The 1,153,433-nt window shown below is 37.1% G+C and overlaps 8 protein-coding genes across 15 annotated transcripts; 2 read left to right on the plus strand and 6 right to left on the minus strand.

The window, feature by feature from the left end:
* Positions 1-93,086: 93,086 nt before the first annotated feature.
* Positions 93,087-499,772, minus strand: cdkal1 (CDKAL1 threonylcarbamoyladenosine tRNA methylthiotransferase). Its single transcript, XM_088929462.1, has 15 exons — positions 499,591-499,772; positions 497,402-497,563; positions 496,393-496,505; positions 433,514-433,598; positions 384,362-384,458; positions 373,878-373,926; positions 364,214-364,334; positions 338,638-338,741; positions 279,998-280,164; positions 264,269-264,414; positions 202,667-202,847; positions 188,883-188,945; positions 120,730-120,813; positions 116,510-116,674; positions 93,087-93,816 (listed from the first exon to the last, which is right to left on the minus strand). Exons 2-15 carry the CDS (start codon positions 497,557-497,559, stop codon positions 93,649-93,651), a joined length of 1,701 nt encoding a protein of 566 aa, XP_088785588.1. The 5' UTR covers positions 497,560-497,563; positions 499,591-499,772; the 3' UTR covers positions 93,087-93,648.
* A 6,458-nt stretch (positions 499,773-506,230) lies between these two features.
* On the minus strand, positions 506,231-522,932 carry e2f3 (E2F transcription factor 3). Its single transcript, XM_088928515.1, has 7 exons — positions 522,558-522,932; positions 513,514-513,625; positions 512,531-512,750; positions 509,796-509,954; positions 508,598-508,712; positions 508,208-508,346; positions 506,231-506,734 (listed from the first exon to the last, which is right to left on the minus strand). The coding sequence occupies exons 1-7, from the start codon at positions 522,831-522,833 to the stop codon at positions 506,478-506,480; spliced, it is 1,278 nt and encodes a 425-aa protein (XP_088784641.1). The 5' UTR covers positions 522,834-522,932; the 3' UTR covers positions 506,231-506,477.
* An 8,671-nt stretch (positions 522,933-531,603) lies between these two features.
* mboat1 (membrane bound O-acyltransferase domain containing 1) lies at positions 531,604-600,847 on the plus strand. Of its 2 annotated transcripts, XM_088928965.1 has the most exons (56): positions 531,604-531,771; positions 536,452-536,597; positions 537,284-537,361; positions 539,720-539,815; positions 541,646-541,701; positions 542,115-542,169; positions 542,795-542,999; positions 543,844-544,036; positions 544,347-544,450; positions 544,957-545,021; positions 552,417-552,496; positions 553,395-553,450; positions 554,089-554,174; positions 555,172-555,271; positions 555,769-555,884; positions 556,709-556,749; positions 557,259-557,337; positions 557,725-557,782; positions 558,593-558,724; positions 559,425-559,487; positions 559,576-559,660; positions 560,315-560,468; positions 560,832-561,006; positions 562,681-562,867; positions 564,011-564,345; positions 565,534-565,642; positions 566,179-566,374; positions 568,846-568,966; positions 569,535-569,635; positions 570,214-570,301; positions 572,259-572,375; positions 574,364-574,516; positions 574,819-574,993; positions 575,378-575,502; positions 577,641-577,775; positions 577,916-578,089; positions 578,887-578,988; positions 579,468-579,629; positions 580,023-580,179; positions 581,586-581,645; positions 582,153-582,247; positions 583,258-583,359; positions 585,611-585,659; positions 585,980-586,065; positions 587,928-588,056; positions 588,428-588,541; positions 589,603-589,730; positions 590,895-591,065; positions 591,890-592,050; positions 592,716-592,861; positions 593,628-593,713; positions 594,314-594,412; positions 595,013-595,254; positions 598,740-599,014; positions 599,691-599,791; positions 599,927-600,847. In XM_088928965.1, the coding sequence occupies exons 1-56, from the start codon at positions 531,682-531,684 to the stop codon at positions 600,105-600,107; spliced, it is 6,975 nt and encodes a 2,324-aa protein (XP_088785091.1). In that variant the 5' UTR covers positions 531,604-531,681; the 3' UTR covers positions 600,108-600,847. The 2 variants fall into 2 exon arrangements, with proteins under 2 accessions (XP_088785091.1, XP_088785090.1); XM_088928964.1 differs by lacking the exons at positions 552,417-552,496; positions 553,395-553,450; positions 554,089-554,174; ... (41 more) ...; positions 599,691-599,791; positions 599,927-600,847 and adding exons at positions 546,123-546,255; positions 547,635-547,786; positions 548,486-550,313.
* A 2,604-nt stretch (positions 600,848-603,451) lies between these two features.
* On the minus strand, positions 603,452-638,136 carry tmem65 (transmembrane protein 65). 2 transcript variants are annotated; one of them, XM_088928967.1, is made up of 9 exons: positions 637,430-638,090; positions 636,862-637,174; positions 621,641-621,733; positions 617,627-617,671; positions 614,531-614,598; positions 612,773-612,827; positions 611,063-611,105; positions 609,493-609,598; positions 603,452-607,656 (listed from the first exon to the last, which is right to left on the minus strand). In XM_088928967.1, exons 1-9 carry the CDS (start codon positions 637,541-637,543, stop codon positions 607,561-607,563), a joined length of 933 nt encoding a protein of 310 aa, XP_088785093.1. In that variant the 5' UTR covers positions 637,544-638,090; the 3' UTR covers positions 603,452-607,560. The 2 variants fall into 2 exon arrangements, with proteins under 2 accessions (XP_088785093.1, XP_088785094.1); XM_088928968.1 differs by lacking the exon at positions 621,641-621,733 and having other exon boundaries at positions 637,430-638,136.
* A 5,872-nt stretch (positions 638,137-644,008) lies between these two features.
* rnf139 (ring finger protein 139) lies at positions 644,009-648,010 on the minus strand. Its single transcript, XM_088929820.1, has 2 exons — positions 647,707-648,010; positions 644,009-646,400 (listed from the first exon to the last, which is right to left on the minus strand). Exons 1-2 carry the CDS (start codon positions 647,867-647,869, stop codon positions 644,545-644,547), a joined length of 2,019 nt encoding a protein of 672 aa, XP_088785946.1. The 5' UTR covers positions 647,870-648,010; the 3' UTR covers positions 644,009-644,544.
* A 1,625-nt stretch (positions 648,011-649,635) lies between these two features.
* tatdn1 (TatD DNase domain containing 1) lies at positions 649,636-658,262 on the minus strand. Its single transcript, XM_088928657.1, has 12 exons — positions 658,128-658,262; positions 657,814-657,879; positions 657,159-657,208; positions 656,996-657,059; positions 656,625-656,768; positions 654,799-654,841; positions 653,538-653,623; positions 653,415-653,455; positions 652,459-652,535; positions 651,860-651,930; positions 651,281-651,407; positions 649,636-650,377 (listed from the first exon to the last, which is right to left on the minus strand). The coding sequence occupies exons 1-12, from the start codon at positions 658,204-658,206 to the stop codon at positions 650,275-650,277; spliced, it is 951 nt and encodes a 316-aa protein (XP_088784783.1). The 5' UTR covers positions 658,207-658,262; the 3' UTR covers positions 649,636-650,274.
* Positions 658,263-658,451: 189 nt separating this feature from the next.
* Positions 658,452-662,405, plus strand: ndufb9 (NADH:ubiquinone oxidoreductase subunit B9). The gene is made up of 4 exons (XM_088928658.1): positions 658,452-658,609; positions 660,021-660,213; positions 660,864-660,977; positions 662,150-662,405. The coding sequence occupies exons 1-4, from the start codon at positions 658,521-658,523 to the stop codon at positions 662,279-662,281; spliced, it is 528 nt and encodes a 175-aa protein (XP_088784784.1). The 5' UTR covers positions 658,452-658,520; the 3' UTR covers positions 662,282-662,405.
* A 309-nt stretch (positions 662,406-662,714) lies between these two features.
* Positions 662,715-737,698, minus strand: LOC148822953 (protein MTSS 1-like). Of its 6 annotated transcripts, none has more exons than XM_088928664.1 (16): positions 737,151-737,698; positions 730,701-730,762; positions 727,636-727,709; positions 687,620-687,704; positions 684,295-684,386; positions 683,569-683,643; positions 678,719-678,876; positions 678,049-678,156; positions 676,934-677,031; positions 672,968-673,178; positions 670,386-670,508; positions 669,485-669,688; positions 667,938-668,105; positions 667,323-667,482; positions 666,153-666,490; positions 662,715-666,008 (listed from the first exon to the last, which is right to left on the minus strand). In XM_088928664.1, exons 1-16 carry the CDS (start codon positions 737,220-737,222, stop codon positions 665,817-665,819), a joined length of 2,220 nt encoding a protein of 739 aa, XP_088784790.1. In that variant the 5' UTR covers positions 737,223-737,698; the 3' UTR covers positions 662,715-665,816. The 6 variants fall into 6 exon arrangements, with proteins under 6 accessions (XP_088784790.1, XP_088784788.1, XP_088784787.1 ...); XM_088928662.1 differs by having other exon boundaries at positions 666,126-666,490; XM_088928661.1 differs by having other exon boundaries at positions 662,715-666,490; positions 672,968-673,094.
* Positions 737,699-1,153,433: the final 415,735 nt, after the last annotated feature.

The raw sequence follows: 1,153,433 nt of genomic DNA on the forward strand, positions 1-1,153,433 counted from the left end.
CGTTTCGGCCGTGGAGCCTTCTTCAGGTGTAAGAAGAAGGCACACCTGAAGAAGGCTCCACGGCCGAAACGTTGTGTTTTCTTTCTTCTTTTTTTCAGCATGGAATAAACCTATTACTTGTTCCTTTGCAGCCTACGCATGCTGACGCAGCTACCCATCTCAACTGCTACATACTACAATTAAGTTAATTATACAACCTTACAATAAATACAACTGTGTATTTAACTAACTTGTGTAACACATTTATTTTATTTTTAATATCCCAACAAAAACATGCTACTACTACTTCAGATGCTACAAAAGCAAATGTATTATTTAACAGGAGGTGGTCAAATTCTTGTGGTTCACTTCCAATCCCTTAAGTATAAATGCTGCCCAGGTGCGCACAGTGCTGTGCATACCTTTTCCATCTCCCTGATCAGTGAGATACATACTTCAAGCTCCCTTAAAATTGAACTGTAAGGTAATGCAGACCAAAAAAAAGAGCTGAGTTCATTTAATTAATGAATTTGTTTTTCAATATCCTGCTAAAGCACTGAAAAAGCACTTGGGTTTTAAAGTTGATAGTCCATAGGCAAGAAAGATCTATGCTGAAGGACTCATTTGCAAGGGTACTAAAAGGGTACTAAATGATGTTTCTGAAAAGTAATATGAAGGCCCAAAGTCATTATCAAGGTCTAGCAGAGTTTAGCAAGGAAAACAATTTTGAAGGACCTGAATTATACAATGCATAATGCAACATGTGTATGAGGATGCTAGTCCCAAAGTTAATTACTCACAACCACTTTATCCTGAAACAACTACTGTACGTGTAACATTTTTTAGGGGACAGTCCCAGCCCATCCTACCATCTCATATGGGCTGGTTAACCCAGATATTCTGACACAAAAAAAGATTTTAGAATGCATTTGTATCAGAAAAAAAACTTAATTGGAATAGAAATTATTTGATCTGCACAGGTTAAGTAACTTGAGTTAGTTATATCTCAAAATGAATCACTAGTGACAAGTAAATAAGAGGACACTTTTATGTGGCATGGTGCTTATTAATACTTTATATATATCAAGAACATCCCACAATTACAAAGAAATGCCTTTAAATGATGCAAAAGTTAAATATGCCACTAACTAAAAGTATGCAGGATTACAAAGCCCTAATCCTCATTATGCGCTAGGTCACAAAAAGTCTGTGATTCTGAATCTGTGAATGTTTGAGAGTGTTGTATTTATGCAAGCTAGTCTGTGTAGATTTGTTGTCTAAAAACAGTACACAGGAACAGAAAGTGTACTGGGCAAAAATGAAACAAAAAGATCAAGGATGTTCTTCTTTTTCTGAGGTTGTTGTAGAGGTTTGATGTCTTAACTCTCTCTCTCTTCTAAAACTAAATGTGAAGGTAAAAGATTAGAATCCTAACTTTAAGTAATAACAACAATAAAGAAAGAAAAACAGCCAAGCAATATCATTTGAGGAATTTGTAAAAATGAAATAAACAAAATGAAAAAAAAAATCAAGTAAAACAGTTTGATTAAAATTGATCTTTCATTTCAGCACACCATTTTTGTATTTTATTTCCTGAAAAGCTATTATATAGCTATGAAATTGTCTTTAAAGTACCATTAATGGAATACTGTCACCAGGCCAAAAATGTGAGATAGAGATTTTATCTGATTGCTCTTAAATGCAGTGTTTTGGTTGGCTGCAAAGGATTTCATATATAACACTGAAAATGAAATTCAAAAGGTCAGCACCGCAAACATTGTCATCAAGCCTGACTTGGAAACTACCAGTGGCCTGTGTTATTTAACACACTGCACACTGTAAAAGGCATTTAACTACTACTAAGCCTGCTCCTTGTAGATTTTACGCATCACTGCATGTTTTTTTGCTCATACCTATTGCTTTTAAGTGAATTCTGTGTATTTTACTTTGTAAGCAATTGAGCTGGTGCAGTAGATGGAGAAGCACATCTCAAGGATTTTCAACCTTGGACCACTGCTACTTCATTTTCTTTTGAAAAAAGTAATCATTGTGATGTCTTTAAACAGGCATTGTAGGTCTTACATGCAGTATGTTACCTACAGATGTACAAAATAATTAAAAATGTATATTAAGAGATGATGTAATGCCAGTAGTTTCATGGAATAATTATAATCCATAAATTCTTATTCAGACTTCAGTAATATATATATAGAGCATATAAATAATCATGTTCTAGTCCCCATTTTCTTGTGTTCAGTCCAGATGGAAAGAGAAAGATGTAAAAACTGAACATATAAATTATTACTCTCCTGACGGAAAAGGACACATCTTTTTATATAAAGTGTAATGCCATCCAGGGTGTGGGTTTGCTCAGGGGCGGAGGTTCTTGAGAGTGACGTCGTCTTGCTATGCAACATAGCTGAAGGCAGTCTGTTCTGTGCCACAACTGTGGGAAGTTCTTTAAGAGCAAGTTGGATATTTTGCTGCTAGGAGAACATGGTGGGATGTCAGTCGGGAGAGGTAGCATGCCTCAGAGAGTCTCCCATTTACTATGCACAACATTGAGCAGTAGACTTGGTACAGCAGAACAAGCTAGCAGAGGCAGACAATGTGTGGTGCTGGTGTCCAAATGCAGCTGTCTGGCTACTTATGCAGGGAATGAGGTTACAAGATCCTTCCCCCAGAAGGAGGGGAGGTGAGAACAACAAAACAAAAGAAAGTGCCAGAGCAGAGAGTTACAGCAGATAGGCCGCTCCAGGTGGAGAAAGAACATGACTGTTTGAATGAAGTAGTGTCCCCCGAGAACGTGGGTGCTTAAGTATGTGAGAGTTATGAATTGAGTTAAATTGAGTAAGTGTGTGAAATAAAGAGTAGGAGCCCTCACTCCGGTAATGCAGGAAGCATTGAGTGAAGGAATGGGCTTATGTAGTTGACAACCTTTGGTGGTAGAAGAGAAGTGTAGAGCACCACTTATGCACTGTTTGATGTGATGTCTATCAGGAAACAGTTCTTTCCAGGCCCTATGCGGACGACACGATCCGAAAGGTGAAGAAACAATAGGGAAAAATGTCATGCAGGAGTCGGTCAGGAGACAGGGGGGCGTGTCCATGCAGTGCTGGTGTCCGGGGGGAGTGAATCCAGGGCAAACAATCCAAGGGTAAATCCAGAGGGGGAATCCAAGACGGGAGGTTTAGTCCAAGACCAGGGGATCCATCCGAAGTTAAAACCAGAACCGGGTCGGGACCGGCGGGGCAGGGAATCAGGAACAGGAAACTAAAACCATAACGGAGCCAGACGCGGCAGGACCCCGGGCTCTCACGATGCGGAAATCAATGAGAAGCCTCGGGCAAACGCCTGCATCTGGCTTTAAGGTGGAACTAAAGAGGGGCTGGAATAAGGAACAGGTGTGGGAATGGGACAGAACGAGGAAGGGCTGGAGCGCCCTTAAGAGGAGGAGTAACGATCGTGACAATGTCTCACTGATTTGAGTGAGAGAGTGAAGACCAAATGAAAAATACATGCTGGAACCTGTGTGAGGTATAAGTTGTGTGAGACTGGGACAAGAGAGATGTGCAAAGTGATTTATGAGTAAAGGAAGTGATGGCTGGGCAAAAGAAAGGATGAGGCATTGGGGTAGAAGTTGTTAGTTCTAATGTGAGTGTGGTGAGTCTAGAGTGTGAGGTTAAAGTGCTAAAGAGTCTGAGTAAGTGAAAGGTTTAAGATTGTGAGACCTAGTTGGTGGCACGATATAGAGACATGAAGTCCAAGTACTGATGGTGAAGAGTGAGAAAGCCAGCAGTAATTGTGTAGAGACATCAGGGAGCAGAAGGTTCCAGAAAAGAGAGTCCATAATAGAGCATGTGGACTCAGGTGTGAGTGTTGGGAACAGAAGGCTCAGTACGCATGTGTGATTGAGGAGCAAGAGTCTCCGAGACAGTGAGAGAGATTTAGGAGCAGGAGAGGTTCCAGCAGAAGAAGGAACAGGAAGCTCCATGAGATACAGTCTAACTGAGAACTGGACTGGACTCTTAAGTAAGGAGGCTAGGAGTAGGAAAGACTCCTAGGCAGAAAATGAAACATTGAGGTGCAGGAAAGACTAGCGATGAGTAACATCCTCGGTCATTGCTGTGTCAGTCCTCCAGTAAAGTAAAGAAGTCAGCTGAGTGGATCTTGCCAAACAGGACTGATAGTCAAGGGTCTTCCACGGTTACACCCTGAAAGAAAGACATCAATGAGAATGAGACTGAGGTGAAAATCAGAGACTGAGGTGTGTGGCTCACTGAATCTGAGAGTCCACAAACCAAGGACTATGCGATATTAGTGAATGTTGGGTAATCATAGATACCACAGAGCATGAATGAGAGGAAATATTTGTGAGAACCAGTGCAAGAGATGATCCAATGAGACAGAGGCCAGAATTATGAGGCTCTGAGCTTGAGATTCCAAGAGTCGAGGGCTCAGAGAGAAGTACCTAACCATGAAACAGAGTGAACATAATACCCACGTACGTTTATGCTTTGTGTCCTAGTTGCTAGGACGAGTGGGCCGAGTGATAGCACCACTCTTGGAGAAGAGTTCTTGTAAGTTGGGGAAATTGCAAGAAAGTTTAGAGTAAAAAGTTCCTTTACAGATTGTGAACACATTTCAGCCACTGTGGACATGCCTGTTCCTTATCCAAAGTGGTGTCCACGACCCCAGGGGCATCACAAAAGATTTAAAGATATCAAGATTCCTAGTCATATATACAAGTACCTAAGTTACTGTTATGCATTCCGCATGCACCTCAGACCGGTCTCACATTCCCACACGCACTGTACTTAACAAACGCTCACACCGCTACTAATTTACGTATCACCATTCACTCCTGTCACTATTTTAGTTCCCCTTGTTCTCACTTCCCCGCTCACTGTTGTGGATTCTCCTTGTGCTGCCTAGTGCGCGTTATATCCTCTTGCTGTCTAATCGTCATCCGGCCTTCTTGCTTGTCCCCTTATTTCCGATTTAGTCTTGTGATTCGGATTGTTACTCTCCTGCTGTCTTGTCACTATCGGACCTTGCTTGTTTCCTGGATTACGTTTTAGCCTTGTAATTTGGATTGGAACTCTCAGTATTCTCTCTCTCTCCTGAGTCCTGCACAGGATCCATACTCCCTTTTCAGCCTCCATTTTACAGTTACCACATTAAGCCATGCAATCAGAAATATTATGAATAGAGGTCATATTAGATTCTAACGATTATGCTGTTTTGATATACTGTGTATATATACAATTCATAATAAATATTGTTTTTTTAAAATATCTTTTTCCTGCTCAGATATTGTGATGGATTGTGAAACAAAGACCTTTTGAAGATTAAAAATATATTGTTGCACTGCACAGTATTCCAATTTGATATAATGTAGCTGTGTTATTTCTCTACTCCATGCGAAAATGTGCTGTGGCCAATGTGCATAATAGTCTTCAGCTTGACATACTTTCACTAAGCACATGTTATAGTCCAACAAGCCTTTCTCTTTGATGTATACAACTGTATTTTTCTTCACTGAGGATCCGTTTTGTTTATTGTCTTTTGTTATTTGTAATATCATTGTACTTTTTTGAGAAAGCATTTCAAAGGGTTGCTGTGTTTTAACTGTTCTGAAAGAAAATCTTCCAATGTAACCTTTTCAACTGTACTTTTCACAACCCTACGTCCACTAATTTCTATAATGTTTTGGAAAAAAAAATACAATTATGGCTATTTAATAGACTGCAGGATTTTAATCCAAACCACATAGGCCAGTGAGAGAACGGTCATATTAGAATTGGATTGTGGTTCCTTGTATCCTCTAGAGTTTTTCCATTTTAATTGGACAACTGTATTATGTTCCCATATTAACATACTTCTCTCTAATGTGCTTTTCCTAAAATTCAACTTTACAGCTGACTTCTCAAGGTGACAGACGCCTCTTGAAACATGTTATGCCATTGTCTTATGAGGCTCAAGCTCTAATTTTCCAGGAGAATCTAATGTAAATGCATTTCATGTTGGAATGAAGGGACCTTATGATAATGAACACTATTATTTGAAAAATATTCATATTAACATAAGGCTTTATATAGAGAATTTCTTAATTATTCAACCATTAATCCATCCATACATTTTCTAACTGCTTTATCCAGTTCATTGTCACAGGGGAGTCAAACTCTATTCCGGCTAACAACAGGTGCAGTCCATCAAAGGACATATACAGACACAAATGTGCACACACTCACACTAGGGCCAATTTTCCCAGATGCCAATTAACCTACCAGTATGTCTTTAGACTATGGGAGGAAACTGAGGCACCTGGAGTAAACCCATGCAAACATGGGGAGACATACAAACTCCTTAATCATTAATATGTTGAATAATAATAAAAATATTAAAACATTTCTGTTATCAAACACTTCATCTGCTCATTCGACTTTATGTAATGGATTTTGAAGTATGATTTATTATTCTCTAATATAGTGAAATACACTAAAATAAATTTTGACCATATTTATTGTGTAGACTTTCTTCGCTAGAACACAAGGTGCTCTATGATTCCAGCTTCTACATAACAGACCACTGAAGATTCACAGCTCCAAACCATGACTTATTTGTAATAATGTATATATATATAATATACGTTATTTGAAGAACAAATTCTTGGGTTTCTTGCTGTTAAGATTTTCACAGTTAGCACTGATTTTAATGCAGGTGATGTCTGTTTTTGTTATGAAATGTTTCTGTGTGAAATATGAGAGCTGTTATTTTCATCTCATTGGACTGTTCATTTTATTGCAATTTCAATCTAATATTTCTTTGGGCTATTTACCCCTTATTTACTTCATAAAATCAAAGACCCCTTCAAGTGAAAAAATGTCAAATGGTATGCTGTGTATGACATCCCCATTTGCTTGTTTTATCCTCCCAGCATAGGTAGTTGGCGAACAGATTTTGACAGCTCTTTTCATTGTTACTTTGATTTGATTTCTTTTTGATCACATACTGTATACAGACTTCCCAGCCAAGGTGGTGTGGCTCAGACTCTGGACACCTATAAGAAATGGCTCCTTGTAATGATAGATTTACTTACTGTAGCTACTAGATTACCAACTAAGCAAGAAAGGCCAAATTGACCCTCTTGTTTGGAGATCTTTCTTATATTCTTGTATTTGAATAGTCCATTGCAGTGTTTCTGTTTAAAATGTTTCTTTGAAAAACAAACGGCTTTTTCTTACTTTTGTCAAATTTGCTGTAACCTACTGTACTCTTGATTAGTTATAGACATTCATGAGGATAAAGGGAGTATGTGACCTGTCTGTGAAAGAAAATATAATGTATGGGATTACCCATACGTACTTAACCAGTAAAGAGGGCCATTGTATAGTAAACCAAATATAAATTAAATGCACTTTATACTAGCATTTTGTAATCTTAAACTCCCAGATGAATATGTTTTTTTCCTTTCAAGAAAATAAATTAGCCCTGATATCAGATAGTAAAAATGTTTCCCAGAAACTAATCATCTAAATAATTTTAATTATGTATATCTCACTTGTGCTGTATCTTTTGCATAACAAAGCAGGCTCCATGTGTTTCCTTAGTCAGGAATTTCGACTCATTCGTGTTCTGCTGTGTTCAGCCCTTGTCGGTTCTGTTCTGTTGTGCTTTATGAAAGCAGATCAGATTGTTTGTGAAAATTAATTCTCTCTTCACTAAAAACACATGTGTAAAAGAAGATCAGTTATATTCATTATCTTCCAAGAAATTATTCTTTTGCTCCAGGATGTATTTTTTATCATCAAATAGAAAATGACAAAATAATATTTAGGCATGACATTCCAGAGTAACATTTTACAACAATTTTTTGTTTCCAGAGATGCTTATATTTTTATGTTCTCATTCCGGTTAAGTAACCTGAAACAAAGTAGTTTGCTTTCTGTCTCATCAGCGAATAACACTACAGTGTTCTGATTTATTTCAATACATTTTAGGTTATGTAAATGACAGTTTCATTACTTAATTTCAGGGACATTCAACAATATAATAAAAATAGCTTAAAAAGCCATGATGAAATTCTAAGGATTCTACCAAACATACACCCTGCTAAATATAAAGGTTCCCCATTCTACATTACAATATCATTACTTACATCTCAGCTTCAATGTTTACTTACATGAACTGCTAACATATATTCCATGTTCTTGAGCACAGTTCTGAATTATCTATAAGTATGTAAATGGTGTTTTTCCAGTCATCTGTTCCACACTCACACAACATCAGTGTGGATATAGTTAGAAGGTGAAAGTGTTTTGGGGGACATAATGGATTATCTTTTGCAAGCAAGGTAGCAATATAAAATCAAAATCTGGTGCTGTGTAAAGATGAATACAAAACATGGCATCGTCCTCTGAAATGTTATGGAACAGTTTAGAATAGCTCTAAATTATTTGCAACTGTAGCTGCTCCATTAGTAAAATCTGATTCCTCTCAATTGATTTCCCCTTTAGTGTCTAATTCATTATACATGATTAAGCATTGTGTTTTTATCTTGCAAATTACATTACATAAATGCAAATTATTTTGTTCTACGTAAAGTAAATATAACAATACAATTTCTGTTCACAGTTATAGTTTAGATCTTGAACTATTTTAAAAATTGCATCCTGTACCTATAAAAAATGAAGGCACTCCACCCATTCTTTACTTCCAAAACCAACCAACAACGAAATTAAACAAATAACAAAGTGGTTTCGCACTGTGCACATAATGTCACTTAATGTCAAACTCTAAGCCAAACTCTTTCTTGCCTTCTGATAGAAATACAAACTGTGAATACTGTCATTTTCTGTATTTCTTTTAATTGATTATAAGTATGGACAGTCATTATGCAGTAACCCACAAAAATGTCACCACAGGAAGAAAGAGTATAATATGGTCTTAAGTGTTTCATTTCACTTTTGCTTATTTATGCTCAAAAGATGTGCTGGCAGAATTCACACTGTGGTAAAGCCAAACAAAATTAAAATTCTTATTTCATAATTTGGAGACCCAAGAATTTCCATTTAATTCCATGTGAAACACTTATTGATTATGGAAAACATATCTGTGGACAAGTAAACGTTCTGGAACGGAGAATCAGAATCCATAATTCTTTCGGCAGTAACTGAAAGGGACTTGCAGGATGTTTTATTTTTATGGCTTTTTATTATTTTATATATATATTATTATTTTTATATTTATTTTAAGGAATGAACAATGGGTTCCGGTGGGGCTCAGGCGGTGATGACCTCTGCTTGGAGTAAACACTGAACTCAGGTGCCGAGAAGCTCATCTCTAGGCCTCCAGGGCTCCACTGCTCCCTGAATTATTTATTTTCTGTTTTCTCAAGTGAAGCACGTTTAACATTTTTCCTAGATCTTAGGCTACCAAATGACTTAGAAAACATCTATAAATTATCTGTATTATGGCCCTCGAGGAGCAAGGTTGAGTGTCAGTGTCATTTGCAGGTCTGCTTGAATGCAAAAAGAATACTGTCGTTTTGCACATTCGCTAGGGATTAGACCACCAATATATCTCTATGAACAATAATAGTGATCAAAACAGAAACTGTTTTATAAATGGATTCATATTAGAACACAATAAATACTTCACATGATCTAATTTTCTGGATCTCCCTCAGCTTAATTTAGGCAATGTACATTTATAATATGTCCTTGAGCAAAACTATCCACTAGCACCCCAAAAGCAGTGTTAAATGATTCAGCAATGTCATGGAGAACACTAAAGAAGGATGATTTACAGGTGAAGGGCTTGTTTTTCAAAATGATATGAATGACCTGAAACTCGCAACTAGAGCAAACACAAATTACTTCTGTTATATAGAAGAACAGAAGGCCCTGAGATGGTTATGCTGGTCTCCCAAGTTTCCTGATCTTAACACTATTAAAATGGAATGGCATGAACTTGACAGGAAAACAAAAAAGAGCAGACAGCAAGCAGAAGTGTGCTATAGAAGATTATTAGGAATAAATGAGTAACAGTATAGATTGGTGCATTGCCAAAATTATGAGAAAGATTGTCCAGAACATATGCATCTGTGAACAAGAGGTTTTTTGGATGAAAATACACAGACATATGCCTGCAAAACATTCTGTTGTATTTCCATTTCAGGTTAATACATTTTCCTATTAAAAATAGTTTGTGCTGAGTCCTTCTCTTTAAGTAATACTACAATAATATTGTCCAAGTTCCCCATAATGTTGACCACCATCTGTAAGTTATTAATTTAATGCAGCTTAATTAATTCTCTAAAGATCTGCTTTCTCCTCAGTGTTCTGTAGTGTACTTACTTATTTTTCAATTTGTTTTAATGTTTTGGAAAATAGGAATTAAATACTAGCTGGCTATGTGCATTTACACTTTGTGACATTCTGAAAAGCAAGTGAAGCAATACAAACCAAAAACTAATATTGAACTGATGGCCTAGGACTGGCTGTACTTGCATCCATCCATTTAAAGCAAACTTTCAAGTTAAGGATGAGAGTTGTTAAAATGTTACATAAATTTAATACAAAGGGACAGTGATGTGTAACTGTAATATGAAAAAGGCTACAACAACTGTAAATATACAAAAAATCTTTCAGTCAGGGGGATTTGTATATCTGCCCAGAGGACACAGCAGACTAAAATACCAGAAGCACTTTTGACTTTCTGGAATACTGATAGAAACCTTTGTGCACTATAAGAAATACTCTTCTTGCTATCCTTCTCCTGTAATAAAAGTAGCTGGCATAATATTTGATTAGTTGATTCTGCATGTGTTCACTCTCATGTTATAATGTCTAATTTTATTCAGTTCAATTATAAACTTAATTTCAGAAATTAAACCTCATTGGATTTGGTTAGGACAATGTCACATATTTTATTTTTTGTTTGTCCTTGTGGTGAGATAACATTGCTTGCTAATTCTTCACTTTTTAATTGTATTAACCTCTAGGTGCAATATAAAATTAGTTCACAACATTTTTGTATTTGACAGGGTGCAACTTAATAACTTGTGAGAAGAGGTTATATGGCAGCATGAGAACACTTACACTATGTGAATGGTGATGTTATCGTGAACATGCTGAGTTAAAGGGAATGGTGGCATCATTTTGTTTTTTTAGGATTGTTTCCCCTTTGTGCATTCATGCTTCTGAAATATGGTAAATTGTCTCACATTTCTGATACCCTTGCCAGTATATTCTTATAAAAAAGAGTAAAGAGAAAACATAAACCATCATGTACCTCTGAATACACCATCCATATACAATAAATGTACTAACCTAAGAACTTAAGACACAGGAGAGCAAACTTCTAATGTTGCTTAGTAACAGCATTTAATAAATTCTTGAAATCAAAGGTTTTTCTTTTAAAGGTATTCCTTTATGAGATCCTTTTCTATCTTCAAATGAGCACAGCTTTCTTTTTATTCAGTTTAATGGCTCTTTTCATTTTATTCTTCTGGGTAATCTTTTCTTGCTTTAGATCTATCCCTCATTTAAAGCAATAAAACAAGAAATAAGAACTAATAAAAATTGGACGTCTTCAAACATTTTCTCTTTCAGAATACCACAGTCTGGCAGATGCTTCTGAAAGCAGGAAAATTAATACTATAGACTCCCAAGGATTCATTTCTGGAGCAAGGACATCAATCTTGTTGAAAGGACCTAATACCTAGACACCAACCTGTTTAGACATATATTTCCTTCAGGGATATTAGGAAGCATACCTGACATACACAGTTCTTTTCTCTGTCTCATACAATCTAACTTTTCTTCTCTATCTTCTCTTTTAGTTTCCAGTTTAAGACAGTATCTGAAACAGGATCCTGAAAGGTGAGGTGTAGTACTAAAGTCTTGGTGCTGGTTACTAAGCAACATACAAAAAGGGGTTTTAAAGATAATAACAACTTATGCACCCAAGGTGCAGCATTATTAAAAACAAGCTTGTGGCTAATATATCCTTGTTTATTCTTTTTATAGTATTTATGAATGTACCTTCATATTTTACACAGTATTTGGGTCACTGGGTGACACCTCTTTACATATTAATCAGATGGGTTCTACCGCTGTCACCTTATGTTCTCAGCATTCTCAGTCTAGGTTTTTTTTTACATTACTAGCTGAAGTTGCAACACAAGAAAAGCAAGAAGAGCTATATTTACTACTGTTGTACTGCAAACATTCCTTATCAAAATATCAGCAACCACAGCTGAAAATATACAAGAATTGTTGTCACTCAATTTCAATAGTGTATCACCAGCTTTTTATAAGATTCAGTCTTTCAGTCTTAATCATTTTTCAGAGCATGTTGGTGGCATTCTTTTTCAGTCTCATCCTATTCCAATGCGATTATGATCAGGTAGATGGGAAGGAGAGCACATACTGTATATTTCAAAACCCATGGCTCCTTTTTCTGATTTAAGTAATTCAGCTCTACTGCATTACTATCAAATGGTGAAATCCTTCCACAGCTTGCCCTTCTGAGGGTATTGTATGATGGTGGAGAAATCATAGATAGCACTTCCATACTTTCTCTGTATTTGCACACAATACTTTGATAATATCTAGCTGTTATTAATCTTACCTATTGCATCATTTTGGGCTGAAAGGTTCCTAAAGTCTACCATGTGCCCATAAAGTCAAAGTATTTATGTCTTCAAGTACGTTCTAATTATGTCTTTTGGTTTCCTTCTCTCAGCAAAGATTTGTTGCAAGGAGTTGCAAATATATGTGTTCATTTTTTAAAGGAATTACTTTATTGTTTCATATTGCAATATATGGTGATAGTAAAGATGTACTACAAGTGAAATTAGCATTAAGCTTTCAAAACAATCTCTTTCAGTTTTTCTTTTTCTGCCACAGTAAACGAAAGTTTGTAACTGAAGTTCAGGACGGATAACAGCGACAAGTCAATCTCACAGCGCTGTTCCTAATCACCAACATTATGAAAAATTAACTATATAATGTCTCCCTTTACATTGGTCTCAAGCATCCCTCCTCTATCCCATCTCCACCTTGGTTCTCTGTTCTCTGAATGGGGTTTGAACATTCACAAAACATTCAGTTCTTGGATGTTGTTGTCCCTAGTGAACATCTATTTGTGCAATAACCAGCTTTCTGTTTCTCTTGATATTGGCTTGTACTCCACTGTGTGAAATATTGACTGTTCCTTGACAGAATATCCTTATGACATCATTATGGTTGAATGATTATTTTCTTAATTAAAACCATGATAATGCACCTTACATTCCTTATTTGCTTTCACTAATCCATCACAGTTAAAATAAATGCTAGTCTGCCATTCTCCTGATAAACACTAATCACATTGATTACATTCAGCTTTTAATTGTCATTAGCAGTGTATCTTCAGATCTTAATGTATGGGATTTAAAACATCTTCTATTTTCTGGACACTTTTTATTTATGATTGAAAACAAGTTGAATAGCTACTAAACAAACATGCTCTATTAAGTTGAGTTGTTTAATATGGTAAATACATTATGATCAAAACATACAATTTTCAATTTTACTTTTCCAGAAAGTTGTATGTCCTTTTGAAGAGTCCAGAGAACTCCAGGTTCAGAATGAATTTGTCTAAGCAGCTGTATCTTTTTTTAAAACAACATTATCATTGGTTGAATTGTTTTTTAATTGGTAATAACCTTTACAACAAGTTGAACAACACAGTTGTTGAAAAAATATAGGATTTGAGCAGCTGGGTCAATAAATCAATGGCAGAGCTGTTTACAGCTCCCTTAGGAAGTGCAGCAGTAGACAGTACTGATAGAAGGCCAGCCTTTGGACACAATGTGTTTCCATCTGGGAGGAACAGTTTCTGTACTTTCTTAATGATCGATATTGCCTTCAGCTGAAAGTTCACAGCTACTGTCATGGTGATTTGTATTCTTCTGTTGTAGAGGCTGTTTATTTATATTAGAAAATGGGCTATATTCAATAGAAGGCTGGAATGTGCATGACCACGATACTTATCACTGGAAGTCGATTTCTTTTTGTTGCAACTCTGTACTCTGCCTCACATATTGATGATAAAGAAAAACATAGAAATTAATTAATTAGAAGAAATTTTAATGATTCCTAGAGGTGTATTCTGTGACATGCTTCTTTTCTCCTTCACTAGCGGATTTTGCTTGTAATTGTATTGCACAACAGTCGCACATCAACACTTTATTAACAAGCTTCATTATCACCCAGGGAGAAAAGTTTCATAATATGTACTACTGAGGCCAAATTTCTGAAATAAAATAACACAAATTTTATTTATAATTATTCAAATTTTCTGAACATGGGTATGTGGTCCCAAAAAGCACCTTTTTAAATCATTTTTATTAACATGTATGGTTAAAATATGTGAACAAATAATGTTCTCTAAATGTATCTTAAGTAAGCAAACCTTATACAAAAGTGTGATCCAATTACATATAAAAAAGGATATTAGATATTCCTCTTAAGCAGACAGAGCTTGTTTGGGGGTACTGTACATTAAAGGTGTTAATAAAAAAAAAGTGATGGTTGTAACACTGAAATTGTTGCCCCCAGGTTTTTAACCCAAGGTTCCAGTGTAAAAAACTGTTTTTGAAAACATTCAGATTCATACTTTTATTTCTGGAAATATAAATCTAGGTTTAGTAAAAAGCTTAGCTCTAAAAGAAAACAGTAACAATCCTGTTCTAACCCATTGACAGTGTTTTGTTGTTAGGCTTGAAATAATAATATTATTGTTCGTTTTTCTTATGAGGGCCAAAGTGGACAGTTGGAAACACCTCAGCTGTTCTATTTCAATGATATCATGCTTAAAACCGAAGAATATTACTCAGTCTGCAAATTAGATTTCTGTCTTAGTCATGCAGTCTTATCTTTCTTATCCTGTAATGCCTGCATTACAAATAGCTTCAGTGTGCACAGAACTATACTGTGAAGACTATTATTTTTCCATCATGTGTCAGCTGAATAACAAGCATGCCCCATTAATATCTATGGATGGTACTGTATGTAGGTCTGAGGCAGAAACATGACTTCATCTATAAGCAAAAGCTCAACCAATAAGCTCTTTTTGCAAGTGTCAGTGTCTAGCTTCTAAGCTGAGCACTGCAGTGTCCCAGGAGTAACCAGTATTTGAAGGACTGCTCTGAGGGACACTGCTTATAGGTATCTGATCATTTCAAGGATGAAAAAGGCATGCAATTAAAACCGGTCAATGTAAATTGAAGGTCTCAACAGTGAACTTTTAAAATTTAGTTTATGGGAAACCAATTAACACATTTACGCCATTATTAACCTAACACAATAAATATGTAAAGTAGACAATTTTAGAATAGGTTTTTAGAAATATGCTAAAAGGTAAAAATTGAAGAATGGAGTATTCGCTACAAGTATAAAATTAAAATGCAATTTTCACATCTGAAGTGTATCACATTAAAAAAAAAATAGTATTTAGTATCTTTTTTCTTTAAGGTAATCTTTATTGTCCATCTCAAATCCATCTCAGCACAATTTAAAATGAGAAAACGTAGAACGTAATACACAAGCAACTTAAATTATGATAATCTGTAACAAAATGTGATAAAATTATCATGCACAAAACTTCCAACATTATATTACTTATGCAGTAATATTTAGTTTTCTGCCAGACAATATTTTTTCTTGTTTTCCACTTGGTGAAAAGAAATTTTCTTTACTATTCTAAAATAAATTCCTGAAAGGGAACATTTAAAACATATTGATAACACTTACTGTACAAAGAAGTAACAAGTGTGAATAAAATCTTTCCCTTTTACAACATGCTTTGTTAATGAACAGGACAATTAGTTCATTGAAACACAGGAAAAGAATGTGAAATATACATTCCCAATTATAGAACAAGAGAAGAAACTCTTTCTCCAGCATTCAAAGTGTTACATCCATGGTTGTAGGGTAATTTTATTATGAAATTTCAGTTCTTTATTTGACTTTTTCCTGTTAAGTAGAGTTAGTTAAGATAAAAATCTGTATATTAGAAAGCAGATAAATGACAGAAATAAAAAATGAAATGTATAAAGCCAGCTCTAGAGGCCAGAAAAAGCCTGCTGACTGACCCTTAATGGAGCCAATGCAGAAATAAAATATTGCAGCAGTTTTTCATTTCAAAAGAAGTAAAAACTAAGGAACCAACATGGGACTCCAGATTCACAGACGAACTTTCTGTACGATGTGTTAAAAAGCCACTTTTTACAAAGCTTCTTACACATTCAATAATGTCCTTTTTTTAATCAGTTCATACAGACGCTAATATGTTGACCCCAAATTACTGCTTGGTTCTACATCAGAATTTGCTAACCTTCAAGAGATTTCAACAATAATCCTTCAGAAAAGTAGTAGATTAAAGAGTGCTGTATAATTAAAGTTTTATTTCGATCATGAAATTATTCATTTCGAAACACAGTGTCTGCTAAAAGGTGCTACATAATATTTAACAAAGTGGGTTGTGTATTACTTTTTGTACAGACTTAGGTATTATCAGAAATTGTATTTCCCCTTCATTAAGCTTGATTTCATGGAATCCTTGTCCCCTTACAAAAAACTATGTTTAGTGCTATCTATCTGTTATCTGCTATCATACAATCCATAGTTTTTTTAGAGAGACACAAATCATCCTGCGGAAGAGGAAAAAAAGCAATTGCTGAAAAAAAACATCAGCCAAACAGTAGGAATGTGATTTTCTGTTAGCTCAATTGCACAATGGATACGATTAAGAAGGCTGAATATTCGGGCAATGTAGAGAAAAATCTTTTTCTTCATTTTTTTGCAATATGTGCAATCATGTGTGCCACTGGTTGAAAACAGATACAGTGACCCCTGCAATACAGAAAACATCCCATCAGCAGCATTAGCTAAGACAGAGACACAAACCCACCCCCTAAGGCTCCAGGGTAAGACAGTTAGCAGACGTGATGGATGATACAGCAATCCTGGCACATACTGAGGAAGAATGAATGCTCCCACACTGGCTAAATGCTCCAGTGCTCATATGTTATTGAATACAAATCTATGTTTCACTGCCATAGTAAGGTCTTCTGTTTTCTTTGCTTGCTTTCCAGTGACTGTCTTGGGTTATCAAAAAAAAAAAGTTTGGACCACAGTTCAGAAAATGAATAAATTTTCTTATCAACATAGAGACTAAGCCACTAAGTATTCTTATGGCAATACTTACTGAGTTAACAGACTTCATATGTTTGAATTGCTCTTATCTTTGAGATTGTTTTAAAAAGTGATGCTTTCACATGAATTGGAACAAGATCAATTTGTTTTTTCACCTAAACTAATACCCTTTGGTCTTTTTTAAAATTGCACAATGGTAGTTAGACTTCCATTAAATTTTAACTTATATCGTTAGATGTTTATAAACAACCCAAATAAATGTAAATATACTGTGTATGCAATAGAAAAAAAAGGTTGAACTTTTTTTGGCATTTGTCATTATGTGAGATACTCCCATAGCCTCTTCTAAAAACCAGATTCTCGTGTCAGCAAATCAAGATCAAATTGTTCCTTTTTATATACAAAGCACAGAAGCTTGCTCCATGAAAAATAAGGACCAATTGCTCTGCCTTTAATTTTCCATATCTTAAAATTATTTTGCACCACATTTGGTTTTGCTAATAAAATATTCCAACAAAAACCTACTATGAAACATTTCTCAATATGAGTTAAAAGAAAGTGATGTGGAATTAAAACATTTTTATTATCTCACTTCAGTTTACCTAGACCATCACCATCAACCACAGTTGGAATTTTAAATAAAGCAATTATGTTTATTTTAATGAGAAAGATGCAATCACTCCACAATCACCATTGCATATAAACATAGGGAATCATTAATTAGTTTGTATATAGACTGGAATGGTATCACAGGAGATGGTGCACATGAAAGACATCTTCTAACATGATTTTAATGGTTGTGTTAGAAGAAATGGAGCAAATTGACTATATATACTATATATGATGTAACAGTGTAAAACAATTGAGGATAACACAAATCTCAGTGCAATGGCAAATCTTATAAACTAAATTCGAATGTATCATCCTATAACCTTCATATATAATAATGGCATACACCTGAAATTTATCATGGGTATAAATTTCACTTATTACAATAGTTTTCACTGAATTGTATTTTCTATATAGAGAATCTGTTATTTCTGGTAAGAAACTTATGAAAAATCATGAATATTGACTTGTCAATAAACAATATTGGGAAGCTGTAAAAAGAACAATGAATGTCTGAGCCTAAAGTATGTGTATTAAGATATTGTGCACATTGTTGGAGAATGCAATACAAAACCACAATTGCTTCTCGAAAAAAGTTTAAAGGACTATAGTAAGTCTAGCACTAAGTTCAGTCATGTAAGAATAATGTTTAACCAAGAAATTCTATTTAAATTAGGTACCAAAATGCATGATAACATGATACAAACATATCCTATATGGAAGTAATATTGATGTAGTGGTATACCTTCCATGCTTCTGTATTTTTTCTGTTTGCTGAGACATACAAAATGGAAGAAAAAGTATTTTCTTCTAGGAGACCTAACTAAAAAATCTGAAGACCAACGGGTGGTTACATTTTCCAGTATATACAGTACAAAACATGTTGTTGTCAAATGGCCTTCTTATGCTGTACACTACCAAAAAAAAACAAAAAAAAATTATGTTTGAGGTTCATAAGGTGCAACTACTTTTTTGGGAATAATCAGACTCTGTTCATAACATACTTATTGCCATCTGTACTTTTATGACTATCATTTCTTTGGAACTTTACAAGAACATTTTACCCAGAAAGTTATGACTGAAGTAAAAAAGAGGGATATTATATGCTTCTCTGCAAAGTAGGGCTACATTAAACACATATGAGTTTTGAGAATGTCGCATTCAATTTCAAATGACAATTGAGATTTTCTGCAAGGCATTACTATTAAACACAAGCATTATTTACGCATAGAAGATTGCTTTGCATGATTTCACTCACAAAATGTTAATATATTCATAAGGAAATTGCACTCTTTTAATCTCTGAAGAAACACTTACCACAAGAACCACTTGATTCCATTCCTATACTTGGGTTATTAGCTTACAAAATGATATTTCAGATGCTTATGCTAATTTATATTGTGTTGTGACCTACTTAATAACCTAACACTGTTTGTCTATGATGTGTGAGAAACCTTTCTGGCATAGTTTGTTAGACTGCATCGTAAACAATTCCCATCAGGAAACAGGATTTTATTGGTATCTTCAAATATTTAACAGGTTCAAAGGTGGCAAATTATATTTCCTAAATGAATAACAAAGGTAAATGTTGAAGTTCAGGTATCCATTAAAATAGCGTTTATATAAATACGTTCTTGGCTGACTTTGTTTTATTTTTATTCATAGATTAGATTTGTAGGGTCTTATGTTACCTTTGCACTTACGTAATATTTTAAGTCCTTTTTTATCACTCTAATCCAAATTTTCTAATATGAAATCTAGAAGATTTTTCATAAGAAAGGGATGGCTTTGTAAATTAGACTAGACTAGACATGTGGATTAACAGACACGATAAACACAAATAGTTACACATTAGACAACGCAGAAACAAAGGTCTTATTGTTATGTGTTCTACATTTCTTTATTTTTAATCAAATACAAATCTGTTCCTTTAACTTTTGGACCCTTGATAGCTGAAATTGACCTTGTTACACTTCCCATACAACCATTCTTTCAACATCAACAGATCTGTCAGTGCAGATATTACCTTAGTCCATTTATAGAAACCCCTCTATATTTTACTTAGTTATTTCAGCAAGTGCCTCAAATGCTGTTTCCTCTTCACACTGAGCTGCCTTCTTCCGTTCCCCTAGTTAAACTGATAAGCATCTCTTCCTGCAGGTCAGCTACCTCCTTCACTAAGAGCTCCACATTGCTCACACCACTTCACCACATCTCCAGCCTTGACAGGAACGTGGAATGCTTAAATATCTGTTTTGTTGTCAGCACTGTAGGGTTGCTATTCAAATTTAGCAGGACACCAGACACATTCTTTAAGTCCAGGTCACATGGAAAAAGATACTGCAGTTGTTCAAGGGAAGGTATTTTTACTGATTGCATTGATTGCATCTGTGGCCTGCATCTTGCAAATGTCTAAGTCTAGAGACTGGACAGCATTCTTCTACTCAAAAGATTCAGTTACAGTTGATGCCAAAAAGTGCTATGTATCACTGTTTAACTCCAGAGTAAGTAATGTTTGTTAAACCACTTGAGGACTGTAATGGACAAACTTTCCCAGCGTCTTAACCACATACTATAAATTTATACTATAGTAGAGTAGCCATGGAATTGCTCGTATTCAGAATTATTCTACTCTGAATCAACATTACAACGTTTTCTGAAATGGTTCTTTTTACAACAAAAACAGTGACAATAACAGCAACAATAAACATAATTTTGGATCCTGATAATGCTATTTAATTTCATATTAGATTAATTTCATGAAGTGTCGGGGGTATTACTCTTTAAAGCTCCAGTGGCTTTTTTCTGAAGAGATATCACTGTTCCTTTAGTGTTTTCCTTTAGTCTATTATCTCTTGGTAATAATATTTTTGGAAAAAAAAGAAAATTATGAAGTTTAATGTTTTATTTATTAGAAAATTGCTTCAGAATACAGATTACATTACAGTACATTAGGAGTATATTGGACTATATTTTCAAATGATATATACGTACTGACTGGTTTCTTATCTATTTTCAAAAACTTAGGCCTTTTATCTTTAGTGACAATATTTCTTTAATCAATTCTAAACTAATTTATAAAATCAAGCATTCAAATCACAAGACATGCTTCAACAAACCAATGGTGAGTGTCACAGGTTTGTGAATATTTTCTCCCACGTTTCAATAACAAAATATTGAAAATTGAAAAGTTCAAAATGTTGGTTCAAAAAAAGTTTAAAGTCAAATACAATTCCTTAATCTTTTACAAATTCTTTATTAATAATCTCTTAAGATTTATTCAAAAAATGAACATATATAGCTTATATTATCTGGTTTCATTTCTTAGTAATATACATATTTTTTAGTTTTTAGTTTTAGTTTCATTTCTAGTTTCAGTTTTAAAACTAAGAAAAATGTGTTACAGAAGAGTATCTTGTGATATACAGATTCAAAATTTTAGTATCACTGTTTAACTCTTAAAACCTAAGAGAGTAAGAGTAAGTTTAGTTTCTTGTATCTTGTATCAATAATTCACATTTCAAATTCAAACACTTGCTAAATGTAAATCTTTTATTTTATATTTTAAATTGTAAATTAATATGAATAATGATATTTTTCAGCTGTATGTGCTTAAAAATTCATTACAATGATAAAATGAATGATGTTCTTCATGCCATTTGTGATGGTATTTGCAATAGTAAACTGAACTTTATTTTACATGGAAATTAACCTGTTTAATCTTGATTTACATTTTGCATTCTAATTAATCTCCATCACATTCATAACAAACCCTACTGTAGTAAAGACACCGTGCAATTTAAAAGACATGAATACCCTCAGGTACGAATTAAAAATGTGAATACTGACTTTGGAATTTAAAACATTTTTAGACTAGCCTTAGTAAGGCTAAAGTGTTCAACAGGAGTGTGGAGTTGTGGTTAGGATCCTGGACTTCTAATTAGAAGGTTGTGGATTCAAATCCCAAGTATGATACTACTATTGTAACATTATGCAGTCTTCACTGGAATTTTTCCACTCAAATATCAAGCTGTATAAGTGAAAGCACATGTAAGTCATGTGGATAAAAGTATCAGCCAGATAAAATTAGTTATTAATAGTGACAAAATCAATACTCAATAAATGCAACTAGTGTACATTTGCTGTATTGTACATCCAAAGCTGCAGAAGATCATGCTTTGAATTAAATTATTTTAAATTGGATTTAGGATTCACCTTGGTTTTTTTCCATCATACTATAAAGGGACTGCATAACTATTGTTAACATCATATAATACTGCAAAAAACTTAGGGAAACAAACAGTACAATAAGATACCAACCAGTAATCAAATCAAATTATTTATAATTAGATAATGTTAATAGTGTGAAAAATATTGAGTTTGGATAAGATAAAGCTTTATAATTTAAGATTTAAGATAGATGTCAATAAAGGCAGAAAATTCTATTGTCTCTAAGTAGACTAGCTTAGATCTTTGATGGTAAGCAGTGCATTACTATGATGTACTTAGTGTACTGTATTGAGTGTATTGGAATCCAAAATGGCTTGATGAAGCAAATTGAAAAAGCAGTTTTATAAAGATAGCTTAATAATATGAAAATTGTTTTTTTTCCTTTGGAAATTAGTACAAAAATCTAAGCAATCCCACAGCTTTAAATTTGCACAAAATGCTTTCACATAGTCTATTACTCCAGTGACTTGTTATCTCAAAATCTGCATGCTTGCTTCCACCATAAAAGAGCTGAAATCCATTTTATTTATCCAGCAATAAAACATCCTTCTTCTCGGGATCCTGTTTTAATTTCTTTCTCCTGTAATTGTCCACTAGCAGAATGGGTTAAAATCATTACTCCAGAAGTCAATCAGTATCAGTAAAATCTATATGCACCTTGTATCTATTTCTAGTTTAGAAACAGATCAAAAACATGGAAAAAAAAAGATGGAAATGTGTCTATTGCAGGAAATCCCATCTTTTTTGATTCAATGAAAAATACCTTTAAATATTGCTGAATAAGCAAAAATGAAATGTTGCAAATACAAAAAAACTGAACTCAAGCCATTTTGGTATCATCACAAGACCCACTTAAGGCCACTTTCATTACACTGTAGAGACAAGGATTCTAAGGTACATCAAGCTTTGTCAGTGTTTGAGGATTTAAAATACTTGATTCAAGTACCCTTTCTTCTGTGCTCAAGATTAAAAAGATTCATGCTCTAAATTACAACTTTGTTTTGTTGTACAATTTTAACACCTAATCAATTAATTTAAATTCTACACCTTTTTAACTTTCATAAGCAGCTTCTTCAAGGTCAGTGTTCCTCATTTTATATTTATAGTTTATATTACCTGCATGCAGCTCCTACACTGTCTACATTAAATCACCTAACAGATGTTTGCCCTATTCTAAATTCCTTAGCAACTTCTACACTTGTTAATCCTCCTACTTATGAATCATCTGGACTCTTGACTATGTTACAAACTGTACCAGATTCTAAGACATAAATTAGGAAGAGAAGTGGTCCTAATAGAGATCCCTGAGGTACTTTGCTAATTACCTGTCCATTAACCAATTCTGAATGCACATACCTCAATTACCTTGAGTGTCTACTACCATCAAATTGAGACATAATCTTTCAGTAGGAACATTATTAAAATAAAGTCTTCTGAAAATCTTAATATACCAGATCATTTATTGGTTTTGTATCCATTAATGCTGTTGTTTGCTCAAGAAAGTCTAGCAAATTAAGCAAGATCCACCTTTTTTAAATGCATGTTGACTGTCGCTTTTACTCCTATTGCCATACAGATGATGCTTTAGTTTAGTTATCATAAATGTTGATTCCGCTACCTTGCATGTAATAGAAGTAAGTGTAACTGTTTTTGCTAAATGCAATTAATAACTGCAATAAAATTATAACAAAAACTAGTTTAATACAGGGTAAAAAGAAGCAAAGAAAGCCATAGAATTTGTGTGTCATCCTTACACAGGGGCAACCTTGATACTGGTGATAAACCACGATACTATCTATATCATTCCAATTCCAAGCATGGAAGACTGGTGAATGGCTTAACAGCATGCATTACAACGAGTGTACATTGTTTTCATCCTTCCCATGATAATATAAGACTTGTAGTGATGAGCCACACTGACTGACAATAGGAAATTCCAGATTAAAAATCATCAGATGTCAGAAGCTGCTTAAGTCATAATTTGGTTGTACAACTTTACTTAGCTTTCCCTTAGCGGCAAAGGAGTATCAGAAGAATTCCAGAGAAAGAGAGGATGGGCTGGCAGAAGAGAACAGGGAGGGGTCATTTTTACAGAAGGTTTCAAGGCAGACTAGTACCTTGACATTCCCAAGACACCTTTGCAGAGCTGACAATGGCTGCTCACTGAACTGTCTTGTAGAGGGCGGATCATATGCTATATTAATCCAGAGAGCAAGAAGGATACAGATTAATTGATGTCAGCACTAGGGGCTGGCCTTCAGACTCTAATATCTCCAGAGGATTCCTGTATCCTAATGAACCTCTCTCCTGGAAAGAATAAAAAAACATAGGCTTCATGCTCAACCTCCTTATTGCTTGTAGCCCACAAAAACATCCATATTGTAGCCAGTTTGGCTGCAGCCTGATTTTCCATTTGAGAGCAACACTTTTATATTTTTATGGCATGAGTAACATTGTAATACTTTACGGTGTGATGACCCACAGCTAATTTTAAAATATTTGTCCTTTCTGATATTTTTCCTTCTTGTCTTTTTCCCATTTAACTTTTTTCTTCCAATAAAGCTTGGTTGAGGCCAGGGTTAGATCTGAGGTTGAGGTTATGGCTATAAAATTGTGACTTAACTTATTTAATTATCTAGAGTTCATCAGTGACCATGCAAAGGTCTGTGGGGGAAACATTCCAAATGTACTATTTCAATATTCTTAATTACCAAATCATCTTGTCATCAAGCAAATGAGAAACTATTTAGAAAGTCCACTGACAGTGAGAGACATTCCATATTAGTGGTAGAAAATATGAGTGAATCTCAAATAGGTCAATAGAATAATAACTGTATCTTTCAAAACATACAATTTTAACTCATTGTGTTAAATAACCCAAATTAAAAGTGGGCTCATACTTATATTTAGGGAGGCCCACTTGTGGGGTCCTGGGGAGGCTGCATTGGCTACACTGCCTATCTTATAGCTCCCCAATGGGAAGAACAAAGAGAGAGAGATTCTTAGTAAGGATGCTGTGTTAGTATTTACGACACGTGGTACATGTGTATTGTTTCTAAGCTATATGGATGAGTTGAATTGCTGTGATTATTAAGTTTAATAGGAATAAATATTGTATCAAAATCTAATCTAAATCTATGTATTAAATACGTCTTCTCTAATTTATGACTGTCATTTTTAAATGTTTGATGCTGTAATAGCTGTCTTTGTTGAGTTGATTTTGTGGTCCATCTTTGTTGTTTTTAAATATGCAACTTGAAAAATGTAGATTGTGAAATGTTGCTGACACCAAAAGATTAGTTTAAATCAACAAGTTCTATTGTTGCATGATTTCAGCATTGATTCCTCCTGTGTTTCTTCAACATATAGGTAAGAGATTCTAATCATTTCTTTCATTCTCTATATTTATCATTTCCTCATCATGCAAAAGGAAAATGTGGTTCTGTGGTATAACTGAATATTACAGAATGAAACTTTAAGTTAATTTATAAAACAGTTACGAGAACATAATCTTATGCCCTATTTTGTGATTTCTAGTTTGTGTGGGTGTTATAACTTTACTTGTCTAGATGTGGTTCTCATTGCATCCTTCTGGACTGTTATAGTTTCCTGCTTTGTCTTATTTTTAGCTCTTTTTATGATTTCTGAGAGAACACAGGAAGTACACGGATAATGATGAAGAACATGCATAGTTTTGCAGAGCTGCTCTGTTCATATATACAGTAAGCAACAAAGATTAACACTGTCTCACACTTTCTTTCTCCTGTTGAAAATTAATTCCTTCAATTTATTTAAAATATTACTGTACAAAACATTAAAAATTAAAGAAGAAATGGGAAAGTGTCAAATGGCTTAAGATGTACTAAGGTAAAGAATATAATTAAAATTAAATTTCAAATTATTATTGCTTGATTTAATGGTAAGTACTATGTAGTTTGTGTTTCTGTGTTCATGTTTGTGTCAGTTTAATAAAAAACAACAAGCCTCATGTAAATTTGAGACTTATATACTTAATAAAAAAATCACAATTTAAATTAAAATTATGTAAATAAAAAAGAAAAGGTAAAGGCTTACAAATTCTATAAATACATTAAATACAAAATTCTATTATATAAAAGAGATCCTACAAGAAAAAGTGTTCAGATTTCTGAGTAAGTTTTAATTGAAACATCTAAATAGCCTCAGTATAGACATCAAAAGACACTCTTATCTTAAAAGTTTCTTAAGTTCCTGAATTTTGAGTGATTAATGAAGAAAAATATACCAAGATGCATCAAAATTAACTTTTTTTTTAGAAAAAGTGGGTATATGGAGTTTGGATATTGATTATATGTTTTTTTTTCATTATTTGATTATTTAATCATTCATGACTGACCATAATGGGTGACTTAATCAAATGTCATAAATTACAGCACAGCTGGAAACCAGAAGACAAAGTAAAAACCATGGTGTGCTCACCTGCACACATCAGCAAGTGGTTCCTATTCCACTTCCATGTCACTTACTTCCTGCTAAACCGTGTGCCGCTCTATACTTCCGCAATGCACTTCTTGGCTATTCAGAGCCTGCAGCTGACCGTGTCTCCCAGCAGTTCCCCACACTCACCAAGCAAGATGGCCCTGTGGCTATTGTTGTTTTTGTTGACTTGCATTCTGGCACACCCAAATATGCACTTATTTTGGGTAAAAAACTTTTTGGGGAAGTTGACATTTCCTTTGTCCAGGCAAGCTATGCCAAATATAACTCTGTACATGTCATCTCTCTCGAATTTATTAGGAACTAAGCAAACTACTGAAATGGAATTGCAACAAACTTATAATAGAAATAGAAATGTGGGAGGAATGTTAGATTCCTATTCTCGTACACTTTTACTTGCTTGTCTCTATAAGTCTCACACCTAAGACTTCCCATAGTGCATCTCTCTCATACCCCTCTCTCCACCAGATCTGCCCCTACAGCAACTCCATGGCTCAATCTTATGGTGATGTTGCCAATTCCCTCAGTCAGGCGGGTTGCACCAAATCTGCACATCGTGTACATCTCTCACATTTATTAAGAACTAAACAAACTACTGAAATGGTCTTTATCCATTCACAATAAAAGTTCCAGCCACTGATGTCTTCTGTTACAGAATAATTGGACTTTGTTCAGTGATTTTATTTACTTTAACATAAGCCTTTTGTGTCTTATAAGTGATTCCTAAAATTCTTCTAGGACATTACAGTGCAATGCATCTAGTTCCTGCATATCTTTCGTGGTAAGATACGGTGTTTCACTGCTCTATGTAGCAATGGTGTATAGCAAGGGTGAACACTTTGTATATTACATTTTGTCTCAAGAGAGATATTTTAAAGCTTTCCAAGAGCAGCATTTGCTTTTCCAATTCTTATTCTCACCTCAGTGGAATTAGATCCATCTTGGCTGATGGCACTGCCAAGATGTGTGAATTTGTTAACCTTCTCCAGCTTCTGATCATAAGTCTCTATTTCTACCTCTACATTTCCTATTTTCTTAGAAAAACTTCACTTTCTAAAAATATCTAAAGAGCTAGAAAAATAATTTAATGGTGGCAATAGATGTCATTTTTCTGTCTTTAACATGCTGCGCCTTTAAGGTAAAGCAAACACGGATAGTTTTTTTTTTCTCAAGGGATTTTTATCCACTTAAAACAGACTTATACAAAAAGAGGAAAGATATATCACAAATCCTTCCCCTGAAATCTGTTATAATTTAGCATAACTGAAGTACTTTTATAACCAAATACTTTGAGCAAATAGAAATATCAATATTTTTGTGACAACAACCTAAAGTAACCATTTTGTGTTGTTTCCTATTGCAAATGGCATACTTGGCCATCTGAGAGCCAGCTGAGCTCCAGGAGTCACAGGTTTGAGCCTAGGTGATACACCAGTTTACTGTTACCAGGATTACCCAAATGGTGAGGCCTAATTGACTGAGGTGAGTATAACATAAACAGCTGTGCTCAGGCTGATTTTTGTTCTGCTATTCTGGTATTGTAGATGTCAGTTCCAGTAAGGAAATTGCCTCATAATAAGTATACAGTACTGAGAAAAGGTTTGTGAACCCCCTTGGGTGGTATGTACAGTATTCTTGCATATTTTATACCCAAAACATAATTAGAGCTTCATGAATGTTGTAATAAAAAAAACTAAACCTGATGAAACATATAACACAAAGTCCTAGGATGTATGTTTTGGTTATTAACAAAAATGATCCAACAGTAAATATTCTCATGTGAATAAATATGCGTACTATTAAATTCAGTAACATGTAACTGAATACTGCTCCTTTAGCACCAAGTGCTTCAATTAGACATTTCCTGTAACTGTTTATCAGTCTTTATCAGTTTTATTCTTCCTTACAGAACTGCTTCAAGTTTGTGACATTTGAGAGCTTCCTTGCAGGAGCAGCTCACTTCTGGCTCTGCCATAACATTTTAATGGGATTTACATCTTGAATTTGACATGGCCAATCTGAAATGCTAAATTTCTTCTTTTTAAGCCGTTCTGTTATAGATCTGCTTGAAACTTTAGAATGATTGTCTTACTGCATGACTGCTTCAACTAACAAATGGATGGCCTGCCATTCTCCTCCAGAATTTGCTGATACAACACGAAATGTACAGTATGTATCTGTAAATGATGGCATGCCATTTGGGTCCTGATGCAGCAAAACAGCCCAAACCATGATACTCTCCCACCACCACAATTGACATTCGTATGAGGTTCTGCTGTTGGAAGGCAGTTTTTGTTTTTTGCATCACAAAATATTTCTCATTGTGGTCAGAAAATTCAACTCTTGACTTGTCTTTTCAGAGAATATTCCTGATTATTTAGGATCATACAGATGCTCTTATATGTGGTTTTGTGTTTTGTCAGGACAAGGAACAGCCAGTCCTTGGATCAGTAAAACTACTGACAAATTTGGGAAAGCTAGCATGTTTTAATCTTGAACAAAGACGACTATGAGTGGTCTTGATCTTCAAAATTCTCTAGGGCGCTTATTAATTAGATTAAGAACCATTAGTGAATCACTAACCAGAGAACACAAGTGGGGATAATAAGAAATCTGTGCATTTATATAGTGATTTTCATTCCAAAGGATGTCAAAATTCTTTGGATATAGGAAGGAACCCACTTCATCCACCACTGATGTGAGAAATCACTTCACCAATTGAATTAAGCAGAAATTTAAGTATAGGTAGATTACAAACAAAGAATGGATCAGGTTACCAGGTTTAACACTTTTCTACCGTCAAGAAATACTACAGGCTCATTAATGACCAGGATCTTGCAGAATCTCATCAGTGTTGAGAGAATATTAAGATTCTGTGCCTCAAAAATCCTCATCTATTGACTCTTCTCTACCAAAAAGTACTTTCTGTGAAATATTTAAGATGCAAGAGTTTCAGTTTCCCACAAAATTAATGTTTGTTTAATATTTAATAATCAGTTGTGGAATATGAGCATAATGTTCTTTATATGATATCTGTGGCTCATCAGAATGCACAATTACATGACGTTATTAACTTGTCTTGCTTCTTTAAATATTAAATACAGGCACTGCATTCTTACCAGCTAGGGATATTTTTCATTAAGTGCCCTACTCAAGATATTAAATAAAATGCATCTGTAATCACAGAAGTTATTAGCAAAAGGCTGTTTTATTAATTGGAGTAATTTTTGTGTGTGGATTACTGGTTATTATTAATAAAGTACACTTAAGTAATTTACTTAATAAAGGAGGAAATGTATTTTTTAAATGAAAGGATGCTTGTGTCATTATTTAGTACCTTTGTGCTAAGTGGATACTTTGATATATTTGACTTAGAAATGTGCATTTATTCATTAATTTGCTTTTATGCAGGCAGTTCTACACCACAAATACATTGCATGCACTTTTAAACAGAAGCATATAGTGTTTGTTGAAGAGTCAATATGCTGTGTTCTAAACATATAACATTTAGATGTTATAATTTTATCTACCCTACTCTACTTCTATTACTCTACTTTAATAGCAATCAGACAAACCTGTATAGTAACAAAAGAATTATCTAGTAAACAACATATTTCTAGTCTACCTGAAAATGTTGTGTTAACTAAAAAATCAATTTTGAAGAAAAAGGTTGGGAGAAAGCAACCAGCCACACTTCAAGAGTAAGAAATAAAGTCTAATAGTATTTCCTGTCTCACACTCTTTTACTGTACTGCAGACTTACTATAAGAATCTATAAATAGCAACAATATGCTGTAATTCAGGGAGAAAACCTAAATATAAAATAAAAAAAATATTTTAAATAAACCAAAAATTTACATAGGGGTTTTGGGAAAAATACCAGCTTTTCCTTTATTCCTATTTTTAGATAACACGGGGCTGTTTGCATAGACATTAAGGCTGAAACTATATTAACAACAAATGGGGGAAGTGCTGGCTAATGTGAAGAAAGATTTGTGGGTTGGAGGTGTAAACACTTAATAGGGCTTGTCAACTCTGTCTTGACAGAGGCAACAATTCATTTGTGTTTTAACTATCTCTATGTTTATTAACAAATTACACATTAAAACAATTTACAGTCCTTCTATTCAAGCCATCATTGTTAAATCATTTAAAGGGTGGTCTTGAAAAAGACATACTGTACAGTACTGCTAGTGATGGAGTAACTCGTGCCGTAGGCTTGCTTGCAAAATACAAGGTCTTCATTTTCAATCCATATCTCAGACTAGTGTTAAATATTGGCTTTTACATCTACTGTAGTAAGCTGTTTTTACCAGGATACTCTAAAATACTCTAAAATTTTTGCAATATTGATTAAAAACCAGCCGCTATTGACAAGACAGAGTAATATCAATAAAAAATAATACAAAATAAAACTGAATTAAGCAAGTCTGAATAAATGCAGTATTTTTTCTGTTAAGGTGGTTTTGGTAAGACTTGTGGGTAACACCATCACTATTTCCATAATGGAAAGGCTATTAAGAAGAAAAGAACAGGAACTGACATTTTTTTAAACTTTTACCACAGCAGCAGAAAATCAAGATTTTAATGCAAATATACTCCTGAAAAAGAGTTTAACAGTGCTAGACTAACAGGCATCTTTAAAAACATTCGCAAAATGTGTAAACAGATTTTGAGTTATGTAAAAATAGTGACTTCAATATGTTTAATTCTAAATATATTAAAAATGTAGGATCAATTCTTTCATTTAATTATGTCCTACTATCGGACCACCTTTAATTCTGTAGGTGAAAGAATTTAACCAATCTCATCTTTACCCAATGCACTTCTGTATATTGTAAATTTTATAAAGGTTTTTTTTTAATAACACTTAAAAAAGTATGTAAATTTTATATTACAAAGCTGCAAGAAATTGGCATATAGTTAAGAAAATGATTTGGCATCTCATACTAAATAGTCAGCCTGACAGAAAGAGGATGTTTTTCCATTCCTGCTTTTAGTGATAGGCCATAGTGATATTTCCAAAGCACTTAGGATGCTTACAGACATTGTGGACATTGTTGACTTCAGTAAAAGGCAATAGGTAATAAGTCATAAGGTCAACATACAAATTTGCTGTTTTGGCCAGAATCTCATGCAAGTTCTATTAACTTTTAATTCAGTGTGGCACCCATTTACATGAAAATGGAGATGGCTATATAACAAATGTTTCCATACTTCTCGTGGGGAAAAATACAGTAACTTTATTCTTCTGTCTGTAGCAGAGTAGGTTTGGTTTTCTATTCTAAGGCACAGGCCTTTGCTATTGTACCTGAAAGCACACTATACTTTTGAATGTCTTTTCATAAATTTTAATTTCCAAATAAAATATTGCATATGGCTTCTGGAAGCTTCGGAATGTTATCAAAATAAACAAAATAAAGATGACAAGCAAACTTAATACAACAAAAATAAATTACACTCTTTATACATTGAAATAGAATAATATTTTCCGTTCACCTGGATCCTGATAAGAAAATTCATTGGAAACAAATAAAGCAATTTAATATTTCTAAATCACACTGGTATCATCTGTTTGCCCTGATTAAGCTCTGCCCACTCAAAAGATCAAATAATTGTACTGGATCTGAAACCATAATTAAAGACTGGCTAATGTTAATTAGGCCTTTTATAGTGTCAGAATAAAATGCCACTGCAATGTGCTAACCTTTGCTACCATCTTTAAAGCAACCAAACTATTTAAAGAAATAATATGTGGTTGGCATTACACAAGTGTCCACACATAATAACATTATATTTGTGCATTGTGTGAATAAAAGCCAAAATGTCACAAAATATGTGCATGTAAACCAGACTACTGTTATTCAAAGGTCAGATGTTTTTGTAATTTCCTTTCTCTTAAATGCATTACCTCTCGGGACTTCTTCTTAGTCACAGTAATCCAAGAATGGCACATTTAATCACATTTTCATATTGGAACCACACTTTTAATTAAAGTACATGTTTTAATTCATTTCACTCTGCATATTTATCTATCAGTGAGATGCCAAAGCAGCAACATCTCAGTGCATGAATTGTGTCCAAAGCATGCTTCACTGCAAATGGATATGACGTAATGTATTAGACTACATTAAAGTGCAGACCATAAAAAATCTTCTGGATGAGTATCATACCACATTTATGACACCATTAACTTGAGTCAGACAAATCCTGTAGACTTAAAAATTGTAATATGTGTCAGTTTTGATTTGGTGTTTAGTTTCTTTAAAAAATGGATTTCCTTTCATTTTATTTCCTTTTGTATGTTCTATTTCAAGTGTTTCACAAATGTTTTCTATATCTTAACAATGTGTTACTAAACTAACCTAATAAATGTTCCATATAAAGGTAATAAAATGTGTAGTGACCTGAAATAACAAAACTATACCTATAATGTAAGGGATTTTGACTGTGGCTGGATGATATAGCACTACTTAAAACTGAATTGGGGCTTTATGATAGCACAGTGGTTAACATTTCTGCCTTGCAGTGCTTGGGAGCTGGATTCTATTCCAGACCTGGGATGTTACATGCATAGAGATTGTATGTTCTCCTCATGTTTGCATGGGTTTTCTCTGGGTGTTTCCAGTTTCCTCCCACAGTCCAAAATCATACTGTTAGGTTAATTGGCTTCTGGGGAAATTGGCCCTGGTGTGAGTGTGTGTGTATCAATGTCTGTGTGTGTGGTCTGCAATGGACTACCATCACTTCCAAGGTGTATCCTGCCTTGTGCCTGTTGCTTGCCAGGATAAGCTCTGGCTCCCCCATGATATGTTGGATAGAACGGTTAGAAAATGAATGGATGGATAAAACTGAAGTGCGTGTCCTATGTTTTTCTGTGGTGCATGCTAAGGAATACTTAATTAACCATCTGCCATGAGAGAGCCATTTCATTGCAACCTGGTATTTCCATCAGTTAGCCACCTGGGGCAGATAACATAGGGACATACCATTTGACTTTGGAAAGAGGTCCGCCCAAATCACAAATCCTGAATGTGGCTCTAAATGACTGGGGCTGAAAAGGACAACCAAAGCGTTTAAGGGCTGAGACTTACAGTCTGAGAAATAGTTGTGCCAAAGTCATGAGTAGTTTTCAGCTACTGTAAAAAAGACTTTTTTAACAAGCACTTAAAAAGAATCTAAAATGCTTCAGAATGTAAAAAAAGACATGAAATATGTGTACATTTATATTTTAAAGAAATGAACAAAATTCAACTAAACATTTCTGAGACATATATAAATAGATCTACTAAGTGTTAAATCGTAAATGACCTGAAAGATCTTACAAAAATCAGTCATAAGATAAAATGAAGGAATAAAGTTCAGTGAATATATGTGTAAAGATCTCCTCACTGCTGCAAAAGATCAAACCTTACTCTTTAATGTTTATTAGATTGCTTTAGTTTAATGAGACCACCTGGACTGATTGCCTTCTTAATTGCAGTGTGGGAGTGTTGCTGTGTCTACCGGTTTTCATTCCTAAATGTATTTTTTCAATAGAAATCTTTGGTTCAAAGTAATTCAGGTTCAAAAGGTCAGCATAGAATTTTCGGTTTAAACAGACCTTCTGCTGCCATCCCAACATTTAAATAGCATAGCAAAAGATTACTTTGGCAGTTCCCTTTCACTGTAAGATCCTATAACAATGTTTCCCTGCTCGTCTTCTTTAATGTACTTTTCTAGCAAGAATTTCCACAATTAAATTCCATTAAAACTATAAAAGCATTTTTTTCAGGGCTCTTTGTTCTTCTGGTTTCAGACAGTATTGCTTTAGATAAGACTTTCTAAGAAGCTGCTTGAGGAAAAACAACCTTCTTATTATGCTTCATGTGTCCCAAGACAGCAAACCACAGAGAACCTAGATGGGTACTATAGACTCTTTTAACTGAAAGGACAGTTTCTTTACAGCATGCATTTCTTCTTCACGAAATATCTTTTTACCACATCTTCACTTGTAAATGGCATGGTCTGCTTAATGTCATTAGAGATGCTCCAGCATTCTTGTTTCATATTTTTAATATTAATATAAATTAGCATTAGACAGCGTGTACACAGGTCAGCAATATAGAAAACTGTTTTCAAATTCAGCTAACGAAGTATTGAAAGGAATTGTATTGAAAAAGAAAAATAACACAAACTGCAGTAGAGACTTTGATGTTTAAGTGCATCAGTGTATAGTTTTTAGGTTGCATGGTGGTCATTCAATTCACATGTATTTTAAATTACCATTGTTTAACATGACTGTCACAGTCTCATCCTTCAAAAGTTTAGCGGCGTAAATAGAATGCAGCAATAATGATGGCACAGCCACAATTGCAAATAAGTACAGTGGTGTTTATTGTGAGGAACTGTGTTCCCAAAGTCCAGATCCAAACAAAACAAAGTGAAAAATAGAAACAAACCATGGGGGAAAAAAACAACACTAGAGTACAATAATATATAAATTGATTGATTGATTGATTGATTTAAAAAATAGATTGTTGTAGGCAACTCCTATTCTACACTATGAGCAACTTCCTCCTATCTTCTCCCACCTTCTTTTCTACGTTAAACTCCTCCCCCTAGAATATTCCACTATAAAGCAAAAAAGAATTCTACAAATAAAATAATCGAATTTTTATATACACCTTTCTCCAGTGAGTACGCAATTAAAGAATGAACATATTATTGACAAAAATAAAATATCATACTCCTTTATATATACATAAATATTTTTAAAGAAAATACTACCCCCTCTTAATGGTATCTTCTTACAAATCAATCAACACATGCGCAAACCTGAAACAGGCACTACTAAGCCAGCCCCTCTTGCCATGCTAGGGTTTGGGTCCTACAAGTTGCGGGAGAAACCATTTTGCCGTGAGACATCAAAACAAGGTAATTATGTGAAACACGTGAGTTCAACACCAATTTGGTTCATTTACCTTACAAAACAAGGAAAACGGTTGTTTGGTTTGAGTTAATGTTTAATTTTGACCACAGGGGAACAACCTTACGTTATTTTCTGTGTGCACCCACACAGCAAGCAAAGCTGTCCCCGGAATTCCAGACTAAACGTAAACGTTGTTTACGTTTGAAACCAGATTTATCGCCTTTGTTTGGATAGTGAAATGTTTACGTATGTGGATGTGTGTGTACACGTGGATACCTCACGAGTGCCAGGTGATCTGTAAACGAAGTCTCCCCTCACAATGACGAAAACAAACGTACCTCAGTCACAGTTGCCATTGTATATGTAGTTAATGTGTCAACAATGTTTATAGTAAACAGTAAAACTGATTACAAGAGCATACATTGAATGATCTATTAATTCAGTAAAAAAATAATAAAGTAGTTATGACTTATACAATCATATATGCTTACATGTACAACAAAACTAATAGAATTTGACATGTATGCTTGTATGTAAGCTCCTTGCAACCACTGAAACTGAGTAAGCTGAGCTTGTGACGGTCTACTCACCTTCCCATTCCTAATTTAAGGAGGTAATCCTTCTGCTGCGTAGACCCTACCAAGTGGGATTCTCTTCCTCAAATCATCTCTTCTAAAATTCAACCTGAAAGTATATCTATTTCTTCTCATTTACTTTATCTCACTCTGAAGATCAGGTGTTCTTGACCTTTTTTTGGCTGGGACAGATTAAGTTTGCAGCTTTGTGACCTAGTATCAGCTTTGTGACCTATGTTTCAGTTTTGAATCAATTTCCTATTACTATCCAATTCCTGTCCTATTAACCTTATCTACTAATTATGTATATAATTGTTAGTGAAATAGAACTACTGCTTAGGAAATTAGGTACTTATACCTATTTAAAATGATATGATTAATAATGACTATTTTAGTTGGTAGAGAATTACCATTTTATTTAAAAGGCTGCATTGTTTTCTTTTTTCACTTTGTCCAGAAAGCATTAGTGATTTTGTTTGGTTTTTGAATATTGTAAGTGTTTTATCATTTTGAATTTTGATATGCTGCTCTGGAAGGATAGCAATGCTTGAAATGTCATCAGCAAAATTTTCTACATCAATGTCAAATGGGCTGCCTACCCAGCTGTGTTTAATCATTAATATATCTTAATGTTTCTCTTGTTTAACTCAGGAATATACAATTACTGGGAATTATACTTTGGTTTTTAAAGTATATGCATTATTTCCTTTTTACTAATTACTTTCCTTAAAAGGGAGTATGACATCATTATTTTATTCTTTTAATGAACATGGTAGTTTCATGAAGATGGTATTTTGGTATTCTACAGTGCTCCCATAAAAATGTTTGTATAGGAGAAATTTTGAATTTACTAAAGAGGATTGTGGGGGCCCATCATAAATGGGCCCATAGGATGAGACCCCCTGCTGTAGACCGCATTTAATTTCAAGCTTTCCCACTTGAGATTTTATGAAGTATTGGTATAACGTGGTCTTATATACATTATCACCCTTCTTTATAGATAAGGACAATAACATGCACTATGTCTGCTGATAAATAAAATGTTAAAATGTGCCTTTCTCAGCCTTAAAAATATTAAGCAAGTTTAAAAAGTAACATTATATGATAAGTAAAACATTACATCAATAGAATTAAACCAGCAAGATGAATTTACTTTTCACTAGCTTCACACGGAGGATAGCTATTTTAAATTTCTGTCAGACAGGTTTCACATAAAGTACACATGCAGATGAAAGTGCAAAGTTGAATAGACAAGTTCACACAGTTTTGTCTATTTTGAAGAACTGAGCCGTTGTTTATTTTTTGTACTAATCTCACCAAAAATGAACCTCACTGAGCTCACCCACTTCATCAAAACAGAAGAAAAACATCCATTAAAAGGAAAAATTGAAATCCAGGAATCTGTTGACACAACACTTCAGCTAACCATGAAAATGTTGCTGCTCTAGAGAATTTGCATATTAAAATGTTGAACACAGACTTTTTTTGTCACCTTTGTGTTTTAACAATTTTCAGATTGTCAACTCAAGTGCACAGGCAGCTGCATTTGAGACTCAATGTAGCAACTGTTGGCTCTTCATTAATAGAAATAGGTGTCTTTCACTCAAGGGAAATTGTTATTTTTCTGTGAAATGAGGGTGGGGGTGAGGGGTGGTGGAAATGCAGATAAATCCTTAAATTATCTGCTTCATAAACACGCACTATCTAATCTAAGCATAATCGACAGAAATTACCTTGGAGTATATTAGTAAATGTTTTATATTGCACTTTATTGATCAACAATGTTTTATTTTGAAACAATAGCAAACAATTAGAACCTCAATTTGCTGGAATTGCTAAAAGCCAGACTAAAGGGCTCCATAATCTTATTTAAATTGTCAAACTAATAAACACTGCTAATGAAGGTGGTCTAAGAGTTTTTTATTCTTAAAACTTTCCCTAACAACATTCAAGGACAATTTTATGTTCAGTACTGATGTGTTTGTAACCTACAAATGACTTTTACACTGTGAAATGTATAATTCTTTACTATTTCAAGCAATGTATTTATTGCACTTTATCCCTTTTGTTTAGTTCCCGAAAAAATAAGCACTGTGACTATATAAACTATCTTAGTGCTGTAATTCAAAGTGCTGAAGGGTCTGGCTCAGGTCATTGAATAACATACCCTCACAAGGAACATTCCCTCACAGTCACCCACAGGGCCAAGGTAAAGATGTTCTGGTTGAGTGTAAATACTTCAGCACTTAACAGCTCTTCCAGTTTTATTCTTTGAATAAAAAAGGATGCTGCAAAGCATCAGGATCAGTGGAGGCTAATCTACCTTTTTTTTCTTAAATCAGGTGCCTCTTGTGCCTAAGTGGTTTGGAAATGATCGGGAACATTGAAGAAAACTGTAACAGAGACTTCAGGTCGATGATGTCACGTAACAGTTCTTTCCGGGCCCTATGCAGACGACATGATCTGGTTGGCGAAGACACAGTAGGAATAAAATCATGCAGGAGAAGGGATGGAGACAAGGGGGCGTGTCCAAGGAGTGCGGGTGTCCAGGGGAAGTGAGTCCGGGGCAAACAATCCATATAGGAAATCCAAACGGGTAATCAGAAACAAAGGCAGAAGTCCATGGCCAGGTGATCCATCCGGGGAGAACAGGAACCGGGTCGGAACCGGCGAAGGGAATCAGGAACAGAAAGTTAAAACCAGAACGGAGCCAGACGCAGCAGGACCCCGGGCTCTCATGAAACGGAATTCAATGAGGAACCAGGAGTAAAGTCTGCGTCTGGCTTTTAAGGGGGAACGGAAAAAGGGAACAGGTGCAGGTAATGGGAGAAAACACGGAAGGGCTGGAGCGCCCTTAAGAGGAGGGGTTTGCGATCGTGACAGATGACTTATCTTTGCATGGATTAATTTACAATTTAATGCCAAGTAAAAACAGAATGGAACAGAATGGATGGCTCTATTTTCAACTTGGAATGGCAGTGAGTAGATTAAAGATCTCAGTACCACCCCTTGCTATCCAAAAAAATCAATTTTGGAACAGGTTGCCAGCTTGGCACTATCATATGTCAGTACTTGGTAGTGTATCTAATTGTAAAGGTTTACTTCAGTTTAGTTCTTGGACAAATTATATTGATGTACAATGAAAATGTAAAAGTAAGTTTTAAATCAGTAGCTCATTGAAAACATACAATGGTATCTACTGTATATTAAAAATATTGAACAGATTAGTTTGTTGCTTCTTTTAATAGCACTATTCTCTGGGATAGTTCACATCTTGGTATTATCAACAAACAGGTGCTCAATGTTTGATATTTGAGTTAAAACTCTAAAATATGTTGACCAAGAACCTGCATAAAAAGCCATGCAAAAAACATGGTTTTTGATTAATTACAGAACACTGAAAGGCATGACCATTTCCTGCTTGAGTAAAGACTGAAGAATCTCCAGTTGTCATTAAAATGATTGAAGGTGGTCCATGTAAGAGAAGTTTTGTTTCAACAATCAGCAGACTAGTGCAGAGAAACAAAAAAAAGACTATGCTAAGGTAAAGGCCTATCCAGAAAAGCCTGCACTTATCACACTGGTGTGATGATATGGGGAGGACTCTCCAGTAACTTCTCCAGTGCTTAAAAATGCTTTAGAGGATTGTCACAGACAACAAGTTTCCTTATCCTGCCAGCCAATCTGGAAGTGTCAGTTTTCTTGTAGGACATTTGTAGACCAGGTATAATATAGTAAGACATTAAAAAATCAATATAATGATCTGGCCATGGGTGTCTTTTTCTCCTGGCTTCAGCCTAAAAAACCTGAACAACCAAGTAACATCAACATCAACAGGAGACAAATGCAACAGGCATCCGTCTGTAGCTGCACTAGTAGAATGATGAAACATCAGTCTGTCCAGTTGTGCATTTGTGCTAAAGCTAACAGGATTGTCTTAATGCTCAGGCAGTCACACCTGATACTATCTTTGAAATGCTCTCATTTGAATGGTGTGTCACATTTCACACTGAAGACATTTTGCTTTTGGGATGTATTTTTTTACATTTTCTTTGATTTTGTTTTATTTGATATCAGTGTTTTAAAATATCTGATTTAATCCATTAGACCTGAGTGTTGCATAGTATTCAAGTGCTTGCTTCCTAAGGGAGTGGAGCTGGCTGAAAGTCATTCCAATAGATTTTCAAACATCAAGGAATATTCTAATACAATAGATTGAAATACCTTATATGGAATTGATTCTCCTCTAATATAAAGAGATGGAATTAAAACACTCTGGAAAGATGTCTACCATTTTCTAGAATTTAAAGTCGTGTAAAACCTTTAAAAGGTTTACAAGTTGAATACATGGCACATAATAATTTTCAGATTTGAAGCACAACCTCCAAAGTCAGGGAGCAGAACCATTACACAAATATTGAATAAAACCCCACAGAACTAATGAAATACTGTATATTTCAGGCATTCATATCAGTATTTTTTTAACTATTTCTAGTAGTTATTTAATTAAAATGCTATGTTCTATAACACTGTATCAGCATTTTTGTTTTGTAGAGATTGTCAGAAAAATTTAATTCCAACATAATTTTCAAAATATTAACATTGCTATCATAAAAATGAAATTACAGGATAACAAAAAGTTAATTTACAGAACTGGGAACTCCACCTTTGGAGTACACTGGTTAAATGTGATTTAGATTACTAATGAAAGCAGTTGCTTTAGCCTGGCAATCAATGAAAGTTACTGTATACAAATTGCAGAAACACCATGTTGTGTTCCAGTCCCCTGGCTAACTAGAAAACCATACATTTATATTGTAGTATGAGATTATTTAAAGACTGATGTGTACTTTCATTATGTATTAAGCTCAAAAATATTAATTCCTGTGTTTGGGGATGTCACATTTATCATTACTGTGATTCATAATCACATTATCTTAATGTCCTTGATAAACTGGTGAAGTCTTAGTGACAACTGCACTTTATATTTTGCAGTATTTCTATTTACTCTGAAACCATTTCTTCATGAAAGGCTTTCAGTGAGGCGTTTACTGGTTTATAATGACTACCAACATTGATAAGGTTCTGCATCTATGGAGCATTATCATGTTCTGGAACAAGTAATAGGTTTATTCCATGCTGAAAAAAAAGAAGAAAGAAATCACGTTTTGGTCGTTCTTAAGGTGTTATCATGTCATTAACTTATCGTGTTCTGCTAACTAATACATAATGAAAAGGCAATAGTGCCTGAATTTAATCTTAGTACTTCTGAACATTCAATATTACAGAGAATACTTTCCAAAAATCTACATGTCATTCAGAATATAAGTGGTATATGCCATAATGATTGCAAGATGTGGTGCACATTAGGTCAAGCACAGTAGGTTCTGGATAGGCTTGATTTGATCAGGACATGAATGGCATATCACTCAGTAGTGACCCATGTGATTTGTTGAGTTTCTGTGATCTTGTAATGTTGTCATCTAATCCTCCAAGTGAATGCCACTCAACTGTAGACACTACATTGTTCATAGTATGAATAACATTTAGTTGTCTTTGATCGTACATAATCCAGAATAAGGAATATGCCATTTTCTTTTCTTTCATTTGTACCTCTGCACCATCCTGTTTTGAAACTTCACATTGGACATTTCATTGTGATGATTAACATTTGTCATCAACAGTGTTCAACAACATTTGAGTCTACACTAAATATCACCAGCTAGTAGCGTTATGTGACCATTATTGGAAGCAAGATCAGTTGTTTATCTGCCATGCATGTTTTACAACCAGTTGCAGATGCCGTTTCAGTCCCATTCCTCTTGTATATCCTGGACAAGCATCTGCTTTTTCACTTGTCTCTGAGCTCCATTTACCACAGGTTTGACTTTTACCATGTTTGATCTTCCATCTGCTTTATATAATTCAGGGTCGCAGATGAGCTAGAACCTGTCCTGGTAAGCAACGATTGCAAGGCTGCATACATCCTAGATTCGGGCATCAGTCCATTACAGGACACACACAGACACAGACGTGCACACACTCACACCAGGGCCACTTTTCCCAGAAGCCAAAAACCCACCAGTATCTCTTTGGACTGTGAGGAAACCCATGCAAACATGGGGAGAAGACGCAAACCAAAAAAGTTCAGAATTTAACCCAGGGCATCAGCACCACAAGGCAGCATTGCTAATCACTGCACCACCATGCTGTCTTGGCTTGATATTGAACAGGTTAAATCAGTACTCTCTTACTAACAAGATGATTTAGAGCTTATACAACAATCACTCAAATGATGTATCATGGTAATTGAATTGGTGGAAGTAACTGATGGTCTCTACCAACTTTGCCCACTGACTTAGTGCATATTTTGCACTGTTATTCTTGGCAGATTTGCTCAAGATCTCTAAAGTTACTTGGAATTGATTGTGAACAGCAGTTTTTAAATATTTACATAGATTCTCAATAGGTTTCAAGTCAGGACTTTGAAAAATAACATTTGCTTTCTTATTCCTTAAGCCACTCCAGTGTAACTTTGGCTTTGTGCTTTGACAGGTGCATTGCTGTTGCAGTTTTAGATCTCTAGAGCAGGTGTTGCTCAAAAATTTGCCAGAACTTTGCCCCATCTACAGTTTATTCTAATCAGTCTTGAAAAAGTTTCACGGTCTATGCTGTTTAGAAGCATAACATATCATAATGTTGCCACTACCATGCTTGAGAATAGAGTTGGTGTTGATTGACAGATAAACTATATTTGGTTTGCATTCAGAACACAAAGTTCCAGTTTTGTCTTACCATGAAACCTTTTGGCACTTTTTTGCAGTATCACTTAGGTGTTTTGTTGCAACCCCATGTGGGATGTCATATGTTTTTTTTTAGTTCAATACAAGACCTCTTTGTGGAGTGATCAGCGGCATCCCTAACCAGTTTGTTCCTTGCCTAGCTGCTTATTTTGTAGCAATAGCCTGATCTAAGCAGTGTCTATGTGCCTTCTGCAACTTAATGACACCATGTTTAAAGGGATATTAAGGGTCTTTGAAATATTAGTTTACTCTTCTCCTTATCTGTGCCTTTATACAACTTGATTCATGAGTCGTTTTTTAAGCTTCACGGTCTCCATGATCATGATTGAATTTTTGCTTGAAATTCACCACCTCACTGAGGGACCTTACACAGGTAGATGTATTTATTCTGTAATCATGTAAACCACTATTGCTACACAAAGACAGAGACCAATTAGCTAACTGTGGCTTAGTAAGGCAATTTTGTGCACTTAAGGTTTACCATAACAAAAGGTTGAAATGCTTATGCAATGATAGCTTCTCTGTTTTTGTTTCATACTATTTACTTTTTTCTTTGTTTTTTGCTTTGAATTTGTGGCGTAATTTGTGTATACAACAAATATTAATTGCTAATTCAAAGTGTAAAGGCTGCAAGCATTAAAGCAACAAAATGTGAATAATGTGCAAGGGTCTGAATATTTTTTTGTAAAGATCTATCCATCCGTCTTCTATCATTTTGTCCAAAACAGGGTCACGGAGCCTATTGCAGCATTCAAAAAGCACAAGGAACGATGCACCCTGGATGGGATGCCTGTCCATCGCAGGACACACACAGACAAACCCACACTCGCACCAGAGCACCTTTCGACTGTGTGAGGAAACTTGAGTACCCAGAGGAAACACGTGTGAAAATGGGGAGAACATACAAAATCCCTAGAGATAGTACTCGGGAACTGAACCCAGGGCCCCAATGCTGCAAGGCAACAATGCTTACCGCTGTGCCGCTTATTGCAAATGCATGTACTGTATTATTAAACTCTATAAATAATGTTATTCACATGACAGGCTTAAGTCCAAAGCCTCGTTCAGTAATTAGAACCATCAAATACTTGCCCCAGAACTGTCTAGCTGTTTCTCTAACGGAATACAGCATCCCCTTCGCACTCCAGACTTCACACATTACAGGTGACAATCACACAGCTGGCTGACTCCCAAAGGTGTAAAAGGGATGAAAAGCAGTTCATTATGTTTATTATGCAAATTAGTCTCCTTCAAAGATGCAAAAGAGGGAAGATTTTCATAATGCTTGTAAAGGAGTAACTATAAATTTATGTCTTAGTGTTATAATAATTAACTGGGAATTGGAAACATTTGCACAGCAAGGCTAAGTTCAAGAAAAGTGAAATTGCAATGGAATGATCTCTGAATTTTGCATTTTAATTTTTATTGCACCATTAATGTGATGAATTATAGATCACTAGAAAGTTAGCTGTATGTAAGATATTGTTTTGTAACTCTTGAACAATTTATATTTGTAGATGTTCTATTTTTGTTACTTTAGATAGGTTTATAATTATACATTGCCAGGGGATAAAGACAAGAAAATATAGCAGAATTTTTTGTTACCTGTTTAAATGTAATATCAGCGGTAGCTGTATTAGAAAAAAAATCTGAATAAAAGGCAGCAGCATCTGGAAAATATTCCAACATAAAGAGTTTATGCTACAGCTCTGCAATACTGTGATCTACCAGCACATAATGTACTGTGTTCAACTAGGTCACTATATTACTTAAGAAGAAACGCAGACAAGAAATGATGTAAAAAAATTCAAACAGAAAACACCAGATTGAAGCATGCACTCATAAGTTTACTATTAAGAATTATAGAAAACAAATATTATACAGCAGTTACTTTGAAGTATTTACAATCCTAGTCACTATTTCTGTATAAAGAAAACTGGTACAAGAAAACCCATGTGAAAACTTCACACAACCTAATTTAGAATGCAGAAAAATCTTTCTGGCTGGTATACAGAATAACTTGCAAGTGGATTGGAATACAGTGATATATGCAAGAAAGCATCTCAAAGTTATTCACATTTTATTAGTTTAAACTAATATAATAACAATATTAAGATGTTAAATAGGATGGTTTCCAGCTGCTTGTTTAATCTTTCATGTTCTTTTCTTATTGTTTAACACAGTCCATCTAAATGTACTATTAGGCCACCATTATTATTAAACAGCAAACAGAAAATGTATTATTACTTATTTTTAATCTCATGGTTACGTTTTAGGATGCCACCATTTACTAAGGAAAGTTTAAATTAGTTTTCCAAGTCCTTAAATTGCAAAAAAAAGGCATGGCAATCTCAACTAAATGTGTATTTATTATAAGGTAGACATTTCGAGAAATGCTTTGAATTTTGTTGGGTATTTTTTGAATTGGTTGATGCAATAGTAAGTTGTGAAAACATCACTCTTTTTAATGGTTTGGGATAATTGACATAAAACCGCTTTAAGAGCATTCCTTCTCCGGAACTGCCAATGAAATATTTCATTATTGAAACTAATTGTAATTGGTATTTTCAATGGATATCAACATTTCCATAAGAAATGTAACAAATGTCATAGCAAAATATCTGCTTTTTATACTTTTTTTTTAATAGAAAAGGACCTAGTTTTGTTATAAGATCCCTGGAGTTAGATGAAAAAGTAGTTATGCGTACCTTCTGGTCTATCCAGCCCCTTAAAACCTTTTTATGTTCTGTGATCTCAGCTTGTATAGCCTATTGAAAACTGTCACCCCTAATTAGTGGTACATACCCTTTGCCTTGAAGAAAAGTTTTTGTTAAAAGACTTTAAAATTGTTTTTTTTTATTAGAATAGGCAGAGAATGTGCTTTGGAAAGGCATGGTCACAATCTTGATCGAAACTGCCTCAATGTTCCATTGTAAATTTAATCTTTCAATAACTCTTAAATAGAATGCAAGAGAGAAAAAATATCAGGAAATGAATATAAATTGTGAGTGATTTTTATGTGGTCATTATCTGGTCCAATTTAGGGTATTTGGTTCACGTCTAGCCACTGCCATTATTACGTTGGTGCCTGTGACTCGGAAGCTCAAATTGGCCTTGCAAAGGATTATAATAAATTAGATATATTTGAATTTATTAGTTGCAGAACTTTCCAAGGCTGTAAGATCCTAAGCAGTTGACAAGTAGCATAAGGTTACACTCCTGTTGTGTTCAGTATAGTTACCTTTCAATTCACACTGTACTAGCCCTGCTGTAGAATGGGATATTTTATTTAATCAAAAAGTTGGCTCTATAAGAATTGTATTGCTTGTTTAGAGCTACGTTTAAAAAATAGATTCAAGAAAACAAAGTCACATTTAAACATTTGCATTCATTTAGACTCACTGAACACCAAATAGCACAATACGTTAATGCTGGACAATATATGAGGTGTACTGTTGGAGGTGTCTACTGTATGTACTCTATTAAAAGGAAACACATATAAAACAAACATATTTAGATATACATTCCCATCTACAAAATCACAGTTGAAGAGTTAAGATACAAGCATTATATTATATGCTTGTTTTATTGAAGTGAAGCAAGGCTGCAATTAGCATAATTTGCTAGCATATGGTGAGCTCTCCTTTGGGTCAGAGTATGGTATTTTTTAAGATAATTGATTTACAATATATGTAAAAGAATGTATCTCTATTTCATACTACCATCTGTTATCAAGGGTGTTATGGCTAATATCAGAGTAATGCTATTGGTAAGACAATAAGAACTGATGAAAATCATAATTACTTGTACAAAATATTGGTTTATCAGCTTGAATTCAATAATTCAGCACTCAGTTTTTTCATTAAAGCAACAGGAGAGCAGATGCATTGATATGTGCTATCACAAAAAGACCACACTGAAGCAGCACATTAGGCGTGGAAGGCCTTTTTACAACAGGTCAGCTCTATATTGTCAGGAACAGGAATTGCCCAGCTGGATTTATCCCATCGCATTTTAGTTTCTTTATCTGAGCATGGGCCCCACAGGAATAGATTGTGACTCTATTAAAGTGTTTCAATAAATGAAATAACAAGAGGTCCTGTTACAATGCATTAAATGCAACATAGTTACAGGTAACACCAATAATAAGGCCAGGATACACATCGCTTTTCCATTGTTTCCTAAATCTGTGATCCACTGTGATAAAAAGTCTGCTGGAAAATAAATCCCTTTCAAGCTCCTGGAACTGAAACTTCATTGCCTGATACAGTAGGTTTCAAAACATCTGCAGGACAAGCGCCTCTTCGGGGGACTGAAGAGATGGAAAGAGATCACTGGGTGCCCTCTCAGTGCTTTGAGAGAAGTAGTCAAGCACCTCAGGGACACAGTGCTGCCCTCACTTACAGGTGCAGCTGGCCATTGTGTAGACTGGCATTGTGCTGCAAGATGGTACTCTCACAGATGCACTTACCTCGGCCAGTTTTAACAAATATTTTCCCTCAAATATTTTCCCTATTGTGTGTAACAATAGCATTCGGTGTTTGACTTTATGCTTGGCTTTATGCAGAACAGGTGAAACAGTCCCATAACCTCATGACAAAGCACACAAACTCTTCAAACGTGCTGTGGTAACTGTTGTTGGACTATGGGAGGCTTTGTTGCTTTATTTATTGAAATGTCATGTAACATTAAGAAAGTAAAATGTAGATCTTGAATTGGCAATCCACAAGGATTTTTCCTGGTCACATTTTGCTGAGAGTGTATATTTGGAACGTCTCAGCTGAGGCAAATGTGGAAAACATTCATAGCAACAGGAACACAGTTAATGGCTGTTGACTGGAATTAGCATCTGTTCCACGGGTGAGGAAAATCTCCTAGCTGATGACTGCCAAGGGTACCAATGAGATTTGAAAGGTCTTGCACATAAATGGGATTAATATGATATCCCACTGGCAATCATTAGTTATTCTGTTTAAAGTGCACCAAACTTAAAATTAGTATTTCTCTTCAGTTTTTAAATAATTAAAAATAGAAAAAAACTCTAGGGGGTTGGTTGTGAAGGGGTAGAAGCAGATAAATAAAATGCAAGGAAAGCATATGGCTTTCTTTCACAAAAATCGAAAGGTAATAAAAAAAATCAACTCCATTACCAAGGACTGGTTTCCTTTACCTCTGAACTATAACAAAACTACAGTAGGTCCTTTTTTAACCTGAACACTAGACAGTAATTTGTTATACACGACAAAAACAATTAAAACTAAACTTTCACACAAAAAGGTATTATATTTCTCATTTTAAATGTAATATAAGGACTAAGAAGTAGAATGCATTTATTTAGACTGTGAAGTGTAAGTGTATTATGACTTCAAATTTCAGACCATATGAAGATACATGTACTGTATGTAGCTTAAATATTCTAACATCTTTCTGAAACTGAATAAAAACTCCATTTGAATTGAGCCAGAATGAGAAAATACTGATTAAAACCAATTTATGAAACATTTATTTATGCATGTTATTGCATGTTATGCATGTTATTGTATATATAAAAATTATAAAATGACACACAAATATTAAATGGGAAATTCTTTGAATAGGGCAGAATGGTAACCCAAATGTTAAAAGTGCTTCCTCCTTTAAGCTAATATTATATATATATATATGTGCTGTATTTTGCTAAATACCAAGAAGTATCTATGTTTAATGCATCAGAAACTAATTTCTGTAACTTTATATAATTATTGGAAAGCTGCAACTGTTTTTCCAAGAGTTTTATACAATTACAGACAAGCTTGTATTCTGAAACTAGTACTAGAGGAGAATGGTAGTCCTCTTAAAATAAGCATTCCATGGCACAGAGCCTGTTACAGATGGTGACATCACTCTCTTTGAACCTAGATAGCATTGTACTCTCCTTGCCTTTTGACACAGCAGACTTCTTCACAGTTTAAAGGAGTTGCGTTGTGTGGCTGTGAAACCAGAGTTGCTTGTGAGTGGTGATGATAGGATCGTGGTTGTAGCCGATCTGAGCTTCTAGAATTTCAGCTATATAAGTGTACTATTTAGACGTTATATCTCGCATTATTAAGTTATTAATAAATGTATATCAACCACCCCATTTCAACCAGCAGTTGCGCAATTTGTGTTAAGCAATTCAAATTAACACTGCTTTAAAATATGATTTAAAATGTTGAGATTTGCTTCACTGAACCTATCTTGAGTACATCTTATTCTGGGAAATAACATGGATACTGGAAAGCACAGCCTTTGGTAACAACATTTTGTAATTTAATTTGGAAATAAAATATTTGACCACATTTTCAAAATGGAACTCTTTTTTTTATCTTGAGCTCCTGTGGCTAATGGTTAACATTGCAACACTCCAATGAAGATGGCCTATGCATAGGAGTATTAGAAAAAACACTCCTTAATCAGGTTAGCTTCTCTGAGACTCATATTGAATTAGTATTCCCTTCTAACCTTATCAAAGTTCACAGAATCCATGGCAAAGTTGATTGATTCACAAAAGCAGTTCCACTGAAATAGATTCTTTCCCTCAGTACCCTCTATCTTAGTGTAATAATACTGCCTTTTCTCAGACCAACCATTACAAAGAAATCATATAACAGTTTTTTATGATAATACAAATAAGTTTTGAAAGTTGCCTTGTTTCTTTTATACAGTCAGCGTAGTCACTGTTCCAACATTGATCTAGTGAAAGTACAGCTGTGCCACATTGTCTTTATTTATCAACAGCAGTTACAAATTTAGAATATATAGACATCTGGTACAAAGATATACCTTATGCACAAGTTGCAATATTTCAGATTAAGTCATTTTTATTGAGGCTTAGTTCCAAGATCAACACCTCCAGTTTGAAAGTTTAGTAAATCAAGTAGATGTAACTTGATAAAACCATAATTATTTTTCTGGCAATAGCATTTGAGTTTCTGAAACAATCTATAAAAATAGCACAGGTGATCGATGGACTGTATTGTAGTTTTAGCTTCATCCACACAAACCTATCCTACTCTACGTATTATCGGTGGCAGATAAATGATACTGTAAGCAAGTACATAAATGGATGCAAAAGCATACCACCAAAGTATTTTACATCATTTTCAAGGTAGTATACATAATATACCCTTAGCTGAGGCCATTTCTTCAGAGCTGCAGGACAATGAACAGTTTGAACATGTTACTGATTTGGAAAAGATACCATCTGACTAGGGAGAATATGCAATCCTTGTGTCAAGGTATGGGAGTGTACAAAATACTAATAATGTTTCTCATCACATTATAATGAATTTGTTGAGTTCCTGTATATGATTTTTTAACAGAATCAGTGTGTCTGCCTATCACTACACAGATAAGCTTAAAATGTGATCTTGCTTTGACAAGGAATTAACAGGATGAATTATAAATAGATGAAATATAGCTCCAAAATCATCACTTTGGCATCATGTCAAAAGCCCCAGCTCAAATGAGCTAAAGGAATTATTTTCTAGCCAGATTGCTATGACTGATGCTGTAACACAGCAAATTTATTAAGATGCACTGCAAGCCAGAAAACTGATGAATTCTTGATTAGTATCATTTATGACTCATAGTGTATTATTCTCAATAACTACTAAAGCAGTTTCCAAGTATTTTACTATTTTAGCACCAAGGAATTAAAAACCAGTTTTAGTTCAACTTGTTTAAAGTTTAATTTTAAGCCATAGGAAGAGTCAGTAAATAAAAAAACAACTTTTTGATAGCGTTTAAATATTTACTCTGTACATTTACATTTTCTAAGATTGTGGTCATGCAGGCTAAGGCATCATGCCAATAAGAAAACTTTCTTGGAAAGTTCAATAGAAATAGAATTGGATACATGTTCTTAAAATAATAAAAACACACAGTCATGCAATTTTGGCCAAGGACAATTTTCTTTTAGAAAAGTATTATCCTAAGTGTAATAAATGAAAAACAGAAACACTTATGAATTTATCAATTCTAATTTTTAAATTAAATAGACAAAATAAAGTGATAACAACCAAGAAGAACAACATAATCCCAACACAAATGTCTCTCTGTATTTACAGCACATCAGCTATTAAGAGTTACAAATCATGAATTACAAATATAATTTTCAAGATGAATGCGTGATGGACATACATGACATACTGTATAAGGGAAGAAAGACAGAAAGCAAACCAAAAGGGAAAAAAACAAAAAATTAAGTGCTTATATACCTAAATACTAGGAGTATTAGAGACAAATTACATGAGACAGAAGTTACCACATTAGGAGGCAATTATGATGTTACTGGAATCACAGAAATATGGCTAACCAAAAATAATGATAAATGTAACTTAAGAGGATACACTGTTCTCGGAGGACAGGAAAGACAGAAGTGAGGGAAGAATACTGCTAGATTTAAAAAAAGAGTATGCATTCTTAAGAAATAAGGCTTCTGGAATCAAGAGTCTGAATCTGTAGGGAACACACTCTTGAAAATATATGTTCATATGGTATGTGATAGATCACCAAATGCAGATTATTAGTCAACACTTTATAATAAAATTAAGAATTTTTGTGCGAGAGAAGCATGGGAGACTTCTCCTTTCCCCACACAGACTGGGTTGACTAAGAATGTCAGCAGCAGAAACCAAAGTGACATGGTTAAAGACAACTTTCTTACACAGTACTGTACGAAGGAGCACCTATGAGTTTGTATTGATTTTATGCTTTTAAACAAGATAAAGAGAGGCAAGCAGAGGTGAAAGAAACATTTTCTGAAGTGTGTTTTTTATATTACTTTTTACTTTCCTTATTTCTAACTGTACAGGTCACATCCAATTTCAGGAATGGGGATTTAGTACAAATGAGACAGAGTTTAAGAGAGCTAAAATAGGATAAGATAGATATAGAATCAGCAGAGGATGGATGGCAACAATTTTAAGAAAAGCACAAAACAAATTTAACACAACAGTCAATAAATAAAACTAAAAAAAACAGTATCACAGACTATTCAAGGAATGAGACATTTAATTTAGATAATATAATACTTTATAAAACAACAAGATCCATTTAACAAGATGAGTACAATGAATTGCAAGTATAGGTAAAAAAGATATTAGAAAGGCCAAGTGAGAGATGGAAAGGAATATTGCAATAGAGGATAAAATTAATAATTTGTATTTGTAACAGTTAATATTAGCATAGAAGAAATAGACATGTTTTGAGAACTAGAAGAACTCAGGTTTAATAAATTCCCAGTGCCAATGGTTCCTAATAATTGAACTCAAAGAAAGGAGAGATATTACTATTGAGTCGATAACGCAACTCTTTCAACAATTGTTCAAAAACATGGGTAGTACCCTTGAACTTGGAAACATAAAAAAACTGAACTAGTTAACTACAGACCAATACAACTGATGTATATCACATATAAGTTTATTGAATACATTTTTAGAAATAAATTAGAGGTCATTTATAAGGAAATAAGATCCTAAGGAGTAGTCAGTATGCATTTAAAAAAGGTAGGTATTTCTTCACCAATCTGTTACAGTTATTTAAGCAAGCAATGACACTAATGAATTTGACAGTTTTTCATGAAAGATTAGTTCTCAAATTACAAGCTTCAGGCTTTCAGGTATCCATGTGTTAAGATTAAGAATTGGTTAGTTAATAGAAAACAGAGAGTGCAGTTTAGGGGTGAATGTTCAAATTTGGGTGATGTAGTATAATGGGGTGCCACAGGATTAGTTACTAGAACCACTGTTTTTCCTAATTTATATAAATGATCAAGATTCTTGTTTAGCTTGTAGACTACTCAAATTTGCAGATGATGCCAAAACAGTAGAGTTAGCAAACATCATAAAAGCAGCAAGCAGTTTTGACAAAATATGTGTTTGGGCAAATGTCTTTGTTTAATGTCATCAGTCAGATAAGTGCAGTACTTTCCATAGAGGGTGCAAAATTATCTGTAAATACAAAATGGGAAACATTGAGCTACTAGAGGCTACTTATGAAAAAGTCTTAGGTGTTTGCAGTATGTTGACACATCATTTGCATCTTCTAGACAAAAATGTGGAGTAATTAAAAAGACAAACAAAATGTTAAAATTTATACTTGAAAGCTTAGACGTGAAGGGTAGAATTTATGCAAAAATGATATAATGTACTAGCATATATAATGTATAGATATAATGTATAGCATCAGTGAACTTTTAAATTACGGGTTTGATCATTGGTCTCTTCATTTTTGATTGTACATATAAATTCATATATATGTAAGAGGAAAATTGCATGGAATAAACCTGTTACAGTACCTGTTCCTTTGCGGTATTAAACTAAGCTGTATAAAATAGATCGAATGAGGTAGCACAGCATGAATAAAATTTACCTTAAAAATATACAGCAGTTCAGCACATTCTAAGTAAAACAGAAATAAAGCAAAAGTTCAGATTTGTCATACTACAGTACAATAACCAGAGCATATTCTAAATTTCAGTTTCTTTCCTCAAGGACATTGCCTTACTGATGTTGAAGAACACCTCTAATATACTAGTCAGGAAACTGAAAACTAAAAGGGATTTATTAAGCCAAACAGATCATGTGCATCAGTGATCCATCATACACTCTCCCTGCCGACATAAGGAGCACAGTCTCCAAACTCACAATTTAATAAAGAAAGTGAGAATTGCAGTTAATTTAATAATCATCTGCATACATATGGGTATGCTAATCGCCTTAAAATAATCAACTTAATTTAAATATGTAAATTTGTTTTATGGGTCCTAGGATTCATTAGTGTGGTATCTAGATGTTGTGCTTTAATGTGCAAATAGGGAATATAATGCCAAGAAGAAGAAAAACTATATCTGACAGGTTCAACACTTATGTATTCTGCAAGCCTCAGAAACATTCATTTTTCAGCTAATTCATTTGACTCACCCTTACAGCAGTTTTGCAACATGATAGTGATTTCAATTGAACAGTACTGTAAAGCAATTAATAGCAAAGATGAGTGAGGTCCTCAATCTCTAGTAATTAAATACAGTTATATCATTATGCCATGACTTTCTGCAGAGCCAGTTCTTGTTAGAGCCACTCTTACAATTATTCTGATTGCTGGGTGCTCCCCGTGGGGCCAGTTTTCGAGGAACTGTGGGGTATGGCAATTAAACTTCCCTACCTGCCATAAACATGATGAATGCTGCTATGGTTATGAGCCCCAATAACTGTTAAATATTTGAATGTTTTTACATAATGAGAACGATTGAATAATTCCTGCAATCATTCTACACATGCAATCAATTAATTATGCTTGTTACAGGGACAAAGCTATTCACCCCACAGACAGACAAAAAAGTGAAACTTTCATTAAAAGTTTTTTTTAGGATTATTAAAGTTAAAACTTAGGTAACTGACATTTTTCTGCAATCTAATTTCATAATTTCTTTTGCACCGTTGTTTTTTTTTTTTGCAATTCCACCCTGAGTAACATCTAGAACCTTATCAGTTCAATAGTAACAATGACACCCAAGAATGAAATATATTTAGAATGTTTATTGAGTGTTTAGTCGTAGTACATTTTGGTTTAACTCACCTGGCTGAGGATCCCTATGTGATCTGAGGAGTGACTAATGAGTATCTGCAAAGGTGAAGACGGTGTGGAAGAGGGATGCATAAGATGAATGGAAGGGACAGAAAGGGTTTACAAATATTATTTACAATTTCTAACATGAGGAAATGACATCAAGAATGATTATGATTTAGGGTAGCTAAGGCTTGGTTGATGTCACCCCCCCCCCCTCCTGCCGAACTTTGTAGTAAGCCCTTTTAATTATGCAGGATGTGTGGCAGAGAAGCAGGTTAGGATATGACATGAACGAAGGTGAGAAGTAGTATGAGAAACAATGATATTCTTCACTTCTTGATTTTTTTCACATACAGTTTGTGAATCAAAAATGCTTAGGTAACAAGGGAAATGATCTAAGCAGGAAAATGTAGTGAGAAGAAAAGGACATTAAAAAAAGATGACGAAAAAAATAATTGTCTGGACACAAAACATTATACGTTTTATAAAGATTTCTTTGGATTTAGCATTTTGGGAAACAAGGAAATGTATGGTTTCTGCAACGGCAGTTTATACTCAAAAACCTTTATTCAAATCTCCAGTTTACATAAATAGTGATAAACAAAAAATCTTTAAAAAAACTGTTAACATAAATATTACCCCACTATGTTCAATTTTACTCCATAAATGTTAAAAATAAACTGTGGTGTAGTTTTGAATTAAATACCAGTATTAACTCAATTTTTGAGTGTTACAATAACAGAAGTAAAAGTAAGAAAAAAACATTTTCAGAACAAAATAATTGTACCATCAATGTGTTTGAGTACAATTCATAAATAGAATAAATTAATCTGGGGCAGATCTTTGGGGTCTGAGTCATTTACCTCTTGATATGTTTGGATTAAGCTCATTTCAAGAAATGTCACATGCAAAGCTGTAACTACCCAGAAATCCCAAACTGGACGGAAAAAGGTCAGTCCTATGGTCAGTTGTCAGTGTCATTGAAAATGTCATAGAGATGAGGAGGACAGTCTCTTTTCGGTGACAGAAAACAAATGTAGTGGGTTTGTATGCCCTTAAAGTCAGGTTTAATTGGAGTATTCCCAAAGTAAATAAAAAGGTGACATTTTCTCTTCATCCCAGGTCTAGAATGCTAAACTGGTGGCTAGGCTCAAATGTCAAGGTGGAATAATTTGCAGTGTAATTCCCTGTGTATATTTCCCTTTGCCCTTGGAAATTCAAAAAGGTCATTGGCACATCTAACTTGCCTTATGTCAAGATTTCACCAAGAATCAATGGTGAAATCCGTGATCAAAGATAAGTAGTAAGATTAGTATCACTTTTCTCACTGCCTCAGTATAGCAGTTTAGTTTTTCTGTACAGTTCCACTGTCTTATATTTAGCCAGTAACAACAAATTAAAAACAATTTTCTTTTTTTTTAAAGTATTAACTCACCAAGGTTTATTATTAGGCAAACATATCATAATTCTAATCACTATGTGAGTCTCTGGCTGTACATATTGTCAGATTATTATTTGTATATTTTAAAATGTTGCTTTTACTCTGATATGTGCATGATAAACCACAATTGCAGGAAATTCATATTGAGCAAATCCCATTATTTGCATCATTACATTAACAGAAAAAGGCTTCTTTATCATGCTGTGAACTCATTGCAATTAGACCTAACTTCAGTTTTTAAAATGCTGATTTTTTTATTTTATTTTAATTTTAAGCTTAAAGACTTTTCCTACTAAAAAAAAATACACAACCCTAAAGTATCCAAAGTGCATTGATGTAGCATACAACAGGATTATAAACAACAATGTTTAACAACTGGGGACTTTTGCAAGTGTATTATTATAAAGTGACATATAGCAACTGCACAAAATGTTGCACCACTTTACATTATGTGTGGTCTGAATAACTGGGGTGGCAGATTTGAATACCAACTAATATAGCTATTTAAAAATAGTTTCCGTTCAAAAATGTCTTGATATACGAAAATACAAAAAAGCAAGCTGCCACACACAAAAAATCATCCACAGTTAGCCTTATCTTAAATTAAATGTTTTCTTTGTCACTCGAATAAACAATAATTTACACAAGACCTTTAATTTCTTGTAATTTTATGTGTTTTAGGTGATTGATGTCAACTTTTGTGTCTAAGGTTAAACTGACAAATACAGTGCCCTGAGACACGATTAATTTTTAAATAAAAATATTCATTGCATACTGTAAGTGCATAGTATAGTTATGGCAAACCTAAATTATTTCAGGTGCCCAAAATTACTATTACACAATTACAGCTGTGTCCTAACTGTGCAGTAATACAGAATGTATACACCTGTCTGTGAAGTCCCTCGCTTAGTGAATTTCGAGTGAGAATTTAACTATGAAGACTAAGGAGCTTTCAAAACAACCCTGGGGCAGTTATAGAAAGGCACAGATTAGGAGAACAGTCTAAAAAAAGTTCAAAGACACCGAATATCCCTTTGAGCATGGAAGATTTGATCAAAAAGTGAAAGGTGTATCCTACCCCTAAGATAGTGTGTAAATCTGTCAGTCCCTCCAAACTCAAAAACCAGGTGTGTTTAATGGCTGGGAGAGGAAAAATGTCTGTGAGTCAACAATATCCTGATAACTTCAGAAAGCTGAAGTGAATATAATGAAAATAAATCTCAGATCCTGCATAACGTTTGCAACAAAGCATTTATTCTCAAGCTTGTGGCAAAGGTTTTTGAGTTTAAAAGAGACAGAACTGGAACTTCTTGATATTAGTATAAATTAAGTCTGGCACAAATCAAAACATAGGGAAACCTGCTTTTGTGTGTTAAAGACCAAAAACTGGGATGAAAATTCACCTTGCAGTAGGACAATAACCCACACCTACATATGAGCTCAAGCAAGGTTGTAAATAGACTCATACTGTAGGCCTATATGCTGCAAAAGATGTTCCCGCCAATTAACTGACTCAATGGAATATGCAATATGCAATTGATATTTTAGTTTGAAATTTGACTTTGCCATTTTTGCTGATATTTGACTTTTTACTCTTAAAGATGTCAAGTTTGAGGATTCAGGTTTCAATCAAATGCATTTTTTTCCTTTGAAATATGAAAAAAGCCAAAGATGTCTAATTAAGTGAATAATCAGACATGTAGTGATATGAGGGTTTGAATTTACTAGACTTTATTGATCCCATGAGGGAAATTGCAGTGCAACAGTAGCTTAGCACGTTACACACAGCACAGTGTAACGAAATGATACAATAATACAATACAGTGAGTACGGTCAGTGAGAAGTGCAGTAAAAAGTAAAAAATGGATTATACAGTGTTCCTCACAGTACAAAATATACAAAAATAGACCTGAAAGTACAGTACACAAAAAGTTGTATTGCACATTATAAATATATTGCACAAATCCCTAGTATATATTACACGAAAAAACAGTTAAAACAAAAACAGATGTAAGCAGAGAGTTTTATGTTTAGTCCAAAAACAGGTCACTGTTGCCCCTGCCCAGACACACAGTGGATGAGTTGTACAGGTTATAGCAGAAGGCAGGAATGACCTTCTGTAGCGCTCCCTTTCGTACTGTGGTTGGATCAGTCTATTGCTGAACGTGCTCTTCATTCTCACAAGCATGTCATAGAGGGGATGGGAGACGTCCATTAATTTGGACGCCATTCTCCTTTCAGCCACTACCTCCAAGGGGTCCAGGTCAGAACCAATGACAGAACTTGGCACTCGCTACAACCGACTGATAGAACATATGGAGCATCTTACTACACACATTGAAGGACCTGAGCCTCCTCAAGAAGTAAGATCGGCTCTGACCCTTCATGTAGATGGCCTCATTCTGGAATGGAATGGTGTTCTTAGACCATTCCAGTCTATCATTGATGTGCACTCCCAGGTACTTGTATGAGTTCACCATCTCCACACCACTCCCATGGATGCAGACCGGAGTAGGTTGGACCCTCTTCCTCCTAAAATCTATCACCAGCTCCTTCAGCTCCTTTGTGACATTCAATTGCCTGTGGTTCTCCCCACACCACTTCACAAAACTGTTGACCAGTCCTCTGTACTCTTCCTCCTGCCCACCCTTGATACATCCCACAATTGCAGAGTCGTCTAAGAACGTCTGCAGGTGGTACGACTCAGAGTTGTATTTAAAGTCATAAGTATAGAGGGTGAAGAGGAACGGAGAAAGAAATGTCCCCTGAGGAACCCCGTGTTACTCACTACCTGTTCACAGTTCTGCAGTCTCACAAACTGTGGTCTGCCTGTCAGATAGTCAGTGATCCATGAGATCATGGAGGCACCCACTTGCATCTTCTCCAGCTTCCTTCCTAGCAATAAGGGCTGAATTAATTTTGAAGGCACTGGAGAAGTTGAAAAACATAATCCTCACAGTGTTGCCAGCCTTGTCCAGGTGTGAGTAGGCCCTTTGTAGCATGTAGGTGATTGCATCATCCGCACCAACATTGGGCTGATAGGCGAACTGTAGGGTGTCCAGTGATGAACTGACTAGGGGTCTAAGGTGGGACAAGACCAGGCTCTCCAGTGTCTTCATGACATGAGAAGTCAGCGCTACTGGTCTATAGTCATTGAGGACGGAGGGGCGCCCTTTCTTTGGTACTGGGACCAGCAGTACAGAGCACAGGGACCCTCTTCAAGCGCAGGCTCAGGTTGAACAGGCACTGGAGCATTCTGATCAGCTGATCAGCACAACCCCTTAAAACTCTGGGACAGACGTCTTCTGGTCCTGTGGCCTTACCCTAGTGAAGCCTCTTCAATTCTCTTTTCACCTGGTTGGCTGTGATGGTCAGCCTGGCCTGGGGGATGGTGCTCATAGCCCTGTCAGTGCTGTAGGTGTTAATAGGGGAGGAGTTGGAGAGGGGCAGCTGTGGGGGATGGGGGAGTGTGTAGCTGTTTGGGGTTGTAGCTGTAGGCAGCCGTGGTTGTGGGGGGATGGAGGAGGTGTATGGCAGTCGCAGCTGGGCAGGGCGATCAGCTGGTCACGCGTGTAAACAATGCCTCTGTAGCTATCGGCATAGCAACCCGAAGAAAACAGTGGTCTGAATAACAGAAACAACAAGAAGTATCTCGGCTCCCTAGTATCCATTGTGTTGTGATTGGAAATCTAGTTGACGGCAAAGATAAGAAGAAAAACACTAACTCGCTAACACTAACTGAACAGAAACGAAAGACAACAAAAAGACACAGAGCTGCTGTAACAGGCTGCCATTAGCACGGCGCCATCTGAATTATCAAGATACAATATACACTTTATTGACAACACTAAAACATGCACAACAAACAACATAATAGAATATATTTACAAAATGATCTGCTGTTATAGGAAAGGGTCATCTTTTACTTGGGGCCTACAAGGGGAAGAGTTAATATCTTCAGAGTTAAAATACATAGTTGTGTTAAGTTCCACCTTGTAGGTTTTGACAGTCTTATATAATAATATTGCATTCATATAAGTAAATATGCGTTTACTACCATGAACTTGGAATAACTTCTCAACTCTCAGGAAATATAATGTGAATAAAAAAGTTTTATACTCAAAGATCTGTTGGACAAACATTCTTGATTACTTCAAAATCCCCGGTGAGAAGATTTGCTGGGTTGGTCCGTGGTCTGACTTAGCAGCAGTTTGCTCTGTGCAGGGAATGTCTGAGTGCAGAGAGAATAGGGTAGAGCTTTACCGAAGCTTTGCTGGGGGCAGATTTCAAGGAAGTAGTGTTGCAATGACTTCTGTATTTAAATTTAGTCTGTGCACAGTTGTCTTTTTGGGTCAGGCTATAAGATAGACAGCTGGAAAAGCTTGGATCGTCCTGACTATAGCTTGATACTGAATATGCTCAGATATTAAGGATGTTGACAAAAAAAGCCCAACTGTCTTATTTCGTTGATCAGACAAAAATAACAGTTGGTTCACAAACACAGAAGTTTCTCTGTTTCAGAGAGAATATCTTGGGCCAAAATATGTACTTTACTGACTCACTTTATTGGCCTGGTATCTTGGAGGGAAGCTTAAGTCCTTACTTGTGCTGCTTGCAGTCACTTGGCTGAAAATGTCAGTTGATTGTCAGTTCAGTTGGAGAGGCATGAGGAACCAGTGAGTAAACCAATGAAAGATGAGTTGGGTGCTAGCTTGTGAGGTCTCATCACAAGTTGGTAATTGGTTGGAATTTTAACAGGTATAGTTCAGGTACCCACCTTGTAGGTGCCTCATTGGTGGATCTTCCTTTGGGTGATGAACAATGACCTTGTACCAATGGTCCTGGGACACAACAGACTATAGACTTGATAGAGCCCATCTGAGCTATAGATCATTAGATGGTTCAGCGTTGGATGCAGCTTTACAATTTCTTTTGTCAGAGGGGCCTCTCAACAGCATTCCTCAGCATTTATACTGAGGCCCAAGCTGCGTGGTCAAAGCAACACAAAAATTATTTGAAATCTTTAATAACATTGAATTTTAACTGTAATAATATGCTTTGCTGCTACAGACCTTTAAGGTCGCAGCAAGTTCAGATGGTAATAAAGCGAAGCTAAACAAGGGGTTTTGAGGTCTTCAAGGACTGCCTTAGAGGAATGTTACAGTAAAATAGCACTGTTAAATAAAACTACATAACTTGGTAATGTCTATGTTCAGATCTTTATGACCGAGTTCTTTCAGCTTGCATTGTCAATAACATACTAAGCATTATTTTTAATTCATATCAAAAGAAAATAGGATGCAGCAGAGAAAGAGGAAAAAGGAGATGCAGCATTGTGGGTTAAGGTTCATAATATGAATCCACAATCCTGATACAGGCTAGAGCAAGAGAGCTATGCTTTCAAACTTGCCCCTAATTGAAAAAAATAATTACATTTTAATTAGCGTGGTAGAAGGTTTTAAATGCTGAAGTAAACTTGCTTAATTTGTTGTATTCCTCATTACTGTCTACTGCATGAAAAGCACATTTCAGAATTACATCTGTTTGACATTACTTCTTTATTCAAATAGATTTTAATTTGCTGTTTTAGTAAGAATGCCTGATGATGAGTAACATCGCCTGTTTTACTAGTTTGTGTATCTCCTCAACACAGACTGGTCTCCTAATTATGTAATTAAATCTGCAATGAAAATGCGTTCATAACCTAATTATTATAAGTTCTATTTAGGTTTCAGGGAAGAAGCCTCAAAGGGTTATCACGTTAAAAGGATGCTTTTCGTGGGTACAGAAATTAAACTCAACCACAAAAGAAGCCAACTCCAATCTTTGATAGCCAAAAAATCTCCATGGTCAGGATGGTCAAGAAAAACATCAACACATCTGCTATTCACAATTTAAAACATTGGAATTTGAAGGCCTGTTCCATTGCTCTAATAAAGTATGGTTCATGATTTTTGGAAATAAAGTATCCGTTAAGTACTGGGTTTATAACTTGTGATTGGCAGGCAGAGCAATTTACAGGGATGTTAATGCATTCTTTAAAAATGTACTGGAACACATTTTCACCAGTGCATTCAAAAATAAATAATACAATGGATGTCAACTATTTTATGATAAAAGAAACTGGGATCACAGTATTTTTTTAAATTTATTTCAAATGCAGATCTGTTTATGATAAAATTTTCTTTCATTCCATTTCATTCATTTCCATTTTTTTCTTACATGTCTGGGAAGCCAAATGTTATATAACCCTGTCTGGGTTAAAATATATGTTTGCATTATTCTTTTAGTAGAAAAATAGAATCAACGAATGACATGTCTGGCAATAGAAATCTACGTCTGGTTAGAAAAGTATCAGAGCTTTTGTTTCCTTTCCGCTAAAGCAATTTAAAGAAATTCTTAATGCATGACATGGATTTTATCAACTTAGACCAGTTATATTGTTCTTTAATTATAGTGCATTTTCCTGTATATCCTATATATTCATACTTACAAACAATCCCACCAATTCTGCTTGATTTAGCCTTTGCTTTGATTACAACAATGAAATAGATTCTTATTTGATTTGTAAAGCTAAACATATGAAATTAACCTGGAACAAGGACAAAAAAATCAAGTATTTTTCTTTGCTGTAAAATGTACCAGGTTAAATAGAAACTGTATTCAGTCAGTACCTTAAGATCTATTCATGAATCACATAGTAAAATTCTCATATTTACTAATTAAGGTGCAGTTAAGCAGTGACTGTGAGATGTAAAACGAACCCATGAGCTGTACAAAAGAGCGAGTCAATACAAAGACTGCAGGCAAGTGTGGTGCAGGCAAACATAGTCTGGGATCATGGTCAGACGTAAGCGCAGTTCAACATTGGAATCAGTGAAAGGGAATTCCAGAATTATAATCCAAACGAGCAGGCAGGCAAAGTAGCACAGGAAACACACAGGTCCAAAGCACAAAGGGTCAAATCCAAAGAAATGATCAGGGCGAAACTTAAGGTCGAGCACAAATGAAACACAAGGGAACAGAGCTAGGAAACGAAGTTGAGTTCAGAGTTTAACTCTGTATCAAACTCTATACCAGACCCCCAAGTATTGATCGACCAGCCTTAAATATTCTGCACCTTCTGCACCATCTGATGCAGAAGTGGTGATACAGGTTTCCTGTCAGAATATGTCTCCATGGTAACCAGCACTGAGTGACAGGTGAGTGGAGGTGTGGCTGGCTACTATGGGAAACACTAGCCCACTTTGCAGTGTTTCAGCGGGCATAAGCCTGATAAAAAGTAGCACGTAAACAAAAAATAAATAAAATAGTGATGACATAAGCCCTAATAAGATGCATGATATATCAGAGGATGTATAATAGAGAATATATTTATTAATGCAACTACATTTACCCATCAGTTGTAGCCACATCTCTGTATTTCTTCAAATTCTGTGTAATGTACCAAAACCTTTTTTTTCCTTTTACAGTATAAAGTGAATACACTGTATACACTTTATACACATTATAATAATATTTTTGTACATAGAGAAAAGATACCTAAGCTGATATTTAGTTACTTTATTATGAACTACGGGGGTTTATTTGAGGGATGTAGTTTATATAATACGGTGATCACATTTGTTCTAAACACTCAGAGAACTCCCTAGACACTGAATTTAATATCATCATATTTAATACAGTAGGCCTAATTTAATTTTCTTTTCTTTAAAGTATGATTTGGAATGGCAGTTCTTTGTTTCTCTCTTATTTCTGTGCACTGGGCTTTCGTATCACTGTCTATTTTGCCAAAGGAAACAAAATCAGTGAATTTCGTCCAACTAAAATCCCAAGGGCATAATGCCCATTCAGGATCTCAATGGTACTGCTATCCTGCAGAGTCTGCTTACAAGAAGCAAATCAACTCTTTGGAATACAAAAATCATGTAGCAATTCCCCACTGTCCTCACAAGAGAGAGTACTGGATGTGACTGAGACTTGAAACAGGATACTGAAAGCTCCAGGAAACACGAAGCCATTAATGTGCTTATAACGTGGAGGAGGAAAATATAAAAGGTACTTAAACAGCTCATTTCACATCCATCTATACACAATGCTCTGGATTCATGAGCCAGCACCTAAGATGTGAGGGAAGATCTGTAAAATATTTCCAGTACCTATTTTATTTATCCATATTCTGATCAAACATGTGGTTGAGTTTCATAAGCATAATGCTGTTGTATGAAAAAAGAGGGAGGTTTTTGGAAGTAAGAGGTTGAATAGAGGTTAAAGAGTTTACATATCAGAATTTTCAAAAAAAGGTTGGCTAAATCTAACACCTGCTTCAGTAGAATTCAAGCAATTCTTAAGTAAATAATCACACACTAGTCAGGGAATAATGAACATTATCCCATGGCTTCTTTAATCTTCTGAGAATAATTTAGTGATGGAGAAATATACAGCCATTAGTTTACAAAAGACAATGATTTATACACACACAATACAGACCACATGAAACCTAATTACAGATTCATTTTTAGAATAGTAGGGAATTCCAGTCCAGCTCCTTAATGCCCCACTTCCTCCAATAGATCCTTATCATTGATTACAATAATGCACTCAGAAATTGACATAAATCTATTTAGGTGAGACTAATCTTTCACTGATGAACGTGATCTAAACACAAATTCATGCAAATAAACATGTAACAAATTCAGCCAATCACATTTAAAAAAAACTTCAATAGTTCCACCATTATGAAAATGCATCTTACTATCTTTAGGCTAGGTCCCTTCAGTGCCCAGTATCTGATAGGTTTCAGTTCATTAAGAAAGAAATCCAGTGGTGAAGATGGATTATAGGTTGTTAAATATTATCCCTCCTGTCTTGTTGCTTCTCCCCTCCTGTTGTATGCTGCACATACTACTTTACTGTTCCTTACATGAGATGCTGGTCATCTACTGGAATTTTCCGGCATTTTAAGTGATTCAGTCATCTAGTCCCTTTTGAAATTGGGGTTACATCTTGCTTAATTTCTCTGAAGCTGTGGAAACACCCCAATACAGCTTTTATCAATTCATTTTAGCCATACATACTTATATTGGGGTAGAGGAAAACCATTTCTAATACAAGGCGCATTTATTTATATAGACGTTTTAAGATCCCTGGCATACAGTAGCACTGAGTTTTGAATTCCATCCATCAGAAAATGTTGTATCCACTGAAGACTGGGAATAATTGCAGCATAGCATTGAATACCTTGGTAATGTCAGGGATGGAATTAAGAGTCCTCAGTTATGAACATGTTACTTTTTTATGTCAAAACTGCATATTGCATTAATGTGAAATTCACATCCATTTTTTTATCTATAGAAATAGTCCCCCTATTCCCTGTTATTGGCTATTCTAATCTGTCTACACAGGAAAACATTTGGTTTGATACTGGATTGATGATGATGCTGGCCAAATGTCAGCATTTGTATTCATCACTTTAATTATAGTAATAGTGACAGTCAACTGGTAGATTACAGATGAAGAAAAATGAAGACAAACAATAGTCAAACCCAAGACTATTGTAAAAGCTAGAATCATATATCAATCAATCTAAAATGAAGTGAAAAGTACTCCCTTTAAAATTAAAAAAATGCATTTTTCCCTATATAAGAGAAGCCTATACCTCTTTAAGAGAAGTCATTGAAAAATGTCTGATTTTATGCTGCTTTTGCAGGTGGTGGAGGTTAACTTTCTATGCAGTGCAGGTAGTCACTAGCTTACTACTGAATATCACCAGCAACTTCACAATTCTTAGGAAAACAACATGCTACTCTGATTTTCTGTTTGGTCATATAATATGGAGTACACATCACTTCTTTTTTTTTGGTGCAGATTTTACACTTATCTTAAGGTTATCTGTTGTCTTCAGGTATTTAAAAATAACATCCAGAAAAAAACAACATCTTTTGAAGACAAACAGATAAATCATAGTGTCCAATTAAATATATATTGTGCACTCAAGTAAAAATTTCACATTCAATTTTCAGGTAGTTAACCAATTATGTTTTCATCAAAATGATAAATATGTGCCTTTGTCACTGCATTAGGCATGCAGCACAGTGTTTATGGAGACGGGTGCTTTTTTTATGTAACGGTAGGTTTTGCATGGAATGTTCAATTTTTCTGGAATCATATCTTAATCGGTACAGTATATGTTCTGTATAAGACACATCAGTAGATTTTTATGTGCATTAAGTAAACTTAAACCTTGAAATGAGTCTTCTTACCACACTAAACAAAAAATGTTACCAGATATCTTCTGTAACTGAAGTAGTATTAGCTGCCTCCGCTGTCATTATGACATCTTAATGAGAACAGAAAATCATTATTATGTGATTAACCATAATATTTCTTACCAACAGCCAAATGACATTCAGTTGAAAAACCTTCTAAAGAATATATGTTCATGATTTTTACATTCCTCATTTTTGCTGGAAAAGTGTAGGCAAACCCCAAGGATTCACAAACTCTGAGAGAACATTAAAGTATATTGAGACTAATGAGATGCTTCTGAAGTGTATGTATTAACAAAACATTTTCTATGGACTTGGCTTTGCACCTGTTTTACACGGAAGGAGAGAGGAAGGGAAAAATAATTAAACTGCTGATGTAGAAGTTCTATCCTCTGGGGTTCTTCTGTTTTTCTGTTGAAGCTGAAACCCTAATTCACTTAATTGAACAGATTACTTTCTGTATTGAATTCATTTGTAAATCTTGTAGATTTGAAAAGCTTGTGGAGTCACAACTATGAAGATAGTCAATGCAACTTTTAAATAAAGTTTATTTTTTGTTGAACATCCATTCATATTGTAACAAATATACTACAGCTATGTTATAATAATCGTTTTGTCAATGGTTCTAATTAGACCATGATTTTAGTATGTTCAACCAATAAAAAGCTTATTTCAAATTAACTTGTAAAGTAATGATTACTATAGTCTTATAAGCAGCTCATTAATGACCTGTTAAACTACACTCTCAGCAAAGAAATTAAAGGGCATTGTTTCCAATTAGGACACTCATTAGTTATTAAAGAGTTCAAGCTGAGGAGGGATTAATATTGTTTGCTTGTATAAATACAGCAAGATTAATCCAATCCATTAGTCATCTGAGCACTACAGTGTAGAAATATATAGCAATAGATACATTTAGTACATACGCACATGACACCAGGGTGCATCAGTAGTGGCTGAAGGCAATAACAGTCATCCTGCTAATCTGAGTGTAGACAATATTTCCTGTAATTCAGTAGTTTTCAGTTCTGATCTTGGGGTTACCCCCATGTGTCTGCGTTTTTGGCCAATGCAAATGTATTTTAATTTTTTATTTGAGGTCTTTTTAAATTTGCTTTTATGAGATTTGCAATTTGTGTGAACTCTGTGCTAATTAATGAGTTTCAGGACTACTCTCATTCAGGTGTTGTAGCTAAAATATTTAAAAAATAAACTCAAGCAGAAGGGGAAACTGATTCACTGCGGGTGTTTGATTCAGTGTCATTCCTATCTGTATGTGTTCATTATCAATTGGTCACCAAATAAGAGCTTTTTAGTCAGGAAAAGGGAGAAAATTCTTAATTAGCACAAGGCTGCATAATCTGTGTGTGAAGTTAAAATAATGCATTTTAGGCTACAGAAAAAAGTTTAAAAAAAGTAGCTCTTGTTTAGTGTCTACAAGTTTTCTAGGTCACCAGGAACTTAAAGGCAGAGAAATGGTGCTCTACATGAGAAGGTTCTATTGTCTGGATCCAGGTCTTAGGCACAGTAAGGTGGCCTGAATTAGCACATCTCAGATTAAGAGCTGTACAACACTTTTGAAAGTCCTTAAGATAACCCGGACCTAGACAATACAGTGTCTTTTATATGACCAGGAGAACCATTAAATCCACTACAAATATCACAACTTACCTTAGCATTATTATATAAGGCTTATTAGAGTTCTGCACACCCACACTAATCAGAGCGACTGACCCTTGTATGAGTCTTGTTCATTGCTTTGTTAGTACAGTATTGGACTATGTAGAAACTCAATATAAAACAAAGCACAGTAGTAATATATCGTAATTAAAATCACACAAAAATAATTGAAAACACTCAAACAGTAAATAATATGAATGGTTTTGTGATAGCCATAGTTCAGGAATCATAGACAGATATGTCATATTATAAGGGATATTTATTATTTATAAATAAAAAATGCACTCATACCCCAGTATCCAAACCGAATTCGTTCCTGAAAAATCTGTTTGGAAGGTGAAGGATTGTAAATTGAAAATAAACATTCCGTTATGTCTTATGGGGAAAATTCCACCCTGTTCTGAACCGAAGACAAGTTCACTCTAAACCACTCTAAACAGATAATACCATACAGAGCATTAAAGCAAGCTTAGTGAACAACACAGTTCTATCCAAATAAGCCAACTATAGCAGTAAAATAATCAGTGATATCATTTACATTTTTCATTCTTTCGTAATAGATCATTATCCAAGCGATTGGCTAGAACGATGTGCATACTGTTGTCGAGTATTACGCTAAAGAATCTTTTTAGCTTTCTTAAGGGCCATATAGACAAATGTCTGGTGGCACAGAATTTAAATGTTTGCAGAAGGTTCTAGGCCAAAATAGCTCACTTTTGAACTTCTAAGTTCGCATTAGCGAAAATTTGTATACTGAATGTTCTTATACCAGGGTATGAGTGTACATTATTTCTTGGGTGAGACAACAGCTTTATAAATAAAACAAAACTAACATGACTCCCAACTAAAAAAAGTACACTAAAATTGTTAATCACTAAAATGTGGCTGGTGATTAGTCAGAACCCAGGTGCAAGAGACTGGAGAGACGTGAAACACACGAAGACACTGAACTGGTTGGGACACAAGTGCTCTGGGACGAAGGAAAAGTGCAGTGAAAGGGAGTGATAGAATAATAGAATACTGGCCGGCAGTGCTTAACCAGCCCAGGCCAGTCAGGAATGAAAATAAGAGGAAAAAATTACATAAAGAACTAGCTGGTGGAGCAGAGATTACCTCAGGTGGGGTCCTGGACAATGAAGACTGCCACCTGAAGCTGATCGGAACTGCCAGGGAAGAGGAGGCCTGTGGGGAATAAATCCATGGTTCTAGGGCCACCTGTGCAGATTGGAGTCTGGTTTGCACTAGAACCAGAGCGGAGTGCAAACTTAGAACTGAAGCTGCCATGCAGGGCGAAGTGAAGATTGGAACCAAAGTTGAAGCACAGGTGAGGTAACAGAGCAGCTGTTTCAGCGGAGAAGAACAAGTGTAGCTTGTAAAGTGCCCAGAAGAAAAGGACCCTGGATGCTCAGGATTGCCCTGGATGACCAGGATTGGGAAGCCTCGACTCTGTAAAGGGGGATGCATATGTCTAGCATTCCAGGAAGTGGAAGCAGTAGTGCAACCAGGATAAAGAAAAGGGTGAAAAGGAATAATGATAAAGTGGTGCCACTGCATAAATAGAGAAGACAGCAATTGAATAGTTGAAAACATAGTTGCTTATTAGGACAGATTATCAGAAGAGGATCCACTTAGAACAGCAAGCCCTGGAAAACTTTGAGTCCTCGTGAGAATGTGATGGTTTCCCAGGGCAAGTGCAGGCTGGGGGACACCACAGGACAGTGGTCATAACAAAAATAAATACATCAACAAACTAACATAAAACCCCATGATGAGACAAAGTCATTCATTTACAGTCTTCACCAATCTTTTTGGTTGTGCTGACTTGCATTTTTTTAGAGTTCTCTTCAGTCAGACTGGTACTGTTTCTGTTCTCACCAACTCCAACTCACCAACCAAAGTCACAACACAGTTTCCTAATGCATGACTAAAAACCTTGCAAAAAGTGCAAGAATACATTCTCTTGACAGCTCTTGATACCAAAAGGATTGGTGATGTAGGGTATCATACATAAAACACAACTAAGACTTCTAATAATCTTTATGCTGAATGGATCCCTGGTTTTGGGCCACCTTCATAACGTAAGAGCAGAGTTTCCTTCGATGTAAAACTAACCTACATATTGTATATTCCAATTTTATATTATTTTGCTTCTTGATCTCCCTTTGTAGATGCCCTAGTATATTCCCATTAATGACAATAGAAAATTAGAATATTTTAGAAATAGAATTTTCTTTTGCCCCTTGTCTACCATTCACTCTGTGATGTTAACTTTAGGCTTTCAACTCTTTATACTGTATGAAGGTTTAAATATTAAATACACCCATGACACCCAAACCTTTCTATGAATGTTCTTTTTATTGAATTTCGATACTGTGAAGCAAGTGAATTGTTTCCCACATTTCAAATAACAAAATCTAACTTCAAAACTACAAAGAAGTGATATGAAGAAAAACTTCAAAACCTACTCTAAATGTAGAGAGTAAAGAGTAAGGCATCCCACTAACTAGTACGGGTGAGAGGTCCAAAACAGATTGTAATTTTTCTCATTAGAAATAATGGAAATAACCTTGTCTTTTAATGAATTTTCACTAAACAAAATGGTATCTGGGAATCAATTATGTTCGTAAAAAGAAGTACGGGTGTATGCATTGGATATGAAAATAATACCACTTGTTAATGTAAGATCAATTGAACACATGCTTGGCTGAAGTGTGGTTGCGCTGTTCTGTACAGTATTTGTCATTCACCTGAACAAATTCAATCTTATGTTTTATGTCTAGGTAATTCCTTCTTCTGTAAAAGTATATTACATATTTTTCGAATGCTTTTTTGTGTTTCCACCATCTTTCTTTGAAAAATGTCGGTTAGCCAGTTAGAACAGAAATTCACAGCCCTTGACCTTGGGGACCAGTTTCAGCAGGTTTTAGAACCAGATGAGCCAGGTAAGTTCTGGAGCTACTGTAAATGCCGACCTTAATTGATCTGCTTGCTTGTTTAGACTGATGGTTGATTTGTTGCTGAAATAACTCTAGAGTTAAAGAAACTACAAACCTTTAGATTAAAGTTCCCAACAGAATATAGAACTTTGAGTAGCCTGATCTTATCTTGCTTATATTTATGATTCAACTGCTCTTAATAGTTCATCGATTTCTGGTGAACAGACTCAAGAGATGTTTGAGATGAATTGATTGCATTTCTGACTACACACCTCAATGATGGCAGTTTTGACACTCTTGTGTTTTGAAATGTATGCATTTGACATCAATTACAAATCCTTCTCAATGTTTTGACAGCTGAAAGCAAATTTGAAAATATGCCCTAGACAAAAAAACTGAAATCAGCTTGTGATTAAGTACTTGCTTGAAGAAAAAAACAGAAGTGGTCTTCCTTGACCAGCTTTAGGAACCACTGGTTAAGAATCTCACAGCTTAAGCAAACATCGGTGTATTGTAATTTACCAATAATATTTTTGTTGTTCATTGTGTATGGCATGATTTTTTTAAAAGATGATTACACTTTTGCACAGCATAACAGAATAGTTTCAAAATACAAAACGCTGTATACTGTATTCATACTTAAAAGAACTGAGCACTGTCCACAGATTACCAAGAATTCATACAGGTGGTTGTAGTACTCTTCATACTTTAAGCTTATTTATTCAAGTGTCATATTTAACTTGCAGTTTTCAAGTACTTAATCAAGACAGCAAAATATTTTCTTAATAAAGTATGTCCCATGTTTCACACTTTGACTCTCATTTCCTGACTCATGAAGCATTTCATTCAGTTCCCAGATGCAGATGTTTAAACAAGACTCATGACTATGTTTTCTATCTATTTTAAAAATAACATTATCTTTGTATATTCTGACTGTGAATTATCCTCATAAAATATGTAAAGCAACATGTTTGGGATTATAGCTTAGTTCCACAAAAAAATTAATGTATTCATTCATATTTCATATTCAAAATGTCAGTTTCCTCTTACCTACCGTCCAGGTATGGTACACATCTTTGGTGGCGCAGAATTTAAATTCTTGCAGAATTTTCAGCCAAAGTTGAGCAGCACAGGGAATTTAAAATGCTTTTTTAACTAGCTTTTCAGTTCTTCTATTAACATAGCTCTTTACAAAACCAAAAAAGAAAATATAACTTTAAGAAAATATAAATTAAGGGATACAAAGTCATACCGTAAACAGATCATATATATCAGAAAGTCAAGGCATAAACACAAATTTACGCTGAGTGGCCACTTTTTTGGGTACATCTACCTAATGGCCTGTTGGTCCTCCATTTGCTCTCGGAACAGCCTGAATTCATTGGAATCAAAAAGGTGTCGATGCTGGCCCATGTCAACTCATTCCATTTCGTCCCACAAATGCTCAATTGTATCGAGATCTGGTGACAAGGGAGGCCACTACATTAAGTTGAATTTACATTTGTGTTCCTGTAACCATTCCAGGTCTTTCCTAGCCTTGTGGCATGGAGCATTATCCTGATATAAAAGCCCTTTACAGTTGGGTACACTTCTACCATGAAGGGATGCATCTGATCCGCAGCAATGTTCAGATTTCCTGTGGCATTCAAACGTTGCTCTTCCCGTTTCAGAGGACCCAATGTGTGTCACGAAAACACATCCCACATCATTACACTGCAACCACCAGTCTGGATAGCAGGATAGATCCACGGACAGGAGTGACAGGAGTGGAACCTGGTTGGGTCAGTGGCTGCCGTACCCCATCTGTGGCACAGTATGAAGTGGTTGTGCATTCTGATACACCTCTTTCAGCAACGCTGTTGTACTCGCATTAGTTGACTGACTATATCCCTGTCTATTACTCTACACCAGTCATGTCAGTCTCCGTTTTCCCCTTTCATCAGCATCTGTTTCCGACTACAGATAGAAAATAGTTCATATTTTTTTCCCAAATTCCAAAGCAAATCATTTCTAATCTGGCACTGAACATCCTGGTGATTTCAATGGAAAATCAATCTCAGAGCATCAGAGAAATGAAGTAAAGACACATCTTTACGGAGTTGAAAAAAGAAGATAAAATATAAAAATCTTTATTCAGATATACCGTCCATGTCCAGATCTGAGAAATGACCAAAACAAGGAAAAATAATATTTGATTTTTATCTCTAAAGGGATAACTGGCTAGTGCATAAGGAATTTAGTAAAAAATAAATCAAACATTTGTATAGGAATTATATTGTTTCATTCTATAAATTCAAGCTTGATACTCAACATGGTAATTTGCACAGCTAGACTGAATGTAATTGCTCATGTAAGAAAAAAGAAGAGGTTATGAAATTAATGCGCTCCCTCCTACTAACCAGATAATAACCTCATTTAAAAAATAACATTGATACACAGCTTATGTATAAGAATGCCATATGTAAAGCAAAATTTCACCAAAAGGTATATATAAATAAAATAAAATAATTCAAGCTTAATGCTGTTAGCAAATTCTCTATGCTAAAGAACATTTTCAAGATGATTCAAAAGTTTCTTTTGGTTCTGCATTGTAAAGTGTCAAAATATTATTAATAGCATGATATTTGTTTTTCCATATTCTGAACTATGTACCTGCAATAAAAAGAAGAATACATCACATTTTTAAAATGTGTGGGTAAATATAAAGGCTTAATTTGAGATGTATATTTCTAATGTAACTATGCTATTAAAACCTATAAGAAAAGGGATGAGAAAATGAAAAGCAGTTCATACCATTAACTTGACAATAATTTTTGTTTCTAGGAAGAATGCTAGGAATGCTTCCATCCCTCTAGTGGGATGCTTAACTGGCACATCGACTGTATGTCCACACATAGCACTAAAAGGGTGTTAAGTGTTAATTCCTTCCTGGCATGAGAGTACAGACTACAGAATGAGAATTACAGTGGAGCTATGGGAAGCATGGCAGTATGGTGCCATTTTTCACTCTATAGGAAACTGTTTTCTTACAAATCAATTATTTTGTTTAGTCTTGGTTGCACTTAATGTAATCTATTCCCTCAAGAACTTATCTAGTGAGACTCAACAGATCACCAGAGGCAAACCTCTTTTGTTCTGAGTTTTTGTTTTAAATTTTAGACTGTATCTCTAGGAAAAATACTGTCAGATATTCAGATGTATTATATATTGATCAAGAAAAAAAAAGATATTTCATGAGCTAGAACCAGGAGCAGTATAACAATTAGTAATACATTTCCTTTGCATATATGTATATATTTTTACATTTGCAAACATACATGTTTTGGCGCTTGCATTCATATTATATGTATGAATCCTAAAGTATATTTCAAGAGACAGGAAATCTGTATGCAAATTGTAGAATTTAAAGCAACTTTAAATGAGCAAGTTCCTATTAAGTAAAATCATAAACACAAGGAACACAAAATCTCTGGTGTTTTAAAAGAGATGCTACACCTGTAAAGAAAATAACATAAATAACCTGTAAACCAAAATAACAAAAATATGAAGTATGTTCAATATTTTTCAATTACTTTAGCTTTACAGAAGCCTGTTATTTAACAGAGAACAGTGTTTTTAAAGCACAGATTTAGATTATGATCTTTTAAGGTTATTTTATTAAGCAATTACTGTATGCTTTTTTTTCTTGTGTGTCACAGCTTTATTTTTAGAACCTCTTATCTGTTTGCTCTTTCACAAAAGAGAACAGGAGAGAGGAGAGTAAAATTGGCTGTTTTTTCCTCTCTGAATGTGCCACTCTCCATTAATTGGGATTATTTACAGGATCTGGCTATTCAGAAAATAAGGCAAAACGGGGAAAAATACAAGACATGCTAATAACTTTGACAAGGAGTGAATAGAGGGGACTGTTAACATGGTAATGCAGCGACAGTGCTGAGCAGGAACAAGTCTTTATAATGTCAAAGAGAAAAGCATTTACATCCTCCCTGACAGCGTGCAAAACCCATTAGTCTGTCTGAGCCTGACATCTCACAATCTTGTTATTGTGAACTGATGCAATAAGAATGCAATTCCTTTCCATAGCGCGGAGGGACAGTAGGAAGCAGACAGCTTCACTGTGGTTAATCACCAATGGGGGGCCACAGCAGGGCGAGTCAGGCGGAATCCCTGCTCAAACTGATTCCTCGCCTTCCACAGGGCTTTTTTAATTAAAGAGCTTGATGTATCTTAGTTTTATCTGCAGTCATTGTTTTGTCTCCTGTTATATCACTGTTGTTGCAAGGCAGTAATCTGAGACAGTATTGTAAGCAGGGTGATAACATTCCTCAGTTTGAGAGATAAATCATCGGAGAAGGAAAAAATATAAGAAAAGGAAAGAAAATCAATCAAACTTGAAGGATGAAATATTTTCTTTCGGACTGGGTGTCTCCTGTATGATCTTGCATGTAATTTTGTTGTGTACTGTTTTATATTAAACCTTTCTTAGATATTTGTTCCTTTGCTTTTTAGCTGCAATCAGAGTACTCCTTGTGTGCACAAAATCACTGATACAAATATATGTACCCTTGCAGAAAGTATCACTCAACAGTCTTTAGAATAATTATTTTACATCCTGACAACTCACATTTTTAACATTCTTCTTTAATTGCCTCGTCTCATCAAACATTTCAGCCATTCCATAATCCTTAAATTGTGCCAATTTATATTAGTTCTGTGCATCCGTTAACTGATATAGGTAAATCCATGCATCTGTTTTCTAGCCACTTTATCCAATACAGGGTCACAGGGGAGCCAGAGTCTATCAATGGCAGGGATATTGTCATTTAAATTATTAGGGTTATGTCTTAAAGACGCAGCTGATAAAACACACATTTCATGAATCTTTGCAATGGTTATGTGAATTAGAGGTTACTGGGTATTCAAATGTTGTAGAGTTAATATTCTTGTTCAAGAATACTCAGGGAGTGTTAATTGGCTTCTGAGTTATGGGGGAAAATAAAATCATATGATCGTTACTTCATTTCCCAAGGAAGGCAAGAAAATAGACAAGCTTTTCTCTACCAGTTTGTAAAATTTGGGATGTTATCTGTTATCTTTCATTAACATTATCTGTTCATTCAATTGTCATTGGGATTTTTTAAAGCAGACATAAAAAGACATGTCCATGATGATACAATGTGAACCTGACTTGGCAATTACTCTGTAGTGTAAAACAACAAATTTTATGTCTGGCAGTTATTTAACTTACTGTTCAAATGGTGCTCCTGAACCAGTAGCTAAAGAAAAATCCTTTTATAAATTCTGGACTTACAATGGACCAATGAGGTGACTTCAGCCCTCTAAAATCCTTGCAGTACCAGTTAAGAAATGTATAACTGAACTATTAGATTTAGCACTGGCTAGAAAGTCTAATTAAATGTAATTGATTTAACTAGATAAAAAAGTGCAGTGGACTGTGTCACTAAATCACAACAAAAGGAACCAGATGTTTTTGAAAAAAAGGAAGAGAGCATCTTATTTATATTTATTTATAATTATATTAAAGTACAATTAAATAAAAATTCTACATCTATATATACATCTACAGTATACTACCATTATGCATATATATATGGTCAAAATTATTGGATCATCGAGATATCATGATGGCATGGATAAATGTTTAACTCTGTGCTTGATCAGTGTCATCTGTGTTTTTATCAAAGGACTCTGATAATACGCAATGTCATTAATTTTCAGTTTTAACCAATTACATGAATTACTGGACATGTCAGCAATACATTATTGTATACTAATTTTGGAACATCCAACATTTTTAAAGGGAATGTATCTGGCTGCACTTCTCTGGAGTGATTTCAGAGCGGCAATATAATTTCTATAGCCAAAATTGTTCCCAATATTCCAAATGAGAACTTACTAGTGTCTTGTACAATTTTAAAATGATATCCTTTGATTTAAATTATATGCTTTTAACTATATATGGTAACAGTTTGCTTTTTTACTGCCTCTCCACATTGTCTAGAAGATGTAAATGATGTGTCTCCATAAACCCCTACTGCGTTTCATAAGTAGCCTCTTCATGCTCAACATTTCCTAATTTGTATTTAGTTTTTCTACCTGCCAGTAATAGCCTGCATTTATCTGCATTGGACATCACCAAGTAGCTGTTTGCCAAGTCTGAATTTGATCTAAATCTTATTTTGATAAGAATCTTATTAAAATTGCTGATTTATAAGAACATTTATATTTTCTCAAAATATAATGCAACAGAGAATGTGTTTTCTGCTTGGCAGTTATGAGAATGTCACTTAACAGTCAGGGCTTTATAGATCCCATTGCATGATATTGCTATGCTTTGTAATGTGACCTTGACTTGTCTGTGGCTTTGTACCCACAAATGATGAAACGTAACCTTAAAAATTACTTTGGTTTAACTCTCCTAAGTATAATTGGAACTGTGTCTATGCAATAAAAATAATATAAGTGGAGTACCTGCTGATTAATCTTGTGACAATTATGAATTCTTTGTATTAGACCTGCATGCAGTGTCCCCCTACTCTGGCACCTAGCCTTGTCTTGTGTACCACAGCAGGGTAATACTTCATGCAGATAAAGGCAGACGCCAAACCCTTCAGTTGCTAGAGAGTTCTGATAAAGAGGGATTTAAGTCATAGCTAAATCAACATAGGTCTCTTCATGTACTGCCATGTCCATCAAGTGTCTTTGAGAACTCACTGGCAAGAAATCAAACAAAAATCCAGAATCAGCATCCCCATGACTAAACTGATTAAAAATGTCAGTGACTGAAGAAGTTTGAGTAGAGAAAGTAGCAATATGGCTGAAGAAGATTAACCAAATATTACAGTATAGTGTTCAAGAGAGAGAAGGAAGGTGTGAATTAATATTCTTTTCTGAATAGAAACTAGAATCTTTTTGAGTGCTGTTTTGCATGTTGACAGTCATCCTCACAGACCAGTAGTGTTTCGGGTATAAAAATTAGTGTGGAGGAAAGATCTGCATGCTAAAATTCTTTGACATAATTTTTTATGAATCACAGATAAAATCACTAGACATTTCAAAACTACAAAGAAAATTGATGAGCAAAATACGATTGCTCTGTATTAAAATTTCAATTGTGAACTACAGAGAGCATTTTTAAGACTAGAATCCAACCTTATTTTGGTAATGGTAGCAGTTGTAATTGAAACCAACAACCCTATAATGTGGGAAACAGTAAAACTAAATGAGCATAATGTGGCATAAAATTAAATTTTTATCACCAGAGATGCAAACTCAAATAACACTTTTAAAAGGGAGATAATAATAATTGCATGCTGGAGAGATTTTCTTTATTGTTCTCATTGAAGGCTTTTTTAGTACAACATCCTGATAGACTTTCATATTTCTAAGTGACACTGAAAGGAAAATGCTATTCTTTCATTAGAAAAATACTGTGAAAATATACTAACAATTGGTATTTGTGATTAGCAGTAATGGAGTAAACAGGTACATTAGCATTACAACCTTGCAACCAGATCTAATCTATCTCATCCTTCTAACCAGATGTCAAGAGATAAGCAATGTTGGACCTGGTTAGTAATGGGGTGGAACATTTACTAGAAAAACCAAATTGTTTTTGGAAGCGGAGTTGATGGTTGAGTAGGTGGTGCTCTCCCATCTTGACCAGAATTTCCTAAACTATGACCCAACACAGTGATGGGGGATAATATGCTTTCAGAGGTCCAAACCTTCAGATAAAATATTAAATATTAAATCCTGTCTATTTGATCATTAAAAATCCTATTTCACTTTTTGGAAAGAGGAGGCGTGTTAACCTGATATCCAGGCCAAAATACTACAGTATGGCCCTCCTGAAAATTCCCCCTCAATTTAATTCCCAAAGGAATTTCCCACTTATGTATACTGTACAATATTTGATCTACTGTACAATGGGGAGTTGGCACATAATGGCTGCTATGTGTCATGCAGATGGGTGCTGCAGTTCAACAGGGAATGAAGCTGGTCTCCCCTTATCTGAAAAGCTCTTTGAGATCCTGTGGGATAAACATAAATGCAAGGAATTATTATTAATTATAACATTCAATTCACTACTCTTGCACCATGTCTTCCTTTAGTCTTTTCTTCACTCTCTAACACACAAACCTGAATATTTCCTCTCATGTAGTATTCAATTAGACAGTAGAAAGAATAACAGAAGGTGTACTGATTTCAGATGTTAACACATTTTGTTGTTATGATGTTTTTGGCATTTTCACTCAAGAGCAGATGCATATTTAAGAATTTAATAATTTAAGAATAATAACCCTGTTATTTTACTTAAAAAGCCACTGAAAAAACTACTGTCTTTGAAGTCTATATTAACTTCAAATTTTATAATCTGTGTTCTGATTTCCGAATACTTTGACGTAAATATAACTGGATGCCAAACATGGAACTAACTAGGGGCTCCTCAGTGAATCATCAAGTCGATTAACTCCTTTGGAGAGCAAGATAAGAGCCCATAAGATCCATCTATCCATCCTTCATCAAAACCTAGACGTTATTAGATCATCCATCATTAAGAAGTGACTTTTTCCTTTTTCCTCTAGCTCCGATCTGGAATCTAAGCATAGGAAACATAAGGTGCAAGGCAGAACTACACCCCAAACAGGGCAACAGTCTGTCACACATATAGACATGCATACACAGGGAAAATTTAACGATACCAATTAACTTAGTTAGCACATCTTGGAAAGATGGAAAAAGCTTGAGAAAATCCACACAAAAATAAAACATCATACAGAAGTCCAGAATCAATCTCAGGGCTGCGAAGCAGCAGCACTAACGGTCATACCGTTATGCCAGTAGTTTAATAAGGGTTATAGCATTGAACATGATCCAACAGGGCTTGCAGGGCACTTGTTGGATTCCACTTCTGTCAATAGAAAATGCACCAATTCTCCCCCACCACCAAACTGGTGTAAAAGAGACGGGAGGCTAAAAAGTGCAAATTGTCTACATCCTACCATTACTTCTACTTGATTTGTAGTAGTGAGCCAATTTGACTGTCAATGTGAGATGCAAATTTTAGGGCATGAAAAAATAATTGTTAATCACAATTTTTAATTTTAAGTAAAACAGAACAAGTCAGTTTTTTAAAAAAAATAATGAGTAAGTTTGAAAATGGTCAACAAGACATTCTTACGTTCCCTGTTCTCTTTGAATTACATATTCAACGAAGGAAAACATGCTCCACAGAAGCACATTCAATTTAGAAAAAAACAAATAACACTTTCCTTTTTCATTAGATTCCATTATGTTTTCTTTAACAGAATTTACTTCAACATAAAAGGATATGATATATGCTAATCATGGCATGTCACTTCACATCTTTATTGAGGGATTAAAAATATATAGCACTTCATAGATTTAGGTGTTTTTCAGTTCAAGAATAGAACCATAATTAATCAGAAGCAGTGCCGTATGCAGGGAGTTTGCTCAGTACATATTTAAATAATTGAGTTTCAACATAATTATTTCTGCAGTAATTCAGTGATTAGATTACTACAGATATGTGTTATAATAAAAAAGAAAACTGCAAATGCAGAGTCAAAGAATGTATTCCCAAAGAACAGGAATCCATAACATTTGCTTTTTATTTCTGTTTGGACTGGGATGGGGTGTTCAGAAACTTTATAAAGGCAGGTAACAAACATTTAATTAAACAGAGTTTTATCAAAGTATCAGTTATGCCATATTTCAGTAGAATTCCTAAATAATGAGCTATACATTTTCTCCCTGAACTCCATTCAAATGTTAAGCCTTACACAGTATCTACAGTTTGCACAGGTAATAGCCTTTGAATCTCTAACATGAGAAAATGGTACAATGCTAATTCAATATATACTGTACATAGCCAAAGGTATAAAGAAAATAATGGAAAATCCTCTTCTTTTCGGTCATCCACAAAACGTATTGAGAGGAATGGGTATTCTATTGAAATTAATTCTCTTCTGTCACAAAGCTCAAAATGTAAGAAAATGTCTTTCTCCAAAAAGAAATATTAAGCTAGTATTGAGGTTTGTTTGAATAAAAATGAAGCTACAGTACCGCAAATATTTAGCACAAAGCTGTCAGTTTAATGTACAATTTAGAAAACGCACTGGCAGTGCCCCAAAACTGATGATTTCCAATTGGCAGTCCAGTCTACCCCTGTTGTGAGCTTTTCATGAAATCTGCACTCTAAAGCATTTTCAGTAGTCAAGATTTTTTTTCAATAAAATGAAGGAACTGCTTCCAAAAGCTTACAAAAAGACAGACAAGTCTATTCAACATCAGAAGACGCTTTCTGTAGTATGGACTTGAATTCAGATGTCTTTTAGAATGCTGAAATATGTTTGAAACAATAAATCTTTCTGGTAAATAAAACCAAAACTGCCATGCTAAACTTGATTTTGTATTACCTAGCACATCCTTTATCTTTAATGCCAAATTAAAAGAAAAACAAAACAAGCAGCTTTTTCATCGTGTAAGGCACACATACAAAAGTGTCAACCACATACTTAGAGGAAATCAAATAAATACTTTAATGTCGTTGTACAAAGTAATATTTTAGATCTTTATAACCACAAATTCACACATTGTATAATCTAAATTAGTTAGATATTAGATTTAAATATACTATATACTGTATGTTAGGTACATATAAAATATACCCAATATAGGGTAACATGAATATTTAAATACTCATAGAATTATTTTTGATCTTAAAAGTGCTATATCCTAAAGACATTACATAATAAGATACAGTGTATACAGTATGAACATTATATCCATCCATTTTCTGTCTTGTTTTGGTGAGGGCCATACAGTATATATTATTTGGACATAAATCATGAGAGGGACACATATAGTTTAGAGTAGTTCATGTCCTTAAAAAGGGGGATTATCTGTTTATTACAATGCATAAAGCATGTTTATAAGAAATGCAAAGATTATTGTCAAAGCAATGTAAAAGGTAACAAAACGAAAGGAGGTCATTGTCAAAACACGTCTTTTGCATCATCACAACTCCTTTGAAGGTTTTTCTCCTTTTTTGTCAGAATTAATATTCAATGGATTTGTAAAAAAATGATTTACATTTTCTGTAAGAATCTGTTTTCATTCTTAACACAGTGGGAGATAAACAGCTTGAAATCACTTTGACAGTCTGTGTTACTCTATCACATACCACAGGGGATTTTAATTTCAACCTGTGAAATTGTAATTGCTTCTCTAGGAAAAGCTAAAGGATTGTGGGTAATTGTCATGGTAAAACTCATGGTTGTGTCAGGGCTGCCATATCAGTTTTTTTTTCCTTTAGCTGCTTCTGTTCAAGGATCAGTATAGTTCTCTGTGTGAGACACAGTATAGAGAACTGACATTAAATTAACTAGCACTGTCAAGAGATGGTTAGCAGAGCTCTGGCAAACTAAATGACAAAATAAGATGAAACCACTTTGGGGCATCTCCTAAGTTGTTGTTATTTTCAGTGTTTTTTTTTTGTTTACTGTGAGATGGTTTCATAAATAACTTTAATTGCTTTTTCATGTTTAGCCTCCTGCTTGGAGAACCAACACTGCACTCCTGTATGTGCTGCTGAAGTGATTCCAAAAGCAAAATTTGAACTGTCACTAATTAACCACAATGATATGAAATTATAACTCATTCCAGACCTCTTCCACTCATCTCTGAAACTCCTAAGAGGCCTGATGCTGGAGTGCACTTGCAATGAAACACTGTCATAGAAATTGTTATTACTTCAAGTCTACATCAATTCCTCAGAGAGAGAGACTGACAGCTCTACGCAGGGACCATGAGGTTTTTGGCAACATTTGATAACAAAATGTCAACCTGTGTAGCAGCAAGACATACTACTACACTTAGAATTAAGTGTTATTAAAGATTTCTAATAATCTGTCTGTTGCCTTGTCAAAGCAATTTGGGCCTCTGTGTAAAAGCAGAGGAATGCAGCTGAAAAGGGGCCTATCTGATAAGAAACATCTTTCAGGTCGGGAAGCTGTGTACCTCCTGAAACAGCTTCGTGAAGTTACCCCCCCCCCAACAAACAGCACAATGATGAAACCTCTGCATTCATTAGTGCTGAGTTTGTGCTGTTGAAAGTAGCATTTGGGCTACTTTTGTTTCTGAGATATAGCTCCTTATTCTTTGGGGGGCGTGACATCACTGTCCATCTACAACGGCTAAGGAGAAGTGAACTGGTCTGATTCGTTAGTGCTACATTTGTGCGAGTTTGTACCATTGAAAGTAGCTTCCCAGCTGCTTTCGTTCCCGAGATATATCGCCTTATATTTCGGGGAATTACCAGACCATGTACAGTGACCCTGACCGCTAGTAATACTGCCTGGAAACCACTCAATTTCAAGGTCTGCAATTGCGTTTCTCTGTTCACCCGGGGGGTGGGGGCGGGTGGTGTTTGATTTTGCATTTAATATAATTATTTTCTGTGTGTACGTGTGGTCAGGAAAATAGAATGTTTCTAATATCATACCGTAATCACAAGAGTTGCAGGTTTTGCCTAAAAAAGCAAACAATTGCATTTTTCTTGAAAAAGGCTTTAAATAGCACGTCTTGTAGCTATGCCAATAATTTTTTTTACATCTGAAGAGGAAGTAATCAGTTAGTCATTATGTTCTTTTTAAATAAATAGGCAAATTGAAGGAAGGACGTTTAAAGATTGAACCCATCTTTTGAGCCTCATACTTAAAAAGGTTAGAATTAGTAACTTCCTGTATTAAAAAAACATTGCTGTACGATCTATTTCATGCAAAGAAAATATGTAAACATGGAAAAAAAAGTACCAGGAAATTGATTTTTTAAGGGGGACTATAAACTAATATGTGCTAGATCACAACAGATCTGCAAAATAACATTGGAAGGTCTACTGCCTCACACATATGGACCCCAGAAATATTTGAAAATATACCTTGATGTCCAAAGACACAGATAAAACTGCCTTTGTTAAGTCTTCATATTTCTGCCAGCTGAAATTGTGTGTTTTGCAGTGTGCAATGTACTGACCAAGGACTTGTTTGCTGCCAGGCGGGCAGAACACAGTGACACCTCTTAATTTGAAGGTCTCCTCATTTAATTCCAGGTTGTGTAGAAAATCTGAAAGTCGACCTTGAAAGATATTTTGTGTCAAGATAGTGCTAACTTCATGACTCAGTCAATCTCCCATGTCACAATCAATGTAAAGATCCAGTTGTCAAGCTGTGCTCTACAGTCCCATTACACTGGATGCGTTTTAATAGAGATGGGTCATGCAATTACACTTCTACTGGAATGAGCTCCGTGAAGTTACCCCCTGTACAAAAAGCACAAACGATTAAACACACTGTATTCGTTAATGCTCCATTTTTGCTGGCTTTTGCCTTTGAAATTAGTGTTTTTGCTGTTTTCATTTTCGAGATATAGTGCCTTGGTTTTTTTCAGGTAATAATGTGACTGTTTACAAGGAAGTTAACATGTAAAAACACAAATGACAAATGGCTCTTTGAGTATAAAACTTTTTTGTTCACATTATAAGTCTTGAGAGTTGAGATATTATTCCAAACACATTTTATGGTTTAGTTGATGGTAGTAAATGCATATTTATTTGATATGAGAATATAAATGTGATTTAGCTGTATGAGACTAATAAAAACTAGTAGGTAAAATATAACGTTACAGTCAACATTTTAAGTTTGATGTCATTACCTTTCATCTTGGTAGTCCTTGAGTGACCAATCAACCTGTTGTATCACAGCTGATCGATTAACAGATATATTCTATGTTTCTTGGTTTGTTATACAGTACATGTTTTGGTGTCATATCAATAAATTGTATGTTATATATTTAGTGTCATTTTGTGAGACATAAAGCACTCTTGCAATTTAATGTTCCAATTTATAATTGTTACAGTAATTAAAAACCCTTTTATCACTGCATAGGGAAGGTAATTTTAAAACAAGCTATCATGGTATTAACTTTATGTGAGATTCTATAGCTTGAGCTACAGTATGGATCTAAATATTAATTTATGTCAATCAACAATGCTACACAAGAGTTACATCTTCAATTATTGGTTATGTGACCAAAGAGGAGGCAACTAACCTTAAAACATTCTAGTTAACAGGTAGATCCCCTGTCGTATGTGGTAATTGGTGGGGACAGATGACTGACACAGTATGTTTTGGGAGACAGGGAGTTGTTAAAAACGGATGTTGCCTAAGATTCCCCTGCCGTACCAGTTGATGAGAAGCCTTTATGGACATCTCTTATTCAGTGCCATTAACACAGAGAAAAAGTGTCAGATCTGAAACACTTTGACAGCCCATCAATGTAAATGCTGACAAGCTACATCACAGATGCCTTTCATCACACTACTTCTAAACCTACAGTTTAGTATACACAACAAAAATAAAATATTAGAAACAAGATGTAGATAAATGCATCTTTTTCTTAGCAGATTTGCTTAAATTGTACTAGAGGTATACAGTATATATGGATAGGGTGAACCTATATTTGCTATTTATGATGATGGGATGAAGAGTACAATGTCAGAAGAGAGTGATACTGAGGATTAAGTTTAGGTTTACAAAAAAAATTAAATTCTCTTATTCTGCCTTACAGAAATGCATGAGTGTAATCATGATCATTACACCTCACCTTTGGTTTATTGTGCCATTATTTTTGTTAAAAAATATTTATAGAAGTATTAGTAATGTCCATAAACTCTAATGAAGGCATTTATTTTTACCACATTGACAATGTGATTAATTCAAAATAAGCAAAGATTAAAATCCAAACTACAACACTTCCCGCATAATTGAACATTTGCATATACATTATAATACAGTCTCACAGTCAAAGTCAAGAGGTGGTGACAAACATGTAGGGTTTTAATTTTGCTGTTATTTACAATTTTTACAAACAAGTCAAAAGTCATACAAACCTGGTGTTCTAGCACAAATTGGTAAGTCAGCTGTAATATCTGGTGCAGTAGTATTTTCAGCAGTTAGAGTCTCTGCATTTCACGGGGTTTTATTCACACATTTAATTGATAAATGAGGTCGCACTCTATGGCTAAAAAAGGGAGTTGTACAGTATGTGCTACTAATCCTTGAAAGCTCCCGGTTCACTTCTGAGAGTAGCCATTACCGATCAAGCCTAGCTGTGCCGTTAATTTTTTAATAGGGCTTAAGGTAATTACTAGCTGACAGTGGCCAGTAGTTCCCTTGGGAATAACTATAATTGGCATTAGTCAATAGGGAATCCTCAATGACACCTATCCTGACCAGGCTGCACAAATTTGGTGTCCATCCTCTATAAATGGTACCAGTGCTTTTCAAGGTGAGCTTCAAGCTCTTCAAGAAGATATTTGTGATGACATGCCATGCTTGTTTACAAAGTCAAAGGATATGGACCAAAAATAAGGTGCTAATCTAATCTTGAGGGTATAAGAGGACAAAATAATCAGGGACCCAATTTTAAAGGGAAAAAACAGTTAATTTCAGTCATGAATTATACTTTTTAAACATTTAATGAACCTCTGATGTTGTATATCTTCAAATACTCATCTGCCATCTTTTTTCCGTCCAAATGGCTAATGCAAAGAGTTCTCTAAGCTTTGTAAAATAATTTGATGTGGGAAAATGAGTCTCCTTAGATGCACTGAACTACGAAGACCTCTGAAGCCTGTGTTTGATAAACCCCTACTCATTTTGCCAAAGATCATTTAATCTGAAAATTTAATTTAATGTTACTGGAAACATTCATGACACTCCCACAGTCTGTAGTCTTGGATCAGAAGAATGACTAAAGCAGTTCCACAATGAATCAAAAAAATGTTCTAAGATAGCTCTTGTGATTGAATGACACAGCTATCACTGTTCTTTACAGGTCAGTAGTTATAAAATGATTATCTAACAAATTAGGTAGGTTTGAATTGAAATTCAATGCTTCAGAAAGCATTTGGTTGTGTAGAGCCTAATTTTTCTGTCATTGACAGGTCCTCAGAAAGACATACGACTTAAAATTAATCCTTTCTTGAAGGTAAAAAATGTAACCTTCCTATGTCAGAATATCTGTGAATCCATCATTTACTATAATATGTTATAATATTATAAAAACCAGATGGATATTGGATTAGAATCTTTCTGAAATATTATTTTAATGTACATTGTTTATCTGTTACACAGTACTTAAGCTGAAGGATATTACCATGTGTTGAATTAAGTTTTTTGTGTTAAAGCTAAATAATACCACCAATAAGTATTTTTCCGAAAAATCCAGTATATACTGTAGCAAGATTTTATAAAATCTGTATTTGCCAATAATCAATTTATATACTTTCAATTACAAATCATCAATTTAAATTCTCTTAGCTCATGCCTCTGACCCTATCACCACAGTTAGTTAACTGTTTGCAGTGTTTGCAGACCCTTACTGTTAACATTAAAAGCTCACAGGCACTTGCATAGACACAGGGGTTGCTATTACATGGCAAGCAGAAGATTCAGCTAATTTTGAGACATATTTTGCTTCAGGTAACAGCCCAGTTTAAACCAGCAATGCCTGGAATACAGTATTCAACTTGTACTCTGTACTCCACCTGCACTCTGAATTAGTAACTTTACTAATTCATTAATTTACTGTTCACTCAGTGTAAATGAAAGCTTTTTAACCAAGGTGATGGCTAAAATGCAGGGTCATTCTTGTGTGGAATTTGAGGGCAGAGCCCTGTATACTTACAGTGTTTATGATTTCCATTGTACTCTTATGTTTCTTGGTAAGAAGGGCCACTCAGCATGGAAAATGTACTGTAGGTACATATAATTTTCCCTTGTTGCCTCATTCCTAATTTTACAGGCAGAATTGGATGGGTGCTTTAGCATCTTATCTTGAACGCTTGGAATTTCTGCTGAATTGTACTTAAATTATTCAAAAGGTAAAAATTATTTTATATACAGTAGTGTGTGTCCTTATCATCTAAATACAGAGCAAACCCATAGATGTGAGTCTATGTAAATATAAGTACTTTCAACTGCAATTCTAAAAACATGACTTATTCGTTGAGAAGCAGACTCAAACTCTTATTTTCTTCCTTTACCAGCTAACATATATGCTGGTAATTGCTGGCATCAAATCAATGCATCCAATACAGGCAATCTGTCCAACTCTGGCTTTTTAGATTCTGGGCTGCTGAACGACAACAGATGAGTGCGTGCAAGTTAGATAATGCTGCAGCTATGATAAATCGAGACATATGGGCTACTCGACTGAGTGAGAAAGCACTCGCATGAAAAAGCTATGCATATATTGCACTGAATGCTAACTAATACCCCCTGGGTCATTTACTGCATTATAAAAAAACGAATGCTCATATTAAAGCATTTTATAAGGATAGAAACTTCAAGTACTTATTTACGGTTTTTGACATTTGGATCATTTCTGAAATAGTTTTTTGCAGAGTTCTAGTAAATGATTATCTTATGGGTGTACTCTTTTCTAAGCCTTTAATGTACTAATTACAAGTGATTATTAATACTTGGAATAATGTAAATTATAATTAATTAAAACTTTTGCCTCATAATTTTTTCATATGCACAGGAAATTGCAAAGTGGTTTAAACCAAACATCATGTTTAAATCTTTTATTTTTTAATTCCTTTTTAATAAGTGAACCCCCTTAAATAAATACAGATAAAAAACTCAAAGATCGTCTTAAATTTAAGCTTTTGAAAAATGATATCTTCGGATGTTTTTAAGATACTTCCACTTAAAAATAGAGGATCAAAATGCAGGTCTAAGATGCTGTAGCCTGATGCCCTTGATTAATTTGTAGTTCTCATGAAAGCACACAAAACAAAATCTTTAACACGTAAGACATACAGATGACAAAAACAAAGTATGATTTTCTAAAATTAGAATATTGTTTCAATTTAATCCATTCTTTAAGCAGATATGTCAACAGAGAACAAATTTTCATTTTGCACAACCTGGAAAATAAAAGATTATGCTGCAAGGTCTTTTCAACAGCAAATCTAAGAACAATACCTTGTTCAGGGATACAACAGTAGTTTTCTCACCAATGATGTTCTCTGAAGACTAAAGTCCTTAACATTACTCCACACTAGTGCCCAGATGTACATAAAATGCAAAAAAGGCTTTAATGTTTGTTAAAGGGACATCTGGATAAATCTGGGCCTATATTTTCAATCAGAAATAAACAAAGCATTTGATAAAGTAATTAAAAGCTAAGATTATTTTTCAACATTCGGTAAATACAGGTATGGGTTTTTGCTTAAGTATTATTATACTTTAGAAATAATCATGCTTAAGACTGAATGGCTCACAATGTGTGTTTAAAGCACTAGTTCATTGCCAACTGCAAGGTTGAAAAAAGAAAACTATAAATTAAACCGAAGAAAATATTCAAGTGAAATAGCATTGAGTAGAACATGTATAATGCTACAGATTAAAAAAAACAATTTGAGTAGTTTCAATCATCAAAAAGCTGTGAAATGAAAACAGTACACAACAGGCAACTGTTAGATGAATAAAAAGCTTAAATCATTGCTTCCTTAATTTTCATTTTATTCAAAGAAGACATGTACATGTATCTTAATTTACAAGGACAGATTCTTCCTCTTTGTATTATTTGTATTTTTGTAATTTTACAGTAACATCAAAAATGTAAACTATTCAAGGTTAATTATATAGTTAAAAGGAAGTTATTGAAAGAAACTTCACTATAGTTTTATCCAAGGCGATAAAATTTCACCTCGTAATAGGTTGTATAGAACTGGCAGTATTTGTACAATGATGGTAGGTTGCCTAAATTTCTCTACTTCTGGAAGCAATAAAAATACCAAGTGAATAATATGCAAATTCATATAACACACTTCACACAAATAATAAACTTACTAGTAATCCTCCTTTTTGTCCCATTTCTATTTAACAATTCCCCTTTGACTGTGTTTCCAGAGAAAAAAAACATACATTTATCTTAACATGGGTCTGATATTTATTAAACTGCCAATCAGACACCTTCTCCTCACTGCTCATGATGGTATATAAAATCTCTACGCCTGTCACTCAAAGATATTTTCAGAACTACAAAATGTAGGAAGGATACAGATTAATTTCTTGTACTGTCCCACAAGACAAGCAGTATTATGGAGAAGAGTTTAGAGAGCTGGGCTCTTGACAAGAGGACCCGGTGGTTCTGGGTCTGGGTGGGATGCTGCTGTGTCACCCTGGAGCAAGACACTTAACAGATTTTGCTCCAATTCATTCTCCAGGTCATTATGTAAATAAGAATTTGTGCTCAATTGGCTTTTAGTGTCCTCCAGTTGCATTCATACTCCCAGAAAAATAGGTATGAAAAACATCACATAACAGAATGAGTTACAGATGGTATAACGTATCTAACAATTCTAAAAATATATTGCAATCACAATAGCATTGCATTTTAAATATGTCATTTCAAGAAAACACAAGGGTCAAGTTGATTTACAACTCAGTGTTTCTTTATGTAAAATCAAACAAAAAATAGACCTATAGTAATAAATTACCCTTTTGTTTGCAATAAAAGCTTCTGAAACTATATTGAAGCATCCAAGACCTTCCTACTTCCCTTGGGGTATAAAAGCAGGTAACACATGGAAGGCATTCAAATGTGGCATGAATCATCATGGTAAAAGTCAGAGAGCTCTCTGAAGACAGCGGGAAAATGGTTATCTACTGTCACAAGTTAAAACAATACACAAAAAGATTAATCTACCACTTTCTACTGTAGTGTCCATTATTAAAAAATGAGGGCTACTGGTTGGCATCCTTGGTGCCACAGAAATGGAAACTGAGCTATTTGATTTACCGCATTATTGTTATGTTTGGCGTAAAAAACTATTAATCTTATAATGTGAAAATACTCATGACCACTGTGAAATATAGCTGTAGGTTTGTTTTGCAGTTGTTTTGCATCCAAGGTTCAAAGAACCCTTTTTTAAGACAAGTGAATAATGTCCTTCAACATATACCAGTACATTCTGTCCAAACACCTGCTTCCATCTGCTAACTTTCAGCACAAATAACAGCATAAGAAATGCTTGATCAACAAATAAAAAATAATAATTCCCCAAAAATAATTGACCATCTCCAGACCTCCATCTAATTGAATACCTGTATTAACATTAACTCAAGAAGGCATTGTTAATAACAGAAACCAAAGGATCTGAAGGATCTAGAGAAATACATATCTGGAGAACTGGCCAAAATGTTCCCCATCAGAAATGTCAAAACCTCTCATACTACAAATTACAGAAGGCATCTTTTCATTGTAAAGTCTGCCAGAGGAGGATTTACTGTACACAATTCTAACTACAGGGGTGTGAATAAATGTGACATCTGTATTTTCTGTATGTAAATTAATCATTTATGACAAGTTTTCTCTGTGCAATTCCAATAAACTTACAGAATTACTTTTTTTTATTATTTTCAAGCATAAGACCTTATTCTATCTATACATTTTATGGAATATTAATATTAATTTAAAACACTTTTAAACAATGTTTTTTTTGTAAAGGAAATACGTTTTCAAATTATTTTATTCCATTTACTTTTTTCCCTGAATGTCTCATATTACCAAATCCTCTTCAGTGCAAGTTTAAAAAACCTAAATAAAAAACATTTTTACAATGAATGCATGTGTCCAATGTACAATGAATGAGTGATTTTTTTACTGATTATTGAAGCTTTTCATAAACAAAGGCTTCACTAATATTACTATTACTGTGAATATTACTGTGAAATGGTTAAAAACTGACCATTTCTGTTCTTTAAATAGGCAAAGCTTCCCCAGGAGAGCATTTACAGACAAAACGTCTTCTGAAGACCTTCCATAAACTTTGACATTAAATCTATTGGGACTTACTTTTGGTTAGTACTACTAAAACACATGTAAAGAAAACAATTTATAGTGTAGACATTCAGGGAGTGACACCAGGTAAAATGCCCATAGTTAGTCATGTTAATGTGTCTTGCTTGTCTTTGGTTAAATTTATTCAGAATTGTGACCTTGATATATTGGTTGGTTGTTCAGTGCTGTCAATGGTGACAGTCTATGATTCATCACGCTACAATTCTTGTAGGTTCTCATGATTCGTAACACTGTACACATTAATCTCATTCTCAAGTTATACTCTAGGGTGAAGGTAACTTGTGGAATACTTTGGACAAAAGGTTAGAGTGATCACAACAACAAATGTAGTTGTTGACTGCGATTACCAGTCTGAGCTTGTGATCCATTAGTAGCTTTTCTTTGTGCATTGATAAATTTTATCCAGTATAATACAAAGATCTTTAGCCTTGACAAACATTGTTTATCTGCTTTAAAAGTGTTTTTTTATAGAATACAGCATTAATCAAATGCTTAGTAATAATAATATAAAAGAGGTCATAGCATTAGAATGGATGAAATATTTGACTTGACTCTGGGAAAAAGCTGTGTTAGGTAAAAGAGGAATGCTGAAGACATTTACAAGCTACAGGAACGGTTGAATCCTAGACACAAATTATACACATCAGTCACTCAATAGCTATACATAATGTAGAAAGAAGCAATGATACATGACAGACATAAAATATAGTGGAATACCCAAGAAATATACTGTGGATACTTAATGAAGCAGATGTGTATGTAAAACATGAATATATAATGAAATCAGAATGCTATCTATGAATCTGATTTTGTAATATTACAATCAAGTTATAATGATGTTCTCATTTGAAAGATTATATACACAATACAGAAATACACAGTTAAATTCTAGAATGCAGTTACAACTCTGCTTTTCTATCTTTCTATAAGTTCAGAAAGAAAATTCTTGCACAAAAAATAGTTTCTTCATTAAACCAAATATATATAATTTTCTGACAATTGCCTAAAATATATACTGTCCATAACAGATCTTTTGAATTCATTCAGAAACAAGAAATAGAACTTGTCAGTTTTGCAGGGTTTCTGGGATGGAAGAAAACATGTCATCAGAAATGTGTGTCCCACCAACCTAGGTATTGTATTTCCACCAAATTGCAACTGCTTGCGCACAGGCACAGAGACACACATAAACACATCCAAGCTGACAGAAAGACATATACATGCACAATGTAACATACACAAATTGTCACAAATATTATACATCCAGTAGACATGTTCCCATATCGGAGACATAACTACAAACAGACTGAAATAAAAAGAAAATAACCACCCCCCTTCTTGCATCAGTACTGCAAGCAGAACATTCTATAAAGATTACTCCTGAGATCAAAAAAGATTGAGAAGAATATATTTTATTAAGGTTTCTTATGCAGTGAACAACAAGGAAAAAATAACACAGGAGAAACAAAACAGGTGTTGTAGAATCTTGGAAATAAAATCCCTGACTTTTAAAATGAAATTCTATACAGATAAAAGCATACATGTTTCAATGCTAGATTGATGTTATAACAGATTTTTTTTTAAATAAATCAATGGCATGATTAAAAAAAAACAAGAGGTAGCAAACACTGCTTAATAAACTGTTTGCAACACTTACAGAACAGTAATATAATTTTATCTCAAAGTCCTTGTAACCCTACATTTATTACATTAAAAAGGTAAACATAAGTTTTTGGGCTTTGAAAAATTCTGAACAAAAGCATTATTCACCTGCCTTGATCTCCATTTATGAAATTATCCAGACTTGACAAACCAAAAATAACTGACCATCGCTTATCCAATTACTCATCTGTATTGATCTCAATTTGTTTAGAAGCACACTTGAAGATGTCATCCTTTTTACCATCCTAGCAATGCTGGAAGAATATTTCTCTGTGGGCATGTTCTCAGCTTTTTATTTTAATAGAGTTTTTCCATTGCATAGGCTACAATCACTGCAAACACAGCCAGTCCCACAGACACCAGCTTTAGGCCAAATCCACTCAGTGTCCACGTCTGACAGAGAAGCTCTGGAGAACACAGATCTGGCTTACTATTGCTGCTATTTTGACGGAGAGTTGTGAACTCCTGTTTAAGAAACAAAATAACATTGATTAGGAGATATTTACATGGGCTCGTACAAAATATAGCACTGAGGGTTCAAGAATTTCCAAGAACAGGAGTAGCAATTTCAGGTCAGGAACTAAGACATGATAATTATAGTAAAATCATGTAACTCCTGGAATTAGACTGAAACACTGAATGTCACTCATATGTTAAATATCAAGATATGGCATGGAGTTGATGGGGGGAGAAAAACAGAAAACATTTTTTGAAAAAAAAAAATTTATTAAATTTTATAGCATATATAATTACTCTTTATAAAAGTCTACATATTTTTCGACATTTATAATTCTAGCTTTGCCACCTTCAAGGGTGACCGTATCAGATACCCAGAAGCAAAACAACAAGGCTGGATTTGGACAGTGAAGTCAAACCTCCAAGAGCAACCAGGGTGCTGCACTTTAGTGATGGAAAAATGGGTCCCACCTAAATATAAAGCTCTGTGCAATCATTTTAATGAAAATCACTAAACAAATGGAAGTATTACTAATAAATGTTAAGACAAATTTATTCAAATTCTGTACAGAGATTTCGAACTCTTTTTCTCCTGTGAATCAATTATGTCATGTACTGTAGATTTGAAAGGCTTAAAACTGAAAGGAACTAGTAAATGACAATAAGGAATTGTACAATTGTTAACTACATTTATTTCTTTGGTAAATAAGTCTCCTACATTTTCCCCAACAGGTTGTAAATTACCAGAATATTTATTATGCAATGAGAAGACGCCTCACTTAAAATAAAACTGCCATTTCAGGAACTAATACAATTTTCTAACGGGTTTAAGGTATTATTGGTTAAGTAGCACTAGAGGGGTGCTCCTTTCATGGGCAAAGCAGAGATTGTGAACCCAGTGATATATCCACTATACAGCATTAGTGCTCCTAATATCAGCCAAATACCAAACTGAATGGGTATTTTATGCCTCAAAACAAAATCAGAAGAACTGGAGGTCCCTGCTCTACAGGCAATAGTAATTATGTAAAAGACTGACATTTTTTACCTTTAAGTTTTTCTACCTTTATTTGCATTATCATCTACTTTAAAAATTTAAATAAGTGTCATTACTGTCATAACAGCTTCAAATTTAATCATAAAAGTAAAAACTAGAAGATATTAAAAATCAGTTTAACCAACCCTTAGACACCTTGATAGATCTCTTCCGATAGCCATGGGGAAATTTCTATTTTAAACTGTGTGTGTGTTGCAGGAAGGCCTGCTTTTTATGATTGTCTTTCATTTATGATAGATTTTGAAGACTTTGTGACCATGCTCACTCATCTTACTTTCTTTTTGACTTTTTCTTTCTCCTTACCAGCATTCATTCTTTCATGCCTAAAGTCTTTTTTTTCTTCTGTGCTTTTTCTTCCCTCTTTTTCTTTCTTGAAATTCAGTCCCTTCCGTGGCTGGTATAATTGATATAGCTCAAATGGCCCTGTTTGTACTTGGTAACCCCCTTCCTCCTTTACATGTTAAAGAACCCTCTCTCCCTACCCACAACACTTGTCTTGATCACTCATATCAAAGAGCTCACTATTGAACCTGTCTCAATGCGCTATGAAGGCAAGACAAACGAAGTCTACAGTCTGATCGTTCAAGTCGAAGATGAGATGAGCAGAGGGAAGAAGAGAAGATGGGGGAGGGGGCTCTGCAACATTTAAGCTTTAGCATTAAATAATGACTAAATACTTCAAAATATAGGTGTAGCTTAAAGTGACAGTGCAAATATTGTATCCATTAATACATTTAAACTTTAAGAAAAAGTGTAACGTTTAGAAGTGAGTTGTTTTCACTATGTCTTGTGCATTTTTGCTGTCACTAGATCACTATTTTAACACTTTCTATCCCTCATAGGTCAAGAATTTGGAGAAAAAGCATTACAGTTTCCCATTAAACTAGGTATATTTCATGCCTAGGAGTAAAAACAAAAACATTGGCATGATTTAAGTAGGATGGAACTATGGGATTACTTTAAGAGTCACATGAGGTTCAATTGGAGCTAGTTGAAAGATGAGAAAATAAAATAAAAAATAATTTAATTGAAACTAAAGCTTTGAAATTTAAGGCTTAGCAGACTAAATTCTTAAATCTGACATTTCAAAACTTATGTGTAGGTGCCTGATGCAATACTTCTTGTTATTTAAAGAACAGTTGAAATACCACATTAACCGTACGTAAGACAGAGTGAACTTCGAGTAAATTGTAGCAGACTTCTCAGTGACAACCTGGCAGAGCACTATCTTCTATAACTTTCCAAACAAAGCTTTAAAAGTTTATCAGTATCCCCCATGATCCCAGATCCTATACCCTTTCACACAGTTTGTCAGTTTCTGTCTTTATATTTCAGCTGCATTCTTTAAGGTCAGACAATATGCAAGTAGGAAAAATGGAACAAACTAGCTTTATTTGTGAGCACTGCCCAGCAAGACAAGTTTAAACCTAAAATAATCACTTAGTCCAAATCAAAATAATAGGAATATATAGTAATGCAAACCAGCATAAAAAATACACAGAATAATATAAACATCTACAGTAGATACACGTAAGCTAATCTTAGCTTCTGAAAACTGCTCAAGAATTATGGGAATCACGGAGAAGCTTATTTATGTTACTGAAACTGGCATATTCAGATGCCTTAATGGAGATTATTCAATTGTACAATCTGTCAAGAACTAATACATAACTAACATTTAAAAATACTATCTCCAGTTACTTGTCCAAATTCTGAGAGGCCACCCAGCAGCACTCTGTTAGCTAACATAAAGACTTCTGACAGGAGGTTGCATATTCCCTGTTGCAGATACCACCTCTGATCTGACCCATTTCCAGTCCCATGCTGCCACAAACAAGCGATAAGCCACAGCAGGGCTGGCAAGTGCACGACTGGGTTGCACTCTTAATCAGAAGGTTGCATTCCTCTGTGCTGTTTTTTTTTTCAAGAGACTGGTGCTGGTGCAGAAGCAAGCTGCATGGTCAACTACCAAGATGCAATGAATTATGTAGGTGTTTACTGCATGATCAAATGAATTTTAAAATCATTCTCTGAATAATCTTGCCTTGAAGAAAACTCAAAGTAATCTGTGTTGCATGCCCTTGTGCAGACGCTTCATTGATCACTGTCTGTCTTGTATTGCCATCTCAGAAGTCAGCTCAACTCTGAGCAAGACACAGACAAATCATATAATATATTGTCAATAAACCTAGTGAAGAACCACAAGAGCTTATTTGTAGGCTAGGTGGGAAAGGTTTCCAGACTGTTGATAGGAACCTATTGGTTCAAGAATGCTGGTCCTTTTCTTTAGAGGTAAGACTGACTATCACGTTCCAACATAGATATCACATGAAGGAAGAAATGTATCTTACTAGTGTGTGTAAGAATATAATCAGAGCAGTATTCTGTCAATTGAAAATTAAATTTGTTTTCATGATACACAATGTTGAAGGTCTGTTTTTCCTAGACACAAATTTATAATTTCTTAAAGGAACTCATCTGAAAAGCTTTGACCTGCTTTGTATAATACTTACATCATTTCCAATCTCATAGAGAAATGCAATGAATGTTACATTCCTTTTTATGGTTTCAGAATGCTTACAGGTTCCCAAAAGAATTTCAGCCTGATTGATGCAAAATGCTGGGAAGGTCACTATGACTCTTGTGCTCAGTGGCTTTCACCTTTAACAGCACAAGGTGCGGTAAAAATAATTAAATCAATCTTTGATGGCTATTTAATCAATTATTGATGCCTCTTTTGTTCAAGAAGTCAATTTTCTTTCCTTTCAAGGCTTATCAGTGAATTGCAAGATACAAAATTCAATTCAGGATTGATAGGGGTTTGTTAGTCTCAGTCTAGTGTACACATGTCAAAACTATTAAAGAACTCGGAACAGACTCTTGTCTGAAGGGATGAAATACACCGGCATAGCACAATGGTATAGCTTGTAATTCTCTCAACTTTGTTTAGCCCTTAAATTGAAATACTCATTTTTGAAGCTACTAAAGCTAATATCTAGAGGTTAACAAAGGTTTTTTTATTACTTATCCTTAACTGAATCACATTAGAGTCCAGAAAAGCAATTGTTGAAATATGACTATTAGAAGTTAGTAACATCTAATTCAGTGAGCAATAACACAGCCCTTTCTAAATCCAATAATAATGGTGATTGTGTGATCAAATCTTACATTTAAATTACAAAAATTAAGGCAAACCTTTACTGTTTTACAGCAAGAAAAGCATAAGGAGAGACAGCAAAAACTATTGGAATACCCAGAGAACAAATACATGAACAGTACAGTTGAGGGATTTCAAAACTTTTATAAACCTTAGGGTAAGAAAGAAATATATACAATCTGATATATTCTGACCAGATTAAATAACAAAACTAACATTTTCTGTTTGTTGAAAATTGTTATATTTCAAATGCTTACATGTTTTAAGAGTAATAAATTCAGCCTGCATAAAATTGGAATTGTTATGTCTCACCTCAAATGTCTTTTTGACTACATGCTCCATAGAGCACAGTGAAAACTGAAGAATATAAGCCATTATTAGTGACTTCATATATTTAATTTCTTTTTGCTTATCATATTACATTTAAAGTTTTCCTAAGTAGAATGCCCATGTTTGTTAGCTTGGGATCCATTTAAAAACCCTGTGCCCCAAGGTTCACATAAGCTAGGCACAGTAAACATATTTGGAATGCTCAAAGTCAATTTTACATTTATCACTATGCGTTAAAGAATAATTGGAGATGCAAAAGGTTAGATGTGGACTAATGGTAACATTTTAAAACAATAGTTACAGTCATTCCTATGAAATAGAAGTTTGTTCCATGCAAACAAAGAAATAATGCATAGAAAACAATCAAGAACATCATATGAACAGATCTCTTCATTCCTCCTTCCACCATTCTCATACATATCCAGCCTCACGAACTAAAGAAATGAACTGAACCTAAAGCAGCCACAAGCATACTGTGTATAAAAGAAGGCTAAAGGATAGTGCAATTCCTTACCATTCCAAAGTACATGTGCAAGTGACACTTGGCTGAAAAACAGTACAAACCATCCCCAGTTTGATAGAATTCTATTCTTACGCATATGACCATGAAAGTTTTTAAAGAAACCTTTAAAAGGACACTGTTCAAAGCCATACAACATGTCCATTGTTGTGATACAGCTAATTATACAGATATACCCCGTAAAAATACTCTTGAGAAAATGCTAAAAAGGATGTGAACTCCTGCCTATATTGCAAAATTGTACAATGTTAAGGCAACATGACATGCTTATGAAGCACAGAGATTTAACAGAAGTACTGTATTTTTAACAGTATTCAACAGTAAGAAGAATGTTTTATGTTCATCTTACAAAGCATGAAATTAAATTCAACTAATAAAAAGCAACTTAGGTTATCAGTTTATAGATCTTTTCTTTTTAGGAGACATATCCTTGGTAAATTCTGAACTCCATAATAAATTGCATTTAAAACAACCTTAAAATATAGTGGCTATCAGCATAAAAACCAGCTTTCTCGTATCTCACAACTGCTAAGTGCCTGCACTAATACATCAAAATGCAAGCCAAATGCACGAAACTGGAATTAATGTACTGAACCAGTACTAACAAACATGCAGGGACAAGGCAACTATTTAGGTAGGGGTTAAGAAAGCCATAGCCAGAAAGTTGCTGATGTGACAGACCGATGATCTGACGAATCAGATTTTCTTGTCTGCCATGCTTGTTGTTAATTATTATGCACTGTAATTTCTCATTCTAATTTCTCCTCTTCACAGCAAAATCCTGCTGATTTCTTTGGGGATATGCATTGACAAAAGTGAATATATAACAGGTTTAAGAAGGATTTTAAAGATTTATTTTTATGAGTCAGGATCTCTGGAGATGCAGAGCCACAAGGGATTTTAAAAGGTCCTGTCTGACATGCAATATAAATCTCGGTATCCAGTCTTTAGTAGTTCTTGTACAATTGGCTGCAGACGTCTCTTGATAGTTTGCCTTTTAAAGTATTTTAAATTACCTGACTTTTCTGATTTATGTTATTCTGGATTAATACAGATGTGAATCCGAAAGCAGAACCCTCCTGTTTTAGTACATTTGTATAATGATTTCTGAACATGAAAAAAATAATTTTGCATCTTACTCAACACAGAACACATACATATTGACACCACTTTCATTTCAGTTTCACCCACTGATTAAACTGAGAAACTGAGTCAGACACAAAATGATAATCATTTAGAACTTGGTTTTAAATGTAAAAATTATATTTAAATTAAAAAAGGATCCCATGAAGATACAAGCACTGTATGATGTCTTTCGTAAAATATTAGAAATAAAAAACCATCAGCCTTTCTAGATGAATTTGATATATCTTACTCAATCTAACAGAATCTAATAAGGTTAGATAAATATATTAATCTACAAGAATATTCAACTGTCAAACTTTTTTTTTCTAAAAACGAATTTATACTTGCAAAAAGAACTATTAGGGCAGCAAAGAATTCTGAAAGTGAACGCTATAGGCTTACTGTGATCTCCAGCAAAGTAATCTCTATAAATCCTGTGTGCCCTTTCCACTCTCCAGTCCTTCTGTGCCAGGAAAATCCGGAAACGACAATCGGATTGCTTTTGTCAAAAATCGAACTGGATTGTTGTGTTCACTTCCTCCACTTTGGTAGGCCCATAGTACAGACAGTATTAGACTAGAGACTTACATTTCAGCTAGGTAAGCCACACATTCCACAGTCTTCAACTGTGCCCTATGAGTATTCTATTTTCTTCTTGTTCCCTTTGTCTCGATCTCCTGAGACCAAGTCCAGTTGCAAGATATTTCTTTCTATTTCTCACTATTTTCATTTACAGTATGTGTAACTCCTAGATGGCTTGAGCTCTATACACGTAGCTTTGACAGACACTGTGGAACACTCATGAATCTGATTAACATTAGAGCACTGAACTATTATGTTCAACATGATGCATTTATCTCCAGTGCTTAATTTGTAAATCACAAGGTGCCGGAGCCCAATGCGAATGAGAGAGGGGATGTGTGAGGGGCAATGGAAGAAGCGGAGCGATTAACCATAACGTGGAAAACATCAATGTTACAGACTTTTAACACGATTTTGCAGTAAGTCACCAACATTGATATCTTGCTAACAGGGTAACTTAAAAAAACATTTTTGATTCAGTCATTTCAAATAACACAATCATGTGCCATTAGGCATACTCTAGTTTTGAAATATTTCCACTCTGGTGGATTTATAGTAAGTAGGGTTTCAGAATCGGACTGGGCACATTACAGAACTGACCTCAACCTGAAACCAAGACAATGAAGAATTCTGTTGTGGTAGAGGACCGAGTCTTTTGGCGCAGCTGAGTTCACTGCTGTTTAGGGAGTAGAGCTGTGTGGCTCTGAACCTGTCAGCAGCCGTGTTCGAACCCTGGCAGGGGCAGAGCAGAGCTACACTCATTACATACATAACCCAAGGGTAGCCATTCTGAAAAATATATCAATTTATTTAAAGCTTAAAATTCTCAGTAGAAGGCTTACACAATTAAGACACTTTCTTTGTTCACATTGTAGCCTCATAAAGCATTAGACGTATGTTAGGAACACACTGCACAATCTTCTCAAACAATTTTCTTCTCATTTCTGAGGAAATGCTGTTGAATTTTTGAGCATGCATCACTGTAATGCAAAATCAGTCCCATATGAATGCCATTCAGTTAGTGAGGATTCATTTTGTGTTCAAAACCATAAGACAGTTTATGACGTTGAGCCTCTTTGCAAACTGTGCGTAAAACTCTGGCTGTGGTGGATGTTCCTGTTTCAGAATCAGTTACATCGCTCTCATGCCTGATGTTTTCTCTGGACCCTACCATGGATAACACTGTGCAGCCAAGCTTAAATGGCTCCATAACTAGCCAGAGGTGTTTAAATTTGATGAAATTCAAATCTACTAAAGAAGTTAAAAATATTCTTTTAAATTCTTTATATGTGTCTGATGACAGTGTTTGCTGTGTGTTAGCAGTGCAAGAAATCTCAAGGGTCTCCATACTGTTCCATTTTCTTACGCTTCAAGTCTTTCTACAATGTTTAAGGTTTTTTTTAAATGTAAACTCGCGTTAAGTTTTTCATGTCACAGGGTGATGCCGATGCTTTGGTGAGAGGTCCCAAAATGCAGAACATTTACAATTGAAAGGTGAGCTGAACTGGAGCTGAACTCTGCCACAAATAATTCACAAGTTACCTCTTTGAACTGCTTGTCAGGAAAGTTTGGTATTGCTAGAAAATTGAGTTTGTAAGATTTTGGATAATCACACCCATACAAATATACACAAAAGTCTAAAAAACAAAATACTGCTACTGTAAGTTATTCTCTGTTTTCAAATACAGTTATTAATGTCTATTAATGTCTTACTTTGAAAAAGTTCAAAAATCTATTTACACCTGTTGTGCTTTACCAGTAAATGAAAGACATTAATCCCAGTTATTTACTGTCTTATGTTCTGCTAGCTTTATAATCTAAATAATCAGCTCTTCAGAATTATGTATGACTATAATTCCTGAAACAATCAGTAAAGTTCTACTGCAATTAACTGCTAAACTGCTTACTCAACATACAGCCCATACATTTAAACATATTAGTTTACAGTATGTTTACTTTTGCTGTTTTCTATTTCTCTTTTGTTTGACAACACTAAGATGTAAACTGAAAATGTATAATAAATGTATTATAAATATAAAAAATAAGATGAAGAAATAAAAAGCAGAAGAAGTAGCTCTGCTATACTTCTTTAGACTTTTGTGACATACAACCCAAAGACATTTTCCAAAGTCTTAGCATTATTCCCCTTGAACCAGAGTTGGAAGCTATGTCTCTGTGACATTTCTACTTGATATCTTCTTTCACCTGCAATCAATTAGCAGTGAAAGAATACGTTCCTTCACTTGATCTCCTAGGTACACCTTTCAACACACCTGCCCTTTTCTTGAAGTGATAAACGGCATGATGTGACACAATCTAACCTCTCCAAGGCATAGCAATAGAGGCTGCACAATGAGACAAGTCTTGGTCTTGAAATGAAACAAAATATATCTAATACCAGTTTTAACATTTTTTTTATTGGCTACCAATGATAAATGATCTTGAATATTGCAGATCATTAATATAAAATTAGAGGGGAAGGAAGGCTTAACTGACTATATCTTCAGTCATTTGGAAATCTGGATTGAAATTTTCTCAAGTCACAAGTGCCTTTATAATTAAGAGAAAAAGAAAAAGCTTTCACTTCTGAAGTTTTCATTTCTACTTGATCACTTTCCTTAGGATCATTATAATCTTTTAACCAAAACTGTCACATTATTTTTTTTATATACTGTACATAAACTGTCTTATAGCATAATTGAAGCACTATTGCAAATGACACCTTGCACATGATTATAAAATTACACTGTTGTATAGTAAGAGAATATTGTCATTCTAATCCTTGTTTCTACCTTGAATAATATACCCAGGCCAGTATGTGCTGTATATGAATATATATATATATTTCAGTTACATGCTATTATTACTAAGATTAAACAGACAATGGTTTGCAAATTTTGGTTAACAAAAGTAAATCAAAAGCTAAAAAATGGTATCCAAAATGGTTCAACAAATCAAATGGGAAAATATATGGTAAAAGAATGTGCTGTATAAAATGATTAAAAACCAACATAATCCAGTTAAAGAAAATGAGTACAATGTAAAAACATTGTAAAAACTACATTAGAAAGACTGAAAGTGAAATTGTAAGAAATACTGCAATGAGGGTTCTAACGATGATAAAAGTAGTTTTTTCAGTATTACAATGACAAAAGAACTGTTATGGATAAAGTAAAATATCTCTTGGACAGTAATGGGAAACTCCTAGACACTGTGAGAGAAATGGCTAATGTACTAAATGAATACTTCACTCAGGTGTTAACTAAGGAAGATGTCAACCCGGCAGACGTCAGAATGAACAGTGAAACATGAACCAAAGGACACAAGCATAAACTATGCGGAAGTTCATTTAAAACTGAGAAGAGGAGGCACTACTTTACTCAAGGGGTTGTGAGAGTACGGAACAAGCTACTGAGCCATGTAATTGAAGCCGATACCCAAACCTCTTATAAAAATGGCTTCCTTATTAAAATTAGATCCTTAGATCAATTAACTACCAACTACCAAATGAGCTAGAACGCCAAATGGACTACTCTTGTTCGTAACTGTATTATCCAATGCAGGGTTTGGTAACCTACGGCATGCATGCCATTATTGGCATGCAAAGTGATTTTTAATGGCACGAGCACTGAAAGCAGCATGTGGAATAAAAATCTAAATAAACAATTTAAAACGAGACCCAAAGAAAATAAGTAAAAAAAACTATGCTTGCCTGGTTGTTCTCTACAACATACTATCCAATGAAAGCTCTTTTGCTGTAGGAAAAAATGATCTGCTCGGTTTATTTACTGCAATATTTTTCGCAGGCTCAGCCTATTGTTGTCACAGGAAAGCTTGCAATCCGTGCCGCTGATAACATTTTTCACACTTAAGTGTAAAGTCAAACAGTGTAAAGCTGTGGGAAGGTCATGGCGCTCTTTGTGGACTGTCTTGATGCAATCAAGATCTTTTTGTCTTTTTGACTGGCATGGTGAAAAAAGGGTTGCAAAACGAATGTTTCTAGCCAACAACATCACGCATATGAATGAACTAAACTTTCAATAGCGTCTGAACAAAACCACCTAAAGATCTGGTTCCTGTATTTTCTTAAAGGCAATTTGAGTTTTGTTTTCAATAAAATTTCACTTCATTTAATCACTGTTTTATTTTGGAGACACAATGTTTCAAATGTCAATAACTTTGACAATGCACAGTGTTTTAAACTCTGTTTAAAAGATGGCAATTTGGGATTTTTTTCAGCATTTGGATCAACATACCTCTGGGAACAGGTATTTTCACACATTAAATCAGTTTTTTGTACCTCCTGTAGCTGGTTAACAACTAAATTAAGCAAGCAAAAGATAGTGCAAGGATCACACTAAATGATAAAACACATTTTTTAACTTTAGATGTTATTATTGATAATATTATTGTAATTTTTATTAAACCAAAACATAAGTAGCGCTATTATTGACATTAAAAATCAATAAGTAATAGGTTTATTCCATGCTGAAAAAAAGAAGAAAGAGAACACAACGTTTCGGCCGTGGAGCCTTCTTCAGGTGTGAAGGTGTCACACCTGAAGAAGGCTCCACGGCCGAAACGTTGTGTTCTCTTTCTTCTTTTTTTCAGCATGGAATAAACCTATTACTTGTTCCTTTGCAGCCTACGCATGCTGACGCAGCTACCCACCTGAATTAAAAATCAATGGCACACAAATCTGTAGAAACAGGTGCATAAGCTAACTCTTCATAACTAATTCTAATATTTCAAGTTTTCATATGTACATTTGTTTACTCAAAGGTATTCAAATTAAAAAGACCTATTCAAAGTTATGCTGACACAGTAAACAGTTTGTCATCAAGCAAATGAGAAATGAAGTTAAGTGAATAATTTAATGAAATGGGAGTCAAAGAGTGCACTTCACATCAAGATATGTTAACTATGGTATTAATACTACTCTGTAGATTCCAAGGTACAGATTCTACATGGTACATATCAAGATGTGCCAAAGTAATTGCACCATTTCACTGTTTTGGGTGAAGTAATTTACCAAGCTGAAGCTGATACCTTGGCCTCCTTTAAGAAATGACTGGTCAGGTTCCTTGCATTAATTAGCTAGCAAACAAGCTTGATGGATCCATTGACCTCTTTCTGTTTACGATCTTCTGTTTTCTTCTTATGTGTTTAACTATGGTGGGGTGAGTAATTGAACCATTTCTGTAAGCATTTTTTAAAAAATAAAATAAAAGAATAGAAAAATAATAAAAAAGCACTAGCAACCAAGTGCAAATATTATATCTGAAATGTGGCACTGAGCCTTTATTTTCTTTCTAGAACGAAAAGTAGTTTAAAAATGGCCCTGAAGTCAGGCAAGCCAATCTTTGAAGGTTGTAGCTTTTATTTGGGCTAAGCTGCTCTGGGCAGTTACCATCTGACTATCCTAGAGGAATTGTTAGTCTGTAGGCAGAATGATGCAAAATGCCAGCAATACTCCACTAGTGTAGTTAGTAAATATACAAAATTGTGCAGTTAGCAATTAACTGCTTCAAAATCTTTTCCCTCTTCCAGGTGTTTAGAGATACTGCCTGTGAATTATTAAAGCATCATCGCCGGCATGAATAAATTCAGCGAGATATCCAGTAGGTGCACCACAAGACACTTTTTAATGGCTATTCGATATTTTATCACTGTTGTTGACATACATAATGTAAATGTATTATTGTATTTCAGCAGCCTCCAAGGCTTAGTTTATATAGCAAGGTGGCATCTCGCAGCAGTATTTCAGTGAAAAAGGCCTTGAAATAAATAAACATAAAGATTGATAAAGAGAAAGCTGGGGAATATGTGTGAGACTAGACAATTTAATGTAGCAGAATCTAGAGTTCTATCTTTTGTCACTGCAAGATGAAGTATCTTTCTTTTTTCTTAAATCTAGCTTCAAATACGACTGTATGAAAAGACCTCATTATTCAAGTGTACTTTTGCTGTAGTGGAGTCCAGGGTGCTTACATTTGTAAGTGTATGTGAAACATCCTTTTTCCTTTTCAGAGAATCTGTGCTGAACCACAGACACCAGCATAATGAGTTCTTTGGTTTGACACAATAGGTAAAGGCACATTCTATCAAGGTGACTGGAATAGCTGTGGTGCACTGTTGGAAAGGGAAAAAGAGAAAAAATGGAGGATCTTTATTACTGGAGAACAGCTCTTCTCTTGTCAATGTCTTTGTTCTTTTCATAAAACACTCCAGAATTTAATCCACAGTTTCATTTCAGGATGTATAAGAAGAAAATTGAAATGCTGAAAAAGAATTATCTTATAGAAACATAAATACTAAATGTTATCTACAATATTTCTGAAAATAAATTACACTTTTTAAGATCTACAGTAGCCTACTCTTTAATAATTACATTTTCTATACTGGTCAATACATTTCATTTCTTTTATTGAGCCTTATCTATTATCCTTGATCCATATGCTTTTTGGCTTGTTAATCTGTAGTAGTGTAATCAGCACTGTACTCCTTCCTTATACACTAAGTTGATACTTGTTTTTTAATTTTCAAATTTCAGTCTAACTGCAGAGTTCCACACTTTTACAAAGAAAAGCCTGTATCTAGTGTTCACAAATTCACTATATTTGTCCATTTGAAGAGATACCCCAGAAGAATGGGGTCTTTCCATCTATTAAAAACCGCACTTACAAATATTGTTAAAATTTACATTTTTCCACTATAATGTGATTGGTACATATAATGTGTCTTTGTGACAAACACCTGCATCAGGGCTTGTATTGTGAGCCAGGCTGAACTATGCGATACTGATGTTTTTGACTGTTTTGTGGATGGTGCTACAACATGAGTTCTAGAGCAAAACTGGATATAAAATGGTAAGGTCATGACTCCAATTACCCACATAATGTAATTTGACTGAAACTTTCCAGAAAAACACTATGAAACAGAAACACAAATCTTTCTGAAATTCAACATTCAATGGAATGGATGGAGGATGGGTGAAACTCAAGCAGAGGTTTCAAGCAGACTGACTGCAAAGAGGGCTCTGTGTTAAGCAGCACTGAGTTAAAAACTGTGATCAGTACTGAAAGCAAAGGATTTAAAAAGTTGTTAAAAGATGTACAGGGTTTTAAACCAAGCATCTGGTCCCTGTGGAGCTTTCAAAACATGCATCCTATTAAGTGGGCTTCTATATAAAGGAAAATAATACTAGCAAATCATGAATTGTTTCTTGAACTTAAAGTAGTCCATAGTCCATGTTCATAACTAAAGTTTAAAATGCTTTTAGTGTAGTATAAAATGTGAATATACAGATGGGTATGTTATATCACCCTAGGGATGTTTCTATGAATTACACTTTTAATAGGTTTACTGCTTTTTAATGTCTATTTTTTTGTTGTGCAAAAATTCTGTATTAAAATACAGCCTCTTAATCTGGGGTTTCTTCGAATTTGTTAATTCAAATATGCATATCTAAAATATGTGAGTACATTACTCAGCCACTTTGATACTATTGATCATTGATTTAATTACATTTGAATTAAATGTTCTTCTCCATTTAAAACTAATGCAATGCATTAAGACTCCCAGATTGTCTAAAAAGACAAGCATTCAAGCACTCCTGCCTTTTCTTTCCAAAGATGCCTCTCCACCACTGTGACTTAATATGCAGAAAAATAAACAGTTATCATTTTTAAAAGAACAAGCATCCCAGCCTCTAGTCAGCCTGATAGGACAATTACCATGTGTAAGATGTGTGTAATCTTGTCACATTAAACAATAGTTAAATTTAAAGCCTAAGTTTTAAAATAAATTGTGTGCAGAAAAAATGTCAGAAAGGAGCAAGAAAGAGAACAAAAAATTAAAAAAGTAAAAGTTCAACTTTTGATTTTATCTTTAAATCACAGAATGAAAATGCATTGATACTAAGATATCACACACAGTACATATAACAACTTAATTCTGCAGTTTTGTCTGAAAGTAAAGATAATTTTAAATTTGCTATTCAAGTACAAAACATTATGAGTACAAATGTCATTTTGCTCTGTGTTATTAATTATTTACAGCATTAATATAAATCTAATTTAAATGAAAGTAGTATAGCTTCAGGCAAGTGGAGCTATACGGTAGGTTCTATTTTAGTTGTTAGTGTATGATTTTGGCTTGTGGTCAATGTAAATTAATTTAAAAGCACTGAAATACTTGTTATAATGCAACACATAATGTAGAACACAACAACATAAATACAAAATGGCACCCAAGTGCAACAAAGTACCACTTAATTATTTGTAATGGCTGCTCATTTTAATATGGCAGGATCTTGTAGCTCCTATCTTTAATTTCACACTCAGTCAAGTTTAACTGCAGTTACTAGTTGACTTACACCACACTATGTGAAGGTGATAAACATTGCTCTCCTGTCTGACCCAGAGGGCAACAGCTTAAAGGTCAAAACTGCCAATAAACAATTGGAAAATAAAAATTAAATTAATACAGATATAATACTGCTGGCGCTTAAAGTGGTGATCTTGATTTTGAAAGCTTAGATAGATTAACCTATACTCAACAAAGCAGATAGGAGGTAAAAAGAGAAGGCTCCTCCACACTTGCAATATTGATTGTTTCAATGACTGCATTGTAGCAAATCCCTGTGATCCAGCAATAACATTGAAGCTGTCTTGTCAATGTCTTGAGGGATAAAAACAACCAGTTTACAATTTTAAAGTCAAGAATCAATCTGTTTTCAAACTTTGGAATGAGAATCCTAATTTTATTTCCATATTTATAGGACAGTGGGATATGCCTTCTTCATAAAAACACTAGATGCCTGGACAAATAGCCAAGACAGAATTTGATATTTTTCTTGAAATTGGGGACTAAGTTCACACTGCCTGTTTAGCATTAAAATAGATAAAAAGTGTTAAATATCTATCAAGCCTCTGTAGGTTACTCAAGACTTATGCCTTTATAAACATCCTAACAGATGTGTTTCCCTGGACACCCGATACCATTTTTGTTTGGTGATCATTTTGCAATGCAAGTGGTAAATAAAATGTGTCTTAAAACAAAAACTGAAGGAAATCAGCAGTCAACTCAAACTGATATTTTTCTTATAAACCTGGTTTTGGAAAGGAAAGCATGATAATATACTCGAAGAGGGTAAGAGATTTGTTTATTACATTTTCTATATATTCCATATAAAATAATAGTATAGGATATATACTGTTCAATTTCTTTCAGGATGAGAATCAAGACTGCTAGCACAATTCATGCCTACCTACGCAGTAAAAGTTGTGTAAGTGTTCATAACGATATAGGGAGCTCAGCCTGAGTTTTTTCACTCTTTAAAATTCAAATAATGAAAAATTACATGGTTCCAAAGATGCTGTATTATAAATCGGTTGCTATAAAAATATATGATCCAAATGACTAATTCATTATTTTCTGAACATACATCTAACACTCTTAAAAACAATAAGTTGTTTATTAGCTTGTTCTATTACAGTACTATAAATGTCAAGAAGTCATGCAACCCTAATAGATGTAGCTGTTTTTTAATGTTTTAGAAACATGCAGGATTGCTCTTATCTAACAGTCCTCAGCTCACACATTTTAGCTGGATTTCTAAATTCTAGACTATTTTCTGTAAACTTCATTAGCTGAATATTTATACTGTACATCACTGAAATGATTTACTGTTATTTACTGAAAGAGGGACTTATGGAAAACCTTGTGAAAGGGAAAAACTAAAAAGCATTTTTTTACATTTTAAACTGATGCATATCACTCAGACTTTAAAATTCAGGATTCTATTCTAGAGCAAGAAGCATTAAAATCAAAATACACACCCATGCTATACATGATGGTAGTGCAATTAATTCAGAGAATTTTGAAACCACAGTATGAATGCAAATTTTGTAGATTCACCTAGTCTTGAATTTCACTCACACAGATCCGCTTAGTCTAGAGTTTCACTTAGTTTTAAATAGCAAATCTTGATCCAAGATAACCACATAAAAATGATCAAAAATAAAAATTGGTAATGTTTCTCAAATATTAGTAACATGTTATGGTGTTTAAAGCTTCTCTTTCTCCCTCCGACAATAATGAGCTAGAAAGAAAAAAAGATTAAAAACTAAAAAAAACATAACTACACATGCACTTTTGTACCCAAACCGACAAATATTCTAAAATCATATTCTAATTGTCTGTTTTCAGCATATAAAAATAAGTTTTGATTTACTCACTTATTTTTAAATAAGTCTTGCTCTATCCTTAAACCAATAACTTATTTTTCTGCTTCAAATACTTGGGAATCCTGTTGATAGTTCTGAGGCATCTGCATCGTCTTGGCTACATTGCTGCAGTTTGTAGTTTTTATCGATTACAGTAAAATTTAAAAGATGTGGCATGGCCAGGGAAAATGGGATGAAGGAGGATGACAAATCAAATAATTTCTTGCAGAGCAGAAACATCAGTTGCAAACTGACTACACCTTAATCACAATCAGGTATTTATCCTACATTTTTGTTTCAAAGGTCATTTTTATTTTAAAAATCACTGGTCACGTTGTAACTCTTAGGAATATTTCTCAATACAAAACCATTTTCAGTATTTAATTCCACATCAACTACAGACAAGAAAGTATTCAAAAGTCAGCTGGCTGACATGTAATCTCAAGTCTATAATTTAGTTTCTGCAGACCATCAAGTACTTAGTAGAGTTAACTGCCTACATCTTTGGTACATTATTTCAGACTTAAAAAATGTTTTTTTTCTGATAGTGACCTACTTTATAGCTCAGTACAACTCAAAAGTATCTTGAAATTTTTGAAACACTGTTTCATTAATCACCTAAGTTAAAATGCAGTATACAGTAGTTTAAATTGTGATCTAAACCAATGTTAAATATAAACTGAATTGATTAGGTACACTACTTCGGCATCCATGCTGTTGTGCAACTGACAGGGAGGAAAGCAGGGTAAACTGACAACTGATAAAAACATTTTCAAGATGTCAAGTGCATGTGGATTGTTACATCAGAGATCCTTACAGTAATACTGTATATAATAATACAATTGTGCACTGCAATTAATGACATATTATAATAATAAAAACCTTTAAAAATTTCTTACAACTCAATGCATGATCCTTCGCTACTTGTCAATCACCACATTGTGTCAATCTAAAGGATTAATTCTCAAAATCATGGGTTTATAAGATTTCTGTGGTACACTGTAAATAGATATGAAAATTTAAAATCATTTGAATAATACCCTGCTAAATATTTCAACAACAGACCAGTACACTCTTCTCAAAGCTGAACATACTGAACCCAAAGAAAATTTAGGGGAAAAACACTAAAAACAGAACTGATGAATTGGCATTTTTCTCCTGACATTAGTGAATTTAATACAGAAATCTGAGACAAGACTGTTCTCCTATAGAAAGTAATAAGTAAGCCTTAGCATTCACTAAATTTACTGCCTGATGATTAATCTCTGGATAAAGTTCAGTGTAAAAGGATTAAGTTACAGTATACCTTTTGACTCACATTGCAGTGCCCTCATGTTTCCAAAATCTCAGAGAAGAAACTTGGAAGACTGAGCCTTACTATTGAAACACTTTCCAAATGGAAGTGGCCCAATTTTCTAAGAGTGACTTTACAGCCGTTTATTTTCCAATTTCTCATGCAACTCTATGATTACACCTTACTATGAGGTAACAACTTAAAAAGGTTGGCAGCTACAAAAATTTGTGCACAGACTAACAATGGTAAATGTGACACTTAAACTGTACTGTTATTACACAGAATGCAAATGGAATTGGGTATGTTCATATAGTCCTATCTGCAGGATATGTCTAAATACCAATTTAAATTAAGACCAATATGAAATTTAAAGAGTGTGATTTTGGATTCCCCAAAGAATTATCATCGCTGTTCACTGCACACTCACATCCCTGTATACTTCTGGCCCTGCCCTTTCATGTAAAGAAAGAACTCACTCACTGCTTAAGTAAATACCATTAATAGCCTTTCCAACTTTTTTAGATAAAGAAAAGTAACTGATCTCTAAGAGCAATTTGGAAATTATATGCCTGGATAGACTGTCACTATTTTTCTTCCATATGTTAATCTACAGCTACATGTTATTTTTCAAAGATGCACCTCTGTACATTTGTACTGCAGGAAAGGACATCAAATGATGCTCAGAAATGTGATACACATTTTAATTTCACACTCCATCAGCTTTTACAGCCCTGGTTCAGCAGAACATAAAAAAGACTCTGGCAGACAGCCACATTTGCCAAGGCACAAAATAGAGGTCTCATGACATAATGTTTTTAATTTCAAAGTGCTTTTTGCTTTTTTCTAGTAAAAGGCTACAATTTACAGCACATTTGTCTGTTTTTTTTATCATCACTGCTCTTACTGTCTTTCAAGAGAAATGTTTTCTTCTTTTCAAATCATTTTCTGTCATATCATTATAGTTCACACTTAAATCTATCCAAGTTATTGTTTTGACCTTTAATGTCCCCTAATAATTATATTTCTTCAGTCAGGAGTTGGTGGCAGAAAAATGGTTGCATAGGTCTATAGTTTGATGGAGAAATGGCTTAATGGTGTGTAAATTAAAGCTTAAAATACAACAGCACAGTCTATCCACCACACTATGTGTTTCTGCATGCAGGGAATCACTGCATTAAGTCACTTTTTCTTAATTCATGCATTCATTTTATATTTCTTTCCATAAATAAGAATAACCACTGCTGTTCTTGTAAATTTGAAGGGAATATATCAAAATAATTCTAATCAACTGTTTTTCTTCTTACTTAGACTAAAACAACAGATATTCTGGAAATACCACATTTACATTATAACATACAAAAAACTCAAAATCTAAATATAATTAATAAATGACATTATTAACCTCTCCCACACACACATAGATGCATGCCCAAAAAGGTTATGCCGTCCAACTAAAACCTGATGTAGTACAAATCTCATTTGTAATACAGAAATCATGAAAATACTTCATATATGCTCTTGGAAGCTTGCTGAAGTGACCAGTTAGTTTATAAAGGAATTATTCAGGAACTTGCATTAGTTTTACCACCTAGATCTGGAAAATGAAATATTTTGAAATATTGCATGTGCCCTATTCTTATCCAAATGAATGGAGGAATTTTATGTGTATCATATCAAAATAAGACTGTCATGGTACAACATGTTTGTATTGTTCTAGACAAAATAAGCCTTAAAAATCCTGCTGTGCAGTATGCTTCTTGTTCACAGTGCTGAGAAATAAAACATTCATTCGATTCACACAAGCTACACAGAATTACTTGTGGGGGGCTTAAAATTTTCATGAAAGTTAGAGCAACAGGGTACATGATAAGCAAGAGAAGATGGAGCAAATATACTGATCAGTTATATCAAGGGAAAAAATGTGTATTTTTGTATTGATGAGTTCGAACAAAAATCACACCACAAACATCATTAAGTGTATTCTGATCTTCCTTATAGGAAAGGTAAAAATCATTTTGCTTTGCTATTCCTAGAACAGAATTATCAGATGCAAAACCCATGACAAATATGATAATTTTGAATGACTGTGGCTTTTTAAAAACCCACTGGATTGCATAATTATGAGTCATTATTTTCTCGGTAGGTGTGAGAGGCTGATGAGGTGCTCTATTCCATTTTAAATGACCTGTTGCATGAAGTAGACTCTGTAAAACAATTTGTATTATTTGTATTTGGTTATATTAATCAAACTGTTTCTTGTTACAATTATGCTACTACTAGGGTGGATGTTGAAATAAAAAAACAACACATGAACAATTTATTATTCACAACTGTGCAATAGTTACCTACTCTGTGCAAAATGCTTGGGAGTGTGCAATATCTATACTGTGTATTACATCTTCCTTGCATTCTGTACATTCATACTTTTTTTCTGTTTGTGCTTTTCCTGTTTTGTTTGTAACTCTTTATTCCATTTTTAAAAATGTATTTATTGTATTGTATTACTACATTTGTACAGTACTGTGTTGATTGTGCCTTGCTGCTGTAGCTCTTGAATATCCCGCATGGGATTAATAAAGTACCTACCTACCAAAATATTATGATTATAGATTTCTTTTTCTTCAGTCTTGTCTAGAATCTAAATGTTTGGTGGCAGCAAGATACCTCGTTTTTACTTTTCAGCACAAATTCTAACTTTTCATTCACCTTTTTTATGTAGACACCAATGGCTACATAATTTCAGAGACAGACTAAAATTAAGTAAATGTGAAAAGATAGGATCTGTCAGATGTACTGCTTGTTTAAGATGTTTACACTGAGATGTACTGTTCATTTAACATGCTTATATGAAAACATGAAACCAAAAAGTACCGCAAGCAAAAACATAAAAAATAAACATTTTGAATAAATATAGTATAAAGAAGAACAAAAATCAAAGCATGAAAATAAGATCAGTGGCAATTGTAAAAACAAGAAGATCATGTTTGTAGGACAACACTAAAAGCAAAGCCCAATTTGTTGTTCATGGTGAGAAAGTGTATAATCAATCAGTTGAAGGAAACATTTCTCATGTCACTACGATTCAATTCTGTTGTCAACCTGTTCTATTCAATAAGGTTCTCTCTCCAAGCAAACTAGATTATCTTGCACAGACAATACCCTTACATTGCGCAGAAATAGCCAAAACATTACAGCAGCATTTTTTACAAGTTGCCTCAAGTTTTTACAAGTTTACAAGTTTTACAAGTTTTTATTTTGGGCTTGTTCCTTAGCAGATGAACAATGCACTTTTTCAAACTATTAAGGAATTAAATGATTTCAGTTATCTTTATATTAGTACGTGCCTTTATAGTACCAAAAGTAGTTAATGGAATAATTATAATGAATAACAATATTATGCATTTTTTAAGGAAGACAGGATGAATTCCTGATATTATATATATTAGGGACCTAGAGAAACTTTTTTTGGAAATGGTCCAAAGTACCAGAACCTCAGAACACACTACAGAACTATCAGTGCAATCAATACCAGGGGAAGATCTATTAAACACTAACTATAGGTTGCAACTAAATGTAACCCTGGTGTTTTCTGGACCTTAATTAATTATGACAAATAAAACTTTATACATTCTATTAAGTTAATAGTATAACTTTTTTTTCAGCAGGACAAATGATCCTATTCAGAAATCTTTTGTCATATGACATTTTAGGGTCTTATTTCATCTGAGTACATCTGGGGAGCAGTGCATACATTTTCTCTTATAACTCACAAAAAAGTTTACATTTTGAGGCAAACCAACTCTAAATAGCAGTATGCTGCACTTAAAAACATAAAAATAATAAGCCAAAGTTTAAAAGGTTATCTATGGTAGTTGGGAGCCCAGGGTAGCAGACATTCCTTTTGATTAACTTACCAATCACCTATTAGAATTTTCATGAATCTGTAAATTACATAGAGATATTACTTTGAAAACAGGGATAGGAAAATATTAATTTCCAGAATTGATGACCAGGTGTTAAATTAATTTTTGTAGGGGAAAAAGACCTTTGTGTGCAAATCAGATATTCATGATAGTTAGTTTAGTATTGATAATTTTAGTATTGTTAATCTTAAAATTAAGGTGGACCAGCTAATGGTAAACTCCAGTTCCTTTTAGAAATATAAGGGTTATTGCCAAAAATTGCTTGATAACCTAAAAGCTTTCAGGTGAACCTGTATTTTCTGGGCCTGGCAAACAAATCCAGTTCACTTTCAGTGTCAAGACAAAACATGTTTTTGTTCTGCAATGATATAAAATTACCAAGACACAGCACCAATATAACACTTGCTACTGAGATGTACAGGCTATAAAAAATATTTATCCACGAAGGAACCAAAATGTACATTTATCAGCTTTCTTATACTTACAGTGGTCAATCCAGAGACCTCTCCCTTCTCTAGAGGCTTGGCAATTGAAGGGGTAAAGACCTTGGCATTGCCAAATGGCTGTCCCTTCATGAAATGCTTTCCTGTTTCATAAATCTCCACTTCTATCATCTTGCCTTTGAACTCAGGAATTTTTGGCACCAAAACCTTTAAAAGGAACAAAAACATAAGATGAATCATAAAAGACGTAAAAGACTAAAAGCTGCATTTTCAAAACAGAAGAAAATAAATCAGAAAACCAATAAAGCATTTCAAACATAAAGTGTGACGTCTGTGGCCATAAGCTGAATTATGGCCTACTGTGTATTCTCGATCAAGGGTGCTGTTACTGAAAAAAAGTCCATCAAGCATCCTTTCTTTCCAGGGTACTGAAAGCTAGACTTGAAAGATATGAGATTTTAGAATTCCTTAGAATGTTTCAGACTTTCTCTTATAATGTTCAATATACAAAGCTTCAGATCATCTAGAGATCCTTTATACTCTGCACTAGTCTGTAGTCTTCTGAAAACCATATTGATTTCCAGTTGGCCCATGTGATATGAAAGAGCACTTAAATCAATTGAGATCAATGGTGCTGAGCTGGCATTTTCTTGTACAATTAGCAATGCTGGCTGGGTTAATTTATCCAATCCAGTCTAGACTCACCTGTCAAGCTCAGCAGCAATTCCCACTGCCAATATACAATATCACACATGTACTTCAAAACCAACTCAGACCAGTCTCCACTTTGAAATACCCAAGAACATCATTTAAAAATGATCATTATTAGGATCTTCTATGGAATGTGAAATCTTCCATAGAAGAGTGGAGTAAAACAATCAGAAATGAGAGATGAATAACAAAATGCACTTCATATTAGAATGTTTAAAGTGCCATCCATTTGTGAGTCATAGCTTTCACAAGATATTTGCTATAAGCTACAAATTATATTGCACAGCTAGCTCCCAGTGGACATACATTAATTTTTCTACATTCTTCACCCATTTTAGAGAAATCCCCAAGACACCTATAAGTCTACACATAAAGAATACTTTAAATATATACTGTATGCATTGGAATTTACGTGGTTTAATCTAAAACTCTTTGTTACTACTACTTTTAAGGTCTTTTTTCCAGACCCTAAAGTACTCCTCTCAGCTTCTGATCACGGCGTTTCGATAAAAAATTTACTCTGTAAGCAAAGAGAATGTGGGTGTGGTGTTTATCATAACAGATTAGAAAGTAACATAAATGCTTTGTTTTGCTAAATACTTCTAAGTATATTCTACTACTTTTCATCACAAAATGTGTTTCTGAAACTGAAGGCCAGGTGTAATCCTTTCTTAAATTCTTTACTAATACTAAATATATATATATATTGTATACGACATATCACCTATTGCAATATATCGCTTACTTTTAAAAGAAGTTAATGACCAGACAGTGTGAATAAAATTATTTTTTCTCCACAGAACAGGTATTGAACAAGCATCTAACCAGGCAGAAAGCTTCCTCTCTCAACCCCACACCTTCACCTCAAACCTGCCATAAAAGGGCCACTCTGTTAGGTAATTTTAGTTCCCATCAATTGTAAGTATATTTTTCAGAATGATTGCTAGAAAATACCCAATTGCCATGAATGCTGTAGTGGTTTTGTAATATATACAAATGTCCAACAAACTCATTTCCGTGGAGATAGATTTGAACCCAGGCCTCCAAAGGTGAAGAGTTTGTATGGATAATGGTTTACCATACCACCTACCCAGTCACTCTCATTCCATAATACTTGGGAAAATTGCACCAGGAAAATGCACAAAGCAAGGATTTTTTATTTCAAGTCAAATATCATTATCAAAACTGGTTTTCGAAAGGAATCACTGAACGGATTCATTTCTTTTGTATTTCAAAGACTTGAGCAGAATCTTTTGCACATATTTCTCCAATCAAAATTCAAACTAGACTAAAAACACTTGTAAATGTCAATGGCTTTTTAATCACGGCTGGTAGCTAATTTAGTCAACTTACCTGCTGTTTTACACTTATCTAGCACAAGTATTTTATTGTGTACTGCGAAATGGTCCCAATGGCTACAGCAAAGGTTTCTGTACAACCGAGAAGGCTGTCAGAATCCCTGTGACAGGTGATTAAAAAATGAAAGAGCCCTGCTGAGATAGACGAGAAGGTTCAACGCACTTATGAAGTGCCAAGCACAGGGAAACTGATTAAACACTTTAACATTACAATAAATTCCTGGATTTAGACTTTCATTTAAAAAATCCTACTGAAGTCCAACTTAAACTGGAAGCATTCTGGAATCTATTCTGAATCCATTTATTCTGAGATCCAAATAAAAGAAAGGAAGAAAAGAAGGAAACCCTCCTTACACCTTGAATTAATATGACACTGCTGATCCCTTCACACATTATTCTACCACAATCAATTATAACAAGGGCAAGTTTTGTTGTGTCCTAAGAATAGAGTAATCAATGGCAGGTCAGTTTCTATAAACCGAGTGACCCCTGGAGGAATATATTCAGATCTCATATACAGTATCTTGCTGTACAGACTATGTATTTTAAAATATCAACTTTTGCAATAAAACCTGATGGTTTATACAGCCTATACTTCATACTGAATATACAGTATACTGTATAAAGTATCTACAAATAATCAGTAAATGTGCACTATAATTTACACATACAGTATGTAGGTTATATGACTATAAATATGAGGGCATTGTGTTTAAAATACCAGATATAGCTTGCCATGGTTAGGCCATCAAACTCATTTCTGCCATGATGCAGGTATTAAAGACTTGAGAAACAGATTGCTAAGAAAAATTAATTAACATCTGTCTCATGAGAAGACCATTGAACGACACTTGTAGGCAGGAGTTTCCCTCGGGTCATACTTCGAAGAGTTTTATGTTATGAGCTTCTCATGAGTCAGAGTTTTTGAAGTTTGTTCACACACCTATCAGTAAACTGATTCATAATTATGCCAGCAGCCATATCAACCTGCAACTCACAACTGGCAACCCACTGAAGCTAAGCAGGTGTGAGCCTGGTCAGTACCTGGATGGGAGACCTCCTGGGAGAAACTAAGCTGCTGCTGGAAAAGGTGTTAGTGGGGCCAGCAGGGGGCGCTCACCCTGCGGTCCATGTGGGTCCTAATGCCCCAGTATAGTGACGGGGACTCTATACTGTAAACAGGCGCTGTCCTTCGGATGAGACATAAAACCGAGGTCCTGACTCTCTGTGGTCATTAAAAATCCCAGGGTGTCTCTCGAAAAGAGTAGAGGTGTAACCCCGGCATCCTGGCCAAATTTCCCATTCGCCCTTACTAATCATGGCCTCCTAATAATCCCCATCTATGAATTGGCTTCATTACTCTGCTCTCCTCCCCACTGATAGGTGATGTGTGGTGAGCGTTCTGGCGCACTATGGCTGCCGTCGCATCATCGAGGTGGGGCTGCACATTGGTGGTGGTGGAGGGGAGTCCCCATTACCTGTAAAGCTCTTTGAGTGGAGTGTCCAGAAAAGCGCTATATAAGTGTAAGCAATTATTATTTATATAATTACAATTATTATAATAAGCAATATTTGCAAACCATTCTTTAAAACAACTATCCTGAATGCTGACAAGTTCTGATCTTATATTTAATGTTTAAATAACATAAAGGATTCAGTTGTATTAAGTAGTTCAGGTGGGTAGCTGCGTCAGCATGCGTAGTCTGCAAAGGAACAAGTTGTATTCAGTTGTATTAAGCCTATTTCCCAAGTTATTGGATATTGTGGTGGAGTCTATGCATTAGTTCTACTCATTTTAGAATTGAAAAATTGCCTGAAAATAGGAAACGTACAGCTAGGCCAATTTGTTCTTGAAATCCTTTATGCCTGAACATGTTGGTTTTTTTTTCAGTTAAATTTTATTTTAATAATACTTTTTGTGGAAACAGAACATACAATGACCTTGCCAACTCTATAAGGAAGATTATTCTAAACTAATTCAGAAAATCTTTGCTTAATTTATTGTTTGCCTAACCACTCACACAACATTTCTGTTAAATGCATGAGTATTGGACAGTAAATGTCTTTATTATAACATCAAAGAAATGCAAACAAACTTTAATATAAGGCTAGACCTTTTTAAAGTAAACAGGCACTTTTCACTTTAATAGAATTTTCTTAATAATAAGAGGTTGTCAGAATGCTGTTACTTACCTGCTCATAAAATTTATTGTGAGCAACATAATACTGGCCATCAAAGGACTCTTCCGTGACCAAAACGTGTTGTCTCTGCCCAATCTGGAGAGGCAGAAAGAGAGAGAAAGTGGCAAATTGAGGTTTTTATACTAACTCTGTTGGTTTCGACAAGTTCCTAAAATTTCTTTTTGATAGATAAACGAGAACAATCAGCAATCAGAAAACCTGGGTAAGCACTGAGATGCCCATATGGAAAGCTGGAATAAACCCAGCGTCTGTACTATTTGCAGTCAATAACTCTTAGATAGCTTTATCACTTAGACCTTTTTTATGCATACCTTCCGGGCATGGCTATATAAAAGCACTTTTTATTATCTTGTAAAAATGGGTGACATATAGACTCAACCTCGCCATAACTGATTCCAATTATATTGCTACTAATAATCTTTTTATATTGTGCCAAGTGCTTACAGTCGGCTGTGCAATGTTCACATTGAAGTGCTTGTAAGAGGCAGAAAAAACAGGGAAATGGAAAAGAATATCAACGATCAGTCAGTCTGGCAGGTATCTTAGAGATATGCATTGAGTTTGAGCTTTTATGTTATTCACATAAAACAAAAATCACTTTATTTCTTCAGGTTTCTATTTCAATTATATAATAATAATAATAATAATAAGCAATTCTTTTTAGTTTCTTGTATTTTGGTTAGAGATTGTTTATCTCTTATTTGTTTATTTATCTAGAGATTGTTGATCTATTTAGAGATTTTGCTCTTATGCAAAAGGCTTTCACAATTTTCTGACTAGTGTCTAGTATTTAGTCTAGAGTCTAGTTTCTTTGAGTTTGCCTAGTTTCTAGTTTATTTGTATATTGCATGACTTTTTAAAATAACATATTTATAAAATACAAAAATCACATAAACATGTCCAGTGTTTTTTTCAGATTACATTTTTACATGAATGATAGCATTTAAATGTTAAACATTTAAAAACGTAAGTTCATTTATTTTAATTAACCTTTACTCTAAGAGAACCTACAGTAGACCTACATGCTATGTATTATTTGCGTCAATAATTGTTTTAGAACTGTAGTTAAAGAGTGAAGAGGAAAAATAATTATCCTCAAGAAATCTCCAAGAAAGTTATGTAATGCAATCACACATTTACATACATAATCTTGCATGTTATTCTTCAGTAATTAAAAAAAATCTTTGCAACCTTAACCCCTTTAAAGATTTTCACTTATCTAACTGCTCTGCACAAATACTTTACTTCATTGGCATGTTACCTGTTGCCCTTAACATGCATACACATTTGATATCCTGTAACATAAGTTCTAAACGATTGCCTGTTGTGAATTATCTTTTTTTTATTATTTTATAGTAACATAACAAATCCAACACAGAGTACAAACTAAAACCCCCAAATGAAAAATGCCTAAATGGTACCTGTTTAAGCTTACTGCCCAATAAGTCCAGAATTAAAAACACTCTGAACAGCCAGAAATACAGTAAAATCAATCCCTTATTTCTAGGATTATCTTTGACATTTTCTGGGGTTCTTTTAACAGATTATACTAAAATAGCATAAAAAGAACTGAAAAGATCAATTTAAAAACTGACGACTTGAAGGCAAAATTATGAAACAAACTTAATAAACTCCATGTAAAGAGTGTATTTGTGCAACACTCTCATCTCACTTGCTCACATTTTGTTCCAGACGAAAAGTTCAGTGGAACAGTTACACATCGTTAACTAAAGGTTCTGAATTGATTGGGAAATTACATAATTGGAACAACCTTCATTACTTAATTCAAGTAGGTAGCTGCGTCAGCCTGCGTAGACTACAAAGGAACAGGTAACGGGTTTATTCCATGCTGAAAAGAAAGGAAGCACAACGTTTGTACAGCCACGTGAAGAAGGCTCCACAGCTGAAACATTGTGTTTCCTTTCTTTTCTTTTCAGCATGGAATAAACCCGTTACCTGTTCATTAATAACTGTTTTGCAAATATAAAATTATTGAAATTGGCAAAATCTGCAGCAAAAATAACATCCATAAAATACACAATCTGAAAATTGATAACATTACAAAGTATATACAATCTTATTACTACTGGCTTAGAAACATCTTTGTCTGGGAAAGCTACAGAACTTTGATTCTTTCAATATACTTTGAGCCTTGATGTAAATCCTGCTGTTCTTCTTCAAAATCCCACTAAAGCCTCAGAGCTCTTTTTCTATTGCAAAGAACAACAATCAGAGACCACACTCCAGGTCTCACAGAGTAGAAAGAATCCCGATACAGACATTTAAAAGTTAACAGCATTTCCTTGGCAAGTTCACAATACCATAACATTTTTCATAAATTTTAAGTAAAGCAGGTCTGATATTCCCCTTGTTGTGCTTTAGCTACTGGAGCACTAAATCAATTGTATTTTTCTGTGGTTTCATTTCTTAATTATTAATACCCTACCATATAAGTTTTAGTTACAGAACAATTACAGATATATAACAATCTATCCATAAGCACAAGCAAACCACTGTTCAGATCACCCTGTTATTGCTGCCGATTTCCATGTTGTGATTCTGCTGCAGGTGAACCCATATTCCCCTATGAATTAAAATTAAAACAACACTGGAATGTAAACTGCAAGTACAATATAATGCACCTGCATGGGAGGCACAGTTGGTTGCAAGTTTCTTTTTTATACCCCCTGCAGTGAAGCATCACAGACTTCATCTGGACCACAATAGACATACTTCCAATTGTCCACACTTAACAAATGTCTTCTGAAGTCATTCTAGCAGCATAGACCTTTCAGACCAGAAAGCTCTCTACGCAAAAACAAGAATGCATAGGAGAATGCTTGATAAACTGAAACAGAATGAAAAAGCAAATCATATAGACATAACTGAAATTTGATCTGGATATCCCAATAAAAAAGTACATTTTCAACTCTTATTTTTTCATCCCCCAAAATCTTGAGCTAAAGAACAACATACTATGTAAAGCGATAAATTTTCTACGGTAAAAGTGTATGGTGCTAATGAAATCATCTAGTGATCACGAAATTCTATGAGCTGAGAAAAGATAAAGAAAGGTGTTGGACTGATAATTGAGTTTTTGAGTGACTGAATTTAAGATCAAGGTAATATAGCAATGACCTGTGCAGGACAAGGGACATGTTAAAGAAAAAAAAACAAATTTGTATATTTAATTTGCGGGTACTGAATGTGTAAAGACTGTACTGTACAACACATATTTACCAATACAATCTCAAACACTTTTCTTGGATGTATACTGTATATTTACAAATACAACTAAAAAAACAGCAAAAAAGCCAAAAATCACTCCTTTGTTTGTGGCGGTGATATGAGGCTTCTTCATACCATCAGTTTAGCTTTGAAAATTAATACAAACAAGATATTCAATACTGTCTGAAAAGAATAAAATGTTAATTTTGAGGTCTAAGAGTGGGCATCTAAAACAAAAGTCAATGAACATTAAGAATTTACTCTGAACTGGCAGAGATTACAGCCATTCAAATGATTTCTCATCCGGGCAACTCAGGTTCAAATCTATCATCATGATTAAATGAAATAAAACTACTGCTGAGGCTAAATGACTACAGAAATATATTGACCTGTGAAACAAGGTTAAAGAAGCTCTTTAAAAACAAAGGTGAGAGATGTAAGAATATGTCCTTCATTACTGGAGAGCTTATACTCAAAGGCAGGGAGTGTCCTGTATCTCACTCAAAGAGAATTGATTTTACAACCTGGACTTGGATGAGTACATAGATGAAATTAGTTCCAACTAGAATGACTTAATACACTAAGTTGACATCCCTGTATTTATTACTAAGGGGAGACAATAATGCATTTTACAAGTTATATACAACAGATAACTGTGTAATGTACAAATATATCACAGCTTGCAATTTAACAGTTCATTGAATGTTTTCAAGATTTAAACATCCTTAAATTAATTAAAATACAGAACTGTTATTAAGTTTGCAAAAACAATTAGGGCAAAAAAAGACAAAATATGAAATTTAAGGAAGTGAAGTGTCTTTTTTTATTATATATCTTAAGGTGTGGAAGGTATGAATGCACTTAGATGGTTTACAAATTAGCATATAATTGTGCTTTAGTTTTTAAATTGCAGAAATTACATTTGTTGTTGTGATAGCAGAACAAAGATGGCAACACAATGAAGTTGTTTAGGAATTTAAGAAAAGTCATATTTTTTACATTTTCTATGTTTGCTTCCTTTGAACTGATATCTTTAATTAACATGGATTTCATGAGTTTACACTGTATGTTAGTTACCCCACTCATATATAAACAATATTGGTCCACCATTAAAAAAATAATGAATAGTTTGAGATTTCTTATGAAACTATTTTGATGTATTTTCACTTTTAATATCAGATTTATCTGAGATTATGTAGGGAAGGACAAACAAAAAGGTCATTTTTGTTTAAAATAAAACAGAAAAAGAATAATAAAGGCATATAAAAGTTAAGTGAAGCGCTCAAGTACTACATGTGTTTCTTCTTGTACAGTACAAGTCCCACATTAGTGCCTATTCAGGTTTAGGCTATGCAATTAGTTATGACCACCGTTGTAGGTGAAAGGTATTTGTTAAGAATTTCTATAGTTTTCTTTTTGATAAAGAGGAACACTTAAAAAATAAGGGGATGTATCTCAAGATTAAACAGATCTTTAAATTTAGATTTCTTTCACCTTATTTGAATTGAAGTAACATATGGCCTTTTAAAATCACTACTAATGTAATATGCATTGCTAAATCACTTGCAAAGTAAAAGCTTTTTTTATTTTGTTTAGTTCCTCCTCATCAGGATGTTTTTAACTGAGAGACGAAAAAGGCAACTTGAAGAAAAAGATCCCCATCTCATTTGTACAACACAGCAGTGGAAGAAATCCCTTTGTAACTTTCCTAGTGGCCTTGCTTATTAAATAAAGCTCATTCCTCCTGTGTCTCCTTACTAAAGAAGAAATAGGTGCAACACAGGAAACAGAAAGAACAGTACTTCAAGCCACTGGCACCACCACTGTTTTTCTCCTTTTAACTCTGCCAGGTAATCTGTCACTGCAGGATATGTATGCAAACAGACTATAGAAAGCTGATACAATTTCAACTAATGGTATTATTAATTTCAAATTAAACCTTGTATTCACTTGTTATTATGAAGATTTGTCTTGCAACTATAAAATAACATTTTTAAATTGACAACATGTATCAGACATCTCTACAGGGGCAAAAGAAAATTACACAAACACTTATTTTCTAAATATATATTTGTTCCTTCAATATAATCTTTAAGTTATTTTACAGAACTTTGTAATTCAAAGTGAAATATACTGGAAGCTGTATTACATTAATTCGACGTTTGAGGCATACTGTATACCAGTTTCCCTGGGAATTCCATATTTAAAATCAGTATGTGGTGTGTCTTATGAAATATTACTAAAGGATATGGCACTACTTAAGAGACCTTAGTCTAAAGGCTAGGAATACGAGATAAATTCATGCCATTCAGTATGTGCAAACAGAATGTTCTAAGATAAATGTGAAGGTCCTAACATGACATGTGACAATTTTTCCAAATGGAAAAGGTGAACGATAGGATATGTATACACAAATTTCATACAATACATACGAGTATAGGAGTATTTCATTCAGTATTGCAAAACATAATGTTAAGGCTTGTGGAACATTACAAATAATGCTAAATTCCAAATCTCCATTAAAGGAATATGTAACACCATTTGTAATTGCAAATCTTTATAAAGGTTTTAGCTGAATTCTCAACTACATCTCATGTACAGTAACTAAAGTGGATGAAAAATATGGAATTCTTAACTTCATGATAAGATTTGTTTTATGACAAAACCATGCTCAGCTGTGATGAGGAATTATTTCAGTCATACATTAGATGTACTGTATCCAGGAATACTACCGCATCTAAGCTTTATGATTCCCTTTTACAAGAAGACATAGTCTATCTCTCTCTAAAGCCAAAGCATCCAACAAATCCTTTTTTGTAGGAAAAAAATCAAACAAAAAGACAAAGCAATTACACCTTTGCAAGGTAATGGAAACCACTGCAACCAAATCAGTTTAAAGAAAAAACAAGAAGAAAAGCATGCCCAAAAGGATGCAGCAGTGGCTAACATGGTAATAACTCTTGGTAGCAAAGGATGGCCCTAGAGCCTGGAGGTTACTGGTACAAATCACTGCTACCAGCTGATAATGGCTAGTTGCACTCTGAATGATCAAAGATGAATGATGCACATCTGGGCATCACAGAGGAGGGGTGGAATTGCCTTGGGTACTCTCAGTTTACTGCACTCCAGGTACTCCTCCCTTGCCTTTTACTGTACACCCAGTGGGTGCCTGCTAGTCTGCTAGACTCTGCTAGACTGGAGGGTTCCGCCAGTCCTCCAGCCAACAAGAAGTACACTTGACTATGCAAGGGTTAAAGATTTTGAGTAGCGCGTAAAGCCAAATTCATGTATAGTCAAATTTACCCTATTACCCTTATAAAAAACCCTACTAAACCTCTCATGGTAATACAAGATATTAAATATAAGCATAAAAACAGTAAATAAAGGTAATTAAGATGACTGTATCAGCTCACTAACTAGATCTTGTAGGTGTCCTTGATGAATTTTTCAAAGAATAAAGCATTTTATAAAGATATTTTATTTGCCGGAGCCGACAGCATAAGCTGAGAGTGCATAAGTTGCGAGTCAACTGTATTTTTATTTTCATTCTAGGACCATGATATGAAAAAAAGGTGATGACTTCAAAACAAAGTAATGAGAGTCTGAGTGAGCATTGTCTTCCTTTCTCCTGGGCTGGTGCCAATGGTTGTCTTGTGAAAAGTATGTGATATGTAAACCTGATTTTTAGGGACAGTAGACACAATGGGAAATTTATCAAAGATCTTCATCAGCATCAATATTTCTCCTGTATGCAGAGGGAGGGAAAGCCCATTAAGGCAATACTGTTACTAAGGTAACTGCTGGACATGGAAGGGAAGAGTTAAATAATGTTATAACTCAAGGAAAATTTATTTGAAACCTTAAGGCAACTTGCTCTTCTGTGAGCGTACAGTTAGGGAACTGCTCAAGGCTTTCTTATCTTTTGACTGAATTATTAAAAGCTGTGTTGACTTGAGAAATAATCACAATGGAATTTGTGCAAAGAATTGTATTTCTAAGTGTTTCTGTACACATACTATGCATAACATTGGGGATATATAAGGGATACCATTCAGGGTTATGGTGTATTTTAAAAGCAAGCAATTGCTATGAATTTGGGGGATTTGAATATTATTTAATGTCTAGATTTTAACAACACTAGAAAGTGAAAATATCCTGGAAGGTGATACTTGCAGGATGCATACTGTATATGCTCCTATTTCACTGGACATAGTTATACTGCACAGATGAACCCTAATTAAGGTATCTTTCCATACTCAGGGCACAATGATATAGATATAACATGTGGTTGAGGACAAATGGTACTGCTCATCTCCAAGACTGATATGGACTATTTTATTAAGTGTATTAATTAATAATGGTTGATCAACATACTTCACAGCCATATCTCTTCTAAGATAACTGAACACTCATAATTTCTAAAGTACGCAATGATTTGAAAGAAAGGGTGTAAATAGTTATTTCTGCTGCTCTGCAGAAGTCAGTGCAATTTTATATTTTTTATTATAATTTATATGGCTTTATCACCATTTAAAAAAAACCCAACAAAATTGTTGTTCAAAACATTTAATTTCTGACTTCCTCTTTCCCCAGCACTCCTTTTATAGGCAGGAATGGCTTTGGATGAACAAAACAGATTAGTTTACAAAAAATACAGAGTTTCTAAACATAGCTACAGTACTTCTCTACTATATTAATAGTGTTCAAATGAACATATCCATTTTTTCTGCTGCTGAGAATCATTCAGCTAGCTAAAAATAAAAGTAGAACAAAAAAATCAAAACGCATATGACCCTCTAATGTGTAACAGCACAGTAAATGTGGTAATGGCTTCTAGGACAAAATCTTAAAAGCAAAGTGTATAGAATGTAAATATTTGGCTGGAAGGACATCCATCCATTTTCTATCTGGTTTATCCTATACACTGTTGTGGAGGAGCCAGAGCCTCACAGCAAGCAAGGGGAGCTAGGCAGGATATGCCCTGGATGGGTCACCAGTGCTGTAGAGACAGTACAACTAAAAAGACAAAACATTCAAAAAAACACCCTCACTGCTACACTGCCCAGCACAGGGGGAACAAGGGCTCCTCTAAGAAACACCTGCTGTCATACTGCCTGCTATCTGACATACTGCAATCTATACAGTGCCTTAAAGGAAGGAAAGGATCAACTGGAGGAGTGAAATGGCTTTCACTAACAATACTGATGTCACTGACATCTGGCAATTTCCAGCAGTCAGTGACACACTTGCAAGCTGAGGATACCACACCCAGCTCAAGTACATCCAAACCAGCCAGAACTCTACCACTTTCGAACCACCAGGCTTGTAGTAGTACATATAGACTATAGAGCTCAGCCTGGGCTTCAGGTACTGTACGTACCTTCATTGATTGAGCCACTTGTTAAGCCCTAGTTACTTTATTCTGAATGAATATGCCAGACTTGCAACAATAAAATCTAATGTATTAAGATTTGTTCTCAGCCTTTTCATTATGATTTGTATATCGCTGCCATTAGAAAAATCAAAATACCAAATACTGTAGCTGTGCATTTGGTGTATTGTTGTCCTACTTTACCACGAAGGCATAGTAGCTCTGCTTTAGCTCAAAAACTAATGCTGAGGAGCTTAGCCAGTCAAAACCGTGAGAAACCCTGCAAAAGCATTGCTGAACCAGTCGCTTTAAGAACAACAAATTAAATGTAATTAATTTGTTTCAGTTAGACCAATGACATTTGTGGCTTGCAGTGTAAGATTATGGTCAAAGCACGGTCTTAAATGATTAAAAGCATGGTAATTATGTCAACAGGTTTGTTGATCTAAACAAAAACAGCCACAGTGACTGCTGACATGTATAAGATGATTACGATGCCTTATGGTACAAATTAAACAATACTAGGATCATACCACAAGGAAGAATGGAACATGCACAGCTGTGTCTTAAGTAAAATACTATTTCGTCAAATTACGTTTATTTGCTGTACCACATTTCATGGCAAAGATGTGAAAAAAGCCTTTTCCTTTGACATATGGCAGCTCATCACAGGTTTGAGGAGAAATGACACTGAATGAAATAACAGTGTTTTAATAAGGTAAAATGTGCTGACTAAAAATAATTACTATTGAAAATGCCACTTTATGCAGACGGATCTGCGTTGTATCATTATACTGTTAACAATTGTGATAAAATTGGTCAGATTTCATGTACACAAATGCAAACAAATATCTGGCTTCAAACTATTATATTATACACTGCATTCTTGAGCTGGTATATATTGCTTACCCCAAGCAACAATTAGACGGCTACAGTAGTATCACTGTGCAACAAGAAATTGACTGGATCATCTGCAGCGCTCCAAGCCTCTATTGTTCCCCTGACACCATTGATCCAAGTGGTAGAAAGGTCCATAAGAATAATACCAAGACCAGAAAAAAAAATCAAATATACCAGGGAAGGGATTTACTCACACTTTAGATATTGCTGCAATGATAAAACTATGAAAAGAGTGTCTGAAACAGAGAAGAAAACCATGTGATAACCCAATTATTTGGCACATGCTATTGTTTATAAGAATATTATTTATATGCATGACACTACAGTCTTAGTTGTTAGGAATGGATTCTGAATAGGAAACTTCTTCATAATATTATATGTCCTTTGTTTGCAAATGCAAACCCTGGTTAATGTACTGTGGCTGGACAGTGAAGGGGCCTACAATGACCTCCCTGTAAGGCACTTTACTTTACTTTCAGTGATTTTATTTACTTCACTGCCATCCAGCTTGAACAAGGAATGTGAGATTACATCAAAAATCACTGCAATAAAAACAAGGATCTTAAAATGTATCTCTCATCAGTTGACAGAAGTAAAGAAACTGTGTAAACCGTACTTAAGTAAAGTAATAAACTCATCTGAAAGTCTGTTATTAGTTTAGCATAAATCTTTTTACATAGTTTCTAATGCATATTTTTGTATTTTGTTATGTATATTAATGTACATTTTCTTTTTTTGTTTGTTCTTAAGTTTTGCTAAAATGACATTATGACTGTATTCAGAGGTCCTTACTGAAAAGAAAACCCCACATACAATTAACTGCTACTATAGGTCTTCCTTTATCATTTTAAGTAATAACTATAAAATGCACAACAGAATGCCATAAGCACAAAAGATTTAAAACTGTGAATGGGTGTAGACTGCTTCATTTTGTAATTATTATATATTAGGCTATGGACTATATTAAGTTTTTTTTAACAAAAGACTCAAAGCTTTAATGCAAAAGGCTGGTCAAGCAATCATTCTTCAAAATATGAACTGCAAAAACAGAAAAATCAAAGTTGAGAATAAAACTTCCAAGAGAGCTAAGGAAAAACAGGTGTTTAAGCCCTTCTGGGAAAAAGACTTCTGGGTGACTCAAACATTTTATTAATACTGGATAAATGGACTGTAGAATTACCTTCACAGAATGCATTTCACTCTGTGAACTAACTACCAGGGAAAGACTGAGCAAAACAAATAAGGCAAGATTTTGCAGACTTTTGATAGCTTGTGTTAGGGTGTCATTGGAAAGAGTAACAGAATTCTCAAATAAAACAGGCTGAGCTACATTAAGTGAAGTTTTTTGTGATCTCCACCAAACTAGTTGCATTCTCTACAGTTCTATGAAAGGTCGTTGCTTGTTTACTCTTAGTGGGAGGTGGAGGGGCTGCCAGGTCTAGTAAGACAGCCTTGTTATCAGAGATCCCCAGTTCAAATGTTTGGAGACTGGAAGTGCCAAGGCCAGAAGAACTAATTAAATCTAATATATCGTTATGCTTACATGTTGGGAATTTGACATATTGAGTAAAGCCAAAACAATCCTGATCAGCTAGGAAATTAAATGTAGTTGAATAATATGCACTGTATATTGAAATCAATAAGATTTCAGTTTGGGGGTTTAGTTTCATTGGACAGTAAACCAAAACCAAAAGAAAAGGAAGAGGAAAAATCAAGCTTTAGTGTTAAAAGCCAAGCATTCAAAGGATGTAATATTCTGTGCAGGTAGTATGGTTACACAAATGATAGAATTAATCCAACATAAATTCTAGCAAACACAAATCAATAATGTCCCCTGTTTTGCTGATGAGATTGGAATATTCAAATGAGATACAGATGATCATAAATGTTTTAATCCCAGATATTTCTTCTGCTATTTTAACTGGAAAAGACCCACTCCAACCCTGTGACTAATTACTACAGTGCTGAGCAGCAAATGACCCTCTGCAATTACAGTGGGATCGTGCATTCTGATCTGGTTTCAAGCTAATGTAATCATAACCTTTTTTAGATACATTCAGCCTACAAAATGAAATACTATTGCTTTTCTCAGGAGGGACTTTCCTTTTTAATTTATTCTGGCATTAGGAATCAGCACAATGGGGGCGGTTGTGTAATTATAAACTGAGAAATGTTACTCACACTTATTTTCCTAGCAGTTATGAAGGTGAGACAAGAAAAAAAAAGCCAATTTGTACTGAAATTATCATTCTTTGATAACAAAGACTCCATCTTATATGTTCTAAAGTAAAATCCAAACTAACCTGTTATAAATAATTTTTAAAGGCTCTTGGTCAGTTCTGGTGAATCAGAACAAGATAAAAAATATAACAAATAAGTTGTTCCATGTGTTTCTTATACATAGACAAGAATTTGACGGAACACACATACCTGTAAGAGCCATGTACGCAAGAGTAAAGAGAGATCTGGCTTACATTCAAAAAGGGCTCAGCATTATGGAAATTTGTCACTGGACACAGGTAAGTGACCAGATAAAATAATCAAAGCATTAAATCTGCATCTTGCAATCTGCAAGGAGATCACACTTACACCACACAAATCCAGCTGATTAATTCTAATAAGCTCTCATCTACTTCTAGCACAAAGCAACTACCCAGCAGTGCTGGGAGACCTTTTATAGTAGGAATTGGTCTTAAATATAAGAAGTGTTCCTACATGCATGCAGACTATCAGAATGATCTCTGTATATGTAAATGTAAGATATTCATCCCCCTGAGAGAAGATTCTGTGCTTTGTGATTTGGGTAGCCAATGTGCTCCATACTAGCTTGAAACAACATTTGTGAAATTCACTTGGGCATGAAGAGAAACCTGATTAAAATGACTTCTCAGTGTAATGCCCTAAGATGGAGACAAACTAGTGACTCCAGAGGTCACAGGCTTCATGTTCTAGTGCCTTTAAAAAATCCTATAGACCTTTCCCATTAGAAACAAATTCAATCTGCATGGATCAATAAGGACAGGCACCATGAGGAGCAATGAGAGTAATAGTCACGTTCAATTTCACATACAATAAAAGGTTTTTGAGTATGATTGCTACATACTGTATAACTGCTATAAGTGTCTCAACACCAGGTTTGTCAGAATTTAAGACAACTGAATGGCTTTGCATTTCCTATGAGTGGTTTTTCAGGCCTCTGATCATGTGATGGGACTTCACCATAATTAGCAAATGACTACTGTGCTGTAGAACCAAAAGACAAGATGTGGGTAATTTTAATATAAACTATACTTGTGACACACATCATGCTACCTTATCTGGGTACAAGCAGTATGTAGTTCCAAAACATATTTTGCATAACTTCATAAATTAAAGTTTATTGGATTTGTAAGCATTATTGTTCAAAGACAGTCATATTCCTGCTTGAACTAAGTACCACCTCTGATCAAACCAAAGCATCCAAGTACCACCTACAAGTCATCTTCTCATAGAAACCCCAGAAATTCTCAATGACCAACATGAGCGCCCGTGCGCGCACACACTCACATACACATATAATAAATATTATAATAATAAACTTTATTTGATATAGCACCTTTAAAGGTGGCTTCTCAAATCGCTTTACAGAAAAAAACAGGAACAACAACAATTAAAAATAAACAATAAAAAATCACCATTTCAGTGAGAGGGGTGAGCCTGTTTAGTCGAGCAAAGCAGATGTGAATTCATTTTTTGAGCCTTGATACAATTCACAACAGAGTCTAACAGATTTTAAATCATCAGGCATTTTCTTGACGGCAAAGGTCTTGCGTAGGATGTTGCAATGCGTCCATTCAGTTCTGGAGCAACTTATCTAATTTGTGCAACTACACCGCTGTGTCGGCTTGTTATTGCTCTAACACCGTCTGTACAAACTCCGACGCATTTTATCCAGTTGATGCCATTCTCTTCGATACATTCATTCAGAAGCTGAAATATGTGCTCTCCTGTAGTTCCTGTTGGTAGCGGCTGACAGAACAGAAAGACCTCATGGGCCATACCCTCAAACTTGTATCTAATGCAAACGAGCAAATTGGCCAAATCGACGACATCTTACAGACTGATCTAATTGCAGTGAAAAGCATCTGCTCATCTTAACGCGCTCTATCAGCATACTTTTGATATCATCTGCCATATCAATAATTCTATGAGTGGCTGTGTCTTTCAGAGGGGGCAGCAGGTTGAGCTGTTTGGCAGCTTTTTCTCCACACATAATACATGTCAGCTCTTTTGCCAACGGTAAATAAGGTTCTTCAAAAATAGTATGGGGTTTACCTGCTTTAGCAATCAGCAAGCTTGCCCCGTTTCTGTTTCAGGAGTCCGTCTCAAAAGTTAAAAGAAGTTTTTATTTCATGCGCATGTGAGCGAAACACAGAGACGCTCAGTGTATTTTTCTCCAATTAACCTAGAACAGTTCTTAAATATTTTCTGTTATCTATCACGTTTTCCTGTGCCCACAAGATTGCCAGCGTTTGTAGCACACATTTCTATGCATTCCTGTGCTTACAACATTGGCATTGCTCCAAAATCATGCACATTCTCTTACCTCCCTATTTGCTGGAGATAACTTTTTTAAAATACAACTGGTCACTTGCCTTCGTAGCATGCATTCATATACAATGGTATAGAACTACATAGTAGCTCTTGTGTCCACTCAAGTATTAGCGCGCGCTGTATCGCAGTACGTAGGCTGCATATTCGACACGTATTAAAATAGAAAATATGAAAACCCGTCCCAATTTTTCAGTGCACACAACAAAGTTCCAGGGTCATATGGCGTACCACCTCGCAGCGCTCCATAGTTTGAGAAACACTGTCTTAGAGTTTCACCCAGTTTATCCAGAAGTACCTAACTGGTACAACATCTGTACTTGAATGAGTAGATGACAACCTTACGATCACTTTCTAATTCATTATCCTGCCAATAAAGACCATAGTGAAAGAAATGTTATAGAACTAGAAAAGGTAAACTAAAATTGAGGCCATGATTTAACACTTCTAAATGATGGCAGGTTTGCCGTAAACCAGTTCAGCAGGTTAAGGAAAGCAAACTGATTTTTTTAAAGCTTCTATCATACAGTGAAAATCCTATGTTTTCCTGTCAATTACACTCTGCAATCGTTGCTCATTTCTTGCTAGAAGTTACCAGTGTAATACAATCTGCAACAAACATAACAGTGATAAGTAAATGGGACTGGTTCAAGCATGAGTAAAACAAATATATACAAGTGAACAATATTTTAAATTCTTTGTTTTAAGAATGAATGATATGGCCTGCAAAGAATCAATTCAAAAGGGATTTTAATCCTTAAAAACAAGTGTTCAAAATCATACATGTAATGCATTATATATGAAGATTGCATGCCTTAATGAGAACAGCTGGGAGTGAAGAAATAGTCTCCTGTTGAAACCTTCTCAGCTTCTTCATATGGACCCTCTAAATAAAAATATATTGCTTGAGGGCCATATATGTGGTGGTCCGTTTCTGGTAATATTGTATAATCTAAAGCTTATATGACCAAGTAAAAAGAGTTTTTTTTTACTATTTTTGAATGATTATCAGAACTTGAACTCTTATTCTGACAGACCATTAACACAATATTCCTAGAAACCTCGTTGCTTCCAGAAACAATAGAAATATTCAGGAAAATGCAAAAGCGTAAAATTAGTTTTAACCATCATTCTCACACTGAGAAAACACAAAATCTCTCTTGTTTACACATACCTTTAATATGTTAATGTCTTTATTGTTTGAAGGCTACTATACAATTTATTTTGTGTAAGACCAATACATGCTATTTAGTCTGATTGTTTCAATTGGATTTGGCCTCAGTCCTACTTGACAGAATCACTTGTAGTTGTATAAGTCTTGGCACTGGAATTTCACACTGCAAAAATAGACAGGTCATCAGCTGCTGTGGCCCATGTGCTTGTCTCTGATGACTAGCCAAACCAGTGATGTTGACAGCTTGGAGTCTGCAGCCAGAGCGATTGAACTGTAGTGTTGCTTCCATCATTGTTCACTTCAGTTCACGTCAATGCTTTAGCTCATCTCTCTTGATGTGTTTTCCTTTTTTTCCTGCTGCTGTTCAAGAATAACAGCTGACAAACAAATTGTGCACCTTCATTTATGTTTGTCTCTCTCTGCATCCTTTCTTCAGATTATAAGGCTGGAGGATGGAGACCACAATGTTAGCTATTTGCTGTCCTTGTCCACATTGTGTTGTTGGCTACCCTGTAGAGCACTCGCCAAAAGCTACTTGGGCATGTGGTTATCCGTCAATACATGCCATATATCTAAGCTGGCAAACTCTACACTGGGTCACGTTGGTAGATACTTGCTGTTGGTTGGCAATAGATATGCATATATTCCCACAATGATATCAGGAAAACATGGAGACATTTCAACACAAATCTCTGGAAGCGCTAGGTATGTTCTACTCAAATCCTGGAGGAAAGGTTTGGTAAAATCACCATGCTCAGGGTGCGTAGCATGGTCTTTATCTTGATCCTACTTTGATATCACATACCAAAGTGCTGGGCAGAATACTCTGGATTATTTTCTAATTCAAGCACTTAGTTCTGCATCCAAACTACATACAAGATGCACAATACATGCACAATACTCACACTTGTTGTATAGCTTTCATTACAGTCACCTAATATTCATTGTAATGGATCACATAAAAGCCTTATGTCATTATTGGGAGTGTTTTGAGTTTTTTGTTGACATGTACCTGACATAGATCATACGGAGGTAAGCATACGCATCTTTCACAGTCAGAAAACAGATGTGTGGGGGGAGGGAACTTAGAAAACATTTCAAAGCATGTTCTAATAAAAGCAATCTATTTTTAAGTTCTTTAAAAGTAATGAGTAAATTGAGCAAACAAACTATGGTAGTAATTATATGCAAACTATGTGTAACTAAAGCGTTCTTTCCGGACCCTTTGCAGATGACACAATCCGAGGATGAGTGGGGAAAACACGGGGAAAAAAAGCATGCGCGAGTCGGGAATTAAAACAGGGGGCGTGTCCATGGTGCACTGGTGTTCAGGGAAGGTGTGGCTGAGGCAAACAATCCAGAACAGAGTCCAAAAGGGGAATCCAAGACGGGGCAAAAGTCCAAAGCCAGGCAATCCATCCAAGACAGACAAGATTAAAAACAAGAACCGGGCCAGGACAGGAACAGAAACTAAAACCTTGAAGGGACCAGACGCTTCCAGGTCCCGGCCTCGCCCGGTACGGGAACCAATGCAGAGCCCAGAACAGAGTGAGCGTCTGCCTTGGGGAACTGAAAAGGGGGCTGGAACAGGGAGCAGGTGTGGGAGATGAGTAAAAAACAAGGAAGGGCTGGAGCGTCCTTAAGAGGAGGGGTTTACGAACGTGACACTATGCAATGGATAAAGCATTACTATTTTGCATCCTACTGAGATTATTTGTGTATTTTTCATCTTCTTCACCTTCAAGGAGGTGATTTCTGCATTATATTTAATGGACTCGTTACTCTGCTTTTATTGTTATCCAATATTAGGTTCAGTAAATGGTCAAGAATATAACAGAAAACATTTGTTAACATTTGCACATTAATATTTAGTTTGGACCAAACTAGATTTAGACTATCTTGTATCGTATTCTTGATGGATAGTAGTCACTTTTAGGCAAAACTGAGGTACAATAGTAAGGAGACATGAGCAAGGTCACCAAGTATTCTGCTGTGCTGTACCTATTTTATTGACGGGCATAGAAAGGATTTCTTTGTCATTATTAAATTTTGTGAAGGAATAAGATTCAAAACAATAATGGTAGAATGCTATCAGTGGAACATTGTAAACTTGCAATTATTTATTAGTATTCTTAAAAGTTCCATTTTAGTTAAGTTCTTTGCTGAAGCTTCAGTGCACCAAATCATGCCAAATCTGTAACCAGTCTTGCCTATTCCACTTCATAAACAAGCTATCAGAAAAAAAACAGCATGTTTTATTCCATTAATACGATCTATATCTGTTTTCATTTTATTTTAGTATGAATTGCTGTTACCTTGACAACCATAAAAACCACTTCATGGAGATTTAACAATAGTATGCTACATTATGAAATGTAAAAGTGACAAACATAAGAAATTGAACGGATTAATGAAAGAAATGTAAAATCCTCAGTTATCCAATGAACTGTGTACTGCAGCAACCCGACCACAGATGTATAACTCAAGAGCAGCCAATTCAATTTACTCCTTGAGAGAAGAAGTACTAAAAAAATAAGTGTATAGTCAATGACAAAAAATATATGCCCTTGGAAATATATTTTGGAATGGAAAATTTCCATTTCCACAGCACTTTTTTCTACATTTAAAAACTGACTAAAGCACTTTAAATGTGCTATACCAAAGTTTAATTTTAATTCAAAGGAAAGTAAACACAAGTAAACTATTTTTTATTTGAATGGAAATTAATCAAAAACAGTTTAAAAAGAAGAACACACTCAAATACATAAGAATGTAAACACTATCAGCATTTAAAAATAAATTAGATGAGAACATTCATCCATCCATTTTCTTAATGCTCTTTCCAATTTAGGGTCGGGGTGGAGCCGGAGTCTATCTCAGCAAGCAACGGGCACAAGGCAAGGTATACCTTGGATGGGACACCAAGCTAAAAATATCATGTGATGTTATGTGATATAAAACCTGTGCAGAGACAAACATGCATGTCCTAAATAATGTTGACATTGGTGAGTGTTTTTAATTGTTTTTGATTGACAGTGCCCCATTATCTTTGGATGTATGAAATGCTTTCCAGTTATTTCCCACAGTAATGACAACTCAAATCTGACGAGCTCATGAAGGGTATTATAGTGTCCGTGGTACATACATGAAAGTATAGTGTTTCTTACATCAGAGATGAAGGCTTAAAATTATTTCTCTATTTTGTGTTTAAAAAAGGCATAGTTTGGATTAATGTTGGATGAGGATCAAATCTTATTTCTGGGTCTGCATTTTGCTGTAATGATTCAAGATAAGATAAATTTACTTTACAGTATGTCACGTAGAATGGCTGTCACTAGGCAGAGATGGCAGTTGCTCTTGTTCTCAAACTACCCAATATTGAAATAGTGGCTATCATAGTGCACAGATAAAGGTATTAAAATTTTTAAGTCTGAAAAAGAAACAATATCATAAGGGAACACAATAAATAAAATACTTATTTGATTACTTTGGACAAAGGCAATTTTAAAACCCCTTCCACTGGGACCTCATACTGTTCTGTTATCTGATTTTTCTTTTTTTGGAATTGCCCTTAAAGGGCTGATGGACCCAATAACGTTTTTGTTGAAAAACACACATCTTCTTTCAGGTCACCACACGCTCCAGCTGGATAGCGGTACCATATGAAAAAAAAACACACACACAAAAGGAAAAACCAAACAAAATCACCATGAAAACAAAACAAACAAAACTGCAGAAGGCCTCATGCTGTTACAGTGAAACCGTCAGCAATGGTTTAAAACATAAGTTGTTGGAGCAGGGCAGCCTTTAAGGTTCCTGCACAATATCTCCTCCATTTCCCTTCAACCCAGCTCGTGGGGTAGGATGCAAGCGGGAGAGATTAGATGGAACATAAATAAAGCCAGGCTCTAATGGTGCCTAATTAGCATAACAAAAGAGAGAGAGCGCTTCAGTCTTTCACCACTGGGCAGCGCATCTCATTAAGGACAGCTGAATAACAATTATCGCATCCCCCCATGAATAAGGCTTGGCAGAGCTGTGCATTCAGTTTGAGACCCTGCCAGCTCACTAATGCTTTCTTGGCTGCTTCCCCCCTCCTCTGCTTTCGTTCAGGCTGTGGAGCGAAAGGCATTTACATGTGCTATCATGCACCTGCATCTGACTTGTTTCATTTCACTCCCATCTTCTGCCCTCGGCTCTGGAAATACAACTGTTTTAATTATTTACAATTATTTGCCTGCTAGTCAGATTGAGCCCCCTAGTATGGGGATGCAAATGATGTAACGGGGAATGAGAAGTCAAATTATATTTATTAATGATGATTACAAGAAAAAGAAATGTATCACATGCAGCTGTTTCAATTTTGATTTTTTTATCAATTAAATCACTAAAGCACTATGTGCGAACTTCTCCATAAATTTACTATATATATACAAGTCACTCTTAATAAGACAAATATAGTGACAGTATGGGATTAAATCGTGATTTGTTTTAAATCACCTCAGGAGCCAAATGAAATGACTTTGAGCTCTTTGCCAGCAATGTGCTGTGCTTTCTTTCTGTTAGGCTATGTCAACACAATTATGCAGGTTACAGCGGTAAACTGCTAACAAACTGCAAGGATACAACAATAAATGCCAGGGGGAGCAGGCAAAATAATTAGCTAAAGAAAAGTTACATTTTTAATTACAGTAAAGCTTTTATTGCAAGTGAAATCTTTCAGATCTACAATGCACTTTCACACACCTCTTTCCGATGACTTTATGTATAGAAGGATAGCATTAATGACGCTGCTCTTCAGGCAAATTCATAGGCATAAGAAAATAATTTTAAAATTTAACTGAGGATAATATTGATGATGGTTTTGTTCCACTTTTTAAATTGTTGGATGCATAATTCTCTGTTTATTACTGAGCAGAGGTTATGTAGTAACTGTACATACTGTATATACTGTAGTACTGTACATTACTTATTTTTTGCTAGCTGAAACTTCTTTAGATCTAAATAGTAATGGTGATTTTGTCACTGTCATGTTTTGATGACAATGAGATCTTGTACAATCTCTTTGTAAAAGAGATTAAATGTTGGGTAATGATAAGATGCAGCTACATAAAGTTCAGTAAATATCTGTTAAAGAATCAAAATCATTTCAACCTTGTAGTTGAATAAGAGATTTAGAGAATTAGCTTAATAATATCCTAAGTAACTTAAGAAAACTGTTGTTTTATAGAATCAGCCCAATTAACTTTTCTTAATACTTGAATATTTCATTCCAAACAGACAAACATAAGGCACACATTTGTAACATAGTTCGGTGTGAAGAAGGCTCGAAGAAGACTCCACAGCCGAAACATTGTGTTTCCTTTCTTCTCTTTTCAGAATGGAATAAACCTTTTACTTGTTCATTTGTAACATAGCTACTTTAAAGGAACTAGCACAGGCTAAAAAAACACCTATATTTTATACTTACTGTATAGTGAGAAAAGAAAATCTAGATCATAAACTAACATTGTCCATATTTTATAAGACACAGAAAAATGGATATTGTTAAGAATTGACTGCTTTGACAAAATTCACATTAATCAGAGAAAATTCAGACTGGCTGGCTTTGTGTGAGGGTGTGAGGCAGCATGACAAGGAAGGTCAGATGATTTTCTATTTAGAAAGAAAACACTACTAAACCAAGATCACCTGCGAGTCAGCACACAGGCTATTGTGTTGCCATCTTGCGTTATTGTCCACAATGCCTGCCAAGGACATCTCCTTTGAAATTAGAAGAAACTCGCAGCTTATTGATTGAATCAAAGTACTTGAGCTAGAAGTACTCAACCTTGAGATGCATCAACAGTCAATTTTTTTTACATTTCCTTCCCTTAACATAGAAAATCTTATTCATAATACAGAGTTCCAAATAATAATACAGATCACTAAATGTTGAGTTGTTGGCATCTTTTAGTAGTCGTTTGAAATTAAAAGGGAGAAAGGACCTTTAGGCACCAAGCCATTTGTCTTAAGAAAATGTTTCCAAATCATGAAAGACAGTAATAACCAGATCTTTGAAATCTAAATCTAAAACATTTGTTTCAGCTGGTTCATAGTGAGCTGAATCACAAGACCAACCAGTTTCAGTATTTATACTGCAAATTGCAGTGGGATACTTGTTAAGAAGAGTAAAATGTACCTTATGTAGAAGTGTATGCTGTTATCCTGCAAATTAATTTAATATTTTATTAAAAAAAACATTGATATAAATGCAAAGAACTAGGAATTTTGATTTATTACATTTTCAAAAATGCTTACTATGACAAAAGTGATTCTGAGTGACAGAAAAAGGAACTTTACTAATTTAAACTGTGTCAATTTCTTTAAAATACACTACATTTAATAAATTCTTATTATCATCATCACACCATTTATCCCCAAGGTCAAAGACTCATCTGGGTGTTCTCTTTCCTGTTTATTGTGGGAACTGCAAAAGGTGGAAAATTCTATTGTTCAGTATGATGCCAAAAATAATGGCTGAAATAGACAATACATATGACTCTAAGGGTTTTTAAAAAAAGTGTGACAACCTTGTTTTTTGCTTAAACTTTAAAGCATGACTCGTTGAGTACTGGCACGAGACAAACACTAAACTCCACACATCACGCCTTTTGTTTCCTGACTCGTGGCGTCAAAACCTGACAAAACCCAACATTTCGCAATAGGCAGCTAGCCTCCCTACACTCTGTCAGCTGAAACACATCACCTCGTTATGGGAACCAGTCTATGACTCCAATGTCTGACTGGTTCTTCTCACCAAACTGTTAAGACCCCTCCTACATCCATTTCCTTCCTTTTTCAAGTTGATAGAGGAAGCTTGATGGCCCCTCAGTGACTCATGAAGCAAACGGTGCATATGTACCAAATGATTAGAAACTGCCGTTGGCCACTTACAATTGTTAAAAGCATGAGTAAGCTAAACATCACAGAAAAGTTTTACCTAAGGAATATTGTCGCTCTATTGAGAGGAAACAACCGACAGTACACTCAGCTGCTATAATGATTAATCCAGTTTGTCATATTAAAGTACAGTAATTTTGTATTATACAGTATAATAAATCAGCTTCCATATTACATCTGAATTATGTAATATTTCTATGTATGTTTCAGAACAGTACTTTGTCTTGTTAAACATTCTTTGTCTAGGAGATGTCTGTATCTAAAGAAGTTCTCCTGGAGATCACAGGAAGGCACCTCCTCAATTTAAATAGATATAACATTCTAATATAATAATATAAATTAAGTAAAATATTTTTTCTACCATTATTAAATTGTTTGTAAACCATGGATTCCACAGTAATATTGATTGTAGACATTCTATACTAACAATAGTTCTGATGTATGAGCTGACCTCAGCTATTTGCTATTGCTGACTTTCAAATCCAGCCACTATCTCTATTGTGATTCAATATTCTGTTTGCTTGTTACGCATTCCTGCATTAAAGTTTATCTATGAAGATGCAAGTTTCAGAAATGTTCAAGACTAAGAGTCTACTGAAGACAAGGATGCTACTAAGAACCGAACAGAGAATAGTATTAATGGACAGCAATGAGTATATTGTGTGCCGTGAGTACAATAGAAATACTTCTGTTTGAGTCTTCCACAGGCTGATCTTAATGTGCTGTAGCTAAGTATATTAATTCAGTTATCCAAGTTGCTGGAACACAAACAACATTAATGAAAAATGTTCTATTAAATTAATAAAAGTAAGGAGCATTTTGCAAATGTGCTGTGCATCCCTAAAAACAGCATTATTTATATTTTACTCTGCATTCTAATAAAATACATTAATTAATGGTCCTTTAATGTAAAATATAATTATTAGCTAATAGGGTAGCTCTAGGATGCATCAAAAATTCTAAAGCTCTGCAATATATCGTTTGTAACAGGTAGCCCTACAGTAATTTTGTACATGAAGAAAATTGCACAACCCAAAACCCCTAATTTTATTGCCTACGATTTAGGCAGTGAGAAACACGTTGCACACTGTGTATTTAAACATATTCTCTAGGCCGTTTAGGAAAGAACGGTGCGAAGCCAGATAATCATATCTGTAGAAAGAATTTACCTGTACTGACACTTCAATGCAGTTCTGTCTAATGTTTACTACAGTGCTACCTAATTATAACAAGGGAGCTAGGGTTATTATGTGATAACAAATAGCGTTAGCTGTATTTTGAATGATAATGAGGATTGGAATTATGGTTACTGAAATTATTTACATAGGACACAAGCAAAATTAATAAAGTATATGCAATAGAAACTACAACTATAACACATTTTACAAATGATTCTGAAACATCATAATGTGCAGATTTCCTTTTCCCATATATACTGTAGTATTCAAGCTAATACTTCTTCTTACAGTGTCACAGCTACCCCATGGTTGCCTTAAAATTGGGTTGATCTCCTCAGTGTGTTTTAAATTTCCATGCTTATACTCATAATATTAGACCACTACACCAAATTATTGATGTTCCTAAAGAAATCAGACAAATAAAAATGTCCAATTCACTATCTTTAGCAACACATTTTTTTCTTAACCAGACCATTCTGCAGTCAATCTTTCCATGAAAACATCTTAATCTTTAAACTATCTACACAATCTAGAAATGCAATGTGTATGTTCTGAAAATACATTTTTCCCATCATTCTAGTTTCGATTTAACTGATAAGGAATTTCATTTTCTGTTGTCTGTTGAGATGCAAACAGCTTACTGGAACATTCAAGACAAAAGCATCATGTGAGAAATGGGAACCAGAAACTTACTGTATCATAGACAATCCTATACTATAATAAATCACTGTACTATTGATCTGTACCCTGTATTTCTTAACAAACCCTACATTAACTTAATATTTATGCTCTTGGTAACAATCATTATGGTTTCCTTCAAAGTTTTAATTGTTTTGTGATGGAGCCTACGCCCTTGACTAGAAGGGCTGCTCTTGGTGGGCCTGGAAGACTTTGATTGGCTCAAACACAGGCCATGATTAGGCACTGAGCTGGAGTGGTTGCTGAGGGCCACACAATTGGGACCAGGTATGTGCTGCAATGCAAATTGCAATGTTGTTTTATCAGTGCAGTGAAAAGATTGCAGTGAGACAGAAACAGACAGGAAAAAGTATGCCCTTCCACTGCTTGAGAAATTGTAATATAAAGAAAAAGAAAATTGTTTCTTTGAGCAATTAAGAGATGTTTTGTTTGTTGAGAAAAGATTATTTAGGATTAGATCTTACGATTGACAAGCTAACTACCCCAGGTGACCAAAACCTAGAAAGTATTTTTTTGTTCCTTTTTTACTGTTTTGTGCAGTCAGTTGTGCTTCCACTAGTTATAAAAGTATCTTGAACACACCACCATAGGCAAAGAGCCTTTCTCAGTTTGAAAAAAGACTGTTTTGGCACTGACAATAAGAGGGCTATCCAACATCTGTCTTCTCCAAATATTCTGTAGCTTTAGATCCCCTGGGAAGCCTTTTACAAGACTAAAACTAAATTTTCAGGTGTCAGTGGGAAAAAAAGAACTCTCCTTAAAGCTCATACAATCAACAAACTGGTCTCACAAAATTAATAAAGCTTAAAGTGTACAAAGTTTAGTATTAAAAAATACAAAAATACCCAAACACAGGTTCAATTGGATAACAAAATAGTTCAAGTACATTCTGATAAGCATTTTAAAAAAGGTATTTTAAGAACATGGTGCTCTGATTCAATCTATGGAGTTCATCATCAGTAACACTAGTTTATTGATTATTAGTAAATTGTAAAAATATAGTCAGAGGACTGTTACTCATTATCATGGTAAGCTTGTTATTATTTTTAAGTAATACAGACATGCAAATGTTGTCCTAAATGGGTTTACATCAACTGAATATTCATTTGCTTTTTTTCTGGGATTTGTAAAACTGACTTTGCATAAATTAATTCCATATCTCTTGTATAAACACAGAAATCTCTGTAGCCAGGAATGGCATGGAAATGAGGAAGCAGCTCTCGTTGCTTTGAACACGGGTGGATATAAGATCATACGTAGCATTCAGAATCTTTAATAAGGTGTGCAAGATAGGGACTCAGAGCAGATGCACACTTGATGGTGGCATATGGCTGAATGACAGAAATATCATCAAGGCCATGCACTGGGACAAAGTGCAGGAATCATTAAAAGTGAAAAATGTGATGCGACTTCATAATGGTACTTTGTAAACTCATAGGTAACAGCGACAGACCAGCTTCCATGCATCTTGACTAGCCTTTGTTTTCTAACAAGCTGGCAGCTCTTAATAGGATGTTAAGCATTATTTGCAAATGAGGGCTGTCATTAACGAGTACACACATTAATTTTAAATGTTTTCCTTTCACAACAAAAAACTGAGCACAGCAGAAATAACAGAGGCTAAAGTTCAAGGTAGCAATGAAGGACAAGCAGAACTAACCTAACCTAGAAATCTGGCAGCTGTTTCTGAAGAGCCTGTCAAGATTTAAGACATCTTTTCCCTAGTTTGTACATAAAATGAGCTTCAGTCCAGTGTGACCTTGTGGTATTTTAAGTCGTGTTGTTGTTTTTGGCTCCGATTGTCAAGCCCCGCAATAATTTGCTGACACTAGATGGCTACAGCAAACCTTTAGTTGGATGAGAAATTCTTTCTGCCTTCAAGAAAGTGTTTTTAAATTTCAGAGCCTTGAGATTAATTATCTGAAATACAGTTTATATGTTTTGCTTGAAGCACAGCTTTGTTTCTTTACTAGGGACAATTTTATACACAGTTACTTAACAGCCTTTATAATGGAATAGTTTTTTGAGACCCAAAACTCACTGTTCTTGGTATAAAAAAAGAGACAAAGGACAAAAGCTTAACAAAATGAACCCTTGTCAATGCAGCAGTAAAGAATGTCATTAAAATGACAATATAAAATTAAAAGAATACTAGTTGAAATGAAATAATAAAGATCCCATAGTAAGGCCTCATAAACAAAGATCTGCTAACAAAACTAGACTGAATATGTAAGACTTAAAAAGTCTCTGATCTCAGGTAAACATGTATTTCATACATATACAGTACTAATGTCACATTTTTCCTATCAATTCCACATAAAATTGTTCCAAACAAAAAAGACAGGCAGTATATTAAGTAATTTTTTAATGAAATTAGATTTTTACACATCACTTCACCATTTTGTTATCCAAGTATCAGCATCCTGCTTGAAAGTATACAGCAGGTTGATGGTACAGCAAGAAGTTGGTCAATCACAGTTGTCTCCTGTTGACAGGTGAATTGGTTCAACAAATATTCTAGTGGACCCAGGTCAGGAGAAAAACAGTCTTCAGAAAAGACCTTGAAGTGTTTTCTTTTGGTGTCATTGTAAACCTAGCACAGTTTTAAACTGCAATGTCTCATTTGAAAATCAACACTTCCAGAGCAGGAGTTGCCCATAACCTCCACCAAAGGCACATTTCTCCTCAAATTGTCATAAGTCCACCACCCCACTGACTGGCATGAACCATGTTGCAGTCAGCATAGCCCTCATCACAATGTCTCTAAACATGTTGTCTTCTGTTGGTTTTGTTATGGGCAAAATGGCACTAATTGCTGAAGAAATCACTACTCTCTCTGTTTTTATTTCAGCTGTTGTCTAGTCCATAGAAGACAACAGTTTCATCTCAGGTATCATCTTGAAAGGCCTCTGAATACATAGTTTGCTATTGTGCAAAAAGTGAAATACAGTCACTGTTAAGGCTATTTCGTTCTGGACATTGTTGTGCTGTAGCCACTTCTACACACTATGGAACAAACCAGTATAACAGTCCTGAGCCGCTGGTGAACCTCAGCCTTCCAGGATGTGGCTCTGTCCCTAGCAAGGCTGGTTTCCTTAGTTTCTCAATTTATTAGTCAGCTGATTTTTGAACCACCAAATCTAATTTTATAGGCTACCTCTCTCATAGAGAAGCCACCTTCAATCATAATGAAGGTAACCGGGAACCAGACAATCATCATTATTCAAACATGGCATGGTTGTATCTTTTGATGAGCTTGTGTTAATTAAAATAATGTTTTTTGAATTATTTGCAATTTTAACAGCTGAAATGATGAGCACCTGGTGTTTACCTGAAAACACATGATTTGATCTTGAAGATGGGCTCATTACAAGAAACAGATTTTTAAAAGAGAAATCTCACTCTTAATTTGTGACCATGATAATTTAAGTACTAGTGATTATGTAGCCTCAGCCAACTGAAACCCTGAAAAATAAATAGTTCCTACAGAATATGAGGTTGGTTTCTTGTAAGTCCAAATAATGTAAGATAATAATTTAAGTGAATATGCATAAAGAAGAACAAGTGGCATTTAAGCACTGATACCCATTAAGCAATTATACACAAGTGTAAAACATAATAAAGCAGCAATTTACACAGTGTCTTATTTGTGCTCACTGACCTCCTCAACAGTCTCTGTTGACTCAAGATGAGGCCAAAAGTTTATATGTTCTCGGTTAGAACCCAAAGGATGAATTTAACTTTAGTTTATTTTCTGGGAAAGCACAACCCGTGGGAAAAATGCAGTCCCTGCATAAGTACCATAAGTTTGTCTTAAGAGTGTAATTGGTATTGACATAGAAAGAACATTACATCAGCCAGGAATCTTGCAATATAGTATTTTCTTCTGTGTAGCAGCAAACGTAAATTTCACAATTTTGAATCAGACAGCCAATCATATTACTATACAATAATAAAAGAAAAAAATAAGCAATTAAGATATCTTGTGAAAATAGAACATGTTCTGTAAATTTGACATTTGCTCAAAAACTCATTAATCCTGTACGTGAACTATATGGATTATGAAAAAATTCCAGTAGGCCTTAGGTGCACTGAGAATTTGAGGTTGTCCTCAGATAATGCCCTCTTCTTGTTCCCTTAATTACACCAAGTAAATGTTTAGCATCATACAGATGCTGCACAGCTACTGAACCAAAAACATAAAGCTTAGCCTGACAGATATCTGTCAGGTCTGCAGAGGCTGCTGTAATTACTTTGATATCAATTGGTCCAAGACAGTCCCTCCTCCCCATGATGTTCTCCTTGTGAAAGTTCATTTATCATCAGCTTTTCTTAACTGCTTCTATGCGTCATCTTCAACTACAACATAGGAACTGTCAACGAGATGCAAGTATACACATTAAACAGATTTATCACCAGGTCAACATTTAGCCAAATCAGAACTAACCAGTAATCAGTTCCTTACCTTCGATACAAAAGTGACCACTATACATGAGCTATATTTATTGAGTTACATTTATTGTAAACCTTTGATCATTTAGCTGCACACTGCAGCTAGTAACACTTCTGTTCTTACTGCATTGACAGCAGAAGATAAGTTCATATCTGAAATGACAGTTCATATAGGGGCCATATATTTTAAATATGCCTCACTACAAATAACGCATTGTAGTGTCCCGCAATTGATACTAATGCTAATAGTAACAGTTTTCTTATGAAATTGGTAAACAAAAACTAATATAAAACAACAAAAACAAGAATTGTAAAATGGCACGACAATTCTAAAGCATGAGTATAATCACCAAAAACAGCAATTATCATGATGATGACTGCTGACATTCAATTTTTTTAATCCTAGAACAATAATAGTTATAATCTAATGAAATATTTTCAGATAAATGCCTAGTCTCTAAGGAATTTGCACAGATTACATAGCAGTAGTCAAGACAAAATTGGAAACAATAATGCCACCTTCATAATGGCTCATCTTATCAAATGTATGTATTTCAATATGGAAAACATATTTTCCTATCTGGTCCAAGATGTATAATATTTGCTATGAGAGTCTAATTAAAGGGGTGTAATCCCACAATCAGAACTGACCACAAGGGTCCCAAAATTACTATAGTGGAAAAGCTGCCTAGTGTGGTTAAAAGCAGCTGTCTAATGCAAAACCTTGGAAAGTAGCCAGCATACGTCTGCAATGCACAACTGAGAGTTTGTGACAGCTCTGTCTCACATATTAGCTGACCCCATCATTCCTTATATCCTTCAGGCTACCACTGATCAAACTATATGTTAGACAAATCAAGGCAAAGAGGATGAAAAAAACATCTCTGTAGATAGAGAAGAGATGCAAGCATTACAGTGGAAGCTATACTGATAAAAGGATTTACTGCTTCATAGCCTTCTTTGAAAAAAAAGAAAAAAGAAAAGCTTGCAATTCTTGCAAAAACCAGTAGATATTTTGCTTGTCATTCTGCCTTGTTCCTGTTAGCCCAAAACCTCTGGCTCTATATTTCATACATTATGCTATCAGTGGTCCATGGGGGGACTTCTCCTGGTCTGTAAGAATTAGATGATGCCATTCTGAGTGTGGAATAATCACTTTTTTCTCCTCCTAATTCCTAAGTCAGCTGCTGTGACTGAAGTAAGAAGATTACAGTGGCAACAGCAAGACGGGCGTCTAAACTCGTTAATTTAATCCCGTAATCCTCCAATAATTGGTGAATCTGAAACTGACATTTTGCTGCCCGATGCACATTCTATATTAAAAACACCGCAGGGCCGGAATAATTCTGTTAAAACAGCTGAAGTCTTATCAAGTCTTCCAAGAACCATCCTAACGGTACCATGGGCCGTGTGTTTAATAGGCTCAAGTGGGCACCGACCTATCTCTTCAAATGTTTGCTAAATACCAAGCCCACTAATCTGCAGAGCACAGGATAAGTTTGTGAGAGTTCTGAAGCCTCCTGGGCAAACACAGCTTTGGGCCTCCTGGGGGAGTGGAAGATGTCTGTAAACTTTACCTCAGTCTCATCCACAGATGCTCTCAGCATTTTTGCCATGAAAAAAAAAAGAAAAAAAAGCTAAGCCATGAAACTGAGGGGGTCAAGTAACCTCCCTTGGTGAGCAAAGCTTTTCATTTTTTGATTAGATACTGATGGGTAAGAGAGAATAGGCCCAAGGACATATTTTTCAAAGGTAATAATTCACTTTAAGAACTTTCTTTTGTCTTCGTTTCCTTTTACAGGATTAATTTACAACTTCTCTCCCAGGTTTACACAATCCAGCTCTTATATTTCTGCTAATAGTAAGGCAGTCATGATTATTTAAATCCTTTTCTGCATACACGCTGTATTCATCACAACATAGCTCTACAGAATGTTTATAAACACAAGCTTTTCAGTTACAGGTCATGTTTACAACAGAATCTTATCTGTAAAAAAAAAGGAATTTGCTGAATTTATTTCTGTTGAAATACCCTCAAAGGTGTTATTCATGGGCTGAAGCGCATGCTCACAATTAATCCCCATACTAGAATCTACTGAATGTAGAGAAGTCTGTTATTAACGACAATTATGTTATATAAAGTATAAAACTGTTTAAGCCTGCACTTATTCAAGATAATTTGTTAGTTATTTTAAGAATTAAAACCTTAATTTAAGGATCAAAAACAAAATGGATAAATCCATGTATTAAGGTAGTGAAGCGATCACTGGTCTCAAATAAGAAGTATGCACAGATTGCAGTTTCTTTATTCATTGCACTTATTAATAGGTTTGTTTAAATCAAAGACAATTTTGCCTTGTATCAACGTGTCCACAAAAGAGAGAATAATAAAAGCAGAAGCAAATTTTTCCACTTTACAAAGCGTCAAAACCAACCTGATACATATGTAGTTAGCTTTTTTGCTATATTCTTTCTAAATATTTCACTCAAAATATGGATACCAAAACATGGTAATTTGCTTTCTCTTAGTTTGGAGAATAGATTTTAATGTGATCATGGAGTAGAGTGCAGTACTGAATATGAACTATTTCAAGATACGATGGTCAGGTTTAACACTATGGTTCTCCTTGTATCGTTTCACAGCAGTCACTAATGCTTGTAACCAGCAAGCTAAACACATGTTAAAACACTGGAATGTGTCAACAGCTGCTGCTGTTGCTATTTTACAGCTTGGTACATTGGTGCTAAGACCGCTTGTGAACATCACATTCAAAACCTGGAATCTTCTACGATTAATTAAAATAGAAGTAAAAAAGAAACCTGTTTTTTAAATGCTTTTCTTGGGTTACTTTATGGATTTTTTTTTCTAAATAGAACTGTCACACAAAAGTCTTACTATAAAATGTTTTTGAGGCCACAAAAACATATTTCAGGAGACAATACAATAGTCAGATAGCAATAAAAAGAACATACTCTTATAAAATGTGAGTGCATACTCTGAACATTCAGTGTCAGAGAACAGAAAGGCTTACGTTTAAAAAAAGAATCTTGGAAGGAAGAGAGAGATGGGGGGTTATGAAGGCTGCAACAGAAAGGAAACAGGTACCTATTTGCACTTCACTCAGAAGCAAAACAGGCAGTGTGGGTATACCCACCTACAGGGTAGAAAAAAGACCAGCTGCAGGGCTAACTAAGGTTTTAATAGTATTAGATGTAACAATCTAAAATAGGTACAATGGTAGCAATGTACAATAAAACAGAATAAGACGATGAAGTCAAGAAAAATATGAAAAAGCTGAAGGCACAAATAAATCATTAGTAGTGGGTACAAAAATGTTAAGTAAACAGTACTGTATCGCTTTCTAATCTAAATCTTTCATATATGGCTCACAATTCTACTTGTGAGTCAACCAGTACCATGAATTTATAAAGAATAAACTTTAAACAACAAACTCAGTGGAACATGCATTCTTAATTGCCATAGCTCCAGTTCACTTTGCTATTGTATGTGCTCCCCTTTATCCTCTCATGTATAAGTTGTAAATTGAATGAAAATACCCCATAAAACAAGGAAAGAAACAAGCATGCACATAACCTATTTTCAGTCCAACTTTACATATATTTGATATTAATTTGCCTGTTCCAAAACCTGTTCCAGTACATGAAGTTTTTTTTTGCTATTTTAGGCTAAGTATAACAGTTTTAGTTCTCGCAATAACAGAAATGCAATTTTCAGTGCACTGGTGTATAAAGGACATCAATACAGAGTCGCAGTACTTTCCCAGCAGGAGTTATTTTGTACGTATCAATCAAATGAGCAAAGGAATGAAGGGAATCTGATCCTCAGCTCAAAGTTGGGGTTGTGCAGAGAACTGTCTTTGCAGATTTTGATGCTAAATTTCAACTGGATTTCATCAACGTAATAAGTCTTTTGGCTTATGAATTGATTTCAAATCCTAGCAAAACTAAATTTACTTCACGTTTATCAATACAATTAACACTAATAATGCAGAGATCCATCTTAGATTACCATTCAAGTTTAGAAAATGGGTTACTTCTAATTGGGTACTGATGACTGATTCTGGCAGATTGTTAGAATTAACATCTCAGATGGTACTGTTATTTTCACGTGCAAGAAATTACAGTAAAAGTCACTGATACCACTGCTGGCAAAACTGAAAAATAAAATCAAAGCCATTATTAGTGACATAACAGTTTCCCCAGACCATTTCATAAAGTACAGTCACAAAACAGCATCATATAGCATATGATTGAACATCCAGTAGTTAATGGCCATTCACATTATAACAGTTATTATTTTTAGCAACAAAAATTGAACCTATGGAATTAAATAACTTTTTCAACACAGGAGTAAATAATACATAAAATGGCGACAGTGATTTGTCGCCATTAAATCTGCCTTTATCATCTCCCTGTCCTGTTTTGAGATCACATGACTAAGCAGTTGCCTGGACTCAAGCTGTTCTATGATTATGTTTCTGAAAAGAGAAGTAAGAACAGAAAACAGAGCATTATTATAGACATATATAAACTATAAAAAGTTCGTGAACTTTACTTTTCATGTTTATTTATACAGACTGTGGAAAAAAATATTCAAAATCCTCAAATGTATTTGCAAAATCAATCTAATGGACTTTTTCATGGTCTTCAGAAACAAAACAAAATAAACCATGGGTCTGAAGAGGAACTGCTTTTAAAACTAAAAATAAGAAGATTTTTTTTACACAAAGAATCAGCATCTGAAAGTCTGGAACGAGATCCTCACCACAGGCTCATGAAGCTCATGAAGATAATTTAAGGGGATTTCTGATAATTTTCCCCTTTTCACGCATCTTAACATAACAGATAACAATTAAAATAGCACAGGAACTATAGAATCATGCTAAACACAAGGTTTGATTCCTAAGTTGTTTTCAATGAGAAATTTAACTCCTCACAATGAAGGCTGTCACTGTTTGTTTCCGCTAAACTTGATTAATAAATGTGATAATTAGTACAGGTGTGATATGGCCGTAGGAATTCAAGTTTGATTTAAATATAGAGACACATAGTTCATTCCACCACTAGAGCAGTTGAATAATATATCAACATGAACAGTGAGCAGACAAATGAACCTATAAAAACTATAAAACTGAGGTGTCTATTAGATGACAGTTTGAATAAGGGTTGTCTCATCTATCGGGTGGTACTGAAACAAAGTGTTGATTGAAAATCAAGCGAGAAGGTGGGGACATAACCTTGCAATGAATACAATAGTTCCTGCATTGTTTTCAGTTTCCTTTCATGAGTCTCCACTGTTCTCAGCCACACTGTCAAAGTTAACACGCTGGTTTCTTTCATATGAATGAGATCTTTGCTACACACAACCAAACAAGCTAGATGGACTGAAATTCAATTATCTCGTGTGCAACCTATTTTATTTTCTTAAACACAAACGTTCTTGGGCCTTAGCCCAAAGAAATGTACATTTATATCCCATGGAGCAATATGGACACTGTTCATTGACCTGTAGATTAGTTTTCAAAAGAACTGATTGTGTTGTAAGGATACAAGCAAAATTATCAACAAAATTATAGCACTATACAATTTTTTTTTTACTGTATACCCTCACCTAATAACATGGTAAATTCAGGAAACATTGAATCATTTAAAGTACTATGCTACACTACCAAATTAAGATGAAGTCATCTCAGCAAAACACATGGTTTTACAAATACACGACAGTCATTACAGATTCCTTTATAGTTTTCATACACTATTTATAGCAACACCAAATAGCTTACAAATGCGAAGAATCATGTTGTTTCACCATCAAAAGAAAATTGCTTTTGACCTTCTAAAAATCGTTTACCTTTAAACTTCAAAACCTCTGTTCTATTAGAAATTGTTTTTCAAGTATGAGTGCATCTGAAGAAAACACAATAGGCTCTGATCTTTATTGATATTCACCAGGCCAAGGATGACTAATGCTTCTTCAAATTAAAACTACACTACTGACAGTGGTAATAATAATAAAAAAAACAATGAATGAGGTACTTTAGCAAATGTAACCTTCTGAAGGAAAGAGTTATTAATCTTGGAAAGAACATGGTGAAAAAATCTTAATTAGACAACATGCCAATCAACAGCCTCAGTTTATCTCTTACAGTATGTCAGAATTAGTTTTCTTCATGTTACTCTTTTCCTCTGTGTGAAATATCTGTTTCACACTGGAACATCTCATCCCTGAACCCAACACAAGGATGCACTAAATGTTCAGTGAATGCCCTCCTTTTCTGGGCTGTCTAGCCAGATCCTCTTTTCTCATCCTCTATAGGATTACTCATCCATTGGCTGTCAGACAGATAAGAGGCTACACTTGCTTACAGGACTTGTAAAGAATTGCTACCTTTAAAGTATTTAGGGATATTCAAGTAATGTGGAAGCTGTAAGATTTCCTATACAAGGGAACTAAGAGCGTATATGGGCTGAAGAGGCATTTGTATTTCAAGGATAAAGCTGGATGCTATTTGAGTGTTAACAAAATAAAAACAAAGGGCATTATATCTGAAGTTAAAGCCCAGTTAACAAAAACATAATGGATAGAAGTTAAGGAGATATCATTGAACATTCATAAAACATTTTGCTGATATGTTATTTGTACCTTTCCCTTTTCACCAAATTAAATATAACAAACAGTTCAAAAGGAAACTGTATGAATAACCTTCTAATTTCTGTTTAATATGACTAAATATTCCAGTTTTATGGGTATACTAATTTTCAAATGTAACAAAAAATGGGTACAGGGGATGTTTTCTTTAGTAACTACAAAAAAGAAACAGATAAATTAAACAACATCACTATTCTCTTTAGAGAACAAAATGTCTGGGAAATTCAATCAATAATTTAGTATAGTATTTCTTCTGCACCACATACAAATAATAAATTGACATGAGGCACTTTACACAGCCTAAAAAGGCAAACAGAATATAAATTTGTATTATTTTTCTAATTCTGCAATAAGTTTTCTTTTTTGTAACCACCTAATTTGAAATATGTACATTATCTTGACTGCTCCAGATCCTTTAACTCAAACCAAAAATACATATTTTTAAATTCTAAAAACTGGATATTGAATCAACTATTGAATTTAACATTGTATAACTTTTTTACCATAATTCATTCTTGATATAACAATAACAAACTAGCTAAAGCCATCGTTTCAACTTTAAAAAGTCTGGCAGAATCGACTATGCGCACCAAAGCTAAACTTATTAAAAAATAACACATATAACGATTGCCTCAATGTAACGAGGTCACAATATTATAACAAAAAGATTTTAAAATATCCTATGAAATATAAAGTTGGATGCCATCACTAGCATACACAGGATAACTGTCATGTCTCTTCTGTATTACTTCCCAAAGTGACATGTCAAAAAAAAATATAGGGTCCATATTAGTGCCTTGAGGTACTGTTTAACATGGTTATAGGTGAACACAATTCATATATACAGACAATTCCATATAAAAAGTTTTTAATATGTACTTAAGTCCTTGGATTTTAAATTACGTTAGTGATGCAATTCCTTTAGCTTTCTTTTTAACACGAGTTGCATATAATGAACATTACATACACACACTCCTTACTGCTGTCATATATTAACTTTCTTCAGATGCAAAGTTATTGTGTTATTTCGCTACTATGCATAAAAAAAACAAATGCTAAGTTTTTTATGTAGGGACAATAGCTGATTTGTCTTTCAGAATTTAATCTAGGTTTCAACTTTTGTCACATTTTTAAAGGTTTTATTACTTATCTTCTTCACTTCACTAGATAGCTTGATATGACTTATTTTCGTTTAAAACTACATTGTGACCAAAAGAATAAGTTCATAGTAATATGAGACCATGAAACCATGCCTCAAATATATGAGATAGATATATATATATATTGGTCTTTTGTTAAGAAAAAAAGCAGACTATTTGTATTCTTTTTGAATTCTTTATCAAAAATCTGTAGCATAACATAGAAATGTAATGTGTATTTTTTGATACAATAAAAATACAGAGAAAAAATCTTAAATGAATTAGCAACTTTACCAGTAACATAACATAAGGCAGAATGTTTGTAGCTTAAAAATGTACAAACTGTAGCTTCTGCTTTTATATTTTTATTTATTAATTTCCAAAACATGTGTTGAACATGACAATACAAGATGTTCTTAAACAAATATGTATTCAAACATTCCTTTTTGGTGATTTATGTGCATCTAACAGCGTTGTTAATGAAAATCAAAATGCCACAGTTCAACAGAAGCCCCATTATCAGCCCTAGACTTTCCACTTGACTCAATTTAATCTGCCGGTAGTAATTTTTCATCTCAGACATCACAGATGTAAAGCAAAATACCCTTAGGCCATATGCATTTCTTTCTTTTCCCAAGCATTAAACTTGAAGGTTTAGTTTACTGTTAATCCTATTGGAACACGAATAGCTAAAGCATGCAAGCAGAGGCAAAAGAAATCTGCAGATGGGATTTTTTTTTCCATACCAAACCCTATAAATCAGCTATTGATCTTTTTACATCATAAAAGATACACTATGTATTTATGAACACACTGAGAGCTTCAGATGTTCAGATACAGGACAGGGGGCATTGCAGAGGAATACTGATATGATGGGAAGAACAAAAACTGAAGTCATTTTTACATTAACTCTTTCATATAGGAATAAATGAGTACAGTATGCATATTTTTTCTCTGTTGTTAAAAATCCTTTTTTATACATTTTTAAACATACATCTTACTTTGGAGTACATTTTTCATAGTTTCAAAATATAATGCATGTGGAATACAGGGATAAAGCTCAGGAAAATACAACTGCATATATTAGTTTATGAAATGCACAGTGGATGATTCAAATGAGTGTAATATTCTAGGCTTTTGCTTCAGAAAGAAGTTTAGGTCAAAGGTCAAGTGAAATTAGTTTGATAGACACTTAACCCCTTGTGGAATGCTGGGTAATGTGACAGTTTGGTTTGCACATAGGTATGGATTTAAGGATGCCAATAGTTAATGCTCCCTGGGGAAGCTGTAATATTACCATATGAGCACCAAATAAAAGGTTAATGGGTTCCATTTGTGTTATTTAAAAAAAATGCCTTTTTTTCTTAGAAGCACTGCCAAAACTGAGTAGACTACAAAGATTTTTATACCAGATTATTTATATCAAATCTTGTTTTAGCAGAAGTCAAGAAAAAATATAAATCTGAATGAGAAGCAAACATCATTTATTGTTCTAGGTAGGTAATAATTTGTGTGGTGAAGTGAAGGATGTGCATTCTTTCCTACTTAAATTCATATTTACATTACAAGAATTGGTAGAACACAGATATATTACCAACATGCCAATTGCCTGTAAGCTAAGTAAATGTTTAGACAAGGGAAGTACGACCTGGAAATTAGCATAATTAAATATTTATTTAAACCCATATTTTGTTTCTCATTTTGTTCTGCAAATCACTTTTTGTCCTGCTGTTGGAAACCCCTGGAAAGTGATAGCGAAATGTCTTTTTTTGGTTGTACACGAAGGAACCTAATTATTGTAACTATAATTTATACTTCTGCTGAGTCATTTCACCACATAATTTAGAGACAGAGCTATCTCCAACAGTTCATTCAACTAAAGGAATTCTTGTCCGAGGATATGAACAAAGCAGCAGTGTGACAGCAATTAAAAGTTTCTGCTAAACCTTTGAAAATGTTTCATAGCCTGATTCATCATTACCTTCTATTGCTGATATATAATAAGCATTTTTTAACATTTAAACTGTTTCAAAAGTCAATTTATTGAACAAATAAATTAAAAAATTCCTTATACTTTGGATATGTGAGGTTTAAGGCAGCAGTCCTACCACCTTCTAGACCAGTTATCAGATTTAAGAAGCTTAGCAGCCTTAGGCCTGGTTAATGATGGGATGGGAATCTCCAAGGAAAAACAAGTTTTTGTTTTTAGTCGTTAGTTTGATGTCCACCTTTACAGCTACCTCTTGGTAAATGTCTTCACTCTATGGCCAAATGGGTGGCCAAACAGGTTAAGACAGAACTCTTTATGCCTAACTTTAAGCCTAACTTTTCAGTAAACATTCGGGATGCTTTTGGTGTAATTGGGTGCTATTGGATGTTATGACTGAGTGTTAAAAGCAAGGAAAATAAGGAAGGCATTTTACATGGCTGTAAAACTTGAAATGGTACAAAGTATTGAAAAGCCTATGTAAGGGATGTTGAAGTCTCCCTCATAAACAATATATTTCCTTTGTACATATACTGTGTATTCTTAATAGCCTTATACTGTTTAAATTAGTAATATCTGCATTTGGTGGTTTGTAGCACACTCCTAACACTATGTCCTCTGAATGTTTTATATAAAACTTACCCATGAAGATTATGATTCCTCTAGACTACATTCCTAGGTCTGCATAACTTTTGATGTTTGGTGCTACACCTCCTCTTCTGCCATCTTTCCTGTCTCTCCTGAACACTGTGTATGCACTAATGTTGTATTCATCACCACTGTTTTCCACATGAGCCATTTTTCTGTGATTCCAATTACATCAGTGGGTGTCTACTCAGTAGGAGTCACATTTGGTGACTAGCAGTAAATCAATGGGTTGATTTATTCTCTAGAGAATGTCCTATGATAGAGACACATGCAATCGGCCCTTTGGGTTGTTACCAAGTTTTAAAACATGAAAGTAGTCAACCAAAAGATAAAACCTCCAAACATCTTGAAGGATATACTTGTATACTGACATGAAACCCTCAGACCTCTAAGAATAATACAAGATTAAAAAATCAAAAAACATACATTTGTTTTTATTTCATTACTAGTAATAATATTCAGTATTTTACAAAAGGGACAGTACCTTTGATTCATATTGTCTAGACTTCTTTTCATCTAACCTAGAAGGATTTACTGTCCCTTCAGGCTGTCAGTGAGAATGGCTGTAGAGTTCTCCTTTAAAATCGTTTATAGTTTGCACAGGCCAAGGATCAAAGAAAAAGATCACTATTCAGCAATGCAGTAAGAATGATTACTACCTATTTGGTCCAGTTTTCCTCCAGAGTTTGTCTGCAGTCTTATCTTAGCAGTCTGTACTCTGTTCAAGTACACTGCTTCAGGCTCAGATTTGTTCTGGGTTCTTCTTAGTGCACATGTGGCTAATGGTCTAAAAACTTTCATGAAAGCTAGAATTACAAGACACCTTATTGCACTACAGATGCCTGATATTGGACGCTTAAAAAAATTCTGCAGTATATAGCACGTACAGTAAAGAGGCCTGATTTTTTCAGTTTCCATTAACTTCAGTAAAGAGTGAATTTGTTTTGTATTTTTTTGTTAAATGTCAAAACTTAAGGTCTTTTTAAGTGGATTCATTTTCTTTTAGCATGTAATCTAAATATTTTTTCTATCAAAGAACTGGCAGTGTGGGCCTTTCCCAATAAGACATCATGCTGTCCTTCACAATTCAAAGAGGTGCCTAGTACCTAGTTTGATTACGGAGCTATAAGGCAAAAGCTTGATTGTCAAGACCTTAAGTAGCCTATTTAATTACAGTTATTTATTATCTGCAGAGCATGCAATTAAGCACTCTTCAAGAAAACATCCTAATAAACTAATCTATACAAACCACATTTGCAAGGTCCATGGATAAAATAAAAAAGGAAATAACAAAGAGGAAGATGGACACTTGTGTCAAAGCATTCAGTTCATTAAATAGGCTGTGTGCTAGATTTTCCCCTTTTCAATTTTTTCAGCTTGTAGGACACTGCCATTCTCTCATGCCATCGGATCGGTCCTTTCAGAGCCAATGAAAGAAGGGGGGAGGGATTCCTATCATGGCTCGTGTGGCTCCTGCATTATAGAAAGTGCACAATATAAAATGTCCTTGAAAGGAGGCGCATTGTCATCTTTCCCCAACCCCCTAAATACGGCAATCATAATAAAGTAATTATTTCTACAAGCATTCTAATTCCAAGGACAGCATGCTAGCAATCTACAGACTATCCAGTGCTATTACATCTAACGAGTTCAGCACAACTGAGATGTTTTCCACCTCTTTCAATTTCACTGAAAAGAATCCCCATTGTCACTCGTGCACTATGTTCCTCCAGGAACCTGTCTGTGTGGATTCTACAGACCATTAGACAACCCCCACCCCACAGAGTGTCAAACAGCTTGCAAAAAATTGAAACCGGCAAGAAGAGAGCTTAAAAAACCAAAGTGTTTAGTAATCACATTAGCATACCTACAGTGTCAAAACACTCAATGTTGTAGCAGTCCAAAAAAGTCCATTATTGTTTTAAGTACTGTAGGTAACTGGATACACACAGCATAATTACTGCAAAAAGGGCCACATATACCAAACAAGGGATTGAGGAATTTATCCTTATAAGGTTGGGTTAGCATCACCGGTGATTTAATTTGTGTAGTTCCATTTTGGTCTCTGCTAGATACTATAATGTGACACATAAGCAGCACACAACTAGCTACTGAACAACCTTCAGAAAAAGCTTTAGAAGATGTTTATAGAAGCTTCCTTGATAGATGCAAAAATCTGCTTCATGCTTTGGTTCAAAGTCAGAAAAAAGTAACTTTTTGATTGTTAACAATGGTATGCTGTGAAATCGTTAAGTTCAACATTATTAGTGACATCAGCTAATCTTTATTTAGAAAAATATAGTTTTAGACATATCAGACAGACTTTTGGAATCACTAAATATACTGTATCTGTTTGTAGACAAGCACTATGCTAATGAAGAAGCCACTGGTGGCACATGAAAGCCCAATATTCTGGCACAAAAAACAAAACAAAACAAAGAGGTCAACAAACTAAACTGTGAGGGATTAAGGAATTACAATTTATCAGTAATGCTATCCAATGATGAGTATAATTTGAAAGAAGTATTGAGACAAGACATTATTACATTTTTTCAAAGGCAAGAATGTAAATAAGTGTGATTGTAGGAGACCTGTTAAACAATTACTCATCTATGCCACCCAGGAAAAGTTTGTTTTAACACTGCACAGAGAAACCTGGTTGGATTTGTTCTCACGACAGGCGAGAATATATTAAACCTAAAGTATACTTGTATTCACTTTCTTTCAGTTTCTTAAGAAGTTTCTGTCTGATTATACATTCAGATTTGTTATAACTTTAGTTTTGAAAGCAATAACTATGAAACATTACTGAACTACCATCGAATGCAGCAGGTCTTGGAAGAATAAAGACAACTCAAATTACAAACATGGGTAATAATGCTAGAGTTTCAGAATCACTTTGAAATTGATTTTTACCATTTGGTCATAAAGACCAAAGTTCAGAAAGGTCAAAAGATTAAAAGAAAACTGTTTTAAATCAAACCTAATAATTAAAACACACCCTTTACCTTCAGTTTAAGTAAACATGGGATAAATTACTTAATCTTATTCTGCTTTTATACACTAAATATCAACCCCATGCAAAAGAATGACTGAATGAATAACATGCCACATTTTAGTCAAAATAAAGCATTGAACTGTTTTCTTAACTTGATTTAATACATTTTAAACCAGACTTTTTCTATTTCATTTGAGTGTGAACAACACACTAAAAATCACAAATATGAGAAAGTATCACTCAGATTTTCATGAAGCAGTGTTTTTATAATTAATCATGATACATTTTTTATAAAACCAAAAAAGTTTCATGTGCTATATTTTTTTAGTGATTAAAATTTAAAATATTGAATTTTTTTTGCAACTTTCAAAACAATAACTAAAGAAATTTACTTTTAAAATTAAAAAAAGTGCCAGAATATACAGTATGAATGTCGGAAGTCTATTTACCATTTCATAGTATATGACATGACCTATGAGGTGCTCAGGAGACAATAGATACATTAAACAAAATAAGAGGAGCAGAGGTTTAAATTAAATTCCAATGTAGCAGAAAAAAAAAACTCCTACAATATCAGATACATTGTTGAATGAAAAATCACAACCTGATATCAGACCTTGAGTTCTATAAACAATGTAGATGTACAACAAAGATGAAAGAAATTCTCCTTTCATTAAAACATATCCCATTGTGTTATCTAAAGCCAAGCAATATTAATATCAATAATAAACTTAATCAAGGAAAAATTCCTTAAATGCTATAACTCATGAAAGCATGTGGTGCAAGCTAAATAATTTAATAAATAAGGTCAACTCTGAGAGGCAGTATTAAAACATTTCTCCTCTACTAGGCCTCTTATTAGTAGTGACAGTCTGAGGCACCCAAAAGATTGATTAGTCAAGCAATTGGGAAATGAGTTCTTTAAAATTCTCGGGCTAATCAATCAGCTTATTACAGTCCCATCATAGAGTCAACAATTAACCATTTTATTGTATTGTGCCAGAATGATTTCCCCAATTGCTCCAATAATACTTACTCAGTAAACAAACTGTCAGATATTTTATCAGGTAGTGCAACCTGAACTAATTAATTGAGTTAACCCTTTGTCATGGTGACCTTTTTTTTTCATTTTCAAAATGTATTTCCTTTCTGTGTTTTAGCTGTTTTAGGCTTTTAAATACAAAAAATGATGTTCTCCTTATACTTTTCCAAAACAGAAAACCAAAATCACACATTAGAAAGCTGAATGTTTTATAAACTAGGAGTAAGAGTTTTGGTCTGTATTCTTAACCACTCCCTCTGTCTGTCCAACATGTTCCAGAGGCTCTATCTGATGCCTACAGATGCTCTGAGCATGCTCTGAATCTGTCACAGGGGATGACAGGATGGAATAACCTACAACAAACAGTCACACAGGACAGAGCAATGACGCTCTAAGCGGTTAAGCAGAAGCAGATGCTGGACTTGGTGTGGGGTGGAGAGATAAGGTATAGGATGCTGGCAATTCAGACCTTAAAAGAGGATGCACCTTGTGATGCAGATGAGGTTAAGACATCAATAATCTTCCCTCACTAATTCCTTCTTTAGGAATAGGATTGTAGTAGAGGATTTAATTTTAAGTTTGCCCTCTAAGGCAAATTAAATCAATACACAATTGTAGAGTCGCCAGTTTTTTTGCCATTGGAAAGTATCTGGGATTGGCTTTACGCTTGTGCTTATGAGGTCTCAAGTGAATGAAATCTTGGGAAAAAAGCTGCTAATGAATACAGGATCTTTAGTGAAGCAGCAGGTGCTGGAATTACAATGGCAGATCAGCATGTCAGTAAAGCTCCTTGCATCATGCAACACAAATGGAAAGAAACTTATCAAAAGGACAATCGTTTATGATCAGGACTTTGATATGAATACATCGCACATATAATATAATAGATGTTTTATTTTTAGATAATTTAATGTAGATGTTTGGACATATTAAAATTAAAACATACATTGTGTTTAATCCAGTGGTTTCTTGGATCCATTCACAAGTACTGGGACACATTCATTTTAAGTACATTTTAGTGTGTTAAAGGCAGTATGCAGTTGCATATCCCTTTGAGACAATTACATCAAGTCTACATTCTATTGAGCTCACTAAACTCTTTCTACAGTGATTTGAGAAGCTTTTCTGTAGCCACTTTGAGTTCTTACCTCCCCCTACAGTTATATGTCATACTGTTAACATAAACAAATGCCATGTACAGATCTAATGTTTGTTTCATTCAGCGAATAATAGTCCTCATCTAATGACTACAATTTTGTCATACCTAGCGCATCAAAATACAAAAGTATGAATGACTGGGAGGTTCTAAGAAAGATGGAGCTGTGATTGTATATTGCATCAAGGAATATATATGAAGTCATTTACATTTGTATTCATTGCACAAATTTCCAAGAGCATCAAATTCCACAAACTCTAATTTCATTTAAAAAGTGCTGATCCCAAAGTGGTGCTGATGAAAGTTTTCTATTTTTAAGTTGTTTTAATTGAAACTTTGACTTCGATTTATGAGAGGGCCTCACATTCATCTAAGGAAAAAGATTTTTAAATTAGGTCTCAAGTGTTATTATCTGGTAGTCCTACATTGGAGGTTTGAAAGATGAAAATGCTTTCAGTTGTCAGTCTCACAGAACATTAATAAAGCCTGACGGTGGTAGCCAATTGTTAACTTGCTCCTGCTTGCTATTGTGGCATTTTTCACCTTCTCCTAGAAAAAGGAAGCAATCAGCAATCCATTATCACAGACGCTGTGTGAAAAGGTGGCTTTAATATGTCCAATTGCTATCATGAGCACACAAGACTTTATTGCAAAGCGCCAGTGATTTCACTAGAAAATTATTGTAGAAGTAAAGGCACTTGCCTTTCACAAAGCAATCCACCACCTAATCATGAAGACAATTTACACATTCATAGTTGCAGTAAAACTATAACAAAATACAGATAATCCTTTTACAATACTGAGGCTTATGAAAATGAAAACCGCAACTAAGAACAATACAAAACCTTATAAAATGTTTCGGTCATATTTAAGCACTTGTTGAGTAATAGTGGTAAAAGAAGAAAAAGTAATGAATTACTCTTTTCAGTTTGCATTTTTGCTCATTTTAGATTGGAAATAGTGATGATACATTTTTCTAAGTTTTCTTGCCATTCAGCTGGTCTTGACTGAATGTTAGGTAACTCTAGAGCAATAATGCAATTGCATTATTATAGAAATTTCATAATAATGCAATTGCATTATTACATTAAATTTTTATAAAAGCAATAATGTCACTATATAACAGTAGGTTATTAAGAAATAATAAACCATTAAGTTGTTACAACCTAATAAGACAACAATTCAACTACACCCACCCACAAAATGAGCATTTATTTATGCTTTGGCTCAGGCCTTCTTCGGAGTTTATCCTTGTGTTACTTTTATCTTACTCTTTGGTTTGTTCCTTCTGCTTCACTAACATGTGGAGTGAAGTCCTCACTCTGAATTGAAAATCTGTATAATTTTCCCTTGAGCAGCTCACGAACTGACATTGGTCACGCTTCACAACCTTGTTTGCAAAAGATCAATAACCAAGATGCACATGGACATTTTTATTCAATACCCTTGTTCTACAACAGTGCCCATTTTTGCAATTGGCAATACTTCTAAAACCAGGTGAATCAGTGATGTCTAAACAAACTGAAATATTGAAAAGTAAACAATTTGAAAGTGGTTTATTAAACACTTTTTTCTTTTCTCAGAACTCTTGATTGAAACCCTATTGAACATGCGTGCTGTAAATTTTGACTAGATTTCAACTTATAGGGAGGAAAAAAAGTAAATAAAAAACATGTTTCTTTTTAAGCTCAAAAGGAAACAGATCAAAGTGTACTGCCTGACTCAGGTCCAATGGTTCCAATTGAAAAAGACTTCGGTTGTGTTGTTACAAATTGAAATTTTAGCTGGAACCATTTCAGTCAGTCAGACAGTACTAGGGTAGGGCTTACTAAGTCTCTAGTACTAAGATCGGTAAGAAATTAAGTAGACACTTCAGGCAATGCCAAACATAAAGAACAAACTTGAATAGCAGGCCAATTGGCCTCATATAGTAACTATTTGGGCCTCAACTATAAAGAAAACACATTTCATTTCTCTCAATGATGCATGTGGCATTGTCCAAGTACCCACTATCCAGCATCCACATTCAAAAAAGGTATTGTTGTTATATTGTAACGAATACTCCCGGTTCTGTGTCAGTGGCATGGAGAATGACAGGCTGGAGAAGAGTTAGTATCCTCACTGACAGTTTTAATGCCTTTTTTATTGCAGTGGGATGTGCTAATGACAGAGCTGGGAAGACAGAGAGAGAAAGTGCAGGCATCCAGTGGACAAAGATGAGGTATTCATGTCGTTTTAAAGAGTTTTAAAACATTTTAAATATTAAAAACTTCTGGTAAAAATAACAAGTAATTATAGAGTAGCTAAAGGTGATTCCATTTTTTTCCAATCATGCACAGCTGTCATGAACTTGGATGCCACAAAACACCTTATAATGATGTTTTATCGATTCCCCTTCAACAAGCTGGCTCAATGTGAATTCTGCTTTTCTTCGAAAGCAGCAACCATAATATAGATACTCTAGCGAAAGAAAATTAAATTTGCTGTGTTTTCACATTTGTTTGATTTAAAATTCACCAATGTGTATTACACAGCTAATAAACTGACCTCATTAAAATGTTTTTGTATAGTTCTCAAAGACCAAAATCCAGCAGTGCAGCTGCTGTGCATTAGAGTCACAATTATAAGCATCTTAATGCCTATCTCATTTCATCCACAAGGATTTTATCTTCAGTGCTAGTTACATTACCTTCTTCTTTAATTTTTTTCTCATTCGTTTGTTTGAATTGGATGCTTTTTATGTCTCCAGTATACAGAAGGATTTTGACATTGAATTTCTGAATTGTTGTCTGATACCTTAGTTAAAGCATCAGATGTATGATAGTGGTTTAACTAAGTTATCAAACATTGATGTTAAAATTATGAGGGCAAATGTATACAAACATAAATGTATACAAAAGGGGATTATACAGTGCATCTGCTCTAGGCAAAACATTTGTAGAAGAAAAATCTTATTATGACAACCTAAGGCCAATTTCTCTTCATATATAAGGCATCAACGTAACTGAAACTTGCATACTGCAGTATGGCAAAATGATTTAACATCTCTACGTATCTAAAAATATGACAATTAATATTATGCCACAAGGTCTTGTCTCAATAAACAAAGTTTAAAAGCTTATTAGCAATTATGTTCACCATACAATTGTTCTCTGTAACAGACCAAGAGGAGAACAGAATGATCTCCATACAGTACCTCATGCATTAAAGTCTTGTTGTAAATCTTTTTTAAATTCCTGGAAATATAACCTGTTCAGGTGCATACAAACACCCTCTCTCTTGTAATTTTTTTTAGTACTTGATTATCAAAGTTGCACAGTGTAAGGTTTAGTGGTCATTCACAGTTTAATGTAAGGTTTCATACTTTCATGCAAAGAAACTCTTATTCAACAGCAGATATTTATCTGTCACACACTTCATTGAGGGCAGTCTAATGACTGCATCAGTTTCTTTTGAAAAAAAAGGGAATTGCTTTACTTGAGGTTTACTGTTGTATGAATTATGCATACTTTTTAAGGGTGACAAGGGAACATTCTGTTAAAGAGTATTTTCTTTGCAAAAAAAATCAAGAAAAACAAAAGAGGTTTTTGCAACTAAAGTTTCCATGTTTTATGGATTATATACATCAGAAAACTTTTTTTTTTCCGACTGAGAGTCTTTTGAAAAGCTTTTTGATACAAAAAATATAGTTTTGAAGCTAAGCTTATTCCATACAACCTCTGGGTCATTTAAAATGTATGAACCATTCATTGATCCATCCATCCATTCATTTTCTAATTGCTTTATCTGAAACAAGGTCGTAAGCCTATCCTGGCAAGCAATGGGCTCAAGGCAGGATACACCCTGGATGGGACACCAGTCCACTGCAGGATAAACACAAACACAAACACGTGCACACACTCACACCAGAGCCAGTTATCTCAGTAGTCAAGTAACCTACCAGTATTTCTTTGGACAGAGTAGGGAGCGAGGGAGCTGGAGAAGAGGATCCTTGCGGACCTCCGTGGGAGGATGAAGCATGACATTGCCAAATGGGGCTTCTCCATGGCAGGGGAGTGCTGGAAAGGATGTTGGACCTGTACAGGGACTAAAGTGGAAATCCTTGTTCCTTTAGCTCCTGGCCCGCAGTGTCAGAGCCGGGACAGGGAAATGACATGGAGAAAAGCAAGTGGTAGGGCTTGGAGGGATTCTTTCATTGCGCAAATCCAGCCCCATCATCCATTTGCACTGATTAATAATGGACAATCACCTCATTCAGAAAGTTTTTATTTGACAGTAGTTTGATAATTTGTTAGAACGTATACTGATCGTGAGATGTTTTGTTGTTTGAAATAAAGTTTATTTTAATAGAAAAAAAAATTCTTTGGACTGTGGGAAGACACCAGAGCACCTAGAGGAAACCCACATGAACACTAGGAGAACAAACTCCACACAGGTAGTAACTCAAGCAATTCGACCCTGGGCCCCAAAAGCTACAAGGCAGCACCACTGTGCCACTGTGCTGCCCAATCACAGTGAAAATTAAACTACTCACAGTGCGTTTTGTAGTGTTGCAACAAGAAAAACAAAAAGGTGAAGGAGAATTGAGCCTACATGTATGTGAATACTTGCAGTTAATCACTGTTTGCTTATAAACCATAGATAGCACTCTATTGTTAAGAGATGCTGTCACAAATCCAGGTTTAAATCTTGTTTTCTCCAAGAAAAGTGTTACCTTTCAAAACTCAGCAAATATGAATTTTGGCACATTTCAAATGTGTTTTGAAGTGAGTTGTAGCAAGTGCTATTTTTTTCTTACAAATCATTGTTGTCAGTTATATCTCTTAAAATTTGGAAAGATGCACATACAGATATGTAAACATATAAATTATACATTATTCACTGTCACATTGTGCCGAGCTTCATGAAAAAGGCACAGATTTCTATGAGATCAGTCATTTTAGTATCACGGGGTTCACCGAATTGATCAAAACAGTAGCAGATCAGGGTACGCATCCATTAAATATAAAAATAAAGACACTGAGTTTAACAATGTACACCTTTCAAACACATTTAATAATTTCCTAATTTACTTATCTATGATTTCATTGTGACATTTAGTTCACATTAATTAAAGGAATGGTATGAAAAGATCTTTTAAAGAATAAAAATGGAAAAAAGTTCACCTTTTGAAAGAAGAGTAGGTTCATTTTATGCTCCTGTTATTTTAGAAAATCTAAAGAAATTGTTTTAAACTGCAAGAATAATCATTTTAAAAATAAGGTATTTATTATGTAGAAAAAACTATTGCAGGCTACATTTCACCACTTCTGTTTTCTTTGCACAGACTATAAAACAGGCAAATAACTGTATAAATCTAGGCAATAAAAACATTAAACATGTCATCTCACTGTAAGGGCACATTTTTCCCCACTCTCAACAACAGAGACAGAATTCTAGTGTTTTCTTAAGACAGCCCCCGATCACTGATATGTGTTTTTAAATAAAACAAAATGAGATGTCACACTGTTCAGACAGCAAGGCATTATCATTTTACTTTCTTCTTGACATACAATCCAGATTAGTAAAAATAAGTAACTGAGGACAATTTATTGCAGACATCAAAGAGATGTTAAAAATATAAACATAAATAAGGATTATGGACAGCCTTCACATAGATCGAGAAATAAAACTGACCTGTTGTTCGCAAGCATTCTGGAAGAACATGACATTTGGAATCAAATGTCAGACTGCCTTTTGTCCACAAAAATATAGTGGCAGCCCATGATATCAGATGTGAATAAATATAAGTGTCTGCATTACAGACACTCTGAGCTATCATCTCTGCCCTGGGGATAAGATGCAAAAGATGTCTATGCTCTTTCTTTAGTAACTTGCAAATTTATACTCGACACTGTTAAATACATCTCAAAGCACTGAAAACAATTATGTTTTTGAATGGAATGGTTCCTAATTACGGTAGGAGCCATTCAATTATTAAAATAAGATCTTCGGAACTTTAATCACCCAATAAAGCCACTGCACCATTATCATTGAATGTATCTTGTGTGCCTAAGATGCCAGAAAAGAGGAAAATGGTTTTGATCAATTGTTTGTCATTACAGTGCCCATATCCAGCAGTCCACAATGCAGGCAGTATAGGAACTGCAGCATTTCTGAACCAAAATAAAACATTTAGCTGAATTCCTCAGTATTGTCAGTATTCCCTTTGTTGGTTACAACTAAGAAAAAATAATTAAGTTCAAAGCACCTATTTTAATATCATTTGCATTAATATTTTTAACACCAATACATTTGCAGAAATATTCTCCTGTCTAAAATGAGGGTGATAAAACATTGTAAGTTAAAACAAATATGGTTTTAAGGATCAGGCTAAAGGATCTAAGTATTCTCCAAATCCACTCTTAGCTTCATTTGGGATGTTTTTACTCTTGATTACCTAATATCTCGATAACTCTGAATAAATAACTGTCCACCCGTCCACTCTCCAATTACACTCAAGATGCTTTTATGAGCAGCCAAGTAGAGATGTGTAGTGATACCTTAAAATATATTGATTTACCAAGAATGATAAATAAATAACTTTTGTTAGGGGCTTTTATTGCTATTGAACCACAATCAGGCTCCTTGTTTATTATAGTAGTACAGCTTTGTATCACTGAAGTGTTAATCACTCTTTAATAATGCTTTAATAACAAAGAATCTCAAGACCTACACTGGAATCAAAACATCTTAGCTATTTCATATCACTTTTCTATATTCCAACTACCTTCCAATTTTTACTTTTTATGCCTGTTCTGCAGAATTATTTTTTTCTAGTATACAGATTAACATATATAATCTTTAATTTAATGCTGCATATGTTATTCCACATGAATTTATCTACATGTATTTATGACATACTACTACAACCAATCATAATGATGTGTGTATTTCAAGGATTACAACAATCCTGTTCCAGCTCTCATATTTTGTTTGCAAAGACTCCCATAAAAAACTTCCATAAAATGAGAACACTTATTGTACTATACAGGTGTAAACGGTGGCACCAGCAGGTGTCTGAGATTCACTGTTTTAGAGTTAACCACATAGTTCATCTTATATTGATAAAAAATATACCCCTGTAGAATGTGTTTTCATTGATGTTTCCATGTTATAGAATAACTATGGATACATATCATGTTAATGCAAGTCACCCACACTTTTTTAAAATAAATAGCCAGTGAAAAATAAAAAAAGGCATGTGGTTTCAGAGATTGGGCCTGTATTGATCTCTACACAATCACACATGCTTACACTGTCCCAAAACTGATCTGTAAGCAGTTAAGGGAATGAGAAGGATTCTTCATGCCATTTCCTTATAAATTACAGGCAGTATCAGGATTCCATTTGATTGTATTTCTACAAAACCTGATTAAAGGCACCAGATCTAGGCTAACCTTTGCCCATCTCGAATATAGCAGAGCAGACATCCCCCAGAGGAATACATTCAATGTCTAATTGGTTTGCTTTCTCTATCCACCTCCTCATTTTCATTTACATCCAAAGTGATAATGTATTCATAAAAATCACACCATGGCCTAACCAGTATCTGACATGGTAATGAGCAAGAGTCTGCTTAACCAGTTAGAGTATTGTACTGTACATGCTGTGATTTCTATTCCTCTACATCCCTCGCCCTGCATTGCCTATACAGATTTAGGGTCAATTCAAATACTGAAACACAGGCTTTTTCTTAATAATGTAGTAGGGGTGTGACTCACAGCTGAAGACACCTCTTGATCTAGGTGGTAAATTTGGCTTGAAGAAGAAAAAGTCATGCACATTCCAAGACAAACAAAGACTTCATTCATCCTTAACTATGAGTTCAAGGGAGTAGGAATAACACTACCTAAAAACACAGGGTATCTTAAAGGCATGGAGAACCATGACATCACTACTTTCGTATGCCGACTTCTATCCCAGAGGATTTCTCTCAGTGTTTTTTGGCAAGTGCCAGAGCAACATATTAATAGAAAATTCCTAGCTCCAAAAACATGCCAAGTAAACCTTGGATGACCCCTTTTGTGTTCCTTACTTGTCTCCAAGCAGTGCAACCTGCTGAATAAACTGCATTTTCTATCTGCAGCACAATGAAATATTAAAACCTTTTTAGAGTTTATACACATAGAATCAATAAGTGACATTTTTTTAGATTTTGTTTTCTTATAAAAAAAACTAAAATGGTCAATAATGGGGAAAAAAAGCACTGTAGTCAGATCGAGAGATTTATGCCCACTCGATGTCTTGCTTTAAAATGAGCAATTCTGGCAAACTTAATCTCCCTAGGTGTTTGGACCTACAGTAGCAATGTCACCTTTCAACAGGAGCAGAAACCTCCAATAATGCTGAAATTATAAGATAATTAAGACCTATAAGTTTTCTAATTCTTCTTATTACCACACTGTCTGCTAAATGCTTCTGATTCAGAAATAGTTGTGAAACATGAACTAGAGAACACAAATGAAAACGCCAGACAAGAACATTTAAAACTGAGAACCGGAGGCACTGCATTACTCAAAGAGTTGTAGGAGAATGCATACAGAAACAGAAGCAGAAACACTGGCTGCCTTCAAGAAATGGTGAGATGAGATCTATTCATCTGGTACCTACTGAAAAGGAAACCCAATGAGCTAGATGGACCAAATAGGCTCCTTCTGTTTGCCACTATTCTAGAATCCTAATGATTTTCTACAAGTACCTTTGGATAACAGGACTGACATAATAATAATGTAGACATTTTTGAAAAAGACAGATCAGGTATATAGACAGGGATATGAAAATAATAAACAGGCTTTTATTTTCCATTGCTAAGTCACCAAATATATTAGCAGTAGTAATATCCACGTTTGACTGATTTTGGCAAGAATGGTTGTGTCTGCTAATCACAGTTGGCACATCACTCTAAATTGTGATAGAAAAAATGCTTCAGCATACATTTTAAAATTGGGTCAGTTAAAATCTGTTATTTAACAGCCTGTTACAAAGCTAATATCAAGTTAAATGCATTTTGGGGACCAACAGAGCAGCTTCACTTTAGTGCCTTTCAAAGCACTGTGAAAGCACGTCAATTATTTTTGCTTCACAGTCAAGCAGTTTATATTTCTGATCATAAAATTGCAAAGTAAAAGTACCAAGTACATTTTATTTTTGGGCATATCCATGCATATATTTGATCATATTAGGTAAAAAACATACATTGTGTTCTATGTAGTGAGTTCAAGTAACAGTATTTATTGGAGCGCAGTAAAGTGTAAAAGTCAGTATTTGGCGATATATTTATTTCAGGCAATAACTGCACAAAGTCTGCAACTCTATAAGCTCACCAAACTCTTCGTGTAATCATTCAAGATACTCTGCCACTGTCAAGTTACATTCTTTCCTGTTCTGGGGTGTTCCAACTTTAATTTCTCAGAACTTTAACCTTTCCAACAGTTTGTAAAGTTTTAACTTTGTCCATAAAACTTGTTCTGGCCCATATTTGTAATTCCAAGTATATTCTAAAGCATGATAATATCTTAGCAGGGGTATGACCTTCTCTCAAACTGACTCATTAAGCATGTCATAGAAGTGATGCCAACTGTTGAAACTCTGGCAGTGTAGAATTCTCCTGCGGCCCATCTTTTAAGCATAGTGGAGTTCATCACTGTTTAAGAAGTTGTGCTGTGTATACTTTGAGTTAACAAGCAACTGTGATAGAATCCCAGAATGTGTACAGTAGAGCTGCACCCATCAAAGACCCAGAACTAAATTACAATATAAGAAGTGGGTGTTTGCTACAGTGAGCTTACAACTCCATTATATTACATACTGTAGATACAGGCAATGATGATGTTGCAAGCCATACAACAGAAATGATCAAGATTAAATTAGATTCGACTTGAACAATAACCAAGAGTTGCATCAAAAAAGTGTATATTGTGTTGACTATTTGAATTCAAGCATAACCATTTTTAAAACAAAATCAAATAAACTAATATGTAATTTGTTAATACAGCAAGAGCCAACTGATCAGAAACTGTTTTAACTGACATCTCTCATTTTTAGTAGTTGCAAGGGATAAAAACTGATCCGTTTAAAAATAATTTTGGGGATCTCAAAATGGATCAGCTGTCTTTGAGAACTGAACTGAAGTCAATTAAGGAGTCTATACTTTTGGGTAAATCTGCATAATGGAATGACTGGCAAGCTTCAATGGCAGTGTTCAATTAGCTCAGTTTTCTGCAGCTGCACACACAATGTTCTATTAGTACCTGCCCACAGTGGTTTTCAAGTTAACAGGCCACCTACAATCCCAAGCTATTGAGACAGAGAGCCAAAAGCAAGAAGCAAGGCAGGTTAGAACAATATGCAACCCAAATGTACACAAAACAGTCTCAGATCATGGAGTGATGTCTAATCAGCACGCCTTTAATCAGTGGAGTGGGAGCTTTCTGAAAAGGGGTAATTTAAGTAAATTTACTCTCTGTTTAACTTCCTCTTTTTTATCCTTGAGAGGGATATGTAAATCTGGGCCTTTCAAGTTTTCTAAGAAACAAAATATATACAGCAAATATGAATGAAAAGATTAAAGCAGTAGAGATAAAGTAAAGCAATTTGGACCCCATTTTTCTGCTCATCTCTGTTGTCCCATGTACTATGGTAAACGAAAGAGTGATATCGCTCGGTGACTGATATGTACAGATCTTAAATTCACTCATCGTAACAAAATATAGACCCCTCTGTGAATACACAATCTAAATGTTTCAGCTGGAGCATGAATTTATAATCCTCAAAAAAATAAACAAAAAGGAGATCCTAGCTTTTAGGAACAATTCAGCAATGAAGGTTTTAAATAATTTTATGCTGCACAGAACAGGGCATAAATTACAATAATAAATCTGAAAGTAAATACTTAAAAATGAGTTAGGTGAGAATAAAATGTAAATCTTCTAATCCCGTTTAATTTTAAATGCAATTAATCTACAATTACAGTAATTAGTATAAACACAGAAAGAAGCTAATTACTAAAAGACTGGATTTGCTAGATGTTTATTTCCTATATCTAAGGGAAGGAACATATGATTTGAAAAAAGTCTTATTTTGAAGGTTAAATATACTGTGTAGTAAAAACATTAACAACTTAAAATGAGACTGGCAAAATAGGTTTAAAGAAAAAATATGTTTTTAAAATGTTTTAAAACATTAAACTCAACTACATCATCTGCTAAACAATACTGTATATAGACAGCTGTCTGAACACATGTTTTTGGGAGAAATAATTTTAACAAATTATTATTGAAAACACAACTGAGAATGAAGCAACTTGTTTTAAAAATTAAAACAATACATTTCAGGCTTCATAATAAGAAATACAGTATAATACAGTAACAAGATCTGTTCAAATAGAAACATCCTATGAAGTTAGAGGTCGTTTTTATTTATATTATTTTTTTTTTTTAGACTCAGTGTTTTCTGATTGAGTGTTTGAGATTATGGAAGAGTTCTTCTGTAATGAACATCTGTGAACCCGTCACGGTAATATCTGTCCCTCTGTTGAGTCACTGAATTCCAGGGATATTGTAATAAATGAGCAACTTCAAATGATTACTAAGGCTTGTTAGACGTCTGTTCAGAGACCAAATGTAGAAAGAATCTGGCATCAGCCATCCAGAAAGGCTTTGTCACAAGCATTTGGCCCCCTTCTCCAAGCAAAATTCTGAAAACCTGCCACAAAGCCTTTACTTCAATGTGCATTTCTGGGCGCTCCCTGCCATGTATTTCATAATAACTGGTTTCCAGCCAGTTACATTTAAAATAGTCCTAAGCTACTGGGGCACACTGACAGTGAGGATTCCGGACTGAGAATTTCAGAATTTTTAGAACAAACTAGTTAAAATCATCACAAGTTACAGATCATGTCGTTCCTACTTGCACTACATTTTAGAATAAAACACTTCAGACACTTGACAAGATCAGAATAAGATCACTTACAGGTTGCGCATCATCAATAATGTGAGTCTAGAAAGAAAATGATCTTTTAGATCAGTTTATGCTATTTTGTGAATACATGTGTTACATAGTTCCAAGTGAGTTTCAAAGATGACAGTTTAATTATGTGCATGTAAATTTACTCCAAGGGTTTTCCAAAAATCCTAGACAGAGTACTGTATGTTACAGTCCATTATTTCTAAGTGATTTTCCTTATCACTGAACAAAAGACTGAGAAAGTCATTACTCAAAAAACCTAAACACAAAGGTGCACAATCCATGAGATTTCCCTGATGCACTCTGAGTCACATATCCCCTACCTCGGCCAATCCCGTAGAATCTGATGTTTCTGTGCTGCCTTCTGGGAGCTCCTGACTTCAGCAAGGTTGTGGCTTAGCCTGGATTTAAACCAGTAGTATGCAGGCTGTTTAACAGATCCTGGTGAACCTCTCTGGAGTTCAAGATGCCCAGTTTTTATTTTCCACTGAACAAAACAATTATCACAACACTCTTAGTATATATAAGTATGTGTAACTTCAGTATAATGTCTCAATCCACAGAAATACAACAGCATCTTGTAGCGCAGAAATGGCCTATCTAAGGGGGCTTCTTCTGTGGTCTTTGGCATGCTTGAATATATGAACCAAACCCTGGTCCTAAAAAACATCATTGTGGAGACTGTTCAGTGTTCTTTTCATTTTGATTGATGGGTCTTGTTCTACACCATCTGGCTACAGAGAGATCACATTAATCATATCCTGAACTAAGAAAAAAGGTGTAGGCTGAGTTGTTTAATATGCATCTGTATACAATATTGCCTATTGGCACCTCATCCCTTCATTCCCTCCAAACCCAATAAGAGACTGCCACAGTCAAGACAGCAGAGTATACGTATCTGATCTGTAGAAATGCAAATGATGCTGCACATCAGAAATAGTTGTCTTGCACAAAAGTGGGTAAATTTGAGGCAATTATGTTTTTCAGTTGCTCTTCCAACCATAGTACTGTTCAATAAGGTTTAAATGGTGAAACTGTTTTGCTGAATAATAAATTGAGCCTTCTAGCCTGGCAGAATATTTAAGTTAGACAATACATGCACAGACTACTGATTGCAGAAATTTAGAAAAAAGCTGAGAAAAAAAACATTAAAATTTAAATTCCATAATGGAGGAAGGATTCTTCTTACCAGAATGTTTGTAATTATTCTTCACTGTGTGTAGTAGGAGAGTGTAATTACTTCATTCAGTGTGCAGGATATTAGCATAGCTGAGAGAGCAATTTATTTGTAACTGCGGCTGACATGTCTGTGTATTATTGCAAAGATGAGTTATTTCTGCTACATCTGGCATCTACACTCCATCTAGGTTTGCCCAAGGCCTGAGCATTTCTATAATATGCTAATTCATTTTTTAATGTTTTTTTTCTGTTCCTTTCATTTGTGCACACAAGGTGCTAAAAACGTCTTTCCTGTAAACAAAAGTAATTGTTCCAAAGGCATGTAATTCTATGTTACATAAAGAAGAAATCAATCATTTATAAAATAACTCCTTTTATCAAGGATTTTAAATATTCAGAGCAAACTTTAGGCAATTTAGGCATATTTTTATAGGGTTTTGAAATTTAGTAATTCAGGTGATTTGTAAGTTTTAGGTTATGCAAAATTGACATGAAAATAAATAGTGTGCTGTATCTCAAGTCAAGGCCTTCATCTGAAAAGTAGTAAGAGGACATCACACATAATAAACATACTAAGCAATAAATTCATAAAGTGTGAATTATGCAAGCCTAGCATACTAACTTAACTGTACCTAATATTAGTGGGAAAGGGTACACATTCCACTTGCAAGCTGTTCTAAATGTAAAGATTTAATTGAATGGCATATGCAGACAGAGGCATTGAAGTCTTTCAGCCAGATCTGAACAGATTACAGAAGCTAAGTAAGACTAGGCCTGGTCAATACTTGAGTGAGAGACCTCCAAGAAAAACTAGCTTGCTAATGCAATCAGTGTCAGGGGACCTGTTAAATTCCACCTTTCCCTCTGGACCAGAAGTTCCACATTCCCCACTATGGTGAATGAGGACACTGTACTAAAAGAAATGTCAAATCTTAGGATGAGACAATAAACTCAGCTCCTGACTACTTGGTCATTAAAGATCCCATTGCAGGAAGAGCAGTGCTATTAACCCCAGTGTCCTGCGTAAATTAAACAGTGGACTAGCATTACAAGGGCTACCTAAAGTTCCCTCCTAATTTAATTGGTGAAGCAATTTCTCAGTTCATAATCTGATTTCCTGTGAAGTGGCACCACTGGCGAATAATGGCTGTTACACAGGTGGGTGTACCACAGCAATGGTGGATGATATACTGTAGGCTTATCTCCTGTATGCAAAGCCCTTTGTGATCCTCTGGGATGAAAAGTACAATATAATGCAAGCAATTCATTATTGTATATTATTATACAAGGTGAGGGGCAAGATATAAACCAATAAAATTGGTTTTACTGCAAAGCACAAATAAAAAAAAAATCAAATTGACAGTTTCTAAAGGGCAAGCAGAAACTTAGTGCTCTTAAAAATGCCTTACAAAACCGAAAATCCCTGTTGATAAAACCAAGGTGTTTGTAGTCTGCTGCAGAGTTTACAAAATATGTTTCTGGCAACAGTAAAGCACTGATGTGTTAACAAGGAATTGTGCCAGCATGTTTCAGATCCTGTATTCTGATCCTGATCCCATATTTTAATCCTGTGTTTTATACCAAAAGAGAGAGCTCTTCTTCTGGTAGAGGGAAAGAAATAATCAGATTTATAGCACAGAGGGGAAGAAAGTGACAAGAAAGTAAAGTTGTGTGTTACTAAAATGTACATACAAGAAACAAAAACAAGAAAAAGAAAACCTTTTTTAAAAAGACAAAAATTAATATAGTCACAGATCTACCAAAAAAGGTAGAATTTCAAAGGTATGGGCAGTCATAGAGATGGTTTAATATTATATATTATATATATTTTTTCTTGCTTTTTTGTTTCCCAGGAAAGAGCCGTAAATGTTTAAACAAGCCCTCTTAGGTTTGAACGTTTGTTAAAGCTCCGGCTTTCAGATCTCTGTGGACTTTATTATATGGTTCTATAGCCTGAGATAATCTGTGCAGTAAAAAGATGTGTCACTTGCTATGAATTACAAATTACACAGCAAGGTCTCTCGATTGCTATGGTTTTATTCTGCCTAATGTATCACAAAAGCGGTGCATGGAAATCTCTGATTGATGTTTCTCCTTTTTTACTAAGTACCCTTATTGCATGCCAGGTTTTCTTTGTATGTCCGAGTGTGGTTTTGCATTGGCCATCTGCATTGAAGCATTTAGTGCCCACTCGGCATGGGTAACTGGAATAGACCGAGGCATAAGCAGTGGCATAAGGACATCTAGATGTTGTATGGGGAGCCAAGCTGAAGAACTTGTCTCTCTCATTAAAGAGGACAGCAGCTGATGAGGCAAGGACAAATAAAGCCAAGTCCCCTCCTAGTTTACAGAAAACTCAAGGACATCTTCATCAACAGGAGATCTGGAGCTCTAGTCATATGGGGGAAATGTACAAATATACTGTACATATGCAAAGCATCAAGAAGTTCTTTCAGTGTTTAAAACTTAAGGGAGGTTTTCTCATTTAAAAAAGGTAATGTGAACACTATTCACAACATGTCACTATTAAGCAATGTAACTGTGGCAGATAAGTTGATACTGTAGATACTCTTCTGCAATATTTTAAGAGTTAAGCAATTCTAAAATCCAATTTCTTAGTTGCTTCAAAGCATCAAAATTAAATATCCAGCTCTTTACAATTTTCGGTAGTCATATCTATCATCAGAAAGCCACATATTCTTTGTCAGGGTAGCAGAAACCTGAAGTCTACCCCCAAAACATGAGGTGCTACGTACATGTAGGACTACAGCAACCTAAAAAGGATGCCAGTTAATCTCAGGATACACACAAACACAGAGTTACCAAATCACCTTGTCTTTGGAAGGTTTGATGAAACTGGAGCACCTCGTGAAAACCCATGAAAATAAGAGGAGAATATGAAATCTTTATACAGAAGTTACCCCAAACTGGGATTGAACCCAAAACCCAAAAGCTGTGAGGTAGCAGTGCTAGCTACCACTCCACTGTGACATCTTCTTGCACAGTTCTCCTCCGTTCAAACTGTACTATAATATTGAAAAGTTTCTGATATGAAAGAATAATGATTGATGGGTTAAGATCACTAGAACAGGGTATAAATATTATAAAATTATAATTTATAATATATAAAAGCTTGCTGAAAATAAAACTTTAAAAATAATTTCTGGTGCCTTAGAACTATGATAGTTGATTGTATACAGAATGAGAACAATTTTAAATTATTTGGAAGTGCATTTCAGTGTCCTTTAGTTAACTTGAAAAAATGCTTGATTATTTATGTACAATTCTGTTTTTGTGTACTGTTTTTCAGCAACTAAAAGCTGGTAACAAGAAACATTAAAAAGTCTAAGCATTTGTTTCCAACTGTTGTCTGTTTTTTATGTACTACAAAATGTATGTTTGTTGTGATAGATTTGTATTTGTTATTGCAAGGAACTGAAAACACATAAAAAACATAAAACATTGAAAATAATCCACAACTTGGTCTCCTTATATCAGTAGTATTCTTATTATAAACATATAGTAAAGAAGGGGACAAACACTGTGACAATGCAAAGCAATAGAAGATACACATCTACAATTTTTAACATTAAATTGCAAATGTATTGGAAATCATTTGCACACTCAGTTATTTTATGTTAACTTCTATTAAAAGGAGAACAAGGAAAGAAACCTGCATTTTATAGGAACAGTTTTATAGAAATGAATATGCTTGTTAAATGCAGTTCAATTATTAATCTTTTCTGAAGTAATCTACACAATGATGATTTTATGTCCATATAAAACAGCATATGCAATCATAATTGAGTACATGGAAAGTATACACACCCAATCAAGCTTTATACAGGAAACAATAATACAAAGACCTAGAATTATGTTGCTATGTTGTTAATTTGTCAATTAACAAAATGTGTACCAATCAACAAAAGCATTTAATTTTCTCAATCATTTAATGTGATTAAAAGAAAATAGAAAAAAATCTCCATTTGGGAACACTTTTTATAGAAGAAAGGCCTACTGTTATGATTTTAGTGTCTGCCAACAGATGCAATTTGATATCCAGGAACATTTATCACTGCAAATTCACTAGGTCTGATCTTTCAAGCCTCTGTCTAAATTAAACCAAATTATAAAGTGAAAGCAACATATTCATAGCATGATTTGGTTTGATTTGTACAGCAGGAAGCAGATTTACTCTATTCCAACCAGAAATGAGAGACATGATACATAACTAAGGCTTCAATTTGCAATGATTGAAAAAGCCTTTGTTTCAATAAAATACCAATTTGAAGTCCCCAACTATCAAACAACATAGTGCATGATTATGACACACATGCCAGAATGAGAGAGAAGAAAAGTTTGTACCTTTCCCTTTGAAATACAGTATATACTGTCAAGAAATCTACCATTGGTCCATATGTAAGTCCCATACGTATATTACAAAACATAGTGTAATCAAATGGAGGACTGGTGGAACTGTCACAACAACTTCACAGGCAACCCAGAAGAGTTGATTAGGTTCACTGCCCAAAGTGAAACCCCTGCAGTGGTCAGCTAATTGTGTTACTACTTTGTCAAAGCTGAGTTATGACATAGTCCACACTCAGTTCAGTGAAGTCTACACTACAGCATTTAGTCTGCACTCAGAATAAGTTCTTATTTCTAAAATAGAAGAACTGGTGAACACGATTAAACTGAAATCAAAGAGTTATCACAACTAACACTGAAAAGGCACTTTATAAACAATAATTAACCATAGACTAAGAAGAGAAAATGGTTTTATTGAGTCACCTCTTTACACCTCCAGTACTGCTTTTGAAAAGCAAACATGTTAACTGGAACAGGAACTGTCCTTGGAAAACTGTTAATCAAGTGCTATCAAAATCTAAATCCCCAGCAGTGCATGCAAACACAATGATGGAACTGAATCTTCTCTGTCTCTTGCATTTGTCTCTTGAAAAGGTTATAACAAGCACTTGGATGAGAATAACCTATTATTGAATGAAAAAAATCCATCACCTCTGAAATATCAAATGCAGCATTGAAATGCACTGGTAATCAGACTCATGCTTGGGTGTTTGAATTTCTGCCAGCAGGTAATCAATTGGAGACCTAGAGACTCAGGTGAGACTTATTAATGGTTGAATAGCTCCTGTTAGTAGCCTGATTAGTTCAGAGCAGATTTAGTGGAGACCTGATTGCTTACATGAGATCGTTGGCACAGCTAAACAATGTGCTGCTGCCTCCAAAATGGTATCCCCCCAAGCAACATCAACAAAATAGGATTTACAATGATTCATGCATATTTGTATACCAGGTATAATAAGACATATTGGAGCTGCTTCTCAGTGATAAGCTTACCTAGAGATATGTCCTGAAAAAAACAGTTACATATAATTATTTAAATGCAATTTAACACAGTAGTTCTCAAAAGTTATTTTTGACCTAGTGTACAATTTGCCCTTGATTCCCTGAATGTAAGAACAAAACTTTAAAGGTTTTGTTTTAGGAAGAGACAAATGCTAAAATATAGCTAGAGGAATTCAAAATCATGCTCTTTCAGCTAGATAAATACTAGATTAAAATACTTAATTTAATTTTGGATTTAGCACATGTTGGCATTATGAACAAGCAATCTCACAGGCCAGTTTTTTTCTGATGATTATTTTGAGGAACATTTATACTGTATGATTTAATATATTACTGCTGTGTCTTTGAAAGCATATAAAGCTCAGTTTTACATCATATTAGAAATAAGAGATTAAATGTGTTTTTTATTTCATGATTCCAATGTCTGAATACAACTAACACCTTCCTGCAAGTACAATTCCTTCCCTAAAAGACATGACCGATGTTTTTTTTTAGCTATATCCAAAAAGAAAGATATAAGTAAAGGAAATCAAGTCACCGGTGAACATCATAATAATAATCGCAGTTCCCAGTCCCATTTATATGGTACTTGTCATCACAAAGACTCTCAAAGCACTTTACACACAGAAAGTGAGAAACTGCTGCATCATTTAAATTAAGGGGGCAGTTTGGGGAGGCCAGACTCCCCAGGGTGTATTTTAGCCAGGATATTCGGGTTTAAACCCTTAGGCTTTTGCAAAAATGTACTGGGATCTTTAACGATCAGTCAGTCAGGAGTTCAGTTTAATGCCTCATTTAAAGGAAGGCACCGCCAAAATCACAGTGTCCCCTCTCTGCATATAAGGACATTGATTTTGAAATTCTGGCACAGAGGGAAGAGTGCCACCTACTGTATTGATTCTCCATGGCTGTCCTATTTTTTTTGGCTGTCTCCTGTCTGGGTCCAGTTCAGGCCCATGAAACCTTCAGGACATTCCCAAGGACTGAATCTGTTATCTTGATGCAACTCTTTAACTCCATAAATTATTTCTCCATTTGGATCTGAACGTGTGTGGGAGGAATTTGTGCCAAGAACAGTTTACGCCTGTATTCAGTGAATTTCTATTAATTAGAAAAAATGAAGTAGATTGGAAAAAAGACACGTTTCCAAGGAATAAAAGAGCTGAAAGGAAGTGGGGGTTGAAACAAAGAAAAACAAATAAATGAAAACATATTCAATGTATATTAGAACATTCAGAATGCAGGAGAAAAAGTGACTATGTTTTGCAGACAGTTTTCTCCTTCTGTCCTCCTCCTGTCGATTATTTGAGACATTCTTTGCTTGCACCTGGTGCTCTTGTTAAATGATGACGCTAATCTTGGCCTTTCACAGCAACAGGAATGGATCAAGTTGTCTGACCTCACTATGGCTCAAAGAATGTTGGCTCGTAATTGTGAATCTCTGCATTCGTTTCCCTGGCATCACTAGATCCTGGCTTTTCCTGACATTATTTATATATGTAGATTTTTACCCCCACATCCGTGATGCGGGTGGGAGGATGGGTGGAGGCAGAGTGCTGCTGCTGATCAGGCTTTTACTGCTACTTGTCGTCTACTTTTTGATTTCAAGATTTCAATTCTGGGATCCTCTGATGAGAAACCTGGAGAGGCGTAACGATAATGGGGATGGGAGGTTTTTTGTGTGCTGAGGAAAATGTTTTCATACTGTATTTGTCATGTTCACTTTCTTTCATGAAGCATGTAAAATTACAAATCCCCTTTCACAGAAAAGAAAGCAAGAGAAACTACTGAGTTTCGGCTTATCTGTGTAATTTAATATTTCACTGTGTCATTGTGCTGTTATCAACACAATTTAACAAGTAGCATCCTTAGTTCACCAGTATTGATCAGAATTTCTCCTGACATTTACAATATTAGGGCAAGTAAAAACTGACATGGTACAGTATGTGTGTGCATAAGACTATCCAATGTATTAGTCTTATGAGATGAGATAATGGAAGTTATCTAAGAACAAACCTGGTATCTTCATAGAAAGTATGCTCATAGAGTAAAATGTTTCACTATCTTCTTACCTAAAAGACTACTAATACATTTACTTTTTGCTTTTCTAGAGTCTATATTTTAAAGTTCTAACATATTAGATTCAATTAAATTATAGCATTGAACAATAATAGTAATCACACTAAGAACAGCTTAAATTACTGTTATGAAATTTATGCTTAATGTGCATCCAATGCATACCAACAAGAGCAGGAAACAAAGAGAAGAAAAAAAGACCCTAAATCATATCAATATATTCAATATTCACTCCTAAATAATTATTAAAAGTAGAAGGTATTCAACCTAACAAATGAATAAAGACAGATTATTTAATGAGTGCTTATTTATTATTCCTCATGCCACATTTTAGGCAGTGTTCATCAAGTCTTGTGATAATTAAAGGCTCCCCAGTTTTCTACTTAGAAGAACAGACCTCCCTTAACTCAGTTAGCTCTATTGATATCATCGAGCTGCGTGCTGAAAGGACGCCCGGGTGTCATTAGAGCACTCAGGAGACGTTCTAGAATAAGCCTAGTCTGATTAGAAGCCATGAAACCATGGAATTCACTGCTTTGATTCTGATCCTGTATTTATTCTCACAGTTGGACATCATTTTTAAGCAGTGTTGTTTAATTTAATGCTGTTTTTCTTTAATGCTGTCTATTTAAATATACTGAGAGTTCTGATTATCTAAGCATATCTTTTAGTTGCAGAGAACTTCTTTAGAGCTAAGGAGTACTGACAGAAATATTTGTTCTAAGTGGCTTAGATTCATTTTTTGTTCTTTGAGAACATTACAATTTCAATATTTCTGTGTGCAAAAATATATTATTAATGACTACCACACAAAAGTTAATAAAACAATAGACCCTTAGATTATGGGATTCGACTCTTCCTGCTCTTATGTTAGCTTGCTGATTAGTAAATAAAAAACTCTGCTGATTATTTAACAAAAAATAATTTATCCCAAGATTTAAAGCACTATTATAACATCTGCTATCGGACATCTTATATTACCAATGAAAATTAACCAGAAAATTCCCATAAATGAAGATGATTCAAACCATAGCTCATCTTGAAAAAGGGCAGAATTTGTAAAGAGCATTTTTTTCCTTGTTGTGAACTTTTACAAACAGACAACCCAAGCACATGAAGAAGAGCTAAATCAATACTAATGCTTAAATTTGCTTCAAAGTAAAAAAAAAAAGTCTTAACACTTCTGAAAAAGTTACAATCCACGGCATAAGCTAAGTTAATCACCAGAGGCGTTTCTAACTCTGTTATTACCATACACTTCACCACACATAGGTGGCATGGGTAGAGAAAGGACAGTAAAGATCTGCTGGATTTTTAAGTGCCCCTTTAAGTTTACATTTCAATATTGAAACAGCACGGGTAAAATACTATTTTAGAACTGCACATCTCATATTAACAACTATAGCAAAAAATATTGCCATCCTTGCTCAATTGTTGCATAATCTCTGACAAGCAGAAGAATTGATTAAAGTCAGCCTTGTAACGACCAAGTAAGACTTCATAGATTTAAATCACCCTGAGTTAACTCAGCGAAGTACTTTTTAAGGCAATCTATGAATGAACTCTTTCTGTTGTGTGGGCATAATAATATTTTTCTGGTTATAATACCTTTTTAAAGAGCTTCATTCCATTTTTGGGCAATTCAACTTGCACTGATTACACCACAAAACAGTAATTAGTTCAAAAGATGTAGGAATACTATGAAATTGTTGAACAGACTGAATTGGGGAACAACTCACTAGAATGACAATAGATTTTTATAGGATGAAAATGTATCCAATAGTGTTCACCAGTGCTGAAATTTAATAATGTAATTAAAATGAGCTAAGGTGATCATCATAAAATAAAACCAAAAATAATTTTGGATAATTTATATTCTGTTTAAACCCTGGCATGATAACACAAAAAATAAAGTAATGACTTAATTTTGGTCACCTATATTAATAAATGTATATAGCAAAAGTTCTTAGAAAGGGGGATTTATTTCCATCATATAATTAGCTTGACATATGGTAAGTTTGCAACATATAGTTCAGACACATACTGTATACAGTATGTAATGTACCTATAACCCATAAAAACTAAAAATTAGAAATAGATGGCGTCACCTTCTCCTTTCAAATTGGGCTCATCGAAACCAACAAAGGCAATCGCTGTTTTAGAGAGGAGTGTTTTCCTACATACTGTTCATGCATTTAAAGCAAGTTATCAAACCTTGAGCTGCTGCTTGGATCAGTGAGGAAGTGCGTGGCGGTAAAAACTCAACTTTAATGTTGATGCATAATTTTTAATGTTAGATTTTGCTCTTTAAAGAGTCCAAATGTCAAGCTTCACAATTTATTAATTATGTAAGTGAAGAGCAATGTATATAGAGGTGACTTACTGTATAATAGGACTGTCTGAATTGCTTTTAAATGGCTATTTAAACAGATTCTTAATCATCCTGGCAATTTTAATTCAGATCAAACACAAAGATCCTGGTAATATAATGAAATATCAAGATTCTATTTTTGTTATCCCAATGAACAATCCAACTGAAATAATCAACAAACTTACTGTATCAGCTCATTATTGAAAATGTAAAGATAAAGATAAACATACACAAATGCTCAATAAGCAACTGATACAGAACTTGCAGAGACTATAAGTTTGTGCAATGCATTAAATCTTCATTGTACACCAGGTTTTAAGGCCAGAGAATTCTTTGGAGTTTCAACTAAATGCTATTTTCCACCATCAATGACACTGTCATTTTGTTTTGCTCAATAACTGACACAGCTATGCAGACCTTTTCTTCTGCCATATCCTTCACTTTGTATTAGTGTTATTTTAATAGAAGACTAAAAACAAAAAAGCCTTTTGTGGAAAACATGTTTTTGTTGAAGCTTCTCTTGTTAAGAGGAGGCAGTTTACCACTTTGTACTGAGCTGTACAAAACACAGCAACAAAGCCAAGCAGCATTAAAAACAGGAATTCAGTACTACTGTTTAACCAGGATATTTGAATTAATTCTATACATTTATTTCTTTCCTCTTGCACACATAATAAAAGGGATTCAATATACTGTACATAAAATAAGGAACAAATTCAAACAGAACAATTTAAAAGTAATTTCACAACAAAGCAATAATTCCTGAACAATTTTCTCTGACTACGCATATAAACAAAAACATTTTTTTTATTCTGCTATACCACTATGAAGATCCTTGAAAAGCCCTCACTCAGAATGATTAGCAGTGCTTAACTGTAAGGACTCCCAAGCTTTAGTAACCAAGCTTTAGTAATTAAATTTCAGTTGAAAGAATATACATACAAGCATAAGCAATTGTAATGTCTTACCTTATGATCATAAGGGTTATATGAATGGAACAGTTGAGAGAGTTCTTTTGTCCTTTGCTTTTTCTGTAAAAAACAACAGAATGTTAACACATTTCTAAATATGGGTTTGAAACAGTTAGTGAAAAGTCTTTACATATTTTCCTCCTTCAACATTTACCCTGATATAGACCGCATATTTTCAGATGATAAAACCAATGTTGCACATATACTTAAGCAGTGCAAGCCATACAAACATACACTATTCTGATAGTTCAGACACTTTATAAATAAAATAAACATGTACGTATATGAGTCTTAGCAAATTAGGTTCATCTTAAATTATCCAGTGTGGATATCAGTCACCATCACAAAAAATGGTATAGATTGTGAAAAAGAAATGCCATGGCTGTTAAGTATAACCTGTTATATATAACCTGCTGATTGAATTAATTATTTTTGAATATATTGTTTCAATTAATAAAAATAAATGAGATAGATGGACCAGAAACTCCAGTTCTGTGAAACAAGTACATGGCACATATGTTAGGATTTTAAAACTACAAGATATGCTGCTACCAGAAGTGGATATACAGTACATTGTAGGAACAATACTGTTGACCCATTATCTGTCTGGGAAGTTAAAGCACAAGTCCACAAAATCTAGGACCACAGTGGATCTCGCAGTAGGTGACTGAATCAATTATCAATTAATCTAACAATTAAATAGCTGAAAGGGAACAGATTATATTGTGTAGTGCTTGATTGGTCTGGGTTGTATATATCAGCTAGCTGAATTCTGGATGCTGCTTATTTATATTTTATTCTTGGATCCCATGCTGATTAAAAAAGTAACTGACAAAAAAATGCATTTTATTTAAGACAAATGAGATTTGATATTCTTCAAAGCCACAAAACAAAACTCCAGTCCTACTAATGATTTCCATCAACCCCCTGTGACTGTAATCTTCTCATCATTACTAAACCATTGTTCAGCTACGGCACTTATCCATCACATTTACTGATCATAGCTCCTGATGTGCAGAAATGAATGAAGCACCTGTAGTTACCAACTCTGAAGGCAAAGATCCTTGGTGGACACCTCTGCCTCACTGTACTCAGATACAGTGATAGATACAGTATACTCAGATACTCAGAAGTTTCACTACACATATTGAACTGGTGCTGGAAAATGGGTATGTTACAGTGCATGCATTTTAAAGACCCAGTTTTATCAACCAGCCCACCAGTCATTTTATCTCAAAGAAGAGAAAGTGAGTTGAAAAGGAGGTTATAGGGGCAGTGCTAAAAAGAAAACCTTAAGAGAATGCATTTATTATTCTTCAAATCATATACTGTCATTGTGAAAAAACAGTTCTAGAAATTTGATGAGAAAGATGAACCTCTGTGTGACCTTTCGAGACTCAATATGTCACCCTATTAGACCTGAAACTAGGGAGATTGCCCCAGCTTGAGAAAATCCAACAAAAAATATTGATAACCCAAATAACTACTTCGTATTAGGAAATGCAGCCTCAGTCCCCATATTTTTTCAAGGGCACTGCAGACAATGAAGCCCTTGTAAGCCTCCTGGACATGGAAAACCCTGGCAGGTTCTATCTGCCAAATAAATAAAAAAATGTTTTCATTGTGTTTAGAGTTTGTTTCGATCAAAGAAATAAATGGAGCAATATTTATTTTCAGTCTCCTGGACTGCTGTGATCCTACAACCCTCTTACTCTTTTTGCCAGTGAATGATATAGTCTTTGCCATTACTGCACCTTCTATATTGTGAACATTGATTTTGCTGTTCAAAGGCCTCAGGCTAGCAACATCACATGCATTTGGTAAATGCACTGCAGTCAGTGGGGGAATTGGCAACAAATATACAAAAAAGTTTTATTAAGAAGTGGTCATAGGTTCAAAATGGTAATACATGATTTCTAAGGGTTAAGGTACTCCTCAAAACAACTTTTAAGACATGCTCCTGATTTTAGTGGGATGATGTTTATGCACAACATTACATTTTAATCTCAGAAATCTTTCTTCTCAAACCCAGATCAAAGATTTTCAATTTAATACAGACGTTTTGATTTCAGAGTATACCACACTGATCATAACTTTTTATTTGTTTGTAATCATATCCGGTTGTGACTAAAATGAGTAACTACACATTGGTAATAATGTGAAAATGGGGGGCAGCACACTGCCGCAGTGGTTAGCACTGTTGCCTTGCAGTGTTGGGGCACTGGGATTAGTTCTGGACTTTGGGTGCTATCTGTGTGGGGTTTGTACGCTCTCCCTGTGTTTGTGTGGTTTTCCTCTAGGTGCTTCATTTTTCACTCACAGTAAAAAATTGTGCTGGTAGGTTAGTTGGCTTCCGGGAAAACTGGCCCTAGCCTGAATGTGTGCGTGTGTGTCTGTGTTTCTGCGTATCTCTCTGTCTGTCCTACAACGGACTGGAATCCCCTCCAGGACATATTCTGTCTTGTACCCACGATTTGCCAGAATAGGTTCCAGTTCCCCGGCAACCCTGAATTGGAAGATTCAGTTAGAAAATGGATGGATGTGACAATGTGTAATTCTGGTCTCATGGTGTATACAATCTCTGCACCCTTATACAATGTACATCTGTCAAAGTACCTATGATGAATGAGCACACCTTTCATCTTCCCATTTGCCACATTGTGAGGAGGAGTCAAGTAAGATGAATCAATAGAAATCTGGCTTTAGGCTATTAGAAGCATAAACATTATTTACTATGTAATAGATACTTTTAGTTTAACTGAGAGGACAAATGTTAATTTATCCTAGGTTAAAAAAAAAAAACCTTTCACAATTTAAAGTAAATCCATCTTAAAGTCCCCAAGTGAAAATGCCATGTACAGTAAAACAGCACAGTACTGTAATAATAATGTTTACGTTTTCTTTTGCTCTGTTACTGACTGGCAGTGGCCATCTGTTATACAGCGGAACCCTGGGTAGCACCCAGGAACCCACTGCAGACCCACACGACAAACCACAAAGTGCTCAAACCAATCTGCAACAAGCATGTGAGTTGTCCATTACTGTTATACTCCCAAAGCGCTAAATGAGTGCCATTGGGACACAGAAATGGTATACTGAACTCCCTGCAGGAAGTCCTTGAGTAATAAGAGTAATAACCAGGCTGGCAGATTTGCTGATGCATTATTTAGTGCAGTAAACAACAGTGTCTTAAGGTTCATTTATAATTTCTCCAGCACTCTTCCACACAGTCTTACGTTGAAGCCTGCATCAAAATGAGGAGAGGGCTGCAGAGTGATATTATAGATTTTATGCCATTGACAGTATAGGCAGCCTGAAGGCAGCTAATTCATCTGCAGTTTATACAGTTATGCAAGTTGTAACATTTTCTAAAGCAACAATCATAAAACTACTCAAAATTCAGAAGAGAAGACCATTTTACATAATTACCTTGAGTATAAAAATAGGGATAAGGATGCATTGTAGTTTAGAATGAAAGAATCTATTTTTCTAAAATACTGAACCACCTAGGAGGAACCTCCCTTTTACTCATTTCTTAATTCCTAGCTTTTTAAATGCCACAGTTCATATTCTGTTACTCCACAGCAGGGAGGACTGGTAACAATCAACCTCTGATCCCTCTGCCACACTTGAATTTGGTTGAAACGAATTCCCTTGTAGATACACAGTCAATACTGTCAATTAAACATACAGAAAGCAAGCAGCGTATCAGTCAACTGGACAAACCACCATATTGTGAAGTTTAAATTGCCAGGGCCCATGTACCATGCAGAAGAGTAAACTGAAGATTTAAAACTGAAGACTGCATCTTTATCCCCAATTGGTAAGAGGTGTGTGCTTTTAATATGAAGAGATCAACAATGTATACACAATCGTTAAATAAAGGTTTTCAGTCAAGACCTGACCTCAAGAAAAATTAACAAAACAACGATGATGGAAATCTCTTAAAGCTTTTTGTACATTATACAGAATGTTTATTTCTACAACTAGCTATTCCAAACCTAATGTTTTTAACAATGTAGTGTTCAATTAAAATTTCAAATTTCTCTCTCTCCATGCTGAGTACTGCTATTTAATGGTTTGCCTCTTCATTTAAACAAACTAAAACATAAGACTTCGTTCAACTTGTGACTTTCAGGGGAAACAGGGAGATGTAGAGAGCATTTCTACTGTATTATCACAAGAAAAATATTGTCTGGGAATTTTTCAGAAAGCTCTCAGATAGTTAAATGTATTAAGCCTTAACAAGGGGATTTAAACCAGGAGTGTTAAACATATGGCCCGTGGGTCGGATAATGCCCCCAGTCTCATGTTTGGCCCGTGTGGCAGGTTTGGTCAGAGCCTTGGTTGGAATTCAACTGATGCATTGTCTAAGCTTGCATAACGCACATACCAAGTAGGTGTGCTCGGTGATGTTACAGTAACAAAGACATATACACTCCATGTGGTTCTTCACCTCTATCCAATCAGAGCACCCTGGATATTGTGACAGACCTATTTTGAAAGTGAACAAAAAAATTTTTGCACAAAAATGGTGAAGAAATGTACACTGTGAGATCTATACAATCTTTTTTCTCTAAACTCTTAATTTATATTTTCTTCATGATGTATCATCATGATTACTGATTCTTCGTCTTGTCAGTCCCTCAGTATTGTACCATTCTGCCCACAGAGCAGGACCACCGGCATTATGACACTAATCCGCTTTTCACCTCCCCACAAATTTTGCTGAATTGGAATTTGCTGAATTCGAAGTTAAAGAGTAATGACTGCTAATTGCATTAGAAAGAGTTAAGATGTTGTAAAATCTAACACCAAAAACACAAAACTATAATTAGTGGGGAAATATATCATTTTTGTTGAAGTGAATGGAAAGCTGACCTCTTAAATTTACACTCCAAGTAGCTGTTGCCAAAGAGCAATAGCCATAGTTGTACTGTAGAAGTGAATATATTGTTATTTTTATATTGATGATAAGTAGTTCTTATATTCCTTTACCTTGGTCTTTTAGTATTCCAAAAACATTTTTCTTAATCAATTAAGAGTTTGCAAATTGCTGTTATAAAATAAAATGAAATCATTTATGAAGTAAGTTTTCAAAGCTTACTTCATATGGGAAACAATACATCTGAAATAAATTATTTAAATATGCAAACAGAAATAAACTAACATTTTCATTTTATGAGTTAATGTTTTCCTCCCTTCTCATTGTGTTTAAGTGTCTCTGAATTATACCAACATGTTTCCTATGGACTTATTGTTGTGACTACACAGCAATACACAAACTATACACAAAGATACACAAAGGTGAAATGGGGTTACAAAAGTTGCAAGATTGATTAACATGTTTTGTTAATTACAGCACTTGTGCAAGATTCACTCCCAATAAACAGTTCAGATTTATTCAGTTCAGACAATTAAGACTTTTAATTTTTCCAAAAGAATCAGTACTTATACTTGTGGAAAAGCAGCTCGGTGCTACATTAGATTAAAAATATAATAGCTAAGACTTGACCATTCAATTTCATCCAGTAGAAAAACAACTAAGAAAAAAAAAATTAAACACCATGCAAGTCTATGTTTAAGGAGCAGCTTGACACTTATGAAGACACACCCAGTGGTTTTAGAGAAGACAATCAACAAAAAAGGTTCAAACACCTTACTTATGGAGAACACTTACTTGCCTTTTAAAAGTATGGCAGAGCAAGAAATTGAAGAACACTCAAGTTAACTGATGACACATTTATAGGAACATGAAGAGGCGCCTACATTATATACACAAAAAATAACTCTTTTCATGTGGTCTTTATATTCTTTATGCTCAGGTATGCCAGGATTAAAACTTAAAACTGCAGATGTTCATTAGAAAGAAGAACACAGATATAACTAGTTATGCTAGAGGTCCAGTTCTACATGAAAAGATAATAAAAGAAAGTTCAAACAAGCAATGTACATGTGCATAAAAAGCATAGCTCTTTTGTAAATTTGTAAAGATTCTTTCCACAAATAAATCCCAAATCCAAACAGCTTAAAGTGTAGCTTAAAGTTTAAAGTTCTATTAAATACACCACACTAAATGCTTTTTTGAGATGTATAAAAATACTGAATATTAAAAAAATTGTGCTTATTGGTTGTTCTACACAGATGAGGCATTTCCATAATGAGTTGAGCTTTCTCAATTAACTGAAGCCTTGAAAACCTGAAGAAATATCCACTTCAAACTGATGTATAGATGTTGGACAACTGGTTAATATAACAGGTTTCAGTAAGCCCATCACTACATTACCACAAATAATACTATTCTTTTCTATAAATACAGTTAATTACTGAAACTTTTAAGGATTTTGCAAAGGTCAGAATTATGAGCGGAACACTGTTGAAAAAAGTGCAATGCCTGTCAAAATGCTATGAAGAGCTGCACTTTGCATTACCACCTTAATATATCAACGCTAAAACTCTGTCAAATGGGAATAATTATCCAAACTGCAGTCATTGATTTATATAGTCTTAATGCAGATGCTGTCTGTTCTGTCCCCCCCCCACACACACACACACACACTTCCTATATGGCATGGTTCAGTGGAAGCAATTTATTATTGCTGTCCAATTTATCAAGATGCAAACTCATTGTCACTGTGTCAGTGATAAGATGTCATTAACTTACCAAAAAACCAACTTTCATCTCCAATTAGCACCTTGTGTTCTTTTGGCAAACTGAACCTACTACTCTGTTCTAATATACTGAACATCTGCGAATGTAGTTAATGTATAACCTTTATACAAGCTTGAATTTTTCCATATTTTTGATTGTGACTGTTGAATAATGCTCCAGTCTGAGGCTTGAGAGGTACACGAGCTGCACAAATTATGACCAGCCCATATTGCAAACACATTCTCCCCAGTTTCAAGCAATGACAGGTCTCTATTCATTCATTTGGCTATACGAGCATGTTCCTTCACTTAAAGCCTACATTCCAAAAGCAATACAGTTGTAAAAGGAAGCAATGTTTTATTTGTGCTGAATTTAGTGAGAAGGGTTAAGTACTTTGAACAAGCTCAAGAAATTAAGTGTTTAAGAAAGCAAACAAAAATTATTAATAAAACACAGGTTAAGAAAAGAGAGGAATTGGCAAAGCATTAGGCTAGATTGACTGTTACAGAACCAAGAATCACATCTTTTCCAAAAGGTCTTTTTTAATCTTTCTGAAAGGTCAACTGTATTCTACAACATGTTCCAGCCATAGTCTATATAAAGTCTTCTTTTCTTCCTAAATTTCTCCCTTCTACATCCATCAACATTTGAATGTTTCATGATGAGCTATTTTAAATGTTGAATCTGCTGGAAAGTGCAAATCGACTTTTGCCATGCAAAACTTTTAAACGATTTAACTGTGTATATATGTGTATTTTTAAGGATAAAAGTAGAATAAAAGTGACTACAGTGTATGTTCTCCATAGAATTTAGGTGCATTTGTCCTCACTTTAAAATATTGTTATTTGCCCAAATGTGGGTTGAGATCTACGATCCAAGTACTGCTGGTTTGATCCAAGGTCATGTAACCAGCAGACTGTGACTGTGACTTGAAGTTTTTCAAAAATGCTGGTGCCAAGATGGCTGGTTGATTCTAATTGTAAAGTGGGATAGCTGGCCAGAGTTGTCGTGACTCCTGGCAATGCACTGGCCACCGAGGTGTCCCGGGTGCTTCAAGACTTGTTATGCTCTTTGTCAAAGCTGTGCCTTTCTTTAAGTGGGCTCTGAACAATGTCAAGGAACAGTTCTTTCCGGACCCTATGCGGACGACACAATCCGGGTTAAAGTGAGAAAACACAAGGGAAAAAGTCATGCAGGAGACGGGAAACGAGACGGGGGCGTGCCCTTGGTGGGCTGGTGTACAGGGAAGGTGTGGCCGATGCAAACAATCCGAAGAATAAATCCATAGGCGAATCCGAGAAACGGGCAAAAGTCCATGGCCAGGTGATCCATCCAAAACGCAGGAATAAAAACAGGAGCAGAAAGTTAAAAGCATAACGGAGCCAGGCGCAACCAGGTCCCGGGCTCGCACGATGCGGAAATCAGATGCAGAGCCACGAGTGAAGTGAGCACCTGGTTTTTAAAGGTGAACTGAAACAGGGTAGGAACAAGGAACAGGTGTGGGGAATGAGGCAAACGAGGAAGGGCTGGAGCGCCCTTAAGAGGAGGGGTTTGCAATTGTGACAAACAGGACTTAAATACATAATATAATTGGTTATTCTAAATAAAAAAAACATGCTTAACCAAGTATTAACAGGATAAGACATGATACAATATTCTCATCAACTTAATATTAAATGTATTCATTTGGGAATATGTTCCTAAATACATAGGCTATGGTTTTTTGTATAATTTATATGATTGAGAGGCTGAAACAAGAGGCAATCAATTAGCCTAACCTGACTAAATTCCCATCTGAATGACCACATCAATTGACAGACTGTACAACATGAAAAATTATCTTCTTTGAAATAAAAATTAAAATAACTGTCATCATTTCTGAAAATGTCATATATATATGCAAATCATATACTGACTTAATAATGTACAGTGATATACAGCTTGCTTAGAGTAATCCCTATTTCAGGAGAACAAAGAAAAATGTGTAGATAAAATATTTTATTGTACTTCATCAGTTGTTTTAAGGATATAGATGTTAAGAAAACCCAAATGCAACAATCTATAGATATTGACCTACTTCACAACATCTTGAAACCCCACTTATGCATTATATTTTTCTAAATATATGTCAGTGAAGTCAGCTCTGGCTACCCGTGTCTTTTATCCTCTCCTGAGCCGTGAGAGCTAACTTTAGTACGGTCCCCAGATTGTTTTCCACTGGCTGTTTTGTCAAGCCACGTAAGAAACAACTCCAGCCTCACAAACACCTTAGTAATGTGGAAGTAAGGGGATGGTGGAGGAGGGTTAACAATGTTTGCCATCTCATTCCTTCAGTAACAGCTTAAGAAAGAAATATTCAGTCCAGATATGTTGAAAATAGGAAGCTTATTGTTATCTCAAGATAAGGTGGACATTTCTATCTCACATGAAAATGTATGTGTCTGATTTAATTTAGTATACATAATAATAGGAATATGCTGAAATCCAGGGGTGCATGGTGAAAAACAAAGCGAGTCCAAGAATAACTCTCTTGTAAGTCTTAAACTGAAGCTCTGTCTGAGAAGCTGCTCTCTCCTGTGACACACAGACACTGCATTTGGCATCAGTTTGGGTATTCTGGAGGATAAAATAACGAGCTGCACTGGGCAGACTCAACTAAGCTCAGGTTCAGTATCAGTGTAGCTCAGGGACACCAGTGGAAAAGAGGTAAATTAGTGAAGACTTTGGGTCAGGCAGCGTACAAAGATAAATTGAGGGACCACAAAGTGATAAATCTCTCATATAAGCAATAAAACCATTTTCCACAGCAATACCTATCAAACATTCTTCCTTCACTTCATCTCTATCACAAAATCATTCCATACAGATCTTAGCTTTAGATGGCATTTTCACTCATCATCAAGATGCATATAAAATTGAGGTGACATACCAATCACAACTACTGAATTGTTATTACCAAAATTGTAAATTGTGCCATTTAAAAAGCTTTGCAAAAGATGGCTACATCTGTGACTATATAAGAGCTGACATTAAATACTGTATATACAGTTTGTATAAGTGTTTATGTATGCAAATTAAAGTACTGTGAGGCAATAAAAACAAAATGAAATCCTCAGGTAATGGAGGATCCTCAGAAGTGGAATGATACCATAAATCCTCAGGTAATTTTTGTCACCAATATTAATGATAAACACTTAGGGCATGTTTTGGAAAGAGAGTATTTGGAAAAAAAATATTTTTTAAATATTTTTTTTAAAGAGACTAGTGAGCAGGAGGGGTCGCATCACATTGAAATTCGTGGGATGCTGAATGCGAATTTGAGACAACACTGCATCTTAGAGTACTTTTACAAAGTTCACGATTTTGTGCTTAATTCAAAATTTGTTATTCTTTCTATAATGTCAATGAATGTATTTTGTTGCCAAGATTTAATAACTGTTCTGAGAAATTGGGACTGCAGTTCCCCTTTAAATGAATCTAATGTGTTTTCGGAATAATATCACATACCGTATATCAGGGTAAACATCTTTCGCAGGATGAAATACGAACTTCTACAATAAACATTTGCAATATATTATTTACATGGCCATTTGAACTGAAATGATCTTCATTTTAATGTTTCGTAATTCAGAAGAAGGGATTGCAAATAACATACAGTATATTAGAAATATAGATATTAATTGCCATAAAACTTGAGCAGTAGCAACAATATCTTTAAAGATACTAATTTTCAGTAATAGCTAACTTTTAGAAAGCAACAGTGACACTCTTGACATAATAGCAGCTCATTTATTGATGTGCAAAATTTTCACCTCACTTCTGTACAAATAGGTAAAGACTACTTTGTAAGACAAAAAATGTATCTATTAATCTGATAATAAAAATTGCTGTTTTATATTTAGACTAAAAAACACATTTTGGTTAAAAACAGAAATGTGACATAAAAAGTGAGGTTCATACAGTATACTTATAGTTGCTGGTGTCAGGAGTTTTTCATGAGGAAGGTTTAAAAGTCAAAACCATTTTTTTTCAAAAACTATGTAAAGGACAAAACAAACTTGATAAAATGTTATGAGGATGTTATGAAAAAAATCTGCTACAGAAGCATGAAAGAAAAGAAAACATGTCTTTTGAAACTATTGCAGATTAAACCTTTACTACTGTAGTTGTATGCATTATATTAGCATACAACTGTGCAGCCTTTTAAGTCATATGGAATTGATATCTTACATATAATAGCATACATAACGGCAAGCAAGAACAGAAATGCACAAGGATTTCATTTATTTTACTGTAAATTGTAGTGAAATATCTTTGTTGCTGATTTCAATTAAAACAGATAAGTATTTCAACGGTACTGGTGCACTAGTGTACCCTCAGATACATGAATATACCGCATGTTTTATTAGATAATGGCAAACTACTTCGTAAGAATTGGTTTACAAATCATGTGTTAGGAGGCAAATAATGCAGTAAAGTCAGGTACTCCTACTGTTCATAAGTGATCATAATTCATGTGCCCATGATTAGTCAAAGCGTAATCATAGAGCAAAGCGGGATAAAAGCAATAGACGGGTAGAAGCACTGCACATGGAAGAAAGGAATGATCCTCCGATCAATTTGTAAGGAGATATTATTTTTATGGTGATTGATGTATGCATCTAACAATATTGTCCCACAGGTGCTTTATTAAGCTAAAATCCACAGATACTGTGATTTAGTGAATGGTATCGATCCCAGTGATGTCCTGTGATTACACTACAACAGTTCATTACCAAGAATTCTGCCAGGTTGACTTTATCAATGCCTTTGAGGTTTCTGAAAACTTGGATCAAGTCTCCTCACAATCTTCTCTACATATGAGTAAAAAGTTCCTTCAGTCTGTCAGTATAGGACATTTCTTTAAGCCCCTGAATGTACCTGGTTGGTTTAATTCCAACTGCTATAACTACAGTGTATTGTTCCTTTACTTCCAGCTGAGTGGATCTTCCAGTTTTTCATATAAGCCACATATTTGGGATTAACCAGAAAACTACCGTCTTTTGTTGATATCATGCCTGTAGATACAGATACCTAATGCACAGTGTCTTTAAGTTGCTTCCTGGGGCTCCTGCATCAAGTTCCAACAGTTTTGTATGGTGTGCTTCATAAATTTAGGTTTACTGGCCTTCTACAAAATTCAACTTTACACCATGAGCAGTATTTTTATATGAATGACTACTGTAACTTGTAAGAAGGGATATTTTGTTATTGTATCTCCAACATTAAAGTTGAAAAAGGACAAAGATTTTGAGTTTTATAAAAATGTAGTTAAATACAAATGAATTCTCCAACTAATACTGACAAAGGTATTACTCACCCACCCACCCCACCCCCCTTTGAGCTACTACGTTTTAAAACAATTCAAAAACAGCAGAAGATATCAAGTATGGCAACAAAATGCTAACACTGCTGGAGACAGATGTCAAAGCTGGCTGGCAGAGGATTTTAGTATATTTTAGTGTATTTCAAACTCAATTTTGCATTCTCTTTTCTCTTGCCTTCTTTCTGCACATGCAGTTTCTTTGCTAGTAAGTCTTATCTTTCTTCTCATCCTTTAGTATTCCACAAGTCCCAAGTACAAATCCTCAGAAAGGTCTTGCTAAAATAACCTTTTTTAGGTTCTGATCCATATCTGAATTTATATTATATAAGCTTTGCATATCTTTTGCAATAAAACTGAATTTACTCGGTGTGGTTTGCGTGCCTGAGGGTAAAAGAAAAGCATCCCTACACAAATGACACTACTGATTTACTAAATAATCACTGAATGAGGTTTGGAACATTTGTAAGTCAATATGAACCTCCTTGCTCTGCATCATATAACATCACTTAACACTGCTGAAAAAACAAAGATGATACACTTATGTTTAGAAAGAGATGTTTCACAGATACAGCAGAGAGAAGTAGTTACTGTATGTTTCTGTTTCCTGAATGCTTTTGCCAAAAAGCACTTAAGTTGAAATGTTCCTGTTACAACTAATTCTCTTCTCTTTTTGTCAAAAAGTTCAAATTGTGCAATTTATTTACATCTGCACTGCAGATGGCAAGACTATTAAGCAGATGCAATACACATGACTAAAACCAGCAAAGTCCTTTTAGCCTACTTATTATGCAACTTTATCCAGTATATGCAGATTGTGCAGACTTGGTTTGTACCACACAGAGGTGGCAAGAAGCACCCCATTCTCTCATGACAGCTAAAACGAAATCACATGTGGTATAGCTGTAGATTTTCCATACAGAAATACAATCATTCCAGCTTAACACAGACTTGACATTTTCTATTATGAAGTACCAACATACTAAATAAACTCTCAAAACACATGCAACTGGAGTATTCATTTTCTCACATAGAAATAATATTTAAATTGAAACAAGCAACATACAAAAGAAAAAAAACACTAATTGGAATTATATTAAATAAATAAGATGTGATTGGGACTGAATCAAGAAAGGAACAGAAATTCCACAATGGCATTTCCTAAAAAAAGGTATGTAGGCATATGTATATGTAGGCAAAAAAAGTTTTTTTTTATCTTTAATAATATTTAAATTCTTTTTTGGGTCCATAACTAACATTTTCAGTGACTCATTAATGGTACAGTATTTGCATACTGTTCCCCCTTATTTCATTTTAATTTCACCTTGTATTTAAATAATCAATTTTCTATCCTTGTATGATCTTATTGTCATATCATCAACACAAACTGGAAAATGTAATATGTATTACATTTTTAAAGAGATTTTATTTTACATTTAAACAGTGCTACACTTCATTAAAGTGAATTAACTGAAGAGGGGAAAAAGGAAATCTCGTCAACGCCCAAAAGAAAATATGCTAATTTCTTGTAATGTTCCTTTAAAGAGAACCTTTAAAAGCGACTAAAATGGTATGATCCATAGTCTTAGGTGGAGCTGCATTCTCTTCAAGCAAAAAAAAAAAACACAGTTATGTTAAGTCATCTGTAAGAACACAGGATATTATGAACAGTGTTACTGCCCTCAAAGAAAACAGACGATACAAAAAATCCCAAGAGAAGTTTAACAAAAAGAAATGAGATGAAGGGAGAAGATAAAGGTATCTCACCACTTGGGGTGGGACCTGCTGCATCTTAGCTGCTGGGGTTCCAGGTCTAACGTAGAACTGATTGATGAAGAGGCTGGGGAATTTATATTCGTTTACTAGCTCCATGGTCTCTTTAAAGTCTTCATCTGTCTCGCCCGGGAAACCGCAGATAATATCAGTAGCAATAGTTATTCCTGGGACCCTGTCAGACAAAAAAAAGTCATTACCATTTGCTGAGGTATTTCTAGGCTACTTCACAGAAAAAACATGAAACAGCTCTGGTTGCAAATTTCTTAGATGTATACTTTGTAACTTCTCAGTGTGCATCTTCCATGTTTTCTTTTAGCAGTTACATTGGTATATTGGACATTAGTACACAATTACAGTTTATACAAATGTCTTAAGAAGCTCCCTGAAGACATGTTTATTCTATATCTTTTTACCTTTCAGTACCTCTTTGGAAAATAACATGTATGCTTTACAACTTGTTCATACTATACAGTATATCATAATACCCAACACCCTTTTAATAATAAACATACTAAAATAACTACTGTATAATTCCCAGCCTTTTTTAGTGATTAAAAGCACAGTAAAAAACAATATAAAGGACACTGTAATAGGTATTTGAAAATAGGATATCAAAAGACTAATAAGATGCCACTCTTTCTGATTAGCTACTTTAAAGGCAATTGATTATCAGGCCAATGCTTGATTGAATTAAATTGTCTGCAGAAAAACAGATTTATTGAGTGTTTGCTTTTTGCTGTCCTGCATGGAAAAAAACAACAGCTTCTAGACAATGTTAAAGCAACTGGATGAGTCACACCAAGTTGACTCCTCTGCTTTCTGACATTTTAAAACATAACATATCTGAAAAAAAGGGATTATTGAATATCTCAGGTTATCTCCAGCCCATTTTAGGCACTGTTTTTGCAGGTTATGTCTATATTAAGACACATGTCTATGAATATATAATTACGTTATGCTCATTTGACAAAACAATTAAAGAAAGTCATAACAAAAGGGAGCCTGCTGTTTATAATTTCGTTCAAATCTTCTACTGTAGAAAGGAAAAGCAGCTCACTATGTTGATGACGCCAACAGGGAAATATTACTTTCAGAAGTGATACATTTGTGTAAATGTCTATGATGCCGACTACGATTAAAGAAGCACTTTTATTACTGAACCTTCACTTTAAAGCTGGATTTACACTGTTCCCGACACATGTGTACTCTACTTGTGTAGTGTTTGACACAGCTGGTAATCTAAATTGCTTTAGTTTTCTAAGTGCATTTTGTTATCATACAGCACAAATAATCCAAGCTCCTCAACTTTGTCACATTTTTTTTTATCAACAATCGAGCGCAAATACCAAAAAAAGTGTGTAACAATATAATATGGTATAATTAAATAATATTTTAATTACATGATATTACTGTAAATGAATTTTTAATTAACACAATTAAAGAGTTCAAATTAAAATATGTTAATATACTTTAATACACTATTAAGAATACTGTACTTCTCTTCACCTTAAACATAAAAGTATGACACAACTGACCCCAGTTACTTTGTTTTCATATTTGCTTTGCATTAAGTAGGAATATCTATCATTCTATAAAACTGAGACATTCATGGCAAGACTAAAATTTACAAATGCAATTGAATTATTCTAAAAAGAAATATAAAATTTGGCAATAAAAGAGCCATGGTTAACTAATGCTGGGAAAGTGAGCAATTTATGACTTTACTGCTAATCCAATATTTCTTCTCTTAAACATCTACTTCTGGTCTGTATAAGACCACACCTGACAACTAAATTTCGTAAGGGCTTAAGCAAAAAACAAACTTAGCTTAACAAGCTTAACAAGTTGAAAAACAAAAAAGCATAAAAATCAAGCTAAACAAGCTTAAAAAGCTTCATCACACCTTTATTTGATATGAGCTGATGTAAGCCCCCCAAAAATGCATTTTTATGGGATGAGCAGAGAAACTTAAGTATCGCAATCCACCTAACATTAAGAGTTGACAAGGGCAGTACAGTATACAGTGTACAGTATATACTTATTTACCTTTCATATGCAGACTTATGTCCTACTACGGAAATAGTTTTTTACAGTACATAAGTAACAACAATAACCTGAATACATGTATGACAACCTAACTCCATTACAATACGTCAATAATCAATAATAAATAATTAACATCTGTCCGAAGTCATCATAAAAGTTTTAAAAAGTAGAACAAAACATGGTCAAGGAATTTTTAATTCAGGCAAACAATGTGAAAATCTTCAAATAAGACAAAATTTTGACTCTCTCTCAGAAAAACCTCTTCGTTCAAAGCAACTTCAAATTTGTTTTATGCCATGTTCTGAAAGATTCAAGAAGAATTGCATCCGGTTTCTGTAGAAACATTGCACATACCAACACCAAGAAAAGCACGAGCTACTGTATCTGATCTGTAGACTACAAAAAATATATAGTGTATAAAGCTAAGATATAAGGTAGATGCAAAGTCCATCATAAGTGGTTATTACATTAAACCAAGCCTGGTTTCTTAAATTGAAACCAGTACTTTATTCTGCTTATAAACAAACCTTGACATAACTTACATTTGTAATCAGAATTGTTTTATTCTTATGTTTCCACCAGATAACCCCTGACCTATTGATATACTTTCTACATTGATGATCATTAATGTACAAGAAGGACCAGAGTCAGTGATGAGTCCTTGACCTTTTAAATCTTGTAAATAATAATACAATGCAACATCTAGCAACATAGGATCTCACTATCTGTGCCAATTACTTCATAAGCAGATGAAGAGGTTTACTGTACAAATACTTTTACACTTCCAACCTTTAGCATAGCAACCTACAGTATATTCTGAGGTCTTACATACAGCTTGTCAGAGTGGCTAATCCAGAGAAAAATAACTAGCTAAAGAGGCTAGGTGAGAGAATATTGTTCATTTTTCTTCATTGTAAGCCCCAGATTCAGAGCTATCTTTCCATACCTCAACTGACCTTAACAAACTGTCCTTATAATATACTAGTACTACTGACATTAATAAGGCGTTTGATGGCAGCCCAATGTGCTGTCCTTGTACAAAGAAAGCTATATATTTGTTGACTGTGTTGCTTGATTAATCAATTTAGGTAACCTGTACATTAAATGTTTCTTGTTTCTTTGAAAAGCTACCCCCTTCTTCTAATTGTTGCATAGGTTTATAAACATGTAAAGGTTTATTCCATGCTGAAAAGAGAAGAAAAGAAACGCAATGTTTCGACAGAAGAAGGGTAACCCAAAGAAGGCTCCACAGCTAAAACATTGTATTTATTTTCTTCTCTTTTCAGCATGGAATAAACCTTTACTTGTTCCCTTGCAGCCTACGCATCGTGACACAGCTACCTACTTGAACTAGGTTTAGAAACACTTTGTACACAGAGAACTGGGACAATATACAGTAGGTTCATCTGCAGCAGCATTACCACTTTGTAAACTGACCTTCTCAGTTCTCAACATCTAAGTAAGGTTAGTACTTGGACTGAAACTAGAAAAAACACCTGCGGGTGTCAGTCTTCTGTTTAGACAAGAATGTCCAATTCAATACATTCGTTGAATGATCAAGGGCACTATAATGTAGAAGGCATTGTCCTTTTATTGCTAACATGGTCACTACAGATTCCATGAGGCTGTTCATGTCATGAGTGGAGGTACTACCCCAGGGTTCTGGTTAAATTTCTCTGTGGGCTTGCACAGTATGACCTACCTAAATTTCCTTCTTAACTCATCCAGTTGGTGTAGCAGTTTCTTACTTCTACACCTGTTCTTCTAAATAAAAGGGCAGATGGTACATAATTGTGTCACCCAGGGGGTGCTGCACTTCAGTGGTGGATGAAATGGGCCCCTTCTTAAGTGTAAAATGCTTTGGGAGTTTTTGAGATCAAAAGTTCTATTCCTTATTATTATTTTCTGTTCCATATTGTTAGTATCTTTAGGCCTGAACAGTTAAGAACAGTTAAGTCTGAAAACTTCAGCTAAAAAATCTTGATGAAGACACTGACTGTTAAATGTGACAGCAAATTTGTCCCTTCCTAGAAAAGAGGAGGGTGTGAGGTGCCCAAAAATCATGCTAGGGAATTTGAACTACTGCTCAAATTCTGGGAAAAAGTGCACATCTAAACTAAATAATTATTTGAATAAAGTAACCTGTGCTCAGAGATAAAAGATATATTGAATATATAACAGCTTTTAGCTTATAAATCAAGAAACTTAAGCCATCTCCAAATGTACAATATTCCTAGCAAAAGGAGGACACACAGGGTTTCCATCACATTCAGATTTTGATGTAGTGTATTTATAAAGGCATGAGTGAATTAAAAAAATAAAGTGACTGCTTTGCTTCACTTCTATATAAAGGGTGTGACAATTTATTACTTTGTTTCAACTCTTGTCTGCTCTGCGTACTCCCACCTCATCACCTTATCTTTTGGCAATTTAAACCTGCCCTTGCTCTACCACTTTATTTGGACCGCCTCCGAGATCCTCAATCTCTTTTGTAATTTCCTTTCAGAGGAAAACTTCTTTTCACCTTTCATAGGTCTTCCCTGGTCTTTTTCACGAGGATTTGGCCATCGGCTCTCCCGGCATCCTGGCCAAATTTCACATTGGCCTTTATCAATCATGGCCTCCTAATAATCTTCATCTATGAATTGCTTTCATCACTTTGTTCTCCTCCCCGCTGTTAGCTGATACACGGTGAGCGCACTGTGCGTACTATGGCTGCCGTCGCATCATCCAGGTGGGGGCTGCTCATTGGTGATGGTGGAAGGGGAGTCCCCATTACCTGTAAAGCACTTTGAATGGATTTTCCAATAAAGCGCTATATAAGTGTAAGCATTTTTTTTAGAAAATACAATATTAATTAGACTCACTACTAAATCAAAAAGTGAGTCCAGCTCACTTCACTCACTTTCGACTTTAATTAGCCATTACAGTTTTCAACCTGAATTACTCTTTGGTGCCGAGCACAACCTCGTTCTCTTGCTCATCACTAGAAACTGACTTATTATGCAACACCCAGTTGTCTTTTACTTTACTAATTATCTTTTCTCACAAAGCTCAGACTTATTCTGTAGTGCCCAGCTTATATGACTACTTTCTGCTCTTCACCCTCACTCCTAAACTCTCCACAGTCTCATATTGTTTTGTCTACCTCCCACTCTTTACTATAATCTTCTCCTTACTAGCAAGGGGCAGTTACTGTATCTATAACAAACCCCACCTTTCCTGATACAGCAGCAGCTACTCTGCTATGTAGTTCTCTTTCACTCCCTCTGTCTGTCTACAGTTTTTAAGAAACTGTGTACTTGTGACTTAGCCTGGGCTGTCTAAAGTCTTACTTTCTAGTCTTTGTAGTGAAGATATGCTACTACCTTGACAGCTGATGTCCCACTCCTCCAGATGCTAACACTGCTAACAGCACTGGTCCAGAAAGCCAACCGTGTTCTTCAGTAGCGCAATTCTCCTTAACTTGGCTGGGCAAACGGATGATCCACACAAGCTGCCTGTCCTACCGTACTGCAAGCTTTCCCAGCTAATTGATCTCAGGCCTCAAAATCATTTTCTAGCGAGAACCCCTTTCTGTTAAGCCTTTATTCTCATTCTTTCCTCGCTGGACCCCAGATACAAACTGAATCCCTTTATTCCCAACTGGTTTTATAAGCTTCCTGATTACCCTCAGAGGAGTAGCTAATTCAATGGAGAGCCTGTCATGACAGCTCTTTGCACAACCTGTGGAATTCCCATCAAGTGCTAAAATACTCATTTGGCATGTTTTTCTCTCCTTCTGTAGCACCTTTCAATCACTGGGTGGCTGTCTTGGCTCACGGCCTCATGGGTGGCTTGGCTTAGGTTTTGCCAAGATGGTGGCTTTTTCAGAGAACCACTTCTCATTACATCACAAAAGGATTTCTGACATTTTTGAGCAGCACTTATTGTATTATCCATGGGTAACAGAGTGCTGAGGTAAAGCAATGTGCAGGCTTGATGTGAGAAAATGAAAAAAATATTCTCTAGATTCCTTATAGCCATTTTACAGATGCTTTTAAATTTCTTGGCCTAGCTTGTGTCTGCTGGTATGACTGTAAACACTAGCATTGTAATTCTGAGCAAACAATGTTAGACTGGCTTTTTAAATTGGTTCTCATTACTACACTTTTATTGTTTATTCAGTTTAACCCCCTATCATAACTTTGCATTACTTTACAGTGAGATTGACACTGTAAACAGATTAAAAAGATACAGACATTTTAATAGTTTTTAATGACTTCTGTTAGGCAGATCTGCTGCTGGAGATGAAGAGATTATGTCAAATTCAATTGCAAAATTGCATCTTGTTACATAAATCTCTCAAAACAACTGACTTCTTGTCAACACCCTTTTGACAAAGAACTTTCACACAAACAAAAGTATAGCATATGGGTTCTTGAAGAATCTGAGTATGCATTTTGTTTAAGTTTATCCAATACAATATATTTCTTAAATATATATATAAACACTATTCATGTGCTGTTAAGACTGAAGCCACAGCAGTAATATAAAACACACAGTGCAGTGAAGAAATGCAACCCAAAACTCTACCAAAAAGTGAAAAAGAGGAGAAAGAGCAGAAAAGGTCTCTAAAGTAACTGTAAATGATATAGACTGTCTGAGGCTCATATACAGTGTTAAAAAAGACAGTAGACATCTGTGTGTGGAATTTAAAAGCAATTTTTTTATGTATTTATTAGCTTGTCATTTGTAATTCCAAAACCCTTACAACTCATACAAGCTCTCCTCTAATAAGTCTGTTAAAAGAATAGCCATCACAAATTTTATTAATGGCAATTACTTAAAGCACTCAGCCATGAGTAAAAATCTTTTCAGATCCATCACACTCAGATTAGCATAAATTTCTTGGAAGAAATTCCAAAGAATTGGATGTCCTTAACTATAAGGTACACATTAATTATATTCTGAACAAAGCTATTATCAACAAGCTAAATTCTGCAATTCAGTTTAGAAAAATAAGTCTTTGTTTTTCATGTAGGTTGTACAAAGGATATACATATAGTTTTAATCCAGTATGTATTAAAATCTGTTCCCCAAAACCTTAGCATAATATTTAATACCTAATAATGCCAGATGACCAATATGTATATATACTGGAATTTTGTAAGTGTGTAGTGATGCAATCTTTAGATCTACCTGAACTGCATAAAAGTTCTAGTGATTGAAATTGAAATTGCCTGTTAAAGCAAAACATCATCACAAAATTATGGTAATAAAACATCACGTCATATTAATTTAACACAAGTAAAGGATTAAAGCACTCCATAAGTAATAATTCCCTTTAGTAAGTATTACTCACACAAGTCCATTAGAGGCTAAATCTATACTGAAAAGCAAAACGAAAGAAGACAAAACAAGATAGCTAAAGGGGTGTAATGGGGAATGAGAGACAGGAGGAACAGGGGGTAATTAGAAGAAACCTCCATAGCTCAAATTTATTTTTTATTTATTATTTTTACGATTCTGCATAGAATTAACCTTTACTGATTGTTTTAAAGGTTAAATTCAGATGCAGCTAGCCCAATAGCATATAAAGCGCTAAACATGTTTGGACCTGGAATGTGAAAATTAAAATGTGGTTAAGGACATTAAAAGATGTTTATACAAAATCCACATTCACAAAATCATTTCTTATTTTAGAAAGAGTAATGGGATATTCATAAGCCTGCAAACCCAAGTGAATGTTCTGGGGTCAGGTTTAAGCCTGTGTACAAGTGTAGTTTAGCTACATCTGTCTCCCAATCAATCTCCCCTCAATCTGCCCTTGTGGCCTTTGTGGATGACGAGCATCCAATTAAGACTCAGAATGAATGCAAAACCCAGAACTGCTGTGTTTGTCCTGCTATCATGAAAACACATTTTACTAAGATCTTGGGCAGAAGGTGGCCTTTCGACTGTTTTGCATTCACTTGGAATCCTGATGATTAGCATGACATGGGTTATTCTGGCATGGTGGTCTTACACACCGTGACCCTCAAATCCCTTTACAACGATTACATTTGTTTTGTTTAAAATAGTTCACTGGGAGAAACTAACTGAAATGCCCCTTCTTGTCCAAGGAGGCATTACAGGCAGTGACAGCAGGAGAGAACAAGCCTGTACTGTTTCACTCCTGCTAACACCAACTGACAACTTTAACACAGAGTGCACAGCTCTAAAAGCACTACAACTGAGGCCCGGATGGCCTGAGACCAGGGGACAGCTTAATCTCATCACGTAATAAATTCCAGCTGGAAGAAGGCCCTGTGGAAATTTGACAGAATGTTCCACTTTATTAGCAAAAATTAGGTCCATAACGTAGGGCGAATTGTGACCTTTAAACACCATTCTAAATGAAGTTTCTGGTCTTCTGTGTGGTTTTTAATAATTTCCATAATTACAGTTCAACAGGGTTTTTTTTTAAAAAAGCTACTAATTAGGTTTCTTTTATCACAAGATTTTATATCCCCTGCAACAGAAGAGATATTTGTTATATTTCTGAAAAATACATACTTTTGAAAAATCTAACTTGAACATGATTTTGTTCAACAGCTTTTAGTTATGTGAACCACAAATGCATTTTCACAACTTTGAAACTCAATCTCCTAAGCTCCTAAAAAAGAGTAACTCCTTTTACATCAGTTATCAATATCAAAAGATTCAAAGAGAACAGAAAGAGCTATGGTTCTTACACAAACATCAAAATAAAATCCAAGCTAACAACAGTATACCCTGGAGCCAACCAAAATACACATATGTTCAGACAGGGAACAGTCTGATGGATAAGCAGGTGGCAAACATATTATACTGTTACATGAAACCTGTGGCAACTGCATTTTCATATCCTTGCAACCATACAACGTCATTTATAAAACCTGTAGAGCAATTTCAAGCCTGTTATCCTATTAGTCTTTACATGACGCAGATACACTCATTTTAATTAAAATACATGGGATATCATAGAAATCTGAATAAAAATTGTAAGTGTTTAGATCAAGCCTCAATCAAAAAGATAGTGAAGATCATTTATTGTGAAATGATTTAATTTAAAATCTTTGTTTTCTGGAACGTCCATGGAAATGTAAATATTACTTTATAAGACATAAAGTGGTTACTAACTATGAGAATTATTCTAACAAATGTGTTAAAAACTAATTTAATTAACTTAGAAGAAAAGAACATTCTTAAAACACTGCATGATATGAGGGTGACCTCATTTACCTGTTTCTAGTGTGAGGTTTAATATTTCACATTTATGAGGGGTACTCCCATCATATTTATGATGGGTATGATGTCTCACCAAATATTAGATCTAGCTTAGTATTAGTAAAGTCAGATATCAAAAGGTACAGAAACCACAACAAAAAAGCAATTATCAAAAATAATTATACATACTGAACACACTCTCACCAAATCTTTTGACTGAGAGAATTTTGTGCAGTCTTAAAAAACAGATTTGGTGATTAGGGTAAAAAAGGTATGATGCACAGGGTGTGTGAGTCATCCATATGTACTCATTATTCAATAACACAAATAAGCCCGTCTTAGACATATGGGGATTAAAGAGATAAAACAAAGATCCAGCATTAAGTGTACTACTTTAAGTGACAAATATGAACTTTAAAAATTAAAGTTTTCTTTAAAATTTTGTACTATTTACTCACTGTGCATTAATTGTCAATAGTTTTGCATCAATTGATTCCAAAGAAGTTAAGCAAGGTTAATGAGAAAAGCAAAGGATTCCTAAAGGCAGATATGGCATGTTTTGTTGTAAATTTTGATATAGATAGTGCGATTCAGAAACATTAAAAATATTGCAACTTTTTGTTTTAGCAACAATAACTTTTTATACAGTATGTTGTTTTTTAAATCAAATTGGTGCTTGGATGACAATTTTGTACAGAATTGGTGATGAGCTCAAGTGAGGAACTCCCCAAGAGCATGTTGACTGAACCATTTAGGATGTGTCATTAACGATGAGAATACCAAAAAAGAAATCACAATTGCAAAGACAAAGGTTGAAGCAAAAATCTGATCATGACTCCATGAACATCATTGTCAGAGGAAAACAGCTAGTAACCATTATTGATTAGAATTACCTGGATTCAGACATAAGTAAAGAGAAGTGTGAGTGGGACTTCAGGGGTAAGGGTCTCATATGAAATTTTCTAAATATATAAGGAAAATTGTGGAAAAGCTTAAATATCAATACCAGGAAGTAAACAGACAAAGCACTGATGGTTGACACTTGCTGTGAAGAAAGCACTTGAATTAAAGTATTATTATTTGATGCTGAAGCATTTTTAAATAGCAAAGCTCATTCATAAATAGAGGTTCTGGTGACCACTAAAAATGAAGACACTTGCTAGGACAAGGCCTGCAAGGTGCATGTTTCAGCCACATGCTGAGAAGAGAATGGCTAATGGAGGAAATATGTGGACAGGCATTAGAAAAAAGGAAATCAAAGAGGAGAACCTGGTTAGAGGACATCAAGGAATTAAAATACACCTTTATGGAAGTATGCATTCTATGCTACGACGGTTAAGAACCATCCCAAATAGCTCTTGATGACGACTGTGGAATCGTGATCAACTTAAATTCTGCATATATAAACTGTTGCAATTTTTTATCCATGATATTCAAGTCTTTCCATTTATTTGATGACTTCCTGAGCTGGCCCTCAACAGGATTTCCATACCACATTTTATCATGGTGATAGAAGCATCCATGTTTTCTTCAATCACAAGTGTTCAGATGAAAAAACACAAAAATATTGGCAACTTCTACCATAATCACTGCCCATGTGTGCCATGATGCAAAACCAAAATTCTATAAAAAACGTCCAAATGAAAACACTGACTAGGAACATGCTGTTGAGATAATTGTAATTTACCTGCCATTGTCACAAGAATGTGCACACACATCTTGTACATCGAGCACACCACTGAGAAATTCTATCCTAGAAGGTAGTTCCAAAAAGTGTACTAAAGCCTTTTCTCCCAATTAGAAGATATTTGGGAAAAATAATCTAATAATATTTTACTAAAAATCCAGGATTTTATGTATGGCAAAAACACATTTTTCATAATGCACAGCCCATATTCATTTTTGAGTTTGTGTTAAAGGAGTAAAGGCTTTCTTGTACCAATTAAGAATATCTATGAAATTAAAAGTTCTAGATATGAAGAAAAATGCCATATTCTGCTCTCTCTAATTGATATACTGTAAGTGGCTTCCATATTTTCTTAAATTTTGTGTGCAAACATAGCCAACATAGCAAATGAGAAATATGTTTAATATTTCAAATAATCCACCTTTAGATAGATACTTTATTGATCCCATGAGGGAAATTGCAGAAACTTTATAGCTTTTATATTAGTTATTCTTATGTCCTTAAATGACACATTAAAAAGCCATAGAAACATTAACACTACAAATGAAATTTGTAAAATGTTTCAAATTGTTCATATCTAAAGTGTGCCCAGATGCCCTTTTCATTCTTCAAAGTAGATGAAAGATGATGTATCTGTATTATGGAAATGATTAATAAAAATTAATACAACATCCTGTCATTAAATAATGAACATGAACTTTTTTATTTAATTTAGGTCTTGAACTAATATCACATTTAGATTTAGTGGTTTTTTAGATAGTGTCGCGCCTCACTATGTGTGTTACTGAGATTTCTAGGTCCCTTGTTATTATACTCTTATCAAAGAGAACCTGTCACTATAGTAACAGATACATTTAGGTGTAATGATTTCAAACCTTAATAGGATGGAATTATTATAGCAGCTCTCAGACCTATTACACTGTGAAGCACTTCAAGACTTTCAAAGCAAATATCCAGGAAAAGACTGCTTTATGACACAAAGCCAAGTCAAGAATGATAATTAAAAATTCCTACAAATCACTTGAATGGCATTTCTTCCTTATAAGTTCCATAACAGTTTATATTAACTGATTACCTTTTGATATGAAGATCAATAAAATGGATCTGCAAATATGTATAAAGTTAATAGCTTTTGCAGGCAATTAGAATGCACATTATAAATATGGTACTGAACCAAAACTGGCAACTGAAGAACTTGGTGATTATATGAGCTTGCATTTCAGATGTAATATATTCTGATATTTCCTATTCCTAAAGTTCTAAATTTAATTTAAAAGTAATATGATTAAATGTTTTCAGTATAACATGTTATGTTGCTTCTTAAAGCTCAAGAATATTTGTTAAAAATAAAAAAGTAAATTGTTTTTGAATGTTTATTAAAATTACATCATGATTATACTCCATATTTTATGCCTAGAATTTGCCAGTGGTTTCAGCAATTGTTTCAGCTATCACATATACAGTAGTTAGTTGACAGGTTAAGTTAAAAAAAACAGCCTCACCCTAAACACACAGAGCTCCTGGGAATTAAAAAAAAACATTATATATAATAAGAAGTTGTGTGGTATGAATCTGGTCAATTCTGTAGTTAAAACGGTATTTCTGTTAGTTATTCCTGCCTTGGCATTCACATCTGTTAAATTGCTTGCTTGTACTAGTTCCTGTTATGCAAGAACAAAAATGTCTAAATACTAAACAAACACAGTACGGTTAACAACAGTTAAAGTATTACACAACCGAACACAGTTCACTTAGGTATGATGTCTGTATTGTGTCAGTTCATCACCTTTCCTTAAACAACTCAAGTCAAACACGATGTCACCTAACAGCTTGCAACTTCCTTATGAGGTCCTTCATGTAAAGTGTTTTTGTATGTGTAAATAAAGCAGGCTTTTGTGACTTTTTTGTACAAACAGCTCAACAAGTGTAAGTTAAATGTGGTTAATTAAAATATCAACCTCCTTCCTTTCATTTGCACGCTGGCTGTTCTCAAGTCTTTCCATGGAAATTCAGTTGAGTTCAGGATAAATATTTATTAGGCCAGACATAGATATCTGTGTTCAAAATAATACACATGCCAGCCAAATAAAGATTGCACATGTTTAGAAGCCTTAACACATAATCTTTGACTGCTGGGGTTCACAGTGCACACTGCCTTACAGAATCTATTTCTGCTAGATTAGTAAATCAGAATAGTTAAAATTACATAATGTATAATATTTTATAAGCAACAAGTTAAAAAATTAAAGGAAAAACACATTAAAAGTAATTATTTCAGAAAGCTTAATTATCTTGTTTTAATATACTGTACTTCAGTGATTGTGCTTCAGGTCAGTGTGAGTGAAAAGCTGATGCGATTTTATTGAAAAAAAATATGTAGGTTTTGTATTTTTTATGAATGCCATACTTGACTGTGTATTTCAGTACTTTCAGCACAGTGGCAGATAACCGATTATAGATATAGTATGTCTTTGGAAAAGTTGTAAACACTTAATAATCTAGTGCAAAACCAGGAAACACATAATTCTGTACATTTACACTTTGACGTGTTTCAACTCAATTGATTTTTTTTCTCTTTAAATCTTTCTGCTGCTTTAAATAGTATCTCACACATCTCCTATTAAATGTTTCTTACCCTTCTGGCTGACCTTGCAACTTCATGTGCAAAATGTCATTCACGTAATTTCAGATGCTGACTAATTTAGCTGTATTTCTGGCTGAATACAAATTGTTTCCCTTGTCACAAAGAGAGCCCTGTCTTTTGAAACATTTAAACATCTCTGAGCAGACAGCCTTCTAATACTGTTCCAAAGTGCTTAGCAAGAATTGTTTTCTCACAAACCTTATTCTAATAAGTTAGCTTTTGGATATTAAATAGTTCCTATCAACATATCTTCAACTAATTCTAACATTAAAGTAAAATATTTTAAACTCAGTAACATCCTAGAAATACTTGCTATCCTTTTAGATTGAAATATTTTCTGAATTTAAAAACTGATCATCATTAACTGATTATCAATTTCACAATGGTTAATATAAGCTTAATTTGAACAGTTATGGCAGCATTGTTTGACAAAGTGAGCCCAATGGAACTCAAAGCCTTTGAGTCAGTATATTTTCACATCAACAATAATATCTTAAATTATGTGCACTTAAATACACCATTTTGATATGTACAGACTCACACAAAAATATTTGTATGATTGGAAAATTCTCAGAAAAAATATAGAAATCTTTTCTAGACAGTCTATTTCTAGAAATTCTAGAAAATCAAGGCTCAGTTTTATAATAAAACACTTTGGGCAAAGTATTTTCCCAGGCAGGCAAAAGCTCACATCCTTTGGCATTTTATCATAAAGCTAAATTTATACTTTAGATCTTTACCTCTAGTGAAAATATTGCTTTTGTAAGTGTCCAAATATTCTGTCTGCAACAGCATATATAAACTTAAAGATTTTAAAATTGAAACAAAATGCAGCCAAATAGCCCGTTGCATTAAAATGTATTTAGCAAAACTGGCGTTAAAATGTGGAGGGGGGTTTCCTATATAGATTTGACAAAAATAGTTTAATTTTAATTATTTTAATATATGTTTTTCATGTCATTGCTCCATTCCTAGTCATGGATCATTTAACCCACTCCTCTCAAGTCTATTTCAGTGACACACGTTCATTAAAGGCTCATATCTCTGCACCACAAGCTGCTGGTGGAATGAAGGCTCATTTCTTCATATATCCAATCTAATGCTTTAGCCCATATAAAAATTTGAATATTTACACTAATGAATATAATTTTATTAATTAGTCCGATTACTATACAACACAGCATAATATAAAACAACCTCTAGTCAGAAGTTCTTAAGATAAATGAAAATGTCTGTAGTGCTCATTTTCTTTACTGCCCTGGGTTATTGGGATGAGAATCATTTGAAAAATAGATAACTGCAAACACCTTGAAATACTTAGTCATCTCTATGCATCACAGTGCTGAAATAAGAAAGTGGTGGGTCATGATGACACATTCTAAAGAATGTCTCGCTATGTCAGGGGACTGAGTTAAGTTTTAAAACTCTCAAGTGAGGCCTAAAGAACTACAACTCCAAGCATTAAGCAGTCGTGTAAATACACACCTGTTGGTACAACTTAAAAAACTGCCTAAAAATGATAAATCATGTTACCCCTTCTGTCTTTTGTATATTCATGGAGTATAGATTTCTTCGTCCAAATGTATAATGCATAAAGTACATTTGTCGTTTTTAAAGTTAGAACTGACAGTATTGCACTGTATAAAATAAAAAAAAAGATGGATTCAGCAGCTCAGATCAATCACTTCTTAAAAGGTGACCCAAAAACAGACAAATAACCATTAGCAACCAGAATATGTTTTGGCTAGATGAACAAATGTAGACTACAATCTCAGATGCAGAGTCATCAAATGTGCTATATCATTCTCAATCAACACAAAAGACAAATAATGAAATCCAACAAATTCTCAAGTTTTTGACTGTCCTGTTTCATGCTCAGATATAAGGCAAAGTGCAGTTATATAACTCCCCTAAAATAATACAACAACACAACTTCCAAATTAAAATTCTTAAAAATAGTTTTGGGCTATTTTATCAATAACCTTCAATTCCATTGGGAAAAAAAGGTTACTTAAAACAAAATCCTTAACATGGCCAAGCTTCATTTCCATTTACTCTCTTATAAATACCATCTGCTGTGTACTTTAGGGATATAATACCTGTCAAACACTCAGCCACATTATGAGAACCAGCATCGGGTTGATCTGAAATGCATATTTGAACAGATGTGTTTAAATTACGTCTCTTTCTGTCTGCGTGCGTTCGTTCTGTGCAGGCGTGTGTTGATTTTCAATGCACTGGAACAAGGGGGGCTGGGGGATGTGGGGTGCTTTAAAGCAGCATAAGAAAAGCAAAAGACACCTCAGAGGATCAAAGCTCACTTTCCTAAAGGTCGCCACTAAAAATAAAGTTTGAATTGATGAGACAAGCTGCAGAGGGAGATGTTGCTGAGATACTATCCAAACGGAGGTAGTTTTAAAAGAACCACAGTAATTTCTGTACCCCTCACCCTCAGGCTCTTTCTTGCACATAACTTAGTTAAACCTGCCTTTCCAATTCAAATGTGATGTGGCTTTTTAAATGCTGGATTACTTGCAAAAGCTGGAACTGACATGCTAGACTATTGAAGGCTGACACATAAATGAGGGCTCCAAAGAGAATGACGCAGAAGGAAACCAGGTCTGATGTGTAGTTTTAAAGACACTTGCTGGTAGTCCAGGCTTTTTAATTAGAAAAAAACATATTGAGCTGTCTTACTTTATTACTCCTGTGACTTTCACAATAGCTTCACTGGAGTCTTTGAAGCAGCTGCAGGTTGTCTTTTTCCTACAATACACAGTTTTGTTCTACAGAACATTTCCTCAGTTCCTTCTATGTAAGCAATGCAAGAAAATTATCAATAGTGTGATAAAAGTGTGACTTCTTTCCATATTGAAAAAAATGTTTTTTTTCTCTTTCATATGTGATTTCGCACTGTTGTCTTCACTTCTATGTTTGATAAAACTCCCCACTGTCTCTTTCTGTGTATACAGTGTTTATGTTTATCTTCCTCAATCAGTGACTCAATGAAATTCTCCAATGTCATCACAGGTTCCAAGGAACTGGAGAGGAGTAATCAATTTGCCTAAAAGCTCAATATTGAATCTTGTGAATCAGGTTAATCAGACTGTTGAAATCACTGTTATCAATAACATTTTAAATCTCTGCCATTCTTTCTGTTCCACATATTTCTCAGGCAATACACACTACAGGGACATACATATGCCATACGGCTATGAACACCCCAAGAATGCAATAAAGGAATCCAGTAGACACTGAGATTGTTATTTATATCACTGAAATAATTGACAGGCACATTACCTCTGCATAATAAAGTCAAAGTGTAACATTTGAGCAGCTAGCATCATTAAAGTACCCAAGACAAAGAAATTTTGTTCTTAATGAGTTTAAAAGTGCTCATATTTATAAACTCTACAAGGAATGACTACAATAAGAACATACTAATGGTTACAAATGAGAGAAATGAGAACTTGTTTCACAATATTAGCAGGCATTTCAACTGTCTGCATTACAAATGATATAGAGAGATTTAGAAAGACTAATTTCAATAAATGTTTCAATGTAGCAGTCTCACTAATAATTAGTGAACATGGATTCTGCTAGTACCTGAACTGACATCACATTTCTGGACCCTGTGGGATCATCTTTCAACTGGTGCAACCAAAACATAATGAAGAGAGAAGCCTAACCTCAAAAAAGAGCAATCTGTCTTTCATGTTGGTCTCAATCTGTAATCATCACAAGGTAGCTAATGATGCCAGTGCTAGGATCTGCACCAGGTACTTAATTATTGTAAACCTAAGGCTTTATATGCTCTCAAAAAAAAGTAATTGAAGCTTAAAAAATATCCTTAACCGCGGTATTCAGCATTTCATAGCATTATGTCAAGCATGAAAATGACGAATGCTTTACGTTAGCTAGAGGTGGAGGTCTTAGTGTGTGGCTCATTTCTCATTAAGTAAGAGGAAGATCCCTTGCACAGTCTAGCCAAGGCAAACGTAACTGTAACCGATGATTTTCTAGTTTAAAAGGTAACTTTTCCAAAATGTGACACAGGCATTACGGTTCTGTTAGCAAGTTAAATCAGTGGATGTTATACACATGATCATGTCTAAAACTAATCCAAAGCAATCAGTGTTTCAATCTTGTCACTTTGCTGGTAACAAGAACACAGAAATCAAAATCTGTGTGCACTGATACTAATTTGAAGCATCAAATAACAAAAAAAGAAGTATACAGCATAAATGCAATGTATATTCCTGAAATCTGATGGAATTGCCACTTATCATTTTTAAGTGTGTGAAGCAACATATGTATGAAATATGGATAGTCTGATAGGCAGCAATCATTAAAAAAATAATAGCGAAACCATCAATTATGTGCAGTTACTGGCAGATGCAAAAATGATACACTTAACAATGTACTTTACATTTCAGCAAGGGTCCTTCAGGTCCATTAAGTGTTTCTGTGATCCACAGGTGCTGAGTCTCTCAATAGACCTTTTGTTCTTCTTAATCCTGACGTTTTATTGCTCACTTTTTATTACAAGAAATGCCCCCATGTCATCAGGCAACAGCAAGGTTTTATTGTGATCACTGCAAAGTATATATCCTAACAATTCTTGTCAGACAAACCTAACACTAATTTATTGGTTGATGAGGTGCCATTTAAATCTTTTAAGCACAAAGGATGGAAGGGTGATGTGAAGCACTGCCATGCTCTAAGACAGAAGTACCATTCATTGCTTAATAACCTTTTGATATTAACAGCAAATTTATGCATGGGTGATAAGTACAATACCTCCATGCAAGGCTGTTATAGACAGAATACTCAATCACAGTGAGTGCAATCAGTGCAGCTTTAACCCATGTTGCACAGCTCCATTAATGGACTGTGATTGGTTTTAATATGTGCAACCTTTGCATGAAGTAAATAAAAAAAAAACATGAAAACAATGACAAGTTTACAAAATCTCTAAAGAAGCAAATATATGCCCACCATACATTTTGTCATCCTAATACTATAGTACAAAGGCCTGAATGAAGAGGTAGGAATATACTAAAACAAAGGCTGGTGGTGGTCTTTGTCATGACACTTTCATCAATCCTTCACTACTACAAAAAGCACAAAAAACAAGACAAGACTAAACAGAGACATACATAAACACAAGAGTGATGTCAAACTGATTGCTTTCAAACAGAAGTGTTTTTATAGAATAACTAAACATACAGTATGACTAAACATATGCAACCTATAATCACACATTCAAAAAACTTTCAGTGCAGCAGCCTTTTATATCTCTTATTCATGGTAAACACCTCTTTAAATGTATCATCAAAAAATCACCATGACTCATTATTTTAGAAAAAAAGCATTATTTCATAACCTTTATTAAACACTATACATATACTATTCAGAAGTATAGAAACCATAAGAAAGTCTCTAATTCATTACTTTAGAAACACTAACAATAACAACAATGGTACTTAACAAAGGCATAAAAAGTTTAATAAATAACATAAATGATTCTAAAGTATTTAGGAGGACAAATAAGTCATTCTTCACACAGCTGCACAGCTATAGATAGTAGTTTCTACCACTTCTTCTGCAAAGAAATGCAGGTTCTACCAAAAACGTACCCTTATGCACCTGTTTTTAGAAATAAAGGAAGAAGAAAATGTTTTTTAACTGATACATATTTGTGTACTTATTAATATAAATGTAGAAAATGTCTAAAAGCAAAAAATAATATATAAACAAGGAAGCTTGAAAAATAGCTCTGTATGTAATAGAATTTATAAATAAAATTGAGGTTTACTTCTGGGACTATTTATCATGGATTCAAGCCTACAAACTGGTTAGGCTTTCTATGGAAAAATATCTATAACCTCTACTTTCTTAGAAAGGAAACAGGGATTTGTTGTTTTCTGTAACTCAGTGCAGTCCTTGTAAGTGATAGGAACACTTAAGCAGTGCACAGTTCTCTTGATTTTGTAGTGCATCAGACATTGCATTCCTGATCATTTGCGTTCTCATATCACACAGCTGCTTGGCAGAGCTGAGCTCGTAACAGCCATAACTTGCTGGCTCAACCACAAAACTACATGCTATACCTAAGACCGCAAGGGGGAAAAAAACTTAAATCTTTTTTATACATATTCTATTTGTCAAAGTCCTTAAAGGAAACAATTAACTTACTTTAAAGTGTTCATGCTTTTATGGTAAAAACATGTGACCAAAGCATGATTACAAAAGCAGCCATCTACATCCTCATGCTGCAAGAAGAGAAATAAAATGTCATGAAGTAATAAAGAGTAAAAAACAAATGAATTGCTCATGAACAAGAACATTTCCAATAATGCTTGCAAAAGATGTGTATACCCACACATTCATAGGTTTATCCCAGCACCAGGTCAGTAAGGGTCACAAGACAGCAATTTTAACTAAATAATTAGATCTTGAAAGTAATCAAAAAAGTTTATCATTAAATCAAAACCCTGGAGCTTATCTTATATGAAATTCAATGTGAGCTTCATTAACAAAGCAGTGGGAGTATAATCGGCTTCTTACTATACTGCAATACCAAAAGAAGGAAAGGTAATATACAATTTCAATTATCACTACTCCCTGCCACAGAGATTCCAAAAGCAGCTCCCTTGGAGACCAGAATTATGCACCAAGTCTGCCTTAGTGCCTTCTTCATTTTATCACTTTTTAAATTGCTGTATGCCCTGAATAGTCACACTACCCTAACAATGTCTGAGAACTGAAGTGAAAAACATTAGATTTTTCGTTTTATCATTATTTTTTCCCAACTTACTTAAGAAAATGAATTTTTCTTTTAAATTAAGCAGAAAGAATACTGAACAATTACCACAGTTTATTTTAAGTTATCTTGAGTGTGGCAAAATCATTATATCAATCATTATATTTTATATATTACATTACACATTATATATGCTGTAAATCTTATGTTTCTGAAGTAAAACCCAAAAAATACATATTATGGAATACCATAGTTGCTATACAGATGTATGAAACTTTCGTCCATAGTAAGTCTTTATAAATACTTAACCAGATAAGGTAACAGAATAAATCCTCCAGAATTTACCTGCTAACAATTATGACCTGGAAGTGTGTTCATTTCTACATCTTGGTATTTACTGACTGAAGTACCTTGTTCAAGGTAACTGCATCAGTTCCCCACCTGGGATTTAAACACAAAACCTTCCAGTCTGAAGTGTAGAGTCCTAACTATTACTCCATGCATACTCCACACAGTTCATTTGTCCTCTCTACAAGCTGCCTCGGTCTGGTTCGCTTCTGAAAACAAACTTTGTCAATGCTGCTAAATGAACCAAACCACAATGAGTGTAGAAATAATTTTTTATAGTATACATATATTTGTAATATGATAAATCTCCAGAAAGGGACCACTTGTTTATGGTACCAAAAAATGCTACCCAGAAGAGAATGCACTGCTTCCAGTTCCCTTGGCCACAAATAAAATATTTGTGAACAATTGTCAGTTTGTTGCTTAAAATGCAAAGTTTGTGAGACAAGCATGTTTTGTTCCGATTCAAATTGATTTACTGGAAAAGCTGTATTATGTAGTTTAAAAACCATCCCAAGGGATGTGGAAACATTTCACAAGAGAGCTGGAAAACACTCTTAAATCTAGTAATTATAATGTGCAGTAGCCATGTATAAAGTCAAAAACATAAAACAATAGTAACATAAACATGATTTCAACAAACTACTTCGGATGTAGAGAAGTATTGGATGTTTTGAAGAGAACTTAACTGAGCAGATGACACGCGATGTTGTGTTTAATTGATATCTTGACAAGCAAAGATTTTCCTGTAAAGACAGAAATTTAATAAGCCAGAGCTCAGCTGAAACATGACATAAACTGCTTGTCTACATGACTCATATTGCTTCATAATAGTTTTGGGTTCTTCAACTCCTAAAATCTCCCCTGTGGGATAGGTGACTAAGACTCAGGATACATGAAACACAAAGGATGTTGCCAAGTTTTCTCCCAAATAAATTATAGAAAAAACAAGCCTTTTGAACGACTTGCTAGAAACCTTAGTGACACTTCAAGTTAAAATTATTTAAAAAATATTAAAACAAATTACTTGCAGTCATCATTTTACACATACTTTTTTGGGCAATGCCTAGGATACATAGAATATCAAATCCAAAGTTTGTTCACATTAAGTCTTAAGACAGAAATGCCAAAGGGATAAAAACAGTCTGAATCAAAAAAATATCCGTAAAGTTCTAAACTACAGGACAACCCACATCTTAAGATGAACAAACAGTACCGAATATAAACCAGAAATGTGTGAACATGGACAGAAGTGATTCCCAGAGGAGAGGGACAGATATGTTATGGAATTACAGCTGACTGGAATTTGATTCATATATTCCTCAACTAAGAATAAACCCAGTGCATCCAAGCTATCTTTCACAAGTGTTTTCTGACAAGATAAACTATTTTTATTGTGCATATAAAAGATTTCATAACATTACTATATCAAAGAAAGAACTACACATTCAATTAGAGGTCAAAACTATTTACAGCCAGCTCCTTAACATCACCATCAGACAGTAAGTACCACACAAAATCAGAGTCTTCTGTAATTGCTGCTTTAAAGGGTTGCACATTCTTTACACATATACAAGTTGTGCTAATGTTCATCTAATAGTGGTTTTCTTTTCTTCTTATAATCAAATGGGGATCCAAATAATAGATTCAGATACCTTTGATATCGAGGTCAGTTTTTACAATAGACGGAAAAATAACTTTTATCCAGTGAGAACAAACAGGAACTTAACAGAAGAATTGCTTTCACATGTAAAGCAACTGGACTTCTAATCACAATCCTAAAATAAACATAGTAGTAAAGTCTGAACAGATTAATTACCTCATCTTTGGCAAGATGTTTTCCAATGATAGTCTAAATCTTATAATGTGAGATGAACAAGAAGATTGCTAATGAGATGTGAACAATATATGCACAGTACAAACCACAGTATCATTCGTCTGCTTCTACCTGATAACGAAGCCTGAGTAGATCCTAAACCTTATATTAAGTGGGTGCGCAAAGAACAGTCACGGCTCAGCAGAAATATTTTTATATTCTAAACAGGCATACCCCTTTCATTTCATGAAGGACATGAAGAATGTGAGAGTCTCCTGCCCTCTGGCATTTGTGTAGCCCTATGTACTGTAACTGCTTATTTACTCTAAAGAGAAAAGGGAGATATCAAACATTCTGCCTTCCCTGTTCTAGGTTTCCATACAGTTTAGAATTGACTCAAATGTTTCTGTTTTAATGAAAAAAGGCCCTAAAGGACACAGTATCAAGTGGGTTAAATGTGTAACTAAACCTGATATTCTCTTAATAGAGTCCTTAGTCCTCAGGCAACAAGACTGCTTTGTATTAGCAAGGTACAACGAAAATAAAGGTGGTGACTCAACTGATTTAAAAACCTAAAAGCTATTGTTATAAGCTAGCTTCATTATCTGTGCTGGGCTGTTTTCAACTTTCTGCTTTCAGCTTTAATCAGTTTTACTGATGATTTGATATGTATGCTTTCTTTATGAACACTGGCTAACAATGTACTGTATATATGGTAAGGCACTGCTTTAATATAATAAGGAAAAACTCAATCTAGTCAAAAGATAAATTTTAGAATAAGTTAAAGGCACCCTGTCTTTCAGTGCTAAGAAGCCTAGAACTTTCACAGGACAGGCAAAGTTCATCTGAGTCCTCAGACCCCAAATGTCAAATTCATTCCCACTCCACAACACTGAGTATGAAGAAAGAGCCTCTCAGATTACATAAACACATCCTGGAGTATTGTAGATACACAATTTAGTCACTGTTTTCTGTGATTTCATGTTTTCAGGATGCAAACAGAAATATAAACATATGTCTAAACAATACAGGCTGTAATTAGAGAAATCAATTCTTCCAACGTATGCTTCACAAGAAATACATAGCACAACAAAAAGAAATACTACCTCTGAAACAAAGTATTAGATTCCCTAAAGCTGAGATTTTAACGTTTCATCTTGGGTTATTTTCTTGTCAATTTTTTTTAAGCCAGTAAACTCCATCCAGGAAGCTTTATGCTTCGGTTCAATGATGACAGAATACATTATTTAATAGTATTCTTAAATACACCTTTTCTACATCTTTTCTTTTTGTTATTATATACAGTAACTAGTTTATTTTTACAGAAATAGCTAGATGTGCATCCACTTAACAATGAACAGTATTTATTTGAGATGTCCTAACATATTTGGTATATATTAATAGTTTTAAAAGGGGAATGTTTTCAAGGGAATAAACATTTAATGTATTCTAATTCAGTTTTCTAACATCTGTTTTGTCTTGCCATTAATTCACACTTACAGTATCTTCTAGACTATATTGCTAACTTTATCATCTGAGAAGATATTCATTTAAATATGTTCTATATTATACACTGCAAATAAGAATAATGTGGTAGCCTTATTTAAAACAAATCTGCTATTAAATCAAGTTGGTTATTTATTATTTTTTACATGTTAATAAATACATTTGAATTCCCATTAGGTACTAGAATGTTTTTAGGCAGCCAAGCAAAAAAGGCAAAAATTATATGTAAAATTCTGTTTAAATTGAAATATACTGGACAAAATCTACAATAAAAATAATTAAATGCAATTCATAACAACCTGTCTCACAAAGGACATACTTAGCTGCAGTATTCGTAAACAATCTGTTTGGTGTTTGATGAAGAAGACAGATGAATCCACAGAGACTCTGCTAACTTTATCATCCCGATGGCACAGAAGAGTGCTCAGAAAAACAGTGACTGGACTGTAATTTCTGTGCCTCATAAATTAGTTTCCACTGATCTGCATACTGTCAAGCACAGCGAAAACCCCACCTGCCGACATCCTAAAGCTGTCTTCACACAGATGGAAAACATGAAAAAATAGCAAACTTCAGATTCTGCAAAACACATTTACATAATTGTTATATTCTTGAAAGGGAAAAGTGCTCTTATACTTTGAGGACTGCTTAAGTCATCAGAGACACAAAAGTGTCAGGCATGTCCTGAAAAAAATATCAATCTATCAATACAATATATGTAGAACAGACTATTTATTTCAGATGGATTTTAATCAAATCATTGTTATTATTAAATAATTTAACCTAAGCATGTAATTTCTGTTCTTCATTGACAAATAACACAAAGTATATGCATACTGTGCATACAAGCAAATGGGATGCTATCTTTCCCTGGAATTTATAACATTCATTTGTGCATTTTCTTCACATTGTTTTAAAGAATAATGGCTTAATAAGAAGCAGCAGTTCACATTCTAAGATATAGATACACATGTGTATGTAATGTCCTTTGTCAACTGCTATTTACTTATTTTCTGTTTAAGCACTGGAAGGACAAAGCTAACTTCAAACTCATATGATCTGTGTGATCTTGGTGTTGAATTTAATTGAATTAACCTTCATCGCCCCTAGAGGAATTTGTCTTGCACATCAAAAGCTCATAAACTTTTAACATATAAGACAATACAACAATTGTACAATGCCATAATACAAAACACCATTTAACAACATCTCTCAATCCGAACTCTTCTCATACCATAAGATTAAAAACCAAACAATTAGCTTGTAAGGAATTCTAAAACAATACTATTAATATCCCTAACTGCAAACATTTTTCATTATTTAAAAATGGAATGTTTTTATGTATAAAGGAAGTAGAAGCTCTCTTTATACAGGGAATCAGGTACCTCCTTCAAAAGGGCAGGTGAGTATATTCTAAAAAGAGTGAATGAGAGGGGTCAACTAAGATTTTATGTCCAAGATTAATGAAGTTTGTTGCTCTGTTAGACATGTTACTGAGTCCAGTGATGTGTTGGTCTTGCCACCAGTCCTGACCACTTTGTTCAACTAAGTTTCATTCTGCAAGTGCACTTCCCCAACTCTGAATACAGAAAGTTAGAACACACTGAATAAAAGTCTCATAAAAAAGTGTTAACATTATGTTTTTTACAATAAAACTTACCTTAAAAATATAACCTTTGTTGCCCCTGTCAAAAACTTGCCTCCGTATTGGCCGTCCAGGTCAATTTACAATCAATAATAATGCAGAGGTATTTATATTCTTTTACTGTTTCAGTATTAGGTCCATTAAAAATTACAAGGATTTTGTGTTTAAAACAGTGAATTATCCTTACGGTAATTATAAAACAAATTACCTCCTGCAATTGTTTTTATCAAAGCCCAATCAAGACAATATCATCTGCAAAGTTAATAATCGAACAGTTGTCATATTGGCTTACATAATCTTGTACAATGTGAAAAGCAATGGGGACAGCACACAGCCCTGGGGGACCAGAGAGACCTCCCTGAGCTCACTTGCACCTACTATCACTGATCAGTAAGAAAATGTCCCATGTTTTAGTGCATGATGTTGTGTGTATAAGCCATCCCTGAATATAAGCCGCACTCTGAAATTTAAACGGTTGAAATTGGAAGATGAACTTTACAAAGCACGTTACCTTTCTGAATAGAAAAGCTTGAAATGCAAAAATACTCTTGGTTTTAAATAAATAAAAGAAAATGGAGAGGAGTTTAAAAGACATAAATCAACACCCCGCAACTAATGGTGGTCTGTTACAGTACGAGCAAACAATTTAACGCAGTTCAGCACTGAGGAGCCCCCAGTATAGACTTTCTTAAAATGCTGGTTTTACACTTCTCTATAACCTTGATTCTCTGGTTTTTAATTTGCAGGACCAGACACTTCTAGGCACTCCTCTACATGCCTGCATGTACACACAAGAGTCTCACATACTGCTTCTTCAATCCACATGCTCCTAAGAGTATATTCATTCCCGTTAGTGACTCCAGTTGTCTTTGCAAACGGTGTTCATCTGAAGTGTTAAGACAGAGCACATGGTTCAACTTTATTGCCTTTGAAATTTGGCAGGATTCAGGGAGTCATTGCAACCAGGTCTTTAAAATCCTAAAGGGTTGCCAACACTGGCATGTGTATTCTGACATCAGAATGACAGAGATACTTATTGCACCTCTCAGCCCGTTAACAAATATTTAATGTTTAAATGCAGAGCTATCTGACAAAGATCTATTAGCATCTTGCCTTTAGCAAACAGAGTAAACGGTATTTCATTAAATTATCCCAGTGAAACACATCAGGAAGGACAACATATCCACCACAATAAAACAACTGATCTCTACTATAATTGTTCAGCTAAAAGCCCCATATTTATCTCAAAATGAGCAATCAAGAGCTATTCATTAAAACTAGTTTTTGCATAACTTCTTACAATCAGTAAACAAAGCGCAAAAAAGGGACATTGTCCATTTCAGAAATGAAGTTTCTGACACTAATCATGTGTGGCTATTACACAAATTGATATGCATTCTTCATTACTAGTCTTTTCTCAAACTAGAAAAACGCATAACATAGAAGTCATTATCAAACATTTTAAAGCTCATGACTATAACATTTACTTAAATTTGCAGTAATTTACTGCATCTACCTTTATTTCTCCTTAAAACACTTTGCTGTTGCTTTACTTTTACTTTTTGCTTTTCAAAATAAAGACAAACCCAAAAAAATAGACTGATACACAGGTATAAGGACAGACACATGTAGATGGGTAAACAGACAACACAGAACAAGAACCCACATTAATTTTAGAAGCTAAGATTAATGATTATTAGATACAATAGGGTAAACGTGCAGTAAAGTCTGGAACAGGGCTTGCAGAAAGAGTCCTTATTGATGGAAGAAGTACAGCTTTGAGAGAGCAGGAGGTAGGTAGGGACAGTGCTCTCCAGAGTATGGCACAGTTGGGCCAGCAGATGGTCAGTCAATATAGACATACGGAGTAGCAGGGTCCCACAAGTACAGCTCAGGCAGTGGGAAACGGATAAGACAGCTAAGAGAGAGGGAGAAATCCCCCCATTGTTCCCACAGGGAAAGGACGGCTTGTCACACAGTGACACATTGCCTTAATTTTATCAGTTCTCACATAGTCAGATGTCACGGGTGGGGGTGTGGGGCCTATTTTGGATAACTATAAACTCTGGATCACTATCATTCCGGTTAAACCAGGTGCTCCAAGATGCATGCAGAGGGATGGATCCAGAAGGCTGGAATCTTTGTTGAGCCACCTGGAGGAGACGAGGGGTTCTCAGTGAACCAGAGAAGATGGATGGTACCATCCAAACATCAGCTTTACACTCCTTTGTGGAACAAATAATGTATCTCAAACGGTAGTCTACTATATAAATCTGTATTGGGGAGAGCTGGGGGGTGGGGGTGGGGGGTGTCTTGCTGCAGATAATGGAAGGTCTGGCTTTGTGCTGTCAGCACTCTTGCAGATTTAAATTTTTATCCATATTTTTGCTTTGCTTCTCAAAAGAGATCAAAATGTGTTAAGTAAAACAACTTCTTATTCAACCTGTCACTACAGCATCCCTCAAAACGCTCACCCCAAGAGCCCCCAAATTGTTTTCCACATGTATTTTCAGGAAACAAATACAAGCGCTGTAGCCATCCCAGGATCATTTATGACACCATAACAGATGCTCACTCATACATACAGACAAGGAAAGATTTAGACTCCGAAAACAGAAATGAAAACCCACTACACATCTACTACAGGACATGACAACTTCAACTAAAATATATCATATAAGAAAAATTTGGAAACCTAATTGCAGAATATAATTGGTATTAAAAACCAGAAAGATTCTGATCTTGTCAAAAAGTAGTAAGCAAAACTGAATCAAATAAAATACACAATAAAGTATACAGATTTTGTAAACAGTGCTGAATGTATTTGGTGTCATTTTCTGCAATTGCTCATTCATGATTGACAATGATACACTTGAGTGACTTTGATGGTGACATAATCACTAAAGCACCTCATTAGTGAGACATTTGATTGGGCACAGGTAATGGGGTGATCTAACCTGTTGAATGTCAAGCCTGAGGAAAATCACGAAAAAACATGGAAGGGAAATCTTTTCAAGATGACAAGATGACACTGGTATGCAGGAGGCTGGACTAAGTCAGTTCACTGTCACCTGCCATGCTTGCCATCCAGAGAGCGATGTCTAACCTGGCAAGATGCTACAGTCAAGCACAGTCCATCACTGACAGGCCATTACCCATCACCAACACCTCACTCAGTTTGAAGTGGTCAAATCGGTCGATTCTGACTGCATGGCAGTATGCTGATTAAGACCTCGGTCCTCGCTTGCTGCCCTTCCTGCAGGCTTATCCTGACATAACAACATTCCAACAGGACAAGACAGAGCCTCATTCGCAATTGTAATGATGGCTTTCTCACAAAATCAGAATGTGACAATGTGCCGTGCAAGTGCTACTTGCAGACTTGAACGTGTGGAATGGGCTGGGAAGACATGTGGCCCGCAGGTCTCAGAAATCAGTGAAAAAGGCACAAACTTCTCCAGGTTCTGTGAAAGTAATAGGACAGAACCCCCACAAGACAGCGTCTGCAACCTTTCGTATTGCTTCCAGCAGTGGCCATGCACACTACTAAACTGTGAAGTTCATACTAGACCCCCTGTGGCTGACAAATGTTAATCAGCCTAAATTAATTTACCTATGTTATATCTTTTCAACTAAATGCAAGTGCATCTGTTACAAAGGATTGTTATTTATTTCATAATAACCTTGTGATTGTTTTGCAGTTATAAATTCTTTTGATATTCATTACGCAATTGACTGCTGTGTGTGAGCTGAGTTTGTGTTCCCATCAGGAAAAAGGACTCTGAGATGAAAGAATATTCAGTGCTAAAAGTATACTGCCTTAGAAAACTTATCAATAATTAAGCTTTACTTATATATATAAAACTGACAGAAGGACAGTTTGCTGAAATGAGAATTTACTACAGGGCAGTTCATCAATAGACACTTTCAAAAAATCAAATCAGTTAAAGTGTTCATGAGTATGATGTTCTGTTAAATACAGCTGCTGAACACTACTGGTATACTTTCATGTTATGCCATTTTTAAAGACATTTCATGTTAAATAATACATGAAAATAGGTTTCAATCCGAAGATGCATTACCAACAAATCTTCTAAAACAGCTTTTATTTATTAAGTTAAAACCACTTTACAAGCAGAGTTTTTTTTTAATACAATAGGATATATTGTTTTCTGCTTTTTAAATCACTATATCAGATTTAATTTAATGCTAAGATAAAATACATACACCAAAATCCATAAAGGCTTTTTACAAACTCCACTGGAAGGCACATGTTTGTCCTGACAGGGCATCTCTTCCCAAAGGACATAATTATGCTTCTGTGCTCTCTAGTAGTCCTTCTAGATTTCTGCTGCAGACAGGAGAAACACACAGTCTCAGAGATACCCTATACCTACTTTGTATGCTGAAAAGTGAGTGTCGAGGCTGTGCTTCAATGGAGACAGGCTACATTAAATGCATGAGACACATGTGTACGTGACGATGCATTTCCTTATACACTTTGGTAATCGTGATGGCTGGACAGCCACTCAGGGGGAATCTCCAGGTATTGACCTCTTAAGTGCAGCATGTAAATTCAAAGTCAATTTTGTTATCACTGAACTTTACATCACTCTGGCCTTAGGGTGCTCATTACAGTGGTGCTGTAATTACAATTACTTATGGATATTAAGGTCAGGATTTCAGATTAACGTAATAAAAACAAAACAAAACAAAAGCTCACTTTTCAAGTTTTATTAAGGCCTTAACTCAGAACGTATTAACATACTAACTAAAGACTCTGGCCTAAACCTTTTGTCCCCTATGAAACCCAATATTTAGTGTTTTTCATGCAGGAAGTGAGCCTTTTCAGAAACAACTATACTCCCTCACATAACGCAATAAAACAGAACCTTCTTTAACACAGTCCCCTCATCCTACATTGCCTATTCTCAGCAGCAAACCTGGGTGCACCTGCTTAAATTCCTGTCATTATTTCAAATGTTCAACATGCTTTGAATTCGTTATATGTTTTAACACATCCAAGAATGTGACAAAAACAGCATTTTTTCTTTATTTAAATATCTGCAAGCATCTGAATGACCTCAACAGAGAGACAATAGTTAATGTTGTATATCTGCAAAAATATGAAAGTATATATATAAATATTTCAGAAACAAAAATACTGTCACCTTGATTTCATTGAATGTGTCCAATTATGGCAATTCTTTTGCAGAATGTTAGAACATACATCTATTCTGGTTTGAGGATATTCTGGATCTCACACTTTGGGTCTTTTTAGAACTCTAACTTATTGTTTCACATGCACTGCAGAGACAGAAATAAAACCTCAGCACAGAGAAGACAGTTAGGGAACACTTGCTTCAGTGCAGGGTATATAGTGGTGTGCATACTGTACATAATAGGACAGGGCATTCTGTTTTGGTAGCAAGGTACAGTCCTTTGTTATTTTAATGCCATTTCCCCATTTCCCCATACAGAAGAACATAAAAGACAACTACAAAATAGTTTTAAATATATAAGAACACAAAAGTAAAAAACTGAAGAACATACTGTTTTGTTCACATGTGAGTCACTGTTAATTTGTGTGTACTATTCTTGCCCTTCTGTTACCATAATTTATCTATACAAGGTGTATGGTGTTTTGTAGGTGTTTTAATTAGGCTGGTCCACAAGAACGTAAAACTATTGAAGATCAAGGGAAAACCCAACAGTCTTTTTTAAGCAGAGCATTCATGAGGTACAATTTTAACATAATGAAGTCTGAAACAAATGTTTCTGCATCTATGCCAGGCTTCGTGCTTACTATGAGCAAAATAATATTTTTTTTTTACTTTGCTTAGTGAGTTTGTATTTACATATAAATGGATTTAAATAAAATAATAAAATAGTGGCGATGCTCTCTCAAATATAAGAGTATAAAATAGTTGATGATGAAAACTTTTACATCAGGCATTTACTCCCAGGTATAACTACCAAAACCCAAATTAATATATATATACAATATACAGCAGTCAACAAAGTATATCACAAAAAAATGCCTTGCCTGGAAACAGAGCTAAGACTTTCATATATACCCATCTCCTGTCTGTGTGAAGTCTCAGGGTGTGCAATCAGAGTAAAAAAGTTCTTGTTTACCCACCTGTGTGATAAAGGCTTTTATCTTATTGGGACTAAGGTTTCAAAGACGTTGGGACATGTTCCAGAGTTTTAAATATATAACACCTTGAGGGTCTATTCGAATACATCATCACTAAGCTGCTGCGTTTCTTCAAGTGAAAAGGCTGCATTTCTAAAACTCTAAAAAAGAGGGCCTTAGCTTAATAGTTTTATAACTCTGGAAAAAGTCCCTGAAGTTCCGTTACAAAGGAAGATTGACAAAAGAGAAATTCTGGTAAATATTGGTTTATCAGAATAAAAATTGTATGTTTTATCGGTAAGGGGTCATGGAGAAGCCCAATCATCAATTTCTAAAGACTTGAATCATTTTATCATGTTCGGTAAAGCAAGCGATTTATTAAGGCAAGTAATTTAAAGATTTTCTCTGAAATCAACTCCGAAAGACTGGGGTTCCCTGAAATGAACAGCTGACTTGCTAAATTGATATAATATCTTAAATGGTTCTCCTATTTTCAGAAATAGCGGATTTAAGGTGGTCTATAAAGTGTAGTGGATTGGTATTCTATAGGCCAGGATTTCAGAATAATGAATAATTATATCTAAAAACCATTCTGCTGCCTAACTAGAAGTTAACGTCTGAGAAAATATGTTTGCCAAACTAGTAATTATTGCTTCGTTCACAAAACACATTTGAGATGTAATGTTTCAAAACATTATAAACCTATAGTAATTAATAATTATTTTCTTCCTGTTTGATATTGAGCTACTAGATGTGAAAAAAAAGTGTTGGACTTAATATTTAACTTGTTGGAAAAAAATCACATCAGCACTATTGGCACTGTAATATATTTGTACCAGAGCATATTTCAGCTAAATTTCAAACGTTATTTTATTAAACATAACTTCACATATTCTAAATGTTAAGCAACAACTTCCTGTAGTAAGGACGCAGGAACTAAAGTTAAACTAAATTAACAAGTTTTGTACTGGGAAATTATGAGAAAAAACATTAATCCTGTCATATATTTTTATTTTTACCTAAATATCCTATCTTGACAACATTTATACAAACCTTATTTTCAAAAAAACAGATTATGGCTAATACCAGAAACTTTGCTGTATGACGATAATTACTCAATCATTAATTAGGCAATTACAACAATCTGTAATTTTACAGATCTTAAATATTATACACATTCAGAAAGGTACTATTTTGAAAATGCCCTACATATGCCCTGCAGTTTAAAAGCAATTTTACCATGTTTTAAGTTTTCAACTTTGAAGGGTGGAGCACTGTTTACGAATATGATGGCAGAGCTCTCTTAGGAAAATGAAGACATGATCTCTTTCTTGCAATGATGATATAGTCCATTTATTCTCAGTGCCAACAATCCACTAGCCTGAGTTATGTCCCAAGGCTTTCCTGTGATCTCCCTTTAAGCAAGCAGCTTTTACACAACATCAATAAGACACCAAAACCCTACACTTTGGATCTGTGCTTGACAATATTAAGGAAATGTTTGATCAAAAAGGAAAGAAAAACACCAACACATGTGACAGCTGTGATCTTTACTAAATGGCACAAAAGACCCTTTGCTGCTGTATATTAAAATAATATCTAAAACTTCAATCAAGGAAAGTGACGTGGCAAATTCTCTGTAAGAGTGCTTGTCTAAGGAAATAAGGGTGGATACCGGACTGGCGTATAGATTCATGAGAATGAAATGAGCTTAGGGTAAAATGTTTAAAATGCTAATTATCATTAAGGTTGATATCACTGTACTGATGGAATATTAGAGAGGTGATTGTCATTTAACCAACTGGGGGATTCAACTGCACTAAACATGGTATTAACTCTATTTGCTGTGTTTTTTTAATAAAGCAGATTAGTTCCTAGATTTCTCTGTCAGGTTTGGACGGAAGATAAACTTTTTGACATTCAATGCTATTTGAAAGCTATTAACCTATATGCAGCATTGATCATATAGTGAATAACAGCACTGGTATTTTATTTATTGTTCAACAACAGAAGAAGAAAAACCTGCATACATTTCAGACTGAAGTAAAAGAAAAAATACATTTGTATTAAATATCTATCAAATCTATGTTTGGAATTAAGTTATTTATATTCCTTTCCACAATTACTATTACAAAGAATAAAGATAGCTTTTTAAATGACACCTCAATCTTAGCTACTGCGGAGAAGTTGAATTACAAAAAAATAATATACTATCTGTTATTAGTATTAGGATTGTTAAGTACATTTGACATAAACATGTTTTTCAAAGGTAATAAGTCAGGCTTCACCATTACCATAGTTTTCTGTTCATGAAGATATGTTTAACTGTACGCGTGGATGTCTGTTTGTAGAAACAAATAACTATTATTCTTTGAATATAATACACCACTTTCCTGCCTAAACATGACCATCTGTCTTCTGAAACGCTGAAGAACTTTGCCAGGACTCTGAACTTTGATACCTGACCCTGTGAAAGCCATTAGTGAATGAACTGTAGTAATTCTACACTTAGTATTCCAGTGTGTGATTAGAATCCAAGACAGGATTAGTGGGTACAATACTTTGACCTCTTAACGAAATTAAGAAAAGTAGCTTAATGGCAGAATCAGTTTAACAGTCAGAAATTAAAAGCGTGACAACAACAAGGGAGGATAAAATGAGGGATATCAATTTTAACATGTTGAATAAGCAAAGTGTAACATACACTCACATACCCATCAAGCAAAAAAAGGTAGAATCTTTGTGCAATATATTTCAAATGGGCAATAAGAGACCAGACAGAGAGTTTAAAATCTCAAGAACTAGTAAGGAGGCAGAATCACTAAGCCACATGCTAATTGTGATTACAAAAATGATGGTCATTTACTTTGATGTGTAAGTCTTAGCTCAGCCTTTTTTCCAAATGTATCTGTCTTTGCATTTTAAGTGACACAGATTTGGTTATTTTATGGACTCTAAAGTTATACAAGTTGCCATTTTCTATATCAAAAGAAAAAAAAAAATTTTAGTTTCCTTGGTCATTTTTAGTTCCTTGTAATTGTGAAATTTACAGGAAAACAGATCCAAGACATCTGAATTGTGTTTTTCCCTTCCATAATTATGAATTCCATGATAAGAAATTAAGAGTAAAAGAAAATATTAATTTTGTTAATCATGTTAAATTTAACAAAAGGAAAGTTTTGTACTATCTTTCATGAATTCTTGTTTGCTTGTTAATTATCTAATCTGCATCACTTGTTATCTTAACTGCCTCCTTTCTGTCTTCTATGGTGGAAATTATACATATCTCTGAAGTTTATACATGAGGATCTGGGGGTACTTGGGCTGTGTCACTCCATACAGAAAAGCTTCTTCTGCTGCCAGGAGACTATCATGTCTCCAGTAATCATGCAGACACTTTTCCAGCTTGGCTAGGAGATTAAGAAGTTATACATTGACTCATCTTCCAAGAAGACTGTAGTAAGAATAACAGAGTAAACATAAGAATCAAACAAAACTCAGAAAAATCTCCTATCAGTTGTACTATCTGTTCAAACCTGTTTTACAATAATAACTAACATTTTTCATTATCTTTGCATATACTTCCTATATTACAGAGACATAGCACACACAGTACCTGAAAGGAACAAGTACTTTTCAATAACTTTTTGTTTTCAGGTTTTATTCACAGCTGTATTGCTTCTACTGTACATTGTACTGCTGTGATGAAGACAGAGAACTACTGGTGATTAATTCAAAGACAACCTAACCTACATGGAGCTAAACATGACCACAGGCCTCTATCACACTGTGCTACAATACTATAAAATCACCGCTGGCTTATATAGCGATACATTACTTCCGCAGAGCAGGAGATTTCAAGACATGTTTATCCAAAGCCTGCAGAGTTGAAAGAAAACAATTAACTAAGGCACAGTAAGTTCAGGTATAAACAAAGTGCGTATATGGGAGTGGGGGTGGGATTGTCTCCATATATGAACAAAATGCAGATTAAGTGTGCATTTCAACTGATGTATTTTTATATAACTGGAATACTTTTCTCCTTAAAAACCTGAGAAAACAGCTAATACAGTGCCTTGCGAAAGTATTCGGCCCCCTTGAACTTTTCAACCTTTTGCCACATTTCAGGCTTCAAACATAAAGATATAAATTTTTTATTTTATGTGAAGAATCACCAACAAGTGGGACACAATTGTGAAGTGGAACGAAATCTATAGGATTTTTGAAACTTTTTTAACTAATAAAAAAATGAAAAGTGGGGCGTGCAAAATTATTCGGCCCCTTTACTTTCAGTGCAGCAAACTCACTCCAGAAGTTCAGCGAGGATCTCTGAATGATCCAATGTTGTCCTAAATGACTGATGGTGATAAATAGAATCCACCTGTGTGTAATCAAGTCTCTGTATAAATGCACCTGCTCTGTGATAGTCTCAAGGTTCTGTTGAAAGCGCAGAGAGCATCATGAAGACCAAGGAACACACCAGGCAGGTCCGTAATACTGTTGTGGAGAAGTTTAAAGCCGGATTTGGATACAAAAAGATTTCCCAAGCTTCAAACATCCCAAGGAGCACTGTGCAAGCGATCATCTTGAAATGGAAGGAGTATCAGACCACTGCAAATCTACCAAGACCTGGCCGTCCCTCTAAACTTTCAGCTCAGACAAGGAGAAGACTGATCAGAGATGCAGCCAAGAGGCCCATGATCACTCTGGATGAACTGCAGAGAACTACAGCTGAGGTGGGAGAGTCTGTCCATAGGACAACAATCAGTCTTACACTGCACAAATCTGGCCTTTATGGAAGAGTGGCAAGAAGAAAGCCATTTCTCAAAGATATCCATAAAAAGTCTTGTCTAAAGTTTGCCACAAGCCACCTGGGAGACACCCCAAACATGTGGAAGAAGGTGCTCTGGTCAGATGAAACCAAAATCGAACTTTTTGGCCACAATGCAAAACGATATGTTTGGCGTAAAAGCAACACAGCTCATCACCCTCAACACACCATCCCCACTGTCAAACATGGTGGTGGCAGCATCATGGTTTGGGCCTGCTTTTCTTCAGCAGGGACAGGGAAGATGGTTACAATTGAGGGGAAGATGGATGCAGCCAAATACAGGACCATTCTGGATGAAAACCTGATGGAGTCTGCAAAAGACCTGAGACTGGGACGGAGATTTATCTTCCAACAAGACAATGATCCCAAACATACAGCAAAATCTACAAAGGAATGGTTCACAAATAAACGTATCCAGGTGTTTGAATGGCCAAGTCAAAGTCCAGACCTGAATCCAATCGAGAATCTGTGGAAAGAGCTGAAAACTGCTGTTCACAAACGCTCTCCATCCAACCTCACTGAGCTCGAGCTGTTTTGCAAGAAAGAATGGGCAAGAATTTCAGTCTCTCGATGTGCAAAACTGATAGAGACATACCCCAAGCGACTTGCAGCTGTAATCGCAGCAAAAGGTGGCTCTACAAAGTATTAACGCAAGGGGGCCGAATAATTTTGCACGCCACACTTTTCATTTTTTTATTAGTTAAAAAAGTTTCAAAAATCCAATAGATTTCGTTCCACTTCACAATTGTGTCCCACTTGTTGGTGATTCTTCACATAAAATAAAAAATTTATATCTTTATGTTTGAAGCCTGAAATGTGGCAAAAGGTTGAAAAGTTCAAGGGGGCCGAATACTTTCGCAAGGCACTGTACATCTAGTCTAAAATAAAGTCTAAGTCTGTAAGAGCCTTTAAATAGAGAACTCAAAAACTAATCATTGGACAGCAGGTGCCAATGACATTAGCTCTGTAATAAACCAAATAAATAATGACAATAATACAGAATCTACTGAGATTTTATCAAAATGTCTTGACATTCTATTACAGTTTTCCTAAATCTACCTGCCACATCTTTACAGTTCAATCCACGTCAGTATCCGAATTCACAAAAACTATCTAGAATACTGAAAAGTATCTCTCCCCAAACAACACACTCAAAGCAACAGACCACAGCTGTGGATTATGAAAATGGTTACTAGGACTTCAGTAAGCGTCAGACTCAAAATAAAAAAAACAAACAAAAGTCAAACCAAGCCAAAAACAGAGAGAAAGTCCCGAGAAACATTATATGTGTGAAAAATTGCAACTTTTACTATGATAAAAAATGTTTTGTTGTTAACAACTTTTACTATGACAAAAACACACATTTGTTAATAAGTATCTCATTTAAAAACATCACACCTTTTTATCAGAATAAACATGATATAGCTATAGCTATTTTTAAGTACCATACAGTAAAACATGAGTTGGCTACTTGAATATTTCTTTCCCTGTCCTTAGAGAAAACTTGATTCAATGGTTGATTCACAATAATAACTAGGTCAGGAAGAAATGTCTATGTACAATGAGCAGTATGTATAAGGCAGGTGTGAAATTTCCTTCACTTGAAGGAGTTAAGTTAAACCAGTCTCCTTCAGTACTGGCATTGCCCTGGGGGATAGACAAACATCCTGCTGTGAAGCAGAGCTTATAGAAGCAGATGCCCAGAACCGGTTTAACAAACAAGGCGCCCAGAGAAGCGGGAAAAAAAAGCTGTGACAAGTGTGGCAACAATGACCAAACAGGTCAACAAAAATGCAAAGAAAAACAGACTAATCTTTTGGAACAGCTAGTTCTAAGGGTCCAAAGTACAAGAAAGAGAGAGAAAAGGTAAGAACAAGGCAGATGAGAGAAGTTTTATTAAGGCTGGAGTGTACTGCAGCAGGTTGCTTCCTCCCTGCTGTTTTGATTAGGAGCATGAGTCAAGCTCTTCTGATAGGGTCAGTCAATAGTACGAGGGAGACAAGCAGTCCCGCCAGTGGGGCGGGTTACCGCGCCAAACCTTTTACCTTGTCTTTCTCTCTCTTTCATGCTGTGCCTCTAGGGCTGCCTTCAAGGCTGCCACTCCCCAAAGACTCCACTCCTGCACACGCGAAACATTAACCCTACGTGCAGGGCCAGCAGTGAACACTCACACTCACCTGACTTACTGAACTCGTTATACCTAACAGGCAATTGTCCAGCTTTCCCTGTAAGCTTACTAAACTACGTGATAAAATAAATAGACATTATCTGAATTGAAACAAATTTGCCTTTAATGCAATGACGACAAAATACTGTTCACTTGAGAAGCCTATTTCCTTTTTATTGTGAACCTGTCTAGAGAATGCATGTTGACGTATGCGTGTGGACAAATATAAAAATAAAGAATTTATAGCAAAAGAGCAATTACCGTACTGGAGATCAGGGGTGCCAATACTTGCACCTCCAGATTTATAATAGAGCTCTGTTCTAAAGTTAAATCGTGGCATAGTACACTTTATGTCTACAGCTCAGGTGCCTACGCTTCGTCAATATTAATTTACTGTGTATTAATTCAAATCGAACAATAATCCCTAGTCAGAAAGTATGGCCACAACTGTTGAATTTATATCTAAAGAGCTTATCTTCAAAATAAAGAACATAATAGTGCAATCATAACTAGAATATTAAGGAAGAGCAAACAGAACTACAGTAGGAATAGAGGAGAGCCACAGAATTTATTCCACATATGAAAAGGGCATATTGTATGAAACTCCAGTAGACAGTAAGAGTTTGTAAGTAGGTAAGTTATGCACTAAGAGAAAATAATTAAACGCTACCTGGCAGAAGATGTCTAAAGAAATAAAGTTTTTTTGGGGGGACTATGTTGTACAGGCCTCAGAGAGCATCAACGACATGAGCACATGATTGTAAAATGTCCTTTTGTAGTTCAGTTCTTATTCGAAGCTGTAACGGCTTACAACTATTTTTTATATGGAGGGAGCAATATAAAATAATGACAGTTCTGAATTAAAACTTTTTTTTTAGTTAACACTTCTTTAATCAGAAAGTCATGCTAACGTCAGGAATTAAGATTCAGCCATGATACCTTTAATCATCTTTTCTCTTGAAAAAGGAGCCATGGAACCACTGATCTCCATAATCAAGGCAATAACTCTGTTAAAAGCCTCATCCAGAAGAGGACGCCTGACTTGAAACTTCTTGTCCAGAGGGAAGAATTCCAACTCATAGTCTGTCAACAGCACTTTCATCAGCAGCCTAACTTCTCTTTAATGTTTCCTCTTCAAATATCAGCCACTCCTTGCCTTGCTTTGCTACTGAGATCTGACAAGATGAGGCTTTGAAGTGGTATTGCTTCCAGTGTTCTAACTACACTTTTTTTGCTTAGGAATTTTGAATTACAGTACTCTGTTTAGGATGGTTTTAAAGCAAAGGGACTGCTCAGTTACTCAGGAGTTAACAAGCAGCCAGCATGTTTAACGTGAGCGTGGGTACTCAGTATCATGCCACTGGTAAACTGGCCTCATTTAACCTGGGAGGGTGCGCTTGCCAGATCATTCCAGAAACATAATGACTAACTACAAATATATTATCACTGTGATACTGTTTGTCTAACACAGCAGCAGAGGAGCTTTGCTGAACAAATGGAATGTGATAGATATAATATTACAGCCATACCCTGAATCACCAGTTTGGCGTCACTCTATGGCAGCAAACAGAAAGTCACCTCTCAATGAACATTTTGATAATTAATAATAACGTCTCATAGATCTTGGTGAGATGACATTTTCATCTAGCCCTCATTTCAGTTTCATCACTTACCTGAGAATGATTTGATTAAAAAAAGAAAAATGTTTGTATTAAGGTCACTTTTGAGTTCTGACACCTCTTACTGTATCTCAAGACTTTCTTCACTACCACACCTTTATTAATTAATTTGAAAGGGGGCAAAGGCCTCTACTGTATTACATATGTACTGTATTTACATATTTGTTGCTATCAGTTTGCAAGTCTCTGCTATCATGTTCCTTCACAGCCCATTATAACTTAACTGATTTATGCATTTTGTAACCTGACAACTACAAAATATATTTTAACACTACAGGAGCAGTGTAAAAACGTTTCTTTCATTTCCTTGTTAAGTTTTTAAAATTGGTTACGTCAAATAAATGTTTGTTAACAACTGTAATACAGTAATGGACAACTGTAAAGCCAAATTTAACGACTGCAGTTGCTGAATCTCGCTGCCTTTTCTGTCCTAGAGGGTGTCAAATTATACGACTAGGAATTCCAGGGGGTGACTAATTACACGATTCCCTCACGGATTTTCATCACGGTTCTAAATCTCGCATTGCGACACAAAAGTACCACGAGATCGCCTCATTTTGGCAGTCAATCAACGTGGAGCACACCGGAATAAGAGGAGGAGCACCGCACGAAAGTAAACAAACAACAAACACAAAACACCAAACAGACATCTGTGCTGGCTCCAAAGTTCAACGAGCCTCTCCTCCATTTGCACAGTCCAAAACACTCACTTTACTTCTTTCCTTGCAGCCGCATTGTATGCATTGTACTTCCGATTGAGTGCTCATTGACTGTTGACTGTCGTAGACACAAGAGCCCACCCCTACGACTTGCGACTCGTTATGAGAAAATCAAACATGTTTGAGTCGTAGGGGCTATTAAGAGCACTATGACTGAGTTGCTGGGGGTGTCACACTACACAACTGACGGTAACAGGTGCGCACTGCGACTCTCTCCAACTTGCTGTGATTGTCATACAATTACAGTATGTAAATGAAGGCTATGACTGAAAATCCAAGGAAAAGTGTAGTTAAGTGTGACGCCGGCTTAATACAATTTTTAAAGAGATTACAATCTTTTTGATTTTTTAAGCAAGATTTTAAGCAATCAATCCTGTCTGAATTTCTGTTACTTTACATCTTTATCTTTATATATTCAGAAACATAGGTGTAAAAGCTTCTTCCACACTTCCAAAATTATTTGTGTAAAGAAGTGCCTTATATTTGCTGCTTTCAATGCATTTCCCTTTAGCTTCAAATTGTACCTTCTGGTTTGTGTTTCACTGTTGATCCTGAAGAAATCCTCGTATTGATCTTGTCAGCACAAAACCTGAGTTTTGTGAACAATTCACGGATTCAAGGAAGTCCCTTCACAGCCTTCAAAGGTTTAATTAAAGTCTTTTAAGCAGTTAAGACATTACAATGGTGTATTATAACTGGACGGTCCTTTTTGAACTACCATGGAAAAAATCCTTATTTATCTTGCTGATCAGCTGTGACTCATAGCCTTCCAGATCATGGTCTGACACTGGCAGAGTGTATTTGGCTATAAAGTTTTGCCAGGTTGGCCGCTTGTCATATTTGCACCTTTTGTGTTTTTCTTTCTTGATTTTCACCAGGTGTCATTCTAATTCAACTGGTTATACCATCTCATCACCTTTTCCCAATTAACTTTTAAATAAGGTGATTTACAATTTTTGCAATAATCAAAGTGACTCAGCTTCTTAATTTATGACACTACAAGTTGTCACCTTAAGGCACTTGGGCCTTCCCATCAGTAGGCATCTTGTGGGAGTGTTCAAGACAACATACACATACAGCATTTGATTTATGCAGCACTTCAACAGGAATGAATATGCCACGTAAATTGAGAAATGCCTACACTTTTCTACAAACAAATGTGCATATAATCACAAGGTTCTAGAATTCATATTCCATACGGCACAATGGAACTGAAGGAAGCATTTTAGCTGGAGAGGATTAAACAGAATGCTCTACTGCTTTGCTTCTTTCATTTAATGAAATGATATAAACCACTCACAGCAAGAATCACATCTGTTACATGGAGAGAATGTTTCAAAGTATATAAATAACCTGTGCTATTTTAATAATGCAATATGATAATTTCCCAAAGAACAATAATCATTAATTTACTTTTTTTTCTCATAATACACTTGATTCTATGGTAACGGGGCAACAGATGAAAGTTTCATTAATGAGTACCACCTACTACTTTATTTTGATCTAAAAAAGAAACAACAACAATGAAACATTCATACAATACTCCTTAGGTGGACCATAAAGAACACTCTCCACAGTTAACCAGCATTAACATCTTTATTAATGCACCCCAGGAATCATCTTCTAACCACACAGATTCATCATTTCCATTATACTTGTAACCTTTGCCATTGGAAAATTGGAGGCTACAAAATTAAGACTGCAAGGTACAGCTGGATATATGCCTGGAATAAACATCTTTGAGTTCCCCATATAAAGAGTTCTCCACACAGGGAGCTGAGCTGCAAAAGACTCAAGAGAGCCCTGAGATAAGAGGCAAGTCAGAGAGCCTTCAACAGATGAGCTGCAGTCAAACAGCACCACTGGGAACAAGGGAACCAGCCAATCAGTCAATCAAGCTACATTTATATATCCAAGCAGCAGCACTCCCACTGTTTTGTAGAATACTTTATAAAGACAAAACAGAACTGCACTCATACAAATTAAACACGGATTGCTGATGCTGAGCAAAACATCTGCATCAGACATATTCTAAACCCTAGACGCAGAACTGGTGAAAGCTCCAGGGCAGAAAGATTGTACTCAGCTCTAATAGCCCCTAGCACAGTCATAAGGTGAGGACAGTGGCATTTGAAACAAGTGGATGGTTTAATAACTTCACACACAACTTTTATTTATGGACAACTCATCTTCCTTTAGGACTGCATTAAAAAACTTAACATCTCAGCATCATAAATAAAGTAGATGACTGTTAGCAGAAAAATAAGTTCAAGTATACTGTACATGCTGAATTTGTGCAGAGCACATTATAAAATGGTTGTGCTGTAGCACCTGTTTCAGAAAACCAAAAAATTCTGTTTAACTGAAAGTTTAAGGGAAGTAGAAATAAACAATTCATGAGGGAAACAGGCATGGGTAACGTTTTAAAAACAAAAATGAGATCAATAATAAAACTGGTACACTGCCTTCGTAGAAAAAAAAATGAGTGCACAGACAATTGTTTCTGAGCTTACAAAAAGCTCAAAGCACCTCATCAGTTTCATACTTTGTCTGCTTGATTTTTTTTTATTTTGTATTTATTTTGTATTTATTATTTTACATAAAGCAGTTGTCTCATTTTTTAAATCTTATTTGGTTTTTTACATTTTGCATATAAATTATGGTCATTTTTAGTGACCACATTCTTTTCAACGTCACTGAAACAAATGACAATTCAAACACTGAACATAACATATATACCGTATATCAAATATATACAGTACATAAAATATATTGAGATGAATTAAAAATGCAATGAACTTGAATTTGAACTGATAGCAGTTTTTACATTTTAATGCTTTTCAGTATATTTGGCAAAAGTGGATATGAAAGCAAAAAGGAAAGCTACTGACACTGGTGTATATAACAGTGGAGAAGCAGTAAATGCAGATTGCAGGCAAAAGAGTGACATACCTCATTTCCCAAGTACTGAATTGATATTGTATAATTTCAACCTTTTAATTTATGAATATATGAATTATATTTCTTAAAGGCACTGCTCCTTAAGAAATATGATCTTTGGTTATTTAGCAATTTAAAAAAATACTTCACTGTTTTTGTTTAGGCCTTTAAAGTAACAATTCACTTTTCACTTAATAAAAATCAATCCAACAATATAATTTTAATCAATTCCCTAGACCTGTACTAATTAGATGATGTAATTAATTATAATGAAACAATACTTTGGTGAAAAATTAGAGATAAAAATAGAGGAAGTTAATATTGAAAGTTGAAGCATATTAGAAACGATCAACAAAGACAGCAATATTTTCAAACAATTTTCTAACCTAATATCTAAATCAAAATCACATTTCACAGGAAGGAATCAAAATACTACCATTTGATGAAAGCCCATTTAATACATATTGCCACTTAAGAGTGAATCACATTTTGATATATTTGATTTATTCTTAAGATACATTTATTTACAGATGACCTTTCTATAGTATAAATGGAAGTGATAAAAGATATACTGTACCATTGGTTGCTGGATTGGTTGGTTGAATTAATAATACTTTGCTGTTATAAAAGAGAAGCTTAAAAGAGTGATTAAATAGTCTTAAAAAATATTTATGACATTTAAAGTTGAATTTAATTTTCTCCACTTTTCATAAAATTTTCATGAAAATATTTTCAATATTAGGCCTATTTCAACTTTGCAGGACTGAAATTAAACACAGTTTACTTTCAACTTAATACAAAAGCTGGCTTTTGTGTTTCTTCACTAATAGTGCACGTCTCAAAATATTGGTGGCACACTTCTGTTTCAGTATTGCAATTCTCAATTGTGTTTTGCCTTGTTCATGCTGCAATTTTCACACAAAACTGTGTTATTACCCTCAAGTCCTTTGTGTCAGAGAGGTCACCTATCATAAATTAAACACAAGACAGCCAATCTCTTAAGAGTTACAATAAGGTTTATTAGCAAACTAGCACTTGAGACTACAGTATATGAGGAAAGCATGTTTAAGCTCACAATGCCTGGAAAAGTAAAGTTCACATGACAGTGGGTAAACCCATGACCTTATTTTTATTTTTTTACATTTCTTTTTTGTATTTGAGGTGTTTGATAGATGCTTCATTCTCCAATACTTTTTATGATTAGTGAAGAATGCATCAGAAATCTGAATTGTCATATAGACTCTTATACTTCCTCATAAAATCATACATTACATTCAATTACTTTTTAACAATTTAAGATAAAGAATACCGACTTCCAGAGATAAGCAAAATATTTTAAAGTGGATAAATTACATAAAGTACTTTAGATAAAAAGATACATCTGAAACCACTGATATCACTAATAACCATTTAAAAATATATGCAATACCTATCATATACCTGCTGTCTTACTGAATTCAGCTGTCTGACTTTGAAAAGGAACAAAATGACTAGAACAAGAAAGGACATGTCTTGTAGAAATAAGACTCTTAGATGAAGTGAAGATGGTATGATTTCATGTATTTTTTACTGAGTGGATCTCTTCCAATTGCTGTTTGATTTACACTGAGAACGTCTCAACAAAAGTATATAGTTTTAAATTTGTATAAGCATGACCACCACTGCATTTTATTTTACTTGCTTCTTGTTGAAGCTAAAATGGGCAAACAACAGGCTCTTTTACCCCTTCATATGAAATGATTTCAAAGATGTATAATATACAAAAATAAAAGTAAACAACTATTTCCACTAATTTAACACAAAAGAAGTCTTGTTCGCACCTTATTTCTTTAACTTTAATTTTTAACTCAAACATAAATATATTAATACAGGAGATGACAAATCAACGCAAGCAAATGTCACAAAGCCAAACCTTACAACTTTTTTCCGTCAGTTTCAGTCTCTTTGCAAAATAGTTCAGAACAAAAAAAGAGACCAAGTCTCAGGCTCACATTGCTGAGATAAGAAGTGAAAAAAGGAACTGGGTGATGAAGTGTGTATATCACCTGATAAGGCAACTGACATTTCACCTCAGTGACCCCCACACCACTCTAGGTCAAATTATTTACAAAGAAAAAGCCATTTATCTTTGGCAGGAATACAGACAGGGGGCCAACAGGAAAGACTGACAATGTGTGTCTCATGTCTCATTTAGGCCCCATTCCTAGCTGGCACCATATGGGTGACTCAGAGCTCAGATAACAGAGGGAGCTTTCCGTGCATTAGTCTTAGAGCAACAATCACTGATCTATATATCAATAGCACATAAGCCAACCGAAGCTGTCATCTTATTACTGCCTCCACTGCTGAGACGGGTACATGAATATAGCAAATTGTAGGGTATTATTTTTATATTCTATGTATAGTACATATTGCTATTATATTATTGTTAATCTAAATTATCAATACAATATAAACGCATTATGCATTAAATTTACAGATGGGACAATAGAGAAGTTGTTAATACTGCAGCCTCACAGCACCGGGATCTTGGACTGAATTCTTGTTCGAGGTCTCCTCTGGCACATGTGTGTTGTCACCGAGTGCTGGCCACATTAGACTAGCTATTCTGAACTGTACCTTTCTCTATGGCACTGTAATGGACTAGTATACATTCCAGGGGAAAACAATTGTGTGCCCTGAGTGTCACCTTACACAGTGTGCGTCTTAGATAGGTTCCTAAGACAACTCTGCCAACACCTCCACAATCATAAGCTACTAAACACTGGACTGACATGCATACCCTGAAGACTACATACTGTATATTCTGTCATTACAAATGATCACTTGAGTACTAATCGAGATTTATTAGTGTTCTGCATCAATGCATTTCAGAAGCAAAATGCAATGAATATAAACTTGAACAACAAAGTGATCACTATCAAGCAGTACACAGAGAACCTTCTTTACAGGTATTTGAATAAAAACATTCATATCTTCATTAGTACCGCACAATCATCAGTACTATGTGGACAGTGAGTGTCTCAAGACAATGTTCTTAAGATCTGATGAAAACAAGCTTGTGGAGGGAGAGGTAGGATAAGTGCTATTTGGCTTCACTGTATCTCACATCTCACTGGAGGGATTAGGAATCCAGTTACATAGATCAGGTTTTGCAGTTCATCTCAGCCTGGGGCTCAGATTGAACAGATTGTCAATGACTGACTTTCTCCAGCCATGGATATAAACATCCCAATATGAGAATCAAATACAACAAACTAAAGCCTTTCGATAGATTGAAGGAACTAAAATGAACACAACTGGGTAATTCTTTCAAAATAGAGTGCTGTTTTTCTTTCAATGGATACATTTGGTGCTTTATATTTAGATGAAAATAGACATTATTGTCAAAAGACTAAAACCTTAGCTCCAAATCTATGCTTATACAATATTAGGTACATTCATATTTAACTAGAAAAGCAGACAAATATTTTATTAACTTCACTTGATCACTTATGGGTATCAATGGTTGGAGCCCCTTAAAATGTTATCATTTTTACATCTGGCAAGGACGTATGGTCCAGAATACTAGCTCGTAGAATTAAAAAATTGACCCGGCTGTGAGAGATTGGAATATCCCACAATTTTGTGGGGATATTTTTATTGATTCTCAAACATGTAGATTGTTTTTTAAAAACTTTTAAGTGGGTGGAAAATCTTTCATGGCTTGATGAATAGCTGAATGGAAGAAAAAGTACTTGAGCAGCGAAAAGAAGTACTGCAGCAGCAACAAAAATTGCTGCCTTAAGTTAAAGAGCTCATGTCTTTAAGGTAAAACAACTGCTGAAAACACCCCCTTCACTAATCCTCACCTCACATGACTTCCAGCTAAAAACAGGTGTGAGATGTTGGGATATGAAAGAAAGCAGACTATTTTACTCAGTGCTTTTAAACGTCTGCCAGCTGAAAATGTTTCAATAGCAAAAAAAATACAAAGCCACTGACTGAGTCATTATTATAAGTTTGGAGCCTGTCATTCCATAGTACAGAGATGAGGTAGATCTGTAGGGCAATGCGTATCCCACCTAGTTTTCTTTTAAGTTAAATATATATATTAAATTATTCAATAGAAGTTTTCTTTTTCACAAGCACAGATTTTTTAAAGATCTGAACTGTCCATTGTATTTCAGCACCAAGCTATCTGCCAGATATAGTGTCAGACACAAAAACATTTGTTTGCTTTAAAGCCTGCAGTCATGACACTTTGAAGAAGCAATATTTGTTTTTAACACAACCTACTCCACACATTCAAAGAAGAAAAGCAAAAGAAATAAGTTACTTATTATGAAAGACAAATGGTTGCATAATTATTCAAACATTTGGCTGTGACAAACCCTAAATTGATTTAGATATACAAAATTACCTAACTGATTCACATAATTAATTGAGGTGCATCTGCTCATAGGAAATAATAGTGATTCTAATGATTTCAGAATAAACACACATCTCTGTGAGCTGCCTCAGTTAGGTAGAAAATTTCAAGCAAAGATTTAACCATGAGCATTGGTCAACCAAGGCCAAGAAGTTTCCAAAATAACTCAAGGATACAGTTGAATAAGGACACAGATTAGAAGAAGGGTATCAAAAATACCCTTTTATTTCAAAGAGGCTTAATATCTCTTTGAACATGGTGAAAGTGGTCATTGAGAAGCAGAATAGGAATATTGCCTAGATCAGAATATCCATACAAAAAAACTGAGCCAAAAGTGACCTTGAAGAGTTACAGAGTTCATTGCTGAAGCTGAAAGAAAATGTTCATGGATTAACAGTATCCTGGTACTTCCAAAAAGTTTGTATGAAACTGAAAAAACCATCTCAAACACCACATGGAGTTTGCAACAAAGCATTTCAGTGATACTGCATACATGTGTTGAAAGGTTTATGGGTAATATGGATTATAATGATGGCATATGGATTTTTTTTTCCGAAATGCACAGCATTATATCTGACACAAACGCAACATAGTATATGACTCAGTCAACATCATCCCTACTGTCATGCATGTTGGTGGCAGCATTGCATTATACCACTGCTTCTCATTAGCAGGTACTGGGCAGCAAGAATGATAGGAATATAGATGCAGTAAATGTCTCACAAATATCAATGGAAAACATGCTACTGACCTAAAACTGGGACAAAAATTCACCTTCCACGACAATCATCCAAAGTTACATTAGTGTGACTTAAAAATCAGAAGGTGAATGTCCTTGAGTAGCACAGTAAAAGTCCTAAACTGAATACTGTTGAGATCTGTGGAAAAAGGTGTTCACAAGTGATCCCCAAGTAACCTGTGATTTGTTGAGCAAATCTCCCAAGCCTGTGGTGCACGAAGCCTGTGGTTTACTAGTAAAAAAAAACCTGCTAGAAGTAATTGTTGCTAAAAGTCCTTTTACCAAATATTAAACTTTTAGTTTTTATTGATACTTTTTGTAAGTTGTTGACCACTGAGCACTCATGAATCTAATTTTCTTATTAACCTATATTTTACTGTACTTTATAGAGAGAAAACTGGCAAAACCCATCAGCTCTGGACAAGTCTTTGCAGAAATAACTGAACTACTCCCATCAAATGTACAAAGCCTTTGTCCTATGACACAGAGGGTCAGATCAGTTGTATCGTATTGCCTTTCCCTAATTCAACTATATGGATGGAAAGTAAGTTTTTTTCTTATTCTTCTAAATGTCAAAAGTTTGGAATTCTATGCAGGGCAGATTTTACAAGTATATCACTATCAATTTGAAAAACTAATTTGTCACTTTTGCAGGTAACTGACAGGTTAGTACATGGGATCATTACAGTAACTGTTAAAGCATAATAAGTACATTAACCATTTCTTTCACATAGTGGTTCAACAATATACAATATAATATAATGTATACATGTAAGAAAACAAATATTTAAAATACTAAATATAGTATAAATACTAAAAAAATAGTTTCAAATACTAGCAATGTATATGTACTGTAAAGATTAATAATGTTCTGCAGTACAGAACAGGATATCGGGATTCTTTAATCTCTTACTTCAACAGACACAAAACTAAAAAGTCGTAGAAGTGCAATAGCAACAGTAATCACAGTGATAGTAATAATAATAATAGTATAAACAACAGCAACCTTGTTTACTTGTTCATGCAGACAAAATAATCTCTGCTTTGAATTAAGGCAAACTTATTTTTTGGAATTCTTACAAAAAGCTATGCAGACCATACAATACAATTTTCTCAATCAGCATGTTATGCAAAAGTACATGAGAATCTTAGTAATCAGGGTTCTTTTCACACAAGTGTGCACTGTAGTCTATATGCTAGGGAAATAGTAGTTTTTAAAATAACAAGTAAAGGTTAAATAAAACATTAATGGATGCATCTCACCTTTTCAGAAGGTTAAGATTTTAAAGGTACTCTCACTCACAAAACAAAATATTATATGTAGAGATATGTACATGTAACTGCCAAATTAAAGGAAACACTAGAATATATATTGAAAGCAGATTCTTCCACAGAGGTGTTAATTGAGCAATTGATTAGGGTTATATATAAAAATGCTGGGCAGGGCCAGCTGCACATTATTTTGGCTACCATGACTACAAGAAGAGATCTCAGTGACTGTGAGAGAGGGGTGATTGCTGGGCCAGGTTTGGCAGGAGCTTCAATGATGAAGACTGCTCCTTGCTGTTGTTTCACAAGGAACACTGGTTAAAGTGATGTTGGCATGGAAATCTAATAGAAAAACGTAATCAACTAGGGACAACTGTGGATGAAAGCACAAACTCCTCAACCATGATGTCCATGCACTGGTTCAAGATAAAAGGCAAAACTCTGAATCAGTTGGCTGCAAATGTCAATCGAAGGCGTGAGCAGGCAGTTTCATTGAGAACAGCCTGTCGAGAACTTCACAGACATAAAGACCATGGTCAAGTTGCAGCGTACAAAACCACTTATTGCACCTAAAATTGCACGTCTGTGAGCACACGGAACACAATTATGGAAATTTGCTTTTGCAATTGGGCAGCACAACAGTCAATCAAGATAAAATTACACTTAGGAACTGGATAATAATTAGGTCAGTAGTAATAATAGTTCATCAGAATATTATAATTAACATTTTTTATTGATAATTGTTAGCATTAAAAAAACATCATCACTAGTCTCAAATGAAATCTGTGACCAAAAGTGGTTAAATTGAAGAGTGAAATTGCCACTGTAATTGTAATTGTTCTTGCCAGTATCAGTAGATCTGCACTGAACTTAGTCTTGAAAAAAGTGTCACCATGATCCATATTGAATGGGCACACTGAACATACTGTAGTAATATGTAGCTCAAACACATATTCATTACATTCAGGTGGCAATACAACCGCAAGGCCTTAGAATGTGAAGAAAGTCTAAACCTATAAGTGTTTTTACTATATCTGTATTTTTATTCCACACTTAAAGACTTGTGGAGACAATTTCCAGGATGCATAAGAAGATAAATATCTTGAATTAGATATATTCTACAAAATATAGGAAACTTTAGTCACATACATAAATGATTTTATTGTGGCAATTTACAAACAGCAATTAAAAAAATGATGATGACCCATTCCTAGGTGCTATCACTTTCCAAATACCTACTTGAGATTTACATGTTGTCAAACAAAGGGATTAGGAACAGTGAATTTAGGATCTGTCAAATAGTATCATTATTTCTTCATATAGTTTTTGTGATGATTTTGAATTTATATTAGTGTACTGTATATATATGAACACAGGACTACACTGGTATGCCATTTCTAGGTGTTGTTAATTTCAATTAACATCTGTATTTTGTTTTGTGTACATATGTTGCCAAATAAAGAGCTTAGCAACAGTATGATTAAGCTCTGCCAATTTTTCATTATCTTTTATTTTCTAAGTATATAAATTATTGTAGAAAAAGAAGATAATTTAGTGCCACATCAGTACCTTAATATTCTATTCCTTATCAACAAAACAGGATATCACATATTTTTGTGAATGCTCTATAAACTAAAGTTTTTTCGTGAATCTCATTAATTGTGAAACCACATGAAACAACATGAAATAACACCACCCACTGGTTTCACACTTTAGGGTCAGGCTATTAGATTTCTAGTCTCTCACTTTATACTGAATTAAAAAAATTCTACCTCAGTGTCTTCAGAATGTGTTAAAGAAAACAGTCTGGAAAACAATGATGGGGAGAAACTGTTATCTACGCTATGTAAGTAAATTCCCCAATTTATCATTTGTACACTGCATTAAGTAGGCTAGCAAAGCATCTTATCATCAGTATATAACTGTGCAAAATGTATATAAATATTTAAGGAACAAAATAAGAAAGAGCAGGCCAACAACCTCCTCTAATTTCTGTTACCATAAAGTACTAAATAAAAACATAGGTACAGGATGTTTTAAGAATTTGCCACTGATCATCAAATACAAGGAATCCCAGATCAACAATATCTGCAAAACTCTGGTCCAGAAATTACATATGAAAAGAAAACAATTATTCTAAATACAATTCCAAAAAATGTGCATTATTTTTAAATTTTCTTCATTGATGAAAGATCTGAAGTAAGATGCATTTGTAAAAGTACTTCTAAAGTGTATTGTTTTCAGTAAACACCTATGGTATTTTTACCTATGGAAAAATTATTTAGGCCATCAAAATATTCTAGTTAAACAATGTTATGAACTGCATAGCACATGCCTGGTTATCAGGATCCAGAAGATCCACTTTCTCCTGATAAATATATCAATACCAAACTGTTTTAGATACTTATTTTTTCAAAACTATTAGTTTTTACCTGAAAAGTAGAAATATAAATACTGGAATTGGATCCCAAGCATACAGGTATATTCTTATTGTACTACAATCCGCTGTTCATGTGCTGTCTATAAACACAGGTTAGGACAGCTAAAAATCTAATTCCTAGAAAGTTAGGTATTTGGACTGCCATTTGTTAACATTCATGAACCAAAAAAAAACTAAATCTAGCAATAAACAATATATTCTAAATTCCCCAAGCCTAAAAGTAAAGGAATATTTGTTTAAAATTTTTAAATGCTGAATGCTAAAAATCTACACTTTTTAGCTTTTTCATTTTCATTTGGAGAAAGGTATTAGTACAAAAACTACCAAACTACCAGAACATAAAACTACACTTCTAAATACCTGTGTAATGTTCTAATTGGATGTACTAATTAAGGACATTTAAGAAAATTGGACAGTCAAGTTTTGTCATTCTCAAGAAGATCAATGTATCAGTGAAATGGAAAGTAACACACACAATCAGCTTATGTCTTCAGCTGAAAATTAAATTCATTATTATAAACACGTATATTGTACACATTTAAATGGCATTTAAAATCCAATAAGCATTGTTGTAAAACTTAATGATGTTATGGCTTTTTAAGATACAGTATATGGAGCAAAGCACAGACAATTTTAGATGTTGTAGGATTTGCAGTTTTGGTCATTTGAAAATTTCATATTTTAATACAGGCTTTTTAAAAAAGACCAAATTTAGATTAATCAAATATAAAAAAATAAAAGTAGTAATATGTTTTTAGTTTCTTTTTATCTTAATTGAACTCCTTTTGAATTCATGCTTTGTGACAGACATCACGTCACATGGCAACATGACACTGATCCAACCTATCAACAAATGACATCTGTCTAACTTGTTTAGATTCTCTACAACATATTGCTTCTTTTCATACAAATTTAAAACATATTTCACTTAAAAGAAATACTGTAAACCTCCCTGAAGAAAGGCCTAATAGGAAATATCCAGAAATATCGCTCCTGAAAATATAATTGTTTCTTTATAGCTCTGCATACAGTACATAATTCACTGTACAAATGTTAATCAATCTTAATATTTTTATTGCAGTTCTCTCAGCAATTCAACAATTTAAGATGTAGTTCTGAAGGAACAGTTATCAGTTTTTTAATTGTTGTTTTCTTTTTTTATTTTGTCTTCCGTGTAACAGATGTAAACCTCTAGGCCAAAGAGTCATTGTAAACCAGAACCTGTTCTCAATTTAACTGGTTAAATAAAATGATGATGAAGATTATTGCTTGTTACATCTGCAGTCTAAATTTGAATTATTACCTTCAATACTGACAGGGTGGTGGTGGTGTTCAGTGACAGATGTGTAGCTTACCAGCAGCATATCTTGCCAATACTATCTAGTATAGTAGGTGTACTATTCTGGTTTATTTAATTTCAGGATTAATGTACAATCAACTCTTTAATTACTTAATTAAAATAGGAATTGGAAGTCTTCTCCAAGATGTAGAAACCGATCATGGGCCTGTAGCAGATTATTTTGATGAATGGTGTAACAACTCCTTTCTTGAACTTAATGGATCAAAAATTAAACACATGATTATTTCTTATACAGTAGAAAGCAACTGCCAACTGAAAAACCAACAGTCATTGAAGAGCAAGAAACTGAAATTGTCATCAGTTACAAATACCCTGCACCATTCCTGATTACAAACTAAACTTTGAAGAAAACATGGATGCCATATGTAACTGCGATTGTTCTTCCTAAGAAAACTCTACTCTTTTAATGTGTGTACTATAACATTGTCTTTATTCTACAGAACTGTCATTGGATCTGTCCTAATATTCGTTGAGCAGAACTGTGAAGGTAGCCAGCAAAAGTATTGGTGCAAAACAACTACAGCTTTCAAACATCTAAGTCAAACAAATACTGTAGGAGGCCAATATAATCACTGATTGTCATGACCACCCCCTGCACAGTGAGTCTGAGCTCCTTCCATCTGGACATCAATTTAGAATACCTAGATTCAAATGCAATAGAACTAAGGACTATGCAATAGTAATAGAACTATTCCTACGGCTATTAACCTGCTTAATTTGAAAAACCAATTGTATACTGTACATTTTTTTCATCATAAATGTATGTCTCTTATTTGTTAATAGGTTCAGGTTGTGTTAAATGTATTGTGTTATGTCTGTACCTGCCTGCAAAGCAAAGTTCCCATCTGGGACGCTAAAAGTAAGTCATATTCAAACAGTTGTTTGTGTCAAGAGACTTGCACTGGAAAGACCAGGAAGATTTGGTAGCTGAGTACCCCTGCTGCAGTTAAAAAACATGGGCATGCTTCATGAGCATATTATCCTATTACATGATGTGGTATTGTAGCAGGCAGGAAGCAAGTCCCTATTATCTGACATTAGAGGATCTTGTTTACATTTCCCAGGAACCTGTGGGGCCTACTGCACGCCACCTATCCATCCTGGGACTGGTGACTGGTCAGGTAAGGGTAGAAAGCCAGAGCAGGAAAGACAGCAGAGGAACTAGAGCGAGCAACCAGGAAAAAGATTAAGATTATGATTTAGATTTGGACCGTTTTGTACTGTGGACCTTAGATACCCAGTGTTTAGAGAGGGAACAGGAAGAAATTAGTCAAGAGTTATTTGAAAAGACTTTTGTTTTGATTCTTTTAGCTCTTGTGCTGCACTGTAAATAATGTCATCATTTTGTCCAATATTGCTGCTTTTGTGCATTTGTTCCCGTAGGCTCTCTTCACTTGAAAGAACCTTGACACCCTCCCAAAGCTTATCATTTAACGCATCACCTGATTTCAATTTTTTTTTCTGGGTCCTACTGCTTATAATGTTATTCTGAAATCGATTATTTCAAAGAACAATTTGGACAAAGATTGCTTGCTTTACTTACTGGTTCTGTCACAAACATTACAATGATACACTGGAATTACTTCTAAAGTAATATAAGTGTCCTGGCTAATTCCTACATTTTCAAAATACTAGATTAATACTTTGCTTATTAAAACTAATTACTAAACTACTAAAACTAGCTTTGGTCAAAGAGGTGTACTCTAACTCAGACTGTCTTATTTTATTTTTACTACAACTGGTATGATTTGTATTTCTCACTCTTATTAGCAAAAAATGAACATGGGATTGTGCTCTTATTGGATTTTGTTCAAGGACTCAATCTTACAATAAGGAGTAAAATAACATATTGAGTCACTTAAATTTATGTACTGTAGCATTGACAAAGTCTTTGCTTTCAACCTGTTACAAATGTAAATGCACGTAGCACACATAATTGACCAGGAAAATCACACTTCCCATAAGGTATACCAAAGCAGCTCAATGAAGCCCCTGTTCAAAATAAGCTTGGTTCTTAAACTCCTGGAGAGGCCGTCTGTACCTTTGAGGAGCAAAGCCCTGCTGTGCAAGTCAGAACACGCTGCCTGCTTTCTACACACTGACTTCAGGATAATGATTTAGCTTCTCTTCCAGATCCTGAACTTGCCCTCTGCCAGCTCTCCTGGGTTATCTCAAATCCAGCTGTTGTTTTCAAAGTGCCTGCCAACACCCCCATTTAAGGGCGAGAAGAAGAGGAAGGGGGGGGGGGAGAAAATAATAAAACAGGTTCAAGTTAGTTCAAAAATGAAACTGGCACAGCGCCCACTCCTGTGTATGGCTCCAGACACGCGCCAAGCCTGATTGTTAAAAAACATTACAGGAGCCTAAGTGCTCTCATTGCCATGTTTCAATATACTGTATCTCTGTGGATTCCTGCCCCAACAACTTACCATAAAAAAGACTAATTGTTAGCAGGACAGATATGAACTAGAATAAAAGGTCACCGTTTTCCACTGCTAGATTTCTCAAGTACCTACTGTATTATCATTTAACCCACTTTTTGTCCTTATCCTCATAAAGTACCTTAGGAATAATACAAGATAGACCTGGAGACATCAAGCTTGCTCATTTAATCTGCCTTTGAAATGGTCACACACAGTGTTTGCCAAAAATATCCTGCAAGATGAACAAGATTGTCCTGACTTCACACATAATGACACAAAAAAACATTTTTAGTCATGTATGCGACTGCATTATTCTACAATATGTTATATTTGCTGTATTGTCTGTACTAAATAACTGTTCAAAACTAAAACCATACTGCTCCTGTAAGGCCTGTAACAGCAAGTGAAATTAAGTAGCTGTCAAGGTAATGAATTGTTACAGAAACACCTGTAGGAAACTCACAACTTAAATTCCTTTCTCTTTCAATGTAAAATTACTGTTCATCTCAATGTACAGTATACACTATCCTTTGCTTAACACCTGTAATGTAATGTTCTTATATGCTTAAAACACAAAACAGAATTCACCATTGTCTTTTAGAAATAGCTAAATACATAAAAGCAGAGCAAAAATTGGATAGATTACTGATAATGTTATGCTCAGTAAAGACTACTACTTTTGTGTTTTAAGTTAAAAGGGTTCTTGTAACACTGGCATTTCTCAGGAAAATGAGAAAAATGTAATTGTTGTTTAAATATTATTTATAAAAATAAAATGGGGTTTGTATACATGTGTGTGGAGAGCACAAACTTTGTAATTGCAAAATGACCACTGAATCATGGTCTTGCATTGCTGAGTAACTCATTCGTCATACAATAAAACTTATTAGGCTCCAAAGTGTTGCAAAACTGTCTCATTTTACTTTATATATTTTATTACTTTAGTCACACACAACTTCATTTTATTGTTTTGTGTAAAAGGAATCAATTTCCAAATCCTTAAGAGCCCTAAAATTAAATGCTTTGCATTTCCTATCACAGGAGCATGAACTGCTTTTGTATCATGTCTCATTGTGAACATGGAGCTACCATATTCACTGTGCACATGTGCACCCTTTTGGTGAACATGGAACAAAACCTACAACAAATCCCCCCACAACAGGAAGCCAAAGACTTAATACCAAAACGCCTCCATAAAAAAAGCCCATTTCTTCACATCAACTCCTATTATTTTTGAGTTGTCTGTATTGTGTCAGATGCTGTATTTTGATTCCTCAGCTTGCAGCCAAGACAAGGTGGAACTCAGGTTAATGAACTTGACCACAGGAGTTGCTGAATGAGCAAGGAATTGAAGCCAGGAATACGTGGCTTCCACTTCCTCACACTGCAGTCTGTTGGATGGATTCTCAGCGAGACACAGCCACTGCTGACAGCTGTTCTGACAGCCGGAATCAGAACTGACTGAAGGCTGAATAATCTCTGCTAAACAGCTATGAATGTCTGCTTGGTAAACCAGGTAAGGAAGAGAATACAGCTGCCTCTAAAAGTAGTGTCCTTGAAAATGGAAGAAATATCTCATGGGATAAAATATAAAAACACATATTGTTTATGATCCAGTAGTTTTCTTTTTTTCTATTGAGTGAATTCATAAACAATAACTTAAACTAAAAAAGGGGAAAGGTTCAACAACATTGCAAGTAGAATTTGATAAAATGTAAAGAGGTAACAGTTATTTAAATACATTATATTCATTCACTTCTTTCTTTTCCTATAATGTATATATTGAGCTATTGTAGCTGTCTGTACCCAGATGGTAATCTGCAATCATGCATTTCTGAAAAAAATAACTAACATCAAATCTGATTGCTAGGATGTGCAAAAACTAGCTTTGGAAAATCCCACAAGGCAATACTTAATATAGTCAGATATGGTAGTATCGAAGGACTTCCTATTTAATCAGTTTCAGTTTATTCAGTTTTCCTATTTATTCACATTCATATTTTGTTGTAAAACATAAGATGTTTTGCATGTAATCTAAATAACAAGTGCAATAAAATAAAAAAAAAATAGAAAACGAGCAAATAACACAAAATGGAAGTCACACACAATGATCCCATGAAAACCATTATACCCCATTAATTATATACCCTGAATGAACACACTAAGTAGAGTCTGACTTTTCTGATTGGAAACCACTTTAAAAGAGTGTTGATTTGCTGCAAAACAAGCAGTTTCTCTAGTTGAATACAAGATGCAAAATATTAAACAGGTCATCAGATCTCTTTAATGTCAAATGAATAAATTGATAACTAAAAACTGATGGAATTATCAATTAATTATTGAGTAATAATAATAAACTTTATTTTATATAGCGCCTTTAAAGGTGGCTTCTCAAAGCGCTTTACAGAATGAGAACAACAATAAATAAAAAGAATACACAAGATAAAACACAATTACAATATAGAGAGGAGACCGCGGATGGTGATACTAGGAAAAGCAGAGGGGTGAAGAATGGAACCAGATAAGTAAACTGAGTTGTGGAAATCAGACTAATAAATGTGAATTGACACCTGCCTACAGTATGTATATTTCCTTGTCCCTCTCCCAAATTATAGAAGTCGGATTTTGCCAAGGAGTTGTAACCACGATACTTGAAACACAGACTGATAAGTGGTGTAAAGTAAAATCATGTAAAATGAATAATACAGACATTCCATATTATCAACTGTAATATTTAATTATAAATCTAGTGTCCTACAGTGCACTATTCCTGGCAAAATAGGAATAATAAACATCAAATAAAGATTTACAAACTGATAATATACAGTATCTTGCCTTAAAAAAACTAAAATATGTTATTCACTCATTTTGAATAGCACTGAGCTTAGCACAGCCACATAAATCATACATTTTGTATCCTCCTCTGGCAGGGATTACACTGACAAAATGCCTTTTGCTTTGAGTTTCTTGCACTTCAGAGGACAAATTTATGAACATTCCTTCATGTAGAATTACTCTTAGTTTTTCAGACCCTTTGTTTTCTGTAAGTGAATTGCCATCTTGAATCACAAATGTTCTATTGGACTGGGGTATGGAGATTGAGATGCCCAGAACATTTATTTTGTACGCAGTTAATCATTCCTTTGTAACAAAATGTATGATTTGCATTGTCATGCTAGAATATTAATTTTTGGCCAAGCGTAAGATTCTTGGCATATAGATCCGGGTGTCTGGTTAAAAGGTCCTGGTACATGTTGAGAGTTCACTTTGACAAGGGCTGCAGAATCTGTAGATATAAAACACCTCCAAAATATAATAAGCACTCCACAATATTTCACAGTGGGCATGAGTGTTTTCACATCACGAGTTTCAACTGTTGTATAACAAACTATAATGCTGACTAAAAAGGAAATGTCAAGAAAGCTAATTTTTAGTAAATCAAAAGACAAAAATGCCATTCAAAAAAACATTTGAGTAGTCTAAGACGTCTTTTTATGTAGTCCACCTTCAGAAGAGGCTTTTCCTTGCAATCCAGTTATGAAAACCACATTCATACAGGAGACATTGAATGGTAACTATGTCTATCCTTAATCCTGAAGATTCCAGTGTGTTTGACATCACCATCTGTTGCCTTTGGACTTACATTTGCCTTCCACACCACTAGTTTCTCAGTCCTAGTTGGCAGCCACTAGTTGCCAAAGTGGTGGCAAAATATACTTGCAACCTCCTCCTGCCTGGGTGGTTTTATAGCAGAATTAAATGTATTAATAATATATGCTACAGTGGAAAGTGTTAGATTCATTTTTTGCAGTGGTTCCTCCACAGTCCTCAGCTTGTGGAGGTCAATGACCTTTTGTCTGAAGTCTTCGAAGAGCTCTCTGACTTTGACCATGATGATGCATGCTACAACTAGATGTTTTCCGTGTTTACCTCCTTTTACACCCCAGGGAAACACAAAACCTTTGGAGCAAATAACTCCTCTGTGTAGGTCTGGAGATTTCCCTTGCACTTCCAAAGACCTGAATGCTACTGTAGATTTATTTTTGTTAAATTGTATTTAACTCAGAGTTGTGAATAAATGTGACCCTTTTTCTGTAATTCAATTATGACAGCTTTGACTTTCTTCTACTATGATTACAGTACAACATTAAGATTTTTTCTTAATTTTCTAGCAAGTGAAACATATTAGGCAATAAATGCTCATCTTAAATTGGTGCATGAATGAATCTGGAGAGCGCTGTAAGTAAAATCAATCTCTGTTGGTATCACACACATCAAAACAGGCCCGCTTAAGGTAAGGTTTCTGTACATCTTGTAAAAAAAACAACAATTACATTTTTTCCCTGTATAATCAAAAATCAAGCCCTCCTCTATGCTTTGGGCTTTTTGCCTCTGCACAAATCTGAGCCGTATTCATTTTCTAATTATGTGTGTGAAGCTGCTGTAAAAAAAATCCCAAAGAGCAACAATTTAAAAAAAAAAGACAACTAAGAAATAAGTCAGGCAGGGAGCGCAAAATAAGTGTTGTTTGAACTACAATGAAAGAACACAAAGAAGAAGGAATGCTGTAAGCAAGACAGCAACAAGGAGTGGCACAACCACATCAAGGTCTGTTATTATACTAGAAACCCAAGAAACCCTTGAAACCTTTTTTTTAATCCCCGTCCTCTAAAAAAAAATCCAAAATGGTAATAGGTAAAAGAGTCAAGCTTGTAATCTTTAAGCCCCTCTCTCTTTTGTGGAATACAGAGAGGTAGCTGCAGCTTTCAGTATTTCAGAGGGACTTACTTTTCTTTCAAGAAGTCGACTACCCGTTTGAAGTCTGCCACACAGTATTCTCTTTTCATGTCCATCAGAACGCTGTCAGAAGCAGACTGGACAGGTACGTGAAGAAAGGCGTACACCCTGGGATGATTGAGGATCTTTGCCATTTCCTGCAAAGATGAAACAGGCATCATACTCCTGACAAAAATCACTAGCATGTCACATTTTAAAAAAGATGATCTTTTATTGTAAGCGGCGAGTAGCATTAGACTCCCAATACCTCCAAAACCTTGCAAGGCATGTACTGTGTAGTTTACTTGGTATACAGATAGCACTGTTGTTTAAATAAATGTAGCAACTATCATATTCTCTCTTGCTACAATTCATTGTTTTAATATGAAGTCTCTATAGACTTACTTTAACCTAAGATTAAATAGAAACCAATTTCCCTTAATAAACACCTTTATGCTGAATGAATTCTTTATTTAAGTGACACTCATTCAAGACAAGCTGCTTAATATATCTGCAATGACATCAGCTTCCACTGTACTAATCTATTTTCTCTCTATATACTGTCCTCTTCAATAATTACTGAGTAAAGTATCTGATATTCTCTCTTCCCATGATTTATAAGTAGTATGGAATGTGTTTTTGTAACGGAATGTAGACCATTTTCAGAAGAAAAGGTATCACTGGCAGTTATGTCACATTAAAGATAATTCAGAATAATTCATACCTCATCTTTCAATCAAAAGCACATTCTGTACACATTTAAAAATAAATCGTCCGAGTGCTTCCATAAATACAAATCTTAGATTTAAGAATCTGGCTCAAACTGCCATTTTTAATTAGCGTTCCTGAAAACCACAAAGGGGAAATATGTTTTTTCTGTCTATCTCCTAGCTATAACGATCCCAGTATGAGCCTGTGAATTCTGAACAAGGACTCCGCTCTGATCTGTGAGAATGACCAGGTCTGTTCTGCTCTAACTTGCCAATGCTTCGCTTTAATTAGCTGAATTCCATGGTAAAAGTCTGTATGTCCCCCATAAGAAAACTGTGGTGTCTGCTCAGATGGTAGCATGGTGTTCTCAATGGAGAAAGTGTAATTTGACTGCACTTTCTCATAAAGGTCAATGAAATTTCTCAAAAAGCAAAGCATCTATTATAATGTCATAATGGATACCCTTTCTCCCTTTACTCTTGCTCTCTTTATTTCTGGGCTGATTGTGGAATAATATATATATATAAGGTATAACCAAGTACTAATTTCCAAAGGGATTAGTGTGCAGGAAGATTACAGAACTCTGCTTCTCAAACAGAAGATGTTACTTCTTACATTAAGGCTTCATCTGCTTCAAATTCAAAGCACTGTCAATAATTCCAGGTTTATGAAAGGGAAGATTTCTCTATGTCCACAAGGAGCTAAGTATTCCCTTTATTTACCCTTTGCTACGTTCAAACTAATATATTAATCTCTTTGCTTCTGCTGCTGAAAGATTGTACTGTTCTGCCAGAACTCAGAACATGTAAAGGACTTTTTTTTTTACTTTAACAGTTGTAGTCGACTTGGACCAACAAAAATCTATTTTGATTTATTCTGCTTTTCCTTATTTAGATCTTACACCTCTAGGATAGCAATATTGCAATTTATATTTCTACCATCTGTGTACTGATCTGAGATGTTATAAAATGAAGAAATGCTTTAGAATTTTATGTCACTATTGTAAAAAAAAAATCTACACACTCACAAAAGCAAATGATCACTTCTGAAAAGCCCAGACTACATCAAAGCTCTAACACAACAGTTTATCAAAAGATTAAAAAGTCAGCAGCTCCAACTGGCCTTTGTTTTCCAGAGTTGTTGGTTACAGGCAACCAAATACAACTCAATACTAAACTTATAATTTCAGAGAAATTTTGATTTGTATCTCATAATTCATGTTCACTAAGTGAAAATCAAGATCAATATTCAAGGCACATCTAAGAAAACCTTGCTAGACACCTGTAAATATAACTGTTGTATGATAGTATCTAGTCTGGTGATCTGACTTATAAAAAAGCTTTTAAAAAACAATAGTAATAAAAATGCAGACAGATGTTTAAGAGCACACAGCTGTTGAGAAACTAGTACATCTGTTTCCTGTTTTAACTTTCTCCTACTCCTTGCTTAATTTTATAATAATACATAAATCTGGCAGTAAAAAAATGTATTCTTTAATTCCCATCTGGAATCAATGAAAAGTAAAACCTGTCTTGAGAAACTATTAAGAGGATCTTAGAGTCAACACTGGAGTTTCATTCAGAGTACATTTTTTCCCAGTTCAAGTTACACAGTAAAACACAATATGTGTATGTTTCATACAAATTACAGTGCTCCCAAACAGTTACTCAAAAACAATAACACTAGTACACATGACATATCTGATAAAAATGTATAGATTGGCTGATTTATTGAAACATGCGACTGTTCTCTCAAGGCTGTGTTTTTGTTTATGCTGTCACATTAGTGATAATATTTTTTCTGTATCCAGACCAAATTAGTCAGCAATTTTAAAAAATAAGAATAATCAAAAGTGAACAGGTGAACAGCCAGAATAGGTCAACACAAGCTGTGCCATACATTCCTTATTGGTTAACGTAAAAAAGCAATAAATTCAAGTCTATCAATATACTGTATTTATATATAGATTTGTTGGTGAACAGAAGCATAATGTTACCAAAACTTTGTTATTTCTAAAATTGACTGTATCTATGAATTATACAGATTATTTTTCCAACTTTGTAGACAGAGGAAGGAATCTTCAAATAATGCCATGAATGTACTACCATAATTCTGAATAATGTCATGAATTATTATTACCATTGAAAAGAATGCCAGCTTGTGTCTCAGTGAAGATCCAGAGCAAAGCATCTTTTAATCTTACTCAATAATTAAAAAAAACAGCTAAATGAAAGAATTTCCTGAGGTTAAAAAGAACCTGCTGTCAGTGAAAGAAAAGAGAAAAATACAGCTTGCTGTAGTTATAAAGAAAGCAATGCAACTGGGGTCGTGCAGTCACAGTTTTCTCATTAACTGAATTCTAATCTGTATTAAAAATATTTTTTTTAGAAATTTTGTTGATTGCGGTTCATCTTTACAATTAAAACCCATTGTGCAAATCCCCCCTGCCGGGCTCGTCTGGCTCACTTGTACAGCACCACATGGGGTTACACATTAGAAGATAAAAATTAAAGGAATTAATTAGTTTTAAGAATACCAGCTGATTAGTAATGCAGATAAATCATGAATACTTGCACTGGGACATGTAAAGTATCCAAATGAATTAGCAATATGTCACACCCCGTAGAATAAGTGGCAGAGAGGAAGGATTATGGGCTGGTAGAGGCTCTGAATGACAAGAAGAAAGATGGGCACCTGCTTGTCTTGACTCTTTACACTTTTGCATTGAAGTTACATCTAACAAACAACCAATCTAGCTGCTTTTATCTCATGCTAATTTTAATCACAAAAGCACCCATTCTAAATGTTTGGCAAAGCGATTTTCATAACATCCCCACCTAAAGTATATTCCCCTTCCTTCCTGGAGATGTGCAGGACTGTGTGAAATGTCTTTGTTGGACAAGTCAGAAAAGAATCATATAGTTGCACACAAAAGTATTGGCAGGCTCCATCCAGTGATTTCACTTCAGAGGCTGCACAGGAGACTTATTTATGAGCAAATTCCTCTCACATTTGTTATTTAGATTGTTTTCTGGTAAATTTAAGTGTAAATAAGCATATATTGTAGGTGAGCTGGAGGTGCTGTCCTTTGGATAAAATGGTCGTGACTATTTGGTCAGTCTTGGCTAAATTCCATGGTGGGTTTACAGAATCTGAGCTACTTAAAGCTTTCCCTTAATCTGTGAAGCAATTTCTCACTTCTTTACCTGATCTGCATAATAAAGCTGCCACATGTTACCTGCTCTTCACTAATGGATGATGACGAATTGTGGTGTTACTTATTTCATGTACAACAGCCATTAATAACCAGCTTTCACAGCAGAGGAGTGAAGTGCATTTACAAATCCACATCTTTCAATTCCAGGGCTATTTCAAAATCCTATCCTGTCTCCAAGAATTCTGGTGAACACAAAATCATATAAGTCACCTAGGCTTGCATGAATACGACTATATTCCATAAATAATAAGCAATTCTTATAACTCTCTAGTGTGTCCACAAACATATTACTGATAATGTGCAGCACTAAAAGGCAGAAAACAATTAATTTCCATTTAGTATAGACTGGAAATGTATTTCTTGTGTTTTGGAGGTCCAATTATTAACAATTAAAACATTCTGAAAGTCAATCAGGTGTTCTGTAGGGCAGATGCTGCAATATGTATAAAAAATGATGTGGAAACAAAATTAATAGCTTAGTTTTCAACCAAACTACTGTATTTTCTTTACCATTATAAACAGCATAAATTTACCATAATTTTAAGGAGTCAGATTAGATTGTGCAGATCCTTTTGTGTGTTGTCTATGAAAATATCGAATGAATATTTTATATGATACTCATATAATGAGTATTTACGAGTATTTTAGATTGTGTGAGATAAAGGCCAAGCAAACAGTACTTTAATTCCGTAATAAAAAAAGATTGCTGGAAATATCTGATCTGATTGTTTGCAAAAGAAAAAAAAATGCAGACATGTTAATTAAGCAACCCATAATTATTCTTCATGTTAACGACTATCTGATTGCCCTGCATCTTGTCCCCAATAGCACACAGTTTAATATGCATCATATTTATTCTGCAAAGCCATAATTTACTTGGTTATGGTAATATGTACAGGAAACTCGTTAAAAAAAGACAATGAAGGCTCCTTCTGATTTCTATCCTCCAATGAAATTAAACTAGACTCAGGTGGATTGTGTGCCTTGGCCAGATGGCATCAGAAGTGAGTGACAGAAGACCTGAGATGGGCACAACAGATTAATTCCACAATTGTCAGCTGATTAAAGATGTTCTCATTTCACACCACTCCAAAAACATAACACAGCTAACAGTTTGTAAACGAAAGGCAATTTATCTTGTAGAGATGACAGCTTCAAAGACACTCTTCATGTCCAACACTAAGAACACCATATAAAGCCCAGCTGTAATCTTTAATGTGACTTCTACATCATTAATTATCTATACATAATTTGAAAGAATTTTAGGAAGGCTTTACACAAATGAAATGCTGAATCCATTTCCTCTTAAAAAAGATAATTAATATTAATGTTGCATACCTTTATGTTAGAATCTGGATAATTATAAAGATGATATCCACCATTTGCCATAACAGTATTTTTTCCAAAGTTTTTTTCCTTGGAACATTAGCCAATTTTAAAATTTGCTGTTATCTAAGTGATTTTTTTACTGAGCTTCACCCCTCCACACGCACAGATAAGGGAGGGTCACTTTAACTCGGCATGCCTTGAGAAGTAAGAATAACCACAGATACAGTGAGAACAGGTACAAAACCATTTTCCCTGGGTGTGGGATGAAAAGAATGCAGTATACTTAATACTCATTTGCTTGGGATTAGCAATAGAACACTTCCTTTGCCATAGAAGCAAAAAATAAACAAATATTTGATCAAAGAAGAGAATGTAAATCATATTAAGAAATTCCCGGCAATTCTCAGCAATATATAATATTTACTTTTTTTAGCAAGAATGTGGGGACTGATTAATAAAATAAATTGTGTCTAAGGTCTATTTTTATATAATATACACCAATACATTTAATAAAATCAGGTAATTTGAAAAAGCACTTTTAATTAATATAATTGCTGTAATAAATATACAAGTTACTTATATAGATTTTAAAAATGGTCAATAAAATTACATATTGGAGAGAAACATGCAATTTTTCACAACATTAAGACAGCTATGATTTAATCATTTCAACTGATAAGACCATAACTACTACATAATGATACAGTCCTTTAACAATAAAAGATTGTATTTTAAATCTGGTTAGTGTAACAAGGGTGAATGGAAGGTAACCTTTCATCTTGCACTGAAAATTTTTCTAAGTGCATTCTTGTAGAAATAAAGCACTGTCTAGCAAAAGCTATCAGAAGTGATGTTGAACAAATGAAAAAGATGTCAGGGAATCTAAGTAACACCAATTTTCCTGTGAACATGTAACATGTATATATTCAATTGAATCTCTGAAGCAGTTCTTAAAAGTAATTATTAAAATAGTGAAATAATTAAGAAAAGGACATCTGAAAAAAATAATTCTTCAGCAGATATGAAATATAATTTTTCTTTCCTTTCCCCCCCAAGACACCACTGAATCTGTGTTTCTTGGGTAATTGTTGCTTTCTTTGGATGTATTGCATATGTTTTGATTTTCCCCGCTCAAAACGCAACAACTGCCAAAAAATGACAGTCTCAAAGTGGTTTCATTGTGATTGCTGAATGGAAAATTGTTTTGGGGGCCAATGATTTTTGAACACTTCAAGAGAAGAGATGTGAAATTTAGCTGTTCAAAAAGTCTGTAACCCTTTAGATACTGGATACTTAGATTCCTTGCTGTGTTTATTCTTATTTTTAAATGGAATAATCAGTGTTGTCACATTTCTAAACCATAGGGCAGAACTTTTGTCTAAGAAAAATACAGATGTGAATTGATAATCTTCTCTTGAGGATGGAAAAAGATCTCTGCTTTATACAATATACTGTATATAACTACAGTCTGTGCTACAGATATCTATGGAGCTCCAAACAAGTATTGGAACCTTCTGTGTGAAGCCTTCATTGAAAATGATACATTTTATACCACACTCCATTACCGTACATTATGATAAAAACGTTATGGGCTTTTGGATCTACAGCTTTGGTGCTATATTTTGTGGGGGGGGGGGGGGGGGGGTTAAAAAGACAAATTAACAGATTATGGGAAATGCTAAACCTTTGCTCTCTTGTATTACTTCACTATTAAACATAACAATGGTACTGGCACTTTTCAAATAGCATACACTATTTACAATAAACAATAAAAACAACATACAACAATGATTTCTGGATGTTGCTGAAGATAATCATCACCATCAGGATAGACAAGACTGTATTACTTTCCATCAATGCACGTCCTCTGTCTTATGTTCTTTAAACTGCTTTTTCACTGAGACTATTTGAAAATATAAATGATTTTCAAAACAAAGCTTCATGTTTTCAGAAAGATTTTTTATATTGCTATTGCACTTCCAACCTGTCTCTTAATAAATATGCAACTTTAAACCTAAATATGACCAAATACTCTCACTTTGCATCTCAATAGTCATGAAAGACAAAAGTGACATAAAGTACTTGAAATTTAAGTAGTGTGTGGACAAGCAATTTATTGCAGTTCCTAAAGGCAATACACATTCAAATCTGTTTTCAATAAGAATATTCTGAGGTTATTAATGCCGATTAAACCCATTCGAACCAAAAAGATTTTGGTATTTCAATACCAAAAGAGCAGGCAGCACAGTGGCACACTGTACAATTGCTGCCTCGCAGCACTGGGTCCCTGGGTCCAATCCCTTGGGTACAATCTGCAACGAGTTTGCATGTTCTGCCCGGGTCTCCCTGTGCTTCCTATAGATTTCTATAGGTGCTCTGCTTTCCTCCCACAGTCCAAAGACATACTGGTGGGTTAAATGGATTCTATCAAAACTGTCCCTCATGAGAATGTGCATTTTTGTGTCCCTGTGATGGACTGGTGTCCTGTCCAGGGTTTATCCTGTCTAGCACTCAGTGCTTCCCGGAATACGCTTCTGGCCACTGTGACTCTGAACTGCATAAGCAGTTATTGAAAGTGATGTCATGATGACTTCATACCAAAAGATTTTGTATTAGAGGAAAAACACCTCATCCCAAAGATGGGAATCACACTTTTATTTACTGTATCTATCAATAATTAAAAAAAAAACATTCCCTGAAAATCCCTATTCCTTTTGACCAAATTAACTTTTTGCTAACCAAAAATATGTTTCAAAATATAAGGCATATTTTACTGAAATCTTAAATAGCTGCTTTCCTCCACAAAGTGAATTAAGAATTCATAACTAAAAGATTTTGGGTCAGATTTTTTAAATGCCCAACAGAGACCGAAATTGAAAGAATTTGATGTCAAACCTACATGCATTTTATTTATGTCCCGGTTAGTAAGGATTATATAATGCAATATTAACATCACAGTTTGTGTAATTAAGGACTTAAGCACTGAAGAAAAATCTGCAAGTTACGATGAATCAACTGTGAAAATTCAAACCAGAGGTGGACAAGTGAAACTATAGGGAAGGGCATTTAAAACTAAGAAAAGGAAGCAATTCTTTACACAATAGCTGCTGGGAGAATGGAACAAGCTACCGAAGTCTACACCTTGGCTTCTTCCAAGCCGAAAACCTTGGAACAATTAGCTGATCACTACTAAGCATTATAGAAGGGCTGAATGGACTTCTCCCATCTGTAAACAAAGTTAATTTATCTTGCAGACAAATCAAAGGCATTCTTTATATACAACACTAAGAATACTGTATAAATCCCAGATGTAATCTTTAGTGCGACTTTCTTCAGTTCTTATGATGGCACTTAAAAAGGATGCAGAAACAGTAAAAGCGTTAATTCACTGGGGATTTTCTTAAAAATATGGAACAGATCACAAGATTCAAAGAAAAACAACATACAACATACAACATAGGATAAAGGCATATAAACCACTATGATACATCCACATCACTATGCCTCAAACCTTGACAAATGTAACTCATGAAAGAAATGTTTGAAGTGGCCAAAGCAGCAGTGTCAGTGTGATGTCTGTGTGCAGCTGGGATAGTTCCTAAAGGCTGAGAGAGTTGTGATGAAGGCTCCCTGTGGATACACCAAACAGGGAACATGAGGTGTCAAGGGAAAGAGGCACCATAGTGATTGGCACGTTTGGCATTTCACACCTTAAAAAGATCAGAGGGCTACCCTCTATAAAAGAAGAAGTCCACAGATGGCATATAGGAGTGGGAATAAAAAGCCTTTGTGATAGGTGTCTAGAAAGGCTACAGTTCTGGACATGTTAAATCAAGCATTTTAGAAGCTGTGAGATGTGAACGAGGTTGTTAGCAGTGTTTGTAAAGTTCACTCAAGTAGAAAGAGGAGAGCTCAAAGGCACTGCAAGGAAAATACAAAGATTCAAGTTTAAAACTGCTTCATATTTATTACATTAATACTTCAATGAATAAGCAGTTAGCCATTAAGGAAGACATTAAATGCCTGATTCTTATGTTAGTACTCTGCAAACTACAAATCTGATATGGTAAAATGAAACAAAGCTGTAATGTATATGAGGTGAGGATATGACTTTGGCTATGCATTCACAGTTCGGTCTAGCTTCCTACCTGAGAACGATTTTTAAAAAGTCAGTCACATAAGATAATAAAACAGCAAACACTACAGTAAATATACTAGATAAGATGATAAACATTAAATGTATAAAACCCGGATAAAAGAACAAATTTGAGCAGTGAGCCATTCAAATGGATTTCAATAAAAATGTAAATATGTACCTCTACATCTTACAAATGCCATGCAGTTACAAATATATTGCATTCATATATACAGTACAAATAGATATTTACAAAGAACATCAGAATAAACAAATACATATGTATTTGATGACTTTCGCATTAGAATGTGAACACTTCTGAAGCACTTGCACTACTGAAGGGGTGCATTATCTTCTGATTTAATTTCCTTGATGCTATAAACTACCTTAACCTACTGATTTCTCAGCTACTTAACTGGCAAATCATCTGTTTAATTGAAACATGGTATTGGTTTCTTTCCTCTTCAGAACTGTGAGGTTTTATGTCATGAGTATGAGGCCATAACAGCGTAAGCAGGATTGTTGCTAAGTAGCTAAATGATCCAAGGATCTCATCCAGCTATTTCTTGAAAGAAGGCAGAATATCAGCTTCAACAACATGAGCTAATTAGCTTGTTAGAGACTTCCACAGCCCATTCTGTAAGAAAAAAAGCCTCATATTCTCAGTTTTCAATGCATGACCTGTATTTTCCACTTGTATTCTCTGGTTCATATTTACTTGTTCATAGTGAGGTAGCAGCCTGCAGTCCTTCAGGGCCATAGTTCATCTCCCTGAAGTACATTCAACAGATCACTCAAATGCATCTGAAGCCTATCAAATGCATTGCATCAGAGCAGATACTGTATACATATATCCCATCAAATTCTACTGCAAAACACTGACACTTGAACTTCCTTCTGTTTCAGAGCATTTGTCCTGGACAAAAAACAACCAATTGCAAGGGCTGTACATTTTTAGGTTTTAACTGTAATTGAGGTAAAATAACTTTTAAATTTCTACAACTTTTTTAATCTCACCAGAAAGTTAAGGCTACCTCACAAGCACCCGCACAAAAAAAAAATATTATCAGGAAATGTTTTTGCATTTCTTGCAGATGACAAATCTGCTCACCTTTACCTGTGACAGTATATCTAATTTGTGTCTACCTACCAACCAACAGACAAATTACTTTTTGGCAGAAATTTCAAAATGAAGTGCACCACCTTCAACCACTGCAAATATCTAAATAACATTTCATGACTTTGGGAAAGAAAAAGGACCTGCAAGTACCCCGCACCTCAGTATACTGTAACTCAAAACTGATCGAACAAATTTTCTGCATCTATTTTACCTAGTGTTCTTAAAAATGGTACATTAAGCCACTAATGGACAAAGTGTCTCAGGAGAATCATTAATATGAAAATCGTACATGTTTTGTGTGAAATTAGCAGTCAGCGCTCCAAATACAAATTGCATTCACCTCCCTGGGGCCTTGAGTATAATTGAGTGAACTGTAAGTGTTCTCGCATCTCTCACTTCTAGATTAAAGGCTAGAAAAGGGGAGGGGGTGGGGAGGGAGATAACCAAACTGAAATGGGATAAAAAAGAAATGTTCTATCATGGTGGATAGATTTGGAGTTCAACCTCCAACAAAGCTCAGAATGGCAATTGTTGGGGTATTTTTACTTTGTCTGACATAAAAGATTAGAAGAGTGAATGTATTTCTACACAGTAAGTATAGCAAAAGTTATATACAGTGCCTTGCAAATGTATTCAGACACTTTCTATGGTGTCTGATTTTGTGGAATTCCAATATGATGCACGTACTTTTTTAAATGTAATATTTTATTGAATTCCTGAATGCTCAAAGTGTAGAATTTAAAGTAAAACAAGTTATCTTATTTATGTTCCCATCAGTCTTGATAAGCATCCCAGTCCCTGATGAAGAGAAGCAGAAGTATAACATAGTGCTGCTACTTCCATGCTGTACATTAAGGATGGTGTTGACTGAGTGATGCACTAAGCTGGGTTTACATCGGTAGTAAATTCCAATTTTATTTTGTCTGATCACAGAAACTTTTGCCACATGTTTTGCAGTATTACTTAGGTATTTTCTTTCAAAGGCCATGCAGTGTTTCAGATGTTTTTCAGATGTAAGGTCCATAGAAGCCTCCTCTGTGAAGTGACCAGTATTGTTGATTCATGGATGTGTTCTCCAAGCTTAGCCTTTAAACTCTGTAACTCTTTCAAAGACACCACTGGCCTCACAATGTAACCTTTTTCACAATGTAATCAGTTTACTTCTCTTCCAGCAGCACAATTGGGAGAGACTGCCTGATCTAGTCAGTGTCTTGGTGCCTTTTTCTTAGTTCACCATGCTTAAAGAAATATTAAGAGTTTTTTAAATGTTTTATACAGTTTTCTTCTCCTAAATTGTGCATTTAAATGGCTTTATCTATAAGATTTTCTGAAAGCTTTTTTGTCTTATGGTTGAATTTCACTACCTGACTGAGGGACCTTATAGAAATAGGTGTATTTATTCTGAAATTATGTGAATCACTGCCCTTGCACAACTAATTGTGTGGCTCGTTAAAGTAATTTTGTGCACGTAGACTAATTTAGATTTTTCACAGCAAATGATTTGAATACTTGCAATCATGTTTTATCCATTTTTCTTTCATGTTAATTATCTATTTATTTCATTTTGCCTTTTGCTTTGAATGTGTGGAAAAGGTTGTGTATATAACAAGTATGAACTGCTATTTCAAAATGAGTGTAAGCTTTAAAGCAACAAAAAACTATGGAAGGGTCTGAATACTTTTATAAGGCACTATACATGAAATTGGGTGATCACAATTTTCCATGCACTTAAAAAAAGACTACCAAAAAGATTTTTTTTCTATGTAGTAAAATAAAAAGACAAAAGTAATAGATTATTGTATCAATCAAAACAGTGTATCAAACATGCATCTTTTTAAACTAAACTACTCATACAAAAAGTAAGCAATAATATGCTAATACCATATCAAATGAAAAAAAAAAGATCAAAACTTCCATCCTTGACAGTGAACGTTTTTATCCAAATCAATTATTTGCATATTTCCAAGTCATTACATTACCTAAAAAAACAACTGTGCACATGCTATGCCTCACATTCATCTGATGTTCCTTGTAATGTAGTGATCCCACCCAGTTTACAACAGACAATATTGTTTCATTTAAAACTTTTAAATAGGGCTAAAGGACAGATGTGGAGCTCCTAACTGACTAATCTTATAAATGACTTTGCTTAGACTGTTGTATAGATCCTTCAACTAGTTTAAATCAAGGCACTCCCTATGGCCATCAATTACCAGATGATTGACTATCTCAGTGTTGTCAGTGCTGGGTTGGGGGAAATCAGTTGGAGGATCCTCTCACTGTGCACACAAACACCAAGATTGGTCAGACACATGATGGGTGTGTTTCTGTCTCTGGCTCATAGTGTAAAAACAAGTAAATATCTTGACAATGAAAGTTTCAGAAGATCTCCTTCCATGTCCCCCATTTGCATTTTCCCTTTTCAGTCCAATGCAGTCAGAAAAGTTACTTGGTTATTTCCTTAAGTATAAAAATGTAAGATGACAAAAAGAATAAAACTATTGTACAAACCATGTATTTGCAAGAAATGGCAAAACACTACAAGGTTCACAGCACAACAAAACACAACAAGGTTCTGTTTCTTATTTCGATTAAACTGGATTAATTAAAGGGTATCACTTTGCCCTTGTTGACGGAAATCATCCACATAAGCTCATTATTTTACATTATTTGCACAGCCTCCAATGAAACTACCTCTAACAACCCCAAAGACTGCTTAATTGCTAAAGACGAATATGATAAAGAAAAAAAAATATGGACAATAATTACTAAATTTAACTTGGCTTTTAATTAGAAGACCAGTTTTATAGTACACTTTCATTTTAGTTTTCTAAAATCAAGTCTTATAGCCCGTTCCCTCTAGAACCTCCAAAATTCCTATCTTCTGTCTGACAGCTGCTTTGCAAGAGAAATGACAGAGTAAGAGTTATAATAACCTCTCTGTTCACTGACTACCAGCTAATACTTGCTAAATGGTTATTTTTATAAGAAAGTCGAATGACATGGCCTTTACTGTTGAAAGCAGTCTATAATTTAATGTCAGCTCTTTACAGACTCAAACAGAATTTCAGAGTAGTAAACCATTTATAAAATGATCAAAGTGAAAAATATTTTAAAAATAATAACAATAAAAAAAAGTTAGAAGGGGGTTTTGTTAACATCTTGCAATCATGTTAAACCGTGTCATTTAACAGGGAATGTAACAAAATGCCAAATTTAATGACAATGAGAGACAAATGTGTCCATGTGAAAAAAGAAAAACAGCAGTTTTCTGCATTTTAAATGCAGAAAATATCAGGTGGAAGGTACTACTGATATTTTCTGATTGTAGCTACATTCGTTCTACCAACATACACTATGTTACAGCAAAATGCAAAAATAACGCTTTTTTCTCATTATTTCCATGTATTTACAAATATTAGGTGAAATAATGCTTCACTGTGTCAATTTAGACTTTAGCTTATTCCGTACATCATTGTAAGAAGCACGTTATTACTAGTATGTCAGAAAGTTTGACTGGTTGCTAATTCTGTATGGCATTTTCTGTTATTAGTAAATCAATGACTGTTGACGACAAAGAAGCTATTTAGTATCACCAAATAAATAAATAATTTTCTGTGCAACTGAATGCAAAATATCATCAAACAATGATACTAATTGTTAAACATAAAATGCACAGAAAAAAGAGATTTAAATATGGTGAGTGCACATTGTTTAAATGAAATGAAAACCAACTATGTGAGATGGTCTAGCTGTCCACATTAACATACTGCTTACCCTGCATTTTAATTACCATTTAATTGTTTAACAACAATTCTGCAACATAAAGAAGCTTCATCAGTTTTTAATTTGAATGTAACGGAGCATAAACATAACCTATACTTATGGGGACAAAATTACAACCTCAATTAACCCAGAACAAATTAAAACTGCATCCCACAGCACTTCTTCCCTGTAACTTGAAGATTAGGGCTTTAACCTACACCTGGGGTTTTAGGGGAAAAAGAAGTTTCTTTCTATTTTATTCAAAGGAGAGCCGACTTTTAAGCAAACACTGCATCTTGAACACACAAAGAAATATACTCTTTGGAAAGAAATTCAGAAACGAATTCTCCCTCTGTACTTTTTTATTAAAAAAACGTTTTAATGGTGTATGGCTCTCCTTATTTAAGAACATGATCAGGGGGTTAATCATCTGTCAAATAATATTAAATGTGGATAACAAATGCTTGAAATGCACATACTATATAGGAAGGTCATTTCCATACAGTACATACCTTTCAACTCTTGTCAGCAGGTAAGGGGAATCAGCTGGTGATTCTCAAGGAGTGTTGGTGATTTTATAAAGCTACTACTTATTTTAGTAGATGCACTGATTTTAATCACTGTGTTCAGTCCGTGTAACTGAACATTCATAAAATGAAATCATAAGTCGGCATGTATGCACAAGCTTCCAGATATCATTATATTTTGAATCTGACTGCATTAGTAATTATTCTTGTTTATACAGCAACTTTCACACACGTACTGTATACAACTATGATTAAGAAAGAAAGTGCAATTGATAAAATGTGGTACTATGGCACAGTGGTTAGCTGCCTCGCCCCCTGATTTCAATTCCAGGTGTGTTACATGTGAGGAGTACGTATGTTCTCCCCATGTTCACGTTTATCTCCTCTGGGTAATCTACGGTTTCCTCCCACAGACCAAAGACATACTTATAGGTCAATTGGTTTTGATAAATTGGCCTGTGTGTTTGTTTCTGTGTGTCCCCTGTGATGGACTGGCTTGTCTTGCGCCTGTTGCTTGCCGAGACAGGTTGTAGCTCCCCCACGACAGATGAAGTGGATAGAAAATGGATGGAGGAAATAATTTTTAAAGTTCAATCTCAAACAAATCAAATTATCAATCTTCTGTTCTGTCTACACATCAATTCATATCCTCGTTTCAGTTATTGCCTTTACAGTGAAATAACATACCAGCACCTGGAGTATAGACCATAAAATTGTTATCATTTAGTTATGGCTGTGTATGGCAGAAATATGGAAAAAAATAACAAAATCAAACACTGATCAACACCAACTGCCCATTTTGTGTTCTTTTCACTTATATATAAAGAATTCCTTTGTGTAAAGAGGAACACCACCAGCTCAGGAGCCCTATAGGTCTAGGGTTAGCTGACTTAATTTGACAAGTGCGTGGGCCAGTACAATCTGTAGGTGGTCTTACTTCCAGGTGCTCCAATATGTAAGGAGGGTTTGTCATGCCCAGTCTCAACATGGCTCCCTCAGGTATCACTTCCACCAGCTGCCACAGCAGAGTCGGCAAATCTGTGCCAATGTCTCTTCCATAGGCTCCTGTGTCTTCACTGGTCAACCAGATCTCGCAGACACCCTCTGTGGAGATAAAGCGCACAGAACTCAACCACCTGCTCTGGAAAACACAGATTAAATAAATGTATTTTAAAGTCAGAGCAAAGTGTTGTAATTTTTAATTTGACCTCTGTGCAATCAGAGGTACTCATGGGCGCAGATTGTTCCATGGAAACACCTAGAATGGTGCACATTCTCATATTTTATTAAAGCAATATTTATAAAATGAATTTACAGTATACTGCATTTTAAATGAATACTTTTACATTAAAATCTGTCAATATAATACAAGGCAGAATAATACTAATATTCAAAATTCAGACTAAAAGTCAAATACATTTATTTAAATATAGCCACTAAGCTCTTTTTTCCTCTACTATGCCATAAATGTTTTATACTGTTATAAAAGTGTACTGACTTAACAGAAGTCATGATGACATACCCACAGTGACTCAAAAGTAATGAAAAACCTACAAGTTCACAGCGGTATGAATTCTGCAAACAAGGTTTACTGGAAATTTGGAAAATCTGTTTGCGGGAGTTAAGATATTGTCTTTATATGTAATGATGACACACTGAGTTTCTTTGCCAGTTTTAAAAATGAAAGCATATTTCCATCCTCATTGCCTTTAAGTAAACATGCATCACCACAAGACTGTTTCTAACTGTTTGCAGTTGTCTTTAGTTAAATATGCTCAATCTTTATGGATGACTTTCTAATTATGGCTCATTTTGCAATGACTGAAGCTGTCCTTTGTTTCATTTAATGACTCATTTGTGTTTCAAGGCTTTACATTACTGGTGTTTGTTTACCTGGGGATTCCCTTGTAATGAACCAGCTACACCTGAATAATGAATGAAGAAGTTCAGTAGGTTTATTTAACTGACTTTTAAAAAGTATACTCAGTCTGAGTCTGTAATGAGAAAGAGACTAAGCCTTAGACACTCTCCTGTGACCTATGTCCACATCAATATTTTCGAATAGGACTTTTTTTTTCTGTGTCGAGACATTTACCAAGTGTTCAGCATTGACTAATTAACAGTGAATACCTATACAAGTCAGTATACAATTCTATAATCTAAGGCAGTAAAATCTGTCAAAGCTTTACATAAATTAAAATGCCATTTGTTATTCTGATGACGTTTTAAAGCAAGCATTGAAAAATGTCTCTACACATTTAATTAGCTAGATTTGATAGAATCTCCAACTGATAGTGCCTAGACTATTTCAGACCTGTTTCAAAGATGAAGAAAACTGCTGCAGTGGATAACAGGCCTCTTTTGACAACTTTCCTGTGTAGCCAGTAGTAAAAAAAAAAAGGATAATTGCAGTGGCTGTAATCTGAACTACAGCTACATGAAAGCCTGAAAGCAACTGACTTACCATCAAAACAGGACATGAGTGGCAATGGTTTCCATTACCCGACAATCATTAAAATGATCAATGCATATTATGTTGACCTTACTTCATCTTTTTTTCCAAATTACTGTGGTATAGTTTAAATGGTTTTGCAGGGAGGGGCAGACATTTTTTTTTCCTAAAAAGTTTAGGTGTATGCAAGTGGAAGGGGAACCTGCTCAAGTTAATGGAAAAAAAAGTTATAATGTGGAAACAATATCAATCAGCTGGGCTGCCTAGGTGGAGACGGCTAAACCCCTGCAGAGAGATGGCAGCAAGTGTTTTGAGAAAAAAAGACAGAAATAAAGGAAGCAGCTGTGGCAGCAAGTTAGCTGCCAATGTAGAAGGCTTGTTTCAGCTTTCTGGAGAATACAATTTTAAAATCCAAACAAAAGACATACAACACAATGGTTAGATATTTAAAGGGGCTCAAGGCTGGCCAAATCCCACAACTTCCATAACACACAAGTACTTATAAACTGATGGCAGTGGAAACAAATAGAAAGCACACGATGGTCTATTTAGATTTTCAGAAAGCTTCTGATTAAGTTTCCCATAAAAGATGAATTCTTAAATCACAGGTGGCTGGTATTCAGGGAAATGCAGGTATTTGGGTTGAGAGTTGGTTAAAAGAAAACAGAGCACAGGCAAGGCATGAATGTTCAAATTGTGGTGATTAGAATAATTATGGGAGTATCACAAGGATCTGCACTAGGACCACTGCTGCTCTTAATTTATATCCATTATCTAACATCTGGTATAGTTAATGAACTAATCAGACTTGTGAAAACACAAGGATTATTGAACACAGCAGAAGGCATAGATGGAATTCAAAAAGATTTAGACAAAATTCAGGACTGGGCAAAAACCTGGCAAATGGCGTTTATCATGGGCAAAAAATTTTAGCATGAAGATAGCAAAAACTATAAACATTATATTGAAAACACTGAGCTAAAAGAAACTAATTACAAGAAAGAACTAGGTGTTACACATCATATAGATATTCTAGGCAATGTGGTGAAGCAATTAAAAAAGGCTCAGAAAATGTTAGGATATATACAGTAGTTAAAAATGCAAAACTTAAAGGGAACCCAAGGTAAATATACAATGTACATGCAAGGCCTCATTAAGAATATTGTGCACAATTCTGGTTACTGTGTTATAGGAAAGATGTTACTGCTCTGGAATAAGGTCAGAAAAGAACAATAGATATATTACTGGGTTTAATGGAATGTCTAACACTGACCAGCTGAAAGAACTTAACCTATTTAGTGATCAACATTGAAGATTGTGAAAATATTGTGTATATTTGATACAAATATTCAAATCCTTAATCCTGGTACTGACAAAGCTAACAGCAGACTTGGAACGTATTTACCAAAAGGGTTGTGGGATGGAACAAGCTACTTAGCCATGTAGTTGAAACCCAGAGCCTGGATTTTTTGAAGAAATGGCTAGATAACATCCTTGGATCAATTAACTTTTAACTACCAAATAGGCATGTGCCAAATGGTCTCCTTTCATGTGTAACTGTTCTCATGTTCCTGTGGTAGTGAGAACTACTGGAAGACCATATAATGGCACCTTAGGAATCTTCTACTCCCTAGAGCATTGTTTTGGCTTTCTATAGAACTTGCCATACATACTGTTAATTTACTACAATTTGCAGTATTATGTCACACTTGACTGGTGTAAAAAGTAAAAAAAAAGAAAAAAGTGTTTCTTAATATAAATGCAAAAATCCTGCTCCACAATCCACAATGGTTCTTATGGACTGAATGGCGTCCTCTCGCTTGTAACCTCTTTTATTACGTGTTTTTATCATGTCCCAATGTGCTGTGATATTCACTTAAGAATATCAGACATGTATATATACAGCAAGGCATCAAACTATTTATTTGCATGCATGAAATATGTAAGCAAATTAGACAGAACAAATTAAAGTTTGTCAGAACTTGCACATAGCCATTATTAATGGTGCTATATGAATAAAGAATAATTGTATACTTTTTAATTTGCCATTGTTGTTATCAATACATAAACCCTACTGATGAACTAAAAGGCAAGCTATAATAATGTCAAGAACAGGTTCATTATTTGCCTTGCTCAGCTCACTGTGGGAGTGAGGAAAGCAAACTGACCTCTGAGAAAGGAATGTGTTCTCTGCTTAGGAAAGCATCCTTAGTGCACACCTTAAAGGCATTAGGCTCCATTATAACTAGGCTACATAATTACAAACTGCCCTTTGGTCACAGCTCACAGATGACCTTGTGTTAAAGCTTGTAACCTAAATAGACAGATTTTAATATCAGCACAGATGTCTACAACCTTTTTTTTTCCTAAAAAAAGCTTATAAACATCCAAAAAGCAAGAAAATCACAAAATGCTGCTGCACACTAAAGTGCATACTATGTGACAGACACCGAGTTTGCATATTTTAAGCAGACTCCCAACCATTTTTACATAATCTTTCACAACACTATTTTCACAGTCTGTGTGATAAACATCCCATTACCAGAGGCAATGTATCACTGTTTCTACAGATATTTATTCAAGCCCAGATTATAGAGGCTTCATAAGACATTTCCCTTGCATGTAAAGCTAGACTGGGTCTTAAAATCCAAATACAGAATGTATAAGATTTTCATTTAACTTAAAAACAAACAACCCATTTACAAACTAGAATTCATGCGCTGCGATATTAATTTAGCTGAACAGCTGCTGCATGTATTCAGTCACAATGATGAGCTGAAGAATGTTAACAAGAAAGTCCATACCCCATGCTTTATAACCTCATGTTATTTGCTCCACAGCAAACACATCAAAAGCTCTTACATTGTTATGATATTCATGGTTTTCTGATGTTCTATATTGATGCTACCTGCTAACTCTCAATGATTATTATTAGCTTAGCAGATGCCCTTATCCAAAGAAACATACTGTGTTTACAAAGTCTTGCATGAAATAAAAATACTAAGGAAACGATAGATATGATTACAAAGCATGCAGAATTAACTGGCAGTCACAATGTTTGGATTCTTGGGATTTTTTAAAGTTTTCTAGTTCTCTGTCCCTACCAGTTTTTGACATAGAAAGGGATGATTCTGCTCCAATTATCATATTTCACTGAAACTTAACCTAAAAGCTGTGGTTCTTTTTCTTGCTCCTGGTGAAGGTTTCCACCAGTCCCTGGCAGTCACACTTCCAGCTGTAAATACAGAACAGGCCCTAGAAGGAGCCAGAAGACGAGAAGGCAGTTCACTCTGCTCCCGCCCTGCAGCTCTGTGTCAACCTTTCAGAAAGGATTAATGGCATCATATATCATTGTGAAAAATAGAGGATCTCTTCTGAATTGGTGGCCAGTTTTAGGAGAAAGATGGAAGAAAAACAATCTAGTGAGATGAGAGAGAAATATAACATGACACTGTTCAAATCATTAGAATTACAATGCATTCGATTTCAGAATGATGGGCTGTATTGATACAGCATTAATTTTCACTTTTGAACTTCTAGTGTAAAAAAGCTAGCTATCACCATCAAAAGATCAAGTAGATGTCATATGGGTGAATCTGCATTGTAAAGGAGCCTCAGATCCAGCTTCGTCTAACAAAAAATATAACAGTGAAATTTAATTTGCAGCTTCCCATCATAAATATCCCAGGCACTACTACCTATATATGGATCTTATAAAATCACATTGAAGTTGTGTTAAAGAAAAGAAACCCAATTTCTGTAAATACTGAACCTGACCAGATGATTACTGAATAAATAGTGTTTACAAATCATGAATCTATATTGAGGAGGTAACTGAATAAAAAGAAAAAAAAAGCACTTTATTACCAAACACTTTGTATCATTTTAATCCATTGATTTCTGTGCAAACATCAAATATGTGAGGTATTTTTAGAGTAGGCCAACAGAACCAAGGCTATCATTACTTGCAGGAAAGTAAACTTATGTAACCTAGTACTTCACCTATTTCATTTTAGAGCACTAAATGTGAAATGTGGTATGAAAAACACTGAGACAAATTGTTGATTTCGAATAACAGCTTTCCTAAAGAAAGCAGTCAAAGGCATTTGTGAGCTTGGAATACACTATCCAGCCATATTGTTGATGCTGATACCTTAGCTGAAACAGATGGATGAGATCCTTGGATAAATAAAGTACAGTACCATCAAATGGGCTAGATCAGTGGTTCTCAAACTGTGGTACGCGTACCGGCAGTGGTATGTGGAGTGCCGCCAGGTGGTACGCCAAATGACCCTGGAACTGTGTCCTCTGCGCTGAAAAATCGGGACGGGTTTTCATATTTTGTATTTTAATACGTGTCGAATACGCAGCCTACGTACTACGATACAGTGCGCGCTAATACTTCAGTGGACACAAGAGATACTCTGTAATTCTATACCACTCTATAGGAATGCGTGCTACGGATGCAAGTGACCAATTGTATTTTAAAAAGCTACTGTATCTCCAGCAAATAGGGAGAAAGGAGAATGTGCGTGATTTTGGAACAATGCCAACGTTGTAAACACAGGAATGCATAGAAATACGTGCTACGAACGCAGGTAATCTTGTGAGCACACAAAAGCATGATAACAGAAAAATATTTAAGAACTGTTCTAATTTGAGAAAAATATACCGAGCGTCTCTGTGTTTCGCTCCCATGCGCATGAAATAAAAACTTTAAATAAATACGGAAATAAAAACAGAAACGCGGAAAAATGCAAGCTTGCGGATTGCTAAAGCAGGTAAGCTACACTATTTTTGAAGAACCTTATTTACCGTTGGCAAAAGAGCTGACACGTATTATGTGTAGAGAAAAAGCTGCTAAACAGCTCGACCCCTCCCCCTGAAAGACACAGTCATTCATAGAAATATTGAAATGAAGGATTATATCAAAAGTACACTGATAGAGCGCGTTAAGATGAGCAGATGTTTTTCACTGCAATTAGATGAGTCTGTAGTCGATTTGGCCAATTTGCTCGTTTACGTTAGATACGAGTTTGAGGGTACGTCCCATGAAGACTTTCTGTTCTGTAAACCGCTACCAACAGGAACTACAGGAGAGCACATACTTCAGCTTCTGAATGAATTTATCGAAGAGAATGGCCCGACTGGATAAAATGCGTCTGAGTTTGTACAGACGGTGCTAGTGCAATGACAAGCCGACATAACGGTGTAGTTGCACGAATTAGAGAGGTTGCTCCAGAAATTAATGTACGCATTACAACATCCACCGTGAGACCTTTGCTGTCAAGAAAATGCCTGACTATTTAATATCTGTTAGACTCTGTTGTGAATTGTATCAAGGCTCGAAAAATTAATTCACATCTGCTTTGCTCAACTAAACAGACTCACCCCTCTTACTGAAATGGTGCTTTTTTATTAGTTGTTGTTAATGTTTTTTTTCTGTAAAACACTTTGAGAAGCCACCTTTAAAGGCGCTATATCAAATAAAGTTTATTATTATAATATTTATTATATGTATGTGTGAGTGTGTGTGCACGCGCGCTCATGTTGGTCATTGAGAATTTCTGGGGTTCCTATGAGATGATGATGACTTGTAGGTGGTACTTGGATGCTTTGGTTGGATTAGGGGTGGTACTTGGTCCAAAAAGTTTGAGAACCACTGGGCTAGATGGTCCAAATGGCTTCATCTTGTTTATAACCATCCTTAAGTTCAATAGCTAAAATGTAATGCAATAAAATCCTTTCTGATCAGTTCACGTTTCCTTAAAATGGCAAAAATCTAATAAGCAAAATGTGCAAAACACCAAGGATTAAAAACAGAGGTCAACCACTGAAGTGAAGAGATGAAATGTACATGTGGAATGGAATTTATTTATAAATACATTGTTCTTGGAATAATATCGCAATCTCTTTTGTTATCCCAGCTTCTTCCTTTATTCATTAATATGCTGTTTTGTGTTAGCTCAAAGATACTTAGCACATTCGTTCCCATAAGACCAATTTCAAGCTGAAATCAAGTTGCGCACTCCTCTACAACACATGTGCAGTTTAAGAAACAGATTGTCCAGTATGTTATTTCAAGCTTCAATGCACCTCTTACTTAGAATAATACAACATTTTACCCTGCTTCTGTTTTGTGAGTAGGGGTATGAATATGTTCAAATACCTGTATTTGTTTACATATTGCTGAAATAAAAAAAAACACATAATCCACTAGGATTATGATCCACTCATGATTTAGGTTTGTTAGATAAACTATTTTATTTACAATATTTAAACCAAGGTTATTATGGGGCTTTTTGATTACTAAGTTGGGAGACACTTTCCAAAGCAATTCATATAAACCATAGGCAAATCAGTACTTAATTCCAGGATTATATATACAGTAGGTAACAGGTAGAGACAAGACAGGGTGTATTTTTCTCAATCTGAAACTAGGTCTTTGATTGAAAATCTATTCTGAGAAGTAACAAAAAAACAATTTAAGAACAATTTGATCAAATTGGTTTTTTTTTGTCTTTAAAGCTTCACATTAGACAAACATCATATCTACCTGTAGCAGATGGTCAGACTCATGATTATTTTTTAAATAAAACCTCTTAAAGCATATGCTTCCATTGCAAATTGGTTGATCAGTACAACCAGTGCAGCATTCATAAGAAGTGAGTAGCGTTTCTTTCATTGGCAACATCCATATTTGAGTTTTTAGGAATTGAAATGTGAGGTGTACCAGTGTAGCATATCCCAACAATTTTTAAATTTGTTAAAGACTATGTGCAATAATCTGGTGGTCAAAGAACTCACTTTGATAAAGACTTGCTCTAGGCTGGCAGGAAAATAAAATCTAGATACCAAAAGAAGTTTTGGTCCTGATTTTAAAATATTAAATAATCTTCTGATCACTGATATCTATAAATAAAAAAAGAAACCTTTTATTTTAAAGTGGCATACCTTGCAAACATCTGTTCTGATACATTATTTCTCCAGTAACAAAAATGATTGACTGTGACGACTTTGCTATGTATCTATGTGTATGTGTTACAGCAGCTGTACGAATAAAAAAGATTTTTTTTTAATTTTCACCATGAGTAATAGTGAGATGACTATTGAAACAACAACTTCTCAACTCAAAAGGATATACACCACCAATTACAAATCCAGAAGCTACAAAAGAGGAAAACCTAACCATTATTTATGTAGAAGCTCAGCATTCACAATAAAAACAAAACAGCAAACCCTGAGGGTTACTATCCTGCAATATACAAAAAAGTAACTCATGACCACTTTAACTCCTAGCAACCGAAAAAAACAATAAAAATAAATAATGTAACAGAAGCCTTAAGCTGGAGTTGAACCCAGTAAGTGACTCCTATGCTGAGGAGTAAATACAGCAAGTTTTACTCTGTGCTTGCCTATCTAAATTAAAGTTTACATAAGCAAGAATCTACTTTCTTGCAGCTGGAATAACAACCCACTCAAGTCTGTCTGGTCAGCTGTGTGCTAGCCTATGCTTTAGTGATCTATAGAAAATTTACTAAAAAACTATTTAAAAGCACACACTCCAAAAATGTTCACCAATACATTCACCTGTACGACTGGTGTCTACATTATATTCCCAATCCCATTAAAAGAAAATTTAAAACGCATAATTTGGTTACTTACAGTGTAAAAGCTGGTAACATTAAACATTACTTTTAGCAGGATCTATACAAGTTATAGATTATAGTCAGCAATAGTAAGTTATAGTGAATACAGTGATATTATCATCAACTAAGATCCTTTTAAAAAACATGTTAATCTGTTCAGTAGAAAATAAAATCTGAAATGTCTGAAGTGGATTTCATTAAATGGTGTTTCCAGTCCATCTTTTCTTGATTTTATGAAGTGATTAAAACTAAAAGGTTCAGAAGCTGTATGACAAAACAATTTAGATACATGTCAATACCTCAGAATCAATGTCAACTAGTTTAAATCAAGCAATTTCACTTATTGACAAGGTTCTGTTAAAAAAAATAAAACTGGTGGTGATAAGCAGTATTACATATCAGCGTTAGCCCCACAGCCTGAACTATTGTTGTCTAAATATATGCACTTCCAAACACAACTGAACACTACTGCACCTGCAGTTTACACTATTAGCATTCTGCAAGAATGTATGATGCTCAATGTCAAGGTCTTTTCTGTGCTTAATGATGCAGGAAACATACCGGTTATATGTCAAGGCAGCTCATTTTAATATGGTGACCCTCTACACTTACAAGTACTGTCCTGTCTTTTTTAATACAGAAATCATATCAAATGGTGTTTTTTTTTTGGGGGGGGGGGCTTTCACCTCATAATTAGAAAAAAAAAGTATCATTCTTACCTCTTACAACTAAATGAACTATAGAAATTCTATGTTTAAGAATTAAGAATGAGTCGGCAAATTATACCCACCAGTTAGGCTTAAGAGTTTATCCTTGAAAGAGATCAAAAACTGGACACAAACATTTCACTTGGTAACTAGGCTTGCTCATCATTATAAATCTAAAGAAACAGAGGGCAAAAGAAGGAATTTTGGAATTCTTTCAAGATACATAATCCTCCATTATTCTTCATCCCATTTACTATACTGTATGCTACACAGGATACATAGGCCATTTTTGATGACAATAGGATCACTCGAGAAATATTAGTTTTTAAATTGAATTTAAAACATAAGATATATTTTTTTTTTAAAAAAAGGATGGTAACTGTTGGACAATCTTAGAGGAAAACACAAGGCCAAAAAAACTATAAAACAATATACCAGCATACTGAATATACAGTGTCACCGAACACTTAATTAAAAAAAAAACACCACAAAGGAAGTAACTGCATTTACAAGCTGCTTTATATCCAGTGATCTGTGCTCAAATGCAATACAGTCACAAAACAAAACAGTTTATAAAAGGGCAGAGTGCATGCAGTAGCTGTCACTGCTGCATTCTTATTTGAAGAAAATAAACACAATCAAAATAAGCACTGAGATTCTTCACCTTTAAGGGTTTAATCATTGGCTGATTGAAAAGTACCTGTGAAATCTCCAGAATTCCAGCTCTCGATGACTGGAGCTGTCAGTCTCTGATTTCAATACAGTATGAACAAGAGATCAGTCAGATCTAAATCCACTCAGTCTACCATATTAGGAACAAAATACATTACAACTCAATCCACACTACTAGAAACAACAGAAATTATTATTTCCAATTACATACATGTTCAAATTTGATGGAAGGTGCCAACATCTAGAAGAGTTGCTCTAAATCTATAAGGTGCAACACTCAGTTTGTAGAATCTTGTGAAGTTGTACAAGGAAATCTTTAAAGATGAATGGTTTCCAGTGGAATAGTATAACTGTCCTCTTAAATAACTCTCCCTAAGAGCCTCTATAATACCCCTGGAGAGGCGCTCAATTCAGAGAGACTTGCCTTTGATCCCCAAAATGTGTACTGATACCATATGTTTTATCCTTGTATTGCAATGTATTCACTGGATATACACACTTAAATCTGTCTGCTGCAAAATACTTTATTCGGCAGTCCAATCATAAAGCATGATAAGCCAGAATTAAAACTTTTGGTTTAATATGCTGACCTGACACTAATGACGTGCACTAAAGTAGAAAGATCAGATTTATTCTAAGAGTGACTAAATTTCAAAATTTCTAAAAATAGCCGTTTAGATGCCAAGTGTTCCGAAAGATCACTTATTTGACCAATGCAAATTGTTTTTTTCTTCCAACTTTAGAGGAAATTAAATTGGTTTTCCGTGACTGTAGCTGTGAAGTTAATTGACTCACTATGGTTTTCAGAAATGTGAAAGTACTCTTTGCCCCCTGTCAATAAGTGAATGTAGTTGTAATAATCTTTGACACAGAATGTACTGCATAGACCCAGTCAAACATTTTTTTCAGTTAATTGCTTTCATTTTTTACAATTCTCTAGCCAACAATAGGTGAAGTTGAAAAGTAATTTGATTCCTTTTCACTGATTTACAATGCCATGTCACTGCTGTCATCTTCACAATTATCACAGTAATTGTATCACATAATCACTATTTCAAAGGACATAAAGACATAAAAATATTCATGTCCAATAGACAAGCATAAGAATGTTGCCTTAGTTGAAATAATTAGTTACTAAGGTGATAATTAAGTGTATATTACAGTTCTGAACACTACTGTTTTGTTAACTGTATCTCTAAGTTCCTGTTACTAAACACATACCTGTAAAATTTTATATTAAATATATCACCGACATCCAAATAAAATGCAAGTACTGTATGTTTTCTCCTACTGGTAGAGAGGGTGCGGAATTGTATAAAAACCCTTTTAATATAATTTGAAAGTATTAATTTTCAAACAATTTTACCCACAAGCCTCATACGAACTATGATGTTTTATATAGCAGACATCTGTGCTGTCAAGATTTTATTGTTTGATGCTCTGTGGAGATTTCAGACCGTGAGAAGGGCATGTGTCAGTAGCTGCAATCCTGTGCTGTATCTCTGGTAACCAGTGACGGGAAGCTGCCAGATCCTGCTTGACCTCCAAACACCGAATGGCACGTATTAAAGCAGCACAGCTGAATGATCTGACTGACCACCAGCCAAGTGTTTACCCTACATGCTGTTTATATATCGGAACAAAAGAAAAGACACTTAGAGAAAGACCACCTATGAGGTTTTAATTAGATAAAGACCCCACTGACCACTGTCACAGATTCTACTTTTTGGTACAACCGACTGAATGAAAGTCATTAACTTTCAACTCTAAACCCATACTAAATGTTATTTTCCTTTACAAATTTATTGTTTAAGAATCTAAGAATTTACATCTCGAAGTAAAACTCATAAAATAATGCAGTTTCAGCCATGCAGCTTTAAAAACGCATATCTTTTAGGGTCTTTCTGAATGCTCCAATACACTACAGGGAAGAAAAACCAAAAAAAAGATCAATGACTGGCTTCTCTTTTAACATGTGCTCCTTAATTCAGAAATACCTTCACCTGATGTGTTGGAGCACTGCCCGAAATAAGGTATTATGTGCTGTGCCACCTGATGCAGCATTGCACGTTGCAATTGTAGTTCCTCAATACAGTCTGAGCTCCTCTCTGACAGGAGGTTGAAAGAGGATCATTACTCCTAGTACATTCTCCCCATGATCTTACAGCATTTCCTATTTGGGCACCTACCATTGAAAAGCAATTTTGTCTTTATTACACTGAAGGTGAGAATTAAGAGAGGTAATAGAAATGTAGTTTAGCACTTCCTATTTTAGCTGGCAGGAAAAAAAGAAAATTAATGACTGTCTAAGGTCTGCAGTGGTGACTTTTTTTTCTTTTTGCCTCTGCTTGTCCAAGCTGTTATTTGTGAACCATTACAGAAATACACAACAGCAGTTCACTCCTTATTCCCATGCCTGTACATTAAGTTCTTGAGAATGAGTACAGAACAGGAGAGAAAAAATACCCCCATTCTTGTCTATTCACTACCTGAAGCAAGATTTTTTTTCACACTAAGCAGCAAATAAGATGCAGCCACAAAGCAGCAGCTGCCTGCTTCTCACATGGACAATAGTGACTAATAACGGGCTTTTAAAGAAAAATGCTTTTTTTCTTCTTTCTTGACAGGATGAAAGGAGAGATGGATGGGTGGAAAGGGATGTATCCAGGCAAGAGGTCCAAACTTGTCCAATACTGCATATAATCAATGGCAAAGTTTTGAAGATGCAATTTAGATCAAAAGCAACACACATGCTTGCCATGAATTATGGAAGCCAGTACAAAGCACATCAAACAGAGTGAAGTGTAAAACCTTCTATACATAGGGGCACGTTAATGATTCTCAGAATAGCAACGAGGTCTGCAACTTATTTGTAATGAAAAGTATGACTGAACTGCACAATAATATGAGATAAATGGCTTCCGTATTTGCTTTGATATAGAAAACTGTATTTATAATTCAACAACACAAATGCTACAGAAGCAACTGTTTTTTTTTAATATAGTAATACAGTACTATTAATCTCAGGCCAAAAAAAACATATTACTTTAACATATAGTTGGAGATAATCCTGTGAACATCTACAGCCCATGCAATCACCATTAAGAAAAAATAAGATTCTAGCTACAGAGATTTATGTGCAATGAAACAAAACCAATTAATATGATTCTTACTTTCTAGCATACTATGGCTGCACCAATGAAGAGGTCAACTGGCACCAGCAAGAGTCTATCCCCAGCAAGACTGTCACTGGCAAAGTCAATTAAGTGTATAGTCGATTACCGCAGCATTACTCTGTTAATGTACCCGAGCTGATTATAAGTCAGACAAAAGCAATCCAGAAGCTATGTAAGCCATGTGTCATTAATCAAAATAAGATTTTTGTTTCTTTGATTTCTGCTTATTTTTCATATTAAACTTCATTTTTTCCACGGCTCAGTTATGAAACCCTGTGTCATTTTGTTTCACATGACACTTTGCTTGGTGCAAAGGCTAGGAAAAGTGGTGATTTCATCTGACCTTTTATAGTTTCTCCTCCACGACTCATAAGCCTTTCAAAGTTATTATCTGCCAATTGTCTTTCAATATTTGTTGTACAATTTTTGGAAGCAAAGGAAATCTAATCAACCTAATCGGCACTGGATCCCCTAGTACCAGCAATCTAGAGATGTAGAATGCACTTTTAAAAATGTGCGCTGATACCATTAGTTTAATTTACACATAGCAAGTTCACAACGCACACACTGTGAAGCTCTAGATGAAGAACTGACAGTTATCACTCAAAGCACTGCACGCTCAAGGCACCAAGCAAACCACAGGCATCAGCCTTGAGAAGCAGGCTAAGGAAAGTCTAGCTGACTTTACACCAACGCACCCTGAATGACACTCTGCCAGCTGTGTCATTTTTTGGGTATTCCCAGACAACAATACCACAGAGCAGACTTCAGCCAGTGAAGTGAGTGGCAGGGGACAAACTGTGAAACTCAATACTGATTGAGCTAGATTATGATTTGGAAAGTCTATGATTTGGAAAGTCCCTGATTCATAGTCTTCTATGTAAATGTGTTGATCTTATTTCTTAAAAACAACTGTGATCCCAGCAGAGATTACGTAAAACAAAAGACAGAATATAAACCTGGTTGGTGTTCTTTCATGTTTTGCAATGTTCCACCTACTGTATTTGCTTTTAACAAATGCAACATTGCAAAGCACTGAATATTTGTCATCAGGGACAAACATTTAAAACATGGTTTAATTGATAAATAAAAGAGTTTAAAAAATAAATGAAAGCTAAAGGTATATTAATCCCCAAACCAGATGTCACTACAAATGAAAAAAAAAATCTCTTTAAAAGTTAAAAGTAACTTGTAAGTTTTTGTTTCAAGGATTATAAGTTATTCACATGATACTATATATAGTATGAAAATATAACACCTAGGAAAAATGCAGAATTTCTTTAAATTCCACACTTTGCCTAATAATTTACTTTAATGCACCCTGACTAATATCTGACTGAAATGAAAAGTAGATTCTTTGAGCTTTAAGCAATTTCACAAATATTTTCAAAACACTTAAATACGTTAATTGTATCATTGTATGAACTCACTGTGACTAATGAAAAGTATGCTGTGATTAGAGCACACTAATTAGTCACTGTTTCACACAAATTTAATTACCTGTCAGTCTAATTTTCTTACACTGCTTTTATCTTATTGCATCAATAGATATTAATGCCTAACGCAAATGTAAGTGACAGCTTCACTGCATTTTGTGAAACTGCAATAACTTTATGATTTTAGTAAATCATTACAAAATATGTTTGAAGCTTCTATAATAAAAAAGGGACTGGGATAGGGTGAGTTTGCATTTTTAGTATGAAGTACTAACATATGATCCCAACACTATTCCAGACAACGTACTAAACAGGCAAATAGAATGATTGCAACAAGTAAATAAATCAATCTGAAAACATCAGTATAATATATTACTCTGTTTCTAGATCATTTTTTGTTTCTCTGGTATCAGTTCTTTGTGTCCCATTAGAATGTTAAAATGGGTTCTCACTTGATGAATTTTCCCATGCATGCAAAAACCAACTTATTCTTTTAGTCTTCTTTCTGAGCTATATGTTAGAATTAGAGGCAACCAAAGGGACTGGCTCTAAAACTACTTTTTATCACAATATTGTGTTTAACTTATTGTATTGGTGAACGGGTGTTCAACAAAAAAGTTCAGAAATGTAAGCATGTGAAAGCAACACAAAGAACTTAAAGCTAAAAGTACATTTTTAAGTACTCCAAAATACACCATAAGAGTGCACTTTAAGTACATCCTCAAAAAAGATGAAAAATAACATTTTTAACCAGAAGGTAATTGTTTTGCACAGGGCTGAAAACCCTAGCTTTTTGTTGATTTCTTGTTAAGGTTCCAGTTATCTTTTGGAAGAGAAAAGCAAATGCAGATCCTCCAGTTACAAACCTCCTACTGGCTATTGATCCGGGCTTGGGAATAAGAGAGCAGGTGCATTACAGGAAAGCCTTCATTAAAAAAAGATCTTGGGTTTGTGTTGTCCATTTGCACATTTGCATTGGAGACAATTAGCTTGTGCTGATTCTCACCAACCACCTGCTTCTCCATGTGACAGATTGTAATTCTGTTCTTAAACCAGGATGTATAATTGCAGGGACTTTTCCCCCTTCCATGGACAGCCCTTTTTTTTTTTAAAAAAGCTATTTTTAATGTTAGCATTTCAGGTATCGAAAGGATCGCTACAGCAATATTTCATAGATTACACCTGAAGAGCCATGTAACATGTTTCATTCTGTAAATAAACTACCACATACCTGTACTCCACATTCATAGATATAATTTTTAATACTAAAAAAGTAGAAAGAAGGAAAATGACAAAATGCATAGCACTTAATGGATTGATAAAAAGGACCATAAAGGTATTGAACATTAACTATTGAATTGCTTAACATTAATTAAAGTTTTTCTACAAAAAGAAGAATCAGAATTTAATATTTAGTGTTATGGTAAGGCTTTAAAATAAATTTTATTTATTACACAAACGGTTATACAATACTATGTTAATATAAAAAGTCACTAATTTAAATGTTTCAATGGCAGTGACATATTGCTAAAGTACCTTGCAAAGAGGATGTTTTTCAGTGAATGCCTGGTATTTCACATATATAGATTATTGCATACACTGCTATTGTATTTTCATGACAGGTTTTAGAATCTATTAATTATGAAGATGAAACAGTGTTTATAATGCTACCAACTCAGCAAATCATCCATAAAATACCAAATGTTTTACTGAGCTGCTGTACATAATCTCAACAATCAACTGAGTCTTTTCTAATTAGCGAAGCCACAGACAAAATCAAATCTATTGTATTGTATGTATTGTATTATTTCGTTACACTGTGCTGTGTTGACTGTGTTAAACTGCTGTTTCACTGCAATTTCCCTCACGGGATCAATAAAGTATCAATCTAAATACTATCCTGGGTAAATATAAATGTGAAATCGCGACAAAATGTAAAAAGCCAATGAACTGTTAGAAACGACAGCTTTACTGAGATTAAAATTCTTTGGGATTAAAATGTGCAGGCAAAACCACCTCCTGTAAACCCAAATTAAACATGTGGACAGCACCCACCTTTCATTTAACATTTTTCATTGTTCTTCCTTGATGTGGTTTTATCTGTATGGCTCTGCATGAAAACCAGTGCCTAAAAGTCTGCTAGCCTTCATCCAACTGCTTTGATTTTTTATACTGCTAGAAATAGGTAATAGTTACAGTTAGAATAGCTAATCTCCAAAGTCCTATGTAACCGCATTATTTCTCTACGTTATAAAATCACCCCTCACTTCCTGTCAGAAAGCTGTGGGAATCAGCCCTTTAGGCACATGCAGACATAAGAGGGCTTTGGAATTATTTATTTTTTAAGGAAGGGCAAATATTAAAGAGCAATTACATTTAAAACCTAATGTGCCCATGTTAAAAAATAACATTCATGTTTAATATCAGTTTTCATATTATTATCTTTGCATACATTCTCTTTCGACACCACTGATGCCAACTGAGAAACAATCACAGATGTGCATTTCATAGACACACCAGAGTCCCTAATTCTGGTATCTTAATTCTTTTGGGAAACTGAAAACAGTGATTATACACTTTCAGTTTCTGAATCAAAAATATCAAATGCCAGAAACCATTTTTGTATTTATGCAGGTATTTGTATTATGCATGTAATAACAGAACACTAAATAGAAAGTTTTATTATAGAAAAGAAAAAGAAGAAAAACAAATGAATTAACCATTGAATGAGCAAAATATTTTAAAAATACTAAACCGAGTTATGGTGAGAAAGTGCTGAAAGCATTTTGGAAAAAAAATGTTACCATGTTAATACACACGGCCTTCCACCTTGCAGGCTTCTTAGACACATTTTAGTGTCTAACAAATGTCCAGCTTGTCATTGCCTAGATATTTTTGAGATCAAAATGTGAAAGGATGGCCTAAATGTGAAAAATGTGTCACTGCTAAATTATTGATCAGTAATACTATCCAAAAATGTTTTCAGTTCACTCTGCTTGCAAATAATTCCTAATGGAAGGTGTTGAACCATGACGAAGGCACACAATCATTGCTCTGTGAAATCACATTGCAGAAAAATTGGCTTTAACTGGGGCCTCCCTGTTGCTATCACACAACACAAATACCCACTAAAAGCTCACAGTACATCTCCAAGGGTCCCTCAGCTTCAATCAGCCACACTATCCAGACAACCTTTGACTGTCAATAGGATGTATTCTACCGACAGCTTGCATTAATAATTAATAAAATAATGGTGCTGTTTAAACAAAATGAATTACCTGTGAAATTAAAGTTGGCAAATGGATTAGCCTTATATTATATGCTGCACATGACTTACAAAAAAAAAGGATGTGGTACTGTAGGTTTAAGCATTTGTGAAATCTGATATTCAGCTGCACAGAGATCAATTTAATACAATTGAGGTGATAGTTGTAAAGGTTTACTCAAAAAATGCACAACAGTAATGAAAGCATTTGAAGAAAGAAATGTTATATATTCTATAAATGTTGAACAGTTTCATTAATCTGTACAAAGTGTACATTTAGATATTTATGTTACATACAGTTAAAATGACAAATCTATTACTATAAAATAATATATTCACTGCTGTTCATTTAAGTTCTAGGGTAAGTGATAATGTTTATTTAACAGGTAACAATGACTTCAAAACTTTCCAGGTTTTACTGATGCCATAAGTGAAGTATTTAACAGTATTTAACAGAATAGGTTGATTTTTTAAAACTGTACTTGTAAACAATTACTGTGAAATGTTACACATGACAAACACATTCGACTCACATGGGTCACATTTCTTGGCATAATCTACAGGCAAACTGCAGCACTGTTTTTGCCAACAAAAATGTAGATGAGAGCATGGGCTGTGTCCTGTCTGTATATCTAAGATGTTTCTGACAGAAAAAGATTTACATTTCTTTTGTTCACCTCTGAGATATGTATTTCTCTGCAAAAGTCCTGGAACTTCTTTTATTACTGAATTAGAAATGTAGAGTCTTTTTACATAAATAAAAGAAGTAAAAACATCAATACAGAACTGAGTTTCTTTCTTCCTTGACTTGGATGTTAAGAATAAATTAATTCATCATTAACATCAGGGTTAATACAAACTGGACACAGATCTGTACACATAATGTAGCAGAACAAAAAACTCTAACAATAATAAAAAGTAACAAAATTAAATCCAAACATCAAATTCGTTTTACATATATATTTAAAATTGATATATATATACACAGTACTATGATACATACAAAAAGTATTGCAAATAACTTTTCACTAAAACATTTTGTTTCTTTTTGTAAGAAATATACTTGCAGTTGCCATGTTTTTATTTGCATTATGCATCATTTGGACGGTTATGCCAGAATGGGTTAAACTGTCACTGAAAAGACCTCAATGAATACCATGCTTACTTAAATATCACTCATTTAAACCAACACACATCCACTAAGGAGCACACCGCAACAACTATCCTCATAAAATCCGTTCAATGTAGCTGAATGTCTACCTTTTTGCCGCCTAGAATGCTGTACTAGTAATGACCATTTCCTTAGACAATGCAAAGACTAAGTCAAAGCAAAGGCCTTTAACATTGGTTGTCTTAGACCAAGGATGAAAGGGAAAGGAAGCACAACTATATATGCTATATTTATGAAAATCGAAGCCTGATAGTGACAATATAACCTTGGGCACATATCATGTGTCTCTATAGGTTTGCTTTCTTGTGTTCTAGCAAAGGGGTTTCTGCAAGTGAAATCATCACAGTTCAGAGATCGCTTAATTAAATCTGAAGAGTTGAAAATATAAAAAAGCCAACATTTCACTTTTATTTCTTGCAGTAGAGATAATTTAACTTCAAAATTACCCAGTGCTTGTGACTTTCCTTTCCTTGCACCATAATTTGTTGTTCTTAGTAATATTGTCTTTAAAAGTGACTATGGTTGCACTGCTGAACAAGGAATGATCTGTTGCAGACACTTCAGGACACTTTAGATCACCAGCAACACAGAACACCAATGTTCCACGTGGCCTACCTTCAAATCATGCCAGTCCTGTTACAATGACCTGACATACATGGCAAAAGGCTGCTCAGTCAGGTGCAAATCTTTCACCAAGCTGTAGTGACATTTAGTATTTCTGGGAGGAAAATGAAATGTCAAGCAGTTCCCCTTATTATCAGCTCTTACCTCTGCATGATAGAAACCAGTAGCTATTTAAGACTTAATTTGCAATTGTTCCAAGACAAGTAATTACACTTTTTTTCAAACTTTTAAAGTACATATATGCTCAGGAACACTTCTACTGGGAATTTTTGACACTGCTGGACATTTTCCAAAAAAAGTTTTCCAAAAACTTTTCCAGTTAGTAACATCATTGCAATTATGTTCCATGCAGAACAGATATTTGATGGCTAAAAATCAACCTATTGTAGAAGCAAGCGGAAATATTGAGTACAAATTAATGATCTTCTTTATCATCACTGCAAAATGCCCATTTCTAACTCATTGTCAAAAAGAAGAGTAGAAAGTCTTCATTTTGATTTATAACGCTAATTCCGATTAGTTACTCTTACCTTGTAGAAATCAGGAAAAAAATAGGGAAACATATAAATGTAATTAGTGACTTACAAATGTCTAATGAAAATTAACTTTTAATGAGCAAAATCACAAAAAAATAATGTTCTATGTTCTGTACAATTTCTTAGCAAGAATATAGCAATATGGTTTTTGCTTCACAAGAGGTCCAGACAGAAAACTGCTGATGTTGAATCTTGAAATCAAACAATATAACAGCAATCCTAGCAAGCATTTACTCCGTGAAACCAGTTGGGCACAGTTCTTCTGGACTGAAAAGCTCAGCAACTTCCACAAGTTTCCATCATCAGATGAGAAGTTGCCTGTAGTTTAAAATAGTCACTCTCAAGACTAAAGCATGGCATCACACAGTCATGCGGCTGGAATGCAGCTAACAAACCGAGAATCAGAACAGGTTATTCAATTAATGATTGATATGAAAATGTATCTTCCAAACCAAAATACACAAAAGAGCATCGATCTACAACTTTTACTCCTAAAAATAATTCTAAATTTGTTGTCGAAGCTGAATGTATTCTAGACAAGTTTGGTTGTCTGTTGCTATCTATTATTGTCCACTTACTCTTCATTAATGTTTACAGCTTGTGTGCTGATAACACTAATCTTTTTTTAAACGTTTGTCAAGCTCATCCAACAACATGTATGTGATTCACATCACACTACAGATGATTTCAAAACATTTTGTTCTTCTAATTGAAATAATTTAGATTTACCCTTTAACCACAAATGACTTAACAGAGGGCATATACTGCATGACATAGGAGGCTGGAGACAGGTTTAAAATAATTTGTATATACAGTACAGTACATAACATATACTGTATTTGTATAAAGAAAATTTTTTAATAGATAAAATATATTCAGCGCTTTATGAGCAGAATAAATAATATAGAATGTATAATAAAAGAAATTCTTGCAGTGGTTGTAAATAATTGAGAGTTCTCATCTGTACTGAATTCAGTTAATTCTTTTCCTATTGTAAGTATATTGATTTTCTTGTGAGATGCTTTTATTTGTAATGTTTTTGTGATGCTTCCTGCTATCCAGTTGCCTCAGAACAACTTCTTTAAAACATGAACTCACAAACATGAGATCACAAAAATAAAAATCTACATTTTTATATTTTTAAAGATGCCATTTTCTGTGAAAAACGTTAGATTTTTGCATACCTGATGTGATTTAAAAGGCATATTTATGCAAAATATTGCTATTGCAATCAAGATGGTAACATAAACTACCATGTCAGTAATATCTCAGTTATCACAAAATAAAGTGTCTCAGGCACTGAAAACTGCACTGCTGAACTCGTATCCAACAAAAGCTCAGCTGCACATACTATAGCTTGTTCCTTATCAATTTACTCAATATTCAGAACATAATGATCATATTAAACTGCGTTCTTTCAGTAACTCAGATCTGATCCAGTATTAGTACATGAAAAAGTTTTCTTCAGTAAAAAAGAGGGGTAAAAACACACATTTGAATTTGAATCCCTTTTACTAAAAGCCTGCTGTGGCAACTATTTTATAGTAACAAGGCTTTTATAACTGTCCTTAGAGCTTGCAGCTGCAGAGGTTGTATTACATGTTTAATATTTATTGTATAAAACAGTGAAACAACCAAATCACAATAGATGCAAAATCAATTGAAAAGAGTTTTCTATTTACATTTATGACCAATTTTTTTCATTATTCACTTTTTTTATTCATATCAATGAGTAGCAAGGAAAACCCTTTTGTAAATAGCATCCGTGCACTGATTGCAAACATGCTTTCTGCACAAGAAGAAAAAAGAATGAGTAATAGCGCTGACCGAAGCCAAGCATCTATCCTTTTCTTCCAAAGCAAGGTCCTAATTAATGCCTTTTCTATTCTTTTGGAAAGATCTGTGCTTCACTAAGTGTCCCTTAATGTCTCTTCAGCTGCAGATGGCTTTTTTCACAAGGTTACACAGATTTCTAAAACCCCTTTCTTGATTTAGGGGAGCTATCTTTTCATCTTTAAGCATCGACCTCAACATTGCCAAGGTGCTGCTTTAAAAAGGCACTAGATTGTTTGCGGTATGCTGCCTGGAAGGTTCAGAAGAAAAGCTGATGAACAGAAAGTGCTGCTAGAAATTAGATTTCCCGATTTCAGCATTATCCCTCAACATTCAGTGGGAGTACTTGCCAAGGTGATCCCAGAAATCCCTCCTAACCTTTTACTTATCACCTTCCGTACTGCTGCCATGGAAACTCTTTCTAGCCTCACATAAACAGGATACTATTGGTTTTGAAAGAGGCTTTCTGTCCCTAATGCTCTTAAGTATCAAGCCAAAGCAAACCTCCAACAAAGGTGAAGAGACAGCCAGCCACACACAAGTCTATGATTCACATTAACACTACAAAATGAGAATAGAGATGAGTTTTCCTGACAGAAACAAATGCTAAACAACACTACTTTTGATAAAGTGTTTCTTGGTGGCAATAACAATGTCCTATATCCTAATTACATTACCAATTAAGCATCTTAGATATATTCTTATATACAGTATTTCACTGATTATTTCATTCCTATGAAACCAAATTCACAATCTTCCTTATTCCAAAAATTAAGCAAAAGTGCAGCAATCATTGAATTTAGGAGGGACAATAATTCTTAAATAAATGCATGCTATATAGGAAGGGACACTCAAGCAGCAATGCAAGAGATATTGGTTTCCGGTTATCCTTTTAGAAAGACCTTTGCGGAATTTTTTAACTTACTACTTACCTTACCTTTAGTCTTTTAAAATGTCAAACTTTTTTTTTCCGAACAAGTTTACATAACTCTTTGGTCCAGAAGTACTCCAGGATTCTGCCTATCTTAGGAGTTGTAGTAGTGTAGTGCAATGTAGTAATACAATGATATTTATGAAGATTTACAAAACCATTTTTGAAGGCACCCTTAGATAATACTGAAAACACTAGTTGTTGATCTTGCAAATGAGGATTATTAAATATTTAAATAAGATATATTAAACCTGTCAGCAATGAGGACATTTGAAACTGCATCATTTTTAAATAAACCACATCATAAAGTGTTGCAATTAGCAATCATTTAGTGAGTAATGGAATAACAGTATCCTCCTCAGTATCCTCCTTTAATTGCAAAAGGAGACATATTTCTGAAGCAGTTACACAGTATCTACCATTGCTAAGTAGCAGCTTGCTATATACAGACAACTGAATGAAATTAAGCATCATTACAAAGGCATTTCCTTAACTAATAATCTCAGAGCTACAGGGAAAAAAACAAGCCACAATCTTTCTAGATTATTTTTATCTGCTCCTTTGCATAAAAATAATTATCATAAAAGTATATTAATTTGTATCCAAATCATATGACAAACAAAATAATAAAATTAACATCATGTTTTTTTGTGTCAAATAATGGACTATATTTATGCAGACAGCATTTATTACTAATACAGAAATACGATGATTGACCCAGAATGCACTGCCTTACCCATGTTCTATGCCATAATGTAACAATAAAATAAAAATACGAAAAAATAAGAAAACTAAAAAACATCAGTAAACCACTTAATTATGGACATGGCACCCTATGTTAAAGCCACGCTATATGCAGTGTACCGACAGTATAGACATTTCTCAGTATTGATTTCAAGCATAGAGCTCTGAGGTCAGTTTTCCGTATCTGATATGGTTAACTAATTTTGTATACCATTGGTCTTCATGAATATGCTGCTCCAGAAGGTTCATAGGGTAATTAAGCATCTTAGATATATTCTTATATACAGTATTTCACTGATTATTTCATTCCTGAGGTATCCCATGTATCAATAGCCTATTTTACCCTTAAAGATACTGGCAACAAACAGTGCAAATATACAACTAGTTTCATAGAGTACTCTTCCAGTAACCAACCTTTGTGTAGCCACTTGGGCCAAATGTTCTTGAGAAGCTATCCACAGAGAATTCTTGAATTGGTTTTCCAGTTGTGTTTTTTTACCCCTAATTAAAAAAGCATGCAAAACATGAGAATGGAAATATATCCATCCATACATTTGGATAATTTCTATTCTACAAAGGAGAATGCAAGATAAAATTACATCTTCATATTTGTAAGAAATATGTTCTTTTGATGTTTATCCAAAATGTGTTGTAATGTCTCAAATTTTCATCTCATGGAAGATACATTTAAGGGATAAACGTGAAAAGATGCTGCATATTTGGAAACCGCTATAATTTGTGCAGTTGTTTGCCCTACCATTTTCCCCTCAAGAACTCTGTGGAAAATAATGGCAATGTCATATTGTATCATTACACTGTAGACGGAGTTCCAGTAGACAAAAATAGTACTGTTTGTTACAGCATTTTTTGCTAGTAATTATTATATATACTGTATTTTTAGTTTTGTACTAAAAAAACAACAAAAAATGAGGACAGTAGCTTTATACATTTGAGGTACATTTAAGAAGTTGACCTGATTTTATTATGCAGAATATTTCAAAAACCTTTCTTCTCAAAATAATAAATAGTATATATGTATATGTATGAATGAGACTTTTATCTTTTACAGAGGTAAAGAAAATTAAAATATGTAGTTGCATGTTCCATATATAAGATAGATATATATATATATTCACAGTGTAGTCAAAATCTGCCTCTGGAATAAAATGACTATGCTTTTCATTCAAAGTATCTCATCTGGTTTAAGAACCTGAATCACCTTTTCACCAACTGAAATAACTTATAATATTCTGTAAGGATTTCCACCTAAAAAGTATACCCTTGTCTGCTTTTGTTCGCTGTAGTTTAGATTTAAAACATATTCTAAAGCTTCTCTAGGCTACATTAACATTACACCCAGTATAAAAATAATCTTAGAAAACCTGGCTGGGTTTATGAAGTCTGATTGAAATCACACCATGAAAGCTTGATAAGGAAGTAACCGCAAGACCTTTTGTGATTGTGTTCCTTGGACTCTGATTTATTTCGCAAAGAAAGGGACAAGAGTGTATTTGCCAGGATATTTACCATTTCAGTGGTATAGTAAGGAACACATGCTGCATTTTTTTATTTCTTGAAAGCACAGCAAGGCTGCCTTGTGCACTTTCAAGGCATTTTGCACTGATCTGTGCACATGCAGTGCATTGCATTAAAGCCACTCATTAATGGAAGTTCGTTCTGGAATCCAAAAGGCTGGTGCTTAAGAATTTTATTTTTTTTTAAATCAAGCATTGCTGATACATACAACTACAGAATTTTTTTTTTAAATCAAGCATTGCTGATACATACAACTACAGTATTTTGCAGACGTTCTCACTCCCTACCAAGAACGTCACATTTTCCTGAAATTACAAATAATTAATACACTATTTCTGAAAGGAAATTATAAACGCAACTGAAATGATCCAAATGAACACCAATCCAACTGTAATATGAGAAAATTGTGACATTTCCACAAAACCTGCAAAGAAAATAATTATATTTACTGATGTAATTAGTACTCAACCCCAATATTCATTTTGGATAGCTCTCTATCACAGAATTGCAAAATGCATTTTTTGGTGGGTCCCATTTGATTTATATATGCTTTGAGTGGGTAACATATACAATACTAGGCATGACCATTACATAGCATTATTTGTAGTGTTTTTAATTTTTTTGTGTTTATATTACCATAACATACCTGCCTCTAAAATGCAATAAGCATCTTCGCTTGATGCCAATTTAGAAAAACGTAACTCATTTTTCTGCAAGTATGGATGTTTCTTCATTCTCTGTGGCAAAATGTCTGCATTTCTGACACATTTTTGGGGATTATTGATTACTTGGGCCACTCAAAGATATTCCATCTCTTATTATAAATCAAACCTTCTCTTTATCTAACTAGTGAGACTTTGCGCATCAGGTGAATGGCCTGCTGAAATATGAATTTTCAACAAAAGGTTTAATGTCTTTTGCAACTCCACACCGATAATGTTAACATACATTTCAATCTTAGTTAACATCAGTACATACTTGGGATACTGTCATGGCCACCATGTTGTTTGTTTTTCTCTTTCCGTTTTTAAGCAATGTACAGTATTGACCTCTTCCAGGACCGAGCAATTAAAAAAAAAAAGCGACTTATTTTTTTGCTGTTTGCCAAAGAATAATAAAAACAGTAAAGTTCATTGTATATTTACAGAAAAAGGTGCACAGATTCCCATCTTCAGCCCTTTCCTTGAATAAAAGCCGAATGAAAGTTTATATAAACAATTTTACAAATATTCACTATTTATGTGGGATGTATTTATAATGTCCACACTTTACAGACATCATACAACTATAGCCTACATGTATAATTTTAACATTTATCATTTTAACACGAGAAACCTTTGATTTTTACAAGATTACTTTGAAAGGTTATGGCTTTAAGTACAATGCCAGTAATTTAAAGGAAATTTCCAAATACATTTTTAAACTGACTTCTTACAAATATGTAATAATTGAATGCCTTTAGTGTTTGTCAATGAGAATGAGGTTGACTATTCATCTACAAGTATCTGAATAACATCAGTATGCCTAAACGGATGTCTTTAGGTTGGCTAGATCCTCTTCCTAGTCCAGATTTATTGAGAAGGGTTACAGTAACCTAATAGTCCTAAAATGTTGCTTTCCCCCCTCTTCAAAACAGTCTAATACATACAATTCTTTCAACATTGTTCAACTATTCCTTACAGGATTACAGGATTACCTTCTAAGGTACTAAACAGGCTTATTACAAATACTTACAAGTACTCGATCAGCACATCACACATCCTCCTCAAATTCCAGTGGTTCCCTCTGACATTTTAAGTGGACTTCAAAGTTCTCCTGCTCATGTAAAAGGCACTCAGAAGTCTAGGTCCAAGCTATAGTAAGTAACTGAGTGAGTATACTGTAGCTTTTAATCTCAAATCTGCAGATTCTGGCCATCTTATTCATTACCCGTATTACATAAATATATAGTATGTTATCATACTTAACACTTAAAGATTTTAGTTTTCAATAACACTTTTAATGTATATTTAATTTTATCCGTGATGTTACTAAGTCAATTTGCAGTGTGTTTCTTTCTACTTCTGTTACTGTATGGTGTGTTATGGGCAGCACAGTGGTTAGCATTGGTTCCATGGGTTTTAAGCCAGGTGCTCCATATTCCACCCACAGCCCAAAGACATACTGGTACAGTAGGTTAACAGGTTTTGGGAAAACTGGTGTAAGTATGTGCATGTCTGTGTCTTTGTGTCTGCCCTGCGATGGACTGGCATTCTGTCCAAGGTGTATCCTGCCTTTCGCCAGTTGCTTGCCGGGATTCTCTATGACTTTGTATCGGATAAAGCAGTTAAAAATGGATGAATGAGTACATGTATGTTATGCTACTCCCTTAGAATAAACAGAATCCTGGCAGTTGTGACACACAGACAGAGGGCAGTGCAACATTCTACTACTTTTTCTGTACAGCTGCAGACAGATGGCAAAGGTTGGCAGAATGCAGTTGTCTCCTGTTGACAGCCTATGCAAGTTGGTCCCACAGGTGTGACTCCAGTCAGGAGAAAAAACTGGGTACAGAAAGACCTCTACTGTTTACCAGAATCTGAGACACTGTAATTCTTGAACTGGACAATTTTATACTGTCCTGATAGAAATATGACTATAAGATTGATTTGCAGGAATTTAAAATATCTGGTTCAAAGTCTTTGGCGACATACCTTTGTGTACAAAAGTACTGTAAATCTGCACCAAAGGTGTTCTTGTGTTAAAGGACATCCTTCCTCACCTCTTGCTTCTAATGTTCCCAGTGCTTAGTTTGAAAAATGCAACAGCCACTATGACACTCGCCACTATGTTTCCACATACATTGTCTTCCATCAGGTCTGTCAAGGGCAAAAATGGCATTCATCACTAAAAACAACATTCTACCATTCTCTTCACTGCCACCTGATATACTCTGGCCCACAGATGACAGCAATTTAGTCACTCAGCTGTCAGTGTTACCCCTTAACAGGCTCCAAGCATGCAGGTCATCTGCACGCAGATGGCAAGATACAATCATTGTGGTGACTCATGGGTTATTTCTTCCTCAAATTTCTTGTGCCGTAACTACTGCAGTCTGAAAACAATTACACAGATGGATGACTCTATTGGGTCAGTTTGTCGACCCTCTGCCTTCCCAGTCATGGCTTGTCCCTGAAAGAGCTTGCTTCCTGGTTTCTCTGGACTTGTCTTGATTACTGAAGCAGAAGATTTCATTCTCCAGGCAACTTCTTTCACTTCGCCCACTCTCAATCATGAAGATGGTAGCCAGGAACTCCATTTACTCAAGTAAGGCACACTCATAACTTTCACACTTCTTACATTTATAAAAATCAAGTTACTCTGAATGGCTAAAAACTGAGCTCCTAGCACTGCTATGAAATCATATGATTTTAGGTAAGAATATCCCAGAAATCAAAACTAATTAAACAACAGACAAAACTATCTGTTCTCTATTTAAAATGTTAATATGCAGATGTTTACAAGACACTACTGATATAAAACATTAACTATTGCAATTTAATTTATAATATGTATTATATGTGGGGTGCTGGGGTAGGGAAACAACACTGGAGCACACTTTAGCTCAGCCAGTAGGAAGGCTGTAGTCTCATCTGTCCAGTATGATAGGATTTACTGCTTGCACCATGGCTCATATTGCCAGGTTTGTCAATTAGAGCTCTTCAGACACATGGGTGCTGTACCAGGAATCACATGAGCTGACCTGATGTGTCTCATGTCTGAGTGCAGTACATCCATAACTAGCCATCTTCCTGTCACACAGTCTGACATACACCATTACCAAAACATACCACCACCTAAAAATCATTCATAAAACAGCTTTACAAAAAAAACATTATAAACTGAAATTCAAGTTCCATTTTCTTTATATCTGACAATCTCACTTGATCTCTGTCACAGGCTACTGAACTGCTTTTGTAAGAAGTTAAAACATATGTTTCTATATCACAGGAAACATGTTAAGAGATTCTAATCCAGTCTATCAGAGTTTCTGACACCAGTCTGGTGTTTTTTTTAAAGTATATCATCCACTTTCAGGTCGATGAAGATTTACAACAGAAGTATTTACACTATGATATAAGTACCTTTTGTGTCTGTGAAGTAGTTGGGTCTGTGGGTTAAAAGTCACTGCAATGCCAAGTACAAAGCAAAGTTGCGCTTGACTGCAATTGCATTAAACTAAACTGACAGGTAATTACTTTCATTTACAGTGGAAACTGTTATTTATGTAGCTGTGCTACTTTAACTACTATGGTAATTAGCAATCTTATATAGATTGGTAATTGTTCAGTGATTACATATCAGAGCTTCGGTACCCCTTGAGGAAAGAAACGACCAAAAGTTAAATATGTCCACGTTCCAGCAAAACAGAATGACAGGTTTTCAATTTCTGATATCTTTTAACTATCCATTTAAAACAAATTAACTCTTTTCCTTTTTCCATTGGAAAAGTTGAAAAGTGCAGTATGGAACAACAAAACACAATGATTTGTTTATCATTAGCACTTCAGTAAATGAACAAAAAAATGTGACGCACCAAACTGCAAAAGCAAGGGTGGTCTATCAGTTAAACAGGAATTATATCAATACTAAAACTACTTTTATCTTTATAGCTTCAGCACTGGGAAATATCTCCACCCTGCAAGGAAAACAAAGTGTATAGACACCTGAATCCTGGGCAGACCAGAAACAAAAAATAAGTCATTAAAAATATATGCAATTTAAGATACAGGAATAATAATCCAAATAAATGTGTTTTGAAAACCACAAAGGCTCAACAAGTGCAGTACATAAAATTAAAGGCCTTATTTGGAAAAGAGCATCTGTTTTTCAGCTCAGAGGGATAATGTTTTTGTAATAGTGGAAAACAACAAATAAAGACTGGTTTTCCAGAACTCATGAATACAGGAACTGCAAGCTGAAGCAAAGCCCTATTAACTGTTTGTCTAAAGGGAATTTCAAAGAATTTTAACAAACCATAAATAAATTATAGATAACATACAGAACAAACATTTTTAACAGACCACTTGTTAATATGTAATTTTTTTTCTTGAACCAGAAAACATTTTTTCTACTTTGGAACAACAAGTTGCTATTTAACCTGTCATGCTAATACATCTCTGCATCAGCCCTTGAGAATGCAAGGTACCAAACACGCGACCAGGCGTATCAGTAATTTTTGTGCTACAAGTCTGGAACAGAAGCATTAATATGTCAACAAATAGACATCATATGGAAAATACCCAGTAATGCAAGCTCCTAAGGCAATGACACAGCAAGCTAAACGGATCCCAGCTGTCTCACCCCACCCATAACTACAGAACCACTGGGAAACCTTGTCCATTGCCAGCAACAGGCACAGCTTGAAATTAAAGCAACAGTTACAGTATTTTTCTTGATAATAATTGGACTACTAACTCTTCGTGTCTGTAGTCTACACAACCAGCTTGCTTAGCACATTTCACAAACAAGATTACTTCAAAATTACCTACTGTATATTAAATTAATATACAGTATATAAATATGAAGTAATGAGCCATAATATAAAAGACCTGGTTAAAACAAGATACTGACAAATACCCAGTGAATAGGTGGCTACCAATTAGATTGAATTTAAACACTAAACCACAAACCAACTCATGACCTAACCTTAACCTTACACATAATCAAGGCCAAAACCAATTCCTTCCTTAACCCTAATCCTGTTTAGCAGTTACTTCACTGAAGCTCTAACCTGAAGTCTAACCTTAGTCTTAATCCTAATTCTATATTTAACATTAACCCTAGTCACACCTATAGACAGTGTCAATCTATGGAGAAATGCAGAAATAAATTCAACATTCATGTCAAATACATCTAAGATAAAAATATAGTACTTCAGGTGGGTAGCTGCGTCAGCATGCGTAGGCTGCAAGTGAACAAGTAATAGGTTTATTCCATGCTGAAAAAACCTGAAGAAGGCTCCACGGCCGAAATGTTGTGTTTTCTTTCTTTTTTTCAGCATGGAATAAACTTATTACTTGTTCCTTTGCAGATAAAAATATATACTACTGTATGTATAACAATTTTTTATTTTTCTATCAGTAAAACTTAAACATGAGAAATAAAAAGCACCACAGATTCTAGAGCCTACATCCCCCTTTTAACGATGTCAAATAAAACTCAAATTTACAAACATATTTAATTGTTTCATTAGTGAATGAATGGAAAATGCACCCTTTAATATTACAGAATCACCCTAAACTTTCACTGCTAGAATCTAATCCTCAGACCTTTTTTAGGTTTGTTCCACATATTGATTCAGCCATTTATTGAGGACATGGTAAAGGATGATTTATCTGGCTGAACACATTTCTCCATTGCTCAGTAGTCCATTCCCCATGCTCTTTGCACCAAGTGACTTACAAAAGATATGACTTGTGCACTGCAACATAACTATGGTATTCTTCTCTGTGGGGTGCTGGGTGAACTTTTTTAGTTTAAATTGGGCCCTTGCACCCCAAGTTGAACTTTTTGGCAAAAGTGTTCCAAAGTTTATTCTCTTTTGCCCATGGTCTCATCTGTTGATGTCTCCAGACAGCTTAAAAACACTTTAAAACAGTCTCTAATGGAATTACATTTTTGTGCTCATATTGAGGACTGATTTTAAAGACGGCAATATTTACTCTCTGGGCTATACTCTACACTCTGTTTGGCTACACAACTAAAGCACTGAATCCAAAAAGCATAATTGTCTGTATGCACATTTACATAGCTATAATATTTTGCTGACTTTTATATTTACATGTATACGTACTGTATACACAATGTGTACTGTATTTCCAAATCTGTTACGATTTAAAGTACAATTATAATAATTTGGTAATGAAACAAGTAGGAAAAAAAAGAACTAAAAAGATGTAAAATCTCCTTACTGTAACTGTCTAGCACAGTGTCAAGGTTAGGCTCCACTGATTTTATCATAAGTTGACATATTAAAGAAACCAGCTGTGAAGTCTAAGCTGTAGGGTTAAACAGTTACCAAAGACCTAGAAGCATCTGACTGGCTATTTCATTTCTTCCAGCATGGGATGACTGCACTCACACTTCCAAGCTTTGCACCTCCCCCTTTTCAATACCAAAATTATCAAATATTTAATTACATTTATTAGGAATAAAAGAATGTAATTTGTACATTAAGTGCTCATTCAACTTAAATTATTTAACAAACTCCAGTTCTGAAAGTAGATAGACCTCATAATTAGCTACAAACGTATCTGCATGTCTGCAATCTTTGTTTGAACTATTTAACCTTAAAAAAAAACAACAATCACTATCACTCCAACACTTTAAAACAAAAGTGACAATATTTATTTGTTTATGTCTGTAATTAATCAAAACTAATGTAAACTTAAGGTTAACCTTTAAATGGCTGATCTTGTTAAATCAGTCCTGCGCTTAACTGCCACATTTAGGGGGTTTAATGAGATGATTTGTCTTTTTTCTATAACTCAAGGGGTGTAACTGATATCTGATATTTGATTTATACATTACAGAAATACATCTAAACCATACTTACTCTAAAAATATCCCGGGCATTATGCTTTTTAAATCCTTTTATTTTTGGTTTTAATCAGCAGTTGTATATACAGTATACAGTAAATGTGACCAAATAATGTAACCCAGTTTGAACCTAATGCCACATAGTCATTTCAGACTACTATAATTTCACATTATTACAGTTTTATATATTAGACCATATATATATAAAACATCATATAAGTTTTATAGTGACCAAAGGTGTGTGCTTTTAGGTTCTGTTAATCTTTTTACAGTTCTTTGAACTAGAGCTGCACATGCATCATTACAAGCCACAGTGGGAATCTTTGCACAAAGGTCCTGATAGTTACATACTTACAGAGAGGTCTTACTTAAAAGACATTTTAAATGATACGCAATAAAGAACATAGCCTGAATAACCAAACAATTCCAAGAAATTTTGCAAAAAAGTTTTTGACTGCTTATGTTTGTGAGAATCAAAATAACACTGACATTCCATCATCTCACTGTTTACCCAATGCCACTCTCCTAAGTATAAACCACACTGGAACCACACTTCCCAAGAGATAAACAAAATGAATACTAAAGGGAAAATACTGAATAACACTGGGGAGAGCAAGAGACTAGAAAATGACATTTTCTGAAGATGGAAAAAACATACTGCTCCTCTTCCCAGAGGTACTTTCCGTTTTCTTGGCTATTTGAGCTTCATTTGCCCCACAGAACAAAAAACACTCCACAAATCATCTATAGCAGACTAAAAATAAATACTCTGGAAAGATTAAAGGAAGGTGGATTTGTGGTGGCCTAACATTGGCAAAAGAGGCCAAAGATGAAAGTAAGGCAAGACATACTAGTGACCCCCCCTTCCCTTTTCTTAGCTCTTAAGGTAAGCTGCTGCAGCTCTTTCTAAATGAGAGCCGCTGAGCTGTGACTTTGCAAAATGGAATTTCACTCACCACATTCATGCGACTACTTTAAAAACAAATTTTCCAGCACCCTGCTATTTCTCTTATCCTCAAAACAGCAGTAAATGGAGGCCTGTCACCATTTTAAAAGAACCCACATAACATAGAATAAAGACATGAAGGCAAGGTGTGGGGTGCTGGGTTTATCTCGCCACCCAGCCTGCAGTCGTCTTTCTTGAGAATCAAATCATGCAGGAACCGCTAGTTCAGCCCCCACCACCCCCTCAGTGGTACTGTAGAGCACAATCTAATGTACTGTAGGTTATTAGCTGCATTTGGACATGCACAAGTGTTGGCAATGAATCACATAAGAACTGAAGAAGAGATCTTAGGCACTAATTCACAGAACGCTAAAATGTTTAAAGGAGTGCATTCTGGTCATATAGCAGAACACTAAATAATGTTGCTAATATGACTTTATCAAATAGGTATACTTCAAACAATGGATATCAAGGAATCCATTTCATATGGAAAAATCCAAAAGGTTAATCACGGAAATAGTTCTAATACACCATAACCTATAAGTTATTTTGTAGTTTTATATAAATTACTAACAACTTCAGAAGAACAAAACTATCATCCATGTTGTTTGCGAGAGACTATGTCCTAATCTGTTACTTGTACTGTTATTACTGTTGCAATGCAAGAGAATGCTGTACTAAATACAACCAAATGATTTATTTAAAATCATACAGCCTTTCAAAATAAGAGCATATTAAAAATAATGCATGATATCCAATGTTTGGAGTTTATAAAAAAAAAATTCCCTCTTCCTCTTCCCCCAGAATATTTTGTCCAGCTCTGAGGTATAGAGAAAACAGGATTCATATAGAATTTTTACCCAGCACAATAATTGCAGCTCCAACTCTGACTAGCCTTTCAAATAAATACATCTGTCTACTGAAACTAAGATTTAAGATTAGGATCACTTTATTGGCCATATACAATTTCATGTATTAGGAATTTGTCTTTTCACATACCCCAACTTGCTCTCCATGAGACACACAGAAAGGGAGAGAAGCTTGGGTCAGAGCGCAGGGTCAGCCATTTATATGGCACTCCTGGAGTAGTTGGGGTTAAGGGCCTTGCTCAGGAGCCCAACGGAGTGGGATTCCTCTGCCAGCCACGGGATTCGAACAGGCAACCTTCCAGCCACAGGTGCAGATCCTTAGCCACAGAGCCACTGCTCCGCCCTCTTAAATCATTGCCATTTCCTTATTTTTCCTGCAGTAGATTAGATATTGATTGAATATATTACTTGAGCTCTGTGAGCATTCTAGATGGATTTCTAATATTTGCCAGGCATTTACAGACAGATAAAAACTAATGCAAACATAACAGCAGGTCTTTTCAAACTCATTACATTTTGAAAAGGCTTTTCATTTTCATTATAAACAAGAGAAGAAAAGCAAGAGTCAGAAAAAAAAAATGTACATAACATAGTTATACTTAACAGCTACCGAAACATGAAGGGAGATATGTAAGGATAGGCGCAGTTAAAAAAAGTGTGCCCACAAAATCCAAATTACCTTGCTGCGAGGCAATTATTTCGCACAGCACCCTATGTCAACTTAATAGCTATTCAAATTATTCAATGCCCACAGCTGAAGAGCCGCAAAATACGATAAGAATCACCATGAGCGTCCAGATATTTAGCAAATACTTTTAAATCAAAGAACTGACATAAGATTAGGGAACATAAAATAGAACAGTGAGAATAATAAAAAGAGCTAACAAGGATAAACAGAGGTTGGGCAGCAAAGTCATAGAAACACACAAAAAAACTAAATGCAAAGTTTGCTTCCTCAGAATCCCTAAAGCAGAGCTAACTGAGCATACAGTAACTGTGATGCAGGTAATGAAAAGGTGCAAAACTGGCAGTGCATGCATCAGGCACAGGAGGAGAGCCATCATTGGCATCAGAGCTGGACAGGGAAGTGAAAAGCACCATCCATCCACAAGATGTGAAAGGATGGTATGCTGAATTTTGGAGCTGCCATCACTTGCAAGGGCACACTCTGGGATACTTTTCCACAGAAACACAACTCAGGGCCTTGCAGCTCTGGCCATCACAGGAAGAGTTAAGAGAAATAATTTACCAGGGGCTCAACCCTGGTTTGTCCAATATATAATACAGGATATACATACAAGGTTCATACAAAAAATGCTTAAGTGACTAACCTCAGTTTCTTCAATGCCTATGCAAGTGAGTTCAGTTAAACGTGATTCAAGTATAACGAGCACATATAGATACACATGTAGATATATCATATCAAGCTAGTTCTTGTCAACTGTGTATAGTCTGTCAAAAAGGAACTGTGTGCAACTAGGTACATGTTTTCTGAGAGTCCAGAGTAGTTACAGTAGGTTTGAGAAAACAAATTCTTCTTGTTTGTCTGTTACTCTAAATAGGGACACTTCCTGTTTAAACACAGTACTCTTGCCAGATGATGACTCTCAATGTGAGCCTCTTGCAGCAGCAGAAACTGAACAGGTTGGATAGACTGACTACAGCTATAAAGTTAGTGGCTGTGTTTTGGAAGCCTCTCATCTCTCCAGGTTGATATTATTTACTTGGAACATTCAATGGCCAGTTTTCATGGTGAACTGGAGGGACACTGGGGAACTTGGAGTTCTACAACTGAAACAGTCAAAGTCTTGTCGTAGTTGTAGTTGTTTGATCGTTTTTTTGAAGAGTCCTTGTGTAAAACCTTCGAGAAAGCGCCACTAAAGAGGATGGGGAAAGTATGAAGCAGTTTTGTGTGGGGATGGGGAAATATTTTCTTATGTATTTTTGTTGTTCTTGCTGTATTTTACATGAAATCCATAAAAGATTGTGGAACAATAACATATGATCATATAGTAATGCACTGCTAGAAGATGAAACACGCTAAATACATTTTGAAAAAAATGCATAATAACTAATTATACTATTGAATGAATCACAGCATTCTAGGTCTAATTGTATGTAGTATTTGAATATAGCTGTTGAACACAGGATTTTGTAAGAGGTATAGCTATGTTAAAGGATCATAAATGGTCAAAGGCAACACCACAAATCCCCTGAAATACTGCCCTGTTAGAAAAAAGGGTGCTACATTATATTCTTGTCATATGCCTGCTCATTCTCCTTTGCACACACCGCCAGTTGAACACATCAAAGTCGATGTGGCACTCTGAACTGGTGCCCTGTCAACATCTCATTAACTATGGATCTCATTAAAATACATTTGCATATAAAGTATGGGTATTCATTTTTTTCTTTTAAAGGGAGAACCTAGGCTACCACTGTTACATCCATAATGTAGCACAGGGTTTTTCTTTTCTAATCAACTTTGGAACATGCAAGGTAAGTAACTGATCCTTGCAAACATGCTGTTAATGAGCTTATTCAGTAATAAGACTTTCAGAAGCTAATCATTTAACACTTTCATATAACACTTTTTTGGCAAGCAGATATTAAATCCATATAGCACACTAAAACATACAAAAAAGATCATTCATATTACAACACTGGGCCACAATCACCTAAATGTATTAATCTCATAAACACTGATCTTTAAATATAAAGTAACAGATTATGTCTAACTTCTAAACTGCCACTGCACTAAAAAACCCAATGAAAATGCATTAATTACATACAATGTAGATAGCCCTTCAAATAATAGACTAGTATTAGGTTGCAGGATTCAGTCTAACAGAAAGCCTGTTTTCTTTTCTTCTCTGCTCCCAATATAACAGAACTTTTTCTCTTGCCTATTCGCACCTTTTCAAATTAGTCTAGCATAAGGGAGGAGTTGAAGTCTGCTGTACAAGGCTCTAATCTAAAACAATGATGAGAAAACAACAAAAATACTTCTAAAAAAGTGGCACACTTGGGTTAGTTCCAGTCCCACACAGGAGGTAAGGCAATCCCGAGACAGCAGCTGTTTATACTTACCTGAGTTCAGGCAGGTGCAGGACAATAGATTTCAAAGCCTCTGCACCTGCTTCTTGGCCTACTGAGCAAGTAATGCACCAGAATGTGACCTTTGTTAGCCTGTCAACATGGCAGACGTTCTATGGAAGAGCTCCTAGGCCACACCCACTTTCTTTAGCTCAACCTCTGCCCCAGTCTGTCACTGGGCTTAAACAATTTAACAATCTGAGTCAAGCTAACTGGCTGATCTGGTGGGCCTGTCAAGTCATTCTGCAGACAAGTAGTGTAACATAACCATCTCCCATCTGATGTTGTACCCAGTTTGACAGTGAGCTCCTCAACACGTCATCTTTTTTCAGTTTAAAACTGAGGCTCACAGCATGAAAGGCAGTGTATGTCTTACATTTTCACTGTAAGCAGATTCCCAAAAATTAATCAGAATCAGAATCGAAATGGCATGAAGAATTATTATTAATTATCTGGGTTCAAAATAATCACACAAATCAACAGAAATCCCCAAATTTACAGTTTTACAAGTCAAAAAAGGTTGAAACAAACTCTAGATTACAGCTCACAGTTCATCTTTTACACACTCTGCTGAGGAATAAATCTAGTTTTTCAGCTACTCCTGGTTTAGTAACAAGAAACAAGATCCACATCTTAATATGAGATGAGAAACATTTAACAATGATCTGTCCTACACCATTTTTAAGCATTTCAATTATAAAAATATTTTAGAAGTCTGCTACAAAAAAATACCTCCATCTGATAGAGAGTTCTGTTCCTAATTGATGAGATTCTTGAATCAATTAGCTGCTAGTTTCCAAATGAGATATGTGGGCTAAAAGCCTTCCTCTCTTTTGTAACCTTTCTTATGTTCTAATTGCATGCAATACAGGATTTTTTCTACAAAATTCTCTTCGATCAGTGCTTCTGATTAACAAGGCAGATGGTGATGCAAAGCTATAAAACCTAAGTTCATAACCTGTGCTCTGTTCCAGATATACAGTATGTCTTTTCATATGAAAACCATTTAACTGAAATTCTGCTAGTGTTAAATAATACCATTATTGATTTAAGCAAAAATACGACTAAAAAATAAATTAATCATTAGGGAGTCTCTGTACATCAGTACTCATTCATTTCCAATTGGATCAGCCTATGCTAGGAAGACTGTTCAGCGGGAGCTGCCAAGCTCATTTCTCTGTTGCTGTTAATGAACTGTGGCTGCCTTTATCGAGCTGAGGTTCAGTTAAAGCAGCTCACACATGACTGAAAGGCTAACCGAGTGGAAAAAGTCAGCACTGTAATAATCATTACATTCACAGTCAAAACTTTTGGGGCTAGATCTCCATGTTGAGAGGCACCGGATAATCATTTTGGTGTCTACGCTACCTTAATGACAGCCATCACTCAAGAATACTGTATGTCTATGTTTCTTTTTTCCTAGTACCTGGTCAAAGTCAATCTAATTTTCTGTAAACATAAATTGGTGAAATCAAAAACATATACTGTATATTTCTGTGCAACTTTATAGTTTGAATGCAAAACCAACTTTTACTGGCAAAACTCATGCCAATTATTGGCAAATTTCAGATTCAGGTAAAATACTTCCCCAACATAAAAAAAATGTATGAACTGCATCATTTTAATAAATCACCTTTGCAATGAGTCTTTGAATTCTTTGTGCTGTGCATTTTTATTAGTTATCTATCTGACACATCACAGTTTCTTAAAATTTTCTAAGACGTCAAAATTCAATGAGATTATATTCCATAACCATAAAAATAAGGTTACAATCTTGCATTTGATAAAAAAGTGACTACTGCTGAACAATATAACTGTAAAGGTGTTCCCTGCTCTGTCTGCCTTAAGCACTTGAAGACAATTCACAGCAGTCTTTTTCTAACTTGTTGCAATCTTGTTTACAAGAAACAAAGTACTCTCAATAGAAAGGGAAATACTTATTGAATAGGGAAATCATTTGTAAACCATGCTTGTAGGTTTAAAATATTCTTTTGACATCACCCTGTATTTCCCTACTAGAGCTGTGCTCTGGTTCAGTGTCAGACAAAGCAGTTCAAAGGAACTTCCTTGTGAGTCATACAGAGATCATCTACAGAAGGAAGGGAAAAAAATCTGCTGTGTGCACAAAACAATGTTTTGTTTGTAAGCAGCTCTGTCCATGTGCAACGCAGAACCAGCTGCTTGGGATAATAGCCTGAGAAAGCACATGTGTGGGAGACATAATGAATGTGCCATCACAACAACACTTCTTTACTTTGAGTTTTGTTTTTTTCCAGGCACAGCTACCAGAACTGTGAAAAAAAAGTGTAACTCAGAAGTCTGCAGCACATTATTTTTTTACTGTATGGGTAATTGTGCCTTCCTCTTACTACAATTAACAGAATACAGAAATGCTGCTTTATACAGATTTAAAGTAGACTTACTTTTATAAAATATATAATTAGTAGTTCTTGGACCATTTCTAGAATCAAATTGTGTGTTAGAGAAAAATGTGTTTATATCAGGTATACAGTTAGAGGGTAGATCCAATTTCACAATTCAGTAACAATGAAATTCTGAATTCTGAAAGAAAATAAAAGACTGTTTGCTTCCCATTTACATAAATATGGTTTTCACAAAGGAAGACCATCAAACCATAACTACCTTAACCTATAAATTTTGTACTGCTTTCAGTAAAAACTGTCTTCTTTGGCAAATTCAGCTGAGTCTGTTACTGGGAACTGGGGGGAGGGGGGATTGAATTGCAATACAGAATGAAATTTAGAAAACAGTGCAAATTAATGTAATGTAATCTGCACTGAAAAAATGTGACAAAGTCAAAAGAAGACTGTAGGCAGTAACACGTTAAGTGTAGTGTTCACTTTGTGTTGAGCTGTTGATTAAAGGGTTAAAAAAGAGTTGGATCAATCTGCCAGACATCTGATATGTGAACCCAGACACTGGATGATCAGTCCTACAGCTGTTAATGTCAGAACACTGCTACCACCTACTGCCAACAAAGCGAAACAGTCTTACCATCCCCCACCCAGAAACGTGCATCTTACTAATCAGAACAAACTGCTACACAAACACTTATGCAATAAAAATAGTTCTGCTTTTTCCAGAAACACTTCTGCTGTTACTTTAATTAAAACTACACTGAGAAGAAACCAAGCTTCACGTAGTGATTTTAACAGAAAAACTTCATGTTTGATTAATCATACACAACAATAATGTCTTAGCTTGACTTTTTTCCTTCTCCACTTTGAAAGGTACTGAGAATTATATCAGTACAAATCAGTGTAATGGCTACTGTAATGGCTACATGTGTAAAATGGACACAGTTAAACAGACTAAGGGTGTGATCAAAAGTTTTATTCTGAAAAGAAATCAAAGGAGTCTCTTGTCCAATAGTTAATATCCGTGGTATTTTGGCATCACTACTAGACTGCTGTTCTAAATTGTATAGGATTTATTAGGTAGTGCAGTTTTATTAAATATAAGAAGAGTCTTGTAAAATGAAAAAATCAAGAAACTGGATTAGTTCTAGTTTGCCACCCAGATGTTTTTTTTTCATGGAATCTTCTTTAATTTTGTACTCAGAACTATAATAGTTGCTTTGGGTTGTTTTTTAAGCCAATAACATTTGACACAGGATTTTTTTCTTAAAAAATAACGATTGTTCTGCTTTCAATGTCCTCTTGTTGCTCAACATTAATAAATTAATAGGTTTACAGCTTTTAAGAATTTAGCCGCACAATCAAACAAATACCTCTGAAACTATTAAAACCATAAGCTGGGAAGGACGGTTAATGAAAAACAATCAGTCATCACACACACATCCGGCAGTCTTTAATACTATACAATGTCACTGTCAAGGCCTGACAAGATTTCCATTAGGATTCTTTTCTCCAAACAGCACCAGTTCTGCCCTTGAAGAGAATCTGCATTCACAATTCAATTTGAAAAAAAGAGAGAACCACTGCATGATGAAGGGTCTCTTTCTAACACATGCAGGTTTGCTTTTCACATATATGCCAGGTGTTCAGAAACAGGCCAGGGCTGTGCTCTAAAAATACACCTGCCTTGCTTGCCGCAGACGCCAAGTGCCTCAGCCATTAATTCAAAACAAAAACATGTTTATGTGACGGTTCATGCGCTGTATTGAGAGCGAAGCAAATCAGCCAGAGCTGGTTTCGGGTAGAGGTCTGCTGTAGCCCCGCCTCTGACTGATTAAGCTAGACTGCTGGCCTCCTGCTGACTAGCTGTGCTACCTGACCTTTCACCCTGTGCCTACCAATCATTCAGAATGAACACACTGCACCCGTTCAAAAGCCTTTCTAAAGCTGCTGCTGAAATTCACTGGAGAGCTCAAAAGACACCAAGCCAACTTAAAACTATGACAACTTGAAGCTGGACTACAGGCTGTCTGAGAAACACACTCAGGGTGTTTGCTTATCACATATCTTTAATAAAGTACTTAAGAACACATTAGCCTCTAAAATGCAATTACATATTTCTAAAGAAAATAGCAGCAGTAAACTGTAAAGAAAATCTTTACATGTGTTCATTTCTTAAAGTATCTGTATTCAGCTCGATTCACCCACACCTCCCTGAAAAGAACATGGGCAGGAAGAATGTAATTAGAAGATCTTACACATCAGTAAATGTAAAGAATAACATCACCTGTGCAAAATATTAAGGAGCTTAATGAAAAATAATGTTGAAACAGAAATTTAATAAAACTACAAGAGCTGAAATATACATTTATACAAGAAGGTAGTTTTTACTACAGTATTTTTTTTTTCACTCAGGCAAGCCAAGTTTCCATATTAAAATATGGGCTTACACTCTTACATTCCTCTATCCTCTTTATTAAAAGGTTTACATTCCAGATTACCAACAATCTTAATTTTAGTACTAAAATTTCAACAAACACTATGTCATCTTCAGATATATACATATCAGATAACATGATGACAGTTAAAATACATGGACATAAAAACTGCTGATTCCTCACATTGGTGTAGATATACCCGCTTCCACAGTTCCCAACTAGCCCTGTTCATTAACCATTAGAAGAACTGAAATAACTGATTTACAGTTTTTCCCAAAAAAAGAAAATATAAGTGGGTATGATAATTATAAATATGAATAACCAAGAGGAAAAATGCATAGGAAAAGTTGATTAAATACTGCTACATCACAGTGAAAATTATTTCAAACTGACACTAAGAAACCCAGATGTTCAGGTCAAATCTTTAATGAAACAAAAAGGAATAAAAAAGAACTAAAACGTCTTTCAGAGTTTACAAATAAAACCTTAAAGCAATGTAACTGTAGCATCTACACATTCACATTTCTTTCTGCTCAATTTGCCTCACCTGTGAATTGATGAAATGTAGAAAAAAGCAGCCTCTATAGGATGAATTTAAATACTAGCAGAAATAAGACAAATAATTATTTTTTATGGATAAATGGGTATATGAAGATTAAATCTAACTTCCCAGGAAAAAAAAGCGATTTGTTTTAGCATCTTTATTTTTGCATTAGAGTTGCTATTTAACAATGAATAAATCAGCCTTTTCATTCCCCACTCACTGAAAAGGAACAGATGAAGTGCTTTTCAAAGTGAGAGGAGAGTCCGAGCATTGGGGGACAGAGAAATTAATGAGCGAATGGGAAGGCAGCAGATGGTGCCTCAATGGTCTGCACTGCACAGCCGTCACCTCAAGCAGTTTCTGCATAAGCTGGGCCCCAGGGCGCCACCTGGTAGAGGTATAATTACCTAAATGTGCACTTATGTTTCATTACACCTTCGCTGTTACTATGCGCATTGATTGCATGTGCAGGGCCCTCTTGTCATTGCTGCGTACCACTGAAGAAACGGACAAGTGAAAACCTCAGAGTCTCCTTCACTTTTTTTTATACCCTACTGAGAGAAGCAGCAGCAGGCAAATTACTTGTCACACTGTGGGGCGCCAATTGGGCCTGATAGGCGGTGACATCATCCGGCCTTTTACCAATAACAATGGACGGTAATGAAGGGCCAGCCCCAGTCCTCTGTCGGCAGGTGCATCTCCTCTTTTCATTCTGCAATCTAGCACTTTCACTATTGTCGTTGCACGGCAGCACACAGTCTGCTCTGCTTTGTACTGATACCTTCATTATTTCTCAAGGCCAGCCTCACCAAAATGTGCTTGTTCAGCAGCACTGCTGCAGAGAAGCATCTGCAGTGAATAAATACAGCCTTTTTTTCCTTTTCTAAGATAATTCTAGGACATCCATAATATCAAAGCATTCAGTCATTCACTCCCCATAAATACAGAGAGATAAGATCTGAAATACAAACAGCTCCTCTAGCAATGTTTTTTTTTGTTTTGATCTTCGCTATTTTTTTACTAGTATTTATGACTTAATTTTCTTGACCTGAACAAAGCCACCGTGGTCTTACATATAATGTACTGTAATTTATATTGTGCATATTGCACAACTTAATTTTATTAAAGTATATTTTTATTAATGTATTTAAATATTAAAATTGTATGTTATTTACATGCATTTATATACATAATTGCAAATTATATGCACAGACAGAAGATATATCTATATAATGGCACATATTCATTACCAGTCTAAAGACAGTCAGCAAATTTCAATGCCAAATATAAAATGTCAGTGATAATACACTACTCAATCATGAATACATAAAAAGCTAATGACTAAGACCATTCAATAAATCAGTGCTCAGTATTCTAACTCTACATCAAGCTATGACTTTAAAGCTACTATAATTTCTGCCTTCACAACATGCCTTAGGTACCTAGTCCATGCTAACTCTGTGTAACATGTTCTCTAGATACTGTAGTAAATGCTGTCAGCTACTGTCTTTATTAACAGTAGCTTAACAACTAGATTAACAACAAATGTTTGCTCTGAAACTTTCCTAGACACATTGTGGAGAAAGAACCTCCTACCAAATGCATGTCTCACTTTGCTGAAGCTGTTGAATATTACTTGGTGTTGATCACTGGATACCAGACATACCAGACCAATGTCATTTGCAAAACTGCATCCTGCAAATGCTTCATAGAAATTAAAACTGGGCTAAGGCAAGTCCACTGTTCTAATTCTGTTCTGCTCATCATGTAAAGATTATCTTTTAAAAATACATAGATCAGTTTATATTTATCTGTTTAGAATTACTGGAATCTTAAAAAAGATGCTTAACTCCATTGTACCTGAAGTCATAATGACCGTTGCAGGCAGCTCACATTTGCAAATCTTACTTTTCTTAAGCTTGCAGCAGAGCAATACATGCAGTGCTGCTTTCTGCACTTTCATCCTATGGCTATGATGAGAGCAGAATATATCAGTGTGTTTGTGAGAATGGGAGAGACCTGAGGCTGATTATGACAAGCGCTGTGTCTGAATAGTCGCTCATCCTGGAAAAGGTCACTCTGTCTTTGTCTGGGGCAGGCCTGAATGGAGTTTTGCAGGGGAGTTAGAGCCCTGTGTTTGTCAATACTAGCTCTACTCTTTTGATAGACGGAGACATTCTATTTAAGCTTCTATCAATAACAGATACAGTATGGTAGACAGCATACAACATGCTTGCACATAAATAAGCCAAGCATTGTTGGTGGTGCTAATTGAGGAGAGAGGAGGAGAAGCTGCTGTTTTTATTCATGAGATGTTTTCATATACTAACGACTCTAAAAGCAGACATTTTCTTCATTAACTTTTGATCAAATACCTCTTTCAAAGTGCAGAGAAAGCAATCATACTGTATGACTTGCTGAATGAAGTTTTATTACTGCCAATTTTATCACCTATTTTAGACTATACGCAGATGTTTCATGTTTAACTTGCTGTACAACAGTGGAAAAGGAACCAATGTAAGAAGAAAGCATAAAAAGCAAATGAAGAAACAGAAAAACATATACAGTATTTTAACACACTGCAAAATTTATTTTTTTTCAAAGAGAAAGTTCTTTGCGCTTGCTTGACATTTCATCTAGCTAAAGCAGATTTTCAATGATTTCAGAATTTTATGTAGTCTTTCTTTCCCAACTTACAAATCAAGAATTTGCTCCCTTATTTCTGAATAAAAGGTTCTTTACAAGTAAACAATAAACAACTGCAAACACACAGGTGGGACTGACAATGTGTCAGGGAATGAAAGCATTCTTTTTTCTTCTGCTTACGATACATTCAACTGGTCATGTTTCACACACCTAAGGGCAGCTCTGAGGTTCATTAAATAATACAGAGTTGATACCATTTACAAATCCCATTCCTTCTAAAATCTGACAATTTTTAAATTAGGCCTCAAATATAGAATTTTAATTAGCCTGTGATTATGAACTTGGGGCAAAAACCAGAAGACACAGGGGTTCCCACAGGACAAAGGTAGAGACCCAGTGATTGAACATATAAAGTTAAATGAAACTAGCAATTTTTAGATTAAAAGTAGAAAAAAATCTTTCCATCTCCAATGCATTCTTTTCTAGCTACATTTCACAGCCAGGAATAAATTTGAGAGAAAAAAAACTGTACACGTGTAAAGCCTAAAGACAGTAAGGGAACTGCTTCCTGTAGATGCTTTATGAAGAAGCAACATGAAGCACTCTCGTTTTTACCACTGAAATGGTGCTTTAAAATACTAACTAAGCAGTCTAATTCTAATGACAAATTTGAACATTATTCCCAAATATATTGACCATAAAGACCAAACTCATGTAAGCATTTCACATTCCTGCTCCTAACAGCAGTGATGTGAAAAGATACGAAACTATCCAAATGTACACTGAACTGAACTGTACTTGAATTGCTCTATTTTCCATGTGCAAGCAGCTCCATTGACTTCCCTCCCTCTTCAAAGCCTTCAGACCAATCTATTCTTAATAGGCACCTTCTGCTAAGAAAACATTTTTATGCAAGGTCTTGTTTATTTATTCACCTGTTGGGGAGTAGAAGGTTAACAGCAATTTCAATACTCCAGATAAGGAGTTCAAGATACAGTACTATTGATGTTAACATATTGATTACAACTGACTGATTGACTTTTAAACCTGATCTATTATAGAAGCAACTAGGATTTTGCTGAGCAGTTACTTTAATAATTTTCAACACCAATATAAGGGGACAGATTCATTACAGTATTTGCACCAATTTAATGAGTTCATTTCCCTTTCTAAAATATTGCCTATATGCCAATGTTGCAATCTGAAAACACATGTGCTAGGGATAAGGTGGTATACTGGTACCTGTATGTTAAAAAAAAAGAACTAATATCAGAAATTGTCAAAGAAAATAAACTGATTTTTTAGAACAGGCTCTGCACACTAAATGATGGCTGCTTCAAAATACACAAATATGAACACTACAATGTGAATAGTATTTTCATATTCATAAATGCATGGTATGCTTGTCTGTAATGATCACCAAATATAAGGATGAATGATTACCTGAAACCTAAAAGCTGAGGGGAAAATGGAATATTCATCCATGAAGAACCATTCCAGAAAGATAACAAATCAAATATTTGTATCTTTATTGCTGCTTATCAAATGTTCCTAATGACTGATTTCCCTTAGCCTCCTAATCAAACCAAAGGTGAGACATCAGGGTTATACAATAGCTGTTCTGTATGATTTTTCTATGGTTGTAGTTTGTAATTGAATTCCAGATTGGGTCTTGTAATAAAGTTGCTGATTTCTTACAGCAGTTTCAGCATTATGAATGGTAGGGACACAGTAATACTTAAGCAAAGGTATCCATATGGTTCAACAACTGTCTTGGGAGTTTCTATTCACCTGAAGCTCCAGTGTCAACACAGCTTTGGCACGTTACCACCTGGCATAATAAAAACTCTTACTATTCTGTTAAGCACAAGCAAATAAATCGGTAGAATAAAAGATTAATGATATGTAGCTAGGCTTTAGACCTTGGCCTCCATTTATGCATTTAAAAAAGTAAAAAATGTGGGGTTCTATAATGTACTTGTATGGAACTAGATCTGTACTGGCTAATAACCTCCAGCAGAAACCATGCATCTTTCAAACAGATTAAATATGTCACTAGTGCATTAGAAATCTGGCCCATATATCAAGTTTATGTACATTAGGTCTCTGTACGACAGCTGCTCATGGATGCCAGACTTTTCCTTTTTTGCCTCTGTAAATATTTGAAATAGCCATTCATTAACACTTGGGCATTTATTCAGCGTTACTGCTCTGTTTGTGAACTTGAACCATTGATTGTTTAAACCTCCTTCTATTTCTGAGGAAGTGACAAAACTATTTCTTTTCCCCCTCCTGCAAAGTTCTCAATATATTCCTTCAGAGAGCTAATCAAGGTGCCCTGATTTGGTTTTGCAAATAATCAGGCAACACAGAGAAGGGTTAATTTCATTCTGTGGTAGTACAGGTGCATGAATGAAAAGCTTTCCATGTCTCGGTCAAATGCACAAGTCATGGGAAATGAAAAGCAGGTGGTGCCCAAGGCAGAGGAGCCATTGCAATTACATGACATTTGCAGTTTCATAGCACCTTTCTTTTAGTTTGCAGAGGGTAAGTTTATAGACCATGTTCAAAATTAATCTGTGTAGCTCAACACGTGCAATCGCAAGTAGAGAACAAGGAAACTAAAGGTTAAGGACAGTGTGTTAGAGCAGGGTGTTGACAGCTATACAACTTACAGGGCATGGGACTGATGTGACTGATGCAAATTGAAAATTAATTTCATTACTAAAACAATTATACAAGTTTATATATCCTCTTCTTAGGCATTGCAGCATGGCACTGTATGCTGATGAAATATCTTGCTAAACTGAATGATTTTAATACTTAACTATTTTAATAGGGAAGAACATGCTTATTACAGTTAATCATTAGTGTGATTGAGCAAACATATTCCGACATGCACACAAAAACTTAAGTTTTATTTATGAGACTTACAGAAATATTATGAATGCTTCTATTGGTTCTGGTTTATAGTTATAGTTTGATCTTCAGTATCCACACAGAGTTTGTTAGGGATATGCCTTAAAATAAGTACAGTGTGCTTATACTTGATCATTATTTTTACAATTTAAGAGTGTAGAATGTTAGGTAAAAAAATGAGCAAGATTTCTTCTTCTGTGCTTGTATTAGTTTCCTCAAAAAAGAGAAAATGCAAGTCACTATTTCTTAATAGATTTGCTATAATTTACCGTATTCTTTAAAAAAACAAGTTGTCTGACACTGGGGTTGACAAAAATTGAATGTAAGTAAATACATTGCATTGTATCTGACTTTTTGTTTTGTTAAGATAACACATGTTCACTGTTATTTGTCCAGATATTCAATGAAATTAATATGTAAATTATATATTGTATTATTTATATAAATAACTGGTCAATGAAATAAAGAAAAAAAACACTATTTCCTCAAAAGTTAAATAAAACTACAATTTTAAAAATAACACAGCAGCACAGTTTAAAAATTCCCATCTTCAGATTTCCCCCCTATTTCTTTTGGAAAGAGACCCAACATCTAGATACCCTTGCAAGTATAGTAAAAGACAATTCAGTACGACAAGGATTTGCACTGTTCTAAAATTCTCCTCCGGTAAGTTAGCTAGACGTTTCGTATCCATGTGCATCTAATTTAAATCTGCAGTTTAAGTGGCTCCACAATCCTGGAACGTATAACCATGGTATGTGCCACAAGCTGAATTGCCTCTGACAAGACATTTATACTGGCATAACCTTTGAAGGCTTACAAAGGGTTCAGGCAAGTTGATGACACTGGAAATGTGGTTATTGCCAAAATCGTCTAGTGAATATTTTGAAAATCTAGGCAATTTAATAGCAGTTAATCCATGCTTATCCTAGGAAAACTCATTTAAATTCAAAACTACATGGTGGAATTCAGGACTTTAAATACAAAAGGGATTCGATTAAAAACATAAAAAGTTGGGACTTCCCCCAGACTACTTTATGCCATATTATGCTCAACATTTTATATTTATATTTAACATACATACAACCATGCAAATTACCACAGAACAAAAGTTTTATACATAATAAGAGCTTGACAGTATTATTCTCGTTTTGTTCAACATTAGATTTTTTCATGTGCTGTACTGTCATGCTTTCATTTAGACAAATCACATGAATTCGAAATTTTTCAAATTTCTAAAGTTATGTATTTGTCTTGTTGAAAAAAGAGAATTCAAAAGTATTGTTTCACATTTTTAACTTAGGAAATCCACAGACAAGGTCAGTCTGTCTTTAAAAGTAATCTTAATGAACAGCCACTGAAGTTATATTAGTAGCTTTAAAGTGAAACAAGCTATCCAGCACCAAAGAAATGCCAGTATGCTTCAGCTGGAGATCAATAGCAGTCTTACATATGGATTTTCCATAATAAAGTATAGTAACAGACTCCCTACTGGCAAGTAATTAATGTGGATTTTCAATAACATTTCAGAGATAAACAGATGGTGAAAAAATTGAGAAAATAGCAAATTAAAATTCTATAAGAAATCAATGTAATTCTCTTTGTATTTTTTCCCAGGAAAGATTAATGGTTAGCCATTCGTTTGCATGAGGGATCATAGTAATTTTGGAGTCTTGCATGTTTCACTTAAGTTTAATGCTATAACGATGCTTTTATTTGCAGTACTAAACATTATTAAAAACAGTATTAAACATCATATGATTGAGTGAATTGTCTTATAGTGAACATTTAAAAAAGAAACATTTATAAACTCAATTAATACACTTAATGATAAAATGATTATAAATGACTTATGAATGCAGCATCCAGAAGTTATTACAAATTCATAATTATTCAAAAACAAAAAAACTTCAGACCCAATCCAAGCTTGATTGGAAAAATTCTGAAAAAACAGTGCAAGTTTCCCCACCATTTCATACACTTAAAAAGCAATCATTTTGTCAACTTAAAGATGTCTTGGCAACAGTATTAATGATATTACTGTAAGTTTAGTACAAAAGCACACACAACAGCTCCTGGAATTCACAATTTGCATGTCAATGAACTAAAACAAGACACCCCACAATTAATTCTTTACCCTATCCCTCAAACAAGCGAACACAAAACACTGTTGGAAAATCTTTGTGACATTCATCCGCTTTTTAAAGTATCAAAAAAGAGCAGTTGAGCTCTTTTAGATACATTAAAAACTGCATGAATGTCATTACTGAAAATGAAAACACATGAGTGGCCACATCTTCCTTCACAAAGTCACTACCTACTGTAGGAATATGTTTTTCTCCCTTGAATTCATAAGGCTTCTGGATCCTTAGTGAATCCATGCTTTTACAGAAAAAAAGCCCACACATGGCAGAATACCAAGTCGCACAGGGGCCATATTGTTTTTTAATGCCTTTTTCAGTAGTCATTAAAAACCTATTACATACAATCTTCTAAAACTGTTTCGGTCTTTGCAATATGGTTCAAATGGCTATCCTGTGGATTATGCTTTTATCTTTAACTAGTCTACCCTTTTGCCTAAACATCACAGCCAAAGAAAGAATTGAAGAACAATTTGGCTGAGATGGCTCAAACTAATCTACATCCAACACAACACCTTTCAAAAAAATAAAGTCACTTTCCACATAACTTTCTGCCAACATTTAAGTACAAGAAGATCAGAGGAGCCCCTGAGTGCATGTGGCTTTTCTTAACTGCTCTGAATGAAAGAGAAATTCCACTGACAACCACATCAAAATGGCAATAAACGAGAAACCACAAGGGTCATGATATGCACAAAAATAAATTACCTCATCTGTATCAATAAAGGACACACCCAGGTCATCGGAAGGAACAACATGCTATTGTCAAAAAAGACAATTAATCAAACTGCAAACATACTGTGCATTTCCATCATACATTCAACATCAAGTAAAGATTACACTCATAGACTTCACTTTGTTTTTATGGATAAAATAATGACTTTAGATATCCAGAATCCACCTCTTATATCATCTGTAGCTGTGAAGATTACTGATTACTAAACCATTATGATACATATTGATACAATTAAGAAAATCAGTGGTGAACGGACAGATCCTTGTAGAACTCCACTCATTACATCACATCATTATCATAGAAGAAACTCTGGGATATCCATTATTAATGTATGCAACCCAACCATTTACTGGCTCAGATTCAAGTTTTTCTATATGATTTTTTTTAAAGAAAAAAGAGGGAAAATCCAGCCATTAAAGAAGATCTTGACACATTATCACAAACAAAAATCACATAAATGTTGATTGTTGATTGAGAAAATAAGTCCCATATCAATGTCCTTAGGATGAAGGAAAAATACACACTAAATAATATGATTTTAAATCCCTTAAAAGACTACTAACCTTCTTCTAAAATACTCTTTACCCTGTTTTCTGTCTTAAAGTAAATGTTTTATAAAAACCACAATAATAATAACAACAGTTGTTTTATATATACAGTAATATAATACAGAATGAACCAATGCCTAGGGCAAAGCAGTGACATCTGAAGAGGAGAGTAACCCAATTATAAAATAGAAAAAAAAATACTAAACAAAACATTAGAACACGGCTTGAGTAAGAAGTCCCAGGTTTTTAAAAGACGAGCCATTTCCAATGCAAATTGCAAAAGAGTGTTATAAACCTCCTGAAATCCTCTGCCAAGCTTCAAAGCAGGGTTTGTGCTCATAATTTTAATTCACTATGTGACAGGGAGGAGCAATACCTTCTGTCAGATATTGCCTCCCATCGCCTTCTAATTTGCTAGATGGCATAAAAATACTGCCACCAGCACATTCAGAGCATTTATACGGACCTGCCTTGAAAGGTAAATCATCAAATTTATGCAAAAAGCCTTGCGAGATGGAATTATTCATTCTGTAATTTGAATAATTTAAATGACTAAAAAGGCAGTTTCTAGGACACAAGCAATTCGGATAGCTGTTTAAATGTTACTTAAGAAAATAAATCACTTTGGTGAATATTTAAGTAGTTCTTGTTTGCAGTCATAAACAACAATAAAACAACAACTACTACTAATAGAAATAATGCATTTACATTAGAATAAATGTATAATTTAATAATAATGAAGTACAAACTTCAAGTCTTCTTATTGTACTAAATATACAAATAAGTAGCCTATTTGAATAAACCAGCAATCTCAAATGCTGCATTACTTGACTCCAACTGCCTCTACAGTACCATGGCAAATATCAGTATGACTAGTTTTTGAGGAGATAAGATTAGTATTCGATTTCACCATCACAAAAGACAATAAGACATCACAACAAGTATAATCTATTCAGAACGGGAGCATGTTATCACTAAATCATATTGTGTTTGTTGCATACACTACACTTTTAAATCCCAAAAAATATCAGCCGTACACATTTCCAATCATGAAATTAATAGAATGTTTACAGTTGAGAATGGCATCAAAAACGGCATTCTCATTTTCTTTTAGTATAAGAACTGGAGATCCGTTTCTCACAGATACTGAGCAAGTCCCGCTGGTAACTGCTGCACTGCAAGCCTAAGGTTTCCCTGGCTGACTCTTGCTCACTTATACCAGGCGGTGCACATTTAATTGTATGCCATCACTTGAGGAATCTCTATCACAGTTAACACGTGACACAGGTCAGACTTCAACCTATGACTCTAGACTGCATGCATTAACCTGTGCATATCTTTAGCGACTGATCAACTTGGAAACCAAAGATGAGTTTTTCCCCTAAAATGGATGAAAACAGTGGATGAAAAAAAATTAGTTGTAGCAAACACTGTTACAACTGTACTGAAAGTAATAAAGATAAAATCAGTTGACAAAACCACACTGGTTTCATCACTGGTTTCATCACTGCTTCATCAATTTAGAGCTATAAAACCAGTTTGCCACTATTTACTGCGAGTGGAGATTTGTACTGACTACACAGTCCTACACAGGCCACCACAACTAGATCTCTTCATCGACTGATCTGTCATAAACAAGAGTTAACACATTATTCTGCATGTCTGCACCATACTTACTGATGTCGTTCAGGGTGTTCTACACACAAAGACATCACTAAAGAAGACTTGTACTGCTGGCCAGGCTATGTGAAGTGCTGTTCACACGATCTCACTTGGTTGTTTTGATACATAGCTGGTCCCCATGTGTGGTCATCTGGCCTGCAAACAATGATTGTTTAACTGACCCTTTACAGCTAACCTGCCAACCTGGCATTTCCAATTCAGTGGAACTAGCAGTGAAAATGAAGATGGAGCATCCATCTTGGAGACATGTCATGATGTGGAGTCTTCCAGACTATGCCCATCATTGACAGACTATTTGACTGTAACATCTTGACAGGTAAGAAACTGCTGAGTGTGACAACTCCAGATAGCAAGTTATATATATTATATAATCCAACTTTGTACTAAGTAAATGGAACAAAACTCACTATGACTAATATGATTGTAATGTACTGTATATTTAAAGAAACAGCAAACATTAATTGAATGATAAAAGAACAATATTGTGTATCTGGAGAGTGAGTTTTGCATTACAAAGTTTTGCATTCTTGCATTACAAGAATTATCATCCTAGACTGACAGACCAAAACTAAAACATGTGTCACTGACTTTGCCAAACTTTTTACAAAAGTGTTACAAAACAGTTTTTTGACTTATTATAACATAGAACAATCATTTTTCCCCCTGTTTCTGGCTAAACATGCAGAAAAAATAGATAAAATGTGTTTAATACATTTAAATCTTCAACTGCTAAAGCACCTCAGAGAATCCCACCTTAACAAACTTAAAACATAAGTGGCTTTCCAGGTCAATCTTCTTCCAACATAATAATGGTGAAGGTGTCTCACCTACTCCATATAAAATATGAAACTACAACTACTTATGCCAAACCAGAATTTTGTCTTAACAGTTAGTTATATTCTCTAACAACTGCAAAATATTGATTTTTTTTGTTATATTCCATTTTTTGTATCTACAGTGCTGATGTGATAATTGCTGTTCATTTCTCAGTTCCCAATAGAGCAGAACTTCTGCAATTTAAAGTACATTTGCTTCTCACACCATTCTTTGCTTTTCCATTATTCAAACACTGCTAGGTAATTCAAAAGCAATCTTCCACGTCAATCTATGGTGATATACCAGACATTTGATGACTGCAAATTTTGAATAGACTCCTGAATGCCAATTCAGGGACAACTCTTCTAAGCTTAAAGTAATTTGCTATATATTTAGAATAGTAAGTTGATGCCCTTCCAACAGGATCTACACAACGTATCATTTCAATTTATGGAATGTGTGCATTTAGCACTTCACATATTAAGATAAAAAGCTCTTTTCAAACAACTACTATTCTACAGCTTTGTAATATAAGGTGTAACTGAAATACACAGACCTTTACAAATTATGTGTGCTTGATTGGTTACTCTTGGTAAAGTAAATCCTTCTGAAACCTATTTTTCAGCCTACAGGTTTGGTACTATACACTTTAAACTGTTTTTTTTTTCATGTCAGACATTACATTAAAATGGATGAACAGAAAAAATCATAGAGACCTTTACAACAAGGCATAATCAGAATAACAGATGTTTTTTCTTTTCAGCAAACCAGCTTCCGTCCAAAAACAAATCTTATTCTAAAGGTTAAGAAAAACAAATTGACATACTCTAAGCAGTAAAAAAAAGGGTATGAATTACAATTTGACAAAATCTGCTTGCACTCATTTCCAGGAGTCACAACCACCGTAAAGGAAGTAAAGAAAAAACTGTACTGCACTGTAGACATCATACCATCATTTAACATCATCAATTAGCCAATGCTTTGCATGACTAAAGCAGCTGTTTCCATGCAGTACATAAACAATGCATTAAAATGTAGTTAAGAAGCTAGCATTAAAACCATGCAGTTACCAAGTCAGTGTTTGCCCAATTTCCCACTGACAGTTTTGAAGGTCATATGTTTCCTGTATATTTCTAGATTTAAATAATACAACAAGATAATGCTCTATATTGATGACATAACAGTAACCTTTGTTCTTCACAACAACCATTTTGCTGCAAGAAACATATCTGCTCACATTCCTGAAAAATCAAAACAACATTCATGCACTGAATGTGGGCTAGTGTAGGTAATGTAAGCTTGTCTAGCAAATCTATCTGAACAACTGAAAAGACAGCCACTTGGATGAAGTACTGAAAACTGGACTATTATTTATTTCTTATTTTATAGAGATGAATAATGCCTGACAGGAAATACAGCAGATAGAATAGAATCATGAATTGCTAATATGGAAATATAGAACTCACATTGCACTGTACTTGTTGCTTAGTCTATTGTTTTCTGTTGAAAATGCAGCACCATACAAATATGAAACTTGAGAGTAACTCCCAGGATTATTCATTTCATAAGGAAATAGAAATAAAAAAATATCATATAAAAGAATGAGTGAGAATTTGTAATATGTAATATGTCATGGCTTAAAGCTCCTAAAATGTTATACCATAATCTTAATAGTATTTCAAAGAAACAAGTTATATTAATCATGCATAATTGAATTCCAGAAAACACAGGGTCACATTTATGCACACCTCGAAGTATTTTGTTAAGTAAAATAATTAAAAAAATGAGGATTATGAATTAACTTGGCATTGTACACCACACACTGTATGCAGTTTTTATAAAACAATATTTGAAGTAATTAAAGCCATTATATTTAGGTATGCTGTTATGACCTGCTCTTAAAATGAAAATAAAATCATGAATATTATATAAAATATAAAAGATAAGAAAAACTTACCAAAGAAAAAAACCTGGGTACGTTATTCTTTATCATTCATTAAATTATTTATAGGCTTCTTTGCTATGATTGCTGATTATAATATAGACCATCATTTCTTTATCTTCTGTTTTCATGTTATTGAACATGCATCAAAAGTAAAAAATGTGTAGCTTGCATGCTTTTATGAAATGCCACTTGCCACTGCTTTCATTGTATGTTAGCCAGTGGAAAAATCATAAAACATTCTAAACTTTTCTGGTAAAATGTATCTATTATATTTTACAATTCAATTAAATTGCTTATAGGAAAAAAAGCTAAAAATCTGTTCACTGTGGAAGTTGAATGCAGTAACTGTAAAGAAGTAAAGTAATTGGTATAGGGAAATGTAAATGTCTAACAGTGATACCTATAATTGGTGTGGGAAGGGGATTCCATATTATTCAATAGGGAACAAGTCTGTCTTAAATCATGTTTTCTTTTATGTGTTAATATTCATTTTGAGTAATTTCACATAATGGAATGCATTAAAAACATGATAAATATTGACGTACAGTGATTGTGTCAACCTGATAATACAGTTAAGAATGTGCATGTGGGAAATACATTTCATACAGCAGGGCCATTCAAGTTTGTAATGACAATAAAAAGATTTACAGATTTATAATATGAAAATGCAGATGTTCTAGGACAACTCTAGGTCACCATTACATTTGATAAACATTTATTGTTTTGTTTCAAATTAAATGAAAACAGGTGTTGGACTCAATCTCTTTCCATGACTTAATGGGCAGAGAAGCCATGAAAAACATCTTATTATACAGTAAGAACGTTTTCTGGTCTCTCTCCTAACTGCAGTTCTACAGAAAAATAAGAAAAAACATTCATCTACATATATTTACTAGCAGGTATTAGCATAAACAAAGGTTGGGAGGAGAAAAAAAGGATTAACAAGTAGCCTATGGCTCATAAACAATTTAAAATAATCTTTTTATCAGCTTAGATGTTTATGCTCTAAACATGATAAACATGAATAGCTTACTTTATAAACTTAACCATTATGTCTAAACCATGATAATATGCAATACAAAAATAACACTTTGCATCAACACATGGCGTTAAAGATCAACAACTACTAATAAGAGCATAAACAGATCATAAGATAACATTTATTGACTGGGAGATATGATTCCCAATTGGTTGTAACCGATTACAAAAACAGATTTCCTCCTTTTTTGCCCAGATACTAGGTTGGTAGCAGTCTTCATAAGTAGTTTAGATATTGTGTTTTTTTTTTTATTGTCCAACACCGAGGATAATATATTTACCTAGATTTTGACTGGCAGGCCTTTACCAATCAAATTCAGTATTATTTAGACAATAACGACATTTCTCAAGCTAGACGATATAATAGTATTCATATATTCAATATACAGGCTGGTCCAATCCGAGGACTTTCTTACTTAACTAGTCAGAAAAATCAATGTAAAATAATTCATACCCATGGCTTTATACTGTATGTAACACCTAAGAAATTATCAAGAGCACAGTCTTTCTGTGTTACTTACCCAAAAAAGACTGTTGGGCTCTCTCTACCAGCTCCTCTATTGGATAGCTCGCCAAGTCCCCTCGTGCATGTTTAGTTTTGCAGTAGGTGCAGGCATTAAGACAACTGTTCGGAAAAGGGGGAGAAAAAACAGACTTCACTTTGTTTCTTCTACATGTACTGTACAACGCATGGTCAACTAGAAATTAAGATTTTCCATGTTTTGTTTTTTTTTACCTGGTGATCTTCTTGGTTTCTCTGACTGTATGGAATATATAAGAAGTATGGAAGTATTTTCCTCTGCATTCACAGACAAATGTTTCTGAAAACCTCAGAATTCATTCTGCTGCTGCTCTTGTTAGCAAGATCATCAATACAGACAAGTGAACCTTTTCCAGAGCCAGGCTTTGCTTGTCTAGGCCATGGCATTACCTCCACCATGCGTCAGAGTTTTTGTCATAAAGGGGAGTTGCAGAATAACGTTTTATGAACAGATGAGACCAAGGAAAACCTTTATCAAAGTGATGAAAAGGTTGGTTCAATGTGAAACAGCAACATCAGATGTTCCATAGGATACTGCATCATCACGGCCTGGACAAAGCAAATCATATAACTCTATAGTATATCAATGAGTCCCTGATATCTGGGTTTGAAACACCATATTTAAATGCTGCTGCTGTCACATTTATAATAAAAGCTAGTCATTAATGACTATTGTCATGTTATTACCCATCTCCAAGGTGTTCTTTTTAGGAAAATTTAGGAAATTTTTAGGAAATTTTTTTAGGAAAAAGTAATGTGTGATTGCGACCGTATTACAATGCCATCTTCCATCTAATAAGCCGCTTGAACTTTTCCAGTCAGGGTTTAGGTACAGTAATGAAATAGCTCTTGTTAAGGTTCTTAAAGTCTTGCTGACAGCTGCTGATTCTGAGTCACTTAATATGCTTCTTCACCTATACATAATATTTTATTAGACCATACTGTACATAAAATGATTTAGGTATTCTCATGGTTTGCTATATATTGCTATATAATATATGATTTAGTATTTATTTGCTCTGTTGTTCTACAAGACAGCAGAATGATCTCCAGGCCTAACCCACACCTTGCACGTTAGTTGGCATTTAATTAATTCTAAATTTTAATTAACTTACTGTTTAAATGTATTTCTATATACTTATTTATTTAATTATACCTTATCTTGAAATATAGTACCACAAAAGGTTCTTTATAAAATGTCATTATTATTACAGATTGCCACTTGACTATCACCGAATGGTTATCTCTATTAAAGGGTTCGATTAAAAAATGTAGATGACACCATAATTTATCTGACTATTATCAAGTGCTGTTTACCTGCACACTAAATCAAATAGTACTGCACAGGTGTTTAGCACAGGTTTCTGACCATTGGGTATTAAGACATGGATGTAACTGTGATAAGACTGAAGTTATGCTGATCAGTACTTAACACAAATAATGCATTAAGTTAACAAGTTCGGCATGAACCATAGCTCATGGTGTTGGAATTAAACTCTTAAAAGTTAGAAAATCATGATGGTGGTAGTGGTAATATCGTGAAGATGATATTTTTTACCCTGGACTGTCATTGTATAGTCAGAAGATTAGTGCTTACTAAGAAGTTACTACTTACTAAGAATTACTACTCTAATGTAGTAACTCTAATTACACGTTGGGATATCTACTAACATACAAATTAATTTCCAGCATGTCCAGAATTGTATTGTGTATCACACATGTATCACACAATACATAAAATGTTATTTTTGCTTAATTCTTTGCCACTCAGCTACAAATCGCACACTCATTCTCAACTCCTTACAAAATCTAAATAATTTGTACCCAAGATATTTACAAGTATTTCAACAAAGCAATTCTTTAATGAGAAAAACATGCTCCTTTCCTACATTAGGACATTAAATGTGTAACTCATTCTGAATTTTACCCTGTCCATAATTTTAACTAATATTTTTTAATGATCTGTAATAAACTACAGGGAAGTGTGGTAGATTAACAAGAAAGTGCTTTGAAGCACTTAAAATAAGCAGATCACCAGAACCTGAGAATCTTCTGCCAGTTGTCACAGACAACTGCTCAGATGAGGTTAAAAAGTAGATGTAATAAAACATTATGAAGTCTGAGAAGAGAGGAGTTATGGTGATTGACGGTCCTAGAATCAATCTACTCAGGTGAGGAACCTTGGGGTCCTATTTGATCTAAGCCTTGCTCATGTCCCCATCGTTGTAAATGTCCTTTTTTAGTAAACTGGTTAGAGACTATCACTCCCAGTTTTATGCATATTTTTTATTGTCCATGCTCTTTTTATTCTTCTCATACTTATCAATAATCCAGAATAAAACTTAATTTGAATGTTGATATTCAAATCTAAATGAACGTGTTAAGCAACTGGGAACTTTTCATCTTAAAAATTAATTTAAATATGCAGTTTTTGAATTGTGTATAATATTCATAGCCCTATAACTGGTTCAAACCATACACTGTTACTAACCATGTTAAAGTAGGTGGACTCAGGATGGGTATTTGTGGGATTTACTGGCTAGACTAAGAGATTGTTGCCTTTGTTTTATTCGTTTTCTTTTTGCACAGAAATTAAGCCGCCTCCAAAAACATTCAACATCCAGATTTTAGCTGATCTTATCTTTTGGAAATCTGTCCCACTAAAACCCCTATCTGAGATCACTTCCCCAGATTGAACAGAGCATTAAGGATTGTGTTTAGCCATAATATGACTGGCACCCAGAGAAAACAAACACAGATGGGAGCTTCTTATCTTGTTGTTCACAGAAATGTTGCCCCATACCTTAGGTTTGGAGTAGCACCATTCTTTGACATACTGTAAAGTGTGCCAGGATAATGCTGAAATTAAACTGTAAAGGGATGGTACATTTTTATGACACCTTCTCCAGATGTTCTTGATTTCTTTTGATCTTTTTATAAATAACAAAAAATCTACAAATATCAAGTCACAAATCCATCACATTAGTGATATTAGTGTAATAATAGTTTTCACTATAATTTAGGACACAATTAGGACTTCAAATTGTACAATTGTGAATATTATTCACCATGCCTTCTCAGTTCTTACTTTACACCCCTTAAAACAAATGATGGATGGTTAAAGGAAAAATTATTCCATTTTATAGGCAGGGATAAATTTGTTCAGTGTATTTGTAAGAGTATACTATATGTCTGAAGTGAAAATCTCTTCTTCAAAATTCATTTTCATGCATCTTTAAGCTTAAATGGCATTACAACTGCAAAATGTTTTTAACATTTTACTGAGCTTTTACATGTCACACAAAAAGTGGTGTATTGCCACTAGCTAGAAGATTGTTTTCATTTTCTGTAAAATGTGCTCACCACCTTAATCTGTAGCCAAAATTAAGAACCATTCTAAATCGTTCTGTCTAATGTAAATAAAATATCTTCAGAGTACTATGTGGATTTCCAGAATATCCTCTTTCAAATATATTGGAATATGTGAAGTCTTAAAACATGTAATCACTCAATAAAGAAACTAATGAAAACTACCAGATGCACAAGCCATTGCCTTTGATTCTGACACTGTTAACTGGAGCTAGCTCTATTAAATTGGGAAAGATTTGTCTTTTGTTTCAATTGGAGCATTTTGAACAGAATTGGTCAGGTCATACAATGGTACGAATATGTAATCTTTACTCCTTTGCAATAATTGTATTCTTTTTGAAATACTTAAGAAATCACAGAGGGAAATTCAAAATGCTCTCAAGTTTTTGTGTTTTTTTTTTTTGCCTGTAATACAGCTGTTACTCCTCTGATGAAGCCCAATCACAGAAACTTAAATCTTGGCTAAGAATAAAAAAAAACATTCAACTAAATATCCCAGTGCATAAGATTAAAATAAGTTAGAATGAATAATTACCATGTGTTTATTATATCTTAAGGATAATGTTGTAGAACAGCTACACTATCTTACAAGTTATTTATTTAAGTACAGTATATATACTGTACATACACACACATTTACCAGTAACACTGAATTAACAATACCAGTAATGACAACACGTTAACATTAAAATATTTAAATACTGTAACATCAGCACAAGCTGGAGCAGGTTGTCTCCTTTAAACTGTCTAAACGACTAGCCCAGCAAGACTTTTCTAAAACATAATTAGATGACGAAGGTAAATAATTGCTTAATTATTTAAAGTGAAGGTTGTTGCCGCACAGAGCTTTATCCCTGGTGTTAATTACATATTGAGGTACAGTACGGTGATATTTTAGTTTCTTAAACCAGAAAGAACCACCAGGTGAGAACTATCCTGAGTGCTCTTTTTGTTATCTGTCTGAACACTGTTGGAAATATCTAGACTTGGGGTCTTTACAGGCACAAATTATTGCCCACAGGCTGTACAAGGCCCACGAGAGGATTTCATAAGGCCTGATTCAGCACAATATAATTAAAGGATGATTTGTTAGCCTTTATTGTTTTTTGTGTTTATATCATCTTAGTGTAAACAAGAAAGTGTTAAAACATGTGACAAAAATGGATTTATTAAAGCAAAAGGAGTTGGCATGTTTCATGTAAATGCTTTTTTTATTTTCTTTTGTTGTGTACAAGCCGGTAAAAAACTACAGCAGGCTAACCACACCAAATAAACATGTAATTCCTTAGTGATTGGTGCTATTAAAACACAGGAAGATGCCTTCAGACAAAGCAGCTGCAGTCCATTCCAGATGCAACACTTTTGACTTGTTAGCAAATGCAGATGCACAAAAATGTCTCCAACAACCATTCAGAACGCTGACGTGATTTTGAACTGGACTGATGGACTGGATGGATAATGGATGCAACATTTGTAGAGTATTTTGAAAAGCAATGAAATCAAAAAGCAATGAAAGGCGTTCAGAGTGTGGAAGAAAAGGGAGGTAGATTTTAATGTTCCTTGTAAAAATTACTCCAAGGTTTTGGAACATAAAGGCTTAGGTTTATCAAGAAGCAAATACATATGGATACTCTCCAATAAGCAATCTAAGTTGAGTATCCACAAGTCAAAACAATTTCTGTGTTTCAGTGAGAAGGCAAACCTTAAAATAAAGCTTTGTAATGTATATTACTGAAAGAAATTACTGTTTTTCCAGTGTCGTGATTGCTTTTTTATGGCTGCCAACTGAAAGGTGTTTGTAATTTGAAATCTGCAGAATTCACTACTGCACATATTTCATGCACCAAAAGCTGATTTCTTCAGAATAGCAAACCTTCTCCCCAGTTCGACTGCAGCGAAAGAGGATAACATCTGTCTATAAAATGGTTTAAGGAGTTGGAATTTTGTTTAAAGAGGACCGTTATGTGATCAGGTAAAAACTTATTTAATAAAACAAGGTCTGAAAATGACAAAATGAGCAACAGTATGCTCACCACCTTGCTGTATCTATCTCTTACTGTGTTTTTTCTTTCCAAACCTTTGAAATGCCATTTACTCCAGAAAACAGACTCATATTCTGAAGCTAAGTAAATCTTACATAAAACATATTTACTGTAATATCATATACAAGTTGTAAGCATGGGATGCTTATCTGTGACATGTCTTACAGTTTTATTTTGTAGATGTAAGGGCAGGAACTTAACTGCATTTGGCACAGACTATTTTCTTTGTATGCATGCAATATACACTAATAATAAACATTTTAGCAATTTATTCAGGGGCTACTTAAATGTAACCTCAACACAGAGCATTCGCTCATTCTTGTATTTTGGCATACATCAAAGCAGCATTTCTGAAGAAATAGGTTCAAAGACATGAAAGCTTAGAAACATTGTCTTCTGAAACTCCCTATATAAAATGCTATGGAAAAATACTGGAAGTGCAATAGAATACAATAGCATCACAGGAAACCCATTTCTCTAGGTATCTGATATTTCTGCAAGTTTTAACATGGCAAAAATTGGTTTAGTTATTTATTTACACGTTTTCACTTTCATCCGATGTTTCACTGAGCCTCCAAGGAACAGTAAAAGTACATTTTTCCCTTCCACCATGAGCCAAGTTTTTATGATGGTGGTAATAAAAGCAAATGCTGTGCTTGTAGACCAAGGGATACAGAGATTCCCGCTGTTTTTATATATGATTCAATAACGGAAAAAAAGACACAGCAGCTGGTAAATCTGGCTGCACTGGAACTGACATCTCAATAGGTGACCCAAAATTATACATTTTTCTGTTACATGTAATACAGACAACAATTGATCAGTATTTTTTCATTTTACTTTTTTATGTTTCTCAACATGTCTTTGACTGCAAGACTACAATCAGTCTCTGGCATTTTTTTTACTCATTATATACCGTTTTAAACACTTCCATCCAATCAGATACTCCAATGAGGATACTTTTCAGAATATATTGGCGCCAGCTCTATTAATCTGATCCTCAGTGGGGAAAAAAAATTAGTTATCTAAAATGTCTTTCACCCTGTGAATTACATTAACTATAAAATCTGTTAGCGCTAATGTGGCACTCGAAGCAAAGCAAAGTTATACGACTTAACATCTGTAATGCATTCGTGTTTAAGTGTGATGATAAAAGGCACTTGGATGTGTAAGCTGTAAAGGTTACCCTGCTGATGGACAGTATTTTCAAACCAAAGAGAAGAAAAAGATGGGAAATCCAATTAAAAAACCTTGGACACACATTTACACATGAGGTTTATCAAAATCAAGAAACTGTTTCATGTTTACAATCACTCAGTTTCATAAATGAGCTATACAGTTTGTTTTTCAAACAGATGGGATACAATGAAAACTTCAGCCCACCTACTAATTTCAAATCCCAAGCCCAGTACCCAAATACAGCTTTGATTGAGGAGACACCAGAAGCCTCCACAAACAGAAATCTGCCATCATGCAACAAGTCTGAATTGTGTGAAGTGGGGGTGGATCAAAGTTTTAATTTAAAGCAGGGCTATGTAGCATTTTATACTTTTATACAAGTCCCAAACTTCATGTTTATTGTTACTGCATCTTGCACTTCAATGCCTCCCCATTTTCTTGCATGACTTGACAGTCTCCTTTAAAAGATAATCATCTAATTACAGTGTAATCTGCTACTGATCTGTACTGGCACAGCATGTAAAGAGACATGTCAGAAAGAAAAACCTGGGAGGTTGGCTTTTTAATTAAGAATATATCCTTTACTGCTTTTAACACTTGCGAAATATTTCCCTTTTCCACAAATGACGAGTCTGAATTAAAGCTCCCATCTCTTCAAAAAACAATTTTAAATAAACGGAATCCAAAGCATCCCAAACGATTTAACATCATTCTTAGAAATTTTTACTTTCTATATTTAATGTAATCACAATAAAGTCTATCCATAGACCCCATAAAAACACAGAAGCATAAAAGTTCAAACCTGGTGACTGATGGTACAAAATATATCTCAAATATCTTGCTGTTTTTGAGAAGCAAAAGCTAGGTTTTAGTATGGCTTATAATGTGAACTTAAGTGGGCTTTTGTAAAATTTTTCTAGACTCTTATTTACATACTCTTACATATCTTGACATCTACAAGTTATAGATTTTGCTCTTATTTCTAGATAAGCATGTTCCAGAAACAAGATATCAGAAATGCACTTGCAAAACTGATCAAATGAGCAGAAAATGTTTTCTAAATTCACACTTAAAGGCATTTTTTCATAAATGTCTTTTATGTTCAGTTTATCATACTTTGACTTTTAAATGTGCGCAGTCTTGTAACTATTTTCTGTGTACAGTTTGATTTGATCTATAAGCTATGTTGCTGTCATTAGCAAAAATTATTACTATTATTATCTCAAATGAAATACTAGCTCCTGCAATGGAAATTACTTTTTCTACAAAACCCATGGCAAAAAGTATCCCTGCGACTGTTTGATCTGTAGATAAAAAGCCAAGAACTGAAATATGAGAACAAGAGGTTGCCACAATATAAAAACACTTTGATTTATCAGGATCAGAAAAATTTAATTCTAAATCTTGTTTTGGAGACAAAAGCCATAGACCAAAAGGAATGAAGCAAAAGCACAATGAAACAGGAACAAAAAAAGCTACAAATTTGGAAAATACTTAAAAAATAAATGTTGCACCAACAACCCTTTTTTTTTCACTCTGGTCAGAAAATAAAGTGAAAAAAAATGACAAGAGCTTTACTCAAGCTTTTCAGTGAAAAGTACATAACAAAAAAGAAGGGTTTAGCACAAACTATTTTAAGCCTTATTTATTTCTAGAGGAGGAGACAGACAGAAATGCACTGAGAAAATTCAATTGGCTTGAAAAAATATTGCATGTCAGTCACATCTTGCTTTTTTAATGAGTCTGTTTTTCATTTTTATTCCAGTCAAACCATCTATCACATTTTGGAAAAGAAATGAGTGAGCGGGGGCTTGGAAATTAAATAATCTGTCCTAGCCAGTGAAGCTTAAAACCAGTACATACATTTGGTTGATAAACAGCACAGAGCGGTATTCTGACACAGTAAGGCAGAAGGAGGGATTCGTCCGCCCTGGGTATCTAAAAAAATGTAATGCTTTATTGCTTAGATTGCTCGGACTGCTGACTTCTGCTATGGGTTTTAAAGTGCTTACAAATAGAATCAGCAACTTCTTTCACAGAAATAAAACAAGGTTAGTGGCTTTATGGACCAGATCTGTTCATCTTTCCACCTCAAGAGCAAAGACTCACCCACACCCACAGTATTTCAGTGAGCCAGGCCAAGTTTCTCACTACAACAAAGTCAAAGAAAACACCAACATTTTACATTATTTTCAATAGTTTTTTTTCTAAATATACATTATATCTATCCTTACAGAGATTTATATATACAGTATATATATCCTTACTGTACACCTTTTCATTGTATACTCCTTCTTTAAGCATTTCCTTCTATTGACCTAGAAGCTACAATTTATAATTTAACATAAAAAGAGGAGAATTCAAGACTTCTTAGAAGAAGAATTCTCCTGCTTTTCAGATAATAGCAAAAGGTCTTCAACTGGAACAGCCACACTGAAGACCAAAAGGTCTTCAATTGGAACAGTCACACTGAAATTTAAATTATTTTTGACCTGTAGCTCAGGACACAAACATGTTTTGCTTAACTTTAGCATGCACATGGGACACTTCTTATTTTTTTCTATACTGAACTTGGCAGCATGTGAAAACATAACTTGACACACTCCCTATTTCAAGGGTCACAAATCCTAGTCCCAGAAAGCCACAGTTACTGTATGTCATTATGAATTACTTTTCACACATAGTCTCTGTTTCTCTCACAGCTTACAAAGGATTATTAAAGATGGCTTGGAGAAAGGGTTATTAGAGGGACGCTACAAGCTGCAAATTCCACATGTCTTAAGGTGAAATAGCTATCTAAAGGGGCTGATTTCAATTTTTAAAGTTGTTTAAGATCCTATCTCAGCTTCATGCCTTATGCAAACTGATAACATACACACCGAAAATCATTGGGGAATTCTGTGAATCATTTGAATAATTTTGTAGAGGTCACTGAGAAAGTCAAGGGAGACAAGATAATCACTGCCAGCTATGTTACTGTTTGAATGTGGGGTTCACATTATGCAAGCTCATCTCGCATATACCTAAACTGTTCCACCAAAATCTGCAGCAGTATCATCACCACAGCTGTATCTTCTGAAATACTGTAACAAACTACTTAAGCCAGGTTCAGAAGAATCTGATTCTCTGGCTGATTGGCAAGGAAAACAGAAGGAGTCCTCTTGTTTAGCCCAGCAAGCACCTAGTTATACCTGCCACATCCCCACCTGCGAGTGACTCTTTAGTTTGGCAGGCAAGCTTTCAGGCCTGAAATGGTCTGATCCTAGTGATAAAAACTGAAGAGGTTATTAAAAAGGGTCATGATTCCACAATAAGCGAAAAGTTCTCAGTTCTGATGTTTAGATACAGCCAGTGTGACTTTCTGGCAACAGAGCAGAACTGTTCTCAATCTGTAGCACAACTGGGAAAGTCTTCCCAGTCAGTGTGTAACTAGTATCTTCCTAACTGACAACAAACAGCACCTGAAAGTAATTAAAATGTAAAAATATTTTTGGTGTTTTCGGGGCAGAAGATTACACAATTTTTACATTACATTGTATACCATTTGGCAGTTCTGGCAATCTGCTGCGAGATTGTTTTTAGCTGTCAGGCTTTTGAGTCCAAACCTTGTTAACTTACTAGACAGAAATGACTTGCATTTGGCTTCAATCCCTGGATATACAGATTATAATGTGAAAGAAACAGGAGAATATTATGAGGCTGTTTTGGAAGTGCCTGCGAGATCAAAATTCTGGTTTTCAATGAGGGATCATTCTACTCACCTACAGCAAATGGAAGAATAATATCTTTCTACAGTTGCAGTGCACAGCTACTGTAGATATCTTTAGGGATTGTATCTTTTTGGTTAAAACATAGACGGAACAATGCACATCTTGTTGAGTGTGAATAAAACATACTGTACCACTCTAAGATGCATATACTTTCAAATTCATAAAATTAACCTAAGATAAGTTATAGCATATTCAGACAAATTGATTGAACCACTTTAAGATACAAAGGTCACTGGCTACTGTTTCGAATAGAATGTGAATGTTCTTTTTTTACAGGTGAGCCTTCAGCCACACAATAAAGTGTTCAGCAGGCTATGTTACACCATACAAGTTACATTAATTCTTTAATTAGCCTAAGCAGTTTACAGATGCTTATTTCAAACTGAATTTTTTTTCTGTTTCATTTTTCTTTCTGTTGTGTAAAAACCACATAAGTATCTCCCAAATGCGATTCATGTTACAGTTTCATCTCCTTTGATTTACAGAGAGTACAAAGAAATAAGCTGATATCGTTATCAGTACACTCTAAACATTCAATACGCTATGTAAATCCTATTTACACATCTCCCCGTGTATTAATCTATGGAAATCAATAATGCATACTACATAAATGAAAACAAAATCTCTGTGGAACAACATTTTTAAATGTTTACTTCAATAGCTACTATGGAAAAAAGGGGAAAACATAAAAAATTATGTTTATTAAAAATAACGTGCTGAATGTTGTCTCGGGAATTAGAACTGTTCTGTGTTTAGGATAAAGTATGGAGGTGCTAAGACTTAAAAACAAACAATAAAACATGTAAGTCAGGCAAACCACCAAACTGTCCCCCTTTTCTCACCAGATATCTGACCAAATTCACAAAGAAAACACAGGAATAACAGGGTCTTATACTGAGGTCACTAGTGCCCCTGATAAGGACCATTGTTTTTATATCCTGCTCTACCTTTGGGACACAACCTGTCAGAGGACAAAATCACACAGGAAACAGCAGGCTGTAGCCTTCTCTGCTCCACACATGAATGCTGGGGCACAAGGTGCAAAGGATAAAACTATTTTAGTCAACTGGAAGCAGTCTGGGAAACTTAAATAATTTAAGCAAAATTCCCACTGTACCGAATCAGACATTCTAAATGGCTTCTGATAGAAATCAGGTTTGTGTTCAATTTGCGAGGAAGAACTGTCTGTGGGAATGCTTAACTCAATTGTTTTTAGCAGGGAAAACAGAACCCAAACAATGCCCCCTCAATTGTTTAGCTTCCAAAAAATAATACATTACTATATATTTAGAACATAATCCCTCAAAACTGGATATTGTTGCTATTAAGGAATGAAACTAGCATATTGGCTCATTCTGCAACATACCCCTGGCAACAAGGCAACTGTGAGATAACATAATTAATTTCACAATACTGCACGTCCTTGAATAAATATTGCAATCATATAAACTGCTTATTCAGATTATGAACAGTATTAATTATTATTAAATTTCATGCAAGTCGTGCACAACAGTCTTCAGCAACAAATAACAATGCTTGTTGATGTGAATATCTTTTTATGGATACTAGATTGCTTTTAATAAACAAAATCCTAGCATTATCCAGTCATTGCAGATGGTTTTCAACACTTTTATCTAAGAAAGTATTATCCTAACTATCATTTTAAATGTTATATCAACATGTAAAACAATTTGAATAATTTAATTCTGCATGTGCTTAAGTATTTAAAAATATACATATATATTGTAAAATAGACAAGAATCAAGTCTTAGGAATGATTTGATTTACTAAAACTATGTAATGTTTTTTGTTTTTGTTTTATGAATGTATTATTGTACAGCCATTGGAGGGAAAAAACATTTTCATTTTCACATAGTTTCAAAAGTATTTTTAAGCCTGATTTGGAAGAAGTTTAGGGAGAAGGGAATAGTTATTCCACTATTCTCAAGACCAACTCCTGATGTTTTGGTCACTGGAACTTGGCCAACATTGATAAATTGCCTAACATCTTCTAATCACTATAATTTCCTTAATTTACATAAGAAAAACAACTACTAGTTCCCCTATTTTCTATTTATGTATGATAGCCAGATAAAACAGGAAAATTAATGTGTAATAAAGTATAACCAAAAGGTGTGTCTTAAATTATACTACACATAAGAAGGGTTGCAAATGAGAGAAAGACATTCTGTCCCTTTTGCTTGTTTAATAGTTTAGTAATAAAATAAAATGTCAAACATTAAAAGACTAAAACATCAAAAAGCTGTGTCCTGAATGAGCCTTTACAATCTAGCTGAGAAACCTGTTCCAGATATGAGTAACACTTTGTGTAAAGATGTGTTTCCTATTGTCCATCATAAATTAATTCTATTAATTAATTTAATTATTAAAGAGTTTCCAGTTGTGACGTCAAGTCTATGTTTCACTGCTAAATCTGTCTCCTGAAATACTCCTTTCCCTGCAAGCCTCAGGGATGATTGTGGAATACGACGGCCAGAAAGATGAGACACTGTTTTTATATCTTGTTTAAAAATAATCCTTTATAATGTTTTTTTTCTGATTAACTGTATCTTTTGGCTGTTTTAGCTGCTAAATATTAACAGTTCCAATAACGTCTAATTACTGTATGTACTATTTGTTTTGTCTGTCTTGTGTGTGACTCTGAACGTGCAAAAACCTTTTAAGTTTATATGCAAAATGTACTATGGAACATAAAGCCTATAAAAGAAAGGTTTGAAACACAAATAATCATATGCTAAAAAATAAACATCTGGTAAATTTGTAACAGCCCCAGTGGCTTGACTAGCAGTGTAGCTGAGAAGCTAGAAAAGGATATGGAAAAAAGCTTGCTGCTGATACCCTGATCAACTAGAAACTAACAATGTTAGTTTTTAATAATGGGCACTTTTCAGCCATTCCCAGGCCGACCGTACTGATCAAATGCTAAAACTTAGCATTCATTTGCCTGTAACATGGCCCTTTGGCATGACCTGATCTGCCCAGCACTTAGACATTACATGCACATGCAGTAGGCATCATTTCACACATTAAATGAAAGTGAATTAAAAACAAATCTATCTAAAGCATCAATGTACTGTATCTGTTCACCTGAAAATGTACACTATACTGAAACAAGTCCAAAATTAAGCATACTACAGTAGATACCAGACAATTATGTAAATGCTAAATGATTAAACATATGTATTTGTGACTTCGCATGTACAGGGCTAGTGTGTGCACAAAAAAACACTCAGGTTTTCCAATTCTAATTTAATTATGCCGCAGTGATGCCAGAAATCAGTAAAAGGTTAACCGAATGCACTCTGGGAATGTCACTAGCTGTTCTGCACCTCATTTAGCAATGACAGAGCATACAGCAGGTCATGAAAGCATTAAAGACTTGTTAAGGTTGGAAAAACGGGACAAAACTGCTTTTCTTGTGTTTATGTAACGGAATGAAAAGGCCATTAACACCAAGAGTCAACTTGGTGAACAGTGATATAACTGTACAAGATCATGCTGGCATTTTGAGACCTGTGCTCCAACTGTTGTTGCATAAACACCAACATCAACATAGTCCCTAAATTCTTTAACACAATAATTTGTGTTCCCACACATTGAGTACCAACCAAGGCTATCTGCTTCAATCTGAGAAGGCAATCAATTACAAAATCCAGGGTCTCACCACATCTTAATCCAAGAAAGAGTTGACCAATCTATTGATAATAACTAATACCAAGCATCATTGCTTAGACTGAATGAAGAACATCACTGAAGGAGGCATACAATTACTGCCAATCTGAGTCATGTAGTTTGCAGACTGGAGTGGCAGACTTCCAACATTAATCTATTAAAAGGGTAACAGCAAAGCTATTTTTTTATTTCTGGGATTGAAAGAATCGGAATTAATGAATGCATTTGAAACCACAATGAAAATCTACACGGTTATACGTAAAACCTCCAATTTACATCACAAAGCAGAAAAAAAATTTCCAGGAATGCGCAGCGTCATATTCTGTGATTCAGAATGAGGCAACCAAACCTCCAGTGAGGTGAAGAGGCTCTTATTACATTGTAAGCAAGCAAGCTTGTGAATACATCTCTTTTAATCCAATAGGAATATTGCTCTTGACTTCGAGACAGTTTTGCCAACAAATACAACTTACTTATTAACTCTGCATGCAGATCACATTGGAATATTTCTGCGGTGAAATGTCTACTGTACAACCTTGTACAGTATTCACTCATACATCTCATTACATTGGTTATTACATTGACTAGTGAGCAGGAAGGGCCACTTCCCTTCGTAATTTGCACAAACTCTCGCCCTTGCCCAAGGCGAGACCAGGGGTTTGAAACAAGAGGAAGACTATACAGTATTTTCACAAAGTTCACGATTTTGTGCTTAACTCAGAATTGTAAAATTTTGCGAGACCATTCAATTAATTTATTTTGTAACCAAGATTTAATATATGCAGTTGCCCTTTAGGGATGCAATGGATTCATGTTCACATTTGTAAAACTGACTTCACTCTATCACATATAATTTCAACTTGAAATTTCATCCTAAATTGTTTCATTATAAACATACAAGCATGCATTAAAAGCTGTTAATTAAGCAGGAATTAAGACTCTTAATACAGCTCCATTCTAAATGTACATTATTATTATGCAAACAATCAAATACAATTGAACTAGACAGACTATTGTTCTGATCCAAAGTCATTCAAGGCCTATCATTCTGATTTCCTACTGTAAATCCTTTCTTTCTTATGACCGGCCTGACATAATTCAAAAAACATAGCCAAGAGCAAAAGAAAACTCATCTTAAACTCGCAAACCTCAGACATATGGAAGCATTACTCAATAGTGATGTTCATTCTGAAAGTCTTAGCTTTGGGGACTCCAATAGGTCCCACCTACCATCTCTTTGAGAGAGCTGCACATCCCATTTGTAATGGCCTGCTCTCCAACTGCAAAGCAGATAGCAGTGCGCTCTCTTTCTTCTCTCACATTCACTATCTTTTTAAGCACCACCACAATACATTCTCATCCTCTGTTTATGAAGTCGAAGCTATCATAAGCTTAAGCTTTTGAAAATAAATCAGTTTAGACTGATATTAACTTTTATCACAAGTTGCTATATTTCCCTTGATATAATGAACATTAAGAGTTCACAGAACACTTAAGTACATCTGTACATGGTACTAAAATACTTCTGGTCAACATTTAATTAGGATCTATTGATTTGTTACAAAAGTAAAAAAACCTTGAATATACAGTACAAGAAAAAATAACGTACAGTAGCAAACTGGTGCACATAAAGAACCTACCCTAAACGTTTGATTCAGTGGGCTGTATTTTGTTTGTTGACATTACTGTTTTAGGGGTAAAAAAAGACTAAGGTAATTTCACACTGAAAAAAAAACAGCTCTCACTCAATGCTCTTTTAATAAATCACAGATTGAATTAGAACTAGGGTCATCTGGCACAAATGCTTGGCTGATCTCTTAGTTGGCTACTGCAAAAGTCAAATTATATTTTCACTGCATGCTTGAAAAACCGAATTCATTTCAAGGGAATTACTGAATACTGAATTCAGTGAGCAACCACCAAGCACTTGCTGTGGTCACTTCTCAGCATCCCCCATGTTAAAAATATTTTTATATAAATTCTTGTCAAGGTATCTTTCCCAAAAGAGAAGTAATAGTCTCTACATATTCTGGCTGAATACCAAAGAACAGGGGTTTCCCGTGTTTTAAACCAACGGCCCTTTTTCAGAGGTCATCAATGAGGTGTCAATCAAAGTCAATCTGAGAATACCCTAGGTTTTCCTCCTGAAGCACATGATGCCTTTGGTTAACCCAAGAAGTTTAAAAAAGATGTGAATGGTGTCAATACAGTCTGGAGAAGTTCAATCATCAGACTGACAAAGGCCCTGGAACATCAAAGCCTGTTGGCACTCATTCTAAACCTCTTTGAAGGACAGGTAATGGAAACAAATGAAATGAAAGGCATCAGAAACCAGTGGTTTTCTTTAGAATATTTCTTTATGAATCTGTGCTAAAGATTCACTATCAGTCTTTTACGGTTCAGCTCTTGTCACCTAAAGGTATTGAGAACCAACCATGCATTCAACTTTAAGCATTTAAATGCAGTTTCTGCACAATTATAAAAAAAAAACTGAAATAAAAGAAATCAAATATTTTACAGGGGCATTTCTAAGAAATTACTGTATACCGTAGGTCAATAAATGACTATGGGAATATTATATTATAAAAAGAGAACAAGAACAGTAGGCATGTTTTTTACACAGCACTGGCAGTGAAAAAACACAAATACGTTAAATAGATTTTTTTCAATCAAATTTGATTAATTTTTCACTCATAGAATATCTGTTTGTTATTGTCACTTTGTTTGAGGGATCTGCTAAGGCAAAGATTTAAAGGATTTACAGCAGGCTTTGGATTGAAGGATGGCCAATGGGAATTCACAAGACTGCCAGACCATAAGCTAATGCTTTTTAAATTTCAGATCAGCATGATTAAAGTGAAATATTAAACAGGGTACTAGCCAAAAACACATCAGCTTAGTCTTGTTTACATTAGTTTATAGAGGTTTTGTTATTTTCAGATGCTTAAAACAAATATTATCACATATGACAATTTAGAAAAATAAAAACAACAGAAAAACAAAAACCAAGCACAAAAATAGACTCAAAATGTGACAGTGGAAATTTGAGGGAAAAGTGCCAAATATATATATGTATTTCCATCCTAAACAAAGAGAGCCAAAAATTCTAACTTACAGCTTGCCTCTTCTTAGATGACTGAAAATTACCAGAGATATTTAATATCCCTCACTCAATGAGCCTGTTAAGTTTGACAGTTCCCTAGACAAAGTCTATCAGTGTGCCTGTGCCGTGCAAAAAAAGGCCACGTGGTTATCATATGCTTTTGTGGTTTTGGAAAGAAAAGTTCAGAAAGCATGTGCCCACTGGCAACATGTTAATCTGACCTTTGCTTAAAAACAGTAACAAGGTTCTCAGAAATGCTAAAGCCCCTTCTGGGTTCTGTAAACAAGCAGCATGCAATGTTTTCCCCTTCAATAATGATGTAAAAAAGAAGACATATGACCAGTGATCTGAGCAAAACAAATAACAAAAAAAGATTTTTTTAGCATGAAAAAGGAAATGTTTTCCACCCCCACATCCTTTACCAGACTGTACGTCCGGAATCCTAAGGGAGAAGTATTATTATTATTATTTCATTTTCCGCTGATGTAAGACAAAGTGCTAAAGCTGTTATGACCTAAAATGAAATGTACCAAAAAACTTAAATATGAAAGCTGCCTTAAGTCACTCCACATGCACTTTCATTCACTCATTCCTTTCAGGGCAAACATGGCTCCCAATGATTTGTTCTACTTCAATGTCAGGCCAGCAATAAAATTAAAATGCATTAGCTGTGCCTTCAAAGACACTGGTCATAAAAGCTATAGAGAACAGGACCTGTAGAGTAGAGAACTAACAGAAACTAGTATTAGACCACCTCAATTTAATCAAGACAAGAACTAGATTCAAGTCTTTAAGAAGTGAACAATCTACTGTAAGTATCCAAAACAAATAACAAACATAGAATCACACACTAAAATGTAATAATGTATGATACTAAGACCAACGGATCACACTGCCATATTGTCACTTCTGGGTTCACGTTAATTAAGGACACAGCACTGACACAATAAAAAAATGGTTGCAACTGAAAAGCTTTATACTACAGCATAGGTCTAGTATACCTAAACTTTTACTTAGCAAAGCTTTCAGTTTCCATAGAAAACCTCTTGTTTCCCCACTCCACCATCTGAGGGCTCAAGAAGATAGTATACCACAGTAAACCATTATTATGGTAACTGGGGTTAAAACTCCAAAGCTGTGGCTTCTTAACAACAGGGGCTGAAACAGAATAGCCCAAATTATCATTTAATGCAGACTATAAGGCAGCTAGAGTTTGTTTTAATGTGAAGACCCAAGCTGTAAAAGACCCATTCTGTGAATACTATTTCAAAATACATTTTTTGTAAATACTGACTTTAAATAACGCAAGCAGTCAGAATAAAAAAAAACTTTTAGAGCAAGCCTTCAATTATAAATCATGCTCTCTTAGTCCAAATAAACATCCTCAAAATGTAGAAATAAATAAAATAAAAAACTAAAATAAAGTCTAAAACAGAAACCAGTAGTTATACTTGTATTCTTCCACATCATAATCTTAAATTCTTATTTTAGTTTTTTTTTTATTTCCCCCCATAGTTGTAAATGATTTTATACACATTCAATAAAATCAATACTTAGTTTGGGGACAAAAAGAAAACCATCACATCTACATGTTAAAGGTGCCTCAGTATTTAGATACAGTACTACTACAGTATTGTTCATAATATGCCATTCTGGGTCACTAAATACCATTTTGTCACAGCCACCATTCCCCTGCTAAAGAGTTTCAAGATGTCAAAACAGCAATGGCTTACAAACTGGGAAGGTTATTACCACTACTAGGCAAAATAAAAAAGAAAATGCTAGCTTTGATACCAGTCCAAATGTGCTGATACTGTACACTGAACCATTGCTATTCCATTTTGAAGACTGTTTCAGAACTTTTTCAAACACAAAGGGCTCTCTGTGATGTTAACTTTGAAATGTCAGGCATGATGTCACTATTACCTCAAAAACAAATTAAAATTTTAAAAATGGTCTTTTCTGACGAATGTCTGCACATGAAACATAGAATCTAAGTGTCTGAACAAGGAAGACATTTTTAAGTATGTAATACAATTTAATACAATGGCTGTCTTCTGTTAGATAAATTGGTCCCAACCACCAAAGGTAAGCAATAAAAAACTTGTGCTTTTAAACAAATCAGAAACATTTTAAATTCCCTAATGTGAAACTAACATATAAAACCTACACATGTTCAAAAATATTTAATTAAATTGTACATTTAAAAAAAAAACTTTGTATTCCCAATGAAAAAAACAGACACAAGGTCTGCAAAGTTCTGCAAAGGTCTGCAAATTTGTTATGAAAAACAACTGTGCTAGTTCAACAGATTAATGGGTAAAGTGGGGTGTTTTTATCTGTCCACAAAGCTCCATCATGGAAGCACTATTAAACTGATCCTGTAAAGAGCAGCCTGCTTAGAGTAACTCTGCAGTTAATTGAAAAGCAAATGTGATGTCTATAAAACTAGACATGGCCATCTGGATTTATGATGTCTGCCTGGTTAACACATACAACACAAAAACATCACTGGCTTCAAATGGATTGGGCGGCCCTCTCATGTGACCCCAGTGGCTCACCAATAGCCACAGAGATAAAAGTTGCCGGGGAGAGAGCATTTTTCAAAGCTGCTAGGCAGACTTCTGTCAAAATGAAGTGCCTTACAATTTAAAGGTCATGAGAAGTCCTACACATGACAACTATTCTAATTCCACTAACTGAAAATTAGTTCGGAAACAACACAGAATTCAGATTTAAATTGTTTCAAATAATAAATTGGAAGTGTTTGACATAGGGTTGCTAACTAAATCATCATGATGTAACTTACATAAAATAAGTAAATAGATACTAATGGACAGATACAAAATTAGAAAAATATAAGGTCACATAGTGTACAGTTCCAGCAATGACACATAGGTACTGACACCACATGAAAACAAATGTCTGAACTAATTCCATCAGTAAGTAAAGCATTCCAGTGTTCACTAAATCCTCCTTAAACCCCAACAACAACACATGACAATGAAAAACGACGACAACAAAAGCTTACTCATCTAGTGCAAGGGCAAAGTCTGAAGAAAATTAGCGGTAATAAGCCCTGCGGGCTGCAATAATATGAAGTCCTGGGTAAATCCCTCCTACCATCTGTCAAAGTTATATGAATACAATATTAAATTCGCTAAATGTCTGAAGTAACAAAACAAGTTTCTTGTTTTTTTCAATTTTTTTTGCCAGTTTGTGCAACTTGTCTTTGCAATCTTCAACATTTAGAACATGAGCCATTTCTAGATTTCCTCTTATTTCTCTGGGACATTTTAGCGCTTATTACTACTTAGTGTAAAATATTAATTTAACATCCAGAGAGCACAGATTTAAAAAAAAACTCTTCTGATCAGTGTCTGCTAGACTGTTGGTTTCATTACACTGAAAACATAGATCTACAACACACACTATTTTTAAATAAGTGAAAAAGGTCATATTTCAAGGAAGGCAGTCAACCAATAATGAAAACCCCAACTATAGTAGCAGAACAATATTAATTACAATGTTATGCATATTTTCCATGTGGCTTATTGCATTTATTCTAAGTATTTTTGCTTCCTTTAGAACAATGCTCTCAATCAACTTGATGCATTTAACAAAAATAATATTTTTTTCACAGGCTAGAACAATAAGGAAAATGCCTATTGTTCAGACTGCATGAATACAAGGTACTTTATTATTTTATGATTCTTTTGATTTTCTACCATTATTAGTATTAAAAGTGGTGAGGAAAAAAATGTTCAGAGAGATCTTTAGCCAGAATGTTAGTGTATATTTACTAAACACAATATGGTCGACATAAAAGTAAGGAAGGAGGATGCCTAGATCATAGGGACTATGGAGGTATTCTCGTACCCATGCTTTAGAAGTTGCAAACGACAGTTTACATACCAAGAGGCGCCATAAGATATCTTGCAGCTCTACAATCATAACTCAGGGCATATATTCTTAATGGTTTCATATATTTTTAATGTAAATAAAGCTGTGATTAAGTATAGCTTATTAGCTCTGAACGTCAGCCTTCACGATGTGAGTTAGAAATGTTAACTAGAAATATTAGGTAAAAAAATAGCACCATCCCATAAAAAATGCTTTCTCTTGTGCTCTGGCAGACAGCCATCTTTTACATCTGTAAAAAGAAAACTTTCTTGTGTGTAGAACAATGAGAACGTTTTGGCACTGTGTCTTGTAGCTTGAGGAGTAACTGTGAAAAAGAAGAATAAAACACAGAAGCAAACAGTGCTTCAGAACAAAAAGGACACAACAAAGCTCAAACTGCAGACAGGTTAGACCTAAAGTTCAAAAGGTTACCATGTCATAATAGCAGCCTTCTTAATGAATATACAAATTTAGAAAATGCTGCTTAGTGCTAATGATGTAAGAAAGCATACTGATCACTGAAGGATATAGTTATGCACCTTAAATGCAAATAAGTCATCTTATAGTTTAAGATGATAATACATATTTAACACATTTAAAAAATAAGTTTTTTACCTTTCTTCCATCACCTTTCTTGACGGTCATCATCTATCAATTAATGAGCTCACTGTAAAGCTTGAAAAAAATACTATTTACTAGTCCTAACTGTTCAAAACTAAAAACACACAAATAAGCAAGGAAATACAATGCAATTAGCACAACGTTTAATTCACACTTTCCACATATGTAGAGACAATCTAATATTAAGGTGCAATGCATCCCAGTTTCATGTTACCATTTAACCATATAATATAAAATCATTTTGTGGCGGCAATAATTAGGGTTACCTTTCTAACATTTAACTTAAGTTATTAACGATGAGTGAATAGAACCATAGCACATGGTGGTAGAAATGTAGAGATAAACTCAACTTTAATTTGTTTTGTTCATCTAAGTCTGAGTCAAAAGGGATAATCTGTAGCCGAGCAAAGAGAAGGATCATTCCTTGCATAAACTTTACTCATGCCAAGACACAAATTTATGCACTGATACTCTTCAAGAACAGAGAGTACTTGTTTACATGTGTAAGGACTGTGCTCAGAAATACCAAGAAATGCGTAAGAAGACACTTCAGTCTGTCCCTGAAACATTTCATGATAATAAAACCTATCACAGCTGGCTTGCATTCTAATTCCCACACAAACTACAAAAATGGGACAGCCTTTCTTTTAACAACTGTTTGTCCAAACATTTATAAAGCATGGAGTGAACAAATCAAACATGCTTTAAATGTGTGGCATCAATGATCAAAAATATAGATAGTTCAAGTCAGATAATGCATTTTACACATTCTACTGCAGAAGAGAGGTACACTCTGAGGTAACCTCAAAAGGAGTAAGACAAATTCCACCCATGAATTAAAGTTTGACTGTATGAGAATCTCTTATTTTATTCTTAGTTATTATCTATTATTGAATTCTCTGATTAGCAACCAAAGCAAAAACTGTATGTGTGCATATAGTGAATCCTAAACATCTAATGTTTACTCATGTGTTCGTGGATCTGTTTTGATTTAATACTTAATTAGCAAAGCCATCACCTATGCAAAGCCCTGAATAAATGTACAATCTATCACTCAGCAAAAACAAGTCAATCCTAAAGCACTGAACAGTCTAAAACTGGATTATATCAAATTTATATTTTACAAGATTTAACAAATGCTCTGTAGATGCAGCTCTACAGTTAAAAGATAAGCCTAACATACTGGGAACTGTATATACCAATAACTGTATATAGCATATTCATGAAAATAAGTCTAAGTTAATAAACTATTTCCTGGAAGAAACAATTAAAGGATCTACAATGTACACAAAACTCTAAAATAGGAAAGACTGATCTCTTACAGTGTTCCTTCTGAAGAGGCTATTGCTTCTTATTTTTACAGTTCGCTCTGTAATTGAAAATGACAGTTCCATATAGGTACAAGAAGCCTGGATATATGAGTTCTGGTCAAAGTGGATACTAGTGAAGTTCAAAGGAATAACCTCAGCAGACTTCCAGACTGTTACACCTCCAAAAATATGAACACAATCAAAAGCCAACAGAGTGATAAATTGGGTTCCATACCTCAGTGATCATTTTATGCTTACATCCCCATATCTTCTCTGTTGCCTGCTGTGACCAGCCCTTATTATACCATACAGACGACACAAAAATGAAGGCAAAAGTTGGCAGCCATCACATCTGTGAGGATGGTATCAACATGTATGTAAATGTAGCACAAGGGAAACAGTAAAGGCAGCAGTACAGTTTTCTTTAAAAAACTGGTTTCGGATCAAACTGGAATTAGCAAATGTGAAATATCTGAAAGCGCACTGCTGCATAGTCCTGATGCCAGTAACTAGCCCCTTGCTTTCTGAAATGAAAGAAAGGCCAAATGGAAAAACAAAGTATACTACAGAAACATAAGTGCAATTTTTTGTATGAGTGTGATGCCTGTAATGCATTAGACAAGGCTTATTCTGGAAATCAGGAAACAAAACAAAGTCTAGCTACGTAGAAGGGGTCCCACAGTGAAGTGCAATAAAATGTGAATCTACTTCTGCCCTGAAACATGAAGAAGAACATGAGCAGGAATACTGATGACATTTGGTTAATTCTCCCCTCGCACTTCAAATCAAAGGTCCTCTGGCTTCACAGAAACAGGTTAACAATTCTGCAGGTGGTAGGCTTCCAGATTACAAGGGACCACTAATTTCAGCTTCAGCTGAAGTTCAAAGATCAGAGGTCACAGTCCTGTGCAGAGACGCAACAGTTGCAAAGGAACAGTCTGCCTTGTTGACACAACAGTATTTTTCAAAAAGTGGTTTCCTGACTTTCTCTAAGCTCTTGCAGCAAATACTGTGGTAGGTTCCTTTGCAAATATGTTTAAATAACTGATATAGCCATTTCTTTAAAAGTTTAAAATTAAGAGAAGCAGTACTGACTGAAAGTATATGACCATTGTCAGCAAAAATTATTTGATATACATTAAACTATAGGTGTGAGATGAAGACAAGAAAACCAAATACATTCAACGGACTTGATGTATGGAAAGATTCACTTAATGTTACAATACCTTCATCACTAGACATCATCAGTCACCAGTCATCCGTTTCAGATATAGCACAGGTATTCAGCTATATTAAACTGAGAGGGGTTCATAGCTCAGAATGTAAAGGATTGTAAACATTGTTCTGTTATCTCCTAACAGAGAAAAAGCTTGTGGGGTTTAGTATAACAATATATAAAGTTTAGTATAATATAAGAAAATTCTGTTCCGAACCATGGAGTGCTTCCCACATCTAAAGTTTAGAAAGGACTTTGAAATGGCAAATATAGGACCACAGAATCTTTTTTCTCATTTGTATGTCCAGCTGACATTAAGCAACTAAATGCAAAAATAACTCAAACCAGCATTCTTCCAGCCATGTGTGGTTCACCTTAAACATGACAGGGTGCACAACTGTCAAATTTACCAAGGTATAATTAGCTCTTTATTAGTTCTTATATATAACCTATGTTAGACCTAGACTGAGAACTCTTGGTAACACATTTTCCACTTTTGTACCACTCCTTTACACTTACGCATATCAAGGGCAAACTGCTAGCATATGCAGATCTGCACATTTCCAGCAGAATCCAACAGAATTTAAAAATTGTTAGAAATGTTTTTTTTACAAATTGTTTGAAAAATCATTATGAAAACGTCAAGCAATTATGGGGAAATAAAATTCTACCATTGGATACTGCTGTTCCAAAAACCCTTTTTGTTTTTGCAAATTTCAGCACTTTTAAGCTGTTGGCTGTCCCTAATCTGCCCTTTATGGCAGAAAGCATCCTTCCTGCTAAAAAACAGAATGCTTTGATATAATATTCCTTAATATAAAGCATACAATATATATTGTATGAATATAATATAATACATGTGATTCACACAAATGCTGCGAGCAAACTGCCATTTAGGACACTACCAATACTGAAATAGGAAACAAAGCAATATTTGATTCATAAACATAATGAAATGTTTGCACTTCAAAACCATGCAGTTACGTGAAGTAAATAAATGTTAACAATCCTCCTACTATGAGGCTTACATGGGATAGTAGCCTCACAAAACGTTTATGCAATTTTTGTTCAAATTCAATAAAATGAAATTAAAACTCAGACTCCTGAGAGCATAACTTATAACTTATAATGAAATCATCTACAAAACAAACACATTTAATCTGTAAAAAAGACCAAACAGCGCTTTCTGATATTGATACAACCGAAACCCCTGAGGTTTTCAGATCATTTCAGTCTCCAAGTTAGGAAGACAGTCACAGCAGCAATGCCACACCATGTCTGGCAAAGAAAAATAAATTGAATTCTCAGGTGATGCTGAATATTTTATGAGCAAGTTTGAAAGCAGCTTACCCGGTATTGATGGAAATGATTTCTATCAGTGGGTTTTTCCTAATCTTCGGCAAATCCAATCGAGCGCCCCCCAACCGTTTTCCATTATCCTTTTTCTGACCCAACAGGCGTATGGAGTGACCTTCAAATGAAACATACAAATACTAGTCATAACATTTCACGAAAATACATTGTGGCCAGCTAATTTAGGCCCCTGAATTCCTTGAACGTCTGTGGAAAGAAGCAAAAATTGATTGTTTAGTTTGTTGATGGGCAAAAGACCAAATTCTCACTTAAGTAGCCACCGATGCTTTTTTGAGGATTGAAACTGAAAATTGCAGAGATTGCTAGAAGACTTTCTTTTGTTCTGCCAACATCTATCATCCTAATGTTAGCTATGCTATACAGAAATATGTTAAAAATCAAGATAATCTAACATGTTATAGTGTTGGAGTGGCAGTAAAGGCATCTGATGAACTATGAGAGGATGAGAGGAGCTTCCTTTGTTGATTTGGAGTAGTGTAAGGCTGTAATTGAAAGTGCTGTGCATAAGCTTCCACAGGTGAAAGATGCACTCCTGTTCCTGTTTACATCATACATAAATAAACTTGAGGTCGTATAGCATCTTAGATTGTCATGAGTAAAAGATAGAAATAGTCTTGTATCAGCTGTGCTACACAGAATCATTTCTCAATACCCCCTGTACAAGTACCTGATATCACCTTTGCTATCTTTGCTTTACAATATTGGTAACAGTAATATTTTCTTTATAAAATAAGACTGCCAGGAACCTTAGAGATTTGCTATAATACTCAACTGTACAATACTCAACTTCAACTGTTCTGACAGTAAAGAGCTTAATTCTGTTCTCAATTCAATTTTGCATTCCAATTAATTTCTTTTAGCCAAAACATGTCAGACTAAAGAGACAATGTACCACTGTCTACTCTGAAATCTAATTATGGCATGACTTACAAAAAATAAAAAAATATCCAAGGCCAAATTTAACTTTTCTGTAGTAAATGTCTTTGGTAATAAATAGATTTTAAAAGGCATGTTTCAGGAACATTACAGCCACGTCTCAAAAAGTCTGTTTACTTGAGCTAGCCCTTTGCAGTAATTATTCTAAAATGGAATCTAGAAGGTGACTGATAACACTTGCAGGGTTCACCCCTTTTTTCCTTATAAATTTAACAAGACATAAAGCAATTTCAGGCATAATGGGCCATTATGTCATGGCTCCTTACTTTGATATGACAACAGTCAGTCGAAACAATAACAAATGGTATAGCAATCCACGGAGATCTTTTATAAGTGGTGAACTTTTTTTCCAGCAGCTTTTTAATAAAGAACTGTGCAAGATCAATCTGATAACAAGATGGCTAATGCCCTTCATTGTGTCAAAAGTTCACATCACAGCCCAATTTTCCTGTTCACATCAGAGAAGGCATTTAATTATATTCCCCTGCTTTATGATTCAGAAGTATGTGCCACGAACTAATAACTTTTGCTAAATAATTCATACAGCCTATCTACATGCAAATAATTGGGTAAAATCTCTGGCTGAAGGTATAACAAGTCATTTTCCGATTCATTGGTTCAGTGAAAAGTCATAGATCTAAAAGCATTGTCTTTTTTAATAGAAATCTGATTTTCACTGCAGCAGAGACTGATCACACAGAGGTCCAACTAAATTTCTATAAATGTTTCATACGGCATGTGTAAGCTGAATTCTGAGAACAATTCAGCACTGTACACTGCACACCAGAGGTAGTCAGTCTTCCGCTAAGAAGACCTGAAGACCACACAAGCGTTTATGAGCTCATTCTCATTTTAACAGCATGTACTATAAGAGAAGAATGACTAAAGATTACCTCTTTACATTTCTCTCAGCAGGATTTCTCTTCTTCTTGTAGAAGTTTGCTATTTGATTTTACAATTGCAATTTCTAAATGATTATTTACATTTTCTACTCTAACTGTGAAAATTATAGAAGAAAACACTACATATTGTTAAAGGCTCCTTAACATGGATAATCACATGCACGATTTTTAGAACGCTAAACTATTTCCCAAAGTCTGTTTGCAAATGACAGAGAAATTTGCAAATAAATATAAAGACAATTACAATATATATGCAAATTAAATATAAAGACATCCAAGACAGGTAAAAAATATTTTAGAGTCTTCAAAGAAGCACAGACAAAAGCTGCACGTTCAACAAGGTGATTTTTAGTAAAGGGCCCTCCGCAGAAGTGATCATTCTTTTCAAAGAAACTTATGGAACAAGAAAACGATTGGGAAATAATCATAGGTGATAAAAAAAGAAAGCTGCCATGCCCCAGTAGACAAGTTGTTCAATTTTTGTTCAATGATGTATTAAAGGCAAAATTACCTACTTAATGCACATTAACTTACAACTCAATTAATTTCTACCTAGCTTGCGTAAATTACACAGCATTGTTCATAGCCTTCCTCTTTTTTTAAAAGTGACTCTTTACAGCATAATTATTTTCTTTAAATGTTTCTATAAATTGTGCAATAAAGTTAAATAGACAAATACTCAATGTGTATCTGCTTGAAATTCATAAAATACACTAGACTGATTACTAATTAAAGGTATTATTAGGGGAAAAAATCAAAATGTTCTGTCTCTATAATAAAAAAAATACAATTTCAAGAACAATTAGATACAAGAAAATCTGTATTGCTTCCTTACAGGTTAAACACCACTTGGACATTTGATTGTTAATACAGTGCACTTATTGTACTGTAAATGCCTATTGTGTACCATGTTATAGTGCAAATAATTATGCCCCATTCTCAATGTGTAAACTTTGCAAATTCAAGAAAAAGGTAACTTTGTGTAAACTGATAATTTAAGAATTTGTGATTACCAAGAAGGAACAGTATTTTTACCCTTTTTTGTACAAGGCATTGCATTGTAGCACTCCTATGCATCCTCTACAAATGGGTTCTCTATTGATTCAGGTTCTCCAGAGACCAGTCTTATTGAGTCACCTACACCTCAGCATGAGCACCACAGGATAAATCTGGTGATTCAATACAATTACCATCTGCTGAACTTCAAGAATTTAATAGGACAAATTCAAGAGAGAGCTGGAATTGTATATGTCACCAGGTTTTTCAAAAACAAACTGCCTAAGCTCTAGCAAATTAACCTTTAGATTATACAGTACAGCTATCATTACTTGCTCTTTGACAGTTTACTTCACCTGATCCTTTACCGTTTTTGAATGACTATCAGTCTCTCAATTCTACATTATAAAGTCTCCTTCCTGAAGAGAGAGAGACTTTGTGTATGCACAGCTCGTCTTCTGAACAGAAAAGCTGATCATTATTTGTCCTAGGGATGTGACATGGTGTAGATATGGTAAAATTAAAACTATCCCAAATAACTGTCTTTGAATATGAGCAAGTAAAAAAATATTTTGGGAATAAAAATCTTATTACAAGTAAGGCATAATGTTCAAAGAAGTGTGAGTAGGCATGGAATACCTAAAGCCTACTTAAACACATCTTTGAAAAGAGTCAGGATTTTGTAATTTAGGTTTTGCAATACTGAAGTTATTTTATACTAAATTTCCTTTGTGTGACCTATTTCATTACTATTTTTTATGAAATTATGGAGAACTTAGATACTGAAGTGACATTCATTGATTTTAATTTTCATACATTAATTAATGCCCATCAAGAACCAAGCAGTAAGCATAACATTATTTCATTATGATAAGAACCAGATTCAGCAGAAATTACAATAACCAACCACCCAAGGGATGGCCATAATTTCAGTCATGTTCATAATCTTTATATACTACATACTTGTTATTCAGATAAAAAGTTAGAATGAATGAATGAGCTTGAATCTAGTGTAACCTTGCATTTTCTGTAATTTTGTTTTACCCATTATAAACATTACTGCTATTAACATTTGAACTAAAGGACATCATCTCAGCTTTCATTGCAGAGTAATTGTTCTCCTTTCTGTAAATTGTAGTGCAAAGTGCATTATTCCTAAATATTATCAAAAGAATGAAGCAAACCTTGTTTTTTCTAAGTACACTTATTTTCTGTTTTGAAAATGATATTTTTCCTTTCAGACATTTGTACCTGAAAATATTTATGGTGAGTGAAAAACACATCGAGGAGCCATCAAGCAACATTAATAATTATTTGTTTTTTTTAGATATTGAATGACTGAAGTTCTTTTGAATTTCTATATTTTTTTTACAAAGTGAAGTGCAAAGTGTATACACAATCTCAATTATTGTATAGAGACACTCAAACGCACTGTACTAGAAGAAAACTCTTCTAAAAAAGGATTATTCTGCCCTTCATTATGTGCTGAAAAATACCATTTGCTCTAGATTGGTTCTCTGACAAAATCTATCATAACCATTACTATATCAGTATTTGTGCTCCCCAAAAAACCTATCCTAAGTGAAGACAGCGTCCAAGTAATCACATTATATTTTTGTGACAAAGATCTAATGCACTGTATATTAAAGCATTACTTTAAGTTAACAGAAGTGTTTATAGTACACTTCTATTACTATTTTTTTCTGAAGTTATGTCCTTTGGCTCGATCATCAATACTTCAAAAACAGCTTTTCAGTATTGCCCCTACCTCCAGAACATTCCATAACAAGACAAATTATCTTGTATCTATCTGAAAGTGTCATCGGAAAAGTCTCTTTTATAGGTAATTCCTATAATATCATAATTGGTTGGTGGTATTGCTCATTATAAGGACTCGTGCTTGACCACTTGCTCATGCATAGCATCTCTTAAGCTTTCAAGATTATACTGCTCTTTTCCAAACCTGTGTGACCAATTTTTCTTTCACTCAATCTCAATCTTTGACTGAGTTCCTTGTTCCTGTGGTTCCTAGCTGAAGTCATTGAAAATTACCTAATACATAAGCTTTTCCAATACATTACATGCTTGTAGATCATCCTATTTGTACTGGTCTCATCTGTTCCAAACAAACTCAATGTCCTATAAACCCATACCCTTTTCGATAAATCTAAGATTTCAACTATATTTTAAACATCTTTGACACTGCTCTGTGAAATTATCTTAAAGAAACATACAATTGCTTATCTATGCAATTGGATCCCCCATTCCCATTTTTGGCCATGAGTTTGTCTACTAGTTCTGAAATTAGTCTAATAATATACAGTATTATATTAGATATTAGATAATATACAGTAGCTCTATTTATTAAGAAAAGTGTCATTTTTAAACACCATACTACAAAACTGACAAGAAACAATGCCAGCATAAACCACATAGGTCCCTACCGTTTGTAATGTTCTTAAACAGTGGCATGAAAGGAAATAAATTGTGAAATCTAACACATATGCAGCATTTATGTTAAGACTTAGCTTGCTATGTAATCCAAAACCTGGATATATGTCCAGCTTCTGCAATCCTGAACTGAAAGTCAAGGACTGTGCAAGAGACTATTAGACCTGATGCACAACCACAATTAGGTTACTCCACTGTGGCAAAGGCAAAAGAAAAGGTAGAGTCTCAACCAGCATAATATGGCATGTAAAATGTGGGACTTCAGATTATACTTCCAACACGACACAAAGACAAAGACCAAAGTCCAGTCATGTACACATACATACACAGCAGTGGAGTCCTTAGAATAAGGAAAAAGATGCTGGACAATCATTATATCATTATTACCTTGAAAAAGCATAATGCATCCAGATTTGCCCAGTTTAAACAGGCATTACCAAAACCCTGATAATATGAGGAATAAATATGACCCCAGTTTAAAATGTGGTTAGCTATTGTGGAAACTAGGTGTTAGGCATGTTATCCATCCTGTGGTTACCTACGCATCGGAGACATAGATGCTGACAAAGTGAAATGTGGAACTCCTTAATACGTGGGAGAGAAAGACCCTCCGAAAGATCTACAGGCCAGTTCAGGAAGGAGGAGAGTGGCGAACAAGAACCAACATCGAGCTCTACAAGCTGTATGAGGATCCCCCAATAACTGCGGAGGTAGAAACGGCACAACTGCGCTGGCTTGGACTTCTAGAACAGACAGACGATACCAGAGGGGTACGGAGAGTATTCCGTCAAAAGCCGGAAGAAAGGCGCCTTCAAGGCCGTCCCCGCAAAAGATGGATGGACGATGTTGAAGAAGACTTAAGAAAGTTGAGAGTGAGAGGATGGCGAAGACTGGCTCAGGACCGAGATGCGTGGAGGAGAGCAGGGCAGAGTAAAAAAAAGTTTTTCAATTGTAAATGGGCTTAAATAACTACTATTAATATGTACTAATATAAAGGGCTACACTTTCCAATATCCACTGAAACCTTTAACGTGCCACAAAACTCATGGTGCTACAACCTACAGTATACAGTAAACATCATTCTAAAATTGTTTAGATAAGACCTTCTGGAAAGGTAAGGCTATACAGAAGGATTACTGTTTTAACACCTAAGAGAATGATAAAATATTTTGATTCCTAGTAATGTTTAGCACTCACTTGTCTCTTATCTAGTGCACTTTTTTCTTGAGCATGGGAGCTTCAAATAGGAAAGCTGTTTGTGCTACAGTTTGTGTGTTGATTTTAATAGAACTGGGTTCTTTGCATAAAATAATACTAGACCAAGTTAAATGATCAGTTTGATATAGTGCTGGAGCATTTGTTCTACTGCGACAGCAACAAAACCATATGTGGTATGAGAATTAACAAGAGAGCGGACGTTAGTTGTTTTGCCTAAATAACATACAGTAAAAAGGAAAGATGCCCAGGTCAGTAAACATGACCTTTTTTTCCTCAAGTAATAACAATGCATTGCAAGGCAACACCAGTTGGGCTGACAGTAGTAACATAGGCTTCATGAACCATTACTCTAGTTTTCTTGTCTGTCAGTACTGTGCTCAAGGGCTTGAGCATGTTTTCACTGTGCCTGAAGAAAGGTATTCATACATCTTAGTCATTTTGCTTTTCTTTCTATATTCAATTTGACCATTCTAAAGCCAATGCATGTCCTTCCTTTTTATTTTTTTACTTTCATTGCCCTTCACTGTTGGGTGCATGTGCTTCTGTGTCTGCATTTTACTTCTCTCTTTCATGGTGTAACAGTTTGATAAACTTCATGGGGATTCCAATTGGTAACCCACAGGAACATACTGGTGCCTGCAAGTGTTTTATGAGAATAGAAACAGTGGGAGGCACAATGCCAGGTCACCTCAGAAATATGATTAGAAAAGAAGAAGAACTAGAAAAAAATTTGGCCTTCAAATGGAGAACAAGGTTGTTTGAAAGCAAACCCTATCATTTTCTACCTCTGCCAGCAAGAGTACTCTTCTTAAGCTGCAGTCTTGGGTAATTAACCACAACCCAAATAAAGAAGAATTCTTCCCTTGCAGTTGCTCTTTTGAAACACTACACATACTATGCAGACAAATAAGAGTACAGCACTGTAAAGCTACCATGAAAATACACTGACTAGATAATGCAACAAAACACTATAGTCACTTCAGGGCAAGTGTTCATTGATTTGTAATAAATTTATGGAGGACACAACCTAAGATCCTTTCTGCTTACCAAACAAATCAACTTTTCTAAACCTTGATCTCTAGGTACTAGTTTTAATATAAAAGAGTGGACAGATACCTTTTTATTGATGCAATAAAAAATAGTAATGGTGCATAAAAAATGCTTTCTGCAAATAAAAAAACAGATTATTCATTTTTAGCTCTTGAACAAAGTTTCCTCCATGTTCTACCCTGCTTCAATTTCCCCTAAAAAAGCCCCAAGGTCAAAACTGATATACACACTGACTAAAGCCTCAGGTGGTCATTAATCTTCTCCTCCCCTGACAAATTTTCTTAGATCAGTCAACGTCTGATATAGTTTTCATGGTCTTAGAAATTTTGCTTGTGTTTGTGCCAGATTTAACTCTTTCAGTGTTACAGATCATTTTGCTGTTTTTTTATTTGTCCTGTGGTTAAATGGTATGTGTGAGCCGGGGGGAGGGCTGTGGGAGGAGGAGCAGAAAAACTGCACAAAAAATACCTCAAATTAATTATAATGTTAACGTCAAATTATTGATGTAAAATGAAATACTGTATCTAAATAAAATAAAGGAAAGCAGGATTCTATTGTCATAAACTGAAACCATAAAAAGACCGATGTCTTTTTGGGCATAAAGATATTAGTTATAATCTGTGATGTCAAATTTGTCTTGTGTCTAGTGGAAACATTGTTTGCTGTTCAGACAACAATATTTGTTTATTGTAAATCATGTATCCATACCACTGTTCAAACCCAAAATCTTGTAATCTTGTATCTTGTAAGAACATTAGAACGGTTCCAAATGAAAGGAGGTCATTTAGTCCAGCTAGCCTGTTTCGCAATTAGGAGCTAATTGATCCAAGGATCTCATCCAGCCGTTTCTTGAAAGAAACCAGGTTTCGGCTTCAACAACATGGCTGGGTAGCTTGTTCCATACTCCCAAAACCTTTTGCGAAACAAATGGCTTCCTGTTCTCTGTTTTAAATGCACTTCTAAATAGTTTCCACTTGTGCCCTGGTTTGTGTTTCACTGTTCATGCTGAAGAAATCCGCTGGGCTGACTTGTTTAATTTAGCATAATTCAGATTAATAAAAGACAAGATCCTCTCGAGATTGTTCTGTTGTTGTGCTATCAAAATCAACAGTCATAGAGTCAATCTTTATGGTGTACTAAAAATTACTTGTATGGTCAATTACTTCCTTCATAATGAATGGATTTTGTGTTTTAGAATATGGATAAAGAGTGCTCATGAAAGTGACTGTTAAAAACTGAAAAATGGCAGAGTTTCTAACATGAAATAAAGTAATGGAATCAAAGGCCAAATGTGTCTTACAGAATGTTAACTCCAGGAGGCAAAAAAGGATTTACATCTGGAAAACCTTTACCAAAATAATTATCAGTGATGAAAAAATATTAACAATCAATGAAGTATTTATAATTCCCTATGCATGCTGGATTACATAACATTTAATTGAATTATCTTACAGATATATACTAACAAATCTACATAAATTGTAAATGCATAATTCTTTTCAATTGCAATCACTGAATCAAAAACATACACTTATCTTTTCTGTTTGTGTTGAAATTGAATTTTTAATGTTACTTACAATAGATTAAGACTCAGATTAGCTATCCACAATTACTTAGAATATAGTAGAAAACAATCATAGAATGAACAGGTAAAAACTATTATAAAGGGTATAAAATTAAATCTTGAAACCAGGGATTCTTCGATCACACAAGGTGTGATGAGATCACTTTGCTATATTTTGGAAACAACAGTTATATGTACAAAAATGTGCACATGTGAATGTGTTTGAACATAAAAGATAATTCAACTATATCAGTACACCACACACAAAACAAAGCAAGCAAAAAAATCCTGGTACTGTATGAAGTAGCTTGGCCATACAAATCATTAAGGGCCTCGTGCATTCATTCAGAATGTTGATATGTCTACTTTCAGAATTTAAGTAGTGAGAGAAAATTGGATTGCTATGTGTGAACTTTTTAATACCAGTAGTCAGGAGATAAGGAAGGAAACAGTAAAAATTTGAAATTATTTGCAGAAGGCAGCCATAGAACAAAAAACAATGGACAACACTATTCGAGCTCACCTTTAATAGTCTCGTCCACAACCTCCACCACACGATCGATCTGCTGCACCTGAAACAGACAACACTTATCAATAAAATCAAATTCCCAATCTATCTCTATGCACTTCTTAAAAAGACACTACGTGCTGATCAGAGCAACCCTGGATAGGCCACATCAAGATTTTCAATAATCAATCTCATGTCCACTGCAGACACATGTTTTTATCACACACCACCCCCACTACCATTCAGCAGTAAGCAAGGTCAGTTGTTTGACATAAAATTCCGCTGTGAGACAACAGACATTCTTTCGATACTTACACTTGCTTTCTTATACAAAACAAATGCAGGTATGTGGCCTTGTTGGTACAGAGCAGTAAACAGAAGCAAAAGAAAAAAAAAATCATTTCAGGGGATAAATCTGCAAAAGCTGCAGCTGCTACAGACTATGATAACTATGACTACTACAGCCATAATTATAATAATATAAACCTAAACTGATTTTTTCACTCTCTCACTGATTAGATTGGTATTCGACTAACATGTGATAATCACCTTGCGCAATTTAGAACTGAATAGTTTTGTCAATGTGTATATATGTTAGTTGGTATCTTAATTTCATTAATGAAAGATTCTAAATAATTAAGCAATGTTTGTTGTGTTTGAGCTACTGTGACACCAATATTAAGAATTCAAAGTTTCTTTTCATTTATCTTTTTCTTTCCTGCTTTCTTTCTTTTGTCATATTATTTGTCATAGTCATCAGAGATGCAGAAGGTATCTGCGTAACCAGGTCTTCAGGATATGTCAGGGTCACATAACAACAATCACCTCCAATGACTTGAGCTAACACTGAGTTTGACTGAAGAGAGGTAAGCTATTCCACCAGATGTCCTGCCAAGAATATGTCAATGCTAGAAGAGTGCAAGGAAGTTACTAAAGACAGTTACTAAATATATAGCTTGTGAGACTCTGGCTCCCTCGCAACCCTTAAATGGAAGAAACAGTTAGGAATAGTTATGGATGGATAATAGCGTCTGTTTAAAATTTGGAGAACTTGTACTTAAAATCAAATAGACAGGATTATATTACTAAATCATTGTAGAACATTATCAGCTCATTCAATCCACTCATAGTGCATTTTACAGTACAACATAAAAGTTTGCACTGTATTAATTAGGAACAAGTAATAGGTTTATTCCATGCTGAAAAAAAGAAGAAAGAGAACACAACGTTTCGGCCGTGGAGCCTTCTTCAGGTGTGAGAGAGACAGGGCAGTAGGCAAAGGTAAAGTAGCGGGAGAACAAAGGTTGGGAGGGAGGAGGAGTGAGAGGCGGGAGTAGGGGACAGAAAGAGAGGCCAATCAAGAGGTGTGAAGTCAGAATGGGTGCAAAGAGGTGTGAAATGAAACTTCCAATGAATGGAGAAAATTTAAAAGAACAGTAGTCTGTCGTTAAGGGAAGGGAGAATGTGTGATCCTAGCTGCAGAATAATTTTAGTTTCGGTGGTCTTTCTGATGTATGAGTTCGGAAAACCGTCTTTGAGAACACAGACGGAGAGATTAGAGTGGTCGTGGCCGTCAGAGGTGAAATGAGAAACAATGGGCTTGGAGAGATCTTTAATCTTCACAGCCCTGACGTGTTCTCTGAAGCGGTCTCCGAGTCTCCTTCCTGTTTCTCCAATGTAGATGGCTGGGCATTTACTGCAAGAGAAACAGTAAATAAGGTTGCTGGAGGTACAAGATGCTGTCTGGGTGATCCGGAATTGTCCTGAGGGGCCTTGAATGAGTGTGGTGGTGGCTGTGTACTTGCAGGTGATACAGCGAGTTCTGTTGCAAGGAAAAGTGCCAGGTGTGGATGGTTGTTAAGGGCGTTCAAGGGAGCTGTGAACAAGGAGGTTACGCAGATTAGGTGGTCGGCGACATGAGATGATAGGGCGATCAGAAAAGAGGGCCCCAATGGAGGGATCATCCTGTAGGATGGAAAAGTTGTGGTTAATGGTCCTGGGGATAGGAAGTGTGTTAGGGTGGTAAGGAAGCACCAAAGGAATGCGGTTGTTACGGCGGGAGTTCCTGATCGGGTTGATGGTCCGGGGGGTTGATCGGGTTGATTTCCCTCCATGATTTCCTGTTCTTTTAAATTTTCTCCATTCATTGGAAGTTTCATTTCACACCTCTTTGCACCCATTCTGACTTCACACCTCTTGATTGGCCTCTCTTTCTGTCCCCTACTCCCACCTCTCACTCCTCCTCCCTCCCAACCTTTGTTCTCCCGCTACTTTACCTTTGCCTACTGCCCTGTCTCTCTCACACCTGAAGAAGGCTCCACGGCCGAAACGTTGTGTTCTCTTTCTTCTTTTTTTCAGCATGGAATAAACCTATTACTTGTTCCTTTGCAGCCTACGCATGCTGACGCAGCTACCCACCTGAACTACTGTATTACTTATCCTTTTTCTGTTCAAATGAAGAATATTTAGCATATCAAAGTTAAGAAATTTTGCAAAAATGTGGTAATGTAGATTTCTGGCCCCATAGAAAAGAAGGGAAGTGCTTTGAACTAACCTGTTATATTGGTTAAGGAACAATAAAATAATGTAATCCAGTGTTATATAGTTTATTTTTGTTTATACATTTTACTTGCATTCCATCTTACTCCCAATAAACTAGTATCCTTTTTAACAGTCTACATTGCATTAGAAAGCTGCATGCTGCTTTAGGTATCTCAATAAACTAAGACAAAAGTGCCATGAAAATATCTGTATAAGGCCATGCTTGGCTCTTTTACAAAGAGAATTCAAAAGAGGACAATACACTGTACAGGATAGAGGTTTGTATGGTAAGTGAGTTACCACAATACCAAGAAAGCAGATAAAATAGCAATCATACTGTATATCAAAAATTCCTCCACACAAGAAAAGGCATAGCGCACAAATACATGCAAGACATATTAATGTCTTAGCTTATGCGGCATGAACATCAATACAGACACAGAAAACCTGTGAGTTTGGAAAAAAGGGAAAAGCATTGATGTGAAGATGATAAACAGCTGAAAACAAGACCCTGATTTTTCAAACAACCTTTTTAAATTACTTAATATTTAAATGTCACTAAATCTCAAGGATGTAGCATATTTTTCAGATTTTTTAAAACAAAATGTTATGTACAAGTAGTGGATCTCTCTTGCGTGTTCTTAAAAGTTACTCGGTCCCACTGTGTGTGCCAATTTATTCTGGATCATACAAAGTGCACTTCAGGTAAAAGTGTAGTAACTGTGTGACTGTATTAATGTACTACTTGTTTATATATTCAGTCTGTCAATAACGTAACTAATTACAATTTTGTTTTGGCTGGAAATGCACAGTACACTCTACTTTGGTAAGTTATACTATATTTAGAGAACACAATGGAGTTAAATTCCACAACTCTAGCATGTACTGTACCATGGGAAGCAGCAATGTGAAACTACTGCTGTTTTTTACTTGTTTTATCAGTCAACTAAAAACACTACTGAAAATAGTGAAAGCTTTTATTTTGTTGTACTTATTCTTACAACAGAGGAGCATACTCATAGGTCCTGACTGGTTTGAAGATTGTGTTTATACTAAAATTAAACACAAATGATGGTAAAACCATTACTGTATTTTGTTCAGAACTTTTGTCATACTGTGAGAATGGTCATGTCTGAAAGTTATGATTCCCTTGCAGTTTTCTTTCATTGGACCTCAACGCTTACAGTTCATTCATTAATGTATTTAAAAATATTTCAATGCTTCACATATTTTAAGCATGGCTCACTTCAATATAAACCATAAAAATCCCTTCCTCTTCATTCACATACACATGAACTGTATAAAAAATTGCATATAAGTATACGTGTTACATAAGAATTTATATTTAAGGACATTAATATTTTCCCTTTTTTCCATGTATTATACACAACCCATAATGTCTTCCTGGACCTTAATAATCTTTCTCAACTCATTTTTTGTTCTTTGCAAAAAATGTGCCTTTTTTACAATCTGGAACAAACACAATAAATATAATATATAACAGCAATATACACAAACAGGAAAACCTAATGTCAAAATAATATAACACTTATCAGGGGATCAGTGGTACTTTGTTGTCCCTCTCTTCTATGTGTGGTCCTCCTACGTCAGTGACATTATCCACATTCTACAATTAATGAACACCACATGGTTTCAGTTTTCCTTACCACACACTGTAGTTAAGTTAGCATCCTGTCCTGCATGCTGTTTGTGTGTTAGGAATCTGCCCTGGAATAGGATGATGATGTCACATACATTATTTTCAGCAGTTTGAGGCCTTTTGCAGTCCCTCTGAACTGCAGGTAAGATCAGTTTGTCACTCATAAGCATAACTCCTCTAATCATCCTGCAAATGTGTTTTTACATGGCAGCTGTCCAAATTCATTTAGATAAGATTGAGTTTACAATTTCAAATGAACACTTAAGAAAACATATATAGTATGGACAGTTAAAATTTCAAGTTTCAGCTCAAAAACAACAATTGCTAGTATTCTTAAGACAAGAAGTTAAAGAGCATAAAAACGGTTTTTGAAAGATTCGGCTTTGGCTGGCCTGCAATTTTAACAGAATCAGATTTAAGTGATCATGCTGAGGCTTTTTAACAAGTAATGCCTTGGGATGAAGTACAAAATACTCAGTACCAGTGTGTTTTAACAACCTACTGTTTATAGTGGACAGAAATTGCAGTCCCATTAGAGACAAAATTGATTTTATTTCAGAACACAGCCTGCATAGAATAATAGGCAGGAGAGCCTTCACCCAGCGCACACAGGTCTTTGGGGTCTAGCTGCAAGATGTCAACAGTGGAAGTATACTTTTGTGCTATAAAGAAGCTGTGGGCAGAAGGCTGATTCCTGCTGGTCCAGCTATTTAACTCTGGGGGGGCAGAACACAACTGACATATATTTCCTTCAATAGATCAGACTTAACAGTCTCTTTTGCTCAGTCCAGAGATCAAAGACCAACCAAAACGTATCCTAACTTGCATATGAGCCAAATCATACCTCATTTTCCTGATGTTTACTGCAAAATTTCTTCCCCCCCTCTGAGCAATCTCAGCTGCACAAATTCTAGGCACACATTAGCACTTTACTATATTTGTACTGCCCATATATTCTCCAAAGCTTGTATCTCTTATGCTCTGCTGTCAAATTTATCCTGCAACCCTTCAGCAGGGGCACGTTCAAGTGAAAAGAGAAGCCAACCATCATTTTCACAACCTTGCTATTCTGTCTTAAGTAACTTTCTCTTGGCTATATGTGAAGGATTGCTACTTCGTTTCGTTTCAGTTTATTATAATGGTGGGCACATCATTTAATACCGCCTGATTGTCCCTTCTACTCCTGTGAAGTGCAATTTAGAGGAATGTCTCTGAGTTTATTTTCTTAATGTTAGGGATGTGGGATGTAATTATTAGTTTCTTTCGCTAATAGAGCAAATTTGCATTGGGCTTGCATGATCTGTAATGACAATATATATTGTAGTTCATTTAAAATTGTACTTATTCCTATAAACATATTCCTTTTTTAAAGGAAAAATGTAGACTATTTGAGTTCATCTTACAGCAATAAATATTTCTGCACTACAACTGAAAAAATGTAGAAGAGCAAAAGGACATGCCATGATCGGTTACAATTTATTTAGAAAGATACATGTTCAATCATTCTTTTAAAAAAATACACTTTAAATATAAATGAGTAAGAATGCATGTCCTGTGTGGAAGAATTAACACTGAAATTGACAGTACTTTCAAGAGCCCATGTCTGTGTGCATGTATTAATGGTGTGTCAATCTGCTGCCAATCCATACTGCCACAAATGAGGCACTACTCTCAGAAGCCACAGACAGCAGGACAAAGTCAGCATGAAGCCACTGCCATTTGGAATTTTCAGTGTTCCTAAAGCTAACCTGCTGGGTAGAGAGATGAGCATCCAGTGCTCTGTACTTTCTATCATCCCTGTAATCCAACAGCTTTTGAATCAATAAGGTTTTCAGGGAAGTTATACTTAACTATCTACAGACCACCTTTTAGCTTAATTTAAAAGCAAGCAAAGGAGCCTGCTGGGCACCATTTCTTTCAGCCTGAACATTAGCTTACTCACCCTTAGCCTTAGCTAATATGAGACTTTTTGAGCATATAAGCACTGGTAAAAGTGAGAAGCACTAAGCTTTTTTTAGCTCTAGAATTACATCAGAAAAATCCAGGGAGCTCACTTACTTGAAATTGAACCAAAAAATTAGAGGCTTTGACTGTACTATGTTCTGAATAGCTCAATTGGTTGACATGCTTGCAAAAGGAAATGAAGGAACAGCATCCTTACCAAAGTTTTAATATTTCTAGACTATATTATTCTTTGATGCTGCACATTTTGAGCAAATTTGTAATTTCTGTGGAGTTAGTGTAGACTGTATTGGGAAACCAGAATTAATATCACAGAATTAATGTAACGGACACCCTAATGAGCCATCACAGGTTTCTGATACTTTGGACAAAACGTCATTATAAGAAAATAAATACGAACTTGTGAATTTACTATCACATACTGGATAGGTTAAATACATTTCTTCAAGATAACTTCATAGAAGCCTTGAGTTTGTAAATCATGTTATGGATAAGTCTGCTATGTATGGTACAAATAAAATAAAGTGAGTGCCAAATGAAATTGCATTAATGACATACCTTTTAAAGGTTTATAAATGCACTGTGGTAACAGAACTAATGGAGTTTTTTAAACAAATGTTGGGTGATAATTTACAAAGGGATACATCTATAATGCTATAATGTTAAATGTTTTAAGATTTTTTTTTTAGAATTAGTATGCAGCCAGACTCCCAAACCACATATTAACCAAAGTAATTTTTTGTGACTGACGAGTTACGGTTAGAAAAATACATTTATTTTTTTATATTTAAATCATGAAAAAAAATCTATTAAAATTGGATCTACTGTCATGCGATAGTTTATAGTCGATGTATACTATACATGTACATTATACTGATTTAACCAATTTACAACTGACCTCCCTCTCAGTCTAAAATGTTTTAAAATTATTGAAAATTATTTGCATTGTGAAAGGCCAAAGACTGCACCAGTAACAAAAGATCTCCAGAATGTGCTGCCAGTCAGCAACAGCACTCTTAAGGAGATATTCCAAGATAAAGAATACAGAAAATGCACAAAACAGACTGCACATGCTGTTTTGTCTTGCATGTAAGGACAATATTTTGGACAGTTACAGCCAGCACAGTCTTATTTAAACTAGGGATTGCCACCTGTCCCATTTTTGCAAGGACCTTGCTATTTTTGAAGTAGTTGCCCAGGGAATGTTCCATACATTTTTAAAATCCTGGGAAGTATATGGAATTTACTGTACTCTTTTTATTTTTTAATTCAAGGTTTTCAGCTAATAAAGTGTGTGAATGTATATTTGGGAAAATGTAATTTTTTGAAGGAAGCCAGTTACCTAGTGTAACTTTTTCAGTTAGTTTAATCTAAAGTGTAACATTTACAGTAATAGTGCATTATGCCACAAGTCAGATGTACAGCTTAACAAAAAATACCCCAAAATCAAAAACATGCTGACCATGCATCTAATGTTGTCTAACGCTACCGGCCTAACAATTATTATGTTTCCAAGTCTGAAACATTTACATATAGAGACTAATGTTGAAGAGCACTAATGACAAAAAAAACAAATCAGGCACCTCCCAAGGAGATATGTAACAAATGAGATGCACTAAATGATTCTAAATTTGCTGCTTCTCAGCTAAAACAAAAGAATAATGAAGCCACGTGGTTTTCATAATTTCACTTGTGGAAAGATCAGGTGTCTCTGTGTCTCAGACGGAGGGGAGCACAAAGAAATGCAAAAAAGCAAACCCTATGACACCTTTTTAGCTTTCAATTTTCATGTATTGCTGATATATATAACTATATACTTTACAATGCAAAATATATTGCATAAGTAAAACAATTGATACAGTATAATGTGATATATATACAGAAGCTATAAATTATGTTTTCCACATCATGAAACAACTGAAATGCTGCAAAGAAGAGCACACAAAAAAGGTTAATAAAATAAGATTTGGTCAAGGAAGATGTTAAAGCCTATTTTTATAAGAGATTAAACAAATAGGGGATATATTCATAGAGTTAAATATCAATTTCACATACAAATCATCCCAATGCTTACATAGCCTGTAATATGTTTATATAGTTCATGTATGTACAAATGAAGAAGAGATATGATATGCACTAGCTACACTAATGTAAATGAAGCTTAGAATATTCCATTTAAACAACCAATAAATGAATGAAAACCAAGTAAACACTGAGTTAATGTGAAAACTGTATGCACTCAAAAATGAACATTCTCATTTAAAGATGATGTTCTACAATGTTTTGAAATGCAAGTAGTCGTGATCTTTTTTTCTGAAAGAGCAAGTATTACTAAATGATAGTACAGAAATAAAGCCATCATAAATATTTATTAATTTTAACAATGAATTTCGCTGCTTTGTGCATCAGGAGGGGAATTTGTCTCGTAGAACAAGAAGATTGTCTGGTCCTCTCACTCCATCATGCTATCGTACATTAATAGGATGGTATTGCCTCCTATTACAAAACGCAATCTGCTCTCTATGCTACACGTAGTCCACAAACAGCATGATATTGTTCCATATATATAATATGCATCTTCCTGTCAATCTCTAATAACAATCTCTTTTGTTTTAAATGAGAAATTCCCTTTGTTTAGTTTGAGATCAGTGAAAATCAGCAGATTTGATTTCTCCTGCACTAAAACAATTTGTATAATTTTATGTAGAGAAAAAATTGTTAATCTGTTTTGATGGGTGAATTCAATACATTTGTATTTCAGGACAAAATGTTAGAATCTATCAATTACAGACGATGAACAGAACAGTAGTGAAACAAAGCCTGTCCACAGGAAACAAAGCACATGGAAATGTAAACAGATTAGCCAGAACTAGAAGAAAAAGAAAAAGTGGAAGACAGAAGAGGGTCACACAGTGGCACAGTGGTTGGCATTTCTACCTCAAAGCTCTGGGTCCCCAAGTTCAGTTCTAGTCCAGGGGTGTTGCATGGGGAATTTGCATGGAGTTTGCATGTTCTACCCCATATTCACCTATGTCCCTTTCAGTATGTCTTTCTCCCACAGTCCAAAGACATACTGATAGGTTAACTGATCTTTAGGAATGCTAGGCCCGGTATGAACATGTGCGTGTCTGGGGTACAGCCCGCCTTCTGCCGGTTATTTGCTGGGATAGGCTCTGGCCCCCCAACGTCCTTGACTTGAATTAAGTGGTTAGAAATTGGATAGATGGAAGAGAGAAGAGATAAATGATATATAACCGAACTATTGAACTGTAACAGTGGGCTCATGATGTTTGAACAATAAGTACAGGTCAGATCTAATGACCATGAACAAACAATAGACAAGAGCTGGGAGCATGGAAGGCTCCGTGACAGTCAAAACGACAATACAAAAATGATAAAATATCGGCTTCCAAGGTTGCAAACCAAGATGTAAAACACACCCACGAGTTAAAATAAAGTGCACAGGGTTCCATAGTAATGACAGTACACAATACAGAGTCACCCCAAGAAATAAATCATCCCCTCAGAAAGAAAAGATGAGCATACAACATATAGTGAAAAAACAATTTTAAAAGATCTAAGCATACACTGGACAACATTACAGTGCACAGTAAGAAAATAAATGTTGGCACAGCCAGAAAAATAGCTGAGGGGGGGATCCAACTCCAGTATCTAAGAATAAAGTATCTGGAGCAGTACATTAAGTATGCACTCCTTCTCTGCAGCTCCAAGACTAATCTCTCTACTGCTGTGTCAAACAACTTGGAAGAGCTAGTGGGAATAACTTTCATCTATGCCAGAGAAAGTAGATCTGCGCACATTTCTGAAATGCATCTATGGCAGATAACAAGGACCCCAAACCAGTCTAACCTCTGGTCTTCCGACATGTATGGGTATGTTCACAGTGCTAAAGAGTAATTCTGTAACCATTAGGAAAATGAAGGTTACAATATTGCCCATCTTCACAAGATAATTTGTCAATAACCAGTTAAATTTTTATCAAGTGTAAATAAAAGCATTGTATTTTAAAATCCTTTGAATTACATTAGAATTTCACTCAGACTCAGTACATTTCTTGTAGAACACTTTTCCCCCTGATCACTACTGCAAATTTAAAAACGGGCGTTGTGTCTACATTCTACTTCAAGATACTTTTGCTTGGACCAGTTATGATTCATTGAGTGAGACATATGAAAGTACTATAGCAGATCCGTTTCGGGCTTGTCCATGTAGATTTCACAGTCATCCAGATTTTCCAACTAAAGTGTAAAAAGTACACTAGTGGAAATAAGACTTACAAGATTAAGTAGTACCATGATGAGGAAAATGAACTTACCCCAATAACACTCAGGCCTTTGAGGTATTCCATCCTGGGCTGAGCCTGAGGAACGCATCCTGCAACCACCACCTTTTTATTTTGTTCTTTAGCTTTCCTAAGAACAAATTTGAAAAAAAAAATTATTGTATTAAAACTGTTTACATTCCAGTATCGATTTTCAGCATACACAATTACCAGAGTTCTTGAACTTCCCAGACGGTCTTGAGACTACAGGCCTCAAGTAAATTTTATGTTAAAAAAATCCATTCACACATTTTCTAAACCACTTTATGCCGTACAGGGTCACAGGAGAGCCAGAGCCTATCCTAGCAAGCCATGGGCGCAAAGCAGGATACACCCTAGACGGGATGCCAGACCATCACAGAGAAAAAAATACATTAAGTACACAGATCCTGCAAAGTAGTTTTTATCTGTTTTACCCACTGTTAAAAATGTAGAAGTTGCAATTATACCAATTTGAAACAAAAATAAAAAGATCTCAATGATGAAAAAACATCTACAAACAGTAAAAAGAGGGACTACAAGGATATATAATTTTTTAGGACTTTAAAATGTACTCTAGGATTTTATATTATCTTCCATTCCTCCCTGTTTTGATATTTACAGTAATCATTTATTTAATCATTGAAGTTACTTGAAAACAGATTCTCATTTACTATGATGACCTGACCAAGATGGTTATATCAGTGTTACCAATAAGACAAAGAAAAGATACATCAGTAAAAAATAACAGAGCAATCGGAGCACTTAGACGTAATACTGCTAATCTGCATGCATGTGTCAGGCAGAAAATATCTAATCATAGAACTGAAAACACCCTCAGGTACACAGGACGTTTTAAGCTGTAAATTGGCGGCAACAAATTGAAATGATATAGCATTTTAATTACGTAGTTGCTCTTGCGAAGAACAGTTCCATAAAGTTACAACTTTAACTATAGTATGATACACAAAGATACAATTGTTGTTAAGACAGGATGGGAAAATGTTCCCAAATAAAGATCTGTTAATTAATTTAAAACATTGAAACATTTGACTAGTATTGAAAGACAGTGAATTACTGTACAAAATAAAGGGCAGGATGACGAGTGAGATAGCAGATGTTATAGAGATAGAGATAACTCTTATGTCAGAACAGACAAGTTCCCGAAGAGCAGTTCAGAGGTCATGTGAACACAACAAATTGTACTTAAGTGTTCACAGAACCTAGAACATCATTCCAAAGAGGTGCTTAAAGAATGAGAGCAGACACCTAGGACAAAGTAAAAATCTATCTCACCAAAATTGCTTTTCTGCATCTATGGTTAAGGAATGGAAGTAAAATGGAAACTCAAGATGCTCTCTGGTGAAAACATTACATCAGGAAGGTTATGTGAGAAGGATTTTAAGTGTTTTCAAAAAACACTTTGCCTTATAGCAGCCTTTCAGACCACAGGCAGTTTCATCATATAGTAGGTAGATATTAGGCACTTTTTTTTTCAATTTTTCAAAACAAAATGTAAGAGAGTTAATAAATGTTACAGAAAAGGCAAGTATTCATAGCAGACATATGTAAGCCTTTTCTGGAATGTCTCTCTGGTAAAAAGTCTCCTACATGCCAGGAATGAATACAACGCACCACTTTCCAGAGAAGAATCCCACAGAATCTAGACTGGCTCTCCAAATTCCTACGAACGAGTGCAACAACTGTAAATGTGCACCCATTTCCCAGTCTTTAAGCAGTGTTAACTTCTATTAAACTTAATAGGATTGTAATACATTTTCTTCAGTGGATGAAATAGCTTTTCTGGCTCTGCAATCCATACATGCAATAAAAGGGAACGAGGGACCGAAAACATTTAGCCTTTCAGATTTTTTTTATGAAAAGGATGTTGAGAGACAAAACATTGAAAGGGAAGATGTAGTCCTATGATTTTTTATTTTAAAAAATGCATAATTCAATGTGAAATAACAAAAGGAGAAGAAAAGCTTTCATCCAAGGAAAATATGCACGCTTCTAACAAGTGTCACTTCTGGAATCTGTCTTTATTAAAATCATCTCCCCATTTTAAAGCTTTCTTCTTTTAATGAAATCAACCCTGCCTTGAACCTTCTTTTTCTGAATTGCAGCTCCGTACATTTTATAAAAAGAAATACTATTTTTTTCATTCCATAAATTAATTTTCCGGGCAGAAGACTGAATAGCAATTTAATTAGGCAGAAGGCATTGTGCATGCATTTTATTTCCTTTTTTAAAGAATGGTGTTTAGAATAAATAATGCCACACAAAATGAAGGGCTTTTAAATCACATCAACACAAATCCTCAGGATGATCAGCTATGCCACATTAGACCAAAGAAATATCAGCTGAGGAAATTAAGTAGAAAAAAGCTTTTCTTTTTCCTTAACTTAATGAGATTCTAGCTTTTCCATTTTTACCCAAGACTAGGAAGTCATGCAGCCTCACAGCAAGTGAATGCAGTTCGAAAGCGTCTCAAACCATATTTATTTTTTACAAATCGCTTGATCTGATTTCTTATTTGTTATTACTATTTCAGAGTATTGCGGATTAGCTATGCAAGTCTCATGTGACAAACATCAGAAAAATTGTTGGATAGCACTAAAATTATAAGCATCTTTCTTATTAAATAAAACATCATTGGTTTGGCCTTTTACTTGTTTCTTTTTACTTTGCAGTTTCTGTTGCATAGCTTTAAATCTGAAATGATTTAAACCAACTTAAAGTAAGTGTTTTCACTTAATTTCTATGTATTTTCTGAGCTTTGTATTTTTTTAATCAACCAACATATTACAGTATTATGCATGTGATTCCCTATATATATATCTGCGACAGATAGGCCACATATCTGGACAGTCAAACAAGCAGATGGAAACAAGCACTGAAAAAAATAACCAATACTATACAAGCACACTGCATACACATACACAGAAAAAACAGCGATTTCTGCATTTATTATTGATCTAAATGAATAAAAAAGTATTTTAAAACTGCGATATGAGAGAAGCTTCACGGGACTGTTTAGTTTTGCACCAGGATATTTCGTTCCACTGTATACTTGTATATGGCTGAAATGACAGATAAACATGAACTTGAACTTGAAAGTGCCTAACACACATTTCGTTACACAACATGAAAAGGCTTCCGTTGTAACAACCTGTCTGAGCTAATCCTAATAACTATGTAGTGTAGTACTATGTACTTCCAATTTAGTAAATCCATTTAGAAAAGCAATACAAGAACATGCAGTAATTTTGTGCATTTTTGTTATTTATTCTTTTAACAAAAACTTCCACATCCTGCCAAGTCAACGCCCAGGGCAACAGAATGGAGATAATAGTGAACACATGGCATTAAGACTTACATTATCTATCCCGGCAATCAGTGCTTCTGGACTGCATGCAAGTATCCCTTCTTTAATGTCTATAATATATACAGTATATAAATAATTTGCATATCAAACAAAAGACCATAGACCACAAACTACTACCAAACTGAATGATGCAAAAATAATGAATGCCAGTAAGTAGTGATCATTTTCATAGCAAACTCGCCCATTAAATTACAGATATCTAGCATAAACAAGATGAGCTGATGATGTCAACAGCTTTGGCAGTAGAAACACAAGAAAGAGGCATCATGTAAGTGACTTCATAATTTAACTTTAATGATTTAATTGTGAAATTAGACTAGTTACACCAGAAATATTTTATCAATAGTCTGTTCTTTTATTCAAACACTTTTCATTCACTGCAAATACCTGGGTATGTTACTGTATCTCGTACTGCAGAAGAAAAAACTTTTCACAACACCAGATGTTAGGTTTATCAAATCTCTTTTGATAAGCAGGATACTTTTCCTATTAGTCATCTGACTAAACCACATACTGGCATCTCATCCTGTCTCACATGTATCAGGTTATTGAGGGTGAGATCATACCCAGATATAACTGAATAATCATGACACTTTGAAATATAAAACATGAAATATAATTTTATCCTTAATTCAGCCTTGAGATCAACATATTTGTGAACTTTTAGTATTTACTACTCTCATCAGACATACTGTATAATGAACACTGCTGCATTAATAGTTTGGATTTTACATTTATCTACAGTCATTTAAAACATCAAGCATAATTAAGCCATTTAGATTCATTTTCTAAAGCAGTGATGTCTGTTAATGAAAGAAGGAGTAGATCTTTTCATAACAGTTTAAATACCTAAATGAAACCTTGAGCTTTCCTGTGTTAAAAAATCTGGGTATCACATGATTGTCTTTGTTAAAGTCATGCTAAGAATAGAATAATAATAATAATAATAATAATAATAGCAATTACACTTATACAGTGCTTTTCTGGACACTCCACTCAAAGCGCTTTACAGGTAATGGGGACTCCCTATCCACCATCACCAATGTGCAGCATCCACCTGGATCATGCAACAGCGGCCATAGTGTGCCAGTACACTCCCAAGACACCAGCTATCAGTGGGGAGGAGTACAGAGTGATGAAACCAATTCATAGTGAGGTAAAGGCCAATGGGAATTTGGCCAGGACGCCAGGGTTACACCCCTACTCTTTTCGAGAAATACCATGGGATTTTTAATGACCACAGAGAGTCAAGACCTCGGTGTTACATCTCATCCGAAGGACGGCGCCTTTTTACAATATAGTGTCCCCAGCACCCACATAGGACTGCTTAGCTTCAGTGGGTTGCAAGTTGTGAGCTTTAGGGCGATATGGCTGCTGGCGGTTTAGAAAGAATAAGAACATATAAGAAATATAAGAATAAAAATATAAGAAAATATTTCTCACACCTGAAGAAGGCTCCACGGCCGAAACATTGTGTATTCTTTCTTCTCTTTGGAGTGTAGAATAAACCTATTACTTGTTCCTTTGCAGCCTACGCATACTGACACAGCTACCCACCTAAATATAAGAACTATTAGTTATTCTTCTAAATAAATATACTAGCATGCCCTTTTTGTGCTAAAAGACCCACTCGGTGAGAAAAGTTAAAATAGCATAAACCTTTAACTATTCAAACTAAAATATTAAGTATTCCATTTAGGTTGATTGAGAACATGAAGAGAATATTTACACAGATAATAGTGAGTGTCTGGAATAAGTACCCTGCTGAAGCTGATTCCCTTAAATCACAAAGGATTAGTGAGATCCCAAGTTACACTTGTCGTAAGATACGCAACAACTTGTGAAAGTCAATCACAAGCACAATATAGAATAATTTATGTTCTTTAACTTTAGAAAATAAATTCCATCTTACTAATGACTTAAATCTAGACGCATAATCCAATTACAAATAGCTTATCAAAGCAACATCACTCACTTCTATCAAAGATCCCACTCAAATTCTATCTACACAGCTTTAAGCACTGAGTGGTGGTTTTGCAAGCTCTCTATAGGAACACCAAGCCAAAACAGTTGATAATACCTCTATCTTTTCTATGTATGAGAAAATGCTTTTTTACACTTTATAGAGAAATTTATCAGTGGAAGAACACCATGGTTCACGGCTCCACACACCAGGTCTGAGATTCAATCAGAAGGAATATTCTGTAGCCTCCCATCTCTGCATGCTTCCTTCTGAGAGCACACATATTTCATTCCTAAAGAATCTAGTTTTCTGTTGTCTCAGTGCTGCAGTTCAACTGAGATGCTCTACCTGACAAATAAGGGACGTTGAGAAAGCAATGAGGCACAAAAAGACATCTAGGATAACTACAAACTCAAGAACATAAGCTACAGTAGGTGCTTAAAAGAAGGCGCTTAAAAGAAGAAAAAGTGGCATAGCACATAGATTAAAAAATCAGAGATACTTAGCTATAGTGTATATAGTAAGAGATACCTATAGAGATACTACAAGAAACAGCTCTACTTTGCCCACATAACCTCTATAACAGACCATTTTATATCCGGTACTCAAAATCAAAGTTGTTGTCATTACATTCCAAGAAATGCTGATGCTCTGTTGAAGAAGGTAGCAAGCTTTCTTCTTACAATAATTTCATTACTTTTATCTTTGAGCTCATTTAGAAGGACATTAAAACCACTAAGAAGAAGCTATGAGGTTTGAAATCACAGTCCCTATTGCAATTACAGTACATACAGTTCTTAAACTTCTTTGAAAATTACAGAATATGATTAAATACAATACACAGCTAGGGATGTAAACATCACCTTTGAACTTATAAACTCACAGGAAGGAAAACATGTTTTTGTTGGACAGAAATAGAAAACAATAAAATCTGCATTCATATGTATTGGAAGGGAGGGATTACTTTCATTACTGTCAAGATCAGTTTTCAAGACTAGAGTGTCTTTAAGCAAGGTAATTATGAATTCCAGTGCCTGTGACACAGATCTTAAGACTTGTATTTGCAGAAAATGTTGTTTACACTACTAAATAGATTAAGCATTTCAAATTATTGGGGATTTATCCAAGTTAAGCTTTGCTGTTCCTTGGGGTATAAAGCTAGTAAAAACATAGCTACTCGGTACCATTGCTCTCACTTATTTTTTATACCCTGTACTTTTAATGGTGCTAAGTCATACAAAACAAACCACAATATAATTAGAAACTGGCACCTCTTAGCATTAAATTTCACTTAATGAGAGGTTCTTATCCTGTCATATAGCCTAAACCTCTCCAGAATAAGATTATACATTGATACCACCTTTAAAAAACAATCAAAATATAGTATTAGACATCTTTTCATTATTAAAGCCTATTTTGGCTAGGTATCATAAACTATATATTTTCTTCTGTGCACATATCATCTAGGACTAGGTCAAGTTAGGTAAGAAGAACAGAATCTGTGATTATGAGGAAGAAAACACGTTGTATAACTGACTAAGAAACAAATGACCCCACTCTCCCCTGCACATAAGCTGGCTTTGAACCACAGTTCATGCATAATACAGCATGTGTTGTTTCCTCTAGCCCTTCAATACCTAGAGTACTATATTTCTGCTGAAATCTGTTTTTTTTTTCAAGTCAAATGTTGTTTAAAAATTAGTAATTGTTGTGTTGGGGGAATTCATACTGAAATAGTTACACTCCAATCTTGGCAAACATTAATTTGAAAATTAACATAAAAGATAAATATTCTCAGTTGAATAGTTTTCCAAAACAATTATATCACTGTGAGAATGTCAAAAGTTTCTGTGACAATTATGTATTCCAGCAATAATAAAAAGAACTCTGTATTCCCAAAATGTATGCTGTAGTGTTTCTATATACTGTATAACGTCTCTGCAGTAGCTTCTATAAATTCATGCTACAGTACTCCATAAGTACATACAAAATCCTCATAAATACAGGGTATTTCACTCAGGGATTGCTATAGATCTACATTCATCAAGCAGATTAGCTCCCATCTTGGAAACCATCCCTTTCTGCTGTAATTATTATTTTTTTCTGTGTCTAGACCTTATTATTTACAGATTTCAATAGAAATAATAGAAGTGTCATAAGAAATGTTAAGTACTTGCTGGGGTAAGATCATGTACAGCTGACTTGCTATACAGCCTATTTATCACTAAACCACTATACTATACTGAAAACTACACTACAGGAAGTCGAAATCAGCAATGCAAAAAAAATGACCCTGAGCTCAGGTTCGGTTTTTGTAGCTGTTTTGTGTGTGAGAGCAACAATTATCACAGAAAACATAAAAATTCATGTCTCATCTTGAGAAAGTAATTCTGGAGATTCCCAAAGCTGCTCGTCCTTATTTTACTACTCTCAATAGACATAGAACTGTTGGGAATTTGTATTGCATACTAAAAATAATGTTGTTTTTTTGTTAAGATTGTATTTATATCATTTGCTGCAAAAAATATAAATGCAAAAAAATTGGTTCCTGGTCATTTATTTGCTTAGTTACCCCACTTGACGTTACTTCGTGGGACAAAGGATATTGAAAGTAGATGCTTCCAAACAGATGTGGCTCCTGACTTAATTAAGCAACACCCCATCATCCTTATGGTCATGTATAAAAATGTCCAGTTGCCCATTATTTTGGCTACCACAGATAGAAGAGGAGTTCTCAGTGACTGTTGGGGTGATTGTTGGGGCACATTTGGTAGGAGCCCAACATGCTTATGTTTCATGAGGAACAGTGGTTAAGGTGATACTGGTATGGAAATCTGAGAGAAAGACAATCGACTAGAGGCAACAGCAGATGAAAGTGCATACTCCTTAACCGTGATGTTCATGGTTCACGTCCACTCAAACCCTTAAGGCGCAATGTAAATGCTCAATAATATAAAGCCATTCTGAGTAATCACGTCCATCCTATGGTGAAGCATCTGTATCCAGATGGGAGATGAATCTTTCAGGATGACAATGTCCCTATCCACAGGGAATGTGTGGTCACCGAATGGTTTGATGTGCATGAAAATGATATAATCATATGCCATGGTCATCTCAGTCACCAGATTTCAACTCAATTTGACATTTATGGGAGATTCTGGAGTGATGCACGAGATACCAGTTTTTACTGCTATAAGTCAAACACCAAATGATGGAATTTCTCGTGGAAGAGTGGTGCTGCATTCCTCCAGTAGAGTTCTAGACATTTGTAGAATTCAGTGTGCACTGAAGCTGTTCTGGCTGTAGTAGTGGCACAACGTCCTATTAAGACACTTTATGTTGATGGTTTCTTTATTTTGCAGTTACATGTACCTGTATCTCTAAAACCTCTTAGGCCACCATAGTTGTAAAATAAATTGGAATAAATTCAAAATAAAGGTAGAAATGAAAGCAAATTAAAAGTAAATTACATTCAAAGTGTCTTCATAAACAGTTTTATACAAAACCTGTCATAAATTATTAAGGAATACACACATTTAAAAACAAGAGTCCTATTTAAAGGTGACTGCATTTTATAAATTAAGTAAGAGGTAAGCTACTAACTTTACATTGATACATTAGTTACTTAAAGGCTAAGAAAACATGTTGACACTTAAGAAAACTGAAAAAGATTTTTAAAATATAATGGAGGAAATCTTGAGATTTGAGATTTCCTCCAGTATATTTATATGATATGAGAGATTTTAAGTTACTTATTTCTGAATAAACCAGTGTAACTTATTAAAAGCTTGATTTGCAGATTTTTTTATGAGCCAAATATACACAAGTACTTAGAAAAAAGCACTTAAATTTAAAAAATACTTGTACTTCAAGTGGCTAAGGGTTGCATTAAGCAAAAGCTGATTATTAAAAAAGAGCAGAAGACAAAGATGCACTATTGCCAGTTCAGTAAATGTTGCCTTCAAAAACTCACAATGTAATCAGACTCATGTGGCTTTTGGTCAAGACAAAATGCTGTGTTTTGTTACACGCTACAGCTAGATCTATCACGGTATTCCACATAGTATGTACACTCAGCAACAATAGCTATTAAAACAATTAAAACAAATAAAAGGTATATATCAACTACATTGCAGGATTATGCCTATTGCAGGACCCCTTCAACGTAAGACCTGATTTCATAAGACATTCGTGTTTCAGACAACAGATGACAAATTATGGAAACGGCATGCATTACTTCATTTGAAACCTTTCGCAATTAAGTTCTTCTCTTCAGACAACAAAACAAGATTTCCAGGTAGAATGTCAGCAATAATGAGGAAAAAAAGCCGGCATTATTTAAAAACAATATAAATGCTGGAGAGGCAACAAAGACCTTCAGAACGGCACTGGAGATTTTTTGATGATTAAATAATTTAAAATCAAAATATATACACAAGATGCCTTCTTAATTCAACTGAGACCATGCTGAAATTTAAAGATCAAATAGACATATTCCTTCTAAACTTTCAAACATAATTAGCAGGTCCTTTTGAAATTTACACAATCAGTTTATTTGTTTAAACTCATTTTCAAAAGGAGTAATCAAAATAAATAATTTCATACATGTGAGAATTTATATTAACACGCAGACACCAATACATTTCTTGTTTACATTAGTCCAGTTTTTACAAACTTAACATGTGATAGATGGTAATGTACACCTATTTGGAGTCAAACATATGCCAAGGTCTGTGTAGGCTTAAGGGAAGTGTTCTACTTGATATCATGTTACTTTTTCAGAAGAAATTTCATCACTCAGGGCACCACCATTATGTGCACTAAGGTTCCACAAATCTGCAAGATAGATTTAATTCCAAACAGAGAATTAGGCATGACTGATTCCATAATTGTTGATAAATTACATATGAATGAGACCTATCTATTTTGTAAAAGGAAAGTTGATCATAGTGTTTCTAAGGAGTGTAGTTATATACTGTATATGTTTACACATAGAAATATGTACAGTTTTAAGAGGAAGCTGAATTTCACTGCATAAATTAATCAGGTCACACATGAGGTTTAAATGACTGAATGAGAAATGATTGTTTCAATCAGTTAAATCCTTTTAATTGTGTACAATATACAAAAACTATAAATTTCTATGCACACATACAGCTGGGATTGTTTAGCTTCATTACACCTCACTGACCCCTGCCAAGCAGCAGGGGCAGTCTGAGCTGCCGGGACACCTGGAAACATCCCGGTGGGCGGGAGGCCATGGCCACTTGACAGCTGTACTCCATGGTTTTTGTGGCCGCCAGCAATCATCGCCCACTTTATTCCTGCCCCCCCCCCGAAGTCCATCACAGCAGCCTCGGTAAATTGACAGCAACACTGTGCAATCAACATGTCCCTTTCCCTAGAGACCCCGCCTCCAGTGAAAGTGAGACCAATTCAGCAAAGGCTGGATTACACTTTTACTCCTGCAGGCATTCTATGTGCCATTTTCATACCCACCTCCATGCACAGAGAGACCGTTGAATAATCAAAAAACACGTGGAAAAAACAAGCGAGCAGGATGTCTTTTCTAACAACCATAGCTTAGAGCACTGCTGCTCCAAATTGCCTCCGGCCATATATTAACAGTTACGGAACACCTGTGACTAGTTAATTTAAAAACTTTGTTTTTGTTGTCCCTTTTAATTAAACAGCAAATGTGTGGAGCAAATTTGCACATTTAATGCAAATGTGCAGTTAAATCTCTCAGTTGTTTCCATGTTCAATCTTTGTATATTACCTGGTAATTAGAGTAATTAGAGTATGTATCACTTCTATGAATAATGAAAGCTAATTTTTCAACAATATGGAGATTTTAATGTGCTGTATTTTCTGCCTTTGTTTTACTAAATGTACAACTCAAAGGGATTGGCAGTTTCATTATTCAGTTTGCTAACTTGCACTACTCAGTACCATAAAAAAGTTTTCTATAGACTTCTAAAACATGCTACTAAATACACATAGTTTAATACAAAAAATAATAAAAGAAATAACCTTGTTCCATGTAAAGGTGACAACAATAGACTGCATATAAGAATTATTGCAATCTTATGTGGTGTAATTTAAATGTAAATTATCATACATCATTAGAAATAAAACTGATTAAGGCAAACTCATTATATAACATTATGAACAACTGCTTAGATTATAGATATTGTATAATACAAAGCCTATAAAAAAAGGAACAAGAACACATTTCTAGACTAAAGAAAGGGCATGCAATTGTTAAATGCACCATACTGTATCACTTTAAAAAAAATCAAAGGAAAGGAGCAATGCTCCCCAAACATCCTGTGTATGTTTTGGCTCCCTAGGCATACATTTGCAGCAGTGCTGTAAGTTTTACCCAGGACTGGTCTCAGAGACCCAGTTTCCCCTATGTCGAGCAGATGTCAGGTGTGATCACGTGGAGTTCTCCTGAACCTTGCTTCGCCCTCCAGGGCCAAACATTTTGGCAAGACCTGCTTAAAAAATTCTAAAATGCAAATAGCATATGATGAAGCTGTGGAACTTGAATAAGTTCAGATAATTCACCTTCACTAGGCCCTGCAGTGACCAGATGAAACTGCAGGAAGCCATTCAGCAAAACAGCCATAGAATAAACAGCCTACTGTAAAAAATGATAGAAACAAATACCCTGATTGACATTATAATTTACAGTACAAGTTTCAGTGTAAAATAATCTGCATCCATACTGTAAAGCAAACTGACATTTTTTTATTTAATTTTTCACATTGCCTTAAACTCAGCCATTCAAAATCTGTACAACTGTACTCTGTATCCCTTCTTCATATTACTCTTATCTCACTATGTCGGTTTCTCTGAATCCTATCATTCCTATCATTCACTTAGAGGAAGCTTAGTGATAACCTGATACCTCTCTTTCCTATACTTAGCACATCTCTTCTCTGACATGATGCTCCAAACAACTAGATGGAATCTACTTGTACTATCACTGGCAAACCCACATCTCCAAATACTCTAAAACTGCCTCTCCCAAGCAGTACTAGAATTGGCACAAGCCCATGTACATTCTATAATCAATTGTCTTATTTTGTTGTGCTTACTGTTTTATGCTCCGTTATGCTATATTTTTAATATTACTCTACACTGCGGTGTTCTATGGGGTGTTATTTTTGGCCAGTTGGGTAATCACATTAAAAGGAGGAAGGCATAAGCTAAACAAATCTTTTTTATAAAGAGATGCTACAACAAATAGCTCACTCCATGTTCTAGCAAAAGTCCTTGATTTTCTTATTAAATCCTTTTACATAAAACACTATTTTACTTAAAGTCACTTTATAAGAATTGAGTGGTCAGCCACACTGTTTCTGTAATAAGTACGTAGCAGTAGAATTCTGATTCAGCTCTTTACAAGACCTTTCCCATTAAAGTTTCTTCAAAAGTTTCTTTCCGAAAATTGTATGACTAATTAATTCAATTGTAAAAGTACATTTAAAATCACAAAATACTAAAACAGCATCAAAAGAGTAAGATGAATTAAAATATATACTTAAATATAATCCACTGAAATTATTTATTATGCTTAGCTAGTAAAACCTACAATGTTCAATTACGATGAATCAGGACAATGCCTATAAAGAAAAAACATTTCGGGAAGACTTGAACAGTCAATATTCAACACAGAATTCAAAACCATTCCAGGGATGTAGCATCCTCAAAACTTTGAAAACACATGAAAATACCATCCAATAATATGAATTACACATTGTCATGGTTTCAAAAATGTTTCAACAAGGGAAATTAGGCAAATCAGCTTCAGATTTTTTAAATTCTATATAATAGCAGTTTTTCCAAAACTGACCTCTAATTTGAACTTGTAAAGGTGGTCTAAAATAAATGAGTAGCTATTGTAAACCTAATTTAACTCCATTAGTTATTTTGGAACTATTGCTGTAGCATTAGACCCCTTTTCCGCTTGAAAAGCATGAGTGGATTTTACCCTGGAAATTCTGTCCATTAAGTAACTTATGAAAATAATTATAACAAATAATCTTAGGTTATATATGAAAGAAGATCACCCCTTAAAATAATAATCATAGAATACGATAATGAAAATGATCCCATTAGGCTATTTTATCAGCAATAATTTTAAAAGCACTATACTTTATGTCATTCATTTCACAAGGCATAAACATATGCGGTAATAAATGTTTTACCCTGAAGGTATCTCTAAGTCAGTATACTGCCATACATCACCCTTCGCAAACCTCAGTTTGTGACAGATCCTGAATGAGGTTAACCCTACCTGCAGGCCTAATTAATTCTAACAGTAGTCAGAGCACTGCTGTTCAAATTAGATGTTCCCAAGGTGATTTCACCAGGACTTAGCTTACTAGATATTGGATGTTACACATTTACAGCCTGAATTTGATTTCCTAAGAGGTGTCCATATATCCAACAATCTACTCCATTAGGTTTAACGGAAAAAATAGACAGTTCTAAGGCTTTATGCCATACATTTAGATACTCATCTCAATTTAAATGTTTATAAAGCACTTTAGATTGTGTTATTTGTGGATTCTGGTAATATTTGATCAAGTTTGCTATTTTTAAGCAAAATGTCCTATTTTCCAGGTAACTATTGTGTGCCCTTGGAAAGCTATCTGATTGCTCACTGCTAAAAATGAGATACAGATGTAGGATATATGGGAAATATCGGTTTATATTAGTGTTGGCACCCTGTACCATTAAAAAGTGAGGATTTAGTAAATAAAGGAGTAAATATAAAATAATTATGGAGTGGTTAACATTGTGTCAATATTAATGCCCACAGTTATATGTAATTTATACATATAACAACTCGTAAGTTAAAAAGGATGTATTTTAAATCTGAGATGGTCACTTGTGAGTTATAGCACACACAGGCAGCATACTGTCAGTCTAACTATCCATCCATTTTCTAACTGCTTTATCCAATACAGGGTCTCGGGGGAACTGGAGTCTATTCAGGCAAGCAACGGGCACAAGCCAGGATACACCCTGGACAGGGCACACAGAGACAGACACAGACATGCACATGTTCACTTCAGGGCCAGTATTCCCAGAATCCAATTAACCTCCCAGTATGTCTTTGGACTGAGGGGGGGAAACCGGAGCACCTGGAGGAAACCCACGATAACACAGGGACAACAAACATACCAGGTCCAGAACTGAACCCATGGTCACAGCATTGTGAGGCAGCAATTCTAACCACTGCGCCCCTGTGCTGCCCGTTCTGACCATCAAAATCCCCAATTCTGCTCTTGCATCATGTGAGAATTTAACAATAGTCTGCTTTTGCTCTTTCTAGTAAGCAAATGTCACCTTCAGGCAGCTGCACCAAGCAGGGCTTTACGCTCTACTGAGGCACATCTTTTAAGTAGTACCTTCTTCTAGACACCGGCATCTCAGGGTGCACACTTTCAGCCACCTTGCTCCACGACTCTGGAGCTCACTCCCTGCCAACCTGAGAACTGTAAACTCTCTAACAGTTTTTAAATCTAGACTCCAGCCATATCTGTCCAGTCAGTCTTTTAATTAGTGTCTGCCTTATCTTGCCTTTTCACGTTTTTTTTCTTTTTTATCTCTGTCCTTATTTATTTCTGTTTAATGTTATTGTTATTTTGATTTTATTTGTTTTTGTTTTCACCCTGTACAGAGTGCCCCAAACACAGTTGGTATACACAGATGTAAAAGAAGATATTCAAGTAGTGTTATGCCATTGTACGTTTAAACACACGAGGTGCTAGAGTAGCCTCCAAGGACACCACTTGTGGAGCAGCAGTATATTAGCCGAACACAGTAAGATGCCAGACTGCACCCTTAAGTGAAGTGATTCCTTCAGAAAAACAAAATAAATGACATTCCTATTCCAACCTGCAGGTACAGTTAAGCTAAATATCAGCTTTGGCTATTGCAATTTTACTTAGCTACTAAATCCGCTTTCTTTCACATTTCTTGTTAATTGAAAGCCCTTACTTCAAACATCTCTATATCGTCTAGCATCAGAAATCTTTCATTGCCAGCTGGGTTTGAGCTTCACTTTCTAAGGCTTTACAGAAAAGCAGTTAAACCTTTCGTGTTACAGAATTTGGTACCCAAATGTATACGTACTGACTCTGAAGTGAAATAAAAAGTCTGCTTCCTTTTCATTAAATGCTAGATAAACTTGACTTACAATATTTTTTTTCCATTGTTCACATCTAGGCAAAGTTAATAAATAATCAAACAAAATATCTTAAAATTCATAAATCTTCTGGGATCATTAACATACTGTAAGTAATTCAGCCCTGTCTAGAGACCTGAGCTATTACTACAATACTAAGCTACTACTTGGAATATCATTAAAAGCTGAAGAAACATATGGCAACTTTTGCAAGCAGGGCTGAGGATTCCAGTCTTCAATTTTTAATTAATGCATATATTATACAAAAGCTGATCAAATCTTGGCTTAGTAGAGAATTGTGCCACAAAATTCTGCAGAAAGATAGTACTTAACTTATTTTACAGGCAATAATTATGGATGGGGGCATTTTGCAGAAAAATGGCAAAAGTATAGATTTATTGCCAATTAAAACGAAAAGGGTCACAACAAACGTTGTTTGATTCTTCACACATCATGACTTCATAGCCAGAAGGGTGTTTTACCTACAGAAGGTTCAGGAAAAAGATTCAGTAACATTAAATTAATTATTAAAGGAGAAGAGAGCTGAAAGCCATCATTAAACAAAGATATTGAGAGCTATTGTTAGAATTGGTAGGTTCCATATACAGTCCCATGAAATTAAGGAATTTACAGCACAGTAGTAAAATTGTCTGTTAAAATTATCATCAATATATGTGGATGGCACATTTATCCAAAGTGACATTTATACAGTGGGTAATTGTACTGCAACAATTTGAGTGAAGTACCTCGCTCAAGGGTACAACAGCAGGACTCCTCCTGGGATTTGAACCCACAACCTTCCCGGTTATGAGTCTAGTACCCTAACCACTGCAAACATTCTGTGTACTTTATAGCTGCAAAAACACAGAGCTTTATTAAGGAAACAAAAGGTTTCCCTTAAACACACTGCTACTCTGGGGAGAATTGGTGACTGTAAATGTTTATTAAAAAGTTTATAAAAAATTAAATTTATTGAGATTTTAGACATATATTCTCTGTAAAAATAATGAGTTATAAATATGATATGGGCAAATGCTTAATTCAGATACTGTACTTTGCAAAATAACCTGCCAAATCTCAAACTGCCTGACTTCGGTAAGAAAATTCTTATATAAAACTTTAAATTCTGCATAGGTACATCCCAAAATGTCCACAACCATTTGGGAATAATAATATAAATAATAAATTAAGACACAGATAGCAACTGTTAAGCAGGACTAACTGTCAGCTGCCAGTGTAAGAGCTTATATACAGTATTTGAATAACTGCAGATGCAATTCCTCATTATGTGTTGCAATGATGTTATCAACATCTTCATTCACAACAGGCAAAAACTAAATTAGGTCACTGAAGCCATACTCAAAGTGGCAAGCACTGTGGCGTATCTTTTTTTAATTGCTTACTTTTTTACTGCTTAAGTTCAGTATAATGCAGTGTTATAGACAGTACAGTATTTGTTTCTTCATGATCTGCCCACTTGCATGTCTCAGACATCCTAGACAGACACTGAAAAGATAAAAATATCTGTGCTTACTTGACTTCTGCCTGCAGGCAACTTCGGTTTCTTCCAATAACATATAGTGTACATGTACAGTATATGCATATATACACCACATATATGTATGTAGAAATGAAAACCAGATAAGTGAAATTCAGACTCCACATGGAATGGAGTATTTTTGTTAGATACAGTACTGACAATGCATAATCTTTTGTTCATACAGATTTAACTTCAGTTCTGAAAACTGAAATGATACAGAAGCTACAATTCACATTAAGATGTATAAGAGAGGCCTCATGAAATATGGAACAATTAAAAATTTAAGTTTCAGAAGTGATATCAATGTAAGGAGACAAAGGGATGAACCATAGGAATGTATACACTGATCTTGAGGAGGCCTTCATCCAGCAATGATGAAGCAATCTGAGAAGGACTGATGACTTAATAACTTCCCATTTTGTTTTTCTGCAATTCCACACTAGATACTACAAAACACTGATCTTTAACATGGACTGCACTGATAAATGGCTCACTTGTCCATCACCACATGTTGCACTGACACGGTCAGGTTAAGTGACTTGGCCATTAAGATCCTTGATTAGAGGCTTAAGCAGCTTCTAGCAATAACATGGAAACCACAGGAAGGACTGCCATTATTGAAAACCACCCCCAAGTACACAGTTTAATGATTTACAAAATCAAATACTGCACAGCAATGTGATGCATTTCAGCTTTTAAAAGCTGCAGGCTACAACAGTCAACATCAGTTTATACACATACAGATGGGAAGTTAAATAGTATATACTGTTTAGCTTCATCAGATCAATTTTGCAAGGACCTGCATCTGAAATGAATTAATGTGCAACTCAATAAGAGTCTCATTTGTTTCTCTGATGGTCTGGGTCTGATTACCTTCCTGCACCCCAGAGAATCACCGAGTTCAAGGTGAACCTCAGAACACTTGGAATAGCCTGACAGCATGTGTAGGTGAATGCATTATCTGGTTAGACCACAACACAAATGCACTGATCATCTTTCTACTGTATATCATCCAGCTGTAACTGTAACAGTAACACATATAAAGGAAAAATAACCAAAGCACAAAATATGGCAACTTAATTAAATCAAGTAATACTGAAAAGCTTCTTTAAACAGTTTCCATTTTGCCATTAGGTTTAAATGACTATTATGAACCTTAATCAGACTATAGTAGTTCAGGTGGGTAGCTGCGTCAGCATGCGTAGGTTGCACAGGTTGCACACCTGAAGAAGGCTCCACGGCCAAAATGTTGTGTTTTCTTTCTTCTTTTTTTCAGCATGGAATAAACCTATTACTTGTTCCTAAATCACACTAATTACTTCAGGTGTTGTTATAATTTTTAAACAAATCAAAGTCATTGCAATTTAACCAAGAAAACAAAATCTAGAGAAAGGCAAATAAACTTTAACAGTTAAGCTAATCTCTTGGAACAGCCACTTAGGTTTTGTATTTTCAAATGCAGACTTTGATTGTATGCAGTCTGCAGGAACAACACAAAAAGCAACTGTTAGAAGGACAGTGATGGTACACAGGGAAACGCCAAAATACTTTCACACCTTTGTTACTAGTGGGGTGTTGAAAGACTACAAAGTCCACACACAGGTACAAAAAATGTAGACAAGATTGCACACCAACAATAGCACATAGGTGAAATGGTGTTTATTTGGATATTTTGGACAAAATGAAGATTTCCAAGAAACTAAATGTTCTCTCAATTCAGCCCTGTTGGAGAGATGAATATAGATTAATTGAAGATAAAGTGCTGTTTATGCTCTATGTTTTCAGAGAAACAGAAATCAAATTTCCAATAACATTTTAAAACAAAGCATCAGACTTCAAAGATGAAGCAGACAAGGTTGAACTTGAACCAATCAAATGGGCCAAAGTAAGATACAGAAAGCAACGCAGTGCATATACTAACTTCTGTATCAGTAAAAATCAAGCCACAGAAGGAATTTACAAAATTACACAATGTGATGCAAATCGTAGACAAACTTACTGACAGGGAATAAATAAAAGAGGCTTTTCTCAGACACATTCTTCCCCAAAATAAAAGACTTACCCCTGTCTGCCAGATCAATTGAGAGACTCAAATGAAATGGCACAAAACTTTAAACAACAATGACCTTAGAAGATGTAATGGTGTTTACCATCATGCTTTATCAGAATGGGGATATAAAGTACAGTCCGCAATTAAGAGATCCTGAGAGATTACGAAAGACAATGATCAAGAAGACACTGCCTAAAACCCATGCATAGCACAACAATGGGGATGATACAGCAGAGATTTTTGCTAATCATTTTGGAGAAAAAGGTAATGACATTAAAAAATAATAATCATTTCCGTGTCAATTGACAGTGCCCCTCTTATGGGCAGAAAAAAGAAAGAATATGTAAAGGTCACTGAGGATCACATTGGACAACTGTTGATAAAGTTTCATTGGATTATTCCTCGAGAAACACTTTGTGCCAACATTTCTAAGGGAGCAAGATCTCCCAGTATTTATTAAGGAAGATGTAAAAATGTAAATAGGATATATGGATGTTAAAAAGCAAATGGCACACAGATATGTAAATGGAGGTGAACTGTTCATTCTTGGCATACAGTATTGCTTCCGAAAAATTTCTCCCTGGTTTATGGCACCAATTAGTCCTTGGGAGATTAGCAACAGTGACAAGATGTACTAAATTAAAATTAAATCACGAAACTTGACAGTTTACCTCCTCAACAACAAACGTGTTATTTCAGATTGGCTGTTATATCCCTTCTGTTTTAGATTATGCAGAAGTTAACTTTATTCTTATGTTGATTGTTTCCTTCCCAGGTGTAGCGACACATGGCCGTTTTATACTTATTTGCATTTTACCTCGATTTATTGTTTCATAAATTCATAATGGATGCAAAAAGAAAATTGAAAAAAATTAAGATTAATTTTAGAGGCAAGATGAAAATTTCCCAAATCACACTTGTAGCTTACAAGTACACCACGAAAAATGTAATTAAAATGTTTTAGCATGTATGGTTTGAAAACGCAGAACCTACAGCTAATTCACTGAACTGAATAAAACTTCAAAAATCCACAGGAAAAAAAATACATTCACATTTTCTCAGACTTTCAGAATAGTGCCGTTAGTCCCCGGGCAACTAACACTAATGAGAATGTATCTCATGTGCCAGCCAATTCAATTGAAACAGGACGATCTACTGACATTTCTAGCCCTCACAGGGTGTCCTTTCCAGGATTTGAGAACCCATGTATTATACCAAGTGTACACGCGGAATGAAGGTAAAACATCTTCCTAAAGGTTTTAGAACATATATTACCATTGAAAAGTCTAAAAATCACACAATTTGTTCATTTGAAATTCATTATCGTTAAAATATTTATATATAATGTATAGAGATAAAAGGAGACTAAAATTGGATGTAGTGGTGTGCTCTTCAGTCTTGAAGAAGATAACATTTATAACCAAGCATATTTTTGTAGCTCATGACCTATAACCACAAAAGCAAGCAAACTTTAAAAATAACTGAAATAAAAACGAATGAGGGAAAATAATAGTTAAAAAATAACAATAATTTAGAAAAATATTTTCCAAACTACCTCATCTTATTTATTATTTTATTATTTCTGTTCAAGCTCTTAGATATTTAACAATTACATTCCCATCGTTCCAAAATAACATCTTATTTTTCTTTCATGTAGAATCCATGTCAAGATCATGGTGTTACTCATGAAACAGAAAAAAGATCAACCTAGAATTCAAGTGGCAAATAAAAGGAAATTGCATGCATTCTATTGACACCACTTTTTAGAAGTATCCAAAAGCAAAATAACCCTAGTTTACGCAACTGAGGTGAGATTAATGTAAGCAGTAATATCAAAAAAACATAAATACATTAAGAACAACTACAAGAAATTTTCAAACTAAGCTTTGATGCCAACGTTGTCTGAAAGCTCTCTCAATATTTTCCAATTAAATTAACAAACTATACACAATTTAAAGCCACAGGTGTTCAAAGCAATAGGTGAAATCATCAAGAATGAAAGTCACATTATTTTCAAAAATGTAAAAAATGTCCAAAACCATAAAGGCTTACACAGATAGCTTTTCTGTTCCTATATAGTCAATATAGCATCACAAAGTATCGATTTATCAATAATTTTGCTAATCTCAAATAATGCCTCTGGCTAGAAGAAAGATTCAAAACATAATGGCAAAGCAAACATAATGTCATCTATATGCTATTAAAAAAAACACTGTAGTAATGATTATTTATCAGTTATGAGGAAAATCAGTATAGAACTAACAGGCAGACCTAATGATCCTTGATAGGATTAGCAAAAGCCTGAAAAAGACCACTTTCTCCTTCAGAGCCTGATGCAGCTATCAGACATACAGTACACGATCAACGATAGTTTGTTTTTTTTAATGTTCCAAAAGTCTTTTATGAAAATATGACCTATTTCTTATTTCATTAAAACCAACGACTGTAGCAATCAATATTGCAAGTTCAGGCTTTTAGAAAAACTAAATAAGGAGACAACAAAGTACAATCAGGACTTCAGACCTACAGGTCACCTGTTTCTAAAGATTGGGAATACCTATAAATTATTGATTAATTAGTCAAGTAATCTGTTTAAAACCAGAGAGCTCTGGTCTTTGAGGGTTAAAGGAGCTTGGTCCCAAATGATCTTTAAAATTGCTTGTTTTAACAAATTACCTGCTGCATTGATCACAACAAAATTGTTGCACATCTTAAGAAATTGATGATTTAATGGTGACCAATAAAACCTGCTGGACTGAGGCTTTCCAGGAGCAGGGCTGAAGATCCCTGATCTACACAGAGTAATTGCCAAGACTGCAATCCCATTAAAGGCTTGCTTAAGGACGTGTATGAGAGGCTTTGATGTGGGCCAAATAAGGCTTTGAAAGCCTTTTTCAAGGGATGTAGGCTGCCACCTAAGCAATTAATTGAGTGATTAACCCATGAGAACAATTGCCTAAATCTCATGCCAGTCAATCTGACGATAAAGCAAACCCAGAGAGCAAGATTTACATTACCTTACCTTCTATTATTTACAACAATTTGTAATTTGGTGGCAGACTGGTGCAAAATAGAATGTTTTGTGATCGTATTTTGTGCAAAAAGGTGAAACACGTGAATTAGTCACAGTGACTATACTACTGACGGTGAAGATATTCCACTTGCATTTCTAGTAGAAAGTGTCTATGTGTTACCCTAACTATGTGTTAGGGTAGGCTGCAGCATCCTGAGACCAACCAGGCGCCTATGAGCCTGCAGTCCACAGGCTAACCTCCTCTAAGGCTCTACGCATCTCATAGAGGATAAAATGATCGATGGCTCTGAAAGGAGAGTGTATCAGAAAAGTATCTGTCCATTATAGCACAAGTGGTAAAATGAGCTGATTTACAATTTGGCTACTTCATATTTGGCGGGTATTAAAAATGACTGTCAAATTCATTTTTTTTTAATAAACAACCACTTTTAGCAGGATGTATTTCTGCATCTTCACTGAGTGGTTTATGTAGATGATTCATGTTTTAAAAGTGACTGCATATTCCAAAATGTTAAGTATAAAAGGGTGAAGATAAGACAGCTGTGTTTTTCAGTGCTTTTCCTAAGCTTCCAATAGAATGTGTGAGCGAAATTCTTTTGAGAAGCACAAAAGTAACATTCATGGACATTTTTTTTTACAGATTCACATTTGTAATATTAAAAATAGCCTTAGGATAAACAAACAAAATTGAATGAATATGTGGCTCAGTGATGATATGAGACAAGATATGAGTATGATGGCGTTTGTATGTTAATAAAAAGTCAAGAGGCTAGCAATTTCACAAATTATCATTTAGGAGGAGACACCAGCCTAAGGCCAAAACTGTTGGAAACTTGCATGAGCCTGACCTCAAACTGAAATGCACAAAGAACATAGGGATTATGTTATTGTATGGTCAATCCCATAAAAGAGATTTTATAACATATGCTTCACCATGAGCACACAATTGGTGTCAGCAGTTTACCTTCTTAAGCAATACATAGGGGTGTTGTCTAGTTTTAACTTTAGCCAAATTTAAATGATAAACAAGATTTATCTAAAAAATAAAAAGATTCCATGTCATCTAAAAAATGAAATTTTGCATCTTTTTAGAAACATGCATGTTATGAGTTTAAATTCCATCCTTATTCATAGTGTGGTTTGCATTAGTGCGTAACCTCCAGTCAGTTATATGTTTGACAAAAAGGAGTAAGCATGCATATGAATTTAAATTTAAAGGCATTTAATTAGTTTTACATACTATATATGAGATTAGGCCCATAGCTACCATTCTGACCATTTTATGGTAACTGAAGTGTAACTTTTTATTGCACTTCTAACATGTTAGTTGCACTAAAATAACTCAAAAGATAAAAAATTGAATCTTCCACATGCCTGTATTTCAATCTGTGCCCGAGGAACTCTGTTACAATGAAAGATCAAATGTTTAATGCAGTCTGATTGCATTACCTACTCTATACCACGAGTTCACTGCCAACAGTTCTTAGCCCAAGAGTAGTCTCTTTTATGCACAGATACACTGTAATACTCAGCAAATAGTTTTATACAGCAGAAATATTGCTGGGGGAAAACCGCCTTTATATTTGGCAAATTTAGTTTTTACTGATAATACTGTATAGCCTCAGTAAAGAATGAAAAGCAAAAGTCAAACAAAGGACCTTCAGCTGGTAAATACCAAAAGACAACCACAAGATTGATTCTTTACATAGGCATTCTCAGTGTGTACATGAGATAGCACAATGCCAAATGTGTGTTATCTTTACATTTCAAATATACAGAAATAATAATAACCCCTAAATTTTGAAATATACTTTGAATAATATTTTTACAATACCAGGTTTATTTCAACCAAACTTAAAAAGCTAATCAAATTCTACACTTTTTTCCCTCTCCTCAAGACTTCAAACAATATACTTTATGACTGTCGCACCAAATAAATCACACTGTAGAAATATGTGTAATTATGAACAAAATCTAACTTGTCAAAGGTCCTACAAAACATTTAACAGAGATGGTCTTAAAAGTTTAAAAATAAGAGCCAGTGTTTCTGCAGGATGAATAATACATTCCACTAATTTTGCTCTACTTGTATTTGCTGCTTCCTGCAGGTGAAAGTTTCTGTTAAACCTAACAATCACTTTCTAATTTCAAGTCAGCTCAGTGGAAGCAGTCAGATCCTGTTTAAATAACTGCATAACACAACCCTCTGCATTATTCGCGGTCTGAATAACACCGTACTCCCGTTGATGAATCACCTGCATCTATTCTTATAAGATCCCTTAAACTACAAAGGATTTGAGGGAGGATGAAAAGAAACTGCAAGTCAGTCACATAGAAAAAGAATAAGCAGGTGGTCTTGTAAAGAGTCCCCTGTGAAGCACATGGCCATTGTAAACCTGGAGCATATCATTGTGCAGTGTGGGCTCCCCTTTACAGTGCATTCCATTTAGAATCTAAAGCAATGAATAGCAGATTGTTCCCATCAACAGATGAATCACAGAGGTTAAGAAATTAATCAGATTAGTATTATTTTGAAGATGAATAGAAAAAACCTGATAGCTTTTTGCTCATATTCGTTACCTAAACTAGGTCTGAAACCATAGACTTTACTTAACACAACAGGTGGTGGGTACACTGTGGACACAGTTCAAAATGCTTCTAACTGACAAAATACAATTGCTTCCATTTCCCTTTTTAACTACAGAATATTCTCTGCTTTTATAACTCAATTCGTGCCATATGCAATTAGTATTCCGGTGTACATTACTTTATAGTTGGTATTTTTTTTCCTAGAATCAATTACCACATGCTTAAGAGACACACAGAGTTTCCATCTTAACATTTTGTTCCACAGCACTAAAGGATTAAGGAATCCATACAGCCATTTCTTAAAGAAAAAGTTTCTTTTTTTAAAACCTTGAAAAATATATCAACCTAAAACTAAAAAAATTGCATCTTAAACTAAGAACAAATGGGGGTGGGGGAAGAGAATTGCTCAGAATGGGAATTCATTGTTTCCTTAATGAATAAACAGTTACATTGTTATACTAAAGTTGACAGAGTGGCCTAAATGTCTGGGCATTTCAGAAAATAAGCCATATAACCACTAATTCTTGGCCAGACCCACACAACTGCCATCGCCAAAAGGAAATAAACTACAGAATGACCCTGCCATTCTCTTGCCTACCATAGTTCCCTTGTAGAAAGAATCATAATAAATAAAAAAATAAGAATCATAATAAAAAAATACTTTTAGTCTTTCCCATCTGTTTCTTCAGCGTACCTTAATAGCCACAACTGGGAATTCTAACACATGGCAGAGCTGGATATTCACTGCAATGTGGTTACCATTATAAGGGAACTGGCAATAAAGGCATACTATTTTTAAATTAAAAGATGCTTTTAAACACCCAGAGAACCTTGAACATTTTACTCACATGCTAAAGTAAGAATAACCCACAACAAAGCTGTTAATGGAACTGTTGTAACAGTTGTGACTGGAAGACAGCTGCACATAGTCATTGTATTGTATGTTAATGCCCCTCTGCTGCTCTGCAGAAAGAACATCGGTTACTCTCTCCACCATAGAGGTTGAAGACCTGTGCACTGTGCTGCACTGCTGAGTTGTCAGATTATAAGGTTAAACAAGAACATTTCTCAGAAGCATGCACCTGTGTTCCACAACCTGAAACAACCAACCCACAACTGTCGCACTAAATCAAACAAATGAGTAATAAACCAAACTATTAAAGATCCCATTCAGCAAACCCTTTTCTCAGTTATCAAATTACTCTCGGTAGAGACAGATTTTTACAGCAGGTCACTGTAATACTGAGTAAACAAAAAAGCATTTGGTGAGCTGTTCTCACACATCTGCAGGTAAACACAAGATATCTGTGATTACCTCCATGCACCATCTGTTGGGAAGGTAATTCCAAAAGTGTTCAATGAAAATGTTTATAAGAACAAAAATACAGACTCTGGGCAAATTTCAGTATTCAGCAACACATCTGCCCCTAAAAGGCCCTCTGTTGAAGAGGCTGTGAACACCTGTCTGGTCCACACGCACTCAGTGGCTTACTCATCGAAACAGCCTAAGGGAAAACGGGTGTTTTGTGCTTCCCATATGTTTCAGGAAGCAGTTAAATAAAAACCGTCTCACCATATCTTTTATTCCCTTTCTATTTACTTCAACGGCCCAAAGTGATTTTGCCGCAGTCAAGCCAACAGGTAAACACAGATATACAAAGGATAAAAACAACTCCCAAACTAAGCAGGAAAGCAAACATGTCATTTGTATATCCATAAAACACATTTCTGACTGTTTCTGATTCATGTTGCTTAAAAAGAAGGTGTGAGCAGATTTTGTTAAGTGCATTTAAGAGTTGAGAAAGAAGCTGACTCAGTCAATACACATACTAAGTTTTAAGGGAACAGCTCTCAATCTACATCTGGATTCTGGATCATGAGCAGAATGGTGAGTTTTAGCAAAGACGTCCCAAAAAGTATATTGTTGATAGGCACTTGGAAATGTAATCTGAATAGCAGGTGTTATGGATTAACACAAATACCCCTCCCTTTAAAATAGGACATAAAAACTGCACACCATATTGCTTTTGAGCAGTGTGCAATAAAAGCCTTTTGGACCATCACTGTAAAAGTAACTGGGCTGTAAGTTATATGGAATTAACTGACATTATGTGAATGGGCTTAAAATAATCAAAGGGTTGCAAAGCCTTCATCATTCCCAGCACGCAACTGGAAACTACAGCTTATTATACACAGATTTTTCTACTCACTGCTGCTTAGTGCCAGCATGTGTGACCTTACTCATTAGCATCAGTCTCCATTTGTAACTAAGCACTTGATGGAAGACAACAGCACCATTACGAAATGAGTCAGGGCTGAAATTACACATTCTATACAGCCAAAACAGATTTATCCCAATTTTATCAATGGTGGCAATGACAGTCCAGCATTCCATCAATGTCACTGGCTTTGCTCTATGAATCTATTGCAGTGTAACGTGAGCGAACCAAAAGGGGAACTTCAGCTGCAGTAATCTCATTATAAGAAGGACTAAGACTGCACCTTCTTAAAATATGACATTTTTAACAACAGCTTTAATTTGTCATTCTGTTGCCTAGTGTTGATTTCCTAGAGATCTTGTTTTTATCATAGGAAGAATGATACAAAAACATTTTTTTCAAAAAGCCTTAAAAAAATATAATTGGATTTTCATCTATGCAAGAAAGGAGTTCGGAACTATTATTTTTTGTGACTTCCTGTGAAAAGATTTAAAATTAAACTTTATGTTAATAAAACACAATGGAGTACACTGGAAATTAATGTGGTTTCTTTTTCTCTCAGAGGTTATTGGTAATGTAGTACACCTCTCCATTCTTGTTTCTAAATGTAGATATTCTTATCTTTCTTTACTTTACTTTCTTTACTTACAAGAATGAGAAAAAAGTATGCTGCTGTTGCTACTGTTTTAACTGCAGAATTGAAGAGTATCCACTCCTGCACTAGAATGTGAATTCCGCTGTATGCATCAGTAATAAAACTAGAATGCACATTTTGAAGATCCCCTGCTAAGTTTGTATTGAAACATTTCATGCTATGTATTGCATTGTGAAAGCCAGTGAGGACAAAGGCAAGAAGTGATTTTTGACATGTGCTATCTAGTCTACATTTAAAAAGTCCATGATCAAGTTAAGTAATATTCTGAGATACCAATTCATTCAATCCAGTTCCAACATAACATTTATGTTTCCAGGGATAATGTGCAAGACAAAACAGGAAAAGCAGGAATGACAGATGCTGGAATACCTGTGTGGATACTAAAAAAAGATCCCTTCACCCTTTTAGCACTATCACTGTGGAACTGATATTAATATACCACATGTTAACATGTCAGAGGCACATTTACTTGCACAATTTGAGTGAGTTACCTTGCTCAAGGGTATACAAGCAGTGTCCTTCCAAGGATTTAAGCCTGCAACCTACTGGAATCCTAGAATTCCAGGACCCTAAGCCCAATACACCTGTCCCCCTATATTTTACTTTTCTTTTTCATACTGTGACGTTCATTACTATATTTATACATATAAGCAATTTCTGTTGTTGACTCCCAACTAAAAAACCCTTTGTCTACTGCAAGTAGCCCTTTTTCCTTCAGTACTTCAATTTCAAAACCGCAACAACATACAGAAGACAAAGCAGTTAATACTGTACAGTAACATTAGAATACGGAAATAAGGTTTTCATTTTATTCAATTTTTTTGCTCAATTAGATGAGAAGGTTTTTGTATGTTTTTCTAGATCTCACTTATCCAAATAAGACTGCCCTGAAATCACTTATCCCTGCAAATGTTCTTATAAGTTTCTAAACTAAGCTCTCTACTGTATGTTTTCCTTCTGAACCTATTCCACTCCAAAACCTCAGTCAATACTTTCTTTACACAGGTCCAGAGAGTGACCTTGACTATTATTCTTTAGCCATGTAAGTCATCAAGTCATTGCTATTCTGAGGACATTCAAATATGTTTTTATTAAATATATGGCATACATACTGTACACTGTAGTTGTTAAATACAAATGAAGAAACTGCTCCCAAAAAGAAGCGACTCCCACTAATCAGGTCAATCTCTCATTCAAACCCTAACATTCAGTAAATTTCTACTTCTCATTCAAACCCTTACCCTAGCTCGGGGACTTCTAGTACACCAATCAAAAACCAAATAAAAAATGTGTTCAAAAAGTTAACCAAATGACTCCAAACTCGTCAGAAAAATCAAAATCTGGAAAAGCAGACCACTGTCTTTATAACCATGTATTTACATCAAGTTTGAAGTTCAAGTTCATTCTTGTCAAAAAAAGGCCCACATGAACACATGCCAGTGGTTCATTTTAAAACAGATAAGTTTTAATTTGACACGATTGTCTGTGGGAATACCTCTAGCACAGAGAAAATTATAGATGATGTCCTAACACTGCCGGAAAAAAAAAACCTGTTTACTTATCACCAGAAGCAGACTGTACGTGACTATGCAGTGATAAGAATTGGAGAAGAAGAACATTAGAAGTTATGAATTTCATTTATTTTCAAGCCATGCATACAGTTTCTGAAAAGCTTGATACATCACACTTTTACTGAATAAACTTACATTATACAATCAGTAAAATACAAAATAAGATCCAGAGGTTTGTGACTAAATAGCACAGTTTAAGCCCATTATGACATACTTCACAAACTCACAATACATAGTGAGGACTGCATTCAGTTCTGGAGCCTGATCCCCAGATCTAATAAAATGAAATTACTTATTGTTTTGCAGGAAGAAACACATGCACAAATGAACTAGGTCAGTTTTTCACACAAGAAACTCTTTCCAAACAAGTAAAAACTATGAAGGTCTATATACTGTATATAGACAGAGAACAATTAGTTATTTTAAAGCATGACCAGACAGTTTAAACAGTTTGCATAAAATGCAAATTGAAAAAAAAACTGTGAACTCAATGCTAATAAGTTTAAAATAAATACATTATGGCACAGTGTATTTTTATAGTATTTAGACAGATTCAAGGCCACTATAATGCAATTAATATGAAACGAGGAATACTGAATTGTATTTGCCATTATTCAGCTACAGATAAAAATAAAGAGGAATTACTTCTGTAAATCTGAATAAGATACAGCAGCAAAATTCAGAAACCTTTCCTTCTCCAACAGTTAATTCTTCCAAATGGCAGAGAAGATGCAGATAGCTGAAGAAGCTAAACAGGTACCTGTATGTCACAGCATTAGAGACATGTAGAAACACTCTGAACTTAAACAAAGTCTATGATGCTCCCTATGGAAGGGAAGAGAGAAAGATCGGTGCAATACAGAGGGAGAATTCAGTCTGTATATTGGGTTCCTAGAGAAGGGGATGTTTTACATGTATTCTGCATAAATGGAAAGGGATTAGGGGAATCTACACATGTAAATATGAAGAAAAGGATGGGAGGCTGAGTATTTGTTATTTGTCTGCTATAACAATTAAATGTTCTATAATTACAGCTTATTATGAGCCTGTAAATGTCACAGACTGAATGTTAGAGGTTGAAGGATAAGCAAACTTGAACCAATGCATTTCAAATTAATGAAATATGATAATCATGAATTCTAACACACCTGTTCTAAGAATTCCAATCAAATCAGTTACCAAGAAGTAAAAATCATACAATAACATGCTACATATTGAGTTATATATATATACACATCAATCCAGAATGATGATAAATTAACTTTTTAGAGAGTTTTATAAATCGTAACAGACTATGTAAGTATATGTATATCCTTCTGCAGGAATTAAGCTTACAAACATTTATAATAACATAATTAAATTGGGTTATGATTTGCAAACCATTCACTCCCTTGATTATTCAAATCAAGGAAATGCTGATAAGTTGAATACATTCCCATGTTCAATAGTTGCTACAGCTCTCCGGTTTGTTTTTAACTGGATGCATTCTATTTCCAGTAGACAAAGTAATGAATTAAATAGCACAAAACACAACAATCTTAACAGACATTTTATCAGTGAATGCCCAAATTAAATCACTATTCATATTGCATAGCTTTCTCGCATGGGCTGAGGTGGAATTTTAATGGCAGAACACGAGACAATTGCTTAATTAATACTACGCTCAAAAAACTGGAATAGTTCCAGGTTTCTGTAATTCACCTAGTAAGGCAGCACACTTTCTTATTAACTCACAATCATTCTTACAAACTAATTATGATTACAGATGAATTTAAATTTAATTACACTGCCCATTATTAGCTTTTTTTCATTACTATCATTCCCTTATGTGTGCTGATCTCTTTCTTTTACAATAGACAGAATTGAGGGGCACTACATTACATACTATTGTTCTAGAAGCCTTGAAGTATTTGTGCCACTCACACCTCACAGAGACATAATAAGGAGGTAAAACGACTATGCAGTAGATCATTTGTGTGTAGTCCAATGATAAATTATATTTATTGGAATTAACCCAATGAGTATAAATGAGTATAAATGTTAAAATAATTGAATCATGAACCAACAAAGGTGAGATACTGAAAGGAAACTAATAAGAGATGACATTAGGAGAAATATTTTTGTAAGGATGTAACATGACTAATGTGCACTCACACTTTCTAGCTAGAGAACCCATCTGAAGAATAATGCTGAACTATGAAAATTTAAAATAAACCCATACAGTACTAAAATGTGAAATATGTAGTTTCTATAGGAAAGAAAAATTACAAAGTGAACATAGCTCTTTTCTAATTTTAAAGATCTGCTTCAAATACAAAACAATTACTTTTTATCACAGATGCCCTAACATGAAGACAAGGATTTTATAACTTATCAGCAATTTGCTGTGCACTGCTTGATCAATTTAAGCACCAACATAAGGCTTCCAGCATGCAGCCTTTATTAGTGTAATCAAGCCAGATCTCACCCGCTGGCAGATAATCAAGAGATGAACAGGTTTCACTAAAGCTAACAACACCCCACTGGGCTAGAGACACTGGATTTTTAACAAGCTGTCAGAGGTTAAACGCCACAACTATGGTAGATGATTAATAATCTACCCCTTGGTCAATATTATAAAGCATACTAAGGGACATCCAATATTTTCAGAAATGATGCTTTTAAATCTTAACATACCAGCCAGTAATGATGCCCACTGTTTTCAATTCAGATCTGGGGACTAAGGACATCGTACGTAAATTAATGCATATCTGAACTGTATATTTTTTAATCCTTTGGTATTCGTTCTCTGCCTTTGCTTTTGTCCTGCATGGATTGCACAGAAAGCTACTGCCAACTTTATGGATAACTCCAAACTGACGTCCATTTAGCATCTATTGAACATGCAGATGGGCAGACTGAAAACACTACTACTAAAGTAATGCTTAAACCCCTGCTAAAGAACTAAAGAAAGACTAGTTTTGATATTTCTGATAGAGATAGAGGTCAGTACACCCTATGCATGTCAAACTTCATAATCTATTTCATGCAGACAGCCTCCAGTTCAGTTGTAATACAGACCTGCCTAAACATGAGACTAGGCACACAATCCCTGCACAAATAGGATTTAAAGCCAATATTCAAGCATTTAAAGGGTTGAATCCATAACTGCTCACCATACTACTTCAAGTCAGAAAAGCAAAAACTAGAGATTCTAAATACATTGTAGCACTTATTACTTAAAAATACTTTATCGGGGGCCTAACTGCATACCACATTATGACAAAAAGGGTTAAGATACCACTGTGCACAAGTTAAGTAAAGGTAAATAAGAAATTGTAGCCCACACACTCTATCAAACCCTAGGCAGATTTGGTTTTGTGTAATGACTTAATCAGTGAAGAAACAGGATGTGACCGTACAGGCAAACCCAACTCATTTTCTATTCCTGTAGCTGTTGAATCAGAAGGTTGAATCTGAAAACACAACACGCACAGGGGGCTGTGAGGGCGTACCAAGGCCAAGCCAGTTTCGGCACGCAGATCCTGTTCAGGCAAGTTTCCACCTGCTCATACTCTAATGCATCTAGCAGCTCCACCTCTTTCAGTTCCTGCATTATCAGCACAACGGGCAGCTGATACTGTGATACCGTTCAGAAACACTTCTATATACCAACTGTTTTCAGCACACTGTGAAGCATACCCACCAAAACAGCACATGATCAGGAAAAGAACACTCACAACATTTTACAAAACCAATATAAATATATAGAGAGACTCCTGTAACAGCTTGTGTGCAAATACATCACATAATGTAATGCCAATTTTAAACTTTGGAGTTTCAGTTTTATCCTTTATGTCAATGTTAGTGTTTAGTTAGTGTCAATGTTTCTCCTTTGTGAATAAATGTATTTTGAAGCCACAAGTACTTTCAAGTAACACCCTTAAATAGAATGCCTGATCAGGAGACAGGAATTTTAATTATTATTCTTCACATTAACTTCACATTACCTTTGAATTTGCGGCTACGCTAAAGTGAATGCAATTATTAACTTTGTGCTTTGAAAAGATTTCATTTTGGCATTGTATCAGATTTCAGCATTAAACAATGAATAGGTACCGCTCAGAAAGACATTTCTCAATACCACGGGACTGTAGTTTACAAACATGCCAAATGATAAAAATAAAAGCCACTTAATGTCTTCAAATGTCTTCGGCATTACCACCTGTGAAAATTAATCCATTCAATTGTTAGGAGACAAAGTCCTGCAAATCCCTGATCTGATGCTTTAATATATTACTAAATCTTCAAATGTTAATCAAGTCAGTGTTTAGCACAAGGCATCATATTACCACTAGACTCAGAAGTTTATTCTATATATTTCTTTCCTTAGATGTTCAACTACAAAACTGAGAGACCTGGTATACATGAGACAAAGTTAAGTGCCTCAGGCTAGCTTTAAAACTGTATGTATCCTACTATATCCTATATTCCACATTATAATGGCAATAGAGATGTCATTCCTTGGCAGTTCTTAATTTATTTACTGTTAGTGCATAATCTTCAAGAAAATTGTTTAATCAAGAAATCTTGCTGTTTAGAAATGAAAAAATAGTGACATCTTAATTGCAGTGAAGCAAACTGAAACCTACACTTCACTATATTACTTAAATCATGTACTCTTTAAGTTAGTATGATATTTCATAGATGCAATTAACTGGTATATTTGTTAAAAATAACCTTAACCTTGTTCTATATTAGGACAGATATTTATGAAACAGAGATGCAGTCATGAAGTGTGAGAAAAATCTCTTTGGAAATTTTTGCTTTCTATTTCAGATAATCTACAGTACTTCAATTCAAATGGATGACTCATTTTCCAGAGCACCTTACAATACAGGGAGTATTACAGCTGCTTGCCTAGGAACACTGTACTCCAATTATTTTCTATCAAAGGTATTTTGTAGCTTTTAGTTCTAAAATTCCATATGGAGGGCTTTTTTTAATAAAATGAATTTCTGTGCTAAGATGTACCTACTTTAACACTGTGAGCAAATTTATTTTGCAATCAGAATCATTTCTGTTGCCTCAGTATACAGCTTAATTAATGAAGTATTATTTCTTCAAATCATTCACTGCTGTAGCTTATCGTGATATCATTGTTCTAAACTGCCTAAATGTGTAAAGCTAATTAGTGCTAGTAACCAAAGAATATAAAATCATTTGCTCTAGAAACACAATTCGCTGGCAATTAACTTTCAAAGCCCAACACACCAAAATTGCCATTTCTATAGCCACCAAAAGCAAACAAGTACGAGCTAGCTGGAACTAAACTACAACAGTAGAGTTATTTTTACGATATAAATTAAAATGATGAATGCTATTATACAGAGAATGACAAAGTGGGAGAATCAATTATAATTACCTAATTAATCTACCCGCTATCATACACTTAAAAAACACTTGGTGGAGTTGCATATTTTCCTCAATTTCAGCTACACAGAAGTTCGGATGGAAGTTCAGATGTAGTAGATACATTAAGCACTTACAGTGCCTTCAGAAAGTATTCCCCACCCCATTGATTATTTCTCATTCTGCTGTGTTGCAAAGTCAAATTAATGTGTATTGTTTTCCACTACTGTAGAAGTAATTCTCTATAATGATAAAATGAAATTAAGCATTTAGATGTCTTCAGAATTATATTAATCTGAAAATTACTTAACTGATAAGCATTCACCCCCTTTTTTTTAACAACCTAAATTGGGTGAGGTATTCAATTATCTTGAGAGATCACACTAAATACGTTAACAGGGTACACCCTTGGCCACTTCTGAGAAAGGCCAACATTAAGTCATGCCTGGAGTTTGTTAGAAGCCATGTGACAAAACCTGAAACCTTTTGGAAGAAAATTTTGTGGTCTGATGAGACTAAAGTTGAGCTCTTTGGCCTGAAAGCAAAGCGCTATGTTTAGCGCAAAGCAAATACAGCCCAACACCCAGGTAACACCATCCCTACCGTCAAGCATGGTGGTGGCAGCATCATGCTCTGGGGTCGCTTTTAAGCAGGAGGAACTGGAAAGCTCGTTGCCATCAAGGGCAACATGGATGAAGTCAAATACAGGCAAATCCTTGAGGAGAACCTGTTTCAGTCAGCCACAGATCTGCGTTTAGGTTGAAGATTCATTTTCCAGCAGGACAATGACCCAAAGCACACGGCAAAAACTATCAAGGAATGGCTTGAAAAAAATGTTAGTATTCTGGAATGGCCGAGCCAGAGCTTAGAGTTGAATCCAATTGAAAATCTGTGGTATGACCTGAAAATTGCTGTCCACCGACGCTCTCCATCTAATTTGGCAGAGCTGGAGCAAATTTGCACTAAAGAATGGGCAAAAATTCCACAATCTAAATGTGCAAAGCTCATACAGACATACCCAAGAAGACGGCTGTAATTGCTGCTAAAGGACTATATAAAAAGTATTGACTCGGGGGGTGTAACAGGAATAAAATGCAAAAAAATTCAAGGGGGAGAATACTTTCTGAAGGCACTGTATGCATACATTAAGTACAACTATTGTTCTATCCTCCGTTGTGTTGTCTACTGATCTGCACTCTGATGATGTAAAGAATGGCAAATTCTACTGACTGTAGGCAATGCTATGTGAACTGTTAAATGTTTTTGGAAAAAAATAAAGGATTATATTTATAATGAGCTATTTTGTCATTTACTTTATGTGATTTCCATTTAAATTAGTAAATTTAGATTTATTTGATGTAATTTTTCCTCTAGACCCTTTTTTATGAGGAAGGTTTAATGTCAGAGAATACTGTACAAGAATTACGAGAAGGCAAATTAACAATAAAAACTACAATGCTATTCTTCAGTTATTTTATTTCTTTAAACCAATTACAATCCTTTAGAAGAAAAATACTTGTTCTTGGTAAGGCTCTGGAAACCTGAGACCCTATCCGGGAAACAGAGGGTACAAGATGGAAGCATACCCTGGATGGGAAACCAGCTCATTGCAGGACATAAGCAGAAACTAGCTTGTCTTTAAAAAGTGGGAGGAAACCAGAGAAAATCCACACAGACATGGGGTTAGCATGTTAACCATACCGAAAGCAACACAGTCCAGAATTTAACCCAGGACCAAAAGAGCTGTGAGGCAGTAACGCTAAAAATGCCTGGCCACTGTGCTGCCTCCATTTCCAAGTGACAATTCTGGATTAATATCTAAACCAATTTATTGTTTAACCTTTTAAAAATCCCTGAATTTCCTTTTCCTTGTTTAATTTTAAAATAAACAATGAGGAAACCAAACAAGGTAATTACATTCAAAATGTTATGTAGTTTTATATGCATAAAAGTGGCGTGAAAAAAACGGTGTTTAACAATTTAAACATGTTCCTGAAATTCTGTATATGTTTAAAAAATTAATAACATACCATTACAGTTATTTCCAACGGGAGTGCTGCATATGCATTTTTGTCTGCTTAATGAAATTCACTGAATTAAGTCTATTTTCTCTTAATGTTTTCCTAAGTGTCCTTTACTCTCAGGCTCTCGGTTTCTGTTTAGACAAGTAACCTAGCAACTGGACAAATTGTTTTCAGAATTTAAATGCTGAAACATTTCTTGAAGGATGTTTGTAGAAACATGCAATGCAAGTCTGGTCTCAAACAAAGGTATCAGAAAAACTCTGTAGGCATGAAGGTGCTCAACCAATCAGGAACATGCATCCAAAACGTAATAAAGAAAAATTGTGCAACCCTCCCTAAATATTAAGTGCAAAGTCATAATAAGGGATTATGTGACACCCTTGGCAAGATGGTCACTTGCCTGTTAATTTCATCTCATCTCAGCATCCTGCAGAATCCTGCTCACTTTAACTCCCCAGTTAACAATGACGACTGGGAAGGATGAAAAAACTTCCCCTTGTTGTCCCCTCCATGTTGCCTAAAGAAATCCATTGTGGAGGAAACATTCTGGAGGAGGTGGTACTGTTAGTGGAGATCTAGCGAACTCTCACTGCCCATAGAATCACTTTTAGCATTACAGAGCACAAATGCCTTGGATCAACCATAAAGGATAAGATAATAAAGTACAGTATGGAGAACAGCACTGTCCTTAATTTCTCTCTGGTTTCCATTTTGTGTGTAGGGAGAAAGGAGAATTGTATTTTTTTTAAACAAATTTCAGTTTATGAGTTTCAACTCATATTTGTGTTCTGATCAAACTGTTATCAGACCTCTCTAAAAAAAGTACATTTATTAACATAGCTCTGTAAGCCCTGTTGAACAAAGATTTTACATTTCCATTCAGACAAAAATGTTTTCTTTACAACTTCAATTTCATTTTTACATCAAAATCCTTTTTCTCTCAATTTCGCAATGTGGACATTTTACGAAGAGATCTTTGAGACCACAGCACAATGTACTCTAACCTAATATTTGCAAATATTCCAATAAAGCCACAAAATCTGAATTTAATACTACTCTGTTACACAACGAATCATTTAGCCTGACATCTCAATCTAAACTATTCTAACTTGTGCTAAGGGACTGTCATTTTATTGGATACAATAAAGGGCTTGATCAGAAGAAGGTCTACTACACCATTTGTTTCTAATCTCAATCCCTTTTGCACAAAGTTAAAGAACTGTAATCTGAACTAGCATTCTTTGAGTGCCCTCCTTTGATGCAGGGCAGACTTCTTTACAGACTGGACTAGATAGAATTACCAGCTTGTTGGTACCTGACCAACCTCTGCAGTAATGAAACCTTTGCAAATATCCCCTCTGCGTTGAGAACTTCTGACCCGCTTTTAATCAATCCCGAATTCCGCCACTTTCAAAATCATAAAGCTCTGCCATTCCACATGACAGTGACAAAAATAAATGTTTTGGCAAAGGCCTTCAGCTGCAGTCTCTCTGTGTGGTAGCTTTCTCAGAGTGAGAAGATGTACTGCAGACCATGAATAAAGATGAGTCCCTGGTGGTGGTTAACTTATAAGTTTTTTCATGCTTTTGGGGATCAGCTGGGGCCCTTACTACTTGAGATGATGGAGAGAGGTGGATCCTATTATTTCATTATTAATGAAAAAGGATAAGGACCCCTCTGCATGTGCTAGCTATCACCCTCTGCCTGCCCCTAATAAATCTGGACACTAAGGTATAGACCAAAGTAATTGCACAAAGACTCGAGACTTACATGTCTAAACTGAATTGTCATGATCAAACAGGATTTACAAGAATCCAGCTGATGACAGATAATAGCCACCTTCTCCTTCATATTATTCATATTACCACTGACAATAAATCTAAATCCATAATGCTTTCTTTAGATGCTGAAAAGACCTTTGGTTGCTTAGAATGGAAATCTGTGGATGATGTTAGAACATATGGGATTAGGGACTAATTTCACTGGATAGCAAAACCAAAATTAGAACTGGAACATGCTTGCGAGTCTCTTCAGTTACTTCATTTGTTCAAGATTCAAGATCCTACGTAGTTGAATCCAGTGCATCAATGTCAAAAGCAGACCGCTCATTGAAAGGAAATTCAGGAAATCAAGTGCCTGAGTACCTGTATATTTTTCATGCAGGATGGTCAAGGTTACCAAGTGTCAATGCATGTAGCTTAGGGAAAATATAGGATACATAAGAGAAAATTGGATTTTCTGTTGTGTTATATATTCTCTCACCCCAAAAAAAATCACAACAAAACTATGATATGACATATCTCACCTCCATCAAAGATTAAATCTTCTCTCCAGTCTTTGAATGCCAGCAACAGTTCAGTTGAGAGACATGAAAATGTAAACGCTAATTAACAGCCCATTCAAGCATTCAATCAAGTATAATTAAACCATAAAAAATTTACATTATGAAGTATTTTGTAGGGAAAATTAATTAATTTTTATTACAAAAAAGAATTCTATGTTCAATTGAATCATCTTAAATTGGATACAAATTAAGTCAGAAATAATATCTAGACTATTTGACTCATTTTAAATATAAAAAAGTAACTAAATAGCCAACAATTAAAACAAAGAAAATTTGATATTAAAACGATAAAATAGTTTCCAATGTTTCACTCTTTTAACAACGAACATGAACATCCCTTCCCCATATGTTTTACAATTTAAATTCAATTACAAGCCCATAATACACTTTTTTGTTTAACAAAAAGTTCTTGCTTTATTTTTTAGTTTCCTTAAATTAATTTCAAATGCAAATATCTATGTAAAGGACATTTGAACATTTAAGTGTTCTTCAGCATATTACTGAAGATGTTCAATTAAAGAGTTAGATGATGGGGATAATGCCGAGTCTGTGTCACACCACATTCCCATTCCTGACAGGCGACTGACATGAAACAAGACTGCCATCTGACTTCCAATAGTCAAAAAACTGTGCTGACTAACGGTCAGTTTTATTATTCTGTTCTTAGTCCTACCAGCTGAAATCTCTTAACGGGATGCTAGAGTTCCTCATGGAGTGTGAATAACCTTTCCTGAAAGACCTCCATCAAGAAAAGCAGTGGTTTAGACATGCTGCAATTACTGGTAAACACAGAGCAATAAACTCTTCCCAGGGAGAATGGAGGACAATGTGATTGTTCACTTCACATCCCCCATCATTAATAGTGTTCAGCTTCATTATTACCTTTCTTTCCAAGCAAATTAAATTATACCTCATTGAAAACCAACCTCATAAAACTATGGGATGCTTTTCTATGGTCCCTGCTTGCACCAAAAATTAGATCTCATTAAGGCAAAATTTCTTTTTTCTGTTGTACACCATTGGTGCACTGAAGTCCCCTTTCTCCAAAAGTAATAAATATTGTTTTCTTTCTAGCTTTTTAAATGAGTGATAAAAGACTATTTAAACCCCAGTACACTTGCTTAAGCCCCTCAACTCATTTATTTCTGCATGATTGTCAGGTTTGCTTGTATTATTGCAACTTTACAGCAGCAGCTGAAAGGAGACCCCAGTGAATGGGAAGTGGTATCACAGAGAAGCCAGTCTTATAAATATTTCAGATAAATATACCGTATAATGCTTTTCCAGAGACAAGCTGTCAGAACATCCTTTTCAAGGTACAATATATCTGCAGAATCTAACATGTCAGGCAACAGAAAGAGCTGCACACATTCAGTGACTGAAATATAAAGGATTATTTTATAACCCAAAATCCTAAATTCAGGGAAGATGCTAGTTATGTCCACATTTTTATAACACAAATGTGCAAAGAATGAAGTACCAGTAGCTTAAAATGAGCCCTCTACCAACCTTTTCAGCATGAACGGATGGAAACCTAACAGAAGGTTTTCCCAAAAGTTTCTTACATAAATGGAACTCTGAGTAAAGCCAAAAGCCTGTTTATGTTTTCAACAGCACCTACTGTACAAAAAAAAAGTGTACAAGGCTTCTCGTGAATTAGTGAATACGAATCTTGGATAATTGTTAATTCCTGTAACTGCAAGCAGTAAAGTCCAAAAATCTTTTGTTCCTGATTTTCTGATTCTCTAAGGATTTTGCCACAGCAAAAAGAAAATGATTGTCAATAGATGAATTAAAGTGATTTTGTAATACTTCTAAAATTCCTGATTTGAGAGATCAAAACTTCGGCATCCTTTATGTCTTACAAGTAACCTGCACTTGGCATTACGGAACACGTACACATATATAAGAACCAATTGTGATATCAATCTGACAATATATACACATTACTTTCTATTGATACATATACAGATACATACACTATGTGTATACATTTATGTGTCTGTGACAGAGAAAATGAAGTAGCTCAGTGGATAAGGAAAATCTAATGTTTGCGCATAACACCATGTAGTCTTCTAAGACTTAAACTAAATGTTAAGTCCATAGACTTGTACTTTTTCCCAAGTCTTTCTAGCCTGATAAAGCATGAGATCATTGGGACTAGACTGGTCTAAACTTTGTATCTCTTCATTCTTAGTCCAGTGATAGTAGATGTTAAAATGCATCTTAATATTCATCAGTAAGGCTTCTTATGTCAAACCGCTTTGTTCAAGGCTGGAACACACAGGATTCCAGGATAGGAAAGGGTGATGTTATAATTTGAAAGTTATTTATCATGGTTAAACATTCCGCATTATAGAGAGATTCAATACTGTTACCTACAGTAAGTGGATATGTCATCTTGGAAGGTCTTCTCTTTCAATAAACACATTTAAAACTTATTTACATGCCTTAAAATGTGTGCCACCCACCATAGATACTCTTGCAAATATGAGAAGACTGATAAAAATAAAATATTCTGCTGAAAGCCCCTGGCATCATGCCAAAACCTTCAAAGGCAGGTCACTCACTGAGGGTGGTTTCACACCTTTCAGTTAAAGGTACTTAATTTAAACTAGGAAACTGCTATCTTTTCTAAAACCAAGTGCACCCACATGAACTGTCTGGTAAAAACTGTCTCTAGCCAATTTACTGAGGTACTAAGAACGGCAAATATTTAAATGCATCAAAGCATTTAAGATGGAAAACCTTAGATTAACTTGTGTGAAATGCATAAGTTTTCCACAACATAACCTTGCTGTACTGGTCTTCTGGTACTGAGTATTAATAAGCCTCTAGGCTGAGACTCCCATGTGGCAAAACCCAGTCTAGACATCATGGGTTTGAGTCTCAGCTATGTCATTAACCGACTGTCACTCCCCAGGCAGCACAGTCACAGTTGGCTAAGCAGCACCAGGGCCTGGGAGGGCTTCAGTCAGCCAGGGTATTTTCACTTGCCTTGCAGCAGTGAATCCTTGGACTTGCTGGGCACCTGTGACCTTGAAAAGTATTTAGTGAGAAGTGTATCACACCAGTCGAAGTCTACATTCTGTGGGAAATAGCAAGACCGTGATTTACTCATTGTGATTCTAAGAGGTGGATCAAAATAATAATTGGTGTTACTCCACATTTGTTTTTAAGGAAACTGTAGGCTATTCAGGTTTCACCATAGTTGACTGACCATGAGTCAAATGTTAACAATTTTCAATGGGACAAAAATGAATTTTAAGAAAGTATTATCAGCACAGGTATGATCAGATCTCAATTAATCTTTCATAAATACATACATTGGTTAATGCTAAATAATAAAAAAAATTAGGCTATATAAAGTTTTCAAGTGTTGCTGAAAACTACAGATATAAAAAGGCCCTTTCAAGAATGCCTACCCATGGAGAGGTGTTACCTTCTTGTGGTCTGGCAGTATTTAACTATGAGCTAGAGCAGATCTATAGGACATTTCATATGACATTAAGGCTTCCCATGCTGATTTTTCTTAAGACATTGCTGTGAGAATAGTACCAATAACCCTTTATTTCCTTTCCTCTTAAAGATAGCATTCAGATTGTCCAGTAGCCCACCAGCAAGTGTATCGATAAGGAAAAATGCAGTCCCATTTCAGGATACAAGATACAAAACACCCGGCTTGAATTTAACTTTCCACTTCAGCCATTCTTCTCATGCTCTTCTAATAATTCATTTTTACTTTGTTAAACTTTTAAACAACATTTAAGGTGAGAGGCAGCCTGTTAAACTTGTACTGTTTCTAAGTACTGTATATCAGCAATTAATGTTAGATCTATAGCCACTGCCCTCTACTGGAATCACAAAGAATTTCCAACTGTGAATGCTCCCAAAAAGATGAAGACTGTTTCCACATGGTTAAAGTGCAACACATGAGGTTTTAAGACCTTAACATATTTCCCTGAGTGCTTTTAAACATTTTAACAGAATAAGCCAATGATCTGTTTCATACTCTTATGATCATTGATATCAAATGATGGTTTCAGCTTCTCAGGGAGACAGCAAGACAGTGTTAATTGTCAAAATCCTTTATCCTGCTCTTGTCATCAAAACTCTTTTTAATGTAGTCAGGACATTTGACCAGCATCAAACACTGTACACTAAATACTGAAATAGGTCTGGTAGCCAATAATGCTGATCACTCCATCATTAAAATTGATTAGCATTTCCTCGTGCAGTACTTGAATCTGAAGCACCTTATCTAATATGCAGCATAGCCCAGATATAAGATCAACAGGACTAGTTTTTAACAGGGCTCTTGTCCAGGCTCCTTTTAAAAATGCGTGGGTTTCATCTGGATCAGAGATGCAGTCTGGTACATAATGTTCTCTTTCATTATCTTGGTAATTGTGTGTAGGGCTCTCATGTTTACAGTCTTTCTGAGCTCTCTATTTTATTCTGATTCTGAACCTGAACAGCTGGGTGCAGTTCTAGCAGCATCAGCAGAGGCAGCATTGAACTTCAACAGTTCTAACATAACTGCACAATACAAAATATTCTATCCTGAAATCTCTTCTCAGGTTCTATGTACTCAGTTATATAAAGACATTTCCATTAACCAAGGACAGTGCCACTAAAAGGTGGAATTTTTAGAAAGTACTATAGATTCACATATACACCATAGATGAGAATGTCTGCAATCATGTCAGTGACTGTACCTTCCATTTTTGCACTACGGAGAACTTTGACAAGGATATTCAAGAGATACGAACTGATTGAAATATTGGAACACAAGAGTGATTCATGAATAAGAATGGAAACAATTCAGATCATGAGGTCACAAAATGACTACTAGTCACATACTAAATATGTTTAATACATAGCTGCCATATATGCATCAACAATTAGAAAAGGAATTGAAACATGTGAAAAGATCATCCGACATAATGCTATAGGACATTAATCAGGACTGCATTTTTTGCTGTGCATACTTTCATTCAATCATTAGGCCTTATTGTGTCTTCCACATACATGGTGAAGTGGCACATGATTCCTCTGGGGAAAAAAATGAAGAAAACTGCACACTACTGCAATCTAGATCTTGGTAATAATGTTCCAGACCTTTGCAGGTAAATTTTCTCCTTTCTTCAAAATACAGATCTTGAATCGTGGGGGATTAGCCTAAATTAAAACTAATGCTCTGTGCATTTGCAAGTTAACAAACAACTTTGAACTGTGCAAGAAACACTGGAAAAGACATACAATATAATATCAGATCAGAGAGAGTTTGTATCTTTTTGAGGGCATTGTGTTTCTTTTTAAATTTTATCTTTTACAAATCAAAACCCATCAGGTCATTACTTACCACTACACCAGAACATAAGGTGAAACTTTGAAAAAGCAGATGTAGATATAGAGAACTCTCTCAATCTTAATAACAAAGAATAATCAGTGGTCTTCTTTGTTGTAATATACTGTACCATAATGACATATCTTAATATACATACTTATAACACAAGCACGTATCTTAATACAAAGTGGAGGAATGAGTATCTCACTCTCACTGCAGAGTAATAGGCTATGACAGAAAACTGTACAAGGTTCCAAGTAATTTAGACAGTACTGTTTATCTTTAAATAAAGAAATGTCTTTAAAGAAATGTTTTGGCAAGTCAGCTAAGAAGCGGAATACAATATAGTATAACAAAACACTGCTAGTCAAATATCAATATAAACCTAGTAAAAGATATTTTGGTGACAGGATAAATTGAAAGAAGAAATATATGGCAAAGGGTGTGATGATACTTACAGTCTATAGGTTTAACACTGAATAACCTCTTGATTTTAAAAGTCAAATGTTCTTCTATGTAGAAATCAATGTCTGAAGTATATGTTTTGTTCAAGATGTGATTGATCAGTGTGCTAGAAAAAAACATTCATTGTCCTTATATCCCTTTTTTTTTTATCTTTCATGCATGCAAGAACTTTACCTAGTGGTGAGAATCCCTTAAGTGTTTTGTGATGGGACACAGAATGAAAACAATTTTCAACTGTTTAAAGGTCACAAATGAAAACATCTTCATCACAGGATAAATAGAAAGGCTGGTGAATATTTGGACATGAATGAGGAACCCTCTGTTTGGCAAAGTCAGGGAGGAGTCTGGAGCATATAAAAGAGCTTTCAGACAGACAACGGAAATGCTGATGAGAGACGGGTAGAGAGTGGAAGCTGTACTTCTGTGAATTGCCACTGCTGTCTGTTGTTTTTGTTCTTACTTTGTCGAAAACTTGTTTAATAAGGTTTGGGAAGTGCTGCCATTTGCCTCCTGGATAAAAGCAGAACCTGCACACAGCGCAGCACGCAGCAGTCAGTAGATTTCTGACACCAGATTTGAGGATGTTTATTTCATTCTGTTGAGACACGGCATATTTATTTAGTATGTAAAAGGAAGTAACTACTTATCAACTGCTGCACATCAGACTAATAGACAGCAATGACAATCACAGTTCAAATAAGTAAGCTGAAGCGTGTCTGGTGGAAGAAGTAAGACATACAGCTGAATACAGCATTAATTGCATTTGCATTAGAGCAGGATGTTTTGTGATCTGTTGTGGAGCTGCTCTTTATGGAAATTCTATTCAAAGTATTGAACTGAGCATTTCTGAAAAGGTCCTATTATTCCTAAGAATTCAATATTATTTGCATATTCATCAGGATTAAGAAGATTGCACAGCTTAGTTTTAAGTCAATTTGTATTACTCGCGAGATGCAAAAGAATGTACAAAAATATCAAAATCTATGATTAAAAAACTGAAAACCCTTGAAACTCCCATTTCATTAAAGCTACAAAATGTTTAACTTTAAACACAAATTCAGATAGTAATTTCCTGATGGCCTTTTCAGCAAAGGCTTAACTATCAAATCTAAATGTAATGTTTGTAGGTTTTATGTTGCAATATTCAGCTTCTTATTTTATTCTTCTACTTTCAAGAAATGTTTTGCTTGGCTGTCTGCAATCAAATTAAGGCACAAAATATTTTTGATTACTACAGTATATGATGGAAAATAAATCACTTCACGATAATTTTCTGCAATCAGTTAGAATCTCTTATTTGATAACATTTTCCATATAATGTTCATGAGGAAAGTTAACTGCAACTTTTATGACACTGTCCCATGCATGGAAGCAGTTTGACAATATTATTAAAGTGTATCACATTCATCAAGATTGCCTTCAGTGTACAAATTAAACATTTGTTTCAGAATAAGACAGTTAGCATCACTGTTTTGGATAACAAAAACATAATATTTTTAATTCAACAATAAACTAGACAAATGATCAGTAATCGCAAGAACAAAGGGGTCTCAAGGGTCAATTTAAAATATCTGCACACTAAATTGCTAATAATTAGTTTGATGTTAAATTCATAAATATCACAAAGGTCACAATAAAAAAATACTTCAGTTCTAAAGCAGGTGTATTTTGTCTTGTGACAGATTCTACAACAAATGCAAACCACAGGTAATAATTATAAAAACACAATTTAAATACCTCACATGGATCGAAGATGACAGATATTATTTATTACACAAAAGTATCTTTTCGTTTAAATAAAGTGTTTTAATTTCCAATTTGAATTAACATTGGGGAAGGGAGGGGCAGACTGAACCATTATATAACAGCATTATCATTCAGAGATGGATTTCACTTTTATTTGTTAATGTAACACCAACACCACAAACAAGAGGACAACATTTGGTCCATCTAGTTTATTTTGTGGCTAGAAAACGCAGGGTATTGGATTCAACAGGATGGCTAGGTGTCTTGTTACAGACTCCTACATCCTTTTATGTAAAGATGTGCTGTCTGTTCTGAGATTTAAATGCACTTCCACATGTTTTTCACAGTTCAAATGGCATATTTTGTTAATACCTTTTAAGATTTTGAATGCTGCACTTGAATCCTGTAGCCTTTTAGCCATCTCTGTTCAAGTTCAAAAAGATTCAACTGATTCCTTTAAGCATGGAAATTATCTAGTCACTCTTCTCTGGACTGATTCCAGCGAAGCAATATATTTTTCTGTAATCTGATGACCAAACTTTTAAACGAGAATTTAAACAATTTTAAACGAGAGTCCACTAGTGCATTGTACTGTTTCACGGTAACATCTTTTGATTTTAGTTTTACACTTTTAACTACATATCAATTTGCTTTTCTATTTTATTTTCACAATATCTAGAAGAACATTATGTTATCACAGAAAGCAAATTATTCTTCATCCCGCATGTATTGGTTTTATTTTTGATACCCACATGTATCAAAATACTGTGTTAAACTGCTGCGTCAAAGTGCTGTGTTAAAGATAAGATAGGGTACTTTCCAAAGATATGGAAGGGTTAAAACCCCTACACAGACCTTAAATTCTATAAATCATTGCTGTTTCAGGGGAGCAATACCATTTCGCTCCCACTGCTCAACTTTCCTCAGTGTCTCCTTGTGACCCCCCGCCTCTTGCATGAAAGGCATATTTCACCTTCGCGTGTGCCCAGATGAAAGAAAAATAATAAAAATGCAAAACAGTTTCTGGTTTAATCTGACAGTTTTTATGCAAATGAGGTAGTGTTCTCTGCTCTCAAAGGAATGCATGCTGCCATCCGAACATTTTAATAATTTACATAGGAAATAGTTGAAAATAAGCAGTGTACAAAAACATAATCAAATTACCCTAGTGTGAATAAGGAGTTCAAGGGGATTTAATACACATCGCAGCTGTTGTATGGTAGCCATGTGGAACAAGACAAATGAAAACCACGCCCTCTTGCCTTTGGTTGTCCTGCCATACAGGAGATCAAACACTTTGTGTTGGAGACCAAAAGGCAAGATGAAAACTCTGTCTGGAAAACGAAGCACTTCATTAACCTACTAGAACATTTCAATTCTACAGAAATGGAAACGGAGTCTGACTTTAAATTTAAAATGTCTGCTGCCTGATATGTTTGAATGAAAGACAAACAGTACAAGACTCATTAGGAGTCTCTCCCTTTTTTATTATGACATCAAGAAGGCAGTGAAAAAGGAGGCCATACAGTTTAACAAGCCAGGATTGTTAGTAGCCCAGGAACTTGCTTCCACACAATAGCAAACAGGTAATATTTTTTAGCTTTTTTGGCATTTTCAGAAGAATTGCCCAATTAAACAAAATATACTCAGTCTTCAAACATTCAAAATAACGCATTCTTCTCGGGATAGCCTTCTCCTGTGGGGTGGTATTTTATGTTTTGTGAAAACTGAATATGTGTGCGTTAAATCTATAATAAAAGAAAACATCCATCAAATTACATATATATCTACCAGCTGAGGAAGCAGTCTGTAACTTTTCCATCAGTACAGAAATAAAAGATGTAATAGTTTAGTCTGTTTTTTCATGTCTGTTTAACAACTTTTTTTTTCATATTTGCAGTCTCAAAAACATCTTTTATGGTGAATCGAGATTAAAAACCCTCCAAGTTGAGCTGCTCCTACTTTATTTTTTTGCTGTGATTATATCTACTACATGCAAATGTGAATACAGACTAAATTTGTCACCCAGCAAGAGCTTACTGAGAACTACAGGCTTTTAGGGGTGCCTCACACTGAAATGCAGTAAAAACAGTCATGTTTTGTGGAAAAAAGAGACCACTCATTTCCTCCCTCTCACCCAGCTCTATCAGCTTGCACCAGTCCCTTCTGTGTCTGCCTTGAAGGCAAAGTAATCCTGATGAAGATTAATGGAATCAGATTGGAAGTGACAGGTTTTAGACAAAAATCAGAATTGCCTCAGGCTGCATCCTCTCAGTTTAATTAGTCACTTAATGATCAGTAAAAATAAAAGCAAAATGACACCCTTATTAACAGTGTACCTGAATATTAATTCTCTCATCTATGCATGTTCTTCTGAATTTATGGAAGGCTTCTTATGAGAAACATAAATCATTACCAAATCCAGCTTACTGTGAATCAAAAACATTGTATACTTTAGTTGAGGGCCTTGCACTTCTAAAACCACACACTATCAAAGAGCAATGCATTCTGCATTGTTTTCCAAAGCTTGAGCCATCATAAACCACTGAGTAGCATTATCCTTTCTAATAACTAGTGACCGTCATCCTGACAAAAAAGAAACTATTCTCTTTAAAGGGCTGGAGGTCTTACTTGATTGAGTTTCTGAAATGGTCTTCTGCTGGGTTTTTCACGGTGCAGCTGTTCAGAAGCCACAAGTCAGCGTCAGATGGATTCTCTAGAGAAGGGGAGAAGACAGAAGTTATGCATTAGAAAAATCAGAGCTCACACCAGGAGCTGGCCCATTCCACACACCATAAATATTGTATTTCACTGCTTACTACAATTAATTGTGTCTCACACCCCCATACAAAATGACTCTGTTCAAGAAAGCCAAGATGCACTCCTAGGCTTCACAAACTCAAGGGGATTGGAAAGGACTCTGCTGAAATTATGCTGAAGAAGGGGTTGTCACACTGCGTAACAAATGTGTATATAAATACTAGGCCAAGATCCAGTTTACTGCTGTTTCCTATCCCTTCCTGCATGCTGAACTAAATATTTTAGTTACTATCCATTACCAAGCCTCACTGAAGCATTCAGGAACTACCCTACACTCCTTAAAACTAAACATAAAATGTCAGTCAACACTGTGCTTTAAGAGCAAGCTCCCTATTTCTAAGATAATAAAGAGTTTGCCAAAGTTCTGCTGACAAGTCCGGGCCGCCACAAGTACACCTCACACAAGAGCAGGCCCTAGTGCTATGTGGCAGTATCGGTTTTAGCTGAAAACAGAAGAGAGATAAAGGGAAAAAAGTGGTTGAAAATTCAGAACCCCCAAAGGAAAACATTTTGCAGAGATTTATTGGTGCAAAAAATAATATAATCCAACAATATTGGAAACATAAGCAGTTCTAATCAAGATTTTATTCACTAATGATTTGGAACTAAACTATCTGATAGCAGTTCAGGATATCAAGTAATTCCAAAAAACAGTTACTTTAAAAAAATATATAAATTGCCAATTGGAAGTCACCTTAATTGACTCTGAATCAGTCCAATACTTTTGCCATAATTTCTACTGCAGTAAAAACTCATGTCCTCTTACAATAATACAGAATAAAATTGAGTTGAAAGCAACAGGAAAGAAAAATAAATGAAGAAGGAGGCTTAGGTCTTTAAACCATTATCCAAGTGATTGAGCTACTGAAATACAAACACAGGGTTTCTCACTTTTGATACACAAATGTACAGTAAATAAGCAGAATTGAACTTGAACACTTTTCATTATAAAAAACAGATTTCTTCTAAAACTTCTAAAAGAGGGAAAAACAAATGACAAAAATGTTATATTGAACAACAAGCATTATTCTAGCTCAAAAGCTTTTTAAATGTATATTTGTGTCAAATGTTTAAGTGATAGATCTCATAATCACTGTTCACACCCCTTTGGACCAACTGACTTTATCTTTTGTTATGATGATTATTTCCTCCCCTTGATTACTTGAACCTCTGAAACATATCATTTAGCTGACCCAATTCAGTGGTCTCTGCTTGCAATATGAAAGCAGATGTTCTTTCATGGTTCCTCGGTAACTCAAAACAGCCAAAGGCAAATGCACTATGTTAAGTAAATACGAGATGTCATGATGAGACTCAATTGCAAAACCAAGCCCTTAAAATGTGGTCTTTCGTCATCGACTGGGCATTTCCCTTTGCACAGGATTGACAAGGCCTTCACCCATGCTAAAAACAGTCCTAAGAGCATCAGCCCCAGAATTTCTATACCTAGAACTGCATTCCACTGTGCTTCAGTCCTAACACTTTATTTCCAAAGTCATCCATCAAAACTTCTCCATTTTAAAGAATGACCTTTCAACTGGAACCTTTTGCCCAGACACACTAATCATCTCACACTGCCAAACACCTAATCCACAAAGCCTTCGTTTTTACAGTTCCCTTAAGCACATACAGCTGCCATCCATGCCAGGCAATTTTTGTTGCACCCAAGCTACTGTTCTTAGCTGCAAATACATAGCCAATAACACATACATGGCTCCTATGGCTATTTCAGGATCACCCAAAGGGCATCGCGTTTGCTCAGAAATCTCACTTATTGCATCTCTTAGAGAAAGCGTCCTGCAATTTAGATTGGCAAAACAGAAAGAAGACTGGCCAACTGTTATAGGGAACACATCACAGCAGTGAGGATCAAAGATCTCTTTAATCAGGTTAGTTTCCCATTTTATTTCTCCAGGCCATAATTACAGTGATCTTTCTGTCTTTATCATTTGACAGGAATTCAATGGGTCCCACACCAAAAATGGATCAGAAGACAAATTTCAGGAATCCCAGATCTCTGGCAGACTGCAGGTACATATCTTCAGGCCTCACAGCAAATTGTCCCAGTGGAAACAGTTTAGAAGCCTGGTGTAGATAGAGCCTCTGTTGTTTTTCAGTGTGCAGTTTATGTAGTGCTGTGTTTGAGACACAGAGAAACTGCTGTGAGTGTGGAACATGTAGAATAAGCTGAGCTGATTCTGACAGTGTGGCTGAGTCTTATAGAACTGGTTCCTTTGTATCTTTAATCTACTGTAGTGTGCTCTCCACAAGGGTGTAGCTCTTCTTAGCAATTATAGACACAGTGGCAGAGCAGCCTATGAAGGGGCTGGTATTACAGCGCAACTTCCAGCAGAAGCTACCAAAGCACCTCTTCTTGGTGTAAAGAGACACACAGGGTGATGAGCTTTTAAATATGTAGAATCTGCGTTAAAGTTGTTAGAGCACTTTGTTAATTTGGGATTTTGATTGGTATTTAAAGGGCTTGGCCAGTCATAGTGGTGTATGAAATTTATCTGAATGCTCAGTTCTTTGTTGAAACAACTACAAATTCTGTAGAAAAGCCTTCTGCACTAGCTTGAGCTGTCAACCTGGTTCCCATATTCCACCAGCACTTCACAACTGAAATATTACTGCCTTCCCCACTTGCCTTGGAATTTGTCAGATAACCATGTTTGTAGCCCCCTCTTCACGTCGCCTACTCATTTTCACACTAGCATTCTTTTGTCCTTCAGACCCCAACCCTCTCCCTCATTACAGTTTCAATTTCTCCCACAATCCCACACATGCTTAAGGAATCCTCCATGACTATAAGGCAGATTTGTCTTCACTTTCTTTTCAGTGTGGAATTAACTTCTACCTGCTTACAGAATTGAATGTTACCACACTAATATTAAGAGTGATTTTATACCATGAACCATTCAACTACTTGCAATAGTACCTATATACCAGTCCAATGCTCACCTACAGGTGAAAAAGACTCTCATAAATCCTTCATAAGGTATTAAAATACCCTATGAAACATTCACTCTTATAAGAGTGAATAAATCACTGAGTTCAAAATTTCAACTAAGGTCTGGAAACATAATACTACAAACCCTAATAGCAACAACTATTTAAAAACATCTACTGTTGGTACAATCTGAACAGCATTATTACTGTACAGCAGAGGTGGTGAAACATGGCCCTGCAGAGCCACAGGTCAAGGAGGTCTTATAGATTACGCCCCTTAAAGCATGAACTTGTAAAGATTGATAAGCCAATCAAGATTCAAGCTTCATTTGACTTAATTTAATCAGTTATGGCCAACTGTGGTTCTTAAGAGCTACAAGGTGAAGGTATTTCATTTCACATGGTCTCTAAACTGTTTAACTGAAAATATCATCTGCTTAAGTGGTCAAAGCAAAATAGTTCTAAGCATTTAGATGTTGATTATTTAAGGGTGATCCATAAAACTTGGTGGACTGTGATTCACCAGGACCAGGGATTCCCACAAGTGCAATATTACAACTAATAACTAACCAATTAATAATGAGCAACTATTAAAAGCAAATGCTTTTAGAAATAGCAATATCCCAATTTAAACAATTTTTCTACCTCTGACCTTCCTATACAACATAAGACGTGTAAACAGAAATGTGCTTTAAACATTGAAAAGCTAATTTGCCAGCATAAAAGGCTGAAGCACTGAAATTTAGAGATTGAAGAATAAAATATGATCCTATTTTTAAAAGAGAAAAGAAAAAATACTAAGAAATCCTCTTAGATAAAGCTAAGAGTGTAGGGCAGTGCTCTGAGCCAAGAAGTGTCAGCTCTGTCCCAAGGCAGTAAGGTAAAAGCTGCTCCTGTTTTTGTTTCTGCATGGGGCATTACAGAACACTTGGCACTGTCAGTACAGCTGTGTTCCCCAGCACACATTACCCCCTCATCTGGCAGCTGCACAATCTGAGTCAAAAAACAACAGTGCCTGTGGGAGGACAGCCATTCCAGCAACACCAGGGGTTTCCACAGCAAAATGTAGGTTAATGTACGCTGCCAAAGATTCAGTGTGCCCTGCCAAACCATGTCGCATGCAGACTGCCATCTCAGCTGTTCAAAGTCATCTTCTTCTCTGTGGAACAACCGATGTGAAAAAATATATCTATCTGCTGTACTTACAGCATAAAGCCAGTTTGGAATTCAGCACCACAAAATCAGTCTGAAATAAACTGCTTACATGAGCAAAATTTTAGGAATAGGTTATAGATTCAAAATTGCTGTGGCATGCTGTACATGTTGAAACAGATTAGACAACACAATGAAATCTGTGAAAGGAAAAATATCCAATTCTTAAAAATGACTAAATGGAAATAGTAATAGGAACAGGGTACTGTATATTGTATCTAAATAAACTGAATGCATTGTAAAATTAAATTGTATCTAAATGAAAATGGTGTAAAATTTTTAGAAATGTTTCTAAATTACACACTGATATATATTTTTTGATAATTATATGATAGTGATATGAGAGTTAAACACATTCTACCCATGTTAGCGAGGGTTTCTTCCAGGTGCTCAAGTTTCCTCCTATAGTCCAAAGACATATTGTTGGATAATTGGCTTCTGGAAGAATGCTGTCACTATGTGCATGTTTGTGTCCGTGTGTGCCCTGTGATGGACTGGCATCCCATCTCGGGTGTGTCCAATGCTTGTTGTATTGAACAGAGCAGTTAAAAATCAGATGAATGGACGGACATTGATAATTCAGGTAGATGTACAAATGTACAAATTCATTCAGGTTACCTAGACTGTAATCTTTGTAAATAAACACTTTCTTTAGTCCAGATGATAGGTTAGTTATGTTTCAATCACATACCTTTTATAAAAAACGTAACATCAACCAGTGTTGTTCAATTCATTAGTAGGTTATCAAAAACAAAATTCAGCTGATGTCAAGAGCAAATTTACTGCACAATAAAGCTTCACCCTGCAGTTCCCCATCCGATTATGAGCAGCTACAGAGAAGAGAGCCCACTGCTTTCTAAACAGAGCTGGTAAACACAGCATCAGGAAGGACTCTCACTCGGACAGAAAAGAAACTGAAATTCATATAACAACCAGCATTAGAATTTTAAGATTTAACAAAGATACTAAACCTTAACATATGCAAGTGTATCAAAACATAGTTTAATCAAAAAATAAAAAAAACATTTTTCTCCAAATTTCTTTATTTAATCCTCAAACGGACATGTTAAAGTGCCCAATGTAAAAGTCTGACTTTATCAGATGCACACATTGTACTTTAAGCTAAATACATATTTACCCTACAGGACCTGATTTTATGGTTTGCACCTTTGCAAGAAAGCTTTTGCATGTATGCATTTTGCTTTGCTTAGTATTTTATTCACTGTATACTGCTTCCTAAACAGTTCTCTTTTTACCTACTTTATAAAACAAAACATCCACAAAGACATTTAAAGGTTATTTTTAAAAAAAGAAGCCTAAAGGTTACACATATACAAAGCATTAAACTACTGAATGTCATTTTTCACATTCCAGAAAACAGCAGCTGTTCTACTGAAAAGGTTTTAAAAATGAAGTACACCACTGCTTTTGTGGATCCTGTACTGAACACATGTAAAAGCAATCTTTCAACACCCACGTCATACTCACCGAGAGAACAGCACATTCAGACAATGTTATCAACAGTTAAATTGAAAAAGTTCATTTCAAAATGTCAACAGTCAGTCTCCACTTATTTTAAGGTTTCTGTAATTTTGACTATGTTGTTTGTTTTAGGAAGGAAATAAAAGGCTGCAGAAGAGAAAAGATTGGTCTAGCCTGAGGGTACTGCACAAAACTGAGGATACACAGATGAAGCCAAGAATACAGGGAAGGCTGAGGAGCGAGCTGGGGTGAAGGGATTTGTGCTGTTGAGGGTAGACCACAAAAGGATATGAGCAGGAAGAAACTAACAAGAATCCAAAGTATCATGAAAAGCAAGTCAGAGAAAGCAGGCGTCTGCAAGAAGCTTTGTGGGCAGTCAGATTTCATAAACACTGAAATGCATTGCCAAGAGAATGACAACAGCAAGGCAAGCCATAAAACACTTTTTGAAAGATTAATAGTTTTTTTTATTATTGTGAGTACATATTCCTCTAAGTGTCACTGAAGTTTACTTTCAGCAAAACCCTTCCATAAATTAGCATATAATCCTGTTAAGGATTATTTCAATTCCTTTTTTCAAAAACGAGGACGACTTAAGTGGAAAGAAACGGATTCAGAGAACAGGCAGAGAAAAGCATAATTTGAATATCCCCACAAATCCCTGCCAGTGTGTTTGACTGTGTCATATCATTCACCAATTCTGTAGATTCATTTGTGGGCAGCACTCTTTAAAATAACTGTAAGATAGGTGTCTTGCACTGTGCTTAACCTTTCTTTTCCACACAGCACAAGTTTACATATGGAATACTGTAACTTATAGGAAACCCCCAAATATGCAGGTCTAATTCTAAGCTTCTCAACAAAATGTCTTCTATAACACAATGAGTTTGTATTGTTATGGGTCTTAAAATTAACCTTTGGCCTGCAGAAATGGTGAACACACCTGTCTCAGAGAAAAGGGAAATTCAGGTCCGATGTAGCAGTTGACTGAGTAGTTAAATCCTGCACAGGTCATGGACAAAGCAGGGATGTGGTAAACTATTCCTGAGGTAAGATAAGTGAATCAGCAATCCAAAAATTCTAGAAAAGGGTGGTCAGCACAGCCTCGTTTGTTTATTATGCAAACATACAGGGAGAAAACAAAAACAAACTGTGAATTTGCCTTTCAGAAGCAAGTGAACTAGAGACATGGGAGACATGCTAGAAACAGCATTCGGTTAAAAAGTTAACCATCAAGTGGTTATTACTCAGGGCTTTATCTGATTCACTTATACACTCCTGCACAACTGGTAATTGTCAAACTGCCCTTAATTGAACACAGACTGAGAACCATATACTCTCTAAAGGCAACAAAGGAGAAAAACATGCTGGGGCCCTATAGCCACTTATCAACTTCATCATCTGCATCAACATAGCTGTTAAGAGGGACCTTAAAATATATCGTGGGAAATGCCACTTTGCTTATTTCTCTAAAATAGGACAGATCCTTAGACTTTCACACCATCTGACAGACAAAGCCTTAAGGGCGTAAACTTAAATATGAAGTAACTACTGCTTCTTGTCGATATTACACAAAAACCCAAGTTTAAAGTAAACTGCTGTACTTACACATGAAAAAGCTGAAAATTAATGATATTATCATGTTTTACTAAGAATAAAACAACCAAAGAGGACAAAAAATGTACACTGCAATGTCAGTGGCCGATTATAAATTTTATTTGAGGCTGCATTTACAAATGACTGACTATATATGTCATTTAAATAAATGGCATATAGTGCATTAAGCTAAGTCTATGACTAACAAATGGTGAGAGGGTTTTTGAATAAATTATTCAACTACTTGGTTGTATTACACTTAATTTAACTTAAAATGGTATTCTTAAATTATAACATTTATAATGAAAAACAATTTTTTCCCCTTTCTTTATAATTACATTTGCTCAATACTACTCCTTTAAACTCTATATAAATAAAATATCACTTAAATATAGTACATTTTATAATAAACAATATCTAATATATAAAAGCCAGCAGCCATGTCACCCTGCAACTTACAACTGGCAACCCACTGAAGCTAAGCAGGTGTGAGCCTGGTCAGTACCTGGATGGGAGACCTCCTGGGAAAAACTAAGGTTGCTGCTGGAAGAGGTGTTAGTGAGGCCAGCAGGGGGCGCTCACCCTGCGGTCCATGTGGGTCCTAATGCCCCAGTATAGTGACAGGGACCCTATACTGTAAAACAAGCGCCGTCTTTCGGATGAGACGTAAAACCGAAGTCCTGACTCTCTGTGGTCATTAAAAATCCCAGGGTGTTTATCGAAAAGAGTAGGGGTGTAACCCCGGCGTCCTGGCCAAATTTCCTATGCCTCCTAATAATCCCCCTCTATGAATTGGCTACATTATTTTGTTCTCCTCCCCCCTCCCCCCTCCGACGGCAGGCGGAGCGACTCGCCGGTTGGAGTATTTCTCGGTCGCATTTAATGGCAACGTCAGCTCAAAGATTTGGTTCAAACCACAAAATGGAGACGGGCGTGCCAACAAGCGGACCCTGCTGATGCGGGATTAACGCTAGGATGAGAGAATATCTAATATCTAAACCTATTATCTGATACACATTTGGTGGCTTTAAAGTCACTCTTCACCAAAAAAATATTCAAGTATTCACAGACATGTTCTAGAAAGGTGTCTGTTCAAATCATTGAAAACACCCTAAATACCAACACTGAAGAGCTGACTCCCACACTTAAACTGCTTACAAACACAATCTGTGTTTTTTATCCCCAAGTTTGACCCAGCAAGAGTTTGATTTTAATGTAAAAATATACTCCACATTAGGAGACATTATAGAAAAGACATATTTCTTTCAGAAGAATAATTCAAGACTTTGGTTGTTTCAGGAAATCACCTAGTATAAAACTTGAAAATCCATTTTCCAATGCAGAAGAAAAAGGAATTGAACCAACAATGGGTGCTGAAACCCCAGTCACTGTGCTGTTTCTAGATCACCCATGGCTCTGCTGAGTTCAACATTACAGAGCACATTCGAGCAGGGAGCTGCATCAGCAAGGTCACCAGAAGAAGGCTCCACAGCCAAAACATTACGTTTCTTTTCTTTACCTTTCAGGGTGGAATGAACCTTTACCTGTTCCATTACAGAACACATCCTAGAGCTAATTAACCATATCTCAGTATTCATTCAATGTGAAATACATGGCCAGACTGCAATCAAGTATTGGTATGGCAAAACAAGTACGTTACACAAATCCATTTAATTATTACCACAAACCTTATCTTTTCTGCCATAACTCATTAGTGTGAAAGTAGGTGGGGTGCCATGTATAATTAGTCTGAAGAGGAACAATTTATGTTAGGGAAAAAAGAGGAACAGTTTTCTTCAGGTGAAACATTAAAAAAATCAAGATGTTGAAGAGCAAATAGATTAGAAAAATATTAGACAGGAAAGTCCCAAGCCAGTGTCACATTACTGGTCTTTAACCCTCATCCCTTTAGCAGTGGCCACAAGAAAGTCAGGTTTAGACAACAGCATGAAGTCAACAGTCTCTGGCAAAGGATCTGGTTTTCCAGGGGAATTTCACAAAGACACAACACATTGTCGTATTAACAATAATTAACCTTGAGAAATACTCTAGCCAAAAAACACATTATTAATAGAAGTACAAACAGAAAATATTTAGTCAGTTAAGGAAAGTGCAGTATTATTTAGGCCCCTGCAGATTGCCTGTAGATTGTAACACTGTTCAATGTTCTAAGTTAAATTGTCCACAAAAAATAAACATGCCATGTTATGATATTTTTGAGCATGGGTACAATTACCATTCATTGCTATGTTACTGCTTTCTCCTCTATCAAATAAAGCAATGACTTATGGGGTGCTTTTTGAACTTTGAATGAATATTGATGCTGCAGAACATTTCTTAAAATTAATCTTGAAAAATTCAATCAGTATTATCACTAATCCAAAAATATAAGCCTGCTTATACATAATAGGTGGTGGGAATACAATAATCTGAAACAGATAAGATCAAGCATGCCGAGAAGCAGGAAAAAAAATCAATAATAAATTCAGAAAAAAATAAAGTAAATATTTAAGTCAAATCTGAATGCAAATAAAATCCAAAGGGAATCCAAAAAGTGTAGTTTTCTTTGTGTAAGATAATCAAGAAATTCAGTTACCAGTGTGCACATAAAATATATTTTTTATGTCTTTAAAAAACATCTTCCCACCTGTCTCCAGATACCACAGCTCTCTATTCTGCAAGGGCAGCTTGCGCATGCCTAAGTATAAAGGCTTTCCAATCAATGGGAAAAACCACACATGGCTCTTCACAGCAGAGACAGCTGAATTAGTGCTAATTCAAAGCCCCTGCCTAAGGTACGGTATGCTTCCCCTTAACGTCTGGCTGCTGCGACCCCAAACATATCATATCATCTGTCAGAATAGATTTTTCCCCCTAGATATTGCTAGGGAAAAACAAGAAAATGAAAGCACCATGTTAAGGCATAAGCTACTTGCTGCCAAAAATGCAGTGGTTTTAAACTTCACTAGTTCATTTTAATTGGACCATTTCCTTTATCACATTGTGTGGGTTGATGTGTATATTTTGAAGTATTAATTATTTGATTTTTCTGACAGTGAAAGAAGCTGCAGTAATAGGATGATGCTAATAACATACTGTAATAATGTATCAGAATTCCCATAAAAAAATGAAACATTACTAAAAAAATCAGATCATTAATACACACATATCTGTACAATGTTATTGTATAATTACTCAAAATTATATATAACTGATTTGTGCTCTATTTCTTTCCTGGTAGAGTCACTAATCACTAAACAAATTTCAATTATTTAAAAACAAAACATCCACATAATGAAGAGGTGTTGAAACATACCACACAAATGTGTTTTTGATGGAACTATCTGGCATAAACGTACAGTTTAATTGACTGAAAAGCAAGGAACCAGACAAACAAAAACTGTTATTTAGAAAATTGGCTTGACACACTACACTGTCCTCAAATGTTCTGAAAAACTGCACACAGAGGGTCTGCCAACAATGCAAAATAAGCTAAGGCTAAAATGTTAAGCCATATGGAAATAAAACTACTTTCAATGCTAATACTATAATTTAAACTAATCAGAACTGAGATTCAGAAAGACTCCCCCATTTAACATACAGAAAATTTGAGTTTTTTGGTCATTTGTAATTGCATAGTTCTAAAGAAAATCATTTTTAACAATGAAGCACTCTGAATGTCAGCTTCAGAACTGAGTGTCATGTTCTTGAAAAACTTTTTCACAGCCAACCACTGAAAGACACTAATATGGCACAAGTTTTATGTTCTTACTACCCATAACAAAGATTTCTGGTAAGGCTCTGGGCCAAAGGAGGACTGCATCATAGTCCAGCACTGTAAACAACAGGAGCTGGTGTTAGTTGTGCCCATGAGTCACCCTTCAGTTTTGACTCATTCTTTTCTGTCTTTCTCTGGAGGATAACTGATGATATTGTAAAGCAAGGAGGCTAGTCCAAACCTCCTCGGGACTTTCAGATCACGAGAAACCAATAACAGATCCTCTTTATCTCAGAGGCTCACTAATCCACAAAGACTGACAGCATAGCAAGAAATCTCCTCCATTCGCTTATTTAGATGACTGCTACCACACATACAAAAAAGGAGAGATGAAGACAAAATACAAGTATTCCCTAATACATCCACTTTAAAAATATGAAACAAGAACCCAAGAAAATAAGATGAAACTTTGTAGAACTATATTTAAAACCAGGACCGTCAGGCACCCTCATTTCAGGTTATGTGCTTATATGTGCCTTTTCAGAGTATTCATTTTTTCATATTACAAGAACAACAGAGTAAATAGCAGCTCATTTTTAAACCTGCAATTTCTGAGTTCAATCTACACTCTTGAGCATTAATGTTATCTTTTCCAAGAACTGCATGTCTTCTAAATATCTGAGAAATTATTTAATTTTGGACAAAACAATGATTACACTAGGACTTTTTCTATGTATTATTATATATAGACTCAATGATTAAGTGTAGCAAGTTTACAAAATTACAATCAGGAAAATTACTTCTGCTATAAAAATGTCATAACATGTTATTTAGCCAACATGAAGATAAATTTGTCATGCCTCTTAAGAGGATTTGTTTCTGCTGTTGGCGAATCCATATGACATATTTCTCCAATATCACTTACAAAGGCATCTTCATTCTCAATAAGCAGAGTATAATGGTTTGTTTCTGTTGTTCTTTCCTGATTATCACTAGACTGGACGTTCAACAGGTTTCGTCAGCCGATCGCTTGTGCCCAAATCAACTCTCACTAAAGATGTGAGTTAAGGATGCATACTTATGCAACAACTGAAGTCCCTCAATGTATCATGACCCTGCACCTGTATCATTGTCAGTCATCGGAAAGTGAACTCAGAGCCTAGCACTGCGAGGCAGCACCACTGTGCCACCCAATAACAAACACTTTCATCTTCCTTTATTTATCCAGGTAAGTCAGTTGAGAACAAATTTTATTTTACAATAACCTTGCTCAGACATTTAGGTATTACTTTACCACAGGTCCCTGGCAATTACTCATCTGTCAGCCCCGATGATAGCAAAAAAATGCCTTTTTGCTAATTCATGTCCCACAAAGTGTTTTAGCCCTTCAGAAATGGGGCAAATATGTTATTTTCAATATGAATCCTGAAGCCGTTTTGTGAGATTATTAAATCAGACTGCCAAGTATGAGATGGTTACAGAGCTGCATATCAACAGTCAGTTCAATTATCATCACACCTAAGCAAATTGAAAGTGGTATCTCCTTAACTTAAGAAGCTACAAGCACTTAAAAGTCACTCATACATTTTCTAATTTTAAGGAACATTAGGGTTATGGCTATCTGGTACAGAAGTACTCATGAGGCTACTGACTTTATGAATATATTTCTTACATCCTCAAGTACAGAAGTTGCAGCATTACAGACTAAGGACATGGTCCCCAGAATCACTTCATAATGACATGAATTTCAAGTATAACATCCCCCATAAAAAGGAGGTGCATTTCAGCAAATCTGTCAAATTTAAATAGTTGACCTTGTTTCATACCAGACCTCTTTGTCAACTGTACAAAATATAAGCAAATCAAGGTTTTGAGGCAGAAAGCTATGTCTGAGTTCACACAGACTGACCTTTAATTTAAAAGATATCTCAGATGCATGGTTTATGTTTACAACAAAACAAGGAATATGAAAGGTGTGATATTGCTTTAAGACGGCATCTTTGGGTGGGAGGAGAAGATGGCATAATGGGGATATTAATATTTCAATATCTTGCAGATCCTATCTGTCAGCTTTATTTTTCCTTTCATGAAGCCCAATTCGAGGAGAGAATATTCAGGAAAAGTTAAGTCACCTGCCACCACTTTCATGACAAGCTGTCAGGTCAGACTATGCTGGGATACATCCACCAGTATCTCAAACATTCAGTTCTGTCATTACGTTTTACCTGTTACTGTACTTGTTATTGGCATATACACACACAGGAATTTAACACTCCACTAGGAACACTTCCATTACAATTTCCTTGGTCTCTTCAGGATTGGTATTTCATTCAAGCATAAAAGTCTGAGTCAAAAGACTAATTACAAATGTAGCCTAAGGAAAGGAATAAGTATGAAATGTCTGAAATGCAATCTGTATAAGTTATATTCAGTGGCACACACATATTGAACTCTCTTTGAATTCAAAGAAATTTCAAATATATTAAAGTTTAGTCTATTGTGATCAAACTATCATTACCTAATGTCATCACTAGGATAAAAGAATGTCTGTTTTAGGGGCAGACTGTTTAAAGTCTTAGATTTTGGAATAATTCAGGAAACAGTATTCATATAAAGTAGGCTGTCAATAAAGATGAAATTTTAGGAAGTGCAATGCCTTACAGTAAATGAGAATCTGTTCTCAACTGACTTATCTGGTTAAATAAAGGATTATTGCCATAGTGCCATAGAGCTGTGAACAAATAAAAATCTTTCCATCTACTTTGGAAAGAACAATAATTACAAAGACATTCAGGAATTGACAAGCAAATATATATATTTCTAATTTTAAGATCCCTATCTACAATTTATGATTCTTGTTTTGCACATCTTCAATAGATGACATATTTATACAAAAGCATGCAGAGAGATACTGACGTTCTAAATCTAAGTTTTACATCCTCAAAATCAAGGAGTGATTTTGCAGTATTATAGACTGAGGGCAGAATCCTATTCAATTATGTTCCATGAAGTGGTGAATTCTTCCTTCTTAAAAGGCTTTTTAGAATTTTGCTAAGCACACATTTCCAATACACTTATTTACAAGAATATATATATATATCATATATATTATTTTGTATGCATTATTTTATTTGCATATATGTCTGCCCTACAAGAAAAATCTAATTCTTATCAAACACTTGATTTTGAATTGAATTTGGGTTTGATAAAGATGGTGGCATTAGTGTAACTAAACAAAAAATTAGAACTTCCTGAGGTACACAAGAAACTATACCCCATGTATAAAAGTTTTATAAAACATTTATAACAGTACAGGTTACTTCTGATTTTGAAAAAAATGTTGCCTGTATAGATATAAACTGGCATTTCTCTTTAGACCTACCACCCAAATGTGGCTAAAACGAAGGAAAGAAGGAGGGAAGGAAAAGAATAACTCGCTTTCTAGGTCCAAACAAAATACTAAAAGGTACTAAACTATCTGTGGCAAAGGCTCAGCACATCTACCAGAAGAAAGACCCCAGCTTCTGGGGCCATGAGTTTCTGTCCTGCACCACTAACCAGGATAAATATATGAACCACTGTTTATAACAAGGGCACACTAGGCTCAGAAATGGGGTTAGTGTCCTCCCAGCAGTGGAGACAGAGAGGGAAGATATTAATACCAAGGAAGGACATCTACAAGAAAGGACATTTGTTTCAGTCAGAGGTCACAAAAAAGTAACTCTGCAGTAACACTAACTCCATTTTTTATGTCATCATATTAAGCAGAATATATTAGGGACAGAAATACATAGTACAACCAAACTATCTTCACAAAAAAAGTAAAAATCGTCCAATAACACATATTCTAAAATAAAAACAGTAGCTAAAATGGTATACTAACAGTTTACCGAACATTTGCCGCTCTTTCTATATTGCTGTAAATGTACACCATATTGCTAATTACCCAGTGTTGAAATGTTTGCCAATCAACTCCATTATACTTTTTCCCGTCCTTGTTATTATTATCAGGCTGAAGCAAATGTTAATGTATTTTACAGACACAAGAATAATAATAATTGCTTACACTTATATAGCGCATTTCTGGACACTCCACTCAAAGCTCTTTACAGGTAATGGGGACTCCCCTCCACCACCACCAATGTGCAGCATCCACCTGGACAATGAATGTCCATCATTAATTACAAGGCTAATGTGATATATAGCACATAACAGATGTGACTGTGTGACTACTTTCTGTACTATTCAGTTAATCATGGGGGGGCTCAATAGGTAACATTTATTTAAACAATATGTGCCTAAAATCACTATGCTGTAGTTAATTACATACAGCATCTATAATTTAACAACAAAAGCTAATATATATCATTTAACATATATTTATACATTTAAAAACTATTAAGATGTTAGAAGATGAAAAATTAAGATGTTATAATGTTAGCACAGAAAAGTATGTACCTTTATTGGAATTTTTTTTCCACGTCACCATTATAAAGAATGATGTGTGGGCATAGAATATTAGTGCTTTAGCCCACCATGCCTTAAACAGGACTCAAAATACATAATTGTTAAGAATTCACACAGGGATAAATAACCATCTTTTTCAAATTGTTCAGAACTGAAATGAATTTCTCATTAAAGCAGAGATACATTGAGAACAATGTCAAATGTCTGTAGTTCATTACTAAACAAGAAGCCCTGTTATATATGAGGATCCACTGTGGGTAAATGCTCTTCACCCACTTCAATTAAAAGGAGATGCAATTGGACACTCTTAGTTCACTTTCTAAAGACCGTGTTGTAAAAAACTTTCAATAAAGAACTGGTCATCAGAACAGGCAGGTATTTAAAGAACTGCATATGTTGTCATTTCCTTTTTTATAGAGCCTTAAAAAAAATGTGTTGGTTATTAAAATAAAATATTATGTCTCCTAGAAAACAATTGTATCTTACCACTTTGTTTACACATTGGTGATTTTACCACTACAGTAGGGTCTTGGCGTTTGTGAGGGATCAGTGCAGATATTCAACACAAATAGGCGATATAACCAAGTCCACCCATCCCTATACTGCTGCATAATTTACAACAGTATATAGCATGCATGATTGAAAGAAATATATAACCCTCCTTAGTATGATCATTTAAGTGCTAATGCATTGGTTTTCAGTTATTTTAAATAGCATTGATCAACTAAAACAAACAGCAATCACAGCTACAATAAACACAAATTCCTCAGTGTACAGTGGACACCTGCATTTTCTCTCTCTGCCCTTACAGCTAATATCTTGCTCCATGATTAGGACGCCACACTGTAATGAAAAGAGCAATAAAACTGTCATGGAGCCAGTAAAGTCGTCTCCAGTCTGTCATTTCCCAAACCACCAACACTGACCCAGGCGTGTATGTTACCATCTACAAACAAGACCATGTTGAGATGCAGATGCTGGGTAGTGGATACTTGGGCAGGAAAGAACTCACTAGCCAAATTGTAGTTTGCTGCATGGCTAATCTGGAAATTGAGCTTAATCTTCAGCTCGGTTTAATACCACCCTGCTCTTCTTTCATTCAAGACCCCATCAGCCAGACCAAATAGCAAATAAGAGAATTTGCTAATATAAAATCACAGATGTGAATTAAAATTACATTTTGGATAGAATAACCTCAGTGTATGGTTAGACGTACATATACAGTATATAGTACAAATAGCACAGTTTCTTACATTAATGAAACAAAAACCTTCAAATTGGAAAGCTTAGATGGTTAAATATGGTGTTTCTTGTTTCTTTTTTTTAAATCAGTCATACTAAACTAAACCCTAGCTCAATGAGTAAATCAAAAACACAAGAGATTGCATTGTATATGAAACTCCACCAAACATAAATAAATAAGTTAATTAATGAAAAACTGTTCACATATAGTGTACTGTTCATAACCATATCCACACATCTCTGAAGCACAGATAACCTACAGTATAAGGCATAAGAATAAAGTAAGTTAGTAACATAATCCATTTTTGTTTCTATTTACTGCATTATACTGTACTTGATCAGACTTGGTAAAAGTTTAGCTATAAGAATCACAGCAACTGGTGCCCCACTGAGGCAAGTTTAGGCCGGTCAGATCTAATGGAAGGATTCACACACACAAACACATTTCAAACTCAAACTACACTGAAACATGAGAAGAATTTACATACATACAAAATACTAATTTTCTGGTTCAAAAAGTTCTTATCAATGACCTTAGAACAGTAACTCTCCTTTCAGTCACATTAATTTGCTGGGCTCTGTCTAGTATATGTTTTCAGAAAAAATCTGAACAAATGCTTAGAATGGAATAGAATTTTAGGATTTAAGGAAAAGTAAAAGTTTATTGAAACTCAAATAAGTCAAAATTGGTGCAAATCAGTAAAGATTTTGCCATGTGTGTTTCCCCTTTTCTCTTAATATTACTTTCTTTCCACATGATCATTAAAAATTTATCACACACACTAATCCACTGGGACTATCTCTCACTTCAAACCCTTCAGAAGAAAATGGCCATGCGAGTCTCAGATTCAAGTATCCTGTGGACACACTGGCGAAATCTAAAATATCCCATTAAAGGGTACTATGATGACACGATAAGTGAAATTATTCCACAGAACTTAAATTCACTACCGTGGTTTTTTTTATTTAATAGCATGTATGGTATTATGTTTTATTTCATATGCAGTATAAAGGTGTTGCACTTTATTGTTGTAATGTTGTAGATTTAACTGACAAGAATTCCTAACCTTCAGTCCTGAAGAATATAGATTTGAGATCAGCTTTTATCATGTTGAATACGTCTTGTCAAAACATTCACATTACCATACTATATATATGCATGATACTTTATTAAATTCGCTTTATTATATCATTCTTATATCCTCCTGAAGAGGAAAAGCTAAAATCTGTCTAATTCTGTCACTACACAGAAAGACAAGATGTCCTGTCAATAGACGGATATAATGAACTACTCAGGACCCATTTTAAAACCACAACTTTATTCATGTTCATCATTATCTGTTGTGTATAGCCTTTTCTGTTTATTTTTACGTATTCTTCGGCAAAGACCAACTATTATTTTCACAATCTTAAGTGCCATGAAACATTTTTTTTAAACTCAAATATCAGTACTCTAGACCACAGAAGTGCCCACATTTTCATTAAGCCAATTGCAAATGCTTGAGAGAGTCAGATGAAAGGAGTCTCAAATTAATAGGGTTAAATGGAGAAGACTGATTTGATCTCTCTCTCCTGCTCTGCAAACAGGGCCTCGTTCAGATATTTTAAAATTTATTAAATCTTGATGCTGTGATAGAACAAATATTCATCATCTATAATTTACTTGAGTAATAAGACTGTATTAAAGTCCAACATCATTTTTCTTTCTTATTTTTACCCCCAATTCAATAGCACATCTACTACCACTGTTATTCTGTTAGTCCCCCTTGGAAAATGCTTAACTCTGACTCAATACAGCACAACATTAATTTGTTTACATGATATACTGCACTATATATTGTTAAAAAAAACTGTGTTGCATAAATCTTTTCTGTTGGCTGGAACCTTTATATCCCAGAAGATTGTAACAAACACAACACATAGAGATGTGTGCTTGATCTATTAAGATGGAGAGCTTGGGGAGTTCCAGTGGTCCAAACAAGAGAATGTTTGTCTTTAATCTGTACTGGGATATTGATTAAATGTGTACTCATTACATCTTTGTGAAGCACTTAAAGTGTTTTTTGCAATCAATCACAAAATACAGAAACAAAAAAAGGATATTGCTTCAAAGAAATTGAAACTTAACAAATATTCTATGTCATTCTGTCTCCTGTCATTCTAATGGTTCATATAGACTACACAGTATAGTTTTCTTTAACCTCCTCACACCCAAGGAAGGTTGAATATCCAAAACACAGTCTATCCTTCTACTTTCGAGCATGGAATTAACCTCTTCTTGCTCCTTTGCATCCTGTGTGCTGATGCAGCTCCCCACTCAAAACTCTTTATTAACATTACTATTTATCTTGAAAAATCTTTTTAATCATAGGTTCTTAGTGGTCAGCACTGCAAAAATGTGTCAATTCTTCTTGCACCAAGTAATGACATGTAGGACTTAATAGGAAATAATAGGACAATGACAGACATTTTCTCCTGTAAAACCACTGTTCCCCCCAAAAACACCCTGCAGTAAATACAGTATCTTGTGCAAGAAAACATTAATCCATAACAATAAAAGTTCTCATATACCGTACAGTAGGTAAAAAGGTTTTTCAAAAAAGGATAGTAATATAAAGGCTTAATATCACATATATGCATTAACTGTACTTTTATGGTTCACATTGATGGTCAATTGATACATTTTTCATTTTCTTTTTTACTTAACATTCAGTCTTCCCACTCCTGCTTTGTGATTCCATGAAGAACAGAGTACAGTATATGAATCAATAGTGTATGAAAGCCTTCCATCACCATTTTTCTGCCACACCATTTCCCCCTGTGACCCTAACAATGGGATCCTGACACGCTATTACAGTACAGAGGTCTTTTCAGCCTAAGCCTCATCACACACCGGCACATTATAGCACAAGGAAACAAACCTCACAAACTGCAAAGTGTTATGTACTAAGGCTACAAATGTAAAGAAGTAATTTGCCCAGTCTGACTGCTAGTAATTTGCAGTTTAGGTGAACTGCAATAAAACAAGTCTAAAAATATGGCTTAGTACCTTGTTCCACATTCCCATGACCACCTGTTTAAAGAAGTGCTTCCCATTCTCAATTTTAAATAGGCAACACATCCAATTATTACCAATACTGCATTTTCGTAGAAAAGACGGGTAACTTACCCAAAGGGAGGCCACTTACCAGGAATTTTCTAACAGCACTGACCATTTTTCCATAGAATGGTATCAAAAATGTTTGAACAATAATTCAATGATGACTACCATAGTGAGAAGGTTTGCTTCTAACATGTTAATTTACAGTAAGTAGTTTTCCATTTCTGAATACAAGATGAAACTTAATATAAATTACTGTGCAAAACTAGAAGCAAACAACTGAAGTGGAAAATATTTATTTTCAACTCTGAAAACATCTAGATTGTTATTCTTCAAGGGGAATAAATGGGTGAATCCACTGCATGATAAAATTGAGCACATTCACAGAGATTATGAGACAACATTGATTTTATTTGTGTTATGAACTGGGCCATTTACATTTACAGGACATGGCAGTAAAGCATTACTATCTAGGAGAAATAATCATTGTATTAAAGTTGGAGCTTGGGTTAAAAAAAATCTAAGCACAGTAAAAGACTTGTCTATCTCCACAAAAACATACATATATGGATATACTCACATCTTATTTTGTGTTTCAGAATTTTTACAATCTAAAACTAATTTCTTTTTATAGGAAGATTATGTGAATGTCAACATTTACTTAATGTTGCACTTTGGTATAAAAAGGCAATAATGTTGGGACAAAATAATACAGCACAAGGACAGTATGTATAGTAGGGAGAGAATGTATAATATAACATTCAAAAGAAGCAAATTTCTAAAAGATAGTCCTGACGTGCGAATCACAAGTTTTTTCTAGGGCTTCTGTATATGTATTGATAGTATTATTACTTTATCTGGACTTACACTTGTATGCAATTTATCTGAATCCATACTTTTCCAGTAACAAGTCCACGGCCCTACCCTACTGTCTCGCTTAAACTAACAATCTATAAGAAAGTGGGCACTAACATCTTCATATTTCTAAATCACTAAATAATGATGATAATGGCCGTTTTAAAAATCAGTCTTAACAGGTTGGAAAACACAGACCTCTGTGATAATATTTCAATCAGTGAGGCAGTTAAGGCGATTAATGGTTGAAATGATGTATTGTATCAATGAAAGCTGCGCTGAATGAAAATGTCCATCTGCAAAAGGTTAAGCAGAACTGAAAAGAGAAATTAAAAACAGGAAATAAACAGATGTTCAGAAAGTAGTGATGAAATAGCCACCATTTGGAATGAAAAACACTCTAAACACTACAAGATGGATACTGACAGCACACCAGATTGAGATATTGCTCTGCACTGTAACTGACAAAAACTCTCATTCAACAACAGCTGACTCCGGGCAAAATAGCGACACACAAGATTGATACATTATGTTATTAATATTATATAGCAACCAAAAGCATTTTGAATTCATTACCTTGAGTGGGAAAAGTAGAACACACAGCAAGTGAAATAAACGGAGCAATTTTAGATTAACAGGATGCAATGAATCTGAGTAGAACCTCTGTTTTAACTTAAGAAATCAAATTATGCATAATTTGAAAAACCCTTCCAAATTTTTATCTACTTCATACACTTTTCAAAAAAGCATATAGAACACATTTATTTAAAATGTGTTAATTTAAAATCACACTGTAATACACTGAGTGGCTAATTTATAAGGTACATCTACCTAATGGCAAGTTAGCCCCCTATTTGCAGAACAACTTGAATTCATCGAGGCACGGACTCAACAAGGTGTCGACGGTGCAGCACAGGGATGCTGGCCCATGTCGATTCCAATGTGTCCCATAGTTGTTGCAAATTAGTTGGCAGTGGCTCTCTACTCCATACAGCTCATTCTATCTGATCCCAGAGATGCTTGTTTGGGTTGAGATTTGACGATTGGGGAGGCCGCTGCATTAAGCTGAATTTATTGTTATGTTTCTGGAACCATCCCAGGTCTTTCCTAGCCTTGTGGCGTGGAGCAATATCCTGCTGAAAAAGCCCATTCGCAGGTGGATACACTACTGCCATGAAGGGATGCACCAGATCAGCAACCATGTTCAGATGTCCTGTGGCAAACGTTGCTATACCCATATCAAGGGATCCAATTGGGGCCATGAAAATACACCCCACACCATTAGACCGTCACCACCAGCCTAAATTGTTGACACCCAGCAAGATGGATCCATGAACTCATGTGGCTTTTACCATATCCTGGTCCTCCCATCAACATGAAACAGCAAGAACCTAGATTCATCAGACCAGGCAATGTTTTTCCAATCCTCTTTTCCAGTGTTTGTGTTCCTTAGCCCACTGCAACTGCGCATTCTTGTTTTTCACTGACAGGAGTGGAACTTGGATGGGTTGTCTCCTGCCACACCCCATTGGTGACAAGGTATGATACGTTGTGCATTCTGATATGACTCTTTCAGCACCACTGTTGTACTGACATGTTAGGTGACTGACTAAATCCCTGTCTGTTACTTTGCTCAAGTCATGTCAGCCTCCATCAGTCCCTTTCATTTGTTTCTGACCAGTCTGTTTCCGACCACAGAACTGCCATGGGTGGTAGCCCATTCTTGATACAAGCAGGACACTGTTGTGTGTGAAAACCCCAGCAACATTGCAGTTCCTGATACACTCATGCCAGCACATCTGGCACCCACTATCATAGCGTGTTCAAAGTCACTTAAACCTTTTGTCTTGCCCATTCCCCCTCTGAACTGCACACACACAATCCATAGATAACTGCCTACCTGTTTCAAATAGCATTGTCTGCATATATAATGATGTCACTGATTGAGCAGTCGATTACATGGGAAGGGCTAATAAATTCTCTGTCAAAACTCTTAGGATATTGATTCAAAAGTGTTTTTTTATTGGAGTGAAAATAAATTAAAAGGTAGGAAATCATATTTTACAGTTAACATTAATAAATTCTATTCTATTTTAGATTATACAACTTTTGTCATATCAGCAGCAAAAGAAACATTTATAAGTAAAGTGGTCTTGGATGGCATCAATTGTGAATCTTATAATAAGACTTTCATCAATTATTAATGCTTAATCAGAATTAAGAGTGAAGCACAAAAATGGGGAGATAAATGTTAACTACAGGAAAGGGCATTTAAAACTGAAGAAGGATGCACTCCTTTGCACAAAAGATTGTGAAAGTATAGAACAAGGTGTCCAGCCATATTGTTGAAGTTGATACCGTGTCTTTGCTCAAGAACCAGCTGGGTGATATCTTTAGATCAATTAGCTACTAAAAAACTAAGCAAGCCCAATGAGCTGAAGAGCCTCCTCTGGTTTGCATCAGTTCTTATGTTGTTAAAGTTAACTGTTGCTGCTTAACTTAATTATAATACATAAACAGCAGCTTACATACCACATTTGTGACCTCAAGACATTCAGGTTCCATTTGTTTTGTGTTAGTGAACTAAAAGAATTGTTTGGGCTCCATTCCCCGGTATACTGTTATTATATTTACCCCCCCCCACCATCTCTTCAGACAGTCATGGAGGATGGCACTTCAAAAGTAACCTCAAAACCGCATGACTAACAGGGTATCATTAATTTGTACAGCAGCAAAAAGTACCTTACCTTATAAATCCCATTTAATGACTTGATTATAGACCAGCCTATATCAAGCACCAATATCAATGGGTGGCTTCCATGTGCTGAGAACACAACAATTTATTCCAGTTCCTTCCTGTGATTACCCTGCTATTTGGGACATGCTCTGTGTTTATTCAAAACAATCTAAACAATTTCTTTTAATTCCCTCCAAAAATACTTACTGTACAGGACTACACAAATTAAACTGCTGCATCTTCAATACACAATCAACTTGGTAAGGAGTACCATTTTTCAAGGAAAAAAAAGTGATAACATTTAAAAAATGTAAATACAAAATCGTTTGATTCCAGAGAAAAACACCTATAAAAAAATAACAGTTGGTATTCTCTAACATTATTCTACTATATATACTGGAAGAATACTTAATGAAGGCAATCCATAACAAATGCTGTAAAACTCTAAATTTCAAACTGTAACCAGAAACCTGCAGGAAGTTTGTGGTACAGAACAAGTATGGAATAGAAAAAAATGGCAGTCTGAGACCACACTTGTAGAATAGATCTTTTTTGTCCAGATTATAACTGCATTGTCACCTCAGCAACAAGTATTGAGCTCCCTGGTGTTTTAAGAAGAGCAATTAGTGGAGCAGAATGCATTCTTCCAAGCAGTGGATGACCCACTGTGGGTATAAACAGGGTAACTGCACTGTATTTGAGGTGCAAGTCTTAATATGGATTTTAGTGAAACTAAATCCACCAAATTTAAATTCAAATGCTGAAGCACTTCCCAAGGTAATTTGAAGATTTAGCTGCAAGAGAAGCAGTTATACTTATGAGGTATATTTCACCAAGCATATGATGGTCATATGTTAGCGTAAAAGTACACATCTGAAGCGGGTTTCAGTATTGTGAAAGCTGCTAAGTTTCTAGTTCAATTCTCAAAACGCAGCAATCTGAAGTAACATGGTAGCCAGTTAACCATTAACCATTTTGCAGGAACCTCATTTCATCGTATGTTCATGGAACCATCAAAAAATTGATACCTTTCAACTTGGATTTAATTGGCCAAACAATCTTTGAAATAGAGTACGTTGCATAAGAGGATTATGTTTCTCAAGTAATTGATGACCTGTAGTAGGTGGGAAAATGATCTCTGCAAAGGTCCCAATTATGACTTACCCTGCTATGTCATCCCAGTTCATCCCACAAATGTTCAGTGTGTGTGTGTGGCACCAACAAAATTTATGTCTCATTCTAATCTCTCAAGAAACTCATTGGTTTCTGAATAGCATTAGAACATGTCCTACTAGAATGTTATCATGAATAGAAACCCAGAAGAAGGGCAACATTTTAAGTTTCAGGACTTGATCAATGGAGCACCTTCCAATCAGGTTGCCTTCATTGTAAATAGAGAACTACAGACATGTTCAGTCTCAACTTTCTCATTAACTGACTCTGTTCAGGATTTCAAAACTCTACAAATTTACTGTTTGAACACCCTCCAGAAAGTTATTTCATATTATACCCATGTAAATATAACTGGGGGGAGCCTGAACAGTGATTGAAGCTCTACTATTATCCTGGAAGTCATTACAATTAATTTTAGTTACATTCATTATTTCTGACCGTCACTGGTCTCCCATTAAAAAAAATGAAAGGAAATGGCCCTGAAAAGAACCAGCAAAGCTCTGTCCAAGGCTCACTACTCAAGTCACAGAGAACTCCAGGAAAGTGCGATCCAATTCCCCAGCCCCCCCATCTCATTTCTCATCCCACTGTGAACATCAACGAATGACCTTGGGAAATAGAGCACAGAGTGATAGAGAAGGAATTGATTGAGCGGAGTCTCAACCAAGTCAGTCAAAAGAAGGGCCAGGCTTATGTCTGATATTTATTACATGTTAAAGCTAATAACACTTTCACGTTCACCGTACCACCTGGGCCTCTTACCTCTTCCAGGGGTATCTGGAAGTGAACATGAAAAACCGCTGGGTCAGCCATTAAAAGAGTTATCTTGGACATTTGCTGCAATAAGGCTTAATTGATGCTTTGCAGAAATTCAATGGTGCCTGAAAGTAGGTCATTAAGTAGTCTTAAATCATTAAGCTAATAAATGTTGACTCCAACAATTTCATATCATGTCAGGCGCTCTCTTTTCTTTTTAATATGCCAAATTGTGCTTCAAAGTTAAGACAACCAACGATGATATCTTTTAACCTAACATTCCTTTAGATGTACAGTTCTACAAATGGATCAGTCATAAGACAAAGAATTATGCAGAGACAAATTTAAGAATAGCTGGCAAATAAAAAAATAGAATGGTTTGCTAAAATCAGCACAGGGCAGACCTTTCTGGTTTTGGAGAGTTTGATTATTTCCCATAAATGCAAAACTGTAGGTAGAATCACATCGCCTGGAATTGGTTATAAAGGTTTTTGTAAAAAAGAAGGTTAAGCCTAGTGAATGTTTAAGAGAGTGTAATATTTTGAATATTGAATAATTCAGATCTGAAACAAACATAGAAGTTTTTTAACTTGGGCCTCTTTTAAATCGGACTTCTCCTTGTTTTGTTTTTTTTATCTTTATACACCCACGACTCTGGACTACTCACACTATGCTGCAATGCTTTTTGAAACTCAAGTGCAAAGCTAAATCGTTGAACTGTTACACCTATCCCCAGATGTCCAGTTCCATTCTTTGCTTAATTTTAATTTTGTAACTGATAAGAATCTTATCACTTTCTCCAAGTGCTGCTTAACCAGGCAAACATCACTGGCATTTGATCACCAGCAGATTTAGGCCCTTTGGGCAAAATATTAAAACATTCATCTCAAACCTGCTAAAAAATGGGAAAGGGTAACAAGATTTTTAAAATTAGCAATGAGCATCTAAACCAGCCTTACTCATTAACATCTGCAATTTTATCAGATTTCTTTTATGAAGTAACTTACATTTTGCTATAAAGGGAAGTAAAATGACAGTATCCTAATGGATGCTGATTGCACTCTCACAATGTATCCACTAGAATACACATCTCTGAAACAGAAAACGTTATTAGACAGCCTTTTCAGTCTCCAAAACAGTTTCTCCAGCACTAAAATGATGCACACGTCCTTTAGTGGAAGTGACAGTAATGACAAGCTGCACTTCTAATGCATTTTCTGCCTGAGTAGAGTCTGTGCCGTTTTTCAGAGCACAGCTGCCTGCGTGCCTGCAACAGCTGTCAGTCACCGTCATCTCCTTTACCTTCAACTTCATACACATCTGCACCTTGTTAAGGATTCGCACCAGCTCCACATAAACCAAATCCAGTGCATCTAGGAAACTGACAAATAAACATTGTGCCTTTCAGACATATACGCTTGATGCTGCTTTTAACCCTAGAAAAGGCCTGATCAGATTTCTCCCTTAGAAAATGTATATGAATACAAGTTAAAGAGATCATCTGTGAAGTCATTAATTTGAAATCTGGTCTCTCACTCTAAATCAGTATGCATTCTGTTAATTATCTTATTCAAAATTGGATACAAATATTTTCCCCAGCAGTTGTGTGGTACTTGCTCATGACATTTGTCATTTACGAAGGTGGTTTCAAAGTGACATACACAAAATTGGTAGATTCATGACTAGTAGCAAGAGTTTCAGCAGGACTTGTTACGATTGCCACCACCTTTACTCTTTAGTGCTGTGTCACTCATTCTTCCCTCGAATGGAAAGAGTGGGGAAGAAACAGTACAGATGAAAAGAGCTTCTTTCTCTAAGTGCACAAGTTCTGAAAATCAGTATAGCCCAGAAAACTGAAGTAGTGCACTGGTAGCAGATATGGAAATAACAAAGCAATCCCAAATCGAAAAGGAACAATTTCAAATGCGTCTGATACAAATATATTGTCAATTTTCAGCTTTTCAGCAAACTTTTTTTTTCTTGGCATGCCTATAATGCACATTATTCTCATGAATAATGTGCATTATAGGCATGCCTCCACATCAATGTGATGCAAATTAATAAAACTATAAAAAAAATCAAGATTTTCTGATTAACAATCTGATGAGAAACAGACGATAGATCACTTCTACAGTCATCTTATAAAATGTAAAAATTGAAATTAACCAGTTCACTGAAAAATGGGTACTCAAAGTAATTCTTCTTAGCAAAGGTGATATAAGTTAAACATTTAAATTTAACCAACAAAGAAGCAGTTAACTAAATCAACATTTAACATCAATTCTAATGCAAAACCATAGTTGTACAGTTCCAATACACGTTTAAGTTTAAGGAGGATGAAAATAAAACCAGCTAAAATTCAGATCTGTTAAGCTGTATATTACTATTCATTATATCCCCAAAAGGTATTGAACAGAACTAACCATACAACAGATGAAATGTGTTTTTGCTTGCTTAAGAGTCTATAGTAAAAGAAATTTTAACTGAAAGGTGCAAACCTTGCCAAAATAAGTGTTAATCATAATAGTATTATTACATCTTACATCTTACATCTTGATATCACCGATTGTACAGTTGTATGGTTGGTTTTGAATTTGATATCACTGATATCAAATAGTGTTTTCCATTTTTGTGTTTATTTTTTGTGTTCTTTTAACCTTCCCTTTAGCTGATTCTGTTTCCCAAGTAAAAAAAGTAAAACACTGCTAATTATGACACAAGGTGAACAGCTTTTCACATATCACTGTAGGCACTGCTTGATTGTATGATCAGTCCCTAAAGCAAAGTTGATAGGCAATGCTGATTTTGATCCCAGACCATATATAACAAGGAATTTCAGTCCTGAAGTTTAACAATTGTTATACGTTTACATCCATCCTTAGTGTACAAAGTTAAATTTTTCATCAGAAACAGTTCATAATGTGACATTCTTTAAAAAAAATTAAATTCTCATTATTTCAAATCCGAATTCTGCTGAAATACCTTAAAAGAGCACTGAATTGTCAAAATAAGAAAACTTACTTATATTAATCCACTTAGTACCGTTTTTATGGTAAACAGTTGAACATCAGCACAGTGCAGCTAGGTTCATGGAAATTCAAATGTTGCTCAACCAAAAGCATTACTAAATTGCTTTCATCACTTCAGGTTTTACAGAGAAATTTTCTTTGCTTTTGTTAACATGTTTGTAACACATTAATCATGTTAAAAACAAGAAGGACAAAAACCACTAAGGTAGGTAAGACCACAAGAGATGTGACTACAAGGGGGGATGACATTTATTGTAGCGAAAATTGCTTCAAAAAACAAACAATAAAATACAAATTTCATAGTATGTGCTTCTTACATACTGTATGTACATTACATATGTAGGTGTATATGCAGAATGTGTTTAAGAGTGTACAATAATCAAAACTATGATTTTTAAAGAAGGTTAATAAATTGGTATTGAGTGAAGCTGCAAAGACCACTAACTGCATTTTAAAAGGAAGTATGTTGTTGTAAAATAAACACCAAAAATGCAAACCACTACAAATAAATTAGTAATTCACACTCTTAAGTTAATTGTAATAATCCAAATAATAGTAATATGTAAAGAAATAAATAATAGTATGAAAAGGTTATGCCTAGCAATTTGATAAGTTAGGCTATATATGTCCAGCCTGAAGTACATTTAAATTTAATCTAGACTGTCATAGCAAATGAGATTAACACCACCATTCTGTAGTGTAAATTGGCTAATCCACTCTGCTAGCAAGCTATTAAAATTTTCTGAAACACTGTGGGGTTTCTATCACTCTCTTCATCCATCAGTCTCCCGACTTGCCAAGATACTGGGTGTTACCACATCAGTGATGACCACACTGAAAAGAAGGGAAGAAAATTCCACAAGGCAACAGCTGAGGCAGGAAACATCATGAGTGATGCAATGACGAGCAATGCCAGGCGAATAGAGTAGTTAAAGGCAAGGTCTCCCTGCCAGAATAAGGACAAGCACTGTCTTCCTAATTCCAGAATCCCTAGCACTGGGAAATAAAAGGAATTTCTTGAATGCAGCCTTTTGAATTGTTTTTCATAGACTCAAAACTTACTGACAAAACAAATCACTTGTGCCGATTCAAATACACACAGCTCTCAACCCTCCTGTGCCCATGAGAGAGATTTTGAACATATACAGTATTTTAGAAAGACTCACAGAAATATTATTTTCATCATAAAATCTGACAAAGACAAAATATGATTTTTATCCTGTTTGCAAGCAACAGTAAAAAAAAATATCTGAAAGGTGAAGTTTATTTGATACTTTTCTTGAAAGATATCTGGTTGTAAATGATTTAGCAGAGGGTGAGTGATGCAACAGCAGTAAAAGAAGCCTGAAAACTCCTAAATGCCCCACTTTTAAAATAACTGGTGAATTTGTAGAGGTAATAAGGTGCAATTTTCTTTACATTACATAAATCGGATAATATTAGAACAAGGTGACTGCCATAAAATATAATACAGACTTAAAATATATCTGAAAATTAATTATTTGTTACTGCAACAAACACTAATTATCTAGGATACAATCAAAAGCCACTACTGTCTACTTTGTTAAACATTTTAGTACTAGACTTTAGTTGTTTTACCAGGATTGAAAAAACTTTAATGTAATGTAAATGTTAATGTAAAGGTTAATCTTGGCAAATCCCTGTGTACTACTTTTTTTAGAATAACATGGTTATGGGGAGTGAGTGCTGAAAAAAAGTGGTAATTTTGTATTTGATTAAAACCTTTAAATTTGCCAAAATACTGTATTTCACCCTTAACATATTCATATCACTAGGATTTCTTCCTTATGTGAAATGAGTGCCTTTTCATGTGATGCAGTATGCCTTCCTAAACATGATTAAATGAACCATTCCACAGGGAGGCACACTGTGCACAGACATTATATTTGGGGCTTGAGTCACGAAACCTGAGAAGTACCTGCTTTCACATTATACACATTTGAAAAGACTTATTACTGTCAACTTTGAAAAGTTTCTCCCAGTCAACAATCGCTTTCAAATGATACACAGCATATACTATAAATATAGTTTGAATACATGTATACTGTATGCTACACTGAAATAACGGCGTCAAAAGGTCTTTTCTGTTTATCTGAGGTGTGAGCTTTTTAGTCCCCTGGAGTACTCATTTTTCTAAGATTCAAATACACAGCTAGAAGCCCTTTCATGCTAGTTACAGCCTTTTAATAGGGATGATTAAAAATGGATTCACATATGGTTTCAGCACTGATAATAATAACCGCTGAATGGCAATAGAGGTTAATTGTAACTTCATGGGTCAAATGCACAGGACAACTCAGATCACCATTTTACAGAAAGAATAAAATATATTTTTGATATTATTAATGTGAAATGCACATTTGCAGTGCGTTTTTAGAATTTGATTTGCGATAAAAAGTATTCACTGACATAAAATAGCATATATCCACTGGCGAAGACTAAAATATCAATATACATAACTATTGTTTCCTAGACTTGGAAAAATAGTACTTAAAACTTAACAGTGAAACAAAAACATAATGCTGTCAGCATTTGTCTAATGAGATAAAATTTGGATTGTCACGGATTTGAAATAAGGGTTCAAAAGATTCGAATCTCTGAATTGGAAGCGACTATTGAAAAAATAGATGGAAACTACACAGGGAGTTAAAATACTAGATTCTTTTTTTCAAGTCTTTTGACAAATTTACTAGCGCTGACTTGTAAAGTGAAAGTTATGGCAACACTGATAATAAGCAAATATTTACATATCATTTCAATGCCATCACTTGTATGAGATTCTCTGTTTGCCGTCAACTGACAGTGTCTATTCAATACTGTAGCTGATTTGAATAAAATGTACACCTGTCAGTTTGCTCTGTAAACAGCAGATACAGTAAATAAAGAGCGCAGATGTTTTACAACACAACAGGCTGTGTTTTTGGATGGACTGCCTGACTCCATTACCATATGTCAAGACATATTTATTATTGTTTTGATTATTCGATCATTTGAATCACCCAATCAAAAGCATCCATGGAAAATCTGTGTTGGCAACAATTAAATAATATGAGACAGAAAGGGATGATTTTAGTCATGTCCTTAGCAAAACTCTTTAAAACCCAATTCCTTGATCAATTAAACTTATTTTAGCACAATTAGATATTAGAGCATGAACTTTTATGTTTTGCTGGGTGGATATGAATGCCAAAATATATGAAAAAGCATATATTCCAATCAATTCAACTCAAAACTCCTATTATCACATAATTACATAGAATACCAATCTTGTTAAAGACCACGTGTTTCAATATCCCACTGTTTGAAAAAGTGGTAAAATAGTGGTAATCCTTCAGTGAAATTAATTTCTAAAAGGAAGTTCAGACATTCAGCAGGGTTACAGTAATAGTAGTACAGATTCAGGTGTTTGCTTCAGGGTTATGGCCTATGCAGAATTAAATGCTTTCACCCTTGATCTGATACTACAGCTTTCACAGACTTGTACTGTATACATCTTATTATTTTACTCGACCAACAGTTTCAGCTCTGTTTCCTCTTCAGATTTATTTTTAGTGTAATTACAAGACAACACTAAAACACTCAAAAGTCATGGCCAAGAGTTAATTAGCACCAAATGTTACTCTTTAACAAACACATCACCACCACCAATCAATTCTTGAAGCCTGAAAGATAAAGAAATTAATTAAATGCAACATTTGGGAGCAATGCACAACATAAAATGAAGAGGAAGTTTCCTTCCAATGTGCTGCCCTCAAAATGAACTCAAAATATAGAGACTGTCATAGAAAAGAAATTTTATCATCAAAAGATGTTCGTGCCTTTTTTGCGCTTTCAGCTCTTTGTGTATTCATGAACGTTTGAACTGATGTTCACTAGCTTCTACTGAAAGTTCTCGTCTTATTAAAGAATTTTTAAGGTAGTATTTAACGATTTAAAACTTTTATAACTAAAGAAGTCACTGAAATAAATCTGTGTGCATATACATTATTTGAATATATTTTATTATAAATGTTTTTTTTCTTATAAGGCTCACACAAGTAATTGGCAACAGTTCCTGTGCATTGATTGTTTCTACTATACAAATAAACTTTTCTGAATGTTTTGTCGTTTGTAAAATCATGTAGCACACAGGAGGCCCAAAGTAATTTATGCAGAACAGCACACCCTTTCAGCAAACACTGTTCTCCTTGTTGCAAATCACTTGCTCCAGAAAAGCCCTAGTCTATACTTCAAGTTTCCCAGGTAAAGGCATTTTCAATGTTTGAGATTGGATATTTGGTCATCTTCAGTGAATAAATTACCATTTAGGGGATATGATATTACCACAAGTGCACACTGGTCTCACATTCCATAAAAGTGCAGTAGTTTGTATGCATTTTTCTGATGTCTTAAATACCAGACATAAATAAAACAGAAGACAAAGAATGGCATTTCCAAAGACAAGAAGTACAGTACTCATTATTTTCAGAAATATAAGCTAAATAATTTGCCCTTGAAATCAAATTAGGGATTTTACAATAACAATGCCTGACAAAAACATCTAAGTGGAGTAAAAGTCTCAGTATAATATAATATTGTACCAAAAAAGATCTTTTCCACAGGTGAGTTGGTACATTTAGTATGATGACAGGTAAAAGTATTTTAAAAAATGATGTTGATATTTGAAAAAATGACACCATGAGTCTCAAACAGCATTGTATACTGTAGAACGATTAAGAGAGGTGGGCAGTTTCATCCACGTTGTTCATTTCCTCTAACTACTTACCACCACTATTTGCCCTTAATTACACAGGACAATGGCTCCAATTTAAACACCCCTCATACTTGTTCAGGTTTAACCAATAAATCATCCACCTGTTGCCCTTTAAACCTGAAGCAAGAAGAGGTCTGCAACGCCAATAATAAAAAAGACTGATAATATTCACAATAGTTGTGCAGTTTGGGAACTTTATTTGAGCAAATCATTTCAGTGGATTAAACGGAACGATTCACCTTCCCCCAGCCAATTTGTTTATGTGATCGACTAAGTCAATTGGCTCAGAAAAGTGAATCAAGTGTCAGGTCAAGTGAGTCAACACAGTGAAATGATTCAGCTCTAATCGCTGAACTCAGAGAAAGAAGGAACTTGGAAACTAAAGTTGAGCGTGATTTAGTAAACATAGTAGTCAATCTCCATAAAACAAACATTACCCTTGGATTAATAATGTGTCTGGTATTATTTCTTTGAATACAGTATTGAGTGTCACAGTGTCGTTCAGTGAATCAATCCTACTTCATTTTTTGAGTCGGTCAATGGCTTGGACTCGATTCGGGAGTTCTTGGCCGTTCACTGACTCAGACTTGATTCGGTGATGCTGCTTCCTTCATGCGAAGTGAGTAAAATGAAATCAATTCACCACAATGAATCCATCAGCTCAGCTCTAATTCACTGTCACCGAGAAGAATATTAGAGGTGAGACAACCAAGCCTAACAATTCTAATTACAATATTTACAATACTTACAATTGTTTACACAGGAGTTCACGGTCATTTAAAGTGCATGCATTAGGTCAGTTCTGACTATCTGCTGCTCATCATGAAGCCACTCCTTCATCCACGTGCTACAGCTTGTCTGCTGCAGATGAACAATGCAATGACAATGTGGAATTCGGCTGACTATCTTGTGTGTCTTGTTTGTGACTCCGTTGTTGCAAAGACATTAGTAAAATCAGGCTGGATTGCATTTGCAATAATTATAACTACGAATGAATAAAGTAACTTATTTACTATGCAATTATTGTAAAGATATTTCTCAAAACTTGTATGTATTGCTCAGTTCTCCAAATTTAGAATTTTCCAAGTTTCTTAGAGCAGCCAGCCAAAACTTGCCAAACCAGTCAAAGCCAAAACCAGTGCTACTGGTTTGCATTAGCCATGAAATGGCCAAAGCTTTCTCAACTGCCCATATCACAGCTACCCCTGGCTAACAGTGGTCACATGGTCATCAGTGAGAGAAGCATTGCTCCGAAAACTGGGGTTAACTCTCCAAAGGCTGTTTGAGGTTCTTCTTCCCCCGTAGCTGACATAAGACTCATACCAGCATTGCAAGATCAGCAACATCTTATTTTTAAATTAGAGGAGAAAAAAAATAAAATACATTTCTGATTTTAAGGAGAAAAAAAGAAAAAATAGGAAATAAAAAACAATCATGTCCAAAAATGTAATGAATAATGCTAAATACAACTGGAATGGACATGGAAACTATAAGATATTTATTTACAATTTGTCTCCAAAAATTATGTCGTAAGAGCTTTTGTTTTCTTGATCATACTTTACCACTTATTACAGACTTTTATGAGATGCTGTGCAAACCTTTGTGTGGCAGCTTGAGACAAAAGCCCAGACAGAAATAAAAGGGAAACAGTTCCATGTATCATTTCCATGGAAATATCTAGGAAGATAAAATGGAACGGTTAGTAGGACATAAAAAGACAGGGATGAAGCTAGATGTATCTATGGAGCACTGCCAGACAACTCATCCCCAGCTAAAGAATGTCAGCTTACCAGCCACTCCATTCTAACTAGTTAGGAAAGATGGAATTGGCAGCTTGTCCAGACAGTGGGCCTGGGCTTGCTGACCTCCTGGTGTTAGAAAAAAGAGACAGCTTGCATCCCTTTTCTGCCAATAAAACTCCTAATCAGAAGAGAGCGAAGCTGCTTATAAACACAGCACTGCTTCTACAGGAGTGGTACAGAAAAATATTAATAGAAAGGTGCAGCATTTCACCAACAGTCAACACAAAAGGATTCTTACAAAGGATGTGACTGCTACTCATATTTCACTGTGGAATTCGTCTTCTTCAGTGGTAATCTTCATTCTAGCGCTATGATTAATCTATGACAAACTAACTCAGATTCTGTTTTGAAATACATATGTGGTAAAAATTACATGTTAATGCTCCTGAAATTAAAACACATAAGGTATGTTTACAGGTCCAAAATCAAAACCGCCAATCTTACACAAAATGCTACACACACCTGAATATTGATATGGAGAATTTAGCTGCTTATTTTTCAAGCAGACTAATCTGAATTATTTCAAATAGTAGCAGGTAAATGTATTAAAATTAAATAAAAACCATCACAAAGACATTCTGAAAAAACATGTTGTCCACTTGTCCTTATGACATAAAAAAATCTATTTTATTGTATTAATTTTTTAACTAATTATGAGGAGTTGTTTCCCTAGTTACCAGGAATAAAAGCAATTTAGGTCATCTAACCCCCAATCCCCAGTCAAGCAGCTTCAATGCAAATGAGATGTAAATTCTGTAAAACCGAAAACTAGTTAAGAACCTAGTAATAAATACAGACTTTAGCCTCTTGGCACTCCAAACAGCCTTTAGGGGCCATATGCAAATAGTATGCAAATATCTGAGCTGCATTTATTTCAAGATAAAGACCAAAACTCCTAAACTACTTGATTTTTTTGCATGTGGTACAATAAACGGTTCATGCAATACATTAACTTGATCAACTCAGTAAAGACCATGTTCTGAGGGTTTGCAGAATTGCTTTCAAAAGAAATGACTCAAAATGGCTTAAGCAAATGAAAAGGAAAATAGAAGAAAATGAAACAAAAAACATTTACCTATGAAAGTACTGTAGGTAATCAACAGTGACTGCTAAGGATTGAAACATGGCTGACAGAACGCTGATTAACACCTCCCAGCTATCGCAATGCATTAGTGCTGTAGGGTGCAGACTCCCCAACCCCCAACTAGTAGCAGTGTGTTTTCACCTCCAAGAACCCCAATCAGCTTGCAGACTAAACAGACCCAGAGACCAGACAACCAGGCCTCAGGGTCTCGGTCTTTTTTTTTTCATTTTCCCTTAGCAACCAAGCATGGCGTTGTTATCCAGTGGTGGGGGGAGGGAGAGGTTTGCTTGGGGGGAGTCTGAATAACACCAATGATCAGACAGCTAGCAAAAACAACTGGGGCTAAAACAGCTCAAAGAGAAAAAAGGCAGTAGCATTTGGGGCTGAATATATTTCTTCCATTTCATCATAACCAGCTTAGTTATACTTAGACTATCAAAACCGCAAATACTTTGGTAAAGGACTTTTGTAAAGGACATTTTTATTACTATCTTTAGAGGCAAAACAGAAATGACCCATTCGACTGAGGAAGTGTTATGTACAATGTCAAAGCACACTCACGTTAATGAGCTAAAATCTGACACTACTTCTTATTTGTAATTGCGCTGAGATCTAACCGAGCAAACACATTTTACTCATTCCAAGTAAAATTGTAAGCCAAAAAAAAAATCAGACAACATGTACAATTTGTCATCTTAAAAATATAATAAAGATACAAAAACAAACTTGTTCACTTGTGTGAAATGATTCTTCCTTCTTCCACGGCCACTGCCCTTTCTTCTGTTTAGCGGTAAATGATCGTGTTGATGAGAAAGGGCAATGATAATTTTAACATGCTGTATATAAGGTCAGAGCAATCTGAATCATATTTATGACTATAATTATGATTTATGATTATATATATTTATGATTATAATTGTTATAATCACATATAACGAAAAATACTTTAATGGCACCTATAGTAAATCTATATGTGACAGATTAATAAAATTTTACTTTTCAAGCTGGAGGTATGAGAGTTCAGATCCCCAAAAGGAGATGTACCAATGTTTGTTTTAGTTTAGTCAACCTGCCTCCTTGCTTTGAAACACAATGTTATCACCAGCTTTGACAAAGTCTTTTGGACAGTTATAGGACAGTGATGTTCAGCTCTACATAGCAGCACCAATCATTAGATATTCTCCTGCACAATGATAAAAGCACAGCTGCCACTTCTCAGAGTACCTTTTTTTTAGTCACTCAAGGGGTACTGTAAGTGTAAATCAGAGCCACTCATTCAGTTTATGTCTTGACAGGGTGGCTCGGATATACATATGGCCGACGTGAACAGGACCAAACCCAGATTACAATACAGATTTCACTTCACAGAAAAACAAGCTTGATGGCTGAGGCCCACAAAACAGTCTGTGATGTAGGTTTAAGCACTTGACGGCTACATCACTTTGAAGTGCAGATCCAGGTTTGAAATGTAAATGACTTGTAGCCCCGGAAGAGGCCGGAAAGCCTTGGCTGGGGTGAGCACTGGCTATCCTCTTCAGCTCAGCAGAGGGGATGAGAACGTTAGCAGTGCAACAGCTGTAGGGCTGGGTTCCCAGGGACCTCTCTGGCTTGGACCTGCCTGAAGAGGCATTAAAGTTTCATTCCAGGCGAAAGAAATAATTACCATCATAAAATGCAAGCATTCATAAACTAATCTGGAAGAAATCTCTACACAATGTTGTTATTCTTGTCAGAGACCAGCTCTACACCATGAAACCATAACAAAAGAAAATGAGTTACTTATTTGTTGTGCATCACACTGCATACCTGTTCTGCAGCAAAAGAAAAACAGAGGTACAGGCAAGTTATTTACAAAACATTTTACAATTAATTGCACAAAACCTTTGCCAGTGAGTGGGCTGTACAATTAAGTTAGAACACAGTTTAGTCTAATGGCCATAAAAACACTGGGTAGAACAAAAGTCCTAAAATATTTCAATTGTAGACGGGATGAATAACCAAAAGCACAAATACACAATTATTTGTTTCTAAAAATTGTATCCTTTCTGACAAGGTTGTTGGACTCCTGTGTAAAGTATCGAGAAAGGCAGCAGCATATTAAGAACAACTGATAAAGAGCACCCTAGCAGAAAAGCTATTACAGGCTTAGCGTGAGCTCATTCAAGTTCAGTATGCCTTATCAGAGATTAATTATACATGCTGGACAGCATCAACTAACAGGGCGTACAGCTAGCCCAGACACAAAATGACTTATATCAGTAAAGCTAGAATGTCATCTGTTAACTTATATTATTACACAGGTATTTTGTAATCAGATAAGCCAAATCAATGCAATAGCTTCACCAAATACAAAATACTCTTATTTAAACCAGAAACGCAAACAACAAAATGAAAATTTCACAGTAATGATGAACAGAATTAAAACACAAATATTAAGAAAATAAAATATTCCACAGTAATTTTGGGATGTTGCTTGTGTTTCTGTTTTCCCACACCTGACTACAGTGTACCCTTTAGCTTGATCTTATCAAGTGTCAGAAGCTGAGCACGGCTGGGCCTGCTCAGTGCCAAGATGGGAGACCTTCATTGTCTATTGAACCGCTTTTTTCAAATTAACCACCATACTTACAAGAAAAAGCAATTATATCTATGATTTTGCCTGAGTGACCAGACCCGCTTAGTACAAAAATACTAATTTCCCAAAGAGATGTAGGTTCATATATTTTTTTAAGATTACCTTATTCTTTCACCCCAGAATTAGGAAAGACACTTGAAAAAAAACTTGATTAATTTGAGCTTCAGGTGTCACTTTGTCAGTCTGCCACAACTTTGCAAACTAACAGCAAGTAACAGTCAGTTGTTTATACCTACAATGATGAAAACTGTAGCTTGTGTGTTCCACAGAACACCATGAATTTGATCCTACTATCTTCAGAAAGAGTATATCGGATTTTTTTTTAATATCTGAGAAACTCTGACAACAACCAACCTAATGGTAAAGAGCTTTATTGTTTAAATGATGATCAAAAAGTTTAATTTATGGCCTCTATAACAACAATCAAGCACTAAGTGGATTCCTAATCAAGTGGAATGAAGAATGAAATTACAGAGGGGAAGAACTTTTATACTTTTCTCTCAGATACCAGTAATGAGTTATCCAGAAGCATGTGATAAAACTACTAACGGCAAATCCAAACTCCAAGACACCAGGCCACATCATAATATCCCACTCTGTTAATCTCTTAAGACTTATATGAAAATTGAATATGTTCAGTACAGTTTTGATGTCTTCCAGTTAAGGTTTTTATCATAATTAAAACAATTGTAAAAATGTACTCATAAAAGCTGATGCTTGTTACACCACACTAATTCCTAAAGTTACATCTTGCTTTTGTCATAGTTTAAAAAAAGGTTTTGGCATATTCCTTTTTCAGTCTCTTTGGTCTACATTTTAAATGCTTACACACTTATTAAATACATCCATTAAATGTTCTGTGTGGCAAAGGTGAAAAAATCTGTAATGTATTCAGCAATGTAATGTAACTAATCAAGATGAAAAACTTATAAAAAAAGCAAATTAAAAAATTTCAAATACTTAAGATGATGTCTCGCATGGCTGAGAGATGTATCCAATTAATGTAAATTGCAATATTCTTGTACTGTGACATACTAAGACCTTGGTATTATATGCAATGTTATTTTTATTTCACAGACTACATAAAAAAAGATGTTACTCAATTACAAATTATGAGGCATGAGATAATGTAGTTAACCATTTTAGAATGGTCAGAAATCTGACTATATAACCCAAACAACCTGAACATGCAATATTGTGAAGTTATGAACTTCAACAAAACAGATTTTCTTGGTTTTCTGACTGTGCAATCCATAATTATTTCAAAGCTTTCCAAGTTTGCCCTCTTAGATTCTGGGGAAGTGGACTTAGTCTAGATGAATGTAGGAACTTCGATCGGTTGAACTCATCTATGCTCTTTATTGTCTTGCAATCCAAAGCAGAACACATACAGAAACAACAATTTAAGGAAAATAAAAAGTTTTTTACAAATAATTTCAATAGCTATGTGCATATGGAAAATGCGATTAATCTATGTATTTTGATATTTATCAGTACGTGTTAAGCAAAATAATATGCAATTTCTTTATTGCACAGAACACATACCAATAAGGACTTTTAGACAGCTAGACATGGAATGTCATAACAATCCAACAAATAAAACAAGGCTCATGCATGTCTCCGTTAAACTCTGAACCAGTCTTCCTAAAAATCCACAATCAAAACAGAGAACTCTAACACAAATCCTAAAACCTTTTCTTAAAATATACCACAATTTCTTGATGTTGAAACAGCAAAGCTGCACTTTCAAGATTGAATGGGATTTTTCTGAGGATTTCACAAATTAAACCACTTGCAAAACAGTCAGAAATCTAAATTGCCCCCCTGTGGCACTTACTTTTATCATCTACTGCTGTTTTTTTTTCCACCACTGAAAAATAATTTTTAAAAACAGAAGAGCATTTTTTGACGACATGTATCATTAAAAATGGATTCTCTGAATACCAAATGCTTTCAAGATAGCTTTGTTTTAAAAGAAATTACGCTATTTTCAAAAACTGATTTATAAGAAATTCATGAAAACCCTAATGCTTAATCCTGCATGTGGACTTGTTCAAAGTGCCTTTCTACAAAGCTGCCCGAGGCATTTAACAGGCAGGGGAAAAATAAGCAAATCCCAGAGTATAATCTAGTTTAACGCATAATTAATAAACAGAAAAAAACAATTTCAAGTGATTCTGATAATGAATAATGCATGGGGTTTCTCCTAAGTCCAGACAGCAAAGGCCTCCTTCTATATTTCTTTTTTTTTAACCTTAATCGAGAAACAGTCACTGAAGTGTCCTGGACTGTCAGTAAAATAAAGTATTGACCAACTACAACCATAAAATGTGTAGTTGTTTGTGCATCGTGAGCAAACAGAAGGGGATAAATTAATTCTACAGTATATTTCTGTATGTATTTTAGCTACAAAGGAACAAGTAATAGGTATATTCCATGCTGAAAAGAGAAGAAAGAAAACAACGTTTCAGCCGTGGAGCCTTTAGCTAGCTACACATTCCTTGTAAGAATAAAACAGAGGATCAAAAAGAGACTAAAAGTAAAAATAAATAAATAAGGATATATTCCCACTACATCATTTGTCAAAAAGTGGAAGGATAATTTAAAGGACTTATAAACTGATTAGAAACATATGCATTCTAAAAATTATAGCATTTTGTTAAATGTTATAAAGTGTCACTCCCTTTTATCAGTACAAAAATTACTTATTTCTTATTAACTTATTTCTACATATTATACTTGATAATTTTTTTAAAAAGGAAATAATTTGTTTCCTTTCTAGGCAAAGTAACAGTCTTCCATTATAAAAACCTGAACAGCCGGTATTTGGAAAAAGTGGGAAGAAACCAGACTAACTGAAAAAGTGTCATGCAAATGTGGGGAAAAGATACAAACACTACACAGAGAGAGCCAGATTCAAACCCAGGGCTGTGAAGTGACAGCATTACCCACTGTGCCACCATTCCACCCCAATACGTATATTATAAATATTTTTTACATTTCACTTGCTTTCTGAAACTGTTCTTGCGGGCCTTATATAATTATTATTTGAGGCCTGCAAGTTTTAAAGAAATCAAAGCAATACAGCATCAGATACATGTCAGAGTTTTATTGGCAGAATGAAGCTGTGTAAATCATCAGTCATACTCTGGGTATGTCACGAGGACACGAAATTGTGAGGTTGTCATGTTTTTAAATGCAAACTCCTGCTACTAGCAAAAAACTACTCAGAAGACTGAGGCTCTTTCTTCAGTAAGTTTCTGTGAACCCTTGACACAGTTCAGGCCATCTCTCCACTGCACTGTATTCTCTCCACTTACTGTATGCACATTTTTCTAGCTCAGACTGCAGTCAATATGCCACAGGAGTCCTGCCGTGCTTTGAGGATGTTAATGCAAGGAAAAGCAGCTTCACATGCACCAGCAGTCTGATTCTTCATACACTCTGAACATTGACTCAGACAGTCACAGCAGGTAGTAAAGATGTTGTCCCCCCATTTGCACAGGTTCCAATCAGAATGACTTCATGGAGTTACTCTGCTTTCTGCTAATGTGATGTTGGACAGTGATTTGGGGATTTTTTTTGCATAAAAACAGTGATGTGCTTTGACCACATTACCATATACTCACCTTAAGATAAAGAAAATGTCCAGCAGGGATTTATACATACAGCAGGGCTGCAAACTGACAAGAGAAAAACTTCATATAGATTTCAGACAGAGTTACTGAAAAAAGTGACAGCAGCCGCAAGAATATTTGGCAGATAAACAAAAAAGACAAAAAAATCACCCAGGCATGGTTTAAGAAAAGGCCAGACAGTACACCTGTACTTGAACACAGTACCACTGACCTTGACCCTTATATTAACTGTGGTTCAGTGAGAACACCTGAGCAGACACTGGAATCCCAAATTAGCAGGGCTGTACATTAGATCAAATCTGAGCAGCTGAGTTCGTCAAGTTTGGGAAAACAAAACTGACAAAAGAGTGTGTAGGATATTTGTCACTAGTTTCCTGCCATCTTGCCCCTTCAAATAAGCACTTCAACATCACCACTGTAGTATACTGGGTGTGCACTACCTCAGAAATTTAATGTTTTATTTCCCTCTGGACTAATCAATCTATATTAAGAAGCAGAAATGATGTGCAATATTAATATATAAACTATCTGAAAAATGGAAAGATGTATTTTTTACCCTTACCATGGTTTTTAGAGAAGGCAATGTCAATGTATTGCAAAAAAATGTTTAGCACACAGGACTTTATTTAAATAAATAATAATATCCACAAGTTCTTATATCACTTTATTGGCCATATACAATTTCTTGTATTAAGAATTTGTCTTTTCGCATACCCCAGCTTGCTCTCCATGAGACACACAGACAGGGAGAGAGAAGCTTGGGGTCAGAACACAGGGTCAGCCATTTATATGGTGGCCCTGAAGCAGTTAGGGTTAAGGGCCTTACTCAGGGGCCCAATGGAGGAGGATTCCTCTGCCAGCCACGGGATTCGAACTGGCAACCCCCCAGCCACAGGTGCAGAAACTTAGCCACAGAGCCACTGCACCGCCCCTTTATCCACCTTCTGTCCTTCAGGTTCCACGATTTCACTCCCATTTCCAAAATGCTTGCAAAGAGTCATAAAGGAATGCAAATGGGACCAACACCATCACACTAGCCTCACCTCACACGCACACTAAGAAAATTATTTTGCCTTCCTAAATTTTGTCCGACAAAAAAAAATGTACATATCAGGATGACACCTATGTCATAACACTTCTAGCATCTTCCAACCAGCAGCACCCTGCCTGTGCTCCAGCAGTTCTGAAAAATGCATTGCTGCTGGTGCACCTGTGGCTTTATTCTGTAGTAGGCTACTTGATGAAAAACCAACATTTGGATTAATTCCCTGAGCGCAGTAAATAGACAATAAGCAACTACAATCCACATAAATAGATACAGAGCCTGTACGCTTGCTGTGTAGCAGATGCCCATGTAAATGCTCAAGGTCATAAGTACAAAACAGTGCTCAGTTGTTGATTTATTAAACTTTGTGGGTGTCCGTTGCAGCGCTCCAAGTGCTTCCATTACCCTTCCATATTTACACACAGAACAATCTTTTCTCTCATCAATATAATACTGTACTTGCAGACAAAGGATTTATAGCTCTCTGGAATACCAAGCAATTCATTACTACCTGTGCATGCCTGCATCACTATACTAATATCATGGTTTCCAAGGGAAAAGGCTTAGGCCAGGTGGTAACCTACACCCCCATCCCTGCCCCCTATCTATCTATTAGCTAGTGAACTAACCAACTATCTTATTATTGTAACTAAACAATATTATCCCGAACATACGTTATTTGACCACAACAACTAGCTTGTTTATACAGGATTCTTCGAAGATGTAGGATACCCATGATGCTGCCTGAGGAAGAGCGTTGTGCATGAAATGCATTGCTAATTGCTATTTTCTGTCTGCTTCAAGCGATCATTGTGTTCTTTTGACTACTACAACAATTAGAAAATTTCAGGTTCATTCCTCATTTTTTAATCACCCTAGACTTGATGCAAATATTTGAATTTTTCAGACCAAGGCATGAGGCCGTGACATTTGGTCCCATGCGTGAGACTGGAGAACTGGGCGATTACATACCATAGTGGCTGCCGGCTGGTAAATGATCTTGCTGTGTATTACTATGAAACAGCATTCCAATATGGATTCCTGTGTATGTTTTGTCAGCATTCACACGTTTGTTTGGCAAAGCAGTGCACCTGGCCTCTATACAACTGCAGAAAACCCTGAATATCTCACCCATGCAGAGACACACTTAACACGTACCTTTATAGCATTAACAAAAATATGTGGGTTCATACTGAAAATGTTAATTAACAATTTTATTTTCAATACTGATTAAGAAGCTCTGAAAAGCTTGTAATTCCATTCCTAAAATGCTGGATGAAAATGTTGTTGCAGGCATGCTTGACTTTGGTTTAAATTCGTGTTCTAACTGCTGGTTGTGACTTAACGCTTTACAAAATGCAGTACATTTCCATTATTTCTTGACAAGGAACTATTAACCAAAATGTCTACACCCCTGTATTTAATCTTTCTTAGTCGTCATGCTCTAGCATTCTGATATCCTGTTAAAAAAATAACAAAGATGAGAAAAATCTGCCACGTTAGTAATTCTAGATTTTGGTAAATGAATATACTAACAGTTAATTTTGAAGGTATGTGTGTGTAATCTCTCAAATTACACACACATACACAATATGATGCAACTCATTCCGTAATTACAGAAACAATACAGGCCGCACCCTTTTCTTGTGTTCTGCTACCCTTCCATTCTGAAAGGACTGTGGTGGGTTGCATAGATGAGGGCTGTAAGAGTACTGAACAAGCTCAGTAGACTGGCTTTCTTCAAGAAACAACTGGATGAGATCTTTGGATCAATTAGCTACAGTACTAGCAATCAAATGGGCTAAAAGGGCCAAATGGCCTCTTGTCGTTTGTTACCTTATGTGGATCAGAGGAGCCTTCAGCATGTCAAGATAGATGCAATGATCAAGAACATCCACTAGAGGCCACCAGAAACCACAAAAAAGGAACAGTCAGAATTACTCATCTAATCAGCTTGCTTTAAACGCTAGCTAAGTATACACAAGGAAATTAACAAGCTAGGAAATCTAACTTAAGTAAAACCGTTCTGACCAAGAAGAAGTGTGGAGTCAGCTGTGGAAGAAGATCACTTGGAGTTTAAACAGAGTCATCTTCTTGATGGACAGACCTGTTGTGTAGACTAAACCGTGACAGTGGTAGCTTTTACTCTCATCATAAAAGAAACAAAGCACATGAAGTCTGATAAAACCTGGGTATTGCAGAGAGAAAGGTCTGTCTGTAGGTTTGTCTCAGGCAGTTGCCAGACACCCAGGGGAAGGTCGGAGAGTAGAGTTGACACAATCCAAAAAGCACTGAGACAATGCAAAAGTTATATGATACCATAATGCTTCTCTGACTTCTCAGAAATGTGTTCTTTCATTCAAGAAATTATATTTTACACACACGGAGACTTACTTAAAAATGTAAGTACAACAGTAAAAAAGTACAAATAAACACTATGTTATAAATAAAAACATCTAAAAGAAAGTCATTACGCACAACTCCTTACAGGAATCCACAGCTTACCAGAACCTTTTAACTCCCACCACAGTTACCCTAAGCCCATAGAACTGCACATTACCCCTTCATTTTTTCACATAACCACTAATTGCTCTAGCCCATAACCAATACTCTTTTATTGATTGTGTAGCTTGACTGAATGTGGATGAAGTAATTCCACATTTTAGTTAGGTCTGCATTGAGGGACTCTAAAACATCTGTTGGTATTCTTCATGCAGAACATGCGAGGGATCAGAGGAGATACTAACAGCTTATATCAACAAACTCTTAATGTAAGCAGTATGAAAGCTCTGTTCAGGTGGCTGCCCTACTAAGTTACTTCCCTTCATACAGGGATCTTTCAGAGACCTTAATGGGTTCGTGTTGATCTTGGAGTTGAACCTCTATAAGTAGTCTCCACTGTCAACTACCAATTTAAGATTATCAACAACTTCAGCAGTAGGCACTACCTGCTGTACAAGGTAAATGACCTTGTCTTTCATGATGTGCTCTTGCCACTGGCTCAGGATACTGAGATGTTACTGAAGTTAATTATATAGAATGTGATGAATGCTCTGTGAGACAGAAATGCTCAGAAAGCTTTAAAACAAACAAGACAAATATATTCTTCCTAAAAATATATAACTTAGCATAATTAAAATGACTGAAATGTGAAACAATGTGAAACTCCATATATAGTGTAATTTCTAAATATTATAAAACTAAAATGAATGTTCTTTTAATGCAGACCTTGATTTGTGAAGAATTCTACATGTGAAGAAGGCTCCACAACCAAAATGTTTTTTTTTCTTTCTACTTTTCAGTGTGGAATTAATCTCTCCTTATTCCAATTCACAAATATTTTGAGCAATTATTAATCATTCACATGACACATAAATGCCAGTGGTTTCCCATTTATTTAGTACTACACTTTCTCTTTGCTACACCAAACATGAAATGACTAATGCAAATCACTAGTGGCCCTTCAAACACCAGATGCAGTTTTAAAAAGCATTAATTTGGTTTTAGCCAGTGAACATCTACAAGGCTGGAGTCTAGACATGCAGAATTAATATCAAACAAGTGCTCTCTTCAGGTCACCAGCCATTCCAGCTCCATTTCAGCAGGTGGTAAAAGTAATGCAGTCATTAAAATTTATGTGTAAAGATTCAAAGTAGGTTATCTTTCCCAAGAAAAAAAAAAAGCTTTTAGAAACAGCCTTGAAAAACATTTGACTGTCCTCTTCAATCAGTTTTCTAAACATATCCTATTAAATTTCACATTCTCTGCACCCTTAACAGAAGCGGACGGCAAAGTTTAATTACTTGTCTTTGTGCAAGTGACTCGAGGGTTTTAGAAAACCAATTCACAAGTGTTAAACACCACAACTGATGCATGGACAGAACTGACTCATGCTTCAGTTAAACCTGCTTGAAAAAAAGTGTTTCAACCACCCAATTACAGATTGGTCAGTAGCTTAGTAACTTGTCAATTACACTGAAGTTTACTTTTTAATTTAAAAAGGAACCCTTTCTGATGAATGTTAATAGTTACTAATAAATTTATAGTACAGTGTACTAATTTTCCCCCCTGATGATATTTCTCAAGATTTATTCCCCAAAATCTAGTCACACGTCTGTGAGCCAGATGTTTGTGCTAACCACGTTAGTGCTACATAACAGAAATGATCTCAGTGTGGTTAAGTCATTCAATATGTACTTCTGATAGTAAGGTTAATTAAATGTAGTGTAGCCATGTTAATGACTACATAGAGACAGCTTTACCTCCCAGCTGTATTACAGAAAAATCTTACATTGCCATCTAGCAAAAGTTCGTTAACATGGCAATTTTATTCATTTAAATTAAGAATTTAGGGAAACCTGAAACATGAAACATCGGATGGGCTCCAACTATGGTTGATCAAGTGCAGCGTTTGAGGCTGGGAGGAGAAGAAAGGTGCTACTTCACTCCACAAATGAAATGCAATAAGATCATTCCATTGTAAGCTGACCTCCGCATGGAGCCCTGACAGTGTAAGTCAAGGCAATATTGTAGCTAAAGCAATTCAATCCCATCCCCCAACCCAAAGCTTGGAAATAAATTGAGCCCACAGCCCCATGCCTTCTTTCTGCAAGTGCTGTACTTTCAAGATTTCACGTTATTAAAGCAGAGGTTAAAGGGCTCCTCGTCTGGCAGTATCAGACAGGTAAACTTTATAAATGGCCAGGGGGTAAACATCCTGCCCAGACTGCAGTAACCAGATTCCATGTGTACTGGCTTTTTATGACAAAAATTGAATGTTTTTATTTCCCCAGACTGGAAAAAAAAGATGATGTTTTTGCAAGGTACAAAAAACAACTGGACTACTTTCTTTGGATATGAACATGCTTTACAGGACCAATTCATGTGACAAAATGAAAGTAAATTTCACAAGCAGAGCCCTGCTGAGAAACCAAAGATATGAGTATGGCAATCTGTCACAGACCCAGTCTTAAAATTTACAGAGAGTCCTGATGTTTATCCTGAGATGCAGGTCACTGCAGGCAACTGAAATCTCCAAGAAAGAGACACTGAAACTACATAAGCTCATCTTATCCAGCTGCTTAAGTAAGCTTTAAAAATGCCTACTGACATCACAGAACTACCACAATACTGAAAGATACTATAAGTCAAAAAAATTCAGAGACTTCAATTATAACTTCCCACAAGAGAAGATTTTGCAATAAGAAATTACAAAGTTAGATCAAGCTCATATCTGCTTTTTCTTGAAACAATACCAACCCTGAGGTGAAGGGGGAACAGCTGCCCCAGGAGAGGAGTTTAAGTACCTTGGGGTCTTGTTCATGAGTGAGGGTAGAGGGTAGTGTGTGAATGACCAGCAGGTGGGTGCAGCGGCTCCAGTAATGCTGTGGTGTGAAGCGGGAAATGAGGTTTTGGACAAAGCTCAGTTTTCCCCAGTCGATCTATGTCCCCATCCTCACCTACGGTCACGAGCTTTGGGTAGTGACCAAAAGAATGAGATGGCGTGTACAAGCAGCAGAAATGCTAGGCTTACTCTCCGGAATGGTGTGAGGAGCTCAGCAATCTAGGAGGACCCTGCCCTGAAGTGGGAAGCATCTGGGGAGGATGCCCCCTGGAGGTTTACTGGCACGGTCCAATGGGAAGAGAAGCCAGGACACACTGGAGGAATTATATCTCTCAGCTGAGATTCCCACAGGAGGAGGTGGAGAAAGGGAAACATGGTCTGCCCTCCTCAGTTTTTTACCTCAGTGACCCTCACCAGGAGAACGCAGCTAGAAATGAAATGCGATGATAATTCCAACCCTATATCTCATGGCTAAAGTGAAAGCAACCACCCAGATGAAAAGACAAACATAACACTGTATAGGATAACTAAATGGTAGAGCAAAGATTAGGTTCAACAGCGCTCAGTCAGTGCTAAAAAGAACATTAAATCCAAAGTGGATTTGCTTGACTATAAACACCATGAACTGAAAATTAATTAGCAAGCAGATTTATATAACCGTGTCCAGAAAGCAGCTCTATCTTAACCACCATAGCTCATCGAGCAAGGACATGGTAACTGGCACCCTGAAATAGGAGAAATACTGTAAACATGTGAAGATAAACGACAGGTGCTTTTTCACACCGTTGATTTTGTTCAGGCACTCAGCACTGAACTACATACACCCCTGAAGTGATGTCCTGCATTCCTCAACCTCAGCATAGCTGCAAATGAGCAACTGTAATATTTATGACAGATGTTTGCTTATAGAACTTCAACAGACTCAGTGTATGGTGTGTTGCCTTCACTCTCAAAGTGAGAAAAAGTTTAAAGTGAAATGAAAAAAGGATTTTCAAGTCATTCTTGAGGGACAAGGGGTCTACTTGAGTTAATAATGGCTACGGTTCACTTAAAGCACATTCAGTTTTACATAAATAGGTGTATTGCACCAGGTTTATTGTACCAGTACAGGGAAAAGCGGTAAAGGTCTGCTCAACTAGTCTAAAACACAAACACCACATTGGATTCTCAAGTACAGGGTACAAATATGAATATGTTAATACAAAACTCAGTTTTATAATCTTTTAAGTAGAAAAAAACACACTGCTTTGTTCCTTCATTACTATTTACAGCATGCCCCTCCATTTTTCAAAAAAGCAAGGCACAACCAGAGACAAGCATATGCTTAGGTACAGATCAGGTGTTGCAACTGCCTCATCCATTTCCAAATGCTTTTCACAAGTAGGAATCAAACAGAAAATGATGCATATGAAGGAAAACAGTGATAACTCCAACTGTTTATAATCCAATGGATCCATGATCGCAAAATCAGAAACACAGTATCAAGAAAAAGTCCCGGAGTTAAACACTATGAACGCATCCGTTCCATCCTGCAAAAATGCGTGCCTTATATAGGCAATAATGTGAGTGCCTGCAGCAGACATGCTTCTTTCCTTCCATCTCCATTAAATGCTCTCCGTATGCGCAACAAGGATGTACAGTATTGTACTTACAGCTTTCTGTTCGCCACTGAAAACTGCAAGCACATTCTGTACTGTACACGGAATAAGGAGGAGAGAGACAAAAAAAGCTGCAATATTTTCATTGGACACACACGGCTCCATGCAATATTGCGTAGCTAGCGTGCAGCCACTCAGCACAGTGTGTAAAAAATGTTTTTTATGAATGAGCTGCCACGTATGCAAGGTGCACAAACGCATTAAAAATACTATTTCTTTAATAGGCATGCCTCTCCCCCATATACTGCACAAATATTTTCTTTAAAAACTTTACTAAAAATATTAGCTCTGCCAAATACCTACACTTCTTCAATGGTGGCCTTTCAACGGCAGCTATGTAACCCAAGAAAAAACACACCAGAACTCAAAATAATAACCAAAAACTCAGAAGAGTCATTTTCTTGCAATATTCAATTACCAACTAACAAATGTGTTAAGAAAATATATTCTCAAAAACCTAACACATAGCAATGGTTCAAAATTCACATGGCACACAGCCTCATTCACAGCACAAGCATTCAAATAATACAAACCCAGGTGCTGAATTTAAAGAATTATAACTTATATAACATAGTAAAGAATATAACTTAAAACAAGATTTTTTTCATTTAACAATAAAACAGCATGTTTGATTGATAAATATTAAACTGAACTCTTTGCCTTATGCAAATAAGCTCCAGACTGTATATCTCGGAGAAACATTACTGTTTGTTGCCTGACAAGCAAAGTAGGAAACAGGTTCACAGCTCAGTTTCTTGTTAAACATTGCCATCTATTGGTAGAAAGGAGTTACACATTTAGTTTTGTAATTGAAGGTTACTGGCATTGGGAACCAAAGGCATATTCAGTTTCACACCTTCAAAAAACAAAATAAAATGACAGTAATAATGCAAATTTATGAATTATGCCTCAACTTTAATTTCCAATAATATAGCTATTCAAGCAAGCATATACTCAGAAAAGCTTATACAATTTCCTTGGTGTTCAGATATTTTTTGCAGAATATGTATGAAAAAAAATTTTTAACAGTAAAAGAGCTAAAATCTATAAAAAGATTTGTAAAATGTTAAAGCAGCCCAATAGCTAGCTCCATCTATATGTACATACTGCCACCTGCTGGCAATTGCACAACCCTCCCACTGTAAGGCAAAGCTGGAACTATATGCTGTATCGTCTTTCAATAACCACAAGGTCTGAAACCAAAAGAACATTTACAAAATGTAAGTTGTTAATCGAATGAGTATGCACTCATTCCATTTTCATTTAATTTCCAAAATCATAAATGCTAATATTGTATGATCTTTGACTACACCTAGCTAAAAGGTACCATCTAATGTAACCCTGCTAAATGTCTTGCAATAACCAAGTACAAAACTAAAAAGGGCACTCTAGAACATTTGCATTTATAATCATGTTGGTGAAAAGCTATCCAAAATTTTGAAATTGTTTTGCACATGCTAAAACATGAATTCCCTACAACACACAGGTTATCGTTGGCCTCTGGATTCAATTCTGGGTTCTACCTGTGTGGAGTTTTTATGTTCTCATTTTCACATGGGTTTCCTCCCACACTCTAATGACAAACTGGTAGATTACCTGGCATCTGACAAAATTGGCCCTGGTGTGAGTATGTTTGCATTTGTGTCTGTGTGAGCCCAGCAAGGGATTGGAGTCCCATCAAGGTGTATCCCACCTTGCTTGTCAGGATATGCCTTGCTATCCTGTTGCTCGCCAGGATAGGCTCCAGCTCCCTCTCGACCTTGTACTGCACAAAGTGATAAGAAAAACTAACTTATTCTTTAGGATCAATAGCCCAATGACAAGCCTTTTCAACACCACAGCTCCCATCAACATACTCGTGTTCCGTGAACATATAACTGAGGCTCCATTTCCAAAGTGGTGTTTAGATATCATTTCACAAACTCTCATGTCTTTTATGAGATACCTCATCATGAAAATGTGATCTTCTCATGCCCTTGAACACCGTAGCTGTAGCAGCTATAGGTATAGCCATATATATACTCAATTCAACTTTGTCATTTGGACTGCTCTATTATATGCTTAATGGTGCACATTTTTATATCAAGGCTGCTCTTTTTAAAATGGGAAGGCTATGCAAATAGGAAACGTGTAGTGTAGTGTGTTGTCATCCTAAATGTATAGTGCTGCCAGACAGACTTGACTAAGAAAGTCAAAAGCAGTACACAGTACAGTACACATCCCAGCACCATCTTACATGGAAGTCATGACAAATTAAACAAGAAAGTTCACCCCTCCTCTAGCCAAAAAAACTGATAATACTGTAAATTCCGTATAAATGAGGAAGGACAGGACAAACACCATATAACAAAACACACTAGAGTCCCGACATTTGCAAATTTGTTTCTTTCTGGCTGACACACGGTGGCACAGCAGACTAGGACGCAAGACAAATCTAGCTAGTGAGAGAGCCTCTCCCTGGCCCCTGCCCAAGTACCCACTACCCAGTATACACATCTTAACTTGATCTTGTTTTTATGTTGTAATGAACACTCCAGGTTTTGTGTCAGCAGTGTGGGCAATGACAGGCTAGAGACGACTTTACAGGCTCACTGACAGTTTTACTGCCCATTTCATTACAGTGGGGCGTCCTAATCAGGGAGGCTGAGAGAGAAAGTGCAGGCTGAACGCAGAGGAGGAATCCATGTTGTTTTATTGTAGCTGATTACTGTAGGTTTGTGATTACTGTTGCTTCTTTCAGTTGATGAATGTTATTTACTTAAACCCAACACATTAATACTATAATTATCATATAAGGGAAGGTTACTTATGTCTTTTACCCACACATACTATATACTATAGTTCATTATGAGATGATTTAGGGGTGGACTTGGTCGTATGCAAATGTGGCTATTTGCAATGGTTCTCTGCACTACCCCTTGCAAATGTCAAGACCCTACTGTAATGCAGAGCTATATTTATATTTAGTGGTTTACCTGGTGCATATCAAATAGATACACCTTGGCCAAAACAAAAAGCTTCCTTCTGTTCTTAACTACAGCATCAAGCAATTTTAACATATTTCTCATCTGGATCTGCTGGAGTGGTTTTTCCCATACCCTTGCCTGTACAAGCCATGGAAAATGAGACACTAAGGCAGATGTAAAAGCTGAACAGCTGTCAGCCACAAACCACTCACAAAGGAGCACTGACTCCACATTAAAATACTCATTCTCTCAGCAAGTCATACATAGGATAAAAAGGTACATTTTGCCCTCAATAATTATCTGAGAGCTAGACTACAAGGTAAGAATAAGATTACTAAAGAATGGAGGACATCCAGCCCACCATGCAGTGCAGATGTTAGCAGGATACTAATCCTAGAGATTCCCCACATAATTACTTGGATGATCCTAGTCCATAAACTCCCAAATGGTGAGGCATTTTGTTCTATAAACCTAGTCCCTTCATTCTTTCACATCGAATCCAACATCACTTGTAGCTGTGCTCTGTGTTCTTTCTCTGCACTCAAAATTAAGGAGTAAAATGTGTTAGTTCCTTTCTGCATTTTGCCTTCAACCAACCACATTTGAGATTAATTGTAGATTCAGTCTATGTATATGTTTCCACTTGAAAATTAAAATGAAATCATTAGCAAAGAAACAACACCAGCAAAGTCAACATAAGTCAACATATGCTGCTATTTACTTAATATTCAACTTACACCTCAGGTATTATACAAGGTTGGTAATTTAAATAAGTTTGTATAAATGCCAAAGTGCTATATATATACAGGCTATACACTGTATATTAAAACACAGATGGGTATTTTATATACAGTATCTATAGGATATATACCATATCTAAAAATACAGATGGGTATTTTAACAACTGTTCTTGATTCTTTATATGACACATTAAGCTAGGAATAAGGTTAAATGGTTTAATTACACAATTAGACACAGGTGATTTTAATACTACCATACAGCACAGATCAGAAACCAGGTGGTATAAGTTAACCTTCTCATAGGAAAATACTTTTGTATTAGACTAATTGCAGCCTTGACCACCTCTAACAACTTTGGAAATAAATACTTTAAAATGCTTTCCAACAAAAAAGCAGAACCAAAAAGACTATCTGAAAAGAAAAACAAAAAAATTGCAGGAAATTGAACTGGCTAAGAACTGGAGTGTTTTTCTCCCAAGAACACTAAATCTTTAAATTATGTTGTTTGCAACACAAGGTTTTAAGAATGCAGAACTGGCTTATTTTAATTACCTTTTTTGTCTTCTAGGGGGAAAGCAAAAACCTTCTGGTAATGTACAGTTTCTCTTTATCCAGTGCATCAAAAATGTATTACTATGTGTCTAGGATTTTAGAAGAGCATATTTGTTTTATAGATTAAGTGTTTTTGTGCTCATTCTGATTAACCAAAAATGTTGAATTTATCATGGTCATTCTAAAATAAGTACTAAGAATCACATTATTACCAAAAGCTGTTTGGACACTTGGCAATGTAATTTGTCGCAAGGTGATTCAACCGGCTCAAGCCTAATGAAAATCAAGAAAGAGAAACTAAAAAAAACCAATATGTTCCACTGAAATAGCCAGTGATGCCTCCATGCCAGTGCTATGTTGGAAACTGGACTATGTCACCTTTGGCGGACTCATCAACAACAGAACCAGGGCTTCTGTAGTAATAAAGATTTCAAGATCCAAGTGTGGTGTAAATTGTGCAGAAAAAATTTATCGCTGTCTAGAACATATCAATTGATGGGAAGGTTCAAATTGTGATATTCTGGGTGGGAATATCCAGTTGCTACAGAACTCCACTTGTAGTGATTTATGGCAACCTGACTGGATGATGTCATTACACTGAAAAAGTCCTGGGACCTCACTTGCTGCCCTACCTTCGGACTCAACCTGAGGTGACAACATTCCAGCAGGTCAACATGCCCTCTTGCTCCTTGTGGAGTTATGCCACAGGTGCAGTACTCTCTAGATCTGAGCCATATTGAACATTTAGTAGGATAAGACCAATGCTTGTCCAAACTCTATGACAGGAAGAAGACAAAACATCTGCAACCTGGTACAGCAGATGTACAGCTTGTATTGCTTCCAACGGCGGCCACAGGTTACTACCCTGCAACTTTAACAGTAGACCCCCATGTTGGTCCGCCCTGTTGATGACGAATGTTAATCAGCACAACTGGTTTACCTATGACATGTTTTCAACAACAGATCAGCGCATCGGCTTCAAAAAAGTATCATTTACCCGATAACTGTGACAAGGGAGGTTTCTTTCAAATAAATTCCAAGGAGTTTAACAATTACTTCATATATATAGAAAATTAATACATTTATAGTATAAATACATTTTAAAAAACCCTCAATAACAATAACACATGATCAGATAGAAGACTAAGAAAATGATTCATCAAATTATAGAGTTTTTGTGACAGTTATGAAATCTTGTTTGTCAGAAATAAAGACTGGCCTTCAATTCTTAAGAGTTGTTCTGTATTTGTTTTTCTTGACTTTTAATCTACTTGCAATATTTCATATCAGAAGCCTAGAATGCAAAGGAAGAAATTAAACTGTGATTCACTGACATACAGCAACAGTCTCAACAGCAGACCACACAAAACAAATCATTTCCACAAACCACAGTGATTAGTGAGCTATTATTACGGTGAGTATAACATCTATATAGCACTATTCATCACAAAGCTCTTCACATATAGGACAGGACTCATTTCATCCACCAACGAAGTGAAGTAGTTATTATACACCAGCAGCCCCACTACAAAGTAGGTCGGGTTGAGAAAAGAAAAATGACTTCACCATTTGAATTAGGGGAATTTCAGCAAGCCCAAAGTCTCCAATCCAGAAAATGCTCATTTGGAGCATAAATGTGTAAAAACCTAGAATGGTAAAATCTTTAGATTTACATGCTTAAGAAACAGCAAGAAAATCCCAAGAATAGGCAAGGACTGAAAGTGGCTGAAACTAAGCATCATTACAGAGTTTAGTTAGTGCTCAGTGGGTCTGAGATTCCATGCAGTTATTCCTCCAAAGGGATATAAGATAAGATCACTTTATTGGCCATATACAATTTCTTGTATTAGGAATTTGTCTTTTCGCATACCCCAACTTGCTCTCCATGAGACACACAGACACAGAGAGAAGCTTGGGGTCAGAGCGCAGGGTCAGCCATTTATATGGCGCCTCTGGAGCAGTTGGGGTTAAGGGCCTTGCTCAGTGGCCCAACGGAGTAGGATTCCTGTGCCGACCACGGGATACGATCCGGCAACCTTCCAGCCACAGGCCACAGAGCCACCGCACTGCAACCAAATACTGATATTTAAACTGCAAAATACACTTAAAGTGAATGTGTCCCAAACCTATGGTAATATAAAATCACTGGATTTAAAACAAGTTATGTTTTTGAACTAATACGGTGTAATATGTGCATACAATTACCCAAAAGGAAACATTCTGTAGTTAATCATATTAATTGCATGATTACAAATAAACTACTTTACCATCAAATATAACTAATAATAGTGAGCTTGCTGTCTCAATACTATTAGAGGAAACTGTATATACAAACAAAATGTTTGTGGATCATTTGAGAATTATTAAAAAATTATGATTTTTGGAAGCAGAATTTTTATTATCCTAATGTTCTTCACCTGCAACATTGAAGACCCTATTCCATAACTGAAATGCTAAGCACTGCCAAGGGTTTTATGAAGCTTGCGATAACAGAAATGGAGAAAGTCAATCCCTTTGTCAAACAGTGGTCATATAGATTATGCACTGGATATACAAGCAGTCTAGCCAGCTGGGAGACACCATAGGCAAATATTTAAAACTGAAGATATAAGTGCAACTTGAAAGAAGAGCAAAAAAGCTCATTTTTAAATTTCAGTTCCTGGAATGAGTAAAGACCATCCACAGCAAAAAATGTTTAGTAGAATGTGAATCCCTATGTTACTCCAATATGAAAAAGAAAAAGAAGAATTAGCTGTTAAGAGTTAATGATTACAGATTAATAAGGGAAATGTAAGTGTAATGATTTATGTGGTTTCATTAATATTTCTAATAAATTGAAAATCATAATTGTGTAATTACGGTCCAAAAAACAATCTACAATATCTAAGTGTTACCCCAGCATAAATTAAATCATTATGTCTATATGGACAGATCAGACCTACTTCAAGTGGACAGCAAGATTCAGATTAATATATTATTTAACTTGCAGTAAAAATTTCAAACTAATTTTTAATTCCATCATCAAGAGATTTCCATAGTTATTTGAGGTTTGACTATTTTTGGTACATAGGCACTGAACTACCAGCATATTGACATTTTCTAGCCAAAAAATCCAATTAAAATTCATGAATTAATTTATTCTGACTTGTAGTTATGATGTACAGGTTAGCTTATATGTTAAGGAACAAGGTGCTAATTTAACAGTTCTTCCATTTTCTTCACTGCTACAGCAAGGAATATCTTTATCACTTAAATCAATACTACAACTATTATTATTTTATTATAGGCAGAATTAAAATGTCTTTTGACATAGTCATAAATTCCTAACCATTGTATATCACTGCCGGTTAATACACAGGTAACCCTGACAAATAAATGTTTAAAAAGAAAACTGGACTGACCACTTTAAATATTCTGTTTTGAAATACCAAATGTTAATTTTTGGTGTAGTTAATTAGCAGAGAAGTATCCAATCAAGTTGGATCAAGAAATTGTGTGTCAGCTACAATTGGCACCTGCTCTTTTCTAATGGAAAATTACACATCACTAAGACCTGGGACAATTAGAACACATTTCATGGTATTGTCTCATAGGTTCCAAAAGGCAAAAAATTGCATATTTAGTGATTAATGTCTTCCACAGCTGCATTGATAACTACTATGAATGAGAGTACCTCAAGCAATTGTTCCGATTAACATTTTCCAATCTTCTTTCAAAAATGACCCAGTACCCAGTTTGAAGCTTTTTAATCATTTAAACAGTTGATAGTGAATGAGCACTAATTATTTACTGTTTAAGATTTAAAACCTACCCTTTCACTCCATCAAGTGAAACAGCTTAGGCATGATATCTTCTATATCCATATACAACCCCCAGAGTTTTACAAGCAAGAATAATAAGAACCAGAAAAAAACATAACTGTTCTCTGTAACTACATATGGCAAATAGATGTTTGAAAGCAGGAAATTTTCTGAGGACTGTAACCGTGTTTTAAATATTAGGTTGAGGGCCTTGGTTCTTCTTCACACAAGAAGTGCATAATACACAAATGCATTAGCAGTGGTAGAATGAGGTGGGGAAGGGATTACATATTATGTGCAGTTTTTTTTTTAAAGACCACAAAAGAGCAGAGCTGAAAGCACAGTTAAGGTTCAAAGCCAATACTTTTGTTCTACCGGTTAAAATTACTGTTTTTATGCAATTTTTTTTAGCTCTATTGTAATTTGGGCCAACTGTAGGCCTTTTAAAACCACTAAACCTTTAAATATTTTTAAGTAAGCGTTTAAAAGCAACCCCCTCGAGCATTTTTAAAGCAATTTTCACAAGTTTCTCTAAATCCATGGCCAATGTAACTGCAGCAGTGTTTTCATTAGCTGGTGTGAATGCACTGTCTGGCCGACGAAGCACAAGCCCACTTTTGGAGCGTGACCCTTAGCTGGCTGATTAGTTTTAACACAGAGTTTATTTTCAAGAAGCTATGCTGATAACAACCAGATGCCAGGTCAGAGGCTCAACATTGCATGCACAAGGGGCCTCTTGTGTTCTATAACAGGCTGAGACCAGCTGAAAACAGTTCATTAACTTCTGCGAACTTGATGATCTCCTCTCTACACATTCTGTAAGTTGTAATAGGACTTCTGAAAAAAAGGCATCACTTTAGGATGTAGATACCGTAAAAGCCAGCCAAAATTTTTTAAAAAGTACATTTTCTTTACATTTAATCCTTGATCCCCATTTCCAAAACATTCAGCCTGGCTAAAAACAAATCAGTTTATTTTTTTCTGCTGGTACTCATTTTATATATACTCAGAGTGCCATCTAGGGTATTTCTTGAGAATTGCAATTGCATTGCATTGTCATAAACAAAGCTGGTCTTAAAAATAGCACATCTTTGCCTTTATGCATTTGGTTATTTGGAACAAAATTAAAGAAGCAGTGTTTATTCAGTACATCTCACGAAAGGGCAACAGGTACAATCAGCAAAGGAGACAAGATGGATAAAAAAATTAAACGCCTGCAGATGAAACAGACATATCCTGAAACAGTGCATATCCTCAACTACAATAAGGTCAGGAGACTAATAAGAACCAACAACTTCCATTTTAAAAAACACTAGGATAGATGTTATTATTAAACAAAATGTAAATAGCAATTGATGTCACGGATCCATTATTAAAATAGTACAACACAAAGAACTATGAAAATGTGACTATTCTAAATTAAAACAGATGACTCTTTAACACCATTAACAGTTAACTCCTCAATTTTCAGTTTGGTACTACAAGCTAACATGTTGCAATCAAGATCAAGTTAGGAAAGACCATACTATAACTAGCATAATGAAGTTATTTTTAATAAAAAAACAGAAAATGTATTAATATAATAATTATTAATGAAAGAGGTTGTACGGGACATGAATACCACATAATCTTCTTGTGCAAATAGCATTACATAGCACATCTTTTCAGCAGCATAGAAAAAGTATTATAGTTTTCAAGATGGGCAATATGAGAAGACAAAATATCACAGGTACCAAACTGCCTTTTGAAAATCGGAGCTACAGTATGCCACAATTATGTGCTTCCAACACGAAACTAAGGGAAACCTTAGAAGGGCTTAGTGGTATGCAAGAAAGCCCTAAGAAAACAGCTAACCTCAAAAGAGTCCCAAAAATGTCAGACAACATCAGTTCTAAATTAGAAGCAGGATTATTCCTTAATTAGGAAAAATACTGTGGGTACACTTTATTAAGTAACGGCTAACTAACACTGTATTAAGCTTGATCATACTTCACAAAAAGTAAAGCATAAACAAATGAAACTGATGTTTGTGGCAGTAATGTGAATGTGCTGTAAATAATTAAAAAGCAATTTATCTCTACAGATTTCTAGGAGTAGCACTTCAAGGATCCAGAATAAACATGAAGATAACAAATGGCAATGTATAAGATGTATAAAAGCCAACAGAGAAAAAAATGAAGCTCTTATTGTTCATCCCTAGAACTTAATACATCTACATACAATACATACAGTGGTGCTAGAAAGTTTTTAGAACTGCAGAATTTTCTGAACAAATACATTTAATGTTGGATCACTTTGATCAATAAATGAATGAAAAAGCCTATCCTCTTATGTGTTATTTGTTTTATTGGGTTCTCTTTATCTATTTTTATGACTTGGAAGAAGATCTGATCACATTTTATGTCAAATGTATGCAGCAATTTTGACAATTCTAAAGGGTTTACACACTTTCTAGCACCACCGTATACATATAATACATCCAAGCTGCAATTTACTAACCTGCTATCAATACATTATAAAAACTAGTAATAATTCAAAAAGCTTCAGACAAACTGTAAATGATATCCTTTTTGGTGGAGTGAAACTGGAAAAGTAAACATTAACACATTAGGGATCTCTACTGCAGTCTAAATTATGGTTTCCCTTCCAGCAACTCCCAAATGCCACAGATTACCACTGTACTGGTACAGTGAACTACAATAGATATTTTAATAAAAACAGCATACATTAGCTGAATTTACTGTGTGAATACAAACTGATGTCTTAAATTGCTCTTGCTTTTTGCAATTTGGCATCATATATTTTAGGCCAAAACTGAGCTATAAATTATCAGCAACCTTTTCCAAGACAAGAAATAGATCAGTCCCTTAATAGAAAATACAAGACTCCATATTTTCAAAAAATAGAAATATTTTATGTATCACTTATTATGCAAATGTATTTTGAATTAATTTATTATTTAAAATCTTTTATAAAAAATTGTCTTTATGAATGCAATGCTTATAATAGATTGAAATCACTCTCACGACACTATAACCCTATACATAGAAAGAAGGATGAAAAGAAATCTCCAGAGAAACATGCTAAACTTAGCCCAAAAGCAGCTTTACACTCAAGGCATGTGATTCTGACAAACAAACTACCCAATTATGGACAACTGCTATACTCCCTAATTGGAAGCATGTTTCACAGCTGTCGTGCTTGTGGTTCTGGTGAAGGTGACCATTTATAAAGCAGTGAATAGGATTCTCAGTCTTGTAGCAGTCTTTTTTTTAGCCTGGAATAGTTCCCTATTTTCCAGAAGCACTTTCCTACTGGAAAAACTGATAATACAGTATGTGCACCCAATACAAATCCTCAATTAAATCGTCTTAACATTTTCCACTCTAAACACTAACATGAAGCAGAGAGATGCATCCTGAGTACCTTTGATCCGATGAGGCAACAATCATGTAACCTACACCAGAATGTGCACCAAACCCTAACAGTGATCAAAAGGACAAGAGCATTAGAACAAAGTGTGAAGCTTTCAGCATCAAAAGAAAAGAATGTAAAAAAATCAAATAAAAAACTACCTAAATGCTGAGTAGCACCAACAGCAGATACCATACCAAGAGGTTTGCAATGAAAACTGTAGCTGAGGGGAGGCTTTCTGATTATTCCACTCTTTAAATGTAACCATCAGAAATCACTTAACACAGGAAAAACGTGTTACTTGCTAGATGAGTTTCCCCCTGAATAATGAATAATTCCTTCATTTTGAATTTATTTTCCATTTCAATTGTTTTTAACACCTATCTATCTAAAACAGGTTATTTTTAATACAATTTAAATATTTCGTTATTGACTTCTTACATGTAAGAGATCATATTCAAACAGGTGAGCTGTAATATCCACAAGTGTATGCAACTAAAAATCAAGTCTTAAAGAAACAATGATTGTTTTTCCTGCACTTATTAAAACTGGCATTTTTCCCCCATCTCCTTATCTCCCTTAATATTAGCATTTAGCTTGATTTAGTTCATCCTATACTACAGTCCTGACAAGTAATTACCCAAGTTGAAATGTCTTGATTTCCAAACTTAGTTTTTGTTAGCATTAACAAGTAGTAGAAAAAAAGTATAATGTGAAAATTAAATAATTAAGAGGTGGGAAACTTCTGATTTCTTTCTCCCATAGTAGGTGAGATATAAGTGCTTAAAAAAGTTAAATATTAGAAAATCCCCCTAAAAACATTAGCCCTCCCTTACGAGCTGCCACTGATACCATTCCATTCTTCAAAGTCATGTAATGCCCTCGAGAAGACAATACAAGATAAACAGCAAGACAACAATACCTGTCATTTTGTATCCACTTGCAGCAAGTTGGCCAGCCATGTATTCTCCATCTGAGCTGTTGTGGGAGCAGCCCCATGTCTTCATCCAGACCTTCTGTGTCCCAGGAATAACACTGAAACAGAGCAAATGAACTGAGGAATCCACCAGGACAAAAGGCACTAACCTGCTGTGATTGCACAACTTTAAAGTGACCAAAAATTATTAACGAACCTTTGGATGCACAGAAACATTACTTGCTTACAAATGCTTCCACTTTACAACATAGAAAAAAAGAATATCTTCAACACCAATGTAAGAACTGTGTCAAGTCACCAAATATTTGTATAAGACAAATGCAAGTAAAAGACAGTAATGGCTTGACGAGTAATTATAGTATTTCAGTCAGATTATTCATTATTAGTATAAGATAGTGGATGGTGGATAATGAACTCTGTTATCAGGTATTTTGAAAAGTAGACTCAGTTTGGATACTTCAATGAAAACAATACCAACAGCTTTAAGTCTCTGCCTGTTTTTGTGGCTTCCCAATTGATTTAAGATGTTTGTTTTTTAAAACTCTAGATTCACAATTGCCTAACACATTATTTTTTTACCTATAATGCAATTCTTAAGTTTGTCTCTTTTTGTATCCTTCCCATACATAGCTTATTTTACAATAATGGAAGCTTCTTTCTAAACTGTGATTTAGTTTTTTTTCTCCAGCTTTCTAACAAGTTTGTTTTTGTTTATTGGCATCAGAAGGACCTACTTTTTTGCAGACCCAGCAAGCCTCTACCTCTAGCAGCAATAATCACAATTCTGTAAAACTATACAAACAATGAACTTAAGTGTTTTAGAATCCATATTAATAAGCCTGGCATATTTTCACATTTTAAGAGTTTATTTAGCATGTTGACATGATACAAACTTGGTACAGTTACAGATGCAGTACATGTATAGAGTGTCTTCTTACCCTCTCTGATAGGTTTCATTCATTCAGAAAACAAATTCCTTGTTCATCGACCTTACCTGTCAACAAGTAGATCTTCAGTATTTTGCTGCTGATTTCTCTTTCTGGATCTCGGCACAATGTTCTTCCTCGCAAACTGTCGATCGTGAGGTTTAGGATCATGTGCCGATACCATATCCTCAATGTCATCCACCAATGAATCACAAGCAGCCGGCATTGTCCTGAAAGAAAATTTAGCAGATCTCTTAGGAAGACTAATACGGAGTTCAATATCTAATTATTCCTAATTATCCTGGAAGGGGGTTTACAGGAGCTAGAGAAAGTGACTTCCATTCTCCTGCTATAAGCCTATACTATGGGTCAGCCACAAACCCCATGCATGCTATGAGTGGCATACTCATTAAAAGTAATTAATGCTAAAGAACTGAAAAACACTTTGATTGACTGCTCTGTCAATCTCTCACTTATGCTATCCAAAGAAAGATCTTTGACATAAAAAGAAAAACAGTTCAACAGCAGTCTTATTTACTACATTACTTTTTAGCGGGGCCTATCTTATTTCGCAGGAGAGCTTGCAATGCAAGTCACCGATCATGGCTTTCACACTTTAGTGGAAGGTCAAATATTCGGCACAAAATGGAGGTCTGTAAAGAGTAAGGTTAGAGGTTCACACTTGTTAGGCTTCTTGAAGGCATGAATATGGATTTTTTCAACATACTGGGCAAAGTTCTAAAATAAGAAGGGATCTGTAAAGATCACTAAGGATCAATCGGGTCACACAATGGTAAATTTTCATTGTTACCGACAGAAAGATCTCGCCGACAAATATTTCTTAATATTTCCATTTGAGCCCAACAATGTGATGAATACAGAGGTGAAGATTATTTCAGTATTTGCAGTATTCCAGTTTGCTCAATCTGCTTTGATGCACAGGGCGGTATTTTCACCTTCACAGCAATATTTGTTGGTTAAGCAAAGGAAAGGTTTGGCAACTTTTGTGCACTCAATGCAATCAAATTCCGTTTGTCAGAAAAAGGTCAAAACCATCTAGAACTAGCATTGTGACATATTTGTCATTATCAAAAGTTTCAAACATATTTTACATATACAGTATTTTTTTATTTAAAAATTAATGAATCATCATTTGCCATCGACCGGAACAACAGTACTGGCTTATAATTTAACACCAGGTTATGTAAATCCCATTCTAGATAAGAAATGAAGCAGAGAAAAAAAACGTTCCTGAATATATTCCAAGGAATCAAGTCAAAGATGCAACATTGCCTCTAAAGCAAAGATGTCTAAACCTGCATCTGGAGGGCTGATGCCTCTGCAGGTTTTCAATCCTTTAACGACTTCATTCAGAACTGTTGCCTGAAATGTAACCATATGGGAAAAAAAACACTAATTGTGGGGTTTGATACATTATAATTTCCACCTGTGTGTGTTCATGGATCAAATATTAAGAACTGTTTAGCCAGAAATAAGATCAACTAAGTTAGGGAAAGGCTGTCTTGAAGCTCTGTATGTTATAGATGCTGTTGAAACTATTTAACCAAAAATCTAAACAATCAAGATCAATTAAAGTCAGCAATTAGAACTAGAAATCTAAAACTCAAACTTAGTCTTTTCATATCTTGACAGTTGCCATTTGAATGTCAAGAAGTAAAGCCTACCATAAACTAGCCTTTACAGTTTTCCCTTGCAACATATTTCCATTAATAACTTATTTAAATATAATGTTACTGATGCATTCAAGAAGCATTAGTGCTCTTTAATCAATGCAAAACATTTAACTTTTAATTTTATTAGTTTTCCAAATTCAACCACGAATTGTGAGACAACATTACTTGAAGCCAATTAAAAACATTATAGGGCATTTTGTAAATGCAAAAAAACATTTTGAAAACTGTGCGACTCTATTATATGACTGACTTTAAATCGCTAAATAAAGATTATATGATGAAAACAACCTCGTTTACGGGATTACACATAAATTATTAGGATGGAAGACTGCTAGTAGTTGCCTGTGATTGTGATACACGTGTTCTGGCAAAAAATAAAGAGAAAAGAACAAACTAAACAACATGAAAAAGTTAAAACTGTCGAAGTCCTCTTTGAAAAGACAAAAAGTATAATTTCTGAAAAACATTGTGATTTCCAACATTTGAAAATACTCAAAGAGTTTGCTGCAAAATCAAACCAGTACACACGTGTTATTATTTATCTTTAAAAATATAATGCTTACCGTAAATATTATTGTTTCCAAATCTAGGAAAATATAAGTTTTTTCAACAATTCCGACGCAAACCAGTGCTTTATCTTCATAAATTGTCACACTTTGTTAATTTTCACTCATCTTATTCGCACTTGTTTTCAAAAGGACTCCGCCATGATGGATTTCCCCTTTGACCCTTATCTACGGAACCTGAGAAAAGACAAACATTCCAAACCGAAAATCAAAATTTCGAATTTCTTTCATTAATGTTATATTGACGCGAATAATCCATTTATCGACGTATCATATATCTTTAAAATAACACACACTTTCTTAAAATGTGGTATTAAAGAATATTCATATTGATGTAATCAAATTAAACTGTTCATCTCATAAAGATTTGGTAAAAAGTCCAGTGTAAAGTCTTTGTTTCAGATAAATGATCATGAATTACATGTAGCGTAGTCATAGATTGTGTTTTTGTATTATATTTACTCTTAAAATGTTACGTACTTGTAATCATTTTAGGTATCATCTTTACATTTCATCCATGGACATTTGCTACCAAAATTAGCGGTCCAGGGACTATCAATGCAGTCTGTCTCATTTATGTTAAAAATAACGAAAACGGACGTGCAGTACAGCAGATTAGATTTTAAATACATAACGAGACATTTCAATTTAAATCAAATCAGATTATTAAGAGACAGTTATAGCTTATTTGAGGAGGCTAAAAATGTGCATTTGTTAAATTTACATGCATGAAGAAACAAGAACTGGATAGATTACAGAACCATTTTCAAATAAGGAGACCGAGACAACGTCATTTGTCATGTTGTACCCTTCGTTCAATTTCACAGTAAATTAATTGTCCAGGATGACAATATACACGCTTCCTACACTTTCATCATCACTGACTGTAGAAAGTCTATATCTTTATTTGGACCCCTAAAACATTGAATCTCACTTCAAAAAAAAATCTTTGGTACAATTCCATCTTCATCAACTAGCACGAGAAATAAGGCACTGAGGTGGTAATTGGCGCTCCAACACTAATGACACCTGATCCTCTTTTTGAAGCTGAGAAGAGAGATTTCTTACTGTCCTGTCGCTAACCGTGCACAGAACAAATCAAATGTGAAAGAGTATTTTAGTCATGTAAAACGACTTTGAGATATATCATAAGCTGTTGATTGTAATCCACCCTCACAAAACTGAATTTATTCATGCACTTTATGGATTTAAAACATATTATTGTATAAAAACAGGAAAATGCGATCGCGAGTATGCTCTAAGTAAGCACAGGGTCGAATTCTTGCTAAAAAGCAGAACGGAAGAGTAAAACGTTAATTTCAGCATGGAATTTTGGGCACCTAAATTGATTTAGTTAAGCCACAGTAATGGATTTGAATACTTATATAATCGTAACTTTTCCTTTCAGAAGAATTACATTTTGTTTCCTTTTGTGTGGTGTACGTTGTGATTAACACAAATTAATTTCTTCGAAGCGTCATGACGACAACTTTAAAGCAGCAAGATAAAGTACCATGCATGGTACTGCAGGTCAGGAATATTGAAATACATGAAAATGAAAAACGTGAAGTCTGGATTATTGAAAACCAGGGGCAAAAGCTAACATCCAGGTCACTACATTTTCAAGCAATGCCTAAATGTCATTCTGTCTTTAAGGCATTTTAAATTCAGCCACAAACCGGATGACGTTCTATTACATTTCTAACCCTCACCTGGCTTATTCCTTACCGTAAACACAGTGCGCATTTAACACTAAGAGTGACAACTAAAAACAAATGAAACTTTTGGCAGGTCAGTTCATTTTTTTTTTTAGATGGGCAAGTTTTCTTGTGGTTCCATCTTGATCATTAAAAGCCTTTTCCATGATGATTAACATTCCTGACAGTGCTGTAAATTAATGAATATTTTAATGTGCAATTCATTAACATGGTTTTAATTAAAGGACAATTCTTTAAAAGTTTTAGATCTTTTATTGCTCTTTTTCAAGTTTTGGTGAATTTCAAATCTTCACATACAAAAAAAATCACAATGGCATCAACTGGAAAGAAGAAAATGAACTATTCAAAAGAAATTTGTTTACAGAAGCAATATCAAAGCTTTTCAATGAACATAAAATACAAAGCTAGATTCCTTTAAAACATTTTACATTTTTACATATTTTCACACTTCTCTGAAAAAAAAATCCAACCTCATTCATTGAGCACACAAGTACTTTCATGCACACATACAAAAAAAACTTCATGTTTTAAAAGCTTTAAATAATTCCTCATCTTATGTACAATTCCACTTACCTAGAAAAAAAAACTTCCAGCCTTGCCCAGTCACTCATTCTGGCAGTATTTTAAATTGTGGGGAACCATTCAGTAAAACAATGTACAGCACATTTATTGCAAACTTAATTGTAAAGAGGCACGTATTTTTAAATTATATAAAAGAAAACTGTTACACAGTTTAGCATGCAAGAATATCAACAGTAGCTTCACTATTCAGAACACTTCCAGAAATGCGTACCTGCTTAAGTTTTATACTAAAACCTCAATTGCGGAAAGTCAGCTAGGGCACAACCAGTGGTACCAAAAACTCTAGCAGCCCTTTGAACTGAAATGGAGTAGAAGTGTACCAAATATCAATAGGGTGAAACATACAAACCATTGCATTCAAGGGTGATGTGTTTATCACCTTCCCCACATAAAATCTTTGCTCATACTTATCAGCTGAAACCAAAAGCCAGAAAAGATTTCCACATTTACAAACCATGGAAGCCATGTATAAATATATAAATATGAATTTATGCTGAACAATCTCCAAAACAGCAAATGAACCATGGGTTATCATCCTCTACTCAATTATAGCACAGGGTTTCCTGCGTAGGTTTATGCTTCAGTTACCAGTTAATTATCTGTGGAAATGATCACTTAAGGTTTAAGAACTGGAGAATGACACTTGAGAATGAAAGGCTTAAGGGTTAGCAAATGTGTACATTCAACTCCAAAGATGACATCAAAACATCATATATAGATCTGCATACATCTGGGTTTTGTTTCAAAATTGAATAGAATAAAAGGATTTTAGTAACCGATTTCATGTTTAAACCCACATACAATGATTACAACGTGCATGGAAAACTGAACAGAAAGCAGCTAGCCCGGGTCATAGAACTTGGGATATTACAAGGTCAATATTGTCACACCTCTTACACACACAATACACAAGTACATTTTTAATAACATGTCAGATAGGTCATCTGTGCTGTGCATTCACGTGCCCCTGCCACAGAGGAGCAGCTCTATGTTCTCACAGTGAGTTAATTCAGATATAATTATAAGAATGTAAGGAACAAAAATATAAAGCTCTGCTTTTGGCAAAGGCACAAATGTGCGATTAAAGTAATGCCACTGCACATAGTGTGACCTAACAACGTCATTGGATGATGAATCTGAAATTCTAGAAAATTAAAAAAGCTCTTATTTGGCACCACTAGGGGGCTCTTGCCCAAAGCTGTTCTAAACCTGAAAGATGATACATTATCAGATTAGTTGTTTTTTCTTGCCATGCAGTTAAAGACCCCAATAGTGTGAAACAGGATTTACTCTCTACGGCAAAAACAGCCCTCTCCTCTGGGATTTGTATAGATCAGCACATTTGGAACAGATAGGAACACTATCAAATTCCAACCTGCATCTCACATTTTCACACTTTTGCAAAATACCATACTCTTCATAATGAAACTTTGACAAATTTCTTAGCCAAGGAAAAGAAAACCACCAGACTAGGTAGAAGGGTGGCATTTTCAAAATGTAGACATTTAAGATCACTTTCTTTCAGCAAGTTAAATGTAAATGCTTCCACTTTGGAAATTCATTTTTGGTAGTTTTAATGTTTAAATTTAGTATATGCAAAAGACTACACCCAACAAAATTAACTCAGTTTTGCAATCTTGAAAAACCAAAAAGAAAAAAAATAGTTTTAGTGGTTAAAAGCAATGTTTTCTGCGACATGCAACATAACTTAAAACAATTACTGTTTATGATGTCCCTTTAAAAAGAGCAGAAAGCAGGCTGAAGCATTTTTAATCTGCTGTCACAACACCCTAAATACAGAAATATGGACCTAAATGCTATGCTAAGGTGAATACTCAAATTGTAATAGAAATACAATTCACTACAAGACAAAGGTTCAGAGGTAGTCTACATAAATGCACAATTGTGCATAAATTAAGTTATACTACAGTTTTAAATCCTCCCAGAATGGCTTTAAAAGAATTTTAAAATCTACCCTGCAAAAAGGAAAGATGTCACACAAGGATTACAATATCAATGCTATACTAATTAAATAGTATAGTATTTATACCTTTAAGGCATTTTCTTTCCTAAAATAAACCTTATAACTATCCATTTTATTAAAACACTCAGTTGATAAATGCATGGCTTCTTGAAACTCCAGAAAAAGTATTCCTGATTCTCTTTACTCAAATTTTCCCAAATTGACTGGGTATTTTTAGAAACAAAAAATCGAAACAGCACAAAGGGTGCACAATTCATTTACAACATCCCCTTAGTAAATGCAATATGAAATCCCTTTATACAGGCAAATTAAGACATCCAGTGCTCTTTCAACATTTCAAGAAATTTGACAATCTGGTTCACCCTTTTCCGACACTCTAAAGTCTATACAGTGCTTTGTACTTTCCAGATTCATCTACTCTGCGACCCCTGAAATCCACTCCATAATGTGGTGATGATACAAAGAATCTCTACATTACATAAAATGTATTAGACAGAGTTTATATTGTTTCACTTCTGGAACTGACCACTCATGGTTCGGAAGTCTTTAAAATCTGTCTTTAAAAAGCTGGAAGTTACAGTCTGAAGAGTCTGACACTTTGTAAAACCAGTGGGGGAAAAAAAAAGTCTTCAAACTTTTAACCTACCTCTGAGAAAGGAAATATAAAGCTCAACTCACTAAATGTACCTTTACCATTAGGAATCACATCCTTCAAAGCTTTTACAGAATAAAAGGTTTTACTGCAGTATTACTGACTGAAGCAGATTTCCCACCATCATTATTTAACAGTTCAGGGCAGACCCACAGAGTTGAGACTGGGCACAAAAAATTCACAAGTTGAAATCCATTATTGAAATTAAAGGATTAATTTACATTCCTTATAAAGAGGTTCACTGGAACTTCTCCATCTGATTTTGCAGTTCAGGAAATGAGCAACCCACCCACGACTCGCTGAGAATATTACTGGTGTTATTCCCTCTGAAACCACCCCTAAGCAGAAAATGCTTCCATTTTGCATTTAGCAAAAACAGGTTAGTTTTATCATGATGCTGTGGAACAGGAACAGGGAAAAGAGTTCAAGCTTGGTTATTTCTAATTTGAAGCATGAAAAGGTGGAGGGGGAGAAAGAGCTCAAGCTGCTTTGGAGAAAGGTGAAACAGGGAACACCAAATAGACGTGGGACTGTCCAATAGTCAGATCTCCCTGCATCTGAAGATATTGTCAACAAGCAGGATACATTCTTCTATACCAACTATAAAGTAAATAAAGCTCTTGATGCAAATCATTAGAAAAATATCACTAAAAAAACTGAATGGAAAATCTGACATCTGACATGGCCCAGTAGTTAATCCTGTGACCTGAACTGCACTGTGATGCACCAACAACAATCTACTTGTGATGCACACCAAGACTAGATTCAAACTACTAAAGATATGCATCTCTCTACTAGAACTCAGAACAGCTTTTTACGCGTCTCCATTTTACAGGTCACAGTAAAGGACAGATGTAAAAAAATGTCACATTATACTCGTTATATACTATACTATTTCTGGGCATTAGTCAAAAATGACTTATGGCGTGTATTTTAAATTCAAAGGACACCTCAAGACTGTCCTACACTAGAGAATACAACTGATTTTTTTTTTGCTTTTTGAACAAATCTCATTCCCAAAGACAGATTTTCCAAAATGTATAAAAGCATTCTAACAAGTTAAAGCAACCGAGTTGTTCTTTTCTTTTTGAGAGAAAATGCAAAATGAAGGAGTTTTATTCAGTTGGTTCACTTCCCACAGAATTAACAGTGGGTTTATCTGATCACCACTCTGGAAGTTCTCAATCTGGAAGACCTGACCTGAGTGATGACGGTTTTTCCCCCTTTGGTGCACATTTGATCCCCAGGCCACAGAAGGCAGAGTGGGATGAGTCAGCCATGTTTCACAGCCAGGACATGAAAAACAATTATCTATTCCAAATCAGGTGGGCAATTCCAAATAAAAAAAAAACAGATGAATATTCACCCAACCACAGATCTGTTCAACATATTTATTACCTTCGAGTAGAAATGTTACCTACTGGGGAGACAAGTGTTCCTTAATCTGCTTGGGTCACTATCAGAGAGGGTCACGATCTGCTCGGGTGATCATCAGAGACCATTCAACTGATGGTTTAAAAAGTCACAGAAAAATAAAACACCGCAACACAGCGCACAGTTCCGATGTCAGTTTAAAAACGCCACGTTATGCAGAGCTGCGAAAAAACAAGGATTTAGCCTTTTTTTTAAAAAAATCCTTGCTTGAACAAATTTTATTCTGTACAGTCATTCTGTAACAGAACATGACATTAGCAGTTGTGTAAAATGAGACAGCCAGAATGTGTAACACTGAATATATTTTGAGGGTTTGTGCCCGACTTCATAAGGCAGATCTCGCATCAGGTTTAAAATCTGTGTACCCTTTGAAGGGTACAGATTAAGGCAAACCACTCTGCTGTTGCAGATCTGAGTTAGAGATAAAAGGAAGACAAAGAAGCACCTCTTTTAACAAACGAGGCCTCCTAGATCCACCTTCTAGGTTAGTCTATTCCTGGCAGACAACGCCCAGTTAGTTGCAAAGGAGGTCGTCCAGTGGGAGCTTATCTAAATCGTATGCATCAAAAAGGTCACTAATTCCCTCCTCATCGCCCAGGCTCAGTAAGTAGTCTTCATGGATCAAGGGAGGCGACAAGTTTACAAATGGTCCTTCCAGTCCGGAAGGGATTTGGTCCTCAGTCTGCTGTAAGAGGCTGGAAATTGGGGACGTCAGTGGGGAAACATTTGAAACAGTCACTGGACAATCAGGCCCCAAGGAGCTGCAAGATTCTAGAAAAAGACACCAGGAAAGAAAAGTTTAATGTAAACAAGACTGCACAAATAATGGTCAACATCTAAATCTAGGCTACTAGAAAAATATGTACAGATGCTGCCAACATACTGTATGACCAGAGCTCTGTGAAAACGTCTCAAAACCCAATTTAATCATAGAGGGAGTCTGCACTCTTTCCACAAATGCTACATACGATTTTAAATTTCTCCAATTGGGGGCCGCCCTTGTGGGTGAGATGGTAGATGCCAACAAGAGTGCGTCATATCACCAGCCAAATACAACTGGGATTCCCCTCAACTGGCGGAGCACCCCTAAGGTAAGGGAGAGACTGGGCCAGGGCTCAGCCTCCAGGAGCCTGCAATAAAGCAGTGTTGTTGGCGAGGGACGTGTCTTCCCTCCAATCAGAGCTGAACTGCAGTTCTGCAGAGGGGCTCTTTCTGCATGTGTCAGGCAGTCCCAAAGTGGACAAGTCGCAGCAGTCTGCCTACACCTTCTCATTCTCTCCTGAGTCAGTGCAGGATTTGTGGCTGTGAGTTGAGATTTGAAAATCTGGCTATTCCAGGTGGGGATATAAAACCTAACTGGCAATCCTCTCTTTTTTAAAAAAAACTGCTTTTGGCCAAATAGCACAACCACCTTGAATTTGGTCATTACTAAATATTGTTCAAGAGCAAATGACAAGCAGAATCTCAGCAAAAAAGGAGGGATTACTGTAATTTCTAATTTGAAAGCCATATTAATGAGCTCATCTTGACTAGGGCTTCAGCAGATTTGATTATTTTTTGGCCTTTAACTCCAAATGTTGCACAGTTTAAAATAATTTTCACAGTGTTCTAACAAATATTAAAAGGACAACACATTTCAAGCTCAAAACGTAACAAAAACAATTTGTTCAGAAATATCTTGCTTCGACATTCGGAATGCAGGAACTTGCTTCCTGAAGACAGTGGCTGAAAGTGGCTGATCACCCGGCCTCTGTCATCCCATCTCTGCACTGAAAATTAGATAAATGTGGAACTCTTCTCCACCCACTTTCAAGACTATCATTGCAAAACTGCAACTCTGTTTTTTAGCAATGTTAAAGTAAGAGGAAGGAACAATTACAAGTTAAAAAAATGCATGCAGATTTTGACTTCTGAATTCTTTCACCGAGAGCTGCAATTCTCCTTACCTACCTTGACATTTCAAGATAAATGTGACGAATTTCATAAAAAATTGTATAAATATAAATTTGGCCAAGGCTTTTATTGAAAACAACTAATAAAGCTGAGTTCAAACAACAGTGCACAGTCCAAGATCTGAATTCACAACCTTCCTGTTATGAGTTGAGTCCTAACCACTACAGTTTAAAATAAGAGCATTACTGTTAATAGATTATCATTTCACATCTGAGGTACAAAGGCTTTAGGAACTTCCAGGTACTATCTTGAAACTTCCTAGAGGCATTACTGGACATGAACAGCTCTTACCTTGTAAGACTTTCACTAAAGGGGAAGAATTTCCATTCAGGTCCAAAGTGTTTTTCAGTGGACTGTTGGGAACATTCTCATCTGGACATAGGAACACTTCTATAGGTCCTTGTGTGCTGGTTAGGTGGACTTGTAAATTCTAAAAAAAAAAATGTTCATGATTTCACATTACCATTGAGGAAATAAGTTTACAATGTGATTTTAAGCTGAGCCAAAAGCTAAAAAGATTGGGCATGATTGCTCAAGTCAAAAGCCATTTTGAAATTATGGATTTCTGCATCTCTAACTCCATTTCATAACTCAACAGACCCATTAAATTTTAAATGCCCACAGGAGTGCCAATCACTCAACAGGCACGAGTTTATTTAGTTGATCCAGCTATGTACTCACCTCCTGTGGGTCTGGCACCTCTAGCTTGGTCTCTGAGGGAGCTTTCACTGCAATCACAGTCTGATCTCTTAGGCTTTTTATCCTCCGGATGTCTTGGTAGGTAACATATGCAAATGTAAACATGGTCAAAGAAAAGGCCAGCTCAAACATTTCAAAACCCTCCCTTTGTCTGTCAATTTCAGACTTGATGTGAGCCTATATGAACCGGCAGTATTTAAAAGGAAACTTTATGAGCATCCAGGTAAAATGAAAGTGTATGCATTTCAAGCTTGGTCCTCGCTGGTGGCTTCCTTTCATAGCATTATGAGTCCATATACATCAGGACACATCCTGCCCTGCAGCCACAGGGAGTGTATGGAGTTTTTGTGGAATAAGGTCTATGAAAAGCTCTTAGCATTTGATTATCCTCAATCTGACAAAACCAAGGTAAAAGGCTATCCTGATATGTTCAGTAAATATAGTTCACGGTAAAACACATTAACCATGTCAAAAGCTCCTTTAAAGATCCAAAACTCTGAATCTATTATCAAAAAGAAACTGATAGACTGTTTTAGACAGTTGCTTTAATGTAATTTTAATACACCACTGAAATCTGTACTTCATAAAACATAATCGTAAGCTGCCCTTAGACTCACTAATGAAGTGCCTCTTGCCCCATTAAAGTCTTGATATTATAAAAGATGGGACTCCAAACAGATGAATGGGTAACTGTGCAGAAAGAATATTTCAAACGGTACTACATATCAAGTACAGTAAATATCAACGGGAGGTCAGCCCTAATTAATTCAGCACACAAAGGCAGGTTATTTAGTGTGCACATTCCAAGAACTTTGCTGACAAAATGTAAAAATATCACATCTCTAAAACAGTCTGAAAATGTAATGTTTGAGGGCAGCATCAGCTTCAATAATGTAAATAGTAGAAAACTTGGGATTGTTACTAGACGAGGACTGTATCTACATGGGGAAAAAAACAAAAATGAAAGTGTTCAATGTGTTAAAAATATATTGCACTTCTCAGTAGCTCCGTAATACGACAGCTACTCTGACATTTAAGAAAATCTTGAATCATGATAATGTAAAAAGGGAGAAGGCCTTGGTTCCGACGACAGTACCTAGTCTTAGGAGCACAAAGTTAACTCCCTGTTAACATCTTGATTTAATAAAAGAGGGTCTCCCAGCAAACAGTGAAAGGATATTTCTGGTTCAAAGACTCCTCTGTGAGCTGCCGTACGTCAAGGGTGCAGCTCTGGATGAGCTCATCGAGCCTTTTCTCCACCTGACTCAGCTCTGCCATCTCTCGGCTCAGTGCCTGACACCGGTTCAGAGTTCCCCCCTCCTCAGACAGATTGCAGCCCCTGTCCACAGAAAGGAAGCACAGGTCACACAGCAGCAGAAAACTGCCCCCCCCCCCTCGACCACTCTCCCTCACACGCAAGCACTGCTTGTCAAAACACACTGCAGAGAAGTTCTGTCACTAAACTGACAAACAACCGGGGGAGAATTAATGAAGGAATACAAGTGAGTCAAGAATGAAAGACTCCCTACGAAGTCAGAAATGAATTTTTCATGATACAAGGGACACTCACACAAATAAAACATTTCAGACAGAAGTATGGCGAAATAAAGTGAGGTCAAAACTGACCATTCCCATGCATAAAAAATAGCTATGTCTATGCTCATATCATGTCTTTATAAGCTTATTATATAATCACGTTTTTGAACCTTAGAAGTCAAACGGTAGACAGGAGGTCAAGCAAAATGCAAACAACTTTCCAAAGAGATCTAAAAAACGTCTGTCTCTGACTTTTTAAATAAAATATCTGTTTGGTACTAGGCGAACCACAAATTGGTTCAGCTGCTGGATGTAGTCTAATATTCTTAAAAGTGTTATAAAATTTGTTTCTGTAAATTTAATTCAGCTTCTATAGAGGATATAAAAAAACCTCAAGCAGCAATTTATGTTCAATTAACTGGTGTTCACATTTGTCAGGAAAACACAGAAATCAACCTTTTAAACACTACAGCATAGAAGGTGCTTGATTTTTCAATTTGATCCGAACTTCCTTATTGCAAATCACTCATTTTCAATAACCACTCTTATAATACGTACAAATTTACTGCAATCACACCTCAGGATGAATATTTAAAGCCTTCTCAAGTCAGTCAAATTGACAACACACAAGAAAACAGGAAAAATTAGATTTTTTTTGTGATTAAATGGATTTGCAGCTGTCTGAACAAACCTTTAACAAAGGTGTACAGAACATGGTATGGAAATATAATCATCAGTTGCAACATGACCACTTTCACTTGTACAACATTCTACATGTGAAAATGTTGATATTTCAGAAGGGCAGAGAAACAGGAAAACTTTATGGGCTTCTAAACCTACACTGAGGCTTCCACTGCACCTCCAAAGAGCAGAAGGTTATTATTAAAACCCGGCTTTTGTTGGATTTTATTTAAAGAAATACTAAGATGTGTGAATAAATGCAATGCTTGCAGTTTCTGGAATTCACTTCATGACAAATGACCTTGCGCTGTGTTATTCTAATATAGTAGAATATTGAAGTTTTTTTTAACAAGGATCGATTCCATAAATCATTTTTTTACATGTGAGTGCTCGAGCAAATACGTACCCTAGACAGTTATATTGCTGTGCTCTTTAAGAACCTATGTATCTTCACTTTAATTCTCTAAAGTGCATTACACTGCACTTTATCCTGTTCAGTTAACATGACCAGATCTCTTTGAGCTCTACACCTTCAAATGGCAACATGGGTTTGCTGCTTGCACTTGTTTACAGCACCCACGTGCATAACATCTTCGTACTATGACTAATCTTATACCCCAAACATAGCTCTACCTGAATACCTCAGATGACCTGGACAACTGCCACCAGAGAATCTTAACCCATGAGACAACTCCTCCGCAGGAGAGGAATAACATGACCAAACATTAATTCAAATCGACATGTCCCTCAACATCCCCGAAACATTTGACATCTCTAATAATCAGTCTGCCCCTGTCTTTTAAGAACTATGTAAATAGATCACCAAAATAAAGTCAAGGCAAGTTAAACTCAGGTCAAACTAGTATACAGTTAACCACTCTCAAAAACATGGAGCACACTCCCACAAAGCCAGAGAGAGAAGAACTTTGTGAAGTAGGTTTCTTAAAGAGATGAGCCTAAAAATACCATTTCTTTCAATTTCCCCAGACATGTTGAGGCCAATTCCTCAAGAGCCATCAAGAAGTTAAATGAGACCTTTGGACTAATAGACCACATCATAAATCTTGCTAATGTGGGTGTTAATAGCTTATCTTGCATTCCTATGCTCATATATATGAACTCCACAGCCCTGGAACCGCTTCCTGTCAATCGCAAAACTACGATACATTGCGGCCTAGAGACTATTATAACAGGTTATGAACCAAATGAGGAGAATTGGCACCTGACACTCCAGGGGCTACAGAGACAGATCGGGTCATTATAAATCAAGGAGTGTCTCTTAGGAATGCAGAACCCAGTAATGATCACTTGGCTGGATCTCCCAGGATGCCTGTGTAAATGTAAAACCTGGAAAGGTACTGCAGGGAAAAAATATCTGCCTCTGATTTCTTCTGCAGTTAAGGCTGTCGAGCTCCCTAATACTGTAATTTGCCAATGTAAAAAAAGGGGGGAAGGCGTTAAAAGGCATTATAAAATCAGAAAGTAAAATGTGAAAATGAGTCAAGCAGTCAAGTCAAGCCAAGCCAATGAAAACATGGACCCTCTGCAATGCAATGCATTTTTACCTGAAGGAAAAGTGCAAGAAATACTTCAGTCGCATAGGTACCTACAGGCATGTCATCATCATCATCATCATGCAACAGTTCTGCAAAGCTGCTACTGTATGTCCCCTCGCATCCCCCGACATGAGATACATACATCCACTGAATGTTGTTTTTGGATTTCTTCTTGATGAGGTGAATACCCTCCAGCACATTTGTAATGTCATAGAGGCGTCTCTTCTGCACCTTGAGGACCTCCGCGGCCCGATTCAGGTCTACCACACCGTCTGACGACTGACCAAGTAGCTGAACAAACTTCTTGGTCAAGAGTCCCAGAGACGTGTCATAGCGCGTCTTCTCCGATGGGGACTTGGGAGCTACAAAAACAGAGTACCAATAAGGCTTCCCATCCAAGCAGACCTGTTTCTCCCTTTAGATACTCCACGTCTAATCATTGACTTGTTTTCTGCAGAAAAAAATACATCTTCAGGGTTTAACGTAACTACATTGGAAACAGCTGACGGCCACTGACTTTTTTTTATAAATGGGATACTTGCCTAGAACAATTTTTGGAAAAAAGGATTTATAATGAAGAAATAAAATACACGTGCCTAGCTAGCGTGACAGCTTTACACTTCATGCAGTGAAAGCAAAATAGTTGGATATTTCTGATGAACACTAGCACAGTGTAAATGACATCCTTGTTTAATGCATGTAAAGATACAACCAATAAAAGCAAAAAAAACAGCTTCCACGCACAAGCTCCTAACATTTGTTTTCCAAACTATAAACCTTAAATGAATCACATTTATAATACATTGTCATGATACTGCATTATGAACTTGAGCCACAAGATAAACTATGTAGGTCTAAGTCAAAAAAACAACTGGGGACATAGGAAAAAAACAGCAGCTTAGTCCAATGCACAGAGGTACATTTTGAAGAGGATGCTCTCATTACTTTTTGGTTTTCATGCCAGGCTTTCAACACTGTCACCTTTATTAACTACTGAAACTGAACACACCCATGAGTTAACCTCTCAACATCAGAAAAGCTGGACCTATTTAGGAAAAAAGAGATGGATAAGACCAGTGGATGGATAAGGCTTTCCTTTTCGCCATCTCAACCCAAGGCACTTACTCTTAGGACTGCTGAGGTTTCGGGTCGTGGCCCTACCCTTCCCCTTGGGTGTCTTGGCTTCTTCACTGAGGTACTGATGGTCACTGTCATCCAGCTCCAGTCGCCTCTTTGCCTACAGGAAATGGAGAAGAAGCTCATTCTCTCTCCCAGGTAAAGACGTCTCCCAATTTGATGAGATAGCCCTGTCCAACAAGCTTGATCTACATACAAATTTGAGAGTTAGAATGAAAATCTACATATCGCTGTAGCACAGCTTGAAGACTAAAATTGACTGCATTGGTGTAGGCCTAGAGACAAGTTTATGAAGCTGTTCAACTGTACAGTTCATATCTGTATAAGATCACTTTATTAGCCATATACAATTTCTTGCACCAGGAATTCATCTTTTCGCATACCCCAGCTTGCTCTCCATGAGACACACAGGCACACGGACAGGGAGAGAAGCCTGGGGTCAGAGCGCAGGGTCAGCCATTGTACAGCACCTCTGGAGCAGCTGAGGTTAAGGACCTTGCTCAGGAGCCCAACAGAGTAGGATTCCTCTGCCGGCCACAGGATTTGAACCGGCAACCTACCAGCCACAGGCACAGATCCTTAGCCACAGAGTATAGATATAGATATAGAGTATAGATATAGAGTATAGATAGTATAGATAATATCTACAAAAACTACAGCACATATCTGTACAGATCAAAACACCTTCTTCTGGGATTTTTTTTACTTATTTATTGAAGATACACTTTACATGGAAAACAAAATGTTTAGTTTTTTCTTGCATTTATTAATGTAAAATTACATTTTTAGATGGGTGTTAAATCCAGAAACAATTACCTTCAAATCTACATTATTTTAATCACTATCAAAAAAATAAAACAAAGAAATAAAGGTCTATATAGAAATATTTCATTATTGTACTTAAAGTAAAAGCAGGTCTTAATGAGGAGATTTGTTCCAGAATAACCAGTATATGTTAAATCATTCCAACTGTAGATTAAGAGAAAATGCTATCACGATATAAATTCATGTAGGGGTGTAACCCCAGCGTCTCGGCCAAATTTCCCAGTGGCCCTTATCAATCATGGCCTCCTAATAATCCCCATCTATGAATTGGCTTCATTAGTCTGCTCTCCTCCCCACTGAGCATTCTGGCGCACTATGGCTGCCGTCGCATCGTCCAGGTGGGGCTGCACATTGGTTGTGGTGGAGAGGAGTCCCCATTACCTGTAAAGCGCTTTGAGTGGAGTGTCCAGAAAAGCGCTATATAAGTGTAAGCAATTATTATTCGATAACCTTAAATCTGATTCTTGGCTTCTTTCCATTCCAAATATACCTTGAGATCTTGTTTCACTCTGCTGGAAGAGACTGAAAACGATACAACAATCTTTGCAGCATGTTCATTTTAATGGCCTCTGCTGTAGATGCTATTGAAAGACAGAGCAAATTGCAACAAGCAATATTCTTTATTTTGTGAATTAAAGAACTGTAATTTAAATTAAGGTATTTTGGGAACTGTACTCCTAAACATTTAAGAGGCTAAATGTCAATTTAAGCTTCCCTTTCAAATGCATCTGTTGGATTGTAATTAGAAGTCTTTTCAATATTTGTTTTGTAACCAGATTTAACAAAATGTCTCCAAGAGGTCCAGAACCTCAGTAAGAGATTCAGTAGGTTGATTTAAATACAAGAGGATATCATCTGCATGTAGGGCAATCCTTTGTTCATGTCCATTCATTTCTAACCCCTTTTGAATTTTGTCTAATCCATTCTTCTAGAGGTTCTATGTATACAGAAAATAACAGAGCTGATAGAGAATATCCCTGTCTTGTATCTCTTTTAAATTAAAATCTTCGAGGTAACTACTGATTTTAATTTGTGCAGCAAGACTTAATTTTAACTTAAGATCAAATCTAAGTTTGATATATCTATGTAATATCTGTATGCAGGGTGTACTTGTATAGTCCCTTCCTGTAAGATACAGGTCTCTCCATTAGGTAGAGCTAATATACACAGATCTTTAATAGACCAATTTCTAACTTTAATCAGTGACTTTTCATACAAGTTGCAGGTGTCCAATGTGGGACTTAGATAAAGTTAAAAATCCCCCGTTGACTTTAGTAATCCTATTATGTGGATATCAAATATTTTTTTCAAAAAGTCACTTCTCGGTGGTGCATAAACATAAAACAAATAAGCAATGATTTTCCTTTTAATAAAAATAAATTTACCTTGTTTTTAATCTGATATTCTAAATTATCAGTAGTCAGAAACGGTATGGCTATGTTCATTTTACGACCTATTTTACGAGAGAACTAGAACACTATGAAAACCCACCCATTTTTAATTTGACATATTCAGTCAAAAAAATGAGTCTCTCACAGACATATGACCTGTGCCCTCTATCCTTTAATTTAATCAAAGTTCTGCTTCTTTTAATTAGGTTGTGTAGACCATTCACATTGAAAGAAATCACTTTAACATCTTGGGAAGCCAGTAACTGTTTCGTCCTGTAAATACTGAAGCTGTTTGCTCCCCATCTCTCAGGGCATTGTACTGCTGGCATTTTAAAGTAAACAATGAACAAATAAAGACAGAAATTACTATATAAAGGCTTCAAGAGGGGGGTTCAAAATATAACCCCACCCTTGTGCCCATGCAGAAGGTTTGGACAATTAGGGAATGAATAAAAAAACCTTCTTCTTTTAAAGAGGGCCCTATTCTATATAGGCCTATACCACGTGATCGCTATATATTTATTCTGCTTTAACACCAGGCTTTTTTCTATATCTAACACAATATGACGGAATCTTAAATATATAACACACATCACACGTTTCTTACAGCTAAAGTAAACAGATCTTCAAGCAAAAAAGGAAAAAAGGGAGTCCTAATGAGCCCAACATTGCCTTTTCATTTTAATCCAGAAGTATTAGTAAAGCCCAGCTCATCTGGTGAAGTACAATGGCAGAAAAGCTGCCGAGTCCCCCACTGTTCTTGTGAGTTTCTGTGCAGTCCGGTTCTCTCTCCTGTCCACAACGGCCAGGCGCCCTTTCTCATCTGCTCCTGCAGTTGGGCCTGCTCCGCTCACTCCGGCGCTCAGACACTGAGGCCTCTGCGAGTTGAGCCCTGTGCTGGGTCTCCAGCAGGAGACTACAGCTGTACCCCCAAGTCAAAGAACCCTCAATTTGGCTAGGACAGGTATTTTACATTTTATGCAGTTTTTAGTACTTTGTTTCTTTATACTCATAATCGAAATATATACTTTTTTATGTACTTAGTTTAACTTTCTCCCATGCCTTTGTCAGGATTTCTCCTATGGTCCTGTACAGAAAAACCGGATTAGAACAGATCTTGGTCTGTGCGGATCCGTGATTTTTGGGCCCAGGGCTCTATGTGCTCAGATTGTCAATCCTATCTGGGGGGAAAATCCCAGTGGTTCTTTAATAAGTTTCTCAAAAAGGCCGAGTATCGATCCTCCCTCACAACCCTCTGAATTACACAGATTTTCATTTTTTCTTCTTGATCTTTCCTCCAAGTCTGTTAGTCTCTTGTTGCCTCAGTCTCTGAGGCAAACACTGAATAATTCCATCCCTTCACCACCTTGACTTGCTCAATGCACTCTTCTGATCTGTCTGTCCTTTTATTAACTCGATGCAGTACTTCTGTGAAATCTGTTGTTTCGTTCATATCTCTTCTCAAGTCGCGCAGTTCAGGGCAGATTTTCGTGAGGCTCACCAGGACTCGTGTTTTTCATCTCATCGTGGCGTCTACCTTTTCATTACAGGAGGAGGTAGCTGCTTCAACTTTCCTCTTTTTCCTCAGATTCCTTTCTCGGTGTTTGTGTGTGTATTTTCATCCTTTGCCTTGTGACTTCATTATTGCCCAGTGCTTACTGTCCTTTTTAAATTCGGTTAGCTAGAGTTCTGGTATTTTTGAGAAAGAGAGGGGAAAAGAACTATTAAGCAGCCATTTTGGATGGCAGCGTTACCAGAAGCCTCCCAGATACGTTTTTAACACAGTATCGATGTGATGACGGAGAGCGCAACAGAAATAAATGAGTTAGAAAGCGTACATATTCATTGCAAATCACTCAGTCAAGCTTGATGCGTACTATATGCAATTAACCACTTAAGGCAGCTGAAACCACTTAGAAGTTTGAATCAAAGAGCCATGGCACTTCAATTAGAGCACTGGCTCTCAACTTGCTATTCGTGGACTAAATGGAGCCCACAGACTCAAAAGAAAGAGCCCATGTAACACCCCAGTCAATTTTTAAATTTGGGTTGTAGGGATTGCTTCAGGTAATCAAGCCAGTTTGCTTCAGTTGCACAAGCCAGATGACAGAGCAACAGAACAATCTCATTCTTCAAAACAAAAACATTAGTATGTAAAATTAATTTAAAAAAAGCTTCAGAAAGTAAAGTGAAAACTGCTTTTTGCTTATGTAAATAGAATTTGAGGTTAAATATCAAGAGCTCTTACATTTTTCTGATGTCTCTTTTGAAGCCTGAAAGAGAAAGCTTTGCATGACAAAGCAGGATAAATTTAATTGGCATATGACAACAGTCCTAAGATGCTTGCCAAATCCAGAAGCAAAACCTTAGCAATGGAAAGCTAGTAAAAACTTCAAATCCACAGAAACTCTTTAATTTGAAAAGCAGGGGGATGAAAAGTTACAGATAAACAACAGCAGAAAGGCTATTAGCTCAAGAACCTAAAAACAAGAGGATCCATCAGGCTAGGCTGCCTTGTTTTTGCATGTTCAGGTAGAGTGATTTTTACCAACTCGGATATTGGCAGAGAAGCAACGAGGGTCACACGCCACTTGGAAAGAACAGGACAGCCAAGAGCCACGAAATCTTCACAATCCCTTCCAAAGTACCCAGAAAACAGAAACATTCCCTGGACATCATGTGATCATGGATCAATGCAATTCAGTCCCAAACTTACTACTGGGTTATGTTGCAAAGCCCCCTTCATAAGATGGAACAGTTTTTCTCATAAAAAGGGGATGAGCAGTAGATCAGCTCACAAACAAAGCCTACCTCACATATTACAAAGTATTGAGGTTATATTGCAATAAACCACCCATGATTTGCATGGAAAAAATGGTAAATCTTCACATTAAATGTGGCTCATAGCTTTTTCTTGAATAAGAGTTTGGCTAAGAGGAATGCGACTTTGACACAGATTCCCCAACGACAAGACCAACATGTCTTACATTTCTTCTAATAACATCACAGTTTAAATTGACTGCATTAGCATGAAAGCTTTCATTTGACCATTTTCTAACTGCTTTACCCAATACATGGTCGCAGGGGCACCGGAGCTTATTTCAGCAAGCAACGGGTGCAAGGCAGGATACACCCTGGACAGGACACCAGTCCATTCAAGGGCACACACTGACACAAACAAACACGCACTGACACCAGGACCATTTTAAGCCAATTAACCTATCAGCATGTCTTTGGAGTGTGGGAGAAAATCAGGGGACCTGTAGTAAAACCCCCATGAACATGGGAAGAACATATCAATGCCGCATAAATAGTGCCCCAGGCCCAGAATTGAACCCACTGTGCCAGGGCAACAAAGTGGCAAGCTAAGCACTGCGGAATTCCTAAAAGCTCAACTTTTATGAAGTGATTTGTTAAGTGAAGGCAAAACTTCAAAATTATTTTGCGAGTTTAGAGTACTGCAACGGGATGTAATGTTCTCCTTTATTTGTGGGGATCCTCTGGTCAGTCCATGAGGACTTTTGGTCTAACCATATCTTTACTTCTTTTACTTTCCTGAGGGACAGCAAAAACAAAGGTAACCGCAAACGCAGAGCCAGGGTACCCGTCTCAACGCAATGCAACATTAACAATGAATACCTAGCTGATTGTGTCAGAACACAAGATTTTAACCATATTCACTTTATTTAGCATTACTATGAGAAGCAAAGCAAGATTAGGACTGTTTATTTCTAGAATGAAAGACCTCTGAGGAAAACCAGGTCAACACTGCCAGTTGGTATTGAATAACTGGCAAGCGCCAATTTCTCTCCAGACCTAAATTTCTAATGAAGAAGGCCCCAGTAGAGACCAGGGACACTATGCTGTAGGAGGAGCCACATTTTTCATGTTATTACATTGTGTTTCTGACATGACTACTTTGAGCAAAATCTGAACAACTGAGCTCCAGACATGATCCAGCTTTAGCTTGGATAAGCCAGTAATTACCCTCTTCTGTCGGATCAATTCAAGAAAAACATGCTCACACACACACACTAGATTGATGGCCCCCAGTTTGCATGACAGCTCTTGGGAGCAAAACATTAGTTCTTTAACTTATTGAAACCCACTGGCTGAACAAAAGATGGAAACGGAGATAAAAGTCAACAGCAATACTTAATTCCTGTATGCCACTTCCCATAAACCTGTTTGATTGTTTAAAAACGAGCAGCCTGACAGCAAATTTGTGTGACAGACAAGTACAGACGAGATTTGGCTGTACCATGCAAGTGCAGAGCTTAGCTACATTAGATTAAACAATTCTCTAAAGCCAAATTTAAATAAACTGGCACTATAAGAAACATAGAATTGGGTAGTGATGTGATTTACCTAAATCTTTTTTTTTTAAACCAACCAAACACTATGATGCATCTTACATAGTGATGTGACAAGAAATGTAAATCGGTTTCAATGATTTAAAAATAAAATACAGAAATTCCAAACCCCTTTCCACATCCCTCCAAAATCTTCCCTCAGAAAATGGAGTAGACGGAAAATTCAAAATAGCAAAATACTAATTGCACTAGTCTCCAGGAAGCAAAAAAAAAAGAGCAAGACCAGTCTCATCAGGTATCACCTGCACAGCCAATTAGCGGCAGATAAATATTTAGGGTGTAGAAGTGAGGCTAAAAGTTTTAAAATTGTTCAGAAATGGTTGCCAATATTTAAAAAAATGAATGGTGTTGACTAAGTATGTATCTAATTTTCATCAAATTAAACGGCATCATCTCTCTGATCCATTCCATGACTGTGGGTGAGGCAGCTTGCTACCAATTAAATAGGAAAAGGCGCCTGACAAGAAGAGCTAGAAAGACAGGCTGGCTTTTTTAAAATGTTTGATAGGAGTAAGCTATCAGGTGGTACAATAAAAATGCCAATAAGGAGCGGGTTCGATTTCAAGATGAGCAATATGAGAGAAAGTGTCAAAAATGGAGGACCAGAAATTAACCAGCCTAGGGCAAGATCAAACATGTATATGAGAGTGGCAGGAGTCTGCCCACATCTGTTATATGTTGGGTCCAAATTAGGAAAAATGTTAGCAGGCCAAGGTCTAAACATATGTATGCAGTGTATTTTACCTGTATGAGATGGTGCCTGTCACAGATAAGGGAAGTAAACCCAGGCTAAAATGAGTTCCACTGGCCCTTTTGAATAACTGTCTCCATGTCTTGTCTCCATTTACCTGAATTTTTAAAATCTTCCTTTTGTACATACCAGGCTACAGTAAGTTCAAATAATTATTTGTCCCTTTCAATTCACCTTTAACACAGAGCCATTTACCAAAAATGTTCCATATCTTACTGAATGTCTACATCCACAGTAGATTTGGCTGCCCAGTCAGTGTCAGCTTGCCTCTTACAGAACACCATGAACAAGGTTCAGGCACCTACAAATTGCACCACCCATAAAATACAATTATCTTAATGCAGAAAGGGCCTGCAATAATCCCAAAACGTGTCACAAAACATGCTGTTAAGAGTTAAAGCTTTCTTTCTTGTATTTGGTAAACACTGCAGCACAATGTGAAGTTAAACTGGCAAATTTGTATCTGGGTACAGAATTATACCCATATTAACTCACTATCCAGGCCTTTGTGTCTGTCATTATATTAAAAAGTTTGATTTTGGCCTAAAATGATTCTTCCAGAGAATCAAGGAAGTGCTGTGGGGAAGCAAATCAGGGTTGCACATCAGAAGAGTGCCTTCTTTAAGCTGCATTCAGAGCACTGTCTCCCTAATTTTAATTTTGCTTCATCATCTTTGGAAAGTCTTTCTAGAGCTAGAACGCTATACAGGCCATAGCTATGTGCAGCAATTGAAATAAAGTAAAATATTTACCTCTATGTGGCTAATATATTTGAAAATAACGTTCCATTTAAAGTACTGACATCTCTCCTTTTTGTCATTTTGCTTTTATATGTATCCTACAGGGTGCTGCAGAACATGCTGTAGTTTTCCAAACTCTTCAAAATTGAAGAAAGATATGCACACGTTCCTGGTGACAAACGCAAATGTGCCAAAGTGATTAGGAAACAGCTACGACTTCGCTTATCACAAACATCACCTGCTCCGAGCATGTTTTAGTTTTCGAAAAACTCCTGGGTGCTTTATATGTCAAAGATAATATTCGATTTGCACGTACAGTCATCTCTGCCATATAAACCATACTCCCTCGCTTAAACAAGCCGTGTTCCGGGTTTTTAGTCCCAGAAGTCAAAACACTGCCCAAGAATGGTGAGATGTGTGTGGATATCTCGAAGGTGGAGAGAGGCAGATCCCTTCCCCCCTTTCCAAAAAACACGAAAACAGGGCCTAGCGTTTTGGTTTTTCCCACAAGACAGCGCCACGACAATCCTATGCATAAATCCCATATAAAATAACACCGATTATTGCTTAGATTTGTCCTCCGTATTTTTCTTAAAGCAGCACCACGAATGTCATTTTTGTCACAGGAGCAGTTTATTAATACGTCTTGTAAATAGAGCGGAAGAGTTTCAGCAATTGACCTTTTACATTCGGGTGTGACCCCCTTTAGGCCAGTACAGGAAGGAAAAGTTTCGGTTTAAAACGAAAAGGCTATATTGCTATCGCGGCCGTGTTATAAATCTAAAAGATGAGTTCTAACAGTAAGATCGCTGCAGCAAATTTGTAGATAAGCAACCATTCCCCGAATTTGTGATCCTCTCGACCGCGAGTAAGCATTTTATAAACAGACGCAGAAACATTTTAGTTTTGCAATTATTTACTTTCTTTTAAGCTACATTAGCAGTTTAGTTACCGGTGGACGTCCGAATGCAGGTCGTTGTCCCGTTCCGTTTGTTGGTCCGTGAGGAGTGGAGTAAATCAAACTGCCAGCTGGCGACTCGGACACACAGACATTCGTAGTCTGTGGAATACAGGACGGCGGGGTGATAATCTGGATATATGTAGCGTTGGGAAAACTAGAAGTAAAACTTTCTGACAGTCCAGTTAATACAGTACTTTTTTCAACGGCTGGGACTCCAACCCCTGCTACTATTACTTTCTCTGGAGCTGGGGAGATCCCTTTTCTCATCTTTATTTGCTCCGGCTGCCCTTTGTCCCTCCTCTGGTTTGGAGCCGATTTTCTCGAAATCCAAATCAACAACGTTTGAAATACTAACAGTATATCTTAGAAGAGAGTCTAATGTACCGATATTACTAATTTTAAGTTAATATTAAGAACACAGACAGCCAGATGCAATGGATTTAAAACTGACAAGAGCCTCCGTCTTTGCAGCTGAAAAATGGCTCCAGGAAGCTGACAATGAATGAAGGGATACAGTTTACGCGCGAAAGACCCTCCCGCGAAACTCAGATTTCCCGGGAACTTTTCAAACGCGATTTGCATATTCAAAGCTATTGGTCATCTTGGAACCAGTCTCCGCCTCTATTTTCTGACGTAGAAACAATTGTACTCGAATCAGAATGCGAGTACGTCTGCTTTGGCACGCCATTGGATGCTTAAAAAAACCGTTGCCAGGGTAGCAGAGAAAACTATTTACATAGGAAACCGGTGATTGGATGAAACAATAGGGGATTCCCTTCTTCTCAGTGTTTGATGGTGGGTATTCCTTCTTATATTTTCGTGCATGTTCACCAAGTTGTGTACTTAATAGCTGTGATATTTATTATATGTTACGCTGGTTTACTGATTTAAAAGTTTAACGTGCATTGGTGTCTATATAAATATGATATAAGACAGGAAAACGTATACAGTTTATGATAAGATTTGAGACAGAGCGATCGTTTAATAACGAAAGTATGTATTTTAACACTAGCTTATACTCCAGTTTGTCATGCAAGTCAACGGACACCATAAACAATAACGACTTTTTGGCTAAGATAAGGTTCGTGTGGCTTGACCGCAGTTCTTGTCTTTCCTGAGGTGTGGAAGGCGATCGAAGACCCTAGGATTAGAAGTGGATGTCCTCACTGACTTGTACTGAGTTGGAACAGAGGGTGTAAATAAATGTAGGACCAGTGTTCAAGGTCTATACCACGAAGTGATGGAGATCAAGGTGAATGGTCGAGAAAGGATGAGCGATTGTCAAAAAGGGTACCAGAGCTCTTAGTCGTGACATGCTGTAATCACTGTAACTGAACTTTAAAGATACCATTTTTGACAACAAGGCAACTTAAAAATATTTTAATCAGTTATTCTAAATACCACAATCATATCCTACTAGCCATACTATTTTTTTAACATTTACACTCTGATGGATGTATTGTCAGTAGGGTTTCAGAATCTGCCTGTAAGATCTCCAACTATCCTATAATGTCTGTGTGACAGGACTCAGTTCACTGAACATGCTACAGAAGTGACATCAGCCCTCTGAAATCTGGTAAGATAAAGAGCACAGTCTTCCAACGTAATGGAGTTTGTTGCAGCTTAGGAAGTATTGCTGTGTGGTTCTCACCCCAACACTATGATAAATCCAAGCAGGTGCAGAGCACACTTGTGCAAACTACCAGTGTACTAACACTACAAACAGTTGAAAGGTTCACTGGTAAAAACCTAGGATATATATGTGTAAATGGAGTTAGGGTAAGAATTAGTTTTAATCAAGTCATTTCAAGCACAGAGATGGCTGTTAGTTTTCTAACTTTAACTTATACATAGTATAATACAGTAATACAGTATTACTAACCCTAGATGTATTACTCATTTAACAATCTTAAGACCCAATCAAAGATTTCATCAAGGTCAATAAAAATTCTTCCAAAACTCAACAAAGCGTAACTTCGCTCATTTTCCTACTTGTATCTCCATCCTTGAGTCAACCTGAGTATAAAATATTGGCTGCTGTAAATTGTCATATTTAAGCAACCACAATCTTATTTGGTGGGTATGTGTGCAGTATAATTTAGGATTATATTTCCCCTTAAACAAAGGGTTTGTCACAACTCTCTTTCTGTCAGGATTAAAAACGGAGGATGAGTGGTGTTTTGGATGTATTTTCCATTTTTGTACTCGCAATGATGTTGGAGACTTTGCATTAGGATGTGACACAAGCCAAGAGTCACATCACACAAAACGTTCATGCCAAGTCTCAATTTTGCCCTTTCCCTTTCTGAATTGGGACTATTCAAAAACAGCGATCACCTGGCTGCAGTTAAACTTGATTTTTTTTTAACCCTAATCCTAGTCCCGCAAAAATTCCCAACCCTTGATTTCGTGCTCAGTTATCACTCACTTAACCCCTAACTTTTGAAGCAATCCTAGTTTTCCAAGTTTTTTTTTTTCAAAAGATTTCTAACACCTACATTATACTTAAATTCACTGGTGCCCTGAGATTGTTGAAAACTACTTTGAATTAATAAGAGTTCCTAGTGGGGAAGTAAAGGAGTGATGAGCAGAAAGGTTCCACAGCCAAAGCATGCTCTAGAAACACAGCTAGAGGACTTTGCCCAGTTTAGGTTTTAAATCCAGCAAAAGTAGACATTCTGGTTCTAAGCAGGATATTTGTCACTGATCATTTTTGAGGTGTTACAAGATTTAGTGTTCATGTCTTCTTAGTCAAGAAGAGGAAGAGGTCCTCAGATTATTTTAAATTGATGAAGGTGAAAATCTTAAGAATAGAAGATGAAGATTAATATTTAGCTTTGATTACTTTTTTTTAATGAATTCAGGTTAAAGTAAGGGCTTGGTCAGAGTCAGATTACATGTTAGGCACATACTTACACTTACATTCCTGATCCATTTACTCATGTATATTAATAAAGATTAAGTGTTATTTTGGTCATATATTTTGGAGCTGGATTTGGGCGTGGAATAAGGATTAGATCTAACCAAAGCTAAAATTCCTCAGACAAGCACTTTTGCACTTCTCTACCCAGACCATGTTTATAGAACAAGCACTAAACAACTTAAAAAACAGCTTTAAATCAATTTAAAATTCAGGGCTAATTATATATCTTACCCTAGTCCCAGATTAATATTGACCATATTATGTGTGATTGAATTATACATTTAATTTGAGTCAGAAAATCTTTATATATGCTGACATTTATGTAAGCAGTAATGCACTCTTATATCTTATACCTTCACACTGACAACTGCTATTATCCTATGCACTACATTATTTTAATAATAAAACATTACATTGCTGTAATTAATTACAGTATACTATTCACTTTCCCCATGATGGAGTGCTGGGATTGTTCTCTAACCTTCCTCTTCTCTCCCTATAGAAAAGGTGGAATTCTTCCTGTCTTTTACTACATGAGATGTTAGCTAATGCTGTGCTCTTTCTCTCTCTCTCAACCCCTCTGAATGACTAGCAGGCGCCTGTTAATTATTAAGGACAAAAAAAACCTGTGAGCTCGTAATTCTGTTTCAACTTCTCCCTTCCACAACACACTAAGGAAAAAAAAAATTAGGAGTGCTACTGTACATTAACAGTAAAGCTGTAATTCAAGCATTCAATTCAAACACTGAACATCAAATTCCTTAATCCTTCATGTTAGCATGTTTTTCTGTGATGACTAAAAGGATAATGCTAGAAACGCAGTGGGAATTACTCCAAACAATGAACATGTAACAGAAAATAGGAGGCAATGTGGAACAAGACTGAGGCCACATGCAAGTATTTAGGTGAAGGTACATTTGACGTATTTTGGGGAGTTCCTGTCTTCCAATTCAGGAAGCTTATTTATTTACTTATTTTTCTCATTTCCAATGGGAATCTGCATGTGTAAAGGAATATATACCGTACACCCCTCTATAAAGTGCTGCATTTGCAGATGCATTGTGTATATACATTCACCCATTTCCTAAGTGCTTCTTCCAATTTGGGGTCGCATGGGAGCTGGAGCCTGTTCTAGCAGGAGAAGAGCGTAAGGCAGGGTACAGCCTGGAAGGGACACTAGTCCATCGCAGGGCAGACAGATACAGAAACATACACACACCCACAGCAGGTCCAGTTTTTCCAGAAGCCAATTAACCTACCAGTATGTTTTTGGAATGTGAGAGGAAACCCGTATGAACACGGGAATAATACAAATTTTGTCCCAGGATCAGAACTGAACCCAGGGCTCCAGCACTGTGCCACCATGCCTCCCACATTGTGTGTGAGATAATGTTAAATCGGATGTATATTTATAGTAAAGATATATATTCTTTAGTGTTACTTTTTCATTTACTTATGTTTCCTTACTGCAAACTCTCAGCGGTCTCTGATGTATTGATTGCAATTAGTACTGGGTAGGAGAGGGAGGGAGACTGTTTGTCATCATTGTGAATGGCATTGTCTTTTCCCTTCATTGTTATTTTTGTGAGAAAACCCTCGATAAACATGAAGATAAAAAAACACATCTTTTAGTAGCTTGAGACTGGTTTGCCTGTATACATGTGTTTGTCCTAATCATTGAATTATAAAGTCATTACCACTGTAGTTTCAATTTTATAAAATATATTTCACATTTATTCTTTAATGCATTTTCTGTTGCATGATTTCTGATCATTTCTTGGTTGTAGTTTCAGGTTTTCATTTGCAGTGCTTCCTGAATTTATATTACATATTTGACCCCATTTCTATGGCAAACGTAGATTAGATGAGCGACACAAAATTTTTTTTGCACTTGAAAGTGGAATGTTTTACTTTATGAAGTAAGTCATTATGTCATTTGATAATATTAGTATGAAACCTTGTGTAGACGTATCACTTAATACTGTATTTTGTTGGTGTCAGCATTATAATTTGATAACTGGCAGTTGGCAATAAGCTAAACTGTGGGATAAAAGTGTAAAATTAAGAAATTAAACATTTCCAATTTCTAACTTAGATAGAGTTGTACTGTTGAGTTTAAAGTGCAGAATGCTGACACCATACGTCATGTTAGAAAATTATTAGTCCTGAATGCAATATGTATTTTTAACTTGAGATATTGCATTTAATCTTAGCAGCCAGCAGATGGCACCCCGCATCAACGAACATTTTCGGCAGACCCAAGAATCAATTGAACAAACACGTAAGGCTTTAATTTTGTACAGATGATATGCTGCCTGGCTACTCACCCAGGCTGTGATTCTGCTCTGTGCCCTGTGGTTCCACAATAAGCTCTAACTGTTGCAATCATTACTACAAATAAGGTGCATTAATGCTTAATTAGTCAACCTCATAGGACTCTCCTTTATCCAGTCTTGATAGTGACAGGGCATAGTATTGTTGTAATTATATTTAATTATTTTATTACATTATAGTTAAAGGTGGTTCTTACTTGGTTTACTCTGGATGCTTGTTAAAATATATTACCTTTAGATCTCAGTTCTACCCAAACATAAGAGTGCTCACATTATTCTTGGAATGTTTTGACTTTAACCTTAAGGACCACTGTCTTTGCATTTGATGGAAATTCAATGAAATGTCTGTACTTTGTTCTTTTGTAGACGACTGGGAATACAACCTTCTAGTTAAATCTAAAGTAGTTTCACCTGTCACTTGTGGGATCTATAAATGGTAAAATGTAATGTAGACAGGCAGGAAGCTTTAATCATGTCAAGCTTTCCAAGTGTTTAAAGAAATCTCATTTGTCATTCCAACACTCAGTAAGCCCAGTCATGATGACAACAACAACAAAGGTTCCAAGATGCATCTGATAATTAATTGGCTTTTATACGGGGGAAAGGCTTGACTTCAAAAGTCTTAGCAATGACCATTTAAGTGTTATAAGAAACACTGTACTGTTATGTTCATATTGTTAGTCTGTATCAACTTAAACATCTCATGAAGACATTGTTCTCTTGTAAGAAAAATGCTGTTTACTGTTCACCATCCAATGTTGTTATTCAGCATAAATATATGTTTTAGTATCTCAATGCATACATTCTTTGTCACTGATAATCTGAGAAGGATGACAAAAAAGCAGAGAGCAAATCATGAGAAGCAAATACTGTGAGAATTGTTATAATTTCAGAAAGTGTAATATAAAAATCATCTTCATTGGCGTATTAAAATTTCCAAAAGCAGACAGCTCTTTCAATCCCCTGTCAGGGTAAGGATAATTGCAAGGATAACCACAGCAGTGTTTAAGACTATTGGGGGACAGTGTTAATACTGAAAATATGTTACCAATGTAACAATATACAAAAGCTTGGAAACAAGAAGGTGTCTTTTGGTTAAGCTTGCCGTAGTATTATAACAACATGGTTTGGTGATCCAAAATGCATGATGACTGTTTCTGTAAATCAATGTCTTCTATTTTCATTGTAAAGGACATCAAATTTAATTCCACTTGTGTTCTCCATCCCCGCCTTTCTTTTTATTCTTAAAGAACACTGTTAAAGTAGACCTTTGGAATGCTTTTCAGGATTTTGTAATCCTGTGTTCAGGTTCCACTATAAAGATGCATCTCACTTAACCTCTCAATGTATTTCATCCCTTTGACACAAGGAATCATTCTGCTGAATTTTCTTTTGACTCCAAGACATTAGTATCTTTTTTAAGAAAGGTGATAACTAATGATAGTCTAAAATGGAAAAGGAGTGTCTTTATCATTCAAAATGTGTACTCAGCACATTCTCTGGTTTTATCTCTTTGAAACGGGTGTTTTGCCAAATACACAAATTCAGCAGCGTTTTTTTCTGGAGCACTCTTCCAGTCACTTGAAAAACAATAATTATCATCATTCTTGTTCTTGTTCTTATTCTTGTCATCTACCAAACAACCCATTAAATGAATGCACTGGGTGGCTTCTTTCACTGGTCAAATTAAATAAAAAAACTTAAACCAGTTGTTAAATAATGTTTTGGTTTGGCAATTGATGTGCTGATGTGTGAGACTGGTATTATCAGAATAGAAAAATTGACTTATCTTATAAGTTTTACAACCTTTTTACTCATATACAGTACCCTCCATTAGTAATGGGAAAGTGAAATCAAATTTGCTATTTTTGCTGTATACTCAGGCAATTCAGTGCTGGGGCACTGGAGTCAATTCCTGACCCTGGGTACTATTGTGTGGAGTTTGTGTGTTCTCCCTGTGTTTGTGTGGGTTTTCTCCCACAGTCCAAAGACATACTGGTTAATTTGCTTCTGGGAAAATTGGCCCTAGTGTGAGTGTGTGCATGTCTGGTCTGTATGTGCCCAGCAATGGACTGGCATCCCATCCAAGGTGTACTCTGCCTTGTGCCCAATGTGTGCTGATAAACTTAAATGCAAAAAACCATATGACAACATACATAACAGCGAGCCACCTCTGCTAAGTTGTAAGTTCCTCTGCCTCTTGACACTGACTTTTAATAAAATAAAGGGGATTTTATTCATCAGCCTATACAATGAATATTGCAGACAATTTTATTTTTTGTGTGTTTTCTAAGAAAACAAATCTTTAAAAAATTCTTTTCAGCTAGCTGGAAGACATTCACTACGCAAATACAATAAATGAAAATAAAGTACAATAGCTGTATCATTACAGTGTCACAAATCTCTAATATCCCCTTTGTATGAGTGTGGAAGAGAATGGGTGTGTGTCCTGCCATGGACTGGGGTCAGGTCTAAGATGTACTTTCTGTGCCTGTTGGGCTTCAGCTCACAGCAACTTTCTAGGGTAAAAGTAGTTACTAAAAATGGATGGATCAAAAAATACTTCATTTTATTAGGCGATGTAAGTGAAAACAAAAAAAATACTTCTTAATACTATGACATACCCTATCATCATGAACCTGAAAAGCAAGTGCGGTGATCTTCTGTGTTATTATCATCAATGGCCTAGATAAAAACACGAGAACCTGTGATCAGGAGGGAGTGAACTGGAGTTTTGTACTTCTGCCCAATGGAATGAAGAGACTTATGCAATACTGTAGATGAGGATGAAAGGAATGTTGACAAACAGGATCACCTCGATCAATGAAGTAATAGCAGAGTGAAACCAGTTAAATTTGGAAACCAATGTTCTCCACGCCTATTGAGAAACAAATCTGCAAATCTGTGGTAATCTGTTCAGGAAATGGACTGTTATGAGGAGGTAAATTCTATTGGAGTAACGGTGGAGATTTGGTTTTCTTTGGTTTCCGAAGCTGGGCAGGGTGGAGCCTAGTCGATGCTTGCAATGGTGACTTGGCAAAACCAGGGCAGGATGTGATGTCGGAAGCTTATTTGAGGAAACATTTAACTAGTGTAACTTTTTTAAGAGGACTGAAAGCATAGTTGGCCCTTGTCATGGCAATATATTTTTTTTCTGTTTTGGTCCTGGTGTTTCAGAGACATGACCCAAAGCCTGCCTGTGGAAAATTGGTCTGAATGGAAAAAGCAGATGCTCGCACACAAATATTTCATGGAATGGAAAGTAAAAAAAAAACTGCATAAACTTTTCATTGCCTTTATTCTGTTTCATCACTATTTGTCAGAAATTCAAGATATCACATCCACATGTTTGTAAAGGAAATAACGGCAAAGTTGTTTTTGTTTTGAAAGATCGCATAAATTATAATCCATATAATTTTTTGCTTTCTGCCTGCGCATATGGGTGTGATTCTCAAAGGGAACGTAGTGACTAACTCAGGCAATACCAATGTGCCTCACCCAGCACCACGCCACTTCACTGACAAAGTAGCCAAGCAACCTCACCATACAAAGCCTTTACAATTCATGCGCTGTCTTTGCCCCGCCCGGCCTCTAATTAGTCACCTATCCCAGCTGCAACTACGGAGCTGCCGCTTCCGATTGACGGGGTGCTTGCCTGTTGCCATGGCCGCTGTTGTCTGTGTTAAGGTGGCTGCAACAGTCGTGTGGGATGTGTCAGTGGGAGCCGCTCTAACCCCAGTGCGCTCCCTTTGAGGAAGTCTAAGGCAACTTACGCAGCATTGCTTCACTCAGATCAGACTTGGTTTTCTCAAGTCCCTTTACTTGTGCTGCTAAGAAGCCCGGAGTCCTGAAATGTAGGATGGAGGATCCACAAAGTTTCCCCTATAGAACGACGGGTTCTTTATTTTTATATCCTGTCAGCGAATTTTTTGGAGTCCCTTTGGACCAGGTAGGAAAATCGTGTCAGGGACCACTGTAGCTGTAACTACCCGATGTGGACAACGAGCTAAATCGCTGAAGTTCAGAGGTTTACGAACAAGAGCAACCTCAATGTCTTTATGAGCTGAAGACCCGATTTACAGAATCTGCACAGCCGTGAACGATATTTTTTTTATCTATCGCTGTCGGATAAGTCATTGCAAAATACGTTTCGGGACATCGAGTATATTCTTTATTTAATCCCTGATCTGTTGTACTGTTTAAAAAATTCTCTCCTCTCCTCGAGGCATTTTATTATTTTTGCACCGAATTGGAAACTGAAAAAAAAGTTTGGTTCATCCTCTTGAATATTGCTAATCCCCCCCTCCATTGAGTACAGGAGAGACGACTGTTTGTATAACCCCATATTACATTTTTAATCAACAGAATAATTGCTGAATGATTCTAAATTATTTTAATATGATTTAGGCTTTCGGTGTCCCAATAAATTACATCGTTATGAATGGTATTTAAAAAAGTGGGCTTGCGAAATACAAATACGCCTACAGTATTTATCGAGGCATGAGGTTTCAGTATCTCATGGTGTTTTAGAAAAAGTTCAGATTCATTTTTTTCACTTGGGAGATTTTAACGAGCACGATATTTTTCTAATGCATGTGGTACCACAGTAAAACATATTTGAACTGATTTTAAGAAAATGTACCACTGTAAGTATAACGTATCCGGGGGTACATTCACGCAATAGAATGTGTGTGTAAAGTTAAATTTGTGGGCAGGAGAATTTGTGTACAGGCATAGGTATGAACGCACACTTTTTTCTTGTATTTTTTTATTTGTCCTGCGCTAATGCTTGTAAAATGGATACTACGACTATTTGTCATTGCAGATGTGTAATTTCGCAACAGTAAAAAAGATGAATGAATTTGAATTTATAGACTACCACTTTACAAATTAATCATTCAAGTTATGATTTATACCCGCCTATGAAGTCATTGTAATAACCCAGTTGTGCATGTTTTGTCCAAGTGTGTAATTTTTGTCTAATTTATTTTATCTTTATGCTACGCCGAGAATCGGTTGTAGTTTCAAGCATTAATAAACTGGCAATGCCCAATTCCTCTTTCTGCTAACTGAATCTGTAATTTCATTATTTAATTTAGTATTTTTTCTTTAAGCTAAATATTCAGATATTATCGTGGTCATCGTATGCGTACATTGAAGTACACCTGTTACTGTAATGTAGTCTTTCTGAAGTCTGCAGGTGTTTGTTTACACATACTACATTAAAATACGTCACCAAACCTCGTGTGTTTTCACCTAAACATACCTGTGTAAAGGTTAAATACAATAAAGTATTTATAAAGAAGCTGAAGTAGTCTAGCAGATTAATCAATTACTGATCTGTGTAGATTTATATATAAACAATTACATGATAATCACGATCAAACGCGAATATTATTTGGGGGGATTTCGGTTCAACACTGACGTAAGATTTATAAGAATTACAATAAACACTAAACAAAATACAATAACGATTGTTGATTAAGATCCATCAATCCCTATCCCTATCCCTTGCCAGAATAAAGATAAAAGCAAACTTCAGGATCTTAATTCACTATTGCAAATACGTCGCCGTTAGCCACCTCAAGTGTTTTTATCAACTGTGGTCATAATTCATGAAAGCAGCCTACAGCATTCTGTTTTTTTCTGGAGCAATGACAAAATGAGTAGGCAAAGGGTATTTTTAAACAAAAGCAGATTTATTTAAAAGAAAACGCCTTGATGTTTGAATATATGAAAGGAATTTGATCTTGATTAATACAAAATAGTCAGAACTCAATTTAAGCTTGACACCTGTAGGCTTAGTCTTAGTCTTAGGTCCTCCTGTGCTGCTGGGCACATCAGGCAGCAGTTTGACACCAGAGTGTTTGGTCGCATGCAACCATCTCAGCTTCGTCCCATAAAATGTTAACACGCTGTAGATGTGCTTAATTTCTCTGTCTGTTTCTGCAGTAATTTACAGTTTTCCAGGGCTGGGGTGCTAGCCCTGCGCCCAACCCTCCTCCTTTCTCAGCATGGGCTTGGGACCGTTCTTGGTGGAGTTACCTGTAGGCTAGCAATTAATTTTTAATTACAGTTGTTTAATGTTATAATGTAGGATAATTGTGCAATTGCTGGTTTTCTAATTCTGGTTTTATTGGTGGCAAGTGTCTAAGCATTATGTTACACAGTAAAAAAAAGTGGGTTTGCCTATTATCTTTTGGTCTTCAGTGTTTCAGCTGAGAATAGTGTCAAATGCTTTCAAACGCTGTATTCACTGTTGTACAAAATAAATATTCTTAGTTGTCTGACTTAGTAATACCATCAGAATTCTTTTGTGGTATGTAATGCATATATGATTTTCCTTTTAGCATTTGCCAGAATCCTGACCAGGTCTGATCACATTACTCCCATCCTGGAGTCCTTGCACTGGCTTCCTATCGGGTTTCATGTCAACTTCAAAGTCCTTCTGCTGACCTATAAGGCACTACTTGCACCTCAATACCTGCCTGACGTATTACCTCCCCTGCTCCCCACCTTATAGCCATTACTCATCTTATTCTGGTGTCCTCTCTGTCCTCAAAGCTCATTTTTATTATATGGGTGACAGGGCCCTCTCATGCTATGCCCCTAAGCTCTGAAGAGAATCGCTTTACATGAACACTTGTAAATCAAGACTCAAAACCTTCTTCTTTAGAAGGGCTTTCATTTAATTACTTTGCTTTCTTGCTGTATTTCAAACCCTCATTGAATTTTTTGAGCAGACACGTTTAAAGACACTATAAAAAATAGTTTATTATTTTTATTTGTAACTGACAAAGGTTGCTAATAACATTTGCCACGTACAAACAGCTTCTGTAGCCTTCAAGTTAATTCATCGATAAAAACAAATGAGTAGGGTGAGTAAACTCATGTGTAAATATTCTAACATAAATTGCAATGAAACAGAACTTTGGCTGATAGTTCTAAAGTTCCTGACTGGTTAAACTATTTGAATAGTTTATTCTAATGAATAGTGCTCACGCCCTATAAAATACTCACATCTTCAGCCACACAGCAGCTATGGCCCCCTGTGTTAGTGTTTTTTTAGAGTAGAGTTTCAAACCTATGGGGCCACCCAGAAAAAAACTGTAAGATTCAACACAAAATAGTGAAGCATAGGCCTCCTAATGCATTCTAACCAGTTATTGCCTCCTCTCCTGCTTTGACTGCACTGTTTATTTAGAGCCATGTGACACCCACGTGTCGCTTCTACTCTGCTTATTTTCTGGTTTGTTTTTTTCTAGATCTCTCTTAATTATTTCAATTTTTATTTTGCTATTCTCGTTTCCCTGTTTCAAATTAGATGCATTGTAGGTTGTGTCCATGCTGTAGTGTGTAGTTTACAATATATTCTAAAACTGTAGATTTTTTCTAACATCTGTGTATCATCTTTCTTGAATACTGCAGAGTAGATTTGTACTATATACTGTTTTGCTAAAAAATAACTAAAAACCTTCAATGTTTAAGTTTAGTTATTGAAGTCTCCATACCTTCAATAAATAAATATTTTATAGTGCTTAATGGTTTTAAAATTAAATTTCTTGATTATGACCAAAGACCTTTCAGCTGTTTGTTGCCTGTTGATAAACCTAATCTCTGAAGGAATAAAATGCAATACAACATATCTATGCTAATGACATGCTTTATTGTTTTAAGCCATTTTTGAGAGACTGATTCTAGCTAATGCATCCTGTCTAATACTACCGTATTATTCTTTGTTTATTATTTTGCTAGCATTCTCAGCTTAATAACATTGCTGATGTTGCATCTTTTCAACAGGCACTAGAAATTTTCTAAATTTGTATTTTAATGTCAGATAATTATTGCATGCAAAGAAATAATGTTTCAGCATGTTTAGAATGTTATTGAAAAATGCATATCTTCTTTTCAAAATCTGCACTTTCTCAGCAAAGGACATAATCTCTCAGAACACCCAGTATCAACAAGTATTTGTAAAAGCGTTCTCATAGGTGCTTAGAAACCAGAGATACAAGTTACAGATGCAAACTCTGTAGCTTCAGTTTGTGCTAGTGCTGTCCAGGTAATGAAAATAAGACCCTTACACACTTAATTAACCCTACATTTGATTTTAAAAAGGATCTATAAATACATCCATGCAGCAAATCTTTCAAGCAACAAGCTTTAAGGGATGAAAAGTCATTCATCCCAAAAAAAACAAATCAAAGGGCAATGCAGGAACATGCTCTGAAATGTTTAGCCTTTTTCCTTCTTTAGAACCTGTCTCTGTTGGTGTAAAATGTTCAGTATTTTTCCCACTTTTAAAAATGTACAGGTATTCAGATAAATTACACTTTGAGTCATATATCTCTACTATTCATGTAGAATTTTCTGCCCTAAGAACATGTATCCACTACATCTTGTCATACTGACAAGTCACAATGTGCTCAATATGCCTAATCCATGAAAGCAGTCATTTGCAAAAATAAATGCATTACTCTGTTTCTGTTCTTCTGCTTCAGCATGCCCGTATAGTTGCACAAACATCTTTATTTCTGTCATACCATTCCATTTTTATTTGTCCCTGTTTAACTGAATTGTTTACTGCCTAGCACTTGCTAATCAATACGGTTTTCTTTGTCTTCTACAGGTGAATTTCTTGGCATGCCAGCTGTTTGCACTTTTGGCAGCGTTTTGGTTCCGCTTGTACCTCCATCCAAAAAATGTCAGCACTACAGTCCGTCATGCTGTTGCCATTCTCCTTGGTGTCTTTTTTGTTATATTCTGTTTTGGTTGGTAAGAGAGTTGTTTTTCACTTTTCTGAAAGCCAATAAGATTAAAATGTTCTGTTAAGTTCAGCAAAAACAGCACTGCCCCTCAGTGCTGCCTTTATATATGTCTATGTAGGAACTGGGCGTGTTTAATATTATAACTGGGCATGTTATTAAATAAGCACTAGAAGAATTTCATCTTCAGTCATCTCAAAAACTGGTGTTTCTTTTAATAAACATTAATCATTTAAACAAAGAGCACTTTTGGTAGGCCTACATATAGGACCTGATTACAATGGTGGATCTAAGAGCAGGCCTTTGCTTCTTCAAATGTTAACTTCCTTGGTGGATGTAATATATGTTGTATTTATTGTAGTATATGCATTTTACTCTATAACAAACTTAATATTATAGATACAATATTAGGAATACATCATCAAAGAGAATTAACATTATTTTATTATTCAATGCATTATTTGAATGTACAAATGATATTTTACAAATTAATTAATCATTTTCACAAAATTAATGTATTTTTACTTTCAAATGAACCATGTAATGGAACATTAAACATTTTTGTATTGCTTTAGAACAAACAAACGTGATTTGGGTTTCTTCAAAATTAAATTTCTGACATAATAGTGTAAGTAAGATACATAAAATGGCTGTTGCTGACATTAAATATTTCCTATTTTTCCTCTTATTTTCCAGGTATTCAGCACACATTTTTATACTGGTGTTCAGCTGCTACTATATCATGGTTAAAGCAAATAATCACAATGTTCACAGGTAACTATTATGATTTTACATTGCTCATACATAATCTTTTGTAGCATTTTATTTTTTCAGTCCATACTGATATCCTTGCAGTGACCATTACTTCCTACTGCCTCCAAAATAATGACATTATCTACATTTTTTATTTGATTTAATTGATTTCTTGTTTCTTGTCAATGAATTACACTTAGTGCGTGTGCTTCTTCTGTTTGATTATTTTCTGTATTAATTAATTCATAGTATATATTAAGTAGTGCATCAACGTAATGTTGCTGTCAGGCTTGCCCGCAGTGCAAACAAGTCGATTGCATTAGCATTTGCCATGATAGTTGGCCTCTTAGTGCCAGTTACCATGGAAAGTGTTCCAACAGGAAATCTGCATCACCTGTGAATAATTTCCATCCATCTTGTCAGGTGGTGGAGAATACTTAAGGACTGCTCTCACATTGCTCAAAGCTCTGTTACATAGTTTCATCTCTGAGCTTCTTGAGTCCCTAGTTTTGACTTGCTTGGAATCCCAACCTGCTTAGTTTATCGTTCCTGGATCATGGCTTGGCTGGTTTTTACTCTGCATATTCCCAGCTTCAGACCCTGTGAGGTGGGTAATTTCCCTAGTCTGAAAGCTACTTGCTGTTTCCCTGATGGTCTCGGCTGTACTGCCCAGCACATAGTTTCGTTCTATGAAAAACAGACTGGTCCTTACGCCCCCACTAGCAGTGGGATATTACAGTTGCAACGTATCCTTTTACCATGAGTAAAACCTCAATATCACTGACAACAATTTCTAAACACTTACCTTTTCAGTTCACAAAGAATGTGATGAAAATACAGTATAACTTGTCACAAATAAGCATCTTTCCAAAATCTGTTACCAAATTATATGTAGAAACAGCCCATCTGATATAGCAGCAGAGCATATTATTTTTTGGATATTTAACAAAAAGACTCATTCAAGTACTACCTATTTAACTGTAATTGTAAACTGAGATGAAACAAACACTGAGAGGAAACATTACCCTTTTGTGGAATTTAATGTTTGAAAGTATGTGGAATATGTCTTTTTACTTAGCGATTCCAGACTATTTAGAAAAAGGACAGCATTGTTCGTTCAGTATGTGCAGCTGGACTGTTTCAGCAACACCAGTGTATTTAGAGTATTGCTTACAGACTCTGCAATACACAGTTGCTAGTATAATTTTTTGGCTTCTATTTTACATTTTGTCTGATCTAGACCTGACAGCCAGTGTGTAGTGACTTATAGAGGTTCTGGTTCCCTTTTACATTTGTTTTGTACATGCGTCTGGTGATACCAGTGTACTTTGTATGTTTTTGAATGCTTTGCGTCCTGGCTCAAGGGTATAGCAGTGTTCTTATCTGAAACTTGAGCCTGCAACCTTTCAGTCAGGTGTCCAGAGACTAACCATGACTACGCACTGTTGTATAAAGGACTTGTTGCACTTCTTACTACATTTATTCTGCATTAACCCTTTTTTCTGTTTATCATTAACAAAGCTAGCTTTAGATTTTGTGGACTAAAATATGATGATATTCCTCACTTACTGTAATGTAAACATGTAAACCCTGGTTTCTTACTGGTTGATCTGGTGATTGAACATGTTTGCCAAAAAATGTTTGGGTTCCCCTGTCACACAGATTTAAAAGAAAATTATTAGACTTGTTGAATATATTTTTATCTGAGATAAAGTCAGTGTGGCATTGGGGTTACGTACTTTTCTGTGCAATAGGAGGCAGTCAGTGTGGGAAGAGATCTTCTTTTCTGGGGCATTATCTGAAAATAAATATCAACATTTGCAGTACATGTAGAAAGGGCTGAGCTATGGAAAATAAGGTATACAGTATAAATACAGAAAAAAATGTGCTTTCCCTTAAAGAAGGATGTGACAAGGTTTGTTGATACATTTTTCTTTTTAGGAAAAAGCTTTTTAACTGTAATATTAACATTTTTATAATGAATAGATATGATGTAAATGGTAGTCATAACATCCTTTCTAGTAAGAATTTACTCATAGTGTTTAGATCTCGACTTGAGTTTGAAAGTTGTTTTCTTGGAAAAAAATAAGTACATTCTGTGTTTTTAGCTTTGGATTTCATCATTTGACTCATGAATCCTAGAAAGTAAGGCTTGATCGTGAAATGCATTCGCTAAAAATGTTAACAAGGAATTTTGCAATTTGAGCACATCCTATTCTGCTACCAAGCATTTCAAGTCTGCCCTTGTTTAATGACATCTACTTGAAATAAAATTAATTTTGAAACAATAATGGTCAGACAATTCTATTATTGTCACCACAAAAATGTAATGCACTGCAAGGTTTTGTTTTTTGGTAATCCTTACTGTCTTTTTTATAGGTATTCATTGATTGTGGCAATGGGCTACCTCACATTATGCCAGGTCAGCAGAGTTTATATTTTTAGCTATGGCATCCTGTCCACAGACTTTTCTGGGTGAGTTTTTCAAGATCAATACACAGGGCGAAAACATAAAAATGAACGCTTCAGACTGTACATTTTTTAATGCACTTGTTGATGTTTTAATGTATGAAATTGCCAGCTTTTTACTTTATTGCTATTTTTAACCCCCGACATACAGTATATATTACATTTTTAAACATCATAAAGCATATTTTTAGACTTTCTACAAGTTGTTACGTCTAATGTTCTTTTTTCTTTTTCTGTTTCCTGGTATACTGACCTTTGAGTCTTTTTTCTGCTTGTTTGGTTGACATTAATTCCTGAAATCAATGTTTGCTTTATGTCTAAGGTGTTCTTAGAGAGAGGTGGAGAAATACACCATTAAATAAATGCAAAACTGATAAAAATCCCATTGTAAGTGGCACTTTGCAATTAGTCCTCCTTGAACAAACTTTGTTGAATGCCTCAAACAAAACAGCTTTTCTGTGGTGAACAGTAGAGTGAGTCCTGTTGAATGTACCATATTTTAGACTGATAAAATCAGCTAAATCATGTTATGATGTTCTCAGTTTGCTACGCATTTTTAGTGTAAACTTGAGTGTAGTTTATTTTTGAACTGTCTTTTGTACTCTCTTCATCCTATTTTATAGTCATCGCATATTTTGTATACAGTATAACTAGATACTGCATGAAATAATCTACAATAGTTACAATCTATTGCACAGTAACATATGCTTCAGAGTGGGTGGAATTTTTTAATGTCCTTACAAATCATGGAGGTGTTACAGTGGTATCACCAAGCCAAAAGATGGGAACAATATGATAAATCGGTGCAAACATTACTGTGTAATGTTAAAACATGTGAAAGTATACATACACATGTATACACAACTGTCACAGAGCAGGTGCTTTCCTGAAGTTGTAAATTGCTCCAAATCTGATTAGGCTTCAACCTCATGTAGACATTGAACCATCTGTACTTTACAGGTGATAGGGGTAGGGCATCTTTTTACTTAAAAAATATTAGCAGTTGATGGAGGACGGACACCATCTCTGTGTTTTCCTATCCATTATTGATTATAGGTATAGCAGTCTCCCCAATTTCCATTTGTTTTTCAAACTCTATTTTTGTTAAAATCCAGTATAGAACAAGCCCCATTGATTGTTTGTATGATGGCTTTGACTTTCCTCATTTGAAACAGACTTTGCAGCTTTAGGGATAATATATGTCAGTGCTATGGTGAAGTTGCCTTTTTGTTAAACCTATTCAGCCTCTTTTTCCGATTTATGACAAAATAAAAAATACCATTTGAAATCAAGAATAATAAGGGAGAAACAATGTACAGTAATTCAAGCTAAGTTTGTCTTGTCTAATTTGTGTTGTAGTATCAATTGTAACTTGGATAAATTATATGGCATATTGATTTATTTTTTAACCTGTTGTGAAATGCTTTGCTCTGTCAAAACCTTTTGTATTCTCTGTTTTGACTGAGCAGTCCCAGCTAGTGCGAAATACAGCTCTATTCACATAGCTGCACAATGGAGTGTGCTCACTAAGTCATTGAATTGTAATGGGAACAGAACACTTTGTGTTCCATGCAAACTGTTACCCAGGCTGTAGCCTTTGTTGCTATTCAGAAAGAGGACAATCCCACCACCAGTTTAAATTGTGATACTGTTATGCTGGTCGTCTTCTAAGTGGCAAACCTTTTGCACTTGATTCTTTTTAAATTTCCCCACCTGGATTAACAGAACAGAAGTGGAAGGAAACAGTTTAGCCTGGAAAGTGTCGTTTTCCTTTTTCTGCTGATCACTCAAACTAGTATTTATAATGTATTCAAGGGTTCTCGTGTTTTTATTTAGGCCACTGATGATAATAACACAGAAGATCACTACACTTGCTTTTCAGCTACATGATGGTAAGGTATATTGTAACATTCAGAAATATTTTTTGTTTCCACTAACATTACCTAATAAAATGAAGTATTTTTCAATCCATCCATTTTTAGTAACTACTTTTACCCTAGAAAGTTGCTGTGAGCCGAAGCCTAACAGGCATAGAAAGAAAGTACATCTTAGACCTGACCCCAGTCCATGGCAGGACACACATCCATTCTCTTCCACAATCGTACAGAGGGGGAAATTAGAGATTTATGTTAATGGAATGATATAGCTAGTGTACTTTATTTTCATCCCATTGCATAGTGAATGTCTTGCAGCTAGCCACGGATAATGTTTTTAAGATCTTTTCCTTAGAGAAGACAAAAAATAAAAATGTCTACAATATTCATTGTATGAGCATATTAATAAAATTCCCTTTATTTTATTAAAGGTCTGTGCCAAAAGGCAGAGCAACTCACAACAGAGCAGAGGCGACTTGCTGTTAAGTACGTTGTCATACAATATGTTTCTTTGCAAGCAAGGCGGTTTCCAAAGCAAAGCTTTCTTGGCAAGCAAGCCAGGGGTACACTCTGGATGGGACACTGGTCCATCGCAGGACGCACACAGACACAGACATATACACACTCATACCAGGGCCAGATTTCCCATAAGTAAGTTAACCTACCAGTATGTCTTTAGACTGTGGGAGGAGCCGGAGCACCCGGTGGAAACCCCTGTGAATTGTATTAGGAATAGGAGTTTAAATGAAGTAAACAGGACAAAATCTTGGGTAGATTTAGATAAATGACAGAAGTATTTTGAAGAAAGTGCTAAATTTATTAAAGGAACTATGATTGTGAAAAATAATATCACAATTGGTCCTACGGTATGTGCTATTACATTGTCCAACATAAAAAAACAAACTCAGCAGTTCTATGACCTTGCTTATTTGCTGTGTATAGTATAATCTCCTTGTACTGTGCATTATGCTAAAAACATGCGTAGTTAACAAGAATGATAAAAATAAGCTTGTAAACAAGATCAGAGGTTCTTCAGAGATAACACATCTTTAAAACTGTTTGCAATAGGGAGACAAGGAATGTAATAATACATGTATTTTTGGTTCTGCAGATTAAAGCCCCCCCTGTTGGAGTACCTCAGCTATCAGCTAAATTTCCTGAGCATCCTGGTTGGACCTTGCAGCAACTACAAAGATTACATTGATTTCATTGAAGGAACACATATATATAAAAGGTTATCAATGGGAACCTCAATGGAAAACAACGTCAATGGGAAGCAAAATGTCTATGGCACAGTTCCAGAGCCTTCACCTGTAGTATGTATAAAAATATAGGACGAAATACAGTATATTAGCCTGTAATATATTTATCAATATGGTTGATCAGTATGGTGGTTGATAAGGGATAAGAGACGGCATTAATTTAATCTGTCTTTTTATATAAATACTTACACCCACATGTATTATTGGATAAACTAAGCACATATAAACAGTCATTTAAGATACAGCCTTCAGAGGTGTTTTGATTTCATTGTCCAGAAGATGCCATTCTGGCTATCTGTCATTGTTATTAAAAATAACAAATTGAAAAGATTGAAAAACAAACGTAAAGAGTCCTAACTTGCAGTTAACGCACTTGAGATATTCTGTCAGATATACGACAGTCTATAATTTGTTATACAGTTACATTTTTTAATGTTAGATTCTCTCTTACCACCTGCAGTTGTGCATTGTCATATGGGAAAGCCAGTGTAGCATCCTTGTTCACCAGAATTCAAGCTTAGTCAAATGGATACTTTGATTCTGTGGACATGTTGTAGCTTTTCCTCTGTGCCACGGGACACAGTTCTTTGCAGGGCATACAGAAACAAACACGCACATGCAGGGCTCCCCAAAAGCCAGGTAACCTAACAACATGTCTTTGGACTGTGGGATGAAACCCATGCAAAGACATGGAGAACATACAGTACAAATTTCACACCGATAGTGCTCCAGGAACTGAATACTACAGAGAAAGAAATGTGTAAAATAGTGTAAAATATATTTTTACACTAAGAATCTAAAAAAAATCTTAACAGGCAGGATATGACTAATACTCTGTGATTTTTCTTTCAGTGCTGCATCTCTCCATTAGACAATGTGTTTGTATTTCATTTTTTAGGGGGCTGTCATTAAGAAGCTGCTGCTGTCTATTGGTTGCTTAATTCTGTTCCTGAGTCTCACCAAAGCCTTACCAATATCTTATAATATTGATAGTCAGTTCATCAATGAGGCATCCTTTTTAGCAAGACTGACTTATGCTTTTTTTTCAATACAAGCAGCAAGACCAAAGTTTTACTTTGCGTGGACATTAGGTGAGTTGCTTTAATTTATTTTCAAATAGGAAGTGCATGAGTATTTCTTCTGTTTGATTCTATTGTTACAGCTGTAATCACAAAAAAAGTGTTTACTCTACAGCCAATAATCTTATGAATACTGAGAAAAAAATATTGGACGTTCCAAAAATCCAGTAAGGTATAGAACAAGTGGGTAATATGTCAACTTGCTGTCCTTTCCAAAGACATACAAACAGTGTGAAACTTTCTTTAAATAACGTAGAAAAAAATCAACTCTAGGGACTGTTGCAGTCAAGGACGTCACCAGCAACTTGTTTTACCTCATCAGCTGATGCTGTTAGCAATGCTGCTGGCTATGGGTTCAGTGGTGTTGATAAAAACGGCAACTTTTCATGGGATCTCATTTCCAACTTAAACATCTGGAAAATTGAGGTGAGTAGATGACAAGTACAGATTGCATAAAAGTCTGGAAACAGTAAAATAACAATACAAACCTTAATATAACAGTATAAATTGGGAGATGCATTGAACCACAAGATAGAAGTGGAAAGTATGCACATTTAAAACTGACTACAAGAGGTATGTTTTATGCAAAGGGTGGTGGGAGTATGGAAATAAGTACCCACCCATGTTTTAGAAGATGGCAACTTGACTTCTTTCAAGAAATGGCTGGAAAAGAGCCTCAGATCAGACAACAAATGTTCTAGATAAACAGAATGGCCTTCTCTAATTTTGTTCTTGTTCTTATTTGTAGGTTCCTATAGGCTTGCTACACATTAATATGATTTAATAGTATTTTTGGGCTACAGAAATATTAGATATTTCCAATATCTGGTAATAATGGACATTAGGTAACTAGAAGAATATTTTCAATTTAAGAAAACTAGATCACTGAAAACAAAATGCCTTTTGTTAACCATTAATGTCTTTCTGTCTAGACAGCAACAAGTTTCAAAATGTTCATTGATAACTGGAATATACAAACAGGTGCCTGGTTAAAGCGGTAAGTTCTGTTATGCTGTCCAGTATGTTTATACCCAGTTTATGAAACTATTATGTGCATAATCAGCAAGCCACAGTATATTCCATGTGATCAAGGTCATGCTGGAAACATGTTGGGCCACAGATGTTTTTAAATTGATGAGAGGAGCAGGTTTTCCTTTTCAGAATTGTAAATCTCAGAAAGTTACAAATGTTTCTATTAACAACAGTATCTTGAGCTGAAAATCCAGTATTGCAGATAAGGACTTTTTTTATTTTTCACGAATCTGCCTGCTTAAAGAGTCTCTTAATTAGATGCATATATGTCAGATGAAATCAACAGTCTTATACTCTAGCTTCAGTGATCCTTTCTGTATTTTAATTATGATGAAGATTGCACACTTAAAGAAGACTTATTCCACATTAATTGTCTAAGTGCACTCAGTAGTTCTTGAAACATCCTAAGTCTTGAAATACTTTCTTCATTCTAAGAAAAGGTAGACATTTTTTTCCCCAGATGCAAAATAGCTTATATGTTAGTGAGGCTGTTAAATGTCCTTGAAATCAGTTAAATAAATAATGGATAAATAAAACATGGGGTGCTAGTTACATGCCTGTATTACTCCTGCAAACCTGTCAGTATGAATGGTGGTTTTTCTTTTTTAACTCTGGATCTGGTGGATTTAGTTTGCCACCTGGTGGATGAGTGAACTAATTAGAACATGGTGTTTACAGAACACTGAAAATTGTCTTAATAAAGGGCTAATTACGAGGATTTGGATTGACTTTAATAATGTAACAATGTTTCTCGGATACCATTCTTTACAACATGAAAATTAGCTACCAGGGGGAAATGAAACAGGCCATTAATGTAATAATTGTAATGTGAGCTTCCTCTGCTCACATGGACTCAAATGGAAATGGCAATGTTGTTCTCTCTGCTGTACTTTCTTCTGGGGCTAAGTTGCTGGTGCTTCCTGCCTCAGAGTGAACTCCTACTGGTTTCTATGGGAGTATGTCAGAGCCGAGTCATGCAAAAGGCTGCATGGCCCTCATGAGCTGATGGATTAGGTATGTCCCTGAAAGAGAAATAGCTCTCAGACTGTGAATATTCTCTTTTCAGTGTGTGCTATGATCGGGCCCCATGTTATCCCACAGCTTTAACCTTTGTGTTGTCTGCCTTATGGCACGGTGTATACCCTGGATATTACTTCACCTTCATCACTGCCATTCCCATTACCATTGCCGCAAAAGCAGTAAGTTCATCCTGTGCTCTCTGTTCCTCTTCTTCTGTCGGGGAATGTTGCTTGCATGTTGCCTTTACATCCATGTTTTTGCTGGATATTTTAAAATGAGCATGGCTTGTGCACAAGGGCTGTAGGGTAGAACTTGTGGGGTTCCATGAGTCTAAGTGTAAATCCAGTTTATGTCTCCCAGTATGTTATGAATACTTAGTTTTCCCTAAAACCCCAGTCTCCTTCCAGAAACATATCTTTCTTGGAGACTCTGGTCTTCTGCTATCTGGCCTGAGTCACCCCAGTAGCTGTCTTAAGACCAAATGCTTAGGCTCTAAGCAGAAATACCGTACTTTAAGGCTTTGAATAGTATTAAATGTTAGCAAGTCTCGAGTCTAGCAATGAAAAATCATTACACATCATGGTGATAATAGAGTCATTTGTTTACCATTGATTCTATTAATTATAATTAATTAATTCACTAATCAAATATGAATTTAATTTCTCTAATATAACTTAAATAGGAATCAAATTACATTACAATAAAATAGAAAAAGGAATTGACATGGTACGTTAGATAACATTATTTTAGTTAGAATAACAAATGCACTATTACTAATGGCTGTCCACCTTGAAGGCATATATTCCAGTCAAACAGGAAAGATCTCTGCAATTATATTTTCTCTTTTATTACATATTTGTGTCCATTTTGTCTTGGAAATCACTTTCCCTTTATTTTATCATTAGGAATATAGTAACACAATTCCTTCCAGCCACTGTAACTATTTTTCTGTGTTTCATCAAAATTCAATCACCAGCATTCATTATTTGGTTTAAATTGAGAACTGTAGACTTTGTCTTTTTCCCAATTTGTGATCGATTGTGTGCAATTTGTAATTGCCCATTTTTCATTTGATTATTATATTGCATTGACATTATTATATCAGCCAGATGTACTGTATACTTATAGTGTTGCCTGAGGGTGAGAACACTAGCTCCTGTCTGAATCAGTCATGAGAGATTTGAGCTGTTCTGATATAATTTGCATATATATTTTTCTGTGACATTTGAGGTGAATAGAGATCTCATGAAGCTGACCTGCTGTATCTGCCAGTCTGAGTCCTAACAGTAATGTTACACTGGCTAAGGCTTTTAATGCTTTTTTCTAAAGGCTTATTGGCTTTGTGCAGCTCTCATTTGATTGCCTTATAAACTTTGATGAACAGTGACTCATACAGAGCACATATAACATGGTACTGCTAAAAAATAAAATGGATGCTTTAAACCACTGTTGTGAAAGAAGTTCCTGATGCTGGTTTTGTTAATATTTCATTCTGTCTTTTTGCATATCTTTTAATTTCATATCATTCATCAATTTTCTATTCTGTCTGTGCATTCAGGTGCGTAAAAACTTTAGGCATTACTTCCTTTCCTCATGGACTATCAAGATTATGTATGACATACTCACTTGGGCAGTAACCCAGCTGGCAGTCTGTTACACTGTAATGCCATTTCTACTGCTGGCAGTGGAGCCTACACTTACATTCTACAAGTAAGATAATATTTTAAATCACAGTTTTAAAGTAATTAGTGTCTTTTTATTGTTATATAAGTAGGTTGGTAAAAACATGCGTCCTTATGGTCTAATGTAGATTCTAATCTGTTCCATTTACCAACAGGTAAAACAGGTAATTTCTCAGAGATGTTATCGACAAAGTATGTGCATGTCTGTGTCTGTGTCTCTTTGTGCCCTGCAATGGGCTGGTGTCCTGTCCAGGGTGTGTCCTGCCTCACGCCTGTTGCTTGCTGGGATAGGCTCCGGCTCACCCTCGACCCTGAATTGGATGAAATAGTTAGAAAATGTATGGATGAGTGAATGTTATCAACCATAAGGCTTTCATTACTAAGTATTTAGAGATTTTCAGCAAATGTTTGTTTATGGTACTTTGTGTGCTATGCTAAATTTTAAGATACTGTAGTTGTACTTTTACACACTGCATAAGTGGGAAATTTAGCATCCAGTATACTGTTTATTGTAAATTCACCTGGCATTCATTTAAAGAAAAAATCGTTTTAAAAATTAGCAATGCATTTAAATGGACAGATTTGAAAATACTGCAAAAGGAAAAAGCCAACATCCATAACCCAGTTTTATTTTAATCTGAATCGGTTGAAGATTCTAAGTAACTTAAGAGTGTTTGCTTTTATGCTTTGTTTATACTTTTTTTAAAAAATCTCTTTTCTCTTGTAGGTCAATGTACTTTCACTTTCATATCATACCTAGCCTTATAGTGCTGATTTTGCCCGTCAAACACAGAAACATGGAGCAGAAGTCACATCCTTCTCACAATTCTAATAACAACATCAAATACAATTGATGCGTTCACCTAAAAATGGGCAGAAGGTATCCTTGCAAATGAAGGCCAGGGTAATTTTACGTAAAGTGGACATTTAGAGGACCTATATTGGTGGTATGGTAGTGATGTGCCTGGGATCTATCCACACTTCTGTTCTGTCTATTCAGCTAACAGACTGAGCTGGAAGTTGAGGATCTAAAATGAACAGGAGAAGAGAAATCAAGCCTCTATTTGTGGGTCAAAACCATTAAATACTGTGCTGTTAAAACAATTAATATTATTTTAAAATCAGTTCTATACCAAAAAGTACAATAAGACCTACGTGTCTGGCAGGGAAAAGTGTTTACAAACTAAATGTGTATTAGGAGGTATGTCAGCAGCAGCAAACATAAAAGGTCTTTATGTATGCATGTTGCATGGTGCTCTCCAGGGTTTGTTCTGTGCCAGTTGTGCATTTTAACTCGAGATCAGATGGATTGAAAACTCTAGCCACAGAATACATGAGGTATCTTTAACTAAGTGCTCTACAACAGAAGATACAATTTTTAGTTAATTTTAGTGGTGATTTCTTAAAAAGAGACGTTTCAATGCATTGAAATACACAAGTTTGTTCCCAATTTATTCCTTAAAATGCCTGGTGATTTTTGGAACTGTTATCAGCATTCCCAGTGTAAGCCAACTGTTGAACATTTGTATGAGTAAAAGGCATTTTACTACTTTAACTGATTCTGTTGCTTGTAAATGCTCGAAATGACACAAATTTTCCTAACTTTGCCTGCATAAATGTCTAAATAAAAAGTGAATTGAAGTTATAATAAACATCTATCTCTATGAATGTGTTCTAAAATCACTGATGTAACAACATTTTTACTGTATTGTGTTTGCAGTATTTTAATATAATCTGAATTTTAATAACTTAGTGTGTGGTTTTCATTCCCCAGTTTCGAATGTCATGGAAAGTTCATAGTTGCAGCTGTTTTTTGTATTTGAAATATAGTTTGTTTTCAGATCTTAGAGTTAAGCTTATACGGACAAAGTTGAATCCCCACTGTTCATCCAAAACTCATACTGAATCTGTCAGCTGAACAGTCTGTCAGATGGGAAGCTAAAGGGTTGAATAAGATGGTCTCCTCTGTGGCATGCTAAGTTACTGTGCTGTAAGTGTCAAATTGGAATGTTTTCAATATCAATTAAGTTTAATGGTTTAAGGTTTGCATTGGGCATTTGGAAATCCACATCATTTACATTAATATTGATGTTGTATTATATGTTTTTTATAAGAAATGTGTTTTCTGCACTGGTTATTTTTCACAAACTTACTGGTATTTTTTCTTGAGTCTGTATTAACCATTTCAGTAATAGTACACTATTGATAAAGTATATGATATGCATGCATATACAGTATGTTGCAAAAAAGTCTATGAACCCTCTTTCCTCTTTATGTGCACAAAATTCACGCTGATATTATTAACACTTAAATAAATTAATATTTACTGTATGTACTGCATTTGATAATTTTGTCAGCAGTTATAACCTTCAATTACAACTGCTGTGTAAACGTTGTGCATTTGAAAGTATTAAGTAATTTATGAATGTCAAATTGCTGATTGTTCAAAAACATTTCAACAGAATGTGCTTAACTTTGTCCTGCATAGATTTTTTCTTCAGAATCACAAACCTTTTTCATGAAACAATATCTCAATAAAGTTGAAAAATCAAAAATCTGTGTTTATTTTGCATGCTCTTATTCATAACCTCAAATTCTATAGTCAGTTCTATATATTCTGCTGTTTATAACTTGTGAATTTTATATAAGCTGTTTCAGCACCATTTTATGCTACTGGCAAGACACAGCACAGGATTTATTATGTTATTTAATAATTAAACTGGCATTTTTAACTGGCAATAATTGAACAGTTTTAACTGGCATTTATTATGCAGTTGTTACCCCCACATTTTATGTTGTTGATTGAAATACATGATGCTAAACTGAGTGAAAAGGAATGAGGTATTACCCATGTTAAGTAAATACAGTATAAGGTGAGAATATATAGTACTGGAGACAAATGAATTCAAAGGTCACACATGAAGCAGACCTGGAAAAGGAATCAATTTCAGATATTTAGTCAAATCATTTTGCACAACAACTCTACTGGACAAAGTGATTGTACATGCATTTTAAACAAGTCTATAGATATAAACTTTGAAACCAAAATATTTTAATATATTGAGGATTTTCAGAGATGAACAGTTGGAGGAGCTCTAGACTTCTGCTTTAAATATTTGTGCAATGTGTTTTTCTCTTCTTTCTTTCTGTACTTGATTTACTTTGTCTTCCTTACATTATGTTATGAATGCTTATTTGTCTGTTTTTGCCTCTGGGAATATTATTACTTTTAGAATATACTGTTTGGAAGAAATACTATTGAAACATACACCAGTCAAGACTTTGGGGAAAGAGCTTCTCTGCTGGTCACTGCAGTGCAGGTTCAGATTTTTACTTGTGTCATCTCAGGTTCTTTGAAGTCATTGTGTAGTCCTATTAAATATTTAAGTTCAGTACTTTCTAGTGCTTTGTTGGGGTCACTGCAAGGAAGCTGATGTGTCCATCAGTCATTCTTAACTGTAAGGATACAGACCTCTTCTGTTAAGGAGGTGGAATTTCCAGACTGGCCAGAGTAGCACTGTTTGCATATACAGTAAATTACCACTTTGAAAAACGAGTGCCTGAATTTCCATATTATTTGAATCATTTGCTGCAATAGAACAGTTGAAAACACAACCAAACACGGGTTGAGTGAATGTTGAAAGTAATTATTTCCTGTTGCAGTATTATGACAAATATTATGAAGTTATTAAGCACCATCATTTACAAAATATTTTAGCATGCTGTGTTGATACATGCAATCTTATGTTCAATTTTAGAATAAAACTGTTGTTCCCAACCCATCTACTTCATGAAATACAATTAAAGTAATAAAATTGTAATACCTTTAATAATTGACTTGATTCTAAATCTTTTTTAAAGATATTAGATCTGGTGGGAACATGAACAATCTGAATAAATTAATACTACTTTTTTTATGTCAGTAGTGGGTGTAATAGAATGGATTTTTTTGGTCCATCTATTAATGGTTTTAGCAGCAGACGTTTACTTTAAACTACATTCCTGGAATAGGGAATGTGTTGATAATTTGTAAAAATAAATTAAAAGAGGAAAATTATGTTTGTCACAACTGTATTCATCGGTTGTTAATAAGGTACCATACAGTATACAGTATAGTATCTATTACTTTATATATAGATACCCTGTATATAGTATATGAAGTAGTTCAAGTAGGTAGCTGCATCAGCATGCGTGGGCAGCAAAGGAACAGGTAACAGGCTTATTCCATGCTGAAAAGAAAAGAAAGGAAACACAACGTTTCGGCCGTGGAGCCTTCTTGTTATGTTTCCTTTCTTTTCTTTTCAGCATGGAATAAACCCGTTACCTGTTCCTTTATAGTATATGAATGCATTCCCACATACAATATGTTTCTTATTACATGTGTAAATACATACAGTATACTGTATATGTATTTATAAAATCCTTTAACATCCCATCTCTGCTTGTCCTCTTGGGTGTCTCTTTCATGCTAACTCTTCCTGGTGTGTCATGTGTTCATTCTTTTTTGGGAATTTGCATAAAATTTTCCATTTAGATGCAATCATTTTTGTCTGTTCAGGCATTTGACTCGACATTGCTTCAATGATTATTGTCTTTTATTAGCTCTGGATAATTTCTCTTTTTTATGTTTGTGTAAAATCTTAAATCATACAAAGAAGAATGTCACTCAGAGTTCACGTGCAGAAAGTGACAAATCTCTGTGGAAAAGGAAGAAGACTGGTTCAGATGAAATTCAGAGGTGGGGTTTCAACAATTTTCAACAAGCTGGTACATTTTCTTTAAAAATATGTTTAGTGGCAACAATGGACAGTTAGGTTTTACATATTTTGTATGTGTTTGCATCTACTGAATCTGTCTGCATCTACTTGCTGTCTGCTATTATAAAGCTTTTAAAATGTCACAAACTTTTAAAAGCTTAAAATGTGAGATACATTTTGTTAGTGAGGAAGTGATTGATCTTATATCTTCTTAAATACCTTTCAAATGTATAGATTTTCCAATTTACAAACCATGCCTTTTAAGTTAAAGAATTTCTAGAATACAGGTACGTGTGAATATGTATAAAACATCATTCACTGATTTAAACTCTTTTAAACAGTCACAATCCAAACTCTTTTTTGGTGATGTGTTTTGTACTAAATACATTGCTCTTTTGAATCAGAATTTCTTCACTTTTTTCTGATTCTGTATGATGCACTATAAATGTTTCATATAGTTATGGATTTAATATATTTTACTTAGGGCTTATTCTTTCACTAACAGCAACATTACTCCAACATTATCATTCACATATTGGTATGAGTTGTGTCTTCACAAAAATTACAACAAATGTTTTTTTTATATAGAAATGTAAATGAGTTAATAAGATGGTTAATTTTATGGTTTGTTCACTTATCACACTGTAGAGTAAATGTCAAATTTGAAGGTCTTCAGTATCAATAAATAATGCTTTTCCTAGTTGGTGTCTTTAACCATAGACACTAAAGAATACTGCTGACCTCTTAAAGCTCTATGAGGATTGCAAGAGACAAAACATTTATATTCTCTCATTTTTGTTATTGTTAGCAATACTCTTTTAACAGTCATCAGTAAGTTGTTAAAATAATGTGCAGTTATCTAACTTTTTAATTCTGAAGGTTTTTCTGCAAAGTCAGAGCCTCTGTATTGTGGAAGCGAAGCTAATTTTGATGAGGTAGGCCATTTTCATTTTGATGTTGTTTTTAATTGGTTGTAATAATAATCTTGAATTTTTTTGTTACCTTTTCGTTTTGTTTAAGATTTTACAGGTAGGCAAGCATTTATGTAATTCAATGAGTAGAATTTGCAACATACCAATGTATAGTACCAATACCAGAGTATAGCAACTGGATTATCTTTACCACAAATATTGCAGACCTATTATTGGTATATGATATGATATTGATATGAAATGCAGATTTACAGCAGATTCCAATATATCAGACAAGCTTTGTGTCTCTATACAACCTTCTTCAATACCTGCTGACAAGCTGATTTCCAGAAGTTTCCGAGGCTTTGTGAGAGAATCAAAAACATTAGAAGGTTACATTTACAGCATTAATTCATACAGTACATTATGCACAACATAGTTTGTACATGTTCAGAATAAGAGCTATAATATGTAATATCAATATCAGTATCAATACTGATTATACACTACATTAATTCATATTTAAATATTGAAAAAATCCAGTAAACTCCTGAATTTCTTTGTTAAATCAACATTTACATGTACAGTAGATTTAGAAAGAGTATAAATATATTTAGGAGCAGTTATTTTGATGCACTGTGTGTGGTCTGGAAATCTTTTAGATATTTTCCTGGCCAAACTGTGGCTCAATTGAGGAAGATGATTACCTGGCTGTGGAACTTTTTGAGTACAGTAAACTGAAGCGAAGGTAAGACTTTCTTAGGTAGTCCAAAGAGTTAAGGTGCTTCGACCTTAAGACAAGCTACAAAGAGTGAATGTTTTGTATACTGAAGAATATTGAAAAAAAATCTGATTTAATATATCAAGTGAAGCTGTTTCCGGGGAATGAGAATTGATGGACAGTTTGAATCATGGCAGGATTTTATAAACCCATTGGTCTTGCTAAGGAAAAGTGCCAGCAGATCATTTGCTAGATTCTTTTGGTGTGATTGCCTTTTTCTTCACGAACAAATGTTTATTTTCTTGAACACAATTAAATACAATACAAAATGGAAATAGACATTCCCTACCCTTGTCAAATAGCCCCCTCCATGTTTCAATTTTAGGACCTCTGAAATGTGGTTAAATACCTCCTAGAACTCCATACAGCAAGTATTAGATTGAACCAACAGTATCACTATACCAGCTGCTGTACCAGCACCACTATTGGACTCCTCCACCCCATCATGGCACCATGGATCCCTGCAGTTTAAAGTTCCATATAAATACTATCAAAATAAGAAAGGGTCATGCAAGTAGAAGGATTTTAGAGGCTTCCAGTTATGCACCAACAACTTTTCACCTGCAGTCCGAACAGACAGCCAGGTTTCTACCACTGCAAGAGGTCCATATTACAGTCCCTCTCCTACCTAGGATAGGTACTAAACCTAAACAAGAAATATCCCTGTTTAAAGCACTGGACCAGCAGGAAATAGCCCTGTTTTCAGAAGATGATTTCTGCACTTTCTCAAAATGTGCAAAAATGTGCTCACAACACCCTCCTGACAGGAAGTACAGAGAATATGCGAAGCTTAACCATAAGATATCATCCACAAAGAGTTAACTGCACTTTGTGAAGGTCAATTCAGAGGATCATTGGGAGGTTATGATTTTTTCTTCCTGTCCCTGTAAAAAAAGCCAAGAGGTAGGGTTTTGCGATTATTTTGCACAATGCTCTTCCATTTTGTTTTTCTCTTACATCTCAGGTGCATTGGATCAGTCAATGTTGTTTTGCAACAGGCAATTGCAAATGGTAACACCTGTGTTAAAGAGATGCTGGTAGACAAGAACCACCTGGCTCTTGGGGTATGTATTCATCCAGAATGTTTCTAAATCATCCTGCAGTACCTTCAGCGGAGAATGTAAATCTGGAGATTAAGTCATAATTCATTGAAACACTTTGATCAAACCTGTGTGGGGAGGATGTGTGGAAATATATGATGCTTTCAATCACTTGCACTAACAGAATAATTCACTGCAAGCTGATGTGATTTTTAATAAAGCTCACTGACAAAAGAAATCTCCTTAAAGCTTTCGAAAATAAGGTTATGTTCTTAATTGACTCTAACCTTGGTCTTCCTGACCTGATTTAACATTAGACAGTATTAGACTAGAGATGGTCAAAATATACCTGATAATGAATTATTTCAGATTAAAAATTTAATAGTAAAAAATACAAGGAGAGTTTCCATGGTAATGGTACGGTATGTTTCATACAAGACAAAATGATGATGGTGAATTCCATATCATTGAGCTGATGTGAGCTTTCACAATTTTTTCTTATATCTGTTTTCTGATACTAGATTACTATGTACCTTGAAATAATCTACATAGCTGAGAAGCCTATGAAAGTACAATGGAAAGATGAAGACTTTAAGTACAGTGAAGAGGAGAAGATGAATATTGCGCAATACAAAGGGTAAAAGTGTTTTACATAGTGGAAAATGCTATATATCCTAATTGGTCATAATTCAAAGTATCACTAATTATGTCTTCCCTTATATAGTAGAACATTATTGTGTTAAACAATTCAGCAATTACGTTTGTACTTTCTCTGCTGTAACAAGAGGTGGGGTATATATTCAAAATTTGAGCCTAAATAAAGATCCACAAGTACAATCTGAATACTAAAGCCTGTGGGTTATTCACAGGCGCTTCCTCTCATTTAGAAGCATGGCTGGAGTCAAGTAATGGTTAATGGATGAGTCTTGAATGCCCTAATAACTGCATGCTTTGCTGTTATTTGTTTGCTACAGATGAACAAAGAATGCAACAAGAGAGCAATGAATGAGTATATGCAGTGTAAAAATTAAATATTACAAAACTGCTTTCTCCAAGTCCTATAGTGCAGACAGTTCTTGTTTGGATGGGATTTAATTATTGCTATTATGTACTTCATGTTTTGCAATGTGCTGCTCTTAAATCTCACTCTAAACTTGGAAGGGTGTTCATTATAATGCATACATACATTCATGACAGCATGGAATAAACCTTTACTTTTTCCTTTACATTTATGCAAATTGTCCAACTAAACAATAACACACTGATGATACCAGCTGTCCATGGCTTATACATTTAAATTTATATTACCAAAAACTGGAATGAGAAATGTTAACAGAAATCTGTCTTAGGGAGTTAACTATTGTTCTTAATGCCCACCCTAACCTGGCAGAGAGTTCATTCTGTTATGCACTGCATAATATTCATACACTTACAGTATAGTGTATTATTATTATTTTGTAGAAATCATGGGAAAGAATTTGGAATATTTTCAGATAATAATGGTGAGTAATTTATTTTTCACTCAGGTTTTTCTTTAAGAATGCAGTGTTCTTTCAACATTCCTGCAAAATAATGATTTCTAAATTAGATGGCCATCTAGCTAACCCAAAAATGTTTTATCTTATGCACATTACGTTTAGCAGATGTCTCATTCAAAAGATAACATATAGCTCTGTCAATGTGCAATGGCTCTCCATGAATGTTTTTGCCTAGAGAAATTACATTTAGATTATACAGCTGTTTACTGCCAAAGAGTCCTCTGCACTCAAATCAGCTGGTAGCTGTTTTCTCTATGCTGCCTATCTTATATTCATTGGGATGCTGAACATATCCTGTGCTTTTTTATTCTATGATTCATTTTAAATAACTTTGAAATGGCACTCACTCTTAGAAGGCACTTTATAATACAAAAATTGATTCATTAAACTTATAAACATACCACATGAGAAGTGCTGCTAAGGTCAGTTCAGTTCCTTCTGCACTGATCAGATATCGTTTTGCTTCCTTTTAGAGGAGACTGAGAAGGATGTGCCTGAGATGCAGTCAGAAGTGTTTAACGTCTACAGGAGACTGAGGGAACAGAAAAGAGAGTATGTTCGCATGAAAACAACTGGTCTCTCTTTTTAATTGTTGTAAGATTACATTATAGTACCTGCAATAGTAATACAGTATATAAGCTTTATTGCAGGTTTGGTACTATTTTAAAACTCCATGCATTTGTAAAGCAGTTTTTTTCCATAAACATAATTTTTTAAGAGTCAACTTTTTGTTATCCTGTATATATTGATATGAAATTCTATTTTCATTTCCCCAAAACGCATCATTTTTAATTAAAAGATTTAAAGGCTTTAATGGAATAAAAAAATGTTGATAATAACAGACATTTTACTTTAAGAATCACAAACAGTTTATAAAAGAATAAATGGATTCCCAAGTCTAATAAATAAACTAGATTTTCTTTTGCTTTTTCCCTTTAGTCGTCTCAAGCTGATTGAGAGAAAAGATCAGACTCTTTTTAGGCCACAAAATTTCCAGGTCAGTTTCTTCAGAACACCATATTTACAGTATGGATTATTTTCCATAGTGTGCCATTAATTTGCACCCATGTTTGGTTTTGACCTCTTTTTGTTTCTTATTTACATTTAAGAGATGCTGTAGCACTTCTGATATCATCTGGCAAAATCATTCTGATTTTAACAGTAAGAGTAGCAAGGGTACAAAAGTCTTGCTGGTTTGTACTTATAAAGTGTTATTATGATTGCAAAAGGTGAACTATGGTAGTCTTTTTAGCCATGATATAGATTTGTGCTTATATATTCATATATTAATTAATTATGAACTCTTTTGAATTAGCTTATGTCTCATTGACATAAAAAAGGTAATAATTGTGGTCTAATGTCAGTGATGCAATGAAAATGAAATAGCCAAATATAAACTATTAAATTTATTAAAATGTATAGATTAAAGCAAAAAAATATATAAAAAAGAATAAACCAGGATGAAGAATACCCAAAGGTTGCGTCCTTGATCCTTAAGTACTGAAATAATACAAAGCAGTCTTGGAACCCTCACCTTAATCTCCTTAAAATTTCTTTATCCCTTTAAAGATAACCTAGCCTGGAGTACCTTTTCCAGTTTCAGTTATTTGAACAGTTACTTCACCAAACATTTTAGAATCAATGTCTCTCTGAGGCAGGCACTTCTTTGACTGATCAAGAAAAACACATTTCTTTAATTTTGTAGCCCTTCAGTTAATCAGACTCCAATCTACCAGTCAGCAATTTTACTTGAACACTCACAGGTTGTTATTGCAGCTAATATTTTTCCCTCCTGTGCCCTGTGAAGTTTAATATAACAGTGCATGAAGCCAGGCAGCTGAGTGGAATAGACATCGATCCTGTTGTATACATTGACATTGATGGGAAGAAAAGGCACACAAGCACTCAAAAGTCCACCAATTGCCCAGAATACAATGCGGTACTGTGTTATCTCTCCTGATATTTGTTTGGTTTTCATAGGCTTTGTGATATTTTGTTAAAGCAGTAATGCGCAAAATGGAGTCTCCCATATGCTGTCATTCACTATTGATCCATTGTAAATGTTGTAATCAAAGGCATTCCCAGAATTCTTGTCAGAATTATTTGTCTAAAATGACATATTATTACTGATCAACTTAAAAACAAAATAAAAGTAACCCAAAACAAAAATAATTTATAACAGGAGTCAGGCAGTAAAGATACTATCAATGTGATTTGAGAAGAATTAATAAACAGTCATGTGGAAATTGAGTATGTGCATTGAATTAGCAATATAAAGAGATTTGAAGGTAGATTATGATCAATAGATTTATTCCTTCTATGATTCAAGACACCATAGTGGTGATATGAGTTCATAAAAAAGAGGCTGGTGATGGGTTGAAAGCAGTCTGATCTATGAATGTACTGTAATTTCACATGCTAGGAGCATAAACAGAAACGTAATAGTGTTAATGTTAGCTAAGAAAGACTTGAGCTTTAAAGTATATCAGTTTATTAATAATCACTCCTTGTTTAGGAACATGTCAGCCAACATCAAAGTGTCTTAATTTGCCTTTGCTTTTATGATGCTTTTTAATTATTTTTGGTCTGGGCTATTGTAGTACGTTTTAGTATTGTAATGCCAACAAAATGTTTTACAGGACTTTTATTTCGAGTTTTTTGAACCTCCAGATCTACTTATGGATAAGATCATTCTGATATCGGTAAGTTCCCATAGTTCTCACCACTCAAATTGAAACTGCGGGATTTTGTCCTTGTTTTAATGAAACATAATGATCATTTTTTTTTCAGGTTTTTAGCGCTGACAAAATACCTTTCAAGAAAACTCTGATAGGAATGTTCAAAATTGATGTGTCATCAGTTTACGAGCAGCAAGGCAAGTAACATGGTAACAGTGTTTCTGTCATCTGTTACCGCTTCTCACCACCCCAGGGTCTCAGACACAGGGAGGAAGGATAAAAGAGTGAAACTGTAAAATGGGATCTCAGATGTTTTAGATGGTAGCAAATGTTACTCTGACAGTTTTTCTACTTATGTTATAAACATTACTGACATTCAATCATGATCAACAGTTAGATTAGCATATTACTCAATGCCAGAAGCATAAGGAGAAAATTGCAAGAGCTCAAGGCTACTGCATTAACAGGTAGCTATGACATTGATTATACAATAATAATAACTGAAACATGGCTAGGGGACAAAGAGGGGGAGAATTTATTTCTTATTTTTTCATTCTTAATGGTCAGACCCACCAAAATTGTCTTTTTAGTCTTTAAATCTTGAAGTGAATAATTTTTCCTATACACTTCCACCAGAGTGGGAGAAACAAATATAGTAAATGTATTTATTTTCATTTTCTTTTTACTTTTTCATTTTTTATTGATTGCACTCCAAGGCGATACTTTCCTCGAGGTGAACTATAAAAAGAAGCCTTCAGCTTCCCTTGTGTAAAGCACAACACAGACGAAATTGTCTTTATGTTAAAGGATTTTAAAATTGGATCATTTTAAAAGTTTATGCTTGTGTGCAGATCACATGTTCCGGAACAAGTGGGCCATCCTGACAAATCCAGAAGACATTACAGCAGCCATAAAGGGCTATGTCAGATGTGACATCATCATTACACAGAAAGGGGATTTGGTGCACACAGGCAGTACAACAGCTTACTCCAGTTACATTGAAAGGCATGTTAGAATTGTTCTGTTTGCAATGTTTCTTTTTTAATGAGTACAGAAAGTTAGAAATATATAAATACATGTAAATAGACAACTGCAAATGTAGAACTGTTGCAGATAAAATGATTATACAGGTCTTCAACTTTGTAGTACTTCTTGCAAAGTTTATTACTTTGATTGTACACCTCTGGTCACTCCATTCTGTGTTATATCTTGTCTCTCATTCAATACTACCTTTATAAAGAACAGACCTTAATTACTGTCCTTACTATATGGGCAGTAATACGTTAGAATACTGTATAATTATGTGCCTGAATACATTTACTCGTAAATTTCTTATAAATATGGAAAGGATTGTCTCTGTTTCTTCAGAAATCTGATGCTTCCAAAAGGAATGCCAGCAGAGAGGCCATGGTCTTACTTATGTGTGAAGATCTACAAGGCCGAGGGCCTGCCTAGAATGAGTTCACGCTTAGTTTCCAAGATCATGGGTGACAACAAGGTCTTTATTGACCCCAAAATACTTGTCTCATTTGTGGATCAACAGGTATAGCATCACAATTTGGCATTATTTTTTTCCTGTCACTTTTGTAAAGTTTTATTTTCTTCTTATCTGTCCATACATCTGTCAATACAACTTAGTTCTAAAACTCTCATCTTTGAATTTCCAAGCAAATTCTAATCTGTTTTTTCACTTATGCTGATGAGAGGTTTACATTTTGTGGGGTAGGATTTATAATTTAATTCTGCTGTCTCAGTCTTCTGTAAACTGTGGATTTTGGTTTCTTTACATCTACACTGTCCATTATTTTGGGGTTTTCCTTAACAGGAATTTGTTTAACTTTATTCCAGGATGTTTGATTTTGGTATGCCCCGTTTTTGTGTTATGGTTCTGATTGAATTTTGCTTTTCATTCAGCTTCAGAATTGCTTGTTTTTATTTAAAAGCACTGTTTATTTAGATTTTTTATTCCTAAACTCCAAACACTGAAATAAAAGTAAGACAGGTTCATAGGATATTCAGAAGATTTATTAATGCCTAATTATTTCCTCAATAACAAGCACCTGATCAATAAGGGGACTTTTTTTGACCAGTTTGTCAGCAAACTGTCTTAATATTTTAGCTCCTTCAGAATAAAACAGTTTAACACTGCCAATTTGTTTAATTGACCCACGAGAATAGATTTTATTTGACTGTAATATCAATAACATACTTTATAGAAATTGTAGTTAAAAGTCACGTTTTGTTCATGAGAAAATGTAGAGTTCATAGAGAAATTTGCAGTTCAGACTTTACTTTCCCAATACATTTGGAGGGCACTGTGTACACAGGGATAAGCAGAGGGCTGCTGTATACCATACAAACAATTTCCACAAGACAAGATGCAGAGCAGCTGCAGAAATTTCCGGGAGACTGAAGACAGTAATATTAAAAATCCTTCTCAACTATCATTTCCTCCTCTGTAATATTCCATTTACTACTGTTATTATTTACAGTGCAGTATGTTTTTCTAGTTTTTAATGTGTCTTGTGCAAATAGCCATCGTGTCCACAGTATAGCTCATACCTTGCCTTATTTATCCCAATTTAATTGAAAATTTCACTTCTAAGGCAACTTTCTATATCCATTTTGAAATGTTAAGGAACTGCTTTAATTGCTTGCCGACATTAGGATATTGTGAGATCAATAGGATGGTTTGTTTTTTCATTGCTCCATTTCCTTTAATCACCAGAATTAGTAACAGATGGATTAGATATTCTTGATAAATCGCCCCCTTATTTCTTCCCTTATTTGGAACTGTGGGCCTTTGCATTTCACTAAACCAATGCAATTCAACTAACAATTGTGGAAAGCTTTAAACACGTATTAATTCAGTGAATGCAATTTTTAAAACCCTTCAAAATATATTTTAATGCATCCATATAAGTCTGTCCCTTAAGTTATTTTTTTTAATTTCCTTTCTACTCATTTGTGTCATTTTACATATTTGCAATGCAAAAAAGCTTATGAAAAACGCAAGCAGCCACTTGAGATAAGCCAGATGTAGTTTCTTTTCTGTATTGTAATTTTTTGGTAAATTGTTCTAGTTTGCAGTCCTCAAAAATTAAACATATGATAGATATTTAAATGGTACAGTCTTAAAGGTAAACTTCTAAAAGCATCAGCACAATGTGTGACACAACGTTTTCTTTTAAGATGACAAGTTATTTTTGTTTGTTAGGGTGAAACATCTGTTGCTCCAAGATCCTCAAACCCAGTGTGGAATAAACAAGTGACTTTCATGCAGCTATTTCCAGTTCTGTGTAGAAGAATTAAAATTCAAGTTCAGGACAATTCAAACATCAGTGACACGATTTTAGCTACACATTTCATTAACCTGAAGCAGATTTCCGATGATGGGCCTGAAGGTGAAACACTTACTGTTCCTGTTCTTTTATTTAAAGATCTTATGATAACATCTGTTAAATGAAAGGAATGAGTACTCTAAATGTCTGTACTTTTATGTTTCCTACAGCTTCTAGGTCCTGTTGTAGAGTAAATTCCACTTGGGTTGTTTAATTCCCTGTTCAGCAAAAGTGTTTAAATAGCAATTTGCCTAATTCACTAATGTAATCCACCAGACTGAATGTGACTAGAGTAATGAATTATCCTTTAAGTATATCGTACCACCACAGGAATACGAAAGATAACGTCTCTTTACATCTTAATGCTGTCTTGATTAAGGATGTAAAGAATACTCTGAAGAGATTATTACTGGAGTATTTAAGAGAAACTGTGAGGTCTCTGTAAAATGCTTTACAGCTGGATCAGCAACATTGAAATATGGCAATCATGCTTCATCGATAAATTTGATGAAAACTAAGATTTTCGCATATCTGTGTCTATATTTTTGTTTATGAACAACCGTCAGTTAAAACAATCAATGATGTACAGTACTTATAAGCTAACTATGAAGAAAGAGAAGATGATTTTACATGTTTAAAGGTGAAAGCTAAACAAAAGGATTTGACCAATGTGTAAGTGAAGACAATGAATGGATTACAGTACATGCAGGAGTACGTGATATCTTGATATGAGTTAAGAGACCTCACTGGATACAAAAGAAGAAGAGCAGATCATTTTGGACAAAAGAAATGCCTAACCAGATCTGATAATACTAGTAACAACTGAAAAGCCTTCTGTAAGAAAAAAACATTTGGAAGAGTGTAGCCAAAGACAGAGGTTGGTGGAAGAGACTTGGGGAGGGCTTCATCAAACAGTAGGATTGTTACAGCTCATGAATGTTATGGTGGTAGTGGGGAAATGCAAATACTGTAGCTCTTCTGCCAAGTGGACATACCTGTACTAGACACCCATTTTATATTGTCACCATCTGGTATAAACCTTACGTAGTTTCATTGGTTCTTCTGTTTAAAGGTGTTTGGGAACTTTGCTGAAAGTAGAAGTCTTGATAATGTTTGATGCCAAGAACTGTAATGTTTGCATGTTTACCCATAACCTCAAAGCAATTTTTTAAGGTGGCAATGTCATGCTTCTTAAAAATCCTACAGGATTTCTGCCCACATTTGGCCCAACATGGGTGAACCTGTATGGCTCCTCTCAGAACTCCACAGTGAGTGATGACTTGCAGAGTCTGAATGAAGGCCTTGGGGAGGGAGCCTTCTACCGCGGGCGCCTCCTGCTGGCTGTCGCCATGGGGGTGTACGGAATGTCGCCTCCGCAGAAATCGTCAAAAAAAAGGAAGAAGGCGCCGAAAACACTGAAGAAAAAGGTCAAAGTGAAAAGCAAAGTGAAAAACCAGGAAGATGGCGAAAACGGCCTAGATGATCTACAGCAGCCCACATCTGTCCAGGTTCAAGTGGAAGACATTCATCCACTTCCAGAGGTGAGCTGGCTGCGCGGCTTAACAGATTTCACAGTTCACAACCTACCAAAATGAAAAACAAAACTGCTGTCAAAGTGAGTTTTGCTTTTTCATGCATAGATGTGTCCCCAACCTGGTTTTATCTGTTTGGTCAAACATTTCAAACCTGGTTCTGACCTGTTTCGCCATGGTTCTGAAAATACAGGTTTCTTAAAGTTTGTTGAACTATTCAGGCTGTCCTGAAAGCTGCAGACCACGGCACAGAGAAACACACACAATCGGAACATATTCCTACTGACAGTTACTGTGGACATCTTGGCACCTGTGTTATCATGAGTGCAAATGGTGTCACAATAATAAGATGTAACACCCTCTGGTATGTGCTCCCATGTCCTTGGAAATATTTTATCAGAATTCATTGATCCATGCCTCACAGATTTCATTAACAGTTCTGCAACAAAATAATATTTCAACTTACTTTATAAGCACTCATTTGAGCTGTTGCCTAGTGCATAACGGTTGACATGCATCTGCCTGGTTGGCACTACAGTTGGATAAAGTGGGTTGTAAGTATACAGCACTTCGGGATCCCTAATATTGAAAAGTGTTGTTTAGATGTAAAGGATTGTTAGTATTAGTATTACAAATTAGAAAGCATATGAATAAAGAATCTATAGTGATCCTAAACATTGTTTAAATTAACATTTGCTTATATAAGGAAAATCACAGATTCCCTGCTTCTATTGATGGAAGCAATATAAGATGTACAGTATGTCACACACTTTGAACCAGCTTGCAGATACCGTCTTTTGGGATTTGTTCATATTTATTTTAAACTGTCCGGACAAGTATGCGCCTGATCATTGGTCCCTGAGCCCTACATGTCACGCATTTTCAAAAGGGCTGAGAGGTTAAATTCTCAGCTAACTAGAAGACAGGTTTTGTCACATCATGGTGAGCGTGCAGAAAGGGAAGCAAGTGCAGTCACAGGGCTTGGTCACTATAGCACTATGCGGTCAAGCTGAAATAAATTGCTTTAAGTGGTGTTTTGTATTAGCTAGATGTAGTCTATCATAACAAATACAGTATGTCTTCCGAAATTGAGAGTAAAAACAGCGACCCATGACTTTTTCCTATTTTCTTTTGGTATATATAACAATCATAAACAAAACATATCTCCAAATACTGCACTCAAAATTTTTTTTTCAGGACATTTTTGGGAAGAAAAAAGATTTTCTCCTTCTAGCGACTTTCTTAGAGGCAACCATGATTGAAAAAAGTTTGGGTCCGAAACCCATATGTTTTGAGCTCTCAATAGGTAAGCATTTAAAAAGTAAGACTTCAGCTTTTTTATTGCACCACAAAAAAATAGATTCTTGGTATTTTTGTTTGCTTCATTCTATCAGCGTGAAACTGAGAAATTTATTTTATTATTCAGATAATATGTCCCAAGCCTCTCTAGATATGTTCAATAATATAAAAAGGTCACTAGTGAGCTACTTCTTCTTATACTTTCTTTAGGTCATGTGTTTTAATTTCTTTTGGAAGTATGGAGATGTTCACTTTTTAGCTGCATGCACGTTAAGCAGTTAACATCTTTATGTTTTAAATATAATGGGTTTGGCTTTCCCCAGCAAGCATTGGGAGCTTATAGGAAAAATATCCACTTACTGTATCATGTTAACATTAGTGATGCAAAGAATATATCTATTTAAATTTGGTGAGGTAGGAGAAGAAATTGAACTTTTGGTGGTGCTCACAAGCCCTTCCATTTGATCTTCTAACTAGACAGTAGAAGACGTTACTGTAGCAGACCAAGAATTGTCTCTGAAAAACATTTGTGTTTGGAGCCAGGGAATTATGGGAAACGTGAAGAGGGCACATCTCGAATACCTGTAACCGCAAAAAAAGCAGCGACTCAAGAGGAACCTGATGAGACCTCAGTCTTAATAGAACCGGACCCTGTTGAGGAAGTTGTGGAAGAAGAAGAAGTCACACAAAATGCCTGCATCACCCCTCCCTCTGTACCGGTGGAAACGGAATACGAGAGGTGCTTCTCCCTAACTGGCAGTTCACTGTGAATGTTGACCTAATTAAGTCACAGATTGTCTATTTTAAATTTGAATTCTTGGCCTGATAAAAAACAAAGCAAACAATTCTTGTTTTCCATTGAAAAATGGAAAATGCACAATATTTTTTGAAACCTTAACCAGGAAATATGAATATTTTATATAATGATTGGTGGAATTTGGCCCCTCATCTATACAGGATACATATATAGTGATGTCAGCAGTCGGGTGTCATCAAGCTAGGATTAACCCTACCCCTAGTTCCTTCTGAAGTGCTGGTGAAAAACAATATTAACGTCGGGCAGTATTCAAGGAATGGGCCACTCAGTAATTTTCAGAACGATACTGAGACTGGTTATTGGGTTATTAGAATGCTTTTCATGATTCACTGCATGTCCAGTGCAGAGTTTTCTTTCTCAAACTATACCCATAGGTCTCATTTGCTCATTTGTAAATTTAGAAACTCTTAAGGCTTAATTACAGTGCTCTTCTATGATTTATACCCCTTATGTAAATGAATAACAATGGAGGTTTGGGCAATTTGAAAAACAAGCCTTACTGGACATAGTAGCCTTAGACCTTAATGGAAATACAAATATTGGTTATTGCTGACAACCAAGGAAGACTGTGTTCCATGAATGTGAAGGTGATTGATAAGACCATTTTAGGATCCAGAATATGGCAAATTGAACTCGTGTTGTCTTACACCTAGTCATTTACTGCACTAACCAGTCAAGATGAACTCTCTTCAATGTTCCTGCTTTCTCATTCAGACACTAAAACTTTTCAACATATTTTCCTTCTAACCCTGGTCAAATATTAGAATCTTGCATGTGTTAATATCAATGTTAACATAAACCATGCTGCATTTCTCCATGTTTGCATTTACCATAACTTAAAATGCAGCTTCCTCTGCTCTGAGTACCTTGGCTATCCTGGAAGAAAGTAACCTTCTTTCGGAGCTTGGAGTCTGACATCAATTACATAGCACCTAGAAGTCTAGACAGGAGTCGAACGAGGCTATGTCATCCTTCCAGCTCTGTTTTCAACATTTTTGAGTGCCATGCTCCATTTCATTGCAAATAAGCTCCTCACTCCCCAGTGCAGCCACTTACGGAATGGACAGTAAATTATTTAATCTCTAATGACTTCGGTGTACAACTAAAACCACCCTGACTTCTGTCAATAAGCTCCAGTCTGCTGATGGTGCTGCAGAATGTTCCTCAACAAAAATGGATCCCTAGATAGTTGTCAACATATTTACAGGCACAAATAGGACAATAGGACTTACTACTCTTAAGATGAGGAAGACCAAATCCTTCAGCAAACTCTAAATGCATACTCCCCAGTGTTATCAACTCAGATTCACAATGAGTAGTTAAGAGTATATAGAATACTTCCTGCACCTTAAGAGTTATCTTCCGCAGATATTAATTGATAATAGTGATGTCAAATCCAATGTCTCCTAAAATAGGCAAGTGTAGCCTTTGTGAACCTATGGAAGTGTTTAGGATCAAATCATTAAAAACTGAAACTAGACTAATGGTCTATTATACAATCACCATTCCTATCCTAATACTGGTCTGAAGTATGCACAGGATATAGGAGCCAGGAATAAGGACTGGACCTGTATCACAATGCTGTTTGTGAAGGATTTTTTTGTCAAAAATCTCCTCTGTAAAGGAGAGGAAAGATGTAGCAACATCTGTGTTCTCTTCCAAACAAGGGTCACAATTATTGAAACTATGATTATTTATCATTATCCCATGGGTTGGTCAATGTTGTCTGGATATCGGTGATAAAATCAGAATTTCCCCAAGTGCAGTCCTTAGTCTAAACAGATGGCTATAACCATATCCTCCTTCCAATCCTCTTTGCTGAAGATATCATGCAGCTGTTCCATAGGGTAAATAAATATCAGCTAATGAAACCATACTAAAATATTATTTACAGCCTACTGTTCCTTGTTGAGCAGTACTAAATGAAGCTCAAGGATTGTTTAGTATGCATCTACAAGAAAAATGCATGCCTAGTTATATTTTAGCTTAATCTTGTGTTCCCGTCAGTGCCAAATGTTTTAATTTAAAATGCAGTCTAATTAAAAGAAGAAGATAAAACATAATTGCAGTGAAATACACCTGATTTATTTAAATTACCTTGTTTCACACAAATCTCAATGTGTGTTAAAGGCTGAAACAACTAATTTACTTTGTTGACTCATTACTGCTCTTTATGTGAATTAAAGTGAGTTTTTTCCCCGTGTATAAAATGAAACCAAAGAGATTAAGAGCAATTTGTTTAAAAATGCTTTCAAAGTGATATAGAACTTTTAACCCTTTGTTGGCCCTATCAAACATTTACATGAAATTAAATCTAGAAATCTTTATTTTGAAAAATTATTGTGAACAAATTAAAACTCTGTCTCCATCTTATCTTTGTAACTCCCTTGCAGCTCCTACTACTGCCTCCCTTTCAAGGAAAAAAAACCCTGTCTACACCTGTTGAGTAGATGGGAAGACCAAAGCTGGAGACTCTACAATGTAAATGCCCTTCAGCAGATATCGCAAGTCCTGGTGAGTTCACTCTTATGGACATTACAGTATATGCGATGTATTCCTAACATATATATTTGCTGCAGCTGAAGTCCTACACATCCCAAACAATCGTAATTGTACACATACTGCAAAAGTGGAGCACCTGCATCAGCTGTAGCTCCAATAAGTACTTACAATCACAAATAATATCCTATTTTATGACATTTATAGGAATTCCAACATTTCACTAAGCTCCAATGAGCTAGTGTTCCAAAAGGCATATCACCCTTTCTGTATGAGAGAAATAATTTGTCATTTTCTGACCTGAGTTGACTATCCTGTACATCTTTTTAATTGGTAGAGAGCATGACCAGGGCAATGTAAGTAGCCATACCTCTGTTTTCTTTTACCATTCAGAACAATATTGAAACATAAAGTAAAGACTTGTATAACCCCTAATCTTTTTTGTTAATATTGCTTTGAAATCAGTATCTTGGATGAATATAATGTTAACGTATGGTTTAAGGACTTTAACAAGCTGTATACTCGTACATAAAAATATGTTTTGTAATCACACATTTTGTCTTTTGTCTTGCTATCTTTTCAGGAGGAAGACCTCAATACAGTGGAGCAAATGCTAAAGAAAGAGAAAACGGGTACAGAGCAAAGGTTACAACATGCCTTTGAATCCCTGAAGATCACATGCAGGTGTTTTTCTCCGGCCTTTTCTCTGAAGATGTTTTTTTATGATGTTTTTAAAATTGAATAAGAAAGCAGTTAATTTTTTTCAATAGTTTCAGATTTTAAAGAAATTATAACTATTGTCTTTCTGTGAGACATGCTACACATATTGCCATTTTTTGTCATTAATATGCATTGTTTAATACTGATATTTTTGTTAATATTTCAAGATATATCAAATCTACAATAAACAATAGCATAAAACTGCATAAAATACATTTAGATACATTTAGATAACAATTAGATATTTACAAAACTTTCAGAAATTAATTTTTCCAACTTTCAGGCTCAGTAAATCTAGGTCTTGAAATTGTTCACTCATCTCTAAGCCGTTATTGTACTTTATCAAAGAGATGGATAAGTACATTCAACTTGTAAATCCTAATTCAAAAATATTTGACAGTATTGATTTTAATTTAGCTTGCAGATCTGTGGTACGCTTTTCCTGTAATTAACTTGAATTTTAAAGCTCTGATACAAACGTTTTTCATTCAACAAGAATACAAACAATTCTAATTTTTTCTTTGCATCTTTTTGAACGCAAGACGATACCTTAATTATCTGGACAAAGTTGTGATGACAAGACCAAATGCGTTAGATTGTGGAAGGCAAAAGTCAATGTCTCATTATATTGTAAGTATCTTAAACACGATATATTAAAAAGAACTACTGTATGACTAGTTTTATGCAACTTTCTCAGTACTGATGTGTTTTTAGTACTGAAAATAATTTTGCTGTCATATTCTCTAGCAAAGATTAACATTTGGATACTGTATAAACCTTTATTCTATGTTTTATGTGTGGGTTGGGGAGTTATATGATACTTAGGCAGTTTAATAACTAAGTAATTCAAAAAGTCTTTGTCTTTTCTATTAAATGTAAGAGTATGAAAATGATAATTAGAACTAAGCTAGAGGATCATCTGTATGGAAATGGGATTGTAGTTATCATGAAAAGAAGCTTTAGAAAAAGAAGGTCTTGCTTAACTAACTTGTTTACTGAGTTTTCTGAACAACTGACAGCAGTAACACATACTAACCAAGTACATAATATGGTATATTTAGATTTAATATTCTTAAACCTCAGCTGTTAGGCATTCAAGAAATCACTTGCTTGAATTAGAAACTGGCCAATGGATAGGATACTGAGACTACAGATAAGGTGTGAGTGCTTCAGCTGGAACGATATGATTAGCAGAGTACTATAGGAATCTGTCCTAGGACCACTGATTTTCTTAATATACCTACAATATACAGTACAGTAAGCGATCTAGATTCTGGTGCCATTTGTATAGTAATGAATTCTCTCATGAATACCAAAACATGAGGACTAGCAAACACTAGAAGCTGCAAAGGAAATTAAGTATTCAATAGTTTATATATTTTCTATAAAACAAAAGATGCAGGTATCTATTGTAATAGAACTGACTTAGCATATACATGACAGATTACATTTTATGTAATGATTTAAGTGCAGAGTGTTACATTTAAACATTAAATGACACTATGAAAATCTGGACATCATTTGATTTAGACAATGTAGGAAAGAAATAAAAAGGGAGACTGAATATTGGGATACATATTTAAAAGTGTTGAATTCAAGGGATGGTATTGTACTACTAAAGCCTCTTTTATAATTTTATGTTTAGTTTTGGTCACTATCATACGAAAAAGGTATTGATCCTCTGGAATTAGTCAGGAGAAAAGCATCCAGGTACTTTCCCAAACACAAAGGAATGTGCTGCTGTGACAGCCTATTAATTTCTTTAGACTTATCAGCAAAACATAAACCAGAGGACACAAATGAAAACCTATGAGCAGTGCATTTAAAACAGAGAACAGGTGACAAAGAAAGGGTTCTGAGAGTCTAGAGCAAACTATTCAAACATGTTTTTAAAGCAAGTACAGTATGCTACTTCTTTCAGAAGAAGATCCTAAGACTCTTGTATCACTTGGTTGCTAAAATCCAAATAAACTCTATGGGTTAAATGGCCACCTTTCATTTGCAAACATTCTTAATACTAAAGAAGACTTTTCTTAAAAAGTGCCAAAAGAGAATATAATACCATTTACATGATGATAATACTTTATTGATTTATAAAATATTACACATACCATATTTATACAAGAAGTGTATGATCCAAAATCCATTTAAAGGACTTTGCAATGTAGTTCAGTTTAATTGTTTTACAGTTTAGACACTACTGTGCAAATATCAGAATTCAGTTGCTGCTTTTTGTCTTCTTTTATGCTACAACTCTTGTTCCTGAATCCTTGAGAAAAATGGGGGAACACTGGTAGTTCTTCAGCTTAAAGTATTATTTATTAACTTAATTTTAATGGATGATTACAATATGTCATAAAGTATGAAAATCAAAGATGAATCATATTTAATTAAAAAAAATATTTGTGAAATGTTTTCCAAACACTTTATACAAATATGCAAAGTATCTATATTGGGACAGGACAGCTGAAAGATCTTTGACATTAGTAAAATATGTGAATTCATTACTTATGAACTCATATTATGTCCATCACAGACAACAGAAGGGTATCATTTATGGTTCACATTTTTTGTTGTTATTTTGAAGGAGAAACTGCTTGAGGAAGTAACCCAGCTCAAGAAGTGTTTGCACAGTGAAAATATTGGTGAGATTGTCCTCCAGATGAAAGAGATGTTAAAAGAGCTTAAGCAGAGGTCTGAAGAAGTAAGCATATGTGCAGCAGTCTGACATTTTGAGTACCTTTTGTGTGGTTGTGGTTGTTGAAGCTGTGATCAAGTCCTAAATGATTCATTAATTGAAATGAAAATGAGAAATGGATAGGCATGGGTTTTAGAAAAAGTGGAATTGTTTTGTAGCTCTGTTCTGTATGTTTGTCACAGTCCAGCTTATATACTAAATTTTACTATTGCTATTACAGTATATTAATGAACTTATAACACTGAATTTACAGTTATATTAAAAATACTTTTGAAGAAATCACCAAGAAATGACAAACGTATGCATTATGTGTTCCGATTCCATAAAAAGGCGAGTGAAATCCATATGTGAGAGCATACAGACAGTACAATGATAAAGAAAATTGGAATTACAATGCATTAAATTTGACTATATACTGTGAAAAATGTAAGAGGAACTAAATATAATTTTAAATAGAGGATCTGTAGGAGATATTTAAAAAGTTAAAGACCAAACTGGAACTGAGATCAAAATTAGATAAAGGGAATACTTAAATTTAATATTAAAATTGTTTAAGTAAAAAACATAAATATATAAACTGTATAAGAAGGTTGTCATGTGGGTTTTACATGTATTGTTAAACTACACACTACACATCAATATATCAAATTAAAATGTACTATTTAGCTTTTAGTTAGAATGTCTGTGAGTAACCAGGAGAGACCAACTTGAGAGATCACTAGACTGAGCTGGTGTGCCACATGGAGTTATGCACAATCTCCTGAATACACTGTTTACAGGAAATATTTTGCTTTTCCATTAAATAAGGTGTGAAACCATTCTGGAATTAATGCTTAGGAATGACATTGTGATGCCACAGTTAAAATAAGATGAGCAACACTCAATCCTAAAATGATTTTCAATTTCACACATTCCATGGGGTTTTAATGTGCACAGAGTAACAGAGTAACTGTTTATGATCTCAGAAGACGCTGTAAAGCAACTTGGATCTCTTGTGACATGCCACAAAGTTGACAATTAAAACTTTTAGCATCCACCCAACAACAAATTCAATTTTAATAAGAATAATTCATCTCTACAATTGTTTCCAAATTAATAAGCAAACTGCAGAAACAATTCATGGATATCTTAGGCTGGTGCCAGTTTTGAATTGATAGCAGGAGATGTCTATGTCTATGTCTAGCTCCCAGAAACATCCAGATTCATCTACAGGAGGCTAATGTGACTACTAGAATCAGATTCAATGTGCCTTTGTAAGTTTTTCTGATGGAAATGTAAATCCTGTCCTTTGGACATTGATTCACATGTTGATGTTCTTTGAAGGAAACCCCAGACTTTATAATAGAGCCTGAGTAGGAGCTCATCAGAGCATAGAAAGTCATTCTCCAAGGTGATATGTCATAAATTGGTGCAGAGCGGTGGCTCTGTGGCTAAGGATCTGCGCCTGTGGCTGGAAGGTTGCCGGTTTGTATCCTGCAGCTGGCAGGGGAATCCTACTCCGGTGGGCCCCTGACCAAGGCCCTTAACCCCAACTGCTTCAGGGGTGCTGTATAAATGGCTGACCTTGCGCTCTCTCCCTGTCTGTGTGTCTCATGGAGAGCAAGTTGGGGTTCGCAAAAAGACAAATACAGTATCTAATACAAGAAATTGTATATGGCCAATAAAGTGATCTCTCTCTTATTATAAATGAAGTGTTTACACATTGGCATTGTCGTGGAAAAGCCTAGTAATGAAAATGTGATTTAATCATTTAACCTCATCTGTACAAGACATGCCAAAAGAGCAAGCAAACCATTTCATTTTAAAGAAAGCCTGGTTTGTGTCAAATGAAAAGTGCCTCAGATTTGAATATTAATATTTTTTCTAATGCTGTCACCCATCTTGACGAATGAAATTCTAAGTAAAGATGTGTCTAATTTGCACTTCACTTAGAACATCACAGTTAACTACAGTAAATAAAATGTATTTGAATGTATTTTTGATTTGTGTTTCAGCCACAGAATCTAATTCCTGATGTGTTCATTTGGATGTTCTGCAACAACAAAAGAGTTGCCTATGTACGGATCCCTGCTCACACTATATTGTTTTCTGTTGCCAAGCAAGAAAAAGGAAAAGACTGTGGACAGATACAAACTGTGTTTCTCAAAGTAAGAGATGTATGAAAGTATGATACTTCAAGCCTGTAACTCTGTTTATGGAATGTCTAAAGATTAACTGTAGAATGTAAGAAAAGCTTCAGGTATAAGCTGAGAAGAATGCACTGAAGAATTATTACAGCTGTTATAACATATAACTTAAAAAAACTTGTTTCAAAATCCTTATTTTCAAAAAATGTCATGGGCAGGGGGTAAAATGAGAGAACAAGAGCAAGGGGAATAAGACGATTTTCAGGAAATTTAGCTTTGAAGCAGAGTTGTTGTTTTTATGCATTTTTTGTCCTTTTATTCAGACACCTGGACTCGAGAGCAGGGTTATGGCAAGATTGGAAATTAGCCTGTGGTTCGGACACTCTAAATATGCAAAGAACGCCATCGTCACCCTTCCAGCTGGATTTAATATCAATATTGAGGAAGAGGAATCAGTCATTTCAGGCATCACATTGCCAAGCAGTCTCATCACTGAGGGTAATTATTTCCAGTTTTATTCCCTGTGTTCTTCACAGTTACTTCATTATCTCAACTGATCACTGAATCTTACCAGCCATTAATTCTCTTAGTTTCTTACTTAATGAATGTTCGATAAGGCAGCAGCATAAATGTCATTATTTAATTTAAAACCCGGGGAATAAATTGAACCCATGGCCTGTAATTTACACGCTGATCTTGCTGACAGTTTATAAAACTTATATTAACCCAAATAACCATATACTGTATATTATGTCCTTAGTTGTGGTATGAAGGGAAAAATAAGGCCCACCTATTGAATGGACAGTGTAAATTCCAGACATTCTGATATCTCTTGACATGACAGAAACCACAATTAACAGCTGCTTTCCTGGTTTTTATCAGTTCAGAGTTTTTTCCAAATGAGAGCACATTTCTACCAGGCACGCGGTTTGCTGGCAGCAGATGAAAATGGACTTGCTGACCCTTTCGCAAAAGTAACATTTTCTGCCTTTTCCCAGTCTACCAAGGTAGGTGCAAAAAAAAGATATGTTTTGTTTATCAAAGTCACCATGGGCATAAACCATAAAGTGAATCCCTGAATCCCTTTCTTTGTGAATTTCCCTCCTTTTCTTAATTCTCCCTTGATTGTTCCATAAGACTTTATACATCATATGTCTTCTGATGTATTTGTCACAACAGTTCAGGAAGGCTACTTCCTATAGAGAAGAAATAAACAGCAGTCTCCTTAACCAGCTTTGAGTTGAAGAGTGTGCAAAGGGATGAGTTATTAGGCCACTTGCAAGTAGCTGTGTTGAGTCTCCTGAAAGTCTTGTAATGTTGATGCCACTGTATGATGGAGGCAGGGTGTCAGGTATTAGGTATTGGTACAGGCCTGTAGGAATAAAGAATAATTGGAATTATATGTTGCAGAGATTTTGTATTGTCCATCACAGCAGCACGCCAGAAAAAGAGGGACATGTAATCAGAATTTTAACTTTTTTCTGGTGTATTGAAGCTGCAGCTACTGTACTTAATCCCCACTTACACTACAGGCCAAAATATTACACAGGTTCAGGACCAAAATAATGCCTAGGAAGCAGTAAACAGATGGTTGCCAGGCTGCTTACACAATACCTTTTTGTGGTCTGGAGGTATGTTCTATGCATCTGTTTAAATATATTGGTGATCAATTGTTCATTCACACATTTGTGACCAATTGTTCATTCATAAATCACCAGGTTTACATAAACAGTCATTTTTCTAAGAAAATGTATAACAGTTGGATTAATGGATTAACGGGTGGATAAAACAGTTCGAAAAATGAATTTGATAATGTGTAGTAATACTATTTCAAAATTAGAGACAAAAATGAACCAAATAATTGCAATAATTGCAACTGATTAGTCTTGCCGGGGTTGCCTGAAAAATGAGCAAAATTAGAAAGGTAATCTCAATGTACATTAAAATGTAGGATATGTAATGATGCTGCACTGACCTGGAGAATGTTCCAACTGTGAGACAGGCTAAGGAATCCAATCACTGGTTCTGGGTGAAAGCAAGAAGACAGGCGAGGCAGTGGATGCACAAGGTAGACAGGCAGAGCAGAAGACACAGTCAGGCGGTACAGAGGAAAGGCTGCGCAGCCGGGCAGATCAGAGAGATTGCTGCATAAACTGTCTGCAGCCAAGCAGGCAACGGGAAGTAGCCAGGGATCCGGCTGGTGATAAGGTCCTGGCTCAGATGTGGGATCAGAAGACTCTGACAGCTTCAGGTGGATTGCAGGTTAACTTTCAGACTGGCTGGTTTGTGTGGGAAGCTCTTCAATACCCTAAGGGTGAAAGCCCAATGATGAGGTAATTGCCATTGAGAGGAGGCAGGTGGCACTAACAGCTAACCGGATCATGTTCTCACGCCACCTGGAGGTTTGACTCCTCATGTGAATGTAGCAGGTTGCCATGGAGACTGGGAGATGTGAGCCCGGGCTTGCTCTAGTGTAACAGGATATACTATATTTAACTTAAAAGAGATAGATATTGTTTACATGACACATTAGATTTCTTTGAATATGCAACTACAGTAATAGATAATTTTAAGGTGCAGGAATTTATACCTCAACAAAGCCCTTGATAACGTTCCATATAAAAGACAAATTGTCAAACTCAAATTAACAGTAATACAGAAATCCAAATAAGAACTGATCAATGAGTACTGATTTGACCAACTACTGATTATGTAGTTGATTATGTAGTAATCTAAATTTCTTTGTCATAACCCCACAAATGGTCTACAAATCATCCTCAAATTTCAATCCAGCATAAACCCATTTTTACTAAAACAGACTGTTGCTGTCAAAATTATCCTAGGTGTTTTATAACATTTTCCTTACTAGAGAGGCACAGAGAATTGACTTTTAGAAAGCTAATATTATTGTGTCCGTATATGCCATTCAACCTAGTAATGAGCTGATAAAAATCTGCACTTTTACAGATTCATTTTAGGATAGCAAAAAGAATGTAGAAACTTCCAATTGAATAGTCACAAAAAATAAAGATCAGAAAAACGGCAATTTGTTCCATTTGTTCATAGCTTCTCTTACTGTACATTTTTGTGTTGTAGCTGTAGGAGTTAGTTTATCTTGTGAAATTAATATGATTGTTTTCATCAGGTGATTGAAGAGACACTGTCTCCAACATGGGGTGAGACTTTGGTATTTGATCACATTCTGATTGAAGGAAGCAGGGAGGATTTTCAAAGTGATCCACCTTCTGTTTGTGTCGAGATATATGATCAAGATTATTTTGTAAGTAGATTTCATTGCCACCAATCATAGGTTATTTGACTAAATAAGTAGATTTCTATTTGTATTAGCATTTACAAATGCAAATGTATTGCAAAATACATTGAAATGACGTACTAAATATGAATGTGTGTCTATGGCAGGGCAGTCCAGAGTACCTGGGGCAGTGTTTCATAGTTCCTGTGGTCTTTCTGGAAGGCGATGAGTACGTGCAGCCAAGCCTGCGCATCTTTGACATCACTAGGGGAATGAGACATGCTGGAGAACTGCTGGCAGTGGTGGAGCTCATTGAGCTAGACTATTCCTCGTTTGGAGAGGTACAGTACTCTACCACCCTGACCTGCAGGCTGAAATGAAAATAAAAGTTTTAAATTGTTGTCAGTACAAACTGGCATACAGTTATATTTATTAGATGAATTAGCTTTTAATATGTATTTCATATATATAGACAATATATTTTAGATTTGCTCTTGTTTTGAACAGAAATCATTCTGTTGTTTATGCTGAGGCAAGAAAGTTCTTGGCAGCCACGTCTTAAATGAATAGTAATGTGAAACTCTTCACTTGTATTCAATTTTGTCTGTGACAATTCTGCGCCTTGACGCTCTGACCATCTTAATGGAGAGAAAACCTTCCCTTGCAAATGGGAAATTCAATTTTCTCTGGACATATTCCTCCCACATAGACTCACTGCTGAGTACTTGCCTCTATTTCGACTCCCCTGTGATCTCTATTAGTAAAACACAACCCTCCAAACCTCTGTAATTTGTTCTCTTAATGTGTGGTGTTCTCTTAATTTGAAGTAGAAAACATAATCTCTGTATATTTGTAAACAATTGGTGTCCTGTTTTTGAAATTTCCCCTTCAGACAAAATATCCCGCTTTGATAGAAAATTGCTACTAACATTGCGCTACAGTTTAAGATAATCATTAAAGATGGACATGATACGAAAGGCAAAAACTGATACAACTTGTTGAAAGTGGTTTGTCAAACCTGTTGATTGGACTTTGAGAGTCACGTAACTTTTCTTAAGAATTTAAAGATTTTCAATTCTGCAAATGTTAACAAATTTAATGTTTCCAATCTGATTATGATTTCCAATTTCTATTACAGCCTAAGATACCATCACATATTGTACCTCAGGAGCTGGAGTACCAAGATAAATATGTTATTCCAGAAGGCATTCAGCCTGTTCTGGAACCGTACAGAATAGAGGTACAGTATGAATAACAGCAAAGGGCAGAGTGAGATGAATTTTTAAGTATACAAGATTTTGAATGCTTTCTAATGACATGTAATGAATAATATGCTTATCACTGTCATTGGAAAACATTGCATTCCAAAAACATGTGTGCAATCCACTACAAAGTCGAGTTTTGTTAAAAAAGACATTTCTTTGTTAACTTGTTAAAGTCATCTTTTGAGCAAAATCAGGAATCTAAACTATAAGACTAAGCAATGTGGATCTTGGCACTAGGCAATATATGGACTGATACATAATTGATCAACTCAGAACCATTGGACAACAGTGTATTTGAAATAAAGTTCAGCAACTCCAACTCCACCTATTAATCAAGACACAGAAAAACATTGGTAGTAAAGACAAGTGAAGCCCAGTCTGATCGTGATTCTGTGTGAGAAGCCCAGTGACTCAAGAGAAAAGAGAGAAAGAAAGGATCCGTCTGTGTTTTCAGGTGTTGTTATGGGGCCTGCGGGACCTTAAGAACCTCAACATCTTGTCCATGAATCAGCCTATGGTGATTATGGAGTGTGCAGGAGAGAAGCTGGACTCGTGCATGATTGAGAACTACAAGACAAAGCCCAACTTCAAGAAAACAGTTGACTATTTTGTCGTTGTAAGTGGTTTAGATAACATAGGCCTTATATTATATTATATTTCAAAAGCTTATCTTTTTTTAATTTCAAGACCAGATTTTTCTGTACGCTTCTGAAGTCATTCTGCTGCTACAATCATTAGTTACATCATCAATAGAGATGAGTGAGCCAGTTCCCAAGCCCAAGCCAACCACATTGTATCGCAGATGAAGTGGTATGCTTTGGATTGTGTTCGGTTCATTCCTTTCTCCACACATTCTCCTATGTAGGGTTTAGATTTTTGTTTCAGGGTGAGTCATTTGGATTAAAATAATTTGCTGGATGTTCTGTGACTAGGAAGCGTAGTTTACATAAGGTAGATCAACCAGTGTTATTCAGTAGTGGTCTGACAGAAGAGGATTGTTTTTTTCCAGGAATTCCCCATTGACCCTGAACTGCATCCCCCTCTCACTATTGTGGTAATGGAACGAAGGCTGTTTGGTGGCGTTGGTCTCATTGGTACCAAAAGTTTGTCATCCCTGGAGCAGTTTGTCTTTGGTAGGAAGAAGAAGTCAAGAAAAAAAGTTAAAGGTAAGTGTCTTTGAAATACTTTTTGCTGTAATCACAATTTTATTTGGGTTGCATATTCTTCTGATCAAAAAAGGACAGTCACAAAAGAGTTAAAGAGTTCTACAGCCAATTACCTTGGACAAAGGTAGATAATTCATCCACATCATAATATCCATCTGCTGAGAATTTTTTTTTCCAATTCTGTTTATTAAATATCACAACAGAGACATCAATATTTAAACTTTTTAATTTTTTAAAGAGAATAACAATGAATGTAAGAAAAAGAAATGAAGAATGGAGTTAAGGAAAAAAAATAAGAGTGAAAGATGAAAGAAGAAAAAAGACAGAAAACAAAAACAAAATTAAAACAAAAACAGGTACAGTCGCAGCTATATCAGAGTTTACCATTTAAAGGCATAAAGGTTATAGCATAGTTATATATAATGGCTTAGGAATATATACTGAGCTCCTCTTTTAAACCTAATGCTCTCAAAGGCTTATCCCACAAATCTTTAAAATGGTCCAGCTCACCTTTTAGGATGAATCTTAACTTTTCCAAAGAGATCAAGTCTCTTATTAGTAATTCCCAGAGAGCTAGAGAGGGAGGCTCGTCACCCACCCACCTGGTCATGATTGCCTTTCTTGCCAGCATCAGGGCAGGCTGGACTACTTCTCTATGGTTCAGCAGCTGAACAGGCAAGACTCCCAAAATGCACGTGAGAGGATGAGGATCTAACTGTATTACACAGATCAACAATATTTTTTTTACACACCTCCCACCAGAACCTCTGGATATATGTACATTCCCATAGACAGTGAAACAGTGTTCCAACCTGGGTTTTACATTTAGGGCAGTAAGGTGATGTGCCTGTGCTAAATTTGCTATAGATCTGTGGAGATATATATGCTCTATGTAACAAACTGTACTGCATTTCTTTATACCAGTTACAGACGGAGATTGTTGAAGGCAATGAAAGAATAATTTGTTACATAGAGCATATATATCTCCACAATCTCCGTCTGTAACCGGTATAAAGAAATGCAGTACAGTTTGTTACATAGAGCATATATATCTCCACAGATCTATAGCAAATTTAGCACAGGCACATCTGTGCTAAATTTGCTATAGATCTGTGGAGATATATATGCTTTATGTAACAAACTGTACTGCATTTCTTTATACCGGTCCAAGTTTTACACTTTCTTGACTAGGCATGAGGTAGACTTCCAAAAATCTTTACAGACAATCTGGAGCCAGGAACAGAGGTGCTGTATAGCTGATGAGAATTTTAACTAAGTCAAATATTTAACTTTTCACTCACCAGCAAGAACTATGCATAGTCTGAGAAAAAAAATGTGAAACAAAATAAAAATATTTATTTGATTAGTTCTCATTTCTACACTGTTTTCTGTCATGCTATACCTAGGTTATCAACAGGTGCAGTCCTTTTCAACTGAACAACTCCCAGAAAGTAGAAATGAAGAAGGTAATTAAAAAATCATTTAATGCTAAACATAGAAGGCAAGTAAAATGGGATATACAACATTTTGTGGCCAGACCAAGTTTAAAGTTCTGCATTTGTATTGCAATATATACTGTATATGCAGTTTAATAGTAAAAAAAATGGTTTGGAAAATATAATTTTTTTTTGCTTTGGGGTCTTTTGCAAAACAATCAATGACGAAGTGTCTGCTACTGGTAGCTACATACTGCACACTCTAAAACATGAGCTGATTTAAGTGACATTTAAAAATCACAAACATTAGGTAAATGCTTCCCCTGGCCAAGGGATATATTAATTAAAACAAGAGTAATGATTTCTTTATGCTGAAATGTGTTCATTCTATTTTTCTGCGAGCAGTTGTACTGTAGCTCATTTTTCTTAATTTAAATGTGCTATACTTCTAGTACAAAATGTCAGAAAAGTAAAAGTTAAGGGGTCAGATTTAATTGCTTTTGGGAAACAAGCTTTTACAATTTTGCTTTCTCATAGGTGAGAGTGAGACAAGTGGCAAAGGTCATTATTTAGTGAGGAAGACAAAGGAAATGCTTCACTTCAGAAAAGAAAACAAAAAAGAAAATCTTTCTGTAAGTGTATTTTTTACTTCACGCTTTTTTTACTGCCACTTGACATATTTTGAAGTTAAACAATTGTTTTGGTCTGCTAAGATGACTTACAAAGATGTACTGTAACTTTCCAAAGCATAAAGCAGTCTAATTTTTTAAGTGCTGGATGACACAATAATGTAATGAACCTACTCCAGATAGCATTCTGTTTGATCTTAATTTTTCAGTCCATTATTTTTGTTATAGGTTGGGTTTCTGTAAATATTTTGTTTGGAAGACTTTAAAATTGGTTTTTACAGTAGCCAATGCCAATAACATGCCCTATATAAAATAATGATCTACAGCATTGGGTAATTTTATCAGAACTGACACTGAGGGTATACTGGGATGGTTACAAACCAATAAATCACCATGACAATATTTTCCCTGTCATACTTCCACAAAACTATTATAGCCTTAGAGTTCAAACATGATCAACAAGAATGAATGACACCTGGTCCCAGAGGACTGTTGTGTATTGAGAGGTTAAGGGTGCTACAGTAAATCGCATCAGTCTAAGACAACGATGATTGAGAGGAGTTTTGGTCCAAGTATAGAAAATTGTAATGTAATAGGTATGGGTAAATTCAAACCATGGGACTAATTCACATTCAGTAGTGTACAAATGATGCATTGTGACAACTGGAAACTAAAAGGTGTGTATATCAGGTACTAGCTCCCAGCCTGGTGGTTGAGATCCAAATTATAGGCTCTCTGAAAAAGTAGTTTGATGAAAATGTATGTTCACTTACCTCCTTCCTTCCAAACAAGATTGGCTGAATGACGTCCTATCCTTTACAACCTTTCTTATGAGATTTCAGCAGTCCTTTCTGCAGCTGTTACTTTGGTCTGAAAGCCTCTTTTTATTGTATAAAAAGACTTTTATTTTATAAACAGAGACATTATTCAATTTTCGTGTTTCATAGCTGCCACAATATTGATTTATTACCTTCACTCCTGTGTTAAATTTTGACAACCTTCGTCATTTTTAGGACAACCCTCCCAAACTGGTTATTAATCAGACCATAGCAAGCAATGAGGAAGAAGAAAGTGAGCTGGACTGGTGGTCTAAATTTTATGTTTCTAAAGAATGGGTGAGTTTATATTTCCCTTTACTTATTTCATTAAGGATGTTTATATGTTTTATACCAAATTTCTATCTATAAAATCAAAACATAGCTTAAAAAAAAGTAACTGATTGTGACCAATATTTCTCAGTAATCATGCATGTAATAACATTCCCAGACAAATTATCTATAAATTTGTGTGTTTTACATGACGTACCATTAAAACTGCAAGGCTATCTTTGTTTAAGAAAAGGAATTTTAAATATGGATATTAAAAAAAGCGTTAATAAAAAATGCAGCACAATAGATCACATTAACACTACTATATTATTTTGATTTATTGTGTTTTTGTGTAAGACATACATATTTTTGTTTCAGGAAGCACTGAATTAGTCTTTTATTTTTGTAGTCATTCCATTCTAGGTTCAGAAGGGGAAAAATCAATGTTAGCCTAACTATAATGCGTGCATGAAAATGTGATTTATATATAGATTTTTTTAGAAATGTATTCTATCCAGCATACTGGCAGCTACAAATTTATATTTCTTATACTGTATTTCACATACACCCTATTGCTTGGTTTGCTTTGTCAGTTTCACCCTTGAATTGTTGATATGTTTATACGTGGAAGGATGCCAATAACTCACAAGCCTCCAGGATCAATAAGATTTGAAACTGAGATTGACAATGTAAAGAGAGAAAACAGGGAAAGGTGAATTTCATGATATATTGGTTCCTGCATATGTATTGAATAAGGCCTGGAAGCAATGGATACTATATCTACTGTAGTTACCATAACGTTTTGGGTAGTCACAGGAGAAGCCAGCATACACCATTTTCTTTTAGCATTTACAGTGCCCTTCAAAAGAATTGGGACATCAAAGTGAAATCAATTAATATTTGTGATCATGGGATTAAGAAGACTAAAACCTTCAATATATGTCTTTTTTAATATGTCTATGCATACATCACATTAGAACAAAAACATACCTTGGACACTTTCACTTTAAATGTCAGTGTGAAAATGTTTTAGTTTTCTTATTTGGATTTCAGGATTTGGTTGAATATCTATTTGAGATAATAACTACATGAAGTCTATTACCCAGTGACCTCACCACACTGTGTCATTTGAGATGCTTTGTTGTAGCCACAATAGCCAGAATCTTGCCTAATATTGGAGTTTTCTGACTTTTTTTTCTTTGGCATAGAAAATGCTGCTGAATTGTACAGTACACCTGAAGACTAACTTGTCCGCAGTTTTTCACTTTTTTCACCTGATGTACTCCTTGGTTGCGTTGGCTATAGTATATGTTTAGGTCATTGTCATATTGCATGGTAAAGTGTACAGAGCTTGTTTGGACACGGTGACGTCATCGCCCTCCCTGCGTGTAGCTGGGACCCGGCGGGGTGGAACCGTGACGGTCACAAAAGCACCACTCAAAAGCTACTGTGTACAGTGTTCAAACATAAGCAAAAGGTCAAAGAAAATTGATTAAGTACTATATCAACAGATTGTTTCTTTAAACTTCAAGATTGATTTTGCTACCATCAATAGTTACATTATCAATAAGGACAAACGAGCAACAACACAAGGTGACTTATGCTGTTTGCTCTCTTTCGAGATGGATGTGGGAAGTCATCTGGGCTGGATTCTCTTCATTTCATGACAGTATGAAGACATTTTGAGACATACTGTAGGAACCTCTCTGTATTCTGAGTTCAACAACAACTTTAAAGTTAAATGAATTAGTTCATTCAAAAGGGATAATTTCTCACAATCTTACTTTGTTTAAGGTGCTTCAGAGTGACTCACCTAATCAGTGTGCTCTCCTGGAATGTAGGCTCATTCCTATAGTTCCAATGTTGCAGTTTTAAATTTGAGCTATATCTTTGGACAGCTCTAACCAGAATTCTTTAAAAGAGATTGAAAAATTAACTGTGCACCCCTGGGGTTTAATGGTGTTTAGGTGATACATGCTATAATTGACAGCTGAAAACACTATGAGTTGCCCAGTGCATGTGAGTTTGAGATGTACCTTGTTCCTCCCATTTATATTATCTCTCCTGTGGGTGCCATGGAACTTGGTGCATGAAAACTGGTGGACTGCTTTAGTAGTAAAGGCACTTTTCTGAAGAAAGCAAGCAGGATTCTAATCCTTCCTTACTGGTATGGAGGTGGAAACTGTAAAACTGATTTGAATTTTGAATTACAGATTTCATTTTTTAAGTGTTTCATGTGGTAATAACATTTTTTATTCCTGTTCCTTATCTTGTTTAGAATGGTGAATCTCCTCTTTTGGATGAGCAGAGACACAGCAGGGTAATAGGTAAAGTGTAACCTTAACCTTTCTGCTTTAATAATCCATTGCAAACTTCACTGTAGACTGGCACAGTGCAATAGTGAAATGTTTTTTTTTTATATCTGTACCTGTCACTGATATACATTGTAATACTGTTCAACGTGCATTCAAAATGAACCTTCCTGTGACCATTGTGAAAATTCTATTGCTGAGGTTTATATCCTCTTTGATAAGAAAAGATTGATTTTTCTATTCTGTCAATAGATTTTCAGATTAGACTATTTCCAGGACTATTATTCTTAAAATATTCTTGCCACAGTAATGTCTGTTTAATAATTGTTCAACAGATAAATCCTGGAATGAATATCAACTGGGCTTAAACGCAAACTCTACAACTGCAAAAATGACACCATTCTTGATTGTCCCATTAAAGGTACATGGTGTTTTTGCTACAATGTATTTATATATAAAGTCTGCATCCTCAGAAACTGCTTTGTTTTGATATCCAAAAGGGTTCAAGAAAGAGTATACTGCTCAATATGCAGTTGTTCTAATTAAAGTACAAAACAGGAGCATTGGGAATTGTGGTCTTATTTTCATGTTTTTGTTTTAATAATTTATGATTAAGTTTTTCAAGCTTGGGTTTATTTTTCCTTTGAAATATGCAGTATATGACATAACGCCACAGTCTGACATTTTAGAGGCTAGTTTAATTTGATAACAACACAGTGGTGTGGGAGTTAGAGCTGTTGCCTTGCACCCTCGACTCTGATTTCCGGTATCTGTGTGGGTTTTAGGTGTCCTCCTTATGGTCACACTGATTTTTTTCCAGAACTGTGGTTTCCTCCACCTTTCTTGGCCATATTTTATAGTTATTTCAAACTATCCACATCTTTGTGACCCTGTAATGAGCTGGTCCAGGGCAAGAGCAGTCATGTGCATGTAGGTACGGACTTGCATTCTGTGGTTGCTATGACTCTCATCACTTTTGACCTTTGACTTTTGTTTGGATTGTTTTTCAAGGTCACTCTACTCTTTTTAAAGCATATTCTGTATCAACAGCATTTTCTGAACTACTTTATTGAATTGATTTGTACAACTTTCTGTTGTATAATTTAAGAGATAAATTAATTGTGGACAGATTAAAGGGTTTATATTCTTTGCATAGCAATACACGAAAGGATGCAAATAATACAAGGTCATTCAGGACCATCCTATTAGCTCTGTTGGTAGATTAGTGAGCTAAGGAAGATTCAGCCATTTCTAGAAGGTCCCTTGTGTTAGAAAAATCTGACTGGGTATCCCTTTTCTGACGTTTACATACAGTATGCATTAATCTGAAAAATGAAAACGAATTTATTTAAGATCTAATGAGTACATACGGTAGGTTTTGAAAGAGGTGATCAATGTTGAAGAATGCATTTAATTAATGTTTAAAGCTGATTATCCAAAATCATTTGAGAATACTGACGTGTATCTTCAGAGTTTCCATTCCAGAACTCTAGGAAAACTAAAAACATATTTTAGTTGTTTTCAATGTAAGACAACTTAGTTTCTTTGCTTTTTAAAAATGATTCCTGATACATAATTTTAACTATTATCATTAATAATAATAATATTAGTAATAATAATAATAATAACTGAATTTATTTCATGGGCAGAATTCTAAAACATCTAGTCACCTCCACTAATAAGATCCTCTCAGATGGTCTATTTATTGCTTGTTTAAGGAAGACATTAAATAATTTTGAAGTAATTTGACCATGTTTCTTGGTTGCTTCCTTCAAATGGAAATGTGAAAATACAAATGTGAAGATGTGAAGATATTTGGTCATTAATTATGTTAACCACATCCCCTGTTTCTAAATATTATGTACTGTGCTTGTTAATGCATAAATTAAATCCTGTTGTTCTTGCTGAAAAATGTAATCACTTATTTCCCAAAATTCACAAATTTAAGGTTGGTCAGGAGACAACTACTGTAACTGGCAGAAATGTTAATTTTTTTCCTTGATACTTTAAACTGCAAGCAATTCCAATGTGAACATAAGAGGGATCCAAATCAAATGAGATTATGAACTGGTTAATAACCATGTGTTTGTCTAGTGAAATTATTTGTAATCTACAGTAATACCGCTACATAAATCCAAAGCTATATTACAGGCTTTGCTAGATAAGATACGGTCTCAATGCTCATTCAGTGTTTTTCAGCCCCCACATTAGTATGTCTGCAATTATTCTTTTGCCATATCTTCCAAAACACAAATAAAAAGTAAATTGTGTAATTATCCACAGATTTTTCATGGTGAGCTTGAGAAGGAGTTCAACAACTTTGAAGACTGGCTGTACACCTTTACACTCTACAAAGGCAAAAGCAGAGATGACTATGAGGATGCGGAAGACAGAACCACTGGAAAGCTCAAGGTAATTTCTAAGAAAACTACCACATAATCTAAAAAAACATAATCTATACTTTGTCCTGCTGATTAGCAAAATGCAGCAAGAAAATATGCAAATGTCTAAGTGCTTTACATGCAATATTTTAATACATTATAATTTGTTCACCCATTTTTTAAGCAAACAGTGCAGATCCATTAAGCATGGCTACAATTAATATCATACTGACTCCATTAAAAACTCCATTGTGCCGTTTTGGCTGAAAATTCAATGATTTACTATTGAAATACGACAATATTACTTCACATACTTGTTTGAGTGCATCTGTCAAGGTAGGAACTGTGTGCATCTAAATATCTAAATAGATCAAAATTTCAGATTTTCATGCTGTGTTTCAGGGGTCCTTTTGCGTCTACCCAGAGAAAGAGGCTCAGGAAAACACATTCCGTATCTCTGAGGGAATGCCTCCTAACACTCCCATTCAAGTAACTGTCAGAGTGTATGTAATACTGGTAAGACTGTTTCCCTTGATCACGAATTACAGTATATCCCCACTCAGAGTTTAAAGGAGTATTTCATACTGGATGTGAACAACATTGTTCACTTGAACCCTGCACTTCTAAGTGTTTAAATAGCTGTCTGTTATCCAAAGTAAGTATTCTGTAATAAAATCCCCCTGGGAAGAGTTTACTCTATGAATAAGAAAATAAAGAGTGGAGACTATTAATTTTCGTGCTTTTATAAACATCATCTTCTGGTAAGAAGATTCAGGTTCTTCAGAGCAATAGTTTGCTAAACACTTAATTGGCATGCAGAATTATAATCTTCATAATGGCATGCAGATTTATAATCTAAGCAGAAAGAATAACAAATTAAACAGACAATAAAGCCTTAACACACCATTTCAAAAACTTTAAATAATACAAATATATGTAAAATATAACATCTCCCTCAATTCATGTTGTGACTACACAAACTGCTTTTATTAATTTTAAAATAAAATAAACTGTTGAACAGCTGGTGATAATCTTCCTGTAAGGTATGTCACTCTAAAGCTAGGGTTTTCTCCTCTGAAATCTTTTTCTCCTCTGAAATCATTATAAGTTTTTGCTTATAAATCATTCAATTCATAAGCACACATTCTTTCACAATGTATTTATTTACAATTTCACTTGAATTATTACCATGTTCTGCACATCCCATATCTCATGCCCCCAAATTAATTGGGATATATTTTTTTAAGTTTGACCTTGAATTTATTTAATGTTTTTTACCATTTTTTTTACTTGGTTTTATTCACGTGAATGATATTTGATGTTTCTGCTTTTTCCCTAATGTTATTTCATGTTTTGTTTTTAAAATATTCATTAAATTTATTTGGCTTGATTTTTAGTTCTAGTACATTATATTTCATTAAGTAAAACTGCTCAGATAAAAGCTAATTTTTTGATAAAATATTTTAAAATATTGCTTGCGGTAAGATTAACCATTCACTTATCATTAATTTTTTCTTTAAAATTGGTTAAATATCTGTTTCAATTCCATTACTCTTACCTTTCCTGTGCTACTCAAGGCCACTAACCTGACCCCAGCAGATCCGAATGGGAAAGCCGATCCGTATTTACTTGTTAAACTAGGAAAAGTGGAGTTGTCATCTAAGGATCGGTATATACCAAAGCAGCTAAACCCTGTATTTGGAGAGTAAGTATCCTTCTCATTCAGTAATGAAGACACAACCACACACTGTTCTAAAACAAAGTTTGATTCAACCTAGTTTATTAGAAAAGCAAGTGCTGAGATTGCAAGTATATACTGTGTAATATTAGTGTTTCCATAAGCAATACAATGTAACATGAGTTCTCTCTTTTCGTTTCTTTCACTAGATTTTAAGAGAAAAATATATTTTTTACCAGGCAGTAAGGCGGACGCACATTTCAGATTTCAAGAAAGCATTTTACATTTCAAGTACTGTAACGTGTTACTTTGTGAAGGAATGCATCATTTAAACCACTCCACGATTGATTTCTGTTAAACTCACTTTTAAGAAACAGAAATATTTATTGACACACAGTTGCATTTTACATAAAAGCATCATTTTCAAATTATTTTTTAAATAGAGTTTACAAGGAAAGTTTGGGTAGGGTGAGGGCAGCCCGGGCCCTCTCACCTCAGCTGCCCTAACGTGTAATCTTTCCTGAAGTCATTTTTTTAAAATAAATACCACATGTAATCCCTTTTTCTTATGCATCCGTCTTTTCCATCCCTCCTTCACTCCATATGCAACTTTCTCATAGCTGGTTCCCTCCTTCCTCTGCATGGCGGTCTCAGCTTCCTTGTCCTACGGCCAGGAGGGGCTGGTTTCAGTTAAATCGGTCGAGATAACTTTTACCATGACTAAGCACTCACTAAGCATTTTCATTACATTTAGCTTGTGGACATTGTTACTCCAAATGAAATTTCTGTTAGCAATGCATTACTGGATTGCTGTAGATGAGAAGCCAACACAATTATCTCTCTTTCGAAAGCCGAAAGGACTGATACCTCAGACAGCAAACGAGCTGGCAAAAGCAAGCTAATGAGTGGAATGACAAGGATAGAGTTACAAGCTGTCACAGCAAAAGAGAATTTGAGTCAATCAGCAGAGAGAATACAAAATATTTCTTAAATCTATGTTGATAGTGCCTTAGAGGAAATCTTCTGAAGGTTTATTTCTCAATATACTGCATCTATTCTTTTTTTTATCTGTCACTGGCATGCCTGCTAGTTTCTGCTTTCTTTCTGCTTGAACTAGATAAAGAACACAGGAGCTGCTGTACTGTATATCTTTCCCTTCACTGCTAATGAAAGTTCTGGCTTTGCCTGCAGGTTCTTTGAGCTCATTGCACACTTCCCTTTAGAGACAGAGCTAACGATACAAATCCTCGACCATGACTTAGTGGGCAGTGACGATTTAATTGGAGAAACAAAGATCGACCTTGAAAATCGCTATTACAGCAGGCATTATGCTTGTTGTGGGCTTCAACAGATCTATAACACGTGGGTACCCCTGTTTAGTTTCATTTGTAATGCCAAAATGTGTTGTCTTGCTTTGATGTCAGGTACTGTAACTGCTGTCTAGTCTCATTTGACTTTGATTGCTAGTTCATGCATTTGTGTTCACCTTGCAATCTGTACTCACCTTAATTTCACTACTGTATTTTTACATACTGATTTTTACATTGACCCATTGTTAAAAACATACAGTATGGCTCTTTTTTCATTCCAATTGTACCTGCCTGGTGTACAGATGGTTATTTGCCTTTCTACAATACGCTATTTTTTTATCTTTCTGTCAAAAAAGACCAAATCACAAAAACAGAAATTTTAGACATGATAATGGACAAGAAAGTTCTGATTGAGAATTCACTAGTAATGCATAAGCATCTAGTTGTACATTGGCTTTGCCTGTAGGATTAAAAAGCTTTACTAGCAACTGTATGATTTCTAAGGAAGTAGATCAATTCCTTTTTATCACTGCTCATTCTATCACTGCTTTTTTGTCTCAAGAACAGACTGATTCTTGTTTTGCTATAGTAGTGTTAAATTTGGAGTACTAACTGAAAAGAAAGTGGACTCAAAACATTTTATCTTCTTCCTTAATACCTCATAGTGTGTTCATTATCTGACTGAGGAACCTAGGTTAGTGTGTTGTGAAGTAACAGCCTCAGCAAAAGCCTTACTGCAGTGAAAATATCAGCAGATAGAAAACACATACAGTATTTAGATTAATGACAATGCTTCACAATACACAAATTTTGCTGTGCAAAATATTAATGTATTTGGCAATTAACAATGTTTTCTGTGCTTTCCTACATTCAAAGGTCAGGGTACAACAGCTGGCGAGATGCTAGAAAGCCTACTCAGATTCTCACCAAGCTTTGCAAAGAGTCCGGCCTTCCAGAGCCTGTTTATGACATTGCTGCAAAAGAAGTGAAGATTGAAGCAAAAGTATTTGAAGTACCTGACGACATACTGCAACTTGGTACTCTTCTATTTCCAAGTCTTTTGCCACAATAGAATCTTAACTGTAAACCTTAGATGTTTAATGTTTTAATCCAGGTTTAGGACCAAAAGTGCCAACATTTTTTATGTATGTCTTCTTTATGTAAGATTATGCCAGTGCCTTTTTAGTTAAGTGCAGAAGTTTTAGACACAGGTTCAGTAAATAATCCTTCTGTTATTTAAAAGCTCTCTAAATAAATTGTATTTGATGTATTTTTTAGTAATATTTATACTTCCAGATCCCATTTTTGTTTAGCATTTTGATGATCACAATTATTTTCAATTGTTATTCTGTTTCTTTAATCTCTTGATTTCTTCCATTGCTCCTGAAATACTTTGTTTCTTTGTCTCAGGATTAAGTGTGACCTCCTATAGTTTTTGTTTCCAGTTTTTTCATGGTCCTCATAATGACTCATTTTAGCCAGCAAAAGCAGTCGTGCTCTCCACCTGTGATGTCTGTGGCTTTTACTGAGAATAATGTCCTGAGCACAGTCACAAATTCACATCCATTATTTCACCATAAAGTGTGAATTCAAGGTCATAAAAAGACTTAAGAAAACAAAAATCGAAAGGTGTTTTTTTTTACCCTATAACATACCAGATGTTTTGAATAAGAGCCAGAATTATTCATTTTTGTGGACACAGGAAAAACTACAGAACAACAAGAAGAAAATGCAGCCTTGCATGTTCTACATAACTGGGATGACATGCCAATAGCTGGCATTGAGCTGGTTCCTGAGCACGTGGAAACTAGATCACTCTTCAGTGTTGAAAAACCAGGAATGGAGCAGGTGAGATCCACATAAAAAAGTGTAAGGTTTTTTTGCCCGTTTTCAGGGTACACATATACTGCAAAAACAGATGGATTCACAGGAATGTTTGGGACTTGCAGCTCTTCATTAAGATTTGATTATATCCTGACCTCTTTTTATCTCTTCAAAACACGAAATAAGAACAATACATTGACCACTCTTAAGAGGAAAGCAGATATCACCACAGTATGTATTATACTGTTACACTATTGCAAAAGCAGTCCCATCAAGGAACAATGTAATTCAATCACTTTTCCAAACTGAATAATGTCTTTCAGGCTGAAGGCTACACATATACATTCATACATATGTTTTACAAATGTTATATGTTTATAGATACATTTCATATAAGTAATAGTTTTTGCCATACAATTCTGACCATTTAAAGCAGATAAAATTATATTGCAGTGAATTCAACATTTGTACCAATACAGTATGTGACAGGAGGGTGTTCACCACCAACTCCAGATGTCCTTGAATTACATTTTCTAAGATAAAGTACTATGTATTGTAAGTACACTGACTGGAAGTAAGCACAAAATTAACATACATACCTTTGTATTGAAAACATATTAAATAAATTCTAAGTTGCATGTCATGTATGCATGTCAAGCACAATGGTATAATAGACTTAAAGGACTGTGTTTTGCAAAAGGGTGCGTTCATTTCTCTCCCACTTTCTGGCCAAAAATCTTAAAAGATCTTTGAGTTAATTTAAAAGCAGATTTTTGTACATCTCTTGAAGGGCAAAGTTCAAATGTGGGTAGACTTGTTCCCTAAAGAATTACCCACGCCACCACCAGTGAATGTGTCTCCACGGAAACCACAGAGGTAGGTTCTTAGTATTTAGTAAACTGACATGTTACATGAGAAGCAGTCTCAACTGAGCTCTAACAGTTCATGAATTTATTAGCCTCATAGTAATTAAATTCAGGTGGAACTGTACTTAATCCTCCGTGTTGTGGAAACCTGTGATTAAATTAAAATAATGTGATAAACATTTATTGTTGGTGAGGCTTCAAAACATTAAACACGTTCAGTGAGCAATTTTAATACTCTAAAGGACCTAAAAGCTAAATCACTTGTTTAGCCTTAAAAATACATTTTCAGACAAAAGCCACAAGACAGTTGAACAAACGGCTGAAGCAATATAACGATTCTAAGCAAGACTGACATTAGAAAGTCTTTGCCTAAAGGGAGGCTGCTTGGGTCTAGACAACTGTTACCAGACTTCATGATGAAAACACTCTTGTTACACTAGTAAGACAAGCATTTGCTTTCCAATTGATTTTCCTACGGCTCCCATACAGAAGTATATTTCTGAGCCCACGTCTTTTACAAGAAAGAGACTTGCTTTGCCTACAGACCTTAGCTGGCCCCCACCAGCCTCCCTCTGCATATGAATGTCTTCTTGTTATCTCCCCTGTGCAGTTATGAACTTCGAGTCATTATTTGGAACACAGAAGATGTCATACTTGATGATGTGAATCCAGTCACTGGAACCAAATCCAGTGACATTTATGTGAAAGGGTAAGAAATGAATTACAATTTGGGATAAAATAATCTCGGTGTCAGTATACGATTAAAAATCTTCTTTGCACTGTAAAATCTGGCAGGTGAACTGAAACGTATGTCAGATTTTGCAGATTTATGAATCTACTAGTTTAGTTCTATTTTCTTACACATTTATGACATTTTCATAGTAGACCATATAATATTTCATTTATTGTTGCACATTTTACATGGCATGTGGTTAAAAATGAAAAGCTAAGGGAAGATATTCTGAAAATCAAAAGAATAAAGAAACTGTTTTCTTCATCTTCTTTTGAATCCTTATTATCACAGATGTGAGTTTTTTACATTTTTTATGCCAGGCATAGTATTACATTTCTGTATCACAGTCATGTTTTTATCTAGTCAGATATCTACAATTTACCTAGTCAGCAATAATTTGTGCATCAAAACGCCATCTTTTGTCTGCTTTTTTAAATATACTTTTGAAAGGAATTTGAAGATTTTTTTATTTCAGTATTTTAATACAATGAATTGTATTTAGATAATTACCAAATCTACTATTTTTCAGCTATTCAGTAAGCAGTCTGAAAGTTTTATTTGCTTTGCGTCCCACAGCTGGATTAAAACAATGGACCATACCAAGCAGGAAACTGATGTCCATTTTAACTCATTCACTGGGGAAGGTAACTTCAACTGGAGGTTCATCTTCCGGTTTGATTTCCTGCCCTCAGAAAAGCAGATTGTCTACAAGAAGAAGGAGTCCTTGTTCTCGCTGGAAGAGTCTGAATACCGTGTAGCACCTATCCTCATCCTGCAAGTGTGGGACTATGACTTGGTCTCTGCCAATGATTTCCTTGGTAAGCCTTATACTGTATAAACACTACACTGTAAAAAAGGCCCAGTCCTTCAAATGAGATGTAAAACAGAGGTCCTGACTCTCCGTGGTATTTAAACATCCAAGGGCATTTCTCATAGTTCCACAGAATACATATTCAGAATGTAAGAAAACATTTGTTTATAGACTATAAATTCCTTTACAAATTGAAATAGCACTTTTCTTACTAATTATATGCTAATTATATGCAGTAGAAATATACTGAAAACAATACTTCAGAGGACTGCATATTCACATTAGATTACTTGTGGCAAGCCTGTTTGAGGACATTGAAAATGTTGATGAACAGACTGACTGGCAGATTGTCACCGCAACACTGCTGCGGACCCAGTCTCGATTATAATCTCTGCTTCATTCAGGTGCCCTTACTGACCTTTCAGTGCTGTCCAGTTCAATTTAAAATAAGACAACATACATATACAGTATTACTCACTACTAGCTTTCAGTAGAGATGACCATGATCTAAAAAATTTGACTTTTTCTCCATGTGCTTCATTTTGCATCCTTGCTGATTTCATGGTAGAACTAATAATAGAGCTGTCTGCTCCAAAGAGTAATTTAAAAGCTTTGCAGTCACAATCTAAGCCTCTCTGCAGTTGTTTCTTTGACCCCAATTAAGGAAGGACGAATATTTTTTCTCTGGTGCAGTACCTTTGAGATATGGGATAATATTTTCTGTTGGTTGGGCTGCAGCCACCAAACGTATTTGACATGTGACCTAAGATAAATGTTTCCTAGTCCATATAAGTGAAGTGTATGAAATTAACCTAGAGATATTGTAATCCACTGTGTCAGTTAATTCATATGATTTTTGGTACATTAACTCCCTCATTACTGCAAACCTGGAAAATGCTAAGCATCTTTAATCACTGAGGCAAAGCTCTGGGAATAAAGTTAGTTATAAGTATGTTAACTGAAGGAATACGCATAATAAGTATTTGAATCCTGCCAACTGGGAAGTATCTGTTATGAGAACAAAAGGAAAAAAATACAAGAAAAGAGCAGTTATACAGGTTATGTTTCCAGAGAAAAAATAATGCATTCAGCTTAAGAGAAAAAAAGCTTGTAGTAAATATGCAGTGAAACCTCCACAACACTGAAATTGTAATAAACATAACAAAATATTTTGTGACTCTTATTTATAGTTTTTAAATTATAATAATAATAATAATAATATCCTTACATATATAGAGAGCTTTTCTGGACATTCCACTCAAAGCTCTTTACAGGCAATGAGGACAAATGTGTACCCCCCACCTGGACAGCAGCCAAAGTGCGCCAGTATGCTCACCACACATTAGCTGTCAGTGAGTAGGAGAACTAGAGTGATGAAACCAGGTCATAGATGGTGATGATTAGAAGGCCATGATTAGTAAAAGCCAGGGGAAAATATGGCCAGGACACTGAGGTAGCACCCTTACTCTTTTCGAGAAATACTCTGGGATTTTTAATTTCCACAGAAAGTCAGGAACTCAGTTTTACGACTCATCCAAAGGACGGGGCCTTTTTTTACAGTATTGAGTCCCCGTCACTATACAGAGGAATTAGGACCCTCACAGACAGCAGGGTGAGTGCCCCCACCTGGCCCCACTAACACCTTTTCCAGCAGCAACCTTATCTTTCCCAGGAGGTCTCCCATCCAGGTACCGACCAGGCTCACACCCACTGAACTCCAGTGGGTTGTCAGTTGTGAGTTGCAGGATGATATACTGTAGTTGCTGACATCTAAATGATCTATTCAATTTAAAAAGGCTCTCAAAGAGTATTGTAAGTAGATGTTGCAGGGAACCATTTGAGTGTTCCATAGAGGCCTAAGCCCCACCATAGAATCCTTGGTGTGCTGAAACCTCTGCAATTCTGATAGAGCGATGCCGACATTTCTCAGAAAGATGTGTCAAGGAGCAAGTTCCCTGTGTTTTCACAGAAACCATAAGATAACCCTGAAACACAGAGCAAGCAACTAATACCCAGACACACACAGTTTTTTTTTTGTGCCGGTGAAAGTCTGGCCCATTCACTCCCCCAGACCAAAACCAAAACCGGCAGCCCTGTCCGCACCCCTAGTCTCCTAACAACAGCTAAACCATAAAGTGAACTACTTTTAAGCTCAAAACATTTCAGCTTAAAAGAAAAGGCCGATTTCCATTTGGCTTTTCCCTTTGTTTTTCACTAACTTGGCATTCATTAGAAAATGATCCCCTGTGAGGGTTTTTTTTGTATCTTTGTAAGATATGGATTTTAACTACAAGTATGTTCTAATAAGCAGCAGATTTCTATATTTAGCTTAGTGTCTCATAGCGTGAAGAAATTACTTTGAACACTTTCCTAACCTCCAATGGCATCGATATGAGGATGAAGTGCAACGTGACCCAGAAATGTCAGTCCACTCAGTATTTTTTAATTTCTAGCGGCATCCGGAAAAAAAAAAATAATTTCCAAATGTCACAGAAGGGTTTGCGGTTATAAGGCAGATATGTGGGTCTGAGAACAGCAATTAAATAGCCCCTTAACCTACATTCTGTAGCTGTAACTATAATATAGTAGCCTCTGCTTCTATATTTTTTCTATATATATATTCTATATATTAAACTGATTTTTGCCCCATTATTTCATGTTTCTTAGGTTTATTAATAAATGATAGGTCACAGCATTGAATAGGGCAGTATTAACATAAGATAGATAGATCCTGCATGCTCCATGACCAGATGAGTTATTTTTGAGCATAGTCATGTTATCACTAGCTTCAGATTCAGGTTTCTGACCATAAAAGAAGCACGGAGACAAAGTGTCCACTGCATATGTAGATCTGCAGTTGTGCTTTTTATATTTTATAGTTATTTGAATTATTTGTAATACTCACATGCCTCCATTAGAGTTTAAACTTGGGGTCCCATTGGAAGTGATTGATTGAAAAGGGCTCTCCAGGTCAAAAATGTTTGAACTAGATATTGAAAAACAGTTTGATTGGAGTAGAATGTATCTTTGTAATTTATGTTGTACTTTTCAACATTCTGTACTCATAGCTTTTTTTTTTTTACACAGGCTAGAGACTCCTGAAAAAATCCAGCTTTACATTTTTACCAAACATGAGCAGATTTGAAAACTAATGTAAAATATTTATCAGAATTGCAATTGGAATTCCATTTTAACATTTCTTTTCAACATAAATCAATGCATTATCATTTTAACACATTTTCTATTTAATAATACAGATCACCGAGCCATGCATGCCTATTTGGTAAAAGACATCCTCACAATAAATGTGCATTTTAAGAAATTAAGATCAACAAAACATATTTTGATCAGGTTCTCTTTACATTTTTATTGAGTTGAGTATGGTCAGTTATTACCTTATCTCATGTTCCCAGATGTCAGCTCTCTCCTATATATAATATACACTACTCTGTGACCTTACATTTACTCTGAAAACAATTTTCCCCCCCAAAGGTGCCATTGAAATTGACTTGACCAGAATGGTTACTGGCATTAAAACAGCAAAGCAGTGTTCTGTGAACATGGCAGTAGAGGGCACGTACCCGACATCGTCCATTTTCAAGAAGAAGAGAGAGAAAGGATGGTGGCCATTTACGAAGGTGAAAGAAGCAGAGGAGGAAGAAGAGGAAAAAGAAAATGACAATAAGACAAGGAAAAAGAAGAAGGAAAAGGAGAGGGAAACTGTGACTGTAGGAACAGGAAGTAGTGCCTACATCTTGGAGCTTACAGTAAGTGAATGTAATCATTTCAAACAAGACAGAGCTGATAGACCTGTATCATCACAGTCAATTGGAATTTACCAATAGATTCCTAAATTTGCCAGATTTTACAATAATACAATTGCCACAAAGACATTAAATTAAACAGAGAAATCAATTCTGGGATTAAGGAACACTTGAAGACTTCCAGTAAATAGGCATCCTATTTGATATGTGAAATACAATAGGAGCTTTAGTGTTCAGAATGGAAATTCCTTAAGGAGGTGTTCACACTCAAGAACACTTTAAATAACACAGGTAACCTTTAACACGTTTTAATGCATTGTGAATCGTATTTAAAAATGCTAAAGCTTTTTACTACTGCAGATAAAAGACTGGATTTAATAGGATTACAAGCTTTTGCCAAAGATTCAGAACACATAATATCCTTTTGTGTACTAAATGAAGACACCTGACCTGCCTCCACATTGCTTCTAGTCCAGAGTCCTTTTGCAGGGTCAGGCATAGATGACAATCCAATTATTAGTCTTGCTTTTCTTTTCAGTTAATTGAGACCTATTATAGGATTGAGATCATTTTTAATAGTCCTGATTCTGCTCATCCTTTTGTTAAAGAATGTAAATGCAATAACTGAATAGGACCTCTCTTGTTCAGCACTCATAATTACAGTGCTTCCCTTTCACAGGGCAAGGTGGAAGCCGAGTTTGAGCTTCTGACTTCTGAGGAAGGAGAGAAACACCCAGCCGGTGAAGGAAGAGAAGAGCCTCAACCACTTGAAAAGCCAAAGTGAGTTTCCTTTAAACAGCCTTCAAGAGTTAGGGACACTGTTTTTATATGATGGCTACTGTTACCATCATCTTTGAAGATTTATGAGCTATATAATTGACCAGTACCAATATTTGATTTTTCTTTTCTCGACAGTCGTCCAACTGTTTCAATGGCATGGATTGTGAACCCCTTCAAGACTCTTTATTTCTTCATATGGAGAAACTACAAGTGGTATATCATTTTCTCCCTGCTTGGTGTTTCAGTTATATCCTTCCTTGTCATGCTTGTCTACACTTTCCCAGGTAACATCACCAACAAGCTCACAATTGGGTGAGAGAAACTCCCTTTTTCTGTTGCTGCACACCTGTGACTTGCTGGAAGGAGGAAGGTGAAGGAAGTTTTAAGAAATGTCTTATTCTTTAGCTGTTGAGAGATGCAAAAGTTGTATGAATTGTTTTTTAGGCCCACCATTTGTGGCAGTTGTTGCCATTCTTGCTGCTGCACCTCACTGAAAAATGTACAAACACTATAGGAGACCTGGGTTTTGTATGACAGATGGTGCACAGGCTTGTGAGCTTGCATGTTCTAACTTTGGCTGCTCCACATTTTCTCTTCTGACTGAGGACCCACATGGATACCTACTATATGTCCAGGATAGTGAAGAGAGAAAACTGTTAATGCTTCACTTAGGTCACAGGACAAATCTGTATCAGACACTGCTGCATTACATTGATACATAAAGTTAAAGTGGCAGAAGAGACTGTGTAAATTATAAGAGATCACTGCAGGGTCAGGAATTAACAACAATCAATCCTATTATAAGTCTTGTTTTTCTTTTATTATTGAGCCTCCTTATAGTATCAAGTACATTTTTAACAGTAGTCTCTTGATCCTGTATCTGCTCAAGCTTTGTTAAACTGTGCAACTGTAATAATGTATTTTTGTAAAAAAAAAAATCCTGAGCAGTGTAATCCAAAGTTTGTATTGTTTTTGAATACCTCTTGATAGCCTTAGTTGCAATATAATATTTCCCCATCTAATTTTTGTCCATCCAAAATATTAAATACTACTTAATGTTATTCTCTTACCATCATGTAAAAATCTTCATTTTCAAAAATGTATCGGAAAACAAATCAGCTCTCCATCTAAAGAATCAGGAAAGAATAAATGCTTTCTAAAAAAAAATGGTTTACAGGGCTGTAAATCTACAGGGCCTTCTTGGTTATTTTTCTTTTTTACGTATTTAAAATGAACAGTGGTTCAGTTAAGCAACTTAAGCCATAGATTTTGGTGACTCTCGGGGATCACAGTTTGCACTGTCCTATATGTAGCCGAAGTCTTACTTTTCTAGGAAATCTTTTAAAAATTTGCAAGTTGCAAGATATTACACCAGAGACAGGCTACATAATATAACGGAGAAAGAGGACCAAATTAAATCTAGGCTTTGACACACCTGATTGAAAAATCCAGTCAGTACTTTATGGTGATTTCCCATAGAAAGAAACTTCTGAGAAACATCATCATTTAATGGGCTGTTTAAATTTTATTATTGATGGGTGTGTTGACATCTAGATTTCTAACAGACCTTTGGAGTCTGTTATATTAGTCTATATTTCAAAGATGGATTCCGACACACTTGGCCTGGTGGTTCAGTGATTAGTACTGTGGGTCACAGTGCTGGGAGCCTATTCCAGACCAGTGCTGGTTCAATTCCAGACCTGGGATGCTATCTGGTTGGAGTCTGTATGCTCTCCCGGAGTTTCGTGGGTTTCCTCTGCATGTTTTGTTTTTCTCCCACAGTCCAAAAACTGGTTGGTTAAATTGGCTTCTGGGAAAACTGGCCCTGGTGTGAGTGTGGGCTTGTCTGTATCTGTGTATGCCCTTTAATGGACTGGTGTCCCATCCTGGGTGTATCCTACCTTGCACCCATTGCTTACTGGGATAGACTCTGACTCCCCAGCAACCCTGAATCGGAAGAATTGATTAGAGAATGAATGGATGGGATTCTGACCTGTAAAATGATTAAAACACCAGACATTACACTTCATTGTTATTTTTAATGGAGATCAAAGAAAAAGAACCCAAGCATGTTAAATAAAGCAAAATTAAACTAAATTGAATTTAAAATTAAAGAGCAGCTTTTGTTTGCTAAACAAAATACGCTTTTTATTAGCATATCTCTTATATATGTAAAATCGACATAAAACTACCTTCAATTAATCTGATGTTCAACTGAATTGTTGTTCCTACCAAGAACCACACTAGTTATACATGTGGGGAAAGTTGGTGCTCTCCTAGTTTCAGAAGCATGTGAACCACAACTAGTTGCTAAAATCTGCCAATGTCTCTTTAGTTTGATGACATTAGAGGATTTTATCAGATTCACATATGAAAAATCATAGAAAACACTTTTGAAAAATAATCTTTCTTTGTTGAAAATCAACTCAAACTGCAATTTCAATCAAGACTGAATTTCCTCACCCCTGAGTGGACACTTCTTCAACAACACAAGATTAAAGATGTAGTACTGTACCTTTTGATACCTTTGTTGGTTCTTTAGAGATTGATAGCCAGGTCTTATTTAGATTGAAGTTATTTTTTCTGCAGATAGAAACCCTTGTCCTGGCATAGCTGAAAGAGCCTTTCCATTAGCCCACGTCTTGTCAAAAGCATAGTATACTAGTCTTTTAATTAGACTTGCCACCACATAATTAATAAACCTAGTGCTCTCACATTACAATCAGTATGATTTTAAAGCTTAACTTTATTTTCATGTACCTTGAACAAGGTTATAGTGAAGGCTTTAAATACAAAACCTCATTAAAATATTCTCATATGAGGAGGCAGAATTAAAAGCGCAACTGAAAGGTTTTGAAAAAGATTTTTTCAGTTATGTGCTTAATTTAACATAACAAAATTATTAAATTTGGTGGAATCACACAGCACATGGAAGATGGGAATACAGATGATGTGAACAATGTAACAGGTCAAATTATTAAACTCAGAAAGATTTAAATTCTAAAAAACTCTCAAAAGGGAAAAGACAAAAATGCTTCCATTAATTCTCCAAAACAGACCATCTTGTTAATGAATGAACCCAGGAGGCAGAAACATGTGTAGCAAGGTGTTGATTATGAGAAGAAGCACCGCTCTGCAGCAGATGAAGAATTTATGGTATCCTGGATGTCCCATGTAAAGAGCATATCAGGGGACCCTGAATATTAGTAGCTCATTAATGATGTAGTGTTCCTAGATCATAAAACATATGCTGCTGACATCTTCAATACACAAACATGAACAGGAAAGGGGTATATCTGTGGGTTCAGCTGCCTGTAGTTCTCAGTATCTCTGAGGTTTCTATACATAACATCTCTAATGAGAAAAAAAAACTTAATTTTAAAATGACTTCATCTAGGAACAGTAATGTACAAGTGACATTACTCAGCTCACACATAATGTTTGAGAAAAAGCATCTTTGTGAAATAACTTGTGTAGAATGCTAAGAGACTAGGTCTTAAGCCTTTCAGTTTCTACCATGAAGTATATACAGTAATAACCTGGGGAAAATTGTTCAAGGAATCCTTCAAAACTAAAAAACATGAGGCAAATTAGTAAAGGCAGGTTAGTAACAAAAAACATGCAAAAATTACAATACAAATAATGCAAAAGACAAAGCCCTTGTATCACTGCTTTTTCTTTAATTTGAAGGAATTTTAGTTTCACTTATCGCTACATTACTAGGCTACAATATGATATATATACGCCTTCCCAATGGTTTAAAATCATTCATTTACTTTTCTTGCACTGTCACAGGAGATTTAATCTTCACTTTATCCTATTATATAGTTGTAATGGATGCTTGTGAACTGGCATTTTCAGGCTTCTAGTAAAAAGATATGGCAGGGCAAAAATGCTGTATTATTACAGTATGTTGTGAAGACCAGTGTGAAATTTCAACACACATCGTATTTTAAGGATTATACATGATAATATACTGTATTTTATACATGATATCATTCATATTTTTTTTTAATACAAAAATCTCTGATTATTTTTGATAAGTACAACACACTGAAAAATAAATCAAGAGATGTATGTCACTGCACCGCCTATTATGATTTTTCTTAATTGAAATTTCTCTGCCTCCTATACTGTAGATGTCTTGGGGCATTTAAACAGTTTCTATTGGGTGAAAATTCCTTAATTAGACTTAGGAATATTAGGGGGCTTTTCCACAGTGAACACACATTCTCCCACCCACTGAGTTAACATGTTCTAGGTGAACATGCAGGAATGAAATTATTGATAATGAAACTCACACTGAGACACCACAAAAAGGTATAAAACATCAGTCTTTGGGAAAACAAGTATAATTATATGAATTGGTCTATGAATGCTCATATTGTATTTTAAACATGACGAAAAACAATGGCTGAACAAAAGGTTTGGATTTTTAAAATTTTAAATTGTATTGTGCCAAGACATACAGTAGCACTATAGTAATTGTTCCACTGTGCCTATAGAAAAGGATCTTTCCAGACTTGCCTCTGGTAAATCAGGAATTCGCTAGTTGATTTTTAATGGACAAAAGATCACTTTAATAAATTAAGGTTACCTTGGGTTAAAGTGAGTTGCATTCATATAATAAAGGATTTAAAAGGAATACAAAAACCTGAAACAATTTGTTCAGCCTTATAACACATTCACTAGCATTCTTATCGCCATGCAATTGCAACAATTAAGGTTGCCATCAAGGCTACTACTTGAGATCAGATTGCCTGAACTGATTAGTTGTGTTAATGCTCTTTTTTTAAAGACAATGAAACCCCTGTTATTAGGTTTAATCCAGTGCAATATAGATTTTTTTAAAACAAATCCTGAGCATGCTTCTTTCAACACATAAGAAACCTGTCATCTGAATGTTAATAAATAATGAATGCAGCACAGTAGTTGTTTATTAGATCTTCATAAGCACCTTCACTAAAGAAAGCAAATGTAAACAAGTGCATGCTGTGTCACATTCCTGCCCGTTCTCCTGGCATGCTTGTGAATGCTGCCCAAGGTCAACCTGCAACATTACATCTAACTGTACACCTATAACGAGCTAAAATCCAGAGTATTACAGATCTTTCAGATGTTCTGCATAGAACTCTACTATCTCTCCTAGGACCTGTGCTAACATCCCATAATCTGGGGCTTCCAACATCTACTGTATTGATATATTAACTAGAATGTCAAAACACTTACCAGTGCTTTGCAGTGCTGGGAGACAAAGCTAACAATTACAAGAAAAAAAGTTTTCCGTTCCTTGCAACGCTACCATCACCAGACAGCTGACAGAAGCTAAAACTATTAATACAATCACATTCCTACACCTATATCTAATTATAAATACAGTCCTATATCTATGTTGAACCACATAAACAACTGACTAAATGTACATTTTGTTGTAGAAAATGCATGTTTATCAGTTATGCTGGTGCTTTCCACTGACTTAAATTTTAACAAGATAACACTTTACATGAATATCTAGTTCCAGTTTATTTAAAATGGAAACTCAGCAAAATTTTCACTGCTGAAAATGGTCAACAGTATTGCAGCTACTTCTTATTTATTCCTTACTATGGCCCAGTTATTATACAGTGCAATACCCAGGTATGGTATGCAATGGTGTGAATGCATGAAATGTTCCAACAGGATACTACAATTGCAAACAAGAGAGTGCAATTAATGAACAGCCTAGAGCTGCTGGTTTCTCATTCTTACCTAGATACTGGGCATCTGTGCACTAAATTCTTGTTTAGGAGTGTTCTGTACTCTTGCTCTGTACTACATATACTGTATCTAAACTAACCACTTGCACATTTGTTTCACACCCAACATCCCTCAATAATAAATGTCAGATTTGTTAAAAGTGCTGCATATTTAAGGAAGCAACAAACATATTTCCATAAATAAGGGCTGTATTTTCTAATGCGCTCTTTCCTGGTGTTACAAGTTCAGCTCAGAAGGGTTAAAGTTTTGAATGTTCAATAAAATATTCATTTCTCAGTGCTTTCTAATTGAAATTAATAATAAATTGGGTCCAAACAGGAAAGAGGAGATTATGGAAGCAGCTAATCAGAAAATTGCAAAGAGTTATGCATAGAATAACGTATGAATTGCTGCCTTGAAGAACTGCTGAGAACTGGCTACCTTTTCACAATCATATAACTGAAAGTTCAGCCAGTAATTAGTTTTCAGTAATTAAATTTCATTTTTCCTCAAACTGTTAGTCTGTCCTTCCCTTCCAGTTAACCAGGGTACAAATATATGATGAAGCTGAATGTTCTCCAAACATTGGAATTAGAGCATTAGATTTTGTTTGTATAGTCTTAGTTTTCAGTCATGCATTCCTTGGACCTGCACATTCCCAAGACTCCTATAAATCGCCTATAAAGTGTTGTGCTTGTGTTTCTAAGGAAAGGTAGTTTCATTTTAAACTGCCTTCCCAATGTAGTAGAGAAGCGGAGAACTGACGTACCGGGTTCTTATGGAACGAGGGTCGATGGTAATTTTAGCATAACAAAAATATAACATTTAAAAAAAGGCACAAGTAAAAACGGCAACAAAAGCACAGCATAGTTTAGTTTTTTTTCTTCAAAAACCTATTTGCCTTTTACACATTTACATATAGTTTAAATAATAAACAGCTTTCTTGAGATAGTATGCCATCCCAAAGCCAACATCAGTTTATATATTACTAAAAAAAAAAGAGAAATTGAAATATTTGCTGGACCATGGCACTGGATGTTGCTTAAAAGACAAAAGCGATTTACTGCATTTATTTTGTACTGTTTTCTTTTTCAGTTGTTAAAAATGACCATAAAATTCACATCTGGGATTATATTCCAGATTTTTTTTTTAATTGTGCCATGTGTCTATATTTTGCAACCTGCCACTAATGCTTCATTATTTTAGACAGTCTGCTATCTCAAATTTTCCATAAGTACATGTTCACTTTTGATTTAGTCTACTTCATCATTTTCCACATAATTCTGGTAAAACATGCTATGTTCAAGTTATTTTTTTCCATGGGAAAACTTGTCTGATGACCTGACAGCTTTCTCACACTTCTGATTAAATCACATCTGTCTGTATCTTGTGACTACAATACAGGTATCATGCTAAAACACTGAAGTCAGCTTTAAACAAATTACATCAGAAACACAAAAATTAAACACTATTTCCAACTTCCAGGTATCGAACCCTCCCAAAGCTGGACAGAGAAACTCACCCTCTGTCCCACAATTGGGCTGTATTAAGAAACCCTAAACAATAATTTGCTTCCTTACTTTTTGGATATAAACCCTTAAGACCCCAACCTTCTTTGCTTTGTGTGCTTTGCTATCTGAACTAGACTACATGAGTGTTAACATTCAAAACCTGAAAAACAAGAGTGGAGCTAAATCCATTGAAGGAACAAATAATAAGCAGTCACAGCAGGCAGCAATTAGCTTGATAATCCAAAGGTACACAAATGTACTTTTTAAAACTAAATCTGCAAACGGTACTTGAGAAAATGTAAGACTTTTAAGAAAATGGCATCATCAAACACAGTCATGCTTATAGTGTTAGTATTCTAGATAGCCTAGGTCTGCTCCAAAAAAAGTTACTGTGTGCAACAGAACAATCTGTTCCCAGTTTACTGCATGTAGTTAATTGGTTCTTCATTTCACATAAAGTCAGCAATTCCCAATACTTGAGGTAAATCAGCTTATTGCCTTTCAAGTCACTGGATTACAGGGTTACTTTTCCAGTTTTGGTTCGGCGTCATCTCCGGAGAGGAAAAGCAGAGGGAACATTCCTAAGATACAGCCGATGAAAACTCCTATGGCTTTTCCCTGGAAAATACAAGGACAAACCAGACACGCCTTTCAATGATTGAAAATCCAAAACCTTGCTTGAGAAAAATTACTGTTATGCATTTTAACAACATGAAAGCTAAAAAATAGAAATTTAGAAAGTGCTTGTTACGAACGAAAGGCAATCCTGAATTACTGCCAAAATCTGCAAAGGCTTTTCATGATTTTAGTTTCCTTTCACAGCTGCCCTATTCAAAGTGACAACATGACAAGTAATTCTAATGACAAACCAGGAACATTCTAAAAATAAATTTATCCAGTTGGCGTATGTTCTGCATGAATGTTGAAGGAAAAAAAAAACTTTATCTGATACTATTATTAGTTTCTAGAGAGGTTCTCTCATATTTGTTAGAAGACAATTTAAAAGAATCCCAGCCTTTACACAATGCAGTGGCTAGAAGAAAGGAAAGTGACTATAAAATAAAATAAAGCAACTGCGATATAAGCTCTGACAAAGCAGAAATTCAAATAAATTTGACTTCACTACACTGCAAGCTGTCTGAAGTGTTTATTCCCTCTGCTTGGTGCACAGCAGGTTGTATAATTAAGCACATGCATCACAAAGGAGGTTCTGCAAGTTGCCTTCCATGAAAATGTGCACGGTAACATACTTCATACAGATGTGCACAGCTATCTAATGTGCTTTTCCCACAGAGGGCCTCTCCAGGTACGCACAGAAGCCAACACATCCGAAATTCTGTGCTGTGATCCACGTTCAAACTGGACATGTTTTTACTGACACTTAACATCTTTCACATATAAAACTGTTCGTTTTTCAGCATTCAAATTTTGATTACAAATATTTATATAATATATATATATAAACAGAATAGTGTATTTAAATACACTAATTGTAATTCAACAAAATCGCACCTCACTGCAAAGGAGTGGATACTTTTGCAAATGTCCACATGTTAAAATACTTTTATATCTTTAGCGATAAACATGCTACATAATTATAACCATTATAAGGACATCAGTACAGTGCAAAAACAAATACAAATATAACAATGAATATGTTAACATTATTCTTTTTCATGCTTATGGAAGTATGATTGTAGGACAGCAGCCCACTGGCATTCCCACATATAAGCTTGTGGTGCTTATTATGGTAGGTTGTTATCAATCATGTAAAAGTTGACACACCATTTATATCATCTAGCTTCTCCTGAATCAGTCCAGAGAAGAGGAACTAATTACATTCTGGGGCTTAAAGGAATGCCCGACACTATTCAAGGATAAAAGGTTTCGGTGGACCTGATCCAAGTATTCAAAAGCTAATCCAGTGGACTTTGCCAGAGGACAACTGAAAACTATGTAGGTCTTCATTTAATGCTGAGAACAGGAGGTACATCTTTAGGCAAGGGGTTATGGGAGCATTGTAAAAACTACCAGTCATGTTGTTAAAACCAGTAACCTCAGGTCTACTTCCTAATCTAAACTCTGTGTTCCTAGGACTAGGCTGTGCTCCCTGGGTCAGGAATGAGTTACTCCATGATATCAAGGCAGTCCAATCCATGACAGCTTTTAAGTCAAGAGCCAAACATATCTGTACGATAAAGCCTTTAGTGCTGCCTGATTTTATCCTAATGTATTGATTCAGATCTCTTTTATTTACTTATTTATGTCTGTATATTATGTTGTCTGATTTTATCCTCTATTTTGTCCTGTTTATTAATTGTGTTGCACATATTAAATTGTATATTTTACTGCACCTTAAAAAGTGCACTTTCAATAAAATGTATTATTAAACAACAGATAGACAACAACGGTAACTGGACAAAAAGAGAAAAAAATAAGTCACAGAACACTCACACTGTGTGCGCTCACTCTCGTCTGCCACATGTCCGCTTGTTTCGGAGTTAGATCAGGGATCTGTAGGCCGAGTCTGCTAGCCAAAGCTTCAACATAGCCTGCAAGACTGCACACAGTAACTTTGTGAGGAAAACTGTTGTCAAAAATGTTAAACTTTTAAGCCAGTTATAACAAACAGGAACTGTGAGATTCAATCAGATGCAATCAACTACAGTGGAAATAATTGCTCCAGAGTACCTCACAGCGGAGCTGACTCCCTGTAGGTATGTGATGAAAATCAACAGATGCAGGTGAAGCAGGGTTGTGTAAACAAGACTGTAGATGGTCCATTAAACATGACACAATTATCAGTTACCCAGTAAACTGACTCATCTCAATAAGGGCAGCTAGGAAACGATGATACAGTCGTCACTCACAGTAAATCTTTGCTCTACCAAGAAACATCCTTATTTGCAATTGGTAGAAAAAGGTATTTCGTTTTTCTTTTCAAAAAACCTCTTTCTCCCCATGAAAATACTAGTACACATAGCTCCTTTAAGAGGTTTCAAATGCAAAGGCAAAAAAAGACTTGGAATACAATGTCAAATACGACTCAAAACCTTTGACAAAGACTTGTGTTCACTGGGTTTTTTATTCTGAACAAAGATTATTTTTTCTGTACATTCACAAATTGACAGGGGTTCCTACCTAATGACCTTTTTTCACAATTAAAAACAAAAAAAAAACTATGAAACTACAGATAAAATGCAGAGATAAAAATCCAAATGAGCCAAAGGAACTCTATGTGGTAAAAAGCCGATACCCATCTATAAACTGTGCAGGTTGTATGAGTGTAAATTTCCTTCTTGTCTTCCTTTGGAAAATGTCCCACTACCTACAGTATATTCACTCACCACAGAAGCAGATCTGTTACACACAGGCTGTGTGAAAGCATAATTTGACAATAGCAGAGCACTACAGTTCAATATTCCCAGAAACATACCATACTATAAAACATGACTGCAGGTCTAACAAGCAACAACCCAAAATTATTTGAAAAACACCTGGCACCCAAACTGCTACCAAAGTGAATTTGAACTCCTATTAGGGATATACGCATCTGACATATATACAGGAAACCAGAACGTAAGAGTTCTATAACTCAAAAAACAAAACAGGAAAAAAGGAACAAGATATTAATACTGATAAGTAAGAGAAGTGGTTATTAATGAACATTTAAGAGGTAGTGCTCAGTAGCCTTTATAACAGATATCTATTAGCATTTGGGGAATCATCTTGGGCTTTTCTGATAAAAACATTTTTCCTGAGTGTTATTTTCCTGATAATAGAGTTTCTAGAAAAGTAAAATTCAAACTTCTGCTAACGTGGTTCTTCAATGTGGACCACCACATAACTCGCATTAAAAGGAAAAATTTAATAAGTCACAGTGCTCACATTAATCACATTTGGATTTGATTTGTAATCGGAAAGTAAAACGGTCATGAAGGCAGAGCTCAATGAAGCAGAAACTGCACTGTCATTACCGTGCTTTGGAAAGCAGCAATGCCACAGAGAATTTTCGAGCTCTTACCCCAGTCCTGCCAGGTCGGAAACTAGGTTTCCAAGGGCTGCAGCTGTAACAAAAGGGCACAAAGAACCGTGATTAAACAAGGCCAGGTTAAAAGGACAACCATCAGCCCAAGATTCATGTGAAGGGAGGAACCAGCAGAACAGCCCAGAATTCCATCTTCATTCATCTTGTACACAGACCCAGCAGTGGGTGCCAGTGACTGATTTGTTCTAGCACAATTTTAAACGTGACCAAACATTTTAATTATTTTAGAAATTGAAAACCCAGCCAACACGGGAGACGGTTCCATGACATTTTAGGAAAGAAGTGTTAAACCAGAAGGATTACGAATAAAGAAAATGGTAGAAATTGCTTTTTTTGATATCATACGTGCACCTTCTTCAAAGCGAGAGAAAGAAAATGATGACAAGCAGTCAGTTCTTACTTATTAATTGTACTTTCATCAGATGAATGCTGCTTTTCAGCACTCCTCTTTGCTTTTTTTTTTATCAATTACAAACTCCAATATGCATTTCCCCTAACATTAGTCAGTTCCATATTCATGGAGTGTCATAATCAATATGAGGGGATAAGCATTTTTAACCAAAAACTGATGTGTATAGAGAAGAGTGAGAGGGACAGGTTTTCTTAATGATATTCTTTTTAGTAGACTTATTTGTATTTAAAATCATTTTAAAGAACTAATGAACAGAAAAGACAAATGCTAAATGCTAAATGCCAACTTTTGTTTTGAAAGAGGAAATGTTATACTGTAGTTATGTACATGACTAGCTATAAAAGAAAATATTATAGTAATGTACATTTATGTGAAAAAACAATGTAGCTTAAAGGCCAAATGCATATTAAATTTCATAACTAGCATCAAGGCATATTATTATATTGAGAAGTAAGAGTTGAAGACTGAAAAAATTCTAATACACATCATGATCATGAATGAACAATAATCACGGTGCAGCCTGACCCTTATGTCTAAGATGAATATGTCTATTAAATGCTTAAACTACACCATGGATGTGGCTAAAATGCCAGCGGGCAAGCTGATAAGAGTAAATCTGAGAGTAAGCCGAGAAAAAATTTGTGTCCTTTTAGCAACATTTTTCAACGTCACAGACCTTTAGTCACAAACAGTACTCAGTACTGGATGTATGGCAAACACTCCCTGTCTCGTCTACACTAGCACCTTTCACGACACTCAGTTCCTCACTGCAATTAATTCACACAGTATCGTAGCAGAAAGAAAACTATATATTGAAGCAAATACTTGTGGCTAGCAGATTACCTCTGTGTATAATAACAAAGGTCAACCCTTCAATTTGTACTTTTAGTACAGACTCTTATTGATACCATACTCTTTGTATATTTTCCTTCTATATTACTTTTTGAACTTGCATGCGTTCTCTTTTGCCTTCATTGAGTATAAAATGCATAACATTTACTCCTTGAAATAAAACTTAATAACAAACTTGAGTTAGACAATAGAACCCGATAGGAATAAATCTTTCAGTGTTTGTGGGCAATAACTTGTCACTTTGAAGACATTCAGGGTTATTTGCCTCAGCACAGGAGGTGTGCTATACTATAATAACCTGCTAATATACTGTAGGTACATTTCTGTACTGTTTAAGAATAAAGTAGAAAATGACAAGATAAACATACTGGACAGTGCAAGATATTATTCACTAATAAAATTAAAAGTAAAACATTACATACCGGCCATGGTTGAAATTCCAAAGATGACACCTATAGACATTTCTATCTGTGTTCCCTGTGAAATAAAACAAAAAAAAACATTATAGTCTCTGCAAAATTATGTTGTGCTTCCTGACCCTCAAACCGATTCATTCTACTTATGCTTATTTAATAGCTTTATGACATCATTTTATCACTAATAATTAGTAAGTAGTTATCTACATAAAGCAATAAACTAAGTTTGAAGTTCAAAAATTTCAAAAAGGGGATTTTCAAAATGTTGAAAGAATGTGGTTACTACTTGGAAAGGAGTGATTAACACTGAAAAACCATTTAACAGCAAAATGAGCCTGTGTCCACTGAATAATAAGTACAATTGGTGTAGGCCTACTTTATTTTTTTATAAAACAACTTTAAACTGTTGCAGTAAATTTCTTAGTAATTCTGTTAAAAGTCTTTTCAATCCTCCATAAAAAATTAATGAGAAATTAAAATATAAGGATACCCCAATATTCATATGGTTTAAGGATTATTACCATTTTGGTATGAGATAAATATGAAGGATCTCTAAATATGATCAAACTAGCCTCCACTGGAATTGAAGTGACTTACCACAAAAAAACACAAACTAACAGCATATCTGGCAGAAGGCAAACGTCTTGAGCACAGGTACATAACCACTAAACAAATTACAAAGAAGCTATCTCTGTGGTGGAGATGCAGGAAACTTAAACTTAAAGGGGAACTGCAATGCTATTTTTACATTTCAGTGTTATGATGAAATTGCAATGATGAGTGCATTTCAAATCGCAATGAAACTACCAAGTACACAGTAATGTGTACAGGCTCCAATTTTGATTAAAAAAGAGACAGAATTTCAATGTATGCATAGTGCAATATTGTTGTTATTGTCTGCAATTCAAAACGACAACAAAACTTCTGGTGACACGCAAAGCTGCCCTATTCTATTGTAGTAGTTCAGGTGGGTAGCTGGGTCAGCATGCATAGGCTGCAAAGGAACAAGTAATAGGTTTATTCCATGCTTTTTCGTGTGAAGGCTCCACAACTGAAACTTTGTGTTTTCTTTCTCCTCTTTTCAGCATGGAATAAACCTATTACTTGTTCCTATTACATTGTATACATGCTTTAGACAAAGCAAATTCTGCTACGATATTAATAGTAAATATTTTCAAGAAACTGACACATACAAGGCAACATGCTTTTTAGAAAAAAAACAACATGCCAACCAACTTAAATACACTAGTATTCATTTTCAAGTTTTGCTAAAGTGCTGTTATCATTTACACTAGTTACTAGTTACTTTATGGTAAATCACACTTAAAAGACAAATCTTAGCAGGACTTATATTTTTGGGAGACCTGCTATGCCATAGCCCATGCCGTGACCTGAAAGGCTGTTTTAAAAGAGTGCAACTGAACTGAATTTCACATATCGACTTCAAGACTGTTGTGCCGACAAATACTACTTACTTGTTAACTCAGCATGCAGATCGCGTTTGAACATTTCTGTGGTAAAACGTCTGCTGCACAACCTGTACTTATTTCAATTGTACATCACGCTGAACTTAAAACTTGTCGATGGGACCAACATCAGTGCCCAAAGTTCAATATCCCTTGGAAGAGGGAAGAGTTTGACTTTCTGATCCGATCCTCTGTTTTGTGTGTTCTAAACAGCCAAATGCTTGATGTTGTTTAAGGCATCGTTTAAAATACATACAGTATGCAAGTTCAAAAAGACAAAAAGGGATTAACCACTTACTGCTGCTATCATGATGGCGTTGTCCAAGAAACCAAACCCAATAAATGGGATCGCATTGTGAAGAAGCACTGGAAACAAAAAATTGAAAGTTAAATTGGTACAACGATATAGAGAAAAGAAGAAAATTGTATATGAAACGCAAGCCACAGCTTGAGCACTAAATCAACATTTCATAGGCTTGTCTCACAGATGTGAAATTACCACAAACCAGCTATAATCTTCACAAGATTCTGATATGCAAATCACCGTCCACTAGGTATTCTGTCCTTGTCAACTAATTGACGTTTCCTGATATACTGAAACTAAATTTAACACTATCCACCGTCTCATCATCTCTCTCAGTACAAAAATCACATTGTAAGAGAAATACAAAATCAAGCTGCATTTTTCCTCATTAAGTTGGCCATCCCTGCAAAATACTGTATTCCCAATTATTTTTGTTTCTGAAACTTTTAGGAGATGTGTAATTCAGCACACAAAACAACTGAAACAGCAATATAATAAGGTATAGCATGACAAGCAATGAGATTTTCTACCTACTGAAATAACACTGGGATGTCTTAATAAGTAGTCAGTGTAATAAGAATTTTAAAAGAATAGATAAAAGTGCATTACCCTGGGAAAATGCCTTTCAACACTTTTTTGGGTCTGTCAACAGTATAAAATTTTAATGCATGCATAAATGATTTCTCAGGTGGCACCAAACAAACAGCAATCTGTTTTAACTGTATAGTGAAGTTGTCCCTTGGCATTTACTAAAGGCAGTATGCAAATCAGGCTCCTAGTGTTTCAGAAATCTTCTTTAGAGGTTCTTTTTACTTACAATTGGTTGTGCAAGTGACATAGCTAATTGTTCTGCACTGGCAATATATTTGCATTTGGTTTATGTCTTAGCAATACAAAGGGTCTTGATAATATTAAGATACTTTATTTATATGTGCTGTATACTTGAAAATCTAAAAAAAACACCAACAGAAACACCTCTGAGTAGTACTTAATAAAGATGGACAGGAAAACACTTTCTTTAAAGATACAAAATGGGGCACTGATACCATGCCTTTCAAAAATAATTATACAATAATAGTGGACAATATGTACATAACTCAACTCATACTGGTATTTGAGCTGAAATGCGAGACAAGCATTTGCTAAGCTTTCATTGCTACATTGTGTTATGATGCTTGCAACAATCACTGCTACACAGATAAAACTGAAGAGCAGAGGAAAGGATTTGAGGTTAGAATTCCTGCAGTCTAAAAGTACTGTATAATAAAAGCCCTGAGCAGTTAATCACTTTAGTTTAAACATCTAACAGACATTACAAGAATTGAAGTGTTCCCAAAAGTATTGGGACAATGAAATCTAAATTGTTAGTTTTGCTTTCAATCATGGAAATTGCATTTTTGATTATGAAATTAAAATGAATAGTAAGAAAACCAATCCTTTATTTTTGAGCAATTCCTTAAATAACTTGGATCACACTAGATCATCAACACCCTTTTTTTTTGTTCAGCCAAGTGATATCAAGTGACTGTATTGGACCACATCATAGTATTTGGCTGCATAGCCCTTTGAAGCAATAGCTGCATGAACTCTGCAACCCTCCAAGCTCACCAGATTCTTTGTAGTCATTTGACATGATTTGTTCATCGTTTGCTCTGACCACTTCAACCTCTTGCTTATTTTTAAGGTATTCTGACTTCCTTTATTCCCCATTAACATGTAAAACTCACACTCTTTTGTACTGAGTTTTATTCTCCTAATAATTCATTGGTTGCATTGGGCATAATCTATTGAGTTATGCTATATCATGCTAACTGATAAAGAATAAGTACAGTGTCAAAAACATTTTTTCTACATAGATGAGTCAGGACATTTTTGGAATACAGGTTCATAGACAGATGAGACCATGTTAAACCTTTACCAAAATGAGAGAATTTAAAGTGTGGAGGGAGAAAAAAAGAAACTGGAGATTTTTGAAGAGCACCATCCCATGTGTTCACCAAGCATGGTGACCTCAGGTTTTCAGTCCCAATACCCTCTTTTATCATCACCAGCCACCTTCAAAACTGAGAACTGCTATACATGTTCACAGGCTAAGACTAAAAATACTTCCTATGTAATGGGAAATGCAGAAAAGCTATTGCAGAGGTTCAGTCAAACTAGTGGAGGCACAGCATTACCCCCAGCAGATGTCACTATGCTCCAAACTACAGCATACATATAAAATAAGGTCGGTAAACCTAATTACAGGAAAAAAAATCACAACTTTGCTTCATGCTAGTGTTAACAATTTTAGCTGCATACATCAGTCCACATGCATTAAGCACATTTTATGTATTTTATCCACTTTGTCTGCTTTTGTTCTAAGATCAGTTGATCACTGTCATGCTATTATAAGTGGGTTCAAACATAGAGCACATTTTATCTGGTAATTTAAAAATTCTGCCCTTCCCTAGCAACTAAATTGAACTTTTGACCATCAGCAAGACCACAAATGAAAAAAGAACATCAGCCCATCGTCAAGCTCTGACTTATGCAATTATTCTACAGTCCCAAAGCCAATCCTGGAGGCCAGGGCTGGATTTTAAGGTCCTTGCAGGCCCTAGTCACTTCTTATCTGGATATATTTTTATGGGAGAATTGATTTCTATGGGTAGACAGTTGATCAAAATGATCTCTTTTTACATTAACCTTTAATATATATTTAAAAAGAGATTGTTTACAGGTTATATTGTACAAATAAAAAAAATCAAATGGTCAAAAACTATTTCACAGGCCCCTGAAACAGTGCCCGCTGTGCCTACTGGACAAATCGGCCCTGCTGGCTGTACTGAAATGGTCAGTTTAGATTACCCAACTCTGGTCAAGCCTAACCTGCATGTGTCTGGGAGGTGGCTGGAAACTGGAGTGCCCGCTAAAAAAAACCCGTGTGGAAGCAGGGAAGAATACAAACTCCCTACAGATAGGGACCCCCAAGGTGAAAATAAATGCAGAACCCTCAAGGTGAAGCAGTATGCGTGCTAACCTCTATGACGCACCTACCTGTCCTTTGAAAAAAGCTGACTATTTCTTAACATTAAAAAGACATCTTACCATATCTTAGCTGAGCAGCTGTTGGAGGGGCCATTTCCAGTTTCTCTGAAATAAAACAAATAGAATTATACATCATCTTTTCAAAGTTAAAACCATTTCAACATTTAAGGATTGGAACACAATCTAAGCTTTATTCTTCACTCTGCAGGAAAGATGACAGATGAGCAATTTACCTCAGTATGGTGCAGAACACTGATTTGGAGAAGATGGCATCAAATGACAGTACCTCAGAGTTCCAGCTCCACTTCTGTGCTATATCCATTGTAGGCTTATATAGCCTTTTATATTCTGATATATACAGTACCTATCTTCTGTGGAGTACTTCTGAAAAGTCTATGTCAACGAATCACTGGCCTTATGTTGTAATACGCAGAGGCAACTATAAGATATCCCACTTTGAAAACATTTAAAAAACCATAGACTTTGATTCCAATGAAAATACAGCTTCACATCAAATCTATTTTTCAATACTGATAAATCATACAAATTTTCCAATATATTCATCAGTAGAGGTACTGTAGCATTTACATAGTTCAGGAAATTAAATACAAATACTATTCTCTAGGGATATTTAATTGATAAATGTATTCATGATTTGATGACAATTAAGGTCTTATGGAATGGTGAAGTGCCGCACAGTATTATTTACTGAAAATCAATTAGTAGAACAGGTAATTCTATGATTTGCTTTGTTTCAGAATTATTTCACACAAGTAATCATGTTGCCGAGGAAATTTCACACTCTTAAGGTTCCAGGCACGGTCAATTATAGCTAGCGTGTACCGTGACAAGTCTTTAAATTGCATCACAGCACACAAGCCTACATGGTCCACATATTTCAAATGCAGCTTGTAAGAATGCAGTGTATTTTATTTTTCCCCACTGTATGCTGTAAAGATAAAAGTGCGCTTTTTGCCAGTTTCACAGATGCAATACAGCATTTTTGAAGAGAATGGGAAGTAATCCAAGACAGAGATACAGATGTATTAGACAAATCCCAGACACCAAATACTATTAACATAATCATTAAATATTACACTGTCTGGTCAGGAAAAGACAAAATCAATGCAACATAAATCACTGTCCCTAAACAATGGGGCTATAAAACAGTAATATACAATATTAATTAACATTAGAAAGAAAATTTATTTTTTTAATTTCAGAATTAACTGGGAAGAAAAACCTTAACACCATCCACTACATAAAGTATGATGCTCAGTGCCTAATAAACTAAAACTTAATTCTCAAGGGATGGATGAATTTATATCCTGCAAATCACCAGAAAAAAAATCACACATTGTCCTGGCAAAATTAAATAGTATATGCATGTATACAGTATGTAGTGCACAGGTCCCCTATTGTGTATATTGGTCTTATATGACTTGAAAATTTATTTTTTCAAGTGGGTCTAAAAGATGAAGCAATTATATTTCAGACTGTAATCATATATATAGTAAATGGGTGATAGTATTTAGTAAACTGGATGATAAAGACATGCCCCCACCCCACTTTTTTCCACTTTCCAATGTATCGCAGGTGAGTATTACTGTATTAAACATACAAAGGATTGTATGGATTAAATGTCTGGCATAGGACAGTATTGTAGGAAAGACAGGATACACACTAAGTACAAAAAGACAAGTCAACACAACTTATATTAATTACTTAAACCACAGTTGAGTAAAACCGTCACAATTAAAAAAAATAACTTGTGCATTTCTCCCTTTCTGCCAGATCTATAGAAATAGCAGTAAACATAGCGCAGCCCTGCAGATACACCTCTGAGGCCACTGAAGAACTGTATCTTAGCAACGTAAAAAAACACAGGGCTGCAGCAATTTAATTATTAGGAACAGGGCTTTATGGACACTGTTCACTTGAACCTTTGATCTACTATTTTTGCAAGACGATTTACTGCATCCCTCATATCCCCTTTCTATTTGTCTGCTTTATCAAAAAAGCCATTAACTTTTCACAGGAGGTTCTCACAAAATTACCAAAGCTCCGCTCACTATGAAAGAAATATTAATAATAAACTATTTTAAATAGCGCCTTTAAAGGAGGATTCTGAAAGCACTTTACAGAATGGAAAGAAATGGATGACTCTTCAATTTGCCTCATTGTCAAAAGCATAGTCCTTCACATTTCTTTACAAGAACAAAAATAAATCATGTGTCACACACAACATAAACCTGTCAAGAATTTTAGAGTTGCCACATCAATCTGCCAATCATGAAAATATCAATTCACTTTAAGATTGTATGGTTAGACATTCACAGTGCGCAGAAACCATGCTACTATTCTGTTTCGAGCTTGACTCATGCACTTGACTGTGTGATTTGCCTTGCACTGTGAATTCATGCACAAATACCACAATCCTGGAGTGTGTGCTTCCACCCAATGTTTCTCTCTGCTGATAATTTTGGATTTCCATGTCGACATCACATCGAAACTGTTGCATCTGAAACATCAGCAAGTTTAACGGTCGTGTTCACTGAAGCTCCTGTCATAGGCACCCCAACAATCCCCCCTCCTTGAAAGTCACTGAGATCCCCTCCTGCAGCCACGCTTGACAAAATTACAGGCAAACAGGCCTCCAAGCATGCTGGGATGTTGTTCGCTTAATTAACGCATGAGCCAAACGTGTGTGGAAGCCCACACTTTCAATATACATGGTGTTCATCATTTACCCAGGAATTTTCATTTTCTTCCACTACCGTAGGTATGTCGCTTATTCCAGACAGCCCTTGGAATGACAAAGCACCCCCTTTTCTCAGTGTTAAAGGCTTTTCTCCCTAATATCCATCTGTGTCCTCTGGTGATGCTAAAGAAATCCTTGTGGTTGACTTTGTCAATGCCTTTCAGGTTTTTAAATACTTTAAATCCAAATTCCCTCATATGTCTTCTCAGTTCAAGACTAAAAACATTCAGTTCTTTTAGCCTACAAATGGAGGACATTCCCTGGAATCATAACAACATCTACTGTACATGTTATCTGTACCGATTCCAGACCAGCAATTATCTTTCTTGGATCTTGCTGGCCAAAACTGTACAGAATATTCCAAATAAGGTCCTACCAATACATTCTACTGTACATCTTCATTGCCCTGGATTTAAATTGTGCACTTTGAACTTTGTATCCTAACACTGTTGTCCTCCCTAATAGCTCCTCTGCATCATCATAAATACCCAAGTCATAGGAACAAAGGTCTACCATGGCAATAAAAAAATAAATTTGGACATCTCCAAGTTATTGGATGTTTTCCCCTATTCTTTTTTTACAAATCAGCTCTTGATTTCCACCCAATGCAGTCAACTTTAAAAATAATAAGCCACTGTCATCTACTCTGAAGACATAAAGACCTAACAGAGCCTTATTACTGAAGAACAGTCTGTTTTTACATACTATCACTATATTTAGTAATGACAAAGTCCAGAAGCTCCTAGTTTTATAAATAATAATAGAAAAAAATTCCGCAGTGTCTGAAGTAATTTGTCTTACCCGTCAAAGACTCCAAGAAATGCGTCCTTAAGTACTGTGAAGCTTACAACAAACTCCCTGAAGCCCTGGATAGGTTTCAGAGGTGGAAAAAAATCTATTTTTTACTTTCATGAGGAGCCTTTTTGTTGCACAACATTTTTGTTAACTTGCTGCTCTTTGCGACAGTTCACACAATGTGAGGACCAGTGGCAAAAGACTAAGGGAAAGTGCAGAAAAAAAAGACAGTAAGAGACAGCTCTGCACTGAAAATTTAAAATAAGTTACAAATGCAGAGTCAGTTCCCTATGCAATAAATAATGTTGGCAGGAAAAAAAACCCTGAAAGAACTGACATCCCTCTCAAAGTTGACAAAAAAAATAAAACATGCTGACAACCAGTATCTAAAAAAGCAATATCACTCATCTTTCTTGCTGGCAGCAGAGGCTTTTACATCTAGCACAAGCATGCTGAATTAAAAGCAGCACATAAAGCATGTGGAGGCACTTGGCATAACTAGGCACACTCCTGTATACCTCGCCCATCTGCCACAGCCCCAGAGACTGCTGCTCCCCCAGGCGTCTGGCTTAGAGGAACCAGGTTTTTTGTGTAGCGAGATTGTTCTGAAGCTAGAAAATGAAACAAACAGGGATTTAAAAAAAAAAGGGTAAAAACCAACAACAACAAAATATGGGATAATGAAACAAAACAGCAAACACAAAAAAGGTATATTAATAATTCCGACCTTTGTGAGGGGAACCTACATAGCTGGTCAGTTTAGTGGTACATACAGAGTATACTGTGAATCCACCGAAAGACATGGCATTCAGTGCAATAAAGGGCTAAATCCTGTTGCTTGTATTTCTGGAAAAAAAATACAGCAAACTGTTGGATAGGCTCAAGCAAACCTCCCTCTATCAAGAAACATATGAAAAGGCTTACACATCACTTTAAAGTGAAATAACACAGACTTCAAAGCAAGAAACAAAATCAGTTTTACAAATGATTCTTTTGTTATATGCCACTCATGACCGGGATGTGGCAGATCATGCCGTGATCGTTTAGAGATGGGAGGAAAACCGGTGAGCTCTATGGGGAAAAAAAAAAAGCTTCGCGTGAACCCAGGGAGAATACGCAAGTTCCCACACAGTTATTCTGGAACTAGGAGGTATCAAATGAAGAATTAACAGCAAAGCAGTTGAAGTAATTTATTTTGCGAATGCAAAGTTCCTGATGACAGCTTCTGGTCCAGCTGCACTGAGGGTGTGTAGTCCTCAATCGGGTCTGCGGCTTGGGCAGTCCTCTAGTCCTCTACATAGTTTGCTCCATCCCACAGGAACAACGAGGGCTTGCACTGACCCCCCATCTATACAGGGCTATAGGGGAGCAATGGATCAGTGTTCATGTCTCACCCCCATCAGTACCCAGCATGCCAGTGGAAGTTAATGATCTGACTAGTAGTCTACATTCTAAATTTCATGAGAGGAGTCTTCAAAAATCCAAATCCAAGTCCCAAAGCCAAGCTGTAGTCATGAACCACAACAGCCATAAGTGTAAGGTATTATTATTATTATTATTAACAGCCCTGAAGAAACTTAAAATATTCACAAAAAGCAGTCTGTAACAGGAGGCTACAAAAAGAAAAAGAAAATGAGACAAAATACAACTGTGGCTTTGATTCCGAAAGTAACCTACATTACTCAAACTGTCATTATATCTGGTGGTCCTAAAGACTTAAGGTAGTAATCAAGTTGGCGTGAGTGAACTGTCACTGACAGGCTATTTAATTAGCATTGAAAGTAACTTGAATAATGACAAACAATACTGTTATCTGCATATGCTGAGTAAACGTCAGGAAAAAATCCACTATTTAATTAACTATATTGTGGCATTGGGAAATTGCAGATGTTACTTTTAGAAAATCCTGTCTCATCTCATTTCACGGTAGTGCTCACATTCTAAGCATTTCCCCCGATTTGAAAACCAAGCCTATAAAATGGAATGTAACTGAAAAACTCATTAACACAGAACATCAGCCAAGTCTTATAGGGGCCCACTGTCTTGTGTTCATAGGCATCCGTTAATTAACAGCAGCCTTTACAAATCTGTCCAATTATACAAATAATTTAATAAGCTATTTAATTTAATAGTGCTTTCGACTGACGTGTATTCAATGAATTATTGGAGAATGGAAACTTTCATCACACTTTTAACTGTTTAAATGCACTGCTTGCAGCCAGTCTTAAGAACGGTTCTTCTTACTTCTAGCAGTCAAATAATTATTGCACGTATAGAACAGGCAGTCTGGTTTCAAAAGACTGGCCACAGACAATATCAATAAATCATAATTCTGCAAAAAGCAGCTCAAAATTGATTTTACTCAAATCTACAAGAACTTTCATTACAAATATATAGCTGATCTTTTTTCTATGGGACTTAAATTGGTTTCAGTTGAAATGGAAACTTAATGGACAGTGCTTGGAGCTTACTGGAAAGTTATCTACCTCAGTATTCTTCATTTATAACCACTAACAGCATAAGGACACTTATTTTCTAAACTTTATTCAAGGAAAGCAAGACTTGGGTTTAATGGCTGCTTTGAAAGCAACATCAGCGAACAGATAACTAGTGAGCAATATCCAATTAGGAGCCGTCTTTTCATCTGCAGGCTCTATCTTTAGCGGAATCAATAATTTCTGACGAGAGTGCTGAGCACAGTTTTGTGTATCTGGTTGTGCTGGTTTCATGCCTACAGATTCTCAGAACTATTTCACAGGTTTTGCTGCCTAACAACATAGTGTAACTCACTTGAGTAGGTGTAACTACAGTACATGATCAATCCTTAGGAGCACCTTGTGTTCTCCATAGTTATTGCCAGAGAAAAGTAAGAGCAGAGTGGTTTGAAGCTATGTTGACACATCCACTCAACTTCGCCTAGAGATCTGGCAAAGAGAACAAAAATATCTCTCTTAGCTTTATATGTGGGGTTTTGTAAAGCTTTGTAAATATTCATAAAAAATCTTATTCCCTCTTCTGGAATTCACAACATGTTTGAAGAATGTTCACAGAAATATATATTTTTTTCATCTACACAAAACTATCGAAAACCACAGCTGGGTAAAAGATTGTTCTGAAATTTAAATTGAACTCAACAGCTGGTTGAAATGGCAGCTGAAGACCTGACAACCTATCTTCTTTCTTCTTGCAGTACTGCATATGTAATCGGAGATAAAACATTAACATTTCTTACAAAAGTGAGGTCCCACGTGAAACCTGGGTTCTCTCAATATTTTACCTATTTCCTACACTCAAGTCTGGTTTCGTACAAAAGGGAGTGATAAGGCCTTAATTAGTGAGGCATGCCAGCATCGTCGTCTTATAAAACTCTGTGGCACTGTACAACTCTGAAGCACATTGGTGCCCAAGGACAAGAGGCAAACCCATATGTTTAAAAACAATGCTAAAAACTAACAATACCAATTTCCATACAAAGCACAATATATTTAAATCTAGCATAAAATACATATTTTTAATAAAGGCTACTTAGAAAAGAACAGTGGATCTACAATTGCCAAAGTCCTACTAACCATAATCATTTATCTGTAATTTTAAAATCCATCTCGATTGCTGTGGAAAAAGATACATTTTATCGAACACTTTCAGGTGGAATGGAATGCAGGTGCTATTGAGCATGTGAACACTTCATCCCACCCACAAGTTACAAATGGCAAACCTGCTGCTCAATGCCAGAGTTTCTTGGTGTTCAAGGGAGAGGGGGAGGCTACTTTAGGAGGAAAAGCTGATAAACATCCACCCGTACATTTTCTAACCAGTTTATCCAATTGGGGGTTGTGGGAGCCAGAGCCTATCCCAGCAGGAAATGGGCACAAGGCAGGATATCATGTAGAAGGGGTGCCAGCCTACTGCTGGGCAGCTACAGACATACACATTCTCGCATCCGGTTCACTTAACATACCAGTATGTCTTTGGACAGTGGGAGGAAACTGGAGCAACTGAAGCTAAACCACATGAACACAGGGAAGAACACACACACTCCTTACAAATAACGCCCCAGGTCCGGAACTGAACTGCACCACCCTGCTCTCCAGCTGGCAAAAGTAGGATTTGAAATTTATGCTTGGCAGATGGGTCAAAGCTTTTATCTGGTCCATGCTCACAGTGGACACTATGGTTATTTCCATTTCAGCCATCTCTGGAAAAAGGTCTTGGATATTCTTGCAAAAATAAACTTAATTTTCTTAAAAGCAGTCTGTGGACCACAAAGTATGCAGATCCCTAAACAGATCCCCTGTGCTATGGACATTTGACTTTGCTATGTGATACAGTAGACAAAGATAAAATATTTTTTCACGGATTCTCATTTAATTATAACCCAAACATTGGAGCTTAACGGATACAAACCTTATAAGTGTATCCATGGCAACTAAAGAATACAGAATACAAGGCAATATAGTGGGTCATTAGCTGAATTGTCAAGTCAGAATACAGCTGATCCCTTGTGCCTGGCTCAAACAGTTACTCAAATTACATTTCAGTAGTAAGCTATTATTTTAAATTTCAAGTTCAGGACTGAATATAAATTGATGCTTTCCTGTGTGTGAACTAATAATTACCACAGAACATATCATTAATCAAATACCCACTCTCCCGTAGGTTGACGGGCAAAACAAAACCAACTGCTTGTTCTGTAAAAAATTCCACTTTCATGCACGATGCTAAACAAAAGTCCAAAAGAGCAAAAAACAGCACTTTAAAAACAACTTTCAAATAATTTGAAAAGTATTATAGGTAACATGCAATTTGGAAAAGACTTTCGTCTTTTCAGTCATACAGGGTGCCCATCACTGAAAGCCTTGTATTAAAGAAAGACAAAGATTATACTTGAAGTTTTACAGTGACAACATACAAAAAATAAATCGAAAAAACATCCCCTTTTTAAATGCAATGTTATCTAATAGGTGACCCATTCCTGAAGGGAATAGAAAAATTAAATAGGTTGTCTTTTAGCGGCAGCATGACTGATAGCTGATTTCTGAAAAACAATTTTAGGTACTTCATTTTCTTCCTGCAGTCTTATATGAAAAAAATATTTTGAATTTTCAGCAAGCAGTTTCATGAAGCTCAGGCTTGCCAAGACTACAGTAGGGGTTTAGTGATGCATTAAGTACCGTGTGATGTGTAGCATTACAAAATGGAGCGTAAACCTTCCAATAGCTGTGAAGAACGCGATGCATGCCTAAATGCAGTACACAGTTTGCTATTTCAAATAAAGACAATGAAAATCTGTCTTCTCCTCATGTGATTGACTGATCTGTGAGGTACAACAAGAAGTTCACCACAAGATCAGCGAGCATATTGTGAAATCGTTACTCAACGAGAAACATATAATACGCCACACGCTTTTAGAATATCATCGTGCCCTTATCCTGAAACCCAAGTTAGGGGAATATTAAGGCTTGCTGTTGGATATTTAGTGATCCTTCTTTACATGGGATTTAAGGTTCCGAAGTTTCCATTCCAGAATCATTGCACATAATTTGATGGCTGCTTGGTGTAGCTTCCGCTGTAGCACATCCTTTATCAAATGATGATCATCACATGATGTAGGACATACCTACCAAACTCGGGCCAGAGATTCAAATTTTCTTTGAAGGCCCACCTGTACGATAAATGGGTACAATGACAAACATGACATCGGATCTTGTTGATGTCATTAAATGACATCCTTGAGGAAGCCAACTTTGTAGCTCAGGATACATACATATATGGACATATCAGAAAAAGTTTCACTTAATCCAGTTAAGCGTGGGTCAAACATGGTATACAATATTAGAAAACAAAACTAGTCATCACTTTGATTTAGAGGAATCAAATTCCATGTATTATTATAACCTATATTACCTAAAAATAATACTCAATTGACAACTAACCTCTGTCAATGGTTAACTAACAATGCACTGTATTAATATTTGCCTTGTTGTTCTCATATAAATTTGACATTAATACATATTTTAGTGTCTTTATATACAACAGGATTTATGAATCATGATTTGCAACACTTGAACTAAACCATTATCCACAGAAACAGGTCACAGTGTGACATGACAGATGTATTTAATGAAGAAGGTAGGAGTAGTTGTACAGTATGCTATGCCTGGCTGTAATAAACAAATTCAGAATATAAAGCAAGACATACAGTAAGTAAATTTATCTTTAGGTAAAACTCTCTCAAAGACCCCATAATAAAATTTTCCATTTAGGAAAAGCTTAAGTTGGATACATAAAGAGCAAGTAGCACATTTTACAGGAAAACCTTTGATAATTGGATGGGTGCATTTAAACATAGTACAGAACGTACTATGAAGGCCACCATTTTAGATGACTTTGAAGTGATGAGTCACACTGCAGTGTGGAGAATATGTATGTTAGGAACAAGACCTCTCAAAGAGTAAGTATGAAAGCCTCACAGTGCTAAAAAGAGAGAAACCTTCCATGGGTAAGAATTGATGTGATGCACTGTGAAAGAGAGTGAACCTTCAGTGAATGATAAGCACTAGAACCACTTACAGTACAACTTACATGAACAGCAGTCTAGAAGAAAAAAAACTATTAAATCATGCTGTTCTGTCTAAAGTGCAAAGATTTGCCCAGGTGGTTTCTGACTGTAAATCCCGATACAAAGTGAAAACTGGATCATCTACAGAAATCTAAAGGTGTTTTAAATACACCCATACTCCGGCTTGCCTAAAGATTCTGCACCAAACAACTTTCACGTAAGTTGGAAGCAACCCTTTCTGAGCAGTTGCATAAACACATATTGAGAATTTCTATACTATTGGTGGAAATTATAAAAAACATGTTGCTTAATGATAAAATGTTTAGAATTCTAAAAAGAATGCTACATTTAGAATAAGAACTGATTATAGCATACACCTAAAAACATACACGGTAAATAACAGGTGAAACATTGGAGATTGGAGGTAATGCTACTACTAATAATAATTAAAAATTCCTTACACATATAGTGCTTTTCTGGACACTCCAGTTAATGTGCTTTACAGGTAATGGGGACTCCCCTCCACCATCACCAATGTGCAGCCCCACCTGGATGATGTGACAGCAGCCATAGTGCACCAGAAAGCTCCCCACACACCAGCTATCAGTGGGGAGGAGAGCAGAGTGATGAAGCCAGTTCATAGATTGGGGATTAATAAGAGGCCATGATTGGTAAAGTCCAATGGGAAATCCGTCCAGGACGCTGGGGTAACACACTAAGGATGTTGCAAAGCAAGTACAAAGTGAGACAGAGTAAAATGGTGTCATGGTAAAGCCTAGCACTTATTCCACACTATGCATCTGCAGAAGGAAATTACCGCACCACTTATACTTTTTATGGATCCAATGTATACTTTTCCTAACTTGAACATTGTATTACGGGATTCTACAAAACGATGAATTTATGTACCGTATGCCAAGTCTCATGTAACCTGGGGATAAGGTGCGATCAGAAATAAAAGTAAAACATTAGCATCACAGCGTCTCTCTTTGTCTCTTTGTTAAGTCTTCATCAGTTTTTGGCCAGACAATTGTTTCAATACTAATGTGGAAAATTTTCTATTTTACTACTGTAAAGTTTCAATTGTCGTAGTCAACAATATGGGCTCTGCCAAATGTTAAATCCAACTTGTTTGGCCATCTCGGTCTTTAAATTCTCAAACTCTTTGGGTTTAAAGGGAGATGGCTAGCTGCATTTCCCCAGTTCTGCTTTCAAATGTTATTGCTGTACATTTACCGAAATAGATCTTAAGCAACAGCTGTTAAAACAACTTAAAAAAATAACATGGAGAAAATGGACAGATCATAATTAGCTTCTCTGATATCTCTCTGCAATGTACAGCATTTTGGAAAGTTACTTTTAAAAGTACATTAAACATTGCTTGTGTAGGAGATTACTTTTTAATGTGAACAGGAAGCAGGGGAAAATTACTTTAAAATGATCACTTGTGTGTACAGATAGTATTTAATGTACTACATTACCCCTTAAAAGCAATTTCTTGAAACTTATGTAAAAAAACTGGTCCCTTAGGTTAGTGTTTTGGAACATAAGCTACTATTAATAGTAACTTTCCCCTGCATTTAACAAGAAATAGTATGGGACCCAACGTCCTTGCCCCTTCTGAGGAAAATGGCTAAAAATAATTCTAAGGTGTGAGTGGACAAAACACACTTGCTCTAGAGACATACAGTACAGTATTTTCGCAACACTTACACTGTGTGACCATGAGAGCACCTAAAGTGAAATTTATAGCCCTTCTCTTTGGCCTGAAAGCCACTGTCAGTTGTATTAAGATAAAATGACCATGTGTCCTCAGAAGCTAAAATGGTCCTTCCCCACACTACTGTCCCTTTGAAAAGCAGGTGTGGAGCTTGGTTGAAAGCCCAGGGGGACTACAGCATTAATTTGGGCAATCTTATTGGGTGAAAAGGTTTATTCAGCTGTGGAAGGCATTTCTTGTATGTGCCTATAGTGCTGAGGTGTCTGAGGTTTTACATCATGAATTACAGAGACACTATCTCCTGTTGGGATCAACTGGCAGTACAGAGAAAACCATAAATTAAGAATTAAGAGTGAATGTTGAAGGTTGTAAATCAAAAGGTTTAAAAAAAATCTAATCTCTTCACTCGTGTATCAATTTTGTTTGTTGACTTTTATATCGGGCACTAATTTATAAAGTCTAGACAGAACATAGTGCCAAAAACAACTTAAATGTTTTTGGTGGAATATTTTTTTGTGCGAGTAGAAACTAAACACGGAAAGATGTACGGCTCACAGTTTAAAAATTAAAATAAACACGGGAAGTTTATTTCCACAGAATGCTAATTTGCATATAAATGCAGCACAGAAGCTCACATTTTACTGGAATCCTTTCAAATACATTTATAACAACTGACCATATCAAATGACATCAATTCCTTGTCTTTTTAAATTGGTAATTCTATTTAAAGAATCTAAATAATGAACAATGTGCACCATTCTCAACTGCCTGTGTAATCACCCTAGCAACAGTCAGCAAATTAAATGAATTTGAGTGAAAGGACTAAAATCTATAGTTCTCTTCAAACAATCCAAGAGCAGGATTTGGTGCTCTCAGAGAAACTGAACACATTTCAATATTGCACACAAAGAAATGTACCAGATGTTGCACACGGAGACAAAGGAACTTTACAAGAAAGTGAATATGCAGGTGTTTAAAGCTTAATACATGCGCCATTGCCATCAGTATTGAGTTTACAGCTTTCTGTTTCTGCCTGGCACTCAGCCGTTCATCCTTTCACAGTTAGACAAGCCTAGCACTTCCATTTAACTTACAAAGCCTTAGGCCACAAGAGAGAGCAAGCGTTTCACACTCGGCTTTCACAAGTACGAGATCACTATTTCCAGAAGTGCTGTGCAAATATGGGTAGATTAAGGTTTTCTCATGTGTTGTACTAAAAATAACTTTTCTTTCCGTTTATTGGTTTTGGACAATGTGTTTCCACCATTTTTAATCTTTTTCTAATGACATGAACAACCTTTTTTGAGGAAAAAAATGCTCTGAGATTACAAACGCAGCAGTATTTTTGGTGCAAAAAAATGCACAATTCACACTGAAACACGAACTATTGGGACCAAGTGAAAACTATGGGAAAGTGCACCACAGATCATAAGACACTGTTTTACACAATAGGCAGTGGGTGCCATCCAGCCATGTCACTGAAGCTGGTATCCTGGCTTCCTTTAAGAAATAGTTGGATGAGATCCTTGGATTACTTTGATACTTACAGTACAATAAAACAGGCTGCACAGGCTCCCTCAATTAAAAAAAAAAAATCTTCAGTTATATTCACAGAACAAAAGTATTTTTTTCTTCTGTTGCAAATACTGCAAAAGGCTCTTTTGGAATTTTCTCTATTGGTGTGAAACTTGGACTTCCAGGAAAACACTGAGACGCTATCGCTTCATCAGTTGAAATCATTATAAAACATACATTAAGTTTATTTTTATAAATCTACTGAAATTGTATATTTTAGACTTCTAGTGAAAAAGTTTAATATTTTATAGAATGGTGTTACTTGAACAAATATAGCTTTCAAATATAATGGGGATGTGCACAATTTCTTTAGTATAACTATGTATTCCACCTACACAAACTCCAAATTAAATTGATCCATTTCTGCAAGAATGTCTGGAATTATGTGGCTTTTTTCTTTGAAAATGGGAGGGAATCTGAGCACTGGGACAAAACACATGTGAGCAAAGAGAAAAAATACAGACTCCACACAGACAGGCAAATGGAATCAAACTCAGAACTGCAGAGCCAAGAGGTAGGTGTACTATCTTGCCACCCACATGCATGTCAGGGGAATAGGGTACTTCATTCTAATACAATACTATATATTGATGCCCCTGGTAAATATGGAAGAAACATGCTGCTGTCACCATTTCTGAAAAGCTCTAATGCTTTAAAGAGCCTTTCCCTGCTTTCTGATATAGTACTACAACATACAGAACAGCATTTCATCTCAGATGGCAGCTTAGGAAAGAAGACTGATCCATTCTGGACCATTGCATTTTTTAACCTGCTGCTTTTGTATTTTGAGTTACTGTAGGGTCCTTCTATGCAGTATTATACAGTATTAACTCCCAGTGTACAAAATCTGAAAGAAACAATAGTGATTAAAGCAGATTAGGAGTATAATTACATATGTTGGAGCCTCTGAAGAGTTGGAAGTGGGGAAATGACAAAAGCCTTGTATGGAAAGTAAAGCTTTTGCAATACATCTCACAAATACAGCATGTGCACACTCATTACTTTGAGAAACAATTTACTATCTCCTTCAGATCCAGGATATAAAGATACAGTATATATAGTGTTATAGAATCTTTACAAACATCATAGGTCTCAGAATTAGTTCCTGGAAGACTTCGTCTTCTGGTTTTTGTTTGAAACTATTCAGTTTAGAACAATCTAATTATTTCCCAAGTTTTACATATAGGATTGTTCCTAAGATTATTTGTAATTGATTACAAAACAATCACTCCAAGCAACGCTTATCTATAAATAATTGATTATAAGATTTCTAATTAATCAATGTTGCTAATTAATTATGTTGCTAATTAATCAATTAGACCAACTATGTGAGACGCTGTAAAAAAAGAAATGAAACAAGGTGCTCAAGGAATTGGGCTTCAGACTCTATATCGAGCACAGTTTTCAAAAAATAAAATGACTTAGCACACAAATCGAATGAGCATTTTATTAGCCACAAAGCTTGCTCTAATGACAGATCCTCAATCAGAACAGATACCCAGGCTTCTGATCAAAGAAGATCAATACTTTGTTTATATGAGCTGGTGAAACACAAGAAAAGAAAAATAAGAAAATGTGCATTGTTTTCATCATTATGTAAGCAAGTATTTTTAGGCACCATATTATAATGGCCCTCAACAGCAAACACTGCATTCCCCGTTTCCATTAAAAACTCCTTGAATGCATATTACTAGCCTCCAATTAAGACAGTCCTATGGTACCCAGCTGTGTGATCTAGACAGGCAAGTCTGTGATGAGAGGGAAGCTTTTAGCTGTTGTAGGGATGGAAATTTATTCAAGGGCTGTGATTACTAATGCATTACAAACCTCAAATAAGCACTTACTGCTCTAGTGCCTGTAGTTCATATCTTATCTGAAGCTAATCTGCCTTAAGTAAATGGCTTTAACTACCTTGCTTTTAGAATATTTGAAGATGTCATCAGGCCCATGCCAGACTGATTACATTTAAGGTGCAGGAAGAGAAACAAAACGTAAACATAACACTTTTGCAATCTGTGCAAACCTGTGACTCTTAGGCATTTTACATTGTTCTTTCCACTAATTGGATTTCCTTCTGTACATAATAAACACAATTTTACTGTGGTCTATAGTTTATAGCGGAAACTTTAGCCAGTGTTTTGAGATCATGCTTAATCCCGATATCTATTTTGTAGCACAAAAAGCAGCCTTTTACCTTTATGGGTGGATACAGAGGAAGAAAAAAAGAGCAACATCAGAGAATGAGTCAATCACATGCGATTCGCACTGGGTGCTCATGTGTTCTTTACCATGATCATGTCTTTGAGGATTCTGATCAATATGAACAAATAATAGTAAATGTTATTCAGAACAGTAGAAAACAAATTGATCAAATTGTTGATGTTCATATCCTACGTACACTGAGTTAGACTTCTACACAGCAGTATAAAACCACTCAACTTATCTTGTCATTGATCTAAAAAAATTCTTTGCTACAGCTTTTAAAGCTTTTATTTTACAAATGGTTGTGTATCTTTTTTGGTCCAGTCAGGTTTAAATTACATTAAAAAAATCATGTTTTGTGCTCTGCCATGTACTCAACCAGAATTATATTGAAGCCTTAAGCCTGCTGTATGACTGAAGAAATAATACTTGTAGTCCACGAAACAAACAATGAAAGATGGTGAGAAATGTCTATAATAACAGACATTATATTTTTTCAGACTCCTCTACATTCAGCTCTAGAAACAAATGTAATGGAATATAATCAGCATCCTTTCACAGTATGTTAAACAGGGCTTTAAAAGTACAGTATGACTAATTTCACTAGTTTAAATCACAATGCCTCATACTACAATAAGAATATTGTGAAATGCTGGAAATGGAACCTTATTGAACCAAAGCTTTGAAGGTGATAATAGTGTTGCTCAGGTGGTGTAATAATATTTATTCCTCAGACGAGACACTTTTGAACTTGACAAGCAGGGTTATGACTCAAAACTTATTTTTCATTTGAGGAAAATCTCAGCCCATTTATTTAAGTATTTAAGTCTATGCATCTCTCTGCTAGAACAAAGGAAGCAGCAAACAAATGATACAAAAGGCTGACATACGCAGCCAAGAATGTACCTTCATGAGTCATATAGGGGTTCCTCCCTTTAACCGTGCTGCAGCTCCTGGGTGACTATAGTCAGAAGCTTTAGGATTCACCCTATGACTGAGTCTATGACCTGATCTGCACAGTTTGCCTGTAAGTGTGCACCCAGCTCTTAATGAAATGTTAGAGCCTATACTTTTCCATTGAGGAGCTTGTGTTAGAGATCCCTCTGAGGGAAAGTCTTGAAAGTCACCCTCAACCAATACTGGAGGCATCAGTAAGGACCCAATTAAAGGTCTTTTTCAAAGATTCACGTAACACATTTACTTTACACAAAAGTGTGAATTTGAAAACATTATCTGTTAAGAGAGGGATAAAAAAACTTGCATAGACTTAGAACTAGGAGATGCATCTAAGTTGATACAAATGCCAGTTTTTTGTTTGTCGAAACATAATATAGACTTGGTAAGATACTTCTACTGTCAAAAATGGAATCATGAAGAATGTGATTGCACAAAAAAGACCCCAACTAACCGACACTCGACTTTCTTTGTTCAGCTTGTACACAGCAGAATGCAATTTAACAATTACACACCACAACCATGAAAAAACTGCATTAGTACAGGGCAGCAATGTTTTAGACAAACCTGAGATAAGTTGGGATAGGTAAAGTTCAGACAAGTGACACAGCAAGCAATATTTGCCCCAGAAAAAACAGTGAAATAAATACATCAGCAACAGAGTAGTGCTGCATTAACAGAGCCTAATATAGTCTCTCCTTATAAAAAATATGTCAGGAAAGTTATATATTGGAACACAGAAATGTATGAAAGGTAGCAAGAAGAAAGAGGCCATCATCCCACTGTTTAGTAGTTTAGAAGGATGAACAGTTCCATTTAAGCAACCTGTTTATTGTCTTAGGTTTCAAATACATGGATTAGATCTCATCTCAAACTTCTTAGTTCCAGACTGAATAGATTTAGCTTCTGTATCTGTCTTGTATATAAACATTTCCTGATATATCACTCTTCTTTGAATTCTTCCTAAGGCTGTTATACTATATAATATTTGTGGTCTAAATCATCTTGAAAGTGTACAACAGCTGACAGCGTTCACAGTGTCTCTACCTAGATAACCAACTGAGGTAAATGAAACATCAGGAGTTACTCTTCAGCTTCTTCAAGAATCCCAGAATAATGCAAAAAGGGCTCATTAAAGGACAGCTCATAGAGGTAAGATGCTGGGACTCCGTGCCATAATAAGAACAAGTAGTTCTGTCCATAAGAATACTAGTCTGGAACCAGCTTAAGAAAAACAAAGCTATGACTTCAAAGCACAAAAATCAAGCTCTACTGCCAGAGCTCAGGTTGTCTACATAAATATTTTTTGGATGGGCCTAACAAAGGCTGCAGCACAACACTGGCTTGGTTTGCCAAGGCTACAGTCCATTAATGTTGTTCTTCATTTTCCAGACACAGCGTCTGAGTGGCTAGCTTCCATGACAGAGAGTTTCCTAAATAACGTTGCAGCTTCACCACTGATGACCATGCACTGAAAAAATCCAAAGGGATTAATGTTCTGATTTTCCTTCCTAGAGTTTCACAGTGGATTAATATGGGAATTTAAGTGTTACACCACATATTTCATACAAGATAAAACCATAAAACCTTTTGGAGTGAGATTTAATCATTGGAACAAAAAAAATCTGTGTAGCATGCATTTTTAATTTAATTTTAATTAGCATAAACAATCTCATCTTGTAGGACTTTCAACACTTTCCAGAACCTTCCTGAGTCAAAAGATTGTCATAAATTTAAAACAGACTTTTTGTCCAGAGATTTCCATTTTATTCATTCTTGCAGAGCTTTACTGTCAAACAGCATTTCTCTGCTTCAAATCTCAGGAGAATTAATCTCTGTTAATGAGTCGGTGGTAATTAAAAAAACCCAACAACCAATACTTAAAATGTGAACAAATTTAGGCCTAAGAGTCTTAATCAATGGGAGATTCTAAAAAGTAACTCCTACCCCAAGAATTAAAATTAAAATCAAGGTATTCCAGTTCATAAGAACAATTTTGTGTAAACTGTGTAGATTTGAAAGATTTCACAGTTGCCTAGTTCTATACTTGTCTGGAGTGAAGATACACCACTAAATTACTAAAACTGACCACAGGTCTGACATCAGATCTCGTTAAACTGAAATCTATAAATATAAATGGGCGAGTATAGAGATGGACCCCCCACATACCATTACAGCAGAAAAGTCATCAGCTGGAGCTCAAGCATAGGCATGAATCCCTATCTCCTGGAAACAACACATAGTCCTGACGTCCAGCTGACTTTATCACAGACTGCAACTGGGTTAAGACCTTAGTCAGAAGATCACATCACAACACACAAGATAGCAGCAGACATCAGCACTTCACACACGTGTTTCAATGATCACTCACTATCACTGGTAAAAAAAAAAACTCCACAGGGCTAGTGGAGTAAATCAATATTATTTTAACGTGTATTTCAGCTGAAGGCAGCGGATCAAAATATGGAGTTGCCGACTCCTGTAATCTTTTATCTCTGCAATCAAATCAACACGATTGCATTTGCTTTTCTTCCAACAACAAAAAAACAGGTTTATTTTCCAGAGCTCTGAACACACTGTATAGGCTTTTTTTTCAAGCAAATGGTCTATTGCAATTTGTGTTAAGTATGTGCGTGCATGCCCTGGTGCATGTCAGCTGACCTTCCGATAGTGCTATTTATGGCTGCACCACGATCAATGAATCTGCACATAAAACGTTATTTGCCTACCTTGTGCTATCGCTATGGATTCAAAGCGGTGCAGCTCTCTTAGCAAGCAGGTCCGCTCGGTGGGGTGAAGGCTGTATATAAACTCTCTTGCTCCCTGGGGAGAATTTAAAGGCTCCATGGGTTCCTTGTGAGGGTGGGTGCCGAGGTCCCGGCCCTGAACCAACAGCATGGGCAAAGGCTTGCGGACTGGAGGAGACTTATTCCAGCAGACCCTCTCCGACATCAGTCCGGGCTTCATGGAGACGACGGGCCGCAGGGCTCTCCGCAAACAAGGGAATATCATGATGATTTCACAAAGTTGATGTGTAGAGAACTGAAATAAAAAAGGAGTCAGCCATAGATGGGTATGGGCTCGGTATGATATTTCGATAATTATGAGACAAAAAATATTACAGAATCTAAAAACGACGCAATTAGGAGTTAGTCAAAATTAGTACAATATTGTCCCGTGTTACGGAAAACAGTACAGTATTACGACAGTCCTAACGGTTACAGACACTCAATTCAAATAGCATGGGAACTCAGTATTTTAAACAAGAATATATAACACATGTATACAAGTTGTTACCTTTGCAGTCAGGCAGCCGACATCAGAAGTTTCGCACCAACTGTCCAACTCTTCATGTGAAAAATACCTTTCGAGGTTAGCTATTGTTTCTTTAGAAGAAACATCGATTTGCATATATTAACAGAATTAATAAAGATTTCTGAATATAGTTTCCGGTATTCAATAAATTCATACGAAGGTGGTTGATGCGTTCAGGTTGCATAAGAGAACGATTGATATATGTAATATTGCCTCTCCGAATAAAACTAGCTACCAGGCTGATCTCAGCAGTCCATTTTAACAGCCCCAACCCTGGAAAATTTCGCCGTCCCGTGAAGATCTCAGATTTCCTTCAAGCATGGAATAATGTATGACGCCTCCGTTCATTGAACGTGGTGAAATCTAAATTTAACCAATAATCCTTCGTCCAAGAAAACTGAAAGGGTGTAAAATCGATGAGTCAAACTGAAACATTTCCCATTTTGAAGATTACTTTCCACTAGCTTGGGTCTGCTGCTTTCCTCGTGATGTAGTTATTTTACGCGACAAGAGCCGACGATTTCATACAGATTTAGCGTTCTTTGTCCCTTTTGTGTTTAAAAATGTAGTTTCAGACACCTTCACGCACGGTCATTCTTTTCTGATGTGAGGCAGGTGTGACTCGCACACAACCAATCCCTCTAACCCTTGTTATTGATCTGACATTTCAGCGGTACTTTCACAACCCCTCCCCCGGGGAAAAAAGGGAAACTGCATTGTTGGGGATGTATTTTTACAAATCATTACGAGAAAGACGTTTAAGGTACGAACCACATAACGTGAACTACAAATCCCAAAATGCAGTTCAACCGCAGATATTGTACGGGAGTTGTAGTATTTTGAGTTTTCATGTAACAAACGCCTCTGCATTTACATTCGGGGCAACATTATCATTTAAACTTTAGATATAAACATAAAAAAGTTTAATTATTTATTTATATTATAATTTAATATTTTTTGCATGTGTCCTCAGATTTTATGTTGAGAAAGCAAGGCCTTTTCAAGTCTATACACAAAGTAGATAAATGCTGCCACCTTGAGTAGCGCATTATCTTTTCACCGGCCACAGTGACATTTTCCTGGTGAAGTGACAGAATCCGTTCCTTGCAACTGTTGTGCTTACGGTATTTAATACTGATGCAAGTCCTGTTTAAACACACAATCATTATAAATTATACATATTCAGAAACCATGTGTCTTTTTTGAAAATAATTTACACTTTTAGAAGATGTCCTGCATTTCTAATTTCATGAAATGACCAGCTCTATTACGTCATGTAATAGGTAGAGTATGCACAATTCATGCATTCTATTTTTATATTGTATTTGTAGCATTGTTCTGCTTGATTCATACAGACTTCCAATTCCATGTTACTATCATAAAGTGGTCAAAATTATTTTTCCTGCAAAAACATCCTTTATTCATATTTAAACATTGAGAGTTGGAGGCTCTTCATTCAAAGGGTTAGGGACCAAGCTAACCAGCTACATTATTCAAGCCAGTACCCTGGCTTCTTTCAAGAAACAGCTGGAAACATCAGCTTTCAATCATTGTATCACTTAAATATTTGATTTAAAGTTGTTCCCTCTGCAGTAACAGGGCCCACGCTACCTCCACTACGGAATTTACAGCCAGACAGGTTTACCCAACACTAACTATACATAATTAACTGCATTTTTTAAAACCTTCTATGTTCCTATCTGTCCTCATTAACTGTGGTCCAATTTTATATTAAAAACGTCTTAATTGTGAAAAATATTACTTCTGAAGTTGTTAAAAAACGTGGATTTTTATATTTTATAAAGCTAAAGAAAAACTGTAGTTAAAGGTCTTAAGATGTCTCTGTAAAAGTCTAAAGTTTCCTAAAAAAGGTACAAATTGAACACCTTACAAGACCATAGCATGCAGCTCATTCAGACACTAGACAGTGGACTTCACACGCAACTATCAATATAATACTAAAAAATCTTTACTTACTTGTCAAGATTCCCAAATAATTCAGTCCATTTCCAAATACTGGCATTTCTGAGGGCAATTTTAAATTATGTGTGACATGTAAACAACATCCTTCCTCCTCAGAGGTTATGAACACTTGCTCTTCATGTTTTATGAGGCAGTGTGGTCCTAACATGATCATCTAAATGTTATCGCTAGTGTTCTTAAATAAAAATGTATATTGTTGTATGTGCCTGGTAGATTAGTTGGTTGAATCTGCTCTTCACTTCACCTCGGTAGAGTAGTTATTTAGGAAATCCCAAAATGCACTCAGGCTCAAAGCGCCCTTCAATTTCAAGTTTAACCTTGGGTGGGTTGACCTTTTTACTAATTTACCACAAGAAAAAAAAACTAGGTGGATTATGTTAAACAATATATTTCCATTGTTTATTTTATACATTTCAAGGAGTTACAGTACATTTTTTGTTTCCTGAAACCAGGTACTTTAGACTCCGAACTAAAGGTTGTCTGATAGAAATCTGGTCTAGCAGCCTTGAGCAAAATCAACACTCTAGATCACTTCTGAGAGCAGGTGAGATCACGGTCTGATGTTATATCTGCTATAACAGTAATTTTATTTGTAGTACATAAAGTATATGTAAGTATGAATATATAATCTTATACTTACACTGGGGGGTCCTTATTGAAATGTATGATAATGTGTTACTTTAAAATCCATAAATACATTAACCTAGGATGGTGAAATGTTACTTTAAATTACAGAATTAGTTTTTTCCACAGGTGAGGTCACATAACCCCAAAAACGTAGATTTACTTTTTGCATATAAATAAAACATGTAGCCATAGTATTATATTCTGTCAAGTTTTACATTTGAACTAGAAGAACTCAGTTTCCACTGCATTATATAGAACACAGTGGACAAGGAACTCTTACATACACTATAGACCACCCTTAACAGTTTTAGTTACAGTTTGAAGACTTACCTTACTAGAAAGGCACCACTATCTCAGAGATATTTAACTTCAAGCCCATACCAGCCTTACTTTGTGTTGCTTTATGATATATTCATGAAAATATAAAATAGAACAGTGTTAAAATAAAATATTAACACCACAAAACAAATTAACACCTCTATTAGAAAGCATCAATCACAGAAAACAAAACAGAAAAACTACAGATTTACAATATATTAGTCTTAGGTTTTGTACACCTCTTTATAAGATTTAAAATTCTTCAAACCTCTCGTGGTCAGGAACAGTGCTCTTGGAATGTTCAGAAGGTAGAAGAATCCGAAAACATCACTCAACAAAACTCCGGTAGTTAATGACAGCATACAACAATGATTGCAGCATTACTCTGAAGAAATGGAAACCAAACTTCAGTGTGTTGCATCTACAGTATTTATCAGGTTAAAGTGAAAATTTAACATTTAAATACCAGAAATATTACTTTGAAAAATGAGTTCATATTTAGCTTCTGCTAGTACCAACAGTACAGCAATAATTGCACATTGAAATGTGTAACAAGGGGCTAACTGTTCCTTTTGCTAATAGTCTTCCATTACTACAGTGCTACCAAATGTCCATTTTCAAGCAAAATGCTAATTCATATAGCACATTTTTTCACGTTAAGTACCATAGAGACAACGGCCTTACAAGCTCTTGTTTATGGGTGCAAAGTTATTCAGCTCCCTTAATTTATCCATCCTTGCTCATTCTAATCAAGTTACCAAAAGCATATTCAGACAGTACTCTATTCCTGTGAAGTGGGCATATGTCTTGTTAGTCTTTAATTAAGCAGTATTTAAGGTCTGTAGTCAACAATTTATCCAGACCCTGGCTTCAGAATTCTATACTGTACTAACTTACAGTAGGAAGGAAAATACAATGTAAAAGCAACAAATTAACCTCAGACTGTGACAAATACCTTTCAGGACCAACAGGACTTCACACTGGATTCAATGTTGTTTCTCCACATTGCAAGTCACTCAGCAGAGAAATCTTGACATACTTTAATACATATCAATCATAACGTTACTTTATGTATTCAAGTAATTTCTGGCAATTTTTTAGCATTTTATTGATCAAGCTTCATGTCTTCACATTGCTGACCTCCTGTGGTTAATTGTAGCTCTTGCAAACAATTTTTAATTTGGTAAGCATAAAACAATATAGTAAGGATAGTGTATCCAAAATGCACTGTTTAAAAAGAAACCATTTGTAGCTTGTTTTCTGATGCACATTTTCATAAAAAATGTAAGGGATCATAAACATTTCTCAGAATCACAGTCATAAGACTTATTTTTAAATGTCATACAAATTAAAAAAAAAAACTTTGAGCAAAATACAGCATTTCTTTTACCCCAAATATTAGTTATGCATTTGGACGTTATTTTTAATCTTTTTTTTTAAGGTTATGGTATCTGCTAGGTCACATCATCACAATCCCCATGACTGTCACAACTTCACAGAGCATGAACAGAATCTAAGTTATATAGGAAAAGGAGCGCAGGTTCATTAAAAAGAGGCTAATGTATTTCATCTGCATGGCCTACATTTATTTCTTAATCTTCATAACATCATAGACTGACACCACAAATTAAATAAAGTTGAAAAATATCATATTTTGTTCTTTTTGAAAAAGCTAGCCAAATGCTCTTTTTTTGGTAACCCTGTTGGGTTAGTATTCTGGCACCAATAGATTTTAAGAACACAAATACAATTACTATCCATAGGAAATATGGATATTCCAACATCTATCCAACATCCTCCTTTTGGCTGAGAGAAACAGTTCAACCAATTGTACACTGGTGTTTACATCTATGTAGATGTCAGTTCACAGACATTACTGCATTGATAAACCTTAAATTAAGGTTGTAAATCTTAAATTAAGTTAAATACTTAAAAGTCTTATGACATCTCTTTTACCTTGACAGATTCATAGATATTACTGCTCTTTGAAACAAAAAGTAATTATATGAGGAAGGAAACTGCATTTAAAACCGAGAACAGGAGGCACTTCTTTAACCCAAAGGGTCATGGTAGTACTGTATGAAATATGCTACCAAGCCATGTGGCTGAAGCCAATACCCTGGCTTCCTTCAAGAAAGGGCAGGATCAGGTCCCTGGGTCAATAAACCACAACCACACAGTCACGAAGGGCATGCTCTCATTTGTAACCGTATTTTCATATCATTATCATATCATTCTTAACAGTTAACAGAATATGCATATAATTCTTAACTGCATTTGAATAAATAAAAGCAATGGTTAAATTAAAAAATAGAACATTTTACTAAAATATCAACAGTGATCATCAAGAATTCTAAATGGTAGAAGATGCAAATTTTAAGAGGTTCTTGTTGTAAACCCCACCACCATCAGCAAAAAATGTCTGAGAACTATTTGGTGTATTGTGTATATAAATAGCAATCCATCTTCACGTATAATGTCTAAAGTAGATATGAAATGCCAAAATTAGGCTTCAGTCTCTTCTTTGCTTTTTACAAAAATCTAAGGTGTCAGCAGCTAGTCCTTCCAGTTATTTTGGTTATGGAAAGATTATAATTCAAATATGTTTATTTGAATATGCTTTTTTTCCATAGTGAGGTTTTGCACTCCCTAACGCCATTGCTCATTACTGTAATTGAAGGATATTTTAAATGCATATTATCACTTCCTAGGGAATGAACAATTCAGTAGAATTGTTTGCTACGCTGCAAATCAAATGGTCCGTGCTTTCCCACAAAAAATCTCCAGAAACCTGAAAAGCAGACTAGAGACAAATCAGACAACAACAAGTAACAGGAACACAGCATTCATTTAGAAAAATACAGATAAATTGAAAAACCTTACATTCATGTAAACCTTTTTAATAGTCCAAATAATTTTCACAAGTGTGGTAATAATACCTAAAGATCTGGATGTGTCCTGCTTGAAAATTTGTCAATGACGGTAAATTAAACCGTAAAATCAAGTGTTCAGAGACCTGCTCAGTTGTCCTGCCTTATATATAAATATAATATATATAAATATATAATAATAGTATTAGAAATTCTCTGACTTCATCAACCCCATAAATATCTTTAAAAAAATTTGTGGCAGAAATGGAATCACCAGAAAATATATTTTTTGTCAAAAAAAAGCTCTACAAAGCTCATGTTTTAATGAAAACCAAGCGACAATACTTTAATCAAAAAACATAATTGCTGAGTCAAAATGCACAGCTCTTCTACAAAATAAATGGAAAATGCCCTCTCCCTTATAATTAATTCAAACAACCAAAAACAAAACTCCATACAGTTCCATCTTAGCAGCAAGATCTTCATTATACAGTTATTTCATTTTCTATTTCAAATTAGATTAAGGTTGTATTAATGATAAAAGTAAAACATCACTCTATTTTTGTGAAACTGTTACCATTAGCAGGTAGGGAGACATCTTCAATGAACAAAGATCTTATTAATTTGAAATCTTAAGGCTACTACTAAACTATAAATATTGTGTAGTTCAAAGAATGATACTTCTAGCTCTTTGACAAGGAACTTTTCTACATTATGATGTGTTCAAACAGTGTTTGCCAAAACAGTCATTTGAATACAACCATTAAGAAAAGAAAGTCTATTTTATTGCATGTACAATAATGTACACAATTTTAGTAAGGTCACACAAGAGACCAGCAGTAATGATAAGAGGTATATTTGTGGTTACAGTAGCACATCACATTAAATTAAACCTTTCCCCCTGTGTTGAATCTCTGTTTCACTGGTCCATTTACAGAAAATAAGTAGTTGGATCTCAATGTGATATTTTGCTTTAATACTTAATCAGCACTGTTAAAAATACAAATAAAATAAATAATGTTTGTAATATCACAGTTCACCTGTTTTTTTTAAGAAAACAAGAGATATCCAGTTCACACTTTCTTAGCTTCTGAAAAAAAATCCTTTCAAAATTCTCAGTGAACAACTATTGACAGGATAATTTGCATCCCTAGGAAACAGAGGAATGTGTAGATTTCGGTTGCAATTTCTCACCTAGGCACACTGTATCATATACCTCATCATAAATGTTACCCTTCTCAAAGCCCTTATAAAAACGTCCCTGATGGTTTCATTTGTTATGCTTAACTTAAATATGATCTATTCTTCCCCACTTGAGTCTGTATCATCATTAATATAGTCTTCTTCTACAGGCATTCCACCATTCTGTGTACCCCATTCATCTTCATCATATTCAATACTGTCATTGTCTTCAAGGAGTTCGTTTTCAGGCTCAGGCCTGGCAGCAGCAGCTGCTTCTCCCCCTTCTGCTGCTGGAAAGCCTCCTGGGTCTTCATTAGGGGCAACATATCCATTATTATTGGAAAAGGCGGCATTGTCTCTTGAGTCTTCCTCAATATAGACCTTCTGGTGGCACATGGGGCAGGTGTCTTGTATGTACAGCCACTTCCGGAGGCAGAGGGCATGAAAGTAGTGGTGACAGGGTGTGATACGCGCGGAAGTTGCAAACTCCTGATAGCAGATGGCGCAGACGTCCTCAATCTCTCTCAGCTGACCTCCTTTCACCTCCGGCAGGGAGTTGATTTTCTTCACTGCTGTCCGCCGATTAATGAAGGTCTTCCAGCCATTCTTGGCTTGTAGGTAAATGTTGAAGTAGGCATGGAGACACATCATGCACGCGCGGATCTTACTGCCAGTTTCGAACATCATGGTGTAAGCTCCATTCCCAAACATGATCACCCCGAAAATGAACTCAATTACATTGCCAGTTGAGCGCACATAATACACATAGTCATCCAGCTTTTCCCATAAGACATTGTAGTAGCCATCAATCATGAAGAGTGTGTAGACAGTCAGGGACACAATGACCTTCAGACAGAGCTCTACACAAAAGGCAGTCACAGCGAACAGCCAGGTATTTAGAACGTAGTGGTGCCAGAGGACGAAGCTCAGCACAATGGGCAGCACAAACAGACAAAAGGAGACCAAGAGCACAGGGAAATGTCTGCGAAAAGATGAAACATGTGAGGCACTCAAAGACATGAGGACTGGATCAGTCATCCCATGAATGAAATGCAAGATGGCAGTCAAGAGAAGGCACATGTTTCGGCTGAGCCGGACCAGTCTCTCCTCGGGGTCTAGGCCACTAAGGCCAGTCTGAAGAGCTAAAATGAAAAACAACACAGGTGCTACGAAACCCAAGCGTTTATCTTCTTCTTCTGTGGAACCAATGAAAGCCAATATACCGAGCCCCAAGTAATGAGCAATGGAGGAGATAACTGCACTCATGCCCAGGACTGTCAAGGTTGAGTCACACCCGCTGATGATAAGGTTGCACAAAACATCCCAGAAAGCATCCCAGGAGATCAAATAATTCCACTTTCCTTCTTCATTGTCCACCACTTTCACAACATAAACCAGTATGATAGCTTGAGCTGTAAGTCTCGTGAGCCAGAAAACCCTGAGGACGTCTGGGAAGCGGATCCTTTTCCAGGTGTCCTCCACCAGCAGCTGGAGTCCATAGATGCGATACATGTGCCTGATGAGCAGGTACACATAGCGACCTGAGTAATAGAACCACTTTATCTTCATAAGTAAGCAGACAACTGTGTTCACTACAAGAACCAAGCCTGAAACGATGGCCAGGAGCTGTCTCACGTCCACTGGCAACTCCAAGATCAAGCCCCATATGGGGATCATAATGTCTAGGACAATTAGTGCAGCAAAGACTGACTGTACATTGAGAAGCATAACATGCCCAATTCCAAACATAAGCTGGATCGTGGCCATGCCCAGCCATAGTGTCGGTCCACTACGAGGAAGCAGCTTAAATCCTAATGCTGCTGTATAGTAAGCGCTGTAGAAGTCTATATGAGAGGTGGCGTAATAGTTGACCAGAAATGCGACGGCTCCCAAAAGTACTGCAAAGAAGATCATGTAGAACTTAAAGAGCGCTCTCTGGGACAAGACCAGGACAACACCTGATACCAAAACACCTGGAAAAGAAAGGAAAAAAAATTACTTGATTTATGATACAACAACATTATATCCTTATGAAAATCTGAATGAACTGAACTCCGTGAAAAGGACTGAGAGCTACACATGTTCAGGCTGTGGCACTAGAAAAGGAAGCAGTACTTTGGAATGCAATATGTTACATTGGAACACACATGATATTACGCCTAATGGCTGTTTTGCAGAGTGGAATTTTAGAACTTGACAGGTACAAATCGAGGTGGCACTCTTCAACACAGAATAACTACATTAGCCTGTATTCCCTGAACTGTCATCTGAATTGCTATGTACTTGTGATAAGACAAGGGTATATACGAGACCATCCAGAATCAAAACTGACATTCAGATTTGATCTCATATTAATCTTTTGATCCAAAATGCAAATGTTATTAGTACACAGCAAAAATGATAAATTTCACTTTACTGTCCTGATAGTTATGCTTTTCACTGTAGCCTATATGGTTTAGTTACAATAAATATTTAGGACTATCGATCTTATTTTCTACTAAACAAATATTGTCTGCTAAAACTAGAACAATGAACTAATGCTTTGCTGAAAGCGTGATAAAACAACCCAAACCTAATGTTTACAAAGAATGTAAATCATCGTTTCAGCAGTATGAAGCTTGCTCTTAAAGTTAAGATTTGCGATTGCATATTTCAGGGCTTTAAGGGATTTTGGGGAGAACTGGAAGAAAACTTTGACTCCATAACTCAAGGAAATGTGGAAATAAACTGGCTAACAGAAATCCGTTTGAAGCATATTTCAAGAGTCAGCTGAAGGATAACATGAAGAAAATCGGACATCCGGTCCTAGAAACATATGCTACTGAAAACACCGTCCATAAACCTTATTACTCATTTCTAAGAAAAATTAGACTTGCTCAAAATGACAGAGTAGAAGAGCTCCCTGTTTTATAAAATGGTATTGGCATTTAAAATCATCGAGCGCTGTTGCCCTGGCTAATGTTAACCCAAAAAGAAGCGCGGGGATATAAAAAATAAACGTAAACTGTTAAACTCAAAGACATTAGAAGCGCAGAAATGCAGTGGTATTATCCAAAACAGCACACAGGAGAGTTTTTCACTCCTCTCGACTCTGTCGGCTACTCATGAACGGCGTGTCAATGACATCGGAACCGCAGGGAGTAAGTCGAGAGGCCGGAGCTCCTGTTTGACAGGTGGCCTGGTCAGCTTGATCAGGCTTAACAACACGCAAGAGTGAATTAAAAGGATGACACACACCCTATCAGACGACATTTCATTAATACTTTCAATTCACCTTACCCAAAAAACGAATTAAAATCCGTGCAGCAGTGATGGCCCACCCGGACCCAGGATCAAAATAAGAGTTAAAAATGGCGTCGATAATGAAAATACAGGGAACTCGAAAAGCCACATCCAGCACAGCTAGGGCCTGGTGGCCGATCCGGATATGAGGGGACGCCATGGGACGTTATACCAAGAGGACTCGGGCTCTCGGAGTCCAATGCTCTCTCGCCGCTACTGATTAAACAAATTACTGAATTTTCCACAAGTTATTTTTCTGGATCCCTGCACACCGCCATCTTCACTGTCCTCCTGTTGCTATGCACGGAACGCGGAAGTAACTCCAATTTGGAACGTCATAGTGAATACGTAATTAAATGGAGCTCCTAAACATGACGCAACGGACTTGATGTCCAGTTGTTATGGCAACGGTCAGACAGTTCTGCTTTTTCTCTTAAGGTTCGTGCCGGATTGTTCTGCAGAAGCCAAGGAATGAATCCTCTGTAGCGTAGAAACCTCACTATCTCCTATTTTGGAAAAGTGCAAAGAGATAGACTACAACAATATATTTGTACACATGTATAACTAATACATTGAAAGTCGTCCATTAATATTGTGAGTAGGAGTTGCTTTTAAGTGTCATTATGCTACTGTATCAAGGCAATCAAAGTATAGGATAATCCGTGGACTGCAGCATGCCTACTACTAGTAGCAAAAACATTCCCTCGAAAGGCTCCCTATTTTGTTTCTCGTTTTCCTACCCTCAAACACAATGCCAAAGCGAAAGTGTAAATTCACAGCAGACCTAAAAAATAAATTACCGTGTTTTCGAAGTGGCGGAGAAGACTGGGAAGCTGAAGGTTTGGTGTGTAAGCCTGGTACGTTTGTCTCCGTGGCAAATCAAGTTGTACTTGACTTGTAAGCTCAAGTTGACTCAGACAACCGCAAAAAGGCAATTCGAGGTCAACCAAATTATCGGCAGATCAAGGGGAAGAAAAGTTCTCCATAAAGAAGGTAAACCAGAGAAAAATCTTAGTAATTATTAGATATTGTAGAGAAGCCGTTAAAAGGGCTGTGGCCGCCGATGGTGCCAGGGAGCCGCTCCTGCTCCTGGTTGCTGCTGCTCGTCCCCAGAAGGCGCTTGAGGGGGTCACTCGCCTGCTGGTAAAACCGGCGCTTATCCGCGTCCGACAGGCGTTGGCACTAATCGCTGTCCATCCCTCCCACTTCGGACACCAATGTAGCGAGACGGGGTCGGTGAGGATGCAGACAGGAATTCAGGCTCTTTTTAGAATGGAAACTGCTCTTTATTGCCGGCACAGCAGCAAAGACAGCTGGAAACGGACAGCTTAACCAGGGTATAACACACTAGAGTCATATATGTATAGGGTAGTTAAGTGGGTACAGGTATAAAAGAGTGTAAACCGGAGTTAACTATTTATATGACAACCCAACAGCCCACAACAATGTGCAACTGCACCAGAAGGTCAACCCGCTTTGGCCAGTCGCCCTCAGTCCCCCCTTTGACTCATCCTCCCATCCTGCCCTTCGCTGCTCACCTCGGCAGGGCGCTCTTCAGCCGCAACGCCAGGCGAGGGCGCCACAATATTATTATTGACAGGCACCGAACTTCTCTGTACTAATACCTGATATACAGGTAGATTTACCAATGAACATAAAACGTGGGATATTTTGAAAACCCCCTCCATCCCCACCCCCTTCCCAGATAAGGCAATAGGAAAGTTCCTCAGGATGTCCTCTTTTTTTGATGTTCAAATATATACCAGTTCAACCTCGTGGTTCTCATCACCTGTGCGTAACCCAATGGGCGTAACCCAATTCCAATGGGTTTGAAATTTCACTTTCTGTGCCATGTAATCACATTGACAGCCTTTTTCATATCACACTGATAAGGGCACCAAGGAAACAAGCAGCTATTTGTGATCAGTTATTAATATTTAATTCATGCTGAAAATGAAATGTTAATTTGGTCAATTTACAATTTATTTGATCTTTTCTTTACAAAATCCCATTATCACAAGATGGCAGCAGCGAGGGCTGCCATTTCTTTCAGTCAGAGTAAAGCGGTTGGTGTGTAGCCTACAAGTACTATGACATATTGTTACTTTTCTATTTCCGCAGTGTAAAGCTTACTAACACCAATATCACTAACCTATTAATACATATTTAGATATCTTACAACCTCATCTAAAAGTTACATGACTTATATTAATTACAAATAAACTGGAAGTCAACATTAACATAACATGCATAATACCATACAAGCGACCACATCCCTACTAAAAACTATTAAACATAGTACATTAAAAATGATAAATCTGATAAATCCAAATTAGGTGTCATACAAACAACAAACTTAATGCTGTTTAAATTATTTTTTATTGTCTTTAAAAATATATTTTTTTTCCCCAGAAGCAGCAATCAATAATCATGTTCATCATGGTTCCTGTATGTGGATTCCAGGAGTTTCAAGCTTCGAAACGAATATGGAACAGTGTGGTAGTGAAGACAGAAGCCCATACCATCGTTGTCTGGTGTGAGAGCAGCTCTAGTCGGTATAAGCCTTCAGCTTCCTTTGAAGAAGACCTTTATGGTATTGTTGAAAATAGTGTTTGCCAGCTCAAAAGGATCTTCTTCTCTTGCTGCAGCCATGATCTCTAGCACTTGACTGTAATGGGAGACATGAAAGTTTTCATATTTTCAATTTTTAACTCATTAAAAAGCTCCTAAAAAATACCTCATTTTAAACTCAAGCAGCAGTGTTTCACACACGCTACAGTCTTTTATTTGTAGGTGTGGGGGTTATATTATAGTTATGCACATGAGCTCAAAGTGCTGCCAAGTCTTTTAATTGAGGCACACAGCTCCAAGTATCACTTTGGTCTGAAAATTTCTAATAGGTAATTCTGAATTGAGTTCAAAGCTCAAGTAATAGTTCAGAAAACCATATCATTTTACATAACCATCTCTTGCTAAAAGGTGTACCTTTAATTTTTTTGTTTTTGTTATTTCAATGTCCTTACTCCAGAGAGCTCCTGAATTCCTAAGACCACTCCACAGATTCTGAAGAGGCAAGTCTGCATTCACTACAGCATGGGTGGCTCCTCAAAAGTTCATGCCTAAGGACTCTGGCAGCAGCCAGACACATACCAACTGGTTTGGGAAAAGGCATGTCTGTGAGAGCTTCATCTGACAACTGCAACTGCCAGAAATGAGTTTTGAGGGCATACTGTGCTTGGATTATAAAATTGTAGGCTTGTGAGGAGGTAGAAAAGAACAATTACTGGCCAGTAATTCAAACAACTGCAGCAACATATACAGCAACGTGATTAATTAACATGGTTGTTTCCTAGAGCTCAATACATGATCTTTAAAGCAAGGAAGTCACAGAAGCAACATGAATGCCAAGGCAAGACATTAGAAAAACAGATTGTTATTCTCTAAGATGACATTTGTGGATTTAAAGTTTGGTACAGGTACTACAGAATCATGCTTGCAGGTTCTGATTAAAAGCCTGCACAATCTGTTGCATTTACTTATGTTTTAAAAATAATTTCCTTTGCTTACGTACATTATATGGCAGGGCTCATTTCTGTCCTTTACACAATGGCCTGCTTCCCATTTCTTCTTAGTAGGAAAGGTAGTTTTGATGTACTTGAAGCCTGCATGACTGTTTTTCACTCCACACCATGGAGCATCTATGTTACACAAGAAGACACAATCACACGTAGTAACCATTATAGACACATGACTCTCACGCCAACTGCACTACTTTTCTCTGGGCTGTCCAATTTTTTCCTAGATGAAAGAGTCTTATTCTAAGCGTGTTTTATTTAAAACAATATTTTGACAGTCAATATAAAATAAAACCTCAGACTTAGAGCATTTAATATATTGTGCATTTTTAAAAAATCTTGCCCTTTTGCCTAGATTCTTTTCATAATTTCTGTCCCCAGTTATACTTTTCTGTTGTTTAACTGTATGTCACTTTAAAAAAAAAGTGCTATTGTATAATAATAATGAAAAAAAGATTCACTTTTTAATTTGTGAAATAAGTTTAACAGAAAACTTTTCTGTTAAACCAAAGGATTCAATAAACCTGCCTCTGTCATTATTGAAGCTGATTTCAGTTCTATAGAGCTGCACGTACCAGTTTCAATCATCAGTCTTTCAGAAGGAATTGACTTCATGGCCTCAACATTTTCTTCCGTTTTCAAGGAGCTAAAACAAGTTCAAAAGAAAATCTCTACACCTTTTGCACTTTTAAAGTTATCAAGCCATAAATCAACTTGGCTCTAATGCAAGCTTTATTGGCATGTAGGAATATGTGTGTGAGCGCGCTGGTGTCAGTATTGAATTTGACAAATGTGGAGTCAGTAAAAATCTTAGTTTGTTAATTTATATAACTCAATATAGCGTTACATATACAGTATGTATATAGTATACTAGAATATAGTTCAAATAGGTAGCTGTGTCAGCATGGATAGACTACAAAGAAATAAGTAAACATTTATTTCATGCTGAAAAGAGAAGAAAGGAAAGACAACGTTTAAACTGTAGCCTTCTTCGGGTTGGGTCTCTTTTCAGGTCTTCGGGTGTAATAAACCTTTGAATAAACCTTTACTTGTTCCTTTGCAGCCTATGCATGCTGACAGTTACATACTTGAACTTCTTCAGCCTGCTTCTGCTGCGACCCACTATGCCTTCTACTATAATATATATAGTTTTATTTTGAATCCTGGAACCTACCAGCCATTTATTCCAATATAAAGGTCTAGATCAAGAATAGCTGCTGCCTCTTCCTTCGTACCATCAAATGAGTGCACCTGTAGCAGAAGACAGTGCCATGAGGTCTACTGATATTCTAACCCAAAATAAAAATTCTTTTGTGAGTCATTACAAAATATGCATGGATCTTGCATAAAAGCATGAAATGGCCAGTTTCCAGAGAAAAGCTTATATTATTTTTTTAACTGACAACCCACTGAAGCCAAGCAGGTGTGAGCCTGGTCAGAACCTGGATGGGAGACCTCCTGGGAAAAACTAAGGTTCCTGTTAGTGGGGCCAGCAGGGGGCGCTCACCCTGCAGTCTGTGTGGGTCCTGATGCCCCAGTACAGTGACACTATACTGTAAAATAGGTGCTGTCCTCTGTGGTCATTAAAAATCCCAGGGTGTTTCTTCAAAAAATTAGGGGTGTTACCCTGGCATCCTGGCCAAATTTCCCATTGGCCTTTACCAATCATGGCCTCCTAATAATCCCCATTAAGATTTAGCTTCATCACTCTGTTCTTCTCCCCACTAATAGCTGGTGCTTGGGGAGTGTACTGGCGCACTATGGCTGCCGTTGCTTCATCCAGGTGGATGCTGCACATTGGTGGTGGTAGAGGGGAGTTCTCATTATCTTTAAAGCACTGGAGTGGAGTGTCCAGAAAAGAACTCTATAAGTGCAATGAATTATTATTATATTTGTCCTAAGGTATATTATTATTCAAAAATGATGTATCCACAATTTGTGCCTTTTCACTTACTTGTGATGTACAGTATTAACATTCATACATATAAATGAAAGAGCACCTGCTTGTCTGTAGTGTAACAACTTCTAACCCCCATCTGTCACTCCTCTGTTTGTCACCCCAAAGCACACGTAAAACCGTAGCAATCTTGTTTGCTTTTTAATATAAAAATAAACTAAACAAATACTTACCACCCCCCCAACACATCTCTCTCTGTTTCTTTTCATGATGTCTGTTGGTGTAGAAAAGCAGGTGTCATGTATCAATCAGAGCCTTGATACCTTTGCATTCAGATAAACATAAATGTACAGTACCTAAAAATTCTTCATGTGAGTTTCTGCAATGGAGGAACATGGGCAGTTTTGTTTCTTCGGCCAAGTCAAACTGCTTTTCAAAGTACCTGCAAAAAGTTGATCAAAAAAATAGAAGTATTATAAATATTTATTTTCCTATTTTCTAGAGTTAAAATAATACCTTAAAGCAATATCTGGATCTTTTTTTCTATGGCGAAAGCATCTTTGTATACCGTGCCTTGAAGAGAGCAAGTTCTCCAGAACACAGAAGCAAACCTATTATAGTAAGACTGAAGTAGAAAATACTTGCATGTGTACTTAGAACTCAAAAGAGGAGGTTGCTCTGTACACGGACACATATGGGCAATCAGAACAGGCAATTCCCTTTGAATCACTGAGAAATAGCTAAATGAGATTTTTAGAACACTGTACCAAATGAGCAAAAATGGACTAAATCACCCGTTATTTAAAATTCTCATGTTCTTATATACACTGAGACTGTGCTGTTCACGAAGGTAATATACCATGTACCAATACATATTATTTTTAAATTTCTCTAGTTAATGGTACAGTAGATGTACATTTCTGATGTCATTTTCTGATATACTGCCCTTGTCACTTAGTTTCTTCACTCATCCAATAATGTTACAAACTCTTACTTGCTCCTGGGCACATTCATTTCTTTAGCATCTCTCTTCTGGTACTCCCAGCAAGTACTTTTTAATGCTTTCTTGCCAGTAGTTTCTTATATACTATTCCAATGTACTTTCCTCTCGAGATATTGGGTGGTACACCATTGAGCACAATATTTAATCATTTAAGAATTCTTTGTAGCTTTTAAGTAATGTTTTTATTTTACAAATATGTTTTTCACTAGGTGACACCTGTTTTTTCCTCCCAAATACATACAAATGGTGACTTCCACAGATTTAGTTACGTCTTCAACCTTCAAGTAAAGAGCATCTTCACACCCACTGTGCTTGTGGCATTATTCAGTGCCTGTATTTGTATTCGGAATTCTTCAGAGTTTAGTGCAAATACGATGGTGTCATCAGAAAATTGTCAGTATATTAAGCAAATTATTTTCATTTTGTATCCAGTGTTGACTCAATTAAAAAACATCTCGCAAAACAGATGCATTTTTCATTATTTACAATATTTTCACTAGTAGAACTTCAGATGAAAGCTGAAAGTTTTGTATAAGAAGAAACTTCAAAATGTTAGCCATTTTAATGTGAAAAGATGAAAATGCGGTAGGAAATATAACTGAGTATTTACTTACAGTAGCTGGGTTTCTTTGGGACAAAACTCCAGTCTGTCAAAATCTGGAATTACAATTATATATTACTGAATATATACTATATAAAGACTTTATAATAAGTTATAATCTTATTAGATCAACAAATATTTTATTAAACTCAGTAAAGTGTCTTTATATGTGCACTACACAAAACAAAAATATGAATTTAGAACACCTTTACATCACCAGTGAGATTCCTTTAATGCTTCACAATGTTACCATAGCTGACAAGAGTCAGCACTACATTGCTGCCTATTTAAAACTGTTAATTGGTTATTGTAAGATGAATGAGTCAAAAGGTGATGTTTTCTTCCTCTTTCAGATAGGAACACGCAAACTATCATAGTAAAGGCCAGGAAAGAGTCCCTAGATTAATATTTTTTTAAAATTTCTTTCTGGTCTTTAATTCACTATACAGTATTAATCCAGCTTTTGATGTGCAAGTTGTTTTTTTCTCTTCTTTTCTGAATTGTGAACTTTTTAAAAAGACTTTTTTTTTTAAAAAAAAGACAAGTATTATATTAGCCATAGAGGTAAAATGTTTTTGCTTCACAGATAAGCAGCTTAGTTTAATCACATAATGTTTGCTTTTGTTCAGATGTCTTAACAGGTCACTTGAGGTTTAGTGAAGAAAGCTTATAGTTTGCTAACAAAAAAGCTCTGAGATTAATATAGCCAAGCACATTCATTTTAGTATGTCTGAATTATTGAAGTATTTTAAAGATTTCTGGTCATAATGTCAGCTAGATTTTACAGAAATCAGTTTTCAGTTTGTGAATATTATCTTTAACATACATTCACAAATTAAATTACTTGTATTTATTATATAAATATAGAAAGATCCTAGAAACAGTTTTTACTTATTAACATTTGGAGACTCCAGCAATGTAGGACAAAAACCCATGCCAGGATCCATGTTTCATTAGGAGATGAAGTAACCAAAGATTTACAAGCCTGAAAATCATTTAACCTCTAATAAATGACGCAATATTAGAATGTATAAAACAAAGAAACAAGTAAAGGTTTGTTCCATGGTGAAATGAGAAGAAAAGAAACACAACGTTTCGGCTGTGGAGCCAAAGAAGGCTCCACAGGCGAAACTTGTTTCTTTTCTTCTTGTTTACTTGTTCCTTTGCAGCCTACACATGCTGATGCAGCTACCTACTTAAACTACATGTATAAGACAACGTTATGTTCATTTTCTTATGTTTTTGAATATAGCAGATCGCTTTACAGGTCCCTTACATTTTTAATAAGGGTCTTGAATTTTAACTGTGATGTGCAGTTGAGGTGTAAAGCACAGTCTATATGAGACAAGTCAGTTTTACAAGCACACCAATGTGTCCTTATACTTAAACACCAAAATTAAATTACTTTCCAGCAATAAGAAGAAACCTTAATACGTTCTTATATTATTCTGTGTCATAATCTACTGAGCTTCCACTAATTTTATATTACCCTCTGTGTAATTCGGTGTATTACAATTCACTTGTTTTCCCATTATAGCAAAACAGCCCCAGGTAAGACTTCTTCAGGCCTGACTACGTGAGGTCTAGAGAGACAATAAATTAATATGGCACAGTAAATTGAAGCCACTACATAAAGCGTTTGGTAACGTCTGTGTTAAATCACCTTACCTTCCTCATCAGTGGCTCTCGTTCAGTTTCAAGAAAATATTACAGTTTTAACAGACTTGTTCATTATTTTAACAGGAGAGTGCTTTAGGACACAGAATAAAACTATAAGAAGAGCAAATCATGCATTGAACAATAAGAAATAAAAAAGACTGGAAAAGGTATAGGACCTACCTAGGCCACACTCCCCAATCGCCACTATCTTGTCCTTGTTTGCTTTGGCCAATTCTTTCAGCTCTGCCAGGTACTGATCAGCTCCATTCTGCTCAAACTCACCACAGCGGGTGGGGTGGCAGCCAACTGTGCTGTAAAATTCATCTTCACAAAGAAGCCATAAGTCATTCAAACAGGACACACGATGCACTTGAAAATGTCCATGTGACTCCGTAATTTTGCTGTAATAGTATACTTTTCAGTATATAATTTAAAAAAATCACTTAAGTCACCATTCTTTTAAAAATTCTCACATTTTTCTAACATTGTGTACATACAACAAACCATCAAGTTTCTGACAAAAAAAAATCAATGATATGGGAACCAATTACCTTGTGTTTGTGCCAGTTTTAAAGCATCTTTACTGTCCTGAAGACTGCCTCCTGTTATCATAAACTAGAAATTCAAACAAAATATGTTTAAAGTAATCCCGAGGCATTAAAAAAATCATTATCAACCCCCAGAAACATGCAACACACAAACTGAATGGCTTACCTTCTGGATTCCTATTTTAACGGCTCTCTCTATCACCTGTGGAAAGTCATCTGAAGTACAAAAATGCCAGTTTTGAAAAACTGAATATTGTGATCTAATGTATTTCAATAAAATTATTATTATCCCTTACATTGATATAGCACTTTTTCATAGGTAATGATATGTTTTAAAAATGTGACAGAGCCAAAAATACAGCCCTCCTGGACAGTTTTATTAGAAAGACAATAAACATGTGAGTGGTGAATTCTGCTCTGTGATGCAAAAAATAAATTTATCACAGCATTTAGCTGTATTGCTTCTACCTGATCTTTCAGTTTCATGTATATGTAAAAAAAACCCAATATATTATAACCCCCAAACTATATTACTAATCAGTTCCTCTGGGCTTTCATTCCTTCTTAGGATTTGGAAAAACATGCTGCAGAAAAAGGTCTTTGTGTAAGTGTGCTGTGCAATCAACTTTTTTTATTCTGATAAGACATTTAGGGTTTTTCCTTCAGCCACTGCAGGGAAATGTCTGCCTAATTTTGGTCAGATAACCTATTAATTATTTTCCTGAAATCTTTATAAACCTTAGTAACAGCGCTTGTTTAAAAAATTTGAATAGCACGAATAAGTTGTCAGAATCCTACTTTATTATGGACGCGATACCAACCTTGATGTTTTTGGTTTCCCCTGTATATTCCTCGAAACATAGAATCGGTCAGGTTGATTCCAATATCTGAAAAACATTGTAAAACACCTAAGTGGATTTTCAATAATTCTGTAGTTAACACGGGCTCAAACAAGATCTGATATGGTTCTGAAAAAAGATGCACATACAAATAACGATGCTAGTAATGAAATGTAATCAATATAGAACGTTAAAAATAGAAATAAAGGTTTATTTAAATGTATACATATGTACTGTAACATATGCTTTTCGATCTTTATTTTATTTATTTTAAGACCATTGTAAAGTATTCTTACCTATGAATTTAAACTGTGCCATACTTGCCCTTTTACAGCCGGCAATACAAAACCCACATGCAGACTTCAAAATTCCCATAATTCCGCAGTCGCATCGGAACCGTAAATACTGCAATAAATGTGCATTTATATTCGTTTAACTTATTTTTTCTAATACTGTAAATTAAACTTAAGAGGCAGCCAACCCTTCCACTTCATAGGTTTTGGGTCCTGAGATCGATTTAGGTGTCGTATCGATAGAGTAATAGCACTGTACGAATTGCTCATATGGGCTAGTTTATGAAGTTCAAATCTGACATTTCCTGATTGGCCATAATTCCTCCAGTATCCCACAAAGCAGTGCTCTTGGTGAAGGTGAATCCGGTCGAGGGAGTTGGGAGGACCGCAGGAAAGATGGCATCCGCCTATCTTACCCACCAACAAAAAGTCCTTCGGCTGTACAAAAAATCATTGAGACATCTCGAATCGTGGTATATATTTAGGTGAGAGCAATGGCCAATATTAATTTTTTGTAAGGAAGTGTTTTGGTGTGAATGCAAGTATGCCGCAGGCCACTAGAAACAAAAACTACGCTTTTATATAATCTCATGGTATGTTATCTTAATTGCTCAAAAATGGTTGTGACATTTTTAAATCTCTCTCATATTTTCTGTTTTGTGTTTTCATGTGCGTGTATTGTATTTAATGAAAATACATTGACAAACCATGCCTGGTTTAGATGGTTAACCGTGCCATGATAATAAAAGGTCACAATACGTACATTATAGATATTTTCCATCTCACTAGGCTTCCAGTAGTAGACTCACAAAACCGCTTTCTGAATTTAAGATAAAATACCAGTGGTTTAAGGTGTTTTGAGAGCATTGTGCAAATGATCGCAGCAGCCACTATGATTAAAAAAACGTTAAGAACTGTACGACTCGTAGTGTGGGTCAAATACATTTCCTTCTCATGCTGCAGTATAATTCGTGTTTGTAGTTTATTAGCCTAAAGAATGATTTTTGAAAATAACCAAAAAACTAAATATAAAAAATCAATCGATGGGCAAAGCGTTGTAAAATATTAACGTGTGTATTTCATAAGGTTTAACCCTCGAAAGCATACAGTACTCTCAGTATTTTCTGACGAATGGATCACAACGGCACATGAGTGGTTATACTGATTATTCTTTTTTTTTGTTCTGTTGAACTGGACATCTATGGGAACTTGATTTGCTTAATATTATGTAGGGTATTGCCTTTAACACCATGTCTGGGTAATTTGTTCCACATTCCTATAACTCTTTCTTTGGGTAAGTATGAACCTGTTCACAGTTTTTAATGCACTTACATGTAGTTTCCACTTGTGCACACTGGATTTCAGAAGAAATCTAATGCTTTGACTGTCATTCTGAAGACCTGTATCGTGTTCCCTTGTTATCTTCAAACACCCTGGGACACCTTGCGGTTATGATTATCAGTTTAGGTCTAACTTTCTCTGTGTGCAGGAAGTTTTATTAAAAAGTAATGGTTGTTCTGGTGTGACTTCTGTGTGCCATATTTATCTTTTTTTGTCTTCCAATATTAGACATTTTAGATTTTTTTAAGTTTGAAACAAAGAAATCTTATTGAACAAGCTAAAAAAATTCCAAACATAAAAAAGTGGATGAGCTGTAACGGTTTTGTTTCAAAGCATTCAGTATTTCTTTTGTTCGTGACGGGTGTTATGGAGTGGTTTCCTCTACTAAAAATCCAGTTAATGAGATGATGTTTGTATATTAATAGAAATCCTGCTTAATGAACAAGGATCGTAAGTTAACAATATTCATAAGGGCACAAGCAACAATTATAAGAACATTTGGGTGTATGCGTTGCAAATTCCATTGCAAATGTTTGCTTTCTATGTGATTTCCAGGGATATATACCGATTCCACGCATGCTTGCTGAGAGCCCGCTTTGACCAGCACAAGAATGAGAAAGATATGGTGAAAGCTACGCTGCTGCTGAAGGCTGGTGAGGAGGAGTTTTGGGAAAAGCAGCACCCTCAGCCCTATATCTTCCCTGACTCTCCTGGGGGAACCTCCTATGAGCGATATGAACGCTATAAGGTAGGTGGCTGTGAACACTTGACTTCCCACAAGCTGTCAGATGATTGAATTCTACCTCTACACTGTCTCACCCTGATGTTTTTTTGCACACTGCTTGTGCTAAGTTTTATTTAAGTTGAGCATTATTGAACTTTTTTGCTATTGCTGCTGTTGTTCTGTGTGAAAGTAGTGTTTCCTTAATGTTTTTGTATTGAGGCAAATAAGCATTTTATTGCACTTGTGCATATGACAAATAAAATTGAACTCTCTGAGCTCTGGCTGTAAAAACAAAACCTTTAACCTAACTAACTTCATCTTAAATTGGCTTTTACTTGTGTAAGATTTGGGATTATAGTAACTAGTGTGCCGTTACTTTATATACAAACACATTTACATAACATTTACATAAATATTAAAAAAAAGTTAATTTCTTAACGGTTCTTGGATTATACATGTGTGACTTTGTTATACTGTAATTGTAAAGTTTATCTAGATTAATGTTCTATTATATCTGTTTATTGTGATAGTATGAGATCTGTGGATTTCAATACTTCTGTACTCAAGAGAGGCATTTCTTTTATTTTCATTATGCATAAAAAGCACCAGGAAAATTGCCTTTCTTACCTTACTGCAATGTCTGGATTAAAGAGTGCATATTTCCCTCTGGTTAGGTACCTGAGTGGTGTCTGGATTACTGGCATCCCTCAGAGAAAGCTATGTACCCAGACTACTTTGCCAAGAGGGAAATGTGGAAGAAACTCAGAATCGAAAGCTGGGAGAGAGAGGTATGCTCTTCTCTATCATAAAAAATATTTAACGGTTAAGAATTATTTTTTCCCCCTCTTGCCTCCTTTTAGAATATCTCGTTTGTATTCAGTCTATGCCACTTCCCGTAGAGTCTCTAGTCAGAGGAAGGTTGGAGCAATTGGGAGGCCTTTGACATTGTGTACTATTAGGCCACTTGCCCCTTGTCAGAGTGGACAAATGGACAACTTTGTGCTGTTATCTCAAAGCAATGCAAACTGAAGGTCACTCATAAAAGTCTCTAATCTGTAGCCAGCCAAGGATCCCCATCTGCTTTTACATTCCTGGCACAGCGTGGCTTTCAACCCATCATCATGAGATTGTAGGACATATCCTAAAAGCTGTGGATAGACTTGCAGTCAATATCAACCATGGAGACAGAGTAGAAATGTATGTTAAGGGGTTCACCAAGTAGGGTAGGCACCATCAGTCTATACGTGATTAAACCCCTCCAAAAATAAAATTAACAGAAGAAAAACATCTTGGTCTTGCTGCTGTAAAATACTTTTATAGCAAACAATTTGGAAGTGTTATGGAGCAGCCTATTGAATTGAGTGTAGGATTGTGTCCACTCCACTTGAACCTGCACAAACCAAAGCTCCTACTGGTTAGTTTGCTTTCTTGTGAACCCCTAATCACGTTTAAATTTCAGACAACTGACAGCGGACAGGGCTAAAGACATGAGTGAGGCAGACTGCAGCATGGGTTCCTTTTTCGCACTTTGTTACTTTAGTTAATTATTTTGCTGTTTTTTATCGTGGCTTCCCTCTTGGAGAGTAATTGAACCCTCCTAACCCTAACTTCTTTTCTCTTGTGTAAAACCCTATAAAATACGAATCTGTCACTCTTTTCTATATCCTTGTGTGAATAGCTTGTGATTTCCATGTTTCCTGGTTGTTCTAATTTTTCGTTCTATATTTTTAATAAAATTTGCATGTCTGCATTTGTTTTCCAGACACTGTCCACCTTTGAAATGTACTTTTGAGGAAATAAGTTCTTCAAGATCTCCAAGCCAAGACCCCTTAGCTTCTCAAAAATGGCACCATGTGATAGTTCTACAGCATTTCAGATCATGTTCATATAGTATATAACATTGGTTTTGTAGAACTACTGTCTAGGGATCATAACCATGGCTTTTATTTCTACTTAACAGATCCAACAGTTGCAGGAGGAGACCCCAGCCGATGGGCCCAAGACTGAGGCGCTGCCCCCAGCTCGCAAAGAGGGCGACCTTCCACCTTTGTGGTGGCAGTACGTCACCCGCCCACGAGAACGCCCTACGTGAGCCCAGTAAAGAGCAGGGGCCCATACAGTCCAAACATCATCATTGAAAAACATACATGTCGGTTTCATAATGTACAGCTGATTCCCCCAGTGTAATCATAATAAAATTGAAACCAAGAAGTGAATTTGTATTAATGTGTTCATATCTATCCAACTGGATGTGGCTGATTGTGGTTTTACTCAAGTTTAGCGGGACTGACCTGGGACCACAGAAGGACGAATGAAATGCAGAGATGAGACAAGGAGAACTCGTATTCATACGAGTAAAAATTGACTGGTTAAATATCGAACCAGTGGTTGAGTTTGTTGCAGCATTCTTAGAATTCCTAACTACACTTCAAAAGTTGTGATTTTATTTGTGACTTGAGAAAAATATTACCCTTTTGACATCATGTATCAATACAAATCCACAAAAAAGGGTTTCTAAAACGATACAGAAACAAAAAATTTATTTATAATTATTCTAATTCAAATCAACATGAACAGAAGTATTAAAACCTTTTTTTGTTCCAAACAGCAGGTTAAGACAAAGACTTTTTTATCATTTCTCTTTAACATAAGCTGAAGCAATCATTACACAGAAAAGGGAAACAAATTACAGGAACTGACCAAATTTACAGCCTGTTGAGAACTCAAGACGGCACAGGGGAGAGGTCAACTCTCATGAACTAGCATCTAAGCCATTAGAAACAGTCTATTAAAGTGTGACAGTCTGCTTTTACAATATGCAAAAACACAAACCTTTTAAACTACTTTTTATATTTTAATCAGCTTACACATTCACACAGAAAATTTGGCAATTTTTAAAAATGTTTATATTGTGATATGCTCAAAGTTACATACCTAAACATTAACAGCTGTACTTAAAATTACAGCAATTATACAACTAAAGGTTTCTACACTGACAATATCAAAACATTTCTGTAATATGAGACAGTAACCACTTATACTTTTAGCATCATATGCACAATGCATCAGCTACTTAGACTACTTCAGAATTCTCTTCCGGAAGCAGGTCTTTACAGAAATTACAATAGACTTCTGTTTCCTTAAATTGCCTTTCAAACCAAGGGCAGGTTGAAATCAAAACTGGACAAGAACTGAAAAAAAAAAATGATATCACATGAAGAGTGCAATGAATATTTCTTCACGCACATTTACTGGCTTTGAACACAGTCCAGCTGATTTCCATGACGATAAACACCTGTTCAAGTTCAATGGTGGATATCAAATCTTGGGAAGGCATCAGTAAGTGATGTGCAGTTTCTCAAGAGACTAAAGAATTTATCTTAGAGAACAGACATTTAGCTGCAAATAAACTGCACTATCTGAAATGCTTTGTACTTTTTAAAAAATGTTCACGTGATCTTCCCAGTTAACATCTACTCAAAGGGAGCATCTTCGCACATTGTTTCGAGAACTCTGCAGACTGCTTCAGTAACACTGCTTTCATCTCTTGTTGACCAGTGGCTTACACCAAGATCCTAGTACACAGCTTCACAAAGAGACGCTAGTACCCTCATAATGCCGAACATAACACATGATGGAAGTAACCTGGTTCTTTTGATCTTTCCTGTTTTAGGGCAAGTGGTTCTTCTATGTCAGACCCCACAGCACTGCTTCAGTGATGTGGTCCAGTGCATTAAGGAAACAAATTATTGAGAAGCACATTTCACTCAAGGTGATTTCAAAGAAGAACAATTCTGTGGAATATTTTGACTATTGCAAAAGCATCACCCAGATCCTTAAACAACGTAGGGGTCTATTAAACATTTCAGGTGTCGGGTCAAGCTTTTATCTGAAAGTATTAGAATACTATTGAAACGCTCTGCGCAGAAAACAATACAATTCTTTAGGTGTGTTTTGAAATGGGCCAAGAAAGCACTATTACAATAGAACATGTTACGGTCTTAAATAATGACCTGTTATCGGTTTATCAGGCTATTATCAACCAGAGACTAAGGTTAGCCACTCTGAGCTTACAACGGTGAGTGATGAACAATGTTGAGTGGCATGTTTTAGTTCTATGTTTGTCAGAAATGTTAAATATTTGGATAATGAAGGTTAAATAGCATAGCTGGGCTGCTTTGCAAATGTCTATGCTTCAAATAAAGAAGCATAGAAAAGAACTCAGAAAACAACTGTAATATTAATAAATTATGATTCTGGATTTCACACTTACCTTTAGAATGTGAAAGTCACCCACATCAGGTCTTCTAACCTAACCCAAACTGTGTAGTCACAGGGAAAAGGGGGTTTATACTGATAAATACAAGAAGTGAAGAGAGAATCACAGGGTCTGGGTATGCTTTTCTGTCACCTGTGATATATCTCAACAATACTGTACAAATAGTATATATCTAGCATTAAAACTAATTTAAGGCAAATTTATGAGCCAATATGTTTCAGTTTAGAAGAATACAAAAATAAATGTAAAAACAATAAATAAAGCCCCTGGATTTCCATTTCTAGTTATTATTTACAATTTGACATGAATTGATGAGTTTCACGGCTACTGCTCCTTCCAACAGTGATTTCAGTGCTTATGCCGAAATTATACCAAACCTGGGTCTTACAAAATACCAAAAAATATTTTTATCATTACTTCTATATATATATTTGTGCATCATTTCAAAATGCTTTAGTTTCTACAAAGTATACGATTTCCTCAGAAGAATAAAGAGATGTGATATGATATTCAGCCTGATCATACATTATCCTCAGCTTACGGAATTAAGGCCGCATGCAATATGATCCATTGTTTAGTGTACAGAGTGAAGAGAAAACCAACAAACGTAACACAAAACTCTGTATAGGCTACAAAAATTAAATGCCATAATCTGGCATCAGATTTAAAACAGAAAAGGAAACTGTTTACAGACAAGCCATTGGCTAATGTCTTTCCTTCCAGGTCTGTCATAATTTCAAATTTTTATTTTCTTAACAGCATCTTGTTTTGCCATGACACATTTTTCAAAATATACAGCATCAAAGCAAGGTTTCACCTGCAGAGTATTGCTTACTGTTAGCTGGTTACGTGCATCACTTCTCAAAAAGAGTACCCTTCTAAAACTTTAAAAAAGATTGCTTACTACTCAAGTACAATCATTTAAAAAAAAATCATAGTTCACACCCTGCCATGTAGGCTGTAGTCTCAGATCTTTTACAATATACTGTAAAAATTCACAGAAAGTTCCATCTGTTGAAATTAAATTAAAGTCAGTCATTTCAACACTTTCAAGAAGAATTTGGCACCTTCAGGTACATCAGGAAAAGGAGCAAGAGAAGAAGGGATCAACAGAAATGATTGCTAAAGATGAAAAAACTTATATACAAAATTAAAAGAAAAAAAAATGGATGCCTGTTTTTAACATTTCTAAAATATTCAGTATCTTGCCTTCCCTTCTCCCCAATCTGCAACACCTACTCTTCAAAAAACAGATTTCTTTTCAGATGATTACTGGAATGGACACAGCCTCAGCTGGTCCTGTTGGAAAGCAGTATAATATTTAACCGGTGGCGCGGGGAATGTTCATTTACGCAATGCGGGGCGCGGAGCGGTCGTTGGTCGTCGTCTTTTTCAGTTTGACCCCACGCCGGATGGCAAGGAGCATGTTGTCACCCTGAACGTCGGGTGAGGCTGTGTCCTGGGCGCCATCTTCAGACAGGGTCTCTTCCCCCGGCGTGGCCTGCTTGACGCCTCTGTCGAACTCGACGCCGCTGCTGGGCTGTGGGGGAGGGACGGGGGGGTTAATGGATGCCTGGCCACTCCAGGACGAAACCGCCACGCCTCCCCCTGGCTCGCCCTCCGCCACTGGTGCCATGGGGGACTCTGGGGTGGTCACCTGCTCTATGCCCTCCCCACTGCTAACCCCGAGGCTGCTGGGAAATCCCCCTGGCACGTCGGGCACGGTGGGCGTCTTCACTGGAATCACAGGAGTCTTGATGGGGATGGGGCCGGCGCCTACTGCGGCACGGCGCACTGAGGGCTTAGTAGAGGGGGTCCGGCGGATGGTGGCCACTCCTGGGGTGACCATGACGGGTCCTGCATTGGAGGGGATGCCAGCAGTGGAGGCGGGCCGCTTGGCCTGGAACATCTTGCGGTAGGACTGGCTAATGTCGCTGTTGCGCGGGATGGTGGAGGACTTGTCGAAATCCTGCTGCTCTACCTCCTGGTCCTCACTGACTGAGAAGTAGTCATAATCTGACACTGAAGCGAGGAAAAAAAGGTGAAAGAAAGATGAAATAGGACTTTCAGCTGTGATCTGGCTGTTTTTCTAATATTTACAGTTGATCTGGGTAGTGGTTACCATCTGTTAAAAACATTTGCACACCAATTGCACTTTAGTGGCGAGTGAGAGGAAGGATTTCAATATAGAAAAAAAAGAAGCATCTCTAGAGTACTTTTCCTATTTATATGTATAAAATACAACAAGTAATTTCACTGAGAAAGGATCTAATACTGTTAGAGATTGGACCATTTGTAAATCATCTAGAAAATAAAGAGCTCAGACGTAAAGCAACATTCTTTGGGTAAAATAGGGAACATTACTAGAAAGCACCTGAAGATGAAGTGTCAAATATTTTTAAAATAATTTAAAGGTCATGGGTTGGCTTGGTGGTGCAGTGGTTAGCGTTGCTGCCTCACAGTGCTGGGGCCCTGGGTTTAATTCTGGACCTGGGGAGCTATCTGTGTAGAGTTTGTATGTTCTCACATGTGTTCGCGTGGATTTCCTCTGGGCGCTCCAGTCTCCTCCCACAGTCCAAAGACATGCTGGTGGGTTGACTGACTTCTGGGACAAAGTGGCCCTGGTGTGAGTGTGTGGATATTTGTCAGTGTTTGCCCTGTGATGGACTGGTGTCCCAGGATGTATTCTGCCTTGTACCCATTGTTTGCCAAGATAGGCTCTGGCTTCCCCACAACCCTGAACTGGATGAAGCTGTTAGAAAAAGGATGTATGGATCATTGAATAAGTGATAATGGCATATCCATGTTGACCTTTTAAAGCAGATGGGACAGGGAGCACAAGTCATGCCTGTACCTTGTGAAGGGATAGTGTCCTCAGAGCAGCAGGGTGTGGTGGTCTGGGTGCTATAGCCACTGGAGCACTGCAGGGAGTCCCGGCTTGAGCGCTGGGTGTCCAACTGAAGCCCACGGGTCAGAACCAGAGCCAGTTCCTCATGAGCCTCCATCTCCTCGCCCTGTTGACACACAAACATGCTGGCACACTCACAGAGCTGAACAGGTTTTGGTTGGTTGAAATGATGAGGCCAACTCTCAGGCAAAAGTGACTGTCAATGGTGCAGGTGAACAGACTAAGATGATGTACAGATCCAGCATGTGTATAGTTGTTTGTGTCCTGCGATTGGACTGGTCCAGGCTGTATTCTGCCTTGTGCTCTTTGCTTGTCAGGATTGACCCTGTACTGGATAAAGCACTTAGAAAATGGACTGAGGTATAGATCCTATGACTGTGCTCTTTCATATAAAAGTGTCAGACTTCTACCACACATCAGAAAGTGGGAAATAGTAAAAGATATTAGAACTTCCTTGCACTACAATTCCCCAGTGGAATTCAGCAACATGTAGGAATTTGCCAGTTAGGTATTTCACTATTGGGCTACAGGTTTTTTCTTTAATTTCGGTATTGTGCTCACCTTGGTAGACACAGTCATACTCCTGGGTCTCTGGGAATCATCCACAGGAGTTGTCTGCCCACCTGTGTGTGCAGCTGGGGCACCAGCATCAGCTGCTTCACGCTTCTCTTTGCGTCTCTGTAAGGTGTTCACCATGGGCTGATCATAGGGCCCTGGTTTCGCCCAGTCCTGCATAGCGGACCACAGGTAAAATGAGAATCATAAAATAAGCATCCACAAACCACATTTTTGTCTGTTGTTAAATATGGACTTAATTAACAGAGTAAAGAGACCTGAAATCAATTAGTTTTTTTTAGATTGTGATCTGAAGAAATCACAACTATCTTGCGTGCATTTGCATCAATTTCAGCACCATTTTAGAATATTAAACATAATCTTCTAAAATGCTACAACTATGAACACCAAAATCCACCACTATCAAGAGCAAGATTAAAAACCTCTATTAGTTTGCCAGGTCTTTTTTGCTTAGAAATGTCACTTTGTTAGCTATATAACTGAAAAACAATGCCCTAGTATGGTATGGTACAATACTTTGATGAAGACTAGGTAGAACGTTTCCTTTTTACAAAATACAGAATTTTATGGTTTTATATGGAAAAGGAGTGGCACTTGCAATACATTTGCCTATTTTTCAATTGTTTCTACTTCTGATACAGAACAGAAACAATAAATGTTTGGAATAGATCTGGGTGCAGAAAAGGCTTTTCTGATACTTCAGAAAACATTCAGAATAACTGGCAATCCCCCAGAAATGAAATAGAAAAAACAGCAGTAAATATTCAACAAGTAAAGGAAGTCAGGTCAGCTCGTGTTTAATTATTATAATTAGTGAAAATATTGTCAAACATGTCTTCTTAATTGCAGCTTTGCAGTGAGCCTGGAAGACAGAAACAGAGATCGCATATGGAAAGTCAAGAAAAGGGTGAGTAAAGTTAGTGTTTTGTGCAAGCCACTATAATATAATGTGAACACTTCCCACTTAGTGTTCTTGCTACCCCTGAAGTAATTTAAATTTCCTGCTCTATAACCCTGTCTGATCAGTGTGCTCCACAGTAACCCATTAGACCCATTAAACCCATTAGAAAGAATTTTGTTTTGCTTTACTTTTTCTACTTCAACATGTTCTGTGCAGTCCTGTTGTTCCCACTTGATTTCTAGTTTCCAGTTACAAATATATTACAGCTTTTCAAAATGTGAGGGAAGACAATGATATATTAACTCCACGAGAGAACCAAACAACAGTTCCTCACTTGTATGTGTTCCAACCATTATTTTCCCACAATTCTTATTCAGAAAAAAAATTGAACAGCAGATTAGTCAAAATGGCAAATCGTTTTGGTCAAAAAAAGAGGTCATATAGTATGTGAAACATGAAATTAAGTGGAAGGACCGATATAAGAGGAAGGCCACAGAGTAAATGGCCTTAAAAAAATGTTTAAAAAGAGTGGAAAGCTCATGGTGGATCAATAAAAAAAAAAACAGTGGAAAGGGAAGCTTGAAGCAGATGATAGTCCAAAAAAAAAGAGATGAGGAACCAATGAACAAACCTTCCAGCTGGGGATCTTGGATGAAAGGAGCATGCCGGGGCCCAGAGTGCAATAATGGGGGTAATCAGGGAGCAGGGCCCAGCCTGGTCGTGTCCCAGACCGGGAAGCGGACGGGGGGAGAAAGGGGAACTGGCCCGCAGAGCCAGTCGCAGCCAGGAAGGGTGGATCAGTGCATGGGCTGTAGTGATCGTACCCATCTGACAACTACACAGATGTGGAGGACAAAAACAACAGTACACACAACAATGAGGAAATTAAAATAAACACAACCACACGATGGCAATGAGAGGATTCCAAATCAAAGTTACAATAAACTAAGGGAAGAAACTCAAAAACAAATTCACAACATAAGGAAGAAGTTTTAAAAACGTGTTTCTTACAAACAACCCAAATGTTGAACTTCTTAATTAAAGCCAAACCATGAGTTTGTAGGCTATGGTATCATGGGAACCAGAAACTAAACCACTTGTTTGTCGTACAGCATGAGCATCACTGACTGGACTGCCTTTACAAAACATTGTAATAATGCTGTGATCTAGGCCCTGCTGGAGGTGTGAGTTGTAACACAGTGTCACCATGTGTGGTTTTGAGTTTCCGAAAGCGCTGATGAGCTCTAATGAGACGTTTTAAAACAAAAAACAGAAATGCACAAGACAAGTGTCCACAACAGATGTAACTGTTTCCCCACAAGGGATGGGTTCACACAGAACGGCGAACGCAGCATAACGTATTTCAGCGAGTTAATCTGACGCTTGGAGCGAAGTACAATGCGGAAAACTGAGAAAGGCGTAAAAGAGCTGCAAAGCAAGGAAGGCCAGACGGCGCCTCGCCGAGACGGAATGTTCCAGACTGGAAAATGGCGGAGAGTGCTGGCTGCTCCCCGCCAGGGTGGGAAGTTCACCTTTTCGGCCGAAGCCCAGGCCCCGCCCATCGTGGAGCCGGAGCTGACGGAGGTTGGAGAGCTGCACTCGCTCATGGACTGGCAGGTCTCAGAGGCGTCGGAGGAGGCCGAGCTGGAGGAGGTCTGCAGCGCACGCATACACAAACCCCACAGGGCAAGCGAGGAGGGCAACGCGCAGCGAGTTAGGGGTGGGTGCACAGAACGCACAGAGAGGGAGAGGAGACAGTAAAGAGAGCGTCAGCACAAATGCAGAGACAGGGCACATTGGTTTAGGGAGTACATATTAAGCAGGGAGTTGAAATAACATAAGGGAGAGTTTTCACATAAACAACACGGCAGGAGAAAAGAGCACAAAGAAGCAAGAGGTTAGAGATTAGGTAACAGACAAAAAGCTGAAACAACCTAAAAGCCCATTTCAAGTCAAGTCCAATCCTGATGTTCAAAAGAAAGCTGCAAAGCCTGGTTTCAAACACAGACCTAGAGGTATAATTTTGTACTAATAGGACTATACTCAAAACAAAAAAAAAATTCAGGGGCATTCGGTTAATGGTGATTGTTACAAGTGTTAAAAATGCTGGCCAAGTACATTAAGATATACAGTATCTTGGATGTTAGTATTATTTTTTTGTTTGTTTTGTGAATTCTAAATGCAAAATGAATAGCTATGCCAAAAATTAACACCAATCTGAACCTCTGACACCACCCTGGACACTGGTATTGCCACAAATTAAATACATGCAAACATTTACTTGTACTGGCTCATTAAACTTAAGTCTGAATTAAGGCTGTTGCTCCTTAAGGAAAAGTAAAATTGAACACAAATGAAAACAATCAATTGTTCTGAAGCATCCTGACGACACATAAGCACCGATCAATAATATCTCAAGTCTTTTCTCTGGCCCATCAAATAACAGCAATTTATAGTTTTATCCTTACTGAGGACTAAGAAATACAAAAACTATCTGAAAAATTATACTAAACAGTAATTGTACCATCAAGAAGAGGAAGTTAACTCTTTCATTAACATTCCTGTATTATATTCAAATTGTCATTTTCCTTTGCAAAGATGACTGGTTCCTGTGTTAAATAGAACAGTTTAACTCTGTACTCTTCAATACTTCCACTTTCTCTATAGAGCTTATTCTCTTCCCGAGAACATCTTTTCTAGGTCATTTACTCACTAGATGTAGAGATGTGTGCCACCTTCTATGATAAAAACACTGCATTTGGACATGGAAGGGTAACTTAGGATGGAGCCTTAACATAAAGCTAACATCACCTGTGTAGTCAAGGCACAGTATTTAAACTGACATACTTTGTTATTTTAAAATACAGAAAGTAAACACTACTATCTTTTTAAAATTTAAAAAATCTAAAAACCAAAGCAGGCTTCTATCAAAAAATACATAATACAAACCCAAAGAAACATATCACTGTTATGTCTACAGACTTTGGATATTTATTTAATGTTTACTGCATAATTGTGATTTGACTGATTATTTTCAACTGACTGTGATGCACTTGACTGAATTCTGTGTAAAAACTAAATCTTGTTAGAGGGCACATAGGGCAATGGTGATGAAGTGATTTATCCTATTGAATGTCAAGTCTGTGGATAGGGATTTACAAGTGCAATGGTGTCAGCAGGAGTGTCTGTTAACACAATTCCAATTGTAGTGATTAACTTCGCTGAAGGACGCTACAATGATCAAGTCTTGAGACCTCACTTTCTGCCCTCCTTGTGGGTTCATCCTGATGTGACAACACTGCAGCAGGACAATGAACATCCCTATTGCCCACATAGCAATGGCTTTCTCGGTAGTTAAAATCTGACAGTAATAGTGTGCACATCCTTTTCATCAGATGTGGTTCCTGTTGAACATCTGTGGGATGATATGTGACATCTAGGGCTCAGAGACCAGTAAAAGGACACATGCTTGCCCAGGCTCTACAAGAAAAATGGAACCAACTCCCACAAGACAAAGCTTGTCACACATATGCAGCCTGCATAATTTCTAGTCTATACTACTCGTCTGTTTATTTCACAGTAGTCAACTGATAGTCAACTGTCAGCTGTTGATTACAAATATTTAATTATCTTTACAAATTTAACTATGTCATGAATGTTCAATAAAATGTCAGTCCATCCACTACAAAAAAAAAATGTAGTTCTCCGTATACAACTTTGAGAAATGTTGCAGTTATGAGTTCTTCAGTATATAACTGATTTCAGTGAAGAACAGGACTAAAATTCTTGTTCATTAACAAGTCACAGGAATTCCTTACACAAAACCTCTATCAAAAGACTTGGGTCATAAAAAACACTAGTAAAATGTATACCACACATATGCTTGCTGTAGCCTCTGCTTTTTAATTAAAATGTCTTTTAATGTGATGTACTCATACTCAAATAGAGAGCTTTAAACATGTATGACCTGTTTTTGACATCCTTAGTGGTTGATTTTTATAGATCTTTCATCTGATGCTTGATCTGCACTACATGTATGACTGTACAGTAGGTCTGCCAGTGTTAGGCCGTGCCCTTGCCCCTCGACCTCCCCTGGGTGCAGCCAGGTCCTTACCTGCGGGATGTTCTCTGGGGGCATGGGGGAAGGCGATTTGGACTGGAAGGCGTCCTGAGAGATGAAGCCCGAGTCGTGGGACGACACGCTGGAGAGCCTGACAGGGGCCTGCTGGGGGAGTGTGGAGCTGCGGTAGCGATAGTGTGAAGTGGGTGAGTGAGAGTGCGACCCGCTCGACCTGGAGTCGCTACTGTTAACGCTGTTCAGACTGCTGCCAGAGACAAAGGAAGGGGGGCAGGCAGAGGGGAAGAGGGGGGACGAGTGAGGACAGGGGTGAGGGTGAGGTAGGAGGAAAGACCAGGAACAATTAACACTCCACAAAAAAATCAAGTGCAGCAGGCAATGTAAGCAGTCCACTTAAAAATGAAACAATAACAACAGGCAATAAATAATGATTACAACGTACTGCAATATCCCTTTGGTAACCTGTATCAATAGAGTATATTCAAAATTATTTAAAGATCTGTTCATTTTTAAGTTTAAATATCCAACAATACTGGCCCTCATGACTTTTCATATTATACCTGTCTATGCCCTGGTAAGGAAGGAGAGTGGCTTCACCCTTCCTGTTTTCTGAACTAAAGCTTCTCGAAACTTAAAACTCCTTACATGACATTTTTTTTCCCCAACTGAAATGTTACACTGATTTCCATCGTTTTGTCACAAAGTGAAGATTTTGACTACGTGTCAAAGCTCACATAGTCTGCATTGTGCTTAGCGCTTCGTTGAGGAGAGTGATAAAATTAAAACCTAAAGAAAACAAAAACTGCTTCACCAGTAGCCATTAAAATAAATATCTGACAGATAACAATTTACAGTAGTTATATAGGAAACAGAGCTAGTGCACTCAGCGGTGACTGCAGAAATTAACTGTATAATTCAGAAACAACAGGTTAGCGCTCAGCGACAATTTAAAAATGCTTTCAAAGTTTCTTTCCTCCACCTTATTGAAAAATGTCTGACACAGCCTTTTGCGTCACACTTGCAGCTACTTTATATTACATAAATGCTATTTCTTACTGCTGAGAAGCTGATTTTAATATCTACTTTATGATTTCAAGTATAAGGAGTAATGTGCTCAAACTCCTTTTGACAAAACAATTAGAAAGTTGATGAGAGTGCTAAGGGAAAGAGCTCAATTTATAGAATATAATCAGATATTTAGTGTAAACTTAATATTTAAACAGTTTTCTTAAATTTAAAAATGTCTTCCCTTTCATCTAAAAAAACTGACCCAATATTTAAACCTACAATTCACATACATTTTTCTTTTTATCTATACTAGTGAGCCATTTTGTCAGCTTGGAGTTAACCCTACTTACTTATCAAGTTTGCCAAAAGGGATAAAGCACTAAAGAATTGGGAAATCTGCACGCAAAAAATCAAGCCAAATAAATATATTCAAAATAAAGAACATTCAAAATTAACACATCTGTCATGCCTGTTACAAATTAAAGAATTAGTGCACTGTAAAATGTGCTTTTCCAAATTTAAGTGCAATGAAAAAGAACATCACAATCAGCCTTCAAGGAGCCCTTGAACAAGGAACAAAGACTATAGAACGAATTCACACAATACAGCAAAGCAAGCACAGCTCCACATTACATGAACTGTTTTACAGACTGAAAACGGTTCCGTTGAGACAATGTGACACAAGACACCAAAGACAAAGGGCTGAAAGACTTCAAAGAGAAGTATGGTTCTGTATTTTGTATTTCAATTAATAGACAATTCTTACTGTTCCTAAATAAAAAAAACACACTGAACTGTAACATACTGAATTGGACTTCAGAAAAACCCCAATGCTGTAGATGTAAAACCACAAAAACTATACAAATTCACAATGCTGTATAGCAAAAGTTTGTAAAACACTTTGCAGTTTGAACAATGGTCATACTTTATTTTAAGTGACTATTATAACTGCCTTCAAACCACCTATTATTAATTAATTTGGCTGACACTCATCAAAAGTATCATGACTTACATTTGTACCCATACAAACACAGCTGGGTATTTTACTGAAGTGCCTGGCTCAAGGGTACAACAGTAGTGTTCCCCCTTGGATTTGTACCCCTAACTTTCCAATTACAGGTCTAGCAAAGACATAGTAGCACTATGCCAGGCTATTATTACATGTATGAAACTTTTATTTACATACAAATACATTTTATTTAGAAAATGTTTATAAATGCCATTTGCAACCTCTACTATTGGAGTTACTTGATGTGCTTTTTTGACTTTCAAATGTTTTTCATCATATTTCTGCACCGGCATGTGGCTCAACAAATTGTGATGTGAAACATAATACAAAGAATACATATTCTACAAACACATTCATGCTCCTGTAAGTCATTTATATAACACCAAACTTAAACATCTTGATTTCAATAAGATTGTGTAAGAGTAAATACTGAGGTATCTTCAATGTAAAGCACCAAACAGCTGTCAAATGTTGCAGATGTGCCACTGCAAATACTACACTGACAGTAAATTAAATACTTGAGAAACATTTAGAATATATTGGCCTTGAAAGCTGAAAACGAAAAATGAAAGTTAGCAACAGCCTACACTCCCCAAAAAAACCTTCCATTTACCATTTTGAAATACTATTTTATAACCGTAAAAACAACCAAAGAAACAACATAAACGTCACTAAATTGTGGTTCATGTACAGTACCGTCAGCTTCATGCATACATTTACAAACTGCAGTGTATATAGTGAAAGGAATTTTTTAAACATTTACCCCACCCAACAATTTCCAATTTTGGTGCATGAAAAATGCGCATACCCTTTTCTAAAAGTGAATATTTTTAATCAAAATCTGTGCCAACCAAAATCTGAACTTTTCCAAAATATCAGTTACCTCTTGCCATTTTTCAGTTTGCCATAGCAAAAGAGGTGAACTTACGAAAATAAAATGTAATTTTTTTTGGCAGTTTTTGCGGACATTTAATTTTTTTTCGCCCATAACAGTGTTCAACTAAAAATATCCACTTTACACAATATTTAGCTATGTGTATTCTCATTTGTAATTTAACAAACTGGGAAAGTGGTGAATACTTCTATAAGGTGTTGTATTTCTTATCATTATGAGTACACTGACTAATGAAGTACTTTTAAGGTGTATTTTGTTCATAATCTTTATCTATTATGTATGTGTTGTAGACAAAGATTATGTAAAAATATGGTATGCTTGGAGGGAATTTTAAGGATTTCTGCATGCCATAAATTAAGAAGTAAGGTACACAGTAAATGTGTGTAAACTCCTTTAATATTTTTAACACATATTCATTTTCTTTTTTACCACAATGTGGCGCAGTGAGACTGACAATAAAGGACCTAATGTTAAATGAAATTATGAATGTGAGACATACATTACTCTCACGCTCTCATTATCTGACAATTATTCCTAAATTGATGCATACATAATTAAGATTATGAAACTGCACAACTAGGATTCTTTAAATAAGTACTAAATGCAAGGCTTAGAATGGAACCCAACAAGCGGACTTTTTCCTGAAGACAGTGGTGTGTGTATTTTAGAGACTGACAATCTCTGGTATGTCTTACATGTCTCACTGTGTTTCAGGTGAAGACAAAATTATTAAATCAGTTCTACCAATCCAGCTCCAATTCTTTTTTTGGCTGAAAAGGGTTGGGTGCTTCATTTTGTAAAAATGCTTTGAATTATATTGCAAACCATTAAAAGCCAAGGTGCTTAAGAGAAATACTATATATAATCTGTTACTCAATAGTGTTATATCTGGGCTAGTGCTCTGTAAAAGAGAAAATTCTTTACAGGATAAGATAAAAAAGATTTTTGTTAGCTCTTTTATGGTTTTAATTAGATGTGATTCCAGGGTAGACCTGAAAGTCTCAAGCTGACTAGGGGCTTCTCCTGCTCTGTCTTGCTGTTTGCAGTGGAGCTCTACTCTTCAAATATACAGGCCAGCGTTGATACCTACCTGCACACGCTGGACTTCCTGGACATCGTGGTACTTGGAGAGGACGGTGGTGTTTGATAGGACCACTTGTAGTCAGAACCTTTTAGATCAATAATAACCTGCATGAATTAAAAACAAAATGCTTCTTCAAAATTCCAACTAAAGACTGCCTATGAGCATTTATACAGACACTTAATGTGAACAGACATGGTCTTTTGCAATGAACTTCAAGTTGTGCTAAAGTTTAATGCAAAAGGAAGGAAACCTTTTATTATTATCCAATTATCTAACAGGGCGCTTACCCTGTGGTCCATGTGGTCCTAATGCCCCAGTATAGTGATGGGGATACTATACTGTAAACAGGCGCCGTCCCTCGGATGAGACGTAAAACGAGGTCCTGACTCTCTGCGGTCATTAAAAATCCCAGGGCGTTTCTCAAAAAGAGTAGGGGTGTAACTGGCCAAAATTCCCATTGGCCGTTACCAATCATGGCCTCCTAATAATCCCCATCTATGAATTGGCTTCATTTACTCTGCTCTCCTCCCCACTGATAGCTGATGTGTGGTGAGCGTTCTGGTGCACTATGGCTGCCGTCGCATCATCCAGGTGGATGCTGCACATTGGTGGTCAGCTTGATATCTTTTGCAGATTTATTGGTGGGCTAAACTACATCTAAAAGACAAGTCTTAATCTGAGCCTGTCCGAGTTCAGTGCCGGGGGGGTGGCTGTGTGCAGTGAGGTGCACTAAACCCTGCTGCTTCACACTAAAGTCTCGTCACACTGATTAACGCAGTGCCCACTGCGTCTTCCTGGCTGCACCTTTGTTCTGATAATGCTGTGCAGGCCCCTCCTGCCCTACAGAGTGATGCTGCCACACAAAGAAGATATTTCCACCATTTTTCATGGCTTCTTTCACATAATGTACAGACTGGTTGTATAAAGAGGTTTTGTTTTAGATGCGTCACTGAAGGGAAAGGCAAGCACAAAGTTCTGCTGTAACTGGGCCAGCTGTGGCTGAATCTAGGCTGCACCCTGTGGTCTATGCTGTGCTAAAGCCTGCATTCTGGGAACCTCCTCTCCTCATAAAACAGAAGGCAAGCCCCTCCAGCTGTGCCGAGGTCACTGTGAGCGCAGACCTGCTCGCTGGCTGGAGGCAGTTTGTGGGGGTCCATGGTCAGCGCCTTCAGGTCATCAGAAATGGTCTGCAGGTGAGTAATTTCTCCCAGCATTGAGATCTCCTCCTCCTGCAGCACAACAGCACCACAATGATAACATTAATACAAGAAAACAGAAATCAGGGGTGCTAAGCAGAATTTAACTAGCAATTGTGTATCAGAAAAGAATGCAGGTCTCAGGTGTCCACAGGTCCATGTTTCGCTGTTCATAAATTAAACCCAGAGAATTTCTTCAAAATTAAAAGTGAAACACAAATGGCAAGTGGAAACTACCTGGAGGAGCATTTAAGAGAGAGAATCAGAGGCACTTCTTCACCCCAAGGGTGTGGGAGTATAGAAGAAACCATGTGACTGGAGCTGATACTTGGGCTTCCATTAAGGATTGGCTGCTTGGATCAATTAATACAAACTACCAAAGGGGCTAGGTGATGGGTGGAATGGCCTGTTTTTGTTTTTAACCTTTCTCATGTTCTGATGTACTGAATATGTGAGTATTAAGCATTTACTCATGATTCCCGGGTTTCACTTTTTGCCCATGTTAACATTCACTCTTTACATAGGTAAGTGGAATAGTATCAATCTGATGTGTGGGACCAATGTATTGATACTACGACAGAGGGAGTGGGCTCACCACGACGGGACGGAGCATGGAGACAAAGGCACAGAAGCGTGCCCGCTCCTCAATGAGTGCTTTTCTCACGGCCTGCTTCTCCGTCTCCTCCAACAGCAGGTACTTGTCGTTCACATCTTGCATGGCGCTATCCAGCTGGGGCTGGATATCCCCTCTCCCTGGAAAAGCAAACGAGAGTTGCGTAAGGACACCAGCTTCACAAGTCAAAACACAGCACCCACGGTAGGAAAATTGGGGGAAAAAAACTCCCACTGTGAAACAGGTTTCTGTTTACTTGACAAAGCACAAGTTTACACTGCTCTGTGAAATTCAACAAAGGGTCTTTTATACCACTCTAATAAACATCTATTCTTCATTATGGTGGTTCACGAAAAATGCAACAGCAAGATCAGTTCAATTAATCTGCATCTTTCACAAAACATGTTCTTGTACACATTGGTATAATGAACACAATGAATGTGCAACTGCCTGCTGTCTTCATTTAAAAATGCTAACATTCAACTCATTCAATAGTTCAGAACTACCTTCTCTTTTTTGTAAATAAAGTTTCTTTGCAAACACACACACATTACATTATCCAGTAATTTATTTTACACCTGGAATGCAAAATCTTGCACTATGAACTGAGGTACTGTCTACATTAGTATTCACACCTGCAGCTTTGTTCCAAGGTATGTGTTAGGTGGCAAATGGAAAAAAAAAATTAGATAGTTGGCTATTGTGAAATAGTATTTAGAATAGTTAAAATAAGGGACTGAATGTTTGCTGTATGAAATCAAGCTAGTATTTGAAGCTACTATAAAACAATGCTGTACTGTATAACTAAGTAACTTCAGGACCTTGCTAAGTCTTTTGACAAAACAGGACTTTGCACAGTTAGTTTTCAGTTTCTGTTTTATGCTATTCCCTTTTGCAAGAAGTTATATTTTTTTAATCTTAGTCATTGATACACTTTTGCAAAACTCTTGTTTCACAGCTTATTTGTGTACTTGTTTAACTTCACATAAGACTTGTCTTCTGAAGAGAAGGTTGACTCTGTTAAGTAAAAACAGCAAGGGCTTTTTATTTGTAAACCACAGAAGTTAGCATTTGGAATTCAGGCACTATTTTAGGAGAACAGAAGGTTGACATTTTGCACATTTACCCAATTACTCATGATCACATAGAATTTAGTTCAGTTTTCCCATCTAAGAAGCTAAAGTAAATACATTTTAAATATAGTAACTGTTTATGAGGATGGTGCTTTTAAATTTCAGATTTTTAAGACTGGATGCTATTTGCTTAAAAACAGCCCTTGAGGCTGTGTATTATTTGATTCTTTTATGGTGGCAATTATCTTACGCTTGATTATAAAAATACTTTTGTCGTGGTTAATAGAGATTTTCAAGGAGCTATCACCTGCACTGCTCTAAAGACACTTATCAGTAATTCCTCATAGTGCTACAGTGCTCTGTACCATTTTCCCCCCAAAATACAGTACTTTAGAAAGATGACTACCCTACTGTTTACAACAAATCTGAAATTTTCATGTCACAAATACTTCAAAGACTTACTGGACTGCAATATCATAATGACTGAAAATCTGAATTGCTTTTAACAGGATTTATTTTACATGATTCTTCTAGTGTGTTCTTGCTTGACAGCAATTTTATTTCACCAGCTTCACAGTTGCTGTGTGTGCACTGCCAAATATTCAGCTAAATTCAAACATTGCTGCAGTATACAGAGACATAGGCTCACGGGTTTTAACAATTTGTGTGGGAGTAGACTGAACATCCCACACAATGTGATCTGTCAAAGCACTGTGGACATTTAAGAATATGAAAGGAGGTCCTCTCTAAATATGCACAACAATTGCAGTTCAGCACAAAGGGGTTTAACAAGGTGAAGTCCAGTGCATAAATTTATGTTTCTGAGCATCAAATGAACCACGAGTTCTGCTTGAGAAAGCATAAAATATTAACAGCCAGTTTTATTATACGTGTCCTGTTATAAGAAAGCCAACTACTCTGATGCGTGTGTACTGGATGCATCATAAAATACACGCCAATATTTTGGGTTCAATCAGTACCTCTCTCTGCTTGTATAAGTCAAGATTTAGCTTATGTCTTTATGTCTAGTGGACAAAAGCCAAAAAGCTCATGCTCATTTACACAAGCTTGTTCAGCCTACCATAATTCACTTCCTATTGCATCAGAGATTGATGTAACATTTTTCTTTCCAGTGAAAAGAAAACAACAGATGGTCATCAGGAGGCTTTGTCTTCCTGAAAAGAATTTATCCCAACACTGTCAGAAATCTTTCTTGACTACAGTGTGAGATGGACTCCCTCAGGACCCAGGGTTTTCCAAGTGCTACTGCCAGAACGCTAGCTGTCCAGACTTGGTCCTGCTGACTTTTTACTGAAACTCTTTTTCTCACTTATAAGACGATTACTTTCCTCTAATGCTCCAATCCCATCTCTTGTGATAAGAGAAAGACGTTTTGTCATGCAGACAAGACAGTGCTTTCCTTTGCAGTGTCCACAAGGAACAGTGATGTCACATGCTTGCAAAACCATTTAGGCTTCTCAAGAAAATTTTGTAAGTGTACTTAGATTTAAATATGCACCCGTCCATACAAAGTCAACAAAAAGAATGGGCCAAGTTTTTTTATCATCTTCAAGGCAGACAAAAAAGCTACGAGCTGAACACTATTCTCATTTGCCTCTTTGAATGATGAACAGCTAGAAGACAAACACAAATACAATTTTCCCTATTACTACAATAAAACCAAAGTGGTAGCTTTTAGGAGAGTATGTAATAGAATACATTTTGAAGGTTACAAATTTGTAGTGACATATAACATGTATATCTTATTTCATTAAGAAAATTAACAAATTAAAGGGGTTATGAACACATCCGAGAAAAGCTTTACAAGTTACAAATTAGGTATTATTTAAAAAATATATTTCAAATCTGGAGCAAGACATTGAAAATTGGCATTTTCTACATCATTATTGATTGTTGTTAGCTTAGGAGCCACTAGACTGAGAAGAGAGGCAAATAAAATCTAACTGGAAAACAGTGGAATACACAGCCTACAAAGTACAACAAAGTACACTTGGGCTGTGAGCCTCCAACAGGGAGCAGGGATCTTTCACTTACCCTGAGCTTCAGCTTGCAAGAAGAGGCGCATAAGGGAATAACAGGATGGACATTGGCACAGAGAGGAAAATATTTCAGTCACTTTCCAGCCACACTAATTTAGTTTTGCATTTTTGGCTCATGTATGGACGTCTAAAAAATCGTATGTACTTATGTACTGTAAATAAAGTATGGCAAGATTGAAAATTACTTTCATTCTTCTAAACTGTTTATAACAATAAACATAGAATTACAATTCTATGATTTTCAAATATTTAGGATGTTTGTATCCATATAGAACATTACTGTCTATGCTGTACTGTACAATACTAATGTTAAGCACCACAGAATAAGATTTATCCTAAGATTTATTATAAGATTAATGAAAATTCCATCATTTATATCAAAGCATGTTTTAGAAATACATCTGTGCTAGCTTAAAATGAGGTATAATGAGCTCTCTAATGTATCATACATTATACTAAATGATCATTTATTTGTGGGTTTCTTGTTCTCAAAATGAGGGTATAAAATCAAGGTGTGTCTTAAACCAGAACTGTAAGAAATACTGCAATCTATCCACCTATAAAGTATGTTCGGATTCATTATTTTCCCTTTTACTTAAACATCCAATCTAATGGAATAATTTTAAGCAGTTACTTCTAATTACCACATGGAAAAGGAGAATATAGGTGTAAACAGAGGGGGGAAATGTGGAGATTGTGTTTTGTGCAGGTGAGTGTATAAGTAGTTATGAAACAAAATTCAAAGTAGCTGCTAGTAAAAGTTTAGTTTCCCCACACCCACAATACTGTTTAACAGGTTTTTAACCTGGATCAATGCCAGAACATTGAGAAGCAGAACAGTCTCAAATTTCTTTCTTACTATATTGAAGCACTGAAAAAATATCTGATAATACTTAAGACTTCTGTATTCTTCAATACATTAAAATTTTAATTCACCTTTGAGGAATCTTAAATAAAGTGCCTTGCATTTCCAACACAAATGATGGGACTTCCTTGTGTACAATAAAAAGATAATTTCTTCTAATTTCAGAAATATAATGTACATTTTTGTTGCTAAATTAGAACAGAGAATAGATGCAAAGGCACCAAAATACTACACCTCCAAAACAAATATCTCCAAAAAAAGGTGTGTCATATTTAAATTCGCTTCCAAGGTATTGCTGTTTTTACTCACAGGCAGTCAGTAAAGGAGCAGAAATTCAGGTCATTATAACAGCGCCTCTAATTATGAACTAGAGACACACTGGGGGGTCATAAAATGGAAACCACAGAAGAATGTTTTTCAGGGTGCTCCTCCCTAGAAATGACAACTTGTAATGACTTCTGTCTCTGGACGTTTAATTGGAAATTCAAATATTAAAGAAATTGGAAACAATAAAAGCTTAAACAATAAACATCAGATGTTCCGTGGATTGGTGCTCCTCTTTAGATAATACAAAAACACACCAATTGTTCGGCATATTCACAAAAATCTTTTAAGCATTTTCTTGTGCTGTTATTCAATCTATATGTTATTTACTGGCATTCAAATCAAATGATCAAGAACCACATCAAACAAACATGTACAAGACTTGTTACATAACAGAAAGGTTCCAGGGAAAGGAATTATTTAGATCACTTTGATTCAAAGCACACCAAATACGCAGAGCTGACGCAAAACTGCCCACACCAGCAGGAAACGGTTATCTGAGAAAAATACCTTTCTTTGCCTTCTTCTGGAGCTTTAAGGTGTCTGAGGATTTCTTTTTGATCTCCTGACGTGCTTTCTTGTATTCTATAGAGGATGAGGTAGAACAAATAAAAATGATGAGTGCGAACTGTCTCATTTTCATCATTTTAGTATCTCAAACTAGAACTAGAAACACTTACCAGTGGTAGATTTGGCACCTTTTACAGACACCCAGTTCAAAGAATTCCTGGCATTCAGTAATGTGAACTTATGTAAGAAGTATAATAAGGATAACAACGAATCTTCATCTTACTCCATTTCTAAGATATGTATCTACTGTATGTGGTTCAGCAAAAAGGTTAAACAGATAATGTGAAATGAACATACATGAATAATACAGACTATATACAAATGCTTAAAACACTACAACTAACATTAGAAGAAAGGTTGGATTAGTCAAGAAACTAGCACCAAGTTATAATACCAACCACTCTTTTTCCACAACTCAAGAAGCATTTCATATGTCTAAAATAAGACTGCAGAGTTAATTCAGCACTTCAACACCTAACGGGTAGAGAGGGACAGCTTTCATTGGATATTAGCCAGTGTTTCTATGCAAAGAAAGCTCTTTTTTTAAAGGTTAAGAAAAAGGCAGGAGGTGATGCATTAAACTCCACTGGTAAACATGCTGAGACAAGAGGAATGTGAGATAAAGTGGTGAAAGCAGAAAGCAGAAAGCCAGCAGAACCCTCCCACCTTTTGCGTGGTCCTTATCCAGCATGTTGGCCACCTTCTTCCATTCTTCCATCTGGTCCTGAAGTGGGTTAATCATGCAGTCGATGAAAGCCCTTTAGGAAAATGAAAAATTACTATTTTAAATTTAGCAACTATTACAACAGCTGGTCATGGGAGTGTATTCGGCTTAGTTTACCAGGGAGGTGTTAGCTTTCTCACACCTATTACTAGTTAAAAGCCAAAGTTCAGGCAATTCGCCATAATTAGCAGTCAAATAAATGCATATTTTATACTTTGTTTCCTGATCAGAAATTGTTCCTTCAAGCATAACTCAACCATGTAAAAGCCTCATTTCCATTCATCCATCTATCATCAGTAAACCACTTATCCTGGTGATTGCTGTGTCAAGCCTGGAGCCTAAAATGATGGCGTGGCGCACAAGGCGGGGCAGAGAGCACATAACTAGACAGGACACCTGACTATCATGCGGCCACAGAGAAAGGGAAAATTTTAAAAACACAGATAAAGCCTAGCCATCATTTCTTTATGAGGTATAAGGAAACTGAAACACCTGGCAGACAGCTGCCCAAGCCAGATTTTATCCTTGCGTCTGTGTGGCAGCACCCACACAGCAGTGACATTAAACATTTTAGTTTCTTAATGTTAGGAAGAACTACCTGAAGAGCCAGAAATAAATACAGAGAAAAAATACTGGTTGGGGGGTATTAATTAATGACATCTGAAGGTTGAGGGGGTCTACCATAGCACTCATACTCACTGACTTCAGTGTAGGACGGCACCCTGGACAACAACTGGCAGAATGAAGTTTGACACCACGGCTAAAATTAGGCAGCGTCTGAATACACACTTTCTAGGAATTTGACAGGGTGGTCACAATCTCTTGATATACATTGTCACCGTACTGACAGAAAAAAATTAGATGTAAGTCCTGTAATTTTGAACAGCACAATATGTTATTTCCCAACATAAGAGAGGTCCTTTACCTTTAATATTCTAAATAAGAGCATCTCCCTGTACTTTTTTCATCTTAAGGATATTTGTATGGTATTGTTTTTTTTTTTCACGTAACATCAGCATCAAGAAACAATAATATGGATTTCAAACAAATTCAATAGTTATAACATAAACCTGTATCTCTTCGTGTCCTCTGTGTAATGTGATGTATATTGAGAAAGGACAGCAGGTTCAGATAAGATAGAGACTTGTGTCTGTGCTATATTTCACATACAGCAATGGGGAGAGATCTGTCATCTTCAGTCTCCTGACTAATTGATGGAAATCAATTAGTCAGGTGACATTTAAAACCAGGAAGTTGAGAGCTGTACAGAATGTTTCATACACTATGACTACACAAGATAATGGAGCAGAGAAAGAAGAGACCAACTGACGAGCCACAGACACGCATCAAGCTGTGAATTTGTAGAAACATTTGTTTTAGGAACAAGTGTTGTTTTCAAAGAGACACTTGTGTTTTTGAAAGACGTATCCCTCTTTTTATATAGCTGCTGCAATTTTATGAGGACACAAAAAATTACAACACTGGTCATCAATCCAGAAATGCAATGTGTAGCACAGCTTGACAAATCCACAAGAACTTTCAATGTCAAATTAGAAAGAGACTAAGGACTACAAGAACTACTAAAAAGAACCAGTGACAAACTCCCCTATGGACTACTGTACATAAGATTTGAGTCACCAAGATAGAGCAGAGGGGTTCTCCGTAGCCCTGGGTATGCATGGAGATGTAACATGACCCTGAAATATGGAACTACAAACCCTGGGAAATGACTATGAAAGACCCTACTCCAGAGAAATACATAATCTAGGGATTATGCACTCACATACATGCTATCAGTTTATCACGTGAGACAGAACTCTTTTTAGTATTTGTTACATCAAAGTGCTTCAATACTGACATCAAAATATCTTCTGTGTACAAGGCTGACCAGAGGCTAAAATGCATTCAGTGCCTGCATAATGAAGTTATCTCTGACAGCCTTCAAATGACATCATGACATTCTTAACAATCTAAAGGCTTCTGTCAAGAAATATCTAATGATTAATTAAACTTAATTTTTAAGTTTTCCATTATAAATCCAGGTACCTAGGATGAGGGTAATTAACCCATAGGTAAATGGAAGGATAAATAAAACTATTCTTTAAAATGCATAATCATACCTCAGCCTAAACCTGAGATGACTAAAGATACAGCTTAGTTCTACTCTAGAGCTTTGAAACACTGTGTATCCTCACGCATCTCCATCAGACATCCCAAGAATAATTAAATGCAACTTTGAAACTATCTTACAGAACAGTTGTTCAGCTAGAAAATAATGCAGAAAATGCTTTCCACTTAATTCACTGAACTCTTTGAGCTCATAAACAATACCATCATTTATTTTGTGCAAAAAAAAGGATACATTTCAAGAAGTGGTACAATTAGCTGCCTGAAGTTCAATTCCAAAAGACCACTGAAGTTTTATACAGTAAAAAGTACAGCCAGGAGTCAATGCATGCTATGGGAAATGGGTAATACTTTACCATATAAAATGAAAATATTAAACATTGATCCAACGATTTCAGCCCTTTAATGTTTTTAATGAAAGCATGCCTATTGCAAGTCTGTGTGGTCAAGGTAATGTAAATACTGTAATAATACTCAGTTCACTATGTAATGAAAAATGCAACCCACTGCAGGCCTGAGGAATGGTATTGAAAGGGTGTACCTGCAGACACACTCTTGATTGTGCAAGAAATGGAAACCAACAGACTGTTGTTCCAATATTATTATGTACAGCATATTGCAAACTCAATATCCTCCTATTCAAAAAAGTGATAATAGCCGACATACAAATAAGCAGCACTCTGTGTATCTACCAAACATTGCACTTCAACAGAAGATCACTTCCATTAGAAGTGTGAGATTCAGAAGTGGATAAATAGAAACATGATTACTGTAAAGTGCAGCAGTGATAGCCAGTCTTCTACAATTGATTTTCAGATCTATAGCCACAGCAGACAATTTTCAACAAGCAAACTTATCTGAATCCTTATATAGCTCCCTCACAGTATAGCGCATGCACTTTTAATGTTACACCCAACTAAAATTTTAACGGTGTTAAATCATATTATATTTAATTTATATTTTTTATATTATATAATTTATTTTGTATTTATATACAATTGTGTTATACTGTACATTGTCTAGTGCACTCAAAAACAATTCTACACTCTTTTTTCTAGTGAATTTATTCAAATAATATTACTACTTTTTTCCAGCTAGTTCTGGCAATATTTATGGTTAGAGTGGTAACACCAGACTTACGCTGAGAACTGGCGAAGCTTGGCTTCGATACTTCTGTGTCTCATGCACATCCTTGTGAGAGCAGATCCAATGTCTCTTGTGCCCCCTGAAGAAAGAAAAAAAGACTGGTCAGAAACAGTGCAGAAACAATCTATCTGGACGTCTGTTTGGAAATTAAATACTGATCATGCCTACAAATTATTTAGGAAGGTCTACCTGTAGGTGAAGGTATATATTTAAAGTACTGAATGCACTTGGGACTTTCTTTACTGAACCTTTAACTGGAGTTATTCTTATTAACTCTGAAATATCTAAACAAAACAAAATACAAACTGTTGATGTGAATGTTTAACAGATAACTAAAATACAGAATGACAACAGAATTATTTTAAAAGTTGGCTTGTCCTAAAGAGATAATAGAGCCACAAATTTCCTTTGGTCATTGTCTCAACTAAGTGCTTAAAGAGTTGGTGATTTATGAGGTTATTTGAAAAAAAAACAACCAAATATATTTCGTTCATAAGTATGCATTTATTAATAATTTTATCCTGGAGCTTCTGGAAGGTTGTATATGAACATAGGATCATCAGGAAAACAGAGTTTTCATTACATGCTACTCTTGCAAATTAATCCCTCAATATTGCATCAAATTATTCAATACATCAATCATCCTCAACAGGAGTTGAAAGTAGCAGTAACTACATGTGCATACCTAACACTTGTAGTTCAAAATTAGATTCCAGTCTAAGATATCTCTGTGTTCCAACCTTGATGTGGAAAATTTCACAATTAAGCAGCAGTTTTAATCCATTGCGTGGGCATGATTTAGCAGCACACTACTTCATAGTTTATCATGTTTTTCTTTTGACTGTACAAGTTTTTTAAATGATCAAAATACAAATTCTGCACCTCGAGGATAAAAATAGATATCTAAATAGACTCAGCTGTTAATGCAGCTTAAGGTGCTTCTACCAATTATTAAAACAAAGGGGGGATACTTATGTAATCAACTTTTGTCTGCTTTAATTTATAATAAATTAAGAACAAGCTTTAGAGTTGTTTTATTATTATTTTTAGCTTAGAGTATTTTGTGTTGATCAGTGATAAGAACTGCCAAATAAATTCATTTTGATTCAATGATGTAAGAAAAAAATTTGAAAAATACCAAAGGAGATAAATACTTTTTTATAGCCACTGTAAACACAGTTTGCCCAAACCTCAACTGTCAAAGCTGTTTTTTAAGAAGAGTCTGTATTTACAGTATAAGATAGGATACCCCCTTTCAAATAAAAATAGCCCCTAAAAAGTCAAGCTTTATTTTTTAAATTGTCTATTTCACAAAACACTATGAATTTTAGCAACGACTTCAACTTCACCTACAGTATGTAATTTCTAAGACCTGCAATAAGCTGGAACATGCAATAAGAGAAAAGAATGCAGCCACATCTCTGTGAATTCGAAGTTTAAATGTGAAAGAAATTCGACCAATGACCTCATGTTTTAGGGGGGAGGGGGCAAACGCTAAAAAAATGCTTGAAAAATTCTTTAAGAAACACCTTAACAAAAAGCTGGAGTCCTCATTATAAAAACTGTCGCAGAACCCTTGGCTGCACAGACTGCTGCACTGTTCTGAAGACAAGAACTCTGTTGAGCACCATTGTCCATGCACCCCCCCACACCTCATCAGCAGGCCGGTCCCGTTCCTGCCCCACTAAACCTACAGACTACCCGCAAACAGCCATGAGGGGCATCCGGGCAAGGGGGGGTGAGGGGGGTGCAGGTGGAGAATACTCTGCTGGAAGGCTGAAAGTGCACATCATGAAAAGCAACAGAATTCGCGTTCAGATTACGTAAGACTAAATAACCACGCTCACTTCACTGCCAAATCATAAGGGCAGGATAAAGTGCAGCATTCAATTCTGAAGCTGGCGATGGAGGAAAATGGTCAGCATGAATTTAGTTTTGAGAAATTAAGGTACAGATAAAGGTTACACTAAAATAAATCAGAATACAAATTGTCCCACATTGTAGTATTCTACTACCGCCATTCCCATTGAAGGATTAAGATCAAAGAAATAGTATTTTGCAGAATTTTGTTTTGGGACAATCTAGATCGTTTATCCTTTTAGTGCTTTAAAAAACCTATTAACCTCACCTATTATGATGACAAAGAGCTATAACAGGACTGTACAAGCAATGTTTAAGTATTTATAAGATGTTTGTACATTATTTAATTTTACTCCCAGTCTGCTTTGTTGAACATCTGCTTGCATATTAAGGTATTCTTGTTCTTGCCCATTTTCTTGGAAGTTATGTATTCTAAAATTTCACCACATGCCAAAAACTTTGGCAGAAGACTTTGATTCCTTCAGGAAAGGGAAGATATCCAATTAAAAACATACCAATTCCAGACAGGCAGACTTTCAGAGAAAATACCTTCCTCAATAAAGAAAGGTGATGTCTCCGACAGTCAGATCTCCCATCCCACCCAAATATATGTCCTATTCATTTCCTTACCATCTTCGCATCTTAACATACACTGTATAATAAAGTACAGCAAACTTTAAATTAATTTAAGTTATTATAACTATGGGGGGGATGTTAACCAAGTCCACCTCGAGTTACAGGAAAGGTAATTTTCTCTAAAATTCTGATTCATCAGGGGGTGAAGCTTACATCACAACACTTCCCTTTCCCAGTAAAGGGAAAATAACCTACCTTTGAAGTTTCCATTGATTACATCTATTACACCCGACTGCTTAAGTACAGAGTGCATGAGTGAGAATTATCTCCATGGTCCTGTGGCTGGGATAAATCTTTCCTCATGTTTCAGGAGAGTGATTAAATATCATCAAGGAATGACTTCCAGTCCCCCAGTGGGTGACAAATGCCCTGTGTGATCCTAGTTAATGATTATTCTTGAGGGGAAAAAAATAATTTGTCTATACCTTATCCCCCCCCCCCCAAACTCTTCTTCTTGTCCTGCGCTGGCTCTGTGAATAGAAAAAACATGACCCCCTGCTCTGTGCACGATCTTGGCAGCAGTAACTACATAATACAGCTGTGCTCTTTCACAAAAACAGTTGGACAAATCAATGCATCTCATAAATCTTTTTAACACAGGAACAAGAAGAGAGAGAAAGGAGTTAGGATGCGGTAGGCATCAACTCACAGAGCAGACAACATGTACAAAGGAAGATGTCATTACACAGCACAATTTGTATTTATAAAATGTGTTCCCATTTCCTTAACAAAAAGATTTTTTTCCTGAAAAGAAACAGCATAGGTTTCTACACTTTCCATACAAAAATGTATGGAAAGAACTTCTAAATAAGAATCATCTACAGCAGTGGTTCTCAAACTGTGGTACGCGTACCGGCAGTGGTACGTGGAGTGCCGCCAAGTGGTACGCCAAATGACCCTGGAACTGTGTCGTGTGCGCTGAAAAATCGGGACGGGTTTTCATATTTTGTATTTTATTACTTGTCGAATACGCAGCCTACGTACTACGATACAGTGCGCGCTAATACTTCAGTGAACAGAAGAGATACTCTGTAATTCTATACCACTCTATAGGAATGCGTGCTACGGATGTAAGTGACCAATTGTATTTAAAAAAATATACTGTATCTCCAGCAAATAGGGAGAAAGGAGAATGTGCGTGATTTTGGAACTATGCCAACGTTCTAAACACAGGAATGCATAGAAATACGTGCTACGAACGCAGGTAATCTTGTGAGCACACGAAAGCGTGATACCAGAAAAATATTTAAGAACTGATCTAATTTGAGAAAAATACACCGAGCGTCTCTGTGTTTCGCTCCCATGCGCATGAAATAAAAACTTTAAATAAATACGGAAATAAAAACGGAAATGCAGAAAAATGCAAGCTTGCGTATTGCTAAAGCAGGTAAGCTACACTATTTTTGAAGAACCTTATTTACCTTGGCAAAAGAGCTGACACGTATTATGTGTGGAGAAAAAGCTGCTAAACAGCTCGACCTGCTGCCCCCTCCGAAAGACACGGTAACTCATAGAATTATTGAAATGAAGGATTATATCAAAAGTACACTGATAGAGCGCGTTAAGATGAGCAGATGTTTTTCACTGCAATTAGATGAGTCTGTAGTCGATTTGGCCAATTTGCTCGTTTACGTTAGATACGAGCTTGAGGGCATGTCCCATGAAGACTTTCTGTTCTGTAAACCGCTACCAACAGGAACTACAGGAGAGCACATATTTCAGCTTCTGAATGAATTTATCGAAGAGAATGGCCTCGACTGGATAAAATGGGTCTGAGTTTGTACAGACAGTGCTAGAGTAATGACAAGCCGACATAACGGTGTAGTTGCACAAATTAGAGAGGTTGCTCCAGAAATTAATGTACGCATTACAACATCCACCGCGAGACCTTTGCCGTCAAGAAAATGCCTGACGATTTAATATCTGTTAGACTCTGTTGTGAATTGTATCAAGGCTCGAAAAATTAATTCACATCTGCTTTGCTCAACTAAACAGGCTCACCCCTCTCACTGAAATGGTGCTTTTTTATTAGTTGTTGTTAATGTTTTTTTTTCTGTAAAACACTTTGAGAAGCCACCTTTAAAGGCGCTATATCAAAAAAAGTTTATTATTATAATATTTATTATATGTATGTGTGAGTGTGTGTGCACGTGCGCTCATGTTGGTCATTGAGAATTTCTGGGGTTCCTATGAGATCATGACTTGTAGGTGGTACTTGGATGCTTTGGTTGGATTAGGGGTGGTACTTGGTCCAAAAAGTTTGAGAACCACTGATCTACAGTATTAAAATGTATTTAGCTTTTGAAAGGTTAAACACAACACTGAGTTACAGTATCTTAAACTACCCTGGCACTTCGTAACATGATTAGTAGTATATGTAGACAAGCTGTACCGCTCCATGAAATAATAGAATGACAGAGCTGTTTTGACATCTTGATAGTTGTGAGACCAAGAACAGTCAATGTAAAGGGAATAAAGAAAGAATACACACAGTAACCACTAATAGGTGGTACTGTAAACGTTTCAAAGTGGAATTAGATTGAGTAAGGAGAGATAGTACTGTATCCTGCACACTAAGCACTTCTCTTTAAAGTATGAATGCACCATTATAATAATCCATGGAAAAAAGTAAAATACTGTAGTACTGACAATTACTTTACTGTTGATTCAGATACAGTAAATCCTAACAAAGAGACTAGTAGAGGAGAAGGGGTGTCTGTTCAATCATCATCAATCAGTCCCAAAGTACATGTTTTCTGAGAAAAAACTATATACTATATATAAGCTTTCTAAATGTTCTGACTCACTTTTTAACAATTACAATCAACACAATGCCTTTGCAGTTGTGTTCCTGCAAAAAATAAACAATTTCATGTATCATAATTACACTGAATAAAATTAGCTAAAGCTTAAACACAAACAACTACCACCATAAGCAAATTACCTACCCCTGTAGGGCACCAATGATATTCCTGAATGTTAAACCTACAAACCGTAGTATTGGTACCTTGTTTTTTTTATTTGTGCTTTTCCCTGTTATTGCAGGGAAAGTCTGATATTTCTGATTTTACAGACTATTTCCCTTTAGCAGAGTTTGTCAGTTAAGTCCAAAGTCTGTTGAACTAATGTTTAGCTGTAATGTTAAGTATTAAACAAATCAAAGCCATGTAAATGCAAAGACTGCAATATGTATTTTAATATTTCATTGTCACTGGGGAAGTACTTCAAACAGAAAATATTTTTTCTCCAATGGTGAGCTTATTATATGCAACAAGATTCTTTTTCCTCACTCTGAAAAGTGAGATGTGCTTTTGATTACTGCAAAGTAATGCAGTTTCATGGTTAACGTGCTTTGGATCTACTGAATAAAGCAGACCATCTCTTGGCTGCAAATGTGATGTTAGCTTGTTTTAGTGAAAGCCAAGTCTGACTAGAATAATGAAAAAGACCCCAAACAGTAAGTATTGCAGCACACTTTTTTCCCAGAGGTTTTCAGTATGTGCAAATCCTGTATGGACAGCCACATTGGAATTAAATTCTGCTTGACTGTTCGGGAGGGATCTCTAGTATGAACAATGAAACAAGGGTTTCAGACTCGCTTATAATTTTTTTTCTGAAACATTTTTTTAAACATACTACTTCATATTAAGAATTCAATTTTGGGAGAACCATTCACAGTGAACATTCAATAGCAGAACTACAAATATGCAAGCCCAATGTACTGGATGAAGCGCAGCTTATTTGTAATCACTGTAGAGAGATATTCAGATTTTTCTTTTCACGAGATGTATCTGAGACATATCAATAAGGAATACATACACATATACACATTATGTTAATACTGGATACAGATATACATTAATCTCTATATCCATCCATCTGCTGACAGACTTTGTAGCTAATATGAAATGGTTCTAAAAAAAACTTTTTTCCAGCTTAAGTTAGTTAAATTTACCTTAAGTAAAATAGGTTTCTATAATGTACAATTCTGTTCACATATTAAATTTACATGCCTTGAAATGTAAATGTATAACAAGGAGATCTTGAATATTTTTAATGTGTGCTAATAAAACAGTATGAAACATATTGGATTATGCATACTGTACAAGTTGTCTTTTTGTGTGGCAGCTATGCCTGTAAGCTAGAAATGATAATTTTGTTAATTGTTCAAGTGGTTTTGTTATTGCCCTTTTTAAAGCAACTAGACTGTAAATTACCTCTTACAGTGAGGGAGAGCATCAATTACCTAAAAGGGGGTATCAGTCTTCTTAAAACTGCTTTCTTGACGATCACACAAATTGGATCTGACTCAAGATACTCCCAATACAAACAGCTCTGCCAGTGTTTCCTTTTAAAAAAAATCTTTTAAATAAGTTAATTTTGCTAACATATACAAGCAAGCAACAAAGTAACTCATTTCAGCGCAAAGCTTTCTTTAAGATCACTCCCCTTAAAAAACTGTATGGTCTCAAGTATGTTATAGCATGTTTCTCTTTTCTCCCATGAAGACTTAGTTAGGGCAGGTGAATAAAAGAGCTTTACATTTTTAACCAAGGGTATTACTTTACAGTGTAACATCATTCCACTAATCCACACTAATGCCATTCATGGGTTGCAGTGGCAGTTCCATAGCATGAAGACAGATGACAGTTTCTGTTTATTAGTTCTGGTAAACCTTTCTCTCTAAAAGCTGTATGGTTTTCTTTATGAGGCAAAGGCATACCTGTATGTCAAGGCTAAACTTCAACGCCATAGGCTGGGAAACAGTATCCACTGAAAAACCTGAGAAGTGTCACTTAATACAGGCAGCTCACTGGACCTATGCTTTTCATTAAGTATCTTAAGTTGCAGGGCATATTATGAATTCTTTTCTCCCCGCTTTGTGGCTATAATAGGTGGTTGGGATCATCTGTCCAAGGCCTTCATTAAAAAGATCACTGCACGGTATATCAGATCTGTGAGAGACTCAAGACAAGATGCTTTATTATTCCAGATTCCGTTCCTAAGTTTATAGTTTCTGCTCTATTTTAATATTTTTGTTGTTCCTATAAACATATTTTTCCCCATCCAAAATTATAAGTAGTTCATAAGAACATGGCTACAGATGACATGAGGTCACTTCTGTTATTTACTTTATTTTGTGTCACCACTGTGTATTTTGCAAAAAGTTAACAATAAAGCTTTATCGATGCCTTTGGAAATTCAGAATATTTCAATCATGTTCCCTTGCAGACTTGTTCAAGACGGAAAAGCCTAGTTTCCTTTAACCAGTATCATTTTGCAATGAGGTGTCCACAAATATGCTCAGTGTACGCCATCTTACATTTCTATCTTATCTTTTTGCTAACTTTGTGTCACATTCGACACTTCTCTGCATTAGAGGTCATCTGTCAGTGTACAATTTTGTTTGCTGACTTTGTGTAACATTCTGCACCTCTCTGCATTAAAGGTCATCTGTCAGTGTTCAGTATTGTCTAAGTCTTTTTTGTTTTCATTTGCTGCTGACACGATATTGGGTAATCCTTTCTTTTGGTGTCATCTGTGAGTCCTGGATGGCTACAACCATTAAATTAAGAACTACGTTTATGAAACATTTTATTCAAAAGCCTTCTGTAAATCATGTGCTCTGTGTATATATTATTGCCATTGCTTGTTCAAATAACTTTTATATTACCTTTTGTAATTTGCCATTGCTTAGAATCCTATTACCATAGACATGTTGCTCTAGTTTAGTTTTAATTATTGTCCCCATGCCCTTATATGTAATAGGAATAAAACTTTGTAGTCTATAATTCCTTGGTTTTTATGCGCTACATTAGCAATTCTCCTGTCAACAGGTATTACCTCCATCTTGAGTGATTGATGGGTTTAACTAATGGTCTATAAACACATCCCACATTACCTTTCATATAATTGGTAAAATGTCACCAGGGCCTAGAGATGTGTTTATCTTAAGTGCTTCTAGTACCTGCAACACTTCTGCTTCTTCTATGCTAATACTATTTCATGCAGGACAGTTTCAGCAATGGGAATTATGGCACTTTTTTCTTCCTATTCAATACATTAGACATTTCCCTTTCATTACCGATGATCATCTTTGAGACAATCTACATCATTCTTTACTTTGCACTACAGTGCTGGGAAAAAAAGGAAAAGAAATCCAATATTCTTTCTCAGCCTTTCTAAGACCCAAGATCTAAAATTTTGACCTAAGCTTGTATTTCTTCTTAACTGAATGTTGTATTTTAACCCCTCTGTAAAGTCTTTATCCGTAGCTTTAATTTATATATTAAACCATATGACCAACCACTGTTTGAACTTTGAACTTTCCAAAAAATCTGTTCTGTTCTTCTACTGAATTATCTTCAAGAATGCATTTATCCATTCACTATTAATTCTTGATCAAATTTTAGCAGAATGAAAGTGTGGTTTGAATATATTCGACCAGTATATTTGAGCAAGTGGAGACTACTACACCTTAATATAATATTAAATCTGCAATGCTCAAGAAGTAGTGTGTCCTTTTACTCTTTATACAAAAAGACCCTTCTGATAAAATCAAATCAGTCTTATAATTATAGCAGGCATTTCTGTCTAAATATACAGTTCAACAAAGAATACCTAAGCACAGCTACAGGAAAACAGCTGACATCACTACAAATGTGACTCATGCCACTGAATAAATAGGCAGAGTTGACGCAAATACAATGATGTGGGTTTCTAATGTTCTGCTTTATTGCAAACTGCAAAGTTCATTACCACTGTTTAAAGGAACAATAGACCTAAATCCTCTATTTCAGAGAAAGGCATGATTATTGTGAGTTCCTATAAGACTACATGGAAACAGAGTAACGGGATATATTCCCCAAATAATAAAAAAAGTAAGAAAAAAAACATTAACAATTTGAGAAACTGAATAGCCAATTATTTTACTAGATTTATGTTCCAACTTGAATTGCCAGTTATTCATCCTGTCTCACTGCTATACTTCTGTAAGGAACACACAAGCTGCATTTTCTGACTCGAAGCCATTATGCCAGCTGCCTTTTCATACTGTGAACAGGAAACAGCTGTACTAATATAACAGACTTGTCCTGCAAGAACCAAGACCCATTTCCAAAAGTCAGCGTTACACAACCGGATGGGGTGTCCTGTGAGTACATTCTACTAGCTCAGATGCCTGGGGTCATGTTAGCTATAGTATGGAAGGTTAAATTATGTGAATTTGTAACTAGGTGAACCAGTTTGCTATTGCCAGGCCTTGAACTGCAACTCAAAACACAGCAACCTGTCAACTCGTGAAGCTCAGAAATTAGTTCAATGTTTTATTCCCACATGGTTAGACTACTGCAATGCTTTGTTCAGCCAGTTCATCCAAGAAATTACTTCAGAAACGACAGCATGTGCAGAACCATGCTGGTCCAATGCTGATCGTGTCAAAAAAATCTGAACACATTTCTCCAGTGCTGAAAAATCTGCACTGGTTACCAGCCTCTTACAGGATAGACTTTAAAATTCTCTCGATAACCTACTAGGCACTGCATGGTCTGTCTTCCGTGTACCTTCAAGAGTTACCATTCCCCCATCCCACCTTAAAACTTACATGTTTTTGATGGCCTTTAATTCATAATCTATTTCTTTCATTTAACTTTACAATTAAATGCAGTTTTGTTTTTGTGTTTACTGTATTTTTTATGTATAGTATAAGGAAAGACTGCTAAAAAAATTGAAAGGTGCTGTAGAAAAATAAAATGAGTGATTCATTTTTGCTCCTTTTTGTAGCGAGTTTTATAAAATTCTAAAAGAGTTTTCAAATCCCTGACACCTTAACGTTTTTCTTCTTCTAAAATTACGTTTCTCACTTGGTCACACGTGTTTAAGGGTAGGGATGAAATTTCTATTTGGACACAACACGAAAGAGCTCAGAGAAGGATTCTTAATTTATCTCCTGTTTCACAACTTCCAAGTCTGTTACGACGTCATCCTAGGAAGCAGCAGGGTACAGATCATAAGCTGCTTCACGCTACTCACTGGTTTCCGTGGAGACTGCTGCAGTGGCTGTGGATGTGCGTTCTTATTTTGCAAATACTACACTACTGCATAGAGCCTCAGCTGGTCCTGGGTTATTGAATCAATAAAAGTGCACAACAGTTGTTTTTTTTTGCTTTTATGCATGATATTTTGCGCTCCTTCCGATATCTGTTTTTTTTTTAAATGTCACAGCAACACAAAGCTATACACACTGTATTGTGACACTTCTTGGTTGCTCTTAACAACACTTCAAACCAATCTAAAAGCAAGTCAAAAGACAGGATTTGGTTCACAGCAGTTACTGTAAAGATGTTTCCTTTTTCTCCACTGCCAGCTAGTTTCATATTTTAAGAACCATTTCTAGACTGCCAGACACTCATCCCGTGACCTCAACCTATAAATATCCCTGGCGCTCGACTCTGACTGCCAGTACCTTAAAAAAAGCTGATGTATGGAATAGCAGTCATTATTAATAGCTGTGACGTCAGCCCCCACGATTATCACTGCATTGCAGCACTTGAGTGCTCTCTCCCTCATTATCCTCTCTCCTTCATTCCTCTGATATGGCAGGGTCTCTGTCAGCTCAGGCACCCACAGTGAGCTCATTACAGGACAGCAAAGCCTTGGAGCATGCAAAAAAAACAACCCATAAAAAATCCTGCATTAAATATTAAATAAAAAGCACTGCATACAACTCCAACAGAGAAGGAGAGTAAGTATAATACCTTTAGCACACAATTTTTACCATTATACTCTCTTGTGATTGTGCCACTGTACTGACAGACATTTTTTATTCTCCTAAAAAGGCTCTATAGCATACCCAAAAAACAGTTCTCCTACAATAAATTCCACATAGGTGAGCAGAAGATGAGTCAAGATAAAATATTTCCATAATGTCTGAGCTTGTTAACAAAATATGCCAGCAAATAGATGTCTTTTGTTGGGAATGTCATCCTGCAGCACTTGAGACTTTAAATATGACTAATCTTAAATAAACACTTTATTTAAATGCTTCTTTTGTTGTTTCTGTTCTTTTGCTTCATGTCTGCTAGTACATTGTCTGTGTGATTTTTATTCTCCTTTGAAGTAAATGTCATTCTAACAACTTGACTACATAGTTCTGAAATAAAACCAAGCTAAATGTAAGCTTGAACTCGGGTGGGGAAATATATACTGTATTGTCTTCATATACAAAACAAAATAATTTTGCACAGCTCTTTATTAGTGCCTATTCTTACATTCAGGTTGGAGATATTTATTTTCCCTCTGAGGCTATTTTGATTTTCTACTCATTTGTTGTGACCATGGAGGATCATGGAGGTGCAGTGGTTAGCAGTGCTGCGTTGCAGCTCTTGGGCCCTGGGTTTAATTTCTGGGGTGTTATCTGTGTGGAGTCAAGTATTTTCTCCCCGTGTTTGCATGGGTTTCCTCTGGGTGCTCCAGTTTCCTCTTACAGCCCAAAGACATACTGGCAGATGAAATGGCTTCTGGGAAAACTGACACTGCTGTAAATGTATATGTGTGTGTGTGTGTGTGTGTGTGTGTGTGTGTGCGCGTGTGCGTGTGTGTGCTTGTGTGTGCTTGTGTGTGCTTGTGTGCGTGTGCACCCTGCGATGGACTGGCTTCCCAGCCAGGGTGCACCCAATACTTCCTGGGATAGATTCCTGGCCACCATAACTCTCAACTGGATAATCAGTTATTGAAAGTGATGTGATGACGTGATGTTGTTACCAAACTGTTAAATCTCAGTATAACCCTTTATAATGATACCACATTTATACATTTAACACCACATCTACATAAATATACTTCTGTTTTGATTTCCCCCCTTACATTGGTCTGCATATGTCAAAAATCCCAATAATAATGATACTGTTTTAGCATGAAATGTGTAGGCTACAGACATTATTGCCTCTGTAGTGGCAGAGAGTCACAGATTGGATGCTGAAAGTTGTGAGAATAATCAGGAGGGCTTTGAAACAGTTGCTTCCTCTGCACACAATATGTTTAAAGCTACTGTATACAGTGGACAAATAATTTTCTATAAATTTAGTTTTTACATTAGTTTTTTCCCCAATAGTCTACAAACTTCCACATAAACAATCAAATTAATGAAAAATGGCTTTATCATAGACAGAGTACCTATAAAACAATCTGAATAAACTGTGCCTTATTACCTTATAACTTCGCTTTGTACTAGATAGCTTTAAGAAAAACTGTCAGCCATAAAACCTAAGAGCACAGAGCCCACTATAATTATATACAAACTTTGGCTCTGGCAGATAATGTGTTTGGACTTAAACCTGGGAACATATAAACTCAGCACTGGTCAACTGTTTATTTCACAACCACAAAATTACAAATTCATGCAGGATATATGCATAGGAGGCAACGCACACTGTATGGATTTTAATTTGTTTCCACGCTCCCAAATGTAAAAGAATATTACATGCATGCAAATATAGTATGTTTGGATTGCTTCTTGTTTTTTTCCCGTGTCCCAGTTCAACTTGTCATCCAGACATACAATTGTTACTGCTGAATAAGTTATAACTTTCTATAAAAAAAATACAGCTACCCACTGCTAACTCTGTACAAGTTTGCTACCAAAATCTACAACTATATAAAAAACAACATCCACCAGAATGCACAAGGGGGTATATTAAAATGCAGAAATGAAATACAGTAACGGCAAATGTTAGTGAAAATTAAACACTTACAATCCTTAATGGCAGATATTAATTGTTTTTGTACTAGAGAACAGTGGAAGACTGCTGTATTCATGCTATACAGTCTTACAAAATCAGTAGTTGCAGAATTATAAAACAATGGAGGAGGAGAAAACAGAGCAGTCTTAAGACTCCTGAGTGCTTAGAGGTCACAGCAGGCACTTAAAATTTCTAAATACCAAGAAAAATACTAAGTAAATTAGAGCTTTTAAAGAGCAATGGTATGTGGTTCCAATTAGAACTGAATCTACACAGTAATCTGCATTATTTAAAAAAATGTTACTAAATGAACACCTCTCAGGTAAAGACAACATGGCCTTTTACTTGAACCTTTCATTTCTACATATGCTACTGTACCTTCCGAAAACTGTGAGTGGGAAGAATATAGAGACCATAAACTGTTCTGGTTAATGTCAGTTTAATCTGTGTCAGAGGTTAACTCTTCACTATGGTCTCGTGCATAGACATACAAATGTTTCAAATTTTTGAAGAAATGCTCTTTAAGAGTTACTGAAGTATCACACTGAAAAAGGTCCTGCAGCTTTTAAATGAAATCTCACTAAGTGTTCTTTTCTTCAGTATCTGCTCTCAAAACGTGACAGGCCATTACATAAACATAGCCATAACAGCTCTGGACCAGGAAAGGAAAGCTACTACTCAAGAGTATATAATTTATAACACAATACAAAAACAGTAAATTCTATTTTACATGTTTGCTTTAAACAGTCTTATGACATGTAACCATAATCAGTAGACCTTCTAATCTACAATACGTAAGCCCAAGGGTGGTAATCAAGAGTTATGTTATGGGTTTGAGCTTTCAATTTCAGGCACCTCGGTTTCATTCCTATCTAATGCAGAGTATCACATTGGAACATACAGTGAGATATTTTGAGGTTTCATAATTACATTGAGTGAGTAAAGTTAAAACTGTGTAAATCACAGTAAGTTAACTTGGTTGTTCCAGTGAATAAACAGCTTACCTACTGTTCTCAGAAGATTAATTGCTATCTTGGGCAATGAATTGGCAACTAAATAGCAACCACCAGAGACCTGATTTCACCTTAGAACATGTTCTTTACATAAAAAAACAAGTTAAGATGCACATAAGTAAAACCAATTATATAAACCAACTGTAATGACATGCCATTTATATACTGTATGCAGTTATTACCACGGAACTTAAGCAGACATTTTGTCTTCAGAATTCTGTTTAGTCTTGTTTAAATTGCAATTTTAAGGTACAAGGTATTATGATCTTATTAGAATTAATTACAATTTATTTCCTTAAGGCTTTATTTTGAAACTGCCTATTTTCTGTGCATTCAACAATAGTATATCATATTGAATTCTATTCATGTCAAAGTCTTTTCACCAAGTGCACAAGACTTCAACTCTCTCATAAATTTAGAAAGCAGATCTTAAATGTCAAATCTGAAGGCTAACAGAGAATCAGGTTAGCTCCAATAATAGAATTTATTCTAAATGGATTTGCAGTGTTTCTGAAATTCTTTAGGAATCTGACTCATACATTTGCTCAATCATTCAAAACTCTTTATTCGGATCACATTGGCAGTTCAAAATGCAATTTGGAAGAAAAAAGTTACTTTTTTCTTCTACAAATAAACAGAATCCTAAAGTGAAATAAATACCAGACGGGAGGCACATACTGTATCTGATGCAAATAAGGTACTACTGCCGGGATAGCAAGGATACTTAAGTAAAGCAAGATTATGACCAACCAAGTACAGAAGTACAGAAAGTGCTTGAAAAACATCAGATATTTCACATGATATTTACAAAAAAGATTCTATCTTACAATATTTACAGTAACTCTAGTGGCACTGCAACCTGTAATTCAGCATTACAAATTCCTGCTCTTCTATGGGGGCAGAGCAGTTGTTTGAGTAAAAAGCCTGGGTTTCAATGTCCAGACAGACTCCTCTCAGTGACTGTTGGGTGTGTGGGTGGCCCTGGAGACAGTCTCTTAAAAACACCTCCTGGATGAGGGTGGCTGAGGATGTGCATACCGGGCTCACAAAATGTTCTGAAAATGGAGCAAAACTTGATACTGTTGCTATGTCACACCAACCAACTGCACAGCAGCTGCCACAACTGCCACACACTGGGGCTTCACAACAGAAACACTGACATCTGATCCGAAAAGTAGCTAGGCATCAGTATTTTTTAGTGAGTTCTGGAGTTCATCCTTGCCAGTGCAGAAGGGACAGCATGCCTGTAATTTTTCACGCTCATCAGACAGAACTATACCGTATCCTCCAGCACTGAATCACCATTGTAAAAAAATCTATAATGGGCAAGGGCTACTAAACTACATGGTAACTGACATTCATACAATATGGCACAGTATCAAATATGTCAAACGTCTCACAAGACTGATGTATGTTGACTGTATGTTCTGTATCAATGGCAAGGGCTCAACCCAAAATAACTTGCTTAGTTGTGCTGTAAGCAGAAATTCTCAGCATTGTCAAACTTAAACATTATGGTATGTTCAGCACATCACCCATCTATTTTCTATCCTCTTTATTCATTGCAGAGTCATGGGGGAGGCAGAGCCTATCCCAGCAAGCAAAGGCAGGTGCAAGGCAGGGTACATCCTGAACTGGGCGCCAGTCCATCATAGGGCAGATGCCCAGAAGTTTTCCCAGAAGCCAATTCACCCACCATGTTTTTAGACTGTGGGAAACAAGTGGAGCATCCGTATGAAACCCACGCAAATGGGATTAGAGCATACAAACTCCGAGCAGACATCACCCCAGGTCTGGAATTGAACACAGGGCCCCAGCGATGGGAAAAATAAGCACTGCGACTGTGCTACCCATGGCAGAAAATGCCTTACATAATTCACCCCTAAATACCAAGAAACAACTATCTGCAATACAAAAGAAAAAGGAGACTCAGCTGTAGGTGGAACAAATGGTCTAAGGCTGGCACATTATGCCTTATGATCCAATTAAATAGAACAGAAACAGTTAATGACCAATCCTCAGATCACACTGCGAAAGTGTCAAAATGAAGAAATTTAAACCATGTCTGATATACAGTATGAGGTCTATCATGGTGAAACTTTCAATGAACTGGGAAAACCTAAATGATATATATTATAACATCAGAATGTTGTTTAAACCTTGTGCAATCTTAGTACAGTCTTTACTACCAATAAAAAAATAAATTTTCTACAATAAAAACTCAAACACAGGAATAGTCACAGATGAAAGTCACAGCCCATTCAGCTCATTTGAATGTATACTGATGGAAAAAAGAAACGCAACAACACCTCTTCTACACTCTGCCCCTCCCATCTGTGTGAAGCAGGCTGAAGAGTGACTCCGTGAAGAGGACCTGATGCCACTGCTGACAAGTCTATCGCAGCCTCTGTCTGGCCCAAGTCAGTCAGGTGTGACATCTAGGAGGTGTGAGTAGAGGGCCTCTGACAGGTCGCTTTGCTCTAAGGCCAGCAGCATGGAGCCTCACTGTCCTGTCACTGATGCAGGCATTGTGTCTGCCGGCAGTTTCAGCAGCGGTACGGGTGGCAGATCTGAAACGATCTCTCAGATGGACCAGTCTGCTCTGGTGTGGTCACCAGAGGGCGACCGGATCTTGGGATAGTCATCTGTCCTGCCGGTCTGCTGAAACCTTCTCTGCAGTCAGGACACAGTGGGTGACTTACTCCATAGTGTCTGGCAACGCTGGCACACGACATGCCTGCCTGCAGCATGCCAATGGCCCTCTCCCTTGCTTCGGGTGACATTCGAGGCATTATGGAATGCACAGAAAACTAAGTGTGGCCTTTTTCTTGCAGTGACCTAAGCTTTGAATTAAGGCCTTTTTAAAGGTGACCTGATCAGGCATTGTTCTACCTGGACCTCGTTGGATAAAAGTGCACCTAATGACCTTTCGTGTGATTGGCAAGTTGCAATGCCTCACTGCACAAGCTGTATTGCTAGTAAAAGGCCTTAAACAAATTGACAACTTTTTGTGAAAGTACATAAGCTATAACTATATTATTCTTATTCCACAAAATGTTGTGTTTCTTTTTTCCATCAGTATATTTCCCTGCACTCATTGCCATATATTGCTATGGACTTGTATAGGAACGCACCACCTAAAGTGTGAAATCTCCAAAAAGTCTCAACCAGAAAAGTAAAAAATACAAATTAGCTAGTCACCCCAAGTCTGTATGCATGTATTTTAGAAGTCTATGCAACCATGGGAGAACATGTTCAGGTGGGTAGCTGCATCAGCCTGCGTAGGCTGCAAAAGAACAAGTAATAGGTTTATTCCATGCTGAAAAGAGAAGAAAGAAAACAGAACGTTTCGGCCGTGGAGCCTTCTTCAGGTGCTGACGCAGCTACCCACCTGAACTACTTCAACCTAAATCTGCTGTGACCCACTATGCCTTCCTCCAAATCTTTTTCTAGATATCTTCATCATTCCTTCTCTTCCTCCCTCGGTCACATTCCCCCCTCTCTTACTAAACCAGCTTTCCGCTCACACCTGAAGAAGGCTCCATGGCCAAAATGTTGTGTTTTCTTTCTTCTCTTTTCAGCATGTTATAAACCTATTACTTGTTCCTATGGGAGAAAATGCATGTTCCACACAGATGGGAATCCAGACCTGAAACCTAGCATGAACAGGAGCACTATGCCACCCAAGCACTACTCATGATGCAGGAGAGGCTATTTTTAAAGTTTCTTCACTACTTTGCCATGTCCAGGGAAGTCAGCATGACCAGACACAACATTTTTGCTGCAGCTGCAGCCTGACTGTCATTTCCGATCGGAGACCCTGGCATCAGGGACAAAGAGGCCACACTAGTGCAGGAATCAGGCTGACCGAACAGCTCACTCTCTAGAGAGACAAAACTAGCAAAGAGGGGGAGGAAACAGTGCACCTCAGAAACCTGGGCATCATATTTAATAACGTGCCACACAGACAGTGGCTGAACAACTCAATTAAGTCAATTAATTTTAACACAACAACAATGTACTTTTGGAGGTCAACTTGTAAATAACTTGTAATGGTACTGAAGGGGAAATGGGGTAACACATTTCCTAAAAATATCATAGCCTATAAATTATAATTATTCATATAGTAAAACACAACCAATAACAGAAAATACCATGTAATTTAATAAATACTGTACATCAGTTATCCCTGTTTTCTTTTTTGAGAAAAATGTGTACTTTTGTATATTTTTTTAAGGAACCTTATATGAACTTAAACTTATTTTCATCAATCCTTCCTGGGACTGGGGCAAGGGCATCTTTCTGTTGATAACAAAAATGCCTATGGATACAACTTAACACTTCTCAATGACAACAGAATTAAATCATTCTCCTTACTAAATATTAAATATAAAGGTCATCTTACCATACTAGTGTCAAGACCGTATAAGTGCAATCCAAATACATGTATAAAAAAGAACAACCCTTTGTCATAATGTACGTTATTGCACTAATAACCTGTTTAATTACATTTACAATCACATCAACGACCTCCCTCACTCTTGCAGATCCTGGGTCAATTTTCTCACTCACGGAGTGGGCTTGCTATGTTTCTCAGTTCTGTCTTATTTAAAGGTATGGTGCTTTACTAAGTTCTCCTGTAAATTTCTTGTGTTTCCACAAAAGCTCACCAAATTCTCATTTTAAAAAAAGCATGAAACTTTTAAGTTTGATTACTTGGTAAAAACATTCCAAAAATCCTATGGAATTTTTGTATTATTTGGAAGTTGCAGCTTGTTAAACTTTGATCTCTTCCTAGTTACTGCTGGTGAAGCAAAATCATGGTGAGACAGTATTAGAAAATGAATGCGAAGTGCGAGGAGGTGTGTGTTTTAATACTGAGTTAATTTAAGAAAGGACCGTAACAGCAGGTAAACGTTTTGAACTCACTTCTAGAATCTTGGATGCCATTTTTCCTTCTAGTGTTCACTTTCTTTTGATAAAAATAAACTTTTATGTCATTTGGCAATGTTTCTGTACATGATGTAGCGATTTCAATTCTATTAAAGCTTTATTATCCTCTGGGAGAAATTCATTTTACAGCACAGAACAATACAACAATAAAACAAACGGAATAAAAAAGACAAACACTGCCAACAGAGAGGATGATACAATAGTGGACTGATATATTGTTCCAGAGTTAATAAGAGGTTCTTGTATATTTGTTTAAATGACATGCTTTACACAAAGGATTGTTGGAGAATGGATCAAGCTACACAGCCAAGCTGTTGAAGTCAACACCCTGGCTTTGTTCAAGAAAAGGCTAGATTAGATCTTTGGACCAAACAGCTACTAACTCCCAAAAGGGCCAAATGGCATCTGACTGTCCTTATAACCTTAAATGAATGCTTCTGTAAAGGAGGGTTAATTTGAACAAAAACCAACAGGTGTGTGGGTCACCAGGACCAGGACTGGGAACCACTGCATTAAGGTACTGTATAGATACTTGTCATCCACCTAAACAAATGAGGGAGAATCACGTGCAAGGAAGAAGTTTCAATTCAAGTCCTCAATTACAACTCGTTAAAAACTGCAGTGATCGTGTGTTAAACCAGTTCCATAAAATGCAACATTTCTCATACTTTATACAGACTGTGTGATAAACACCACTGCATTGCAGTGCACAGCAAGCATTGTTTTAATAGTTCATTATAAATTCTGTCAAAGTACAGTATGCAGCCCTGTTCTTTGTTCTTTCCAGCATGTGTTTGTGGTGATGCAATACCCAGGAGCAGCAACGGAACCTTCCTGACAAAGCATGTAACCTCAGCTTCAACAGTACAGCAACCATAAAGGCATCAAAGGGCAAACCTGTTTCAGTCATATGGAGAGTGAACCGTATTAATCTTCACCCTACTGTACATAAAATGTTCCATGACTCATTACAGTAGGTTCCCGAGAGATGGCAATGAACAGGGTAAAATTTTATTTAACAAAAAAATACAATAAACCTGTACTTCTTCCAAAACGTCCAAAAAAAAGGCAAGCAAAAATAATTTGTGAAAAGAAGATGCTGAATATGAATTTCTGGTTGAAGTATTTTCCAAAACGCAGACAGTATGACATGATCAATCTGACAGCCACAGCAAATTAGGTTACATTTGCCCCCGAGGCAGACACGTTCATTTAACTCCAATTACGGGCATGTTATGATCCTCAGCCAAGTGCACACTTCCACACTTGTAAAAGTAATACAAAACAAATTCCAGAATCTCAGAAGATATAAACATTAACAGACACGCAAACAGAAAAGCTAAGCGTGCTTTTGCTGTTAGAAAGCAATGAATACTCAAACAAAGCACTGCATTTATTTGAAAATCACAAAAAAAAACATCACAAGAGAGAGAATGGAACAATTATCTATAACACTAGATGACCTGTCCATCTCTGGAATGAGTTGCAAGCCTGCGACACTATACTGTGTTGGCATTTAAGAGTGTAGCATTTCCAGTGCTTAACATAATTATTCACATGAATGAATACCTGCTTTTAATTGTACCTCACTGTTCACAGCCTATAATATATAATATAGATGTCTGGTATATCTTGCTTTCTAGCACACTCAAATTAGACAAATCAGATAAATTTCCCTTAAGCTTTACTACAGCAGAAATGGAAAGTGCACTGACAGAACATTTAGACACCTTTACAATGTTTAAAATAACAAAAAGCAATTGTTATTTTATACAAAAACACCTTTAATCCGGTGAAAAATTAAATACAACCCTTTTAATTTTAGATATGAACTAATAATAACTTCAGAACATGTAGAATGAAACTCCAAAGAGAATGACATTCCTACACAGAAAAGTCAACTCAGCCCTTTAACTTTGGTTCGAAGAAACGTGCCCAACCAATCAACACCAACTGCTCTAATGCCCCACGAGCTGTGCAGACGAGTAGATACAATATCAGCACATTGGCCCAGAAAGCTTGGTTCTTTCACACTACATACCAAGAAGTCCATCTAGCGATCTTTCTCTGGGTGACAGGAATCAAGACAGTGGTCTTGACAGCTGCTCAACTAAATAAGAATGACAGAGTGCTCCAGACGGCCATCAGAGGTTAAAAGTTCAGCATTCTTGCTATTCCACCATAGAGGTTTATGAATGTCTCTATTAGACAACCATTAGGTAAAGTATGCAAGCATTAATTGCTGTGGGAAAGAAAATTTTACTAGAAAAAACAATTCCTGGTACTCATAAGAATTCAATTGCTCAGTGCAAAATCTGCTGATTTAGATGGCGAGTCTCACAAATAGCAACCTGATTTAATTACCAGAATTAATAACTGTCGTTTTTGTCTTTCACAAAAACATTTGGGATGATACTGGGTACTGGCAGGTTTCCAAGCTAAGCTGTAGCTAAATTAGTTTATAGTGAGCAGTTACTCATTCACAATTATTTTCAGATCCCTGTAAGATTCCAAATACCACCACATTTTCAATGCTTCAAACCAGAAGACAGACCTACGCATCCCACATTTTGTTACTCCTCATTCCAGACATAGTTTACACAATTGCTCAAAAAGTGGTGTCAGAAGCAATTAAAGAACTAACTGCAGGTACTGGAGGACTCAAGCAATGTTCTCACTACCTTGCCTTGATGTTTCTGCATTGTTTCATAATTCAATTAGCTTTGGAGCTAAAAGACTGTTAGCAATATTTAATACACGAAAGACAGCACCTCTGTGATGTCTTTCCTCTAGTGCAAATCTGTTACATATCATGCATACACAACTTCCTGCAGTATAAGTTAAAAATTAATGAAAGAGAACTAAAAACCATGCCCCCAAAGGCAAAATCTTCATTTGTATTTCTTAGCTGCAGTGCATTTTAAATGCCAATGTCTCAACAGCTTGGCTTACATAAAGCATAACATGTAAGGAATTTTGAAATTTTGAGCAACATTAATGCCAATTATTATTACTAAATAAATATTCTCTGATAACAGAAGCGGAAGAACAGAATGGCTTATCTTAAGAATTTAAGTCTCTGTAGCCCATACAAAGAAAACAACAGTTTAAAGTCGGGGTTATACAACAGCTTTAAATACCAAATATAAAGCAAATATAAAACTGAAGAGAGCTCATCCTGAAGAGTATGAAAAAGTCAGCAAGGGACTCGACTGTATAAATGTTTTGTGCTCCAACAAGATCATTATTCCCCAGTTCCATAACCTGAATTGCTTTTTTACTTACAGTACATCATGTTGAATGCTTGCTTTGCATGCATGTAAGAAGCACTGTTACGAAAGAACACACAAAGGTTTTAACCTAAAAACATCTTCAGAAGAACACATGAAGGATGTCTGAGCAGAACCAATATTCTCCATTCCTTTTTGACTGTTCAATAGGTTGAATCTTCGTATTTCTCTCCAAACCGCCTTGCACTTCATATGTGGAACTACCAATGAACATCAGATAAATACTGTATATATATGACAAACTACATTATAACAATTGCAAACCCTTGGAACTCAAACTAGAATATTTTGTTTGGCTGGTCATAGTGTATTGTATTAAAAATGCAGCTTCTGCTGATGTCTCTAAATGTTGTCCTAACCCTTATACATTTTCAGTAAGCCTTTAAATCTTAATCTATTTCTTTCAATTTCTCTATATAGGAATAAAACTGATTGACCGTCAAATGTATTTAAAAACAATAATTTTAAAGGAAATCTTAAATACAGGAGATTCACTAAACAGTTTAAAAACAATACTGATCCTCTAGCTGACTAAATATGTTTATCAAATCTAACCTTTGCTTTCAATACAATGCTGGTAAATACTTGACTTCTATCTATTAGATCTAGCTGCACCATCCTGCCCATTTGCACCAGCTTCAGCTTGTTTCTTTTCCATTATTTCAAATAGGGTTCCGAAAAAAAACTAGGTCACTTCCAATTATCACCAGTAAAGCATGGAACCGTATCACTAAGGAGCTGTAATAGATTTTTAATCAGTTTCTGTCTCATTACAATATTCTGCGCAGTATTCTGCTTTTCTTAGGAGACTGTGGAAAAAGCAAGGCAGCAAATGAAACATAAAAGATTATACAGCTCCAATGGTATTACAGCATTTTCAGATAACAACCTTCACAGCACAGCAACACTAAGCACCTGTAGTGGCTTGCAAAACACAGGGGCTCTCCAATGACGCCAAACACTGATAAAGGGAGACAGGAACTCACATTAAAGGCACAAGCTGTCACTGGATAACAGATAATAATTTGGATTTTCATTTTAATCGCTACTTTATGTTGGTTCAATGTAAAATTAAACCTTAAATTATGTAGATGTTTTGTAATAGGAAGAGATCTATGGAAAAGAAGAACTTATATGCATTGGAGAAAAATGAATGATTTCTATTGAGAGATTTTTCTATGGCTGTTCTGTTACTTTGATCCATTTAAGGACTTACAATGGGAATCAATATGACCTTTTCTGTTTTTAGTCAGTCTCGTTGCTTACTGTATTGAATCTACCTCCTGAAATATGGGAAAACACACAGTCGCATGGTTTCTGGTGGCTAACATTAATATTATGGAGAGACAGAAGAAAAAGGGGCAGAGTTAGAGAAGTGACAAGAGAATCTGAGTAAACATATAGAACATAAAGCAGTTCAAATAGGTAGCTACGTCAGCATGCGTAGGCTGCAAAGGAACAAGTAAAGGTTTATTCCATGCTGAAAAGAGAAGAAAATAAACAACGTTTTCGGAGCCACGCCCGAAGAAGGCTCCACAGCCGAAACGTTGTGTTTCTTTTCTTGTCTTTTCAGTATGGAATATACCTTTACTTGTTCCTAGAGAATGTAAAGGTGTCAAGATATCTTACTGGTAATGAGCACATTTTATAGTAGAAACAAATATAGTGAACTACTATATTCGAAACTAAACTATACGGAATAGAAGATGTTCTGCTATATTGCACTGTGATAAAGTATGCTGGGACATCTAACATTGTAGCTATACTAAATATCTACACAGTACTAAACATTAAGTTTGGTTTATTTTTAATGATATAATGAAAATGCTTAATAATACTTAAGAGGTGGTGCTGGATTTATTTATAAATGCATATTTACAGCAGTGCAGCATGCTTAGTGCTTCTGCCTCAAAGCACTTGGGTCCAGGGTTCAACTGTGGGCTAAGTGCAGTTTGTATGTTCTGCCCTTGGCGTTATGAGTTTTCTTCTGGAGTTTCCTTCCACCTCCCAAAGGCATGCTAGTAAGTATCTCTAAGTTCTATGTGTGTACATGCCTGTGCCCCTGCCACACACCCTGTGCTTCCAGGACAGGCTCGGGGTTACCAAAACCCTTAAAAGAAATAAGCCACTCTCTGTTAATGGATAGACATTTTCAATACAGCTATGGCGTGCATGTGCCTTACCAACTAAAACAGGAAGTAGACAGGACACAAACTACTAAAATCAAAGCACAGACATAACCAGACCGGCCTTGCTACATTTTGAAACTTTCATAACCTGCTGCTTTATTGCTTGTTATTGTATAACCTATTCCTCTTTAGATACGTCAGCTTTTGAAGACAAACGGTGCCCTTCTACTGTATCAAAAACTTTTCACCAAGGGCAAACACAGGGAACCAGTTAAAAATAACAATACTTTCCGACTTGCAAAAACCATATCTAACACAGTACATGCTTTAAAAAATCTTTTTCACATTACATGCTTGCAACAGTTTAAAGTTAGTGTAATAAGAGTGAAATATTATAATTAATTAAATGAACACATATTATGTGATAGGCCTGTGCAGAGGATTACTTACTCATCTGTATTTTATAGTAGATTTTTTCGTCCATTCAATCATTGTGACAATTCAATTTATGTCCTACCAAACCGCAGTTATGGGGCACGAGAACAAAAGGTATCCAGCTATTCAGTGTTTTCGCATTTTTGAGAGTTAAAATCCAAACAAGGATTCTCTTCAATCTGAATGTTCCTTGAAACAGTATATGGCCACCACTAGTCATCTTTTGTGCCCATTCAAAACAAACACATACTATTTTTATTTAAGTACATTTCCCTTATACATGTGAGTGCACCCAAACATCTTACTGTCCACCTTCTTTCACAGCAAAATGAGAATCATTTGAGCTAAGCCACCTCCACCCTGAGAGGAATTAAAGCAGGACAACTTTCGAAGCAATATTCTATCCAATAGACAGAACTAGACCAAGGGGTAATGAAAGAGACAGAATGTGCATGTATTCACTGCCTGTGATGCGCTGTTCACTGGGAACACGTACTGTACCTCCTCCAGCGTATAATCATGAATGCTGGCTCTTGCTCACTCCTGACAATCGGCTTGAACATTCCTCTCTTTAGAACAGATGGCTGTCCCAGGTAAAAAGCCAACAGGTCATCACTTGCTATGCATGAAAAAATCTGTTAAGGCTTAGATCTGTAGCCTCACAACCCTGGAAAAGTGTCTGTTTGCTTTTTAAACTCTGTCCTTGAGGGTTAAGCCTGTGCTCTTTCTCAGCATTTCCCCCCAAAAGTTCTTTGGCCAGCAAAATAAAATACAGCCTGAACCTACAGTAAGCCTGCTGTTCAAATATTCAGCTTAAGAACAAGTGCTGTAAACTGCTCCCAATAAAGTACAGCAGCCTTGACATGGCAGCTGCAAATAAGAGGGCAGGAACTAGACTGAAAAATGTTTTATTGTCTGGCTAATATTTTATAAACTTGTTAGCATTCCACTATCTGGTCTGTTATGTAGCTATCTTTATACCAAAGCAATCTACCAATTGGCTTTTCAAATAATAAATTACTCAGAACTCAGAAATTACTCACTTTTAATAGCCATGTATCCAATTCAGTGGCCCGGATCCTATCCCAGGAAGAACTGCATGCAAAGATGGATTCAACCTGGATGGGATACCAGTCCTTTTGCAGGGCACACACAGACACAAACGCACACACATTCAAACCTAGGGCCAATTTTCCAGAAGCAAATTAACACCCATACGTCTTTGGACTGTGGGAGGAAACTGGAGCATCCAGAGAAAACCAATCCGAACATGAGGAGAACGTACAAAGTCCACATAAATAGCACCCCAGGAACTGACCTTGAGCAGCATGGCAGTAATGTTAAACACTATGCAATCCCCTCCTCAAAATGATAAAATGACCAATCTTTAAACATTACAAATCATGAGTTAATTTATGATTTAGCATAAGTACAACATCTAGCACAGTGCTACTGCAAAGGAACAAGTAAATAATCAAGTGAAGAATGCAAAGTAAAATGGAGTTCATTCCTAACCAATTAAGTCAATCATACTTTCTGCCTTACAGTGCTTGCAAAATGACAAATATTTCTCATGATAAGAGGACATATAAACTTGGCAGTTTTACAAGCATCACAAAATGCATAAACATAAAACATGGGTATTCAGCTATGTGACATTATTGGTTCACTTACCTTTAAATGAATCAGGTGAAGACAGTGCCCTCAAGGCTATAAATAATAGATCTGGAGCTTTCCTAGATTGCAGCTCATTTACTGTCATACAATAATTCTATGCTGAAAGAACATATCAGCCTACAAGCCCAGTCAACGTATGTGAAAAAACTAGTTTTGCACTCTACTGTATTAAATGAGCCATTCTAGAAGTTATTGGCTTAACTGCACAATTCTCAACCAGAGGCACATTAAAATCCAATTGCATCCTGTTCAGAAATACCAGGCAGCACTATAATATGTATGATATCGATATATACAAAGATGCAAGGCAAATGTACAAGTAATTAAAACAGACAACAACATACTACAAGGCTAAAGCCCAAAACAGAAAACTTGCAAAACTTACAATAATGTTTTCTGGATATGCACTGAATAAAAGCCTAAAGTTCAATGATCACTCCCACTATTTAGTGGGTAAGAATCATTCAGGACCAAAAAGAAAACAATTAAAAAATTGCCAGGGAATATTAGCGCAGAAGAATAACTCGGCCAAATGTGAAGGTTATAGTCTTCTGGATTTCATAGATTATAAAAATCTTAGATTATATTACACTGCCCTACAATCTTCCATATAATACATTTTGCCAGCTTTAATGCATATTATGAATTCTGTACTGGACTGCCTACTGTATATATCTGCACTCAACTTTCCATAACTTTTGTAAGTCTCTGAAGCTCCTGTACACTACCTCTCCCTATTAAAAGTCACGTTTTCCTGTATCACATTTCCCACATAGCAGCTCAACTGACTGAAGCCAGCAACAGCCAGTGCAATGACCCACATACAATACTGGCCTCTTGCAACCACAAGGAGCTCAGGCAGCAACTCTTACATTCACACAGGCCATCTGCTGAATGAACTGTATGCATCACCTGCTCCTTTCCTTTGACTCCTAATGGACGTGAAACACTTGGTACATCTTAAACAATCATGCAACATGCAGTGGCCCTGTGTGCTGTTTTTAGGGAGACGAATAAAAGTATGTGAAATGGGGGAGGTTTTTGTCATTTTTAACAGGAAAGAACAAGTCATTGTGCTTTTCTAGCAAGTGAGTGACAAAACCTTTCTTTTTAAGGAGTATGTGTGTTTTACTGTTACCACAAAGCTTCCTTTCTATTTGAAAAAATCTTTGCGATCCTTAGTTGCTACTACATACATCTGAAAAATTTAAGACTCAGGAATACACACTGCTTCAAATTAAGGATACTTCATAAGGCTGAAGAGCTATCTACTGTATGCCTATCTCAGAAAACCTTCTAAATGATGTGAATAAGGGAGTTGCTTGCTTACTGCATCAGTTCAGGGGACACTTCTGATAAGCCTGACTGTAATTCCAGTTTACATACAAGTTTGTTGGTGTTCCTTTTTTTCTACTTCATGCATAGAACCACAGTCTTAAGTATAGTGCCTTCACCCAGGAGCTTGAAGAGCAGTGGGTGTAAAGACAAGGGCATGGGTAAAGTTAACCAAATCATTCATTCAAGCTCAGTATGCCCACTGGGCAAATGAAATATAATCATAGATCTACTTTCCAAATGAACAAAACGTGCCAGTGTTCTTTGAAAAACAGGATTTAGAATACGTCCTTTTCATCTAAATATAACATTTGTTTAGCTGACATTTGGAAAGTGAACTTACAAGGAAACAGATTTTTCCAAATCAATAACCAGAATATTTTTATTTCCCCTAGGTTCACAGTTAAGAACCTCTATAAACCGTTAACAAAATATCCTTTGATATTCAGCAGTAATTAAGTTAGGTTAAGGTTAGCAGAAATTCTTCTGTGTATTCTTCTGTTCATGTGCAAGAGTGAATTCAAAGAAAAAGAAAGTTAGCTGGACATGTTCCATGCTTCCCTCATATCTGAGTGATGGTCACAGAAGCTTAAAATCTAAAACAGCAGTGGGAACTCATCCTTATGACACCTCTCATTTTACATTGAAATATTATAATTTCCATCCAGCTCAAAAGGAAGATTTCCACCAAGCACTTTCTATCCAGGAGAAAGAAGGAATCGTCATCAAAGCCAAAACCTGCTAAGGGAGGTGTTGATGATATCAATGCTCTGTATTTTTGATAGTATCAATGCTCTGTATTTTCATAACCACTTATCTGCTTTACCACCTTGATAGTTGTCTTTATTCCTGCCTGTTTGAAAGTCTGGTTTCTATGAATCTTTAATTTACCTATCATAAAAACATCACAAATGACTACCAGATAAACAAAATTAAAAAGGTAACAACTGCCACTTAGTCTTTCTAGATGCTGCAACTGATGTGTGTCTTATAACCCAATGTCCTTAATGAGAATTAGCCTTCTATTGTTTTAAAAGAATGAAAATCATTGATGTTTTGAAGGACAGCATTTCAAAAGGAGGATCTCTAGCTTCTGACTTCCAATGTTTTTTTTTCTGATCAAGGAAGGAAACCACTTCAACTTCCAAAATTACCAAGAAATGGAGTTCACAATTAATTTGAAATTTTCAGAGTACTACAACAGGCTTTTACTTAGGAACTTATTTACTTATGAACACTACAGCTCCCTATAGGTTTACAGACAAGTACTTCAATAGTCTGACTCTGCATTCATGATCCTAAAGATCAGGACCTCAATAAACTGTGCCGTCCGCCACTTCCAAACGCTGTCACTGCTAGATTTACTTCTTTTAGCCTGTCAGAATACAACATTCCTTTAAACCCAAGAATGTATCTGGTTGCTCCTCTCTGGACTAATACAACATCAGCAACAACTTGCTTGTAACATGACTAGATTTGCACACAATGTTATAAAGGCTGTCTTAATAGTGCATTGTACAGTTTCAGTGTAACATGATAAAAATTCTATACTTTTAATTTTACATCCAAACATTCAGTTTTTTATTGCTTGTCAACTCTTGTGATGGAGTACTTACGTCTCTGTCCTTGGAAGAAACGTATAGTTGAGAGGTGAGACTACATTCAAATTTAAAGAGGCTCAATTTTAATTAAAAGAAGCGTTTATCAGGCATTTATCTGGAGTTCAAGGATGAAGGCTGAGTTACCTATTAACATGCTCCCTCTAAGCCCTAAGGAATGTAAACTAACATGCAGTTATAAACTTTTGAGCTCACTCATAATCCCCACTGGCAACATGTTATGTTAACATCATAAGAAAGGTTACAAACCAGAGTTGGGCAACTTTTTCAGTTCCTAGTAGCTAATTTATCTGAGGATCTCATCCTGCATGTTACCTTCAACAACAGGATTACGTAGCTGGTTACAGACCACCATGATCCTCTGAGTAGAACACGGTACCTATTCCCAGTTCTAGATACACGTCTTTGTAGTTTCCAACCGTGCCTAGTTTCCACTGGTTTGGTTCACTGTTGATTCTGAAGAAATGCAAAGAGTTGACTTTGTCATTGTCTGTGAGGTTTCTAAATATTTGAATCAGGTTTCCTCATAGCCTTCTCATTTCAGGCCTAAAAGGTTCAGTTCTTTCAGCCTGTCATGGTAGCATATTCCTAAGAATAAACCTGAGAAGTTATCCTGTTGCTCTTCCTTGGGCTGATTCCAGAAAAGCAATATCTATTTTATAATGTTTAGGCCAAAATTGCACATAATATTCCAAATGGAGTTGTATTAGTGTTTTAACAATCTGAACTTGATTTGTATAAGCAGTTAAATGTAAACAAGAATAAAGGAATGTTGCGTTTGGGTGGCACACTGGTTAGCACTTCCGTCTAACAGCTCTTTGGGTTTCCAGGCTGGGGCTCCTCTCTGAATGGAGTTGGCATGTTTTCTCTGTATTTGCATGGGTTTTTGGCAAGTACTGAGGTTACCTCCTACCTTTCAAAGACACACAGGTAAGAGTTGATTGGCTATTCTAAACTATTGCGTTCCAGAGGCATACTTCTCACATGGGGAGTGTCCCCAGTGTAACTGGTACCATTTATCAGAACGAAAGCCAGATCAGCCTTCTCTCTTTCATAGTATTTCTGACAGATAATCCGTGACCACAGCAAGGAAGTATCTGAAGATTTCAAATCTTTCATGATTTACAGAAAACATTTCAAAAGAACTATGACAAATGAGAAACACTGTAGCTTCTTTGTGAGATAAAAGAAAAGGTTGCAAAGTACTGTATACTCAGGGGTCGAAACCTTGACTTGATGGTAAATTAATATTGCCCCTTTAAAATATATTTTAGTACTATATTATTTGCATTAATGAGAACAAAAAAAAAATCAAGAGCTCTATTAATATTATAAAGTAAGAAAAAAAAATCTTGCCAAGATCTTGCTTGAGCTAGTAGTGAAACAGCTCATCCTGGGTGCAAAAATATAAAAAGGTCCATTCAGACTTGAATTCTTCTTTCTTTCCTTATCTGTGTAAAGCTAAACTTAGTGTTCAATTCAGTGAATGAAAAAATGACTTTTTTTCCTCGAGTTTCCAAACGTCTTAACAATTTGTGAGAAATGAAGTCTTGATGAAAGTGTTGTGACAGAAATATGCAAATTAAGAAAATACGGTTATAGTTCATACAAGACCAAATGCAACAATATCCATTGACATTTCCCTCACTTAGACATTTAATTCACCTGTCTAAAGGAGCATTAATTGAAACTCTGGATCAATGTTGAGGTCACAGGTAATAAGATTCCTTTTGGTTTGTAGACTATAACTGACTATAGCCCTTGTTTGACATGTACGATACTGTTTCACAAATTAGCTTTAGGCATTCAGAAGTTGCTCTGCTGAATCCTCTTATTGTAGAAATAGGAGTTAGAAATATTACCTAATTTTGCCTCTTGGTGGGACTTGACACTAGTTATGAAAAGTAGGACATAAAATAATACACATCTGTAGATGTTCCTAGCAAACAGAAACAGGCTGGGAACCGGTTTCCATAATGTTTTGAACAACCTGGACAAGTCTGAGCTTATCTGGTGTGATGACAGCACTCTCTGAGAACTGCTTAAAGACAGAATCCACCTGCTCTTGTAATACTCTTGTGTAAACCACATAATTCTTTCATTCTTATTTTCTGAATTGGGATAACGTATGTGGTAACAGCTACAGTATATACAATAAATGGGGAGAAAGGAGATTGAAGATTTGTTTTATTTGTATTGTTGTGGCTGTCTTTCAGCAGGTGGTGTGAAAGACAATGCATATTTGAACTCAAAGAAAGAAACAAATTGGACTTCTTTCAGAACAGAAGCAGAGGTAAGAACTTCTTTATTACCCATAATTTCTGAATATTTTACAATCAATCAGGCAGAGATAATTCAAAGTTAGCATGCAAACCCACCACCTTACTACAAGCACAGTGTATGAAGTACTGTAGCAGTACTGTAAGTAAGGAGAAAAGGGCATTGTAACTGGCAGAGGAAAAGCTACAGTACTGTTCTATTTGTCTGTGTTCCAGCTCTGAGCCAAGATTCCAGAGCTGTTCCAAAGGAGCTGGCAGCAGATGGGGCTCATCAAGGTTTGAAAGCAAACTGCCCTCTGCATTTCTAAACTGTGCTCTATTTAAATGAAATGACTTCATCCTTGTTTGTTAGCGAGACACACAGATGGACTTCATCAATTCGCATTAAAAATCAAATAGAAGAGTAAATGGACTTGACAGAAAAGTGTGCACAAAGGGCCTACTGTTAAGTGTGTACAGTAGCCCTAACCAGTTAAACCACAGACTCACACTAGGACACATTGTACTCTATGGCCTTATAGATACACAGAAGCCTATTAACACTGTGTGAAGAACAGAATATTGTTTGAAGTGAGTGAAATGTACCAGATACAAGACGTATCTTTCTAAAACAAAAGTCATTTCAGTTTGATTTGTTTCCCCACTTTATTTCTGAACCAGCCAGCTTTTTTTAAAGACATAATTAGCAGCATGAAAGCACTGGTATCCCAGCGGCTATTATAAGTTACGAATTGATAATGATGTTTCACTTATGGGATAAGAGGTAAAACTTTATGACTGCTGAAGCTGAATGCCAGTCCCATAATGGCCTGCAATTAGCCAGTGGTGCATAATTAGCGGCATATCACTGGCAGCCAGCGTACCCCCCTTGCTGCACAGTGGTGACCCCTGTGATTGCCTGGCGCCCGTAAGCTTTCAGTGCAGTCAGAGAGAGAAGGATCATCAAAAACCTGCATGCTCCTGATGTAACTGTGGATAGACCTCAACCATCCCTCCCTCCTCACCACCCCTCACTGTTATGAGGGTCATAGAGAAGATGAAATATTTATGAACTAGTCATTTCAAACTGTTTAAAAGTATCAGAGTTAAAGAAAACTGGTGCTTCAAATTAATAATACAAATACAGCTGAAGTTGGGTACTACTGTAGCTCTTCTACAATGGCTAACTCAGCTAACAGCTTATTATTTGAAACTATCCGATGCTCAGAATGCACTTCAATGTGGAGTAAGTACAAAAAATAATTCAAAGGCACCATTTTCTTATTCTAATTCACAGCCTTTTCTTCTTTTTCAGTGTTGTGCTCTCCTGGATACAAGGGAATGCCCATGGCTTTTCTTCCAGCCACTGCTTAATTATTTAATTGAATCTGCAAAACTTTAGTTGAATTATTAATGACCTTGTAGGAAGCAAGTCGGCTAGCATTAAAAAAAAACTGCCTCCAAACATTTGGATTATGCCAAGCTAATGAGAAACTGACTCAGGTACCACAGGTTTTGGCACCAATAAAGCAACTTGTGTGGGAGAGTTAAACATAACTGAAGCACACAAAAGAGAAAACACTGTTATATAAAGTGCATAAGAAGGTGAATGCATTGTAAAAAAGGCAAGAATGTAGATGTATCAAATACATCTTGATTACATTTCATATTATTTTGAAAAAATGAAAACAGAAAAATGTCTCAGGTAGCTAAAAATAAGTAGTAAATTTGTGCCTTCAGAAGTCTTTCCATGCAGACTTATCATAGATATATATATTATCATTATCTGAGTAAAACCTTTACCTTTTTTAAACATTTCAAAAATAATATTCCCACCTTTTCTTTAGAAAACCTTTGTCCTATTCTGTCAGCATTTCTGTCAGTCTTCATTTCAATAGCCTTAGTTAATAACCTAGATCTCCTACAAGGCTTTATCTTTTATATTTGTTCTTGTACTTTAATTCAATTGGACTCTTTTGAAGATCAAGTCTATCCCTGGTGATATACTAAATGTATTATGAAGAAAGCCCGATACGTAAAACTTCCCTTTAGTTAATGGAAATATTAAATAACAGCCAGCAGGTAAGATAAATACATAAAGTCATCTCAAGAGTGCCCTGTAAATAAAGACATTTTTAAGCAACAAAAAACTGTTAAAAGCAAATGGAATAAATCTAATCACATGACGCAAACACACAAATGTCAACATCAAACCCGTAATGTTTTGTCCATATAATGCAATTTCTATACAATTGAAAATTTCAAATGCTTAACTACTTTCTCTAGGTATCTGACATATTACTCTGTGCATGCATCACTACGATTTAGTTCATTCAGTCTCAGATTCCAGGACCATCTTAATCATCATGACAGCACAGAAAGGTAAAGTTTATCAGGGTCGTTAAAGTAAAGCAATAACAGTAAAAAGTGTTACAAGACATAAAATGATCATGGAAAATAAAAACTTCAGACATTACCTAACAATACAGACATGCAGATGTTTTCAAATTTAGGATTAACTAAGAATCAGATAGGGCAGTCAGTCAAAAGTTAAACTTATTTTCTAAAAAAAAAATCCCGTTCTTAATAAAGAAAAGTGTTAAGGCCAATCAAAAGTACTGGATATGATTTTAAAACAGGGAAGAGGTAAGTTCAAAACAGAATTAGTTTCCTGGCTTTTATCCAAAAAATATCTGAAGAGAAAAACGCCCGGCGATGCAATTATCAGTATGTTTACCTCTGTTTTATTTGACAAGGATGAAAGCATCGAAAACAAGAAAGTTCAGCATTTAATTTTCTGCACAGCTAAAGACAACTGTTATAACAAAATAAAGAGTTCACTTGTTAACTTAAGACATGACAAGTTTTATCGCTTTCTGTTTTGTCATTTCATACACAGATTTAGGAAAATGTGGTGATGTTGGTCCTTATAGTGCAAATGTCACTGTCTCAGGCTAGGTTAAGTCTACAGCTAAATCTGACAGACAATCTCCAAGCAGCAGTGCCAACTGATGCATTGCTGAATGCTGCGTTGGCTGTGGGTAAACCTGGGGCAGAAGCATCATCTGGTACTAGAAATAAGTGTGCAGCGTCATCAGTAAGATACACTCTGGTCTCCTGAAAGCTCACAGCACATCCAATGGCAAGGGGCTCGACAAGAGTTGGGAAGGAAATCCCAGTCCTCATCCAGGTACCTCATTCCTGTCAGAATGGAGGTAACTGTGAGCTTACCAGCCATAAACAAAATGTTCACTAAAAACCATGTTGCTGAAAAATGGTAGCCTTCCATTTCTTCCGCCAGCACTACTCAGTTTCACTTAAAAATTAAAACAGCAAAAGAAATAGACACTCTCTGTACATACAGACACAGCTTCCACTCAGTTGTGCAACCATGTCTTAATAAAGTGACTGTTGTATTATACATGTAATATAGGCCATTTTAGTACAGACTATATTTTTCCATGTTTGGACATGTAAGTCCTAACAGCCATGGAAAAGTTAATAATATTTATTATTTAATAAACTTTATCATTTCAAATCACACCAATACAAACAGAACAAGTTTCATTTCTCAATGAGGTATTGTACTATATGCTGGGATACTGATCCTTTAAAGGAAACTGGAAAAAATCCTTAAGATTTTGTACTGCCAACATTTATATGTGCTGTCTTTTTTTAACCCTCTAACCCAGGGGTAGTCCATTCTAATGTTAAATAGCAACTAATTAACACTTACAAAAGCTGATTTGACGTCTTATCCAAACACTTAGTACAGTTACTATTCGGTTCAAAGATGGAATGGACTACTTCTGCTCTAACCCAAGGGGTCAGTTAGTAATTTTTCCTGAACTTGCTTTTCGAAAATTTCATTTTTTGACTTCTATTCCAGCCATTCTTTTCATTTGGCTAAATACTTTCTCTTTGACTGCATGGTATTTTATAATGCATGTTGCAATAGTTCACAAATAGTCTGGACCTGAATACCTATTCCCATTTCTGTAGAAAGAACAGTTTGTTTAATGTTACCCCAAGAAGAAAATCTCGTTTATGCCGACATATTTTGTGTTTAAAAGTTGAAATTGAAGTCACAATTTTAGGTTCTTCATGCAGCAGATGGTTTCTTTTTCCTTTCAACACACAGAGTGCAAAATTCGATTTAGCCCATGATAACACACCCTAGGATGAGTGCAGTGCTTTCCTGCGATGAACTTCCATCCATACACAAATGTGCCATGAAAGGCAGGCCTGGGGGTGCCATCTGCATACCCTGCGTTCTCTCCTCCAGCATGCCTAGATTCTGTATGAGAAAGATGGGACTGCAGAGCCCTGAGTCACTGCCATCATCTCCCTTCAACAAGCAGCAGGGTTCTGTCACCATATTGTGCTCTAATCCACTCTAATATGACTGAAAAACAAATCGGAAATAATAATGTTGCAGAACTAAATACTTAATTTTCAGTCATGTCCACGTTTTTCACTGCTCATCTGGTTTGAGGATTTTATTTTAATTCAGTGTAATTTATCCATGGCTCATTTTTTCTAACTAAACATTAGACTAGTCTCTCATAATATGCGATCATGACTAAGAAAGATTTTAAAATTGATATTTTCCAATAGCAGAGACTACAAAAGACCTGTTACAAAAAGCCAACAGATCCACGTAAAGCTGCACCAGCCTGGATGTTAGAGCAAGTCACTTTTTTGTGCGTCACTAATAGCAACTGCTGCTAAGAAGGAAGATTAATAAATGCAGGTCCTACACGACTCATTTGTGGTGTAACCTAGAAACACTTTTCCAGGCAATGAAGATATCAGAAGTAGATGCTCTTTTATAACAAAAAGAAACATTTGCTTAGTATTTAGAGGATGACATAATTTGACTGCTGGGAGACCATTAATCAAACAATCTTTCTACAAGAGCGTCTTCAGTGACCTTTCTCTTAGTGGGCTACTGCATCTCATACTGAATGCAATGTAGAGAATTCAAGGCTATATGTGCATCTTTGTGCAAATAATGCATGCAGTAAGATATGTACTCCATCATGTCCCAAAATACATTTTATACAGCAATGGTTTGGAATTATCAGCATTACATTTTTTAAAAACAAAACTCATCTATTGAACAATGAAATATAAAAGCAAAGAATTACAACAGTTAAGGATGAGACAACCAATTAATCTTTCTATATACATGATGATGACTACTGATGGCTAAAACAATGCATTGACATTTTCCTGTGCAAAGGTTTTAAGCCAGGAAAGGTCTGTCCAAACTGCGACCAACTGCTTATTTCTAACCATATAACTCACTGCTCTGACATAGAACTAAAAAAATAATACTACTACAATTTGAGCTACTATTCACTCAAACTGGTGCAAATCAGTTAGGTAGCAACATGCTATAGCAATACTTAAACTTCAACGAGACACATATAAATGCTCTTGTTTTTTCACATTGTTGATTAATCATACCATTTCCGAAGTGCTATACAAGTATACACATATAAAAAGTTTCCCTCTTTTGCATGTCCTAGTTCAGCTGGTAGTGCATAATGATGCTGAGTATGCAATGAGTTAAAACAAGCAATTTCCCTTCTGATTTCCATTTGGTTGCCATGGACACCACCAGCAGAAGCAGGGTCATGCCTTAGAGAACTGATGTGGGGAAGTGGAAGTCACTAACTTGCAACAGTACCTTCTGGAAAACTGAAACAAATACACAATAAACAATTTAAAGGAGCACAGCCTTGGAAAAACTAAATAACAAAAGGAAAAAAGAGAATCCACACATAGGCAAATGAAGTCTCTGAAGCTCCATCTACCCACACATATCATGGATTCACTTTCACTTCTGGCCCACACCTAGCAACCAAGTTATCATAATAAAAGAGGAAAGACAGGAAGGCACGCAGTTCTATTTCTACCTACACAAACACTCCTTCCTTCCAGAAGCAATTCACACGCAAGTAACCTGGCGACAAAACCACCCTTCTATTTTTGTGACAACAAAGAGAAAGTCAGACTAAATATTGTGATGAACGCCAACATAAATAAAAGGGCTTGCCTTTACTTTTTATAACTAAAGCCCTGATGAGAGCCTCCCTTTCCGATTTCCTTCCACAACTGTTATTGTCAGTCTCAAAGGTTCCTAAATGTATAGGTTTAAAAAAACAATTTAGGAGATCTGATAAAAATAACCCTTGTTTTTGCAGACTTAAAAGTGAAGGCTTCTAGCTGTGCTGATACTACAGTCATCAAAAGATAAGATGCTTTCAACACAGCTGTAAAAACTTTGATAAAGCTGTTCTTATTCCAATAACCATTACAATGCAATTACAAACAATTACAAACATATGGTCCTATAAAGATACAGATTTAAAATCGTCGCTCTTTTAAGATGGATTAGACCTATTTTTTTTTAATCACAAAGTACAATCCTGAGGTACGCATCATTAGCAAGCAGGAGGATAGTCATTAAATTGCACATTATTAATCCACTAACATTTAAAAACACTGATGCAATTAGAGATGATGCATTGTTAGACAGGTAGACAGGCTCAAAAGACGTTTACCAAATAAGCAAATATTTTTTTAAAAACTAGGCAACTGAACAACTACTATCACCTTGTTCAGAAATCAAGTAATCCTTTCAATGCTAAAGCAGCAGCGGACATCAACATGATTCAGTGTGGTCACAAATGACATTCAATAGCCATTTTCTACAATAGGGGTTTAATTTTTTTAGATGAGAAGCCTTTGGCTCGATTTTGCCCCTTCAGGTCAAACAACACTACAACGCTACAATTTGAATTTTCTTTACATTGTGACCACAATTCACATGAGCCTGTCTCAGTACCAATTTAACACGTGTGTCATTTCTCTAAAAAGAAGAGCAAAGAGGACACCCAACTCATCTGTTAAGATGATCTAGAACACAAAAAAGACTTGGAAACTGGATTAAATGCTCCTTTCTCTGGATCTTCCAGATTAAATGAGCAAACACTTAAATTCTACAGCTGTGACCCTATTTCGGCATACTGTATCACTACTCTGTTGGCTACCCAAGCTGATGGTAGCACAATAATGATAACAGACTGAGCCTGGATAATAAAAGTTGATTGAATCATTGATGGAACTGTAATCCTTAAAATAACCCATCACACCTCACTTTTTACAAGAGGACAAAAGCAAAACTAGGTAATGATATCTGGGGAGGAAGTTGCACTACCATTTCCCTCTGGAGCTTACTCTTTAAAGTAATGTGACAAACTGGGGAGGGAACTGTAAATGTTTCTTTTTGTTTTGTCTGAGTGGCCATGTAACGGGAGGTGTGTCTGGTTATGTAGTGAAGGTTTTACAGCACCATATCTGATGTTAAGTATAAACTGATATGTGCCCCATCGAGCTTTTAATTCAAATTAAATTATAGCTGTACAGCAGGAAGATGTTGTCATACAGTAGGATCAAACTTTGAGGGTTTGCTATGAGGATTCATGTCATAATATTAATACTGTAGTGAAGAACTAAGTCCTTTCTCCAGGCCTATCTAATTCTCATCCACATTAGAGGAATGTGCACATACGGTAACACTGACACAGTCCTCCAAATCTATTCTCCCAGTATTTTGTTCCATTTAGCACAAAGTAGTGCTTAACTACTATTACAGACCTTATCAGAGCATCATAAAATTTGCACATTGCCCTTGACAACATTATGATTTCCAAAGCAAAGACTCCTATATTAAGCTGACAACACTGAAGCTACAAGTGACATATAAAAAGTTCATGATCCCCAATCAACGAACAAAGACTTAAAAAATGCAGGGCTAAAGATTTTTCTACTTAACACCATGTCTTCCAGGTTCCACAGTGTGGGTCATGTGCTTGAAGGGAGCCCACCCACTTCAAGGCAATAAACAGCAAATCCTTCAGAAATCGCCAAAACAATTAAGGAGGCGACAAACTAAACAACGGAAAAGTGACAAGTTCGTCTCGGTTTCCTTCAACCTCGCATGCTGCTTGCGCACAGCCTGTCCCCTCCAATTGACATCATGAACATCTGTGTACCTCGTGTGCTGGTAGCCAGGTCCGCCACTTTCTGAAAGGCGTCCAGGAAGGCCGCAGCTGCAACTACTGTAGTCCTGAAACAGATGTGGAGCACAGCTGGTTACAATCTTTAAGACTAAATTACAACACATGGTAAAGTACATTCCCAGTGCTGCACACTAACACTTAGATAAGAACTACAGAGGCCAGAGGATTCATTCTTATGCTTTCAGTTAGATCTTGGCCTTTAGGTTTAGCTGATAACATTTTTAAAAGAATGCAAAGATACTAACTGGTAATACATTTGGCTGTCTGCCTTGGATCACAGTACCTTTAAACTATGTAAGTAAATACCATACATACCACATATATAGTCTGTGATTTCATACCTTGAGCTGCATTTTGACTGCAACTGAAAACCAAGTTATCTCCCATAAAGCAAGATTTACAGCACAGTATGGGCCAGTTTGACAGCAGGCATTATGCAAGAAATATTTATGCTTTTACGTTATGAGTGCTTATTTTGAAAGCAATGAAAAATGCTTTCAAAACTGAATAACCGTTGAAAGTAATGAAGACTGGTAATAAAACAAAAGGAGGAACATTCCACATTTGACCTTATTGCAAGTGTCTATAAGGTCAACCAGGGTGTGTCGTGTCACAAAACTCAGAGACAGGCATGAGATATGACAGTTATGGTTCCACATAAGGATGAAAACCGAAGAAAAATTAAGAAAATACAGTTGGAGAACATTAAAAAGAAAATGTGCAATCTCACTGTAAATGCAATGTCTCCCTACAGTACATTTACTGTTTCTCTGTAATATGTTCAAAAAGAAAGGAAATTAAATCCTCCAATTAACACAATTTATTTAATAGAGAAATACAAAAACTAATGCAATCTGGGGTTAAAAGAAAAACACGTAAACTTTTCCCCTGATACAGATACAATTACTATTAAGTTTTGCTGTTTTTTCAAGCAACACATTCACAAATGAAAAAATAAAAAAATCTCTTATAATCATGTTTTTTTCACTTTCTAGAACTGCATTTCCTTTTCTGTTCCAGATATATGAAGTTGATATGAACAGACAGCATTTTCTCATGGGTGGGGGCTTGAAAAAGCAGGAAATAATTGGATACAGCAAACATATGTAAAGGGAGAAACAAAGTCTTTCACCAAGAAGAAGAAGGTCAAAATGAAAGGCTTGTGGTGTGTTTCTAGATGGTTTCATCTTAAAATAAGTATGGTGAAAGACATTTGATTATACACAACTGACATTGCTTAGAAGTCCTGTGGGCAAATTTACTAAGTGAAGGCTTAATAGATTTTTTTTCCTTGGGAAGGGAAGATTACCTAAAATTCTCAGTAATTATAAAACATCCTTGTAACAAGAGTACAAAATTACAGATTTCAATGTGCTGGGCCTCATCGTTCGGAGTTTCAAAACATCCATTTCAAGGGTTCCACAAGTTTCCACAATTATCCACATTCAACAGACTAAAAGTAGAATTTTTCATTTTATTTATGCACAGGGCTGGTTTCAATAACACTAGCTACTGTTTTAAAGAATACACAGCAACAACTAACATTTTATATAGAAACTAAACAACCAAAAAATGAACAGGAGAAAAAAACAAACAACAGATCTGTGATATAAAGTCAGAATAAAAATATCTGTCACATCTAAATATTTCAAATAATTTATCGCATATATACTGTGAGTTTTTATTTAAATTATATTAAGATATCCCATAATTATGATGAAATGCAAAACAGCCTAAGACATAAAAATCCCATGGAAATGTTCATAAGAGTAGGACTGTTATTCCTAGTGACTTGGCTAAATTCCACTTAGTGCTTGTATGATCCAGCCTTCCAAACGTTTCCTGTTGATTTGAAGAAATATCTTACTTCTATACCTGATCTGCTGAACTGAAGTAGGCAGCCTCCTTATAAAGTGTGTCCCCGAGACAATAGTAAATAGAGATGTTGGATATGGTTTGCAAATAATGAGAGTACTTTACATGACACATGACAATAAAGTGAACCAATTACCCAAGTCAAAACAGTGAGCAGTCAAACTGGAAACTGTCTCGCACAAGGATAATGTTTCCTTACAACAGTTAGAAAACACAAAAAGAGACATTGTTATAACACAGCTAAACATGTATGTAAAGTAATACCCATAAACAAAAGTGGAAAGTCTATACTAATGCCTCACTAATCTTTTGATCTGAAATTTAAATTATATCAGTCCACAAAAAAAAACAAAACAAATTTCACTTCACTGTTACTTACAATATTAACTGTAGGATAAAACATTCTTTAGGAAGGGCTTTCAGCCTTCCTCAATGCCAGAATGTGGGACAGTAATTTGAAATGGATGATTGACAACCTAACTCTATTCTAATCAAATGATAGCCGTTAAAATAACAACAGAAAACTCTGTAACTACTGTTGAATTCTAACTTCTCCATTTAATCCTTAGGATGAAAATTTATTTGGTTTGTTACTCCAGACCCAGAGTATTAGTGAAGTGCTTCTAGATGTTCACTCAGCCCTGACCAGCAAAATCAGGTGTGTTTACATTAGAAGTGGCTAAATCAACCTATGCTGACAAAGCAAGGTTATCAAGATAGAATTGCTACCTTCAATACACAAGCAAAAAATAATAAATACATTATATGTTCTAAAAAAATATTGATGTAATGGTTCACCACTGAAACCATTTCAGTATCTAGCGTAACATTTGACTTCTACTTCTTGTATAACAGAAAAACAATTCAAGAAAATGAGAAAATAAAAGCAAAAAACATTTTTCCCTATACATTTATTTTAAGAATGTGTTAATTTTGCAATCTGAAAATGTATCCTTCTGATTCTTTAAAAAGTAATAGTCCTCGGCTGAGCTCTGAACTAAGGCATAGCTCTTCATGGCTGGTTGTGAGGGTGAACTGTGAAGTCCCTGGTCACTCCCAGCACTCAAATCTACTTATGTGTGACCCCATGTGTCACAAGAGCTCAGGTCAGATGGAAAACACTGCAATTAAAGAGTCTGTGACATAGCTCACTTATTACCTACCTGAGCTGCGACTGAAGTTTTCCTGCCTTGTTAATGAAGTCCTCCCAGATTGGATAGCTGCTCTGTTGAGGCAAAGAAAAGGTAAATTGTTTCTCAGCAGTACTTCACTCCAACTTTCCAAGAAAAATGTGGCTATCCATGAATATTAACACCAACTCATGTCTTCTCACAGATGAAACCTCACAGGAAAACCAGTAATTTCCTCAAATGCACATACAAAATAAAAAAGGGGATATCAAATGGTAACTGTATTAACTCCCTCCTTCAAACAAAAACCTAAAATCAACACCCTAGCAAAAAACAAATCAAAAAGAAAATCACTGTCTGAAAGTGGTGGGGTGTAGCCATTTAATTTGACATAAGCCAACAGCTATGCTTGCTTAGGAAGGCCAGAGTATACTGTTGATAGTTTTGGCTAATTTTTTGGAAGAGTATATTAAGCATCCTTTGTTCATTATTTCAGGTTTTCCAGTGAAATGTGAAGACATCTGTTAATGGATGCAGTGGCTCGGTGACACTGTCATTCTTTATTTACAGCCACCTTAAGTACAGGAGATGAAGATAAGCACCCTATATGGTCCTCTAGGCATTAAAGTTGGACACCGTCAGTAAATAAATAGCTCTAGTAAAAAGAGAGAATACTCCATCATACTAGAGAACAGCCATTATGTGAAGAACTTCATAACAGTTGAATTAGAAATTCCTCAGGTCAAGGTGCGGTAGGTAGCACTGTATTTTCTTCTAAAGTTACAGCAAAGGTACAAGTAAAAGAATAAAAATATCTCATTGTTTTGAAAAATATGCCAATTAAAATAACGTTTTCATCCATCCTCCCATTTTCTAACCACTTAATCTAAGTCACGGCAGAGCCAGTGCCTGTTCCAGCAAGCAATGTATGCAAAGTGGGATACATCCAGGATGGAACACCAGTCTATCACAGGGCACACAGAGACACACACTCACACCAGGGCCAGTGTTCCCAGACGTCAACTAAGCTACCAGTATGTTAATGGACTGTAGGAGGAAACTGGAGTATGTGAAGAAATCCCTTGTGAACAGACAGAGTATGCTAACCATTGTGCCATCATGCAACCTTCTATGCATATTTTTATTAAGTAAATAAAAACAGTGTCAGAATTTTGTTCCAAAGAGAAAAAAACTGACTGTATACATTTTTAGCAGTTAACTTAATACTTATGCAACACTGAACTAAAATACATTATGCAATACCCCACACATTATCAGTAAGACACTTATGCTGGGGAGACTATCTAGCATGCCTTCGGGAGATGGGTGGGAACTGGAGAACCCGCATTGCTCACAAGAACTTAGTTCAAATTTTAAAACATCATCTCAAAGTTTTTGCTCAAATGTTATTAATGATTCTAATATGTGTCCACATATATATGATCACAAATAAAAAACATTTCAAACATTTTAGTTTCTAGTCTCTAACGGTCTTATTTTTTTCCCAGCTGTGTTCTTAATCATGACAAAAAAAATCTAATGGAAACTAGAACTGCAATTCCAGCACATATGGAGTGTGTACATAGCATTTTCTATGTACTCATACACAATAACACACAAAGTGGGTATCACTTTGTCACACTCCATTTACACCCAAAAGAAAAAGCTCTATTGCCGAGCCAAGGGCTGGCACAAGGTCACAAGGTGACAAGAGTCTCACCTGACTCTGCTTTGTCTGCTGAGAATTGCCTGTGCTAACCACGTCCTATTTCCAAAGCCATTATTGCACTGCTCTGACTGGATTCAGTCAGAGTTAAGAAGGCAATCAACGGTGGAAAAGTCAGTGCATTGAATTGTCAAGTTATTTCATACAATCAGATGGAAATTGATTTAGTAGAGAAGATTTGGTTCTCCAGCAGCTCAGCCAACAAAGGTGCTTGCTCAGAGGGTAGGTTAAGCCCTAGAGCACAGAGGCCCCTGGCTCGAGACTCACTGAGACTTGGATTCCCATAGCACTAGCATACTATTAGCCAAGCACCAGGAGTGGGCTGAGGTTAGTCAGGGGTTTCACAATGTGCGGCAGACCTCATCTCTGGGGTATAGCAGGCACCTCCGAGCGCCCCTTATAGACAACACATTTAAAATTGCTTTCCAAGTGATTTTGGTTGTTCTACAAACAGCAAGATCTATTCACATGTTTATATTACACACACAGAACTGTCATCCCTTGATTTATCTTTCAGAAGTCTTAAGAATAATATATGAAGTTTGCAGTACCATTTAATAAAATGGCATCAACCCTATACAGATACCTTTCCTTACGCTGTATATAACCAAGTGACCATCTGTGGAAGGGAAACAAAATTCTGATGGTGGGAAGTATTTTGATACACTGTCATTCCCTCCTGTGACTGTTCGTTATAAACTGATCACCTATTAAAAGCTGCTCAGACACTAATAAGGGATCCACTGCCAGTCTCTACTCAACTGTCTGCACCCTGAAGTTGGGCATTTTTGTAAACCAAAGGCTAAGCTGAGAAAATTATAATGGGAAGTGTAAAAAAAGTTTATCAATCAAACGCATTGTTGATGAAGAATGTAGTCTGAAAATTACCAGAAGATGAAGGCGTCCCAAGGAACAGGATGGGGGAACCACTGTCTTAAAATTATTGGTTGAATTTGAATTTAGCTTAGGCTGCAGAAACTGTCCTCTTGTCTTTTAGTTTTCATAAAAGGCACTGCATAAAACAGTCATATAATCTTCATTTCAGTGCATAATTCAAATAGCCAGATGAAGTTACAAAGGTGGAGCGCATCCATACCTGGACACGACTTCAATATGGGAATTTCAAAACAAGTCACTGTGCAGAATTAGTGCTGTGAAGTAAAGATTGTCCATTTGGTTAGGTTAATTCTAATGTGGATGTCTACAGAGAAAAAATAACATATACAGATCACGATCAAGTGTCTGGGCACTGGACTCAATGCAAACAAAATTAAAAGATTTCTGAAGGACATTTAATCAGTAATGCTTTGAAAGATCATCTTGAATTCATTTAAAGTGAGTCTTTCAGACAGAAAAGGGTCTTTCTGACTTCAGGACCTTCTGGTTACTGCTCTAGTTCAGCTCAATTTAACTTACTAATTAACTCTGTGTTTCTCAACCTTGGGGTCGCGACCCCACGTGGGGTCGCCTGATATGCAGATGGGGTCTCGGGAGATTTCTATGAACTGTTATTATGGATCCCACCCGAGTTCTAGGCAGGGAAATCTGAAGTACAGTAGATTAAAAAATTGGTTTTGAAACATACCATAATTTAAATATATTTAATTTGGAGCTCCACTCTTGCTCATGAAAACAAAGTGTGCGCCCTATACTCTGAAAGTAACCATGACAACTTACACGACCGCTCGTTACCCAGATGCAGCCTGTCAAACCAACATCACCCACTGTTCCGGGCCATGGTGGCTAGCGTTATGCGTCATAGTTAATAAGTCAGTTATTAATTTCTTCGTCCGGTCGCCTCCACCTCAACACCGACATCTGCCAGTGAAATAGATGTTGAACCCGAGACCCTGAAGTGTAAACGTGCACGGAACTATAACGAATCGTTTCTTCAGTACTGATCTACGCGTATCTGGGAAATCAACGAGGAAAAGCCTGAATGCCTACTGTGCGGTAATGTACTCTCCACAGAGAGTATGACACCAAACAAACTCAAAAGAAACTTCGAGACCACTCACAAGAAATAATTGGGCAAGCCAAAATCTTTTTTTGAAAGCGTTGAGTTGAATAGGCAGCGTATGCGGTTTAGAAAACCCATGACAGTTAACGAGAGGGCTTCGAGCGCGTCTTTTACCGCACTGCTAAATCTATGAAGTCACATACCATTGCTGAGACTGATACTGCCAGCAGCTACTGACATGGTAAAAACGGTGTGGGGAGTGAAAATGAACGGGTGCCCAAGACAGTCCAGTTTCTCTCACTCTCCGACTGATCAGGCAGGGATTGCTGACAGCAGATGTTTGATAGATTAATGTATACCTGCATAATGCTATAGTAAAAATGATTTATTTTCTCTCTATTACACATTTATGGACATGGTTTAAAAGCACTGTGTTTGGTTGGTTTGGTAAATATATGTCATGTTTTGTGAGCTCTACCTTTCTTGTGTTTAGTGTGTGGTGTGGCTACTTATGTGAAATTGTTATTCATGACACAATTAAAATAAAAGGAAAGGGATAAACATGCTTTTATACATGTGATAAGTCTGTTGTGGTATAATATAGAAGTGTTATCTATAGTAGCCTTTTGTTGACAAAGTATTCTGGCTCGGCCCGCGAACCCCACGTGATTTTCCATTTGGCCCACTTGTTAGTGTAACTGAATAACCCTGCTCTAATTAGTGGGGTCGCGAGAATTTGGGTACCTAAAAACGGGGTCACCGGCCAAAAAAGGTTGAGAAGCCACGAATTAACTGTTTAACTTACTATCTATTCTATTTATCTATACTTAATCATTAAAACTGGTCATACCTGGAAATGTTAGAAAACGTTTTATATTCTAAAATTCATAACTTGAAAGCCCCATACTTAGGAGTGCGGACAATCAAAGACCTCTGTATGACCAACGTTAAATTAATCTGGATTGAAAACAGACACGGGTCACGAGAACTGGGAAAATGCTTTACGTTTTTTTAAAAAGTAAATCTATCCATATTAATACATACAAAGGCAAATACTAAAATATGTCTAACTAAAAACTAATGAATACCTAAAAGTCGCTATCCCGGTCCAGCATTCCAAGTGGCCAGAGTTGACATTCTTTTATTTTACGGTAACCATGTTGAAATGTACCTTCATTTCAACAATACACCGTGGAAAAGTCATATTAAATCTAGAAAAGTCCAAAAATAAAATAGAAATTTCTCCTCCACCTTGAAAAGGGAAGGCTTCGTCAAAAAAAAACGTCAATACGTGAATATAAAGACCGGACTTTCTAACTGCACACATCGATATACAGAGCTGCATGTGAGCGCTTGAGCTCAAACTGCTTCTCACTACTGTCAAAGTATTACATGTAAATGTACACCTGCAGGATAAACAAAACAAAATAAGCAAAGGAATAAACACAGAAACAGTACAGCACCATCTTCAGCGAAGTAAATGTTTAATAAAACAGTATTTCTTCGACAATTTAGCTCGATGTACAGTAGATGGGCAACTGCATAATAACGTCCACACACCTAATCAAAATGCAGATGTGTTAACTTTCACCAATCACCCTGAAGAATGATGAACCACCCTTTTATACGCGTTTAGCTCATCTCACGATCTGCCGATCGGCACAACAAATTGATCTTCATTATTTCTAAGAAGACATGGCACCTGTTCGTTTTACGGTGACCTTTCACATTTCGCAAAGTCTCTTCTTGGAGCATGCCAGTGAATCTGTCACTCGGCGTTACTCAGTACAAACAATAACAAACGCTTTTTTAAACGAATCTATTGTACTTCCGAGTTGGTGGCTGTTAGCGGCCTAATTTGGGGAGGGGGGGGGGGGCGTCTCCTACTTAATCACTTCGCTTCTCTAACAGCCATCGACTTCACTGTTGGGTATCATCACCCCAATGTACTTTGTCCAGCTCACCCTTGCTGCAACTCTACCCTGTGTGGCCGAGCGCAGCTGCCATTTTCAACATTCCGCAACTTCGGAACAGGTGTGGAGAGACAGACGAGGCGAGACGCCTCTCTTTCGATCTCAGGTGCTTCCCTAAACGCTGTAACTTTCAGTTCAGGTAGGGAATATTTCTAAGTTTTTAGAAAGTTTCCCTGTCGTTATCTGAAAACGGTCGGTTAGGTTGATTTGTCTGTTCCAACTAAAATGCATAAGAACAAACATACGGTTGCTTGGACAAACTAAAGAAAATCATATTAATAAACATGCATACTGTTATTCAATTCTTACATGTAGGCATCAGTTCTGTCGTTAGTCCTAGAACTATTTAGGTTAAAAATGCAAAATAGTAAAGCACATTTAATTTGGATGGATAAACTTCACCGCTGCATCAAAAACCACCTCAGATTTGTATAGCGCCTCTGTTGCCGTAACCGTAGGAGATGACAACGCATTTCCAGGCATAATTTTTCCCCCGAGTAAAAACAATGCAGTCATACAGCCCCACAGTCTGTGAAGCAATAAAAACATACAATTCCAAATCAATCCAAAACTCAAGATATTAATCAGCAGGTTTTTGGTGTAATTTGTCTAACGCATTGTGATAATGGGTTTGTAAATTTGAGATTCTAAGTACTGTGACACAGCCTGTGTAAATTTAGTCCTACAGAACATAAGCTACTGTATATGTCCGCTCACCTACATCTTTAACTTCCACTAAATAGGGAAAAGGCATGACGTAATGGTAACGCATAAAACAAGGTTGTTCAGCTTAAGTCTCATTTAACTTGATTACATTTTATTACCTTCATATCGCTGATGACGGTTTGAAAAAGTCCTCCAAGCGCACTGCATTCCTTTTCCATAACAGCCTCCATTTTCCCAGCTTGGACCCGGGTTAAAAAGGCTACGGTACTCGAAACCCGTTCTGTTTTTATTCTTGCAAAAATAAAATCAGGGTGATTGGAGAGATTCTTAGAGATTTCCCCCCATGAATAATTATAAGAACAACAAAGATAACAAAAAACTTTATATACAGCTAAAAGAACTGAAACACCAGCTAGGAGGTTATCGATAAGGCTCAGCACAGCTCTCCCAAACAAGGGAGTGGAAGCACCGAGTGATAAGATTACAAATCCATGTTACAGTCCATGTTTCCATGTTTCTGCTTCAGAAAACATCCCGAACCGATTAAAAAGCCGAAAAGGCTAGAGAGAGATGGTGAAAACTACCGAAATCCAATTAAAAGAAGGATCGAAACAACAACAAACGCAAAATTCCTGCAGAGCTCCCCCAGCTGCTTCACAATGCGACGCACCGCAGCTGAAGAGGCACAGAATCCTCTTGGAGGAGTGCGCGTCCCCCGGTCATCGGCGGCGCGCTGCCGTACAACCCCGCCTCTCTTCGTAACAGCCCACAGGAGCGCCAGACGATTTAAAAGAACTACAGTGTGTAGGATTTTTAAACTAGGCATGTACTTGTTACCTGAAAGCTTTTTTTTATTCCTGTTATTTAATAATAACAATTGCAATACTAATTCGAAATAGGTGTACTGATATATTAGTATTACAATCGTCACCACTGTTTTATTTTTAAAACGTATGTGCTTCCAACAAAACGTAAAATTGGCGTTTGTGTTTAAACTTCAAATGCTGTAGAAAAAAATCACTGAGGTGGTTGCAGTCCTTAACGGATATTCGCAATCCCCGTGCAGTACAGCATATGGAATGAAAAATGATGTGATTTCTAAAAATGCAGGAGGTGCACGCTGTGGTTGTTACTGACGGCTATGACTGGCAATTATTTTGAATTACGTTAATACCCTTAGAATTTGGACGTCCTAGTCAATTAGCTTGACTAACCGCTCTTGAATTCACGGGAGAGCTAGAGAGAATTTAAACACATCTCCCACAATGTGAAGTTTCCGTCTGTCTACATTTGTTCACACTGGGAGATCATGCAGGACACAGCAGGAAGGAATGACGCAGCTTCTGTAGATAACACTCCAGGCACAAGGCTAACCATCACGTTACTGGTATATTGGAAATCAGTGAGAGACTGGTGAAGTATTTTTACTTTTTTCCTCAATGTGTCAAGACAAACTCCTTTTCGTTTTATACTACATCCAAGTAAGAAAAATATGTATGTAGGTACGTATTTCATCTCATTAATAATTAATAATTGCTTACACTTACTGTATATAGTGCTTTTCTGGACACTTCACTCAAAACACTTTACAGGTAATGGGGACTCCTCTCCACCACCAATGTGCACCACCCACCTGGATGATGTGACGGCAACCATAGTGCACCAGAACGCTCACCACATACCAGCTATCAGTGGGGACAAGAACAGTGATGAAGCCAATTCATAGATGGGTGATTCGTAAAGGCCAATGGGAAATTTGGATGCCAGGATGCCAGGGTACCACCCCTACTCTTTTCGAGAAACACCCTGCACTTTTTAATGACCACAGAGAGTCAGGATGTCAGTTTAACATCTCATGCAAAGGACTACACCTTTTTTTTACAGTATAGTGTCCCTGTCACTATACCGGGGCATCAGGACCCACACAGAATACAGGGTGAGCGCCCCCTACTGGCCCCACTAACACCACTTCTGGCAGCAACCTTAGTTTTTCCCAGAAGGTCTCTCATCTAGGTACTGACCAGGCTCACACCTGCTTACCTTCAGTGGGGTGCTGACCATAAATAGCAATGGTCTTTATATATTGTCTATTATGGTATGCTCCACACTACTTTTGTATCCAAGGTTCATTTCTTGCCTGACGTGAGCTGAATGGCAATTTGGACTGAGATTGAAAGGCCCCCTCATAGTTGGATTTCACTAAACCCTGAACCAATCTACTAACATTTGTAGAAATGCTGTTGAGGCTTGTTTAATTTTACAGTGGAAAATAAACCAAAATAGTAACTTGACTACATTGGAATCTACACTTCTAAATGAGACTTACACTTATTTCTTATTTATTGTTTTTAACAGTAATTTCCATGGGGAACATTGCCTAGAATTACATAATGAGAAAGACTGCTTGTAAACTGTGAAATAATGTAAGTAATGACATTGACAGTCTCAAGTGGGTCATTGATAGCAAATTTACATATTTAAATCAAATCTTGTACTCCATGTTTTAGTTTTTTTATGAAAATTTCTTGATACACCTTTTTTGAACAGAACACTTTTTAAATTTAAACCCAGACATACACCGCTTAGTTTATAAATCGCTACAAGTATTAATAAAACACTAAAAGCCCTGCCAAGGAACAGGTAACTGGTTTATTCCGTGCTGAAAAGAAAAGAAACAACGTTTCGGCACAACGTTGTGTTTCCTTTTTCTTTTCAGCATGGACTAAACCTGTTACCTGTTCCTTTGCAGTTTACGCTTGCTGACGCAGCTACCTACTTGAACCACTAATAGCTATACTATTAGTTGTATACTAATAGCCGTACTATGAAAAATGCGCTGCTCAACTCTGCTTTAATACTTACGGAGATATAAAGTGTTTTGAATACGCTGCTACAATTTAATTAGGTTATATTTCCCTCTAGCGAAAATAGTCGGTACTGCGGGGAAAAAAAATTAACTGTGGCTCCGCTTCCCCGCGAAAGTATATTGGAAAAAGATGGATGGATCAATTGCTATGTGCATTTCTAATCGAGCTTGTGCTAATCATCCTCCTGTACATTCCTGAGAAAATGGTTAAAGGTAAGCAATTGACAATCCACCTCGAAAAGTAGAAGTGTTTTACGAGTGGTGAAAACGCCAGAATAAAAAAGTGAACTAGGTATTAAAACGGTTTATCAAGTCGTTAAATGTGTGGCTTTGATACAAAACACTCTCTGAACCTTGTCTCAGGCACCACTGTATTATTCCTTACGAGTTTGTCTGTTGATAAGAAAATCCCATCTTGAAGCAGTTTCCAGTTGTCCAGGACTCCTGGAACTGAGAACAGCCATTTCTACAACATCAATAAATAATTGTTCTGTGGAAAGTGCAGACATTGTCGAGTGTTTTCGTCTCATGTGCCAGTGCCAGTAGTAGCGGGCGTGACAAAACAGTTAAAAAAAAAATTTAAATTTCAGTTCTTCCATTCAATTTCTTACAACTTTATCCAATACAGGGTCACGTGGAAGCCGGCTGCAATGGTCGCAAGCCGGGATACCCTGCAGGGGCGCCAGTGCATTGCAGGGGGGACACAGACAAACGCGCGCACGCTCAAGTCTTCATTCTTTCAAATTTTAATTGTTAAAAAGGACATAAGAAAGTTAATAAATAAGAAGATGCCAGTCCATTCAACTACATGATTTAGTTACAGTACTTGGTTGATTTGAGGATCTCATTCACTCTGCCCTTTTTTGAAAAAAAAAAACCCAAACAAACAGATTATCAGTTTCTGCGGCATGGGTGGACAGCTTGTTTCAGACTCTCCCAACACAGTGTGCCTCCAGTTGTACAATTTTAACATTTGCTAGGGCTCTGGATTTCCAAATGTTTCATTAACACTGTTAATTTGGGGTAATTGTTGTAGAGGTGTGCACAACATGTCACTTGTTGTGTATGTACAGAATCTGAAAGCAAAAGGAAGAAACATGAAGTACAAGAAAGAGGAATTGAGGGTGATGCTGAATATTTCAACACTGGAATATTGTCAGAAGACACTTCTTTCCATGCGGGCTTTATAGTGGCATGCATATATCCTAGGAACAGGTATGTGACTGTTCATCTATTTTGAGACTTCTAAAAGTCTAAAGGTAACTAGATCAAATGGTCGTATATCCATTGTTACTGTTGACTCCTAGGAAACTGTTTTAGTTAGACTTTCATCCACCCATTTTCTAACCACTTGATCTTCTATGTGGCAGGGGAGCCAGATCCTATCCCAGCAAGCAACAGGCGCAAGGTGGGATACACCCTGCATGGGATGCTAGTCTATCGCAGGGTACACACACACTTACATCAGGGCCAATATTTCCAGAAGCCCATTAACCTACTGAGTATGTCCTTGGCCTGTGCATAAAAAGTCTTTCCTTAAGCACAGCTGATAGAATACCATTAACTCCTAAAGTGTTTCTATTACTTGTAACATTTCTGTTTCTGTTTACCTTTAATTGTTTATTCTAATATTTGAGAAACCACACAATATCTTGCCCTCACTGTTCTTCTGGTGTTTTAATACTGATAAACACTACTTTATTCCTGTTTGCTATAATCTTTTCCCTCTTTCTTGGTTGTACTAACACATCCTTTGTTTTTTGCTAGCAATTAATTGTGCTCTATTTCTTAACTAGATCGACTGGATCCTGTTTTTTTTAATAAAGTGATTTCCTCTAGATTTTTCATATTTCACATGTTAGGAACTCTTTAAAGCATATCCTATTCCTTACTCTGTCTTGATTTTGTGAAATTATTAAAATAGAGGCATTACCTCCAGGAGGAGCACTGTAGAGTAAGGAAGCAATAGTCAACCTTGTCTATCATTACAGTGTTTCAGCTACTGATATCTGCATGAAAATCACTTCTTCCTTCACACACATGCTCATGATGTCACTATGTAAAGCTGCATTACAATTGTTATCCAAAAGTGACTTTTATCTATCCAGATCTGTATGTTATACACCTTGGATCCAGGAAGACAACATACTGTTGACATCTTATCCAGCCATTTCTTGAAGGAAGCCAGGGTAGAGGCTTTGACAGCATGGCTGGATAACTCATTTGATACTCACACCATCAATTGAGAGACCACTGTTCTTAGTTTTAAGTGCTCTTTCACATTCACTTCTTCATACTGTAAGTACTCTCTTCTAGTTTATTTCCCCTTTATACGTATAGTCTGGGTTTTGACTTCCAACATGTACAACCCCCAATGCACATTTAAAAAAAATGTTATTAGCTGCCTCTCTACTGACTCTGCAGTCTTTGTTAATCCTCCTCCCTTCCTAATTTGGTATCAAAATTGACTATTTTACTAAATGTATCAGAGTGTAGATCATTCATTGAAATTAGGAAGGGCAGTGTTTCTAGTACTCCATTAACTACATCATCCCATATTGAAGATTCACCCTTTATCTGTATTCTCTGTTTTTTAATTATTAACCTGCCCTAAGTCTAAATGCACACACTACCCTAAATGTCAGTTGCTTATGTGACGTATAGCTGACTTGCCTTAGTTCTGATTACAGTATCTCCAACAATCACCACTTCTCTTCTTATTATGTGCCTGGAGGCACTGGCACAAGTTGAATGTGTTGAGACTGATGTCTGGTTTTCATTACCTGTGATGATGTCCTGAAATGTGTTGCTTTAAGCTTCCTAGTCTTGACAGTCTTGACATTCCATGTCCTGGAATGGAGCAAACTTGTTTGTCATTGAAATATATGTGATAATTCCTTCTGTAAGTCTTGCACAAAGTAAATTACAGTATATAGTAACAGAACCAGCTGTTCTTTAAATGAAAGCTTTCTTAATCAGATGAAAGATTAATCTCAAATACACTAGTTTTAAATTGCAAGATTAATTACAGAATAAGTGACTTGACTCTACACATAACCTGATTTTGTTGTGTGTGGTTTTCCAAGTGTTCCAAGTGGTTTTCTTTGCTTACAAGAATATCATTTTGTATTCTAAGTATTCAATCAAAAAAGCATAACTTTAAAGAGAAAAAATACTTTTGATTGGGCATTAAGAGGATGGGTTTCTGTGAAATCCACAGAATTGCTAGACCAAAGGTGAAGCACACCAGTAGAGTGCACTACTGAACTACAAAGTTTAGACCCAAGAAAATTGACCCATTCAATTAGTTTAGAGAAAGATTCCTCCATCTGATCACAGGTTGTTTGTAAAGTAACCTTTTTGCGATTCTGCAGCCAACCACAAGAGGTCTCCCAGTGACAATACAATATAGAGTGGATGATGCTGAACAGAGCATAGGAAATGAAATACCCCTACTTACAAGGAAACAAATATCACAAACATACAATAAATGTTTATTCAATCTTCTGAAATAGTGTGACTAAATGCCTTTGAAATAGCCCTATTCTGTTCCCAACAGCTGAAGAAGGTGGAACAGAAGGAGTGTTTGTCTTATTATATGACTCGCTAAATCCTGCTAATCAAGTACTCTGTGACCCTAGGGCAATGACAATACAAATAACCATTATTTAAAAATTAAGTTAAAGAAACCAGACAGTTCTGTATTATTTACATATTTTCTTCATTAAAGCATAGTTGTAATATTGTTCTTGAATTGATCATATTAGACTGAATAATTATTACATAGTGTAACTATAAACAAGTAAAAAAGGTGAAGTCTATACCAAAGCTACAGTTTATTCCAGTTTAGTGTAGTATTAAGTGGGCTAAAGAGGACATAACGTCCCCTACCTTGGATGTTTTTAAGTTTTAAAATTTAAAATAGGGTGGCTTAGGATAGAATATACATGGCAGTATTGTATTCAAAATGACTAAATATGCTGTTTGCTCTTCAAGAAATGAAAATTTCTCCACATATTGTATATTGCGTGTAAAATTTGTTTATATTAAAGTTGATATGTCATAGTTAGAAACATAAACAAACAGGAGAACAAAAGTACTTTTGACATGACACTAGCATTTACTATAGTAGCAAGAACTGTCTGTCACCAGACAACAGAGCAGGTGCATGCATGAAAACTGTAAACAATTATCTCTGTAGATGCACATCAACATAAGGGCTGTTAAATATTTGATCAGGTTAACTATAACACTTTGAACTCAAATATTATGCACACTTAGAGATAATAGCAATGCAGAAAACAATAACAGCTGCATCCACAAATGCATTTACTTACTGTATTCAACAGAAGATCACTAATTTCATTCCTGGCAGTGCTATTGAGTACATACTGTATTGGCTGTGACTGAATAGCATTATCCTGTTAGGACTAAAAGGATTTTGCATTTCCTGCACATAACTCCTGAGGACTACCAGACATCTACAGGACTGTGTTATAATTTTGGTGCACTGTCTGTTCTTTTCCTGGCAAATACTGTAAACCTTTCTTTCTATCCTGCATATAAGAAAGATGTGATTAGCCTGGAAAGCACACATCTCAAAGATGTGTGTGAATGGTTTCGGTTTTCAGGTGATGGGATACAAATGGAAAGAAATATTGACAGTTCTGGGTTCTGAAAAAGACTGTGGAATGATTCTCGAGGTCTATTTATAGAAGTATTTTTTCTATGAATTCATTCTCTAACTTTGATTCTGATTAGAATACTTTCCCCGTCAGTGATGTGCAAAATCCAGGTTACATTATTTCAGCCATTTTACAAAAGGTTTAGGTTTAAACTGTTAATGTATATTTAATGTATTTAAATAATTACACCAAGGTTTGGTATTTTCCACGCATGGATTTTCTTTTCTAGTAAGAAGTTTATCAAATTACTGCTATCAAAGGTCTCAAAAATCATATAAAGGATGAGCTAATGTCTAAGAAGTGGTTCAGCCATTCAGATGATAATATCCAAAATGAGTTATCCTTGAGTATGTTCATTTATATAAAATGGCAATGAAATGATGTCATCTCTTGTTTCAGGGCTCTCTCTAATGGACCTACGGAATTGTAACATTGAGTCTGATTAAAGATTATTGTGGAGGTGGTCCCTGGAGGAAAAAGAGTTACTTATTCTGAAAGCAACAATTGAAATGATTTTTCTGCAATTCAAAGCTGATGAGACTGTAATTCAAGAAATGATGACGCAGGAAATGAATATGAAAGATCCTGATACATTAAATGTTTTGAAAAGGGCAACAAACTTCAACCGTGACTATTTACGATTTAGCAAAAGGCACGAGGAATGATTATAAAAGTTTCCAAACATGCTTTTCATGCTGTTCCCTACTGTTATAATATACGTTATCTTTTAAGGAACATTAGCATTGTTATATCTTTATTGTATTTTATCAGTGTACACTTTGTACAACTGTTTCTATCAGGCAGTGGCACAGTTAGGATTGCTGCCTTACAGCTTAGCAAAAATTGCAAATGTGGGCCAAAAGTTGTCGTCAAGAAAACGACAAAACAACACTTTTCCTGCATTTCAACTGCCTCCAACAGCACAGCAAAGGCATCAGTAAATGTCTACTTCTCATTCAAGCCCTAATCCTAACCCTAGCTCAGGCACTTGTATTAAACCAATCCAAAACCTTGCCTTCACATGCTGTGTTCAAAAAGTTAACCGAATGACTCCAAACTCATCAGAAACATTTAATTTAATGCTTTAAAGCATCTTCAGTGTATCAGCACTTAATCTGCTTGACATTTCCAGTTTTTCTTGTTGGGTCACCTGGAGCTGGAATTCTGCGTGAAATAAGCATGATTTGTGGCATATCGGGGTCAGCATCACGATTCCCACTAAAGTGTGGCTAAAAGTATCACTTTATTTGGATTCCAATACAAAAAACGAAAGAGTTTAGCATGTAGAAAGTGTATTTGAAAATTTTGGCATTTTTAACCATTTTTGAGCTACAGCCGCGCGGCTTAGCAAAAATCGCAAATGTGGGCCAAAAGTTGTCGTCAAGGAAACAACAAAACAACACTTTTCCTGCATTTCAACTGCATCCAAAAGCACAGCAAAGGCATCAGTAAATGTCTACTTCTCATTCAAGCCCTAACCCTAACCCTAGCTCGGGCACTTGTATTAAACCAATCCAAAACCTTGCCTTCACATGCTGTGTTCAAAAACTTACCCGAATGACTCCAAACTCATCAGAAACATTTAATTTAATGCTTTAAAGCATCTTCAGTGTATCTGCACTGAATCTGCTTGACATTTCCAGTTTTTCTTGTTGGGTCACCTGCAGCTGGAATTCTGCGTGAAATAAGCATGATTTGTGGCATATCGGGGTCAGCATCACGATTCCCACTAAAGCGTGGCTAAAAGTATCACTTTATTTGGATTCCAATACAAAAAACGAAAGAGTTTAGCATGTAGAAAGTGTATTTGAAAATTTTTGCATTTTTAACCATTTTTGAGCGACAGCCCAAATCATATTTTAAAAAAGCATGACACCTATGCTCAACTGATTAAATACTGCAACACATTTTTTTTTCATGGATCAGTTATTGGACATAAAAAAAAAGGTTAGCAAAAATCGCAAATGTGGGCCAAAAGTTGTCGTCAAGGAAACAACAAAACAACACTTTTCCTGCATTTCAACTGCCTCCAAAAGCACAGCAAAGGCATCAGTAAATGTCTACTCATTCAAGCCCTAACCCTAACCCTAGCTCGGGCACTTGTATTAAACCAATCCAAAACCTTGCCTTTACATGCTGTGTTTAAAAACTTACCCGAATGACTCCAAACTCATCAGAAACATTTACTGTAATGCTTTAAAGCACTTTTAGTGTATCTGCACTGAATCTGCTCGACATTTCCAGTTTTTCTTGTTGGGTCACCTGGAGCTGGAATTCTGTGTGAAATAAGCATGATTTGTGGCATATCGGGGTCAGCATCACGATTCCCACTAAAGTGTGGCGAAAAGTATCACTTTATTTGGATTCCAATACGAAAAACGAAAGAGTTTAGCATGTAGAAAGTGTATTTGAAAATTTTTGCATTTTTAACCATTTTTGAGCGACAGCCGCGCGGCTTAGCAAAAATCGCAAATGTGGGCCAAAAGTTGTCGTCAAGGAAACAACAAAACAACACTTTTCCTGCATTTCAACTGCCTCCAAAAGCACAGCAAAGGCATCAGTAAATGTCTACTTCTCATTCAAGCCCTAACCCTAACCCTAGCTCGGGCACTTGTATTAAACCAATCCAAAACCTTGCCTTCACATGCTGTGTTCAAAAACTTACCCGAATGACGCCAAACTCATCAGAAACATTTAATGTAATGTTTTAACGCACCTTCAGTGTATCTACACTGAATCTGCTTGACATTTCCAGTTTTTCTTGTTGGGTCACCTGGAGCTGGAATTCTGCGTGAAATAAGCATGATTTGTGGCATATCGGGGTCAGCATCACGATTCCCACTGAAGTGTGGCGAAAAGTATCACTTTATTTGGATTCTAATACAAAAAACGAAAGAGTTTAGCATGTAGAAAGTGTATTTGAAAATGTTTGCATTTTTAACCATTTTTGAGCGACAGCCGCGCGGCTTAGCAAAAATCGCAAATGTGGGCCAAAAGTTGTCGTCAAGGAAACAACAAAACAACACTTTTCCTGCATTTCAACTGCCTCCAAAAGCACAGCAAAGGCATCAGTAAATGTCTACTTCTCATTCAAGCCCTAACCCTAACCCTAGCTCAGGCACTTGTATTAAACCAATCCAAAACCTTGGCTTCACATGCTGTGTTCAAAAAGTTACCCGAATAACGCCAAACTCATCAGAAACATTTAATGTAATGTTTTAACGCACCTTCAGTGTATCTGCACTGAATCTGCTTGACATTTCCAGTTTTTCTTGTTGGGTCACCTGGAGCTGGAATTCTGCGTGAAATAAGCATGATTTGTGGCATATCGGGGTCAGCATCACGATTCCCACTAAAGTGTGGCTAAAAGTATCACTTTATTTGGATTCCAATACAAAAAACGAAAGAGTTTAGCATGTAGAAAGTGTATTTGAAAATTTTTGCATTTTTAACCATTTTTGAGCGACAGCCGCGCGGTTTAGCAAAAATCGCAAATGTGGGCCAAAAGTTGTCGTCAAGGAAACAACAAAACAACACTTTTCCTGCATTTCAACTGCCTCCAAAAGCACAGCAAAGGCATCAGTAAATGTCTACTTCTCATTCAAGCCCTAACCCTAACCCTAGCTCGGGCACTTGTATTAAACCAATCCAAAACCTTGCCTTCACATGCTGTGTTCAAAAAGTTACCCGAATGACTCCAAACTCATCAGAAACATTTAATGTAATGCTTTAAAGCACCTTCAGTGTATCAGCACTTAATCTGCTTGACATTTCCAGTTTTTCTTGTTGGGTCACCTGGAGCTGGAATTCTGCGTGAAATAAGCATGATTTGTGGCATATCGGGGTCAGCATCACGATTCCCACTAAAGCGTGGCTAAAAGTATCACTTTATTTGGATTCCAATACAAAAAATGAAAGAGTTTAGCATGTAGAAAGTGTATTTGAAAATGTTTGCATTTTTAACCATTTTTGAGCGACAGCCGCGCGGTTTAGCAAAAATCGCAAATTTGGGCCAAAAGTTGTCGTCAAGGAAACAACAAAACAACACTTTTCCTGCATTTCAACTGCCTCCAAAAGCACAGCAAAGGCATCAGTAAATGTCTACTTCTCATTCAAGCCCTAACCCTAACCCTAGCTCGGGCACTTGTATTAAACCAATCCAAAACCTTGCCTTCACATGCTGTGTTCAAAAAGTTACCCGAATGACGCCAAACTCATCAGAAACATTTAATGTAATGTTTTAACGCACCTTCAGTGTATCTACACTGAATCTGCTTGACATTTCCAGTTTTTCTTGTTGGGTCACCTGGAGCTGGAATTCTGCGTGAAATAAGCATGATTTGTGGCATATCGGGGTCAGCATCACGATTCCCACAAAAGTGTGGCGAAAAGTATCACTTTATTTGGATTCCAATACAAAAAACGAAAGAGTTTAGCATGTAGAAAGTGTATTTGAAAATTTTTGCATTTTTAACCATTTTTGAGCGACAGCCGCGCGGTTTAGCAAAAATCGCAAATGTGGGCCAAAAGTTGTCGTCAAGGAAACAACAAAACAACACTTTTCCTGCATTTCAACTGCCTCCAAAAGCACAGCAAAGGCATCAGTAAATGTCTACTTCTCATTCAAGCCCTAACCCTAACCCTAGTTCGGGCACTTGTATTAAACCAATCCAAAACCTTGCCTTCACATGCTGTGTTCAAAAAGTTACCCGAATGACTCCAAACTCAACAGAAACATTTAATGTAATGTTTTAAAAGCACCTTCAGTGTATCTGCACTGAATCTGCTTGACATTTCCAGTTTTTCTTGTTGGGTCACCTGGAGCTGGAATTCTGCGTGAAATAAGCATGATTTGTGGCATATCGGGGTCAGCATCACGATTCCCACTAAAGTGTGGCGAAAAGTATCACTTTATTTGGATTCCAATACAAAAAACGAAAGAGTTTAGCATGTAGAAAGTGTATTTGAAAATTTTTGCATTTTTAACCATTTTTGAGCGACAGCCGCGCGGCTTAGCAAAAATCGCAAATGTGGGCCAAAAGTTGTCGTCAAGGAAACAACAAAACAACACTTTTCCTGCATTTCAACTGCCTCCAAAAGCACAGCAAAGGCATCAGTAAATGTCTACTTCTCATTCAAGCCCTAACCCTAACCCTAGCTCGGGCACTTGTATTAAACCAATCCAAAACCTTGCCTTCACATGCTGTGTTCAAAAACTTACCCGAATGACGCCAAACTCATCAGAAACATTTAATGTAATGTTTTAACGCACCTTCAGTGTATCTACACTGAATCTGCTTGACATTTCCAGTTTTTCTTGTTGGGTCACCTGGAGCTGGAATTCTGCGTGAAATAAGCATGATTTGTGGCATATCGGGGTCAGCATCACGATTCCCACTGAAGTGTGGCGAAAAGTATCACTTTATTTGGATTCTAATACAAAAAACGAAAGAGTTTAGCATGTAGAAAGTGTATTTGAAAATGTTTGCATTTTTAACCATTTTTGAGCGACAGCCGCGCGGCTTAGCAAAAATCGCAAATGTGGGCCAAAAGTTGTCGTCAAGGAAACAACAAAACAACACTTTTCCTGCATTTCAACTGCCTCCAAAAGCACAGCAAAGGCATCAGTAAATGTCTACTTCTCATTCAAGCCCTAACCCTAACCCTAGCTCAGGCACTTGTATTAAACCAATCCAAAACCTTGGCTTCACATGCTGTGTTCAAAAAGTTACCCGAATAACGCCAAACTCATCAGAAACATTTAATGTAATGTTTTAACGCACCTTCAGTGTATCTGCACTGAATCTGCTTGACATTTCCAGTTTTTCTTGTTGGGTCACCTGGAGCTGGAATTCTGCGTGAAATAAGCATGATTTGTGGCATATCGGGGTCAGCATCACGATTCCCACTAAAGTGTGGCTAAAAGTATCACTTTATTTGGATTCCAATACAAAAAACGAAAGAGTTTAGCATGTAGAAAGTGTATTTGAAAATTTTTGCATTTTTAACCATTTTTGAGCGACAGCCGCGCGGTTTAGCAAAAATCGCAAATGTGGGCCAAAAGTTGTCGTCAAGGAAACAACAAAACAACACTTTTCCTGCATTTCAACTGCCTCCAAAAGCACAGCAAAGGCATCAGTAAATGTCTACTTCTCATTCAAGCCCTAACCCTAACCCTAGCTCGGGCACTTGTATTAAACCAATCCAAAACCTTGCCTTCACATGCTGTGTTCAAAAAGTTACCCGAATGACTCCAAACTCATCAGAAACATTTAATGTAATGCTTTAAAGCACCTTCAGTGTATCAGCACTTAATCTGCTTGACATTTCCAGTTTTTCTTGTTGGGTCACCTGGAGCTGGAATTCTGCGTGAAATAAGCATGATTTGTGGCATATCGGGGTCAGCATCACGATTCCCACTAAAGCGTGGCTAAAAGTATCACTTTATTTGGATTCCAATACAAAAAATGAAAGAGTTTAGCATGTAGAAAGTGTATTTGAAAATGTTTGCATTTTTAACCATTTTTGAGCGACAGCCGCGCGGTTTAGCAAAAATCGCAAATTTGGGCCAAAAGTTGTCGTCAAGGAAACAACAAAACAACACTTTTCCTGCATTTCAACTGCCTCCAAAAGCACAGCAAAGGCATCAGTAAATGTCTACTTCTCATTCAAGCCCTAACCCTAACCCTAGCTCGGGCACTTGTATTAAACCAATCCAAAACCTTGCCTTCACATGCTGTGTTCAAAAAGTTACCCGAATGACGCCAAACTCATCAGAAACATTTAATGTAATGTTTTAACGCACCTTCAGTGTATCTACACTGAATCTGCTTGACATTTCCAGTTTTTCTTGTTGGGTCACCTGGAGCTGGAATTCTGCGTGAAATAAGCATGATTTGTGGCATATCGGGGTCAGCATCACGATTCCCACAAAAGTGTGGCGAAAAGTATCACTTTATTTGGATTCCAATACAAAAAACGAAAGAGTTTAGCATGTAGAAAGTGTATTTGAAAATTTTTGCATTTTTAACCATTTTTGAGCGACAGCCGCGCGGTTTAGCAAAAATCGCAAATGTGGGCCAAAAGTTGTCGTCAAGGAAACAACAAAACAACACTTTTCCTGCATTTCAACTGCCTCCAAAAGCACAGCAAAGGCATCAGTAAATGTCTACTTCTCATTCAAGCCCTAACCCTAACCCTAGTTCGGGCACTTGTATTAAACCAATCCAAAACCTTGCCTTCACATGCTGTGTTCAAAAAGTTACCCGAATGACTCCAAACTCAACAGAAACATTTAATGTAATGTTTTAAAAGCACCTTCAGTGTATCTGCACTGAATCTGCTTGACATTTCCAGTTTTTCTTGTTGGGTCACCTGGAGCTGGAATTCTGCGTGAAATAAGCATGATTTGTGGCATATCGGGGTCAGCATCACGATTCCCACTAAAGTGTGGCGAAAAGTATCACTTTATTTGGATTCCAATACAAAAAACGAAAGAGTTTAGCATGTAGAAAGTGTATTTGAAAATGTTTGCATTTTTAACCATTTTTGAGCGACAGCCGCGCGGTTTAGCAAAAATCGCAAATTTGGGCCAAAAGTTGTCGTCAAGGAAACAACAAAACAACACTTTTCCTGCATTTCAACTGCCTCCAAAAGCACAGCAAAGGCAACAGTAAATGTCTACTTCTCATTCAAGCCCTAACCCTAACCCTAGCTCGGGCACTTGTATTAAACCAATCCAAAACCTTGCCTTCACATGCTGTGTTCAAAAACTTACCCGAATGACGCCAAACTCATCAGAAACATTTAATGTAATGTTTTAACGCACCTTCAGTTTATCTACACTGAATCTGCTTGATATTTCCAGTTTTTCTTGTTGGGTCACCTGGAGCTGGAATTCTGCGTGAAATAAGCATGATTTGTGGCATATCGGGGTCAGCATCACGATTCCCACTAAAGTGTGGCGAAAAGTATCACTTTATTTGGATTCCAATACAAGAAACGAAAGAGTTTAGCATGTAGAAAGTGTATTTGAAAATTTTTGCATTTTTAACCATTTTTGAGCGACAGCCGCGCGGCTTAGCAAAAATCGCAAATGTGGGCCAAAAGTTGTCGTCAAGGAAACAACAAAACAACACTTTTCCTGCATTTCAACTGCCTCCAAAAGCACAGCAAAGGCATCAGTAAATGTCTACTTCTCATTCAAGCCCTAACCCTAACCCTAGCTCGGGCACTTGTATTAAACCAATCCAAAACCTTGCCTTCACATGCTGTGTTCAAAAAGTTACCCGAATGACTCCAAACTCAACAGAAACATTTAATGTAATGTTTTAAAAGCACCTTCAGTGTATCTGCACTGAATCTGCTTGACATTTCCAGTTTTTCTTGTTTGGTCACCTGGAGCTGGAATTCTGCGTGAAATAAGCATGATTTGTGGCATATCGGGGTCAGCATCACGATTCCCACTAAAGTGTGGCGAAAAGTATCACTTTATTTGGATTCCAATACAAAAAACGAAAGAGTTTAGCATGTATAAAGAGTATTTGAAAATCTTTGCATTTTTAACCATTTTTGAGCGACAGCCGCGCGGCTTAGCAAAAATCGCAAATGTGGGCCAAAAGTTGTCGTCAAGGAAACAACAAAACAGCATTTTTCCTGCATTTCAACTGCCTCCAAAAGCACAGCAAAGGCATCAGTAAATGTCTACTTCTCATTCAAGCCCTAACCCTAACCCTAGCTCGGGCACTTGTATTAAACCAATCCAAAACCTTGCCTTCACATGCTGTGTTCAAAAACTTACCTGAATGACTCCAAACTCATCAGAAACATTTAATGTAATGCTTTAAAGCACTTTTAGTGTATCTGCACTGAATCTGCTCGACATTTCCAGTTTTTCTTGTTGGGTCACCTGCAGCTGGAATTCCGCGTGAAATTAGCATGATTTGTGGCATATCGGGGTCAGCATCACGATTCCCACTAAAGTGTGGCGAAAAGTATCACTTTATTTGGATTCCAATACGAAAAACGAAAGAGTTTAGCATGTAGAAAGTGTATTTGAAAATTTTTGCATTTTTAACCATTTTTGAGCGACAGCCGCGCGGCTTAGCAAAAATCGCAAATGTGGGCCAAAAGTTGTCGTCAAGGAAACAACAAAACAACACTTTTCCTGCATTTCAACTGCCTCCAAAAGCACAGCAAAGGCATCAGTAAATGTCTACTTCTCATTCAAGCCCTAACCCTAACCCTAGCTCGGGCACTTGTATTAAACCAATCCAAAACCTTGCCTTCACATGCTGTGTTCAAAAACTTACCCGAATGACGCCAAACTCATCAGAAACATTTAATGTAATGTTTTAACGCACCTTCAGTGTATCTACACTGAATCTGCTTGACATTTCCAGTTTTTCTTGTTGGGTCAGCTGGAGCTGGAATTCTGCGTGAAATAAGCATGATTTGTGGCATATCGGGGTCAGCATCACGATTCCCACTAAAGTGTGGCGAAAAGTATCACTTTATTTGGATTCCAATACGAAAAACGAAAGAGTTTAGCATGTAGAAAGTGTATTTGAAAATGTTTGCATTTTTAACCATTTTTGAGCGACAGCCGCGCGGCTTAGCAAAAATCGCAAATGTGGGCCAAAAGTTGTCGTCAAGGAAACAACAAAACAACACTTTTCCTGCATTTCAACTGCCTCCAAAAGCACAGCAAAGGCATCAGTAAATGTCTACTTCTCATTCAAGCCCTAACCCTAACCCTAGCTCAGGCACTTGTATTAAACCAATCCAAAACCTTGGCTTCACATGCTGTGTTCAAAAAGTTACCCGAATAACGCCAAACTCATCAGAAACATTTAATGTAATGTTTTAACGCACCTTCAGTGTATCTGCACTGAATCTGCTTGACATTTCCTGTTTTTCTTGTTGGGTCACCTGGAGCTGGAATTCTGCGTGAAATAAGCATGATTTGTGGCATATCGGGGTCAGCATCACGATTCCCACTAAAGTGTGGCTAAAAGTATCACTTTATTTGGATTCCAATACAAAAAACGAAAGAGTTTAGCATGTAGAAAGTGTATTTGAAAATTTTTGCATTTTTAACCATTTTTGAGCGACAGCCGCGCGGCTTAGCAAAAATCGCAAATGTGGGCCAAAAGTTGTCGTCAAGGAAACAACAAAACAACACTTTTCCTGCATTTCAACTGCCTCCAAAAGCACAGCAAAGGCATCAGTAAATGTCTACTTCTCATTCAAGCCCTAACCCTAACCCTAGCTCGGGCACTTGTATTAAACCAATCCAAAACCTTGCCTTCACATGCTGTGTTCAAAAAGTTACCCGAATGACTCCAAACTCATCAGAAACATTTAATGTAATGCTTTAAAGCACCTTCAGTGTATCAGCACTTAATCTGCTTGACATTTCCAGTTTTTCTTGTTGGGTCACCTGGAGCTGGAATTCTGCGTGAAATAAGCATGATTTGTGGCATATCGGGGTCAGCATCACGATTCCCACTAAAGCGTGGCTAAAAGTATCACTTTATTTGGATTCCAATACAAAAAACGAAAGAGTTTAGCATGTAGAAAGCGTATTTGAAAATGTTTGCATTTTTAACCATTTTTGAGCGACAGCCGCGCGGTTTAGCAAAAATCGCAAATTTGGGCCAAAAGTTGTCGTCAAGGAAACAACAAAACAACACTTTTCCTGCATTTCAACTGCCTCCAAAAGCACAGCAAAGGCATCAGTAAATGTCTACTTCTCATTCAAGCCCTAACCCTAACCCTAGCTCGGGCACTTGTATTAAACCAATCCAAAACCTTGCCTTCACATGCTGTGTTCAAAAACTTACCCGAATGACGCCAAACTCATCAGAAACATTTAATGTAATGTTTTAACGCACCTTCAGTGTATCTACACTGAATCTGCTTGACATTTCCAGTTTTTCTTGTTGGGTCACCTGGAGCTGGAATTCTGCGTGAAATAAGCATGATTTGTGGCATATCGGGGTCAGCATCACGATTCCCACTAAAGTGTGGCGAAAAGTATCACTTTATTTGGATTCCAATACAAAAAACGAAAGAGTTTAGCATGTAGAAAGTGTATTTGAAAATTTTTGCATTTTTAACCATTTTTGAGCGACAGCCGCGCGGTTTAGCAAAAATCGCAAATGTGGGCCAAAAGTTGTCGTCAAGGAAACAACAAAACAACACTTTTCCTGCATTTCAACTGCCTCCAAAAGCACAGCAAAGGCATCAGTAAATGTCTACTTCTCATTCAAGCTCTAACCCTAACCCTAGTTCGGGCACTTGTATTAAACCAATCCAAAACCTTGCCTTCACATGCTGTGTTCAAAAAGTTACCCGAATGACTCCAAACTCAACAGAAACATTTAATGTAATGTTTTAAAAGCACCTTCAGTGTATCTGCACTGAATCTGCTTGACATTTCCAGTTTTTCTTGTTGGGTCACCTGGAGCTGGAATTCTGCGTGAAATAAGCATGATTTGTGGCATATCGGGGTCAGCATCACGATTCCCACTAAAGTGTGGCGAAAAGTATCACTTTATTTGGATTCCAATACAAAAAACGAAAGAGGTTAGCATGTAGAAAGTGTATTTGAAAATGTTTGCATTTTTAACCATTTTTGAGCGACAGCCGCGCGGTTTAGCAAAAATCGCAAATTTGGGCCAAAAGTTGTCGTCAAGGAAACAACAAAACAACACTTTTCCTGCATTTCAACTGCCTCCAAAAGCACAGCAAAGGCAACAGTAAATGTCTACTTCTCATTCAAGCCCTAACCCTAACCCTAGCTCGGGCACTTGTATTAAACCAATCCAAAACCTTGCCTTCACATGCTGTGTTCAAAAACTTACCCGAATGACGCCAAACTCATCAGAAACATTTAATGTAATGTTTTAACGCACCTTCAGTTTATCTACACTGAATCTGCTTGATATTTCCAGTTTTTCTTGTTGGGTCACCTGGAGCTGGAATTCTGCGTGAAATAAGCATGATTTGTGGCATATCGGGGTCAGCATCACGATTCCCACTAAAGTGTGGCGAAAAGTATCACTTTATTTGGATTCCAATACAAGAAACGAAAGAGTTTAGCATGTAGAAAGTGTATTTGAAAATTTTTGCATTTTTAACCATTTTTGAGCGACAGCCGCGCGGCTTAGCAAAAATCGCAAATGTGGGCCAAAAGTTGTCGTCAAGGAAACAACAAAACAACACTTTTCCTGCATTTCAACTGCCTCCAAAAGCACAGCAAAGGCATCAGTAAATGTCTACTTCTCATTCAAGCCCTAACCCTAACCCTAGCTCGGGCACTTGTATTAAACCAATCCAAAACCTTGCCTTCACATGCTGTGTTCAAAAAGTTACCCGAATGACTCCAAACTCATCAGAAACATTTAATGTAATGCTTTAAAGCACCTTCAGTGTATCAGCACTTAATCTGCTTGACATTTCCAGTTTTTCTTGTTGGGTCACCTGGAGCTGGAATTCTGCGTTAAATAAGCATGATTTGTGGCATATCGGGGTCAGCATCACGATTCCCACTAAAGTGTGGCGAAAAGTATCACTTTATTTGGATTCCAATACAAAAAACGAAAGAGTTTAGCATGTAGAAAGTGTATTTGAAAATTTTTGCATTTTTAACCATTTTTGAGCGACAGCCGCGCGGTTTAGCAAAAATCGCAAATGTGGGCCAAAAGTTGTCGTCAAGGAAACAACAAAACAACACTTTTCCTGCATTTCAACTGCCTCCAAAAGCACAGCAAAGGCATCAGTAAATGTCTACTTCTCATTCAAGCTCTAACCCTAACCCTAGTTCGGGCACTTGTATTAAACCAATCCAAAACCTTGCCTTCACATGCTGTGTTCAAAAAGTTACCCGAATGACTCCAAACTCAACAGAAACATTTAATGTAATGTTTTAAAAGCACCTTCAGTGTATCTGCACTGAATCTGCTTGACATTTCCAGTTTTTCTTGTTGGGTCACCTGGAGCTGGAATTCTGCGTGAAATAAGCATGATTTGTGGCATATCGGGGTCAGCATCACGATTCCCACTAAAGTGTGGCGAAAAGTATCACTTTATTTGGATTCCAATACAAAAAACGAAAGAGTTTAGCATGTAGAAAGAGTATTTGAAAATGTTTGCATTTTTAACCATTTTTGAGCGACAGCCGCGCGGCTTAGCAAAAATCGCAAATGTGGGCCAAAAGTTGTCGTCAAGGAAACAACAAAACAGCATTTTTCCTGCATTTCAACTGCCTCCAAAAGCACAGCAAAGGCATCAGTAAATTTCTACTTCTCATTCAAGCCCTAACCCTAACCCTAGCTCGGGCACTTGTATTAAACCAATCCAAAACCTTGCCTTCACATGCTGTGTTCAAAAACTTACCTGAATGACTCCAAACTCATCAGAAACATTTAATGTAATGCTTTAAAGCACTTTTAGTGTATCTACACTGAATCTGCTTGACATTTCCAGTTTTTCTTGTTGGGTCACCTGGAGCTGGAATTCTGCGTGAAATAAGCATGATTTGTGGCATATCGGGGTCAGCATCACGATTCCCACTAAAGCGTGGCTAAAAGTATCACTTTATTTGGATTCCAATACAAAAAACGAAAGAGTTTAGCATGTAGAAAGTGTATTTGAAAATTTTTGCATTTTTAACCATTTTTGAGCGACAGCCGCGCGGTTTAGCAAAAATCGCAAATGTGGGCCAAAAGTTGTCGTCAAGGAAACAACAAAACAACACTTTTCCTGCATTTCAACTGCCTCCAAAAGCACAGCAAAGGCATCAGTAAATGTCTACTTCTCATTCAAGCTCTAACCCTAACCCTAGTTCGGGCACTTGAATTAAACCAATCCAAAACCTTGCCTTCACATGCTGTGTTCAAAAAGTTACCCGAATGACTCCAAACTCAACAGAAACATTTAATGTAATGTTTTAAAAGCACCTTCAGTGTATCTGCACTGAATCTGCTTGACATTTCCAGTTTTTCTTGTTGGGTCACCTGGAGCTGGAATTCTGCGTGAAATAAGCATGATTTGTGGCATATCGGGGTCAGCATCACGATTCCCACTAAAGTGTGGCGAAAAGAATCACTTTATTTGGATTCCAATACAAAAAACGAAAGAGTTTAGCATGTAGAAAGTGTATTTGAAAATGTTTGCATTTTTAACCATTTTTGAGCGAGAGCCGCGCGGCTTAGCAAAAATCGCAAATTTGGGCCAAAAGTTGTCGTCAAGGAAACAACAAAACAGCATTTTTCCTGCATTTCAACTGCCTCCAAAAGCACAGCAAAGGCATCAGTAAATGTCTACTTCTCATTCAAGCCCTAACCCTAACCCTAGCTCGGGCACTTGTATTAAACCAATCCAAAACCTTGCCTTCACATGCTGTGTTCAAAAAGTTACCCGAATGACTCCAAACTCATCAGAAACATTTAATGTAATGCTTTAAAGCACCTTCAGTGTATCTGCACTGAATCTGCTCGACATTTCCAGTTTTTCTTGTTGGGTCACCAGGAGCTGGAATTCTGCGTGAAATAAGCATGATTTGTGGCATATCGGGGTCAGCATCACGATTCCCACTAAAGTGTGGCGAAAAGTATCACATTATTTGGATTCCAATACAAAAAACGAAAGAGTTTTGCATGTAGAAAGTGAATTTGAAAATGTTTGCATTTTTAACCATTTTTGAGCGACAGCCGCGCGGCTTAGCAAAAATCGCAAATGTGGGCCAAAAGTTGTCGTCAAGGAAACAACAAAACAGCATTTTTCCTGCATTTCAACTGCCTCCAAAAGCACAGCAAAGGCATCAGTAAATGTTTACTTCTCATTCAAGCCCTAACCCTAACCCTAGCTCGGGCACTTGTATTAAACCAATCCAAAACCTTGCCTTCACATGCTGTGTTCAAAAACTTACCCGAATGACGCCAAACTCATCAGAAACATTTAATGTAATGTTTTAACGCACCTTCAGTATATCTACACTGAATCTGCTTGACATTTCCAGTTTTTCTTGTTGGGTCACCTGGAGCTGGAATTCTGCGTGAAATAAGCATGATTTGTGGCATATCGGGGTCAGCATCATGATTCCCACTAAAGTGTGGCGAAAAGTATCACTTTATTTGGATTCTAATACAAAAAACGAAAGAGTTTAGCATGTAGAAAGTGTATTTGAAAATTTTTGCATTTTTAACCATTTTTGAGCGACAGCCGCGCGGCTTAGCAAAAATCGCAAATGTGGGCCAAAAGTTGTCGTCAAGGAAACAACAAAACAACACTTTTCCTGCATTTCAACTGCCTCCAAAAGCACAGCAAAGGCATCAGTAAATGTCTACTTCTCATTCAAGCCCTAACCCTAACCCTAGCTCGGGCACTTGTATTAAACCAATCCAAAACCTTGCCTTCACATGCTGTGTTCAAAAACTTACCCGAATGACGCCAAACTCATCAGAAACATTTAATGTAATGTTTTAACGCACCTTCAGTGTATCTACACTGAATCTGCTTGATATTTCCAGTTTTTCTTGTTGGGTCACCTGGAGCTGGAATTCTGCGTGAAATAAGCATGATTTGTGGCATATCGGGGTCAGCATCACGATTCCCACTAAAGTGTGGCGAAAAGTATCACTTTATTTGGATTCCAATACAAAAAACGAAAGAGTTTAGCATGTAGAAAGTGTATTTGAAAATGTTTGCATTTTTAACCATTTTTGAGCGACAGCCGCGCGGCTTAGCAAAAATCGCAAATGTGGGCCAAAAGTTGTCGTCAAGGAAACAACAAAACAACACTTTTCCTGCATTTCAACTGCCTCCAAAAGCACAGCAAAGGCATCAGTAAATGTCTACTTCTCATTCAAGCCCTAACCCTAACCCTAGCTCGGGCACTTGTATTAAACCAATCCAAAACCTTCCCTTCACATGCTGTGTTCAAAAAGTTACCCGAATGACTCCAAACTCATCAGAAACATTTAATGTAATGCTTTAAAGCACCTTCAGTGTATCAGCACTTAATCTGCTCGACATTTCCAGTTTTTCTTGTTGGGTCACCTGGAGCTGGAATTCTGCGTGAAATAAGCATGATTTGTGGCATATCGGGGTCAGCATCACGATTCCCACTAAAGTGTGGCTAAAAGTATCACTTTATTTGGATTCCAATACAAAAAACGAAAGAGTTTAGCATGTAGAAAGTGTATTTGAAAATGTTTGCATTTTTAATCATTTTTGAGCGACAGCCGCGCGGCTTAGCAAAAATCGCAAATGTGGGCCAAAAGTTGTCGTCAAGGAAACAACAAAACAACACTTTTCCTGCATTTCAACTGCCTCCAAAAGCACAGCAAAGGCATCAGTAAATGTCTACTTCTCATTCAAGCCCTAACCCTAACCCTAGCTCAGGCACTTGTATTAAACCAATCCAAAACCTTGCCTTCACATGCTGTGTTCAAAAAGTTACCCGAATGACTCCAAACTCATCAGAAACATTTAATGTAATGCTTTAAAGCACCTTCAGTGTATCAGCACTTAATCTGCTTGACATTTCCAGTTTTTCTTGTTGGGTCACCTGGAGCTGGAATTCTGCGTGAAATAAGCATGATTTGTGGCATATCGGGGTCAGCATCACGATTCCCACTAAAGCGTGGCTAAAAGTATCACTTTATTTGGATTCCAATACAAAAAACGAAAGAGTTTAGCATGTAGAAAGTGTATTTGAAAATGTTTGCATTTTTAACCATTTTTGAGTGACAGCCGCGCGGTTTAGCAAAAATCGCAAATTTGGGCCAAAAGTTGTCGTCAAGGAAACAACAAAACAACACTTTTCCTGCATTTCAACTGCCTCCAAAAGCACAGCAAAGGCATCAGTAAATGTCTACTTCTCATTCAAGCCCTAACCCTAACCCTAGCTCGGGCACTTGTATTAAACCAATCCAAAACCTTGCCTTCACATGCTGTGTTCAAAAACTTACCCGAATGACGCCAAACTCATCAGAAACATTTAATGTAATGTTTTAACGCACCTTCAGTGTATCTACACTGAATCTGCTTGACATTTCCAGTTTTTCTTGTTGGGTCACCTGGAGCTGGAATTCTGCGTGAAATAAGCATGATTTGTGGCATATCGGGGTCAGCATCACGATTCCCACTAAAGTGTGGCGAAAAGTATCACTTTATTTGGATTCCAATACAAAAAACGAAAGAGTTTAGCATGTAGAAAGTGTATTTGAAAATGTTTGCATTTTTAACCATTGTTGAGCGACAGCCGCGCGGCTTAGCAAAAATCGCAAATGTGGGCCAAAAGTTGTCGTCAAGGAAACAACAAAACAGCATTTTTCCTGCATTTCAACTGCCTCCAAAAGCACAGCAAAGGCATCAGTAAATGTCTACTTCTCATTCAAGCCCTAACCCTAACCCTAGCTCGGGCACTTGTATTAAACCAATCCAAAACCTTGCCTTCACATGCTGTGTTCAAAAAGTTACCCGAATGACTCCAAACTCATCAGAAACATTTAATGTAATGCTTTGAAGCACTTTTAGTGTATCTGCACTGAATCTGCTCGACATTTCCAGTTTTTCTTGTTGGGTCACCTGCAGCTGGAATTCTGCGTGAAATTAGCATGATTTGTGGCATATCGGGGTCAGCATCACGATTCCCACTAAAGTGTGGCGAAAAGTATCACTTTATTTGGATTCCAAAACAAGAAACGAAAGAGTTTAGCATGTAGAAAGTGTATTTGAAAATTTTTGCATTTTTAACCATTTTTGAGCGACAGCCGCGCGGCTTAGCAAAAATCGCAAATGTGGGCCTAAAGTTGTCGTCAAGGAAACAACAAAACAACACTTTTCCTGCATTTCAACTGCCTCCAAAAGCACAGCAAAGGCATCAGTAAATGTCTACTTCTCATTCAAGCCCTAACCCTAACCCTAGCTCAGGCACTTGTATTAAACCAATCCAAAACCTTGCCTTCACATGCTGTGTTCAAAAAGTTACCCGAATGACTCCAAACTCATCAGAAACATTTAATGTAATGCTTTAAAGTACCTTCAGTGTATCAGCACTTAATCTGCTTGACATTTCCAGTTTTTCTTGTTGGGTCAGCTGGAGCTGGAATTCTGCGTGAAATAAGCATGATTTGTGGCATATCGGGGTCAGCATCACGATTCCCACTAAAGTGTGGCGAAAAGTATCACTTTATTTGGATTCCAATACGAAAAACGAAAGAGTTTAGCATGTAGAAAGTGTATTTGAAAATGTTTGCATTTTTAACCATTTTTGAGCGACAGCCGCGCGGCTTAGCAAAAATCGCAAATGTGGGCCAAAAGTTGTCGTCAAGGAAACAACAAAACAGCATTTTTCCTGCATTTCAACTGCCTCCAAAAGCACAGCAAAGGCATCAGTAAATGTCTACTTCTCATTCAAGCCCTAACCCTAACCCTAGCTCGGGCACTTGTATTAAACCAATCCAAAACCTTGCCTTCACCTGCTGTGTTCAAAAACTTACCCGAATGATTCCAAACTCATCAGAAACATTTGATGTAATGCTTTAAAGCACTTTTAGTGTATCTACACTGAATCTGCTTGACATTTCCAGTTTTTCTTGTTGGGTCATCTGGAGCTGGAATTCTGCGTGAAATAAGCATGATTTGTGGCATATCGGGGTCAGCATCACGATTCCCACTAAAGTGTGGCGAAAAGTATCACTTTATTTGGATTCCAATACAAAAAACGAAAGAGTTTAGCATGTAGAAAGTGTATTTGAAAATGTTTGCATTTTTAACCATTTTTGAGCGACAGCCGCGCGGCTTAGCAAAAATCGCAAATGTGGGCCAAAAGTTGTCGTCAAGGAAACAACAAAACAGCATTTTTCCTGCATTTGAACTGCCTCCAAAAGCACAGCAAAGGCATCAGTAAATGTCTACTTCTCATTCAAGCCCTAACCCTAACCCTAGCTCGGGCACTTGTATTAAACCAATCCAAAACCTTGCCTTCACATGCTGTGTTCAAAAACTTACCTGAATGACTCCAAACTCATCAGAAACATTGAATGTAATGCTTTAAAGCACTTTTAGTGTATCAGCACTGAATCTGCTCGACATTTCCAGTTTTTCTTGTTGGGTCACCTGCAGCTGGAATTCTGCGTGAAATTAGCATGATTTGTGGCATATCGGGGTCAGCATCACGATTCCCACTAAAGCGTGGCTAAAAGTATCACTTTATTTGGATTCCAATACAAAAAACGAAAGAGTTTAGCATGTAGAAAGTGTATTTGAAAATTTTTGCATTTTTAACCATTTTTGAGCGACAGCCGCGCGGTTTAGCAAAAATCGCAAATTTGGGCCAAAAGTTGTCGTCAAGGAAACAACAAAACAACACTTTTCCTGCATTTCAACTGCCTCCAAAAGCACAGCAAAGGCATCAGTAAATGTCTACTTCTCATTCAAGCCCTAACCCTAACCCTAGCTCGGGCACTTGTATTAAACCAATCCAAAACCTTGCCTTCACATGCTGTGTTCAAAAACTTACCCGAATGACGCCAAACTCATCAGAAACATTTAATGTAATGTTTAAACGCACCTTCAGTGTATCTACACTGAATCTGCTTGACATTTCCAGTTTTTCTTGTTGGGTCACCTGGAGCTGGAATTCTGCGTGAAATAAGCATGATTTGTGGCATATCGGGGTCAGCATCACGATTCCCACTAAAGTGTGGCGAAAAGTATCACTTTATTTGGATTCCAATACGAAAAACGAAAGAGTTTAGCATGTAGAAAGTGTATTTGAAAATTTTTGCATTTTTAACCATTTTTGAGCGACAGCCGCGCGGCTTAGCAAAAATCGCAAATGTGGGCCAAAAGTTGTCGTCAAGGAAACAACAAAACAACACTTTTCCTGCATTTCAACTGCCTCCAAAAGCACAGCAAAGGCATCAGTAAATGTTTACTTCTCATTCAAGCCCTAACCCTAACCCTAGCTCGGGCACTTGTATTAAACCAATCCAAAACCTTGCCTTCACATGCTGTGTTCAAAAACTTACCCGAATGACGCCAAACTCATCAGAAACATTTAATGTAATGTTTTAACGCACATTCAGTGTATCTACACTGAATCTGCTTGACATTTCCAGTTTTTCTTGTTGGGTCACCTGGAGCTGGAATTCTGCGTGAAATAAGCATGATTTGTGGCATATCGGGGTCAGCATCACGATTCCCACTAAAGTGTGGCGAAAAGTATCACTTTATTTGGATTCTAATACAAAAAACGAAAGAGTTTAGCATGTAGAAAGTGTATTTGAAAATTTTTGCATTTTTAACCATTTTTGAGCGACAGCCGCGCGGCTTAGCAAAAATCGCAAATCTGGGCCAAAAGTTGTCGTCAAGGAAACAACAAAACAACACTTTTCCTGCATTTCAACTGCCTCCAAAAGCACAGCAAAGGCATCAGTAAATGTCTACTTCTCATTCAAGCCCTAACCCTAACCCTAGCTCAGGCACTTGTATTAAACCAATCCAAAACCTTGGCTTCACATGCTGTGTTCAAAAAGTTACCCGAATAACGCCAAACTCATCAGAAACATTTAATGTCATGTTTTAACGCACCTTCAGTGTATCTGCACTGAATCTGCTTGACATTTCCTGTTTTTCTTGTTGGGTCACCTGGAGCTGGAATTCTGCGTGAAATAAGCATGATTTGTGGCATATCGGGGTCAGCATCACGATTCCCACTAAAGTGTGGCTAAAAGTATCACTTTATTTGGATTCCAATACAAAAAACGAAAGAGTTTAGCATGTAGAAAGTGTATTTGAAAATTTTTGCATTTTTAACCATTTTTGAGCGACAGCCGCGCGGCTTAGCAAAAATCGCAAATGTGGGCCAAAAGTTGTCGTCAAGGAAACAACAAAACAACACTTTTCCTGCATTTCAACTGCCTCCAAAAGCACAGCAAAGGCATCAGTAAATGTCTACTTCTCATTCAAGCCCTAACCCTAACCCTAGCTCGGGCACTTGTATTAAACCAATCCAAAACCTTGCCTTCACATGCTGTGTTCAAAAAGTTACCCGAATGACTCCAAACTCATCAGAAACATTTAATGTAATGCTTTAAAGCACCTTCAGTGTATCAGCACTTAATCTGCTTGACATTTCCAGTTTTTCTTGTTGGGTCACCTGGAGCTGGAATTCTGCGTGAAATAAGCATGATTTGTGGCATATCGGGGTCAGCATCACGATTCCCACTAAAGCGTGGCTAAAAGTATCACTTTATTTGGATTCCAATACAAAAAACGAAAGAGTTTAGCATGTAGAAAGTGTATTTGAAAATGTTTGCATTTTTAACCATTTTTGAGCGACAGCCGCGCGGTTTAGCAAAAATCGCAAATTTGGGCCAAAAGTTGTCGTCAAGGAAACAACAAAACAACACTTTTAATGCATTTCAACTGCCTCCAAAAGCACAGCAAAGGCATCAGTAAATGTCTACTTCTCATTCAAGCCCTAACCCTAACCCTAGCTCGGGCACTTGTATTAAACCAATCCAAAACCTTGCCTTCACATGCTGTGTTCAAAAACTTACCCGAATGACGCCAAACTCATCAAAAACATTTAATGTAATGTTTTAACGCACCTTCAGTGTATCTACACTGAATCTGCTTGACATTTCCAGTTTTTCTTGTTGGGTCACCTGGAGCTGGAATTCTGCGTGAAATAAGCATGATTTGTGGCATATCGGGGTCAGCATCACGATTCCCACTAAAGTGTGTTGAAAAGTATCACTTTATTTGGATTCCAATACAAAAAACGAAAGAGTTTAGCATGTAGAAAGTGTATTTGAAAATGTTTGCATTTTTAACCATTGTTGAGCGACAGCCGCGCGGCTTAGCAAAAATCGCAAATGTGGGCCAAAAGTTGTCGTCAAGGAAACAACAAAACAGCATTTTTCCTGCATTTCAACTGCCTCCAAAAGCACAGCAAAGGCATCAGTAAATGTCTACTTCTCATTCAAGCCCTAACCCTAACCCTAGCTCGGGCACTTGTATTAAACCAATCCAAAACCTTGCCTTCACATGCTGTGTTCAAAAAGTTACCCGAATGACTCCAAACTCATCAGAAACATTTAATGTAATGCTTTGAAGCACTTTTAGTGTATCTGCACTGAATCTGCTCGACATTTCCAGTTTTTCTTGTTGGGTCACCTGCAGCTGGAATTCTGCGTGAAATTAGCATGATTTGTGGCATATCGAGGTCAGCATCACGATTCCCACTAAAGTGTGGCGAAAAGTATCACTTTATTTGGATTCCAAAACAAGAAACGAAAGAGTTTAGCATGTAGAAAGTGTATTTGAAAATTTTTGCATTTTTAACCATTTTTGAGCGACAGCCGCGCGGCTTAGCAAAAATCGCAAATGTGGGCCAAAAGTTGTCGTCAAGGAAACAACAAAACAACACTTTTCCTGCATTTCAACTGCCTCCAAAAGCACAGCAAAGGCATCAGTAAATGTCTACTTCTCATTCAAGCCCTAACCCTAACCCTAGCTCGGGCACTTGTATTAAACCAATCCAAAACCTTGCCTTCACATGCTGTGTTCAAAAAGTTACCCGAATGACTCCAAACTCATCAGAAACATTTAATGTAATGCTTTAAAGCACCTTCAGTGTATCAGCACTTAATCTGCTTGACATTTCCAGTTTTTCTTGTTGGGTCACCTGGAGCTGGAATTCTGCGTGAAATAAGCATGATTTGTGGCATATCGGGGTCAGCATCACGATTCCCACTAAAGTGTGGCGAAAAGTATCACTTTATTTGGATTCTAATACAAAAAACGAAAGAGTTTAGCATGTAGAAAGTGTATTTGAAAATTTTTGCATTTTTAACCATTTTTGAGCGACAGCCGCGCGGCTTAGCAAAAATCGCAAATCTGGGCCAAAAGTTGTCGTCAAGGAAACAACAAAACAACACTTTTCCTGCATTTCAACTGCCTCCAAAAGCACAGCAAAGGCATCAGTAAATGTCTACTTCTCATTCAAGCCCTAACCCTAACCCTAGCTCAGGCACTTGTATTAAACCAATCCAAAACCTTGGCTTCACATGCTGTGTTCAAAAAGTTACCCGAATAACGCCAAACTCATCAGAAACATTTAATGTCATGTTTTAACGCACCTTCAGTGTATCTGCACTGAATCTGCTTGACATTTCCTGTTTTTCTTGTTGGGTCACCTGGAGCTGGAATTCTGCGTGAAATAAGCATGATTTGTGGCATATCGGGGTCAGCATCACGATTCCCACTAAAGTGTGGCTAAAAGTATCACTTTATTTGGATTCCAATACAAAAAACGAAAGAGTTTAGCATGTAGAAAGTGTATTTGAAAATTTTTGCATTTTTAACCATTTTTGAGCGACAGCCGCGCGGCTTAGCAAAAATCGCAAATGTGGGCCAAAAGTTGTCGTCAAGGAAACAACAAAACAACACTTTTCCTGCATTTCAACTGCCTCCAAAAGCACAGCAAAGGCATCAGTAAATGTCTACTTCTCATTCAAGCCCTAACCCTAACCCTAGCTCGGGCACTTGTATTAAACCAATCCAAAACCTTGCCTTCACATGCTGTGTTCAAAAAGTTACCCGAATGACTCCAAACTCATCAGAAACATTTAATGTAATGCTTTAAAGCACCTTCAGTGTATCAGCACTTAATCTGCTTGACATTTCCAGTTTTTCTTGTTGGGTCACCTGGAGCTGGAATTCTGCGTGAAATAAGCATGATTTGTGGCATATCGGGGTCAGCATCACGATTCCCACTAAAGCGTGGCTAAAAGTATCACTTTATTTGGATTCCAATACAAAAAACGAAAGAGTTTAGCATGTAGAAAGTGTATTTGAAAATGTTTGCATTTTTAACCATTTTTGAGCGACAGCCGCGCGGTTTAGCAAAAATCGCAAATTTGGGCCAAAAGTTGTCGTCAAGGAAACAACAAAACAACACTTTTAATGCATTTCAACTGCCTCCAAAAGCACAGCAAAGGCATCAGTAAATGTCTACTTCTCATTCAAGCCCTAACCCTAACCCTAGCTAGGGCACTTGTATTAAACCAATCCAAAACCTTGCCTTCACATGCTGTGTTCAAAAACTTACCCGAATGACGCCAAACTCATCAAAAACATTTAATGTAATGTTTTAACGCACCTTCAGTGTATCTACACTGAATCTGCTTGACATTTCCAGTTTTTCTTGTTGGGTCACCTGGAGCTGGAATTCTGCGTGAAATAAGCATGATTTGTGGCATATCGGGGTCAGCATCACGATTCCCACTAAAGTGTGTCGAAAAGTATCACTTTATTTGGATTCCAATACAAAAAACGAAAGAGTTTAGCATGTAGAAAGTGTATTTGAAAATGTTTGCATTTTTAACCATTGTTGAGCGACAGCCGCGCGGCTTAGCAAAAATCGCAAATGTGGGCCAAAAGTTGTCGTCAAGGAAACAACAAAACAGCATTTTTCCTGCATTTCAACTGCCTCCAAAAGCACAGCAAAGGCATCAGTAAATGTCTACTTCTCATTCAAGCCCTAACCCTAACCCTAGCTCGGGCACTTGTATTAAACCAATCCAAAACCTTGCCTTCACATGCTGTGTTCAAAAAGTTACCCGAATGACTCCAAACTCATCAGAAACATTTAATGTAATGCTTTGAAGCACTTTTAGTGTATCTGCACTGAATCTGCTCGACATTTCCAGTTTTTCTTGTTGGGTCACCTGCAGCTGGAATTCTGCGTGAAATTAGCATGATTTGTGGCATATCGAGGTCAGCATCACGATTCCCACTAAAGTGTGGCGAAAAGTATCACTTTATTTGGATTCCAAAACAAGAAACGAAAGAGTTTAGCATGTAGAAAGTGTATTTGAAAATTTTTGCATTTTTAACCATTTTTGAGCGACAGCCGCGCGGCTTAGCAAAAATCGCAAATGTGGGCCAAAAGTTGTCGTCAAGGAAACAACAAAACAACACTTTTCCTGCATTTCAACTGCCTCCAAAAGCACAGCAAAGGCATCAGTAAATGTCTACTTCTCATTCAAGCCCTAACCCTAACCCTAGCTCGGGCACTTGTATTAAACCAATCCAAAACCTTGCCTTCACATGCTGTGTTCAAAAAGTTACCCGAATGACTCCAAACTCATCAGAAACATTTAATGTAATGCTTTAAAGCACCTTCAGTGTATCAGCACTTAATCTGCTTGACATTTCCAGTTTTTCTTGTTGGGTCACCTGGAGCTGGAATTCTGCGTGAAATAAGCATGATTTGTGGCATATCGGGGTCAGCATCACGATTCCCACTAAAGCGTGGCTAAAAGTATCACTTTATTTGGATTCCAATACAAAAAACGAAAGAGTTTAGCATGTAGAAAGTGTATTTGAAAATGTTTGCATTTTTAACCATTTTTGAGCGACAGCCGCGCGGTTTAGCAAAAATCGCAAATTTGGGCCAAAGTTGTCGTCAAGGAAACAACAAAACAACACTTTTCCTGCATTTCAACTGCCTCCAAAAGCACAGCAAAGGCATCAGTAAATGTCTACTTCTCATTCAAGCCCTAACCCTAACCCTAGCTCGGGCACTTGTATTAAACCAATCCAAAACCTTGCCTTCACATGCTGTGTTCAAAAACTTACCCGAATGACGCCAAACTCATCAAAAACATTTAATGTAATGTTTTAACGCACCTTCAGTGTATCTACACTGAATCTGCTTGACATTTCCAGTTTTTCTTGTTGGGTCAGCTGGAGCTGGAATTCTGCGTGAAATAAGCATGATTTGTGGCATATCGGGGTCAGCATCACGATTCCCACTAAAGTGTGGCGAAAAGTATCACTTTATTTGGATTCCAATACGAAAAACGAAAGAGTTTAGCATGTAGAAAGTGTATTTGAAAATGTTTGCATTTTTAACCATTTTTGAGCGACAGCCGCGCGGCTTAGCAAAAATCGCAAATGTGGGCCAAAAGTTGTCGTCAAGGAAACAACAAAACAGCATTTTTCCTGCATTTCAACTGCCTCCAAAAGCACAGCAAAGGCATCAGTAAATGTCTACTTCTCATTCAAGCCCTAACCCTAACCCTAGCTCGGGCACTTGTATTAAACCAATCCAAAACCTTGCCTTCACCTGCTGTGTTCAAAAACTTACCCGAATGATTCCAAACTCATCAGAAACATTTAATGTAATGCTTTAAAGCACTTTTAGTGTATCAACACTGAATCTGCTTGACATTTCCAGTTTTTCTTGTTGGGTCACCTGGAGCTGGAATTCTGCGTGAAATAAGCATGATTTGTGGCATATCGGGGTCAGCATCACGATTCCCACTAAAGTGTGGCGAAAAGTATCACTTTATTTGGATTCCAATACAAAAAACGAAAGAGTTTAGCATGTAGAAAGTGTATTTGAAAATGTTTGCATTTTTAACCATTTTTGAGCGACAGCCGCGCGGCTTAGCAAAAATCGCAAATGTGGGCCAAAAGTTGTCGTCAAGGAAACAACAAAACAGCATTTTTCCTGCATTTCAACTGCCTCCAAAAGCACAGCAAAGGCATCAGTAAATGTCTACTTCTCATTCAAGCCCTAACCCTAACCCTAGCTCGGGCACTTGTATTAAACCAATCCAAAACCTTGCCTTCACCTGCTGTGTTCAAAAACTTACCCGAATGATTCCAAACTCATCAGAAACATTTAATGTAATGCTTTAAAGCACTTTTAGTGTATCTACACTGAATCTGCTTGACATTTCCAGTTTTTCTTGTTGGGTCACCTGGAGCTGGAATTCTGCGTGAAATAAGCATGATTTGTCAGCATCACGATTCCCACTAAAGTGTGGCGAAAAGTATCACTTTATTTGGATTCCAATACAAAAAACGAAAGAGTTTAGCATGTAGAAAGTGTATTTGAAAATGTTTGCATTTTTAACCATTTTTGAGCGACAGCCGCGCGGCTTAGCAAAAATCGCAAATGTGGGCCAAAAGTTGTCGTCAAGGAAACAACAAAACAGCATTTTTCCTGCATTTGAACTGCCTCCAAAAGCACAGCAAAGGCATCAGTAAATGTCTACTTCTCATTCAAGCCCTAACCCTAACCCTAGCTCGGGCACTTGTATTAAACCAATCCAAAACCTTGCCTTCACATGCTGTGTTCAAAAACTTACCTGAATGACTCCAAACTCATCAGAAACATTGAATGTAATGCTTTAAAGCACTTTTAGTGTATCTGCACTGAATCTGCTCGACATTTCCAGTTTTTCTTGTTGGGTCACCTGCAGCTGGAATTCTGCGTGAAATTAGCATGATTTGTGGCATATCGGGGTCAGCATCACGATTCCCACTAAAGCGTGGCTAAAAGTATCACTTTATTTGGATTCCAATACAAAAAACGAAAGAGTTTAGCATGTAGAAAGTGTATTTGAAAATTTTTGCATTTTTAACCATTTTTGAGCGACAGCCGCGCGGTTTAGCAAAAATCGCAAATTTGGGCCAAAAGTTGTCGTCAAGGAAACAACAAAACAACACTTTTCCTGCATTTCAACTGCCTCCAAAAGCACAGCAAAGGCATCAGTAAATGTCTACTTCTCATTCAAGCCCTAACCCTAACCCTAGCTCGGGCACTTGTATTAAACCAATCCAAAACCTTGCCTTCACATGCTGTGTTCAAAAACTTACCCGAATGACGCCAAACTCATCAGAAACATTTAATGTAATGTTTTAACGCACCTTCAGTGTATCTACACTGAATCTGCTTGACATTTCCAGTTTTTCTTGTTGGGTCAGCTGGAGCTGGAATTCTGCGTGAAATAAGCATGATTTGTGGCATATCGGGGTCAGCATCACGATTCCCACTAAAGTGTGGCGAAAAGTATCACTTTATTTGGATTCCAATACGAAAAACGAAAGAGTTTAGCATGTAGAAAGTGTATTTGAAAATGTTTGCATTTTTAACCATTTTTGAGCGACAGCCGCGCGGCTTAGCAAAAATCGCAAATGTGGGCCAAAAGTTGTCGTCAAGGAAACAACAAAACAGCATTTTTCCTGCATTTCAACTGCCTCCAAAAGCACAGCAAAGGCATCAGTAAATGTCTACTTCTCATTCAAGCCCTAACCCTAACCCTAGCTCGGGCACTTGTATTAAACCAATCCAAAACCTTGCCTTCACCTGCTGTGTTCAAAAACTTACCCGAATGATTCCAAACTCATCAGAAACATTTAATGTAATGCTTTAAAGCACTTTTAGTGTATCTACACTGAATCTGCTTGACATTTCCTGTTTTTCTTGTTGGGTCACCTGGAGCTGGAATTCTGCGTGAAATAAGCATGATTTGTGGCATATCGGGGTCAGCATCACGATTCCCACTAAAGTGTGGCGAAAAGTATCACTTTATTTGGATTCCAATACAAAAAACGAAAGAGTTTAGCATGTAGAAAGTGTATTTGAAAATGTTTGCATTTTTAACCATTTTTGAGCGACAGCCGCGCAGCTTAGCAAAAATCGCAAATGTGGGCCAAAAGTTGTCGTCAAGGAAACAACAAAACAGCATTTTTCCTGCATTTGAACTGCCTCCAAAAGCACAGCAAAGGCATCAGTAAATGTCTACTTCTCATTCAAGCCCTAACCCTAACCCTAGCTCGGGCACTTGTATTAAACCAATCCAAAACCTTGCCTTCACATGCTGTGTTCAAAAACTTACCTGAATGACTCCAAACTCATCAGAAACATTTAATGTAATGCTTTAAAGCACTTTTAGTGTATCTGCACTGAATCTGCTCGACATTTCCAGTTTTTCTTGTTGGGTCACCTGCAGCTGGAATTCTGCGTGAAATTAGCATGATTTGTGGCATATCGGGGTCAGCATCATGATTCCCACTAAAGCGTGGCTAAAAGTATCACTTTATTTGGATTCCAATACAAAAAACGAAAGAGTTTAGCATGTAGAAAGTGTATTTGAAAATTTTTGCATTTTTAACCATTTTTGAGCGACAGCCGCGCGGTTTAGCAAAAATCGCAAATTTGGGCCAAAAGTTGTCGTCAAGGAAACAACAAAACAGCATTTTTCCTGCATTTCAACTGCCTCCAAAAGCACAGCAAAGGCATCAGTAAATGTCTACTTCTCATTCAAGCCCTAACCCTAACCCTAGCTCAGGCACTTGTATTAAACCAATCCAAAACCTTGGCTTCACATGCTGTGTTCAAAAAGTTACCCGAATGACTCCAAACTCATCAGAAACATTTAATGTAATGCTTTAAAGCACCTTCAGTGTATCAGTACTTAATCTGCTTGACATTTCCAGTTTTTCTTGTTGGGTCACCTGGAGCTGGAATTCTGCGTGAAATAAGCATGATTTGTGGCATATCAGGGTCAGCATCACGATTCCCACTAAAGTGTGGCGAAAAGTATCACTTTATTTGGATTCCAATACGAAAAACGAAAGAGTTTAGCATGTAGAAAGTGTATTTGAAAATGTTTGCATTTTTAACCATTTTTGAGCGACAGCCGCGCGGCTTAGCAAAAATCGCAAATGTGGGCCAAAAGTTGTCGTCAAGGAAACAACAAAACAGCATTTTTCCTGCATTTCAACTGCCTCCAAAAGCACAGCAAAGGCATCAGTAAATGTCTACTTCTCATTCAAGCCCTAACCCTAACCCTAGCTCGGGCACTTGTATTAAACCAATCCAAAACCTTGCCTTCACCTGCTGTGTTCAAAAACTTACCCGAATGACTCCAAACTCATCAGAAACATTTAATGTAATGCTTTAAAGCACTTTTAGTGTATCTACACTGAATCTGCTTGACATTTCCAGTTTTTCTTGTTGGGTCACCTGGAGCTGGAATTCTGCGTGAAATAAGCATGATTTGTGGCATATCGGGGTCAGCATCACGATTCCCACTAAAGTGTGGCGAAAAGTATCACTTTATTTGGATTCCAATACAAAAAACGAAAGAGTTTAGCATGTAGAAAGTGTATTTGAAAATGTTTGCATTTTTAACCATTTTTGAGCGACAGCCGCGCGGCTTAGCAAAAATCGCAAATGTGGGCCAAAAGTTGTCGTCAAGGAAACAACAAAACAGCATTTTTCCTGCATTTGAACTGCCTCCAAAAGCACAGCAAAGGCATCAGTAAATGTCTACTTCTCATTCAAGCCCTAACCCTAACCCTAGCTCGGGCACTTGTATTAAACCAATCCAAAACCTTGCCTTCACATGCTGTGTTCAAAAACTTACCTGAATGACTCCAAACTCATCAGAAACATTTAATGTAATGCTTTAAAGCACTTTTAGTGTATCTGCACTGAATCTGCTCGACATTTCCAGTTTTTCTTGTTGGGTCACCTGCAGCTGGAATTCTGCGTGAAATTAGCATGATTTGTGGCATATCGGGGTCAGCATCACGATTCCCACTAAAGTGTGGCTAAAAGTATCACTTTATTTGGATTCCAATACAAAAAACAAAAGAGTTTAGCATGTAGAAATTGTATTTGAAAATGTTTGCATTTTTAACCATTTTTGAGCGACAGCCGCGCGGCTTAGCAAAAATCGCAAATGTGGGCCAAAAGTTGTCGTCAAGGAAACAACAAAAAAACACTTTTCCTGCATTTCAACTGCCTCCAAAAGCACAGCAAAGGCATCAGTAAATGTCTACTTCTCATTCAAGCCCTAACCCTAACCCTAGCTCGGGCACTTGTATTAAACCAATCCAAAACCTTGGCTTCACATGCTGTGTTCAAAAACTTACCTGAATGACTCCAAACTCATCAGAAACATTTAATGTAATGCTTTAAAGCACCTTCAGTGTATCAGCACTTAATCTGCTTGACATTTCCAGTTTTTCTTGTTGGGTCAGCTGGAGCTGGAATTCTGCGTGAAATAAGCATGATTTGTGGCATATCGGGGTCAGCATCACGATTCCCACTAAAGTGTGGCGAAAAGTATCACTTTATTTGGATTCCAATACGAAAAACGAAAGAGTTTAGCATGTAGAAAGTGTATTTGAAAATGTTTGCATTTTTAACCATTTTTGAGCGACAGCCGCGCGGCTTAGCAAAAATCGCAAATGTGGGCCAAAAGTTGTCGTCAAGGAAACAACAAAACAGCATTTTTCCTGCATTTCAACTGCCTCCAAAAGCACAGCAAAGGCATCAGTAAATGTCTACTTCTCATTCAAGCCCTAACCCTAACCCTAGCTCGGGCACTTGTATTAAACCAATCCAAAACCTTGCCTTCACCTGCTGTGTTCAAAAACTTACCCGAATGATTCCAAACTCATCAGAAACATTTAATGTAATGCTTTAAAGCACTTTTAGTGTATCTACACTGAATCTGCTTGACATTTCCAGTTTTTCTTGTTGGGTCACCTGGAGCTGGAATTCTGCGTGAAATAAGCATGATTTGTCAGCATCACGATTCCCACTAAAGTGTGGCGAAAAGTATCACTTTATTTGGATTCCAATACAAAAAACGAAAGAGTTTAGCATGTAGAAAGTGTATTTGAAAATGTTTGCATTTTTAACCATTTTTGAGCGACAGCCGCGCGGCTTAGCAAAAATCGCAAATGTGGGCCAAAAGTTGTCGTCAAGGAAACAACAAAACAGCATTTTTCCTGCATTTGAACTGCCTCCAAAAGCACAGCAAAGGCATCAGTAAATGTCTACTTCTCATTCAAGCCCTAACCCTAACCCTAGCTCGGGCACTTGTATTAAACCAATCCAAAACCTTGCCTTCACATGCTGTGTTCAAAAACTTACCTGAATGACTCCAAACTCATCAGAAACATTGAATGTAATGCTTTAAAGCACTTTTAGTGTATCAGCACTGAATCTGCTCGACATTTCCAGTTTTTCTTGTTGGGTCACCTGCAGCTGGAATTCTGCGTGAAATTAGCATGATTTGTGGCATATCGGGGTCAGCATCACGATTCCCACTAAAGCGTGGCTAAAAGTATCACTTTATTTGGATTCCAATACAAAAAACGAAAGAGTTTAGCATGTAGAAAGTGTATTTGAAAATTTTTGCATTTTTAACCATTTTTGAGCGACAGCCGCGCGGTTTAGCAAAAATCGCAAATTTGGGCCAAAAGTTGTCGTCAAGGAAACAACAAAACAACACTTTTCCTGCATTTCAACTGCCTCCAAAAGCACAGCAAAGGCATCAGTAAATGTCTACTTCTCATTCAAGCCCTAACCCTAACCCTAGCTCGGGCACTTGTATTAAACCAATCCAAAACCTTGCCTTCACATGCTGTGTTCAAAAACTTACCCGAATGACGCCAAACTCATCAGAAACATTTAATGTAATGTTTTAACGCACCTTCAGTGTATCTACACTGAATCTGCTTGACATTTCCAGTTTTTCTTGTTGGGTCACCTGGAGCTGGAATTCTGCGTGAAATAAGCATGATTTGTGGCATATCGGGGTCAGCATCACGATTCCCACTAAAGTGTGGCGAAAAGTATCACTTTATTTGGATTCCAATACGAAAAACGAAAGAGTTTAGCATGTAGAAAGTGTATTTGAAAATTTTTGCATTTTTAACCATTTTTGAGCGACAGCCGCGCGGCTTAGCAAAAATCGCAAATGTGGGCCAAAAGTTGTCGTCAAGGAAACAACAAAACAACACTTTTCCTGCATTTCAACTGCCTCCAAAAGCACAGCAAAGGCATCAGTAAATGTCTACTTCTCATTCAAGCCCTAACCCTAACCCTAGCTCAGGCACTTGTATTAAACCAATCCAAAACCTTGGCTTCACATGCTGTGTTCAAAAAGTTACCCGAATAACGCCAAACTCATCAGAAACATTTAATGTAATGTTTTAACGCACCTTCAGTGTATCTGCACTGAATCTGCTTGACATTTCCTGTTTTTCTTGTTGGGTCACCTGGAGCTGGAATTCTGCGTGAAATAAGCATGATTTGTGGCATATCGGGGTCAGCATCACGATTCCCACTAAAGTGTGGCGAAAAGTATCACTTTATTTGGATTCCAATACAAAAAACGAAAGAGTTTAGCATGTAGAAAGTGTATTTGAAAATTTTTGCATTTTTAACCATTTTTGAGCGACAGCCGCGCGGCTTAGCAAAAATCGCAAATGTGGGCCAAAAGTTGTCGTCAAGGAAACAACAAAACAACACTTTTCCTGCATTTCAACTGCCTCCAAAAGCACAGCAAAGGCATCAGTAAATGTCTACTTCTCATTCAAGCCCTAACCCTAACCGTAGCTCGGGCACTTGTATTAAACCAATCCAAAACCTTGCCTTCACATGCTGTGTTCAAAAAGTTACCCGAATGACTCCAAACTCATAAGAAACATTTAATGTAATGCTTTAAAGCACCTTCAGTGTATCTGCACTGAATCTGCTCGACATTTCCAGTTTTTCTTTTTGGGTCACCAGGAGCTGGAATTCTGCGTGAAATAAGCATGATATGTGGCATATCGGGGTCAGCATCACGATTCCCACTAAAGTGTGGCGAAAAGTATCACATTATTTGGATTCCAATACAAAAAACGAAAGAGTTTTGCATGTAGAAAGTGAATTTGAAAATGTTTGCATTTTTAACCATTTTTGAGCGACAGCCGCGCGGCTTAGCAAAAATCGCAAATGTGGGCCAAAAGTTGTCGTCAAGGAAACAACAAAACAGCATTTTTCCTGCATTTCAACTGCCTCCAAAAGCACAGCAAAGGCATCAGTAAATGTCTACTTCTCATTCAAGCCCTAACCCTAACCCTAGCTCGGGCACTTGTATTAAACCAATCCAAAACCTTGCCTTCACATGCTGTGTTCAAAAACTTTCCTGAATGACTCCAAACTCATCAGAAACATTTAATATAATGCCTTAAAGCACTTTTAGTGTATCTGCACTGAATCTGCTCGACATTTCCAGTTTTTCTTGTTGGGTCACCTGCAGCTGGAATTCTGCGTGAAATTAGCATGATTTGTGGCATATCGGGGTCAGCATCACGATTCCCACTAAAGTGTGGCGAAAAGTATCACTTTATTTGGATTCCAATACAAAAAACAAAAGAGTTTAGCATGTAGAAATTGTATTTGAAAATGTTTGCATTTTTAACCATTTTTGAGCGACAGCCGCGCGGCTTAGCAAAAATCGCAAATGTGGGCCAAAAGTTGTCGTCAAGGAAACAACAAAAAAACACTTTTCCTGCATTTCAACTGCCTCCAAAAGCACAGCAAAGGCATCAGTAAATGTCTACTTCTCATTCAAGCCCTAACCCTAACCCTAGCTCGGGCACTTGTATTAAACCAATCCAAAACCTTGGCTTCACATGCTGTGTTCAAAAACTTACCTGAATGACTCCAAACTCATCAGAAACATTTAATGTAATGCTTTAAAGCACCTTCAGTGTATCAGCACTTAATCTGCTTGACATTTCCAGTTTTTCTTGTTGGGTCAGCTGGAGCTGGAATTCTGCGTGAAATAAGCATGATTTGTGGCATATCGGGGTCAGCATCACGATTCCCACTAAAGTGTGGCGAAAAGTATCACTTTATTTGGATTCCAATACGAAAAACGAAAGAGTTTAGCATGTAGAAAGTGTATTTGAAAATGTTTGCATTTTTAACCATTTTTGAGCGACAGCCGCGCGGCTTAGCAAAAATCGCAAATGTGGGCCAAAAGTTGTCGTCAAGGAAACAACAAAACAGCATTTTTCCTGCATTTCAACTGCCTCCAAAAGCACAGCAAAGGCATCAGTAAATGTCTACTTCTCATTCAAGCCCTAACCCTAACCCTAGCTCGGGCACTTGTATTAAACCAATCCAAAACCTTGCCTTCACCTGCTGTGTTCAAAAACTTACCCGAATGATTCCAAACTCATCAGAAACATTTAATGTAATGCTTTAAAGCACTTTTAGTGTATCTACACTGAATCTGCTTGACATTTCCAGTTTTTCTTGTTGGGTCACCTGGAGCTGGAATTCTGCGTGAAATAAGCATGATTTGTCAGCATCACGATTCCCACTAAAGTGTGGCGAAAAGTATCACTTTATTTGGATTCCAATACAAAAAACGAAAGAGTTTAGCATGTAGAAAGTGTATTTGAAAATGTTTGCATTTTTAACCATTTTTGAGCGACAGCCGCGCGGCTTAGCAAAAATCGCAAATGTGGGCCAAATGTTGTCGTCAAGGAAACAACAAAACAGCATTTTTCCTGCATTTGAACTGCCTCCAAAAGCACAGCAAAGGCATCAGTAAATGTCTACTTCTCATTCAAGCCCTAACCCTAACCCTAGCTCGGGCACTTGTATTAAACCAATCCAAAACCTTGCCTTCACATGCTGTGTTCAAAAACTTACCTGAATGACTCCAAACTCATCAGAAACATTGAATGTAATGCTTTAAAGCACTTTTAGTGTATCAGCACTGAATCTGCTCGACATTTCCAGTTTTTCTTGTTGGGTCACCTGCAGCTGGAATTCTGCGTGAAATTAGCATGATTTGTGGCATATCGGGGTCAGCATCACGATTCCCACTAAAGCGTGGCTAAAAGTATCACTTTATTTGGATTCCAATACAAAAAACGAAAGAGTTTAGCATGTAGAAAGTGTATTTGAAAATTTTTGCATTTTTAACCATTTTTGAGCGACAGCCGCGCGGTTTAGCAAAAATCGCAAATTTGGGCCAAAAGTTGTCGTCAAGGAAACAACAAAACAACACTTTTCCTGCATTTCAACTGCCTCCAAAAGCACAGCAAAGGCATCAGTAAATGTCTACTTCTCATTCAAGCCCTAACCCTAACCCTAGCTCGGGCACTTGTATTAAACCAATCCAAAACCTTGCCTTCACATGCTGTGTTCAAAAACTTACCCGAATGACGCCAAACTCATCAGAAACATTTAATGTAATGTTTTAACGCACCTTCAGTGTATCTACACTGAATCTGCTTGACATTTCCAGTTTTTCTTGTTGGGTCACCTGGAGCTGGAATTCTGCGTGAAATAAGCATGATTTGTGGCATATCGGGGTCAGCATCACGATTCCCACTAAAGTGTGGCGAAAAGTATCACTTTATTTGGATTCCAATACGAAAAACGAAAGAGTTTAGCATGTAGAAAGTGTATTTGAAAATTTTTGCATTTTTAACCATTTTTGAGCGACAGCCGCGCGGCTTAGCAAAAATCGCAAATGTGGGCCAAAAGTTGTCGTCAAGGAAACAACAAAACAACACTTTTCCTGCATTTCAACTGCCTCCAAAAGCACAGCAAAGGCATCAGTAAATGTCTACTTCTCATTCAAGCCCTAACCCTAACCCTAGCTCAGGCACTTGTATTAAACCAATCCAAAACCTTGGCTTCACATGCTGTGTTCAAAAAGTTACCCGAATAACGCCAAACTCATCAGAAACATTTAATGTAATGTTTTAACGCACCTTCAGTGTATCTGCACTGAATCTGCTTGACATTTCCTGTTTTTCTTGTTGGGTCACCTGGAGCTGGAATTCTGCGTGAAATAAGCATGATTTGTGGCATATCGGGGTCAGCATCACGATTCCCACTAAAGTGTGGCGAAAAGTATCACTTTATTTGGATTCCAATACAAAAAACGAAAGAGTTTAGCATGTAGAAAGTGTATTTGAAAATTTTTGCATTTTTAACCATTTTTGAGCGACAGCCGCGCGGCTTAGCAAAAATCGCAAATGTGGGCCAAAAGTTGTCGTCAAGGAAACAACAAAACAACACTTTTCCTGCATTTCAACTGCCTCCAAAAGCACAGCAAAGGCATCAGTAAATGTCTACTTCTCATTCAAGCCCTAACCCTAACCGTAGCTCGGGCACTTGTATTAAACCAATCCAAAACCTTGCCTTCACATGCTGTGTTCAAAAAGTTACCCGAATGACTCCAAACTCATAAGAAACATTTAATGTAATGCTTTAAAGCACCTTCAGTGTATCTGCACTGAATCTGCTCGACATTTCCAGTTTTTCTTTTTGGGTCACCAGGAGCTGGAATTCTGCGTGAAATAAGCATGATATGTGGCATATCGGGGTCAGCATCACGATTCCCACTAAAGTGTGGCGAAAAGTATCACATTATTTGGATTCCAATACAAAAAACGAAAGAGTTTTGCATGTAGAAAGTGAATTTGAAAATGTTTGCATTTTTAACCATTTTTGAGCGACAGCCGCGCGGCTTAGCAAAAATCGCAAATGTGGGCCAAAAGTTGTCGTCAAGGAAACAACAAAACAGCATTTTTCCTGCATTTCAACTGCCTCCAAAAGCACAGCAAAGGCATCAGTAAATGTCTACTTCTCATTCAAGCCCTAACCCTAACCCTAGCTCGGGCACTTGTATTAAACCAATCCAAAACCTTGCCTTCACATGCTGTGTTCAAAAACTTTCCTGAATGACTCCAAACTCATCAGAAACATTTAATATAATGCCTTAAAGCACTTTTAGTGTATCTGCACTGAATCTGCTCGACATTTCCAGTTTTTCTTGTTGGGTCACCTGCAGCTGGAATTCTGCGTGAAATTAGCATGATTTGTGGCATATCGGGGTCAGCATCACGATTCCCACTAAAGTGTGGCGAAAAGTATCACTTTATTTGGATTCCAATACAAAAAACGAAAGAGTTTAGCATGTAGAAAGTGTATTTGAAAATGTTTGCATTTTTAACCATTGTTGAGCGAGAGCCGCGCGGCTTAGCAAAAATCGCAAATTTGGGCCAAAAGTTGTCGTCAAGGAAACAACAAAACAGCATTTTTCCTGCATTTCAACTGCCTCCAAAAGCACAGCAAAGGCATCAGTAAATGTCTACTTCTCATTCAAGCCCTAACCCTAACCGTAGCTCGGGCACTTGTATTAAACCAATCCAAAACCTTGCCTTCACATGCTGTGTTCAAAAAGTTACCCGAATGACTCCAAACTCATCAGAAACATTTAATATAATGCCTTAAAGCACTTTTAGTGTATCTGCACTGAATCTGCTCGACATTTCCAGTTTTTCTTGTTGGGTCACCAGGAGCTGGAATTCTGCGTGAAATTAGCATGATTTGTGGCATATCGGGGTCAGCATCACGATTCCCACTAAAGTGTGACGAAAAGTATCACTTTATTTGGATTCCAAAACAAGAAACGAAAGAGTTTAGCATGTAGAAAGTGTATTTGAAAATTGTTGTATTTTTAACCATTTTTGAGCGACAGCCGCGCGGCTTAGCAAAAATCGCAAATGTGGGCCAAAAGTTGTCGTCAAGGAAACAACAAAACAACACTTTTCCTGCATTTCAACTGCCTCCAAAAGCACAGCAAAGGCATCAGTAAATGTCTACTTCTCATTCAAGCCCTAACCCTAACCCTAGCTCGGGCACTTGTATTAAACCAATCCAAAACCTTGGCTTCACATGCTGTGTTCAAAAAGTTACCCGAATGACTCCAAACTCATCAGAAACATTTAATGTAATGCTTTAAAGCACCTTCAGTGTATCAGCACTTAATCTGCTTGACATTTCCAGTTTTTCTTGTTGGGTCAGCTGGAGCTGGAATTCTGCGTGAAATAAGCATGATTTGTGGCATATCGGGGTCAGCATCACGATTCCCACTAAAGTGTGGCGAAAAGTATCACTTTATTTGGATTCCAATACGAAAAACGAAAGAGTTTAGCATGTAGAAAGTGTATTTGAAAATGTTTGCATTTTTAACCATTTTTGAGCGACAGCCGCGCGGCTTAGCAAAAATCGCAAATGTGGGCCAAAAGTTGTCGTCAAGGAAACAACAAAACAGCATTTTTCCTGCATTTCAACTGCCTCCAAAAGCACAGCAAAGGCATCAGTAAATGTCTACTTCTCATTCAAGCCCTAACCCTAACCCTAGCTCGGGCACTTGTATTAAACCAATCCAAAACCTTGCCTTCACCTGCTGTGTTCAAAAACTTACCCGAATGATTCCAAACTCATCAGAAACATTTAATGTAATGCTTTAAAGCACTTTTAGTGTATCAACACTGAATCTGCTTGACATTTCCAGTTTTTCTTGTTGGGTCACCTGGAGCTGGAATTCTGCGTGAAATAAGCATGATTTGTGGCATATCGGGGTCAGCATCACGATTCCCACTAAAGTGTGGCGAAAAGTATCACTTTATTTGGATTCCAATACAAAAAACGAAAGAGTTTAGCATGTAGAAAGTGTATTTGAAAATGTTTGCATTTTTAACCATTTTTGAGCGACAGCCGCGCGGATTAGCAAAAATCGCAAATGTGGGCCAAAAGTTGTCGTCAAGGAAACAACAAAACAGCATTTTTCCTGCATTTGAACTGCCTCCAAAAGCACAGCAAAGGCATCAGTAAATGTCTACTTCTCATTCAAGCCCTAACCCTAACCCTAGCTCGGGCACTTGTATTAAACCAATCCAAAACCTTGCCTTCACATGCTGTGTTCAAAAACTTACCTGAATGACTCCAAACTCATCAGAAACATTTAATGTAATGCTTTAAAGCACTTTTAGTGTATCTGCACTGAATCTGCTCGACATTTCCAGTTTTTCTTGTTGGGTCACCTGCAGCTGGAATTCTGCGTGAAATTAGCATGATTTGTGGCATATCGGGGTCAGCATCACGATTCCCACTAAAGCGTGGCTAAAAGTATCACTTTATTTGGATTCCAATACAAAAAACGAAAGAGTTTAGCATGTAGAAAGTGTATTTGAAAATTTTTGCATTTTTAACCATTTTTGAGCGACAGCCGCGCGGTTTAGCAAAAATCGCAAATTTGGGCCAAAAGTTGTCCTCAAGGAAACAACAAAACAGCATTTTTCCTGCATTTCAACTGCCTCCAAAAGCACAGCAAAGGCATCAGTAAATGTCTACTTCTCATTCAAGCCCTAACCCTAACCCTAGCTCAGGCACTTGTATTAAACCAATCCAAAACCTTGGCTTCACATGCTGTGTTCAAAAAGTTACCCGAATGACTCCAAACTCATCAGAAACATTTAATGTAATGCTTTAAAGCACCTTCAGTGTATCAGCACTTAATCTGCTTGACATTTCCAGTTTTTCTTGTTGGGTCACCTGGAGCTGGAATTCTGCGTGAAATAAGCATGATTTGTGGCATATCAGGGTCAGCATCACGATTCCCACTAAAGTGTGGCGAAAAGTATCACTTTATTTGGATTCCAATACGAAAAACGACAGAGTTTAGCATGTAGAAAGTGTATTTGAAAATGTTTGCATTTTTAACCATTTTTGAGCGACAGCCGCGCGGCTTAGCAAAAATCGCAAATGTGGGCCAAAAGTTGTCGTCAAGGAAACAACAAAACAGCATTTTTCCTGCATTTCAACTGCCTCCAAAAGCACAGCAAAGGCATCAGTAAATGTCTACTTCTCATTCAAGCCCTAACCCTAACCCTAGCTCGGGCACTTGTATTAAACCAATCCAAAACCTTGCCTTCACCTGCTGTGTTCAAAAACTTACCCGAATGACTCCAAACTCATCAGAAACATTTAATGTAATGCTTTAAAGCACTTTTAGTGTATCTACACTGAATCTGCTTGACATTTCCAGTTTTTCTTGTTGGGTCACCTGGAGCTGGAATTCTGCGTGAAATAAGCATGATTTGTGGCATATCGGGGTCAGCATCACGATTCCCACTAAAGTGTGGCGAAAAGTATCACTTTATTTGGATTCCAATACAAAAAACGAAAGAGTTTAGCATGTAGAAAGTGTATTTGAAAATTTTTGCATTTTTAACCATTTTTGAGCGACAGCCGCGCGGCTTAGCAAAAATCGCAAATGTGGGCCCACAGTTGTCGTCAAGGAAACAACAAAACAGCATTTTTCCTGCATTTGAACTGCCTCCAAAAGCACAGCAAAGGCATCAGTAAATGTCTACTTCTCATTCAAGCCCTAACCCTAACCCTAGCTCGGGCACTTGTATTAAACCAATCCAAAACCTTGCCTTCACATGCTGTGTTCAAAAACTTACCTGAATGACTCCAAACTCATCAGAAACATTTAATGTAATGCTTTAAAGCACTTTTAGTGTATCTGCACTGAATCTGCTCGACATTTCCAGTTTTTCTTGTTGGGTCACCTGCAGCTGGAATTCTGCGTGAAATTAGCATGATTTGTGGCATATCGGGGTCAGCATCACGATTCCCACTAAAGTGTGGCTAAAAGTATCACTTTATTTGGATTCCAATACAAAAAACAAAAGAGTTTAGCATGTAGAAATTGTATTTGAAAATGTTTGCATTTTTAACCATTTTTGAGCGACAGCCGCGCGGCTTAGCAAAAATCGCAAATGTGGGCCAAAAGTTGTCGTCAAGGAAACAACAAAAAAACACTTTTCCTGCATTTCAACTGCCTCCAAAAGCACAGCAAAGGCATCAGTAAATGTCTACTTCTCATTCAAGCCCTAACCCTAACCCTAGCTCGGGCACTTGTATTAAACCAATCCAAAACCTTGGCTTCACATGCTGTGTTCAAAAACTTACCTGAATGACTCCAAACTCATCAGAAACATTTAATGTAATGCTTTAAAGCACCTTCAGTGTATCAGCACTTAATCTGCTTGACATTTCCAGTTTTTCTTGTTGGGTCAGCTGGAGCTGGAATTCTGCGTGAAATAAGCATGATTTGTGGCATATCGGGGTCAGCATCACGATTCCCACTAAAGTGTGGCGAAAAGTATCACTTTATTTGGATTCCAATACGAAAAACGAAAGAGTTTAGCATGTAGAAAGTGTATTTGAAAATGTTTGCATTTTTAACCATTTTTGAGCGACAGCCGCGCGGCTTAGCAAAAATCGCAAATGTGGGCCAAAAGTTGTCGTCAAGGAAACAACAAAACAGCATTTTTCCTGCATTTCAACTGCCTCCAAAAGCACAGCAAAGGCATCAGTAAATGTCTACTTCTCATTCAAGCCCTAACCCTAACCCTAGCTCGGGCACTTGTATTAAACCAATCCAAAACCTTGCCTTCACCTGCTGTGTTCAAAAACTTACCCGAATGATTCCAAACTCATCAGAAACATTTAATGTAATGCTTTAAAGCACTTTTAGTGTATCTACACTGAATCTGCTTGACATTTCCAGTTTTTCTTGTTGGGTCACCTGGAGCTGGAATTCTGCGTGAAATAAGCATGATTTGTCAGCATCACGATTCCCACTAAAGTGTGGCGAAAAGTATCACTTTATTTGGATTCCAATACAAAAAACGAAAGAGTTTAGCATGTAGAAAGTGTATTTGAAAATGTTTGCATTTTTAACCATTTTTGAGCGACAGCCGCGCGGCTTAGCAAAAATCGCAAATGTGGGCCAAAAGTTGTCGTCAAGGAAACAACAAAACAGCATTTTTCCTGCATTTGAACTGCCTCCAAAAGCACAGCAAAGGCATCAGTAAATGTCTACTTCTCATTCAAGCCCTAACCCTAACCCTAGCTCGGGCACTTGTATTAAACCAATCCAAAACCTTGCCTTCACATGCTGTGTTCAAAAACTTACCTGAATGACTCCAAACTCATCAGAAACATTGAATGTAATGCTTTAAAGCACTTTTAGTGTATCAGCACTGAATCTGCTCGACATTTCCAGTTTTTCTTGTTGGGTCACCTGCAGCTGGAATTCTGCGTGAAATTAGCATGATTTGTGGCATATCGGGGTCAGCATCACGATTCCCACTAAAGCGTGGCTAAAAGTATCACTTTATTTGGATTCCAATACAAAAAACGAAAGAGTTTAGCATGTAGAAAGTGTATTTGAAAATTTTTGCATTTTTAACCATTTTTGAGCGACAGCCGCGCGGTTTAGCAAAAATCGCAAATTTGGGCCAAAAGTTGTCGTCAAGGAAACAACAAAACAACACTTTTCCTGCATTTCAACTGCCTCCAAAAGCACAGCAAAGGCATCAGTAAATGTCTACTTCTCATTCAAGCCCTAACCCTAACCCTAGCTCGGGCACTTGTATTAAACCAATCCAAAACCTTGCCTTCACATGCTGTGTTCAAAAACTTACCCGAATGACGCCAAACTCATCAGAAACATTTAATGTAATGTTTTAACGCACCTTCAGTGTATCTACACTGAATCTGCTTGACATTTCCAGTTTTTCTTGTTGGGTCACCTGGAGCTGGAATTCTGCGTGAAATAAGCATGATTTGTGGCATATCGGGGTCAGCATCACGATTCCCACTAAAGTGTGGCGAAAAGTATCACTTTATTTGGATTCCAATACGAAAAACGAAAGAGTTTAGCATGTAGAAAGTGTATTTGAAAATTTTTGCATTTTTAACCATTTTTGAGCGACAGCCGCGCGGCTTAGCAAAAATCGCAAATGTGGGCCAAAAGTTGTCGTCAAGGAAACAACAAAACAACACTTTTCCTGCATTTCAACTGCCTCCAAAAGCACAGCAAAGGCATCAGTAAATGTCTACTTCTCATTCAAGCCCTAACCCTAACCCTAGCTCAGGCACTTGTATTAAACCAATCCAAAACCTTGGCTTCACATGCTGTGTTCAAAAAGTTACCCGAATAACGCCAAACTCATCAGAAACATTTAATGTAATGTTTTAACGCACCTTCAGTGTATCTGCACTGAATCTGCTTGACATTTCCTGTTTTTCTTGTTGGGTCACCTGGAGCTGGAATTCTGCGTGAAATAAGCATGATTTGTGGCATATCGGGGTCAGCATCACGATTCCCACTAAAGTGTGGCGAAAAGTATCACTTTATTTGGATTCCAATACAAAAAACGAAAGAGTTTAGCATGTAGAAAGTGTATTTGAAAATTTTTGCATTTTTAACCATTTTTGAGCGACAGCCGCGCGGCTTAGCAAAAATCGCAAATGTGGGCCAAAAGTTGTCGTCAAGGAAACAACAAAACAACACTTTTCCTGCATTTCAACTGCCTCCAAAAGCACAGCAAAGGCATCAGTAAATGTCTACTTCTCATTCAAGCCCTAACCCTAACCGTAGCTCGGGCACTTGTATTAAACCAATCCAAAACCTTGCCTTCACATGCTGTGTTCAAAAAGTTACCCGAATGACTCCAAACTCATAAGAAACATTTAATGTAATGCTTTAAAGCACCTTCAGTGTATCTGCACTGAATCTGCTCGACATTTCCAGTTTTTCTTTTTGGGTCACCAGGAGCTGGAATTCTGCGTGAAATAAGCATGATATGTGGCATATCGGGGTCAGCATCACGATTCCCACTAAAGTGTGGCGAAAAGTATCACATTATTTGGATTCCAATACAAAAAACGAAAGAGTTTTGCATGTAGAAAGTGAATTTGAAAATGTTTGCATTTTTAACCATTTTTGAGCGACAGCCGCGCGGCTTAGCAAAAATCGCAAATGTGGGCCAAAAGTTGTCGTCAAGGAAACAACAAAACAGCATTTTTCCTGCATTTCAACTGCCTCCAAAAGCACAGCAAAGGCATCAGTAAATGTCTACTTCTCATTCAAGCCCTAACCCTAACCCTAGCTCGGGCACTTGTATTAAACCAATCCAAAACCTTGCCTTCACATGCTGTGTTCAAAAACTTTCCTGAATGACTCCAAACTCATCAGAAACATTTAATATAATGCCTTAAAGCACTTTTAGTGTATCTGCACTGAATCTGCTCGACATTTCCAGTTTTTCTTGTTGGGTCACCTGCAGCTGGAATTCTGCGTGAAATTAGCATGATTTGTGGCATATCGGGGTCAGCATCACGATTCCCACTAAAGTGTGGCGAAAAGTATCACTTTATTTGGATTCCAATACAAAAAACGAAAGAGTTTAGCATGTAGAAAGTGTATTTGAAAATGTTTGCATTTTTAACCATTGTTGAGCGAGAGCCGCGCGGCTTAGCAAAAATCGCAAATTTGGGCCAAAAGTTGTCGTCAAGGAAACAACAAAACAGCATTTTTCCTGCATTTCAACTGCCTCCAAAAGCACAGCAAAGGCATCAGTAAATGTCTACTTCTCATTCAAGCCCTAACCCTAACCGTAGCTCGGGCACTTGTATTAAACCAATCCAAAACCTTGCCTTCACATGCTGTGTTCAAAAAGTTACCCGAATGACTCCAAACTCATCAGAAACATTTAATGTAATGCTTTAAAGCACCTTCAGTGTATCTGCACTGAATCTGCTCGACATTTCCAGTTTTTCTTTTTGGGTCACCAGGAGCTGGAATTCTGCGTGAAATAAGCATGATATGTGGCATATCGGGGTCAGCATCACGATTCCCACTAAAGTGTGGCGAAAAGTATCACATTATTTGGATTCCAATACAAAAAACGAAAGAGTTTTGCATGTAGAAAGTGAATTTGAAAATGTTTGCATTTTTAACCATTTTTGAGCGACAGCCGCGCGGCTTAGCAAAAATCGCAAATGTGGGCCAAAAGTTGTCGTCAAGGAAACAACAAAACAGCATTTTTCCTGCATTTCAACTGCCTCCAAAAGCACAGCAAAGGCATCAGTAAATGTCTACTTCTCATTCAAGCCCTAACCCTAACCCTAGCTCGGGCACTTGTATTAAACCAATCCAAAACCTTGCCTTCACATGCTGTGTTCAAAAACTTTCCTGAATGACTCCAAACTCATCAGAAACATTTAATATAATGCCTTAAAGCACTTTTAGTGTATCTGCACTGAATCTGCTCGACATTTCCAGTTTTTCTTGTTGGGTCACCTGCAGCTGGAATTCTGCGTGAAATTAGCATGATTTGTGGCATATCGGGGTCAGCATCACGATTCCCACTAAAGTGTGACGAAAAGTATCACTTTATTTGGATTCCAAAACAAGAAACGAAAGAGTTTAGCATGTAGAAAGTGTATTTGAAAATTGTTGTATTTTTAACCATTTTTGAGCGACAGCCGCGCGGCTTAGCAAAAATCGCAAATGTGGGCCAAAAGTTGTCGTCAAGGAAACAACAAAACAACACTTTTCCTGCATTTCAACTGCCTCCAAAAGCACAGCAAAGGCATCAGTAAATGTCTACTTCTCATTCAAGCCCTAACCCTAACCCTAGCTCGGGCACTTGTATTAAACCAATCCAAAACCTTGGCTTCACATGCTGTGTTCAAAAAGTTACCCGAATGACTCCAAACTCATCAGAAACATTTAATGTAATGCTTTAAAGCACCTTCAGTGTATCAGCACTTAATCTGCTTGACATTTCCAGTTTTTCTTGTTGGGTCAGCTGGAGCTGGAATTCTGCGTGAAATAAGCATGATTTGTGGCATATCGGGGTCAGCATCACGATTCCCACTAAAGTGTGGCGAAAAGTATCACTTTATTTGGATTCCAATACGAAAAACGAAAGAGTTTAGCATGTAGAAAGTGTATTTGAAAATGTTTGCATTTTTAACCATTTTTGAGCGACAGCCGCGCGGCTTAGCAAAAATCGCAAATGTGGGCCAAAAGTTGTCGTCAAGGAAACAACAAAACAGCATTTTTCCTGCATTTCAACTGCCTCCAAAAGCACAGCAAAGGCATCAGTAAATGTCTACTTCTCATTCAAGCCCTAACCCTAACCCTAGCTCGGGCACTTGTATTAAACCAATCCAAAACCTTGCCTTCACCTGCTGTGTTCAAAAACTTACCCGAATGATTCCAAACTCATCAGAAACATTTAATGTAATGCTTTAAAGCACTTTTAGTGTATCAACACTGAATCTGCTTGACATTTCCAGTTTTTCTTGTTGGGTCACCTGGAGCTGGAATTCTGCGTGAAATAAGCATGATTTGTGGCATATCGGGGTCAGCATCACGATTCCCACTAAAGTGTGGCGAAAAGTATCACTTTATTTGGATTCCAATACAAAAAACGAAAGAGTTTAGCATGTAGAAAGTGTATTTGAAAATGTTTGCATTTTTAACCATTTTTGAGCGACAGCCGCGCGGATTAGCAAAAATCGCAAATGTGGGCCAAAAGTTGTCGTCAAGGAAACAACAAAACAGCATTTTTCCTGCATTTGAACTGCCTCCAAAAGCACAGCAAAGGCATCAGTAAATGTCTACTTCTCATTCAAGCCCTAACCCTAACCCTAGCTCGGGCACTTGTATTAAACCAATCCAAAACCTTGCCTTCACATGCTGTGTTCAAAAACTTACCTGAATGACTCCAAACTCATCAGAAACATTTAATGTAATGCTTTAAAGCACTTTTAGTGTATCTGCACTGAATCTGCTCGACATTTCCAGTTTTTCTTGTTGGGTCACCTGCAGCTGGAATTCTGCGTGAAATTAGCATGATTTGTGGCATATCGGGGTCAGCATCACGATTCCCACTAAAGCGTGGCTAAAAGTATCACTTTATTTGGATTCCAATACAAAAAACGAAAGAGTTTAGCATGTAGAAAGTGTATTTGAAAATTTTTGCATTTTTAACCATTTTTGAGCGACAGCCGCGCGGTTTAGCAAAAATCGCAAATTTGGGCCAAAAGTTGTCCTCAAGGAAACAACAAAACAGCATTTTTCCTGCATTTCAACTGCCTCCAAAAGCACAGCAAAGGCATCAGTAAATGTCTACTTCTCATTCAAGCCCTAACCCTAACCCTAGCTCAGGCACTTGTATTAAACCAATCCAAAACCTTGGCTTCACATGCTGTGTTCAAAAAGTTACCCGAATGACTCCAAACTCATCAGAAACATTTAATGTAATGCTTTAAAGCACCTTCAGTGTATCAGCACTTAATCTGCTTGACATTTCCAGTTTTTCTTGTTGGGTCACCTGGAGCTGGAATTCTGCGTGAAATAAGCATGATTTGTGGCATATCAGGGTCAGCATCACGATTCCCACTAAAGTGTGGCGAAAAGTATCACTTTATTTGGATTCCAATACGAAAAACGACAGAGTTTAGCATGTAGAAAGTGTATTTGAAAATGTTTGCATTTTTAACCATTTTTGAGCGACAGCCGCGCGGCTTAGCAAAAATCGCAAATGTGGGCCAAAAGTTGTCGTCAAGGAAACAACAAAACAGCATTTTTCCTGCATTTCAACTGCCTCCAAAAGCACAGCAAAGGCATCAGTAAATGTCTACTTCTCATTCAAGCCCTAACCCTAACCCTAGCTCGGGCACTTGTATTAAACCAATCCAAAACCTTGCCTTCACCTGCTGTGTTCAAAAACTTACCCGAATGACTCCAAACTCATCAGAAACATTTAATGTAATGCTTTAAAGCACTTTTAGTGTATCTACACTGAATCTGCTTGACATTTCCAGTTTTTCTTGTTGGGTCACCTGGAGCTGGAATTCTGCGTGAAATAAGCATGATTTGTGGCATATCGGGGTCAGCATCACGATTCCCACTAAAGTGTGGCGAAAAGTATCACTTTATTTGGATTCCAATACAAAAAACGAAAGAGTTTAGCATGTAGAAAGTGTATTTGAAAATTTTTGCATTTTTAACCATTTTTGAGCGACAGCCGCGCGGCTTAGCAAAAATCGCAAATGTGGGCCCACAGTTGTCGTCAAGGAAACAACAAAACAGCATTTTTCCTGCATTTGAACTGCCTCCAAAAGCACAGCAAAGGCATCAGTAAATGTCTACTTCTCATTCAAGCCCTAACCCTAACCCTAGCTCGGGCACTTGTATTAAACCAATCCAAAACCTTGCCTTCACATGCTGTGTTCAAAAACTTACCTGAATGACTCCAAACTCATCAGAAACATTTAATGTAATGCTTTAAAGCACTTTTAGTGTATCTGCACTGAATCTGCTCGACATTTCCAGTTTTTCTTGTTGGGTCACCTGCAGCTGGAATTCTGCGTGAAATTAGCATGATTTGTGGCATATCGGGGTCAGCATCACGATTCCCACTAAAGTGTGGCTAAAAGTATCACTTTATTTGGATTCCAATACAAAAAACAAAAGAGTTTAGCATGTAGAAATTGTATTTGAAAATGTTTGCATTTTTAACCATTTTTGAGCGACAGCCGCGCGGCTTAGCAAAAATCGCAAATGTGGGCCAAAAGTTGTCGTCAAGGAAACAACAAAAAAACACTTTTCCTGCATTTCAACTGCCTCCAAAAGCACAGCAAAGGCATCAGTAAATGTCTACTTCTCATTCAAGCCCTAACCCTAACCCTAGCTCGGGCACTTGTATTAAACCAATCCAAAACCTTGGCTTCACATGCTGTGTTCAAAAACTTACCTGAATGACTCCAAACTCATCAGAAACATTTAATGTAATGCTTTAAAGCACCTTCAGTGTATCAGCACTTAATCTGCTTGACATTTCCAGTTTTTCTTGTTGGGTCAGCTGGAGCTGGAATTCTGCGTGAAATAAGCATGATTTGTGGCATATCGGGGTCAGCATCACGATTCCCACTAAAGTGTGGCGAAAAGTATCACTTTATTTGGATTCCAATACGAAAAACGAAAGAGTTTAGCATGTAGAAAGTGTATTTGAAAATGTTTGCATTTTTAACCATTTTTGAGCGACAGCCGCGCGGCTTAGCAAAAATCACAAATGTGGGCCAAAAGTTGTCGTCAAGGAAACAACAAAACAGCATTTTTCCTGCATTTCAACTGCCTCCAAAAGCACAGCAAAGGCATCAGTAAATGTCTACTTCTCATTCAAGCCCTAACCCTAACCCTAGCTCGGGCACTTGTATTAAACCAATCCAAAACCTTGCCTTCACCTGCTGTGTTCAAAAACTTACCCGAATGATTCCAAACTCATCAGAAACATTTAATGTAATGCTTTAAAGCACTTTTAGTGTATCTACACTGAATCTGCTTGACATTTCCAGTTTTTCTTGTTGGGTCACCTGGAGCTGGAATTCTGCGTGAAATAAGCATGATTTGTCAGCATCACGATTCCCACTAAAGTGTGGCGAAAAGTATCACTTTATTTGGATTCCAATACAAAAAACGAAAGAGTTTAGCATGTAGAAAGTGTATTTGAAAATGTTTGCATTTTTAACCATTTTTGAGCGACAGCCGCGCGGCTTAGCAAAAATCGCAAATGTGGGCCAAAAGTTGTCGTCAAGGAAACAACAAAACAGCATTTTTCCTGCATTTGAACTGCCTCCAAAAGCACAGCAAAGGCATCAGTAAATGTCTACTTCTCATTCAAGCCCTAACCCTAACCCTAGCTCGGGCACTTGTATTAAACCAATCCAAAACCTTGCCTTCACATGCTGTGTTCAAAAACTTACCTGAATGACTCCAAACTCATCAGAAACATTTAATGTAATGCTTTAAAGCACTTTTAGTGTATCTGCACTGAATCTGCTCGACATTTCCAGTTTTTCTTGTTGGGTCACCTGCAGCTGGAATTCTGCGTGAAATTAGCATGATTTGTGGCATATCGGGGTCAGCATCACGATTCCCACTAAAGCGTGGCTAAAAGTATCACTTTATTTGGATTCCAATACAAAAAACGAAAGAGTTTAGCATGTAGAAAGTGTATTTGAAAATTTTGGCATTTTTAACCATTTTTGAGCGACAGCCGCGCGGTTTAGCAAAAATCGCAAATTTGGGCCAAAAGTTGTCGTCAAGGAAACAACAAAACAACACTTTTCCTGCATTTCAACTGCCTCCAAAAACACAGCAAAGGCATCAGTAAATGTCTACTTCTCATTCAAGCCCTAACCCTAACCCTAGCTCGGGCACTTGTATTAAACCAATCCAAAACCTTGCCTTCACATGCTGTGTTCAAAAACTTACCCGAATGACGCCAAACTCATCAGAAACATTTAATGTAATGTTTTAACGCACCTTCAGTGTATCTACACTGAATCTGCTTGACATTTCCAGTTTTTCTTGTTGGGTCACCTGGAGCTGGAATTCTGCGTGAAATAAGCATGATTTGTGGCATATCGGGGTCAGCATCACGATTCCCACTAAAGTGTGGCGAAAAGTATCACTTTATTTGGATTCCAATACGAAAAACGAAAGAGTTTAGCATGTAGAAAGTGTATTTGAAAATTTTTGCATTTTTAACCATTTTTGAGCGACAGCCGCGCGGCTTAGCAAAAATCGCAAATGTGGGCCAAAAGTTGTCGTCAAGGAAACAACAAAACAACACTTTTCCTGCATTTCAACTGCCTCCAAAAGCACAGCAAAGGCATCAGTAAATGTCTACTTCTCATTCAAGCCCTAACCCTAACCCTAGCTCAGGCACTTGTATTAAACCAATCCAAAACCTTGCCTTCACATGCTGTGTTCAAAAAGTTACCCGAATGACTCCAAACTCATCAGAAACATTTAATGTAATGCTTTAAAGCACCTTCAGTGTATCAGCACTTAATCTGCTTGACATTTCCAGTTTTTCTTGTTGGGTCACCTGGAGCTGGAATTCTGCGTGAAATAAGCATGATTTGTGGCATATCGGGGTCAGCATCACGATTCCCACTAAAGTGTGGCTAAAAGTATCACTTTATTTGGATTCCAATACAAAAAACGAAAGAGTTTAGCATGTAGAAAGTGTATTTGAAAATGTTTGCATTTTTAACCATTTTTGAGCGACAGCCGCGCGGCTTAGCAAAAATCGCAAATGTGGGCCAAAAGTTGTCGTCAAGGAAACAACAAAACAACACTTTTCCTGCATTTCAACTGCCTCCAAAAGCACAGCAAAGGCATCAGTAAATGTCTACTTCTCATTCAAGCCCTAACCCTAACCCTAGCTCGGGCACTTGTATTAAACCAATCCAAAACCTTGCCTTCACATGCTGTGTTCAAAAAGTTACCCGAATGACTCCAAACTCATCAGAAACATTTAATGTAATGCTTTAAAGCACCTTCAGTGTATCAGCACTTAATCTGCTTGACATTTCCAGTTTTTCTTGTTGGGTCACCTGGAGCTGGAATTCTGCGTGAAATAAGCATGATTTGTGGCATATCGGGGTCAGCATCACGATTCCCACTAAAGCGTGGCTAAAAGTATCACTTTATTTGGATTCCAATACAAAAAACGAAAGAGTTTAGCATGTAGAAAGTGTATTTGAAAATGTTTGCATTTTTAACCATTTTTGAGCGACAGCCGCGCGGTTTAGCAAAAATCGCAAATTTGGGCCAAAAGTTGTCGTCAAGGAAACAACAAAACAACACTTTTCCTGCATTTCAACTGCCTCCAAAAGCACAGCAAAGGCATCAGTAAATGTCTACTTCTCATTCAAGCCCTAACCCTAACCCTAGCTCGGGCACTTGTATTAAACCAATCCAAAACCTTGCCTTCACATGCTGTGCTCAAAAACTTACCCGAATGACGCCAAACTCATCAGAAACATTTAATGTAATGTTTTAACGAACCTTCAGTGTATCTACACTGAATCTGCTTGACATTTCCAGTTTTTCTTGTTGGGTCACCTGGAGCTGGAATTCTGCGTGAAATAAGCATGATTTGTGGCATATCGGGGTCAGCATCACGATTCCCACTAAAGTGTGGCGAAAAGTATCACTTTATTTGGATTCCAATACAAAAAACGAAAGAGTTTAGCATGTAGAAAGTGTATTTGAAAATGTTTGCATTTTTAACCATTGTTGAGCGAGAGCCGCGCGGCTTAGCAAAAATCGCAAATTTGGGCCAAAAGTTGTCGTCAAGGAAACAACAAAACAGCATTTTTCCTGCATTTCAACTGCCTCCAAAAGCACAGCAAAGGCATCAGTAAATGTCTACTTCTCATTCAAGCCCTAACCCTAACCGTAGCTCGGGCACTTGTATTAAACCAATCCAAAACCTTGCCTTCACATGCTGTGTTCAAAAAGTTACCCGAATGACTCCAAACTCATCAGAAACATTTAATGTAATGCTTTAAAGCACCTTCAGTGTATCTGCACTGAATCTGCTCGACATTTCCAGTTTTTCTTTTTGGGTCACCAGGAGCTGGAATTCTGCGTGAAATAAGCATGATATGTGGCATATCGGGGTCAGCATCACGATTCCCACTAAAGTGTGGCGAAAAGTATCACATTATTTGGATTCCAATACAAAAAACGAAAGAGTTTTGCATGTAGAAAGTGAATTTGAAAATGTTTGCATTTTTAACCATTTTTGAGCGACAGCCGCGCGGCTTAGCAAAAATCGCAAATGTGGGCCAAAAGTTGTCGTCAAGGAAACAACAAAACAGCATTTTTCCTGCATTTCAACTGCCTCCAAAAGCACAGCAAAGGCATCAGTAAATGTCTACTTCTCATTCAAGCCCTAACCCTAACCCTAGCTCGGGCACTTGTATTAAACCAATCCAAAACCTTGCCTTCACATGCTGTGTTCAAAAACTTTCCTGAATGACTCCAAACTCATCAGAAACATTTAATATAATGCCTTAAAGCACTTTTAGTGTATCTGCACTGAATCTGCTCGACATTTCCAGTTTTTCTTGTTGGGTCACCTGCAGCTGGAATTCTGCGTGAAATTAGCATGATTTGTGGCATATCGGGGTCAGCATCACGATTCCCACTAAAGTGTGACGAAAAGTATCACTTTATTTGGATTCCAAAACAAGAAACGAAAGAGTTTAGTATGTAGAAAGTGTATTTGAAAATTGTTGTATTTTTAACCATTTTTGAGCGACAGCCGCGCGGCTTAGAAAAAATCGCAAATGTGGGCCAAAAGTTGTCGTCAAGGAAACAACAAAACAACACTTTTCCTGCATTTCAACTGCCTCCAAAAGCACAGCAAAGGCATCAGTAAATGTCTACTTCTCATTCAAGCCCTAACCCTAACCCTAGCTCAGGCACTTGTATTAAACCAATCCAAAACCTTGCCTTCACATGCTGTGTTCAAAAAGTTACCCGAATGACTCCAAACTCATCAGAAACATTTAATGTAATGCTTTAAAGCACCTTCAGTGTATCAGCACTTAATCTGCTTGACATTTCCAGTTTTTCTTGTTGGGTCAGCTGGAGCTGGAATTCTGCGTGAAATAAGCATGATTTGTGGCATATCGGGGTCAGCATCACGATTCCCACTAAAGTGTGGCGAAAAGTATCACTTTATTTGGATTCCAATACGAAAAATGAAAGAGTTTAGCATGTAGAAAGTGTATTTGAAAATGTTTGCATTTTTAACCATTTTTGAGCGACAGCCGCGCGGCTTAGCAAAAATCGCAAATGTGGGCCAAAAGTTGTCGTCAAGGAAACAACAAAACAGCATTTTTCCTGCATTTCAACTGCCTCCAAAAGCACAGCAAAGGCATCAGTAAATGTCTACTTCTCATTCAAGCCCTAACCCTAACCCTAGCTCGGGCACTTGTATTAAACCAATCCAAAACCTTGCCTTCACCTGCTGTGTTCAAAAACTTACCCGAATGATTCCAAACTCATCAGAAACATTTAATGTAATGCTTTAAAGCACTTTTAGTGTATCTACACTGAATCTGCTTGACATTTCCAGTTTTTCTTGTTGGGTCACCTGGAGCTGGAATTCTGCGTGAAATAAGCATGATTTGTGGCATATCGGGGTCAGCATCACGATTCCCACTAAAGTGTGGCGAAAAGTATCACTTTATTTGGATTCCAATACAAAAAACGAAAGAGTTTAGCATGTAGAAAGTGTATTTGAAAATGTTTGCATTTTTAACCATTGTTGAGCGAGAGCCGCGCGGCTTAGCAAAAATCGCAAATTTGGGCCAAAAGTTGTCGTCAAGGAAACAACAAAACAGCATTTTTCCTGCATTTCAACTGCCTCCAAAAGCACAGCAAAGGCATCAGTAAATGTCTACTTCTCATTCAAGCCCTAACCCTAACCGTAGCTCGGGCACTTGTATTAAACCAATCCAAAACCTTGCCTTCACATGCTGTGTTCAAAAAGTTACCCGAATGACTCCAAACTCATCAGAAACATTTAATGTAATGCTTTAAAGCACCTTCAGTGTATCTGCACTGAATCTGCTCGACATTTCCAGTTTTTCTTTTTGGGTCACCAGGAGCTGGAATTCTGCGTGAAATAAGCATGATATGTGGCATATCGGGGTCAGCATCACGATTCCCACTAAAGTGTGGCGAAAAGTATCACATTATTTGGATTCCAATACAAAAAACGAAAGAGTTTTGCATGTAGAAAGTGAATTTGAAAATGTTTGCATTTTTAACCATTTTTGAGCGACAGCCGCGCGGCTTAGCAAAAATCGCAAATGTGGGCCAAAAGTTGTCGTCAAGGAAACAACCAAACAGCATTTTTCCTGCATTTCAACTGCCTCCAAAAGCACAGCAAAGGCATCAGTAAATGTCTACTTCTCATTCAAGCCCTAACCCTAACCCTAGCTCGGGCACTTGTATTAAACCAATCCAAAACCTTGCCTTCACATGCTGTGTTCAAAAACTTTCCTGAATGACTCCAAACTCATCAGAAACATTTAATATAATGCCTTAAAGCACTTTTAGTGTATCTGCACTGAATCTGCTCGACATTTCCAGTTTTTCTTGTTGGGTCACCTGCAGCTGGAATTCTGCGTGAAATTAGCATGATTTGTGGCATATCGGGGTCAGCATCACGATTCCCACTAAAGTGTGACGAAAAGTATCACTTTATTTGGATTCCAAAACAAGAAACGAAAGAGTTTAGCATGTAGAAAGTGTATTTGAAAATTGTTGTATTTTTAACCATTTTTGAGCGACAGCCGCGCGGCTTAGCAAAAATCGCAAATGTGGGCCAAAAGTTGTCGTCAAGGAAACAACAAAACAACACTTTTCCTGCATTTCAACTGCCTCCAAAAGCACAGCAAAGGCATCAGTAAATGTCTACTTCTCATTCAAGCCCTAACCCTAACCCTAGCTCGGGCACTTGTATTAAACCAATCCAAAACCTTGGCTTCACATGCTGTGTTCAAAAAGTTACCCGAATGACTCCAAACTCATCAGAAACATTTAATGTAATGCTTTAAAGCACCTTCAGTGTATCAGCACTTAATCTGCTTGACATTTCCAGTTTTTCTTGTTGGGTCAGCTGGAGCTGGAATTCTGCGTGAAATAAGCATGATTTGTGGCATATCGGGGTCAGCATCACGATTCCCACTAAAGTGTGGCGAAAAGTATCACTTTATTTGGATTCCAATACGAAAAACGAAAGAGTTTAGCATGTAGAAAGTGTATTTGAAAATGTTTGCATTTTTAACCATTTTTGAGCGACAGCCGCGCGGCTTAGCAAAAATCGCAAATGTGGGCCAAAAGTTGTCGTCAAGGAAACAACAAAACAGCATTTTTCCTGCATTTCAACTGCCTCCAAAAGCACAGCAAAGGCATCAGTAAATGTCTACTTCTCATTCAAGCCCTAACCCTAACCCTAGCTCGGGCACTTGTATTAAACCAATCCAAAACCTTGCCTTCACCTGCTGTGTTCAAAAACTTACCCGAATGATTCCAAACTCATCAGAAACATTTAATGTAATGCTTTAAAGCACTTTTAGTGTATCTACACTGAATCTGCTTGACATTTCCAGTTTTTCTTGTTGGGTCACCTGGAGCTGGAATTCTGCGTGAAATAAGCATGATTTGTGGCATATCGGGGTCAGCATCACGATTCCCACTAAAGTGTGGCGAAAAGTATCACTTTATTTGGATTCCAATACAAAAAACGAAAGAGTTTAGCATGTAGAAAGTGTATTTGAAAATGTTTGCATTTTTAACCATTTTTGAGCGAGAGCCGCGCGGCTTAGCAAAAATCGCAAATTTGGGCCAAAAGTTGTCGTCAAGGAAACAACAAAACAGCATTTTTCCTGCATTTCAACTGCCTCCAAAAGCACAGCAAAGGCATCAGTAAATGTCTACTTCTCATTCAAGCCCTAACCCTAACCCTAGCTCGGGCACTTGTATTAAACCAATCCAAAACCTTGCCTTCACATGCTGTGTTCAAAAAGTTACCCGAATGACTCCAAACTCATCAGAAACATTTAATGTAATGCTTTAAAGTACTTTTAGTGTATCTGCACTGAATCTGCTCGACATTTCCAGTTTTTCTTGTTGGGTCACCTGCAGCTGGAATTCTGCGTGAAATTAGCATGATTTGTGGCATATCGGGGTCAGCATCACGATTCCCACTAAAGCGTGGCTAAAAGTATCACTTTATTTGGATTCCAATACAAAAAACGAAAGAGTTTAGCATGTAGAAAGTGTATTTGAAAATTTTTGCATTTTTAACCATTTTTGAGCGACAGCCGCGTGGCTTAGCAAAAATCGCAAATGTGGGCCAAAAGTTGTCGTCAAGGAAACAACAAAACAACACTTTTCCTGCATTTCAACTGCCTCCAAAAGCACAGCAAAGGCATCAGTAAATGTCTACTTCTCATTCAAGCCCTAACCCTAACCCTAGCTCAGGCACTTGTATTAAACCAATCCAAAACCTTGGCTTCACATGCTGTGTTCAAAAAGTTACCTGAATGACGCCAAACTCATCAGAAACATTTAATGTAATGTTTTAACGCACCTTCAGTGTATCTGCACTGAATCTGCTTGACATTTCCAGTTTTTCTTGTTGGGTCACCTGGAGCTGGAATTCTGCGTGAAATAAGCATGATTTGTGGCATATCGGGGTCAGCATCACGATTCCCACTAAAGTGTGGCTAAAAGTATCACTTTATTTGGATTCCAATACAAAAAACGAAAGAGTTTAGCATGTAGAAAGTGTATTTGAAAATTTTTGCATTTTTAACCATTTTTGAGCGACAGCCGCGCGGCTTAGCAAAAATCGCAAATGTGGGCCAAAAGTTGTCGTCAAGGAAACAACAAAGCAACACTTTTCCTGCATTTCAACTGCCTCCAAAAGCACAGCAAAGGCATCAGTAAATGTCTACTTCTCATTCAAGCCCTAACCCTAACCCTAGCTCGGGCACTTGTATTAAACCAATCCAAAACCTTGCCTTCACATGCTGTGTTCAAAAAGTTACCCGAATGACTCCAAACTCATCAGAAACATTTAATGTAATGCTTTAAAGCACCTTCAGTGTATCAGCACTTAATCTGCTTGACATTTCCAGTTTTTCTTGTTGGGTCACCTGGAGCTGGAATTCTGCATGAAATAAGCATGATTTGTGGCATATCGGGATCAGCATCACGATTCCCACTAAAGTGTGGCGAAAAGTATCTCTTTATTTGGATTCCAATACAAAAAACGAAAGAGTTTAGCATGTAGAAAGTGTATTTGAAAATGTTTGCATTTTTAACCATTTTTGAGCGACAGCCGCGCGGCTTAGCAAAAATCGCAAATGTCGGCCAAAAGTTGTCGTCAAGGAAACAACAAAACAGCATTTTTCCTGCATTTGAACTGCCTCCAAAAGCACAGCAAAGGCATCAGTAAATGTCTACTTCTCATTCAAGCCCTAACCCTAACCCTAGCTCGGGCACTTGTATTAAACCAATCCAAAACCTTGCCTTCACATGCTGTGTTCAAAAACTTACCTGAATGACTCCAAACTCATCAGAAACATTTAATGTAATGCTTTAAAGCACTTTTAGTGTATCTGCACTGAATCTGCTCGACATTTCCAGTTTTTCTTGTTGGGTCACCTGCAGCTGGAATTCTGCGTGAAATTAGCATGATTTGTGGCATATCGGGGTCAGCATCACGATTCCCACTAAAGCGTGGCGAAAAGTATCACTTTATTTGGATTCCAATACAAAAAACGAAAGAGTTTAGCATGTAGAAAGTGTATTTGAAAATTTTTGCATTTTTAACCATTTTTGAGCGACAGCCGCGCGGTTTAGCAAAAATCGCAAATTTGGGCCAAAAGTTGTCGTCAAGGAAACAACAAAACAACACTTTTCCTGCATTTCAACTGCCTCCAAAAGCAAAGCAAAGGCATCAGTAAATGTCTACTTCTCATTCAAGCCCTAACCCTAACCCTAGCTCGGGCACTTGTATTAAACCAATCCAAAACCTTGCCTTCACATGCTGTGTTCAAAAACTTACCCGAATGACGCCAAACTCATCAGAAACATTTAATGTAATGTTTTAACGCACCTTCAGTGTATCTGCACTGAATCTGCTTGACATTTCCAGTTTTTCTTGTTGGGTCACCTGGAGCTGGAATTCTGCGTGAAATAAGCATGATTTGTGGCATATCGGGGTCAGCATCACGATTCCCATTAAAGTGTGGCTAAAAGTATCACTTTATTTGGATTCCAATACAAAAAACGAAAGAGTTTAGCATGTAGAAAGTGTATTTGAAAATTTTTGCATTTTTAACCATTTTTGAGCGACAGCCACGCGGCTTAGCAAAAATCGCAAATGTGGGCCAAAAGTTGTCGTCAAGGAAACAAGAAAACAACACTTTTCCTGCATTTCAACTGCCTCCAAAAGCACAGCAAAGGCATCAGTAAATGTCTACTTCTCATTCAAGCCCTAACCCTAACCCTAGCTCGGGCACTTGTATTAAACCAATCCAAAACCTTGCCTTCACATGCTGTGTTCAAAAAGTTACCCGAATGACTCCAAACTCATCAGAAACATTTAATGTAATGCTTTAAAGCACCTTCAGTGTATCAGCACTTAATCTGCTTGACATTTCCAGTTTTTCTTGTTGGGTCACCTGGAGCTGGAATTCTGCATGAAATAAGCATGATTTGTGGCATATCGGGATCAGCATCACGATTCCCACTAAAGTGTGGCGAAAAGTATCTCTTTATTTGGATTCCAATACAAAAAACGAAAGAGTTTAGCATGTAGAAAGTGTATTTGAAAATGTTTGCATTTTTAACCATTTTTGAGCGACAGCCGCGCGGCTTAGCAAAAATCGCAAATGTCGGCCAAAAGTTGTCGTCAAGGAAACAACAAAACAGCATTTTTCCTGCATTTGAACTGCCTCCAAAAGCACAGCAAAGGCATCAGTAAATGTCTACTTCTCATTCAAGCCCTAACCCTAACCCTAGCTCGGGCACTTGTATTAAACCAATCCAAAACCTTGCCTTCACATGCTGTGTTCAAAAACTTACCTGAATGACTCCAAACTCATCAGAAACATTTAATGTAATGCTTTAAAGCACTTTTAGTGTATCTGCACTGAATCTGCTCGACATTTCCAGTTTTTCTTGTTGGGTCACCTGCAGCTGGAATTCTGCGTGAAATTAGCATGATTTGTGGCATATCGGGGTCAGCATCACGATTCCCACTAAAGCGTGGCGAAAAGTATCACTTTATTTGGATTCCAATACAAAAAACGAAAGAGTTTAGCATGTAGAAAGTGTATTTGAAAATTTTTGCATTTTTAACCATTTTTGAGCGACAGCCGCGCGGTTTAGCAAAAATCGCAAATTTGGGCCAAAAGTTGTCGTCAAGGAAACAACAAAACAACACTTTTCCTGCATTTCAACTGCCTCCAAAAGCAAAGCAAAGGCATCAGTAAATGTCTACTTCTCATTCAAGCCCTAACCCTAACCCTAGCTCGGGCACTTGTATTAAACCAATCCAAAACCTTGCCTTCACATGCTGTGTTCAAAAACTTACCCGAATGACGCCAAACTCATCAGAAACATTTAATGTAATGTTTTAACGCACCTTCAGTGTATCTGCACTGAATCTGCTTGACATTTCCAGTTTTTCTTGTTGGGTCACCTGGAGCTGGAATTCTGCGTGAAATAAGCATGATTTGTGGCATATCGGGGTCAGCATCACGATTCCCACTAAAGTGTGGCTAAAAGTATCACTTTATTTGGATTCCAATACAAAAAACGAAAGAGTTTAGCATGTAGAAAGTGTATTTGAAAATTTTTGCATTTTTAACCATTTTTGAGCGACAGCCACGCGGCTTAGCAAAAATCGCAAATGTGGGCCAAAAGTTGTCGTCAAGGAAACAAGAAAACAACACTTTTCCTGCATTTCAACTGCCTCCAAAAGCACAGCAAAGGCATCAGTAAATGTCTACTTCTCATTCAAGCCCTAACCCTAACCCTAGCTCGGGCACTTGTATTAAACCAATCCAAAACCTTGCCTTCACATGCTGTGTTCAAAAAGTTACCCGAATGACTCCAAACTCATCAGAAACATTTAATGTAATGCTTTAAAGCACCTTCAGTGTATCAGCACTTAATCTGCTTGACATTTCCAGTTTTTCTTGTTGGGTCACCTGGAGCTGGAATTCTGCGTGAAATAAGCATGATTTGTGGCATATCAGGGTCAGCATCACGATTCCCACTAAAGTGTGGCTAAAAGTATCACTTTATTTGGATTCCAATACAAAAAACGAAAGAGTTTAGCATGTAGAAAGTGTATTTGAAAATTTTTGCATTTTTAACCATTTTTGAGCGACAGCCGCGCGGCTTAGCAAAAATCGCAAATGTGGGCCAAAAGTTGTCGTCAAGGAAACAACAAAACAGCATTTTTCCTGCATTTCAACTGCCTCCAAAAGCACAGCAAAGGCATCAGTAAATGTCTACTTCTCATTCAAGCCCTAACCCTAACCCTAGCTCGGGCACTTGTATTAAACCAATCCAACACCTTGCCTTCACATGCTGTGTTTAAAAACTTTCCCGAATGACTCCAAACTCATCAGAAACATTTAATGTAATGCTTTAAAGCACTTTTAGTGTATCTGCACTGAATCTGCTCGACATTTCCAGTTTTTCTTGTTGGGTCACCTGCAGCTGGAATTCTGCGTGAAATTAGCATGATTTGTGGCATATCGGGGTCAGCATCACGATTCCCACTAAAGCGTGGCTAAAAGTATCACTTTATTTGGATTCCAATACAAAAAATGAAAGAGTTTAGCATGTAGAAAGTGTATTTGAAAATTTTTGCATTTTTAACCATTTTTGAGCGACAGCCGCGCGGCTTAGCAAAAATCGCAAATGTGGGCCAAAAGTTGTCGTCAAGGAAACAACAAAACAGCATTTTTCCTGCATTTCAACTGCCTCCAAAAGCACAGCAAAGGCATCAGTAAATGTCTACTTCTCATTCAAGCCCTAACCCTAACCCTAGCTCGGGCACTTGTATTAAACCAATCCAAAACCTTACCTTCACATGCTGTGTTCAAAAACTTACCCGAATGACTCCAAACTCATCAGAAACATTTAATGTAATGCTTTAAAGCACTTTTAGTGTATCTGCACTGAATCTGCTCGACATTTCCAGTTTTTCTTGTTGGGTCACCTGGAGCTGGAATTCTGCGTGAAATAAGCATGATTTGTGGCATATCGGGGTCAGCATCACGATTCCCACTAAAGTGTGGCTAAAAGTATCACTTTATTTGGATTCCAATACAAAAAACGAAAGAGTTTAGCATGTAGAAAGTGTATTTGAAAATTTTTGCATTTTTAACCATTTTTGAGCGACAGCCGCGCGGTTTAGCAAAAATCGCAAATTTGGGCCAAAAGTTGTCGTCAAGGAAACAACAAAACAACAATTTTCCTGCATTTCAACTGCCTCCAAAAGCAAAGCAAAGGCATCAGTAAATGTCTACTTCTCATTCAAGCCCTAACCCTAACCCTAGCTCGGGCACTTGTATTAAACCAATCCAAAACCTTGCCTTCACATGCTGTGTTCAAAAACTTACCCGAATGACGCCAAACTCATCAGAAACATTTAATGTAATGTTTTAACGCACCTTCAGTGTATCTGCACTGAATCTGCTTGACATTTCCAGTTTTTCTTGTTGGGTCACCTGGAGCTGGAATTCTGCGTGAAATAAGCATGATTTGTGGCATATCGGCATCACGATTCCCACTAAAGTGTGGCGAAAAGTATCACTTTATTTGGATTCCAATACAAAAAACAAAAGAGTTTAGCATGTAGAAAGTGTATTTGAAAATGTTTGCATTTTTAACCATTTTTGAGCGACAGCCGCGCGGCTTAGCAAAAATCGCAAATGTCGGCCAAAAGTTGTCGTCAAGGAAACAACAAAACAGCATTTTTCCTGCATTTGAACTGCCTCCAAAAGCACAGCAAAGGCATCAGTAAATGTCTACTTCTCATTCAAGCCCTAACCCTAACCCTAGCTCGGGCACTTGTATTAAACCAATCCAAAACCTTGCCTTCACATGCTGTGTTCAAAAACTTACCTGAATGACTCCAAACTCATCAGAAACATTTAATGTAATGCTTTAAAGCACTTTTAGTGTATCTGCACTGAATCTGCTCGACATTTCCAGTTTTTCTTGTTGGGTCACCTGCAGCTGGAATTCTGCGTGAAATTAGCATGATTTGTGGCATATCGGGGTCAGCATCACGATTCCCACTAAAGCGTGGCGAAAAGTATCACTTTATTTGGATTCCAATACAAAAAACGAAAGAGTTTAGCATGTAGAAAGTGTATTTGAAAATTTTTGCATTTTTAACCATTTTTGAGCGACAGCCGCGCGGTTTAGCAAAAATCGCAAATTTGGGCCAAAAGTTGTCGTCAAGGAAACAACAAAACAACACTTTTCCTGCATTTCAACTGCCTCCAAAAGCAAAGCAAAGGCATCAGTAAATGTCTACTTCTCATTCAAGCCCTAACCCTAACCCTAGCTCGGGCACTTGTATTAAACCAATCCAAAACCTTGCCTTCACATGCTGTGTTCAAAAACTTACCCGAATGACGCCAAACTCATCAGAAACATTTAATGTAATGTTTTAACGCACCTTCAGTGTATCTGCACTGAATCTGCTTGACATTTCCAGTTTTTCTTGTTGGGTCACCTGGAGCTGGAATTCTGCGTGAAATAAGCATGATTTGTGGCATATCGGGGTCAGCATCACGATTCCCACTAAAGTGTGGCTAAAAGTATCACTTTATTTGGATTCCAATACAAAAAACGAAAGAGTTTAGCATGTAGAAAGTGTATTTGAAAATTTTTGCATTTTTAACCATTTTTGAGCGACAGCCACGCGGCTTAGCAAAAATCGCAAATGTGGGCCAAAAGTTGTCGTCAAGGAAACAAGAAAACAACACTTTTCCTGCATTTCAACTGCCTCCAAAAGCACAGCAAAGGCATCAGTAAATGTCTACTTCTCATTCAAGCCCTAACCCTAACCCTAGCTCGGGCACTTGTATTAAACCAATCCAAAACCTTGCCTTCACATGCTGTGTTCAAAAAGTTACCCGAATGACTCCAAACTCATCAGAAACATTTAATGTAATGCTTTAAAGCACCTTCAGTGTATCAGCACTTAATCTGCTTGACATTTCCAGTTTTTCTTGTTGGGTCACCTGGAGCTGGAATTCTGCGTGAAATAAGCATGATTTGTGGCATATCGGGGTCAGCATCACGATTCCCACTAAAGTGTGGCGAAAAGTATCACTTTATTTGGATTCCAATACAAAAAACGAAAGAGTTTAGCATGTAGAAAGTGTATTTGAAAATGTTTGCATTTTTAACCATTTTTGAGCGACAGCCGCGCGGTTTAGCAAAAATCGCAAATGTGGGCCAAAAGTTGTCGTCAAGGAAACAACAAAACAACACTTTTCCTGCATTTCAACTGCCTCCAAAAGCACAGCAAAGGCATCAGTAAATGTCTACTTCTCATTCAAGCCCTAACCCTAACCCTAGCTCGGGCACTTGTATTAAACCAATCCAAAACCTTGGCTTCACATGCTGTGTTCAAAAAGTTACCCGAATGACTCCAAACTCATCAGAAACATTTAATGTAATGCTTTAAAGCACCTTCAGTGTATCAGCACTTAATCTGCTTGACATTTCCAGTTTTTCTTGTTGGGTCACCTGGAGCTGGAATTCTGCGTGAAATAAGCATGATTTGTGGCATATCAGGGTCAGCATCACGATTCCCACTAAAGTGTGGCTAAAAGTATCACTTTATTTGGATTCCAATACAAAAAACGAAAGAGTTTAGCATGTAGAAAGTGTATTTGAAAATTTTTGCATTTTTAACCATTTTTGAGCGACAGCCGCGCGGCTTAGCAAAAATCGCAAATGTGGGCCAAAAGTTGTCGTCAAGGAAACAACAAAACAGCATTTTTCCTGCATTTCAACTGCCTCCAAAAGCACAGCAAAGGCATCAGTAAATGTCTACTTCTCATTCAAGCCCTAACCCTAACCCTAGCTCGGGCACTTGTATTAAACCAATCCAAAACCTTACCTTCACATGCTGTGTTCAAAAACTTACCCGAATGACTCCAAACTCATCAGAAACATTTAATGTAATGCTTTAAAGCACTTTTAGTGTATCTGCACTGAATCTGCTCGACATTTCCAGTTTTTCTTGTTGGGTCACCTGCAGCTGGAATTCTGCGTGAAATTAGCATGATTTGTGGCATATCGGGGTCAGCATCACGATTCCCACTAAAGCGTGGCTAAAAGTATCACTTTATTTGGATTCCAATACAAAAAACGAAAGAGTTTAGCATGTAGAAAGTGTATTTGAAAATTTTTGCATTTTTAACCATTTTTGAGCGACAGCCGCGCGGATTAGCAAAAATCGCAAATGTGGGCCAAAAGTTGTCGTCAAGGAAATAACAAAACAACACTTTTCCTGCATTTCAACTGCCTCCAAAAGCACAGCAAAGGCATCAGTAAATGTCTACTTCTCATTCAAGCCCTAACCCTAACCCTAGCTCGGGCACTTGTATTAAACCAATCCAAAACCTTGCCTTCACATGCTGTGTTCAAAAAGTTACCCGAATGACTCCAAACTCATCAGAAACATTTAATGTAATGCTTTAAAGCACTTTTAGTGTATCTGCACTGAATCTGCTCGACATTTCCAGTTTTTCTTGTTGGGTCACCTGCAGCTGGAATTCTGCGTGAAATTAGCATGATTTGTGGCATATCGGGGTCAGCATCACGATTCCCACTAAAGCGTGGCTAAAAGTATCACTTTATTTGGATTCCAATACAAAAAACGAAAGAGTTTAGCATGTAGAAAGTGTATTTGAAAATTTTTGCATTTTTAACCATTTTTGAGCGACAGCCGCGCGGTTTAGCAAAAATCGCAAATGTGGGCCAAAAGTTGTCGTCAAGGAAACAACAAAACAGCATTTTTCCTGCATTTCAACTGCCTCCAAAAGCACAGCAAAGGCATCAGTAAATGTCTACTTCTCATTCAAGCCCTAACCCTAACCCTAGCTCGGGCACTTGTATTAAACCAATCCAAAACCTTGCCTTCACATGCTGTGTTCAAAAACTTACCTGAATGACTCCAAACTCATCAGAAACATTTAATGTAATGCTTTAAAGCACTTTTAGTGTATCTGCACTGAATCTGCTCGACATTTCCAGTTTTTCTTGTTGGGTCACCTGCAGCTGGAATTCTGCGTGAAATTAGCATGATTTGTGGCATATCGGGGTCAGCATCACGATTCCCACTAAAGCGTGTCGAAAAGTATCACTTTATTTGGATTCCAATACAAAAAACGAAAGAGTTTAGCATGTAGAAAGTGTATTTGAAAATTTTTGCATTTTTAACCATTTTTGAGCGACAGCCGCGCGGTTTAGCAAAAATCGCAAATTTGGGCCAAAAGTTGTCGTCAAGGAAACAACAAAACAACACTTTTCCTGCATTTCAACTGCCTCCAAAAGCAAAGCAAAGGCATCAGTAAATGTCTACTTCTCATTCAAGCCCTAACCCTAACCCTAGCTCGGGCACTTGTATTAAACCAATCCAAAACCTTGCCTTCACATGCTGTGTTCAAAAACTTACCCGAATGACGCCAAACTCATCAGAAACATTTAATGTAATGTTTTAACGCACCTTCAGTGTATCTACACTGAATCTGCTTGACATTTCCAGTTTTTCTTGTTGGGTCACCTGGAGCTGGAATTCTGCGTGAAATAAGCATGATTTGTGGCATATCGGGGTCAGCATCACGATTCCCACTAAAGTGTGGCGAAAAGTATCACTTTATTTGGATTCTAATACAAAAAACGAAAGAGTTTAGCATGTAGAAAGTGTATTTGAAAATTTTTGCATTTTTAACCATTTTTGAGCGACAGCCGCGCGGCTTAGCAAAAATCACAAATGTGGGCCAAAAGTTGTCGTCAAGGAAACAACAAAACAACACTTTTCCTGCATTTCAACTGCCTCCAAAAGCACAGCAAAGGCATCAGTAAATGTCTACTTCTCATTCAAGCCCTAACCCTAACCCTAGCTCGGGCACTTGTATTAAACCAATCCAAAACCTTGGCTTCACATGCTGTGTTCAAAAAGTTACCCGAATGACTCCAAACTCATCAGAAACATTTAATGTAATGCTTTAAAGCACCTTCAGTGTATCAGCACTTAATCTGCTTGACATTTCCAGTTTTTCTTGTTGGGTCACCTGGAGCTGGAATTCTGCGTGAAATAAGCATGATTTGTGGCATATCAGGGTCAGCATCACGATTCCCACTAAAGTGTGGCTAAAAGTATCACTTTATTTGGATTCCAATACAAAAAACGAAAGAGTTTAGCATGTAGAAAGTGTATTTGAAAATTTTTGCATTTTTAACCATTTTTGAGCGACAGCCGCGCGGCTTAGCAAAAATCGCAAATGTGGGCCAAAAGTTGTCGTCAAGGAAACAACAAAACAGCATTTTTCCTGCATTTCAACTGCCTCCAAAAGCACAGCAAAGGCATCAGTAAATGTCTACTTCTCATTCAAGCCCTAACCCTATCCCTAGCTCGGGCACTTGTATTAAACCAATCCAAAACCTTGGCTTCACATGCTGTGTTCAAAAACTTACCCGAATGACTCCAAACTCATCAGAAACATTTAATGTAATGCTTTAAAGCACTTTTAGTGTATCTGCACTGAATCTGCTCGACATTTCCAGTTTTTCTTGTTGGGTCACCTGGAGCTGGAATTCTGCGTGAAATAAGCATGATTTGTGGCATATCGGGGTCAGCATCACGATTCCCACTAAAGTGTGGCTAAAAGTATCACTTTATTTGGATTCCAATACAAAAAACGAAAGAGATTAGCATGTAGAAAGTGTAATTGAAAATTTTTGCATTTCTAACCATTTTTGAGCGACAGCCGCGCGGATTAGCAAAAATCGCAAATGTGGGCCAAAAGTTGTCGTCAAGGAAACAACAAAACAACACTTTTCCTGCATTTCAACTGCCTCCAAAAGCACAGCAAAGGCATCAGTAAATGTCTACTTCTCATTCAAGCCCTAACCCTAACCCTAGCTCGGGCACTTGTATTAAACCAATCCAAAACCTTGCCTTCACATGCTGTGTTCAAAAACTTACCCGAATGACTCCAAACTCATCAGAAACATTTAATGTAATGTTTTAAAGCACCTTCAGTGTAACTGCACTGAATCTGCTTGACATTTCCAGTTTTTCTTGTTGGGTCACCTGGAGCTGGAATTCTGCGTGAAATAAGCATGATTTGTGGCATATCGGGGTCAGCATCACGATTCCCACTAAAGTGTGGCGAAAAGTATCACTTTATTTGGATTCCAATACAAAAAACGAAAGAGTTTAGCATGTAGAAAGTGTATTCGAAAATATTTGCATTTTTAACCATTTTTGAGCGACAGCCGCGCGGCTTAGCAAAAATCGCAAATGTGGGCCAAAAGTTGTCGTCAAGGAAACAACAAAACAGCATTTTTCCTGCATTTCAACTGCCTCCAAAAGCACAGCAAAGGCATCAGTAAATGTCTACTTCTCATTCAAGCCCTAACCCTAACCCTAGCTCGGGCACTTGTATTAAACCAATCCAAAACCTTGCCTTCACATGCTGTGTTCAAAAACTTACCTGAATGACTCCAAACTCATCAGAAACATTTAATGTAATGCTTTAAAGCACTTTTAGTGTATCTGCACTGAATCTGCTCGACATTTCCAGTTTTTCTTGTTGGGTCACCTGCAGCTGGAATTCTGCGTGAAATTAGCATGATTTGTGGCATATCGGGGTCAGCATCACGATTCCCACTAAAGCGTGTCGAAAAGTATCACTTTATTTGGATTCCAATACAAAAAACGAAAGAGTTTAGCATGTAGAAAGTGTATTTGAAAATTTTTGCATTTTTAACCATTTTTGAGCGACAGCCGCGCGGTTTAGCAAAAATCGCAAATTTGGGCCAAAAGTTGTCGTCAAGGAAACAACAAAACAACACTTTTCCTGCATTTCAACTGCCTCCAAAAGCAAAGCAAAGGCATCAGTAAATGTCTACTTCTCATTCAAGCCCTAACCCTAACCCTAGCTCGGGCACTTGTATTAAACCAATCCAAAACCTTGCCTTCACATGCTGTGTTCAAAAACTTACCCGAATGACGCCAAACTCATCAGAAACATTTAATGTAATGTTTTAACGCACCTTCAGTGTATCTACACTGAATCTGCTTGACATTTCCAGTTTTTCTTGTTGGGTCACCTGGAGCTGGAATTCTGCGTGAAATAAGCATGATTTGTGGCATATCGGGGTCAGCATCACGATTCCCACTAAAGTGTGGCGAAAAGTATCACTTTATTTGGATTCTAATACAAAAAACGAAAGAGTTTAGCATGTAGAAAGTGTATTTGAAAATTTTTGCATTTTTAACCATTTTTGAGCGACAGCCGCGCGGCTTAGCAAAAATCACAAATGTGGGCCAAAAGTTGTCGTCAAGGAAACAACAAAACAACACTTTTCCTGCATTTCAACTGCCTCCAAAAGCACAGCAAAGGCATCAGTAAATGTCTACTTCTCATTCAAGCCCTAACCCTAACCCTAGCTCAGGCACTTGTATTAAACCAATCCAAAACCTTGCCTTCACATGCTGTGTTCAAAAAGTTACCCGAATGACGCCAAACTCATCAGAAACATTTAATGTAATGTTTTAACGCACCTTCAGTGTATCTGCACTGAATCTGCTTGACATTTCCAGTTTTTCTTGTTGGGTCACCTGGAGCTGGAATTCTGCGTGAAATAAGCATGATTTGTGGCATATCGGGGTCAGCATCACGATTCCCACTAAAGTGTGGCTAAAAGTATCACTTTATTTGGATTCCAATACAAAAAACGAAAGAGTTTAGCATGTAGAAAGTGTATTTGAAAATTTTTGCATTTTTAACCATTTTTGAGCGACAGCCACGCGGCTTAGCAAAAATCGCAAATGTGGGCCAAAAGTTGTCGTCAAGGAAACAACAAAACAACACTTTTCCTGCATTTCAACTGCCTCCAAAAGCACAGCAAAGGCATCAGTAAATGTCTACTTCTCATTCAAGCCCTAACCCTAACCCTAGCTCGGGCACTTGTATTAAACCAATCCAAAACCTTGCCTTCACATGCTGTGTTCAAAAAGTTACCCGAATGACTCCAAACTCATCAGAAACATTTAATGTAATGCTTTAAAGCACCTTCAGTGTATCAGCACTTAATCTGCTTGACATTTCCAGTTTTTCTTGTTGGGTCACCTGGAGCTGGAATTCTGCGTGAAATAAGCATGATTTGTGGCATATCGGGGTCAGCATCACGATTCCCACTAAAGTGTGGCGAAAAGTATCACTTTATTTGGATTCCAATACAAAAAACGAAAGAGTTTAGCATGTAGAAAGTGTATTTGAAAATGTTTGCATTTTTAACCATTTTTGAGCGACAGCCGCGCGGCTTAGCAAAAATCGCAAATGTGGGCCAAAAGTTGTCGTCAAGGAAACAACAAAACAACACTTTTCCTGCATTTCAACTGCCTCCAAAAGCACAGCAAAGGCATCAGTAAATGTCTACTTCTCATTCAAGCCCTAACCCTAACCCTAGCTCGGGCACTTGTATTAAACCAATCCAAAACCTTGGCTTCACATGCTGTGTTCAAAAAGTTACCCGAATGACTCCAAACTCATCAGAAACATTTAATGTAATGCTTTAAAGCACCTTCAGTGTATCAGCACTTAATCTGCTTGACATTTCCAGTTTTTCTTGTTGGGTCACCTGGAGCTGGAATTCTGCGTGAAATAAGCATGATTTGTGGCATATCAGGGTCAGCATCACGATTCCCACTAAAGTGTGGCTAAAAGTATCACTTTATTTGGATTCCAATACAAAAAACGAAAGAGTTTAGCATGTAGAAAGTGTATTTGAAAATTTTTGCATTTTTAACCATTTTTGAGCGACAGCCGCGCGGCTTAGCAAAAATCGCAAATGTGGGCCAAAAGTTGTCGTCAAGGAAACAACAAAACAGCATTTTTCCTGCATTTCAACTGCCTCCAAAAGCACAGCAAAGGCATCAGTAAATGTCTACTTCTCATTCAAGCCCTAACCCTATCCCTAGCTCGGGCACTTGTATTAAACCAATCCAACACCTTGCCTTCACATGCTGTGTTTAAAAACTTTCCCGAATGACTCCAAACTCATCAGAAACATTTAATGTAATGCTTTAAAGCACTTTTAGTGTATCTGCACTGAATCTGCTCGACATTTCCAGTTTTTCTTGTTGGGTCACCTGCAGCTGGAATTCTGCGTGAAATTAGCATGATTTGTGGCATATCGGGGTCAGCATCACGATTCCCACTAAAGCGTGGCTAAAAGTATCACTTTATTTGGATTCCAATACAAAAAATGAAAGAGTTTAGCATGTAGAAAGTGTATTTGAAAATTTTTGCATTTTTAACCATTTTTGAGCGACAGCCGCGCGGCTTAGCAAAAATCGCAAATGTGGGCCAAAAGTTGTCGTCAAGGAAACAACAAAACAGCATTTTTCCTGCATTTCAACTGCCTCCAAAAGCACAGCAAAGGCATCAGTAAATGTCTACTTCTCATTCAAGCCCTAACCCTAACCCTAGCTCGGGCACTTGTATTAAACCAATCCAAAACCTTACCTTCACATGCTGTGTTCAAAAACTTACCCGAATGACTCCAAACTCATCAGAAACATTTAATGTAATGCTTTAAAGCACTTTTAGTGTATCTGCACTGAATCTGCTCGACATTTCCAGTTTTTCTTGTTGGGTCACCTGGAGCTGGAATTCTGCGTGAAATAAGCATGATTTGTGGCATATCGGGGTCAGCATCACGATTCCCACTAAAGTGTGGCTAAAAGTATCACTTTATTTGGATTCCAATACAAAAAACGAAAGAGATTAGCATGTAGAAAGTGTAATTGAAAATTTTTGCATTTTTAACCATTTTTGAGCGACAGCCGCGCGGATTAGCAAAAATCGCAAATGTGGGCCAAAAGTTGTCGTCAAGGAAACAACAAAACAACACTTTTCCTGCATTTCAACTGCCTCCAAAAGCACAGCAAAGGCATCAGTAAATGTCTACTTCTCATTCAAGCCCTAACCCTAACCCTAGCTCGGGCACTTGTATTAAACCAATCCAAAACCTTGCCTTCACATGCTGTGTTCAAAAACTTACCCGAATGACTCCAAACTCATCAGAAACATTTAATGTAATGTTTTAAAGCACCTTCAGTGTAACTGCACTGAATCTGCTTGACATTTCCAGTTTTTCTTGTTGGGTCACCTGGAGCTGGAATTCTGCGTGAAATAAGCATGATTTGTGGCATATCGGGGTCAGCATCACGATTCCCACTAAAGTGTGGCGAAAAGTATCACTTTATTTGGATTCCAATACAAAAAACGAAAGAGTTTAGCATGTAGAAAGTGTATTCGAAAATATTTGCATTTTTAACCATTTTTGAGCGACAGCCGCGCGGCTTAGCAAAAATCGCAAATGTGGGCCAAAAGTTGTCGTCAAGGAAACAACAAAACAGCATTTTTCCTGCATTTCAACTGCCTCCAAAAGCACAGCAAAGGCATCAGTAAATGTCTACTTCTCATTCAAGCCCTAACCCTAACCCTAGCTCGGGCACTTGTATTAAACCAATCCAAAACCTTGCCTTCACATGCTGTGTTCAAAAACTTACCTGAATGACTCCAAACTCATCAGAAACATTTAATGTAATGCTTTAAAGCACTTTTAGTGTATCTGCACTGAATCTGCTCGACATTTCCAGTTTTTCTTGTTGGGTCACCTGCAGCTGGAATTCTGCGTGAAATTAGCATGATTTGTGGCATATCGGGGTCAGCATCACGATTCCCACTAAAGCGTGGCTAAAAGTATCACTTTATTTGGATTCCAATACAAAAAACGAAAGAGTTTAGCATGTAGAAAGTGTATTTGAAAATTTTTGCATTTTTAACCATTTTTGAGCGACAGCCGCGCGGATTAGCAAAAATCGCAAATTTGGGCCAAAAGTTGTCGTCAAGGAAACAACAAAACAACACTTTTCCTGCATTTCAACTGCCTCCAAAAGCACAGCAAAGGCATCAGTAAATGTCTACTTCTCATTCAAGCCCTAATCCTAACCCTAGCTCGGGCACTTGTATTAAACCAATCCAAAACCTTGCCTTCACATGCTGTGTTCAAAAACTTACCCGAATGACGCCAAACTCATCAGAAACATTTAATGTAATGTTTTAACGCACCTTCAGTGTATCTGCACTGAATCTGCTTGACATTTCCAGTTTTTCTTGATGGGTCACCTGGAGCTGGAATTCTGCGTGAAATAAGCATGATTTGTGGCATATCGGGGTCAGCATCACGATTCCCACTAAAGTGTGGCTAAAAGTATCACTTTATTTGGATTCCAATACAAAAAACGAAAGAGTTTAGCATGTAGAAAGTGTATTTGAAAATTTTTGCATTTTTAACCATTTTTGAGCGACAGCCGCGCGGCTTAGCAAAAATCGCAAATGTGGGCCAAAAGTTGTCGTCAAGGAAACAACAAAACAACACTTTTCCTGCATTTCAACTGCCTCCAAAAGCACAGCAAAGGCATCAGTAAATGTCTACTTCTCATTCAAGCCCTAACCCTAACCCTAGCTCGGGCACTTGTATTAAACCAATCCAAAACCTTGCCTTCACATGCTGTGTTCAAAAAGTTACCCGAATGACTCCAAACTCATCAGAAACATTTAATGTAATGCTTTAAAGCACCTTCAGTGTATCAGCACTTAATCTGCTTGACATTTCCAGTTTTTCTTGTTGGGTCACCTGGAGCTGGAATTCTGCGTGAAATAAGCATGATTTGTGGCATATCGGGGTCAGCATCACGATTCCCACTAAAGCGTGGCTAAAAGTATCACTTTATTTGGATTCTAATACAAAAAACGAAAGAGTTTAGCATGTAGAAAGTGTATTTGAAAATTTTTGCATTTTTAACCATTTTTGAGCGACAGCCGCGCGGCTTAGCAAAAATCGCAAATGTGGGCCAAAAGTTGTCGTCAAGGAAACAACAAAACAACACTTTTCCTGCATTTCAACTGCCTCCAAAAGCACAGCAAAGGCATCAGTAAATGTCTACTTCTCATTCAAGCCCTAACCCTAACCCTAGCTCGGGCACTTGTATTAAACCAATCCAAAACCTTGCCTTCACATGCTGTGTTCAAAAAGTTACCCGAATGACTCCAAACTCATCAGAAACATTTAATGTAATGCTTTAAAGCACCTTCAGTGTATCAGCACTTAATCTGCTTGACATTTCCAGTTTTTCTTGTTGGGTCACCTGGAGCTGGAATTCTGCGTGAAATAAGCATGATTTGTGGCATATCAGGGTCAGCATCACGATTCCCACTAAAGTGTGGCTAAAAGTATCACTTTATTTGGATTCCAATACAAAAAACGAAAGAGTTTAGCATGTAGAAAGTGTATTTGAAAATGTTTGCATTTTTAACCATTTTTGAGCGACAGCCGCGCGGCTTAGCAAAAATCGCAAATGTGGGCCAAAAGTTGTCGTCAAGGAAACAACAAAACAACACTTTTCCTGCATTTCAACTGCCTCCAAAAGCACAGCAAAGGCATCAGTAAATGTCTACTTCTCATTCAAGCCCAAACCCTAACCCTAGCTCGGGCACTTGTATTAAACCAATCCAAAACCTTGGCTTCACATGCTGTGTTCAAAAAGTTACCCGAATGACTCCAAACTCATCAGAAACATTTAATGTAATGTTTTAAAGCACCTTCAGTGTATCAGCACTTAATCTGCTTGACATTTCCAGTTTTTCTTGTTGGGTCACCTGGAGCTGGAATTCTGCGTGAAATAAGCATGATTTGTGGCATATCAGGGTCAGCATCACGATTCCCACTAAAGTGTGGCTAAAAGTATCACTTTATTTGGATTCCAATACAAAAAACGAAAGAGTTTAGCATGTAGAAAGTGTATTTGAAAATTTTTGCATTTTTAACCATTTTTGAGCGACAGCCGCGCGGCTTAGCAAAAATCGCAAATGTGGGCCAAAAGTTGTCGTCAAGGAAACAACAAAACAGCATTTTTCCTGCATTTCAACTGCCTCCAAAAGCACAGCAAAGGCATCAGTAAATGTCTACTTCTCATTCAAGCCCTAACCCTATCCCTAGCTCGGGCACTTGTATTAAACCAATCCAAAACCTTGGCTTCACATGCTGTGTTCAAAAACTTACCCGAATGACTCCAAACTCATCAGAAACATTTAATGTAATGCTTTAAAGCACTTTTAGTGTATCTGCACTGAATCTGCTCGACATTTCCAGTTTTTCTTGTTGGGTCACCTGGAGCTGGAATTCTGCGTGAAATAAGCATGATTTGTGGCATATCGGGGTCAGCATCACGATTCCCACTAAAGTGTGGCTAAAAGTATCACTTTATTTGGATTCCAATACAAAAAACGAAAGAGATTAGCATGTAGAAAGTGTAATTGAAAATTTTTGCATTTCTAACCATTTTTGAGCGACAGCCGCGCGGATTAGCAAAAATCGCAAATGTGGGCCAAAAGTTGTCGTCAAGGAAACAACAAAACAACACTTTTCCTGCATTTCAACTGCCTCCAAAAGCACAGCAAAGGCATCAGTAAATGTCTACTTCTCATTCAAGCCCTAACCCTAACCCTAGCTCGGGCACTTGTATTAAACCAATCCAAAACCTTGCCTTCACATGCTGTGTTCAAAAACTTACCCGAATGACTCCAAACTCATCAGAAACATTTAATGTAATGTTTTAAAGCACCTTCAGTGTAACTGCACTGAATCTGCTTGACATTTCCAGTTTTTCTTGTTGGGTCACCTGGAGCTGGAATTCTGCGTGAAATAAGCATGATTTGTGGCATATCGGGGTCAGCATCACGATTCCCACTAAAGTGTGGCGAAAAGTATCACTTTATTTGGATTCCAATACAAAAAACGAAAGAGTTTAGCATGTAGAAAGTGTATTCGAAAATATTTGCATTTTTAACCATTTTTGAGCGACAGCCGCGCGGCTTAGCAAAAATCGCAAATGTGGGCCAAAAGTTGTCGTCAAGGAAACAACAAAACAGCATTTTTCCTGCATTTCAACTGCCTCCAAAAGCACAGCAAAGGCATCAGTAAATGTCTACTTCTCATTCAAGCCCTAACCCTAACCCTAGCTCGGGCACTTGTATTAAACCAATCCAAAACCTTGCCTTCACATGCTGTGTTCAAAAACTTACCTGAATGACTCCAAACTCATCAGAAACATTTAATGTAATGCTTTAAAGCACTTTTAGTGTATCTACACTGAATCTGCTCGACATTTCCAGTTTTTCTTGTTGGGTCACCTGCAGCTGGAATTCTGCGTGAAATTAGCATGATTTGTGGCATATCGGGGTCAGCATCACGATTCCCACTAAAGCGTGTCGAAAAGTATCACTTTATTTGGATTCCAATACAAAAAACGAAAGAGTTTAGCATGTAGAAAGTGTATTTGAAAATTTTTGCATTTTTAACCATTTTTGAGCGACAGCCGCGCGGTTTAGCAAAAATCGCAAATTTGGGCCAAAAGTTGTCGTCAAGGAAACAACAAAACAACACTTTTCCTGCATTTCAACTGCCTCCAAAAGCAAAGCAAAGGCATCAGTAAATGTCTACTTCTCATTCAAGCCCTAACCCTAACCCTAGCTCGGGCACTTGTATTAAACCAATCCAAAACCTTGCCTTCACATGCTGTGTTCAAAAACTTACCCGAATGACGCCAAACTCATCAGAAACATTTAATGTAATGTTTTAACGCACCTTCAGTGTATCTACACTGAATCTGCTTGACATTTCCAGTTTTTCTTGTTGGGTCACCTGGAGCTGGAATTCTGCGTGAAATAAGCATGATTTGTGGCATATCGGGGTCAGCATCACGATTCCCACTAAAGTGTGGCGAAAAGTATCACTTTATTTGGATTCTAATACAAAAAACGAAAGAGTTTAGCATGTAGAAAGTGTATTTGAAAATTTTTGCATTTTTAACCATTTTTGAGCGACAGCCGCGCGGCTTAGCAAAAATCACAAATGTGGGCCAAAAGTTGTCGTCAAGGAAACAACAAAACAACACTTTTCCTGCATTTCAATTGCCTCCAAAAGCACAGCAAAGGCATCAGTAAATGTCTACTTCTCATTCAAGCCCTAACCCTAACCCTAGCTCAGGCACTTGTATTAAACCAATCCAAAACCTTGCCTTCACATGCTGTGTTCAAAAAGTTACCCGAATGACGCCAAACTCATCAGAAACATTTAATGTAATGTTTTAACGCACCTTCAGTGTATCTGCACTGAATCTGCTTGACATTTCCAGTTTTTCTTGTTGGGTCACCTGGAGCTGGAATTCTGCGTGAAATAAGCATGATTTGTGGCATATCGGGGTCAGCATCACGATTCCCACTAAAGTGTGGCTAAAAGTATCACTTTATTTGGATTCCAATACAAAAAACGAAAGAGTTTAGCATGTAGAAAGTGTATTTGAAAATTTTTGCATTTTTAACCATTTTTGAGCGACAGCCACGCGGCTTAGCAAAAATCGCAAATGTGGGCCAAAAGTTGTCGTCAAGGAAACAACAAAACAACACTTTTCCTGCATTTCAACTGCCTCCAAAAGCACAGCAAAGGCATCAGTAAATGTCTACTTCTCATTCAAGCCCTAACCCTAACCCTAGCTCGGGCACTTGTATTAAACCAATCCAAAACCTTGCCTTCACATGCTGTGTTCAAAAAGTTACCCGAATGACTCCAAACTCATCAGAAACATTTAATGTAATGCTTTAAAGCACCTTCAGTGTATCAGCACTTAATCTGCTTGACATTTCCAGTTTTTCTTGTTGGGTCACCTGGAGCTGGAATTCTGCGTGAAATAAGCATGATTTGTGGCATATCGGGGTCAGCATCACGATTCCCACTAAAGTGTGGCGAAAAGTATCACTTTATTTGGATTCCAATACAAAAAACGAAAGAGTTTAGCATGTAGAAAGTGTATTTGAAAATGTTTGCATTTTTAACCATTTTTGAGCGACAGCCGCGCGGTTTAGCAAAAATCGCAAATGTGGGCCAAAAGTTGTCGTCAAGGAAACAACAAAACAACACTTTTCCTGCATTTCAACTGCCTCCAAAAGCACAGCAAAGGCATCAGTAAATGTCTACTTCTCATTCAAGCCCTAACCCTAACCCTAGCTCGGGCACTTGTATTAAACCAATCCAAAACCTTGGCTTCACATGCTGTGTTCAAAAAGTTACCCGAATGACTCCAAACTCATCAGAAACATTTAATGTAATGCTTTAAAGCACCTTCAGTGTATCAGCACTTAATCTGCTTGACATTTCCAGTTTTTCTTGTTGGGTCACCTGGAGCTGGAATTCTGCGTGAAATTAGCATGATTTGTGGCATATCAGGGTCAGCATCACGATTCCCACTAAAGTGTGGCTAAAAGTATCACTTTATTTGGATTCCAATACAAAAAACGAAAGAGTTTAGCATGTAGAAAGTGTATTTGAAAATTTTTGCATTTTTAACCATTTTTGAGCGACAGCCGCGCGGCTTAGCAAAAATCGCAAATGTGGGCCAAAAGTTGTCGTCAAGGAAACAACAAAACAGCATTTTTCCTGCATTTCAACTGCCTCCAAAAGCACAGCAAAGGCATCAGTAAATGTCTACTTCTCATTCAAGCCCTAACCCTATCCCTAGCTCGGGCACTTGTATTAAACCAATCCAACACCTTGCCTTCACATGCTGTGTTTAAAAACTTTCCCGAATGACTCCAAACTCATCAGAAACATTTAATGTAATGCTTTAAAGCACTTTTAGTGTATCTGCACTGAATCTGCTCGACATTTCCAGTTTTTCTTGTTGGGTCACCTGCAGCTGGAATTCTGCGTGAAATTAGCATGATTTGTGGCATATCGGGGTCAGCATCACGATTCCCACTAAAGCGTGGCTAAAAGTATCACTTTATTTGGATTCCAATACAAAAAATGAAAGAGTTTAGCATGTAGAAAGTGTATTTGAAAATTTTTGCATTTTTAACCATTTTTGAGCGACAGCCGCGCGGCTTAGCAAAAATCGCAAATGTGGGCCAAAAGTTGTCGTCAAGGAAACAACAAAACAGCATTTTTCCTGCATTTCAACTGCCTCCAAAAGCACAGCAAAGGCATCAGTAAATGTCTACTTCTCATTCAAGCCCTAACCCTAACCCTAGCTCGGGCACTTGTATTAAACCAATCCAAAACCTTACCTTCACATGCTGTGTTCAAAAACTTACCCGAATGACTCCAAACTCATCAGAAACATTTAATGTAATGCTTTAAAGCACTTTTAGTGTATCTGCACTGAATCTGCTCGACATTTCCAGTTTTTCTTGTTGGGTCACCTGGAGCTGGAATTCTGCGTGAAATAAGCATGATTTGTGGCATATCGGGGTCAGCATCACGATTCCCACTAAAGTGTGGCTAAAAGTATCACTTTATTTGGATTCCAATACAAAAAACGAAAGAGATTAGCATGTAGAAAGTGTAATTGAAAATTTTTGCATTTTTAACCATTTTTGAGCGACAGCCGCGCGGATTAGCAAAAATCGCAAATGTGGGCCAAAAGTTGTCGTCAAGGAAACAACAAAACAACACTTTTCCTGCATTTCAACTGCCTCCAAAAGCACAGCAAAGGCATCAGTAAATGTCTACTTCTCATTCAAGCCCTAACCCTAACCCTAGCTCGGGCACTTGTATTAAACCAATCCAAAACCTTGCCTTCACATGCTGTGTTCAAAAACTTACCCGAATGACTCCAAACTCATCAGAAACATTTAATGTAATGTTTTAAAGCACCTTCAGTGTAACTGCACTGAATCTGCTTGACATTTCCAGTTTTTCTTGTTGGGTCACCTGGAGCTGGAATTCTGCGTGAAATAAGCATGATTTGTGGCATATCGGGGTCAGCATCACGATTCCCACTAAAGTGTGGCGAAAAGTATCACTTTATTTGGATTCCAATACAAAAAACGAAAGAGTTTAGCATGTAGAAAGTGTATTCGAAAATATTTGCATTTTTAACCATTTTTGAGCGACAGCCGCGCGGCTTAGCAAAAATCGCAAATGTGGGCCAAAAGTTGTCGTCAAGGAAACAACAAAACAGCATTTTTCCTGCATTTCAACTGCCTCCAAAAGCACAGCAAAGGCATCAGTAAATGTCTACTTCTCATTCAAGCCCTAACCCTAACCCTAGCTCGGGCACTTGTATTAAACCAATCCAAAACCTTGCCTTCACATGCTGTGTTCAAAAACTTACCTGAATGACTCCAAACTCATCAGAAACATTTAATGTAATGCTTTAAAGCACTTTTAGTGTATCTGCACTGAATCTGCTCGACATTTCCAGTTTTTCTTGTTGGGTCACCTGCAGCTGGAATTCTGCGTGAAATTAGCATGATTTGTGGCATATCGGGGTCAGCATCACGATTCCCACTAAAGCGTGGCTAAAAGTATCACTTTATTTGGATTCCAATACAAAAAACGAAAGAGTTTAGCATGTAGAAAGTGTATTTGAAAATTTTTGCATTTTTAACCATTTTTGAGCGACAGCCGCTCGGTTTAGCAAAAATCGCAAATTTGGGCCAAAAGTTGTCGTCAAGGAAACAACAAAACAACACTTTTCCTGCATTTCAACTGCCTCCAAAAGCACAGCAAAGGCATCAGTAAATGTCTACTTCTCATTCAAGCCCTAACCCTAACCCTAGCTCGGGCACTTGTATTAAACCAATCCAAAACCTTGCCTTCACATGCTGTGTTCAAAAACTTACCCGAATGACGCCAAACTCATCAGAAACATTTAATGTAATGTTTTAACGCACCTTCAGTGTATCTGCACTGAATCTGCTTGACATTTCCAGTTTTTCTTGATGGGTCACCTGGAGCTGGAATTCTGCGTGAAATAAGCATGATTTGTGGCATATCGGGGTCAGCATCACGATTCCCACTAAAGTGTGGCTAAAAGTATCACTTTATTTGGATTCCAATACAAAAAACGAAAGAGTTTAGCATGTAGAAAGTGTATTTGAAAATTTTTGCATTTTTAACCATTTTTGAGCGACAGCCGCGCGGCTTAGCAAAAATCGCAAATGTGGGCCAAAAGTTGTCGTCAAGGAAACAACAAAACAACACTTTTCCTGCATTTCAACTGCCTCCAAAAGCACAGCAAAGGCATCAGTAAATGTCTACTTCTCATTCAAGCCCTAACCCTAACCCTAGCTCGGGCACTTGTATTAAACCAATCCAAAACCTTGCCTTCACATGCTGTGTTCAAAAAGTTACCCGAATGACTCCAAACTCATCAGAAACATTTAATGTAATGCTTTAAAGCACCTTCAGTGTATCAGCACTTAATCTGCTTGACATTTCCAGTTTTTCTTGTTGGGTCACCTGGAGCTGGAATTCTGCGTGAAATAAGCATGATTTGTGGCATATCGGGGTCAGCATCACGATTCCCACTAAAGCGTGGCTAAAAGTATCACTTTATTTGGATTCTAATACAAAAAACGAAAGAGTTTAGCATGTAGAAAGTGTATTTGAAAATTTTTGCATTTTTAACCATTTTTGAGCGACAGCCGCGCGGCTTAGCAAAAATCGCAAATGTGGGCCAAAAGTTGTCGTCAAGGAAACAACAAAACAACACTTTTCCTGCATTTCAACTGCCTCCAAAAGCACAGCAAAGGCATCAGTAAATGTCTACTTCTCATTCAAGCCCTAACCCTAACCCTAGCTCGGGCACTTGTATTAAACCAATCCAAAACCTTGCCTTCACATGCTGTGTTCAAAAAGTTACCCGAATGACTCCAAACTCATCAGAAACATTTAATGTAATGCTTTAAAGCACCTTCAGTGTATCAGCACTTAATCTGCTTGACATTTCCAGTTTTTCTTGTTGGGTCACCTGGAGCTGGAATTCTGCGTGAAATAAGCATGATTTGTGGCATATCAGGGTCAGCATCACGATTCCCACTAAAGTGTGGCTAAAAGTATCACTTTATTTGGATTCCAATACAAAAAACGAAAGAGTTTAGCATGTAGAAAGTGTATTTGAAAATGTTTGCATTTTTAACCATTTTTGAGCGACAGCCGCGCGGCTTAGCAAAAATCGCAAATGTGGGCCAAAAGTTGTCGTCAAGGAAACAACAAAACAACACTTTTCCTGCATTTCAACTGCCTCCAAAAGCACAGCAAAGGCATCAGTAAATGTCTACTTCTCATTCAAGCCCAAACCCTAACCCTAGCTCGGGCACTTGTATTAAACCAATCCAAAACCTTGGCTTCACATGCTGTGTTCAAAAAGTTACCCGAATGACTCCAAACTCATCAGAAACATTTAATGTAATGTTTTAAAGCACCTTCAGTGTATCAGCACTTAATCTGCTTGACATTTCCAGTTTTTCTTGTTGGGTCACCTGGAGCTGGAATTCTGCGTGAAATAAGCATGATTTGTGGCATATCAGGGTCAGCATCACGATTCCCACTAAAGTGTGGCTAAAAGTATCACTTTATTTGGATTCCAATACAAAAAACGAAAGAGTTTAGCATGTAGAAAGTGTATTTGAAAATTTTTGCATTTTTAACCATTTTTGAGCGACAGCCGCGCGGCTTAGCAAAAATCGCAAATGTGGGCCAAAAGTTGTCGTCAAGGAAACAACAAAACAGCATTTTTCCTGCATTTCAACTGCCTCCAAAAGCACAGCAAAGGCATCAGTAAATGTCTACTTCTCATTCAAGCCCTAACCCTAACCCTAGCTCGGGCACTTGTATTAAACCAATCCAACACCTTGCCTTCACATGCTGTGTTTAAAAACTTTCCCGAATGACTCCAAACTCATCAGAAACATTTAATGTAATGCTTTAAAGCACTTTTAGTGTATCTGCACTGAATCTGCTCGACATTTCCAGTTTTTCTTGTTGGGTCACCTGCAGCTGGAATTCTGCGTCAAATTAGCATGATTTGTGGCATATCGGGGTCAGCATCACGATTCCCACTAAAGCGTGGCTAAAAGTATCACTTTATTTGGATTCCAATACAAAAAATGAAAGAGTTTAGCATGTAGAAAGTGTATTTGAAAATTTTTGCATTTTTAACCATTTTTGAGCGACAGCCGCGCGGCTTAGCAAAAATCGCAAATGTGGGCCAAAAGTTGTCGTCAAGGAAACAACAAAACAGCATTTTTCCTGCATTTCAACTGCCTCCAAAAGCACAGCAAAGGCATCAGTAAATGTCTACTTCTCATTCAAGCCCTAACCCTAACCCTAGCTCGGGCACTTGTATTAAACCAATCCAAAACCTTACCTTCACATGCTGTGTTCAAAAACTTACCCGAATGACTCCAAACTCATCAGAAACATTTAATGTAATGCTTTGAAGCACTTTTAGTGTATCTGCACTGAATCTGCTCGAAATTTCCAGTTTTTCTTGTTGGGTCACCTGGAGCTGGAATTCTGCGTGAAATAAGCATGATTTGTGGCATATCGGGGTCAGCATCACGATTCCCACTAAAGTGTGGCTAAAAGTATCACTTTATTTGGATTCCAATACAAAAAACGAAAGAGTTTAGCATGTAGAAAGTGTAATTGAAAATTTCTGCATTTTTAACCATTTTTGAGCGACAGCCGCGCGGATTAGCAAAAATCGCAAATGTGGGCCAAAAGTTGTCGTCAAGGAAACAACAAAACAACACTTTTCCTGCATTTCAACTGCCTCCAAAAGCACAGCAAAGGCATCAGTAAATGTCTACTTCTCATTCAAGCCCTAACCCTAACCCTAGCTCGGGCACTTGTATTAAACCAATCCAAAACCTTGCCTTCACATGCTGTGTTCAAAAAGTTACCCGAATGACTCCAAACTCATCAGAAACATTTAATGTAATGCTTTAAAGCACCTTCAGTGTATCAGCACTTAATCTGCTTGAGATTTCCAGTTTTTCTTGTTGGGTCACCTGGAGCTGGAATTCTGCGTGAAATAAGCATGATTTGTGGCATATCGGGGTCAGCATCACGATTCCCACTAAAGCGTGGCTAAAAGTATCACTTTATTTGGATTCCAATACAAAAAACGAAAGAGTTTCGCATGTAGAAAGTGTATTTGAAAATTTTTGCATTTTTAACCATTTTTGAGCGACAGCCGCGCGGTTTAGCAAAAATCGCAAATTTGGGCCAAAAGTTGTCGTCAAGGAAACAACAAAACAACACTTTTCCTGCATTTCAACTGCCTCCAAAAGCACAGCAAAGGCATCAGTAAATGTCTACTTCTCATTCAAGCCCTAACCCTAACCCTAGCTCGGGCACTTGTATTAAACCAATCCAAAACCTTGCCTTCACATGCTGTGTTCAAAAACTTACCCGAATGACGCCAAACTCATCAGAAACATTTAATGTAATGTTTTAACGCACCTTCAGTGTATCTACACTGAATCTGCTTGACATTTCCAGTTTTTCTTGTTGGGTCACCTGGAGCTGGAATTCTGCGTGAAATAAGCATGATTTGTGGCATATCGGGGTCAGCATCACGATTCCCACTAAAGTGTGGCTAAAAGTATCACTTTATTTGGATTCCAATACAAAAAACGAAAGAGTTTAGCATGTAGAAAGTGTAATTGAAAATTTTTGCATTTTTAACCATTTTTGAGCGACAGCCGAACGGCTTAGCAAAAATCGCAAATGTGGGCCAAAAGTTGTCGTCAAGGAAACAACAAAACAGCATTTTTCCTGCATTTCAACTGCCTCCAAAAGCACAGCAAAGGCATCAGTAAATGTCTACTTCTCATTCAAGCCCTAACCCTAACCCTAGCTCGGGCACTTGTATTAAACCAATCCAAAACATTGCCTTCACATGCTGTGTTCAAAAACTTACCCGAATGACTCCAAACTCATCAGAAACATTTAATGTAATGCTTTAAAGCACTTTTAGTGTATCTGCACTGAATCTGCTCGACATTTCCAGTTTTTCTTGTTGGGTCACCTGCAGCTGGAATTCTGCGTGAAATTAGAATGATTTGTGGCATATCGGGGTCAGCATCACGATTCCCACTAAAGCGTGGCTAAAAGTATCACTTTATTTGGATTCCAATACAAAAAACGAAAGAGTTTAGCATGTAGAAAGTGTATTTGAAAATGTTTGCATTTTTAACCATTTTTGAGCGACAGCCGCGCGGTTTAGCAAAAATCGCAAATGTGGGCCAAAAGTTGTCGTCAAGGAAACAACAAAACAGCATTTTTCCTGCATTTCAACTGCCTCCAAAAGCACAGCAAAGGCATCAGTAAATGTCTACTTCTCATTCAAGCCCTAACCCTAACCCTAGCTCGGGCACTTGTATTAAACCAATCCAAAACCTTGCCTTCACATGCTGTGGTCAAAAACTTACCCGAATGACGCCAAACTCATCAGAAACATTTAATGTAATGTTTTAACGCACCTTCAGTGTATCTACACTGAATCTGCTTGACATTTCCAGTTTTTCTTGTTGGGTCACCTGGAGCTGGAATTCTGCGTGAAATAAGCATGATTTGTGGCATATCGGGGTCAGCATCACGATTCCCACTAAAGTGTGGCGAAAAGTATCACTTTATTTGGATTCTAATACAAAAAACGAAAGAGTTTAGCATGTAGAAAGTGTATTTGAAATTTTTTGCATTTTTAACCATTTTTGAGCGACAGCCGCGCGGCTTAGCAAAAATCGCAAATGTGGGCCAAAAGTTGTCGTCAAGGAAACAACAAAACAACACTTTTCCTGCATTTCAACTGCCTCCAAAAGCACAGCAAAGGCATCAGTAAATGTCTACTTCTCATTCAAGCCCTAACCCTAACCCTAGCTCAGGCACTTGTATTAAACCAATCCAAAACCTTGGCTTCACATGCTGTGTTCAAAAAGTTACCCGAATGACGCCAAACTCATCAGAAACATTTAATGTAATGTTTAAACGCACCTTCAGTGTATCTGCACTGAATCTGCTTGACATTTCCAGTTTTTCTTGTTGGGTCACCTGGAGCTGGAATTCTGCGTGAAATAAGCATGATTTGTGGCATATCGGGGTCAGCATCACGATTCCCACTAAAGTGTGGCTAAAAGTATCACTTTATTTGGATTCCAATACAAAAAACGAAAGAGTTTAGCATGTAGAAAGTGTAATTGAAAATTTTTGCATTTTTAACCATTTTTGAGCGACAGCCGCGCGGCTTAGCAAAAATCGCAAATGTGGGCCAAAAGTTGTCGTCAAGGAAACAACAAAACAACACTTTTCCTGCATTTCAACTGCCTCCAAAAGCACAGCAAAGGCATCAGTAAATGTCTACTTCTCATTCAAGCCCTAACCCTAACCCTAGCTCGGGCACTTGTATTAAACCAATCCAAAACCTTGCCTTCACATGCTGTGTTCAAAAAGTTACCCGAATGACTCCAAACTCATCAGAAACATTTAATGTAATGCTTTAAAGCACTTTTAGTGTATCTGCACTGAATCTGCTCGACATTTCCAGTTTTTCTTGTTGGGTCACCTGGAGCTGGAATTCTGCGTGAAATAAGCATGATTTGTGGCATATCGGGATCAGCATTACGATTCCCACTAAAGTGTGGCTAAAGGTATCACATTATTTGGATTCCAATACAAAAAACTAAAGAGTTTTGCATGTAGAAAGTGTATTTGAAAATTTTTGCATTTTTAACCATTTTTGAGCGACAGCCGCACGGCTTAGCAAAAATCGCAAATGTGGGCCAAAAGTTGTCGTCAAGGAAACAACAAAACAGCATTTTTCCTGCATTTCAACTGCCTCCAAAAGCACAGCAAAGGCATCAGTAAATGTCTACTTCTCATTCAAGCCCTAACCCTAACCCTAGCTCGGGCACTTGTATTAAACCAATCCAAAACCTTGCCTTCACATGCTGTGTTCAAAAACTTACCCGAATGACTCCAAACTCATCAGAAACATTTAATGTAATGCTTTAAAGCACTTTTAGTGTATCTGCACTGAATCTGCTCGACATTTCCAGTTTTTCTTGTTGGGTCACCTGCAGCTGGAATTCTGCGTGAAATTAGAATGATTTGTGGCATATCGGGGTCAGCATCACGATTCCCACTAAAGCGTGGCTAAAAGTATCACTTTATTTGGATTCCAATACAAAAAACGAAAGAGTTTAGCATGTAGAAAGTGTATTTGAAAATGTTTGCATTTTTAACCATTTTTGAGCGACAGCCGCGCGGTTTAGCAAAAATCGCAAATGTGGGCCAAAAGTTGTCGTCAAGGAAACAACAAAACAGCATTTTTCCTGCATTTCAACTGCCTCCAAAAGCACAGCAAAGGCATCAGTAAATGTCTACTTCTCATTCAAGCCCTAACCCTAACCCTAGCTCGGGCACTTGTATTAAACCAATCCAAAATCTTGCCTTCACATGCTGTGTTCAAAAACTTACCCGAATGACTCCAAACTCATCAGAAACATTTAATGTAATGTTTTAAAGCACCTTCAGTGTAACTGCACTGAATCTGCTTGACATTTCCAGTTTTTCTTGTTGGGTCACCTGGAGCTGGAATTCTGCGTGAAATAAGCATGATTTGTGGCATATCGGGGTCAGCATCACGATTCCCACTAAAGTGTGGCGAAAAGTATCACTTTATTTGGATTCCAATACAAAAAACGAAAGAGTTTAGCATGTAGAAAGTGTATTTGAAAATGTTTGCATTTTTAACCATTTTTGAGCGACAGCCGCGCGGCTTAGCAAAAATCGCAAATGTCGGCCAAAAGTTGTCGTCAAAGAAACAACAAAACAGCATTTTTCCTGCATTTCAACTGCCTCCAAAAGCACAGCAAAGGCATCAGTAAATGTCTACTTCTCATTCAATACCTAACCCTAACCCTAGCTCGGGCACTTGTATTAAACCAATCCAAAATCTTGCCTTCACATGCTGTGGTCAAAAACTTACCCGAATGACGCCAAACTCATCAGAAACATTTAATGTAATGTTTTAACGCACCTTCAGTGTATCTACACTGAATCTGCTTGACATTTCCAGTTTTTCTTGTTGGGTCACCTGGAGCTGGAATTCTGCGTGAAATAAGCATGATTTGTGGCATATCGGGGTCAGCATCACGATTCCCACTAAAGTGTGGCGAAAAGTATCACTTTATTTGGATTCTAATACAAAAAACTAAAGAGTTTAGCATGTAGAAAGTGTATTTGAAATTTTTTGCATTTTTAACCATTTTTGAGCGACAGCCGCGCGGCTTAGCAAAAATCGCAAATGTGGGCCAAAAGTTGTCGTCAAGGAAACAACAAAACAACACTTTTCCTGCATTTCAACTGCCTCCAAAAGCACAGCAAAGGCATCAGTAAATGTCTACTTCTCATTCAAGCCCTAACCCTAACCCTAGCTCAGGCACTTGTATTAAACCAATCCAAAACCTTGGCTTCACATGCTGTGTTCAAAAAGTTACCCGAATGACGCCAAACTCATCAGAAACATTTAATGTAATGTTTAAACGCACCTTCAGTGTATCTGCACTGAATCTGCTTGACATTTCCAGTTTTTCTTGATGGGTCACCTGGAGCTGGAATTCTGCGTGAAATAAGCATGATTTGTGGCATATCGGGGTCAGCATCACGATTCCCACTAAAGTGTGGCTAAAAGTATCACTTTATTTGGATTCCAATACAAAAAACGAAAGAGTTTAGCATGTAGAAAGTGTATTTGAAAATTTTTGCATTTTTAACCATTTTTGAGCGACAGCCGCGCGGCTTAGCAAAAATCGCAAATGTGGGCCAAAAGTTGTCGTCAAGGAAACAACAAAACAACACTTTTCCTGCATTTCAACTGCCTCCAAAAGCACAGCAAAGGCATCAGTAAATGTCTACTTCTCATTCAAGCCCTAACCCTAACCCTAGCTCGGGCACTTGTATTAAACCAATCCAAAACCTTGCCTTCACATGCTGTGTTCAAAAAGTTACCCGAATGACTCCAAACTCATCAGAAACATTTAATGTAATGCTTTAAAGCACCTTCAGTGTATCAGCACTTAATCTGCTTGACATTTCCAGTTTTTCTTGTTGGGTCACCTGGAGCTGGAATTCTGCGTGAAATAAGCATGATTTGTGGCATATCGGGGTCAGCATCACGATTCCCACTAAAGCGTGGCGAAAAGTATCACTTTATTTGGATTCCAATACAAAAAACGAAAGAGTTTCGCATGTAGAAAGTGTATTTGAAAATTTTTGCATTTTTAACCATTTTTGAGCGACAGCCGCGCGGTTTAGCAAAAATCGCAAATTTGGGCCAAAAGTTGTCGTCAAGGAAACAACAAAACAACACTTTTCCTGCATTTCAACTGCCTCCAAAAGCACAGCAAAGGCATCAGTAAATGTCTACTTCTCATTCAAGCCCTAACCCTAACCCTAGCTCGGGCACTTGTATTAAACCAATCCAAAACCTTGCCTTCACATGCTGTGTTCAAAAACTTACCCGAATGACGCCAAACTCATCAGAAACATTTAATGTAATGTTTTAACGCACCTTCAGTGTATCTACACTGAATCTGCTTGACATTTCCAGTTTTTCTTGTTGGGTCACCTGGAGCTGGAATTCTGCGTGAAATAAGCATGATTTGTGGCATATCGGGGTCAGCATCACGATTCCCACTAAAGTGTGGCGAAAAGTATCACTTTATTTGGATTCTAATACAAAAAACGAAAGAGTTTAGCATGTAGAAAGTGTATTTGAAAATTTTTGCATTTTTAACCATTTTTGAGCGACAGCCGCGCGGCTTAGCAAAAATCGCAAATGTGGGCCAAAAGTTGTCGTCAAGGAAACAACAAAACAACACTTTTCCTGCATTTCAACTGCCTCCAAAAGCACAGCAAAGGCATCAGTAAATGTCTACTTCTCATTCAAGCCCTAACCCTAACCCTAGCTCGGGCACTTGTATTAAACCAATCCAAAACCTTGCCTTCACATGCTGTGTTCAAAAAGTTACCCGAATGACTCCAAACTCATCAGAAACATTTAATGTAATGCTTTAAAGCACCTTCAGTGTATCAGCACTTAATCTGCTTGACATTTCCAGTTTTTCTTGTTGGGTCACCTGGAGCTGGAATTCTGCGTGAAATAAGCATGATTTGTGGCATATCAGGGTCAGCATCACGATTCCCACTAAAGTGTGGCTAAAAGTATCACTTTATTTGGATTCCAATACAAAAAACGAAAGAGTTTAGCATGTAGAAAGTGTATTTGAAAATGTTTGCATTTTTAACCATTTTTGAGCGACAGCCGCGCGGCTTAGCAAAAATCGCAAATGTGGGCCAAAAGTTGTCGTCAAGGAAACAACAAAACAACACTTTTCCTGCATTTCAACTGCCTCCAAAAGCACAGCAAAGGCATCAGTAAATGTCTACTTCTCATTCAAGCCCAAACCCTAACCCTAGCTCGGGCACTTGTATTAAACCAATCCAAAACCTTGGCTTCACATGCTGTGTTCAAAAAGTTACCCGAATGACTCCAAACTCATCAGAAACATTTAATGTAATGTTTTAAAGCACCTTCAGTGTATCAGCACTTAATCTGCTTGACATTTCCAGTTTTTCTTGTTGGGTCACCTGGAGCTGGAATTCTGCGTGAAATAAGCATGATTTGTGGCATATCAGGGTCAGCATCACGATTCCCACTAAAGTGTGGCTAAAAGTATCACTTTATTTGGATTCCAATACAAAAAACGAAAGAGTTTAGCATGTAGAAAGTGTATTTGAAAATTTTTGCATTTTTAACCATTTTTGAGCGACAGCCGCGCGGCTTAGCAAAAATCGCAAATTTGGGCCAAAAGTTGTCGTCAAGGAAACAACAAAACAGCATTTTTCCTGCATTTCAACTGCCTCCAAAAGCACAGCAAAGGCATCAGTAAATGTCTACTTCTCATTCAAGCCCTAACCCTAACCCTAGCTCGGGCACTTGTATTAAACCAATCCAACACCTTGCCTTCACATGCTGTGTTTAAAAACTTTCCCGAATGACTCCAAACTCATCAGAAACATTTAATGTAATGCTTTAAAGCACTTTTAGTGTATCTGCACTGAATCTGCTCGACATTTCCAGTTTTTCTTGTTGGGTCACCTGCAGCTGGAATTCTGCGTGAAATTAGCATGATTTGTGGCATATCGGGGTCAGCATCACGATTCCCACTAAAGCGTGGCTAAAAGTATCACTTTATTTGGATTCCAATACAAAAAATGAAAGAGTTTAGCATGTAGAAAGTGTATTTGAAAATTTTTGCATTTTTAACCATTTTTGAGCGACAGCCGCGCGGCTTAGCAAAAATCGCAAATGTGGGCCAAAAGTTGTCGTCAAGGAAACAACAAAACAGCATTTTTCCTGCATTTCAACTGCCTCCAAAAGCACAGCAAAGGCATCAGTAAATGTCTACTTCTCATTCAAGCCCTAACCCTAACCCTAGCTCGGGCACTTGTATTAAACCAATCCAAAACCTTACCTTCACATGCTGTGTTCAAAAACTTACCCGAATGACTCCAAACTCATCAGAAACATTTAATGTAATGCTTTAAAGCACTTTTAGTGTATCTGCACTGAATCTGCTCGAAATTTCCAGTTTTTCTTGTTGGGTCACCTGGAGCTGGAATTCTGCGTGAAATAAGCATGATTTGTGGCATATCGGGGTCAGCATCACGATTCCCACTAAAGTGTGGCTAAAAGTATCACTTTATTTGGATTCCAATACAAAAAACGAAAGAGTTTAGCATGTAGAAAGTGTAATTGAAAATTTCTGCATTTTTAACCATTTTTGAGCGACAGCCGCGCGGATTAGCAAAAATCGCAAATGTGGGCCAAAAGTTGTCGTCAAGGAAACAACAAAACAACACTTTTCCTGCATTTCAACTGCCTCCAAAAGCACAGCAAAGGCATCAGTAAATGTCTACTTCTCATTCAAGCCCTAACCCTAACCCTAGCTCGGGCACTTGTATTAAACCAATCCAAAACCTTGCCTTCACATGCTGTGTTCAAAAAGTTACCCGAATGACTCCAAACTCATCAGAAACATTTAATGTAATGCTTTAAAGCACCTTCAGTGTATCAGCACTTAATCTGCTTGAGATTTCCAGTTTTTCTTGTTGGGTCACCTGGAGCTGGAATTCTGCGTGAAATAAGCATGATTTGTGGCATATCGGGGTCAGCATCACGATTCCCACTAAAGCGTGGCTAAAAGTATCACTTTATTTGGATTCCAATACAAAAAACGAAAGAGTTTCGCATGTAGAAAGTGTATTTGAAAATTTTTGCATTTTTAACCATTTTTGAGCGACAGCCGCGCGGTTTAGCAAAAAACGCAAATTTGGGCCAAAAGTTGTCGTCAAGGAAACAACAAAACAACACTTTTCCTGCATTTCAACTGCCTCCAAAAGCACAGCAAAGGCATCAGTAAATGTCTACTTCTCATTCAAGCCCTAACCCTAACCCTAGCTCGGGCACTTGTATTAAACCAATCCAAAACCTTGCCTTCACATGCTGTGTTCAAAAACTTACCCGAATGACGCCAAACTCATCAGAAACATTTAATGTAATGTTTTAACGCACCTTCAGTGTATCTACACTGAATCTGCTTGACATTTCCAGTTTTTCTTGTTGGGTCACCTGGAGCTGGAATTCTGCGTGAAATAAGCATGATTTGTGGCATATCGGGGTCAGCATCACGATTCCCACTAAAGTGTGGCTAAAAGTATCACTTTATTTGGATTCCAATACAAAAAACGAAAGAGTTTAGCATGTAGAAAGTGTAATTGAAAATTTTTGCATTTTTAACCATTTTTGAGCGACAGCCGAACGGCTTAGCAAAAATCGCAAATGTGGGCCAAAAGTTGTCGTCAAGGAAACAACAAAACAGCATTTTTCCTGCATTTCAACTGCCTCCAAAAGCACAGCAAAGGCATCAGTAAATGTCTACTTCTCATTCAAGCCCTAACCCTAACCCTAGCTCGGGCACTTGTATTAAACCAATCCAAAACATTGCCTTCACATGCTGTGTTCAAAAACTTACCCGAATGACTCCAAACTCATCAGAAACATTTAATGTAATGCTTTAAAGCACTTTTAGTGTATCTGCACTGAATCTGCTCGACATTTCCAGTTTTTCTTGTTGGGTCACCTGCAGCTGGAATTCTGCGTGAAATTAGAATGATTTGTGGCATATCGGGGTCAGCATCACGATTTCCACTAAAGCGTGGCTAAAAGTATCACTTTATTTGGATTCCAATACAAAAAACGAAAGAGTTTAGCATGTAGAAAGTGTATTTGAAAATGTTTGCATTTTTAACCATTTTTGAGCGACAGCCGCGCGGTTTAGCAAAAATCGCAAATGTGGGCCAAAAGTTGTCGTCAAGGAAACAACAAAACAGCATTTTTCCTGCATTTCAACTGCCTCCAAAAGCACAGCAAAGGCATCAGTAAATGTCTACTTCTCATTCAAGCCCTAACCCTAACCCTAGCTCGGGCACTTGTATTAAACCAATCCAAAACCTTGCCTTCACATGCTGTGTTCAAAAACTTACCCGAATGACTCCAAACTCATCAGAAACATTTAATGTAATGTTTTAAAGCACCTTCAGTGTAACTGCACTGAATCTGCTTGACATTTCCAGTTTTTCTTGTTGGGTCACCTGGAGCTGGAATTCTGCGTGAAATAAGCATGATTTGTGGCATATCGGGGTCAGCATCACGATTCCTACTAAAGTGTGGCGAAAAGTATCACTTTATTTGGATTCCAATACAAAAAACGAAAGAGTTTAGCATGTAGAAAGTGTATTTGAAAATGTTTGCATTTTTAACCATTTTTGAGCGACAGCCGCGCGGCTTAGCAAAAATCGCAAATGTCGGCCAAAAGTTGTCGTCAAAGAAACAACAAAACAGCATTTTTCCTGCATTTCAACTGCCTCCAAAAGCACAGCAAAGGCATCAGTAAATGTCTACTTCTCATTCAAGACCTAACCCTAACCCTAGCTCGGGCACTTGTATTAAACCAATCCAAAACCTTGCCTTCACATGCTGTGGTCAAAAACTTACCCGAATGACGCCAAACTCATCAGAAACATTTAATGTAATGTTTTAACGCACCTTCAGTGTATCTACACTGAATCTGCTTGACATTTCCAGTTTTTCTTGTTGGGTCACCTGGAGCTGGAATTCTGCGTGAAATAAGCATGATTTGTGGCATATCGGGGTCAGCATCACGATTCCCACTAAAGTGTGGCGAAAAGTATCACTTTATTTGGATTCTAATACAAAAAACGAAAGAGTTTAGCATGTAGAAAGTGTATTTGAAATTTTTTGCATTTTTAACCATTTTTGAGCGACAGCCGCGCGGCTTAGCAAAAATCGCAAATGTGGGCCAAAAGTTGTCGTCAAGGAAACAACAAAACAACACTTTTCCTGCATTTCAACTGCCTCCAAAAGCACAGCAAAGGCATCAGTAAATGTCTACTTCTCATTCAAGCCCTAACCCTAACCCTAGCTCAGGCACTTGTATTAAACCAATCCAAAACCTTGGCTTCACATGCTGTGTTCAAAAAGTTACCCGAATGACGCCAAACTCATCAGAAACATTTAATGTAATGTTTAAACGCACCTTCAGTGTATCTGCACTGAATCTGCTTGACATTTCCAGTTTTTCTTGTTGGGTCACCTGGAGCTGGAATTCTGCGTGAAATAAGCATGATTTGTGGCATATCGGGGTCAGCATCACGATTCCCACTAAAGTGTGGCTAAAAGTATCACTTTATTTGGATTCCAATACAAAAAACGAAAGAGTTTAGCATGTAGAAAGTGTAATTGAAAATTTTTGCATTTTTAACCATTTTTGAGCGACAGCCGCGCGGATTAGCAAAAATCGCAAATGTGGGCCAAAAGTTGTCGTCAAGGAAACAACAAAACAACACTTTTCCTGCATTTCAACTGCCTCCAAAAGCACAGCAAAGGCATCAGTAAATGTCTACTTCTCATTCAAGCCCTAACCCTAACCCTAGCTCGGGCACTTGTATTAAACCAATCCAAAACCTTGCCTTCACATGCTGTGTTCAAAAAGTTACCCGAATGACTCCAAACTCATCAGAAACATTTAATGTAATGCTTTAAAGCACTTTTAGTGTATCTGCACTGAATCTGCTCGACATTTCCAGTTTTTCTTGTTGGGTCACCTGGAGCTGGAATTCTGCGTGAAATAAGCATGATTTGTGGCATATCGGGATCAGCATTACGATTCCCACTAAAGTGTGGCTAAAGGTATCACATTATTTGGATTCCAATACAAAAAACTAAAGAGTTTTGCATGTAGAAAGTGTATTTGAAAATTTTTGCATTTTTAACCATTTTTGAGCGACAGCCGCACGGCTTAGCAAAAATCGCAAATGTGGGCCAAAAGTTGTCGTCAAGGAAACAACAAAACAGCATTTTTCCTGCATTTCAACTGCCTCCAAAAGCACAGCAAAGGCATCAGTAAATGTCTACTTCTCATTCAAGCCCTAACCCTAACCCTAGCTCGGGCACTTGTATTAAACCAATCCAAAACCTTGCCTTCACATGCTGTGTTCAAAAACTTACCCGAATGACTCCAAACTCATCAGAAACATTTAATGTAATGCTTTAAAGCACTTTTAGTGTATCTGCACTGAATCTGCTCGACATTTCCAGTTTTTCTTGTTGGGTCACCTGCAGCTGGAATTCTGCGTGAAATAAGCATGATTTGTGGCATATCGGGGTCAGCATCACGATTCCCACTAAAGCGTGGCTAAAAGTATCACTTTATTTGGATTCCAATACAAAAAACGAAAGAGTTTAGCATGTAGAAAGTGTATTTGAAAATGTTTGCATTTTTAACCATTTTTGAGCGACAGCCGCGCGGTTTAGCAAAAATCGCAAATGTGGGCCAAAAGTTGTCGTCAAGGAAACAACAAAACAACACTTTTCCTGCATTTCAACTGCCTCCAAAAGCACAGCAAAGGCATCAGTAAATGTCTACTTCTCATTCAAGCCCTAACCCTAACCCTAGCTCGGGCACTTGTATTAAACCAATCCAAAACCTTGCCTTCACATGCTGTGTTCAAAAAGTTACCCGAATGACTCCAAACTCATCAGAAACATTTAATGTAATGCTTTAAAGCACCTTCAGTGTATCAGCACTTAATATGCTTGAGATTTCCAGTTTTTCTTGTTGGGTCACCTGGAGCTGGAATTCTGCGTGAAATAAGCATGATTTGTGGCATATCGGGGTCAGCATTACGATTCCCACTAAAGTGTGGCTAAAGGTATCACATTATTTGGATTCCAATACAAAAAACTAAAGAGTTTTGCATGTAGAAAGTGTATTTGAAAATTTTTGCATTTTTAACCATTTTTGAGCGACAGCCGCGCGGCTTAGCAAAAATCGCAAATGTGGGCCAAAAGTTGTCGTCAAGGAAACAACAAAAAAACACTTTTCCTGCATTTCAACTGCCTCCAAAAGCACAGCAAAGGCATCAGTAAATGTGTACTTCTCATTCAAGCCCTAACCCTAACCCTAGCTCAGGCACTTGTATTAAACCAATCCAAAACCTTGGCTTCACATGCTGTGTTCAAAAAGTTACCCGAATGACGCCAAACTCATCAGAAACATTTAATGTAATGTTTAAACGCACCTTCAGTGTATCTGCACTGAATCTGCTTGACATTTCCAGTTTTTCTTGTTGGGTCACCTGGAGCTGGAATTCTGCGTGAAATAAGCATGATTTGTGGCATATCGGGGTCAGCATCACGATTCCCACTAAAGTGTGGCTAAAAGTATCACTTTATTTGGATTCCAATACAAAAAACGAAAGAGTTTAGCATGTAGAAAGTGTATTTGAAAATTTTTGCATTTTTAACCATTTTTGAGCGACAGCCGCGCGGCTTAGCAAAAATCGCAAATGTGGGCCAAAAGTTGTCGTCAAGGAAACAACAAAACAACACTTTTCCTGCATTTCAACTGCCTCCAAAAGCACAGCAAAGGCATCAGTAAATGTCTACTTCTCATTCAAGCCCTAACCCTAACCCTAGCTCGGGCACTTGTATTAAACCAATCCAAAACCTTGCCTTCACATGCTGTGTTCAAAAAGTTACCCGAATGACTCCAAACTCATCAGAAACATTTAATGTAATGCTTTAAAGCACCTTCAGTGTATCAGCACTTAATCTGCTTGAGATTTCCAGTTTTTCTTGTTGGGTCACCTGGAGCTGGAATTCTGCGTGAAATAAGCATGATTTGTGGCATATCGGGGTCAGCATCACGATTCCCACTAAAGCGTGGCTAAAAGTATCACTTTATTTGGATTCCAATACAAAAAACGAAAGAGTTTCGCATGTAGAAAGTGTATTTGAAAAGTTTTGCATTTTTAACCATTTTTGAGCGACAGCCGCGCGGTTTAGCAAAAATCGCAAATATGGGCCAAAAGTTGTCGTCAAGGAAACAACAAAACAACAGTTTTCCTGCATTTCAACTGCCTCCAAAAGCACAGCAAAGGCATCAGTAAATGTCTACTTCTCATTCAAGCCCTAACCCTAACCCTAGCTCGGGCACTTGTACAGATGCAGCCATTCAAAGTGCGCGTCACAGACACGTACCGCAGGTGACGTCGCTCACTATGACGCAAGATGACGCGTGGCACCGCAGTACGTGATTGGTTGACCGACAGGGGCACTCGTGGTCCGTTGGTCTGTCGTAGAAAGACTTACAGTAAAAACGTCTTTGCTGTGCCCGTTGTAGATATTGAATTTTACCACTGAAGGGAAATCTTAGTAGCTGAGCATAAAAAGAATAGGAGCATACTGTAACGCGTGTGAAGGCCATAAACGATATTAATTTTGGAACATAAACATACAGTATATACTGTAGCTGGTCTTGGTACTTTAAAGAAAAAAATACACACCAGTATTCCATTTCTCCCTAAACATTTTAAGCTTTGAAGTCTTTAACTAACATGATACTGGAGTCAACAAGCATACTTTTAGAATTTGATTAAAAGGGAATATAATATGGAATCGCGTATCTAAAGAATTTAATAACGGTATTCGTGTGCTGCGACAGGGCTGTGTAGGGCTTTTTCGCCTGCCTGTTCATGCGAGCTGTCTTCTAGCCGACTGGTCTAGGTGCGTGACTAGCAACTGGGAGGTTGTGTGATCGAATCCAGCTGGTGCCGGACTTTTCTTTTAACAAACATTTCTTCGAAAAAATAGAATAGCGATATTATGGACAATAAATTGACTTTTATATTTCAAAATATCGCAACATGAACGATATTTGCGATATTTTGAACATATCTTCCCTTCTGACAGCGGTTCCTCCTTCTATTGTGTGTGTGTGTGCAACAGAGTAAATTTTTATAGAGAAATGGAGGCTGGACAGTATGCGTTACAATATAAACATTTATATTGATTTAAATCGTGTTCTGATTTAAATCGCAAACGCGTGTTTAATTATGTGTTTTTTAATCATAATCAGGCTAATGCATTTCTACATTTTCTGTATGAACCAGCTTAGAGGTTCATACAGAAAGACAGCTTGTGTTTAAATTGAGTGTAAGGTAATTTATGCTTCTAAAGTCATGGTCAGCATTTATTATTGTACTGTGCTGTAAACTTTTTCTGTGCCTAGTCACATTATTTTATAGCGTTTTTATTGCGTTATTAAATCCGGTGGCGCTGTGTGTTAGAGTAGTTTCCTGACTCCCTTGTCACATGGTCTGTGATTGAATCCCATAGAACTATGACTTTATTTTTTAACAAACATTTCTTTGAAAAAATGAAACGTTTCCCTTGGTCAGAGATTAAATAAAACCTCACTCGCACCAAACAAATTTATATTTCTAAATATCACAAAATACGTTCATTGTCTTCCAATCGAGTCGAGTTGACATTGGAAGCCTGCCACACCCGGACTGTTAAACCAACGCATTAGCACGTCAAAGCCCATCGAGGGTATTGAGCCAGTATTGCCTTTAGTATTCCCCCCTCTCCCCTCAATTCAATTCAATTCAAGGTGTTTTATTTGCATGACAGATGGGTACAAGCAGTGTTGGGTATGTATATTGTAACGCTTACGGCAGACAGGCACTGTGTAAGAGCCGGCGCACCAGAGCAGCGCACCGAGGGAGCGTCTGCATTTCTAACTTAGTTTTTAAAATTAGTCAAGCAATATGAAGCATCTCCTTTTACTTAGTGCCTGAGCATAAAAAGAATAGGAGCATACTGCAACGCGTGTGAAGTCCATAAACGATATTAATTTTGGAACTTAAACATACAGTATATGGCTGGTCTCGGTACTTTAAAGAAAACATACACACCAGTATTCCATTTCTCCTAAACATTTTAAGCATCGAAGTCTTTAACTAACGCGATACCGGAGTCAACAAGCATACTTTTAGAATTTGATTAAAAGGGAATATAATATGGAATCGCGTATCTCAAGAAATTAATAACGATATAATTATATTCATGTTGCAAAAGAACTGCAACGGACATAAAAACTCCCTTGCTTTTAACAGAGCGTTCCATAATTTCTAACTACGAAAATGCCAGGTGAAAGGATTTGTAAACATATTTTGTTAAAGCAAGTCAGAACCCATTCAGAGCCTACATTACATTTTAGCGTTTCATTCTGAGCAGAAGACCCTCACACCTGAAGAAGGGGGAGGTGTTTTTCGCTGGAAATCTCGCCTGCTTCTACTTTACAACCGGAGTGCTGGCTGTGACGAATTAAACCGGTATTACAGGTTACAATCACAGACCATGTGACATGGGAGTCAGGAAACTAACACAGCGCCACCAGATTTGATAACGCTATGAAAACGCTATAAAATAATGTGACTAGGCACAGAACAAGTTTACAGCACAGTACAAAAATGCTGACCATGACTTTAGAAGCATAAATTGCCTTACACTCAATTTAAACACAAGCTGTCTTTAGCCCTCTAAGGTGGTTCATACAGAAATGTAGAGATCCAGGCTCAGAACACACAGCTTCATTAGCGAATACATATGCAGGACAACTAGAGAAGACGTTTTACAGAGGATGGATTTTTAGAAACATCCCATCAGTGACATCACTGAAGTCAACTCCTAGGTACTGTAACTGTCGTGTGGATAGTTTCACAAGAATCAGACAAAGGTTTAAGCATCGCTTGTTCTAGATAAAACTGCAAAAAAAAACAACAACCCATAATGTACTTCTTTGCGGCTCTGTTTGCCCAAATCATATATTCACAACGTGAAATCTAGAAAATAATATTACGTAACCAAAATCCGCAATATGGAAACAGAACCTGTGTAATTGTTGATAGATGATGTACTCGTAACATTTTTTCAAGACGAACTACAACATTTAAAAAATGACTTGTATGTACTTGATATCTCTAATCAATCCACGGGTCCCAGCACGAAACGAAAGTAAAACGCATACCGTTTCGCGCTTCTTATTAGTTGCTCAAAAGTAATTTGACCGTATGAAATGCATAATATAAACCTAGAAACATATACGTGAGTAGTACTTAAGCACTGTAGTATCGGTGTTAAGACATACCTCTCAAATACTGTAAATCAAGTTAAAAATATCTCAAGATTCTGGTCATAATGAAACCATGTTTCGTGTATGTTTTCTTTAAAGTACCGAGACCAGCCATATACTGTATGTTTATGTTCCAAAATTAATATCGTTTATGGCCTTCACACGCGTTGCAGTATGCTCCTATTGTTTTTATGCTCAGCTACTAAGATTTCCCTTCAGTGGTAAAATTAGATATGAATATTCAATACTTAAACGGGCACAGTTAAGACATTAAATATACATATACATACTGTATACAGTACAGTTTGCATACGGTAATATGTTTATGTCCCTAAATCAATCTCTTTTATGAGCATGTGAAAGGCATGGTGAATCACTGTACTTTGCATGATTGGAAAAAAATGCGTGATTGCGAAATGCTGTGGCGTTACTTTTACAAAGACGGTCAATGAAAAAAAGAATGTGGACCAGGGCAATACTTTGAGTTTACAGCTTGTCCAAGGTCATTTATTATTAATACTATTATTAATATCTTCGTTAAAGACTTTGATGGCTACAGCTCAAACATGAGAGGTTGAGCTTTATTAGCTCCACCTTGCGGAAATTCCGGATACTATTATTTTGCTAGCGGTATTTACCGGTAACTCGCGGTATTTACCGGTAGCTTGCGGTAGACTGCGTACAGCGTACCGGAAAATAATGCGGTATCGCCCGCGCATTTTGAATGGCTGCATCTGTATTAAACCAATCCAAAACCTTGCCTTCACATGCTGTGTTCAAAAACTTACCCGAATGACGCCAAACTCATCAGAAACATTTAATGTAATGTTTTAACGCACCTTCAGTGTATCTACACTGAATCTGCTTGACATTTCCAGTTTTTCTTGTTGGGTCACCTGGAGCTGGAATTCTGCGTGAAATAAGCATGATTTGTGGCATATCGGGGTCAGCATCACGATTCCCACTAAAGTGTGGCGAAAAGTATCACTTTATTTGGATTCTAATACAAAAAACGAAAGAGTTTAGCATGTAGAAAGTGTATTTGAAAATTTTTGCATTTTTAACCATTTTTGAGCGACAGCCGCGCGGCTTAGCAAAAATCGCAAATGTGGGCCAAAAGTTGTCGTCAAGGAAACAACAAAACAACACTTTTCCTGCATTTCAACTGCCTCCAAAAGCACAGCAAAGGCATCAGTAAATGTCTACTTCTCATTCAAGCCCTAACCCTAACCCTAGCTCGGGCACTTGTATTAAACCAATCCAAAACCTTGCCTTCACATGCTGTGTTCAAAAAGTTACCCAAATGACTCCAAACTCATCAGAAACATTTAATGTAATGCTTTAAAGCACCTTCAGTGTATCAGCACTTAATCTGCTTGACATTTCCAGTTTTTCTTGTTGGGTCACCTGGAGCTGGAATTCTGGGTGAAATAAGCATGATTTGTGGCATATCAGGGTCAGCATCACGATTCCCACTAAAGTGTGGCTAAAAGTATCACTTTATTTGGATTCCAATACAAAAAATGAAAGAGTTTAGCATGTAGAAAGTGTATTTGAAAATGTTTGCATTTTTAACCATTTTTGAGCGACAGCCGCGCGGCTTAGCAAAAATCGCAAATGTGGGCCAAAAGTTGTCGTCAAGGAAACAACAAAACAACACTTTTCCTGCATTTCAACTGCCTCCAAAAGCACAGCAAAGGCATCAGTAAATGTCTACTTCTCATTCAAGCCCTAACCCTAACCCTAGCTCGGGCACTTGTATTAAACCAATCCAAAACCTTGGCTTCACATGCTGTGTTCAAAAAGTTACCCGAATGACTCCAAACTCATCAGAAACATTTAATGTAATGCTTTAAAGCACCTTCAGTGTATCAGCACTTAATCTGCTTGACATTTCCAGTTTTTCTTGTTGGGTCACCTGGAGCTGGAATTCTGCATGAAATAAGCATGATTTGTGGCATATCAGGGTCAGCATCACGATTCCCACTAAAGTGTGGCTAAAAGTATCACTTTATTTGGATTCCAATACAAAAAACGAAAGAGTTTAGCATGTAGAAAGTGTATTTGAAAATTTTTGCATTTTTAACCATTTTTGAGCGACAGCCGCGCGGCTTAGCAAAAATCGCAAATTTGGGCCAAAAGTTGTCGTCAAGGAAACAACAAAACAACACTTTTCCTGCATTTCAACTGCCTCCAAAAGCACAGCAAAGGCATCAGTAAATGTCTACTTCTCATTCAAGCCCTAACCCTAACCCTAGCTCGGGCACTTGTATTAAACCAATCCAAAACCTTGCCTTCACATGCTGTGTTCAAAAACTTACCCGAATGACGCCAAACTCATCAGAAACATTTAATGTAATGTTTTAACGCACCTTCAGTGTATCTACACTGAATCTGCTTGACATTTCCAGTTTTTCTTGTTGGGTCACCTGGAGCTGGAATTCTGCGTGAAATAAGCATGATTTGTGGCATATCGGGGTCAGCATCACGATTCCCACTAAAGTGTGGCTAAAAGTATCACTTTATTTGGATTCCAATACAAAAAACGAAAGAGTTTAGCATGTAGAAAGTGTAATTGAAAATTTTTGCATTTTTAACCATTTTTGAGCGACAGCCGCGCGGATTAGCAAAAATCGCAAATGTGGGCCAAAAGTTGTCGTCAAGGAAACAACAAAACAACACTTTTCCTGCATTTCAACTGCCTCCAAAAGCACAGCAAAGGCATCAGTAAATGTCTACTTCTCATTCAAGCCCTAACCCTAACCCTAGCTCGGGCACTTGTATTAAACCAATCCAAAACCTTGCCTTCACATGCTGTGTTCAAAAAGTTACCCGAATGACTCCAAACTCATCAGAAACATTTAATGTAATGCTTTAAAGCACTTTTAGTGTATCTGCACTGAATCTGCTCGACATTTCCAGTTTTTCTTGTTGGGTCACCTGGAGCTGGAATTCTGCGTGAAATAAGCATGATTTGTGGCATATCGGGGTCAGCATTACGATTCCCACTAAAGTGTGGCTAAAGGTATCACATTATTTGGATTCCAATACAAAAAACTAAAGAGTTTTGCATGTAGAAAGTGTATTTGAAAATTTTTGCATTTTTAACCATTTTTGAGCGACAGCCGAACGGCTTAGCAAAAATCGCAAATGTGGGCCAAAAGTTGTCGTCAAGGAAACAACAAAACAGCATTTTTCCTGCATTTCAACTGCCTCCAAAAGCACAGCAAAGGCATCAGTAAATGTCTACTTCTCATTCAAGCCCTAACCCTAACCCTAGCTCGGGCACTTGTATTAAACCAATCCAAAACATTGCCTTCACATGCTGTGTTCAAAAACTTACCCGAATGACTCCAAACTCATCAGAAACATTTAATGTAATGCTTTAAAGCACTTTTAGTGTATCTGCACTGAATCTGCTCGACATTTCCAGTTTTTCTTGTTGGGTCACCTGCAGCTGGAATTCTGCGTGAAATTAGAATGATTTGTGGCATATCGGGGTCAGCATCACGATTCCCACTAAAGCGTGGCTAAAAGTATCACTTTATTTGGATTCCAATACAAAAAACGAAAGAGTTTAGCATGTAGAAAGTGTATTTGAAAATGTTTGCATTTTTAACCATTTTTGAGCGACAGCCGCGCGGCTTAGCAAAAATCGCAAATGTCGGCCAAAAGTTGTCGTCAAAGAAACAACAAAATAGCATTTTTCCTGCATTTCAACTGCCTCCAAAAGCACAGCAAAGGCATCAGTAAATGTCTACTTCTCATTCAAGACCTAACCCTAACCCTAGCTCGGGCACTTGTATTAAACCAATCCAAAACCTTGCCTTCACATGCTGTGGTCAAAAACTTACCCGAATGACGCCAAACTCATCAGAAACATTTAATGTAATGTTTTAACGCACCTTCAGTGTATCTACACTGAATCTGCTTGACATTTCCAGTTTTTCTTGTTGGGTCACCTGGAGCTGGAATTCTGCGTGAAATAAGCATGATTTGTGGCATATCGGGGTCAGCATCACGATTCCCACTAAAGTGTGGCGAAAAGTATCACTTTATTTGGATTCTAATACAAAAAACGAAAGAGTTTAGCATGTAGAAAGTGTATTTGAAATTTTTTGCATTTTTAACCATTTTTGAGCGACAGCCGCGCGGCTTAGCAAAAATCGCAAATGTGGGCCAAAAGTTGTCGTCAAGGAAACAACAAAACAACACTTTTCCTGCATTTCAACTGCCTCCAAAAGCACAGCAAAGGCATCAGTAAATGTCTACTTCTCATTCAAGCCCTAACCCTAACCCTAGCTCAGGCACTTGTATTAAACCAATCCAAAACCTTGGCTTCACATGCTGTGTTCAAAAAGTTACCCGAATGACGCCAAACTCATCAGAAACATTTAATGTAATGTTTAAACGCACCTTCAGTGTATCTGCACTGAATCTGCTTGACATTTCCAGTTTTTCTTCTTGGGTCACCTGGAGCTGGAATTCTGCGTGAAATAAGCATGATTTGTGGCATATCGGGGTCAGCATCACGATTCCCACTAAAGTGTGGCTAAAAGTATCACTTTATTTGGATTCCAATACAAAAAACGAAAGAGTTTAGCATGTAGAAAGTGTAATTGAAAATTTTTGCATTTTTAACCATTTTTGAGCGACAGCCGCGCGGATTAGCAAAAATCGCAAATGTGGGCCAAAAGTTGTCGTCAAGGAAACAACAAAACAACACTTTTCCTGCATTTCAACTGCCTCCAAAAGCACAGCAAAGGCATCAGTAAATGTCTACTTCTCATTCAAGCCCTAACCCTAACCCTAGCTCGGGCACTTGTATTAAACCAATCCAAAACCTTGCCTTCACATGCTGTGTTCAAAAAGTTACCCGAATGACTCCAAACTCATCAGAAACATTTAATGTAATGCTTTAAAGCACTTTTAGTGTATCTGCACTGAATCTGCTCGACATTTCCAGTTTTTCTTGTTGGGTCACCTGGAGCTGGAATTCTGCGTGAAATAAGCATGATTTGTGGCATATCGGGATCAGCATTACGATTCCCACTAAAGTGTGGCTAAAGGTATCACATTATTTGGATTCCAATACAAAAAACTAAAGAGTTTTGCATGTAGAAAGTGTATTTGAAAATTTTTGCATTTTTAACCATTTTTGAGCGACAGCCGCACGGCTTAGCAAAAATCGCAAATGTGGGCCAAAAGTTGTCGTCAAGGAAACAACAAAACAGCATTTTTCCTGCATTTCAACTGCCTCCAAAAGCACAGCAAAGGCATCAGTAAATGTCTACTTCTCATTGAAGCCCTAACCCTAACCCTAGCTCGGGCACTTGTATTAAACCAATCCAAAACCTTGCCTTCACATGCTGTGTTCAAAAACTTACCCGAATGACTCCAAACTCATCAGAAACATTTAATGTAATGCTTTAAAGCACTTTTAGTGTATCTGCACTGAATCTGCTCGACATTTCCAGTTTTTCTTGTTGGGTCACCTGCAGCTGGAATTCTGCATGAAATTAGAATGATTTGTGGCATATCGGGGTCAGCATCACGATTCCCACTAAAGCGTGGCTAAAAGTATCACTTTATTTGGATTCCAATACAAAAAACGAAAGAGTTTAGCATGTAGAAAGTGTATTTGAAAATGTTTGCATTTTTAACCATTTTTGAGCGACAGCCGCGCGGTTTAGCAAAAATCGCAAATGTGGGCCAAAAGTTGTCGTCAAGGAAACAACAAAACAGCATTTTTCCTGCATTTCAACTGCCTCCAAAAGCACAGCAAAGGCATCAGTAAATGTCTACTTCTCATTCAAGCCCTAACCCTAACCCTAGCTCGGGCACTTGTATTAAACCAATCCAAAACCTTGCCTTCACATGCTGTGTTCAAAAACTTACCCGAATGACTCCAAACTCATCAGAAACATTTAATGTAATGTTTTAAAGCACCTTCAGTGTAACTGCACTGAATCTGCTTGACATTTCCAGTTTTTCTTGTTGGGTCACCTGGAGCTGGAATTCTGCGTGAAATAAGCATGATTTGTGGCATATCGGGGTCAGCATCACGATTCCCACTAAAGTGTGGCGAAAAGTATCACTTTATTTGGATTCCAATACAAAAAACGAAAGAGTTTAGCATGTAGAAAGTGTATTTGAAAATGTTTGCATTTTTAACCATTTTTGAGCGACAGCCGCGCGGCTTAGCAAAAATCGCAAATGTCGGCCAAAAGTTGTCGTCAAAGAAACAACAAAACAGCATTTTTCCTGCATTTCAACTGCCTCCAAAAGCACAGCAAAGGCATCAGTAAATGTCTACTTCTCATTCAAGACCTAACCCTAACCCTAGCTCGGGCACTTGTATTAAACCAATCCAAAACCTTGCCTTCACATGCTGTGGTCAAAAACTTACCCGAATGACGCCAAACTCATCAGAAACATTTAATGTAATGTTTTAACGCACCTTCAGTGTATCTACACTGAATCTGCTTGACATTTCCAGTTTTTCTTGTTGGGTCACCTGGAGCTGGAATTCTGCGTGAAATAAGCATGATTTGTGGCATATCGGGGTCAGCATCACGATTCCCACTAAAGTGTGGCGAAAAGTATCACTTTATTTGGATTCTAATACAAAAAACGAAAGAGTTTAGCATGTAGAAAGTGTATTTGAAATTTTTTGCATTTTTAACCATTTTTGAGCGACAGCCGCGCGGCTTAGCAAAAATCGCAAATGTGGGCCAAAAGTTGTCGTCAAGGAAACAACAAAACAACACTTTTCCTGCATTTCAACTGCCTCCAAAAGCACAGCAAAGGCATCAGTAAATGTCTACTTCTCATTCAAGCCCTAACCCTAACCCTAGCTCAGGCACTTGTATTAAACCAATCCAAAACCTTGGCTTCACATGCTGTGTTCAAAAAGTTACCCGAATGACGCCAAACTCATCAGAAACATTTAATGTAATGTTTAAACGCACCTTCAGTGTATCTGCACTGAATCTGCTTGACATTTCCAGTTTTTCTTGTTGGGTCACCTGGAGCTGGAATTCTGCGTGAAATAAGCATGATTTGTGGCATATCGGGGTCAGCATCACGATTCCCACTAAAGTGTGGCTAAAAGTATCACTTTATTTGGATTCCAATACAAAAAACGAAAGAGTTTAGCATGTAGAAAGTGTATTTGAAAATTTTTGCATTTTTAACCATTTTTGAGCGACAGCCGCGCGGCTTAGCAAAAATCGCAAATGTGGGCCAAAAGTTGTCGTCAAGGAAACAACAAAACAACACTTTTCCTGCATTTCAACTGCCTCCAAAAGCACAGCAAAGGCATCAGTAAATGTCTACTTCTCATTCAAGCCCTAACCCTAACCCTAGCTCGGGCACTTGTATTAAACCAATCCAAAACCTTGCCTTCACATGCTGTGTTCAAAAAGTTACCCGAATGACTCCAAACTCATCAGAAACATTTAATGTAATGCTTTAAAGCACCTTCAGTGTATCAGCACTTAATATGCTTGAGATTTCCAGTTTTTCTTGTTGGGTCACCTGGAGCTGGAATTCTGCGTGAAATAAGCATGATTTGTGGCATATCGGGGTCAGCATCACGATTCCCACTAAAGCGTGGCTAAAAGTATCACTTTATTTGGATTCCAATACAAAAAACGAAAGAGTTTAGCATGTAGAAAGTGTAATTGAAAATTTTTGCATTTTTAACCATTTTTGAGCGACAGCCGCGCGGATTAGCAAAAATCGCAAATGTGGGCCAAAAGTTGTCGTCAAGGAAACAACAAAACAACACTTTTCCTGCATTTCAACTGCCTCCAAAAGCACAGCAAAGGCATCAGTAAATGTCTACTTCTCATTCAAGCCCTAACCCTAACCCTAGCTCGGGCACTTGTATTAAACCAATCCAAAACCTTGCCTTCACATGCTGTGTTCAAAAAGTTACCCGAATGACTCCAAACTCATCAGAAACATTTAATGTAATGCTTTAAAGCACTTTTAGTGTATCTGCACTGAATCTGCTCGACATTTCCAGTTTTTCTTGTTGGGTCACCTGGAGCTGGAATTCTGCGTGAAATAAGCATGATTTGTGGCATATCGGGGTCAGCATTACGATTCCCACTAAAGTGTGGCTAAAGGTATCACATTATTTGGATTACAATACAAAAAACTAAAGAGTTTTGCATGTAGAAAGTGTATTTGAAAATTTTTGCATTTTTAACCATTTTTGAGCGACAGCCGCGCGGCTTAGCAAAAATCGCAAATGTGGGCCAAAAGTTGTCGTCAAGGAAACAACAAAAAAACACTTTTCCTGCATTTCAACTGCCTCCAAAAGCACAGCAAAGGCATCAGTAAATGTCTACTTCTCATTCAAGCCCTAACCCTAACCCTAGCTCAGGCACTTGTATTAAACCAATCCAAAACCTTGGCTTCACATGCTGTGTTCAAAAAGTTACCCGAATGACGCCAAACTCATCAGAAACATTTAATGTAATGTTTAAACGCACCTTCAGTGTATCTGCACTGAATCTGCTTGACATTTCCAGTTTTTCTTGTTGGGTCACCTGGAGCTGGAATTCTGCGTGAAATAAGCATGATTTGTGGCATATCGGGGTCAGCATCACGATTCCCACTAAAGTGTGGCTAAAAGTATCACTTTATTTGGATTCCAATACAAAAAACGAAAGAGTTTAGCATGTAGAAAGTGTATTTGAAAATTTTTGCATTTTTAACCATTTTTGAGCGACAGCCGCGCGGCTTAGCAAAAATCGCAAATGTGGGCCAAAAGTTGTCGTCAAGGAAACAACAAAACAACACTTTTCCTGCATTTCAACTGCCTCCAAAAGCACAGCAAAGGCATCAGTAAATGTCTACTTCTCATTCAAGCCCTAACCCTAACCCTAGCTCGGGCACTTGTATTAAACCAATCCAAAACCTTGCCTTCACATGCTGTGTTCAAAAAGTTACCCGAATGACTCCAAACTCATCAGAAACATTTAATGTAATGCTTTAAAGCACCTTCAGTGTATCAGCACTTAATCTGCTTGAGATTTCCAGTTTTTCTTGTTGGGTCACCTGGAGCTGGAATTCTGCGTGAAATAAGCATGATTTGTGGCATATCGGGGTCAGCATCACGATTCCCACTAAAGCGTGGCTAAAAGTATCACTTTATTTGGATTCCAATACAAAAAACGAAAGAGTTTCGCATGTAGAAAGTGTATTTGAAAATTTTTGCATTTTTAACCATTTTTGAGCGACAGCCGCGCGGTTTAGCAAAAATCGCAAATATGGGCCAAAAGTTGTCGTCAAGGAAACAACAAAACAACACTTTTCCTGCATTTCAACTGCCTCCAAAAGCACAGCAAAGGCATCAGTAAATGTCTACTTCTCATTCAAGCCCTAACCCTAACCCTAGCTCGGGCACTTGTATTAAACCAATCCAAAACCTTGCCTTCACATGCTGTGTTCAAAAACTTACCCGAATGACGCCAAACTCATCAGAAACATTTAATGTAATGTTTTAACGCACCTTCAGTGTATCTACACTGAATCTGCTTGACATTTCCAGTTTTTCTTGTTGGGTCACCTGGAGCTGGAATTCTGCGTGAAATAAGCATGATTTGTGGCATATCGGGGTCAGCATCACGATTCCCACTAAAGTGTGGCGAAAAGTATCACTTTATTTGGATTCTAATACAAAAAACGAAAGAGTTTAGCATGTAGAAAGTGTATTTGAAAATTTTTGCATTTTTAACCATTTTTGAGCGACAGCCGCGCGGCTTAGCAAAAATCGCAAATGTGGACCAAAAGTTGTCGTCAAGGAAACAACAAAACAACACTTTTCCTGCATTTCAACTGCCTCCAAAAGCACAGCAAAGGCATCAGTAAATGTCTACTTCTCATTCAAGCCCTAACCCTAACCCTAGCTCGGGCACTTGTATTAAACCAATCCAAAACCTTGCCTTCACATGCTGTGTTCAAAAAGTTACCCAAATGACTCCAAACTCATCAGAAACATTTAATGTAATGCTTTAAAGCACCTTCAGTGTATCAGCACTTAATCTGCTTGACATTTCCAGTTTTTCTTGTTGGGTCACCTGGAGCTGGAATTCTGGGTGAAATAAGCATGATTTGTGGCATATCAGGGTCAGCATCACGATTCCCACTAAAGTGTGGCTAAAAGTATCACTTTATTTGGATTCCAATACAAAAAATGAAAGAGTTTAGCATGTAGAAAGTGTATTTGAAAATGTTTGCATTTTTAACCATTTTTGAGCGACAGCCGCGCGGCTTAGCAAAAATCGCAAATGTGGGCCAAAAGTTGTCGTCAAGGAAACAACAAAACAACACTTTTCCTGCATTTCAACTGCCTCCAAAAGCACAGCAAAGGCATCAGTAAATGTCTACTTCTCATTCAAGCCCTAACCCTAACCCTAGCTCGGGCACTTGTATTAAACCAATCCAAAACCTTGGCTTCACATGCTGTGTTCAAAAAGTTACCCGAATGACTCCAAACTCATCAGAAACATTTAATGTAATGCTTTAAAGCACCTTCAGTGTATCAGCACTTAATCTGCTTGACATTTCCAGTTTTTCTTGTTGGGTCACCTGGAGCTGGAATTCTGCGTGAAATAAGCATGATTTGTGGCATATCAGGGTCAGCATCACGATTCCCACTAAAGTGTGGCTAAAAGTATCACTTTATTTGGATTCCAATACAAAAAACGAAAGAGTTTAGCATGTAGAAAGTGTATTTGAAAATTTTTGCATTTTTAACCATTTTTGAGCGACAGCCGCGCGGCTTAGCAAAAATCGCAAATGTGGGCCAAAAGTTGTCGTCAAGGAAACAACAAAACAGCATTTTTCCTGCATTTCAACTGCCTCCAAAAGCACAGCAAAGGCATCAGTAAATGTCTACTTCTCATTCAAGCCCTAACCCTAACCCTAGCTCGGGCACTTGTATTAAACCAATCCAACACCTTGCCTTCACATGCTGTGTTTAAAAACTTTCCCGAATGACTCCAAACTCATCAGAAACATTTAATGTAATGCTTTAAAGCACTTTTAGTGTATCTGCACTGAATCTGCTCGACATTTCCAGTTTTTCTTGTTGGGTCACCTGCAGCTGGAATTCTGCGTGAAATTAGCATGATTTGTGGCATATCGGGGTCAGCATCACGATTCCCACTAAAGCGTGGCGAAAAGTATCACTTTATTTGGATTCCAATACAAAAAACGAAAGAGTTTAGCATGTAGAAAGTGTATTTGAAAATGTTTGCATTTTTAACCATTTTTGAGCGACAGCCGCGCGGCTTAGCAAAAATCGCAAATGTGGGCCAAAAGTTGTCGTCAAGGAAACAACAAAACAGCATTTTTCCTGCATTTCAACTGCCTCCAAAAGCACAGCAAAGGCATCAGTAAATGTGTACTTCTCATTCAAGCCCCAACCCTAACCCTAGCTCAGGCACTTGTATTAAACCAATCCAAAACCTTGCCTTCACATGCTGTGTTCAAAAAGTTACCCGAATGACTCCAAACTCATCAGAAACATTTAATGTAATGTTTTAAAGCACCTTCAGTGTATCTGCACTGAATCTGCTTGACATTTCCAGTTTTTCTTGTTGGGTCACCTGGAGCTGGAATTCTGCGTGAAATAAGCATGATTTGTGGCATATCGGGGTCAGCATCACGATTCCCACTAAAGTGTGGCGAAAAGTATCACTTTATTTGGATTCTAATACAAAAAACGAAAGAGTTTAGCATGTAGAAAGTGTATTTGAAAATTTTTGCATTTTTAACCATTTTTGAGCGACAGCTGCGCGGCTTAGCAAAAATCGCAAATGTGGGCCAAAAGTTGTCGTCAAGGAAACAACAAAACAACACTTTTCCTGCATTTCAACTGCCTCCAAAAGCACAGCAAAGGCATCAGTAAATGTCTACTTCTCATTCAAGCCCTAACCCTAACCCTAGCTCGGGCACTTGTATTAAACCAATCCAAAACCTTGCCTTCACATGCTGTGTTCAAAAAGTTACCCGAATGACTCCAAACTCATCAGAAACATTTAATGTAATGCTTTAAAGCACCTTCAGTGTATCAGCACTTAATCTGCTCGACATTTCCAGTTTTTCTTGTTGGGTCACCTGGAGCTGGAATTCTGCGTGAAATAAGCATGATTTGTGGCATATCGGGGTCAGCATCACGATTCCCACTAAAGTGTGGCTAAAAGTATCACTTTATTTGGATTCCAATACAAAAAACGAAAGAGTTTAGCATGTAGAAAGTGTATTTGAAAATTTTTGCATTTTTAACCATTTTTGAGCGAGATCCGCGCGTCTTAGCAAAAATCGCAAATTTGGGCCAAAAGTTGTCGTCAAGGAAACAACAAAACAACACTTTTCCTGCATTTCAACTGCCTCCAAAAGCACAGCAAAGGCATCAGTAAATGTCTACTTCTCATTCAAGCCCTAACCCTAACCCTAGCTCGGGCACTTGTATTAAACCAATCCAAAACCTTGCCTTCACATGCTGTGTTCAAAAACTTACCCGAATGACTCCAGACTCATCAGAAACATTTAATGTAATGTTTTAAAGCACCTTCAGTGTATCTGCACTGAATCTGCTTGACATTTCCAGTTTTTCTTGTTGGGTCACCTGGAGCTGGAATTCTGCGTGAAATAAGCATGATTTGTGGCATATCGGGGTCAGCATCACGATTCCCACTAAAGTGTGGCGAAAAGTATCACTTTATTTGGATTCCAATACAAAAAACGAAAGAGTTTAGCATGTAGAAAGTGTATTTGAAAATGTTTGCATTTTTAACCATTTTTGAGCGACAGCCGCGCGGCTTAGCCAAAATCGCAAATGTGGGCCAAAAGTTGTCGTCAAGGAAACAACAAAACAACACTTTTCCTGCATTTCAACTGCCTCCAAAAGCACAGCAAAGGCATCAGTAAATGTCTACTTCTCATTCAAGCCCTAACCCTAACCCTAGCTCGGGCACTTGTATTAAACCAATCCAAAACCTTGCCTTCACATGCTGTGTTCAAAAACTTACCCGAATGACTCCAAACTCATCAGAAACATTTAATGTAATGCTTTAAAGCACTTTTAGTGTATCTGCACTGAATCTGCTTGACATTTCCAGTTTTTCTTGTTGGGTCACCTGCAGCTGGAATTCTGCGTGAAATTAGCATGATTTGTGGCACATCGGGGTCAGCATCACGATTCCCACTAAAGTGTGGCGAAAAGTATCACTTTATTTGGATTCCAATACGAAAAACGAAAGAGTTTAGCATGTAGAAAGTGTATTTGAAAATGTTTGCATTTTTAACCATTTTTGAGCGACAGCCGCGCGGCTTAGCAAAAATCGCAAATGTGGGCCAAAAGTTGTCGTCAAGGAAACAACAAAACAGCATTTTTCCTGCATTTCAACTGCCTCCAAAAGCACAGCAAAGGCATCAGTAAATGTGTACTTCTCATTCAAGCCCTAACCCTAACCCTAGCTCAGGCACTTGTATTAAACCAATCCAAAACCTTGCCTTCACATGCTGTGTTCAAAAAGTTACCCGAATGACTCCAAACTCATCAGAAACATTTAATGTAATGTTTTAAAGCACCTTCAGTGTATCTGCACTGAATCTGCTTGACATTTCCAGTTTTTCTTGTTGGGTCACCTGGAGCTGGAATTCTGCGTGAAATAAGCATGATTTGTGGCATATCGGGGTCAGCATCACGATTCCCACTAAAGTGTGGCGAAAAGTATCACTTTATTTGGATTCCAATACAAAAAACGAAAGAGTTTAGCATGTAGAAAGTGTATTTGAAAATGTTTGCATTTTTAACCATTTTTGAGCGAGATCCGCGCGTCTTAGCAAAAATCGCAAATTTGGGCCAAAAGTTGTCGTCAAGGAAACAACAAAACAACACTTTTCCTGCATTTCAACTGCCTCCAAAAGCACAGCAAAGGCATCAGTAAATGTCTACTTCTCATTCAAGCCCTAACCCTAACCCTAGCTCGGGCACTTGTATTAAACCAATCCAAAACCTTGCCTTCACATGCTGTGTTCAAAAACTTACCCGAATGACTCCAGACTCATCAGAAACATTTAATGTAATGTTTTAAAGCACCTTCAGTGTATCTGCACTGAATCTGCTTGACATTTCCAGTTTTTCTTGTTGGGTCACCTGGAGCTGGAATTCTGCGTGAAATAAGCATGATTTGTGGCATATCGGGGTCAGCATCACGATTCCCACTAAAGTGTGGCGAAAAGTATCACTTTATTTGGATTCCAATACAAAAAACGAAAGAGTTTAGCATGTAGAAAGTGTATTTGAAAATGTTTGCATTTTTAACCATTTTTGAGCGACAGCCGCGCGGCTTAGCAAAAATCGCAAATGTGGGCCAAAAGTTGTCGTCAAGGAAACAACAAAACAACACTTTTCCTGCATTTCAACTGCCTCCAAAAGCACAGCAAAGGCATCAGTAAATGTCTACTTCTCATTCAAGCCCTAACCCTAACCCTAGCTCGGGCACTTGTATTAAACCAATCCAAAACCTTGCCTTCACATGCTGTGTTCAAAAAGTTACCCGAATGACTCCAAACTCATCAGAAACATTTAATGTAATGCTTTAAAGCACTTTTAGTGTATCTGCACTGAATCTGCTCGACATTTCCAGTTTTTCTTGTTGGGTCACCTGGAGCTGGAATTCTGCGTGAAATAAGCATGATTTGTGGCATATCGGGGTCAGCATTACGATTCCCACTAAAGTGTGGCTAAAGGTATCACATTATTTGGATTACAATACAAAAAACTAAAGAGTTTTGCATGTAGAAAGTGTATTTGAAAATTTTTGCATTTTTAACCATTTTTGAGCGACAGCCGCGCGGCTTAGCAAAAATCGCAAATGTGGGCCAAAAGTTGTCGTCAAGGAAACAACAAAAAAACACTTTTCCTGCATTTCAACTGCCTCCAAAAGCACAGCAAAGGCATCAGTAAATGTCTACTTCTCATTCAAGCCCTAACCCTAACCCTAGCTCAGGCACTTGTATTAAACCAATCCAAAACCTTGGCTTCACATGCTGTGTTCAAAAAGTTACCCGAATGACGCCAAACTCATCAGAAACATTTAATGTAATGTTTAAACGCACCTTCAGTGTATCTGCACTGAATCTGCTTGACATTTCCAGTTTTTCTTGTTGGGTCACCTGGAGCTGGAATTCTGCGTGAAATAAGCATGATTTGTGGCATATCGGGGTCAGCATCACGATTCCCACTAAAGTGTGGCTAAAAGTATCACTTTATTTGGATTCCAATACAAAAAACGAAAGAGTTTAGCATGTAGAAAGTGTATTTGAAAATTTTTGCATTTTTAACCATTTTTGAGCGACAGCCGCGCGGCTTAGCAAAAATCGCAAATGTGGGCCAAAAGTTGTCGTCAAGGAAACAACAAAACAACACTTTTCCTGCATTTCAACTGCCTCCAAAAGCACAGCAAAGGCATCAGTAAATGTCTACTTCTCATTCAAGCCCTAACCCTAACCCTAGCTCGGGCACTTGTATTAAACCAATCCAAAACCTTGCCTTCACATGCTGTGTTCAAAAAGTTACCCGAATGACTCCAAACTCATCAGAAACATTTAATGTAATGCTTTAAAGCACCTTCAGTGTATCAGCACTTAATCTGCTTGAGATTTCCAGTTTTTCTTGTTGGGTCACCTGGAGCTGGAATTCTGCGTGAAATAAGCATGATTTGTGGCATATCGGGGTCAGCATCACGATTCCCACTAAAGCGTGGCTAAAAGTATCACTTTATTTGGATTCCAATACAAAAAACGAAAGAGTTTCGCATGTAGAAAGTGTATTTGAAAATTTTTGCATTTTTAACCATTTTTGAGCGACAGCCGCGCGGTTTAGCAAAAATCGCAAATATGGGCCAAAAGTTGTCGTCAAGGAAACAACAAAACAACACTTTTCCTGCATTTCAACTGCCTCCAAAAGCACAGCAAAGGCATCAGTAAATGTCTACTTCTCATTCAAGCCCTAACCCTAACCCTAGCTCGGGCACTTGTATTAAACCAATCCAAAACCTTGCCTTCACATGCTGTGTTCAAAAACTTACCCGAATGACGCCAAACTCATCAGAAACATTTAATGTAATGTTTTAACGCACCTTCAGTGTATCTACACTGAATCTGCTTGACATTTCCAGTTTTTCTTGTTGGGTCACCTGGAGCTGGAATTCTGCGTGAAATAAGCATGATTTGTGGCATATCGGGGTCAGCATCACGATTCCCACTAAAGTGTGGCGAAAAGTATCACTTTATTTGGATTCTAATACAAAAAACGAAAGAGTTTAGCATGTAGAAAGTGTATTTGAAAATTTTTGCATTTTTAACCATTTTTGAGCGACAGCCGCGCGGCTTAGCAAAAATCGCAAATGTGGACCAAAAGTTGTCGTCAAGGAAACAACAAAACAACACTTTTCCTGCATTTCAACTGCCTCCAAAAGCACAGCAAAGGCATCAGTAAATGTCTACTTCTCATTCAAGCCCTAACCCTAACCCTAGCTCGGGCACTTGTATTAAACCAATCCAAAACCTTGCCTTCACATGCTGTGTTCAAAAAGTTACCCAAATGACTCCAAACTCATCAGAAACATTTAATGTAATGCTTTAAAGCACCTTCAGTGTATCAGCACTTAATCTGCTTGACATTTCCAGTTTTTCTTGTTGGGTCACCTGGAGCTGGAATTCTGGGTGAAATAAGCATGATTTGTGGCATATCAGGGTCAGCATCACGATTCCCACTAAAGTGTGGCTAAAAGTATCACTTTATTTGGATTCCAATACAAAAAATGAAAGAGTTTAGCATGTAGAAAGTGTATTTGAAAATGTTTGCATTTTTAACCATTTTTGAGCGACAGCCGCGCGGCTTAGCAAAAATCGCAAATGTGGGCCAAAAGTTGTCGTCAAGGAAACAACAAAACAACACTTTTCCTGCATTTCAACTGCCTCCAAAAGCACAGCAAAGGCATCAGTAAATGTCTACTTCTCATTCAAGCCCTAACCCTAACCCTAGCTCGGGCACTTGTATTAAACCAATCCAAAACCTTGGCTTCACATGCTGTGTTCAAAAAGTTACCCGAATGACTCCAAACTCATCAGAAACATTTAATGTAATGCTTTAAAGCACCTTCAGTGTATCAGCACTTAATCTGCTTGACATTTCCAGTTTTTCTTGTTGGGTCACCTGGAGCTGGAATTCTGCGTGAAATAAGCATGATTTGTGGCATATCAGGGTCAGCATCACGATTCCCACTAAAGTGTGGCTAAAAGTATCACTTTATTTGGATTCCAATACAAAAAACGAAAGAGTTTAGCATGTAGAAAGTGTATTTGAAAATTTTTGCATTTTTAACCATTTTTGAGCGACAGCCGCGCGGCTTAGCAAAAATCGCAAATGTGGGCCAAAAGTTGTCGTCAAGGAAACAACAAAACAGCATTTTTCCTGCATTTCAACTGCCTCCAAAAGCACAGCAAAGGCATCAGTAAATGTCTACTTCTCATTCAAGCCCTAACCCTAACCCTAGCTCGGGCACTTGTATTAAACCAATCCAACACCTTGCCTTCACATGCTGTGTTTAAAAACTTTCCCGAATGACTCCAAACTCATCAGAAACATTTAATGTAATGCTTTAAAGCACTTTTAGTGTATCTGCACTGAATCTGCTCGACATTTCCAGTTTTTCTTGTTGGGTCACCTGCAGCTGGAATTCTGCGTGAAATTAGCATGATTTGTGGCATATCGGGGTCAGCATCACGATTCCCACTAAAGCGTGGCGAAAAGTATCACTTTATTTGGATTCCAATACAAAAAACGAAAGAGTTTAGCATGTAGAAAGTGTATTTGAAAATGTTTGCATTTTTAACCATTTTTGAGCGACAGCCGCGCGGCTTAGCAAAAATCGCAAATGTGGGCCAAAAGTTGTCGTCAAGGAAACAACAAAACAGCATTTTTCCTGCATTTCAACTGCCTCCAAAAGCACAGCAAAGGCATCAGTAAATGTGTACTTCTCATTCAAGCCCCAACCCTAACCCTAGCTCAGGCACTTGTATTAAACCAATCCAAAACCTTGCCTTCACATGCTGTGTTCAAAAAGTTACCCGAATGACTCCAAACTCATCAGAAACATTTAATGTAATGTTTTAAAGCACCTTCAGTGTATCTGCACTGAATCTGCTTGACATTTCCAGTTTTTCTTGTTGGGTCACCTGGAGCTGGAATTCTGCGTGAAATAAGCATGATTTGTGGCATATCGGGGTCAGCATCACGATTCCCACTAAAGTGTGGCGAAAAGTATCACTTTATTTGGATTCTAATACAAAAAACGAAAGAGTTTAGCATGTAGAAAGTGTATTTGAAAATTTTTGCATTTTTAACCATTTTTGAGCGACAGCTGCGCGGCTTAGCAAAAATCGCAAATGTGGGCCAAAAGTTGTCGTCAAGGAAACAACAAAACAACACTTTTCCTGCATTTCAACTGCCTCCAAAAGCACAGCAAAGGCATCAGTAAATGTCTACTTCTCATTCAAGCCCTAACCCTAACCCTAGCTCGGGCACTTGTATTAAACCAATCCAAAACCTTGCCTTCACATGCTGTGTTCAAAAAGTTACCCGAATGACTCCAAACTCATCAGAAACATTTAATGTAATGCTTTAAAGCACCTTCAGTGTATCAGCACTTAATCTGCTCGACATTTCCAGTTTTTCTTGTTGGGTCACCTGGAGCTGGAATTCTGCGTGAAATAAGCATGATTTGTGGCATATCGGGGTCAGCATCACGATTCCCACTAAAGTGTGGCTAAAAGTATCACTTTATTTGGATTCCAATACAAAAAACGAAAGAGTTTAGCATGTAGAAAGTGTATTTGAAAATTTTTGCATTTTTAACCATTTTTGAGCGAGATCCGCGCGTCTTAGCAAAAATCGCAAATTTGGGCCAAAAGTTGTCGTCAAGGAAACAACAAAACAACACTTTTCCTGCATTTCAACTGCCTCCAAAAGCACAGCAAAGGCATCAGTAAATGTCTACTTCTCATTCAAGCCCTAACCCTAACCCTAGCTCGGGCACTTGTATTAAACCAATCCAAAACCTTGCCTTCACATGCTGTGTTCAAAAACTTACCCGAATGACTCCAGACTCATCAGAAACATTTAATGTAATGTTTTAAAGCACCTTCAGTGTATCTGCACTGAATCTGCTTGACATTTCCAGTTTTTCTTGTTGGGTCACCTGGAGCTGGAATTCTGCGTGAAATAAGCATGATTTGTGGCATATCGGGGTCAGCATCACGATTCCCACTAAAGTGTGGCGAAAAGTATCACTTTATTTGGATTCCAATACAAAAAACGAAAGAGTTTAGCATGTAGAAAGTGTATTTGAAAATGTTTGCATTTTTAACCATTTTTGAGCGACAGCCGCGCGGCTTAGCCAAAATCGCAAATGTGGGCCAAAAGTTGTCGTCAAGGAAACAACAAAACAACACTTTTCCTGCATTTCAACTGCCTCCAAAAGCACAGCAAAGGCATCAGTAAATGTCTACTTCTCATTCAAGCCCTAACCCTAACCCTAGCTCGGGCACTTGTATTAAACCAATCCAAAACCTTGCCTTCACATGCTGTGTTCAAAAACTTACCCGAATGACTCCAAACTCATCAGAAACATTTAATGTAATGCTTTAAAGCACTTTTAGTGTATCTGCACTGAATCTGCTTGACATTTCCAGTTTTTCTTGTTGGGTCACCTGCAGCTGGAATTCTGCGTGAAATTAGCATGATTTGTGGCACATCGGGGTCAGCATCACGATTCCCACTAAAGTGTGGCGAAAAGTATCACTTTATTTGGATTCCAATACGAAAAACGAAAGAGTTTAGCATGTAGAAAGTGTATTTGAAAATGTTTGCATTTTTAACCATTTTTGAGCGACAGCCGCGCGGCTTAGCAAAAATCGCAAATGTGGGCCAAAAGTTGTCGTCAAGGAAACAACAAAACAGCATTTTTCCTGCATTTCAACTGCCTCCAAAAGCACAGCAAAGGCATCAGTAAATGTGTACTTCTCATTCAAGCCCTAACCCTAACCCTAGCTCAGGCACTTGTATTAAACCAATCCAAAACCTTGCCTTCACATGCTGTGTTCAAAAAGTTACCCGAATGACTCCAAACTCATCAGAAACATTTAATGTAATGTTTTAAAGCACCTTCAGTGTATCTGCACTGAATCTGCTTGACATTTCCAGTTTTTCTTGTTGGGTCACCTGGAGCTGGAATTCTGCGTGAAATAAGCATGATTTGTGGCATATCGGGGTCAGCATCACGATTCCCACTAAAGTGTGGCGAAAAGTATCACTTTATTTGGATTCCAATACAAAAAACGAAAGAGTTTAGCATGTAGAAAGTGTATTTGAAAATGTTTGCATTTTTAACCATTTTTGAGCGAGATCCGCGCGTCTTAGCAAAAATCGCAAATTTGGGCCAAAAGTTGTCGTCAAGGAAACAACAAAACAACACTTTTCCTGCATTTCAACTGCCTCCAAAAGCACAGCAAAGGCATCAGTAAATGTCTACTTCTCATTCAAGCCCTAACCCTAACCCTAGCTCGGGCACTTGTATTAAACCAATCCAAAACCTTGCCTTCACATGCTGTGTTCAAAAACTTACCCGAATGACTCCAGACTCATCAGAAACATTTAATGTAATGTTTTAAAGCACCTTCAGTGTATCTGCACTGAATCTGCTTGACATTTCCAGTTTTTCTTGTTGGGTCACCTGGAGCTGGAATTCTGCGTGAAATAAGCATGATTTGTGGCATATCGGGGTCAGCATCACGATTCCCACTAAAGTGTGGCGAAAAGTATCACTTTATTTGGATTCCAATACAAAAAACGAAAGAGTTTAGCATGTAGAAAGTGTATTTGAAAATGTTTGCATTTTTAACCATTTTTGAGCGACAGCCGCGCGGCTTAGCAAAAATCGCAAATGTGGGCCAAAAGTTGTCGTCAAGGAAACAACAAAACAACACTTTTCCTGCATTTCAACTGCCTCCAAAAGCACAGCAAAGGCATCAGTAAATGTCTACTTCTCATTCAAGCCCTAACCCTAACCCTAGCTCGGGCACTTGTATTAAACCAATCCAACACCTTGCCTTCACATGCTGTGTTTAAAAACTTTCCCGAATGACTCCAAACTCATCAGAAACATTTAATGTAATGCTTTAAAGCACTTTTAGTGTATCTGCACTGAATCTGCTCGACATTTCCAGTTTTTCTTGTTGGGTCACCTGGAGCTGGAATTCTGCTTGAAAAAAGCATGATTTGTGGCATATCGGGGTCAGCATCACGATTCCCACTAAAGTGTGGCTAAAAGTATCACTTTATTTGGATTCCAATACAAAAAACAAAAGAGTTTTGCATGTAGAAAGTGTATTTGAAAATTTTTGCATTTTTAACCATTTTTGAGCGACAGCCGCGCGGCTTAGCAAAAATCACAAATGTGGGCCAAAACTTGTTGTCAAGGAAACAACAAAACAACACTTTTCCTGCATTTCAACTGCCTCCAAAAGCACAGCAAAGGCTTCAGTAAATGTCTACTTCTCATTCAAGCCCTAACCCTAACCCTAGCTCGGGCACTTGTATTAAACCAATCCAAAACCTTGCCTTCACATGCTGTGTTCAAAAACTTACCCGAATGACTCCAAACTCATCAGAAACATTTAATGTAATGCTTTAAAGCACTTTTAGTGTATCTGCACTGAATCTGCTCGACATTTCCAGTTTTTCTTGTTGGGTCACCTGCAGCTGGAATTCTGCGTGAAATTAGCATGATTTGTGGCACATCGGGGTCAGCATCACGATTCCCACTAAAGTGTGGCGAAAAGTATCACTTTATTTGGATTCCAATACGAAAAACGAAAGAGTTTAGCATGTAGAAAGTGTATTTGAAAATGTTTGCATTTTTAACCATTTTTGAGCGACAGCCGCGCGGCTTAGCAAAAATCGCAAATGTGGGCCAAAAGTTGTCGTCAAGGAAACAACAAAACAGCATTTTTCCTGCATTTCAACTGCCTCCAAAAGCACAGCAAAGGCATCAGTAAATGTGTACTTCTCATTCAAGCCCTAACCCTAACCCTAGCTCAGGCACTTGTATTAAACCAATCCAAAACCTTGCCTTCACATGCTGTGTTCAAAAAGTTACCCGAATGACTCCAAACTCATCAGAAACATTTAATGTAATGTTTTAAAGCACCTTCAGTGTATCTGCACTGAATCTGCTTGACATTTCCAGTTTTTCTTGTTGGGTCACCTGGAGCTGGAATTCTGCGTGAAATAAGCATGATTTGTGGCATATCGGGGTCAGCATCACGATTCCCACTAAAGTGTGGCGAAAAGTATCACTTTATTTGGATTCCAATACAAAAAACGAAAGAGTTTAGCATGTAGAAAGTGTATTTGAAAATGTTTGCATTTTTAACCATTTTTGAGCGAGATCCGCGTGTCTTAGCAAAAATCGCAAATTTGGGACAAAAGTTGTCGTCAAGGAAACAACAAAACAACACTTTTCCTGCATTTCAACTGCCTCCAAAAGCACAGCAAAGGCATCAGTAAATGTCTACTTCTCATTCAAGCCCTAACCCTAACCCTAGCTCGGGCACTTGTATTAAACCAATCCAAAACCTTGCCTTCACATGCTGTGTTCAAAAACTTACCCGAATGACTCCAGACTCATCAGAAACATTTAATGTAATGTTTTAAAGCACCTTCAGTGTATCTGCACTGAATCTGCTTGACATTTCCAGTTTTTCTTGTTGGGTCACCTGGAGCTGGAATTCTGCGTGAAATAAGCATGATTTGTGGCATATCGGGGTCAGCATCACGATTCCCACTAAAGTGTGGCGAAAAGTATCACTTTATTTGGATTCCAATACAAAAAACGAAAGAGTTTAGCATGTAGAAAGTGTATTCGAAAATATTTGCATTTTTAACCATTTTTGAGCGACAGCCGCGCGGCTTAGCAAAAATCGCAAATGTGGGCCAAAAGTTGTCGTCAAGGAAACAACAAAACAGCATTTTTCCTGCATTTCAACTGCCTCCAAAAGCACAGCAAAGGCATCAGTAAATGTCTACTTCTCATTCAAGCCCTAACCCTAACCCTAGCTCGGGCACTTGTATTAAACCAATCCAAAACCTTGCCTTCACATGCTGTGTTCAAAAACTTACCCGAATGACTCCAAACTCATCAGAAACATTTAATGTAATGCTTTAAAGCACTTTTAGTGTATCTGCACTGAATCTGCTCGACATTTCCAGTTTTTCTTGTTGGGTCACCTGCAGCTGGAATTCTGCGTGAAATTAGCATGATTTGTGGCATATCGGGGTCAGCATCACGATTCCCACTAAAGCGTGGCTAAAAGTATCACTTTATTTGGATTCCAATACAAAAAACGAAAGAGTTTAGCATGTAGAAAGTGTATTTGAAAATTTTTGCATTTTTAACCATTTTTGAGCGACAGCCGCGCGGCTTAGCAAAAATCGCAAATGTGGGCCAAAAGTTGTCGTCAAGGAAACAACAAAACAGCATTTTTCCTGCATTTCAACTGCCTCCAAAAGCACAGCAAAGGCATCAGTAAATGTCTACTTCTCATTCAAGCCCTAACCCTAACCCTAGCTCGGGCACTTGTATTAAACCAATCCAAAACCTTGCCTTCACATGCTGTGTTCAAAAACTTACCCGAATGACTCCAAACTCATAAGAAACATTTAATGTAATGCTTTAAAGCACTTTTAGTGTATCTGCACTGAATCTGCTCGACATTTCCAGTTTTTCTTGTTGGTTCAGCTGCAACTGGAATTCTGAGTGAAATTAGCATGATTTGTGGCATATCGGGGTCAGCATCACGATTCCCACTAAAGCGTGGCGAAAAGTATCACTTTATTTGGATTCCAATACAAAAAACGAAAGAGTTTAGCATGTAGAAAGTGTATTTGACAATTTTTGCATTTTTAACCATTTTTGAGCGACAGCCGCGCGGCTTAGCAAAAATCGCAAATGTGGGCCAAAAGTTGTCGTCAAGGAAACAACAAAACAACACTTTTCCTGCATTTCAACTGCCTCCAAAAGCACAGCAAAGGCATCAGTAAATGTCTACTTCTCATTCAAGCCCTAACCCTAATCCTAGTTCGGGCACTTGTATTAAACCAATCCAAAACCTTGCCTTCACATGCTGTGTTCAAAAAGTTACCCGAATGACTCCAAACTCATCAGAAACATTTAATGTAATGTTTTAAAGCACCTTCAGTGTATCTGCACTGAATCGGCTTGACATTTCCAGTTTTTCTTGTTGGGTCACCTGGAGCTGGAATTCTGCGTGAAATAAGCATGATTTGTGGCATATCGGGGTCAGCATCACGATTCCCACTAAAGTGTGGCGAAAAGTATCACTTTATTTGGATTCCAATACAAAAAACGAAAGAGTTTAGCATGTAGAAAGTGTATTCGAAAATATTTGCATTTTTAACCATTTTTGAGCGACAGCCGCACGGCTTAGCAAAAATCGCAAATGTGGGCCAAAAGTTGTCATCAAGGAAACAACAAAACAGCATTTTTCCTGCATTTCAACTGCCTCCAAAAGCACAGCAAAGGCATCAGTAAATGTCTACTTCTCATTCAAGCCCTAACCCTAACCCTAGCTCGGGCACTTGTATTAAACCAATCCAAAACCTTGCCTTCACATGCTGTGTTCAAAAACTTACCCGAATGACTCCAAACTCATCAGAAACATTTAATGTAATGTTTTAAAGCACCTTCAGTGTATCTGCACTGAATCTGCTTGACATTTCCAGTTTTTCTTGTTGGGTCACCTGGAGCTGGAATTCTGCGTGAAATAAGCATGATTTGTGGCATATCGGGGTCAGCATCACGATTCCCACTAAAGTGTGGCGAAAAGTATCACTTTATTTGGATTCCAATACAAAAAACGAAAGAGTTTAGCATGTAGAAAGTGTATTCGAAAATATTTGCATTTTTAACCATTTTTGAGCGACAGCCGCGCGGCTTAGCAAAAATCGCAAATGTGGGCCAAAAGTTGTCGTCAAGGAAACAACAAAACAGCATTTTTCCTGCATTTCAACTGCCTCCAAAAGCACAGCAAAGGCATCAGTAAATGTCTACTTCTCATTCAAGACCTAACCCTAACCCTAGCTCGGGCACTTGTATTAAACCAATCCAAAACCTTGCCTTCACATGCTGTGTTCAAAAACTTACCTGAATGACTCCAAACTCATCAGAAACATTTAATGTAATGCTTTAAAGCACTTTTAGTGTATCTGCACTGAATCTGCTCGACATTTCCAGTTTTTCTTGTTGGGTCACCTGCAGCTGGAATTCTGCGTGAAATTAGCATGATTTGTGGCATATCGGGGTCAGCATCACGATTCCCACTAAAGCATGGCTAAAAGTATCACTTTATTTGGATTCCAATACAAAAAACGAAAGAGTTTAGCATGTAGAAAGTGTATTTGAAAATTTTTGCATTTTTAACCATTTTTGAGCGACAGCCGCGCGGCTTAGCAAAAATCGCAAATGTGGGCCAAAAGTTGTCGTCAAGGAAACAACAAAACAACACTTTTCCTGCATTTCAACTGCCTCCAAAAGCACAGCAAAGGCATCAGTAAATGTCTACTTCTCATTCAAGCCCTAACCCTAACCCTAGCTCAGGCACTTGTATTAAACCAATCCAAAACCTTGGCTTCACATGCTGTGTTCAAAAAGTTACCCGAATGACGCCAAACTCATCAGAAACATTTAATGTAATGTTTAAACGCACCTTCAGTGTATCTGCACTGAATCTGCTTGACATTTCCAGTTTTTCTTGTTGGGTCACCTGGAGCTGGAATTCTGCGTGAAATAAGCATGATTTGTGGCATATCGGGGTCAGCATCATGATTCCCACTAAAGTGTGGCTAAAAGTATCACTTTATTTGGATTCCAATACAAAAAACGAAAGAGTTTAGCATGTAGAAAGTGTATTTGAAAATTTTTGCATTTTTAACCATTTTTGAGCGACAGCCGCGCGGCTTAGCAAAAATCGCAAATGTGGGCCAAAAGTTGTCGTCAAGGAAACAACAAAACAACACTTTTCCTGCATTTCAACTGCCTCCAAAAGCACAGCAAAGGCATCAGTAAATGTCTACTTCTCATTCAAGCCCTAACCCTAACCCTAGCTCGGGCACTTGTATTAAACCAATCCAAAACCTTGCCTTCACATGCTGTGTTCAAAAAGTTACCCGAATGACTCCAAACTCATCAGAAACATTTAATGTAATGCTTTAAAGCACCTTCAGTGTATCAGCACTTAATCTGCTTGAGATTTCCAGTTTTTCTTGTTGGGTCACCTGGAGCTGGAATTCTGCGTGAAATAAGCATGATTTGTGGCATATCGGGGTCAGCATCACGATTCCCACTAAAGCGTGGCTAAAAGTATCACTTTATTTGGATTCCAATACAAAAAACGAAAGAGTTTCGCATGTAGAAAGTGTATTTGAAAATTTTTGCATTTTTAACCATTTTTGAGCGACAGCCGCGCGGTTTAGCAAAAATCGCAAATTTGAGCCAAAAGTTGTCGTCAAGGAAACAACAAAACAACACTTTTCCTGCATTTCAACTGCCTCCAAAAGCACAGCAAAGGCATCAGTAAATGTCTACTTCTCATTCAAGCCCTAACCCTAACCCTAGCTCGGGCACTTGTATTAAACCAATCCAAAACCTTGCCTTCACATGCTGTGTTCAAAAACTTACCCGAATGACGCCAAACTCATCAGAAACATTTAATGTAATGTTTTAACGCACCTTCAGTGTATCTACACTGAATCTGCTTGACATTTCCAGTTTTTCTTGTTGGGTCACCTGGAGCTGGAATTCTGCGTGAAATAAGCATGATTTGTGGCATATCGGGGTCAGCATCACGATTCCCACTAAAGTGTGGCGAAAAGTATCACTTTATTTGGATTCTAATACAAAAAACGAAAGAGTTTAGCATGTAGAAAGTGTATTTGAAAATTTTTGCATTTTTAACCATTTTTGAGCGACAGCCGCGCGGCTTAGCAAAAATCGCAAATGTGGGCCAAAAGTTGTCGTCAAGGAAACAACAAAACAACACTTTTCCTGCATTTCAACTGCCTCCAAAAGCACAGCAAAGGCATCAGTAAATGTCTACTTCTCATTCAAGCCCTAACCCTAACCCTAGCTCGGGCACTTGTATTAAACCAATCCAAAACCTTGCCTTCACATGCTGTGTTCAAAAAGTTACCCGAATGACTCCAAACTCATCAGAAACATTTAATGTAATGCTTTAAAGCACCTTCAGTGTATCAGCACTTAATCTGCTTGACATTTCCAGTTTTTCTTGTTGGGTCACCTGGAGCTGGAATTCTGCGTGAAATAAGCATGATTTGTGGCATATCAGGGTCAGCATCACGATTCCCACTAAAGTGTGGCTAAAAGTATCACTTTATTTGGATTCCAATACAAAAAATGAAAGAGTTTAGCATGTAGAAAGTGTATTTGAAAATGTTTGCATGTTTAACCATTTTTGAGCGACAGCCGCGCGGCTTAGCAAAAATCGGAAATGTGGGCCAAAAGTTGTCGTCAAGGAAACAACAAAACAACACTTTTCCTGCATTTCAACTGCCTCCAAAAGCACAGCAAAGGCATCAGTAAATGTCTACTTCTCATTCAAGCCCTAACCCTAACCCTAGCTCGGGCACTTGTATTAAACCAATCCAAAACCTTGGCTTCACATGCTGTGTTCAAAAAGTTACCCGAATGACTCCAAACTCATCAGAAACATTTAATGTAATGCTTTAAAGCACTTTTAGTGTATCTGCACTGAATCTGCTCGACATTTCCAGTTTTTCTTGTTGGGTCACCTGCAGCTGGAATTCTGCGTGAAATTAGCATGATTTGTGGCATATCGGGGTCAGCATCACGATTCCCACTAAAGCGTGGCGAAAAGTATCACTTTATTTGGATTCCAATACAAAAAACGAAAGAGTTTAGCATGTAGAAAGTGTATTTGAAAATGTTTGCATTTTTAACCATTTTTGAGCGACAGCCGCGCGGCTTAGCAAAAATCGCAAATGTGGGCCAAAAGTTGTCGTCAAGGAAACAACAAAACAGCATTTTTCCTGCATTTCAACTGCCTCCAAAAGCACAGCAAAGGCATCAGTAAATGTCTACTTCTCATTCAAGCCCTAACCCTAACCCTAGCTCGGGCACTTGTATTAAACCAATCCAAAACCTTGCCTTCACATGCTGTGTTCAAAAAGTTACCCGAATGACTCCAAACTCATCAGAAACATTTAATGTAATGCTTTAAAGCACCTTCAGTGTATCAGCACTTAATCTGCTTGACATTTCCAGTTTTTCTTGTTGGGTCACCTGGAACTGGAATTCTGCGTGAAATAAGCATGATTTGTGGCATATCAGGGTCAGCATCACGATTCCCACTAAAGTGTGGCTAAAAGTATCACTTTATTTGGATTCCAATACAAAAAACGAAAGAGTTTAGCATGTAGAAAGTGTATTTGAAAATGTTTGCATTTTTAACCATTTTTGAGCGACAGCCGCGCGGCTTAGCAAAAATCGCAAATGTGGGCCAAAAGTTGTCGTCAAGGAAACAACAAAACAGCATTTTTCCTGCATTTCAACTGCCTCCAAAAGCACAGCAAAGGCATCAGTAAATGTCTACTTCTCATTCAAGCCCTAACCCTAACCCTAGCTCGGGCACTTGTATTAAACCAATCCAACACCTTGCCTTCACATGCTGTGTTTAAAAACTTTCCCGAATGACTCCAAACTCATCAGAAACATTTAATGTAATGTTTTAAAGCACCTTCAGTGTATCTGCACTGAATCTGCTTGACATTTCCAGTTTTTCTTGTTGGGTCACCTGGAGCTGGAATTCTGCGTGAAATAAGCATGATTTGTGGCATATCGGGGTCAGCATCACGATTCCCACTAAAGTGTGGCGAAAAGTATCACTTTATTTGGATTCTAATACAAAAAACGAAAGAGTTTAGCATGTAGAAAGTGTATTTGAAAATTTTTGCATTTTTAACCATTTTTGAGCGACAGCCGCGCGGCTTAGCAAAAATCGCAAATGTGGGCCAAAAGTTGTCGTCAAGGAAACAACAAAACAACACTTTTCCTGCATTTCAACTGCCTCCAAAAGCACAGCAAAGGCATCAGTAAATGTCTACTTCTCATTCAAGCCCTAACCCTAACCCTAGCTCGGGCACTTGTATTAAACCAATCCAAAACCTTGCCTTCACATGCTGTGTTCAAAAAGTTACCCGAATGACTCCAAACTCATCAGAAACATTTAATGTAATGCTTTAAAGCACCTTCAGTGTATCAGCACTTAATCTGCTTGACATTTCCAGTTTTTCTTGTTGGGTCACCTGGAGCTGGAATTCTGCGTGAAATAAGCATGATTTGTGGCATATCGGGGTCAGCATCACGATTCCCACTAAAGTGTGGCGAAAAGTATCACTTTATTTGGATTCCAATACAAAAAACGAAAGAGTTTAGCATGTAGAAAGTGTATTTGAAAATGTTTGCATTTTTAACCATTTTTGAGCGACAGCCGCGCGGCTTAGCAAAAATCGCAAATGTGGGCCAAAAGTTGTCGTCAAGGAAACAACAAAACAACACTTTTCCTGCATTTCAACTGCCTCCAAAAGCACAGCAAAGGCATCAGTAAATGTCTACTTCTCATTCAAGCCCTAACCCTAACCCTAGCTCGGGCACTTGTATTAAACCAATCCAAAACCTTGGCTTCACATGCTGTGTTCAAAAAGTTACCCGAATGTCTCCAAACTCATCAGAAACATTTAATGTAATGCCTTAAAGCACCTTCAGTGTATCAGCACTTAATCTGCTTGACATTTCCAGTTTTTCTTGTTGGGTCACCTGGAGCTGGAATTCTGCGTGAAATAAGCATGATTTGTGGCATATCAGGGTCAGCATCACGATTCCCACTAAAGTGTGGCTAAAAGTATCACTTTATTTGGATTCCAATACAAAAAACGAAAGAGTTTAGCATGTAGAAAGTGTATTTGAAAATTTTTGCATTTTTAACCATTTTTGAGCGACAGCCGCGCGGCTTAGCAAAAATCGCAAATGTGGGCCAAAAGTTGTCGTCAAGGAAACAACAAAACAGCATTTTTCCTGCATTTCAACTGCATCCAAAAGCACAGCAAAGGCATCAGTAAATGTCTACTTCTCATTCAAGCCCTAACCCTAACCCTAGCTCGGGCACTTGTATTAAACCAATCCAACACCTTGCCTTCACATGCTGTGTTTAAAAACTTTCCCGAATGACTCCAAACTCATCAGAAACATTTAATGTAATGCTTTAAAGCACTTTTAGTGTATCTGCACTGAATCTGCTCGACATTTCCAGTTTTTCTTGTTGGGTCACCTGCAGCTGGAATTCTGCGTGAAATTAGCATGATTTGTGGCATATCGGGGTCAGCATCACGATTCCCACTAAAGCGTGGCTAAAAGTATCACTTTATTTGGATTCCAATACAAAAAACGAAAGAGTTTAGCATGTAGAAAGTGTATTTGAAAATTTTTGCATTTTTAACCATTTTTGAGCGACAGCCGCGCGGCTTAGCAAAAATCGCAAATGTGGGCCAAAAGTTGTCGTCAAGGAAACAACAAAACAGCATTTTTCCTGCATTTCAACTGCCTCCAAAAGCACAGCAAAGGCATCAGTAAATGTCTACTTCTCATTCAAGCCCTAACCCTAACCCTAGCTCGGGCACTTGTATTAAACCAATCCAAAACCTTGCCTTCACATGCTGTGTTCAAAAACTTACCCGAATGACTCCAAACTCATCAGAAACATTTAATGTAATGTTTTAAAGCACCTTCAGTGTATCTGCACTGAATCTGCTTGACATTTCCAGTTTTTCTTGTTGGGTCACCTGGAGCTGGAATTCTGCGTGAAATAAGCATGATTTGTGGCATATCGGGGTCAGCATCACGATTCCCACTAAAGTGTGGCGAAAAGTATCACTTTATTTGGATTCCAATACAAAAAACGAAAGAGTTTAGCATGTAGAAAGTGTATTCGAAAATATTTGCATTTTTAACCATTTTTGAGCGACAGCCGCGCGGCTTAGCAAAAATCGCAAATGTGGGCCAAAAGTTGTCGTCAAGGAAACAACAAAACAGCATTTTTCCTGCATTTCAACTGCCTCCAAAAGCACAGCAAAGGCATCAGTAAATGTGTACTTCTCATTCAAGCCCTAACCCTAACCCTAGCTCAGGCACTTGTATTAAACCAATCCAAAACCTTGCCTTCACATGCTGTGTTCAAAAAGTTACCCGAATGACTCCAAACTCATCAGAAACATTTAATGTAATGTTTTAAAGCACCTTCAGTGTATCTGCACTGAATCTGCTTGACATTTCCAGTTTTTCTTGTTGGGTCACCTGGAGCTGGAATTCTGCGTGAAATAAGCATGATTTGTGGCATATCGGGGTCAGCATCACGATACCCACTAAAGTGTGGCGAAAAGTATCACTTTATTTGGATTCTAATACAAAAAACGAAAGAGTTTAGCATGTAGAAAGTGTATTTGAAAATTTTTGCATTTTTAACCATTTTTGAGCGACAGCCGCGCGGCTTAGCAAAAATCGCAAATGTGGGCCAAAAGTTGTCGTCAAGGAAACAACAAAACAACACTTTTCCTGCATTTCAACTGCCTCCAAAAGCACAGCAAAGGCATCAGTAAATGTCTACTTCTCATTCAAGCCCTAACCCTAACCCTAGCTCGGGCACTTGTATTAAACCAATCCAAAACCTTGCCTTCACATGCTGTGTTCAAAAAGTTACCCGAATGACTCCAAACTCATCAGAAACATTTAATGTAATGCTTTAAAGCACCTTCAGTGTATCAGCACTTAATCTGCTTGACATTTCCAGTTTTTCTTGTTGGGTCACCTGGAGCTGGAATTCTGCGTGAAATAAGCATGATTTGTGGCATATCAGGGTCAGCATCACGATTCCCACTAAAGTGTGGCTAAAAGTATCACTTTATTTGGATTCCAATACAAAAAACGAAAGAGTTTAGCATGTAGAAAGTGTATTTGAAAATGTTTGCATTTTTAACCATTTTTGAGCGACAGCCGCGCGGCTTAGCAAAAATCGCAAATGTGGGCCAAAAGTTGTCGTCAAGGAAACAACAAAACAGCATTTTTCCTGCATTTCAACTGCCTCCAAAAGCACAGCAAAGGCATCAGTAAATGTCTACTTCTCATTCAAGCCCTAACCCTAACCCTAGCTCGGGCACTTGTATTAAACCAATCCAACACCTTGCCTTCACATGCTGTGTTTAAAAACTTTCCCGAATGACTCCAAACTCATCAGAAACATTTAATGTAATGCTTTAAAGCACTTTTAGTGTATCTGCACTGAATCTGCTCGACATTTCCAGTTTTTCTTGTTGGGTCACCTGCAGCTGGAATTCTGCGTGAAATTAGCATGATTTGTGGCATATCGGGGTCAGCATCACGATTCCCACTAAAGCGTGGCTAAAAGTATCACTTTATTTGGATTCCAATACAAAAAACGAAAGAGTTTAGCATGTAGAAAGTGTATTTGAAAATTTTTGCATTTTTAACCATTTTTGAGCGACAGCCGCGCGGCTTAGCAAAAATCGCAAATGTGGGCCAAAAGTTGTCGTCAAGGAAACAACAAAACAGCATTTTTCCTGCATTTCAACTGCCTCCAAAAGCACAGCAAAGGCATCAGTAAATGTCTACTTCTCATTCAAGCCCTAACCCTAACCCTAGCTCGGGCACTTGTATTAAACCAATCCAAAACCTTGCCTTCACATGCTGTGTTCAAAAACTTACCCGAATGACTCCAAACTCATCAGAAACATTTAATGTAATGCTTTAAAGCACTTTTAGTGTATCTGCACTGAATCTGCTCGACATTTCCAGTTTTTCTTGTTGGTTCACCTGCAACTGGAATTCTGCGTGAAATTAGCATGATTTGTGGCATATCGGGGTCAGCATCACGATTCCCACTAAAGCGTGGCGAAAAGTATCACTTTATTTGGATTCCAATACAAAAAACGAAAGAGTTTAGCATGTAGAAAGTGTATTTGAAAATTTTTGCATTTTTAACCATTTTTGAGCGACAGCCGCGCGGCTTAGCAAAAATCGCAAATGTGGGCCAAAAGTTGTCGTCAAGGAAACAACAAAACAGCATTTTTCCTGCATTTCAACTGCCTCCAAAAGCACAGCAAAGGCATCAGTAAATCTCTACTTCTCATTAAAGCCCTAACCCTAACCCTAGCTCAGGCACTTGTATTATACCAATCCAAAACCTTGCCTTCACATGCTGTGTTCAAAAAGTTACCTGAATGACTCCAAACTCATCAGAAACATTTAATGTAATGTTTTAAAGCACTTTTAGTGTATCTGCACTGAATCTGCTTGACATTTCCAGTTTTTCTTGTTGGGTCACCTGGAGCTGGAATTCTGCGTGAAATAAGCATGATTTGTGGCATATCGGGGTCAGCATCACGATTCCCACTAAAGCGTGGCGAAAAGTATCACTTTATTTGGATTCCAATACAAAAAACGAAAGAGTTTAGCATGTAGAAAGTGTATTTGAAAATTTTTGCATTTTTAACCATTTTTGAGCGACAGCCGCGCGGCTTAGCAAAAATCGCAAATGTGGGCCAAAAGTTGTCGTCAAGGAAACAACAAAACAGCATTTTTCCTGCATTTCAACTGCCTCCAAAAGCACAGCAAAGGCATCAGTAAATCTCTACTTCTCATTAAAGCCCTAACCCTAACCCTAGCTCAGGCACTTGTATTATACCAATCCAAAACCTTGCCTTCACATGCTGTGTTCAAAAAGTTACCTGAATGACTCCAAACTCATCAGAAACATTTAATGTAATGTTTTAAAGCACTTTTAGTGTATCTGCACTGAATCTGCTTGACATTTCCAGTTTTTCTTGTTGGGTCACCTGGAGCTGGAATTCTGCGTGAAATAAGCATGATTTGTGGCATATCGGGGTCAGCATCACGATTCCCACTAAAGTGTGGCGAAAAGTATCACTTTATTTGGATTCCAATACAAAAAACGAAAGAGTTTAGCATGTAGAAAGTGTATTCGAAAATATTTGCATTTTTAACCATTTTTGAGCGATAGCCGCACGGCTTAGCAAAAATCGCAAATGTGGGCCAAAAGTTGTCATCAAGGAAACAACAAAACAGCATTTTTCCTGCATTTCAACTGCCTCCAAAAGCACAGCAAAGGCATCAGTAAATGTCTACTTCTCATTCAAGCCCTAACCCTAACCCTAGCTCGGGCACTTGTATTAAACCAATCCAAAACCTTGCCTTCACATGCTGTGTTCAAAAACTTACCCGAATGACTCCAAACTCATCAGAAACATTTAATGTAATGTTTTAAAGCACCTTCAGTGTATCTGCACTGAATCTGCTTGACATTTCCAGTTTTTCTTGTTGGGTCACCTGGAGCTGGAATTCTGCGTGAAATAAGCATGATTTGTGGCATATCGGGGTCAGCATCACGATTCCCACTAAAGTGTGGCGAAAAGTATCACTTTATTTGGATTCCAATACAAAAAACGAAAGAGTTTAGCATGTAGAAAGTGTATTCGAAAATATTTGCATTTTTAACCATTTTTGAGCGACAGCCGCGCGGCTTAGCAAAAATCGCAAATGTGGGCCAAAAGTTGTCGTCAAGGAAACAACAAAACAGCATTTTTCCTGCATTTCAACTGCCTCCAAAAGCACAGCAAAGGCATCAGTAAATGTGTACTTCTCATTCAAGCCCTAACCCTAACCCTAGCTCAGGCACTTGTATTAAACCAATCCAAAACCTTGCCTTCACATGCTGTGTTCAAAAAGTTACCCGAATGACTCCAAACTCATCAGAAACATTTAATGTAATGTTTTAAAGCACCTTCAGTGTATCTGCACTGAATCTGCTCGACATTTCCAGTTTTTCTTGTTGGGTCACCTGGAGCTGGAATTCTGCGTGAAATAAGCATGATTTGTGGCATATCGGGGTCAGCATCACGATACCCACTAAAGTGTGGCGAAAAGTATCACTTTATTTGGATTCTAATACAAAAAACGAAAGAGTTTAGCATGTAGAAAGTGTATTTGAAAATTTTTGCATTTTTAACCATTTTTGAGCGACAGCCGCGCGGCTTAGCAAAAATCGCAAATGTGGGCCAAAAGTTGTCGTCAAGGAAACAACAAAACAACACTTTTCCTGCATTTCAACTGCCTCCAAAAGCACAGCAAAGGCATCAGTAAATGTCTACTTCTCATTCAAGCCCTAACCCTAACCCTAGCTCGGGCACTTGTATTAAACCAATCCAAAACCTTGCCTTCACATGCTGTGTTCAAAAAGTTACCCGAATGACTCCAAACTCATCAGAAACATTTAATGTAATGCTTTAAAGCACCTTCAGTGTATCAGCACTTAATCTGCTTGACATTTCCAGTTTTTCTTGTTGGGTCACCTGGAGCTGGAATTCTGCGTGAAATAAGCATGATTTGTGGCATATCAGGGTCAGCATCACGATTCCCACTAAAGTGTGGCTAAAAGTATCACTTTATTTGGATTCCAATACAAAAAACGAAAGAGTTTAGCATGTAGAAAGTGTATTTGAAAATGTTTGCATTTTTAACCATTTTTGAGCGACAGCCGCGCGGCTTAGCAAAAATCGCAAATGTGGGCCAAAAGTTGTCGTCAAGGAAACAACAAAACAGCATTTTTCCTGCATTTCAACTGCATCCAAAAGCACAGCAAAGGCATCAGTAAATGTCTACTTCTCATTCAAGCCCTAACCCTAACCCTAGCTCGGGCACTTGTATTAAACCAATCCAACACCTTGCCTTCACATGCTGTGTTTAAAAACTTTCCCGAATGACTCCAAACTCATCAGAAACATTTAATGTAATGCTTTAAAGCACTTTTAGTGTATCTGCACTGAATCTGCTCGACATTTCCAGTTTTTCTTGTTGGGTCACCTGCAGCTGGAATTCTGCGTGAAATTAGCATGATTTGTGGCATATCGGGGTCAGCATCACGATTCCCACTAAAGCGTGGCTAAAAGTATCACTTTATTTGGATTCCAATACAAAAAACGAAAGAGTTTAGCATGTAGAAAGTGTATTTGAAAATTTTTGCATTTTTAACCATTTTTGAGCGACAGCCGCGCGGCTTAGCAAAAATCGCAAATGTGGGCCAAAAGTTGTCGTCAAGGAAACAACAAAACAGCATTTTTCCTGCATTTCAACTGCCTCCAAAAGCACAGCAAAGGCATCAGTAAATGTCTACTTCTCATTCAAGCCCTAACCCTAACCCTAGCTCGGGCACTTGTATTAAACCAATCCAAAACCTTGCCTTCACATGCTGTGTTCAAAAACTTACCCGAATGACTCCAAACTCATCAGAAACATTTAATGTAATGCTTTAAAGCACTTTTAGTGTATCTGCACTGAATCTGCTCGACATTTCCAGTTTTTCTTGTTGGTTCACCTGCAACTGGAATTCTGCGTGAAATTAGCATGATTTGTGGCATATCGGGGTCAGCATCACGATTCCCACTAAAGCGTGGCGAAAAGTATCACTTTATTTGGATTCCAATAGAAAAAACGAAAGAGTTTAGCATGTAGAAAGTGTATTTGAAAATTTTTGCATTTTTAACCATTTTTGAGCGACAGCCGCGCGGCTTAGCAAAAATCGCAAATGTGGGCCAAAAGTTGTCGTCAAGGAAACAACAAAACAGCATTTTTCCTGCATTTCAACTGCCTCCAAAAGCACAGCAAAGGCATCAGTAAATCTCTACTTCTCATTAAAGCCCTAACCCTAACCCTAGCTCAGGCACTTGTATTATACCAATCCAAAACCTTGCCTTCACATGCTGTGTTCAAAAAGTTACCTGAATGACTCCAAACTCATCAGAAACATTTAATGTAATGTTTTAAAGCACTTTTAGTGTATCTGCACTGAATCTGCTTGACATTTCCAGTTTTTCTTGTTGGGTCACCTGGAGCTGGAATTCTGCGTGAAATAAGCATGATTTGTGGCATATCGGGGTCAGCATCACGATTCCCACTAAAGTGTGGCGAAAAGTATCACTTTATTTGGATTCCAATACAAAAAACGAAAGAGTTTAGCATGTAGAAAGTGTATTCGAAAATATTTGCATTTTTAACCATTTTTGAGCGATAGCCGCACAGCTTAGCAAAAATCGCAAATGTGGGCCAAAAGTTGTCATCAAGGAAACAACAAAACAGCATTTTTCCTGCATTTCAACTGCCTCCAAAAGCACAGCAAAGGCATCAGTAAATGTCTACTTCTCATTCAAGCCCTAACCCTAACCCTAGCTCGGGCACTTGTATTAAACCAATCCAAAACCTTGCCTTCACATGCTGTGTTCAAAAACTTACCCGAATGACTCCAAACTCATCAGAAACATTTAATGTAATGTTTTAAAGCACCTTCAGTGTATCTGCACTGAATCTGCTTGACATTTCCAGTTTTTCTTGTTGGGTCACCTGGAGCTGGAATTCTGCGTGAAATAAGCATGATTTGTGGCATATCGGGGTCAGCATCACGATTCCCACTAAAGTGTGGCGAAAAGTATCACTTTATTTGGATTCCAATACAAAAAACGAAAGAGTTTAGCATGTAGAAAGTGTATTCGAAAATATTTGCATTTTTAACCATTTTTGAGCGACAGCCGCGCGGCTTAGCAAAAATCGCAAATGTGGGCCAAAAGTTGTCGTCAAGGAAACAACAAAACAGCATTTTTCCTGCATTTCAACTGCCTCCAAAAGCACAGCAAAGGCATCAGTAAATGTCTACTTCTCATTCAAGCCCTAACCCTAACCCTAGCTCGGGCACTTGTATTAAACCAATCCAAAACCTTGCCTTCACATGCTGTGTTCAAAAACTTACCCGAATGACTCCAAACTCATCAGAAACATTTAATGTAATGCTTTAAAGCACTTTTAGTGTATCTGCACTGAATCTGCTCGACATTTCCAGTTTTTCTTGTTGGGTCACCTGCAGCTGGAATTCTGCGTGAAATTAGCATGATTTGTGGCATATCGGGGTCAGCATCACGATTCCCACTAAAGCGTGGCTAAAAGTATCACTTTATTTGGATTCCAATACAAAAAACGAAAGAGTTTAGCATGTAGAAAGTGTATTTGAAAATGTTTGCATTTTTAACCATTTTTGAGCGACAGCCGCGCGGCTTAGCAAAAATCGCAAATGTGGGCCAAAAGTTGTCGTCAAGGAAACAACAAAACAGCATTTTTCCTGCATTTCAACTGCCTCCAAAAGCACAGCAAAGGCATCAGTAAATGTCTACTTCTCATTCAAGCCCTAACCCTAACCCTAGCTCGGGCACTTGTATTAAACCAATCCAAAACCTTGCCTTCACATGCTGTGTTCAAAAACTTACCCGAATGACTCCAAACTCATCAGAAACATTTAATGTAATGCTTTAAAGCACTTTTAGTGTATCTGCACTGAATCTGCTCGACATTTCCAGTTTTTCTTGTTGGGTCACCTGCAACTGGAATTCTGCGTGAAATTAGCATGATTTGTGGCATATCGGGGTCAGCATCACGATTCCCACTAAAGCGTGGCGAAAAGTATCACTTTATTTGGATTCCAATACAAAAAACGAAAGAGTTTAGCATGTAGAAAGTGTATTTGAAAATTTTTGCATTTTTAACCATTTTTGAGCGACAGCCGCGCGGCTTAGCAAAAATCGCAAATGTGGGCCAAAAGTTGTCGTCAAGGAAACAACAAAACAACACTTTTCCTGCATTTCAACTGCCTCCAAAAGCAAAGCAAAGGCATCAGTAAATCTCTACTTCTCATTAAAGCCCTAACCCTAACCCTAGCTCAGGCACTTGTATTATAGCAATCCAAAACCTTGCCTTCACATGCTGTGTTCAAAAAGTTACCCGAATGACTCCAAACTCATCAGAAACATTTAATGTAATGTTTTAAAGCACCTTCAGTGTATCTGCACTGAATCTGCTTGATATTTCCAGTTTTTCTTGTTGGGTCACCTGCAGCTGGAATTCTGCGTGAAATAAGCATGATTTGTGGCATATCGGGGACAGCATCACGATTCCCACTAAAGCGTGGCGAAAAGTATCACTTTATTTGGATTCCAATACAAAAAACGAAAGAGTTTAGCATGTAGAAAGTGTTTTTGAAAATTTTTGCATTTTTAACCATTTTTGAGCGACAGCCGCGCGGCTTAGCAAAAATCGCAAATGTGGGCCAAAAGTTGTCGTCAAGGAAACAACAAAACAACACTTTTCCTGCATCTCAACTGCCTCCAAAAGCACAGCAAAGGCATCAGTAAATGTCTACTTCTCATTCAAGCCCTAACCCTAATCCTAGTTCGGGCACTTGTATTAAACCAATCAAAAACCTCGCCTTCACATGCTGTGTTCAAAAAGTTACCCGAATGACTCCAAACTCATCAGAAACATTTAATGTAATGTTTTAAAGCACCTTCAGTGTATCTGCACTGAATCTGCTTGACATTTCCAGTTTTTCTTGTTGGGTCACCTGGAGCTGGAATTCTGCGTGAAATAAGCATGATTTGTGGCATATCGGGGTCAGCATCACGATTCCCACTAAAGTGTGGCGAAAAGTATCACTTTATTTGGATTCCAATACAAAAAACGAAAGAGTTTAGCATGTAGAAAGTGTATTCGAAAATATTTGCATTTTTAACCATTTTTGAGCGACAGCCGCACGGCTTAGCAAAAATCGCAAATGTGGGCCAAAAGTTGTCGTCAAGGAAACAACAAAACAGCATTTTTCCTGCATTTCAACTGCCTCCAAAAGCACAGCAAAGGCATCAGTAAATGTCTACTTCTCATTCAAGCCCTAACCCTAACCCTAGCTCGGGCACTTGTATTAAACCAATTCAAAACCTTGCCTTCACATGCTGTGTTCAAAAACTTACCCGAATGACTCCAAACTCATCAGAAACATTTAATGTAATGCTTTAAAGCACTTTTAGTGTATCTGCACTGAATCTGCTCGACATTTCCAGTTTTTCTTGTTGGGTCACCTGCAGCTGGAATTCTGCGTGAAATTAGCATGATTTGTGGCATATCGGGGTCAGCATCACGATTCCCACTAAAGCGTGGCTAAAAGTATCACTTTATTTGGATTCCAATACAAAAAACGAAAGAGTTTAGCATGTAGAAAGTGTATTTGAAAATTTTTGCATTTTTAACCATTTTTGAGCGACAGCTGCGCGGCTTAGCAAAAATCGCAAATGTGGGCCAAAAGTTGTCGTCAAGGAAACAACAAAACAGCATTTTTCCTGCATTTCAACTGCCTCCAAAAGCACAGCAAAGGCATCAGTAAATGTCTACTTCTCATTCAAGCCCTAACCCTAACCCTAGCTCGGGCACTTGTATTAAACCAATCCAAAACCTTGCCTTCACATGCTGTGTTCAAAAACTTACCCGAATGACTCCAAACTCATCAGAAACATTTAATGTAATGCTTTAAAGCACTTTTAGTGTATCTGCACTGAATCTGCTCGACATTTCCAGTTTTTCTTGTTGGGTCACCTGCAGCTGGAATTCTGCGTGAAATTAGCATGATTTGTGGCATATCGGGGTCAGCATCACGATTCCTACTAAAGCGTGGCTAAAAGTATTACTTTATTTGGATTCCAATACAAAAAACGAAAGAGTTTAGCATGTAGAAAGTGTATTTGAAAATTTTTGCATTTTTAACCATTTTTGAGCGACAGCCGCGCGGCTTAGCAAAAATCGCAAATGTGGGCCAAAAGTTGTCGTCAAGGAAACAACAAAACAGCATTTTTCCTGCATTTCAACTGCCTCCAAAAGCACAGCAAAGGCATCAGTAAATGTCTACTTCTCATTCAAGCCCTAACCCTAACCCTAGCTCGGGCACTTGTATTAAACCAATCCAAAACCTTGCCTTCACATGCTGTGTTCAAAAAGTTACCCGAATGACTCCAAACTCATCAGAAACATTTAATGTAATGCTTTGAAGCACTTTTAGTGTATCTGCACTGAATCTGCTCGACATTTCCAGTTTTTCTTGTTGGGTCACCTGCAACTGGAATTCTGCGTGAAATTAGCATGATTTGTGGCATATCGGGGTCAGCATCACGATTCCCACTAAAGCGTGGCGAAAAGTATCACTTTATTTGGATTCCAATACAAAAAACGAAAGAGTTTAGCATGTAGAAAGTGTATTTTAAAATTTTTGCATTTTTAACCATTTTTGAGCGACAGCCGCGCGGCTTAGCAAAAATCGCAAATGTGGGCCAAAAGTTGTCGTCAAGGAAACAACAAAACAACACTTTTCCTGCATTTCAACTGCCTCCAAAAGCAAAGCAAAGGCATCAGTAAATCTCTACTTCTCATTAAAGCCCTAACCCTAACCCTAGCTCAGGCACTTGTATTATACCAATCCAAAACCTTGCCTTCACATGCTGTGTTCAAAAAGTTACCCGAATGACTCCAAACTCATCAGAAACATTTAATGTAATGTTTTAAAGCACCTTCAGTGTATCTGCACTGAATCTGCTTGATATTTCCAGTTTTTCTTGTTGGGTCACCTGCAGCTGGAATTCTGCGTGAAATAAGCATGATTTGTGGCATATCGGGGACAGCATCACGATTCCCACTAAAGCGTGGCGAAAAGTATCACTTTATTTGGATTCCAATACAAAAAACGAAAGAGTTTAGCATGTAGAAAGTGTTTTTGAAAATTTTTGCATTTTTAACCATTTTTGAGCGACAGCCGCGCGGCTTAGCAAAAATCGCAAATGTGGGCCAAAAGTTGTCGTCAAGGAAACAACAAAACAACACTTTTCCTGCATCTCAACTGCCTCCAAAAGCACAGCAAAGGCATCAGTAAATGTCTACTTCTCATTCAAGCCCTAACCCTAATCCTAGTTCGGGCACTTGTATTAAACCAATCCAAAACCTTGCCTTCACATGCTGTGTTCAAAAAGTTACCCGAATGACTCCAAACTCATCAGAAACATTTAATGTAATGTTTTAAAGCACCTTCAGTGTATCTGCACTGAATCTGCTTGACATTTCCAGTTTTTCTTGTTGGGTCACCTGGAGCTGGAATTCTGCGTGAAATAAGCATGATTTGTGGCATATCGGGGTCAGCATCACGATTCCCACTAAAGTGTGGCGAAAAGTATCACTTTATTTGGATTCCAATACAAAAAACGAAAGAGTTTAGCATGTAGAAAGTGTATTCGAAAATATTTGCATTTTTAACCATTTTTGAGCGACAGCCGCACGGCTTAGCAAAAATCGCAAATGTGGGCCAAAAGTTGTCGTCAAGGAAACAACAAAACAGCATTTTTCCTGCATTTCAACTGCCTCCAAAAGCACAGCAAAGGCATCAATAAATGTCTACTTCTCATTCAAGCCCTAACCCTAACCCTAGCTCGGGCACTTGTATTAAACCAATCCAAAACCTTGCCTTCACATGCTGTGTTCAAAAACTTACCCGAATGACTCCAAACTCATCAGAAACATTTAATGTAATGCTTTAAAGCACTTTTAGTGTATCTGCACTGAATCTGCTCGACATTTCCAGTTTTTCTTGTTGGGTCACCTGCAGCTGGAATTCTGCGTGAAATTAGCATGATTTGTGGCATATCGGGGTCAGCATCACGATTCCCACTAAAGCGTGGCTAAAATTATCACTTTATTTGGATTCCAATACAAAAAACGAAAGAGTTTAGAATGTAGAAAGTGTATTTGAAAATTTTTGCATTTTTAACCATTTTTGAGCGACAGCCGCGCGGCTTAGCAAAAATCGCAAATGTGGGCCAAAAGTTGTCGTCAAGGAAACAACAAAACAACACTTTTCCTGCATTTCAACTGCCTCCAAAAGCAAAGCAAAGGCATCAGTAAATCTCTACTTCTCATTAAAGCCCTAACCCTAACCCTAGCTCAGGCACTTGTATTATACCAATCCAAAACCTTGCCTTCACATGCTGTGTTCAAAAAGTTACCCGAATGACTCCAAACTCATCAGAAACATTTAATGTAATGTTTTAAAGCACCTTCAGTGTATCTGCACTGAATCTGCTTGATATTTCCAGTTTTTCTTGTTGGGTCACCTGCACCTGGAATTCTGCGTGAAATAAGCATGATTTGTGGCATATCGGGGACAGCATCACGATTCCCACTAAAGCGTGGCGAAAAGTATCACTTTATTTGGATTCCAATACAAAAAACGAAAGAGTTTAGCATGTAGAAAGTGTTTTTGAAAATTTTTGCATTTTTAACCATTTTTGAGCGACAGCCGCGCGGCTTAGCAAAAATCGCAAATGTGGGCCAAAAGTTGTCGTCAAGGAAACAACAAAACAACACTTTTCCTGCATCTCAACTGCCTCCAAAAGCACAGCAAAGGCATCAGTAAATGTCTACTTCTCATTCAAGCCCTAACCCTAATCCTAGTTCGGGCACTTGTATTAAACCAATCCAAAACCTTGCCTTCACATGCTGTGTTCAAAAAGTTACCCGAATGACTCCAAACTCATCAGAAACATTTAATGTAATGTTTTAAAGCACCTTCAGTGTATCTGCACTGAATCTGCTTGACATTTCCAGTTTTTCTTGTTGGGTCACCTGGAGCTGGAATTCTGCGTGAAATAAGCATGATTTGTGGCATATCGGGGTCAGCATCACGATTCCCACTAAAGTGTGGCGAAAAGTATCACTTTATTTGGATTCCAATACAAAAAACGAAAGAGTTTAGCATGTAGAAAGTGTATTCGAAAATATTTGCATTTTTAACCATTTTTGAGCGACAGCCGCGCGGCTTAGCAAAAATCGCAAATGTGGGCCAAAAGTTGTCGTCAAGGAAACAACAAAACAGCATTTTTCCTGCATTTCAACTGCCTCCAAAAGCACAGCAAAGGCATCAGTAAATGTCTACTTCTCATTCAAGCCCTAACCCTAACCCTAGCTCGGGCACTTGTATTAAACCAATCCAAAACCTTGCCTTCACATGCTGTGTTCAAAAACTTACCCGAATGACTCCAAACTCATCAGAAACATTTAATGTAATGCTTTAAAGCACTTTTAGTGTATCAGCACTTAATCTGCTTGACATTTCCAGTTTTTCTTGTTGGGTCACCTGGAGCTGGAATTCTGCGTGAAATAAGCATGATTTGTGGCATATCAGGGTCAGCATCACGATTCCCACTAAAGTGTGGCTAAAAGTATCACTTTATTTGGATTCCAATACAAAAAACGAAAGTGTTTAGCATGTAGAAAGTGTATTTGAAAATGTTTGCATTTTTAACCATTTTTGAGCGAGATCCGCGCGTCTTAGCAAAAATCGCAAATTTGGGCCAAAAGTTGTCGTCAAGGAAACAACAAAACAACACTTTTCCTGCATTTCAACTGCCTCCAAAAGCACAGCAAAGGCATCAGTAAATGTCTACTTCTCATTCAAGCCCTAACCCTAACCCTAGCTCGGGCACTTGTATTAAACCAATCCAAAACCTTGCCTTCACATGCTGTGTTCAAAAACTTACCCGAATGACTCCAGACTCATCAGAAACATTTAATGTAATGTTTTAAAGCACCTTCAGTGTATCTGCACTGAATCTGCTTGACATTTCCAGTTTTTCTTGTTGGGTCACCTGGAGCTGGAATTCTGCGTGAAATAAGCATGATTTGTGGCATATCGGGGACAGCATCACGATTCCCACTAAAGCGTGGCGAAAAGTATCACTTTATTTGGATTCCAATACAAAAAACGAAAGAGTTTAGCATGTAGAAAGTGTTTTTGAAAATTTTTGCATTTTTAACCATTTTTGAGCGACAGCCGCGCGGCTTAGCAAAAATCGCAAATGTGGGCCAAAAGTTGTCGTCAAGGAAACAACAAAACAACACTTTTCCTGCATCTCAACTGCCTCCAAAAGCACAGCAAAGGCATCAGTAAATGTCTACTTCTCATTCAAGCCCTAACCCTAATCCTAGTTCGGGCACTTGTATTAAACCAATCCAAAACCTTGCCTTCACATGCTGTGTTCAAAAAGTTACCCGAATGACTCCAAACTCATCAGAAACATTTAATGTAATGTTTTAAAGCACCTTCAGTGTATCTGCACTGAATCTGCTTGACATTTCCAGTTTTTCTTGTTGGGTCACCAGGAGCTGGAATTCTGCGTGAAATAACCATGATTTGTGGCATATCGGGGTCAGCATCACGATTCCCACTAAAGTGTGGCGAAAAGTATCACTTTATTTGGATTCCAATACAAAAAACGAAAGAGTTTAGCATGTAGAAAGTGTATTCGAAAATATTTGCATTTTTAACCATTTTTGAGCGACAGCCGCGCGGCTTAGCAAAAATCGCAAATGTGGGCCAAAAGTTGTCGTCAAGGAAACAACAAAACAGCATTTTTCCTGCATTTCAACTGCCTCCAAAAGCACAGCAAAGGCATCAGTAAATGTCTACTTCTCATTCAAGCCCTAACCCTAACCCTAGCTCGGGCACTTGTATTAAACCAATCCAAAACCTTGCCTTCACATGCTGTGTTCAAAAACTTACCCGAATGACTCCAAACTCATCAGAAACATTTAATGTAATGCTTTAAAGCACTTTTAGTGTATCAGCACTTAATCTGCTTGACATTTCCAGTTTTTCTTGTTGGGTCACCTGGAGCTGGAATTCTGCGTGAAATAAGCATGATTTGTGGCATATCAGGGTCAGCATCACGATTCCCACTAAAGTGTGGCTAAAAGTATCACTTTATTTGGATTCCAATACAAAAAACGAAAGAGTTTAGCATGTAGAAAGTGTATTTGAAAATGTTTGCATTTTTAACCATTTTTGAGCGAGATCCGCGCGTCTTAGCAAAAATCGCAAATTTGGGCCAAAAGTTGTCGTCAAGGAAACAACAAAACAACACTTTTCCTGCATTTCAACTGCCTCCAAAAGCACAGCAAAGGCATCAGTAAATGTCTACTTCTCATTCAAGCCCTAACCCTAACCCTAGCTCGGGCACTTGTATTAAACCAATCCAAAACCTTGCCTTCACATGCTGTGTTCAAAAACTTACCCGAATGACTCCAAACTCATCAGAAACATTTAATGTAATGCTTTAAAGCACTTTTAGTGTATCTGCACTGAATCTGCTCGACATTTCCAGTTTTTCTTGTTGGGTCACCTGCAGCTGGAATTCTGCGTGAAATTAGCATGATTTGTGGCATATCGGGGTCAGCATCACGATTCCCACTAAAGTGTGGCGAAAAGTATCACTTTATTTGGATTCCAATACGAAAAACGAAAGAGTTTAGCATGTAGAAAGTGTATTTGAAAATGTTTGCATTTTTAACCATTTTTGAGCGACAGCCGCGCGGCTTAGCAAAAATCGCAAATGTGGGCCAAAAGTTGTCGTCAAGGAAACAACAAAACAGCATTTTTCCTGCATTTCAACTGCCTCCAAAAGCACAGCAAAGGCATCAGTAAATGTGTACTTCTCATTCAAGCCCTAACCCTAACCCTAGCTCAGGCACTTGTATTAAACCAATCCAAAACCTTGCCTTCACATGCTGTGTTCAAAAAGTTACCCGAATGACTCCAAACTCATCAGAAACATTTAATGTAATGTTTTAAAGCACCTTCAGTGTATCTGCACTGAATCTGCTTGACATTTCCAGTTTTTCTTGTTGGGTCACCTGGAGCTGGAATTCTGCGTGAAATAAGCATGATTTGTGGCATATCGGGGTCAGCATCACGATTCCCACTAAAGTGTGGCGAAAAGTATCACTTTATTTGGATTCCAATACAAAAAACGAAAGAGTTTAGCATGTAGAAAGTGTATTTGAAAATGTTTGCATTTTTAACCATTTTTGAGCGAGATCCGCGCGTCTTAGCAAAAATCGCAAATTTGGGCCAAAAGTTGTCGTCAAGGAAACAACAAAACAACACTTTTCCTGCATTTCAACTGCCTCCAAAAGCACAGCAAAGGCATCAGTAAATGTCTACTTCTCATTCAAGCCCTAACCCTAACCCTAGCTCGGGCACTTGTATTAAACCAATCCAAAACCTTGCCTTCACATGCTGTGTTCAAAAACTTACCCGAATGACTCCAGACTCATCAGAAACATTTAATGTAATGTTTTAAAGCACCTTCAGTGTATCTGCACTGAATCTGCTTGACATTTCCAGTTTTTCTTGTTGGGTCACCTGGAGCTGGAATTCTGCGTGAAATAAGCATGATTTGTGGCATATCGGGGTCAGCATCACGATTCCCACTAAAGTGTGGCGAAAAGTATCACTTTATTTGGATTCCAATACAAAAAACGAAAGAGTTTAGCATGTAGAAAGTGTATTCGAAAATATTTGCATTTTTAACCATTTTTGAGCGACAGCCGCGCGGCTTAGCAAAAATCGCAAATGTGGGCCAAAAGTTGTCGTCAAGGAAACAACAAAACAGCATTTTTCCTGCATTTCAACTGCCTCCAAAAGCACAGCAAAGGCATCAGTAAATGTCTACTTCTCATTCAAGCCCTAACCCTAACCCTAGCTCGGGCACTTGTATTAAACCAATCCAAAACCTTGCCTTCACATGCTGTGTTCAAAAACTTACCCGAATGACTCCAAACTCATCAGAAACATTTAATGTAATGCTTTAAAGCACTTTTAGTGTATCTGCACTGAATCTGCTCGACATTTCCAGTTTTTCTTGTTGGGTCACCTGCAGCTGGAATTCTGCGTGAAATTAGCATGATTTGTGGCATATCGGGGTCAGCATCACGATTCCCACTAAAGCGTGGCTAAAAGTATTACTTTATTTGGATTCCAATACAAAAAACGAAAGAGTTTAGCATGTAGAAAGTGTATTTGAAAATTTTTGCATTTTTAACCATTTTTGAGCGACAGCCGCGCGGCTTAGCAAAAATCGCAAATGTGGGCCAAAAGTTGTCGTCAAGGAAACAACAAAACAGCATTTTTCCTGCATTTCAACTGCCTCCAAAAGCACAGCAAAGGCATCAGTAAATGTCTACTTCTCATTCAAGCCCTAACCCTAACCCTAGCTCGGGCACTTGTATTAAACCAATCCAAAACCTTGCCTTCACATGCTGTGTTCAAAAAGTTACCCGAATGACTCCAAACTCATCAGAAACATTTAATGTAATGCTTTAAAGCACTTTTAGTGTATCTGCACTGAATCTGCTCGACATTTCCAGTTTTTCTTGTTGGGTCACCTGCAACTGGAATTCTGCGTGAAATTAGCATGATTTGTGGCATATCGGGGTCAGCATCACGATTCCCACTAAAGCGTGGCGAAAAGTATCACTTTATTTGGATTCTAATACAAAAAACGAAAGAGTTTAGCATGTAGAAAGTGTATTTGAAAATTTTTGCATTTTTAACCATTTTTGAGCGACAGCCGCGCGGCTTAGCAAAAATCGCAAATGTGGGCCAAAAGTTGTCGTCAAGGAAACAACAAAACAACACTTTTCCTGCATTTCAACTGCCTCCAAAAGCAAAGCAAAGGCATCAGTAAATCACTACTTCTCATTAAAGCCCTAACCCTAACCCTAGCTCAGGCACTTGTATTATACCAATCCAAAACCTTGCCTTCACATGCTGTGTTCAAAAAGTTACCCGAATGACTCCAAACTCATCAGAAACATTTAATGTAATGTTTTAAAGCACCTTCAGTGTATCTGCACTGAATCTGCTTGATATTTCCAGTTTTTCTTGTTGGGTCACCTGCAGCTGGAATTCTGCGTGAAATAAGCATGATTTGTGGCATATCGGGGACAGCATCACGATTCCCACTAAAGCGTGGCGAAAAGTATCACTTTATTTGGATTCCAATACAAAAAACGAAAGAGTTTAGCATGTAGAAAGTGTATTCGAAAATATTTGCATTTTTAACTATTTTTGAGCGACAGCCGCACGGCTTAGCAAAAATCGCAAATGTGGGCCAAAAGTTGTCGTCAAGGAAACAACAAAACAGCATTTTTCCTGCATTTCAACTGCCTCCAAAAGCACAGCAAAGGCATCAGTAAATGTCTACTTCTCATTCAAGCCCTAACCCTAACCCTAGCTCGGGCACTTGTATTAAACCAATCCAAAACCTTGCCTTCACATGCTGTGTTCAAAAACTTACCCGAATGACTCCAAACTCATCAGAAACATTTAATGTAATGCTTTAAAGCACTTTTAGTGTATCTGCACTGAATCTGCTCGACATTTCCAGTTTTTCTTGTTGGGTCACCTGCAGCTGGAATTCTGCGTGAAATTAGCATGATTTGTGGCATATCGGGGTCAGCATCACGATTCCCACTAAAGCGTGGCTAAAATTATCACTTTATTTGGATTCCAATACAAAAAAACGAAAGAGTTTAGCATGTAGAAAGTGTATTTGAAAATTTTTGCATTTTTAACCATTTTTGAGCGACAGCCGCGCGGCTTAGCAAAAATCGCAAATGTGGGCCAAAAGTTGTCGTCAAGGAAACAACAAAACAGCATTTTTCCTGCATTTCAACTGCCTCCAAAAGCACAGCAAAGGCATCAGTAAATGTCTACTTCTCATTCAAGCCCTAACCCTAACCCTAGCTCAGGCACTTGTATTATACCAATCCAAAACCTTGCCTTCACATGCTGTGTTCAAAAAGTTACCCGAATGACTCCAAACTCATCAGAAACATTTAATGTAATGTTTTAAAGCACCTTCAGTGTATCTGCACTGAATCTGCTTGACATTTCCAGTTTTTCTTGTTGGGTCACCTGGAGCTGGAATTCTGCGTGAAATTAGCATGATTTGTGGCATATCGGGGTCAGCATCACGATTCCCACTAAAGCGTGGCTAAAAGTATCACTTTATTTGGATTCCAATACAAAAAACGAAAGAGTTTAGCATGTAGAAAGTGTATTTGAAAATTTTTGCATTTTTAACCATTTTTGAGCGACAGCCGCGCGGCTTAGCAAAAATCGCAAATGTGGGCCAAAAGTTGTCGTCAAGGAAACAACAAAACAACACTTTTCCTGCATTTCAACTGCCTCCAAAAGCAAAGCAAAGGCATCAGTAAATCTCTACTTCTCATTAAAGCCCTAACCCTAACCCTAGCTCAGGCACTTGTATTATACCAATCCAAAACCTTGCCTTCACATGCTGTGTTCAAAAAGTTACCCGAATGACTCCAAACTCATCAGAAACATTTAATGTAATGTTTTAAAGCACCTTCAGTGTATCTGCACTGAATCTGCTTGATATTTCCAGTTTTTCTTGTTGGGTCACCTGCAGCTGGAATTCTGCGTGAAATAAGCATGATTTGTGGCATATCGGGGACAGCATCACGATTCCCACTAAAGCGTGGCGAAAAGTATCACTTTATTTGGATTCCAATACAAAAAACGAAAGAGTTTAGCATGTAGAAAGTGTTTTTGAAAATTTTTGCATTTTTAACCATTTTTGAGCGACAGCCGCGCGGCTTAGCAAAAATCGCAAATGTGGGCCAAAAGTTGTCATCAAGGAAACAACAAAACAACACTTTTCCTGCATCTCAACTGCCTCCAAAAGCACAGCAAAGGCATCAGTAAATGTCTACTTCTCATTCAAGCCCTAACCCTAATCCTAGTTCGGGCACTTGTATTAAACCAATCCAAAACCTTGCCTTCACATGCTGTGTTCAAAAAGTTACCCGAATGACTCCAAACTCATCAGAAACATTTAATGTAATGTTTTAAAGCACCTTCAGTGTATCTGCACTGAATCTGCTTGACATTTCCAGTTTTTCTTGTTGGGTCACCTGGAGCTGGAATTCTGCGTGAAATAAGCATGATTTGTGGCATATCGGGGTCAGCATCACGATTCCCACTAAAGTGTGGCGAAAAGTATCACTTTATTTGGATTCCAATACAAAAAACGAAAGAGTTTAGCATGTAGAAAGTGTATTCGAAAATATTTGCATTTTTAACTATTTTTGAGCGACAGCCGCACGGCTTAGCAAAAATCGCAAATGTGGGCCAAAAGTTGTCGTCAAGGAAACAACAAAACAGCATTTTTCCTGCATTTCAACTGCCTCCAAAAGCACAGCAAAGGCATCAGTAAATGTCTACTTCTCATTCAAGCCCTAACCCTAACCCTAGCTCGGGCACTTGTATTAAACCAATCCAAAACCTTGCCTTCACATGCTGTGTTCAAAAACTTACCCGAATGACTCCAAACTCATCAGAAACATTTAATGTAATGCTTTAAAGCACTTTTAGTGTATCTGCACTGAATCTGCTCGACATTTCCAGTTTTTCTTGTTGGGTCACCTGCAGCTGGAATTCTGCGTGAAATTAGCATGATTTGTGGCATATCGGGGTCAGCATCACGATTCCCACTAAAGCGTGGCTAAAATTATCACTTTATTTGGATTCCAATACAAAAAAACGAAAGAGTTTAGCATGTAGAAAGTGTATTTGAAAATTTTTGCATTTTTAACCATTTTTGAGCGACAGCCGCGCGGCTTAGCAAAAATCGCAAATGTGGGCCAAAAGTTGTCGTCAAGGAAACAACAAAACAGCATTTTTCCTGCATTTCAACTGCCTCCAAAAGCACAGCAAAGGCATCAGTAAATGTCTACTTCTCATTCAAGCCCTAACCCTAACCCTAGCTCAGGCACTTGTATTATACCAATCCAAAACCTTGCCTTCACATGCTGTGTTCAAAAAGTTACCCGAATGACTCCAAACTCATCAGAAACATTTAATGTAATGTTTTAAAGCACCTTCAGTGTATCTGCACTGAATCTGCTTGACATTTCCAGTTTTTCTTGTTGGGTCACCTGGAGCTGGAATTCTGCGTGAAATAAGCATGATTTGTGGCATATCGGGGTCAGCATCACGTTTCCCACTAAAGTTTGGCGAAAAGTATCACTTTATTTGGATTCCAATACAAAAAACGAAAGAGTTTAGCATGTAGAAAGTGTATTCGAAAATATTTGCATTTTTAACCATTTTTGAGCGACAGCCGCACGGCTTAGCAAAAATCGCAAATGTGGGCCAAAAGTTGTCGTCAAGGAAACAACAAAACAGCATTTTTCCTGCATTTCAACTGCCTCCAAAAGCACAGCAAAGGCATCAGTAAATGTCTACTTCTCATTCAAGCCCTAACCCTAACCCTAGCTCGGGCACTTGTATTAAACCAATCCAAAACCTTGCCTTCACATGCTGTGTTCAAAAACTTACCCGAATGACTCCAAACTCATCAGAAACATTTAATGTAATGCTTTAAAGCACTTTTAGTGTATCTGCACTGAATCTGCTCGACATTTCCAGTTTTTCTTGTTGGGTCACCTGGAGCTGGAATTCTGCGTGAAATTAGCATGATTTGTGGCATATCGGGGTCAGCATCACGATTCCCACTAAAGCGTGGCTAAAAGTATCACTTTATTTGGATTCCAATACAAAAAACGAAAGAGTTTAGCATGTAGAAAGTGTATTTGAAAATTTTTGCATTTTTAACCATTTTTGAGCGACAGCCGCGCGGCTTAGCAAAAATCGCAAATGTGGGCCAAAAGTTGTCGTCAAGGAAACAACAAAACAGCATTTTTCCTGCATTTCAACTGCCTCCAAAAGCACAGCAAAGGCATCAGTAAATGTCTACTTCTCATTCAAGCCCTAACTCTAACCCTAGCTCGGGCACTTGTATTAAACCAATCCAAAACCTTGCCTTCACATGCTGTGTTCAAAAACTTACCCGAATGACTCCAAACTCATCAGAAACATTTAATGTAATGCTTTAAAGCACTTTTAGTGTATCTGCACTGAATCTGCTCGACATTTCCAGTTTTTCTTGTTGGGTCACCTGCAGCTGGAATTCTGCGTGAAATTAGCATGATTTGTGGCATATCGGGGTCAGCATCACGATTCCCACTAAAGCGTGGCTAAAAGTATCACTTTATTTGGATTCCAATACAAAAAACGAAAGAGTTTAGCATGTAGAAAGTGTATTTGAAAATTTTTGCATTTTTAACCATTTTTGAGCGACAGCCGCGCGGCTTAGCAAAAATCGCAAATGTGGGCCAAAAGTTGTCGTCAAGGAAACAACAAAACAACACTTTTCCTGCATTTCAACTGCCTCCAAAAGCACAGCAAAGGCATCAGTAAATGTCTACTTCTCATTCAAGCCCTAACCCTAACCCTAGCTCGGGCACTTGTATTAAACCAATCCAAAACCTTGGCTTCACATGCTGTGTTCAAAAAGTTACCCGAATGACTCCAAACTCATCAGAAACATTTAATGTAATGCTTTAAAGCACCTTCAGTGTATCAGCACTTAATCTGCTTGACATTTCCAGTTTTTCTTGTTGGGTCACCTGGAGCTGGAATTCTGCGTGAAATAAGCATGATTTGTGGCATATCAGGGTCAGCATCACGATTCCCACTAAAGTGTGGCTAAAAGTATCACTTTATTTGGATTCCAATACAAAAAACGAAAGAGTTTAGCATGTAGATAGTGTAATTGAAAATTTTTGCATTTTTAACCATTTTTGAGCGACAGCCGCGCGGCTTAGCAAAAATCGCAAATGTTGGCCAAAAGTTGTCGTCAAGGAAACAACAAAACAACACTTTTCCTGCATTTCAACTGCCTCCAAAAGCACAGCAAAGGCATCAGTAAATGTCTACTTCTCATTCAAGCCCTAACCCTAATCCTAGTTCGGGCACTTGTATTAAACCAATCCAAAACCTTGCCTTCACATGCTGTGTTCAAAAAGTTACCCGAATGACTCCAAACTCATCAGAAACATTTAATGTAATGTTTTAAAGCACCTTCAGTGTATCTGCACTGAATCTGCTTGACATTTCCAGTTTTTCTTGTTGGGTCACCTGGAGCTGGAATTCTGCGTGAAATAAGCATGATTTGTGGCATATCGGGGTCAGCATCACGATTCCCACTAAAGTGTGGCGAAAAGTATCACTTTATTTGGATTCCAATACGAAAAACGAAAGAGTTTAGCATGTAGAAAGTGTAATTGAAAATGTTTGCATTTTTAACCATTTTTGAGCGACAGCCGCGCGGCTTAGCAAAAATCGCAAATGTGGGCCAAAAGTTGTCGTCAAGGAAACAACAAAACAGCATTTTTCCTGCATTTCAACTGCCTCCAAAAGCACAGCAAAGGCATCAGTAAATGTGTACTTCTCATTCAAGCCCTAACCCTAATCCTAGTTCGGGCACTTGTATTATACCAATCCAAAACCTTGCCTTCACATGCTGTGTTCAAAAAGTTACCCGAATGACTCCAAACTCATCAGAAACATTTAATGTAATGTTTTAAAGCACCTTCAGTGTATCTGCACTGAATCTGCTTGATATTTCCAGTTTTTCTTGTTGGGTCACCTGCAGCTGGAATTCTGCGTGAAATAAGCATGATTTGTGGCATATCGGGGACAGCATCACGATTCCCACTAAAGCGTGGCGAAAAGTATCACTTTATTTGGATTCCAATACAAAAAACGAAAGAGTTTAGCATGTAGAAAGTGTATTTGAAAATTTTTGCATTTTTAACCATTTTTGAGCGACAGCCGCGCGGCTTAGCAAAAATCGCAAATGTGGGCCAAAAGTTGTCGTCAAGGAAACAACAAAACAACACTTTTCCTGCATTTCAACTGCCTCCAAAAGCACAGCAAAGGCATCAGTAAATGTCTACTTCTCATTCAAGCCCTAACCCTAACCCTAGCTCGGGCACTTGTATTAAACCAATCCAAAACCTTGCCTTCATATGTTGTGTTCAAAAAGTTACCCGAATGACTCCAAACTCATCAGAAACATTTAATGTAATGTTTTAAAGCACCTTTAGTGTATCTGCACTGAATCTGCTTGATATTTCCAGTTTTTCTTGTTGGGTCACCTGCAGCTGGAATTCTGCGTGAAATAAGCATGATTTGTGGCATATCGGGGTCAGCATCACGATTCCCACTAAAGTGTGGCGAAAAGTATCACTTTATTTGGATTCCAATACAAAAAACGAAAGAGTTTAGCATGTAGAAAGTGTATTTGAAAAAGTTTGCATTTTTAACCATTTTTGAGCGAGATCCGCGTGTCTTAGCAAAAATCGCAAATTTGGGCCAAAAGTTGTCGTCAAGGAAACAACAAAACAACACTTTTCCTGCATTTCAACTGCCTCCAAAAGCACAGCAAAGGCATCAGTAAATGTCTACTTCTCATTCAAGCCCTAACCCTAACCCTAGCTCGGGCACTTGTATTAAACCAATCCAAAACCTTGCCTTCACATGCTGTGTTCAAAAAGTTACCCGAATGACTCCAAACTCATCAGAAACATTTAATGTAATGCTTTAAAGCACTTTTAGTGTATCTGCACTGAATCTGCTCGACATTTCCAGTTTTTCTTGTTGGGTCACCTGGAGCTGGAATTCTGCGTGAAATAAGCATGATTTGTGGCATATCGGGGTCAGCATTACGATTCCCACTAAAGTGTGGCGAAAAGTATCACTTTATTTGGATTCCAATACGAAAAACGAAAGAGTTTAGCATGTAGAAAGTGTATTTGAAAATGTTTGCATTTTTAACCATTTTTGAGCGAGATCCGCGCGTCTTAGCAAAAATCGCAAATGTGGGCCAAAAGTTGTCGTCAAGGAAACAACAAAACAGCATTTTTCCTGCATTTCAACTGCCTCCAAAAGCACAGCAAAGGCATCAGTAAATGTCTACTTCTCATTCAAGCCGTAACCCTAACCCTAGCTCGGGCACTTGTATTAAACCAATCCAAAACCTTGCCTTCATATGTTGTGTTCAAAAAGTTACCCAGATGACTCCAAACTCATCAGAAACATTTAATGTAATGTTTTAAAGCACCTTCAGTGTATCTGCACTGAATCTGCTTGATATTTCCAGTTTTTCTTGTTGGGTCACCTGCAGCTGGAATTCTGCGTGAAATAAGCATGATTTGTGGCATATCGGGGTCAGCATCACGATTCCCACTAAAGTGTGGCTAAAAGTATCACTTTATTTGGATTCCAATACAAAAAACGAAAGAGTTTAGCATGTAGAAAGTGTAATTGAAAATTTTTGCATTTTTAACCATTTTTGAGCGACAGCCGCGCGGCTTAGCAAAAATCGCAAATGTGGGCCAAAAGTTGTCGTCAAGGAAACAACAAAACAACACTTTTCCTGCATTTCAACTGCCTCCAAAAGCACAGCAAAGGCATCAGTAAATGTGTACTTCTCATTCAAGCCCTAACCCTAACCCTAGCTCGGGCACTTGTATTAAACCAATCCAAAACCTTGCCTTCACATGCTGTGTTCAAAAAGTTACCCGAATGACTCCAAACTCATCAGAAACATTTAATGTAATGTTTTAAAGCACCTTCAGTGTATCTGCACTGAATCTGCTTGACATTTCCAGTTTTTCTTGTTGGGTCACCTGGAGCTGGAATTCTGCGTGAAATAAGCATGATTTGTGGCATATCGGGGTCAGCATCACGATTCCCACTAAAGTGTGGCGAAAAGTTTCACTTTATTTGGATTCCAATACAAAAAACGGAAGAGTTTAGCATGTAGAAAGTGTATTCGAAAATGTTTGCATTTTTAACCATTTTTGAGCGAGATCCGCGCGTCTTAGCAAAAATCGCAAATGTGGGCCAAAAGTTGTCGTCAAGGAAACAACAAAACAACACTTTTCCTGCATTTCAACTGCCTCCAAAAGCACAGCAAAGGTATCAGTAAATGTCTACTTCTCATTCAAGCCCTAACCCTAACCCTAGCTCGGGCACTTGTATTAAACCAATCCAAAACCTTGCCTTCACATGCTGTGTTCAAAAACTTACCCGAATGACTCCAAACTCATCAGAAACATTTAATGTAATGCTTTAAAGCACTTTTAGTGTATCTGCACTGAATCTGCTCGACATTTCCAGTTTTTCTTGTTGGGTCACCTGCAGCTGGAATTCTGCGTGAAATTAGCATGATTTGTGGCATATCGGGGTCAGCATCACGATTCCCACTAAAGCGTGGCTAAAAGTATCACTTTATTTGGATTCCAATACAAAAAACGAAAGAGTTTAGCATGTAGAAAGTGTATTCGAAAATATTTGCATTTTTAACCATTTTTGAGCGACAGCCGCGCGGCTTAGCAAAAATCGCAAATGTGGGCCAAAAGTTGTCGTCAAGGAAACAACAAAACAGCATTTTTCCTGCATTTCAACTGCCTCCAAAAGCACAGCAAAGGCATCAGTAAATGTCTACTTCTCATTCAAGCCCTAACCCTAACCCTAGCTTGGGCACTTGTATTAAACCAATCCAAAACCTTGCCTTCACATGCTGTGTTCAAAAACTTACCCGAATGACTCCAAACTCATCAGAAACATTTAATGTAATGCTTTAAAGCACTTTTAGTGTATCTGCACTGAATCTGCTCGACATTTCCAGTTTTTCTTGTTGGGTCACCTGCAGCTGGAATTCTGCGTGAAATTAGCATGATTTGTGGCATATCGGGGTCAGCATCACGATTCCCACTAAAGCGTGGCTAAAAGTATCACTTTATTTGGATTCCAATACAAAAAACGAAAGAGTTTAGCATGTAGAAAGTGTATTTGAAAATTTTTGCATTTTTAACCATTTTTGAGCGACAGCCGCGCGGCTTAGCAAAAATCGCAAATGTGGGCCAAAAGTTGTCGTCAAGGAAACAACAAAACAGCATTTTTCCTGCATTTCAACTGCCTCCAAAAGCACAGCAAAGGCATCAGTAAATGTCTACTTCTCATTCAAGCCCTAACCCTAACCCTAGCTCGGGCACTTGTATTAAACCAATCCAAAACCTTGCCTTCACATGCTGTGTTCAAAAACTTACCCGAATGACTCCAAACTCATCAGAAACATTTAATGTAATGCTTTAAAGCACTTTTAGTGTATCTGCACTGAATCTGGTCGACATTTACAGTTTTTCTTGTTGGGTCACCTGCAACTGGAATTCTGCGTGAAATTAGCATGATTTGTGGCATATCGGGGTCAGCATCACGATTCCCACTAAAGCGTGGCGAAAAGTATCACTTTATTTGGATTCCAATACAAAAAACGAAAGAGTTTAGCATGTAGAAAGTGTATTTGAAAATTTTTGCATTTTTAACCATTTTTGAGCGACAGCCGCGCGGCTTAGCAAAAATCGCAAATGTGGGCCAAAAGTTGTCGTCAAGGAAACAACAAAACAACACTTTTCCTGCATTTCAACTACCTCCAAAAGCAAAGCAAAGGCATCAGTAAATCTCTACTTCTCATTAAAGCCCTAACCCTAACCCTAGCTCAGGCACTTGTATTATACCAATCCAAAACCTTGTCTTCACATGCTGTGTTCAAAAAGTTACCCGAATGACTCCAAACTCATCAGAAACATTTAATGTAATGTTTTAAAGCACCTTCAGTGTATCTGCACTGAATCTGCTTGATATTTCCAGTTTTTCTTGTTGGGTCACCTGCAGCTGGAATTCTGCGTGAAATAAGCATGATTTGTGGCATATCGGGGACAGCATCACGATTCCCACTAAAGCGTGGCGAAAAGTATCACTTTATTTGGATTCCAATACAAAAAATGAAAGAGTTTAGCATGTAGAAAGTGTATTTGAAAATTTTTGCATTTTTAACCATTTTTGAGCGACAGCCGCGCGGCTTAGCAAAAATCGCAAATGTGGGCCAAAAGTTGTCGTCAAGGAAACAACAAAACAACACTTTTCCTGCATTTCAACTGCCTCCAAAAGCACAGCAAAGGCATCAGTAAATGTGTACTTCTCATTCAAGCCCTAACCCTAATCCTAGCTCAGGCACTTGTATTAAACCAATCCAAAACCTTGCCTTCACATGCTGTGTTCAAAAAGTTACCCGAATGACTCCAAACTCATCAGAAACATTTAATGTAATGTTTTAAAGCACCTTCAGTGTATCTGCACTGAATCTGCTTGACATTTCCAGTTTTTCTTGTTGGGTCACCTGGAGCTGGAATTCTGCGTGAAATAAGCATGATTTGTGGCATATCGGGGTCAGCATCACGATTCCCACTAAAGTGTGGCGAAAAGTATCACTTTATTTGGATTCCAATACAAAAAACGAAAGAGTTTAGCATGTAGAAAGTGTATTCGAAAATGTTTGCATTTTTAACCATTTTTGAGCGAGATCCGCGCGTCTTAGCAAAAATCGCAAATTTGGGCCAAAAGTTGTCGTCAAGGAAACAACAAAACAACACTTTTCCTGCATTTCAACTGCCTCCAAAAGCACAGCAAAGGCATCAGTAAATGTCTACTTCTCATTCAAGCCCTAACCCTAACCCTAGCTCGGGCACTTGTATTAAACCAATCCAAAACCTTGCCTTCACATGCTGTGTTCAAAAAGTTACCCGAATGACTCCAAACTCATCAGAAACATTTAATGTAATGCTTTAAAGCACTTTTAGTGTATCTGCACTGAATCTGCTCGACATTTCCAGTTTTTCTTGTTGGGTCACCTGGAGCTGGAATTCTGCGTGAAATAAGCATGATTTGTGGCATATCGGGGTCAGCATTACGATTCCCACTAAAGTGTGGCTAAAGGTATCACATTATTTGGATTCCAATACAAAAAACTAAAGAGTTTTGCATGTAGAAAGTGTATTTGAAAATTTTTGCATTTTTAACCATTTTTGAGCGACAGCCGCGCGGCTTAGCAAAAATCGCAAATGTGGGCCAAAAGTTGTCGTCAAGGAAACAACAAAACAACACTTTTCCTGCATCTCAACTGCCTCCAAAAGCACAGCAAAGGCATCAGTAAATGTCTACTTCTCATTCAAGCCCTAACCCTAATCCTAGTTCGGGCACTTGTATTAAACCAATCCAAAACCTTGCCTTCACATGCTGTGTTCAAAAAGTTACCCGAATGACTCCAAACTCATCAGAAACATTTAATGTAATGTTTTAAAGCACCTTCAGTGTATCTGCACTGAATCTGCTTGACATTTCCAGTTTTTCTTGTTGGGTCACCTGGAGCTGGAATTCTGCGTGAAATAAGCATGATTTGTGGCATATCGGGGTCAGCATCACGATTCCCACTAAAGTGTGGCGAAAAGTATCACTTTATTTGGATTCCAATACAAAAAACGAAAGAGTTTAGCATGTAGAAAGTGTATTCGAAAATATTTGCATTTTTAACCATTTTTGAGCGACAGCCGCACGGCTTAGCAAAAATCGCAAATGTGGGCCAAAAGTTGTCGTCAAGGAAACAACAAAACAGCATTTTTCCTGCATTTCAACTGCCTCCAAAAGCACAGCAAAGGCATCAGTAAATGTCTACTTCTCATTCAAGCCCTAACCCTAACCCTAGCTCGGGCACTTGTATTAAACCAATCCAAAACCTTGCCTTCACATGCTGTGTTCAAAAACTTACCCGAATGACTCCAAACTCATCAGAAACATTTAATGTAATGCTTTAAAGCACTTTTAGTGTATCTGCACTGAATCTGCTCGACATTTCCAGTTTTTCTTGTTGGGTCACCTGCAGCTGGAATTCTGCGTGAAATTAGCATGATTTGTGGCATATCGGGGTCAGCATCACGATTCCCACTAAAGCGTGGCTAAAAGTATCACTTTATTTGGATTCCAATACAAAAAACGAAAGAGTTTAGCATGTAGAAAGTGTATTTGAAAATTTTTGCATTTTTAACCATTTTTGAGCGACAGCCGCGCGGCTTAGCAAAAATCGCAAATGTGGGCCAAAAGTTGTCGTCAAGGAAACAACAAAACAGCATTTTTCATGCATTTCAACTGCCTCCAAAAGCACAGCAAAGGCATCAGTAAATGTCTACTTCTCATTCAAGCCCTAACCCTAACCCTAGCTCGGGCACTTGTATTAAACCAATCCAAAACCTTGCCTTCACATGCTGTGTTCAAAAACTTACCCGAATGACTCCAAACTCATCAGAAACATTTAATGTAATGCTTTAAAGCACTTTTAGTGTATCTGCACTGAATCTGCTCGACATTTCCAGTTTTTCTTGTTGGGTCACCTGCAACTGGAATTCTGCGTGAAATTAGCATGATTTGTGGCATATCGGGGTCAGCATCACGATTCCCACTAAAGCGTGGCGAAAAGTATCACTTTATTTGGATTCCAATACAAAAAACGAAAGAGTTTAGCATGTAGAAAGTGTATTTGAAAATTTTTGCATTTTTAACCATTTTTGAGCGACAGCCGCGCGGCTTAGCAAAAATCGCAAATGTGGGCCAAAAGTTGTCGTCAAGGAAACAACAACACAACACTTTTCCTGCATTTCAACTGCCTCCAAAAGCAAAGCAAAGGCATCAGTAAATCTCTACTTCTCATTAAAGCCCTAACCCTAACCCTAGCTCAGGCACTTGTATTATACCAATCCAAAACCTTGGCTTCACATGCTGTGTTCAAAAAGTTACCCGAATGACTCCAAACTCATCAGAAACATTTAATGTAATGTTTTAAAGCACCTTCAGTGTATCTGCACTGAATCTGCTTGATATTTCCAGTTTTTCTTGTTGGGTCACCTGCAGCTGGAATTCTGCGTGAAATAAGCATGATTTGTGGCATATCGGGGACAGCATCACGATTCCCACTAAAGCGTGGCGAAAAGTATCACTTTATTTGGATTCCAATACAAAAAACGAAAGAGTTTAGCATGTAGAGAGTGTATTTGAAAATTTTTGCATTTTTAACCATTTTTGAGCGACAGGCTTAGCAAAAATCGCAAATGTGGGCCAAAAGTTGTCGTCAAGGAAACAACAAAACAACACTTTTCCTGCATTTCAACTGCTTCCAAAAGCACAGCAAAGGCATCAGTAAATGTCTACTTCTCATTCAAGCCCTAACCCTAACCCTAGCTCGGGCACTTGTATTAAACCAATCCAAAACCTTGCCTTCACATGCTGTGTTCAAAAACTTACCCGAATGACTCCAAACTCATCAGAAACATTTAATGTAATGCTTTAAAGCACTTTTAGTGTATCTGCACTGAATCTGCTCGACATTTCCAGTTTTTCTTGTTGGGTCACCTGCAGCTGGAATTCTGCGTGAAATTAGCATGATTTGTGGCATATCGGGGTCAGCATCACGATTCCCACTAAAGCGTGGCTAAAAGTATCACTTTATTTGGATTCCAATACAAAAAATGAAAGAGTTTAGCATGTAGAAAGTGTATTCGAAAATATTTGCATTTTTAACCATTTTTGAGCGACAGCCGCGCGGCTTAGCAAAAATCGCAAATGTGGGCCAAAAGTTGTCGTCAAGGAAACAACAAAACAGCATTTTTCCTGCATTTCAACTGCCTCCAAAAGCACAGCAAAGGCATCAGTAAATGTCTACTTCTCATTCAAGCCCTAACCCTAACCCTAGCTCGGGCACTTGTATTAAACCAATCCAAAACCTTGCCTTCACATGCTGTGTTCAAAAACTTACCCGAATGACTCCAAACTCATCAGAAACATTTAATGTAATGCTTTAAAGCACTTTTAGTGTATCTGCACTGAATCTGCTCGACATTTCCAGTTTTTCTTGTTGGGTCACCTGCAGCTGGAATTCTGCGTGAAATTAGCATGATTTGTGGCATATCGGGGTCAGCATCACGATTCCCACTAAAGCGTGGCTAAAAGTATCACTTTATTTGGATTCCAATACAAAAAACGAAAGAGTTTAGCATGTAGAAAGTGTATTTGAAAATTTTTGCATTTTTAACCATTTTTGAGCGACAGCCGCGCGGCTTAGCAAAAATCGCAAATGTGGGCCAAAAGTTGTCGTCAAGGAAACAACAAAACAGCATTTTTCCTGCATTTCAACTGCCTCCAAAAGCACAGCAAAGGCATCAGTAAATGTCTACTTCTCATTCAAGCCCTAACCCTAACCCTAGCTCGGGCACTTGTATTAAACCAATCCAAAACCTTGCCTTCACATGCTGTGTTCAAAAACTTACCCGAATGACTCCAAACTCATCAGAAACATTTAATGTAATGCTTTAAAGCACTTTTAGTGTATCTGCACTGAATCTGGTCGACATTTACAGTTTTTCTTGTTGGGTCACCTGCAACTGGAATTCTGCGTGAAATTAGCATGATTTGTGGCATATCGGGGTCAGCATCACGATTCCCACTAAAGCGTGGCGAAAAGTATCACTTTATTTGGATTCCAATACAAAAAACGAAAGAGTTTAGCATGTAGAAAGTGTATTTGAAAATTTTTGCATTTTTAACCATTTTTGAGCGACAGCCGCGCGGCTTAGCAAAAATCGCAAATGTGGGCCAAAAGTTGTCGTCAAGGAAACAACAAAACAACACTTTTCCTGCATTTCAACTACCTCCAAAAGCAAAGCAAAGGCATCAGTAAATCTCTACTTCTCATTAAAGCCCTAACCCTAACCCTAGCTCAGGCACTTGTATTATACCAATCCAAAACCTTGCCTTCACATGCTGTGTTCAAAAAGTTACCCGAATGACTCCAAACTCATCAGAAACATTTAATGTAATGTTTTAAAGCACCTTCAGTGTATCTGCACTGAATCTGCTTGATATTTCCAGTTTTTCTTGTTGGGTCACCTGCAGCTGGAATTCTGCGTGAAATAAGCATGATTTGTGGCATATCGGGGACAGCATCACGATTCCCACTAAAGCGTGGCGAAAAGTATCACTTTATTTGGATTCCAATACAAAAAACGAAAGAGTTTAGCATGTAGAAAGTGTTTTTGAAAATTTTTGCATTTTTAACCATTTTTGAGCGACAGCCGCGCGGCTTAGCAAAAATCGCAAATGTGGGCCAAAAGTTGTCGTCAAGGAAACAACAAAACAACACTTTTCCTGCATTTCAACTGCCTCCAAAAGCACAGCAAAGGCATCAGTAAATGTGTACTTCTCATTCAAGCCCTAACCCTAACCCTAGCTCAGGCACTTGTATTAAACCAATCCAAAACCTTGCCTTCACATGCTGTGTTCAAAAAGTTACCCGAATGACTCCAAACTCATCAGAAACATTTAATGTAATGTTTTAAAGCACCTTCAGTGTATCTGCACTGAATCTGCTTGACATTTCCAGTTTTTCTTGTTGGGTCACCTGGAGCTGGAATTCTGCGTGAAATAAGCATGATTTGTGGCATATCGGGGTCAGCATCACGATTCCCACTAAAGTGTGGCGAAAAGTATCACTTTATTTGGATTCCAATACAAAAAACGAAAGAGTTTAGCATGTAGAAAGTGTATTTGAAAATTTTTGCATTTTTAACCATTTTTGAGCGACAGCCGCGCGGCTTAGCAAAAATCGCAAATGTGGGCCAAAAGTTGTCGTCAAGGAAACAACAAAACAACACTTTTCCTGCATCTCAACTGCCTCCAAAAGCACAGCAAAGGCATCAGTAAATGTCTACTTCTCATTCAAGCCCTAACCCTAATCCTAGTTCGGGCACTTGTATTAAACCAATCCAAAACCTTGCCTTCACATGCTGTGTTCAAAAAGTTACCCGAATGACTCCAAACTCATCAGAAACATTTAATGTAATGTTTTAAAGCACCTTCAGTGTATCTGCACTGAATCTGCTCGACATTTCCAGTTTTTCTTGTTGGGTCACCTGGAGCTGGAATTCTGCGTGAAATAAGCATGATTTGTGGCATATCGGGGTCAGCATCACGATTCCCACTAAAGTGTGGTGAAAAGTATCACTTTATTTGGATTCCAATACAAAAAACGAAAGAGTTTAGCATGTAGAAAGTGTATTCGAAAATATTTGCATTTTTAACAATTTTTGAGCGACAGCCGCACGGCTTAGCAAAAATCGCAAATGTGGGCCAAAAGTTGTCGTCAAGGAAACAACAAAACAGCATTTTTCCTGCATTTCAACTGCCTCCAAAAGCACAGCAAAGGCATCAGTAAATGTCTACTTCTCATTCAAGCCCTAACCCTAACCCTAGCTCGGGCACTTGTATTAAACCAATCCAAAACCTTGCCTTCACATGCTGTGTTCAAAAACTTACCCGAATGACTCCAAACTCATCAGAAACATTTAATGTAATGCTTTAAAGCACTTTTAGTGTATCTGCACTGAATCTGCTCGACATTTCCAGTTTTTCTTGTTGGGTCACCTGCAGCTGGAATTCTGCGTGAAATTAGCATGATTTGTGGCATATCGGGGTCAGCATCACGATTCCCACTAAAGCGTGGCTAAAAGTATCACTTTATTTGGATTCCAATACAAAAAACGAAAGAGTTTAGCATGTAGAAAGTGTATTTGAAAATTTTTGCATTTTTAACCATTTTTGAGCGACAGCCGCGCGGCTTAGCAAAAATCGCAAATGTGGGCCAAAAGTTGTCGTCAAGGAAACAACAAAACAGCATTTTTCCTGCATTTCAACTGCCTCCAAAAGCACAGCAAAGGCATCAGTAAATGTCTACTTCTCATTCAAGCCCTAACCCTAACCCTAGCTCGGGCACTTGTATTAAACCAATCCAAAACCTTGCCTTCACATGCTGTGTTCAAAAACTTACCCGAATGACTCCAAACTCATCAGAAACACTTAATGTAATGCTTTAAAGCACTTTTAGTGTATCTGCACTGAATCTGCTCGACATTTCCAGTTTTTCTTGTTGGGTCACCTGCAACTGGAATTCTGCGTGAAATTAGCATGATTTGTGGCATATCGGGGTCAGCATCACGATTCCCACTAAAGCGTGGCGAAAAGTATCACTTTATTTGGATTCCAATACAAAAAACGAAAGAGTTTAGCATGTAGAAAGTGTATTTGAAAATTTTTGCATTTTTAACCATTTTTGAGCGACAGCCGCGCGGCTTAGCAAAAATCGCAAATGTGGGCCAAAAGTTGTCGTCAAGGAAACAACAACACAACACTTTTCCTGCATTTCAACTGCCTCCAAAAGCAAAGCAAAGGCATCAGTAAATCTCTACTTCTCATTAAAGCCCTAACCCTAACCCTAGCTCAAGCACTTGTATTATACCAATCCAAAACCTTGGCTTCACATGCTGTGTTCAAAAAGTTACCCGAATGACTCCAAACTCATCAGAAACATTTAATGTAATGTTTTAAAGCACCTTCAGTGTATCTGCACTGAATCTGCTTGATATTTCCAGTTTTTCTTGTTGGGTCACCTGCAGCTGGAATTCTGCGTGAAATAAGCATGATTTGTGGCATATCGGGGACAGCATCACGATTCCCACTAAAGCGTGGCGAAAAGTATCACTTTATTTGGATTCCAATACAAAAAACGAAAGAGTTTAGCATGTAGAAAGTGTATTTGAAAATTTTTGCATTTTTAACCATTTTTGAGCGACAGCCGCGCGGCTTAGCAAAAATCGCAAATGTGGGCCAAAAGTTGTCGTCAAAGAAACAACAAAACAACACTTTTCCTGCATTTCAACTGCTTCCAAAAGCACAGCAAAGGCATCAGTAAATGTCTACTTCTCATTCAAGCCCTAACTCTAACCCTAGCTCGGGCACTTATATTAAACCAATCCAAAACCTTGCCTTCACATGCTGTGTTCAAAAAGTTACCCGAATGACTCCAAACTCATCAGAAACATTTAATATAATGCTTTAAAGTACTTTTAGTGTATCTGCACTGAATCTGCTCGACATTTCCAGTTTTTCTTGTTGGGTCACCTGGAGCTGGAATTCTGCGTGAAATAAGCATGATTTGTGGCATATCGGGGACAGCATCACGATTCCCACTAAAGCGTGGCGAAAAGTATCACTTTATTTGGATTCCAATACAAAAAACGAAAGAGTTTAGCATGTAGAAAGTGTATTCGAAAATGTTTGCATTTTTAACCATTTTTGAGCGAGATCCGCGCGTCTTAGCAAAAATCGCAAATTTGGGCCAAAAGTTGTTGTCAAGGAAACAACAAAACAACACTTTTCCTGCATTTCAACTGCCTCCAAAAGCACAGCAAAGGCATCAGTAAATGTCTACTTCTCATTCAAGCCCTAACCCTAACCCTAGCTCGGGCACTTGTATTAAACCAATCCAAAACCTTGCCTTCACATGCTGTGTTCAAAAAGTTACCCGTATGACTCCAAACTCATCAGAAACATTTAATGTAATGCTTTAAAGCACTTTTAGTGTATCTGCACTGAATCTGCTCGACATTTCCAGTTTTTCTTGTTGGGTCACCTGGAGCTGGAATTCTGCGTGAAATAAGCATGATTTGTGGCATATCGGGGTCAGCATTACGATTCCCACTAAAGTGTGGCTAAAGGTATCACATCATTTGGATTCCAATACAAAAAACTAAAGAGTTTAGCATGTAGAAAGTGTATTTGAAAATTTTTGCATTTTTAACCATTTTTGAGCGACAGCCGCGCGGCTTAGCAAAAATCGCAAATGTGGGCCAAAAGTTGTCGTCAAGGAAACAACAAAACAACACTTTTCCTGCATCTCAACTGCCTCCAAAAGCACAGCAAAGGCATCAGTAAATGTCTACTTCTCATTCAAGCCCTAACCCTAATCCTAGTTCGGGCACTTGTATTAAACCAATCCAAAACCTTGCCTTCACATGCTGTGTTCAAAAAGTTACCCGAATGACTCCAAACTCATCAGAAACATTTAATGTAATGTTTTAAAGCACCTTCAGTGTATCTGCACTGAATCTGCTCGACATTTCCAGTTTTTCTTGTTGGGTCACCTGGAGCTGGAATTCTGCGTGAAATAAGCATGATTTGTGGCATATCGGGGTCAGCATCACGATTCCCACTAAAGTGTGGTGAAAAGTATCACTTTATTTGGATTCCAATACAAAAAACGAAAGAGTTTAGCATGTAGAAAGTGTATTCGAAAATATTTGCATTTTTAACAATTTTTGAGCGACAGCCGCACGGCTTAGCAAAAATCGCAAATGTGGGCCAAAAGTTGTCGTCAAGGAAACAACAAAACAGCATTTTTCCTGCATTTCAACTGCCTCCAAAAGCACAGCAAAGGCATCAGTAAATGTCTACTTCTCATTCAAGCCCTAACCCTAACCCTAGCTCGGGCACTTGTATTAAACCAATCCAAAACCTTGCCTTCACATGCTGTGTTCAAAAACTTACCCGAATGACTCCAAACTCATCAGAAACACTTAATGTAATGCTTTAAAGCACTTTTAGTGTATCTGCACTGAATCTGCTCGACATTTCCAGTTTTTCTTGTTGGGTCACCTGCAACTGGAATTCTGCGTGAAATTAGCATGATTTGTGGCATATCGGGGTCAGCATCACGATTCCCACTAAAGCGTGGCGAAAAGTATCACTTTATTTGGATTCCAATACAAAAAACGAAAGAGTTTAGCATGTAGAAAGTGTATTTGAAAATTTTTGCATTTTTAACCATTTTTGAGCGACAGCCGCGCGGCTTAGCAAAAATCGCAAATGTGGGCCAAAAGTTGTCGTCAAGGAAACAACAACACAACACTTTTCCTGCATTTCAACTGCCTCCAAAAGCAAAGCAAAGGCATCAGTAAATCTCTACTTCTCATTAAAGCCCTAACCCTAACCCTAGCTCAAGCACTTGTATTATACCAATCCAAAACCTTGGCTTCACATGCTGTGTTCAAAAAGTTACCCGAATGACTCCAAACTCATCAGAAACATTTAATGTAATGTTTTAAAGCACCTTCAGTGTATCTGCACTGAATCTGCTTGATATTTCCAGTTTTTCTTGTTGGGTCACCTGCAGCTGGAATTCTGCGTGAAATAAGCATGATTTGTGGCATATCGGGGACAGCATCACGATTCCCACTAAAGCGTGGCGAAAAGTATCACTTTATTTGGATTCCAATACAAAAAACGAAAGAGTTTAGCATGTAGAAAGTGTATTTGAAAATTTTTGCATTTTTAACCATTTTTGAGCGACAGCCGCGCGGCTTAGCAAAAATCGCAAATGTGGGCCAAAAGTTGTCGTCAAAGAAACAACAAAACAACACTTTTCCTGCATTTCAACTGCTTCCAAAAGCACAGCAAAGGCATCAGTAAATGTCTACTTCTCATTCAAGCCCTAACTCTAACCCTAGCTCGGGCACTTATATTAAACCAATCCAAAACCTTGCCTTCACATGCTGTGTTCAAAAAGTTACCCGAATGACTCCAAACTCATCAGAAACATTTAATATAATGCTTTAAAGTACTTTTAGTGTATCTGCACTGAATCTGCTCGACATTTCCAGTTTTTCTTGTTGGGTCACCTGGAGCTGGAATTCTGCGTGAAATAAGCATGATATGTGGCATATCGGGGTCAGCATCACGATTCCCACTAAAGTGTGGCTAAAAGTATCACTTTATTTGGATTCCAATACAAAAAACGAAAGAGTTTAGCATGTAGAAAGTGTATTTGAAAATTTTTGCATTTTTAACCATTTTTGAGCGACAGCCGCGCGGCTTAGCAAAAATCGCAAATGTGGGCCAAAAGTTGTCGTCAAGGAAACAACAAAACAACACTTTTCCTGCATTTCAACTGCCTCCAAAAGCACAGCAAAGGCATCAGTAAATGTCTACTTCTCATTCAAGCCCTAACCCTAACCCTAGCTCGGGCACTTGTATTAAACCAATCCAAAACCTTGCCTTCATATGTTGTGTTCAAAAAGTTACCCAGATGACTCCAAACTCATCAGAAACATTTAATGTAATGTTTTAAAGCACCTTCAGTGTATCTGCACTGAATCTGCTTGATATTTCCAGTTTTTCTTGTTGGGTCACCTGCAGCTGGAATTCTGCGTGAAATAAGCATGATTTGTGGCATATCGGGGACAGCATCACGATTCCCACTAAAGTGTGGCTAAAAGTATCACTTTATTTGGATTCCAATACAAAAAACGAAAGAGTTTAGCATGTAGAAAGTGTATTTGAAAATTTTTGCATTTTTAACCATTTTTGAGCGACAGCCGCGCGGCTTAGCAAAAATCGCAAATGTGGGCCAAAAGTTGTCGTCAAGGAAACAACAAAACAACACTTTTCCTGCATCTCAACTGCCTCTTAAAGCACAGCAAAGGCATCAGTAAATGTCTACTTCTCATTCAAGCCCTAACCCTAATCCTAGTTCGGGCACTTGTATTAAACCAATCCAAAACCTTGCCTTCACATGCTGTGTTCAAAAAGTTACCCGAATGACTCCAAACTCATCAGAAACATTTAATGTAATGTTTTAAAGCACCTTCAGTGTATCTGCACTGAATCTGCTTGACATTTCCAGTTTTTCTTGTTGGGTCACCTGGAGCTGGAATTCTGCGTGAAATAAGCATGATTTGTGGCATATCGGGGTCAGCATCACGATTCCCACTAAAGTGTGGCGAAAAGTATCACTTTATTTGGATTCCAATACAAAAAACGAAAGAGTTTAGCATGTAGAAAGTGTATTCGAAAATATTTGCATTTTTAACCATTTTTGAGCGACAGCCGCACGGCTTAGCAAAAATCGCAAATGTGGGCCAAAAGTTGTCGTCAAGGAAACAACAAAACAGCATTTTTCCTGCATTTCAACTGCCTCCAAAAGCACAGCAAAGGCATCAGTAAATGTCTACTTCTCATTCAAGCCCTAACCCTAACCCTAGCTCGGGCACTTGTATTAAACCAATCCAAAACCTTGCCTTCACATGCTGTGTTCAAAAACTTACCCGAATGACTCCAAACTCATCAGAAACATTTAATGTAATGCTTTAAAGCACTTTTAGTGTATCTGCACTGAATCTGCTCGACATTTCCAGTTTTTCTTGTTGGGTCACCTGCAGCTGGAATTCTGCGTGAAATTAGCATGATTTGTGGCATATCGGGGTCAGCATCACGATTCCCACTAAAGCGTGGCTAAAAGTATCACTTTATTTGGATTCCAATACAAAAAACGAAAGAGTTTAGCATGTAGAAAGTGTATTTGAAAATTTTTGCATTTTTAACCATTTTTGAGCGACAGCCGCGCGGCTTAGCAAAAATCGCAAATGTGGGCCAAAAGTTGTCGTCAAGGAAACAACAAAACAACACTTTTCCTGCATTTCAACTGCCTCCAAAAGCACAGCAAAGGCATCAGTAAATGTCTACTTCTCATTCAAGCCCTAACCCTAACCCTAGCTCGGGCACTTGTATTAAACCAATCCAAAACCTTGCCTTCACATGCTGTGTTCAAAAACTTACCCGAATGACTCCAAACTCATCAGAAACATTTAATGTAATGCTTTAAAGCACTTTTAGTGTATCTGCACTGAATCTGCTCGACATTTCCAGTTTTTCTTGTTGGGTCACCTGCAGCTGGAATTCTGCGTGAAATTAGCATGATTTGTGGCATATCGGGGTCAGCATCACGATTCCCACTAAAGCGTGGTTAAAAGTATCACTTTATTTGGATTCCAATACAAAAAACGAAAGAGTTTAGCATGTAGAAAGTGTATTTGAAAATTTTTGCATTTTTAACCATTTTTGAGCGACAGCCGCGCGGCTTAGCAAAAATCGCAAATGTGGGCCAAAAGTTGTCGTCAAGGAAACAACAAAACAGCATTTTTCCTGCATTTCAACTGCCTCCAAAAGCACAGCAAAGGCATCAGTAAATGTCTACTTCTCATTCAAGCCCTAACCCTAACCCTAGCTCGGGCACTTGTATTAAACCAATCCAAAACCTTGCCTTCACATGCTGTGTTCAAAAACTTACCCGAATGACTCCAAACTCATCAGAAACATTTAATGTAATGCTTTAAAGCACTTTTAGTGTATCTGCACTGAATCTGCTCGACATTTCCAGTTTTTCTTGTTGGGTCACCTGCAACTGGAATTCTGCGTGAAATTAGCATGATTTGTGGCATATCGGGGTCAGCATCACGATTCCCACTAAAGCGTGGCGAAAAGTATCACTTTATTTGGATTCCAATACAAAAAACGAAAGAGTTTAGCATGTAGAAAGTGTATTTGAAAATTTTTGCATTTTTAACCATTTTTGAGCGACAGCCGCGCGGCTTAGCAAAAATCGCAAATGTGGGCCAAAAGTTGTCGTCAAGGAAACAACAACACAACACTTTTCCTGCATTTCAACTGCCTCCGAAAGCAAAGCAAAGGCATCAGTAAATCTCTACTTCTCATTAAAGCCCTAACCCTAACCCTAGCTCAAGCACTTGTATTATACCAATCCAAAACCTTGGCTTCACATGCTGTGTTCAAAAAGTTACCCGAATGACTCCAAACTCATCAGAAACATTTAATGTAATGTTTTAAAGCACCTTCAGTGTATCTGCACTGAATCTGCTTGATATTTCCAGTTTTTCTTGTTGGGTCACCTGCAGCTGGAATTCTGCGTGAAATAAGCATGATTTGTGGCATATCGGGGACAGCATCACGATTCCCACTAAAGCGTGGCGAAAAGTATCACTTTATTTGGATTCCAATACAAAAAACGAAAGAGTTTAGCATGTAGAAAGTGTATTTGAAAATTTTTGCATTTTTAACCATTTTTGAGCGACAGCCGCGCGGCTTAGCAAAAATCGCAAATGTGGGCCAAAAGTTGTCGTCAAAGAAACAACAAAACAACACTTTTCCTGCATTTCAACTGCTTCCAAAAGCACAGCAAAGGCATCAGTAAATGTCTACTTCTCATTCAAGCCCTAACTCTAACCCTAGCTCGGGCACTTATATTAAACCAATCCAAAACCTTGCCTTCACATGCTGTGTTCAAAAAGTTACCCGAATGACTCCAAACTCATCAGAAACATTTAATATAATGCTTTAAAGTACTTTTAGTGTATCTGCACTGAATCTGCTCGACATTTCCAGTTTTTCTTGTTGGGTCACCTGGAGCTGGAATTCTGCGTGAAATAAGCATGATATGTGGCATATCGGGGTCAGCATCACGATTCCCACTAAAGTGTGGCTAAAAGTATCACTTTATTTGGATTCCAATACAAAAAACGAAAGAGTTTAGCATGTAGAAAGTGTATTTGAAAATTTTTGCATTTTTAACCATTTTTGAGCGACAGCCGCGCGGCTTAGCAAAAATCGCAAATGTGGGCCAAAAGTTGTCGTCAAGGAAACAACAAAACAACACTTTTCCTGCATCTCAACTGCCTCTTAAAGCACAGCAAAGGCATCAGTAAATGTCTACTTCTCATTCAAGCCCTAACCCTAATCCTAGTTCGGGAACTTGTATTAAACCAATCCAAAACCTTGCCTTCACATGCTGTGTTCAAAAAGTTACCCGAATGACTCCAAACTCATCAGAAACATTTAATGTAATGTTTTAAAGCACCTTCAGTGTATCTGCACTGAATCTGCTTGACATTTCCAGTTTTTCTTGTTGGGTCACCTGGAGCTGGAATTCTGCGTGAAATAAGCATGATTTGTGGCATATCGGGGTCAGCATCACGATTCCCACTAAAGTGTGGCGAAAAGTATCACTTTATTTGGATTCCAATACAAAAAACGAAAGAGTTTAGCATGTAGAAAGTGTATTCGAAAATATTTGCATTTTTAACCATTTTTGAGCGACAGCCGCACGGCTTAGCAAAAATCGCAAATGTGGGCCAAAAGTTGTCGTCAAGGAAACAACAAAACAGCATTTTTCCTGCATTTCAACTGCCTCCAAAAGCACAGCAAAGGCATCAGTAAATGTCTACTTCTCATTCAAGCCCTAACCCTAACCCTAGCTCGGGCACTTGTATTAAACCAATCCAAAACCTTGCCTTCACATGCTGTGTTCAAAAACTTACCCGAATGACTCCAAACTCATCAGAAACATTTAATGTAATGCTTTAAAGCACTTTTAGTGTATCTGCACTGAATCTGCTCGACATTTCCAGTTTTTCTTGTTGGGTCACCTGCAGCTGGAATTCTGCGTGAAATTAGCATGATTTGTGGCATATCGGGGTCAGCATCACGATTCCCACTAAAGCGTGGCTAAAAGTATCACTTTATTTGGATTCCAATACAAAAAACGAAAGAGTTTAGCATGTAGAAAGTGTATTTGAAAATTTTTGCATTTTTAACCATTTTTGAGCGACAGCCGCGCGGCTTAGCAAAAATCGCAAATGTGGGCCAAAAGTTGTCGTCAAGGAAACAACAAAACAACACTTTTCCTGCATCTCAACTGCCTCTTAAAGCACAGCAAAGGCATCAGTAAATGTCTACTTCTCATTCAAGCCCTAACCCTAATCCTAGTTCGGGCACTTGTATTAAACCAATCCAAAACCTTGCCTTCACATGCTGTGTTCAAAAAGTTACCCGAATGACTCCAAACTCATCAGAAACATTTAATGTAATGTTTTAAAGCACCTTCAGTGTATCTGCACTGAATCTGCTTGACATTTCCAGTTTTTCTTGTTGGGTCACCTGGAGCTGGAATTCTGCGTGAAATAAGCATGATTTGTGGCATATCGGGGTCAGCATCACGATTCCCACTAAAGTGTGGCGAAAAGTATCACTTTATTTGGATTCCAATACAAAAAACGAAAGAGTTTAGCATGTAGAAAGTGTATTCGAAAATATTTGCATTTTTAACCATTTTTGAGCGACAGCCGCACGGCTTAGCAAAAATCGCAAATGTGGGCCAAAAGTTGTCGTCAAGGAAACAACAAAACAGCATTTTTCCTGCATTTCAACTGCCTCCAAAAGCACAGCAAAGGCATCAGTAAATGTCTACTTCTCATTCAAGCCCTAACCCTAACCCTAGCTCGGGCACTTGTATTAAACCAATCCAAAACCTTGCCTTCACATGCTGTGTTCAAAAACTTACCCGAATGACTCCAAACTCATCAGAAACATTTAATGTAATGCTTTAAAGCACTTTTAGTGTATCTGCACTGAATCTGCTCGACATTTCCAGTTTTTCTTGTTGGGTCACCTGCAGCTGGAATTCTGCGTGAAATTAGCATGATTTGTGGCATATCGGGGTCAGCATCACGATTCCCACTAAAGCGTGGCTAAAAGTATCACTTTATTTGGATTCCAATACAAAAAACGAAAGAGTTTAGCATTTAGAAAGTGTATTTGAAAATTTTTGCATTTTTAACCATTTTTGAGCGACAGCCGCGCGGCTTAGCAAAAATCGCAAATGTGGGCCAAAAGTTGTCGTCAAGGAAACAACAAAACAGCATTTTTCCTGCATTTCAACTGCCTCCAAAAGCACAGCAAAGGCATCAGTAAATGTCTACTTCTCATTCAAGCCCTAACCCTAACCCTAGCTCGGGCACTTGTATTAAACCAATCCAAAACCTTGCCTTCACATGCTGTGTTCAAAAACTTACCCGAATGACTCCAAACTCATCAGAAACATTTAATGTAATGCTTTAAAGCACTTTTAGTGTATCTGCACTGAATCTGCTCGACATTTCCAGTTTTTCTTGTTGGGTCACCTGCAGCTGGAATTCTGCGTGAAATTAGCATGATTTGTGGCATATCGGGGTCAGCATCACGATTCCCACTAAAGCGTGGCTAAAAGTATCACTTTATTTGGATTCCAATACAAAAAACGAAAGAGTTTAGCATGTAGAAAGTGTATTTGAAAATTTTTGCATTTTTAACCATTTTTGAGCGACAGCCGCGCGGCTTAGCAAAAATCGCAAATGTGGGCCAAAAGTTGTCGTCAAGGAAACAACAAAACAGCATTTTTCCTGCATTTCAACTGCCTCCAAAAGCACAGCAAAGGCATCAGTAAATGTCTACTTCTCATTCAAGCCCTAACCCTAACCCTAGCTCGGGCACTTGTATTAAACCAATCCAAAACCTTGCCTTCACATGCTGTGTTCAAAAACTTACCCGAATGACTCCAAACTCATCAGAAACATTTAATGTAATGCTTTAAAGCACTTTTAGTGTATCTGCACTGAATCTGCTCGACATTTCCAGTTTTTCTTGTTGGGTCACCTGCAACTGGAATTCTGCGTGAAATTAGCATGATTTGTGGCATATCGGGGTCAGCATCACGATTCCCACTAAAGCGTGGCGAAAAGTATCACTTTATTTGGATTCCAATACAAAAAACGAAAGAGTTTAGCATGTAGAAAGTGTATTTGAAAATTTTTGCATTTTTAACCATTTTTGAGCGACAGCCGCGCGGCTTAGCAAAAATCGCAAATGTGGGCCAAAAGTTGTCGTCAAGGAAACAACAACACAACACTTTTCCTGCATTTCAACTGCCTCCAAAAGCAAAGCAAAGGCATCAGTAAATCTCTACTTCTCATTAAAGCCCTAACCCTAACCCTAGCTCAGGCACTTGTATTATACCAATCCAAAACCTTGGCTTCACATGCTGTGTTCAAAAAGTTACCCGAATGACTCCAAACTCATCAGAAACATTTAATGTAATGTTTTAAAGCACCTTCAGTGTATCTGCACTGAATCTGCTCGACATTTCCAGTTTTTCTTGTTGGGTCACCTGGAGCTGGAATTCTGCGTGAAATAAGCATGATATGTGGCATATCGGGGTCAGCATCACGATTCCCACTAAAGTGTGGCTAAAAGTATCACTTTATTTGGATTCCAATACAAAAAACGAAAGAGTTTAGCATGTAGAAAGTGTATTTGAAAATTTTTGCATTTTTAACCATTTTTGAGCGACAGCCGCGCGGCTTAGCAAAAATCGCAAATGTGGGCCAAAAGTTGTCGTCAAGGAAACAACAAAACAACACTTTTCCTGCATTTCAACTGCCTCCAAAAGCACAGCAAAGGCATCAGTAAATGTCTACTTCTCATTCAAGCCCTAACCCTAACCCTAGCTCGGGCACTTGTATTAAACCAATCCAAAACCTTGCCTTCATATGTTGTGTTCAAAAAGTTACCCAGATGACTCCAAACTCATCAGAAACATTTAATGTAATGTTTTAAAGCACCTTCAGTGTATCTGCACTGAATCTGCTTGATATTTCCAGTTTTTCTTGTTGGGTCACCTGCAGCTGGAATTCTGCGTGAAATAAGCATGATTTGTGGCATATCGGGGACAGCATCACGATTCCCACTAAAGTGTGGCTAAAAGTATCACTTTATTTGGATTCCAATACAAAAAACGAAAGAGTTTAGCATGTAGAAAGTGGATTTGAAAATTTTTGCATTTTTAACCATTTTTGAGCGACAGCCGCGCGGCTTAGCAAAAATCGCAAATGTTGGCCAAAAGTTGTCGTCAAGGAAACAACAAAACAACACTTTTCCTGCATTTCAACTGCCTCCAAAAGCACAGCAAAGGCATCAGTAAATGTCTACTTCTCATTCAAGCCCTAACCCTAACCCTAGCTCGGGCACTTGTATTAAACCAATCCAAAACCTTGCCTTCACATGCTGTGTTCAAAAACTTACCCGAATGACTCCAAACTCATCAGAAACATTTAATGTAATGCTTTAAAGCACTTTTAGTGTATCTGCACTGAATCTGCTCGACATTTCCAGTTTTTCTTGTTGGGTCACCTGGAGCTGGAATTCTGCGTGAAATAAGCATGATTTGTGGCATATCGGGGTCAGCATCACGATTCCCACTAAAGTGTGGCTAAAAGTATCACTTTATTTGGATTCCAATACAAAAAACGAAAGAGTTTAGCATGTAGAAAGTGTAATTGAAAATTTTTGCATTTTTAACCATTTTTGAGCGACAGCCGCACGGCTTAGCAAAAATCGCAAATGTGGGCCAAAAGTTGTCGTCAAGGAAACAACAAAACAGCATTTTTCCTGCATTTCAACTGCCTCCAAAAGCACAGCAAAGGCATCAGTAAATGTCTACTTCTCATTCAAGCCCTAACCCTAACCCTAGCTCGGGCACTTGTATTAAACCAATCCAAAACCTTGCCTTCACATGCTGTGTTCAAAAACTTACCCGAATGACTCCAAACTCATCAGAAACATTTAATGTAATGCTTTAAAGCACTTTTAGTGTATCTGCACTGAATCTGCTCGACATTTCCAGTTTTTCTTGTTGGGTCACCTGCAGCTGGAATTCTGCGTGAAATTAGCATGATTTGTGGCATATCGGGGTCAGCATCACGATTCCCACTAAAGCGTGGCTAAAAGTATCACTTTATTTGGATTCCAATACAAAAAACGAAAGAGTTTAGCATGTAGAAAGTGTATTTGAAAATTTTTGCATTTTTAACCATTTTTGAGCGACAGCCGCACGGCTTAGCAAAAATCGCAAATGTGGGCCAAAAGTTGTCGTCAAGGAAACAACAAAACAGCATTTTTCCTGCATTTCAACTGCCTCCAAAAGCACAGCAAAGGCATCAGTAAATGTCTACTTCTCATTCAAGCCCTAACCCTAACCCTAGCTCGGGCACTTGTATTAAACCAATCCAAAACCTTGCCTTCACATGCTGTGTTCAAAAACTTACCCGAATGACTCCAAACTCATCAGAAACATTTAATGTAATGCTTTAAAGCACTTTTAGTGTATCTGCACTGAATCTGCTCGACATTTCCAGTTTTTCTTGTTGGGTCACCTGCAGCTGGAATTCTGCGTGAAATTAGCATGATTTGTGGCATATCGGGGTCAGCATCACGATTCCCACTAAAGCGTGGCTAAAAGTATCACTTTATTTGGATTCCAATACAAAAAACGAAAGAGTTTAGCATGTAGAAAGTGTATTTGAAAATTTTTGCATTTTTAACCATTTTTGAGCGACAGCCGCGCGGCTTAGCAAAAATCGCAAATGTGGGCCAAAAGTTGTCGTCAAGGAAACAACAAAACAGCATTTTTCCTGCATTTCAACTGCCTCCAAAAGCACAGCAAAGGCATCAGTAAATGTCTACTTCTCATTCAAGCCCTAACCCTAACCCTAGCTCGGGCACTTGTATTAAACCAATCCAAAACCTTGCCTTCACATGCTGTGTTCAAAAACTTACCCGAATGACTCCAAACTCATCAGAAACATTTAATGTAATGCTTTAAAGCACTTTTAGTGTATCTGCACTGAATCTGCGCGACATTTACAGTTTTTCTTGTTGGGTCACCTGCAACTGGAATTCTGCGTGAAATTAGCATGATTTGTGGCATATCGGGGTCAGCATCACGATTCCCACTAAAGCGTGGCGAAAAGTATCACTTTATTTGGATTCCAATACAAAAAACGAAAGAGTTTAGCATGTAGAAAGTGTATTTGAAAATTTTTGCATTTTTAACCATTTTTGAGCGACAGCCGCGCGGCTTAGCAAAAATCGCAAATGTGGGCCAAAAGTTGTCGTCAAGGAAACAACAAAACAAAACTTTTCCTGCATTTCAACTACCTCCAAAAGCACAGCAAAGGCATCAGTAAATGTCTACTTCTCATTCAAGCCCTAACCCTAACCCTAGCTCGGGCACTTGTATTAAACCAATCCAAAACCTTGCCTTCACATGCTGTGTTCAAAAACTTACCCGAATGACTCCAAACTCATCAGAAACATTTAATGTAATGCTTTAAAGCACTTTTAGTGTATCTGCACTGAATCTGCTCGACATTTCCAGTTTTTCTTGTTGGGTCACCTGCAACTGGAATTCTGCGTGAAATTAGCATGATTTGTGGCATATCGGGGTCAGCATCACGATTCCCACTAAAGCGTGGCGAAAAGTATCACTTTATTTGGATTCCAATACAAAAAACGAAAGAGTTTAGCATGTAGAAAGTGTATTTGAAAATTTTTGCATTTTTAACCATTTTTGAGCGACAGCCGCGCGGCTTAGCAAAAATCGCAAATGTGGGCCAAAAGTTGTCGTCAAGGAAACAACAACACAACACTTTTCCTGCATTTCAACTGCCTCCAAAAGCAAAGCAAAGGCATCAGTAAATCTCTACTTCTCATTAAAGCCCTAACCCTAACCCTAGCTCAGGCACTTGTATTATACCAATCCAAAACCTTGGCTTCACATGCTGTGTTCAAAAAGTTACCCGAATGACTCCAAACTCATCAGAAACATTTAATGTAATGTTTTAAAGCACCTTCAGTGTATCTGCACTGAATCTGCTTGATATTTCCAGTTTTTCTTGTTGGGTCACCTGCAGCTGGAATTCTGCGTGAAATAAGCATGATTTGTGGCATATCGGGGACAGCATCACGATTCCCACTAAAGCGTGGCGAAAAGTATCACTTTATTTGGATTCCAATACAAAAAACGAAAGAGTTTAGCATGTAGAAAGTGTATTTGAAAATTTTTGCATTTTTAACCATTTTTGAGCGACAGCCGCGCGGCTTAGCAAAAATCGCAAATGTGGGCCAAAAGTTGTCGTCAAGGAAACAACAAAACAACACTTTTCCTGCATTTCAACTGCTTCCAAAAGCACAGCAAAGGCATCAGTAAATGTCTACTTCTCATTCAAGCCCTAACTCTAACCCTAGCTCGGGCACTTATATTAAACCAATCCAAAACCTTGCCTTCACATGCTGTGTTCAAAAAGTTACCCGAATGACTCCAAACTCATCAGAAACATTTAATATAATGCTTTAAAGTACTTTTAGTGTATCTGCACTGAATCTGCTCGACATTTCCAGTTTTTCTTGTTGGGTCACCTGGAGCTGGAATTCTGCGTGAAATAAGCATGATATGTGGCATATCGGGGTCAGCATCACGATTCCCACTAAAGTGTGGCTAAAAGTATCACTTTATTTGGATTCCAATACAAAAAACGAAAGAGTTTAGCATGTAGAAAGTGTATTTGAAAATTTTTGCATTTTTAACCATTTTTGAGCGACAGCCGCGCGGCTTAGCAAAAATCGCAAATGTGGGCCAAAAGTTGTCGTCAAGGAAACAACAAAACAACACTTTTCCTGCATCTCAACTGCCTCTTAAAGCACAGCAAAGGCATCAGTAAATGTCTACTTCTCATTCAAGCCCTAACCCTAATCCTAGTTCGGGCACTTGTATTAAACCAATCCAAAACCTTGCCTTCACATGCTGTGTTCAAAAAGTTACCCGAATGACTCCAAACTCATCAGAAACATTTAATGTAATGTTTTAAAGCACCTTCAGTGTATCTGCACTGAATCTGCTTGACATTTCCAGTTTTTCTTGTTGGGTCACCTGGAGCTGGAATTCTGCGTGAAATAAGCATGATTTGTGGCATATCGGGGTCAGCATCACGATTCCCACTAAAGTGTGGCGAAAAGTATCACTTTATTTGGATTCCAATACAAAAAACGAAAGAGTTTAGCATGTAGAAAGTGTATTCGAAAATATTTGCATTTTTAACCATTTTTGAGCGACAGCCGCACGGCTTAGCAAAAATCGCAAATGTGGGCCAAAAGTTGTCGTCAAGGAAACAACAAAACAGCATTTTTCCTGCATTTCAACTGCCTCCAAAAGCACAGCAAAGGCATCAGTAAATGTCTACTTCTCATTCAAGCCCTAACCCTAACCCTAGCTCGGGCACTTGTATTAAACCAATCCAAAACCTTGCCTTCACATGCTGTGTTCAAAAACTTACCCGAATGACTCCAAACTCATCAGAAACATTTAATGTAATGCTTTAAAGCACTTTTAGTGTATCTGCACTGAATCTGCTCGACATTTCCAGTTTTTCTTGTTGGGTCACCTGCAGCTGGAATTCTGCGTGAAATTAGCATGATTTGTGGCATATCGGGGTCAGCATCACGATTCCCACTAAAGCGTGGCTAAAAGTATCACTTTATTTGGATTCCAATACAAAAAACGAAAGAGTTTAGCATGTAGAAAGTGTATTTGAAAATTTTTGCATTTTTAACCATTTTTGAGCGACAGCCGCGCGGCTTAGCAAAAATCGCAAATGTGGGCCAAAAGTTGTCGTCAAGGAAACAACAAAACAACACTTTTCCTGCATCTCAACTGCCTCTTAAAGCACAGCAAAGGCATCAGTAAATGTCTACTTCTCATTCAAGCCCTAACCCTAATCCTAGTTCGGGCACTTGTATTAAACCAATCCAAAACCTTGCCTTCACATGCTGTGTTCAAAAAGTTACCCGAATGACTCCAAACTCATCAGAAACATTTAATGTAATGTTTTAAAGCACCTTCAGTGTATCTGCACTGAATCTGCTTGACATTTCCAGTTTTTCTTGTTGGGTCACCTGGAGCTGGAATTCTGCGTGAAATAAGCATGATTTGTGGCATATCGGGGTCAGCATCACGATTCCCACTAAAGTGTGGCGAAAAGTATCACTTTATTTGGATTCCAATACAAAAAACGAAAGAGTTTAGCATGTAGAAAGTGTATTCGAAAATATTTGCATTTTTAACCATTTTTGAGCGACAGCCGCACGGCTTAGCAAAAATCGCAAATGTGGGCCAAAAGTTGTCGTCAAGGAAACAACAAAACAGCATTTTTCCTGCATTTCAACTGCCTCCAAAAGCACAGCAAAGGCATCAGTAAATGTCTACTTCTCATTCAAGCCCTAACCCTAACCCTAGCTCGGGCACTTGTATTAAACCAATCCAAAACCTTGCCTTCACATGCTGTGTTCAAAAACTTACCCGAATGACTCCAAACTCATCAGAAACATTTAATGTAATGCTTTAAAGCACTTTTAGTGTATCTGCACTGAATCTGCTCGACATTTCCAGTTTTTCTTGTTGGGTCACCTGCAGCTGGAATTCTGCGTGAAATTAGCATGATTTGTGGCATATCGGGGTCAGCATCACGATTCCCACTAAAGCGTGGCTAAAAGTATCACTTTATTTGGATTCCAATACAAAAAACGAAAGAGTTTAGCATGTAGAAAGTGTATTTGAAAATTTTTGCATTTTTAACCATTTTTGAGCGACAGCCGCGCGGCTTAGCAAAAATCGCAAATGTGGGCCAAAAGTTGTCGTCAAGGAAACAACAAAACAGCATTTTTCCTGCATTTCAACTGCCTCCAAAAGCACAGCAAAGGCATCAGTAAATGTCTACTTCTCATTCAAGCCCTAACCCTAACCCTAGCTCGGGCACTTGTATTAAACCAATCCAAAACCTTGCCTTCACATGCTGTGTTCAAAAACTTACCCGAATGACTCCAAACTCATCAGAAACATTTAATGTAATGCTTTAAAGCACTTTTAGTGTATCTGCACTGAATCTGCTCGACATTTCCAGTTTTTCTTGTTGGGTCACCTGCAGCTGGAATTCTGCGTGAAATTAGCATGATTTGTGGCATATCGGGGTCAGCATCACGATTCCCACTAAAGTGTGGCGAAAAGTATCACTTTATTTGGATTCCAATACAAAAAACGGAAGAGTTTAGCATGTAGAAAGTGTATTCGAAAATGTTTGCATTTTTAACCATTTTTGAGCAAGATCCGCGCGTCTTAGCAAAAATCGCAAATGTGGGCCAAAAGTTGTCGTCAAGGAAACAACAAAACAGCATTTTTCCTGCATTTCAACTGCCTCCAAAAGCACAGCAAAGGCATCAGTAAATGTCTACTTCTCATTCAAGCCCTAACCCTAACCCTAGCTCGGGCACTTGTATTAAACCAATCCAAAACCTTGCCTTCACATGCTGTGTTCAAAAACTTACCCGAATGACTCCAAACTCATCAGAAACATTTAATGTAATGCTTTAAAGCACTTTTAGTGTATCTGCACTGAATCTGCTCGACATTTCCAGTTTTTCTTGTTGGGTCACCTGCAGCTGGAATTCTGCGTGAAATTAGCATGATTTGTGGCATATCGGGGTCAGCATCACGATTCCCACTAAAGCGTGGCTAAAAGTATCACTTTATTTGGATTCCAATACAAAAAACGAAAGAGTTTAGCATGTAGAAAGTGTATTTGAAAATTTTTGCATTTTTAACCATTTTTGAGCGACAGCCGCGCGGCTTAGCAAAAATCGCAAATGTGGGCCAAAAGTTGTCGTCAAGGAAACAACAAAACAGCATTTTTCCTGCATTTCAACTGCCTCCAAAAGCACAGCAAAGGCATCAGTAAATGTCTACTTCTCATTCAAGCCCTAACCCTAACCCTAGCTCGGGCACTTGTATTAAACCAATCCAAAACCTTGCCTTCACATGCTGTGTTCAAAAACTTACCCGAATGACTCCAAACTCATCAGAAACATTTAATGTAATGCTTTAAAGCACTTTTAGTGTATCTGCACTGAATCTGCTCGACATTTCCAGTTTTTCTTGTTGGGTCACCTGCAACTGGAATTCTGCGTGAAATTAGCATGATTTGTGGCATATCGGGGTCAGCATCACGATTCCCACTAAAGCGTGGCGAAAAGTATCACTTTATTTGGATTCCAATACAAAAAACGAAAGAGTTTAGCATGTAGAAAGTGTATTTGAAAATTTTTGCATTTTTAACCATTTTTGAGCGACAGCCGCGCGGCTTAGCAAAAATCGCAAATGTGGGCCAAAAGTTGTCGTCAAGGAAACAACAACACAACACTTTTCCTGCATTTCAACTGCCTCCAAAAGCAAAGCAAAGGCATCAGTAAATCTCTACTTCTCATTAAAGCCCTAACCCTAACCCTAGCTCAGGCACTTGTATTATACCAATCCAAAACCTTGGCTTCACATGCTGTGTTCAAAAAGTTACCCGAATGACTCCAAACTCATCAGAAACATTTAATGTAATGTTTTAAAGCACCTTCAGTGTATCTGCACTGAATCTGCTCGACATTTCCAGTTTTTCTTGTTGGGTCACCTGGAGCTGGAATTCTGCGTGAAATAAGCATGATATGTGGCATATCGGGGTCAGCATCACGATTCCCACTAAAGTGTGGCTAAAAGTATCACTTTATTTGGATTCCAATACAAAAAACGAAAGAGTTTAGCATGTAGAAAGTGTATTTGAAAATTTTTGCATTTTTAACCATTTTTGAGCGACAGCCGCGCGGCTTAGCAAAAATCGCAAATGTGGGCCAAAAGTTGTCGTCAAGGAAACAACAAAACAACACTTTTCCTGCATTTCAACTGCCTCCAAAAGCACAGCAAAGGCATCAGTAAATGTCTACTTCTCATTCAAGCCCTAACCCTAACCCTAGCTCGGGCACTTGTATTAAACCAATCCAAAACCTTGCCTTCATATGTTGTGTTCAAAAAGTTACCCAGATGACTCCAAACTCATCAGAAACATTTAATGTAATGTTTTAAAGCACCTTCAGTGTATCTGCACTGAATCTGCTTGATATTTCCAGTTTTTCTTGTTGGGTCACCTGCAGCTGGAATTCTGCGTGAAATAAGCATGATTTGTGGCATATCGGGGACAGCATCACGATTCCCACTAAAGTGTGGCTAAAAGTATCACTTTATTTGGATTCCAATACAAAAAACGAAAGAGTTTAGCATGTAGAAAGTGGATTTGAAAATTTTTGCATTTTTAACCATTTTTGAGCGACAGCCGCGCGGCTTAGCAAAAATCGCAAATGTTGGCCAAAAGTTGTCGTCAAGGAAACAACAAAACAACACTTTTCCTGCATTTCAACTGCCTCCAAAAGCACAGCAAAGGCATCAGTAAATGTCTACTTCTCATTCAAGCCCTAACCCTAACCCTAGCTCGGGCACTTGTATTAAACCAATCCAAAACCTTGCCTTCACATGCTGTGTTCAAAAACTTACCCGAATGACTCCAAACTCATCAGAAACATTTAATGTAATGCTTTAAAGCACTTTTAGTGTATCTGCACTGAATCTGCTCGACATTTCCAGTTTTTCTTGTTGGGTCACCTGCAGCTGGAATTCTGCGTGAAATTAGCATGATTTGTGGCATATCGGGGTCAGCATCACGATTCCCACTAAAGCGTGGCTAAAAGTATCACTTTATTTGGATTCCAATACAAAAAACGAAAGAGTTTAGCATGTAGAAAGTGTATTTGAAAATTTTTGCATTTTTAACCATTTTTGAGCGACAGCCGCACGGCTTAGCAAAAATCGCAAATGTGGGCCAAAAGTTGTCGTCAAGGAAACAACAAAACAGCATTTTTCCTGCATTTCAACTGCCTCCAAAAGCACAGCAAAGGCATCAGTAAATGTCTACTTCTCATTCAAGCCCTAACCCTAACCCTAGCTCGGGCACTTGTATTAAACCAATCCAAAACCTTGCCTTCACATGCTGTGTTCAAAAACTTACCCGAATGACTCCAAACTCATCAGAAACATTTAATGTAATGCTTTAAAGCACTTTTAGTGTATCTGCACTGAATCTGCTCGACATTTCCAGTTTTTCTTGTTGGGTCACCTGCAGCTGGAATTCTGCGTGAAATTAGCATGATTTGTGGCATATCGGGGTCAGCATCACGATTCCCACTAAAGCGTGGCTAAAAGTATCACTTTATTTGGATTCCAATACAAAAAACGAAAGAGTTTAGCATGTAGAAAGTGTATTTGAAAATTTTTGCATTTTTAACCATTTTTGAGCGACAGCCGCGCGGCTTAGCAAAAATCGCAAATGTGGGCCAAAAGTTGTCGTCAAGGAAACAACAAAACAGCATTTTTCCTGCATTTCAACTGCCTCCAAAAGCACAGCAAAGGCATCAGTAAATGTCTACTTCTCATTCAAGCCCTAACCCTAACCCTAGCTCGGGCACTTGTATTAAACCAATCCAAAACCTTGCCTTCACATGCTGTGTTCAAAAACTTACCCGAATGACTCCAAACTCATCAGAAACATTTAATGTAATGCTTTAAAGCACTTTTAGTGTATCTGCACTGAATCTGCGCGACATTTACAGTTTTTCTTGTTGGGTCACCTGCAACTGGAATTCTGCGTGAAATTAGCATGATTTGTGGCATATCGGGGTCAGCATCACGATTCCCACTAAAGCGTGGCGAAAAGTATCACTTTATTTGGATTCCAATACAAAAAACGAAAGAGTTTAGCATGTAGAAAGTGTATTTGAAAATTTTTGCATTTTAAACCATTTTTGAGCGACAGCCGCGCGGCTTAGCAAAAATCGCAAATGTGGGCCAAAAGTTGTCGTCAAGGAAACAACAAAACAACACTTTTCCTGCATTTCAACTACCTCCAAAAGCACAGCAAAGGCATCAGTAAATGTCTACTTCTCATTCAAGCCCTAACCCTAACCCTAGCTCGGGCACTTGTATTAAACCAATCCAAAACCTTGCCTTCACATGCTGTGTTCAAAAACTTACCCGAATGACTCCAAACTCATCAGAAACATTTAATGTAATGCTTTAAAGCACTTTTAGTGTATCTGCACTGAATCTGCTCGACATTTCCAGTTTTTCTTGTTGGGTCACCTGCAACTGGAATTCTGCGTGAAATTAGCATGATTTGTGGCATATCGGGGTCAGCATCACGATTCCCACTAAAGCGTGGCGAAAAGTATCACTTTATTTGGATTCCAATACAAAAAACGAAAGAGCTTGGCATGTAGAAAGTGTATTTGAAAATTTTTGCATTTTTAACCATTTTTGAGCGACAGCCGCGCGGCTTAGCAAAAATCGCAAATGTGGGCCAAAAGTTGTCGTCAAGGAAACAACAACACAACACTTTTCCTGCATTTCAACTGCCTCCAAAAGCAAAGCAAAGGCATCAGTAAATCTCTACTTCTCATTAAAGCCCTAACCCTAACCCTAGCTCAGGCACTTGTATTATACCAATCCAAAACCTTGGCTTCACATGCTGTGTTCAAAAAGTTACCCGAATGACTCCAAACTCATCAGAAACATTTAATGTAATGTTTTAAAGCACCTTCAGTGTATCTGCACTGAATCTGCTTGATATTTCCAGTTTTTCTTGTTGGGTCACCTGCAGCTGGAATTCTGCGTGAAATAAGCATGATTTGTGGCATATCGGGGACAGCATCACGATTCCCACTAAAGCGTGGCGAAAAGTATCACTTTATTTGGATTCCAATACAAAAAACGAAAGAGTTTAGCATGTAGAAAGTGTATTTGAAAATTTTTGCATTTTTAACCATTTTTGAGCGACAGCCGCGCGGCTTAGCAAAAATCGCAAATGTGGGCCAAAAGTTGTCGTCAAGGAAACAACAAAACAACACTTTTCCTGCATTTCAACTGCTTCCAAAAGCACAGCAAAGGCATCAGTAAATGTCTACTTCTCATTCAAGCCCTAACTCTAACCCTAGCTCGGGCACTTATATTAAACCAATCCAAAACCTTGCCTTCACATGCTGTGTTCAAAAAGTTACCCGAATGACTCCAAACTCATCAGAAACATTTAATATAATGCTTTAAAGTACTTTTAGTGTATCTGCACTGAATCTGCTCGACATTTCCAGTTTTTCTTGTTGGGTCACCTGGAGCTGGAATTCTGCGTGAAATAAGCATGATATGTGGCATATCGGGGTCAGCATCACGATTCCCACTAAAGTGTGGCTAAAAGTATCACTTTATTTGGATTCCAATACAAAAAACGAAAGAGTTTAGCATGTAGAAAGTGTATTTGAAAATTTTTGCATTTTTAACCATTTTTGAGCGACAGCCGCGCGGCTTAGCAAAAATCGCAAATGTGGGCCAAAAGTTGTCGTCAAGGAAACAACAAAACAACACTTTTCCTGCATTTCAACTGCCTCCAAAAGCACAGCAAAGGCATCAGTAAATGTCTACTTCTCATTCAAGCCCTAACCCTAACCCTAGCTCGGGCACTTGTATTAAACCAATCCAAAACCTTGCCTTCATATGTTGTGTTCAAAAAGTTACCCAGATGACTCCAAACTCATCAGAAACATTTAATGTAATGTTTTAAAGCACCTTCAGTGTATCTGCACTGAATCTGCTTGATATTTCCAGTTTTTCTTGTTGGGTCACCTGCAGCTGGAATTCTGCGTGAAATAAGTATGATTTGTGGCATATCGGGGACAGCATCACGATTCCCACTAAAGTGTGGCTAAAAGTATCACTTTATTTGGATTCCAATACAAAAAACGAAAGAGTTTAGCATGTAGAAAGTGGATTTGAAAATTTTTGCATTTTTAACCATTTTTGAGCGACAGCCGCGCGGCTTAGCAAAAATCGCAAATGTGGGCCAAAAGTTGTCGTCAAGGAAACAACAAAACAACACTTTTCCTGCATTTCAACTGCCTCCAAAAGCACAGCAAAGGCATCAGTAAATGTCTACTTCTCATTCAAGCCCTAACCCTAACCCTAGCTCGGGCACTTGTATTAAACCAATCCAAAACCTTGCCTTCACATGCTGTGTTCAAAAACTTACCCGAATGACTCCAAACTCATCTGAAAAATTTAATGTAATGCTTTAAAGCACTTTTAGTGTATCTGCACTGAATCTGCTCGACATTTCCAGTTTTTCTTGTTGGGTCACCTGGAGCTGGAATTCTGCGTGAAATAAGCATGATTTGTGGCATATCGGGGTCAGCATCACGATTCCCACTAAAGTGTGGCGAAAAGTATCACTTTATTTGGATTCCAATACGAAAAACGAAAGAGTTTAGCATGTAGAAAGTTTATTTGAAAATGTTTGCATTTTTAACCATTTTTGAGCGACAGCCGCGCGGCTTAGCAAAAATCGCAAATGTGGGCCAAAAGTTGTCGTCAAGGAAACAACAAAACAGCATTTTTCCTGCATTTCAACTGCCTCCAAAAGCACAGCAAAGGCATCAGTAAATGTCTACTTCTCATTCAAGCCCTAACCCTAACCCTAGCTCGGGCACTTGTATTAAACCAATCCAAAACCTTGCCTTCACATGCTGTGTTCAAAAACTTACCCGAATGACTCCAAACTCATCAGAAACATTTAATGTAATGCTTTAAAGCACTTTTAGTGTATCTGCACTGAATCTGCTCGACATTTCCAGTTTTTCTTGTTGGGTCACCTGGAGCTGGAATTCTGCGTGAAATAAGCATGATTTGTGGCATATCGGGGTCAGCATCACGATTCCCACTAAAGTGTGGCGAAAAGTATCACTTTATTTGGATTCCAATACAAAAAACGAAAGAGTTTAGCATGTAGAAAGTGTATTTGAAAATGTTTGCATTTTTAACCATTTTTGAGCGAGATCCGCGCGTCTTAGCAAAAATCGCAAATTTGGGCCAAAAGTTGACGTCAAGGAAACAACAAAACAACACTTTTCCTGCATTTCAACTGCCTCCAAAAGCACAGCAAAGGCATCAGTAAATGTCTACTTCTCATTCAAGCCCTAACCCTAACCCTAGCTCGGGCACTTGTATTAAACCAATCCAAAACCTTGCCTTCACATGCTGTGTTCAAAAAGTTACCCGAATGACTCCAAACTCATCAGAAACATTTAATGTAATGCTTTAAAGCACTTTTAGTGTATCTGCACTGAATCTGCTCGACATTTCCAGTTTTTCTTGTTGGGTCACCTGGAGCTGGAATTCTGCGTGAAATAAGCATGATTTGTGGCATATCGGGGTCAGCAGTACGATTCCCACTAAAGTGTGGCTAAAAGTATCACTTTATTTGGATTCCAATACGAAAAACGAAAGAGTTTAGCATGTAGAAAGTGTATTTGAAAATGTTTGCATTTTTAACCATTTTTGAGCGACAGCCGCGCGGCTTAGCAAAAATCGCAAATGTTGGCCAAAAGTTGTCGTCAAGGAAACAACAAAACAACACTTTTCCTGCATTTCAACTGCCTCCAAAAGCACAGCAAAGGCATCAGTAAATGTCTACTTCTCATTCAAGCCCTAACCCTAATCCTAGTTCGGGCGCTTGTATTAAACCAATCCAAAACCTTGCCTTCACATGCTGTGTTCAAAAAGTTACCCGAATGACTCCAAACTCATCAGAAACATTTAATGTAATGTTTTAAAGCACCTTCAGTGTATCTGCACTGAATCTGCTTGACATTTCCAGTTTTTCTTGTTGGGTCACCTGGAGCTGGAATTCTGCGTGAAATAAGCATGATTTGTGGCAGATCGGGGTCAGCATCACGATTCCCACTAAAGTGTGGCGAAAAGTATCACTTTATTTGGATTCCAATACGAAAAACGAAACAGTTTAGCATGTAGAAAGTGTATTTGAAAATGTTTGCATTTTTAACCATTTTTGAGCGACAGCCGCGCGGCTTAGCAAAAATCGCAAATGTGGGCCAAAAGTTGTCGTCAAGGAAACAACAAAACAGCATTTTTCCTGCATTTCAACTGCCTCCAAAAGCACAGCAAAGGCATCAGTAAATGTCTACTTCTCATTCAAGCCCTAACCCTAACCCTAGCTCGGGCACTTGTATTAAACCAATCCAAAACCTTGCCTTCACATGCTGTGTTCAAAAACTTACCCGAATGACTCCAAACTCATCAGAAAATTTTAATGTAATGCTTTAAAGCACTTTTAGTGTATCTGCACTGAATCTGCTCGACATTTCCAGTTTTTCTTGTTGGGTCACCTGGAGCTGGAATTCTGCGTGAAATAAGCATGATTTGTGGCATATCGGGGTCAGCATCACGATTCCCACTAAAGTGTGGCGAAAAGTATCACTTTATTTGGATTCCAATACAAAAAACGAAAGAGTTTAGCATGTAGAAATTGTATTTGAAAATGTTTGCATTTTTAACCATTTTTGAGCGAGATCCGCGCGTCTTAGCAAAAATCGCAAATTTGGGCCAAAAGTTGTCGTCAAGGAAACAACAAAACAACACTTTTCCTGCATTTCAACTGCCTCCAAAAGCACAGCAAAGGCATCAGTAAATGTCTACTTCTCATTCAAGCCCTAACCCTAACCCTAGCTCGGGCACTTGTATTAAACCAATCCAAAACCTTGCCTTCACATGCTGTGTTCAAAAAGTTACCCGAATGACTTCAAACTCATCAGAAACATTTAATGTAATGCTTTAAAGCACTTTTAGTGTATCTGCACTGAATCTGCTCGACATTTCCAGTTTTTCTTGTTGGGTCACCTGGAGCTGGAATTCTGCGTGAAATAAGCATGATTTGTGGCATATCGGGGTCAGCATCACGATTACCACTAAAGTGTGGCGAAAAGTATCACTTTATTTGGATTCCAATACAAAAAACGAAAGAGTTTAGCATGTAGAAAGTGTATTCGAAAATATTTGCATTTTTAACCATTTTTGAGCGACAGCCGCGCGGCTTAGCAAAAATCGCAAATGTGGGCCAAAAGTTGTCGTCAAGGAAACAACAAAACAGCATTTTTACTGCATTTCAACTGCCTCCAAAAGCACAGCAAAGGCATCAGTAAATGTCTACTTCTCATTCAAGCCCTAACCCTAACCCTAGCTCGGGCACTTGTATTAAACCAATCCAAAACCTTGCCTTCACATGCTGTGTTCAAAAACTTACCCGAATGACTCCAAACTCATCAGAAACATTTAATGTAATGCTTTAAAGCACTTTTAGTGTATCTGCACTGAATCTGCTCGACATTTCCAGTTTTTCTTGTTGGGTCACCTGCAGCTGGAATTCTGCGTGAATTTAGCATGATTTGTGGCATATCGGGGTCAGCATCACGATTCCCACTAAAGCGTGGCTAAAAGTATCACTTTATTTGGATTCCAATACAAAAAACGAAAGAGTTTAGCATGTAGAAAGTGTATTTGAAAATTTTTGCATTTTTAACCATTTTTGAGCGACAGCCGCGCGGCTTAGCAAAAATCGCAAATGTGGGCCAAAAGTTGTCGTCAAGGAAACAACAAAACAGCATTTTTCCTGCATTTCAACTGCCTCCAAAAGCACAGCAAAGGCATCAGTAAATGTCTACTTCTCATTCAAGCCCTAACCCTAACCCTAGCTCGGGCACTTGTATTAAACCAATCCAAAACCTTGCCTTCACATGCTGTGTTCAAAAACTTACCCGAATGACTCCAAACTCATCAGAAACATTTAATGTAATGCTTTAAAGCACTTTTAGTGTATCTGCACTGAATCTGCGCGACATTTACAGTTTTTCTTGTTGGGTCACCTGCAACTGGAATTCTGCGTGAAATTAGCATGATTTGTGGCATATCGGGGTCAGCATCACGATTCCCACTAAAGCGTGGCGAAAAGTATCACTTTATTTGGATTCCAATACAAAAAACGAAAGAGTTTAGCATGTAGAAAGTGTATTTGAAAATTTTTGCATTTTTAACCATTTTTGAGCGACAGCCGCGCGGCTTAGCAAAAATCGCAAATGTGGGCCAAAAGTTGTCGTCAAGGAAACAACAAAACAACACTTTTCCTGCATTTCAACTACCTCCAAAAGCACAGCAAAGGCATCAGTAAATGTCTACTTCTCATTCAAGCCCTAACCCTAACCCTAGCTCGGGCACTTGTATTAAACCAATCCAAAACCTTGCCTTCACATGCTGTGTTCAAAAACTTACCCGAATGACTCCAAACTCATCAGAAACATTTAATATAATGCTTTAAAGCACTTTTAGTGTATCTGCACTGAATCTGCTCGACATTTCCAGTTTTTCTTGTTGGGTCACCTGCAACTGGAATTCTGCGTGAAATTAGCATGATTTGTGGCATATCGGGGTCAGCATCACGATTCCCACTAAAGCGTGGCGAAAAGTATCACTTTATTTGGATTCCAATACAAAAAACGAAAGAGTTTAGCATGTAGAAAGTGTATTTGAAAATTTTTGCATTTTTAACCATTTTTGAGCGACAGCCGCGCGGCTTAGCAAAAATCGCAAATGTGGGCCAAAAGTTGTCGTCAAGGAAACAACAACACAACACTTTTCCTGCATTTCAACTGCCTCCAAAAGCAAAGCAAAGGCATCAGTAAATCTCTACTTCTCATTAAAGCCCTAACCCTAACCCTAGCTCAGGCACTTGTATTATACCAATCCAAAACCTTGGCTTCACATGCTGTGTTCAAAAAGTTACCCGAATGACTCCAAACTCATCAGAAACATTTAATGTAATGTTTTAAAGCACCTTCAGTGTATCTGCACTGAATCTGCTTGATATTTCCAGTTTTTCTTGTTGGGTCACCTGCAGCTGGAATTCTGCGTGAAATAAGCATGATTTGTGGCATATCGGGGACAGCATCACGATTCCCACTAAAGCGTGGCGAAAAGTATCACTTTATTTGGATTCCAATACAAAAAACGAAAGAGTTTAGCATGTAGAAAGTGTATTTGAAAATTTTTGCATTTTTAACCATTTTTGAGCGACAGCCGCGCGGCTTAGCAAAAATCGCAAATGTGGGCCAAAAGTTGTCGTCAAGGAAACAACAAAACAACACTTTTCCTGCATTTCAACTGCTTCCAAAAGCACAGCAAAGGCATCAGTAAATGTCTACTTCTCATTCAAGCCCTAACTCTAACCCTAGCTCGGGCACTTATATTAAACCAATCCAAAACCTTGCCTTCACATGCTGTGTTCAAAAAGTTACCCGAATGACTCCAAACTCATCAGAAACATTTAATGTAATGCTTTAAAGCACTTTTAGTGTATCTGCACTGAATCTGCTCGACATTTCCAGTTTTTCTTGTTGGGTCACCTGGAGCTGGAATTCTGCGTGAAATAAGCATGATTTGTGGCATATCGGGGTCAGCAGTACGATTCCCACTAAAGTGTGGCTAAAAGTATCACTTTATTTGGATTCCAATACGAAAAACGAAAGAGTTTAGCATGTAGAAAGTGTATTTGAAAATGTTTGCATTTTTAACCATTTTTGAGCGACAGCCGCGCGGCTTAGCAAAAATCGCAAATGTTGGCCAAAAGTTGTCGTCAAGGAAACAACAAAACAACACTTTTCCTGCATTTCAACTGCCTCCAAAAGCACAGCAAAGGCATCAGTAAATGTCTACTTCTCATTCAAGCCCTAACCCTAATCCTAGTTCGGGCGCTTGTATTAAACCAATCCAAAACCTTGCCTTCACATGCTGTGTTCAAAAAGTTACCCGAATGACTCCAAACTCATCAGAAACATTTAATGTAATGTTTTAAAGCACCTTCAGTGTATCTGCACTGAATCTGCTTGACATTTCCAGTTTTTCTTGTTGGGTCACCTGGAGCTGGAATTCTGCGTGAAATAAGCATGATTTGTGGCAGATCGGGGTCAGCATCACGATTCCCACTAAAGTGTGGCGAAAAGTATCACTTTATTTGGATTCCAATACGAAAAACGAAACAGTTTAGCATGTAGAAAGTGTATTTGAAAATGTTTGCATTTTTAACCATTTTTGAGCGACAGCCGCGCGGCTTAGCAAAAATCGCAAATGTGGGCCAAAAGTTGTCGTCAAGGAAACAACAAAACAGCATTTTTCCTGCATTTCAACTGCCTCCAAAAGCACAGCAAAGGCATCAGTAAATGTCTACTTCTCATTCAAGCCCTAACCCTAACCCTAGCTCGGGCACTTGTATTAAACCAATCCAAAACCTTGCCTTCACATGCTGTGTTCAAAAACTTACCCGAATGACTCCAAACTCATCAGAAACATTTAATGTAATGCTTTAAAGCACTTTTAGTGTATCTGCACTGAATCTGCTCGACATTTCCAGTTTTTCTTGTTGGGTCACCTGGAGCTGGAATTCTGCGTGAAATAAGCATGATTTGTGGCATATCGGGGTCAGCATCACGATTACCACTAAAGTGTGGCGAAAAGTATCACTTTATTTGGATTCCAATACAAAAAACGAAAGAGTTTAGCATGTAGAAAGTGTATTCGAAAATATTTGCATTTTTAACCATTTTTGAGCGACAGCCGCGCGGCTTAGCAAAAATCGCAAATGTGGGCCAAAAGTTGTCGTCAAGGAAACAACAAAACAGCATTTTTACTGCATTTCAACTGCCTCCAAAAGCACAGCAAAGGCATCAGTAAATGTCTACTTCTCATTCAAGCCCTAACCCTAACCCTAGCTCGGGCACTTGTATTAAACCAATCCAAAACCTTGCCTTCACATGCTGTGTTCAAAAACTTACCCGAATGACTCCAAACTCATCAGAAACATTTAATGTAATGCTTTAAAGCACTTTTAGTGTATCTGCACTGAATCTGCTCGACATTTCCAGTTTTTCTTGTTGGGTCACCTGCAGCTGGAATTCTGCGTGAATTTAGCATGATTTGTGGCATATCGGGGTCAGCATCACGATTCCCACTAAAGCGTGGCGAAAAGTATCACTTTATTTGGATTCCAATACAAAAAACGAAAGAGTTTAGCATGTAGAAAGTGTATTTGAAAATTTTTGCATTTTTAACCATTTTTGAGCGACAGCCGCGCGGCTTAGCAAAAATCGCAAATGTGGGCCAAAAGTTGTCGTCAAGGAAACAACAAAACAGCATTTTTCCTGCATTTCAACTGCCTCCAAAAGCACAGCAAAGGCATCAGTAAATGTCTACTTCTCATTCAAGCCCTAACCCTAACCCTAGCTCGGGCACTTGTATTAAACCAATCCAAAACCTTGCCTTCACATGCTGTGTTCAAAAACTTACCCGAATGACTCCAAACTCATCAGAAACATTTAATGTAATGCTTTAAAGCACTTTTAGTGTATCTGCACTGAATCTGCTCGACATTTCCAGTTTTTCTTGTTGGGTCACCTGCAGCTGGAATTCTGCGTGAAATTAGCATGATTTGTGGCATATCGGGGTCAGCATCACGATTCCCACTAAAGCGTGGCGAAAAGTATCACTTTATTTGGATTCCAATACAAAAAACGAAAGAGTTTAGCATGTAGAAAGTGTATTTGAAAATTTTTGCATTTTTAACCATTTTTGAGCGACAGCCGCGCGGCTTAGCAAAAATCGCAAATGTGGGCCAAAAGTTGTCGTCAAGGAAACAACAAAACAACACTTTTCCTGCATTTCAACTGCCTCCAAAAGCAAAGCAAAGGCATCAGTAAATCTCTACTTCTCATTAAAGCCCTAACCCTAACCCTAGCTCAGGCACTTGTATTATACCAATCCAAAACCTTGCCTTCACATGCTGTGTTCAAAAAGTTACCCGAATGACTCCAAACTCATCAGAAACATTTAATGTAATGTTTTAAAGCACCTTCAGTGTATCTGCACTGAATCTGCTTGATATTTCCAGTTTTTCTTGTTGGGTCACCTGCAGCTGGAATTCTGCTTGAAATAAGCATGATTTGTGGCATATCGGGGACAGCATCACGATTCCCACTAAAGTGTGGCTAAAAGTATCACTTTATTTGGTTTCCAATACGAAAAACGAAAGAGTTTAGCATGTAGAAAGTGTATTTGAAAATGTTTGCATTTTTAACCATTTTTGAGCGACAGCCGCGCGGCTTAGCAAAAATCGCAAATGTCGGCCAAAAGTTGTCGTCAAGGAAATAACAAAACAACACTTTTCCTGCATTTCAACTGCCTCCAAAAGCACAGCAAAGGGATCAGTAAATGTCTACTTCTCATTCAATCCCTAACCCTAACCCTAGTTCGGGCACTTGTATTAAACCAATCCAAAACCTTGCCTTCACATGCTGTGTTCAAAAAGTTACCCGAATGACTCCAAACTCATCAGAAACATTTAATGTAATGTTTTAAAGCACCTTCAGTGTATCTGCACTGAATCTGCTTGACATTTCCAGTTTTTCTTGTTGGGTCACCTGGAGCTGGAATTCTGCGTGAAATAAGCATGATTTGTGGCATATCGGGGTTAGCATCACGATTCCCACTAAAGTGTGGTGAAAAGTATCACTTTATTTGGATTCCAATACAAAAACGAAAGAGTTTAGCATGTAGAAAGTGTATTTGAAAATGTTTGCATTTTTAACCATTTTTGAGTGACAGCCGCGCGGCTTAGCAAGAATCGCAAATGTGGGCCAAAAGTTGTCGTCAAGGAAACAACAAAACAGCATTTTTCCTGCATTTCAACTGCCTCCAAAAGCACAGCAAAGGCATCAGTAAATGTCTACTTCTCATTCAAGCCCTAACCCTAACCCTAGCTCGGGCACTTGTATTAAACCAATCCAAAACCTTGCCTTCACATGCTGTATTCAAAAACTTACCTGAATGACTCCAAACTCATCAGAAACATTTAATGTAATGTTTTAAAGCACCTTCAGTGTATCTGCACTGAATCTGCTTGACATTTCCAGTTTTTCTTGTTGGGTCACCTGCAGCTGGAATTCTGCGTGAAATAAGCATGATTTGTGGCATATCGGGGTCAGCATCACGATTCCCACTAAAGTGTGGCTAAAAGTATCACTTTATTTGGATTCCAATACAAAAAACGAAAGAGTTTAGCATGTAGAAAGTGTATTTGAAAATTTTTGCATTTTTAACCATTTTTGAGCGACAGCCGCGCGGCTTAGCAAAAATCGCAAATGTGGGCCAAAAGTTGTCGTCAAGGAAACAACAAAACAACACTTTTCCTGCATTTCACATGCCTCCAAAAGCACAGCAAAGGCATCAGTAAATGTCTACTTCTCATTCAAGCCCTAACCCTAATCCTAGCTCGGGCACTTGTATTAAACCAATCCAAAACCTTGCCTTCACATGCTGTGTTCAAAAAGTTACCCGAATGACTCCAAACTCATCAGAAACATTTAATGTAATGCTTTAAAGCACCTTCAGTGTATCAGCACTTAATCTGCTTGACATTTCCAGTTTTTCTTGTTGGGTCACCTGGAGCTGGAATTCTGCGTGAAATAAGCATGATTTGTGGCATATTAGGGTCAGCATCACGATTCCCACTAAAGTGTGGCTAAAAGTATCACTTTATTTGGATTCCAATACAAAAAACGAAAGAGTTTAGCATGTAGAAAGTGTATTTGAAAATGTTTGCATTTTTAACCATTTTTGAGCGACAGCCGCGCGGCTTAGCAAAAATTGCAAATGTGGGCCAAAAGTTGTCGTCAAGGAAACAACAAAACAACACTTTTCCTGCATTTCAACTGCCTCCAAAAGCACAGCAAAGGCATCATTAAATGTCTACTTCTCATTCTAGCCCTAACCCTAACCCTAGCTCGGGCACTTGTATTAAACCAATCCAAAACCTTGGCTTCACATGCTGTGTTCAAAAAGTTACCCGAATGACTCCAAACTCATCAGAAACATTTAATGTAATGCTTTAAAGCACCTTCAGTGTATCAGCACTTAATCTGCTTGACATATCCAGTTTTTCTTGTTGGGTCACCTGGAGCTGGAATTCTGCGTGAAATAAGCATGATTTGTGGCATATCAGGGTCAGCATCACGATTCCCACTAAATTCTGGCTAAAAGTATCACTTTATTTGGATTCCAATACAAAAAACGAAAGAGTTTAGCATGTAGAAAGTGTATTTGAAAATTTTTGCATTTTTAACCATTTTTAGGCGACAGCCGCGCGGTTTAGCAAAAATCGCAAATTTGGGCCAAAAGTTGTCGTCAAGGAAACAACAAAACAACACTTTTCCTGCATTTCAACTGCCTCCAAAAGCACAGCAAAGGCATCAGTAAATGTCTACTTCTCATTCAAGCCCTAACCCTAACCCTAGCTCGGGCACTTGTATTAAACCAATCCAAAACCTTGCCTTCACATGCTGTGTTCAAAAAGTTACCCGAATGACTCCAAACTCATCAGAAACATTTAATGTAATGCTTTAAAGCACTTTTAGTGTATCTGCACTGAATCTGCTCGACATTTCCAGTTTTTCTTGTTGGGTCACCTGGAGCTGGAATTCTGCGTGAAATAAGCATGATTTGTGGCATATCGGGGTCAGCATCACGATTACCACTAAAGTGTGGCGAAAAGTATCACTTTATTTGGATTCCAATACAAAAAACGAAAGAGTTTAGCATGTAGAAAGTGTATTTGAAAATTTTTGCATTTTTAACCATTTTTGAGCGACAGCCGCGCGGCTTAGCAAAAATCGCAAATGTGGGCCAAAAGTTGTCGTCAAGGAAACAACAAAACAGCATTTTTCCTGCATTTCAACTGCCTCCAAAAGCACAGCAAAGGCATCAGTAAATGTGTACTTCTCATTCAAGCCCTAACCCTAACCCTAGCTCGGGCACTTGTATTAAACCAATCCAAAACCTTGCCTTCACATGCTGTGTTCAAAAACTTACCCGAATGACTCCAAACTCATCAGAAACATTTAATGTAATGCTTTAAAGCACTTTTAGTGTATCTGCACTGAATCTGCTCGACATTTCCAGTTTTTCTTGTTGGGTCACCTGCAGCTGGAATTTTGCGTGAAATTAGCATGATTTGTGGCATATCGGGGTCAGCATCACGATTCCCACTAAAGCGTGGCGAAAAGTATCACTTTATTTGGATTCCAATACAAAAAACGAAAGAGTTTAGCATGTAGAAAGTGTATTTGAAAATTTTTTCATTTTTAACCATTTTTGAGCGACAGCCGCGCGGCTTAGCAAAAATCGCAAATGTGGGCCAAAAGTTGTCGTCAAGGAAACAACAAAACAACACTTTTCCTGCATTTCACATGCCTCCAAAAGCACAGCAAAGGCATCAGTAAATGTCTACTTCTCATTCAAGCCCTAACCCTAATCCTAGCTCGGGCACTTGTATTAAACCAATCCAAAACCTTGCCTTCACATGCTGTGTTCAAAAAGTTACCCGAATGACTCCAAACTCATCAGAAACATTTAATGTAATGCTTTAAAGCACCTTCAGTGTATCAGCACTTAATCTGCTTGACATTTCCAGTTTTTCTTGTTGGGTCACCTGGAGCTGGAATTCTGCGTGAAATAAGCATGATTTGTGGCATATTAGGGTCAGCATCACGATTCCCACTAAAGTGTGGCTAAAAGTATCACTTTATTTGCATTCCAATACAAAAAACGAAAGAGTTTAGCATGTAGAAAGTGTATTCGAAAATATTTGCATTTTTAACCATTTTTGAGCGACAGCCGCGCGGCTTAGCAAAAATCGCAAATGTGGGCCAAAAGTTGTCGTCAAGGAAACAACAAAACAGCATTTTTACTGCATTTCAACTGCCTCCAAAAGCACAGCAAAGGCATCAGTAAATGTCTACTTCTCATTCAAGCCCTAACCCTAACCCTAGCTCGGGCACTTGTATTAAACCAATCCAAAACCTTGCCTTCACATGCTGTGTTCAAAAACTTACCCGAATGACTCCAAACTCATCAGAAACATTTAATGTAATGCTTTAAAGCACTTTTAGTGTATCTGCACTGAATCTGCTCGACATTTCCAGTTTTTCTTGTTGGGTCACCTGCAGCTGGAATTCTGCGTGAAATTAGCATGATTTGTGGCATATCGGGGTCAGCATCACGATTCCCACTAAAGCGTGGCTAAAAGTATCACTTTATTTGGATTCCAATACAAAAAACGAAAGAGTTTAGCATGTAGAAAGTGTATTTGAAAATTTTTGCATTTTTAACCATTTTTGAGCGACAGCCGCGCGGCTTAGCAAAAATCGCAAATGTGGGCCAAAAGTTGTCGTCAAGGAAACAACAAAACAGCATTTTTCCTGCATTTCAACTGCCTCCAAAAGCACAGCAAAGGCATCAGTAAATGTCTACTTCTCATTCAAGCCCTAACCCTAACCCTAGCTCGGGCACTTGTATTAAACCAATCCAAAACCTTGCCTTCACATGCTGTGTTCAAAAACTTACCCGAATGACTCCAAACTCATCAGAAACATTTACTGTAATGCTTTAAAGCACTTTTAGTGTATCTGCACTGAATCTGCTCGACATTTCCAGTTTTTCTTGTTGGGTCACCTGCAGCTGGAATTCTGCGTGAAATTAGCATGATTTGTGGCATATCGGGGTCAGCATCACGATTCCCACTAAAGCGTGGCGAAAAGTATCACTTTATTTGGATTCCAATACAAAAAACGAAAGAGTTTAGCATGTAGAAAGTGTATTTGAAAATTTTTGCATTTTTAACCATTTTTGAGCGACAGCCGCGCGGCTTAGCAAAAATCGCAAATGTGGGCCAAAAGTTGTCGTCAAGGAAACAACAAAACAACACTTTTCCTGCATTTCAACTGCCTCCAAAAGCAAAGCAAAGGCATCAGTAAATCTCTACTTCTCATTAAAGCCCTAACCCTAACCCTAGCTCAGGCACTTGTATTATACCAATCCAAAACCTTGCCTTCACATGCTGTGTTCAAAAAGTTACCCGAATGACTCCAAACTCATCAGAAACATTTAATGTAATGTTTTAAAGCACCTTCAGTGTATCTGCACTGAATCTGCTTGATATTTCCAGTTTTTCTTGTTGGGTCACCTGCAGCTGGAATTCTGCTTGAAATAAGCATGATTTGTGGCATATCGGGGACAGCATCACGATTCCCACTAAAGTGTGGCTAAAAGTATCACTTTATTTGGATTCCAATACAAAAAACGAAAGAGTTTAGCATGTAGAAAGTGTATTTGAAAATTTTTGCATTTTTAACCATTTTTGAGCGACAGCTGCGCGGCTTAGCAAAAATCGCAAATGTGGGCCAAAAGTTGTCGTCAAGGAAACAACAAAACAACACTTTTCCTGCATTTCAACTGCCTCCAAAAGCACAGCAAAGGCATCAGTAAATGTCTACTTCTCAATCAAGCCCTAACCCTAACCCTAGCTCGGGCACTTGTATTAAACCAATCCAAAACCTTGCCTTCATATGTTGTGTTCAAAAAGTTACCCGAATGACTCCAAACTCATCAAAAACATTTAATGTAATGTTTTAAAGCACCTTCAGTGTATCTGCACTGAATCTGCTTGATATTTCCAGTTTTTCTTGTTGGGTCACCTGCAGCTAGAATTCTGCGTGAAATAAGCATGATTTGTGGCATATCGGGGACAGCATCACGATTCCCACTAAAGTGTGGCTAAAAGTATCACTTTATTTGGTTTCCAATACGAAAAACGAAAGAGTTTAGCATGTAGAAAGTGTATTTGAAAATGTTTGCATTTTTAACCATTTTTGAGCGACAGCCGCGCGGCTTAGCAAAAATCGCAAATGTCGGCCAAAAGTTGTCGTCAAGGAAATAACAAAACAACACTTTTCCTGCATTTCAACTGCCTCCAAAAGCACAGCAAAGGGATCAGTAAATGTCTACTTCTCATTCAATCCCTAACCCTAACCCTAGTTCGGGCACTTGTATTAAACCAATCCAAAACCTTGCCTTCACATGCTGTGTTCAAAAAGTTACCCGAATGACTCCAAACTCATCAGAAACATTTAATGTAATGTTTTAAAGCACCTTCAGTGTATCTGCACTGAATCTGCTTGACATTTCCAGTTTTTCTTGTTGGGTCACCTGGAGCTGGAATTCTGCGTGAAATAAGCATGATTTGTGGCATATTAGGGTCAGCATCACGATTCCCACTAAAGTGTGGCTAAAAGTATCACTTTATTTGGATTCCAATACAAAAAACGAAAGAGTTTAGCATGTAGAAAGTGTATTTGAAAATGTTTGCATTTTTAACCATTTTTGAGCGACAGCCGCGCGGCTTAGCAAAAATTGCAAATGTGGGCCAAAAGTTGTCGTCAAGGAAACAACAAAACAACACTTTTCCTGCATTTCAACTGCCTCCAAAAGCACAGCAAAGGCATCATTAAATGTCTACTTCTCATTCTAGCCCTAACCCTAACCCTAGCTCGGGCACTTGTATTAAACCAATCCAAAACCTTGGCTTCACATGCTGTGTTCAAAAAGTTACCCGAATGACTCCAAACTCATCAGAAACATTTAATGTAATGCTTTAAAGCACCTTCAGTGTATCAGCACTTAATCTGCTTGACATATCCAGTTTTTCTTGTTGGGTCACCTGGAGCTGGAATTCTGCGTGAAATAAGCATGATTTGTGGCATATCAGGGTCAGCATCACGATTCCCACTAAAGTCTGGCTAAAAGTATCACTTTATTTGGATTCCAATACAAAAAACGAAAGAGTTTAGCATGTAGAAAGTGTATTTGAAAATTTTTGCATTTTTAACCATTTTTAGGCGACAGCCGCGCGGTTTAGCAAAAATCGCAAATTTGGGCCAAAAGTTGTCGTCAAGGAAACAACAAAACAACACTTTTCCTGCATTTCAACTGCCTCCAAAAGCACAGCAAAGGCATCAGTAAATGCCTACTTCTCATTCAAGCCCTAACCCTAACCCTAGCTCGGGCACTTGTATTAAACCAATCCAAAACCTTGCCTTCACATGCTGTGTTCAAAAAGTTACCCGAATGACTCCAAACTCATCAGAAACATTTAATGTAATGTTTTAAAGCACCTTCAATGTATCTGCACTGAATCTGCTTGACATTTCCAGTTTTTCTTGTTGGGTCACCTGGAGCTGGAATTCTGCGTGAAATAAGCATGATTTCTGGCATATCGGGGTCAGCATCACGATTCCCACTAAAGTGTGGCGAAAAGTATCACTTTATTTGGATTCCAATACAAAAAACGAAAGAGTTTAGCATGTAGAAAGTGTATTCGAAAATTTTTGCATTTTTAACCATTTTTGAGCGACAGCCGCACGGCTTAGCAAAAATCGCAAATGTGGGCCAAAAGTTGTCGTCAAGGAAACAACAAAACAGCATTTTTCCTGCATTTCAACTGCCTCCAAAAGCACAGCAAAGGCATCAGTAAATGTCTACTTCTCATTCAAGCCCTAACCCTAACCCTAGCTCGGGCACTTGTATTAAACCAATCCAAAACCTTGCCTTCACATGCTGTGTTCAAAAACTTACCTGAATGACTCCAAACTCATCAGAAACATTTAATGTAATGCTTTAAAGCACTTTTAGTGTATCTGCACTGAATCTGCTCGACATTTCCAGTTTTTCTTGTTGGGTCACCTGCAGCTGGAATTCTGCGTGAAATTAGCATGATTTGTGGCATATCGGGGTCAGCATCACGATTCCCACTAAAGCGTGGCTAAAAGTATCACTTTATTTGGATTCCAATACAAAAAACGAAAGAGTTTAGCATGTAGAAAGTGTATTTGAAAATTTTTGCATTTTTAACCATTTTTGAGCGACAGCCGCGCGGCTTAGCAAAAATCGGAAATGTGGGCCAAAAGTTGTCGTCAAGGAAACAACAAAACAACACTTTTCCTGCATTTCACATGCCTCCAAAAGCACAGCAAAGGCATCAGTAAATGTCTACTTCTCATTCAAGCCCTAACCCTAAACCTAGCTCGGGCACTTGTATTAAACCAATCCAAAACCTTGCCTTCACATGCTGTGTTCAAAAAGTTACCCGAATGACTCCAAACTCATCAGAAACATTTAATGTAATGTTTTAAAGCACCTTCAGTGTATCTGCACTGAATCTGCTTGACATTTCCTGTTTTTCTTGTTGGGTCACCTGGAGCTGGAATTCTGCGTGAAATAAGCATGATTTGTGGCATATCGGGGTCAGCATCACGATTCCCACTAAAGTGTGGCGAAAAGTATCACTTTATTTGGATTCCAATACAAAAAACGAAAGAGTTTAGCATGTAGAAAGGGTATTTGAAAATGTTTGCATTTTTAACCATTTTTGAGTGACAGCCGCGCGGCTTAGCAAGAATCGCAAATGTGGGCCAAAAGTTGTCGTCAAGGAAACAACAAAACAGCATTTTTCCTGCATTTCAACTGCCTCCAAAAGCACAGCAAAGGCATCAGTAAATGTCTACTTCTCATTCAAGCCCTAACCCTAACCCTAGCTCAGGCACTTCTATTAAACCAATCCAAAACCTTGGCTTCACATGCTGTGTTCTAAAAGTTACCCGAATGACTCCAAACTCATCAGAAACATTTAATGTAATGTTTTAAAGCACCTTCAGTGTATCTGCACTGAATCTGCTTGACATTTCCAGTTTTTCTTGTTGGGTCACCTGGAGCTGGAATTCTGCGTGAAATAAGCATGATTTGTGGCATATCGGGGTTAGCATCACGATTCCCACTAAAGTGTGGCGAAAAGTATCACTTTATTTGGATTCCAATACAAAAACGAAAGAGTTTAGCATGTAGAAAGTGTATTGAAAATGTTTGCATTTTTAACCATTTTTGAGTGACAGCCGCGCGGCTTAGCAAGAATCGCAAATGTGGGCCAAAAGTTGTCGTCAAAGAAACAACAAAACAGCATTTTTCCTGCATTTCAACTGCCTCCAAAAGCACAGCAAAGGCATCAGTAAATGTCTACTTCTTATTCAAGCCCTAACCCTAATCCTAGCTCGGGCACTTGTATTAAACCAATCCAAAACCTTGCCTTCACATGCTGTGTTCAAAAACTTACCCGAATGACTCCAAACTCATCAGAAACATTTAATGTAATGCTTTAAAGCACTTTTAGTGTATCTGCACTGAATCTGCTCGACATTTCCAGTTTTTCTTGTTGGGTCACCTGCAGCTGGAATTCTGCGTGAAATTAGCATGATTTGTGGCATATCGGGGTCAGCATCACGATTCCCACTAAAGTGTGGCTAAAAGTATCACTTTATTTGGATTCCAATACGAAAAACGAAAGAGTTTAGCATGTAGAAAGTGTATTTGAAAATGTTTGCATTTTTAACCATTTTTGAGCGACAGCCGCGCGGCTTAGCAAAAATCGCAAATGTTGGCCAAAAGTTGTCGTCAAGGAAACAACAAAACAACACTTTTCCTGCATTTCAACTGCCTCCAAAAGCACAGCAAAGGCATCAGTAAATGTCTACTTCTCATTCAAGCCCTAACCCTAATCCTAGTTCGGGCGCTTGTATTAAACCAATCCAAAACCTTGCCTTCACATGCTGTGTTCAAAAACTTACCCGAATGACTCCAAACTCATCAGAAACATTTAATGTAATGCTTTAAAGCACTTTTAGTGTATCTGCACTGAATCTGCTCGACATTTCCAGTTTTTCTTGTTGGGTCACCTGCAGCTGGAATTCTGCGTGAATTTAGCATGATTTGTGGCATATCGGGGTCAGCATCACGATTCCCACTAAAGCGTGGCTAAAAGTATCACTTTATTTGGATTCCAATACAAAAAACGAAAGAGTTTAGCATGTAGAAAGTGTATTTGAAAATTTTTGCATTTTTAACCATTTTTGAGCGACAGCCGCGCGGCTTAGCAAAAATCGCAAATGTGGGCCAAAAGTTGTCGTCAAGGAAACAACAAAACAGCATTTTTACTGCATTTCAACTGCCTCCAAAAGCACAGCAAAGGCATCAGTAAATGTCTACTTCTCATTCAAGCCCTAACCCTAACCCTAGCTCGGGCACTTGTATTAAACCAATCCAAAACCTTGCCTTCACATGCTGTGTTCAAAAACTTACCCGAATGACTCCAAACTCATCAGAAACATTTAATGTAATGCTTTAAAGCACTTTTAGTGTATCTGCACTGAATCTGCTCGACATTTCCAGTTTTTCTTGTTGGGTCACCTGCAGCTGGAATTCTGCGTGAAATTAGCATGATTTGTGGCATATCGGGGTCAGCATCACGATTCCCACTAAAGCGTGGCTAAAAGTATCACTTTATTTGGATTCCAATACAAAAAACGAAAGAGTTTAGCATGTAGAAAGTGTATTTGAAAATTTTTGCATTTTTAACCATTTTTGAGCGACAGCCGCGCGGCTTAGCAAAAATCGGAAATGTGGGCCAAAAGTTGTCGTCAAGGAAACAACAAAACAACACTTTTCCTGCATTTCAACTGCCTCCAAAAGCAAAGCAAAGGCATCAGTAAATCTCTACTTCTCATTAAAGCCCTAACCATAACCCTAGCTCAGGCACTTGTATTATACCAATCCAAAACCTTGCCTTCACATGCTGTGTTCAAAAAGTTACCCGAATGACTCCAAACTCATCAGAAACATTTAATGTAATGTTTTAAAGCACCTTCAGTGTATCTGCACTGAATCTGCTTGATATTTCCAGTTTTTCTTGTTGGGTCACCTGCAGCTGGAATTCTGCGTGAAATAAGCATGATTTGTGGCATATCGGGGACAGCATCACGATTCCCACTAAAGTGTGGCTAAAAGTATCACTTTATTTGGATTCCAATACAAAAAACGAAAGAGTTTAGCATGTAGAAAGTGTATTTGAAAATTTTTGCATTTTTAACCATTTTTGAGCGACAGCCGCGCGGCTTAGCAAAAATCGCAAATGTGGGCCAAAAGTTGTCGTCAAGGAAACAACAAAACAACACTTTTCCTGCATTTCAACTGCCTCCAAAAGCACAGCAAAGGCATCAGTAAATGTCTACTTCTCATTCAAGCCCTAACCCTAACCCTAGCTCGGGCACTTGTATTAAACCAATCCAAAACCTTGCCTTCACATGCTGTGTTCAAAAAGTTACCCGAATGACTCCAAACTCATCAGAAACATTTAATGTAATGTTTTAAAGCACCTTCAGTGTATCTGCACTGAATCTGCTTGACATTTCCAGTTTTTCTTGTTGGGTCACCTGGAGCTGGACTTCTGCGTGAAATAAGCATGATTTGTGGCATATCGGGGTTAGCATCACGATTCCCACTAAAGTGTGGCGAAAAGTATCACTTTATTTGGATTCCAATACAAAAACGAAAGAGTTTAGCATGTAGAAAGTGTATTTGAAAATGTTTGCATTTTTAACCATTTTTGAGTGACAGCCGCGCGGCTTAGCAAGAATCGCAAATGTGGGCCAAAAGTTGTCGTCAAGGAAACAACAAAACAGCATTTTTCCTGCATTTCAACTGCCTCCAAAAGCACAGCAAAGGCATCAGTAAATGTCTACTTCTCATTCAAGCCCTAACCCTAACCCTAGCTCGGGCACTTGTATTAAACCAATCCAAAACCTTGCCTTCACATGCTGTATTCAAAAACTTACCTGAATGACTCCAAACTCATCAGAAACATTTAATGTAATGTTTTAAAGCACCTTCAGTGTATCTGCACTGAATCTGCTTGACATTTCCAGTTTTTCTTGTTGGGTCACCTGCAGCTGGAATTCTGCGTGAAATAAGCATGATTTGTGGCATATCGGGGTCAGCATCACGATTCCCACTAAAGTGTGGCTAAAAGTATCACTTTATTTGGATTCCAATACAAAAAACGAAAGAGTTTAGCATGTAGAAAGTGTATTTGAAAATTTTTGCATTTTTAACCATTTTTGAGCGACAGCCGCGCGGCTTAGCAAAAATCGCAAATGTGGGCCAAAAGTTGTCGTCAAGGAAACAACAAAACAACACTTTTCCTGCATTTCACATGCCTCCAAAAGCACAGCAAAGGCATCATTAAATGTCTACTTCTCATTCTAGCCCTAACCCTAACCCTAGCTCGGGCACTTGTATTAAACCAATCCAAAACCTTGGCTTCACATGCTGTGTTCAAAAAGTTACCCGAATGACTCCAAACTCATCAGAAACATTTAATGTAATGCTTTAAAGCACCTTCAATGTATCTGCACTGAATCTGCTTGACATTTCCAGTTTTTCTTGTTGGGTCACCTGGAGCTGGAATTCTGCGTGAAATAAGCATGATTTGTGGCATATCGGGGTCAGCATCACGATTCCCACTAAAGTGTGGCGAAAAGTATCACTTTATTTGGATTCCAATACAAAAAACGAAAGAGTTTAGCATGTAGAAAGTGTATTCGAAAATTTTTGCATTTTTAACCATTTTTGAGCGACAGCCGCACGGCTTAGCAAAAATCGCAAATGTGGGCCAAAAGTTGTCGTCAAGGAAACAACAAAACAGCATTTTTCCTGCATTTCAACTGCCTCCAAAAGCACAGCAAAGGCATCAGTAAATGTCTACTTCTCATTCAAGCCCTAACCCTAACCCTAGCTCGGGCACTTGTATTAAACCAATCCAAAACCTTGCCTTCACATGCTGTGTTCAAAAACTTACCTGAATGACTCCAAACTCATCAGAAACATTTAATGTAATGCTTTAAAGCACTTTTAGTGTATCTGCACTGAATCTGCTCGACATTTCCAGTTTTTCTTGTTGGGTCACCTGCAGCTGGAATTCTGCGTGAAATTAGCATGATTTGTGGCATATCGGGGTCAGCATCACGATTCCCACTAAAGCGTGGCTAAAAGTATCACTTTATTTGGATTCCAATACAAAAAACGAAAGAGTTTAGCATGTAGAAAGTGTATTTGAAAATTTTTGCATTTTTAACCATTTTTGAGCGACAGCCGCGCGGCTTAGCAAAAATCGGAAATGTGGGCCAAAAGTTGTCGTCAAGGAAACAACAAAACAACACTTTTCCTGCATTTCACATGCCTCCAAAAGCACAGCAAAGGCATCAGTAAATGTCTACTTCTCATTCAAGCCCTAACCCTAAACCTAGCTCGGGCACTTGTATTAAACCAATCCAAAACCTTGCCTTCACATGCTGTGTTCAAAAAGTTACCCGAATGACTCCAAACTCATCAGAAACATTTAATGTAATGTTTTAAAGCACCTTCAGTGTATCTGCACTGAATCTGCTTGACATTTCCAGTTTTTCTTGTTGGGTCACCTGGAGCTGGAATTCTGCGTGAAATAAGCATGATTTGTGGCATATCGGGGTTAGCATCACGATTCCCACTAAAGTGTGGCGAAAAGTATCACTTTATTTGGATTCCAATACAAAAACGAAAGAGTTTAGCATGTAGAAAGTGTATTGAAAATGTTTGCATTTTTAACCATTTTTGAGTGACAGCCGCGCGGCTTAGCAAGAATCGCAAATGTGGGCCAAAAGTTGTCGTCAAGGAAACAACAAAACAGCATTTTTCCTGCATTTCAACTGCCTCCAAAAGCACAGCAAAGGCATCAGTAAATGTCTACTTCTTATTCAAGCCCTAACCCTAATCCTAGCTCGGGCACTTGTATTAAACCAATCCAAAACCTTGCCTTCACATGCTGTGTTCAAAAACTTACCCGAATGACTCCAAACTCATCAGAAACATTTAATGTAATGCTTTAAAGCACTTTTACTGTATCTGCACTGAATCTGCTCGACATTTCCAGTTTTTCTTGTTGGGTCACCTGCAGCTGGAATTCTGCGTGAAATTAGCATGATTTGTGGCATATCGGGGTCAGCATCACGATTCCCACTAAAGCGTGGCGAAAAGTATCACTTTATTTGGATTCCAATACAAAAAACGAAAGAGTTTAGCATGTAGAAAGTGTATTTGAAAATTTTTGCATTTTTAACCATTTTTGAGCGACAGCCGCGCGGCTTAGCAAAAATCGCAAATGTGGGCCAAAAGTTGTCGTCAAGGAAACAACAAAACAGCATTTTTCCTGCATTTCAACTGCCTCCAAAAGCACAGCAAAGGCATCAGCAAATGTCTACTTCTCATTCAAGCCCTAACCCTAATCCTAGTTCGGGCACTTGTATTAAACCAATCCAAAACCTTGCCTTCACATGCTGTGTTCAAAAAGTTACCCGAATGACTCCAAACTCATCAGAAACATTTAATGTAATGTTTTAAAGCACCTTCAGTGTATCTGCACTGAATCTGCTTGACATTTCCAGTTTTTCTTGTTGGGTCACCTGGAGCTGGAATTCTGCGTGAAATAAGCATGATTTGTGGCATATCGGGGTCAGCATCACGATTCCCACTAAAGTGTGGCGAAAAGTATCACTTTATTTGGATTCCAATACAAAAAACGAAAGAGTTTAGCATGTAGAAAGTGTATTTGAAAATGTTTGCATTTTTAACCATTTTTGAGCGACAGCCGCGCGGCTTAGCAAGAATCGCAAATGTGGGCCAAAAGTTGTCGTCAAGGAAACAACAAAACAGCATTTTTCCTGCATTTCAACTGCCTCCAAAAGCACAGCAAAGGCATCAGTAAATGTCTACTTCTCATTCAAGCCCTAACCCTAACCCTAGCTCAGGCACTTGTATTAAACCAATCCAAAACCTTGGCTTCACATGCTGTGTTCAAAAAGTTACCCGAATGACTCCAAACTCATCAGAAACATTTAATGTAATGCTTTAAAGCACTTTTACTGTATCTGCACTGAATCTGCTCGACATTTCCAGTTTTTCTTGTTGGGTCACCAGGAGCTGGAATTCTGCGTGAAATAAGCATGATTTGTGGCATATCGGGGTCAGCATCACGATTCCCACTAAAGTGTGGCTAAAAGTATCACATTATTTGGATTCCAATACAAAAAACGAAAGAGTTTTGCATGTAGAAAGTGTATTTGAAAATTTTTGCATTTTTAACCATTTTTGAACGACAGCCGCGCGGCTTAGCAAAAATCGCAAATGTCGGCCAAAAGTTGTCGTCAAGGAAACAACAAAACAGCATTTTTCCTGCATTTCAACTGCCTCCAAAAGCACAGCAAAGGGATCAGTAAATGTCTACTTCTCATTCAATCCCTAACCCTAACCCTAGCTCGGGCACTTGTATTAAACCAATCCAAAACCTTGCCTTCATATGTTGTGTTAAGAAAGTTACCCGAATGACTCCAAACTCATCAGAAACATTTAATGTAATGTTTTAAAGCACCTTCAGTGTATCTGCACTGAATCTGCTAGACATTTCCAGTTTTTCTTGTTGGGTCACCTGCAGCTGGAATTCTGCGTGAAATAAGCATGATTTGTGGCATATCGGGGTCAGCATCACGATTCCCACTAAAGTGTGGCTAAAAGTATCACTTTATTTGGATTCCAATACAAAAAACGAAAGAGTTTAGCATGTAGAAAGTTTATTTGAAAATTTTTGCATTTTTAACCATTTTTGAGCGACAGCTGCGCGGCTTAGCAAAAATCGCAAATATGGGCCAAAAGTTGTCGTCAAGGAAACAACAAAACAACACTTTTCCTGCATTTCACATGCCTCCAAAAGCACAGCAAAGGCATCAGTAAATGTCTACTTCTCATTCAAGCCCTAACCCTAACCCTAGCTCGGGCACTTGTATTAAACCAATCCAAAACCTTGCCTTCACATGCTGTGTTCAAAAAGTTACCCGAATGACTCCAAACTCATCAGAAACATTTAATGTAATGTTTTAAAGCACCTTCAGTGTATCTGCACTGAATCTGCTTGACATTTCCAGTTTTTCTTGTTGGGTCACCTGGAGCTGGAATTCTGCGTGAAATAAGCATGATTTGTGGCATATCGGGGTCAGCATCACGATTCCCACTAAAGTGTGGCGAAAAGTATCACTTTATTTGGATTCCAATACAAAAAACGAAAGAGTTTAGCATGTAGAAAGTGTATTTGAAAATGTTTGCATTTTTAACCATTTTTGAGTGACAGCCGCGCGGCTTAGCAAGAATCGCAAATGTGGGCCAAAAGTTGTCGTCAAGGAAACAACAAAACAACACTTTTCCTGCATTTCACATGCCTCCAAAAGCACAGCAAAGGCATCAGTAAATGTCTACTTCTCATACAAGCCCTAACCCTAATCCTAGCTCGGGCACTTGTATTAAACCAATCCAAAACCTTGCCTTCACATGCTGTGTTCAAAAAGTTACCCGAATGACTCCAAACTCATCAGAAACATTTAATGTAATGCTTTAAAGCACCTTCAGTGTATCAGCACTTAATCTGCTTGACATTTCCAGTTTTTCTTGTTGGGTCACCTGGAGCTGGAATTCTGCGTGAAATAAGCATGATTTGTGGCATATCAGGGTCAGCATCACGATTCCCACTAAAGTGTGGCTAAAAGAATCACTTTATTTGGATTCCAATACAAAAAACGAAAGAGTTTAGCATGTAGAAAGTGTATTTGAAAATGTTTGCATTTTTAACCATTTTTGAGCGACAGCCGCGCGGCTTAGCAAAAATTGCAAATGTGGGCCAAAAGTTGTCGTCAAGGAAACAACAAAACAACACTTTTCCTGCATTTCAACTGCCTCCAAAAGCACAGCAAAGGCATCAGTAAATGTCTACTTCTCATTCTAGCCCTAACCCTAACCATAGCTCGGGCACTTGTATTAAACCAATCCAAAACCTTGGCTTCACATGCTGTGTTCAAAAAGTTACCCGAATGACTCCAAACTCATCAGAAACATTTAATGTAATGCTTTAAAGCACCTTCAGTGTATCAGCACTTAATCTGCTTGACATATCCAGTTTTTCTTGTTGGGTCACCTGGAGCTGGAATGTTGCGTGAAATAAGCATGATTTGTGGCATATCAGGGTCAGCATCACGATTCCCACTAAAGTGTGGCTAAAAGTATCACTTTATTTGGATTCCAATACAAAAAACGAAAGAGTTTAGCATGTAGAAAGTGTATTTGAAAATTTTTGCATTTTTAACCATTTTTGAGCGACAGCTGCGCGGCTTAGCAAAAATCGCAAAAGTGGGCCAAAAGTTGTCGTCAAGGAAACAACAAAACAACACTTTTCCTGCATTTCACATGCCTCCAAAAGCACAGCAAAGGCATCAGTAAATGTCTACTTCTCATTCAAGCCCTAACCCTAACCGTAGCTCGGGCACTTGTATTAAACCAATCCAAAACCTTGCCTTCACATGCTGTGTTCAAAAAGTTACCCGAATGACTCCAAACTCATCAGAAACATTTAATGTAATGTTTTAAAGCACCTTCAGTGTATCTGCACTGAATCTGCTTGACATTTCCAGTTTTTCTTGTTGGGTCACCTGGAGCTGGAATTCTGCGTGAAATAAGCATGATTTGTGGCATATCGGGGTCAGCATCACGATTCCCACTAAAGTGTGGCGAAAAGTATCACTTTATTTGGATTCCAATACAAAAAACGAAAGAGTTTAGCATGTAGAAAGTGTATTTGAAAATGTTTGCATTTTTAACCATTTTTGAGTGACAGCCGCGCGGCTTAGCAAGAATCGCAAATGTGGGCTAAAAGTTGTCGTCAAGGAAACAACAAAACAGCATTTTTCCTGCATTTCAACTGCCTCCAAAAGCACAGCAAAGGCATCAGTAAATGTCTACTTCTCATTCAAGCCCTAACCCTAACCCTAGCTCGGGCACTTGTATTAAACCAATCCAAAATCTTGCCTTCACATGCTGTATTCAAAAACTTACCTGAATGACTCCAAACTCATCAGAAACATTTAATGTAATGCTTTAAAGCACTTTTAGTGTATCTGCACTGAATCTGCTCGACATTTCCAGTTTTTCTTGTTGGGTCACCTGCAGCTGGAATTCTGCGTGAAATTAGCATGATTTGTGGCATATCGGGGTCAGCATCACGATTCCCACTAAAGCGTGGCGAAAAGTATCACTTTATTTGGATTCCAATACAAAAAACGAAAGAGTTTAGCATGTAGAAAGTGTATTTGAAAATTTTTGCATTTTTAACCATTTTTGAGCGACAGCCGCGCGGCTTAGCAAAAATCGCAAATGTGGGCCAAAAGTTGTCGTCAAGGAAACAACAAAACAGCATTTTTCCTGCATTTCAACTGCCTCCAAAAGCACAGCAAAGGCATCAGTAAATGTCTACTTCTCATTCAAGCCCTAACCCTAACCCTAGCTCGGGCACTTGTATTAAACCAATCCAAAATCTTGCCTTCACATGCTGTATTCAAAAACTTACCTGAATGACTCCAAACTCATCAGAAACATTTAATGTAATGCTTTAAAGCACTTTTAGTGTATCTGCACTGAATCTGCTCGACATTTCCAGTTTTTCTTGTTGGGTCACCTGCAGCTGGAATTCTGCGTGAAATTAGCATGATTTGTGGCATATCGGGGTCAGCATCACGATTCCCACTAAAGCGTGGCGAAAAGTATCACTTTATTTGGATTCCAATACAAAAAACGAAAGAGTTTTGCATGTAGAAAGTGTATTTGAAAATTTTTGCATTTTTAACCATTTTTGAGCGACAGCCGCGCGGCTTAGCAAAAATCGCAAATGTGGGCCAAAAGTTGTCGTCAAGGAAACAACAAAACAGCATTTTTCCTGCATTTCAACTGCCTCCAAAAGCACAGCAAAGGCATCAGTAAATGTCTACTTCTCATTCAAGCCCTAACCCTAATCCTAGTTCGGGCACTTGTATTAAACCAATCCAAAACCTTGCCTTCACATGCTGTGTTCAAAAAGTTACCCGAATGACTCCAAACTCATCAGAAACATTTAATGTAATGTTTTAAAGCACCTTCAGTGTATCTGCACTGAATCTGCTTGACATTTCCAGTTTTTCTTGTTGGGTCACCTGCAGCTGGAATTCTGCGTGAAATAAGCATGATTTGTGGCATATCGGGGTCAGCATCACGATTCCCACTAAAGTGTGGCTAAAAGTATCACTTTATTTGGATTCCAATACAAAAAACGAAAGAGTTTAGCATGTAGAAAGTGTATTTGAAAATGTTTGCATTTTTAACCATTTTTGAGTGACAGCCGCGCGGCTTAGCAAGAATCGCAAATGTGGGCCAAAAGTTGTCGTCAAGGAAACAACAAAACAGCATTTTTCCTGCATTTCAACTGCCTCCAAAAGCACAGCAAAGGCATCAGTAAATGTCTACTTCTCATTCAAGCCCTAACCCTAACCCTAGCTCGGGCACTTGTATTAAACCAATCCAAAATCTTGCCTTCACATGCTGTATTCAAAAACTTACCTGAATGACTCCAAACTCATCAGAAACATTTAATGTAATGCTTTAAAGCACTTTTAGTGTATCTGCACTGAATCTGCTCGACATTTCCAGTTTTTCTTGTTGGGTCACCTGCAGCTGGAATTCTGCGTGAAATTAGCATGATTTGTGGCATATCGGGGTCAGCATCACGATTCCCACTAAAGCGTGGCGAAAAGTATCACTTTATTTGGATTCCAATACAAAAAACGAAAGAGTTTAGCATGTAGAAAGTGTATTTGAAAATTTTTGCATTTTTAACCATTTTTGAGCGACAGCCGCGCGGCTTAGCAAAAATCGCAAATGTGGGCCAAAAGTTGTCGTCAAGGAAACAACAAAACAGCATTTTTCCTGCATTTCAACTGCCTCCAAAAGCACAGCAAAGGCATCAGTAAATGTCTACTTCTCATTCAAGCCCTAACCCTAACCCTAGCTCGGGCACTTGTATTAAACCAATCCAAAATCTTGCCTTCACATGCTGTATTCAAAAACTTACCTGAATGACTCCAAACTCATCAGAAACATTTAATGTAATGCTTTAAAGCACTTTTAGTGTATCTGCACTGAATCTGCTCGACATTTCCAGTTTTTCTTGTTGGGTCACCTGCAGCTGGAATTCTGCGTGAAATTAGCATGATTTGTGGCATATCGGGGTCAGCATCACGATTCCCACTAAAGCGTGGCGAAAAGTATCACTTTATTTGGATTCCAATACAAAAAACGAAAGAGTTTTGCATGTAGAAAGTGTATTTGAAAATTTTTGCATTTTTAACCATTTTTGAGCGACAGCCGCGCGGCTTAGCAAAAATCGCAAATGTGGGCCAAAAGTTGTCGTCAAGGAAACAACAAAACAGCATTTTTCCTGCATTTCAACTGCCTCCAAAAGCACAGCAAAGGCATCAGTAAATGTCTACTTCTCATTCAAGCCCTAACCCTAATCCTAGTTCGGGCACTTGTATTAAACCAATCCAAAACCTTGCCTTCACATGCTGTGTTCAAAAAGTTACCCGAATGACTCCAAACTCATCAGAAAATTTAATGTAATGTTTTAAAGCACCTTCAGTGTATCTGCACTGAATCTGCTTGACATTTCCAGTTTTTCTTGTTGGGTCACCTGCAGCTGGAATTCTGCGTGAAATAAGCATGATTTGTGGCATATCGGGGTCAGCATCACGATTCCCACTAAAGTGTGGCTAAAAGTATCACTTTATTTGGATTCCAATACAAAAAACGAAAGAGTTTAGCATGTAGAAAGTGTATTTGAAAATGTTTGCATTTTTAACCATTTTTGAGTGACAGCCGCGCGGCTTAGCAAGAATCGCAAATGTGGGCCAAAAGTTGTCGTCAAGGAAACAACAAAACAGCATTTTTCCTGCATTTCAACTGCCTCCAAAAGCACAGCAAAGGCATCAGTAAATGTCTACTTCTCATTCAAGCCCTAACCCTAATCCTAGCTCGGGCACTTGTATTAAACCAATACAAAATCTTGCCTTCACATGCTGTATTCAAAAACTTACCTGAATGACTCCAAACTCATCAGAAACATTTAATGTAATGCTTTAAAGCACTTTTAGTGTATCTGCACTGAATCTGCTCGACATTTCCAGTTTTTCTTGTTGGGTCACCTGCAGCTGGAATTCTGCGTGAAATTAGCATGATTTGTGGCATATCGGGGTCAGCATCACGATTCCCACTAAAGTGTGGCGAAAAGTTTCACTTTATTTGGATTCCAATACAAAAAACGAAAGAGTTTAGCATGTAGAAAGTGTATTTGAAAATTTTTGCATTTTTAACCATTTTTGAGCGACAGCCGCGCGGCTTAGCAAAAATCGCAAATGTGGCCCAAAAGTTGTCGTCAAGGAAACAACAAAACAGCATTTTTCCTGCATTTCAACTGCCTCCAAAAGCACAGCAAAGGCATCAGTAAATGTCTACTTCTCATTCAAGCCCTAACCCTAACCCTAGCTCGGGCACTTGTATTAAACCAATCCAAAACCTTGCCTTCACATGCTGTGTTCAAAAAGTTACCCGAATGACTCCAAACTCATCAGAAACATTTAATGTAATGCTTTAAAGCACTTTTAGTGTATCTGCACTGAATCTGCTCGACATTTCCAGTTTTTCTTGTTGGGTCACCTGGAGCTGGAATTCTGCGTGAAATAAGCATGATTTGTGGCATATCGGGGTCAGAATTACGATTCCCACTAAAGTGTGGCTAAAGGTATCACATTATTAGGATTCCAATACAAAAAACGAAAGAGTTTAGCATGTAGAAATTGTATTCGAAAATTTTTGCATTTTTAACCATTTTTGAGCGACAGCCGCACGGCTTAGCAAAAATCGCAAATGTGGGCCAAAAGTTGTCGTCAAGGAAACAACAAAACAGCATTTTTCCTGCATTTCAACTGCCTCCAAAAGCACAGCAAAGGCATCAGTAAATGTCTACTTCTCATTCAAGCCCTAACCCTAATCCTAGTTCGGGCACTTGTATTAAACCAATCCAAAATCTTGCCTTCACATGCTGTATTCAAAAACTTACCTGAATGACTCCAAACTCATCAGAAACATTTAATGTAATGCTTTAAAGCACTTTTAGTGTATCTGCACTGAATCTGCTCGACATTTCCAGTTTTTCTTGTTGGGTCACCTGCAGCTGGAATTCTGCGTGAAATTAGCATGATTTGTGGCATATCGGGGTCAGCATCACGATTCCCACTAAAGCGTGGCGAAAAGTATCACTTTATTTGGATTCCAATACAAAAAACGAAAGAGTTTAGCATGTAGAAAGTGTATTTGAAAATTTTTGCATTTTTAACCATTTTTGAGCGACAGCCGCGCGGCTTAGCAAAAATCGCAAATGTGGGCCAAAAGTTGTCGTCAAGGAAACAACAAAACAACACTTTTCCTGCATTTCAACTGCCTCCAAAAGCACAGCAAAGGCATCAGTAAATGTCTACTTCTCATTCAAGCCCTAACCCTAACCCTAGCTCGGGCACTTGTATTAAACCAATCCAAAACCTTGCCTTCACATGCTGTGTTCAAAAAGTTACCCGAATGACTCCAAACTCATCAGAAACATTTAATGTAATGCTTTAAAGCACTTTTAGTGTATCTGCACTGAATCTGCTCGACATTTCCAGTTTTTCTTGTTGGGTCACCTGGAGCTGGAATTCTGCGTGAAATAAGCATGATTTGTGGCATATCGGGGTCAGCATTACGATTCCCACTAAAGTGTGGCTAAAGGTATCACATTATTAGGATTCCAATACAAAAAACGAAAGAGTTTAGCATGTAGAAATTGTATTCGAAAATTTTTGCATTTTTAACCATTTTTGAGCGACAGCCGCACGGCTTAGCAAAAATCGCAAATGTGGGCCAAAAGTTGTCGTCAAGGAAACAACAAAACAGCATTTTTCCTGCATTTCAACTGCCTCCAAAAGCACAGCAAAGGCATCAGTAAATGTCTACTTCTTATTCAAGCCCTAACCCTAATCCTAGCTCGGGCACTTGTATTAAACCAATCCAAAACCTTGCCTTCACATGCTGTGTTCAAAAACTTACCCGAAAGACTCCAAACTCATCAGAAACATTTAATGTAATGCTTTAAAGCACTTTTAGTGTATCTGCACTGAATCTGCTCGACATTTCCAGTTTTTCTTGTTGGGTCACCTGCAGCTGGAATTCTGCGTGAAATTAGCATGATTTGTGGCATATCGGGGTCAGCATCACGATTCCCACTAAAGCGTGGCGAAAAGTATCACTTTATTTGGATTCCAATACAAAAAACGAAAGCGTTTAGCATGTAGAAAGTGTATTTGAAAATTTTTGCATTTTTAACCATTTTTGAGCGACAGCCGCGCGGCTTAACAAAAATCGCAAATGTGGGCCAAAAGTTGTCGTCAAGGAAACAACAAAACAGCATTTTTCCTGCATTTCAACTGCCTCCAAAAGCACAGCAAAGGCATCAGTAAATGTCTACTTCTCATTCAAGCCCTAACCCTAACCCTAGCTCAGGCACTTGTATTAAACCAATCCAAAACCTTGGCTTCACATGCTGTGTTCAAAAAGTTACCCGAATGACTCCAAACTCATCAGAAACATTTAATGTAATGTTTTAAAGCACCTTCAGTGTATCTGCACTGAATCTGCTTGACATTTCCAGTTTTTCTTGTTGGGTCACCTGCAGCTGGAATTCTGCTTGAAAAAAGCATGATTTGTGGCATATCGGGGTCAGCATCACGATTCCCACTAAAGTGTGGCTAAAAGTATCACTTTATTTGGATTCCAATACAAAAAACAAAAGAGTTTTGCATGTAGAAAGTGTATTTGAAAATTTTTGCATTTTTAACCATTTTTGAGCGACAGCCGCGCGGCTTAGCAAAAATCACAAATGTGGGCCAAAAGTTGTCGTCAAGGAAACAACAAAACAACACTTTTCCTGCATTTCAACTGCCTCCAAAAGCACAGCAAAGGCATCAGTAAATGTGTACTTCTCATTCAAGCCCTAACCCTAACCCTAGCTCAGGCACTTGTATTAAACCAATCCAAAACCTTGCCTTCACATGCTGTGTTCAAAAAGTTACCCGAATGACTCCAAACTCATCAGAAACATTTAATGTAATGTTTTAAAGCACCTTCAGTGTATCTGCACTGAATCTGATTGACATTTCCAGTTTTTCTTGTTGGGTCACCTGGAGCTGGAATTCTGCGTGAAATAAGTATGATTTGTGGCATATCGGGGTCAGCATCACGATTCCCACTAAAGTGTTGCGAAAAGTATCACTTTATTTGGATTCCAATACAAAAAACGAAAGAGTTTAGCATGTAGAAAGTGTATCTGAAAATGTTTGCATTTTTAACCATTTTTGAGTGACAGCCGCGCGGCTTAGCAAAAATCGCAAATGTGGGCCAAAAGTTGTCGTCAAGGAAACAACAAAACAGCATTTTTCCTGCATTTCAACTGCCTCCAAAAGCACAGCAAAGGCATCAGTAAATGTCTACTTCTTATTCAAGCCCTAACCCTAATCCTAGCTCGGGCACTTGTATTAAACCAATCCAAAACCTTGCCTTCACATGCTGTGTTCAAAAACTTACCCGAATGACTCCAAACTCATCAGAAACATTTAATGTAATGCTTTAAAGCACTTTTAGTGTATCTGCACTGAATCTGCTCGACATTTCCAGTTTTTCTTGTTGGGTCACCTGGAGCTGGAATTCTGCGTGAAATAAGCATGATTTGTGGCATATCGGGGTCAGCATCACGATTCCCACTAAAGTGTGGCTAAAAGTATCACTTTATTTGGATTCCAATACAAAAAACGAAAGAGTTTAGCATGTAGAAAGTGTATTTGAAAATGTTTGCATTTTTAACCATTTTTGAGCGACAGCCGCGCGGCTTAGCAAAAATCGCAAATGTGGGCCAAAACTTGTCGTCAAGGAAACAACAAAACAACACTTTTCCTGCATTTCAACTGCCTCCAAAAGCACAGCAAAGGCATCAGTAAATGTCTACTTCTCATTCAAGCCCTAACCCTAACCCTAGCTCGGGCACTTGTATTAAACCAATCCAAAACCTTGCCTTCACATGCTGTGTTCAAAAACTTACCCGAATGACTCCAAACTCATCAGAAACATTTACTGTAATGCTTTAAAGCACTTTTAGTGTATCTGCACTGAATCTGCTCGACATTTCCAGTTTTTCTTGTTGGGTCACCTTTAGCTGGAATTCTGCGTAAAATAAGCATGATTTGTGGCATATCGGGGTCAGCATCACGATTCCCACTAAAGTGTGGCTAAAAGTATCACTTTATTTGGATTCCAATACAAAAAAAGAAAGAGTTTTGCATGTAGAAAGTGTATTTGAAAATGTTTGCATTTTTAACCATTTTTGAGCGACAGCCGCGCGGCTTAGCAAAAATCGCAAATGTGGGCCAAAAGTTGTCGTCAAGGAAACAACAAAACAACACTTTTCCTGCATTTCAACTGCCTCCAAAAGCACAGCAAAGGCATCAGTAAATGTCTACTTCTCATTCAAGCCCTAACCCTAACCCTAGCTCGGGCACTTGTATTAAACCAATCCAAAACCTTGCCTTCACATGCTGTGTTCAAAAAGCTACCCGAATGACTCCAAACTCATCAGAAACATTTAATGTAATGTTTCAAAGCACCTTCAGTGTATCTGCACTGAATCTGCTTGACATTTCCAGTTTTTCTTGTTGGGTCACCAGCAGCTGGAATTCTGCGTGAAATAAGCATGATTTGTGGCATATCGGGGTCAGCATCACGATTCCCACTAAAGTGTTGCGAAAAGTATCACTTTATTTGGATTCCAATACAAAAAACGAAAGAGTTTAGCATGTAGAAAGTGTATCTGAAAATTTTTGCATTTTTAACCATTTTTGAGCGACAGCCGCGCGGCTTAGCAAAAATCGCAAATGTGGGCCAAAAGTTGTCGTCAAGGAAACAACAAAACAGCATTTTTCCTGCATTTCAACTGCCTCCAAAAGCACAGCAAAGGCATCAGTAAATGTCTACTTCTTATTCAAGCCCTAACCCTAATCCTAGCTCGGGCACTTGTATTAAACCAATCCAAAACCTTGCCTTCACATGCTGTGTTCAAAAACTTACCCGAATGACTCCAAACTCATCAGAAACATTTAATGTAATGCTTTAAAGCACTTTTAGTGTATCTGCACTGAATCTGCTCGACATTTCCAGTTTTTCTTGTTGGGTCACCTGCAGCTGGAATTCTGCGTGAAATTAGCATGATTTGTGGCATATCGGGGTCAGCATCACGATTCCCACTAAAGCGTGGCTAAAAGTATCACTTTATTTGGATTCCAATACAAAAAACGAAAGAGTTTAGCATGTAGAAAGTGTATTTGAAAATTTTTGCATTTTTAACCATTTTTGAGCGACAGCCGCGCGGCTTAGCAAAAATCGCAAATGTGGGCCAAAAGTTGTCGTCAAGGAAACAACAAAACAGCATTTTTCCTGCATTTCAACTGCCTCCAAAAGCACAGCAAAGGCATCAGTAAATGTCTACTTCTCATTCAAGCCCTAACCCTAACCCTAGCTCGGGCACTTGTATTAAACCAATCCAAAACCTTGCCTTCACATGCTGTGTTCAAAAACTTACCCGAATGACTCCAAACTCATCAGAAACATTTACTGTAATGCTTTAAAGCACTTTTAGTGTATCTGCACTGAATCTGCTCGACATTTCCAGTTTTTCTTGTTGGGTCACCTTTAGCTGGAATTCTGCGTGAAATAAGCATGATTTGTGGCATATCGGGGTCAGCATCACGATTCCCACTAAAGTGTGGCTAAAAGTATCACTTTATTTGGATTTCAATACAAAAAAAGAAAGAGTTTTGCATGTAGAAAGTGTATTTGAAAATGTTTGCATTTTTAACCATTTTTGAGCGACAGCCGCGCGGCTTAGCAAAAATCGCAAATGTGGGCCAAAAGTTGTCGTCAAGGAAACAACAAAACAACACTTTTCCTGCATTTCAACTGCCTCCAAAAGCACAGCAAAGGCATCAGTAAATGTCTACTTCTCATTCAAGCCCTAACCCTAACCCTAGCTCGGGCACTTGTATTAAACCAATCCAAAACCTTGCCTTCACATGCTGTGTTCAAAAAGTTACCCGAATGACTCCAAACTCATCAGAAACATTTAATGTAATGCTTTAAAGCACTTTTAGTGTATCTGCACTGAATCTGCTCGATATTTCCAGTTTTTCTTGTTGGGTCACCTGGAGCTGGAATACTGCGTGAAATAAGCATGATTTGTGGCATATCGGGGTCAGCATCACGATTCCCACTAAAGTGTGGCTAAAAGTATCACTTTATTTGGATTCCAATACAAAAAACGAAAGAGTTTAGCATGTAGAAAGTGTATTTGAAAATTTTTCCATTTTTAACCATTTTTGAGAGACAGCCGCGCGGCTTAGCAAAAATCGCAAATGTGGGCCAAAAGTTGTCGTCAAGGAAACAACAAAACAACACTTTTCCTGCATTTCAACTGCCTCCAAAAGCACAGCAAAGGCATCAGTAAATGTCTACTTCTCATTCAAGCCCTAACCCTAACCCTAGCTCGGGCACTTGTATTAAACCAATCCAAAACCTTGCCTTCACATGCTGTGTTCAAAAAGTTACCCGAATGACTCCAAACTCATCAGAAACATTTAATGTAATGCTTTAAAGCACCTTCAGTGTATCAGCACTTAATCTGCTTGACATTTCCAGTTTTTCTTGTTGGGTCACTTGCAGCTGGAATTCTGCGTGAAATAAGCATGATTTGTGGCATATCGGGGTCAGCATCACGATTCCCACTAAAGTGTGGCTAAAAGTATCACTTTATTTGGATTCCAATACAAAAAACGAAAGAGTTTAGCATGTAGAAAGTGTAATTGAAAATTTTTGCGTTTTTAACCATTTTTGAGCGACAGCCGCGCGGCTTAGCAAAAATCGCAAATGTGGGCCAAAAGTTGTCGTAAAGGAAACAACAAAACAACACTTTTCCTGCATTTCAACTGCCTCCAAAAGCACAGCAAAGGCATCAGTAAATGTCTACTTCTCATTCAAGCCCTAACCCTAACCCTAGCTCGGGCACTTGTATTAAACCAATCCAAAACCTTGACTTCACATGCTGTGTTCAAAAAGTTACCCGAATGACTCCAAACTCATCAGAAACATTTAATGTAATGTTTTAAAGCACCTTCAGTGTATCTGCACTGAATCTGCTTGACATTTCCAGTTTTTCTTGTTGGGTCACCTGGAGCTGGAATTCTGCATGAAATAAGCATGATTTGTGGCATATCGGGGTCAGCATCACGATTCCCACTAAAGTGTGGCTAAAAGTATCACTTTATTTGGATTCCAATACAAAAAACGAAAGAGTTTAGCATGTAGAAAGTGTAATTGAAAATTTTTGCATTTTTAACCATTTTTGAGCGACAGCCGCGCGGCTTAGCAAAAATCGCAAATGTGGGCCAAAAGTTGTCGTCAAGGAACTAGCTCGGGCACTTGTATTAAACCAATCCAAAACCTTGCCTTCACATGCTGTGTTCAAAAAGTTACCCGAATGACTCCAAACTCATCAGAAACATTTAATGTAATGTTTTAAAGCACCTTCAGTGTATCTGCACTGAATCTGCTTTACATTTCCAGTTTTTCTTGGTGGGTCACCTAGAGCTGGAAATCTGCGTGAAATAAGCATGATTTGTGGCATATCGGGGTCAGCATCACGATTCCCACTAAAGTGTGGCCAGAAGTATCACTTTATTTGGATTCCAATACAAAAAACGAAAGAGTTTAGCATGTAGAAAGTGTATTTGAAAATTTTTGCATTTTTAAAAATTTTTGAGCGACAGCCGCGCAGCTTGGCAAAAATCGCAAATGTGGGCCAAAAGTTGTCGTCAAGGAAACAACAAAACAGCATTTTTCCTGCATTTCAACTGCCTCCAAAAGCACAGCAAAGGCATCAGTAAATGTCTACTTCTCATTCAAGCCCTAACCCTAACCCTAGCTCGGGCACTTGTATTAAACCAATCCAACACCTTGCCTTCACATGCTGTGTTTAAAAACTTACCCGAATGACTCCAAACTCATCAGAAACATTTACTGTAATGCTTTAAAGCACTTTTAGTGTATCTGCACTGAAACTGCTTGACATTTCCAGTTTTTCTTGTTGGGTCACCTGGAGCTGGAATTCTGCGTGAAAAAAGCATGATTTGTGGCATATCGGGGTCAGCATCACGATTCCCACTAAAGTGTGGCTAAAAGTATCAACTTATTTGGATTCTAATACAAAAAACGAAAGAGTTTAGCATGTAGAAAGTGTATTTGAAAATTTTTGCATTTTTAACCATTTTTGAGCGACAGCCGCTTAGCAAAAATCGCAAATGTGGGCCAAAAGTTGTCGTCAAGGAAACAACAAAACAACACTTTTCCTGCATTTCAACTGCCTCCAAAAGCACAGCAAATTCATCAGTAAATGTCTACTTCTCATTCAAGCCCTAACCCTAACCCTAGCTCGGGCACTTGTATTAAACCAATCCAAAACCTTGACTTCACATGCTGTGTTCAAAAAGTTACCCGAATGACTCCAAACTCATCAGAAACATTTAATGTAATGTTTTAAAGCACCTTCAGTGTATCTGCACTGAATCTGCTTGACATTTCCAGTTTTTCTTGTTGGGTCACCTGGAGCTGGAATTCTGCATGAAATAAGCATGATTTGTGGCATATCGGGGTCAGCATCACGATTCCCACTAAAGTGTGGCTAAAAGTATCACTTTATTTGGATTCCAATACAAAAAACGAAAGAGTTTAGCATGTAGAAAGTGTAATTTAAAATTTTTGCATTTTTAACCATTTTTGAGCGACAGCCGCGCGCGCGGCTTAGCAAAAATCGCAAATGTGGGCCAAAAGTTGTCGTCAAGGAAACAACAAAACAACACTTTTCCTGCATTTCAACTGCCTCCAAAAGCACAGCAAAGGCATCAGTAAATGTCTACTTGTCATTCAAGCCCTAACCCTAACCCTAGTTCGGGCACTTGTATTAAACCAATCCAAAACCTTGCCTTCACATGCTGTGTTCAAAAAGTTACCCGAATGACTCCAAACTCATCAGAAACATTTAATGTAATGTTTTAAAGAACCTTCAGTGTATCTGCACTGAATCTGCTTGACATTTCCAGTTTTTCTTGTTGGGTCACCAGCAGCTGGAATTCTGCGTGAAATAAGCATGATTTGTGGCATATCGGGGTCAGCATCACGATTCCCACTAAAGTGTGGCGAAAAGTATCACTTCATTTGGATTCCAATACAAAAAACGGAAGAGTTTAGCATGTAGAAAGTGTATTTGAAAATGTTTGCATTTTTAACCATTTTTGAGCGACAGCCGCGCGGCTTAGCAAAAATCGCAAATGTGGGCCAAAAGTTGTCGTCAAGGAAACAACAAAACAGCATTTTTCCTGCATTTCAACTGCCTCCAAAAGCACAGCAAAGGCATCAGTAAATGTCTACTTCTCATTCAAGCCCTAACCCTAACCCTAGCTCGGGCACTTGTATTAAACCAATCCAAAACCTTGCCTTCACATGCTGTGTTCAAAATGTTACCCGAATGACTCCAAACTCATCAGAAACATTTAATGTAATGCTTTAAAGCACTTTTAGTGTATCTGCACTGAATCTGCTCGACATTTCCAGTTTTTCTTGTTGGGTCACCTGGAGCTGGAATTCTGCGTGAAATAAGCATGATTTGTGACATATCGGGGTCAGCATCACGATTCCCACTAAAGTGTGGCTAAAAGTATCAACTTATTTGGATTCTAATACAAAAAACGAAAGAGTTTAGCATGTAGAAAGTGTATTTGAAAATTTTTGCATTTTTAACTATTTTTGAGCGACAGCCGCGCGGCTTAGCAAAAATCGCAAATGTGGGCCAAAAGTTGTCGTCAAGGAAACAACAAAACAACACTTTTCCTGCATTTCAACTGCCTCCAAAAGCACAGCAAAGGCATCAGTAAATGTCTACTTCTCATTCAAGCCCTAACCCTAACCCTAGCTCGGGCACTTGTATTAAACCAATCCAAAACCTTGCCTTCACATGCTGTGTTCAAAAAGTTACCCGAATGACTCCAAACTCATCAGAAACATTTAATGTAATGCTTTAAAGCACCTTCAGTGTATCAGCACTTAATCTGCTTGACATTTCCAGTTTTTCTTGTTGGGTCACTTGCAGCTGGAATTCTGCGTGAAATAAGCATGATTTGTGGCATATCGGGGTCAGCATCACGATTCCCACTAAAGTGTGGCTAAAAGTATCACTTTATTTGGATTCCAATACAAAAAACGAAAGAGTTTAGCATGTAGAAAGTGTAATTGAAAATTTTTGCATTTTTAACCATTTTTGAGCGACAGCCGCGCGGCTTAGCAAAAATCGCAAATGTGGGCCAAAAGTTGTCGTCAAGGAAACAACAAAACAACACTTTTCCTGCATTTCAACTGCCTCCAAAAGCACAGCAAAGGCATCAGTAAATGTCTACTTCTCATTCAAGCCCTAACCCTAACCCTAGCTCGGGCACTTGTATTAAACCAATCCAAAACCTTGCCTTCACATGCTGTGTTCAAAAAGTTACCCGAATGACTCCAAACTCATCAGAAACATTTAATGTAATGCTTTAAAGCACCTTCAGTGTATCAGCACTTAATCTGCTTGACATTTCCAGTTTTTCTTGTTGGGTCACTTGCAGCTGGAATTCTGCGTGAAATAAGCATGATTTGTGGCATATCGGGGTCAGCATCACGATTCCCACTAAAGTGTGGCTAAAAGTATCACTTTATTTGGATTCCAATACAAAAAACGAAAGAGTTTAGCATGTAGAAAGTGTAATTGAAAATTTTTGCGTTTTTAACCATTTTTGAGCGACAGCCGCGCGGCTTAGCAAAAATCGCAAATGTGGGCCAAAAGTTGTCGTCAAGGAAACAACAAAACAACACTTTTCCTGCATTTCAACTGCCTCCAAAAGCACAGCAAAGGCATCAGTAAATGTCTACTTCTCATTCAAGCCCTAACCCTAACCCTAGCTCGGGCACTTGTATTAAACCAATCCAAAACCTTGACTTCACATGCTGTGTTCAAAAAGTTACCCGAATGACTCCAAACTCATCAGAAACATTTAATGTAATGTTTTAAAGCACCTTCAGTGTATCTGCACTGAATCTGCTTGACATTTCCAGTTTTTCTTGTTGGGTCACCTGGAGCTGGAATTCTGCATGAAATAAGCATGATTTGTGGCATATCGGGGTCAGCATCACGATTCCCACTAAAGTGTGGCTAAAAGTATCACTTTATTTGGATTCCAATACAAAAAACGAAAGAGTTTAGCATGTAGAAAGTGTAATTGAAAATTTTTGCATTTTTAACCATTTTTGAGCGACAGCCGCGCGGCTTAGCAAAAATCGCAAATGTGGGCCAAAAGTTGTCGTCAAGGAACTAGCTCGGGCACTTGTATTAAACCAATCCAAAACCTTGCCTTCACATGCTGTGTTCAAAAAGTTACCCGAATGACTCCAAACTCATCAGAAACATTTAATGTAATGTTTTAAAGCACCTTCAGTGTATCTGCACTGAATCTGCTTTACATTTCCAGTTTTTCTTGGTGGGTCACCTAGAGCTGGAAATCTGCGTGAAATAAGCATGATTTGTGGCATATCGGGGTCAGCATCACGATTCCCACTAAAGTGTGGCCAGAAGTATCACTTTATTTGGATTCCAATACAAAAAACGAAAGAGTTTAGCATGTAGAAAGTGTATTTGAAAATTTTTGCATTTTTAAAAATTTTTGAGCGACAGCCGCGCAGCTTGGCAAAAATCGCAAATGTGGGCCAAAAGTTGTCGTCAAGGAAACAACAAAACAGCATTTTTCCTGCATTTCAACTGCCTCCAAAAGCACAGCAAAGGCATCAGTAAATGTCTACTTCTCATTCAAGCCCTAACCCTAACCCTAGCTCGGGCACTTGTATTAAACCAATCCAACACCTTGCCTTCACATGCTGTGTTTAAAAACTTACCCGAATGACTCCAAACTCATCAGAAACATTTACTGTAATGCTTTAAAGCACTTTTAGTGTATCTGCACTGAAACTGCTTGACATTTCCAGTTTTTCTTGTTGGGTCACCTGGAGCTGGAATTCTGCGTGAAAAAAGCATGATTTGTGGCATATCGGGGTCAGCATCACGATTCCCACTAAAGTGTGGCTAAAAGTATCACTTTATTTGGATTCCAATACAAAAAACGAAAGAGTTTTGCATGTAGAAAGTGTATTTGAAAATTTTTGCATTTTTAAAAATTTTTGAGCGACAGCCGCGCAGCTTAGCAAAAATCGCAAATGTGGGCCAAAAGTTGTCGTCAAGGAAACAACAAAACAGCATTTTTCCTGCATTTCAACTGCCTCCAAAAGCACAGCAAAGGCATCAGTAAATGTCTACTTCTCATTCAAGCCCAAACCCAAACCCTAGCTCGGGCACTTGTATTAAACCAATCCAAAACCTTGCCTTCACATGCTGTGTTCAAAAAGTTACCCGAATGACTCCAAACTCATCAGAAACATTTAATGTAATGTTTTAAAGCACCTTCAGTGTATCTGCACTGAATCTGCTTTACATTTCCAGTTTTTCTTGGTGGGTCACCTAGAGCTGGAAATCTGCGTGAAATAAGCATGATTTGTGGCATATCGGGGTCAGCATCACGATTCCCACTAAAGTGTGGCTAAAAGTATCACTTTATTTGGATTCCAATACAAAAAACGAAAGAGTTTAGCATGTAGAAAGTGTATTTGAAAATTTTTGCATTTTTAACCATTTTTGAGCGACAGCCGCTTAGCAAAAATCGCAAATGTGGGCCAAAAGTTGTCGTCAAGGAAACAACAAAACAACACTTTTCCTGCATTTCAACTGCCTCCAAAAGCACAGCAAATTCATCAGTAAATGTCTACTTCTCATTCAAGCCCTAACCCTAACCCTAGCTCGGGCACTTGTATTAAACCAATCCAAAACCTTGACTTCACATGCTGTGTTCAAAAAGTTACCCGAATGACTCCAAACTCATCAGAAACATTTAATGTAATGTTTTAAAGCACCTTCAGTGTATCTGCACTGAATCTGCTTGACATTTCCAGTTTTTCTTGTTGGGTCACCTGGAGCTGGAATTCTGCATGAAATAAGCATGATTTGTGGCATATCGGGGTCAGCATCACGATTCCCACTAAAGTGTGGCTAAAAGTATCACTTTATTTGGATTCCAATACAAAAAACGAAAGAGTTTAGCATGTAGAAAGTGTAATTTAAAATTTTTGCATTTTTAACCATTTTTGAGCGACAGCCGCGCGCGCGGCTTAGCAAAAATCGCAAATGTGGGCCAAAAGTTGTCGTCAAGGAAACAACAAAACAACACTTTTCCTGCATTTCAACTGCCTCCAAAAGCACAGCAAAGGCATCAGTAAATGTCTACTTGTCATTCAAGCCCTAACCCTAACCCTAGTTCGGGCACTTGTATTAAACCAATCCAAAACCTTGCCTTCACATGCTGTGTTCAAAAAGTTACCCGAATGACTCCAAACTCATCAGAAACATTTAATGTAATGTTTTAAAGAACCTTCAGTGTATCTGCACTGAATCTGCTTGACATTTCCAGTTTTTCTTGTTGGGTCACCAGCAGCTGGAATTCTGCGTGAAATAAGCATGATTTGTGGCATATCGGGGTCAGCATCACGATTCCCACTAAAGTGTGGCGAAAAGTATCACTTCATTTGGATTCCAATACAAAAAACGGAAGAGTTTAGCATGTAGAAAGTGTATTTGAAAATGTTTGCATTTTTAACCATTTTTGAGCGACAGCCGCGCGGCTTAGCAAAAATCGCAAATGTGGGCCAAAAGTTGTCGTCAAGGAAACAACAAAACAGCATTTTTCCTGCATTTCAACTGCCTCCAAAAGCACAGCAAAGGCATCAGTAAATGTCTACTTCTCATTCAAGCCCTAACCCTAACCCTAGCTCGGGCACTTGTATTAAACCAATCCAAAACCTTGCCTTCACATGCTGTGTTCAAAATGTTACCCGAATGACTCCAAACTCATCAGAAACATTTAATGTAATGCTTTAAAGCACTTTTAGTGTATCTGCACTGAATCTGCTCGACATTTCCAGTTTTTCTTGTTGGGTCACCTGGAGCTGGAATTCTGCGTGAAATAAGCATGATTTGTGACATATCGGGGTCAGCATCACGATTCCCACTAAAGTGTGGCTAAAAGTATCACTTTATTTGGATTCCAATACAAAAAACGAAAGAGTTTAGCATGTAGAAAGTGTAATTGAAAATTTTTGCATTTTTAACCATTTTTGAGCGACAGCCGCGCGGCTTAGCAAAAATCGCAAATGTGGGCCAAAAGTTGTCGTCAAGGAAACAACAAAACAACACTTTTCCTGCATTTCAACTGCCTCCAAAAGCACAGCAAAGGCATCAGTAAATGTCTACTTCTCATTCAAGCCCTAACCCTAACCCTAGCTCGGGCACTTGTATTAAACCAATCCAAAACCTTGCCTTCACATGCTGTGTTCAAAAAGTTACCCGAATGACTCCAAACTCATCAGAAACATTTAATGTAATGCTTTAAAGCACCTTCAGTGTATCAGCACTTAATCTGCTTGACATTTCCAGTTTTTCTTGTTGGGTCACTTGCAGCTGGAATTCTGCGTGAAATAAGCATGATTTGTGGCATATCGGGGTCAGCATCACGATTCCCACTAAAGTGTGGCTAAAAGTATCACTTTATTTGGATTCCAATACAAAAAACGAAAGAGTTTAGCATGTAGAAAGTGTAATTGAAAATTTTTGCGTTTTTAACCATTTTTGAGCGACAGCCGCGCGGCTTAGCAAAAATCGCAAATGTGGGCCAAAAGTTGTCGTCAAGGAAACAACAAAACAACACTTTTCCTGCATTTCAACTGCCTCCAAAAGCACAGCAAAGGCATCAGTAAATGTCTACTTCTCATTCAAGCCCTAACCCTAACCCTAGCTCGGGCACTTGTATTAAACCAATCCAAAACCTTGACTTCACATGCTGTGTTCAAAAAGTTACCCGAATGACTCCAAACTCATCAGAAACATTTAATGTAATGTTTTAAAGCACCTTCAGTGTATCTGCACTGAATCTGCTTGACATTTCCAGTTTTTCTTGTTGGGTCACCTGGAGCTGGAATTCTGCATGAAATAAGCATGATTTGTGGCATATCGGGGTCAGCATCACGATTCCCACTAAAGTGTGGCTAAAAGTATCACTTTATTTGGATTCCAATACAAAAAACGAAAGAGTTTAGCATGTAGAAAGTGTAATTGAAAATTTTTGCATTTTTAACCATTTTTGAGCGACAGCCGCGCGCGCGGCTTAGCAAAAATCGCAAATGTGGGCCAAAAGTTGTCGTCAAGGAAACAACAAAACAACACTTTTCCTGCATTTCAACTGCCTCCAAAAGCACAGCAAAGGCATCAGTAAATGTCTACTTGTCATTCAAGCCCAAACCCAAACCCTAGTTCGGGCACTTGTATTAAACCAATCCAAAACCTTGCCTTCACATGCTGTGTTCAAAAAGTTACCCGAATGACTCCAAACTCATCAGAAACATTTAATGTAATGTTTTAAAGCACCTTCAGTGTATCTGCACTGAATTTGCTTGACATTTCCAGTTTTTCTTGTTGGGTCACCTGGAGCTGGAATTCTGCGTGAAATAAGCATGATTTGTGGCATATCGGGGTCAGCATCACGATTCCCACTAAAGTGTGGCTAAAAGTATCACTTTATTTGGATTCCAATACAAAAAACGAAAGAGTTTAGCATGTAGAAAGTGTATTTGAAAATGTTTGCATTTTTAACCATTTCTGAGCGACAGCCGCGCGGCTTAGCAAAAATCGCAAATGTGGGCCAAAAGTTGTCGTCAAGGAACTAGCTCGGGCACTTGTATTAAACCAATCCAAAACCTTGACTTCACATGCTGTGTTCAAAAAGTTACCCGAATGACTCCAAACTCATCAGAAACATTTAATGTAATGTTTTAAAGCACCTTCAGTGTATCTGCACTGAATCTGCTTGACATTTCCAGTTTTTCTTGTTGGGTCACCTGGAGCTGGAATTCTGCATGAAATAAGCATGATTTGTGGCATATCGGGGTCAGCATCACGATTCCCACTAAAGTGTGGCTAAAAGTATCACTTTATTTGGATTCCAATACAAAAAACGAAAGAGTTTAGCATGTAGAAAGTGTAATTGAAAATTTTTGCATTTTTAACCATTTTTGAGCGACAGCCGCACGGCTTAGCAAAAATCGCAAATGTGGGCCAAAAGTTGTCGTCAAGGAAACAACAAAACAACACTTTTCCTGCATTTCAACTGCCTACAAAAGCACAGCAAAGGCATCAGTAAATGTCTACTTCTCATTCAAGCCCTAACCCTAACCCTAGCTCGGGCACTTGTATTGAACCAATCCAAAACCTTGCCTTCACATGCTGTGTTCAAAAAGTTACCCGAATGACTCCAAACTCATCAGAAACATTTAATGTAATGCTTTAAAGCACTTTTAGTGTATCTGCACTGAATCTGCTTTACATTTCCAGTTTTTCTTGTTGGGTCACCTGGAGCTGGAATTCTGCGTGAAATAAGCATGATTTGTGGCATATTGGGGTCAGCATCACGATTCCCACTAAAGTGTGCCTAAAAGTATCACTTTATTTGGATTCCAATACAAAAAACGAAAGAGTTTAGCATGTAGAAAGTGTATTTGAAAATTTTTGCATTTTTAACCATTTTTGAGCGACAGCCGCGCGGCTCAGCAAAAATCGCAAATGTGGGCCAAAAGTTGTCGTCAAGGAAACAACAAAACAACACTTTTCCTGCATTTCAACTGCCTCCAAAAGCACAGCAAAGGCATCAGTAAATGTCTACTTCTCATTCAAGCCCTAACCCTAACCCTAGCTCGGGCACTTGTATTAAACCAATCCAAAACCTTGACTTCACATGCTGTGTTCAAAAAGTTACCCGAATGACTCCAAACTCATCAGAAACATTTAATGTAATGTTTTAAAGCACCTTCAGTGTATCTGCACTGAATCTGCTTGACATTTCCAGTTTTTCTTGTTGGGTCACCTGGAGCTGGAATTCTGCATGAAATAAGCATGATTTGTGGCATATCGGGGTCAGCATCACGATTCCCACTAAAGTGTGGCTAAAAGTATCACTTTATTTGGATTCCAATACAAAAAACGAAAGAGTTTAGCATGTAGAAAGTGTAATTGAAAATTTTTGCATTTTTAACCATTTTTGAGCGACAGCCGCACGGCTTAGCAAAAATCGCAAATGTGGGCCAAAAGTTGTCGTCAAGGAAACAACAAAACAACACTTTTCCTGCATTTCAACTGCCTACAAAAGCACAGCAAAGGCATCAGTAAATGTCTACTTCTCATTCAAGCCCTAACCCTAACCCTAGCTCGGGCACTTGTATTGAACCAATCCAAAACCTTGCCTTCACATGCTGTGTTCAAAAAGTTACCCGAATGACTCCAAACTCATCAGAAACATTTAATGTAATGCTTTAAAGCACTTTTAGTGTATCTGCACTGAATCTGCTTTACATTTCCAGTTTTTCTTGTTGGGTCACCTGGAGCTGGAATTCTGCGTGAAATAAGCATGATTTGTGGCATATTGGGGTCAGCATCACGATTCCCACTAAAGTGTGCCTAAAAGTATCACTTTATTTGGATTCCAATACAAAAAACGAAAGAGTTTAGCATGTAGAAAGTGTATTTGAAAATTTTTGCATTTTTAACCATTTTTGAGCGACAGCCGCGCGGCTCAGCAAAAATCGCAAATGTGGGCCAAAAGTTGTCGTCAAGGAAACAACAAAACAACACTTTTCCTGCATTTCAACTGCCTCCAAAAGCACAGCAAAGGCATCAGTAAATGTCTACTTCTCATTCAAGCCCTAACCCTAACCCTAGCTCGGGCACTTGTATTAAACCAATCCAAAACCTTGACTTCACATGCTGTGTTCAAAAAGTTACCCGAATGACTCCAAACTCATCAGAAACATTTAATGTAATGTTTTAAAGCACCTTCAGTGTATCTGCACTGAATCTGCTTGACATTTCCAGTTTTTCTTGTTGGGTCACCTGGAGCTGGAATTCTGCATGAAATAAGCATGATTTGTGGCATATCGGGGTCAGCATCACGATTCCCACTAAAGTGTGGCTAAAAGTATCACTTTATTTGGATTCCAATACAAAAAACGAAAGAGTTTAGCATGTAGAAAGTGTAATTGAAAATTTTTGCATTTTTAACCATTTTTGAGCGACAGCCGCGCGCGCGGCTTAGCAAAAATCGCAAATGTGGGCCAAAAGTTGTCGTCAAGGAAACAACAAAACAACACTTTTCCTGCATTTCAACTGCCTCCAAAAGCACAGCAAAGGCATCAGTAAATGTCTACTTGTCATTCAAGCCCAAACCCAAACCCTAGCTCGGGCACTTGTATTAAACCAATCCAAAACCTAGCCTTCACATGCTGTGTTCAAAAAGTTACCCGAATGACTCCAAACTCATCAGAAACATTTAATGTAATGTTTTAAAGCACCTTCAGTGTATCTGCACTGAATTTGCTTGACATTTCCAGTTTTTCTTGTTGGGTCACCTGGAGCTGGAATTCTGCGTGAAATAAGCATGATTTGTGGCATATCGGGGTCAGCATCACGATTCCCACTAAAGTGTGGCTAAAAGTATCACTTTATTTGGATTCCAATACAAAAAACGAAAGAGTTTAGCATGTAGAAAGTGTATTTGAAAATGTTTGCATTTTTAACCATTTCTGAGCGACAGCCGCGCGGCTTAGCAAAAATCGCAAATGTGGGCCAAAAGTTGTCGTCAAGGAACTAGCTCGGGCACTTGTATTAAACCAATCCAAAACCTTGCCTTCACATGCTGTGTTCAAAAAGTTACCCGAATGACTCCAAACTCATCAGAAACATTTAATGTAATGTTTTAAAGCACCTTCAGTGTATCTGCACTGAATCTGCTTGACATTTCCAGTTTTTCTTGTTGGGTCACCAGCAGCTGGAATTCTGCGTGAAATAAGCATGATTTGTGGCATATCGGGGTCAGCATCACGATTCCCACTAAAGTGTGGCGAAAAGTATCACTTCATTTGGATTCCAATACAAAAAACGAAAGAGTTTAGCATGTAGAAAGTGTATTTGAAAATGTTTGCATTTTTAACCATTTTTGAGCGACAGCCGCGCGGCTTAGCAAAAATCGCAAATGTGGGCCAAAAGTTGTCGTCAAGGAAACAACAAAATAGCATTTTTCCTGCATTTCAACTGCCTCCAAAAGCACAGCAAAGGCATCAGTAAATGTCTACTTCTCATTCAAGCCCTAACCCTAACCCTAGCTCGGGCACTTGTATTAAACCAATCCAAAACCTTGCCTTCACATGCTGTGTTCAAAATGTTACCCGAATGAATCCAAACTCATCAGAAACATTTAATGTAATGCTTTAAAGCACTTTTAGTGTATCTGCACTGAATCTGCTCGACATTTCCAGTTTTTCTTGTTGGGTCACCTGGAGCTGGAATTCTGCGTGAAATAAGCATGATTTGTGGCATATCGGGGTCAGCATCACGATTCCCACTAAAGTGTGGCTAAAAGTATCAACTTATTTGGATTCTAATACAAAAAACGAAAGAGTTTAGCATGTAGAAAGTGTATTTGAAAATTTTTGCATTTTTAACTATTTTTGAGCGACAGCCGCGCGGCTTAGCAAAAATCGCAAATGTGGGCCAAAAGTTGTCGTCAAGGAAACAACAAAACAACACTTTTCCTGCATTTCAACTGCCTCCAAAAGCACAGCAAAGGCATCAGTAAATGTCTACTTCTCATTCAAGCCCTAACCCTAACCCTAGCTCGGGCACTTGTATTAAACCAATCCAAAACCTTGCCTTCACATGCTGTGTTCAAAAAGTTACCCGAATGACTCCAAACTCATCAGAAACATTTAATGTAATGCTTTAAAGCACCTTCAGTGTATCAGCACTTAATCTGCTTGACATTTCCAGTTTTTCTTGTTGGGTCACTTGCAGCTGGAATTCTGCGTGAAATAAGCATGATTTGTGGCATATCGGGGTCAGCATCACGATTCCCACTAAAGTGTGGCTAAAAGTATCACTTTATTTGGATTCCAATACAAAAAACAAAAGAGTTTAGCATGTAGAAAGTGTAATTGAAAATTTTTGCATTTTTAACCATTTTTGAGCGACAGCCGCGCGGCTTAGCAAAAATCGCAAATGTGGGCCAAAAGTTGTCGTCAAGGAAACAACAAAACAACACTTTTCCTGCATTTCAACTGCCTCCAAAAGCACAGCAAAGGCATCAGTAAATGTCTACTTGTCATTCAAGCCCTAACCCTAACCCTAGCTCGGGCACTTGTATTAAACCAATCCAAAACCTTGCCTTCACATGCTGTGTTCAAAAAGTTACCCGAATGACTTCAAACTCATCAGAAACATTTAATGTAATGTTTTAAAGCACCTTCAGTGTATCTGCACTGAATCTGCTTGACATTTCCAGTTTTTCTTGTTGGGTCACCTGGAGCTGGAATTCTGCGTGAAATAAGCATGATTTGTGGCATATCGGGGTCAGCATCACGATTCCCACTAAAGTGTGGCTAAAAGTATCACTTTATTTGGATTCCAATACAAAAAACGAAAGAGTTTAGCATGTAGAAAGTGTATTTGAAAATGTTTGCATTTTTAACCATTTTTGAGCGACAGCCGCGCGGCTTAGCAAAAATCGCAAATGTGGGCCAAAAGTTGTCGTCAAGGAAACAACAAAACAGCATTTTTCCTGCATTTCAACTGCCTCCAAAAGCACAGCAAAGGCATCAGTAAATGTCTACTTGTCATTCAAGCCCTAACCCTAACCCTAGTTCGGGCACTTGTATTAAACCAATCCAAAACCTTGCCTTCACATGCTGTGTTCAAAAAGTTACCCGAATGACTCCAAACTCATCAGAAACATTTAATGTAATGTTTTAAAGCACCTTCAGTGTATCTGCACTGAATCTGCTTGACATTTCCAGTTTTTCTTGTTGGGTCACCTGGAGCTGGAATTCTGCATGAAATAAGCATGATTTGTGGCATATCGGGGTCAGCATCACGATTCCCACTAAAGTGTGGCTAAAAGTATCACTTTATTTGGATTCCAATACAAAAAACGAAAGAGTTTAGCATGTAGAAAGTGTAATTGAAAATTTTTGCATTTTTAACCATTTTTGAGCGACAGCCGCGCGGCTTAGCAAAAATCGCAAATGTGGGCCAAAAGTTGTCGTCAAGGAAACAACAAAACAGCATTTTTCCTGCATTTCAACTGCCTCCAAAAGCACAGCAAAGGCATCAGTAAATGTCTACTTGTCATTCAAGCCCTAACCCTAACCCTAGTTCGGGCACTTGTATTAAACCAATCCAAAACCTTGCCTTCACATGCTGTGTTCAAAAAGTTACCCGAATGACTCCAAACTCATCAGAAACATTTAATGTAATGTTTTAAAGCACCTTCAGTGTATCTGCACTGAATCTGCTTGACATTTCCAGTTTTTCTTGTTGGGTCACCTGGAGCTGGAATTCTGCATGAAATAAGCATGATTTGTGGCATATCGGGGTCAGCATCACGATTCCCACTAAAGTGTGGCTAAAAGTATCACTTTATTTGGATTCCAATACAAAAAACGAAAGAGTTTAGCATGTAGAAAGTGTAATTGAAAATTTTTGCATTTTTAACCATTTTTGAGCGACAGCCGCACGGCTTAGCAAAAATCGCAAATGTGGGCCAAAAGTTGTCGTCAAGGAAACAACAAAACAACACTTTTCCTGCATTTCAACTGCCTACAAAAGCACAGCAAAGGCATCAGTAAATGTCTACTTCTCATTCAAGCCCTAACCCTAACCCTAGCTCGGGCACTTGTATTAAACCAATCCAAAACCTTGCCTTCACATGCTGTGTTCAAAAAGTTACCCGAATGACTCCAAACTCATCAGAAACATTTAATGTAATGCTTTAAAGCACTTTTAGTGTATCTGCACTGAATCTGCTTTACATTTCCAGTTTTTCTTGGTGGGTCACCTAGAGCTGGAAATCTGCGTGAAATAAGCATGATTTGTGGCATATCGGGGTCAGCATCACGATTCCCACTAAAGTGTGGCTAAAAGTATCACTTTATTTGGATTCCAATACAAAAAACGAAAGAGTTTAGCATGTAGAAAGTGTATTTGAAAATTTTTGCATTTTTAACCATTTTTGAGCGACAGCCGCGCGGCTTAGCAAAAATCGCAAATGTGGGCCAAAAGTTGTCGTCAAGGAAACAACAAAACAACACTTTTCCTGCATTTCAACTGCCTCCAAAAGCACAGCAAAGGCATCAGTAAATGTCTACTTCTCATTCAAGCCCTAACCCTAACCCTAGCTCGGGCACTTGTATTAAACCAATCCAAAACCTTGCCTTCACATGCTGTGTTCAAAAAGTTACCCGAATGACTCCAAACTCATCAGAAACATTTAATGTAATGTTTTAAAGCACCTTCAGTGTATCTGCACTGAATCTGCTTGACATTTCCAGTTTTTCTTGTTGGGTCACCTGGAGCTGGAATTCTGCATGAAATAAGTATGATTTGTGGCATATCGGGGTCAGCATCACGATTCCCACTAAAGTGTGGCTAAAAGTATCACTTTATTTGGATTCCAATACAAAAAACGAAAGAGTTTAGCATGTAGAAAGTGTAATTGAAAATTTTTGCATTTTTAACCATTTTTGAGCGACAGCCGCGCGCGCGGCTTAGCAAAAATCGCAAATGTGGGCCAAAAGTTGTCGTCAAGGAAACAACAAAACAACACTTTTCCTGCATTTCAACTGCCTCCAAAAGCACAGCAAAGGCATCAGTAAATGTCTACTTGTCATTCAAGCCCAAACCCAAACCCTAGCTCGGGCACTTGTATTAAACCAATCCAAAACCTTGCCTTCACATGCTGTGTTCAAAAAGTTACCCGAATGACTCCAAACTCATCAGAAACATTTAATGTAATGTTTTAAAGCACCTTCAGTGTATCTGCACTGAATTTGCTTGACATTTCCAGTTTTTCTTGATGGGTCACCTGGAGCTGGAATTCTGCGTGAAATAAGCATAATTTGTGGCATATCGGGGTCAGCATCACGATTCCCACTAAAGTGTGGCTAAAAGTATCACTTTATTTGGATTCCAATACAAAAAACGAAAGAGTTTAGCATGTAGAAAGTGTATTTGAAAATGTTTGCATTTTTAACCATTTCTGAGCGACAGCCGCGCGGCTTAGCAAAAATCGCAAATGTGGGCCAAAAGTTGTCGTCAAGGAACTAGCTCGTGCACTTGTATTAAACCAATCCAAAACCTTGCCTTCACATGCTGTGTTCAAAAAGTTACCCGAATGACTCCAAACTCATCAGAAACATTTAATGTAATGTTTTAAAGCACCTTCAGTGTATCTGCACTGAATCTGCTTGACATTTCCAGTTTTTCTTGTTGGGTCACCAGCAGCTGGAATTCTGCGTGAAATAAGCATGATTTGTGGCATATCGGGGTCAGCATCACGATTCCCACTAAAGTGTGGCGAAAAGTATCACTTCATTTGGATTCCAATACAAAAAACGAAAGAGTTTAGCATGTAGAAAGTGTATTTGAAAATGTTTGCATTTTTAACCATTTTTGAGCGACAGCCGCGCGGCTTAGCAAAAATCGCAAATGTGGGCCAAAAGTTGTCGTCAAGGAAACAACAAAACAACACTTTTCCTGCATTTCAACTGCCTCCAAAAGCACAGCAAAGGCATCAGTAAATGTCTACTTGTCATTCAAGCCCTAACCCTAACCCTAGCTCGGGCACTTGTATTAAACCAATCCAAAACCTTGCCTTCACATGCTGTGTTCAAAAAGTTACCCGAATGACTTCAAACTCATCAGAAACATTTAATGTAATGTTTTAAAGCACCTTCAGTGTATCTGCACTGAATCTGCTTGACATTTCCAGTTTTTCTTGTTGGGTCACCTGGAGCTGGAATTCTGCGTGAAATAAGCATGATTTGTGGCATATCGGGGTCAGCATCACGATTCCCACTAAAGTGTGGCTAAAAGTATCACTTTATTTGATTCCAATACAAAAAACAAAAGAGTTTAGCATGTAGAAAGTGTATTTGAAAATGTTTGCATTTTTAACCATTTTTGAGCGACAGCCGCGCGGCTTAGCAAAAATCGCAAATGTGGGCCAAAAGTTGTCGTCAAGGAAACAACAAAACAACACTTTTCCTGCATTTCAACTGCCTCCAAAAGCACAGCAAAGGCATCAGTAAATGTCTACTTCTCATTCAAGCCCTAACCCTAACCCTAGCTCGGGCACTTGTATTAAACCAATCCAAAACCTTGCCTTCACATGCTGTGTTCAAAAAGTTACCCGAATGACTCCAAACTCATCAGAAACATTTAATGTAATGCTTTAAAGCACCTTCAGTGTATCAGCACTTAATCTGCTTGACATTTCCAGTTTTTCTTGTTGGGTCACTTGCAGCTGGAATTCTGCGTGAAATAAGCATGATTTGTGGCATATCGGGGTCAGCATCACGATTCCCACTAAAGTGTGGCTAAAAGTATCACTTTATTTGGATTCCAATACAAAAAACGAAAGAGTTTAGCATGTAGAAAGTGTAATTGAAAATTTTTGCGTTTTTAACCATTTTTGAGCGACAGCCGCGCGGCTTAGCAAAAATCGCAAATGTGGGCCAAAAGTTGTCGTCAAGGAAACAACAAAACAACACTTTTCCTGCATTTCAACTGCCTACAAAAGCACAGCAAAGGCATCAGTAAATGTCTACTTCTCATTCAAGCCCTAACCCTAACCCTAGCTCGGGCACTTGTATTAAACCAATCCAAAACCTTGCCTTCACATGCTGTGTTCAAAAAGTTACCCGAATGACTCCAAACTCATCAGAAACATTTAATGTAATGCTTTAAAGCACTTTTAGTGTATCTGCACTGAATCTGCTTTACATTTCCAGTTTTTCTTGGTGGGTCACCTAGAGCTGGAAATCTGCATGAAATAAGCATGATTTGTGGCATATCGGGGTCAGCATCACGATTCCCACTAAAGTGTGGCTAAAAGTATCACTTTATTTGGATTCCAATACAAAAAACGAAAGAGTTTAGCATGTAGAAAGTGTATTTGAAAATTTTTGCATTTTTAACCATTTTTGAGCGACAGCCGCGCGGCTTAGCAAAAATCGCAAATGTGGGCCAAAAGTTGTCGTCAAGGAAACAACAAAACAACACTTTTCCTGCATTTCAACTGCCTCCAAAAGCACAGCAAAGGCATCAGTAAATGTCTACTTCTCATTCAAGCCCTAACCCTAACCCTAGCTCGGGCACTTGTATTAAACCAATCCAAAACCTTGCCTTCACATGCTGTGTTCAAAAAGTTACCCGAATGACTCCAAACTCATCAGAAACATTTAATGTAATGTTTTAAAGCACCTTCAGTGTATCTGCACTGAATCTGCTTGACATTTCCAGTTTTTCTTGTTGGGTCACCTGGAGCTGGAATTCTGCATGAAATAAGCATGATTTGTGGCATATCGGGGTCAGCATCACGATTCCCACTAAAGTGTGGCTAAAAGTATCACTTTATTTCGATTCCAATACAAAAAACGAAAGAGTTTAGCATGTAGAAAGTGTAATTGAAAATTTTTGCATTTTTAACCATTTTTGAGCGACTGCCGCGCGCGCGGCTTAGCAAAAATCGCAAATGTGGGCCAAAAGTTGTCGTCAAGGAAACAACAAAACAACACTTTTCCTGCATTTCAACTGCCTCCAAAAGCACAGCAAAGGCATCAGTAAATGTCTACTTGTCATTCAAGCCCAAACCCAAACCCTAGCTCGGGCACTTGTATTAAACCAATCCAAAACCTTGCCTTCACATGCTGTGTTCAAAAAGTTACCCGAATGACTCCAAACTCATCAGAAACATTTAATGTAATGTTTTAAAGCACCTTCAGTGTATCTGCACTGAATCTGCTTGACATTTCCAGTTTTTCTTGTTGGGTCACCTGGAGCTGGAATTCTGCATGAAATAAGCATGATTTGTGGCATATCGGGGTCAGCATCACGATTCCCACTAAAGTGTGGCTAAAAGTATCACTTTATTTGGATTCCAATACAAAAAACGAAAGAGTTTAGCATGTAGAAAGTGTAATTGAAAATTTTTGCATTTTTAACCATTTTTGAGCGACAGCCGCGCGCGCGGCTTAGCAAAAATCGCAAATGTGGGTCAAAAGTTGTCGTCAAGGATACAACAAAACAACACTTTTCCTGCATTTCAACTGCCTCCAAAAGCACAGCAAAGGCATCAGTAAATGTCTACTTGTCATTCAAGTCCAAACCCAAACCCTAGCTCGGGCACTTGTATTAAACCAATCCCAAACCTTGCCTTCACATGCTGTGTTCAAAAAGTTACCCGAATGACTCCAAACTCATCAGAAACATTTAATGTAATGTTTTAAAGCACCTTCAGTGTATCTGCACTGAATTTGCTTGACATTTCCAGTTTTTCTTGTTGGGTCACCTGGAGCTGGAATTCTGCGTGAAATAAGCATAATTTGTGGCATATCGGGGTCAGCATCACGATTCCCACTAAAGTGTGGCTAAAAGTATCACTTTATTTGGATTCCAATACAAAAAACGAAAGAGTTTAGCATGTAGAAAGTGTATTTGAAAATTATTGCATTTTTAACCATTTCTGAGCGACAGCCGCGCGGCTTAGCAAAAATCGCAAATGTGGGCCAAAAAGTTGTCGTCAAGGAAACAACAAAACAACACTTTTCCTGCATTTCAACTACCTCCAAAAGCACAGCAAAGGCATCAGTAAATGTCTACTTCTCATTCAAGCCCTAACCCTAACCCTAGCTCGGGCACTTGTATTAAACCAATCCAAAACCTTGCCTTCACATGCTGTGTTCAAAAAGTTACCCGAATGACTCCAAACTCATCAGAAACATTTAATGTAATGTTTTAAAGCACCTTCAGTGTATCTGCACTGAATTTGCTTGACATTTCCAGTTTTTCTTGTTGGGTCACCTGGAGCTGGAATTCTGCGTGAAATAAGCATGATTTGTGGCATATCGGGGTCAGCATCACGATTCCCACTAAAGTGTGGCCAAAAGTATCACTTTATTTGGATTCCAATACAAAAAACGAAAGAGTTTTGCATGTAGAAAGTGTATTTGAAAATTTTTGCATTTTTAACCATTTTTGAGCGACAGCCGCGCGGCTTAGCAAAAATCGCAAATGTGGGCCAAAAGTTGTCGTCAAGGAAACAACAAAACAACACTTTTCCTGCATTTCAACTGCCTCCAAAAGCACAGCAAAGGCATCAGTAAATGTCTACTTCTCATTCAAGCCCTAACCCTAACCCTAGCTCGGGCACTTGTATTAAACCAATCCAAAACCTTGCCTTCACATGCTGTGTTCAAAAAGTTACCCGAATGACTCCAAACTCATCAGAAACATTTAATGTAATGTTTTAAAGCACCTTCAGTGTATCTGCACTGAATCTGCTTTACATTTCCAGTTTTTCTTGGTGGGTCACCTGGAGCTGGAATTCTGCGTGAAATAAGCATGATTTGTGGCATATCGGGGTCAGCATCACGATTCCCACTAAAGTGTGGCTAAAAGTATCACTTTATTTGGATTCCAATACAAAAAACGAAAGAGTTTAGCATGTAGAAAGTGTATTTGAAAATGTTTGCATTTTTAACCATTTTTGAACGACAGCCGCGCGGCTTAGCAAAAATCGCAAATGTGGGCCAAAAGTTGTCGTCAAGGAAACAACAAAACAACACTTTTCCTGCATTTCAACTACCTCCAAAAGCACAGCAAAGGCATCAGTAAATGTCTACTTCTCATTCAAGCCCTAACCCTAACCCTAGCTCGGGCACTTGTATTAAACCAATCCAAAACCTTGCCTTCACATGCTGTGTTCAAAAACTTACCCGAATGACTCCAAACTCATCAGAAACATTTACTGTAATGCTTTAAAGCACTTTTAGTGTATCTGCACTGAATCTGCTCGACATTTCCAGTTTTTCTTGTTGGGTCACCTGGAGCTGGAATTCTGCGTGAAATAAGCATGATTTGTGGCATATCGGGGTCAGCATCACGATTCCCACTAAAGTGTGGCTAAAAGTATCACTTTATTTGGATTCCAATTCAAAAAACGAAAGAGTTTAGCATGTAGAAAGTGTATTTGAAAATTTTTGCATTTTTAACCATTTCTGAGCGACAACCGCGCGGCTTAGCAAAAATCGCAAATGTGGGCCAAAAGTTGTCGTCAAGGAAACAACAAAACAACACTTTTCCTGCATTTCAACTACCTCCAAAAGCACAGCAAAGGCATCAGTAAATGTCTACTTCTCATTCAAGCCCTAACCCTAACCCTAGCTCGGGCACTTGTATTAAACCAATCCAAAACCTTGCCTTCACATGCTGTGTTCAAAAACTTACCCGAATGACTCCAAACTCATCAGAAACATTTACTGTAATGCTTTAAAGCACTTTTAGTGTATCTGCACTGAATCTGCTCGACATTTCCAGTTTTTCTTGTTGGGTCACCTGGAGCTGGAATTCTGCGTGAAATAAGCATGATTTGTGGCATATCGGGGTCAGCATCACGATTCCCACTAAAGTGTGGCCAGAAGTATCACTTTATTTGGATTCCAATACAAAAAACGAAAGAGTTTAGGATGTAGAAAGTGTATTTGAAAATTTTTGCATTTTTAACCATTTTTGAGCGACAGCCGCGCGCGCGGCTTAGCAAAAATCGCAAATGTGGGCCAAAAGTTGTCGTCAAGGAAACAACAAAACAACACTTTTCCTGCATTTCAACTGCCTCCAAAAGCACAGCAAAGGCATCAGTAAATGTCTACTTCTCATTCAAGCCCTAACCCTAACCCTAGCTCGGGCAATTGTATTAAACCAATCCAAAACCTTGACTTCACATGCTGTGTTCAAAAAGTTACCCGAATGACTCCAAACTCATCAGAAACATTTAATGTAATGTTTTAAAGCACCTTCAGTGTATCTGCACTGAATCTGCTTGACATTTCCAGTTTTTCTTGTTGGGTCACCTGGAGCTGGAATTCTGCATGAAATAAGCATGATTTGTGGCATATCGGGGTCAGCATCACGATTCCCACTAAAGTGTGGCTAAAAGTATCACTTTATTTGGATTCCAATACAAAAAACTAAAGAGTTTAGCATGTAGAAAGTGTAATTGAAAATTGTTGCATTTTTAACCATTTTTGAGCGACAGCCGCGCGCGCGGCTTAGCAAAAATCGCAAATGTGGGCCAAAAGTTGTCGTCAAGGAAACAACAAAACAACACTTTTCCTGCATTTCAACTGCCTCCAAAAGCACAGCAAAGGCATCAGTAAATGTCTACTTGTCATTCAAGCCCAAACCCAAACCCTAGCTCGGGCACTTGTATTAAACCAATCCAAAACCTTGCCTTCACATGCTGTGTTCAAAAAGTTACCCGAATGACTCCAAACTCATCAGAAACATTTAATGTAATGTTTTAAAGCACCTTCAGTGTATCTGCACTGAATTTGCTTGACATTTCCAGTTTTTCTTGTTGGGTCACCTGGAGCTGGAAATCTGCGTGAAATAAGCATGATTTGTGGCATATCGGGGTCAGCATCACGATTCCCACTAAAGTGTGGCCAGAAGTATCACTTTATTTGGATTCCAATACAAAAAACGAAAGAGTTTAGCATGTAGAAAGTGTATTTGAAAATTTTTGCATTTTTAACCATTTTTGAGCGACAGCCGCGCGGCTTAGCAAAAATCGCAAATGTGGGCCAAAAGTTGTCGTCAAGGAAACAACAAAACAACACTTTTCCTGCATTTCAACTGCCTCCAAAAGCACAGCAAAGGCATCAGTAAATGTCTACTTCTCATTCAAGCCCTAACCCTAACCCTAGCTCGGGCACTTGTATTAAACCAATCCAAAACCTTGCCTTCACATGCTGTGTTTAAAAAGTTACCCGAATGACTCCAAACTCATCAGAAACATTTAATGTAATGTTTTAAAGCACCTTCAGTGTATCTGCACTGAATCTGCTTTACATTTCCAGTTTTTCTTGGTGGGTCACCTGGAGCTGGAATTCTGCGTGAAATAAGCATGATTTGTGGCATATCGGGGTCAGCATCACGATTCCCACTAAAGTGTGGCCAGAAGTATCACTTTATTTGGATTCCAATACAAAAAACGAAAGAGTTTAGCATGTAGAAAGTGTATTTGAAAATTTTTGCATTTTTAACCATTTTTGAGCGACAGCCGCGCGGCTTAGCAAAAATCGCAAATGTGGGCCAAAAGTTGTCGTCAAGGAAACAACAAAACAACACTTTTCCTGCATTTCAACTACCTCCAAAAGCACAGCAAAGGCATCAGTAAATGTCTACTTCTCATTCAAGCCCTAACCCTAACCCTAGCTCGGGCACTTGTATTAAACCAATCCAAAACCTTGCCTTCACATGCTGTGTTCAAAAACTTACCCGAATGACTCCAAACTCATCAGAAACATTTACTGTAATGCTTTAAAGCACTTTTAGTGTATCTGCACTGAATCTGCTTGACATTTCCAGTTTTTCTTGTTGGGTCACCTGGAGCTGGAATTCTGCATGAAATAAGCATGATTTGTGGCATATCGGGGTCAGCATCACGATTCCCACTAAAGTGTGGCTAAAAGTATCACTTTATTTGGATTCCAATACAAAAAACTAAAGAGTTTAGCATGTAGAAAGTGTAATTGAAAATTTTTGCATTTTTAACCATTTTTGAGAGACAGCCGCGCGCGCGGCTTAGCAAAAATCGCAAATGTGGGCCAAAAGTTGTCGTCAAGGAAACAACAAAACAACACTTTTCCTGCATTTCAACTGCCTCCAAAAGCACAGCAAAGGCATCAGTAAATGTCTACTTCTCATTCAAGCCCTAACCCTAACCCTAGCTCGGGCACTTGTATTAAACCAATCCAAAACCTTGCCTTCACATGCTGTGTTCAAAAACTTACCCGAATGACTCCAAACTCATCAGAAACATTTACTGTAATGCTTTAAAGCACTTTTAGTGTATCTGCACTGAATCTGCTCGACATTTCCAGTTTTTCTTGTTGGGTCACCTGGAGCTGGAATTCTGCGTGAAATAAGCATGATTTGTGGCATATCGGGGTCAGCATCACGATTCCCACTAAAGTGTGGCTAAAAGTATCACTTTATTTGGATTCCAATACAAAAAACGAAAGAGTTTAGCATGTAGAAAGTGTATTTGAAAATTTTTGCATTTTTAACCATTTCTGAGCGACAGCCGCGCGGCTTAGCAAAAATCGCCAATGTGGGCCAAAAGTTGTCGTCAAGGAAACAACAAAACAACACTTTTCCTGCATTTCAACTACCTCCAAAAGCACAGCAAAGGCATCAGTAAATGTCTACTTCTCATTCAAGCCCTAACCCTAACCCTAGCTCGGGCACTTGTATTAAACCAATCCAAAACCTTGCCTTCACATGCTGTGTTCAAAAACTTACCCGAATGACTCCAAACTCATCAGAAACATTTACTGTAATGCTTTAAAGCACTTTTAGTGTATCTGCACTGAATCTGCTCGACATTTCCAGTTTTTCTTGTTGGGTCACCTGGAGCTGGAATTCTGCGTGAAATAAGCATGATTTGTGGCATATCGGGGTCAGCATCACGATTCCCACTAAAGTGTGGCCAGAAGTATCACTTTATTTGGATTCCAATACAAAAAACGAAAGAGTTTAGCATGTAGAAAGTGTATTTGAAAATTTTTGCATTTTTAACCATTTTTGAGCGACAGCCGCGCGGCTTAGCAAAAATCGCAAATGTGGGCCAAAAGTTGTCGTCAAGGAAACAACAAAACAACACTTTTCCTGCATTTCAACTACCTCCAAAAGCACAGCAAAGGCATCAGTAAATGTCTACTTCTCATTCAAGCCCTAACCCTAACCCTAGCTCGGGCACTTGTATTAAACCAATCCAAAACCTTGCCTTCACATGCTGTGTTCAAAAACTTACCCGAATGACTCCAAACTCATCAGAAACATTTACTGTAATGCTTTAAAGCACTTTTAGTGTATCTGCACTGAATCTGCTCGACATTTCCAGTTTTTCTTGTTGGGTCACCTGGACCTGGAATTCTGCGTGAAATAAGCATGATTTGTGGCATATCGGGGTCAGCATCACGATTCCCACTAAAGTGTGGCTAAAAGTATCACTTTATTTGGATTCCAATACAAAAAACTAAAGAGTTTAGCATGTAGAAAGTGTAATTGAAAATTTTTGCATTTTTAACCATTTTTGAGCGACAGCCGCACGCGCGGCTTAGCAAAAATCGCAAATGTGGGCCAAAAGTTGTCGTCAAGGAAACAACAAAACAACACTTTTCCTGCATTTCAACTGCCTCCAAAAGCACAGCAAAGGCATCAGTAAATGTCTACTTGTCATTCAAGCCCAAACCCAAACCCTAGCTCGGGCACTTGTATTAAACCAATCCAAAACCTTGCCTTCACATGCTGTGTTCAAAAAGTTACCCGAATGACTCCAAACTCATCAGAAACATTTAATGTAATGTTTTAAAGCACCTTCAGTGTATCTGCACTGAATTTGCTTGACATTTCCAGTTTTTCTTGTTGGGTCACCTGGAGCTGGAATTCTGCGTGAAATAAGCATGATTTGTGGCATATCGGGGTCAGCATCACGATTCCCACTAAAGTGTGGCCAGAAGTATCACTTTATTTGGATTCCAATACAAAAAACGAAAGAGTTTAGGATGTAGAAAGTGTATTTGAAAATTTTTGCATTTTTAACCATTTTTGAGCGACAGCCGCGCGCGCGGCTTAGCAAAAATCGCAAATGTGGGCCAAAAGTTGTCGTCAAGGAAACAACAAAACAACACTTTTCCTGCATTTCAACTGCCTCCAAAAGCACAGCAAAGGCATCAGTAAATGTCTACTTCTCATTCAAGCCCTAACCCTAACCCTAGCTCGGGCAATTGTATTAAACCAATCCAAAACCTTGACTTCACATGCTGTGTTCAAAAAGTTACCCGAATGACTCCAAACTCATCAGAAACATTTAATGTAATGTTTTAAAGCACCTTCAGTGTATCTGCACTGAATCTGCTTGACATTTCCAGTTTTTCTTGTTGGGTCACCTGGAGCTGGAATTCTGCATGAAATAAGCATGATTTGTGGCATATCGGGGTCAGCATCACGATTCCCACTAAAGTGTGGCTAAAAGTATCACTTTATTTGGATTCCAATACAAAAAACTAAAGAGTTTAGCATGTAGAAAGTGTAATTGAAAATTGTTGCATTTTTAACCATTTTTGAGCGACAGCCGCGCGCGCGGCTTAGCAAAAATCGCAAATGTGGGCCAAAAGTTGTCGTCAAGGAAACAACAAAACAACACTTTTCCTGCATTTCAACTGCCTCCAAAAGCACAGCAAAGGCATCAGTAAATGTCTACTTGTCATTCAAGCCCAAACCCAAACCCTAGCTCGGGCACTTGTATTAAACCAATCCAAAACCTTGCCTTCACATGCTGTGTTCAAAAAGTTACCCGAATGACTCCAAACTCATCAGAAACATTTAATGTAATGTTTTAAAGCACCTTCAGTGTATCTGCACTGAATTTGCTTGACATTTCCAGTTTTTCTTGTTGGGTCACCTGGAGCTGGAAATCTGCGTGAAATAAGCATGATTTGTGGCATATCGGGGTCAGCATCACGATTCCCACTAAAGTGTGGCCAGAAGTATCACTTTATTTGGATTCCAATACAAAAAACGAAAGAGTTTAGCATGTAGAAAGTGTATTTGAAAATTTTTGCATTTTTAACCATTTTTGAGCGACAGCCGCGCGGCTTAGCAAAAATCGCAAATGTGGGCCAAAAGTTGTCGTCAAGGAAACAACAAAACAACACTTTTCCTGCATTTCAACTGCCTCCAAAAGCACAGCAAAGGCATCAGTAAATGTCTACTTCTCATTCAAGCCCTAACCCTAACCCTAGCTCGGGCACTTGTATTAAACCAATCCAAAACCTTGCCTTCACATGCTGTGTTCAAAAACTTACCCGAATGACTCCAAACTCATCAGAAACATTTACTGTAATGCTTTAAAGCACTTTTAGTGTATCTGCACTGAATCTGCTCGACATTTCCAGTTTTTCTTGTTGGGTCACCTGGACCTGGAATTCTGCGTGAAATAAGCATGATTTGTGGCATATCGGGGTCAGCATCACGATTCCCACTAAAGTGTGGCTAAAAGTATCACTTTATTTGGATTCCAATACAAAAAACTAAAGAGTTTAGCATGTAGAAAGTGTAATTGAAAATTTTTGCATTTTTAACCATTTTTGAGCGACAGCCGCACGCGCGGCTTAGCAAAAATCGCAAATGTGGGCCAAAAGTTGTCGTCAAGGAAACAACAAAACAACACTTTTCCTGCATTTCAACTGCCTCCAAAAGCACAGCAAAGGCATCAGTAAATGTCTACTTGTCATTCAAGCCCAAACCCAAACCCTAGCTCGGGCACTTGTATTAAACCAATCCAAAACCTTGCCTTCACATGCTGTGTTCAAAAAGTTACCCGAATGACTCCAAACTCATCAGAAACATTTAATGTAATGTTTTAAAGCACCTTCAGTGTATCTGCACTGAATTTGCTTGACATTTCCAGTTTTTCTTGTTGGGTCACCTGGAGCTGGAATTCTGCGTGAAATAAGCATGATTTGTGGCATATCGGGGTCAGCATCACGATTCCCACTAAAGTGTGGCCAGAAGTATCACTTTATTTGGATTCCAATACAAAAAACGAAAGAGTTTAGCATGTAGAAAGTGTATTTGAAAATTTTTGCATTTTTAACCATTTTTGAGCGACAGCCGCGCGGCTTAGCAAAAATCGCAAATGTGGGCCAAAAGTTGTCGTCAAGGAAACAACAAAACAACACTTTTCCTGCATTTCAACTGCCTCCAAAAGCACAGCAAAGGCATCAGTAAATGTCTACTTCTCATTCAAGCCCTAACCCTAACCCTAGCTCGGGCACTTGTATTAAACCAATCCAAAACCTTACCTTCACATGCTGTGTTCAAAAAGTTACCCGAATGACTCCAAACTCATCAGAAACATTTAATGTAATGTTTTAAAGCACCTTCAGTGTATCTGCACTGAATCTGCTTTACATTTCCAGTTTTTCTTGGTGGGTCACCTGGAGCTGGAATTCTGCGTGAAATAAGCATGATTTGTGGCATATCGGGGTCAGCATCACGATTCCCACTAAAGTGTGGCCAGAAGTATCACTTTATTTGGATTCCAATACAAAAAACGAAAGAGTTTAGCATGTAGAAAGTGTATTTGAAAATTTTTGCATTTTTAACCATTTTTGAGCGACAGCCGCGCGGCTTAGCAAAAATCGCAAATGTGGGCCAAAAGTTGTCGTCAAGGAAACAACAAAACAACACTTTTCCTGCAATTCAACTACCTCCAAAAGCACAGCAAAGGCATCAGTAAATGTCTACTTCTCATTCAAGCCCTAACCCTAACCCTAGCTCGGGCACTTGTATTAAACCAATCCAAAACCTTGCCTTCACATGCTGTGTTCAAAAACTTACCCGAATGACTCCAAACTCATCAGAAACATTTACTGTAATGCTTTAAAGCACTTTTAGTGTATCTGCACTGAATCTGCTCGACATTTCCAGTTTTTCTTGTTGGGTCACCTGGAGCTGGAATTCTGCGTGAAATAAGCATGATTTGTGGCATATCGGGGTCAGCATCACGATTCCCACTAAAGTGTGGCTAAAAGTATCACTTTATTTGGATTCCAATACAAAAAACGAAAGAGTTTAGCATGTAGAAAGTGTATTTGAAAATTTTTGCATGTTTAACCATTTTTGAGCGACAGCAGCGCGGCTTAGCAAAAATCGCAAATGTGGGCCAAAAGTTGTCGTCAAGGAAACAACAAAACAACACTTTTCCTGCATTTCAACTGCCTCCAAAAGCACAGCAAAGGCATCAGTAAATGTCTACTTGTCATTCAAGCCCTAACCCTAACCCTAGCTCGGGCACTTGTATTAAACCAATCCAAAACCTTGCCTTCACATGCTGTGTTCAAAAAGTTACCCGAATGACTCCAAACTCATCAGAAACATTTAATGTAATGTTTTAAAGCACCTTCAGTGTATCTGCACTGAATTTGCTTGACATGTCCAGTTTTTCTTGTTGGGTCACCTGGAGCTGGAATTCTGCGTGAAATAAGCATGATTTGTGGCATATCGGGGTCAGCATCACGATTCCCACTAAAGTCTGGCTAAAAGTATCACTTTATTTGGATTCCAATACAAAAAACGAAAGAGTGTAGCATGTAGAAAGTGTATTTGAAAATTTTTGCATTTTTAACCATTTTTGAGCGACAGCCGCGCGGCTTAGCAAAAATCGCAAATGTGGGCCAAAAGTTGTCGTCAAGGAAACAACAAAACAACACTTTTCCTGCATTTCAACTGCCTCCAAAAGCACAGCAAAGGCATCAGTAAATGTCTACTTCTCATTCAAGCCCTAACCCTAACCCTAGCTCGGGCACTTGTATTAAACCAATCCAAAACCTTGCCTTCACATGCTGTGTTCAAAAAGTTACCCGAATGACTCCAAACTCATCAGAAACATTTAATGTAATGCTTTAAAGCACCTTCAGTGTATCTGCACTGAATCTGCTTGACATTTCCAGTTTTTCTTGTTGGGTCACCTGGAGCTGGAATTCTGCGTGAAATAAGCATGATTTGTGGCATATCGGGGTCAGCATCACGATTCCCACTAAAGTGTGGCCAGAAGTATCACTTTATTTGGATTCCAATACAAAAAACGAAAGAGTTTAGCATGTAGAAAGTGTATTTGAAAATTTTTGCATTTTTAACCATTTTTGAGCGACAGCCGCGCGGCTTAGCAAAAATCGCAAATGTGGGCCAAAAGTTGTCGTCAAGGAAACAACAAAACAACACTTTTCCTGCATTTCAACTACCTCCAAAAGCACAGCAAAGGCATCAGTAAATGTCTACTTCTCATTCAAGCCCTAACCCTAACCCTAGCTCAGGCACTTGTATTAAACCAATCCAAAACCTTGCCTTCACATGCTGTGTTCAAAAACTTACCCGAATGACTCCAAACTCATCAGAAACATTTACTGTAATGCTTTAAAGCACTTTTAGTGTATCTGCACTGAATCTGCTCGACATTTCCAGTTTTTCTTGTTGGGTCACCTGGAGCTGGAATTCTGCGTGAAATAAGCATGATTTGTGGCATATCGGGGTCAGCATCACGATTCCCACTAAAGTGTGGCTAAAAGTATCACTTTATTTGGATTCCAATACAAAAAACGAAAGAGTTTAGCATGTAGAAAGTGTATTTGAAAATTTTTGCATGTTTAACCATTTTTGAGCGACAGCAGCGCGGCTTAGCAAAAATCGCAAATGTGGGCCAAAAGTTGTCGTCAAGGAAACAACAAAACAACACTTTTCCTGCATTTCAACTGCCTCCAAAAGCACAGCAAAGGCATCAGTAAATGTCTACTTCTCATTCAAGCCCTAACCCTAACCCTAGCTCGGGCACTTGTATTAAACCAATCCAAAACCTTACCTTCACATGCTGTGTTCAAAAAGTTACCCGAATGACTCCAAACTCATCAGAAACATTTAATGTAATGTTTTAAAGCACCTTCAGTGTATCTGCACTGAATCTGCTTTACATTTCCAGTTTTTCTTGGTGGGTCACCTGGAGCTGGAATTCTGCGTGAAATAAGCATGATTTGTGGCATATCGGGGTCAGCATCACGATTCCCACTAAAGTGTGGCCAGAAGTATCACTTTATTTGGATTCCAATACAAAAAACGAAAGAGTTTAGCATGTAGAAAGTGTATTTGAAAATTTTTGCATTTTTAACCATTTTTGAGCGACAGCCGCGCGGCTTAGCAAAAATCGCAAATGTGGGCCAAAAGTTGTCGTCAAGGAAACAACAAAACAACACTTTTCCTGCAATTCAACTACCTCCAAAAGCACAGCAAAGGCATCAGTAAATGTCTACTTCTCATTCAAGCCCTAACCCTAACCCTAGCTCGGGCACTTGTATTAAACCAATCCAAAACCTTGCCTTCACATGCTGTGTTCAAAAACTTACCCGAATGACTCCAAACTCATCAGAAACATTTACTGTAATGCTTTAAAGCACTTTTAGTGTATCTGCACTGAATCTGCTCGACATTTCCAGTTTTTCTTGTTGGGTCACCTGGAGCTGGAATTCTGCGTGAAATAAGCATGATTTGTGGCATATCGGGGTCAGCATCACGATTCCCACTAAAGTGTGGCTAAAAGTATCACTTTATTTGGATTCCAATACAAAAAACGAAAGAGTTTAGCATGTAGAAAGTGTATTTGAAAATTTTTGCATGTTTAACCATTTTTGAGCGACAGCAGCGCGGCTTAGCAAAAATCGCAAATGTGGGCCAAAAGTTGTCGTCAAGGAAACAACAAAACAACACTTTTCCTGCATTTCAACTGCCTCCAAAAGCACAGCAAAGGCATCAGTAAATGTCTACTTGTCATTCAAGCCCTAACCCTAACCCTAGCTCGGGCACTTGTATTAAACCAATCCAAAACCTTGCCTTCACATGCTGTGTTCAAAAAGTTACCCGAATGACTCCAAACTCATCAGAAACATTTAATGTAATGTTTTAAAGCACCTTCAGTGTATCTGCACTGAATTTGCTTGACATGTCCAGTTTTTCTTGTTGGGTCACCTGGAGCTGGAATTCTGCGTGAAATAAGCATGATTTGTGGCATATCGGGGTCAGCATCACGATTCCCACTAAAGTCTGGCTAAAAGTATCACTTTATTTGGATTCCAATACAAAAAACGAAAGAGTGTAGCATGTAGAAAGTGTATTTGAAAATTTTTGCATTTTTAACCATTTTTGAGCGACAGCCGCGCGGCTTAGCAAAAATCGCAAATGTGGGCCAAAAGTTGTCGTCAAGGAAACAACAAAACAACACTTTTCCTGCATTTCAACTGCCTCCAAAAGCACAGCAAAGGCATCAGTAAATGTCTACTTCTCATTCAAGCCCTAACCCTAACCCTAGCTCGGGCACTTGTATTAAACCAATCCAAAACCTTGCCTTCACATGCTGTGTTCAAAAAGTTACCCGAATGACTCCAAACTCATCAGAAACATTTAATGTAATGCTTTAAAGCACCTTCAGTGTATCTGCACTGAATCTGCTTGACATTTCCAGTTTTTCTTGTTGGGTCACCTGGAGCTGGAATTCTGCGTGAAATAAGCATGATTTGTGGCATATCGGGGTCAGCATCACGATTCCCACTAAAGTGTGGCCAGAAGTATCACTTTATTTGGATTCCAATACAAAAAACGAAAGAGTTTAGCATGTAGAAAGTGTATTTGAAAATTTTTGCATTTTTAACCATTTTTGAGCGACAGCCGCGCGGCTTAGCAAAAATCGCAAATGTGGGCCAAAAGTTGTCGTCAAGGAAACAACAAAACAACACTTTTCCTGCATTTCAACTACCTCCAAAAGCACAGCAAAGGCATCAGTAAATGTCTACTTCTCATTCAAGCCCTAACCCTAACCCTAGCTCAGGCACTTGTATTAAACCAATCCAAAACCTTGCCTTCACATGCTGTGTTCAAAAACTTACCCGAATGACTCCAAACTCATCAGAAACATTTACTGTAATGCTTTAAAGCACTTTTAGTGTATCTGCACTGAATCTGCTCGACATTTCCAGTTTTTCTTGTTGGGTCACCTGGAGCTGGAATTCTGCGTGAAATAAGCATGATTTGTGGCATATCGGGGTCAGCATCACGATTCCCACTAAAGTGTGGCTAAAAGTATCACTTTATTTGGATTCCAATACAAAAAACGAAAGAGTTTAGCATGTAGAAAGTGTATTTGAAAATTTTTGCATGTTTAACCATTTTTGAGCGACAGCAGCGCGGCTTAGCAAAAATCGCAAATGTGGGCCAAAAGTTGTCGTCAAGGAAACAACAAAACAACACTTTTCCTGCATTTCAACTGCCTCCAAAAGCACAGCAAAGGCATCAGTAAATGTCTACTTGTCATTCAAGCCCTAACCCTAACCCTAGCTCGGGCACTTGTATTAAACCAATCCAAAACCTTGCCTTCACATGCTGTGTTCAAAAAGTTACCCGAATGACTCCAAACTCATCAGAAACATTTAATGTAATGTTTTAAAGCACCTTCAGTGTATCTGCACTGAATTTGCTTGACATGTCCAGTTTTTCTTGTTGGGTCACCTGGAGCTGGAATTCTGCGTGAAATAAGCATGATTTGTGGCATATCGGGGTCAGCATCACGATTCCCACTAAAGTCTGGCTAAAAGTATCACTTTATTTGGATTCCAATACAAAAAACGAAAGAGTGTAGCATGTAGAAAGTGTATTTGAAAATTTTTGCATTTTTAACCATTTTTGAGCGACAGCCGCGCGGCTTAGCAAAAATCGCAAATGTGGGCCAAAACTTGTCGTCAAGGAAACAACAAAACAACACTTTTCCTGCATTTCAACTGCCTCCAAAAGCACAGCAAAGGCATCAGTAAATGTCTACTTCTCATTCAAGCCCTAACCCTAACCCTAGCTCGGGCACTTGTATTAAACCAATCCAAAACCTTGACTTCACATGCTGTGTTCAAAATGTTACCCGAATGACTCCAAACTCATCAGAAACATTTAATGTAATGCTTTAAAGCACTTTTAGTGTATCTGCACTGAATCTGCTCGACATTTCCAGTTTTTCTTGTTGGGTCACCTGGAGCTGGAATTCTGCGTGAAAAAAGCATGATTTGTGGCATATCGGGGTCAGCATTACGATTCCCACTAAAGTGTGGCTAAAAGTATCACTTTATTTGGATTCCAATACAAAAAACGAAAGAGTTTAGCATGTAGAAAGTGTAATTGAAAATTTTTGCATTTTTAACCATTTTTGAGCGACAGCCGCGCGGCTTAGCAAAAATCGCAAATGTGGGCCAAAACTTGTCGTCAAGGAAACAACAAAACAACACTTTTCCTGCATTTCAACTGCCTCCAAAAGCACAGCAAAGGCATCAGTAAATGTCTACTTCTCATTCAAGCCCTAACCCTAACCCTAGCTCGGGCACTTGTATTAAACCAATCCAAAACCTTTCCTTCACATGCTGTGTTCAAAAAGTTACCCGAATGACTCCAAACTCATCAGAAACATTTAATGTAATGTTTTAAAGCACCTTCAGTGTATCTGCACTGAATCTGCTTGACATTTCCAGTTTTTCTTGTTGGGTCACCTGGAGCTGGAATTCTGCGTGAAATAAGCATGATTTGTGGCATATCGGGGTCAGCATCACGATTCCCACTAAAGTGTGGCTAAAAGTATCACTTTATTTGGATTCCAAAACAAAAAACGAAAGAGTTTAGCATGTAGAAAGTGTATTTGAAAATGTTTGCATTTTTAACCATTTTTGAGCGACAGCCGCGCGGCTTAGCAAAAATCGCAAATGTGGGCCAAAAGTTGTCGTCAAGGAAACAACAAAACAACACTTTTCCTGCATTTCAACTGCCTCCAAAAGCACAGCAAAGGCATCAGTAAATGTCTACTTCTCATTCAAGCCCTAACCCTAACCCTAGCTCGGGCACTTGTATTAAACCAATCCAACACCTTGCCGTCACATGCTGTGTTTAAAAACTTACCCGAATGACTCCAAACTCATAAGAAACATTTACTGTAATGCTTTAAAGCACTTTTAGTGTATCTGCACTGAATCTGCTTGACATTTCCAGTTTTTCTTGTTGGGTCACCTGGAGCTGGAATTCTGCGTGAAAAAAGCATGATTTGTGGCATATCGGGGTCAGCATCACGATTCCCACTAAAGCACTTTTAGTGTATCTGCACTGAATCTGCTTGACATTTCCAGTTTTTCTTGTTGGGTCACCTGGAGCTGGAATTCTGCGTGAAATAAGCATGATTTTTGGCATATCGGGGTCAGCATCACGATTCCCACTAAAGTGTGGCTAAAAGTATAACTTTATTTGGATTCCATTACAAAAAACGAAAGAGTTTAGCATGTAGAAAGTGTATTTGAAAATGTTTGCATTTTTAACCATTTTTGAGCGACAGCCGCGCGGCTTAGCAAAAATCGCAAATGTGGGCCAAAAGTTGTCGTCAAGGAAACAACAAAACAACACTTTTCCTGCATTTCAACTGCCTCCAAAAGCACAGCAAAGGCAACAGTAAATGTCTACTTCTCATTCAAGCCCTCACCCTAAGCCTAGCTCGGGAACTTGTATTAAACCAATCCAAAACCTTGCCTTCACATGCTAAGTTCAAAAAGTTACCCGAATGACTCCAAACTCATCAGAAACATTTAATGTAATGCTTTAATGCACCTTCAGTGTATCTGCACTGAATCTGCTTGACATTTCCAGTTTTTCTTGTTGGGTCACCTGTAGCTGGAATTCTGCGTGAAATAAGCATGATTTGTGGCATATCGGGGTCAGCATCACGATTCCCACTAAAGTGTGGCTAAAAGTATCACTTTATTTGGATTCCAATACAAAAAACGAAAGAGTTTAGCATGTAGAAAGTGTATTTGAAAATGTTTGCATTTTTAACCATTTTTGAGCGACAGCCGCGCGGCTTAGCAAAAATCGCAAACGTAGGCCAAAAGATGTCGTCAAGGAAACAACAAAACAACACTTTTCCTGCATTTCAACTGCCTCCAAAAGCACAGCAAAGGCATCAGTAAATGTCTACTTCTCATTCAAGCCCTAACCCTAACCCTAGCTCGGGCACTTGTATTAAACCAATCCAAAACCTTGCCTTCACATGCTGTGTTCAAAAAGTTACCCGAATGACTCCAAACTCATCAGAAACATTTAATGTAATGTTTTAACGCACCTTCAGTGTATCTGCACTTAATATGCTTGACATTTCCAGTTTTTCTTGTTGGGTCACCTGGAGCTGGAATTCTGCGTGAAATAAGCATGATTTGTGGCATATCGGGGTCAGCATCACGATTCCCACTAAAGTGTGGCTAAAAGTATCACTTTATTTGGATTCCAATACAAAAAACGAAAGAGTTTAGCATGTAGAAAGTGTATTTGAAAATGTTTGCATTTTTAACCATTTTTGAGCGACAGCCGCGCGGCTTAGCAAAAATCGCAAATGTGGGCCAAAAGTTGTCGTCAAGGAAACAACAAAACAACACTTTTCCTGCATTTCAACTGCCTCCAAAAGCACAGCAAAGGCATCAGTAAATGTCTACTTCTCATTCAAGCCCTAACCCTAACCCTAGCTCGGGCACTTGTATTAAACCAATCCAAAACCTTGCCTTCACATGCCGTGTTGAAAAACTTACCCGAATGACTCCAAACTTATCAGAAACATTTAATGTAATGCTTTAAAGCACCTTCAGTGTATCTGCACTGAATCTGCTTGACATTTCCAGTTTTTCTTGTTGGGTCACCTGGAGCTGGAATTCAGCTTGAAATAAGCATGATTTGTGGCATATCGGGGTCAGCATCACGATTCCCACTAAAGTGTGGCTAAAAGTATCACTTTATTTGGATTCCAATACAAAAAACGAAAGAGTGTAGCATGTAGAAAGTGTATTTGAAAATGTTTGCATTTTTAACCATTTTTGAGCGACAGCCGCGCGGCTTAGCAAAAATCGCAAATGTGGGCCAAAAGTTGTCGTCAAGGAAACAACAAAACAACACTTTTCCTGCATTTCAACTGCCTCCAAAAGCACAGCAAAGGCATCAGTAAATGTCTACTTCTCATTCAAGCCCTAACCCTAACCCTAGCTCGGGCACTTGTATTAAACCAATCCAAAACCTTGCCTTCACATGCTGTGTTGAAAAACTTACCCGAATGACTCCAAACTTATCAGAAACATTTAATGTAATGCTTTAAAGCACCTTCAGTGTATCTGCACTGAATCTGCTTGACATTTCCAGTTTTTCTTGTTGGGTCACCTGGAGCTGGAATTCTGCGTGAAATAAGCATGATTTGTGGCATATCGGGGTCAGCATCACGATTCCCACTAAAGTGTCGCTAAAAGTATCACTTTATTTGGATTCCAATACAAAAAACGAAAGAGTTTAGCATGTAGAAAGTGTATTTGAAAATGTTTGCGTTTTTAACCATTTTTGAGCGACAGCCGCGCGGCTTAGCAAAAATCGCAAATGTGGGCCAAAAGTTGTCGTCAAGGAAACAACAAAACAACACTTTTCCTGCATTTCAACTGCCTCCAAAAGCACAGCAAAGGCATCAGTAAATGTCTACTTCTCATTCAAGCCCTAACCCTAAGCCTAGCTCGGGCACTTGTATTAAACCAATCCAAAACCTTGCCTTCACATGCTGTGTTCAAAAAGTTACCCGAATGACTCCAAACTCATCAGAAACATTTAATGTAATGCTTTAAAGCACCTTCAGTATATCAGCACTTAATCTGCTTGACATTTCCAGTTTTTCTTGTTGGGTCACCTGGAGCTGGAATTCTGCGTGAAATAAGCATGATTTGTGGCATATTGGGGTCAGCATCACGATTCCCACTAAAGTGTGGCTAAAAGTATCACTTTATTTGGATTCCAATACAAAAAACGAAAGAGTTTAGCATGTAGAAAGTGTATTTGAAAATTTTTGCATTTTTAACCATTTTTGAGCGACAGCCGCGCGGCTTAGCAAAAATCGCAAATGTGGGCCAAAAGTTGTCGTCAAGGAAACAACAAAACAACACTTTTCCTGCATTTCAACTGCCTCCAAAAGCACAGCAAAGGCATCAGTAAATGTCTACTTCTCATTCAAGACCTAACCCTAACCCTAGCTCGGGCACTTGTATTAAACCAATCCAAAACCTTGCCTTCACATGCTGTGTTGAAAAACTTACCCGAATGACTCCAAACTTATCAGAAACATTTAATGTAATGCTTTAAAGCACCTTCAGTGTATCTGCACTGAATCTGCTTGACATTTCCAGTTTTTCTTGTTGGGTCACCTGGAGCTGGAATTCTGCGTGAAATAAGCATGATTTGTGGCATATCGGGGTCAGCATCACGATTCCCACTAAAGTGTCGCTAAAAGTATCACTTTATTTGGATTCCAATACAAAAAACGAAAGAGTTTAGCATGTAGAAAGTGTATTTGAAAATGTTTGCGTTTTTAACCATTTTTGAGCGACAGCCGCGCGGCTTAGCAAAAATCGCAAATGTGGGCCAAAAGTTGTCGTCAAGGAAACAACAAAACAACACTTTTCCTGCATTTCAACTGCCTCCAAAAGCACAGCAAAGGCATCAGTAAATGTCTACTTCTCATTCAAGCCCTAACCCTAACCCTAGCTCGTGCACTTGTATTAAACCAATCCAAAACCTTGACTTCACATGCTGTGTTCAAAAAGTTACCCGAATGACTCCAAACTCATCAGAAACATTTAATGTAAAGTTTTAATGCACCTTCAGTGTATCTGCACTGAATCTGCTTGACATTTCCAGTTTTTCTTGTTGGGTCACCTGTAGCTGGAATTCTGCGTGAAATAAGCATGATTTGTGGCATATCGGGGTCAGCATCACGATTCCCACTAAAGTGTGGCTAAAAGTATCACTTTATTTGGATTCCAATACAAAAAACGAAAGAGTTTAGCATGTAGAAAGTGTATTTGAAAATTTTTGCATTTTTAACTATTTTTGAGCGACAGCCGCGCGGCTTAGCAAAAATCGCAAATGTGGGCCAAAAGTTGTCGTCAAGGAAACAACAAAACAACACTTTTCCTGCATTTCAACTGCCTCCAAAAGCACAGCAAAGGCATCAGTAAATGTCTACTTCTCATTCAAGCCCTAACCCTAACCCTAGCTCGGGCACTTGTATTAAACCAATCCAAAACCTTGCCTTCACATGCTGTGTTCAAAATGTTACCCGAATGACTCCAAACTCATCAGAAACATTTAATGTAATGCTTTAAAGCACTTTTAGTGTATCTGCACTGAATCTGCTCGACATTTCCACTTTTTCTTGTTGGGTCACCTGGAGCTGGAATTCTGCGTGAAAAAAGCATGATTTGTGGCATATCGGGGTCAGCATTACGATTCCCACTAAAGTGTGGCTAAAAGTATCACTTTATTTGGATTCCAATACAAAAAACGAAAGAGTTTAGCATGTAGAAAGTGTAATTGAAAATGTTTGCATTTTTAACCATTTTTGAGCGACAGCCGCGCGGCTTAGCAAAAATCGCAAATGTGGGCCAAAACTTGTCGTCAAGGAAACAACAAAACAACACTTTTCCTGCATTTCAACTGCCTCCAAAAGCACAGCAAAGGCATCAGTAAATGTCTACTTCTCATTCAAGCCCTAACCCTAACCCTAGCTCGGGCACTTGTATTAAACCAATCCAAAACCTTGCCTTCACATGCTGTGTTTAAAAACTTACCCGAATGACTCCAAACTCATCAGAAACATTTACTGTAATGCTTTAAAGCACTTTTAGTGTATCTGCACTGAATCTGCTCGACATTTCCAGTTTTTCTTGTTGGGTCACCTGGAGCTGGAATTCTGCGTGAAATAAACATGATTTGTGGCATATCGGGGTCAGCATCACGATTCCCACTAAAGTGTGGCTAAAAGTATCACTTTAATTGGATTCCAATACAAAAAAAGAAAGAGTTTTGCATGTAGAAATTGTATTTGAAAATTTTTGCATTTTTAACCATTTTTGAGCGACAGCCGCGCGGCTTAGCAAAAATCGCAAATGTGGGCCAAAAGTTGTCGTCAAGGAAACAACAAAACAACACTTTTCCTGCATTTCAACTGCCTCCAAAAGCACAGCAAAGGCATCAGTAAATGTCTACTTCTCATTCAAGCCATAACCCTAACCCTAGCTCGGGCACTTGTATTAAACCAATCCAAAACCTTGCCTTCACATGCTGTGTTCAAAAAGTTACCCGAATGACTCCAAACTCATCAGAAACATTTAATGTAATGCTTTAAAGCACTTTTAGTGTATCTGCACTGAATCTGCTCAACATTTCCAGTTTTTCTTGTTGGGTCACCTGGAGCTGGAATTCTGCGTGAAATAAGCATGATTTGTGGCATATCGGGGTCAGCATCACGATTCCCACTAAAGTGTGGCTAAAAGTATCACTTTATTTGGATTCCAATACAAAAAACGAAAGAGTTTAGCATGTAGAAAGTGTATTTGAAAATTTTTGCATTTTTAACCATTTTTGAGCGACAGCCGCGCGGCTTAGCAAAAATCGCAAATGTGGGCCAAAAGTTGTCGTCAAGGAAACAACAAAACAACACTTTTCCTGCATTTCAACTGCCTCCAAAAGCACAGCAAAGGCATCAGTAAATGTCTACTTCTCATTCAAGCCCTAACCCTAACCCTAGCTCGGGCACTTGTATTAAACCAATCCAACACCTTGCCGTCACATGCTGTGTTTAAAAACTTACCCGAATGACTCCAAACTCATCAGAAACATTTACTGTAATGCTTTAAAGCACTTTTAGTGTATCTGCACTGAATCTGCTTGACATTTCCAGTTTTTCTTGTTGGGTCACCTGGAGCTGGAATTCTGCGTGAAAAAAGCATGATTTGTGGCATATCGGGGTCAGCATCACGATTCCCACTAAAGCACTTTTAGTGTATCTGCACTGAATCTGCTTGACATTTCCAGTTTTTCTTGTTGGGTCACCTGGAGCTGGAATTCTGCGTGAAATAAGCATGATTTGTGGCATATCGGGGTCAGCATCACGATTCCCACTAAAGTGTGGCTAAAAGTATAACTTTATTTGGATTCCATTACAAAAAACGAAAGAGTTTAGCATGTAGAAAGTGTATTTGAAAATGTTTGCATTTTTAACCATTTTTGAGCGACAGCCGCGCGGCTTAGCAAAAATCGCAAATGTGGGCCAAAAGTTGTCGTCAAGGAAACAACAAAACAACACTTTTCCTGCATTTCAACTGCCTCCAAAAGCACAGCAAAGGCAACAGTAAATGTCTACTTCTCATTCAAGCCCTCACCCTAAGCCTAGCTCGGGCACTTGTATTAAACCAATCCAAAACCTTGCCTTCACATGCTAAGTTCAAAAAGTTACCCGAATGACTCCAAACTCATCAGAAACATTTAATGTAATGCTTTAAAGCACCTTCAGTGTATCAGCACTTAATCTGCTTGACATTTCCAGTTTTTCTTGTTGGGTCACTTGCAGCTGGAATTCTGCGTAAAATAAGCATGATTTGTGGCATATCGGGGTCAGCATCACGATTCCCACTAAAGTGTGGCGAAAAGTATCACTTGATTTGGATTCCAATATAAAAAACGAAAGAGTTTTGCATGTAGAAAGTGTATTTGAAAATTTTTGCATTTTTAAAAATTTTTGAGCGACAGCCGCGTGGCTTAGCAGAAATCGCAAATGTGGGCCAAAAGTTGTCGTCAAGGAAACAACAAAACAACACTTTTCCTGCATTTCAACTGCCTCCAAAAGCACAGCAACGGCATCAGTAAATGTCTACTTCTCATTCAAGCCCTAACCCTAAGCCTAGCTCGGGCACTTGTATTAAACCAATCCAAAACCTTGCCTTCACATGCTGTGTTCAAAAAGTTACCCGAATGACTCCAAACTCATCAGAAACATTTAATGTAATGCTTTAAAGCACCTTCAGTGTATCAGCACTTAATCTGCTTGACATTTCCAGTTTTTCTTGTTGGGTCACCTGGAGCTGGAATTCTGCGTGAAATAAACATGATTTGTGGCATATTGGGGTCAGCATCACGATTCCCACTAAAGTGTGGCTAAAAGTATCACTTTATTTGGATTCCAATACAAAAAACGAAAGAGTTTAGCATGTAGAAAGTGTATTTGAAAATGTTTGCATTTTTAACCATTTTTGAGCGACAGCCGCGCGGCTTAGCAAAAATCGCAAATGTGGGCCAAAAGTTGTCGTCAAGGAAACAACAAAACAACACTTTTCCTGCATTTCAACTGCCTCCAAAAGCACAGCAAAGGCATCAGTAAATGTCTACTTCTCATTCAAGCCCTAATCCTAACCCTAGCTCGGGCACTTGTATTAAACCAATCCAAAACCTTGCCTTCACATGCTGTGTTCAAAAAGTTACCCGAATGACTCCAAACTCATCAGAAACATTTAATGTAATGCTTTAAAGCACTTTTAGTGTATCTGCTCTGAATCTGTTCGACATTTCCAGTTTTTCTTGTTGGGTCACCTGGAGCTGGAATTCTGCGTGAAATAAGCATGATTTGTGGCATATCGGGGTCAGCATCACGATTCCCACTAAAGTGTCGCTAAAAGTATCACTTTATTTGGATTCCAATACAAAAAACGAAAGAGTTTAGCATGTAGAAAGTGTATTTGAAAATGTTTGCGTTTTTAACCATTTTTGAGCGACAGCCGCGCGGCTTAGCAAAAATCGCAAATGTGGGCCAAAAGTTGTCGTCAAGGAAACAACAAAACAACACTTTTCCTGCATTTCAACTGCCTCCAAAAGCACAGCAAAGGCATCAGTAAATGTCTACTTCTCATTCAAGCCCTAACCCTAACCCTAGCTCGTGCACTTGTATTAAACCAATCCAAAACCTTGACTTCACATGCTGTGTTCAAAAAGTTACCCGAATGACTCCAAACTCATCAGAAACATTTAATGTAATGTTTTAATGCACCTTCAGTGTATCTGCACTGAATCTGCTTGACATTTCCAGTTTTTCTTGTTGGGTCACCTGTAGCTGGAATTCTGCGTGAAATAAGCATGATTTGTGGCATATCGGGGTCAGCATCACGATTCCCACTAAAGTGTGGCTAAAAGTATCACTTTATTTGGATTCCAATACAAAAAACGAAAGAGTTTAGCATGTAGAAAGTGTATTTGAAAATGTTTGCATTTTTAACCATTTTTGAGCGACAGCCGCGCGGCTTAGCAAAAATCGCAAACGTAGGCCAAAAGTTGTCGTCAAGGAAACAACAAAACAACACTTTTCCTGCATTTCAACTGCCTCCAAAAGCACAGCAAAGGCATCAGTAAATGTCTACTTCTCATTCAAGCCCTAACCCTAACCCTAGCTCGGGCACTTGTATTAAACCAATCCAAAACCTTGCCTTCACATGCTGTGTTCAAAAAGTTACCCGAATGACTCCAAACTCATCAGAAACATTTAATGTAATGTTTTAACGCACCTTCAGTGTATCTGCACTTAATATGCTTGACATTTCCAGTTTTTCTTGTTGGGTCACCTGGAGCTGGAATTCTGCGTGAAATAAGCATGATTTGTGGCATATCGGGGTCAGCATCACGATTCCCACTAAAGTGTGGCTAAAAGTATCACTTTATTTGGATTCCAATACAAAAAACGAAAGAGTATAGCATGTAGAAAGTGTATTTGAAAATGTTTGCATTTTTAACCATTTTTGAGCGACAGCCGCGCGGCTTAGCAAAAATCGCAAATGTGGGCCAAAAGTTGTCGTCAAGGAAACAACAAAACAACACTTTTCCTGCATTTCAACTGCCTCCAAAAGCACAGCAAAGGCATCAGTAAATGTCTACTTCTCATTCAAGACCTAACCCTAACCCTAGCTCGGGCACTTGTCTTAAACCAATCCAAAACCTTGCCTTCACATGCTGTGTTGAAAAACTTACCCGAATGACTCCAAACTTATCAGAAACATTTAATGTAATGCTTTAAAGCACCTTCAGTGTATCTGCACTGAATCTGCTTGACATTTCCAGTTTTTCTTGTTGGGTCACCTGGAGCTGGAATTCTGTGTGAAATAAGCATGATTTGTGGCATATCGGGGTCAGCATCACGATTCCCACTAAAGTGTCGCTAAAAGTATCACTTTATTTGGATTCCAATACAAAAAACGAAAGAGTTTAGCATGTAGAAAGTGTATTTGAAAATGTTTGCATTTTTAACCATTTTTGAGCGACAGCCGCGCGGCTTAGCAAAAATCGCAAACGTGGGCCAAAAGTTGTCGTCAAGGAAACAACAAAACAACACTTTTCCTGCATTTCAACTGCCTCCAAAAGCACAGCAAAGGCATCAGTAAATGTCTACTTCTCATTCAAGCCCTAACCCTAACCCTAGCTCGGGCACTTGTATTAAACCAATCCAAAACCTTGCCTTCACATGCTGTGTTGAAAAACTTACCCGAATGACTCCAAACTTATCAGAAACATTTAATGTAATGCTTTAAAGCACCTTCAGTGTATCTGCACTGAATCTGCTCGACATTTCCAGTTTTTCTTGTTGGGTCACCTGGAGCTGGAATTCTGCATGAAATAAGCATGATTTGTGGCATATCGGGGTCAGCATCACGATTCCCACTAAAGTGTGGCTAAAAGTATCACTTTATTTGGATTCCAATACAAAAAACGAAAGAGTTTAGCATGTAGAAAGTGTATTTGAAAATTTTTGCATTTTTAACCATTTTTGAGCGACAGCCGCGCGGCTTAGCAAAAATCGCAAATGTGGGCCAAAAGTTGTCGTCAAGGAAACAACAAAACAACACTTTTCCTGCATTTCAACTGCCTCCAAAAGCACAGCAAAGGCATCAGTAAATGTCTACTTCTCATTCAAGCCCTAACCCTAACCCTAGCTCGGGCACTTGTATTAAACCAATCCAAAACCTTGCCTTCACATGCTGTGTTCAAAAAGTTACCCGAATGACTCCAAACTCATCAGAAACATTTAATGTAATGCTTTAAAGCACTTTTAGTGTATCTGCACTGAATCTGCTCGACATTTTCAGTTTTTCTTGTTGGGTCACCTGGAGCTGGAATTCTGCGTGAAATAAGCATGATTTGTGGCATATCGGGGTCAGCATCACGATTCCCACTAAAGTGTCGCTAAAAGTATCACTTTATTTGGATTCCAATACAAAAAACGAAAGAGTTTAGCATGTAGAAAGTGTATTTGAAAATGTTTGCGTTTTTAACCATTTTTGAGCGACAGCCGCGCGGCTTAGCAAAAATCGCAAATGTGGGCCAAAAGTTGTCGTCAAGGAAACAACAAAACAACACTTTTCCTGCATTTCAACTGCCTCCAAAAGCACAGCAAAGGCATCAGTAAATGTCTACTTCTCATTCAAGCCCTAACCCTAAGCCTAGCTCGGGCACTTGTATTAAACCAATCCAAAACCTTGCCTTCACATGCTGTGTTCAAAAAGTTACCCGAATGACTCCAAACTCATCAGAAACATTTAATGTAATGCTTTAAAGCACCTTCAGTGTATCAGCACTTAATCTGCTTGACATTTCCAGTTTTTCTTGTTGGGTCACCTGGAGCTGGAATTCTGCGTGAAATAAGCATGATTTGTGGCATATCGGGGTCAGCATCACGATTCCCACTAAAGTGTGGCTAAAAGTATCACTTTATTTGGATTCCAATACAAAAAACGAAAGAGTTTAGCATGTAGAAAGTGTATTTGAAAATTTTTGCATTTTTAACCATTTTTGAGCGACAGCCGCGCGGCTTAGCAAAAATCGCAAATGTGGGCCAAAAGTTGTCGTCAAGGAAACAACAAAACAACACTTTTCCTGCATTTCAACTGCCTCCAAAAGCACAGCAAAGGCATCAGTAAATGTCTACTTCTCATTCAAGACCTAACCCTAACCCTAGCTCGGGCACTTGTATTAAACCAATCCAAAACCTTGCCTTCACATGCTGTGTTCAAGAAGTTACCCGAATGACTCCAAACTCATCAGAAACATTTAATGTAATGCTTTAAAGCACTTTTAGTGTATCTGCACTGAATCTGCTCGACATTTCCAGTTTTTCTTGATGGGTCACCTGGAGCTGGAATTCTGCGTGAAATAAGCATGATTTGTGGCATATCGGGGTCAGCATCACGATTCCCACTAAAGTGTCGCTAAAAGTATCACTTTATTTGGATTCCAATACAAAAAATGAAAGAGTTTAGCATGTAGAAAGTGTATTTGAAAATGTTTGCGTTTTTAACCATTTTTGAGCGACAGCCGCGCGGCTTAGCAAAAATCGCAAATGTGGGCCAAAAGTTGTCGTCAAGGACACAACAAAACAACACTTTTCCTGCATTTCAGCTGCCTCCAAAAGCAGAGCAAAGGCATCAGTAAATGTCTACTTCTCATTCAAGCCCTAACCCTAACCCTAGCTCGTGCACTTGTATTAAACCAATCCAAAACCTTGCCTTCACATGCTGTGTTCAAAAACTTACCCGAATGACTCCAAACTCATCAGAAACATTTAATGTAATGCTTTGAAGCACCTTCAGTGTATCAGCACTGAATCTGCTTGACATTTCCAGTTTTTCTTGTTGGGTCACCTGGAGCTGGAATTCTGCGTGAAATAAGCATGATTTGTGGCATATCGGGGTCAGCATCACGATTCCCACTAAAGTGTGGCTTAAAGTATCACTTTATTTGGATTCCAATACAAAAAACGAAAGAGTTTTGCATGTAGAAAGTGTATTTGAAAATGTTTGCGTTTTTAACCATTTTTGAGCGACAGCCGCGCGGCTTAGCAAAAATCGCAAATGTGGGCCAAAAGTTGTCGTCAAGGAAACAACAAAACAACACTTTTCCTGCATTTCAACTGCCTCCAAAAGCACAGCAAAGGCATCAGTAAATGTCTACTTCTCATTCAAGCCCTAACCCTAACCCTAGCTCGTGCACTTGTATTAAACCAATCCAAAACCTTGACTTCACATGCTGTGTTCAAAAAGTTACCCGAATGACTCCAAACTCATCAGAAACATTTAATGTAAAGTTTTAATGCACCTTCAGTGTATCTGCACTGAATCTGCTTGACATTTCCAGTTTTTCTTGTTGGGTCACCTGTAGCTGGAATTCTGCGTGAAATAAGCATGATTTGTGGCATATCGGGGTCAGCATCACGATTCCCACTAAAGTGTGGCTAAAAGTATCACTTTATTTGGATTCCAATACAAAAAACGAAAGAGTTTAGCATGTAGAAAGTGTATTTGAAAATGTTTGCATTTTTAACCATTTTTGAGCGACAGCCGCGCGGCTTAGCAAAAATCGCAAACGTGGGCCAAAAGTTGTTGTCAAGGAAACAACAAAACAACACTTTTCCTGCATTTCAACTGCCTCCAAAAGCACAGCAAAGGCATCAGTAAATGTCTACTTCTCATTCAAGCCCTAACCCTAACCCTAGCTCGGGCACTTGTATTAAACCAATCCAAAACCTTGCCTTCACATGCTGTGTTGAAAAACTTACCCGAATGACTCCAAACTTATCAGAAACATTTAATGTAATGCTTTAAAGCACCTTCAGTGTATCTGCACTGAATCTGCTCGACATTTCCAGTTTTTCTTGTTGGGTCACCTGGAGCTGGAATTCTGCATGAAATAAGCATGATTTGTGGCATATCGGGGTCAGCATCACGATTCCCACTAAAGTGTGGCTAAAAGTATCACTTTATTTGGATTCCAATACAAAAAACGAAAGAGTTTAGCATGTAGAAAGTGTATTTGAAAATTTTTGCATTTTTAACCATTTTTGAGCGACAGCCGCGCGTCTTAGCAAAAATCGCAAATGTGGGCCAAAAGTTGTCGTCAAGGAAACAACAAAACAACACTTTTCCTGCATTTCAACTGCCTCCAAAAGCACAGCAAAGGCATCAGTAAATGTCTACTTCTCATTCAAGCCCTAACCCTAACCCTAGCTCGGGCACTTGTATTAAACCAATCCAAAACCTTGCCTTCACATGCTGTGTTCAAAAAGTTACCCGAATGACTCCAAACTCATCAGAAACATTTAATGTAATGCTTTAAAGCACTTTTAGTGTATCTGCACTGAATCTGCTCGACATTTCCAGTTTTTCTTGTTGGGTCACCTGGAGCTGGAATTCTGCGTGAAATAAGCATGATTTGTGGCATATCGGGGTCAGCATCACGATTCCCACTAAAGTGTCGCTAAAAGTATCACTTTATTTGGATTCCAATACAAAAAACGAAAGAGTTTAGCATGTAGAAAGTGTATTTGAAAATGTTTGCGTTTTTAACCATTTTTGAGCGACAGCCGCGCGGCTTAGCAAAAATCGCAAATGTGGGCCAAAAGTTGTCGTCAAGGAAACAACAAAACAACACTTTTCCTGCATTTCAACTGCCTCCAAAAGCACAGCAAAGGCATCAGTAAATGTCTACTTCTCATTCAAGCCCTAACCCTAAGCCTAGCTCGGGCACTTGTATTAAACCAATCCAAAACCTTGCCTTCACATGCTGTGTTCAAAAAGTTACCCGAATGACTCCAAACTCATCAGAAACATTTAATGTAATGCTTTAAAGCACCTTCAGTGTATCAGCACTTAATCTGCTTGACATTTCCAGTTTTTCTTGTTGGGTCACCTGGAGCTGGAATTCTGCGTGAAATAAGCATGACTTGTGGCATATCGGGGTCAGCATCACGATTCCCACTAAAGTGTGGCTAAAAGTATCACTTTATTTGGATTCCAATACAAAAAACGAAAGAGTTTAGCATGTAGAAAGTGTATTTGAAAATGTTTGCGTTTTTAACCATTTTTGAGCGACAGCCGCGCGGCTTAGCAAAAATCGCAAATGTGGGCCAAAAGTTGTCGTCAAGGAAACAACAAAACAACACTTTTCCTGCATTTCAACTGCCTCCAAAAGCACAGCAAAGGCATCAGTAAATGTCTACTTCTCATTCAAGCCCTAACCCTAACCCTAGCTCGGGCACTTGTATTAAACCAATCCAAAACCTTGCCTTCACATGCTGTGTTGAAAAACTTACCCGAATGACTCCAAACTTATCAGAAACATTTAATGTAATGCTTTAAAGCACCTTCAGTGTATCTGCACTGAATCTGCTCGACATTTCCAGTTTTTCTTGATGGGTCACCTGGAGCTGGAATTCTGCATGAAATAAGCATGATTTGTGGCATATCGGGGTCAGCATCACGATTCCCACTAAAGTGTGGCTAAAAGTATCACTTTATTTGGATTCCAATACAAAAAACGAAAGAGTTTAGCATGTAGAAAGTGTATTTGAAAATGTTTGCATTTTTAACCATTTTTGAGCGACAGCCGCGCGGCTTAGCAAAAATCGCAAATGTGGGCCAAAAGTTGTCGTCAAGGAAACAACAAAACAACACTTTTCCTGCATTTCAACTGCCTCCAAAAGCACAGCAAAGGCATCAGTAAATGTCTACTTCTCATTCAAGCCCTAACCCTAACCCTAGCTCGGGCACTTGTATTAAACCAATCCAAAACCTTGCCTTCACATGCTGTGTTCAAGAAGTTACCCGAATGACTCCAAACTCATCAGAAACATTTAATGTAATGCTTTAAAGCACTTTTAGTGTATCTGCACTGAATCAGCTCGACATTTCCAGTTTTTCTTGTTGGGTCACCTGGAGCTGGAATTCTGCGTGAAATAAGCATGATTTGTGGCATATCGGGGTCAGCATCACGATTCCCACTAAAGTGTCGCTAAAAGTATCACTTTATTTGGATTCCAATACAAAAAATGAAAGAGTTTAGCATGTAGAAAGTGTATTTGAAAATGTTTGCGTTTTTAACCATTTTTGAGCGACAGCCGCGCGGCTTAGCAAAAATCGCAAATGTGGGCCAAAAGTTGTCGTCAAGGACACAACAAAACAACACTTTTCCTGCATTTCAGCTGCCTCCAAAAGCAGAGCAAAGGCATCAGTAAATGTCTACTTCTCATTCAAGCCCTAACCCTAACCCTAGCTCGTGCACTTGTATTAAACCAATCCAAAACCTTGCCTTCACATGCTGTGTTCAAAAACTTACCCGAATGACTCCAAACTCATCAGAAACATTTAATGTAATGCTTTGAAGCACCTTCAGTGTATCAGCACTGAATCTGCTTGACATTTCCAGTTTTTCTTGTTGGGTCACCTGGAGCTGGAATTCTGCGTGAAATAAGCATGATTTGTGGCATATCGGGGTCAGCATCACGATTCCCACTAAAGTGTGGCTTAAAGTATCACTTTATTTGGATTCCAATACAAAAAACGAAAGAGTTTTGCATGTAGAAAGTGTATTTGAAAATTTTTGCATTTTTAACCATTTTTGAGCGACAGCCGCGCGGCTTAGCAGAAATCGCAAATGTGGGCCAAAAGTTGTCGTCAAGGAAACAAAAAAACAACACTTTTCCTGCATTTCAACTTCCTCCAAAAGCACAGCAAAGGCATCAGTAAATGTCTACTTCTCATTCAAGCCCTAACCCTAAGCCTAGCTCGGGCACTTGTATTAAACCAATCCAAAACCTTGCCTTCACATGCTGTGTTCAAAAAGTTACCCGAATGACTCCAAACTCATCAGAAACATTTAATGTAATGCTTTAAAGCACTTTTAGTGTATCTGCACTGAATCTGCTCGACATTTCCAGTTTTTCTTGTTGGGTCACCTGGAGCTGGAATTCTGCGTGAAATAAGCATGATTTGTGGCATATCGGGGTCAGCATCACGATTCCCACTAAAGTGTCGCTAAAAGTATCACTTTATTTGGATTCCAATACAAAAAACGAAAGAGTTTAGCATGTAGAAATTGTATTTGAAAATGTTTGCGTTTTTAACCATTTTTGAGCGACAGCCGCGCGGCTTAGCAAAAATCGCAAATGTGGGCCAAAAGTTGTCGTCAAGGAAACAACAAAACAACACTTTTCCTGCATTTCAACTGCCTCCAAAAGCACAGCAAAGGCATCAGTAAATGTCTACTTCTCATTCAAGCCCTAACCCTAAGCCTAGCTCGGGCACTTGTATTAAACCAATCCAAAACCTTGCCTTCACATGCTGTGTTCAAAAAGTTACCCGAATGACTCCAAACTCATCAGAAATATTTAATGTAATGCTTTAAAGCACCTTCAGTGTATCAGCACTTAATCTGCTTGACATTTCCAGTTTTTCTTGTTGGGTCACCTGGAGCTGGAATTCTGCGTGAAATAAGCATGATTTGTGGCATATCGGGGTCAGCATCACGATTCCCACTAAAGTGTGGCTAAAAGTATCACTTTATTTGGATTCCAATACAAAAAACGAAAGAGTTTAGCATGTAGAAAGTGTATTTGAAAATGTTTGCATTTTTAACCATTTTTGAGCGACAGCCGCGCGGCTTAGCAAAAATCGCAAATGTGGGCCAAAAGTTGTCGTCAAGGACACAACAAAACAACACTTTTCCTGCATTTCAGCTGCCTCCAAAAGCAGAGCAAAGGCATCAGTAAATGTCTACTTCTCATTCAAGCCCTAACCCTAACCCTAGCTCGTGCACTTGTATTAAACCAATCCAAAATCTTGCCTTCACATGCTGTGTTCAAAAAGTTACCCGAATGACTCCAAACTCATCAGAAACATTTAATGTAATGCTTTAATGCACCTTCAGTGTATCTGCACTGAATCTGCTCAACATTTCCAGTTTTTCTTGTTGGGTCACCTGGAGCTGGAATTCTGCATGAAATAAGCATGATTTGTGGCATATCGGGGTCAGCATCACGATTCCCACTAAAGTGTCGCTAAAAGTATCACTTTATTTGGATTCCAATACAAAAAACGAAAGAGTTTAGCATGTAGAAAGTGTATTTGAAAATGTTTGCGTTTTTAACCATTTTTGAGCGACAGCCGCGCGGCTTAGCAAAAATCGCAAATGTGGGCCAAAAGTTGTCGTCAAGGAAACAACAAAACAACACTTTTCCTGCATTTCAACTGCCTCCAAAAGCACAGCAAAGGCATCAGTAAATGTCTACTTCTCATTCAAGACCTAACCCTAACCCTAGCTCGGGCACTTGTATTAAACCAATCCAAAATCTTGCCTTCACATGCTGTGTTGAAAAACTTACCCGAATGACTCCAAACTTATCAGAAACATTTAATGTAATGCTTTAAAGCACTTTTAGTGTATCTGCACTGAATCTGCTTGACATTTCCAGTTTTTCTTGTTGGGTCACCAGGAGCTGGAATTCTGCGTGAAATAAGCATGATTTGTGGCATATCGGGGTCAGCATCACGATTCCCACTAAAGTGTCGCTAAAAGTATCACTTTATTTGGATTCCAATACAAAAAACGAAAGAGTTTAGCATGTAGAAAGTGTATTTGAAAATATTTGCGATTTTAACCATTTTTGAGCGACAGCCGCGCGGCTTAGCAAAAATCGCAAATGTGGGCCAAAAGTTGTCGTCAAGGAAACAACAAAACAACACTTTTCCTGCATTTCAACTGCCTCCAAAAGCACAGCAAAGGCATCAGTAAATGTCTACTTCTCATTCAAGCCCTAACCCTAACCCTAGCTCGGGCACTTGTATTAAACCAATCCAAAACCTTGCCTTCACATGCTGTGTTGAAAAACTTACCCGAATGACTCCAAACTTATCAGAAACATTTAATGTAATGCTTTAAAGCACCTTCAGTGTATCTGCACTGAATCTGCTCGACATTTCCAGTTTTTCTTGATGGGTCACCTGGAGCTGGAATTCTGCATGAAATAAGCATGATTTGTGGCATATCGGGGTCAGCATCACGATTCCCACTAAAGTGTGGCTAAAAGTATCACTTTATTTGGATTCCAATACAAAAAACGAAAGAGTTTAGCATGTAGAAAGTGTATTTGAAAATTTTTGCATTTTTAACCATTTTTGAGCGACAGCCGCGCGGCTTAGCAAAAATCGCAAATGTGGGCCAAAAGTTGTCGTCAAGGAAACAACAAAATAACACTTTTCCTGCATTTCAACTGCCTCCAAAAGCACAGCAAAGGCATCAGTAAATGTCTACTTCTCATTCAAGCCCTAACCCTAACCCTAGCTCGGGCACTTGTATTAAACCAATCCAAAACCTTGCCTTCACATGCTGTGTTCAAAAAGTTACCCGAATGACTCCAAACTCATCAGAAACATTTAATGTAATGCTTTAAAGCACTTTTAGTGTATCTGCACTGAATCTGCTCGACATTTCCAGTTTTTCTTGTTGGGTCACCTGGAGCTGGAATTCTGCGTGAAATAAGCATGATTTGTGGCATATCGGGGTCAGCATCACGATTCCCACTAAAGTGTCGCTAAAAGTATCACTTTATTTGGATTCCAATACAAAAAACGAAAGAGTTTAGCATGTAGAAAGTGTATTTGAAAATTTTTGCGTTTTTAACCATTTTTGAGCGACAGCCGCGCGGCTTAGCAAAAATCGCAAATGTGGGCCAAAAGTTGTCGTCAAGGAAACAACAAAACAACACTTTTCCTGCATTTCAACTGCCTCCAAAAGCACAGCAAAGGCATCAGTAAATGTCTACTTCTCATTCAAGACCTAACCCTAACCCTAGCTCGGGCACTTGTATTAAACCAATCCAAAATCTTGCCTTCACATGCTGTGTTGAAAAACTTACCCGAATGACTCCAAACTTATCAGAAACATTTAATGTAATGCTTTAAAGCACTTTTAGTGTATCTGCACTGAATCTGCTTGACATTTCCAGTTTTTCTTGTTGGGTCACCTGGAGCTGGAATTCTGCGTGAAATAAGCATGATTTGTGGCATATCGGGGTCAGCATCACGATTCCCACTAAAGTGTCGCTAAAAGTATCACTTTATTTGGATTCCAATACAAAAAACGAAAGAGTTTAGCATGTAGAAAGTGTATTTGAAAATGTTTGCATTTTTAACCATTTTTGAGCGACAGCCGCGCGGCTTAGCAAAAATCGCAAATGTGGGCCAAAAGTTGTCGTCAAGGACACAACAAAACAACACTTTTCCTGCATTTCAGCTGCCTCCAAAAGCACAGCAAAGGCATCAGTAAATGTCTACTTCTCATTCAAGCCCTAACCCTAACCCTAGCTCGGGCACTTGTATTAAACCAATCCAAAACCTTGCCTTCACATGCTGTGTTCAAAAACTTACCCGAATGACTCCAAACTCATCAGAAACATTCAATGTAATGCTTTAAAGCACTTTTATTGTATCTGCACTGAATCTGCTCGACATTTCCAGTTTTTCTTGTTGGGTCACCTGGAGCTGGAATTCTGCGTGAAATAAGCATGATTTGTGGCATATCGGGGTCAGCATCACGATTTCCACTAAAGTGTGGCTAAAAGTATCACTTTATTTGGATTCCAATACAAAAAACGAAAGAGTTTAGCATGTAGAAAGTGTATTTGAAAATTTCTGCATTTTTAACCATTTTTGAGCGACAGCCGCGCGGCTTAGCAAAAATCGCAAATGTGGGCCAAAAGTTGTCGTCAAGGAAACAACAAAACAACACTTTTCCTGCATTTCAACTGCCTCCAAAAGCACAGCAAAGGCATCAGTAAATGTCTACTTCTCATTCAAGCCCTAACCCTAACCCTAGCTCGGGCACTTGTATTAAACCAATCCAAAACCTTGCCTTCACATGCTGTGTTCAAAAAGTTACCCGAATGACTCCAAACTCATCAGAAACATTTAATGTAATGCTTTAAAGCACTTTTAGTGTATCTGCACTGAATCTGCTCGACATTTCCAGTTTTTCTTGTTGGGTCACCTGGAGCTGGAATTCTGCGTGAAATAAGCATGATTTGTGGCATATCGGGGTCAGCATCACGATTCCCACTAAAGTGTGGCTAAAAGTATCACTTTATTTGGATTCCAATACAAAAAACGAAAGAGTTTAGCATGTAGAAAGTGTATTTGAAAATGTTTGCATTTTTAACCATTTTTGAGCGACAGCCGCGCGGCTTAGCAAAAATCGCAAATGTGGGCCAAAAGTTGTCGTCAAGGAAACAACAAAACAACACTTTTCCTGCATTTCAACTGCCTCCAAAAGCACAGCAAAGGCATCAGTAAATGTCTACTTCTCATTCAAGCCCTAACCCTAACCCTAGCTCGGGCACTTGTATTAAACCAATCCAAAACCTTGCCTTCACATGCTGTGTTCAAAAAGTTACCCGAATGACTCCAAACTCATCAGAAACATTTAATGTAATGCTTTAAAGCACTTTTAGTGTATCTGCACTGAATCTGCTCGATATTTCCAGTTTTTCTTGTTGGGTCACCTGGAGCTGGAATTCTGCGTGAAATAAGCATGATTTGTGGCATATCGGGGTCAGCATCACGATTCCCACTAAAGTGTGGCTAAAAGTATCACTTTATTTGGATTCCAATACAAAAAACACAAGAGTTTAGCATGTAGAAAGTGTATTTGAAAATGTTTGCATTTTTAACCATTTTTGAGCGACAGCCGCGCGGCTTAGCAAAAATCGCAAATGTGGGCCAAAAGTTGTCGTCAAGGAAACAACAAAACAACACTTTTCCTGCATTTCAACTGCCTCCAAAAGCACAGCAAAGGCATCAGTAAATGTCTACTTCTCATTCAAGCCCTAACCCTAACCCTAGCTCGGGCACTTGTATTAAGCCAATCCAAAACCTTGCCTTCACATGCTGTGTTCAAAAAGTTACCCGAATGACTCCAAACTCATCAGAAACATTTAATGTAATGCTTTAAAGCACTTTTAGTGTATCTGCACTGAATCTGCTCGACATTTCCAGTTTTTCTTGTTGGGTCACCTGGAGCTGGAATTCTGCGTGAAATAAGCATGATTTGTGGCATATCGGGGTCAGCATCACGATTCCCACTAAAGTGTGGCGAAAAGTATCACTTTATTTGGATTCCAATACAAAAAACGAAAGCGTTTAGCATGTAGAAAGTGTATTTGAAAATTTTTGCATTTTTAACCATTTTTGAGCGACAGCTGCGCGGCTTAGCAAAAATCGCAAATGTGGGCCAAAAGTTGTCGTCAAGGAAACAACAAAACAGCATTTTTCATGCATTTCAACTGCCTCCAAAAGCACAGCAAAGGCATCAGTAAATGTCTACTTCTCATTCAAGCCCTAACCCTAACCCTAGTTCGGGCACTTGTATTAAACCAATCCAAAACCTTGCCTTCACATGCTGTGTTCAAAAAGTTACCCGAATGACTCCAAACTCATCAGAAACATTTAATGTAATGCTTTAAAGCACTTTTAGTGTATCTGCACTGAATCTGCTCGACATTTCCAGTTTTTCTTGTTGGGTCACCAGCAGCTGGAATTCTGCGTGAAATAAGCATGATTTGTGACATATCGGGGTCAGCATCACGATTCCCACTAAAGTGTGGCTAAAAGTATCACTTTATTTGTATTCCAAAACAAAAAACTAAAGAGTTTAGCATGTAGAAAGTGTATTTGAAAATGTTTGCATTTTTAACCATTTTTGAGCGACAGCCGCGCGGATTAGCAAAAATCGCAAATGTGGGCCAAAAGTTGTCGTCAAGGAAACAACAAAACAACACTTTTCCTGCATTTCAACTGCCTCCAAAAGCACAGCAAAGGCATCAGTAAATGTCTACTTCTCATTCAAGCCCTAACCCTAACCCTAGTTCGGGCACTTGTATTAAACCAATCCAAAACCTTGCCTTCACATGCTGTGTTCAAAAAGTTACCCGAATGACTCCAAACTCATCAGAAACATTTAATGTAATGTTTTAAAGCACCTTCAGTGTATCTGCACTGAATCTGTTTGACATTTCCAGTTTTTCTTGTTGGGTCACCAGCAGCTGGAATTCTGCGTGAAATAAGCATGATTTGTGGCATATCGGGGTCAGCATCACGATTCCCACTAAAGTGTGGCGAAAAGTATCACTTTATTTGGATTCCAATACAAAAAACGAAAGAGTTTAGCATGTAGAAAGTGTATTTGAAAATGTTTGCATTTTTAACCATTTTTGAGCGACAGCCGCGCGGCTTAGCAAAAATCGCAAATGTGGGCCAAAACTTGTCGTCAAGGAAACAACAAAACAACACTTTTCCTGCATTTCAACTGCCTCCAAAAGAACAGCAAAGGCATCAGTAAATGTCTACTTCTCATTCAAGCCCTAACCCTAACCCTAGCTCGGGCACTTGTATTAAACCAATCCAAAACCTTGCCTTCACATGCTGTGTTCAAAAACTTACCCGAATGACTCCAAACTCATCAGAAACATTTAATGTAATGCTTTAAAGCACTTTTAGTGTATCTGCACTGAATCTGCTCGACATTTCCAGTTTTTCTTGTTGGGTCACCTGGAGCTGGAATTCTGCGTGAAATAAGCATGATTTGAGGCATATCGGGGTCAGCATCACGATTCCCACTAAAGTGTGGCTAAAAGTATCACTTTATTTGGATTCCAATAAAAAAAACGAAAGAGTTTAGCATGTAGAAAGTGTATTTGAAAATGTTTGCATTTTTAACCATTTTTGAGCGACAGCCGCGCGGCTTAGGAAAAATTGCAAATGTGGGCCAAAAGTTGTCGTCAAGGAAACAACAAAACAACACTTTTCCTGCATTTCAACTGCCTCCAAAAGCACAGCAAAGGCATCAGTAAATGCCTACTTCTCATTCAAGCCCTAACCCTAAGCCTAGCTCGGGCACTTGTATTAAACCAATCCAAAACCTTGCCTTCACATGCTGTGTTCAAAAACTTACCCGAATGACTCCAAACTCATCAGAAACATTTAATGTAATGCTTTAAAGCACTTTTAGTGTATCTGCACTGAATCTGCTCGACATTTCCAGTTTTTCTTGTTGGGTCACCAGCAGCTGGAATTCTGCGTGAAATAAGCATGATTTGTGGCATATCGGGGTCAGCATCACGATTTCCACTAAAGTGTGGCTAAAAGTATCACTTTATTTGGATTCCAATACAAAACACGAAAGAGTTTAGCATGTAGAAAGTGTATTTGAAAATTTCTGCATTTTTAACCATTTTTGAGCGACAGCCGCGCGGCTTAGCAAAAATCGCAAATGTGGGCCAAAAGTTGTCGTCAAGGAAACAACAAAACAACACTTTTCCTGCATTTCAACTGCCTCCAAAAGCACAGCAAAGGCATCAGTAAATGTCTACTTCTCATTCAAGCCCTAACCCTAACCCTAGCTCGGGCACTTGTATTAAACCAATCCAAAACCTTGCCTTCACATGCTGTGTTCAAAAAGTTACCCGAATGACTCCAAACTCATCAGAAACATTTAATGTAATGCTTTAAAGCACTTTTAGTGTATCTGCACTGAATCTGCTCGACATTTCCAGTTTTTCTTGTTGGGTCACCTGGAGCTGGAATTCTGCGTGAAATAAGCATGATTTGTGGCATATCGGGGTCAGCATCACGATTCCCACTAAAGTGTGGCTAAAAGTATCACTTTATTTGGATTCCAATACAAAAAACGAAAGAGTTTAGCATGTAGAAAGTGTATTTGAAAATGTTTGCATTTTTAACCATTTTTGAGCGACAGCCGCGCGGCTTAGCAAAAATCGCAAATGTGGGCCAAAAGTTGTCGTCAAGGAAACAACAAAACAACACTTTTCCTGCATTTCAACTGCCTCCAAAAGCACAGCAAAGGCATCAGTAAATGTCTACTTCTCATTCAAGCCCTAACCCTAACCCTAGCTCGGGCACTTGTATTAAACCAATCCAAAACCTTGCCTTCACATGCTGTGTTCAAAAAGCTACCCGAATGACTCCAAACTCATCAGAAACATTTAATGTAATGTTTCAAAGCACCTTCAGTGTATCTGCACTGAATCTGCTTGACATTTCCAGTTTTTCTTGTTGGGTCACCAGCAGCTGGAATTCTGCGTGAAATAAGCATGATTTGTGGCATATCGGGGTCAGCATCACGATTCCCACTAAAGTGTGGCTAAAAGTATCACTTTATTTGGATTCCAATGCAAAAAACGAAAGAGTTTAGCATGTAGAAAGTGCAATTGAAAATTTTTGCGTTTTTAACCATTTTTGAGCGACAGCCGCGCGGCTTAGCAAAAATCGCAAATGTGGGCCAAAACTTGTCGTCAAGGAAACAACAAAACAACACTTTTCCTGCATTTCAACTGCCTCCAAAAGCACAGCAAAGGCATCAGTAAATGTCTACTTCTCATTCAAGCCCTAACCCTAACCCTAGCTCGGGCACTTGTATTAAACCAATCCAAAACCTTGCCTTCACATGCTGTGTTCAAAAACTTACCCGAATGACTCCAAACTCATCAGAAACATTTACTGTAATGCTTTAAAGCACTTTTATTGTATCTGCACTGAATCTGCTCGACATTTCCAGTTTTTCTTGTTGGGTCACCTGGAGCTGGAATTCTGCGTGAAATAAGCATGATTTGTGGCATATCGGGGTCAGCATCACGATTCCCACTAAAGTGTGGCTAAAAGTATCACTTTATTTGGATTCCAATACAAAAAACGAAAGAGTTTAGCATGTAGAAAGTGTATTTGAAAATGTTTTCATTTTTAACCATTTTTGAGCGACAGCCGCGCGGCTTAGCAAAAATCGCAAATGTGGGCCAAAAGTTGTCGTCAAGGAAACAACAAAACAACACTTTTCCTGCATTTCAACTGCCTCCAAAAGCACAGCAAAGGCATCAGTAAATGTCTACTTCTCATTCAAGCCCTAACCCTAACCCTAGCTCGGGCACTTGTATTAAACCAATCCAAAACCTTGCCTTCACATGCTGTGTTCAAAAAGTTACCCGAATGACTCCAAACTCATCAGAAACATTTAATGTAATGTTTTAAAGCACCTTCAGTGTATCTGCACTGAATCTGCTTGACATTTCCAGTTTTTCTTGTTGGGTCACCTGGAGCTGGAATTCTGCGTGAAATAAGCATGATTTGTGGCATATCGGGGTCAGCATCACGATTCCCACTAAAGTGTGGCTAAAAGTATCACTTTATTTGGATTCCAATACAAAAAACGAAAGAGTTTAGCATGTAGAAAGTGTATTTGAAAATGTTTGCATTTTTAACCATTTTTGAGCGACAGCCGCGCGGCTTAGCAAAAATCGCAAATGTGGGCCAAAACTTGTCGTCAAGGAAACAACAAAACAACACTTTTCCTGCATTTCAACAGCCTCCAAAAGCACAGCAAAGGCATCAGTAAATGTCTACTTCTCATTCAAGCCCTAACCCTAACCCTAGCTCGGGCACTTGTATTAAACCAATCCAAAACCTTGCCTTCACATGCTGTGTTCAAAAACTTACCCGAATGACTCCAAACTCATCAGAAACATTTACTGTAATGCTTTAAAGCACTTTTAGTGTATCTGCACTGAATCTGCTCGACATTTCCAGTTTTTCTTGTTGGGTCACCTGGAGCTGGAATTCTGCGTGAAATAAGCATGATTTGTGGCATATCGGGGTCAGCATCACGATTCCCACTAAAGTGTGGCTAAAAGTATCACTTTATTTGGATTCCAATACAAAAAAAGAAAGAGTTTTGCATGTAGAAAGTGTATTTGAAAATTTTTGCATTTTTAACCATTTTTGAGCGACAGCCGCGCGGCTTAGCAAAAATCGCAAATGTGGGCCAAAAGTTGTCGTCAAGGAAACAACAAAACAACACTTTTCCTGCATTTCAACTGCCTCCAAAAGCACAGCAAAGGCATCAGTAAATGTCTACTTCTCATTCAAGCCCTAACCCTAACCCTAGCTCGGGCACTTGTATTAAACCAATCCAAAACCTTGCCTTCACATGCTGTGTTCAAAAAGTTACCCGAATGACTCCAAACTCATCAGAAACATTTAATGTAATGCTTTAAAGCACTTTTAGTGTATCTGCACTGAATCTGCTCGATATTTCCAGTTTTTCTTGTTGGGTCACCTGGAGCTGGAATTCTGCGTGAAATAAGCATGATTTGTGGCATATCGGGGTCAGCATCACGATTCCCACTAAAGTGTGGCTAAAAGTATCACTTTATTTGGATTCCAATACAAAAAACGAAAGAGTTTAGCATGTAGAAAGTGTATTTGAAAATTTTTCCATTTTTAACCATTTTTGAGAGACAGCCGCGCGGCTTAGCAAAAATCGCAAATGTGGGCCAAAAGTTGTCGTGAAGGAAACAACAAAACAACACTTTTCCTGCATTTCAACTGCCTCCAAAAGCACAGCAAAGGCATCAGTAATTGTCTACTTCTCATTCAAGCCCTAACCCTAACCCTAGCTCGGGCACTTGTATTACAGATGCAGCCATTCAAAATGCGCGGGCGATACCGCATTATTTTCCGGTATGCTGTACGCAGTCTACCGCAAGTTACCGGTAAATACCGCAAGTTACCGGTAAATACCGCTAGCAAAATAATAGTATCCGGAATTTCCGCAAGGTGGAGCTAATAAAGCTCAACCTCTCATGTTTGAGCTGTAGCCATCAAAGTCTTTAACGAAGATATTAATAATAGAATTAATAATAAATGACCTTGGACAAGCTGTAAACTCAAAGTATTGCCCTGGTCCACAGTCTTTTTTTCATTGACCGTCTTTGTAAAAGTAACACCACAGCATTTCGCAATCACGCATTTTTTTCCAATCATGCAAAGTACAGTAATTTTTGAGAATCGATTCACCATGCCTTACACATGCTCATAAAAGAGATTGATTTAGGAACATAAACATATTACTGTATGCAAACTGTACTGTATACAGTATGTATATGTATATTTAATGTCTTAACTGTGCCCGTTTAAGTATTGAATATTCATATCTAATTTTACCACTGAAGGGAAATCTTAGTAGCTGAGCATAAAAAGAATAGGAGCATACTGCAACGTGTGTGAAGGCCATAAACAATATTAATTTTGGAACATAAACATACAGTATATGGCTGGTCTCGGTACTTTAAAGAAAACATACACGAAACATGGTTTCATTATGACCAGAATCTGTCTTGAGATATTTTTAACTTGATTTACAGTATTTGAGAGGTATGTCTTAACACAGATACTACAGTGCTTAAGTACTACTCACGTATATGTTTCTAGGTTTATATTATGCATTTCATACGGTCAAATTACTTTTGAGCAACTAATAAGAAGCGCGAAACGGTATGCGTTTTAGTTTCGTTTCGTGCTGGGACCCGTGGATTGATTAGAGATATCAAGTACATACAAGTCATTTTTTAAATGTTGTAGTTCGTCTTGAAAAAATGTTACGAGTACATCATCTATCAACAATTACACAGGTTCTGTTTCCATATTGCGGATTTTGGTTACGTAATATTATGTTCTAGATTTCACGTTGTGAATATATGATTTGGGCAAACAGAGCCGCTAAGAAGTACATTATGGGTGGTTGTTTTTTTTTTGCAGTTTTATCTAGAACAAGCGATGCTTAAACCTTTGTCTGATTCTTGTGAAACTATCCACACGACAGTTACAGTACCTAGGAGTTGACTTCAGTGATGTCACTGATGGGATGTTTCTAAAAATCCATCCTCTGTAAAACGTCTTCTCTAGTTGTCCTGCATATGTATTCGCTAATGAAGCTGTGTGTTCTGAGCCTGGTTCTCTACATTTCTGTATGAACCAGCTTAGAGGGCTAAAGACAGCTTGTGTTTAAATTGAGTGTAAGGCAATTTATGCTTCTAAAGTCATGGTCAGCATTTTTGTACTGTGCTGTAAACTTGTTCTGTGCCAAGTCACATTATTTTATAGCGTTTTTATAGCGTTATCAAATCCGGTGGCGCGGTGTTAGTTTCCTGACTCCCATGTCACATGGTCTGTGATTGAAACCTGTAATACCGGTTTAATTCGTCACAGCCAGCACTCCGGTTGTAAAGTAGAAGCAGGCGAGATTTCCAGCGAAAAACACCTCCCCCTTCTTCAGGTGTGAGGGTCTTCTGCTCAGAATGAAATGCTAAAATGTAATGTAGGCTCTGAATGGGTTCAATTGTGATTTGGGCTTGATTAAGGTCGCTGCCTTTCATCTAAAACCCTACTTGAATCCTTCTAAACTAAAAATCAGTGTTAGTGAGTTCTAAATAAAGAGGTATCCAGGTAACAGTGAAACGGGCGGACAGTCTGGGGAGATCGCCCGTTTTCCATGTAAATAGTTCCCTGGTTCCGCACCCCTTGGTGTTTCTCTCGCTCTCTCTCGGGTCACCTGATCATTAGCTCGAAAGATTTGAGTGCTTTGTGTATATTCTAATGGTAGTGGGGGCAGGGTGTGTGGGAACAGGTTTGGTTGAAATTGCATTGGAGATCTATGTTCTTCACACCTGAAACATTTTCTCTGAAAGCATTTTCTTCGCTGTTTAACCGATCTTGTTACAGCATGTTACAGTTTACTATTATTAACCATATTAATTTTAAGTGCTTAATGTAAAATCTTGTAAAAATATATTTTCATTGTTCAAATATACATTAAGTCTGACTATCATATAATAAGTTAAATACAAAACTAAAGAAAAAATAGGGTTAAATATAATTCAAAATATTTTGCTAACAATGTTAACTGTTTATGAATAATAAAATGTATTAGCTAAGGAGTAGGATGGCACAGTTGTTAGTATGTTTTTTGTTTTGTTTCTTTTTCATAAATACAACAGTAGTACCTGATGTCTCAGTGGCTTTCAAAATTAAATTATGCATGCAAACCTGTGAACTAGAAAGATAACTAAGATATCCATCCATTTATAATGGTGGCAAAGTGGTTAGCATTGCTATCTTACAGCACTGGGGTCCTAGGTTCAATTCCTGCCATCCTGTGTGTGTGGGGTTTACATGTTCTCTCTGGGTTACATGGTTTTTCTCCATATGTGTGATATGACTCCCTCTCGCACTCCAAAACATACTGGTAAGTTAATTAGTTTATGGGAAAACTGGCCCTGGTCTGTGTGTGTTTGTGTCTGTCTGTCCTGTGATGGACTGGCGCTATGTCCAGGGTGTATTCTGCCTTGTGTCCGTTGCTTACTGGGATAGGCTCCAAATCCTCTGTACTGGATAAAGAGATTAGAAATGGAAGTAAAGGCACTGTGTGGATGGAACTATACACAGTGTTAGAAACCCACTATGAAATGGCAGCATCTCACAGAATAAAATATTTTATACTGCTGGCTTAAGGAAACAGCCTTTCCACCTCTCTTGCACATCAGTATCCATACCTAGTTATTTAAACAAATTGCCTCTAATTATAAACATCTTAATATGCTGGCTCTGTGGATCCGCATCAGCTATGTTTGCCCATTCCTTCAATTCATGTGCATCCAACACACAGTTCAATGCCAGCAACTACACATAATCTAAAATACAATCCTTATTTCAGTATCTATGTAAACATATAGTCTGTTAACTTCATCATCTTCATCAAAAGTATGCCTAACCCCATTAGGAAGTGTTCTTGTTATAAGTGTATTCCTCAGCTTTCCCCAAACTATCTTCTTCTTGCCAACATCTCTAGTCTTTTATCCTGCAATAACTCAGCCAACATTAAATCTCCAAAAGCTGCTTGTGTTAATTTCTTTAAATCACAAATATCATGTGTAAATACTGGCCATGTAATACTCTGCATTGTGGAATAATAGTTTATTTTAAAGGGAACTAGAGAAACTAAGAACTAGAGAAATCAAGAAAGGCTTTTTTTTATAGAATTAATAAATGCACATCCTGTTCACTGGGGAAATTAAATCCACACTGAGCAATCTTCAATATGTTCAGAATATGACAGCAAGAATCCTATCAGGGATGCATTACACCTGTTTTCAAGTCCTTGCACTGGTTACCTATCAGATTTCGAGTCAACTTCAAAATCCTTATCCTCCTTATATACTGTCCTACAACTGGTATTATTGATCTCCGAATTCTTGTACTTGACATGACTTCATTCAGCCTTTCCTGAACGTCTATGACAGGCAGAGAGAGTGCTGTTTCTGGTGCAATCTTTTACAGCTGACATTTCACTGTTTTAAACGAACAAGAAATTAGATTGCTTATTCACTTATTCTATATAAACACAGCGTAATTGCCCTCCGAAAATCTTCTTTTTCTTGTTCGTTTTAGAGACCTTGATCGAAACTGATTTTAGATGTCAGAAAGGATTTATTTTCTCTGTATTTCCTACATTGCTTTGTCGAGATTTTAACTTTATATCTAACTTTATATCTAGGCTCAGATTTCAACTATAAATCGTACAGTAATTAATAGCAGTAAATACTGATGTTTATACATAAAAAAGTCATGCCTTGGAGTATAGACCCCCAAAGGAATGCCATAGACTCAAACTGCAAAATAAACACATACAGAAAGAAAGTATTTGTATTGTAATTGCAAATCCTGGTACTGTATGAGTGATTGGTATGACTTTCCTCATTACAAATCTCTTATTAGAATTTAAATTTCTCTGTAACTCCAGGTCAGAACAGAGAAAATGTAACTGCCTTAAGGAGTTTACGATTATGAAAAATAGAAGGATAAGCATGATACGTATGTCTTCTGTCATTTTCTAAGTCATGTTACTGAGCACCAAATCTTATTGAGAATATGAATCCATTTAAGGTTTATACCATTAAAGTAACAGTTTATTCCATGCTGAAAATGTTTGTACCAGACTTTTTTGAGGCCTGTTTAATTGTGTCTGAAGTCTGATGTTGTAAATTTTATTGTTAAAAAGATCCATGAAAATGTCACTACTAAAGTTAGCTGGTACTGTTGGTACTGTAAGTGGCAAGTAGAGCTCATATTTTAGATTTTGTGTAGTTGCTAGCGTTGAACTGTGTGTTGGATGCACATGAATGAAGCGACGGACACAAGGCAGAATACACCCTGGACATAGCGCCAGTCCATCACAGGACAGACACAAACACACACACACCAGGGCCAGTTTAAATCTAACCTCAGAACCTTTCTTTTCAGAAGACTTAGTGTCTGTATCTGCTTCATTTTCTAATTTTGGTAGCACCTCTACCTGCTTGTCTTTCTTATATGCATTTACTTTGTAATCTGTGGTCCTTTTATCTGTTTTTACATCTACTGTATTGCTTTGAGATGCCACCTTTAATGGTGATATATCAAATAAAGTTTTTTTATTATTGTTATAGGGAAACATGATCAGATTGTCCCTGGTTCAGAAAAAAAAGATCTAAAGTATACTAGTTTGTCACTCTTCTAATTCCCTTTGCTAAATGACTTTTCATACTAATCTGATCAATCTAACTGCCAGTTTTCTGTGCTTTCTCTATCCTGCTAGATTTGCAATTATTCTGAAAATTTTCATCTTGAAATAACTCATTTCTAAATACCTTTTTCACTGTTAACATCTTGCAGCAACTCTGCGACAAAATATACACTCTGACAGTTCATCCTGCTACCAACATTAAATAAAACAAATCTTAAGATTTCTATATTTATGTCTTTATTTAGTGGTTTCATTAGTGACAAAGGCTAAACTTTCTTGGAAAAATGTCTTTTATGTGTTGCGGAAAAAACTGACTTGCTTTAACAAAATATGTTTACAAATCCTTTCACCTGGCATTTTCGTAGTTAGAAATTATGGAACGCTCTATTAAAAGCAAGGGAGTTTTTATGTCCGTTGCAGTTCTTTTGCAACATGAATATAATTATATCGTTATTAATTTCTTGAGATACGCGATTCCATATTATATTCCCTTTTAATCAAATTCTAAAAGTATGCTTGTTGACTCCGGTATCGCGGTAGTTAAAGACTTCGATGCTTAAAATGTTTAGGGAGAAATGGAATACTGGTGTGTATGTTTTCTTTAAAGTACCGATACCAGCCATATACTATATGTTTAAGTTCCAAAATTAATATCGTTTATGGACTTCACACGCGTTGCAGTATGCTCCTATTCTTTTTATGCTCAGGCACAAAGTAAAAGGGGATGCTTCATATTGCTTGACTAATTTTAAAAACTAAGTTAGAAATGCAGACGCTCCCTCGGTGCGCTGCTCTGGTGCGCCGGCTCTTACACAGTGCCTGTCTGCCGTAAGCGTTACAATATACATACCCAACACTGCTTGTACCCATCTGTCATGCAAATAAAACACCTTGAATTGAATTGAATTGAGGGGAGAGGGGGGGAATACTAAAGCCAATACTGGCTCAATACCCTCGATGGGCTTTGACGTGCTAATGCGTTGGTTTAAGAGTCCGGGTGTGGCAGGCTTCCAATGTCAACTCGACTCGATTGGAAGACAATGAACGTATTTTGTGATATTTAGAAATATAAATTTGTTTGGTGCGAGTGAGGTTTTATTTAATCTCTGACCAAGGGAAACGTTTCATTTTTTCAAAGAAATGTTTGTTAAAAAATAAAGTCATAGTTCTATGGGATTCAATCACAGACCATGTGACATGGGAGTCACGAAACTACTGTAACACACAGCGCCACCAGATTTAATAACGCAATAAAAACGCTATAAAATAATGTGACTAGGCACAGAAAAAGTTTACAGCACAGTACGATAATAAATGCTGACCATGACTTTAGAAGCATAAATTACCTTACACTCAATTTAAACACAGGCTGTCTTTCTGTATGAACCTCTAAGCTGGTTCATACAGAAAATGTAGAAATGCATTAGCCTGATTATGATTAAAAAACACATAATTAAACACGCGTTTGCGATTTAAATCAGAACACGATTTAAATCAATATAAATGTTTATATTGTAACGCATACTGTCCAGCCTCCATTTCTCTATAAAAATTTACTCTGTTGCACACACACACACAATAGAAGGAGGAACCGCTGTCAGAAGGGAAGATATGTTCAAAATATCGCAAATATCGATCATGTTGCGATATTTTGAAATATAAAAGTCAATTGATTGTCCATAATATCGCTATTCTATTTTTTCGAAGAAATGTTTGTTAAAAGAAAAGTCCGGCACCAGCTGGATTTGAACACACAACCTACCTGTTGCTAGTCACGCACCTAGACCAGTCGGCTACAACACAGCTCACATGAACAGGCAGGCGAAACAGCCCTACACAGCCCTGTCGCAGCACACGAATACCATTATTAAATTCCTTAGATACGCGATTCCATATTATATTCCCTTTTAATCAAATTCTAAAAGTATGCTTGTTGACTCCGGTATCACGTTAGTTAAAGACTTCAAAGCTTAAAATGTTTAGGGAGAAATGGAATACCGGTGTGTATTTTTTTCTTTAAAGTACCAAGACCAGCTATATACTGTATGTTTATGTTCCAAAATTAATATAGTTTATGGCCTTCACACGCGTTACAGTATGCTCCTATTCTTTTTATGCTCAGCTACTAAGATTTCCCTTCAGTGGTAAAATTCAATATCTACAACGGGCACAGCAAAGACGTTTACTGTAAGTCTTTCTACGACAGACCAACGAACCACGAGTGCCCCTGTTGGTCAACCAATCACTTACTGCGGTGCCCCGCGTCATCTTGCGTCATACTGAGCGACGTCACCTGCGGTACGTGTCTGTGACGCGCACTTTGAATGGCTGCATCTGTAAACCAATCCAAAACCTTGCCTTCACATGCTGTGTTCAAAAAGTTACCCGAATGACTCCAAACTCATCAGAAACATTTAATGTAATGTTTTAACGCACCTTCAGTGTATCTGCACTGAATCTGCTTGACATTTCCAGTTTTTCTTGTTGGGTCACCTGGAGCTGGAATTCTGCGTGAAATAAGCATGATTTGTGGCATATCGGGGTCAGCATCACGATTCCCACTAAAGTGTGGCTAAAAGTATCACTTTATTTGGATTCCAATACAAAAAACGAAAGAGTTTAGCATGTAGAAAGTGTATTTGAAAATGTTTGCATTTTTAACCATTTTTGAGAGACAGCCGCGCGGCTTAGCAAAAATCGCAAATGTGGGCCAAAAGTTGTCGTCAAGGAAACAACAAAACAACACTTTTCCTGCATTTCTACTGCCTCCAAAAGCACAGCAAAGGCATCAGTAATTGTCTACTTCTCATTCAAGCCCTAACCCTAACCCTAGCTCGGGCACTTGTATTAAACCAATCCAAAACCTTGCCTTCACATGCTGTGTTCAAAAAGTTACCCGAATGACTCCAAACTCATCAGAAACATTTAATGTAATGCTTTAAAGCACCTTCAGTGTATCAGCACTTAATCTGCTTGACATTTCCAGTTTTTCTTGTTGGGTCACCTGGAGCTGGAATTCTGCGTGAAATAAGCATGATTTGTGGCATATCGGGGTCAGCATCACGATTCCCACTAAAGTGTGGCTAAAAGTATCACTTTATTTGGATTCCAATACAAAAAACGAAAGAGTTTAGCATGTAGAAAGTGTATTTGAAAATGTTTGCATTTTTAACCATTTTTGAGCGACAGCCGCGCGGCTTAGCAAAAATCGCAAATGTGGGCCAAAAGTTGTCGTCAAGGAACTAGCTCGGGCACTTGTATTAAACCAATCCAAAACCTTGCCTTCACATGCTGTGTTCAAAAAGTTACCCGAATGACTCCAAACTCATCAGAAACATTTAATGTAATGTTTTAAAGCACCTTCAGTGTATCTGCACTGAATCTGCTTTACATTTCCAGTTTTTCTTGGTGGGTCACCTAGAGCTGGAAATCTGCGTGAAATAAGCATGATTTGTGGCATATCGGGGTCAGCATCACGATTCCCACTAAAGTGTGGCCAGAAGTATCACTTTATTTGGATTCCAATACAAAAAACGAAAGAGTTTAGCATGTAGAAAGTGTATTTGAAAATTTTTGCATTTTTAAAAATTTTTGAGCGACAGCCGCGCAGCTTGGCAAAAATCGCAAATGTGGGCCAAAAGTTGTCGTCAAGGAAACAACAAAACAGCATTTTTCCTGCATTTCAACTGCCTCCAAAAGCACAGCAAAGGCATCAGTAAATGTCTACTTCTCATTCAAGCCCTAACCCTAACCCTAGCTCGGGCACTTGTATTAAACCAATCCAACACCTTGCCTTCACATGCTGTGTTTAAAAACTTACCCGAATGACTCCAAACTCATCAGAAACATTTACTGTAATGCTTTAAAGCACTTTTAGTGTATCTGCACTGAATCTGCTTGACATTTCCAGTTTTTCTTGTTGGGTCACCTGGAGCTGGAATTCTGCGTGAAAAAAGCATGATTTGTGGCATATCGGGGTCAGCATCACGATTCCCACTAAAGTGTGGCTAAAAGTATCACTTTATTTGGATTCCAATACAAAAAACGAAAGAGTTTTGCATGTAGAAAGTGTATTTGAAAATTTTTGCATTTTTAACCATTTCTGAGCGACAGCCGGCTTAGCAAAAATCACAAATGTGGGCCAAAACTTGTCGTCAAGGAAACAACAAAACAACACTTTTCCTGCATTTCAACTGCCTCCAAAAGCACAGCAAAGGCATCAGTAAATGTCTACTTCTCATTCAAGCCCTAACCCTAACCCTAGCTCGGGCACTTGTATTAAACCAATCCAAAACCTTGCCTTCACATGCTGTGTTCAAAAAGTTACCCGAATGACTCCAAACTCATCAGAAACATTTAATGTAATGTTTTAAAGCACCTTCAGTGTATCTGCACTGAATCTGCTTGACATTTCCAGTTTTTCTTGTTGGGTCACCTGGAGCTGGAATTCTGCATGAAATAAGCATGATTTGTGGCATATCGGGGTCAGCATCACGATTCCCACTAAAGTGTGGCTAAAAGTATCACTTTATTTGGATTCCAATACAAAAAACGAAAGAGTTTAGCATGTAGAAAGTGTAATTTAAAATTTTTGCATTTTTAACCATTTTTGAGCGACAGCCGCGCGCGCGGCTTAGCAAAAATCGCAAATGTGGGCCAAAAGTTGTCGTCAAGGAAACAACAAAACAACACTTTTCCTGCATTTCAACTGCCTCCAAAAGCACAGCAAAGGCATCAGTAAATGTCTACTTGTCATTCAAGCCCTAACCCTAACCCTAGTTCGGGCACTTGTATTAAACCAATCCAAAACCTTGCCTTCACATGCTGTGTTCAAAAAGTTACCCGAATGACTCCAAACTCATCAGAAACATTTAATGTAATGTTTTAAAGAACCTTCAGTGTATCTGCACTGAATCTGCTTGACATTTCCAGTTTTTCTTGTTGGGTCACCAGCAGCTGGAATTCTGCGTGAAATAAGCATGATTTGTGGCATATCGGGGTCAGCATCACGATTCCCACTAAAGTGTGGCGAAAAGTATCACTTCATTTGGATTCCAATACAAAAAACGAAAGAGTTTAGCATGTAGAAAGTGTATTTGAAAATGTTTGCATTTTTAACCATTTTTGAGCGACAGCCGCGCGGCTTAGCAAAAATCGCAAATGTGGGCCAAAAGTTGTCGTCAAGGAAACAACAAAACAGCATTTTTCCTGCATTTCAACTGCCTCCAAAAGCACAGCAAAGGCATCAGTAAATGTCTACTTCTCATTCAAGCCCTAACCCTAACCCTAGCTCGGGCACTTGTATTAAACCAATCCAAAACCTTGCCTTCACATGCTGTGTTCAAAATGTTACCCGAATGACTCCAAACTCATCAGAAACATTTAATGTAATGCTTTAAAGCACTTTTAGTGTATCTGCACTGAATCTGCTCGACATTTCCAGTTTTTCTTGTTGGGTCACCTGGAGCTGGAATTCTGCGTGAAATAAGCATGATTTGTGACATATCGGGGTCAGCATCACGATTCCCACTAAAGTGTGGCTAAAAGTATCAACTTATTTGGATTCTAATACAAAAAAACAAAAGAGTTTAGCATGTAGAAAGTGTATTTGAAAATTTTTGCATTTTTAACTATTTTTGAGCGACAGCCGCGCGGCTTAGCAAAAATCGCAAATGTGGGCCAAAAGTTGTCGTCAAGGAAACAACAAAACAACACTTTTCCTGCATTTCAACTGCCTCCAAAAGCACAGCAAAGGCATCAGTAAATGTCTACTTCTCATTCAAGCCCTAACCCTAACCCTAGCTCGGGCACTTGTATTAAACCAATCCAAAACCTTGCCTTCACATGCTGTGTTCAAAAAGTTACCCGAATGACTCCAAACTCATCAGAAACATTTAATGTAATGCTTTAAAGCACCTTCAGTGTATCAGCACTTAATCTGCTTGACATTTCCAGTTTTTCTTGTTGGGTCACTTGCAGCTGGAATTCTGCGTGAAATAAGCATGATTTGTGGCATATCGGGGTCAGCATCACGATTCCCACTAAAGTGTGGCTAAAAGTATCACTTTATTTGGATTCCAATACAAAAAACGAAAGAGTTTAGCATGTAGAAAGTGTATTTGAAAATTTTTGCATTTTTAACCATTTTTGAGCGACAGCCGCGCAGCTTAGCAAAAATCGCAAATGTGGGCCAAAAGTTGTCGTCAAGGAAACAACAAAACAACACTTTTCCTGCATTTCAACTGCCTCCAAAAGCACAGCAAAGGCATCAGTAAATGTCTACTTGTCATTCAAGCCCAAACCCAAACCCTAGCTCGGGCACTTGTATTAAACCAATCCAAAACCTTGCCTTCACATGCTGTGTTCAAAAAGTTACCCGAATGACTCCAAACTCATCAGAAACATTTAATGTAATGTTTTAAAGCACCTTCAGTGTATCTGCACTGAATTTGCTTGACAATTCCAGTTTTTCTTGTTGGGTCACCTGGAGCTGGAATTCTGCGTGAAATAAGCATGATTTGTGGCATATCGGGGTCAGCATCACGATTCCCACTAAAGTGTGGCTAAAAGTATCACTTTATTTGGATTCCAATACAAAAAACGAAAGAGTTTAGCATGTAGAAAGTGTATTTGAAAATGTTTGCATTTTTAACCATTTCTGAGCGACAGCCGCGCGGCTTAGCAAAAATCGCAAATGTGGGCCAAAAGTTGTCGTCAAGGAAACAACAAAACAACACTTTTCCTGCATTTCAACTGCCTCCAAAAGCACAGCACAGGCATCAGTAATTGTCTACTTCTCATTCAAGCCCTAACCCTAACCCTAGCTCGGGCACTTGTATTAAACGAATCCAAAACCTTGCCTTCACATGCTGTGTTCAAAAAGTTACCCGAATGACTCCAAACTCATCAGAAACATTTAATGTAATGCTTTAAAGCACCTTCAGTGTATCAGCACTTAATCTGCTTGACATTTCCAGTTTTTCTTGTTGGGTCACCTGGAGCTGGAATTCTGCGTGAAATAAGCATGATTTGTGGAATATCGGGGTCAGCATCACGATTCCCACTAAAGTGTGGCTAAAAGTATCACTTTATTTGGATTCCAATACAAAAAACGAAAGAGTTTAGCATGTAGAAAGTGTATTTGAAAATGTTTGCATTTTTAACCATTTTTGAGCGACAGCCGCGCGGCTTAGCAAAAATCGCAAATGTGGGCCAAAAGTTGTCGTCAAGGAACTAGCTCGGGCACTTGTATTAAACCAATCCAAAACCTTGACTTCACATGCTGTGTTCAAAAAGTTACCCGAATGACTCCAAACTCATCAGAAACATTTAATGTAATGTTTTAAAGCACCTTCAGTGTATCTGCACTGAATCTGCTTGACATTTCCAGTTTTTCTTGTTGGGTCACCTGGAGCTGGAATTCTGCATGAAATAAGCATGATTTGTGGCATATCGGGGTCAGCATCACGATTCCCACTAAAGTGTGGCTAAAAGTATCACTTTATTTGGATTCCAATACAAAAAACGAAAGAGTTTAGCATGTAGAAAGTGTAATTGAAAATTTTTGCATTTTTAACCATTTTTGAGCGACAGCCGCACGGCTTAGCAAAAATCGCAAATGTGGGCCAAAAGTTGTCGTCAAGGAAACAACAAAACAACACTTTTCCTGCATTTCAACTGCCTCCAAAAGCACAGCAAAGGCATCAGTAAATGTCTACTTCTCATTCAAGCCCTAACCCTAACCCTAGCTCGGGCACTTGTATTAAACCAATCCAAAACCTTGCCTTCACATACTGTGTTCAAAAAGTTACCCGAATGACTCCAAACTCATCAGAAACATTTAATGTAATGTTTTAAAGCACCTTCAGTGTATCTGCACTGAATCTGCTTGACATTTCCAGTTTTTCTTGTTGGGTCACCTGGAGCTGGAATTCTGCATGAAATAAGCATGATTTGTGGCATATCGGGGTCAGCATCACGATTCCCACTAAAGTGTGGCTAAAAGTATCACTTTATTTGGATTCCAATACAAAAAACGAAAGAGTTTAGCATGTAGAAAGTGTAATTGAAAATTTTTGCATTTTTAACCATTTTTGAGCAACAGCCGCGCGCGCGGCTTAGAAAAAATCGCAAATGTGGGCCAAAAGTTGTCGTCAAGGAACTAGCTCGGGCACTTGTATTAAACCAATCCAAAACCTTGCCTTCACATGCTGTGTTCAAAAAGTTACCCGAATGACTCAAAACTCATCAGAAACATTTAATGTAATGTTTTAAAGCACCTTCAGTGTATCTGCACTGAATCTGCTTTACATTTCCAGTTTTTCTTGGTGGGTCACCTAGAGCTGGAAATCTGCGTGAAATAAGCATGATTTGTGGCATATCGGGGTCAGCATCACGATTCCCACTAAAGTGTGGCTAAAAGTATCACTTTATTTGGATTCCAATACAAAAAACGAAAGAGTTTAGCATGTAGAAAGTGTATTTGAAAATGTTTGCATTTTTAACCATTTCTGAGCGACAGCCGCGCGGCTTAGCAAAAATCGCAAATGTGGGCCAAAAGTTGTCGTCAAGGAAACAACAAAACAACACTTTTCCTGCATTTCAACTACCTCCAAAAGCACAGCAAAGGCATCAGTAAATGTCTACTTCTCATTCAAGCCCTAACCCTAACCCTAGCTCGGGCACTTGTATTAAACCAATCCAAAACCTTGCCTTCACATGCTGTGTTCAAAAACTTACCCGAATGACTCCAAACTCATCAGAAACATTTACTGTAATGCTTTAAAGCACTTTTAGTGTATCTGCACTGAATCTGCTCGACATTTCCAGTGTTTCTTGTTGGGTCACCTGGAGCTGGAATTCTGCGTGAAATAAGCATGATTTGTGGCATATCGGGGTCAGCATCACGATTCCCACTAAAGTGTGGCGAAAAGTATCACTTTATTTGGATTCCAATACAAAAAACGAAAGAGTTTAGCATGTAGAAAGTGTAATTGAAAATTTTTGCATTTTTAACCATTTTTGAGCGACAGCCGCACGGCTTAGCAAAAATCGCAAATGTGGGCCAAAAGTTGTCGTCAAGGAAACAACAAAACAACACTTTTCCTGCATTTCAACTGCCTCCAAAAGCACAGCAAAGGCATCAGTAATTGTCTACTTCTCATTCAAGCCCTAACCCTAACCCTAGCTCGGGCACTTGTATTAAACCAATCCAAAACCTTGCCTTCACATGCTGTGTTCAAAAAGTTACCCGAATTACTCCAAACTCATCAGAAACATTTAATGTAATGCTTTAAAGCACCTTCAGTGTATCAGCACTTAATCTGCTAGACATTTCCAGTTTTTCTTGTTGGGTCACCTGGAGCTGGAATTCTGCGTGAAATAAGCATGATTTGTGGAATATCGGGGTCAGCATCACGATTCCCACTAAAGTGTGGCTAAAAGTATCACTTTATTTGGATTCCAATACAAAAAACGAAAGAGTTTAGCATGTAGAAAGTGTATTTGAAAATGTTTGCATTTTTAACCATTTTTGAGCGACAGCCGCGCGGCTTAGCAAAAATCGCAAATGTGGGCCAAAAGTTGTCGTCAAGGAACTAGCTCGGGCACTTGTATTAAACCAATCCAAAACCTTGACTTCACATGCTGTGTTCAAAAAGTTACCCGAATGACTCCAAACTCATCAGAAACATTTAATGTAATGTTTTAAAGCACCTTCAGTGTATCTGCACTGAATTTGCTTGACATTTCCAGTTTTTCTTGTTGGGTCACCTGGAGCTGGAATTCTGCGTGAAATAAGCATGATTTGTGGCATATCGGGGTCAGCATCACGATTCCCACTAAAGTGTGGCTAAAAGTATCACTTTATTTGGATTCCAATACAAAAAACGAAAGAGTTTAGCATGTAGAAAGTGTATTTGAAAATGTTTGCATTTTTAACCATTTCTGAGCGACAGCCGCGCGGCTTAGCAAAAATCGCAAATGTGGGCCAAAAGTTGTCGTCAAGGAACTAGCTCGGGCACTTGTATTAAACCAATCCAAAACCTTGACTTCACATGCTGTGTTCAAAAAGTTACCCGAATGACTCCAAACTCATCAGAAACATTTAATGTAATGTTTTAAAGCACCTTCAGTGTATCTGCACTGAATCTGCTTGACATTTCCAGTTTTTCTTGTTGGGTCACCTGGAGCTGGAATTCTGCATGAAATAAGCATGATTTGTGGCATATCGGGGTCAGCATCACGATTCCCACTAAAGTGTGGCTAAAAGTATCACTTTATTTGGATTCCAATACAAAAAACGAAAGAGTTTAGCATGTAGAAAGTGTAATTGAAAATTTTTGCATTTTTAACCATTTTTGAGCGACAGCCGCACGGCTTAGCAAAAATCGCAAATGTGGGCCAAAAGTTGTCGTCAAGGAAACAACAAAACAACACTTTTCCTGCATTTCAACTGCCTCCAAAAGCACAGCAAAGGCATCAGTAAATGTCTACTTGTCATTCAAGCCCAAACCCAAACCCTAGCTCGGGCACTTGTATTAAACCAATCCAAAACCTTGCCTTCACATGCTGTGTTCAAAAAGTTACCCGAATGACTCCAAACTCATCAGAAACATTTAATGTAATGTTTTAAAGCACCTTCAGTGTATCTGCACTGAATTTGCTTGACATTTCCAGTTTTTCTTGTTGGGTCACCTGGAGCTGGAATTCTGCGTGAAATAAGCATGATTTGTGGCATATCGGGGTCAGCATCACGATTCCCACTAAAGTGTGGCTAAAAGTATCACTTTATTTGGATTCCAATACAAAAAACGAAAGAGTTTAGCATGTAGAAAGTGTATTTGAAAATGTTTGCATTTTTAACCATTTCTGAGCGACAGCCGCGCGGCTTAGCAAAAATCGCAAATGTGGGCCAAAAGTTGTCGTCAAGGAACTAGCTCGGGCACTTGTATTAAACCAATCCAAAACCTTGACTTCACATGCTGTGTTCAAAAAGTTACCCGAATGACTCCAAACTCATCAGAAACATTTAATGTAATGTTTTAAAGCACCTTCAGTGTATCTGCACTGAATCTGCTTGACATTTCCAGTTTTTCTTGTTGGGTCACCTGGAGCTGGAATTCTGCATGAAATAAGCATGATTTGTGGCATATCGGGGTCAGCATCACGATTCCCACTAAAGTGTGGCTAAAAGTATCACTTTATTTGGATTCCAATACAAAAAACGAAAGAGTTTAGCATGTAGAAAGTGTAATTGAAAATTTTTGCATTTTTAACCATTTTTGAGCGACAGCCGCACGGCTTAGCAAAAATCGCAAATGTGGGCCAAAAGTTGTCGTCAAGGAAACAACAAAACAACACTTTTCCTGCATTTCAACTGCCTCCAAAAGCACAGCAAAGGCATCAGTAAATGTCTACTTGTCATTCAAGCCCAAACCCAAACCCTAGCTCGGGCACTTGTATTAAACCAATCCAAAACCTTGCCTTCACATGCTGTGTTCAAAAAGTTACCCGAATGACTCCAAACTCATCAGAAACATTTAATGTAATGTTTTAAAGCACCTTCAGTGTATCTGCACTGAATTTGCTTGACATTTCCAGTTTTTCTTGTTGGGTCACCTGGAGCTGGAATTCTGCGTGAAATAAGCATGATTTGTGGCATATCGGGGTCAGCATCACGATTCCCACTAAAGTGTGGCTAAAAGTATCACTTTATTTGGATTCCAATACAAAAAACGAAAGAGTTTAGCATGTAGAAAGTGTATTTGAAAATTTTTGCATTTTTAACCATTTCTGAGCGACAGCCGCGCGGCTTAGCAAAAATCGCAAATGTGGGCCAAAAGTTGTCGTCAAGGAAACAACAAAACAACACTTTTCCTGCATTTCAACTGCCTCCAAAAGCACAGCAAAGGAATCAGTAATTGTCTACTTCTCATTCAAGCCCTAACCCTAACCCTAGCTCGGGCACTTGTATTAAACGAATCCAAAACCTTGCCTTCACATGCTGTGTTCAAAAAGTTACCCGAATGACTCCAAACTCATCAGAAACATTTAATGTAATGCTTTAAAGCACCTTCAGTGTATCAGCACTTAATCTGCTTGACATTTCCAGTTTTTCTTGTTGGGTCACCTGGAGCTGGAATTCTGCGTGAAATAAGCATGATTTGTGGAATATCGGGGTCAGCATCACGATTCCCACTAAAGTGTGGCTAAAAGTATCACTTTATTTGGATTCCAATACAAAAAACGAAAGAGTTTAGCATGTAGAAAGTGTATTTGAAAATGTTTGCATTTTTAACCATTTTTGAGCGACAGCCGCGCGGCTTAGCAAAAATCGCAAATGTGGGCCAAAAGTTGTCGTCAAGGAACTAGCTCGGGCACTTGTATTAAACCAATCCAAAACCTTGACTTCACATGCTGTGTTCAAAAAGTTACCCGAATGACTCCAAACTCATCAGAAACATTTAATGTAATGTTTTAAAGCACCTTCAGTGTATCTGCACTGAATCTGCTTGACATTTCCAGTTTTTCTTGTTGGGTCACCTGGAGCTGGAATTCTGCATGAAATAAGCATGATTTGTGGCATATCGGGGTCAGCATCACGATTCCCACTAAAGTGTGGCTAAAAGTATCACTTTATTTGGATTCCAATACAAAAAACGAAAGAGTTTAGCATGTAGAAAGTGTAATTGAAAATTTTTGCATTTTTAACCATTTTTGAGCGACAGCCGCGCGCGCGGCTTAGCAAAAATCGCAAATGTGGGCCAAAAGTTGTCGTCAAGGAAACAACAAAACAACACTTTTCCTGCATTTCAACTGCCTCCAAAAGCACAGCAAAGGCATCAATAAATGTTTACTTGTCATTCAAGCCCAAACCCAAACCCTAGCTCGGGCACTTGTATTAAACCAATCCAAAACCTTGCCTTCACATGCTGTGTTCAAAAAGTTACCCGAATGACTCCAAACTCATCAGAAACATTTAATGTAATGTTTTAAAGCACCTTCAGTGTATCTGCACTGAATTTGCTTGACATTTCCAGTTTTTCTTGTTGGGTCACCTGGAGCTGGAATTCTGCGTGAAATAAGCATGATTTGTGGCATATCGGGGTCAGCATCACGATTCCCACTAAAGTGTGGCTAAAAGTATCACTTTATTTGGATTCCAATACAAAAAACGAAAGAGTTTAGCATGTAGAAAGTGTATTTGAAAATGTTTGCATTTTTAACCATTTCTGAGCGACAGCCGCGCGGCTTAGCAAAAATCGCAAATGTGGGCCAAAAGTTGTCGTCAAGGAACTAGCTCGGGCACTTGTATTAAACCAATCCAAAACCTTGACTTCACATGCTGTGTTCAAAAAGTTACCCGAATGACTCCAAACTCATCAGAAACATTTAATGTAATGTTTTAAAGCACCTTCAGTGTATCTGCACTGAATCTGCTTGACATTTCCAGTTTTTCTTGTTGGGTCACCTGGAGCTGGAATTCTGCATGAAATAAGCATGATTTGTGGCATATCGGGGTCAGCATCACGATTCCCACTAAAGTGTGGCTAAAAGTATCACTTTATTTGGATTCCAATACAAAAAACGAAAGAGTTTAGCATGTAGAAAGTGTAATTGAAAATTTTTGCATTTTTAACCATTTTTGAGCGACAGCCGCACGGCTTAGCAAAAATCGCAAATGTGGGCCAAAAGTTGTCGTCAAGGAAACAACAAAACAACACTTTTCCTGCATTTCAACTGGCTCCAAAAGCACAGCAAAGGCATCAGTAAATGTCTACTTCTCATTCAAGCCCTAACCCTAACCCTAGCTCGGGCACTTGTATTAAACCAATCCAAAACCTTGCCTTCACATGCTGTGTTCAAAAAGTTACCCGAATGACTCCAAACTCATCAGAAACATTTAATGTAATGCTTTAAAGCACTTTTAGTGTATCTGCACTGAATCTGCTTGACATTTCCAGTTTTTCTTGGTGGGTCACCTAGAGCTGGAAATCTGCGTGAAATAAGCATGATTTGTGGCATATCGGGGTCAGCATCACGATTCCCACTAAAGTGTGGCTAAAAGTATCACTTTATTTGGATTCCAATACAAAAAACGAAAGAGTTTAGCATGTAGAAAGTGTATTTGAAAATTTTTGCATTTTTAACCATTTTTGAGCGACAGCCGCGCGGCTTAGCAAAAATCGCAAATGTGGGCCAAAAGTTGTCGTCAAGGAAACAACAAAACAACACTTTTCCTGCATTTCAACTGCCTCCAAAAGCACAGCAAAGGCATCAGTAAATGTCTACTTCTCATTCAAGCCCTAACCCTAACCCTAGCTCGGGCACTTGTATTAAACCAATCCAAAACCTTGACTTCACATGCTGTGTTCAAAAAGTTACCCGAATGACTCCAAACTCATCAGAAACATTTAATGTAATGTTTTAAAGCACCTTCAGTGTATCTGCACTGAATCTGCTTGACATTTCCAGTTTTTCTTGTTGGGTCACCTGGAGCTGGAATTCTGCATGAAATAAGCATGATTTGTGGCATATCGGGGTCAGCATCACGATTCCCACTAAAGTGTGGCTAAAAGTATCACTTTATTTGGATTCCAATTCAAAAAACGAAAGAGTTTAGCATGTAGAAAGTGTAATTGAAAATTTTTGCATTTTTAACCATTTTTGAGCGACAGCCGCGCGCGCGGCTTAGCAAAAATCGCAAATGTGGGCCAAAAGTTGTCGTCAAGGAACTAGCTCGGGCACTTGTATTAAACCAATCCAAAACCTTGCCTTCACATGCTGTGTTCAAAAAGTTACCCGAATGACTCAAAACTCATCAGAAACATTTAATGTAATGTTTTAAAGCACCTTCAGTGTATCTGCACTGAATCTGCTTTACATTTCCAGTTTTTCTTGGTGGGTCACCTAGAGCTGGAAATCTGCGTGAAATAAGCATGATTTGTGGCATATCGGGGTCAGCATCACGATTCCCACTAAAGTGTGGCTAAAAGTATCACTTTATTTGGATTCCAATACAAAAAACGAAAGAGTTTAGCATGTAGAAAGTGTATTTGAAAATGTTTGCATTTTTAACCATTTCTGAGCGACAGCCGCGCGGCTTAGCAAAAATCGCAAATGTGGGCCAAAAGTTGTCGTCAAGGAAACAACAAAACAACACTTTTCCTGCATTTCAACTACCTCCAAAAGCACAGCAAAGGCATCAGTAAATGTCTACTTCTCATTCAAGCCCTAACCCTAACCCTAGCTCGGGCACTTGTATTAAACCAATCCAAAACCTTGCCTTCACATGCTGTGTTCAAAAACTTACCCGAATGACTCCAAACTCATCAGAAACATTTACTGTAATGCTTTAAAGCACTTTTAGTGTATCTGCACTGAATCTGCTCGACATTTCCAGTTTTTCTTGTTGGGTCACCTGGAGCTGGAATTCTGCGTGAAATAAGCATGATTTGTGGCATATCGGGGTCAGCATCACGATTCCCACTAAAGTGTGGCGAAAAGTATCACTTTATTTGGATTCCAATACAAAAAACGAAAGAGTTTAGCATGTAGAAAGTGTAATTGAAAATTTTTGCATTTTTAACCATTTTTGAGCGACAGCCGCACGGCTTAGCAAAAATCGCAAATGTGGGCCAAAAGTTGTCGTCAAGGAAACAACAAAACAACACTTTTCCTGCATTTCAACTGCCTCCAAAAGCACAGCAAAGGCATCAGTAATTGTCTACTTCTCATTCAAGCCCTAACCCTAACCCTAGCTCGGGCACTTGTATTAAACCAATCCAAAACCTTGCCTTCACATGCTGTGTTCAAAAAGTTACCCGAATGACTCCAAACTCATCAGAAACATTTAATGTAATGCTTTAAAGCACTTTTAGTGTATCTGCACTGAATCTGCTTTACATTTCCAGTTTTTCTTGGTGGGTCACCTAGAGCTGGAAATCTGCGTGAAATAAGCATGATTTGTGGCATATCGGGGTCAGCATCACGATTCCCACTAAAGTGTGGCTAAAAGTATCACTTTATTTGGATTCCAATACAAAAAACGAAAGAGTTTAGCATGTAGAAAGTGTATTTGAAAATTTTTGCATTTTTAACCATTTTTGAGCGACAGCCGCGCGGCTTAGCAAAAATCGCAAATGTGGGCCAAAAGTTGTCGTCAAGGAAACAACAAAACAACACTTTTCCTGCATTTCAACTGCCTCCAAAAGCACAGCAAAGGCATCAGTAAATGTCTACTTCTCATTCAAGCCCTAACCCTAACCCTAGCTCGGGCACTTGTATTAAACCAATCCAAAACCTTGACTTCACATGCTGTGTTCAAAAAGTTACCCGAATGACTCCAAACTCATCAGAAACATTTAATGTAATGTTTTAAAGCACCTTCAGTGTATCTGCACTGAATCTGCTTGACATTTCCAGTTTTTCTTGTTGGGTCACCTGGAGCTGGAATTCTGCATGAAATAAGCATGATTTGTGGCATATCGGGGTCAGCATCACGATTCCCACTAAAGTGTGGCTAAAAGTATCACTTTATTTGGATTCCAATACAAAAAACGAAAGAGTTTAGCATGTAGAAAGTGTAATTGAAAATTTTTGCATTTTTAACCATTTTTGAGCGACAGCCGCGCGCGCGGCTTAGCAAAAATCGCAAATGTGGGCCAAAAGTTGTCGTCAAGGAACTAGCTCGGGCACTTGTATTAAACCAATCCAAAACCTTGCCTTCACATGCTGTGTTCAAAAAGTTACCCGAATGACTCAAAACTCATCAGAAACATTTAATGTAATGTTTTAAAGCACCTTCAGTGTATCTGCACTGAATCTGCTTTACATTTCCAGTTTTTCTTGGTGGGTCACCTAGAGCTGGAAATCTGCGTGAAATAAGCATGATTTGTGGCATATCGGGGTCAGCATCACGATTCCCACTAAAGTGTGGCTAAAAGTATCACTTTATTTGGATTCCAATACAAAAAACGAAAGAGTTTAGCATGTAGAAAGTGTATTTGAAAATGTTTGCATTTTTAACCATTTCTGAGCGACAGCCGCGCGGCTTAGCAAAAATCGCAAATGTGGGCCAAAAGTTGTCGTCAAGGAAACAACAAAACAACACTTTTCCTGCATTTCAACTACCTCCAAAAGCACAGCAAAGGCATCAGTAAATGTCTACTTCTCATTCAAGCCCTAACCCTAACCCTAGCTCGGGCACTTGTATTAAACCAATCCAAAACCTTGCCTTCACATGCTGTGTTCAAAAACTTACCCGAATGACTCCAAACTCATCAGAAACATTTACTGTAATGCTTTAAAGCACTTTTAGTGTATCTGCACTGAATCTGCTCGACATTTCCAGTTTTTCTTGTTGGGTCACCTGGAGCTGGAATTCTGCGTGAAATAAGCATGATTTGTGGCATATCGGGGTCAGCATCACGATTCCCACTAAAGTGTGGCGAAAAGTATCACTTTATTTGGATTCCAATACAAAAAACGAAAGAGTTTAGCATGTAGAAAGTGTAATTGAAAATTTTTGCATTTTTAACCATTTTTGAGCGACAGCCGCACGGCTTAGCAAAAATCGCAAATGTGGGCCAAAAGTTGTCGTCAAGGAAACAACAAAACAACACTTTTCCTGCATTTCAACTGCCTCCAAAAGCACAGCAAAGGCATCAGTAATTGTCTACTTCTCATTCAAGCCCTAACCCTAACCCTAGCTCGGGCACTTGTATTAAACCAATCGAAAACCTTGCCTTCACATGCTGTGTTCAAAAAGTTACCCGAATGACTCCAAACTCATCAGAAACATTCAATGTAATGCTTTAAAGCACCTTCAGTGTATCAGCACTTAATCTGCTTGACATTTCCAGTTTTTCTTGTTGGGTCACCTGGAGCTGGAATTCTGCGTGAAATAAGCATGATTTGTGGAATATCGGGGTCAGCATCACGATTCCCACTAAAGTGTGGCTAAAAGTATCACTTTATTTGGATTCCAATACAAAAAACGAAAGAGTTTAGCATGTAGAAAGTGTATTTGAAAATGTTTGCATTTTTAACCATTTTTGAGCGACAGCCGCGCGGCTTAGCAAAAATCGCAAATGTGGGCCAAAAGTTGTCGTCAAGGAACTAGCTCGGGCACTTGTATTAAACCAATCCAAAACCTTGACTTCACATGCTGTGTTCAAAAAGTTACCCGAATGACTCCAAACTCATCAGAAACATTTAATGTAATGTTTTAAAGCACCTTCAGTGTATCTGCACTGAATTTGCTTGACATTTCCAGTTTTTCTTGTTGGGTCACCTGGAGCTGGAATTCTGCGTGAAATAAGCATGATTTGTGGCATATCGGGGTCAGCATCACGATTCCCACTAAAGTGTGGCTAAAAGTATCACTTTATTTGGATTCCAATACAAAAAACGAAAGAGTTTAGCATGTAGAAAGTGTATTTGAAAATGTTTGCATTTTTAACCATTTCTGAGCGACAGCCGCGCGGCTTAGCAAAAATCGCAAATGTGGGCCAAAAGTTGTCGTCAAGGAACTAGCTCGGGCACTTGTATTAAACCAATCCAAAACCTTGACTTCACATGCTGTGTTCAAAAAGTTACCCGAATGACTCCAAACTCATCAGAAACATTTAATGTAATGTTTTAAAGCACCTTCAGTGTATCTGCACTGAATCTGCTTGACATTTCCAGTTTTTCTTGTTGGGTCACCTGGAGCTGGAATTCTGCATGAAATAAGCATGATTTGTGGCATATCGGGGTCAGCATCACGATTCCCACTAAAGTGTGGCTAAAAGTATCACTTTATTTGGATTCCAATACAAAAAACGAAAGAGTTTAGCATGTAGAAAGTGTAATTGAAAATTTTTGCATTTTTAACCATTTTTGAGCGACAGCCGCACGGCTTAGCAAAAATCGCAAATGTGGGCCAAAAGTTGTCGTCAAGGAAACAACAAAACAACACTTTTCCTGCATTTCAACTGCCTCCAAAAGCACAGCAAAGGCATCAGTAAATGTCTACTTGTCATTCAAGCCCAAACCCAAACCCTAGCTCGGGCACTTGTATTAAACCAATCCAAAACCTTGCCTTCACATGCTGTGTTCAAAAAGTTACCCGAATGACTCCAAACTCATCAGAAACATTTAATGTAATGTTTTAAAGCACCTTCAGTGTATCTGCACTGAATTTGCTTGACATTTCCAGTTTTTCTTGTTGGGTCACCTGGAGCTGGAATTCTGCGTGAAATAAGCATGATTTGTGGCATATCGGGGTCAGCATCACGATTCCCACTAAAGTGTGGCTAAAAGTATCACTTTATTTGGATTCCAATACAAAAAACGAAAGAGTTTAGCATGTAGAAAGTGTATTTGAAAATGTTTGCATTTTTAACCATTTCTGAGCGACAGCCGCGCGGCTTAGCAAAAATCGCAAATGTGGGCCAAAAGTTGTCGTCAAGGAACTAGCTCGGGCACTTGTATTAAACCAATCCAAAACCTTGACTTCACATGCTGTGTTCAAAAAGTTACCCGAATGACTCCAAACTCATCAGAAACATTTAATGTAATGTTTTAAAGCACCTTCAGTGTATCTGCACTGAATCTGCTTGACATTTCCAGTTTTTCTTGTTGGGTCACCTGGAGCTGGAATTCTGCATGAAATAAGCATGATTTGTGGCATATCGGGGTCAGCATCACGATTCCCACTAAAGTGTGGCTAAAAGTATCACTTTATTTGGATTCCAATACAAAAAACGAAAGAGTTTAGCATGTAGAAAGTGTAATTGAAAATTTTTGCATTTTTAACCATTTTTGAGCGACAGCCGCGCGCGCGGCTTAGCAAAAATCGCAAATGTGGGCCAAAAGTTGTCGTCAAGGAAACAACAAAACAACACTTTTCCTGCATTTCAACTGCCTCCAAAAGCACAGCAAAGGCATCAGTAAATGTCTACTTGTCATTCAAGCCCAAACCCAAACCCTAGCTCGGGCACTTGTATTAAACCAATCCAAAACCTTGCCTTCACATGCTGTGTTCAAAAAGTTACCCGAATGACTCCAAACTCATCAGAAACATTTAATGTAATGTTTTAAAGCACCTTCAGTGTATCTGCACTGAATTTGCTTGACATTTCCAGTTTTTCTTGTTGGGTCACCTGGAGCTGGAATTCTGCTTGAAATAAGCATGATTTGTGGCATATCGGGGTCAGCATCACGATTCCCACTAAAGTGTGGCTAAAAGTATCACTTTATTTGGATTCCAATACAAAAAACGAAAGAGTTTAGCATGTAGAAAGTGTATTTGAAAATTTTTGCATTTTTAACCATTTTTGAGCGACAGCCGCTTAGCAAAAATCGCAAATGTGGGCCAAAAGTTGTCGTCAAGGAAACAACAAAACAACACTTTTCCTGCATTTCAACTGCCTCCAAAAGCACAGCAAATTCATCAGTAAATGTCTACTTCTCATTCAAGCCCTAACCCTAACCCTAGCTCGGTCACTTGTATTAAACCAATCCAAAACCTTGACTTCACATGCTGTGTTCAAAAAGTTACCCGAATGACTCCAAACTCATCAGAAACATTTAATGTAATGCTTTAAAGCACCTTCAGTGTATCAGCACTTAATCTGCTTGACATTTCCAGTTTTTCTTGTTGGGTCACCTGGAGCTGGAATTCTGCGTGAAATAAGCATGATTTGTGGAATATCGGGGTCAGCATCACGATTCCAACTAAAGTGTGGCTAAAAGTATCACTTTATTTGGATTCCAATACAAAAAACGAAAGAGTTTAGCATGTAGAAAGTGTATTTGAAAATGTTTGCATTTTTAACCATTTTTGAGCGACAGCCGCGCGGCTTAGCAAAAATCGCAAATGTGGGCCAAAAGTTGTCGTCAAGGAACTAGCTCGGGCACTTGTATTAAACCAATCCAAAACCTTGACTTCACATGCTGTGTTCAAAAAGTTACCCGAATGACTCCAAACTCATCAGAAACATTTAATGTAATGTTTTAAAGCACCTTCAGTGTATCTGCACTGAATCTGCTTGACATTTCCAGTTTTTCTTGTTGGGTCACCTGGAGCTGGAATTCTGCATGAAATAAGCATGATTTGTGGCATATCGGGGTCAGCATCACGATTCCCACTAAAGTGTGGCTAAAAGTATCACTTTATTTGGATTCCAATACAAAAAACGAAAGAGTTTAGCATGTAGAAAGTGTATTTGAAAATTTTTGCATTTTTAACCATTTTTGAGCGACAGCCGCGCGGCTTAGCAAAAATCGCAAATGTGGGCCAAAAGTTGTCGTCAAGGAAACAACAAAACAACACTTTTCCTGCATTTCAACTGCCTCCAAAAGCACAGCAAAGGCATCAATAAATGTCTACTTCTCATTCAAGCCCTAACCCTAACCCTAGCTCGGGCACTTGTATTAAACCAATCCAAAACCTTGCCTTCACATGCTGTGTTCAAAAAGTTACCCGAATGACTCCAAACTCATCAGAAACATTTAATGTAATGTTTTAAAGCACCTTCAGTGTATCTGCACTGAATCTGCTTGACATTTCCAGTTTTTCTTGTTGGGTCACCTGGAGCTGGAATTCTGCATGAAATAAGCATGATTTGTGGCATATCGGGGTCAGCATCACGATTCCCACTAAAGTGTGGCTAAAAGTATCACTTTATTTGGATTCCAATACAAAAAACGAAAGAGTTTAGCATGTAGAAAGTGTAATTGAAAATTTTTGCATTTTTAACCATTTTTGAGCGACAGCCGCGCGCGCGGCTTAGCAAAAATCGCAAATGCGGGCCAAAAGTTGTCGTCAAGGAAACAACAAAACAACACTTTTCCTGCATTTCAACTACCTCCAAAAGCACAGCAAAGGCATCAGTAAATGTCTACTTGTCATTCAAGCCCAAACCCAAACCCTAGCTCGGGCACTTGTATTAAACCAATCCAAAACCTTGCCTTCACATGCTGTGTTCAAAAAGTTACCCGAATGACTCCAAACTCATCAGAAACATTTAATGTAATGTTTTAAAGCACCTTCAGTGTATCTGCACTGAATTTGCTTGACATTTCCAGTTTTTCTTGTTGGGTCACCTGGAGCTGGAATTCTGCGTGAAATAAGCATGATTTGTGGCATATCGGGGTCAGCATCACGATTCCCACTAAAGTGTGGCTAAAAGTATCACTTTATTTGGATTCCAATACAAAAAACGAAAGAGTTTAGCATGTAGAAAGTGTATTTGAAAATGTTTGCATTTTTAACCATTTCTGAGCGACAGCCGCGCGGCTTAGCAAAAATCGCAAATGTGGGCCAAAAGTTGTCGTCAAGGAACTAGCTCGGGCACTTGTATTAAACCAATCCAAAACCTTGCCTTCACATGCTGTGTTCAAAAAGTTACCCGAATGTCTCCAAACTCATCAGAAACATTTAATGTAATGTTTTAAAGCACCTTCAGTGTATCTGCACTGAATCTGCTTGACATTTCCAGTTTTTCTTGTTGGGTCACCAGCAGCTGGAATTCTGCGTGAAATAAGCATGATTTGTGGCATATCGGGGTCAGCATCACGATTCCCACTAAAGTGTGGCGAAAAGTATCACTTCATTTGGATTCCAATACAAAAAACGAAAGAGTTTAGCATGTAGAAAGTGTATTTGAAAATGTTTGCATTTTTAACCATTTTTGAGCGACAGCCGCGCGGCTTAGCAAAAATCGCAAATGTGGGCCAAAAGTTGTCGTCAAGGAAACAACAAAATAGCATTTTTCCTGCATTTCAACTGCCTCCAAAAGCACAGCAAAGGCATCAGTAAATGTCTACTTCTCATTCAAGCCCTAACCCTAACCCTAGCTCGGGCACTTGTATTAAACCAATCCAAAACCTTGCCTTCACATGCTGTGTTCAAAAAGTTACCCGAATGACTCCAAACTCATCAGAAACATTTAATGTAATGCTTTAAAGCACCTTCAGTGTATCAGCACTTAATCTGCTTGACATTTCCAGTTTTTCTTGTTGGGTCACTTGCAGCTGGAATTCTGCGTGAAATAAGCATGATTTGTGGCATATCGGGGTCAGCATCACGATTCCCACTAAAGTGTGGCTAAAAGTATCACTTTATTTGGATTCCAATACAAAAAACGAAAGAGTTTAGCATGTAGAAAGTGTAATTGAAAATTTTTGCGTTTTTAACCATTTTTGAGCGACAGCCGCGCGGCTTAGCAAAAATCGCAAATGTGGGCCAAAAGTTGTCGTCAAGGAAACAACAAAACAACACTTTTCCTGCATTTCAACTGCCTCCAAAAGCACAGCAAAGGCATCAGTAAATGTCTACTTGTCATTCAAGCCCAAACCCAAACCCTAGCTCGGGCACTTGTATTAAACCAATCCAAAACCTTGCCTTCACATGCTGTGTTCAAAAAGTTACCCGAATGACTCCAAACTCATCAGAAACATTTAATGTAATGTTTTAAAGCACCTTCAGTGTATCTGCACTGAATTTGCTTGACATTTCCAGTTTTTCTTGTTGGGTCACCTGGAGCTGGAATTCTGCGTGAAATAAGCATGATTTGTGGCATATCGGGGTCAGCATCACGATTCCCACTAAAGTGTGGCTAAAAGTATCACTTTATTTGGATTCCAATACAAAAAACGAAAGAGTTTAGCATGTAGAAAGTGTATTTGAAAATGTTTGCATTTTTAACCATTTTTGAGCGACAGCCGCGCGGCTTAGCAAAAATCGCAAATGTGGGCCAAAAGTTGTCGTCAAGGAACTAGCTCGGGCACTTGTATTAAACCAATCCAAAACCTTGCCTTCACATGCTGTGTTCAAAAAGTTACCCGAATGACTCCAAACTCATCAGAAACATTTAATGTAATGTTTTAAAGCACCTTCAGTGTATCTGCACTGAATTTGCTTGACATTTCCAGTTTTTCTTGTTGGGTCACCTGGAGCTGGAATTCTGCTTGAAATAAGCATGATTTGTGGCATATCGGGGTCAGCATCACGATTCCCACTAAAGTGTGGCTAAAAGTATCACTTTATTTGGATTCCAATACAAAAAACGAAAGAGTTTAGCATGTAGAAAGTGTATTTGAAAATTTTTGCATTTTTAACCATTTTTGAGCGACAGCCGCTTAGCAAAAATCGCAAATGTGGGCCAAAAGTTGTCGTCAAGGAAACAACAAAACAACACTTTTCCTGCATTTCAACTGCCTCCAAAAGCACAGCAAATTCATCAGTAAATGTCTACTTCTCATTCAAGCCCTAACCCTAACCCTAGCTCGGTCACTTGTATTAAACCAATCCAAAACCTTGACTTCACATGCTGTGTTCAAAAAGTTACCCGAATGACTCCAAACTCATCAGAAACATTTAATGTAATGCTTTAAAGCACCTTCAGTGTATCAGCACTTAATCTGCTTGACATTTCCAGTTTTTCTTGTTGGGTCACCTGGAGCTGGAATTCTGCGTGAAATAAGCATGATTTGTGGAATATCGGGGTCAGCATCACGATTCCAACTAAAGTGTGGCTAAAAGTATCACTTTATTTGGATTCCAATACAAAAAACGAAAGAGTTTAGCATGTAGAAAGTGTATTTGAAAATGTTTGCATTTTTAACCATTTCTGAGCGACAGCCGCGCGGCTTAGCAAAAATCGCAAATGTGGGCCAAAAGTTGTCGTCAAGGAACTAGCTCGGGCACTTGTATTAAACCAATCCAAAACCTTGACTTCACATGCTGTGTTCAAAAAGTTACCCGAATGACTCCAAACTCATCAGAAACATTTAATGTAATGTTTTAAAGCACCTTCAGTGTATCTGCACTGAATCTGCTTGACATTTCCAGTTTTTCTTGTTGGGTCACCTGGAGCTGGAATTCTGCATGAAATAAGCATGATTTGTGGCATATCGGGGTCAGCATCACGATTCCCACTAAAGTGTGGCTAAAAGTATCACTTTATTTGGATTCCAATACAAAAAACGAAAGAGTTTAGCATGTAGAAAGTGTATTTGAAAATTTTTGCATTTTTAACCATTTTTGAGCGACAGCCGCGCGGCTTAGCAAAAATCGCAAATGTGGGCCAAAAGTTGTCGTCAAGGAAACAACAAAACAACACTTTTCCTGCATTTCAACTGCCTCCAAAAGCACAGCAAAGGCATCAATAAATGTCTACTTCTCATTCAAGCCCTAACCCTAACCCTAGCTCGGGCACTTGTATTAAACCAATCCAAAACCTTGACTTCACATGCTGTGTTCAAAAAGTTACCCGAATGACTCCAAACTCATCAGAAACATTTAATGTAATGTTTTAAAGCACCTTCAGTGTATCTGCACTGAATCTGCTTGACATTTCCAGTTTTTCTTGTTGGGTCACCTGGAGCTGGAATTCTGCATGAAATAAGCATGATTTGTGGCATATCGGGGTCAGCATCACGATTCCCACTAAAGTGTGGCTAAAAGTATCACTTTATTTGGATTCCAATACAAAAAACGAAAGAGTTTAGCATGTAGAAAGTGTAATTGAAAATTTTTGCATTTTTAACCATTTTTGAGCGACAGCCGCACGCGCGGCTTAGCAAAAATCGCAAATGTGGGCCAAAAGTTGTCGTCAAGGAAACAACAAAACAACACTTTTCCTGCATTTCAACTGCCTCCAAAAGCACAGCAAAGGCATCAGTAAATGTCTACTTCTCATTCAAGCCCTAACCCAAACCCTAGCTCGGGCACTTGTATTAAACCAATCCAAAACCTTGCCTTCACATGCTGTGTTCAAAAAGTTACCCGAATGACTCCAAACTCATCAGAAACATTTAATGTAATGTTTTAAAGCACCTTCAGTGTATCTGCACTGAATCTGCTTGACATTTCCAGTTTTTCTTGTTGGGTCACCTGGAGCTGGAATTCTGCATGAAATAAGCATGATTTGTGGCATATCGGGGTCAGCATCACGATTCCCACTAAAGTGTGGCTAAAAGTATCACTTTATTTGGATTCCAATACAAAAAACGAAAGAGTTTAGCATGTAGAAAGTGTATTTGAAAATGTTTGCATTTTTAACCATTTCTGAGCGACAGCCGCGCGGCTTAGCAAAAATCGCAAATGTGGGCCAAAAGTTGTCGTCAAGGAACTAGCTCGGGCACTTGTATTAAACCAATCCAAAACCTTGCCTTCACATGCTGTGTTCAAAAAGTTACCCGAATGACTCCAAACTCATCAGAAACATTTAATGTAATGCTTTAAAGCACCTTCAGTGTATCAGCACTTAATCTGCTTGACATTTCCAGTTTTTCTTGTTGGGTCACTTGCAGCTGGAATTCTGCGTGAAATAAGCATGATTTGTGGCATATCGGGGTCAGCATCACGATTCCCACTAAAGTGTGGCTAAAAGTATCACTTTATTTGGATTCCAATACAAAAAACGAAAGAGTTTAGCATGTAGAAAGTGTAATTGAAAATTTTTGCGTTTTTAACCATTTTTGAGCGACAGCCGCGCGGCTTAGCAAAAATCGCAAATGTGGGCCAAAAGTTGTCGTCAAGGAAACAACAAAACAACACTTTTCCTGCATTTCAACTGCCTCCAAAAGTACAGCAAAGGCATCAGTAAATGTCTACTTCTCATTCAAGCCCTAACCCTAACCCTAGCTCGGGCACTTGTATTAAACCAATCCAACACCTTGCCTTCACATGCTGTGTTTAAGAACTTACCCGAATGACTCCAAACTCATCAGAAACATTTACTGTAATGCTTTAAAGCACTTTTAGTGTATCTGCACTGAATCTGCTTGACATTTCCAGTTTTTCTTGTTGGGTCACCTGGAGCTGGAATTCTGCGTGAAAAAAGCATGATTTGTGGCATATCGGGGTCAGCATCACGATTCCCACTAAAGTGTGGCTAAAAGTATCACTTTATTTGGATTCCAATACAAAAAACGAAAGAGTTTTGCATGTAGAAATTGTATTTGAAAATTTTTGCATTTTTAACCATTTCTGAGCGTCAGCCGCGCAGCTTAGCAAAAATCGCAAATGTGGGCCAAAAGTTGTCGTCAAGGAAACAACAAAACAACACTTTTCCTGCATTTCAACTGCCTCCAAAAGCACAGCAAAGGCATCAGTAAATGTCTACTTCTCATTCAAGCCCTAACCCTAGCTCGGGCACTTGTATTAAACCAATCCAAAACCTTGCCTTCACATGCTGTGTTCAAAAAGTTACCCGAATGACTCCAAACTCATCAGAAACATTTAATGTAATGTTTTAAAGCACCTTCAGTGTATCTGCACTGAATCTGCTTGACATTTCCAGTTTTTCTTGTTGGGTCACCTGGAGCTGGAATTCTGCATGAAATAAGCATGATTTGTGGCATATCGGGGTCAGCATCACGATTCCCACTAAAGTGTGGCTAAAAGTATCACTTTATTTGGATTCCAATACAAAAAACGAAAGAGTTTAGCATGTAGAAAGTGTATTTGAAAATGTTTGCATTTTTAACCATTTTTGAGCGACAGCCGCGCGGCTTAGCAAAAATCGCAAATGTGGGCCAAAAGTTGTCGTCAAGGAAACAACAAAACAACACTTTTCCTGCATTTCAACTGCCTCCAAAAGCACAGCAAAGGCATCAGTAAATGTCTACTTCTCATTCAAGCCCTAACCCTAACCCTAGCTCGGGCACTTGTATTAAACCAATCCAAAACCTTGCCTTCACATGCTGTGTTCAAAAAGTTACCCGAATGACTCCAAACTCATCAGAAACATTTAATGTAATGCTTTAAAGCACCTTCAGTGTATCAGCACTTAATCTGCTTGACATTTCCAGTTTTTCTTGTTGGGTCACTTGCAGCTGGAATTCTGCATGAAATAAGCATGATTTGTGGCATATCGGGGTCAGCATCACGATTCCCACTAAAGTGTGGCTAAAAGTATCACTTTATTTGGATTCCAATACAAAAAACGAAAGAGTTTAGCATGTAGAAAGTGTAATTGAAAATTTTTGCGTTTTTAACCATTTTTGAGCGACAGCCGCGCGGCTTAGCAAAAATCGCAAATGTGGGCCAAAAGTTGTCGTCAAGGAAACAACAAAACAACACTTTTCCTGCATTTCAACTGCCTCCAAAAGCACAGCAAAGGCATCAGTAAATGTCTACTTCTCATTCAAGCCCTAACCCTAACCCTAGCTCGGGCACTTGTATTAAACCAATCCAACACCTTGCCTTCACATGCTGTGTTTAAGAACTTACCCGAATGACTCCAAACTCATCAGAAACATTTACTGTAATGCTTTAAAGCACTTTTAGTGTATCTGCACTGAATCTGCTTGACATTTCCAGTTTTTCTTGTTGGGTCACCTGGAGCTGGAATTCTGCGTGAAAAAAGCATGATTTGTGGCATATCGGGGTCAGCATCACGATTCCCACTAAAGTGTGGCTAAAAGTATCACTTTATTTGGATTCCAATACAAAAAACGAAAGAGTTTTGCATGTAGAAATTGTATTTGAAAATTTTTGCATTTTTAACCATTTCTGAGCGTCAGCCGCGCAGCTTAGCAAAAATCGCAAATGTGGGCCAAAAGTTGTCGTCAAGGAAACAACAAAACAACACTTTTCCTGCATTTCAACTGCCTCCAAAAGCACAGCAAAGGCATCAGTAAATGTCTACTTCTCATTCAAGCCCTAACCCTAGCTCGGGCACTTGTATTAAACCAATCCAAAACCTTGCCTTCACATGCTGTGTTCAAAAAGTTACCCGAATGACTCCAAACTCATCAGAAACATTTAATGTAATGTTTTAAAGCACCTTCAGTGTATCTGCACTGAATCTGCTTGACATTTCCAGTTTTTCTTGTTGGGTCACCTGGAGCTGGAATTCTGCATGAAATAAGCATGATTTGTGGCATATCGGGGTCAGCATCACGATTCCCACTAAAGTGTGGCTAAAAGTATCACTTTATTTGGATTCCAATACAAAAAACGAAAGAGTTTAGCATGTAGAAAGTGTATTTGAAAATGTTTGCATTTTTAACCATTTTTGAGCGACAGCCGCGCGGCTTAGCAAAAATCGCAAATGTGGGCCAAAAGTTGTCGTCAAGGAAACAACAAAACAACACTTTTCCTGCATTTCAACTGCCTCCAAAAGCACAGCAAAGGCATCAGTAAATGTCTACTTCTCATTCAAGCCCTAACCCTAACCCTAGCTCGGGCACTTGTATTAAACCAATCCAAAACCTTGCCTTCACATGCTGTGTTCAAAAAGTTACCCGAATGACTCCAAACTCATCAGAAACATTTAATGTAATGCTTTAAAGCACCTTCAGTGTATCAGCACTTAATCTGCTTGACATTTCCAGTTTTTCTTGTTGGGTCACTTGCAGCTGGAATTCTGCGTGAAATAAGCATGATTTGTGGCATATCGGGGTCAGCATCACGATTCCCACTAAAGTGTGGCTAAAAGTATCACTTTATTTGGATTCCAATACAAAAAACGAAAGAGTTTAGCATGTAGAAAGTGTAATTGAAAATTTTTGCGTTTTTAACCATTTTTGAGCGACAGCCGCGCGGCTTAGCAAAAATCGCAAATGTGGGCCAAAAGTTGTCGTCAAGGAAACAACAAAACAACACTTTTCCTGCATTTCAACTGCCTCCAAAAGTACAGCAAAGGCATCAGTAAATGTCTACTTCTCATTCAAGCCCTAACCCTAACCCTAGCTCGGGCACTTGTATTAAACCAATCCAAAACCTTGACTTCACATGCTGTGCTCAAAAAGTTACCCGAATGACTCCAAACTCATCAGAAACATTTAATGTAATGCTTTAAAGCACCTTCAGTGTATCAGCACTTAATCTGCTTGACATTTCCAGTTTTTCTTGTTGGGTCACCTGGAGCTGGAATTCTGCGTGAAATAAGCATGATTTGTGGAATATCGGGGTCAGCATCACGATTCCAACTAAAGTGTGGCTAAAAGTATCACTTTATTTGGATTCCAATACAAAAAACGAAAGAGTTTAGCATGTAGAAAGTGTATTTGAAAATGTTTGCATTTTTAACCATTTTTGAGCGACAGCCGCGCGGCTTAGCAAAAATCGCAAATGTGGGCCAAAAGTTGTCGTCAAGGAACTAGCTCGGGCACTTGTATTAAACCAATCCAAAACCTTGACTTCACATGCTGTGTTCAAAAAGTTACCCGAATGACTCCAAACTCATCAGAAACATTTAATGTAATGTTTTAAAGCACCTTCAGTGTATCTGCACTGAATCTGCTTGACATTTCCAGTTTTTCTTGTTGGGTCACCTGGAGCTGGAATTCTGCATGAAATAAGCATGATTTGTGGCATATCGGGGTCAGCATCACGATTCCCACTAAAGTGTGGCTAAAAGTATCACTTTATTTGGATTCCAATACAAAAAACGAAAGAGTTTAGCATGTAGAAAGTGTATTTGAAAATTTTTGCATTTTTAACCATTTTTGAGCGACAGCCGCGCGGCTTAGCAAAAATCGCAAATGTGGGCCAAAAGTTGTCGTCAAGGAAACAACAAAACAACACTTTTCCTGCATTTCAACTGCCTCCAAAAGCACAGCAAAGGCATCAATAAATGTCTACTTCTCATTCAAGCCCTAACCCTAACCCTAGCTCGGGCACTTGTATTAAACCAATCCAAAACCTTGACTTCACATGCTGTGTTCAAAAAGTTACCCGAATGACTCCAAACTCATCAGAAACATTTAATGTAATGTTTTAAAGCACCTTCAGTGTATCTGCACTGAATCTGCTTGACATTTCCAGTTTTTCTTGTTGGGTCACCTGGAGCTGGAATTCTGCATGAAATAAGCATGATTTGTGGCATATCGGGGTCAGCATCACGATTCCCACTAAAGTGTGGCTAAAAGTATCACTTTATTTGGATTCCAATACAAAAAACGAAAGAGTTTAGCATGTAGAAAGTGTAATTGAAAATTTTTGCATTTTTAACCATTTTTGAGCGACAGCCGCACGCGCGGCTTAGCAAAAATCGCAAATGTGGGCCAAAAGTTGTCGTCAAGGAAACAACAAAACAACACTTTTCCTGCATTTCAACTGCCTCCAAAAGCACAGCAAAGGCATCAGTAAATGTCTACTTCTCATTCAAGCCCTAACCCTAACCCTAGCTCGGGCACTTGTATTAAACCAATCCAAAACCTTGCCTTCACATGCTGTGTTCAAAAAGTTACCCGAATGACTCCAAACTCATCAGAAACATTTAATGTAATGTTTTAAAGCACCTTCAGTGTATCTGCACTGAATCTGCTTGACATTTCCAGTTTTTCTTGTTGGGTCACCTGGAGCTGGAATTCTGCATGAAATAAGCATGATTTGTGGCATATCGGGGTCAGCATCACGATTCCCACTAAAGTGTGGCTAAAAGTATCACTTTATTTGGATTCCAATACAAAAAACGAAAGAGTTTAGCATGTAGAAAGTGTAATTGAAAATTTTTGCATTTTTAACCATTTTTGAGCGACAGCCGCGCGCGCGGCTTAGCAAAAATCGCAAATGCGGGCCAAAAGTTGTCGTCAAGGAAACAACAAAACAACACTTTTCCTGCATTTCAACTACCTCCAAAAGCACAGCAAAGGCATCAGTAAATGTCTACTTGTCATTCAAGCCCAAACCCAAACCCTAGCTCGGGCACTTGTATTAAACCAATCCAAAACCTTGCCTTCACATGCTGTGTTCAAAAAGTTACCCGAATGACTCCAAACTCATCAGAAACATTTAATGTAATGTTTTAAAGCACCTTCAGTGTATCTGCACTGAATTTGCTTGACATTTCCAGTTTTTCTTGTTGGGTCACCTGGAGCTGGAATTCTGCGTGAAATAAGCATGAATTGTGGCATATCGGGGTCAGCATCACGATTCCCACTAAAGTGTGGCTAAAAGTATCACTTTATTTTGATTCCAAAACAAAAAACGAAAGAGTTTAGCATGTAGAAAGTGTATTTGAAAATGTTTGCATTTTTAACCATTTCTGAGCGACAGCCGCGCGGCTTAGCAAAAATCGCAAATGTGGGCCAAAAGTTGTCGTCAAGGAACTAGCTCGGGCACTTGTATTAAACCAATCCAAAACCTTGCCTTCACATGCTGTGTTCAAAAAGTTACCCGAATGACTCCAAACTCATCAGAAACATTTAATGTAATGTTTTAAAGCACCTTCAGTGTATCTGCACTGAATCTGCTTGACATTTCCAGTTTTTCTTGTTGGGTCACCAGCAGCTGGAATTCTGCGTGAAATAAGCATGATTTGTGGCATATCGGGGTCAGCATCACGATTCCCACTAAAGTGTGGCGAAAAGTATCACTTCATTTGGATTCCAATACAAAAAACGAAAGAGTTTAGCATGTAGAAAGTGTATTTGAAAATGTTTGCATTTTTAACCATTTTTGAGCGACAGCCGCGCGGCTTAGCAAAAATCGCAAATGTGGGCCAAAAGTTGTCGTCAAGGAAACAACAAAATAGCATTTTTCCTGCATTTCAACTGCCTCCAAAAGCACAGCAAAGGCATCAGTAAATGTCTACTTCTCATTCAAGCCCTAACCCTAACCCTAGCTCGGGCACTTGTATTAAACCAATCCAAAACCTTGCCTTCACATGCTGTGTTCAAAAAGTTACCCGAATGACTCCAAACTCATCAGAAACATTTAATGTAATGCTTTAAAGCACCTTCAGTGTATCAGCACTTAATCTGCTTGACATTTCCAGTTTTTCTTGTTGGGTCACTTGCAGCTGGAATTCTGCGTGAAATAAGCATGATTTGTGGCATATCGGGGTCAGCATCACGATTCCCACTAAAGTGTGGCTAAAAGTATCACTTTATTTGGATTCCAATACAAAAAACGAAAGAGTTTAGCATGTAGAAAGTGTAATTGAAAATTTTTGCGTTTTTAACCATTTTTGAGCGACAGCCGCGCGGCTTAGCAAAAATCGCAAATGTGGGCCAAAAGTTGTCGTCAAGGAAACAACAAAACAACACTTTTCCTGCATTTCAACTGCCTCCAAAAGTACAGCAAAGGCATCAGTAAATGTCTACTTCTCATTCAAGCCCTAACCCTAACCCTAGCTCGGGCACTTGTATTAAACCAATCCAAAACCTTGACTTCACATGCTGTGTTCAAAAAGTTACCCGAATGACTCCAAACTCATCAGAAACATTTAATGTAATGTTTTAAAGCACCTTCAGTGTATCTGCACTGAATCTGCTTGACATTTCCAGTTTTTCTTGTTGGGTCACCTGGAGCTGGAATTCTGCATGAAATAAGCATGATTTGTGGCATATCGGGGTCAGCATCACGATTCCCACTAAAGTGTGGCTAAAAGTATCACTTTATTTGGATTCCAATACAAAAAACGAAAGAGTTTAGCATGTAGAAAGTGTAATTGAAAATTTTTGCATTTTTAACCATTTTTGAGCGACAGCCGCGCGCGCGGCTTAGCAAAAATCGCAAATGTGGGCCAAAAGTTGTCGTCAAGGAAACAACAAAACAACACTTTTCCTGCATTTCAACTGCCTCCAAAAGCACAGCAAAGGCATCAGTAAATGTCTACTTGTCATTCAAGCCCAAACCCAAACCCTAGCTCGGGCACTTGTATTAAACCAATCCAAAACCTTGCCTTCACATGCTGTGTTCAAAAAGTTACCCGAATGACTCCAAACTCATCAGAAACATTTAATGTAATGTTTTAAAGCACCTTCAGTGTATCTGCACTGAATTTGCTTGACATTTCCAGTTTTTCTTGTTGGGTCACCTGGAGCTGGAATTCTGCGTGAAATAAGCATGATTTGTGGCATATCGGGGTCAGCATCACGATTCCCACTAAAGTGTGGCTAAAAGTATCACTTTATTTGGATTCCAATACAAAAAACGAAAGAGTTTAGCATGTAGAAAGTGTATTTGAAAATGTTTGCATTTTTAACCATTTCTGAGCGACAGCCGCGCGGCTTAGCAAAAATCGCAAATGTGGGCCAAAAGTTGTCGTCAAGGAAACAACAAAACAACACTTTTCCTGCATTTCAACTACCTCCAAAAGCACAGCAAAGGCATCAGTAAATGTCTACTTCTCATTCAAGCCCTAACCCTAACCCTAGCTCGGGCACTTGTATTAAACCAATCCAAAACCTTGCCTTCACATGCTGTGTTCAAAAACTTACCCGAATGACTCCAAACTCATCAGAAACATTTACTGTAATGCTTTAAAGCACTTTTAGTGTATCTGCACTGAATCTGCTCGACATTTCCAGTTTTTCTTGTTGGGTCACCTGGAGCTGGAATTCTGCGTGAAATAAGCATGATTTGTGGCATATCGGGGTCAGCATCACGATTCCCACTAAAGTGTGGCTAAAAGTATCACTTTATTTGGATTCCAATACAAAAAACGAAAGAGTTTAGCATGTAGAAAGTGTATTTGAAAATTTTTGCATTTTTAACCATTTTTGAGAGACAGCCGCGCGGCTTAGCAAAAATCGCAAATGTGGGCCAAAAGTTGTCGTCAAGGAAACAACAAAACAACACTTTTCCTGCATTTCAACTGCCTCCAAAAGCACAGCAAAGGCATCAGTAAATGTCTACTTCTCATTCAAGCCCTAACCCTAACCCTAGCTCGGGCACTTGTATTAAACCAATCCAAAACCTTGCCTTCACATGCTGTGTTCAAAAAGTTACCCGAATGACTCCAAACTCATCAGAAACATTTAATGTAATGCTTTAAAGCACCTTCAGTGTATCAGTACTTAATCTGCTTGACATTTCCAGTTTTTCTTGTTGGGTCACCTGGAGCTGGAATTCTGCGTGAAATAAGCATGATTTGTGGCATATCGGGGTCAGCATCACAATTCCCACTAAAGTGTGGCTAAAAGTATCACTTCATTTGGATTTCAATACAAAAAACGAAAGAGTTTAGCATGTAGAAAGTGTATTTGAAAATGTTTGCATTTTTAACCATTTTTGAGCGACAGCCGCGCGGCTTAGCAAAAATCGCAAATGTGGGCCAAAAGTTGTCGTCAAGGAACTAGCTCGGGCACTTGTATTAAACCAATCCAAAACCTTGCCTTCACATGCTGTGTTCAAAAAGTTACCCGAATGACTCCAAACTCATCAGAAACATTTAATGTAATGTTTTAAAGCACCTTCAGTGTATCTGCACTGAATCTGCTTTACATTTCCAGTTTTTCTTGGTGGGTCACCTAGAGCTGGAAATCTGCGTGAAATAAGCATGATTTGAGGCATATCGGGGTCAGCATCACGATTCCCATTAAAGTGTGGCTAAAAGTATCACTTTATTTGGATTCCAATACAAAAAACGAAAGAGTTTAGCATGTAGAAAGTGTATTTGAAAATTTTTGCATTTTTAATCATTTTTGAGCGACAGCCGCTTAGCAAAAATCGCAAATGTGGGCCAAAAGTTGTCGTCAAGGAAACAACAAAACAACACTTTTCCTGCATTTCAACTGCCTCCAAAAGCACAGCAAAGGCATCAGTAAATGTCTACTTCTCATTCAAGCCCTAACCCTAACCCTAGCTCGGGCACTTGTATTAAACCAATCCAAAACCTTGCCTTCACATGCTGTGTTCAAAAAGTTACCCGAATGACTCCAAACTCATCAGAAACATTTAATGTAATGTTTTAAAGCACCTTCAGTGTATCTGCACTGAATCTGCTCGACATTTCCAGTTTTTCTTGTTGGGTCACCTGAAGGTGGAATTCTGCGTGAAATAAGCATGATTTGTGGCATATCGGGGTCAGCATCACGATTCCCAGTAAAGTGTGGCTAAAAGTATCACTTTATTTGGATTCCAATACAAAAAAGGAAAGAGTTTAGCATGTAGAAAGTGTATTTGAAAATTTTTGCATTTTTAAAAATTTTTGAGCGACAGCCGCGCAGCTTAGCAAAAATCGCAAATGTGGGCCAAAAGTTGTCGTCAAGGAAACAACAAAACAGCATTTTTCCTGCATTTCAACTGCCTCCAAAAGCACAGCAAAGGCATCAGTAAATGTCTACTTCTCATTCAAGCCCTAACCCTAACCCTAGCTCGGGCACTTGTATTAAACCAATCCAACACCTTGCCTTCACATGCTGTGTTTAAGAACTTACCCGAATGACTCCAAACTCATCAGAAACATTTACTGTAATGCTTTAAAGCACTTTTAGTGTATCTGCACTGAATCTGCTTGACATTTCCAGTTTTTCTTGTTGGGTCACCTGGAGCTGGAATTCTGCGTGAAATAAGCATGATTTGTGGAATATCGGGGTCAGCATCACGATTCCAACTAAAGTGTGGCTAAAAGTATCACTTTATTTGGATTCCAATACAAAAAACGAAAGAGTTTAGCAGGTAGAAAGTGTATTTGAAAATGTTTGCATTTTTAACCATTTTTGAGCGACAGCCGCGCGGCTTAGCAAAAATCGCAAATGTGGGCCAAAAGTTGTCGTCAAGGAACTAGCTCGGGCACTTGTATTAAACCAATCCAAAACCTTGACTTCACATGCTGTGTTCAAAAAGTTACCCGAATGACTCCAAACTCATCAGAAACATTTAATGTAATGTTTTAAAGCACCTTCAGTGTATCTGCACTGAATCTGCTTGACATTTCCAGTTTTTCTTGTTGGGTCACCTGGAGCTGGAATTCTGCATGAAATAAGCATGATTTGTGGCATATCGGGGTCAGCATCACGATTCCCACTAAAGTGTGGCTAAAAGTATCACTTTATTTGGATTCCAATACAAAAAACGAAAGAGTTTAGCATGTAGAAAGTGTATTTGAAAATTTTTGCATTTTTAACCATTTTTGAGCGACAGCCGCGCGGCTTAGCAAAAATCGCAAATGTGGGCCAAAAGTTGTCGTCAAGGAAACAACAAAACAACACTTTTCCTGCATTTCAACTGCCTCCAAAAGCACAGCAAAGGCATCAATAAATGTCTACTTCTCATTCAAGCCCTAACCCTAACCCTAGCTCGGGCACTTGTATTAAACCAATCCAAAACCTTGACTTCACATGCTGTGTTCAAAAAGTTACCCGAATGACTCCAAACTCATCAGAAACATTTAATGTAATGTTTTAAAGCACCTTCAGTGTATCTGCACTGAATCTGCTTGACATTTCCAGTTTTTCTTGTTGGGTCACCTGGAGCTGGAATTCTGCATGAAATAAGCATGATTTGTGGCATATCGGGGTCAGCATCACGATTCCCACTAAAGTGTGGCTAAAAGTATCACTTTATTTGGATTCCAATACAAAAAACGAAAGAGTTTAGCATGTAGAAAGTGTAATTGAAAATTTTTGCATTTTTAACCATTTTTGAGCGACAGCCGCACGCGCGGCTTAGCAAAAATCGCAAATGTGGGCCAAAAGTTGTCGTCAAGGAAACAACAAAACAACACTTTTCCTGCATTTCAACTGCCTCCAAAAGCACAGCAAAGGCATCAGTAAATGTCTACTTCTCATTCAAGCCCTAACCCTAACCCTAGCTCGGGCACTTGTATTAAACCAATCCAAAACCTTGCCTTCACATGCTGTGTTCAAAAAGTTACCCGAATGACTCCAAACTCATCAGAAACATTTAATGTAATGTTTTAAAGCACCTTCAGTGTATCAGCACTGAATCTGCTTGACATTTCCAGTTTTTCTTGTTGGGTCACCTGGAGCTGGAATTCTGCATGAAATAAGCATGATTTGTGGCATATCGGGGTCAGCATCACGATTCCCACTAAAGTGTGGCTAAAAGTATCACTTTATTTGGATTCCAATACAAAAAACGAAAGAGTTTAGCATGTAGAAAGTGTAATTGAAAATTTTTGCATTTTTAACCATTTTTGAGCGACAGCCGCGCGCGCGGCTTAGCAAAAATCGCAAATGCGGGCCAAAAGTTGTCGTCAAGGAAACAACAAAACAACACTTTTCCTGCATTTCAACTACCTCCAAAAGCACAGCAAAGGCATCAGTAAATGTCTACTTGTCATTCAAGCCCAAACCCAAACCCTAGCTCGGGCACTTGTATTAAACCAATCCAAAACCTTGCCTTCACATGCTGTGTTCAAAAAGTTACCCGAATGACTCCAAACTCATCAGAAACATTTAATGTAATGTTTTAAAGCACCTTCAGTGTATCTGCACTGAATTTGCTTGACATTTCCAGTTTTTCTTGTTGGGTCACCTGGAGCTGGAATTCTGCGTGAAATAAGCATGATTTGTGGCATATCGGGGTCAGCATCACGATTCCCACTAAAGTGTGGCTAAAAGTATCACTTTATTTGGATTCCAATACAAAAAACGAAAGAGTTTAGCATGTAGAAAGTGTATTTGAAAATGTTTGCATTTTTAACCATTTCTGAGCGACAGCCGCGCGGCTTAGCAAAAATCGCAAATGTGGGCCAAAAGTTGTCGTCAAGGAACTAGCTCGGGCACTTGTATTAAACCAATCCAAAACCTTGCCTTCACATGCTGTGTTCAAAAAGTTACCCGAATGACTCCAAACTCATCAGAAACATTTAATGTAATGTTTTAAAGCACCTTCAGTGTATCTGCACTGAATCTGCTTGACATTTCCAGTTTTTCTTGTTGGGTCACCAGCAGCTGGAATTCTGCGTGAAATAAGCATGATTTGTGGCATATCGGGGTCAGCATCACGATTCCCACTAAAGTGTGGCGAAAAGTATCACTTCATTTGGATTCCAATACAAAAAACGAAAGAGTTTAGCATGTAGAAAGTGTATTTGAAAATGTTTGCATTTTTAACCATTTTTGAGCGACAGCCGCGCGGCTTAGCAAAAATCGCAAATGTGGGCCAAAAGTTGTCGTCAAGGAAACAACAAAATAGCATTTTTCCTGCATTTCAACTGCCTCCAAAAGCACAGCAAAGGCATCAGTAAATGTCTACTTCTCATTCAAGCCCTAACCCTAACCCTAGCTCGGGCACTTGTATTAAACCAATCCAAAACCTTGCCTTCACATGCTGTGTTCAAAAAGTTACCCGAATGACTCCAAACTCATCAGAAACATTTAATGTAATGCTTTAAAGCACCTTCAGTGTATCAGCACTTAATCTGCTTGACATTTCCAGTTTTTCTTGTTGGGTCACTTGCAGCTGGAATTCTGCGTGAAATAAGCATGATTTGTGGCATATCGGGGTCAGCATCACGATTCCCACTAAAGTGTGGCTTAAAGTATCACTTTATTTGGATTCCAATACAAAAAACGAAAGAGTTTAGCATGTAGAAAGTGTAATTGAAAATTTTTGCGTTTTTAACCATTTTTGAGCGACAGCCGCGCGGCTTAGCAAAAATCGCAAATGTGGGCCAAAAGTTGTCGTCAAGGAAACAACAAAACAACACTTTTCCTGCATTTCAACTGCCTCCAAAAGTACAGCAAAGGCATCAGTAAATGTCTACTTCTCATTCAAGCCCTAACCCTAACCCTAGCTCGGGCACTTGTATTAAACCAATCCAAAACCTTGACTTCACATGCTGTGTTCAAAAAGTTACCCGAATGACTCCAAACTCATCAGAAACATTTAATGTAATGTTTTAAAGCACCTTCAGTGTATCTGCACTGAATCTGCTTGACATTTCCAGTTTTTCTTGTTGGGTCACCTGGAGCTGGAATTCTGCATGAAATAAGCATGATTTGTGGCATATCGGGGTCAGCATCACGATTCCCACTAAAGTGTGGCTAAAAGTATCACTTTATTTGGATTCCAATACAAAAAACGAAAGAGTTTAGCATGTAGAAAGTGTAATTGAAAATTTTTGCATTTTTAACCATTTTTGAGCGACAGCCGCGCGCGCGGCTTAGCAAAAATCGCAAATGTGGGCCAAAAGTTGTCGTCAAGGAAACAACAAAACAACACTTTTCCTGCATTTCAACTGCCTCCAAAAGCACAGCAAAGGCATCAGTAAATGTCTACTTGTCATTCAAGCCCAAACCCAAACCCTAGCTCGGGCACTTGTATTAAACCAATCCAAAACCTTGCCTTCACATGCTGTGTTCAAAAAGTTACCCGAATGACTCCAAACTCATCAGAAACATTTAATGTAATGTTTTAAAGCACCTTCAGTGTATCTGCACTGAATTTGCTTGACATTTCCAGTTTTTCTTGTTGGGTCACCTGGAGCTGGAATTCTGCGTGAAATAAGCATGATTTGTGGCATATCGGGGTCAGCATCACGATTCCCACTAAAGTGTGGCTAAAAGTATCACTTTATTTGGATTCCAATACAAAAAACGAAAGAGTTTAGCATGTAGAAAGTGTATTTGAAAATGTTTGCATTTTTAACCATTTCTGAGCGACAGCCGCGCGGCTTAGCAAAAATCGCAAATGTGGGCCAAAAGTTGTCGTCAAGGAAACAACAAAACAACACTTTTCCTGCATTTCAACTACCTCCAAAAGCACAGCAAAGGCATCAGTAAATGTCTACTTCTCATTCAAGCCCTAACCCTAACCCTAGCTCGGGCACTTGTATTAAACCAATCCAAAACCTTGCCTTCACATGCTGTGTTCAAAAACTTACCCGAATGACTCCAAACTCATCAGAAACATTTACTGTAATGCTTTAAAGCACTTTTAGTGTATCTGCACTGAATCTGCTCGACATTTCCAGTTTTTCTTGTTGGGTCACCTGGAGCTGGAATTCTGCGTGAAATAAGCATGATTTGTGGCATATCGGGGTCAGCATCACGATTCCCACTAAAGTGTGGCTAAAAGTATCACTTTATTTGGATTCCAATACAAAAAACGAAAGAGTTTAGCATGTAGAAAGTGTATTTGAAAATTTTTGCATTTTTAACCATTTTTGAGAGACAGCCGCGCGGCTTAGCAAAAATCGCAAATGTGGGCCAAAAGTTGTCGTCAAGGAAACAACAAAACAACACTTTTCCTGCATTTCAACTGCCTCCAAAAGCACAGCAAAGGCATCAGTAAATGTCTACTTCTCATTCAAGCCCTAACCCTAACCCTAGCTCGGGCACTTGTATTAAACCAATCCAAAACCTTGCCTTCACATGCTGTGTTCAAAAAGTTACCCGAATGACTCCAAACTCATCAGAAACATTTAATGTAATGCTTTAAAGCACCTTCAGTGTATCAGTACTTAATCTGCTTGACATTTCCAGTTTTTCTTGTTGGGTCACCTGGAGCTGGAATTCTGCGTGAAATAAGCATGATTTGTGGCATATCGGGGTCAGCATCACAATTCCCACTAAAGTGTGGCTAAAAGTATCACTTCATTTGGATTTCAATACAAAAAACGAAAGAGTTTAGCATGTAGAAAGTGTATTTGAAAATGTTTGCATTTTTAACCATTTTTGAGCGACAGCCGTGCGGCTTAGCAAAAATCGCAAATGTGGACCAAAAGTTGTCGTCAAGGAACTAGCTCGGGCACTTGTATTAAACCAATCCAAAACCTTGCCTTCACATGCTGTGTTCAAAAAGTTACCCGAATGACTCCAAACTCATCAGAAACATTTAATGTAATGTTTTAAAGCACCTTCAGTGTATCTGCACTGAATCTGCTTTACATTTCCAGTTTTTCTTGGTGGGTCACCTAGAGCTGGAAATCTGCGTGAAATAAGCATGATTTGAGGCATATCGGGGTCAGCATCACGATTCCCATTAAAGTGTGGCTAAAAGTATCACTTTATTTGGATTCCAATACAAAAAACGAAAGAGTTTAGCATGTAGAAAGTGTATTTGAAAATTTTTGCATTTTTAATCATTTTTGAGCGACAGCCGCTTAGCAAAAATCGCAAATGTGGGCCAAAAGTTGTCGTCAAGGAAACAACAAAACAACACTTTTCCTGCATTTCAACTGCCTCCAAAAGCACAGCAAAGGCATCAGTAAATGTCTACTTCTCATTCAAGCCCTAACCCTAACCCTAGCTCGGGCACTTGTATTAAACCAATCCAAAACCTTGCCTTCACATGCTGTGTTCAAAAAGTTACCCGAATGACTCCAAACTCATCAGAAACATTTAATGTAATGTTTTAAAGCACCTTCAGTGTATCTGCACTGAATCTGCTCGACATTTCCAGTTTTTCTTGTTGGGTCACCTGAAGGTGGAATTCTGCGTGAAATAAGCATGATTTGTGGCATATCGGGGTCAGCATCACGATTCCCACTAAAGTGTGGCTAAAAGTATCACTTTATTTGGATTCCAATACAAAAAAGGAAAGAGTTTAGCATGTAGAAAGTGTATTTGAAAATTTTTGCATTTTTAAAAATTTTTGAGCGACAGCCGCGCAGCTTAGCAAAAATCGCAAATGTGGGCCAAAAGTTGTCGTCAAGGAAACAACAAAACAGCATTTTTCCTGCATTTCAACTGCCTCCAAAAGCACAGCAAAGGCATCAGTAAATGTCTACTTCTCATTCAAGCCCTAACCCTAACCCTAGCTCGGGCACTTGTATTAAACCAATCCAACACCTTGCCTTCACATGCTGTGTTTAAGAACTTACCCGAATGACTCCAAACTCATCAGAAACATTTACTGTAATGCTTTAAAGCACTTTTAGTGTATCTGCACTGAATCTGCTTGACATTTCCAGTTTTTCTTGTTGGGTCACCTGGAGCTGGAATTCTGCGTGAAAAAAGCATGATTTGTGGCATATCGGGGTCAGCATCACGATTCCCACTAAAGTGTGGCTAAAAGTATCACTTTATTTGGATTCCAATACAAAAAACGAAAGAGTTTTGCATGTAGAAATTGTATTTGAAAATTTTTGCATTTTTAACCATTTCTGAGCGTCAGCCGCGCAGCTTAGCAAAAATCGCAAATGTGGGCCAAAAGTTGTCGTCAAGGAAACAACAAAACAACACTTTTCCTGCATTTCAACTGCCTCCAAAAGCACAGCAAAGGCATCAGTAAATGTCTACTTCTCATTCAAGCCCTAACCCTAACCCTAGCTCGGGCACTTGTATTAAACCAATCCAAAACCTTGCCTTCACATGCTGTGTTCAAAAAGTTACCCGAATGACTCCAAACTCATCAGAAACATTTAATGTAATGCTTTAAAGCACCTTCAGTGTATCAGCACTTAATCTGCTTGACATTTCCAGTTTTTCTTGTTGGGTCACTTGCAGCTGGAATTCTGCGTGAAATAAGCATGATTTGTGGCATATCGGGGTCAGCATCACGATTCCCACTAAAGTGTGGCTAAAAGTATCACTTTATTTGGATTCCAATACAAAAAACGAAAGAGTTTAGCATGTAGAAAGTGTAATTGAAAATTTTTGCGTTTTTAACCATTTTTGAGCGACAGCCGCGCGGCTTAGCAAAAATCGCAAATGTGGGCCAAAAGTTGTCGTCAAGGAAACAACAAAACAACACTTTTCCTGCATTTCAACTGCCTCCAAAAGTACAGCAAAGGCATCAGTAAATGTCTACTTCTCATTCAAGCCCTAACCCTAACCCTAGCTCGGGCACTTGTATTAAACCAATCCAAAACCTTGCCTTCACATGCTGTGTTCAAAAAGTTACCCGAATGACTCCAAACTCATCAGAAACATTTAATGTAATGTTTTAAAGCACCTTCAGTGTATCTGCACTGAATCTGCTTGACATTTCCAGTTTTTCTTGTTGGGTCACCTGGAGCTGGAATTCTGCATGAAATAAGCATGATTTGTGGCATATCGGGGTCAGCATCACGATTCCCACTAAAGTGTGGCTAAAAGTATCACTTTATTTGGATTCCAATACAAAAAACGAAAGAGTTTAGCATGTAGAAAGTGTAATTGAAAATTTTTGCATTTTTAACCATTTTTGAGCGACAGCCGCGCAGCTTAGCAAAAATCGCAAATGTGGGCCAAAAGTTGTCGTCAAGGAAACAACAAAACAGCATTTTTCCTGCATTTCAACTGCCTCCAAAAGCACAGCAAAGGCATCAGTAAATGTCTACTTCTCATTCAAGCCCTAACCCTAACCCTAGCTCGGGCACTTGTATTAAACCAATCCAACACCTTGCCTTCACATGCTGTGTTTAAGAACTTACCCGAATGACTCCAAACTCATCAGAAACATTTACTGTAATGCTTTAAAGCACTTTTAGTGTATCTGCACTGAATCTGCTTGACATTTCCAGTTTTTCTTGTTGGGTCACCTGGAGCTGGAATTCTGCGTGAAAAAAGCATGATTTGTGGCATATCGGGGTCAGCATCACGATTCCCACTAAAGTGTGGCTAAAAGTATCACTTTATTTGGATTCCAATACAAAAAACGAAAGAGTTTTGCATGTAGAAATTGTATTTGAAAATTTTTGCATTTTTAACCATTTCTGAGCGTCAGCCGCGCAGCTTAGCAAAAATCGCAAATGTGGGCCAAAAGTTGTCGTCAAGGAAACAACAAAACAACACTTTTCCTGCATTTCAACTGCCTCCAAAAGCACAGCAAAGGCATCAGTAAATGTCTACTTCTCATTCAAGCCCTAACCCTAGCTCGGGCACTTGTATTAAACCAATCCAAAACCTTGCCTTCACATGCTGTGTTCAAAAAGTTACCCGAATGACTCCAAACTCATCAGAAACATTTAATGTAATGTTTTAAAGCACCTTCAGTGTATCTGCACTGAATCTGCTTGACATTTCCAGTTTTTCTTGTTGGGTCACCTGGAGCTGGAATTCTGCATGAAATAAGCATGATTTGTGGCATATCGGGGTCAGCATCACGATTCCCACTAAAGTGTGGCTAAAAGTATCACTTTATTTGGATTCCAATACAAAAAACGAAAGAGTTTAGCATGTAGAAAGTGTATTTGAAAATGTTTGCATTTTTAACCATTTTTGAGCGACAGCCGCGCGGCTTAGCAAAAATCGCAAATGTGGGCCAAAAGTTGTCGTCAAGGAAACAACAAAACAACACTTTTCCTGCATTTCAACTGCCTCCAAAAGCACAGCAAAGGCATCAGTAAATGTCTACTTCTCATTCAAGCCCTAACCCTAACCCTAGCTCGGGCACTTGTATTAAACCAATCCAAAACCTTGCCTTCACATGCTGTGTTCAAAAAGTTACCCGAATGACTCCAAACTCATCAGAAACATTTAATGTAATGCTTTAAAGCACCTTCAGTGTATCAGCACTTAATCTGCTTGACATTTCCAGTTTTTCTTGTTGGGTCACTTGCAGCTGGAATTCTGCGTGAAATAAGCATGATTTGTGGCATATCGGGGTCAGCATCACGATTCCCACTAAAGTGTGGCTAAAAGTATCACTTTATTTGGATTCCAATACAAAAAACGAAAGAGTTTAGCATGTAGAAAGTGTAATTGAAAATATTTGCGTTTTTAACCATTTTTGAGCGACAGCCGCGCGGCTTAGCAAAAATCGCAAATGTGGGCCAAAAGTTGTCGTCAAGGAAACAACAAAACAACACTTTTCCTGCATTTCAACTGCCTCCAAAAGTACAGCAAAGGCATCAGTAAATGTCTACTTCTCATTCAAGCCCTAACCCTAACCCTAGCTCGGGCACTTGTATTAAACCAATCCAAAACCTTGACTTCACATGCTGTGTTCAAAAAGTTACCCGAATGACTCCAAACTCATCAGAAACATTTAATGTAATGTTTTAAAGCACCTTCAGTGTATCTGCACTGAATCTGCTTGACATTTCCAGTTTTTCTTGTTGGGTCACCTGGAGCTGGAATTCTGCATGAAATAAGCATGATTTGTGGCATATCGGGGTCAGCATCACGATTCCCACTAAAGTGTGGCTAAAAGTATCACTTTATTTGGATTCCAATACAAAAAACGAAAGAGTTTAGCATGTAGAAAGTGTAATTGAAAATTTTTGCATTTTTAACCATTTTTGAGCGACAGCCGCGCGCGCGGCTTAGCAAAAATCGCAAATGTGGGCCAAAAGTTGTCGTCAAGGAAACAACAAAACAACACTTTTCCTGCATTTCAACTGCCTCCAAAAGCACAGCAAAGGCATCAGTAAATGTCTACTTCTCATTCAAGCCCTAACCCTAACCCTAGCTCGGGCACTTGTATTAAACCAATCCAAAACCTTGCCTTCACATGCTGTGTTCAAAAAGTTACCCGAATGACTCCAAACTCATCAGAAACATTTAATGTAATGTTTTAAAGCACCTTCAGTGTATCTGCACTGAATCTGCTCGACATTTCCAGTTTTTCTTGTTGGGTCACCTGAAGGTGGAATTCTGCGTGAAATAAGCATGATTTGTGGCATATCGGGGTCAGCATCACGATTCCCAGTAAAGTGTGGCTAAAAGTATCACTTTATTTGGATTCCAATACAAAAAAGGAAAGAGTTTTGCATGTAGAAAGTGTATTTGAAAATTTTTGCATTTTTAAAAATTTTTGAGCGACAGCCGCGCAGCTTAGCAAAAATCGCAAATGTGGGCCAAAAGTTGTCGTCAAGGAAACAACAAAACAGCATTTTTCCTGCATTTCAACTGCCTCCAAAAGCACAGCAAAGGCATCAGTAAATGTCTACTTCTCATTCAAGCCCTAACCCTAACCCTAGCTCGGGCACTTGTATTAAACCAATCCAACACCTTGCCTTCACATGCTGTGTTTAAGAACTTACCCGAATGACTCCAAACTCATCAGAAACATTTACTGTAATGCTTTAAAGCACTTTTAGTGTATCTGCACTGAATCTGCTTGACATTTCCAGTTTTTCTTGTTGGGTCACCTGGAGCTGGAATTCTGCGTGAAAAAAGCATGATTTGTGGCATATCGGGGTCAGCATCACGATTCCCACTAAAGTGTGGCTAAAAGTATCACTTTATTTGGATTCCAATACAAAAAACGAAAGAGTTTTGCATGTAGAAATTGTATTTGAAAATTTTTGCATTTTTAACCATTTCTGAGCGTCAGCCGCGCAGCTTAGCAAAAATCGCAAATGTGGGCCAAAAGTTGTCGTCAAGGAAACAACAAAACAACACTTTTCCTGCATTTCAACTGCCTCCAAAAGCACAGCAAAGGCATCAGTAAATGTCTACTTCTCATTCAAGCCCTAACCCTAGCTCGGGCACTTGTATTAAACCAATCCAAAACCTTGCCTTCACATGCTGTGTTCAAAAAGTTACCCGAATGACTCCAAACTCATCAGAAACATTTAATGTAATGTTTTAAAGCACCTTCAGTGTATCTGCACTGAATCTGCTTGACATTTCCAGTTTTTCTTGTTGGGTCACCTGGAGCTGGAATTCTGCATGAAATAAGCATGATTTGTGGCATATCGGGGTCAGCATCACGATTCCCACTAAAGTGTGGCTAAAAGTATCACTTTATTTGGATTCCAATACAAAAAACGAAAGAGTTTAGCATGTAGAAAGTGTATTTGAAAATGTTTGCATTTTTAACCATTTTTGAGCGACAGCCGCGCGGCTTAGCAAAAATCGCAAATGTGGGCCAAAAGTTGTTGTCAAGGAACTAGCTCGGGCACTTGTATTAAACCAATCCAAAACCTTGCCTTCACATGCTGTGTTCAAAAAGTTACCCGAATGACTCCAAACTCATCAGAAACATTTAATGTAATGTTTTAAAGCACCTTCAGTGTATCTGCACTGAATCTGCTTTACATTTCCAGTTTTTCTTGGTGGGTCACCTGGAGCTGGAAATCTGCGTGAAATAAGCATGATTTGAGGCATATCGGGGTCAGCATCACGATTCCCATTAAAGTGTGGCTAAAAGTATCACTTTATTTGGATTCCAATACAAAAAACGAAAGAGTTTAGCATGTAGAAAGTGTATTTGAAAATTTTTGCATTTTTAATCATTTTTGAGCGACAGCCGCTTAGCAAAAATCGCAAATGTGGGCCAAAAGTTGTCGTCAAGGAAACAACAAAACAACACTTTTCCTGCATTTCAACTGCCTCCAAAAGCACAGCAAAGGCATCAGTAAATGTCTACTTCTCATTCAAGCCCTAACCCTAACCCTAGCTCGGGCACTTGTATTAAACCAATCCAAAACCTTGCCTTCACATGCTGTGTTCAAAAAGTTACCCGAATGACTCCAAACTCATCAGAAACATTTAATGTAATGTTTTAAAGCACCTTCAGTGTATCTGCACTGAATCTGCTCGACATTTCCAGTTTTTCTTGTTGGGTCACCTGAAGCTGGAATTCTGCGTGAAATAAGCATGATTTGTGGCATATCGGGGTCAGCATCACGATTCCCAGTAAAGTGTGGCTAAAAGTATCACTTTATTTGGATTCCAATACAAAAAAGGAAAGAGTTTAGCATGTAGAAAGTGTATTTGAAAATTTTTGCATTTTTAAAAATTTTTGAGCGACAGCCGCGCAGCTTAGCAAAAATCGCAAATGTGGGCCAAAAGTTGTCGTCAAGGAAACAACAAAACAGCATTTTTCCTGCATTTCAACTGCCTCCAAAAGCACAGCAAAGGCATCAGTAAATGTCTACTTCTCATTCAAGCCCTAACCCTAACCCTAGCTCGGGCACTTGTATTAAACCAATCCAACACCTTGCCTTCACATGCTGTGTTTAAGAACTTACCCGAATGACTCCAAACTCATCAGAAACATTTACTGTAATGCTTTAAAGCACTTTTAGTGTATCTGCACTGAATCTGCTTGACATTTCCAGTTTTTCTTGTTGGGTCACCTGGAGCTGGAATTCTGCGTGAAAAAAGCATGATTTGTGGCATATCGGGGTCAGCATCACGATTCCCACTAAAGTGTGGCTAAAAGTATCACTTTATTTGGATTCCAATACAAAAAACGAAAGAGTTTTGCATGTAGAAATTGTATTTGAAAATTTTTGCATTTTTAACCATTTCTGAGCGACAGCCGCGCAGCTTAGCAAAAATCGCAAATGTGGGCCAAAAGTTGTCGTCAAGGAAACAACAAAACAGCATTTTTCCTGCATTTCAACTGCCTCCAAAAGCACAGCAAAGGCATCAGTAAATGTCTACTTGTCATTCAAGCCCTAACCCTAACCCTAGTTCGGGCACTTGTATTAAACCAATCCAAAACCTTGCCTTCACATGCTGTGTTCAAAAAGTTACCCGAATGACTCCAAACTCATCAGAAACATTTAATGTAATGTTTTAAAGCACCTTCAGTGTATCTGCACTGAATCTGCTTGACATTTCCAGTTTTTCTTGTTGGGTCACCAGCAGCTGGAATTCTGCGTGAAATAAGCATGATTTGTGGCATATCGGGGTCAGCATCACGATTCCCACTAAAGTGTGGCTAAAAGTATCAACTTATTTGGATTCTAATACAAAAAACGAAAGAGTTTAGCATGTAGAAAGTGTATTTGAAAATGTTTGCATTTTTAACCATTTTTGAGCGACAGCCGCGCGGCTTAGCAAAAATCGCAAATGTGGGCCAAAAGTTGTCGTCAAGGAAACAACAAAACAACACTTTTCCTGCATTTCAACTGCCTCCAAAAGTACAGCAAAGGCATCAGTAAATGTCTACTTCTCATTCAAGCCCTAACCCTAACCCTAGCTCGGGCACTTGTATTAAACCAATCCAAAACCTTGACTTCACATGCTGTGTTCAAAAAGTTACCCGAATGACTCCAAACTCATCAGAAACATTTAATGTAATGTTTTAAAGCACCTTCAGTGTATCTGCACTGAATCTGCTTGACATTTCCAGTTTTTCTTGTTGGGTCACCTGGAGCTGGAATTCTGCATGAAATAAGCATGATTTGTGGCATATCGGGGTCAGCATCACGATTCCCACTAAAGTGTGGCTAAAAGTATCACTTTATTTGGATTCCAATACAAAAAACGAAAGAGTTTAGCATGTAGAAAGTGTAATTGAAAATTTTTGCATTTTTAACCATTTTTGAGCGACAGCCGCGCGCGCGGCTTAGCAAAAATCGCAAATGTGGGCCAAAAGTTGTCGTCAAGGAAACAACAAAACAACACTTTTCCTGCATTTCAACTGCCTCCAAAAGCACAGCAAAGGCATCAGTAAATGTCTACTTGTCATTCAAGCCCAAACCCAAACCCTAGCTCGGGCACTTGTATTAAACCAATCCAAAACCTTGCCTTCACATGCTGTGTTCAAAAAGTTACCCGAATGACTCCAAACTCATCAGAAACATTTAATGTAATGTTTTAAACCACCTTCAGTGTATCTGCACTGAATTTGCTTGACATTTCCAGTTTTTCTTGTTGGGTCACCTGGAGCTGGAATTCTGCGTGAAATAAGCATGATTTGTGGCATATCGGGGTCAGCATCACGATTCCCACTAAAGTGTGGCTAAAAGTATCACTTTATTTGGATTCCAATACAAAAAACGAAAGAGTTTAGCATGTAGAAAGTGTATTTGAAAATGTTTGCATTTTTAACCATTTCTGAGCGACAGCCGCGCGGCTTAGCAAAAATCGCAAATGTGGGCCAAAAGTTGTCGTCAAGGAAACAACAAAACAACACTTTTCCTGCATTTCAACTACCTCCAAAAGCACAGCAAAGGCATCAGTAAATGTCTACTTCTCATTCAAGCCCTAACCCTAACCCTAGCTCGGGCACTTGTATTAAACCAATCCAAAACCTTGCCTTCACATGCTGTGTTCAAAAACTTACCCGAATGACTCCAAACTCATCAGAAACATTTACTGTAATGCTTTAAAGCACTTTTAGTGTATCTGCACTGAATCTGCTCGACATTTCCAGTTTTTCTTGTTGGGTCACCTGGAGCTGGAATTCTGCGTGAAATAAGCATGATTTGTGGCATATCGGGGTCAGCATCACGATTCCCACTAAAGTGTGGCTAAAAGTATCACTTTATTTGGATTCCAATACAAAAAACGAAAGAGTTTAGCATGTAGAAAGTGTATTTGAAAATTTTTGCATTTTTAACCATTTTTGAGAGACAGCCGCGCGGCTTAGCAAAAATCGCAAATGTGGGCCAAAAGTTGTCGTCAAGGAAACAACAAAACAACACTTTTCCTGCATTTCAACTGCCTCCAAAAGCACAGCAAAGGCATCAGTAAATGTCTACTTCTCATTCAAGCCCTAACCCTAACCCTAGCTCGGGCACTTGTATTAAACCAATCCAAAACCTTGCCTTCACATGCTGTGTTCAAAAAGTTACCCGAATGACTCCAAACTCATCAGAAACATTTAATGTAATGCTTTAAAGCACCTTCAGTGTATCAGTACTTAATCTGCTTGACATTTCCAGTTTTTCTTGTTGGGTCACCTGGAGCTGGAATTCTGCGTGAAATAAGCATGATTTGTGGCATATCGGGGTCAGCATCACAATTCCCACTAAAGTGTGGCTAAAAGTATCACTTCATTTGGATTTCAATACAAAAAACGAAAGAGTTTAGCATGTAGAAAGTGTATTTGAAAATGTTTGCATTTTTAACCATTTTTGAGCGACAGCCGCGCGGCTTAGCAAAAATCGCAAATGTGGGCCAAAAGTTGTTGTCAAGGAACTAGCTCGGGCACTTGTATTAAACCAATCCAAAACCTTGCCTTCACATGCTGTGTTCAAAAAGTTACCCGAATGACTCCAAACTCATCAGAAACATTTAATGTAATGTTTTAAAGCACCTTCAGTGTATCTGCACTGAATCTGCTTTACATTTCCAGTTTTTCTTGGTGGGTCACCTGGAGCTGGAAATCTGCGTGAAATAAGCATGATTTGAGGCATATCGGGGTCAGCATCACGATTCCCATTAAAGTGTGGCTAAAAGTATCACTTTATTTGGATTCCAATACAAAAAACGAAAGAGTTTAGCATGTAGAAAGTGTATTTGAAAATTTTTGCATTTTTAATCATTTTTGAGCGACAGCCGCTTAGCAAAAATCGCAAATGTGGGCCAAAAGTTGTCGTCAAGGAAACAACAAAACAACACTTTTCCTGCATTTCAACTGCCTCCAAAAGCACAGCAAAGGCATCAGTAAATGTCTACTTCTCATTCAAGCCCTAACCCTAACCCTAGCTCGGGCACTTGTATTAAACCAATCCAAAACCTTGCCTTCACATGCTGTGTTCAAAAAGTTACCCGAATGACTCCAAACTCATCAGAAACATTTAATGTAATGTTTTAAAGCACCTTCAGTGTATCTGCACTGAATCTGCTTGACATTTCCAGTTTTTCTTGTTGGGTCACCTGGAGCTGGAATTCTGCGTGAAAAAAGCATGATTTGTGGCATATCGGGGTCAGCATCACGATTCCCACTAAAGTGTGGCTAAAAGTATCACTTTATTTGGATTCCAATACAAAAAACGAAAGAGTTTTGCATGTAGAAATTGTATTTGAAAATTTTTGCATTTTTAACCATTTCTGAGCGACAGCCGCGCAGCTTAGCAAAAATCGCAAATGTGGGCCAAAAGTTGTCGTCAAGGAAACAACAAAACAGCATTTTTCCTGCATTTCAACTGCCTCCAAAAGCACAGCAAAGGCATCAGTAAATGTCTACTTGTCATTCAAGCCCTAACCCTAACCCTAGTTCGGGCACTTGTATTAAACCAATCCAAAACCTTGCCTTCACATGCTGTGTTCAAAAAGTTACCCGAATGACTCCAAACTCATCAGAAACATTTAATGTAATGTTTTAAAGCACCTTCAGTGTATCTGCACTGAATCTGCTTGACATTTCCAGTTTTTCTTGTTGGGTCACCAGCAGCTGGAATTCTGCGTGAAATAAGCATGATTTGTGGCATATCGGGGTCAGCATCACGATTCCCACTAAAGTGTGGCGAAAAGTATCACTTTATTTGGATTCCAATACAAAAAACGAAAGAGTTTAGCATGTAGAAAGTGTATTTGAAAATGTTTGCATTTTTAACCATTTTTTAGCGACAGCCGCGCGGCTTAGCAAAAATCGCAAATGTGGGCCAAAAGTTGTCGTCAAGGAAACAACAAAACAGCATTTTTCCTGCATTTCAACTGCCTCCAAAAGCACAGCAAAGGCATCAGTAAATGTCTACTTCTCATTCAAGCCCTAACCCTAACCCTAGCTCGGGCACTTGTATTAAACCAATCCAAAACCTTGCCTTCACATGCTGTGTTCAAAATGTTACCCGAATGACTCCAAACTCATCAGAAACATTTAATGTAATGCTTTAAAGCACTTTTAGTGTATCTGCACTGAATCTGCTCGACATTTCCAGTTTTTCTTGTTGGGTCACCTGGAGCTGGAATTCTGCGTGAAATAAGCATGATTTGTGACATATCGGGGTCAGCATCACGATTCCCACTAAAGTGTGGCTAAAAGTATCAACTTATTTGGATTCTAATACAAAAAACGAAAGAGTTTAGCATGTAGAAAGTGTATGTGAAAATTTTTGCATTTTTAACTATTTTTGAGCGACAGCCGCGCGGCTTAGCAAAAATCGCAAATGTGGGCCAAAAGTTGTCGTCAAGGAAACAACAAAACAACACTTTTCCTGCATTTCAACTGCCTCCAAAAGTACAGCAAAGGCATCAGTAAATGTCTACTTCTCATTCAAGCCCTAACCCTAACCCTAGCTCGGGCACTTGTATTAAACCAATCCAAAACCTTGACTTCACATGCTGTGTTCAAAAAGTTACCCGAATGACTCCAAACTCATCAGAAACATTTAATGTAATGTTTTAAAGCACCTTCAGTGTATCTGCACTGAATCTGCTTGACATTTCCAGTTTTTCTTGTTGGGTCACCTGGAGCTGGAATTCTGCATGAAATAAGCATGATTTGTGGCATATCGGGGTCAGCATCACGATTCCCACTAAAGTGTGGCTAAAAGTATCACTTTATTTCGATTCCAATACAAAAAACGAAAGAGTTTAGCATGTAGAAAGTGTAATTGAAAATTTTTGCATTTTTAACCATTTTTGAGCGACAGCCGCGTGGCTTAGCAAAAATCGCAAATGTAGGCCAAAAGTTGTCGTCAAGGAAACAACAAAACAACACTTTTCCTGCATTTCAACTGCCTCCAAAAGCACAGCAAAGGCATCAGTAAATGTCTACTTCTCATTCAAGCCCTAACCCTAACCCTAGCTCGGGCAATTGCATTAAACCAATCCAAAACCTTGCCTTCACATGCTGTGTTCAAAAAGTTACCCGAATGACTCCAAACTCATCAGAAACATTTAATGTAATGTTTTAAAGCACCTTCAGTGTATCTGCACTGAATTTGCTTGACATTTCCAGTTTTTCTTGTTGGGTCACCTGGAGCTGGAATTCTGCGTGAAATAAGCATGATTTGTGGCATATCGGGGTCAGCATCACGATTCCCACTAAAGTGTGGTTAAAAGTATCACTTTATTTGGATTCCAATACAAAAAACGAAAGAGTTTAGCATGTAGAAAGTGTAATTGAAAATTTTTGCATTTTTAACCATTTTTGAGCGACTGCCGCGCGCACGGCTTAGCAAAAATCGCAAATGTGGGCCAAAAGTTGTCGTCAAGGAAACAACAAAACAACACTTTTCCTGCATTTCAACTGCCTCCAAAAGCACAGCAAAGGCATCAGTAAATGTCTACTTCTCATTCAAGCCCTAACCCTAACCCTAGCTCGGGCACTTGTATTAAACCAATCCAACACCTTGCCTTCACATGCTGTGTTTAAGAACTTACCCGAATGACTCCAAACTCATCAGAAACATTTACTGTAATGCTTTAAAGCACTTTTAGTGTATCTGCACTGAATCTGCTTGACATTTCCAGTTTTTCTTGTTGGGTCACCTGGAGCTGGAATTCTGCGTGAAAAAAGCATGATTTGTGGCATATCGGGGTCAGCATCACGATTCCCACTAAAGTGTGGCTAAAAGTATCACTTTATTTGGATTCCAATACAAAAAACGAAAGAGTTTTGCATGTAGAAATTGTATTTGAAAATTTTTGCATTTTTAACCATTTCTGAGCGACAGCCGCGCAGCTTAGCAAAAATCGCAAATGTGGGCCAAAAGTTGTCGTCAAGGAAACAACAAAACAACACTTTTCCTGCATTTCAACTGCCTCCAAAAGCACAGCAAAGGCATCAGTAAATGTCTACTTCTCATTCAAGCCCTAACCCTAGCTCGGGCACTTGTATTAAACCAATCCAAAACCTTGACTTCACATGCTGTGTTCAAAAAGTTACCCGAATGACTCCAAACTCATCAGAAACATTTAATGTAATGTTTTAAAGCACCTTCAGTGTATCTGCACTGAATCTGCTTGACATTTCCAGTTTTTCTTGTTGGGTCACCTGGAGCTGGAATTCTGCGTGAAATAAGCATGATTTGTGGCATATCGGGGTCAGCATCACGATTCCCACTAAAGTGTGGCGAAAAGTATCACTTTATTTGGATTCCAATACAAAAAACGAAAGAGTTTAGCATGTAGAAAGTGTATTTGAAAATTTTTGCATTTTTAACCATTTTTGAGCGACAGCCGCGCGGCTTAGCAAAAATCGCAAATGTGGGCCAAAAGTTGTCGTCAAGGAAACAACAAAACAGCATTTTTCCTGCATTTCAACTGCCTCCAAAAGCACAGCAAAGGCATCAGTAAATGTCTACTTCTCATTCAAGCCCTAACCCTAACCCTAGCTCGGGCACTTGTATTAAACCAATCCAAAACCTTGACTTCACATGCTGTGTTCAAAAAGTTACCCGAATGACTCCAAACTCATCAGAAACATTTAATGTAATGTTTTAAAGCACTTTTAGTGTATCTGCACTGAATCTGCTTGACATTTCCAGTTTTTCTTGTTGGGTCACCTGGAGCTGGAATTCTGCATGAAATAAGCATGATTTGTGGCATATCGGGGTCAGCATCACGATTCCCACTAAAGTGTGGCTAAAAGTATCACTTTATTTCGATTCCAATACAAAAAACGAAAGAGTTTAGCATGTAGAAAGTGTAATTGAAAATTTTTGCATTTTTAACCATTTTTGAGCGACAGCCGCGTGGCTTAGCAAAAATCGCAAATGTAGGCCAAAAGTTGTCGTCAAGGAAACAACAAAACAACACTTTTCCTGCATTTCAACTGCCTCCAAAAGCACAGCAAAGGCATCAGTAAATGTCTACTTCTCATTCAAGCCCTAACCCTAACCCTAGCTCGGGCAATTGCATTAAACCAATCCAAAACCTTGCCTTCACATGCTGTGTTCAAAAAGTTACCCGAATGACTCCAAACTCATCAGAAACATTTAATGTAATGTTTTAAAGCACCTTCAGTGTATCTGCACTGAATTTGCTTGACATTTCCAGTTTTTCTTGTTGGGTCACCTGGAGCTGGAATTCTGCGTGAAATAAGCATGATTTGTGGCATATCGGGGTCAGCATCACGATTCCCACTAAAGTGTGGTTAAAAGTATCACTTTATTTGGATTCCAATACAAAAAACGAAAGAGTTTAGCATGTAGAAAGTGTATTTGAAAATTTTTGCATTTTTAACCATTTTTGAGCGACAGCCGCGCGCGCGGCTTAGCAAAAATCGCAAATGTGGGCCAAAAGTTGTCGTCAAGGAAACAACAAAACAACACTTTTCCTGCATTTCAACTGCCTCCAAAAGCACAGCAAAGGCATCAGTAAATGTCTACTTCTCATTCAAGCCCTAACCCTAACCCTAGCTCGGGCAATTGTATTAAACCAATCCAAAACCTTGACTTCACATGCTGTGTTCAAAAAGTTACCCGAATGACTCCAAACTCATCAGAAACATTTAATGTAATGTTTTAAAGCACCTTCAGTGTATCTGCACTGAATCTGCTTGACATTTCCAGTTTTTCTTGTTGGGTCACCTGGAGCTGGAATTCTGCATGAAATAAGCATGATTTGTGGCATATCGGGGTCAGCATCACGATTCCCACTAAAGTGTGGCTAAAAGTATCACTTTATTTGGATTCCAATACAAAAAACGAAAGAGTTTAGCATGTAGAAAGTGTAATTGAAAATTTTTGCATTTTTAACCATTTTTGAGCGACAGCCGCGCGCGCGGCTTAGCAAAAATCGCAAATGTGGGTCAAAAGTTGTCGTCAAGGAAACAACAAAACAACACTTTTCCTGCATTTCAACTGCCTCCAAAAGCACAGCAAAGGCATCAGTAAATGTCTACTTGTCATTCAAGCCCAAACCCAAACCCTAGCTCGGGCACTTGTATTAAACCAATCCAAAACCTTGCCTTCACATGCTGTGTTCAAAAAGTTACCCGAATGACTCCAAACTCATCAGAAACATTTAATGTAATGTTTTAAAGCACCTTCAGTGTATCTGCACTGAATTTGCTTGACATTTCCAGTTTTTCTTGTTGGGTCACCTGGAGCTGGAATTCTGCGTGAAATAAGCATGATTTGTGGCATATCGGGGTCAGCATCACGATTCCCACTAAAGTGTGGCTAAAAGTATCACTTTATTTGGATTCCAATACAAAAAACGAAAGAGTTTAGCATGTAGAAAGTGTATTTGAAAATTATTGCATTTTTAACCATTTCTGAGCGACAGCCGCGCGGCTTAGCAAAAATCGCAAATGTGGGCCAAAAAGTTGTCGTCAAGGAAACAACAAAACAACACTTTTCCTGCATTTCAACTACCTCCAAAAGCACAGCAAAGGCATCAGTAAATGTCTACTTCTCATTCAAGCCCTAACCCTAACCCTAGCTCGGGCACTTGTATTAAACCAATCCAAAACCTTGCCTTCACATGCTGTGTTCAAAAAGTTACCCGAATGACTCCAAACTCATCAGAAACATTTAATGTAATGTTTTAAAGCACCTTCAGTGTATCTGCACTGAATTTGCTTGACATTTCCAGTTTTTCTTGTTGGGTCACCTGGAGCTGGAATTCTGCGTGAAATAAGCATGATTTGTGGCATATCGGGGTCAGCATCACGATTCCCACTAAAGTGTGGCTAAAAGTATCACTTTATTTGGATTCCAATACAAAAAACGAAAGAGTGTAGCATGTAGAAAGTGTATTTGAAAATTTTTGCATTTTTAACCATTTTTGAGCGACAGCCGCGCAGCTTAGCAAAAATCGCAAATGTGGGCCAAAAGTTGTCATCAAGGAAACAACAAAACAACACTTTTCCTGCATTTCAACTGCCTCCAAAAGCACAGCAAAGGCATCAGTAAATGTCTACTTCTCATTCAAGCCCTAACCCTAACCCTAGCTCGGGCACTTGTATTAAACCAATCCAAAACCTTGACTTCACATGCTGTGTTCAAAAAGTTACCCGAATGACTCCAAACTCATCAGAAACATTTAATGTAATGTTTTAAAGCACCTTCAGTGTATCTGCACTGAATCTGCTTTACATTTCCAGTTTTTCTTGGTGGGTCACCTAGAGCTGGAAATCTGCGTGAAATAAGCATGATTTGTGGCATATCGGGGTCAGCATCACGATTCCCACTAAAGTGTGGCCAGAAGTATCACTTTATTTGGATTCCAATACAAAAAACGAAAGAGTTTAGCATGTAGAAAGTGTATTTGAAAATTTTTGCATTTTTAACCATTTTTGAGCGACAGCCGCGCGGCTTAGCAAAAATCGCAAATGTGGGCCAAAAGTTGTCGTCAAGGAAACAACAAAACAACACTTTTCCTGCATTTCAACTGCCTCCAAGAGCACAGCAAAGGCATCAGTAAATGTCTACTTCTCATTCAAGCCCTAACCCTAACCCTAGCTCGGGCACTTGTATTAAACCAATCCAAAACCTTGCCTTCACATGCTGTGTTCAAAAAGTTACCCGAATGACTCCAAACTCATCAGAAACATTTAATGTAATGTTTTAAAGCACCTTCAGTGTATCTGCACTGAATCTGCTTTACATTTCCAGTTTTTCTTGGTGGGTCACCTGGAGCTGGAATTCTGCGTGAAATAAGCATGATTTGTGGCATATCGGGGTCAGCATCACGATTCCCACTAAAGTGTGGCCAGAAGTATCACTTTATTTGGATTCCAACACAAAAAACGAAAGAGTTTAGCATGTAGAAAGTGTATTTGAAAATTTTTGCATTTTTAACCATTTTTGAGCGACAGCCGCGCGGCTTAGCAAAAATCGCAAATGTGGGCCAAAAGTTGTCGTCAAGGAAACAACAAAACAACACTTTTCCTGCATTTCAACTACCTCCAAAAGCACAGCAAAGGCATCAGTAAATGTCTACTTCTCATTCAAGCCCTAACCCTAACCCTAGCTCGGGCACTTGTATTAAACCAATCCAAAACCTTGCCTTCACATGCTGTGTTCAAAAACTTACCCGAATGACTCCAAACTCATCAGAAACATTTACTGTAATGCTTTAAAGCACTTTTAGTAAATCTGCACTGAATCTGCTCGACATTTCCAGTTTTTCTTGTTGGGTCACCTGGAGCTGGAATTCTGCGTGAAATAAGCATGATTTGTGGCATATCGGGGTCAGCATCACGATTCCCACTAAAGTGTGGCCAGAAGTATCACTTTATTTGGAATGCAATACAAAAAACGAAAGAGTTTAGCATGTAGAAAGTGTATTTGAAAATTTTTGCATTTTTAACCATTTTTGAGCGACAGCCGCGCGGCTTAGCAAAAATCGCAAATGTGGGCCAAAAGTTGTCGTCAAGGAAACAACAAAACAACACTTTTCCTGCATTTCAACTACCTCCAAAAGCACAGCAAAGGCATCAGTAAATGTCTACTTCTCATTCAAGCCCTAACCCTAACCCTAGCTCGGGCACTTGTATTAAACCATTCCAAAACCTTGCCTTCACATGCTGTGTTCAAAAAGTTACCCGAATGACTCCAAACTCATCAGAAACATTTAATGTAATGTTTTAAAGCACCTTCAGTGTATCTGCACTGAATCTGCTTGACATTTCCAGTTTTTCTTGTTGGATCACCTGGAGCTGGAATTCTGCATGAAATAAGCATGATTTGTGGCATATCGGGGTCAGCATCACGATTCCCACTAAAGTGTGGCTAAAAGTATCACTTTATTTGGATTCCAATACAAAAAACTAAAGAGTTTAGCATGTAGAAAGTGTAATTAAAAATTTTTGCATTTTTAACCATTTTTGAGCGACAGCCGCGCGCGCGGCTTAGCAAAAATCGCAAATGTGGGCCAAAAGTTGTCGTCAAGGAAACAACAAAACAACACTTTTCCTGCATTTCAACTGCCTCCAAAAGCACAGCAAAGGCATCAGTAAATGTCTACTTGTCATTCAAGCCCAAACCCAAACCCTAGCTCGGGCACTTGTATTAAACCAATCCAAAACCTTGCCTTCACATGCTGTGTTCAAAAAGTTACCCGAATGACTCCAAACTCATCAGAAACATTTAATGTAATGTTTTAAAGCACCTTCAGTGTATCTGCACTGAATTTGCTTGACATTTCCAGTTTTTCTTGTTGGGTCACCTGGAGCTGGAATTCTGCGTGAAATAAGCATGATTTGTGGCATATCGGGGTCAGCATCACGATTCCCACTAAAGTGTGGCCAAAAGTATCACTTTATTTGGATTCCAATACAAAAAACGAAAGAGTTTTGCATGTAGAAAGTGTATTTGAAAATTTTTGCATTTTTAACCATTTTTGAGCGACAGCCGCGCGGCTTAGCAAAAATCGCAAATGTGGGCCAAAAGTTGTCGTCAAGGAAACAACAAAACAACACTTTTCCTGCATTTCAACTGCCTCCAAAAGCACAGCAAAGGCATCAGTAAATGTCTACTTCTCATTCAAGCCCTAACCCTAACCCTAGCTCGGGCACTTGTATTAAACCAATCCAAAACCTTGCCTTCACATGCTGTGTTCAAAAAGTTACCCGAATGACTCCAAACTCATCAGAAACATTTAATGTAATGTTTTAAAGCACCTTCAGTGTATCTGCACTGAATCTGCTTTACATTTCCAGTTTTTCTTGGTGGGTCACCTGGAGCTGGAATTCTGCGTGAAATAAGCATGATTTGTGGCATATCGGGGTCAGCATCACGATTCCCACTAAAGTGTGGCTAAAAGTATCACTTTATTTGGATTCCAATACAAAAAACGAAAGAGTGTAGCATGTAGAAAGTGTATTTGAAAATTTTTGCATTTTTAACCATTTTTGAGCGACAGCCGCGCGGCTTAGCAAAAATCGCAAATGTGGGCCAAAAGTTGTCGTCAAGGAAACAACAAAACAACACTTTTCCTGCATTTCAACTACCTCCAAAAGCACAGCAAAGGCATCAGTAAATGTCTACTTCTCATTCAAGCCCTAACCCTAACCCTAGCTCGGGCACTTGTATTAAACCATTCCAAAACCTTGCCTTCACATGCTGTGTTCAAAAACTTACCCGAATGACTCCAAACTCATCAGAAACATTTACTGTAATGCTTTAAAGCACTTTTAGTGTATCTGCACTGAATCTGCTCGACATTTCCAGTTTTTCTTGTTGGGTCACCTGGAGCTGGAATTCTGCGTGAAATAAGCATGATTTGTGGCATATCGGGGTCAGCATCACGATTCCCACTAAAGTGTGGCTAAAAGTATCACTTTATTTGGATTCCAATACAAAAAACGAAAGAGTTTAGCATGTAGAAAGTGTATTTGAAAATTTTTGCATTTTTAACCATTTCTGAGCGACAGCCGCGCGGCTTACCAAAAATCGCAAATGTGGGCCAAAAGTTGTCGTCAAGGAAACAACAAAACAACACTTTTCCTGCATTTCAACTACCTCCAAAAGCACAGCAAAGGCATCAGTAAATGTCTACTTCTCATTCAAGCCCTAACCCTAACCCTAGCTCGGGCACTTGTATTAAACCAATCCAAAACCTTGCCTTCACATGCTGTGTTCAAAAACTTACCCGAATGACTCCAAACTCATCAGAAACATTTACTGTAATGCTTTAAAGCACTTTTAGTGTATCTGCACTGAATCTGCTCGACATTTCCAGTTTTTCTTGTTGGGTCACCTGGAGCTGGAATTCTGCGTGAAATAAGCATGATTTGTGGCATATCGGGGTCAGCATCACGATTCCCACTAAAGTGTGGCCAGAAGTATCACTTTATTTGGATTCCAATACAAAAAACGAAAGAGTTTAGCATGTAGAAAGTGTATTTGAAAATTTTTGCATTTTTAACCATTTTTGAGCGACAGCCGCGCGGCTTAGCAAAAATCGCAAATGTGGGCCAAAAGTTGTCGTCAAGGAAACAACAAAACAACACTTTTCCTGCATTTCAACTACCTCCAAAAGCACAGCAAAGGCATCAGTAAATGTCTACTTCTCATTCAAGCCCTAACCCTAACCCTAGCTCGGGCACTTGTATTAAACCAATCCAAAACCTTGCCTTCACATGCTGTGTTCAAAAACTTACCCGAATGACTCCAAACTCATCAGAAACATTTACTGTAATGCTTTAAAGCACTTTTAGTGTATCTGCACTGAATCTGCTCGACATTTCCAGTTTTTCTTGTTGGGTCACCTGGAGCTGGAATTCTGCGTGAAATAAGCATGATTTGTGGCATATCGGGGTCAGCATCACGATTCCCACTAAAGTGTGGCTAAAAGTATCACTTTATTTGGATTCCAATACAAAAAACGAAAGAGTTTAGCATGTAGAAAGTGTATTTGAAAATTTTTGCATTTTTAACCATTTTTGAGCGACAGCCGCGCGCGCGGCTTAGCAAAAATCGCAAATGTGGGCCAAAAGTTGTCGTCAAGGAAACAACAAAACAACACTTTTCCTGCATTTCAACTGCCTCCAAAAGCACAGCAAAGGCATCAGTAAATGTCTACTTCTCATTCAAGCCCTAACCCTAACCCTAGCTCGGGCACTTGTATTAAACCAATCCAAAACCTTGACTTCACATGCTGTGTTCAAAAAGTTACCCGAATGACTCCAAACTCATCAGAAACATTTAATGTAATGTTTTAAAGCACCTTCAGTGTATCTGCACTGAATCTGCTTGACATTTCCAGTTTTTCTTGTTGGGTGACCTGGAGCTGGAATTCTGCATGAAATAAGCATGATTTGTGGCATATCGGGGTCAGCATCACGATTCCCACTAAAGTGTGGCTAAAAGTATCACTTTATTTGGATTCCAATACAAAAAACGAAAGAGTGTAGCATGTAGAAAGTGTATTTGAAAATTTTTGCATTTTTAACCATTTTTGAGCGACAGCCGCGCGCGCGGCTTAGCAAAAATCGCAAATGTGGGCCAAAAGTTGTCGTCAAGGAAACAACAAAACAACACTTTTCCTACATTTCAACTGCCTCCAAAAGCACAGCAAAGGCATCAGTAAATGTCTACTTCTCATTCAAGCCCTAACCCTAACCCTAGCTCGGGCACTTGTATTAAACCAATCCAAAACCTTGACTTCACATGCTGTGTTCAAAAAGTTACCCGAATGACTCCGAACTCATCAGAAACATTTAATGTAATGTTTTAAAGCACCTTCAGTGTATCTGCACTGAATCTGCTTTACATTTCCAGTTTTTCTTGGTGGGTCACCTAGAGCTGGATATCTGCGTGAAATAAGCATGATTTGTGGCATATCGGGGTCAGCATCACGATTCCCACTAAAGTGTGGCCAGAAGTATCACTTTATTTGGATTCCAATACAAAAAACGAAAGAGTTTAGCATGTAGAAAGTGTATTTGAAAATTTTTGCATTTTTAACCATTTTTGAGCGACAGCCGCGCGGCTTAGCAAAAATCGCAAATGTGGGCCAAAAGTTGTCGTCAAGGAAACAACAAAACAACACTTTTCCTGCATTTCAACTACCTCCAAAAGCACAGCAAAGGCATCAGTAAATGTCTACTTCTCATTCAAGCCCTAACCCTAACCCTAGCTCGGGCACTTGTATTAAACCAATCCAAAACCTTGCCTTCACATGCTGTGTTCAAAAACTTACCCGAATGACTCCAAACTCATCAGAAACATTTACTGTAATGCTTTAAAGCACTTTTAGTGTATCTGCACTGAATCTGCTCGACATTTCCAGTTTTTCTTGTTGGGTCACCTGGAGCTGGAATTCTGCGTGAAATAAGCATGATTTGTGGCATATCGGGGTCAGCATCACGATTCCCACTAAAGTGTGGCTAAAAGTATCACTTTATTTGGATTCCAATACAAAAAACTAAAGAGTTTAGCATGTAGAAAGTGTAATTGAAAATTTTTGCATTTTTAACCATTTTTGAGCGACAGCCGCGCGCGCGGCTTAGCAAAAATCGCAAATGTGGGCCAAAAGTTGTCGTCAAGGAAACAACAAAACAACACTTTTCCTGCATTTCAACTGCCTCCAAAAGCACAGCAAAGGCATCAGTAAATGTCTACTTGTCATTCAAGCCCAAACCCAAACCCTAGCTCGGGCACTTGTATTAAACCAATCCAAAACCTTGCCTTCACATGCTGTGTTCAAAAAGTTACCCGAATGACTCCAAACTCATCAGAAACATTTAATGTAATGTTTTAAAGCACCTTCAGTGTATCTGCACTGAATTTGCTTGACATTTCCAGTTTTTCTTGTTGGGTCACCTGGAGCTGGAATTCTGCGTGAAATAAGCATGATTTGTGGCATATCGGGGTCAGCATCACGATTCCCACTAAAGTGTGGCTAAAAGTATCACTTTATTTGGATTCCAATACAAAAAACGAAAGAGTGTAGCATGTAGAAAGTGTATTTGAAAATTTTTGCATTTTTAACCATTTTTGAGCGACAGCCGCGCGGCTTAGCAAAAATCGCAAATGTGGGCCAAAAGTTGTCGTCAAAGAAACAACAAAACAACACTTTTCCTGCATTTCAACTGCCTCCAAAAGCACAGCAAAGGCATCAGTAAATGTCTACTTCTCATTCAAGCCCTAACCCTAACCCTAGCTCGGGCACTTGTATTAAACCAATCCAAAACCTTGCCTTCACATGCTGTGTTCAAAAAGTTACCCGAATGACTCCAAACTCATCAGAAACATTTAATGTAATGTTTTAAAGCACCTTCAGTGTATCTGCACTGAATCTGCTTTACATTTCCAGTTTTTCTTGGTAGGTCACCTGGAGCTGGTATTCTGCGTGAAATAAGCATGATTTGTGGCATATCGGGGTCAGCATCACGATTCCCACTAAAGTGTGGCCAGAAGTATCACTTTATTTGGATTCCAATACAAAAAACGAAAGAGTTTAGCATGTAGAAAGTGTATTTGAAAATTTTTGCATTTTTAACCATTTTTGAGCGACAGCCGCGCGGCTTAGCAAAAATCGCAAATGTGGGCCAAAAGTTGTCGTCAAGGAAACAACAAAACAACACTTTTCCTGCATTTCAACTACCTCCAAAAGCACAGCAAAGGCATCAGTAAATGTCTACTTCTCATTCAAGCCCTAACCCTAACCCTAGCTCGGGCACTTGTATTAAACCAATCCAAAACCTTGCCTTCACATGCTGTGTTCAAAAAGTTACCCGAATGACTCCAAACTCATCAGAAACATTTACTGTAATGCTTTAAAGCACTTTTAGTGTATCTGCACTGAATCTGCTCGACATTTCCAGTTTTTCTTGTTGGGTCACCTGGAGCTGGAATTCTGCGTGAAATAAGCATGATTTGTGGCATATCGGGGTCAGCATCACGATTCCCACTAAAGTGTGGCTAAAAGTATCACTTTATTTGGATTCCAATACAAAAAACGAAAGAGTTTAGCATGTAGAAAGTGTATTTGAAAATTTTTGCATTTTTAACCATTTCTGAGCGACAGCCGCGCGGCTTAGCAAAAATCGCAAATGTGGGCCAAAAGTTGTCGTCAAGGAAACAACAAAACAACACTTTTCCTGCATTTCAACTACCTCCAAAAGCACAGCAAAGGCATCAGTAAATGTCTACTTCTCATTCAAGCCCTAACCCTAACCCTAGCTCGGGCACTTGTATTAAACCAATCCAAAACCTTGCCTTCACATGCTGTGTTCAAAAACTTACCCGAATGACTCCAAACTCATCAGAAACATTTACTGTAATGCTTTAAAGCACTTTTAGTGTATCTGCACTGAATCTGCTCGACATTTCCAGTTTTTCTTGTTGGGTCACCTGGAGCTGGAATTCTGCGTGAAATAAGCATGATTTGTGGCATATCGGGGTCAGCATCACGATTCCCACTAAAGTGTGGCTAAAAGTATCACTTTATTTGGATTCCAATACAAAAAACTAAAGAGTTTAGCATGTAGAAAGTGTATTTGAAAATTTTTGCATTTTTAACCATTTTTGAGCGACAGCCGCGCGGCTTAGCAAAAATCGCAAATGTGGGCCAAAAGTTGTCGTCAAGGAAACAACAAAACAACACTTTTCCTGCATTTCAACTGCCTCCAAAAGCACAGCAAAGGCATCAGTAAATGTCTACTTCTCATTCAAGCCCTAACCCTAACCCTAGCTCGGGCACTTGTATTAAACCAATCCAAAACCTTACCTTCACATGCTGTGTTCAAAAAGTTACCCGAATGACTCCAAACTCATCAGAAACATTTAATGTAATGTTTTAAAGCACCTTCAGTGTATCTGCACTGAATCTGCTTTACATTTCCAGTTTTTCTTGGTGGGTCACCTGGAGCTGGAATTCTGCGTGAAATAAGCATGATTTGTGGCATATCGGGGTCAGCATCACGATTCCCACTAAAGTGTGGCCAGAAGTATCACTTTATTTGGATTCCAATACAAAAAACGAAAGAGTTTAGCATGTAGAAAGTGTATTTGAAAATTTTTGCATTTTTAACCATTTTTGAGCGACAGCCGCGCGGCTTAGCAAAAATCGCAAATGTGGGCCAAAAGTTGTCGTCAAGGAAACAACAAAACAACACTTTTCCTGCATTTCAACTACCTCCAAAAGCACAGCAAAGGCATCAGTAAATGTCTACTTCTCATTCAAGCCCTAACCCTAACCCTAGCTCGGGCACTTGTATTAAACCAATCCAAAACCTTGCCTTCACATGCTGTGTTCAAAAACTTACCCGAATGACTCCAAACTCATCAGAAACATTTACTGTAATGCTTTAAAGCACTTTTAGTGTATCTGCACTGAATCTGCTCGACATTTCCAGTTTTTCTTGTTGGGTCACCTGGAGCTGGAATTCTGCGTGAAATAAGCATGATTTGTGGCATATCAGGGTCAGCATCACGATTCCCACTAAAGTGTGGCTAAAAGTATCACTTTATTTGGATTCCAATACAAAAAACGAAAGAGTTTAGCATGTAGAAAGTGTATTTGAAAATTTTTGCATGTTTAACCATTTTTGAGCGACAGCAGCGCGGCTTAGCAAAAATCGCAAATGTGGGCCAAAAGTTGTCGTCAAGGAAACAACAAAACAACACTTTTCCTGCATTTCAACTGCCTCCAAAAGCACAGCAAAGGCATCAGTAAATGTCTACTTGTCATTCAAGCCCTAACCCTAACCCTAGCTCGGGCACTTGTATTAAACCAATCCAAAACCTTGCCTTCACATGCTGTGTTCAAAAAGTTACCCGAATGACTCCAAACTCATCAGAAACATTTAATGTAATGTTTTAAAGCACCTTCAGTGTATCTGCACTGAATTTGCTTGACATTTCCAGTTTTTCTTGTTGGGTCACCTGGAGCTGGAATTCTGCGTGAAATAAGCATGATTTGTGGCATATCGGGGTCAGCATCACGATTCCCACTAAAGTCTGGCTAAAAGTATCACTTTATTTGGATTCCAATACAAAAAACGAAAGAGTGTAGCATGTAGAAAGTGTATTTGAAAATTTTTGCATTTTTAACCATTTTTGAGCGACAGCCGCGCGGCTTAGCAAAAATCGCAAATGTGGGCCAAAAGTTGTCGTCAAGGAAACAACAAAACAACACTTTTCCTGCATTTCAACTGCCTCCAAAAGCACAGCAAAGGCATCAGTAAATGTCTACTTCTCATTCAAGCCCTAACCCTAACCCTAGCTCGGGCACTTGTATTAAACCAATCCAAAACCTTGCCTTCACATGCTGTGTTCAAAAAGTTACCCGAATGACTCCAAACTCATCAGAAACATTTAATGTAATGTTTTAAAGCACCTTCAGTGTATCTGCACTGAATTTGCTTGACATTTCCAGTTTTTCTTGTTGGGTCACCTGGAGCTGGAATTCTGCGTGAAATAAGCATGATTTGTGGCATATCGGGGTCAGCATCACGATTCCCACTAAAGTGTGGCTAAAAGTATCACTTTATTTGGATTCCAATACAAAAAACGAAAGAGTTTAGCATGTAGAAAGTGTATTTGAAAATTTTTGCATTTTTAACCATTTCTGAGCGACAGCCGCGCGGATTAGCAAAAATCGCAAATGTGGGCCAAAAGTTGTCGTCAAGGAAACAACAAAACAACACTTTTCCTGCATTTCAACTACCTCCAAAAGCACAGCAAAGGCATCAGTAAATGTCTACTTCTCATTCAAGCCCTAACCCTAACCCTAGCTCGGGCACTTGTATTAAACCAATCCAAAACCTTGCCTTCACATGCTGTGTTCAAAAAGTTACCCGAATGACTCCAAACTCATCAGAAACATTTACTGTAATGCTTTAAAGCACTTTTAGTGTATCTGCACAGAATCTGCTTGACATTTCCAGTTTTTCTTGTTGGGTCACCTGGAGCTGGAATTCTGCGTGAAAAAAGCATGATTTGTGGCATATCGGGGTCAGCATCACGATTCCCACTAAAGTGTGGCTAAAAGTATCACTTTATTTGGATTCCAATACAAAAAACGAAAGAGTTTTGCATGTAGAAAGTGTATTTGAAAATTTTTGCATTTTTAACCATTTTTGAGCGACAGCCGCGCGGCTTAGCAAAAATCACAAATGTGGGCCAAAAGTTGTCGTCAAGGAAACAACAAAACAACACTTTTCCTGCATTTCAACTGCCTCCAAAAGCACAGCAAAGGCATCAGTAAATGTCTACTTCTCATTCAAGCCCTAACCCTAACCCTAGCTCGGGCACTTGTATTAAACCAATCCAAAACCTTGCCTTCACATGCTGTGTTCAAAAAGTTACCCGAATGACTCCAAACTCATCAGAAACATTTACTGTAATGCTTTAAAGCACTTTTAGTGTATCTGCACTGAATCTGCTCGACATTTCCAGTTTTTCTTGTTGGGTCACCTGGAGCTGGAATTCTGCGTGAAATAAGCATGATTTGTGGCATATCGGGGTCAGCATCACGATTCCCACTAAAGTGTGGCTAAAAGTATCACTTTATTTGGATTCCAATACAAAAAACGAAAGAGTTTTGCATGTAGAAAGTGTATTTGAAAATTTTTGCATTTTTAACCATTTTTGAGCGACAGCCGCGCGGCTTAGCAAAAATCACAAATGTGGGCCAAAAGTTGTCGTCAAGGAAACAACAAAACAACACTTTTCCTGCATTTCAACTGCCTCCAAAAGCACAGCAAAGGCATCAGTAAATGTCTACTTGTCATTCAAGCCCTAACCCTAACCCTAGCTCGGGCACTTGTATTAAACCAATCCAAAACCTTGCCTTCACATGCTGTGTTCAAAAAGTTACCCGAATGACTCCAAACTCATCAGAAACATTTAATGTAATGTTTTAAAGCACCTTCAGTGTATCTGCACTGAATTTGCTTGACATTTCCAGTTTTTCTTGTTGGGTCACCTGGAGCTGGAATTCTGCGTGAAATAAGCATGATTTGTGGCATATCGGGGTCAGCATCACGATTCCCACTAAAGTGTGGCTAAAAGTATCACTTTATTTGGATTCCAATACAAAAAACGAAAGAGTGTAGCATGTAGAAAGTGTATTTGAAAATTTTTGCATTTTTAACCATTTTTGAGCGACAGCCGCGCGGCTTAGCAAAAATCGCAAATGTGGGCCAAAAGTTGTCGTCAAGGAAACAACAAAACAACACTTTTCCTGCATTTCAACTGCCTCCAAAAGCACAGCAAAGGCATCAGTAAATGTCTACTTCTCATTCAAGCCCTAACCCTAACCCTAGCTCGGGCACTTGTATTAAACCAATCCAAAACCTTGACTTCACATGCTGTGTTCAAAAAGTTACCCGAATGACTCCAAACTCATCAGAAACATTTAATGTAATGTTTTAAAGCACCTTCAGTGTATCTGCACTGAATCTGCTTTACATTTCCAGTTTTTCTTGGTGGGTCACCTAGAGCTGGAAATCTGCGTGAAATAAGCATGATTTGTGGCATATCGGGGTCAGCATCACGATTCCCACTAAAGTGTGGCCAGAAGTATCACTTTATTTGGATTCCAATACAAAAAACGAAAGAGTTTAGCATGTAGAAAGTGTATTTGAAAATTTTTGCATTTTTAACCATTTTTGAGCGACAGCCGCGCGGTTTAGCAAAAATCGCAAATGTGGGCCAAAAGTTGTCGTCAAGGAAACAACAAAACAACACTTTTTCTGCATTTCAACTACCTCCAAAAGCACAGCAAAGGCATCAGTAAATGTCTACTTCTCATTCAAGCCCTAACCCTAACCCTAGCTCGGGCACTTGTATTAAACCAATCCAAAACCTTGCCTTCACATGCTGTGTTCAAAAACTTACCCGAATGACTCCAAACTCATCAGAAACATTTACTGTAATGCTTTAAAGCACTTTTAGTGTATCTGCACTGAATCTGCTCGACATTTCCAGTTTTTCTTGTTGGGTCACCTGGAGCTGGAATTCTGCGTGAAATAAGCATGATTTGTGGCATATCGGGGTCAGCATCACGATTCCCACTAAAGTGTGGCTAAAAGTATCACTTTATTTGGATTCCAATACAAAAAACGAAAGAGTTTAGCATGTAGAAAGTGAATTTGGAAATGTTTGCATTTTTAACCATTTTTAAGCGACAGCCGCGCGGCTTAGCAAAAATCGCAAATGTGGGCCAAAAGTTGTCGTCAAGGAAACAACAAAACAGCATTTTTCCTGCATTTCAACTGCCTCCAAAAGCACAGCAAAGGCATCAGTAAATGTCTACTTCTCATTCAAGCCCTAACCCTAACCCTAGCTCGGGCACTTGTATTAAACCAATCCAACACCTTGCCTTCACATGCTGTGTTTAAAAACTTACCCGAATGACTCCAAACTCATCAGAAACATTTACTGTAATGCTTTAAAGCACTTTTAGTGTATCTGCACAGAATCTGCTTGACATTTCCAGTTTTTCTTGTTGGGTCACCTGGAGCTGGAATTCTGCGTGAAAAAAGCATGATTTGTGGCATATCGGGGTCAGCATCACGATTCCCACTAAAGTGTGGCTAAAAGTATCACTTTATTTGGATTCCAATACAAAAAACGAAAGAGTTTAGCATGTAGAAAGTGTATTTGAAAATTTTTGCATTTTTAACCATTTTTGAGCGACAGCCGCGCGGCTTAGCAAAAATCACAAATGTGGGCCAAAACTTGTCGTCAAGGAAACAACAAAACAACACTTTTCCTGCATTTCAACTGCCTCCAAAAGCACAGCAAAGGCATCAGTAAATGTCTACTTCTCATTCAAGCCCTAACCCTAACCCTAGCTCGGGCACTTGTATTAAACCAATCCAACACCTTGCCTTCACATGCTGTGTTTAAAAACTTACCCGAATGACTCCAAACTCATCAGAAACATTTACTGTAATGCTTTAAAGCACTTTTAGTGTATCTGCACAGAATCTGCTTGACATTTCCAGTTTTTCTTGTTGGGTCACCTGGAGCTGGAATTCTGCGTGAAAAAAGCATGATTTGTGGCATATCGGGGTCAGCATCACGATTCCCACTAAAGTGTGGCTAAAAGTATCACTTTATTTGGATTCCAATACAAAAAACGAAAGAGTTTAGCATGTAGAAAGTGTATTTGAAAATTTTTGCATTTTTAACCATTTTTGAGCGACAGCCGCGCAGCTTAGCAAAAATCACAAATGTGGGCCAAAACTTGTCGTCAAGGAAACAACAAAACAACACTTTTCCTGCATTTCAACTGCCTCCAAAAGCACAGCAAAGGCATCAGTAAATGTCTACTTCTCATTCAAGCCCTAACCCTAACCCTAGCTCGGGCACTTGTATTAAACCAATCCAACACCTTGCCTTCACATGCTGTGTTTAAAAACTTACCCGAATGACTCCAAACTCATCAGAAACATTTACTGTAATGCTTTAAAGCACTTTTAGTGTATCTGCACAGAATATGCTTGACATTTCCAGTTTTTCTTGTTGGGTCACCTGGAGCTGGAATTCTGCGTGAAAAAAGCATGATTTGTGGCATATCGGGGTCAGCATCACGATTCCCACTAAAGTGTGGCTAAAAGTATCACTTTATTTGGATTCCAATACAAAAAACGAAAGAGTTTAGCATGTAGAAAGTGTATTTGAAAATTTTTGCATTTTTAACCATTTTTGAGCGACAGCCGCGCGGCTTAGCAAAAATCACAAATGTGGGCCAAAACTTGTCGTCAAGGAAACAACAAAACAACACTTTTCCTGCATTTCAACTGCCTCCAAAAGCACAGCAAAGGCATCAGTAAATGTCTACTTCTCATTCAAGCCCTAACCCTAACCCTAGCTCGGGCACTTGTATTAAACCAATCCAACACCTTGCCTTCACATGCTGTGTTTAAAAACTTACCCGAATGACTCCAAACTCATCAGAAACATTTACTGTAATGCTTTAAAGCACTTTTAGTGTATCTGCACGGAATATGCTTGACATTTCCAGTTTTTCTTGTTGGGTCACCTGGAGCTGGAATTCTGCGTGAAAAAAGCATGATTTGTGGCATATCGGGGTCAGCATCACGATTCCCACTAAAGTGTGGCTAAAAGTATCACTTTATTTGGATTCCAATACAAAAAACGAAAGAGTTTTGCATGTAGAAAGTGTATTTGAAAATTTTTGCATTTTTAACCATTTTTGAGCGACAGCCGCGCGGCTTAGCAAAAATCACAAATGTGGGCCAAAAGTTGTCGTCAAGGAAACAACAAAACAACACTTTTCCTGCATTTCAACTGCCTCCAAAAGCACAGCAAAGGCATCAGTAAATGTCTACTTCTCATTCAAGCCCTAACCCTAACCCTAGCTCGGGCACTTGTATTAAACCATTCCAAAACCTTGCCTTCACATGCTGTGTTCAAAAAGTTACCCGAATGACTCCAAACTCATCAGAAACATTTAATGTAATGTTTTAACGCACCTTCAGTGTATCTGCACTGAATCTGCTTGACATTTCCAGTTTTTCTTGTTGGGTCACCTGTAGCTGGAATTCTGCGTGAAATAAGCATGATTTGTGGCATATCGGGGTCAGCATCACGATTCCCACTAAAGTGTGGCTAAAAGTATCACTTTATTTGGATTCCAATACAAAAAACGAAAGAGTTTAGCATGTAGAAAGTGTATTTGAAAATGTTTGCATTTTTAACCATTTTTGAGCGACAGCCGCGCGGCTTAGCAAAAATCGCAAATGTGGGCCAAAAGTTGTCGTCAAGGAAACAACAAAACAGCACTTTTCCTGCATTTCAACTGCCTCCAAAAGCACAGCAAAGGCATCAGTAAATGTCTACTTCTCATTCAAGCCCTAACCCTAACCCTAGCTCGGGCACTTGTAATAAACCAATCCAAAACCTTGCCTTCACATGCTGTGTTCAAAAAGCTACCCGAATGACTCCAATCTCATCAGAAACATTTAATGTAATGTTTTAAAGCACCTTCAGTGTATCTGCACTGAATCTGCTCGACATTTCCAGTTTTTCTTGTTGGGTCACCTGGAGCTGGAATTCTGCGTGAAATAAGCATGATTTGTGGCATATCGGGGGTCAGCATCACGATTCCCACTAAAGTGTGGCTAAAAGTATCACTTTATTTGGATTCCAATACAAAAAAGGAAAGAGTTTAGCATGTAGAAAGTGTATTTGAAAATTTTTGCATTTTTAACCATTTTTGAGCGACAGCCGCGCAGCTTAGCAAAAATCGCAAATGTGGGCCAAAAGTTGTCGTCAAGGAAACAACAAAACAGCATTTTTCCTGCATTTCAACTGCCTCCAAAAGCAAAGCAAAGGCATCAGTAAATGTCTACTTCTCATTCAAGTCTTAACCCTAACCCTAGCTCGGGCACTTGTATTAAACCAATCCAAAACCTTGCCTTCACATGCTGTGTTCAAAAAGTTACCCGAATGACTCCAAACTCATCAGAAACATTTAATGTAATGCTTTAAAGCACTTTTAGTGTATCTGCACTGAATCTGCTCGACATTTCCAGTTTTTCTTGTTGGGTCACCTGGAGCTGGAATTCTGCGTGAAATAAGCATGATTTGTGGCATATCGGGGTCAGCATCACGATTCCCACTAAAGTGTGGCTAAAAGTATCACTTTATTTGGATTCCAATACAAAAAACGAAAGAGTTTAGCATGTAGAAAGTGTATTTGGAAATGTTTGCATTTTTAACCATTTTTAAGCGACAGCCGCGCGGCTTAGCAAAAATCGCAAATGTGGGCCAACAGTTGTCGTCAAGGAAACAACAAAACAACACTTTTCCTGCATTTCAACTGCCTCAAAAAGCACAGCAAAGGCATCAGTAAATGTCTACTTCTCATTCAAGCCCTAACCCTAACCCTAGCTCGGGCACTTGTAATAAACCAATCCAAAACCTTGCCTTCACATGCTGTGTTCAAAAAGCTACCCGAATGACTCCAAACTCAACAGAAACATTTAATGTAATGTTTTAAAGCACCTTCAGTGTATCTGCACTGAATCTGCTCGACATTTCCAGTTTTTCTTGTTGGGTCACCTGGAGCTGGAATTCTGCGTGAAATAAGCATGATTTGTGGCATATCGGGGGTCAGCATCACGATTCCCACTAAAGTGTGGCTAAAAGTATCACTTTATTTGGATTCCAATACAAAAAAGGAAAGAGTTTAGCATGTAGAAAGTGTATTTGAAAATTTTTGCATTTTTAACCATTTTTGAGCGACAGCCGCGCAGCTTAGCAAAAATCGCAAATGTGGGCCAAAAGTTGTCGTCAAGGAAACAACAAAACAGCATTTTTCCTGCATTTCAACTGCCTCCAAAAGCACAGCAAAGGCATCAGTAAATGTCTACTTCTCATTCAAGCCCTAACCCTAACCCTAGCTCGGGCACTTGTATTAAACCAATCCAACACCTTGCCTTCACATGCTGTGTTTAAAAACTTACCCGAATGACTCCAAACTCATCAGAAACATTTACTGTAATGCTTTAAAGCACTTTTAGTGTATCTGCACAGAATCTGCTTGACATTTCCAGTTTTTCTTGTTGGGTCACCTGGAGCTGGAATTCTGCGTGAAAAAAGCATGATTTGTGGCATATCGGGGTCAGCATCACGATTCCCACTAAAGTGTGGCTAAAAGTATCACTTTATTTGGATTCCAATACAAAAAACGAAAGAGTTTTGCATGTAGAAAGTGTATTTGAAAATTTTTGCATTTTTAACCATTTTTGAGCGACAGCCGCGCGGCTTAGCAAAAATCACAAATGTGGGCCAAAAGTTGTCGTCAAGGAAACAACAAAACAACACTTTTCCTGCATTTCAACTGCCTCCAAAAGCACAGCAAAGGCATCAGTAAATGTCTACTTCTCATTCAAGCCCTAACCCTAACCCTAGCTCGGGCACTTGTATTAAACCAATCCAAAACCTTGCCTTCACATGCTGTGTTCAAAAAGTTACCCGAATGACTCCAAACTCATCAGAAACATTTACTGTAATGCTTTAAAGCACTTTTAGTGTATCTGCACTGAATCTGCTCGACATTTCCAGTTTTTCTTGTTGGGTCACCTGGAGCTGGAATTCTGCGTGAAATAAGCATGATTTGTGGCATATCGGGGTCAGCATCACGATTCCCACTAAAGTGTGGCTAAAAGTATCACTTTATTTGGATTCCAATACAAAAAACGAAAGAGTTTTGCATGTAGAAAGTGTATTTGAAAATTTTTGCATTTTTAACCATTTTTGAGCGACAGCCGCGCGGCTTAGCAAAAATCACAAATGTGGGCCAAAAGTTGTCGTCAAGGAAACAACAAAACAACACTTTTCCTGCATTTCAACTGCCTCCAAAAGCACAGCAAAGGCATCAGTAAATGTCTACTTCTCATTCAAGCCCTAACCCTAACCCTAGCTCGGGCACTTGTATTAAACCAATCCAAAACCTTGCCTTCACATGCTGTGTTCAAAAAGTTACCCGAATGACTCCAAACTCATCAGAAACATTTAATGTAATGTTTTAACGCACCTTCAGTGTATCTGCACTGAATCTGCTTGACATTTCCAGTTTTTCTTGTTGGGTCACCTGTAGCTGGAATTCTGCGTGAAATAAGCATGATTTGTGGCATATCGGGGTCAGCATCACGATTCCCACTAAAGTGTGGCTAAAAGTATCACTTTATTTGGATTCCAATACAAAAAACGAAAGAGTTTAGCATGTAGAAAGTGTATTTGAAAATGTTTGCATTTTTAACCAGTTTTGAGCGACAGCCGCGCGGCTTAGCAAAAATCGCAAATGTGGGCCAAAAGTTGTCGTCAAGGAAACAACAAAACAGCACTTTTCCTGCATTTCAACTGCCTCCAAAAGCACAGCAAAGGCATCAGTAAATGTCTACTTCTCATTCAAGCCCTAACCCTAACCCTAGTTCGGGCACTTGTATTAAACCAATCCAAAACCTTCCCTTCACATGCTGTGTTCAAAAAGTTACCCGAATGACTCCAAACTCATCAGAACCATTTACTGTAATGCTTTAAAGCACTTTTAGTGTATCTGCACTGAATCTGCTCGACATTTCCAGTTTTTCTTGTTGGGTCATCTGGAGCTGGAATTCTGCGTGAAATAAGCATGATTTGTGGCATATCGGGGTCAGCATCACGATTCCCACTAAAGTGTGGCTAAAAGTATCACTTTATTTGGATTCCAATACAAAAAACGAAAGAGTGTAGCATGTAGAAAGTGTATTTGAAAATTTTTGCATTTTTAACCATTTTTGAGCGATAGCCGCGCGGCTTAGCAAAAATCGCAAATGTGGGCCAAAAGTTGTCGTCAAGGAAACAACAAAACAGCATTTTTCCTGCATTTCAACTGCCTCCAAAAGCACAGCAAAGGCATCAGTAAATGTCTACTTCTCATTCAAGCCCTAACCCTAACCCTAGCTCGGGCACTTGTATTAAACCAATCCAACACCTTGCCTTCACATGCTGTGTTTAAAAACTTACCCGAATGACTCCAAACTCATCAGAAACATTTACTGTAATGCTTTAAAGCACTTTTAGTGTATCTGCACAGAATATGCTTGACATTTCCAGTTTTTCTTGTTGGGTCACCTGGAGCTGGAATTCTGCGTGAAAAAAGCATGATTTGTGGCATATCGGGGTCAGCATCACGATTCCCACTAAAGTGTGGCTAAAAGTATCACTTTATTTGGATTCCAATACAAAAAACGAAAGAGTTTTGCATGTAGAAAGTGTATTTGAAAATTTTTGCATTTTTAACCATTTTTGAGCGACAGCCGCGCGGCTTAGCAAAAATCGCAAATGTGGGCCAAAACTTGTCGTCAAGGAAACAACAAAACAACACTTTTCCTGCATTTCAACTGCCTCCAAAAGCACAGCAAAGGCATCAGTAAATGTCTACTTCTCATTCAAGCCCTAACCCTAACCCTAGCTCGGGCACTTGTATTAAACCAATCCAACACCTTGCCTTCACATGCTGTGTTCAAAAAGTTACCCGAATGACTCCAAACTCATCAGAAACATTTAATGTAATGTTTTAACGCACCTTCAGTGTATCTGCACTTAATCTGCTTGACATTTCCAGTTTTTCTTGTTGGGTCACCTGGAGCTGGAATTCTGCGTGAAATAAGCATGATTTGTGGCATATCGGGGTCAGCATCACGATTCCCACTAAAGTGTGGCTAAAAGTATCACTTTATGTGGATTCCAATACAAAAAACGAAAGAGTTTAGCATGTAGAAAGTGTATTTGGAAATGTTTGCATTTTTAACCATTTTTAAGCGACAGCCGCGCGGCTTAGCAAAAATCGCAAATGTGGGCCAAAAGTTGTCGTCAAGGAAACAACAAAACAACACTTTTCCTGCATTTGAACTGCCTCAAAAAGCACAGCAAAGGCATCAGTAAATGTCTACTTCTCATTCAAGCCCTAACCCTAACCCTAGCTCGGGCACTTGTATTAAACCAATCCAAAACCTTGCCTTCACATGCTGTGTTCAAAAAGTTACCCGAATGACTCCAAACTCATCAGAAACATTTAATGTAATGTTTTAACGCACCTTCAGTGTATCTGCACTGAATCTGCTTGACATTTCCAGTTTTTCTTGTTGGGTCACCTGGAGCTGGAATTCTGCGTGAAATAAGCATGATTTGTGGCATATCGGGGTCAGCATCACGATTCCCACTAAAGTGTGGCTAAAAGTTCACTTTATTTGGATTCCAATACAAAAAACGAAAGAGTTTAGCATGTAGAAAGTGTATTTGAAAATTTTTGCATTTTTAACCATTTTTGAGCGACAGCCGCGCGGCTTAGCAAAAATCGCAAATGTGGGCCAAAAGTTGTCGTCAAGGAAACAACAAAACAACACTTTTCCTGCATTTCAACTGCCTCCAAAAGCACAGCAAAGGCATCAGTAAATGTCTACTTGTCATTCAAGCCCTAACCCTAACCCTAGCTCGGGCACTTGTATTAAACCAATCCAAAACCTTGCCTTCACATGCTGTGTTCAAAAAGTTACCCGAATGACTCCAAACTCATCAGAAACACTTAATGTAATGCTTTAAAGCACCTTCAGTGTATCTGCACTGAATTTGCTTGACATTTCCAGTTTTTCTTGTTGGGTCACCTGGAGCTGGAATTCTGCGTGAAATAAGCATGATTTGTGGCATATCAGGGTCAGCATCACGATTCCCACTAAAGTGTGGCCAGAAGTATCACTTTATTTGGATTCCAATACAAAAAACGAAAGAGTGTAGCATGTAGAAAGTGTATTTGAAAATTTTTGCATTTTTAACCATTTTTGAGCGACAGCCGCGCGGCTTAGCAAAAATCGCAAATGTGGGCCAAAAGTTGTCGTCAAGGAAACAACAAAACAACACTTTTCCTGCATTTCAACTGCCTCCAAAAGCACAGCAAAGGCATCAGTAAATGTCTACTTCTCATTCAAGCCCTAACCCTAACCCTAGCTCGGGCACTTGTATTAAACCAATCCAAAACCTTGACTTCACATGCTGTGTTCAAAAAGTTACCCGAATGACTCCAAACTCATCAGAAACATTTAATGTAATGTTTTAAAGCACCTTCAGTGTATCAGCACTTAATCTGCTTGACATTTCCAGTTTTTCTTGTTGGGTCACCTGGAGCTGGAATTCTGCGTGAAATAAGCATGATTTGTGGCATATCGGGGTCAGCATCACGATTCCCACTAAAGTGTGGCTAAAAGTATCACTTTATTTGGATTCCAATACAAAAAACGAAAGAGTTTAGCATGTAGAAAGTGTATTTGGAAATGTTTGCATTTTTAACCATTTTTAAGCGACAGCCGCGCGGCTTAGCAAAAATCGCAAATGTGGGCCAAAAGTTGTCGTCAAGGAAACAACAAAACAACACTTTTCCTGCATTTGAACTGCCTCAAAAAGCACAGCAAAGGCATCAGTAAATGTCTACTTCTCATTCAAGCCCTAACCCTAACCCTAGCTCGGGCACTTGTAATAAACCAATCCAAAACCTTGCCTTCACATGCTGTGTTCAAAAAGCTACCCGAATGACTCCAAACTCAACAGAAACATTTAATGTAATGTTTTAAAGCACCTTCAGTGTATCTGCACTGAATCTGCTCGACATTTCCAGTTTTTCTTGTTGGGTCACCTGGAGCTGGAATTCTGCGTGAAATAAGCATGATTTGTGGCATATCGGGGGTCAGCATCACGATTCCCACTAAAGTGTGGCTAAAAGTATCACTTTATTTGGATTCCAATACAAAAAAGGAAAGAGTTTAGCATGTAGAAAGTGTATTTGAAAATTTTTGCATTTTTAACCATTTTTGAGCGACAGCCGCGCACCTTAGCAAAAATCGCAAATGTGGGCCAAAAGTTGTCGTCAAGGAAACAACAAAACAGCATTTTTCCTGCATTTCAACTGCCTCCAAAAGCACAGCAAAGGCATCAGTAAATGTCTACTTCTCATTCAAGCCCTAACCCTAACCCTAGCTCGGGCACTTGTATTAAACCAATCCAACACCTTGCCTTCACATGCTGTGTTTAAAAACTTACCCGAATGACTCCAAACTCATCAGAAACATTTACTGTAATGCTTTAAAGCACTTTTAGTGTATCTGCACAGAATCTGCTTGACATTTCCAGTTTTTCTTGTTGGGTCACCTGGAGCTGGAATTCTGCGTGAAAAAAGCATGATTTGTGGCATATCGGGGTCAGCATCACGATTCCCACTAAAGTGTGGCTAAAAGTATCACTTTATTTGGATTCCAATACAAAAAACGAAAGAGTTTAGCATGTAGAAAGTGTATTTGAAAATTTTTGCATTTTTAACCATTTTTGAGCGACAGCCGCGCGGCTTAGCAAAAATCACAAATGTGGGCCAAAAGTTGTCGTCAAGGAAACAACAAAACAACACTTTTCCTGCATTTCAACTGCCTCCAAAAGCACAGCAAAGGCATCAGTAAATGTCTACTTCTCATTCAAGCCCTAACCCTAACCCTAGCTCGGGCACTTGTATTAAACCAATCCAAAACCTTGCCTTCACATGCTGTGTTCAAAAAGTTACCCGAATGACTCCAAACTCATCAGAAACATTTACTGTAATGCTTTAAAGCACTTTTAGTGTATCTGCACTGAATCTGCTCGACATTTCCAGTTTTTCTTGTTGGGTCACCTGGAGCTGGAATTCTGCGTGAAATAAGCATGATTTGTGGCATATCGGGGTCAGCATCACGATTCCCACTAAAGTGTGGCTAAAAGTATCACTTTATTTGGATTCCAATACAAAAAACGAAAGAGTTTTGCATGTAGAAAGTGTATTTGAAAATTTTTGCATTTTTAACCATTTTTGAGCGACAGCCGCGCGGCTTAGCAAAAATCACAAATGTGGGCCAAAAGTTGTCGTCAAGGAAACAACAAAACAACACTTTTCCTGCATTTCAACTGCCTCCAAAAGCACAGCAAAGGCATCAGTAAATGTCTACTTCTCATTCAAGCCCTATCCCTAACCCTAGCTCGGGCACTTGTATTAAACCAATCCAAAACCTTGCCTTCACATGCTGTGTTCAAAAAGTTACCCGAATGACTCCAAACTCATCAGAAACATTTAATGTAATGTTTTAACGCACCTTCAGTGTATCTGCACTGAATCTGCTTGACATTTCCAGTTTTTCTTGTTGGGTCACCTGTAGCTGGAATTCTGCGTGAAATAAGCATGATTTGTGGCATATCGGGGTCAGCATCACGATTCCCACTAAAGTGTGGCTAAAAGTATCACTTTATTTGGATTCCAATACAAAAAACGAAAGAGTTTAGCATGTAGAAAGTGTATTTGAAAATGTTTGCATTTTTAACCATTTTTGAGCGACAGCAGCGCGGCTTAGCAAAAATCGCAAATGTGGGCCAAAAGTTGTCGTCAAGGAAACAACAAAACAGCACTTTTCCTGCATTTCAACTGCCTCCAAAAGCACAGCAAAGGCATCAGTAAATGTCTACTTCTCATTCAAGCCCTAACCCTAACCCTAGTTCGGGCACTTGTATTAAACCAATCCAAAACCTTGCCTTCACATGCTGTGTTCAAAAAGTTACCCGAATGACTCCAAACTCATCAGAAACATTTACTGTAATGCTTTAAAGCACTTTTAGTGTATCTGCACTGAATCTGCTCGACATTTCCAGTTTTTCTTGTTGGGTCACCTGGAGCTGGAATTCTGCGTGAAATAAGCATGATTTGTGGCATATCGGGGTCAGCATCACGATTCCCACTAAAGTGTGGCTAAAAGTATCACTTTATTTGGATTCCAATACAAAAAACGAAAGAGTGTAGCATGTAGAAAGTGTATTTGAAAATTTTTGCATTTTTAACCATTTTTGAGCGATAGCCGCGCGGCTTAGCAAAAATCGCAAATGTGGGCCAAAAGTTGTCGTCAAGGAAAGAACAAAACAGCATTTTTCCTGCATTTCAACTGCCTCCAAAAGCACAGCAAAGGCATCAGTAAATGTCTACTTCTCATTCAAGCCCTAACCCTAACCCTAGCTCGGGCACTTGTATTAAACCAATCCAAAACCTTGCCTTCACATGCTGTGTTTAAAAACTTACCCGAATGACTCCAAACTCATCAGAAACATTTACTGTAATGCTTTAAAGCACTTTTAGTGTATCTGCACAGAATCTGCTTGACATTTCCAGTTTTTCTTGTTGGGTCACCTGGAGCTGGAATTCTGCGTGAAATAAGCATGATTTGTGGCATATCGGGGTCAGCATCACGATTCCCACTAAAGTGTGGCTAAAAGTTCACTTTATTTGGATTCCAATACAAAAAACGAAAGAGATTAGCATGTAGAAAGTGTATTTGAAAATTTTTGCATTTTTAACCATTTTTGAGCGACAGCCGCGCGGCTTAGCAAAAATCGCAAATGTGGGCCAAAAGTTGTCGTCAAGGAAACAACAAAACAACACTTTTCCTGCATTTCAACTGCCTCCAAAAGCACAGCAAAGGCATCAGTAAATGTCTACTTGTCATTCAAGCCCTAACCCTAACCCTAGCTCGGGCACTTGTATTAAACCAATCCAAAACCTTGCCTTCACATGCTGTGTTCAAAAAGTTACCCGAATGACTCCAAACTCATCAGAAACATTTAATGTAATGTTTTAAAGCACCTTCAGTGTATCTGCACTGAATTTGCTTGACATTTCCAGTTTTTCTTGTTGGGTCACCTGGAGCTGGAATTCTGCGTGAAATAAGCATGATTTGTGGCATATCGGGGTCAGCATCACGATTCCCACTAAAGTGTGGCTAAAAGTATCACTTTATTTGGATTCCAATACAAAAAACGAAAGAGTGTAGCATGTAGAAAGTGTATTTGAAAATTTTTGCATTTTTAACCATTTTTGAGCGACAGCCGCGCGGCTTAGCAAAAATCGCAAATGTGGGCCAAAAGTTGTCGTCAAGGAAACAACAAAACAACACTTTTCCTGCATTTCAACTGCCTCCAAAAGCACAGCAAAGGCATCAGTAAATGTCTACTTCTCATTCAAGCCCTAACCCTAACCCTAGCTCGGGCACTTGTATTAAACCAATCCAAAACCTTGCCTTCACATGCTGTGTTCAAAAAGTTACCCGAATGACTCCAAACTCATCAGAAACATTTACTGTAATGCTTTAAAGCACTTTTAGTGTATCTGCACAGAATCTGCTTGACATTTCCAGTTTTTCTTGTTGGGTCACCTGGAGCTGGAATTCTGCGTGAAAAAAGCATGATTTGTGGCATATCGGGGTCAGCATCACGATTCCCACTAAAGTGTGGCTAAAAGTATCACTTTATTTGGATTCCAATACAAAAAACGAAAGAGTTTTGCATGTAGAAAGTGTATTTGAAAATTTTTGCATTTTTAACCATTTTTGAGCGACAGCCGCGCGGCTTAGCAAAAATCACAAATGTGGGCCAAAAGTTGTCGTCAAGGAAACAACAAAACAACACTTTTCCTGCATTTCAACTGCCTCCAAAAGCACAGCAAAGGCATCAGTAAATGTCTACTTCTCATTCAAGCCCTAACCCTAACCCTAGCTCGGGCACTTGTATTAAACCAATCCAAAACCTTGCCTTCACATGCTGTGTTCAAAAAGTTACCCGAATGACTCCAAACTCATCAGAAACATTTACTGTAATGCTTTAAAGCACTTTTAGTGTATCTGCACTGAATCTGCTCGACATTTCCAGTTTTTCTTGTTGGGTCACCTGGAGCTGGAATTCTGCGTGAAATAAGCATGATTTGTGGCATATCGGGGTCAGCATCACGATTCCCACTAAAGTGTGGCTAAAAGTATCACTTTATTTGGATTCCAATACAAAAAACGAAAGAGTTTTGCATGTAGAAAGTGTATTTGAAAATTTTTGCATTTTTAACCATTTTTGAGCGACAGCCGCGCGGCTTAGCAAAAATCACAAATGTGGGCCAAAAGTTGTCGTCAAGGAAACAACAAAACAACACTTTTCCTGCATTTCAACTGCCTCCAAAAGCACAGCAAAGGCATCAGTAAATGTCTACTTCTCATTCAAGCCCTAACCCTAACCCTAGCTCGGGCACTTGTATTAAACCAATCCAAAACCTTGCCTTCACATGCTGTGTTCAAAAAGTTACCCGAATGACTCCAAACTCATCAGAAACATTTAATGTAATGTTTTAAAGCACCTTCAGTGTATCTGCACTGAATTTGCTTGACATTTCCAGTTTTTCTTGTTGGGTCACCTGGAGCTGGAATTCTGCGTGAAATAAGCATGATTTGTGGCATATCGGGGTCAGCATCACGATTCCCACTAAAGTGTGGCTAAAAGTATCACTTTATTTGGATTCCAATACAAAAAACGAAAGAGTGTAGCATGTAGAAAGTGTATTTGAAAATTTTTGCATTTTTAACCATTTTTGAGCGACAGCCGCGCGGCTTAGCAAAAATCGCAAATGTGGGCCAAAAGTTGTCGTCAAGGAAACAACAAAACAACACTTTTCCTGCATTTCAACTGCCTCCAAAAGCACAGCAAAGGCATCAGTAAATGTCTACTTCTCATTCAAGCCCTAACCCTAACCCTAGCTCGGGCACTTGTATTAAACCAATCCAAAACCTTGACTTCACATGCTGTGTTCAAAAAGTTACCCGAATGACTCCAAACTCATCAGAAACATTTAATGTAATGTTTTAAAGCACCTTCAGTGTATCTGCACTGAATCTGCTTTACATTTCCAGTTTTTCTTGGTGGGTCACCTAGAGCTGGAAATCTGCGTGAAATAAGCATGATTTGTGGCATATCGGGGTCAGCATCACGATTCCCACTAAAGTGTGGCCAGAAGTATCACTTTATTTGGATTCCAATACAAAAAACGAAAGAGTTTAGCATGTAGAAAGTGTATTTGAAAATTTTTGCATTTTTAACCATTTTTGAGCGACAGCCGCGCGGTTTAGCAAAAATCGCAAATGTGGGCCAAAAGTTGTCGTCAAGGAAACAACAAAACAGCACTTTTCCTGCATTTCAACTGCCTCCAAAAGCACAGCAAAGGCATCAGTAAATGTCTACTTCTCATTCAAGCCCTAACCCTAACCCTAGTTCGGGCACTTGTATTAAACCAATCCAAAACCTTCCCTTCACATGCTGTGTTCAAAAAGTTACCCGAATGACTCCAAACTCATCAGAACCATTTACTGTAATGCTTTAAAGCACTTTTAGTGTATCTGCACTGAATCTGCTCGACATTTCCAGTTTTTCTTGTTGGGTCATCTGGAGCTGGAATTCTGCGTGAAATAAGCATGATTTGTGGCATATCGGGGTCAGCATCACGATTCCCACTAAAGTGTGGCTAAAAGTATCACTTTATTTGGATTCCAATACAAAAAACGAAAGAGTGTAGCATGTAGAAAGTGTATTTGAAAATTTTTGCATTTTTAACCATTTTTGAGCGATAGCCACGCGGCTTAGCAAAAATCGCAAATGTGGGCCAAAAGTTGTCGTCAAGGAAACAACAAAACAGCATTTTTCCTGCATTTCAACTGCCTCCAAAAGCACAGCAAAGGCATCAGTAAATGTCTACTTCTCATTCAAGCCCTAACCCTAACCCTAGCTCGGGCACTTGTATTAAACCAATCCAACACCTTGCCTTCACATGCTGTGTTTAAAAACTTACCCGAATGACTCCAAACTCATCAGAAACATTTACTGTAATGCTTTAAAGCACTTTTAGTGTATCTGCACAGAATCTGCTTGACATTTCCAGTTTTTCTTGTTGGGTCACCTGGAGCTGGAATTCTGCGTGAAAAAAGCATGATTTGTGGCATATCGGGGTCAGCATCACGATTCCCACTAAAGTGTGGCTAAAAGTTCACTTTATTTGGATTCCAATACAAAAAACGAAAGAGTTTAGCATGTAGAAAGTGTATTTGAAAATTTTTGCATTTTTAACCATTTTTGAGCGACAGCCGCGCGGCTTAGCAAAAATCGCAAATGTGGGCCAAAAGTTGTCGTCAAGGAAACAACAAAACAACACTTTTCCTGCATTTCAACTGCCTCCAAAAGCACAGCAAAGGCATCAGTAAATGTCTACTTGTCATTCAAGCCCTAACCCTAACCCTAGCTCGGGCACTTGTATTAAACCAATCCAAAACCTTGCCTTCACATGCTGTGTTCAAAAAGTTACCCGAATGACTCCAAACTCATCAGAAACACTTAATGTAATGCTTTAAAGCACCTTCAGTGTATCTGCACTGAATTTGCTTGACATTTCCAGTTTTTCTTGTTGGGTCACCTGGAGCTGGAATTCTGCGTGAAATAAGCATGATTTGTGGCATATCAGGGTCAGCATCACGATTCCCACTAAAGTGTGGCCAGAAGTATCACTTTATTTGGATTCCAATACAAAAAACGAAAGAGTTTAGCATGTAGAAAGTGTATTTGAAAATTTTTGCATTTTTAACCATTTTTGAGCGACACCCGCACGCGCGGCTTAGCAAAAATCGCAAATGTGGGCCAAAAGTTGTCGTCAAGGAAACAACAAAACAACACTTTTCCTGCATTTCAACTGCCTCCAAAAGCACAGCAAAGGCATCAGTAAATGTCTACTTGTCATTCAAGCCCTAACCCTAACCCTAGCTCGGGCACTTGTATTAAACCAATCCAAAACCTTGCCTTCACATGCTGTGTTCAAAAAGTTACCCGAATGACTCCAAACTCATCAGAAACATTTAATGTAATGTTTTAAAGCACCTTCAGTGTATCTGCACTGAATTTGCTTGACATTTCCAGTTTTTCTTGTTGGGTCACCTGGAGCTGGAATTCTGCGTGAAATAAGCATGATTTGTGGCATATCGGGGTCAGCATCACGATTCCCACTAAAGTGTGGCTAAAAGTATCACTTTATTTGGATTCCAATACAAAAAACGAAAGAGTGTAGCATGTAGAAAGTGTATTTGAAAATTTTTGCATTTTTAACCATTTTTGAGCGACAGCCGCGCGGCTTAGCAAAAATCGCAAATGTGGGCCAAAAGTTGTCGTCAAGGAAACAACAAAACAACACTTTTCCTGCATTTCAACTGCCTCCAAAAGCACAGCAAAGGCATCAGTAAATGTCTACTTCTCATTCAAGCCCTAACCCTAACCCTAGCTCGGGCACTTGTATTAAACCAATCCAACACCTTGCCTTCACATGCTGTGTTCAAAAAGTTACCCGAATGACTCCAAACTCATCAGAAACATTTAATGTAATGTTTTAAAGCACCTTCAGTGTATCAGCACTTAATCTGCTTGACATTTCCAGTTTTTCTTGTTGGGTCACCTGGAGCTGGAATTCTGCGTGAAATAAGCATGATTTGTGGCATATCGGGGTCAGCATCACGATTCCCACTAAAGTGTGGCTAAAAGTATCACTTTATTTGGATTCCAATACAAAAAACGAAAGAGTTTAGCATGTAGAAAGTGTATTTGGAAATGTTTGCATTTTTAACCATTTTTAAGCGACAGCCGCGCGGCTTAGCAAAAATCGCAAATGTGGGCCAAAAGTTGTCGTCAAGGAAACAACAAAACAACACTTTTCCTGCATTTGAACTGCCTCAAAAAGCACAGCAAAGGCATCAGTAAATGTCTACTTCTCATTCAAGCCCTAACCCTAACCCTAGCTCGGGCACTTGTAATAAACCAATCCAAAACCTTGCCTTCACATGCTGTGTTCAAAAAGCTACCCGAATGACTCCAAACTCAACAGAAACATTTAATGTAATGTTTTAAAGCACCTTCAGTGTATCTGCACTGAATCTGCTCGACATTTCCAGTTTTTCTTGTTGGGTCACCTGGAGCTGGAATTCTGCGTGAAATAAGCATGATTTGTGGCATACCGGGGGTCAGCATCACGATTCCCACTAAAGTGTGGCTAAAAGTATCACTTTATTTGGATTCCAATACAAAAAAGGAAAGAGTTTAGCATGTAGAAAGTGTATTTGAAAATTTTTGCATTTTTAACCATTTTTGAGCGACAGCCGCGCACCTTAGCAAAAATCGCAAATGTGGGCCAAAAGTTGTCGTCAAGGAAACAACAAAACAGCATTTTTCCTGCATTTCAACTGCCTCCAAAAGCACAGCAAAGGCATCAGTAAATGTCTACTTCTCATTCAAGCCCTAACCCTAACCCTAGCTCGGGCACTTGTATTAAACCAATCCAACACCTTGCCTTCACATGCTGTGTTTAAAAACTTACCCGAATGACTCCAAACTCATCAGAAACATTTACTGTAATGCTTTAAAGCACTTTTAGTGTATCTGCACAGAATCTGCTTGACATTTCCAGTTTTTCTTGTTGGGTCACCTGGAGCTGGAATTCTGCGTGAAAAAAGCATGATTTGTGGCATATCGGGGTCAGCATCACGATTCCCACTAAAGTGTGGCTAAAAGTATCACTTTATTTGGATTCCAATACAAAAAACGAAAGAGTTTAGCATGTAGAAAGTGTATTTGAAAATTTTTGCATTTTTAACCATTTTTGAGCGACAGCCGCGCGGCTTAGCAAAAATCACAAATGTGGGCCAAAAGTTGTCGTCAAGGAAACAACAAAACAACACTTTTCCTGCATTTCAACTGCCTCCAAAAGCACAGCAAAGGCATCAGTAAATGTCTACTTCTCATTCAAGCCCTAACCCTAACCCTAGCTCGGGCACTTGTATTAAACCAATCCAAAACCTTGCCTTCACATGCTGTGTTCAAAAAGTTACCCGAATGACTCCAAACTCATCAGAAACATTTACTGTAATGCTTTAAAGCACTTTTAGTGTATCTGCACTGAATCTGCTCGACATTTCCAGTTTTTCTTGTTGGGTCACCTGGAGCTGGAATTCTGCGTGAAATAAGCATGATTTGTGGCATATCGGGGTCAGCATCACGATTCCCACTAAAGTGTGGCTAAAAGTATCACTTTATTTGGATTCCAATACAAAAAACGAAAGAGTTTTGCATGTAGAAAGTGTATTTGAAAATTTTTGCATTTTTAACCATTTTTGAGCGACAGCCGCGCGGCTTAGCAAAAATCACAAATGTGGGCCAAAAGTTGTCGTCAAGGAAACAACAAAACAACACTTTTCCTGCATTTCAACTGCCTCCAAAAGCACAGCAAAGGCATCAGTAAATGTCTACTTCTCATTCAAGCCCTAACCCTAACCCTAGCTCGGGCACTTGTATTAAACCAATCCAAAACCTTGCCTTCACATGCTGTGTTCAAAAAGTTACCCGAATGACTCCAAACTCATCAGAAACATTTAATGTAATGTTTTAACGCACCTTCAGTGTATCTGCACTGAATCTGCTTGACATTTCCAGTTTTTCTTGTTGGGTCACCTGTAGCTGGAATTCTGCGTGAAATAAGCATGATTTGTGGCATATCGGGGTCAGCATCACGATTCCCACTAAAGTGTGGCTAAAAGTATCACTTTATTTGGATTCCAATACAAAAAACGAAAGAGTTTAGCATGTAGAAAGTGTATTTGAAAATGTTTGCATTTTTAACCATTTTTGAGCGACAGCAGCGCGGCTTAGCAAAAATCGCAAATGTGGGCCAAAAGTTGTCGTCAAGGAAACAACAAAACAGCACTTTTCCTGCATTTCAACTGCCTCCAAAAGCACAGCAAAGGCATCAGTAAATGTCTACTTCTCATTCAAGCCCTAACCCTAACCCTAGTTCGGGCACTTGTATTAAACCAATCCAAAACCTTGCCTTCACATGCTGTGTTCAAAAAGTTACCCGAATGACTCCAAACTCATCAGAAACATTTACTGTAATGCTTTAAAGCACTTTTAGTGTATCTGCACTGAATCTGCTCGACATTTCCAGTTTTTCTTGTTGGGTCACCTGGAGCTGGAATTCTGCGTGAAATAAGCATGATTTGTGGCATATCGGGGTCAGCATCACGATTCCCACTAAAGTGTGGCTAAAAGTATCACTTTATTTGGATTCCAATACAAAAAACGAAAGAGTGTAGCATGTAGAAAGTGTATTTGAAAATTTTTGCATTTTTAACCATTTTTGAGCGACAGCCGCGCGGCTTAGCAAAAATCGCAAATGTGGGCCAAAAGTTGTCGTCAAGGAAACAACAAAACAACACTTTTCCTGCATTTCAACTGCCTCCAAAAGCACAGCAAAGGCATCAGTAAATGTCTACTTCTCATTCAAGCCCTAACCCTAACCCTAGCTCGGGCACTTGTATTAAACCAATCCAAAACCTTGACTTCACATGCTGGGTTCAAAAAGTTACCCGAATGACTCCAAACTCATCAGAAACATTTAATGTAATGTTTTAAAGCACCTTCAGTGTATCTGCACTGAATCTGCTTTACATTTCCAGTTTTTCTTGGTGGGTCACCTAGAGCTGGAAATCTGCGTGAAATAAGCATGATTTGTGGCATATCGGGGTCAGCATCACGATTCCCACTAAAGTGTGGCCAGAAGTATCACTTTATTTGGATTCCAATACAAAAAACGAAAGAGTTTAGCATGTAGAAAGTGTATTTGAAAATTTTTGCATTTTTAACCATTTTTGAGCGACAGCCGCGCGGTTTAGCAAAAATCGCAAATGTGGGCCAAAAGTTGTCGTCAAGGAAACAACAAAACAACACTTTTCCTGCATTTCAACTGCCTCCAAAAGCACAGCAAAGGCATCAGTAAATGTCTACTTCTCATTCAAGCCCTAACCCTAACCCTAGCTCGGGCACTTGTATTAAACCAATCCAAAACCTTGCCTTCACATGCTGTGTTCAAAAAGTTACCCGAATGACTCCAAACTCATCAGAAACATTTACTGTAATGCTTTAAAGCACTTTTAGTGTATCTGCACTGAATCTGCTCGACATTTCCAGTTTTTCTTGTTGGGTCACCTGGAGCTGGAATTCTGCGTGAAATAAGCATGATTTGTGGCATATCGGGGTCAGCATCACGATTCCCACTAAAGTGTGGCTAAAAGTATCACTTTATTTGGATTCCAATACAAAAAACGAAAGAGTTTTGCATGTAGAAAGTGTATTTGAAAATTTTTGCATTTTTAACCATTTTTGAGCGACAGCCGCGCGGCTTAGCAAAAATCACAAATGTGGGCCAAAAGTTGTCGTCAAGGAAACAACAAAACAACACTTTTCCTGCATTTCAACTGCCTCCAAAAGCACAGCAAAGGCATCAGTAAATGTCTACTTCTCATTCAAGCCCTAACCCTAACCCTAGCTCGGGCACTTGTATTAAACCAATCCAAAACCTTGCCTTCACATGCTGTGTTCAAAAAGTTACCCGAATGACTCCAAACTCATCAGAAACATTTAATGTAATGTTTTAACGCACCTTCAGTGTATCTGCACTGAATCTGCTTGACATTTCCAGTTTTTCTTGTTGGGTCACCTGTAGCTGGAATTCTGCGTGAAAAAAGCATGATTTGTGGCATATCGGGGTCAGCATCACGATTCCCACTAAAGTGTGGCTAAAAGTATCACTTTATTTGGATTCCAATACAAAAAACGAAAGAGTTTAGCATGTAGAAAGTGTATTTGAAAATGTTTGCATTTTTAACCATTTTTGAGCGACAGCCGCGCGGCTTAGCAAAAATCGCAAATGTGGGCCAAAAGTTGTCGTCAAGGAAACAACAAAACAGCACTTTTCCTGCATTTCAACTGCCTCCAAAAGCACAGCAAAGGCATCAGTAAATGTCTACTTCTCATTCAAGCCCTAACCCTAACCCTAGCTCGGGCACTTGTAATAAACCAATCCAAAACCTTGCCTTCACATGCTGTGTTCAAAAAGCTACCCGAATGACTCCAAACTCATCAGAAACATTTACTGTAATGCTTTAAAGCACTTTTAGTGTATCTGCACAGAATCTGCTTGACATTTCCAGTTTTTCTTGTTGGGTCACCTGGAGCTGGAATTCTGCGTGAAAAAAGCATGATTTGTGGCATATCGGGGTCAGCATCACGATTCCCACTAAAGTGTGGCTAAAAGTATCACTTTATTTGGATTCCAATACAAAAAACGAAAGAGTTTAGCATGTAGAAAGTGTATTTGAAAATGTTTGCATTTTTAACCATTTTTGAGCGACAGCCGCGCGGCTTAGCAAAAATCACAAATGTGGGCCAAAAGTTGTCGTCAAGGAAACAACAAAACAACACTTTTCCTGCATTTCAACTGCCTCCAAAAGCACAGCAAAGGCATCAGTAAATGTCTACTTCTCATTCAAGCCCTAACCCTAACCCTAGCTCGGGCACTTGTATTAAACCAATCCAAAACCTTGCCTTCACATGCTGTGTTCAAAAAGTTACCCGAATGACTCCAAACTCATCAGAAACATTTACTGTAATGCTTTAAAGCACTTTTAGTGTATCTGCACTGAATCTGCTCGACATTTCCAGTTTTTCTTGTTGGGTCACCTGGAGCTGGAATTCTGCGTGAAATAAGCATGATTTGTGGCATATCGGGGTCAGCATCACGATTCCCACTAAAGTGTGGCTAAAAGTATCACTTTATTTGGATTCCAATACAAAAAACGAAAGAGTGTAGCATGTAGAAAGTGTATTTGAAAATTTTTGCATTTTTAACCATTTTTGAGCGACAGCCGCGCGGCTTAGCAAAAATCACAAATGTGGGCCAAAAGTTGTCGTCAAGGAAACAACAAAACAACACTTTTCCTGCATTTCAACTGCCTCCAAAAGCACAGCAAAGGCATCAGTAAATGTCTACTTCTCATTCAAGCCCTAACCCTAACCCTAGCTCGGGCACTTGTATTAAACCAATCCAAAACCTTGCCTTCACATGCTGTGTTCAAAAAGTTACCCGAATGACTCCAAACTCATCAGAAACATTTAATGTAATGTTTTAACGCACCTTCAGTGTATCTGCACTGAATCTGCTTGACATTTCCAGTTTTTCTTGTTGGGTCACCTGTAGCTGGAATTCTGCGTGAAAAAAGCATGATTTGTGGCATATCGGGGTCAGCATCACGATTCCCACTAAAGTGTGGCTAAAAGTATCACTTTATTTGGATTCCAATACAAAAAACGAAAGAGTTTAGCATGTAGAAAGTGTATTTGAAAATGTTTGCATTTTTAACCATTTTTGAGCGACAGCCGCGCGGCTTAGCAAAAATCGCAAATGTGGGCCAAAAGTTGTCGTCAAGGAAACAACAAAACAGCACTTTTCCTGCATTTCAACTGCCTCCAAAAGCACAGCAAAGGCATCAGTAAATGTCTACTTCTCATTCAAGCCCTAACCCTAACCCTAGCTCGGGCACTTGTAATAAACCAATCCAAAACCTTGCCTTCACATGCTGTGTTCAAAAAGCTACCCGAATGACTCCAAACTCATCAGAAACATTTACTGTAATGCTTTAAAGCACTTTTAGTGTATCTGCACAGAATCTGCTTGACATTTCCAGTTTTTCTTGTTGGGTCACCTGGAGCTGGAATTCTGCGTGAAAAAAGCATGATTTGTGGCATATCGGGGTCAGCATCACGATTCCCACTAAAGTGTGGCTAAAAGTATCACTTTATTTGGATTCCAATACAAAAAACGAAAGAGTTTAGCATGTAGAAAGTGTATTTGAAAATGTTTGCATTTTTAACCATTTTTGAGCGACAGCCGCGCGGCTTAGCAAAAATCGCAAATGTGGGCCAAAAGTTGTCGTCAAGGAAACAACAAAACAACACTTTTCCTGCATTTCAACTGCCTCCAAAAGCACAGCAAAGGCATCAGTAAATGTCTACTTCTCATTCAAGCCCTAACCCTAACCCTAGCTCGGGCACTTGTATTAAACCAATCCAAAACCTTGCCTTCACATGCTGTGTTCAAAAAGTTACCCGAATGACTCCAAACTCATCAGAAACATTTAATGTAATGTTTTAACGCACCTTCAGTGTATCTGCACTGAATCTGCTTGACATTTCCAGTTTTTCTTGTTGGGTCACCTGTAGCTGGAATTCTGCGTGAAAAAAGCATGATTTGTGGCATATCGGGGTCAGCATCACGATTCCCACTAAAGTGTGGCTAAAAGTATCACTTTATTTGGATTCCAATACAAAAAACGAAAGAGTTTAGCATGTAGAAAGTGTATTTGAAAATGTTTGCATTTTTAACCATTTTTGAGCGACAGCCGCGCGGCTTAGCAAAAATCGCAAATGTGGGCCAAAAGTTGTCGTCAAGGAAACAACAAAACAGCACTTTTCCTGCATTTCAACTGCCTCCAAAAGCACAGCAAAGGCATCAGTAAATGTCTACTTCTCATTCAAGCCCTAACCCTAACCCTAGCTCGGGCACTTGTAATAAACCAATCCAAAACCTTGCCTTCACATGCTGTGTTCAAAAAGCTACCCGAATGACTCCAAACTCATCAGAAACATTTACTGTAATGCTTTAAAGCACTTTTAGTGTATCTGCACAGAATCTGCTTGACATTTCCAGTTTTTCTTGTTGGGTCACCTGGAGCTGGAATTCTGCGTGAAAAAAGCATGATTTGTGGCATATCGGGGTCAGCATCACGATTCCCACTAAAGTGTGGCTAAAAGTATCACTTTATTTGGATTCCAATACAAAAAACGAAAGAGTTTAGCATGTAGAAAGTGTATTTGAAAATGTTTGCATTTTTAACCATTTTTGAGCGACAGCCGCGCGGCTTAGCAAAAATCGCAAATGTGGGCCAAAAGTTGTCGTCAAGGAAACAACAAAACAGCACTTTTCCTGCATTTCAACTGCCTCCAAAAGCACAGCAAAGGCATCAGTAAATGTCTACTTCTCATTCAAGCCCTAACCCTAACCCTAGCTCGGGCACTTGTAATAAACCAATCCAAAACCTTGCCTTCACATGCTGTGTTCAAAAAGCTACCCGAATGACTCCAAACTCATCAGAAACATTTACTGTAATGCTTTAAAGCACTTTTAGTGTATCTGCACAGAATCTGCTTGACATTTCCAGTTTTTCTTGTTGGGTCACCTGGAGCTGGAATTCTGCGTGAAAAAAGCATGATTTGTGGCATATCGGGGTCAGCATCACGATTCCCACTAAAGTGTGGCTAAAAGTATCACTTTATTTGGATTCCAATACAAAAAACGAAAGAGTTTTGCATGTAGAAAGTGTATTTGAAAATTTTTGCATTTTTAACCATTTTTGAGCGACAGCCGCGCGGCTTAGCAAAAATCACAAATGTGGGCCAAAAGTTGTCGTCAAGGAAACAACAAAACAACACTTTTCCTGCATTTCAACTGCCTCCAAAAGCACAGCAAAGGCATCAGTAAATGTCTACTTCTCATTCAAGCCCTAACCCTAACCCTAGCTCGGGCACTTGTATTAAAACAATCCAAAACCTTGCCTTCACATGCTGTGTTCAAAAAGTTACCCGAATGACTCCAAACTCATCAGAAACATTTACTGTAATGCTTTAAAGCACTTTTAGTGTATCTGCACTGAATCTGCTCGACATTTCCAGTTTTTCTTGTTGGGTCACCTGGAGCTGGAATTCTGCGTGAAATAAGCATGATTTGTGGCATATCGGGGTCAGCATCACGATTCCCACTAAAGTGTGGCTAAAAGTATCACTTTATTTGGATTCCAATACAAAAAACGAAAGAGTTTTGCATGTAGAAAGTGTATTTGAAAATTTTTGCATTTTTAACCATTTTTGAGCGACAGCCGCGCGGCTTAGCAAAAATCACAAATGTGGGCCAAAAGTTGTCGTCAAGGAAACAACAAAACAACACTTTTCCTGCATTTCAACTGCCTCCAAAAGCACAGCAAAGGCATCAGTAAATGTCTACTTCTCATTCAAGCCCTAACCCTAACCCTAGCTCGGGCACTTGTATTAAACCAATCCAAAACCTTGCCTTCACATGCTGTGTTCAAAAAGTTACCCGAATGACTCCAAACTCATCAGAAACATTTAATGTAATGTTTTAACGCACCTTCAGTGTATCTGCACTGAATCTGCTTGACATTTCCAGTTTTTCTTGTTGGGTCACCTGTAGCTGGAATTCTGCGTGAAATAAGCATGATTTGTGGCATATCGGGGTCAGCATCACGATTCCCACTAAAGTGTGGCTAAAAGTATCACTTTATTTGGATTCCAATACAAAAAACGAAAGAGTTTAGCATGTAGAAAGTGTATTTGAAAATTTTTGCATTTTTAACCATTTTTGAGCGACAGCCGCGCGGCTTAGCAAAAATCGCAAATGTGGGCCAAAAGTTGTCGTCAAGGAAACAACAAAACAACACTTTTCCTGCATTTCAACTGCCTCCAAAAGCACAGCAAAGGCATCAGTAAATGTCTACTTCTCATTCAAGCCCTAACCCTAACCCTAGCTCGGGCACTTGTATTAAACCAATCCAAAACCTTGCCTTCACATGCTGTGTTCAAAAAGTTACCCGAATGACTCCAAACTCATCAGAAACATTTACTGTAATGCTTTAAAGCACTTTTAGTGTATCTGCACAGAATCTGCTTGACATTTCCAGTTTTTCTTGTTGGGTCACCTGGAGCTGGAATTCTGCGTGAAAAAAGCATGATTTGTGGCATATCGGGGTCAGCATCACGATTCCCACTAAAGTGTGGCTAAAAGTATCACTTTATTTGGATTCCAATACAAAAAACGAAAGAGTTTTGCATGTAGAAAGTGTATTTGAAAATTTTTGCATTTTTAACCATTTTTGAGCGACAGCCGCGCGGCTTAGCAAAAATCACAAATGTGGGCCAAAAGTTGTCGTCAAGGAAACAACAAAACAACACTTTTCCTGCATTTCAACTGCCTCCAAAAGCACAGCAAAGGCATCAGTAAATGTCTACTTCTCATTCAAGCCCTAACCCTAACCCTAGCTCGGGCACTTGTATTAAACCAATCCAAAACCTTGCCTTCACATGCTGTGTTCAAAAAGTTACCCGAATGACTCCAAACTCATCAGAAACATTTAATGTAATGTTTTAACGCACCTTCAGTGTATCTGCACTGAATCTGCTCGACATTTCCAGTTTTTCTTGTTGGGTCACCTGGAGCTGGAATTCTGCGTGAAATAAGCATGATTTGTGGCATATCGGGGTCAGCATCACGATTCCCACTAAAGTGTGGCTAAAAGTATCACTTTATTTGGATTCCAATACAAAAAACGAAAGAGTTTTGCATGTAGAAAGTGTATTTGAAAATTTTTGCATTTTTAACCATTTTTGAGCGACAGCCGCGCGGCTTAGCAAAAATCACAAATGTGGGCCAAAAGTTGTCGTCAAGGAAACAACAAAACAACACTTTTCCTGCATTTCAACTGCCTCCAAAAGCACAGCAAAGGCATCAGTAAATGTCTACTTCTCATTCAAGCCCTAACCCTAACCCTAGCTCGGGCACTTGTATTAAACCAATCCAAAACCTTGCCTTCACATGCTGTGTTCAAAAAGTTACCCGAATGACTCCAAACTCATCAGAAACATTTAATGTAATGTTTTAACGCACCTTCAGTGTATCTGCACTGAATCTGCTTGACATTTCCAGTTTTTCTTGTTGGGTCACCTGTAGCTGGAATTCTGCGAGAAATAAGCATGATTTGTGGCATATCGGGGTCAGCATCACGATTCCCACTAAAGTGTGGCTAAAAGTATCACTTTATTTGGATTCCAATACAAAAAACGAAAGAGTTTAGCATGTAGAAAGTGTATTTGTAAATGTCTGCATTTTTAACCATTTTTGAGCGACAGCCGCGCGGCTTAGCAAAAATCGTAAATGTGGGCCAAAAGTTGTCGTCAAGGAAACAACAAAACAGCATTTTTCCTGCATTTCAACTGCCTCCAAAAGCACAGCAAAGGCATCAGTAAATGTCTATTTCTCATTCAAGCCCTAACCCTAACCCTAGCTCGGGCACATGTATTAAACCAATCCAACACCTTGCCTTCACATGCTGTGTTTAAAAACTTACCCGAATGACTCCAAACTCATCAGAAACATTTACTGTAATGCTTTAAAGCACTTTTAGTGTATCTGCACAGAATCTGCTTGACATTTCCAGTTTTTCTTGTTGGGTCACCTGGAGCTGGAATTCTGCGTGAAAAAAGCATGATTTGTGGCATATCGGGGTCAGCATCACGATTCCCACTAAAGTGTGGCTAAAAGTATCACTTTATTTGGATTCCAATACAAAAAACGAAAGAGTTTTGCATGTAGAAAGTGTATTTGAAAATGTTTGCATTTTTAACCATTTTTGAGCGACAGCCGCGCGGCTTAGCAAAAATCACAAATGTGGGCCAAAACTTGTCGTCAACGTAACAACAAAACAACACTTCTCCTGCATTTCAACTGCCTCCAAAAGCACAGCAAAGGCATCAGTAAATGTCTACTTCTCATTCAAGCCCTAACCCTAACCCTAGCTCAGGCACTTGTATTAAACCAATCCAAAACCTTGCCTTCACATGCTGTGTTCAAAAAGTTACCCGAATGACTCCAAACTCATCAGAAACATTTAATGTAATGTTTTAACGCACCTTCAGTGTATCTGCACTGAATCTGCTTCACATTTCCAGTTTTTCTTGTTGGGTCACCTGGAGCTGGAATTCTGCGTGAAATAAGCATGATTTGTGGCATATCGGGGTCAGCATCACGATTCCCACTAAAGTGTGGCTAAAAGTATCACTTTATTTGGATTCCAATACAAAAAACGAAAGAGTTTAGCATGTAGAAAGTGTATTTGAAAATGTTTGCATTTTTAACCATTTTTGAGCGACAGCCGCGCGGCTTAGCAAAAATCGCAAATGTGGGCCAAAAGTTGTCGTCAAGGAAACAACAAAACAACACTTTTCCTGCATTTCAACTGCCTCCAAAAGCACAGCAAAGGCATCAGTAAATGTCTACTTCTCATTCAAGCCCTAACCCTAACCCTAGTTCGGGCACTTGTATTAAACCAATCCAAAACCTTGCCTTCACATGCTGTGTTCAAAAAGTTACCCGAATGACTCCAAACTCATCAGAAACATTTACTGTAATGCTTTAAAGCACTTTTAGTGTATCTGCACTGAATCTGCTCGACATTTCCAGTTTTTCTTGTTGGGTCACCTGGAGCTGGAATTCTGCGTGAAATAAGCATGATTTGTGGCATATCAGGGTCAGCATCACAATTCCCACTAAAGTGTGGCTAAAAGTATCACTTTATTTGGATTCCAATAGAAAACACGAAAGAGTTTAGCATGTAGAAAGTGTATTTGACAATTTTTGCATTTTTAACCATTTTTGAGCGACAGCCGCGCGGCTTAGCAAAAATCGCAAATGTGGGCCAAAAGTTGTCGTCAAGGAAACAACAAAACAACACTTTTCCTGCATTTCAACTGCCTCCAAAAGCACAGCAAAGGCATCAGTAAATGTCTACTTCTCATTCAAGCCCTAACCCTAACCCTAGCTCGGGCACTTGTATTAAACCAATCTAAAACCTTGCCTTCACATGCTGTGTTCAAAAAGTTACCCGAATGACTCCAAACTCATCAGAAACATTTAATGTAATGTTTTAAAGCACCTTCAGTGTATCTGCACTGAATCTGCTTGACATTTCCAATTTTTCTTGTTGGGTCACCTGGAGCTGGAATTCTGCATGAAATAAGCATGATTTGTGACATATCGGGGTCAGCATCACGATTCCCACTAAAGTGTGGCTAAAAGTATCACTTTATTTGGATTCCAATACAAAAAACGAAAGAGTTTAGCATGTAGAAAGTGTATTTGAAAATGTTTGCATTTTTAACCATTTTTGAGTGACAGCCGCGCGGCTTAGCAAAAATCGCAAATGTGGGCCAAAAGTTGTCGTCAAGGAAACAACAAAACAACACTTTTCCTGCATTTCAACTGCCTCCAAAAGCACAGCAAAGGCATCAGTAAATGTCTACTTCTCATTCAAGCCCTAACCCTAACCCTAGCTCGGGCACTTCTATTAAACCAATCCAAAACCTTGACTTCACATGCTGTGTTCAAAAACTTACCCGAATGACTCCAAACTCATCAGAAACATTTAATGTAATGCTTTAAAGCACTTTTAGTGTATCTGCACTGAATCTGCTCGACATTTCCAGTTTTTCTTGTTGGGTCACCTGGAGCTGGAATTCTGCGTGAAATAAGCATGATTTGTGACATATCGGGGTCAGCATCACGATTCCCACTAAAGTGTGGCTAAAAGTATCACTTTATTTGGATTCCAAAACAAAAAACGAAAGAGTTTAGCATGTAGAAAGTGTATTTGAAAATTTTTGCATTTTTAACTATTTTTGAGCGACAGCCGCGCGGCTTAGCAAAAATCGCAAATGTGGGCCAAAACTTGTCGTCAAGGAAACAACAAAACAACACTTTTCCTGCATTTCAACTGCCTCCAAAAGCACAGCAAAGGCATCAGTAAATGTCTACTTCTCATTCAAGCCCTAACCCTAACCCTAGCTCGGGCACTTGTATTAAACCAATCCAAAACCTTGCCTTCACATGCTGTGTTCAAAATGTTACCCGAATGACTCCAAACTCATCAGAAACATTTAATGTAATGTTTTAAAGCACCTTCAGTGTATCTGCACTGAATCTGCTTGACATTTCCAGTTTTTCTTGTTGGGTCACCTGGAGCTGGAATTCTGCGTGAAATAAGCATGATTTGTGGCATATCGGGGTCAGCATCACGATTCCCACTAAAGTGTGGCTAAAAGTATCACTTTATTTGGATTCCAATACAAAAAAAGAAAGAGTTTTGCATGTAGAAATTGTATTTGAAAATGTTTGCATTTTTAACCATTTTTGAGCGACAGCCGCGCGGCTTAGCAAAAATCGCAAATGTGGGCCAAAAGTTGTCGTCAAGGAAACAACAAAACAACACTTTTCCTGCATTTCAACTGCCTCCAAAAGCACAGCAAAGGCATCAGTAAATGTCTACTTCTCATTCAAGCCCTAACCCTAACCCTAGCTCGGGCACTTGTATTAAACCAATCCAACACCTTGCCGTCACATGCTGTGTTTAAAAACTTACCCGAATGACTCCAAACTCATCAGAAACATTTACTGTAATGCTTTAAAGCACTTTTAGTGTATCTGCACTGAATCTGCTTGACATTTCCAGTTTTTCTTGTTGGGTCACCTGGAGCTGGAATTCTGCGTGAAAAAAGCATGATTTGTGGCATATCGGGGTCAGCATCACGATTCCCACTAACGTGTGGCTAAAAGTATCACTTTATTTGGATTCCAATACAAAAAACGAAAGAGTTTAGCATGTAGAAAGTGTAATTGAAAATTTTTGCATTTTTAACCATTTTTGAGCGACAGCCGCGCGGCTTAGCAAAAATCGCAAATGTGGGCCAAAACTTGTCGTCAAGGAAACAACAAAACAACACTTTTCCTGCATTTCAACTGCCTCCAAAAGCACAGCAAAGGCATCAGTAAATGTCTACTTTTCATTCAAGCCCTAACCCTAACCCTAGCTCGGGCACTTGTATTAAACCAATCCAAAACCTTTCCTTCACATGCTGTGTTCAAAAAGTTACCCGAATGACTCCAAACTCATCAGAAACATTTAATGTAATGTTTTAAAGCACCTTCAGTGTATCTGCACTGAATCTGCTTGACATTTCCAGTTTTTCTTGTTGGGTCACCTGGAGCTGGAATTCTGCGTGAAATAAGCATGATTTGTGGCATATCGGGGTCAGCATCACGATTCCCACTAAAGTGTGGCTAAAAGTATCACTTTATTTGGATTCCAAAACAAAAAACGAAAGAGTTTAGCATGTAGAAAGTGTATTTGAAAATGTTTGCATTTTTAACCATTTTTGAGCGACAGCCGCGCGGCTTAGCAAAAATCGCAAATGTGGGCCAAAAGTTGTCGTCAAGGAAACAACAAAACAACACTTTTCCTGCATTTCAACTGCCTCCAAAAGCACAGCAAAGGCATCAGTAAATGTCTACTTCTCATTCAAGCCCTAACCCTAACCCTAGCTCGGGCACTTGTATTAAACCAATCCAAAACCTTGCCTTCACATGCTGTGTTCAAAAACTTACCCGAATGACTCCAAACTCATCAGAAACATTTAATGTAATGCTTTAAAGCACTTTTAGTGTATCTGCACTGAATCTGCTCGACATTTCCAGTTTTTCTTGTTGGGTCACCTGGAGCTGGAATTCTGCGTGAAAAAAGCATGATTTGTGGCATATCGGGGTCAGCATTACGATTCCCACTAAAGTGTGGCTAAAAGTATCACTTTATTTGGATTCCAATACAAAAAACGAAAGAGTTTAGCATGTAGAAAGTGTAATTGAAAATTTTTGCATTTTTAACCATTTTTGAGCGACAGCCGCGCGGCTTAGCAAAAATCGCAAATGTGGGCCAAAACTTGTCGTCAAGGAAACAACAAAACAACACTTTTCCTGCATTTCAACTGCCTCCAAAAGCACAGCAAAGGCATCAGTAAATGTCTACTTCTCATTCAAGCCCTAACCCTAACCCTAGCTCGGGCACTTGTATTAAACCAATCCAAAACCTTGCCTTCACATGCTGTGTTCAAAAACTTACCCGAATGACTCCAAACTCATCAGAAACATTTACTGTAATGCTTTAAAGCACTTTTAGTGTATCTGCACTGAATCTGCTCGACATTTCCAGTTTTTCTTGTTGGGTCACCTGGAGCTGGAATTCTGCGTGAAATAAACATGATTTGTGGCATATCGGGGTCAGCATCACGATTCCCACTAAAGTGTGGCTAAAAGTATCACTTTATTTGGATTCCAATACAAAAAACGAAAGAGTTTAGCATGTAGAAAGTGTATTTGAAAATTTTTGCATTTTTAATCATTTTTGAGCGACAGCCGCTTAGCAAAAATCGCAAATGTGGGCCAAAAGTTGTCGTCAAGGAAACAACAAAACAACACTTTTCCTGCATTTCAACTGCCTCCAAAAGCACAGCAAAGGCATCAGTAAATGTCTACTTCTCATTCAAGCCCTAACCCTAACCCTAGCTCGGGCACTTGTATTAAACCAATCCAACACCTTGCCGTCACATGCTGTGTTTAAAAACTTACCCGAATGACTCCAAACTCATCAGAAACATTTACTGTAATGCTTTAAAGCACTTTTAGTGTATCTGCACTGAATCTGCTTGACATTTCCAGTTTTTCTTGTTGGGTCACCTGGAGCTGGAATTCTGCGTGAAAAAAGCATGATTTGTGGCATATCGGGGTCAGCATCACGATTCCCACTAAAGTGTGGCTAAAAGTATCACTTTATTTGGATTCCAATACAAAAAACGAAAGAGTTTAGCATGTAGAAAGTGTATTTGAAAATTTTTGCATTTTTAACTATTTTTGAGCGACAGCCGCGCGGCTTAGCAAAAATCGCAAATGTGGGCCAAAACTTGTCGTCAAGGAAACAACAAAACAACACTTTTCCTGCATTTCAACTGCCTCCAAAAGCACAGCAAAGGCATCAGTAAATGTCTACTTCTCATTCAAGCCCTAACCCTAACCCTAGCTCGGGCACTTGTATTAAACCAATCCAAAACCTTGCCTTCACATGCTGTGTTCAAAATGTTACCCGAATGACTCCAAACTCATCAGAAACATTTAATGTAATGCTTTAAAGCACTTTTAGTGTATCTGCACTGAATCTGCTCGACATTTCCACTTTTTCTTGTTGGGTCACCTGGAGCTGGAATTCTGCGTGAAAAAAGCATGATTTGTGGCATATCGGGGTCAGCATTACGATTCCCACTAAAGTGTGGCTAAAAGTATCACTTTATTTGGATTCCAATACAAAAAACGAAAGAGTTTAGCATGTAGAAAGTGTAATTGAAAATTTTTGCATTTTTAACCATTTTTGAGCGACAGCCGCGCGGCTTAGCAAAAATCGCAAATGTGGGCCAAAACTTGTCGTCAAGGAAACAACAAAACAACACTTTTCCTGCATTTCAACTGCCTCCAAAAGCACAGCAAAGGCATCAGTAAATGTCTACTTTTCATTCAAGCCCTAACCCTAACCCTAGCTCGGGCACTTGTATTAAACCAATCCAAAACCTTTCCTTCACATGCTGTGTTCAAAAAGTTACCCGAATGACTCCAAACTCATCAGAAACATTTAATGTAATGTTTTAAAGCACCTTCAGTGTATCTGCACTGAATCTGCTTGACATTTCCAGTTTTTCTTGTTGGGTCACCTGGAGCTGGAATTCTGCGTGAAATAAGCATGATTTGTGGCATATCGGGGTCAGCATCACGATTCCCACTAAAGTGTGGCTAAAAGTATCACTTTATTTGGATTCCAATACAAAAAACGAAAGAGTTTTGCATGTAGAAAGTGTATTTGAAAATTTTTGCATTTTTAACCATTTTTGAGCGACAGCCGCGCGGCTTAGCAAAAATCACAAATGTGGGCCAAAAGTTGTCGTCAAGGAAACAACAAAACAACACTTTTCCTGCATTTCAACTGCCTCCAAAAGCACAGCAAAGGCATCAGTAAATGTCTACTTCTCATTCAAGCCCTAACCCTAACCCTAGCTCGGGCACTTGTATTAAACCAATCCAAAACCTTGCCTTCACATGCTGTGTTCAAAAAGTTACCCGAATGACTCCAAACTCATCAGAAACATTTAATGTAATGTTTTAACGCACCTTCAGTGTATCTGCACTGAATCTGCTTGACATTTCCAGTTTTTCTTGTTGGGTCACCTGTAGCTGGAATTCTGCGAGAAATAAGCATGATTTGTGGCATATCGGGGTCAGCATCACGATTCCCACTAAAGTGTGGCTAAAAGTATCACTTTATTTGGATTCCAATACAAAAAACGAAAGAGTTTAGCATGTAGAAAGTGTATTTGTAAATGTCTGCATTTTTAACCATTTTTGAGCGACAGCCGCGCGGCTTAGCAAAAATCGTAAATGTGGGCCAAAAGTTGTCGTCAAGGAAACAACAAAACAGCATTTTTCCTGCATTTCAACTGCCTCCAAAAGCACAGCAAAGGCATCAGTAAATGTCTATTTCTCATTCAAGCCCTAACCCTAACCCTAGCTCGGGCACATGTATTAAACCAATCCAACACCTTGCCTTCACATGCTGTGTTTAAAAACTTACCCGAATGACTCCAAACTCATCAGAAACATTTACTGTAATGCTTTAAAGCACTTTTAGTGTATCTGCACAGAATCTGCTTGACATTTCCAGTTTTTCTTGTTGGGTCACCTGGAGCTGGAATTCTGCGTGAAAAAAGCATGATTTGTGGCATATCGGGGTCAGCATCACGATTCCCACTAAAGTGTGGCTAAAAGTATCACTTTATTTGGATTCCAATACAAAAAACGAAAGAGTTTTGCATGTAGAAAGTGTATTTGAAAATGTTTGCATTTTTAACCATTTTTGAGCGACAGCCGCGCGACTTAGCAAAAATCACAAATGTGGGCCAAAACTTGTCGTCAACGTAACAACAAAACAACACTTCTCCTGCATTTCAACTGCCTCCAAAAGCACAGCAAAGGCATCAGTAAATGTCTACTTCTCATTCAAGCCCTAACCCTAACCCTAGCTCAGGCACTTGTATTAAACCAATCCAAAACCTTGCCTTCACATGCTGTGTTCAAAAAGTTACCCGAATGACTCCAAACTCATCAGAAACATTTAATGTAATGTTTTAACGCACCTTCAGTGTATCTGCACTGAATCTGCTTCACATTTCCAGTTTTTCTTGTTGGGTCACCTGGAGCTGGAATTCTGCGTGAAATAAGCATGATTTGTGGCATATCGGGGTCAGCATCACGATTCCCACTAAAGTGTGGCTAAAAGTATCACTTTATTTGGATTCCAATACAAAAAACGAAAGAGTTTAGCATGTAGAAAGTGTATTTGAAAATGTTTGCATTTTTAACCATTTTTGAGCGACAGCCGCGCGGCTTAGCAAAAATCGCAAATGTGGGCCAAAAGTTGTCGTCAAGGAAACAACAAAACAACACTTTTCCTGCATTTCAACTGCCTCCAAAAGCACAGCAAAGGCATCAGTAAATGTCTACTTCTCATTCAAGCCCTAACCCTAACCCTAGTTCGGGCACTTGTATTAAACCAATCCAAAACCTTGCCTTCACATGCTGTGTTCAAAAAGTTACCCGAATGACTCCAAACTCATCAGAAACATTTACTGTAATGCTTTAAAGCACTTTTAGTGTATCTGCACTGAATCTGCTCGACATTTCCAGTTTTTCTTGTTGGGTCACCTGGAGCTGGAATTCTGCGTGAAATAAGCATGATTTGTGGCATATCAGGGTCAGCATCACAATTCCCACTAAAGTGTGGCTAAAAGTATCACTTTATTTGGATTCCAATAGAAAACACGAAAGAGTTTAGCATGTAGAAAGTGTATTTGACAATTTTTGCATTTTTAACCATTTTTGAGCGACAGCCGCGCGGCTTAGCAAAAATCGCAAATGTGGGCCAAAAGTTGTCGTCAAGGAAACAACAAAACAACACTTTTCCTGCATTTCAACTGCCTCCAAAAGCACAGCAAAGGCATCAGTAAATGTCTACTTCTCATTCAAGCCCTAACCCTAACCCTAGCTCGGGCACTTGTATTAAACCAATCTAAAACCTTGCCTTCACATGCTGTGTTCAAAAAGTTACCCGAATGACTCCAAACTCATCAGAAACATTTAATGTAATGTTTTAAAGCACCTTCAGTGTATCTGCACTGAATCTGCTTGACATTTCCAATTTTTCTTGTTGGGTCACCTGGAGCTGGAATTCTGCATGAAATAAGCATGATTTGTGACATATCGGGGTCAGCATCACGATTCCCACTAAAGTGTGGCTAAAAGTATCACTTTATTTGGATTCCAATACAAAAAACGAAAGAGTTTAGCATGTAGAAAGTGTATTTGAAAATGTTTGCATTTTTAACCATTTTTGAGTGACAGCCGCGCGGCTTAGCAAAAATCGCAAATGTGGGCCAAAAGTTGTCGTCAAGGAAACAACAAAACAACACTTTTCCTGCATTTCAACTGCCTCCAAAAGCACAGCAAAGGCATCAGTAAATGTCTACTTCTCATTCAAGCCCTAACCCTAACCCTAGCTCGGGCACTTCTATTAAACCAATCCAAAACCTTGACTTCACATGCTGTGTTCAAAAACTTACCCGAATGACTCCAAACTCATCAGAAACATTTAATGTAATGCTTTAAAGCACTTTTAGTGTATCTGCACTGAATCTGCTCGACATTTCCAGTTTTTCTTGTTGGGTCACCTGGAGCTGGAATTCTGCGTGAAATAAGCATGATTTGTGACATATCGGGGTCAGCATCACGATTCCCACTAAAGTGTGGCTAAAAGTATCACTTTATTTGGATTCCAAAACAAAAAACGAAAGAGTTTAGCATGTAGAAAGTGTATTTGAAAATTTTTGCATTTTTAACTATTTTTGAGCGACAGCCGCGCGGCTTAGCAAAAATCGCAAATGTGGGCCAAAACTTGTCGTCAAGGAAACAACAAAACAACACTTTTCCTGCATTTCAACTGCCTCCAAAAGCACAGCAAAGGCATCAGTAAATGTCTACTTCTCATTCAAGCCCTAACCCTAACCCTAGCTCGGGCACTTGTATTAAACCAATCCAAAACCTTGCCTTCACATGCTGTGTTCAAAATGTTACCCGAATGACTCCAAACTCATCAGAAACATTTAATGTAATGTTTTAAAGCACCTTCAGTGTATCTGCACTGAATCTGCTTGACATTTCCAGTTTTTCTTGTTGGGTCACCTGGAGCTGGAATTCTGCGTGAAATAAGCATGATTTGTGGCATATCGGGGTCAGCATCACGATTCCCACTAAAGTGTGGCTAAAAGTATCACTTTATTTGGATTCCAATACAAAAAAAGAAAGAGTTTTGCATGTAGAAATTGTATTTGAAAATGTTTGCATTTTTAACCATTTTTGAGCGACAGCCGCGCGGCTTAGCAAAAATCGCAAATGTGGGCCAAAAGTTGTCGTCAAGGAAACAACAAAACAACACTTTTCCTGCATTTCAACTGCCTCCAAAAGCACAGCAAAGGCATCAGTAAATGTCTACTTCTCATTCAAGCCCTAACCCTAACCCTAGCTCGGGCACTTGTATTAAACCAATCCAACACCTTGCCGTCACATGCTGTGTTTAAAAACTTACCCGAATGACTCCAAACTCATCAGAAACATTTACTGTAATGCTTTAAAGCACTTTTAGTGTATCTGCACTGAATCTGCTTGACATTTCCAGTTTTTCTTGTTGGGTCACCTGGAGCTGGAATTCTGCGTGAAAAAAGCATGATTTGTGGCATATCGGGGTCAGCATCACGATTCCCACTAACGTGTGGCTAAAAGTATCACTTTATTTGGATTCCAATACAAAAAACGAAAGAGTTTAGCATGTAGAAAGTGTAATTGAAAATTTTTGCATTTTTAACCATTTTTGAGCGACAGCCGCGCGGCTTAGCAAAAATCGCAAATGTGGGCCAAAACTTGTCGTCAAGGAAACAACAAAACAACACTTTTCCTGCATTTCAACTGCCTCCAAAAGCACAGCAAAGGCATCAGTAAATGTCTACTTTTCATTCAAGCCCTAACCCTAACCCTAGCTCGGGCACTTGTATTAAACCAATCCAAAACCTTTCCTTCACATGCTGTGTTCAAAAAGTTACCCGAATGACTCCAAACTCATCAGAAACATTTAATGTAATGTTTTAAAGCACCTTCAGTGTATCTGCACTGAATCTGCTTGACATTTCCAGTTTTTCTTGTTGGGTCACCTGGAGCTGGAATTCTGCGTGAAATAAGCATGATTTGTGGCATATCGGGGTCAGCATCACGATTCCCACTAAAGTGTGGCTAAAAGTATCACTTTATTTGGATTCCAAAACAAAAAACGAAAGAGTTTAGCATGTAGAAAGTGTATTTGAAAATGTTTGCATTTTTAACCATTTTTGAGCGACAGCCGCGCGGCTTAGCAAAAATCGCAAATGTGGGCCAAAAGTTGTCGTCAAGGAAACAACAAAACAACACTTTTCCTGCATTTCAACTGCCTCCAAAAGCACAGCAAAGGCATCAGTAAATGTCTACTTCTCATTCAAGCCCTAACCCTAACCCTAGCTCGGGCACTTGTATTAAACCAATCCAAAACCTTGCCTTCACATGCTGTGTTCAAAAACTTACCCGAATGACTCCAAACTCATCAGAAACATTTAATGTAATGCTTTAAAGCACTTTTAGTGTATCTGCACTGAATCTGCTCGACATTTCCAGTTTTTCTTGTTGGGTCACCTGGAGCTGGAATTCTGCGTGAAAAAAGCATGATTTGTGGCATATCGGGGTCAGCATTACGATTCCCACTAAAGTGTGGCTAAAAGTATCACTTTATTTGGATTCCAATACAAAAAACGAAAGAGTTTAGCATGTAGAAAGTGTAATTGAAAATTTTTGCATTTTTAACCATTTTTGAGCGACAGCCGCGCGGCTTAGCAAAAATCGCAAATGTGGGCCAAAACTTGTCGTCAAGGAAACAACAAAACAACACTTTTCCTGCATTTCAACTGCCTCCAAAAGCACAGCAAAGGCATCAGTAAATGTCTACTTCTCATTCAAGCCCTAACCCTAACCCTAGCTCGGGCACTTGTATTAAACCAATCCAAAACCTTTCCTTCACATGCTGTGTTCAAAAAGTTACCCGAATGACTCCAAACTCATCAGAAACATTTAATGTAATGTTTTAAAGCACCTTCAGTGTATCTGCACTGAATCTGCTTGACATTTCCAGTTTTTCTTGTTGGGTCACCTGGAGCTGGAATTCTGCGTGAAATAAGCATGATTTGTGGCATATCGGGGTCAGCATCACGATTCCCACTAAAGTGTGGCTAAAAGTATCACTTTATTTGGATTCCAAAACAAAAAACGAAAGAGTTTAGCATGTAGAAAGTGTATTTGAAAATGTTTGCATTTTTAACCATTTTTGAGCGACAGCCGCGCGGCTTAGCAAAAATCGCAAATGTGGGCCAAAAGTTGTCGTCAAGGAAACAACAAAACAACACTTTTCCTGCATTTCAACTGCCTCCAAAAGCACAGCAAAGGCATCAGTAAATGTCTACTTCTCATTCAAGCCCTAACCCTAACCCTAGCTCGGGCACTTGTATTAAACCAATCCAAAACCTTGCCTTCACATGCTGTGTTCAAAAACTTACCCGAATGACTCCAAACTCATCAGAAACATTTACTGTAATGCTTTAAAGCACTTTTAGTGTATCTGCACTGAATCTGCTCGACATTTCCAGTTTTTCTTGTTGGGTCACCTGGAGCTGGAATTCTGCGTGAAATAAACATGATTTGTGGCATATCGGGGTCAGCATCACGATTCCCACTAAAGTGTGGCTAAAAGTATCACTTTATTTGGATTCCAATACAAAAAACGAAAGAGTTTAGCATGTAGAAAGTGTATTTGAAAATTTTTGCATTTTTAATCATTTTTGAGCGACAGCCGCTTAGCAAAAATCGCAAATGTGGGCCAAAAGTTGTCGTCAAGGAAACAACAAAACAACACTTTTCCTGCATTTCAACTGCCTCCAAAAGCACAGCAAAGGCATCAGTAAATGTCTACTTCTCATTCAAGCCCTAACCCTAACCCTAGCTCGGGCACTTGTATTAAACCAATCCAACACCTTGCCGTCACATGCTGTGTTTAAAAACTTACCCGAATGACTCCAAACTCATCAGAAACATTTACTGTAATGCTTTAAAGCACTTTTAGTGTATCTGCACTGAATCTGCTTGACATTTCCAGTTTTTCTTGTTGGGTCACCTGGAGCTGGAATTCTGCGTGAAAAAAGCATGATTTGTGGCATATCGGGGTCAGCATCACGATTCCCACTAAAGTGTGGCTAAAAGTATCACTTTATTTGGATTCCAATACAAAAAACGAAAGAGTTTAGCATGTAGAAAGTGTATTTGAAAATTTTTGCATTTTTAACTATTTTTGAGCGACAGCCGCGCGGCTTAGCAAAAATCGCAAATGTGGGCCAAAACTTGTCGTCAAGGAAACAACAAAACAACACTTTTCCTGCATTTCAACTGCCTCCAAAAGCACAGCAAAGGCATCAGTAAATGTCTACTTCTCATTCAAGCCCTAACCCTAACCCTAGCTCGGGCACTTGTATTAAACCAATCCAAAACCTTGCCTTCACATGCTGTGTTCAAAATGTTACCCGAATGACTCCAAACTCATCAGAAACATTTAATGTAATGCTTTAAAGCACTTTTAGTGTATCTGCACTGAATCTGCTCGACATTTCCACTTTTTCTTGTTGGGTCACCTGGAGCTGGAATTCTGCGTGAAAAAAGCATGATTTGTGGCATATCGGGGTCAGCATTACGATTCCCACTAAAGTGTGGCTAAAAGTATCACTTTATTTGGATTCCAATACAAAAAACGAAAGAGTTTAGCATGTAGAAAGTGTATTTGAAAATGTTTGCATTTTTAACCATTTTTGAGCGACAGCCGCGCGGCTTAGCAAAAATCGCAAATGTGGGCCAAAAGTTGTCGTCAAGGAAACAACAAAACAACACTTTTCCTGCATTTCAACTGCCTCCAAAAGCACAGCAAAGGCATCAGTAAATGTCTACTTCTCATTCAAGCCCTAACCCTAACCCTAGCTCGGGCACTTGTATTAAACCAATCCAAAACCTTGCCTTCACATGCTGTGTTCAAAAACTTACCCGAATGACTCCAAACTCATCAGAAACATTTACTGTAATGCTTTAAAGCACTTTTAGTGTATCTGCACTGAATCTGCTCGACATTTCCAGTTTTTCTTGTTGGGTCACCTGGAGCTGGAATTCTGCGTGAAATAAACATGATTTGTGGCATATCGGGGTCAGCATCACGATTCCCACTAAAGTGTGGCTAAAAGTATCACTTTATTTGGATTCCAATACAAAAAACGAAAGAGTTTAGCATGTAGAAAGTGTATTTGAAAATTTTTGCATTTTTAACCATTTTTGAGCGACAGCCGCGCGGCTTAGCAAAAATCGCAAATGTGGGCCAAAAGTTGTCGTCAAGGAAACAACAAAACAACACTTTTCCTGCATTTCAACTGCCTCCAAAAGCACAGCAAAGGCATCAGTAAATGTCTACTTCTCATTCAAGCCCTAACCCTAACCCTAGCTCGGGCACTTGTATTAAACCAATCCAACACCTTGCCGTCACATGCTGTGTTTAAAAACTTACCCGAATGACTCCAAACTCATCAGAAACATTTACTGTAATGCTTTAAAGCACTTTTAGTGTATCTGCACTGAATCTGCTTGACATTTCCAGTTTTTCTTGTTGGGTCACCTGGAGCTGGAATTCTGCGTGAAAAAAGCATGATTTGTGGCATATCGGGGTCAGCATCACGATTCCCACTAAAGCACTTTTAGTGTATCTGCACTGAATCTGCTTGACATTTCCAGTTTTTCTTGTTGGGTCACCTGGAGCTGGAATTCTGCGTGAAATAAGCATGATTTGTGGCATATCGGGGTCAGCATCACGATTCCCACTAAAGTGTGGCTAAAAGTATAACTTTATTTGGATTCCATTACAAAAAACGAAAGAGTTTAGCATGTAGAAAGTGTATTTGAAAATGTTTGCATTTTTAACCATTTTTGAGCGACAGCCGCGCGGCTTAGCAAAAATCGCAAATGTGGGCCAAAAGTTGTCGTCAAGGAAACAACAAAACAACACTTTTCCTGCATTTCAACTGCCTCCAAAAGCACAGCAAAGGCAACAGTAAATGTCTACTTCTCATTCAAGCCCTAACCCTAAGCCTAGCTCGGGCACTTGTATTAAACCAATCCAAAACCTTGCCTTCACATGCTGTGTTCAAAAAGTTACCCGAATGACTCCAAACTCATCAGAAACATTTAATGTAATGCTTTAAAGCACCTTCAGTGTATCAGCACTTACTCTGCTTGACATTTCCAGTTTTTCTTGTTGGGTCACCTGGAGCTGGAATTCTGCGTGAAATAAGCATGATTTGTGGCATATTGGGGTCAGCATCACGATTCCCACTAAAGTGTGGCTAAAAGTATCACTTTATTTGGATTCCAATACAAAAAACGAAAGAGTTTAGCATGTAGAAAGTGTATTTGAAAATTTTTGCATTTTTAACCATTTTTGAGCGACAGCCGCGCGGCTTAGCAAAAATCGCAAATGTGGGCCAAAAGTTGTCGTCAAGGAAACAACAAAACAACACTTTTCCTGCATTTCAACTGCCTCCAAAAGCACAGCAAAGGCATCAGTAAATGTCTACTTCTCATTCAAGCCCTAACCCTAACCCTAGCTCGTGCACTTGTATTAAACCAATCCAAAACCTTGACTTCACATGCTGTGTTCAAAAAGTTACCCGAATGACTCCAAACTCATCAGAAACATTTAATGTAATGTTTTAATGCACCTTCAGTGTATCTGCACTGAATCTGCTTGACATTTCCAGTTTTTCTTGTTGGGTCACCTGTAGCTGGAATTCTGCGTGAAATAAGCATGATTTGTGGCATATCGGGGTCAGCATCACGATTCCCACTAAAGTGTGGCTAAAAGTATCACTTTATTTGGATTCCAATACAAAAAACGAAAGAGTTTAGCATGTAGAAAGTGTATTTGAAAATGTTTGCATTTTTAACCATTTTTGAGCGACAGCCGCGCGGCTTAGCAAAAATCGCAAACGTAGGCCAAAAGTTGTCGTCAAGGAAACAACAAAACAACACTTTTCCTGCATTTCAACTGCCTCCAAAAGCACAGCAAAGGCATCAGTAAATGTCTACTTCTCATTCAAGCCCTAACCCTAACCCTAGCTCGGGCACTTGTATTAAACCAATCCAAAACCTTGCCTTTACATGCTGTGTTGAAAAACTTACCCGAATGACTCCAAACTTATCAGAAACATTTAATGTAATGCTTTAAAGCACCTTCAGTGTATCTGCACTGAATCTGCTTGACATTTCCAGTTTTTCTTGTTGGGTCACCTGGAGCTGGAATTCTGCGTGAAATAAGCATGATTTGTGGCATATCGGGGTCAGCATCACGATTCCCACTAAAGTGTGGCTAAAAGTATCACTTTATTTGGATTCCAATACAAAAAACGAAAGAGTTTAGCATGTAGAAAGTGTAATTGAAAATTTTTGCATTTTTAACCATTTTTGAGCGACAGCCGCGCGGCTTAGCAAAAATCGCAAATGTGGGCCAAAAGTTGTCGTCAAGGAAACAACAAAACAACACTTTTCCTGCATTTCAACTGCCTCCAAAAGCACAGCAAAGGCATCAGTAAATGTCTACTTCTCATTCAAGCCCTAATCCTAACCCTAGCTCGGGCACTTGTATTAAACCAATCCAAAACCTTGCCTTCACATGCTGTGTTCAAAAAGTTACCCGAATGACTCCAAACTCATCAGAAACATTTAATGTAATGCTTTAAAGCACTTTTAGTGTATCTGCACTGAATCTGTTCGACATTTCCAGTTTTTCTTGTTGGGTCACCTGGAGCTGGAATTCTGCATGAAATAAGCATGATTTGTGGCATATCGGGGTCAGCATCACGATTCCCACTAAAGTGTCGCTAAAAGTATCACTTTATTTGGATTCCAATACAAAAAACGAAAGAGTTTAGCATGTAGAAAGTGTATTTGAAAATTTTTGCATTTTTAAAAATTTTTGAGCGACAGCCGCGTGGCTTAGCAGAAATCGCAAATGTGGGCCAAAAGTTGTCGTCAAGGAAACAACAAAACAACACTTTTCCTGCATTTCAACTGCCTCCAAAAGCACAGCAAAGGCATCAGTAAATGTCTACTTCTCATTCAAGCCCTAACCCTAAGCCTAGCTCGGGCACTTGTATTAAACCAATCCAAAACCTTGCCTTCACATGCTGTGTTCAAAAAGTTACCCGAATGACTCCAAACTCATCAGAAACATTTAATGTAATGCTTTAAAGCACCTTCAGTGTATCAGCACTTACTCTGCTTGACATTTCCAGTTTTTCTTGTTGGGTCACCTGGAGCTGGAATTCTGCGTGAAATAAGCATGATTTGTGGCATATTGGGGTCAGCATCACGATTCCCACTAAAGTGTGGCTAAAAGTATCACTTTATTTGGATTCCAATACAAAAAACGAAAGAGTTTAGCATGTAGAAAGTGTATTTGAAAATTTTTGCATTTTTAACCATTTTTGAGCGACAGCCGCGCGGCTTAGCAAAAATCGCAAATGTGGGCCAAAAGTTGTCGTCAAGGAAACAACAAAACAACACTTTTCCTGCATTTCAACTGCCTCCAAAAGCACAGCAAAGGCATCAGTAAATGTCTACTTCTCATTCAAGCCCTAACCCTAACCCTAGCTCGTGCACTTGTATTAAACCAATCCAAAACCTTGACTTCACATGCTGTGTTCAAAAAGTTACCCGAATGACTCCAAACTCATCAGAAACATTTAATGTAATGTTTTAATGCACCTTCAGTGTATCTGCACTGAATCTGCTTGACATTTCCAGTTTTTCTTGTTGGGTCACCTGTAGCTGGAATTCTGCGTGAAATAAGCATGATTTGTGGCATATCGGGGTCAGCATCACGATTCCCACTAAAGTGTGGCTAAAAGTATCACTTTATTTGGATTCCAATACAAAAAACGAAAGAGTTTAGCATGTAGAAAGTGTATTTGAAAATGTTTGCATTTTTAACCATTTTTGAGCGACAGCCGCGCGGCTTAGCAAAAATCGCAAACGTAGGCCAAAAGTTGTCGTCAAGGAAACAACAAAACAACACTTTTCCTGCATTTCAACTGCCTCCAAAAGCACAGCAAAGGCATCAGTAAATGTCTACTTCTCATTCAAGCCCTAACCCTAACCCTAGCTCGGGCACTTGTATTAAACCAATCCAAAACCTTGCCTTCACATGCTGTGTTCAAAAAGTTACCCGAATGACTCCAAACTCATCAGAAACATTTAATGTAATGTTTTAACGCACCTTCAGTGTATCTGCACTTAATATGCTTGACATTTCCAGTTTTTCTTGTTGGGTCACCTGGAGCTGGAATTCTGCGTGAAATAAGCATGATTTGTGGCATATCGGGGTCAGCATCACGATTCCCACTAAAGTGTGGCTAAAAGTATCACTTTATTTGGATTCCAATACAAAAAACGAAAGAGTTTAGCATGTAGAAAGTGTATTTGAAAATGTTTGCATTTTTAACCATTTTTGAGCGACAGCCGCGCGGCTTAGCAAAAATCGCAAATGTGGGCCAAAAGTTGTCGTCAAGGAAACAACAAAACAACACTTTTCCTGCATTTCAACTGCCTCCAAAAGCACAGCAAAGGCATCAGTAAATGTCTACTTCTCATTCAAGCCCTAACCCTAACCCTAGCTCGGGCACTTGTATTAAACCAATCCAAAACCTTGCCTTTACATGCTGTGTTGAAAAACTTACCCGAATGACTCCAAACTTATCAGAAACATTTAATGTAATGCTTTAAAGCACCTTCAGTGTATCTGCACTGAATCTGCTTGACATTTCCAGTTTTTCTTGTTGGGTCACCTGGAGCTGGAATTCTGCGTGAAATAAGCATGATTTGTGGAATATCGGGGTCAGCATCACGATTCCCACTAAAGTGTGGCTAAAAGTATCACTTTATTTGGATTCCAATACAAAAAACGAAAGAGTTTAGCATGTAGAAAGTGTAATTGAAAATTTTTGCATTTTTAACCATTTTTGAGCGACAGCCGCGCGGCTTAGCAAAAATCGCAAATGTGGGCCAAAAGTTGTCGTCAAGGAAACAACAAAACAACACTTTTCCTGCATTTCAACTGCCTCCAAAAGCACAGCAAAGGCATCAGTAAATGTCTACTTCTCATTCAAGCCCTAATCCTAACCCTAGCTCGGGCACTTGTATTAAACCAATCCAAAACCTTGCCTTCACATGCTGTGTTCAAAAAGTTACCCGAATGACTCCAAACTCATCAGAAACATTTAATGTAATGCTTTAAAGCACTTTTAGTGTATCTGCACTGAATCTGTTCGACATTTCCAGTTTTTCTTGTTGGGTCACCTGGAGCTGGAATTCTGCATGAAATAAGCATGATTTGTGGCATATCGGGGTCAGCATCACGATTCCCACTAAAGTGTCGCTAAAAGTATCACTTTATTTGGATTCCAATACAAAAAACGAAAGAGTTTAGCATGTAGAAAGTGTATTTGAAAATGTTTGCGTTTTTAACCATTTTTGAGCGACAGCCGCGCGGCTTAGCAAAAATCGCAAATGTGGGCCAA

The sequence above is a fragment of the Atractosteus spatula genome, chromosome 12, assembly GCF_055471065.1.
Source record: "Atractosteus spatula isolate fAtrSpa1 chromosome 12, fAtrSpa1.hap1, whole genome shotgun sequence".
Classification (NCBI taxonomy): domain Eukaryota; kingdom Metazoa; phylum Chordata; class Actinopteri; order Semionotiformes; family Lepisosteidae; genus Atractosteus; species Atractosteus spatula.

Excerpts from the sequence above, each read along its gene's own strand:
- tatdn1 (XM_088928657.1), bottom strand. The coding sequence starts at position 658,206 with ATGGGAATTTTGAAGTCTGCATGTGGGTTTTGTATTGCCGGCTGTAAA. Across the intron at positions 657,880-658,127 it reads GGCACAGTTTAAATTCATAG|ATATTGGAATCAACCTGACC; the intron begins GTAAGAATACTT and ends AATGTTTTTCAG. Across the intron at positions 654,842-656,624 it reads GATTGGGGAGTGTGGCCTAG|ATTTTGACAGACTGGAGTTT; the intron begins GTAGGTCCTATA and ends TTGTAATTCCAG.
- LOC148822953 (XM_088928659.1), bottom strand. The coding sequence starts at position 737,222 with ATGGAGGCTGTTATGGAAAAGGAATGCAGTGCGCTTGGAGGACTTTTT. Across the intron at positions 730,763-737,150 it reads CCGTCATCAGCGATATGAAG|AGCAGCTATCCAATCTGGGA; the intron begins GTAATAAAATGT and ends TTGCCTCAACAG. Across the intron at positions 727,710-730,700 it reads AAACTTCAGTCGCAGCTCAG|GACTACAGTAGTTGCAGCTG; the intron begins GTAGGTAATAAG and ends CATCTGTTTCAG.
- e2f3 (XM_088928515.1), bottom strand. The coding sequence starts at position 522,833 with ATGAGAAAAGGGATCTCCCCAGCTCCAGAGAAAGTAATAGTAGCAGGG. Across the intron at positions 508,713-509,795 it reads GAGGAGTCTTTGAACCAGAA|ATTTGCATATGTTACCTACC; the intron begins ATATCCTTTCAC and ends GACCATGTTTAC. Across the intron at positions 506,735-508,207 it reads TTTAGTGAAAGTCTTACAAG|AATCTTGCAGCTCCTTGGGG; the intron begins GTAAGAGCTGTT and ends GTCTTTTTCTAG.
- rnf139 (XM_088929820.1), bottom strand. The coding sequence starts at position 647,869 with ATGGCGTCCCCTCATATCCGGATCGGCCACCAGGCCCTAGCTGTGCTG. Across the intron at positions 646,401-647,706 it reads GATTTTAATTCGTTTTTTGG|GTGTTTTGGTATCAGGTGTT; the intron begins GTAAGGTGAATT and ends TTTCTTTTCCAG.
- mboat1 (XM_088928965.1), top strand. The coding sequence starts at position 531,682 with ATGGAGGATCCACAAAGTTTCCCCTATAGAACGACGGGTTCTTTATTT. Across the intron at positions 581,646-582,152 it reads AGAAAGTAGAAATGAAGAAG|GTGAGAGTGAGACAAGTGGC; the intron begins GTAATTAAAAAA and ends GCTTTCTCATAG. Across the intron at positions 594,413-595,012 it reads AGTGACATTTATGTGAAAGG|CTGGATTAAAACAATGGACC; the intron begins GTAAGAAATGAA and ends TGCGTCCCACAG.
- cdkal1 (XM_088929462.1), bottom strand. The coding sequence starts at position 497,559 with ATGCCGGCTGCTTGTGATTCATTGGTGGATGACATTGAGGATATGGTA. Across the intron at positions 433,599-496,392 it reads AAGTGGATACAAAATGACAG|AGAATCCATCTGACGCTGAC; the intron begins GTATTGTTGTCT and ends CCCCTTCTCTAG. Across the intron at positions 373,927-384,361 it reads AAGGCCTGAGTGTTATTGGG|GTGCAGCAGATCGATCGTGT; the intron begins GTAAGTTCATTT and ends TGTCTGTTTCAG.
- tmem65 (XM_088928967.1), bottom strand. The coding sequence starts at position 637,543 with ATGCAAATCGATGTTTCTTCTAAAGAAACAATAGCTAACCTCGAAAGG. Across the intron at positions 617,672-621,640 it reads GGCTGTGGCAGATGGGCGAG|AGAAACTGGAAATGGCCCCT; the intron begins GTATACAGGAGT and ends GTTTTATTTCAG. Across the intron at positions 614,599-617,626 it reads AGCTGCTCAGCTAAGATATG|TGCTTCTTCACAATGCGATC; the intron begins GTAAGATGTCTT and ends TTTTGTTTCCAG.
- ndufb9 (XM_088928658.1), top strand. The coding sequence starts at position 658,521 with ATGGCATCCGCCTATCTTACCCACCAACAAAAAGTCCTTCGGCTGTAC. Across the intron at positions 660,214-660,863 it reads AGCGATATGAACGCTATAAG|GTACCTGAGTGGTGTCTGGA; the intron begins GTAGGTGGCTGT and ends CCCTCTGGTTAG. Across the intron at positions 660,978-662,149 it reads TCGAAAGCTGGGAGAGAGAG|ATCCAACAGTTGCAGGAGGA; the intron begins GTATGCTCTTCT and ends TCTACTTAACAG.